General features: G+C 41.1%; 2 protein-coding genes across 3 annotated transcripts; one reads left to right on the forward strand and one right to left on the reverse strand.

Moving 5' to 3' along the window:
• The first annotated feature begins 8,015 nt into the window (after positions 1 to 8,015).
• On the forward strand, positions 8,016 to 966,402 carry CTNNA3 (catenin alpha 3). Of its 2 annotated transcripts, XM_039481066.1 has the most exons (19): positions 8,016 to 8,139; positions 8,279 to 8,402; positions 25,559 to 25,665; positions 35,241 to 35,433; positions 64,873 to 65,039; positions 85,128 to 85,247; positions 214,953 to 215,216; positions 231,047 to 231,250; positions 530,925 to 531,005; positions 540,681 to 540,833; positions 628,552 to 628,644; positions 690,077 to 690,233; positions 734,612 to 734,812; positions 781,639 to 781,790; positions 855,351 to 855,443; positions 871,978 to 872,159; positions 929,033 to 929,138; positions 937,138 to 937,272; positions 963,676 to 966,402. In XM_039481066.1, the coding sequence occupies exons 3-19, from the start codon at positions 25,564 to 25,566 to the stop codon at positions 963,961 to 963,963; spliced, it is 2,691 nt and encodes an 896-aa protein (XP_039337000.1). In that variant the 5' UTR covers positions 8,016 to 8,139; positions 8,279 to 8,402; positions 25,559 to 25,563; the 3' UTR covers positions 963,964 to 966,402. The 2 variants fall into 2 exon arrangements, with proteins under 2 accessions (XP_039337000.1, XP_039337001.1); XM_039481067.1 differs by lacking the exons at positions 8,016 to 8,139; positions 8,279 to 8,402 and adding an exon at positions 16,266 to 16,344 and having other exon boundaries at positions 963,676 to 963,963.
• On the reverse strand, positions 299,498 to 439,494 carry LRRTM3 (leucine rich repeat transmembrane neuronal 3). Its single transcript, XM_039481068.1, has 3 exons — positions 438,990 to 439,494; positions 437,158 to 438,683; positions 299,498 to 300,273 (listed from the first exon to the last, which is right to left on the reverse strand). Exons 1-3 carry the CDS (start codon positions 438,991 to 438,993, stop codon positions 300,064 to 300,066), a joined length of 1,740 nt encoding a protein of 579 aa, XP_039337002.1. The 5' UTR covers positions 438,994 to 439,494; the 3' UTR covers positions 299,498 to 300,063.
• Positions 966,403 to 1,153,433: the final 187,031 nt, after the last annotated feature.

Genomic DNA, 1,153,433 nt, shown 5'->3' on the forward strand with positions numbered 1-1,153,433 from the left:
TCGGATAGAATTTTGCTAGAGTTTGTGGAATAATGCAGAATCTATTAATTACTTAACAGTTTAATAACTTGCATTTCACCAAATGGATGCTTTTATTGGCTATTTCCCAACTACTATCAATACAGGAACATAGGAATTGTTACACTGGATCAGACCAGTGGTCCATCTAGTCCAGTATCCTGTCTCTGCCATTAGCACCAGGTGCTTCAGAGGAAGGTATAAGAGACCTTGTAATGGACAATCATAGAATAACTTCTCTTACAGAGAAGTTTTCTTCCTAACCCCTGTAAATTAGTGGTTGGCTTGTACCTGAAAAATTAATTTATATCCCTTTTTAAAAGTCTGACTATTGTAATGGTGTATATTCTAATTGTTCCAGATAAATGTATTACCTTGTTTTGACCCCTGTTAATCCTCAATGATATTTCATAGTAATGAGTTCCACAAGTAGATTATGCATTGTATAAAATGTTTCATTTGATAAGCTTTAAATTTGTTAACCTTAAGTAAAAATAAAACTCAGTGAATACAGGGAAAGAAAAGAAATTGGATAACATACAACATGCTGTGGCTCAGGCAAACTTATACAAATTTCCATTTTTATAATTATTCTTTCCCCATCCATCTTCACTGTAAAGTGCTTATTTCCCCCAACTTCTTTACTGCAGAAGACCCCAAAAAAGCAGAAAGTCTTTTTAAAAAAGTGTGCAGGATGGGCTGGGAGGGAGGGGGAGGAGTGGGGATGGGGCGCGGTCAGGGGAGGGGCGGAATCATGTCCAGGACTGCTGACCCCGCTGATCAACTCCTCCCCCTCCCTCCCAGTGCCTCTTGCACGCCAGGGAACAGCTGTTCAGTGCACACCAGGGAACAGCTGTTCCGTGGCGTGCAGGAGATGCTGGGAGGGAGGGGGAGGAGTGGGAACGAGGCATGCTCATGGGAGGGGGTGTAAAGAGGTGGTGAAGAGGAGGGGCAGAGGAGGAGTGTGGGGGAAGAGATGGGAGGGGGTCTTGGGGAAGGAGTGGAATGGGGGCAGGGCCTGGGGCTGAGCAGGGGGTTTGGGGCCCATGAAAAATTTTAAATAAAAATGGAGGTCTTTGGGTTGCTAAAGTTTGAACCGCTGCACTAGAGTGTGTCAGATAAGATTTGTTAGAATTTTGGGGTAAATACCATATTTCTGAGTAAGGCAAATCTTACCTCATAAAATAGTAGGATGGAAAAATGGAGACAAGTTATTATAATCACAGTAGTTTGGGTTTGTGAGAATAGTTAATACTGGGGAGTGGGGAGTTCTTCAAAATGTCTAAAATTGTGCTGCCTGCTGTAGAGCTGATTGGGAATTCTTGCTTGAAATGATTTTATGGTGAAAAATGCAGTTTCAGCAAAATTGAAATTCCCACTGGGAAGTCTTCTCTTCTGGTATTTTGTTTGGAGTTGATTCAACCCAATTAGAAACACTTTTTTTGGTTTGTTGAACCAAGTGAAAATGTTTTTGTTTTGAGTCAGATTAACATTAAGCTGTATGCTCTAGTGGACATGGTGCTGGACTGGGACTCAGGAGACCTGGAATTTTATTTCCAGCTCCACCAGTGTCTCCTATGTGACATTGAGTAAGTCACTCTCTGTGCCTCCATTTCCCCACCTATAAAATGGGGATAATGCTACTGGCATCCTTTATAAAGTACTTAGTGCTTTTTATCAGTAGATCAGTAGACCTCAATGTAGGAGCTAGGTGGCATTATTTATTTCTTTACTTGCCTATGATGCTCTGGTATCTCATAGAAGTGGCAGTTTGGGTGTCTCATGCTCCCATTTTTCCTACGGGCTAGGCTTCTTTGCTGGACCCATCTTCCATGGAGCGCCATGGTTGCCCCTCTGACTTAGCTATGTGGTGCATCGTGAGAGATGTAGTCAAGCTAGGGAGCCTGCCCAGCTCATAGAGGTGAATGGGGCAAGAGGAACCTGACCTACAACTCCTACAAGGTACCATTGGCAGATACAGTTTAATGTTGAATTGATGAAGTAAAATGTTTTGACTGGGTTCAACAAACTGAAAGGTTTTGGTTCAGGAATGTCTGCCACTTTAAACATTTCCAAAAGCTTTATATTTTGGAACTTTTTGTTCTCAAATGTTGATATTTCAATGTTCAATCCTGAATTGGGATGAAAAGAAATTCAGAAATATCAGAATTTCCTCAAGGATGGAAATTCTGAATTTTCTCTCAGTTCTGTTGTTCAATACTGAAGATATTGGATTTCATGAATGAACAGCATAAAAAGATTCATTTTAGCAGAATTTTTCTGTTAATGGATGTAATTTTGATTGTCCTTAAACTAAATCTACAGTAGGTCTCTATGGGCCAAATTTCACTTAGTCTGGAACCAAGCTTTTGCACCCGCCTTTTCTGCCCTGTCTGTCCTTCCTGAACAGTTTATATCCATCCATGACAGTACTCCAGTCATGTGAGTTATCCCACCATGTCTCTGTTATTCCAATCACATCATAATTCCTTGCCTGTGCCAGGACTTCCAGTGCTCCCTGCTTGTTTCCCAGGCTTCTTGCATTTGTGTATAGGCACTTAAGATAACTCATTGATCGTCCTGCTTTCTCAGTATGAGGCAGGAGTCCTCCCCTCTTGTGCTCTCCTGCTCATGCTTCCTCCTGGTATCCCACTTCCCAGCTTACCTCAGGGCTTTGGTCTCCTTCCCCCGGTGAACCTAGTTTAAAGCTCTCCTCACTAGGTTAGCCAGCCTGCTTGCGAAGATGCTCTTCCCTCTCTTCATTAGGTGGAGCCCATGTCTGCCTAGCAATCCTTCTTCTTGGAATACCATCCTTGTAGAGTATACAAGAATCAGTTTTGGAACCAGTATGTGTTACACTGCACATAGAGACTTTAAAAGAGTCTAAAGAGAGTGGTACTTCTGCATGCAACTCTTTGGCAGGATAGTATCCATGGTTTCTAAGGGTCCTATTTTGCTAGTAGCTTGTGTGCAGAAGTGTCTCTAAAGTCAATGAGAATTTATCCCAAAAGCTGATGGAAGGAAATGCCAGTATGGCCAGCCCCAAGTTTTCAAAAATTATGAGTTAAGCCCCATCTCCCCATAGCATGCTACTGGGTTGAAACTCATGAGATTAAGAGTGTGTGTATGTGTATGTGTGTGTGTGTGTATAATAATAATATTTAGTTCTTTCTGTCTTCTCATTTGAGTTTTTTGGTCTTATATTTTAAAGCTTTTCTTCACAACTATGAGCGCTGGAAGAAACTTACAATTTTTAAAATGAAAGTTGAGATTCTCACATAATTCCAGGAGCAGGGGCTGTCAGAAAAATACCAACTATTGCAAGTCACAATAAATTTGCAAGGATTGGCAATGCTGAAATGGCCTTTCGTTTGGATAGCACCAAATTGGATTGACCAGTAAATAATGTAGTGAAAACACTCAAATCCATCCAGAGATATGTACAAGAGAGGTTTGGAGCATGAGTCATGAGTTTAAATTTAAAGAAGTCTAAAGTAATGAGATAAGGGGTTAAAAATAGTGAAGGATTGGCCCAGGTGACAGGAAGGCTGTCATGAAAATTTGTAAGGTTGTCATGGTGAAAAAGTACAATAGTTCATATTAGTCCATAGAGTTTTTAAAAGGTTTTAGGACGTTGATTGTACAGCATGTTTTAGTGGTAACTGAGAGAACTGACAAACTTCTGAGTTTGTGTTGCTATCTTGTAATTAGCTGTGACACTTTGGATGTTCATATAATCTGTCAACCAGACACTTTAGGGGAAGATCTTATTAAATACTCCATGGTTTGAATTACTAAGATATATATTTTTTTCACTCCCTGGATTAGACAATTCAGACAACAGAAAAAAAAACATACAAAAAAACTGGCGTTCTCCCTCCTGTGGCCTCTCCCTCCCCCCCCCCCCAATTGCTGTGTGCACATTAAATTTGCGGGGTCATCTTGTAAGCTGTAGTATTTTTTTCCAAAAATAGCTTTGAAACAACTTTAAAGATTTGTAGTTTTTATTTCTTTAGTTTTATAGAAAGGAGTGCTTAGGCAGGGGCTACAGAGTGTGTGGGGGCATGTGTTTGCTATACATCCCTGCCTAATATTCCTCTTCTCCTCTAGGGCACTCTTCCCTTCCTTAGCAGCCTGACCACCCCCTCTCCGCTGCCTGTAAATTCCTACACCAGCCCACCCCCTCCGATTTTGAATGAGTAATGTTTCAGCTTGGTATGCAGGGTCATAGTGCCACTTAGGTTTGGCCCTGCCATAAAGAGATCAGGCCATGGCTCCCCTGGCTCAGTGGCCTGTCAGTTCGGGGATGTTGCACATGCCAACCTTGAAGATTTAATGTGATTTCAAACAGATTGCATTTTCTTTGCTTCTTACTTTATAAACTGTCTTTGAAGTCATTACCTATTCATCCTTCTCCCTCTCCTTCCTTCTACACCTTATCCTTATTAATTATCATCAAAACTTTTTTTTTTTTTTCCCCCTGGATAGCTCATCTCAATCAATTGATTAGACTGCTTCTGTGCATACTCCACCTTTTCATGTTTTCTGTTCTGTGTATATAAATATCCCCTGTGTTGTGTTCCATTCTATGCATCAAGAAGTGAGCTGTAGTAGCTCTAAGCTCATCATGCTAAATAATTTGTTAGTCTTTAAGGTGCCACAAGTACTCCTGTTTTTTTGCGGATACAGACTAACACGGCTGCTACTCTGAAACCTGTCATTAATAAAACTGAGGATCAAAAGTAAGACACGTAACAAATTAACAGAATCTAGTATGAAATCACAGAGCAAGGAACTAATATGGTACTATGCTAACAAAATGTTTTAAGGCCCAGAAATTATCTGCATGGAGAAGTGTCATTTGTGCCATTTCCTCTAAGTTCAAGAGCTAGAAGAGAGTAAAAAACAAACATTATTTATCTCTCAGCCCTGAGCCTCACCAATTCTAAGAGGAATGAGTTATGAATAAAATCATAATCTAATGTATCATCAGCTTTGCTTTCTCTCAGTAAATTAGTTCATCCGCAACAATATGTGTAGTTCCTATAAATACTATTTGAAGTTTTTTGGGAGAAATTACTGCAGATGTTCCTTCAATATGCAAAGTCATTTTTTGGCTGCTCAAATCTTTTCCTCATGTGGTGCATCAAAAAAACTAAGGCCCTGATCCTGCAATGAATTCTGGGAAGATAGATCCCTGGTGGTCACATAGGTCCACCCTTGTTGAGTTCATTGCAGAACCAGTACCTAAGATTACATATGTAGATAGTTCAATTTCTGATCACAAAAAATCCCCAACCTTTCAAACTCTCCATCATGGAATAAAATTACAAGTGTTATATCATGAGTGTGACAGTGTACCCCATAAGGCTCTATGGGGGGTGCTCATAAATGTATGTATGATATAACTGGAAAAGGGTTTTGCTACATATGCCATGTAACATATCTGTGTAAAGGTTATGATCTACAGGTTATGTTCATCCTAGTTGTATGCAGGCACCATTTGTGTGTTCAGAGTTATGAACATTGTCTGTATAATTGCTTGATTTCTAAGTAGCCTTAGTTAGAACATTTGGTCACTTCTTGGGAAAGGAATGTGCAAGTTAAGTGCTCAGTCAGGAAGCACTTAACAGACAAAAGAGCTTGGAAGACTCCAATCCACATAAGAAGTCTACCTGAGGAGGTTCAAGGTAGCATGTGGGTAATGGCTGCTACCTGCAAGTCCTGAGTCATGCATGGGCATGTGACTTGCCCATGTGATTCCGAATCTCCATTTTATGACTGGATTCTACACAGGGTGAGGATGGGGTCTCCACCCACAAGAAAAAGTCTATTTAAACCCCTGGGAGACCCCTCCATTTTGTCTTCAGCTGGCTAAAGAAGGAGCCTCTCCACCCCCCAGGATACTTGAAGGAAACTAGAACAAAGGACAGTAACTACAGGGGGTGTGAGTGATTGCTGGACCCAGGCTAAAAGGAGATTAGCCTGTAAAAGGGAGAATTCTGGAATTGGTGAAGATCTTATATGTATTTAGTTTGATTAGACATAGATTTGCGCATTTTATTTTATTTTGCTTGGTGACTTACTTTGTTCTGTCTGTTACTACTTGGAACCACTTAAATCCTACTTTCTGTATGTAATAAACTCACTTTTTACTTATTAATTAACCCAGAGTATGCATTAATAGCTGGGGGGGGGCAGGGAACCGCTGTGAGTATCTCTCTATCAGTGTTATAGAAGGTGAACAATTTATGAGTTTACCCCGTATAAGCTTTGTACAGGGTAAAACAGATTTATTTGGGGTTTAGACCCCTTTGGAAGTTGGGCATCTGAGTGTTAAAGACAAGCACACTTCTGTGAGCTGTTTTCAGGGTAAACCTGCAGCTTTGGGGCAGGTAATTCAGACCCTGGGTCTGTGTTGGAGTGGACGGGAATGTCTGGCTCAGCAGGACAGGGTGCTGGAGTCCTGAGCTGGCAGGGCAAACAGGAGCAGAGGTAGTCTTGGCACATCAGTTGGCAGCTTCCAAGGGGGTTTCTGTGATCCAACCTGTCACAATTAGAACAAATTCCCATTGGTTGGTTGTCTCCTGAGGGAATGACACCAAGGCTAACTCTAGCCTTATATCATTAAGAGTTGATTTGTGTTTGTAAGACTCATTAAGGGAGAAATGTTGAGCATATCAGCAAAATATAAGGAATCAGTGGGAATTTAACTACCGGTAATTAGAATTCTGCTGAATTTCACATTCTCTTCTGTTAGGCTTGGTGTCCTACAATTACAACTATCATTCAGTGTAGTAAATGGGAAATGTTTTGGATTCCATTAGAAGAATACCTCTCTCTTGCTGTGTGAGTGCTCATCTGTGACTGGACCAAAATTCAGTAAAAAGGTTTTATCTGTGTGCTTACGCTGAACAAACCATTCCTCCATGGCCAGAGTGTCTCCACGTCTGGCCCAGAAAAGGGCCGGCCCCAGACACCAGGGGAGGAAGCACATGCTAAGGGGTGGATTCCGTCCATTCTTGGGGCAGTTTTTATTTATTTATTTATTTTGCTTTGTCAGTTCGGGTGGTAATCTGAGCGTTTTTTTTTCTTTTTTTTTTCTTTTTTGCTTGGGGTGGCAAAATGGTAGAGCCAGTCCTTGCCCATAATTAAACATTCTTCTTGAACGACAACAGTTCCGATCTAATTTGACGATGGAGATTCCCCAAGTCCCAAATCTAATGTGCCACTAACCCAGGGGGCTGCAGTATGGGCTTAACACGGCAACTTCAGAGTTGTCTTAATCAGAAGTGCATTTTAAGTGGATCAGACTGTGCCTTACCTATAATAATAGAAAAGCTTTTAAATAATCACACTGTATCCAAATGTACTTACCATTAAAGCACATGAAGTGGGAAGGCTAATATTGAAAAAATAGGATCTTTGAGTCCTGGAGTGCTGTTTCATATTCTCAAGGGGACAAATAGATAAATGGGGAGGAAAGAAAGAGGAAGGAATCCAGTAAGAAAGAATAGGACCAAGAAGGTGAAGTTGGAGGAGGGAAGAAAAAGGTGGATTACAAGAGGAAGGCACAGAATCAGAGGGGCAAACAAGGAAAACAAAAATAATTAATAAACTGAAGTGTGCATAATCAAAATTTAAATGATAAAAGTTTAATTTGCTTTATTAATTCCTAACAGCCCTTCTGTGTATATCTCCCACTTTGCAGTTTGTCATCATATGTAGGTATTACTGGAGTTTTCTGGCATGTGGACAATATATATTACAGGCCCTGATCTGGATGAAATTTTAGTCTGTACATTCCTGCAATATCTAACATGAGTTTCAATTACAGTATCTGGCATGGGTCTCCTACCTATCACTTTTCCTCCTTTTCTTTGATCTCTCATGCTATGTAGTTCCTGCAGCTATAATTTGTGTATTTATATGCAGATCAGCAGTTTGAAAATAGAAGAGGGAAAACTGATTATAAGGATCTTCCTTAAAGCCCCAATCCAAAACCCATTAACATCAATGGGAGTCTTTCCATTGACTTCAGTGGGCTTTGAATGAGACTCTGAAAGCTTAGTGACTGTGTTTGCAGGTCTTACAGGAACTAGTCTGGGCTTTTTCAAAGAGGTATTTTCAGTAACAAGTTGTCAGTGAAGTCAGTAACTCAGTTCAGGAGGTGGTACCAGATGGATACCACCCTCCCCTTTCCTATATTTTTCCATTGTTCTCCCCTCCTATTTCCTTTTCTAATCTTTGTGATTGACAGGCAACCAAAGAAGCTAGTCCTTGTCAGTGGGTCTGGAGTCAGAACTCTGCAAGAAGACTTCTATACAGAGCAGTTTCCTGGAACCCTTAGTCGGCGTCTTAGAGTTGGCTTCTTGATTTGAAAGGTAAGACTGAAGTAGAGTGAAGGGAATTTTGTTTATACTGAAAGTACATTGAGTTGTGAATTGAATTACAGGTACTTAATTGAATAGTCTCCCCTCAAATGTCAGCAGAAAAATAAGGTGAATTTTTTTCAAACTTCCTAAAAAGTATGTTTCTTACCTGTAAACCTGCATTTTCCTGCTGGTTCCATAGATATAAGAAATCACATGATCTTGTCACTTGAAGCCACTAGCCAAGGTTGTGCAGTGCAGTCACATATTTTCCAGCTATAAAAAGCATATCACAATATTGTACAAGGAAGATAAGATAGTGCATGAATGCTGTTCCCTTTAGTAAGGCTGCACTTATCTCCTGACACTTCGCTGGAAGTTGCTTCCCGTGCAGGGGAGGCTGATATAAATGTAAATTTGTGAGTTTAGGATTTAAAACACTGTATCATTGCACAAGGTAGCTTTTATAAGATAATTTATACATTAGATATTTAAATATAGAAAGCACTGTTTTCAAAATAGTAATAAGAGCAGACAAGCAGATCTGTATACTTCAGAAAACACCATTATTTGTACACATTAAGAAAGTTCTCCAGAATGGATTCTAGTTGAAGTGTGGTGTGTGCACTGGAATATTTTTCTTATTCTATTTTCGGTACTTTTAAAAAGATGGAGCACCAAATTTGCCCTTGATGTAAGCCACAAACTCTTACAACAACAAAGAATTGTGCCTGTAGACTCCCATTTAGGGACGGAAAAATCTCTGAAGGGATTAGATTTGGGCACTTTGGATATTCTTAATTTATTTAGATTTTTAGAGGAAGAAGTGTGAAATAGCAGATCGAATGCTCCTTTTGTCACCCAAGTAATTAGTGAGGGCCCAATCCAACTCCTCTGGAAAGCAACAATGATCAGCAATCATTTATTTAAATACATGTGGCAGGATTTGGAAGTAGAGATTTATGTTCACTGCAAACAGAAGCTAGATAAAAACATAAAATACTCTTTCTGTAAGGTAGTGCTCCTTTATTTTAGACTCTAGGACAAAAAAAAAAAAAAAAAAAAAAAAAAAAAAGAGAGAAAGCAGGGAGTTCCCTAAGGCAGTTTGGCACAAGTCAACCCACCCTTGCTTTAGGCTGGGTCTTTGCAGACTGACTGCTGAAGACCCAGATCACACACTTCACTGCAGAACCCATTAGCCTGCAAGCAGGACCAGAAAACCACTTACAATATAAAGTGATAGCTTGTTATTGTGGTACCATTTTCAATATATATCAGTGATCATGTTAACTCAAAAAAGAGAAGAAACAAGAAGTGCTACTGTATCTAAAGAAAACACAATGTGGCTCAAAACAGGGAGGCTTTTTGAAGCCATTGCCTGGGTTGAAAGAGGAGCTGCAGGGCCATGCTGTACTAGGAGCCCCTAGGAAAAATTCTGCCTGACCCATCCAGAACTTGTCTTGGAGGATCCTGAAATCACATGCTGTACTAAGACATATTCCACCCTTCCCAGGGGTTGAGCATGCACCCTCCCCACTTGACCCAATTAGTTGTGCTGATTGTTTATTGTGGATTATGGCTTTACTTTTACCCTGCCCCTCCCCTTCTCATTTTAGGTAGCTATCACCCTTGGGGGCACTTGCCAGGGGAAGTGCCTGTGTCTTTTAAGAGAACTGTGCCCAATTTCTGTGAAGGGTGCAAATAGGTGAGGTGTATTGAAACCACTTCCTCTTCTTCCTCCTGTATAGCTCAGTCAAAAATTTAAAATTAACAAGTGATCACCTAGACCTCTTTGGTTTTGGTTTAGTGTGTGCGCAGTAGGAATGTTGAATAGTTAAATTACTTGGAACTGGTAAATGTAGTGGTCAGAGTATAAACCTTTAAAGATTAGATCGGGGTAGGCAACCTATGGCACGCGTGCCAAAGGCGGCACATGAGCTGATTTTCAGTGGCACTCACACTGTGCGGGTCCTGGCCACCAGTCCGGGGGGCCCTCCATTTTAATTTAATTTTAAATGAAGCTTCTTAAACATTTTAAAAACCTTATTTACTTTACATACAACAATAGTTTAGTTATATATTATAGACTTAGAGAAAGAGACCTTCTAAAAAACGTTAAAATGTATTAGTGGCGCACGAGACCTTAAATTAGAGTGAATAAATGAAGACTTGGCACACCACTTCTGAAAGGTTGCCGACCCCTGGATTAGATCAATCTGAAGCTAGATCATGCAAAACTGGCACTTGACAAAGAAGTAGGCTACTGTAGCCCATGAATGTGAAACACAAGGAAATCTATTGTGAAGAGTAGCAGCTGTACAAGGAGAATGAAAAACATGATTTTTAATTCATTTCAATGGACTAAGATGAAGATACGTTTACTAAACTGGGAATAACATCACAGTGTGAAAACTAGCAACCATAATATAAAGTGTGGTGATAATTTCATAAAAAGAATGTTTAAAGACTCCTTCCTCTGAGTTTCAAGTTAACGTTACATCATATGTTACTGTAGTAAACACATGTGATTTCTGTTGAGGTGAAGAATAAGCTATGTTTAGTACAAGGTCAACTTGAACTTCCTTTAAACATTCTCTCTGGTCCTTGTTAAAGATAGGAACACTTTAAAAAAAAAAGAGGGGCTTGGATGCAAACATCCTCTGCCTATTGTTACCAGCACAGTACAACCAGCTGCCCAAAAACCACCTAGCACCCAAGAAAGTGTGGAGCATTTGATCAGTACCCAAACCTAATACATGTAGTGAAAAATAACAGGCCAGTTCATTTCACTGGGAGTCTTCGAAAATGAAAGACTTCATGAGTACAAAAGGGGCCAATGCATACTGCTTCCTGAATGTGTATCGTCCCCATGTCACCCCATATTTCTTTCTTTGAGGCAAATGTTACTTAAATAGCTCAAATATTGCTACTGAAAAGTAGAGCTGGGTGAACTTTTTTTTTTTTTTTTAGACAAATAGCTTATTTGCCAAAAAATACAGTTTTGGACTGACAAACAATTTGCAAAAGGTTTTGGCTTAAAAAAAGAAAAAAACAATGTTTAAATTGAACTATTTTGTTTTGATGTTTATTTTCAAAATGTTCAAAGTTTAGCTAGATTTATTTAAAAAAACTCAAAGGATTTGAAAAAAATCCAGGAATAAAACCATCAACTTTTTTTGTTTTAGATTAAGCAATGTTTTGTTTGACTCAAAATAATTTTGTTTTGTTTGAGGGGGAAAAACTGAAATTTTGGTTTTGGATTGACACAAAACAAATTTTGGGGGATTTTTTTTTTGGTTTGGCCACTGAATTGAAAAAATAGTTATTTGCTCAGTTCTGGTTAAAAAGTTCCTAGACCATTATTTGTGTGTCTGGGGGAAACATTATGAACATAACTATTAAAGCATCTCTTAGATACATGGCTTGATGCTGTTCTCATTTACATTGGTATATATCCAGCATAACTCTATTGACTTCAGTGCAGCTATACTTGTGTAATATTGGTGTAACGGTGGCAGAACCAAGACCACAGATTCTTATGGTTATACTTCAATGGAAGGCTTGCCTGAGTAAGGATTCCAGCATCAGGATCATGATGTACTCTTTGGGAATGCTCTGGGTTGCTCCTCAGAAACTGATTGACAAGCTGAAAGCCAAAAACTCTGTAACTGGGCAGATTGTAGGATTATCATCATGTAGGAATAAATACAACACAGACTGGATTTCACAACTCACTGTTAACTCCTGCATCTAGACATGCAATGTATTGACACAAAGTGTACTGAGGGAGAAGTGACATTAGCTTACTTTATTAGAAATGATGTAATAGAGTAACTTTGAAGGAGAATGTGAAAGTTAAACCCGAAGTTGAACATATTACTTGGATGCATGCAGAAGAATGTATATTGAAATGAAAGGCAGGGCTTCATTCTCCTTGAACTGCTTATTACCATCAGAAGTCAGCAATACTTGGCTAAAGGTCAGAAACGAGAATACATTGATGCCTACAACATGAAAACTTAAAAGTAGGTAATATATTTTTGTGGCTTGCAGACTCACCCGTCACCATAATTCCCAACTGAGGGAGCTGCTCCTAGGCTACAAGACTGTAACTCAATGACATTTGATAGCTCAATAAACCAAGGAATAGGATGATTTCAAATTGAGTTCTTGTGAACATTTCTCTTTGATCAACTCAGTTAAATTTGAGACACTGCAGCAGAGTAAGGATGATCCCATGTAAATATATAACAAATAGAAGAAAGGGGAAGCTGAGAGTCATTAATAGTAAATCAGAAATTAGGAATTATAGAAAATTGATAAGGGAAGCAAAGGGACACAAGGAGAAATCTATGGCCAACAGTGGTGAGGACAATAAGGAGTTTTTAAATATATTAGGAACAAGAAGAATCCTGACAATGACATTGATCCACTACTAGATGGAAATGGTAGAATTATAAATAATGCAGAAAAGGCAGAAGTGTTCAATAAATATTTGTTTTCTATTTGGGGGAAAAATAGAAATAGATACACTAGCAGAATACACTTCTGCTAGTGTATCTGAAGGCTGTTAAACATCAGCTACTAAAATTAGAAAATTTTAAATTAGCAGGTTCAGGCAACTTACATCCAAGGGTTCTAAAAGAGCTGGCTGAGGAACTTGCTGGACTATTAATGTTGTTCCCCCTCAGTAAGTTTTTGGAGTAGTGGGAAAGTTCCAGAAGACTGGAAGAAAACTAATATGCCAATTTTTAAAAATGGTAAACAGGATGACCCAGGTAATTATAGGCTTGGTATCTATCCTGGGCAAAATAATGGAGAGGCTGATATGGGACTCAGTTTAATGAAGAATTAGAAAATAATATAACTAATGCAAATCAATATGGGCTTATGGAAAACTGATCCTGTCTAACTTATAATTTTTTGAGTTTATAAGTTTGGTTGATGAATGTAACGGTACTGACATAGTAAATGTAGACTCTTTTTTCTAAGGTGTTGGACTTGGTAACATATTCATTAAATACTAGAATGACATGAAATGAACATGGCACACATTAAATGAATTAAAAATATGCTTACTGATAGGTCTAAAATATAATTGTAAACAGGGAATTTTTACTGAGTAGGTGTGTTTCCAGTGGAGTCCTTCAGGAATCAGTCTTGTGCCCTAGACTATTTAACACTTTTATCAGTGACTTGGAAGAAAACATAACATCATCACTGATAAAGTTTGTAGATGACCCCAAAATTGAGGGAGTGGTAAATAATGAAGAGGACAGGTTACTGATAGAGAGTGAGCTGAATAGCTTGGTAAATTGGGTGCAAGGAATGAATATGACTTTCAATATGGGTAAATGTCCACCTCTAGGAACAAAGAATGTAGGTCATATTTGCAGAGTGGGGGACCCTATCCTGGGAAGTGGGCAATCTGAAAAAGATTTGGGGATCATGGTGAATAATCAGATGAAAATAAACTCCCAAATTTATGCTGTGGCCAAAAGAGCTAATGTATTCCTGCATACATAAATAGGAAAATTTTGAGTGGGAATAGAGAGGTTATTTTACTTCTGAATTTTGCACTGGTGCAACCACTGCTGGAATACTGTCTGGTTCTGGTGCCAACAATTCAAGAAGGATGTTGATAAATTGGAGTTTTCAGAAAAGAGTCACAAGAATGATTAAAGGATTAGAAAACATACCTTATAGTGATTAAGCCAACTAGTCTCAAGGAGCTCAACAAGGAGAAAGCTAAGGGGTGACTTGATTAGTCTAAGTGCGTATGTGGGGAACAAATATTTAATAATGGGCTTTTCAATGTAGCAGAGAAAGGTCTAACACCATCCAATGGCTGGAAGGTGAAGATAGAGAAATGCAGACTGGAAATAAGGCATAATTTTCTGACATTAAGGGCAATTTACTAAGATGGATTCTTCATCACTGACCATTTTAAAATCATGATTGGATGTTTTTTTCTAAAAAATATGCTAAAAGAATTGTTTTGTGGGAAGCTCTATAGCGTGTGTTATACAGGAAGGAAGCCTAGACTATCACAATTGTCTCTTCAGGACTTGGAATCTGTGAATAGTTAAGGCAGTTGAATCCAATTCTCTTGGGCAGCATTCTATTCCTGTCTCTGTCCCTGTATGATGCATCTAAACCCCATTTTGCATAGCTGGCCACTAATTATGTGATCCTCATTTTCTGAGTACCCTTATAAGACACCTAGGACTACATTTGCTGAGGTGCTCAGTACTCACAACTGCAACTGAAGTCAACTGGAGCTGTTCTTTGAACATGTAAAATGCTAGTAAGCAAAAATTTCATTGACTGACTTCAATGGAGCCAAGATTTCACCCTTTGTGTAGAAACCTTGGTTTTTTGGTATTTGATTTGTATCTTGTTATGGTGCAATGTACATTAACTGTGGGTGCATCACTGCAAGCTTGTTGGTAGGGTTGGTGGAACTTATAAAATACAATCATTCCATTAACACTGTGATTATACACTGTTAGATTTTGGCATAAGACAATTTTTTTTATTAACTTGTATCTGCATTGAGACCTTCCTCAAGCCTCTGACATACATTTTGTTGTGCTCTCTTTGAGATAGCCCATCTGACTAGAAGGCAATGCTTGCTAATGACAAGGAGTAACCAAATGTAATGGTTTTAGGATGTAATACTTTTTATATACATAACTGAATAATTAGCTAGATGGAATATGGAGTTTTTCACCTTCCCCTGAAATATCTAATATTGGCCATTGGTTTAGGCAACATAGCAGATTGAACGGACAATGTTAAATGGACCAGATCCTTATGTGGTGTAAATAGGTATAGCTCCATTGAAGTTATTTTTATGACTTCTCTAAAATACGACTTGTTTGCTGTGCTGATTGTGTAGCAGAAGGACTAACAAATATTGTTCCCAGAGCTGTGCTGACATCAGTGGATGTTGCTATGTATAAAAATCTTAAAATTAATAAGATGTTTTATTTTACTAGTTAGCTCTTAAATATGCCTCTGCCAGGCTTCATCTTTTTGAGGGATCAGATGTTTCATGTGCTTTTTCCCAGTCTCTTGTTTCTCTTTCTTTAGAGGAAATCTCCTATATTTATAGGAATGAAATGTAGCAAGTATAATGCTTTCAGCAAGCAACCTCTGGTGTCTGATTGATGGAACTGTGATGTCTGCTACTAAATCTCATTCATTTTCTGAGCTGAGAATGGCTAGCCAGGTGTTAGAAGATGATCAGTTCAGGGTACAAATTCTAGGAAATAAAGATCCATTCAGGAGAATAATCTCCAGGTTTAAAAAGGAAAGCACATGATAGTCATTAAAAATGCATCCCGGCCAGATTACTTTGCTGTTGGTGAAACTGGTATAAGGTTGAAGCTCTGTAGTGTTTCCTTGTAGCATCTCTTCCTTTATAGAAGTAGGCATAAGGCATATATTTTATGAACGAATACGTCCCATGGGATGCCATATGACTGAGAAAGGGAAAAATAATTGAGCCTACAAATGTGTTAATATCTTTATGAATTCCTTTGCTGTCCAGTTTGAAAGCCTGAGTCATGGCATTGAAACAGAGGTTGTCATATAACCAGACTATGGAAAAAGAAAGAATAGTGATTCAGGAAATTAAGAGACTATACACCAGAAGTCATGGCAAAAATATATTCCATAACCACTAGTTGTTCAAAAAATATTACAAGGACACTGTTCCATTTTTAATTATATCTGACATATTTCTACATTAGTATATAGCTTTAAGGATGCCCAACCCCCACCAGCAGCCACTATGCCCTGTCAGTCATCCTGAAATACACTAGAGCGCTTGTCAGGCCATCAGCTTACAGAGCACCATGAGCCATAATAGTTATACTGAAGTTCTAAGCAATTTTTCTTGTGTTTAGACAGTTGCTTTAGTGCCTGTGGACTGTTTGTTTTGAGATAGGTGAGTTATGTTATTATCTTGTAAGTACACTTAGTTATTTTAGCAATAAACAAAATTCTAATGATTATATATTAGAAAGGTTAGCTGTATTTTTGGAGACACTTTCTGTCATTACATTATTTTATTTAAATTACAGAGTACCGATTGTACTTAGAGCTTGTCTAACAATTATAATTTTTATAGTTGAATTTTACTTCAGGCTGCAGTAAACTTTCTTGCTTTTCTTTATTTCCAACCCGACGCTCCATTCTTTTATTCACTGAAATGCAGAACTTTGCCAATTTAGACATAGTTCGTAATAAGAAGACACAACAAAAATTAGCACTTAGCTTAAAGTATGCTGTTGTGTATGAGTGCAGGTTATTGGTTTTTGTTCCACTGAGACTGAAATACTCTATCTCCATGACACCTGAAAGTCATGTCTAACGTTCTGAGATGTTGCAATACACTAGTGAAATTGACTTCTGTATAGATTAATATATCTAAGTTCCAAATTATAGTAGCTTTGCATCAAAGTATCTTATACCAAGAGCCCTACTGTGTCTAAAGGGCATACTATACTAGAGTAGATATTTTGTTTTTATTAAACAATGGGCTGTGATCTCAGTGTTCTCAAGAAATGCACACCTGGGAAAGTTGTTTGCTTAGCAAAGAGGCAATGTAGCTCCAGTTACAAGCACAAGCGGTTCTCCTGAAGTTACAAATATCAGAAAGTGTCTTAAGTATTTTCCCTGATTGCCTCTAAACTTTCCTCTTTATTGCCTTGATATGTTTCTAATCCACAAGAATACTAATAATTAATAACATAAAAATGATAGTGAAAACATAGAATGTTATGAATACTTCTGTGGGGCACAGCTGGGGATTCAAAATAGCTTTTAAGCAATACTGTGAAAACTGTACTAACTAGGGTTGCCAACTGTCCAGGATTGCTCTGGATTCTCCAGGAATTAAAAATTAATATTTTATTAACGATTGTCATGGGATGAAACCTCCAGGAATATGTCCAACCTAAACTAGCAACCCTAGTGCTAATTTGTTAAGGTTTTGCAGTTATCGAAGCCACTTTTAGAGGAATTCCTTTTTGTAAGAAAGAGGCATGCTATAAAAGACTACTTTCAAGAAACCTCTAAGTGTTAAGTTGTTTTACTGTAGCTTAGAATATATGATTGAGATTTTCAGAGCAGTGCTGGGGATTTTGCCACACATTTTCCAATAATTTCAGCAATATAAAGTCCAGACCTAGAGCTTGCTGAAGTCAGTGGGAGGACTACCATTGCCTTAATAGGGATTTGATCTGGCTCTAAGCAGTCAGTTTATTAGACAAACTGGTAGTAGCAAGGGGTTGCAACAACAAATAGAGATGGTTCTCAGCTTCAAAACTTGAGTCTGGTTTATAACATGTCTCAACAAGACTGTTCAGAACCAAGGTTTTAGATCAAGCTAATCTTTAAGAAGATGAGAACAAGTGGTGGCATAATAAAATTAGGATGTTTATAACAGTCTCCAACCTGTCAAGGAATATGCAAAATATGAAGACGAGTCATATTTCACTTTGAGTATTTGTTATAGGAGGGTAAATGTGAAGGGGGATGCAGCATGCTTTTTATTTCTGTATTTTTTGAGTTAAGCAGTGTTGCCACATTTTGACTGAGTTAAGGTGACTCCACTAGGAACAACTTAAATCGTGAGTATGTCCAAAGAGGAAATAAACCAAAATATCTTCCAGTGATTTCTTTAAAGTGACAATAGAAGCATGAGGTGCTTCCCCTTGCAACTGATGTGCAGATTTGCCAAGAAAGAATTCAGAACAAAATTAACACTGTCCATTTGCAACAGCGCTGGTGGTCTTCAAGTTGGACTTGCAGTTTTGGGAAACCAACCTTGGAAATAAATTCAAAGCGGCAAAGCAAAAGCCAGGAGCATTGTGCATAATAAAAAGTGAACTGGGTCGTTTAATTTAAAATGAAAATGCAGTTTGAAATTTTGGTTAGACACTTCAGAAAGCCAGGTCACTGATGTTCCCCCACCATCCTAAAAAAAAAAAAGTGAATTTCAGTAGGTTGAAGAAAACAGGCCTTTCAAGGGTGTGAAATTGTTATTATTCTCTGATGCTAAAACAGCAGAAGAATCTGAATTTTCTCAGACAGTGGAAAGAACCCATTGACTTCAATGGTCAGGCTGAACCCAGGGCTTAACTTCTATACAAAGCCAATTTTGTTGATTTATCATGGAGTGGCAGCTTAAGAAGCATTAAATAGGAGTCAAATGTAGGTTCAGATGTGGAATCTAATTCAGAAGTCGACATGCATGGCTGGCTACCTGATAATAGGTTTCTAGAAGCCATAAACTCATCGATATAAGAATTAGCTTTCATACCAATATGTCAAAAAGGACCTTGTATTAATATTTAGAACTTGTATGAGATGTCCTAATGCAAAGTGGTTGTGTTACTGTCTGAATGGAAATCTATTTTCCAGATTACTGTTAGATTTCTTGCAAATATTGACAGAAATAACCCTAATTTAGCAGTAGTGTGTAACTTACCTGCATGCTAGGCAAGTTTTGAAGTTTTGTATTACTTACTTATACTGTGATGAGGGAACCTTTTCTGAGCATTAGTGCCCAAAAATAAAGTGACAGGTTGACAGCCAGCATCTTTGTGGATGCCTGTTGTATCTGTACTTCCTTCCACCTTGGCTTGCAATAGCCCCATCTTTAACATTGGACATCCATCCTGGGGTCAGAGCATTATGCACTTGGATTTTTTTTTCAATATATTGAGAGCAAACAGATATTTGCAGTCAGTGGGACCTCTTATTATAGATTTAACAGCAGCAGAACAAGAAAGAACAAAAGTGAAGTTGGTGAGAGTGTACATAGTAGGTGTCTCCTCTGATAGTCTAAACTGAACTCTGAAAACAAGATGGTTTCTGATGTCTGTACAGAGAGAGTACTTTGAAATCAAAAGGCATCTTGATTTTATTGCTACATAACCTCAGGTATATCAGTCCCTCCCAGACTATGGAAGTCTATTTGGGGACGTGCCAGCAGAACAGGAATCGTGCCATTTCAAGCATTCATGACTAAGGGTACGTCTACACTACGGGACTATTCCGAATTTGCATAAACCGGTTTTGTAAAACAGATTTTATAAAATCGAGTGCGCGCGGCCACACTAAACACATTAAATCGGTGGTGTGCGTCCATGGTCCGAGGCTAGCGTCGATTTCTGGAGCGTTGCACTGTGGGTAGCTATCCCATAGCTATCCCATAGTTCCCGCAGCCTCCCCCGCCCCTTGGCATTTCCGGGTTGAGATCCCAGTGCCTGATGGGGCAAAAATCATTGTCGCGGGTGGTTCTGGGTACAGCCTCACCCCTCCCTCCCTCCCTGACAGCGGCAGACAACCGTTTCGCGCCTTTTTTGCTTTGCTTGGTGAACCGTGCAGACGCCATAGCACAGCAAGCATGGACCCTGCTCAGCTCCATACCACAATCGTGGATGTTTTAAACACCTCGCGCACTCTCGTGCAGTATATGCTGAACCAGGACCTTCAAACCGAGGCGAGTAAGAGGCGGATACGGCAGCGCGGCGATGACAGTGATGAGGACGTGGACACAGAATTCTCTCAAACCGCGGGCCCCTGCGCTTTGGAGATCCTGATGGTAATGGGGCAGATTCTATCCATTGAACGCCGATTTTGGGCCCGGGAAACAAGCACTGACTGGTGGGACCGCATTGTGTTGCAGGTGTGGGACGATTCCCAGTGGCTGCGAAACTTTCGCATGCGTAAGGGCACTTTCATGGAACTTTGTGACTTGCTTGCCCCTGCCCTGAAACGCCATAATACCAAGATGAGAGCAGCCCTCACAGTAGAGAAGCGAGTGGCGATAGCCCTGTGGAAGCTTGCAATGCCAGACAGCTACCGGTCAGTCGGGAATCAATTTGGAGTTGGAAAATCTACTGTGGGGCTGCTGTGATGCAAGTAGCCAAAGCAATCACTAAGCTGCTGCTACGAAAGGTTGTGACTCTGGGAAACGTGCAGGCCATAGTGGATGGCTTTGCTGCAATGGGATTCCCTAACTGTGGGGGGGCGATAGATGGAACCCATATCCCTATCTTGGCACCGCAGCACCAGGGCACCCAGTACGTAAACCGGAAGGGGTACTTTTCAATGGTGCTGCAAGCACTGGTGGATCACAAGGGACATTTCACAAACATCCACGCGGGATGGCCAGGGAGGGTTCATGACGCTCGCGTATTCAGAAGCACTACTCTGTTTAAACGGCTGCAGCAAGGGACTTACTTCCCAGACCAGAAAATAACAGTTGGGGATGTTGAAATGCCTGTCGTTATCCTGGGGGACCCAGCCTACCCCTTGATGCCATGGCTCATGAAGCCATACACAGGCAGCCTGGACAGTGGTCAGGATCTGTTCAATTACAGGCTGAGCAAGTGCAGAATGGTGGTGGAATGTGCATTTGGCCATTTAAAGGCGCGCTGGCGCACATTACTGACTCGCTCAGACCTCAGCCAAACCAGCCAAACCAATGTCCCCTATATTATTGCTGCTTGCTGTATTCTCCATAATCTCTGTGAGAGTAAGGGGGAGACCTTTATGGCGGGGTGGGAGGCTGAGGCAAATCACCTGGCCGCTGATTACGCGCAGCCAGACACCAGGGAGATTAGAAGAGCACACCAGGAAGCGGTGCGCATCAGAGAAGCTTTGAAAACGAGCTTCATCAATGGCCAGGGTACAGTGTGACTGCTGTGTTTGTTGATGAACACCCAACCCCCTTGATTGACTCAGTCCCTGTAAGCAACTCCCCCTCCCCCTTCGAGTACAGCTTACTTATGCAAATAAAGTCACTTATATTTAAAAAGCATGAATTCTTTATTGATTCATTATAAAAAGAGGGAGAGAAGTAAGGGTGTGCTTTCGGAGGAGGAAAGGAGGGATGGAGAAGGCCATTAAAAAAAAATTCAGAGTAACGGCATCCTTCTGGTTGGGCTGTCCACGGGGGTGGAGTGGGCGGGTGCATGGAGCCTCCCCCCACGCGTTCTTACACGTCTGGGTGAGGAGGCTAAGGAACATGGTGAGGGGGGAGGGTGGTTATACAGGGGCTGCAGCGGCACTCTGTGATCCTGCTGCCGTTCCTGAAGCTCCACAAGACGCCGGAGCATGTCAGATTGATCACGCAGCAGCCCCAGAGTTGCATCCCGCCACCGCTGATCTTCCTGCCGCCACCGCTGATTTTCCTGCCGGTCTTCCTGCCGCCACCTCTCATCTCGGTTGTCCCTCCTGTCCTCACGTTCACTGGCCTCTTTCCTGTAATTTGAAACCACGTCCTTCCACTCATTCAGATGAGCTCTTTCATTGCATGTAACTTCCATAATATCCGAGAACATCTCATCTCGCGTCTTCTTTTTCCTCCGCCTTATCTGTGCTAGCCTTTGGGATGGAGGAGGGACGCTTGAAAAATTTGCAGCTGCATGAGGGAGATAAATATTTAGAAAGATACATTTTACAGAACAATGGTTATACTGTTTCACAGTGAACATCACTATTCACCTAGCACATGTGATTTCCCTACAAGGTCGCATTTTTCATCTTAATAGTGACCGCTTGCAGCTCTGGGTTTACAGATCTCACAGACACATCAGGTCCAGGCATCAGAATTCAGCTTGCATGCGGCCATGGTAAGCCACTGTCTCAGTGATTTACCCCTCCCCCCCAACGCATGGCTAATACCACGCTAGCTCCTGCTAATCAACAACCTTCCCCTCCCCACCCACCGGTGACCAAACAGAAAAGATCATCGGCATTTCACTCCTCCTCCCCGCCGCTACGTGCAGGAAAGTGTTTTTAAGCTGCTGCATTCCACGAAACCAGTAGAAAAATGGCCACCCCCCTTACTTAAATTCCTGATTTTTAACCAGGTTATCCTGAACGATATCACTTTGCTGAGGATAACAGAACAAGATAAAGAGCAGATGCTTCTTGAATGCCAGCAGTCCCCGGGACCATACGCTGCGATGCTTTGCCACGCAATGATACCTGATTACTTGCTACATGCATGGCATGGTAAAGTGTCCTACCATGGTGGGCGGAACAAGGATGCCTTGCCCAGAAACCTTCTGCAAAGGCTTCTGGAGTACCTACAGGAGCGCTTCATCGAGATGTCCCTGGAGGATTTCCTCTCAATCCCCGGACATGTTAACAAACTTTTCTAAGTAACTATACTGTCTGTGAATGCATCCCAAGTCCTCTGGGCAAATCAATCATTAAAAAAGGCTTGCTTAAAAAACACTGTTTGCTATTTGCAAAGGTACACTCACCAGAGCTCCCTTCCAGGGCGTCATTCTCTGGAATAGTTGCTTGTGAGGGCTGGGAGCAGGGTAATTCCGTCAGGGTGATACAAGCTCCTGGCTGCTGGGGTTCACGGAGTGCTGTGCTCTCTGCGAGGTCTTCCTCTTCTTCTTCCTCTTCATCTTCCCCGTCTGCATAATCCTCAGACATGGCAGAGATTACAACCCCCACCTCGGAATCCACGGTCAGGGGTGGGGTACTTGTGGCGCAGCCCCCTAAAATTGCGTGCAGCTCAGCATAGAAGCGGCATGTTTTTCGACCTGCCCCGGACCTTCCGTTTGCTTCTTTGGTTTTCTGGTAGGCTTGTCTGAGCTCCTTAACTTTCACTCTGCACTGCACGGAGTCCCTGCTGTGGCCTTTATCCGTCATAGCCTTAGAAATTCTTTCAAATACTTTTTCATTTCGTCTTTTGGAACGCAGTTCTGTTAGCACTGAATCATCTCCCCATATAGCGATCAGATCCATTACCTCCTGAGCGGTCCATGCTGGGGCTCTTTTTCGATTCTCAGGAGACAGCATTGTTAACTGTGCTGATGAGCTGTGCGTGGTCACCTGTGATGATGAGCTCTCCACACTGTCAAAGCAGGAAATGAATTTCAAAAGTTCGCGGGGCTTTTCCTGTCTACCTGGCCAGTGCATCCGAGTTGAGAATGCTGTCCAGAGTGGTCAGTGGTGCACTGTGGGATAGCTCCCGGAGGCCAATACCGTCGATTGCGGCCACACTAACTCTATTCCGATATGTTAATACCGATATTAGCGCTACTCCTCTCGTCGGGCAGGAGTACAGAAACCGATTTAAAGAGCCATTAAAATCGATATAAGGTGCCTCCTAGTGTGGACGGTTGTGGCGTTAAATCGGTTTTACGCTCCTAAAACCGATTTAAACGCCTAGTGTAGACCAGGCCTAAGGTTCAGCACCATTGTACTAAACTATCTTGTTCCCTTGCTACCTCCACTGGACAGCAGATGGAGAGAGTCCACTTTGTCACAGTGAAGACTAGAAAATGCCTAGAATATGAGAAAACTTCTCTCTTGCTGAATTGTTCTTGGTTTAAAAGAAGAAAAAATAGTTTTTTAAAATATATTCTAAGTGTTAAATTCACTAACAGTGAATAACTATGAAAAAAAAGAAAAGAAAAGAAAAAGAGGATCATCTAAATGACCTTGTTTTTCAGCATATACAGTATAGCCAATTTCAAGTTTATGGAGATGGAAAAAAACAGATGAAAAGGGGATAAGAACTTTACAGAACCTAGGAGGATGGATGAAACAAATTGTTTGCTCTTTGTGCAGCTTTTGTAGTCTTTGATAGTTGTCATTTGTTCTCAAACTTTCAAATAGCAGATATGAACCAAAAATGTGGGGGACCAATGTAACTTTAATGGAACAACAAGAGTTCCACCAGAACAGAAGAATATCCTGATTCTACTACCAATTATTTTAACGAAGGGCCTCCAGCAATGGTTGTTGCCTATTGTTGTGTACTGAACTGATCCATCTTTTCAATGGCGTAAATTTTGACAGTGATAAAGATGCAAATAAAGCAATAGACTTAATAGTTTTTAACACAGCTACTAGGTAAAGTGGTGTCCTCAGGACAATGTTAATGTGAAATCCTGACTTTTGGCATTCTTATGGCTGTCATGCCAAAGCCAGTTTTGTTTCTAAATTAAAGTCCAGGGCTGAAATCCTGGCCCCATTTGACTTAATGGCAAAACTTTCATTGACATTAAAGTCAATCTAGATATAGATTCACATGAGCTTTTTGCTGAGTTAATAAAGATTAAAGATGAGTGTTTTATTCTGTCCTACTGGAGAGCAATACCTTTTAGATGTGTCTGGTTTTGATATTTTTTCTCTATAGGGTTGCCAGAAGATTTTAGGTTGCACAAACTTCCATGCTTCGATTGTATGCTGTATGGGGCAGGAACAAATTTTTTTGTTCCGTGTTTTTACAGCGCCTAGCACTCTGGGGTTGTGGTCCAGGACTAGTGGTCCCAATTGCTATGTGAATATAAATAATGTGGGAGGTGGGGAGGGAGACAGCTGAAGTTTTAATGCTCATGATCATGTCAACAGATGTCTTGACGGGCATTAATTCCCACAAGAAGTAGCCTTCTCCATTTTATAGTGAAGACTAATGTCCTCCCCAATTTCTCTTAGAGGCAACTTTAACCTATATAACATGGGCTTTGGCACAGTTATTACCTCCTGTTTTAGGCTGGGAGAGAGGGCACTTAAACATGTGTTTGTTTTTAAGCATGTGCTTAAGTCACACTAAAATCAATGGGATTTAAACATGTGCTTAAAATTAAGCATGTGCTCAAATGCTTTCCTGAATTGGGGCTTGACTGCAGACCCTAAGGTGGTGGTAATCCTATACGATGCATACTGTGTTGTATCTTTACATATATTGGTGTTGCAGCATTCAAATCAAATAACCTAATTTTCTTGTTTAAAAGCTTCCTCGGGATTTTTTTTGGCAATACCAGAATACTTAAATTTATGTAAAAATCTAGAATTCTTGCTATAAGTGCTAGACAAAAAGGTAGAAAGTCTGCCCTGCAACCGCATCCTACCTGCTGCTTCCCATGTCTGGGGTCCTCTGGATGCCATTAGGGAAATTTTGCTGGCAACCCCCTTGTAATGTTGTGCGAACCCCAGTTTGGGAACCACTGTTCTAGGTGATAAATATTTGTTAGGAATATTATGTTGACACACATACCATAGTAGCCTAGGCCCTGATATTCATTCCACTTATCCAAGTACCTCAGTCCATACCAGTATGAGTCTTGCTGTCCCAATTATTGTTATTTACTGTTGTATCTTTGTTTTGTATACAGGTGACATGTCAGCAGCAGTGCCAAATGTTACATTGAAAATTGATCCTCAGGATCTTCAGATCCAGACATTTACAGTGGAGAAGCTGTTGGAACCATTGATAATTCAGGTATTTTTAGCACTGCAGAAATATTATGGACATTCATAAGAGGAGAGAAACGAGGGAAGAATTTACTTTACTCCTACCTAATGATGGGAAAACTGTATCTGAGTCTTCTGTACCTATGTATACACAATACTGGCTCAGGAATAGTCCAATTCACTTAGCCTCCTCTATTCTCACAAATGCAGCACATTTTATTGTACCTAATAGAATCTGTTCCACTGAAACCCTTTTACCCAATGAATATGTAAATATAGAAGGGAGAGAGAGATTACAAGTGGAGCTCCAGTATATAAAATGTCACATGGAAGGAAGGAATTGAGTCTGTTGCAGTCAGGGCCACCCAGAGGATTCAGGGGGCCTCGGGCAAAGCAATTTCGGGGGGGCCTTCCATAAAAAAAGTTGCAATGCTATAGAATACTATATTCTTGTGGGAGCCCCTGTGGGGCCAGGGGCAAATTGCCCCACTTGCCTCCCCCTCTGGGTGGCCCTGGTTGCAGTTGATGGACAGAGGGGAAAGGAAGGGTTTTGAGATCTGTAGATAAGTCTAGTTATCTGAACCTAAAAGACTTCACATTCTGTGCCATGTTCTGTTTTAGATGAACCTGTCTGACAGTCCCTAATATCCCTGCCATTTAATTATTGTATATTGCACAATCATTATTTTAAATTGACAGGGTTTTTTGTCAACAGAAACATAGACCAAATGGTTTAGTAAAACTCAGCAACTCTATAAATTGAGCCTGTTAAGTGTAAGCAGAGTCACACTATAAAATTTAGGGTTATTCCAAAAGTGTTCACCACTTACAGAGAAAATCTTTATCACACACAGTTGAGTTTACACGTAAACAAGAAACTTCTTTTTCTGTTTTACATCTATGCAATGGAAAATGCCTTGTTGAAAAAAACCTAGACAGAATTGCAATAGAATGATTATGCATGTGACTGTATAAAAAAAAAAAGGTACTTGTACTATACCACCCTTTTTAACAGTAGTCCTTTCTTTATTAGGCTAGGAATATGAAATACGTCCTCTTCTCTGAATCCTAAACTATTCTTGGAATTTTTTTTTCTTTATGCACAGATGTAGCAGCATTTGCTTTTCGTAACAGGGTCGCTTGCCCCTTTGAGGGCTAGGGCCAGCCAACCCTAGTAACTAAGGGGACACACCTGAGCGGGGATCAGCTGATTACCTTATGACAGGAGTCGGCAACCTTTCAGAAGTGGTGTGCTGAGTCTTCATTTATTCACTCTAATTTAAGGTTTCACTTGCCAGTAATACACGTTAATGTTTTTAGAAAGTGTCTTTCTATAAGTCTATAATATATAACTAAACTAAATAAGGTTTTTAAAATGTTTAATTTAATTTTAAATGAAGCTTCTTAACATGCAGAGCCCCCAGACCAGTGTCCAGGACCTGGGCAGTGTGAGTGCCACTGAAAATCAGCTTGTGTGCCGCCTTTGGCACGCGTGCCATAGGTTGCCTACCCCTGCCTTATGAAGAGCAGCAGTAAGCTAGAGAGAGGAGGGGATTCTTAGGGAGACTAGAATAGAGTACAGAGGTTGCTGGGAGTGAGTAGGCTCCGGTAGAGGAAACTTGGGACTTGAGGAATGAGACTACAGGCAGGAAAGGCCTCAGAGTGACCTGATAATGAAGTAAATGGATGGATTTTAAATGTTTGTTAAATAAACCAGAACCTGAAAAGGGGTGTGAAAGGACAACAGGGTTGAGAGTTATTGAAGAAAGGCCTTGAAGGGGGAAACTGAGGCAGGGTCTGCTTGCAGGGCTGCCCTGAGGCCATGAGGGGGTGTGCAAGAGGTGGCCCCTAATGACACTTCTAGTCAGTTACATATAGCACAGCCATGTCAGCACATCACTTTCTTTCAAAATTTGTTACCACTGCAGAGCAAACTTCTTGTCACAGTGCTATACTGTTCATTTGTTGTTCTGCTCCTGCTGACTATTAGAACATAATCCTTCCATAGGGCCTGATCTATAGCCTGTTGAATTCAATGAAAGACCCTCCCCTCCCCCATTGACTTCAACAAGCCGAGACAACCTGTGCCTGCCGATAGTGAGGGCAGCAGCTTCAGCAGATGTTACTGACCATGCTCAGTATAAGCCAAGCAGCGAATCTTGGGGGCGGGGGGGGGGAGGTGACATGTGACCCAGTGTGCCCCTCCATGTGTGGCCTCTGTCAACAGGCTTTGGATCAGACCCTCATACTCTAGTCAAATAGATTATTTTCAGGGGTTGGCACTATGTTGCGTGACGGACACTTGAGAAAGTTATCTTACTTAGTGATGGACGGGGAGCGGGGGAGAAGAGGGTTATGTCATTCAATGTTTCTTGAAAAATTACCACGGACCTCAACATTTTTATCATGGACACATTGGTGACTCATTATTTTACATTGGTACTTAATGTTTGTATTACAGCCCTTTGAGGTGTCACTTGTCTTAAAAGGCAGTTGAGGATGCTCATCCCTTTGGAGGATCCAAACCTTTGTGCCTGAAAGTAAAAATGCCCCAACGTTGATTGAAATAGAAACAACCTGTTGAATTTATTGGTGCAGATCCTATGTTGTGACTCCAGTTGTGGTGGAAGTGTGTGTCTGAATAAAGGTGAAGGTTCTGAGGGAGGTAGAAGGTGGATCTAGAGCAGAACAGAAACATATTTTTTTTCTAGATGACTCTACAATAGTTTCCTTTGGCAGTTTCCCTAAAAGTAGTATCTTTGGTCAATGCAGAGTATGATCACAAGGTGACCAGGCTAATTCAAAATAATACTAACTTATTCTTAGTCACCAATAATGAATAAATAAAATAAACATTCTAAGGCTTTGATTCTGTCTGAAGTTAGTATCTTCCATTACAGATTCCAGATCAACATTAATCTTAAAAGAAAGTTATGAAAAATCGTCATTATTTCGCTATAGCGAATATTCGTTGTTAATCTCTCTGCATTTATTCCTTAGTATAGCTTCCATTGTTTTGTTATATTCCTTAAAGTGTTGAGTGCAGAATGTTCCAGGTTACTTACTGCCTTTACATATAATCTGTACACTAATTGATAGTGACTTACGTCACTGTCTGACTTCCAGATTCATTTGTTCATAAATCTTTAGCCTGTTCTTTTAATAGTTTCCTTATTCTTCATTTTAAGCTTTGATTTCTCTTCAATCTAAAAGTTTTCCCCCAGTACATAGGTAAATCAGGAGGTAATTGTGCATGATACATTTTAGTCATCCAATTCCATTTACTCTGTGTGATAACTTTCACAGTTGCATCTATCTGCAATAAATTCCTCCAAAGGATTAGACAATCTTTTTCCCAGCAATTAAATTTTTTTATTGTAACTATATGCATATGCACTTAATCGCTTTAAAAAGTCTCACTGGGTAAAAGAGGTGATACATGGGGGCGGGGCATGCAGGGTCACACTCCTCCCAGATTTGCTGCTTGGCTTGTACTGAGCATGTTCAGTAATATTGATGAAGCTGGCTGTCCTCACTCTGCGCCCCCCCCCATATCTGTGCTTGGCAATGTAAGGGGGGAAGAAACTTAGTTTTATGCAGAGTTGCATTTTTTTTACTTCTATTTATTGTATAATCTGTAAAAGGTAGGCCACACTGCTAGATGCAGTCTGTGAAAGTGGTCCAATCTAGATCATATCTGCACCTTTGTGTCTTTATAGGTAAAAGCTCAGTTGATGAGTGTTGCATTTTTTGCCTAATTCACAAGCACTATAAAGTCTGACTCTACTGTCAGATTGAATAGGCTGATGGCCTTCAAGAAATATTTTATATAGGCTTTTTAGGTTCTAAAGGTTGCTGAATCATAAAGCTGGGATGCACTCTCAGTGACATGCCATTTGTGAACTCCCCAAGTAGGCTTCATAATAAATAACTTTGTTGATTAATATATGTAGCACCAAAGGCAACATTGATTTCAGGTAATTGCTGACCTAAATGGTATTCTTATTATTTTGCTTATAGGCATGTGAGGATTGTGGGTGTACAATCCACTTAAAAACCCTGAACTCTGGGGTTTGGAAAGTATTTGCCAAATTCTTCAAATCCCCCCCCTTTTTTTTCTGCAGCCTTCCTTTAAAGAGATCCCATCAACATGTAAACTGTCTTCATCTGAAAGTGTTGTACCTATTATTGTTTCAAGATTTGTTGTATTTAAGATTACTGTAACTGCAGGAGTTTAATGGAAAACTCTCCTTTCAGTTTGTTCATTGTGTTCATTTGACAACATTAGGTGTATATCCAGTTTCATTGTTTTGTTGAAGCTCAGTTGAGTTTTCTCTCTTGTCCATTTATGTGAAGGCATCTCTCCTGCTGGGCCTGGGAAAGAGCATGCCCATAGTGCTCCCCAGAAGAGTGCTCACCAGACAGAGAACAGCAGTCTCACTACAACTAAAGAGGCAGCAGATTGGGGATATGCCTGGAGGGAAAAAGAATAGGTGTGCAGGGGACAGGGAAGGGTCAAGTATATTTGGTGTTGTGGTTCTCAGGCCTGCTTATTCTTTTACTGAAAAGACTCTTGGACCATTCTCCCCTGGTATATCAACTCTGAAGACATGAAATCAGCATCACAGTTATCAGCTCCCTTTGGCACACATGCTCTGCGCAGTTTGCACACCAGACACCTGCTTGAGATAAAAATAAAGCATACTTACTATTTCATCTTTGATATTTTTATTAAAGGGAAGCACAAGTTACACAGAAAATAAACACAAAGATGCAACATCAGGCTTTACGTTTTCATATTTCTAGTAAGAGTCATTTATTGTCTTTCCCAGCATACCCCCTAGCTATAGAAGGCATTCAGCATTCACAGACAGCCTGCCACTTTGAGACTGTCCTCCAAGTTCTGGATAAAAAACTTCAGTTCCAAGCCTGCTTTTAAAAGACTTATTTTTTTTTCTCTTTGTCCATGGTGACTCGTGGTTAATCAAAGTGGAAAATTCCCCACAACTTGGAAGCTCGGATCTTCTTTTCAATTTCAAATTATCTCGGTGTCTTTCCATTAATGTCTCTTCCTGGGTTGGACAATGGGGATAGTTACTTGAAGCCAGTTTGATGTGAACAAGTGGCTTGGTAGGTGCCCCTTCCTGCTTGACTGCTCACCACCTTGCTGTGAGATGTAGCTGAAGTTGCAGCACAGTTTGAGCACAGTTTTCTAAATACACAAAATGACAATCTGTATACATATGTCATAATGGCCAAGTTCAGAGCATTACAAGCTTTCACAAAAGACCTCACTTGATATATTTTATAGTACAATAACACTGTATGGCGTCAGTTGGTTTAACTGCTTTTTTGGGCTGATTAAATGTTCTGTTATCCCCTTGGGGTGTCTGGCCTCTGATTGTCACAACACATTTGTAGCTTAGGGTTCCTCCTTTTGGATGGAAGGGCCAATGGAAGTGTATTAGTAATAGGGGAGTTGTCTTTAGTTCTGTGTAGCATAAGTGCACTGTAAGGGCAGGTCTACACTTAAAACACTGCATTGGCACAGTTCGCACTGATGCCGCTATAGTGCTTTAATGGAGACACTCTATGCTGACAGGAGAGCTCTTCCGTAGACATAGTTAATCCACCTCCATGAGAGGCAGTAGATATGTCAGTGAGAGAAGCTCTCCTGCTGACATAATGCTGTCTAGACCCGTGCTTAGGTCAGTATAACTACATTGCACGGGATGTGGATTTTTCATACCCCTGAGCGACGTGGTTATGCTGAAGTAATTCTGTAGTGCAGACCTGTCTTAAGAGTGGCAAAAAACTATTAACCACAATTTATATGGGCAGTACTTCTTTGTTTTCTCCAGACATCTGAATTACAGAAAGGACTGTTAGTGTTTGAAAGTATAGGCAAGCTGTACGGCCCTTGCCACTAGGCAGCTCAAAACAAAGGCTTTATTCTTTCGAACAGTGAGAGGCTCCCCAGTTCCAACTGGCCCATTCTGCAGGTGCAGTTTGATATGTTGATTTGGCTTCTGAGGCCCATATTATCCTATTCAGAGCCTGTGTTGGGTACACATGGACCCTTAAATCAAGAACATCCAGCCTCTGGCCTAACCCAGAATCTTTTAGATGAAATCTGGAAATGAAAAGCAAAGACAATTTGCTTGACATTTGCAGCTTGGAGGTACATAGTGTGAGAATCTCAGGAATGAAGTTTGAATCTGTAGTATAATTCTTTTTCTCCAGATATACTGAATACCTTCTGAAAATCAAGGTTTTCACTGAGTGTTGGAAAACATGCTTGGTGTACATTGCCACTGGGGTGCAGGAGGATGTGACAGTGTTTAATTAACTGGGAGCTGTGTCTGAGCATGGACTGGATAAATGGGATCATACTTTATCTGATAGCATGTGCTATTATGCTAGCATTTTGTCTGGGTACTGTACCCTTCCACTGCTAGCTGTATTAATGATGTAGCAAAAGGAGCAAACCTAGTATGATGCCACTACACAGTTCAGCTATCCCTGTGCAAGTTGCATCCCTCATTCAGCATCTTCATTACACATCTTTCAATATTATTTTTATATTTCCTAACCTATGTGAGCCAAGAACTTTTTATCAAATTGTGATGGGTATTTTAGATCAGAGTCTGCCTCAAAGAAATAATATTGAGCCCATTTCTATGGAAATGAATGCATTATATTTTATCTTCTGATGTTCCTGGCAGAGATCCTGAAGATGCAGGGTCCTGCAGGTATAAGCTTTCATCTACTGGAATGAGTATCGTATTTTTATTGTTTGTTTTTTATTTCTGTTTGACTTTTTTTTAATTGTACAAAACACATTAAACAACTATCACATGTGTGTAAAGGTACATTACACACATCTGAATGCAGTGAAAATTAAAATAAACAAAATGTACTAGTAATAAATTTCTGAGAATGGCAAGTAACCATATTTCTTTAAATCCATCCTGCTTTTCATTTAGGTGAAATGGTGTTTTCTCTCAGGACTTAAATCATTCAGGCTTGCATGCTAGTCTTTAACATTAAGTTTGCTGCCTTCCACATTGGAAATATCAGCCTATAAACTGTGAAACTGGCTCTTAACAAAATATGGTCCTTGTGGCTGTATATTGAATCCCCTGAAAATAACATTTTAGGATTTCTAAAGTAAGTTATTTAGACTGTTGCTTTCAGTGCATATTCCACCAGCTGGCTGGTTTATGTGAAGTAAATAATTTGATTTCTTTCTATTGAAGTTTGAACTGAGGCTGCGCTCATCAATCTAAAGAAAACTCTTTTTAATAATCTAGACTTGACATGTCTCCTGCATGACTCTCCAAAATAGTTGAGGTCAGGTGCCAGCTTGTCTTTGTTCTCTGTCCCAAAATTCCATTTGAATGAGGCAGGGGTCAAGACTTCCTTGTTTCAAGGACTGGTTATGGAAATGCTTTCCTGAGGATCTGTTGAAGACCCTCTATTAGGCACTGATCCAGCAGGACACGAAACCGTGTGAACTTCTGAATAAAAGCCTGTATACCACCAGATCTTGATCAGGGTCTTGATCAGGATATGCAGTTGAAGGGAGACAGACATAGGAATGAATTTATGTGGCAGGCTGGAATTTTGTTAGCGTAACTCTGGGGAGGAGGTGCCTCTGCCCTACCTCCCCCAACTCTCTCATGCTAGGCATTTAAGTGGGTCAGTAAAATGGGTTATAGGACTCCTACCGTATAACCCATAACTGTGAGTAGACCCTCCCTGGACTATCTCTAGGATTCAGTTAGTTCATCTGAATAGTTTCATTCTCCTCCCTGCACGAGGAACAAAGTGTACCACAGGTCTGCAAAGATGTCAGGACTCCCTTTCTCCCATAGGCATAAGGCCCACTAATGAAATACCAGGTCTCTCTTTACCTCTGGGCATGGCCTTTATCCACACTGAACACTGACCTCAAGCTATGACAAGCTAAACAATATCACCAGTTACTAATGGTATTTTAAAGTCTTATTCCTCGGAGCTGTGCCTGATAGATGCTGCCAGGAAGATGACAAAACACAGTAGATCTCTGCTAGTTTGAGCCTAATGGGAAAAATTCCTTCCTGACCCCAAAAAAGCAATCAGGCAGACATGCAACATCTTGAAAACACAGCTCATATACTGCAAAGGGAGGGAGAAAGGGGCAGGGTGGGGCATCCTCAATGGAAGTTCCATGGGTGCTGGAACAATTTGTATTGTGGAGGTGTGGAGAGCAATTGAACCAAACTGTAAACCCTGTATATGATGGAAACCACTTCAAGCCAGGGGTGCAGCAGCACCTTCAGCACCCCTAGTTCCAGCATTTATGAATGGAACAAGAGGCTCCAAAGACCTGGAAAATTGTTTAAATTACTGAAGGGGGAGGAGCTAAGGGCCAATCAGCTTCCATCTACCCTTGCCTGCCCAATCGGAGGCAGAGAACCTATGGAGAAGGAGGGGCCAGTACCTGCTTCCTGGACATGTCCTCTCCCCACCCTGCATCTGCCTTCCACACAGCTGTCCAATCAAGTTTCCTGTCCAATGAAGCGGATGGGTGGTTTTATCTTTATTATGCACCCTTTGACATACTGCCTCATATCAAACAACAAGCACTATAGCTGCCTGAACTAGAGTTTAACCTGAATTTTAAACTATACTAAAGATCTGCTGGCACAGCATAACGAACTAGAAGAATAATAAAGAATTCAAAACATCATTAGTGAAAATATCTTTTGATGTTTGTTAAATCTACAATACTTCCCTTTTTTTAAAAAAAAAACTCTTTAGAATGCACTATTAGTGTGACAGCCATTGTAATGCATCAGAAAATACTTTGTTAGAAAAATTTATGATGGAGTGTGGAGGTTGTGTTCAATAGATGTGGAATGTAGAGTGGGAAGCTACATGAAAATAGCTTGCTTATGCTCATTAAAATGCATGATTTAAAAACAGTTTAGATGATTATGCTCTAACCTAGATTCCAAACAAACATTATGCACATCTTAAATGATTTGCAAAAACATTGAATTATTTTGGGCTAAATCCTGTCCATTGTGATTCTGCCCTACATTAGGGGAAAAATTTGGAGAGATGGGTCTGCACCCATTGCATACTGTGGAAGCTCTTTCTGTCCCTGCTTGAGAGATGGTAGGGGGAGTAGCCAAAAGGGATTGTGGGAGCAATGGAAGTGAAACTGAGAGTTATGCTTCCTGCTGTTACTGAGGATTTTGTAAATACACTTTTAATTTTTATGTCATTATGACATTTTATAGGAAACAGGATAAGAATTTTAGAGCAATGGTAATAAGATGGGTCAGAATGGCAACAATGATATTCTATCAGCTTTGTTTTGAACCCTATGAAATGAAGGTAATATATCTGGGAGAATTTCAAAAGTCAGACACTGAGATTAAAAAAATTGTCGAGTCTAACAATATCTTGTTGGGTGTGGCTCTTTGTTTTTGAAGTATCTGCTCACTCCTAGGGCTGTTCATTATTTTGTTGTTAATTTTAAATAACTAAAAGCAATATTAGTCTATTGGCTGCAGAATTTAAGACACTCATTTATTTATTTTTAAATTTTAGGTTACCACATTAGTGAATTGTCCACAAACCCCTTCTAATAAGAAAAAAGGATGTTCCAAAAGAGCCCGTGTCCTCTTAGCTTCTGTGGAAAAAGCCACTTGGAATCTATTGGACAAAGGAGAGAAAATTGCTAAGGAAGCCATTGTATTTAAGGAGGAACTTAATGCAGCACTTAATGATGTTCGTAAAGAAAGTAAGTACAGTACCCACTGTGAATAAACCAGGTGCTTTAAGGAATTCAGTTATACATATAATTTTTGTTAGTGTGTCTATCTCTAAAATGCAAATTGCCTTTCCCATTTACTGAAGTTTGTTCTTTAAAATAAAAAGTATATCATTGTGGTGAAATAATGTCCTTGGTTCTTTGGTTTTGTCTCTCTGAGATTAGTTTAGCACTCACCAGGCTGAAGATTATCCAGTAGATGTTATTTGTAGATACTGCACAATTGAAGATGTCAGTTTAAAAAAAAATTCTGCAAATTCTGTACTTAAAAACATGTTATACAGTTTAATAGTGATTCTGTAGTCTTAATGTGATGCCATTAGTCTTTAATATGCTTAGACTCATAGAATTTAAGGTCAGAAGGGACCATTGTGATCCTCTAGTCTGACCTCCTGCACGTTGCAGGCCTCACCCACTCTTGAAATAGATTCCTATTTTCTGGCTAAGTTACTGAAGTCCTCAAATAATGATTTAAAGATTTCAAGTTACAGAGAATTCACCATTTACACTAATTTAAACCTGCAAGTGACCTGTGCCCCATGCTGCAGAGGAAAGCAAAACTATCCCAGGGTCTCTGCTATATTTGGGGTTGGCAATCAGTTAGACCCTGAGCATGTGGGAAAGACCTACCAGGCAGATACCACAGATAATTCTTTTCCAGGTAACTCAGAGCCCTCCCCATCTAGTGTCCCATCTCTGGCCATTGGGGATTTTTGCTACTGGCAGTCGCCGATGGGCCACATGCCATTGTAGGCAATCTCATCCATAATTTATCAAGCTGAGTCTTTAAGCCAGTTATACTCTTTTTTTTTTTAATTTCCTCCCCTGCCACTGCTCCCCTTAGAAAGCTTTTTCAGAATTTCACTTATCTGATGGTTAGAAACCTTCACCTAGTTTCAAGCCTAAATTACATTTTATTTCCTCAAATACAGTAATGTTGTCCTTTTATTTATTTATTTATTTATTTATTTATTTAACCTCAGTCAATTTGGGGCCCTGGGGGTATTCCAGATGGGAGCAGAAATTGGTGATAGCCCGGTATTTCTTTGATGCAGTTTTGTTTATTTACAAAGAATGTACAAAGTCCTGTGTCTCTGAATGAAAAGGAATCCAACAGCAGGAAACAGATTCTTTTGCTTGTAGCATCAAGGGCATATTTTTCAGCCTACACCGCTGACTCAAACCTCTCCACAGGTTTCTTCCAGGGTTAACACCATGTGTTCAGCTGTCTGTCTGTCTGTCTGTTTCTGGCCTATTCTACACCTAGAATATTAGGTCGGTATTCACACCCCTGAGCAATACAGTTAAATCAACTTAACCCCGGATGTAGACAGTGCTAGGTTGATGGGAGAATTCTCTGTTGGTGTAAGTAGTGTCTTCTTTGAAGGGCTACAGAGGCACAGCTGTGCTGCGGTAGTGGTTTTATGTGTAGACATACCCTCAGGCCTGGTCTACACTACGGGGTTAGGTCAAATTTAGCCGTGTTAGGTCAATTTAAAAATTACTGCGTCCACACAACCAACCCCGTTCCGTCGACCTAAAGGGCTCTTAAAATCAACTTCTGTACTTCTCCCCGGCGAGGGGAGTAGTGCTAAAATCGATCTTGCTGGGTCAGATTTGGAGTAGTGGGACCCAAATTGATGGTATTGGCCTCTGGGAGCTATCCCAGAGGGCTCCATTGTGACTGCTCTGGACAGCACTTTGAACTCTGATGCACTAGCCAGGTACACAGGAAAAGCCCCGGAACTTTTGAATTTCATTTTCTGTTTGGTCAGCATGGCGGAAGCACTGGTGACCATGCAGTCCCCCCAGAATCGCAAACGAGCTCCAGTATGGACCGAAAGGGAGACATTGGATGTGATTGCTGTATGGGGAGAAGCATCTGTGCAGGCCGAACTCCAATCAAAAAGAAGAAATGCAAATATATTTGCCAAAATCTCACAGGGCATGTTGGACAGAGGCTACACCAGGGACACACAGCAGTGCTGTGTGAAAGTTAAGGAGCTCAGGCAAGCCTACCAAAAGACAAAGGAGGCAAACGGTCACTCCAGGTCAGAGACCTATACATGCCGCTTCTATGACCAGCTGCATGCCATTCTAGGGGGCAACCTACTACTATCCCACCACTGTCTGTGGACACCTGCAAGGGGGGAGTCTCACGCAACAGGGAGGAGGATTTTGTGGATGAGGAAGAGGAGGAGGAGGAGCAGAAGAATGCGCAGCAGGCAAGCGGTGAATCCATTCTCCCCAGCAGCCAGGAACTTTTCTTCACCCTGGAGCCAATACCCTCCCAAGGTGGGATCCCTGATCCTGAAGCCAGAGAAGGCACGTCTGGTGAGTGCACATTTGTAACTACAGTACAGGGTTTAAAAGCAATAGTGATTAATGTTTGATTTGCCCTGAAGACTTGGGATGCATTCACAGCCAGTACAGCTACTGGAAAGGTCTGTTCACATGTCTGGGGATGGAGTGGGAATTTTCCAGGGACATCTCCACGAAGCTCTCCTGGAGGTACTCTGAAAGCCTTTCCAGAAGGTTTCTGGGGAGGGCTGTCTTATTTCATCCTCCACGGTAGGACACTTTACCATGCCAAGCCAGTAGCAAGTATTCTGGAATCATTGCAGCAGAAAGATTTGCAGTGAATGGCCCTGGGTTTTGGTTGCATTCAAGCAACATTCGGTCTATATCTTTCTGTGTTAGCCTCAGTAGAGTGATATCATTCTTGGTCACCTGGTTGAAATAAGGGAATTTTTGTAAGGGAACAGTAAAAGGACCCTGTTCATGCTGGGCTATTTGTGCTTGGCTAAAAGGGATCATCCCAGAGAATAGCCACACGGCAGGGGGGAGGGGTGAAGGGATCTTCCCAGAGAATAGCCATGTGGTGGGGTGAGGATAGTTGTCTGCTGCGCATCCACCCAAAAACTGCAGCCCCTCCTTTTAAATATGAAACCCAACCCATTGCTAGCTCTGGGAAAGGAGGGTGCTGCAGTTTGAAAACATTCCCACATGTTATGAAGGCGTTAGAAACCAAACCCTCGTACCCTTTGGCTTACAATGGCTGCCTGGAAACCAAATTCTGTTGCCCAGCCATGTGTGATGTGTCACCATACCAGCAGGGGCTCAATATAAAAGGCAAAATGCGACCTTCTACCTCAAGCACATGTGCTGTCTGCTGTGAATTGCTTGATTCACTGTGAAAGAGTCTCCCTTTTGTTCTCAGAAATGTATCATCTTAAATTTTACTCTCCCTTTTTATCTCCCCCCAAGTGCAAATGTTTCCCCATACGCTCCCCATATCATCTCCATCCCTGAGGTTATCACAGATTAGAAGGCGAAAAAACGCACTCGCGATGACATGTTTTCTGAACTCATGCAGTCCCCCCGCACTGATACGGCACAGCTTAATGCATGGAGGCATTCAGTGGCAGAGTCCAGGAAAGAATTAAGTGAGCGCGAAGAGCAGAGGCAGAACGCAATGCTGAGGCTAATGGGGGAGCAAATGGACATGATGAAGCGTCTGTTGGGGGAGCAAATGGACATGATGAAGTGTCTGTTGGAGCTGCAGGAAAGCCAACAAGAACACAGACCCCCGCTGAATCCACTGTATAACTGCCTGCTCTCCTCCCCAAGTTCCATATCCGCCTCACCCAGATGCCCAAGAATGTGGGCGGGGAGGCTCCAGGCACCCAGCCACTCCACTCTGAGGATGGCCCAAGCAACAGAAGGCTGTAATTCAAACAGTTTGATTTTTAGTGTGGCTACAATAAAAAATGTGGCCTTGTCCTTCCCTCCTCCCCCACCCTACCTGGGCTGCCTTGTCCATTATCTCATTTTTTAAAAATTAATAAAGAAAGAATGCATAGTTTCAAAACAATAGTTACTTTATTTTGAAGGGGGGGAGGGTGGTTGGCTTACAGGGAATTAAAATCAACAAAGGGGGCGGGTTTGCATCAAGGAGAAACACACACAATAGTCACACTGAAGCCTGGCCAGTCATGAAACTGGCTTTCAAAGCCTCTCTGATGCGCAGTGCACCTTGCTGTGCTCTTCTAATTGCCCTGGTGTTTGGCTGCTCAAAATCGGATGCCAGGCAATTTACCTCAACCTCCCACCCCGCCATAAACGTCTCCTCCTTACTCTCACAAATATTATGGAGCACACAGCAAGCACCAATAACAATAGGAATATTGGTTTCGCTGAGGTCTAACCGAGTCAGTAAATTGTGCCAGCAAGCATTTAAACATCCAAAGGCACATTTACCACCATTCTGCACTTGCTCAGCCTATAGTTGAACTGCTCCTTACTACTGTCCAGGCGGCCTGTGTAAGGATTCATGAGCCAGGAGCAAGGGGTCCCCAAGGATAACTATGGGCATTTCAACATCCTCAACAGTAATTTTCTGGTCTGGGAAATAAGCCCCTTCTTGCAGTTGCTCGAACATCCCGGAGTTCCTAAATATGCAAGTGTCATGCACCTTTCCCCACCATCCCACGCTGATGTTGGTGAAACGTCCCTTGTAATCCACCACTGCTTTTAGCACCATTGAGAAGTACCCCTTGCGGTTTATGTACTGGTTGGCAAGGTGGTCCAGTGCCAAGTTGGGGATATGTGTTCCGTCTATCGCCCCACCACAGTTAGGGAACCCCATTGCAGCAAAGCCATCCAGTATGACCTGCACATTTCCCAGAGTCACTACTCTTGATAACAGAATGTCAATGATTGCATTGGCTACTTGGATCACAGCAACCCCCACAGTAGACTTGCCCACTCCAAATTGATTCCCGACTGACCGGTAGCAGGCATTGCAAGCTTCCACAGGACTATTGCCACTCACTTCTCAGCTGTCAGGGCAGCTCTCATCTTGGTATTCCTGTGCTTCAGGGTCAGGGAAAGCAACTCACAGAGTTCCAGGAAAGTGGACTTACGTATGCAAAAGTTTCGCAGCCACTGTGAATCATCCCATACTGCAACACTATGTGGTCCCACCAGTCTGTGCTTGTTTGCCTGGCCCAGAATCAGTGTTCCACTGTATCAACCAGCCCCAGTGCCACCATGATGTCCCAATTGCCACAGCCCGTGCTTTCAGGAACGTCTGTGTCCATGTCCTCATCAAAATCCTCCTTGTGCTGGCGTCTCTTATGGTTCTGCATATACTCCAGAATAATGCGTGAGGTGTTTACAATGCTCACAACAGCAGCAGTGATGGTGAGCTGAGTGGGCTCCATGCTTGCCGTGGTATGGTGTCTGCATGGGTAACTCAGGAAAAAAAGGTGCTAAATGATTGTCTGCCATTGCTTTCACGAAGGAAGAGGTGACTGACGACATGTACCCAAAACCACCTGCGACAATGTTTTTGCCCCATCAGGCATTGGGAGCTTAACCCAGAATTCCAGTGGGCAGTGGAGACTGGGGGAACTGTGGGATAGCTACCCACAGTGTACCTCTCTGTAAGTCAATGCTAGCCACGGTAGTGAGGACGCACTCCACTGACTTAATGTGCTTAGTGCGTACATATGCAATCGACTGTATACAATTGATTTCTACACCCACTCACAACAATACTCAGCAAAAGCTTCTGGACAGATTCTCATACTCCTTTTTGTTTTAGGTAGGGGCTTATTAGTTACATTAATTGAAGAGTGAGTTCGCACCTATCAGTAAGGTTTTAACTAAACCCATAACAAGGTTTTACCCAACTGACACCATTCATTCATTAATTTTGTTGGCTGGGATTTTCAAAGGCACAGAGGGAATTGTGTGCCTAACAGCCATTTGTGCCTTGGAAAATCTCCTCTGTTATTTTTGTCACTAACAGTTATACAATAAAACAATACTTGTTTAACCAATGTCGCCTCTGTGAAAGTCATGCATATTTCCCCTGTGTAGAATCCATCTATATAAATCTCTCAGGAAGGAGTTGCACCTTTTTTTTTTTTTTTGAAGGATCTGGTTCCTGAATTTGCTGTGATGTCAGCCTAATTTCCCCTCATTACCTTTCTTGGTTATGTAATTAATTGAAATGAACATGTGATCTTACAGCTTGCTTAAAATAATGTAAAAGATGGTCATGTTTTGATCAGACTGAATCTGGTTAAATTAACAAAGATGAGTGTGAGGAACCAATTTCTCATTATCTTATTTGGAAGAAAATAATTATATAGCTCACTCTGATGTGTGTGTACTCTTTCCTCTTGCTGCTAAAGAATGAGGATGTTTGTTTGGTGGGTTTGGGGTCGAAGGACTTCCCAGTCCTTTTCATGAACCAGTACAGAAAGGCCTGACCAGTCAAACATTCCCTGAAAAGTTTGGGACTGGGAAGGGGGCTCTCACTGCAGTCTTCTTCCCATTGGCTCTTCTGAGATTAGGATTCTGGGTTTTTTTTCTCCCTACCTGCTGAGGCTAGAGGAAGAGGTGTTAGGGGAAAATTATGGATTTAAGTGGAACCCATACAAAAATTGTCAGGTTTGCATAGTTTCTGACATAAATCCAAGTAAACCTTGACTGTTTCAGCTGAGGTGTTTTTTAGTTTTTGCATTCACGTGCACTGAACCTCATGTCAATGCACTGAGTTTAGCACCTCTCTAGTCACGTACATCTGATTTTGTGTAATATTTAGGGTTGCTCACATTTAATTGGAAAATGGGTTATTTTTATGGTAAACAGATGAACAGAGTCCACCGAGGTCTGCGTACTCAGACATTAGTTTTAGGTTACATCATGGAGTGAGACCAAGGAGAGTGATGTCAGGGACTCATAGCAATCAGGAGCTCAACCATAACACTGAACATATACATAAGACCAGACCAATAGACTCTCAGTGAAGTAGAATTTTAACTCCCTAAAGGGTCATGTATGTCCCACAAATGTGAAAAAAAGATGGGCCAAATTCTATTCACTTGCAGAGGGGCAACCTAGTGATGTTATAGTGTAAATACAAGTAGTATTTGGCACATTTTTTAAAAGTAATTTGGAAGCTAGACAGTAACTCAGAATTGACCTCTTTAGAGAAAAATAAAAAGTTGTCATACAAGCTAATATTCTGTCCTTTGCTACATACTGAATAAAATTCTTCTGTGGGTTATATCCCAGATAACCCCCACTAAATTCAGTAAGGTTGTATAGAGTATAAGTCATGGCAGAATTTTGTCCATTATCTATTGCAGCAATTCTCCAGATCTACAGCATTTTTTTTTGTTTTTAGTGTGCATCAATTTCTTAAAGCCACTTTGATACCAACATCTTTCAGTTTCAGTTAGCTCTTCTGCTAATTTGCATATTTAATTTTTAGAGAACATTTCATAAGCTATTCTATTCCACTTTACATATTTTTCAAATATATGTTAAAGGTAATTTATGTAGTTATTGAACTTATGATCTAAACAGTCCTGTAGACAGACATAATTACCAAACGTATCAGTGGCACACCATGCTTTTTGCGATAGCCATACAGTTGGCAATTTACAAACAAGCTTTATAAAAGCAGAAAGAAATAGGTCTAGTTAAAACAGTCTTGTACCCTAAGACATTCCCCTCCAGGATATGTCTACACTGCAGTTCAATGTGTGACTGTAGCATCAGTAGACATACCTATGTTAGCTTCACCCAATGCTATCACGGCTAAAAATAGCAGTGTAGAAGTGGTGGCATGAGCTTCAAAACAGGCTGTGCAGATATTCTGAGATCGCTAAGTACATATGCACCTTGTTAGCCCATGCCAAAACCTGGGCTGCTGCATCTACACTGCTATTTTTAGTCATGCTAGCATGGGTGAAGCTAGAGTAGGCATGTCTACCTGTGCTGCAATCACACCTCAGACTGCAGTGTGGACATACCCTGAGTGTGCTAAGCTTCAAGCTTTGGGATACTTTACCCTCTGGAATAACAGACTTCTATGCCCAAAAAGTCATCTTTGACCTTTTCTGAGGAGCCATTGATAAACTGAGTAGCATGCAGTTACAGCAAACTGGGCTCTAATTCAGAGGAGCTCGTAAACACCCTAGTGAAATCCTGACTTGTTGAAATTAAGGGGCATTTTCCCATTGATTTCAACAAAGCCAGGGTTTCACCCATTGGGTTCATTGGGACTTAAGCACTGCTTATAGCTCAGCATACACGTAAGTGTTTTGTCTTTGAATAGGGATGCTTTCCTGAATCTTTTAGATGAAAACTTCAAAATCAGTCTTATCTGCTCTTTGTGGACATGAAAGACTAGGAATAGGGGTTTTGCCTTGTTATACTTGGCCAATACTTTCCAAGCCTCCACTGCTATACAGAGTAGCAGTCACTGGTTACTTCTACTCAAGGAATGGCTGCATTTCAGAACTTGTGCGGAATGTTTATGGTTTCTGAACTTTTGGCATGAAAAGATGAATGTCAAATATTATTAACTGTCACACATGCTCAGCTGAGGCCTTTTAAAAAAAATCCCTCATTATGGAGCACTCTTAAAATTTTAGCCCATCAATTCCAGTCATGTAACACAAGATAAGAAAACATAGTTTTATTGACTTTTATACATAGATAATATAGAAATATTTCAGACTTTGAAATTATTTATTGACTCTGAGCAAAGACCAGAGATGACTACAAAAATAAATACATAAAGTAGATTGCCTACAGCTCATATATTTTAAAAGAATGTTAATTCAGTGGTATCTCCTATCATTATACAGTGACAAATTAAGTGTTCACAGGCAATTTTCCTCCAAGGATTTGTTGAGCTGTTCAAGTTAATATTAAGGAGCTGAACTACAGTACAATACATGCTAGTTTGTTAACACTGCAAACATTTTTAGTTTTTTGCAGCTGTATATTGGGTTTAACTTGTGGTATGCCACCTAGATCATAACTTCATTGCCTATTATTCATGTCATATTCTGCTGTTGTTAGAGGTCTTATGTTATTTACTTTAGTGTCTTTGGAAAATGTACATCGTAAATCCTGATAAGCTATGTATGTAGGTGGGTACACATCATGTATGTCACAGCATAATTTTCTCTGGGCATCATTTTTTATGGTGACAGCCAAGTAATTTATTTGTATGCCTTGTCATAAATTATAAGGTGTCTGCAACTAGCTTCAGTTTCTATGTGGTGATCATATTGGGATTTTAAAATTATCTGGATAACTTGGATTTGGACTGAGCTAATTTATCTGTCACTCGGTTGCAGACCAACAGCAAGAAGGTACAAATGTAGTCTCTCATCTGCTTGCATTTTGGCTGATGTCACTCAATAAGGTTCTGTAAGTGCTGAGGAATCTGTGAATTATGACACGAGTCTGATCCTGGTTTCTTTTGACTGGTGAAGACCAGCATAGAGGTGCTGGACTCACTTTTGGAGTTCACTTTTGGAATCCTGTATATTATTACTCAAGAAAAAAACTGACTTGTATACATTGAACTACTCCTCTTTTTTCTTTAACAAACATTTTAGATTGTAAGTATCAAACTACAGTTTGCGTTTAAACTCAGTTTCAGCTGATATTTAATTATTTTTAAAATAGAACAACAATGTAGTTTATCACTAGGATAATGACGCTTGTGGATATGTGATAATTTTTTTCCAAACAGAGCTGTTCAGGCTTACTAAAATGTTTGGTATTTCTTGCTATTACTTACAGGCTATATATGGTCTCAAAGACAACAGCTGTTGCCTACATTATTTCCATCTATTGCCATGTTGATGGCGCATGTGTTTAGCTGCTATCATGTCACAAGTGGGTTCTTAGATAAGCTTTGTCATAAATAACATAATCGCTTAGAAATAACTATAGCATAGTTCTGTTACTGTTTGAAAAGAAATGAGAAAATCTGGATCTGACATTTTGAATTTTCCTATACAATGTGTCTTATCAAAGAAAATACACAAGGAAACAATTTCACTGTACTCAACAAAGGTATTTCAAAGAAATTACTCATTGCTGTAGGAAAAACTGGAGATGGTATCATAAAGAAATGTGCTCAAAGGAATGGGACAGTGGCTTATGATTTATACTGTACTCTTATTCCCCCACAAGCCCCCCAAAATAAGACAGAGCTCAGGCCCCCTGCTCCTGCAATGAGATCTGCACTAGTGGACCCTGAACTCATATGGACTCCCACTCAGGTCAGAATTCACAGGGCATAATTGTAGCTTAAAGCCATCTCTGTTCTTACCTCCTTTCCTACAGCCAAGGCCTGATCCAAAGTCGATAGGAGTCAATGGAAAAAAAGATGCCAATGACTCTAGTGGACATTGGATCAGGCACCCCCATGTAAGTAATGAAAAACCTGGCCCACAGTTATGATTACACATTAGGCAACCAGCAGTTTGCAGAGAGGAGGTGGAGATTCCTAGTGTGAAGGATTTAAATAATTGCCATGCAACAGAACAAACAGGTGTCTGAACAGGGCTGGAAAGCCTGAGTGGCAGCAGACATCTGGTGTATACATCTTTTTAACCTCTACATGTAGCTGTTGTGGGAAACTACATGGTATCAAATGCCAGTATTATGCAGAGGGTCCCCATCTTTTTCCTTTTGCACCATTTTCCAACTGTCTGAAACTGAAACATGGGCAAGTTGAACATGTTTGTGGGAAGCAAAAACACTTTGAAGATCTATCAACTAGTATCTCATCCTCCACCAAAGGCCTCAGATTGTCACACCAGAGTGCAGCATAGGTGTATTGCTAGACACCTTGCTGCTACTGGACACAAAGAATGAGAAAAGCGAAAATGCTTTCCTCCATCCACAATTAGCCAGAAGACTGTATCAGATATGGAACTGCCCACAGTGATACCTTTATGACCTCCAGGTTGGACTACCACACTTCACTATGCCTGTATATGTAAAAATATAAAATAAAATAGCTTCAGTTAATACAGATTGCAGCAATCCACCTACCTGAAAGACCAGCTGTAAAGAGCCCATCAACCTGGTGCTTTGCTCATTACATTGCCTTCTCAGGGAATACCAGGACAAATTCAAGGTCTTGGTGCTAATCTTCAAAGCCTTCCATGTAACTGGTCCCGCATACCTCAGCGGGCAACTCTCTCGTTGAGACGATGAGGTCCCTTGACAACTATGTTCCTCAGGAACTATAAAGTTGTCAACATCAAGTATGAAATTCATGAGTGGGTGACAGGACTTCCTTGGCAACCGGACCAATTGTTTGGAACTCCTTGTGGGTGGAGAGACGAATAACTACAAATTCACTGCCTTCAACTTCACTTCCCCACAGCTGTACCTAAAACTAGGATGTGACCCCCCCCAAAAAAAAGAGAGAGAGAGAAAAAGCAAAAGGGGTGTGTTATGGGGTGACTGGCCCTTAAGTCAGCGTTGATGCCATTACACCTGAACTTAATTTGATTGATTAAAAGGAGGGCACCGGAGCATCATCAGGGGCTGAAGGCCTTCTAGAAAGCTGAGGAGCTCCTAAAAGAAGCAGTCTAGTAAGCCTTCAAGGAGCCAGCCTGGAAGTTAGGGAGACTGCAATCCAGGAGAAGGGTCCTGAGTATCCTTATGGCTCTAAAGGGAAGATGGATGAGGCTTATGGTTTGGTTCTGGGCAATTTAAGATACCAGAGGGAAGAGAGACTGTGTTTGCCTGGACTGTCCCATTGAGAGGATGGGAAAAGACAGTTTTATAATTACTATGTGCTAATAAACTAGTCCTGAGAAGGGGTTTATTATATGACTCTAGCCCTGGTTGTATGTTAAAATTCTTGGGGAGAAAGGAAAGAGAGGACAGGTGCTGCTGAGCTAACAAGGACCAGTAGGGGGTGCTGCAGAGCAGACCTATACATCTACAGGAAGACAGAGGAGAGAAGTAGTAGGAACAGATGGAGGAGATAGAGAAGGAAGTAGGTTAAAACAGCTAAGAAAACCCACTCTAGTCTTGACTGCTTTGTCGGAAGGAGTATTAGATCACTGTCCTAATGTGATTTTTGGTTATCTCTTGGGAAGCACTCAGACATTGTTGTGCACTGTATAGGAACCCAGACAGACAGAGTGCTGCTTGCCATTGGCTAACAGCCAGCCAGTGGCAAGCAGATCTGTCAGTTATCTGTGAACTGCAAAACGTGGTAGACTCATGGTTGCTTTGTTTCCTGGGGTCTTTCCACATTGCTTTTTTGACATCCTTACTCTAAGGTAGGGTATAGTAAGGGTGCTACTACTGCCTGGTGCTGGACTGTGTTTTTACCACTAGTTGTTCTGTTACTGACCCACCTAGTGTAAGTTCACACATACATTTACACACAGCTTGGTATTGTCATCGTTTCTGTGCTGGCGATCATTCTCATTGTTGGTGACAATTGGAAGCAGTGAGAAATAACAGCTGCTCCATCTTTATGGCATATTATGGTGAAGCAGGAGCGAGGTGATATTGTGTGGTGCTGTTGGCTGCTTGTTGCATTTTAGGACAGTTTTTAACACCCTGTATGTGGGATAGCTTGTGTGTGTGTGTGTGTGTGTGTGGTGTCCTTCCGACTACTTGTTTTACTTGCTCATATCTCCTTTTCTTGCCTCACATACTGTTGAAGCTGAGGCAATAACATGCAAGAGCTGAGAGGCAAGTTGCAGGCTCATGTTAGTTAGCAGGATAAGTGAATGCTGCTCTAGGATAATATATTGTTAAATAAATTAATTGAAAAATTGCCTGCATTTTATGTATACTTGAAATGAAGCTTGAGTTGTGTGAAGGACTTAGCTGCCTTAAAAACTGAATGAAGATTGCCAATTAAAATGCTTGCCAATGAAAACTAAGACACTGAATGAGCAGCCAGCGACGCAAGAATTGAATCAGCTTGGTGAGGCGGGAGGTGAGCCGACGTGGAGACGTGATGAGAGAATCATTGCAGTGGCGGGAGCCTGAGCGTTGAGTGCAGAGCCTGAGAGCTGAGCCCAGCCCTAGGCGAGGTGGGCGCCGAGGAATGAGTGCCGTGGAGGAGTGGAGGTGTGGGCCGGCCGTGGGGACGGCGAGAGGGGCAGAAGCGCAGAGGACTCAGTGCGGCGGGGGCCGGGAGCTCAGAGAGAAGAGGAGAGAAGAGCTCTGCGGAAGCGGCTAATCAGCTGAGAAAAAGGGCGGAAGAAAGAGAAACAAAGATACATTAGCACAGACAAGACAAAGGACACAGAAAAGGCTCATGTGCCTTAGTGACAGGGGGGGACACAGTGGTGGGGCTGAGAAGGGCGATTTTAGTCTTGGGAGCAATGGAAGCTTTAAGAAAGCTTAAAGGCTTTTCAAGTATGGAACTTGAAGCCTGAGAAAAGTGATCCCTGCTAAGAGCTAGAAAAGTAAGAAAAAAACAGGGAAAGAATTTACACGAATGAAGAAATTAAGGGAAGGGGAGCAAGAGTTGAACCTGGAGGGCCTGGGAATTAAGAAAAGAGGGGAGTTGGGAGGCTCTCTCTGGAAGACGGAGGGCGAGGGGGAGAGGAGCGCTGCTGGCGAGCCCAGAGGGAGTGCGGCGTGCAGGGAGAGGCAGGTGAGGGGCCGGAAGGCACGTTGTGGGTCGTTGGTCGGAGTGTGGGCAGTTGTTTTGTCTGGAGGCGGAGGGGCCTGCTGCTGGGTGGTCTGAGCCTGGCTTTAAATAGCTGAGAAGGCTTGACGCTGACAACTGGAGCACACAGGGGTTACTGTTTAAACATTTAAAAGAAGAAAAAAAGAGAGCAAGCAAAGTTAGAAAAGAACAGCATAAGAAGATCATTTTAGTTTCTCAATGGCTTTTCAATGATTTGCAAAAAAAGCTAAGCAGCAAGGTCAAAACCAAAAAAAAAAAAGCTAAAAAAAAAAAAAAAAGAAAAATCTCCTGCAGAAGAATGTGGGAAACCTTTTTTCACAGCAATGGAAGAGCTTGCCATTTTTGGAAGCAGCTGACTGAGCTTCAGAAAGATGGAAGACTGAGAACCCCAATTTTTTTTTTTTTTTTTTTTTGAATTTATTTTTTTTGCTTTTTTTTGAGATTTGGTCCTTTTTTTTTGTTTCATTTTTTTTTTGCTGCATAAAAGGACAAGGTAATTTTCCGCTAGAAGCTTATTTCCAGCAGCCCCCCTCGGTCCTATTTCCCCTCCTCTAAGATTCTTGAAATGACGAAACGAGAAAAAAAAAAAAAAGAAAAAAAATTCAAAATGTTGATTGAGAAGAAAAAAAAAGAAGAACATGAAAATTTGGAAAAAAGATGAAAAAGACAAGAAAAAAGAATGGAGGAAATTACACTGGGAGGGATTTATTTCTATTGCTGATGATTTTTTTTTTTTTTTTTTTGTTTTTTGTTGTGTTTATTAAATTTTTTTTTTTTTGTTTTTATTTTTTTGATGCCCTTCCATATATTAGATTTGGTTAATTATGTCCCTTCTTTTGATTGGGCTTGCTGGTTTTTGATATGGAGGAGCTGCTCTGTTTTTGTTTTTGATGATGTTTTGATGGCCATTCAGAGTGATTTTAGATTTTAGTATGATTGTTTTGATGATAGTTAGGATTATATTTTTGATTTGGGGTTTATATTTGTTTTTGGTTTTGAGTTGTAGAGCCTTATTTAGTGTTGCAGTGTTTGAGTTGGGGGGTGTTGCCTTTGAGTTTGAGGTGGGGCTGGAGGAATGAGGGGTGATATGGGGAGGGATGGTGGTGAGCCGGGTTTTTGTTTTTTGTTTTTTTTTTTTTTTGTTTTTTGTTTTTTTTGTTTTTTTGGTTTTTTGTTTTTGGGGAGTATTCTCAAGGGTTTTTTTTTTATTTATTGAGTTATTTTTTTTTTAATTTGTGGTTTTGGGGAAAATTTTTTAAATTTTTGTTTTAAAAAAACGCTATAGTTATATGATGCAGGCAGGCTAAAGATAAAGGCCAGGAAGGGGCCCAGGCAGGGCAGAAAAAGAATCAGGAAGCAAAGCAGGAGGAGCTTGGAAAACTGGTTGATAGAGACAAGCTTGTTGATAAAGTAATTAGTAGAGTAGGTAGTTAAGTAAAAGGTTAGTAAAAAGTAGTTAGAGTGAAAGTTAAAATAAAAGTTGAAAGAAAAAAATAAAGGATTTTTTTTTTTTGTTTTTTGCTTTGTAAATTTTTTTTTGTTTAGAAATTAGTTTGTAACAATTTGTTTGTGTTTAATTTTTTGTAATTGCATTTATTGTTGAATAATTTTGTAATATTAAATTGAAATTGTATATTGTTATATATTATATTTTGTGTTTTTTTAAATGTGTTTATATAAGTTAGCATTTTTTTTTTTTAAGCTGTGAATAGCTTTTAATTTAGAAGTAAGAGATGTTGTTTAATTGTGAATTAATAATTTAATTGATTTTATATTTTTTTTTTTTTTTTTGATTTAATTATTTGTTTTTTTTATTTGATGATATTTTATTATGTGATTGTTTTTTTTTTTTTTTTTTTTTTTAGATTTTTTAGTTTTGTTTTTTTTTTTAGTTTTTAGAAATTTATTTATTTATATTTTTAATTTATATTATATTGTTATTAAATTTTTGTTTTTGTTTTTTTTTGTGTTTTGTTTTTTTTTGTTTGTTTTTTTTGTTTTTTTTTGTTTTTTTTTTTGTTTTTTTTTTTGTTTTGTTGTCTCAGTGTTTTGTTGATCCCTGACATCTGGAGTGATGATTTGTGACTGAGGATGAGATAGTGATGTGTGTTTGAGAGAAGTGGTGTGTTTGAAGAGAATTACACCATTTATTTTTTTTATTTTTTTTTGTTTTTTTTTTTGTTTGTTGTTGTGTTTGTTGTGTTGTTGTTGGTTGTTATATGTATATAGTATTGGATTAATTATTTTTTTTATAAATTTTTTTTTTTTTTTTTTTTTTTTTTTTTTTTTTTTTTTTTTTTTTTTTTTTTTTTTTTTTCCCTAGCTGCTGCCTTGGGAGAAATTTGCAATGCTGCCTTGGTGAAAAACAGATGCTGATGATGAGAGATGATGAGATGATGAACTGCCAGAATGAGGCAAATGCCAGGGCCAGAAATGCGAGGTGGCCAAATTGGGATGGGAAATGGGAAGGTGGAAAATGGGTGGGAAGAAGACAGTTGCGGTGGATGGGTGGTTTTGGTTGGCCTGGGCTGATTTTATACGGCCTGCTGCCTGTGCCTGCTTGCCTGCTGCCTGCTGCCCCATGTTGCTGCAGCTTGAACCCTGTTTGTGTTTGTGTGTGTGTTTTGCCATTGGCAGAACCCTCCCCCTGGGCTGGGGGCCCTGGAGGAAGGAGGAAGGAAAGGAAGTATAGGTAAAAGTAGAAAGATATTGTTAGTTGTTGTTAGTTTTTAGTTTTTTGTTTGTTTTTTTTGTTGTTTTTTTGTTTGTGTGTGTTTTAGATTGTAGTAATTGTTTGCTTTGTTTTTTTTTTTTTTTTTTTTTTTTTTTTTTTTTTGAAGTGAAAAGGGGGTTTGTCGAGCATTTGTGTGAGAAGTGTGCAAAACTGAGCAAAGGAAAGCTAGTTCTTATCTGCTGGGAGGCAAGAACAGGATAATATATAAGTTGGGTTGGAGAGATGTTAAGTTAGCCAGTTAGCTTAGCTGTGCCTGTCTCTGTTAACCAATTAGCAATTAGCAATTTTTTTTTTGCCTATTTGTGTGTAAAAAAAAAATATGAGAGAGAGAAATAAAAATAAAGGATCAATCAAACAAACTGAAGAAGAGCTGTTTCATGCCGCTGAGAGGCACCGAGACGCAACAACATACCTTCTTTTTCTGGCTCCTCTTCCATTCAATAGCCATTCCTCTTGGCCCTCTCAATCTAGGTCCAATAACTCTCCCTTTGAATTATTCCTGAAAGCTTCTAGGATGCTGGTTACACCACTTAAGCTATTGTAACATATTTTAGGTGCTTTTGAACCTGCCTGCTCTCATGCATTCACTGTCATGTCAGTGGTTTGATTCAATATGAATAAAAGTCCATGTGGCTTGTGATGCTGGCAGACCAGGTGCCAGTTCTTGCCCAGGCTGTAAGCATCAGGTGAGCTCTGACAAATTCATAGCTGGAAACTAAACCAGCTTACCTGTATGCTAGTATTGTTTAAGATAGGTATTAGACTTGCAGGGATGTGTTAAAATGTTTAGTCTCTATAAAATGCTTGTCAGTTGCTGCATTCATTAATCTTATTTGTAACATCTGTATCCCATGCTATAAGGTAATATGTAAGGTTTACTTTGTAACTGTAAAAATGCCTGTTCTGAACCTGTCAGTCCAGGTCAAAAGAGTGCTTCCCCCATCCATAAAGAAAGACTATCAAAATTAAGTGGGCCATCATGAAACAATATGATACAAAGATTGGGTTGATGGTCCTCTTACACCCTTAAAGGTGCTAGAGACAGCTCGTCCCATCAGCTTAAATTCTGGAAGAAGGCAATAAAGATAGCTGACATGAAAATAAACCTCTTTGCTGTTTGGACACTCACAGGGAGGGAGCTAGGAAACAAAAGTTGAGATCACCAGGGTCAATCTGGTTTAGCCCTAAAAGTTCTTCAGTACTGACAGATTACTACAACTTTGTCACCTTTTTGGAACCATACACTGTAACTCATTTGTGTGTATATGTTGCCAGCTTTAACCAGTAAATAACTCTCATTTCCGCCCCGCTCCTCAGTTAATAAATCCTTAGTTAGTTTTACTATAGGATTGGCTTACAAGTGTTGTCTTTGGTGTGAGATCTAAAGTACAAATTGACCTCAGGTAAATGACTGGTCTCTTGAGACTGGGAGCAATCTGAATATTTTGATATCTTTGTAAGTGACTGTTTATCACTTAGTTCAGCTTGCCTGGATTACTAGGTAGACTGGAGAGCCCAAGGCGACTGACTCCATAGTAAGACTGTTGTTGTGATCCAGGAGCTCATATTTGTTACTGGTTTGGTGAAATCTAATTATGGAACATACAGCTGGTTTGGGATGTCAGCCTTGCTTTTCGACAGTCTGCTCTGAGTTTGGCACTCAGTCATGAACCATTCCAGACATTGTGACATGGTGGTATTGTCAGGGTCACAGTCTAGCTTCACCATCAAGTTGGATTCCTGTTGAGAAAATACTAGCATCATTCACTTTTCCAAGCTTGGCTGGAATCATTGAAATCATATTCTGTGTATTATAAGGGGTTGTCTAGCTCTGACTCACACTGAGTAGAGATTAAAAAAAACAAAACTCCTGGAAATGAATAAGGAATGAATTACAAACCTGGTTTTATACCATATTTCATCAAAGCACCATGGTTGCTAAAATTCTGTGCAGTGATTAACTGTTACATTTAAATTGGAAGTGGAGATATTTAACTAAATTCATGTAATTTGGCACATTTTACAAACTGCATTAAGTTAAAAAGACAAAGGGCATTTCAAATCATTGGTCTTCCAGTTTCAATTCTGTTACCCTTAGGAAAATCTCTTGAATTTTTCAACAAAATAATGGTTTAGGTTTCTATTCAGCCCACAGAATACCCGGTCTTATGTGCATAACCTCAAGGCTGGGCAAGTTGTTTGCATGTTAGGCTGAGTTATTCTGAGTGATGGGGGAAACAAACCCACCCTCTGTGTGAGAGGGATTTGGGGAGCTGTTTGTGGCTCCCTACGTCAGCTCATTCAGACACTCTGACACCTCCCTAACTCATTCCCTGACCCACTCAACCACCACTTACCCCCACTCAGTCATTAATCCACTGACTCACCATTCATCCTTGACTAATCATATATCCTCTTCCACGAAACACAATTATTTCCCCCTTTCCAACCAATTTTCTCTTTCTCTCTCCCACTTGCCTCCCTACATCAACTTTTCTCTCTCCCTCTTATCTTTTCCCTAAATTCTCTGTTGTGCTCCACTAAACCTATTAGCTCTCAACAACAGCTCTTCAAAGCTGCAGCAGTTGCTTGATGTGGGAGGTGCAAGTCACTGGAAAACCAGACTCAGTGTAGTGACTCGCCTCTCCTTTATATCAGTGTAATATTTAACAGAACTTTTATACATTACTTAAATATAATGGGCTAGATTCACAGCTACTCTTTGGCTGCTTTGATAATGTAAAGCAGCTGTAAACCTAGTTTAACCCGCCAGTTAAGCTAAGTTTATGGCTGCTTTGCCTTGCTGGAGTGGCACAAAGCATATCGGTGAATCTGGTCCAGTGCCATCCTCACAAGTGAATGTATAACAAGTAATTATACTGCATACTATTCTCCCCCTCAACATAAACACTTAAAACATTTTTTTAAAAGCCCCTAAATATATGTTCATTTCTGTCAGTAGTTTGTACCCTCACTTGGGGATGAATCCTTGGAGACCCAGGTGGGTACCTGTTTAAAATTCAAACCTTTTATTTTAATTGGACCATAAATCTGTATTGTATACTTTACTTTTGTATTAAAATGCTGCATGTACCAGTTTCCTGTATTTGTGCAAATGTGTTAAACTCTGACTGTTGTAATGGCATGAATTAACATAGTGTAAACATTATGAATACATAAAGATGTAATGTTAACTTGTATTTTTACCTGCTGAAAGAGAAAATGTCAAACTTAATATATTCAACATCAGTAATTGGCAAGGTGAATGGGCAGCAGTTAAATAGAATGAAAATAAAATGGAGATAGCATGTCAGATTATTCATTTAAACTACTCATTCTCAGAATTTCAAAAGGTTTTTTCTATCTGAAGTCACAAGACAAATGAAATGAGAAGGGTTTAGTTTACAGTGCACTGGGATTTTAATGCATAGTATTTCCGTATGAATTCACCTTGAGTTTCTAGAGTTATTGTACTAAAACATCATCAAAAAAAGAATTAGGATTTAACTATTATCATCCACATTTTGCAGCAATCAGTTCTAATGAATGCATCTATAAATGTGTATGTGAACAGGTTTTCTGCCTCTTCCTTTTTTCTGATCATTGGTCTTGATCTGATGCTTGGAAACAATCATCAGTCCAGAAAGCATTACTACTGGTCTGGAGAAGTGTTTCTTACAGATTATGAGAAGCACTAATTTTCCTGACTTGATTTGAACAGCTGGGATACAGTATTTCACCAACTGGTAGAAGTACAGATTTATAGTACACATACGGTGAGAGTCACAAACGGCAAAACAAGCTCCATGATTGCCATGCTATGGCATCTGCCAGGGCAATCCAGGGGAAAAAGGCACGAAATGCTTGTCTGCCGTTGCTTTCCCAGACGAAGGAGTGACTGACGACATTTACCCAGAACCACCCGCGACAATGATTTTTGCCCCATCAGGCACTGGGATCTCAACCCAGAAGTTCCAAGGGGCGGGGGAGGCTGCGGGAACTATGGGATAGCTAGGGAATAGCTACCCACAGTGCAACGCTCCAGAAATCGACGCTAGCCACGGACCATGGACGCACACCACCGATTTAATGTGCTTAGTATGGCCGCGCTCCACCCGATTTTATAAATTCTGTTTTACAAAACCGGTTTATGCAAATTCGGAATAATCCCGTAGTGTAGACGTACCCTCAGTTACGAACACCTTGGAAAAGGACGTTGGTTGTAACTCTGAACAAAACATTATGGTTGTTCTTTCAGAAGTTTACACTGAACATTGATTTAATACAGCTTTGAAACTTTACTAATGGAGAAGAAAAATGCTGCTTTCCTTTTATATATATATATATTTTAGTAATTTAGGTTTAACACAGTACTGTACTGTATTTGCCTTTTTTTTCCCCTGCTGCTGCTTGATTGCATACTTCCGGTTCCAAATGAGGTGTGTGGTTAACTGGTTAGTTCGTAACTCTGAGGTTCTACTGTAATTCTTTATATTATCTGAAAATATGGTACCCCTGGGTTTTTTGTTCTTGTAGTTCTTGAGGTTGCAGATACTAAAACCACATCAGAAATTAGTGTGACTTTTAAAAATTTGAATATATATGTTAAATATGTAACTGGAAAACAGTGAGAACACATTTTAAAATGAGACAAATTTCTGTGCAGGTAGAAAGATTTTAGTTTAGTACATAGGGCTGAATTTCATGCTGAACTGAACTTCACCCTAGAATTAAAATTTCACTAAACTGAACTAACAATAAGTAGGGTCCTATCAAATTCACAGCCATGAAAAACACATTACAGACTGTGAAATCGAGTCTCCCCTCATGAAATCTGGTCTTGTGTGCTTTTACCCTACACTATACTGATTTCATAGGGGAGGCCAATGTTTCTCAAATTGGGGGTCCTGACCCAAAAGGGAATTACAGGGGTTTGCAAGGTTATTTTAAGGGGCTCATGGTATTGCCACCCTTACTTCTGCACTGCCTTCAGAGGTGGGTGGCTGGAGAAGGGTGGCTGTTGGCTGAGCACTCAGCTCTGAAAGAAGTCCCCCACCAGCAGCAATTCAGAAGTAAGGGTAGCAGTACTGCTACCCCCCTACAATAATCTTGTGACCCCCTCCAACTCCAAGACCCCTACAATCACACCACCATGAAATTTCAGATTTAAATAGCTGAAATCATGAAATGTATGATTTTTACAATCCTAAGACTGAGAAATTGACTAAAATGGACCATGAGTTTGGTAGGGTCCTAACTATAAGCAAGCTTCACTTTCTGTTTATAATATACAACTTTAATGAACACTTGTTCTCTACAGAACTGGTCCCTAAGTGAATAATTTTTTTTGCCTATTTTTAAATGATAAAGGGTTTCATTTTAAGGACAGTAGGTAAAGAAGAGATGGCAAATTCTGTGTAATGTCAAATGTATTATCTTCAAGGTATTTCTAATTGGAAAAGATATTTTAAAGCTAAGATAAATATTGAATAATATATTGAAATATGAATTATCTTAAAATATCAGCTTATAAAGTACATAAATAAAGGGAGAGAAATGATTCCTAGTGATTTTTTCTCTTTACATATACTCCAAGGAAATTCTGACCTTTTAATCCAAGAGCAAAATAGTATAATTCAAGAGCACGGTATAGTGTGTGATTTTCAAAGATGCTGAGTACCTGTACCTCCCATTGGCTGGATGCTGAACACTTCTGAAAATCAGGCCAGTAACTTTTTAAGTGTTGGCATGGAGCACGTTAGCACATATTTGGCTTATTGCTGTAGCTCTTGCTCAGTCCCTACCCAGGTGAAACTTCTAGTGAAGTCAACAGCAGTTTTGTCCTCTTGTAAAATTGGATCCCATATGGACTTAGTCCTGCAAATCCTTACTCACATAAGTAGTGCTTACTCAAACCATTTATTCTGATGATAGGAAAAGGGACTATTTATTTACAGAAGTGATTGGAGGAATGCAGCCTGTATTTCTATAACTATGCTGTAGTTCTTTATTATATGCACTCATGAGCCCTCGTTGCGTGAGTAATGTTTTGGAGTGTCCTCCAGGCTGCCATGTAACTCTGAGTGCCTCAGAATACTCTGCTGCAGCTCTTGTCAGCATGCTTCCAGCCACCATACAAGCATGTACTGTGTGCCTGTGTATTAAGCAGCTCTGATTCTGCAATCTGGATTGCAACAGCCTGCTTGTTACACTATTGCCACACTCTGGCCCCTTAGTTACATCTGGCAAGATGACCCCAACATACCCCAGTCCTGAATTTTCCCAAAACCACGTGTTCTGCAATGTTCAGCCCTCTTCCGGGCCTATCAAAGATATTAAGGTTCATTTGTTCTTTTAAAGGAACAATACCCAGCAGCTTGCCACATTGACTGAGTTAACATTCACTTTAAATCAAACACAGGACTGGATTGGTTTAGCTCAAAAGTAAAACAAGTTTTCTGACTAAAGGAAATAGGATCTGAATTGAGTTCTAGTATAGCGGATAGTTAGAAATGGTTACAAGCACATAAAGTGAAAAACACTTTCTAGAGGCTAAGACTTAACAAAACTACACTCTTGGTTCAAGGTAAGATTCTCATCATGCTACCTTTGAGCAAGATGCCTGACCAACCCCTCTGGCCAGGATCTCCATAAAGTACTTGGTTCCTTTGTCTTCTGAGGTGAAAGATAACTGGCTGTCTTCTTTTATAGTCCACTGAACCTTTCAAATGGATTCTTTTGAAGATTACCCCCCAGAGTAAATTTCATTCAAGTGTGGGGAAGGCTACATAGAGTATACTGATTTCTTTTCCTGCAGGTTTTTGCTAAAATGCAGATTCATCTGTTTCCTGCAATTTCTTCCCTCTGCTGTGGTGCTGAGTGGTTATCTCCTCCCTTTGTTGACTTGATGGTCTTGTTTACTTTCTATGTCAATTGTATTCCTATTGTCTCAATGTATCTTGGAAATACCTTCCATGTGGCAGAACCACATTCCTTTGTCTAGGATGGGGTAACTTTAGCCCTGACTGGCAGATGCACTTTATAAACCTATTGGAAATTATCAATTTTGAATTTGTCCTCTGTATTTACACCACACAATAAAAATGATCAGTCTGTGTATTGGTTTTCTATTAACTTACATAACACCTTTTTAGATACAGGTAATGACATTAGTGAGTTGTGATACACTGAACTGGTAGACTAGCTGAATCTTCCTACCAGATATCAGTGTGCCTCTTTCATAAGGAAAGAAGGTAGTACATAACTCTAAACACTAGGAATCTCAAAGATTCTCCTCTACTCAGGATTCCAAATGTCAGTAGGGAACAGACACTGATTCTTGTATTCTCATGGTTAAAGTAATATTATTAGCACTCTTGGCATATTATAGAACAAGATCATAGACATTTAAAGTACCAGCTTGTTTACACTTAAGACTAGCCAGTATTTCTAAAGGCATCTTTAAAATAAACAGTCATTTGACACATCAAGAATTTCCTTCAAGTATTTGTAGTCTCTTAATAGGCTACACTTACCTTTAATGGTATCATTTTAGCTAGCAAAACTATTAATTTTAGGATTTCAGATCTGACTTTAGCTTCTGCTGATGTAGAGCATTTTAGTGGGCAGAATGTTATAACCCTCTGACCTTCTACAGCATGCATTTTCCAGTTCAGCTACAGAGTGTGAGATTAGACATTTCCATGTTGGCATTTTTCTTAAATTCTCCCAGAGCTGCACTACTGCTAAAAGAACTTGTGATAGCAAAGGTGGAAGCGCTAGTGTAAACTGATTGCTGGCATTTTTGACACTATTCCATCAAATCTGCTCAGAATGGGTAAGGATGACAGTGATAAAGCTATAAGGGACTTATTTTTTAGTGCTTTTATTGTTGCTCCTACTCGTAGAGCTACACTAATGGCAGTGCAAATTGGGAGAAATTTAAGAAAAATGCCATTGTAGATTAAATCATTGTGTCTGACTGAGTCTGAAAGGCTGGAGAGCACAGGCACTATGCTTTCCTATGTTCTTGCAGTGCTAGCCTTCCTCAAGGGAACAGGGTGTGAGGGCAAGGCCATGGACCCATCTACTAGATATGGTTAGGAATGGAGGGAGACGTATGCTTTACCTTGAAAAAAAGGTGGCAAACTCTCTCTGCAATAGGCCGAGTTGCCTGAAATTCATGCTGAGACTCCCACAACCTGGCTAGGGTTGTGTATTAAATGCACAAGGTAGCTCATAATGATGTAATACTGAGCAGAGGAAGTACTAAAGTTCCATTGACTGATGTAATAACACACCAGTCCAATATTTTCCTGTATCCTGGGATTTTATTCCTTGCACCTACATTGCTCAATTTGTATGCACAGTAGCTCACAAGTGTGTTGTCTTAGTAGTATAATAAAACCCCAATACTTTTTCTTGAAAGGTTTCAGATACATCCAAAAGCTTCAGCAAAACAAGGTTTTACGTGAATAGGGTGTCCTAGGATCCTGCCCCAGAATAAGCCCCATGTGCACAGAAGCAACTCACAGGACAGTGTTTCCTTGTGATTGGATGTGGACCTGCTGGATCTTTCCCTTGGTCACTTCCTTCTGTTGGTTACCTCCATCTGGGTCTTAGCCAGGCCACATAAAAGTTCAGTCCCCTTCCAGGGTACACAACAGCCCAAAATAAACACCACCTTCAACAATTGTTCCAAGTTAGCATAAAAAGATTTCCCCTCCTGGGCTCAACTCACAGTTCTTATAGAATTGCCAGAAGGACCTTGAGAGGTCATTTGGTCCAGCCCCCTGCACTGATGCAGGACTAAGTATATCTAGACCATCCCTAACAGGTGCCTGTCCAACCTATTCTTAAAAAGCTCCAATGAGGGGGATTCTACAACCTTAATTGGGAGAGTATTCCAGAGCCGCCTTATATTCATAGGTAGATATTAGGAAAAAACCTCTAACCTAAATTTCTCTTCCTATATATTAAGCCCATTACTTCTCACCCTATCTTCAGTGGACATGGAGAACTATTGATCACATTCTCTTTATAACAGTCCTTAACATTTTTGAAGACTGTTATTAGGTCCTTCCTCAGTCTTCTTTTCTCAGTACTAAACATGCCCAGGTTTTTAACCTTTTTTCATAGGTCAGGTTTTCTAAACCTTTTCTCACTATTGTTGCTCTTCTCTGGACTCTCTCTCCAATTTGTTCATGTCTTTCCTAAATCATGGTACCAAAAACTGGACTCAATATCCCAGGTGAGGACTCACCAGTGTTGAGTAGAGTGTAAAAATTACTTCTCATGTCTTACTTACAACACCCCTGCTAATACATTCCATAATGATGTTTGGGTGGTTTTTTTTTGCAACAGTATTATATTGCTGACCCTCATTTAATTTGGAGCAGTTTTGGGATCAGGGATTGAGTGGTGTCTACTGCCAGAAGTAACCAGCAGCCAGCCTCCTCCCTGTGAAGGAGCCGTTTCCTCCTCCCATGGTGGCACTACTGCAGTCCTCTCCAGATGGATTTCTTCCTCAACCTTGGAGAGCACCGTATGCATATTCTCAGTTAATTCCTCATGTGCATGGATGCTCCTCACCCTAGCCACCACCTCCTGTAGCTCTCACCTGCTTCCTGAGAGATTCTACCAGAAGGCACCTTTCCCACTGGATGTAACAGGGAAACGAAGGCCACAGTCTCTGCAAATCCACAGCAGGGCCTGGGTAAAGGAATCCATGGTTAGGTTCCTGGTCTGGATATAGGCACAGGAGGTGGAGCAAAGAGCAGTGTTGTCACTGGCTCTGTGGGCTTTTTGAAACATGCTGATTTTTATACTTTCCCCCTCCTAAAGCCTCCCTCTCACACTCTCCTGTTTGCTAGCTCCCCTTGGTTGCTTAGTGCCTGTCTATAAAGCCCTTCTCTCTTGGGTCAGCCCTGCCCCCTCGTTAACACACAGGGGAAGGGTGATCAAAAGGGCAGGAGGCTAGAGCCGTGTCCATTCAGCTGCCCGCCAGGAGGCCTCTGGCCCCCACACCTCCTACTTTCACCCAAAGACTGTCATCTGGTTTGCCTTTTTTTTTCTGGACCTCAGAACAGGTGTATATATTCTTGATGTACAATGCAACATCAACTCCCTTTTCCCACTTCCTGTTCTTCCTGAACTAAAATAAGCTATCCCTTCTATACCAGTATTCCAGCCAGGAGACTTATCTCACCAAGTCTCAGTGATGCCATTAAGTAATAATTTAGGTTATGTACTAATACTTCCAGTTCCTGCTTTTATACCTCATGCTCCTTGATTTGTGTATGGACATCTAAAATGTTGAGCAGATTCTCCTCACTATTCATATGTCACTGATTTTCCAGGCTTTTCCCTCCTGAAAGTCCAGGTTCCACTAAAACACAATGGTCTTTCACCCCTCCTTGGCTTCTCTTCAGATCCCTGTTCTCTTTGTGGAACACCAGCCCCAGGTCTGCCTCCCTTGACCTTGGCTCCTTGTTCCAGGGACCTGCCATGGGAACTAGCTCTTCTCTCCAGTTTAACTGCTCTTCTCCACCACCAGCCCCAAATTGCTGGGCTTCCTCCCTTTTTAAGTCTTATAACCAGCACAGGCGTCGTAGGGCAGGGCTAATTAAACCAGGAGCAGGCTGACCTATTCCATCAGGATTGGTACACAGTGAATGTTGCTGTTATGGAGGTTGTTATGACTGGCATTAGGTTAGATGATAGTTTTGGTTATCTAGATGATGTATAATAGAGTTTGTCGTTTGCACACATTTGATTTGATTGATGCATGTGTCAATTTAAAATAACAGTTTAAGAAGAAAACTAAAAAAACAAAAATTCATTATTTGCAAACATAAAAGAGATTTCCTGCATGTGTTTGATAGCGGGATTTTAAGTCAGGATCTTCAAATTCTCTGTATAGATCTTTCCCACTTAAACTAAAGGTGTCTCATCTTCTGTGGACCAGCTCCTAGAGGAGAATGTGACCCACACTTTACCCAGGGATTATGCAATAGCTTTCTATAGAGCAGAAAAATGTTGGCCTTCCAGATTCCTGGGTTCTGTTCCTGCTGTTGGAGGGGAGTGTGGTCTAATGGCAAAAGCAGTGATTACAATACATATATCTGGCACATTCTGTCTGAGAGGCAGTGTGACCTGAGTGTATGAAAATTCAGCCCCCCCCATGATCAGGGTATGAGCCATTGATCAGCAGTAAGGATTTCAAAGTTCACAAATATGAACAGCAGTAAGTAGAAGAGAGAAACTTAGAACTCATGGCCTTCTGGCTTCCAGTGCTCTTTCCCTTAGATTACAGTGGTGTTCTGTGAGGGAGCCCTCTCTCTCATAGTATTTAAAATATCTCCACGGAACATTGTAGCATTGTAGTCTATATGATTTTATAAAAATATGCTAATGAGTGAATATAATGTAACTGGAATATGCTTCATGCAAAAGGTCTTTTGTAAGGTATCATTACAAAGCTTATAATCTACTGAGTATGATCATCCTATTTGTATAAATGTACCATTTATCTCTCAGATCTCTCGTATCTGAAACTAGAAATATGAAATATAACTCTGAGGGCCTATTGTAATTATGCAAAATGTGGGCCATTAATGGTGGTTTGGAATCTTAATGACTTCCCATTAACCAGAACAATTGTCTGCAGATTGGTGTGTTTTACCTGTAAGTCTTCCTATATACATGTGTGTTGGTAAGTGGGCAATGAAGTCTTGCAGTGACATGTGATCATGTCACCTGAACTGGAATCCATCTTTAACCTGGTGTCTTTCCATTGAGAAGGATGGGGGGAAACCCAGAGAGGGACAAAGGATTCCCGCCTTATGCAAAAGATATATAAAGGGGTGGAACAGAACAAAGGGGAGAGAGGAGCCATCATGAAGAATTCCCTAGCTACCACCTGAGCTGGAACAAGAGCTGTACCAGGGGAAAGAATTGTGCCCAGGCCTGGAAGGTGTCCAGTCTGAGGAAAAAACTTACTGAAGCATCTCTGAGAGTGAGATTATCTGTATTCAGTTTGATTAGACATAGATTTGCACATTTTATTTTATTTTGCTTGGTGACTTACTTTGTTCTGTCTGTTACTACTTGGAGCCACTTAAATCCTACTTTCTGTATTTAATAAAATCACTTTTTACTTAGTAATTGACCCAGAGTATGTATTAATACCTGGGGAAGCAAACAGCTGTGCATATCTTTCTATCAGTGTTATAGAGGGTAAACAATTTATGAGTTTACCCGGCATAAGCTTTATACAGGGTAAAACGGATTTATTTGGGTTTAGACCCCATTGGGAGTTGAGCATCTGAGTGTTAAAGACAGGAACACTTCTGTTAGCTGCTTTCAGGTAAACCTGCAGCTTTGGGGCAAGTAATTCAGATCCTGGGTCTTGTTGGAGCAGATGGGCGTGTCTGGCTCAGCAAGACAGGGTGCTGAGGTCCCGAGCTGGCAGGGAAAGCAAGGGTAGAAGCAGGGGCGGCTCTAGCAATTTCACCGCCCCAAGCAGGTGGCACGCTGCGGGGGGTGCTCTGGTGGTCGCCGGTCCCGCGGCTCCGGTGGACCTCCTGCAGACATGCCTGCAGAGGGTCCGCTGGTCCCGCGGCTCCGGTGGACCTCCTGCAGACATGCCTGCAGAGGGTCCGCTGGTCCCGCGGCTCTGGTGGACCTCCCGCAGGCATGCCTGCGGGAGGTCCACTAGAGCTGCGGGACCAGCGGATCCTCCGCAGGCGCCTGCGGGAGGTCCACCGGAGCCGCCTGCCGCCCTCTCGGTGACAGGCAGAGCGCCCCCCACGGCATGCCGCCCCAAGCACGCGCTTGGCGCGCTGGGGTCTGGAGCTGGCCCTGGGTAGAAGTAGTCTTGGCACATCAGGTGGCAGCTCCCAAGAGGGTTTCTGTGATCCAACCCGTCACAGTACATTTCTTCCACAGCACTGCAAAGCCAGGTAAGTGTCACCCATCATACAGAACACCTGTGCTTGATCTGGGTTAGCTGAGAGAACTGTCTATGATCCTCTTTGTAAGGCATTAACAACATGCCAGTTCAATTGACAACATTTTCAATATGCCAAATAATTGATCCAGTTAAATTATGTTCCCTAACATTTGCAGCTTTGGAATGTAACCTAAGAGAATTTGTGGCTTTATTTTGCAGGTGAAGCTTTAAGTGCATCAGCAAGGGAATTTACCAATGATCCCTGTTATCTGCCTAAAAGGAAAGCTGTTGTTCAAGCAGCACGATTCCTTCTGGCTGCTGTCACTAGACTTCTGATTCTGGCAGACATGATTGATGTGGTTTACTTATTGCAACATTTAACAGTGGTGAGTAGAATCTGCACTAATTCAGTATGACTGGTCAGAGAAGTGACTGCAAATGGCACCTTCTGATGCAACATACTTTTTTCATATATGTGTATCAGGTCACGTATGTTTAATTTTTTCACAAAAAAGTTTGTAATCACTTTTTACTCCTCCTACTGTGCAGAGCTAATACAATCACTGGTGTGGGAGAGTGAGCTGGCGTCTCCTCTTAATCATACATCACCAACAGAATTTGCAACCCAGTTACAATTGAAAAGTCTCTTATTGGTGAAAGTACATGAGACCAAATGCAATGCAGATACTAGGTGAAATTGGCAGTTAGAAAAAACTCCTGTAAACTGAACAAATTTGATATGGAGCCACTGAGAGGAAATAAATATAGACCCCCTATAGTGACATTTTAAGTTGCATTATTTTATATTCCCTAGTTGATTATGTGAAACGTTATAAGTTACTATAAAACTGCCATTGTTTCCGGTTTATTGGTTACTGCTAAATATGAAAAAATTCTTCTTCCAGAATATTTTGAGATTATTTCCCTGAATTTCTTTGTTGAAATGTATTCAGTTAATACATTTCTGGTGTTCTTTTTGAACTATAGGTTGGTGGCATACATTTGAAATCAGAGCTGTGTTGATAATTGTGATGGTCAGATAAGTTACATATTTTTGTTTCCTATCTGGATGAGTCCAGGTGCAATTTCAACATGCATTTTTCAGGTAGCAAGGAATGAGGTTGGGCAAAGGTGCCCGCTTAAACACACACATGCCCTATCCTGGGGTTGTTTGGCTGTGTCACAAGTTAGAGATGCCTCAGGGCAGCTCTAATTATCACCCAGCTTCAGCAGCTCCCAAGGGACCATTCCAGCAGTCAGATATTACCAGAGTGCACTTTTGCTCTGGCCATACCTCTTCTACTGCAGCCGTGCACTTTGCCAAGACCAGAAGGGATTGGTAGTACAGAGCTGGCTTTATAGCATTTATGCTTCCTTTACAGAGGGGAATCCCCAGGTGGCTGGATAAGCCACCTTTTCTCTTTCCTTTCACTGTTGGTACCAGGCCTTGCCCTCAGTTCTTGTGACTAGTCACGCATATGACTTTGAAATTCCTTTATATTTGTGGCAGTAAAACTGAACATCTTGTTTGCTGAGTTAGCATGTGCCAACATGCTAGCTAACTCAAGTTAACTGGCAATCAATAAACTCAAGATTTAACCCCCCCCCCTCCAATTTAGACTACCCTTCAAGGCTGAACAGTGGAAAAAGTGCTTAATAACTTTCCTTTTTTAAACAAGTGAATAAGGTACTTCAGTAATACTCATCATAGCATCAGATGATGAGTTTTGGAGGGGGGCCTCTTGTATCATCATTTTTTGACCCCTACATCAAGGATAGAGAGCCTTATTCTATTTTCTTACGTTTAACGTCTGCTTAAAGATGCTTAGTAATGTGCTATTATTGCCTCATTAGGCAAATTGTTCCACACTTTTGTTGATCTTAATGCTCAAGATGCTATGCTATTAGATAAGCTAGATTCATTCTTTCAATTAATTCCGTTAGTACCTGTTTTAATACTAGTATCCTGTGTAAAGAGCTTTTCTCCCAGTTTTTGCTTTGTGACTTCCAATACTTAAACAGTTACCAGTATCATGTTGCTTAAATATATTTTGTAGGCTAATTACATATAGTTCTTTCAGATTCTTTTCCTGGAGCTTCTTTTTCCCCCCCCCGGCTCAGTGCATGTCTTTGGTAGCTCGTGTTTAGGGCTCCATGTCTGTCACAGAGATTGCAGAAGTCATGGATTCAGTGACTTTCCATGACCTCTGTGACTTCATGACTGACCTCCAGGCTGCCCATACAGAGTCACACCTTACTCCACAGGTAGACCCATGGACTTCAGTGTCTCACTGTGAAAGGCATCATGGAGATTTTAATGTTTCCTTTGATGCATCCAGCATTGGCAGTTGTTGGAGACATGCTGGCTGGACCATTGGCTTGATCTGGTATAGAAATATCTATAGAATCATAGGATATCAGGGTTGGAAGGGACCTCAGGATGCCATCTAGTCCAACCCCCTGCTCAAAGCAGGACCAATCCCCAGACAGATTTTTGCCCCAGATCCCTAAATGGCCCCCTCAAGGATTGAGCTCACGACCCTGGGTTTAGCAGGCCAATGCTCAAACCACTGAGCTATCCCTCCCCCCGAAATTATACACTAAGGCACTGCTGGGAAATGAACCCACAATCTCCTGTTTGCTAGGCAGGTACTTTAGCCAGCTAAGCCATGGTGCCTGCCATGATCCTACAGCATATACTATATGTGTATGAATTTTGCCAGTTTAGAGTGTTGAAAGTGGTCTTAATAATAATATTTATTAAAATTTTTCTTGTCTTGACACTTTTCATCAATAGTCTTTGTACCCAGGTGCCATCCCAGGTGCACCCTTGTAACCTAAGGTGGCACTGTTTCAGTTTCCCTTTGAGGTTCCAAAAATAACTTATACACACCCTGAGTCTTTACTTGGGGTCTTATGTATTTAATACCATCTGGCTCTCCAAAGATCCCCTTTTGCCCTCCCCCCCAATTTTAGGGTTTCTCAGCACTCCTTCTAGGACTGTACTTCAAATCCCAGTCTCCTTGGCCTGTAAAGTCTCCCCTCAGGTTTAGGGGTTTCAAAACCCTCTTGCTGATTTCTTCCTCCTTGACTGGGCTTTGAGTCACCCACCCAGTCCCTAATCAGTCTCTTGATCTTGTCCAGGTGGATCTAATAATCCCAAGCACCTGTCTGCACTATCTGGGGGAGAGGGGAGCCTTACCCCACCCACTCAGCAAAGCTCCTGGGGCCTTTAAAGAATTTGGTATGGGATGGCCCTGTACATTTCCTCTCCCACACACTGATTGCTCCCTGAGATCATCTTCCTCTCTTCCAGTTATTGCCTTTGTCTGCCTCCCTGGACATGTGGAATGGGATAAATGGCCTCTCTCATGAACCCCTCTGGTCTTAAAGAGCCAGTACCCTGTTGGTCCCCTACACTTTTATATAAGAAAATGTTTTGATAATCTTAAAGGAACCCTTCTTAAACATTTTTAGTGCTCTTAAGACAAATAATAACTAAAATCTGGTGGTATTCTTGGGTATAGATTTTTTTTAACAACTCTGAGTCACTATATGATTTTCACTGGGGAGAAAGAACTAACAATTATTGAAAAATCATAAAATGACAAAGAATTTTTTGGAAAAACTGAATCTGTACAAAAACGTAAATTGTCTTCTTTCACCCTTATTTAAATGTAGTTTTCATATACGCTGCCAAATTGATAGAGGAATTCAGTTTTCAACATTATTAACACACAGAACAAATTAAATTGCAGTACAAATTCCCCACAATGCCTAACTTATATTCCTTGGCTTTGTCCCGGAGGGAGATAGTATATTCTCTGTCTGCTGAGTCAGCCAACAAGGGTACCAGTTATAATGGCATCTTTTTATGTTGACACTTATTCATTAGGAAATGGGCGGAGACTACCAAGTAGTTTTAACACATGCCACTGATTAGCCATCAAGTGACAACAGCTTTTGGTCATCACCAAGTATTTAGTTATTATATGTTAGAACTGCTTTAGAAAATTCAAATTTTATTCAGTGTGTGTTATACCAATATAATAAAAACCAGCAGGATCTTATTAAGAGGGATAAGGCAAAGATGCCACATTTATTGTAAATACCATAACAAAACAAAAGACAATGTTTTTCTACTTATTTCTATTACTACTTATTCCTTATACACACACACACACACACACACACATATTCATTCACACAATCATTCATTCAGGTTCTGTATAGATGTTATAGTTACCAGCCTAGATGTTGCTCATGCCAAGTTACTGGCCAGGTATCTTGGTCATGAGGATGGAGCCGAGTCTGTGTCAGATGCATCTGATGCTCCTGGAGGCTGGCGGCAGAACCATAGACTCAAAGTCCTCAGTCTTTAGAGTCCAGTTTTATAGGAATTTATTCCTATGTCAGTTCATGAGAGTTGCTTCATTCTGCTGTTGCTAAATCAATCAGCAGATGGCTGGCTCCATGTTATTAGGTGTTTTGTTTTTCCTTCCTTTGAGGTGTGGTGGGTGGATTCCAGTTTGCCCTCCGGGGGTCATCTGGTTGATCCCACTTGACACCTTCTTCAGCCGACACTGAATTCTTCAGGCTGGTGACTCCCTAACCATTCAGTCACATACATTCTTTATCTTAATCACATCTATTTCACTGTCTCTTTACTTTTTGGGGTGTTACCAATTTATGTGAGACTCCCTGTCTTTTAACAAGCAAAGATAAAGTGAGATGAAAACTTACAGAGGGTGGGGGTCTCTATCTATACACTATAACAGCTACTGTTTTAACTTACTTAGAGTTAATTAATGTTTAGCAAGTTTTATACAAAGTATTTCTTTGAGCTTAACAAGTTTTATACCAAGTATCTCTTTGAGCAGGCTTTACACAGACACAGCTGGTGGCTTGCAGGTTAGAGGCTAAATGGTGGGAATCACAAATTTACTTCTAACATAAACCTTAATTTATAAAGTATTAATTAACAATAAATTATTTCTAACAATAAATCATTTTTCATATAAACCATGTTCAATATAAACCTTCTTTAATATCCCTACACATGGACCCGGTCCAGCAAAACACATTTAGTTTCCATAAGGTTTCTGCAGCATGGAAAGCAAACTTTGTCTTTGCTGTGTCATCTTAAATATTCCAAGTGCATATATCTTAGAAATACAATACTTTTTAAATATGCCTTGAGAAGTTTTTCTTTGAACCTGTTCTAAAACAGATAGCTCTAACACACTGTCCTATTTCTTCATGAGGATCTGAGTTGTATAGCTGTTATTAATCATTTGAGAGGAGATGAAAAAGTTCTTTGCCTTTCATTTCCATGGCTCTGAGCTTTTTAATTTTTGTAGACTAAAATCAAGGAGTTTGATCCTTGAAACGAAATTAATTTTAAAGGTTATATCATTCAGTACAGAATGAATGAAATGAAATATTTGTTGTACGTATTAAAATGAAAGAAAATAGGCCAGCATCATGAAAGGATCAGTTCCCAGTTACATATTTATTGTATTATCTGAATTATGTTGCATGGAATCCATATATTTTTATGGATTATTTATAAAATGCATACAATGAAGAAATGTTGAAAGTTAATCGTATTACTCACTCAGTAGAATTTAGGTTTGTTACCGCACTGTTTGATGGAACATTTCAAAGCCAGCTTCTCTCTGGTAAAATGGGATGCTGCAAGCAGTGTTTCTCCACTCATTGTACTACAGAAAATGAATCTGTATTGTTAAACTTCAATTTTATTAGAAAATTATGGCACACAAAAGAGAAAAGAAACAACTGCAATATGATTAGTTGCCAGAGAAATCCTCTCAGAGTCTCATGTGTCATTCTGAGGTTAGCTGGAATAAGCAATATATATGTACTGCATAACAAATTATTGTGTTTTCAGTATAGTATTATGAGTAAGTAGGTGACAGAAGAATAACCGATTTTAGTAAGATCAGCTTAATTGGAACTGCATATGTAACATGAAAAGGAAGAATTTCATTTCTTTTCTCTGGTTGCATAGAAACTCCATCCAAGAAAGCTCTCAACACTACAACATCAGCACAAACTCTGTGACTGATTGTACTCTGATGGCATGATACTACTTTCAGCTGATTGTGGAGGCAGCAGCCTTATGACACCATGGAGCAATGTAAACAATAAGGATACACATGCAAAAGAAATGGAGCATTCTCTAAGCTGGAGGGATTGTTTATATTGGTTTCACAGAAACTCCATCCATTAAAGTTACTCAGTATGATATTGAATGACTACAAAATTGGATCTTGAAACACAAGAAAGATTACATCATTGGCTGATCAGTGATGAGGACAGGACTGTATTATTTACCAACTTTAGAGAACTGTTTTTCTAAAGTAAACCTTTTATGGGTGTCTCACTCAGAACAAATGAAGCATGAATAAGCTTTACCAGTGAAGCAATTGGTGATATTTTTTCACTTTAGTTTCTTCATTTATTTCATTGATCAACAATAGTAAGGGAATCCATGTTTGCCAAAATGTCTCCTTTCTGACCTACTGCCTAAACATTATTTCCCTTATTTAGCATTCAGAGCCTCCTAACCTTCTCTATAACTTCATCATTGTTGTGAATGATATGGTCAGACTAAAGTCTGTCCCATGCATCTAGTCCTTTGACTCAACAGTCCATTTTCAGCCTCATTCACTTTAGAAGTGATGCTCAATATTGTTTAATTAAGTGAATTAATAGACTGGTGGAATTACTTTGAACTTATTGATCAGAGGAGAAAAGCAAGAAGGTAAGAATTTTTATTCAAAGAGCCCACCAGCATGTCTTTCCTCTAATATATTTCAGATCCTGCTGATCCAGCATACTTTCTTTCTTCTCCTTGTCCTGTTTGTTTGTAGATTTACTGTTTACATTTACATATTTTTCACACACTTCTCAGTAGACTCAGTAATATCGATAAAGCACTGACCTAGATTTATTTAAAACTATCCAGGAAAGAGGAAGAAAAGTGGTAGGAAACAAGAAGCTACATGCGAAGCCAGGCTTCTTTGGGAAGATCATTATCTGCTCCTCCTCCTCCCTGCCTCCTTAAGTGTTAAAAGTGTTCCAAGCAGTGTAAAAATGATTTGAGTAACCTCAGTTGACTTGTGCTTCATTCTTTTTGGTATTTATTTTTTTTCTATTTGTGCCACTGCTGGTCGGAGTAGAATGTGATGGTACGCTGCAATAGGCACCTCGTCATCCCATTCTATTCTGGTGTATTGTCCGAGTGATGTGTGTTTACAGTTTTGATGCCCTGATATGATGCAATGTAACATCAAAAATTAAATGTGAATGTAGGTAAGCATAGTCTTGATCCAAATCACATCTCACACTATTGTAGACTTTCCACTGAGTTCCACAAGTTTTGAGTCAAGCCCATAATGAGGGATGGTTCTCAAAAAATTGTGAGTCATTTTAGAGAGATGTACAGGAATATCTGAGAGAGGCTTTAGTCCCTTGGTTGTCTTACTGTAGTTGATCTGGACTTACAGATCCTTATTTACAGTTCAGGCATCAGAAGAAATTCTTGCTACTACTTCTGAAGTTTGTGCATGCCACAGAAGGGACAAATATGGGTTATTTGTATTTCTAGCATCAGTATTTATAGGTCTATGTATTTTTCCACTCTACAATTTGTGGCAGAATTATTGCAACATAAATGACACAGGTAATGCACGTCCTAAACAACTACTTAGGAATAGGGCTTTGTGAAATGACCACCTTTTACTGCACCAGAACAATGTCACCTAGAGACTATGAGAGATGCCCCAAGTCCCTAGCAAGGTGACTTTACAAACCATGGGGATTCCCTAGGAAGTGTGAAATGATTTAATGATTCTTTTATTCTAATAAACTGTTGCTAGGGAACAGGTTTCCCTTAGTACCACAATAGGGATTATGAAGTATCTCTATCCCAGCCCATAGGAGTTACTAAAGAAGGAGCATCTCACTACTTCTGTTATGGCACAGGGGTATATAACAAGGTGATAGATCCCTTTTAAGGACTAAGGGGCATGGAGCTATATAGCCCTGTTCAATTATCAGACCCAGCTGGGACGGGCTGAGAATGCTCAGTTGGAGGGGGCTGGCCCTGGAGGAGAGAAAGGGCTGCAGAGTAAAAGACCGCTGGCCGCTGTAGCCTGTGTTGTTCAGAGGAAGAGCTTTCTTTTGAGTTACTTTGCTTGTTTAACTTAATAAATGTGTCCTGAGGGAAGGGGCTGAAAGAGACTTGGGTGTGGTGTTAGTCCTTTCTGGACTGCAAGAGATAGACCCATGACCCTGTATGTGGTGAAGAATGTGGATGTATGGTCGGCCTGTAGAACTGAGGGGAAAATGAGGCAGCAGAAGAGAAAACAGAGCTATTCCCCAACAAACATAGGTGTAGGGTGCAGAGACCTCTCGGTGTGCACCAGCATGAGTCACAGCAGCCAACATCTCCAACTGAGCTCTGTTGGGTCTTTATAGGGATTACTGACCCCCTTCTAGCTGTATCAGATAACTGAACAGAGCCAGTTGTCCCTATCCTTCTAGTCCTTAAAGGGGCAGTCCACTTTGTTATAGGGCGGACAGGAGAATGGTACCCATTTAGAAGACTCTTACAACTTATGGTCATGTTCTGTTTGGGGGTCTTTGTCCCACCTTTTTTGTATCCCATGGCAGGGGCAAGGAGTGAGGTTGTACTCTGGTCATGGGCAGGCATTTCTCTGGTCTTTTAGTGTTTTACCTCCCCCTCAGCCCCCCATCCTCTCTTGCCCCTCCCAACTGGTTGCTTGACCTTGCCTTGAGATAAGGAGTTGAGGCAGTCTTCAAATCTGTGCTTATATATTCCCACCATGCCCAGTAACACTTTTGCTGTATCCCTTATTTTTTCCCATTGTACTAAAAGCCCCATCTGGTTGTGGGAAATGCAAGACACAGTCTCTTTGTTCATTGTTATTTACATATATTAGTATTAGATGTGAGTATTAAAACGTCAAACCCAAAATTCAAACTCAGGCTGGCAAACAAGCCTATATACTAAGAAAGACCTTTATGAGAAGGGGAGGAGGCAGCATAATAGGCTGCATTCAAGAAGACCCTGCTCGGAGGGTGCACCCCATTAACTCCTTATGGGGAAGGGGAAGGGGAGCAAGGAGCCCAGTGAAAGGGAGGGCACCAGTTTCGTGAGTGTGTGTGTGTGTATGTGTGTGTGTGTGAGAGAGAGAGAGAGAGAGAGAGAGAGAGAGAAAATGAACCACATCCATTTCAGGTTCACAAGCATGTGTGAAGTTCTATGCAAGCTGTTTACACAGCCCAGCTATGAAAAAAGGGGTGAAGGAACTGGTCTTATTTTAAATAGGAAAGAAGAGATTTTAGAAGTGACTTAACAGAACTTTAAATTAAAGATTTATAAAACTGATGGAGGTATATTTGTCATAATAGTAAAGGATTCAAAAATGAGAATTTCTGAACTAAAAAAGATAATGGGGAGCTTAGGCAGAACTATTTGATGCCAAGGGTAATAGATATATGGAATAATACCTATTATAATAATTCTAATATATTAGAAGTGAAGAGTATAATTGACTTGGAGAAACTAGTGTTATTTCTAAAGATGGAGGGGATAGAAAGGTACTTGAGAGACCTGAAGATGGGATTAAGGTAAATAAAAATGGGCAGGTATTTCCATCAAAAAATTATGTATTTTTATTGTTGAAGTGCCTAGCCACCCCAGTCAGGTATTGGGACTCCATTGTGTCAGACTGCACAAACACATCACAAAACATGTTCCTAAATGCCTTGTTGTGAAATGGTCATTATTGTGTTTTTACAACCTTTTAATTCACCACTACAGCAACACTCAAACTGAAGTAAATCTAAAGCATCATATTCAAGGGGTAAATGACAATAATGTGAAACTCATTCTCTGTGGAATATCTTCTGAATTCTAATCTTAGGTGGCAAATTTTTGTTTGGTAAAATGGCCTTGGAAATTCATTTTGTTCTAGTAGATTATTAGTTGCTAGTATAACAATAAAGTCAGTATTATTTCATCTGCTCAACAGTTATTTGCAACTCAGGAATGCACAGATCATTCTGATCGAGACAAATTTCATTTAATAACTCACCTTTGCTCTGGGAAGCAGAAATGAATAAATGCTCGCAAAACATATTGCATACACTTTATCATCGAAATGCATGTCTTCAGTCCATTGAGAGAAAGATCATCTGATGTTTCCTGGATTGAGGGTACTGTGTGACCTATTCTCCATAAAATTCTATAGAGGCATTACAGAAAAATATCATGAGAGCAACAGTTTTTTCATAAGTGTGTATTTAGTAATTGGAATTTCAGAGTGCTTTTTAATGGTTCTCCCAGACCTGTCCCATAGTGATTTAAAATAGTACATTTAGTATAATTTAGTCTTTTAAAGCAGCAGTGCATATTAAAACATTAAGGCACTTTTTAATGAACTGCCTTCTTTTTTCAAAGTGGAGATTAAATTTGCTTCTCATCCTTAATTCAACTCATATTCAGCCATATATTTAAAAAAAGTATTTAACAAGCACATAAAATAGATCAGTGCTGTATTTTCTGCCTTGCACAATGAAGGGTGATAATATTGATATTCGGAACAGCAACGGCTCTCAGGCTTTTTCCTTCCTTAGACAAACTGGGAAAGAACCATTATTCCATATTCTGCAGTGGCAGACTCTTTGTTCTACTTCTGTTGTAGAGTTGGCCCTGAATTTGAATGAGGAATGTAAAATTACAACAGATTAAGGGCCTCTTATAGCCCAACTGAACGTGTCACTTTATGACTCAGCTTGATTTTCAGACATATGCCAGAAAAACTCTGTGACTAGTCAAATATGATTCACAAATTGAAATAGAAATGCTTGCTGTCAGCTGGGGAAGTCTGCACTTCCACTTCTGCCTGTATGGACATCAGCATACTGTTACCGATGATAAGACATGTTTAATGATGCCTTCTTCTATCTACGCAGTCCAATTTGTGTTGAAGATGTTGAAACTATGAATTTGACACTGCATTGATATATAGTCCTGGCAAACTTAATGCTGCAGATTACTTTTCCAGGCATCTTCCTTTAAATAGGCAGCAGGTTTAAAACAAACAAAAAGAAGTATTTCTTCACACAAATGCACAGTCAACTTGTGGAACTCTTTGCCAGAGGATGTTGTGAAGGCCAAGACTATGACAAGGTTAAAAAAAGAGCTAGATAAATTCATGGATGATAGGTCCATGAATGACTATTAGTCAGGATAGGCAGGGATGGTGTCCCTAGCCAGGGGTGGCAGGTTTGCAGAAATTTTGGTGCTGTCCAGAACCGCCCCCCCAAAACTCTGCCCTCCACCTGCCTAAGGCTCTGGGAGGGAGTTTGGGTGGGGGGGAGGTCTGGGGTGCAGGTATTGGGCTTGGGAAGGGGATTGGGGTGCCGGAGGGGTGCAGGGTGCAGGCACTGGGAGGGAGTTTGGGTGCAGAAGGGGTGAGAGGTTGGGCTCTGACAAGGAGTTTGGATGGGGGGTCTGGGGTGCAGCCTCTGGGATAGAGTTTGGGTGCTGGATGCAGGCTCTGGGATGGGGCAGGGGGTAGGGGTACAGGAGGGGGTGAGGGGTGCAGGCTCTGGGAGGGAGTTCGGGGGCGGGAGAGGGTGTGTGGGAAGGGAGTGGGGGTGCATGCTCTGGGAGGGAGTTTGGGGATGGGAGGGAATGCGGAGGGAGGGGGTGCAGGCTCTGGGAGGGAGTTTGAGGGTTGCAGGGGGTGTGGAGGGAGGGGGTGCAGGGGTGAGGGCTGTGGGGTGGGGCTGGGGCTGGGTTTGGGGTGTGGCTGGGGATGAGGGGTTGGGGTGTGGGAGGGGGCTCAGGGCTAGGGCAGAGGGTTGGGATGCAGGGGCGTGAGAAATCTGGCTGGGGGTGCGGGCTCTGGGGTGGGGCAGGGCTGGGGGTGAGTTTGTGGTGCAGGCAGGCTGTCCCAGGGCTGGGGCCAGAGAGGACTCCCTGCAGCCCTCTCCCCACTGGCAGCAGTGAGCTCTGGGGGGAGGGGCCCCCATCTCCCGCCTGGCCGCACACTCACCCTGCACCATTGTCACTGCATGTGCTCCTAGGGCCCCTCTCAGGTCCAGGAATGTAGTCTCACTGGGGGTGAGGGATGGGGCTGCCCCTTGCCCAGCGTGGGGCAGGAGTGGTGACTGCAGGCAGTGAGGGCCCTATGCTGGTGGAGGGTCCTGCCAGAAAAAGGAAGGGTCTGAGGTGGAAGGGCAGGGTAAGGGCAGCCTGCCTTGCCACCAGGGGCGGCTCTAGGCACCAGCAAAACAAGCTGGTGCCTAGGGCAGCAAAATGTAGGGGGCGTCAGGCTGGGCCGGGGGGGGAAGGCAGGCTGGGCCGGTGGACCTTCCGCAGTCACGGCTGCGGGAGGTCCACCGGAGCCCTGGGACGACTGGAACTGCCGCAGGCATGACTGCGGAGGGGGCGCTTGTCCCGCGGCTCGGCTGGACCTCCCGCAGCCGTGACTGCGGCAGCTCAAGCGGAGCCGCCGGACCCGCGAGCCGTCCGCAGCCGCGGGAGGTCCAGCCGAGCCACGCGGGACCAGCGGTCCCTCTGCAGTCATGCCCGCGGGAGGTCCGCAGCTCCCGTGGCTCCGGGGCGCCTCCCGCGCATGACTGCTTGGGGCGGCCAAAAAGCTAGAGCCGCCCCTGCTTGCCACTAGTAGTTGGGGGGCACTAAGACCCTGTGGCAACAGTTGATGACCAGAGCCGGCAGAGTGGAGTTAGCATGGAGCTACAGGGGAGGCAGGGACGGTCCGAGGGAGGTGCATAGGGGCAGCAAGTGGGGACCGGGGGACACTTGGGGGAGATGTGTGGGGGTGGAAGGCGGGGCCAGGGGAGAGACCCAGCCCCAAATATTGGTGGAGCTGGGCCCCTGGGCCCTGAATATTGCTGGAGCCCAGGCTCCACAGGCCCATACAACTCACCACCCCTGTCCCTAGCCTCTGTTTGCCAGAAACTGGGAATGAGTGACGGGATGGATCACTTGATGATTACCTGTTCTGTACATTCCCTCTGGGGCACCTGGCACTGGCCACTGTCAGAAGACAGGATACTGGGCTAGATGAACCTTTGGTCTGACCCAGAATGGCCATTCTTATGTTCATACAGTCTGCATGTGCCACCTATACAACAACTGACAGTGCTGAAGCAAATGTGCATTTCCTTCTCTCCTGGGACACTAGGATTTGTAAAGACAAATCAGCTGCTTCAGTAAAAATTGTTATTCCCAGCCAAAGCTATCATAATAGTCTGGAATACTGCATCAAATCAGGTCTGCTTTAGCTGCAGCATTGAAAACACTGTGCCCCCTTTTTTAAACTGTCTAAGCTATCTTTCTTGGAAGTCGTCTTGGATTTTGGTGACCTCCTATGTGGTTGTCAGCTGGTGATTTGCTGCTGATTATTCTGATTTCTCATACTGTGATTGTCATCTTTGCCAAGGGAGTCCTGCTAAATCTGGACAAAGAATTGTGTATGATATTCCCAAAACTCCACTCTTCAACAATATGGACTGTGCCAAGTTTTATGCCAGAATACCTCAGGTTCATATTAGAGATGGGCATTAACCAAAACCTGAGATTTGAACAATCTTGAACTTCACCAGACTGTTTTATGAGGATTCTGGAAAAGTTGCTATTGATAGTAGCTGGAACAAAGCATTACATAAAAGAATTAAACTGTTTCTTAAGAAACTACAGGGAAACTCCCCATTGTATGACTGATATTCTGCCAAAGCCAATATTATGAATTAATTTTCTTGCTACAGCCAAACCAAGCTCCCATAACAATCAACAAAACAAAGACTTTAACAGAAAATGCAGAGGCAAGCTGAAATATATAGAGAACTTTGACTGTGATTATTAAAGGCTGGGGGTAAAGAATTTGAACACAGAATAAACTCTCCATACCCTAACTTTAAGTCAAGTTTTCAGATAAATGGAACTATAATCACAGTTCAAGGGGTGACCACAAGATCACTGAGAATATCTTCCATTTTCAGTTAATGTCCACACTATGCTAGATCTCCAATATCCTGCATATGAAGAGACCATATTGACAACACTGTCCTAATTAGCTTACCACCTAGACTATCATCTGTTCCAGAATCACATTTGATGTTCCAAGTGCTTAATGTTACCCAAAATGGGATTGTGAAAATTGTCCCATTTATTTTAAGGCCCTTGTTACAAGTTCATCTTGTTTCCTACTTGGGAGACATTCAGTGTTCATTTGTCAATATTCTGACAATGGGTGCTTGGTTCCTAGATAATGTGATAGCCACTTTTTGTGTGTTATTACCAAAACAGCTGTTTCCTCTTACTCTGGCTCAAGTTTTATGATTGTTGATTTTGTTTTTTATTACACAAGGACTGTAATACTGTTCATGGACTCAATCAAAAGGGAAGCCTGTGTATTTTGAAAAGTGCTATAAAGTTATTTATGGTAACCTGATAGGCAGTAATACCCTCATTGTCATAATACCCTCCCAATCCAGCTTGCTTCATAAGAAGTGTGATCAAAGCAGAAAGTGGTTCAGGAGTGTTACAGGTATCACATGAACCCAGGGGAGTTTGTTCCTCTGCTCAGGGAAAAAACAGAGAATGCTCAGCTGGATCCTATCAAACCTGACTCCTTTAAGACAGCTGCACCTTGTATGTAACCAAGAGGCTTAAAAAGAAATAGCAAGTTTCCTTTCAGAGAAAAAAAGAGACAGGGAAGTCTTTAGGTAAAGGCAACTATGAAGGTACTTCTCCTGAACTTCTAGGGACTGGGATGTGTCTATCTTGGTGAAGTAATGAGGAAAATTGAGCATCTAAATGTTTTATTTCTGTTAACAGAAAGTTGAGAGAGAGGGGGCTGGACTCTTCTCCCCTCCCTCATCTCAGAATAATACACGTGAAAGTTTCCCAGACCAGGATAGCTTGAGAGATGTAGGTAGATTGTATGTGCCCTGTAGATTTAAAAATGGTTATAACCTTTGTCAAATATTTGTATATTTTTCAAAATAAAAATATACAAATAAGCTAACTATAAGCAAATGAACACAAGTTTTTCCTGGTCTCAGAAGGATGCAGTGATGTGACTCTGACAAAGAGTCACATCACTGCATCCTTCTGAGACCAGGAAAAACTTGTGTTCATTTGCTTATAGTTAGCTTATTTGTATATTTTTATTCTGAGGGAAAACACTGTTTTTTCTTCCACTCTCTTCTTGAGAAAGATGTCTCTTCCACTTTTGTGGAATATCGCTGCTAACGTTACAGCCTCTTGGGGCTATTTCTTGGATATTTAGCCTCCTGAGGAGAGCTATCCTTACAGTTTTATATGCATGTTTTTTCCCACTAGAAGTGATTCACTGATCCCTGCAGTCTTGTTACCAGGCACAGGAGGCTCCTAATATTATGATCTGTAGTGAGAGGTTTTTGGCTTGATGCATTATTAATCTGTGGGGCTCATAGGCGGCAGGTTTGTATAATTTTTGGTGGGGCCCAAAATGGTGGTGCCCCCCCGCTCCCGCCCTGTAAGCCGATATAAAATGAAGCTACAACGCGTCAGCGCCACAAGATTACAAGGGTCAATTAAAAGTGGAAAGTCAGAAGCAGCACTTGCCTACTTCAATATACAGTATTATATTTTGTTGTACCTGTTGTGATGAAGTGGGAATGTTCTTAATATTTTCTCTGAATACTGTGTGGGTGCCTCAGTTTCCCCTGCAAGATGCCAACTGAAGGTGTTGGGGACAAAGAGATCAGGTGGCCTCCTTGTCCGGAAGAGACACAGAGGCCAGAGGAGGGAGTGTCAGTTTGGAGCTGGCTGGGGAAATGGGGAGAGACTCAGAACTTGGTTCTGGGCTCCCCACCCCGCAAGATGGACCTGACCGAGGGGTTCTGTTTTCTGTACCAGCAAGCTCTGTTTAAACTGTGTTCCCATCATCTAATAAACCTTCTGTTTTACAGTCTGGCTGAGAGTCACATCTGACTGCCGAGTTGGGGTGCAGGGACCTCTGGCTGCACCAGGACCAGCCTGGGCAGACTCACTGCGGAAAGTGCATGGTGTGGAAGGGCATGCTGAATGCTCTGAGGTCAGACCCAGGAAGGTGTAAGTTTCTTGCCCTGGAGACAGTCTGCTCAGAGAGGAGGCTCCCCCAGAGTCCTGACTGGCTTTGAAGGAGTGGTTCCAGAGCATCCCAGCATCTCCTTCCACCCCAGGCACTTCTCAGAAGTCCACACAGGCACTAACACTCCCTCCTCTGGCCTTTGTCAAGAAGGCTAACATCATTTTGGGCTGCCTGCCCCCCGCTGTGTGTGTCTGTCCCACAACCCCCAAGCTGTGTGTGTCTGTCCCCACCAACCCCCCCCCTCCCCGGCTGTGTGTGTGTGTCTGGCTGCCCCCACAGCTCACAGGCTCTGTCTGTCTGTCTGTCTGTCCACCCCCTCCCCCTGTCTGTGTTTGTCCCCCCCCGGCTGTGTGTGTCTGGCTGCCCACAGCTCATCGTCTGTGTCTGTCTGCTGCTCACAATGGCTGCCCAGGGCTCAGCCGCTGCCGGTGGCTCGCTCCCCCTCCCTGCTGTGGAGGCGCGGCCAGGCAGCACAGGCACCGCCCCCGGCAGCTCCCATTGGCTGGGGTTCCCGGCCAATGGGCTGGGAGTGCAGTCGCTCCTGAGGCCCCTCCCGGGAGCTGCCGCTGCTGCGGCCGCTGCGGTGAGTGAGAGCGGGTGTTGGAACGCGGGGACCCCCCAGCACAGGGCCTGGGGCCCAAACATTGGTGGGGCTGAGCCCAGCTCCTGGATTATTGGTGGGGCCTGGGCCCCACGGACCCATATAACTCGCCGCCTCTGGTGGGGCTACTGCAGGGTGTAAGATATAGTGCATGGACTTGCAGAGATAGTGATATGACAGGAGACCTCCCCAGTTAGGGTGGCTAGATGTCCTGATTTTATAGGGACAGTCCTGATATTCAGGGCTTTGTATTATATAGGCACCTATTGTCCCACCTTCCCTGTGCAAGAAACAGTTGTTGCATGAAATGATCTGTTGCTTTGCTTGTATTTTTGTGGTCTAGTGCCTTGATGCCATTTTAGATAACTGTTTCTTTGCTCCATCCAAAGACTACACTTTATGATCGTTTCATTAGTTTATTCTAGACTCTCAAAAGACCCCTCCCCATACTATTCAGTTTTGCCACTGTCAATGGAAGCTTTTGGGTAACATCCACATGTGGATCACTATGTTATGGTTTGGTTTTCAGGTACCTGTTGAACTGGTGCGGCTGTAATACTCATGGCTTCTTATCTGCATATAGGAAAAGTCATTGTAGATCAGTGGTGGGCAAACTATGGCCCACGGGCTGGATCCGGCCCCTCAGGGCTTTGGATCTGGCCTGTGGAATTGCCTCCTGTGGTGTTGCGGGCCCCGCATCACTCTCAGCAGCGGCTGGCCCAACGTCCCTGAGGCCCCTCGGGCCTTTGCACCCCGCAGCTCCCAGTGTCCGGGAACAGGAAACCATGGCCAATGGGAGTTTCAGGGGAGGTACCTGGGGGTGCGGCAAGGGCAGCGCATGCGGAGCCCTTTTGCCCCGCCTCCTCCAGGGGCTTCAGCACTTCCCGGAGCAGTGCGGGGCTGGGGACAGGGCAGGCATGCAGGAAGCCTGCCCTGGCCCCGGTGTGTGCAGCTGCCACCCCTCCTGCACCCCCCCCCCAACTCCCTGCCATAAGCCCCCTGCCTGCACCACACACCCCTCCTGCACCCCTACTCCCTGCCCTGAGCCCCCTTGTACACCCCACACCCCTCTTGAACCCCAACCCCCTGCTGCACCGCTGTGCACTCCAACCCTGAGCCCCCTCCCACAGTCTGCACCCCTCCTGCACCCCTGCCCTGAGCCCCCTCAGACACCCCGTACCCCTCCTCTGCCCCAATCCCTTGCCCTGAGCCCCTTCCTGCACACCACACCCCCTCCCACAACCCCACGTCCTCTCCCGCACCCCAACGCCCTGCCCCGGCCCTGTATACAAATTTCCCCACCCAGATGTGGCCCTTGGCCCAAAAAGTTTGCCCACCCCTGTTGTAGATGGTCTCGTTCAGTCTGACTTGAACTAAAGTTCTGCTCTAATGCTTATAGTGTGAATTAATGAATGCAAAGTGTTGCAAGTTCAAGGAATTCTAGGCCAGAGGCGAGGCACCAAATTGCAGTTTTTACAATGGATGTGAGATAGAAAAATGTCAAGGGAACAGAGTATGTCTCACTCCCTGTCTTCTCTCAATCATATACAGATACCCTGAGGAACCTGTCATGAGTGTTGCCACAGGGATCAAGCCAGTAGAGGGAACTTCTTAAAAACTATTTAACAAAACAAAACAAAACAAAAAAACCCAACAACCTGCAAGTGGCAATTTCTTACTTCGAGCTATTTAAATGCAGTGCTTCATTCTCCAGTGCTGCAGATTGTGTAGATGTTACAAGCACTTTATTCACTTACATATAAGAAATGGAACAAATAAAACTTGTAGCATGCAATGAATCTGTAAGGCTGGTTTCTGCAGAATACTCAGCCACTTTGGGTTTATTAAAGGGGTGTACATTTGATCACTGATACTGCTACTCCTTTTGATGCAAACTAGTAACCATTTATAGGCTCTCCTATGGTGTTCATCACCGTAATAACACAATGTTTCAGTATATTTACAGATGGTGAACTGCAGAAGAAAGAGGTGAAGTGACTTGCAGAAGATTACAAGAAGGCTGTGGCAGAGCCAGGAATCTAACACACATCTTATGGTCTATAGTCCACTGCCTTAATGGCAAGACTGCCTCAAATCTTATGCAACCCTAGAGCATATCTTAGCTCCAGGATTGTGAGGGGAATATTTTCCCCCATGTACAACATTAAACAACTGGTGGGCTATAAAGGTTTTCACTTTCCTCTGAGGTATCAGCCATTGTTGGGACAGGATATGGGTCTTGATAGGCCGCTTATCTACAATGTATGATCCTAGATGGACCAATGAGCTTCCCTGATCTTGTAGGCTATGTAATCATTTGCTCCTTAGAACCCACTCCTACTGTGATACAAAACATCTAAATACTTCCTGTGTAGGCTTGGTCAAGTCACCTCACCTCTCTGTCCCTCAGTTCTCCCACCTGAAGAAATGGGAATGACAGGTTGTGCTTAGCATTTTTCATGTATTGATTTCTATGTGTAATTTCAGAATTTTAAATAATGAATACAAGAAAATATGTACTAGAATGTGTCCCCTCCCTCTTCTACACCCTTAGCATCCGACGAAGTGGGTATTCACGCACAAAAGCTCATGCTCCAATACATCTGTTGGTCTATAAGGTGCAACAGGACTCTTTGCTGCCTTAGCCTAATGTTTGTCTAAAACTGTAAGCTGTTCATACACAGACCATGTCTTCCTTTGTTTGTACAGTGGCTAGCACACAGGGTTCTGCTCCTAATCAGGGTCTGTGGCTGCTGCTTTACTATACGTATTAATAAATTGTACAGTAAAAATTATTTTAAAGTTGGAAGTAATACATTGTACACCAAATTGAGCAAGGAGACTCATTGTTTGTGTAAAGTCCTATCTCCCCCGACCCCCATGTTCTCTTCTTAGTCATGCCAGGTATGTCTCTCTAGTATTTTGTAAGCACCGGAGTCAGAATCTGTGCTTTTAGTCTCTGTGACATGTCATACATGTCTACTGTGATATACAACTGTTAATTATCTGCATAGGAAAGAAGTGGTTAATATACTTACACAGTAAATGAAGAACTAGGTTCAATCCCCAGCTCCTACAGTTTTCCTATAGTATGACACCTTATGCAAGTTGCTTAGACTTCAGTCCTGCAAACTGCTCCATGTGAGTGGACTCAATCAGCACTATTTTACAAGATAATAAGAGGTGTTTTTTCATCCTTACCACACCACTACATGTTAGAGATGGGTATTTTCCAAGAGTCTTCTGGGAGAGTGTTGAGGAAGAAACTGCTTATATTTGGTGGGTTGGGGGAATTCATGATCTATGAGGAAACATGTATGTGCTCTTTTTATTTAAAAAGGAAAAAAAATTACAACCCTGGATCTGAACACCAACCAGATTTTGGGCATAGTTTAGGTGAGGATCAGAACTTCAGGGTTGGGGACAATCTTTAATTGTGTCTTCAGAAATTCCAAACTATAAATTTCAAATCCAGGACTCTACATATTTCCCTATATCCAAGTGCTCAAAGCATAGACTTTTCAAGAGTTGTGGCAATGTATTCTTGCATATATGAGAATATAACAGAGCCCGTAATGTTAGTATTTTTTTTTTTAAAAACACTAACTAATGGAGCTAAATAGACAATATTTATGTGAATGACGACATTGTTTCTTGTACCATCACAGTTTCAAAGAACATATGAGTCTCTACGAAACGTGTCTAGTAAATCTGAACTACAGAAAACCTACCAGAAGCTTGGGAAAGATCTGGAAAATCTAGATTATTTGGCCTACAGACGTCAACAGGTAAGAATATGGAAACTTAGTGCTAGGGCACAGAATCTCTGGATAGAGAAAGATGCTTTTATCTATGGCTAGCAGATCATGTGTGCCATCATTCAGGGAGACAAATTGATATGTTCTCTGTTTTATATTAAATATGAGTAACCTTGTATTAGGTGGCTTTGGATTTCAGCATAAGTCTGTTCCACTTCCAGAAATTGACACAGAGAAGGGGGTAGGATTTAGCAGGGACATCAAGCATCCAAAGGGTGTAAGGTACTATAACACAATAAGTAGTGCATATAGATTAATGGGTCGTAAGGGTAGTTTGGCAGTCACTGTGACTACTCATGAAAATAAGGTTCTGACAGGGAAGCTACAGAAAACTCCAGGGTTCCATGGAACACTTAAGAGCCTTCTGCAGTTATTACATCACAAAGTCTTCTTATATGCCACCTCACAGGCAAAAGAAACAATTGTTTGCAAAAACAGAACAGTAATTTGGTATCATATCGAAAACATGAGTGCTGTATACTGGATAATAAAGTTTATGTTTGATAATAAAGTGATTTCAGTTCTGATCTGCACCCCTAGAAATTAATGCAGCAAAGAGTCTTGTGGTACCTTATAGACTAACAGACGTTTGGGAGCATGAGCTTTCGTGGGTGAATACCCACTTCGTCGGATGCAACACCACGTCGGATGTATTCACCCATGAAAGCTCATGCTCCCAAACGTCTGTTAGTCTATAAGGTGCCACAAGACTCTTTGCTGCTTTTACAGATCTAGACTAACACGGCTACCCCTCTGATACTACAAGTTAATGGTATCAAATCTTCATGTACATGACTGCTCCACATAAACAGTTAATGTATTTTAAATTCAAAATCCCAAATTAATTAAAAATAATTTTCAAGATTAGATCCCATATGACTTAAACTGGACTACTCACATACTTTATATCAAATCATGTGCAAGTGATTGCAGGATCAAGGTCAAAGACAGTTGTTAAACTGTATATACAGCTATTTTCTATAATCTTTCCATGACTGATTTAGAAACTTTCGTTTTCATAATAGCTTCTGTAGTTTTCTTCATATTTTTGCAGCCTTTTAAAATCTTTCTTTCTGAGCTTTTTATATTTGGTAATATATTGAAGGAGTGGGATAATGGTTTTATTTTAGTTCTGATCTTTTAATGTTGCCACTAGGTGTCAGCGTTGTCAAATTTACTTCCTGACTTGTTTCAGGGAAAATCAGTTACAGTAGGCGTTTAAGTAAGAAAATTGATTAGATTGTTTAAAATTTAGGAAAAGGTTCAGAGGCTGATTGTATCTGAAAACATGAATAACTTGTTCTTGTGTTGGGCAAGGCAAGGAGCAAGTTGCCTGGGTGTGTTTCACTGTGATGACAGATGGTGTTTCCTGGTTTGACAAAACAGAAATGTTCACAAAGTTGTATTCATTTTGACAATTTTCCATGAAAGAAATTTCAAAACAAACTTTGTGTGTTGGGGAAAAAATTGACTTTGGAATTCTGAAATTTTGTTTCAAATTTAAGTTTTTTTCATGTTTATATTTTTGACATTTTATGACTTGGCAGTAGTAGTACTGTCAAACTGTTCCATTTCAAAAGAAACAGAACACACTTGATCTAGAAAAGATGTTCATTCAGTACCTGCTGCCTTTAATTACTTTAAAAATAAAAATAAATAGAAATATTTCAACTACTACTGACATGTCATAACGACATAAAATAGTAGTAGTGCATAAAATGCACAACTGACATGTCATGAAATAATGTAAAATGCACAACTGATATGTCATGAAATAATGTAAAAATATAAAAACTGAGAACAAACACTCCCAAATTTTCCAAAACAAAATTTTGATATTTTTTCTAATAGAGAATGAAAAACTTTAAAATGTCAGAATTTCACATGAGATGGAAATCCTGAGTTTTGACCAGCTGTAGTGAGATGGTACACAGATTTTGTGCCTCTTTGTTATAAAGCCACTCAATAGCTAGAAGGTGCTGTTTCTAGTAATGAATAATGTATGTTTCCACTTCTAATGGGTTTGCTATCTGATCTCATAATTTATGTTGAGCATAATAAAGGTCTCATCTGTAAGGGCTCAGGGAGCATATCTGAGTGAGATGAGTGACTATAGAATTGGCACCTTCAGAGTAGAACTGCACTTTAATTGCAATCATCTCTTTACTCTGAATTCTCACTCTTTGCCTTGCAAAGTTCTATTTAATGTCACATAATAAATCCCTCATTCCCTAGCAGACTTTTAGTTACACACTTAATTTCTCCTTGGGTTGGCATTTGATTTCTCTGCTTCTCTTCTGTTCACAGACCCTGGTTTACTCTTGCATTTCCTGGAATCTCCCCACAATCTCTGGTCTCACTAGTCTGTATTTCCAAAGCATTTTGAGACTGTCTTGCCACCCTTGCCCACCTGTCTGGGTCACAAGAATCTCCTCAATATCCTTTCCTGCTATCTTTCATCTCTACATTTAATTTCCTTCTCCAAAACTACTTCTCTTATTAAAGATATTAGTCATAAAATGTGTTCCTCATTTCAATCGGAGAAGACCATTGCATAAAGAGTGAGGGTGCACATTGCATCCCTTTACCGAGCACATAAAAGATTTTGTCCATATTTGTGCATTTGAGTTCTGTTTTTTGCTTATGCTACTGCTGAACCGGTTTCCATCAGCCAATATAACATAATTCTTGGTAGGATTTACAGGAGAACCTGCAGAGTGAGAGCTGTCTAATCTCCTACCTACAGACTACACTTTGATTGCTTTTTGCCTGGAAAATAGAATAGTCTATGTGGGAAGAGGCTGCCATTAGAAATCAGACCCAACCCCACAAGTTCAGATCTGATCAGAATCTGAACTTCTTCACATTTAAGTGATATTTGAATCTAGTTTTCCAATTCAGGCCCACTTCTAATAGCTTTATATATCACTCTTGGTGCTGTAAAACAACACCCAGTCCTGTTGGTAAGATACGGATTCACTGCCATCTATTGGGGGAATGAACCAGAAGTTCTCTACAATATGGAAATTAATCTGCATGAGGTACAATAACACAGAAGAACTTTCACAGTCAGAGTGATGAATCTTTCTTTTAAATGTGCTTTTTTTTTTGGTCTACTTCTGTCCTTATTTCTTAGGAGTGAGAAAACCAGAGAAGACCTGTAATTGCAATATAGAAATGGAAACAATGATTTTGAAGTTTTTAGGACAGATACTAAAAACAACTTGTTTTAAGAGGACATTTGTAATGTCATTTTTTTTAAACTGCCATTGACCAAACTACTTATGTTGCGGTCACAAGGGTAGATAAAGATCAGGGTGTTAAGGTTACTTAAGTGACATTTTCTTCAGAATCAGTCAGAATGTCTTCCACTTCAGAGTAGCCCTCTCTAATGAGTTGATTACCTCTGTCAGCAGTGGACCTGGGAATTCCTCTTTGGCTTTCAATAACTAAGACAGACAAAACTTTTGCCAGCTCAGCCTTTCCTCAGTGCTTTCAGAATCTCCAATTTTGCAAACAGGGCTGAGCTTTGTCAAGGGAGCTGGTATGTGTGTCACTTTCTTCTCTGACACGATACTGGCCAGACAATCTAACTTCTTTGATCATTTCAGTGAGGGAGGATGAGGTTGCTTTCTGCAGCAGGAGGCATTTGGGTTTGAGACTGCGGGAAGGCAGTTCAGGTTCATTAGCTGCCTTCCTACAGTGTAGCCTGAAGAGAAGGAAGGGTCTCCCAAATGCTGTGTTAAGTGTGGAATAAGTGAATGTCTCAGGAAAATTTTGTAAGCATTCGCCCTCTCTTTTATGGGACCCTCTTCCTACCAATGGTTCACTGGCCAATAATAGTGCAAGATCATTTTGTCACATGCAAATACACATGGATATTATGTATTAAATTGAGTGGTACCTAGTATTTGTCAGATTGAAATATTATTGCTGCAGCTGATGTTCTTAATGTTAGTAATGCCTTTACCATGCCTGTGGCACCATTGGCTCAAATTCAAAGGAAGTTTTGTTTCTGCTCTTCTGTCTTTGGTAATAGTGTAACATAACAGCTGACAACAGAATTTTAAAACATTAAAAAAAAAATCACACCACCCCGATATAGATGTTAAGTTACTTGTTTGACTTTTCATTGTATACCCTCAGGCTAATATGCCAGGAAAGAGCTTTTAATGTGTATATATAGTGAAAGATTTAATTTATGATGAATTATTTAAAAATGCAATTTTTATTCTTCATATCATGTGCTGTCTGTTCATATGTAAAGAAAGGTTTAAAAAAGGTTTCATATAAAACTTGAAGCATGAATTATTACAGGAGATAATTTATAGCACACAGTAAATTACTTTGTGGGAAATAATACTTCCAGAAGATAGAGCAACACTGTCAAATTGTTCTTCATTTTTGTCTTGGTTCCAGAGAAGTGCATGATGTGCAGCACTATATATGTTTTTATGTGCAAACAGGCCAATTTACTTCTTAAAATGCTTAATTTTAGACTGAAGGTACGCTGTAAAACTCAAACAATAGGAACAGTTTACCTTAGTCTGGAGACCCAGTATTTCTAGTTGTTTAAAGAGAATAAACACATTTTTCACTCTGCTTTTTCAGATGCATTCAGGTGAGGGGCAGACATCAAAAGATTCTGCACCTAGAACTGGGGCCAAATTTTCAAAAGAACTCAGCCCCCAACTGCTTTTTATATGGCTTTGGTGATAGTATTATTGTGATATGCCCATTTCTGGGGTCAACACTCTAAAGAAGATATTGAAAAACTGGAGCAGATTCAAAGCAGAGGTACAAAAATAAGTTGCCACCAGAAAAACAGGCATTATGATAAGAGGCAAGGAGATCAATCTCTTCAGCTTCATGAAAGAAGGTTAAGACTTAAAAATATCTTCTAAGGGAAGTACATACCTGATACTAGGGGACTCTTTAATCTAGCAGACAAAGGCATAACAAAATCAAATGGCTAGGAGTTGGAAGTCCAAAAAGTTCAAACTGGAAATCAAGACTATTTTAACAGTGAGGGTAATTAACCATTGGAACATCTTAGTAAGGGACTTTAAATCAAGACTGGATGTCTTTCTAAAAGTTATGTACAAATACAAACACAAGTTAATTGGCTAGATGCTGGAATCACTGGGTGAAATTCTATGGCCTGTGCTATTCAAGAGCCTGAAATGGAGTCCACTGCATAATTGTGGGGACCCTAAACACACTCTTAGGGAGCAGACCTATCTGGCACCCCCTTCTGTTTTCTGGAACCTGCTGACCAGCTGTCTAGTTCCTGGAGGTGCAGTGTCAAACCTTCAGACACCCCTGTACTTAAACATACCCTCTCCCTGATCTCTATTGACAGGTGTGAAGCTTCTGGTTTACAGTTCAACTCTCTCTAGGGGCATGCAGTAGTTGTAAAGTATATAACATGCTCTCAGACACCATGCACAAATCTAACACACTTTGCTCTTTTACTTAATCATAGAAAATATAAAACAGCAAACCCTATGTGTGTTCACCTTCCCTTGCGGGGGCGGGGGAGGGGACATCTGAGTCTAGGCAGACAGGCAGGGTGTCCCTTATCTCACACAGGCAGTTACATGCTGGATGGCTTCTGTCATTGAGTCTCCCAGCTTCTGTGACCTTTCTCTCTCCAGTCTAATGCTTCGTGTTCCTGTCTGATTCCCCTGTTCCTGTGTGTTTCTTTATTAAAAAACCTTCTGATCATCTGGCTGTTTTTGTTCTGTCCCTGGGCAATTTACACTGCTCTTAGCCTCCTGGAAGGAGGGGAGAATGTAAGATGAAACTGTGTTTCCAAAGATGCAGCTGCTTTTTAGCATACTATTGTGATCGAAGGACCATCAGTAATCTGTGGTACCTTCTGTTTGTCCTGTCTAGGACATGACACCAACCTGCTGACCCATGATGGATACACAGACAAGCATTGCTGATACAGTAACTCCATTATATCAACCAATATTCATAAATTGTACAGACAAATTCTTAAATTGTCACACCTGGTACCTGACTCCCATTTACTCCTTTGAAATTCCCAGTCTTTGTTTGTCTAATATTTCTGGCATAAAGAACCTAGCTTATGTAAAGAAAACAGCCTGAGTTGTAAAAAATTTTGTATTTCCATGGATCTAATTTCTCATGATCCCTTCTTGGTATAGTATCAGCTCTCCATAGTTCATATATAATATTCCATGTGCAGTAAGTATTTAAAAAAAGTCTAAGTTTGAAAGTCAATGGCAGTCAGGCACTTCACTGCCCTTTATGCCTTTGTAAAATCTCCTCCTCTAAGCAAGTGATCATTTTGTATCTGAGAAATTGGGCAAAATTCTGCTCTCCCTTTGAGCCACCAGCATGACTAAAAAAGGAGGTATAAGAAATGAAGACCACCTTTGTATCTAAGGAACAAGTGGTTAGTACAAGCTTTCAAGAAAAGATAGGAGTGAGTCATTGTTAGAAGAAATCATGGCAAAAAAAGATTTTTTTTTGGACTCAGTTTTTGGGAAAAAAATATGGAAAAGAAATGTGAAACGGGCTTATTTTGGGGGCTTGGGGGAGAAGCTGTATTGCTGAAATTGGGGTTGAGAGAGGCACACATGGTCACACTAAACCCCTTCTCACAGCTGCTATTTGATAAAAGGAAAAGGACTTGAGGCGGAGTGGCGGGATATGGCAATGAGCTGAGAGAAAGGATTTTGTAGTTTTGCAAAAGCTCAGCTGGGGTTTGTTTCTGAACCAGTGACTTTCAGGGGTTTTAATAAATGGTTCCAGTTTAGGCCCATTTCTAAACAGCTACATTTAAAATCTCTGGAAAGTAGGGATGGATAATACATTTAAAGAAAGTATCTAGGAAAGCTAAATGAAACTAAACTGAATTAAAACAGTAGAAAGGAAATGAGATCCTCAGTTAAGCATTAAATTACAACTGATGAACAAGTAATATTAAAATGGCATGATTCACAAAAGTGCAAAACCTCTTCAAGTATCATAGGACAGACTGATGAATGCTACTTTTTCTGATATTATACTGTGTATATATCTTATTTCAGTTTTTAAAACATAATGTTTACCTGTATTGCAATAATGCCTAAAAAGGCCAGAAAAAAATTTGTTTTGTGAAATTTTGAGGTTCCAAAATCTGTTTTAGTTTTGGTGTGGACTGAAAAGATGTTTTGAGATGTATATAAAAAAGCCAATAGCTTGGTGTTTAGGCACTCAGCTGCGATGTGAGACGCAAGTTTAATTCCCTACACTGATTTGAAGTAGACACTTGATGCTGGTTCTCTCAGATTGCAAGTGCGCTATTCTGGGGTGAGCATCTCACCCTCAAAATTCCATGCTGAACCTGAGGAGAAAACTTCCTAACTTAAGTTTGTCAAAACCAATACGTTTCTGTGAAATGCTCCAGTTTTGATAAAACAGCATTTTTCAATAGGAAAAAAGCATAGTCATTTTTTTCCAACTAGTGCTACACACTATGCCTGGGACTTACAAATGTGTAGTAAAACAGTCATCCTTGCACAGAGAATTTATAATCTTGGTGAATGACAAAGCACAGCAAATGGGTGAAACAAACGTGAGGAGAAGGGATGAGCATGTTTTTGCATAGATGAGCAGTATATACAGTATAGTTCATTTTCTGCCTTGATGTTATCAAAAGGCAGTGTTTGTTAGGCAGAGGTGATTTTTAAGGAAAGATTTGAAAGGGGATAATAATACTGATTTATAGATTTTTTTTTTGAAGGGGGGAAGGAGGGAGTTTGTTCCACACACAAGTGGCAGAAAGCACACCAGTGTTTTAATGCCCAGTAAGAGCTGGCATCATTGGTAGAACTGAGGTTGATAACAGGATAACATGAAATAGAGATACTAGCTATGTTCTGGTCTTTCCTTCCAATATCTAAAACACAATCAGCAATTGCACTGAACTACTAAAATTCAATATGCCACCTACAGCATCATAACTATTTTCCATCCCATGACTCCATTATATTGCAGTTAACAAATCCCCCTCATCCTGTCTCCCTTCCCTATGCTTGCAAATAAAGACTAGTGGGGATGGATGTTGCAGTGTTGAGGCCTCATGGAGAATGCTGTAATGAGGGAGCTCCAGTTCAGCTGCTTTCACTGATTGCAACTGTGGCAGCATGGAACAAGGAAAGAGGCAGTGTCTTGCTGCCCAAACCAGTCTAGCCTTTAAAGTTTATAGGTAAAAACCTACGCCTTGAATTCCAATGTGAATCCCAGAGGACCCAGGGCATCTTGTGCCCACAGATGGGCTGCTACATTTTGGACATTCAGCTTTTGAATGACGCCCAAGATGTAACCCCCGGTAGAGGACATCACAGTTTTCTAATTCTGTGCCTTTGTCTGCACAGAAAAGCATAGAAAGAACCCCATTTGAAACAAAAAATTGTAATTCTAGTATCAGGTGCAGATGGAAAATACCCTCTTCACCACATTTGCTGTCCTTGCCTCCAACAGCAGCCCATGATATGGAAAATCGATGAAGTCAGTGAGTAACCTGTGGGGTTGAGTATCAGAGGGGTAGCCGTGTTAGTCTGGATCTGTAAAAGCAGCAAAGAGTCCTGTGGCACCTTATAGACTAACAGACGTTTTGGAGCATGAGCTTTCGTGGGTGAATACCCACTTCGTTGGATGCATGTAGTGGAAATTTCCAGGGGCAGGTGTGTATATGCAAGCAAGAAGCAGGCTGGAGATAACAAGGTTAGTTCAATCAGGGAGAATGAGGCCCTCTTCTAGCAGTTGAGGTGTGAAAACCAAGGGAGGAGAAACTGGTTTTGTAGTTGGCAAGCCATTCACAGTCTTTGTTTAATCCTGAGCTGATGGTGTCAAATTTGCAGATGAATTGAAGCTCAGCAGTTTCTCTTTGAAGTCTGGTCCTGAAGTTTTTTTGCTGCAGGATGGCCACCTTAAGATCTGCTATTGTGTGGCCAGGGAGGTTGAAGTGTTCTCCTACAGGTTTTTGTATATTGTGGGGTTGAGTTGCACATTGGATAAAGAGATATCTTGGTAACTGAAATCAGAGAGCAGTTGCAGCAATGAAAGATGGACAGATGTGACTAGAAGAGAGCCAGTTCCACAATGATCAGTATTAGAACTAATTTGTTTGCTTGACATGAAACAAAGGGAGACGCGGTAGAATTTTTTTGGATGATATGAACATTGAAAGAAGGAAATATTCAGTACAAAGAGGGAGGCAATAGAATTTAGAATGCCTTTGGTAAAGCAAGACTTCCATGCCCATTCCTGCAGCTGTGCTAAGGGAAAATTATTGTTGATTTCAAAAGGCTATTGAATTTTCCAGAGTAGGGACTATGAGATCAGGCTCTCTGTCAGAGGGATTTAGAGGACCTAAAGAAAAAGCATTCTGTGATTTGAGAGCTTCAGGAGACGTTGTAATGAGGCCAGCTAGCCTTAATCACAAGTAATGAGAGCCTATGCTTAGATTGGTTTGGCAAAGTGACTACTTGATCTTCTTACTATTTTAATTCTCCAACCATAACTTTCTGCAAAAGCATGGAACCACATGCACAGTAAATCTTAAGTGGACCTAGTATATAGGAATAATAGGGTGGTGGTGATGAGACACGTAAATGCTTAGAAGTGGATTATGTGATTTAACTTACAGAAAGGTGAAATAATGAGTCTTGAGTGGAGAAAAATGCACAAGAAACTGGTCCTGCCCTACAATGCTCAGCGTGTCTAAAACAGTGGTCATTAAAAGATTTGCTTCTGATACAACTACAGAAGGAAAAGTCAAGCTGAGATGTCAGACTAGTGGTATTGCATTATGACTAATCCCCAAATACAGTGATTATTCTATTTCGTGAAAACTTTTATTTATTTGAAAAATAATTAAAAAGATGCAGAAGCCACTCAATCTGCCACTCTAGGCAAAACTTCAGTGTACCACCCCCCTCCTACCTCCTAGAACAGAGGTTCTTAACTGGGAGGGGAGAGTGAGGCGGGGTATGGCGAGCCTTCATATATTTTGGTCATTATGGTAGAAGTAGGGGGGGCCCAAGTGTGAGGTGGCAGCATCGCTCACTCAGGTTTGGCCCAGCCACCCCTCCATCATTCCAGGACAAGCAAGGGGTGGGTAGGAATGGGTGGCTGGGCCAAATTTGCATCTGCCTAGTTTGCTTATAGCTACAGCAGCCCCTGAAGATGTCTATCCAGTGCCTTAGGCACTCTATCCCATTAGGAGTAATGTAAAGTAAAAAAAAAAGTTTGATGTGCTTAACTTCTAAGCATATGAGGTATTCCACTGAAGTGCTTAATCATGTTCGTAAGTGTTCATAGGAACAGGGTGTAGCAGAATTGACTCACCACTCACTGCTCCCTTGTGGCCAGGCATGGCATCACAGCTCTTTTGCAGGTCTAGTGGACCCTGTCAACAGTTGCTCTAGTGATGTGGTGGTTTTTCTGCCTGGTAATTCAGCCCTTCAGGTGGGTCTCCATCTTTAGTTCACCCCAAACTAAAAGTCCAAAAAATGTCTAATAGAAACAAAAATTCTTCCACCTTCTTGCACGCTCTTCCTCTGCCAGTCTTTATCTCAGCCTGCTGCCCCTTGACAACCTTTACAGTGGGCTTGTATGCCCCCTTCCTTGGGGCTGGTATGGCAACCCACTCCTACCCTTGATTCTGAGTTCCAGCCCAGAGACCTGTATTGAACAGCTTGGGTCTGCTCTTTTACCTTTGCTGTGGTTTTCCCTGGGTCACTTCCTACCTCCTTTTTTTCAAGTTCCCCTCTGGGTCTCTCAGTCACTCCCCTGGTTAGTCAGGGTCTCTCCTAGGCCACCCTGTCTGGAGCACTTTTTGCTCTTCCCCTGTTTTAGTCAGGGTCCCTATGGTTATGTCTATATTACATTGTAAACCTGGATCTGTGAGATACGGGGCTGTGGACTCGGTCTCTCCAAGCCCCAGCTTGAGCATTCACATTGAATTGTGAAGCTGGGCTTACAGTTGCCGGTCTCAGGTTTCACAGCCATACTAACAGTCCACACTTCACTACACAGACCTTCTGACTCTGGTCTGTGGCTTGAGCTGCAGCCATGCTGCAAAGGGCTAGAGCTTATATCAGAGTCTCTGATCCAGCTCCCTAGTGGGGTCCTCAGGCCAGGGTCACGAGTGCTTGTTGACCCAAGTCAGACTGATTTGTGTGTGGACAGAAGTGGGGCTTGGGCTCAAATCTGAGTCAGAACTCAGGCTTAATGTGCAGTGTAGACATGCCGTCCCAGACCTCCCTGCCTGGAGAGCTTTCTTTATTCTCTCGTGCATGGAGTTCCCCTACAACTTCTCTGACCATCCTGCCTAACTCTCCCCTTTACTGTTCTTTTTTAGATGAATCAGGCAATTCACCATATGTGTAGCCCATACTGCTATCTTGCCTTTATTGTGTTCAGCGGTAGTGCAAGGAACCTACAGGCCAGTATCCTGTAAAACATTAGCTTAAGTAAATTAGCATAAGTATAGTTAAGCATTGTAGGCCTGTGACCTTTGGCACATGGAAGTGATAAGCATAAACTGGCTTAAGCAAGAAGTGATGAGTATTATAGTGAGTTAAAACAGCACTAATATGTTAACCTATAGAATAAGTACATCTCAATATTATGTGGGTGAGGAAGTTAGATTTGGGCCTGGAAGGCTGAGCATTAGCATGAATATTCATAATTGTGCTCAGGCCCTATAATAAAGCAAACCACTGTGAAGAGGGAGCTTTTGGCTTTTCTGTTATTAGCTTTCCACCATTTTGACCCTTCAGTTCTTGTTGGGCAGCGAGGAACCTGGATCATCAGACTCATTTGGCATGCTAGAGACAGAGCTGGTCCTTTGTCTCTTACCACCAGGTCCTCAGGGAGGCATGTGAGTATGCAAATCTAAGAGCTTATGCAAAAAATACCTCAGATATCACCAATGCTGTATTATTCCTATCTCTTTGTGTGGCTTGGAGCATTTCTGGCTTTAGTCCTTATTTTAATAAAGATCTTTAAGGCTTTATTTTGCCCTCAGTGTGAGTGTCCTTGCCCTAGGTCCTGAGGGTCCCTGCAAGATACGGAGCTTATTGAGTTTAGTTCTGTGCAGCTTGATTCTGGGACACGAACCTTCTGATCAATTGGCAATTAATACAAATATTATTAACCTTGAAAAGGGTTCAGGCGAGAGATAACCTGATTCCAGAATGAGCCCTATCTTAGTCCCAGGCTCTCCAGCTCCTGGGGAAAACCACCCTGTTACACCTGGCTTTAGACTGTGTCATAGGTTTATTCCCCACTTTGAACTTTAACGTTCACAAGATGGGGACCTGCATGAACTCCTCTAAACTAAAATTCTAGTTTAGATCTGGTTCTCGCTGCCACCAGTCAGTTTTTAAGTGTCTGACACACTCCCTGTTCCCCCAAAACTTTCCCTGGGGAACACAGATCCAAACACCTTGAATCTCAACACAAAGGGAAATAATCCATTTCCCTCCTCCCCTCTCCTAGTACTTAGGAGAGATACCTGGATTCAAACTCCTTGAATCAAACAAAGAGGGATTCACTTTTCCCCCTCCCCTTCCCCTGAAAATCCAAACAAGGGAAGAAATCAATCAAGTTCTAAAAAGAAAAGATTTTATTAAAGAAAGAAAAAAAAGTACACTCTCTCTGTATTACCAGGATGCAAAAATACAGGGTCTAACTTATAAAAACTGGAGAGACTTCCCCCTCCCTCCTCCTCAGAATAATCAGTACCAGCAACAGAAATAAAGAATTCTTCAGCAAACACACAATTGCAAATATAGAAAGCAACTTAAAAGACGAATCCGCCTTTTTAACTAATACTCACTATACTGGATAGTAGGAAATACTCCAGGAGAACTTGGAGACATGTCTGGCCTCTCTTAGATCCAAAGAGAGCACACAGAGCAAACAAGGAACACAGACAAAGCCTTCCCTCCACAGAGATTTGAAATTATCCTGTCCCTTGATTGGTCCTCTGGTCAGGTGTTCCTCAGGTTACTGAGCTTGTTAACCCTTTACAGGTGAAAGAGACTTTAACCCTTAACTATCTGTTTATGACAGACTGAAAGATCTCTAAAGTAGGAACTGCATCTTTCTAGGACTTCTGTGAAATGCCCAGCCCACTTCCAGGTTCTATTAATTATATAAAAGTTTAACAAGACACTCTGGAGACAAAACAGTGCATTCAAAAACTTCATATATGTCTTACTTCTAATAATACCAAAATATTATAAAATGAGAGATTTAAATATATGACCCAAATTGAAAAATAAACTAGACTGGTTGGTTTAACTTTTGTTAACAGCCACATTTGGTTTTTTTTGTTTGGGCTCACAGCATCACATATGGCTGTTTAATTTCATCCTATTTCCATTGAATTTATTGTAAAAATTTCCATTTATATTGGCTTTTTAACCCATTGCCACTTTTGTTTTTAAACCTAAATTCTGGTCTTAACCTGAGTTGACAGTAGTTCTTTAAAGAAAGAAGCATTAAAAAGAAAAGAAGTTTCATTCAAGTAGGCAAAATGTCGATTGGAATCTAAAAGATAGCCTGGCAGTTACTTGCTTTCTTCATTAGAAGAGGGAACACTCTGAGCTAAGAAAGAGCCAGGTGCTAAAGGCATTGTACTCAGAAAAAGAATAGCTAATGTTATGGTTTTTCTTTCAAAAATTTACAATTTAACATTGGCTTAATACAGTTTTGGAACTTTACTATGCAGAAGAAAAATGCTGCTTTTACCCATCTTAATTTAAATGAAACAAACACAGAAATGGTTTCCTTACCTTGTGAAAACGTTTTTTTAAACTTTCCCTTTATATTTTCAGTAGTTTGTTTAACACAGTACTGTATTTTGCACTTCTTTTTGTCTCTGTCGCTGCCTGATTGGGTACTTGCAATTGCAAATGAGATGTGTGGTTGACCAGTCAGTTTGTAACTCCGGTGTTTATAACTCAGATTCTACTGTACATATTTTTGTTTGGCAGCCTTTCCACCAACGAAACCCATGTTCCTGAAGGGAAAAATGTACTATAATAGCTACTTCTCTCAAGGCCATCTAGATGTACTATAATAGCTATTTCTCCCAGGGCCACCTAGACCCTTAACTTTAAGTTCTTTGCCTCTTGCAGCTGAGAAACAAATACTGTATTGAACTATAATGGGAAAATTGCTGAGCAAACAAATTAAAAATGAACAAGAAATTAGTAACAGTGTAGCTCAGTTATGAATACGTTTTTCTAGTTGCCTTCAGTGCTATCTTCTTGATCCCCTAGTATTTGCTGATATAGAAACTGGACTTTGGCCACCTCATTGTCAAATGACCAATCAGCTCCTCACTTAGGGTACCTTGCACTGTTCCATAAATTTTGGTGGGGGCCGTGTTGCATAGGACTTATTCAAGTAGGGTGCACACCTTTTTCCCCTGTTAACTGTGCTGCACCTTATGTGATGGTTCTTGTGTCCCTCAGGTCTGATCAGTTGCCTGATCAAAGCTGAAGAATGCCTGGAACTATACTATGGGTGCAGTTGTCCAAAAGCATTATCACTACATTTTGATGCCTGACTATTTTTATAGTATTTAGTGAAAATAGTCTTGGGCTTAACACCTCTACCCTTCCCCCCCCCAACCCAAAACAATAAAAAGATGCAAATAGGCAAAGATTTTTAAGAAAACAAAATGCTTAGACCAGAATTTTCAAACTTGAGTATCTAAAAGCTCCTAAATCCATATGATGATATAACAGGGTACACTCACCTCTCATGAATGCCCCCTTGGCCAAATATGTGTGTGACTGCACACAAACACACACACACACACACTCTCTCTCTCTCTGGTTGTCCTTGCTCTGCGATAGAGCAGGGCCCCCTCCCCAGAGACAATGTCTTTGCCCTCTTGGGCTTCTCAGCTACAGCACTCCATCTGGGCCATTATAGTTCAGTTCCCCCTCGGGAGTGCCTCAGTCTCCAGGCCACTTCCCCTATTGGCTAATGCGGAGTGAGAGGGACCCTGGCCCACCCTCTACTCCAGATCCCAGCCCAGTGACCCTGTAGGTAGCAGCCATCTGCTGTGTCCCCTTAGCTATGTTTCACTGTTTCTCTAATTCCCTGGTCCCCTTCCCCACAGCCCTGCACCATCCTCACCCTTACCTCAGGGCCTTGTCCTAATGGAGTCCCAGCAACCAGCTCAGGGCTCCTGCTCATTCTCCCCAGCTTCTTGCAGCACTGATCTGTCCAGCATCTGTGGCTCTGTCAGCCAGCCACACACCATCCACTCTCATACAGCTCCAGCACAGAACTGAACTGCAGCTCTTCTTATACAATTATACCTGATTGGCTATATCCCACAGAGCCACTCTAGGCAGGTTGGTGGACCCTCTCCACCACCTTTTTTGGGGTGGGGTGTGGCAGGGCCATGAAGCCTCCAACAGGGGGCCTCAGAGGGTTTGGTATACCCCATCACAGATGGATTTAGACAGCAAAATGTCATGATTTTCAAAGGCGCTGAGCATCTGTAGCTCACAGCCTATAGTTGGAATTCTAAATAGAAATAACCTTGTAGAATAACCGGTGCTCTTGCAGGAATTTCTGTGGCTGGGAGAAAGGACTATATTCAAGGAGACTTCAAACTCTGACTGCTGTTGTATTTTTATGCGGGGACCTCCATTCCTGTCCATTTTTCTTACGCACATGGCTCCATGCCTCTGCTCCCCAGCTGACCTCTGAGTGGAGCTGTCAGTGGAAATTAATACCCTTTTTTAAAACCACCCTGTACAGAATCCAGATGATCGGTCAGACATGGTTTTTTAATCATTAAACTAAGTATTTACTCTACGGATTAGAATTATTTTGAACAGCCTATAGTTTTCTGAATAAATATGTATTTATTAGAGAGGGGTCATTCTGATCTCCAGGGTATGTGATACGTTCTTTAAGGGAGGTATTTAAGTATGCTTCAGGAAAAGGTGAAGAATAAGAGGTTTGAAAATTGGGAAGGTAAACTTAAAATGTAGGCATCTTTGATCAGATGATCCTTTCAGATTTGAAAAATATCTTCTGTTCTTACAGCCTTCTGTAAAAGATGTTTTTAATTTTGTATTTTTATTGATTTTGCAAAAGCAAAACACATTCTACTAAAAGTAATGATACACAAGGGTACATAAAAATAAAATATGAAACACAAAGGACTAAAATTAGGAATAAAACATAATTATAATGAACAGTCCTAGACAGTATGAAAATAAGTGTCCTATAAGTTGAGGGTAATGAACCAATCCATGGGTCTAGATCATGAACAATTAAAGTAAGAGTTACCATAGAATGTGCTGAAAATATTTGAGATTCCTGAGATCTAGAATTGGGTGCAAAGCCCCATTTTTCTTCAATATGGTATACCTCTAAGGTAACATAGGCATCAACTTCCTGAGTTCCTCCCTGAGTTGTTTGACCCCCGCTCTACTCCAGGCCCTGCCCCAACTATACCCCTTCCCCCACGCCCCCACCCCGTGCCACCTCTTTTCACCCCCTGCCCTGCCTCTTTCAGCCCCAACTCTGCCCCTGCCCTACCTCTTCCTACCCTATTCTGCCCCCTCCCCTGACTCTTCCACCCCTGCTCCTCCCCCTCTTCTCTAGCACCTCCTGCACACTGCTGAACAGCTGATTGCATCAGCCGGGAGGTACTGGAGAGGAGGAAGAGGAGCTGATCGGTGATATTGCCAGTGGGAGGCGCTGTGAGGGATGAGCTGATCTGCAGGGCTGCCGGTGGGTGCTGAGCACTCATTTTTTTTTCTGTGGATGCTCCAGGGCTGGAGCACCCATGGAGTCAACCCCCTCTGGGCAGTAACTCTGTTGCTTCCAACTTGATTAAGTTATCATCTGCTGACACATGGCACACTCATGAGAATGGTCCCTGAAGAAGAAATGGGAAGAGGGGATGGGTGGGAGTCAGGGATTGAAATCGAATGGCATAACTGTCCCTGATGACCTGAGAGACCCATAGTTTTGTATAGATTGCCACCCAAACCTCCTGGAAATAAGGTAAGGATATATACCTATTTACCTTGTAGACTAGTCCAAGATCCTCAATCATCACACCAAATCTGATGTCTCTATGTCTGACCCAACTGGACACAGTACTCCAGATGAGGCCTCACTGATGTCAAATAGAGGGGAATGATCATGTCCCTCGATCTGCAGGCAATGCCCCTAATTATATAGCCCCAAATGCCTTTAGCTTTCTTGGCAACAAGGGCACACTGTCAACTCATATCCAGCTTCTCGTCCACTGTAACCCCTAGGTTCTTTTCTGCAGAACTGGTGCCTAGCCATTCGGTCCCTAGTCTGTAGCAGTGCGTGGGATTCTTCCGTCCTAAGTGCAGGACTCTGCACTTGTCCTTGTTGAACCTCATCAGATTTCTTTTGGCCCAATCCTCTAATTTGTCTTGGTCCCTCTGTATCCTATCCCTACCCTCCAGCGTGTTACCACTTCTTCCAGTTTAGTGTCAAATAACCTTCAGTGGTTGACCACCTTTCTCTATCTAAATCTGATGCTGATAGCAATGATGAGTTCATACCTGTAGCCATTGAATGAAAATCTGAATCAGCAGCATCTAATGCAATTTGAAGTGACGTTTTAGCAGTTAGTTGGTCTTGACACCTTCTTCACAGATTTATTTAGACTTATTTCTAAACTCTGAGGGTAACTTGTTCTTAAAAATCGGATGATCTAGCTCACTGCCAGTAATTATGTGTTGATAGCATGGCCTGATAATTCACTGTCCTGACCTGTAAAGGGACTGATGAATAGATGTGCTTCTCAAAAAGATAAAGTAATTTGGGTTCTTGCTCTTTGGGAGTTGATTTCCCTGAGTGTTTAGATATATTTTTATATATTATATTAAAACGCTGCAGCAGCACCGCTGCAGCATTTTAAGTGTAGACCTGCCTTCTGAGTTAGTTTCCCAGATCTGAAGCTTTTCTCTCTCAACAACAGAAGTTGGTCCAATAAAAGATATTACTTCACCCACCTTATCTCTCTAGATTTCGCACTGGAAGCAGTAAGAACCAACAAAGGGAGCTGGATAAATATAAAAATACTCAAAACCTTTGGAGGATACTTGATATTTATGATCAGTACATTCTGAAGTAGGTAGCATGGAGGCAAGAGTAGTCCTTTTTAGCTGGATTCCATATCCCTTCATTAATAGGAAGTGCAACTCTGCTTAGGATGTTGGTTGCAGAATATCAAACAGCTTATACACTTTTTTTCCTGGCCTATCTCCAACTGATTTTTCCAGTGGCTTTTTTGCCATGTGCTTCAATAATTCTGAAAGGTTTTTAAATCATCAGCTGATGTCACTGTAACATATGAACTGGTTTTGTCAGGCAAGGAAGAAGAAAGTGGAGGATCAGAAGGATTATTCTGATGAACAGGTATTACTCAATCACTTGAGATTTATTTTTCCTCTCACTCTTGAACTTGATGAGGAGAGTGATGAGATTGAGAATTTGTAACAGGTGATTTGCAAATAGATGTTCTATGTTGTGGGAGAACTTGTCCTTGATTTCCTGGGTATTGTGACCATGAGGAACAATGTGACTATGGTTGCAGACTATATGGGAAGGGGACATTTGAGGTACTTTCCCATATTCCTCCCTAGTCATCTTTTCTTTCCAAGATATGGTTTCCTTTCTGGTAAAGGACTTGTCAGATTCTGAAGAAGAATCTGAGTCTTTGGATGAGAGAACCTCCCATGCAGGAGCCATAATAGCAGATTTGAGTGGGACTTGCATCCTTAATTTTCTGACATGCTGATTCAGAGAAATTTTCATCTCAGAAACCCTTCCTTCTTTCGGTGGAGGAGATCTAGATGGCACCAAAATTGGAGAAACTTGCTGAATTGGTGAGTCAGGTTCTGGAGTGACCCTAAGGACTGGTGAGGTTGCAAAAAGCCTCTTGGTGCTGAAAAATTATTATGAAGAGAGATCTGTGCTGAGAATGATGCAGGTGTCTCCTGTGCATTTGAAGATTCCTCAGAGGCTGAGAATGCCAGGGCAGAGCATGGTTTATTAATGCTGACTGTGCCTACAAAGAGGTGCTTGGGTAGACCATCCTGAGTGCTCTGTTGCTGAAGTGAGAGAGATGCCCCTTTGAGCTCTTAGGTCCTTGAGCTCTTCATGGTGAAGAAAATGATATCTATACCCTCTTCTTGCTGTGGTGTTGCATTGAGAATTACATTACCATTTTTCCTCCTTTGGCAGCAGTGGCTCCTTTGAAGCACTCCTCCTCATGCCCAGCACTGGAGACAGGGCTCAGTGCCATGGAACTGCATTGGAGTCAGGGTCTCTGTCCTCAGACCGCAGGGGTCCCTAACTGCTCTGATATATGTGTATATATAATAGTATATCTTAGCTCAATTGCACTTGATCTTGGTGTCCTGTCTCTGGTGATAGGTGTGCTTGAAGGATGAATCAGGAATGAAGTCACTGTCCCAGGTCTGTAGTTAAGAGGCCAACATACCCCTCCTGGATTTATTTTCCCCTGAGTAAAAGCTTCAGTCTGGTCTCTTGTCTTTTTGTATGCACTTCTTCAGACACTCGCAAATAGGATTTAGATGATTATGCTCTTCAGCCCAACAGTAAAGGCATCTGTTGTGGATGTCAGTGAGAGGAATACCTCACACCCCCAAACAAGAGGGGCATAACTTGAAACTAGGTAGGAGATCTATGCAGGTCTACACTTAAAACACTGCATTGGCACAGCTGCACCAGTGCACCTGTGCCACTGTAGCACTTAAGTGAAGATGCTCCTACACTGACAGGAGAGCTTCTCCAGTCAGCATAGTTAATCCACCACCCCAAGAGGTGGTAGCTGTGTTTGGTGAGAGAAGCTCCCTCATCAACATAGCGTTATCTACACAGGGGGTTAGGTCAGTATAACTACGTCGCTCAGGGATGTGGATTTTTCACACCCCTGAGTGACATAGTTAAACAAATATAGGTCTGCAGTGTAGACTAAGGCTCTGCCATAATCTCTGCTCTGTGCAGTCACATGATATCTCTCTTAAACCTGGCCTACTGCTAATGGGCTAAATGAAACAGTAGCAGCTATACTAATGACTAACTATAAACAAATTGATTGCTATGCTAATTACAAAGTAACAAATTACAGAAGGGCACTGCATTGTTGTGACTTGCTGCCTAAGGCAGCTCTAAGGAACTGAGTGGCGGTTGGGGTCACCAGGCTCTTTATACCTAAGGGGATGGGGATGGGAGTGGAGAAGGGCATGCAAGATGCATGTGAGACTCCCTACTGTACACTACTAGTAACAGTGTTTTGAATTCCTGTGCTAGCGCACATGGATGTCATAAGTGGGAGCCACATATGCAGAAATGTAAAATTAAAATACTGAACATAGTGATGAACCCTTGAAAGGTTACAACTGCATCCCAGATATATGTCAGGTGATAAGTTCTAAAGTACTCTGTTTCCCTCTAGGACATCATCATCGTCCATAAGTCCCAGCTGAACATATGAAGCTTTTGGTGGTGGGGTTTGGAAATTTATGCTACGTCTGAGTTTGTTGTGCTAAGGCCCTTTCATGCCAGTCTGGACTGTTGATACTGCTTTGCACTTCCATAGGGGATACCACCCGTGTAAAGGGGTCCACAGTCAGCACAGAATGGGTAGAATGGCTCTGTGCTGGCGTTCTTTATCACTCTCATATAGTGAGTGTGGAGGAGGGACAAAGAGGGCATGGCTGGATTGTGCTATGCTGAGTATGTCCATGACCTCTGGGGACCATAGGTAACCTAGGCATAAATCAGAGCAATGATGGGGCTGCTCAAATATGCCAGGGACCAGATAGGCTCCCTAGCTACTCCAAGGTTACAGGGAGAGTGTAGGTGCTTAGTCACCTTTGTCTCCTTCTCCCACTCCTGTACCAAGTCTGTCTAGTATTGCTGGTAATACTGTGATTTCTACACCCCCATTCCTTTTTGCTTGAGAAACTCAAGAACTAGGATTCTGGCTGCCTTCTCTGCATGTGCAAGAGCAGCCAAAACATGCCCTAAACCCTTAATCCTCGTGGCTGCGAGTATAACTTTCCAAAAGGGACCTGATATGGTGTTGTCCATCCTTGGTTGTACAAAAGCAGTTTGAAACAATAGCTCTGAAAAGGGAAAACAGCCATATTTGTCTCTATAGAGCACTTATTTTGATGCTTAACAGCGATACTATAAATGACAACATTGTTATTTATTTCACTGCCCATCATTTTGGTAGAAACATTTGATTGTTCTGGAATTGTGGGTGGAGTATGGGGTTGTGAATAGTGCCTGTGTATCACTTATTCTGTGCTCACTCCATTGTATAAGAGAAAAATGAACAAATAAAACTGCCTTTTGTTTCTTCAGGCTTTTAATCAGAATTATTAAAATAGATGCCTCTGTAGTTTCTGAACCATGGAAATGTCATGGATTCTTTAAAATAGGAGGCTGAGAAAGGAGACTCTTCCCTCTCTGCTGGCCCTAGAATGAATCCTCTGCTGTCCTCTACCCAAGGGTAAAATCTAACTTCAAATAGTCAGGCTCTTGAGAACTGCTTTGCAGAGCTGTACTCACCATCACCAGTATGGATAGAGGATCATGTTCTCACCAATGTAGAAATATTCACATACTTGGGCAGCACCATCAGCCAGGACGGTGGAACAAGCTAGGACATCCGGAACAGAATCAGTAAAGTCAGGAGCTTAAATACAGTCTGGAAATCATGAAAATACAGCACCTAAATCAAACTAAAGATTTATCAGAGCTGTGTTCTTTCAACAATACTTTATAGTGCAAAATGCTGGGGAATAAGAAAGTATGACGTGCCCAAACTATCTTAATTCCATACAACCTGCCTCAGAAAAATCCTCCATATCTTTTGGCCCAGAAAATCTCAAACCAAGACCTATTCACACAGTGCAGCCAAAAATATACAAGCACCATCAGGAAGCACTGAAGATGGATTGGCCATGTGCTTCGGATGGAAACTGATTTCATCACCAGAGTAGCAAAAAGATGGACACTTGAAGGCAAGCGAAAATGAGGCTGCTCAAAAACAATGTTGTGAAGAGCTGTGAAAGCCGAGCTGAAAAAGCTGGGGAACCATTGAAAGACTTGCCAGAAACAGACAGGAGTGGAGGAGGCGTAATGGGAACATGATGATGATGATGATGATGACTGACCAGAACAAGTTCCTTGAGATTGTAATGTTGATGAGGGCAGTTATTTCCTAGCTGCTAAATTTGTATTCAAGTAGAAGAGAAATAAAATAAAATGAAAAAAATGGCTGCAGCCCAAATGTAATATTTTTCCTAGCAGTGAGCTCCATTCTGGATGTTGGCCATGGAGAGCAATGGAAGGAGGGATCCAGTACAGTATAACAAATTTATCCTATTTCAATTGCTTTTGCCACCTGTCTATTGCACTGTTTGCCATTTTATAGTGTTATCATTTCGCCAACAGTTACTTGAAGAAGATAACGTTTCTTCCTTATGTTTAGAGCTAATGGCTGCAATTTAGCTTTGAATGTTGACTTCATATAATATACTTTTTAGTTTCTTTAAAACCATAGTTTTATCTTTTTCTAACTTTAGTTGCCATAGAACATAGTTGCATCTACACTCAGGAAAAAAGCAAACTGTTTTTAAAAGGAAACTAGATACTACTTTCCCCTCTATGGTATAATAGGAAGAAAATTGCACCGTGTACATGAGCAGAGTGACAGTGCATTTTTAGTATGTTTTTAATTGTGAAGATGAGTGTAATTAAGTCAATTCTCTTTTAAATGCAGTTTTAAAATACTGTACACAAGCCCACAGATTAGGAGGTACAAAGGAACATGATGAGTGGATAACTAGGCTATGAAATTCAAGACAGATCAAGAGTCCAGAAGTGAAATAACAAATTGGACACAATCTGTTTAGGGGTAGATGGAATGTTGTCTAACAGCTTTTTTTAATGTAACAGAAATAAAGTATAGCTACACAGATGGTTATTTTAGCATTTGAGACAGATTTTTAAAGTAGTGAGAATATCTAGATAAATGCACAGGTGCAGAAATCTGTGGTGGTAAATTCCAATGCAGGATTAGAGATGTAGTTTTATCTTTAAACAATAGCCGCCTTTTTTGGGTACCTACCTGTAAAATACGTCATATTGCAATTCGGTACATTGCAATGTCATAAACTGTAGGTAACGTTGCATAATGGCTTCAAGACTAATTATTCCATGATCAATTCATGCAGTGAAAGTCATTTGCTCCAGAATATGCTGTTTTCCTTTGGTTTCAGCATTTTAACAATGTGCTGTTCAGATATCAGAAGTAGATGACCCCAAATCTAGCTTCCTCTCCTGTCTGCTTTCTTTCTGAGGAAAAGGCTCTGGAGCATTTGCTCCCATTTGTTTGGGAGGATTTTCTGGGCTGTGTTACTGCATGTTTAAGGCAGTCAGTGTTGCACTGACTCATCCATCATCCAGGCTAAGAAGCAGCAAGATTAAGACCATTTTTTTGTCAGTATCACCCATATAGAGGGTTTGTAAACAAAAGAAAACTTGGTCAGCTGTAGCGCAAGGGGCTGGCCTATTTCTGATGCCTCCACTGATGTCTGTCTGGAGGGAAGGGTCTTTCCTGTCCCTGTGCTGAGCTGGATTTGCAGTTTTGGTTGGATCTGATGGACTCAAATGTGATTGGGACAGGTGGATTTGGATTTCTACTTGAATCATTTGTCCAGCCCTATTTAATAGCAATGAATTAATGTGCTGTAATATTGGAAATGAAAAGTTTTAAATAAAAACTTACCCCCACTCTGCTGAATTTGTTGGATGCTCCATCATGCTCCTAATGTTTCTTAGAGGGCACTTACTAGTTTAAATTTAAAATGTAAATCTGTTCTCTGCTCTAAATACATAGGATAAGAAGGAATTTACCTGTGTATTTTCTGTCTTAAACTGTAGGATCCTCAGGGCACAAACTGTTTTGTACAGAATCTAACGCACTGTACTTCAGTAATTTTTGTATTTAATTTACTACAATAAAAGAAAATTACTTCGGTTGCAAGTCAAGCACTAAAATATTGAGGAATCTAGATTTATGGTTGTCAGCGTTCACTTAATTCTGCTTTTTTGTGAATCTAGTGTATTCACTGAATGAGGCAGAGGTCTTGTGTTTTGTGTGTTGTTTTTTTTTCCTTGTCTATCTTAGGTCCTGTTCCTACACCACTGAGATTAATGGGAATTTGTCAATGACATCAGTAGGGGGAGGATTAGGTCCTTAGGTCATAAACTCTTCAGCACAGGAAACCGGTCTTACACTTTCTTGTAAAGTGCTGTGTGACTTTATTGTACTACATGTGGATGAAATCCCCATTACCTAAATGGATTAGTGGAGAATTATAACATTTTGAAAACTGGTATTTCAGAAGATTGGAACTGTGATTTTAGCGAGACATTTCTTAATTCAAGTAATCTATATTCTGGATAGGCAAGACTTGCCTGTATGTGACTGTTAGTAACAGAGTGCTGCAGGTGGAGAACACAAAATTTTAAGAAAACAATCAAGGATAACAGATGTGACACTGATTCTCCAGCTGTTCACTTTTGGGCCACTTTGTAAGAGACTGTCTTGTGTACCATTTTCCTGTACCATTTTCTTTTTCATTGGATGTTCCTGTAAATCCACCTCAAGAAATCTGCAGACCACTGGTGGTCCATGGGAGTATAGTTATGAGAATTGCTGTGATAAGGAGAACTCATTTCAACTTTTTATTTTATTTTGCTGACTGAATAGCTGGATGCTCTGTGCCAGATGCTGATCTTACTTATGCTGGTGTAAATCTGGAGTAGTTTCAGTTTCAATGTTATGATTTTAAACCAGTATAAGTAAAGGGATATATTTCTGGCCATCTATTGAATCATAAAGGAGCTGTTTCAGTGAATGAAGTGTCTAAAAACTAAATTGCTTACATCTTACTTTCAGTGCAGGTTTTGTTCACCTCCAGCACACAATTATATGAAGTAAAAGCAGCAAAGAGTCCTGTGGCACCTTATAGACTAACAGACGTTTTGGAGCATGAGCTTTCATGGGTGAATACCACATCCGACGAAGTGGGTATTCACCCACGAAAGCTCATGCTCCAAAACGTCTGTTAGTCTATAAGGTGCCACAGGACTCTTTGCTGCTTTTACAGATCCAGACTAACATGGCTACCCCTCTGATAGTTATATGAAATGTTATTAAGATGACAGGATTATTACTGTTGAATAATTTACAATGGGGCTATAGGAAACTTTTGAATGGTCTTCCCTTGGTTGTATTAGCAGACTTCCAGCACAGTTATCTTCTGTTGTAAGAACAGTCAGGTTTTCTTTGGTTTGCTTTAATATCTTTAGTTATAACTGCACTTTACCTCCTGAACAGTATTCTGCTCTGGAGAAATGGAAAACAGTCTATGTTTGAGGAAAGTCTAAAAGAATAACTCAGCCAAGAAGGTTCCAAAACAATTCCTCCTCCCTCAGCGTCCCCAGTAACAATAAAAATTCTTTAAAACTCTCAACCACACTGGAAAGAAAAACCATAAACATGAAATATCAAGCCATCTTTTTTTATTTATGCTGTTTTCTCTTTGCAGAAATAATCTATATCTCCTGAAACCCTCTGTAGTAATTTTCATTAATTGCAGTTAGTCCTATTGCTGAGGAATAATTTATTAGCTCCAGGCTTCTCTTGGTCTATATTTAACCAATAGACTGCCATGGGCACCTGGCATCTTCTGACTTTGCAGATCAATGGGAACTTATGGAGCGTGCCCTTGTCTTTTGATGTAAATGACAACCTCTTTGAGTCCAGGCTAAAATGATTATTCTCTTTGTTCAGGAGTGTTTGAGAATGATTTTGGCTCTCAGAAATAAATCAGCTGAAGGAGATGAGTCTAAGTCATTGTATCTGTGCTGTTTGCCATTTTTTCCCCTGTTGACAAAGGCTCAGAACAAAAGAATATGTTGAACTACATATTTGTAAATGTCTTTCCATTCTAAATTAGACCAAATTCTTGTAGTGTATGGGGATGGGGGAAAAATAAAGTACATCTGTTGAACTAGCATGGACTGTTGGGGGAAAGTGGGGTATTGAAGAAGAGATTTAGTGAGAGAGGAGAGGGTTGAGAGTCATGAAGGAAATAGTAAACAGAGAGCAAGAAACACCACAGAGAAGATAGAAGAAGCAGGATTGGATTATCTCCTACAGAGCCTGGATTAGGCATCTCATTCACACACACTCCTTTCTCATAATACTGCTCCTTCTGCCCCTGCAAAAAAGGGATGGTTAGAATGCATCCCATACCACATTATGGTGCTTCAGTCTTATAGGAGTAGGTGGCCCTGATCATTAGACATTAGGGCTCAGGCTGGAGTCTGGGCTCTGGGACCTTTGCAAGGTGAGAGGGTCTCGGGATTTTTCAGTTCTCTGGCAATTCTAAAAAAATTGGAAAAAAAATCATTTTGGATTGAACCAAAACCAGAAGTTTTCTGATGAATTGGAAAAAAAAAATTAGAGTTGGGTTAAAACAAAAAATGCTTTGTTTCAACCCGACCCCAGTTTTTCCATTTTGATTTTGTGCATTTTTGACAAAAGTGAAGGTGGAATTGATTCACAAAAATCTAGAGGTGGAGAGGAAGATAGCAAGGATGATGGCTTCCCTTATAATCTTTAGTCCAATGGTTAAGGTCCTCTCCTGGGATGTGGAAGACCCAGATTAGACTTGAAATTCCTGAAAGCTCATAATCAGAGAGAGCCCACAAATGTGGCTGGCTGTGACTGAAGTCGGGAGGGTAGACAGTCTCTTTTTTCCTTCCCTTTCTGTTTCTTTTTATAATGATGTACACATTTTGCAAATGCCATTTCCCATTTTTATTACAACAATGAAAGTTTACACTAATGTTCACTGTATCTTTGAGTATTTTCTCTTCCTTGCTAAACTGTAGCATTCCATGATAGCATAATATATTTTCTGAGTTTTCTTTTTAGGGAATATACAGCTTCTAGTTGTGAACTGAGTGCTGTCTGACTGTCTTCTGGAACTAGCAGAGCAAGGTCAAAACCCTTTTGTGTTTCGTAGCCATCAATAAGGTTAATCATAAACAAGAGTTTTTGGAGCTCCAACTAAGTCTTGGGAAGCTGTTGATGTCTCTTACAATGAAAGGAGAGGTCACTGGGGAGCATTTAAAAGAGCATAGTGTGGGGAGTCAGTTCATCTTTTATGACACTGATTCTACCTGATAAAGAAACAAAGTATTCGAGGAATGGAAATTTTATATGATATATTTAGCAAGCAAAGTGTATTATGTTTTAAATAGTCAGCATGTGTTGGAGAAAATGTTTATTATCCATGTTAAGATATATTTAATCTATCCCAGGGCAATCTTAAAAATTCAATGAGATTGAAAATAATACTTGATAACGGAAGTCCCTCTGATTGTAGCAATATGTTCTATGTCCAGAAACAGAATCTGTTCATTCCAGTTCATATAAGTATTATTTTTGTTAAAGAAGGAAAGGTACATAAATTAAAGCAACAAAGTATGTTGAAGTACTGTGATTTAAATTAACAGAAACACTATGCAACTCTGTGTTACAAGCAGGGGCGGCTCTACAAATTTGGCCTCCCCAAGCAGTCATGCCCGGGAGGCGCCCCCGAGCCGCGGGAGCAGCGGACCTCCCGCGGGCATGACTGCGGAGGGTCCGCTGGTCGCGCGGCTCAGCTGGACCTCCCGCAGCTGCGGGCGGTTCGCTGGTCCGGCGGCTCCGGTTGAGCTGCCGCAGTCATGCCTGCGGGAGGTCCAGCCGAGCCGCGGGACCAGCGAACCGTCCGCAGTCATGCCTGCGGCAGGTCCGGTCCTCCCAGGGCTCCGGTGGACCTCCCGCAGGCATGACTGCGGTAGGTCCACCGGCCCAGCCTGCCGCCCCCCTGGGAAAGGGCCGCCCCAGGCGGGTGCTTGCCCCGCTGGGCTCTAGAGCCGCCCCTGGTTACAAGTAAGGTAAGTTTGTTTTGACAGGTATGAAGTGTTTATCACAACACTGTCTCAATATCTTTCAGATTATTTTTTCCTCTCTTTAGTTTGCTTTGTCTGTCATATATGAGATTTCAGCTTTCAGAGACAAACCAGTTGCAATCATTAATTGGATTCTGTTCTAACTGACTTCCTCTCTGGGCTTTTCTCCCCCTCCAGAATAGATATCGTTCAGGATTTGTCAAATTCTGAATGTTGGGAATAGATAATAAATTAATCAGGAGCTATTACCAACAAATAATAGTGCAAAGCTCATCTCCATAGATTTGGGCCTACTGAATTTGTGCCGGACATCTTTGGATATGTCTAGTCAGCATTTTGGAGTGACCTTTCCAGCCTGGGGTTGACAGACTTGGTCTAGCAGGATTCAGACTAGTGTTCTCAAATAGGCAGTGTTTTGAAGTTGAAGCTCAGGCTGGACCTTGGGCTCTGAAGCCCGCCCTGCTCCATAAACTTCAGATCCCGAGCTCTAGGCCAAGTCACAAATTCAAAGTGCTGTCTATACAGCTATTTGAGAGTGCTAGTTGGAGCCCTGCTATCCTGAGTCTATTGACCCTGGTGGGAGGCTTGCTTCAGAAGTCTGTGTAGACATACCATTTGATGCTGGATTCCTGCCGGCCAACAGGGTCCCTGTAGTCAGTGGCTTTCTGTCTTCCTTTTAGAAACTAATAATTTGTTTAGATAAGGTCCTCTGGGCAGGCACCATGACTGATTTTGTGCCTTACACAATGCCAAAAGCACCTAAAATAATCTAATTTTTCTAAATCTGTAACACTTAGCACACTGGTCTGAGTCACCATCTGCAGGACCTCTGAGTTTGGCTTCAAATCTGTCAGTTGTCTGGGCTATCCCAAACCCACCCTGACTTCAGTTAGTTTTTTCACAGCACCTTTGAGGGATGGGACTTGCAGCTCCCTTGTCTTTGATTGTCTCAGCTGAGATATTCCCTCACACTTGTTTCTGCCTCCCTTAAAATCAGCAATCTGCTTCCTTCAGGCAGCCAGTAGTGATTATGCCCTTGCTGATAATCTATACCACCATCCCAGGTACCTTCAATATAAAGTTTGTTATAAGGTAGAAAATAAAATCCCAAACAAAACAAATATTAAAGTAGAATGTAAATATAGCTAGACTTGAAACTTAGTAGCAGAGTTCACTGATTAAGCAAGAGGAAGAGCTGAAGAATGGGTTGTCTTGGTCAGCTGCTGCCAACTTGTCTTATGGTGTAACCTCGTGCCAAGCTGTGTCTCTTGGCTCATATGTCCTTGAGGGTCAGAGTTACAAAAAGTGTCTATTTTTTCTCTGTTAGTTTGTGTGAGGGTTGGGTCACTCAGCAGTCCACTAGAATGCTGACATTCACTAACCCAGACCAAACCCTTGGTATCCTAAACTCATTTGAATCCAGCTGGTGTGGTTTTCTTCCTAAGACATTCAGAGGAATAGTACAGTGTATTAAGTCAGTGGTTCTCAACCAGGGATACGTGTACCCCTTAGGGTACACAGAGTTCTTCCAGGGGATACATCAACTCATCTAGATATTTGCCTAATTTTACAACAGGCTATGTAAAAAGCACTAGCAAAGTCAGTACAAACTAAAATTTCATACCGACAATAACTTGTTTATATTGCTCTATATACTATACACTGAAATGTAAGTATGATATTTTTATTCCAATTGATTCATTTTATAACTATATAGTAAAATGAGAAAGTAAGCAATTTTTCAGTAATAGCATGCTGAGACACTTTTGTATTTTTATGACTGATTGTATAAGCAAGTAGTTTTTAAATGAGGTGAAACTTGGGGTACACAAGACAAATCAGACTTCCGAAAGGGGTACAGTAGTCTGGAAAGGTTGAGAGCCACTGTACTAAGTGATATTCCCTTATGTTTTCACTTGCAGTCCTGCATATCTTACCATGATTCTCATTTGAGATGGACCTTTATTTCCTGTAGCTATTCCAAATTCCCACTGGTAGAGGTACATATTTAGGCATGTTCACTAGATCACCGTTAGGTACTGTTGGCCCAAGTACAGAAATACAATTGACTCATAAAAATAACTGTAGCCTCAGGAGTTAATCAGATATTGGCAATAACTACCCATCACAATAAGAACAGCTGGAGTAGCTTTAGGTGTGTGTTTTTAAATATTTTTCCATCCTTCTCTGATAAATTCAGGTGGCAGTAGCGGAAGTAAAATACAAAATACTCCTGAGTTGTGGTATCTTGGTTGTGAACAGTTAGGCAGAGGTACTGGTAAACAGATGAGCAAAGTTAATTGAGAGCTATAACATTAAACAATGGGCTACATGAGAAGCTGAGAGGGAGCAGGGTGTCAGTACTGAGACAAAGGACTCCATCATTTATAAAAAACAATTTAAAAAAATCCTTTGGTGAGCTTGACAGGGTTTATAAAGCTCAACTCTGGCAGGTCAATTGATAGGTTCAAAATGATTCACTATTACTAGAGTGCATGTACTGTTACCATCTGTGATGAAAATGGAAAACAAAAGGTGACGTTAAACACAGAACACTGCCTGTTACTTCTGATTTTTTATTTTCTATTTTATCGTGACTTTTGCTCTGATCATGCTAACTAGCCTGAAAAATATTGCAGCAAAATCAGATCTATTCATGAGCACCGTTTCCTGGCTTTTAGAGACCAAACACAGAAAAACTTTTGCCTGTGATAGAATTTCACTTGTCAGTCTATGGTTGCTAAAGTTTCAGCCCCATAACAGTAATGTGCCAAAGCAAATATGTCTTTTGTCTTTGAAGTGTGGAATTGCACATTATGCAGGAAAATTGCAAAAACAAAAGAAGTCACTAAGCTGCAAGTCTTTCTACCCTTATCCTGGCTCCCAGCTATTACATATTGCTTTTTCATGTTTCCTACCACAATGTGACCTTCTCAAAAAAATGCTGTAGAATCTAAATTGCATAATTAATAGTTTCAAAGTGTTGTATTCAAATTCGGATTAGAATTTCTCCAAATCTGAGTATTCAGACATTCAAGATAGGAGGAAGCTGAATTATGACAAAGCACTAATGGAGTATTGGGGGATGGGTGGAAGGGTCAGCAACTGTAGTACTCAATGCATGGTAGAGAAAGCCATAGGGCCAAATTCTGTCCCTATCTTTGGCCACTTCATGATGCTCTAGTGGTGTAAATGGAGTGGAAACAGCCACCAGAGATTATCCCCAGCACAAGAGGCTCTGTGATGCCCTCCTGCACAACCCCTGGGAGAGGATTATAAGGGATATGGTGGAGGTATAAAGGGAATGGCCAGAGTGCTCCTGCTATGAGTTGTGGAGTAGACTATAAGAGGATATGGGTGAGCTGCTGTAACTTTCATTGGAGGACTATGCTGGCTTTTGGAGTGTAAGAGAATCTGGGATGCACATGTGCTTTAAAACTACCTTTGCACCTTTCTCTTCTGCACTACTTCCTCTGGGCTGTGCACTCAGCAGTGACAATAGCTATCACTGAAGAGAATGTTTCCTGAATTTCTCCCAGTACCATGCTCCAGTACTAGCTGTTGGGCAACAGAGCATGGTAGGCCCCTGCACATGCCCTTTATTCAACCAGGTGTGCCCTTTCGGGGGTTTGCAGTGTTATTGGGAGCCCTAGCAGACCCTGAATGTTTGCCCTATGGAGTGAAAACTGGTGTATTAAGGATGTCTGCTGCATGGATGTGCTTGTGGGGAGAAGGAACTCTCTGTGTGCTCACTTCCTCTTTTGCCTCATGCTGGTGAGCACCTTAGTGGAATGGGGCATACAAGTTGTTCTCCTTTCAAACTAGAAAACTAATACAAACCTTCATGAAGTCAAAACAAACAAACACTTAACAGATTGGAAATCAAGAGATTTAAGTTTTCCCATCAGCAATGTTCTGAGCTACCAGCCTTCCAGTGGGAAAGCTCATCACACTGAGATTAAATTAAAAATATCAATTCATGGATATTTCATATTTTAGTCTCTTGTTTTCAACTGAATTTAACAGAGGGATGTAATGTGAAAAAAACTACTGAAGTATTTGCAATGCTGATTTTTCATTCAAAATAAATAAGCTTAAAGGGCAGAAGGGGGGAAAAATGAACCTTTTTTTTTCAAAATGTAAACTATCTAAACTGGATTACTAATAAACTCATTAGTGTATGCCCGTTAGAAGAGAATTGATAACTTAGTTCTTTAGCCATACCTGTTTGTTTAGTCTCACTGGATCATTTTATAAAAACTTTGTAAAGGAAAACTGTTCCTATTTTCAATAATACTCGTGAAAAAATTTTCATGAGATACACACACTTCCCTGATCATGCAGTGAGCTCAAATAAATTTCATTCCTAAAGAGGCAAAGGACCCTAGCAATTGGAATTCCCATAGATAAATCTTCTTACTCAGTGTAGACATTAAAATAAAGAGATTAGGTGCCTCAAAATGGGTTTTGCACCAGTCTGTTGCAATGAATACAACTAAGTTTATCTATTGTTACTATTTTGCCTGAGGGCAGATACCATGTCCCTATTTTCTCTCTAAAGGCCCATATATTCCTATGGTGATACACACAGAGGTGACAGTAAAAGTGATTTGTTTTGATTCCGCTTAAGCACATATATCTTACATTTATGTAGTCCCTTTATCCTGAAGTGCCTGAACATGTTTTATATATGTGGTCTTGCACAAAGATTACAGGTACCACATAATACATGTAGCTGAGAGTTCTGCACACTACCGAGCAAGGAGGACAAAAATGCATATTACTAGCAGGTGGTGATAAGACAGGGAGTGGGATGCAGGGTGTAGGAATGAGGTTGCAGTAATAGGTTAGTACAGAATGCAGAAAGGTTGTTTTTGTTTTTTTCCACACTGTTTAGCCTATGAGAGAGACAGTAACAGGGAATAAAGCAGTATTAGCACCTCCTGCAGGATGATTCATTTTGGGAAGGTATTGTGAGATAACACATGGTAGAAAACAGCTGCTATGTTGGAAGCTTAGGGGACTGCAGACTAGCCAAAGGTAGTAATAATAAGAATGAATAAAAGAGCAGCATTGCCAGGTTCTTGAAAAGAGTTACTGTATGCACTTATCCAGTATCTTCTCTCTATTGGAGCGCTGAACCCTTACCTCCTAAACCATTTATTTCATTTAGATTTATGACACATCTCTGTATGTTCCCATTCTGTGCTCTAGGCTCCCTCCAATAATTACACAAAAGGAAAAGCATGGCACATGTACAAAAATATCCACCAAATCCTTTTAATCCTCATCCCATTCCCTCCCCGAAAGGCTGGAAAAGAGCATGGGCTTGCAGTATGCTCTTATTCCTAGCAAATCTGAACTCTGGCAGAGCATTGGGGAGTGAGTCCCAACCACAAATATCGCTCATGGAAAAAGCCCTGCCTGCAGCACACTCTAATATAAATGGGGGGGGTCCAGCTTGAACACCCCTACTGCTCTTGACTGTGTCAGAAGGATATAGGAAGAGGTCACCTGTCAGGTAGCCAGGTCCCAAACCATTTAGCGCTCCTGAATTCTACCTGTAGATGCCCCGGAAGTGGAATCCTTATAGTTTTACTGGGTGATAGCAGAGGAGCCCACTTGTATGTGGAGCTTCTCCCTTTATTCTCTGCTCTTCGTCAGTTGCTGTTGGCTTAGCTTCTCAGGTAGCTCTTCTTTCCCAACACCAGGTCTGCTAATCACATTGCACTTGCTTTTCTCAGCTTCCTCTACACTAAGATGAGTTTCAGAGTGGTAGCCATGTTAGTCTGTATCAGCAAAAATAACGAGCAGTCCTTGTCACCTTAGAGACTAACACATTTATTTGGGCATACCTTTTGTGGGCTAGAACCCACTTCATCAGATGCATGGAGTGGAAAATACAGGAGCAGGTATAAATACATGAAAAGATGTGAGTTGCCTTACCAAGTGTGAGGTCAGTCTAACGAGAAAAATCAATTAACAGCAGGATACCAAGGGAGGAAAAATAACTTTTGAAGTGGTAATGAGAGTGGCCCATTTCAGACAGTTGACAAGAAGGTGTGAGTAACAGTAGAGGAAAATTAGTATTGGGGAAATTAGGTTTAAGTTTTGTAATGACCCAACCACTCCCAGTCTTTATTCAGGCCTAGTCTGATGGTGCAAACCGGACCATTTATTTATGCCCAAATAAATTTGTTAGTCTCTAAGGTGCCACACGGACTCCTTGTTGTTTTTACACTAAGATGTTGGTTTATAACCAAGTAATTATTTGGGTAAAGCTACATCTCTGACAGTATAACAATTTCCTGAATTCAGTACTTGACAATCTTTTAAACATCTTTTCACTAACGGAGGCAATTTGTTTCAGCAACTTATAGTTGGGTAGGTAAGGCACTAGTCCCTGGGGTGAGAGAGCTCCCCACAAGCTCGGATACACACTGGATCCAACCCTGCTGGCGTTTTCCCAGCACTGAGGCTGCCCAGCTGGGAGCCTGAGGGGCATGCAAGGAAGGAAAGGTGCTGGGCTTGCTGGACAGATGCTGCCCTTCTCTGCCAGGTCGCTTGCCCCCTGCAGGGGGGGAGGCAGAAGGAGACTCCAGGCACCAGCACCCTGAGGCCACCCAGCTGGGAGCCCCAAGGGGCATGCAATGGAGAGAGCTCTGGGGCTGGAGGAGCCAAGGAAGAGGTGCTGGGCTTGCTGGACAGATGCTGCCCCTCTCTGCCAGGTCACTTGCCCCCTGCAGAGGGGGAGGCAGAAGGAGACTCCAGGCACCGGCGCGCTGTGCGGGGCTGGGGAGGGAGGCAGCAGCTTCTGGGGCTCCAGCAGGCAGAAGCTCCCCAGGGGTCCCGGTGACCCTCCCTCCCGGCCCGACTCTTACCTTACTGCGGCTCTGGCCCCAGGTGGATTCATCTCCCATCGCCGCCGCTCCCGTGGCTAGGGATTGGGGCTGCTGCTGGATCCCAGCCCCGCTCATCCTCGGTCTTCGCCTTGGCCCTGGCACGAGTTTGGCTCAACCCGGGCTGCCGCTCTGCTCCCCCCTCTCCTCCCCTGGCAGAAGGCGGCGTAGAGGGGAGGAGGAGGAGGAGGAGGAGGCAGAGGCAGGGACAGGGACAAGCCGAGGAGGAGCGGCCCACCCAGGCACCATGTTCCGCCCATCTTTTGCAGCCGGGGCAGGGCTGCGCTATTGGCTCCCACCTTGGGGGCGGCCGCTGACCGTGAGAGAGCGCCAGGGACAAGCCGAGGAGGAGCGGCCCATCCTCTGCAGCCAGGGCAGGGCCGCGCTACTGGCTCCCGCTGCTCTCCCGTGGTCAGCAGCTGCCCCCCACCTTGGGCGGGAGCCGGTAGCGCAGCCCTGCCCCAGCTACAGAGGATGGGCCGCTCCTCCTTGGCTTGTCCCCGCCACTCTCCCGTGGTCAGTGGCCACCCCCCCACCCCCCAAGTGGGAGCCGGGAGTGCAGCCCTGCCCTGGCTGCAGAGGATGGGCCGCTCCTCCTTCGCTTGTCCCCGCCACTCTCCCGTGGTCAGTGGCCACCCCCCAAGTGGGAGCTGGTAGTGCAGCCCTGCCCCGGCTGCAGAGGACGGGCTGCTCCTCCTTGGCTTGCAGTGGCGGGGACAAGCTGAGGAAGAGCAGCCTGTCCTCTGCAGCTGGGGCAGGGCTGTGCTACCAGCTCCCGCCTGAGGAGTGGTGGTGGCTGCTGCCCGCGGGAGAGCGGCAGGGACATGGTCCCCACTTAACCGGCTCCCTGCCCCGCTGCACCCCGGTGGCAGAAGAACAAGCTGTTTACTGCCCCCGCGGGGTGGTCAGGATCCAGCCGAAGACATTGCCTCAGGTTTGAGCTGGGGCTCCAGCATTATGCCACCCCATATATTTTGCCGCCCCAAGCACCTGCTTGTTTAGCTGGTGCCTAGAGCCGCCCCTGGCCATAGTCTGAGGTGAGGTGGGGATAGAAGTTGGGGGTTCCCTGGGGAGGGGGTTTCCCACCCACTTGCCTATTTAAATTAAGCCAAGGACGGTGCCTAGTGCCTATGGGCCTTGCACTCATGGCAGTAGGAGCCAAAGTCTTTGTGGACTGAGGTTCCTCCCCAGCCTTGTGGCCTCTGTCATTTCACCTCCTGCTCTTAGATGAGGAGGCAGAGGTTTTATAACTGAGCTGAGTCCATGGGGTAGACCAGGAAGGCTCTACCTCCATGGAGGAGTCAAACCAGAATATGCCGGAATGCCATTCGGGTACTACTGCAGCAGCCATGCTCAGGCCACTGCCTCCCTCACAGTTGTGCCCTCCACTGCTGCTCCTCTTGCTGTTTCCGCCGCCTGTCAGCAACTGATGCACATGGGATGTGCCTGCACACTGCAGTTGCTTGGTGCCTGCCCTGGAGTTTGTGCTGCCTGCAGTCTCCTGGCTGCTTCATGCCTAGTTTAGTTATAGCAGCAGCGCATGTGGGGCAGCTCACATACTTGCAGTGGGGAGAGGCTGCTGCATCCAAGAGCCCTGAGGAGATACAGCAAAAGAGTCCTAGGTGCTGGTACTTGAAGTCTGTGGCTGGGAAAGTTGGGGGTGGAGCTGGCTCCAGCCGTGGAGACAGAGATGAAGGAGTGGCATTCTTGCTGGGCTGCTCTGGACCCTGGAGCCACTGCTGACATGTGGGGATCCTCCCCTGCCAGCAGGGAGTCCAGAGATGTCTCCCTAGGCAGGGACCCTAGACGTGATATCTGCAGTGTGCATCCAAGTGGCGGCAGGCCAGCTCCAGCACAAGCTGTTCATGTTGGCATCTGAGTCCCCATCTGAAGCGCCTTGAATCTCCCCAGCCCCCACGCTGAGCCCCCAGGCCTCTCATTCCCCAATTGAGTCCCCATCCCCCCTAGCTCCCATTGCCTTGAGGAACAAGTAAGGGGGAGAGGGATGGAGAAAGGGACAATTCAAGTACCAGCTGAGACTGAAGGACAGACCAGGTAGGGAGCAGGACAGATTAAGAGGACTGGCGGGGCAGGGGCAAAATAACTCAGTCAGTGGACAGGGACAGACAGGATCATGCAGGACAGAGAGGTGGCTGGGGCACAAACATGGTGGAGGCATTTTCTATTTACAGCCCTCAAGGGAGGCGGGGTGTCTGAAATTGAAGGTTTGCTGCCGGGAGCGAACATAAGAATGGCCATACTGGGTCAGACCAAAGGTCCATCCAGCCCAGTATCCTGTCTGCTGACAGTGGTCAATGCCAGGTGCCCCAAAGAGAGTGAACCTAACAGGTAATGATCAAGTGATCTCTCTCCTGCCATCTATTTCCACCCTCTGACAAACAGAGACCAGGGACACCATTCCTTACCCATCCTGGCTAATAGCCATTAATGGACTTAACCTCCTTGAATTTATCTAGTTCTCTTTTAAACCCTGTTATAGTCCTAGCCTTCACAATCTCCTCAGGCAAGGAGTTCCACAGGTTGACTGTGCACTGTGTGAAGAAGAACTTTTTATTTGTTTTAAACTTGCTGCTCATTAGTTTCATTTGGTGGCTCCTAGTTCTTATATTATGGGAAACAAGTAAATAACCTTTCCTCCTTCACTTTCTCCACACCACTCATGATTTTATATCTCTCTATCATATCCCCCCATTAGTCTCCTCTTTTCCAAGCTAAAAAGTCCTAGCCTCTTTAATCTTTTCTCATATGGAACCTGTTCCAAACCCCTAGTCATTTTAGTTGCCCTTCTCTGAACCTTTTCTAATGACAGTATATCTTTTTTGAGATAAGGAGACTATCATCTGTACTCAGTATTCAAGATGTGGGCGTACCATGGATTTATATAACAGCAATAAGATATGCTCCAACTTATTCTCTATCTCTTTTTGAATGATTCCTAACATCCTGTTTGCTTTTTTGACTGCCGCTGCACACTGCATGGACGTCTTCAGAGAACTATCCAAGATGAATCCAAGATCTCTTTCCTGATTAGTTGTAGCTAAATTAGCCCCCATCATATTGTATGTATAGTTGGGGTTTTTTTTCCCCAATGTGCATTACTTTACATTTATCCACATTAAATTTCATTTGCTGTTTGGTTGCCCAATCACTCAGTTTTGTGAGATCTTTTTGAAGTTCTTCACAGTCTACTTTGGTCTCAATTATCTTGAGCTGTTTAGTATCGTCTGCAAATTTTTCCACCTCACTGTTTACCCCTTTCTCCAGATCATTTATTAATAAGTTGAATTGGATTGGTCCTAGGACTGACCCTTGGGGAACACCACTAGTTACCCCTCTCCATTCTGAAAATTTACCATTTATTCCTACCCTTTGTTCCCTGCTTTTAACCAGTTCTCAATCTATGAAAGGAGCTTCCCTCTTATCCCATGACAACTTAATTAACGTAAGAGCCTTTGTCAAAGGCTTTCTGGAAATCTAAGTACACTATGTCCACTGGATCCCCCTTGTCCACCTGTTTGTTGACCTCTTCAAAGAACTCTAATAGATTAGTAAGACGTGATTTCCCTTTACAGAAACCGTGTTGACTTTTGCTCAAACATTTATGTTCTCCTACGTGTCTGACAATTTTATTCTTTACTATTGTTTCAACTAATCTGCCCAGTACTGACATTAGACTTACCGGTCTGTAATTGCCCGGATCACCTCTAGAGCCCCTTTTAAATATTGGCATTACATTAGTTGTCTTCCAGTCATTGGGTACAGAAACTGATTTAAAGGACAGGTTGCAAACCATAGTTAATAGTTCCACAATTTCACATTTTAGTTCTTTCAGAACTCTTGGGTGAATGCCATCTGGTCCCAGTAACTTATTACTGTTAAGTTTATCAATTAATTCCAAAACCTCCTCTAGTGACACCTCAATCTCTGACAATTCTTCAGATTTGTCACCTACAAAGGATGGCTCAGGTTTGGAAATCTCCCTAACATCCTCAGCTGTGAAGACTGAAGCAAAGAATTCATTTAGTTTCTCTGCAATTACTTTATCATCTTTTAAGTGCTCCTTTTTTATCTTGATCATCCAGGGGCCCCACTGGTTGTTTAGCAGGCTTCCTGCTTCTGATGTACTTAAAAAAACATTTTGTTATTATCTTTTGAGAGTTTGGCTAGCTGTTCTTCACAACAAGAGAAACTTCCCTAGGATTCTGGGTCCCACTGGGTTAACTCCCCAGGGAGATGTGACCTGAGCTAGTTGTTCTCTGCCCACCTGCTTGTGCCCTGGCCCTTAACCTCCACTATCAGACCCTGTGCTAGACAGTGCTAGCCTGAGCCCTAGACAGCCCCAATGCTTTAATCTCTACTCTCCCCATTTCCCCTCTGCGCCCCTGGCCTCATTCCTCGATTTCTGCCCCCTTTAGTCAGTGGCATTCTGGCACCTTCAGATTTAGGATTACATCACTGGTCTACCCTCAGTGTTTGGTTTGTGAATAAAGCCCTGTAATCTTGAATAGAACCAATTAATGCCCAGCATGTCAGAGCAGAGGGTATTGCCCCTCTCTGAGGTGTAATTAATAAAGTTGTGGCCTCCTGTTTAAACCCATCCCATCTGTCTGCCATTCACTTGCTTTCCCTGGCCAATAGGACTTAATGACTGATCTAAATTGGCATTGTTATCAGAATGATAGGCCATTTCTTATTTGTAGTTTTTTTCCAGTCAAATGTTACATATACAACAATGGTGAAATTCATTTTACTTTTTACTCGTGTAGGGTGTGATGGGGTGTTCACCTCACGCTTTCCTGGAAAGAGTTAATGCAGAGTGAGGGGGTCTAATTAACCCAACAAGGCACAGCTGAAGGGAATTCAGGTGGCCATGTAATCCGTAACTGAGTGAGAAAGCCCATCTGAGGAGGAAGGAGTTGGACTGGGACTATAAAGACAGGAAATTGGAAGCACAAGGGGGTAGGTGGGAAAGTCTGCAGTTGGTCTCTGGGAGGAGTGCTTGGAGGTGACAGTTACTCTCTGGGAGGGGAGTAGTTAGGAGGATAGCAAGCCCCAGAGGTGGGCATGCCAGAGGGTAGGAGAAGGCTCAGGAAAAGGCAGTAAGGTCTAAAAGGGGACTGACTTTGACTGCTGGCTAGAAGGTTCCTGAGCCAAAATCCAAAGTAGAAGGTGGGCCTGGGTTCCCCTGCTAGCCACTGAGGGAAAGTGGCATTATGAGGCAGGACTGCTAGGATTGTTGAAGGAGACTTTGGTATCCTGGAAGGTGAAAACATGTATGGTGAACTGGCTAGAGGGCTGAGTCATGAAGAGGTGGCATCAGCATCTTGTGGAGTGAGAGGGGCTGCAGAGAGAGAGAGAGAGAGAGATACAGAGGACAGCATGCAACTGTGGGAAGGGAGGGATGTTGAAATTGTGAGTTATTCCCCAGAATGACCAGAAGGAGGCGATATTCTAGCAGTGAGTGGAACACCCTATAGCATAGGATTATAATCAGAGAATCCTGGGAATGACTGGGTGTTAGACAGGGACTACCTGTGATTGAATGATTTATCAGAGGGACAGAGATGCCATGAGCTGCTGTGTGCTGAATGAGTATTGTATGCAGTTGTGCTTGGTTTAGTCAAAAACCATGAGAGCTCCACAAAAGAAATGTAAAATTATAAATTGAAATGTTTCTAAGGTTAAAGCATCCACACAAAAGAAATTCAGCAAGAGATGGACTTGAGTATAGAAAGTGTGGCCGCAGAACCACAAAATCACAATATACGAGGGGGTAACTGTTAAGGAAAGGAAACCATTCCACTGAAAGCACTTTTAAGTGTAGCCTCCTTGTCATTTTGGAGGCTTGAGATACACAGCTCCCAGTAATTCAGGCCTACCTAGCTTGCACTTGAGATGCAGCCCAGCACTGACGAGTGGGACAGAAAATTGTTATGGGGCCAAAAGTCATGATTGACATGCCAGAGCAACCAACTGCAGGCAAGAGTGCTGGAACAATTTGTATAGTGGGGGTGTTGGGAACCACTGAACCAAACTGTAGATGGTGGGAAAACACTTCCAGCCAGGGGGTGCAGGAGCACCCCCTGCACTCCTATTTCCAGCACTTGACTGCAGCTCCTGATACCTGGTTGAGACTACCCAGACATATGCCCTGAACATGGACAGACGGCATCCAGGAGAAGAGAGTTGGCTGCCAGATGTAGGCTTCTAAAAGCAGAAGGAGATGCAGCTTCTACATTGCTCCCTTCTCAATAGAAGAGAAAACTCCTGTTTTCCCCTCTTACCCCAAGGAGCCCAGCTGACCAGAAGCACCGAGCTCCACAGAGGGTGTTCCCGTCAGGGCTGCCCGGGGGGGTGGTGGGACAAGTGGGGCAATTTGCCCCAGGCCCTGCAGGGACCCCGACAAGAATGTCGGAAGCTCCCCCCCTGCCTCCGCCTTCCCCCATCCCCTGGCGTCTCAGTGTGCCACGTCCAGGAGTGGCCCTGGACAGAGCTAAAGTGGAGTGGCTCCGCTGGGGCCTGAGCTCCTCCTGCTCAGAGCTGCGTGGTAAGGGGGCAGGGCTGCGAGCTGCGGCCGAGTGGATCCACACCACTTTAGCTCTGTCCAGGGCCGCTTCTGGATGCAGCGCGCTGAGGCTCCAGGAGAGGGGGGAGGTGGGAGTAAGCAGCATGGTAAGCCCCTCTGAGCCGGACATTCCCCTGACTCCCTGCTTCGAGCCCAGCCCTTCTGAGCCGGACACCCCCCAACATCACCCCCCACAGCCCTGACCCCCAGCTCCGAGTCCAGCCTCTCTGAGCCGGACACCCCCCTGATTCCCCACCACAGCCCTGACTTCCAGCTCTGAGCCCAGCCCCTGTGAACTGGGCACCCCCCGACCCAGAGCCCAGCTCCCTGCCCAGCCCTGGGCAACAGCAGCGCCATCCCCAGGCAGCGACAGCCCATTGGCACCAACCATCACCATCACCCAGCGACAGCCCATTATGTAATTGCAAATGTATACAGACCATTAAAGCATTTAATGTTTTTAAATAATGTATTTTGTGTATTTTCAATTTATTAAAAATTAATTTTTGAATGTATTTCACTGGTTAGTATCATGTATTTGGAAATGTAAAAAATATAGTATTGCAACTTTTTTTATGGAAGGGACCCCCGAAATTGCTTTGCCCCAGGCCCTCTGAATCCTCTGGGCGGCCCTGGTTCCCATTAGCCGGCTTTCCCTGAAACAGTTTGGCTAGTGAAAGCATCAGCCAAGAGAGGAGCCAGTTCCTCCCCTTAAGCAATATCTTGTCACAAGCTAGACCCAAAGGATGAGATGGAGCTCCTGGTTTCCATATCCAGAGGGAGAGGGCCATCTGCTGCCATGCCTATTGTGTTCTTTGCTCTGAAAGCTAAGGGAAGCCGGAGGTGGGCGGGGGTTAACCATGGAAGAGTGGACTTTCCAATTATATACCAGCAATGAGTGTTCTGGAAGAAGTAAGCAAAATAAACTACTTTCTGAGGTTAACAGTAAGGAGAATAGATGTTCTGGACTGCTAGTAGTCACTGGCCACTAGTAGTCTTAGGAGTCCAGTTTGATGAAAGCAGGCAGTGAATAAACCCAGAGTTTCAGAAGCCCAGGACTTTGCATTTTAAAAATAATCCCGACGGGGATCATTTCAGAAGAATTAGGTTGCTTTTTTGGCTGTGAATTACCATGATAGAAAATGGAGGCAGTTAAGTGACAGTAAGGATTGCTGCATCTTTAACTATCTCTGTTTTCCCTTGTTTTAGGCATCTCTTTAATCCTGATGTGTATGTGTGCCATAAATAATGTCAAGTAGCGGCTCAAAGCCAGAGGCAGATCATTTTTCTTATGCTGCATGATCCAAATGTTATTGCTGTCTTTCAGGGTCAGATAAATTTTGTACACTGGTATGTTTCAGAGTCATCTACTCCCGAGTGATGGTGATTATGCAGGTTGTGTGGATTTTATGCTTTAGCTGTTTATCTTTGATTTGCTGTAATATTTATTTACGCTGTGGTTAGAAATACGTATGCAGCTAGGAGGGTATACTACTGGTTTAAAGGCAAAGGAAGAGAATGCAATAATTACTGTAGTCACAGATTGTAACTATACAAATTGGTTCTGTATTTTACATATTAGTGTCACCTGATGTATGCTTTACTGGCTATCTGGAATCAGGGCCAGAGGATTCCAGGGGCCTGGGGTCTTCGGCGGTGGGGAGCCCCCGTTTCGGCGGTAATTTGGCGGTGGGGAGCCCTTCCGTTCCGGGACCTGCCGCTGAAGTGCCCCGAAGACCCACGGCAGGGCCCCCCCGCCGCTGAATTGCCGCCGAAGTGCAGCCGGGTCTTCGGCGGTAATTCGGCAGTGGGGGGCTCCCGTGGCGGGTCCCAGAATGGAAGGGCCCCCCCGCCGCCGAATTACCGCCGAAGACCTGGCTGCACTTCGGTGGCAGGTCCCGCTTCGGCGGTAATTCGCCAGCGGGGGTCCTTCCGCCCCGGAGTGGAAGGACCCCCCCTGCCGGCGAAGACCAGGAGCGGAAGACGCTTCAGGGGCCCAGCCACTCCAGAGGCCCCGAAGGACCCCACTCCAGGGGCCCCGAAAAACTCTCGTGGGGGCCCCTATGGGGCCTGGGGTTGGGGCAAATTGCCCCTCTTGCCCCCCCCTCTGGGCAGCCCTGTCTGGAATTTAGAAACAAAGTATGAATGATACAAAACATTATAGAACATTATACAATCCACCTTTTATCCCTTTTACTTTCTATGTTCTGTGTGTCACATTTTCCTCACTATTGATTCATTTTGTTTCCTCTATGTAACGAGTTGAAGAGGGTGCACAGTTGATGTACGGTAATTATGATATTACTGCTTGTTATTTCTTGCCTGACATATTACGGGTAAGCACTGTAGTTTGCTATATATCCCTGCTGCAGCTATACTAGCAAAATCTGCAAAATTCCTGTTTCAATATGTAAATAGAACAGTCTACATGTAACATCTCTAACTTCCTAAATGATCATCCGTTTATAGACAGAAATAACATGTGCCAGCAGTGAACTACTTGCCATCTGTCTCTAGCCAAGGGTACTGGCAAAATATGTATTTTCCCCAGTTTGATTGACCAGACCATTTTATAGCAGCATTTTTTGCAAGACAAGGTCCTGAACCAAAATTCTTAATTCAAAATCCCTGAAACTTCACAAATATACCTGACTCCAGATCAGAAGTTTGGGGCCGAGACCCATATCACCATTTAAAATGATGTACATGAAGTATATTAGGTGACAGTATTTTCACTTTGCATTCCTCCATTGCTTTTTTGTTTCACTTTTTACATTAATGAATATTTCATTTAACTATCACTTTACTTATGCTCACAAATTCTTCTGAATTCCCTGCTACTTTCATTAATTATAAAAAGCTAGGCACAGTCTGAGAGCCTGATGCAACTGCCACTGAAGTCTGTGGAAAGACTGTTTAGAACAGAAGTGGACTACACTTTATCTTATGAGAGACTGAGAAACTGAACTATCCTGTCATGGTATTTATAGGATTGAAGTTGAGGAGCTGGCAGTGGGGCAGGGAGGAGAATCATGGAGTTGAGAGGAGAATGGGTAGTGAAGAATACTGGTTTCTCCAGATTCTGGCCTGTCTGGTCCCTTTCCTAGACTTTCTATGGAACTGAAACGTGTAGCTTTTGCAAGTTGTCCGGCAAAGAAAATAATCAGGAATATAAAAAGCTAGTTGAGAAGCAGTTAATGTATTCCTGAAAAGGTTAGAGTGAATAAATATCAATTTCAAGAACTGTCTCCTGTACAGTCACATGTATCGCAAACAAACCAGCCACCATTGTTGTCAGCAGCAGATTTCAAAAGTTTTAAAGTAGTAATGTCCAGAAAGGTAGTGAACTCCAGTTCCAAACAATTTGAATAATTTAAGAGAGTAATGACAGATGGTATTGACATAGTCACTAAACTTAAACAATAGGAAATGAAAGCATTGAGGGTGGGTTTAGGAAAATAAAATGAGTATGAACAGCACCAACAAAAAACGGCTTCAGTTGTGGTGCATTACTAGAGTGATTGGAAGAAGCTATGTATGAAGAATCTTTAAGAAATTGCAAAATAGATTTTTTTTAACCATTAATTTGACTTCCACTTCTCTGTGCAATCACTCACAATTGGTGGTTTGCTCTGCTTTCTTAGAATTGACAGGTCCACAAGGCCAATCAAGACACGATCATCTGTAGCCTCTCTCTAGCTCTGCCTGTCCTCTGTTATATCGTCATTTTTATTCTTGTCTAGAATAAACTAGAATGTCAGTGACTTTCTTCTTATCCTAAATTTGCCACACAAAAAATCTGTGAAAGCATGCTGGATATAAAGGGTAGGAAATGTAGGGTATGCAAAAGCCCTCTATTGCTTGGTCATTAAAGAGGAAGGAGAGAACTTCTGGTGAAACTTTTAGGTTTAGTGGCTCTACCTGGACAAGTGATGAAGCTTCCTTTAGAAGGCAAGGGGCTGTTGGTTAGAACAAGTGAAAGAACAAGGCTGGGATTGGGATGCTGACAGAGTAAGAGAGAACACTATTAGACATAAGTGCGCTTGCTGAAAAGCTTGGAGTATGTGAAACTTACTGTAGCTGACAGCAAGAACCAAATTTCCTTCAGAGCAAGTGCCTTGTTAGCAGTAGTTATAGTTCTCTCATCCACAAAGCTGGAAAATGAGGCATTTGTTTTCTTTGTTTTGCTGCTCCAGTTACAGTTAACAAAATGCATGTTAGACTAGTTTGGCTGCAAAGAAGAATTCTATGTTTAATTACAATGGGGACAACACCTGCCAGGCTGCAGAACTGGGCTGACATCAGAATCCAAACATTCTCTGGTCAGTGCAAGTAGAGGCATTCCTCTAATGATTTGGACTTGATGTGATCCGGTATAAATGCCATGGATAATTCAGACCAATGGGGAGAAACAGAATAAAAAACAGTTTAAACACCTTCCGTCCCTCCCACCCCTCACCTCTTGAGGACTCCTGACCAACTTAACAGTACTCAAATAAAGGACCTATGCTAGCAAACTTAAACAGATCCTTTGTTTAAGTTTGTTAGCATATGTATTGTTCTGTTAAAGCCATATAAAGAATGAATGCCCTCCCTAGGCTGGTTCTGCTCCTTAAGGAGCAGAGCACAGCCCCAAGTCTTTCTGGTACCCCATAGCCCCTAAAAATCTCTTGCCGGTACTGCATACTAGAGGGTACCACCCTACTTGCACTCTTGTCTTCTTCCCCCAAATAGGAAACAGTAGTTGTGAGGAGGGATTTTATATAATGACCATAGGTCCCTTCATTCCTAAATTAAATTTGAGGGTTGTAGGGTGGTTTTTATTTTTTTAATTCAGGGAATTGGATTTGCCAAGCAGTCCCGATTTCTGGAAAACCCAGCCACCCATTACCGGGACCGTACTGTTCGTGCAACAATTGAAAAGTGAAAAGAAAGCTTGTTTGAGCCCCAGAGACAAATAAAATAAAGGATACTCCAGTAAATAAAAATGGGCTTGAGTTGTCTGCACAAATAACAAATCATTTTGATTAATAAAACACAAAGTCCCTGTCCACACAGCAACTTCTAATCATATTAGGAACCACTTTTTACTGGCATATTTGGCTCTCAACATAGTTTGTGTCTATAAGGCACATGGCAGCTGGAAATATTTTGCCCCTGCTAGAGGGCCTAGGCTGGCACAGTTAGCTTGTAATCAGTGCTGTACGGCTTTTGCAGTGTAGACAAGCTCCTCCCATGAGAGTCGTGGAAGTTGTTCTCTTTTCAAGGTTTCTGTGCAGTTCAGTGTCTCAGGCTTGGTCTACACTGGGGGGGTGGGGGTCGAACTAAGGTATGCGACTTCAGCTACGCGAATAGCGTAGCTGAAGTCAAACTACCTTAGTTTGAACTGCCTACCTGTCCAGACGCCGCGGGATCGAAGTCCGCGGCTCCCCCGTCGACTCCGCCACTGCCGTTCGTGGTGGTGGAGTTCCGGAGTCGATGGGAGCGCGTTCAGAGTTCGAACTATTGTGTCTAGATTAGACGAGATAGTTTGAACTCCGAGAAGTCGAACTCTACGCGTCGACCCGGCGGGTAAGTATAGACCTACCCTTAGGCCTGGTCTACACTGGGGAGGGGGTCGAACTAAGGTACGCAACTTCAGCTACGCGAATAGCGTAGCTGAAGTCGAACTACCTTAATTCGAACTACTTACCCGTCCTCACGGCGTGGGATCGAAGTCCGCGGCTCCCCTGTCGACTCCGCCACCGCCGTTCGCGGTGGTGGAGTTCCGGAGTTGACAGGAGCGCGTTCGGAGTTCGATATATCGCGTCTAGATGAGATGCGATATATCGAACTCCGAGAAGTCGATTGCTACCCGCCGACCCGGCGGGTAGTATGGACGTACCCTCAGTTTGCATTGCCCCATGTGCTGCTGCTGATGTAGCTTTGTGTGCATGTCCTCTGGGCACCCTATCTTTTGCTGAGGCACCATGGGAGAAAGATTCAGATTTTTCCAAACTGCACGGATACAAAGAGTGGATTGTACTAGCAGAAAAGCTGCTTTGTGGCCATACCTGAACCATCAGTGCTGTACGTCATTTGCAGTGTAGACAGGCTCCTCCAGTGAGGAGATAAAGTACTTTTAAGGCCCCTCTGGTACTAGAGAATTTTACAAAAAATATCTGCTAGTGCTAACTGCTGATGTTCACCCTAGGGTAGATGAAAGGCTCCAGAAGCTTACATTCCTTTTGCTACACTGTTAGTTAAATCTGCTGAAAGATGCTTAAATGACATAGTGGGGAAAAATGTATCTGGCCACAGAAACCTTATATGTGCTAGATGTTGTGTCCTAACTGATTAGGAGCTTCTGGAATGAATCATGTAGATGCTATATAGAGCTTTAAAGTCAGATTCCACAGGTCACTTGTTTAACCCTGCAACTCACAGGACACAGCATCCTGCTTCCCTGTAGCTAAACAGCACTCTCTGTAGTCAAAACCCAGACCTGGAATGGATTAATGTGACCTGGCTGCTGTACTTGTACTCTAAAAGACTAGCATGGATCATAGAATGGATTCTCCCCAAACACTACACTTGGGCTTCCACTGTTGCTGCCAATATGGGTTGAGTTGAGCCCAGGGGCGGCTCTAGCCATTTCGCCGCCCCAAGCACGGCAGCACGCCATGGGGGGCACTCTGCCGGTCGCTGGTCCTGCGGCTCCAGTGGACCTCCCACAGGCGTGCCTGCGGATGCTCCACCGAAGCCGCGGGACCAGCGGATCCTTCGCAGACACGCCTGTGGGAGGTCCACCGGAGCCACCTGCCGCCCTCCCAGCGACAGGCAGAGCGCCCTCTGCGGTATGCCGCCCCAAGCACGCACTTGGCTTGCTGGGGCCTGGAGCCGCCCCTGGTTGAGCCAGTGGTAGCATTAATGGGAAGGATTTTTGTAAAGTTTCCTAGTATAGACTAGCTTTGGGCTTGTCTACACTTACATTTTATAGCACTCTAACTTGCTTGTAAACTTGGCTATGCTAGGAAACGTGTAAAGCTTGTCTACACTTACATTTTATAGCGCTCTAACTTGCTGGCTCAGGGGTGTGAAAAGTCACCCCCCCCCGGAGCATAGCAAGTCTGAGTGCTTTAAAGCACTACTGTAGACAGGCTCTGAGCGCTGGGAATCACACTCCCAGAGCTAATCGCCTCATGGAGGTGGATTACTAGGAGCGCTTTGAAGTTTCCAGTGTAGGCATACCCAAGGCAGACTTACCCTTCAATGTGAGATGTGCTTAATTATGATCCCTAGTCCTACCTAAATTATTTTTTTAAAAAGTAACATATGCCATAAGCTAGGAATAAAATAAACCCAGTTAAAGTTTAAAAAAAAAACCAGATGCTCTAAATTATGAACTTTTTACCAAGTTTATAAACTTATAATTTGTATACATTCTAAAGATATAAAGCCTGAACTATAGTTTTGTGGTGCGAATTTCCAAACCTTAAAACACAACACAACTTTGTTTAAATACATGGCAACTATTTTGCTGGAAAATGCTTTTGAATGTCATAACAAAAATAAAACTTTTTCAGCTTTCAGAATCTCCATTTTCTAAGGGTGCTCTTAAATTCCTTTTTCAAAAATCACCTTGTCTCTGGTCCTGCAAACACTAACTTCAATGTGACAACTCACATGGGTGAAGTTAAGCACCTACGTTTTTGCAGATTTGGATCTTTTACTTCTTTCACATAAATTGTACAGAGACTATAATTTTCCCTCAAAAGATAAAGACATTAAAGGAGAATATAAATCTAATGCATAGCTACTTTACTGGCAAAGGGAGCCAAATACTTGGATAGAATTTGTATTGTTAGTTTCAAGTGAACTGGAGGCGGGGAATGAAAAATATAGAAAGAGCTTTCTTACATATAGAAAAACTTCCGCTTCAGCCTTGTACATTCATTCCTTTTATACTTTGCAAAACCAGCAGATCAAATGCTTTAAAATTCAATTGCTTGGTAGAATCAGTGATCAGTTAGACATATTATTATCTCATGTGGAAGCAGCTTTAATCTTATTTAACAGTTGTTTTGCAGTTGTTCAAGAAGATGAATACTTTTCCAATATATCTAACATACAGTTTTGCTGATTATGGGAGAGTTGTTTCCATACCAAAGTCTGCAAAAACTTGTTTGATTGGAAAGAAATCTCTTCTGGCCTGAGTTTTGGGCCTTCTGAAAGGAAGAAAAAACTATGACGCTTACCCTTCATTGGGGAGTGCTGTGAGATTGATGCATGAAAACGGTTATGTAAGAGCTTATTATATAATACATATCTGTTTTCTATGTATTTCTCATAGAAGGCACTCTGATACCATGGTGAATGGCAATCTTATGAAAACTTAGATTTTTGGCTACTACTAAAATTCTGTGTCTGCACTTCAATCCAGCGGTGAAGAGTTAGTTCTTGCATTTGCATCAGTAAAATTCTTTCTAGACTTTGTAGTAGGAATTCTGTAATCTCTTTCAATGTAAATCTCATCCTTCTAGTTGTTCAGCTGGAAGAACTTGAGAATCTACACCTGTGCACTGAAATGGGCTGGGGGGAGGGGCAGACTCTGTTCCCTCCAGAAACCCAGTGAGCCATATATTAGCAACATGTTGCTAGTTTTCTACCATTGCCAAGCAGACTAGCATGTTGTGGCATTGTTTATTTTTACTACTGGCAGTTTTAAACTTAGAATCTAGCTGAGACTCTGCATCTCTACCTTACTCTCTCTGATGCGCATCATTTTTCTCAATCTGACCTGAGCAGTTAGTATAACCTGGCATTCATTGTTGTAAATGAAATATGTATGCTAATTTTTTCAAAAATTGTTCTGAATGAGTAGGATGGTATCTAGACAGCAAGCCCAATGGCCTGCATTTGGAGACATAGAAAATATGGTCTTACACTGAGTTTTGCCAGCTGGGATCTAACCATGAAAAGTCTAGCTGATTGCTTATTTGTTTGCTGTTGATGTATCCATCTAAGTGACTAGATACCTACTTAACGTCAACTTTACTTTGAAGTGTCATATTTACATTGTCTTATTAAAGTCCTGCAACTGATGGAATACTGATGGAAAACTGTGACCTGATTTATGCTTTCATGACCATGATTATTGCAACTCATCATAGAAAAAGTTCCTACTGGTACAATACAGATTATATCACCCCTGTGGCTGTGTAGTTGCACTGTTTCCTTTGTTCAGTTAGACATATTGTTATCTTATGTGGAAGCAGCTTTAATCTTATTTAACAGCTGTTTTGCTGTTGTCCAAGAAGATGAATACTTTTCCAATACGTCTAACCCACAATTTTGCTGAGGCCTTGTCTACACTACAAGACTATTTCGAATCTACTTAAGTCGAATTTGTGGATTCGACCTTATGAAGTCGAATTTGTGTATCCACAGTAAATACACTAATTCGAATTTCTGAGTCCACATTAACAGGGCCGGCATCGACTTTCGAAGCGGTGCACTGTGGGAAGCTATCCCACAGTTCCCGCAGTCCCCGCTGCCCATTGGAATGCTGGGTAGAGCTCCCAATGCCTGCTGGGGGAAAAAATGTGTCGAGGGTGGTTTTGGGTAACTGTTGACATCGAACCGTCAATCACGCCCTCCCTCCATGAAAGCGCCAGCAGGAAATCTGTTCGCGCACTTTTCTGGTCGGTTACAGCGCGGACGCCACAGCACTGCGAGCATGGAGCCCGCTGCGATCATCGCTGCACTTATGGCCGTTGTCAACTCCTCGCACCTTATCGTCCACCTCTTCCACAGTCAGCTGCTGAGAAATCGGGCGAGGAGGCTCCGGCAGCGTGGTGAGGAGAGTGGCGCAGACCTCTCAGAAAGCAGGGTACGCCGCGCAGTGGAGATCATGGTGGCAATGGGTCAAGTTCATGGTGTGGAACGGCGATTCTGGGCCCGGGAAACAAGCACGGACTGGTGGGACCGCATAGTGCTGCAGGTTTGGGATGAAACAGAGTGGCTGCGAAACTTCAGGATGCGTAAGGGCACTTTCCTTGAACTCTGTGACTTGCTGGCCCCTGCCCTGAAGCGCCAGGACACACGGATGCGAGCAGCCCTGAGTGTGCAGAAGCAAGTGGCCATAGCCCTCTGGAAACTTGCCATGCCAGACAGCTACCGGTCAGTAGCGAACCACTTTGGCGTGGGCAAATCTACCGTGGGGGTTGCTGTGATTCAAGTAGCCCACGCAATCGTTGAGCAACTGCTCTCAAAGGTAGTGACTCTAGGAAACGTCCAGGTCGTCATCGATGGCTTCGCCGCGATGGGATTCCCAAACTGCGGTGGGGCTATAGATGGGACTCACATCCCTATCCTGGCACCAGCCCACCAGGCCAGCCAGTATATTAACCGAAAGGGCTACTTTTCAATGGTGCTGCAAGCACTGGTGGACCATAGGGGACGTTTTACCAACATCTTCGTCGGGTGGGCGGGCAAGGTTCATGACGCGCGTGTGTTCAGGAACTCTGGTCTGTTTAGACGCCTCCAGGCAGGAACTTTCTTCCCGGACCACAAAATAACGGTTGGGGATGTGCAGATGCCTACAGTGATCCTCGGGGACCCAGCCTACCCGCTAATGCCCTGGTTCATGAAGCCCTATACAGGCGCCTTGGACAGTGAGAAGGAACTCTTCAACTACCGGCTGAGCAAGTGCAGAATGGTGGTGGAGTGTGCTTTCGGACGTCTTAAGGGGAGGTGGCGGAGCTTACTGACTCGCTCGGACATCAGCGAAAAGAATATCCCCGTAGTTATTGCTGCTTGCTGTGTGCTCCACAATGTCTGTGAGAGCAAGGGCGAAACCTTTTTGGCCGGATGGGAGGTTGAGGCAAATCGCCTGGCTGCTGTTTACGCTCAGCCAGACACCCGTGCCGAAAGAATATCCCAGCGGGAAGCGCTGTGTATCCGGGAGGCTTTGAAAGCAAGTTTCCTCGGAGAGCAGGGTAACCTATGACTCTCCACTTGATTTTAAGAGAAGCTGATCCTGGGCCTGTGTCTCTATGTGTTGAGTGAGATCTGCGGTTACATACCCCATTCTCCAAGTTTCCCCCACTTCCAAAACACGTTTTAAAACAAATTAAACGGAACAGTTATTGTTAATAAATCTTTCTTTTACTTTGCATTTCTGTTCAGGGTTTGAAACATGGACGCATACTGTGCTGGGTACGGTGTGCACTGATGTACAGACTGCTTGTACAATACAGGACGGACAGCCTCCTGCTCCTACATAGGTCTCTGGGGTGGGGGACGGTTTCAAGTGGTTGTGCATGTAGGGGTGGGTTTGCAGGAAGGGGCGAGTGGTGCCGTTTTTGGATAGGGATTTGGATGCAGGCTCTGGGCTGTGGGTTTGGGCGTAGGAAGGGGTGATGGGTGTGGGGGAAGGGTGAGTATCTGTCCGTGGATGAGGGCTCTTGTTGGGGCTCAGGGCAGCGGAGAGGATCGCGCCTATGGTGGAAGTGCATGGTAAGGGCAGCATGCCTTAACATTAGGGGGTGGCAGGCGCTAGGACCATGGACAAGCGTACACATCACAGAATGACCCAGGGCAGCATACACCACACAGAGTGACCCTGGTGACTACTGACTGCAGTCTGTGTGTGCCCTGCAGTTGATCCTGCCCCCGATAGTCTGTACCCTGCTAATGTAGGCTATCCCGTGCAATTATAAATCCCCTGCCCCCCCCCCCCACATACACAGTCTTCTGACACGAAAGACGTGACGGAAAGAGTGAACAACAGCAAACAGCTTTTATTAATCTACTACATAGTGGGGTGATGAAACTTGGATTTGGGACTGGGTGATCCTGTAAGGGAAGCGCTTGTACACAGTTATAGCGTCAGAGGTGTGTGGTACATTAGCGCTCAGCTGTGGTACAGTGACAGTTCTCACGGCCCCTACCGCCCCTCCGTCTTGTAATTTTCGGTGAGGGGGGGACAGGACTTCTTGGCGTTGGAGGGTGGTTGCAGATACAGTGCAGGGGGGCTCTGTCCTCCTGCCTGCGGTCCTGCAGAACATCAACAAGGCGCCGGAGCGTGTCCGTTTGCTCCCTCATTAGCCCAAGCAGCGTTTGAGTCGCCTGCTGGTCTTCCTGCCGCCACCTGTCCTCCCGTTCGCTGTGTGAGCGCTGCTGCTGAGAGAGGGTCTCCCTCCACTGGCTCTGCTGGGCCTCCTCGGCTCTGGAGCAGGCCATCAGTTCCGCGAACATCTCGTCCCTAGTCTTTCTCTTTCGCCGCCTAATCTGAGCCGGCCTCTGCGAGGGGGATGCCGGGGCAGTCCGGGAAAGAGCAGAAGCTCCATGACTTTAAGATTAAGCTAGATAAGTTTATGGAGGGGATGGTATGATAGGATAACTGGCTTAGTCAATAGGTCAATAAAGTGCCACACTGGTAATTAGTACAATGGGTCAATGATAGGATATTGTTAGCCTTTTTCCAGAGGGTCTGGCTGGAGAGTCTTGCCCGCATGCTAGGGGTTCAGCTGACCGCCATATTTGGGGTCGGGAAGGAATTTTCCTCCAGGGTAGATTGGCAGTGGCCCTGGAGGTTTTTCGCCTTCCTCCGAAGCATGGGGCAGGGGTCGCTTGCTTAAGGAGTGGGTGGATCGGCTTATGTGGCCTGCATCTTGCAGGAGGTCAGACTAGATGATCATAATGGTCCCTGCTGATCTTGGATTCTATGATTCTATGATTCTATGGGAAACAGTAAGTGATTTCCTTGAACAGATACATGTTTGCGAACAGTGAACACAGTGTAGTCAGTTTCTCTGAACAAGACCATACAGGGCACCAAGTTCCACGAGATCTCAGGACAAGTTCGAGATTTCGGAATACGCTCTCATTGGCGGCGCCATTGCACAGGAGAGCGGACAAGCGGGGAGAGACAGCTGAATCCGTCTTGCAGACAGTCCTGGTAAGCCTTAAAGTAGATAATGCTTATCAGTTAGTGGATAGCTGTGCTCTCCTGCTAAAGGCAATCTGGAAAGCAGAAAGGCTGAGCCTTTTCCAGCCCCTCCCGCCAGTGCACGGGAAAGATCAATGTATGCTTGTTCTCTGTGGCCTCCAGCACGTGGCTATTAAGCGAGGGTCGTTGTTATGCAACCTAATTTTAAACCATTAACAATAGTAACAATACACTAATTGCCCTACTTAGATGCAGCCTGTCCAGAACGACATCACCTTGAGGCGGGTCACTCGGAGTCAGAGAGAGCGGATGCTAAGGGAAACCCTGCACAGACCAGGACCATATGCAGCAATGCTGGTGGAGGCGATGATTCCTCTCTACATTAGGATGTCCTGGCGCGGAAGAGTGTGCTTCCACGGAGCACCCAATAAGGCACCTCTCCCCAGGAACCTCCTGCGGAGGCTTTTTGAGCAGCTCTCTGAGAGCTTTGTTGAACTGTCCCAAGAGGATTATTGTTCAATCCCTATATGTGTGGACCTACTATTTATATAGTTTGACTTTTAAAAATTTTTATATAGTATTTCTATTTTTTCTATACCTGTTTTTTAAAAAATAAATGTTTCCATGTTTATAGCACTTACCGCCTGATCCTGCCCCTGATTCTGAGTCCGGGTTAACGGGCGGGGACGGTTGGTAGGGGATCTCTGTGAGGGTGATGAAGAGATCCTGGCTGTCAGGGCAAGCGGTATTGTGTTCGCTGTCGCCTGCGCCGTCCTCCACAAACCCTTCCTCATCTTCCCCATCGGCGAACATCGCTGAGGAACTGTCCAGGTACACTATGCCATCCTCAGAGTCCACGGTCACTGGTGGGGCAGTGGTGGCAGACCCACCGAGAATGGCATGCAGTGCCTCGTAGAAGCGACATGTCTGGGGCTGTGCTCCGGAGCGTCCGTTTGCCGCTCTGACTTTTTGGTAACCTTGTCTCAGGTCCTTGACTTTCACGCGGCACTGCATCGCATCCCGGCTGTATCCTTTGTCTATCATGGCTTTGGAGACCTTCTCGAAGGTCTTTGCATTCCGCTTGTTGGAGCGCAGCTCCGAGAGCACAGACTCCTCGCCCCACACAGCGATCAGATCCATGACTTCCCGGTCAGTCCATGCTGGGGACCTCTTTCTATTCTTGGATTGCCCGGACTCCTCTGCTGGAGAGCTCTGCATCGTTGCAGGTGCTGTGGAGCTCGCCCCGATGTCCAACCAGGACGTCAGATTCAAAGTGCCCAGACAGGAAAAGGAATTCAAATTTTCCCGGGTCGTTTCCTGTGTGGCTGGTCAGAGCATCCAAGCTCGGACTGCTGTCCAGAGCGTCAACAGAGTGGTGCAGTGTGGGATAGCTCCCGGAGCTACTAAGTTCGATTAGCATCCACACCTAGCCTAATTCGAGCTAGCCATGTCGAATTTAGCGCTACTCCACCTGTCGGGGTGGAGTACCAAATTCGAACTAAAGAGCCCTCTAGTTCGAATTAAATGGCTTCCTGGTGTGGACGGTTGAGCGGTTAGTTCGAATTAACGCTGCTAAATTTGACTTAAAGTCCTAGTGTAGACCAGGCCTGAGTATGGGAGAGTTGTTTCCATACCAAAGTTGGCAAAAGCTTGTCACCTTTGTTGAATTCAGAGTATAATCCAAGATCCCTGTCTGGACAGCACGGCCGGCTCCAGGCACCAGCGCAGGAAGCGGGTGCTCGGGGCGGCCAATGGAAAGGGGCGGCACGTCCGGGTCTTTGGAAGCGATTTGGCGGTGGGTTCCTCAGTTCCTCTCAGGGGAGAGGACCGGCTGCCGAATTGCCATCAAAGAATGAAGGAGCGGTAGAGCAGCCACCAAAGTGCTGCTGATCGCAGCTCCCCCGCCCCGCTTTTTGCCACTTGGGGCAGCAAAAAAGCTGGAGCTTGCCCTGCCTGATAGTCAAAGCCCTACATGCGATTGGCCATAACTATCTGGGAGATCACTTTTCCATGTGACCATGAACTCCACTGACAGCTGTTGCATTTTCCACTGGAACAGTGAAACTGTTGATCAGTGTAGTAAAGCTTGTGAGTGCAAGAGACTCAGAACATTCACAGAAGTTGGATCTAGACTATGTAACTTACGCCCACAATGGATAAAAATGACCAGAGAACTATCAACTTTCAGAACTAAATGTAGAACTAATTTATTTAACTTAATATTTGCCTAATAATTACTACACACATGACAAGCTCATTCATACAAGTCAATAAATAAACATATACCAGTCAAGGTATTTCTCCTATTGGCTAGAAAGGAAAAGAAATAGACTCTTGTATATTTACTTGAGAGCTATTTAGATAAATTATAGTACATTTAATAGATATTAAAGCTATCTTACAAAAGTCATGAAATTTTCATGATTCATCAGAGAGACTTTGTATTTACTATTAAATCTTCTCTAAGAGGTGGGGAGAGACTTTGCAATGTTTGTGAATTAACAGGGTTTTATGCTATGGAGTAATTGATTATGACATAGCTGACAATTTTTGCATGGTGTGGAGAAAACTTTAATTTTCTAATTTGAAACATAAGATAATATTTTCATAGCATGCTCATTCTGCGTAATCCTGTTATAAGGTGAGGAAATGAGTGCTGCTACTGCATTAGTAACAGAAACATGAATCATGTAGGCATCCCATCATCTGCTATGGAGAATCATTTACAGTAAGGGTTTTATATATTTTCCACAAGCAAGGAGATGAAACCAGGAATATTGGGCTAAACAGGTTTTTCAGCAAAATTTAAATCTAGCAAATTGTGGAAATGATGTTACAGATTATTTTAAGGCCTGGTCTATGCTTAAATTTTGCTGGCATAGCTATGTTGGTTAGGTCACAGTTAGAGGGTGAGCTGCATTTTAGGCCCGTTTTAGTCTTCCTTGAGTGCACCTCTAAGATGACAGGCTTGGCTTCCTGAACCTCTCTGGGTGGAACCCTGCCGTCCAGCCACTCTAAGATGGGATCTCTAGGTTGTAGCCCCCGCACCCGCTTCCCAACTGTGTTACCCTGACTGGCCCAACTGAGGTAGGCATCTGTAAGCTTCTTCTTCCAGTAGCCTGTGACAGCAATGGATTAAAGCGACTCAAAAATAGCTTCTTCAAAACAAAGTGTGTCAGTTCTGGGGTTAGCTGCACCTCTGACCTCTTCTTGGCCTTCTTAGGCTTGTACTCATTGTCTCTCCATGGGTGAGACTCTATAGTCCTTTCCCTCTGGACTGCGGATTTAGGCTGCAATTCTTTTTTTAATTCACTGCGCCTATCCAGTGCTGGTGCAACCACTAGGCAAACAAGGTGGCTGCCTAGAGCGCCACGTGGTTGGGGGCGCCAAAAAGTGTGCTCAGGGGAGTTGGTGGAGTGGAGGTGAGCTGGGGCAGGAGGGTGCAGGGAGGGCTGCCCGCAGCAAGTAATGGGCGGGTGGGGGGGCGTGCAGGGGAACCGCCCCCTGCCCCAGCTCACCTCCGCTCCACCTTCTCCCCTGAGCACGCCACCCCCGCTCTAATTTTCCTCCCCTCCGTGGAGGCCTGGGGCGGGGCCCCACACAGCCCCCCACCCCGCAGAGGCCTAGGTCCCCCCTTCCCCCCATGGAGGCCTGGGGCCCCACACAGCCCCCCCCGTGGGGGGGCTGCGTAGGGCACCAAAATAGCTAGGGATGGCCCTGGCTCCCTGGGCCAGAGGGGGGGCACAAGGTAGAAGTTTTACCTAGGGTGCGAAATATCCTTGCACCGGCCCTGTGCCTATCCCAGCAGGTCTGATTTTAGTTCAGCACTTGCAGTTGTGCTATCTCCCAGGGGCTATGACCACTTTTACCAGTGACCAGCCAGCTTTCACAAAGCACAGTACATTTATTTACAATAAAACATTACAGGGAAAGCATATAATAAACAATAAACGGGCTACACATATGCTAAGCTTTTAAGATATCTCCTATCTTCCATGTGGCGACCCTGGTAGGTTTCCAAGTCCCTCAGACTCTGCCAGCAGAGTTCTGCCCTCTTGATTAAAGTCTTATGTCAGTTCAAGGACTGAGTGAGGGTCCCTCTGAGTCAGTTAAGGCTTATTCTTTATACTATTGTTGTTAAATTGTTTGCTGAGCCTCTTGAACCCAGTCAGAACTAGGATATGTAACTTCCCAGGGGGTGTGATACTTACCCAGAGCTGTTTAGCTGCCCAGGGACTTGCAGTAATTTCCTCCCCAAGGATTTTATTTCTGGCAGGAAGCTTTGTAACTCTCTCCCATGGAGCCAGAAAACAATCCCTAGCTCGCAGATACATTTAACATTTTTACAGTTGATACAATAATCACAAAGATATTGCATGTGTCTGTAATGTGGCATATCTCAATATAGTAGTTTTGTTTGAAGTATTCATGGTTCAAAGGTTTCACATCTGTTGCACAAAGCATTATTTATTCCTTCACCTAAAGATATATATAGTGTGTGGAGCAAACAGTAAAGATAATAAAAGCTTATACACATTTCCCCTTACATAAATTTTAATCTTTCCTTGCCCCCTTTAGGATGTTCCATTCAGCCTAATTACCTCCATCTCTGAGTTGGGAGAAGCAGACTGTAAGATCAGTCATTTTTAAAATCATGCTAAGAATCTTTCTTTTAAAAATAATTTAAAAAAATTCTAGCTTGACAGCTACTTTGCACATTATTTTCTTTTACTCAGATTTAAAAAATGTCTTTATAAATATTGTAAAATAGTTTAAATAAATGTAATCAATGGACATTTTAACTATGATCCTAAATCAGATCAAGATAAGTCAATAGAACAATTAAAACATGGTCTATGCAGAAGCTACAAGCTGTATATTTAAAAAAATGAAAAACATACCCATCCTTTGTGTTGTTCAAAGGCCGTCCTTAGGTCTTCTGACAGCTGGCCCAACCCCCTCCCCTTCCTCCTCCATCTCCATTCCCGCAGAGGCTAGACTCTTTAAGGTTTTAACATCCCTTTTGATTCTAGGTTCAGCTTGGGAACAATAAACTCTGCCAGCCTAATGAGTGCCAGCCAAGCCATGGATATTTCCCACCTAATACCACCCCTCTTGACTCCCCAAGGACCCTTGGCTTTCTCTGCCATTGTTTTTCTGTTCAATTCCCCTTTACAGCCTCCTTTGATTTAACTCTATATATCATGCAGGATAATATCACACAGGTAAACTGAGTTGCATCTCATATTTATTGAACTAATATAAATATTATCTCATTCTCCACAGAATAGGAGTGTGAAGAAAATCACAACCTTAACTGACATAGCTATGCCAGCAGAAGCCATTCTGAAGATGCAGTTATCCTGGCAAAAATGTCCTTTTGCCAGTATAGCTTATTTTGTTTGGGGAACTAATATAAACTATATTGGCAAAAGAACTCCTTTGCTGGTCTACAATTAAAAGTTTTACCAGCAATAGCTATGTCGCTTAGATGTGTGATTTAAAAAAAAACCAACCAACCAAACAAAAAAACCAATATAGGTATGCCCTGTAAAAGCCCTAGTGTAGATATACCATTTTAAGTGTGCTTATTCTGGTGTAGCTTCTTCCAGTTGGAGGGAACCTTCACAAGCTGTACTGGTACAAGCATGTTTATATTGATGGCCAGGAGCTGAAAGTCCATGCTGTCACATAGGTGCAATTTGTAAACTCATGGAAAAGCCAAAAATGGCTGAGAACTTAAAAATTGGATGGTAACACACTGTGATTTAACCTGGTGATATTCTAAACAAAAAAAGCTCTCAACCACACTTGTAGATGTTTCTATTGCTTCACATGGACTTAACAAGACATTTTAGGCCTCAGAGTGATATTTGGGGATATATTATGATCTTTCTGTGTGAGTGGTCATGTTGATTTGTAAATGGGTTGTGTTGTGCTGGGAGAGTTGTATGGATTTGAGTGGGTGGCAAATGAGAGGTGTGTAGTGAGGAGCTATGTGTATTTTGGGTTATTGTGTATGCTGATCGCATTGATTTGTGTCTGGGAAGGGATTGTACTGGGAGATTTGTGCAGGTAGAAGTTGGGTACATGGGTGTGGCAGTTTAGTCCAAGTAATCCACCATCTGAACAGTCTTCCATGTACAGCCAATGAAATTGCATGCAGACTAGCTGTAGGGAAAGGGCCTGATCCCGTTCTATCTTGACCTTACATTGTCATTTACTCTAGTGTAGAATGAATATAAAACACTACCATGATTTAGTGACATGTTATACCCACTCTGCACAGGTGTAAACTGTGTAAGGTCAAGGTAGTGGAGAATCAAGCACTTTCTTAATGACTCAGCTGTGAATATCCAGTTAAGCTAATTTAAGGAATGACTTTTTAGGTGATAAGATCCGCATGAAGATGTAATTCCTTCTTTGCCATTCATAGAATCATAGAATCTCAGGGTTGGAAGGGACCTCAGGAGGTCATCTAGTCCAACCCCCTGCTCAAAGCAGGACCAAACCCAACTAAATCATCCCAGCCAGGGCTTTGTCAAGCCTGACCTTAAAAACCTCCAAGGAAGGAGATTCCACCACCTCCCTAGGTAACCCATTCCAGTGCTTCACCACATTCAGTGTACTGGCATCAAGGAAGAGTCATATTGGAACATCTTTTGATGCTACCATAATATAAACATTTATTATTACTAATTTAATATTCTCCATTATCTGTAGATTTACTTACTTAATTATGGATCAGTTTTACTCTCTGTTATGAAAGTTATTAGTTGTGAATTATGCAATTCATATTGAAATATTTACTAATGCAAGATTACTATAGCTTTTATTATTGCCTCTTTCCCCTACGAAATGCTTTATATACATAATATATGCACTCTTAGTCCTCAGATTTAAACCTTGGGGGAACAGGAAGATGCCTATAAATATGTCATTCTCTGTTGCGTACCTGATGCTCACTACTTCATGCAATACCTATTAGATTTGATTCTCGTACAATTCTTTGATTTACTGCGTCTAATCAAACTTTCCCTAATTCTTTTCAGTTTCTCCTTGGTGTAATCTTGAAAGACCTGCTATTTCAAATGATTTACTTTGAAAGACTTTAACTTCAGCCTATGAATCATAGGCTGTGATTATAGGCTTAGACCTTTATTGCCCTCCAAAGACCTATTTTCTTATAGTGAATAACCCCTTATCTAACTGAAACCTGTCTTTCAGGGTTATCTGGCTTTTTCCAAGACCGTCTGTCTTCTCTTCCTGATTAGAGTCCATACTGTCTTGATTCACAAGAAAAAGCCACCAATTAAAGCATAATTTCCCCAAACTTTAATTCCAATTCACTGCCATGCCTAAAATCCAGTTTATATATTAAAAAGTTGTAGCTTCTCTTTTCAGAAACAGTGAATAAGGGAGGATGTACATCAGATCATGGAACTTTATGTGCTTGGGCATCTAGATCAAAATATTACAGAATGATTTGATTTATATTATGATAGTTTTTCAGTTGATTGGCTCTTTTCTGCCTCTTATATTCCTTTTAAAGAACGAAAGAGCCCTCCAGATATGCAATAATAATAAAAGCCACTCACAACAAACTTTTATCAGGTACATTGTCATTCTTTTTGTGGGAATAAAACTCTACTAACAGTACAGTGCACACACTTATTTTCTGGCATGAGTTTGTATATGTAGATTTAGTAGTACCTTGTAGGATCTTTTAAGAAAAATAATGATCCTGTAAAAATAATGAGATAGTAGAAACAAGTGTTTTCTTAGCACAAAAGTAATATCACTTTAAAAAATAAAACAAAAGTACTCTTATAAAAAGAAAATATCTCTCCATTCATCCTATGCCCACTCAACCTTAATTTCTAAATCAAGACTCAAGCAAGTATGGGTCAGAGTGGTAAAAAGTTCTAATGGTCACAGGCTTATATAGGTTCATTTCTCCTGTGCAACAGGCAAATGCACAGGCCACACAGATCAGACAATTGATAGGGGGCCGCCAACTGGCACTATTTTGACATTCCCTGTTTTTAAACCACCATCATCATTCTCATATGTGCTTCTTGGGTGTCCAACCCTGCTACAACTATTCATGTTAGTTAGTCCCATTGATTTAATTAGGGCTATCATGTTTAATTAGGGCTATCAGCAGTGTTGACGGGAGCCACCAGGGTCCCTTTTTCACTAGGCATCCCAGTCACAAAAAGGACACCCAGTAAACCTATTTGCATCCCATTTTATTTATTATAATTCTGGTAATGTCCAGCAGAGTCTGGTATGAATATTAAGCAGGTAATAAACATCCTGTAAGCAAAATTTTTTAAACTTTGAGGATATTTTTCAAGTTTCAGAGGATATAATACCGTGAATTGGCATCACAATTGTTATTTCAGGAAACCTCCATGGAAGGGGACACAAAACTCCATAGCATGGAAAGCATTCATTCTTTTCACTTGTGCAGTAAGTTTTTTCAATTAAACCCTAATTCCCCAAAGTCCTGTGCTGATCACTGAAAAGAGCAGGCTGTCTTGGGGACAAATTAAGAACACTTTTGAGTCACCATAAACGTTGAAATAAATGGGAAATGTACAATTACTTTTCTAAGCCCACTACTTTTTCCTTAGCTGGCATTGTAAAGATTTTTAAAGGAATCATGGGGGAAATCAAAATGTGAAGAAATGTTGCATTTTGAAGGCAAATTATAAGCAGGTGCTCTGGGCAGCAGGAGTTGAGCATAAGGTACTCAGTAGGTGTACAGAGCAGCAGGAAGGTTGTGCAAGTCAATATTTGTCTTCATTCTGCAAAATTCAGTAGTAAAACTGAAGAAAATGTATTATCCCTTTATAATAGGGATCTAGTTAATACTGAATTACAATGCATCAGGGGAGATGTATATAAGAGTAAATCAGATTTGTCAAGTTGAACGTTTACAGAAATGTAAATGATATACATTCATATATATATTAGAAATCACCGAATAATTTAGCAAAATAGGTAGGAATTTCTTTTCTCCTAAATTTGTAGAATTCTACAGGTTGTTACTGGTCTGTTCATGCAGCCATTAGTCACATAAGTAATCAACTGTGACCCTGTTTTAGCAGCCTTAGTATTACAAAAAGGCTTACTTCAACCTTGTTTTCCTTCAGTTGTAAAGTTACTTTAGCATTCTCTGAAATGCTTCCATGTGCAGGGCCAATTAGATAGGCGGGACTGAAGGCTCTCCATGTATGGATGAGACAATGGTGCTTGGGGGAGGGATTTAGGTTTATTAGGAACTGAGGAATCTTGAAAGGTGGCACCTATACAGGAAGGGTGGGCTCCACTTAAACCAAAATGGAACCAGATTGCTGGCATGTAAAATTGAAAACATCATAGAGGAGTTTTTTAGATAAGGGCTGGGGGAAAGCCAACAGGTGAGGAGGAGCACAGGGTTCAGACAGAGATGTCCTTTAAGGAGGGATTTATTAAAGGGATACTCCATATCCTAGTAAAGAGGAGAGGATAAGCTGATAAAGTACAGGTGGGAGCTGAAGAGAAACAGTCAAAAAAGAGTCCCATACAATTTACATCACTTTATAAGTGTTTGTATACAAATGCTAGAAGTCTAAATATAAATGCTAAGATGAGTGAATTTGGGTGCCCGGTATTAAATGAGGAGATTGATATAACAGGAAGATCACAGGAACTTGGTGGAATCATGATAATCCAATGGACCATTGTCATTCCTATATATTTTGTACCCTAGTATCACCGAGTTGGTTGTGCTGGTCGGGAGTGGTACTATATGTGAAAGAAAACAAGTATAGTAAAAATCTTGAATCAAACTGTACTATAGAGTCTCTTGAATAACAAAAGTATAGCAGTAGGAATATACTACTGACCGTGATGGTGATTGTGAAATGCTCAAGGAGACGGCAGAGGCTACAAAAACAGAAAACCAAAAAATGGGTATTTCAACTCTCCACATATTGACTGGGTTTGTGTCACCTCAGGATGGGATGCAGAGAAAATATCTAGACACCATTAATGACTACTTTGTGGAGTAGCTAGTCCTGGAATCCACAAGGGGAGAGGCAATTCTTGGTTTAGTCTTAAGTGGGGCACAGGATCTTGTCCAAGAGATAAATATAGCTGAACTGCTCAGTAATAGCAACGACAATGTAATTAAATATAACATCCTTGTAAGGGGCAAAATGCCAAAGAAACCCACCATAGTAGCTTTAAGGGGGGAACTATATAAAAATGAGGAAGCTAGTTAAATGAAGATTAAAAAGAACAGTCTCAAGAGTGAAATGCCTACAAGTTGCATGGAAACTTTTTAAAAACACCACACTAGAGGCTCAAACTAAATATATACCCCAAATAAAAAAAAAATGCAAGAGGACCAAAAAATGCCACCATGCCTGAACAAGAGTAAAAGCGGTGATTAGAGACAAAAAGGCATCCTACAAAAATAGAAGTATAACTCTGATAAGTCAAATGTAAAAGTTTAATTAGGCAGCCCAAAAAAAGAATTTGAAGAGCAACTAGCAAAAGACAGAGAAACTAACATCAGAAAATGTTTTTAAGTACATCAGAAGTAGGAAGCCTGCCAAACAATCAGTGGGGACACTGGATCACCCAAATGCTAAAGGAGCATTCAAGGAAGAAAAAACCATTGGAGAGAAGCAAATAATTTATTTAGCATCAGTTTTCAATGCAGAGGATGTGAGGGAGATTCCCACACCTGAGCCATTCTTTTTAGGTGACAAATCTGAGGAACTGTCCCAGACTGAGAAGTCAGTAGAGGAGATTTTGGAACAAATTGATAAATTAAACAGTAATAAGTGACCAGAACCAGATGATATTCAGCCAAGAGTTCTGAAGGAACTCCAGTATCAAATTGGAGAACTGCTACCTGCGGTATGTAATCTATTACTTAAATCAGCTTCTGTATCATATGATTGGAGGATAGCTAATATGCTGATTAAAAAAAAAAAGCTCTAGAGGTTGGTAAACCTGACTTCAGTACCAGGCAAATTGATATAAATTATAGTAAAGAACAGAATTATCAGAAACACAGATGAGCACAATATGTTGGGAAAGAGTCAGACAGAGACAGACAGCAATCTATTAGATTTCTTTAAGAGTGTCAACAAGGACAAGGGAGATAGTGGATATAGTGTCCTTGGACTTTCAGAAAGCCTTTGACAAGGTCCCTTATCAAAAGCTCTTAAGCAAAGTAAGCAGTCATGGGATAAGAGAGAAGGTCTGTAAAAGCAGCAAAGAATCCTGTGGCACCTTATAGACTAACAGAGGTTTTGCAGCATGAGCTTTCGTGGGTGAATACCCACTTCGTCGGATGCACTGGTTAAAAAAATAGGAAACAGGGTAGGAATAAATGGTCAGTTTTCACAGTGGAGAGAGGTAAATAGCAGGGTCTCCCAGTGCTTTGTACCAGGACCAGTGCTGTTCAACATATTCATAAATGATCTGGAAAAAGGGGTAAACAGTGAGGTGGCAAAGTTAACAGATGATACAAAATTACTCATTGTAATGAAGTCCAAAGCTGACTGAAGATATACAAAGGGATCTCATAAACTTGGGTGACTGGGCAACAAAATTATAGGACTGGAAGGGTCCTCAAGAGAACATCTAGTCCAGTCCCCTGTGCTCATGGCAAGACTAAATATTATCTTGACCATTCCTGACAGGTGTTTGTCTAACCTGTTCTTAAAGATCTCCAATGATGGAGATTCCACCACCTCCCTAGGCAATTTATTCCAGTGCTTAACCACCCTGACAGGAAGTTTTTTCTAATGTCCAACCTAAACCTCCCTTGCTGCAATTTAAGCCCATTGCTTCTTGTCCTATCTTCAGAGGTTAAGAAGAACATTAACAATCTTTTATGTACTTGAAAACTTATCATGTCCCTTCTCAGTCTTCTCTTTTCCAGACTAAACAAACCCATTTTTTTCAATCTTCCCTCATAGGTCATGTTTTCCAGATCTTTAATCATTTTAGTTGCTCTTCTCTGGACTTTCTCCAATTTGTCCACATCTTTCCTGAACTGTGGCAGTCAGAACTGGACATAATACTCCAGTTGAGGCCTAATCAGCGTGGAGTAGAGTGGAAGAATTACTTCTCGTGTCCTGCTTACTACATTCCTGCTAATACATCCCAGAATGATGTTTGCTTTTTTTGCAACTGTGTTACACTGTTGACTCATATTTAGCTTGTGGTCCAGTGACCCCCAGATCTCTTTCCTAGGCAGTCATTTCCCATTTTGTATGTGTGCAACTGATTGTTCTTTCCTAAATCGAGTATTTTGCATTTGTCCTTATTGAATTTCATCCCATTTACTTCAGACCATTTCTCCAATTTGTCCAGATCATTTTGAATTTTAATCCTATCCTAGAAAGCACTTGCAAATGGCAGAGGAAATTCAATGTGGAGAAGTGCAAAGCAGTGCATATTAGAAAACATAATCCCAACTATACATACAAAATAATGGAGTCTAAATTAGCTGTTACCACTCAAGAAAGAGTCATTGTGGATAATTTTCCGAAAATATCTGCTCAATGTACAGCAGGAGTCAAAAGAGCTAATAATGGTAGGATCCATTAGGAAGGGGATAGGTAATATGACAGAATTTCATAATGCCACTACATAAATCCATGGTACACCCACACTTTGCATACTGTGTACAGTTCTGGTCATGCCCTCTCAGAAAAGCTGTATTAGAACTGCAAAAAACACAGAAAAGCACCCAAAATGATCGGGGTATGGAACAGCTTCTGTGTGAGGAAAGATTAAAAAGAGTGGGACTGCTGAGCTTAGAAAAAAGATGACTGGGTGGGTGAGCGGGGGGGGATATGATAGAGGTTTTTTAAATCATGAATGGTGTGGAGAAAGTGAACAAAGAAGTGCTATTTACTCCTTCACATGACACAAGAACCAGGGGTCACTAAATGAAATTAATGGGCAGCAGGTTTAAAACAAGTGTTGCCGGCAGGGCCGCGGTGAAACAGAGAAAGAGGGGCCAAACACCCCATTGGTGCTATTCCCAGTTCGCCGCAGCTGTCCGGAGTCCAATGTCTGAGCTAGGAGAGTCCCGTCTGGAGTTGCCAGAAACTGTTACTGAAATATTGGGTCCGTCTAGCTGAGAGCCAATAACAGCCTGACAGGGATAAAGAAAAGATGCTTTATTCTGCAGAAGAAAGGAGACCCCTGTATTAAGATATAAAAACTTTACTGCACACAAGTTTCACAAGCTTTTTATACACTTTTAAACAAAGACCATGCTGTGTTAACACTTTATTGGTGGTTGCCAGGCCCCGTGAAACCGTTATCTGGTCAGTGCAAACTGGCTTGGGCAAGATTTCTTCAAGTAATTGAAGGATTGTGTTATAATTAAGTGATCCTTCCGGTGGCCACCTTTCCTGGCTCTTTAGCTGATATTGAGGCCAGTTTACTGTACAGAACCTTTTTAGCTTACTTTTAGTCATTGGATCCGATTCAAACACTTTTTAATTTGCTAGAATGCATTTTAAGGGCGTACACCGTTCCCTGCCTGTCGTACTCTGTTCCTGCCCCATATCCTAGGGTGACACTGGGCGTCCCCAGGTCCTAACAGGCAAAAGTCCAGACCACTGGACTGTTCCTACCTTATCCAAGGAACCGGTTCCACACCGTCGCCTGTAACTGCTTCTTCACTATCCGAGCGCGTTGCACCGTTGTGCCCTCCGGGATCGATCAAACCGCGTCTCCGCCGAGGCTCCCGATGAAATCACCGGTGTGCGCTGGGCGTCGGTCGTTGCTGTAATCCGTCGACCACCGGGAGGGATCCGGGCAAGGCTAAATTTCAGCCTCGAGCCCCATGTTGGGCGCCCGAGGGGGCAACAGCGGGTTTCATTGTGCGGTGTGTTTCGCACCAATGAACACACCAGGGTGGAGAAGCAGACAAAGTTTATTTGAGATTTTAAAGCGGTGCAAAGAGACTGGCACGTCTTAAATTAAGCGCGCAGATACAAGCAGCTTTTTTTTTTATATTTAAGTTGTTTGCTTTAGCTTAGTTTCCCCCCCTTTTTTCCCTCCCCCTGCAGCAGCTACAGTAAGCAACCTTGGCCGCTGCAAGGGTAGCTTGTTAGCAAATTTTTTCAGACCTGTTATTTTGTTTTTTACTGAGGCATGTAGGCTTTTTTTATTACTACCACTTTAGACTGCCTTGAGCTGTTAGCTGACTGTTACACATTCTGTTTTGCAGCTACTGGCATTTTAGGTTGGTTAAAGTTCATTATGGAGGAGCTTTGGTTCATTTAGGCCTAGAGCAGGGGGGCTTTATTGACACTCGTGGTCTCCCCCCCCCCCGAGTTACCTAGAGTTATGCCTAGTGACACCAACACAAGCATAAGGAATTACTACTTCTACAATGCACAATCAACATTTGGAATTTATTGCCAGGAGATGTTGTGAAGGTCAAAAGTATAACTAGGTTAAAAAGAGAATTAGATAATATTATGGAGAATAGATCCATCAGTGGCTATTAGCTAAGATGGTTAGAGAAACAACCCCATGTTCTGGGTGTCCCTAAGCCTCTGACTGCCAGAAGCTGAGACTGGACAACAGGGGATGGATCACTCAATAATTCCACCGTTCTTTTCATTTCCTCTGAAGCATCTGGCACCGGCCACTGTCGGAAGACAGGATACTGGGCTAGAAGGACCATTTGTCTGAATCAGTATGTCCATTCTTATGTTCTTACTTTGGGGTTTTGCAGGTATGTCATCTCAAAGATTTATGTATCAGATGTTCTTTGAGTACAAGTAAAAAAGAGTTTTCCCCATCACCACCAACGTGCCTCCAAACTCCTACTGATCTCGGTGAAATTTGGTTCTTTCCCCTTTTATGCATTACCAATGATGAAAAATGATCTGCTACACTGTGGCAGAATTTTTATCTGTGCATGGGATTCATATTTGATACCAAGTAGAATTAATGTTAATGAATGATAAAATCTGTCTTTAAAAACAAACTGGTTTCAATTTGACACCTTCAATTAAAACTATTAACTTGCATAAAATGGTGGTATTTAGAATGGAACAAAGGGCAGAAAATCTTTGGAAGGGGTGCCAACATGTAAATAAAATTTGGAATTATGCAGGGAGTCAATATTTTGTGTATATGCCTCTCAAGTTGTGCAGGGAAACCATTGTTTATGAAAGCAGTGAGTACAACCCTGAAGGGATTTTGGGGGACTCATTTGGCATTTCACAAGAAACTGTCATCTCTTCCTCAAAGGGTACATATAGGTCCGGGGGGTGGTGAATCAAAGTAACTGGAAGGCATAAATGAGGGATAGTGACTCCAGACACTTGAACCTAAAGCCGATCTCTGACAGGATGGCCTATTAGAAAGATGGAGGAGAAAACAAAGATGTCTTCTAGAAATGTTTTTTTTTTTTTTAAATTCATTGAGTGTATCTTGACTGCTGACTTCCAAAGGTGATCAACAGTGAATAGCTGGGTGCACATCTTCTTTGTGGGTAATTTCAGGTTTGGGCTGAGTGTGGAGGTGGTGGTAGAGAGGCTGTCTGCATATGATGAATGTTCTACAAACTATCCTAACCTTGTCCCTTTCATCGCTTTACTCTTTGGAGCAGATATGAACCCAGAGCACATCGGAGGCATTACTATTTGTATTGTTCATGTACTGACAGTTAAAAGGCAAATAACTTTTTTGTTGGTGGTCTTTGTTTTTGGTACCTTCGGGACTAAAGATCAGAAATTCTAGGCAGGTTAGGGGAATGTGCCAGGGTAGAAACTGCATTTTTTGGTGCTCAGATGGTAATGAGAGTATTTGTTTTTATCTTAGTGAAAGTTCAGGAATCTTAAATTTACACCACTAATAGTGAGATTCTGTACAGTTTTGAAGAGAATATTCCTTTTGGTGTATTTGCACTAAACCACATTTTTAAAGTTCAACATTCTGTGAATGTCCCTTATCTACCAGGACAGTAATATTATCAAAGAACTCTGTCAGATTAACCATGACCTCCCCTGCCTGAATCCATGGTAGCTGTACTTAAACACTTTTCCAGGGGTGTCCTCTAGATATCCTAGAATAGATTCTTCCCCACAACTGATGTTAAATCAGTGAGTCTATAGTATCCTTCTTTGTTTCTTGATAATTTCCTAAACATGGCTGTGCTTGCTGCTTTCCAATCTTCAGCGCAATCTCCTTAATCTTTTACTGGTGACAAAAGGCTAGTAAGTGAATACGGGTAAATAGTGGGGTGGGTTAAGAAAAAACCCTATTCTAAACTTGTTGGATACAGAAGGGCATGGGATTCCTCATGAATAGTTACCAGGGCTGTTCAGTTCTTTTAGCAGCCTGTAGGAGAAAAAGCATAGGTAAGTGTGGTAAGTTTATCCAGTAGGAGATATGTGTTATATATTTCCACTAATCTGTTTCTTGTTTTGTTTTAGTTATTTTTTATTGTTGTAGCAATGGAGTTTTGTAAATAAACTATTTAGTACATGTGCAGCAATCTCACTGTCAATGTACAGTGCCACAGTGTTCTTGATGATATTTCATAATTCAAGTTTATGATGCTCCTCTATTACAAATACATTGCCTTTACCTGCTGAGGCATAGACCCACATTCTGTGTTTCTGATGGTCTGTCAATAATATTATGAGGTCTAGGAGCAGGAAGAGTTGCTTATCAAGTACAAGTAAGTGAAGCATTAGTGAAGGAACCTCTTTAACACAACAAAAACACAGACTACAGTATATTTTGATGGAAACATATTAGGAATAAATGTATTTGTGTGAATCTATTTAAAATTAATCATTTTTATGAACATGTTCTTTGTTCCATAAGATATATTTGGCAGATACATTCTATCCTCACAATTCTTTCTTTTTACACAACTTTATTGCAAAGCTGCTCTAGAAATTGTATTTCAGATATTCTGATTGCTATTATAAATCAAGACAAACTGATTTTTTTTGGTCTGTGGTCCTATACGAGGTATCCATGTTAATACCTACCCCCCCAATCAATACTGTAGCTTTCTGCCCTCTCTTCCCCCATTCCCCCAAATCCAGTCTCTTCCTGCTGTGGATTCCTATTAGAGCGCTTTCTAGATTGTCAGACAGTACAAAGGTCTTCTCATAGGCAGTCATTACTGCTCCTCAGGGATGTCTTAAAGAATAATGCAATAGCACCTTTCAGCATTTATAGTAAGCTAAATAACTGAGGTGAAATCTGGGCCCCAGTGAAGTCAGTGGGAAAACTCCTGTTGACTTCAGTGGAGGTAGGATTTCACCCCTGAATATGACAACTGACAGGTTCCAGAATTGCTCTTAAAGATGGGTTATTCCCATATTTTGGTTTATCCTCTCTTGGATGATACTGCTGTTTATTTCAGTGGAATTTGTTCCCAGTAAGGAGTGTTGGATAGTTCAATACAATGCGCTACACTAAAGGCTCCACTCATCTGCTAGCAAAACATTTGTGTAATACTGAGAGTGTGCTTCTCAAAGTGGATGTGGTAACAGTGGAATCTGTCTGTTTCAGTTGGTCTCTTGATGTAACTATACAAACATGGCCGCAAGGCCAGCTCTACTGTTTTTGCCGCCCCAAGCAGCGTGCCGAATTGCCGCCGCTGATGGTGGGGGCAGTCTGTGTGCTGTTAGGGTGATACGCGTGTTTCCGCGGCAGCAGCAATTCGGCGGCAGCTTCTGTCTTCATCTGGAAGACAGAAACTGGGCCATTGCGGACAGCTGAACATAGAAGCTGCCGCCGAATTGCTGCCGCCGCGGCAATGCGCATGCTGCCCTAATGGCACATGGACTGCCGCCCCTTGCAGATTGCCGCCCCAAGCACCTGCTTGGAATGCTGGTGCCTGGAGCCAGCCCTGATGGCCGAATACTTATAACAGCAAGCTTATTTGATGTCATTATCTTACATATGACTAATGCTTGATCCAATTTTTTTGTGCTGTATTAGATGCCTTGACGGAAAGGCAACAGAATTAAAGAAAAATTTCTCATATTAGAACTTAATTTGCCTTTTCATCAAAATGTAATTTAATCTAATTCTTGGTTATGTAACATTTTATAAACATCAGAGATTCTTCATAATAATTTAAAAGATTCCTTTTAACAAGATTGGAGCTCCATTAATCTGGTCTCTTTATAACTTTACAGTACCTCTTTGAAAGCTGGTATTGGAATGATGGAGATTGTACTTATTTTTAATGTAATTTTGTATGAGTTTCTTCTGATTCCTGTTAATATGCATGCCACTGCTTGTATTCAATTCCATCTTCCAGATGCAATGCTGTAATGCTTCATAAGCAGCACTTACTTGTTGAATTTTAATTAGATTGTAGAGTAAATCCATGAGATATTGCTATAGAGGTTTTTTCTTCATTCCAAAGCTTGTATATCTGCAGCAAATAAGAGTTCTAGTGTCACTTCGACTTTGGCAAAAATAAATAAGTGTGCTATTTCTACTGGTGTTCCGTTTTTTTATTAAGTTAATTCAGGTTGCATAAAGCACAGCTCAAAAATCAGGCTGGATATTTGCAAAGATGTTGGAGATACAATAATATATAAAAATACAAGGCAACTTTGGTTTTACAGTCATGTAGAGAAAATGTACTGTACTTCGGCCAAAAATATCAGCAGCTCCCATTGACTTCCAGTGGGGCTGTGCTTGTTAAACACCTCTGATGATCAGTCCACTTTTATTTAGATATCTAAATAACCTAACATTAGTCACCTAAATATATATGTTTTGAAGCTTTGGGCCTTACTGTGTATGCATCTGCGAAAATCTACATGTAGCATAAACCTCTATATAACTCTGAATCAATTCTCTTTATTTAAAAGTCACTATGAACAATTCTATATAGAGCCTGTGTTAAACATTTATAAATTTCTTTATACATTTTTTCTTTGCAAAATACTTCAAATGCCATGGTTAGAACTATTTAGAGGAGGCAAGAAAAAAAAATCCAGACTAGTCAGTTATGCTTCTAATAATCATATTTAAGGGTTACTACACAATCAGTTTAGAGGCTCTGAGTGTTTAATGCTGACTTCAGTGAGATTTATATGCTGGAATTAGACCCAGTTATTAACCCTTGTATCCTATCTGGAGAGCCAGGCAGCAGCCTTGCATAGCCAGGGAGTGCAGCTGCTTCATCACAAACACACTGTATTTCAGAGACATTAACATTCAGTAACTGGATTTCTTGTTGTGTGTACTGCTGCTGTTAATTATGGCACTTACCGCTCTTGAAGAGCATCTGTTATATAAATCTGTTAAATATCTAGACCTATTAATGTCTTAGGGAACGTCTACACTGCAGGTGGGAGTGAGCCTTCCAGCCCTTGTAGACAGACTCAAGCTAGTGTGCTAAAAATAGCAGCATGGACATTATGGCTCAAGTTCTTAAGCCCACTCAACCACCTAGGCTTGAGGAAAAGAAACTAAAAAGGAACAGGAGTGCTCTTTATTTCTATACATTTTAGTTTCAGCTTCTCTGTCCTACCTAGCTATCTGTCCTGTTGCTCTGTGTTCACAGTCACCTAAGGTAGCTTGGCTCTCTGGCATGCTCCTCTCTGGGAGATGAGGATGAGAGGTCTGTCCTCCTCTCCAGGCTGGGGCCTTCTGAACAGTTTCCCCTTTTATTTTATTTTTAGGGCTCCTCCAAGGTTGGCATGCCTTGCAGATGTGGTGGGGCAGGACTTCCAGAGCCCAAAGCTGCTCTTTTTAATCCCTTTTTTGCAGAGTCTGTCATAGAGATCTTGCAGGAAAACCAGGGTGCTGCAAGAGATGATGATGATTCAGTAGGTAGATTTCTTACCTTCATGAGTAGGGATTGTTCCAGGATGGTGTTGAGCAGCTTAGTGGACAGAACTGAGCTCAGGTGAGCAAAGCCCACAGGTAAGTGGAGAACATGGAGACCTGGGAGATGGGTCGGAAATAGGAGGGAGCATGGTCTATAATGGCAGAGAGAAAGGAGGGTCAGGGCAAAACTGGGAGGCAAGATCAAATCAGGATCTTAGATGCCTATGTACAAATGCGAGAAGTATGGGTAATAAGCAGGAAGAACTGGAAGTGCTAATAAATAAGTACAACTATGACATTGTTGGCATCACCAAAACTTGGTGGGATAATACACATGATTGGACTGTTGGTGTGGATGGGTACAGCTTGCTCAGGAAGGATAGACAGGGGAAAAAGGGAGGAGGTGTTGCCTTGTATATTAAAAATGTACACACTTGGACTGAGGTGGAGATGGACATAGGAGACGGAAGTGTTGAGAGTCTCTGGGTTAGGCTAAAAGGGGTAAAAAGCAAGGTTGATGTAATGCTAGGGGTCTACTACAGGCCACCTAACCAGGTGGAAGAGGTGGATGAGGCTTTTTTTAAACAACTAACAAAATCATCCAAAGCCCAAGATCTGGTGGTGATGAGGGACTTCAACTATCCAGATATATGTTGGGAAAATAACACAGCGGGGCACAGACTATCCAAGAAGTTCTTGGGCTGCATTGCAGACAACTTTTTATTTCAGAAGGTTGAAAAAGCTATTAGGGGGGAAGCTGTTCTAGATTTGATTTTAACAAATAGGGAGGAACTCGTTGAGAATTTGAAAGTGGAAGGTAGCGTGGGTGAAAGTGATCATGAAATCTTAGAGTTCGCAATTCTAAGGAAGGGTAGAAGGGAGTACAGCGAAATAGAGACAATGGATTTCAGGAAGGCGGATTTTGGTAAGCTCAGAGAGCTGATAGGTAAGGTCCCATGGGAATCAAGACTGAGGGGAAAAACGACTGAGGAGAGTTGGCAGTTTTTGAAAGGGACACTATTAAGGGCCCAAAAGCGAGCTATTCCACTGGGTAGGAAAGATAGAAAATGTGGCAAAAGACCAGCTTGGCTTAACCACGAGATCTTGCATGATCTAAAAAATAAAAAGGAGTCATATAAAAAATGGAAACTAGGACAAATTACAAAGGATGAATATAGGCAAATAGCACAGGAATGCAGAGGCAAGATTAGAAAGGCAAAGGCACAAAATGAGCTCAAACTAGCTACGGGAATAAAGGGAAACAAGAAGACTTTTTATCAATACATTAGAAGCAAGAGGAAGACCAAAGACAGGATAGGCTCACTGCTCAGTGAGGAGGGAGAAACAGTAACAGGAAACTTGGAAATGGCCGAGATGCTTAATGACTTCTTTGTTTCAGTCTTCACCGAGAAGTCTGAAGGAATGCCTAACATAGTGCATGTTAATGGGAAGGGGGTAGGTTTAGAAGATTAAATAAAAAAAGAACAAGTTAAAAATCTCTTAGAAAAGTTAGATGCCTGCAAGTCACCAGGGCCTGATGAAATGCACCTTAGAATACTCAAGGAGCTAACAGAGGAGGTATCTGAGCCCCTAGCTATTATCTTTGGAAAATCATGGGAGACAGGAGAGATTCCAGAAGACTGGAAAAGGGCAAATATAGTGCCCATCTACAAAAAGGGAAATAAAAACAACCCAGGAAACTACAGACCAGTTAGTTTAACTTCCATGCCAGGGAAGATAATCGAGCAAGTAATTAAGGAAATCATCTGCAAACACTTGGAAGGTGGTAAGGTGACAGGGAATAGCCAGCATGGATTCGTAAAAAACAAATCATGTCAAACTAATCTGCTAGCTGTCTTTGATAGGATAACGAGTCTTGTGGATAAGGGAGAAGCGGTGGATGTAGTATACCTAGACTTTAGTAAGGCATTTGATACAGTCTCGCATGATATTCTTATAGATAAACTAGGCAAATACAACTTAGATGGTGCTACTATAAGGTGGGTGCATAACAGGCTGGATAACCATACTCAGAGAACAGTTATTAATGGTTCCCAATCCTGCTGGAAAGGTATAATGAGTGGGGTTCCACAGGGGTCTGTTTTGGGACCAGCTCTGTTCAACATCTTCATCAATGACTTAGATATTGGCATAGAAAGTATGCTTATTAAGTTTGCAGATGATACCAAAGTGGGAGGGATTGCAACTGCTTTGGAGGATAGGGTCAAAATTCAAAATGATCTGGACAAATTGGAGAAATGGTCTGAGGTAAACAGGATGAAGTTTAATAAAGGCAAATGCAAAGTGCTCCACTTAGGAAGGAACAATCAGTTTCACACATACAGAATGGGAAGAGACTGTCTAGAAAGGAGTATGGCAGAAAGGAATCTAGGGGTTATAGTGGACCACAAGCTAAATATGAGTGAACAGTGTGATGCTGTTGCTGGGATGCATTAACAGGTGTGTTGTGAGCAAGATACAAGAAGTCATTCTTCCGCACTACTCTGCGCTGGTCAGGCCTCAGCTGGAGTATTGTGTCCAGTTCTGGGCACTGCATTTCAAGAAAGATGTGGAGAAATTTGAGAGGGTCTAGAGAAGAGCAACAAGAATGATTAAAGGTTTAGAGAACATGACCTATGAAGGAAGGCTGAAAGAATTGGGTTTGTTTAGTTTGGAAAAGAGAAGATGGAGAGGGGACATGATAGCAGTTTTCAGGTATCTAAAAAGGTGTCATAAGGAGTTGGGAGAAAACTTGTTCATCTTAGCCTCTAATGATAGAACAAGAAGCAATGGGCTTAAACTGCAGCAAGGAAGGTTTAGGTTGGACATTTGGAAAAAGTTCCTAACTGTCAGGGTGGTTAAACATTGGAATAAACTGCCTAGGAAGGTTGTGGAATCTCCATCTCTGGAGATATTTAAGAGTAGGTTAGATAAATGTCTATCAGGGATGGTCTAGACAGTATTTGGTCCTGCCATGAGGGCAGGGGACTGGACTCAATGACCTCTCCAGGTCCCTTCCAGTCCTAGAGTCTATGAATCTATGCATTCTGGGTTATCCTGTTAAATGTCATTTTTAGTTCTTCTGTTCTCACTCCCCCAGAAAGGTAACTGAGTTCCATCCTCCATGGCTGCTATGCACACGACTGAGCTTAGGAGTTCTGGCAGGTTAGATGGAGTCTTAGCAGCACCCCTATATTAAGTTGACTAAATTTATATGAAAGGAATGACAATATCTGTGGCAGGCACAATGCCTTCAAGAACACTGGGGACACATGGCTCTGCACTACCTTATAATTGGATGCAGCATGCACTTCCCTTTCCCTCCATAGCATGGGGCCACAGCTGGTATGCTTCCATGCCACTTCTTGCCAAGTTTGGGGAGTATAAAGTTGTTAGTGATACCAGGCTTATGCAGTCCTTGTGTCCTATCTCTGCTGAGAAACACAGTTATAAAAATACACATTAGATTTAAATTTGACCTCATCCATTGAAAACTATATTCTGTATTTGAGAGAGAGAGACACGCCCACCCACACCAGAAAGCATATTTTTGTCAACTGATAACCTTTGGGGAGTAGAAACAGCTCCTCATGAAGTACTGAATTTGTTTACTTAGCGGTATTTCCCCTAAGTGCAGCACAGATGTCAGAATTTAGAATACTCATACAATTATTATGGCTGCATTTGTGAAGTAATCTAAAGCAAGCAATCCAGGTGAATTAATAAACACTTTATTCCTAATATTAAATATATATTTAAGAATAAAAATAAGACACTGAATTCAACAATGAATACTTAAATATACTAAACTTCAGATATACCTTTCCCAAGGTGAACAAAGAAAATATGTTTGTTTTTTCTCCATGTCCACACAGGCAGTTATAATCATATTCAGAATGAACTGTTTATTACAATTCTACTAAGCAATACAGACCTAAAAGCATGCCCAGCATGTTGTGACAGCATGAATCCTGCTCTAGTGAATGCTTGCAAATTGTCATAACTGACGTTCTGTAATGTTTCAGTGATAAATTGTTTTGATTGTTGTTTGAGCTTTTACAAACTGTAGTGACTTCCCCTTCTTAGCTGGAAATCTTTGATAAGTAACTTTAAATTATTGGTAGACAGACTGAGTCTGAGCGCATGGACTAGGAACTCCTGAGTTCTAGTCCAGCTCTCATGGCCTTTACTAAGTCACTTAACATCTCTGTGTCTATTTTTTCCTGTTTTGTTAAATGAGAATAAAAATATTACTTGCCTACTTCATGTGGGTATTGTGAAGATGTTGTGAGTTAGTGTAAAGTGCTTGATTGCCTAAGCCAGGCCTGGATTAGGGTATAGGCACTATAGGCCTCTGTCTTGGGCCCCAGCTCTTGGAGTCATGTGATTGTCAGACTAGTGGTTATTTAAAAAAAATCTAGCTCTCATGGATGAAATAGAAAAGCTTGAAAATGTAAATCAAGCATTACCGATGTAATAATGTCTTAAAGAATAGCTTTGGAGTTGTGAACTGCCTCATGCATCTCAGTGAGGTGTTGCTGACTCTAAGGGCATGTCTACACTGCAGAGTGCACATGCATGTGCACACATGCTTGCCAAACACACCTTTGAGCATCCATGCTGCAGAGATGCACACACCTCAGACCTGTGTACCTATGGGTGCTGTAGTTACATGTGTTTGGCACTAAGATTTCTGGGGACATATCCCAGAGTTCTTAGCATCTTGCTAACCTGAGCCAACTTGGAACTGGTTAATGATATATTGTGGGAGAACTTGTCTGTTGTTCCTGGGCCCTTGTGCAGAAGTGTCTTAGCCAGACAATACATTTAGTTGAAGTGCATCTCACTCTGCAAGCTGCACATTCCTGTCTGATCCAGCTGCTGCTAGTCTGTGGATCCAGTACAGTTGGATGAGCTGTTCTTGCTTGTGACTGAACTGTTTATTGCAGCAGGATACTGAGAGAAGGTCTGTGAGATGGTGGATGACATTTCAGCAGCAGTTTCTGACCGGAAGGTGGCAATGGGAACTTGGATGGGACTTAATTAATGGTAGCCTGGAGACCACTCTAATGGTAGCCTGGAGACCATGCTATGTTCCCTGTGGATTTGCCATATGTAGACTGGTGCTTCTGTTGCAAGACAACTTGGACAGATGGTGGAATCATATTGTCCTGAAGACTTAGGGTGACCAGAAGTGGCTCTAGAACTGCCATGTGAGGAAGCAAACCTTCATGGAACTGTGTCAGGAGCTTGCCCTAACCCTTCAGCTCCAGGACACTCAAATGAGGGAGGCCACGCCAGTACAGAAACAGCATACTATTGCCATCTGGAAATTGTCTATCTCAGGCTGTTGAAGGTTGGTGGCTAAATGGTTTGTTGTTGGCAAGCCAACTGTCAATGCTCTGGAGGTTGTGAGGCAAATAATACTGTGATTTACTCACAGGGGTGGACATAAGAGCTGGCTTTGAGAGAATGGGATTCCCAGATTGTGCTGGGGCCATTGACAATACTCATGTGCATTCCTGTAGTTTTCTGCCTGAAGAAGCACACGAATATGCCAACTGGAAAGGATACTACTTGATTGTCCTGGAGACTCTGGTTGACCACAAAGGCAGATTCATGAACACTAACATAGGATGTATCAACAAGGTGCATGATGACAGGGTGCTGAGGAGATCTGGCCAGTTTGGATGAGCAGGGAACTTATTCCCTCCAAATAACATGGTTATCAACAGGGTATCCCTGCCCACTGCTACTTTAAGGGACCATGCTATTCTCTTCTGCAATGGGTCATATTGTACTCTGACCACAGAGCACCTGGCAGAAGGTTTAATTAAACATTTTAGCAGTTGCAGGATGCTGGTGGAGTATGCATTTGACAGGCTGAAGACCTGTAAGGATAAAGTATAGAGTGGGCTGAAGGCAGAGCTGCCAAAAACAAAACAAAAACAACAATAATCCTAGAAAGTGCACCTTTCATCAGTGGGCCTGGGTCTGAATACAGGAGAGCAAGGAAAATAAAGAATGTGTTGTGTGGTGGACAAGGAAATGTAAAGCTCTGATGGGGGATTGTATTGCTCTGTACTGTTGGCTTTTTGTTGACATTTTATTTATTTGCTGATGGTTTCATCTGAATATAAAAGTTTTTGATTCTCTACTGAAAACTTTGTATATAACTTCCTGACTCTTTCCCCACCAAGCATTCACATACCAAAGTACTGTACAATCAAACCAATTTATTAACAAGTTATTAAAATAACCAAATATTTTCCTAGCTGCCTGTCTACAAATAACCGTTTTTAAAGGTGAACAGTGAAATATAGTGCAAACTGATAATCAGGTGCCAAGTGTGGTTTCCCAGTCACTAGGTGTTAAATCCATTGAAAAAATTTAGGGCACTGAGGTGTGCTCCTACTTTTTATGTATTGAATATCTGAACTCACTGTTATACCTTTCACAACTTATTAATACATTCACAGTTTTTATATTGTGACTGGACATCTGTCTGTCTTGGTCTTTCAGGTTGAATGCCCTCTGGAATACTCACTACAGGTGACAGAATGATTCCAGGGCTAGATGCCTCATTAGAAAGGCAGTGTAATTCATCTCAGTGTTGTCTTCTCATAGACTTTAAGGCCAGAAGGGACTACAATGATCATCTAGTCTGACCTCCTGCACATTGCAGGCCACAGAACCTCTCCCACCCATTCCTGTAATAGACTCATAACTCTGGCTGAGCTACTGAAGTCCTCAAATCATGATTTAAAGACTTCAAGTTACAGACAATCCACTATTTACTCTAGTTTAAACCTGCAAGTGGCCTATGCCCTATCCTGCAAAGGAAGGTGAAAACCCCCTGGGGTCTCTGCCAATATTCTGCCAGCGGAAAATTCATTCCTGATCCCAAATATGCAGAGCACACAGTCATCACCCTGAGAGATAGAACCATGCTGGAGAGGACCCTGAAGGATGTCATCCATTGCCAATACGTGGAGAACCTGAAATAGAAGCTGGACCAGGGCAAAGCATTCGAGGTGATATGCAAATGGGACGCCAGCAACCACTTCCTCCCTGAGGGCAGCTTCACACAATTTGCCGACTGGAGGTTGATCCACAGGACCCAGCTCAACTGTGTTCCGCTGAACAGAGCTGTTTACCATGGAAATCGGGACAAGTGATGCAGGAAGTGCGGCTATGCCAATGAGACACCCATGTCCTGTGTAGCTGCAAGCCCCATTCCAGAGTCTGGCACCTGCGACACGCCATCCAAAAGCATTAGCCAGGTCGAGCCAGGCTATGGCACATCGCTTCCATGCCCTGAGCATTTGGCAAGACTCAACAGCCAGACACTGGGAAAGAATTCTTTAGTAACTCAGAACCCTCCCCACCTAGCATCCCATCACCAACTCTTGGGGATATTTGCTACTAAGAGTTGCAGATTGGTTACATGATATTGTAGCCAGTCTCACCATACGACCCCTCAATAAACTTATCAAGCTCAGTCTTGAAGCCAGTTAGGTTTTTTGCCCCCGCTACACCCCTTGGAAGGCATTTCCAGAACTTCACTCCTCTGATGCTTAGAAACCTTTGTCTAATTTCAAGCCTAAACTTGTTGATGGCCAGTTTGTATCCATTGTGTCCACATTGGTGCTTAACTTAAATAACTCCTCCCCCACTGGTGTTTGTCTCTCTGATGTATTTATAGAGAGCAATCATATCTCTCCTTGGCCTTTGTTAGCTTAGGCTAAACAAGCCAAGCTCCTTGAGTCTCCACTTGTAAGGTAGATTTTCCATTTCTCTTGTCATTCTAGTAGCCCTTCTCTGCATCTGTTCCAGTTTGAATTAATCTTTTGTTAAACATGAGAGACCAGAATTGCACACAGTATTCCAGATGTGGTCTTATCAGTGTCTTGTATAATGGTACTACCCTCTCTCTGCTGGATATACCCCACCTGATGCATCCTAAGATTGCATTAGCCTTTTTCACAGTCACATCACATTGGCAGCTCATAGTAACGCTGTGACCAGTATACCCAGAACGTTCTACTCTGTCACTTTCAACTGATAAGCCCCCAGTTCATAGCAAAAATTCTTGTTGTTTGTCTCTAAGTGCATGGCCTTGCAGTTTGCACTATTAAATTTCATTCCATTTTATTACTCCAGTTTTCAAGGTCATCCAGATCTTCTTGTATGATATTCTGGTCTTTCTCCATATTGAAAATACCTCCCAACTTTTTGTCATCCAAAAATTTTATTAGCACACACTCTCTTTTTATGCCAAGTTCATTAATAAAATTTTTAAATATGATTGCTCCCAAGACTGATCCCTGAGGAACTCCACTACAAACCTCCCTCCAGTGACTGTTCACCTTTCAGTATGATGCTTGTAGTCTCCCCTTTAACCAGTTCCTTATCCACCTTTTAATTCTCATATTAATCCCCATCTTCGCCAACTTGACTAATAATTTCCCCTGTGGAACTGTAGCAAATGCCTTCCTGGAATCCCAGATAGATTAGATCTACTGCATTTCCTTTGTCTAACAAAACAGTTATCTTCTCAAAGAAAAGATCAGATTGGTCTTCTTTTTGTAAAACAATGTTTTATTTTATCCCAATTGCTGTTTACCTCTATGTTCTTAACTACATATTTTTCAAAATTTGTTCCAAGACCTTGCATACAATTCAGGACAAACTAACTGTAGTTTCCCAGATCACTTTTTCTCCTTTCTTAAAAATAGATACTATATTAGCAATTCTCCAGTCATAAGATATGACCCCCTGAGTTTAGAGATTCATTTAAAATCCTGCTTTTGGGCTTGCAATTTCATGCGCCAGTTCTTTAATATTCCTGGATGGAGATCGTCTGGACACCCTGATTTGATCTCATTAAGCTGTTTGAGTTTGATTTCCATATTGGATGTGGTAATTTCTGCTTCTGTATCGTCAGTTCCATTAGCCACCCTGTCACTACCCCTAAGTTCCTCATTACTCTTATTTAAAAATGAAACAAAGTATTTGTTTGGTCTTGGGCCATGCCTAGACAATCTTTAATCTCCACCCCAGCCTTAGTGCATAGTGGTCCCACTTCTTCTTTCCTTTTTTTTTTTTTTTAATATGGCCAGAGAACCTTTTAACCTCAGATTTTAACTTCCTTTGCAAGGTCCAACTCTGCTTGACTTTTGGCAGTTCTCACTTTTCCCGTACACTGATTTCCAAGGTTTGCTTTCCTTGCTGATCCATCCTATCTTCCATTCCTGGTAGGCTTTCTGCTTTCTCTTAATCACTTGATTCAGATGCTTACTCATCCAGCTTGGTCTGCAATCCTTCCCTATGAATTTCCCCCCTTGCTTGTGATGTTCAGACTACTTTGACTTTGGGTATGTCTACACTACAGGAGTAGTTCGATTTAACTTAGGTCGAATTTGTGGATTCGACCTGATGAATTCGAATTTGTGTATCCACACTAAGGACACTAATTCGACTTTGTGAGTCCACACTAATGGGGCAAGCGTCGACATTGGAAGCGGTGCATTCTGGGCAGCTATCCCACAGTTCCCACAGTCCCCGCTTCCCATTGGAATGCTGGGTAGAGCCCCCAATGCCTTCTGGAGGAAAAATGTGTCGAGGGTGGTTTTGGGTAACTGTCATCATTCAACCGTCAGTCCCACCCTCTCTCCTTGAAAGCGCAGGCGGGAACTCTGTTCGCGCACTTTTCTGGTCAGTGACAGTGCGGACGCCACAGCACTGCGAGCATGGAGCCCGCTGCGATCATCGCTGCACTTATGGCTGTTGTCAACTCCTCGCACCTTATCGTCCACCTCTTCCACAGTCAGCTGCTGAGAAATCGGGCGAGGAGGCTCCGGCAGCGCGGTGAGGATGTGAAGTGTGAGAGTGGCACAGACCTCTCACAAAGCACGGTACGCCACGCCGTGGAGATTATGGTGGCAATGGGTCACGTTCTTGCTATGGGACGGCGAGTCTGGGCCCGGGAAACAAGCACGGACTGGTGGGACCGCATAGTGCTGCAGGTCTGGGATGAATCACAGTGGCTGCGAAACTTCAGGATGCGTAAGGGCACTTTCCTTGAACTGTGTGACTTGCTGGCCCCTGCCCTGAAGCGCCAGGACACCCGGATGCGAGCAGCCCTGAGTGTGCAGAAGCGAGTGGCCATAGCCCTCTGGAAACTTGCCACGCCAGACAGCTACCGGTCAGTAGCGAACCACTTTGGCGTGGGCAAATCTACCGTGGGGGTTGCTGTGATGCAAGTAGCCCACGCAATCGTTGACCTACTGCTCTCAAAGGTGGTGACCCTGGGAAATGTCCAGGTCGTCATAGATGGCTTCGCCGCGATGGGATTCCCAAACTGCGGTGGGGCTATAGATGGAACTCACATCCCTATCCTGGGACTGGCCCACCAGGCCAGCCAGTATATTAACCGAAAGGGCTACTTTTCAATGGTGCTGCAAGCACTGGTGGACCATAGGGGACGTTTTACCAACATCTACATCGGGTGGCCGGGCAAGGTTCATGACGCGCGTGTGTTCAGGAACTCTGGTCTGTTTAGACGCCTGCAGAAAGGTAGTTTCTTCCCGGACCACAAAGTAAGTGTTGGGGATGTGGAGATGCCTACAGTGATCCTCGGGGACCCAGCCTACCCGCTAATGCCCTGGCTCATGAAGCCCTATACAGGCGCCCTGGACAGTGACAAGGAGCTCTTCAACTACCGGCTGAGCAAGTGCAGAATGGTGGTGGAGTGTGCTTTCGGACGTCTCAAGGGGAGATGGAGGAGCTTACTCACTCGCTTGGATCTCAGCGAAACTAATATCCCCATTGTTATTGCAGCTTGCTGTGTGCTCCACAATCTCTGTGAGAGCAAGGGGGAGACCTTTATGGCCGGATGGGAGGTTGAGGCAAATCGCCTGGCTGCTGATTACGCTCAGCCAGACACCCGTGCGATTAGAAGAGTCCAGCGGGAAGCGCTGTGCATCCGGGAGGCTTTGAAAGCTAGGTTCCTCAGAGAGCAGGGTAACCTATGACTGTCCAGTCTCTTTACAGAGAAGCTGAACCTGCCCTTGTTTCAGTTACTATTGACTTTTTTCAGCGGTTACATACCCCGTTCACCAGGTTTCCCCCCTTCCAACAGACGTTTAAAAATAAAGTTATTGGAACATTTTTAATTAACAAAGTTTTCTTTACTAACGAATTCTCGTTCAAGGGAACCCACCAGACTGTGGTGGGTACGGTGTGCAGTGATGTACAGACCGCTTCTGCACTCGAGGACTGACAGGCTCCTGCTCCTACAGCGGTCTCTGGGGGGAGGACGGTTACCGGAGGGTGTGCAGGAAGGGGTGGGTTTGCAGGAAGGGGTGAGGGGTGTGTGGGAAGGGTGAGTAGGTGTGGGGGGATGATAGCTCTGGCTGGGGCTCAGGGCATCGGAGAGGTTCATGGCTAGGGTGGAAGGGCATGGTAAGGGCAGCCTGCCTTGCCATTTGTGGATGCCAGGCGCTCGGACCCTGGGGCAACATACACCTCCCAGACTGACCTGGGGCAGCAGACACCTCGCAGAGTGACCCGGGTGCCTAGTGACTGCACTCTGTGTGTGACCTGCTGTTGATCCTGCCCCCATGTCTGTACCCTGTTAATGGTGGCTGTCCTATGCAATTAAGAAACCCCTCCCCCCTCTTCACACAAAGTCTTCTGCAAAGAAACATGATGGAAACAGTAATGAACAGCAAACTGTTTTTAATACTCAACTACACAGTTGGGGGATGAAACTGGGATTTGGGATCGGGTGAGCCAGGAAGGGAAGCAATTCTCATACTTTAGGGAATGAGAGCTGTTTGGTACATGAGCGCTCTGCTGGGGTGGAGTGACAGTTTTCACGGCCCCTAGCGCCCCTCCTTCTTGTGATTTTGGGTGAGGGGGGGACAGGACTTTGTGGCGGGGGAGGGCGGTTGCAGATACAGTTCAGGGAGGCTCTCTGCTCCTGCCTGCGGTCCTGCAGAACATCCACAAGGTGCCAGAGCGTGTCCGTTTGCTCCCTCATTAGTCCAAGCAGCGTTTGAGTCGCCTGCTGGTCTTCCTGCCGCCACCTGTCCTCCCGTTCGCTGTGTGAGCGCTGCTGCTGAGAGAGAGTCTCCCTCCACTGGCTCTGCTGGGCCGCCTCGGCTCTGGAGCAGGCCATCAGTTCAGCGAACATCTCGTCCCGAGTCTTTTTCTTTCGCCGCCTAATCTGCGCCAGCCTCTGTGAGGGGGATGCTGGGGCAGTTCGGGAAAGAGCCGCAGCTGTGTGATGGGAAAAAGGAAGTGATTTCCTTCCAAAGATACATGTTTGTGAACACTGAACACAGTTTACTCAGTTTCTGTGAACAAGACCATACAGGGCACCTAATCTCATGTGCTCTCAGGACAAGTTCGAATTTTCGGCATTCGCTTTCATTGCCTGGGGTCTTGCACTGGAGATCGGACAAGCGGGGCAGGACAGCAGAATCCGTGTTGCAGCCAGGCCTGGTAAGCCGTAAACTTTAGGCTGCTTAACAGTTAATGGATAGCAGGGCCCTCCTGCTGCAGGCAATCTGGAAAGCATAAAGTCTGACCCTGTTCCAGCCCCTCGCGGCTGTCCCCGGGAAAGATCCCTGTATGCTTTTCCTCTGCAGCCTACAACACGTGGCTGTTAAACGACGGTCATTGTTATGCAAAGGAAAAGTCAAGCATTCACAATAGTAACATTAAAGTAATTCCCCTAATTAGATGCAGCAGTCGCCGAGCGAGATCACCCTGAGGTGGGTCTCCAGGAGAAACAGAGAGCGAATGCTGCGTGAATCCCTGCACAGACCAGGGCCCTATGCTGCCATGCTGGTCGAGGTGATGCTCCCATTATACCTCCTGATGGCCTGGCGCGGAAGAGTGTGCTTCCACGGAGCACCCAACAAGGCACCTCTCCCCAGGAACCTCCTGCGGAGGCTTTTCGAATACCTGTCAGAGAGCTTCGTAGAACTGCCCCAGGAGGATTACTGTTCGATCCCTATATGCATAGACCTTCTTTTTATATAGTTTTTATTCCTGTTTTGTTAAAAAATAAATGTTTACATGTTTATAGCACTTACCGACTGATCCTTCCCCTGATTCAGAGTCCGGGTTAACGGCCGGGGAGGGTTGGTAGGGGATCTCTGTGAGGGTGATGAAGAGATCCTGGCTGTCGGGGAAAGCAGTATTGTAAGCGCTGTCACCTGCCTCGTCCTCCACAAACCCTTCCTCATCTTCCCCATCGGCGAACATCGGCGAGAAACTGCCCCTCGACACTATCCCATCCTCAGAGTCCACGGTCACTGGTGGGGCAGTGGTGGCAGACCCACCGAGAATGGAATGCAGTGCCTCGTAGAAGCGGCATGTCTGGGGCTGTGCTCCGGAGCGTCCATTTGCCGCTTTGATTTTTTGGTAGCCTTGTCTCAGGTCCTTGATTTTCACGCGGCACTGCGTTGCATCCCGGCTGTATCCTCTGAGTGCCATGGCTTTGGAGACCTTCTCGTAGGTCTTTGCATTCCAAAAGCACAGACTCATCATCCCACACAGCGATCAGATCCAAGATTTCCCGGTCAGTCCATGCTGGGGCCCTCTTTCTACTCTGAGATTGCATGGACTCCTCTGCTGGAGAGCTCTGCATCGCTGCCAGTGCTGCTGAGCTCGCCACGACGTCCACACAGGAAATGAGATTCAAACTGGCCAGACAGGAAAAGGAATTCAAATTTTCCCGGTGCTTTTCCTGTATGGCTGATCAGAACATCTGAGCTCAGACTGCTGTCCAGAGCGTCAACAGAGTGGTGAAGTGTGGGATAGCTCCCGGAGCTAGTAAGTTCGATTTGCATCCACACCTAGCCTAATTCGACATAGCCATGTCGAATTTAGCGCTACTCCCCTCGTCGGGGTGGAGTACCGAATTCGAACTAAAGAGCCCTCTAGGTTGAATTAAATGGCTTCCTGGTGTGGACGGGTGCACGGTTAATTCGAATTAAAGTCCTAGTGTGGACCAGGCCTTAAAGTAATTCCAAGTTTCCTCCGCATTCAGATCCCAGAGTTCTTTAGTCCAGTCAACTTTCCTAATTCCCTTAATTTTTTAAAGTTTTGCCCTTTTGAAATCAGGGACCCTAGTTGGTGACCTATTTTTGTTTTTCCTTCCATTTAATTTAAACTGAATTAGCTCTGGATGACTCGAATTAAGGTTGTCTCTTATAACCAGTTTTTCTATAAGGTCCTCACTACTCACCAATACCAAATATAAAATGGCATCTCACCTTGTTGATTCAGTGACTATTTGGTGAAGAAATCTGTCAGCTATCACATCCAGGAAAATCTGGGATCTACATTATTAGCACTTGCACTCCAATCTATATCTGTAAAGTTAGTCTCTCATAATCACGCAATTCCCAGTAGTATTTATTTCATTAAAACATTAGAGGTCTCTATGCATATCCAAAGAGGATCCTGGGGGTCTGTAGCATATCGCAAACACTATCCCAATGAAGCCTGTGGCAGCTTTCTTCCCCAAAGTGATTTAGATCCAGACTGACTGTTTTATCCACTCTATCACTTCTAGTTTCTTTCCTCCTCATTAATATACAATGATACTTCATTACCTTTGCCTTTATTTCTGTCTTTCCTGAACTGCACATACCCTTCAATTCCTGTATTTCAGTCATGACTACTAGGCCTTTATGGTAAATCATAATATAAATATTCAGCACTCCAAGTTCTGAAAGTTCCTGAATATATGTATTGAATATTTTCCCTTTATTAAATGGAATTTTTATATTATTCTCTTAGCTTATAAAGCCATCTGAATTGATAAATATGTTTGTTGAATAATTTACTCCATGAACTTCATGATTTTTTCCAAATAAAATATTTGAATATTTTTTCCTATTTGCTGACTTCTATTTAATATATCTTGGGAAGATAACATTATAAAAAAGGAGAAGATATTTTAAGTACACTGCAATAATTCTGAGGTATAGTAAACTTTTTAAGCTTTCTTTAGTGAGTCTCTTGGGAGGCCATACAGTATGACCAAAGTGAATGTTTCTCTGAGGACACCACATTCCCAGCACACGTTAGGTCAGATACTTGACTATTTGTCATTCTTTGTATGTTTCAATTAAGTTACTGTCCTGGCCCTCCAGAAGCCCAGCCCCCGCCCCTCCAGTCCCCAGGGCCCGACAGGATGAGCGCCCAGGGGCGCCCCAGGAGAGTCCACCGGGGGCCAGGCAGAGCGCCGGGCGGAAGCCACGGGGCAACCTCCAGGACCCAGGGGCGCGATCCGGGAGGGGGGCCCCAGCGGGGGCCCCGGCCGGCGCGGGCCCCGGGATCTGAACCCGCGCGGAAGCCCCCCTTGATCCGGACCGAGGAGGCTTCCCCCCCCTCCGCCTTCCCCGGCGAGGAGCCGCCGCCGCGCCGCGGAGGAGAGCCGCCGCCGAGCCCGCACCCTGCGGCCGGCGGCCCCGCCGCCGGGAGGGCCGGGCCACAGGAGCCCCCGAGGATGGGGAGCCCCGGACTGGCCCCCACCCCTGGTGGAGATGGCCGAGCCCCGCCGGGAGGACGAGGCCCCCGGACCCGGCAGGGGAGATGGCAGGTAGCCGGCACCTGGGTTCGGTCAGGCCCGGATAGCCGACCTCGGCCAGCCGCCATTAGGGACCCACCTGACCCCCCGTGGACCGGGCCCGGGCTGCCTGCCACGGTGGTGGGCACAGGCCAGGGCCCCCCCCCTCCCCCACCCAGGAGTGGGTGCCCCCCACCACTCACCCCTGGGCCCGCTCCTGCCCCCAGACCAGACACCGAGCTGACTTGCTTTGCTGCACAGCTCCAGCCAGCCCACCTCTGCCCCACCTGCCCCTGAGCCCCTGCCTGCCTGCCCTGGCCAGCCTGCTGGGCCCTGGCCCCACTGCTGCCTGCCCAGCCCCTGCCAGCCCCTGCTGCCTGGGCTGCCCCTGCCCTGCAGCCCCTGCCTGCTCCAGGGCCCTGCCTGCCCTGCCCCTGCTGGCCCTGGCCCCTGCCTGGCCTGGCCTGGCCTGCTGGCTGCTGCTGCTGCCTGCCCCAGCCCTGGCTGCAGGCGCTGGGCTGCTCCTGCCTGCCTGCCTCTGGGCCGCTGGCCGGGCAGGCCCCTCTTGTTGCTGCGGGCGCGGCCCTATAGGGGGGAGGTGCTGCTCAGCCCTGCTGTGCTCCTGAGAGTGGTGCTAGGCCAGTGTTGCTGCCTGAGCTGCTGAGGGCTTGGGCTTACTGCTACTGCCTGCTGACTGGCTGAGACTGGGACTGTGGGCCACTGACTGACTGCTAAACTCTTGTGCTGCCCCACCTGAGTTCTGAACCCCTGGTCTGAACCTGAACCTGAGACTGATTGCTGCCCCCTGGCCCTGCCCCAGAGGGCCTGGGCCTTAAGAGCCTGTGCTGTTACCCCTGCCCCCCAGAGGGCTGTAGGGGGGGGCCTAGGGTGCTGGGGGGCTGCTCCCCAGCTCCTGCTCTGAGCCTGGGGCCCTGGGTTGCTATAGATGTCACCCTCCCTCACCCAAGCTCAGGGGGAGGGGACTGGGTGAGACTGATTGCTGCCCCTGCCCCCAGAGGGCCCAGGGCCTGGGCCCTGATTGCTGCTGCCCAAGCCCCTGTTCAGAGCCTGGGGGGGGTTGGGAGTTGTTGCTGTTACCACCCCCCCCCCCCCCCTGCTGGAGCTTGTGGGACTGATTGCTGTGCCCAAGCCCCTGTTCCCCCTGTTCCAGGGGGGTTGGGGTGATTGTTGCTACCCCCTGCCCCCCCCCCCCCAGCCCCCTGGGGCTAGGACTGATTTGTATTGCTGCCCTGTTCCAGAGGGCCTGGGGGGGGCCTGGGCTCCTATTATGTGGCCCCCTGCCCTGTGAGCAGAGGGCCTGGGGCTTGAGGCTGCTGTTGCCTCCCAGCCCCTGCTCCCCTGGGCCTGGCCTGCCTTGAACTATTGTTATTTCAGCCCCCCTGATCCAGGGCCTGGGGACAGGAGTGTTGTGTCTTCTGTCGTCTTCTCTTGCTGTCCCACCAGTTAGAGGGGACAAGAAGCGAGTCGGTGTGGCTCCCCTCCCGCCCGCTGGAGAGTTGAGCCCCGACCAACAGCTTACATACTGACATGCTGGTCAATATATAGAAACAATCCTCTATATATTTTAGGGGTTATGTTTTGACAGTTGCCACACAGGTGATCATTGTTTCACTCTTCCTAAAAGCTGCAAGAATTACTACCTTCCTTCTTTTCAAGTGGGAGGATAGCTCATACATGGTAAATTCTTTTCTACAGCCTAAGCGGAATAAAAATACCGTAATCTTTGTCTTTCTTTCAAGTGAGAAATCTTGGAAACCACCAGGCATTTTTTCTTTATAATTCTCTTCTGGCAGTTAGACCAGAGGATGAAATCCCGGCTTCATTGAAGTCAATGGCAAAACTCCCATTGGCTTCAATGGGGGCAGATTTTCACCCAGAGTCTCTTAATGTTGTTTCTGCAACACTTTTTGGTCAAATATTTTGGAATTACATTAATTACAACATGACTGACAGATTCTGCTCAGCAGCAGCTAGTGTTTCAGGGATGTATGGAGATGCAGTCAGGAGCTTTATTCTTTCTTACTGTGTAAATCATGAAAATAGCGTTTCTGAAGTAATACTATCCACCCTTCAGTTTTGCTTGGCTGGTGTTTTGGTTTCAAGATTTTTCACTGGTTTTTGATTAGTAAGGATACTGAAGAGAGCAGAATGCAAATATAGGTGAAAGCGTTAAAACACTGCAACCAAAGCCTTTCTCTTCATTTAAAAAAGCAACTTTCAGCAACTGACAGGCTTTGACTTGAACAGACGACAATGTGATGTTGATCACCTGGATCTGTCTGAGTAAGCATAGCACAGAGTGACTTGCATCAAAATAAATACTGTATGAAAAGGAGGGCTGAAGTACAAAATGGTTGTTTTCATCAAGGCTAGATTTGTTAGTTTCAGTTGCCTCAGAATGTGCTTTCATATATACAACTTCTTGTCATGTTTTTGCATGTCCATAAAGTGGAGCAGATAGAGTTGAAAATTTATGATGAAATCTGAGCAGTGACTGTCTATGCCTCTTAAAAAAAATTATGTGCTCTCCCTGCCTTTGACAGACTATAAAGGCAGCCTTCAGACTAATGGATATTGGCTGTGATATGAGACCTTGAGGTTGGAAGATTAGTACAAAGCACCTGAAAAGTACCTGAAGGCGGGAGTTTGTTTTAGCTGTACATTTTTCTTTTGGACACAAGACAAGTTTGATATTTAGCACAGTTCTGATTAATAATACATACAAGAAAAGTAAATTAAATGAAAAGCATTTAATCCTTAGCTAGTTATTTGTGTAGGTGGGTTTACTTCTTCACTGAGCAGAATTTTGGATAAATCCTCAATCTAAAATATATCCATAGCTTCCAATAAACAGACACTGTGAAAGATAACACATTAGATAATAAATATAAAGCTCTGCCCACAAATAAATCAACACAAACACCATATTACTCTTCTGTCCATACCTCCTTTGGAAAATCAATTACTTTTATATTCTCACTAGTATTTGTTGAAACTTTTAGAAGACAATATATTGGTTGAATGTTTTCACTTCACTACTCTTATTTCTTCCTCATCACAGCAGTCATGTGAAGTTCTGAGATAGACAGAAGGCTCAAGACAACTCTGTGGTGGATATAAGACTCAGAAAGCATAACATTCTTTCAGGATGATGTACCTTTTAAAGTGTCACATGCTATGAATGAAGAATACACACAACTTTCCTATTGGACCTAAGCTAGACACAGTTAAATTGCTTAAAGTAGAGAGCGGAGTGCTAGAGCATCCCCAAGTGTTAGAACATGAGTGGGAGGAGCTGACCCAGTGGATTTCTCTTGGGTGGCGGAGAGAAAACAAAAGAGAGAGTTGTAGTTCAGCAGAATCTTCCTTCCATTTCGAAAATTCCATGCTGAAGTTCCATGGTAATCTTCCTTTCACATGATCTGGGCACCAGGAAAGGGAGGATCCTGAGGCTCTCTTTAAGATATTGTTCCTGATATTTGATGTAGTGTTTGAGGGGTCTGCAGAATCAGCATAGAATTTCCTAGCACATCAACCCTTAGCCTATGGATTTTTCTGCAAGAGGGGCAATCAAGATTTAGAGTATTTGTACTGACTGATTAAATTTTAAGCCATTTGTCATGAGTATGATTTAAATGTCCAGTGCAGAGATAGATTTCCAAGCAATTATTGGCTTGGCCTATTTAAAAGGAGCCAAAGAACTGCTAAACCAATAACAGCTGTTTGTAAATGGTAATTGTCACATGCTTGCAAGAAGAGAATAACAAGGCTATGAAAACATGGGCCTTAGGACAAATTGAAGTATTCTTTTAATAATTTGCATGCCTCCCTCACAAGGAGAATCAAGCAACCAGATAAAGAATTCTTAAATGAGGAAATTAAAGAGGAGGAAGACAAGATGGAGGGAAAGGCAATGTCTCATTTTAATCAGGGAAAACTACTGTTGGATGAGATTCCTGTTGAGTTCTATAAAACCTTTTTATTAATTCATGTTTATGTTGAGGAGTAAATTTAAATCTCTGCATATGGTTAGTCATTGCCAGGAAGTGGTTCTTTACCACTTTCTCTCAGCGTAGCATTAATTACAGAGCTCTTGCAATTTATAAAGGTCCTATAGATAATACAGACTCTGACAGAATATGGATATGAATTTTCTCTCTAAAACTCTAGTTGAAGATACATAACTATAAAACTAATACTCAACAACCTGTCAGGGTTCATGAGTGACCGTACACTAGTCTAATGGACTAATGTGGAATATTATCAATTTAATTTTCTCATTGTATAGTGTATCATACAAACCTTCAACAACACTTTCCTCTTATATTTAACCAGGCAAAAGGTGTAGCACCTTTTGATTATATCAGCTCTATGAGCTAAGTGAGATCAGGCTAGGTCTATATGTAGATAGAACTGGAGACCACCAAGGAAGATGTAGCATTTGGCATGCTTCTTCCTGGATCTGTATTGAACGTATGTCCCAGCAACATGTTAGGGGGCACTATGCTGCTAAAAATGCATCTTTGGATGAGATGTAGGACTGAGATGCCCAGCTACTTGTGGTTATGAATGACTCTGTAGGACTTTTTCAGGGTGAGTAACTGTGGTGACCCCATACATTTTAAAATGTTATCATGTTGTGACAAAATATCCCCTGTAGTTTTATTTGTATAAGTCAGTTGCCACTTGCTGGCCTAAACTGCTTTATAATATTAGTATACATTGGATATATCTGTGATGGTAGGAGGGCTTCTTGTGTATAGTTGGTAAAATACTTGAGGTTCTGTCTGGCTGAAAGATGCTTTGCAAATGTAAGATTTTAATATTTTATTGTTTATTATAACTTGTTCAATACAATTATTAGCTGAGTTACTTTTAGTACATATCTGCCTTTAAGTCCTTTCTTGTGTATTAGAGTCACCATTCACTATGACAATGCTCAGTTCATTTAGTATATCATCATTGTCATCCAGAGGGAAATACTTTCATAGCTCCCATGTTTATATATGAAATGATGCTTTGTGTTAGTCTAAGCGGTGTGATAAAACTTAAGACTCGGAGTTTTGTGACTATAGTGCATGAGCATCTCTCTGAAGTCAGTTTAAAGATTGTTAACAAGTGAGCTGCAGAGACCAATACTGCTGAACTCTACTGGGTTACATAGAAGAGACCAAAAAAGGTATTAAAACCCACGTTAGACTTTCATAATACATTAGAAGTCTGCTTACCCCTTGGCAATGAGAAGTTGAGAATCTGTGTTATGTTATAGTGAACTTTTTTCTTTTTAGAGTCCTACATTCAATATTAACAAATTTATTGTAGCATGAGCTTTCGTGAGCTACAGCTCACTTCTTTGGATGCATAGAATGGAACACACAGACAGGAGATATTTATACATACAGAGAACATGAAAAGGTGGAAGTATGCATAACAACAGGAAAAGTCTAATCAATTGAGATGAGCTCTTATCAGCAGGAGGAAAAAAAACTTTTTTGAAGTGATAATTAAGATGGCCAATAGAAGGTGTGAGGAGAACTTAACATAGGGAAATAGATTCAATTAGTGTAATGACCCAACCATTCCCAGTCTTTGTTTAGGCCAGAGTTAATTGTATCTAATTTGCATATTAATTCAAGTTCAGCAGTTTCTCTTTGGAGTCTGTTTTTGAAGTTTTTTTGTTGCAAAATTGCCACCTTCAAGTCAGGAATCATAACATTCAAAAACCAGTGGGAGAACACTTCAACCTCTCTAACCACTCAGTGACAGACTTGAAGGTGGCAATTTTGCAACAAAAAACCTTCAAAAACTGACTCCAAAGAGAAACTGCTGAACTCGAATTAATATGCAAATTAGATACAATTAACTCTGGCCTAAACAAAGACTGGGAATGGTTGGGTCATTACACTAATTGAATCTATTTCCCTATGTTAAGTTCTCCTCACACCTTCTATTGGCCATCTTAATTATCACTTCAAAAAGTTTTTTTTCCTCCTGCTGATAAGAGCTCATCTCAATTGATTAGACTTTTCCTGTTGTTATTCATACTTCCACCTTTTCATGTTCTCTGTATGTATAAATATCTCCTGTCTGTGTGTTCCATTCTATGCATCCGAAGAAGTGAGCTGTAGCTCACGAAAGCTCATGCTACAATAAATTTGTTAGTCTTTAAGGTGCCACAAGTACTCCTGTTCTTTTTGCGGATACAGACTAACACGGCTGCTACTCTGAAACCTACATTCAATATGTAACCCACTATCTAGCTGTCAAACAAATTCTGCATTATTATTTTATTTGTTTTCTTTCTAACATTTAATTAGTTACTTATGAAAGGTACTGGCTGGAAATTCCTAGAGCTTAAATCTGTTTAGCTACAGGATAGAAGCAGCATAAACAGTGGCAGTGCCATTATGCCTGTACTTGTATGTAAATCACCATACTGCCATCAGATGGCAACTTTTTTTCTCAATACCAAACCAGGCCTGATACAAATGAATGACACAGATGAAAGGTGTTCTACATCATTATTAATCACATTAACTATCCAGACACTTTGAGTCTATATTTGACATGAAATCTTCGTTCATTTAGGCTAAGGGAGCCAGATTGTGGTCCATCCTGCATGATCACTCAGTGGAATAAGGAATCTATGCTACCTCTCCTGTGCCAGTGGGTGAGGAGTTGGTCAGATGGAGTCTGAGGGTAAAATTTACAAATTATCTAACTGAGTTACGTTCGATGGGACTTTGGTACCTCTAAGAATTTCACTTGATGCATTGGCTATGCCTCTCCCAGAGCAGTGGGGAAACAAGGAGCCAGATTATGACTTTGAGTCATAATTTGCTTCCCAGCTGCTCCTGGGCCAGCACAACAATGCACTGTCCCATACATAAGGCTTGTGGCAAAGCTATAATTTAGTCCTTTATTAGTATAACTAAAGTATAAATGGATGTATTCATTTTCAAAGATAACCTATGTTTTTTAAAAAAGTCCCCTGCCTTTAAAATGAGGTGATCAGGTGAGGGATAATTTATCCCTAGCCCCAAAAGTTCAAATTCCACTCCATCATATAAAGATTCTTTACATTTTAGTCACCAACAATTATTTTTCACAAGGCACCTCATTGCACAGAAACATTACGTAGAGGAGTCACTCCTCTCCTCAAACATGTCCACCCTGTCTCTGTTTCAGTCTGATAGTCTGATTAAAGCTCCAGAGCAAGAATTTTTGTAGAAACAATTTGGCAAATTTTGATTATTCAATCTGAATATTGTGTTCATGAATTAAAGAGGCAAAATTTGTTTGTATAAATTTTGTTCTGAGTTAGTTCTCCAGATCTAGTTTTTAACATCACTTCCACAGAAGTACCTCTGGATGCTAGATTTCTTTGCTTGAGATTTGAAACTGCTCAGTAGGGCATTATTAATTGATTATGAAGTCCTATGTACTACAATACACTGGAATGACGTGATTTAGTAGCAACAGCATATTTATCTGATCTTTAAAATAATTAAAGAGCAAATGAAGAACAGCAGCAATTATTAAACCACAGCCACAGTATTTAGAGAATTGCAGATGCTGTATACACAAACAAGCTGCTCTCCATAGTAGTTTCATTAATTAATACCCCCAAAACAAATTCCCAATTTCATCCACTAGTGGGTAAGGTGGGGAAAAGTTTTAAGTAGTTTTATTAACTTGAAATATTAGAGAGATAGTTGTAGTCACTAGACTGTGTGATATATAGAGCCATGCAAATCTGCAGATATCCACTTTATATCCGTGAACCATTTTTGTGGATCAGATGCAGATACAAATGTTGTATCTGCACAGGGCTCTAGCTATATACTGTGTTGTGAGCCTCGGGCTGTTTCTGACATTCTAGCAACTAGAGTCTGTATCTGGTAAGGTGCTGAGCATCTTCTCTAAGATATTGAATAGAGCTGTGTGAATAATGGGATTTTTGCTTTGCTGTCAATTCTGAAAAGTCCAAAAAAATTTTTTTTTGTTGGTTTGATTTTAAGCTTTTAAACTATTTAAAATGTTTTAAAATAAGGTTAATTTTGAAACAAAAAGTTGTTTTGAACTGTAAAATTGGAATGTCTGGTTTCCAAAACATTAAAATAAATATTTTTAATTGGGGGGGGATTTTTAAGTGTGCCAAAACAATTTGGCAAAACGGACACAAATTCCAAAACAATTTGATGTCACCCAGTCTGCATTTTTACCAAAAAAGGTTTTCACTAAAAATTTTTACCCAGCTCTATTGCTGAGTGCCCTCAGCGCCCATTGATTTCAGTGAGAATTTAGGATCCTGAGCACCTCGCTAGAGTGAGCAGTAGAAAGGCAAGGCATTAAATTGTTCACCTGTGCTCACAGGAGAAATTGTACTCTGGAGAGTGGTGCTGTGCAGTTTTTGAATCTGAAAGCTCTAGTATCAGATTAAAAGCTAAATTTTAAATAGGTTCTGAAGTAAGTTAAATATTAACCTAGCAAATTTTGATAACTATACTCATTTTAAGTGGTGGAATTATTCATTACTGAATAGGAAGACTTGCTAGGACCTAAGATTTTTAACATGTGCTATTTGAGATACTATATGATTTGGGGAAGTTATTACAATATATAGAGCCTTCATTTCAAGAATGCAGGCTAAAATCTGAAACACATTGTTAATGATCAGAGTTATTAACATCTGACAGCTCCTGTCTGATGGGAAATAATCTGCCTGTTTCTTAATGGACAAGAGGCCATACCACAATTTTTACTAACTGACAGTATCAGCATTGAGGGTAATTATTAAAATCTTGGGCTTGGGGTTAGTCCCATTGAAGTCAATGGCATTACTCACGCATAAAGTTAGATATATGCTTAAGTACTTTGCTGAATCAGGGCCTGGGTGCGATGCTGACTTCCATGGAGGTTGTGTATTCAGCACTTCACAGGTTAGGTCCCTATATCGTCATGGAAACTTGACTACCTTACATGTAGAAGGAGGAGTCATATTAATGGCACAGGGTAACAATAGCTTTCCCAATAGTTATGCCATTTGTGTGGGTAGAGGACTTGTTTCTCTCAGGCTAGGTATCCAGTTCCATCTCAAAACAATCACATAAAAAGTTGTAAGAATTAACTAGTTTCCCACTAAGTGAAAGATAAAGCTTACTAAAACTGGAAACAAGTGGCATTAGAATTGTCATTAAAGGAATTTTCCGGTGTCTCTTGGTTGATATGTAAGTTAGTGTTGCAGTGGAATTTTCAAATGAGAGAAATATGAAAAAAGATGGGTAGGTGGTGGTGGTGGGAAACCCTACAGAATGCTATTGTTGGCATTTTCCTTATTCAGTTACTTTTAATGATAATTTAATTACCAAATGCTGTACTTCCTTATAGGTGTTTTAAAATTGACTGTATCAGAGTTGTACATGAAGTTGTAACTAAATATTTTATGGCTGTATATAATGTAAATAAAGGTTGAACAACGTTATCTTTCAAGATACATGGATCTCAACTTTTTTTTTACGAATGCAAAAGATTCTGACTCTCCGGGATATGCACTAAAAATGCCAGGAGATATCTTAAATAAAAACAATTTACCATCCTATAATTTCACTAAAGTGGCTTTCTTTTGCTGTGATTTGTGAGGCTGTAGTTAAATATTTTTTAATCGTGTTATCAAGCAGCCATATTTGCTTCGTTGTTTATAGAAGCTGTAAAATTAATAATGAGGAAAATGGATTGGATATCTCAGCGAGGCTTTCCGTACTGAGAGCAGGGGAAGGAGCAAACACTCAGGAAAAACCTTTCATCCTAAGAATTCAATTTCTTTAATCCTTGTTAGCTGGATGATGTAGAAATTCATATTTTTATATTATAATCCATGTCTGAGAATTTCTACACATTCATACAGAAGAGTGGGCACATTTTAAGTTATACCAGTTGGAAAGATTCCATCAGTTCTTTCCTTCATTTAAAATGTGGAACTCTAAACCAGCTGGTTTTATAGAGGACCCTGTGTAAATGGTGGTTTACATCTATTTGCTCATGCAACAGGATTAACCTATACATAGATTTTGACACACAGCTGTCTGGATACAGTCTGTCATTAGCAGTACTGATTATTAGGCATTTTTAAGACACACATCACCATAGTCCTGGGTGTATACTGCATATGGCACATGAAATACTTGCTTAAAAATGGAACAAATCCAGGAGGTAGTCATCTGGAATATTGAGAGGATTGTTCAACATGCCCTATAAATTGTAAGATTTGTGTTCAGTTTCTCATATAGTTCCATCTTGCGCACTAAAAGTGGAAGCATCTTCTCCAGTTTCCCCTTAATTGTTTGCCTTTGTGATAGGATCCAACTATCTCGATAAGAATGAATAGTCCAGGACCTTGATTTAGACACTGAATTGAACTGGCAGCATATTTAGAGAGCAGAGCGCAGTTCTTGTCTTTCTTTCCTATATAGAAAACAGAACATTGAATTCTGAACTAGTTGTATTTTGCAGGTCAACTCAAGTTAGTGCTTTTTCAATAGTCCTTGCTTTAGTTGGCAATAGTAAGGATCATCACAAATAACTGTGCATCCAATGTGAAAGAAAATAGCCTCCTGCTTAATTGACAATGCAGAATAAAAGCATATCTTGTCACTGTTTCTGTCTGGGATTTCAGGAGCAGAGAGAGTGTTAAACTCTCTGAGAGTACACCCTCATAATTAATGGACAAATGCTTAATTAAGTTTGAGGTCGCAGCTCCTGCTTGTTTCTCAGAATTAGTCCTTCTGCCAAACAACATTACACTTTCATTTTACTCAGAATGAGTATAAGGCCAAGAACTTCCATTCAAGTCACTACATTTCATCAGAACATCCTGGGATGTACATTATCTACAATAGATAAGGAGATCTTGAGCTTTGGTTCATTCACACTTACGGCAATGCTGTGCAAATGGTCTCTCTTGTTCAATATTTAAATGAAGCCTATAGAGAAAGTTCACAAGCCTACTGAGGGAGGCTGGCTCATCTGATTAAAAGAGCTTTAAACTAGACACTGGGGGGAGACGGTCGGGAGAGGTCCTAGTGCTCTCCACGCCAAATTATCACATTGGGAGTGAGGACAACAAGATAACAACAGATATAGCCAGAGGGGGGCGGTTACGTGTAAGGAAGAGGGGGGGGACAGATTCTAGATCTACAAGTCATACTGGAAGTACTGTGTCCCTACCGAGTTGGGTGAAAAGAGTGAGAGGAGCCCAACAGGAAAAATTAGGATGTTTGTTCACCAATGCGAGAAGCTTAGGTAACAAAATGGAGGAACTGGAGCTCCTGGTCCGGGAATTGAAACCGGATATCGTAGGAATAACAGAAACATGGTGGAACGGTAGCCATGACTGGAGTACAGGTATGGAAGGGTATGTGCTGTTTAGGAAAGACCGATGCAAAGGTAAAGGTGGGGGAGTAGCACTGTATATCAATAATGAGGTAAAATGTAATGAGATAACTAGCACTGCAATGGACAATATGGAGTCCGTTTGGGCAATGGTCACATTGGGGAAGAAAACTACCAGAGCCTCACCCGGGATAGTGATTGGGGTGTGCTATAGACCGCCAGGAGCTAGCTTAGAGATGGATAGAGAGCTCTTTAATGTTTTTAAGGAGGTAAACACTAATAGGAACTGCTTGATCATGGGGGACTTTAACTTCCCGGATATAGATTGGGAAACAAATGCTAGTAATAATAATAGGGCTCAGCTTTTCCTAGACGTGATAGCTAATGAATTCCTTCATCAAGTGGTTGCTGAACCGACGAGGGGGGATGCCATTTTAGATTTGATTTTGGTGAGTAACGAGGACCTTGTTGAGGACATTGTTGTAGGGGACAACCTTGGCTCGAGTGATCATGAGCTAATTCGTTTCCAAATAAATGGGAGGATAATCAATAGTGCATCTGAGACTAGGGTGTATGATTTCAAAAGGGCTAATTTTACTAAATTAAGGCGACTAGTTAGGGAAGTGGACTGGGCTAACATATTTAGGGATCTAAGGGCAGATGACGCCTGGGGTTACTTCAGGTTGAAGTTGCAGGAGTTGTCAGAGGCATGTATCCCGAGAAGGGGGAAACGGCTCATAGGTAGCAGTTTTAGACCGAGCTGGATGAGCAAGCGTCTTAGAGGGTCATTAAGAAAAACAGAAAGCGTACCAGGAGTGGAAAATGGGAGGGATCAGCAAGGAAACCTACCTTATTGAGGTCAGAGGGTGCAGGGAAGCTGTGAGAAAGGCAAAGCGACGAGTGGAGATGGACCTAGCGAAGGGGATTAAAACCAATAGCAAACGGTTTTTTAGCCATATAAATAGGAAGAAAACCAAGAAAGAAGAAGTGGGACCGCTTAAAACTTTAAACGGAGTGGAGATTAGGGATAATCTTGGAATGGCACAATATCTGAACGAATACTTTGCCTCGGTCTTTAATGAGGCTAATGAAGGGCTAAGGAATAGTGATAGAGGGACCGATGGGAATGAAGATATGGGGGTAGACATTACGGTATCTGAGGTAGAAGCCAAACTTGAACAGCTTAACGGAAGTAAATCGGGGGGCCCGGATAATCTTCATCCTAGAATATTAAGGGAATTGGCGAGGGATATTGCTAGCCCGTTAGCGATAATCTTTAATAAATCCCTAAATTCGGGGATTGTACCGACTGACTGGAGATTAGCTAATGTAGTTCCTATATTCAAGAAGGGGAAAAAAAGTGACCCGGGGAATTATAGGCCTGTTAGTCTAACATCTGTAGTATGCAAAGTCATGGAAAAAATCTTAAAAGAGAGAGTGGTTCCGGAGCATGAGGCCGATGGCAACTGGGATAGATTACAGCATGGATTTACGAAAGGTAGATCGTGCCAAACCAACTTGATCTCCTTCTTTGAGAGAGTAACAGATTTTTTAGACAAGGGAAATGCGGTGGATCTAATATATCTGGATTTCAGTAAGGCGTTTGATACGGTACCGCATGAAGAATTACTGGTTAAATTGGAAAAGATGGGGATCGAAATGAAAATCCAGAGGTGGATAAGGAGCTGGTTAAAGGGGAGACTGCAGAGGGTAGTATTGAAGGGGGAACTGTCCGGTTGGAGGGGGGTTACCAGTGGAGTTCCTCAAGGCTCGGTTTTGGGTCCGATTTTATTCAATCTATTTATTGCTGACCTGGGAACCAAGAGTAGGAGTGGGCTGATAAAGTTTGCGGATGACACCAAGTTGGGGGGTATTGTCAATTCGGAAGAGGATCGGGATATTCTCCAGGGAGATTTAGATGACCTTGTAAACTGGAGTATTAGTAACAGGATGAAATTCAATAGTGAGAAGTGTAAGGTTATGCATTTAGGGATGTCTAACAAGAACTTTAGTTATAAGCTGGGACGCACCAGTTGGAAGTAACGGAGGAGGAGAAGGACCTAGGAGTCCTGGTTGATCGCAGGATGACTATGAGTAGGCAATGTGATGTGGCCGTTAAAAAAGCTAATGCGGTCTTGGGTTGCATTAGGCTAGGTATTTCTAGTAGGGATAAGGAGGTGCTAGTCCCGTTATATAAGGCGTTGGTGAGACCTCATTTGGAGTACTGTGTGCAGTTTTGGTCTCCCATGTTTAAGAAGGATGAATTCAAACTAGAACAGGTACAAAGAAGGGCCACTAGAATGATCCGAGGAATGGAAGGCCTTTCGTATGAAAGGAGACTTGAGGAGCTCGGTTTGTTTTCCTTAACCAAAAGAAGGATAAGAGGAGATATGATTACACTCTTTAAATATATCAGAGGATAAATACCAGGAAGGAGAAGAATTATTTCAGCTCAGTGCTAATGTGGACACGAGGACGAACGGATATAAACTGTCAGTCAGGAAATTCAGGCTTGAAATTAGACGAAGGTTTCTAACCATCAGGGGAGTGCAATACTGGAACAGCCTACCGAGGGAAACAGTGGGGGCGAAGGACCTCCATGACTTTAAGATTAAGCTAGATAAGTTTATGGAGGGGATGGTATGATAGGATAACGGGCTTAGTCAATAGGTCAATTAAGTGCCACACTGGTAAATAGTACAATGGGTCAATGGTATGATATAACCTTTTCCAGAGGGTTTGGCTGGAGAGTCTTGCTCGCATGCTCGGGGTTCAGCTGACCGCCATATTTGGGGTCGGGAAGGAATTTTCCTCCAGGGAAGATTGGCAATGGCCCTGGAGGTTTTTCGCCTTCCTCCGAAGCATGGGGCAGGGGTCGCTTGCTAAGGAGTGGGTGGATCGGCTTATGTGGCCTGCATCTTGCAGGAGGTCAGACTAGATGATCATAATGGTCCCTTCTGATCTTGAATTCGATGATTCTATGATTCTACTGTAGTAAATGGTCATGATAGGGTTAACTAAGTAGCTCAGGGTACTATGGAATGGAGCCAGGCTTAGTAAGTGGAAGTTCCCCCCTTCACCACTCTCTTGAGATGCAGTTCAAATAAACAGCAAGTTCCCAGCCTGCAGCCCTGTAGACTTATTTTTGTTGCAGGAAAGCTACATGTTGTGAGGTTCTCTACTGGTGAGGGCTCTCAAGGAAGAACAACACTGATGGCTTCATTTATTCCTCTTAGAGAGATATCTTGAAGCATCTTTGCCCAATCCACCAGTTTCCAAAAGGGGATTTAGCAGTACCTCATGATCAGTGGTATTAAAGGTAATCAATAGGTCTAACAGCTTTAGTTTAACTGATTATTTGTATCACAGTAGTGGCTAGGAGCCCTAGTCATGGAGCAGGACCCGATTGTGCTTGGTGTTTTTAACAGGGTGCTGGCTAGGAAATCCAAGCCAGGCCCCTGTTAGCCCAGCTCTGCTTAAAAGGGGGATTAGTTAGGACTGGCTGGGGAGGCCACACCCTAATCACCTGAGGGGATGCACCTGGGGGCCTGAGTGGCCAGCCTGCTATAGAAAGCTGGCTGGGAGGAAGCCAAGGGGGGAAGAGACAGGAATGGAAGGAGCAAGGAATGCTAGATCCCTGCTGGCAGGAGAAGCTAGAGGTCTTCTGGGTGTTGGTCTGTAAGATATGTAAATAGTAGGTGGTGGGGATAGGCAAGAACAATAAAAGAGCACTGGTGCATGTAATTTGGAACTGTCTCTGACTGAGTTTGTGGAGGGGCTGGGAGAAGGCACCACTACAGTATTCTACAGAAACAGAAGGAAAAGACAGTCCCTGCTGCAAAGAGCTTGCAGTGTAGCCTGTCCTCTGTCCATAGCAATGAGAAAAACTATCCTTTAATACAACAGACACCATCTCCTTGGTGTATACAAGCCTGAATGTAAGGAATCTTGTGTATTGGAGAAAGTCAGGTTAGTCCATCACTGATTTCTTGATTCATTCTCTCTCTTGCTCAGGAAGCGATAGCCTGTTTATCAAGATTGTTATTGAATGGCTTTCCTTCAGTAAGGGTTAGACCATTGTGTCTTTAGGATTTTTGGAAGCTTCTTTTTCTCATTTTTGGCATTAAAAATCTGCAGCAGCAGTGGACTTGGGCACTACTTAATGACTTTCACCACTCAGTCTGAATCTTTTGTATGAGTTTAACAAAATTTCAAAACGTTTTGAGTTTCAGACACTGTTTGTGCTCAGATAATTCATGAGTGATTTGGTTTTAAAACATAGAACTTGGCATCCCATTAATCCTTAGTGAGGACAAATTGCTTTGTCTAGGTCGGACAAAGTTTATAAAGGATAAAGAAGCTGGTGATAGTGATCAACCAGAAGATGCCACATGTCTGTCAGGGGGTTGAATAATTGCACAGAATGAGGGATATCTGCATGATATTGAAAATCATTAAAATCTTTTGATGTGCATACAGGGGAAAAATGAGGATGGACACCTATATGGAATTGAGCAGCAGGCCCCAACTTTCATTAAACTTTTAACCCAAATAAGGAGCACTACCTGCCCATCTCTCACTCTCCAATACTAGGCATTTAATTGATTCCAGTGTAGGGGTTACAGGGCTCTTTACCATATAACCCATAACTTGGGGTAGGCTCTCCTCAGCCTGCACACCAGAACTCAGTTATCTCTGAGTCCTACCACCCTTCTAACACAAGGGGGACAGAGGGTACAGCAGGATGGGGACCTCAGCCAGCAAGGTCCAGAAGGTCTGACCTTGGCCCACAAATGCCAAAAGATCTCACCCTATCCTACAAGCCCAAGGCCCATCACCAAAATCCCTTGCCACTGGGACTGTTCTCCTTTCACTGCCAGCCCCATCAATTTCCCTCACCCACTGAGGGAATAGCTTCACTGCCATTCCATGGCCACCAGTGCAGCAGATGGGCTGAAAAATCCCATGTGACTCCCCACCCTTTCCCCAAAGGGATTGGTTGGTTGGATCCACTAATGCCCCTGCTCCTCTTCTGGCTTAAACCCCCAAAGACATGTGTGCTGGGGTGTGCCCCTTGGAGCTGTTCTCCATAGCAAGTAAGTCCAGTCTTCTTCCTCCATCCATTGCTAGTGGCACTACTGCACTTTTTATGAAGGCCCTCTTTTCCTAGGGGAGGAGGAAAAATGTAAGGGGACAGGATTTGCTTTTTAGATGATTTGATGCTGAATGTTTCCTTAAATTTACCAGTGGCTAGTATAATTGCCATGTGCTACACTCCTTACTTACAAATACCTTTTAAAATTGCTTTTTTATTTTATGATACTAAATTAGTGTCAGTAGGTTAATATCTTATACATCTCAAGATCTTACACAAAATGTCAAAAGTATTTGTTATTTTATCTTGCAGAAATGAACACCTCCTGCTTCCTTCAGCCCTCTTCTTTTCCTTCTCTTTCTAGCTAGTTAATTCCCTCCAAGCATGGCCTTAGTGAAAGGATTTTAAATAACAAAACAAAAGCAAAAAAAGGTTGTGGAACTAACATGATATTTAGAGTCATTGCATTGTTCACTTTGCTGTTATATCACTTTCCCCTACTATTGGTCTCCTTGTCTAGATTGTAAACTCTGTGGAGCAGGGACTCTCTCTCTGATGTTTGTACAGCACCTAGCACAATGCAGATCTGTTCTTGGTTGGCCCTCAGGCACACCAGTAATAAATAACAAGATTTCAACATCAGGAAAAGAATAAAGTACTGTTGTTGCTATTCTTAAGACACAATTAATATTCCATCTGGATAGTTTACACATGACAATTGAAAGAAAATCAAGTTTTGAACAATTTGAATACTGTCCCTTGCAAATTGCAGGCATGTCCCATGTTTGTTTGACAAGAAATAAATGTTTATATCAGAAAAAGAAAACACTTACAGTTTTTAATCAGGAACACTTTTTTTTCACACTGTTTAAAATTCTGCTGGGTCAACAAAACACAAAAGATTTGTTCCTCTTTTAAAAAACCGTGTTTGCCTTTTAGCTTTGAAGATGAGGTCTATGAAGGATTACAATTTTGAAAAATTTGGTTCATTTTGCTAATGTAATATTCAAATCTTAAACTAAGAAGTAAATTGATTAGATAGTCATTCAGTGTGATTTATCATTTTAACAGTGAGGTATTATCCCATGACAAAAAACTTTTATGTTATATCAGATATGACAGGAGTCATCCAGAAGACATGAAAGGTTATTTTCATGCCAGATAAATTTTTCCAATGCATAAAATCTTCTCTTCTCCATCTTTTGCAAATGTTATTCAAAAGCCTGCAAATTATAAAGCATGCAGATTGCAGGGCAGCTTAGTCTGAACAAAGATAGAATACAGTTTACAGTATTTTTCTGACTTCTAGTCTCAGCAAGCAGGCAAACTACATTACTCACTCAGAAGTGTAAATAAAAGCCCCTCATACTTATATATCTTCAAGTTGGTGAATACGCTTCAGAAGGAAATTGAAGGACTTGCATAGGTACTGGAAATGGTGAAGCTGGGGGTGCTGCTGCAACTGCTGGCTTGAAGTGGTTTCCATTATATACAGGGTTAACAGTTTGATACATTTAAATGACTTAGACAATACATAACCCACCAATGAGAGAAATGCCTAAATAGATATATTTGTTTAAAAATAAGATTAAATCCTGGAATGTAAAAGACGACTGTTTTAATGTTATGCTAATAAAAATATTTGGCATATAGGGCCTGATCCAGAGACCTACCTCTATGAGAGTCTTTCCCTTAACTTCAGTGGCTTTTGGATCAAGCCTTTATGTAGTATATTCCTGGTTACTAACTAAAATTATGACCATGTACTTTCATTGATGTGTTCAAGCCTGCAGGCTTATGTGGGAAATGGAAGTGAAAAATACATGGAGAGGAAAGTGGTAATGCTGCACTTTACTGAGCACCTGTAAAGAGAAGCTTCTGCATAATAAGAGTAATTGTGGATTTTTATATACACATGCCATATATATGGAGTTGACATTTATTTGATAAATTGCAGGGTCATGTGATAAACACATTTCATGCTCCTTTTGACTGATTCATGTGTCCTCGTTTTACTAATCCCTCTCCCTGGGACTAAATCTAAAATACAGTTTGACTCATGGTTACTAATGCATATGGATTTACACATGAAAGAACATGAAAAATAGTCTCATGAACATTTTAAACACTCTAAAACATTCCTAAAATACGTGTCTTGTAATGTGATACACAGGACACAATCCCACAATGTATTGAGCCAGAGAGTTTTAAGTGACTTGTCCAGCATCTCTTGGGATCTTTGTGTGAGATGCAGAAATAGAATCTAATTGTATGAGGTGGCATTCAGCTGCCTTAACCATCAAACCTTCCTTTCTCTTCCTGTGATTGACTGCCTCACTCACTGTACACCTTCCAACTTCTGAAACAAAGTACAGACTCATTCACTACAGAACATTAATTCATTCCCTGGGTGCTGTCTATCCTATGCAGTGAAAAAGGAGAGTCCTGTGGCCTGGTCATGGGAGGGAGAGCGTGAAAAACACATGAGAGATTCCCTGCTCTCCCTTCTGGTGCCTGATGTCATAGTTTTCCCTAGTACTAGAAAAAGCAGTTGCAGGAAAAGTCCTATTAAGTTCCTGCAGCCCTAGGATGGGGCACATTCCATCTGGTCAACCTATAGGAGCTATTGGGTGCAGTGCTGATGGAATTTTCAGACAATACTACTACTAGCCTCTAACAGGTCTTTACTGGGCATATATAAATTGCAGCGGCTTGATAACTTGGGTAAATTAGGGTGAATTTTCACAACAATGGCAAAAGGCACAGTCGTGACACCCTGGGTCCTCTGCTAAATGTTAAGCCCCTGTCAAAAGTATGGAGGTGCTAGAACTTCACAATGAAATAGCTGTAAGAAATACTTAACATATTTCTCCCTTGTCTTGTTCTTGGAAATGGCTGAACTAATTTTTGCTGAAATTTTAAAAATAAATAAGTTAGCCTGAAGCAGATACCTAGGAGGGCAAATTTTCAGCCTGAACAGTTAGGTTGTCAAAGTTTTATAAGCAACTGAAAACAATAATAGTGGAAAATGTTAGGCAACCTAACAACCTGTTATACAATATTGTGGTCACACAGTGGCAAGGCCATAGTTAAGATTGTGTCAATTTTCTGTTTTACAGAGGAGGCTTGAGCAAAAAAAGCTACTAGAACTCAGGTAGCATTTTGGATGTTTCCTGAGGTAGTGAGCAAATTGTAGGTACCAAGAAGATAATCCAGAGGTGTTTGATTCTTGCTAAGACTGTGACTAGCCCAAAGCTAATAATATCTTAATGGACTGAGAGTGGGAGGAGTAAGGGTAAAACCTTCATGGATTCAGTTGTGTCCTGGTGGCTTTACAAACTATTAGACTGGCTTCCATGACTGAGTTAATAAAGAATCACATTTGTGTAATGGATAGCATTTTTACTGAGCACAGCTATCCTTGAGAGGTTGCCTGCAGTATCCTCTGGAGTAAGATTTAGGATTATATTAAATCCAATGAATCATAGCAGCTACTGCAATATGAGGCAGTGATTATGACAGTCTCACTTTTTGGTGTTACAGAATGATATGGACAACTCACATAAATGGAATAAAGTTAAATTCTAGAGGTGGTTGGGAATTTTCCATTGGAATTATTTTCTGACATAATGTGTGGTTTCTGCAAAAATTACATGTTCTGTGGGAAATCTCAATTTCCCCCCAACATTTTTGATTTTCAATCAGAAAAATTGAAATGAAATATTTTGTTTTAAGTTGGTTTGACCTGAAGTGGAATTTTTCATTTAATTGAAATTATCTGAAAAGTTGTGTTTCTTATCTGTTAGACTGAAAAACACTAAATGGCATTCCCCCAGTGCATTGACCTGTGAGAGTAATAATTTGGGCCCCCGTTGTCTCCGATGAGCCAGGTTCCCTGGAGGACTACATCTCCCACAATGCAATGTGGACCCAGCTGCAAATGCAGTTTAATGTTTAACAAAACAAAATGAAACATTCTGGTATGTCAAAATGTTTCATTTTGATAAAAAATGTTGAAACTAATGTTTCTGATTTTTCTGAATAGAAATAGTTTTAGAATTTCAGTTCTGCAACAAAATTGGAAAATTTCAACTTTTTGTCCAATTTCAGGCCAAAAAACAAATATTGAAATGTTAGCATTTCCTATGGGATGGAAATTCCAAATTTTGTTCACCTCTACTAAGTTCCATTGACTGAAGTTTATACAAGAAAGTCACACAGAACAATTGAATGGACATCTAGCTTTAGAACCCTAGCCTTCATTTATTAGAAGCTCTCACTCATGTAAAATTAATGAAATTCCTTCACTTCTTTTGTGTATTGGTGCACAGATGTAGCCCATTCTTAATTATTGTGCAATATTATAAATTTTTGCAGTCTATTGGCTCAAACTTTTATGCTGCTCATATTACCTATGTATTCTTTAGAGCCAGAATCCTGTCAAACTTTAAGCAATATCAGATCTGGGTAAAAAATGTGTGCCTTGTGCCAATCTCTTGTACTTATGGGTGGGGAAGAGTTTTGAGAGAAATCCAAAGTTCCAAACCTCTGCCTTCCTGTTGCCTTAAATAGCTGCTTTCTGTATGCATTTGTGTGTTATGCAAGTCATCTCATCAGAGTGCTTTGTTTTTGAGATGTTATTAGAGCATATCCATGGTAATGCATAATAAATCAGAATTAATTAACTTTAAAAAAATCATTTGTTTATTAAAACAGTCTTGCTATTTATGCTTTTTGGATTTCACTTAAAATGATAAAAATTAAAGAGGCTGATGCATTTTAAGTGGCAAGCTCAAAATGAATAAATGCGCTTATCTAATAGGTTCTTTGTAAGGATAATTTCTAATTTTTGTAGGAATGCGTAGTCTGAAAATCAAGAAATCAAGTCCTTTATTTGCAGTTTTTCTTGACAAATACTAATGCTGTAAATTATACAGCTGTTCTTCCCCTGTATGGATTTTGTAGTACTCAGAGCGATTTATAGGTCCAGAGTGCAGCTGCTGAAAGTCATTTATTCTCAGTTCTGTATTAAATCTATCATATACAAATGCATTAACATTCAGTACAGAGCTCAAGGGCTTAAGACCTTTTTTTTCCCTCTGAGTTGCTGTCCTGAAAATGTTTGCAAGGTATGCAGAAAACATTTTAAAAAAAGATTAAACTGATATATTAAAAAGGAAGCCATTCTTAGTGTTTCTCCTTGGTGAATATTTGAAACCAGCTCATTTTGCAATATGGGCTGAACAGCCAAAACAAAAATTTCCTGTCAACATTAACAAATTGGGAATGCTAGTAAGCTTGTTTTGATGAATTACAATTTCAGTTTAGTTTGCTTGTGTGCCACCTTTAATGTATGTCATCTGTGTACATATGTTCACGTTTCATAAATTTAATATCTCTGCAATTTTTTTAGGATCATGTCTGTCCTTGAAAGAGAGAGTGCAGCTCTGATTCAGTTTATTTAACTATACTGAAGTTTATTAATATAAAAACAGGACCTATGCTTATATGAAATATTTGGGAAGTATAAAAAAAGCGTATGTCAAGTTACATACATTGTCATTATAATAGTAATTACAACTTGACAAGAAAACCAGAGGCAAGGGGGCACAGCTATTTCTCAAATCAGGGTCGTCCCTTGGGGGGTGCGGGACCTGGGACAAATCAGCCTTCCTGCTAGTCTCCTTGCCATCTGCCCGGTGCACCTGCCCACCTGGCTGCTGCTCACCTCCTCCTTCCCCCTGCCCGCCACTCTCCTCCTTGCTGTCCACCCAGCTGCCTGCCTCCACCCCCCTCCCGAATGCCCACCTGCCCCTCACCTTCCCGTTCACCTCTTCACCCTGCTCGCCTGCCTGCCTCCTCACCTGAATATCGGGATAAATGGCGTCCCGATTGTACATCGGTTGGGACATGGGACAAAGAGCTAAATATTGGGACAGTCCTGATTTTTACTGAAGCCCAGGGCCCACACAAACCATGGGGCCCAGGGCGGTCACCCCAATTCACCCTATCCAAGGGACGTCTCTGTCTCAAATGTGTAATTGCTAACAGAATAGTTCTTGAAATGGCTGCCTGATAGATATGTATCTATTTATCCATGATGATTTTACATTGTTGAAGTCAAGCTATTTAGGAAACTTGAATGGATCTGTGTCCAGGACCAGGAGAAACTGATAGCTGTGTGAGTCTGACCTGATTTATTACAGAAAGAAGGTGCCAAACTCTTGTGTAGATGGGATATAACACAAAGTGTATTCAATGGAAAGAAGGATAAGATGCAGTTGTGCTAAAACAAAAGGCCTATCAGCATGGCATCTGACAACTTGGAAATTAATGGAAACCATTGAGGATCTCTCATATCACTGTGTACCAGTATTCATGACTATGTATTTCAGGTGTTTCTAATGGCCTATAACCAGTAGATCTGGGTATGAAACAGTTTTCCCATTAAGTGAGAATTTTTGAGATCTCTAAAAATTTTCCTATCTTGAACTGGGACTAAAAGGTGAATCTCAAATTTTTGTGAACTGAAAATTGGGGGAGTGGGGGGAATTCAGATGAGGTGAGTTGAAATGTTTTTGTTTTGATGACTTTGTAAAAAAATGTAGGCTTTTTATTTGTAAATTAATTAAAATTTCTAAACAAGGTCATTTTGACCTGAAAAACTGAATGTTTTTGTTTAGACAATGTGTAAACTGGACATTTTGACAATTTAAAACCTTTTTTCAATTTTTTCCAAAACAGAAATTTGTTGAAACCAGTGCTTTCTCAGAAACTATTTTGGTTTTGACGAATCAGCGTTTTCTGATAAGTTTTGTTGAAAAATTCCCAAACAGCTATAATCACTGTTATCTAAGTGCCCACTTATGTCATATTTACTGATAGTATTTTATACTTTCCATATCTATGACATACCTAAAAATGAAAGGCACTGTATAAAATCAAATTCAAAACATTATAGTTTTGTGTTTTTATAAGACTTTGATATACAGAATTTTCCCAATTCCACATTCCTTTCAGACCTCAAATTCCCATTTGAATGAAACAGAAGTTGGTCCTACTTTATCATATCTTCCTGTCTCCTTTCTTGGCGCTGCCACAGAGTTGGAGTATAAACTTAGATATGTTACTTAAATTATCTGTACCCCAGTTTCTCCATTTGTATAATCTCAGAAGTTCTATGAAGCTTTGAGATCTTTATCATAGAAATATAGGGCTGGAAGGGACCTCAAAGTCATCAAATCCAGCCCTCTGTGCTGTGGCAGGACCAGGTAAACCTAGAGCAGCCCTGACAGGTGTTTGTCCAACCTGTGTTTAAAAACTTCCAGTGATGGGGATTCCACAACCTCCCTTGGAACCCTATTCCAGATCGTAATTACTCTTATAGTTAGAAAGCTTTTCCTAATATCTAACTTTAAATCTCTCCTGCTGCAGATTAAGCCCATTACTACTTGTTTTACCTTCAGTGGACATGAAGAACAATTGATCACAGTCCTGTTTATAACAGCCTGTAATTTATATGAAAATTATTATCGGGTCCTCCCTCGGTTTTCTTTTCTCCAGACTAAACATGCCCAGTTTTTGTAGTTTTCCTCTTAGGTCGGGTTTTCTAAAGCTTGTATCATTTTTGTTGCTCTCCTCTGGACTCACTCCAATATGTCCACATCTTTCCTAAAGTGTGATGCCCAGAACTGGACACATTACTTCCAATCTCTACATACAATGCTCCTGTTAATACAGCCCGTAATGATATTGGCCTCTTTTGCAGCTGCATCACTTTGTTGACTCATTCAGTTTGTGATCCGCTATAACTTCAGATCCTTTCCAGCAGTACTACCATACAGTTATTCCCCATTTTGTAGTTTTGAATTTGACTTTTTTTCCTTCATAAGTGAAGTACTCTTCACTTGTCTTTATTGCATTTCATCTTGTCGAATTGATACCAATTCTCTAGTTTGTCAAAGTCATTTGGAATTCTAATGCTGTTATCCAAAGTGCTAGCAATTCCTCCCCTCTTGGTGTCATCTGAAACTTTAGTAAGCATACTCTCCAGTCCATTATGAAGTCATTAATGAAAATATGAATAGTGTCAGACGCAGGACTTACCCCTGCAGGACCCCAATAAATATGCCCTCCCAGTTTGACAGCTATCAGTTGAGTATGGTCTTTCAATCAGTTGTGCACCCACCTTATAGTAATTCCCTCTGGACCACGTTTCCCTAGTTTGCTCATGAGAATGTCATGTGGGACAGTGTGAAAAGCCTCACTAAACTCAACAGATATCACATCTACTGCTCTCCCTATCCCCATCCACAAGGCCAGTAACTCTGTCAAAGAAGGAAATTAAGTTGGTTTGCGATGATTTGTTTTTGTATTCCTTATAACCCTGTTACCCTCCAGGTGCTTATAAATTGTTTAATAATTTGTTTCAGTATCTTTCCAGGTATTGAAGTTAGGCTGACTGGTCTATAATTCCCTGGCTCCTCTTTGTTCACCTCTTTAAAGATAGGTACTCTGTTTGCCATCTCCAGTCATGTGGGACTTCACCCAACCCTAGTTTATCTAAATATTCCTTTGCCTGTTCTTTCCCTAATTTGGCTTTCATTCCTTCCCCCTTTTTGTTAATATTAATTGAGTTGAGTATCTGTTCTCCATTAACCTTTTTAGTGAAGACTGAAGCAAAATAGACTTTAAACGTGACAGCTTTCTATGATAGGCAAATATAGAGAGCTATTATTGTTAAATTTGTTCTTAGAGATACTTTGTTGTCTTGCGCGGCCCTTACCTTTCTCTTTTTCCATCCACTTCTCCTTTCCTCCCCCCCCACATTCGTTTGTTTTAATGTTTTGCTCGGTTGGCTCATTCTCTTGCATAGGTACCATGCCATACCATACCAGCTGTGCAAAGAACTGATTTTTTTGGTTCATTAGAAATTTGAAAAATATGAAGTGTTTTGGGTTGATTCAAAGATGAAATTTTTGAAGACTTCTGGTGAATCAAAAAGTCAGAAATTAATTTGGGGATGAACAAAATGAGTAAATATTAAATATAGTGGAAGGAAAAATTGAAACAAAGTTGTTTTGAACTAAGAAAAGTTAAAACAAAACATTTCATTTTGGGGGGGATTTTTTTAAACCTTTTTTTTTAACAGAAAAAATTGGTGAAATTGACATAAATTTGAGAAATGTTTTGGTCCATCTGAATGTGCATTTCTTACCAAAATAAGTTCTTGGTCGAAAAATGTCACCAGCTCTAATATACAGTTAATCTCCAGATTGCCTTGATATAGAACAGAAAAACTATTCTTTACATGCCTGTATGTATGTGTTCTAAACTGTCATTGTTCCTGTTCTAGCCGCATTGTTCTTCTGTTTTATATTTATTTGGAAATAGCAGCAGATTTCAGAAGCCTCAGACTTTGTCTTTGTATTTTTCAAGATCCAGGGTGTTAGATCACTACTTTGTGAGGCTGCCAGTGGCAACTATTATTTTACCCAATATAGAAAACTCTCCTCACTCATCACTTTCAGCAATTGAATTATGAATCATTCTAACTGGACTATGAAAATGCTTTTTAAGAGTTGTGGTAGTGACTCAGTAAAACGTTAGAAAAAATAATACCGGTACAGCTATTTCTACAGAACAGATCTTGTTGGGGGATATGGGCTATTGCTCTGACAATATCAAGCACTGAAAATAAGGTCCTGTACAGGCAAAGACTTATCTATTAGGAGTAGGCCATTGACTACAATGGTACTACTCATAGGGTAGAATCCTGGTCATATTACAGTCAATAGAAGCATCACCATTGATTTCAATGGGGCAAGATTTCACTCATATTTTCTAAAGACAAGTATAGGTGTAAGTCTTTATTAGATCCAGACCCTTATTCATGATAACACTGAATTTGGAAAATCATGATAATACTTTAGATATGCAATTTATAGGACATTTGTCATCAAAATGTAACAAAAAGAAACTGACAACAGAAGGCTACCAATAATCTGATCTTTCTGAAATTGTGCATACACAATTGTGTATGCACAATTTCAGAAAGATCAGATTATTGGTAGCCTTCTGTTGTCAGTTTCTTTTTGTTTTATTTTTTGATGACAAAATGATAAATAAATTGCATAAAGTATATATTATCATGATTTTCCAAATCAGAAAGATCAGATTATTGGTAGCCTTATATTTTTGTATAAGCTAGCAAACAGGCTGTTTGAATTTTAGGGTTCCAATCACTTTTTAATCATTTTCATTTGTCTCAAATTTATATTTTTCTATTATACCACATTCCTGGAGAAGTATGGGAACTTTCCAGGAGCCAAAATAATTGAAAATATTTTTATGATTAAGATAAGTCAGTTTTGAAAATGAAGTGATTGCTTGGACTCAGTGAGAAAAGATATGGTGAATCTTTAATAGTAAATTAGAGATAAAATCTTTTGGCTCAGGATCCTGATTTAGAACACTTTAAAATTTGGGATTGTTTGGATCTGTGGTCTGGTTTTGGTTCAGTATAATTTTGGAGGTCACTTGCAATGTTTGGATCCAAATACAGGTACACACAAGCCCAAAGTTCAGAGGAGCCTGGATGTTATTTTTATTTTGGTCCATCTCTATCAAAAATAGAATCACAACAGAAGGTTAATGCAATAATTTAGAAATATAAACAAATCTATCCATGAGGTTAAAGTCCACAGGAAATGTATTGATAGTGTTTGGCCACTGAAGAGACTGGGTCTTTGAAGTTGATGTAGATGCACCAAAAATAGATATTTCCCCCCCTCCTCTGCAAAGTCCACACGCTCCTGTCCAGTGGAACTGTTGCATGTATTTGACGATTTGGTAAATCCAGCTCAGAAACAAAGGCAGACATTTCTTCTTGTGTTTTTTTAATTCATTTCATGGATGAAATTAACTGGATTTGAACCAGGTTTCCTGTGTCTGTGGTGCCAGGTCTGTGCCTAGAGGAGACAAATGTAATGGCTACTGTCTCTGGATTTAGATCAATAAAATTCACAGAAGTTATAGAGGTTTCAGAGGAAGTTTGGCTTCTGATTTGTGAAAAAAAATCTCTTTATCTCTTTGAGATCCTTCATATCCAACAAACATCCATTCAGCACAATCTTTCTATATCTTAACTCTTGAGATTTTCCAGTTCCCCCACCTTTCTTTCTATTCCCCATCTCCTCACAGAGATTATCCACGTTGTCATCTTTCTTCCCCTCTTTTAAAAAATGAATTATGTGATAGAGTTCTTAAGTTTTTGTATCTTAAAATGTGCTGTTGAACATCTGTTTAAGTGAATCCATCCATACTGGATTAACACATTAGCTGGTTGCTTCTGCTGAAGTGATACCAGTGAAACAGTTAAAGTTATTTAAACTGCCATCATTGGAGTTTCCTCCAAATTCTTCCCTCAGGAGTTGTCGGAGTGAAGTTTTCCCTCCTTCTGGTATGGAGGCCAAACCTTCTACTTCCACCAAAGAGGCTACAAAGTGCTATATTAACTCCATTTTCATGGAGTTCTCAGGTCTGATCTATACTGTCTCATAGGCCTCTGCTATTCTTCTGTGACTGAGGGTACGTCTACACTACGGGACTATTCTGAATTTGCATAAACCGGTTTTGTAAAACAGATTGTATAAAATCGAGTGCGTGCGGCCACACTAAACACATTAAATCGGTGGTGTGCGTCCACGGTCCGAGGCTAGCATCGACTTCTGGAGCGTTGGTAGCTCCAGAAGTGTGGGTAGCTATTCCGTAGCTATCCCATAGTTCCCGCAGCCTCTCCCGCCCCTTGGAATTTCCGGGTTGAGATCCCAGTGCCTGATGGGGCAATAATCATTGTCGCGGGTGGTTCTGGGTAAATGTCGTCAGTCACTCCTTCCTCTGGGAAAGCAACGGCAGACAAGCATTTCGCCTTTTTCCCTGGATTGCCCTGGCAGATGCCATAGCATGGCAATCATGGAGCCTGTTTTGCCTTTTGTGACTGTCACCGTATGTGTACTAGATGCCGCTGACAGAGGCGATTCAGCAGCGCTACACAGCAGCATGCTTTTGCTTTTGCATGACAGCAGAGATGGTTATCAGCCATACTGTACCATCTACCAATCCATAAATTGGTAATAAGATGATCGTGGCTACCAGTCCTTTTGCACTGTTCCATTTGCTGCTGTCATAAGTGCCCCTGGCTGCTCTTAGTCAGGGGCGCAAAGTTAAAATTGGGAATGACTCCTGAGTCAATCCCTCCTTTTTGGTATCTAAAAATAGAATCAGTCCTGCCTAGAATATGGGCAAGTGTACTAGAGAACCACTGTATCAGAGAACCAGAGAGCACAGCTGCTCTGTGTCAGATCCTGCAGAAATTAAGAGCTGTATTCTATTCACATTGGGTGCTCCTGCAACAACCCCACCTGTTAATTCCGTTCTTCCCTCAGCCTTCCTGGGCTACCGTAGCATTGTCCCCCCACTTGTGTGATGAAGTAATAAAGAATGCAGGAATAAGACACAGTGACTTGTTAGTGAGATATGAGTGGAAGGCAGCCTCCAGCTGCTATGATAGTCCAGACAGGACAGTAAGGAGTGTGTAGGAGAGGAGCCCAGCATCCCTCTGCTAGTTCAGGGGCACTTGAATCTTTTCTTTACACATGAAGGGTGGGGGCTGATGGAGCTCAGCCCCCTGTTGCTATGACGACGATGGTTATCAGCCATACTGCACCATCTACCAGGAAAAATTAGGACCAGGAGCCCTTGATCGACCTAACAGATGCTGGTCATCATGGTTACCAGTCCTTTTGCACTGCCCCATGTGCCAATAGGCTGATGACGAGGACAGATACCAGTCGTATTGTACCATCAGCCAGCCATAGCGTGGGGGGAGCAAGGATGTTGGTGTTGAGTGCTGCAGCATTGGGTCTATCTGCAGCATTCAGTAAAGATAGGGTGACATGTAAAAGAGTCAAGAGAGGATTGTTTTCCCTTTCACTTCTGGGGGTGGGTGGGGGGGGGTGCGTAAATTGCCAAGCTATGCCCTGACCCACCGCGGACACTGTGTTTGACCCTAGAAGCATTTGGAGCTCAGCCAAGAATGCAAATGCTTTTCAGAGACTGCAGGAACTGTGGGATAGCTTGAGTCCTCCAGTCCATGAGTGTCCATTTGATTCTTTGGCTTTCCGTTACGCTTGTCACGCAGCAGTGCGCTGAGTCCCTGCTATGGCATCTGTCTGGAGATATTTAAAAAATGATTTTGAATTTCGTCTTCTGTAACGGAGCGCTGATAGAACAGATTTGCCTGCCCTTACAGCGATCACGTCCGCATCGTCCATGCGAGAGCTCTTTCTTTATTTTGATTTTTAACTGCATCACCACCCGTGCTGATCAGAGCTCCACGCTGGGCAAACAGGAAATATTCAAAAGTTCGCGGGGCTTTTCCTGTCTACCTGGCCACTGCATCCGAGTTCAGATTGCTGTCCAGAGCGGTCAGTGGTGCACTGTGGGATACCACCCGGAGGCCAATACCGTCGATCTGCGGCCACACTAACCCCAATCCGATATGGTAATACCGATATTAGCCCTGCTCCTCTCGTTAGGGAGGAGTACAGAAACCGGTTTAAAGAGCCCTTTATACCGATATAAAGGGCCTCTTAGTGTGGACGGTTGTGGCGTTAAATCGGTTTTACGCTCCTAAAACCGGTTTAAACGCGTAGTGTAGACCAGGCTTGACTCTGCTCTTTAAAGAGGGGCTCTTTTGGTGAAGTGGGGCTACAGGGAAGTCTCAAGGAGCTAAAGGGAAAAGGAGGGAACAGTGTGCACCAAGACCCTGTACCCGGTAATCCCCTTCTCAGCCTGCCCCTCCCACTCTCAGATCTTCAGTTCAATAGGGAAGAGAGTATTTTCCATTGTTGTTTGGTGTTTGGTGTGCCTAGGAATACCTTCCACAAGATGCTATGTGGGGGGACAGTGCCACAGAGGCCTGTAAAGGATCTTCTGCATGGATCTCAGAAGGATGATTAGATCATAGAGAAATAATAAATTGTTGTAAAATCATTAAAAAAATTCTTGGTGTTAAACGCTTCCTCTTCTGGCACCTATCTTGCTGGTGTTTCTGTAAGTGTTGCCATTTCTCATTCACTTTTTCAAGGACCAATCGTATACTTCCAAGTTCTACTGTGACTGCTGCAGCTTTGCTTTCCATAACTCTGTGAGGTGTACACACAAGTGTTCCTATTTCTGTCAATCTGTTGCCATGACTGGTTGTTCATATTTAGTCTTACACTGGATTCTAAACAGTCTCGATCACCACACGATTATGTCAAGTTCAGACCTCTTTACTTTCAACGGTGGACATTAACTTGACAGTTCTGACATATTAATGATTAATAGACCAGTGATTCCTGACAATGAAGACTGGATTCTCTTTTTATACCAAAACAAATGCTATATTTGGCTTAAAAGATAACGTGATGCTTAAATTACACAGGTCAACTTGTATGCAGTGTTGTAGCTGTTGGTCCCAGGATATTAGAGAGACAAGGTGGGTGAGTAACATCTTTTATTGTCCCAACTTCTGTTGGAGAGAGACATGGACCGAATAGAGACACTGGATTTATGGCTTATTACAACAATCTATAATCCACTAAACCCTACTGTTCCAGCTTTTTCCCCCTCTTATGAATGGAGAGGCATTCATGGGTCACTTTACCTTGAATGGTCCCCTTGAAATATATGTTACTACTTTTGCTAAATAATCTGTTTCACCTTGTATTTAGCTGTGACGCTCTTAGTACATTTCCCAGACCCGAAGAAGAGCTTTGTGTAATCTTGACAGCTTCTCTCTCTTATCAATAGAAGTTGGTGCAATAAAATATATTACCTCCTAGTCTCTCTAGTATGTTAACTTAACACTAAAAGGTCCAAATGCAGAGCTGACTACAGATTCTGAGCAACTGGTTACTACAGCCCTTCAGTGTCCCAGAAATCCAAACCGAGTTAAGAATTAAACATTGAAATGTTGACAAAAGTAGATAGGGTTAACAATATAATGTCATAAAATGCCCTGCCTTGTAGAAAACTTAGAAATGTCTTACTGCAGCAATGGGGAAATTTGGGCATTACATTCTGCATGGATTGTGCCAAGATGTTAAAAAGGAAGCCCTGGGCAGTGCATTAGTTAGGGAAGGGTATAAAAGGATTGGAGGCTCTAGGACCCTGGATAAGGATGTAGATCATCCTGGTATCAGGAGCTGCATGTGGGTGCACATTAAAAATGAATTATTGATGAGTCTTAAAAGCAGTTAGTCAGTTAGTTCCAATCAGAATATAAAAGGAGTTGGAGCCTTGTTTAATCTATCTTTCTAAGGCTCCTAGCACTTGTATCTGAGTATCATTATTTTTATTATTCCTTCCTCTTGTTCTTGCCATTTTTCCCTTACACCATCTTAAAAGAGAAAATTGTATTCATATGAATATCTAGCTTTTATATAGCACGTTTTATCACTAGATTTGAAAGCACTTTCATTCACATTTTACAGATGGGAAAATAATTTACAGAGAGGTGAAGTGACTTGCCCAAGGTCACCAACAGGTAATAGCAGAACTGAGACTAGAGCCCATGACTTTTGAGTCCAAGTCCAGTGCTCTCTCTACTAGATCTCACTGCCTCCCGCTTTATTCTGCTTTTCTTCCTTTTGTTGACTTCATCTAGTTTTCCTGTGTATCTCAATCTACCTCCCTCCCTTCCTCCATCCCATGTTGCTTCAGAGCTCTTTCCTTTGCTCCTGATCTTCAACCAGTGACAATTTCTTCTGCAGCTGCTCAAGGTCACAGTGGGTTTTTGAGCTTAAGGACCTTTCTTCTGCTGGGTGAAGCAGGGGATTTGTAATTCCCTGGGATACACCTGCTCCCTCTCTAACTGTGTCGGTATGTGACAGTGTGTCTACAGTAGGAAAAAAGATTGTGTTTTTAAAATATGTTAGGTAACATATTAACTAGTGTGTGTTCAAATTCTAGTGTACAAAATGCAAGTTGTAGTTCTAACACGTATAAGCTGGTTAACACGAACCCTCATTTCACCCTGGCTAATGAGTGTTAAAACTACACTTGCCTTTTAACACATTTTAATTAACATACATTAGCTGACTAAACACATTTAAAATACTTTCCCCCCTTCCCCTAGTGAAGACAAGCCTTGAGAGGGTGAGAATTTTGCTGCAAGCTGGCTCAGTTTGAGCACCAGTGATGTTATTCTGCTTTGATGCATTTGCTATGGATAAAAATCCAGATGTGGCATCCTAATTTCCTTTTATATCCTAATCTGATAATTGACTTAATTAAACTTCCAGAATATTTAATATTCTGCATTTTTCTATCTTAGTGAGAGATAAATTAAATGAAAAGAAACACTTGGAGGTTTGCCAAAGTAGTCTTTAAGATGCCTGATTACTAACTGTCAACTATGTTTTTAAACTGCTTTAAAATCTGAAAGGGTACAGCGAGACTTCTGTGAGCTTACTATTTCACTCCCACTTGGTCAGATGTGGGGAAAGCAGGAGCGCCCCTCCTTGTTGTTTTACATTTTAAAATTCTAGCTTCCTGCCATATGGCACCATTGGAGAAGATAGCTAGTCTCTATGATAAAAGCGTTGGCTTCACGACACAGGAAATGCCCTTCTATTTTCATACAGTGGCAATGAAGTCCAGAAGCTCTCTTCTCCTGTCAAAAAAGAGAGGAAAATAATGAAGTGAGAAAATCCTGTTTGATCGCCTAAATATTTTTGCTCTTCATTTTGTAAAGGCTTCAAATGGTATTTTTTAACTGTTTTTAAACCAAGGAATCTCTCTCACTTCCTCTACCCAACCCCCTGTTGCCCTGTCCACACTAGGAGCAAGAATGGTGTGTTGCCAAGCAGGGCTCACCCAAAAACTACTAAGTAGAGTTTCCTAATGCAATTCTGCTTAGCATGAGTTTAACACTGTTTCACTGACCAGTATGGATAGGAAGGCTTTTAAAAAACCAGCAACATATAAACAGTACTACAGACAGAAACAGTATTCAGAAAATAGGGATAGGGATGGATTTTTTTAAAGATGTTTTAGGTACCTAAAGAGGCAGATAAGTGCTTATTGGGATTATTAAAATTGTATCAGCAGGTGAAATCAATGGGATTTAGGTGTCTAACCTGTGTCTGAAAGTCCTTCTTAAGTACCTATCTGCCTCTTTAGGTACCTAACTGCCTTTGAAGATTTGGTCCTACCTCTAGTTTCTGAATATAGTTGGGTTATTGGTCCTGTTAGTGCAAACAGATTTGCTACAATTTTGTTTTACTTCATTGGGATTCTTCATAGGAGTAAGGATTTACTTAAGTGGATTTGTTTTTAGTATCACAGTCATAGTCCATTTGTGAAAGCAAACAATGTTATAGCCATATCTTTATTTGAACATTGTTTCTCACACTTTTAAAACTGTTTGTGTGGATGTGGCTTCTGTATATTGGATGGGTTTAAATGTGTGGTTGGTACTTGTGTATAATATCTGCACTTTATTCTAGAAGTCAATGAAGAGCCTGGGAGAGAGGAGAGGTAGGTTAAGTCTTAAGTATGCAAAATCATCAGGAAAAACATTGTTTTCCAAAAGTAGAGCAAAAGTCTCCTGAAACCTGAAAAAGTTTAGGAGTGGGATTCTGACAAGGAACAGGCAGGTTTTGTAATGTTTTTTTATTTTAATAGAGCCTCTCAATCTTCCAGACCCTATAGGTCATGTTGTAATCTGGTCTTACCTAGTTCAGAGAAATGTGAGTATTTGGTGATTCTTTAAAGATAGTTGCAGGTGACTTTGGAATAAGCTAGTCAAAATGTTGACTTTTAAAACAGTATCCAAATTAATTTGCAAATATTACTACTTTATTTATATGATGATTTTACAAGTTACACATCTCTTTACATGTCACTAAAATCCAACCCATCAGTTTCGTCCAGTTCCCTAACTTGTTGTTCTGTTCATATTAGTGTTCCATGAAGGTACTTCCCTAGGTTGTACTAAGACATGAAATGAAAGTATCTTGATTTTGACAAGTTTCCTGTCTGCTTATGCCAAATGTTTACTTCCATAAATGTAAGGTGTCATGGGTTACTTAACATAAGTGAACAGGATTATGGTATAGGTCAATTTAGGCTATATCATTGTTATCATATTTGTACTTAATATTGTTGAGTGTGTGTGTGTGTGTGCACGTGCATGCGCGCGCACTAGCCAGCATATATTAGTCAACCAGAGAAAACTAACTATTAATATAATTTTAATCTGTGGGTTAAAAAATACCAGTGTAAAGCAAAATTAATTTTTAAATTGCAAATTCTGGATTTATCTCTCTATTCACTTTTCCCCTCTCTAATAATCACGTTGAGCATTCTACATCTGGAGACTACCCTCACATTTTAGAGGTTGGGGTCAGCTTGATCCAGTGGATAATATATTTGACTGGGAGAGACAAGACCTGAGTTCTAGTCCCAGTTATGTCTCTGATCTGCTTGGACAAGTCGGTTCTGTCTCTGTGCCCCTGTTTCCCTTCCCAACTTTGTCTGTCTTATCTGCTTACACTGTAAGGGCCAGATTTTTAAAAGTATTTTGGCATCTAAGGATGGAGATAGGCACCTAATGGGACTTTCAGAAGAGCCAATCTCCATCTTTAGATGCCTAAATACCTTTAAAAATCTACCTTGGAGTAAGAACTGTCTCTCATATTGTTTTTGTATAGTGTACTGGTCTCAGTTGGAATCCCTAGGTGCTACTGTAACAAAAATAGTAATGAAAGGTAAAATATTTAGGCATTAATACTAAAATCTGAGTCCTGTATAACAAGCTAGATGGAAACAAGAGCGCAGAGGATTATATCCAGTGTTACCAAGTGACTAGAGGGAGGTTCTGTGTTGTGTCCTCCAAAACTCATTGCAGAGACCAATTTTATTTAATATTACATAAATGGTCTTAAAGACTATTAAAGTTTTAGAGTGATAAAAATTCATTGATAATATTAAGATAGGAAGCAAGTCAATACTTCCTGAGGAAACAGCATATTATAATAATTAGGGAAGTGGGCAAGTGACAAAGGGTATTCTGTGTCTCAAGCATGCATATAGACCTAATGAAAGAGAATATATATTTAATAGAGTACAGCTGCAGGAAAAAATTAAGAAAGGGACATAAAGGAAAAAGTCAGTGATGATGGAGTCACAGTGTATGCATTATGTAAAAAAGCAAATGATGTTCTAAGATATATAACTAAGGCAACTGCATTTAACTCAGAGACAATGACTGAATTAGAAAATACTTCATTTGCAATGTTATGGAGAATTTGAATTTGCTTCATAAAGGAAATTAAAATCTTAGACTCTAACTTTATTTTGGGGGTGACGTGTGGAAAAGGCTGAAGAAGCTGTATATAGCTAAGTTCGAAAAGAGGAGAACATTCAGAAGCAACATACACATATATTTATGTGGCAACCACACAGCAATCTGTGAATGAACTTTGTTTACCTTAGTAAAATTTATGGGCAAGGACTAAACATAAGGAGACTGAGGGTATGAATCCACAAAAGTACTTTGGAGCTTATGTCCCATTTTGGGGGCACCTAAGTCCTGTGTTTAGGTATCACCATGATCCATAAAACTCTCGCTCGTCTGCGTCCTAACCTGTAGGTGCCTAAACTCCCTCAGCTTCTGGGCATGTGAGTGCCCAGGGACATATCTCCTTCCTGAGCATTCCTCATGATAGGTGTCTGGATGCCTAAGTCTCAGAGAAATTCACGTTTGGCGGCCTAAGTTGTGTGTGTGTATGGGGTTGATTCCAGTAGGTGGCCCCTACTGAATTGAACAACTCAGGCAAGTTCACACAAAATCATCAGAGGGAGGAGGACCTTTCTTATAACCTTTATGCTCAGTCAGGATGTGGGAGACCCCCATTTCAGGTCTCCCTCTCTTCCAGGGGAGGAGGGATTTGAATGGGGATCTGCCACCTCTCAGGTGAGTGCCGTGGCCACTAGGCTATGGAATAGTCTGACATGGGACTCCCTCAATCTCTTCTATTGAAGTTTTTCCACTTTAATTAAACAATGGGATACTTAAAAATTAATTGGGCCAGAGAAAGAGTTAGAATGACTCAATAGTCTAGTGTTTAGGGTACTCACCTGAGAGGTAGCAGATCCCTCTTCAGATCTTTCGGGGGGACTTGAATTGGGGTCTCCCACATTCTGGATGAATACCTTATCCAATAGGCTAAAGGTTTAAGGAAGGTCCCCCAGTTGGTTTGTTTCAGGTCTTGCATGCAACTTAGGCGGCTGCACACTGATTTCCCCCAGTTTGTGGATCACTAGCAGAGCAAGGTGCTTTCATGTAGCCCAGACTTAGGTATCTATATCTGAGAGAGGAATAGAGTTTACAACACGCCATTCTGGTCAGCATCTCCTATTGGCTAGCTTAGGCTTCCAGTCCTAGTGTGCTGACTGTGTAGACTGCATTCTTATGTACCTATCTCTCCTCTTTCATTGTATCAGGAGCCTACACACCTAACTCAGGCTTTGTGGATCAGTGTTAGTCCTGAGATTTTCTAGGTGCCACAACACTGAGTGTTGCAATGCCCAGGTCCCTGCATGGATCCCACATGTGGAGAGTGGATGTTGAGAAGAGATTTTTAGTTCAGAGAACAATTGGGATATGGAACGAGTTGATAGAGGCTATAACTGAAGATCAAAGAATTTAATTGTGGAATGGATGAATATCTAGAAACTTGGAGCATTTCTGAATAAACCTGCATATAGGTGGCTGTGATAACACAGCTCACTATAAAACCCTAAAAATATCTGTGCTATCCCTAGAGCTTCATGTTCTTGGATGTTTAGTTCCAGAAGGTGAAGCTTCCTCAGAGAGCTGGTATACTGCCCCTGAGTCAAATATAAGTTGCCTGCTCTCTGGGTTTGACATAGGCTATATGTATTTATATAACATGCCAAGTGTTGAGCTTATTGTTAAGCATGATTGCTTTTTTATGGTTGTTGATTTCACTAGTCATACCTACTTAAATCCTGGAGTCCTTACTGAGGCACAAATATTGAATTTTGCTATGAGAAGGCCTTAAGGATTTGGCTCGATACAAGGGCATGATTCAATTAATCCAAAATGAGAAATACTTAGGAGTAGTAAAAATCCAGCTAACTGGAGTGTTGGATTGACTTAACGTTGACTCCAGGCTCTCTGACCCTCTGCACATAGCATAAATCAGGAGAATTCTGTAATGACATACACTTTTGGGCATGTGGTTATAGGGAAAGGTAAAATCATGAACTATTTGAACTTAGGCCTTGTCTACGCTACAGGGGAAATTTGATCTAAGCTATGCAATTTGAGTTACATGAATAGTGTAACTCAAATTGATGTTGCTTAGACCTACTTACTACGAGGTCCACACTATGTCATGTTGATGGGAGATGCTCTCTCGTTGACTCCCCTTACTCTTCTTGATCCTGTGGAGTACAGGAATCGATGGGAGAGCTATCTGCAGTTGATTTAGCGGGTCTTCAGTAGACCCATTAAATCAACTGCCGATGCATCGATTGCCACTCATCGATTCCCCAGTAAGTGTAGACAAGTCCTTAGTAACTTTATTGGATACCTACAGAGTCAGAGCCTTTGCTTTCCAATCCTTTTCATAATGCTTGTTTTATATATATATAACTAACACTAACTTTGTGACTAACACTGATCCACAAAGCCTGAGTTAGGTGCGTAGGCTCCTGATACAATGAAAGAGGAGAGATAGGTACATAAGAATGCAGTCTACACAGTCAGCACACTAGGACTGGAAGCCTAAGCTAGCCAATAGGAGATATATATATATATAACAAGCATATATATATTTAGCCCAATTATATATTTATATATATATATAAAACAAGCATTATGAAAAGGATTGGAAAGCAAAGGCTCTGACTCTGTAGGTATCCAATATATTTATATATATATATAAATAAAATAATATTCTTGGCTGCATAGTTACCAGACACCTTGCTAAGACACAACAAGGTACAGATGAATGCTAGGGTGGGATTATGTTGTATGAAAGAACCCAGCTCTGTAATATGGGATTTCATTTATACAATGGCTTACTGATGATTAAAAAGACATATTACACAATAGTTCAATTTATCCTAAGGAAATGATCAATGAGGGAAGCAGTGATCTGCTTCTGTTTAAGGCTCCCTCTGTGTTGCTTTGCCCCTGAGTCTTCCAAATTATCCTGAGGAAGCAAGATCTGGTTTGGTGGTCCCCCAGACCTCCACAAAAATATAGGCTGGAAATAAAGGGCCCTGTTTATTTAATACTGAAAGTGCCATTTTCCAGCCATCAGCTGATGGGGAAAGAAGTGGCTACTGCATTTTTTTTTAATATAAAATGGAAGGGCTGTGTCACGAGGCAGAGCTTCTCCTCAGCTTGCCAAGGACTCACTGCTGCCCCCACAGTCTTTTTTAGACAGTTGTATTGGCCAAACTTACAGTTCCTCAGCTCTCCTTTTACATCTCAGACTTTTGCTGCCTCCCCTCCCGGGGGAGTCTGAGGGTCCTGCTTTTTTTGTGTTCTCTGGCTTTGTCTCTCATTGGTCACTCTTTGACCCCTTATAGCTCCAGGTGCAGCCCCGTCCCCTAAATTAGCCCAACTGGGAGCACTTGTTCTGGCACAGGGACACTGGACCTCCTTCAGTTTATGGGGCCAGCCTCCCTGTGACAGGTCCTTATTGACTTCAATTGACTTTCAGGCTGTCAGCAACTTCCTTCTCATTTTCCCACTCATTCTTGTGTCTTTCACTTCACTCTTCTGCCCACAGTTTGAAGGAACCGAGGCTGGAAGCAGGGGCTTCAACTATTCTAAAAATCCTGATTTTTTTTCCTGTTCCTCTTCCTTTCCCTCAGTTTAATTTCTGCTTTCATCTAAATTTCATCTTATTTTAAAAATAACTAATAAAGTGCAGCAAAAGAAAGTTCTAGTAAACCAAACTTTGTTGAAATTTAAGTCACTATTTCCTTTCGCAAATATAGTACAGAATGGAATAATTTGGTTCTACATTACTTGCCAATTTTAGTGTGCTTTAAAAACTCTTCTTTTCCTGGCAGGATTTGAAATCTAGCAATCAACGAGATGAAATTGCAGCAGCACGTGCTTCTTTGAAGGAAAATTCGTCTCTTCTACATTCAATTTGTTCAGCTTGTTTGGAACATTCAGATGTTGCATCCCTTATAGCCAGCAAGGACTCAATTTGCAATGAAATACAGAGCGCTCTCAATGTCATTTCTAATGCTTCTCAAGGAATTAGAAATCAAAAGGTTCATCCTACGTCTCATTCAGCTATGCTAGGAAGTGCACTTGATGAGCTTGAGGTAGGTATATATGTAAACATGTACCAACTGGAGAATGAATTAATTTATTTTAAATGAAGGTAGTGCTTGCTAAAATGACATTGGAAGCATTAGAAACTGAAGCTCTGTTTATTCAGTGTGGACAATATTAATGCAAAATTTCCCATAAAGTGCATTAATCCTGACCTTGGTGGGACCACTTCCCGCAGATAAGGTGGTGGTTAGGTCTCCAAGCCTGTTTAGTTTCTGGATTCTCTAACACTGCCAGAAAGGGTGCTAATTTGTTCTTGTTGAGTTGCTGATGGAAGCGGTGGACACACACAGGACAGAAACTGGAATAAGCCCATTTTATAAATGCCACTAACCAGTTATCAGGTGAAAACAATTATCACTGGTTATCACTGGCCTGAGCTGGATTTCAACCAGTGTATTGGAATAAAATATTCTGTCCTAATGCCGTCACATATGATTCACATAATTGAAGTTTAGGATTTGAATTATGCTCTTTTTCTGTCATTGTCATTTAATGAACAGCGACAAAGTGGTTAAATATCTTGTATTGGATCAACTTCTGTTGGTGAAAGAGACATGCTTTTGAGCCACACAGAGATCATCCTGGGACCAACACAGGTACAACAACGCTGCAGACTGTTTAATGAACAGACATGTGATTCATATGTTGACAAAAATTGTGTTTCTATTTTCAGCAGTTAAGAATATATTTGAGGAAAGTCACATCTTTCTCTTCTCCCAAACAAGTCTTAATCATCTGAGTGAGGTTTCCCCTTTGCATGTGTGGTTCTGACCTGATCTATTTGACGTTAGGAGACCAGAGTTCTAATTCCGGCTCTGCCACTGGTCTGCTGATTGATGTTGGACAAGTCCCTCTCCTCTTTGTGCCTCAGTATACCTAAATTGGGCATGATGATACTGACCTCCTTTGTAAAGCACTTTGAGATCTACTGATGACAATGCTATATAAGAGTGAGGTACAATAGTAATAATGTTGTTAGTATTCCTTCTGGTGCTTGAATTTACCCTCTGCACACACTTCCCTCTAGTAAAGAGTCACTAGCTCTGCATTATGAGCTTGATCCTGCAAGGTGCCCTCAATTCCCATAATGTTAACAGGAGTGCTCCAGCTTGCACAGTTTGGATCTAATTCTGCAGCCAGAATGACAAGAACACTGTTCTGTGTTATTTTGTTATCAGGAGATAGGGATGACTTCTGAATGGGTGACAGACCCTTCCTGTCTAACACTGAAGTATCCCAGCACCACTGTATGTCTGAGTTCTGCTGGTCCGGTGAGCTGCATTAGAGAGATGCTGCATAATATAAGAGAATGGCTTTAACAGTAGAGGCAGCAGAATGATCTGACTAATAATGTCACTAGGTGCCACTGAACCACGCAGTATGTCTTGGAAGTAATTGCGCTCCCTTTTGCCTTTTCTGTACTGGGGAAATTTTTAAAAATATTCCCACCATTATTACCATTAAGCTACATCTATACTATCAGCTAGTGATGTGATTCCCCTGCTCGTATACACATACTTGGGGGAGTTCTCATTGAACTAACATGAGTATGCATATATGAGCAATGGAATCACACCCCTAGCTCATTGTGTAGCTGTAATCTTAGTTGAGCTGCTAATACTGGTGAAAGTCCTAATGTAGACAAGGCTTATTTGGCTGGACCATGCTAAATTAATCTGTTCTTCAGCAGGCAAAACTGATTTAGTGCTAAAAATACTGGAAATGACCAGTTTGCCTAAACTGGGCTCCCAACATTACTAACACTGATTCAGCAAAACCAGTGTTATATCGTTGATGGTAATGTTTTTTCCCCCCTAAAATTCTCTAGCAAAGACAGGCTATATATGCAAATATGTCTATGACATCACACAATCTATACTGACTATGTGAAATCCATATCATGTTTCAGTTTTACTGTTTACTGTTACTACATTTGTTGTTTTTTAAAACAGAGAACAATGGTAATTATTACAATATCAGAAATCCTTTTTGTTGAATTTATTTTTAGTAAGAAATATAAGAATATAGAAGCTCAAACTACTGTTAAATATATTTTTTTCATTTACTTGTATATTATTTTTTTTACCGACCACAAATGGGAGCTAAGGCTGTATGAGCTAGATAAAGCAAAATATATTGAGATTTTGCCATTTTTAATGATTTTACAAATTTAAGGGTTGCGCTTTATTTACAGAACGTTAAGTATGGTAAGAACCCAAAGTAACCTTTGCTCTGTCTTGCTCTTGCAAATACAGTGCTGTGAAACAAATTGATGTAGTAAATAATCTGTTGGAAGCAAACCTCATTAAATTTTATCATGTGGAAATGTATCAAAGAGTTTACACAACAAGTACTATCCAAGAGTTATGCAATATCTTTCACCCTTACATGCAACTGTCAGTCTGAAAGTAAATAGAGATTTAGTTGAGCAAAACACAGGTAGAATTAGAACATTTTACCTCCTAAATTCTGTGTATCAAGAATTCCACAATAAACGCCATAGAATTCCTATGACATTCATAATTAAACATAGACTAATAATGTTTAATTCTTAATAATTACTAGGGTTGTCAGGCGATTAAAAAATCAATACAAATGAATTAATTAATCGTGCTGTTAAACAACAATAGAATACCATTTTAAATATGTTTGAATATTTACTAAATTTTCAAGTATATTAATTTCAATTACAACACAGAATACATAGTGTACAGTGCTCACTTTATATTTATTTTTTATTACAAATATTTGCTGTGTAAAAAACAAAAACATGTATTTTTCAATTCAACTCATACAAGTACTTTAGTGCAATCTCTTTATCATAAAAATTGATCTTACAAATGTAGAATTATGTACAAACTTCCCTGCATTTAAAAATAAAACAATGTAAAACATTAGCGCCTACAAGTCCACTCAGTTCTACATCTTGGTCAGCCAATCATTCAAACAAACAAGGTTGGTTACAATTTGCAGGAGATAATGCTGCCTGCTTCTTATTTACAATGTCACCTGAAAATGAGAACAGGCATTCGCATGGCACTGTTGTGGCTGACGTTGCCAGATACTTATGTGCCAGATGTGCTAAAGATTCATATGTCCCTTCATGCTTCAACCACCATTCCAGAGGACATGCGTCCATGCTAATAGCGGGTTCTGCTCGATAACGATCCAAAGCAGTATGGACTGATGCATGTTCATTTTCATTATCTGAGTCAGATGCCACCAGCAGATGGTTGATTTTCTTTTTTGGTGATTCGGGTTCTGTAGTTTCCGCATCTGAGTGTTTCTCTTTTAAGACTTCTGAAAGCATGCTCCACACCTCTTCCCTCTCAGATTTTGGATGGCACTTCAGATTCTTAAATCTTGGGTCGAATGCTGTAGCTATTTTTAGAAATCTCACATTGGTACCTATGCATTTTGTTAAACCTCCTATGAAAGTGTTCTTAAAACGAACATGTGCTGGGTCATCATCCAAGACTGCTATAATGTGAAATATATGCAGAATGGGGGTAAAACAGAGTAGGAGACATACAATTATCCCTCCAAGGAGTACAGTCACAAATTTAATTGATAAATTATTTTTTTAACGAGGATCAGTATGGAAGCATGTCCTCTGGAATGGTGACAGAAGCATGAAGGGGCATACAAATGTTTAGCATATCTGGCATTTAAATACCTTGCAACACCAGCTACAAGAGTGCCATGCAAATGCTTATTCTCACTTTCAGGTGACATTGTAAGTAAGAAGCAGGGAGCAGTATCTCCCATCAATGTAAACAAACTTGTTTGTCTTAGCAATTGGCAGAATAAGTAGGACTGAATGGACTTGTAGGCTCTAAAGTTTTACATTGTTTTGTTTTTGAATGCAGTTATGTAACCAAAAAAAATCTGCATTTGTAAGTTACACTTTCACTATAAAGAGATTGCACTTCAGTAATAGTATGAGGTGAATTGAAAAATACTCTCTTTTGTTTATCATTTTTACAGTGCATATATTTGTAATAAAATATAAAGTGAGCACTGTGAACTTTGTACTCTGTTGTAATTAAAATTAATATTGAAAATATAGAAGAACATCCAAAAATATTGAATAAATTTCAATTGGTATTCTATTGTTGTAAGTGCAATTAATCATGGTTAATTTTTCTGAGTTAATTGCATGAAATAACTGCACTTAATTGACAGCCCTAATAATTACATGTTGAAAACTGTATTAAAAGAACAGGCAGGGCCAGATTCTTCAATGCTTTCTCAGGGCCTTTGCATCCCAGCGTGTAGGGGAGCTCACAGCTGTTGCAGAGCCACTATGTCTGTTTCCTGAACCAGCCTCGTCACCCACCACCTGTCCTCAGCATATAGGGTGTGTCCAGAGTGCAATGCAACTGGCATGGAGTACCTTAGAGACCACACCTAGGTGGCAAAAATTAGAGAAGCCCAAAGGCTGCTTGAATGTACACCAGGGCTCAGGATGGCACAAATTTGCTCAGAACCTCAGGGTGCTGTAGCCAGCTTTCACATTGCTCCAATCTTTCTTTTGCATGGAACAGAAGCTCAATGAAGCAGAGAATTTGGGCCTAGCCATCCAATTTAAATACTCATTTTCTTTTGAAACTTGTTTTGCTTACTGCTCACTGCATTAATTCAGTAGCAGAAAAAGACATTCAGGCAAGACACATTAGCAAATCTGTACTGTAGCTGCTCAATCGGTCTACTTTTGTAGGTTCTGGTTTGTTTATGCTGACTCTTCTACCTGCCACTAACTCTGAATTGATCAAGGTAAAAACAGTCCATTATGTATCCTTTGTCTTACACCTGCCTGGGAAATATTGCCCGTTCTTTTGAGCTTCTCTACACTGTTGAAGAAAGCATACATATCTGATTAAATTATTGGAAGAATTAAAACCACAACCAGAATCCTTTGAGTGAGTCACTTCTTTTGTTTAGTATCGGGGGGGGGGGGTAGCCGTGTTAGTCTGTATCCACAAAAACAACAAGGATTCTAGTGGCACTTTAAAGACTAACAGCTTTATTTGGGCATAAGCTTTCGTGGGTAAAACCCCCCACTTCTTCAGATGCATCCCAATATTTCAATTCTTGATTTATAAGTGAATGTTGTAGCCATTCATTCATGTATGATACGGATCATCCGATCATTTAGATATCGTTACATAACTGGAACTTAAGAGGTCTGCTATGAGAAGGAATCCCTTCTGTTTCCCCCCTACTTTGAAGTTGCTTCTCTATGAGCATTTGGCTCTATTGGTTTACTCTGTGAGCATGTTGTCAGGCCATTCTGCAGCTTAGCCTCTGTCAGTGCACTGGAGAAAGTAGCAATGCCAGCAGTAGCAATGTTTTCTCTGTGTCTAGCCATACCAGGTCTGAAGCCCATTTAGGAGTCAGGATGTTATAGGAGGAGAGATATTGTAGTTGGCAGACAAACACCTAGAACCAGTATCTGCAAACCATTCCATGGGGTGGTACCTCTCTGAAACTGTTTAGTTTCAGTGATTGACTTCAATCGCCTCCCAGAATATTTAATTCCTGTGGGAGCTGTGGTAACCCCTCCTGCATGGAGTAGAACACAATCATAAATAAACCATTCACACACAGCGTAATACAATATGGTCCCTAAATACATTGCATGCAATTGTATTATCTGTCACAGTGGGCACCCAACATTCCCCTAAAGACAGTAGGAGATGTGGGTGCTTATTACTCCTGAAAATCAGGTCACTTTTATTTAAGTGCCTTAGTTTAGGCACTGAAGTTTGAAAAATATTTACATTACTTATTATAATTAAGAAAATGATCAAATAGCATAGAAGCAGTATTGTCAGAAGTGCCATGTCATAAACTCTATGTTGCAAAGAATTAACTAGACCTCCCTTGACTATATCACACTACCTTTTTTCATAAATACAAAAATACTTCTCCAGTTTACACACCTTTGCCTTCTTGAGGCCTATGTGGAATTGTACATTTGCATGAACAAACTATATAAGGAAACTGCAGCACTCAACGAGATTAGTTTCTATTTTTGACTTTTTGTCATCTTTTGGCTACGGTGGTGCTGACTGTTATCCATACTTAGAAGAGCCATAGAAGATTTGCACTTAGCTGAATAAATGCTTTGAATACTTAGGATACTTGACAGCTTGTGTCTTGACCATATTTCTGGATTCTGTATTTAAAGGTTAATTTTATACAATACCTCCTTACAGCTCTTTTGGTAAAGAGTAGCTTTTATCAAAAGTTAGTTTAGACTTATTAATTTTCAGGGAAATATGTTTTTATAAATGTAGAGATAGATAAATTAAGTAGACCAATATGCCATAGTCTCTCTGAACTGTTATTTCAGTGTTACTGCACCCAGCTGTACTACTTTAAAATTACTATATCAAGTTATAGTGATAATATAGTATTTACCTCTCAATAGAGCAAAAGTAGAAACAAAAGAATAGGACATGAAAAAAGATTTAGCAGAAATTCCTTACCAGCAAGTGCTTTCTCCTGCATCCTTCTCCAAATGTATCATAATCTAGTGAACTGGCATATGCTAGTTTTGCAGATAGATCATCATCATTAATTAATTGTGGCTGTATTTATGAGCCAGTACCTATATGTTGGTGGGGATCACAGCAGTTTCATTTCACAGAGAGAAAGTAACAGAGTGTAAACTCAGACCAGAACTAGTAAATTATTACTCATTACTCTTATTGACAAGAATAACTCCATCTGACTGGCAAATTGTTAATAGGATTGTGAAGTTTTCTCATCAAAAATAGTACTAGCTAATGTGGAGCAGTCTCCTCTGGCTTCTGAAAATTAATCATCCCCTGCCCCATGTACCCACATATTATATACACTTCTTTACCCATGTACATTAACATGCAGTTTTTGCTAGTTGCAATATTTACAATTTTCCATTTGACATGTGGCATAATCAAACCCACAGGTTTGACACAGCTCAAGATGCTTGGCAAGAAGTAGAAAGGTTTATAAGTTTCCACTTGCTTAAAGTTCTTTGGTGTTTTCATGGCAAGTAAGATAGCTATCTGTTCAGAGGACTTAATGATTTATTACAAAATTTGGAACAGTTCTGCTGTTCAACATTTAGTTGGAGAGTTCTTGATTTAGTTCTGTTGCAAAATTTTCTAGACAATACTGGAGGCCGTGACTGAAGTCTCTGGGTGAAATTCTGGCCCAATGAAGTTAATGGGAGTTTTTCCATTGATTTTAGTGGAGTCATGATTTTAGCCCCATGTGCCTATACTATTGTAAAGGTATCGTGGTTAAGAGCAGGTGCAGTATTGAGGAGACCGGGGCATCCACTAAGAATAGTCCAGGAGACTTGACAGTATTGTGCAAAAGAAAAATAAAGTGCCAGTGAAATTATTCACATTAGAGAAATTTTAATATAACACAATGGCAGATTAAGTTCATCCTCCAAAATACAGTATATAATGCAAACAGAGCTTCACCCATCAAATAACTAGCTTAATAATTTGCAGGCCAGAAGTTTTCCTATTTGCTTTCTGTATCCATATAGGAAGAGGGGGAAAGCTTTGTTATTTAAAGGCACCCATTGTCCCAGCTATGCAGTAAGAAAGACAATACACCAGGGATCTGGTTCAATTAGCTTTATTAGCTTTATTAACTCACCTGGCTAATATTAGGCAATAAGTTATACAGCACAAGTCTAGTCGTTCCTTAATTGTTTCCACCTATTTGGGAAGGCTGCCTTCAGCCCTCCCCTTCCAGTTTCAGCCAGTTGCTGGGCTCCTACTGCCCTCCCCTTGTTTGAGGGATCAGGGGAGATGGGGTGGGGCAACTTATCTCCCTGCAATATCAGACATAGGGAGCCACAATCATGCTTCCTTAGGGGATGCCTTCCCCTAAGTCTACTTGCAATTCTGGTTTATCAGGGAACCAAATCCCCTGTGGAATGAGTACCTGCACTGGACACCTGCCAGAAGAAGGTCCCAACAATTAGCTTGGCTGACTTGAAGAAGCTACTAAACCCTTTCTTCCCACTGTCCACAGAAAGCCCCCTGCACGCAAGGTTGCATACTCTCCTCCTTAACATAGATCAGTTCATCAATCATTTGCAGGCCAGAGATCTTTCTATTTGCTAGCTATACCTCATTGGGAAGGGAGAAAAACTTTGTTATTTAAAGGCACCAGACCTTTTTCTCACTCTCACAGTAGATCACTGTGTTCCAGGGCTAGTCAGTCTTCCTCGCTTCTCTAATACTTAGCTCACTTAGAAAACAAGAGAGGAGTGTTGGATTCCACAAATCTACCAATCCCTACTAGAGGGGAGATATGGGCTTTTCCTATTCTCACTTTCTAAGAGGGGCTAAAGCAGTGTTTCCCAACCTGGAAGGAAGGCTCCCAGACTAACAAAGGTAGGGTTCTCTGAATTATTCAAAAGGTAGTGCAAATGTTGCACTAGCAAAATGGCTATTTGTATTTCACAATTGAATGGTTCAATATATATTAGTTGGAAGTCAACTATTTGTTATAAGTGAATTATCTCTATGTTAATAAATCAGTAAATACTTAAACATTATTTACTAATTGTGTATGCAATTTGCAAAACCCTTATTAGTATGCTAGTTATCAAAGTATAAGCTTTTTCCTTTCTCTCTCATGCTGTGGTGGGCATTGCCTACATAAGCAATCAGTGTAATTATAACCTAGGTAAAGCAGTGATTAAACATCTGTGATGCAGAAAAACATAGATCTCACTTCTGAAAACTGTCTAGATGCCGCTTTTTAAATTTTTCATTCACACGGTCTGTAGAGGTAACTGCTGAAAGGTTAGTTTCCCCTGCATTTTAGGGTCCCTCATGACACTTCTTACCATATAAATTCAATTAGTTATAGTACATTTCCTCAATTTCCTCAAAAGTAGAATGATACTTAACTGTTGTCACTGCATTAAATATAGCTGATTTTTGATTAATCATAGAATCATAGGACTGGAAGGGACCTCGAAAGGTCTTCTAGTCCAGTTCTCTGCACTCAAGGCAGGACTAAGTATTATCTAGACCATCCCTGACAAGTGTTTGTTTAACCCGCTCTTAAAAACTCCAATAATGGAGGTTCCACAACCTCCCTAGATAATTTATTCCAGTGCTTAACCACCCTGACAGGAAGTTTTTCCTGATGTCCAACTTTAACCACCCTTGCTGCAATTTAAGCTCCCAGAGATTAAGGATAACAATTGTTCTCCCTTGTCCTTGTTACAACCTTGTATGTACTTGAAAACTGTTATCATGTCCCCCCTCAGTCTTCTCTTCTCCAAACTAAATAAACAAATTTTTTCAATCTTCCATGTTTTCTAGACCTTGAATAATTGTTGTTCTCCTCTGGACTTTCTCCAATTTGTCCACAACTTTCCTGAAATGTGGCATCCAGAACTGGACATAGAACTCCAGTTGAGGCCTAATCAGTGTGGAATGCTGCATTCCCACTTTGGATTACAGCAAAGATGCTGACTGGCAATTCAGATTGTCTGTTAGAGTGGTCTGGGGCGTTTGTGAGGTTAGGAGAGGTTTTTCAGAAGTTTATGTAGTTTATAAAACTCTTGTGTTCATGCGGGTATGACTGAGTGAGTAAATGGATACTACATTTGTATCCACATTAGCAGTAGACCAAGACAGCAACGTAGAATGCTAAAACCCATGACGATTCTGATCTTGAAAATAACCTCTTTAAATCTCAGCTTTTGTCACAAACATCTCAACTATGAAAAAGCACAGAGCCCTACAAAAAAAAATAAATAAATCACAAGAACATGCATCTTGGGGAACATGCAGGGGCTTGACATCCACGGGGATGTCCAGTACCTCTGAGCTACTCTCTACATTTTCTCCCATGACTCTTAATTTGCTGCTTGCTTCTATGATAAACTCTCCCAACTCCAGTGTAGTAGCTGGGTTTACAGTTTGGAACATGCATAAAATATTAATGTTGTCAGCATTCTATGAAGGGAAATTCCTGCAGCTTTAGAAAGAAATTATACCATGAACAAGAGCACACATACAAAATGGGAAATGACTGCCTAGGAAGGAGTCCTGTGGAAAGGGATCTGGAGATCACAGTGGGTGAAAACAAGCTAAATATGACTCAACAATGTAACACTGTTGCAAAAAACAAACAAACAAACAAAAAAAACCCAAACATAATTCTGAGATGTATTAGCTGGAGTGTCGTACGCAAGACATGAGAAGTAATTCTTCCACTCTACTCCACATTTTGGTTCAACACATTTCCCACAGCATAGAAATAGTGTAACATTCCAAATATTCGTTAAGCAATAAACCTCAAGCTCAAATATCATGCTCTAGTACTCTCAAGTTGCTCGAGAACTCTCATGGACTTGTGCCAATTCAGCTTTATCCCTTATTATTCATTAGCAGATATGAAATTTACTGAGCATGACCCCTCCATAACCTCACTACATAAAATAACTTATTTAAAAGAGGTAGTGCTTTCTGCAAGTCCTATGGGCTGCACTTTTCAGAGCCTTGGTATGTAGTTTATGTTCTCCTCTCCACCTGGAAATGAGAGCACATCATCTCAAGTCCTCAAATCTTCATTGGTGTCCTGTTCATTTCAAGAGTGCTAGGTTGCACAGATCAGAACCACAGGTAGGGTGTGTATACAGAGGCAGATCAAAGCTAACTTGCATTTTTGTATATTTAAGCAACAGAGGAGCTCTTTTCCTCACCTCTCCGTCCCACGATATCATCACAGTAGCTTCAAAAATTTCAGAGAACCATTATCCCCCAAACACAGATACACACACAGAGATGGAAATTCTGAACGTTGATTTTAATGTTTGGAAAGATTATCACTATTAGACTATCAATATTTGCAACAGTTGAAGTGAAGATCACATTCAAAATCATCAAAAAGTGGTTACTGCTATTGTATAGTTTCTGAGAATAGAGTCTAGAAAGTTACAACATCTGAAGCTAGATTTAAACAATTTGTTTCAGTAGGTGGCAGGATACAATGATGGATGGGATGATTTCAGTAGGTTTTATATGCATCCAATAGAGGCAACCTTCAGTTAACTTGGAAAGTGCCAATATGTAACTTTAGTTGTTTTTTAAAACCAGTGTCCTCCTGTTTAAATGTACATAATAATATGGACAGGAATGTGTACACACATATGTGGTAAAGAATAAGATACAATATTCTAATGATAAGAGAAGACCAATGTTGTATATCCAATGGCCAAAAATATTCCTAATAAGCTAATTTCTTCTCAAGTTTTAATCCTCATTGAGCCCTTAATTATTTCCTAATTAAAAGAGAAAACAGAACTAAAGAGATACATATTGAAAATGTTGATCCTGCAGATGTTAAATTCACACAAACTTCAAAATATTAACTGATCTCAGACAGCTAAGGATATATTAAAAACTTAACCTAATTCCATAAGTCTGCAATAATCATTTGCAAAGTGCTGTAAAGATGAAAAACCTCACAACACTGGATTTTAAAGAGATCATGAGCTCAGTAAGCAACAGCCAAGGGACATAAACGGACATTGTAACAGTTATGATAGAGTCTCATTTGCTACATGTAGTTATAGTGGGCAAATGATATCACCTCCTATAGATAAGATTGCATACTCTTCTTCTTTTTCTAATACTCTTTTACAATCTCAGAAACATCAAAATCCACTATTTGGACTTCAAACTTCTATGTTTGTCCTGTACTGAAGGAAATTCCTTTGGAAAGAATGGGTTAAATGCCTCCAGCAATTTTAATGACTTAAAAAAGAGGAAGAAAAACAAAAATCCCATTTTTTATTTTAGTAAAAATTCTAAGCATGTTTAAAAAGGCAATAGTAAGAATGAACATGTTATGAAATGTTAGGAAAAAATCAATCATGATAAATTTGATAAAATTATACCTTACTAAAATACATCTTTGATTTTTCCCCTTATCTCTCATTCCTAGAGCTCTCTTCCTACACTTTTCCATATGTTATTACTGCCTTAGCAGTCTATAACAGGCACCTCTTGAGCAGTTGGCCTACCTTTACTAAAACAAAGTCACAGGTGCTTTCTTTCTTGAGGGTTAAATTTAAAAAAAAGTATTCATCCTTCCATGAACTAGGAAAGGATATTCCCAAAGCCCTAAAAAAAATAAAAATAAAAGAAATCCGGCTTCACACCAAGGGTTTCAGCATCTTGCCTGGTTCAGTCTAGGCACATGAGGTTTAATTCATCTAGCATCCACATCCAGTATGCCTGTAGCTTTCAGCATTTCAATTGACTGCATAACAATTCTAGTACATGGTTCTCAACTTCCCAGTCTGACCATCTTGGTTTGGGTTGATATGTTAACAGCTCTAATTCACAGACTTCAGCCTTACTAGCACATAAGGCTCCCACTCTTTCAGAACCACCTGATTTAACAAACTCAGGAAAGCTGTTTTTATATGGCCTTTCCCCTGTCCTGATTGGACTAGACTGTGCTTTCCTCACCAAGCCTCACCTGGTTTTTCAGGATCAAATCAGGACAATTAGTTTCTACTTATCCTGGTCATGGCAATCTCAACTAATTACCAGGTATCAGCACTCGAAGCCTGTGGAACTCATTTCATTCCCAATGAGAGTGAAAAAGAACTAGATCAGGAAAATGCTGAAACATAACCAGACAAAGGTTGGGGAGGAGAGTACTAGAGCATGATATTTGAGCTTGAGGTTTATTGCTTAAAGCATATTTGGAATGTTACACTATTTCTATGCTGTGGGAAATGTGAGTTGAATGCTCACTTTAGTGCAGTGAGAAGAGGAAGACCTAGACTGGTCAGAATTCCAGTGTAGATCAAAAATACATTTGTTTTTAAGGGGATCTGCAAAACAATTTTTTAAAATATTATACCAGTAGTCTTTTAAAAGTTGCATAAAGAGGGCCTAGTGGTTTTTTCTTGCTCTCCTCACCCCTTATAAATATTTGGAAAATTAAGTCTAGCTTTCCCTGGTTTTGCTAGAGGATCTCCTAGCTTTCTAAAAGTAACTCAGCATTCCTGTTTTCAATGAATATGAGAATCGGTAACAGACTTCCTTTCTCTAAAACATTCATTAGTTATTGAAGTTAGGTGTTAATGAGTTTTAAAATGACTGACTAAACACCTGTCTCCTATCAGTAGTTCACACTTTTATCTTGTGATGCCAAGCAGAAAAAATGACAATCTTCCATGACTTTGTTAAATATCAAAAAGAAGCCCAATTATCTTTCCCTTTTTAGAGGTTACCTTTAAAAGTCTGTAAAAAGTGGACTGACTCATGTTGGATAAGTACGGGTATTGACTTCCCCTTTCAAACACCACATTTGATTAAGGAGCTCAAGCTCTTAGTAGGGGTCTGGGCTTAATTTCCTTGATTTGGGCTGGAGACCGATTTTACTTACTTTGGCTTCAGCTTCTACTCTTTTCTAGGTTTTTTTTATAGTAGTTCTTTTGTTTTAAACATGTACTCAGTTTAGCTTACCATCTCAGTTTAGAGATGGTAAGAGGCTACCAGCATCCCCAAAAGACTAATATTGAACAAAAATTAGGAATAATAATACAGGCTAATATTTTGCAGCTTGCCCATTCAGCCTCTTGAAGTGGCAATGCTGCATTTTTGCCCTCACAGAATCACAGAAATGTAGGGCTGGAAAGGACCTTAAGAGGTCCTCTAGTTGACCCCTAGCACTGAGACAGAACAAGTCTACTAGACTATCCCTGACAGGCGTTTGTTTAACCTGTTCTTAAAAATATCAAATGAAGGGGATCCTGCAATCAACCTTGAAAGCCAGTTCCAGCTTAACTATCTTTATAGTTAAAAGTTTTTCCTAATATCGAACCTAAATCTACCTTGCCCATTACTTCTTGTCTTGGGCATGAAGAACAATTGATCACAGTCCTCTTAATAACAGCCCTTAACATATTTGAAGACTTATCAGGGTTCCCTCCCCAAGTCATCTTTTTTCCAGGCTAAACGTGCCTAGGTTTTTTAACCTTTCCTCATAAACCAGGTTTTTCTAAACCTGTTATATATTTTTGGTGCTCTCCTCTGGACTCTTTCTCCAATTTGTCCACATCTTTCCTAAAGTGTGGTGTCCAGAATTGGACACAGTACTCCAACTGATGCCTCACCAGTGCCGAGTAGAGCTGGAGGACTACCTCTTGTGTCTTGCATTCAGTGTTCCTATTTATATGCCTCAGAGTGATATTAGCCTTTTTGCAATTGCATCATTTTTTTTTTTGACTCTCATTCAATTTCTGATCCACTAAAACCCCAAGATCCTTTTCAGTAATACTACTGCATAGCTGTTTATTCCCCATTTTGTAGTTGTGCATTTGATTTTTTTTCCTTCCTAAGCATAGTAGTTTGCACTTGTCTTTACTGAATTTCATCTTGGCAATTTCAGATCAAATATCCAATTTGTCAAGGTCATTTTGAATTCTAATGCTGTCTTCCAAAGTGCTAGCAAACCCTCCCTGCTTGGTATTATCTGCACATTTTATAAGCATACTCTCCACTCTATTTTCCAAGTCATTAATGAAAATATTGAATAATATTGAACCCCAGACTAATCCCTTCAGATCCTCCCTAGGCACTCTTCTCCCCTACCCCCCTTTGACAGCAAACCATTGGTAACTACTCTTTGAATATGGTATTTCAGCAAGTTGTGCATCCATCTTATCGAGACCACATTTTCCTAATTTGCTTATGTCAAAAGCATTACTAAAATCCAGAGATATTACGTCAGTAGACTAGTAACCTATGTTGTGCTGTTGTGTTCTAAAATCAGCAGAACCCATTCAAATAATCCAAGATGGCATCTTTCAACTGTGGGCAAGCACTGCTGGCTTCTTTTTTGTATTCAGAGGAGACCCAGATCTCTGAGAGTGCACTCGTGGGAGGTTTTGAACATCCCCAGGCTTTAAAATGAAAAAAATCCATCATTATAAAATCATGTGCCCAGGGAAAACATTGTAGAAGTATTAAATAATAGTATTAAAATTACTTATAGTGCCATAAATGTACACAAGCAATTTCTAGCTTTTGAGAGTTTGAGAGTTTACAATCTAAAGCAGACAAGACAAACACATCATGTGGAGGAACAGTTCAGGGGAGGGTAAGGAAATGGAAGACTTATGGCCCTACTGAAAGGAGTTTCAGGGAAGAAATTGAAGGGAGAGAGGAATTAGGTAGACAAAGGGTGAAATTCTGCTCCATTTAAGTCAATGGCAAAACTTCCAGAGGAAGGATGATCTAGTGGTTAGGGCTTGGCATGAGACTTAGGAGTCTGGATTCAGTACCCTGCTCAGCTACAGACTTCCGATGTAGCCTTGGGCAAGTCACGTAGTCTCTCTCTGCCTCAGCTTGCCATTTGTAAAATGGGATTTTTAGCTCTTCTTTACCTCACAGAGGTTTGGATGAATGCATTAAGTATTGTGTGTGATGTGTTCAGACATCACAGGGATTGGGGTCATATAAGTACCTAGAATATGGTGAAATGTTATTTGAGGGGAGGAAACTAGCAGTAATGTAGGAGTGGGAGCACTTTATGATCCAAAAGGTGAGGATGAAGATCGTGAATTTTGATGTCAGTGAAAATATTGAGGGACAAGGTAGGTCTAGTTAGAATGGTGGAAAGGAAAGATGCCTTGAGCATCATTATTTTGTATATAGTTGAATGGCAAAATAGTGGTAAGAGGGAAGATTGGAAAATAGAATGTTAGTTAGCCAGGCAAGAGATGACCAAATCATGGACAGTTTTTCTAATTTCTTTCTAGAGTTTAATCATATTGGATCCACTTACAATGAATGAAGAAAAAATAAGGCCATCACTAGAGAAACGTTTGGAAGGTATTATCAGTGGGGCAGCACTGTTAGCTGACTCTTCCTGCACGCGTGACTTTCATCGAGAACAAATAATCGCAGAGTGCAACGCCATCCGCCAAGCTCTTCAAGATCTTCTCTCTGAATACATGAATAATGTAAGTGACCAGTTTCTTTCCTGTTGTTTTTTGTGTGTGCTTCAAAGCACATTTTCTACATTGCCATGCATTATGTATAATCAGTCTGGTAATCTCCAGTGCCTTTTGACCTTTTACTGTAGTTTTAATGATGCAGGCTACTTATGTATTTATTAGAGTGCCAAAAGTAGTAGTTCTCATGCATGTATATGGTACACAAGGCTGGGTAACATTTTTTGGATGAATAGTTTATTCACCAAAAAATGCGGTTTCAGGTAGACTGAAACTACTTGCGAAATTGGGTTAATTCAGTGAATAGTTGGCCTGCACTCCCTCCCCCTTCCCAAATTGACATTTTCTAAACACAACGTTTGACTTTCCATTTTGAAATGACATTTTGTTTAGAATTTTACCCCCGTACATTTAAAACAAAGGAGAGAGAGAGAGTAAAAAACACTTGACAATGAAAGAAAATGAATAAAACAAAACAAAATCCTGTTTCGTGTTGACCTGAAACAATTTCTCTCCCCTGAGATTTCTTGGTTTAGCCACTGAAATGAAAAGTCAGTATTGCTCAGCTCCATTGGTACGCTAAGGGAAAGCCAACTATTCATCTTCAAAATGAGCAAGATGTATACTGTCCCAGGCAAACTGTGAAATATCTTATATCACAAACGGAGGGATATGTAGATTACTTTATCTGTGCTGTAGGTGTCACAGAGATGCTATGTTTCTTTGAATGCTGGGGACTTTCTTTATAATTTTACTTCCTGGTTGTCTCAACAAGCTGTATATGTTGAGATCCTCTAAATGCAAAATTGTAGGGCATGAAATGTTGAGTAAATCCAGAAATCTGATTGCCCAGCATGCTTTATAATGTGTCTGTGGCAAATCTTTGAAAAAGTGATAGTTTTTATAACTTTTTTTTAAAAACTGATTTTTAGATTTGAGTAACTAGTTCGATACATAGCTAAGTGCACTGCCAGACACAAAAAATAAAGTTGGTAGGACAGATACCATTAATATGGGGACAGTGCATTAACATCATGGGTTTCTTCTGCAAACAACATAATCATGTTCAGTAGACACACTTATCTTATCTAAAGCTACTTTGAGATGATGCATCTGACACAGTCCATTGAGGGGATGATTGTTTCTCCTTATGGGAGCTGAAATTATTTTCTTCTTTGTAGGTACTGCTAGTCGACATATGCAAGGCCATTCTGTGGGGGGGGGTGTTTAACCTCAGGATAATAAAGTAGAGAACTTTAAGAAAATCTTTATATTCCCAGGTGTGTATTAGTCTCACAGAGATTATACCTGCTGATCCCTTTCTCTAGTCATTTATTATAGTTAGAGAAAATCTACAGCAATCTTAAATTAATGTCTGTGAACTCAATTTGATATTTCAGGCTTGATGTCTATAAAGATACTTTTAGTTCTGATTCTTTTCACCGTAAGCATTAATTTGTCTGAATCTACAATGAACCGTTAGCCTCTCTGGCAATACTTTCTGAACATGAGTAAGAAATATAATATTTCTTTCTTCAGCTCAATTTGAACTATAATCATTGTAAAATGCACAAAAGATTTAAAGTAATCTTAAAACATTTGTGATCCCTCTCAAAAATAGCTTAGAGTTAATTTGTGACTTATTGTAGATAATTCTTCAGTGCGTTGTTTAAATATAAAAAGATAAGAAAAATTCTGTCAGTGTTTTATTATTCTTTTCAACATTATTGCAGAAATTATGTTGAGGCCTGTTGTTACTGGATGCGATGATAGAAGCAGCCTCTTATTCAAATTATTAAGGTCACTTTTGTCTGTTCTCACATAGTAAAATGCAAAGAAAGGGCCCCAGTGTGGCAAGGAGCTCTGGGTGAATAGTCTTGTGTGCCTGTGCAGAGCCCCACTGATTTCTGATACTTTGATTTCAGTAGGGCTTTATGGTAGAAGGCTTTGCCATTGCAGATATCATTGCTGCACAGGGGCTTATTTCTGTAAAGTTTGCTGCAGAATTGTGTAGCACTGTAAATCCTACAGAAGTAATGCCTATATTTTTCCACAAGAAGGGAAGAATTTTGTACAGTTTAATCACAACTTAAAAAAAAAAAAAAGGGGAAGAGGCAATTGTGCTGCAAGTGGACAAATTAATTAACTGATTAGAATGAAAGACACACATCTTTCAATCTACTGTACTTACTTTTATTTCCCAATATTCAAGTTGAAATCCCTTTACTTTCTTGCAAGATGTCTTTTTATTTTGATTGCAGAATTTGAAAAGCTGCCTTCATTCTTCTTGTTCTGATGCCATTATATTCCCTTTCTTAGAACTAATCCATACTCTGCATCTATCTTTGACGCTATTTCACCTTAATGGAGCTATTTCAATAAAAATGCCCAATTTTTATATATTGTGTTAAAAGTTTCTATTCTTCTTTGAGTGATGTCCCTGTGGGTGCTCCACTTTAGGTATTTAATACACCTGCACTTGTAATTGGAGATTTGTGGTAGCAGTGCCTGGTTGGGTCATACATGCACAGTCCCCATCTCGCACCGCCTCAGGCCGCTAACTGGCACTGTGTGACCAACCCCCCCTCAGTTCCTTCTCTGTCTCCCTTGGCTATGAGTCAGAGCATTCAGCAGCACCTCAGAGCTTAGTTAGCATAGTATACCCTTGTTAATTCTTGTTTTGTTATATAGTTAACTCCTTTCATTATTAAAAAAACCCCAAACAAACAAGAAAACCCGCCTTGTTTCCTGACTAGAAATAGGTTTTCGTTGAACCATTACTCCTAGTTTTCCTCTTAGGGTAGGATGAAACTCTGCCCTCAGGGGCATGCCTCGTTCTCTGGGCTTTAAACATTGCCTCACCTGTAGGTTATCGATCTCTGTGTTTGCTGCTTAGGCGAACCACATATGCCTCAAAAGTGCCCTCACTGTCACAAATTGACAGCCTGGACCAGGAAAGCCAGAGACTTGCAGTTTAAACTGCTGATCATGGAGAAGTCTCTCTGGCCGGCATCTGAACCAGAAGCACAGACATCCTCGTGACACAGTTCACCGACTGCAGCTTCTTCTTTGTCTGTAACTCACGCGACAGACCACTGAGCTAAAAAGGTGGCTAAGAAGCATACACTGTCGGTGTTCCCCAAACCAAGAGACCTTCTCGGTACCGACAGCACTGACAAGCTTCACAGCCAAGATAGCAGGACCTTGCGGTATCGTGGGTAGCATGAAAGCTAAAGACTCCAAGAGAGCTAGCCCCAATGCATGCACCAAGGGGAAACAGAAACCCCATGCCTTGGCACTGGCGGAGCCATCCCAACACTCTGCATCAGGCTCGTCAAAACAACTGCAGCCTATGTTGCCACCTCCTGTCAGCATAGTGCAATTGACAGGTGCACCCATACAGACAACAGCTCCACAGCAGCCGGTACCCACTATTACCACATCAACGGCACCAAGGCTGTTGGCACCACAACAATTCTTCCTTTCCAGAGACCTCATGGTGTCCTTGATACCCAACTTTCCCATTCTCAGCACCGAGATCACCACAGCACTGTCAGTACCAAGCCACCCCACCACTCCACCGCCATCTGCTCCCCCTTTTTGGAGCGATGATGAGGATGAGGGAGAGACATACCCTTGCACCACTCTTCTGCCACCCATGAAATGATCAAACTGGCCCCCCCACACCAGGGGTACTATACAGGGGCCAAAGAACAGCAGTGGTATGGGCACCCATGGATGGCACTTATGTCCTTCCCTCCACAGTGGCAGTACTGGGCCCATGGGTGGCATATCCTGCACACCATCTCAAACCTCTTAGCCCACTCAGGGAGGGTACACAGCAGTCACCTGTGCCACCAGTAGTGGGAACATCTGAGCCCCCTGAAGAGATGACGGGAGAACAAAGAAATCTCTGACCAGGATGTTGAACCAACAACTCATTTTTCTTCATCGTCCCTGGACAACACCATCATGCCCCCTCCTCACAATATGGGGGTGACTTTAGACATTTCCAGGATTTCTATAGGAGAGCTTCAGATTCCCTTGACATCTCAGTGGAGGAAGTGCAGGAGACACAATATAAGCTCGTTGACATCCTGCAAACATCAGCATAATCTAAAATCACTTTACCCATGAATGATGGAATCATGGAACCTGTCAAACACATCTGGCAGACCCCTGCAACAATTGTTCCAACCTGATAGAGGTCTAACAGGAAATATTATGTCCTTGCAAAGGGAACAGAGTTTCTTTTTTTACATCCCACACCATTCTCCCTGGTAGTGGATGCTGTCAATGAAAAAGGCAGACAATCATATCTCAAAAACACACTGTATGACAAAGACTGGAAGAAGCTTGACCTCTTTGGCCGAAAAGCTTATTCTTCAGTGATACTTCAGCTTAGAATTGCTAATTATGAGGCGTTATTAGCTAAATACAACCACACAAATTATGGCAAACTATGAGATTTTATTGAATTTCTCCCTGAGGAGAAAAAAGAGCAATTCGGTGCACTCATTTCTGAGGGCCAACTGATCTCCAGGATGGCACTGCAAGCTGCCTTATATTCTACAGATACAGCAGCACATAATGAGAAGGGCATTTTGGTTGCATCTCTTTGACTTCCCCAAAGAAGTGCAAGCAACAGTGGAGGGCCTACCATTTGAAGGGCCCAAACTCTTCTCAGCCAAAATGGATGAGTCTCTGAACACCCTCAAAAACTCGAGGGTGATTCTGAAGTCCCTAGGTATCTATACTCCTCAGACAAAGAGAAGACAAGGAAGGTATTACAACCCACAGAGATTCCGGTCCACACCATATGCACAGAGACACAGGCAATACGAGCCACAAACCCGGAAACAACAGCCCCCAAGGAGACGACAACCGTCAAATCAATCTAACACATCTCATAAACCATCCACAAGGCAGCAAGTTTGAGATGTTGGTCGAGGGCCTGAGAGCCCCGCATCTCCCAGCACTGAGAACTCCTTCCATCTCCCAGCCATTTGGAGGCTGTTTAACCCCCTACTACTCAGTCCACCACTACAGACAGATGGGTGCTGGAGATAATCGAAGTTGGATACACCGTCCCTTTTACTTCCAACTCCCCTATCCATCCTCCCTCCCTGTCCCTCTTCAGGGACCCGTCCCATGAAGATCTACTGCATCAGGAGGTAACCCATCTCATCCTTCTAGGAGCAGTAGAACCGGTACCAAAAAAATAAGAGGGACTGGTTTCTACTCAAACTACTTCCTCACAGAGAAAAAAAAAGGTGGATGGAGGCCCATTCTCGATCTCTGATGTCTCAACAAATTTGTCAGAAACCAACACTTCAAGATGGTGACAATGGCCACCATTATCCCAGCATTAGGAAAGAGAGGACTGGCTCTTGGCTCTTGACCTCCAGAATGCAAACTTCCACATAATGATTCACCCATCACATCAGAGGTTTCTCTGGTTTGCTCTCAGACCAGATCACTTCCAATACAAGATCTGGCCCTTTGGTCTCTCCACTGCTCCGTGAGTCATCTCAAAGGTACTCACGGTAGTCACTGTGAACCTTCACAAGAGAGGAATCATGGTATTTCCATACCTGGGCAACTGCCTACTGAAAGCAGTGAATCGACTAGCGGCAATAGAGGCTACCGAACAAACAATAGATCTCTTTATGCAGTTAGGTCTTCAAATAAACACACAAAAATCGACCCTCACACCAGTACAGGAACTGGAATTCATTGGGGCTTATCTCAATACACCCGAGGCAACAGCATTTTTACCAAGGCAATGCTTTCTAACTCTAACACATCTGATCGCCACGTCACTGAACAGTCCCCAGGTAACAGCCAGGACTTGTCTGCAATTACTGGGCCACATGGCAGCATCGATCTTCGTAATCCAACATGCGAGACTACATATGCAAACCCTGCAAGCTTGGCTCCAAACAACTTATTCCCCATGAAGGCACAGTATAAGCAAACGTCTCACAATGACAAACAAAGTAAAAGACTTGCTATCCTGGTGGATGCAACCACACAGCGTATGCCTAGGTGTGCATTTCACCCAAACCCCTCCTACATTGACTATTATAGGCCCCTCATAGGTTGGGGAGCACATCTGAACTCACACTCTGCTCAGGGCCGTTGGTCCCCAACAGAAGACTGTCTTCACATAAATCTACTAGAACTAAGAGCCGTTCGCAATGCATGCACCAACTTCCTACCCATGATCAGAAACAAGACCATACAAATACTCACAGTCAATTTAGCATGCATGTTCTACATAAGCAGACTAGGGGGTGCACAGTCAACTCCCTGTGTGCAGAGGCCATGAGACTTTGGCACTGGTGCTTCCTGCACAACATCCACATTGTGACAGTATATCTGCCTGGATGTCAAAACACTACGGCAGATGCACTCAACAGGAACTTTTTCTCAGGACCATGAGTAGGAACTCGACATCAGCGTTCTCCACAACATATTCAAATAATGGGGATTCCTCATAGTAGACCTCTTCGCAACAGAGCATAACACCAAATGCCTACTGTTTTGCTCCAGGGCTCATTCCCTGAATGGCACAAGTGCTTCACAAGATCAAAGAGGACAAGGCCACAGTAATACTGATAGCCTCCACATGGCCTTGTCAAACATGGTTCCCCTAGATACCCAGAATGTCAGTGTCCAGACCTCTCCTACCTCGTCTCCTGTCCCAGGACTCAGGACAAACCCTGCACCTGAACTTGGAGACACTCTGCCTCAAAGCATGGTTGCTCCATGGCTCCAGGGACCTGAAATGACATGTCCAAAGAAGTCCAGAGCATTTTATTAAATAGTCACAGACCAACTATCCGTCACACATACTTACACAAATGGAGACATTTTGATTCCTGGTGTCACAGGAAGCAGACCACATCAGTATTTGCACCCTTACCATTGATTCTGGATTACCTGCTTAAATTTAAGAGATCGAACTTCTCTATTAGCTCAATCAGGGTACATATCTCAGCCATAGCAGCTTTCCACCATAAGATAGATGGTGCATCAATTTTTGCACATCCTACCCTCAGATGTTTTCTGAAAGGCCTGAACAACATTTACCCCAAAATCTGCACTCCTATTCCACCTTGGGACCTCAACTTAGTTCTCCAGGGCATCACCAGATATTTGTTCGAACCATTAGCCACTTGCTCGCTTCTCCAACTGTCAATGAAGGTGGCCTTTCTAGTCTCCATTACATCCGCAAGACGAGGGGCTCTCATTGTTGACCCACCCTACGTAGTATTTTCAAAAGATAAAATCACTCTCCGATCACATTTCAAGTTTTTACCTAAGGTTGCCTCCTCATTCCACCTCAATCAACCTATCTGCTTACCAGCATTCTATTCTAAGCCACATAAGGATAGACAAGAATTATTCATTTCAATCATGGAACAATCAAAAGGAGACGGTATATTCAAACAGAGGATCTCCAAATGGAATTCAGAATGCATCAAACTGTGTTACCAGTAACAGAACCTGCAACCCCCTATGGGGATTTGTACACATTTCAGCAGGGCAATGTCGACTTTGATAGCTTTTCTGAACAGTATTCCCATTATGGACATATGTAAAACTACCTCTTGCCATATGTTTATGCAGCACTGTGCATTAGAGCAGCATGCAACATCTGATTCATTATTCGGCCTTACCATATTATCCTCCGCCATGATTTCAACTCCGAAGCCCCTCCCTTCCATTGGAGGGCACTGCTCTGAAGTCACCTAAAGTGGAGCCCCCACAGGAAGATGATGATGAGAGGGTTACTCACTTTGTGCAGTAACTGAGGTTCTTCAAAAAGTGTGTCCCTGTGGGTGCTCCATTACCCTCCCTCCTCCCCTCTACTTAGGAGTTTCTCACTATGCTCTGCAGTAGAGAAGGAATGGGGTGGGGGAAATTGGTTGCACAGTGCCCTGGGACTGTGCATATGTACCCAACCAGGCACTGCTACCACAAATCTTTGATTACAAGCACAGGGGCGCTCAACACCTAAAGTGGAGACCCCACAGGGGGACACATCTCAAAGAACCTCAGGCCTGGTCTACACTAGGACTTTAATTCGAATTTATCAGCGTTAATTCGAACTAACCGCTCAACCGTCCACACCAGGAAGCCATTTAATTCGAACTAGAGGGCTCTTTAGTTCGAATTTGGTACTCCACCCCAGCAGGTGGAGTAACGCTAAATTCGACATGGCTAGCTCGAATTAGGCTTGGTGTGGATGCTAATCGAACTTAGTAGCTCCGGGAGCTATCCCACACTGCACCACTCTGTTGACGCTCTGGACAGCAGTCCGAGCTTGGATTCTCTGGCCAGCCACACAGGAAATGACCCGGGAAAATTTGAATTCATTTTCCTGTCTGGACGGTTTGAATCTGACGTTCTGGTTGCACATCGGGGCGAGCTCCGCAGCCCCTGCAACGATGCAGAGCTCTCCAGCAGAGGAGTCCGGGCAATCCCAGAATAGAAAGAGGTCCCCAGCATGGACTGACAGGGAAGTCATGGATCTGATCGCTGTGTGGGGCGAGGAGTCTGTGCTCTCGGAGCTGCGCTCCAGCAAGCGGAACGCGAAGACCTTCGAGAAGGTCTCGAAAGCCATGAAAGAGAAAGGATACAGCCGGGATGGGATGCAGTGCCGCGTGAAAGTGAAGGACCTAAGACAAGGGTATCAAAAAGTCAGAGCGGCAAACGGACGCTCCGGAGCCCAGCCCCAGACATGCCGCTTCTACGAGGCACTGCATGCCATTCTCGGTGGGTCTGCCACAACTGCCCCACCAGTGACGGTGGACTCCGAGGACGGAATAGTGTACCGGGACAGTTCCTCCTCGATGTTCGCCGATGGGGAAGATGAGGAATGGTCTTTTGAGGACGGCGCAGGCGACAGCGAACCCACTCCCGCTTTCCCTGACAGCCAGGATCTCTTCATCACCCTCACAGAGATCCCCTACCAACCCGTCCCCGCCCGTTAACCCGGACTCGGAATCAGGGGAAGGATCAGGCGGTAAGTGCTACAAACAGGGAAACATTTATTTTTTAAGAAACAGGTATATAAAAAATAGAAATACTATATAAAAATTTTTAAATCTCAAACTATACAAAAAGTAGGTCAACACATATAGGAATCGAGCAATAATCCTCTTGGGACAGTTCAAAAAAGCTCTCAGAGAGCAGCTGGAAAAGCCTCAGCAGGAGGTTCCTGGGGAGAGGTGCCTTATTGGGTGCTCCGTGGAAGCACACTCTTCCGCGCCAGGCCATCCTAATGTAAAGGGGAATCATCGCCTCGACAAGCATGGCAGCATATGGTCCTGGTCTGTGCAGGGCTTCTCTTAGCATCCACTCTGTCTGACTCCGAGTGACACGCCTCAGGGTAATGTCATTCTGGAAGTGCTGCATCTAATTAGGGGAATTAGTGTACTGTTACTATTGTGAATGGTCGACTTTTACTTTGCATAAGAATGACCCTCGCTTAACAGCCACGTGTTGGAGGCCACAGAGGAAAAGCATACAGTGATCTTTCTCGTGCACTGCTGGGAGGGGCTGGAAAAGGCTCAGACTTTATGCTTTCCACATTGCCTTTAGCGGGAGGGCACAGCTATCGATTAACTGTTAAGCAGACTGTACTGTAAGGCTTACCAGGACTGGCTGCTAGATGGATTCAGCTGTCCCTCCCCACTTTGCGTCTCTCCTGTGCAAGACCGCAACCACGGAAAGCGTATTCCGAAATCTCGAACTTGGCCTAAGATCTCGTGAGACTAGGTGCCCTGTATGGTCTTGTTCACAGAAACTGACTAGACTGTGTTCACTGTTCGCAAACATGTATCTGTTCAAGGAAATCACTTACTTTTTCCCATCACACAGCTTCGGATCTTTCCCGGACTGCCCCGTCATCCACCTCGCAGAGGCTGGCTAACATTAGGCGGCGAAAGAAAAAGACTAGGGACGACATGTTCCAGGAACTGATGGCCTGCTCCACAGCCGAGGCGGCAGAGCAGAGACAGTGGAGGGAGACCCTGTGTCAGCAGCATCACACACACATCGAACGGGAGGATAGGTGGCGGCAGGAAGACCAGCAGGCGACTCAAACGCTGCTTGGTCTAATGAGGGAGCAAACGGACACGCTCCGGCGCCTTGTAGATGTTCTGCAGGACCGCAGGCAGGAGGAGAGAGCCCCCCTGCACTGCATCTGCAACCGCCCTCCAACGCCAAGAAGTCCTGTCCCCCCCTCACCCAAAGTTACAAGAAGGAGGGGCGGTAGGGGCCGTGAGAACTATCACTGCACCGCAGCAGAGCGCTAATATACAAGACACCTCTCGCGCTCTAAATTTGTAGAAGTTCTTCCCTTACAGGATCACCCAGTCCCAAATCCAAGTTTCAACCCCCCACTGTGTATAACATTATTAAAAGCGGTTTGCTGTTACTCTCTGTTTCCGTCACGTTTCTCGTGTCAGAAGACTTTGTGTGTGTGTGTGGGGGGGATTTTTAATTGCAGTGCATAGCCCACATTACCAGGGTACAGACTTGGGGGCAGGGTCAACTGCAGGGCACACACAGACTGCAGTCACTAGGCACCAGGGTCAGTCTGTGTGGTGTATGCTGCCCCGGGTCATTCGTTGATGTGTATGCTTGTCCAGGGTCCTGGCGCCTGCCATCCCCGAATGTAAAGGCAGGCTTCCCTTACCATGCACTTTGACCGTAGCCACGAGCCTCTCCGCTGCCCTGAGCCCCAAAAAGAGCCCTCATCCAGGGACAGATACTCACCCGTCCCCCACACCCCTCACCCCTTCCAACGCCCAAACCCACAGCCCACAGCCATCATGCAAACCCCTATCCAAAGACGGCACCCCTCGCCCCTTCCTGCAAACCCACCCATTCCTGCAAACCCACCCGTACATGCACAATCACTGTAAACCGTCCCCCACCCCACAGACCTATGTAGGAGCAGGAGGCTGTCCGTCCTGTTTTGGACAAGCGGTCTGTACATCAGTGCACACCTTACCCAGCACAGAATCCTTCCATGTTTCAACCAAGAAACAGAAATGCAAAGTCAACGAAAGATTTATTATTAATTACTGAAACATTTCCTTAGTTTTAAAACGTCCTTTGGAAGTGGGGGAAACTTGGTTTGTGATCAGGCTCTCTTAAAATCAAGTGGACAGTCACAGGTTACCCTGCTCTGCGAGGAAACTCGCTTTCAAAGCCTCCCTGATGCACATCGCTTCCCGCTGGGATATTCTCTCGGCACGGGTGTCTGGCTGATCGTAAACAGCAGCCAGGCGATTTGCCTCAACCTCCCAAGCGGCCAAAAAGGTCTCGCCCTTGCTCTCACATAGATTGTGGAGCACACAGCAAGCAGCAATAACTACGGGGATATTCTTTTCGCTGATGTCCGAGCGAGTCAGTAAGCTCCGCCATCTCCCCTTGAGACGTCCGAAAGCACACTCCACCACCATTCTGCACTTGCTCAGCCGGTAGTTGAAGAGTTCCTTCTCACTGTCCAAGGCGCCTGTATAGGGCTTCATGAGCCAGGGCATTAGCGGGTAGGCCGGGTCCCCGAGGATCACTGTAGGCATCTGCATATCCCCAACCGTTATTTTGTGGTCCGGGAAGAAAGTGCCTGCCTGGAGGCGTCTAAACAGACCAGAGTTCCTGAACACACGCGCGTCATGAACCTTGCCCGCCCACCCGACGTTGATGTTGGTAAAACGTCCCCTATGGTCCACCACAGCTTGCAGCACCATTGAAAAGTAGCCCTTTCGGTTAATGTACTCGCTGGCCTGGTGGGCTGGTGCCAGGATAGGGATGTGAGTCCCATCTATAGCCCCACCGCAGTTTGGGAATCCCATCGCGGCGAAGCCATCTATGATGACCTGGACATTTCCGAGAGTCACTACCTTTGAGAGCAGTTGCTCAACGATTGCGTGGGCTACTTGAATGACAGCAATCCCCACGGTAGATTTGCCCACGCCAAAGTGGTTCGCTACTGACCGGTAGCTGTCTGGCGTGGCAAGTTTCCAGAGGGCTATGGCCACTCGCTTCTGCACACTCAGGGCTGCTCGCATCCGTGTGTCCTGGCGCTTCAGGGCAGGGGACAGCAAGTCACACAGTTCAACGAAAGTGCCCTTACGCATCCTGAAGTTTCGCAGCCACTCTGTGTCATCCCAGACCTGCAGCACTATGCGGTCCCACCAGTCTGTGCTTGTTTCCCGGGCCCAGAATCGCCGTTCCACACCATGAACGTGACCCATTGCCACTATGATCTCCACTGCCCGGCGTACGCTGGTTTCTGAGAGGTCTGTGCCACTCTCCTCACCGCGCTGCCGGAGCCTCCTCGCCCGGTTTCTTAGCAGCTGACTGTGGAAGAGGTGGACGATAAGGTGCGAGGAGTTTACAACGGCCATAAGTGCAGCGATGATCGCAGTGGGCTCCATGCTCGCAGTGCTGTGGCGTCCGCGCTGTAACCGACCAGACAAGGGCGCGAACAGATTTCCCGCCGGCGCTTTCAAGGAGGGAGGGATTGACGGTTCAATGACGACACTTACCCAAAACCACCCTCAACACATTTTTTCCCCCAGCAGGCATTGTGAGCTCTACCCAGCATTCCAATGGGCAGCGGGGACTGCGGGAACTGTGGGATAGCTTCCCACAGTGCACCGCTTCCAAAGTCGACGCTGGCCCCGTGAATGTGGACTCAGAAGTTCGAATTTGTGTATTTAGTATGGATACACAAATTCGACTTAAGTAGATTCGAAATAGTCCTGTAGTGTAGACAAGGCCTCAGTTACTGCACAAGGTGAGTAGTAACCCTCTCTTGGCTGTGCACATCATTTTTTAAATTTTGATTTGAACATCAATTTCAGTTGATCTGTGTGTGAGCTTAAAGTGTCACCAGTGGCAGAACTGCTAAAATGAAAGCATATTTTGGATCTTGTTAACCCTATATCATGTATCATAGTTGTTGCTATTTGAAAGTTAAAATATGCCAACAAGTACCAAAAGTTACCACAATTATTTCTTTTTGTTAAGTATGTGGGAAAACTATACTAATCTAAATTGGGGCAATGGCTGGAATAGGCTGCATTTTTCATGGAGACCATGATATATTAGTTTACTGCACTAACTTTTTCAATGTATAGGTGAGACATGAGCTGGAGGAGACTATAGTGAAGTAAATATTTTTATATTTACAATGCTATATAAAGGATAAATCCAGACTAAATCCGGCAACTGGATAACACCTTGTTATGTTTATGTAGCTCATTTCAGCTGCAAATTGAAATGAGGCAAATTGAGGTTAGAAATAAGATGCAGGTTGTTGTTTTTTTAATAGAATGAGGGTAACTAATTATTTGAACAGCTTACTTTGGGAAGTGGTGGATCCTTCATCACTTGAAATCTTTAAATTAAGGTTATTCGAATGATACTCTTTAGCTCATCCAGACATTACGAGCCTGAAGCAATAACCACTTGGTGAAAATCTATGGCATGTGTTATGCAGGAGGTCAGACAAATGATCATAATGGTCCCTTCTGGTGCATCTATTAACAAAACTGGGATTATTTTTTCTACCACAGAAATGAAGACAATTCTCAGGTGAAACAATTAGATTTTTTTAACAGAGTATATGAGTCTAGGACAGGAAGTGAAGAGTACCTTATCCAATTAAAAGTGCAAAGGGAATTATAGGGGATTAAGAAGTAACTGCTCACATTTGACTGTTGCTAGGATGGCAAGTAACACTTCTGCTCTTCTAAAAAATGTCATGGATTCTTTAATTACCATAAGTAGCTATTCCTTGGGTTTTACATCTGATCTGAAAGACAGCACTCTCAGAAAGGAGGTGGGAAATAGGTTTGAAAGACTTAGGTGTTAGTTATCACATTTTTGGTTAATTGAAATGAGTGAATTTAAAAGGTGTCTTTTTTATAGGCTCTTAAAGTGCACTTGCTGTGTATATGGAATTGATATTGATTATACTGATCTTGCTGAGAGCACTGTGCTCTAACTGAGGACAATTTATGGCCCTTAGTGAGTTTTGTATTAAACAAATTTCTCAGAGATCTGATTATCAGTTATCAAGGAGCTCATTTCACAAATCTGCCTCAGCAAAGAGTATAAAATTTAGGAGAGAGTGATAATTTTTCACAAGCTTCTGAGCAGCTGTAGAGGAGACATGACACTGAATTGGACTGTAAAAATTCAGTAGACCTTTGTTAACACAGGATAATTTGAGGGCTATATTGTGATTGCCTTACTGACACTGGATATAGTGGCTGACTACTCCGTAAGGAGTACCACTGAACAGGTAATGCTCGTTACATATGAAGTCAGTGGAGAAAAATGAATCCCAGTCTAGCCCTAAATATTCTAAGTAACTAAAAGGTGAGAGATGGTGGTCATGGTGGTGTTCCAATACCAATTTATTCTTATTTCTTCCGATCTCTGAATTTCTGACTTGAGTCCTAAGTGTGAATTCTTGGGTCCATTGAAGTCAGTTGTAAAAAATCCCATTGACTTCAGTGCGGCCAGGTATTCACCCCAAGCCAGGAGAGATATCTCATCTACAGCTGCTGGCTTCTATAGGCATGAATCTCTGATTTATTTGACCTTTGTCCTCTTAAACTGTACATTTTATCACATTTAAAGTTGTAATGATTTAAGATTCATATTTCTTTGTGAGATGTGCTCCTTGTAATATTTAACTGTAAAGGAATAGTAAAATACCATACAATGCTACCCTTCTTCTGCACTGCTGCTGGCGGTGGTTCTGTCCAGCTCTGAAGGCAGTGCTGCCACCTGCAACAGTGCAGAAGTAAGGGTAGCAATACTGCAGTGCCTCCCCACCCCACAATAACCTTGCAACCTCCCCCCCACCCATAAGTCCTTTTTGGGTCAGGACACCTACAATTACAACACTGTGAAATTTCAGATTTAAATAGCCGGAATCATGAAATTTGTGATTTTTAAAATCCTATAACCATGAAATTGAACAAAATGGACCATGAATTTGGTAGGTGCCCTACACATATGTGATACTAGTTTAAACAAATACAAATTAGAGGGGAACCTTCAAGTGTTGCAGAGTTTGTCTGTTTTAACATAACTTATTTATTTTTATTTCTAAAATTGTATAACTAACAGTGAAATAAGTTTTAGTTAGCCTAAGGGACAGAATTCATGTCAATTGTATCCAAATAAAAAAATCTCATGCTTTATCACTTCCAGTAAATATACAAACATGAATATTACAATCAAAAGAGTTTGTAACACTCAAAACTACTGCTACATTTTTTAAAGAAGAGGAATGATTCAGTACAGAGTTTCAAACTGATATTAGAGTGCTGAAAAGGGGTTTTGCCCTATACAAATAATAAAGACACTGTTCCTGCCCTGAGGAGCTTATATTCTGCAACAAACAAAATAGCCAGAATTATATTAAATCGCAAAGTAGGGCAAAAAGATAAGCTTCAAGAATAGTAATTGTAGCTGGATTAGTAATGTACAAACATACTTTCTGAATTTAACACTTATGGATATTGTTAAAATACATATTTACACTGTATATGCCATTAAATAACAAAAAAGTCAATTTTGTGAGTATGGGAGGGGTAATTAATGGCAGGCTTGTACAATTTCAGAGGAACTGTACAAACTTAGAAATAATGAGCATTTTGAAGCTATTAATAGAAAACCTTACAGAATTCCACTGGCTCAGTGATTTAGAAATACAATCTCGATGAATGAGTATGTTGGGAGCAATGTGGAAGTAAGACATTTGATGATGATGAAGCTAAGGCCCTGACCCTGCAAATACTTACATATGTATTTAACTTAATTTATGGGGGTAGTCCCATTGACCTCAACGGCAGTGCACACCCAAGTAAAACTTAGCATATGTGTCAATATTTTCAAGATCGAGACCCAAGGTTGTACAAAGCATAACAGGATAAGGGGTGGCGACCCTGGCACTCTTAATGTTCCAATTCCATAATATACAGCACTGAACTTCCAAATACAAAGCATTAGAGGACTACATAATTAATGAAAGGAAAAAAGGCTTCAGTTTGTTAGAAGACAAGCAGAGGAAGTACCTGTGTTCTGCTGAAAAAGTTTGCAGAAAGTTCTTGCAGAGATTGTGGAAAGCCTTCAAAAATGTTGATAACATAAAGGACAAGTGAAGAGTATTGACAATGGTGAAAATGTCTGGAGATCATTTAGAAATGGATTCCAAACAAGTATCTTTATTTTGTTCTTAGCTCTAGTGCTCAAACGGAAAAGTGAGCAATATATTCATAAAAAAGCTTTTCTTGGAGGAAAAGGTTCAGGTCAAGATTTAAAAAAATGGGAGTCTAAAATCCGACTCCTAAATCCACATTTAGGCACCTAAATAATTGGCTACATTTTCAAAGATGGTCAGTGCCCAACAGCTCCTATTTAAGAGCTTTGGCCCAGATCTGCAAGGAGACTTAGATCCACAAACTCCCTGCTCAACTACTGCCTAATTCAATAGGCAACTAAAATCTCTTGGTGCCTAACTTTTTGCTGTAAAATGTTCTTAAGGCATGTCTGTCTCCAGGCATGTGCATTGCTGTTTCAGGCAGGTGTCCAGGCCTCTCAGTGCAGCCATACCAACTTTCTAATGTGTTGGGGGGTGCTTGACTTCTTGGCTCTGCCCCAGGCCTGCTAGGGTTGCCAGGAGTCCGGTTTTTGACCTGAATGTCCAGTTGAAAAGGGACCCTCATGGCTCTGGTCCAGGGCCGGCCCACAACATTTTGGAACCTGAGGTGAGGAGCTCAAATGATGCCCTCATGCCTCCTCGCTTGGACAAAAACCTTGAAAGGTCTCAGTTCTGCTTTCTTCTTGTTCTACTCCTCTCATGGTACTGCTCTGCTACCTACCTCAATAAAGGAGAACTAACAACTTAAAATGCCTTGTTCAAAAATTTTAAGTAACACTTAACTTTCAAACACCTGAACAGCAAATGTAACTTTTCTTGTCTGCATAGTAAACACTGGCATTTTTATCTCTTTGAATAATCAAAATGGTGCTTTCCATGCCTTCTTGGTTGCAAAGATTTGAACTGCTTCCTGAAAATCCACAGTCTGGGATATTGAGATAGTTGCAAGGCCAACCAGCCTCTCTTGTGTCATTGTGGAGCATAGATGTGTTTTTATTAACTTCAGCTTGGAGAAGCTGCATTCTCCACTGGCAACTGTTACAGGAAGTGTTAGAAGTATGCACAGAGCAACAAAAGCATTTAGAAAGAGGGTAGTCATCTTATTTGTGCACATATATTCCAGAACTGCCTTTGGAGTTGTTCCTGCTGAAATGTATATTGAAAGGGCTTTCAGTTCATTACCTAAATCTCTTGCATCAATATGGTGCATGTCATCATGTGTCAACACTGTTTCTAGCGCCCTGCATTGCTGGTGTAGGTCTTCTTCAGGTATAGTGAGGAGTTTTGGAATATCATACAACATCCCAAATATACTGCTGTGTTCCTTGTGCTGCATGAAATGTTCTTCAACTGACCATATTGCACAATCTAGTACTCTTCAGAAGGGTGGGAGCTGGCTGCCAGTGGGTGCTTAGCACCCACCGCATCTGCTTAGCACCCACCATATTTTCCCCATGAGTGCTGCATCCCTACAGTACCAATGGAGTCAGTGCCTATTCCCCGTCAAGCCAGGTGAAAATAGATGTTGTCCTGCTTATCTATCTAATCTGTGGGACCCAGTTGGGTAGGTGTGCTCTGACTATGCCTAACTCCACACAAAACAGCTGGGGATTGGAGTTGGGGACAGAGGAAGACCCCTTTATAACCTATAGCCCAGTGATTAGGGTATTTACCTAAGATCTGGGAGCTCCCAGGTGAATTTTCCCCCTCTGCCTGATGAGAAGGGTTTGAATAGGAGTTATCCACTTCTCAAGTGATTGCCCTAACCATTGGATTAGAGAGTCATTTTCACTCTATGGTCTAACTAAATATTAATTATTTATAGAAATTGCAACAGCTTCAACATCAGAATGTTCTGTAGTCTTGTGGTTAGGTTACTTACCCTAACCCTGTTCAAATCCCTTCTCCTTACCAGGCAGATGGGGCAATTAAACCGATGTCTCTCATATACTGAGTGAGTTCCCTAACAGTGGACTACAAGGTATGAGAGGAAGTCTCCTCCTCCTCCTTCATCTCAACACCTAAATCCCTTTCTGGATCCAGGTGTTTATGCCCTGATTTTCAGAAGTTCTGAGCACTCAGCAACTTCCCTAAGTGTTATTAACAGCTACTTGATGGTCAGTACTTCTGGAAATTATGCCATAAATCCATTTAAGAGATTAACTTCATGCTCCTGTTTTTGAAAATTGTCTCCTATAGCTTCTGTGCTTAATCACTACCAATTCCTAGTTAGGGAGTTCAGAAAAGACTAATTCTGGTTTGATTGCTTATTAGGTTTTTTTGAGAATGTTTTCATTTGATATAGTTTTGCTTTTGGAGGTTGTTTACTTGCCTTGAGGGAATGAAAGAGTTAAAACAGCTTAATTGACTCAGGAATAAAGATGATGCTGTTTAAATTTAGAAACTGAGCCAGCAGCTATCATGGAAGTATAGTAAAAAGAAATATTAATTTGTGCCTATGTTCTGCTTGGCTGGTGCAGTCCAGAGAGGAAACATTGGCTCCATTTTTGGAGGACTTTTGGGGTAAAGTAAGTGGCAGGCTTCTCTTAAGGAAATGTAAGTCACTCATTGTGGCACTTTGTCCCCTTCTTGTCATGGCTAGGCCAGAGATAGAGGTTGATAGGTCTGCGGCAATGAGGTCTGTTAGCCATAGCTATAGCAGGCTCACCATGAAATGGGGACTGAGGGTATGTCTGCACAACTGTGTCAGCTGACTTGGACTTCTGGGGCTTGGGCTGTGGGTCTGTTAAAATTATGGTGTAGACATTTTGGGTCTGGCTGGAGCCTGGACTTTGGGACCCTGGGCTCTTGGATCCTCCCAGCCTCACAACCTGACCCGGGTTCAGCTGACCAAGGTGTTTAATTGCTGCGTAGACATATCCTGAGTGCCATATGTCATGAGTGTGGTTACAGAAGCAACTGTTAAGCCTAGTTTAAGACTCAATCACTTGATTTTTGTTAATGTCAAACTATCAACCTGTCTCTAATCTCTTTTTGTAATGGAAAGTTCCTGACTCCACTGTATCAAGAAGCCTAAGATTTGCTTGATCTCTGTCAGTTTTCTTTTAGCCCCAGTTATGGTACAAAGAGAGCACTTGTGCTTTTGGTCAATAGTGATAATCTAGTGGTGAATGAAGATCAAGCATCAGTGTTGGTTTTAGTGGAGCATTATGCACTACACTGTCTTCATTATGAAGGTGACATCCAGGTTCAATCTCTCTTCATTAAACTGGGATGGTGCATTTGAGTAATTCTTCTACAGCCTACCTGAGACAGGTGTTTTGGCTAAGACTTTATCTAGACTTGAAGGAAATAATGTTGTGTACAGTAGATTGGAATAAACCACTAGAGGTATAATATTTGATGCCTTATTCAGGGAGTACACCTCCGTTTGTAGCACTGTTTGCCAAGTTATGGGTCTTGATAGCTTCTCAACTCCTTATGCCAGTTGGATTATCAGGCATCTGTTCTTGGTCAGAATATTGTGTGGCTGTCCTTTTGTAATTTTTATTGACTTTTGGAGCATCTTGAAAGGCCTCTCTTTCTTCAGTTTTTTTCTTGATGTTGAATGCCTGGATAATTTTGATGGGGAGGTGTTGGGTTGCTGGGTAGAGTGATGAGGCTACTGAGCTGATGGGAAATATCTATATATTTAAAATGATTTGAATGTGTGCCTTCTAAATTTGGAGAGGATTTTTTCCAAAAGCCTAAATTAATCTGAAGTTTAATTTGCCAATACCAGGACAACCCTTAGGATCATGGGAACATGCAGCTGACCTAACGCCACCCCAATGTTGCTAAAGCTTGAGGTGGTGGTATATTGCAATGTTGGGGGATGCTGTGATTTCTCAAACTACAGGCAACACAATAAGATTTGAGTGAGTTGCCCACAGTTCCCCCTTAGCCATTAGAGGCTGGTGTATTGTTTGTGCACAGGTCTCAGCAGTAGCAGAGTATTCCTGTGCACTCTGAGCAGGGCCAGCTCCAGCTTTTTTGCTGCCCCAAGCGGCAAAGAAAAAAAAAAAAGAAGATAAAGCCATGATCGGCGGCACTTCCACGGCGGCTCTACCACATCGCTTCATTCTTCGGTGGCAATTTGGTAGTGGGTCCTTCCCTCCGAGAGGGATCAAGGGACCCGCTGCCGAATTGCCGCTGAAGACCCGGACATGCTGCCCCTTTCCACTGGCTGCCTCAGGCACCTGCTTCCTGCGCTGGTGCCTGGAGCCGGCCCTGACTCTGAGCAGGGCAGAGCCCTGGAGCAGGCAAGAATAGCAGGGCCAGCCCATCCTGAGCTTGCTGGTAGTAGACTCATCCCTCCACCACCATCCAGCAAGGGGGAGTGTGTTTAACGGCCCATACTAATGATCTCTCCTGCTCTTTGGAAGCTGGACTCTGCTTCAGGATTTTAGAAGAGGAGAGTGTGGCTGTTGGATCTGGCTAGGGGTGGAGTAAGGTGTGGGGAGTAGGGGAAGGGGAGTCAAGGAGCAGGTATGCAGTGGAGGGATCTGCAGTGGTATGGAGGTCCAGGGTGTGAGGAAATTAGAGAGCAGGTGTGCAGGGGAGTTGGGGCCTGCGTATTTGTGTGCAAATCTTGTGTGTATGTATGTAGGGTTCTATTTTCAACTTGGGATTGTTGGATACTGGGGCTCGGAAGGTGGAGTTCAAAAACAAAACAGACACAATTTTTAAAAAAAGAAAAGTCATGATTTTTTAGGCTGATCATGCTTTTGTTGTGTTCTGACTCGTGAATTGGAACACTCTCTCCTGAGCTGTGTGGAACACTCCTCAGCCTTAGCTCAGGAAATGGCCCTCTATTTCTGCACAGAGGCTACTTTTCAAATTTATACCCATACTTCCAGTGATTGATAACATTTTGTGAGGTATTTTATTGCCACTCTACCATTAGAGCTGAGAAACATATAGACACTTCAGGTTTCGTATTATCTGTGCTTTATGGTTTCTTGCTGAAGGAAGTTTTACCACTTCCCTGGGTAGAGAAGAGAGACCATTTTGGTTTGTAATCATAGTGGTGTAATGACTCTAATATTTGAGCCTAACTACTATATACATTTGCATCTTTCGGTGGTATTATCCTTTATTAATTCATACATTATACTTGCTATAGGAATGGGTTGGCTTTACCTTTATGGTAGCTTGAATGTGAAAAAGATTGGAACTTTATAAACTCAAAATAAGGAAAACAAATGAATCTCTTATGACAGATGCAGTATTGAATGAATCAAATATTAAGCAAACTTAATTAAGAATTAAGATCTTTTTCATATCTAATACAATTCTTCACGGTAATGTTTACATCCTGCATCTCTCTAAAGACTCCTTTAATCTTCTTCTGTTTTATGGTTTACAGCCATATTCTAGAGCACTTTTCCTAGGAGAAGCAGTGACATTAAAATGTGATCAGACAGATTGGTTGGATTCATTAGAATCAAGACTGGCAAGCTCTGGATAGTATAGTTTCACTTCACAACTGTCCGTATTCTGATATCAGGACCCCCCCACCCATTAATTAAAACAGGAAGTATCTGTTTGTGTTATCTTTCCTCCCCACTACACTGGGAGGATTTTAAGACTTGGATGTTATGGAGCAACGCAGTCCAGTATATATTGACTTGGACTGACACCTGCTAGAATATATGTTCAGCAATTTTATGAATCATTTTATTATTGCCCATGTGTAGAGCACTGGAAGCAGACAGGCTGCTTTTTCTGGCTTAAAAGCACACTGAGCAAACACATCAACACATTCATAGGCTCATACAGAATTTGGGCTATTCAGGAGACTGAAAGTTCACAATTCCTTTTGCTGCATTGGTTTTGTGGGAGAGGGAGGGTGATTGGTGGTGGTAGGGGAAACAAATGTTCTTATGTGTAAACACTGGTCTTTAATCTGCTCAAATATATTTGGGATTTATTTTTCCTCAGTGGACAACTTTTCCTAGGTATTTAACAAACACCTTTTTTATCTCACTGCCTGTCAGCAAGTGGTAGGCTTTTGTTTTCTCCTCTATGCAAAGCTGCACTGGTGACATGCATAAAATATTACCCTTGCAGGAGCTCACTGTCACCACCAACTGGCATCTGAGATATCACAGATGCTCCATAGTTCAAGTTTTACTATTGTCTCAGATACAAGTGTGTCTTATTGCTGACAGCTGTTGGTAAATGCCACCCACCTGCCTCAACGTGTAGAGAGAACTTGATGGGGCCAGTGGTGAAAGGTCACGGTCCCAGCAGCAAGGGAAAAAAACACTCGCTAAGGTAGTGGTTCTCAACGAGGGGTACACGTACTCCTGGGGGTATGCAGAGGTCTTTCAGAAGGTACATCAACTCATCTAGATATTTGACTAGTTTTACAACTGGCTACATAAAAAGCACTAGTGAAGTCAGTACAAACTAAAATTTCATACTGACAATGACTTGTTTATACTGCTCTATATGCTATACCAGGAGTCGGCAACCTCTGGCACATGGCTCACCAGGGTAAGCACCCTGGCGGGCTGGGCCAATTTGTTTACCTGCCACATTAGCAGGTTTGGCGGACCACGGCTCTGACTGGCCACGGTTCGCCGTCCCAGGCCAGTGGGGGTGTCGGGAAGCCGCAGTCAGCACACCCCTCGCCCGCGCCGCTTCCCACCACCCCCATTGGCCTGGGACAGCGAACCGCCGCCAGTGGGAGCCTGGGTCCACTGAACCTGCCAGCGTGGCAGGTAAACAAACTGGCCCGGCCCGCCAGGGTGCTTACTCTGGCGAACCGTGTGCCAGAGGTTGCCGACCCCTGTGCTATACAGTGAAATGTAAGTACAGTATTTATATTTCAGTTGATTTATTTTATAATTATTTAGTAAACATGAGAATGTAAGCAATTTCTCAGTAATAGTGTGCTGTGACATTTGTATTTTTTATGTCTGATTTTGTAAGCAAGTAGTTTTTAAGTAAAGTGAAATTGGGGGTACACAAAACAAATCAGACTCCTGAAAGGGGTACAGTAGATTGGAAGGGTTGAAAGCCACTGTGCTAAGGGACACCAGAGCTCTTCCCTACCCACCCCCGGAGTCTCTGGCACCCATTGACTGGCTGGAGAAGAAGGGTACTTATTCCCCAACTCTCAGGATTTAACCCAGTGCAGGGGCTATGTGGAACCTATTTTGGCTCGAGCAGCCTCATGCTACCCCTCCAAACTCAGAATAGGAATCTGGCCTGACAGATGCTGTGGATCTAGCCAATTGCCTTTTTGGGGGTTGGGAAGGAATCTTTTCTCCCATGGGCCAATCAGCAGATGACCAGAGAGCTTTTCACCTTCCTTGCAGCACCTTCAAGCCACAGTGGGTTAAGTAGGAATGTGTTTAGTACTTAACGGAGGTACTTGTTTGAGGAGTTTGTCTCAACTTGCAGCCAGTTTCCAATGGGTTAAGAGAATAAAACTAATTGTTCCCAGAAGAAAAAGGCCTGGAATTTTTGTGATGGGTCTTGGGCTTGTGCGTTAGGCTGAGACCGCAGGCTGAGGTTCAGACCTAGTGGCATTCCCTACCCTTCTGCTATCTTTGAGGAGATCCTACCCTGAGTTACAGGTTATATGGTAAGGAGCCCTGCAACTTCCCCACTGGAACCAATTAAATGTCTGGTGTAGGAGAGTATGGGTGTAGGCATGTAGCACACCTCCCCTGAGTTAGAGTTTAATAAAAGTTGCAGCCTGCCATTTAATTCCATACATATGAGTGTCCTCATTTCACTGCTGTCTGCATTAACTGCTGTGTGTAATATCTTGAACCCCATGTATCCCTTGCCCATTTTTTTTCAATCCTGAAACTATCTACTTAGGAGCCCAGACCTATTGGTTCTTCTCCAAAATCCTGTTTGATTATGACTTCTAGTGAAATTATCTGTGTAACTTCAGGACTTCCAGTCTTTGCATGACTGGTAATTCAGCTGATCAATTAGAGAATCTGAGTGTATTGACAGAGATCTGCACTTTTGTGAATGTCTTTGTGTTGCTGTGTTTAGCATGCTATCAGTGTGCCGTTATTCTAGGGCAGGGGTCGGCAACCTTTACTATCAAAAGAGCCATTTTGCCCCCTCTTCCACTAAAGAAAAATAGTCTGGAGCCGCAAAACATAACACTGCTTATAAACTTTTAAAAGTTTTAATCTTTTTTTAATTTTACCTGTTACAACAACAGAATACAACAAACAGAAGTGCAGTGTGCATGTGTAGGCCTACTTTGAAATAAATTAAACACTGAACTATGCAGGCCTTTTTGAGTCCTTCCCGTATTTGTGTAAAATTAAAATAAAACGTAGCACACTTTAATATAAAAAAACATATAGTTGCAGCTTAGCAGTTTTAAAAAAGTAAACATAAAATTAGGAACGTTTTTTGACAAGTCCATTTCAGTATGCTCTCATCCTCTTCGGGTTTCTTTCTCGGCCAGCAATCAACCGAAGCACCTGAACATACAATAAAAAACTACATCAGCTCCGGGTCTGAAATAAATGTTTTTTTCTAAATAATAATAGCCTATTAAATGCTAGTGTTCTCACCTGTTTAATGTGACTTCTGTTTCTGAAGCTTGATGCTGATCTTCCCTATGTCGGGGCTGTAAGATGTGACTTTGATCTTCACACAGGACTGTAGGCTCTCATTTGTGAGGCGGGAGCGATATTTGGACTTTATGAAGTTCATGCTCGAGAAAACTTGCTCGCATAAGTATGTTGAGCCAAAGATGGACAGGACTCCAAATGCATACTTTTTCATGGTCATATACATGTCGGGAATGGCACTCCATGTTTCAAAAACAAGTTTGTCGGGTTTGGGGAGGTTTTCAATATCATTCCATTTGTGCTTTTTAGCGAGAGTGGCCTTCTGACGGGCAACTTCTTCGAGATCCGCTGTCAGGCTTTTGAACTTGGACACCCATAAGTCTTTATCCGCTATGTCGGCCAGTTCAATTTCAAGATCGGGCTGACTTATCCCTGTGAATGCGGATATGTTCAGCAGGGATGGGTCGATGTCCAGCGGTGTGACAGGGAAGGACAGAGTGTTTTTTTCCTTTCTGAACTCGCTGAACCTTTCTCCAAATGCAGCTTGCATTGCCATAATTGCACGGTGTAAATAATCACAATTTATGTGATTGTTCTCTTCTTTGAACTCTCTCAGGGAGGGGAAGTGAGAGAGCGTACCTCTCTGTACATCTCTGGCAAACACTGTCATCTTGCGCTCAAACGCCAGAACATCCTCCAGCAACTGCAGGGCCGTGCTTCCCTTTCCCTGGAGATTTTTATGCAGCGTGTTTAAGTGACTTGTCATATCCACCATGAGATAAAACTTTTCCAGCCAATTGAGGTCTCCCAGTTCGGGATAGCTGAGGCCTTTGCTTTCCAAGAAGGTTTTCACATGTTCCAGACAAGCAGCGAAGCATTTCAGCACATCTCCCCTTGACAGCCACCGAACTCTGTTGTGCAGCAGGAGATCCAAATATGCGCTCTCGACTTCATCTAACCATGAACAAAACTGTCGGTGGTTTAACCCGTTTGCAATTATTTTGTTCACTATCTTAATAACGAGGTTCATCACTTCCACACATTCAGGGAGGAATGTTTGAGCGCACAGTGCTTCTTGGTGCAAGATGCAGTGAAACGTCATCAGCTCTCGATCCAGCGACTTCTGAAATAAATTCACAAAGCCCTTCTGTGCTCCTCTCATACTGGGTGCACCATCAGTAGACACTGACACCAGGTGAGTGGTGTTTATTCCTTTGGCTTTTAGATAACTCAAAACAGCCTCACAAATGTCCTGTCCCCGCGTTTGGCCCTTTAGTGGTATGAGTTCAATCAGTTCTTCCTGCGGCCCATCAGAGTTCACATATCTGCATAACCGTGCTGTCTGCTCAATATCGTTTACATCACTTGACTCATCACAGGCAATTGAATATGCTTGAGCTGAATTGATGTCATCAGTTTGCTTACTGGTGATGTTTGTTGCCATTTTAATGGTCCTGTCCTTGACGGTCTTTGCAGAGAGAGGCATTTCTTTAATTTTCTGAATAATTTCCTGTTTGTTTTTGAATTTGGAGAATAGATGCTCTGATATTTTTATGAACGATTCTTTCATGTATTCTCCATCTGTGAACGGCTTCCCCCTCCTTACGATCTCATGAGCTGCCACAAAACTAGCAGCTGTAGTTGAGTTTGGAGAGTTGATCCACTTCTTGAAAGTATGTTTGCTCTGCTCAACTTTCCGTAGTAGTTCCAAAATCTCTCTCTTTTGCCCATCTTCAGTTGGGTACTTCTCAGAAAATGCTGAGTGCTTGTTTTGAAAATGTCTTTCAACGTTACATTTTTTGTTGTTTGCTAATTTCTCGCCACATATCAAGCACACAGGTAAGTCAGCGTCGTTGGCAGTGAAGGCAAAGGAATCTGTCCATGCAGAATTAAACTCTATTTTCTTCTGAGATTTTTCTTTTTTGGGATGTATTCATGGTTAGCTTACCGCGGGGTTCGCACACTCAAGAAGCCGCCTGCAGGTAAAGGCGAGGGCTATAGATGTGGATGTGATGCATATTTTAATTGACAGATTATAAAAACTTTTTAAAAATTCGATGTTAAAGTATCACCTCGAACTCCAAGATAACTGTGCAACAAAATAAACAAAAATAAAATAATATATAAATAAAAATTAAATTAATAAATAACCGTTATTCTTTTTTTTTCTTTTTTTTTTCTTTTGTCAAGGCCGAAGGGAGCCACAACAAGGAGGCTGAAGAGCCGCATGCGGCTCCGGAGCCGCGGGTTGCAGACCCCTGTTCTAGGGTAAAAAGAAACCTGTATCAGTCACTTACCGGAAGGCCGGCTCCAGGCACCAGCATTCCAAGCTGGTGCTTTGGGTGGTAATCTGCAAGGGGCAGCAGTCCCTGTTGTTTTGCCCCCAAGCAGCGCGCCGAATTGCCGCCGCGGACAGCGGGGGCAGTCCGTGTGCCCTTAGGGCGGCACGCGCGTTTCTGTGGCAGTGGCAATTTGGCAGCAGCTTTTATGTTTAGCTGTCCGCGGCAGCTTCAGCTAAACACAGGGGCATCTCCAGGCCCCAGCATGCCAAGCACATGCTTGGGGTGGCAAGCTGCGGGGAGCACTCTGCCGGTCGCAGCGGGGGCGGCAGGCAGGCTGCCTTCTGCGGTGTGTCTGCGGAGGGTCCGCTGGTCCCACGGCTTCGGTGGACCTCCCGCAGGCACGGCTGCGGGAGGTCCGCTGAAGCCGCGGGACCAGCGGACCCTCCTGCAGGCAAGCTGCCAAACGCAGCCTGCCTGCCGTGCTTGGGGCAGCGAAATGCCTAGAGCCTGGCTAAACATAGAAGCTGCCGCTGAATTGCCGCCACCGCGGAAATGCACCTGTCGCCCTAAGGGCACACGGATTGCCCCTGCCGTCTGCGGCGGCAATTCGGTGCGCTGCTTGAGGTGGCGAAAACTGTAGAGCTGGCCCTGCACTTATGGTAATCAAAGATCACTGCAGCTGTATGAAGTTATATTTTATGGTGTCCAACTATTTGACTGCTACATTTAGCTATTATATGGTATATATCTCATTGTCAAGTGCGAATGCCAGTGATTACTCCAGTATGAAATGGCTACAAGGTCACAACCTTACTGAATTATAACCAAAGAAAGCCAAGATCCAAAAGTCCTAGTGACTGTGAAAAGAAGACTGTTTGATTTGTCCTTAATGGCTTCTCCTACTTTCTTTTACTAATACATTTGTTGAGGAGATCTGCCTAATTTCCCCAGAGTCAAGGACCATCTGGGCGACGAGCCCAAGCCAAGTCTCTCTGGACTGATTCTGGCTCCCAGCATCGCTAATGCCAACTAACCCTCATTCGGTGGGACTGGACATCCTGTGGAATCTGATCCTAATTGAAAGTTTGGTTGATGCCTATTTCACATAAAGGAACGTGTTCTCTTTCTCTCAAGTGCTGCATGTTTGAGAGAATACGCTCACACTCCACCTTTGAATTGTCCTCTATGTTAGCTGTTTGGAGCCCTACTTCCAGGAGCCACTTGTCTGCTGGTAAGTGGCCTATTAAAACCTGTGAGAAGAAATAAATTAAATCCACACTGCCATATCAGAACTGGAGATTGAAATATCAAAATCTCTGCCAAAAAGGAAAAGATGATACCAATAATAAAGAGAAATCACATTGAACCAAATTCCCATTTGTTTTATAAATCAAAGCTTATTGTAGAACAAACCTTCCAGTCATATTGTTCTAATAATATATGAAATCAACAACTTGCATTTCTTTTATATTTTACAGCCAGCAGTTGAGGATGGTGTCCTAAAAGGGAGTGATTCATTTGGCTAGTGCCATTTTTTGTGGGTGTTTGGAAGGGGGGAGAAACATTCTTCCATATTGTCCTCGCTACAGCTTTAGAGCTGTGAACTTGTATATTGTAAAATAAGTAAAATGGATTTAAAAAAAATTGCAGTTAGGTATTCCTTCAAGCACAATGGCATTATTATGAGAGGGTTGACTCAGTGGTAGCGCTTGCACCTTTGAATCTCAGAATTTCTTTATAGTGAAGGATTTTTGATTTATATAGTGCAATAGGTATGCATGGCATTTCATAATTTGAATGTAACTTTGTTCCAGCTTTGTCCTTCTCAAAGTTACTCATTTGACGTGAAACCTTTTGGAACATTAAACATTTCAAGCTACTGATTACAACTAGGGACTTAAACTATTGAGAGACTTCTCTTACTGAATTTAATCCAAGATGATAAAGATTTCTGTGTTAGTGTTGTGACAGTCTCATTAGAGGAGACTCTGCAAACAAAGATTGCAATTGTGGTTTGTGTTCCCATGCTCTAGAAACAGACATGTTATAGTGTAGAAAAGTCAAATTATCTCTTTTGATTTGTGTTCCCTCAACACTCTCTCTCCTCCAAACAAAAGTGTCGTTCCTAAACTCATTCAAGGGTCAGGTAAGTGGAGGTGTAAGCTATATGACTGTAAGTGTCTGGTGGATGGTGAGAATTAGCTCACATTTGTATTTACTTTTTTTTGCTTTGTTGCCATGGTATCATGGGTAACTGTCCCCAAAAAACTAGCATCGCTAGATAGGATTTTGCACTGGCATTTCTACAGAAGTTGTTTGGTTTTACAATGGTATCAGATATTGGTGCAACACTATTTGGTTTGACTTTAAATAATCTTACAACAGATTGTTTTACATTTCGTATACAAAATAATCTTACAGCAGATTGTCTTACATTTCGTATACAAAATGTTCAGGAAAAGAATTTATTTAGTATGTTAAGACAGAAGTTGAACCCCGAAATTCATTAGTGTATTTATAGTTTAAAAATAAGCTGCAGCTAAATTTACTTGGTTTATTTAGTTTTATAGACTTGCAATAAACTGGGAGCTATGCACATGAGCTGGAAGAAAGATAATTAAAGATTTTCTCTTCTTAAGCCCTGTTCTTCATTTATTAGTTCTGAGCCAACTCACTTCAGCATTAATCGGATGCTTACTTGAGGATCACACTGAAATAATGTAGGGTGATGGGTAGTTCATGGATCTAGAGAAGCTGATTCAGTACAATAGTCAATAATTTGTATTTGGTATACATAACAGTGCTTGAAATGTATTAGGCAGCTAAAGGCTATTTTTTCCAGTAAACCTTCAAGGTAGAATAAATTCTTGATTATGGTAATAACCAAGTGTCACAAATAAATATTGGAAGTGTTCCTTGACTAAACATCTAGTTTACTTTTTAATCCACAAGGATTTTTTCCCACTGTTCATACAAAATTACTGTCAATAAGAGATTTTAAAAAAATCAGGACTGTAATGATAGTGCATCCATTTTAATTGATTTTTTCTTATTTTTTTAAGGCCTTCAAAGATTGTACCCAATTGTCTAATGTTCATTTGCCATTTCTAATAACTGCTTGTAAGCTTAACACGGGAGCTTGTATCCCTTTTGGTTTTTTTCCCCCTTGTCTCCATACTGTAGACATACCTTGTACTTGTGGCTGTCCATCTATCTGTGTCTCTCTCTAAATTTCCCCTTCTGTTTCAGGTTAGATAAGGTATTTACTGTTTAATACTTTTTCCACGTTTATATATAAACCTAAAAAGAACAGTTATCCCGGGCTTCGGGGACTGTTGACCAAAAATTACAAACAAAAGCAAACTAAGACCCAAACAACATTAGAAAATCAACAACTTTTCCCCACAGAAAAGAGTGAAATGCACAAAACGAAAATATCCCCACATCTGCTCCTAAAAAACCTTAATCCCCCCAAAAATATCCATAGCCTCTCTTTACCCTCCTCACCCACTGCCACCACCTACTTTCCCCAAATACATGCTCAAATAGGTGAGCATTGTAACATCCCTGCAGGTCAACAAAACTGGACGTTTTTAGATCAAGGGTGAGTATGAATTCCACAGCCTAGGGGACCTCATCAAGAATGCCCTACCAGCAGTAACTCTCTCTTATGTGATGATAAATACATCACTTAGCACACTACTAGAAGCCACTACTCAAAGCCATTTAGGGCTCTATTCAGTGTAAGGAACAATATTTGAAAACTAACAAGTAGCCAATGCAGGTTCTGGAGCACTGGTCTCAGACTCGTACAGAATCACCATTTTACAAGTGCCTTCTGCATGTTGAGTGTCTGAATTGTCCTTAAGGTAAAACTGTCAGTTTCAGGGGTAACTACATCTGTGTTCTCCCTCTAGGGTCCTTTGACACTTAAGATTTCAGACTCTCAGCCAAGGTCTCTTGGGCAGAGACCTGTGTCTCTCTCCCTCCTGACCAGGGTTTTTAATACTAGAGTCCCCTGTCATTAGGGTTGCCAACTTTCTAATAGCACAAAACTGAACATCCTAGCCCCTCCCCTTCCTGAGGCCCTGCCCCGCTCACTACATCCCACCCTCCCTTGATGGCTCTCTCTCTCCTGCCCTCACTCACTTTCACTGGGCTGGGGCAGGAGGTTGGGGTGCAGGAGGGGGTGAGGGCTCTAACGGGAGGGTGCGGGCTGCAGAGTGGGGCCAGAAATGAGGGGCTCAGGGTACTGGAGGGGGCTCCTGGCTCAGGCAGAGAGTTGGGGTGTGGGAAGGGGTGAGGGCTTTGACTAGGGGTGCAGACTAGGGGTGGCGGAAGATCCTCTGAGGTCAGTTTACTATGCCAATTTACACCACTGGAGGATCTACCCCCTCATCTTTATCAATGGGTCGGGCTGGGAAAGAGGGGTTTGGGGTAAAGGAGGGGGCTCCAGGCTGTCCCCAAAAAGCGCTGCCCGCCCTGCGGAAACAAACCCTCCTTCCCCAGCACTGCCCCGCCGAAACAGCGGTATTGAACCTTGGTAATATGTTATAGCAGGCCCCAAAGGTAGTATAATTAAGGTAAAAGAAAAATGTCTTTTTGCTAGAAGTAGAATAAGATCTTCCCCTCACTTTGTAATCAATTGCCCTGTTGAATGAATGAGGTGTGACTGAGGAAGGCGTGGAAGTCAGGCACCGCCAGAAAGCTGCAACCCTTGGAGAAGGGATTGGAGCCAGACCAAGGACAATCAAACTTGTCAAGTGGGCTGACTAGAGAAGAGCAGACATACTGACAGCCTTCGGGGTTAAAAGCAAGCACCTTCCTTTGGGAACACCCTCTTTGCAGCATGGGGACAACCCCCAGCCCAGAGAAAAGCAGCAAAAAGGACCAATTTTTATGAGAGACAAGATCAGTAGAACAGGGCAGCCATCGACTTGCTGCTCACCTCCTCACCCCACCCCAAGTATAAAGCCCCCCTGCCACTGCCCGTCTGCTCGGTTCGTCATCCTCCCACCTCCCTGGGTTGCCTACTCACCCTCTGCCACCTGCTCACCTCCTCAGCCCCTCTCCCCCGCTGCCGGCTCACCTGCCCTCCACCACTGCCCACCTGCTCGGCTTGTCATCCCCCCACCCCCCCGACTCGCTTCCTCACCCCCCGCCGCCTGCTCGCCTCCTCAGCTCCCCTCCCTCGCTGCCAGCTCACCTGCCCCCTCGCCACTGCCCGCCCACTCCGCTCATCATACCCCCACCCCTCCTGCTCGCCTACTCATCCCCTCCTGCCCGCTTGCCTCCTCCGACCCCCCCCGCCACACTGTTGCCAGCTCACCTGCCTGTCCACCGCCGGCTCGCCTGCTCCCCCTGCTGCCAGCTCACCTGCCTTCCCACTGCTGCCCTCTTACCTTCTGCTGCTGCCCCACCCCCTGCTGCTGGCTCACCCTCACTCCCCAGCCTGCCACTGGCCTCTTCACCACTCTGCCCACCGGCCGGCCAGCCAGTCAGCCAGCCATTGGCTTGCCCCACCCTGCCGCTTGTCTACTCACCCTCCACGGGCTGCACAGTGAGTCCACCTGGGCCACATGCGGTCCGTATGTTGTGCAGGCCTGATGTAGAATTACCAGAGGCAGAAACTATTTTTATAGCTGCTACTGATTTAACAAAACGCATATCAAGAAGATGAGGCTATTCATTCTCAACAATTACTTCCTGTGGTTGTTTCTAAGCCTGTGGTGCCAACTGGCACATTTTTTTGCTGTGTGTGTGTGGGAGAAAACAATGTTTTAACTAAGACAGCTGGAGAGCTTAATGGACTACATTAATTTAAGTAAATCTTTCTAACTATGGATTTACTGAAACAATCTTTGATATTGTAGATTATTCTAATCTTTCCAGCATTATTGTTTCATTACCAGTAATAAAAAATTAATGCAAATTTATACAAAGATGGAATGAAAGGAGAACCCAGCTACCTAACTAGAGGCTGTGCCACTAATACATAATTATCTTTTCTGTTAATTAGCAACTATCTAATTTTTAAAACATGGATATTCTGTAGGAATAATTAGCAATTGAATAATGAGGGATATCTGGAAAGAACATTTTTAGTTCAAAGAAAAGATAAAATTGTGGATTTATAGTACTCAGAGACTTGCATTTTTAACACTGCTGAACAGGAAATCTTCAGGTTAACATCCTATTATAGTAAACAAGAGATATTATATACCTAACAGAACATAGTTAGTTTTCACTGACATACCTTATTTCTATAAATGTAATTGTTAATGTTAAGGCTTACATGTTTTATATATGATTAATTAATACATTTAATCATAAGTAGAGTGTAGAGTTACACCTAAAGTTAAGGTTGCCTCGCACTTTCCATTATAATTCCCTGTTTCCAGTTGCTTATAACTTTGTTAAACTGTAAACATTTGAGATGAAACTTCCCTGACTCAGTCTTTGTTTCAGAAAGAGGTATGTGTGTGTGGAGGGGGGCGGGGAGAAGGGTGTGCATGCATGCATGTGTTTATACCATTTTAAAATATATATAAACAAACTTTTTAAAAAGAGCAAAAATGATGCAGTCATTTCCAAGAATGAGGTTAATGAAAAAATAGATGTTTTTGCCAGCATTAAAACATTTTGATAAATCATAGATAGAGTCATAGGAGTAGAAGGGAGCTGAAGAGGTCATCTAGTCCAGTCCCCTGCACTCATGGCAGGACTAAGTATTATCTAGACCATTCCTGACAGGTGTTTGTCTAACCTGCTCTTAAAAATCTCCAATGATGGAGATCCCACAACCTCCCTAGGTAATTTATTCCAGTGCTTAACCACCCTGACAGGAAGTTTTTCCTAATGTGCAACCTAAACCTCCCTTGCTGCAATTTAAGCTCATTGTTTCTCGTCCTATCCTCAGAGGTTAAGAAGAACAATTTTTCTCCCTCCTCCTTGTAATAACCTTTTATGTACTTGAAAACTCTTGTCATGTCTCCTTTCAGTCTTCTCTTTTCCAGACTAAACAAACCCATTTTTTTCAATCTTCCTTCATAGGTCATGTTTTCTAGATCTTTAACCATTTTTGTTGCTCTTCTCTGGACTTTCTCCAATTTGTCCACATCTTTCCTGAAATGTGGCACCCAGAACTGGACACAATACTGCAGTTGAGGCCTAATTAGCATGGAGTAGAGTGGAAGAATTACTTCTTGTGTTGCTTACAACACTTTAGAAAATTGTCAAGTGCACATGCTTTTGTAGAACTTCCTGTGTGCTTGCTGAGTCTGGGCCCGACCTAAAGCCCATTGACATTCTTATTGGCTTCAATGGACTTTGGATCAGGCCCAATTTTTTAAAGATTCCAGCAGTATTGCATGTGCTTCCAGGAGTTGCTGAGCTTCCTGCATTGTATCATATGTCTATGATATGCACAGAGTTACTGAATGGTTTCTTTGCTCCTATCGGGATAAACTTAAAGCTTCAAGTGCCAGCCTTTTATACTACCTTATAGTAGTATACAAGTTTTGTGATTTCCTCTTTTTTTATTGTGCTTTGTACCTGGTACACTTGTAGAGATTTGGGAGCATCATTGGTGTGTGTGTGTGTGTTTGGGGGGGGGGGGATTTGGGACCCTCTAAAGGCAGGGATACTCTTAGTACTTGTATAGGTCATTGCAAACGTTTATAAACCAGCCTCACTATCCATTCACTGTACTGAAACATCTCTCATTTCTAGATGTATTATCTTTTGCTAAATGACTTTCAGTTCTATAAATGATATTTTAATGTGGTCTTTGTTACCCAGACAATACAGGAGATACTCTTGGTTATTGCATCACTTGTACATCTCAGCATGAGAACATAAGAAAAAGAAAAGCAGAAGGCCACTAAAAGGATTCTTGTGTTTAACACAAGAAGTATACTTGACTGAAAGTCCTTATCAAAGAAATATTCTTGCAGGATAAGTCTCCATATTTTTGGAAAACCATATTTCCTACCTTTCGGTTACCCTTCCTTTACTCTTTAGTGTTAAAGTGTATGGTGCCTCATACATTAAATCTAGCTAGCACAAATAGGTTTTTATCTTGAAGAATAACATGTATTTGCTCTGTTCAACTATTTATTTTCTGGTGGACATTCAGGAATAAACATTACATAGCTAATATTGATTTTCACCTGATTTAATACCACCACTTTGGCACAGTAATAGTAAAGCAGAAATTGGAAAAGTAAACCTTTTATTATTTTTAAAAGTTGTTATGGGGCAAGGTTGGTGTGGAGAAAGGAAAGCATGAGTATTTGCCTGAATGCTTCAGTAAACCCTTGAAAAATGTCTGAATTCATATAAGAATGGTCCGGTATGGCCAATGGTTCATCTAGCCTAGTATTCTGTCTTCCAACAGTGGCCGGTGCCAGATGCTTCAGAGGGAATAAACAGAATAGAATTATCAAGTGATCCATCCTTTGTTGTCCAGTCCCAGCATCTGGCAGTCAAAGGAGTAGGGAAGCACAGAGCATGGCGTTGTGTCCCTGACCATCTTGGCTAATCGCCAAAGATGGACCTATCATCCACGAACTTATCTAATTCTTTTTAAAATTTAGTTATACTTTTTTCACAAACAGAGAAGGCGTGTTGCATGTGTTTGACTTTTTAAAATCCTGTGGGGAAATTAGAACCAGGATATAAACTATGGCCAAAATCCTTGTCTGGGTAGCAGACGATACCTCTTAGGGATGGAGTGGTACCAAAAGTGGCTTATATCCTATTTTGCACTCTTCTGACTCTGAGTCTCTTGGTGTAAATTAGATTATGCTGAACTTAAACTAACTCCCAATGGCCACAAAAGACTGTTATGGTAGTTATGGATCATCTGGGTTTGAGAGAGTCCTCCTGCTGCTGCAGAGAAAGTGGTGGTGTAGGAAAGCAACTTGAATGAAGGAGAGGAACTGGGCCTATATAAATGTGTACATCTTTCTCTTTCCTTAAAAAAATCCAGCAACTCATTTAATTATTAGAACAAATCCTCCTAGAAAATGCAAAAAAGTGTGCAGTAAATTTCTTAATTTTGCACTGTATGAACTGTGAGACATAAATAGTGAGAGAATTGAAAGAAACACCACCTTCTAAATCATTTAAGAGTTAAAACCACTACAGTGAAGAAGAGTGGAGATGTTGGCAAGTATACCCTTTGCATAAGATGAGTGGAGATGTTGGCAAGTATACCCTTTGATAGTACAGTGCATTGTGTGACACCATCTCAGGTGGCTGGCTGGTGAGATGAATAGAAGAGATGTACTCCTACAGGTGCCAGGGGGGATGTGAACTAGTCAAGTATTAAAAGCTATGAGTATGTGGTGGACTCTTAGGGTGACCAGATGAGAGGGAGAAAATATCGGGACACAGGAGGGTGGGGTCCACCGGCGGAGAAAAAAAAAGCCAAGTGCTGCCGGTGGAGAAAAATAAATAAATAAAATAAGCGAAATATCAGGACAAACACCTAAATATCGGGACGGGACGTCTGGTCACCCTGTGCACTCTAGACCACCCTGTCTCCCTCCTCCAGCACATGATAATGACAATAAGTAGGGAGATTTCTTTTGGCATGGTCTTGCAATATTGAGAGTGGTATTTTGTCTATTCCTATCTATAATTTTATTTTACTATTGTGTTCTCAGCCTGTTACTAACATTAGATGTTCACACAATAGATATGAATCAAATTTACCCCTTTCTTGAGTGTTGCCTTTATGGTTATTTTAAATAATCACAGTTCCAAGTGAGTGGGAAAAACCTGGAAAGTGTAAGATACTCTGTACTTCTGGAGGCAATTAATTAAAAAACAAAACCCAGAATAGATTTTTGAGTCTTTGCCTCAAAACATGATTACTAAGATTTTCCCAAACCACTACCTACATGCCCTACCACAATTCTGTCTGTCTGTCTGTGCTGGAAGCATTTTGAGTTTGGTAATTATGTATATTTAAACTTCTTGTATTTCTGTTCTACCTCTGTAAAGTAAAAACTATAAATTGGAGTATTGAAGAGAAAAGGAGAATGAAAACCTAGTAATGTTCAATTACAAAATTTGAAATCTTAATGATGCAATGACTAGATAATCTAATTAAACTTAAGAAATATGTGGTGAATAGTTGGCAGCCATTGTTTGTAGAGGTACATTTATATTTTTGGTTTAGCTGAATAAACTGTAGTATTCCTGGCCTGTGATGTCATGCTCAAATATTGCTATGTCTGTAGGTAAAATAAAATGTAGGATTGTCAAATGCCATTTAATGATTGCTTACTACTGCATTAAATGCATGAATCAGTTCACTGGTTAGTCCAGTCTGTTATCTGTAGCCTGCATCAGTATTACCTTGGTCTTTGAACTTGTTAGTAGTCAGAAGGGATGGTATGTATTTGTCATATGTATATATAAATAAACAGAGGGCCAAATTCTGCACTAATTTACATCCCTTACACCCCCATTGACCAGAATGGGATTTATGTGGTATAGCTCAGCATAGATTTCAACCCTTTGCTAGTAGGTAATGCAGCACTTGAAAAGCATGTATAAATGTAAGGTATTTTGCAGCTTGTCACTTGGTTCTTATAACAGCTGTTGAAACCATTGTTTTCTATTCTGAAAAAAACAAATCTTGGGGCTTTATTAAAAATAGCACAGTTAGAATATCTAATCAATATTTTTGGCCTCTGGAGTATTGGCACAATAGACTGTATTTTACTGTTTGTTGAAAATTCTTATGAATTTTTCATTGAATAAAATTATAGTGCAAATTTAGAAAGTCACTTTTCTAAACAACATAGCTTGATGATTTTAAATGTATTTTTCAAAGTACATGGGTAGTTAACATTGTACATTAATAGCATACAAAACTGCAAAATTACATTTTATAAGAGCTACCTGTAAGTAACTTAAAAGCACCTAGCACCAGAATCTTTTTTTTTCTCCATCTGAGATCTTGCATGCCAATTTGCAGCCAAAGTGAAGTTTTGTGGCAAAGTCACGAACTATTTCAAAGTTTGTTTTTAGTGGAAAAAATGCAAATATCCTAACTGCAGTTATGAACTGTTCTATTTTCTTGGGCTGTGCAGTGAGTGGCCCAATTTGTGTATTGGGCGACACTAAGGCAGCTGCCACAGAAAAGTAATCATTTACCAAGTTACCGTGTAGTGGTATGTGATTCTGGAGGATTTACTTATTGTAAGAAATAATTAGAGTCATAGAGTCTTAGACTTTAAGTTCAGAAGGGACCAGTATGATCATCTAGTCTGACCTCCTGCACAATGCAGGCCGCAGAATCTCACCGACCCAATCCCGCAACAACCCCCTAATATATGTCTGAGCCATTAAAGTCCTCAAATCATGGTTTAAAGACTTCAAAGTGCAGACAATCCTCCAGTAAGTGACTCATGCCCCATGCTGCAAAAGAAGGTGAAAACCCCCCAGGGCCTCTGCCAATCTGCCCTGGAGGAAAATTCCTTCCTGACCCCAAATATGGCCATCAGCTAAACCCTGAGCATGTGGCCAAGACTCACCAGTCAGACACACAGGAAAGAGTTCTCTGTAGTAACTCAGATCCCACCCCGTCTAACATCCCATCACAGGCCATTGGGCATATTTACCACTAATAGTCAAAGATCAATTAATTGCCAAAATTAGGCTAGCCCATCATACCATCCCCTCCATAAACTTATCAAACTTAGTCTTGAAGCCAGATATGTCTTTTGCCTCCACTGGTCCCCTTGGAAGGCTGTTCCAGAACTTCACTCCTCTGATGGTTAGAAACCTTGGTCTAATTTCAAGTCTAAACTTACTGATGGCCAGTTTATATCCATTTGTTCTTGTGTCCACATTGGTACCGAGCTTAAATAATTCCTTTCCCTCCCTGGTATTTATCCCTCTGATATATTTATAGAGAGCAGTCATATCTCCCCTCAGCCTTCTTTTGGTTAGGCTAAACAAGCCGAGCTCTTTGAGTCTCCTTTCATAAGACAGGTTTTCCATTCCTTGGATAGGTAATAAAGGTAATAATTGGAGATATACCAATCTCCTAGAACTGGAAGGGACCTTGAAAGGTCATTGAGTCCAGCCCCCTGCCTTCACTAGCAGGACCAATTTTTTGCCCCAGATCCCTAAGTGGCCCCCTCAAGGATTGAACTCACAACCCTGGGTTTAGCAGGCCAATGCTCAAACCACTGAGCTATCCCTCCCCCCAAGGGTCACCCTAGTAGCCCTTCATCCTTCTTAAACATGGGAGACCAGAACTGCACACAGTATTCCACATGAGGTCTCACCAGTGCCTTGTATAATGGTACTAACACCTCCTTATCCCTACTGGAAATACCTCACTAAATGCATCCCAAGACCTCATTAACCTTTTTCACTGCCATATCACATTGGCGGCTCATAGTCGTAGTCAACCAATACTCCAAGGTCCTTCTCCTCCTCTGTTACTTCTAACTCATGAATCCCCAGTTTATAACAAAAAATCTTGTTATTAATCCCTAAATGCATGACCTTGCACTTTTCACTATTAAATTTCATCCTATTACTATTACTCCAGTTTACAAGGTCATCCAGATATTCCTGTATGATATCCCGGTCCTTCTCTGTATTGGCAATACCTCCCAGCTTTGTGTCATCCGCAAACTTTATTAGCACATTCCCACTTTTTGTGCCAAGATCAGTAATAAAAAGATTAAATAAGATTGGTCCCAAAACCGATCCCTGAAGAACTCCACTAGTAACCTCCCTCCAGCCTGACAGTTGAACTTTCAGGCCCATTGTAGTCTCCCCTTTAATCATCTCCTTATCCACTTTTCAATTTTCATATTGATCCCCATCTTTTCCAATTTAGCTAATAATTCCCCATGTGGAACCGTATCAAATGCCTTACTGAAATCGAGGTAAATTAGATCCACTGTGTTTCCTTTATCTAAAAAATCTGTTACCTTCTCAAAGAAGGCGATCAGGTTGGTTTGGCACAATTTACCTTTTGTAAAACCATGTTGTATTTTGTCCCAATTACCATTGACCTCAATGTCCTTAACTACTTTCTCCTTCAATTTTTTTTCCAAGACCTTGCATACTACAGATGTCAAACTGACAGGCCTGTAGTTTCCTGGATCACATTTTTTTCCTTTCTTAAAAGTAGGAACTATGTTAGCAATTCTCCAGTCATATGGTACAACCCCTGAGTTTACAGATTCATTAAAAATTCTTGCTAATAGGCTTGCAATTTCATGTGCCAGTTCCTTTAATATTCTTGGATGAAGATTATCTGCCCCCCCCCCCCCGATTTAGTCCCATTAAGCTGTTCGAGTTTGGCTTCTACCTCGGATGTGGTAATATCTACCCCCATATCCTCATTCCCATTTGTCATCCTGCCATTATCCCTAAGCTCCTCATTAGCCTCATTAAAGACTGAGGCAAAGTATTTGTTTAGATATTGGACCATGCCTAGATTATCCTTAACCTCCAATCTATCCTCAGTGTTTAGTGGTCCCACTTCTTTCTTTGTAGCATCTCAGATCCTATTGCAAGATAACTGTTAAATGCTGACTTCTCAGTAGCGGCTGTCTCACTATAATAACCCATTGTTTACAGTGTAAATAGACGTGACTGGAAGAGAACTAAATTGCTAGAAGAGAACATGATACATGATCTAAATCACTGTTTAAGGCTAATTACACAAATATATGTAACCTGTTCCTGGTTGCCATCACCCAGAATCTCTAAAAAATAATCTTCTGTGGTCTGGATTCCAAACGTACTTTGTTCCAAATTAGAGCTTGTATTGTGATTCCAGTGATTCCATTATTTCCAATCCCCCGTCCCATGAAATACAGTATGTAAAAAAAAACCAAAAAAACAGAATTGTGACCAAGAATCATCATTATGCTTTAAATTTATATATTGTATAGTATGCTGTAAACCAAAACATTAAAGATTTAGGGAATAAAATTAGTAGTACTCTGTCATTGCTTAACTTTGTGAAATAAGCAAAGAGAGCAATCTATGTCTGACTCTTTAGCTCATATTTCACTGTTTGTACTTGCCTCCTATAAGGCAGACTAACTCCCACAGAGCTTCAGTCATTGATCACAAAATCACCTGGCATAGCGTGATAAATGATTCTTGATAACCCATCTGTCTAAAATCGAGTGATGTTACTTGTACAGACTATTACAGAAATAATAGTCACTGCCCCTTATCGTTAACTGCACATTTTACATCATTTGCAACAGATAATATCTTTTGTCTGTGCATAGTTAAATTGGAGGAAACATTTGTAGTTCTCAAACAGCATATCATCAAATTATTGGCAAGCTAATCATGTGAGTAAAGCAATATTTAATATTCAAGCTTACCCTTATTTTTATTCCGTTGGAATGGATTAGAAAGGGGTAGCTTTGAATCTGTGTGAAGGTTTTATAGTATTCTATTCATGTATGCAAAAGGGAATAAGTTAGAAAGATCTATAGTTTTTGTTTGTATTACTGTGAAACCTTTAACTTGATAAATTTGCAACATTGTTAGTAAATTCAAACACCCTGAGCTAGATCAGGGTTTTCAGATGTAGTCTTATGTAAGGGAAGAAGGGCATGTAGCTGTGATGCCAAAAAAGCCATGCAGGGAAAGGAGTCATGCTTTAAAGAGGCACAACTTGTCCATTGCTGCCTCCTTGTTCCAGGTTTGTAGGCATCTGCTTCTGGCCCTTTCTATTAGCAGATTACTTCCCCTCTATGCTGGACTAGTGCATTGTTGGGGTGGAGCCAAGAGCACTACCCTCACAGCCAACTTCCCATCCACACACCACCACTGGGATCTTTCTTCCTTGTATGGCCACTGGCCAGAGTACCTAGGCCACAAACTAACCTTATGGCTTATTTTCCTACTTTAGAGTGTTTAATTTTCAATGTGTATGAACACTTGAAATAGGAGACTGACATTCTTTACTTGATGATGGTTTTATAAATGCTTGGTTCTGAAAGGATCGGAGTGCACCTGTGGTATGCAGAATGCCCTCTGTTTCCTTTAAGGTCCGTGAGAACTGAGGGTGCTTAGCATCTCACAGAACTGGGTCCAAACTGTGCAGTTCTTTAGATAGTATCTAATAGAAATGTAACATCACTTCATCCTGAGTAAAATCTCACACCCTAGGCTGTGTGTGCTTTGTCAGCCATTTGAATTTGTCTTAACATTTGCAACACAAAAGGTTAGTTTTTAAAGCTATCATTATTTGGCTGCTACTAAGCTATGGACTTGGAGATGGGTTTTTAAAATTTTGGAACCATGGATTCCCTCCTATAGCAAAAATGCTGCCATCAGGTCAGGCTTTTTTATTGTGAGAATTTTTTCACAAAAGATCATGGAGTGTCACTTTAACTTTGTTCATCGGGATGCAGAGTGATCATCCATAGGCTCACAAAAGTACATCTTCATTAACTATAGTCTACATTTTGTGACACTCAAGCTGTGTCTCTCCAAATTATACATAGTCATCTGGATTGGGGGCTAGAATACACGTGCTTGCGATACTTTGGCTGCCTTTTCTGTTTCTGAAAAAAAATCTATCGATGTCCAACATGTACACTTATATGGCATTAATTTTAGATCAATACAACTTCAATGCATAAAGTTGGGATATTATACATATAACACATTGCAGATACCTTCATTAGGCCAGTGTTCCAATTATATTGTTCATGTCCTTATCACCACAATTATTTTTTATAACAATGCAGAATTAAAAGATTTAAGGGTTTCATTCGGCAATCACAATGCCCATCACTTGGATTATGGTGTTACATAATAGTGTAGGCCCATGTATTTTGTTGAAATAAGAGAAATATAGATAACATTCTGCATTTTATAAAATGTTGCATATCTCAAGGATTTTGTCAAATATCTGTGGAAGGCCCCATTCAGGAAAAAAGCAGAGATTCACACAACCTGCTATTTGAATATAATGCAGCAATGTGAGCAAATATAAAAACATAATCTACCAGTTTTGTAGCAATCCAGAAGTTTATATTCCTTCTGTGCATACCTGCCCACATGAAACGGCTAACCTTAACAATGATCCAACTGTCACATCAGTAAAACATTTTTGGCATATGGAATGTATAACTTGGTTAGAAAAGTTTATCTGAATGTGTCATTCTTTTAAAATCTAAGTAGGAATATTACATTTTATAATCTCAAGCTCTTAAATTTGAGAAATATGACAACTTAATTTTTCTTGTACAAAGCTATAACTATACTATAATGGCCAATAATTGAATTTGTATCGTTTATAAGTGTATCTGCTACTATTATAGATGCATTTCCCAACCTGCTCTGAAACAAGTTCACACAATGTGAAGAAATGAACAATATCATAAAGTTCAGTATGACTTGACTGCTGCTAGGATTTCTTCATGAGGAATGCTCAGCTCCCCTTTCCCCCCTAGTTCTTTTTTCTCTAGCGAGAACGCAACTTCAACTTACTTTATATTTGACTGGAGCAACTAGAGACCTAACCCTTTTTAAGCAGGATGAAACATCTACTAAAAGAGTAGGGTGTTTGAGGCAAACCCTGCCAGCCTGTTCCACCATGCCATTTTTAAAACGTGTTATACAAAATAAGCAGATATATATGTATGAATGATTGCTTAAGGCAGTTTGCATAACTACTTATAATTATGTCTTCTCCATGCACTAAATAGGGCCTGGTCTACACTAGGCGTTTAAACCGGTTTTAGGAGCGTAAAACCGATGTAACGCCACACCCGTCCACACTGAGAGGCCCTTTATATCGGTATAAAGGGCTCTTTAAACTGGTTTCTGTACTCCTCCCTAACGAGAGGAGTAGCGCTAGTATCGGAATTACCATATCGGATTAGGGTTAGTGTGGCCGCAGATCGACGGTATTGGCCTCCGGGTGGTATCCCACAGTGCACCACTGACCGCTCTGGACAGCAATCTGAACTCGGATGCAGTGGCCAGGTAGACAGGAAAAGCCCCGCGAACTTTTGAATATTTCCTGTTTGCCTAGCGTGGAGCTCAGATCAGCACGTGTGGCGATGCAGTTAAAAATCAAAATAAAGAAAGAGCTCCCGCATGGACCATGCGGATGTGATCGCTGTAAGGACAGGCAAATCTGTTCTATCAGCGCTCCGTTACAGAAGACGAAATTCAAAATCATTTTTAAAAAATCTCCCGACAGACGCCATAGCAGGGGCTCAGCACACTGCTGCGTGACAAACGTAACGGAAAGCCCAAGAATCAAATGGACGCTCATGGACTGGAGGACTCAAGCTATCCCACAGTTCCTGCAGTCTCCAAAAAGTATTTGCATTCTTGGCTGAGCTCCAAATGCTTCTAGGGTCAAACACAGTGTCCGCGGTGGGTCAGGGCATAGCTCGGCACTTTACGCACCCCCACCCACCCCAGAAGTGAAAGGAAAACAATCCTCTTGACTCTTTAACATGTCACCCTATCTTTACTGAATGCTGCAGATAGACCCAATGCTGCAGCACTCAACACCAACATCCTTGCTCCCCCCCGCCATGGGTGGCTGATGGAGCAATACGACTGGTATCCGTCCTCGTCATCAGCCTATTGGCACATGGGGCAGTGCAAAAGGACTGGTAACCATGCAGACTAGCATCGGTGAGGTCTATCAAGGGTGCCTGGCCCTAATTTTTCATGGTAGATGGTACAGTATGGCTGATAACCAGCGTCATCATAACAGGGGACTGAGCTCTGTCAGCCCCCACCCTTCATGTGTAAAAAAAAGATTCAATTGCCCCTGGACTAGCAGAGGGATGCTGGGCTCCTCTGCTCCACACTCCTTACTGTCCTGTCTGGACTATCATAGCAGCTGGAGGCTGCCTTCCACTCATTTCTCACTAACAAGTCAGTGTGTCTTATTCCTGCATTCTTTATTACTTCATCACACAAGTGGGGGGACAATGCTACAGTAGCCCAGGAAGGCTGGGGGAAGAACGGAATCAACAGGTGGGGTTGTTGCAGGAGCACCCCCTGTGAATAGCATACAGCTCATAATTTCTGCAGGATCTGACACAGAGCAGCTGTGCTCTCTGATACAGTGGTTCTCTAGTACACTTGCCCATATTCTAGGCAGGACTGATTCTATTTTTAGATACCAAAAAGGAGGGATTGACTCTGGGAGTCATTCCCAATTTTGGCTTTTGCGCCCCTGGCTAAGAGCAGCCAGGGGCACTTATGACAGCAGCAAATGGTGCAAAACGACTGGTAGCCATGCTCATCTTTTTACCAATTTATGGATTGGTAGATGGTACAGTATGGCTGGTAACCATCTCTGCTGTCATGCAAAAGCAAAAGCATGCTGCTGTGTAGCGCTGCTGAATCGCCTCTGTCAGCGGCATCTAGTACACATACGGTGACAGTCACAAAAGGCAAAACAGGCTCCATGATTGCCATGCTATGGCATCTGCCAGGGCAATCCAGGGAAAAAAGGCGCGAAATGCTTGTCTGCCGTTGCTTTCCCAGAGGAAGGAGTGACTGACGACATTTACCCAGAACCACCCGCGACAATGATTTTTGCCCCATCAGGCACTGGGATCTCAACCCGGAAATTCCAAGGGGCGGGGGAGGCTGCGGGAACTATGGGATAGCTACGGAATAGCTACCCACAGTGCAACGCTCCAGAAGTCGATGCTAGCCTCGGACCGTGGACGCACACCACCGATTTAATGTGTTTAGTGTGGCCGCGCGCACTCGATTTTATACAATCTGTTTTACAAAACCGGTTTATGCAAATTCGGAATAGTCCCGTAGTGTAGACGTACCCTTGGTATGTCATTCAACCATCTTGTATGTAGTCATTTATGAAAGCATACTTACCAAAACAGCACCAAGTAGGCAGTGTATTTTGGATGTTGGCTGGGATTGCTAGTGATTGGGGACTTGGGTGCTGATGCTTTAGGAGTGTCACATCGACAGTTCTTCCCAAGCTACTAGATAAGAAGTCCTGCCCTAGACCACATTTGTAATGTATTAGCACAGTGAAACTTCCAGAAGTTTACTATACTATACTGCTCTTTAGATGTCAAAAGGGCAGAATATCAGGCAGATGACACATATTTTAAGCTTTTACAGCACAAGTATGGCCAAGTTAGAGACATGTATGAAGCCAGAAGGTCAAAGTTCCTGCACAGCTTATATCAATAGAAGATGGTCATAGGTGAGTTTTGGGTGACTTCCCATACCATTGATAAGATCATCCCATATTGTCCTGTTCTCTGGTTTATAAATGCTGTACATAATAGTTCATGTAAGCAGAAAAATCTCTTTATATTGGTTGGTTGACATTTGAGATAATGTTTGTAAGAAAACCCATGATGTGTATATTCATGATGGGACTGATTTCCAGCAAAAAGTAAACTATTATAAGTCTGTGGCAGCCCCCTCAAAAATATTTTTGGCAGCCTTATTCAAGAATCAGATTTTTTCTCCTGAATCAGGTTGCAGTTTCTTTTCCTCTATTCTGGTTAAATAAGTTTAGTAAAGTTATAATTTTTATATAATTAGTTACAGTTAAAGAGAAATTGCATTATACATCACTAATATTTTTGATAAACTAGTGAAGCTAAAAATACTATTAATCAGAATTTTATTTTTGGAGAATACAATAAAATATTCTATGGATTAAAGATGATGTATTTCACAGCTTTAAACATGATTTTTTCCAGAGATAAAATTAAAATTGCTTATGCTGCTAAGGAAATAAAAGTGATTGATGGACTGTTTACACTTGACCAGCTGCTAATGGATTCTCATTCAATACATGTTTGCTTTTGCTAAAACGACAGATAAGGCAAGCTAGAAAATAACCTGAAGCTGGTAAAAGTACTGGAAGGAAAAATTTAACTTACTCTGTCTGACGTTTGATTTATCAACCATTCTGTAAACTGTAAATTTTGTTTTTCTGGGAAAGATTCAAAATAATCTTCTCAGAATGAACCATCAAAGAACGAGTTCTGATGCCACTATCAGAACATAAAACTGTACCAGAACAGTATAATGGTGCATCCAGTCTGTCTCTTGACATTGGTCAATTGGTTCCTTCTGCATCAGAAGGAAACACTTTCCATCTTGCCAAACAGAATTTGTTATAGGGAATATCTCAGAATATTTCAAATGAATACTTCATTATTTAATTAGTTCAGGTATTTGGAAGTTAAGGTAGTGGCCATTGTGCTGTCTCTTTCATATTAGTGCACAACATACACTTTTTTCCCCCAGTGTTGCTGCCTGATCCTGCCGTCTTTACTAGGGTCAAATTCCCATTTACTTGAACACTAAAGGTGAAATCCTGGCTCCATTGAAGTCAGTGACAAAACTCCCATTGACTTCAGTGTGGTCAGGTTTTCACCTTAAGTTTATTTAAGAAAACGGTAGTGTTTAGATGTGCTTATTATTAGAACTGGGAGCACTGGTTGTTGGGCGTCTGAAAGGACAGGAAACAGGAAGGATGGGGGAGGAGTTGAGGAGGCTGAGTGAGAGTTACAGAGGGTGCAGCAGCAGCTTGGTACAGAGGTTTCCACTGTAAAAATAAAGTCCTGTTGAAGTTGTTAGTATCTTGCTTGGTTGATACAACAAAATAAAGGCTCTGATCCTTAGATACAGTACATGTATAGCATCTTGTAAACTTTTGTCATTTTTGTATTATTAATTTCATTGTCATAATGGACAAATATATATTTATTGATTTAGACGTTTGTGTGGTAAGGACAGGTATTGTGTTGGGATTATTTTGTCAGCACCCTTGTAATTTACATTGAACAGGATTTTGTTCCCCTCTTGCACACCGATGACACTGAAGAGTAATATATTATTGTAGTATCTCACAAGCTGTTTCTCTGAGAGATGCACTTCAAGATTTATATAAAGTGTAAAATATAATTTTGATTTCTTGTTTCACTGCTTCTCCTATATAGAAAGTGTAGCAAAGTTGTATTCTTGATATTACCCATCTTCAGACTATCTTCATATAGCTCAGCTATTACTTTCTCCCTTTATTGGAACTCACCATAGAGAATAGAAAATTCTCCCACGAGACAAAAGCAACTTAAACCCATGTTCCAGCACCATATAGAAGGAGAAACAAGAATTCTGGTCTGGCCTTTCCTGTTAAAGCCAGTCGGAAAATAGGAAAAAATGATTCATGAAAACTTTCACAAAGCCATCCCAATGCTCTCCCCAATTTTTTCATCAGACGTTAATTCTAACAAAAAATTTGTGAACAGGTCTATTCTCTGTTTATCACTATCAAATCTCGTCTTATAATTCTTACTTCAAACTCTGTGTAACTATTAATAGTGTATGTAATCTCTCCTTGCATGGAAATCTTACTACCCAGAGGCAACATAATCTATCCTCCTCCTCCTCAACAATTCTCCCTTGACTCCCACCCCAAAAGAAATGAACAAAGATTTGTAGGATTCTCCAGTCCACAAAATCTACGTCATCATCCTTAAATCAGGCATATCATATACCAAAGCTATTGTTTTTATAAGAACTTTGGGAGGAAGCTAGTGCATGTTTCTTTTTGGTGCTTTTGATGTATCTTTTGGCTCATTCAGATTTAAGAGTATTGCCATGAAGTAAAAGACTTCTTTGTCAAATCGACAGCATTGTGCCAATTTTGAGGTGACCAAAACTGAATGCAAGATGAGGAGGTACCATTAATTCAGATAGCGGTGCTATAATATATTTTGTATTATTACAATAGCTATCTGATGTAGTGGAACATCTTATTCACCTCTGTTCAACACTGCAGATGAGCCAGACATCTCATTAAGCTGTCCACAATGACATCTAGAGCTTTTTCCTGAAGAGTACAAGTAATTTGGAACCCATCAGCATGTATGAGTAGCTTAAATTGTTCCTTCCAGTTTTCATTACTTTCCACTTGTCTGTGTTCAGTTTAATCTGCCATCATAGTGCCCAATTATCTAGTTGTGTTAGGTACTTTGAAGTTCTTCACAATCCTTCCTCATCTTGGCAAATTTAAATAATTCTGTGATCTGCCAATTTTGCTACCCTCCTATTCATCACCCTCTGCCCAGTTGTTACTTTGAATAACACAAGTAGTACTGATCCCTGGGGCATTCCACTATTAACCTGTTTCCACAGCTTCAGAATATTTCTGTTAACTTTTATTTTAGTCCTGTTCTTTGTTTCCTAGCTGTTACAAGCTTTTAATCCATGATAAAATAAAAAAATTCTGCCTCTTAATTAACAAGTTTCCTTCATAGCCTCATGTGAGGTACTTTGTCAAAAATTTTTTTTGAAAGGCTAAATTATGTTGACTGGTTTACCATTATCCACTGTCTTGTCATTAACTCTTCGAAATAACTGGTAGGAGAAATAAGCTAAATTTTATTGGGAGTGTGTACACATTCTCTGTTAACAAAAAGAAAATGTCCACAAGAATTCCTACAACTTAAACTTGAACTTCAATGATTGAAAAAGAGTTGAAAATAAAAATGTTAGTTATGGATCAAGTGATTTTATATTAGAATGTGCCAGGACTTGTGCAGGTATCCTTTAGCTGACACACCTACATTGCCAGCATGTCTATTAGCAGTCTCAGAAAATGATCAACCTTTAATTCCTTCTAACCAAAGAGGGACTTAATTCAGCCTATACTGGGCCAATACCTGTCATGTTCCTGTACCAGATATGGACTGGTTGCAGAGCTTGCTTATACACGCAAGATGTGGTCATTATAAGATTCTTTAATGCTCTGACAGATGTGGCTGAGGTTTGTTTAAAAAAGTATCAGAGGGGTAGCCGTGTTAGTCTGGATCTGTAAAAAATGACAAAGAGTCCTGTGGCACCTTATGGCATGACATGTGTCTGACGAAGTGGGTATTCACCCATGAAAGCTTATGCTCCAATACTTCTGTTAGTCTATAACAGGGGTTCTCAGACTTTTGTACTGGTGACCCTTTTCACAAAGCAAGCCTCAGAATGTGACCCCCCCTTATATAGTAAAAACACCTTTTATTTATTGAACACGATTATAAATGCTGGAGGTGAAGCAGGGTTTGGGGTGGAGGCTGACAGCTCACAACTTCCCATGTAATAACTTTGCGACCCCCTGAGGGGTCCTGACCCCCAGTTTGAGAACCCCTGGTCTATAAGGTGCCACAGGACTCTTCCTTGCTGTTTAAATAAGGTATTTTACACACATCGCCACCTAGTGGCAAAATGGTATAATATAGTTTAGCATTCCATTACAATCCCTACCTTTTTAAGCATTTCCTCGGTTCCTTTTTGCAGTCTTCGTCCATCTGTGGATGTAATTCCTCCAACTCCTCTTAGCCCCAGACTCTGTAAGCATTATACTCTGTGTTTTGTATAGATGCCAAGTTCTGTGTGACTCATGAAGTCTCACTCTGAGTGGAGGTGAGTCAGGGACAGGGGCGGCTCTAGGAATTTGTCTGCCCCAAGCAGTCATGCCTGCGGGAGGTGCACCGGAGCCGCGGCTCCAGGGGACCTCCCGCAGCTGCGGAGGATTCGCTGGTCCCGCGGCTCCGGTGGAGCATCCGCAGGCATGCCTGCGGGAGGTCCACCCGAGCCGCGGGACCAGCGAACCGTCTGCAGTGATGCCTGCGGGAGGTCGACTGGACCTGCGGCTCTGGTGCACCTCCCGCAGGCATGACTGCAGAAGGTCCGCTGGACCGCCCTGCCGGCAAAATGCCGCCCCAAGCGTGCGCTTGGCGCGCTGGGGTCTGGAGCCGGCCCTGGTCAGGGAACTGCACAAGCTTTCTCTTATTCTGCCTGACTCTCCATATTTATATCCATCTGTTTATTTATCTCCTCATTTCTTTTCCCTCTGTCCTACTTGTCTCCTATTTCTTGTTCCCAACTATTATCTCTTGCTCACTTTCTTCTTATTCTTTGCTGCTGTTCCTCTCTAGCCCAATCTTTGCTGTATCCTAGCCCTTTCTCCTCACAGACATGCTGTTACTTTCTGGTCTTGCCTCACCATCCCCATGTTCCTTTCCTTGTCTATCCTTTTTTGTTCTCGGATTTCCCCTTCATGAGTACATGAGTGATTACCAAAACAAGATCTCTCTCCTCATGGTTGCTTTGAGAGCAGTGAGGCAGTGGCTTATATTGAGGCTGTGGCTATTCAAAATGGAAGACAGGTGACTGGGCATTCTGCACCTCCTTCCCACTTTGTGTGTGTCTTCTTCTGACTGTATTAGTTTCTGTCCTGCAAGGAGAATTGTAACAGGAGTAAGGGGCCCAGAAAGAGGAGAGAGATAGTACTTACAACAGAGAGTTCCAAGAACTGCCCTTGGAGGCTAATAACATCTGAAAACAATTAGGCAAAATTGACTCATAAAAGTATGGATACTTGTATTCTTAGTCAGAATATAGGATTGAGAGAAGGACAATACTGTATCAGGCTCAAAACAGCACAGGCAAAAGCCTATGCTATGCTAACTTGAAGAACTACCGCTGGAATGAATGCTCTCTCCCTGAATCCTTCCTGATTTTTTTTAGTATAGCTGAGTGACTGCAAGGGAAAATGTATTTTATGTCAAAAGAGTGACAAGAGGTGTGCACACACAAAATATAATCTGGTTTTCTGACTGGCTGATTAATAGTCTTTTTACGAGTTCTCTTTCCCAGTTCTTCCAGTGTTTGTCTCCTCCAGATGGCACAGAAATGCTGTCTTATTTCAGTCATTTCAATTAAACTTTTAGACCGAGGGGGAAAAAAAACTAAACCTCAAGCCAATTTAAGATAACATAAATATATAAAGATTCTATTGAAAATATAATCCTCAAACCTAAACCTAGTTAAGAACACTGAGTAACATAACATTTCTCAGATCTCCCACTGCCTCATGGGCTTCACTCTATAAATCATCAGCCTTATAAAATACTTATTATTGATACTGGACCAGAGAGAGAGAAGCTCCTGTCCAATGATCAGGGTGCTCATCTGGGAGGTGGGTTCAAGTTCCTTCTCCACATCAGAGACGGGGTTTAAACCAGGGTCTCCCACATCATGGGTGAGTGCTCTACCTACTGGCTTATAGGATAGAAGAGACTATCACCACTACCTCTTCCTTGAATCCCTTGTGGATGTAGCCCAAAAAAATCAGTGTTTTTGATGTTGTTGAAATGGTTCACCTAAACATTTCCAAATCTTTCTTTCTTTCTTTCTTTCTTTCTTTCTTTCTTTCTTTCTTTCTTTCTTCAGCTGAAACATTTCACTGAAGTCAGCACAAATTAGCAAAATATTTTGATGGAGCTGAATCTGCAATTTTAGTGGAAAAAAGCATCTGAAATTTTTTACCAGCTTTAGTCCTGACCTAGTTGCCCTCTAGGTACTTACTCCCACAGTATGCATGTTAAAAACACTGCATTGGTTACGTTCGTTTTCTGTTTCCAAGGTTACCTTCACAACCAGGAGAGAGAGAAACTTTATTTTTAATGCAAGCTTAGATTCTGTAAAATCTGAATGTGCCACGTGGGCCACAGAAATGCAGGAGAGCTGGGTATTTGACAGCTCATGGTTAGTGGCATTATGTTCTCTCACTGCCTTCAGGGGTGCTGGACCAATTTTTATAGTGTGGTGCTGAGAGCCATTGAACCAAATTATAAACCCTGTATATAATGAAAACCACTTCAAGCCAGGGGCTGCGGCTAGTTCCACCATCTATGACTGCCTGATATATTTATTTTTACAGAAGCCATGCTATATTCTTATTTATATTACAAAAATCTAGATGCTTTATAGTTCTATAGTAAATGACTTTTCACTTGCGTTGGTCCTGGAGTCTTCGCTCATTTACCTATAATTCCCAGAACCACTCTTAGCATCTTGGATAGGTATAATATCAGTCACCTTTCAGTCATCAGTAATAATAGCTGTTTTTAATGGTAAGTTACATCATTTGGTAGTAGCTCAGCTACTTTGGCCTTTCAGAAATCTCTGCAGTCAATTATTAGGACTGTTTAATTTCTGCATGTAATATCAGTTGTTCTATCACTTTTAAAAAAACCTTTATCTCTGACAGTGTGTCATCTTCATTACTAATACACAAGACTGTCTAGACTAGGCAGTACTAGACACAATGGAATAAACATGTTTTAAAATCTGAAATAAAATACAGTTATACTCAAAATAAATGTATATTTAAATATATAAATTTTATACCAGGAGAATCCTTTTCTTATGCTTAGACGTTGTTTGCTGTCTTTTCCCACCCTAGACTTAAAGATTTTTAATCCTTCCTGTGCCCTATTTCAATTGGTCTCCTTTTCTTACAGGTCTTTCTGATATATAACCTTAAATGTCATCTCTTTTAGCTTCAAACCATGACTTAGAATATAACTTGTCCTTGCAGTTTGAACTACTTCCATACTGGATGCTAATATGTCCCTCAGGTAGTTGTATACTATGATTAAATTACTTCTGTCATCTTTTCTTATTCATCAGAGCATTTAAGCCATGAAGCTTTTGCTTGGAAGATGAATACTGTATTCACATAATTACGCTTGTTGCACTTCTCTGCACTCTTTCCAATACTTGGATATTATTTAACAGCTAGGCTACCAGTACTAGTAGTATTGTACTGAAATATATATTTATAAATGATATATAATTCTTGGTTATTTTTATATTCAATTAATGTACATAGAAAGCCATTGCATATATTGCACCCTATAATATTCTGCACAGTTTTCTATAATCTTTTAGGGTTAATGAGCACACATGAATGCAACAAGAGTTGGATATTAATTTGGGATGGGTTTACTATGAATTTGGTGTATAGTTAGACAAACTGTTAACAACATCCTTTCCATTTCTCACTTGTAGTCAATGAGGAATTGAAAGCTCATTTATTTAATTTCTTCAGGTATGTTTTCCACATCCCTTCCTGTCTCTCCAAGGGGCATTAGGATACTTTTACTAAAGTTTGAATTTGCATACTGAGAGAGAATTCAGACTGTAAATCTGTCTGCATTTTAAGGCTCATAAATTTAACAATTTTTATATTCTAACACAGAGAAACTGTACATGAATATTGACTTTATAATTTTATGAATAAAACAGACTTGTATTAACATGAGAATGGCCATATTTGGTCAGACCAAAGGTTCATCTAGCCAAGTATCCTGTCTTCTGACAGTGGCCCATGCCAGGTGCTCCAGCGGGAATGAACAGAAGAGGTAATCGTCAAGTGATCAGTCCCCTGTCACCAATTTCCAGCTTCTGGCAAACAGAGGTTAGGGACACCATCCCTACCCATCCTGGCTAATAGCCATTGCTGAACATATCCTCCATGAACTTATCTAATTCTTATTCTGTTTCAATACAGTTTTTTATGACCCATGGCTAATCTCTCTAAAAGTTACTTACAGCTAAATTTGTAAAACTATCTTTGGAAAAATAATCCAAATACCAATGAATATGGAAAACATTTCAGAATATTTCTATTAACCTTGTATTAAAATAAGTCTTCAATAAGTGCTGATGCAAATTATGAAGGAGACTGGGAAGAAAAGAGTGAACATTAATACAAGTGGCCAATGTTTGAGGATATGTTTGGAGAATGGATATCACATTTGACAGTCTTTGGGATGTGAAATGTTTTATGTCTAGGTTGCCAGTTTGAATCCAATCCATGGCATGATCCTGGAGTGGGATGCACAGTTAGACCCTTATGCTTGCATAGCAGCTCACTGACTTTAACAGGACTCCGCATGGATGTAAGCATTCAGACATAAATATCTCGTTGCACAATTAATGTCCAAATTGGTAGTGACTTGAAGTCATGACCACTGGTTTGCGTTTTAATGACCCATGTATAATATGCTGATAGATTAAGTTCAGCTTCTAAAAGGAGAACTGTCCACACTACCAAAACACCAGGATATTTGACATTAGTTCAGTTAGTATTTTTCCTAGCAGTTTCAGCAGGGCCTCCAAAGAAATAATGTACTAAGTGTCAGAACTGGTTTCCCTCTTACATGTGACCCTTCCAGGCCAAGGTTAAGGCACATCCTTAGACAAATATGGAGAAACTGGTATTGTCACTGCCCATGTTTTTTCCTGCTTTTTGGATAAACAGAGGAACTCAGTCTCCAGGGCTGTCAATCTGGAACCTATCACAAATACTAATTCTGGTATTTGCCAAAGTTCAGGTGGGCACAGGGGACCTGTTGCACATTCGAACTGGGCCTCAGCTCAGATTTACAGTTCAGCTTGTTAGTCCTCTGAGCCACATTGGGGCACAGCTAAAACAGCTGGTGAAGCCACTCAGGCACCATTCACTCATTGTTCTGCCCACTACATGCGCACATGCACACACGTATGTACATGGAGGGACAGGGCAAGTGAAAGCTGTTCTGAGATGCAAAGAGACCAAGCAGTTGTTTATGGCCAGAGGAGGGGCAGGTGACTTGCTGGGAACATAATGGAAGGGAGTGAATCTTGAGTTTTTCATTTCTAAGTATGTGCCCATGGGGAGAGGCTGCACCAGTCACTGCAGCCCACCATGAAATGTGTTAGGATAGTACATCTCGACTATGCAGAGTGCAGCGGTCTAGTAATAGAAGCCAACCCCATAAGCCATCATATTTTTTTGTGATGAGCAGAGGGTTGACATGGAGAGAGTGATACACAGGCACTTGCACAGCCTATGTCAGGGTCACTGCCTAGGCTTACTTCCCACAGGACCCCTCCAGAGGACTATAGAAACCCCCCCGACATAAGACAGTTTACAGCCTCCAGCTTCCTGGAAGACTTTTCTAAATGCCACAGTGAAGAGGGCAACTGATTACATAACCTTCCTCAGGAACAGAAGTAGAGCTGTGGAGAACTGGGAAATATTTGTATTTTTAGAACTACCCTATGTCCTGAGTGTATCTGGTGATATTATCCTACCTGACTGCATAGTTAGTTCAAAACAAGTTGTTAAAGAAACTAGGTAGGACAGGTAAAACAATTGGGCTACATAAGGTACGTTCCCTCAAATGTAATAGCAAGGTTTATAGCTGGGAAGATGCACTCCTCAGCTGTCACCTTGGTAACAGGGCTGTTCTCCAAGGCAGAGAATCTGGTCTGTTAAAGGGTCTCCTCTACAGAGAGGATGGGGGAACTTGGTGCCAGGGAGAATGGTGAGGCACCAGGGCTATGTCAGGTCTACCATGAGGCTCGAGGTGAATGCTCTGTCTGTGTAAGACAATATATGTGTAGGTTACTTTAAATGTACTTCTCTAAGTACTATATGTCTTCTGGCAAAATAAATCCAACTTTATTTTGGAGAAGCTACTTCTGTGTCACTGCTCATTATTATGGTTCACGGGCTTCCCGAGGAAAACTTTTGCAGGTGCCAAGCCTGTTGGGATCCCACCCTAAAGAAAAATGGAGGCACAGGCCTGTTACTTGAAAAAGGGTGCACTAAGGGGACTGGAGAAGGATTTCAGGAGGGGCAGCCTACTCAGAGCTGTGATACACACAATTGGAGATAATGCAGGAATTCTGAAATTGCCACTTTCCATCAGTGCTAGGCATACTAGAAGGTGCACACATACTCCTACAAACTTCCAGTGCTTCCTGTAGAAATGGGAAGTGCCCACACTCAGTGAACATGATGAATATGTGTGACCATCTAGTGACATATTTCTGGATTTTTCTACAGCTCCAGTGTGTTGCATTTTTGTTTGTGCTGTCTAAAAGGGGAGTCAAAGTCCAGTTTTAGCTTTGGTGGGATAGGGGAATCCACTTCATATGCATGGCACACCGAGTCAGCCAGGAATATTCACATTCATTCCTTTCACTGGGTCTACTCATATCCATCCAAGCAATACTGGCACCTCTTCTGTCTTGTGCATTCTTTAGGTCTGAATGGATGCTTTCTATTGCCCATTGGTAACCAGATGGACCATGTCTGGCTTCCTGATAAGAGCTTGGGGCCCAGAGTAGTTGAGGAACAGTTTGGCGCAAGTGTGCACAGCAGAAGCTGGATAAAATTTATGACTGTAATAGATGCATTTTTGAAACTCCCAGAGATTGAGCACTCAGCTAAAGTTAGAATGTGAAACCTGGTTGGAATTTTCAGAACTTCTGCAGAGCCCTCTTCACCTTTGAAAAAATCCTCTGATTTCCAAAGTCAGAACTGAGCAACTGCATTGCCTGCTGCACATCCTTATGCTGTCCTTTCTTTGATATTTCCCTAGCACCTTCACGAAAAGCAACACCACAAATAAAAACACCTTCCATGATTAGATATATACTAAGGCTGTCAATTAATCACAGTTAACTCACTCAATAAACTCAAAAAACTTAATCCTGATTAAAAAAAAATTAATTGCCATTAATCACAGTTAATTAATTAATTAACAGTTAGTTAATTGCACTATTAAACAATAGACTTCCAATTGAAATGTATTAAATATTTTGGATGTTCTTCTACATTTTCATATAGAATATTTTCAGTATATTGTATTCTGTGTTGTAACTGAAATCAATAAGTGTACAAAAACAAAAGAGTGTAAAACTTCAGAGCCTACAAGTCCACTCAGGCCTCCTTTTTCAGCCAATCACCAAGACAAACAAGTTTGTTTACATTTACCGGAGATAATGCTGCCCTCTTTTTGGAATCTTAGAAGATGAGATTTGGAAGAGACCTTAGGAGGTCATCTAGTCCAATCCCCTGCTCAAAGCAGGACCAGTCCCCAACTAAATCATCCCATCCAGGGCTTTGTCAAGCCAGGCCTTAAAAACCTCTAAGGATGGAGATTCCACCACCTCTCTAGGTAACATATTCCAGTGCTTCACCACCCTCCTAATGAAATAATTTTTCCTAATATCCAATCTAGACCTCCCCCACTGCAACTTGAGACCATTGCTCCTTGTTCTGTCATCTGCCACCATTAAGAACAGCCTAGATCCATCATCTTTGGAACCCGCCTTCAGGTAGTTGAAGGCTGCTATCAAATCCCCCCTTATTCTTCTCTTTTGCAGACTAAATAAGCCCATTTACCTCAGCCTCTCCTCATAAGTAATGTGCCCAACCCCCTAATCATTTTCATTGCTCTCCGCTGGACTCTCTCCAATTTGTCCATATCCTTTCTGTAGTGGGGGGCCCAAACTGGATGCAAGACTCCACATGTGGCCTCACCAGCGCCGAATAGAGGGGAATAATCACTTCTCTTGATCTGCTGGTAATGCTTCTACTTTTGTAGCCAGCATTGCAAGGTATTTAAGTGCCAGATATGCTAAACATTCATTTGTCCCTTTGTGCTTCGGTCACCATTCCAGAGGACATGCTTCCATGCTGATAATGTGTTAATTAAATTTGTGACTGAACTCCTTGGGGGAGAATTGTATGTCCTCTGCTCTGTTTTACCAGCATTCTGCATATATTTCATGTTATAGCAGTCTCAGATGATGACACAGCACATGTGGTTCATTTTAAGAACACTTTCACAGCAGATTTGACAAAACACAAAGAAGGTACCAATATGAGATTTCTAGAGATCGCTACAGCACTCAACCCAAGATTCAATCTCAAGTGCCTTCCAAAATCTGATCAAGATGGGATGTAGAGCATGCTTTCAGAAGTCTTAAAAGAGCAACACTGTGATGCAAAACTATAGAACCCAAACCACTAAAAAAGAAAATCAGCTGCCTGCTGGTGGCATCTGACTCAGATAATGAAAATGAACATACGTTGGTCCACATTGCTTTGGATTGTTATCGAGTAGAACCCGTCATCAGCATGGACATGTGCCCTGGAATGGTGGTTGAAGCACGAAGGGACATATGAAACTTTAGCACATCTGGCACGTAAATATCTTGCAACGCCGGCTATGACAGTGCCATGAGAACACCTGTTCTCACTTTCAAATGACACTGTAAACAAGAAGCGGGCAGCATTATCTCCTGCAAATGTAAACAAACTTGTTTGTTTGAGTGACTGGCTGAAGTAGGACTGAGGGGACTTGCAGGCTCTAAAGCTTTATATTGTTTTATTTTTGAATGCAGTTTATTTTGTACATAATTCTACATTTGTAAGATCAACTTTCATGATAAAGAGATTGCACTACAGTATTTGTATTCGGTGAATTGCAAAATACTATTTCTTTTTTTTTTAAGTGAAAGTACTTGTAATCAAAACTAAATATAAAGTGAGCACCATACACTTTGTATTCTGTGTTGTAATTGAAATCAATATATTTGAAAATGTAAAAAACATCAAAAAATATTTAAATAAATGGTATTCTATTATTAACAGTGCGATTAATCGCACAATGAATTGTGATTCATTTTTGTAATTGCTTGACAGCCCTAATATATATACATAGGGCAGTGTCAGAAAAATTGATGTGCAAGTTGCTCCCTTTCCAGTTATTCTTAGCAGACTGAACTTTTAGAAGCTTCTTTTCAATAAAAAGTACTATTAGAACCTGAATTAAACACTGTTAAATCAAAAATGTAAAGCCTCACTAGGTTTCACTCACTATATGCTCCATTACTTTTTAAACATTCATGTTTTCAAGGATTGAAAGGATGTGCAAAGTATTGAACTCAACATCTACCCCAACCTATGAAGACACCTATCCCACACCTTGCAAAATATCAAACTTTCTTGCCTTCCACTCCAAACATCATAAAAGGTTTCCAGTCAATAATGATCTATAACACCTTTGGTAAACTAGATGTTGCATACTGATACGTGTATTGGGCCAGATTCTCAGCTGATGTAAATTGTCCTAGCACTATTTGCTGCAAAGGGGGCCAAGACAATTAGCACCAGCTGAGAATCACCCCATAGTATTAAAGGCTTTGTGAACAGAAGTGAACAAGGTGGGTCTTACTGTTTGTAGTAGCAGAAAACCAGAAAACTTTGCTTTTTGGTGGTTTTAAAATAATAGAAATGTAAGGCTGGAAGGGACCTTGACTAAGTATATCCAGCCTATCCCTGACAGGTGTTTGTCTCACCTGTTCTTAAAAACCTCCAGTGACAGGGATTCCACGACCTCCCTACATAGCCTCTTCTAGTGCTTAGCTATCTTTTATAGTTAGAAAGTTTATCCTAATAGCTAATCTAAATCTCCCTGGCTGCAAACCACTCAGTCACTTCTTGTCCTCTGCTCGGTGGACATGGAGAACAGTCAATCACCAATCTCTTTATAACAGCCTTTTACAGATTTGCAGACTTCATCATGTGCCCCTCTCAGCCTTCTCTTCTCTGGACTAAGTAAGCACAGTTCTTTCAACTTTTTCTCATACATCATGTTTTCTAAACCTCTTATCATTTGTGTTGCTCTTCTCTGGACTTTCTCCAATTTGTTCACTTCCTGAAAGTGGGGTGCCCCAAAACTGAGCCCATATAAATCAGCTGAGGACACCCAAGTGCTAAGTAGAGCAGGACAATTATCTCCTGAGTCTTACTTATTATACGCCCTTTAATACATTCCAGAATTACATTTGCCTTTTTTACAACAGCATCATCTTGTTGACTCACATTCAATTTGTGATCCACTATCACCCCCAACATACTTTTGTGCAGTACTGCCTGCATCCTTGCTTGTAAACAAACAAACAAACAAAATTAATAATCTTACTGTGTTTTTGTGATTTTTTTCTTTCTTTTTTTTTAATATTGCAAAGAAATTGTCATCTGGGTCAGACAAACTATAGTGTGCTCACTTGGGAACAAAACTTTTCTGCTTTGGAAATGGACAGTTGACAATCAATTGATATATTTTTCTGGCTGTGTTAACCCAGCATTCTTAGTTGACTGTGACACCTGGGAGAAGGAGGCAAGTTTTGAAAGTAAAACAAGGAGAAATAGAAGCCATCTTGATAAAACTAAAGTGATAGACCAGAAAAAAATCCCTGAATCTTATTTACACATTTTAAAATGGTTTTTGTTGTGTCTGAAAATAACAGCTGTATTTTTGCTTTTCCTGGAAAGAGGAACAGTTTTTAGGGACACTGTGTGTAAGGTTTGTTCTAACTGTGGGAGTTTAAAGACGTGGGGCTTAAATATTTAAAGGTATCAGTGTGTTGTTGCACTAACAGTTGCAGTGCCTAACTCAGGAGCAGAAGTCTCATTTTCAAAAAAGATTTAGAGTCCTAAGTGACTAAATTCCTTTTGAAAATGAGACATCTGTTCCAAAAGGCACTTAAAACGCTGCATCGGTGCAGATGAGCTGCTGTACCACTTTCATTAAGATGTTTTAAGATGACGGGAGAGAGCTGCTCCCATGGGTTTAGTTAATCCACCTCTGCAAGACCGACATAGCACTATCTACGCCGCCACGTAGGACAGTATAACTATGTTGCTCAGGGCTGTGGATTAGTCACATCCCTGAGCAATGTTGTTATACTAAAGTCATTCTGTAGTGTAGATCAGGGATAAGTCAGTTAAGCATTGCAATGGTGAGCGCAGAAATGCATAAATATCTTTAAAAATCTGAGCCTGGTGCTAAAAAAATAAAACTATCAATAACAAAATGCAAAAGAGCAAAAAAGGAGTTATATTATCATAATTACTAAGGAAATAACTCAGTTCATTATATCTATTGAAAGGACAAGATGGCAACAAAATCTATTCATTGTGAAAGATTCAGTTAATAGCTTTTCGTGCCTCATTTATGACATACTTTGGTATAAAACTACTGAAATGATTGAAGTATACAGTGCTGGAGTGACACTTAATTTGTTATGAATGAATATTCTTTCTAATTGAAGACTTTTTCCTTCTCATAGGAGCACAGCATTAGTATATCCCAAGTCTTAAACTATTTGACTTTGAAATATATTCCCTTGCTGCAATCATTTTGTGATTAGACTATAGATTGAGTAGTTGTCGAATACTATCAACCATAAAGAATTTATTTCTTATGGAATAAAAGGTGTCTTACTGTTATTAGGTAGATACTGTAGAGCTGAAGCTTGGAAAAATCACTTGCATAGGGTAACTAAACATCCTGAATTCCTTTGCTGTTTATTGCTGTAATGAAAGTCATACTGAGGTTATTTGACATTAATAAGGATGTAATGTGTATCCACAGAAATTCCATGGTAATTTAACATTAATTAATTTTCACTTGTAAATTATTCCCGTTACATATGCAATATCTAAATTGGTGACACTTGAAAGTGTCCATTATTATGAATGTATTAGGTCTTCAATGTAATAGGACTAGCTATAATTAATTCAATGTTGCAGGCTCATTTACTGGCACACAGCCTGTGCTCCATTGTAGCTAACCATCTAAAGAGACAGGTTTTAGAAGTTACATATTTATCTACAAAATTGTTGTTGATAAAGTAGAATATCCCATTGCATATGGGATTTTAAAAGTTGTACTCACTGCATTTCAGTTTATATCAAAATTCTCAGTAACATTCTCGCAGCAAAACATTAAAGTATAGTAATTCCTTTGGCATTCATTAAAATAACATTAATCATGAACTCTGCTGGTGTTAATGTTGATTTATTCTAAAACTTTAAAATCAATAAGAGTCCATAATTAACCAGAGCAGGAAAAAAGACTTTGACCTAGTTACTTTATATTAACACTGTCAGTTCAGTTTAGTGTTAGAAACATTTTGAGACATTTTAACAAGAATCTTCCTTAAATATGGATCAAACAGTCAAGCCTGGAGAGAGAGAGAGAGAGAGAGAGAGAGAGAGGTTCTTGCATGTACTAGCATTGACTAATATTAAAAATTCCTTTAAAAATGTATGTTACAAATGTATGGCAGCACTTGATGATAAATGGGATTATTTTCATGTTAATTGGTGCAGTGGGATTGACAAAACTGATAAGTAAATGCTTTAGTTTTGTGTAGCACTAACATTTATAAACATCTCAGAAGGGAATTCTAATAGTGAGTGGTAAATCTGTAGCAGTTCAGAGTTTGGATTCAGTTTGGATAAAATCTAAAATTTTGGACTGTAATCTGTACCTTATTCAAATTTTCTGAATTTATCAGTCTACCATCCCACCAAATGTGATCGCTAGGTGTCAAATATAACAATTAAAAGTAGCTTAATATTGTTCTGCTATAAAATCTGTTCATTTATTTTAAATAAAACACTTTTTCTGAACTAGAATTAGGGACAGAGCCAGTGCCACTTAAACAAATTTATAGTAAGTGAGCTTGCTGGAGATGTACTTTGTTCCTGAAAAATACACAGGGGTTATTGAAAATATATCCGAAAGGTTCAGCTTGTGTTGAGAGAAGCATGCATGTGTTTCCAAAGAGAGAAGTCCTTGTAGATGGGTTCAGGAATATCCTAACCTAGGTATGCTTAAAAAATACTTTGCACTTGGGCAATTTGCTGTATGCCAAAGAGAGAACATGTACAAGTCTTTTAAAGACTCCAGAGGCCATTCATATCTGACAAAGATGATTTAGCAAGAAAGTGAACTATATCAATGGCAGAGAAATCCTTCCTACCTTCACTTAGATTTTGTAACAAAATAATAACAAGGAGCTCCAGAGAACCCCTGAGAGCCACCTTTAGTACATCACTACCTCTAGATCCTTCTGCATATTTATTATCAGTGGCAGAGAAACCTAGAGTCTGGATAGTAGTGTTCTTAGCTGCTAACTCCTTTGGACTGTTTTTTAAATTGACAAGATGTGTACAGTTAGTATGCTGGAATAAATAACATATACACTGTTCTGTTTATTTAAATATGGCATTTTAAATTAATTTCATTAACACAAATGAACACCTGAATGGGTAGTAGTTCTTTTGGGGTTAGACACAGCAAGTCGTAGGATGACTGAAATTGCAATGAACATTCAACTTAGTAAAATTTCAGAAATCCAGGACCCCACTCCAGTATTTAAAGGGGCACTAAATTCTACAGTGCTATGGCTTGAGCTGAAGAGATGTTAATCTATAAAATCTATTTTCTCTCTTTGGCATTCATTATCAACACAGTCATGACCCTGTGCAACAAGCGCCAATGCATGAGAGATGCCCCCCTCAAGTTTTTAATTCTTGAGATAACTAAATTTGCTTAGGTTACTTTGCCAATGATGTGGTATCCCCTGGGTATTTCTTATGTGCCTTAGAAAAGTTGTAAAAGTGGCTCTGATTATTGACATGTCCAGAAGCAGCATTTCCGCTCTCTGGTAAACAGAAGACCTAATGAGAATTATTGGGATGGAATTATTGCAATGACACCTGGCACACAACTGCAAAACATGCCAAATAACACTTTCCTCCCTCCCAACCTACTATACTGGGAAGTATGGGGAGATTGTTGGTAAGTACGTAATAATACATTTAGCCATCTGAGGTGCTATACAGTCCATTTTATATGAAGTGTTTCATTTGTTGTACACTGCTGAAACGTGTGGTTAAATGTACTGAAATACATATTGTACACATATATAAAGTAGGAAGTTTTAAGAACTGGGAAAGCTGTCCAGTCTCACACTTGTGTCTTCAAAGTGTATCATAATGTGACCACTAGTCCCCTTCCCAAACAGCCTAGATATTTTTTGGACTCCTTTACACTGAGCCAGTCACTTTCCTTGTTAATGTATTCAATATGTTTATCACCCTTTGAATGCAGTAGTAGTTCCTGAATTCCTACTGATTCCTGGATTACTATATTGTGGTTTTGAATGTCTTACTGGTTTTAGAAAATGTACATTGATTTTTGTAACAGGGTAGCAGGTTTTAGGAATACTGGGGCTGCTCTTCTGAGTTACATAATACTAGATGCTAGAACCCTGCAAGAGGTGCAAAATTATTTTTGCTGATTTACTTTGTCAGATCACCTGAGAGTCCAATTAGCTTTTACCCAGGAAGAATAAAGGGTTTCAGCCTCTCTCAGGCAGACAGGACCAGGGGTCGAGACAAGAGAGGTCCTGCAGGAAACAAATGTCAGAACAGTTAAGCTCAACTGAATTCTTAGGCTGAGGTTTGTTTTGTTATTGGTGTAGCTAACAATTAAAGTAAATGCCAAAAAGAGAGTAAGATTGTATGAGATTGCATGTGTATTAGGAAAAGGGTAAAAATGTCACCATTTTCCAACATTATAAATCCCTTTCAGTACGGATTTTGAGGTTCCTTCAATGTTTATTTTTTTTCTTCTTAAGGTTTAAATCTTTTAGCAGGTTTTTGTGTCTTTCCCCCTCACACTTGGGTTTACTTGAATAACTTTATCTTGTTACTTGCATTTTTAAGAACTGCATAATCTTTTTTGCCCCCACATGACACATATTTCAAATGACCAATATCCTCTTTCACATATGATGAATACAGTTGTTTCTGCTTCTCTAGAAGGGAACTGAACATGATAACGGTATAATTCCTTTTAATTTGTATGTGGCAGAGTTGTATAAATATAAATTATATTCAACATAATTATTGATGTAATTACACCTATATAAAGGCCTGATGCAAAGCATACTGAAGTTAAGGGAAAGATGCCCATTGTCTCCAGTGGGCTCTGGATCAGATCAAAGTGTTTTGGTTTTGTTGAATTTTTACCATCATGTTGTTTTTAGCAGCGCTTCTCAGGCCATTGAGGAGTTGTGGATACCTTCTGGAAGGTTACCAGGAATCTCTTGATCATCTAGCACCAGCATGCTCAGCGAGAAGTTATAGGGCACAGTGACCTTGAGATTGCTAGCTGGGTCAACAATGGTAACATCCATTGTTGTAACTCCTGGTGCTAAAACACCAGCTGAAACACCAACACTGGTTGCCAAGTGTTGTAGAAATTACTGCTGCTATTGGATCTGGTTTTGCACCAGCCCTTTAAATAATTTATCTACTCATACCCCTGTCCTAACATCACATTCAAATTAGGAGGGTTATCTGTTGAACTGCAGAAATAGTGGATCATGATTCCATTCCTGAGGGCAGAAGATAAAAGGGCCCAAAATATTTTCTGATCTTAGCTTGTTCCATTCATATGATTTCCCCATTTTTGGCATATGAAAATCAGCTGTCCCATTCCTTATTGCTGAGAGATCATCTGGTCTAAAAGCTTAGCAAAGTGCATTAACTAACTGTTAATATGCATCAACAAGGTCCACACAGACAATTAGAGTTCAGGAGACTAATTCTGGGGAGATTCACACGCCAATTTGCTATGAACTAAATTTTCACATACACAGACCCTACGTGTGTGATAGGCTCTTCCATGTTTTCTTTTCATATTGTCTTGTACTCTGAGAGTCAGAAGCACATCACATCTCTGAATATACAGAAATTTCAAAATAGTGTCAGCAAGTCTGAGCCCCACATTTGTTCCATAAAAGTTCCAGGGGAAATGGGCCAGAGGTGGTCACAATGGTCATGGAAGGTAGCAGTAAGAGTAAGAGGGATTTAGTAACTGAACATCCATTCCTCCCAAAAGATCAGTTCTTATTTTACCCCAACCAGTTAAACCATCCATAGTCATCAGAACAAATCAGAACAAAGGATGCGAAACCTAAAGCCACAATGCTGAAGTAATGGGAAGTAATTTGTTCCCACACAAATATAATTTTAATATTTCAGGCCTGCAGCTAAGTGTTTTGTGCCCTTTTATAATTAGTTGAATATATATTTTCAAACTCTGCCTTGTAAAATTCCAAAATAGAGAATGATGATCAGAAATCCAGGAACTCACCAGGTCAATGCAGTAAAGAAATTAGAAACTGAAAAAATATGATGGTTAAGATGTGTCTTAAACATGACAAATAAAATGTTTTGAATACCAAATAATTTATGCAAAATGTTACAAAATCTGAGGTGCTAAATAAATTACTGATACAATGTACTCTATTTTGACATTTTGTTTCCACTTAAAAGATAATGAATGTAGAGTTCGTTGTATACAATATTTTAAAGGTATTTTTCCTATAATAGTTGCTTTATACTTTTGTACAAACAATTGAACTGCAATTTTAAATTTAATTCTTATTTTGTGATGCCACACTAAAATATGTTGGGAGAAACATCCAAAAATAGATTTGTGGTTATATAATTTATGTTTATTTCTTAAAAAGTTGCTACTACTGTATGAAACTCTTTTTTGTTTTAACCCTTGGAAGGCTCTTGTGTTCCTTTTCTATTTTTCACTGAGTCAGCACGGCATATAATTTTTCTAATCTATGTAATCTTTCATGATTACCACATGAGTATATTGTAAGAAATGCTGTCTCAGGACAGTGATTACAGAAGCCTTGAAGCTTTAAAACAGAAGAATGAGATGTAGGAATTCTTCAGTCCATAGATTAAATGGTAGACATATTATAGGCTCATAGAATTATTACAGATTTAATTTTTTTTATATTTTAATTTTTTTTTCTTAACGATCTATCAGAGCATTGAAGGGCTATTTATCTTTACCTTTTGTTCCAAATTATTTTATCTTTTTAACAAAGTGGGTGTTTTCTGCTTTTGAGTTTTTTTGTAACTTTAACCATTAGAAAATGCTAAGAGTAGTGTAGCTCTGCACAGAAAGGACAGGTAATGGAGCGCCTGCTCCCACTGAGGTGAATGGTAATTGACTTCAGTGGCAGTAGGTTTTGGCCCTAATAAACTGGTTGTCAACTTCTGACAATTTTTTCAAAATCTTATGTGGGAGGCAAGAGGAAACATACTGATTTTTTGTGTGCGTGTGTATGTGTGTGGCTCATCCTCAAGACAGTTTTGAAAATGAATCCTAATATGTAGAATGAAATTTTAAAATAAAGATCATATGCATCTGAGGTGGTGGATGATTACTTTCAGAGCAAATCTTGTAAAGAGACAGCTGACTGTTATGGCTACCCACCCATTTTATCCTGCAGTATGATGAAACTTAACAAAACTGTATCCTTGTCGGTTAACCGCTGCATCTTGTAAGTGTATGAAACCTCATTGCTGTGGTTACTGCTTTTGTCTCCAGTGTTGTTTTATCCATGGTTCATTTTTTCTTTAATACAGTACTATACAAAGGAATAAAATAATGAGTCATTCAGAAATGTGTTGTTAAAATATCCCTCTTTATCATTACATTTCACTGCTTTAGAATTAACTTTCACAGGCTGTTAATTCAAGGCAACAGTTAAGTCTGAGAAGAACTTTTAAAAATTCTGTAATTTTTTTCATTTATAAGAAAAACTTGTCTATGTAATTGAAGAACTTCTTACAAGTTTGAACAATTAAACCCTTCTTTTAGTTAATGTATTATTTCTGGTACAAGTAGATAAAATTCTACATGGTAAGCATGGTAAAAATTATGCATGTTCTGCACAGCACAGAATTTTAGAGTAAAGTTTTCTGGGCACAAAAGCAATAACAAAACTGTCCCTACAAAACTGAGTAACTGAATAACATAAGAAATAATTTTTGTTAATTTAAAACTTTAGAAACTGAAATTTGTAAAGTGAGATGTAATTCAGTTCTGGTACTGTACATACCATCTGTTCTCAGTAATTGAAACTTTACAATATGAAAAATACATTAGATCTGTACAGTTTTTACAGGTAGGTAGGATGAATTTTGAAAAAAGATTTGCTTCAAGGGTCATACTCTGCTGTATGTCAAAAATACTGCACAACTTAGCTAATTACAAATTGTAGACTTGAAACAATTCATGTCTTCAGTGTAACTCTTAGTTCTCTTTTAATTGAACAGGGGTTTCGGAAACCATTTCAGAATATCTTCCTCTTTTGTCCTTCAAGTTACATAGGTTGGTTGCAGTCCTCTGTTACAAATGAAATCAGTTAAGCTAGCTGCTGACTGTGTTCACTGATTCTTGCGGCTGTTGTTATTGTGCTGAGATCCAGATCAGTCTCTAGGTGTGTTTCCATTGTTTCTTCCTGTGCATTAGATTCATAGGGCTTATGAGCAAGGAGTTCATGATGTACACCACAGTAACTTATTGTGGGTTGGTCATAGGCGAGAAATGTTGACACATTCATAGATAAAGGTATCTGGGGAAAAATGGATATGAAAAATAGTTAGCATAAGACATAATTAACTTTTGTGATGTGAATTTGATGGTGATGAAAGTGAACATCTAAAAACATTGGCTAGAGCCAAGAATAGTGCTTCCTGTGAGAACTTCCCCTCACACCTTTGCCAATGTTTTTCAAATCTTACTGGCATAATTTTTGATGCCTAGTGCTGGGCCTCGGGATTTGTTTGTGAAAGTTTGTGTGTGGCAGAGGAGCCACAGAAGTGCCTTAAAAATGCAAAGCAAGGCAAATAACCTTTCATAATATATTTAGGAAATGCAAAATATAAACCACAAAAAATGTATAGGGGATGGGGAAGATACATTACCGAATTGGTAAGACAGAATATTTTAAGTGGGATTTACCTAGCTTATTTACCTGCAAATAAGTGACTAGTGGACATTTCCAGACTTGTATCAGATTTTGTGTCAACTTTACAATGTGGATAAATATCTATTACAGGTTACCACTTTATTACTATTTATGACCTAAGGATAGATTTGAACAGCAGATTTCCATAGGTGAAAGGCCTATTTGAAGAAATAGCTATATTTCCTTATTTTTACTCCTACAGTTGGAGCCCCCCCCCACTTTATTTCATATAAATTAGGATGTCATTTAAATTTTTCTTTTTGACTATTTTCATGAGGATTTCAAAGAATGTCATATATAGTTATCACAAATATATTTCAGACCAGATATGAAGAAAATATAGATCTTAATTATAAACATTTCTACTAGCAATTCTCTCTCTCTAATAATATAAATCTGAAGGATGAAAAATACAAAAAATGATTATAGAAAAATGGTTGATATGAGTAATGCCTGTATAGTATTTTTTTTAAAAAAAATTTAGTCAGCTATCAACTTGCGTTTTATGTATGCCACAGAGAACAGCTTGTAGATTTGTCACTTTTATTGTTCTGTTTCTGCTCTGAAATAAACCTGTTTTGAAGCTTGACTGGAACTTTATAGAACTAAATATAAAAACAATTCCAACACAGAGACTTATATTTAATGATGGTTGCTATTGACCGAGTGTGATATTTTTTATTTTTTTTAATTCTAAAAGCATTCCAAATATTAAATGGTTGAAATAATAAAAAGCATGAATGTTTCCCCCTTGCAGTAACAACTTGATGTACTGAGGATGCTGTATTTTAGAATAATTTGAACAAGAGGACAGGGTTCAGAAAACGTTAATGTGTCAGAGCAGTAAAATTTACCACTTAAAAATGATTTTTTTACCAAATTCAAAGAATCAAAATAAAAAGTCTCTTTTTCAGCATAGTTTTAAATCTTATGCAACTCATTTATTATGGCCTGTGGTACATGCTTTTTGTCTATCACTCAAAAGCTTTGGTTGAACTCATTTTTTTTAAAGTGGGGCTAAAATAAAATCCTGCAGGCATTAAACTTTTTGTAAGTGGGAGCATGAGTAAAAATTTGGTGCTGACTGCAGAATGCAAGCCCCAGTTCAGTAAAGTATTTAAGAATATACTTAAGTCCCATTGATTTTAGGATTTAATTCAGCTTCTAGTCTTTTTATTAACTTCCACTTTGGGAATAGTGAATTGGGAATGGTCCGTAAATGATTCCTCAACATTTATATGACATTAGGAAAACATGTAAAATTAGACTAATTTATCAATTTACAGTATTTATTCTCCAGTCAGATGTAATTCTTAATATTGGAGAGAGTGATTCCCCCTCCTCGTTTTTTTATACTCTGTTACTATCCTGTGCTTTTAAGGTTCCTTATATAGTCAAAACTTAATTAATTCAAGCAATTTTGCATATGCTTTGTTCCCTAAAGGACAGGCAACAAAGTACAAAACATAAATATGGAATTGAATCCTAATAGAAATGTCTTCATGCTCTCTTAGATTTTAGTGAAAAATATATCCTTCCTGTGTCTTTTTGGTTTTCATTACTAGTGCAGTGCTGTGATGCTAATTATCCTATATACCTGTGGATGCTTTCACTATCATATATATTTCTAATCCTTTTTTTTGGAACATTGTTAAGCTCTTGGCTTAATTGACCCCCTTCCTGTGCTTTAAGGAATGATCAGACTTCTCTGGTTCAGTTAGGTGGAACTAAGGGAATTACCTCTATTGCATCTTTGCTTCCTCCTACCATGAGACTATAAGTGTGTACATGTACCATTTAGCCATAAGGCAAATAGCAGTACTTTTTTGCATTGTGCAGGGGCTAGCCCTCACTACCTGATTAATTTGCTATTGGTGTTCTAGTCTAGGTTCATACTTAATGTAGGCTTTGTACTCTGTGGTTATGTACTAAGTTTTAGCTTTTAGTTCTTTGAATGATGGTCCCTATGTGTATATCACTGTGGGGGTGCACATGCACCTAAGACCAGAAAATTTTATATGCAGTTTTGGTGCTGCCTCATGCTCTGAACTGAGGGCATAAGGGAAGGCACAGACCACCTTTCTAAGACCTTTCTACCACACGTGGTCTGAGACAACCCCTCAGTGTCCACAGCTTCACTAGCATTCCTTAGTTGCCTTCTTGAGTACTATCACCTCTGCTGGAAGAGTAGGTGAGCCCAGGGCCATCACGGCCTTTCATAAGGATAAGGTTTCTTTGATGTTACACCCCAAGTTCATTCAGAAGGTTCCCTCCCAGTTCCACATAGCTCATGTCAAACACCTGCCTGTTTTCTAGCCTAACCTCACACTACCATTCTCTGCATGTCTGTCGAATCTTAGCTTTCTACCTGCAAAGGACATGACCCTTCAGTCTCCAAGACTTTGTTTCCATCACTGAATGGATGAAGGGGAAGCAATCTCCTCACAAAGACTTTCTAAATGGATTTAAGATTGGGTCCTCCTTTGCTATAAACTCATGAAGGCTCTTCACCTCGAAGTGTGAGGGGCCACTCGGCCAGATTTCTCTTCAGGGTGTTCCCCTCCTATGGAGCAGCACTGTGGGCTCTGTGCATAACTTTACTAGACTTTACACTGGGATACAGGTCTCTTCTGTGGACATGGACTTCTACAGCAGTCCTGCAGTCTGTGGTGTAGCATCGTTCCTCACACACTCCACCTGGATGAGTACTGTTTGGGAGTCACCTGCAGTGGACCATTACTCAAAGAAAAATGAAAGGTTAATTCCCTTCAGTAAATGGAATTCTTTGAGATGTGTGGTTGCATAACTCAACCTCCTTTTGCTTTGCTTCAGATCTTTTCCTAAGGTGATTTGTGCAGGAGAAGGAACTAGAGAGGCAGTTGGTCTGTGCCTCTCCTTATGCTCTCAGTTTGGCGCCAAAGAGGCACAGGATGCAAGCATGGGCCAACAGGTGCTGCTAGTAAAAAAAAAATCCAGTCTTAGGTGCATGGAGTGCAAGTGCACCAGCGCAGTGGAATGCAAGTAGGGAATCACACATCTTGAAGAACTCCAGTTACTGTAAGATAAGTAACCTTTCTTCACTTGTTTATTAAATTTAATCCGATGGACTTTCTCTACTCCACTAACAATTTATTAAGCTGTCTCCCTGAACTGCTGAATTGCAACTCAGTCCTAACACCCCTATCTTTTCTCTGTGTCTTGCAGTATCAAGGGTGACTCAGCTTAAGAATAGGTGCTCACTAATTAAATTTGTGTCTATATCTAACCTAGATTTCTCCCTCCCCAGTCCCTATAGGAGAGGGGGGGAGGGGAACAAAACAACGCTGGGCTGGAGAGTTTGGAGGGAGCAACAACAACACAACACTCCTGGTAGGAATGATGGAGGGAAGAATGACTTGCACTATGCAAGCTATTATTGCTGGATGATTAGATGATGAAAAATTTTACTCAAAATTAAAAATTAAATGGATCCAGGACAATGTAATTTTGTGCAATGCAACAACATAATTCAAATTGACCCTCTCTCCTGAGACTAAGTGTTTGATTGAATTACATCTCACTTTTCCAAAAGAGTGATCTCTCCACATCAAGGATTACTTGACTGTCAAGATTACAATATGTGGGAGTTCAAAGCATGGGGACTTTACACCCACATGAAAAGAAATCTTAAAAAAAAATTATATGTGTATAAGCTTTACAATGACAACATTCCTTTTAAGTTTCATTTTATTTGTGAAGCTTGGGGCACCCAAAGGACAATCAAGTGAAGTTACCATGTGAGAACTGGAGTAAATATGTAATGAATCCACAATGTAAACTCCCACATATTGTAATCTTGACAGTCAAGTAATCCTTGATGTGGAGAGATCACTCTTTTGGAAAAGTGAGATGTAATTCAATCAAACACTTAGTCTGTCAGGAGAGGGTCAACATTTGTTGAATTATGTTGCATTGCAGGAAATTACATTGTCCTGGATCCATTTAATTAGGCCACATTTTGAGTAACTTAATTCATCTAGGAATCATCCAGCAATAACTTGCATAGTGCAAGTCATGATTCCTTCCTCCATCATTTCCACCTAGTAGAGGATTGTTGTTGCTCCACTCCCCCAACAGCTGGTCTCCAGCCCGTTGTTTTGATCCCACTGTCCTCCCTCATATAAGGACTGGGGAAAGGGAGTTGTATCTTTGTGACTCCTAATGACTGGAACAGCAATCCCATTCCCCAGCTTCTCTAGGGGATACATTCCCTTAAACTAAAAGTGGAAATAAACTTATAAGGGAACCGAAAGCTCTATGGAATGAATACCTGCATTGGATACCAGTCATAAGGAGGCACCACCAAATACTTTGGCTGCCTCCTCCCAGCCTAGTTCCCAGATAATTAACAATTCCCTCAACATCAGCCAAAAATATATCTGCTTCCTGGTCAGAGAGGTGTACCCCCAACATCCCTCAATAACTGAGGTACTAAATATAGTTTTGGTGGGGTAATTACAGATCCTCCCATTCCCAATGATTCAGTCATATGGCCTTATCAACTTGTGGTGGCCTGCTGGCTCCCACCGTTCCCTTTGAAGCAGCATTTCAGACTAGTTTACAGCCATATCTGGGAAAAGATCCTGGATCTACCTTAAATCCTTTTGTTCCCTAATGATTAAGTCATGCCCCTTACAGAATTCACCTTGTCATGAAGGCTCAGATGTGAACATCCAGGGAAAATGACTGCCTATCTCTGGGCTCAATATTCACAAATCCAAACATCAGCTCTCATGTTCTGTTCCCTGTAGTATTCCCTTCCATTCATGCCAGTGCAGAGCTATCTCATACTGATGCCCAGCCGTGAGTTTCCAAGAGGAATTGGCCACCTGCTTGTGGGCCAAATGCACAATATTATGCCCGCACATCCAGTCACCATATCTTTTGTACCTGTTTGCTTGATCCCAAAGAAAGGGATAAACAGGAAGAGTTTAACACATAACCCACTAAATTATCCTCCCCAACAGGGGTCACCATACCCTTGTATTTGGAATCTATCACTGATAGACAAAATCTGTTGGGCTCCTATTTCAGACAAAGTTGTGGATGTAACCAATCCAGTTCTGAATAAATGGGATTCTATTTCACCAGAGGAACCTCAACAATACATTTGACATTGCCGTGAACTGAAATATCCTTTTCTGAGGTAACTCCCTTCCCCATGAAAAAAGAGTGGCCTGGCACCAGTAGCCTTGACACTAGCCCAATCTGTACTGCTTGACTGGGCATCTCAGATTTCCCACATTTGCTTCCTTTCACTTTATTTTTTGACAATCTGAGAGTCAGGAGGTCAAATCTCTGCCCCACATATCAGATCCCTAAATTTCAACACCCTATTTGAATCCTTCCTTCCTTAAACTCCGTATTAGCCCCTTCAATAGCCATGACATCACAGATTATACTGTCAGATTCGGAAAGGGTTTATCCCCTGCCCTCAACTGGAGTTCAGTAAATTCTTCCACACCCCAAATATATACCTGAATGACCAAGGTGTCTAGTTGCTTTGCACTAAGACAAAATTGGTCAAGAACCAAGGTTCTATAGCTCTAGAGGTACCTGAATGGGCTCCTCTCTGGAGAAATGCATGTTTTATCCACTAGAAATGGAAAATATCACAGCAGATTTGTTTATTGCTACATTATTTAATACATTTGTTTTGCATATTTTAAACAATAGATTGTTGATTTACCTCACAGTTTGTGATATAATCTGGTCAATAAGTACATATTAACTAAAATATTCTCTAAGGCTCTGATCCAGATCCATGTGGATGGAGCCCCTCTGTATGGGCAGAGATGCACCCCTCCACCCCACAGATCCAGTTGCAGGATTAAGGTCTAGAATTTAGCACAAGGACTTTTTTGTTTTGATTTATTATTTTACAGTTCTTTTTATAACTATAAATGTGATTAATATATCCCACTCTGAAGGAAGAAATTTACTGAAATTCAGATCATCCCAGAATATTTAATTACTGTGTTTGACCTTTTAAATGAATTGCATTTTATTTTAGAAAAATCTTAATTTTTCTCTTGATGACACATTAAGATTAGAAAACATTTTCATTTTATAAATTTTCAAGCATGTGTTTAAACTTAATCAAGAATTTAATTATTTCCATGTGTTATATGACAGAAGTGAGTTATTCCTTCTGTCATGTAAAATATCAGGTAGGCACTAAGTGAATGATCTTAGAAGTGGACCATAATTGTTCAACCATTCCTAATAATACTTTTCAGTATTAAGTAGCATAATGATTAGATTTAGAAAAAAAGTTGTAACTACTTAATGGTTAATAGGAAGCTGAACATTCCACATACTGATTTTTTGGAACAAACATATTGGGATTGGGATTAGCAATCAACATTAACAGAAAAACAAGAATGTAAATCATATATGCCTTGTTTGTTTTGTATTTATGAAAGATTAATTAGTTAAAAAGATTATCTTTGATTTATGATTTAAGATCAGGCATACACATGGGGAAAGTTACAGAAAGCAGTTGATATTGACAGAGATACCGAATGGTAAAGTTGGTTGCATACTATAGTCCAAGGATAGGCAACCTATGGCACGTGTGCCAAAGGCGGCACACGAGCTGATTTTCAGTGGCACTCACACTGCCCAGGTCCTGGCCACCGGTCCAGGGGCTCTGCATTTTAATTTAATTTTAAATGAAGCTTCTTAAACATTTTAAAAACCTTATTTACTTTACATACAACAATAGTTTAGTTATATATTATAGAAAGAGACCTTCTAAAATGTTAAAATGTATTACCGGCACACGAAGCCTTAAATTAGAGTGAATAAATGAAGACTCAGCACACCACTTCTGAAAGGTTGCCAACCCATGCTATAGTCCATCACTGAGAAAGTGTAGGTGAAAGGTGTCTAACACCTTGATCGTCATATATGGTGTTCATGCAGGTGTTTTAAGGTTTTCCTGCAGTGCCACATAACACTTTAGTGCAATGTTCATATATGTTGGAAATACATCCATCCATCCATCCATTGCTTCTTTTCTGCATGTGTATGAAATGTGTATAGCATAAACACACCCAAATATTTAGGATACTGTTCCTTCTAGAAGATGAGTATATTCAGGAAAAAATGTGATCACACTCTACCAGCTTGAAGGCTAACAGTAAAGCCCATTACAAAGTTATATTTTTGTAGGTGTATCTTTTTTATTTTCTCAATGATTAATTTGAAATACTTATTAAGGATGAAGGCACCATAGTATATAGTATGTGGTTGGTTATTCATATGTGTTTACTCATAAAAATGCATGAATCACCTCTACTTTCAAACAGCCATCTCCACCTTTTTATTCTTGGTGGAACATTGTATAAAGCTTTTAGTGTTTTTCTTAAAATAATAGAACTGAATTTTCCTTGAGAGGCACTGGGGAATTTTGAAGCAAATGCAACAAGCAAAGAGTAGCATTTTATAGCCTCTCCATCAAAATTTAGTGTTTGCTCTCAAATTAAAATATTGAGCATTCTCTTTCACAATTCAAAATCTATTTCCTACAATATTTTCATAGCATCTGGTTTGCAATATCTAAGGGCAACTTCCATCTTTTCATGTGCTGTGTATTTATACCTGCCTACTGTATTTTCTACTCCATGCATCTGATGAAGTGGGGTTTAACCCATGAAAGCTTATGCCCAAATAAATGTTTTAATCTCTAAGGTGCCACAAGGACTCCTCTTGTTTTTGCTGATACAGACTAACACGGCTACCACTCTGAAACCTGTAATTTTCAAGTGTCAGTTTCACTTGAACAGTAAACCACCTATTTCTTTTTTTAATCATAAATACTCAAAGGATGGATTATGCCCCACTTTATGTGCCACTGCAGGGTGAAGGAGGGACAAATGACTCCCCAACACCTCTTTATGTAGCTTGGTTAAGGACCACTACAATCACATTCCTCAGAGCAATGCAATAGGGAGTAGGCAAAGTAATGGTTCCCACCACAGTCTGCTGACCAGCTGTGTGTTCATGGGAGAAGTATGTTTCACCTCTTTAATAAGTGTAATTTCTCTCCCATCTCAAACAGGGAGCCTGAGAGGTACTGTGCTTACTTTTAAAATACTGTGACCAAAATGCTAATGCTGATCAACATTCATCTTCCTCACCAAGTGATTCACTTGGCAAATTGCAGCACTTAGGTCAAGATAACTAGAGCTGTTAATGGGTCCTAGAAGTGGTGAAAATAGCATGGATTTATCAGGCCATTTACAATCCTTAACCAAAGCTCTAAATATCAAATCCTAACCACATCCTCCAGAGCCTGTGGACAGTCCCTTAGCACAGCAGAAGAGCTGTGGTTCTGCTGCAAACAGGTAAGGTGCTAGGTGCGAGGAATATCCATGTGCCATGGATTATAGCTCCACAGGGGCTCCAGGTGCAGCATTAAGTAGGGTCAGGGCTGGAGGATCTGCTACTTTGTGGAGGGCAGCAGGGGCATAAGGGCTGAGGAAGCCAAATCTCTTTGATGAAGCTGTGGATTGGCTTACTAACAGTCCATGGTTTAAGGGAGAGAATCCCCTCCTCACTGTCTACCCCTACAGAATCTCTGATTGACTTACTCAGGGCTTGTCTACATAAACAAATAGCCACCAAGAATAATTATTCCACATTAGCTCGTGATGTGGACACTCTTATTCTGCACTAAGGGTATGTCTACATAGCAAAAGCTGTACATGGGCTTGAGCTTGAATCCAGCTAGCACAGGTAACAATAGCAGTGAAGACAACACAGTACAGGCTTCGGAGTGGGCTAGCAAGCTGAGTAGGTACCCAGGGTCCATGCTGGGCTTGTACTATCCACGCTGAAGCCTGTGTTGTGCTGTTTTCACAGCCCATGCACAGCATTTGCTGTGTAGACATCCTTTGAGTGCCTTTGTGCGGTATAGATTTAAGCCACTTTGGAAATGGATTGTTAACTTACCAAAAAAACACCCCCAAAAACACAACCCTCAAAAAAACTACACAACACAACCCACTCAGTGCAAAATAAGTGTCCACAGGGGAGTGTGAAAGATCTATTGTGCTTTAAATTCACGCACCCTAGCCTATTTTGCAATAGTGTCCCTGTGTAGGCAAGCCCTGAGACATACTGGGGGAAAGATTTGCCCCTAAATTAGCTTCATGTGAACAGAGGCCCAATGGAGTTAATCAATTTATACCATATGACCCAGAATCTCCCACAGTTTCAAGTAAATGTCAGGGTACTGAATGGAGAAGACAAGTTGAAAAATAAGTGCTGGGGGGCCACCTATCTTAACATTAAGAAGGCGTGCATGAATTTGTTGAAAATCCCTGTAAGGGATGATGCAGAAAAAAGGGATACAGGGATGATGCAGAAAAAAAGCAGACCTCTCAGCCCCACTGCCTCCAGCTGCAGCATGCTCCCTCCTAACTTTCACAGCCCACTCAACAAGGAACATTCATGGAAACATTCTTTGGGGCCAGGAGGAGGGAGAACTATGTGGCTGTGCTGACACTCCCTTGTTCTCTGCCCTTTGGGCCTATTTAGTCAGATTTCTATTGCCTTTTTCTCACAGAAGCAGAAGGTAGCATATGGCCCTCAATCCCTTATGCCTAGCCACACTCCTACCTCCATTTGGAACACAGACAAAATATTATACAATCTGGCTTCCAATGCAAGATGCACTATTACCCATATTTCAGTTGGAATTGTTAATGCAGAGAAATTTAACACCACATCTGTCAAGACAGATGAGAATGATGCAGGATAATGCAGTTTATGTAATTAAAATCTGTGCCTATATGTTGGAAATAATACTTGAGGCTTGGTGTACATTTTTGAACAGTTTTGTTGTAGTTTGGCAAGTGGTACCCTAAACCTGAATACAGGGCTGCCCAGAGGATTCAGGGGGCCTGGGGCAAAACAATTTGAGGGGCCCCTTCCATAAAAAAAATTGCAATACTATACAATACTATATTCTCGTGGGTGACTCTGCGGGGCCTGGGGCAAATTGCCCCACTTGCTCTCCCCCCCCCCCACACGGGTGGCCCTGGGAAAAATAAGCCTTCCACATCTTGGCACAAACCCAGTTTTGAGAAAACTTCTTTACAAGGTATCACTGGTTCTCAGCATCAGCTAGTGCTAAAAGGCACTACAGCTGATTAAAAGGGTTGGACAAATATTTTCCATTAAAACTGTTTCTGGATCGAAAACTAGGGGTTTTTAAGAAGCAGAAAAAAATCACGGACAATGTCTGCTTTCCTTTAAAATTTGTTGTGTTTTTTTTAACTGAAAAGCTGAAATTAGTTTGCCAAAACCTGAATATGGTTTGTGGTTTCAGAAGTGTGTGGCCAAATATTTGCTGCTTGCTGTGTTTGATTGCTTAAAGAAACAATAAAAGAATTCTGCTTAAAAAAAATCCAAAACTTTTGAACCACCTCAGCTTGTGACCAAACGCCTGAGCTCATCCAGTCAGAGATTTTTCCAGGTTTCTGATACTCTGCTGGCTTCCTTGACTCATATCTGTCTCCATAACTTTGGATTCATTTAGCTTAGAACATAAGAACAGCCAGACTGGGTCAAACCAAAGGTCCATCCAGCCCAGTATCCTGTCTACTGACAATGGCCAATGCCAAGTGCCCCAGAGGGAGTGAACCTAACAGGTAATGATCAAGTGATTTCTCTCCTGCCATCCATCTCCACCCTCTGACAAACAGAGGCTAGGGACACCATTCCTTACCCATCCTGGCTAATAGTCATTAATGGACTTAACCTCCATAAATGTAACTGTTTCCTAGAGACTGGCTCCATGGGGTCCCTCACAAACTAGAGACAGTTACTGTGGGTTTGTCTTTAGTATAGCTTATGTACATACTCCACGAACTGAGCATTTGAGCTTGTCCAGAATCTGGGATGAGCCTATGTTGTAAAAACTGAAATGCTCAAAATAGCACATGCATGTGAATGGACACATGGTGCTAAAATTAAATTAACCCAGAGGTTCTCAAACTGGGGGTCGGGATCCCTCAGGGGATCACGAGGTTATTACTGGGGGTCTGAGCTGTCAGCCTCCACCTCAAATCCCGCTTTGCCTCCAGCATTTATAATAGTGTTAAATATATAAAAAAGTGTTTTCAATTTTTAAGGGGGGGTGGGTGGAGTCACACTCAGAGGTTTGCTATGTGAAAGGGGTCACCAGTACAAACGTTTGAGAACCACTGAATTAACCCCTCTGAAGCCTCAGTGAATGCAGGAGAGGGGGCGTCTCCCTTGGTAGGGTTGGGAAAGAGGTAGGTGGTGTAGGATATTGCTCTTCTCATGTGATCCCTCCCCCAGTGTCTAATTTTAAATGAAGCTACCCTCCCCTGACATGAATCTCCCTATGGCACTGAAATTAAATATAGACTATAATTTGGCATTTGAGAAGTGAAAGGGATGGTTGCCCTAATGGAAAAGCTAACAGCTTGGCTCTTCTGCAAGCCTCAAACTACTGAATGAGCTTTAGGATCGGGAAGGCTGTGCCTCCCAGACAGCCTGGCCTTGCCCCCTATCCGACCCCCACCCACTTCCTGCCCCCCGACTGCCCACCCCCCTCAGAATCCCCAACCCATCCTGCTCCTTGTCCCCTCACCATCCTCCAGAGACCCCCCCAATCACCACATCGGGACCCCCCCAGTCCCAGTCCCCTGACTGCCCTGACCCCTATCCACCCCCCACCCCTGCTGAGTCCTGACAGACCCCCTGAATGCCCACAATCCAACCCCCCCTGTTCCCTGTCCCCTGACCGCCGCCCCAACCTCAGCTCCCTCCCTGTCCCCTGACTGTCCCCGGGACTCTCTGCCCCTTATCCAACCTCCCCAGCCCTGGCCCCTTACCGACGGCTCCCCCCTCACCCGGAGCCTCAGCGCGCCGCATCCAGGACCGTCCCTGAACAGCTGCAGAGTGGCTCCGGCAGGGCGCTTGAGCTCCTCCACACTCAGAGCCATGTGGTAAGGGGGCGGGGCTGCGAGCTCCAGCGGGGCCTGAGCTCCCTCTGCTCGGCGTGGAGCTCGCAGCCCTGCCCCCTTACCACACGGCTCTGAGCGGGGAGGAGCTCAGGAGCCCTGCCGAGGCACGGTGCAGCTATTCAGGGATGCTCCTGGATGCGCTGAGGCTCCGGGAGAGGGGCAGAGGCGGGGTTTGGCTGGGGCCGGGGAGGGAGTCTTGGCCGTTCTCTTGGTGGCCCATGCGGAGCCCAGGGCAAATTGCCCCACTTGCCCCCCGCCCCTCCGGCTAGCCCTGCCTGAATAAAGCTGTCTTTCTCACCCACAGCTGTGAATCTGAATATCTGGCCTGGTGCATATTCTGTACTGTTGTTTTATGAATTTGTCTGATGTATTTAATCAGATTTTATTCAATTTTCAATTTTATTTTATTGGTACTTGCAACGTTAGAATGAAAGTGAACATAAAAGGGGGAGAAGAAACATTTTAATTTTCTTTGCCATGTAATAAGAGGGCATGCTGTTTACAATAATGATCTCACCATCCTTTCCCCTTTCCTGATTTATGTCTTCTGAGTGGGGCTCTGGTGGCTTTTATCCCCCTCTTGGAGGTCTTTGTGGGTGGATATCAGGTCCAGTAGCACTGCTCCCCCCTTCCCTATTTAATGAAAATCTCAGGGTAAGGAGATTTCCAGATCTCTCCATCTCATACCACAACTCATTTGTACCAGGTCAGGAGAGACCATCGCTACTGCTGCTAACTTTGCTTTGTTTAGTAACCTTGTGCTTTTGCAGTTTACAGTCCTGGCCCACAGATGTCAGCTCACACTGCATGGTAATTAGACACAAGAAATATCTGTCATGCTAGCTTTACATATTTTCTTTCCCATTATTGTTGCTTGTTCTGATTCTGGTATATCTCTAAATGTTCTGTTCTCTAAACAACCGGTTCCTTCTACATTATTCATTCAAATAATAAGAAATACTGTAGCCTTTGTGATGATCTATTTCATCTCTTGACAGCAATACTGGAGTAAAATCCACTGGATTGTTTCATTACTAGTGAAGTGTGAACTTCAAACTCTTTGGAGTTTAGATTCAGGTCAAGTAAGCATCCAAAAGGCAGAGGCTTATCTTAAATATACAGTTCTGAAGTCTTAACATTCCAATTACAATTCAGGGGAGCTCCTGTCCTGCAGCTTGCATTTCATTGAATAACACTGAATTCCTGTAAAACAAAACAAAAATATTCTCTTTTCCTGTAAGGAATTTTAAGACCCAGCACTGATTTGAGCTAGAGAATCAGTACATTTTGTATTTCCGAGATTAATATGCAAAACAGACATTCTTTTGAAAATTCAAAACTACTTTGTTCAGTCCTGATCAGAAATATTGTCCAAAGAGGTGTCATTGCAATATTTCTGCACTCAGAGTTTCGATTTCAATGGAGCCTGAAAATACAAAGTTGCCTAAAAATTAAAAACAAAATTACTCATCTGGTCCCTTAATATACCTTAGATCACTCATGAGGAATTATGACCAGAAATCTTTTCTGCTGCTCCTGGCCTATGGGACTATGGGAGCCCATATGCATCTGCAACATGACTAGTTTTCACCGCTATTCACATGGCTTCACAGCTGTTCACCTCACTTTACATTTGCTTAGTTAGTGCTAAAACATAAATTACCTGGTTCTTTCAGCCTACCTACAGAGGAGAGAGAAAAGTAAGAGTGACTTAAAGGCAGAAGAGCAGAACAGGAACAGAGTCTCTTCAGAGAAGAGAGAGAAAGAGCATACAAGGGACATATACAGGCCCCATGGGCATGGGACAGAACTATGTTGTTGTCTCTCTCTTGTGAGTGAATATATATTGTGGAGCGGGCTGAATACAAAGTGTATGAGAATAGACTAGGGTGACTGAGTGTGTGTATGCGTGCATATGTGTACATGTATTCGGGGAATGAGTATGTTGAAGAAATTATGGGAGGAGTAGAAAGTAAGAACATGGGGTTTGGGAGAAAATGTAATATGCGGAAACAAAGATGACAGGGAAAAAGGTGGAGAGAAGACATTGGAAGTCATAGATGAAAAGGTATGTCAAGATATAGTTTATGCCATATATTTAACATATTTTAAAAAGATGCTAGAGAGGTTTTTTTAAAAAAATCGTTTTATTTTTTCATCTCCTGTCTGTAAAACCAGTCTGTTTTGGTTATCATGACTAAATTGGAACAGGCTTTGGAGGAATAAATACCTACATACCAAACTGATGGGTTTATTAAACAGGTAAAGATTAGATTAGAAAAGAACTATAATGGATCCATTTTAGAAACCTCTACAAACTATCTACATTAATTTTTTTCCATAACATCCTGACTTCAGTCTGTCACCTACCATGTGAAAGACAAATTTTGACTTCCAATAGGAAACCTCTCAAATCCTATCATTCATCGCTCATTTTTTATCTCCAAGAAACTTCACTCACCTTTCTCCCTTTCTCCCTTCACCACCAAAAGCCCTGCCCCTCACAGCAAAGCAACGATCTCGCCAACCACAGTCACCCTCATGTGGTTTCTCAATTCTTTGTTTCCTCTCCAATCCCACTGTTCAATCCCATGTCTCCCACCACCTCTCACATTCCCAGATTTTAGAGCACTGCAAATCCACAAATATCTACTTTATACCCACAGATATCTGCATCTGCAGATCGTGGATGGATGCAGATCAAAATTTTATATCTAAAGCCCTGAAAATCCACGAATATCCACTAGATAGCCACATCTGTGGATGCAGATATCTGTGGACCATTTGTGTGGATCACAGGTGGATACAAATCCAAATTGTATATCTAAAGCTCTGCATTATATCCACAGATATCTGCACCTGTGGATATAGATATTGGCGAATCATTTCTGCAGGTCTTTCCTATTTTTACCACAGACTGACCACTCTTACCCATTTCTGTCACTTGTTACCTGCTTTCTCAGCCCTCCCATTCCCCATTCACCTCCCTGTCTGACTCACTCATTCACTCAGCCCTGGTCTCCACCCTCGTCGACCGTGGTTTTACACCTCTATCCACCCACTTCATGATCTTTGTCTCTCACTCTCACTGTGCCCCCTCCCCCGCTCCATCTTCCTCTGAGGGCCCTGCTGGAAACTGTCTGCCCGCTCACATCTTGTCACACATTGCCCACTCTCTCTGCTCTTTTCCTCCCCACAATCCACCATCACTGGGTCATAAACTCCTGCCCTGTCCTCTCTATACTGTAGTTACTTCTCACCCCATCTTGTGAACCGTCTTTCCCCACCCCCTCCCACTGCACTTTGCCATTCTGGCCAAGCCTTCTTGCTTAGAACTGTCCCCCAGACTGCCCTCTGCCCCCCTAAACCCATCTTGCTGTGAAGTACCTCCTCAGACTGCTCCAGTGCTCAGTCCCCCTACTTCTCATCTGTAAACAATTGTCCCATCAGCCCCCCACACTTACATCTATCACCCATCATTGCCTCTTGCAGAGAACTGGCCTCTTCAGATGCCCCACATGCTCTTTGACCCACCCCATTACTGGCATCTGTCACCCCCAGCTTCCACCTTTACTGCCCTCTGTCAAGCTTAGACCCCACTCTACCCTCACTGGGATTTGTGCCACTCTGCTATTCCCTTTTCACTGTCTTCCAATGGTCCATTCTGAGGGGGAATTAGTGTGTGTGTACACAATGCCGCAGGCAGTAGTTTCAGCAGGAAAGGAATTAGATGCTGTTGGTGAGGTGGTCAGTGTGAGAAGGCTTTGTGAGGGATGGTTTTTAAGGAAGGATTTAGAGGAAGAAAATGGCACACAAGGAGGAGGCTGTTCCAAGTGTCAGAGAAGAGGACACAAAGCCAAATGAGAAGGATATTAATGGACAAGGTAGGAGTGGGATTAGGCAGGAGCGTAACCAGTATCCGAGCTCATGTGTTTTGAGTGTATGTGATATATACCAGCTTCCTGGCCTTCCTGCTATTGATTGCTGTTCAAGTATTTGCATATACTATGTTAAATTATACACACAAAAAAGCCCTAAGATTCAGCACCTTTCTCTAGTCCAACTACAGTAAAAAGGGCAGTTTTTTGAACTACAGACTCTTGGAGCTGTCATAAGGCATACAATATTGGGACTGATCTTCGGTTTTCTAAAGTACTTATCTTAATGAATAAAATGTGTAATAAAACTTGACTCTAGTTCTGACATTCTACAATACAATATTTTAAATTGAAATGATATATTTCTATAATATGTTTATTAAAATTATCTTCAATGAACGTTCTCTCTTCCTTCCACAGTTTTCCTTGCCATACCTCAATGAGCTTGTTTCAAATTCAGACAGTAGAATTCTAATGAAAGGGAGAAACTAACCAGCTGATATTTCTTTCATCGCTATAAGATAAAAAGAAAACATGTTATAAGAGCCTAGTCCAGCAGAAAATGAGACTCCCGTGCTACTGGGCTATAAATATTTAATGAATTCCTGGATTCACCAGCTAGTGGCTACTTTTGTATATTGAGGGAGAGAGTTCCTTTTAACAAATACTCCAGTAAAGATCCAAAAGCATTACCTCTTATTGTTTTATTGTGGTTAATTTGGCCACTGTAGTATGCTGCTTGGTATGAATGCGAAATAACCCTTCTTTTGCAGAACTTTGGATCCAGAATAGATGAACCTATTGGGGGACTTGATCCTGCATGTGGAACTCCTTATAGGATTAGAGCCTTAATTACAGTTATAAAGTTCTGCATATGTGTAGTAATAAGACCAGCCAGTGACAGAAGTGAAAATAAAACTCAGACCCTCCTAGCTCCTATGCCTGTGTTGAACCAAAGTTACTTTTGAACATCTCAGTTTGTGGCTGTGCAGTTTTGTACACTGTAAAGGGGTCAAACTTTCAGAGGATAGGTGGCTCAGCATAAAATCAGGCACTTGTAATGTGTTAATAATTGAGGTACCCAAAAGTCACTGGTCAACTTTGAAAATCTTGGCCTGAGGCTTTTGGAGATCGACCACTATCTCCTGTTATTTTTTAACCATATCGCTATATTTACAACTTTTTAATGTCAAAATTCCAAAAGGTGGAAAAAGTCAAATCAATTGGAAAACAATTTTGCATGATTGTCAGAAATTTTTTTCACAAATTTCACCCAGCTTTAGTTGTACCTTTAAAAAGAAAAGAAAGGCTGTCGTTTATTTTCTGTTTTACAATGAAATATTTCAAACCGGTTCAAGCAGTAACTAATACCTTTTCAAGAAATGACAAGGTAGGGGTGGTAATATATTTTATTGGACCACCTTTTGGTGTTAGAGACAAGCTTTCGAGATGTACAGAAATCTTCCTTAGCTTGGTGTAGCTGGAAAGCTTGTCTCTCTTGCCAACAGAAGTTGGTCCAATAAAAGATATTACTTTGCCCATCTTGTCTCTCTAATATCCTGCAGCTGACATGGCTACAACAACGCTGAATTTTCAAGGATTATAAGTAGCTTCTATCCAATAACAAGAATGATCCTTTAATATATTTTAATTATATTGCTTGCTGTGAAGAAGAATTTGTATTGTTTTCCATGCAGAAGGCAACCTTTTCCAATTTGGTCTATGGGATTTTGTGTGTGCGAACTAGATTTTCACTCAGCCTGGCTAGATTACAGGGTAATAAATTCCATAGGAGTAAAGAGTTTTGAATACTCTTTTTGTGAACGTGTGCCTGTATGCTATTTGTTCCCATCATTTTTCTCTTTTATTAGATATACCTATTTATTGCATCCAATACCAAAGTCTCTCTCTCTCACTGCTCCAAAGACTTTAACCTTGCTCTAATTTTTCTCCCTTGCAGTAAACCAGGGCTTTAAAATAGTGTCACTGGGGGGCACATCCTCTGCTAGGTTTCAGTCATTTTTCAACTCCAGCATATTAGTCTTTGGTTACTGTGCTCTTCCTTCTTAGAATAGGAACAGCATTTGTAGGTACAGTAGCAGATAAGGAAGTAGAAATCACGCACTTATTTAAACTGAGCAGGGCCAGTGCAACCATTTAGGCGACCTAGGCGGTCGCCTAGGGCACTAGGATTTGGGGGGTGGCATTTTCTTCGGCAGCGACTGCGGCGGCCAGATCTTCGGCCGCCCCGGTCACTGCCGGCATTTAGGTGGAGGGAGCTGGTGCTGTGGGGCACCGGGAGGGCCGCCTGCAGCAAGTAAGGGGAGGGTGGCACGCAGGGGAACTCCCCGCCCCAGTTCACCCCTGTCCTGCCTCCTCCTCGAGCTGCCGTGGCTGTTTCACTTCTCCCGCCTCTCAGGCTTGCGGTGCCTAAGCTAATTGGTGCCGCAGAAGTGAAGTGAAGTGGGAGAAGTGAAGCAGCGTCGGCGTGCTCGGGGTGGAGGTGGAACAGGGGTGAGCTGGGGTGTGGGGGGTGCCTCAGGGTGGGGGGTGGGGAGCTGCCGCGGGGGAGGGCACCTCAGGATGGAGCGGGGGAGCTGCCGCGGGAGGGGTGCCTCAGGGCGGGGGCTTGGGGACGGGGGAGGGCGCAAGGTGGAAGTTTCGCCTAGGGCGCGAAACATCCTTGCACCAGCCCTGATACTGAGTATATCTGGCCCAACTCTCTACAGTCATGTAAGGCCCACGGGCACTGTAACTGGGGTGATCCCACTGCACAAGGAAAAGAGGGGGCAAATCTAGCAGGGGAGAGGTCCTTGTGCTAAAGCATGTTCCAGCGATCGCCATTTGTGTACATGCAAAATGAGATTTTGGGGATAATGACCAGTGACTTTGCAATCACAGTGCAAATCTTCAGGCTGCAGGAGGATTCTTGTATCCCTACAGAATTCCCCTACACAGAGCTGGTTTGTTTGGGATATGTGTAGGGACAAGAATTTGTCCCTACGGCAACAAAAATGGCAATATGAGAAGCAGATGAATTTTAAGCTCATACTGAGGGAGCTTAATTTTCTATGTCATGCTTTGCGTGCTCTTTCAGTGCCTGCTTCTATCTTCGTGCTTATAGTCATTCTGTATAAATTCAGCTTTAGGTCTTGTTTGCATAGTTTATACAGTAGTAACACAGTATTTTCTCTGCCAGGTCACTGCTTAATATAAATGTTTTGTCTCTTTGTAATACAGAGAATGTAGTCACCACTGTGTAAGCCTGAAATATAGCTTTTGTATCAACACATGTGGCAGTGTATTCTGATTCTGAGCAATGTATGGTGGGAGATGTTTTCTTTAGAAAGAAGTCTATGCAATTATGTTCAAAATTAAAGGTCATCATTTTTGAAATTCAGTGTCCAAAGTAAGGCATCTAAATTGTATTCAGTTTCCTACATAAGTACTCTGAATTTTCATGGGTGCTGGGTACCTGCAACCACCTTTGATTGAAATTAGCCTTGTGGGTGAAAACTTAGTACTTTGGAAAATGAGACCATTTTTCATTGAGGAACCTAAATATAGGTTTATTTCCCTAATTTTAGAACACTAGGAATTGCCATACTGGTTGAAACCAATGATCCATCTAGTCTAGTATACTCAGTCTTTGACAGTGGTCAGTACCAAATGAAAGAAACCCTGAAGTGGGCAATTATGAAATATACAGCCCATAGGGGAAGCTTCTTCTGAACCCCCTCAGCTAGAGATTGGCTTATGCTTTTCAAACATTTAGGTTTATTTTTAGGCATCCAAGACTGAAAATATTGGTTAATGACAGTTTATCCCAGTATTCATTAGAGAGAATTTTTTAAAAAGATAGCCTATTTCCCACATTGTGAAAACGAAGTGTAAACAGTTTAATTACATCATTTTTAGTATAATGGGGCCTTAATTTGATAGGCTGTCTATGGTGAATGTGACTTTCTGTTTTCTTTTTTAAAAAAGGAAAATTTGTTCTCTTTGTGATTCAGTTCAGTGAGAAGTTTATTTCATAATCACTAAGAAATAATGTCAGCTCTACATTATAGTTCAGGAAATTAAGAACAGCTATCTGCACTAAAACACCCCCCAAATTTGAGTCCAGTTACGTTTTTTTTAGAGTCCATATTCAGTCTTTTTATATCTGAAAAGGTAGCTAATCTGTATGCCGATGACCTTGAATTATGCTTTCAACTATAAATTCTTTGCTATCTCAGTGACTCCGTAACGTACCTCAGCGAGTTCTACAGGTGCAGCTGAATGTACTGTGCTAAAGTCTGAGAGGTGCTGAGCACCTGAAATATGAATTTAAGAGAACAGGAGTTTAAGCTCTTCTATAGATTTTATATGACCATCCTTTCAAAATTGCAATGTTTAGGAACAATGGAGGAACACATGCAAAATGGCTAAGATATTGCCATGTCAAGCACACAGTTATACACTAAATAAAGCAATAGTGCTTGTGGCATGCATGTCTAGATACTGAGCTTCTCTTTATTTTTCACCTTGTAAATCTTCAACTTAGAATTTTTAAGATGCCAGCAGCTTTGCTGCAATTTTAACATTAAAACTGCTAACTAGTCACATGAAGTACCAAAACCCCAAAAGAAGTAAGATCCGTTATATGTCTGCTTATTTACTATATGTACCTAAAAGGAAAAAGCCAGGCACGAATAGAATAAAATCATTTAAAAAGAGTATTCATGAGCTAACAGCACTTTCTCAAACAGGTTATCAGCCATGGGGTGGCAATCCAAAGGCAAATCACAGTTGTTTTTGGGAAGTGTGAAACTTTTATTAAAAAAGACCTCAACTCTCTAAGCTCACACTAAAAAAAAGTTCCTAACCCTTCTGGTTGTGAAGATAACCATCTGAATGCAAATAGCCCCAATCATTAGGTTTACTAAATATATGCTATAGCACTAGGGAATTTATAAGTCATTAAGGGTGAGATTGAATCTTAATGTCACAAGGCCTGTGCACCACTTAAACTCTATTTTGAGGGCTTAATAGGGACTTAAGTGGTGTATAGGCCTTGGGCTGTCTCTGCATAATCAAGCCAAGTGTGTAAATTATACTTTAGTATATTCTTAAAATGTAAAATTGTCAGATTTATATGTATAGGGCCAAATTCTGATATCATTTACTACTTCTGGGGGAAGTAGCATAGTGGCATTCCGCGCAATGCAGAATTTTGCAGAAATTAACGTTGTGCCTGCAGAATTTCCTTCCCCTTGCCCCCTGAAGTAGCCTGCAGTGCTTCTGGCCACCACTAGGGGCTGCTGGACCCAGCAGAGCCCAGCTCGCACATAGAAGACACTGGTGGGGGAGGGGGAGGGAGCTAGAGGGTTCCTGACAGCTGCAGTTCCCAGCCCACCCTGGGGAAAGGAGAGGGCAGTGTGCAGGAAACTCTGTACAAGTCTGAGACTAAGCATCAGGCTGTTTCTCCCTCTGGATCCCTGGATTCTTGGGGTGGTAGGGTGTCTGGGCTGAAGGGGGCCACAGCTGGGCTCTGGGGAGGAGGGGACATGGATGTCTGGGCAAGGGGGGCCCGCAGCTGGGCTTTAGAGGGCGGGGGTGTGGGTATCTGGGCAAGGCGGGGCTGTGGCTGGGCTCCGAGGGAGTGCAGCTGTATTGGCTGGAGGAGGCTTATGGCTGGGCCCTGGGGGAAGGGCTATTGGTATCTGGCCCCTGGCTGGACTGTGGGTGGGCGGGTGAGCAGAGAAACAGGAACTGGTTTGTCATAGGAGTTTCTTTAAAACTCTACTCCTGGGGGAATTTTTGTGCCTGTATTGTTACAGACATGCTTGTTGACAGGTATTTTGAAACAAATTACCACAGTAATTGAAATCGGCGTGATTATGTAGTTTTATTTTGACAAACACAATTTGCAGAATTTTGCAGGATTTTAAAATATTGGGTGCAGAATTTTTTATTTTTTTTGGTGCAGAATGCCCACAGGAGTAATTTACGTTGGAATAACTCAACTGGCTCAATTGCGCTAGTGCAGGGATCAGCAACCTTTGGCATGCGGCTCGCCAGGGGAAGCCCCCTGGTGGGCCGGGCCGGTTTGTTTACCTGCTGCGTCTGCAGGTTCGGCCGATCGTGGCTCCCACTGGCCATGGTTCGCTTCTCCAGTCCAATGGGGGCTGTGGGAAGCAGCGGCCAGCACATCCCTCATCCCACGCCGCTTTGCGCAGCGCCCATTGGCCTGGAGCAGTGAACTGCAGCCAGCGGGAGCCACGATTGGCCGAACCTGCAGACACGGCAAGTAAACAAATTGACCCAGCCCGCCATGGGGCTTACCCTGGTGAGCAACGTGCCAAAGGTTGCCGATCCCTGTGCTAGTGTAACTGAGTGGAGGCCTCTGCCCTTGAATTTATATATCTTTATTTTGGCACAATAGACTTAGGCTGCACACTTGCACAACTTGCACACATGCAGCTTTACTCATTTAAGACATTCCTTTGAAGCCAGTGGGTTTAGCCATGCGAGTAAAGTTATGCACATGTATAAGTATTTGCAGCATTCGGATATTGAGCATTTTACAAATGATTGTTTTGCAGATGGTAGAATTTTTGTTCTTTTTAGCTGAAATGGCAGGATTCTTAGAAACAGTGTGATAAAAGAAAATACTGAAGGTTTGGAGATCATGGTTGAATAAAGAGGGTGTTTCAGGGACAAGAGGTGAGAAAAAGTTAAAAACCCCTTGTGGCAGAATATTGATTTTAAAATATTTGTGTACAAGGAACTATTCTGGTGAGCGGATGAACATAGTAGATATTTTCTCTCCCTATCAACTGTGTTTCTCTGAAAACACTAAATAATGGATTCACATACACAGCTTATTGTATCTGTCCTCATCCTCTTTATAAGGACAGGTTGTGGCTGGACCAGCACAGATGTGCCAAAGAAAGGAAAATGCCTTTCTTCTTGGAGCGTAAAGACTGGGAGAGTCTAGTGGTGATCCGATGTGGAGAATGAGGGTGGTGGTGGTGATCTCTATTGTTTTTTATGCACTTCAGTTTATATGCTTGATATTATCCTGCCTGAGTGCAAGGAGTTAAAGGAGGGTATTAGTGGGAAACAAATAGGAAATGAAACAATGGCAGAGATAAGGTACCATCAGAGAAAGTATGAAGGGTACTTGAGGAAACAGTGGGGAAGCTATTAATTGGGGAATACTCACCTTCCTGGCAACAGGACTAGCAAGGTTTATTTTTCCCAGGCCTGAATCTTGGATCAAAGGGCATACTAAACCATTGAAGTCTCTGGTCTTGGGGGAATGGGGTGAGAGTCATCTCCAGCTGCTGCTCAGAGACAGAATGCTGCAGGGACTTTGTCACTCCCAACGCAGGAGAGGGGATGTCTGGGCTCAGTGGAACTTACCCAGTACTTCCAAGGAAAGAATAAAGTATACATAAGAATCAGACCAATAGGCCTTTTATGGGTTTATCCCTTTTCCCTGCTTACATCTTTGAGTGAATAAACAATATGTTTGTTTTAATAGAACTGTTTTCAGTCTCTTCAATGAGGTGCTAGTCACACACTCCCAAATAAAAGTTTTCTTGCAGGTGCCACGTACAGATGAGGTGTTATGGTTGGGAAACGGAGTCCTACAACCCAGCAATACAGGCCAAAAATAGTTGGACCGTGGTGTTCCATTGCTGAGAGAGGATAAGGAAGTCATGTCTGTCACCTGAAAGGTGCACTGGAGAGAGAAAAAGGGATCTAAAGTGCAGCTTGCTCTGTGACTGTGACACTTGCCTTCCCAAAGAGAGGTGGGAAGGGGTGAAAGAGAAGCCATGGCCCAGTGGACCGGAGCTTTTGAGGAAGGAAATACAGTTTGAACCCCCTCAATATCTGCGATACCCATTGTCTCTAGAGCAGGGGTCAGCAACCTTTCAGAAGCGGTGTGCCGAGTTTTCATTTATTCACTCTAATTTAAGGTTTCGCGTGCCAGTCATACATTTTAATGTTTTTAGAAGGTCTCTTTCTATAAGTCTATAATATATAACTAAACTATTGTTGTATGTAAAGTAAATAAGGTTTTAAAAATGTTTAAGAAGCTTAATTTAAAATTAAATTAAAATGCAGAGCTCCCCGGACCAATGGTCAGGACCCGGGCAGTGTGAGTGCCAATGAAAATCAGCGTGCGTGCTGCCTTCGGCACGTATGCCATAGGTTGCCTACCTCTGCTCTAGAGGAATTGTGGCAGAATCTGCCAGAATACCTCAAGACTCTTGCTGCTACGCAGACTCTCTAGCTGCTCTGGCAGATCTGATGTTAATAAATTTCAGTCACCATGATGGAAGGGCAGTGTGTTATCTCTGTAGCATGGAGGAAATAGGAATCTAGATTAAATTTGGGAGTACTCTGATTAGTAAAGGGTATGGTTTTGGCTAACAGATTACTTTTAAATTTGTTTTATTGCTTGAATATGTAGTTGAAAGTGTAGTAACCAATTAAACAATTTTCCTAAATTATCAAAATTATATCTGTATCTCACAGGAAATAAGTTTTTTAGCCTTTTCATTTTTTAGTCCTTTGTATACCAGACTCAGACATCTGTTGAAAGCAAATTATGGAAATATGGCTTTAACAAGATAATCATGATCTTTATAGGATTAGAAAAAAAAATCAAACAGAACTAAAACTTTTATGTGCTGAATAAATATTAGATTCAGATCAAAGTAACTACTAGAAAACATTTGTTGCAAATTAAGAGATCTTAATTTTTTTTCCCTTAGTAGTAATGCATGAAACAGCCTGGTAAACATCACTGTCATGCTTTTGTCTTGTTTTAGTTGTTATTGGTGAAAACAAAAGGATTTATCCAGAGAACAGCCAATCTGCAGACACAGGTTTTGCAAATTTAAAATAGAAGTGGAGTAAATTGATTCACCTGAAAAATAATGGTTGTTTGAAAAAACAAAAACACGAAAAATGTAAAACCCTGGGTACCCGTACGTAGAGCATGGCCCACGGGAGTACTTTGGCCATCTGCAGGGTTGCCTCAGAAGCTACTCCTGGGAAAACCCTAGATGATGAGAACTTCAGGCCTATAGTCCTACTCCCCTGTTGAGGTGGAATAGAGAAATGTCATAGGAAGGAGTTGGACCTCTTTCTTCAAATACTGCATTTCTGGGGCCCTGATAACCATGCAGTTTATATCTGTCTGATAGAGCTGGTTGGGAATTTTATGTTGAGAGTTTTTGTTTTTTTATATATAAAAAATGTGGTTTCTACAAAACTAAAATTTTCAGTGAGGAAATTTTAATTTTGCTGAAACGTTTTGCTTTTCCGTTAGGAAATCTGAAACAAAATATTTCATGTTAGGTCATCACAATAGTTGGGGTCTATCTAAGTTGCTGCGGTGCTTCTGGGAGTTGTACTTCAGCGGACTCATTTCCATTCTCCTCTAAGGGCTGTGCTCACTGACTGGACTACTTCTCCCATGATAGGCTGCACTCTCCCTCTGGTTGAGCTGAACATAAAAATGGTGCATCAGAGAGGAGAATGAGCATGCAAACAATTCCCATGAGGCACCTGGCAGTTGAAGTGGATGCAGTTCCACTTCAAAATGAGCCAAAACAAGAAGTTTCAACATTTCCCAATAGATTTTTTCAGAACTTTCTGTTCCATGAAATATTTTGATACTTTGATTTTTTGTTTCAATTTGGGATGAAAACAAATGTAGAAATATTGCAATTTCCTGTGGATAGAATTCTGACTTTTGTAAGTCATCTCTACTGTGTGGGAGGCATTGTTGCAGGGTGTTTTTGAGAGGTTTGGTGGTGGGAGAAGGCATTCATGTAGCATGGTGATGAGCATAGTGTAAATACCTAGATAGAGAAATGAAGGAAATAAACTGGTATGTTTATTTTTATTAAATGAAGATGGAAGTTGCTGGCTAGAGCAGAGTATCCAGGCCTAATACATATGCTCACATTCATCTTTTGAAGACTGGAATATTTGGTCTCTTCACATCTAGTTAATGTAGACTGAATGGAGGAGAATGCACAGGGTTTCTGAGCAGTGCATTCATACAGTGGTGTTGTTATGCTATCACATGTCACATGTCTGCTCAATCTACACTGGAATTTTCACATGTTGTAAAACTGAAGAATGATAAATCTGATTTGGAAATAAACTTTGTGGGTTTTAAGGTGTTTTTCATACCATCACATAATAAGTAAAGATTTAAAAAAAATATGACAAATTTAAATTGTAAGCTGTTTGGGGTCAGGGCCATCTTTTTGTTCTGTGTTTGTACAGTGCCTAGCACAATGGGCCCCTATTCATGACCGGGGCTCCTAAGTGCTGCTGCAATACAAATAATAACGGTGGTAATAGCAATATTTACAGTAGTTTTAGTTTGGCCCAATGAGATCTTTTTTGGGCATAGCTCTTCCTCCACCACTGCAATTTTGGGACTCTTGAAACTAAGGCTCATTTTAAATTAAAAATAAAAGGGCCACCAGCCACCTCTAGCATCCTTTGTTCAGTTGTAGATTGTGCTGGGGTCTGAATATAATTGCTGTTACTTATCATTTTTGCAAGGGACAACTCTTCAAATGCAAGTCCCTATCCACTGGGAGGTCTTGGGCACATTCTGATTAATTTCAGGTTATTGTCTATCATTTTCTCCAATTATTTTAATGTAAAAAACAAAATAGCCAGCAATGTTAATATCACAAGTGCTATAAAGAGCCATCTCATGGCTTTCCCTTGGACGTAGATAGATATGAGATGTCATCTGAGAAATAAAATAGGAGCATAAAAATTCAATAACATTAACTCAACTAAAAGCTTCAGAACTGCCCAACCTAAGTATTCAGAAATCATGAATCAGGCCCTTGCAAATCAGGAGACTGTCTTAAAAATAGGAGACTTTTAAAATATCACATTTGGGTTGTTTTTTTCCCCTCACTTTCTGGTTTCTGAGCTTTTAGGTTACACTCATCAGATTTTTCAAACTTTTCTTTGCAACTGTGAGGGCTAGAAACTTACTCTTTTTAAAATGAAAGCTGAGATTCTTATGGTTCCAAGAGCTGGAGTTTTAAGGAAAAACACCAAATATCATGAGACTCATGATTAAAATCATGACAGTTGGCAACACAGATATAAGTATCTCTTCTTGCTTCCCCCCCTCTTCAATTTATCCCTTTTTATTTCTGTCTCCCAACTATTCTCTTTATTTTGTTTTGTTGTCTTTCCTCTTCCTTTCTTTAAGAAGCCTCTCTCATTCTTATTATTTGTCTTATTTTCCCCTGTTTTCTGGCCAGTCAGACTTTTTCCTCTCCCATAGTTGTCTGTTGCCCTTATTCTAGTTTCTCTGTCCCTTTAGCTCTCCCTTATATTCCATTATCTCTCTTCTCTCGCTTCTCTGCAAGTGACTGCCTGAGGTGCCCCCATGGTCCTATCACTGAAGTTTAACTCTCCCCATCATCTTGGGATGCTTTTTGTTGTTGAGCTGGTGGAGTAAGCTGGAGTAAGTTAGATATGAGCCATGCCTTCCAATAGATTGTTCTGGAAGAAGATTCCAAGCAGTAAACACTCACAAAGGACTGCTTTGATATAATAGGTTATATTCTGTTATGTCCTCAGCTTCTGCTATTTTCCAAAGAACCATTGAAGGATTGATTCAAGGAATTCCCCATGTGGCAGTATATCTGGGTGATATACTAATCACAGGTACCACAGACACAGAACATTTACAGAATTTAACAGAAGTGTTAAACAGGCTAAAGGAATCAACCTGCCAACCTGAAGCATATTCTCACCAGTAACTGCACACCGCACCATAGTAACTCTAGCTCAGGAACCAACCCATGCAACAAACCTCGATGCCAACTCTGCCCACATATCTACACCAGCAACACCATCACAGGACCTAACCAGATCAGCCACACCATCACCGGTTCATTCACCTGCATGTCCACCAATGTAATATATGCCATCATATGCCATCATATGCCAGCAATGCCCCTCTGCTATGTACATCGGCCAAACTGGACAGTCTCTAAGGAAAAGGATAAATGGACACAAATCAGATATTAGGAATGGCAATATACAAAAACCTGTAGGAGAACACTTCAACCTCCCTGGCCACACAATAGCAGATCTTAAGGTGGCCATCCTGCAGCAAAAAAACTTCAGGACCAGACTTCAAAGAGAAACTGCTGAGCTCCAGTTCATCTGCAAATTTGACACCATCAGCTCAGGATTAAACAAAGACTGTGAATGGCTTGCCAATTACAGAACCAGTTTCTCCTCCCTTGGTTTTCACACCTCAACTGCTAGAACAGGGCCTCATCCTCCCTGATTGAACTAACCTCGTTATCTCTAGCTTGCTTCTTGCTTGCATATATAAACCTGCCCCTGGAAATTTCCACCACTTGCATCTGAAGAAGTGGGTATTCACCCACGAAAGCTCATGCTGCAGAACGTCTGTTAGTCTATAAGGTGCCACAGGATTCTTTGTTGCTTTTACAGATCCAGACTAACACGGCTACCCCTCTGATACTTGGAATCAATTTTGTGCCTAAAAAGGGATGTGTTCCTTTCTGGCACATGAAGTGACAGACTTGGGATATAAAGTGGACGCCTAGGGACTACAACCAGTGAGAAATAAAGTAAAGCAATTAGGGATGCCCTGGCACCTAGGCTTGCTGAGTTATTACAGTAAGTTTTTGCCAAACTTATCAACACTTCTAATGTCTCTGAGTATGTTATTTAAAAGGGGGTAAAATGGAATTGGAAATCAGCTCAGGAACAAGTGTTCCACACTTCTAAACTATTGCTGCAGTCCTCAGAAGGCCTAGTCCATTATCAAACTCACAAAGAACTGATCTTGACTTATGATGCATCTCCTTATTGAACTGGAGCTGTTTTGGCTCACCAGATGGAGGATGGTCAGAGAAACCAATTGTATTTGAATCCCTGACTCAACTTTGCTGAACATAATTATGCACAGCTAGATCAAGAAAGATTAGCTGTTATGTTTGGGTACAGAAGTTTCACAAATATATAGGTTTATAATTTGCACTAATCAGAAACCTCTGATTGCATTGTTTAAGGAGATGAAAGCTGTGCCACAGATAGCATCATCCAAGATCCAGAAATGGCCAGTGACATTTAATATAGAATTGTATATGAATATACCGTTGTATACAAAGCTGGTAAAAAGCTGGGAAATGCAGATGCTTTAAGTTGGTTGCCTTTACCAGAGACACACAAGAGAGTCCATTAGTAACAATATCTCAATACACTTCCAGTGACAGCATTACAGGTAAAATCATAGATTGGTAACAATCCAATATTCTCAAAAGGTAGAGAACTTGTGCTAAGGATATAGCCCCAGACCAAAGTGCATTAGAAGCTCACACATTGTTATAAGTGACACAGTGAAGTTAGTGTGAATGGCGGGTGTGTATCATGGGGAGTATGGGTCATCATTCCAAAGCAGGGATGTGAAGTAATAATGGATGAACTACAATGAGACACACTCAGGTACTACTAAAATGAAGGGTTTAGCCTGGAAATACATGTAGTGGCCAAAGATGGATACTGATATCAAGAGGAAGGTACAATCCTGTTCTGTTTGTCAAGAGAGTCAACAAGCACCCTCTGTGGCTCCACTCCATGCTTGGAAGTAGCCAAATAAGCCTCAGAAGACAGTACATCTTGATTATGCTGGAACATTTCTGGAAAATATGTTCTTAACACTAGTGGATGCATAATCCAAATGGGTAGACATCTATCCCATGAATACATCCATTAGTGAGGCCAACATTGAAAAACTAAGGACCAGTTTTTGTAACTGTTGTTTACCTGAAATGCTTATGTCAGATAATGGAAGGTGTTTTGCTAGGATGGAATTCCAAAGATTTATGAAGCCAAACGGCATTCAACATGTTACATTGGCTCCTTGCTATCCACCATCAAATGGGTTAGCTGCATGAGCAATTCAGTCATTGAAAGAGGTTATTAAAAGAATACCTGGAGATACTATAGATACAAAAGGGTCTTGGTACCTGTTTAATTGTCAGGTAATACCATAGTCAATCAGAGGCTTGTCCTCAGCAGAGATGTTAATGGGAAAGAAACTAAAGTTGTACTTTATGCATCCGTGCTTAAGGGGAAAAATATGGCAAAAAACAACGGAAGCAAAAGCAGCAACATGACAAACACGCTAAGGAGCATAATTTTACTGTTGGAGAAGCTGTCTATACTAAAAACATTTGTCCTTGTCCCAATTGGATGCCAGTTATCATTCAAGATATTACAGGACCAGTCTTCCAGATGGTAATTCTGTAGGGTGGCAGGTTTGTGTGATGGCATGTGGATTAATGAAGAAAAAGAACTGTGGTAAACTCTGGAGATGTTAGTACAGCAACAATGGAATTGCCACTGGAGAATACCCATCTAGGTTCAGCACCAGCTTCTGGAAATCTGGAGGGGCAGCAGCCTGACACAAGATCAGCTACCACCGATGGAGCTCATGGACAGACTTTAAAGTTACCACATCACAGAATGACAGGTTTGATGGAGGAATTACCATTTTCAGAGGTTGAATTCTGTGTGTGCAAAACAGCCACCTTACATATCTGATAGATTATACAGTGTAATACTAAGTGCCTGTTTATTTTATTATTTTCTATTTGAAATGCATTCCTAATTATGATTGGCTTTGTAAGTTGTGTAATAAATACTTTAAAGAACATAAATGTTATAATGTATATAATAAACCAGGCACTGAGGGAGTGGGCAGACAGTCAAACAAGGAATTCCCCTTTCACATTTTATATAATCTATGGCCATTGAATGGTATTCTCTGGTACACAGTGTACTCAAAAAACATGATTTTTTTTCAGAGTTATAAGTTTGAAAGTCACTCGGATCAACTTATGGTATGAGTAATATTATTTTAATAACTAATCCAAGTATATCTATCAGATGAAAAACCTTCAATGAGATCAGTGTAATCCATTTGCTGGTTTATGGTCCCAAAGTCCCTCAAAATGTACGTCTCAAATCCAAATGATGTCCCCAAGTCCTGGGCTTTGCGTCTGGATCTTTAAATTAGCTGGAAGATGTGTAAAGTCATATGTAGGCAGACAGTTCCTAGGGGTCTGAACATTTGACAAAGCTCAAGTGGATTGTTTATTCCATCAAGAGCCGTACTTGTACACACTGTATACTACATTGCACATATCTAATGTTCTGATATGCTAGTATGAGATAGTAGTATCTGTTGCATAGGATTCCACCCACTCATCCTTGCTTTTAGTCATACTATCACCCCTTTCCAGGCTCTTGGAACAAAGGGAGGTATACACCTGTATGTGTCCTAACATGCTCTTTGGAGGACAACAATATCCTAGTGCAGCTTCAGTTTTAAGCAGAGGCTTCTGCTATCCCCTCAGACAAATATTACAAAGCTTTGTATGTAGAGTGAGCAAATGATTTTTAATTTTGAGGGCTGAACTATATAAAAAAAATGATGGGTTTGATTCAAACCCGAGTTGTTTTATTTTTTTCTTGCTGAAATGAAAAAGACAAACAAAAATCATTTCAGGATCAAACAACCTGAAATGAATCACCCCCCTCTGCCTTTTTTGTTTTTTTTTGTTTCAGGCTTTTTTGGGGTATCTTTTCACTTTTTTTGGTTTTACAAAACCTAGCTAAATTTTGAAACAAAACAAACATCTGAAATGTTGACAGGATCATTTCTCCTCTCCCTATGTGTGTAAAATCCCATTGACTTTAATGGGAATTACATATCCGTAGGGAAAGAAGAATCCTAATTGATGTTTTAATTAAAGATCTTAGCAGGAATTGCTGACAGTTTTATAAGGACTGGACAATTTAAACAAAATAAAATAGCTAGTAATGGCTGATAATTTAAAAACTGTGAAACTTAAACTTTAAGGAGATTCACATAAAATACTTGAAATGACAGACTTAGTTCTTGGAATTTACCACATAACAAGCAACATTTTTTATTCATACCTAATGGTATAATTTCATAAAATTCTCCAGAGTTAAGTAATTACAATTACATTAGCACTTGCAGTGAATAAGCTCTACATAATTATTTATAGACTTAAAAGGAAAAGATCACTGCAGAAGAATGGAATGGAACCTTAACAAAATACTAATATCCTATGCAGCTTTGAAAGCTAGACACGGGCATCAGAGTTGTGGTATGTAACAGCTTGTAATCATAATAAAATTGTGTTTACACATTTCAAAACAGAAAGTGATACAGTAGTGAGAGGAGGCACTAATTAAATAGCTTGGTAAGCTGTGCTGTGTAAGCATATCAGTTTTGACATGCAGGAGTTCAAGCACACTTTTCCCTCCCCTGGTTTATGCAGGTTTGCATCATTTTAGTTTTGCTTTGAATTTGTCGCGGATGAGCCAAAAACTTGAAACAAAATGCATATCCAAATCCACCAAAACTTGCTGTCTTCATCTTGCTTCCAAACCCAAAACTACAAATCAGCCTACTCGGGTTCACTCAGGACTCAGACCACATCTGTCAAAATGCTTATGAAACTCAACCTAGTAGCATTGGTTATAGGGTGGACATGAAACCTGAATTAGGAGAGTTTTTCTGGTTTGAGTTTAGATTTCTGCTGTCGTGAGAAAGATAAGTGAATTTTGAAAAAAGGCTTAGAGGTTCTGACAAAAGTGTTTATCTCACCAGAAGTGAATTCCTAGCATTTAGTGGCTCTATGTAGGGTACATACAGCCTGTCTACTCACTTTTTTGAAAAGAGCTAACCTGTCCCTCTTACATCTTTGGATGCTGCTCGCGCCCAGCTAATATAGTTAGAACTCTGAGAGGCTGAGACTTTCTATCCCTATGCATAATTCACTGTATATTCTGAGAGTTCTGCAGAGCAAGCCTCGATCAAGCAGCATTGGACACGTTAATGTAAGCCAAGCATGGTAGGATGCATTCCTATGTGTTAGAGCAAAATTATGACCAGGATCTGCTTATGGGAGAAACTTGTACTCGACTGTGTGTGCATGGGAAAAATCTCCTCTTTTTTAGTCAGCACAGCAGTTCTTTTTCATCCTTTTTAAAAAATGTTGTCTTCCCTCCCCTCTTCAGACGCCTTTTCTTTTAGCTTTGTTTTTTTTTAAGTAATAGGTCTGCAATATAGCAGCCTCAGTGAAAACGTTTTAGCTAGCTTGAGTGCATGTCTCCAAAGAGGCAGTGGTATTTATTAATACCCTTTTATCAATAAATCAGTTGAGGATTCAGTGAGTTTAGGACAAGTTGGGAATTATTTATTATATACTGATTATAGCATCATAACTATCCAGTCTGTCTATCACCTGCATATCTCCCAGAATTCCTGTGCTTCTGATCAAATGGTGCCTGATAAATTCTGACGTTCTATAAATTTCAGATTCTCTCTTTAATCAGCAGCACAGGAACATGTAGAGTGTAATGGAGCCAAAACAAAAAAGCACATTTAGAGATGATAAAAATCCTGAAATGCTCATTCAGTCTGATAAAAATGAACTGAGAGAAACAAATACCAGCTCAACCTTTATACCTCAGAGGAAAATATTACTAAAGCACAGAGTTACCAAACAAACAAAAAAATAAAGACCAGTTCAACCAATCAATAACCATATATTGCTAAAATATCTCAATCACCATGAGGTTGAGGCTATTGTTAATGTTGCCCTACACTTCCATTTTAGGATCCTGTATTCAGTTGCTCATAACTTTGTAAAGCTTTAACCATTTGAACTGATATTCCCCATGCTAGGTGTTTACCTCAGTCTGATTATTTTGGGGGAAAATTCAGCCAAAATGGCTCAGCAATTTCCTTAAACAAGACTAGGGAACAAGTATTTATATTTCAATGTTAAAAAAATCGGCTGACCTTTTCTTTAGAAAGATCTAGTGTCGCTATGCTTTGGAAGAGAGACTTGAAATTTGGCAAGGTGTGGAATTTGTGTCAGATATTAGCATTTCGCCATCCCTGTGAAAATATGCCCAAATTTGACTACGTTACAACCCTTTGAAAAATCACAGTTGGCATGTGCTCACTCAGTAGAGACTTGTTAGTGCTTAACAGCTAAAATCTCCAAAGAGTCCATCCTCACTGAGCATGCTCGAGCCTCTCACAGCTCATAGTGCTGATTAGACTACTCATGAGCCATTCTCACAGAGCAAGTGAGCATACTCCCTCCAGCCCAGGGCTAAAGCTGATTTTTCCTGGTAATGGCTGTCCTTGGATGCACAGGCTAAGGTGGGCCTGGGCACTAGAACTGAGAACAGGTAGCCTGTCTCTCCTATATTGTCAGTGACCCGCATTCAAGCCTACTGGTAACCAGGCAGCCTGGAGGTGGAAGCTGTTTGATACAAATGCAGGAGGATGAAGAATTGGGGAAGGGGTGGGGGAATAGATTGGGACAAGGAGCTCAGAACAAGAGCTGCTGAAGGAGATTGGCACTGGCTGGGAAGGACGCGGAAGTATAGGAGACAGGTCTAAGAGGGAGCACAAGGGTACAGGGGAAGAACTGGGACTGACTGGGAAAGAAACTGGGACAAAGAGGCAGTGGAACTGAGGCCACAGAGACTGCATAAGGAACCTGTGGTGGGGTAGAGACAGAACTGTGACAGGGACAGGTGGGAGGGGACACAGAAGAAACTTAGACGGAAAGGGCAAAAGAGTATGTGCTTACTACAAACACACTCCCTTCCAAAGCCTGTAATGGAACCCAAGATCCCTGTTCCTTCCCATTTCTCTGCTTTCAGCAAATATCTGTGAAGCCCACTAGTAAAATGTACCATCCCATTCTTGGTGCTAGTCCAAATAGCAGAAGTAGGTTGTTATTCTCGATCAGTTACTCAATTAGCTCAAGTGGCAGAGGTCTTTGTGGTAGATTTACAGGTTCCAACCCTGCTGATGAACCACCTGGGTGTCAATATAATGCTACATGGTGGAATTTGGTTTTTCAGTTTGCTTTTTTTTTAAATGTAGGAAATTACAAACAAAACTATGTTAAAACAGCATTATCAAAGTTGCAAAGTTAAAGTATACAAAGGTTAGGAAATGCCAGAACAAAGGTTGGCTCTGCCAATTCAGTTCACTGCCCTTGTATCTATGCAGTACAATGCAGTCTTGAATTACATGGTCAGAGGCTCACATGATATTTTTTCTACGGAACTCATGCCTTATTCAGTGCACAGGGTGAATGGTGCTCACTTACAGAGCAGTTAGTCAGTATTTTTTCCGTATTGTTCAATTTGTGGCCCATGCCTTATTTACTCTATATTACATTACTCTGAAGACAGAACTATTAATTTCCTCATAGGCTTTTCTCTGGTGCTCTTCAGTACAGTTTGACCATGTGTCACAAACTTTAATGAATTTATTTTGACTCTGAGATGAATGGAGTTTTAATATCCCCATTTCATAGATGCCAAACTGAGGCTGCAAGAGATTAATGTAAAAAATATTCACTAATTTTGGGCACCCAGTTTGGGACACCTAGGATTTTTCAGAGTATGTGACGTTACATTCCATATTGGAGTATTAGGAAGACAGCCACCAGACAATAGGCCATTAGATTTGATGGGCCATTAGGAAGGAACAAGAAGACTGTGAAGATATTAATCTCTCTCCCTTGTGGGATGTAAGTGTGACACCACTAAGTCAGGTGGTCTTGTCACCTGATACTAAACATTATCTTGGATGTCTTGTAGCTTTCCACTAAAAGGGGAGGGGCGGGGGGGCAGTCACGTTTGGAAAACAAAGGATTCCCACCTTATCTAAACCTTATTTAAGGATGGGGAGGAAGGCAAATGGGACTCTACTCCATGGTCTATCTGCCCAAGAAGAAAGACTGTAAAAGACACCTGAAGGGCAGGAAAGGGGTCCAGTCTGAGAAAAAATAACTGGAACTCTAAGCTACAGAAACTTTGCAACTTGCCTAAAATAACATTTAGGATAAGAAATTACATTTTGTAACCTGTTTCTTAAGTATATTGAGCTTAGCTTGTTTATTTTGTTTTATTTGCTCAGTAATCTGCTTTGTTCTGTCTGTTATCTCTTATATTCACTTAACATTCACCTTTTGTAATTAATAAACTTATTTCTTGTTTGTAATATAACCCAGGTTGTGCAATTCATAATTGGAGAGTAGAAGGTTAAGAGGCTGTGCATACCTTCCACCACATTGAGGGAGGAGGCGGATTTCATAATATACCTTTGGGTCTGCACTCCAAGGGAGGTGGACACCTGAGTGCTGGGGCAAGTACCTTAAGCTGAGTCTTCCCAGAGCTAATCTCTGTGTCTCTGTCATTCTGCAGTTGGGTGTGGCCCTGCCTGTGTGTGTGCTGGAGGAGGTTTAATAGCCTAGCTCAGCAAGACAGGTCAAAAGGGTGCCCAGGCTGGCAGAACAGGCGGTCTCAGTGGTATCTCAGTACATCGGGGGGCAACCCGTCACATACAATGACGTATTATTTCCTAGGCCGGCAAATTTGCAGGGGCGGCAAATTTATGGGCAGGACTTCACTACCAATCGATCTATTGGGGATCGATTTATCGTTTCTCATCTAGACATGATAAATCGATCCCCAAAATCACTCCTTGTTGACTCTGGACCTCCAGCTCACGAGAGGCGGAAACAGAGTCGATGGGGGAGCGGCAGCAGTCGACTTGCCACCGTCCTCACAGCCAGGTAAGTCAACCTAAGATACGCCGACTTCAGCTACGCTATTTGAGTAGCTGAAGTTGAGTATCTTAGGTCGACCCCGCCCCCCTAGTGTAGTAGCAGCTCGCCTCCACCTACTCCGTAAGCACGCTGCCATGTCCTGTTTCTCCCCCCTCCCTCTCAGCGCTTGCACCGTGAAACAGCTGTTTCACAGGGCAGGGAGGGAGGGGGGTGGAGGGGGAACGTGGTGCACTGGGGGAAGATGCCAGACCGGGGTGGAGATTTGGGGAAGGGATCCAATAGGGGCAGGAAGGGGGCGGAGTTGGGGTGGGGACTTTGGGGAAGGGATTGGAATTGGGGCGGGGAAAGGGTGGAGTCAGGGTGGGGCCAGGGCCGGGGGGGGTGGCAATTATTTTAGGGCCTAGGGGCTGCAAAATCCTTAATCCGCCACTGGTCACATATATGGCCTTATTTTGCACATTAGATGTTCAAAGCACAGCTTCCATTGACTTCAGTTGCAGTTGTGAGTGCTCAGCACTTCTGAAAATTAGATCCTAGGGTCTCAAGTTGGGCATCCAGAACTAAGGAATGCACAATTAATGGCCACCTGTGAAATATTTGGTTTCAGAGACTTGCCTATCATCAGACAAATGCTTCTTTTTCACAAAAAGAACAGGAGTACTTGTGGCACCTGTTAGTCTCTAAGGTACCACAAATACTCCTGTTCTTTTTGCGGATACAGACTAACACGGCTGCTACACTGAAACCTGTCATTATGCAAGGCTTCTTTTTCAATTATTTTAAATGAAATTTTGACAAAATGGACAGATTTCCATGGAAAGTTTAGATGTGTATAAACTGGCATTTTCAGATGGAAGTGTTCTGTTGAAAAGTTGTTGACTAGCTCTGAGTGCTATGAGAACAGTGTTAAGGGTCAGTGTCCAGGTTAGGGACAGAATCCTGTGATGTTGATGATGGCTCGTAAAAAATACAGTCCCACCTTGTTTGAGGAATCTGAGTCAGAAGCAACCCTGCAACAGCAGACTGAGTTACTAGGAGCAGTAATGCAGTGCTTAGTGACTATGACTAATTAAAGGAGTTAAGTAAGTTGTCAGGAAAGAATAAAGATAACCACTTAGTCAGTTCTTCCTTTTTTGTATCTGGCTGCATGAGCAAACCAGTACTCAATACACATTCCATTCCAGATCATCATACACCTTTTCTACCTACAAATTTCGTAGCCATGTCCACTTCCCTTTCTTGGGCAATATGGACTGTAATAATAATGGATTTTGATATTTGCCTTATACAAAGGGCTCAAGTGCCTCCGATTCTTGTGGGAATGTTTTTTTGACGGAGAGTAGGGGATGACCACCTCACCTTTAATTTATGTTGGTTACTATTATTCCAGAGTTATTTTTCATCTAGTTTGAGTGGTTGTTAATGACAACTTTACATAATTCTGGTAAAGTTCCAGTTATAGTATATAGCTACCAATTACCCATAAACATAAAAAGCCAGTTAGTAAATGTCATTTATTTATTTGAAATTTAGTTCTTTTTTTGCATGGAATAATTGAGAGAAGGCTGCTAATCCATTTCTACAAACACACGCATGCATTATTTTGGGTTCACATTTCTCTTATTTTGCTTCTTGCCACTGGAAGGATAGATTTTTCCTCTACTTGATTAATCACTGTGAATCACTCTTCTGATTACTATAGTACCTACAGTATGATAGACATTGAATGCGCACATTGCTTCCCTTGATACGTGGCATCCCCTCTGAAAAGTTGCTTTTGGTTTAAAAAACAGCATTGTTTGTTCGAACTGTTCCTTGTGAAACTTCCTAATGCTCAAAGTAAGATTCATGGTTGAAGTTTTCAAAGCAGTCTAAAGGATTTAGAGACACTTTTAGTGTTCCTTTGAAAACATCAACCTATATTCCAAACAGGAACATTTTATCCTATACTGACAGAGATATCATTCACTTTTAATATTCATTTTTACAAATAATGCTGCTAAATATTTTTTGAAAAATTTAACAAATGAGCTGAGAACTTGACAAACACTCACTGGAAATTGTGAGTGTCAATTTTACAAAAGCAAAGTACATGTGTAGGGTGAACTTAAGAAAATGTTGCTAATTTTATTGAAAAATTGGGATCAAAATTAGTTGTTTTATATTACTTCACTACATGGTAGACTTGTCCTCCCCCTCTTCTTTGAGAACTGTTTATTTTTTATTCTTTTACTCAGTTCAATAGTGTGTTCCGTACATTAAAGATAAATGAAGAGAGAACCATACAGCTGAGCTAACCAGAAACTCAGCTGGCTAATACTGACATCAGCCAGGCTCTCAAAGCCATATGACAGAGTTCCTTTTGAATGACTTTTTACCATAAAAGTAGAGAAATTGATTGGATAATAGGTTTCTACTTGGGGACTATACATTTGCTCAGATGTAATTCCTCTAACCTTGTGAATGCTAACAAGACATTTATAAACCACATAAGGGTTTAGATGTAATGTTGTTGAAACAAGATGGCTACCTCCAATGAGACTATTGTCAATGGTATTGAGAAGGTTCACCAACTTATGTGGTGAAGCTTGGGGCCTATTCCTAAATAAGATGGATTTCCAGGTGGCCAAAGACATGTGCCAGAAGGAATGGGTCCTGCAGATCAATATAATCAGGAATTGGCTGTGTCTGACTGAACTCAGGACCTGTCTAAGAAGATTGTGCACCAGTGTGGAATGGCCTCCCCAGAATTGTTAATACAGCTCCATACAGAATTACCTTTTCAAGGGAATCTCTCCAGACTCAATGAGGAAATGTGAGTCCTCCCTCAATTTGAACTGGGCCACCCTGTATCTGTTTCCCCATGAGCAGATCCTGTCTCTGCAGAAGGTCTTAGGAAATAGGGGTAGTGCCTCAGAGGTGTCTAACCCCTGACATTGAAGCAGGAGAACCATGCAGAGAGGCTTTCTAATGCATGGAAATTCAGTAGGTATGATCCTCCTCCTGTGTTTAACTTCCATTCATGTTAAAACGATAGCACAAATCATCAGAGAAAAGCTCAATAAACTTCCAGAAGATAACAGAACCCTGAACAGCAAGCAGCATGGAATGGTAGGTCTTGGGGGCTTCTTGTAGACTTACAGAATGAGTAGAAGAAATAGTGGAAAATGCAATATATTTGGATTTTAGTAAATCGCTTGCCAAAATTTCCTATGAAATCTTGCTTTCACAATTGCGCCAAATTGGCTTAGGTATGAATGGTGCTTCATGGATTGAAAATGGGCTGATCATAAAAAAGGCTAATGGTAAAGAAAATTACATTAAGATATTACCACTGTCTTGAAGTCTTGTCACATACTACAAAGAAGAGTAGGCATGTGGCAGCTCTCCAAAAGGGCCATATTTTTGGAGTTTAATGTATGCACTGTACACACACCCACATCATATGTCTTTTGAAAACTCATTTTATGTATATTTAGATGAAGTATGATGTGGAACTGTCAAGTGCAGCAAGCCTCTAGGCAAGATGAAACAATGATACCCAAAATGAGTGTCATTTTTTGCACAGTACCCGTAATACTGTAACATGGATATTACTACAATTTTACTGTTTAAATTAATTTCAACAGTGGTGTTTATTGGTCAAAGCTACAAAACTACAATGTATTAAAAGATTTTTATTGGTTTTGTATGGGCAAGTTTTGTTTTTTCCCCAAATTGAAGAAGCTGATTAACATATGGCAAAAATGGCAAATCAACATTTTGCAATATACTAACAAAATGTTTTTACATCACATATTATTGTCTTAGAATTTCACAAGTGATTATAATGGTTTTCTATGTTTTCATAGAAAGTTGCTGACCAGATCAGGGTCTCACGGAAGGTTGTGCACCAGTGGCAATAAATAGTTTTATACTGCATAGTGGGCAGATATAAAAGTATGTGAATTCCTAATGTAATACTTCTCCATTTGTAAGCTTTTGTATATATTGTGTAGCATCTAGTCTGCCTGCTAGAACATTTTAATGTATAATTACCTGTGTGTGAAGTACTAGCTTTTGAAATAGTTTCTAGACTATCTTTTTAATTCAGTGATCCTTATGCATAGGTCAGTGTTAGAGATGACAATACATAGCTTCATATTATGAATATGCAAAAGCTATAAGAAAGAAGTGGCCTAACAAGAAGTAGTGAACAGGGCTGGCTCCAGGCACCAGCGCACCAAGCAGGTGCCTGGGGCGGCCAATGGAAAGGGGCGGCACATCCGGCTCTTCGGCGGCAATTTGGCGGCGGGTCCCTCAGTCCCTTTCTGAGGGAAGGACCTTGGAGGGAAGGACCTGCCACCGAATTGCCGCTGAAGAATGAAGCGGCGGTGGTAGAGCTGCCGCCAAAGTGCCACCGATCGCGGCTTCCCTCCCCCCTCCCAACTTGGGGTGGCAAAAACACTGGACCTGGCCCTGGTAGTGAAGACAAAGGACACAAACAAGTCCTTACCTCTTTCCTGAAGTGGGATGAAGAGCATGTTACAACTCTTACCAACCATGCCATCATACAACAAGCCCATTTGATACTGAATCACATCCAGAGGTGCTTATCAACCTGTCTATTGGACTGCATGTCATATGAGATATACAAGAGCCTCTCCTGAAAATAGCAGATGTTGGTGAAGAACAAATGGACAGATGTATGAGATGTGCACTTGATTCTATTGGGACATGAAGCTTCATCGCAGTCAAGAAATCTGGTATCGGAATGTTTGCTGACATGGCCAAGAAGACCACATTTAAATCAGGAAAAGGGAGAGACAATCACAATAGCTATCAGTCCAGAAATTTTCTGTGGGGCCCCATCCTTGGCAAGATGCAGAGATGCTGTTTCAGTGGCAGCCGTTCTTTATTAGGTCCATTAGGACCTGTGTCTACACCCTCTTCCATGCTGATGGAACAATGAGAAGAATGGACAAAGCAGAATTAGGGCATCAGAAAGAATCCATGAGCTAAGAGCATGCAACAAAGAAACCACAGGGTATTTAGGGATGTCATGGCTGTGATACAAATGAAAGCTGCAGACAAATTCCACACGTTTGATGAATTGGCTGCTGAGTACTTGCGGAAGGTCTTAACAGGATTTTTCAGAGATAATTTTGTAATCAAAGTCTTTGACAGATATGTTAACAGTAACTATGAAAATTGCAGTAATGACAGCACTGGACAGGATCTAAAGTTTGGATGAGAGAAATACCAGGTGGGACACTCAGTTTTTCCATGAAAAAGTTTCTAAATGTAGCATCCAACAAGCAGTCACTTGTAAAATTTCTTTGTGAATATGTGGCTCAAACTCCACCTGAGGGTGACAGAGCACTCCTTACACAAACACTTCTCTTTATGGGAGGCTTTTCCAATTTTGAAATAGCAAAGGCCATCACTAGTAGAGATGTTGAAGAAGCCCAAGACTTAAACAGTACTCATGCTGTATGTGCCACTATGGCTTTTGGGTCTCTTGGTGTCAAAGGAATCATAGTAATTAGGTCACCTAATACAGATGTTTTGGTCCTTGCTGTTAATTTCTTTCCCAAATGGAACACAGAGGGTACGTCGAGACTACCCGCCGTATCGGCGGGTAGTGATCGATTTCTCTGGGATCGATATATTGTGTCTCATCTAGACACGATATATCGATCCCCGAAAGCGCTCCCGTCGACTCCGGAACTCCACCAGCCCGAACGGCGGTAGCGGAGTCGACAGGGGGAGCCGCAGACGTTGATCCCGCACCATGAGGACGACAGGTAAATCGATCTAAGATACTTCGACTTCAGCTACGCTATTCACGTAGCTGAAGTTGCGTATCTTAGATCGATCCCCCCCCAGCGTAGACCAGCCCAGAGATAACATGTGGATTGAAACTGCATCGTTACTAGCACAGCTGACAAGCATTGCTTCATACCTGTGCATGCAATCTGTGATGCACTCCTGATTTCTGCAACATATTTCCTGCAGTACATACATTAACAGTATGTGAGTCTGTGTCATCCCTGTTGGTATTGGGGGGGATCTGTCTTTAATGTCAAAACAAATAGACCTTATGACTTCGGAGATCTTGCCAATTTGGGAGAGATTGGTGGACAAGCCGCAATTTCTGCTGCAAGGAAGTTAATGGCAGGGCTGTATGACCATAACAACCCCCCCAACAAAAAACAAACCAAAAAAAAAAAGAGAGACCCACAGAAACCTGAATTATTTGTGTCTCAATCTAGCTACCAAAAGAACAAGTCAATGGCCAAACTCCCACCATGCGGGTACAATTGTTGAAGAGCATGTCAAAGGAGCATCTTACCAAACAAAGATTTGGATGTCTTCACATATAGGCAAACCAGGTATTGTATCACCATCTGTCCTCTTTATTCCTCCCTGCCCCTGGAGCCATGGAGCAATACATGCCACAGCTTTGCATCATCTCTTCATTTCCCAGCAGTGAGTATGTAGTCTCTGGACTATAATATTGTTAGTGCACACAGGAAGAGATTCTGGATTGCTATTTTTGCTGCATTTACTGTACTTCCTTCACTGATACCTTTCAGCAGCTCCCAAGGTCTGAATGACATTGATCTGTAGCTCACAGCTTAGAAATAAAGCCAAGTTTGCCCATGAAGAAACCTCATGACTGCAAAAAGATCATTAACTCTTATGGCTTATTAGGAGAAGTAAATGAAAGTGAGGGAACAGTAGCTTAGCTAAGACAGGTGAAGCGTGCAATGCTGGTAGAACAGGATCACTACAATCGAAACACACAAAAGTGAATCAGACAGACCTAGGGAGAAAAAAGCTAAGTTTGTCCTGCTACTGCTCATCTAGCTGTGAAAAACACAAATTGTTGAGAGAGGAATACAAATTGTGAGCCTTAACTTTGGGTTTTCTGACTTTTACAAGTCTTTATCACTACTATAATATAAAAGATTCTAACCTTTGCCTTTTTGTTAATTTCTTCATTGGAAAATGTCCCATTCAAAGAGTCATATTTATATTATCAATCAACAAAACAGTTTTTGATAAGGTCTATTGAAAAGCTTATTGCAGTATATTGATACACTATTCTTAACACTATTCTTTTTAGTCAAAATGCCCTTCACTTTCCCGCTCATGATGTGAACATATTATACTAGTTCTGTGCAGCATCCTTGTGGATTTTCAAATAGATGGCTTTTAATTTGCTTGGTAAGGGATCTCTCAGCAGATTCCTCTGTATACTTGTGACTCAGCTACAGATGCAGTCAGGCAAGTGCATCTCTTGCTTAAAAGATCTCCATTACTTGGATGAAGTTCCATAGAGAGTGCCAGAGCTTTGTCTGTCTGGGCAGGATTACACCAGTTCTGTGTTGACTACTTAAAGCAGTTAAAATACATTTAGTAAAAATTTGTTTCCTCTCCCTTCCCCCAAATGCCCCCTCCCCATTACTAGTGTATTTGGGGGAAATAAGGTGGAATATTGTCTCCCGTTTTATGCACAATTTTATTCTTGGAACATTACTAATTTTCATTTTCTTAAATGTTTTCCCTCAATCAGGGCCAACTAAACCTGATGGAACAGTTTGTTGCTTAAAGAGCAAATTGTTTAGTATCAAGACAGCCAGGATATAGCTCCTTATAATTAAAAGGCTTTCTTACTGCTGACAGTCCATCTTTTTCATTGCTCAGCATTGTCCTGCCATTTCAGACAGAATGTGTATTAAGGGAACAAAACCACAATCTTCCAGTATTAACCCTATTACATCTAAATCACTGAAGGTTCTTTTTAAGTATGGTGCTAACGTTAGGACTACACTGAACTGAGTAATAACTAACTCCATGTGTTTCAGGGGAAAGCTGTTTTTGCCTACTTTTTACCCAAAGAGAACAGAGCATTTCTATTTGAATCTTCGGGGGGGGGCGGGGTGTTGGAGGGAGACACTTGTGGAACCTGTTCTCCATTGCCGTGCAACATACTGCTGTAAAGGGAACCAAATTTAGATCCAGAGGTGAATAGCCCGGCTAAAGGTGCACCTAAAAAGTAGCCCCTGAAGGCCCTGGATGAGGAGGCAGTTCCGGGGGCAGGCAAGCAGGGCTGACTGTGTGGTGTGTGTTTTGGTTTTGGCTGGAGGTGTGGGAGTGGGGGCATCAAAAATGTTTTCCACTTTGGCCTTTGCCATTTTGCCAACCACTTCTGATGCCATTGCTCTCTAGTGAGTGTCCTGGCGGCCTCAAAGACTTATACTGTTGGCCTCTGGCCTATCTTTGTTCTTAGACTGGAGCCTGGGTTGAGAGGAAGAGAAATTAGACTACCAATGGAGCTGACAGAGAGGAAAGCTAATATTACACAATTTCATTACATTTTGCTAATATCACTTTGTCACCTGTTATTTGAAGATATGTTCAAAATAGCTAGGATACTTACCCTTGACAATTAACTGCCAAAGTGAAACAGTAGCTACTTTCTGGAAGACTTAATATAAACCACTATTAACTTTCTGAATGTAGAAGTCAGTGTTACAGAAACTTCTGAGGCAAGCAAATGGGCTCCTCTCTCACACAAACAATAATAATATCATTATCATAATAGCATAGCATTTTGATTTCAACTCATATAAACAAGTAAATGCTGATTTAAGGCTCGCACGGGGTTTTTAACTCTGCTCCTTTGTGCTTAGACATTGCATAATCTATGCTTATAATTAGCAGTTTAGAAATAATGATTATAAATCTAATGTGCAGCCATACGAAGATACATCATGCCCCAAATCAGACAGTAACCAACTGTGATGCCCAATTTTCAGTATATCACTATCATTTAATATAAGCATGAGTTTTGACGGTGGTGTGTTCAAGTTAGAAAAGGAGCACTACCAACTTTAACACAGTATCTGTACAGTAATCCCAATATGATGATGGGGGGGAGGAGAGAGTTTGATGCCTTATCATAAAACATTAGATCTCCATTTTCTGGGCTTTGGTGTTTTTGCATTCACCCAGTTATTAACACTATATACAGAGTCTTTTTAGTAGATGCTTGAGAAGGATCCAATGGTGAGTCTTTGGTAACAACTCTTGTCTTGGTCATCAGCAGGGTTTGAATCAGGGCCCTCCAGAGCTAAAGTTTAAGCCTTCGCAAGTGGAGCTAGGGAACTCAGACTGTCTACACACACAATTGCACTGAAATAATTAAATCTGTTTTAATTCACACCTTTTGTTGTTTCAGTGCATGTGTGTGTACATTTTAAAATAAATATCCTATTTTGATTTTGTTTAAGTCAGTGAAGAATGAACAGGGGTTGCAATTTCTTTCCAGGAAACAGGGAGTTAACACCCTTCTTAGACTTCACTTTGAAAACAAGGATTTAACTATTTTTTTTGTTAAGTGACAAGATGCAATATGTGCCGTTTAAGCCTAATATTGAATTTGTATTAACAGTGATCTTGTTTGCACTGTGAAATGTAGTTAATTTTTACATTTCCTTGTAACTGTCAATGTCTTGTACTAATTGGAGAAAACTGAGAATACTCTAGCTGCTACAGTAGCTCTAAATTCACACGAATGGCTAAGTAGACACTATAGATCAGTGGTGGGGCGCCTGCGCCCCACGGGCTGCTCGTGGCCTGTCAGGGTAAGTTGCTGGTGGGCCACCAGGCAGTTTGTTTACATTTGCACCACTGTCCACAGCTCCCAGTGGCTGCAGTTTGCCATTCCTGACTAATGGGAGCTGCAGGAAGAGGCACAGGCCGCACGGATGTGCTGGCCACCACCGCTTCCTGCAGCTCCCATTGGCCAGGAATGGCAAACCACAGCCATGAGGAGCTGCAGGTGGCTGTGAAAAGTGTAAACAAACTGTCTGGGAGCCCACCAGTGGATTACCCTGATGGGCAGTGTGCAGCTCACAGGCCACAGGTTGCCCACCACTGCTGTAGATTAATGCAGTTGTTCTGAAACTGGGCATCATATCTCATCCACGGCAGGACGGACCTATTAAATACTTGGATTTCTATAGGTGTAGTGATTTGTGTCAGATCATCCTTTTCAATGATGAGCATTATGAATCAGTCTTGAGCACTGGTGTGTGATACTCTTACGCTGAGTAGTGCCTTGCTCCTTGAATAATCCAGTGGATTTCAACTTGGCATCACAATCTGGCTCTATGTAAACACAGGCTAAATAAGTCATTTCTTAGAAATCAAAACTTACTCAAGTGTCACAGCATACTGTACTATATCCAAACTGCACATTTGAAAATTGGAATGGCCTTGTTGAAATCTGCCACTTCTGTATAGCAGCAGTGCTTAATATACAGAAAAGGGAAATGTTATCATATTAAAACAGTGTATGCATAACACTGAGCATCTTTTTGCTATAATGGAAAAGTTTTGCATAAGGTACATAATCAGAATTTACACTAACCTAATTTCTAACATCTGGTACTCTGCCACACATCTTCTGTCTCTGCTTGTAATTTTCAACTGATTATATTTCACTTGGTTGCAATGTAGGTATAATATTAAACCCACTAACACTACAGTTTAGGGGTTCATAATAATGTGACTATGAAGCATTTGTTAACTAGTTACTGTAATATGTTAGAACTTTAAACACCATTTAAAATAATAAAAAGAATATCTGATGTAATAACCATTGCTACTTTTCAGGAAGATCAATGGGTAAAGGAGAACAGGGCATTACCTCCCTAGCCAGCTGTTAATAACGGTTCTTTATCATTTAGAAATGCTAGTCCTGGTCACTAGGAAAGTCTGGTGATAGGATGGTTTGGGTTGTCAACATTCAGGACTTAAGTATGCTGGAAAAGGTGAGAGGTATCTTCAGAAAAGAGAAACTTTTACAAAGACTTATAGGGTTTTTGTAGCTTGTCAGATGTTCATAATTAACTGTGCATTAAGTGCAAGGAAATGCATTGGTGTAACATTATGGCTGATACTTGATCTTTCAGTTCAGTGTAATTCAAAACTGTGATTCTGTGACAGCAGCTTACCTGAGCCACCATCAGGAGCAGCCTCGGACTCAATTTTCCCTCCTTCCTGGTATGTTAATTTGTTTTGACACTTGAAACACCATATAGGTCAGCAGATGACCTTTTGTTGATTTGGCCAAATGGAAGCCAAAGGCTTCAAACCACACCTTGTTTCTTTCCTTGGCTTATAGATCTCTCTGGAAGGCTCTCCAGTCTGCATCCCTCTCCAGCTTAAATGAGAATCCATCTGAACAAAAAGTCCAAAAGCCACTGGGACAGGGCTAATCCCTCCTGGTCCAGGGCTTCCAAGAAATCTTGCCAGGTAAAACTTGTCCCTCTCTAGGGACCTTCTGCTCTCTGCCTCTTGGTCTCCTCCCTGGCTTTTCCCAGGCTTCTTTCCACAAAGACACCTCTGACTCTTTGCCTGGCTAGACCTAACAGATTTTGCTATTCCTCTCATGTCTCTCCCTCTTCTGGGACAAGGCAGCTGCTTATACCATGGCAACTTGTCCGCACATTCCTTGCTGTCCCAGCAGTCAATTCTCAGGGATCCCTCTTCGGCTGCAAAGAGAAAATCTAGCACTTGGAACAGGAATGTGCTGGACCCGGCCCTTAAAGATCAAGTACACTCTGTTACAGTTTCCCACATAATTGTAATTCTGCCCCTCTGTACATATTCAGCATTTTGTGCTACTGTGTCTGGTGTCATCTTTCAGACCATAATATATATGTGCAATAATATAATTAGTTGCTTTGGGAACCATAATTTCCAGTTTTCTGAGCTATGCATTTAAGAATCTCAACCAGAATGTTGTATTAACGTATACATTTTCTTCATTTAATTTTGAAAAGGATGTATTTCAGGCTCTAGCCTACAGCTACAGCTAGGTGAAAGTTGTTCTCTCTGGCATTACAGATGTGTACACATTAAATGAATTTGCTTTGACCATACTCACTACCCTTTTCAGTTTGATTTCCACATACATTTGAATTCTCAAGCTTTACTGGCATGAAAGTTGGTGAAAAGCAATTTCAAAGCTTCATGCACCAATATTCACAGAAACTGAACTTAATATTTGCAGAGATGAGCATTCATGTTTGAAATTTGTTCTATATTCATCCTATCAAGGCTCAGAAACAGCACCACCAATCAAACTAATCAACTTAGCTCAAATAAAGTGCAATACACATCTCTGGAGGGGGCCTGCACAAGGCATATGCACCCTTAAGTCCTATTTAAGCGCTACTTGGAGGCTAGGAGCTCTGTTTGCATGCCCCCTATGTTCTTCCCTCCCACTGGTTCTTCTCTCTTTCACGCTGTGTGTGTGTGTGTGTGTGTGTGTGTCTCTCTCACACACACCAAGGCACACCACATACTTATGAACTGTTCTAAAGTAATCTCCCTTTGGATAAAAGTAGTACTTAGAATCTTGGTGTCACCTTTGCTGTATTTGGTGGGATGGGTTTTAATTTATTATAAAGAGCATAAAGAACCATAATTTGGGATAATATTGCTCTCTGCTTTAGTTTGTTATACTTATAACACAGTCTTAGTATGTAATTTTATCTTGTATCAGTAAATATTTAGGAACTAAGATTTAAAATTTTGTTCAGTAAAAAACACAAAACTCTGATTCTGAAATTCTTGTTCATTCTGAACTACCGTCAGTGTGAAAGATTTTCTCATGAATGCTATATTTTAGTGTGTTTTCAAAGTAATATTTCATAGAATTAGTTATCTTGCAAAGTTATTTGACATAAAAGTACTGTAAAATAGGTGTGGAAAAAACTGATGAACAGAGGGCACTCTAAGTAGGTTAAAGAAGCACAAGGAATCAACAGCAGTGGAAATAATTAAAATTCTATATTGTGTAAAAATAAAATAGCAATAGGAAATGTTGGAATCAGCACACAGTGCTTAGTCACTCTGCTAGAAGGTTAGAAATCTGAAATTGGTTGCTGAAGGAAAATGTTGTCTGAGTATAGTCTATTAGTATATGCTAATTGGACAAGAAAAGATTGAATATGACGTAGAACATGCTAGGAAATATAAAAACAAAGCATTTAACATCTGCTATACTTCAGTTGATGGAATATGATGAAAGTTCAAACATTAGCTGTACATACCTATTTTATATATTTTTAGTTAGAAATGGTTTAATATGGTTTGGTGTTTGGTTAGTTCTCACAGAACCTTTTCAAGAATAGCCTTTACCTTTGATGAATCTAAAAAGAACCCGTTTCCACATTTTGAAAATTCTGCCAATGCCACAGTGCTAGGGTGTGTGTATGTATGTGGGGGGTGCAGCGGGGAAGACCTGTTTCCCTTACAGAACAATCAGGCTGAAACACAGTGATTAGAAACGTGTACTGTGTTTCGTTTCTGGGAAACATTTTTTACACCTGAAAAACCTCAGTTTTGGGTTGACTGAATTCATCAAATTCATTTCAATTTCAGTGAATTGTTTCAACTGAAATGATAATTTTTTTTTTCAGAAATGTCAAAACAAAACTGATTGTTTCAAGTTTTTGGGCTAGATTCATACACCAAAACTGGAGGAATAGGGGGCAGTTCACCCCCAAATTACTTTTAGTCCAGTGGTTAGGACACTCACCTGAGATGTAGGATACTCATGTTTGAATCCCTGCTCTGGAACAGGGACTTGAATTCAGGTTTACCCCATTCAAGGTCTTTGTATTTCCTGTTGAACCTGTTCTTCTTTGTTTACAGTCAGGAATAGTAATTTGGCCAGCAACAGAGTGTGAAAGAATGAGTCTATAGCCCAGTGGTTAGGGCACTCAGGGGTGGGGGTAGCCAACTTGGGTACCAGTCCCTGTTAAATAGAGTTATACAAAGTAGAACTCCAATAGGAGAGACTGATACTCACCCCAGAATACCCAACAGCCTGGTGGTGGGGCACTCACCTGAGAGAGAGGCAAGTGTTCAAGTCCCTATTCTGAAGCAGGGAATTGATCTTGAGTCTCCATTGACAATCACACTCCAATCACAAATGAGAGTCCTATCCATTAGGCTAAAGGTCATATGGGGACTACTGCCACCTCAACCCCCCCCCCCCGTTCTATTAATGTAACCCTTCATTTTCTTTGGTTTTATTAATATCTGAAATAACAAAATGTTTCATGCTCAGGGTCTAATACCATATTTGGGGTAAGGAAGGAATTTTCTCCTGGGTCACATTGGCAGAGACCCTGGGTTGTTGTTTTTTTTTTTTTTGCCTCTCTCTGCAGCATGGGGCCTTGGTCACTTTCAGGTTTAGTGTAAATGGTGGAGTCTCTGTAGCTTGAAGTCTTTTAATCATGATTTAAGGACTTCAGTAACTCAGCCAGAGGTTAGGGTTCCATTCCAGGAGTTTGTGGGTGAGGATCTGTGGCCAGCAATGTGCAGGAGGTCAGATTAGATGATAATGGTCCCTTCTGACCTTAAAGTCTATGATATATCTCATGGTGCTTCACAAATGCACCACATCAGCCAAAATATTCATATAAGTTGTAGAAATATGCATGTAAATACTGTAATACAGAGGGAGTTTTCCAGTACTTCCAGAGAATTAGGTAGCTAGTTAGCTGGTGCTCCCCTACTGAGAAGCATTGACTTTGGTTGTGTTCTGTGAGGATTGTGGTGCTGGTTGACCTATGGCAATGAGTTACATATGCGTCATAATTCTAAGGAATGGTAAGAGGAAAAACAGCAGAATAAAGACAATAGATTTCAAGAAGGCAGGCTTCAGTGAACTCAGAATTTCTAGGTAAGATCGAGTGGAAAGCAAGTCTAAGGAGAAAAAAGAGTTATTGAGAGATGGCAGTTTTTAAAAGAGATATGAAGGGCACAAGAGCAAACTATCCTGATACGTGGGAAAGATAGAAAGCATGATAAAAAAAATGACCCTGGATTAACCACAAGATCTTCAACAACCTGAAACCTAAAAAAAAAAAAAAAAGGGAATATACAAATTGGAAACCAGGTCAAATAATGACAGATGAACATAAAAACACCATAAGCATGTAGGGACAAAATTAGAAAGGTCCAGACACAAGACAAGATACAACTAGATAGGAACATAAATGGTAATAAGAAAACATTTTATAAAAAAGGTTTACAAGTAAGATGATGACCCAGGATACATTAGGCCCATTACTCAATGAGGAGGGAAAAGACAATAACTGAAAATGCAGCAATGGCTTTGGTGTTAAATGCTTTGTTTCAGTTTTCATCAAAAAGATTAGCAGTGATCAGATGACTAACACAATAAACGTTAATGTAAATGAGGGTAGGATCTGAGGCTAATATAGAGAAAGAACAAGTTAAGAATTATGGAGACAAGTTAGTTGTCCTTAAGGCTGCAGGGCCTGATGAAATATATCCTGGAATACTTAAGGAACTGGGTGAAGAAATCTGAGCTATTAGCAGTTATCTTTGAGAACTGAGGAGGATGGGAGAGATCCCAGAGGACTGGAATAGGGCAAATGTAGTACTTAGCTATAAAAAGGGAATAAAGACAACCCACGGAATTATAGACCTGTCATCTTAACGGTCAGTACCCGGAGAGATAATGGAGCAAATAATCAAGCAATCAAATTGTAACAATTAACATATATTTGTGAAGAATCAAATCATGTCAAACCAACCTAATATCCTTTGTTGACAGGGTAACAAGCCTTGTAGATGGGTGGGGGAAGAAGAGGCAGTAGATGTGATATATCTTAACTTTAGTAAGGCTTTTGATACTGTCTCACATGACCTTCCCTAGTTAGTTTATGAGAAATGTAACCTAGATGAACCTGCAATAAGAGGGTTGGAAAACCATAGTCAGAGAGATCATCAATGGTGATGGTCCAGCTGGAAGGGCATATCGAGTGGATGGGACCAGTTTTATTCAATATCTTCATAAGTGATTTGGATAATGTACACTTATGAAGTTTGTGGATGATACCAAGATGGGAGGGATTGCAAGCATTTTTTAGGACAGGATTAGAATTTGAAGTGGTCTGAAATAGATAGGATGAAATTTGATAAGAACAAATGCAAAGTATTACACTTAGGAAAGAATAATCAATGGCCCAAATACAAGAGAAATGACTGCCTAGGAAGGAGTACTGCAGAAAAGGATTTGGGGGTCATAGTGGATTACAAACTAAATATGAGTCAACAATGTAAAAGTGTTGGGGAAAAAGGGAATATTATTCTGGGATATGTTTGCGGAAGTGTTGTAATCAAACCACAAAGTAATTCTTCCATTCTACTCAACACTGATAAGGCCTCAATGTGGAGTATTGTGTCTAGTTCTGGGCACCACATTTCAGGAAAGATCTGGACAACTTGGAGAAAGTTCAGAGGAGAGCATGTAAAATGATTAAAAGCCTAGATAATGTAACTTAAAGCAGGACTAAAAAAAATTGAACTTGTTTAGTCCGGAAAAATGAACACTGAGAGGTGGACATAAGTACGTAAAAGGTTGTTATAAAGAGGAGGGTGATAAATTGTTCTCCTTATCCACTGAGGACAGGACAACAAATAATGGGCTTAAATTGTAGCAAGGAAGATTAAATTAGACTTTAAAAAAGAAAAAACTTCCTAACTGTAAGGGTAGTTAACCCCTGGAACAAATTACCTAGGGAGGCTGTGGAATCTCTGTCATTGGCGGTTTTTAAGAACGGGTAGACAAACTCCTGTCAAGAATGGTCTAGATAATACTTAGTCCTGCCTCAGTGGTGGGGACTGGATTAGATTTACTTACTGAGGTCTCTTCCAGTCGTACGTTTCTGATTCTATGCTTCTAGTACTGGGGTAGAGCTAATATAGGGACATTATAGAACAGATGAGGCAACTCACATATAGTACAAGATCTGAATGGTTTGAAGTGATTTTTCCCATGGATTTTAGAAGTTAAAAGAAGATTAGACCCCTGCTCAAACCAGTGAGTAGAAAATGCTTTGGCTGTTCTCAGACTCCCCACCTGCAAGCTACATATGCTGTATGTAAGTGCTTTCCTTTCATGTGATTTTAGTCAAAAGGAAGAATACTTTTGTAGCTGTTGGTCTGCAGATTTGTTTTCATTTTTCCAAATCAGTTTGCCCTGTGTTTTAGAAAAAAACAAAGTTTGCTAAATCATAAGTAAGAGGAAAGGCTTTTTTTATTTTGGACAGTTGATAATTCAAAAACATTATATAAAGTAGAGTTACAATTTTAGTATCGTCATTACGGCTACATAACACACCAGTGGGTGCACTAGCAAGGCACAGGCACATACATAGTGGTTCTGAATTGCCTTGTGGACACACGGGTGTGTGCAATTTCCACCTATCTGTCTGCAGGCATCTGCACCTAAATAAGAATTGCCCTCATGAGGACTGGTGATAGTGCTACTGTCACCTTCTGCAGGGGAAAGCTGGCTTTAAATTGCTTCAGATGCTGCCTGAGGGATTTGCTGAATCAGAAAATCCTGTGGTGCCTCACCCACAACTCCTCCCCAGTAGGCTATGTCCAATTTGTGGGCATCACCAGCCAATAACCTTTCCTTCATCAGAGAGGGTATTTTTTGTTTGGTTGGGCCACTGCTTCCACTCACTAGGCATCTCCATACACTAACTTACTTTTATTTTTGACAGTGGTGTTGGGAATGTATCAAGACCATATAGCAAAAAGCATTTTTTGCATCATATCACATTGCAGAAACTATTTTCCTCCCTGCTGTAGTTCTGCATGTTATGTTAATTATGCTGCATCAGGATCAATGTAACCTGCTTTATGATTCTATCCTGAGTTTCTACTAGGATATTCAATACCAGTACTGCATCTGCTTTTAGCTGAAACTGAACTGTTAATGCCAGTCTCTTGTTTCAGACAGTTTGCTCCAAGGATTGATTGGCTACCCACACATCTCTAGCATGTAACACCTTCTAATAGGCCAATTTATAGATAAGTAGTGTGATTTTCTCTAAAATACCTCTATGGGGATTGTGCTGACTATAATAGAAAACTTGTGAGATTCATTTCCAGTTTTTCATATAAAATTATCATTACAGTGATGGAATTCTTTTTAACTTGGAAGCAATCTTCATTGGAGAGCAGGCTACAGAAAACTTTGTGATTGGATATATTGTTAACTCCAAACTACTTTAACAGTCTCACAACTTCCCTAGAATAGTTGAGCACATTTGACCAGGGGAATAGAAGTTCCATAGGAGGTTATTTGAAGTAATGAATGGATATTCATATATTAATGGAAATGTATTTTTGGAGGGGTGGGAAGCGGAACTCCACTATTACTGAATTATAGATAAAATTGAGTTTAAAGGATCCAATAAGCTAGTTTGAAGTTCAAAGAAACTTGTGCATAAATTTTTCCAGCCTGGAGTCATTGCATGTTAACACCTATAACTGGATCAAAAGAAAAGTAGAAATAGAGTAGTTCCAGAACCCCACACTAATTAAATCAATCTTTCTTGCTCCATGATGGAATTTAAAAAAAAAACTTATGGTCTTCTTTAAAATATTATCCTTATGAATCAAATAATGTATCCTCTAGCCATTTCAAAGTAAGTTTTACACACACACACACACACACAACCCTGGAGTGAAAGAAAGATTGTCTTCTCTGTGACCTCGCGGTTCCAAGAGATGCTGTTTGGAGATGCATTAGAAATGTTTCTGTCCCCCTCTTCATCTATAATTTCCATTTCTTTATAAGAAAAAGCTTTGAAATAGAAATAAGTATATGTACTGTTTTTATATCTATTGTGTACTGTTTTTCTTTAATTTGATTTAACATAAAATACAAAATCTCTTATTTGATATATTGCTGAATAGGTTCTGTTATATGTTTTTAAAAGCAAGGTGGGCTTAAAGCAGAATGCAACAACCACAAGTATGGCCAGGAATACTCATCACTGGCTGATCTATATTTGAATTAATAATTGTGTTTTAATGCTTGTCAACTAACATGATTGAAAAATTGGGTATAGAAAAGTGTGGGTCATAGTTACTCCTAAATGCCATTTTCAAAACTTCTAGCTTGAGGAAACATTAAATTGTGGCAGGTATTTAAAAGTATAACCCAATGGTAAAGATTGGTAATGGATATATGAAAAAGGAGAAAAGGAAGGTAATGAGAACTGATCTTTTGCAATACAGAGATTATTCACTACCAAAAAAAAAAATTCTCCAGCAATTTTTAACACTAACAAATACTGTCCAAAGGAAATTATGCAATTCAGTGCATAGATGATATACAAACAACAACAACAAAAATCACAGACAACCAGAACCCAGCCTACTGTATATAAGTCCACATTAAGGCACTGATCATGAAATTAACTTGTCTGGGTAGAACCCTGAGCCTGCATGGAACTCCATTGACTGAAACAGGGCTCTGCACAAGTCTGGAGCTCATTGCACGATTGTGGGCCTGAAACACTAAATATAGAAATAATTGAAAAAACAATACTTCTGCTGCAATGATATTCCTTTCAAAACCTCATAAATACCATTTAACAGTAACTAGCAAAATAATAATGATAATACCCCATAGAGTAAACCTATTCCAGGGGTGTAATAAGAATATCCCTTTCCCTCCCATTAAATGTTACTTCAATCCTAGTACTCAATAACAGTTATCAAGGAATTTACTTTTTTATGGATGGAGGGGAAAAAACATTGGAGCTCTTCTTAAGAATGCCTCTAATATTCCTACATGTCCAATAAAGATACTAAACTTTCTTAAAAGTTGGCATCTATTTGAGGTGGTACAATTCTTTAATTCCCTTAGACTATACAAAATAAGGTAAAAATGTTCTGTCCTCACTTTTGACAGCTTTTTAAAATTGTCTGGTGGTTTGGGTTTAAAAGATTTGTGGAGAAAGGTGACTTTGATGCAGTCTTTAATGCAGTACTTCTTGACACAGTGGAGTAGAGCAGCAGTATTAGTATTAACATAATTATGTTGTTAAATGCACCGGAGATGAATTACTTAACACAAATTAAACAAGTTACATTCTTATTTCATAAACTGCATTTAATCTCATGCATGACTGTCTCTATGATAGAGTTACAGCAATACAGGAAATTAAATATGAATGGAAGAGTAGCCAAAACCTTCATAAGCAGATGTTTTGTGTTTGAACTAAAATTGAGAAAGCAATACTTTAAAAGTCATTCAGGGCAAACAGGTGAGTTCCTATATAATTACTGAGTAAAGTCAGTTTATATTTTAATAGTTATTTATTTTGTGGTAGTGCTTCAAAGCCCCAACTGAGATCTAGGCTTCACAGTGCAAGGCACCATACAGACTCATAGTAAAAGGCAGTCATTTTCAAAATGTTCGTAGTCTAAGTAGCAAGGTAGAAGAAGGATGAGAGAAACTAGTATTATCACTGTTTTACAGATGACCAGTTGTGGCATAGAAAGATCAAATGTCTTGCTCAAGGTCACACAGGAAGTCTGTGTAGAGCTGGAACTGAGCCCAGAACTCCTATATCCCAGTCCAGTGCCTTAGATCATTGTTCTATTTTTATGTAAAAATGGTGGCCAAATCATTTCCCAAGTATGAAAACTTATGTAAAGGAGTGGTTTGAGCATTGGCCTGCTAAACCCAGGGTTGTGAGTTCAATCCTTGAGGGGGCCATTTAGGGATTTGGGGATTGGTCCTGCTTTGAGCAGGGGGTTGGACTAGATGATCTCCTGAGGTCCCTTCCAACCCTAATAATCTATGATTCTGTGAAATGTAAGCAGGTGTGGCCATCTCTCAGTGTCTGCCTCTGAAGGAGGCCACACCTCCTCACAGTCTGTTCTGTGAGAGTATGCTCAAAACAAAGAAAGAGGGAATTAGCAGTACTCAGTGGGCCCCAGCCTTCAAGCAAGGAGGGGCCATAAATAGTCTGGGCTCTGGCCAGTTGTCAAGACAGAGTGGTACTAAGTTATAAGTTCAGCCCTCAAGCAGGGCAGGACAGAGCAGTAAACAGTCAGGCAGAGCTGTAGCCCCAAACCCCATCTATGGGGCTCCAGCAGGGGTAAGCACCACACACAGTCTATGAGACTCTGGCAGGGGTGACTGAGGAGCACAGAACTCCTGGCCTAAGGAGGGGGAATTCCGCTACCCCAGAGGTAGAGTGGCAGGGGTAGCGAGATAGAGGCCCACCCAACTCCATCACGTGCCAGCCCAGGGCCCTAACAGTGGCAGAGTGGTGTGCCACTGGGTCAGTGGGGAATTCACCCGTAACACGCTGACCATGTGTTCTGGTGGCACCACAGCCAGATGGTAGTTTGGCTCTTCTGGGCTGCTTCCTATTCTCCTTCTCAGGTGTACCTGCGTCCAGGGGTCAGCCTCAATCTCTCTGGGTAGCAAGGGTAGCGGTAGCAGCTTCTCAGCATCATGAGTGGCAGGGCACTCTGGAAGCTTGGGTTGGTCCAGAAGTGGTTCTCCTTGGCATCCCGCTCCAGCAGTGGGGAAGAAGGGTCTGTCTCCCTCAACAGCTCCCTCCTAACTGAGCTGCTGGGTTGGCCTTTTATACTTCCTTTTCCTGTCCTGCCCCTCTGCTTCCGGCATGTGGGGTGTGGCCCTCCTGGTTCTGCCCACCAGGCGGCTTGTGGTGTTCCCTCCACATCTGCCTCTGAGGGAGGCCACACCTCCTCGCTACACAACGCACTGATTGACTTCAGTGGGGAAAGGATATCATTCAAGTTTTCTACAGATCATCCCTTTCAGAGGAGGGAGTTGCCACATTCCTGAGGAGAGCAGGCTCCCTGAGATTTCTCTGAGAGAATTATCTAGCCATGATTAGCTGGTAAAACTAAATGAATTGCAGAGAGATTTACTCTGAAACTATTACTAAGACATCCATGAACATTCAGAAATATTATAAATATATTGATCCTATTTTAAAAATGCTCTTTGCCCTTTTCCATATGTACTGAAATATTAGGCAACCAGGAACATTCAAAGGAAGGGGCTACCAGTTGTCTGATTATTCCATGTGAAGGAACTCAAGAGCAATTCTGTAAATTGTCCAGAGCTGCTGGTAGATAACTCTAACATGTGCCATGTAATGAATAAACAAACATAATTAGCTGAAAATATATTCAGAAGGTGACAATCAATGCACATATCCTTCCAGGGCTTGTACACTTTATTTGAAAACCTACCAGAAAAAAAACTTTAAAATTGAAAGCAGCAAGTATACACAGCATTGTATTGCCTTTATAAGATGCTGCCTTTTATTAAATTGAACCAAAAAAGGTAATGACAGGCCCAAATCCAGCTAAAGAAAGGTGTTTTTTTAATGAAAAGATTAAAAGTAGATAAATTACTCTTTAATTGTTAAGACCAGACATGACACCAGGTAAATTTAATTGTATAACTATAGAGGTTAGAGGTTGAAAAGAGATCTTTCGTGTTATTCAATCCATTGCCCTGCTGTTGCAGGAGTACTTCCTATACATACAGGATTATTTCCGAAAAATATTACTAGATGTTTTATTGTGCATGCATAAATTGCCCTTTTATTTATTTACCTCTGAATGTTAATATTTCTAGTGATAATTAATTAGTTATGGAGAGCAGGTGCTTACTGTAGATAGTAGCACAATATGTTATTTATGGAGCACTGGCTTCTTATTAATATAGAAATTTGACAAATACTAGAGCTATCTTCTAGGAGCCAAATATTAGTAAGTTCCCCTCACTACCTCCCCTCCCCCACCCCACCCATGTGTGTATGCACGCACACCCTTGTATCTTGACTTGGAATGGCAAAAAAGGGGTTCTGCAGGCATAGAAAGAAAAGAAACCCTTCCCTTTTAATCTCAAAGTTGCAGAGCAGGAGCTTAGTTGCTCTGCAGCCACTGCTATGACCCTGCTCATTGTGGGCAATGGTTAATCTAGCCCAGCTTTACCGTACCTTAACTCCCTTTCACAATGGAGTGGAGGAGCTGCTGGGGAATAGATAGCTGTAGCTACACAATCCCCTACACAGGGTCTTCAAACTCTGCACAGCAAAACCATTGCTGGTTTCATAGCATTTGGGGCCCTTTGATGTCAGGTAGGATTTGGACCTAACATTCTTAAGTAAGTGAATTACACAGTAGAGCAAACATTTGATTAAAAAAATAAAACAAATACACTGTCCCTTTTGCTTCTAGCCTAGGTCTCTAACTATCTCCTAGTAAACTTGGCACAGAGCATCTTTTCAGATATAATAGGGAATGGGCCTGATCCCAAGAGGTGGTGCATGTGCAATTCTCATCTCAGTGGGAACTAGAGTACTTAGCATTTCCTAGGTTCTCTGTTTTAGGGCTGTTATCTACTAGAAAAATTATAACTGTCTCTGTTAGGGGTGCAATTTTTTCTGGTATAGTTATATCAGCATAAGCCCTAGTATGGATGGACTTATTATTCAGTTTATTCCATTTCCTGATCTGTGCAAGCATTTTTCTACTGATATAATGGCATCAACTTGGGGTGGGGAGGAGTTTGCCCTTTTAACTATTCTGGTATAGTTAAAGTGGCAAAGTTTTCTAGTGTAGACTAGCCCTCCCCCCGTCCAAAATTGCGTTGAAGATTACAAGATAACTGGATTCCTGAACTTTACAATAGTGTGTGTTAAAGTTCAGTCCACGGTTAGAAGTATCCCAAAAATTCCAAGGGGTGAAATTTTGGTAAAGGAAACAACCACCAAAAAGGACAGATATGAGATGGACATGGCTAAGTAACTAATATGACCTTAATTTCACTCAAGTTCAGTTGTAGACAGTTCTGTTATGTACAGCACTTAAAGCCATCTTGCTCAAAGAACTTTTATATCCGCTGTGCAAGATGACAACGGAGAAATTACTTTTTAGCCTTTTAGTTTTGAAAAAGTAGAAGTCTTAATTTCTGTTGGCCTGGTCATTCACGCCAATTGTAGCAGTGGAGCAAACCACAAGCAAGTGTACAGGCAACCTTAATTCTGGTATTTCCTAACTTTTGAGAGCTTGACTTTCCAACATTAATAATGTTCTTGTAATGTAGTTCTTTTTGTGGATAATAATACATAGAAAATACCCTGCTTTTATCCATTAAGACAGATCTAAATCCAACACTAATTTTTCTGCAGCAGATGCAGGGTGTAGGCATGGAGGCAAACAGATTTATGGTGTTTTATATATAATTGATTTTCTTCATCTGCTCTGATTCAGTGTTGCTTGAATTTACTTAATTTAATATGCAGATAGTTCCATTGAAAAGAAAAAGATGGAAAGTGAAAAACTGCTGGAGGCCATAATAATAAACTCTTAAAAGTTTAACTTTATTGCAAATAACTGAAAATGAAATTTTCTCCTGGTAGAAACCGGGGCGTTGGGGCTGGGTGTTAAACAAAAGACACAGGCCTGTTCATGGGAGATTTTAGCGGCTGTGTGAATGTCTGGTTGTACTTAGTGGGAAATACACGTTCAGGACAACAGAATACATCTTTTCAAAAAGACCAATTAATTCAAAATTATTTTTTAAAATTACATTGAGGATCCAGATATAGCTGCAGAATATAGAGATACTGGTTTATTATAAACCAAAAAAGTCATGTTGAGAAAATTTTTGACTCAATCACAAAAATAATTCCAGCATTCTGAACTCGCATTTCAGGTCTTCATTTTGTCAGTAATCACCATAGGCCAGATTGTGCCCCCATTGATCTGTGCTTGGAGGGCTCTTCCTGGGACACATTGCCATTTAGAAAGAGGGTTCAGGAACCTCCATGGTACTATCCTGTCCAACCTTCCTGATTGGAATTAAGTTGTGTGTGGAGATGGGGCAGGGCTGGGGTAAAACGTCATTTGGAAAAGTTACCACCACCCTATTAACTTTTCCACAGATCCCCTGTGCTCTAGGAAAACATGAGGATAATCGTGGTCAGGGGTAGAATGGTTCCAATGGCTCCATGTGGGATTAGGGGCCAATCAGTGTGTTTTAGTTGATGGTTTAAATCCAGCTAACGGTGCACATATTAGGCAGACTCCACAAATACAAGGAAGCCATGAATGCTGGCTCCTGATAGAATCACAGGACTGGAAGGGACCTGAAGAGGTCATCTAGGCCAGTCCCCTGCACTTATGGCAGGACAAGTATTATCTAGACCATCCCTGACAGGTGTTTGTCTAACCTGATCTTAAAAATCTCCAATAATGGAGATTCCACAATCTCCCTAGGCAGTTTGTTCCAGTGCTTAGCCACCCTGATAAGTAGGGTATGTTGGATAGGTTCAGATATGCATTGCCAAATATAAATTTAAGGTTGTGAGTTACAAAGTAGCCTAAGGGAACTAGGTTCCCAATTGCCATTTAGGCTCTCAACTTCCTTAATCTCTCTCAAAAATTCCCGTATATATTTTCAGTCTTTGCTTGTACACTTACAAATTGTGGTCTGACTATACTGCTTTGTGCGTAGAATGGGATGTATTATTTAAAAATCTTGAATAAAACTTAATTAAAAAGTACAGTAAGAGTCTGATTTTATTTGTCAGGCTTCTGGTAGTCCACAGCTCCTAGAATGTGAATTCATTATGACATTAGTACTCCTGTAGCTGAACTGTGCTGGTTTAAATATTATGAAACTACTGTATGCACATTCACATATGGTATAATTACTAATGCTACAGTACATTGAATGATTGCATTTTATTCAGCAGTGACAGCTCTTGTTAAGGCATTTAAGGCAAAGAAAAGATATCCTTTTAATATTTAGAAAAATAATAGCCTCAGGTTAGGGGATTAGCCTTTTTTTTTCATTTTTAAGCCTATTTTGAAAGTGCTGTCATTAAGGAGCAAGGAAAACACTTTTCAGAAGAAATGTCACACACCATTGACACTGAGATTTTGTATATTTTACCTAGAAATTATGCAGGAAATATGTTTGATTAAAAGACCTTTTGTCTTTCAGATGGTGAGTTAGGGCAGTGTAATGCAATTTGTTGAAACAATGAGGCAAAAAAGTAGGCAATATAAGATTAATTGTCAAAACGTTGAGCAAGGATATAGAATTTCACAAAATTCCTGTGAAAATCAGTGGGAGTCACATAGCTAAAGCACTGCACAATACATTGATAATTGTACTCTGGTGTGTTCAAAGTGTGTAAAATGAAGGCTTAAATTAAGGTGCCCTTCATAGTATTAGCTTATACACACAGTATGGAAGACTGTTGTGATCATTAGCTTTTCTAGTTAGTTTTATTTTTATATAGCACATACATTTTCAGACTTCACCCATCAACACAGTATATATTTAAAAAACACATACTCTTTATACCTATAAATTGTGTAATAGAATTCAATTGACTAAGAGAACTTCATGTAAATGAAAAGTGGATTAAGATTGTTGCAATTAGATGAGAGAGATTGCATGATTGCATGAATAAAAATGGAGAGGTCCCAGCAAAGCTTAACTTGGCTTCCGTTACAGCAAAATGAAGATAATTAAACATTATTTCATAGGTAGGAGACAATTCTGTCTCTGCTTCTGGCTGTAGAGGCTCCTTAAATAGCAGAACCTGAGTGGACACACGCTCTACACTGCATGAAACTAGTCTCTGCAGGGTTCCCTACAGGGTACTGAAACTATGGCAATCACCCTATCTTCCCCTTGAGAGGGAGGGAGGTGCAGGGAATCCATATAAGGTCTCTACAGCCTGAGGATGGACTGGAGGGATTCCTTCCTCCATCTCCCCCGTGCAGCTGCCCAATGCTCAGATAGAAGTTTTGCTCCATAAGGCATTGTTTGCTGTATATCGATTTGTTCTTTTGTTCCATTTAAACTCATCAGACCCACTATGGGGAATTTCTGTTTTCTCATTTTAGCTTATATTTTGAGTAAAAAAACAGGGAACTTAAACAAAACTCACAAATGTGAGCTGTGGCAGATATTTGCACCTAGAAAACCACTTCCCTCAACCCCCCCATGATACAGAGCAATAGATGTATTTTTGACTGTCTCAGATCTAGGTACAAACATAACTACAGCTATGGTGTATTATGTATATTTAAATAATTGCTTTTGAAACAAGAACATTTTCTTATTGCAGAAGACTTCCCCTTTCTAACTACAAACATCCATCCCTTGCCATCTAATAAAGCCTTATTTTTGTTATATATTCCAATACCATTCAGAGCTATATAGTATTTGGTATTCATTCATGTAATTTGCTGTACATACATACATCATCATATAGCATTACAGCAGTTACATTTCTCTGTTTCTGAAACACACAAAATAAAGTGTCTAAAGTCCAATCCAAAATAAATAAATAACCAATGCTGAAGTCTAAAAAATCACTTAGAAAATAGGAATTGTCTACAAGTAACCATCAAAAGAGTTTGGGGTTTGTCTCTTGAGGGGGAGGTGAGTGCCAACAGTGTCATTTATCACATATTTCTGGGTAATGTATCTCTCTGAACTCCCATTTATCCTGTCCATTGCTGTAGGCTATTAATCTGAAATGAGACTGTCAAACAATGAAAGAGGTGAAATGGCAAAATAGAAAGTTTGTCCATACCAACTACTATGGGATATACACCACAGGCTTGACAGGGTTTGTAACATCAGCCGAACCTAAGCTATTATCTGTTGCTATGTTGGGTGTAACTGGGGTGCTATTCAACATAACACTTGTGAAAGATCAGTCTGATATCATAGTTTTCCAACCTGATTTTCTTATCTTGGCAATGAGCAGAGAGTTGACTTCATTTTTTTTACACCATCAAACAGATTTGGTAATTTATATTTATAACATAAATAAGAATTAAGTAAAACCTGGCTACTGGTGTTTTGTACTAAGCAGTGAGCATTACGGTGGATAACTATCAATATCCTGCAGAATAATCTCCCAGCTGGCTGGAGAAAGGCAGATTGCTAATAGTCCTGCAGAATAACAGGAGAATAGTACGTCTTGCTCATGTTCAAATTTTGTGAAGAATGATTAGAGAAAGCTCTCTCCAAAAAATGTGGTTTTAGGGTACACGACTGTTGATTTATTTAAGATTAGAGATACGCTTGAACTACAAAATTTAGATCCATATCAGATTTTCGGACCCCTCAAAGTTTTGGATGAGGGGATAGATTTGTTTCAGAACATTTAAAGTCAGTCGTTAAGCTCTGGATGAATTAGATGAGTTCAGATTTTTAATACCAGCAATATTGATACGGTTCGGTCCAGGCCCAGGCCCATCTCTAATTTTGATGGGTGCAGAGCTAGGGAACTCTTCCATAGCAATAGCATATCAAATAATTAATTCATTTCTTCTTACTGCTCTTCTTACCTAGTTAATATTCTTTGAAAGTTATTTTTTAAATGTTAAGGTAGTAGTGAATGATCAGTGCCTCTGAGACTATGCTTGATCGGTTTGCAGCTAATCATGCACGAGTAATTGACTTAGGTGCCAAACAAATCAAATTAAATTTTCACAGTACTATAGCCTTAATAGAACAGCGATGAAATTGTGTTGCTGCTGTCTTGCTGCCATCCCCCAAAACTCAGATTCCCATTGACTGTTATAATGTCATCTACATAGATGAGCACTGACATCATTCTACCTTAGCAAAGTAGTCTCTGTTGTCTTTCATTGCCTTTTATATCTAAATTTTATAACAGCACTACCATTGACTTACATTAATATCTGCATTAAACCTTTTTGATGGGGAAAATTGCTTACATAAAATTAGGATTGTAAAAAAAGCACTTTCTATCATGGATATATGGAAAAAGTTTTCTGTTATTGCAATGGCAATGTATTGCACAGAAGATTATTGCAGAAAAGTAACTTCTCTCATGGCAACATGAAAAATGACTTCTGCTGCATTTTCTTTGTACCTATGTTATCTAGCAAATATACGTTAATTTAATTACAAAAGGTCTAGTGTGATTTAATCTATTAGAAAATAGAAAAATGTTCCTTCATTTAATACACCCCATAAGTGAAGATTTGGAAACCTATGATTAGGTTAGTCTTAAGAATCTTTTATGTGATGTAAAGCACAAATATTTTTAAATATTACTGATGTGGTATCAAATTTTAGTGAAGACACTTATGTAGTTCTGTTTCACAATTTCTCTTATTTTTTGCTCTTTATATTTCAAAGATTATAAAAATTACTGAAATGTTTATACTGCTTAAATACAGTTCACCATAGATTAAATTAATGGCAGGTTAAAAAGTTTAGGTTCCTTACATTTTGAAGGGTGTTACCCACACAGCAGTATTTATATCTCTGTTAATATGTCCTATTACTAATCTGCTACTGCCTATGTGCTCTGTATATGAGATGGACTATTGTGCCAAATGTTCAAATTTCTATCCAGCATATAATGCCAGATTATTTAGTTTCAGTTGACACTCATCAATCGGTGTGTGGTTGAATGGAAGGTGTGACCTCCTGACTGTTTTCCTAGTGGCTTTACCCAGAGACTGGAAGAGATGGAAGAAATTCTGCCTTAACGGACTTATTTACATTCAACCATGACTTGGTTGCAGAACACTGATATAACAAATTAGCTATGGAAGACTTTGGGGAGACTATTGAGGGTAGATTTGTGTTTAAATCTCCCCATCTAGTCAAATGTGGGTATCCTATGTGCTAAAATTATTTGATTCCAATCAGATGTCAGGAGTCCACGTTTCACAGTTAAATGTGGACAGTGATGTATCTTCCTCTTGATAAGAGTAATTGGTAAGACTGATTATAGCTCCAGATCCATAAGCATTAGAAGTGATACAAAATAGAAACATTCCAGGGTAATGGATAACCTCCATATTCATAGTTCTCAAGTGTTACTGTTCTATTCCAAATTTTAGTATCCTAAACTTTTAAATGTAGTGCTCACCTCTCCCCATGGACTGTCTGAAAGACTTAAAAGGGATTAAAAAAAAACAATTGACCTAAGCAAAGCCTGCCTCGCATTCACATACTTTCAAGCTTCTATACATTTCTAAGATTCCCCTGGAAAATGTAGTACCACTGGAGAGTCATAGTATTCAGCATCTGCATTGCCTCAAGAGTATTTTTCATTATTAGGAGCTGTCATTCTCTCTTAAGAGCCCTGGCAATAACAAAGATTTTCTACTTCGTTTCTGAAACAATGCAGTCTGAAGAACTCCTGGTGCTCCATATTTCACCTGCAGTACATTTGTTAAGGGCTTTGGGGGGTTGCTAAATGTTTACAATGGATTTTTTTATCCCTCTGTCAGTTTAGATTGTTTGGAATTCTCTACAGAAACCAAAACTCTGACCTTAAGAATTCCTGCTCCAAGAGGGAATCCATAACAAATATGTATCAAGAGGTAATGTCTGTTCATCCTGTCATTAGAGGAATATAGCAAGACTACTGGGCTTTCTAGGAGCTCTGCTTGTTTTATAAGCAAGATACTTATTATCACAGGGGCTTCTAGTAGATGCAAGAAAATGTGTAACTAATTAGAAAGCAGGTGTTTATCTAGCACTGGTTATATGACTAGACTTCATGGTGGCAAAGGAACACTCCCTAGAAATCCTGGGACAGATGCCTTAAAGACAGTATGGGGAGTCTCCTTTGTCAACAAAACTAAATGGGTTATAGCATCTGTCACAAGCTGGAGATTTCTGATAACAAGGGCACATACATAGAGTATGAATACCCAATGTGGCTATGAAAATCTGGAAGCTATCCCAGGCATGAAATACTGTCAAACACATTCTGGGGAATGAGATGCCTTGTCCAGGGCCAAAGGTCTGTGGAATGAGGTCTTGCGGACCCAGATATTTTCCTCAAATTGTGTCATATAAACAGAGAACTTTGGATCAAGAACTGCTTGCAGCCACTCAGAATCCCCAAACTCTGATGTTCTTGATGGGAGATTCCCTGAAGACTCCTGGCAGTGGTATTGGGGCTCCATTCCACACAGCGTGGTCTGTTGGGAATTGTGTGTTTAGGGACTGAGTCGGAGCCAGAGGCCTATTAACTGAGTGTGAACGAGCAAGGTTCTAGCCTCCTATGCTATGATCCTTGATCATTCTTGTGATCGCCCTTCCTCTGTGTGTTAACGAGGTGGCAGAGATGACCTAGGAGAGAAAGGCTTAATAGCCAGGCACTAAGTGACCAAGTGACTAGTGAACAGGAGTTTGAGAGGGAGAATGTAGGATGGAGAGAGAACAAAATCAGCATGGTTCGAAAAGGCTGCATAGCCAGTGACAACACTGCTTCTGGCTCCTCCACCTCTACCCAGGCTCTGGTGTGGATTTGCAGAGACTTTGGCCTTCATTTCCCCATTACAGCAAGCCAAGTTGGGGAGACCATCCAGTGATGCAGAGACTGCCGAGACTCATCAAGCCCTCGCATCGCTACCCCTTCCTGCTTCCCCATGTGGGCACCAATGATACTGCCAAGAATGACCTTGAGCGGATCACTGCAGACTACGTGGCTCTGGGAAGAAGGATAAAGGAGTTTGAGGCGCAAGTGGTGTTCTCGTCCATCCTCCCTGTGGAAAGAAAAGGCCTGGGTAGAGACAGTCAAATCGTGGAAGTCAACGAATGGCTATGCAGGTGGTGTCAGAGAGAAGGCTTTGGATTCTTTAACTATGGGATAGTGTTCCAAGAAGGAGGATTGCTAGGCAGAGACGGGCTCCACCTAATGAAGAGAGGGAAGAGCATCTTTGCAAGCAGGCTGGCTAACCTAGTGAAGAGGGCTTTAAACTAGGTTCACGGTGGGAAGGGGACCAAAGCCCTGAGGTAAGTGGGGAAATGGGATAACAGGAGGAAGCACAAGCAGGAGAGCGCAAGAGGGGAGGACTCCTGTCTCAGACTGAGAAAGCAGGACAATCAGTGAGTTATCTTCAGAGCTATGCACAAATGCAAGAAGCCTGGGAAACAAGCAGGGAGAACTGGAAGTCCTGACGCACAATAAAGGAATTATCATGTGATTGGAATAACAGAGACTTGGGGTGATAACTCACATGACTGGAGTACTGTCATGGATGGATATAAGCTGTTCAGGAAGGACAGGCAGGGCAAAAAAGGGGGGAGTTGCATTGTATGCAAGAGAGCAGTATGACTGCTCAAGCTCTGGTATGAAACTGCAGAAAAACCTGAGTCTCTGGATTAAGTTTAGAAGTGTGAGCAACAAGGGTGATGTCGGTGGGAGTCTGCTATAGATCTCCAGACCAGGGGGATGAGGTGGACGAGGCTTTCTTCCAGCAACTAACAGAAGTTACTAGATCACAGGCCCTGGTTCTCATGGGAGGCTTCAATCACCCTGATATCTTCTGGGAGAGCAATACAGCGGTGCACAGAAAATCCAAGAAGTTTTTGGAAAGTGTAGGGGACAGTTTCCTGGTGCAAGTGCTGGAGGAGCCAGCTAGGGGCAGAGCTCTTCTTGACCTGCTGCTCACAAACAGGGAAGAATTAGTAGGGGAAGCACAAGTGGCTGGGAACTTGGGAGGCAGTGACCATGAGATGGTCGAGCTCAGGATCCTGACACAAGGAAGAAAAGAGAGCAACAAAATACAGACCCTAGACTTCAGAAAGCAGACTTTTACTCTCTCAGGGAACTGATAGGCAGGATCCCCATGGAGAATAACATGAGGGGGAAAGAAGTCCAAGAGAGCTGGCTGTATTTTAAGGAATCCTTATTGAGGTTGCAGGAACAAACCATCCTGATGTGCAGAAAAAATAGTAAATATGGCAGGCGACCAGCTTGGCTTAACAGTGAAATCCTTGCTGATCTTAAACACAAAAAAGAAGCTTACAAGAAGTGGAAGATTGGATAAATGACTAGGGAGGAGTATAAAAATATTGCTCAGGCATGCAGGAGTGAAATCAGGAAGGCCAAATCACACTTGGAGTTGCAGCTGACAAGAGATGTTAAGAGTAACAAGAAGGGTTTCTTCAGGCATGTTAGCAACAAGAAGAAGGTCATGGAACGTGTGGGCCCCTTACTGAATGAGGGAGGCAACCTAGTGACAGAGGATGTGGAAAAAGCTAATGTACTCAATGCTTCTTTTGTCTCTGTCTTCAGGAACAAGGTCAGCTCCCAGACTTCTGCACTGTGCAGCACAGCATGGGGAGGAGGTGACCAGCCCTCTGTGGAGAAAGAAGTGGTTCAGGACTATTTAGAAAAGCTGGACAAGCACATGTCCATGGGGCCAGATGCGCTGCATCTGAGGGTGTTAAAGGAGTTGGCGGATGTGATTGCAGAGCCATTGGCCATTATTTTTGAAAACTCATGGTGTTCAGGGGAGGTCTTGGATGACTGGAAAAAGACTAATGTAGTGCCCATATTTAAAAAAGGGAAGGAGGAGGATCTGGGGAACTACAGGCCAGTCAGCCTCACCTCAGTCCCTGGAAAAAATCATGGAGCAGGTCCTGAAGGAATCAATTCTGAAGCACTTAGAGGAGAGGAAAGTGATCAGGCACAGTTAGCATGGATTCACCAAAGGCAAGTCATGCCTGACTAACCTAATTGCCTTCTATGATGAGATAACTGGCGCTGTGGATGAGGAGAAAGCAGTGGACATGTTATTCCTTGACTTTAGCAAAGCTTTTGATATGGTGTCCCACAGTATTCTTGCCAGCAAGTTAAAGAAGTATGGGCTGGATGAATGGACTATAAGGTGGATAGAAAGCTGGCTAGATTGTCAGACTCAATGGGAAGTGATCAATAGCTCCATGTCTAGTTGGCAGCCGGTATCAAGCGGAGTGCCCCAAGGGTTGGTCCTGGGGCAGGTTTTGTTCAATATCTTCATTAATAATCTGGAGGATGGCGTGGACTGCACCCTCAGCAAGTTTGCAGATGACACTAAACTGGGTGGAGTGGTAGATACGCTGGAGGGTAGGGATAGGATACAGAGGGACCTAGACAAATTAGCGGATGAGCCAAAGGAAACCTGATGAGGTTCAACAAGGACAAGTGCAGAGTCTTGCACTTAGGACGGAAGAATCCCATGCACTGCTACAGCCTAGGGACTGAATGGCTAGGAAGCAGTTCTGCAGAAAAGGTCCTAGGGGTTACAGTGGGTGAGAAGCTGGATATGAGTCGACAGTGTGCCCTTGTTGCCAAGAAAGCTAATGGCATTTTGGGCTGTTTAAGAAGGGGCATTGCCAGGAGATCAAGAGACGTGATCATTCCCTCTATTTGACATTCATGAGGCCTCATCTGGAGTACTGGGTCCAGTTTTGGGTCCCACACTACAAGAAGGATGTGGAAAAATTGGGAAGAGTCCAGCGGAGGGCAACAAAAATGATTAGTGGGCTGGAGCACATGACTTATGAGGAAAGGCTGAGGGAACTGGGATTGCTGAGTCTGCAGAATTGAAAAATGAGGGGGGATTTGATAGCTGCTTTCAACTACCTGAAAGGGGGTTCCAAAGAGGATGGATCTAGACTGTTCTCAGTGGTAGCAGATGACAGAACAAAGAGCAATGGTCTCAAGTTGCAATGGGGGAGGTCTAGGTTGGATATTAGGAAAAACTTTTTCACTAGGACGGTATGGAATGGGTTACCTAGGGAGGTGGTAGAATCTCCTTCCTTCAACATTTTTAAGGTCAGGCTTGACAAAGCCCTGTCTGGAATGATTAAGTTGGGGATTGGTCCTGCTTTGAGCAAGAGGTTGGACTAGATGACCTCCTGAGGTCCCTTCCAACCCTGCTATTCTATGATTCTATGATAAGAGGTGTCTACTGATAGAATCTCTCAGGAAGCAAGTGGGAGAGCTACAGGAGGAGGTGGCTAGGGTCAGGAGCATCCATGCACATGAGGAATTAATTGAAAATATGTGTATGGAGATCTCCAAGTTTGAGGAAACACTTCACCTGGAGAGGAGGAAACAGCTCCTTTACAGGGAGGAAGCTGTTGATTGTTGCTTCTGGCAGCAGGCAGAGCTCAACCCCTGCTCCCAATGCACCGTACAAAAAGACAATAAAACCAGTATGCTACTTTGGCATTGAGGGATTTCCCCCTCAAAGGTAGTGGAGGAGAAGCCATGTGTCCCCATGGTTGGGAGGATCATGGACACCACTTCCAAAAGGAAATGAAGGGGAATGATAGGTGGTGACTTCCCTCTAAGGGAGATGAAGGTAGCCATCTGCCATCCTGAGCTGGATCCTGGGAGGTGTGCGGCCTGCCGGGGCTGTATCCGAGACATTATGGAAGGATTGCCGAGTATTATCCAGCCCTCTACTACCGTATATTGCTCATCCATGTAGGCACTAATGATCCTGCAGGGTGTGTCCCTGAGCAGGTCAGAAGTGATTACAGGGTTCTGGGAGTGAAGTAGCTGGGGGCGAAGGTGGTGCTTTCATCAATCCTTCCCATCAAAGGTAGGGTGCCAGGCAGAGACACATCCCAGAGATGAATGCATAGTTGTGTGGATGTTATCGCCAGGAGGGCCTCGTCTTCCTCAACCACAGGATGCTGTTCCGAGAAGGACTGCTGAGCAGAGATGGGGTTCACCTATGGAGGAAGGGGGAAGGAAGTATCTTTGGACACAGTCTGGCTAATGTATTAAAGCAGGCTTTAAACTAGTTTTGATAGGGGCAGGAGACAAAAGCCCACAGATAAGTCCAAAACATGGAGACCTGGGTGAAGGATTGGCATCTGAGAGGCGCTAGAAGCAGTTCCCATGTTACAAAATCCTCTCACTCTAGCAGCACTAAAGCCCCCCACCCAATAAGTGCACACATGTTCACCTTTTTTGATTAACAACCCACAAAATGGATTAAAATAATTCTGTGACTCTCACAGTTCTTTGCTGCTGCAATTTCTTTTGATATTTTGTAGGTTGTGGACCACAAAAGATTGACACAATTTCTGGCCTATACCTCTCTAATTGATAGTATTCTGGGAAGATCTATTAGGACTACACCTCTTTCAGCCTGTTTATGGACTCAATAGGCCCCTCCCTCCCTTTGCCTTCTAAAGGGAGAGGACAAAAAGCCCACTCCTGATCTTTACTAGCTTGGGGGGCACTTGGTGGGTTTCTTTGTCCTTGAATTCTATGTGAGGTTCATGGAAATATTGTAAGAACAGTCATTCTCGTGGTGGTTTGTAACATCTGGTTCTGTCCTTGGTCCTGGATGGAAATTAGAAGTGGAAAAAACTTATGAATGTTTCAGAATGTCAACAAAGATCCAGCTCTAAAAATGAATGACAGTTTTCTTTGTAGGAGGAGATTCTTATTTTATTCATACTGATATGCATGTCTCTGTTTAGATTGAAAACTGCAAGACTGGATCCTTGCCTCCTCAGTTATCTGTAAAGCCATACAGTGGAATACTATGATTTGAGGGTATTTTGTTAATTTAATCTTAGATGCATAGGTCTGCCCATTTTGCATATTCTGAGTCCATTCCTACATGTGTGTAAATGCAGGAGCAGATCTGTTTTAAGGCATGTAGTCAGGTTGGTGACAAAATGAGTCCTGTAATTAAAATCTAAAATATTTCTAGATATAGTGCTATAAACTTTATTGCTTTTACAGCAGAGAAATAATACACTTCAGTTGTGACTGGGATAACAGTATTTAAGAATCTGAAAGCAAATTAGAAAAATAACAGCTGCTTTTATTAAGAGCTAATTTAAAATGAGCTTAATGGGAGCTACATGATCAAACTGTGGGATCTTTTGGCTTATGTAAGAACTCCATATGCCCTGTACTCCTTCAGTCAATTAAAACACTCAACCAATTAAGGACAGGAGAAAAACATTACATTATAAGACCAAACTCTTACTAGCTGATCATGTCCTGGGAGTCTACTTTTATTTAGGAACTTTGGCGAGGTGATTAAACCTTTCATGGTTGTCTCAATATCCCACATCAGTAAGGGCAACAGAAAGCAAATGGTATATCCTGTGATCTCTGGGGTTTCAGAAAGGAAATGGTGTGGAACAGTTGTTAAGAAAGAGAGCTGGTGCTTATGCTGAGGAACTACAGTAAAGAAAATTAGATCTTAGCTGTAAGGATGTGCTCATGGTGTAATTGTCCCAAGGGTTCTAAACTGAGGGACTAGTGCTGCATCAATAGCTTTGGTCTCTCCTCCACCTTCTTCTGCTCCCTCTTCTAACAAGGAATTTCCAACTTCCTACATCAAATCTGATCGGCAGATGATTATCAATAAGCTTAATATTGGCCTTGCCTTAGTTCCCTGTTCTGCTTAGTCCATCCTCCATGCTCAGAAACATTTCCTCCACTGGCATCATGCCAATGTCTCTCTATGTCAGCCCTGCTGCTTTGTGTCTTGGGTGAAAGGTGAAATGTGGCAGCAGAGGGAGGATGGAACATGTGGGAGAGCAGGATGAGAAGGAGGGTAGAGTTAGCTTGAAATCATTGCAGTCAGGTATCTTGCCAGGAACCACACAAGTTCCTATTATTATCCCAACAAAAACTCTCTGAAATGGGCCAATCTGCAAGGTTTTAATCGCCTTGGGCCAAGTTCTCTGACAGTATAAATGGGGAAACTCTACTGACGTGAGGAATGGCATTTCTTTAGAAAATCAGAGAATCTACCCCCTATGGATTCACCAGTTTCCTAAGGGTAAGCAACTTCTATCTAGATTAGGTTTAGCCAAGAGACAGTGTTGCTCCCAAACTGCAGTGTTTTGATTATGATTTATGATACTATTAAGAGAAAATTCTGTAAAACATGAATTAAAAATAATTTTAAAAAATTCTATTATGAAAAACAGTAATTTAATCCATTAGCATGATAAATGACTATATTGAATTAAAGTTGACAGAGCAGTGATCAGTACAATCCAGTCAATGATCTAAAGTAGATACTGCTAATCAGGTGACCTTCAATGTCTTTTGATTAACACTGCTGAATAGATTTTCCTTATCAGGCAGGGAAAGGTATAGAATAAGCAACATCAGTGGTAGCATGCAAAGCTGAGGGACTAATGCTCTAATTAAGGATGCTTATTAGAGATCCCAAAGCAGAGCAACGCTAAACATTTAACATAGTAGATAAATTTGGTAACATTGAAGATGTTGCTAATTTTGCACAAAGGCCAGAAAAAGGATGTGCTTTACCCAGTATTTCCTCCAAGGAACCAAAGTTTGTCTTTTTGAATTTACCATCTCTCTGGGCCACATGATCTCTGTTAAATGACCTAAATCTGGAGTATCTCCATTGACTTTAGTTACTCTGGGTTTATTCTAGTTTAAAAAAGACCAGAATATAGCTAATCTGCAGTATCCTTTATGGGCTGGAAAGGCTTTTTAGGAGTTGTATTTTACTGGTATGATCATTAGCTGTAGAGTGTCATTCCTTGGTCAAAAATGAAGTCTGAACTGGGAAGTAAGGTTTTTGAATTATCTAGGGGATTTAAGAGACTAAGAAGGTCTTACTGTCAGACTCATCTTTCATTTAATTAAAATGTTTAAAAGATTTTTAAATTGAAAACCAGATTATCAGCCATGCTGTGGCTGCATTGTGTTGCTCTCCAGTGGTGCAAATTAGCTGTAAAGCCAGAAGATCTTTTCCCCTTAGGACTCCTTCAGCGTAGGGGAATCCTCAGCTGATGTAGAGGCATCATGGTGGAAGCTATCCAGTTCAGGGGGTGTTTTCTGGAGAAAAAGGGTGTTGCCAGGATGTCCCTACTCTTCATTGTGGCCAGCCAGATGTAAAGCAGCATGCTTTAACTTGCACCAGGGACTGGATCATCATCCTGCTAGCCCTAAGAGTGGGTGAGTATCATGATGATGATTTAAAATGCAGTCTTGCACGACTAGAGGATGTGTCCCAACATTTCCTTTAATTTCTTTCCACCTTAATATCTTATTACCCTGAAAAATAAACTGCAGTATACAGAAATCTCATCAGTTCTCATAGTTTTTATTCACAAAGAATGAGACAGTTAAGATTCACTAGTCTCAGGAAACCCACAACAGCAATATTAGAAGTCAGGAATATTTGCAGAGATCTGTAGGAAGGTTTATAAAGGACATGCCTGGCCTTACTCAGTAATATCACTATTTCAGTTTCATAAAGATTACATTTTACATTCACATATCCTATGCACAAAATATGTGCTTCTTATAGCAAACCATTTTGGTGCCAAATGAAGCTTTCAAATCCACGTTTTAAGGTACGATTACTTTAAATGAGTTTGGTACATTTTTTGTGTGTTAAATGGTGGACTGTTTGCAATGATGTATTAAGCTAAGCCTATATTATTCTAAAACTTAAGTTATACAATCTTGCTCCAGGTCTTAACAAAACAAAAAATACATTCAGAAGGCCTTTTGTACTCATTTTCCTTAAGTAGGCAACCACCCATTTCTATTGATCGCTGTATTACATTTTTTTTAACACTTAGGGCCAGAGTCACAAAGGTATTTAGGTGTCTAAAGATGCAAATAGATGCCTAGTGCAAGTCACAAAAGACTCTAAATGAGTTAGGTGAATGGGCAGTTCTGAAAATCCCACTAAAATCCGATCTGCATTTTTAGATGCCTAAATGCCTTTGTAAATCTGGTCCCTATCCCAGTTGAAACTGAAAGTTTTAGGCTGATTTATATTCTTATCCATTGCAGGGGGAAAGAGCATAGTTAATGCAGGGAAATACCTCTCTCTAGGTTGTCATGTTATGTGCTTTAGTTACAATCAATTAATGTAGGTCTCTGTCAGAAGAAAAGCTATACAAATCATGAACATGCATATCCAGAGGAACATAGTATATACATGTCAAGATAGCACATGCTGTCAGACAGTATGAAAAAGTTCAGATAGTTCACTATAGTCCACTCATGATTGGAATCATTGGATTTTAGAAGAGAAGGGTCTGTATTGAGAGGTTTATGAAAGCAAGGTGGAAATTCTTCTCAAAATACTACTACAAAAATGTGGCACACACACAATGGCACTTTCCTGCTTCAACAAAATACAGATGTAGCTGGAAGCAAGACAGCTATGGGTTGTGAAAAAACAGAATGAGCATGGGAGCAGAAATGTGTGTAACAGGATGTCTTGCCCTGTGAGCTGGAGAGCCTGGGGCTAAGCCTGCCCTGTTTACAGGATGGGCTCCACTTGAAAGGAATCAGGTGATTCCTATAGGAAGAGACTGCAGGGAGCAATAAGGCTTCTGCAGGACTCTAAGTTTGCAAGGGAAAAAACTCAAAGTAGGCAAGAAAGCTGCAAGTAAGAGAGTGAAGAAGAAAACCCATTCAGGCAGGGAGGCACCATTCAGGCACTACCCAAGGAAATGACTGGGAGACCCTGCCAGCAACTTAAGAAGGTAGGTAGGAAGTGGCCCAAGACAAACTGCAGCACAGGTAAAGGAGCATGTCTAGCTCTTCTGTACAGGGGGTGGTAATGGGTTCCTCTACCGGCCCCTAGGAATGGGGAGTACAAGCTCCTTGTAAGGGTTGTTGAGCCTAGCAAGGGAGCAGCAGACTGAGCTGAAGACTGGCTGAGGAAGTGCCACAGAGTGGTTAAACGGTTTGGAAGACAATGACCCAGTCAGAGAAACCACCAAAAGACTAAGTAGGGGGTGTTTGTCAGTAAGAGAGCTGTGAGACTGGCCATGCCTATCTACAAGGGGTTGCCTAGTCATGGGTGAACTTAGTTACAATCTAGGGGAGAGAGACTGTCTGACTGCGACAATTGGGGCCTAGGTACTGCAGTGGATTATTGAGTTCAGCTGCTGGATTTTGTAACACAGAGGAACATACTGGCATTGAAGTTACTCAGAGCCATAGTCATCACCACTACTTTAGGTCTGTCAGAAAGGAGAAACTGGCTCTGTTTGTATAGCAGAATAAGAATCAGCTGAGTTAGAGAAGGTATCAGACAGTAGTTTTAACACTCTTCTCAAAGTAACCTGAGACTATGCCTAGAACAAAAGAGTGGAGAGAAAGTGTGCCAAGGAATTTAAGAGAGTCCTGTGGAGCTCAGTAAGGAGTTGTGAAAAATACATTGGTTTCACTTCACAAAAGATTTCTACAAAAGTTTGTTGTTACAGTCCAGGCTGAAATGCCTGCATTTTTGTAGCAATAAAATCTGCCCCTGTCTGATGGTTTGAGAATTAAGTGAGCCTCCTCTGTTTGGAATCCCTTGATGGCGTGTGTGCATCTCAATGGTTAGCTCATAGATTTTTGATCTCTCTTTCCCCCAATAAAAAAAACTGGCACAGGTCAAAGAAAATGCTGGTAAATTTAGGTTTGCTCATAATTTTAATGTAGAAGTAACATTAATAAAGTTTTTCTCAACCACAAAGCGTTTCAGTAGCATTCTCAGTCATCTACAGCCATTGGTTTGGTTTAATCTATTTTTCAGTTTCATATATTACTTCTCTGATGTCATCTCTAAAAATTAATGTAAAATTGAAGAATTGTATCAAAGACAGAGCTTCCCACTTTAACTCCTACATCCATGTGCATAACAGAAATGCTTTCAGAAATTATTCTTCCTGATCTTGAGCCTATCGTCATTGTTAGAAATTAGCTTTAGAAGGCTGCTGAAAAAATGAAATCTAAATAAGTCTTTCATCTTTCTTCCGTTTTTATGGTGCATTGTCTCAAGTATATACCAAACTATACAAGGTTGAGAAAATTGAAGTCAAGAATAAAACAGCCTAAACGTAACAGGATGCTTTTCTCTTTGGAAACATGTTGCAGTGGTGTCAAAGATCAGGCTGTTTGATTCCAACTTTTTGATGAGTTATGCACCATAGTTTCTATCACTCTAGAACTGGCAGAATACTAGGGTCAAAATCTGTTAAAAGAGGCCAATTGTAGGCTGGGAAGGCTTCCTTTAGCAAGTTGGTCGGCTTGACACAGCCTTTATATCAGAATGTTTGTCACAAACAACTAGCCAACCTCTAACATTCTTACTTGTGAAAAATATTTATTTCAATGAGAGTTTGCATAAGTAAGGACTGAGTAGGTACAGGGGAAAGATTTTGCCCAGTGCCATATTGAATGCTCAGCGTGATGGCAATTTGACTTGCTTAGCTTTTGTGCACATACTTGCATTGTACTTTTTTGAAGCAGATTCTCAAGCTCTGATAAAACTATATGCAAAGTTAAACAGAGATCTTGTGGTGTCTGCAACTCTTAAGTCATTCTGCTACTTAAAATACTGCAGTCAGAAATTGGTTTGCAATCAGTTTTGTGGTGTTGGGTAATATCCATATTTGGTGGCAGTGGCAATTTTTAATGTCAACCCCAATCATTCAAAAATCATAATTCAGGGCTCCAAAATCATACAAATATTTTAAAAACATATTTTGGGGGATTTATTTGCTTTTTGTTTTTTGAGCCATTAGCACGCAGCAAGGCCATGTTTTCAAGCTTTTTTCTGCAACCAGGAGGGGTAGGAAATTTTTCTTTTTTAATTCAGAAAAAGCAAAGAGAGGAAAAAAAAGACTGCTGACTGGCCTGTAACTGACATGACTCTGAACACACATTGTGAAACTCATGATAAAATCATGAGAGCTGACAATAGTGAACTCCAGTTTTAATAAGGTTTCAAGGGACATCTGAAACTTTCATAAAACAGATGTTTTGAATAACTGATATTTGGGTTCTATATGAATTTTGAAAATGAGGGACAGAAATGAATTCCAGATAACTAAGTTCTGGCTAATTAGACTTTGGAACACTAAAGTTTACTGAAATGAACTCTGGTCTTTCTAACCTGACACCTATTTTCCCCACTCTGCTTTACTTGATCATATTGCAGATTTAAAAGTCAGTTAATATTTACTGAAGTGAAATGTTGTTCATGTCCTATATTCAGAAACAGGAACAAGGAGTTCAGAGAGAGATGTGTTCTAGTGATGGAGATACAGGCCTAGGCACCAAGAGGTCCTAAATTCTAAACCAACGTATGAGTCAATGTGTGATCTTGTGCAATTTTGGGGTACTTAAGTTGAGGGACTGATTTTCAGAGGTTCTGAGCACCAGTATCTCCAATTCATGTCTCTGGGATCTAAGAGTGGACAACATTTCTAATATTCAGGACCTACATCTCAAATTGGGTTTCCAAAAATAGTGCATATTTTTGAAAATGTTGGCCTAACCTCTCTGATTTAGTTTTCCTATATTATAATATGGGAAGTGCCATATAGTGTCCTTGCTAAATACAGCAGAACCTCAGAGTTACGAACACCCCAGAAATAGAGGTTTGTTCGTAATTCTGAACAAAACATTATGGTGGTTCTTTCAAAAATTTACAACTGAACATTAACTTAATGCAGCTTTGACATTTTACTATGCAAAAGAAAAATGCTGCTTTCTCTTTCTTTCTTAGTAGCTTACATTTAACACAGTACTGTACTGTAATTGCTTTTTGTTGTCTTTGCTGCTGCCTGATTGCATACTTCCAGTTCCAAATGAGGTATGTGGTTGACTGGTTAGTTTGTAACTCTGGTGTTCATAACGCTGAGGTTCTACTGTAGTCCTTGCAAAACAAGACTAGAGAACATTTCATTTTCACAAAAATTCACATATACTCTTACTAGATGCTATAATTGGGACTGACCAGTAAGATACAGATTAGCCGGTGGAACACTACATCCCTCAACTAAGGTTTCTGCGGAAAAAATTCTGGTGGGTTATACCGCAGAGCTAAAGTTGATTCAAAGCAGACTGCTTTTTGACTAAGTAGACTTTCTAAACCAACAGTTTGGCCATCTGGCTGCTATTGCTTTATATTGCTTAGGATACCCTCCAGATTTAGTTCAAAGGGAATTTGGAGCATGTCTGATAATAGTCTCATGCCATTGGATAACAGCATACAACTGTTTCCTGCTGAGATCAAGATTTTAGATCTTTTGCAGGTCAGCCTACAATGAGTTAAATTTCAGTTTGTCTCCCACTTAAACATCCAGCAGTGCTTTAGAATTTGAAAGCCTGATCATCAACCATTGTGAAGCATCTCAACTCAACTGAAGTCCACGGAATTATGTTGGTTTACACCAGCTAAGGATCTGGCCATGAATCCTTTAAAAGCAGTAGGGATAGTGCCACTCCTTTTGTACCTGCTTCTAGTTTGTGTGTGTATGTTGGTGAAATTCCTTGCCTGATGAGTTGGTGAGCATCAAACACAGGTTGAATTTCTTGGGTCATTTTACCTAGTTAGACATAGTGGCAATGGCATGGGACAAAAAATAACAGATGGATGCATCCAGTTTAGCAGTGTCAAAGACATGGCTGCATCATGTGTCAACTAGAGAAAATTTAATGCTAATGTTCCCATCTCACAAATATTCCTGTAACTCATTTCTGCTATATATATGCTAGTGTCAATACTAAGCCACTGAGCAAGAGCTATAATATCTTTTAGAGTGTCAGTGACTCATGTACAATAGTTAAGAGAGAATCTATCTGCAGTTTCCAGTTACTATCAATCTCCTAAGTTAATTTCTTCTTTCCATATATATGGGAGAGAGAACTCTCTGATTTTCTGATGATGATGATCCTTACCCTTTTATATAGTGCTTTCTGTCTCCAATCCAGTAGAAAAATATGAATTAATGTTCATGTTACCCTTCAAAGTTAAGTTTTACTATCCCCATTTTACAAATGGGGAAAATGAAGTAAAGAGATTACGTAATTTACCTAATACTATAAAAGGAATCAGTGAGAGCTCCCTGACCTGTATTCAGACTGTGCCTCAATTACCCTTTTGGGTGCTCCTGTATTTATAACCATTGTCAATGTGGTATTGGGTTCCATGTTGAGTAACTAAAGGTGATATAGGGGGGGATTTATGCTCAGGATACAACTCCAACTGTGTTTACCTACTGTCAGGCGCTACTTAGAACTTCACTAGCTAATTCATTTATTTGTGAAAAATGTGCCCAAATGATGGTCCCTCTAAATGTGCTAGATCCAAACCAAACTCTCAAATCAGTCACTTAGTTCATTGGTAATTGTCAAAAAAAAAAAAAAAAGTCACTCTGCATACACTTATGTTAGTATGCCAAAACTGTGTAACCAATAGTTTGCTTTGTGGGAACCAGGCCCAAGTCCCACTGAATGTAGCGGGGAGTCTCCATTAATGTTAACAAGCTTTGGTTCAGGCCTTAAAAGTGCAACTTCTGTGGGTGCAATTTTATTCTTTGAAGTTTCTCTCTTCCGCCTCCCTTCCTTCCACTTTCTTTTGGCATCTTGCTAATAAGAAACAAACAAAACAGCTTTTGCTATATTGATCTAAATCAAGGCCCAAATAATGCAATTACTTCTAGCCACAACTACAAAGTGACTTTTATAAAAGATAAAAGGCAAAAATAATGTTTGCTATATAAAATTTCCAGTTTTTGCAGCAAGTATGGGCTATCAATATGAAACACAAGTTACAATGGCCAACAAACAAGAGATGACTTTATTAACTCCTAATATTTCAGCAGGGTTCTGGGGTGCTTAAATAGAAGACCCAAACTGAAGTCATAGGACCTCATTCTAACTAATGCAAGGCACTACAGAGGCCACAAAAATATATGTAGTGTTCTTGTTACCATATAATATGATATAAAAATGCAGAAAATATTGAAGTGTCTATTCAAGATGATTAGGAATTCAAAGATGATAGACAAATTACAGTAGTTAAACGTTCTTTGGAAAAGTGAAGATTTAGAGCCTTATTTTGCCATTGCAGGTGAATCACATATATGAGACTTTTGAAATTAGTCTGTATTCTGCACAAAATAAACACACATACACTTGAAGGATGTGACTTGCTATGCGTCCCATCAAGTACTAGAGTGTGAGTAAAGTGGTTAACTAGGGAAATGAGCTGGTTGAATTTATTGTAATTGGATGAATTTCACATTTGTGAAAGTGAGAAGCAGTGCATTATCAGCAGGCAGGCACGATACAGAAACACACAGTATAAGCTTGCTGACAGAGTTCTTAGTATATCTCAATCCGGAGTTTGAAAACTCTGCTAGACTTTATCTTCTAAGAGACTTCTGATAATGCTGAATGAATTAAGTAGTACTTTGTGATGTGAATAACATTTTTAAAAAATCTGAATTCTGCAGACTTACACTTCGGTATAATGCCTTTGTCAGGGCATTAACTCTGCTGTTCCAAGTGTTCTGTGGTGACTGGTGAGATGGAAGGGGGACTGAGAGATTAAAGTTATCTGGGACATATGAGGATACATGGAAAGGTTACCAAAAAACCCCAAATACGTTAGCCAGTTATGAAAATGGAGAAAAAGGAAATTGAGATACAATATTAGGGGGAGGGGAAGGTCAAATTGAATAGACTTTCTGATTTAGAAGAACTAAAAGAATGGCAAGTTTAAAATTTCCATACATTCTCTTCTTTTAGTGTAACCTTAGGGCATTGAAAGTGAAGTTAGATAATCTGGGTTTGAGTCTCAGCTTTGATGCAATCTGTGCTCAAGTCATTGAACCTCTCTATGGCTCAGTTTTCCCATTTGCAGACTGGATATGGGTGATGTTGCACTTCATATGATTTTATGAAAATATGCTTATGAGTGTGAATATAATATAACTGGAATATGCTTCATGCAAAAGGTCTCTTGTAAGGTATCATTACAAACCTTATAATCTACTGAGAGTGCTCATCCTATTTGTATAAATGTATCATTCTTGTATCTGAAACTAGAAATATGAAATATAACTCTGAGGTCCTATTGTAATTATGTAAAGTGTGGGCCCTTAATGGTGGTTTCGAATCTTGATGGCTCCCATTTACCAGGATAATTGACTGTAGATGGCTCTGTTTACTTGCAAGCCTTGCTGTGATTCAGGCTTAGGGGTCTCACAGGACATGTAACCATGTCACCTGGTACTGGAATCCATCTTAAACTCTGTGCTTTTCCATTTAGAAGGAGGGGTGGGGACCCAGAGAGACAAAAGATTCCTGCCGTGTGCCAAAGGTGTAAAAGGGGGTGGAACAGAACAAAGAGTGCAGCAATCATGAGAAATCCCCTAGTTACCACCTGAACTAACAAGAACTGTACCAGGGGACAGGATTGGGCCCAGACTAGGAAGGCGTCTGGTCTGTGAAAGAAACTTACTGGAACATCTCTGAGGGTGAGATTTACCTGCATTTAGTTTCCTACTATATTAGGCTTAGACTTGCATGTTTTATTTTATTTTGCTTGGTAACTTGCTTTGTTCTGTCTGTTATTACTTGGAACCACTTAAATCCTACTTTTTATATTTAATACAATCACTTTTGCTTATTAATTGACCCAGAGTAAGTAAGTAATTCCTGGGGGAGCAAACAGCTGTGCATCTCTCTCTATCAGTGTTATAGAGGGCAGACAACTTATGAGTTTACCCTGTATAAGCTTTATACAGAATAAAACAGATTTAGTTGGGGTTTGGATCCAACTGGGAACTGGGTATCTGGGTGCTGGAGACAGGAGCACTTTCTAAGCCGTTTTCAGTTAAGTCTGCAGTTTTGGGGGGATGGGGTTCAGACCTTGGGTCTGTGTTGGAGAAGACTGGCATATGTGGCTCAACAAGGCAGGGTTCTGAAGTCCCAAGCTGGCAGGGAAAACTGGCTCAGAGGTAGTCTCAGCACATCAGGTGGCAGTCCCAAGGAGGTCTCTGTGACCGAACCCATCACAATATGATACTTTCATAACTCTCAGGGATGCTGTGAGACTAATACTAATTCATCAATGTCTGTAAAGCATTTTATGGAAGACATTATTGAAGTGCAAGATTTGATTATGTTGGTTCTCAGTTAATTGCACTTGAGGGCAAGTGTATTAAAATTCTGATTCCTGCATCTCTACCCCTCACCTAATGCCTCCCTCTACCTTTCCACTATATAAATGACCTGAAACCTGTCTCCTCTTCCCAATCCCCACTTGCCATTACGATCAGGTTTTTTTCTTCTCTCAGTTTTGGCACATCACTGATTCTTTCTCACTTTATGGACATGTACTCCCAGATGAGCCATCTTTCCTCTGCCAGTTCCAAGCCAAAACAAACAGTGTGAGTTAAACAAACAAGAAAAGCTGGAACAGTTGGTTTGATCTCTAAAGTAAGAAAAGTAGCAAAGTACATTTACTTTTCATTTTACAACCACAAAGCTGAATGCATGGTTTTGCACTTAACTAGTTATATTTGTTGATTAAAAACTGTTACTTCATCTTCATGAAAATGACTGCCATTTATCATCAACAGCACAGTTCCTAGTCAATGATTTGCAATCCAAATGTATTCATTTTTAGAACCTGTGATTGATAGAGTGCATCAACTGGTTGCATAGTTTGCAAAGAGGGGAAACAAGTACTTCAGCATCCTTATCAGACTTAGAGTGCTCCTTTTTCAGTGCCTGTATACAACTTTTGTACATTTCTTTGGAGCAAGAGGCATATTTCCAAGAGTAAACTTTTTAATGACAATTAACTACTGTGGCTCTTGGAAGAAGTGGCAAGTTTTCAGTAATTCACAGTAACATCCATAAGAGCTCCATAACTCTTTGGGGGAATTTTTCTGAATTAATAGATGCTCAGCTATAACACCTAACAGCAGAAATCCTTCTAAAAATGAAGCATCTGAAGTAAAGTAACATTCTTAACATGAACTCCATTTTGTTTCTTAAAGAATACACACAGCCCAAAACAAACCTATCCCTCAAAATCACAGCATCTCGAGAGTAGAGATTTCACTGTTAAGAGCATCCTGGGAGAAGCAATAAGTAAAGGCAACTTTCACACAGCTATTTACTGGAGCTCTTGGGAAAAGTTAAACAAAATATGCTTTAATAAATAAAACAGAGTTAATTAAAATCCACTTGAAAAGCTAGCATAGGGGAAAAGTCAAAGGAAAATTATTACCTATTATCATGTGGTTAGTGGAAACATAATTCTGTTTGGAATGAGACAGATATCTCATTGAGGGATTGATTCTGCCATCCTTTCTCATGTCAAATAGTATCTTTTTTTAGCAAGTGATCCCATTAAAATTATTGGAACTATGTGACAGCATGAGTAGGGAGAGCAGAATATTGCCTGCAGTATGCATCTTGAAGTATCAAGCTGGTAAATCCCTTAAAAATTATGGGGGGTGGTATTGTATAATTATAGGTAGAGAACATTTTAATATTTTTGTTCAAGTACTAAGTGTGGTACTATTGAAGAAACAGTAATGAAGAGTTGTCTACTATAATTTAAAGTGAAAAATGTATTTTCTAAATCTAGTTTAAACTGGGACAGTCATGCACAGAACCAAAATACACCTACTACTGGGGGACTGGATGTCTCAGAGGATAAATAATAGGATCTAGGATCCAGTAGAAATCTAGCACAGGTCACTAGTAATTGAAAGTAATTACCATCTTATGGTGGCCTCTAAGAAATAAGTTTGGTCTGAATCCATTTTGTAGTAGATAGTTGACAATATCACAAAAATTACCATAGCAACTGACAGTAGATGGTACTCTTGCAGCCAGTCTGTGGCATATTGGCAAGATGATGTGGGGAAACCACCACCTATCTGATCTCTGGATATATAAAGATCTTTAGATTCCAAGGCTCTGAAACTGGCACCTTTTTCACATCAGAGAAAAAACTCTGACCCCATATTTTGCATTGTAAACAAGTTCTCTCCCATACTGCTTACTACTGTAATGTATATTGCTAAATGGAGAAAAAGGGTTGTAGGTCATGTATCCTCCCCTGCCCTATTGGCTTAATGGTTCTGGTTTCTGAACACTTTGCCCATGGAAGACATGTGAATGATATTGCCTGAATGCATTTTTTACCAGCACTGAAATTTGCAATTTGACATGTAAAATTTGGACTCAACCACCATTTTGTGTTCAGATCTATTCATAACTTGGTTAATATATTATATATTGTAATATGAAAGTTGTGAAGTTTTAAAATCATTCTTGCTGAGCTAGAGAGCAATATGTTCCAAATGAAGTGTGAAGAAGACGCAAATCTCAAATACTTTATGCATCTTTGCCCTGCAGAAATAACTAGACTTCTTATAATTGGTAAAAAAAAAAAAACTAATTGGTAAAAAACTAACTTATAAATACTGGGCTTCAATCTTCCCTTTTGGTGCACGGGCGTGTGCTTGTGTTGGTAGGGTCAGCTGTGTTCGGGGATGAATGAACCCTCAAAAGAGGATGGGTTGTATTAGGTCAGCTGCCTTCCCCAGGGGTTTCTAAAAAGAAAGGCTATCTTGAATTTCCAGACAGAGCTCTACAGAAGCCCTTTCGGTAGAGGCTGTTCAATGTATGCACATTTCCAAAGTGCAGGGAGCTGGTCAGAACTAGGATTTTGGTTCAGGCCTCTGCTATTTAGTTAGGGTTTCTGCCATTTGTTTTATCTGAAGCGGTTTGCTAATCCCTAGTATCATAAACTACTACAGACAGCTCTAACTGATGCTTAATCAACTTTTGTTCCCAGAGTAGGAGCCAGCACAAACTTTGTACTGTTCTGTAGGAGGTATTCCTTTGATTGATGTTGTTTCCGCTAGCATTTGGCAGAGTGCCTGTGGCAGCTGAAGTGGTAGTAGCCTACGCCGTCTACTTCAGGTTTAGCTGATAACTCCGAAAAAACCTGTCATGCTTGTGTGGCTGAGAACCATAGGAATGGTCAAGGCCAATTTTTCATTGTGTTACAGTCTTTTCCTTACTGTATGACAGCTGAGTTTGGTTGCAGCACATGCTATGGCAGTTCAAGATCAGACTTGTAGATAGAGAACAAAAAGGAAGTGTGCAAGGAATTGAAAAGAGAATATATTACCGTAACAACTTTAGCTCTGAAATAATGTTTAAGGAGGATACAGGGTAGGAATTTGTGATATAGAGAATTAAATTTTCTATTTAAATTTGTTATGATATAGCAAAGTATCCGAGATAGAAACTATCATAACAAACTCCAACCCTGTAGCCTCCACAGACAGTATATCGGCACTACTGCTGTAACAGCAATCTTGTCTTTTCAATTTCTTGCACACTTCCTCTCTGTTTTTTATTTTGAAATCGCATCTCACAGGCCAACTGCCATAGGCTGTGTTGTAACCAAACTCAGCTGTCATGAATGAAATAAATTGTACTTCGCTGTTTAATGGATGTGTGGCTCATCAAAATTCATATGAAGTAGGGGGTGATCTATATTTATCTCTTTTATATTGCAAAACAATATAAATAGAGGTTTTAAAAAGAAGCTATTTACAGAAAAAGAGGTGTCTGTGTGTGTGTGTGGGGGGGCCCTTAGGAGAGGTGGGGAGCTCAGGGATATTCTGTGGAATTCCTGTCCTAGTCCTGACCAACCCACTGACTCACTGTTTGGCCATGAGCCTGCCTGTGCTTTCATTTCCCTATCTACAAAATTATGCATAGTACCCTGTGATGTTGCAGTCTATATGATTTTATAAAAATATGCTAATGAGTGAATATAATGTAACTGGAATATGCTTCATGCAAAAGGTCTCTTGTAAGGTATCATTACAAAGCTTATAATCTACTGTGTGAGATCATCCTATTTGTATAAATGTACCACTCTTGTATCTGAAACTAGAAATATGAAATATAACTCTAAGGGCCTATTGTAATTATGCAAAGTGTGGGCCATTAACGGTGGTTTGGAATCTTGATGACTCCCATTAACCAGGACAATTGATTGCAGATGGGTGCGTTTTACCTGTAAGTCTTCCTATATACGCGTGTGCCGGCAAGTGGGCAATAAAGTCTTGCAGTGACATGTGATCATGTCACCTGAACTGGAATCCATCTTTAACCTGGTGTCTTTCCATTGAGAGGAAGGGGGTAGGAATCCAGAGAGGGACAAAGGATTCCCGCCTTATCGGTGGAACAGAACAAAGAGGAGGAGCCATCATGAAGAATTCCCTAGCTACCACCTGAGCTGGAACAAGAGCTGTACCAGGGGAAAGATTTGTGCTCAGGCCTGGAAGGTGTCCAGTCTGAGGAAAAAACTTACTGAAGCATCTGAGGGTGAGATTATCTGTATTCAGTTTAATTATACATAGATTTGCGCATTTTATTTTATTTTGCTTCATAACTTACTTTGTTCTGTCTGTTACTACTTGGAACCACTTAAATCCTACTTTCTGTATTTAATAAAATCATTTTTTACTTATTAATTAACTCAGAGAATGTATTAATACCTGGGGGAGCAAACAACTGTGCATATCTTTCTATCAGTGTTATAGAGGGCGAACAATTTATGAGTTTACCCTGCATAAGCTTTATACAGGGTAAAACGGATTTATTTGGGTTTAGACCCCATTGGGAGTTGGGCATCTGAGTGTTAAAGACAGGAACACTTCTGTGAGCTGCTTTCAGGTAAACCTGCAGCTTTGTGGTAAGTAATTCAGACCCTGAGTCTTTGTTGGAGCAGATGGGCGTGTCTGGCTCAGCAGGACAGGGTGCTGGGGTCCCGAGCTGGCAGGGAAAGCAGGAGTAGAGGTAGTCTTGGCACATTGGGTGGCAGCTCCCAAGTGGGGTTCTGTGATCCAACCCATCACATACCCACTTCCTCATGGGGCGGGGTTATAAGGATTAATCAGTTAATGGGCCAGATGTGCCCCATGAGTTTGGCTGGTGGAAACTGGCAGAACCCAGTCCTTGGGCCCCCAGTGACACTGAGTCTGCCTGGAGGCTGAAAGGCTGCAAGAGCATGAATTGTCCAACTCCTACTCAGTGTGGGACCTTGGAGCTAGCCAATGCAGTACCAACAACAGGCAGGGCCAGGCCAGGCATGTGAGATGCGCTGATTCAGTGGATCTCAGGGAGCCTTGTTTGGTAGGGCTTCTATGGAGGTCTAAGTGGATTTCCCCTTTATCTGGTCAGTGAAGTCCATACACGAAAGGGCAGTGGTGTGCTGCCTGCCCTGCACAGGAGTAAATATTTTCCTCCAGTGCAGCTGCCCCCCAAAGATTGAGGGAGCTGTTATTTTCAGCTGCACCTGTGCACAGAAGAGTGAAAATGGTCCATCATTTGGAAAATGTTATAATATATAAGCGCTAAACATTCTTGCTTTGACTTTATTATCCCTTCACTGCTTTTCTTTGCAAACACCCAGTTTTTAGCTTTGGGAAGAAGAGTTTTATCTCCCAATTAATCCTCACATCTCCTGATCAGTCCAATAAACCAGTAAAAAATCTCACGTCAACACTTAGCCAGAATTTCTAAAGCAAAATCTGAGATTTTCAGAGCAGCCTATAGGATTTAGACACATCCTCCATTATCATTAATTTTAATGTGTCCTAATTCCCAAGATTGTTCTGAAAAATCTCAACCTTTGTTCTCTCCCATTTTTAGAACTATCATATTTTACATCTTACATGCTATTTTCCCCCAGTCCAATACCATGGACTAGATGTCCCAGAGAGAGACTGAAGTGGTTGCATGCACAGCTGGTATACATAATGAGTTGATGTACAACACAGACGAGGAGAAGACTTCTGAGACAGATTTCACCATCTTTGTGTGAGCTGTTTGCAAGGGTATTTTAATTGATTTAAATCACTGTTGAGGTTATACAACCAGCATCAATAAGTAGACATAGAGTTGTACAAAATGTTCATCTTGAGGTAATTTGAAACCCGCTTGGCTTCAGGTTTTGTCCCAAATGCAAAATTCAGTCCAGTTTCATAGAATGATTACAAATCATGCACCTGAAGAAGTGGGTTTTTTACACACGAAAGCTTATGCCCAAATAAATCTGTTAGTCTTTAAGGTGCCACTGGACTCCTTGTTGTTTTTTGTGGATACAGACTAACACGGCTACCCCCTGATACAAATCTTTAAAATAACCATAGCCAATTTCTGTGTTTACATTTGAACCAGGTGCGGCTCTGTTTTTTGCCGTCCCAAGCATGGCAGTCAGGCAGCCTTTGGCAGCGTTTCTGTGGGAGGTCCGCCGGTCCCATGCCTTTAGCGTACCCGCCGCCGAATTACCGCCAAAACCGTGGGACCGGTGGACCTCCCGCAGAAACGCTGCCAAAGGCAGCCTGACTGCTGCCCTCACAGCAACCGGCAGGCCGCCCCAGGCACGCGCTTGCTGCGCTGGTGCCTGGAGCCGCCCCTGATTTGAACTATGTGAAATTCAACAGGAAATCAGGTAACACTCAGCAGTTTTCATTAAGTTTTTCCTTGACTTGAGACTCATTGAAACCCAAAACTCAGAGTGAAATGCAAAGGAGAGAATATCCATGGATTGAAACTGAAGAAAACATATACATGACTCCCTGTCAGAGGAAATCAGAAAGTTTCTAATAGGTTGGTAGCTGCATTGCAGGTATCATAGAATCATAGAATGTCAGGGTTGGAAGGGACCTCAGGAGGTCATCTAGTCCAACCCCCTGCTCAAAGCAGGACCAATCCCCAGACAGTAACATAAATGACTCATTCACCTGCACCTACAAATTTAGATGCACTCAGTTTTTTCCAAAAGTAGGAAAATACAACATAAAAGCTTTTCATAAACTGTTTCACAAAATGCTCTTCTGAGAATCAAGCCCAAGTTACAGAGAGAAGATTACATTGAAATCAAAGAAGTGTCTCACTAGTTTGGGGTAAAATGAGGAAGCTCAATTTCAGGCAGGTGACTATAAATATAATATTTGGCTGTCTTAAGTGAATATCTCTCCTATATGGAAAAGATAGCCGTGGAAGACAATGTGGGAACATGTCCTCTGGCCCCAATAGCTTGGCTTATGGTATGGTATGGTATGGAAAGACAGAAGAAATCATATTTCTGTTTTCTTCAATGACTGAGGTAGACTTTTGTCTCTCCTATCTGAAACTTTTTTTTAATGAATTTGTAGAGTACCATTATGTGGAATACCAACTGTTAATCTTTTTGTCATGTTGAAAATTGTCCATTTTTTCCTATTGTTTTCTACATCATAGCCACTTCTAATCCATGACAGTACACCAACCTCTCAACTCACAACTATTTAGTTTCCTTAATAGCCTGTTGTTAGGTAATTTATCAAAGGCTGTTTGAAAGTTCAAATGAATGATATCTACCTGTTTTCTTTTCTATTCTGAAGGAGATATTTTTGGCTTGGTCATGTTCTCACCTGACCTCCAGGAACCATGCACAGATCTGAGTGGAAATTGTACTAAGCTACTTTAGCAGTAGGATTCTCCTTCAATGATGTGGTCCAGAGAAGGCTTTCCATCCATCCAAGGATGCATATTGTGTGTGTGTGTGTATAAATATATATATTATGACTGGGTTGTGGGCAGTCTGACTTAGTGGTTGGAGCAGAGTTGGGAATCAGGAGGCAGGCCAGGTCTGATACCAGGAGGTCAGAGTCCGAGACAGGCCAGAGGGCAAACTCAGGTCAGATTGTCAGCAGGCACTAGGAGCAGGTGTCTCAGGGGAAGCAGTCCAAAGCAGGGAGAACCCAGTTTCAGGAATAACTTCCTGTTCCTGTGCTGGTTTTATATAGAAGTTGTGAACCAATCAGGATGCCCAGTATTCTGCCAAACAGATTCCAGGACAGGGGTCCTCTGTTGGAGTTCAGCTCCTATTCTGATGACAGTTAGCAGTCACTGGGTGGCAGGTTGCAGCTTAGTAGCTCTGAAGTGCCCTGTGGACCAGTTTCAAGACCCAAGGTCCCCTGACAGTGAGGAAGGAGCATTAGGTGACTCCTACTCCCATGAGAGAATAATGTAGAAGAAACTGCAAATGGAACCTCAAGAGTTTCCTGCCCTGTACATGGATCTTATCACCTAGGGACACAAGCTCTTTTTGTTGCCTAAATTGCAAGCTGAGGTTCAAACAGATAATAGCATATATACAGTCTGTTTGGATGCCCAATTCTTTTTTCAGGTAGCTGCAGAATTTTCAAATGCTGTTTTTTGTTTACAACTACATATACAGTTTACTTGAGCCCTTCATTCAACATATCAAACTTGTGGCTCTTTTGGCCTCCAGTTTTCCAAGGTAGCCATGGAATTTGCCACCCACAAATTTGTACAGACAAATGGCAATGAATGTGCAAAACGGATGGGCTCATTTTTGGAGGGGGCCAAAAACAGTAGGTAAACAATATCCATCCTTCCTTTCATGCAGCTGTAGTAGTAACCCTTGAATTGACTTTAGGGGGAGATGGTTCAGACCCTTAGGGTATATGTACACTGCAATAAAACACCCGCACCTGGCCCCTGTCAGCTGACTTGAGCTCATGGGCTGTGGGGCTATACAATTGCAATGTAGACATTTAGGCTTGGGCTGGAACCTGGATGCTCGGACCCTCCCCCTTGTGGGGTCCGAGAGCCCAGGCTCCAGCGTGAGCCCAAATATCTACACTGCAATTTTATAGCCGTGCAGTCTATGGCTGTGAATATTCAAGCCCAGGCCCTGCAAGCCCGAGTCAGCTGATATGGGCCAGCTGTGGATGTTTTATTGCAGCGTAGACATAATTTAGAGACCATCCATGTTACTTAGCCTGAGGTCCTTTGGTAGGTCTTCACCTGTACTTGGGGTTATATTTCTTCTCCATCCAAGATTCGTACTGAAGTCAGTGAAGTTTAGTGTTCATCTATTGTGCAGTTGCGGGGTTTCTGTGTGTTAACTAATAACAAATGTAATTGATGTATAATAAGAAAGTAATGTCTTATTAGGAAGGTATATTTGTACTATATAAAATTAATACTATTTTAAAATTACACAAGAGAACTATTTTTCTTTATACACAAAAGTCTCACTTGCCTTATAAATCCAAAACACGTTTAAAGGCTGTACCCGAGGTGCATTTTGCTTGCATTTCTCTTATGGAGATCAAAGAGAGCTATGCATGTGGAAACCCTAAGACTCAGACATTTAATAACTAGCGTCCCTGTCCCTGGATTTAGACACAAATGGATATGACTTAGATTTTTCTCTTTTAAAATTAAAAAGTTACCTTTTGAACTCATTTACTTAATTGTGAAAATATAGCAACATTCAGTTTTACAGCATAACAAATGAAACTGTGTCAGTGTCTGTTCCTTTATATATTGAGCCACTTGCAACAATATAATCAACTATTGCCTCCTGTGGGGTGTATTTAGTCAGCAAAGAGCTCAGATACTAAACTGTGGTATATATTGTTCCACAAGCAGCATATTGTGTTTCATTCAGTCTTTTTAATACCCGTAGTTTTCTCTGGATATGAAGCCTCTTTGTCATAGAAGCTCCTTTTTGATGTGGCTCACCTTTGATTGTGCAGAATCAGCTGCTTTGAATTATTTTTGTAAATTATGTCCTGTGCACCTTTTTTACAGTGTTTACTTGCAAGGTGATTTTCATGCAAAGGAATTTCATAGTGGAAGCAGCTGAATATTCACAGCAGGAAAATGTCTGTTTCCTTAAGTGAGAGGAAATGAGTTGTGCAGTGAACAGTTCATTATTATTACCTCTGTTAACGCAATGATATTTAAAAAGTTATATTTTCCATTACTGTGCCAGTAAGATATTCTTAACTACTGCCTGTCACCCTTGGGTAACAAAGTGTTGTAGCAGATGTTTAACTGTAGTTGCACTGTACAGTAGGTAAGGAAATGGTCTAGTTACACAACTTAGAGTAAACTAGTGAATATATGGCAAATTCAGGTGCATGTTTCAAAAATCCTTCATTTATGAAGTCATACATAATTAAGTAAAGTGAAGAAAATCTAATTATTTAGTAGCACCTTCATTTCTTAAAACAATCTGAGGAACAGAACTTGTTCAGTAATTATAATTTATAAGGTACTGACAGCTTAGAAAGTGCCAAGCATTTGCAGATTTCAAGGAGAACCCATGAAGCTTCAGAAAATTCTACAGTAGCTGAAAAAAAAATCCACTGACTTCCACCAACTGCACCATGGGAACACAGAGGCATCATCCATCATTTTAGGCCTTGGGAGGTTAACATTTATAGTACTAATCTTCTGAGGCTCTAATTTGTACTTTACTGGGAAACTAAAAAGAAAAAAGTGATGGTTAGTAAACCTCCTCTGGGAGAGTTTTGTAATTTTCCCTTTTTAGTTCTTTAAACCCATTAATATATTTCTATCAGCCAAGAGGGGATAAATAAAGAGAGAGCTATATTTTTCTCTACTCTCACATGCCATTTTATGGAACAAGCTTCTGCACCCAGCTGGTTTTTCCCCAAGAAAGCTGAAGTATGCTTTGGCTGATTGTGAGAGGTGTGATAATTAATTACATTAATCTGTATGCTGCATTGAATTCCACTTGATTTTGCAGATTGGAAAATTCTCACATGAATGTTTTATTGTCAAATGTTATTTAAAACATGAATTTTCATTAGTATTATGTAACATTAATACTGTCCTATTTGTTCTGTTGTGCTATGTGCTCTACAAACATACAGTAACTGACTGTCATGAATAATATGAATTTTTCATGCAGCCCTAATCCAAGGCATGCTACTGAGTGTCAGAGAAACTAATTCAATCTGGCCTTGGAATCTATGAAGCTAAGACCTTTGTAGCAGGGCAGCCTACCACTTTAAGAGCCAGGAGGCCTGAGGCCAGTCAGCTCTATTCTGTTAGCCTCACCCTGCCCTGGGTATTGGACTGCAGAAGAGAAAAGCCCAGCAGTTAAATCCTGACTGGGGAGGAGATGGTTCTTACCTGGGGGCCAAGAAGCCTGGTTAAGGGTCAAGAGTTGTCTGCAGGCTATTGTTTGATCAGATGCCTTTGTAGAAGGGCAGGTCTGGATCAGATTGTAGGTTTGATCAAAGCCAAGGTACCTGTTGGTGTGTGCTGAGACACTGTTGCAGCTGAGGTCAGGCTGTAAGGAAGGGAGTTGGATGCTGGGTCAGCCTGGGCTGAAAATTCCTTTGTTTTTTTTGCTGTTCTTGGACTTTGTCTAAAGGATTCTGTTACCCCAGAATGGGTTGAACTCCCTAAAGCAGCTTGGCTGGAGGACCAAACCATATGTATGGTTGGAGCAGGCCAAAGAGCATGGTGGGGAAGCTGAGGCAGAGATGCTGCAATGCCACATTGCATATTGGGGCAGTCCAGGATGGTGAGTTGTGTACCACGCTACAAGTAGCTAATATGATAGAGGCATAAGGTGGGCGAGGTAATATCTTTTATTGGATCAACTTTTGTTGGTGAGAGAGAAAAGCCTTCAAGCTTACACAGAACTTGTCTCTCTTGTCTCTCTAATATCCTGGGACTGACATGGCTACTACAACACTGCATACAGATATAAGGTGAAAGGCAGAACAATTTTTAGGGAAATGTTTAGTCCAGATGCTTTCAGCTAGTTTCTGTGAGCACCTTTGGACCTTGCTGTATTGTCTCTTCTAGTATATCTGACCCCTTCTGATGTCATTGTTGTTGTCTAGGATATATATTTATTTACTTACTTTAGTTACTGTGACACCCATCTACTAAGTGGTGCTTTCCACAAGGAGCATTTTGCACTAGGTTACAGTTTGTTTCCAGTGCTGTTCAAGATGATGTATTTGATTTATGAAGCCCTTTGTGGTTTGAGTCCTGGTTATCTCTGAGAAAGCATCTATTCTTTCATTCCATCCCAACAGATGAGATTAACTGAGATACACTTGCTGATAGTCCCCATATCTGAACCATGTAGGGCTGGAGCCAGGGCTTTCTCACCGGGTATCCTCAGTTCTTGAACTCCCTTCCCCTCCCTTCAGGGCATTTGCAAGGTATCCAGTATATTTGTATGCAAGCCTTTGCCTGGGAGCGTATTATGAAATGATTGAATTTTTTGTTGCAGCTGAGGAGCTGTGTTTTCTTGAAGTTTTCTTTAGCTTGACCCTTTTTGAGTTAATAGCTTCATTTTTTTTCAGAAGTGCTGAGCATTAAAACAATGGAACCTGCAGGTGCTCAGAAAGTCTGGAAAATCACGTTTTAATTTTTAAATGATGTACATGCACCTGGAGTTTGAAATAGGCACATCTGATAAATTAAAAGGTAAATATTCAGAAAATTTTATAAAGCTGATAAGTGAAAATAAACTGACTTGTTAATGCTATGCTCATGGGATAATCGTGAACAAATACTCAAGTCCCAGGTGGTTAGAAAGTTGTGTGTTATCTGCTCTGTACAGTGTCTGTCTCTGTCATTTGTATGGGCCACTGAGTATGTGGGCCATAATGGGTTCTGATATTTACTTACTCAGTGGTTTTTTTTTACTCCAATGAGTGTGAGTTTTATGCCCAAAGAAGTAATTTTGGGAAACTGAAATAGTTCCTTGAAGTTTGTGTTTTGGGAGGGATGGGGGGGATTCCCATTGAGTGATGCTTCATGTGAAAATAAAATGCTTAATAAGTAATATCTGTTACTGTATAAAAAACATATTCTACCCTCAATCTTTATACAAACCAGACCGTGGTCTGTCAATAAAGTGGAATTCAACCCTCTCCACCAAATTAGTTTGACAATCCTGTCTTAGATACCAATGACTTCCACTGATTTTAATTGGCTTTGGATCAGGTCCCAGAAGAGTCTTAGATATATAGCCAGATTTTTCAAAGATCATTTTTAAAAGCATATGTTTATTGCTGTGTCAAAGACTCTTGTTGTTTTGAGTCATCCATAAATCCTGGAAAACTTTGATCTTTTCAAAAAAATTTCACCAGTTTAAAAATAGAAAAAATATACCAGAAGTTAGATGTTGGCCTTGTTAAAAAACAAAACAAAAACTCAGGAATATAGCAGGAAAGAGTGACTCATAAATGGCTAAATAAATACTAGTGATTAGAGAATTGTAAAAAGCTGTTCCTTGATCTATTCACTCTATTCTGTAACCTTGATAAAAGTCAAAGGTGGTCTCCAAACACTGGCTTTCTGTGCAGGTTGTGAAATGAAGTACATCACTTATTATACAAAAGAATACCAGTGACAAATCTGCTTGTAGGGAGAATTTCACTTTATTTTTCCACGAGTACATCTCCATTTCAGAAACTGGGATTGTTGCCATTTTGATTTATTTTTAATTCCCCATACAGATTAACTGTAAAGCCTCCCTCATGGGAATTCCATCCATTTGCATCTGGGCAGGGATGTGGTCTTCCAGCCAGTAGTCATCAGACTTTAAGTTGGAGATACTGGTTTACTGGAACCTTGTGAAGATGCTCTGAGGATAAGTTCAGTAACAGAATAAACCATGCATAAGGCTTTAGTCCCACAAGAAAACTTTATAGGGAAACCCAGAGTAACAATACCAATGGGAGCAGTGTTTACAAAATAGAGAGCCAATAAAACACAAGTAAGTGGATATTAAAACAAGGTTGGTAGTCCACCCTGAATTACTTTATTTAAGCTAATGAAATAAGGAAGGGAAAATAGAAACATTAAAAAAAACCAAAAACCTTAGTTAAACAACTTTTTTTTTTTTTTTGCAAATTGACTAACAAAACCCCCAAATCAAATTTTCCTCCCAAACTACCCCACTGAATGGTTCCCCCTTGCACCAAGTCTGACTCTTATCACATACTATGCATTAGATAGGACTGCTGAGTGCTTGTTTGCAGCCTCTTAAGTGCACAAAGTTTGGCTGGCTTGTAGATGGTGGTAGGGCCTATTGCTGTGAATAAGCAACTTCAGTAGTAGGAGAAAGAGAGTGTGCTTGCAAGGCAGAAATAAGTGGAGACTTCTGAGTCTCAGTGTAAGGCTGAGGTTGTGGAGCCTACTCTAAACCACAGCAGGCGGTTACCCAGATTTGCATGCTTATGGTGCTACCTGGAATGTGAGAGAGTTAGGTTCAAATCTCTGCTCTGTCTGGTTTTTGACTAGATCACAGTGGCAAGGCTTAACTAGAGCTTGTTTTTTTTTCAAATTTGGAATAATTAACAAAGTACTGAAAGGCTGTAAGATATGCAGCTAATATGTGAGCTGCCTTACATGCCTGTGCAAGGGAGAAGGAGGGTAAACGTGCCCCTTTACTTTCTTACTTGGGGTACTCACATGAGTAGTAGCCCAAGAGGAGTGGGCAGAAGCAGCCTCAGCACTGCTGAGCATCTCTATGGGGAAAAGGTGGGCATGGTTGAGGACTGGGCAGAACACTGGCTCCATCCCCCACACCTGTATTTCACTGGCCAGCACTGCTGAGACACCATGCCAGGGCTGGTGGGAGAGTCCATAGTAGTTGTCATTAAAAAGTCAACATTTAACAACAGATAAACACCAAATTAACCGAGATACATCAGTTATTTTCCATTCTAAATAAAGGCAAATAACACTATGCTTTTTGGTAAATGTTTGTAAACATTGACTTTCTAATGGAGACCACCATAGTATCCAAGAGGAATATTACACACAAATTTAGGCCCAAATTCATCTTTAAAATATTGTATACTGAGCAAAACTGTGGTCATGGCCTGCTTGGACTTGGTTGTGGGTTTCTTAGAAGGAGGCCTTGCATGGTACCTGTGGCTTGGTCAAAATCTACTCAAGTATTAAATGCCTTGTTTCACCAAAAAGGTTAGTAGTGATCAGATGACTAACATAGTGAACATCATTGTAAATTAAGTAGGATCTGAGGCTAAAATAGTGAAAGAACAAGTTAAAAAATTCTGAGACAAGTTAGATGTCTTCAGCTTGATAGGTCCTGATTAAATGCATGCTAGAATGCTTAAGGAACTGGCTGAAGAAACCTCTGAGCCACTAACTTTGAGAACTAGTGAAGGATAGGAGAAATTCTAGAGGTCTGGAAAAGGGAAAATATATTACCTATAAAAAGGGGAATAAAGACAACCCAGGGACAACCTGTCATCTTAACTGGAGAGATAATGGAGCCAATAATCAATCAGTCAAATTGTAAGTGCCTAGAAAATAAGGTGATAAGTAACAGTCAGCATGGATTTGTCAGAAACAAATCATTTTCAAACCAACCTAATATCCTTCTTTGACAGGGTTACAACCTTGTGGATAGGGTAGGAAGCAGTAGATGTGATATATCTCAACTTCAGTAAGGCTTCTGATACTGTCTCGCATGACCTCATAAGGAAACTAGGGAAATATAGTCTAGACAAACCTACTATAAGGTAGGTGCAGGTTGGTAAACTATACTGAGCAATCATCAGTGGTTCACAGTCAAGCTGGAAGGGCATATTGAATGGGGTCCCCCAGGGATCTCTCCTGGGTCCAGTTCTATTCGTATCTTCATAAATGTTTTGGATAAGGGCACAGGGAATTGACTTATAAAGTTCACGGACAATACAAAGTGGGGAGGGGTTACAAGCAGTTTGGAAGACAGAATTAGAATTCAAAATGATATTGACAAACTGAAGAAATCGTCTGAAACAAACAGGATGAAATTCAATAAGAACAAATGCAAAATACTACATTTAGCCCTGGTCTACACTACGAGTTTAGGTCGAATTTAGCAGCATTAACCCTCCACCCGTACACACGACAAAGCTATTTTTGTTGACTTAAAGGGCTCTTAAAATTAATTTCTGTACTCCTCCCCGATGAGGGGATTAGCGCTGAAATCGACCCTGCTGTGTCAAATTTGGGGTAGTGTGGATGCAATTCGACGGTATTGGCCTCCGGGAGCTATCCCAGAATGCTCCATTGTGACCACTCTGGACAGCACTCTTAACTCAGATTCACTGGCTAGGTAGACAGGAAAAGCCCCGGGAACTTTTGAATTTCATTTCCTGTTTGGCCAGCGTAGCAAGCTCATCAGCACAGGTGACCATGGAGTCCCAGCATCGCAAAAGAGCTCCAGCATGGACCGAACAGGAGATACTGCATCTGATTACTGTATAGGGAGACAAATCCATGCTATCCAAACTGTGTTCCAAAAGACAAAATGATGGAATATTTGAAAAAATCTCCGAGGGCATGAAGGACAGAAGTTATAACAGGGACCTGCAGCAGCAGGGGCGGCTCAAGGCCCGAGCACGCCAAGCGTGCCTGCGGACGGTCTGCTGGTCCCGCGGCTTTGGAGGAGCATCCGCAGGCATGCCTGCGGGAGGTCCACTGGAACTGTGGGACCAGCGGACCCTCCGCAGGCACGTCTGCAGGAGGTCCACCGGAGCCGCGGGACCGGCGACCGGCAGAGCGCCCCCCTCGGCGTGCTGCTGTGCTTGGGGCGGCGAAATGGCTAGAGCCGCCCCTGCACAGCAGGGCCGCGTGAAGCCTACTAAAGAACCAGAGAGGCACACAGCTGCTTCAGGTCAGAGCCCCAGACATGCTGCTTCTATGATGAGCTACATGCCATTCTAGGGGGCGCCCCTACAACTACCCTACTACTACTAATGTGCTTCTCTCCTCCCCCACCCCTCCTGGGCTACCTTGGTAGTTATCCCCCATTTGCGTGACAAATTAATAAAGAATACATGAATTTGAAACAACAATGACTTTATTGCCCCTGCAAGCGGAGATCAAAGGGGGGAGGGGAGGGCGGTTGGCTTACAGGGAAGTAGAGTGAACCAAGGGGACAGGTTTGATCAAGGAGAAACCAACAAAACTTTCACATCGTAGCCTGGCCAGTCATGAAACTGGTTTTCAAAGCTTCTCTGATGCACAACACACCCTGCTGTGCTCTTCTAACCGCCCTTGTGTCTGGCTGCGCGTAATCAGCGGCCAAGTGATTTGCATCAACCTCCCACCCTGCCATAAACATCTCCCCCTTACTCTCTCAGATATTGTGGAGCACACAGCAAGCAGTAATAACGATGGGAATATTGGTTTCGCTGAGATCTAACCAAGTCAGTAAACTGTGCCAGTGAGCTTTTAAATGTCCAAAGGCACATTCTACCACCATTCTGCACTTGCTCATCCTATAGTTGAACTGATCCTTACTACTGTCCAGGCTTCATTAGCCATGGGAGCTGGGGTAGGTGCGACCGCGCAGTGCTGCTGACTGGGAGAGCAGCCTGAGGCAGAAGCCTCCAGCTGGCATGATATTCCAGGCAGGACTGAATCTCCATTAGATGAAACTTAAAGAAGAGAATGACCTGGAGTCATTCCAATTTTTGTCCAGGTACCCCCAATCAACTTTACTGAGGCTGGCCGGGAGCACTCATGTCTGCCCAGGTGCCCCCGACCAACCTAACCAAGGTCGGCAAGGAGCACCCACAGGACAATGACGATGGCTAGCAGTCATATTTTACCGTCTGCCATCCGCAAGGCAAGGCTGCTGTGTAGCACTGCAGTACCACGTCTGCCAGCAGCACCTAGGAGACATACGGTGACAGTGAGCTGAGCGGGCTCCATGCTTTCTGTGGTATGTCGTCTGCATGGGTAACCCAGGAAAAAAGGCGAGAAATGATTTTTTGCTGTTCCTTTCACAGAGGGAGGGAGGGACGGAAGGGGGCCTGATGACATGTACCCAGAACCACCCACGACAATGTTTTTGCCCCATCAGGCATTGAGAGCTCAACCCAGAATTCCAGTGGGTGGTGGAGACTGCAGGAATTGTGGGATAGCTGCCACAGTGCAATTGTCCAAAAGTTGATGCTAGCCTCAGTACTGTGGACACCGACTTAATGTACTTAGTGGGGACATGCACAATGGATTCCTAAAAAATTGACTTCTACTAAATTGACCTAATTTTGTAGTGTAGACATACCCTCAGGAAGGAATAATCAATGGCTGAAACACAAAAGGGGAAATACTGCATAGGAAAGAGTACTGCAGAAAAGGATCTGGTGTTTATAGTGGATCACAAACTAAATGAGTCAACAATGTAATACTGTTGCAAAAAAAGTAAACATCATTCTGAGATGTATTAGCAGGAGTGTTGTAAGCAAGATACTTTCCACTGAAAAGTACTCCAGTGGAGTATTGTGTCCAGTTCTGGGCACTACACTTTGAGAAAGATGTGGACAACTTGTAAAAAGTCCAGAGGAGAGCAACTAAAATGATTAAAGGTCTAGAAAATATGACCTATGGGGAAAGATTGAAAAAACTGGGTTACTTTAGTCTGGAAAAGAGAAGACGGGATATAAGTCTTCAAGTATGTAAAGGGTTGGTACAAAGAGGAGAGTGATGCATTGTTCTATCCTAAGTGTATGAGGAGATCAAGAAGCAGTGGGCTTAAGTTTCAACAAGGGAGATTTAGATTAGACATTAGGAAAAACCTCTTAACTGTACTGGTAGTTAAGCGCTGGAACAAATTACGTAGGGAGGTTGTGGGATCTCTGTCATTGGCGGTTTTCCAGAACAGGCTAAACAAACATCTGTCAGGATGGTCTAGATAATACGTAGTCCTACCTTAGTGCAGAGAACAAGATTAGATGACCTATTCAGGTCCCTTCCAGTCCTACATCTCTATGACTTTACGTAGAAATCAGAATATATGCTGTCAGAGCAACAAAAGGTGCTACTGTTAAAATGGGAGAGGGCATTTTGCGAATATACATAGACTTGTTTACCCATTTTGGTGTAGCAAATTCTGATGCACTCTACTAACCATACCTTTGCAAGTATCAGAGGGGTAGCCATATTAGTCTGCATCTGTAAAAAGCGACAGAGTCCTGTGGCACCTTATAGACTAACAGATGTATTGGAGGATGAGCTTTCGTGGGTGAATATGAAGTGCGTGTTCACCCACGAAAGCTTATGCTCCAATACGTCTGTTAGTCTATAAGGTGCCACTTACCTTTGCAGATATTCCTGAGGGGTAGAATATAGGAAGAGCTGTTTAAATTGTATTTGTACATGTATATTTGCTCTTTATGGTTCACACCCAATTATATAAATCACAGGTAACTGATACTTATATTTAATTTTTTTTATAAAGTGCATTTAGTTATGGGCAGTGTTCATGTTAGCATAGCGCTCTTAGAATAGCTAGCACTATGGATAAATAGAATTTCAGCAGCTCTCCAGACCAAGTAACAGAACAGTTACTTGCATGTACTTGGCCTGTAATTTTAAAACAGATTTAATAATGACCCAGCTCACTTCATTTTCATTTTATATGGTGTCTGCTGTTTGTAATTCGAAGGAACAGCAGTTAAAGGCTGGACAGTGGATGCATGGTGGGATGGGGACCAGGAGGATAAGTGGAGAGCTACTGGTTGTATCTTTCGCAAGCATGAGGACTTCAGAAGCACTGGAGAGAGCACATGCTGAGAGTGTTTCTGTTACACACGTTTGTGGTCTGTGCAGAAAGTGGGGCTTTGTTGTGTCCCCTCCTTGCCCCTATATAACCACTGCTCTTGGGTTTTGAGTCACCTGCTGCTTGAACATTAGGACAGCAAGGAGTGAGATTATACTTGTTCCCTGCAAGGGGATAGGGACAGCGTAGAAGGAGGAGAAGCTCCTTATGTTCTCTCCATTCCACTCTTGTATTCCCAGGTGTGGCTAGGAAAAGCTTGCCCTAAACTGGGAGGGAAAATGCCAAGTGTGGATCAGCATTGAAATGCACTGCTCTGTCATCCTAGAGTCCAGAGGGATCACCCTAGCACCACAATGTTATATTCAGACAAAATAAGGGTTAATATAGTGATAGCAGAATAACTTTTCAGTGTTTCCCTGAAGAAATAAAGCTACTGAAATCCCATTGTTCTGGCTACTTATTAGGTCTGCAATTTTATTTGCAGTTGGTTAACTAAAAAAATATGTTGACCCAATAATAGAAATGAAACCCTCCAAACCTCAAGTTCAACAATTAGGTTTATAGTCAGCATTTAAGTCTGACTAGTAAATCACAGAGCAAACAAAGGGGAGTGCACATACCTCTAGGCCACCCATGGCCAGAGCCACTAATGTGATTTTTTTTTTTTAACTGAAAGTAAGCCACATGTTTAGCTTCGTTGCTGGATCTGCACAGGATTTTCAGTAGTATCAAAAAGGTTTCAGAAAATTGATTTGGCCCCTTGTTTGCATATTGTCTGTCTAGATATTTCCATAGTCCTCATCACTGTAGCATCTAAGCACTCCACAAATATTAAAGAATTTGTCCTCACGACACCATGCTGAGGAAGGGAAATATTATTGTCCCTATTTTACAGATGGGAACCAAGGCTTAGAGAGATTGTGACTTGTCCAAGGTCACACAGTAAGTCTGTGTCTATGCCAGGAATTCAACCCAAGTCTTTTAGGTTCTGGACCACTGCCTCAACCACAAAACCTTATTTCCTTTCTATGGTAGGATGATTTTTCTCTTTTTTCACCCATGCTGAAGAAAGACAGGAGGCCATGGATGTGATTTAACTAGGCTGCAACTTTATCCACTTAAACTATCAGGGAGTACTGGTTATACAGGACAGGAAGGAGGGATTTGGCTCCCTGCTATTCCAGGTGTAGGAGTCCCAGACCCCCTTCCTCACTGGTATAGAGGACCTTCCAGGGCTACATGGAATATAAATCTTCCCCACTCCCAAACACACTTTATTCTCTGTCTCTCTCTCTTCTGGTCAACAGGCAGGGCAGTGTAGCGACCTTCTTATGTCCTGATCAAACTGCTTCCTGCCCTTCCTGTCCATCTCTGTTAACTTCCCCCTTCTCCCTACCTGTTGTAAGGGAGCCCTTACAGGGGCAATGTCCCTTTTCTTCCAGTTAGCTCAAAAAGACCATACTTGCATGAAGGTTGCAGTGGGCACATTTTCTTTGAGTTGCTCCTGTTAACTGAAAGCACTTGAATCATGTATTTGTGAAAAATAAATGGCTTTCAATCTTAGACATTGATAATATAAAAATTGCCTTTTGTATTATAGGCTTGCTGTTTTATATAATTAAGCCCTTTATTTTATAGAGTCTAAATCTGCATTGCTTTAGTAGCTCTCAAAAGCTTTTGAATATGACCCTGAGGAATGCACTGTTTTCCCTAAAAAGGACCAGTTGCAGTATAGTAGCAGCATCAGCACCAGCATCAATGGGCATCCTTTTGTTTCACTACTACTTTTAAACCTTACAGCTCTCAGGTATTGAAGATGCGTATATGAAGGAGCACCACCTCTTCCCTCCATTCTATCCCTGAATGCCCTTTGAGCCTTCTCTACCCCCTCAAATCCACTCTCTTTTCAGGTTCATTATCCTTTCACATCTGCACCAAAAACTCCTCAATTTGAATCCCCGCTAGTCCCTGCTGCCCATTCTCTTCCCACCACAGTTGCCAACTTTCACGCGGCAAATAAGCACCCTAACTTTCACAATAAGCCAAACATCAAGCTAATCCCATTTCAAAACAAGACCAAAACAAGCCAGTCCGTAAGAACCCCAACACTCTGTGACCAGATCCTCCTGGCATGCAGCCTGAAACTGTGGTGGGCCCACTGTGCACCCCTGACTCTTTGCCCCTGCTTGCTGGGAGCCGATCAAAAAAAAAAAGAAGCAACAAGCTACAAGCCAAAAACTAGCCAAACAAGCAACTCAGAAGCCAATTAAGCCAAAACCAAGCCCAATTTCTGCATTTTTTTTTGGTGGTTTTGGCATGTCTGCTTCCCACTTGCCATTAGCAATAACCATTGGAGATGTGCACTGAGAGCCAGGCTTCCTTTAAGCCTGAAGAGTATCTACCTGGAACCTGGGGTCTTTTCTGTATGTTAAACTTTAAACATAGATTTGCTTTAAGATATTGTCACCATGTCAGCTAGCAGACATCTATTTGACTGTGATTAATAATGGCTGAGATAATTTTGAAGGTAGTTGAACAGCTACTGTGAAGGAAAAACATCTATTTTAAACATAGCTAGGAACCTGGGATTTGCGTCAGTATGGTGATCAACCAGCAAAATAACAATACACGAGGGAGTTAATTTTAGCTTGAAATTACAGAAATGAGATCAAGAAAGTTGTTAGTGGTTAGGGCTAGAACTTTCATAGGAATCTAGGGGAGTTAGATGCCCACACTTCAACAGGAGTTGGGGACCTAACTTTCTGTTTAATTTCTTTGAAAACTCTAGATGACAATATTAGATTGGGACACAGGTGAGAGATTCTTTTTTCAGCTCTACCACTGACTCTTTGTAAACTTTTTACAGGTGACTTAATGGTAAGTATCCTGGTTTACCTGTAGTATCCTGGTTTACCATTAGTAAAATGGGTGAAATAGTACTTCGCTTATAAGGTTTGTTTAATGAATAGTTGTAAAGCTCTTTGAGAGTTTCTAGTTAAAGTTGTTATATAACTGTCAATTACTGTTACATTCAGTGCATACTTGTTAAAAATACCCCCATAATATGTAAGCATTTGTTTTTCTTTTAAGTCTATTGCTACACTTTTTGTCTTTAGGCAGTATGAAAGCTTTGGCATTGTATCTGAAAATTGATACATTACATAATTGAGGCAGCACCTGAAACTCATGTTACCTTGTGCACCAAGTATTTGAGGCCGCACTCACATGGTTAATACTTCTGGTCACACCTTATAATAAGGTATAAATTATAAGTAGTTTGGAAATGGTTAATCATAGAATCATAGAATATCAGGGTTGGAAGGGACCTCAGGAGGTCATCTAATCCAATCCCCTGCTCAAAGCAGGACCAATTCCCAACTAAATCATCCCAGCCAGGGCTTTGTCAAGCCTGACCTTAAAAACCTCTAGGAAAGGTTTTTCTAAGAACAAACCATCCCGATGTGTAGGAAGAAAAGTAAATATGGCAGGCGACCAGCTTGGCTTAACAGTGAAATCCTTGCTCGTCTTAAACAGAAAAAAACAGCTTACAAGAAGTGGAAGATTGGACAAATGACCAGGGAGGAGTATAAAAGTATTGCTCAGGCATGCAGGAGTGAAATTAGGAAGGCCAAATCACACTTGGAGTTGCAGCTAGCCGGAGATGTTAGGAGTAACAAGAAGGGTTTCTTCAGGTATGTTAGCAACACGAAGAAAGTCAAGGAAAATGTGGGTCCCTTGCTGAATGAGGGAGGGAACCTAGTGACAGAGGATGTGGAGAAAGCTAGTATACTCAATGCTTTTTTTTGCCTCTGTCTTCACAGACAAGGTCAGCTCCCAGACAGCTGCACTCTGCAGCACGGTATGGGGAGGAGGTGACCAGCTCTCTGTGGAGAAAGAAGTAGTTCGGGACTATTTAGAAAAGCTGGACGAGCACAAGTCCATGGGGCCGGATGCACTGCATCCGGGGGTGCTAAAGGAGTTGGCCGATGAGATTGCAGAGCCATTGGCCATTATCTTTGAAAAATCATGGCGATCGGGGGAGGTCCCGGATGACTGGAAAAAAGCTAATGTAGTGCCCATCTTTAAAAAAGGGAAGAAGGAAGATCCAGGGAACTACAGGCCAGTCAGTCTCACCTCAGTCCCTGGAAAAATCATGGAACAGGTCCTCAAGGAATCAATTCTGAACCACTTAAAGGAGGGGAAAGTGATCAGGAACAGTCAGCATGGATTCACCAAGGGCAAGTCATGCCTGACTAACCTAATTGCCTTCTATGATGAGATAACCGGCTCTGTGGATGAGGGGAAAGCAGTGGATGTGCTATTTCTGGACTTTAGCAAAGCTTTTGATACAGTCTCCCACAGTATTCTTGCCAGCAAGTTAAAGAAGTATGGGCTGGATGAATGGACGGTAAGATGGATAGAAAACTGGCTAGATGGTCGGGCTCAACGGGTAGTGATCAATGGTTCCATGTCTAGCCGGTATCAAGTGGAGCGCCCCAAGGGTCGGTGCTGGGGCTGGTTTTGTTCAATATCTTCATTAACGATCTGGAGGATGGTGTGGACTGCACCCTTAGCAAGTTTGCAGATGACACTAAACTGGGAGGAGTGGTTGATACGCTGGAGGGTAGGGATAGGATACAGAGGGACCTAGACAAATTAGAGGATTGGGCCAAAAGAAATATGATGAGGTTCAACAAGGACAAGTGCAGAGTCCTGCATTTAGGACGGAAGAATCCCATGCACTGCTATAGAATAGGGACCGAATGGCTGGGCAGCAGTTCTGCAGAAAGGGACCTAGGGGTTACAGTGGACGAAAAGCTGAATATGAGTCAACAGTGTGCCCTTGTTGCCAAGGCTAATGGCATTTTGGGTTGTATAAGTAGGGGCATTTCCAGCAGATCGAGGGATGTGATCATTCCCCTCTATTCAGCACTGGTGAGGCCTCATTTGGAGTACTGTGTCCAGTTTTGGGCCCCACACTACAAGAAGGATGTGGATAAATTGGAGAGAGTCCAGCGGAGGGCAACAAAAATGATTAGGGGGCTGGAGCACATGACTTACGAGGAGGAGAGGCTGAGGAACTGAGATTGTTTAGCCTGCAGAAGAGAAGAATGAGGGGGGATTTGATAGCTGCTTTCAACTACCTGAAAGGGGGTTCCAAAGAGGATGGATCTAGACTGTTCTCAGTGGTAGAAGATGACAGAACAAGGAGTAATGGTCTCAAGTTGCAGAGTGGGAGGTTTAGGTTGGACATTAGGAAAAACTTTTTCACTAGTAGGGTGGTGAAGCACTGGAATGGGTTACCTAGGGAGGTGGTGGAATCTCCTTCCTTAGAGGTTTTTAAGGTCAGGCTTGACAAAGTCCTGGCTGGGATGATTTAGTTGGGTTTGGTCCTGCTTTGAGCAGGGGGTTGGACTAGATGACCTCCTGAGGTCCCTGACAACCCTGAGATTCTATGATTCTATGAAGAAGATTCCACCACCTCTCTAGGTAACCCATTCCAGTGCTTCACCACCCTCTTAGTGAAAAAGTTTTTCCTAATATCCAACCTAAACCTCCCCCATGCAACTTGAGACCATTACTCCTTGTTCTGTCATCCGGTACCACTGAGAACAGTCTAGATCCATCCTCTTTGGAACCCCCTTTCAGGTGTTGAAAGCAGCTATCAAATCCTCCCTCATTCTTCTCTTCTGCAGACTAAACAATCCCAATTCCTTCAGCCTCTCCTCATAAGTCATGTGCTCCAGCCTTTTGTTGCTTAGATAATCCATAGATGTTATAAGCATGTTACCAACATGAATACTATGTTTTATAGATGGTTATAAACATATTATAAAATGTCATGGCTATAAGCAATCGATTGCTTGGACACTAACAATTTATTAAAACATCTATTAATCTTTTATAAACTATTTATAAATGCATCCTTTAATAGAAAGTGGGATCAGCTTTGGTGAGTAGAGAGAAGAAAAATTAAGTGTTACCACAAAATAACATGCTTTCACACTGATTCTGCATTTGCTTTAATTAGTGTAGTTCACATTCAGCTTATTGGCAGTCACTTACGGCTTTGTGTTTAATATCAGCTGTTAATGAATAAAGAACAGCAGCTGACTTCCTTCGTGAAAACTACATCTCTTAGAAATCTGACTGCTTATATCTGTTAATTTCTGTTATAAAACAAAAAATAGACTAACACTGTCATGTTCCAGGGGTTTAATGCAAACCTGAGTCCTTGCCTTACAACGAGTTTAATTTTTTAAGCCAAGAAAAAATATACCAAAATGTCATTTTATGTCCATACATTTGTATTGAAAAAAATGCGGCTTCTCTTTATCACATTCTCATATTCCTGCTGTTTAAAAATGTCTCATTTAATTGTATTTTTTAAAAACTAGATGGAGTATTTAGAGCTGAATTTATTCACATTTGTTATATGGAGAAGGCTGTTATTTATACTGCAGTTTGAAAGGAGTACAGAGCTAGGAGAAGCCTCTAATTTCATCCATTTTCTTGGATCAGGTAGGGTTTATGTGAAGTGGATCTTTGACTCAAGGTAAGCAATGGAGCTGCAATGACAATTCTAAAAAAATACTCAGTACAGTGGGAACCTTATTGTTTGTCAAAACAGAATAATCATTCTCAGCCTTCTGTTTAGAAGTTTATAAGGGAGCGCTCTTCATACATTAGCCCTTACCTCCACAGAGCTTTAAGTTCTGCTACAGTTTGGCAGGGTTTTGTAAATGATGTGCTGGCAGGTAACAGTGTTACACACAGTGGGCCCAAGTCCTTATGCAATCGAATCAGGCAGGGCCTTATGCAATCGAATCAGGCAGGGCCTGATTCTTATTTACATAAAGCTTCTCTAGCCTTGTAAGGGAGCCTTAACATGGTTGTAAAGGTGATTTATTCTCATGTTAAGGCCCCTTTATTCTGTCAGAGTGGTATAAAGAGGCTTGGTATAAATGAGACCCCCACCCCAGTTTTCAGTGGGGTAGGAGATGTTAATGAATAAGAGCTGCAGGATCTGGTTTAAAAGAGAGAGCCAGAATGTAGCAGAAGTCTTTTGTGATACAGTACTTTGCTTTTTTCCTTTTGCTAATGTATTAAAATGAGAGGTACCATTTGAGGGGGGTAGAGGTGTCAATCTGGGTGTTTAACACTGAGAGACCACCTGCAGATAAACTTCAGATTTTGATTTAGCTGTGTGTGTGAGAGAGAGAGAGAGAGAGAGATTGATATATAACAAAACCTGCATAGAATTAGAAAACTTGACAAGGCAATGAGATGGGGAAAATACAATATTGCTTTTTCTTGACTATATTAACTTGGAGTTGTCTTAAATTTCTCCATGTAAAATCAATCAAATATTCTAAATTTACTGTCTGGCACTGATGACCCTGCATTGAACTAGTGTAATAGAAAGCAAAGGCTCGGTCTCATGTTGCAATCATTATTCAGGCATACTAACCAATGGGATTTTTGCCTGTGTAAGGACTTGCCCAAAGAAGCTTATAGTTAGGAAGCTTAGCGGTGTAGTAGGTTATTGCACTTTCTAACTAAAAATGTGGGTTAAAATCCAGACTTGGGTCCACAACCAGCTTCAGTTCCTGCAAATTCTGTTGCTACAGTTCTCCCTGATTATAAAGTCTTGGAAATATCAAGGCTAATCTTAGTTTTTAAAAAGTTAAACAGGAAATTTCTAGCTTTGCCCCACTGAAGGCTAGATAGTGAAGAGATGTTCAGAGATGGGACACCTTGCTCCCTTTCTTACTGCAGCCCAGGGGCCAGTGATAGAATGGACAAGTGGAAAGCTTGGGAGCTACAACACTTTTAGTGAGGAGAAAGTAGGGTCAGTTAATTATGATCCTAGGTAGAGAAGAGTAACTGCAAAAGGTTGCGTTAAATGCTTCTTCAAACTGCTGTGCTCTAGAAATTGGGCTGAATCATTCAACCAAAAAACAGTATCTCAAAATTTCTGGCACTAAGCCTTCTTTTGAAAATATTGCAAGAAGAGCTTCTGCTTTATTCTGGCAGCAGGGTGGGTAGAAATACCACTCAAAACATGATGCTGAATCTTAGTTACATCGGTACTTTGGTTGAAAACGGATGCCAGCTTTTAGGGGCAATGAAATGTTTCCCCACATTCAATTTTACTATGTTTATTTTACAAACAAGGAAGAGTTTATGTGCAAGCAGAGGACATTAAATACATTATAGAAATGAAAGAACATTTAACTTCTACTGGATTGGAAGGACTATGGCTTAAAAACGCAAATATGCTTAAACTATGTGCAATAGCAACAATGATGCTTAAACTTTGTGTGATATGTAAATATGGCGAAGCATTTTATTGACTTTGCACATTAAAATATTTAATCATTTGCATAAAATCTCCATCTTTCCAAAATTTCAGCATCGACAGTTATGTTTTGCCTTACATATCAAATGTGTAGGTCATTTTTGAAAATAGGTTCATGTATATATTTTAAAGAACATTTTAAAAATGAAAAATATACAAAATTTTAAAAAGGGGGAAAGTTAAGAAATTAAATATGAGGACCACAATTTTTGAACCCAGAGGCCCAAGTTAAGCGTCTAAATCCACATTGAGGCACCTAACAAGAAGTGGTCTAGTTTCAGAAGTGCTGAGCAACCCCAGCTGTTACTGAAGTCAATGAAAACTACATGTGCTCAGCATCTTTAAAAAATCAGGACACTTCTATTTAAGTCCCCTATTCAGGAAAGTACTTACCCATGTGTTTCACTTTAAGCTTGTGAGTTTGTCCCATAATGGGACTACGCACATGCTTAGAATTAGGCATATGCTTAAGTACCTTCTGGAATAGGAGCCACAATGCCTTAATATGGCTTTAGGAGTCTAACCACAGGCACATAGGTTTGGGTCATTTTTTGTTTTAATTTAGCATTCAAAGGAATAAAGCACTGTTTGGATTAAAGTACCATGTATGTACAGTATTCTGTGATATAACCTAGCAATATTTCATTGTTCCTACCATTACCAGATTCCCACTTTATAAAAGTGTTTATTTGTATTATAGCTATATTTATGGTGTAAGATGGAACACATGGCCATTTTTTGTGTAAAAATACTTTAAAATAGCTCAGATAACAGGGCTGGCTTTTAAAAGGTTGAATCATAATATGCCATCAAAATATGACTGTTGTATTATAATCTCCTCTATGCAGTAATATTATGTTACTTCTTAAAAATCCAGTATAGAAGCATTCATACATGGATTGTTAGACTAACAGACATTACTTTGAAATAAATTTGTTTTCTTTGTACTGTAAACTTGCCTGCTATCTGTGTCTAGCATTATGTACACTTCGATTTTAATTTTTGGAGTTTGAGCTTTTGAATCTTATACCATAGTGATCTAATCATATTTAATTCGACATCCACTGCTGAATAGCAGTTTTTAACATAATAGGTGTTGATTCTCATACTTATCTAATTGATTTCCAAGGGGAAACTGACAGAGCTATTGAGTGTATTTTCCCTGCAGAATGATAGATTTATCACACATTTATTCCAGATTTCATTCAGTGCATTTGAATGAAAGTAATGGCAGTATGCTTACATTATGTTATGCCCCAGTGCTTTGTAATATAGTTAGGGTAATACATACTGTTACAAACCAGTAGTAAGCATATAAACTAGAAAAAATATAAAGGTAACTTTATGGGTTTGGCTTAAGTTAACAAAGGCAAAGAAATCTGAGCTATTGCTTGAAATACCTCCTCACGTTCTTCCCAGTAGATGAGATAGATACCTAAAATATACCTTGCTGCTTTGTAGCAATCTCCAAAATACTCAAATCAGTATCTGAGACATATCAGGGACCCATAGCCTCCATACCTTAAAATGTTACAAGTAATGTTATCCCTGTAAGTTATATTTTTAGAGTGACTTCACCATTCCGCTTAATCAGTATTGTCTGGATTTTCAAAAAGCCTCTAAAAGTCCCTCATGAGAGGTTATTGAGGAAATTAGCCATGTGGTAAAAGGTAAAGTACGCTCATGGATTAAAAACTGGCTAGGAGACAGAAAATAAAAAGGAACAAATGGTCAACTTTTCACACAGCAGAAGTTAAAAGTGAGGAAGCCTAAGTTTCTGTATTAGGACCAGTGTTGCATAATATATTTTAAAGTTATCTGGAAAAGGGGATTGACAAAGAAATGGCAAAATGTGAAGGTGATAAATGTTTGTTAGTCAAGATTCGAGAAGACTGCATGGAATTTGAGAACCTAATAAAGTTAGGTGAATGACTAATACAATGCCAGGTGAAATTCAGTGTTGACAAATCTACAGTAGTGCACGTTGGAAGGAATAATTTGAACTACTCATACGCATTGTTGGCTTGTATGTAAAGTGTAATCCCTCGGGAAAAATATTATCACAACCTTATGGACAGCTTAGTGAAAACAGTTGCCTAAAGTACAGTGGCAACAATAAAAAAATAAATGTTAGTATGTATAACCAATAGAATTAAAAATATACTGAAAAGATTAAATTCTTACTATATAATAAATGAGATACCCTAACCTGGGATATATGCTGAGGTCTAGTCTAGCCGTCTCAAGAAAGATTAGCAGAAATAGAAAGAATTCAGAGATTGGTGAATAAAGTGATTAAACACATAGAAGATCTTCCATATGATGAAATTTCAAAGATTAGGACTGCTTAATTTAGGGAGGAGATGACTAAGAGGGGAGATGCTATAGAGTATAAAATATAATGCATGTCATAAAAAAGGTAAATTGGTCATTCCTATTTACCTTCTGTCATAATAGAAGGACAAGAGGACATTAAATAATGACAATGAATTTTAAAATGACAAATAAATCCTTTTAGACACAATATGTAATTAACCTGTGGAATTTACTGCCGCAAGGTATCATTGAGGTTAAAATCTCAATAGAGTCCAAAAAAGATCATGAATTTAAATGAGAACATCCACAATTATGTTGGAATTAAAAAGACGAGAAAGACTGTAACTCTCATGCTTCAGGGTATAAAACAATAACCAACTGTTCAAAGGTAGGAAGAAATTTCTCCTATGTTCAAGTTATTTCGTAATTGTCTGCTGCAGGACACCTTTCACTTTTCTCTCAGATATATGGTGCTAGCCTTTATTAGAGAGAGACTACATTCATATAGACTACTGGTCTGATCTAGTATGATGATTCCTATGTCTTATGTGCCTAAGAGATGACTCCCAAACTTTTCAGAAACTGGGGTTCCTCCAGTTCAATTGGAAGAATGAATAACACCTAGTCTAACTATGATGTACAAATACAGCCATTTTCAGAGGTATTAGTATTATGATTTTTTCCAACTTCATAGGCCCATCTCTAGTTCCTAATTCTTTTAATGTATATTTTACAATAGGTCATATTGTTGCTGAACTTCTGCAATACACAGCCACAATTGATTGAATGAAAGACATGGTCATGAATTTCTTGAGTTGTTCTTGGGCCATATTCTCATTTGTAATACAGTTCCTTAGTGGTGCCTATTGGGCACAAGGAAGCCAGACTCTGGCCATAACTGCCAAGTTAAAAATTCCTCCAGTGGAGGAGAACTTTTAATTGGTAAAAGAAAGCTGGGTGGAGCTGACTTGTATACTAGATGGGTGTAGCGGGGTAAGATGTAAGTTAAATTAGCTCTAGCTGATTTTGGGACAGCAGCAGAGGCAGCTTGGGAATCAGGGACTATAACCAGGTACCTGATGCTCCCCCGTTCCTTAGGCTACCTGTCTATATCTTTACAGGAGAGATTTTGGCCCTATATCCTTAATGCATGTTAGTTTAACATAATTTCTGCCTTTTTATAGTAGTAGCCTGTTCATCTCCTCAGCCTGTTCACTTGTGTGCCTGATTGGTAGATTGGACAGGATTAGTCAATCACATTCACCACAGTTCAGTTTCAATACCCCATTGTTGGAGTAGTCATCTAAGATGGGATCAAAATGGGCTGTTTTTTTTTAAATTGCAAACCTAGGCTTTTGGGAACAATATCTCTGAAATCAATAATATCCTAGTCAGATAGGACTAATGCTAGAAACCCAAAAGAGGTATTTTTAATGGAGACCAACTGATTTTTTTTAAGTCTGGCATCATAAACATAAAGCTGACATTTTAACCCAGAGTCAACATTTCCTAAATCTAAACGTTGATGTAAAAGGAGAAATCTGGACTCAAGGTGGGTAAGGTAATATCTTTTATGGGACCAACTTCAGTAGTAAAAATAAAAGATATTATCTACTGACTGACACAGCTACAACAATGCTGCATACAAATCTAGACTCAGTCATTTTAGTAGGAAACTATTTAGGATATTTTTCTGAATAAGTCTCCAAAACAGAATTTGCAGTTGTAAAAACAATTACCCATCCTCTTCAGGTCTGCAGTCTGCTTTGATATAAGCCTTCAGACTAAAGGCTCATCAGTTACAAAGTTGTATAGGGCTTTTAATACTATAATTAGAAACATAGGTTACTGACATATGCTGGTCATAATTGCTGTATTGTATATTGTGAGAATTTTATTCCATTACTCTAATGAAAAGAGTACAGAACACTCCAAGTCAGTGGTGTTCTGCTGACTTGCAGTCAGAACAATATGTTTACCCTGAAACTCTTCAAACCACCTTAATTTGCATCATATTTGACAAGCTATCAAAAAAGCTTGCCAAACCTTTTCAGCCTTCAAGATTTCTGTGGTGATTAGGAACATTGCTTAAAAGAAAGTATTTTATTTTATGTACTGGTGGGTCCCAGATCTTGAAGCAACACCTTAAAAATATAATTCCCATCACAACATAAGCCTAATGACTATAAAATAAAAATAAATAAAAACACATGAAAGTATTTCAGTATAAATGAAAGGTGGCCAGGCATCCTTATTTCTTCCCCTTGCCATGTCTCCTTGTCTCTACCTTCTTTTCTCAGGTAAAATCAGTTTTGTGTGTGTGTGTATGCACATGTGTTTGTGTATGTATATTCCCCAGCATAGAAGCAAACAAAACAAAAAAACTTTGCTGAATAAAATGTTAAGGCTGAAAGTGTTTCTGTAGGGTGGGGGTCAGATAACACCCCAAAACAACTACAAAATTCTACATCTTTTTAAAAACCCAGATGGAAGATGTTTGCAAATTCATAGGAAAATGATCCAACCAGTTCCCTGCAGCTATATAATCACTTTTTACTCACTAGCAACCAATCTAACAGATGTTGCCCACCCAACTTGAATTTTGTATGCAAAAGACAAGTGGCATGATTTTTTTATTTTTTGGGGGGTACTTTTCAGTAATGTTCTGAGTTAAGGGTGTGTTAGAGTTGGGGATGGAGGTTTTAAAGGGAGCATGTGCTTACTGCATAAGTGGAGACAATAGCCATCTGATAAAATGGAGAAAAATGTGCTTAAGCAGATCTGATGAGGTGGAGAGCCTGAGGCTAAGGTGCTATCTTTAGTATAGTTGAAGGAGCAGGAACCAGTTACTATCTGGGCCTCTTAAGCTTCACCAGTGTGGAGCATGGGTTAGGAACTCAGGTGTGCATCTCCCTAGCCTTTTGCAAGTTTAAGCCATCTCAGCACCTCACACAGTCAGCCCCTAACAGAGCAGCTACAGTGTCTTTGCCACTAGAAAATACTTGTACAGATGAGCAGATATTTCACAATCAATAAAAAAAAAATTCATTCATACCCAGTCGGGAGAGCTCATCCTAAAGCTCACTGAAGAATGAAAGTTCTGTGAAGCTGCTGTTGTAGAAATAACTTGTGTAGATCACCACTTAATGTGAAAACATTAACCAGGCACCAGTCATGTGCCCAGGGGAGGCATACTTTGAAATAAAATCATTCTAGAATTTGTTTTGAATAAAGGAGGCAGCATGTTCTAGTGGTTCATGCTAGAGACTGAAAGTCAGGAGACTTTGGTTTCTGGTCCCCCTCTGCCATTGACTCTCAATGAGCAAGCCAGTTAACCGCATAGTGCCTCTTTTTATTCCTTTATAAATAATAATTAATTCTTACCCAGCCTTGTGAAGTGCTTTGAAATTCTGTAATGAAAGGTGATACAATGTTTTGTTGTTGTTAAAATTATTTAGAGGAGTGACATTGATTTCTAATTACAACTAATTTATTTTATTATGTAGCATGAGGGGGGGAAGGTTAAATTCTTAATTAAAAAAGTCTAAAGGAATTAATAAATAACTGACTTCATGAGCTATTACTTTGAATTAGAATTTGCTGGAAAATCAAGTAGCTTTTTTCTTTGATATAGAAACTAATTGTATAAGAATAATAATTTCTTGCTGGAGTGACAACTTTTATTTCTTCTTACACCAAGCAAAGTAAGGGAATATGTAGTTCTTTTTTCACAGTACAATGCAAAGCAAAGCTGTGTCTTTATGCCCTGAGCTACTGCTAACATTTTTTCAAAAGAATATAAGGGAGAGCAGGAAAAAAACAAACCTGGTTTTTACTAAGGGCAGGAGTGACTCAATTTTTTAAAAAATGGCTTTCACGGGGTCTATGAAGAATCCAGTAGCCTAAATTTTCTTTATCTTAGCAGTGGCATGGTCATGGGTGCCTCTGATGTCATAATGTTGCATGTGTCCTTTCCTGACACATATCTGGACTTGCTATGGTAAGGACAGCAGTCCAAAGCCTTACAGAAATGAAATTTCATGCTGATAGTCTTGAGTAACTTCTGAAAAAAGGTGTAAAAACAGTCACCCTCTCCCCTTATGCTGAACAGCGTTCACCACACTTGTACTTCTTTGGAGTCTTGGGACACTATCTCAAGGGCATTATCAGCATTTCTTGACCTATATGTCAACATGGCCTGAGTCCTTAAAGCTGCATCCTGTACGAGGAAAAATAAAGACTCAATAATCTAGTCATCCTCTTTGCTAAATAGGTTGACCAGCCTTGCATGGTGCAGAAGGCAGTGTATTCTGATCAATTAAGGCATTTTGAGAGTAGAGTATAAAAAGGCCTCCCTCTGAGAAATCATTTTTTCCCTGGAGTGTTTTCTTCCTTTACACATTCTATTTACAATCATCATGAGTTTTCTAAATGCTGGCTCACAGGTGACCTAATGGAAATTTTAATAGGGACAGTATAGCGAGGTTGCCGGTTCAGTCAGTAGATCTAGTGGTCAGGGCCTGCTGCCCCAGTCTTTCTCATTGCCCAATGTGTCCAGGATCCCTGGATGGAGTTTAGTTGGGTCAGCTTCCTTATCAGGAAGCCTCTAGGCCTGCCCATCCCAAGGTTTGGCATATGGGAATCTGGGATGGGTAGAGAGACCCAGGCCCTTCCACTCCACCAGATCCCAGTCCAGTGTCTGAAACATGCAACAGCACAGGCTGGCCTATGCTCAGCCCACACCTTGTTCACTTTTCCCTGGGCCACTTCTTACCCCACATGATGTCTGTTTGGGCTCTGACTGCTGTTTGATTATAGTCCTTTGCTCCAAACCTCAGAGGTTCAGGGATGATGCAGGCACCCTCTGATGCCCCCACACATGGTTCTCCCTACCTCTGGAGTGATGTCTCAAAGGTTGGAGGCCAGGGAGGAGAAGATTCGCAGCCATGACCTCCTCAGTAAGAGCTCCTCCTTTTGTCTCAGAACAGTGCTTCTCCTGGAAATGCCTTCTTTCCTTCTCCCCAACTTGCTTGAGCTGCTGGAGCTTTATGTTATTTATTTATTTATTTTGTAATACTGCTCCTCTCTCCAGGAGCATGCTCAGCAGTGCCTAAGGGATGGAACTTTCCTGGCCCAGTACCGCTCCAGCCTTTCCCCTGCCTTTGCCTTAGTAAGTGGTTTGTAAACCCCATCACTGAGAGAAATTGCCTAGGTTTTACCATATTATACTATATCAAGGACCTGGTGCCACTTCTGACAGTTAACGTTCTCTTTTGAAAATCGCTATGTCCTATGTTCCACTTTCTGTGTGAAACGAGCACAGATCATCACAGTTCTGTAAATTTGAGAGTCCTGAGTCTACTGTATTATCTTTGTGGGACTGAAGGAGAGAGTGTGGCCAGTTTGTCATGTCAACTGGTGATCCAGTGATGCTGTCTGTAAAGGCCGCCCTAAAACTTAAGCCATACACAGAGTCCTCCTCTGATGCTATGTACTCCCTGACATATGCCTCTAGAATTGGCAGCATTGGCAAAGTTGCCATATTGTCATTTTCTGGCTCTTCCAGCCTCCCATTCATGCATCTCTCCTCTAAAGTGTGTGAAGATCATGGCGGGGAAGGGGGAGTTATTGCTGTTCAGAGCACTCTAACTTATTCTGCAGACTGTACTGAGAGGGGAACATGGTGTACTGAGCATCTGTAACATGACCTTTACCACATCCCAATAGGCATGCCCCTCTTGCTGTACAGATAGGCTTGCTCATTGCGGCTATGTCTGGAGGTGTTTCTTTTTTGAGGAAATGATATTGCTTAGCCAAGTTTCCCTGCTGCTTGGCTTCTCTGCCCTGAATTTCTGGGAATTTGATCCTCTCAAACTGCATCATAAGTCAGTTTTATGTAAAATTCATATGATAGAGCTAGGCTTCCTTTTCTAAGAGTATTAATGCATGAATGTGATGTAGAAGGCTAAACTTTTAGAAACATATGTTAGACTCTGTGGTAAGCACATCTGCAAAAGCACCTATTGTGTGTACAGGATTTGTAAGCTTGAGGCATGTCCACTTTTGGCTTATATGGAACTGAAGAACTGTTGGTTAATATTTGCTATCTAATCAAATAACCAGAATGAAATGAATGGTAGAGCGTTTCGATTTATGAGTGAGAGATTTTCTAACCTATAACAAGAGTCCGAAAAAATTTCCACAGCATTCATGTCATTGGCCTAAAGATGAAGAGTTGAATATTGCATTCCAAATCCCCACTCTAAGCCATCCAGTATTCTAACAAGAAGTTGCAAACCTGAGAGTCTATCAGATAATTGCCTCCTCATCACTGCTTCTCTGGATCATTTGGAGAATTACTCTAAACTGGGCCATGGGGAAAAATGTACAGTATTTTCATAAGAAGCATCTTGTATAGACAGGTGGCAAATAAAATGAATAACTGCTCCAAAGCTATTAGAAAATATGTCGAATGCCTTAGCATATGTTTTGACTTTGGACTAGGGGAGAGAAGTACAGGTCGAGGAAGGGTGCTGTCTCTAGAGGTGTCAATTAGCTGCCTGGGATTCAAGGATTTCCTTTCGTTGCCTCACAGGTCAGAATCCACCACTACAATCCTGTCTTTGCAATTTGAAAGCATTACATGTTTGTTTGCTCTATGCTGTATCTTACTGCAATTCCAACTCCACAGCCTGTAGGCTACAATATTGGAATTAAACTCCCAGAAGTTAAAGAAGAAGAAAATAAAGGGAAGGTTAATGGTCACTGACATGGCTATTGGCTCCACTCCCATAGGTTATGAACATTTTGATTTCTGGAACATTAATGGAATTAGGAAAGCATAAGGTTGCTGCTATTGTCTTGTTGTTGCCATATTCAATATTACTACTGTCAAGTAAAACAGCACTTTGTAAAGAACAGCCTGTGTCTGTGCTGGTGGTTAACCTGAGAAAGCTAATGGTACTGTTGAAAAACTCAAAGGACACATGGTCTTCTCCATTAAAGAAAATCAAAATTGTGCTAGAGATAGGGGCAAATGATTCTTCACTGTCTGATTTTTCTCTGCTTTCATAAAGGGGACGTAAAAATAATGGATCTACCCCCCTGCTCCCAGTGGAATACCCTTAGTGCATGGGTTTTCCTGCACTGCACAAAGCCGCCATTTTACAATCCCCATCATAGGATATGAGCTGAGGGAATCCAGGAAGGAAGAGGAGGGTGTGGCTGGAGCATTGCTGCATTTTAGGTAATCTTAGCAGGTCGTATTGGGCATCTGAATATAAATTAGGGCAGTCTTAGGTTTGTCTAACCTACCTAGGAGGCCAGCAGACTCCTTGACAGCCTAAGAATATTATTAGGTCTGAAACCACAGAAAAGAAAATGTCTTCATAAAAGGAAAAAACTTCAACTTTATGGAAACAGACATACTTCTGAATCCTCAGGAGAGCTCAGTGCAAAAATTAAATAAATAGCTTGATTCCAGGCTGTGATGTCCTTTCCAAAACTAGACAGGGATCTAAATATAATATTTTACATACATAGGACTGATCCAAGCCTTTTGAAATAAAGATCAGGTCCATGTAGCATCTTTAAAGCATTCTGCCATCTTGGACTAGTGCTTTACAAATATTGAATGAATAAGCTCTACAGGTCTTATAAAGATTTTACAGATGGCTAAACTGAGAAACAGGAAAGGAAAAGGCTAGATCATGGGATGGCAATCTTTCAGAAGTGGTGTGCCGAGTCTTCATTTATTCACTCTAATTTAAGGTTTTGCGTGCCAGTAATACATTTTAACGTTTTTAGATGGTTTCTTTCTATAAGTCTATATATAACTAAACTACTGTTGTATGTAAAGTAAATAAGGTTTTTTTTAAAATGTTTAAGAAACTTCATTTAAAATTAAATTCAAATGCAGAGCCCCCCGGACCGGTGGCCACGACCCGGGCAATGTGAGTGCCACTGAAAATCAGCTCAAGTACCACCTTCGGTACTTACTCAGCAAGTACCCCTGGGCTGCCTACCGCTGGGCTAGATTTTCAATTGTCCACCATTTTTGGATGTCAAATTTGAGACCATTTTATTCTAGACTGTTTCACATCCTATTTCATCTCCACAGACCTGCAAAGCAAATTTTCCTTTAAAAATCTCCTCCGTACTTCCTCCATCTATGTTGGTACCATACATCACCATGATATATTTGCAAATGCTAAATTAAATGTGAATATTCACTCCACTTTCAATTCTGCTGCATCTACTGCCTGGAATAGATTTTCTATCAGAATTTCAGCTGTCCCCTTTCTCATCTCTCTCTACCAGACATGTCTGAATTCATTCAGCAAAAGTATTCTTAATGATTTATTCTAAAAACAATTTGTCAGTCTCCTAATATGATGGTTTGGTTTGGTTTGGGAGGGAGGGTCTCAAGTCACCATTTCCAGTGCTGATACAAAATGGAGTTCAAATTGTTTTGAAAAAGGGGCACAGGTAAGAGCACAGGTTACAAATATTCAAGGGATTCTCCACCAAAATGCTTGTTTTCATTTGGAAATCTTACAGGAAAGGAAGGAATCCCTGTCCCAGAATGTAGGTTATAAATCTTTGATTAAACTGTTTTAAAATAGTCCTATTAAATAGACCCAAAGTGCATTATGGCACTGAGGAAAAAGGAGTCACAGATTATTCAGCTGTAACTCTGAGAGAGCCTGTTATAACCATGCATTTTAATTAACCTGATCAGCTGAAGAAATGTTGTCTATACACTGCAGTGTAGCTGTCTGCCTTGTAAAGTACCCTGTCGATAAATAGAGGACTTCTTTTTCCGAGGCTGCCATTCCCCCAAGCCTTTTCAAGTACATAGAAAAAATGGAAGATGTTTTTTAATAATTAAACTACTATGAAATTAGCCTTAGGCAAATCTGCTGCCTTTTTCCAGTGTAAAGACGTCCTGGCTGTAATATACATGTAGTACCACAATAAATCATTGACATTAACATTACAAATCAATTTGGTTGAAATGCGAGACTGCTACAAAATCCTGACAGTGGCAGCCCTATCAAAATACAGAGTGGATTTAGGAAATCAAATGCCTTCTTCTAAACTAATCAGAATGCTGTTACAGTAAGGCCAGTAACTCAGCAATAACCTATACATTGATTTCTAGTGCAGAACTCTTCTTTGAACATTATGATGCTTTTTCATGTAAAACTTGTCTGGCTTGGTGGTACAGGTTTAATGACGAAGGTATGGATTTTGGAAATATTGTTTGATTTTAGCTTTAAGGAAATGAATTATTTCACTATAACTCACATGTCTCTTATTACAAAGTCAGTGTAGTTCTACTTGAGACCTATAAACAAAGGTTTCAACCTTACAACATCAATTCTCCATTTAAAGAAATTATTAAAAAATAACATAGGACTAAATGGTTTTAACAGATATCAACAATATTGGCCTTGAAACAAGATACTGCCCAAGACAGAAACCAAAAGGAACATAACATTGACCGAGTTACCAGTCTAATAGTTAATATTAGGAAAGGGCTCATGGAGCAGGGCAGAAACCAATAAGGAAGGAAGAGTGTATATAAATTCTGCCATAATGAAGCAGTGTACTGTATAAATTACTTGTGCACAGAGCTGGGAGCAGAACCCTGGATCTTTTACCTTCTAAAGGACAGGCCTCTACCACTTAAGCTAAAAGACAACTCATGTATCTTGGGGAGGTGGTTGTAGGTCCCTTTTCTTCTCTGTGGACCAGATGGTCACATTACCCACACAGGCACTCAAAGCCAGGGCTTGCCACTACTAAAAGATGGCATCTAGAGCCAGTTAGCACTGTGCTTGTGAAGGTACATATATGTCCCTTCACAGGGAGGATGGATGTAATGCTTAGTGATCAAGAAATGAAATTAAACATTCTGAATATATTAACTATTCAAGCCATAGTTAACATAAAACAGTTATGCACTTGGGAGTTTGCTTGCTTCTGTGCTTGAATTTCGTTATAGCTAAAGCACCTTTTTCCAACTTGCATTTCTCAATGAAACTCTCAGATACAGGCAAATTCCTGAGTCCTCTGTGAATAAAAATATTCAACTGTGTCACCTTAATTACCATCTTTTAATGTCTTACAGTTAACACAGTCAGAAGTTGCTGTGGCCAAATTACAGCTGCCCTATATGAAGAGAGTTTCCCTCTCTTAGCACTCCTAAAACTGCACTCCATGCTCATGGAGTGCAGGGATGTGCAATTGTGCTGGAGCTGTTGTCAGCACTGCGTCTCTCGCAAAGGTTGTGGCTGGGCGAGGTGGTAATGATGCATTGGATCTGTGTCCCCAATACTTCATTCCCTCTTCCTTGCAGTGCAGCTCCACTGGAAGTACAATTGGGTCCTTTAAGGGGTCTAAGTGGTAAATGGGGGGTAAATAAGTTGCATGCATGCGATGAGGAGCCAACATGTTTTTTTTGCCCATTGAGTTTATTTTCTTTCTACTTGGCCACCCTTACCCATTTCTTTTCTAGTTTGAAGAGTCAGGCAAGATAGAGGTTGCTCTTTCTGCTTTATCTTTTGCCATCTCTCTTTTCCCCCATGTTCCTTTCTTGTTAACTACTGAAAATTAAAATCTCTATTGCTGGTATACACTTCCATGTATAATTCTTGCTCTGGAGGCATAGTCAGATGAAGAATTCTGTCCTTTGCTTCACAATTAACTAACAATTACTTGTGTTTGGGAGTTCCTTTGCCATTAGAAGTGTATTTGTTTGGGAGCAAGGAACTTTGGACACAGAAGAATCTTTGCTCGATTGGGGTCTAGGGCTTTCAGAGAAGCTAATATCTATGTGTAGCCTTTGGAGTCTCTCTCATTTCTGAGATATAAAACATTAAAACAGAAAAGAAGATTATGAAGAGGCAGAAAAACCTGACAATGTAACGAATGGTAACATTTTACCCTTTTGCAAAAATATGCCTGACCTGAACAATCTTTGTAGGTCCACCTAACTCGGGACTGTGAATTCGTCTACTGTAACACAGTTCTCCCCACAGGCATGGCTGCATTAAAAAATTGTTGGGGATTGGGAACCGGGGTGAAAATGAATAAGTCCTGTTGCTGACACATTGAAAGGAACAAGATAGTAAACTGTTGGTGAGAATATGACATGTTCCCCTAATGGTTGCAACTGTTACTTTTTTCACATCCTGTTACATTTTTAACATCCATGGATATTATGAATGAACTAACCCAGAGCAGCCTCAAGCATGTTCCACCACCTATCTCTACCGTTACGATGAAGAACGAAGAAGAAAAAAATTTTTTGGCCAGACCTGGTGAGCAGAACTTTTCCCAGTTGCCTTAAGGTAAAATTTTGACAACATCATTTGTTATGTTTAAAGCCTCTTTTCCTGTACAAGTTCAAAGAACTAAACATACATAAAGAACCTCATGTTCTTCTATGGCAGAGTTTTGCTACCTGCGGGTATCTACTAGCATGGCTTCCCACTGAAGCCCTTCTGTCTTCTGGCTGCCTGAGGAAGGAGCAGGGTGTTTCACAGATTTAGCAGCTGTGACTGACTTCAGCGTCAAACAAATGTTTAAATAATGTTGCTTGATGGCAGGCTGCAGTGAGCGCCATGCAGTGGATGTCTGAGTTTTAATCGGCGCCGCCGTTCCAGGCAGCTAGCAGTCAGACAGAATGCCACATTAGATATTTTGGGAGTCCTGGGGGCTAGGGAAAGGTGGCCTCCCTTGGAAAGTGTTTTGTATACATTTAGAGATGCTTGTATTTTGGGATCTTCTTCCTTTTTTGATAAACTGGGTATTGCAATGAATATAGGCTAATTTCTTAAGCATATGGACTAAGTGGAAATGATGAATACTTGTAATGATTTCTCAGTACAGAGTCTGTATCTAGGAGCATTTTCTTTTACCATCTCATTAATGACTTGGAGCCACTAAGCTTGTAGTGCTGAATAAGGATTTACATTTAATTGAAGTCCTCTGTTCTTTACTGACAAAATGTATTTTACACACTAGATGGATGTAATTAGTGTGATGAGGCTTTAAAAGAAATTGACTTTGTTAAATTTAGTATTTGCCATGTCAGTTTATACATGAAACCAAACCATATAAATCACTCGTTCTGTGGGATTGGGGAAAGAAACCAGCGATTTTTATGTAGAGTTTCTGATATAGAGTGGCTTTAATTCAAAATACTATTAAAATCCAACTAAAACATAGTCTCAAGTTTGATTATTCAGCCTACTATTAAAATTATTTTACACTGCCACAAAAAGATTATTCCTATTGTAAATGGACCATCTGATTTATAGATTGTAGTAGGTGAAGAAAAGACAGCTTCCATTTTACAATAGAGAGATTTCTGTGATTGTGTTCTTATTAAAACATTCATAAACACATCCCCAACAGAATCCTGCTGCTTTATGCTACAGATGATTTAAAGACATGCAGTTCACAGTTACCTTTCTCACTACAAAGTCACTGCATTCTCGTCAACTAGGCAATAGTTTATTATTTAAAAATAACTTCATGTTCTCCAATGACGTCAGTTATAGAAATTCAGAATGTTGAGACTGTATCTGTAGTTAGATTGCCTTAAGCTATAAAATAAATGTTTGGAAGTAAATTCAGAACCTTCAATCTGGAAAGAGCTTTACTAGAAAATATCAAATGCACGCTGCTTCACAGAGCTCACTGCTCTCCTATAGCAGCTCTATTTTTATTTTTGACATTCTGTTGTTGAGAACATTAAACCAATAATGAAGATTTAAAATTTGTAAAGCCTTAATGTGGGACTCTATTTAAAGGAGAACACATATGATAAAAACATATGTTCTTATAGCTATGGGCTATTCATGACGAAACATATTTTTATGTAGTCATTTTGATTTAGATACATAGAAACTTACTATCCAAAATCATACATGTGTGAAGGGGAAGTGTTTTTTAAACAAGGGCAAATAAACTATGTGGCAATAACAATGTACAGTATTATTAATACTACCAGGTAGATTTTGCTGCATGCCCATGATAACGTTGACATTGTAGCTTAGAAATAACTGTCAAGTGTGATCTTGCACTTAATATTTAATCTGAATTCAAATAGAGAAATTAAAAAAATAAGAAAAACTAGTTAATCGCCACTGTAGAAACAATTAAGGACTGGTTCCACAGTTCCTACTCAGTACTGTATACTGTAAATCTCTGGTATTATGAAATTGGAAGACGGTATGTTGCAGTGTGAATCACAGCTGCAATATGTGAACCTAACCTGTGGTGAATTGCTAATATATGGTATGTATTTGTATTCAGTATACTACAGTGTGAATGAGAAGAAGCTGGTTGGTATAAGACAATGCAGAATAGAACCTGGTGCACTGCTTTGAACATATGACTCATATATTACTATATTGCTATAATATAGTGATGTGGAAGGATATTATACTCTGAGTAACATTCTGTGATGTCAGTAGAAATCTAATATGCTGGAATATTAAACTGAACTTGATATGCTTTAGAGAGAGAGAAAAAAACTGTTCTCAAATAATCACTAAATGTTTTCGGTGAATATGATATGGTTTGCAATTAATAGTGGACTAACTAGCTTGGTTAAAATAAGAACTTCTGAACCTTTGTCCAACACTTAAAGCAAGCCCCAATAAAACTTTTTTCTAAGGCTCACTAAACTCAGTTACTTTAAATATATAGAGAGAATCATCAGTAGCCACTCTTTATAAGGTGGCAACTATCTTCCCATTGTACATCCTATTTTCAACCACTTTCCTCCCCCACCAAAAAGCAACCAATTTTCCTGAAATGTTGCTACATCTCATCCCAAACTAGAAGACAAGAACCTGGGATAGATAGCCCATTGGTCTGACCCAGTTTGGCCATTCTTATGTTCTTAGAGTTTCTAGAAAGACAGACAAAAATCAGAAATGAATCATCAGTAGCCACTCTTTATAAGGTGGCAACTATCTTCCCATTGTACATCCTATTTTCAACCACTTTCCTCCCCCACCAAAAAGCAACCAATTTTCCTGAAATGTTGCTACATCTCATCCCAAACTAGAAGACAAGAACCTGGGATAGATAGCCCATTGGTCTGACCCAGTTTGGCCATTCTTATGTTCTTAGAGTTTCTAGAAAGACTGACAAAAATCAGAAATGCTGGTATAAATAGATATCAATGGAACTATGACTATTTACCGCAGATGAGGACCTTGCCCATGGTGTCCTGAACATTTACTTGAAATGCATAACTCTTTCTGGCTCAGCCTAGAAATGGTTAGAGGGAAGGATATTGAAGAGAACACTGGCAGGGCATAGAGGGTGGGATGAAGGAAGTACAGGAGCCAGTGAGACATTAATTGGAGTGCAAGGGATTGAGTGAGGTTTGGAGGCGTGGACAAAGAAGTAGGTGATGGGACAGGGAAAAAGCAGAGGATCTTATCAATGATAATTTGTTTAGAAATGTAATGCTAAGCACTTAATGAAGCAAAGACTTCCACTCCGCCATCTACTTTATTCCACTGAGATATAACTGCTGTCCTTCACCGCTGATAGACTTGCCAAAGCCTTCAGCAAGGTAGCCTTGCTTAGATGGGCCTTACATCGACTGTCAGAGCAAAGAATCCCATCTTGTGGAGGAAGCTTAAACACCAACCAAATTCAAACTTTTCTGGGAAGATTTTTAGACAGGACAGTTAGATTCTCAACTCCAACTGAAAGTCAGTGGGAGATTTACCCAGCATTAATTGTGGCATAGGTGGTTAAGGAAGAGACATAGAAGTACTTCAAAAGCTCTTTTCACTGAGAATCCTTGTCATACCCGTACATGGTAGCTGACAGCCTGCCACTTTGACATTAACAGCAGAATTAATACCTCTGAAACTCAGCACAGCGGGGATAATATTGTATCCTCATTGATTCATCATAACTAGCAGCATGACATCAATGCTAGAAGTACTAAAAAGCATTATGCAGGAGGTAACAAAATAGTTCAATGCAAAATGTTTGAATTGTTCACAGATCAATTCATATCCAGATTTCCATGCACATATCTCTAACATCTCCAGAAAACAACTCTTATCCACACTTAAGGCAGATGTAAGGTAAAAGTGGGTAAAATATTAGTATCAAGGTTTATATATGCCCAGAGCACTAGATGGGAACATTAAAAAAATCTAAATATATTAATATTTTTGGAAATGCACAAATCTTTTTTCTCTGAGTAAGAATCCAGGCACTTTCTACTTAATCTTGCCCCCCTTTTAACATATGTGTAACCACTGGGGAAATGGGACATGTACCCACAACCCTGTACTATGACTACAGGACTCACGCAGTCCCACTCTTGAGCTCTCCTGTCTTCAACTAGTATTATGTGGTGGCACCTACACTAGCAGCCATTAAAAATTTACCAACCATTGCCACACCATGGTATTGACTATACCACAATTATAACCTATTACAAATATAGCAAATGCTGCCATATGCCAAGAGACAATGCATGATAACTGTTAGAAAATGCTAACTTCATGATGGTGACTGCTACATGCTCATTGCTTTAACAAGGTTGTGCTAGTTTCTAAGATGTGACGTTTTCTAATTGCACTTTTAGTTAAAATATTGGTCCACAATTGGTCATCTCTCTGTAGAGCTACTGCCATAGTATCCTTAATTCATGTATTTCCTGTTTATAAGCCATTCAGAATAGTCATGTGACTAAACTTTTATGCACCCTGTTGCCCCCATGTCATGCCATTATGCCACCAGTTAGACTGGCTACCGGCCAGCATGAGGATACAATTTAAATCTTTACCCATATAATCTTGTTCTATGATAACATCAGATCTCACAAGGTGAGATGGGAGAAAAATCAAGGCATGAAATCACCAACGTAATAGGTCACCTTAAGACAAACGCCTGAATACATACTTGGCATCACAGTTTTCTGTGTTGTTCCTGAGTCAGAGTTAAATGAATATTCAAGTAGATTAAGGGACACTGTACTCTAAAGTTGCCATCTTTCAGATGAGATGGAAAATCAAAGCTATTGACTCCATCTGGCCATTAAAGAGCTTGTAGTATTTTCCAGTACAGGTAGTGACTCTTGTGTCCTGGCTAAATTCAACCTCAGATAATTCTGTTTACTTAAATTCTTCCTGCAGTTTCAATTGGACACACTGGGTGAAAGACTGGGCCACATTGAAGTCCATGTCAAAGCTTTCATTGACTTCAGTAGGCCACTTGTTTCACCCAATTGTTAAAAAACTTCTTGTGCTTTTTTGGGTAGAGTTGCTATGAGTTTTATTAAACAACTGCTGCTCTCTACTCCAGCGATTGCTGCAGTTCGGTGTTGGCTAGGGCTAGTAAGTGTTTGGTTAGGCTATATAGTCAATGATTGCAAAGCTACTTGATATCCATTGACAAGCAAAGCATTAATGTAGTGAATACGTCTTACATCCCTTGGTTAATAGTGTTGTTGTAGACATATTGGCCCCAGGATTTCAGAGACAAGGTGGGTGAGTTAATACTTTCTTTTATTAGACCAACTTCTCTCGATAGAAGAAACAAGCTTTCAAGCCTCTCAGAGCTCTAACAAAAAAAGTATTGCTTCACGCACCTTGGCTTTCTCATACCTTTAAATTAGTGGGTTTTTTTTTTTTGTGAATTCACAAAAGGGCTTTACACTCCTGGTCAGATAATTGGCTTTTTGTGCTTTCTTTAGCATGTGCATTTTCCCAGGTACTGTTTTTTTTCTAATTTGGCATCAAGCTGGTTGAATGCCCTTCCATTTGATATCTGATAAAGTGTTTCAATATTTAAAAATAGCATTTAAAATATTTCTCTTCTTTCTTGCTGTTGAATGTACTACTCTGTTTTGAGCTTATTTTATGATATCTTGATGCTAGTTAATGGTGCTTTATAAATATATAATAATTATTTAATTCTTGCCTGCACCTTGCATTTCTTATATGAACCTTTCATTAGCTGCTAGCAATGCAATAATATGTAATAACAATTACAACCCTGCACATTTCTTGCCAGCATTTTTATACTGCTGCCCCTTTCTTCATTCATTTACTGAATTAATTTAGATTAAGACCCATATGCAGAAAGGTGAAATAAATGTGATTACAGTGCAGTTGAATACTTAGCATAATATAGAGTTGGAAGGGAACTATATGCTACTACTATGATGTATAGCACAAGACAAAGTTAAAGCCAAAACATGAGTGTGAACTGAAATAGAGAGGCACTTGTGATTAATCTAATCTGCCACTGGATGTCACTATGGTTCCACACAAATTCAGCTGAAAGAATATTTATCTAGAGTTGGGTGGCTGACTATTCTGCAAACCATTAGAATGTAGTAAACTATGTCAAAATATGCAATTGCCTTTTCAGGAAAGTTATCCAGTACATTTTTTAAATTACATTTTTATATAGGACTTCACTGGGTTACAGAGCCAGGAAACTGTGTCTGCCTCTCCCTTCCTTTATGACCTTTAGCCCTATGTTTAGAGCCCTTGCCTGGGTTGTGGGAGACCAAGGTTTGAATTCTTGCTCCAGAGCAGGCACTTAAACTCAGAGCTCCTCCCTCCTAGGTAGGTGACCTAACCACCAGGTGAAAAGCTGTGCTGGGATGAGTTGCTCTCAGTCTCTGTTTTGGAAACTGTCCCACTTCTTAGTATAAATACTTAAATATTCAGTGGAGCTAGGACTTGAACTCAGATCTCCTCTGTGCCAGGTGAGCATCCTAATTACCAGGCTATAATATAGGCTATTCTGCTCAGTCTCTCCTGTTGAAGCTGTTCCACAATGGAAAAAAATACTTAAATGTTCAGTGTGCCAGAGAGAGAGAGAGAGATTATTATCAGGCTATAGAGTCATTCAGTCACTTATCTAGGAGGTGGGAGATGTGGATTCAGATCACTCCTCTGAATCAGGCAAAGAAAAGATTTGAATCTAAATTCAAGTCTTTCTCCGGATGGGGGATTCAAACCTGGGTGTTTTACATCCCTGGCAAGTATCTAACCACTGGGCTAAAGGTTATAAAAGGGGAGATATGTTCCCACTTTCTGTCTGTGACACTTTGCTGGCCTGAAATGGACTTTTCAAATTTGTGAGAAAATTCTAAACATTTTTGGAACTGAACCAAATATTTTCTCCTGATTTTTCAGTTTGCTGGCTGAACTGAAAAATCAGTTACTCACCAGCTCTATTTAGGGTTTCTGGGGTGCTGATTTTGTGCTTGCTTCTGTTCATATCACTTAAAAAATATAAAATACAAATCCATTGCAAAACAAAAGAGAACCAAAAAACAGTAGACAGGGGCCTGGCCTACACTAGGAAATTACTTCATATAGCTACGACTCGGGGTGTGTGAAAAATCCACACTCCTAGAAACATAGTTATACTGACCTAACTCCTCATGTACACAGTGCTAGCTCAATGGAAGAATTGGGGGGGCAGGGGTTCCTGTGCTGACAGGAGAATCCCTCTTGTTGGCATAAGTAGTGTCTATATTGAAGTAGTGCAGCTGTGCCCCCGTAGTGTTTTAAGTGTAGACATACCCAGGGTTATAGCACATTATATATGGAATGAAGGGCCTCAGGTCCTGATCTGTGGCCAAGGAGCACTTTTTGGAGGAGGAATGGGAGAAGGCATCACTGGCTTCAAGCCACCTTAGTGCTCCCCTGTTTCTGGAGTGTCCTGACACTACACAAGTCCAAGGTGTAAATTAAGGGTACCTGGAGATCACTGGCACATAAGGAAATTCTATGCATACCCACTTCCTCCAGCCAGGCCCATACACTTGCAATGTGGTGGGGTGGCATAAAAGGGACTATGGCTGCTGTACAACACCTGTTGATTCCTCTATATATAAGAGAAATCCTCCAGTGGTGCAGTTTAGGGTAGCTTTATGACAGAGTGGCACAAAGGTGCCCTAAGTAAGGCAAAATCTGGGCCAGGAGTTATTTGCTCATATTTGAGGAAGAATGAGAAGGGTCATATCATAATCGAATCTTAAAAAACCTCCACCTGTTTTTCAGGAAAGGATGGTCTTTTTAACCGGAACTTACTGTAGTTCAGTGGAATTTACCCTGTAGGACTGGAAATCAAAATGGTTAGGATTTGCGACAACAGGACTGTGCTGTATAGACAGCCAAAACAGGTGGTGTTAACACAGTTGTTAAATTGTGCAGCTAAATGGTAACATGGTTCGGTCAACCTAGGACTCTACCTAGATTCAAACATGGTATTTTTAATCTGTAGATAACATGGTTTGAGGCTAGATTAAACCATTTGATAACCCGTTGTCACCACAACTGGATTTAATAACCATTATTCAACTCAGACCTCTTAGCTGTTCAGTTGGGGATTGTTGGCACAGGCCTTTATGTTCTGCACAGTGAGCCAGCAGTTTCTTTATCAAATAACTGTAGTGATAATTACCCATCCATCTGTGTTTATCACTGAAAATATGTGAAAATGTAAATATAAACTATTCGGCATCTTTCATATAATAATTGAATAAATTGCCCTTCTAATCATGTCTATACTTTAATATAACCAAGTTGAATTTTCATTATTATCTTAACCATCTATGCTGAAGAATTTAGTAATAATGGTTTAGTAATAATAGTGGCTGGTATTTGAAGAGACTCCATAGTTGGTCTCAGTTTTGACACACACCTAGATTTTAAAAAATGCAGTTTGTTTGTTTCTACATGTGTTTCCTCTGGAAGAGATTGTAGATTGTGTCCTCAGTGAAATATGATGTTGAATGAGTTAAAAATATTTTTAAGGTTGACTTTAAAATGTGTCAAGTTTTTTTTAATGCCTCATTCTGACCATACATGAAGAAAATACTAAATAGAAAACAAAATTACTTAGAACATGCACTGAATATTTTTATGTAGAAATGATCCTGGATTATTTGTATAAAATAGATTTTTCTAAGTATATGAATCATCCCCAAATAGCTTCCTTTATCCTTTCATTTTTTGGTAAATGTAATTTTTTCTCTTTGGCTGCATATAGTGTTGGTCACCATTTCAGGCACTGATGAAGCCAAAAAGTACAGTGATGCCTTTTAATCTTGTATTTGTGGCAAACTCTAATCCTTCAGTTCAGTCATAGGCAAGGTTTGCTGGTAGAGAATGTAGTTCTTTAATGGATTTAGATGTGTTCATTTTACTGACATTTTATATAAATTTCAAAACTACAACTTGGGGAAATTACATTATGTTCAGCAGTACAGTTTAAAGTGCACCAACCACCTGCATTATTAATCATGCTGGAATGTACGACTCTTTGCACTCAGTAAACATATGGTACCAGAATTACATGGTACATGATTCAGTATATTATGAATAATCCACTCTCTATTATTTTCTGTTTATAGACCTTAAAAAAGAAAATAGTTTTATTACACTAAAAAGAGCTTAAGTGCATTAGTGCTGTTTAAATGATGTGTTCTGACCTTGTTTCATGGTATCTAGCATAGTTCAAGGTGATTTGTTTTGATTATTTTTCCCCAGTAAGCAAAGAATCCACAAGAACACCCTTTTAAAAGATTTTGCTTTTTCTAATCTGCTGCAGTGAAACTGCGCTGTAGAAACGTTACCTCCCAAGTGGTCAAAGACGTGCAATTTACTAAGCCAAATCAAGTTACAAAATAGAGATAATGAAATTACTGATTAGCTTCTTTAATGATGCTGTTCTATTTGAAAAATGAGAGAGAGAGAGTTTAAAAGATCCTTTGTCTAATATGTGAAGGTTATAACTTATTTTAATATATGAGTGATGGTATATTTTGCAATCAATACAATTTTGTCAATGACTTTGAGGGAGAGAGACAGTGATCCGGATTACAAATAGCCATCTGGGTTTGTCCAGTAACATACTGATGAATGACTTCACATTAAAAATGAATATCTATGAATTCTTGTAATGTCAGCAGGGTTATGATAAAAAATCATTTGCCATTTTTTTAAAGATCATTTGAATGCATTCTTCCTCTGGTTAGAGAATAACCAGTTTGCACTGGAAGCTCTTTCCAGTTGCTGTGGTGTTTCTAAAATGTACCCTGATTGGCTTTCTAAATACTTGAAGCTTCGTTTAGCTATGACATGGGTGGTGTGCAAAGCACATCCAGATACTCTAACGAGCACAGACCACAAATAAAAAAATGAAGAAAATGACAGATTTAATGGTTTGATTAACCACATTAATGTCTTTGACAGTCTTGAAAAGAGAATTTCTAATGAGCACCCAAACAAATGTGTGCAGGAAGTGGTCTTGTATTTGCTACTGCACATTTGTGTTCCTCTAATTACATCAATAAGGAATTTCTGCGCCTGGTTTAATGAATGCCTTTTGACTACTTTCTGAAAGGCGACTGGATGTAAGAAGGGATAAACACTGGCACTTTTTGTATGAAGCCACATGAACAGGTTTCAATTAGTAGTTATCAGCTCTAGAAACTCTTTGTATTTTCTTACAGTATAGTAAACTGAATTCTACATTTTTTTCTGTTTTCTTTATTAAGCATGTATTTTTCTCTCCCCTTAGTTTTCTGTGACACACACTGATCTCCTGAAACTTTTACTTAGCACTGGCTTATTTGATCATGCCTTACATTGCACAAAAAATCAGGCATTCTTTAAGGGCTGTTTCTGCACCATCTCTAAGCTCAAGCAACTCCTAGAATTTATATGAAGCTATTGTACCTGGCTCATTCAATGTGTCTTTGATTCATAAAGTGAATTTCAAAACATTTTTCTTTGCATTGTTGTCATTTTTCTGCCCAAACAGAGGCACACTCACTGCAGATGTGGTGGATTAGTTATGAAAGAAGTTTTCTATTTGAAAACAAGAGAGATTTTAATGAAATCACTAGACGGTCTGTACAATAGGTATTGTATTAAATCAGAGCTGAAGCTTCACATTATTTATGATATTTAAATTTCAATGAGTTGATTATGTATGAGAGTAAAATGAGCAGTATTATGAATGTACCCAAAAAGTGACATGGAAGTGCTGTGCCAAAAGAGTGAAAAAAACCCCATGTTCCCTTTATAGTCACTAGAGTTCAATAAAGCACCACTAGTTTCCAGCTTTTAAAAGCTTTTTTTTTTTATCACAATGGTTCATACCTCACATTCCCTGGAGCCTGATTTGTTATACGTGCAGGGTCCTGTTCCATTCAGCAACATCTCACTGGTTTCAGTGTTGGTAGGTTTATAATCTACGTAAAATTCCTGTGTGGTTGGAGTCATTTGCTTCAGCGACTGCCTTTTTCTTTCCCTGTGCCTTCGCATGAGAGAGTGTTGCTGCAGCTGCTTCATACTGGCTGGGTAATGCTTCCATGACACATAGATGACTAGCAGGATCACAAGCACGGACAAAAAAAGGGCCACACTCCCTGCTATGATTTTATGAAAGGAGATGTGTTCTGTGTCGTGCTCGAGTTCTGAGCTGGATTCGGTGGCTCCGATAGTTGGGGGCAGAGGGGGCTTGCTGTCATGTTTAGGCCTGGTGAGTTTTGGTTTAAATGTTGGGGGAGCTCTTGCTAATTCAAACCTCTCTGTAGTACTTTTGCCACAAATGCTGTAGTTTTTCACCGCATCAATAACATTCACCCCTTGCAGCTCTTTGGGGCTGGCACAGATAATTGTATTTTCCCTCAGCCCTTTAAAACTTTTTAGCCAGTTTACCAGAGAGCAAATGTTTCTGCTGCATTCCCATATATTCCCAGCAAGGCTGATATCATTGAGGGATATCCAAGAATCCAAAATTTCTTGACCAATAAATGTGAGCTTGTTTGAATCCAGGTTGAGGCGCTGTAAATTGGGCACACACTGAAAAACACTAGGTCCACTGAAAGCTTCTATTTCATTGCCAGATAAATCAAGCCTTTGTAATGAGCTCCAGGTCCAGGACATAGTTTGTCCTATCACACTGATTTTATTCCACTGTAAATAAAGGTTTTGAAGGCTGACTAGTCTTGGAAAAAGTGCCAGGTTGAGCTTAGAAAACTGATTGTGCTCCAGGTGAAGCTCCTTCAACCTGATCATGCCTGCAAAGACATTCCTTGCTAAACTTCGGATGCGATTGTAACCCAGGTCCAGAAGTTCAAGGTTCCTACAATCTTGGAATATTCGAACAGGGATGGTTCTTAGGGAATTGGATCGCAAATGTAAACTCAGCAGCTTCCTTAAGCCCCTGAACTGTTCAGATCCCAAAGACTGCAGCTGATTGTATGACAGATCCAAGTTACGGAGATTTGTCACAGGTCTGAAGGTATTATTAAGAAAATAGGCGATTCTGTTGGAACTCAGGATCAACTCTTTTAGTCTGCGTATTCCATTGAAAGCATTTTCATCAATATTGCTGATGTGGTTATGGTCTAGATACAGCCAGGTGAGCTGATTTAGACCTTTAAATTGATTATGTTTTAGTTTTTGGAGGCTGTTATAGCGAAGAGACAAACCTAAACAACCAGCAGATATAGTCAAGGGTATCTCCTGTAATTTCTGAGATTCACAATATACCATTTTTCCTTCACACCTACAGCTCTTAGGGCATCCTCGTTCAGCAGAAGAAAGCATTGTCAGTAATACAGTAGGGGCTATTACCAGGGCTACAGCTGATCCGCTCAGTAGCCTAATTACATTGAAACCTGGAAATAAAAACAACTTAGAAAAGTTATCCCCCCAAAAGATCAGTCATTTTTAAAATCATGCTAAGAATCTTTCTTTTAAAAATCATTTAAAAATTTCTAGCTTGACAGCTACTTTGCACATTATTTTCTTTTACTCAGATTTAAAAAATGTCTTTATAAATATTGTAAAATAGTTTAAATAAATGTAATCAATGGACATTTTAACTGTGATCCTAAATCATATCAAGATAAGTCAATAGAACAATTAAAACAGGGTCTATGCAGAAGCTACAAGCTGTATATTTAAAAAAATGAAAAACATACCCATCCTTTGTGTTGTTCAAAGGTCGTCCTTAGGTCTTTTGTTTTTGCTTAGGGTGCCACAAGCATGACAGTCCCTGTCAGCTGCACTGTTGTGAGTCAGGGCTTGCTGACACCCAGGAAGAAAAATTGGACCCCTTGGGAGATGGACTGATTTTGGAACATTATTCTTTGCCAGCCACGCAGAACACTCCAAGAATAAATAAATCCCAACACACCATTCACAGCAAAATGTCAGATTCTTCCTAGGTAATAGGATCTTCATGGATGTTACGGTTTTGCATCTTTACAGTTAGAAACCTGGCTTTTAAAATCTCTCTTTATGTGAAAGCATGATAGATTCCTCCAAGCAACAATTAGCTATCTGAATTCACATATCTGTATTCCATAGTAGAGCAGTTATTGTAGTTAGCACCCGATCCAGCTATGAAGCTACTTTGGAGCACAGAATAACAGAATAACACCATACAATGAACAAGCTCTGTTCACTCCTGCATACTGTCATTCTGAAAGCTTCTCCGACTGTTGCTTTGGTTTCAGTGAATGCAGTCTTATGTATGGCTGCCCCCAGTGGTGAAGAATATTATGGGCATGTGCAGAAATGTCTTCCTTTTATCTTGCAAATGAGTAAACTCTGCTGGGAAATGTGATTGTTCTGGGTAACTAAATGGGAGTGGTGTGGTCAGCTGCAGTGTGAACTAAGGTAAATTTAAGAATATTTCAAATTCTCTGTCGCTTTTGATTCTGTCAAAGATTTTTAAAACACACACACACACACACACATACACACACACACACACACATGGTTTTCACAATAACTCACTATTTTTAATGCAGCATCAACTACTTACTGTGCCTGTAATCCAGCATTTTAACAAGGATAGACTAATTATATCATGACAATTATTTTTAAGCTATCATTTTGCTTTTTGCCTTTTTAAAAAAAAATCACAGTAGAAAGGAGGTTGGGGATAAAAGTATCAGGTTCATTTTCTCTCGTAACTTGCTATCACAATATTAACTGTTTTAAACACAAGCTAGATTTAGTTAAAAACATAGTCTTGTGAGCAAACGAGCCAAATAAATTTGACATGGAATCTGGCCCCACTGATTTTGTCATATTAAGTAAAGACATGCGTAGGAAGGTTTTTAATGTTCATTTACTGTAATTAAAGAACTTTTAAAGCGTATAACTTAATTTAAAAAACCCAGGAATAGATTTTTACTTCTGTACAATCTAAAGAACATAAAAATAAAGATATAAATACATTTGTGGCCGACCCTTATGTGTGAGACCAAGAATCCTCCATCCCTCCCCTTCCCAGCAGCATGGGATTAAGAAGCCTCCTCCCCCCATGTGATCTGTTGGAGTGGAGCCTTCCTCTTCCCTGTTGCATGCTCGGTGCCAGGCTATGACAGAATTATAGCACAGGGGCTGCTACTGAGATTCTCCCCCTCAAGAAAGAATGTGTCTGAAAGATGGTAGAGAGTAGGTGGAACAATGGCTCAGTCCGCTGCAAGAGTTAGCCAGAGCAAAAGAGTATACCACATCTTTTAAAGGGGTGGTGCTGATTGCATTCCCCCCAATGCAACTGGGGAGCTCTGAATTCTTTGAGGCAAAATACTTTCAGTGATCCACTGGGGTACTGTGGCTCTACACTTCGTGCCTTACTACAGGCTGTGGCTTGTGTCACAATGAGGCCCCTTGTTATTTACAATCAGATGAAAGCATACAGCTTCACATAACAAAATTCCTTCTGAAACGTACATTTTGAAATGGGATCAGTGCACTGGGAACTTTCCAACATTTTTCACATTGTGGTTCTAAAGAGAGCATGAAAACCCTGAGGTAGTTTTCTAACATGCCTCCTTACTAGGCATGGCTTTATCAGTAACTAATAACAAAAACCAATAATACAGCATAAACCCCAACCAGAGCTTTATCCCTGAGCTTGCTATCCCCAGGATTTTCCTCCAGGATCTGCTCTGTCCTCCTGCTTAGGGACCACTCCCATCTCTCTGGTTGAGTTAAGGAGTAGACTCAGCCACCAAAAGAAAGCAGAATTTCAGCAGCTTTTTTCATGATTCTAACGATTGCCAATAGGGTGAGCAAACAAAAGAGCCCTGCCACCCTGATATAGTCTGTTATTTTTACTTTATAAAGTAGAAAATAGTGATGAGACATTGCTGAACAGAGCAAGTGTGGAACATGATGTTAATTGCTTGTCAAGTTCAATTTTCTTAACTGAATCTCTTTTGAATTATACAAGCAGAAAAAGTGCCAGTATCTGGTAACCACTTTTTCTTCACTTGCATTTCTGTGTCTTCAGACAGCTGAACAGATTTTGTTTAAATTGTGCAACCAAAATCACTTCCAGCACAAGACCTTATATACCAAGTGTAGCAGGGTGAACCCTTGCTCCTGCCTGAAGGAGTTTGAAAGCAGCTTGGCAGGGCTTGAGAGCTGCTACTCTCAAGCTGGGCTGATTGGGGAAGTAGCTGCAGCTGGGCCACACCCCAATCAGGCCACAGCTGGCCCCTATAAAAGGCTATGAGCCAGGAGCCCAGGCAGTCTCTCTCTGGCTATAGAGAGAGATGGGCCTGGCTGCTTAGGAGCTTGAGACTGGATACCTGAGTGCAGCAGGGCTGGGGAAGGCTGAGGAGCTGGGGAGCTCCAGCCTAGAAAGCCCCAGGCTGCGGCCTAGCAGTGGGCCAACAGGTACTGTGGGTTGCAGAGGGCAACCTAGGGGTAGGCCAAGGCAGCAGGTCCAAACCCAACTTTGTCTGTGATGAATAGGCTGATACTGCAGTCTGCCCCAGAGGGTGGGGCTAGACAATGACTGGCAGTAGCCAAATACTGAGGCAAGGTAGGGATAGAGGGTGGGGGTTCCCTGAGACAGAAGGGGAGACCCAGAGAGAAAGGGGTTACTGCTGGGGGCAGCACCCCATGTAAAAGGGCACTGGGTCCAGGGAGGGCCACGGGGGGCCTAAGAACAGGTGGATCACCAGCCTGCAGAGGGTGCTCCAGGGCTGGACTGAGGTAACTTTGGAGAGCAACCAGTAGGAGGCGCCGCAGGGGTGAATCAACCCGTTTACACCAAGTTTCAGCACAGCATAACATTTTTACAGCCAAATTATAAACTTTGAAAATCAGGAGGCTTTAACTGAAGTCCTGACTATATCTTAGCTATGAAAGCACCTGAGAATTTGTACATGATTGGCCTGCTTCACATCTCATTGGCACTGGTTATACAATGGTATATGGTGCAACTGATGTCAATGGAGTTACCTCCCAATTTACAAAACAGTGAGAAAATAATCGGACTCAAACTTTTTGGTTGACTCTTGTTCTACACCCTGGTTTTCTTCACTTTTATGTATAAACTCTCTTTGTAATAACAATGACATATATGTTAGAGCGATTATTGCAATCTTGGGGCAGCTGAAGTACAGCAGTGTCTTCATATAAGTACAATAACTCAAAATTTGATCAATTCATTATGAATTTAATTTTATATTATTTATACATTAATATTCTTCAAGGTTGCTCCTGAATGTTGATGTTATTCACAGGGCCGCCAAGAGCGGATTCGGGCCCCAGTGAAAAAAGTTTTTCAGGCCCCCCAGCAAGGGTGGACCGGCTAAACAGGGCTGACGAAGCTGTGGAAGCCGGGCCCTGGTAATTTGAACCAGCTCCCCCACTCCCTCATTGGCCTTGGTTATTCATACTGGATTGTAAGTTATTCACTAGTTTGTCAATCAATCTTCCATTCTGGTCCACTGGGAACAACAGTTCCAAGCAAGAGGAGACTGCAAGTAGCACAAAGCTTGAGGGCCACACACCAATTAGGTATTGGTGCTCAGATGTTGGTCACTTTTCTTTGTCTGGTAGGAAGGTGTCTCCTGAGATGTCCTGAAGTTTGTCAGTTTGTTTTTGTGACTTTCTCAGGGATTTCAGGACTTCTGTTTTTGACATAGATTGTTATTCCACTGAAGCTGTGGAGGACAGTATGTCTCGCTAGTCATGAACTGTGCCTTAACAGCTATATATCTACTCTTTTTGAGAGCTAACTTTTTATTCTAGGCTTAGTCTACATTGGGATAATGAAGTGTAACAGCAAATGTCTAGTGAAGACAAAGATCATCAGATTTTAAAATGTGTTAGGAGTAGAGCTGGTCAAGAACTTTTTTAACTAAACTGTCTCTATTGTTTTGATTCTTTCTCTGAACCAAATCCATCACTTCTAAATTGAGAGTGAAGGTGATCAAACTGCCATAGAATATGCTCTTTTGTGCTTTTTTTTTCTTTTCTGGATAATGTAAATGCTGCCATAAGATAATGGGGTCTAGTCACCCTCAATGACACAAGGGAATGTAAACCATATCCCCCACCATGTCTCTGAGCCAACAGGAATAGATACATTCCAGAACACATTCAGCTCTGGGAAAGGACAGATCGAGCCACTCTGCCCTCCCAGATGCTTCAGCCAGTGGATTTTTCACTTCCTGCCTGGGCCATTCCAGGCCACTTGGGGACAGTGCTGGTTCACTGCTGGTTCTCAGTGGAGCAAGGTAGGTGGTTACCTTGCATGGCTGCAACACCCCTCAGGGAAGATGTTCCATCACCAGGGGCCCAGCAACCTGGTTTACACTAACGGAAGCTGGCATAGCCAAGTGGTGAATCAAGTACCTAATATTGTTTTGTGTAACCCCCATAGAGCTGGTTTGGAATTGGAGCAGTTTAGGAAGTACAGGAAGAGAAGTCATTGCAATATTTCAGGCTCATTAAAAACAGCTGGGACATGCAGCAGCTGCCACCATTTTCTGTGGACATTTGGCAATAGAGGTAGGAAGGCAGCACTTGGAGTAAATGATTTGTGAGGCCCACAAGCGAGGGGAAGAAAGACAAATGAAGACAGTTACAAATATTTCCAGGACTACATCGGCATAGGGAATCAAGCGTTATTGGATTTTCCTCACCGAAATAACAGTAAATATTCCCCTGTGCCATCACAGGCTTCCCATCTTTCACATTCAGTGTTCTCTATGTAAGAGGTGGTCTTTTTTTGTTGTAGCATTTGATTAGAATGAGTTTTTCGTAAAAATGTTTTTATTTTCTGTAAGGCTGATAAGTCCACAGGCTATGGGTTACTTCAACTTCTGAAAAGCCACAATGATCCCTTCCCACTGCACTACCCTCATTTCTTACTGTACAAATCCCATAATGTAGGATTCTGGATTTAGAAGTTTTGTATCCAGAGATACAGTTGCTGTATCTATCAACACTTGCTTGTTTTTTAAACACACATACCTACCTGTTCAGAACTGTGGTTGACAAATACCTTCATATTACTCTGTTTGGATTCATGAAGAGGCAAAGTATGCCTTTTATGAGCCGATGTTTGGCAATAAGGAAAGAAGGAATCAAGAGGGTTGGCAATTGTAGTTCTAAATTGTACTGTAGTGTGTGATCACTGTCCAGTTAAAGGTAGATAAGGCTAATAAGATGTGCTCATCATTTTTGGAGGCACTGATTAAATGAAGCTGCTGTTCTTTGAGGATAAGATTAGAACTGGTTAAGTACACCAAACAGGCGATAAACTCCCAACCTAAACATCTGAGCATGGGAAAGTGAGAGATACAGACAGGATTTGGCCAGGGCTGATGGGAAGAGGAAAAGGAATGTAGAGGAGGATCAGTGGTTTAGGATAGAGTACAGGTGAGGCAGAGGGAGGAGGTGGGAAGGTTCAGGGTTCATATGCAGGATGCAGGTGTATGGGGGATTCCACAGAGAATGGTAATGGACGGAGGCATCAAAATGAGACTTCAGTGCAGTACCTGAACATGCTGGGTTTTTACATAATGAGGTAACTGAGATAAAGGAGGTGTTAGGCAAGGGAGGCTCAGTCTCCAAAGAAGAGCTTCCCTTGTATGGCTGATATTCTTTGCTCTCAATGAGGGTTAAATCATCCAGAGGTACAGGCTCTGTGATGAGCTGAAGGGGGATCGGAAGCAGGAGGGGAGCCATGCTCCTTCACTGTACCAGTCACTCGCTGCATTTGGCCTCCTAGGCTTTGAGTGCTTTCAGAGGACACTGGGATTACTCACATCAGTCAGCCACAGCCTCTGTATACCCCCAGGATTTCCTCAATTCCATGCAGGGCTACACAAGGCATCGTGTTCTCCATGCACGGTTACACACAGCACCAAAATGATGCAAGGATTTATGCAGTTGCAAACATTCCTTCATTATGTACACTGTGGATGGAACACAGAGGTCTCTGTGGTGCCCTGCTGCATACAAGAATGGGAAGCATACCTGTTCAATGTACGTAATGCCAAGATTGTGCTCATGACATGCAATGACTAGATTTCCAGGATCATATCGTGACTCCTACATGCTTGCAGGGGACTGTGATATTCCTCTTGGGTTTTGTATACTATGATACTGAAGTTGCCTTGAGAGTTGGCACCTTCCCTCAATTGTTACATCTGGTGGTATGATCACTTGGAAATACAAAACTCACAGTTGACTTACTCAGAGTGATGATGGGGAACTTTTTTTTCCAGTTGTTTAGTGATGGCACACTCTCACTGGTTATTCGGCATCTCAGTTAAAAGAGGGATATAAGCAGCGGAAGTACAGGGCCTAGGTTCAACAGGGATGATGAAATGTCATCAACATTCTATTGTGTAGCTTCCCACTTGTACAGTATGAATGGGTGAGGATTGAAAGCTTTGGGTGCCCTGCAGGTAGCAAGCTGTAAACTGACAGGTGGTCTCAACAATGGATGCTTGGGACTGTGTCTGCAGCCTCTGCCTTTGTGTAGGTCCACTGTAGTGTTTGCTGGAAGAATGCCTGCTGTCTGGTTGCTCCTGTAGTGCACACACTTCACATTTGTTCTTCAGAACTTAGTGATAGCCATCTATGAGATCAGTCTTCCTTCCAGTTAGTTCTCTTAGGCCTGGTCTACACTAGAGTTTATGTCGAATTTAGCGGCGTTAATTCGACTTAACCATGCACCCGTCCACACCAGGAAGCTAATTAGTTCGACCTAGAGGGCTCTTTAGTTCGAATTCTGTACTCCTCCCCGATGAGGGGAGTAGCGCTAAATTCGACATGGCTATGTCGAATTAGGCTATGTGTGGATGGAAATCGACCTTAGTAGCTCCGGGAGCTATCCCACAGTGCACCACTCTGTTGACGCTCTGGACAGCAGTCCGAGCTTGGATGTTCTGACCAGCCACACAGGAAATGCCCAGGGAAAATTTGACACACTCCGGCGCCTTGTGGATGTTCTGCAGGACCGCAGGCAGGAGGACAGAGCCCCCCTGCACTGTATCTACAACCGCCCTCCCCCGCCACACAGTCCCAAACCCCCCTCACCCAAAGTAACAAGAAGGAGGGGTGACAGGGGCCGTGAAAACTGTCACTGCACCCCTGCAGAGTGCACAAATACAAGAAGGCTCTCATTCCCTAAATGTTGAGAAGTCCTTCCCTTCCTGGCTCACCGAAGCCCCAATCCCAGTTTCATCCCCTAACTGTGTAGTTGATTATTAAAAGTAGTTTGCTGTTAATTACTATTTCCGTCAAGTTTTTCTACAGAAGACTGTCTGTGAAGGGGGAGGAGAAGGGGGTTGTTAATTGCATAGGACAGTCACCTTTACCAGGGTACAGACATGGGGGCAGGATCAACAGCAGGTCACACACACAGTGCAGTCAGTAGGCACCCTGGTCGGTCTGGGAGGTGTTTTCCATGTTCTGTGTGGGTGGGGGGTACGTGACTTTGTGGCATGGGAGGGCGATTACAGAACTTATGCAGCGGTCCTTGTCCCGGACCACAGAGCCATGCAGCAGGGGAATCTGTAACCGTCCTCCCCCACCACAAGGTCACGTAGCCCCTGCACACAGAGTCCCGAAAAGGAGGGATGGCAGGCTCCGTTGAAACAACCAGTCTGGCACTGCAGACCGCTCTAGGAGCAGGAGCCTATCATTCACTGCACACTACCCTACCCACAGTCTGTGTCCTGTTTTTCCCCTTTAATGCGAATTCATTAATAAAGAAAACGTTGTTAATTAACAATGTTCCATTAACTTTATTTTTAAACATGTGTTGGAAGGAAGAAAGTCAACAGTAACTGAAGGGGGGCAGGTTCAGCTTCTCTAAAAGAAACTGAAAAGTCACAGGTTACCCTGCTCCTGAGGAACCTAGCTTTCAAAGCGCACAGCTGTCTGGCTGAGCGTAATCAGCAGCCAGGCGATTTGCCTCAACCTCCCATCCAAATGGGCAGCGGGGACTGCAGGAACTGTGGGATAGGCACAGGCTGCTGTGAGATTTCTCCAGATTCAGTATGCATATCAGTAGCAGAATGTGGTGTGTGGCAAAGGTGACAAACCTAACTCTTGGGGAGCCAGATTGCCATAGGGTGAATGCTGCAGAGGTTTAACTGTGGTAGCAGAGAGGGAGAGTCTGGATTATGTTCCTCTCCCCTGTTGGCAAAGAGCAGGAATAGATGGCACAGTGGTCTGAGGACCAGTGGAAGTGGTGTGTACAGCACTACTATCAGCCCAACGGTGGTTGCTTTCGTGTCAGACACTGAGCTCTTCCAGACAGAGGTAACAAAGAATCCTGTGGCACCTTATAGACTAACAGACGTTCTGCAGCATGAGCTTTCGTGGGTGAATACCCACTTCTTCAGATGCAAGACAGAGGTGTTGACTAGATGTGAGATTCCCTGAGGCTGTTGAAACATGAAGCATAGACATACATTCTGTTTCCACATACTTTCCATTTCATCAGTGTTGTGGCTAAGGGATTGGGCCAGAGTGCCTCAGACATGTTACCTATTAGACATTTAATGTACATTTACTTGCTTCTTGCCTTTCCAGATAACCCTGTCTAGACTTCTTACCATATGATGCAGGCAATGAATCATCAGCATCTGTGTGAGGTCAGGTTTCAGAGTAGCAGCCGTGTGAGTCTGTATCCGCAAAAAGAACAGGAGTACTTGTGGCACCTTAGAGACTAACACATTTATTTGAGCATAAGCTTTCATGGGCTACAGCCCACTTCATCAGAACTCCTTTTGGGTGAGGTGAAATCCCCGCTATATGGATGAGACAGTTGGCAAAAAGTGTGGTCTTGTGAATTAGGCATGGGAGTGGGAGCCATAAAAACTGCATTAATCTTGCTGCTAGCGCAGACTTGCTTTGTGACCTTGGGCATGTCACTTACTACGTCTGAGCCTCTATTTCTCAATCTGTGAAATGGGATTAGTGGCATTTGCCTTTGATAGAAGGAGAGGGCAAATAGGAAAATGTTTGGCTTTACCTGTAACGTTCATTATTTTCCATACCTCTATCATGTCCCATCTTATTTGTCTTTTCTCTGAATTGAAAAGTCACAGTATTTTGAAAATCTCTATACAGAGGTCCCTTCATTCCCTAGTCATTTGCATCACCCACCTCTCAGGTTCTTTTATTTCTTTTGAATCTTTTCTGAGATGGAGTGACCCCAAATGAACACAATATCTAAGGACATAATAATAAACAAGTTTTGTTATATAGCAGCATCACTAGTTTAAACATAAAGATACAGAATTTTTCTTTTTAATTATATGCCATTTCCTTGATCCTTAGGTTATCAAAAGTGACAATGCCATTCATCTGAAGACTTCTTTCTTTCAGAGGACAGTAGGACAAAGAAATCCAGCCCCCCATTTTGAAAATCCCCTAAAATTCCACAGAAAATATTTTTTTAATTTTGTTTAGACATTTTTGCAGAAAATATATAGCATTTTTCTTCCACCTCTAGTGGAAAGATGGCACAGAATGGCCCATTTCTACCTTCCACCTCAGTTTGCTATAACTTTTCCCACACTCAGGGCCGGCTCCAGACCCCAGCGCGCCAAGCGCGTGCTTGGGGCAGCGTCCCAGCGGGAGGGCGGCAGGCGGCTCTGGTGGACCTCCCACAGGCATGCCTGCGGAAGGTCCGCTGGTCCCGCGGTTCCGGTGAACCTCCCACAGACGTGCCTGCGGAGGGGGCGCTGGTCCGGCGGCTCCGGTGGAGCATCCGCAGGCATGCCTGTGGGAGGTCCACTGGAGCCGCAGGGCCAGCGCTCCCTCCACAGGCACGTCTGTGGGAGGTCCACCGGAGTTGCGGGACCGGTGACCGCTAGAGTGCCCCCCGCGGCGTGCCACCCTGCTTGGGGCGGCGGAAATCCTAGAGCTGCCCCTGCCCACACTGTATATTCCAGATAGTCCTCTCAATGGGGGGGGACCATAATGAATTCAGGTACTATGAATAGAAATAGAATGTTTCATGATGGTGGTGATAGAGTTGGTGGGGTCAGTTTGTGAGTTTCATTGATACTACTTGGATCAAGTGTTCTTTACAGTGCTAATTTATTTTGTTTTTCCTATTTGCTTTATTCTCCTCAATGTTAACAACTCCCTGATGTTGGCTGTGTGTATTCTACTGACCTATTGAGCATTAATTCCTATTTGGGGGAAATTGTATCCAGTTATGTTTAATGTGGCTGCCCATTTAGAACCTGACTCTGCCACCATAATTCAAGCTGAGAAGATCTGACTCTGCAAGGGGCTGCTTACAGAGTAAAGTACTTCTTAGTGTGAACAGTTGAGGCAGAATTCAACCATTATTGAATAGGAATTAATATAGAGAGAGAGAGCACATTAGTGAGAGCACGTCACACCACTGCTCTGTAGTCAGTAGGGCACTGGCCTCTGTTTCGTATCTGGGTGGGGTTTAAGGTGTTGGTTTTCACATATACAGCTAAGCAATGTATATGGCATCTCTTGCCTCATTGATGTGATCAGAAGTGATGCTCTAGCAGCTCCCAGTGTAAAAAGAAGGTGGTTAGTGGAAGGATGTTTCTCATAAGGGGTTCCATGCTCCAGACTGCACTCCCCACTGCCTGTCCTTGATGCCCTTCAGGTCCTGGTGATGATCGTGTTATAAGTGCTTAGATGGAAATCCAAACTGCAAGTGTCCACTATTTCCTGGGGCTTTTCCTGATGGATGGTTTGATAGATTTGAAATAATTGATGGGGGAGGCCTGTATTTTATGGTAGGTGGATTCCTGGGATAATCTACTGGGAGATGTTGGGGTGCTTTGGCGGGGATGCTATATGATACGATTATATTTTAGTGTTGTATGTTATAGTGTCTTGTACCAGTACAGAATCTAAGATAGGTGATTTGAAATAAATATTTATACCCATTGCCTCCTTCACATAAGGAAAGCAATATCTAATTGTTTGGAACAGAGTGAAAGGTTTCAGATAAACCAAGGGCTAAATTCTATGACCTTTTCTCATTTCTTGACTTCTCTAGGCATTTTGCCTAAGTAAGGACTGATGGACTGGTCCCTAAGCCTATTCCTGAGAGGGGTTCTATATCTGAAACTCCCATTGACTTCAGTGGGAGTTGTAAGTGCTCAGCACTAATTTGAATCAGCCTCTAAATTAGTAGGTAGAAACAATTATCTTTTCTAGTTCCGAACCACTTGTTAGTTTGATCTACAAGGTCTTTTAGTCATTTAATTGCTCTTCAGCATAAACAGACATACAGGTGCAAGCAATTAGAGCGCAGTATATCTTGATTTCATTTAGCCTATCCAAATATTTTAAAATCAGTTTCAATTTCTCTTTGTATCCATTTATTCCTTAAAAAAACTATAAAAAGAAAAAAACGCTCCAATCTGGCCATATTAAAACCTTTACTCATCCTCGAGCTTTGGTACTTTTGAACTGCTAGGTTATGTCATTACAAAGCCCACAGATGGGCAGAATAATCTGTTACCACACAAAGTATTAGTAACATCTTGAGAACTACACATGACAGTTGAGTAGATTTGCAGTTGAAAGAGAAAAACATGAACACAGTAAAGAGGCATATAATTATGTTCATTCACACTGTGACTAACATTAAAATGATCTATTCAGATGGTTATATTTGCCTTGTTAGTCACCTCCTTCCTTGGCTCCAACCTTATTCAATTTTTTGGCATTTTCCTGCAGAAGATATTTGTTCTGTCTCATCAAAGTGAATTTTATTGAGTTTCTGTAGTCTTTAATAATTCAACCAAGCCTTTTCCAATTATCATAGCTACAGTGGTTGCTAGATATTCTAGTTATAGTAGCTGGTGTTTTTGGAATAGGATCTAAGGATCTTAATTATACCAACCACCATGGTTAGTTAATTAGCTCATCAACTGTTTTTAACATAGCCTTAAGTGTCACTGTTTTATTAGCTGCTTAGGATATACAAAAGCATTTTGGTTAAAAAATAAAGAGACAAGCTGGTGTAGAGCTTTCTTTAGTAGCTATCCAATATTGCCATCCCTTTCTACCCTTTCCCTGCTTTGAAACGAGCTTTGAAGAAACGATTTAAATGACTTATAGCTTGTCATCCTTTGAAGTCGTGTCTATCCAAGAAAATTATCTAGATTGTTTTTCAACTGTTTAATTCCATGCGATTAAACTAAAGTACAATATATAGCTAATTGTCTTACACGAAAACAGACTCCCAGTCTAATTCATTTAAAAATAAAAACTTTAGTCTTTGCAGATTTATTTTGGTTTGTTAAAACGGATGTTGTCATCTTATTTATCCAGTATATAAGGAAACAGTAAAATACAGAACCCAATTAAAGGAAACAAGCAGTAACATATGATATTGTCTTGCCATGTTACAATCTAAAATAGTCAAATCTCTGATGTACTAGTTTCTAATTGGTCGTTTCTAATTATATCACTTCCATTTCTTCCTCTCACACTATTAAGAGGATGGACAGAAATTTTTTTTGCAGTTTTTCATTTTATTCTCACCTTTAATACTCCCATCTTAACGCCAAGTTTGTCATATCAGTATGCAAATTATAACTTGCAACAAAAAAACATAGGGAGGCACATTAAAATTTTCAGATAAATGAGCATAATTTAGTTGGCATAATTAGAAAGGATATCAGGGAAGAATGCTGTGTTCATATAAAGATCAATCACATGTTAATACTGGAATTTGTATAACTTCTTGGCTATAGGCTATTTTCAGTAAATAGTGTCATGACCATTATCTGTGGCCTTAACTTTTGAATCTCTGCTGTCACATTTCCTAATCCTTTCTATTCAGTAACTAAAACAATCTCTCCTTTTTTTCCTGTGGCTCTCACACTCCTGTTAGTAGCTGTGACACAAAGATGTAGCTTCCTTTAAATCCTATAAAAATCGAAGGCAGTTCACACACAAGTGTTTTCATACAGTGTGTGGAACTCATTGCCACAAAATATCATTGAAACCAAGAGCCAAGTTTACAGAGGTATTTAGCAGCTTAAAGATGTTGATAAGTCCCTAGCGGGATTCACCAAATCACCTTTGTGAGTTAAGTGTCTAACTCCCATCAACATTCATATAACATCATGTAATGTAATATAATGTCATAGTAATAAATACAGTAGCAATCTGTGTACTGTCATGAGCACAAAAACTGCTCATTTCTATTCTCTCTGAGGAACAAAGTGCCAAAAAGGGGGTCAAGTGGAGTGGATAATAAGGCAGGATGACTATGTTTCTCCCCCCACCACCTTTGCATTGGCCTGAAGATCAGGGCATGTGTGGGAGAATAATTTTCCCCATCCTAATTGATAGTACAGGTTGCTCACTCCTCACCACTGAGAAAGAGTGTTCCCCTTCTGAGATGATGTGATTAAAAGCCTCAATCTAGCCCTAGAAATATAAGGAGTTATTTAGCTAGGGTAACAAAAGTTAAAGTATATAACTCATGCTTCAGAGAATATCTGTTGGGCATTAGAAAAAAAATCCTGTGGGTATGTTAGTGCATCATTTTGCACTACCAGTTTTTTAAAATTTTTTGGGGGGGGAGTGGGGTGGTGTTTTTTTTTTTTTTGCATTTCCCCCTGAAATATCCGAAACTGGCCGGTCTGATAGGCAAATGGAAGAGATGGAGTGATCTGATCTGATATGGCAATTTCAATATACATCTGTTCCTACATGATTTAAAGTCAAGTGAGCATATGTTAACTCAACAGATACATCCATGCATGAAGGAAGACTCTTGGAAGTTATTTTATAGATCATCCTTAAAGGGAAATTATATGGATGTTCTTGAACAAACTTGGATAGCATAAATATTGTGATATTTGTCATTCAGTATTGGATGCTCAAAAGAGTTAGTTTCATTAAATTTATTGTAGAAGTGTTTATTTAAAGACCAGATACTTTACACTCCACCCCACTGTGCAGGCAGTAACGTTGGCAGAGACTGATTTAATCTAGAGCCATTCTTTATAGTAGAAGGCATTAATTTCAAAGGACACCGTAACTTCTTTTGCATATTTGGGGGAAACAAAATGTATCCAGTTTTGGGAAAAGTCATCAGTAAGAGCTGTTGCTCAGGGTATTTACTTTTTGTCACAAAATTTGAGTCTGGTTGTGGCCTCCTCAGTCAAGTGTCAGTTCCAGAGCTCTGCAAATAACTGATTTTTTTGGTTCACTGGCCATACCAACAAAACAAGGGGGAATATTTTTTCAAGTTGACCTAAAACAAATATTTTTTCTAAATTTTTGGTGAGTCAAAAAGTTGAAGAAAAATTTTACCCGTTATAAAACTTTTTGTTTCTTCGTTGAGCTTTTAAAGTTCAGTTGAAGTAAGCTTGAAAATGAAAAATTGTTTTGAATGAAGAATCAAAATGTTAAAAAAAATTAAAAATTGTTTTTTGGCAAAACATTGCGGTGAATTTGACACAAATTTGTAAAATGTTTTTTGTTGGACCAAATTTGCATTCTTTGGAAAAGTTTCAGCTAAAAAATGTTACCCCACTCTAGTCGAGTCACATCTGTGATTTTATTTGTAGAAAGCATTTTACTGGCCTGCATGCCTGGTCATCAACTACTGACTCAGTAGGAAGATTTTTAGTGCCTCAATTGATACAGTGGTTCCTTGGTGGTCCAGCTGGACTCTAAACATATGTAACGCCATGTGTTTGTGAAAATGAACTTACTGATGGTAAACATCAAACACTGATCTTGTAGCAAAAAAGCTGCCGTGAGAGAGGGAGGGAAAAGACAGAGAGGGGAAAATAATTCATACCAAACTTTTTTCATGTATATATTTAGTACAATGTTTTACAGCCAAGCACTTCAAAAGATGGCTATAATACAAATTCTAGTGCAGTAAATGAAATTTTTTAGAATTTCATTTTGGAGGTGGAATCTTCATTGGCACGTTGGTCTGTTTTCTTTTTTACAAAATCCCTTATTTAAATCTCTTTGAATAAATTAATACCACAAATTGACTCGCTGACATAGAGGATTTAGATGATCCAACATTGATAACAGCACTAGCCTTTAAATCATTAATTCTAGTGGGTATGCAAGGTGAAACCAACAGCATTTGCTTCTGTTTTTATTATTTTTCATGATTGAGGGGGGGCGGAGGTACTTAATCTATTTACTTTTTTTTTTTAAAAATCATGTTTTTCCTGGCCTTAGTATCTCTTTGCTCTAAAAGTCAGGCTTGGAGATGGTGCATCCCATTGCCACCCAGGGAGTATTTTTTCTTTAGGCCAGTTTCCAGAAAAAGAAAAACAACAAAAAAAATGTATCAGCAATAGAAAAGCCAGCACTGCCCCTTTCATCTAGATTATGGTTCAGAGAGAGAAACATCTTTAGTGTTCTACAAGTTTACAGCCTCTGCCATCATTTGCTAGGGTTTGTCATCATCTGCTTGGTGCCACGTGCATTGCTTTTTGTCACCAACTGACAGGAACTATTCTCTGTGACAGTCACAGTGGTCTTTGCTACTCATCATAATCTGGCATGAAAGATGGACCCTAATCAGGAGTAACAGTCCACTTGTACGAACTAAACACGTTAAAAAGTAACTTGCTTTGCTGCAGTTCTTTTCCTTCTCCATTATTATTTTGTAACAAAGGTGATAACTATTAATTAAACCAATATGAACTGGAGTTTCCCATGTCCCAGGGTCAGACTAGCATGAATTAGTGCATGTTAGTTTGTGTGCAGAGATGTATTGGTAGCAATATGTCAAATAGAGACTACCGGCTGATGAGAGTAGTCTGGAGCATTTAAGAAAATGCCCCTGTAAATTCTATATACTCTTATTTTGCTTGGCACATATTTCCATTGATGCTGATTAATCTAGTGGGCTGGCACCAGGCAATTTTAATAGATTGCAAGAATTTAGGCAGATGAGTGCTCTTTTTTAAGTATGGCTTCTGATTACTGGTTTTTACTGCAAGGACCTTCAATGGTATAGAGACCTACAGTCTCCTTATGGTATAGAACACCTGCATTTAAAGCTAAAGATTACACTGTATTACTGTAGCTTCAGCTCACATCTTAATTAACTTTGAAATAAAACAGTTTGACAACATGAGATGAGCTTTTGTGTCCAATTAATCATGATTAGTGTTCCACAGGGATGGAGAAAGAGATAATGAAATTTTCACCACTTATTGACTCTCCATGAAAGAACCCACAGTGGTTAAAAATATATATTTTTTAAAGGATGCATTTCTGCTAAATATTTTTGAAGTACACAAGCCCTCATAATTCACCATCCTCAACTTCTTTTTTAGGCCTACAATTTAAAGGCACAATTTTGCCCTCTAATATATCCATGCAAATTGAAGTGAGCAGTGTGAGCAATCCTGTGTATATCAGAAGGCAAGAGTAGTCTATAAGTATAGAAGTACAGTATCAACACCCTGATTCATCACAGCTTTGTAACTGTGGTGCCCGTCATTATTGGGGAAAGTTTTCTAGTGTGACGTTGTACTCTGTCTAATCTATATATTAGAATCATAGGGTTGGAAGGGACCGCAAGGGTTATCTAGTCTAACCCCCTGCCAAGATGCAGAATTTGTTGTGTCTAAAACATCCAAGCAGGTGACTATCCAGCCTCCTTTTGAAAACCTCCAGCAAAGGAGCTTCCACCACCTTCCTAGGCGCTCTGTTCCATTAGCCTACTCTTCTTACAGTTGGGAAAGTTTACAGCGATGCTAATCTCCAATGTACTCACTCTAAGCTAACAGGAGAGAGATCTTCCATTAGCCTAACTACTCCAACCCACCAGGAGCGGCAGTAGCTATGTTGATGGGAGAAGCTCCCCCGCCAATATAATGCTTTCCACACCGGCACTTATGTCTGTGTAATTTATGTTGCTCAGGGTGATTTGTTCACACTCCTGAGCAAAATAAATTATGTCGACAAAAGCTGTAGTATAGATATAGCCTTAATCTAAATCTGCTATGCTGTAGTTTGAACCCATTGCCTTTTGTCCTGCCCTCTCTGACAAGAGAACACAACTTTCTTCATCTTTTTTTTTTATGGCAGCCTTTCAAGTATTTTGAAGCTGGCTGTCATGTCTTCCCTCAATCTCCTCTTCAAAATAAACATACCCAGTTCTTTTAGCCTTTGCTAATACGGCTTGCATTCCAGCCCTTGGATCATCTTTGTCACTCACCTTTGGATACTTTCCCGTTTCGCCATATATCTTCTGTACATTGGTGACCAAAATTGGACACGGTGCTCCAGCTGCGTACTTCAGCTAGTCAAATCATTTTAAGGGATTTCTAATGTGCCTATGGGTTTAATATCTGTATCTAGGAGTCTTTGTTGTAGAAAGCAAGAGGTATCACTTGTGATTTCCTGAATATTATTGTTCAAAAAACAAATGTTGCACTATAGGATATGGAGGCACTTACAGAAACCATGGGAAACTAGATAATATTCTAATTATTTTTGCAGAATACTTGGTCCCACTTAAGCATAAGTGAAACAATAATATATGCTGCCAAAGAAACTTAATGTTCAGAGCCTTTCATCAGATAGTTCAAACACAGTGTACACATCAGCTCTTTGTGAATTTTGTTTTGAATGGATTCAATTCCCATTTTAGGTTAAACACTCTTAAAAAGTGCACACCTCCTATTCACATAGTTGAAAAGGAATTCAGTGTGTTATGAAAACATGCATTGTGTTTGGAAAACTAGCACTTACCATTTTTCAAGGTGCTTTAAAATGTGTGAAAATTGGATGCACTGTTCAACATAATGTATTTTCTGTGACTCAGACCCTTGTTTCAATAGCTGGGAGTTAAGCATGATCCAGGCGAGGGAGTGAAGCTTCGTATTATGCCTACAAATTGAATGTCTTTCTCTCATTTTATTAAAAGAAATTTTTTAGAAAAGAAATGAGCGCATGATATAAAATGGTGCCTGCAAGTTTAGTTAGATAGGTAATCAGAAATGTGCTATATGAAGTGAGGGGACTCTTTAGGAAACTTCCTTTTTTAATATTTTGTTTTCAACTTGCTGAACTTCCCAAATTGGAAGCCAAAAAAAAGTGCCATCATGATTTCAGGAAGGCCTAAAAATAAGCTCCTACCAATCTGTTCAGACTTCAGTCCCAGAAAACACAAATGTAAGTAAGGAACCACGCAGCATCTGACTCCCACATGAGTAACTCTCTGGCAGGATGAATTTGATTAAAGCCATTCTAATCAGTGAGGAGCAGCACCAGTCCTGAAGTCTCCCTGGAAAAGATGACTTGAAAAGTTCTGTGAATTTGTAGCCGGGCAACTTGCCACTTCTGTTCACTCTCTATGAGGGGTCCTTAACAGAATAGTTAAGTGAATTTTTAGTTCTCCCACCAAGATGGCAATGTTCAGTTCCACTTCCAGGGTATGGCTACACTGACGAGTTGCAGCGCTGGTAGTTTGCAGCGCTGGTCGTCCAGCTGTGCAGGGCCAGCGCTGCAGTGTGGCCACACTGACAGCTACCAGCGCTGCAGTGTGGCCACACTTGTAGCATTTGCAGCGCTGTACTGAGAGGTGCATTGTGGGCAGCTATCGCACAGAGCACCTCGTCCCATTTTGGTGCTGTGTATGATGGGAAGGGGAAGGAAGTGTGTGGGTCATTCCGCTTCCTGTTCCAACGCCCCGTGGTGCATCGCTTCACTTCCCAGCAGTCACAGTTTCCCCGTCCACGTTTCTAGCCATTGTGAGTGCAGCACGCTTTCTGTGTGAAATGGAGCCTGAGCTGCTGAGGACTTTGCTGATGACTGTCGCCAGCACATCACGTTTGGCAGTTGAGCTATTCCTTCAGCTCCAAAGTGACAGTGAGGAGTCCGACGATGATCTGGATTTGCCTAATGCGGGTGACATGAAATTGCTTGTGGCAGTAACGGAAATGCTCAGCACCGTGGAACGCCGCTTTTGGGCTCGTGAAACAAGCAGCGAGTGGTGGGATCACATTGTCATGGAAGTCTGGGATGATGAGCAATGGCTGCAGAACTTTCGTATGAGAAAAGCCACTTTCATGGGACTGTGTGCTGAGCTCGCCCCCACCCTGCGGCGCAAGGACACGAGATTGAGAGCTGCCCTGACGGTGGAGAAGCGTGTGGCTTTTGCAATCTGGAAGCTGGCAACTCCAGACAGCTACCGATCGGTCGGGAACCAGTTTGGAGTGGGAAAGTCGACCGTGGGAATCGTTTTGATGCAAGTTTGCAGGGCCATTAATCGCATCCTGCTAAGGAGAACCGTGGCTGTGGGGAATGTGTAGGACATTGTGGATGGCTTTGCAGAAATGGGTTTCCTTAACTGTGGAGGGGCAAGAGATAGGACGCATATTCCTATTCTGGCACCACCCCATGCCTACGAGTACATTAATCGCAAAGGGTATTTCTCTATGGTTCTCCAGGCACTTGTGAATCACCGTGGGCATTTCATTGACATTTACACAGGCTGGCCTGGAAAGGTGCATGATGCACGCATCTTTCGGAACAGTGGCCTGTTCAGGAAGATGCAGGAAGGGACATTTTTCCCAGACCAAAAGATCACAGTAGGGGACGTTGAAATGCCCATTGTGATCCTTGGGGACCCCGCTTACCCATTAATGCCTTGGCTCATGAAACCCTATACAGGGAAACTGGACAGGAGCCAGGACCGTTTCAACTACAGGCTGAGCCGGTGCCGAATGACTGTGGAGTGTGCTTTCGGGCGTTTAAAGGGGCGCTGGAGAGCCCTTTATGGGAAGCTAGACTTGGGGGAAAGCAGCATCCCTGCAGTTATATCCGCGTGCTGTACCCTCCATAATATTTGTGAAGGGAAGGGTGAAACATTCAGCCAGGCATGGACCAACAAGGTACAAGTCCTGGAGGCTGAATTTGCATAGCCAGACAGCAGGGCTAGTAGAGACACCCACCACAGGGCAACAAGGATTAGGGATGCCTTGAGGGAGGCATTTGAGGCTGAAAGCCAACAGTAGTGTTTTTTGCCTTGCCCTGGAGTGACGTGCACTGGTTACAGTGCTTTTAATTGCCTGTGTTTTCCTTGCTGTTTGTTATCTTTCACTTTATGCAATAATAAAAACTGTTTCATAATCAAATAAATCATTTATTAAAAAAAAAGCAAGTAAAAGGCCAGGGGGGTTGGTTGTTGAACTGTACATTCATAGGTTTGCATATGTACTGCCAGGAGTGCTGTGCACCTCAGGATTGTACTGTTGCATGGTGATGGGGGTTGAGTGCAGAGGATAAGGGTCGTAGTTCTCTGGGCTCATCGGTGACCGTACAGGTGTCGGGGGCAGCTGGTGATGGTGTAGGTAAGAACCTGGATGCTGGGGAACGGGACTTGGAGCTGACATTGGTGCATAGGGGAAAGAGGTTTGGGAGGGTGGGGGTTTGGCACGGTAGTGCTCTGCCTGCATTGCTACCAGTGACTGCCTACAGTCTGTTTGGCGCGCCATGAGGTTTATAAGCTGCCTCGTGGTTTTCTTCAGCGTCAACGCCTTTCTCCTGCTTTCTGTTTCCTTCCAGTGCTGCATCTTTTCTCTCCATTCCTGCGCAGTTTTATTCTCTGTTGCACACTGGTTCATAACTGCCTTCACCAAATCTTCCTTGCTTTTGTTAGGCTTCCTTCTCAGGTTCTGAAGCTTTCTTTCAGTCACTGATAAGACCGGTCCAGGACTAGTCAAGGACACTATAAAAATACAGCAAATGATACATTTTAAGAGAGCCTGCATTGTGTATAATCTGAAGTTAGTTTCAAGTCTCACACACTGTAGCATTCCTCAGACATTTCAAACACAGCTAGAGAATTCACAGCCTCCCAGAAATGGTAAGTGAGGGTATGGCATAGTAGAAGTAGAAGTCAATAAAACCTGGGAGACATGCTGGGAAACACTCCCTCCATGTCCCTCAGGAATTAAACCTGGGGTTCCTGCCGCGGTTTGCCTGGGCAGGGTGCTTTTTGCTTCATGGGTGCACTGCTTTTTTTGGGCTTTGGTAAAGGCAGGAAGCAGCAGTTGGGACCTGCACTGAAACACTCCCTCCATTTCCCACAGGAGTTAATAGCTGAAGATTTCTCCCTACTGCGGGTTACCTGGGAAGCAAGGGAGGGTCTCCTACAACAATGCGGATTCCGCCCTGGCCCCTATGCAGCTTGCCTGTGTGCAGCCATGGTCCCCCCACCCCTCCTGGAACAATGGCGCGGATGCGTTAGCCTGACTGGGACAGGTACCACACTGGCTCTCCCTTTAAACTTGGTCACGCGAATTGCCTATGCTCTTGCAGAAACTTTTGAAGAGATTACAGAGGCAGATTACCGCGACGTGATAGACCACATCAATGGGATATTCCATGTCTAGGCATGCAAGCATGCAGCCATACCACCCCCCCTCCTCTCCCAAAACCTTTGCATTGCAATAAAAGCTGCTTACCTGGGACCTCTTCCTGTGATTCTTCTGCACCAAGTTCCAGGGGCTGCGACTGGCTAGCTTCCTCCTGGCTTGAGAAGAGCTCCTGACTACATGCCTCCTGGGACTCCGGGGTGTCTTCCCCCACCACAGTAGCCTCACTGTCCGCCTCCCCCTCCCCCTCCTCCTCCTCTACTGGCTCTGAACTGTCCATCGTGGTCCTTGGATTTACAGAGGGGTCACCCCCATAAATCGCATCCAGCTCCTTGTAAAACCGGCAGGTCGTGGGGGCAGCGCCGGAGCGGCGGTTTCCCTCACGTGCTTTGCAATAGGCACTCCGCAGCTCCTTTACTTTTACCCTGCACTGCGGCGTGTCACGCTCATGGCCCCTATCTGCATGGCTCTTGATACCTGGGCAAAGGTATCATAATTCTTACGGCTAGAGCGCAGCTGTGCCTGCACAGATTCCTCCCCCCAAACACTGATGAGGTCCATCAGCTCGCCATTGCTCCATGCTGGGGCTCGTTTGCCACGTGGAGGCATGATCACCTGTAAAGATTCACTGATTGCACTCCACACCTGGCTGAGCAAACAGGAAGGGGATTTTTAAAATTCCCGGGGCATTTAAAGGGCGGGTCACCTGAGGCCAGGGCAGTAGAGTCTGACCTGATGAGCAGAGTGGCTGAACAGGCATTCTGGGATACATCCTTATACCCTGGAGGCCAATAACAGCGCTGGTGTGTGGCCACACTTGATGACCAGCGCTGCAGCACCAGCGCTGGAATCCTTATTCCCCATGCTGAGTGAGGTGTACGGCCAGCGCTGCAGCCAGGGAGTTGCAGCGCTGGAAGTGCCCTGCAGGTGTGGCCACTTACTAATTGCAGCGCTGGTGGAGGCTTTCCAGCGCTGCAAATCGCCAGTGTAGCCATACCCCCAGAATATTCACTCATTGCAAGTTAGCTGACCCTACTGCTATCTCCTTTGAAATCTCCTTTGTATCTCAGCTTGTGACGTGGCTGGACTCCTCATAAAGAGGAGAGTGATGTGATTTTGTGTCTGGGTGAAAAGGATGCTTTCCACTAATTAAAGACCCCACCTTTCCTGTATCTTTTAAGTTCTTATTAAATAACAGGCTTTAAAACCCTTGCCATAAATAAGGGTATCATGTCTGCCAGTCAGGAAAACTCAAAGGCTTCCAACTCCTTTTTATCCTTCAATCTGTCCCAGTAACCTTTTTTAATTTTTCTCTTCCTACTACAAGCTTGGCAAGGAATTTTATTCCTTTAACACCAGAGAGAGAAACAGAATCATCCACTCTCATTCTTTCTGAAAGTGGCTCTCTCAGCTTCCTTTGACCAGTTCAGGGGAAATGATGACTCATTTTGCCTTTTGAGACCAAGAGACATTTCTTCTGTCTGTTGGGCTCCCCTCCCTTGTGTCACAGGATTCCTGGATCTCTCTCATCTCTCCCGTCTTTGCTGATCTCTCTGGGAGGGGCCAGGGCCTCACTCACTCTGGGGGACTCTTGCACTAGACTCAGGAAGTGCAAGGATAGCAGTTGTGTCCAGGTCCCTAGATAAAAGTACAATGAGTGTGTGTATACAAGGAAGGTTGTGGGGACCAGGCTCCTTGCTCTCTCTCACTTGGCCACCTGTGTAGGTTTTGGCATCATTGAGCTCTAAATTAACAGTAATTATTTTGAAAAAAATGAGTCAGCAAAAAACATGTGAAAGTCATCAGCTAAGATCATCAACTGCCAGCGGGAAAATCTGTCCTCGCACAAGAGCAGTATTCCTCTCCTTGCATTTACATATCTCTTTCCCTAACAGAAATTAAGAGGTTTAATATCTAGAAGTTCCTGTATTTAATTGACATCATATTTTCTATTTTGTTTGTTAGAGCTAAGTAGGCAACCATTTTTGTGGTGCGTGTGTGTGTAGATTTTTATACACACACACACACACACACACACACACACACACACACACACACACACACACACACACACACACACACCACAGAAATATATATAAATCTACACACACACATTATGTAGCAGGATAAAAAGTCAAAATCTCAAACTTTCATAGACAATAATAAAAAAAATTGGTTTGGGTTGATAAAATGTTTAGATGATTCTGAAACATTTCATTTCGACTTTGACAATTTTTTTAAAACAATAATTAGCTTAGTTTAAAAGGAGAAGTTATTTGTACTGGAAAATTGGAATTTCTCTTTTAGAAAATGTCAATGGTAATTTTGAATTTTTTTCCAAAAAAAGTCAAGTAAAAAAATTGTTGGAAGTGACTCTTTCCCACAAGTTTTATTGTTAATAAAAAATTCCTAGCCAGCTCTAGTATGATTATATTATCTCACTGAAACTCAGCAAATATATGCCAAGATGGTAGCAATCTTCTAATGATAACTTGTTGCAATTTTGTAGGGTTGGGCTACTCACCTCAGCAGTTTCAGGGGATTATTGCCGTTGGAGATTGGCTTAGGGGAATTGCTTTCTATATGTACTATAATTCAATACTGTAATTTGTTTTTGTTTATCTTGCACTTGTGGGAAGCTGAATTCTCTATTTTATTAGAGATCTTGTTTCATATTAGTTACCGAATTTATGCATAATACAAACTGACAAGATTTATTATTGAGAGAATAGAGACTCAGAAATAAAGTTAAGGTCTTTTTTTCTTCCTAGTAAACTGATATCTAGTGGCTGATTTTTGGGCACGATGGATTCTTATGTTTGTTGTTTACACTTCGGTTTGGGATTGAGTGTGTGACATAATTTACTGTGTCACATCCTATGGCTGCCTTAGCCATGCCTAATAAGGCAATAATGAGAGAAAAAATTGTGGTATTTAAGTATATATGTGTACTCATATTTGGGGTTTATCAGAGTTTCATGTATTCTATGTATCTACACAAAGGTATTTTTAAGGGAAGGATGGATGATTTTTGTGATTAAAGCCCAGAATTAGTCATCTTTCTCCTCTTCCCTTTCTGCCATTTCAAAACTTTGTCAATTAACTTTCACTGACTTTTCTAGTATTTCAGTCTTGTTATACAATATTTTATTGTTTTCCTGTTGTGATTTGTTGCGATGGAAGAGTTGCTTAACTTTGCTCATATTATCTTTGTCTTTTGTGCTATGCTATCCAGCTGGCTAATCCAGTCTGTGATCTGATCACGTTTTTATTTAGAGTTTTAAGAGAGATTATATTTTGCCTGATTTATAAAGCATACAGGATGCAAAATGTTAGCATTCTGGTTGCAGGGCAGTTTGTGGCAGGCAGGAGCTTGCATTATCTCTTGCAAATTAGATGCAACATGGGGCTAGGCATACAGTAAAGAAAAAGCCAAAATATATTTAGATTCTTGAGGAGCTCAACTATCATGAACTCAATGGTGTCTGCTGCCAAACTCTGCCTCTCTGTAAGTCTTCTCATAAAGCTTCTGCACAGCTTCACAGCAGGATAAGATTTCACAAAACAGAATATAAAGAATAATATATTTGCTAATAGACACTGGTGAGTGTCATGTAAGGCTGAACTCTTGTTACTTCGTCCAAGATGTTCATAAAGTAAGGGTACGTCTACACTACGAAATTAGGTCGATTTTATAGAAGTCGATTTTTAGAAATCAATTTTATACAGTCGACTGCATATGTCCACACTAAGCGCATTAAGTTGGCAGAGTGCGTCCTCACTACTGTGGCTAGCATCGACTTACGGAGTAGTGCACTGTGGGTAGCTATTCCACCGTTCCCACAGTCTCTGCCGCCCATTGGAATTCTGGGTTAAGCTCCCAGTGGCTGATGGGGCAAAAACACTGTTGTGGGTACATGTCATCAGTTGCCCCTCCCTCTGTGGAAAGCAATGGGAGACCATCATTTCACGCTTTTTTCCAGCACAGCCGACATACCCCGGCAAGCATGGAGCCCATTCAGCTCAGCTCACTGTCACCGCTGCTGTTGTGTCCTGGGTGCTTCCTGGGTGCTGCTGGCAGCAGACTGTGCAATAGAACTGCTTCCGCTGCAACTCTGCTTTTCTTCTCTCCTTCAGACACCATACCACAGCAAGCGTGCAGCCTGCTCAGCTCAGCTCACTGACACTACCACTGTTGTGTCCTGGGTGGTGCTGGCAGCAGATGGTGTGGTAGGAGTGCAAACCATCGTCATCATCATACACCACTTCGTGGGGGGAGGGACAGCTCTGTGGTTTGAGCATTGGCCTGCTAAACCCAGGGTTGTGAGTTCAATCCTTGAGGGGGCCAGTTAGGGAACTGGGGTAAAAATCTGTCTGGGGATTGGTCCTGCTTTGAGCAGGGGGTTGGACTAGATGACCTTCTGAGGTCCCTTCTAGCCCTAATCTATGATTCTATGCTGCAACTCTGCTCTGCTGATATTGCCTCAACAGCGAATTTCTCCATGTTGTCTGTCATGAGCTTTCCCCTGCCCTGAAGTGCAAGAATACCAAGATAAGAGCAGCCCTCACAGTTGAGAAGTGAGTGGCAATAGCCCTCTGGAAGCTTGCAACACCAGACAGCTACCGGTCAGTTGGTAATCAATTTGGAGTGGGAAAATCTACTGTGAGGGCTGCTGTGATTCAAGTAGCCAATGCAATCACTTGAGCTGCTGCTATCAAGGGTAGTGATTCTGGGAAATGTGCAGGTCATAGTGCATGGCTTTGCTGCTATGGGATTCACTAACTGTGGTGGCGTGATAGACGGAACCCATATCCCTATCTTGGGACCGGACCACCTTGGCAGCCAGTACATAAACCACCAGGGGTACTTTTCAATGGTGCTGCAAGCACTGGTGGATCACAAGGGATGTTTCACCGACATCAACGAGGGATGGCCAGGAAAGGTACATGTTGCTCACATCTTCAGGAACTCTTGTCTGTTTGAACAGCTGCAGGAAGAGATTTACTTCCCAGACCAGAAAATAACTGTTGGAGATGTTGAAATGCCTATAGTTATCCTTGGGGACACAGCCTACCCCTTAATGCCATGGCTCACGAAGCCATACACAGGCACCCTGGACAGTAGTCAGGAGCTGCTCAACTATAGGCTGAGCAAGTGTAGAATGGTGGTACAATGTGTATTTGGACATTTAAAAGCACACTGGTGTAGTTTACTGATTCAGTTAGACCTCAGCAAAACCAATATTCCAATTGTTGTTGCCATTTGCTGTGTGCTCCACTATATCTGTGAGAGTAAGGGGGAGATGTTTATGGCAGGGTGGGAGGTTGAGGCAATAAAGTCATTATTGTTTCAAAATCATGCATTTTTTATTAATTTATCACACAAATAGGCAGATAACTGCCAAGGTAGCCTGGGAGGGGTGGATGAGGAGGGAAGCACCAGGTGGGGTGGTGGATGAGGGTAGGAGGGAAGGACAAAGCCACACTGCACTTCAAAACTTATTGAATGCCAGCCTTCTGTTGCTTGGGCAGTCCTCTGGGGTGGAGTGGTTGGGTGCCCTGAGGCCCCTCCCCTGCATTCTTGGGCATCTGGGTGAGGAGGCTATGGAACTTGGGGAGGATGGCAGGTGGTTACACAGGGGCTGCAGCAGCAGTCTGTGCTCCTGCTGTATTTCCTGCAGCTCCACCAGACGCCAGAGTATATTGGTTTAATCCCCCAGTAGCCTCAGCATTGCATCCTGTCTCCTTTCATCGTGCTGCTGCTTCTCTTGCTCCCGCCACTTCTCATCTCGCTTGTCCCTCCTGTCCTTGCATTCATTTTCCGCTTTCCTGGACTCTGACATTGTTTGCCTCCACGCATTCTGCGGAGCTCTTTCAGTGCGGGAGGACTGCATGAGCTCAGAACATTTCATCGCGAGTGCATTTTTTCACCTTCTCATCTGCGCTAGCCTCTGGGACGGAGATGATAGGGGGAGCATTGAAACATTTGCAGCTGTGGGAAGGAAAAAAAAAAAGGAGAGTAGTATTTAAAAAGACACATTTTAGAGAACAATGGGTAGACTCGTTCATGGTGAACCAAGCTGTTAACATTACATAGCACATGTGCTTTTGGTACAAGGTTGCATTTTGCCTCTTATATTGAGGGCCTGCTGGTTTGGTGTGAGAGATCACACACTCAGGGCCAGGCAACAGAATTCGGCTTGCAAGCAGTTATGGTAAGCCAGTCTTTTGGCTTCTTCAATCTTCATAACATGTGGGAATGGTTTCAAACAGCAGTGCCCTTCTTTCCCATGCCAAGCACCTGTTGGGTTGGCCATTTAAAAGGAGGGGCTGTACTGGCTGCGAATGCATCCCAAGTCTTCAGGGCAAATTAATCATTAAACACGCTTGCTTTTAAATCATACATTATATTTATAAAAGAACACTCACGAGAGGTGCCTTCTCTGGCTTCATGGTCCGTGAGCCTGGGTTGGGAGGGTATTGGCTCCAGGGTGATAAACAGTTCTTGGCTGTCGGAAAGAATGGTTTCTCAGCTTGTGTGCTGTGCGCTATCCTCCTCCTCCTCCATCTCCTCATCCCTGTTGCATGAGACTCCCCGCTTGCAAGTGTCCATGGACAGGGGAGGGGTAGTTATGGGGGGACCCCCTAGAATTGCATGCAGCTCATCATAGAAGTGGCATGTCTGGGGCTCTGACCTGGAGCGTCCATTTGCCTCTTTGGCTTTTTGGTAGGCTTGCCTGAGCTCCTTAATTTTCACGTGGCACTGCTGTGGGTCCCTGTTGTAGCCTCTATCCATCATGCCCTTAGGGATTTTTTTTTTCAAATATTTTGGCATTTCATCTTTTGGAATGGAGTTCTGATAGCACGGATTCATCTCCCCAAACAATGATCAGATCCAGTACCTCCCGTTCGGTCCATGCTGGAGCTCTTTTGCGATTCTGGGACTGCACGGTCACCCGTGCTTATCAGCTTGCCATTCTGGCCAAACAGGAAATGAAATTCAAAAGTTCTTGGGGCTTTTTCTTGTCTACCTGGCCAGTGCATCTGAGTTGAGAGTGCTGTCCAGAGCGGTCACAATGGACTACTCTGGTATAGCTCCCGGAGGCCAATACCGTCCAATTGCATCCACACTACCCGAAACTCAACCTGCCGATGTCAATTTCAGCGCTAATCCCCTCGTTGGGGAGGAGTACAGAAATGAATTTTAAGAGCCCTTTAAGTTGACAAAAATGGCTTCGTCGTGGGGATGGGTCCAGGGTTAAAACGATATAATGCTGCTAAATTCGCCCTAAACTCATAGTGTAGACCAGGGCTAAGAAGAACTCTGGTGTGCTGTGGTGTGTGAGAGTATATGGGGATATTTGTTTATTTGGTCAATGGTAAGATTGATTTTTAAAAAGTACTCCTTTTGAAAATTCATGGTCTCTGTATATTTGCCAAAAAATATATTTGATGGGTGACCTCATAAATTCAGAATTTTGGATTGAATAATGACAACAGTTGCAGTACTACTCCAAACTGTATCTCACCATACCTGAATCTTTTAATATTTCATGTTCCTTTTTCTTTTCTATTCTTTTTTCCTTGTCAAAACCCTACTATTTTCTTTCCCTTGGTCACCTTTTCTCTTGACCTGGCCCTTTCAGGTTACAAATTTCCCCTCAGCCAGCTTTCCTGGTTTCAACTTTCTTCTCAGATAGAGGTTTTGACTGTCTTCATTTCTCCCACACGTTCTTAGGATCCTGACACTTTAAAAAACACACTTTCCATTACCATTTTATAACATCTAATTCTATTTTTGCCTTTATTTTGCATGATTCTTTCTCTCATCCTCCCTGAGTATCTAGACAATTTAAATGGCTAGTCCCCACATTGTTGGATATCAGATCCTTCTACTGCCACTTGCCCTCTCAAGTCCAAGTTCTCCTACAACAGCAGCCTTCACAGAAATGTGAAGTGCATCTTGCTGATAACAAATAAGAGGGTAAAAGGAGAAGAGAAGAAATGCCCTCCCATTCTCACCATAATTCACCACTCCAACACCATCCTTTCTCATTTGTGCCCATTTAAAGATCATCATGCAAATCTTCTGAACTCAGATGCCAAGCCCTCCAGATCTGGAGAACTCAGACACAAGTAGCTTCCAGGTATCTGGAGCCCAATTACTCCATAGCTTCCCAATTCTCCACTACGATTGGGCTGAGGAGAAATCTTTTGAAGAACACACTAGGATACTTCCCAAAGTTGCGGGGCATCAGAAGCCAGTTGGTTGATTGGTAACCTCATGAAACAGAGAAGAAAACAGCCTGAAGCTCCTGTGCTGAATACAAGGTCAGTCATAAAAAAACCAACCCTGCACCCTCCATGATCTCTTTTCATGAAGCATCTGGTTTTGTGTGCATGACTGAGACATGGTTCAACCCTATCTTAGCAAAGCTAGTCCCCACAGAACGTTAAAAGTCACAAGCCAAGATAGACTCCAGTTTGCACCTGGAAAAAGAAGATAGGAGTTGAATAGCAGTCCCATTCTCCTCCGTCTTCATATGCAGATGATGTTCCAGCATAGAAACAATAACATTAGAGTGCATCCATATGACCCAGGAGGTGTGAAGAGCAAGAGAACCCAGGTCTAGTGGTATACAGGTCTACAGCTGGAAACCATAACAACTTCTGGGAGGAACTTACAGAGCTGTTGCCTACCATAATATTGGAATCCAGATTTCTTGTCCTTGGTGACTTCAACCTTCACATAGACAGTCTCAGTGATACAGTATTACTTGATCTTAAGGTCTACATGGAAACTGGGATATTTTCCCAGTCTCTACTTGTACATGCAGCTGGACATATATTTGATCCTATTTTCTGCCTAGAACTAGATAATAGAGATGTCACCAACATACTACTCTCCTGTTTGATCACCACTTCATCTATGGAGGCAGCAATCAGAGCCTTTACTCCTTCCTACCAGGATAGTGAGCAACCAAAGATGGCTCATTTGTGAAGACTTCTGAACTCCCTAGGTTTTCAACTAGCCTCAGAAGAACAAGCCATCCAGATACAATGCCAACAGTACACTCAGATCTGTCGTCCACTATCACTGATGCCTGAGTCTCACACACTGACTAAGAAGATCAACCTGGTTCATAGATGAACTATGACACACAAAGCACACAGGCAGAAGGTTATAATGCCAGTGGTGCAAAAAACATTCTGAATCCCTTTGCCATCAGCATAAACACCACTACACCACTGCAGCAAAGAAGGGAAAACAAGCCTTGAGCTTGAGGCAGCAGAGATAGTTTGCATATTGAACCAGCTAAATCTAGACTGCAAAACTCAGACCCAAGCACCGATTGCTGTGAAGAGTGGTCAACTTCACTGATAAAAATCAACAGAATATGTATGGAACTAACTCTAATACCCTGGCATGAGTTTGGCCCAATCACACATCAAAAAGCTCAAGATGCCCTAAAAATATTAGTCACAACCTGTGAAACAGATCCAGTCTCCTCCTGGCTAATAAAAGCCAGTGAACAACTATGCTACCATTAATATAAATAGTTGATCGGTCCTTCAGAGATGCACATCTACCAAACTTCTTAAAAATGCAGTAGTTGACCCAGTCCTCAAGAAGCCAACACTTGACCTTGAAGACCTCTCCAGCTACTCTCTGGTGTACAACCTTTCCTTCTGGGGTGAATTAGTAGTAACCACCAAGCTTCAACAACATGTGACATCAGACAACATCCTGGATGCTTCACAATCAAAGTTCAGACCAACACAGACTGCTCAAGTAACACTAAAAGATGACCTCCCCAGGGCCATGGTGACAGAGAAGATCTCCATGCTCACACTGATAGACCTCTCTTCAGCCTTTGACACACTGAGCCACAAGTTACTGTTAACCCATCTTCATGACATTGCAGGAGTATATGGCCCAGCACTACAGTGGCAGTCATCTTTCCTCTACAGCAGAACTCAGAGTGTAGGTGGTAACTGTTCCTCCTCTCCAAAGACCTCATGCATGGGGTTCCATATGGATCCATGTTATCCCCTCTTCTCTTCAACATCTACATCAGACCACTAGGAGAGATAGTGAGATGCCATGGCCTTAGCTGATGTGTGGTGATGCCACTCAGCTATGTCTCATTCTCAAATGATTGAACAACCACCGGTACTAAAATGTCAGAATGCCTACCGGAAATTAGTTCTTTGATGAAGAGCACATGGCTTACGCTGAACCCAGGCAAGACTGAAGCAATGCTGGTTGGAAAGGGGAAATGTTTTGAAGAACTGGCCAAGACCTGGTCTCCACTAAGTTATACAGTCCCCATTTGTCAAAGTGGTTGGAAGTCTCAAGGTCCCATTTGACTCTTCACCAAGCTTGATGACCAGATAGCCTTGGTTTCCAAAAATGCCTTCTTTCATCTCCAGTTTGCCAAACGTCATCCATTCCTTCTGGACAAGTAATCCATGCATTTGTCATGGATTGATTACGGTATCTCACTGTGTCTGATACTGAATGTGAAGACAATGCACAGGCTCCAGCTGGCACAAAACACAGCTGACCACCTTCTCTATGGCTCAGGCTTTCGTGAGCACATCAGACCTATGCTCAAGTCACTCCACTGGCTTCCAATGCCAATTTAAATCCTTTCACCTAACTTTCAAATAAATATTGTACTAGTGAGAGCTGGTCTTGAGTTCCAGTATATTCCAAATCCTAACTGCTATGAACTCTGCTTTCAGACTTAATTGTAGTCATTTAAACAAGTCACAAATTGCTAAGGGATTATTTTATATTTTATGTACTGGGAGCTCTAATAACCACCTCTAATCGGTATTACTAGTAGTTCCGAGATGGATCTTTTTGATTGATATTCTCAAATACTTACTGACTGCTGCTTGAGGCTTTTTGCATAACTTGAAGCCCTTCCTTCACAGTAAAATAGGTTTTGTTGAACTATTCCTCTTTTGACATCACTTATTCCCTCAGTTAAGTAGAACCCTTAGGGTAGACTTTACAAAAGAAAAGTCCATTAAAGAAGATTGTGTTGGAACAGCATCTAAACATTCTGGTATCATGCTTGAAGTTGAAGTCTCTGGTTTAATTCTGCAACCAGACACATGTCAAGTATTAGACCAGTCATCATGATTTAGCATTGTGATGGAAAGTCAAGTGTTCTCATGTCAAATAGCAGCTTGCTCTCTGAGTTGAGGACCATTGATTGGGAAGCATTAAAAGATTAAACGGTTCTAGACTGTCAGTCTGCAATGCTTGCTAAGTAATTTTAAATTAAAATACATATTTTCTGTGACCCTTTATTTAGTAAGCTATTGGTTAAATTGGCTGCAATATGTGTTATACATTTACATAAGCCAATACCATCCCTGCCTCCAAAGAGTTGTTAATCTAATTTGAGACAAGATGTGGCAAGTGAATGTGACAAACAAAAGGGATAAAGTGGCTGGTGCACTCATTGGAAAAAATGTAGTGGGTGCTCAACACCCACCAGCAGCCTCATGGATCAGTTCCTCCCTTTCCCTTCCAGCGCCTCCGACCCACAGCGATCAGTTGTTCAGCAGCATGCAGGAGGCATTGGGGAGAAAGGCGATGAGTGGGGGTGGGGTGAGCTCGGGTAAGGGGTGGAATATGGCGGGAAGAAGTGGGGCAGTGGTCGAGTGGGGACGGGAAGAGGCAGGGTGGGGTTGGTGACTTGGGAGAAGGGATTGAGAGGGGGTGAAGTTTGGGGTGGAGTGGGGGCAGGAAGGGGTGGGGTGGAGCAGGGATGAGACGAGGCAGGAGGATGGGTGGAGTGGGGCTGGGATCTGAGGCATTGAGCACCCCCCAGCAAATCACAAACTTGGTGCCTATAGTGAGACATTAATGTCCTTACATAGACTCTATATACACCTTGATGGTTTAAAAGTACTGAGTCTGGGGTCTTTTTATTGCGGATGATTGTCATCGTTGGTTAGATGATCTTCTATCAGTTTCACAACAGAAAGATAAATCAAATCACAACAGTTTCACCAACACTGATAATAATGGCTGCACTGATATTAGATCTTTTGTTTTCGAAATGATTAACACACTCAACTGGTGATCCAGTATCATTAACCAGATTTTACAGATGGAGAAACAAAGGCATGAAGAGGAGAAATGATTTGCCAACGGTCAAAGAGGAAGATGCTAGTAAAGTTCAGAACAGAACACAAGGTGTCTTGGATTTCAGCCATGTGTTCAGTATTGTAGACCAAGCTGCCTCCTTATGAAAATTAAATCTACAGTTGACATTCTTTGACTAGAAATTATCCAAGATTATTGTTCTTATGATCAGTCAAATATTTAGCAGAATGTCTATTGCTAGCTCTTTCTTCACAGAGCCAACTATCCAGGGAGTTTCCCGTATTATTTACTACTTCCTTATGTATGGTTATTTGATGTTGTTGGATAGTTGAGTTAATCTGTTATTGGTATTTGAATATCTAATGCTGCTGGGTGCTCATGATTAAGCTGTATGTTTTTAAGGTATCTAGAACTTTTTGTATAGGTGTTTTTATTGTTTAAATCCAAGCAAATGATAAAATATGATAAAATAAACATACTTTATCACCACACCCCTCTCCTCCTGCTCACTCTTCCCCGTGCCTCACGTTCATCTGACCCCTTCTGTCTTAAGCTCATATCCCATTCCATCCCCTCCATCAGGCTGGTAGACAAGGCTCAGCCCTCTTTCTGATTCATTAACTTGAGGATGAAATTGCAACGTTATCTGTGTGCGTGTCAGGACAGGAGGAGGAGAGAGAAAAAATGGGGGGCACACTGTAGGTACAGGGGATTTTATGTCTGTGTATGGCAGTGTCTAAATGTAAAACACACAGAAGGAAGAGAATAAACACTGAGTCGGGCAGGGTATACTGTGGAGATGAAATTTAACATAGTCAGGTAAGAAATAATGGACCTTATATGGAACAATTTAAACCACAGTGTGGAAGCTTTAAAATTCTACCTGTCCTGCAGAAGGAAAGGTGTCTTTCTCTCTCTCTTTAAAGGATTTCATTATTGTTTAATGGAATGCAACCTGCAGGGCAATGAATCCCCTGTAGGCCAGACAGAATTTTAAGGCTTCAGAGCTGTACCCAAGAGGTAGGACACCTTGTAAAATAGCATTGTTTTGAAGAGTGTGTTAAAATTATTTCTTTCAACACTTATAGTGGTGCAAATCTCAGACCTCAAGCAAATTTTCTCTCACAGCAGAGATCTCTTGAAGTGAAAATAATTAGAAAAATTATTGTAGAAAGCGGCAACTCACAAACCTAGCAAAAAGATTATTCTTTGCTTGGAGCTACAGGAGGCTCTAGTGTTAAAATCAACATGATGCTGGGTTTAACTAAAATGTAATTAAAACTCATAAAATATTTGTCATATAACATAATTTATTATTCTTATGGCATGAAAACTAAATGACATTGAATTTTAAAGCTCATAATGTATGAATAAATACATCCCCTGAGATTATAAGAAACCTAACATTACTACAAAGTATTGTTAACAACCCACAAAAGAAATCAGTCAATAGTTGTCTTGTTTGGATTCTGGATCTCAAAAAGGAGGAATGAGATAGCAATGTTCAGTATCACAATGTATTTTATTAGCAAGTATCCTCATTTTCCTCAGATATAACCCAGTTTGTGAGACATCCAAATGTGTTGATGCTGAAGCAGGATGGATAAATGAACAAATTAAACTAACGCACGCTTGGACTTCTAGTTATCCCGTAGGTGTTATTGTGCTACTCCATTGTACCAGTTCTGATAAAGCCACACTATCAAAAGGTTTATTTCTTGTTTCAGTAAAAAAGAACAGAAAATACCATCAGTGCCATGAAACCCAAATAACTACTGGTGGCTCACTGACCTGAAGGTAACTCTCAGTCATCACACCTAGCATGCTCATACTCTTTCCTGAAGGTATGCTGCATTTCCAGGGCATTTAAAGGGCTAATTAAGGAGGTTTAAGCATCACATTTCCACCATATATTTGGCACAACTTCATATTAATGTTTCAGGATTTCTATTCTGAAATGTGTCTTTCTACAATATACAGAGGTCAGTTTGGAAGGAACAATAGAGCTGATGTTGAGCTGATTTTCCTCTTAAGTTAATGTTTTGTTGTGATTATTGCTGTTAAATATAAATTCAAGTGAAAACCCAAATGTTTATAGCTTTTCTGCTCTTGGTAGAGATTCATGTTGAGTTAATGCTTTGTTACCGTAGATCAAATAACTAAATTATTCAATTTCCATTAATGGTTGGAGATGTGTAAGTTTGCACATTATAGACGCTCCTTCACATAAAGTCAGATTATCTGAACAGTTCATGTGGTTTTGGTGAGATGCTTTCCTTAAACCTTTGTGGGCCACCGGATGCTGATTGTGGTTGTCTGCTTAGTCATCCCACTTTCAGCTCTCCACTTTAGAACCAATTTCATCCTTAACATAAGTGGGCATAGCTCTGTTGCCTTAAGGGGAATTGCAATCATTTTCAGGGTGCTGAATTTGAATCTCTTCCTTCATCTGTTTATATAATATTTAATTGTATCCTTCTCTTCCTAGCCATAGCACTGACTAGAAACTTCATTAGAAAAGAGTCTTAAATGTGCTAAAGTGATGATAGGAAATGCAATGCTTGCATGCTGTCTATAGAAATGCAGTTATATTTTACAAAAAATAACTTGTAGTCATAATGTAATTTATGAAAAAAATTGGTCTCATTGTTTAGTATTATGTTTGAGGGCCAGACTGAGGTCTGTGCCTGCATAAGTATACACAAACTGCTAAAGTAAAAAATAAAAATAAAATAAAAAATTTCCCCATTAGCATTAGCAACGTCTAATTAGGCACTAGCTACATCTGCAGTACATGTTTTCTCAGTAGAAGGACTACTTCCTGCTAGCATGCCTTACAATGCTAGCCTCCCCAAAAATTGGTGGAGAAGAGGTGAAATCATGGCCTGCAGAGGAGTGTATGATGTCTTTTTCAAATAATTCCTGCAGCTCTTCATCATCCATTTTAAAGTGTGAAACCAGAACTGGACACAGAGATAATATCATTTGCTAAATCCTGATTGATACTTCCCTTTTTATAGAGCTAAGGGACCTAACACTTTTCCTATCACTGGGAATCTCATATTCAATTGATTCTTTACTATAACTTGTACATTTTTTTCAGCGCCAGTAGGTTTCAGCTCCAGTAGGTAGTCTCCATAGCAGCAGAGTATTTATCTGGGCCTAAGCTATGTTTGATTTTGTTAAATTGTGCTAAATTACAGGTTTTGTGGTGGTAGTGTGATGAGGGTTTTAGTCCAATATGGAGTTAAGTGAGTTTTGCAAGCTCAGCTATGTTCTCTGCTTGCCTTGTACATGTTGCCGGAGATGCGTGTCAAGGCACCACATCCTTAAATATGAAAAAATGTACCGGGATTTTACTAGCAATTGATTTGAGATGCAGAAATTTAGAAAGTGTCTGCAGCAAATGTGCAATGTATTCTTGTTAAGAATGTTTACATAATTGCATTTCATAAAATAATTACACCTTGCAATTATTTGATTACATGTATTTACCCTAACTACATAATAAGGTATAATTATGAAAGTATTTGTGCATGTGATCACTAAAATTAGTTTTAAAGAAAATTCTCACAAAATTTTTTATGAGTGGAGCATCACAGTTGTGTGGTAGAACAATTAAAGCTATTAAATTCATACCTCTGGATGCCTTCAGAAGGCAGAAGACAATTCATCCTTAACTCTGAATTTCTATCCCATTGTCAATTTGTCTCAATATCCAAGTATTGTTTCATCCTAGTGTGTTTAGTGGGGCAAATAACATCTTTCTATAAGAACCGTGTCAATACTCTGTGTCTGAAAGAGTCACATTCTTAATATACATTGGTAGCCATGAGGAGTCAACAATTGCCAACAGATAACAGTCAGCATACTTATTTCCATTTCTAAATACAGGAGCGAACTGTGGTAAACATAGCTACCACTGTGTGGTAACTGTTGGTAACTTCTGACTTTTACTGTATCAGAGGGGTAGCCGTGTTAGTCTGGATCTGTAAAAGCAGCAAAGAGTCCTGTGGCACCTTATAGACTAACAGACATATTGGAGCATGAGCTTTCGTGGGTGAATACCCACTTCGTCGGATGCATGCATCCGTCTTTGCTGGTTTGGCTTTTACTGGTTATCTCTGTGACATTATTTTAATGCATCTTTATCTTCATCTCTGGAAAAGAAAGGCATATGAATATTCATGCATCTATGCAAAATTAAGGACTTTTTTATACTAGGCCTCTCAGTAAGTGGACATGCCAAATTTACATACACATCCATTTACACGTGCATAAACTATGTTTGTGTTTGCAAAATGCATATTTGTATATGTAATTAGGCATTCAGTCAGCCAATTTGCGTGTGAAAAATACAGATTTTTGATGCACAGATGTTGCTTTCACGTTTTCCACTGACACAAATTAGAAACCAAATGCAAATTTCAGCTATAGCATGTATGGCAGAATGTGAGTGTTCTGGTGACAAAATGGATCAGGGCTGTGGTGTTTTGAGGTCAGGACTTCCTTACAGTGAAAGGGACTGCTGACTTCAGGGTTGCTAGGCATCAAGTTTTCGACAGGAACACCCAGTCAAAAAGGGACCCTGGTGGCTCCGGTCAGCACTGCTGACCAGGCCATTAAAAGTCCTGTTGGTGGTGCAGTGGGTCTAAGGCAGGCTCCCAGCCTGTTCTGGTTCCGTGCGGCTCCCGGAAGTGGCCAGCATGTCCCTCCATCTCCTAGGGGTAGGGGAAGCCACGGGGGGCTCTGTGTGCTGCCCCTGCCCTGAGCACTGGCTCTGCAGCTCCCATTGGCTGGGAACCCTGTGGCTAGGAGCCAGAGGGTAATGCCAGCTGTGTCTGGGAGCCACCTGAGGTAAGCGTCACCTGCACTCCCTCCTGCACCCCAACTCCCTCCCAGAGCCCACACCACAACCCCCTGCCCCAGCCCAGAGCCTCCTCCTAGAGCCCATACCATCTCCCCCACCCTAACCTCTGCACTAGCCCTGAGCACCATCCTTCACTCTGAATCCCTCTGCCCCAGCATGGAGCCCCCTCCCACACCCCAAATCCTTCCTGGATCCCACACCTAACCCTCTGCTCCAGCCCTGAGCCCCGTCCTGAACCCCAAACCCTTATCCCTGGCTCCACCCCAGAGCCCGCACCCCCAGCCAGACCCCTCACCCCTCCCACACCCCAGCCCCAGCCTGGTGAAAATGAGTGAGTGAGCGAGGGTTGGGGAGAGCAAGCAGTGGAGGAGGGAATGAGCAGGGGCAGGGCCTCAGAAAAGAGGCAGGGCTATAAGTCAGAGGGGTGGGGCAAGCGTGTTTGGTTTTCTGCAGATTAAAACTTGGCAACTAGGGCTGTCAAGTAATTAAAAAAATTAATCACTGAATTAATCACGCTGTTAAACAATAATAGAATACCATTTATTTAAATATTTTAGATGTTCTCTACATTTTCAGATATATTGATTTCAATTATAACACAGAATAGAAAGTGGACAGTACTCACTTTATTATTTTTTATCCCAAATATTTGCAATAATACAAGTGCAGTAGTGCAATCTCTTTAAGAAAAGTTGAACTTATAAATGTAGAATTATGTAGAAAAAATAACTGTACTCAAAAACAAAACAATGTAAAACTTGTAAAACTACAAGTCCACTCAGTCCTACTTCTTATTCAGCTAATCGCTCAGACAAAACAAGTTTGGTTACAATTTGTAGGAGATAATGCTGCCTGCTTCTTGTTTACAGTGTCACCTGAAAGTGATAACAGGCATTCACATGGCACTTTTGTAGCTAGCATTGCAATGTATTTATGTGCCAGATATACTAAACATTCATATGTCCCATCTGGCATATAAATACCTTGAAACGCTGGCTACAAAAGTGCCATGTGAATGCCTGTTATCACTTTCTGGTGACATTATAAATAAGAAGCGAGCAGCGTTATCTCCCATAAACGTAAACTAACTTGTTTGTCTTAGCGATTGGCTGAACAAGAAGTAGGACTGAGTGGACTTGTAGTTTTATAAGTTTTACATTGTTTTGTTTTTGAGTACAGTTATGTAACAAAACTTACATTTGTAAGTTGCACTTTCATGATAGAGATTGCACTACAGTACTTATATGTGGTAAACTGAAAAATACAATTTCTTTTGTTTATCATTTTTACAGTGCAAATATTTGTAATAATAATATAAAGTGAGCACTGTATGCTTTGTATTCTGTGTTGTAATAGAAATCAATGTATTTGAAAATGAGAAAAACATCCAAAAATATTTAATAATTTCAATTGGTATTCTGTTGTTTAACAGTGAAATTAATTTTTTTGAGTTAGTTGTGTGAGTTAGCTGCAATTAATCGGCAGCCCTACTGCCAATCCTATATGTTGCTGGTTTAGACAGATGCAGTGTTATGTGCTAACTGGAAATATTCATGCTTTCTATGGCCCTACAGATATTTTTTTATAATCGCAGTTGGACAGGATTGAAAATAGTTGTGATGACTTTATGTACCATAAATACTATTGTATGGGTTGGGAAACAGAGGACAATTTAATAAGTACAGATAAAAGAATAAGGTTTAGAAAAATGTGAATGTCTACCAATGTATCTGCTATATCTGCAGTAATTGACTGATACGCTGAAAACATTTTGTTTCCCTGGTTTAATTTACCAGGGAATTTACCATTTGTTTTCCATATTTTTTCAATATACAGTGCTATTACTTAGCCCTTCAGAGTAAAAGATGAGATTTTTCTGGGAACTACAAAATCCAGATCTGTTTTGGATTTTCTACCTTATGAATGAACCTGATAGCTATTTTTAAAGCTAGAAAAACTTAGCTTGAAAAGCAAAATCATATCAGAGTATAAGCACTGATAATGCCTTGCACAGACTTGGCTGTCTAAAAGAGGGAATGAGCTGACATAGTGGGATTTTGTGATGCCAAGAATGTAGGTTCCAAAAGTGTATCTTAACAAGCTATTTACTCTTGCTAGTTGTGGATATAAAAAGCTTTGTTAAGCCACTTAAATTCAAGTGTGACTCTTTCAAAGCAGTTTATGGGATTTAGACAGACAACTCCCATTAATTTTAACAGGAATTGTGTGACTAAATTCTCTAGCCTGCTTTGAAAATTCCAATTTAAAAGTTTGCACTGCAGCTTCCAGGATTACCAGACACATTTGAGCAACTGTACCATAATAATTACTAAATACTACTGATATCTATCCCAGTGTGAGCATTTGACCGTGGTAAGTGTGCTCCTGGGGGGAAAAAAGAGACAATTAATGATTGCAAACTACCATAGTTCAGTTTACTATATTGATCCTTTCTTGTCAGATAGGTTGAAGTATTATTTGATAATGCTCCAGCAGAAGGCTGGAGGTGGCCCTGGTAGATAACATTTTATACTTAACAATGAGCCATCTGGGAAAATACCAAGGAGAAGCACTGCCACATTAGAACTCTTCTGTAGCCAACAACTACAAAAAATAAAAATACATAATATAATGAAATTGCAGTTAACTTGGGCACAGAATGTAGGAAGGTGTTGAAATAGGTAATAGAGTAGGATATCAATGAGGAATACATCAGATGTATTAGCCACCCTTCAGTGAAATTAGCATTGGTGAAATTTGGGTATTCTAGAAATGGAGGAGGATTTAAAGTGGGCCCAGCATTTAGAAAGGGCTTCTAATGCTTGGTGAAATCTTGCTTGAGTTAGAGATGTTTTGACCTGAAGGAAGAGGGGAAAAGAGCTTAAATAAATGGAGTTTGCATAGGCATCTTAAACATATCTAAGGGAGGTAGATAGAAAAACATTAGCTGGAGTTTCTTCTAACTGCTGGCAGCTTGCCTACTGGTGCACCTTCTGCAGTGTCCAGTTCTGGTGTCCAAAATTGAAGGAGGATGTTGATAAATTGGAGAAGGTTCAGAGACTAGCCAAGAGAATGATTTAAAGCTTTAGAAAACATGCCTTGTAGTGATAAAATCAAGGAGCTTAATCTATTTAATTTAACAAAGAGACGGTTAAGGGATAACTTGATTACAGTGTATAAGTATCTATATGTGGAACACATATTTCAATAATGTGCTTTTCAACCTAGCAGAGAAAGGTATAACACCATTCAATGGCTGGAAGATGAAACTAGACAAATGCAGATGGCAAATAAGGCATAATTTTTTGACAGTGAGGGTAGTGAACTACTAGAACAGTTTGCCAAGGGTCACAGTGGATTCTCCATCACTGAGAAGTTTTAAATTAAGGTTGGATGTTTTTCTAAAAGATATGCACAAAGGATTATTTTGCAGAAGTTCTATGGTCTGAGTTATACAGGTCAGTTTGATGATTACAATGGTCCCTTCTGGCCTTGAAATCTATGAATGGTACAGCATCGGAGTCAGGTTAACAAGAAAGAACTCAGAGACAACTGGATGCTACCATCCCCTCAATTTATGACAACATCATGTTGTGACCTAAAGTAAAGAAGAGTGTAGTGTAGGGGTGGGGAGGGGGAGAAAGCTACAGGAACTGGGTAATCTTCCGACTTGTCACCACCAATCTATTTGTTGTATGTTGAATGAATTATCCGGCTAATACAGCTTTTGTTTCTGTTTTTGTATTGTTTATGAACAGGTGTAAATTTGTGTTGTTCATACATTTTGTGAACAAAGCTTTGCCTTTCTACACAAACTTTTTGCTTCAATTATTTCTAATTTGTTATTGCTGGTGCGTGATTGGTCATGTAGTATTGTTTCTGCTTTTTGATTCAGTGACTTAAATGATAATGAATGATGAATAGTAAATACCACACATTCTTGTTCGGTGACAGTGCATTTCTATGACGCTCCAAACATTTATGCACCCTCTTTTATGAGGTGAGGTGGTGGGGGAGAGAAGCATCACTTTATTAATTGCGACTGGTTTGGGGGGGCACTTTTTGTAGAAGTTGTGCGCACAAATATGAACAGAATGCAAAAGGGGGTCTTAACAGGTAATTTTTATATTAGACGTACTGGGCCAGATCTACTGACTACAATGAAGTTGCAAAAATACAGTTGAAGGGAAATTTGGACCACACTCTGTACTGTGAATTAAATGTATTGTGTTAGTTGTACTTGGAGTAACTCTTAAAGAGAGAATAATGTATATGGGAACTGAGTGAACACTGGATGAACATGAACGTCCCAGAGAACTGTGAGTAATAGAAATATTTCTTTTGTATTTATTTTTTAATTTGGTACTGGATGACTGGAAGGAGAGGAAGTCAAAACATATGGGGCCTAGCTATAGATTAGTAGCTATCTGTTCTTCTAAAATTTTTCTTTTCATATTTTTGTAAAACAGTAACATACAGCATCTTCTTTGAGTGCTTGCTCATGTCAATTCCATTTTAGGTGAGCTTCTATATCTGGCTCCTAGAGGAGGAAGGACAAGGCCAAAGGGCCTAACAGGCACTACTTGTCTGCCTCCCACTCATCTGTGCAGCCTGACCCTCCCAAGAGCCAGGGAGGCCAGAAACAATCATTTTGAGGGTGCGCTTGAGGACAGCACCTCAGCCAATGCACTGGATCCACCCTTCCTTTTCCTCGACTGCCTCCACCCTTTCCAGTTGGCCTGATCCTGGGTCACCTTGTACTGTTGAGTGCTAGACATGGTCTCTTCAGGCTACACCCTACAGTTTGCAGTCGACTGTCCCTCCCACCTCCTTACCCCATCCCTCTTCAGGTACCCCTCTCATGAGTAGCTTTTCATCCAGGAGGTCAAAAACCTCTTACACCTGGGGGCAGTGGAAATGGTCCCGCAAAACATGGAAGGCAGAGGATTTTACTCTCGCTACGCTAATTCCAAAGGCAAAAGGGGGCCTCAGATCTATCCTAGACCTACGTCGCCTCAACAAGTCTTTCAAGAAGTTGAAGTTCCGCATGGTCTCCCTAGCCTCCATCATTCCCTACCTGGATCTGGGAGACTGGTACGCTGCCCTTGATTTGAAGGACGCATACTTCCATATGTCCATCTTCCGGGGGCACCAACACTTCCTCCATTTTACGTTGGGCGGCCACCATTTCCAGTTTACAGTCAGCCCCAAGGGTATTCACAAAATGCATAGCACCAGTGGTTGCTTACCTGAGACATCAAGGGGTCCAGGTATACCCATACCTCAATGACTGGTTGATAAAGGGATGGTCCCCAGATCAGGTGCGGAGGCATCTCAACCTGGTATGTTCCACTTGTCACGACCTGGGGTTGATTATAAATGAGAAAAAGTCAACCCTAAACCCGGTACAATGCATAGAATTCATCAGGGTGGTCCTCAGCTCCACTTGGGCCAGGGCCTTTCTCCCTGAGGCTCTGTTCCGGGCCATGGCGGACCTCATCACAGGCCTGTGGGCCCACCCGCTCACCACCACTCACAAGTGCCTGATACTGCTGGGCCACATGGTGGCATGTACCGGCACATGCATGTCTGCCTCAGACCCCTCAGGCGTGGCTAGCATCAGCCTATGTCCCCAACCACCACAGCATGGACAAAGGTGGTCAGGATCCCAGATGAAGGATCCCTGGTGGCAGGGACCTGGATGGGGAGCACACCTGGGTGCTCTCAGCACTCAAGGGTGCTGGTCCAGTTGCGATCGCATATCATATCAATGTCAGAGAACTTAGGCAGTTTGACCTATATCTACCTCAGATATAAGACAGGGTGGTTCAGGTCCTGACGGACAATCTTCTACATCTACAGGCAAAGTGGAGTCAGGTTGCCTGCCCTCTGCCGGGAAGCCCTCTGGCTTTGGGACTTTTGCCTGTAGCACAACATCCATCTCATAGCTGCTCACCTTCCAGGGACCAGGAATGCTCTGGCAGATCACTTCAGCAGGATGTTCTTGTCTGCCATGAGTGGTCCCTCTATCCAGAGGGGGTCACCTCCCTCTTCCGCAGGTGGGGAACTCCCCAGGTGGACCTGTTCACATCCTGGCAAAACAGGAAATGCCATGTCTTCTTCTCAGTTCGGGGGTATGGACAGAGAGTGCCTGTCGGATGCCCTTCTGTTCCCGTGGTCAGGGGCCCTGATGTATGCCTTTCCTCCTCTGCCATTGTTACCCAGAGTCCTCAGAAAGATTAAACAGGACAGTGCGAGGATCATCCTCATAGCGACGGGATGGCCGCATCAGCACTGGTTCAGCATTTTGCTGGAGCTGTCGGTGGCGACACTGTTCCTGCTACCACTCAGATTGGACCTGTTTTCTCAAAACGATGGCAGTCTGCTGCACCCAAACCTAATGGCACTACATCTGACAGCCTGGCTGCTGCATGGCTGAATGCGCAGGAGTAGCGGTGCTCAGCTGAGGTCCAGCACGTCCTGTTGGAAAGTAGTAAGCTCTCCACCAGGGAGACTTACTTGGCAAAGTGGAAGCAGTTCACCTGATGGATCACAGACAAAGGTGTACATCCTGAACAGGCTTCTCTGCAGCTTATTCTCGACTACCTCCTGCATCTCAAGCTCCGGGGCTCGTCCCTTTCATCAGTTAAGATCCATCTAGTGGCCATCTTTGCCTTCCACCCGCTGTTGGAGGGCAGGTCAGTTTTCGCTCAGGATATCATGGCCAGATTCCTTAAGGGACTTGAGCGCCTCTACCCACAGGTCAGGGATCCATTTCCGCCTTGGGACTTGAATATGGTACTGTCGCAGCTCACGGGTCCCCCCTTTGGCCTATGGCTTCGTGCTCTCTCCTTCTTCTCTCTTGGAAGTTCACGTTCCTGGTTGCAGTGACGTTGGCCTGCCGAGTATCCGAGATTCAGGTGCTCACCTTGGAACCGCTGTACATGGTCGTCTACAAGGACAAGGTCCAACTCAGAATGCACCTGGCGTTTTTCCCCGAGGTCGTCTCTCAGTTTCATTCAAGCAGGGCCGCCCAGAGGATTCCGGGAGCCCGGGGTCTTCGGCGGCGGGGGGCCCTTCTGTTCCTGGACCCGCTGCCGATGTGCCCCGAAGACCCGCTGCCGAATTACCGCTGAAGCGGGACCCGCCGCCGAAGCACAGCCCGGTCTTCGGCGGTAATTCGGCGGGGGGGCCCGCCGCGGGTCTTCGGGGCACTTCGGCGGTGGGTCCCGGAACGGAAGGGCCCACCGCCGCCGAATTACCGCCGAAGACTGGGCTGCACTTCGGCGGCGGGTCCCGCTCCGTCTTCAGAGGTAATTCGCCAGCGGGGGGTCCTTCCACCCCAGAGCGGAAGAACCCCCCCGCTGGTGAAGACCGGGAGCGGCAGAAGCTCCTGCGCCTGGCCCCGCAAGAGTTTGCCGGGCACCCCGGAGCGAGTGAGGGATCCTGCTCCAGGGGCCCCGAAAAACTCTGGTGGGGGCCCCCGTGGGGCTCGGGGCCTGGGGCAAATTGCCCCTCTTGCCCCCCCCCCTCTGGGCGGCCCTGCATTCAAGTCAGGACATTTATCTGCCTGTCTTCTTCCTGAAGCCGCATAAATTGGAGGTGGAGAATAGGCTACATGCCTTGGACGTACGGAGGGCTTTGGCCTTCTACATTGACAGAACCAGGTTGCTCCGTAAGTTAATGCAATTATTCATCACAGTGGCTGACAGGATGAAAAGTTGCCCCATATCCACTCAAAGAATTTCTTCTTGGATCACGGCCTGCATTCGCTTCTGCTATGACCAAGTGAAAGTGCTGCCTCTGGCAACTGTCACCGCCCACTCTACGAGGGCGCAGGCATTATCATTATCATTAAAAAAGGAAAAAGGGGAAAAATCAGTTACAGTACAATGCTGATCTTTTAAAATCATATACACGTTTATCTGTATTTTATAATAGTTCTTTATTGCTCATAGTAACCATGTTTTAGATTTTGTAGTCTATCCTTTTGCATTATATTGTTAACACAAAACACGATACAATTATTGAACAACGTAAAAACTCATTTTACTTTTCATACCATCACTAGCAAAACCCTTTAAAGAAATCCCTCTTTCCCAACATTAATGTTTTATTCCTTCTAGAAAATAAAAATATATACATATACTAGTGTAGATACTAAAACAAATACTGTATGTAGATAATTTTGATGAAAAAGAATTCCTATGTGCAAAAGTGATAGCCTCTTCAAAACAAGAATTCAATAAAGGAAGAACAGGAACAGACGTAGGCTCCAAACTAGCAAAATACTGTCTCGTTGACTTCAGTGGAACCCCTCCCAGGCTTACAGTGCTCCAGTGTTTTTGTGGATTGGGGCTAACTTCCCTATTTCCTGGATAATTTTTGCTTTTTAATCAATATGGTTATCTACACTTTTGTTGCTTTATCCTGTGCATTTTTAATAGGGTCACATGATCCATCCTTCCAAACATTACATGCTTTTCCTTCCATCTGGACTTTTGAACTCCCTACAATGGTTTATGCCATTTCCCTCAAGCTCTTTCATACCAGACTTTGTGTAACATATTAAATACGTGATGCAATAGGTTAAATAACACCAGAAAATAATTCAAGTGAATTATATAAGCATCACTATTGTTACATTGTTGTTTGTGAGTCTAGGACTAGCGTATAGCATTGATACCTTCCATGGATATACAAAAAAAACCCAACACTATTTATTGTTCAAGGTCTTCATCATCCCTATTGTTATGATGAATTGGGTTGTCTTTAGTAAGTAATAAATCATTGTACATTAATTTTAACAATGTCATCATGTTCTTAGTATTATAGTCAACCTAATTATAATCAATGTACAAATTCAGATTTGAGAGTGTACTTCAACTGGAAGAATGTTACTTTTTGTACCTAGCAGTAGGAAAAAAATCGTGTAATACTTTAAATAAAAGAGGCAATAGTTAGAGGCAATATAAGAAGGAGAAATAAAGTAAAAAAAATTGTCAGACAAAGGAGTCTAAGATACACTAAGACATTTATCTGCAGGTAGTACTTGAGCGATAAACACTTTGGGAAAGGGTCATCTTTTCTCTGTGTGTGTGTGTGTGTGTGTGGTTCCTAACACAATGGGGTCCCAATCCCTCATTGGGGTTTCTAGGCAGTTACTTTAATACAAATAAATGATGATGATAAGAGAGAGGTCTTCTTGGGATTGGTGCAGAGACCATGCTGAAATAGGAGTATCAAGTTATAAGTTCTGTTGTGGGGTCCCTGCAGGAGCAAACAGTGGAGCAATAGCTCTGCCATTTTAGAAGAGAACAAGGGCTTGCTCTTCACAGCACCTGTCAAAGGGTGAGAAGGGGTGCAGGCAGGGGCGGCTCTAGAAAGTAGGCTGCCCCAGCAGCGCGGAGCGCTGCGCCGCCCTTCCCCGGTCCCGCGGCGGGTCCCCTCTTCCCGCGGCTCCGGTTGAGCTCCTGCCGGTATGCCTGCGGGAGCTCCACCGGAGCCGCGGGAAGAGGGGACCCGCTGCAGTGATGCCTGCGGCAGGTCCGCTCGTCCCGGGCTCTGGTGGACCTGCCGCAGGCATGCCGGCGGGAGCTCCACCGGAGCCAAATGCCGCCGCCCCCCCCCCGGGAAACGGCCGCCCCACGCGCCTGCTTGGCGCGCTGGGGTCTAGAGCCGCCCCTGGGTGCAGGGGAATCTATGAAGCCATGCAAGGGTCAACTGGAGGCAGCATGAAAGAGGTTGCACTGAAGGCAATCAGGGACTGATTCTACTTTAAAAGTGCCACAGTTGGCAATATTGTTGGGATTGGGTGCCCAGAACATTTGTAGCCAAAGAACGAGTACAGCTGTTATGAGAGGATTTTTCTGGGATGTGCCATTTTGTTTTTACCTTGCAAGTGGTGAAATGATAGGTAGTGTCTTTGAAACCCATTAGTGTAAAATGTATTCAGACTTTCCCCATCTTTACAGCCCTTCTAGATAAATGTGTACCCCCTCCTCTAACATGTTGAAGTGAGGGGTTGTACATGAATGACTTGTCATACTCAGCTTTTGCTCTGAATTATATTCAAAATTAGCTTAATAGTGCAGAAAAATGTGTTTTACTAATTTGGAATGAATTGAGTCAGGTCTTCGGGGAAAATGTACTGAGAGTCTTATTGTTTGATACAAAGAGATGTCCATACCAAGCACCAGATCCTCTCCACTGTTAGGGCAGTTTTCTGCAACTCCACTAGCACAAAGCAACCTAAATCTGCATTAGCCAGCTAGGATAGGCTATTCTCTGAGCAGAAGATTGTTGGGTAACATAGAGCTTCCATAATGGTTCCCCAGCCTCCATGCAGCCAATTCAGGGGACATAGTTGGTAGAACGGGAGTGTGGTGGGATCATCATTGAATGACTTGGGATCAGTGGGAAGGGTGCCATAAAGGTGGCTTAAAGTTATATTTGCAAAAACCCCTCCTGAACTGTATCACTCTATGACTGGAACTGATGATTGAGCTCAAACAGCTGAATTTTCAGGGCAGGCAATCAACTATTCTACACAAAAGGTTTTACCCTTTGAAACTCAAGAGCATGTTTATTGGATTAGGTGAACTCAATAGGCCTAATGTTGAGCCCACTTGCAAAATATGGGTTGAAAGTGCAATCAAAGTATAAAAGTTCTAGTTTATATTCTGCTCAGGAAAAACTAACAAAAGAGCAGAGAGATGAAACATAAAGTGTGTGTGTTTCTATGTACACCATATACAGTTTATGATATTAATTTGTGCTAGTCTAGCCTATAAAGCCTAGTTTACACTAGAAAAGGGTTGCCAGTATGCTATACTGGCAAACCTTCCTAGTGTAGATATAGCTTATGCCATCAGAAAAGTGCTTTTGTTGGTATAGCTTATACCAGTTCTCCAAACTAAATAAGTTATAGCAGCAAAAGATGGGATAAAATGTCATAAAAATCACACCCCTAATCAACATTATTATACTGGCAAAAGTTTCTGGTATAGAGCTGGCCTATTACATTGAACAGGTTCTCTTTAGCTAGAAATCATGCTTGCCTTTTTAAAATTAATCAAAGGATGTAGGAAGAGGGTTAATAGCCTGGGTTTAAAGTGTTGACTAGGGTTTAAAGTGTTCACCGAGTTAACATTTACCTTTAATTACCAAACTTCTTCATGGTTGCCACTCTACCATATGTATACACACTACTGACTCAAAGTTGTCTTTGTCTTAGTGTTTTTCCAGCGTGCCATGTCTGGCAAGTAGTGACCGGCAGGGCCGGCTCCAGACCCCAGTGCGCCAAGCGCGCGCTTGGGGCGGCATTTTACCGGGAGGGCGGCAGGCGGCTCCGGCGGACCTTCCACAGTCATGCCTGAGGGAGGTCCACCGGAGCCGCGGAACCAGCGGACCTGCCGCAGGCATGACTGCGGAGGGTTCGCTGATCCCGCGGCTCGGGTGGACCTCCCACAGGCATGACTGCAGAAGGTCCGCCGGAGCCGCCTACCGTCCTCCCAGTGCACCCTCCGCAGGCATGTCTGCAAGAGGTCCCCTGGCAGCGCGCCCCCTGCGGCATGCCGCCGTGTTTGGGGCGGCCAAATTCCTAGAGCCGCCCCTAGTGACCGGACAGTAAAGTGTATTTAATCAGTAGATCTGGTCAAGATTTTTCATGTAGGAAGCTTTCCTGCACACTCCCCGCTCCCCCAACCCCCCACCAAAAAAAAAAAGAGGAAACCAAAAATTTTCCTGGGAAAAAATCAATTAAAAAACGTATGTTAATTTATCTGTTGAAAATGCTGAATTGAACATTTTAATTTGCAGTTAATATTTCTATATGAAATTAGTAGGGCTGAGTGAAATTTGGAATTTACAATGTGTGGGGAAATTCTGGCATTTCAACATTTTGTTTTTTGTCCTGAAATGGGGTGAAAGGGTGACATTTCTAATCTTTTTTCTTTTGTGAAATGGAAATTCTGAAAAAATTTGATTCAGGAATGTTGAAATGTTTAATTTGGGCATTTTTGATTGAAGCAAAACACTTCAACATTCCTGAATTCAAAATGTTTTATTTTGTTGAATTGACCTGAAAGGTAGTTCTGTCAGGGATACTGGCCCATGGGAGGGAATTGAAGTATCAGGCTCTCTGCTAGTCCTACATCTTCCATGACGCACTCACTGTTGTAAGACTTCACTGATTCACCATGTAGCTTGGTAAGCATTCCATTGTTGGAGATGTAGTTCTCCAGGGAGCCCAGCCATAAAAGATAACGTGGGCCTGAACTATATTTCCAATAAGGTAATGTGCTCATAAAGGAAATGCAGTTTAATATTTTTAACTGATTCGAAACAAAACTTTTCAGATTAGTTAAATGAAACAAAATGTTCCAGGTAGGAATGTTTACACTGACCCAGAAAAAAGAATGTTTAAGTCTAAACAAAATGAAAATTGTTTTGTTTGCAAATATCAATTTGAAACGTTTTCATTTTAAATTGGCTCAAAACTTTCTGTGGGAAAACAGAATAGTTTCACCTGAAAAATTTCTATCAAAGATATCTTAAGGTAAGCGTTTCTGATCATCTCTTTTAATCAGTTGGTTCCTATTTCTGCTACCATTTAAGTCAATGGTAATATTGACTTCGGTGAGTGCAGGATTGTGCCCTTGCATTGTTTTCCACTCAGTGTTTGGACCCACTTTTAGTATATCCTATTCATTTCTATAGTGAAGACTTAACCCAGGTGTACTGATGTCCAAAAGACAACAGCCCTACTAGGCTAGATGCAAGGGAATCTCTCTTACTAAACTTGTAGGAGTTGTGCTAAGCCTGTTTCATCTAGAAGACACATTTTCCATGATTTTACAAAGAGCACATAGCACAAATATTAAAATTACTTTGTCTATAATTCTAAACAAGATTAAACAGGTAAAACGGTTCCATGTGTAGTCTCATAAAAATCCTTGTAAAGATGCTATGCAGCACATGGCCAGTTGATTACAAACCTGTAAGTGTTCTCAGAAGGGAAAGTATTCTCAGAAGGTAGACTATATGAAGCTGAAAAAAGATTCTTGATACTTAGACAAAAATACAACAGACTAAATTCTGCTGTCAACTATGCTGGCAAAATCTTGACTAACTCTACTAGAGTGAATGGCAGAGCTTGACTCATTAATTTGCAAACAAGGCCAAAGATACTCTATGGATTTCTTTCAGTTGTGTTAGGCTATGTGTCTTTCTCAGTCATTAACTTTACACACCTTCACAGATCCATAGATCAATCTGTTATTAAACAAAAGACCATCTTTAAAACAACAAGAAAAGGATACTCCATGGTTATTTAGATAATTTAACTTAATATTGCTAATTAATATTGTTGGAAAACAATACTCTTCATGAAAAGTATAAAAGAAGAGATTGGGGTAGAATTTGGCAAGGATGTGTCTAACCTGTAAATCAGTAACATTAGAAATAGAAAACCATTAATTCCTGCACAGATACTTCATTTCTTCCATCAATTCTGTAATTACAAATAAAAACAAAAAATAAATCCTGAAATGCCACCAGCTGTCTGGAAACTTGATACAAGTTCGGGGGAGGAATAGTTCAGTGGTTTGAGCATTGGCCTGCTAAACTGAGGGTGTGAGTTCAATCCTTGAGGGGGGCCACTTAGGGATCTGGGGCAAATCTGTCTGGAGATTGGTCCTGCTTTGAGCAGGGGGTTGGACTAGATGACCTCCTGAGGTCCTTTCCAGCCCAGATATTCTATGATTCTATCCAAGAATAAATGCCCCTGGAGAGATATCAGAAGTTCTGAGTGTAATGTTATACCCCCAGCTAGAGTGCAATGGTTGGATGTAGAAAGTTATTCATTCAACTTTTATTCTCCATTCTAACTATGGGAAATATCTCTCAAGCCAGTAGAATTTTTTAGAAGGGAATGATCTTTCTAAGTGCTACCACTGTACCCTGATAACTAGGTCTACAAGCATAAATCCCAGTGCTGTACAAATCATTTAAGAAAGCAAAAGGAAAACAAATGGATCTGATCTTCTCAATTGTCAGATATGTAATTGTGGGGTAAAAACTGCAAAGGCTCAACTCCTTCATCCAAACTGGCATAGTTATATGCCCAAGTCAAAATACTCTGTGTATATAATTAATACCAGAGGCAGAATTGGAACAAATATAATAAATAAACAAACATGCATGGAACACTGTAAGATCTGTGGCCTAGAAGCTGAGAAAATTAAGCAAAAGTTGGCTGTAATAAAGACACTCTAATGTTATATCCTTTTTGCTTGAACAATTAAAAAAATCTTTAAAAAGGGACTTAAAATACTTTAAGCAAAATATGAATTGCATCATGGGTATGCCTTTCATATGATATGAAATGCTATATTATATAATTGTCTATTTAGGTATTAACAAAGGCTGGGATAGCCATAAACATTTCAGAACTGCAAAGTTTTGCTGTGCAAACTGGATATTAAATCTTTTAGTACATCATGTTTATCAAGCATAAATGCACAAGAGGATGGTCTATTATCTCCATTATTAGTGCACGAGGGAAAATCTGTTCCCCAGAGCTCCGTGTGAGTAACTAAATCAGGCAGAGTTGCAGGAGAAAATAAATAATTCCTGGTAGGCCACAGAGCAACGTTGGAGGCTCTCTGTGGCCACCACTGCAGCTCCTATGCAACAGTAGCCTATATAGCATCAACATGCATCCTCTCAGTAGAGAAGGACAGGATAATTTTCTGGCCCCATCCCCACATACCTAGCCCCCTTTTTCTGGTATGCAAGGAGCCACAATGGAGCTGAATTCCAGTCTACGTAGAGTATGCATACTCCCTGCTCAGTTCCCAACTCCTGTCTTCCCCATATAGTAAAACTGCACCAGCTTTGCTGTCAGACAACCCATATTGGGAGAACAGACAACACAGTACTAAAAGAAAGTTGTTATATCTGCTGGGGTACTGGGTGATATTTAGTAATAGGACCGACAGGACTTTTCATCTGAGTCACTGGTTCAGATCTTGTTTGGATCATCAAGTTGATAGTGATCGAAAGTTTACTAGCCTTTGAAGACTTTATGTTGGCCCATGTGAATTGTTGACCACAGTTAGGACTCTACAAAAAGGTTAGAAGAGAACCCTGAATATGCCATAAATCATAGATGGGTGTAGAGTTTTAGAAGCTCAATGAACTTCAAGCTAGATCCACAGTTCAGTGGACTATCTGTTCACTCCTCCACCCCAGCTGGACTCTTTCTCCCAGGCCCTAGAGATCCCTTCCATTCCACCATTCTCTTTCAGTTTCCCTGTGACCTGACCTTCACTATTTCTTGGGCCTGGAATCTCCTCTGTAAGTATTTGAGGCGCTTTTCCAACCCTTGATATTCTCCCCATCTTGTATGTTTGGTGGGGTGTATTTACTCCTACATTTTCCAAGCAGCATGACCCTCAGACTTTGCTGATAGTGCTATGGAGCAGCAATCCTGAAAAGCTACAAAGACAGATACCTTTGTAAAGACAGTAGGCCAAGCAGGCTCAAAATTAATTATGCCAAAACAAGCACCCTTAAAACCCAGATGCCAAGCAGTAACATCATATTAGAAGGCAAACACGTCAAGAAAGTAGCACAGTTCATTTACCTGGACAGCACCATACTAGCCAAGAAGTGACATTAAGGATAGGAAAGGTATCCACAGCATTCACTAAACTGAGCAGCACATGGAAATCTGTGTTGGTCCCAGGATATTAGAGAGACAAGGTGGGTGAGGTAATATCTTTTATTGGTCCAACTTCTGTTGGTGAGAGAGACAAGCTTTTGAGCTTCCACAGAACTCATCTGAGAGTTTTGAACTGTTCAATGGAAGCTTGAAAGCTTGTTTCTCTCAGGAACAGAAGATGGACCAACAAAATGTATTACCTCACTCACCTTGTCTCTCATATATATATCCAATATGGTAGAATCATTCGCCCATCTTTTGGGGGATTCAGGTTGTCTATCTGAGTCTCCATCCTAGATCTTTCAATTTGTCTGTTTTATTAACTGTCTGTGTGTAATCTGTAATTGGTATTTTTAGTTGGTTTTAGGTTTTGTTTGCATTTTTTAAAGCACCATGAAACAATTGTGACTGTTATCATTGGATGTTGACTCATGATGTATGATGAAGTATTATCCTTTTTGAATACCAACTCATATCATTTGACTAGAGGCAGAACACAGTAGAGCTATTTGCAGTAACTTCTCATGTTGCTGAGCAGTTACTGTAGCTACTCAAGATGTGAGTATTTGCTTTGCAGTGTGTAGGAGAAAAAAAGCAGGATTAATAAATTCTTAATTTTTTCATTTAAATGTGCAGATGGATTTTGAATGGAAAGGATTTTAACAGGAGAAACAGCACAGTTCTTGTTAGGATCAGCTAAGGTTTACCTCACTATATCTTGTTAGACAATCATGAGTATGTCTCCTTCCAGCATAGCCTGGATGGTTTTCTGTGTACGTGGCCTTATTTTCCTGTTTGTAATGTTCAGCTCAAAGCTGAAATATTCTGTCTTTAATTTAGAACCAGATCCTACATTTATTTTATTCTTGCCTGTATACTGTGAAGTGGTCTGACAGTTATGTAACAAGAGATTTCTTCCCTTTTTGTGTCCTGTGGTTGCACATCTGAAAAGAGAGAGCTCCTACTTAAGCAATTAGAGGCCACTCTCTTGAACCTAATTCCTGGGTTCAGTTCCATGTGAGTGTTGATAATCATCTTCAAAATGAGTGTATTTCAGGTAACCAGTTTGGTTGATATCTATTGAATATCAAAGTGCTCAGGGCTGTTGGGTTTTTTTAGTCACTCTCATCAACAAAAGTTGATCCAATAGAAGATATTACCTCACCCACCTTGTTTCTCTAGTATCCTGGGACTAACATGGCTACAAAAACACTTCATACAGTTTTTTTCTTTTTAATATATTGCTCTTTCTTTTATAACAATGACTCAAAATTCCAAAAACAATGCTCTTTTGAAAAGTAACATTATTTTCAACATAATGCGAAGGTTGTTTTAGCAATGTATAGGAATCCATGAGAATGCTAGCTGAGTTTTTTCTGAATGTAGGTTTTGGAGGGGGGTTGCTTTGTTTTCACTTAAATTCTCAACTATAATATAACTTTGAATATTGACTCTCTCTCTCTCTCTCTCTCTCTCTCTCTCTCTCTCTATATATATATATATATATATATATGTATATATTATATATATGTGTGTGTGTGTGTGTGTTTTACAGTGGGGTTATATATAGATATATCTATGAGGGAGATATGTTTACCAAAAGTATAAATCGTCATTCTGAGGCTGTTTGTGTAATGGACTCTGATTCAGCAAAGTGCTTACACGTGTGCTTAAATTTAAGCCCATGATAATCCCATCTCTGTTCAACAAAGCGCCTATCTAAAACCCATGGAAAGGATCTCATTGACTTCAGTGGGGTTTGGTTCAGGCCCTTAAGCACATAGTTAGCAAATAGTCAATGATTAGCCAATACACTGGATATAGTTGCTTTGTAATTAACTTAACCATAATTTTCTTAGTTTGCTGTTTATCTTAGAGGATATATAAGACAGATGTACTTTAGGGAGTCACCCAAGTAACCACAATATACAGTCTATATATCTTATATAGTTTAAAGAACATCAATGACAGCTGTTAACTAGAGCATTTTTCTGACTTAATATTTTGAAATATTCTATCTATTGGATAAGGAGATAACTAAGGACTCAAAAGAATCTTCTGAGTTGCAGTGGGGTAAAATGGTCTATATATAATTTACCAATTATTATTTTATCTATCCACTTCATGTGTCCTGGGTATTTCTAAGGAACCTCTCCCCACTAGTCCTTTGGTATCTAGTATAGTTTATGCCCTAAGGGGTAACTCAAGCCTCCTTGCCTGGTGCTTGCTGCTTGTAGTACTTCTCCCCTCTCCTTGCATGCTAGATGCTAGGTTATTTTTTGTGATGCTTGGAGCCCTCACTCCTGGTGACTTCTCACCAGGACACAAGGATGCTGTTTTGGGAAAATGAATAATGCTACACTGCTGGCAAGGGGTATAAAACCCAGTATACAAGAAACTAACAAAACCCAACAAAGAAATGACAAACCCAAAAATAGCCATATAATAAGGGGGACTTCATTGGGAGCCGGAAAGTAGGATCTGGGGAAGGAAAGGGTTAGGCTTAATTAACAACCAACAAACATCTCAACTTTTGTCACCTTTCCAGGCAGACATTACACTGGGCATGAGACTGAAGATGAGTGCTGCAGCATTGTGACTGTTGGCCAGTTTAAATAAAAAGGGCTCACTTACTGTGTTTTTGCCCATTGGCAGGACAGGGTTCTCTTCTGGGTCTCTGGGCTGGAATCCTGTGGACGTCTTGGCTGGATCTCAGTAGATGGTGCTAGGTTGGATCTCTGCCACTCTGGATGCTGGTCTTTGCAGGGCGGGAAATGCCAGACTATGCACTAGATCCCTTTGAAAAACTCCCTTTGTGAGGAGTGGGAGTTAATCACAGAGACTATTCTATTTCTCTGTCAGCTCCCAAACTCAATGCTCAGAACTGCAACTAAAATTAGTCTCTTTGTCTCTGAGACAGGCTGAGAGGGACTGAGCAGCCCTGGCTTATCATTAGTGAAACAAACTTCTTGTCCATAGCAACCGATTCAGAAGCCTCCCCATAGGCTTCAACAGGAGTCTCTAGTCCATTCTGTCCCCGTCCCTGACTCTAAGAATGCTGGCGAATGGTCAGGTATCAGATGGCATTGGTAGCTGCTGCTTTTGTAGGCTAGATGGTAGGACCGCCCAAGTTGTGTCTACAGATCATGGGAGCAACCCTCCCAGCCCCAGTCAATAGACTCAGGGGAGCAGGCCTTGTGCTAGCTAAAATAGCTGTGTAGACAGTGCTTTTGTCCAGGAAGATAAAAGTAATAGATTAAAACCAAGAGAAACAGACAAGGGGAATAACAAAAGAAAAAAAAGAGGAACCATATTCTAAACAGCTGCAACATTGTGAAAGCCACTGTGCTCTGGCTGACAGGCCACATTTGATTTTACCAGATCCAAACTAATCCTGCCTGGGGCTTAAAGTCATAGGACGAGGTCTCCTGTGCACCCCTCAGGGTCCCTGTTTGGGCACAAATTCTGTTTCCTGATCTATTGATTCTGTATTAATTCCCAGTTAGCATTCATGACCAGACCCAGAAATATTTAAGTTATTAGGAGGCTCCTGGTGTGCATGAAAGAGACAATTACATTTAAGAACCTCATTTGTCCTTGTAATATTTTTATTAGTACAGTTAACAAAATCACAAACACTCCAACCCTGCAAAGTAGATATGAGATGATCAAAATGTCCTGAGTCCTTGTTCTTCCTTTGTTTTTTTTTTTCTGAAAGTGTTAGTCATCCTCCTCGTCCTCATCCCTACCATCACCATTGGTCATCATCTTGGCATCGCCTAGCACATGCAAGCCATGATACAACTTTTATAATGTGTTACACAGATGCCCACTATGCCAAATGTATGTTCAGCAGGAGTTTCATTCCCCTTTCCTTATACGGAATTCCTCACTCTAATGTTGGAGTACCCATCCCCCATAGATTACTAGGCCTTTTACCTCAAACCCATTAGCATATATGTCAATTAGTTACCATGGCATTCTTGTAGTTGGACACCTGCTGATGTTCCTAACTTAAAATATCTAAAGCTGATATCACAAAATGGAATGTTGTAATAAACAAGTATAACTAGACTTCTGACAGGTAACCACAAGATGCTGGTTGATATCTTATGATCAAGGGTTACTCCTAGTTAGCTGCTTATGTTAAGGCCCTATCTACACTAGCACTTTTGTTGGGAAAACTTTTGTCAGTCAGGGGTGTGATAGACATAAGTTTCACTGACAAAAGAGCCAGTGTGAACAGCTCTCCCACCAATATAGCTACCACTGCTCGTTGAGGGTCGTTTAATTATGCCGGGAGAGCTCTCTCCCACCAGCATAGAGCAGCTACATGGGAGACCTTAAAGTGGCACAGCTGCAGCGGTACAGCTGCATCGCTATAAGCTACCATAGTGTAGACATAGCCTAAGGCTTTTTGGGCTATTATGCTTTGATTAATTTACTAAGCTCTTGTTTTACAGGCCTTGAAGCTTGTAGGCTTGTTTATACCTGTGCCTTACCTATCTATACCTATGGGCTACACTTTTAAGTTGTGGCTTGAGCTGGAGCTCATGCTCTGAAGCCTAGAGAATGGGGTGGGCTTTAGAGCCTGAGCTCCTGCCTCAGTCACAACTTCAAAGTGCTATCTGCAAAGCTATTTTTAGAGCACTAGTGTAAACCCTGCTACCCCAAGCCTGTCCACCTTTGCTGAGAGGCTTGCTTTCATGGTCTGGCTAGACATACCCCTGGAGGCTCAGACCAGAATTCCAGTAGCTGGCAAACTCCAAAAGGGGGTTACACTAGTAAGCACTATACATAAGAGAGTCCATAAAAAGTTATACAACTGGGGTATGGAAGAAATTCATACACATGCCAAGTATGTATGTTACAGGTCTATTTGCTCTTTTTCTCTGGGGAGTAGGAGAGGGTGGCTATTTCAATTCATTTTTCATCAGAATTATTTCTATTATAAACTCCAGTCTAGAGGTAAGGGTGGGGTGTCAAAATTCTGAGATCAAAATCTGACTTTGTAAAGGACATTTTTAGAGCATCACTTAACAAATGACAGAGATTAATCTTGCCCTTCTTGTAGTTGTACTATTTGCTATTGACATGAAATGTCTGTCCTGCAAAGAACTAGACAGCTATTGTTTGTATTAAACTCTTACTTTTATACATCAGAAACTGGATATTCAGGAGAATTTGTCGAATAATGAGCCTAATATCAAAGTGGTTGCACATGAAGTCATATGTATGAAGTTTGAGGTGCTCAGAACATGAGACTATGCTTCCAGTGAGTGGTGAAAAAATGGCATAAAATGGGAAGCTGATGGATTTTCCTAGATAATTTCACATTTCTAACTTGGTTCTTCAACTCTGGCTGAAATTGGTAGTAATTATGTGAGCTAAACTGGATGTTTAGCTGTGACTGTGACATGAGTTGGTCACTGTCCAGCTTCTAGTAGACAAATATTCTGCATCACTCCACCAGTTAAGACAGTTGGCAATTTCAACAAACAAGCCAAGAGGTAAACAAGTATTGATAGAGACTGAATTACTCCTTTACCCCTAGACATGGTGGCTCTTCTTACACAGACACTGGCATGGCAATGTTAGAAAGATTGCATTTCCACTTGGCTATGCTTTGTAACTAAATAAAGGACTGTGTGTACAACACCATCAGCTTGCACAAGTATTGGATTTATGTAACATTTTCTAAAAAAGCTAATCACCTACTTCCTTGCCCTTTCCCTGTGTCATTCTTAAAATCCTGAGCATTTAGAGATCATTGACATTTTTATTTTGCAGAATTCTATGGAGACAGAGGTATAGGATCTATCTTTGACCCCAAGTGCCTTAAAATTCTAGCTTCTTTGCTGTTTTTGAATGATCATGGAAGAGTTAGCTATACCTACTTTTCTATGGGACATTTGGACTCTAGTCTAGAGGGAAAGTATAGCTGAAAAGTTGTATTCCTTTGAGGTTATTTGATTTTTTTTTTGGTTGGATAGTACATTTACTGCCTTATATTTCACCTGTTTACATGGAGAGTGATTTTGTATTGTTTAGTAGTTGTGTGCACTGAGAATTTCAAAGCACTTGTTTCCATTCACTTCTGTTCACCAATTCAGCTCCCATTTGTAGGTTTCTTAACTTTTATACCCCTGTTTCTAATGGTGTACTGCTAATGTAGCCTCACTGTCAAACATGCCTTCCCACAATACTGTACAGAGGCCAACAGCTCCTCAATAGATACTAATAATTAAATAGAAAATATCCAATATGATAAAAATGGATTGGCAAAACTCATGTTCTGGAGATTCAGCAAGCATCTAAGAGTGATTAGTAATTTTGGTTGCTTCAGTTTTGGGTGCACAATTTGGGACATAAGAATGGCCATACTGGGTCAGAATAATGGTCCATCTAGCCCAGTGCCGTGTCTTCTGACAGTGTCCAATGCCAGATGTTTCAGAGGGAATGAACAGAACACGACAAATATTGAGTGATCCATCCCCTGTCAAGACCCTAAAGGGTTTTGATTTTTAGAGGGGGATGCTCGGAGCTTTCTGAAAATCATAATATTGGGCACTCAAAAATTGAGGCACCTAAAATCCCTAGTCACTTTTGAAAATGCTTATTCAACCCTTGAAGGCTTGAAAGTGAAGGCTTCATTGTGGAGAAATTGTACAGTTGAATATCATCCACATGTTGTATCTATGATACGAGGCCCATGAATTGTCGCTATTTCTCCAAGCAGTCTCTGCTGAGGTTAAGGAGGAAAGGAGAGAATACATGAGCCTTGTTGAAGACCAGGAATTACGGGATGGGGTGTTGAGAAACAATTGTCCACTAGAAGCCTCTGGGCTCTGTTTGATAGAAATTATTAGATCCAGTATAGCACTGCCCTATTTATTCCTGCAAGATCTCCTATCCAGGTCACTGGTGCCATAAGATCAACAGCAACAAAAGTGGCAGAGAGGTCTAGAAGAATTAGCAAAAATACCCGCAGGGCTGCTTCTGTGCTGTGTCCAAGTCTGAATCTTTTTATTATTAGGTGTTGATGTAAAGAGCTGTATAAAGAAAGTCATTAAACTACAGGAAGTTTTATTCAGCCTACAAAACCCAGCAACAATTCTGCATGTTCTTGAGCACCACCCACTGCCACCTTATCTATTACCCAACTATTTACATATATATGGACATTGGTATTTTATAGAGAACTCTTTTAACATCTCTCTTCCTATAAGGGAAACTGAATAATTTCGATTAGCTGCATAGTCTTTGAAATGCCTAGGCAACTTTACTGTTCTTCTACTTTGTTTTATTTTAAGTCCTTTCCCTCTCTTGCTGTTTGCACTCGGGAGGTTTCCGTGCTGCTAGAGTGCTGAGTACAACTGGTGAGAAATTTTTCATCTGAATGGTTTTCCAGTGAGAAATGCCCATATGCAAATTTGGCTGAAAATTTTTGATTTTGAAAATGACAGCTCCCTGACTGCTGACCTGGAAAGCAGAAAGTGAAACTGACAAACCTTTTTTCCAGGAGAGCCACCAAGGCTGAGCACCCTCTCTCTCCTTTCTTGGCTCTCAGCCTTCCAGGGTAGAGTCTCCCCACCTTGTCCCCCACAGCTATGGGCCTATCAAACTTTCTTTCATGTAATACAAGTTAAATAACAAGGAAATGTTTTCTCTAAGCAACTGCATAAAGATAAGAAAAATTACCCTGTGATATACTTTTAAAAATAGAATTATGAGGAAATATTATTACAATAATGTTGGTATAAAAACATTTCAAAGTAGGGTGACCAGACAGCAAGTGTGAAAAATCAGGATGGGCGGGGGGTAATAGGTGCCTATATAAGACCAAATATCGAGACTGTCCCTATAAAATCGGGACATCTGGTCACCCTATCTCAAAGTAATCCTAGCATTTATAGTGTGGCTTTTGATAACTGACTTGTGAATGTATTTGGTATTTTATGTAAGAAATGCTTTTCAAAAGGTCTTAAAATAGCACGATTGTCTGCCAGGTCCCAAGTATCTAGCCTTCATCCTCTCCTGACCAGATTATTGCTGCTCCCATTTTACCCAGTGCTGAAGGGGAACACCATGGGAAAACTAACATGGAACAGCTTAACTAAGGAGCAATAAGGTTGGGTGTGAACAGATTGCTCCACTGCTCCATGACCTCCACTCCTTTGTTGTTATTAAATATTGTCCTTACTACTATTTTTGACAGAGATGCCCACAAAGTGTTGGGTCCTGTTCAGACATATAAGAAGAACCAGTCCCTACCCTCAAAAGTTTATAATTTAAGATTAGCAAACAAAGCATATAGAAAAAACATAGTAAAGTGCTGGGATGATGGATAGTCATATTTTGATAACAGTGCTGTTTTTAATTAGTTATATAAACTATCCTCATTTACCCTTCAACCCTGATAATATTCACTGGTAATTCATATAGGTGTCATGACAGAATTGGATTTTCAGGAAAGATTGGAATACAGAGAGGATAGTGGCCTTGCAGAACAGATCAATAAAATAATTTAACCAGAAGTGGTGATTTTACTTACTCCCCTGTGCAAACTTCCTGCTGCATTCCCTACTTGTCTCAACTTCTATTTGCTGACTTCTTGGCTCCTTCCCTTCACTGTAGTCTCAAGTTGCTGCAGTGGGTTGTGTACTTTACAGATTCTTGGTTAGGAGTACTTTTATAGTGTTGGCTGCAATTTTATCATTTCTACTTATAAATTATTTAACAATCCCCTATCAGGTATGAATAGAAAGCAGTACATTTGCATATTTTTAACATACACCTATAATGTACAGTTGTCAGTACAAACACAATACACTTCCACATAATACGTTTATATAGTCCAGATAAACAACCTCTGAAGCGCTCAAAAAGCTCCTAGCGCTGTCTCTTCTGTAAAGGATGAGAAAAAAGATAAAGTAATTTAAACTATTATTTGTGCTGCTAAATCCATGAGTATGGCTCTCCAAGATGATGTGATACCTTGGTTCTAATTTACAGTTGGGCCTCTACTTCATGAATCACTTTCACTCCATATATTAGTCAGGAAGAGCCTTCTCTGCAGCTTTACCCACCACAATCTCTTCCTGAAGAGATCAAATTTTGGCACCAATCCAGCAAACACTTGTCCAAGTGAGTTAAATGGGATTACTTAGGTAGCTAAAGTTACTTGTGATTCTATGTGTTCATAAAATTAAGGGCCCATCAGTATTTAATGAGGTATCTGAAGTTATTCTTATTTATTATGTGTATTGTGATAGTAGCTAGGAGCCCCAGACATGGACCAAACACACAACCTAGCTCTCTTCTTATCCCGACAGTCCATGTGTGTGTTTGCAGTAGCTCTCAGTCTCTGGCTTTGTGTCTCTGGGATAACATCTTTTGTCCTTCCTTCTTTGTTTTAAAAACAAACATAAAGATTTTACATTTACACCTACTAATATATGAACTGCCATACCTTTTCATGGTTTTAAAATGCTTCAGTCTAACAATAACAGCAAAATTTAGGAACATTAGCTGTTCTCCCAGTACATATAGCTGAACCATCACATGCCCCAGCTCATTACATTTAAAACATCGCCCAGCTGACTGGTCACTGGGACGAGGTGGGTTGCTGGAGATTGGTGTGGTGGGGCGATAAGGTGTCTGGGGTTTTCCTTGGGATGTAGGTGGGGCCTTGGGTTGCCCCCGGTGATAGGGTTTTGTTTTGGGTTGCCCCTTCTGATATTTTGCTCCAACTGCTACTAGTTTTTTTCTTTTCTGCCACCTCCACCCATTTGGCTCCAATCTCCCCTGCCTCGACTACAGTTTTGGGCTTCCAATCTAGGATGTACCTTTCTATTTCCTCAGGAACACCCTCTAAGAACTGCTCCATTTGTATTAGGAAAGACAGATCTTCCAAAGATTTAATGCTTGCTCCTGATATCCAGGCATCCCAATTTTTTTCAGTGTGGTAGGCGTGTCGGGAAAATGCCACATCTGGTTTCCACTTTAGGGCTCTGAACTGCTGACGAGCATGCTCGGGTGTTAGCCCCATTCTGATTCTGGCCTTGTTAAAAAGTTCATAACTGTTCATATGTTCCTTAGGCATTTCAGCCGCCATCTCTGCTAAGGCGATGTGGCCTGAGCTCTACCATGTACTGGTCTGTAGAGATGCTGTACCCCAGGCAGGTCCTTTCAAAATTTTCTAAGAAAGCCTCAGTATCATCACCTGCCTTGTAGGTGGGGAATTTTCTGGGATGGGAAGCGGTACTTGGAGAGGGGTTCCTAGGGTTGCCTAGCCCTTGCCTTCTCTAACTCCAGTTCATGCTTCCTCTCTCTTTCTTTCTCCTCCATCTCTTTTTCTTTCTCCTCCATAGCTCTCTTGTGGGCAGCCTCATTGGCTTCTTTCTCAAGTTGTTTTAATTCGAGCAGTCCCTTATGATTCCTTTCATTCTCTTTTGCTTCCAGTCTGGCCAGCTCTAGTTTATTAGTGGCGTCACTGGTACTCATTTTCCTGCTTTCTTGTGCTGGGTCATACCCCCTCTGCAGTTCACTGAAACTGGGATGCACTCAGCTCAGGGGCTGTTTAGTTAACAGAGACTTTCACAGCATTCAGTGTTCAGCCTTTCTGGGTCTAAGCTAGCTATACCCCAGAGTTAGAAAGAAAAAAAAATTCAGCTTGTAAATTCCTTTTTGCTAGCTGCTTGCTCAAAGATTGAAACCCTCCCTTAACAAAGACCCTTGTTAAAAAAAAAACTTATCTCTCTGCCTGAAGGCAGAGGTGTTAAGATCTGCATCTACTTCCGCTCTGCTTTCTAAGAAGCTAAAAAGGAGGAAAAAAATATTACTGTCTTTTGTTTTAAAATCATCCCACCACTCTGCCACCATGTCAGGGTTCCTTCCCCACTCTGAACTTTAGGGAACAGATGTGGGGACCCGCATGAAAGACCCCCTACGCTTATTTATCAGCTTAGGTTAACAGTAAGCTGCCACTACCAAGCGTGTTCCAAATCTTAGGGGAGAGACACTTGGAACTCTGCCTTTCCCCAAATATTTCCCAAGTCCCTAATCCCACCCTTTCCTAGGCAGATTTGAGACTAATTCCTCCCCCCAAGTCCTTACACCCCTTTTCCTGGGTAAGCTTGAGAGTATACCTTCACCAATTAGTCCTGGTGAACACAGATCCAAAACCCTTGGATCTTAAAACAATGAAAAATCAATCAGGTTCTTAAAAGAATAATTTTATTAAAAGAAAAGGTAAAGTTCATCTCTGTAAAATCAGGATGGAAATAACTTTACAGGGTAATCAGATTCAAGAGCCCCGAGGAACCCCCTCTAGTCTTAGGTTCAAAGTTACAGCAAACAGAGGTAAACCCTGTAGCAAAAGGAACATTTACGAGTTGAGAAAACAAAGATAAAACTTGCCTGGCTGTTACTTACAAGTTTGAAATATGAGAGACTTGGGCAGAAAGATTTGGAGAACATGGATTGATGTCCGGTCCCTCTTAGTCCCAAGAGCAAACACCCCCAAAAACAAAAAGCACAAACAATAGCCTTTCCCTCCCCCCACCCAAGATTTGAAAGTATCTTGTCCCCTTATTGGTCCTTTTGGTCAGGTGCCAGCCAGGTTACCTGAGCTTCTTAACCCTTTACAGGTAAAAGGATTTTGGTGCCTCTGGCGAGGAGGGATTTTATAGAATTGTATACAGGAGGGTTGTTACCCTTCCCTTTATAGTTATGACTATCTTAAGAGGAGAAAGGTATAGTTTAAAAGTAGTCAGTGTATAAACCTAATGGAGTTTCTGAATTTCTCTCAACAATTCAAAACAGGCTACATGGATTTCTGTAATTGTAGCTATAGCAATATTCTGCTCTGTGTGTGCATGTGTGTGTGCGTGAATGTGTTTAGAATCTTGCAGAAGCTCATTGTTAAAGGAGTCTCCTATCAGGAAGCTCCTCTTGAAGTGATAGTAACTTACAGGTAGATAATTTATCAAAACAGGCAGCAGGTTATAATGTCACAGTCTAATTCCCTTCCTTGCTGTAGTAACAAACAGGGTTACTACACAAGTGTATCTAGCAACCCAGTGGGAGATTCTACTAATTATGTTAATTATGTTAATTACATCAGTGCCTTAGGACCAACCAAGAATATGGCCCTGTGGTGCTAGGCATTGCACAAAAAAGGAAGAGACTGTGGGCAAGTTAGATATGCATGTCAAGCCCCAGGCAGAGAGTTTCGAACATACCCCCCACACACCACAGAAAGATGCCTGCTGTAAACACTGGAGGTTGAAACAGGCATTCTCTCTTTCCCTAAACACACCTACAGGAGATAGGAAGAACATGCTGAGGGATGAACATTGTTTGGGGCAGAGGGAAGCAGAGGCTCAAAACTATGGTATGTCTTGAGAATTCTTTATAGTAATCTATTTAGGAATTATAACTAGTATATGAGAAGGACAAAGAAACAGATGAGTGCCACAGTACTGAATGGACATGTTGTGAGATACATGATAGAGATTCTTGGTAACTTTTTTGAATGAAGTAGCTTAGCTTTCATAGGCTTTAGACTTTTCATAAATGCACAAAGGAATGAGAGGAATGGACTCGTAATAACTTAACTTTTGATCCTGTAGCAGAGTCTAATAAAATTTACAGCATTTTTAATCTGCACGCTGAAAAGTGGCGGATTGGATTTTTGAAAAAGTTTCCAAGCAAGTCTAAATTCTTATGGCATAACATTTTTATAGTCATTAGGCAGAAAGGGAAGTTAACTGCAGGCTGCTGACAGGAAACATATTTTATAAAACTCCCTGATCTTGAATGGCAATTGAATCAACTCATAGTCATTGAGCTTTAGGTGAATGAGTTCTTCTAGTTCGCGAAATTAAATAGGAAATGGTTTAATTTTGTTTTGGCATACATCCAAAAACTAAAGAGAATTTTGGAGGGTGGAATTACAGAGCTATGCTGAATGATTCAAACTGACTGCTATGTAGGTTAAGGTCTTGATGAGGTCACGGATGATTGCTGGCATCCTTTATATGAATGCCTCTCAAGTTTTTAGAGTTTAGGCCTGAGCATTTTATACTTACATGTGATACTTTGCAACACAGGTCCTAACAAGAGAATTTATTTTCAAGGATAAATTGTTTTCAATACAATAATTTAATAGATTTCATTTGCTTTAAAATTTCAAGAACTTGCTATGGTTGTGTGCTTCAGAATCAATGCTTACATAAACAGAAATTGAATATTCTAAACAGATAGCACTTTCCATGCTAAGGTATGAATGTATTGCATGCTGAAATCTGGCCTTTCCTCCTCCTAAGAAAGAATTGGCTCAGTAGTCTTCTCTAAATTACAATTTGACCCCCCCCACACACGCTTTTTTTTTTTACAGTGCAGCTCTTTGCACATACAAGTGAACAATGAAAAAAGGTCTGATTCAGCACTAGTGAAATCAATGGGAACAGGATTGGACCCACAGTCAGTAGAAGTGCCTGTGTCTCAATTTCTCCTCTGATAGTTTGGCAGCATCTGAGCAATAAAGCTCTGCAACATCATCTCCCAGCATGTCAACAGTAAACCTGCTTAAAACTGAAGATTCTCTTTGTTGTTGTTCTTCTGGGCTTCCCAAAACATTTATCTACCCTCTGTTTTGTTCATTCTCACCTCTCAGTCTTCCATTTCTACATTAATTCCTTAAGCAGAAAGGTGTTTATTTTCTGTCCGAGTCTCTGGAGAAGGCTGATACCTTCACTTTTTGGCTATATCTGTTCTCGTCATGTTTTATGTGGATGATGATACTGGTTCCTAAGTAATGAAGTTCTTTAATTCAATATTTTTTAATTTCGGGGACATTATTGGTATTAAGCCAGCCCATGGAAAAGTCTCAGATAAATTTAAAGTATTAGCAAGAACTGATAATTGCTGTAGTTTCTGTACTCTGTGTTGAGCATTCTTTACTAAACCACAGACTCCAGTAGTCTAGTTTTTATTTCTTTCCTTGTTCTCATCATATATCATTTATTGCCTCTGAGTATTTTACTCCTTGGTATTTCAATTACATATGAAAATGAAAGCAAAGTGCTTGCTTTGTGCTACTTAGAAACTTATTCTCATTTACCGTTTTAGCTTTATCAACAAAGAGTTTCCTACAATATATTTAACTTTCCTAGCCCATTTTTCAGATGCATTTGCAGATGCTGGGAAGTTTTCTTGTGTGTATTTGAACTTGATTTCCAGGTGGAATACACATGTATTTATCTTCCAAAGGAGGTATTTGAATGCCATTATATAGGATTATTCTTCAGTAGGTAGATTCTGTTAAAAGCTTAATACTTATATGTTGCCCATGCTTGAGAACATCTTGGTTTCTAACAAAATATAATGTAAACCCAATATTAAAAGAGCAATGTTTCCCTGTAAATACCGTAAGGTACATCAAGAGTGGTAAGATACTGTTGTGACTCTGATTCATGAAGAAACATTTTGGATTTCAAGAGTGCATACTTTCTGTCCTGGGGGAGAAATGAGCACACAATGGTTCAATATATTCCTTTCTACTCTGCTTTGATTTACACTTTGCACATAGTTCCTGTTATTGCTTAATGATGGTTATTAACAGCAAAAAGCAACAAATTGAGCACAGCTGTGGCATCACCTTTTGAATTTCAACAAAACAGGTCTGTGTTCGTGTTCCCAGCCAAACTGCAGTCTGCGTCTCTTAACTCTTCCACAAACAAAGCCTTTTTAAGAACATGAATCTGAGGTATTGATAAAAACTCTGGACAAGACACCTATCCTTTTCAGGAAGTTCCTTGTAAAGATCCAGTTCTGTGCTGCCTACAATGAATCTAGTTGTCTTGTATATAAAACAAACAAAGAAACAAAACTCCACAGTCTGTTTCCTTTTCTGTAATCTCTGTCTACCTGGGATTGGTTAGACCAGACCTTGTCCAAGGCCAAATTTGACATCACTGAACTCCAGACCTGTGATATTTAGTCCATATGACCACTGGATCAAAGGAGTCCACTGATATCTCAAGCCGTAACTGCAAGTTCATTTCCTCATCATCAGTCTTACAATATTATTCAGGAGGCAGCACATGATCTAAATCAGATGTAGTTATATGCAGTCAAGTCAAGTTGCTGGGAAGGCCTATGATGGTGAAAACGTCACTGTCCTTGCACAACAAGTTCAGGACACTAACAGGGCATGGAAGGAGCAGAATCACTGGTTTGCCAGTTCACGTGCTCAGGCAATCTCATTTCTCATCCTGTCTTCACTTCAAAGGGTGACTGATCAGTCAAGGCTGTAGGAAGAGCTCAGAGGGCCATTATCATCGTGGGCATCAGGCCATCCTAGTGTTTGCCTTTAGCATCCACCAGTTTCCTTAACACTAATGTAATGGTTCGAGTGGTTCGTTCCGCTATCTATGATGATTATAGACGGTAAGGGATATGCAATTTTTGTTGAATCCCTAACAATTTCAAACATTCTTGGAAAACCCAACTGGTAAAATGGGTGCCTCAATCAGATTCTATCTTTCCTGAGAGCCCCATTAGCTGTGGCAGAATCAGTATTTGCCTTCAAAGGAAACACCTCCACCCACTTGGAAAAGCCACAACAACAGAAGAGTGTTCCTTTTCCTAGGGAAGTGGTCCGACAAAATCCCCTTGGAGAGTGAACAGTGATTCTGCATACCATTGTGGCCTGAAGGATGTGGGTGGATTGTCCTTGTTCACTCTAAGGGGTATTCCATCAACCCTCGTAAAATGACCTGTTTATAATCCTGTTGGCATTCATGGCCTTTCATAACCAGAGATGAGGCATAAGCTTGAAATATATATTCTGATCCAAGTATTTAGCTTGCCTTACTCATAAAAGCTGGACCCATGAATGAATTGACTTCTTCCTGACGAAGGAGGTTGGAGGTCAAAGCATCTAGCTATTCTCTGATTTGGCACAATTCTTGTTGTAGGGCCAGGAGCTCATTGAAGGAATGACTTTGGTTCTTGAGTTGCTGCTGTTGTCATTCACACAGAAGTATGTATTCTCTCCTAGGAGCACCATAGTCTCTGTGAGATGGTTGTTTGGGGTGATTTACTACAACTTTTCCTTTCTAGGCCATGTCCAGGAAACCTCTCTTTAGTTTGGTTTGAATAGATCCTTTCTTGCTGCTGCTCCCTCTCTCCTTTTGGGCCTTCTACCGTAATCGTGGCTTATGCTGCAGCTGCAATAGGCCTTCACTTACCTCATTTCTGCTGGTTCAGCTCAGCCCTTGTGGCACTGAGGCTTTGGTTACGTATTGGCCAAAGCCAATACTTTGGAGTCTGGTTTCACAAACATTTCTACACTGTTCCAGATTGCTGAAACAAGAGAGTTGCTGACAAGCAAGCTAACAAACTGATGAGGCTGGTCAGATGGCATACCACTATTAGCCCAAACAAATCCTAGTCTTTCATTAAAGGTATGGGGAGATTCCCCCTTCTGCTGTTTTCAGTTTGCAAGCAGAGAAATGCAACCTGTCCAGGGTGCATTATTTGTTACACCTGTTTCACTATGTGCTTAAAATTGTGTGCCCCAACCTTATATTCAGGGAATAGAACACCCCACAGTCCTTTGTCCACAGTCATATGCAGTGCCCGCACCCAGTCCTGAGTGGGGAAACCCAACTTTTGGACCATTTGTGCTACCCAGAGAGTATGTAAGGATATCAACTCTCCTTTCTGATCATTTTGATCTTGGTGGTGGTGATGACCCTTCTGCAAAGGCTGGGTGTAGTTACGGCATGACACAACTACTCTGAATCTGCCCCATACTGTCTGTATTACCTGCTGGTTGAGCAGGTAATCCCTCTGTGAAGGGAGTTCCTTTGGTGATTAACAGAGAAGTCCAGAGTGGTTGAGTTAACCTTCTTCCCCGGGTCTAGATTTTGTCAGTGACTGTAAGAGGATTTGAACTTGTTGGACCTGTCTCATACCCATCCTATCCTGTATAGAGACAGCACACTCCACAGAGTTGTCCAACCGTTCCCTATCCTGCATGCCCAAAGTCCTGGAGGGCATACTTGATAAAGGCTTGTTCTTATAACACATCTCTTAAATTTTCCCAACTTGTTTCTGTGCTTAACTATTTGGTCTTTACTGAGGTTTAGTGTCCTGAGCTCCACCAGCTCTGCTTCCTTCAATCTCTCAGTCAATGCAGGATCTGAGTCTGGGCTGCAACTATTATTATCAGTATCCTCATAATCAGTACCTGTGCTTCCAACTGCTCCCTGGCTCTAGTTGGTTCCTTGTGTTGTTTAACCACCTGCAGCCATGGGTGGTGTCTGCTCACTCTTGATTACAGGATGCTGTTGAGGTGTGAGGTAGTGTTAGGGCCACCTGGTTTGTTCTGAACCTGAGGGTTTATCCCTATCTTGGCTTCTAGCCTACACTATGGCTATTGGAATTTTTCCCCCCTTCTGAGGGTACATTCACCTCTTCACCTTCCCCACCCCCCCACTGTGAAAGAAGTGACTAGCTTCTCCATGGGCTGATTGGTGCTAGGCTGGAACACCAGCTCAGTCAGTGCTCTAGAAGCCAGAGTGGGAACAACTCTTGTCTCTGGTGTGAATACAGGCATTTCCCTAGGAGAATGTGAACTGTGTCTACTTTTCACAAGCACACATCCAGTCTGGCGGCATTGAGGAAAAGTTGGAGCACTATCAGAGTGCTTCCCATTCCTCTCTGATCATGCAATACATTTTCTGCTCCCTTGAGGAATTCCGCTGCACTAGGAGCAAGGATCATGTAAAATTACCAATGTTACATTTACAATGAAGGTTTTTTTTGTCTAGTTTGTTTCACCATTAAATGACTCAGTTTTAGATTTTGAACTTAGTCTATTTTAGAGCTGAGCAAACAATGAATATTTTTGAATGAAATTCTGGTTTGAAACAAATTTTAATTTTTTTTTCAATGAATCGAGAGAAATTTTGGTTTTAATTGACCAAAACATTTTGATTTGACTTGAAACAAATGTGGTTTGTTTTGTTTTTGTTTCAACTCAACTGAAACATTCATGATTGAGTCTAAACTAATTTTTTTTGTCTCATTTTGATTCAGGCTTTTGAGTCTTTCTCCCCCCCCCCTTTTTTTTTTTAAAATTGTCCAAATTTGAAATAAAAATACGGGTTTGAATTGAAAAGTCATAATGAAATGTTTCAAAATGAAAAAATCTAAACAAAGTTTTCACTTTTGAATATTTTTTACCTGAAATCAAATTTGACAAATAATTCTCCAAAAGAGCATTTTTGGATGCAAAAACAATTTCAACCATGTCAATTTTTTTTGTTTGGAATCAGCTAGTATGAAAATGTTCTCGATAAACTTTTTTGATAAAAATTGTGAAAAAGTTGAGAAAGAAAACTTACCTAAAATATTTTTGTTTTTTCAACCACTTGTAGTGGTAATTCAGTGGTGGGCATTTTTTTTGTTTTATATATATCTTTAAATTGCTGCAGAAGTAATATGTGCTTATCTAGTAATCATCACCTTGTTGCATATTTCAAAATCTCATTCTCAATTTTACACTGTGAATTGTACCAACCACTGGATGCTTAGACACACAGCTTTGGATAAGTATTAGCAACTGTTCCAAAATAATGAAATGTTTCATATGCTTCTAATTTGCAAAACTTTGAACATATGGCTCTCAGATATGATATTTTTGTCAGAAGGTTAGTCCATCACTTTTATGCACTACCTATTTTCAAATTTCCATGTGAAATAGCATTCAGCATTGTTGTTTTTTCAGTGTAAGGTATCATATATAGACAGATAATTAAGTCTGTGTATTATATAATTTATCTGATGTGTGTTCTAATATATACAAATCCCTACAATAAATTAATGTTAAGGTTGCAAAGTCAAGCATGTTTCAGTCAGTGAACAGGGTGGCTGAAGAAAGGGGCTGAATTAAAGTTGCATGGGCAACTGTGTCATGTGGCATTTCCTAAATTTTGAGTGTTTTTGACTTTGTAACCTGAAAACATTCTTTTAATGTTGTGTGTGTGTGTGGGTAAAATATGTGGGGGTAAAATGTGTGTATATGTATAACTTCACTTTTTCCATTAATCTTCTGAAAAAAAGTGTGTTTAAATCTTTAACATCTTTTAAAAACTTTAAAAAACTATTCAACGATACACACATTTACAGAATTAATTGATTGGCAGCAGTCTGTGCAAAAATAACTAAATAAGAGCAAATGAGTGGAAAACTTCAAAGGGAAACCTTCACCTCCATTGATTTCAATGGCCTTACACCAGTGCTGCATATGATGGCAAGAAATGTTCTTAGCCATCTGCATTCAGCTGTTTCTTGTCCATCTCACCACTTGAAGCAGTGTACCAACATATATCTGAAAGCATCAAGTGGGCCAAGAATGCAAGAAAGGTTGTGGTATCCTAATATGACACCGAGCTATAGTACGGTCCTCTCTTCAAGCCAGCATCTGTTATTCACTGGTATCTACATTATTCTCAGTCTAATTTCTGGGATGTTACAAAGAAACTTTTAAAATATATTATCCCCCAATAAAACTTAGTCTGAAATTATTTATTTTTTTGTCGTGGAATTAAAATAATCTAATGTCCATGAAGCTAACAGACACACCATTAGGTTTCCCTTTCTTTGTATACGGACCAAGTCAAATGGTATCACTACAAAGTCCTTTCAGAAAATTATCATTCAATTTAACTTGTGTGTTAGTGAGCATTTGTGTTAGCTCTTCTTTTACTGGTCATGTCTACCTGGAGGTCTTGCCTCTGTGTTCCTTTAATTTGCTAGGCCCAGGACGCTTTACAGGCCATCCTCCCTTTTGCTCTCTATAGCCTTCCAGTCAAGCACCTACCACCCGGTGCAGATCAGACCTAGATTATATGGCATTGCCTAAATCAACTCCACACTGGAGTGGCCAGTCTAGAGAAATGATGGTCAAGTAGGGCTACATTGCTGGCCCCAGTGCCAGCTACTTGAGTGCAAATACTCTTCCAGTGCCCTGGGAGAGTACAATGATCATGCCATCACATGCACAGATGTGGCAGGAAGCAGTATGAGGACACAACATGAGGAAGACCTTCTTAAGTCCTCAGAAATCTTACCAGGAGAGTAACCACAAACCTTCCGAGCATCTATAGGGATGCTTTCCTTCTTTCTATTTATTGATAGTCTTTCCTGGGCTTTGTACTAATGCCAAGAACTCTTCCTCTATTTATTATCTCTTTATTTGATCCCTTCTGCTGCTTATCTGTTAAAGATTTACTCTTTGCCTACTGATCCATTAACATGAGATTTGTACCATGCACATCTTTTCTTTTATGCCACGTGCTGACTACTTGTTTTGTTCCTAGCTTTCTATAGTGCAGCTTTTAACTTGCTTTTGTATTGCTGACCAATCTTTTTAATTGAACTCCTTCAGTTAAGCAATTCTCGTCTCCTTTTTTATGCCCTCCTCCTAATCAGTTGTTATTCGCTGGCTTAGGTTAATTGATAGCAGGTGAGTCTATTGATTAATTAGGAATGTAGACACCATAGTAGAAATGAAACACAAAACTTCGAAATCTGACCTGATAAAATAGTCTTTTAAAAGCTATAATTTAAAATTCTACAGAAAGGGAGCTTCTATTGAAATTTGGGCCTTCCACGCAAGTCCCCAAGAATGCTGTCTGCTGAGTTACTGGTCAGTTTGAATTTTTGTCATAGATATGTATTTTTTTCTCTTGTGAAAACAAATAGATAAAAAATGCAGAGAATTCCTGCAAGGTGCTGCAGAGCACAATGCTCTGAAAAGTAGACTTTTTTGATGCTCTGCAGAATTCTGCGAATCCCTGTCCTGTAGGGGACATTGTAATTTTAGTTGTCTTCACTGCAGGCCATCATATACAACCTCCCTTGCTCTGTAGGTTAGGACAACTTGTTAAATGTAGCAGCTATCTTTTCTTTTTCTTTTTCTTTTTGCAGCAGAGAAGCTCAGGTTCTTCAGACTAATACTGAGAGTGTAAGTCAACATCCAGACTAATGCTAAGGTTTCACCCTGTCCCAATCAATCTGTACAGACTGTTAAACAAATGGTTATATGACAGCCTCTTCTCGCAATCACTGTGTAAGGATCATTCCAGTCTTCTTTTATCAATCACCTTCTTTCCCACATAAATGCTACTAACAGAAATGAAACAGATTCCTTCTAGTTAACAATAGTTATTTTTTATTTACATGTGGCTATTGAAAGCAGTTAGCCACTGGTTTCATTAAATAACCCCTTGGACTCCTTCAACAAACTATACTTGTGGTGTCTAAGAATATCAATATTTTATTCAGGAACATCTGGAAATGTTACAATCACATGTTAAAGTGTCTTTATTTACTTTGAGAAATTCTGGGGAAAAAATAGATTACAGTCCTATGCCTTTTAGCCCTCCATATGGACAGTGCATATAAAGAGGAGATAAAAGAGAACCTGAATTTGGTATGTATATGAGCCTCTGATTGCCCAATTGAAGAGCGTGTGGCTTAGACACAGAGGTCTGAATATTTAAAAACCTGTATTTGGATGCCTGAGTGTATTTTGAGTGACTCATGGGCACTTAGATGCACAAGTCGTATTCCAATATGGTGTTACTCTGTGTGAACAGCATTGTGTAACCTTTTCAATACCTTAAGCAGATAAATATACAGAACTGTGCAAAGATCTTGGTTCACTTGAGTGTGTGGAAAACATTAGCTGGCCTCAACTGCATCCTGACTTTCCTGTCCAGTCCTGTATGTTTTCCCCCTTCTCCACCTTGTTGCAAGGGAGCCCTTAATGAAGTAGTGTCCCTGTTCTTCCAGCTAGATGGACAAAGATCCACTTACATAAAGGTTTCAGTGGGTACATTGACTGGTTCTTTTTGCTCTGTTGTCTATATAGACCAAGAATTCACTGTAGATAAGACACAAACCAGTTTTCTGATTCTTTTTACAGCCATTGAAATCTGTGTTAACAAGACACATTCAGAAAGCAGAAAAGTTCCCTTTTACATTTTCTTATAACATATTATATCTGCTCTCCAACATTATTTAATTTATATTTATCTAACAAATTTTGTTATACTTTTCTTTACCCCATCACGTGGGTCTTAGAGGAAAATGTTTCTTGGAATGAAGATTGAAGTAGAAATGTTATATTTGCATATGTGAGCAATATTCCTGTAATCACACAATATAATTTTAAAAAGTTTACTGATTTTATATTAGTTAGGTGATAATGTTGTATAGATACAGTTTATAGTCATAGGACTATATAAGAATATATAAGAATTCATTCATCTGGTGCATATATCCATTTTACTACCCATAACTCAGGCTACAATGGGGATTCGTCTGTTTTCTTGAAAAAATACACAAATACATGCTTGTGTTGCTGCAGAAAATACTTTTGGAAGTTATACCAAGCCATTGTGTCCTTAGCTAGTGGAAGAGTTATGGTAACTTAGCTCTGGACAATCTTGCCTGTTTACAATTCCATTTTGATTTAGCTTATTGAAAAAACTTTCAATTGGTCTGTATGGGAAGCAGTTTCTTGCTAAGTCATATTGCAAACTGTAGTTTTTTGTTTTGTTTTAATTTTTCCTCACTCTGGTTTACCCTATAAACATACAGTCTTGAAGCAATTTATATGATAGTTCAGGAAAATCTTATGCTGCTGTGTTTGAGGATGAGCTTTCTTCCAACTAACTGCCTATTTTATTGGTGTGGAAGTGCCAAAACTATTCTGGTGAATGGTAGATATTCAATTCAAAACTTTCGTACTAGGAAGTTAGAAATCTAAGTAAAAATCAGGTACTATGCTTGCTTTTGACAGCTTAATGTTATGGATATTTTTCTGTAATATTTCTCATTATGTTTCTCGTCATGTCATCAGTGGGTAGGACTGTAGCATATTTCGGCTGGTCCCTCAGATAATTTTAAAGTTGAATTACAAAACAATTTGAAAATGTTATTGCCCTTTATGTTCCTCTATGAGGCATAAAAGCTGTCTCAACTTTTTTCAAAGAAGTTATTATGGCTTCAATTTTTACATTAGAAATATTAGGCAATCACTTTTCTCTCTTTGCTATAGAACACCACAACATTCTTGGAGGACTTACTTTGTGTGACATCACTATTTAAGTAACCTCAGCTGCATATTTCCCTCCCACAAACTGAACATGGAAGAGGATGTTGATTTTTAGACTGCTTCAGAATCTGTCTGAAATATTCCAGACAATATAAAAGTGGGGAGCAGAATGGGGGAGAGAGGAGAGCAGAAGAAAACATTTAAATGAAAAAAATCTATAATTTGAAGGCATCTTTATATATAAAAAGAAATAAAAATGGCATTCTCAAACTGAAGCAATCAGGGAAAATATATAATGAAAAATGTTCTGCATAAAAGAGTCCTTATTTGCTCACTTGGGCATGAATTTCCTCTCCATGGTCTCTGTGTGTGTGAATTTACTCACCTGTTCTTCACAGAAATTGCCTTTCAAAGTCTTTCTTGAATCAGGTAGGTTTTTAGAAAAAATGTGTGTGTTAAGCTTTGCTAGAATCAGGTCTGAGTCTGCATTATAATGGATAAAAATGAAGAAGTTTGGTTTACTTATGATTTATTCCCTTTTTGCTGTAGCTATGTCAACAAAATTAAATAAGAAAATAATTAAAGGATACTTTTCGGCGAGTTTAGTTTTGCAGGCTTTTGGTGTACAAAAACCCGACATTTTTGTGAAGGCATCCTAGATACAAAAAAGGATGTACATTTGGAACTTTCTCAGCCCTTATTTAAAAGGGTTAGGTTGCTGAAAGACCCTAATTCTGGAAAAAATTACACATGTGAGTAACTTTATCCATCTGAGTAGTCCCACTGAGTTAAATGGAATTACTCACTTGTGAAGTTACTCAAGTGCATACATGTTTCTAGGATGGGTGTCAGAGACAGCTTTTCTGTCACATGCTTTAGTTAAAAAGGTAAGAAGCAAACAAAAATTAAACAAATGTAAAACAAGCAGAGAATTGTAAATAGTCTGAATAAAATTTCTCGTTCAATTTGGACCTGATCTGAAGCCCATTTAAGTGGTTGGGACCCTGTCCATTTAGTTCAATGGGCTTTGGATCAGGCCCTGTTTCTAATGCCTTATTTTTTCTCATGTCATAAACCTTCTAGTTCTGCAGTTGTCCACAGAGTCTTCCAGAGTAGGCATGACTTGAATTTCTAATTTAAAAAACCAAGACAATAAAAATGACAATTTTAGGCTTTCGTTATAGATCACCAAGAATCAGAAAAGGGGTCAAGTTCAGATTTACTTGTTTAACTTTGCAGTTCACCTTTAACAAGAGAGACCTGATTTAACTTCATGACTATAGAAGTTCTCTGTAATGTGAGATATAAAAGGGGCAGTCGGAAAAGGTAAAATGATGTGTTCCTTGTTTCTGTATCCACAGTGAAAAAAATCTCCATCATAGCAGGGAGGACTTTGCAGCGTTACATGGAAGGAAAATGGTTCCTAAAAGGATGTGAATAATGAATGAAAATCACTTCACATTCTTTTACTTTTGCTTGTGTATCAAGGAAGATGGTTTAGAAAAGACTTTTTTCTTCCATTGGGACACAAGGATGAAATTGAGGAATTACTCAGCTGAAAGCAAGATAAAAATGACAAGGAGAAATGGCTACTGAAGGAGACTCTTCCTCCTTTGACTAGAATCAGGTGAGGGAGCCACCTGGATTGGGAGGTGAAGAGGTGGATTGTGGACTTTGTTAGTGAAGAGCTGGAGGAGACATGCTTGGGTCTAAAAGTCTTATAAAAATTAAATAAAAACCCTGCAACAGAAATAGGGGTCTCAGAGGGGGAACAGCAGGGGATAATGTAGAAAGACTCAGCATCTGTGTGCAGTGCCAATATTGCCACTGGTACTGCAGAGAATGAGGAGGTGGGAGCATGCTCACATGGAACATGGCAGGCAGTCTGAACAGGGAGCAAGTAACATTAGTTACAGGGATTTTCATTTCCTATATCGAAAAGATATTAACAATAGATTCAGTTGTTTTTTCAAGAAAAGGTATCCTCATGGAAACAGCTGCTCTGAGAACTAATTTGCACCAAACCAGGAAATGGCATGGGAGAAACATTTGCACAGTGGGCAACAGAACACCAACATTACTAAAGCGGGGAGAAGGGCAGAGATGTTAAAAGTGAAAGCAGCAATATATCATGGAAGGTGCACATCAGTAGACATACTGTTGAGTGACATAAACTCTATTATCCTTTGCCAGCTGCACTGGCCAGCCCCTGTTGTGTTGTAAAATTTGTTATAAATGAAGTTACTGTAGCTGATAATGCTATTGACATTATCATAGAACTCAGCTGTGACGTTAGGCACAGCTCTGAGCAAGAGATGGTGTGTGAACTGTACCATTCCAGGAGTAGCCCTGGGAGCAGCGTGACTCACTTCTGAGTCACCATTTTTTTTCCCTGCTTCCCCCTTGCTGATACGGGGTAGTAATTTGTTCCTGCCTTATTTCAGCAGCCAGCTCTGGGAGACATGAGGCAGGCATGATAGGAAGTGACAGTTTAGAAAGGATATTTGATGGCTGGTTTCGGTGGGTGTGTCGATGTGGAGGGAAGCAATATCCTGTCCTCCTAATCCACCATTTACCTTTCCTGTTTCCCCAGCGTGGGTTTCCTCAGGAGCATCCCTCCTGTGCTCTTTATTTGCCTTGACTGGGGATTCTCACAGAAAACCTCCTAACCAGACATGACAAACCCGTGAAAAAAATGCAGAAATTGGGCTTGTTTTTGGCTTGTAGCTTGTTGCTTGTTTGGCGTATAGCTTGTTGCACCTTGTTGCTTCTTTTTTATTATTGGCTCCCGGCAAGCAGGGGCAAGGGGTAAGCAGGGACAAGTGGGGAGAGAGTCAGGGATGCCCAGCGGGCCCACCACAGTCCTACACTGTACGCCAGGAGGATCTAGTCACATAGAGTGTTGGGATTCTTAGGGATTGGCTGTTTTGGCCTTGTTCTGAAATGGGATTAGCTTGATTTTTGGCTTAATGTGAAAGTCGGGGTGCTTATTTACCGCGTGAAAGTTGGCAACTGTGCTCCTAGCCCTACTTGCTGCTTCATCCTGCTTCTCCCCTCCCAAATGTTGCTAACCATTACTGGGGCTTCTTCTGGTCCCCGAGCTGCTTCCTTTTAACCTCCCATCCTGCATTATACTCTTCCTATCTGAAGGCTTCCTCTAGGGCCTGCTTACCCTTCTGGCTTCTGCTGCTACCCCAAACAGGGGGCTTCCTTCAGGTGATTTCCACCCAGCAACTTCATGCTGCCCTTTATGTGAGTTTTCTCTGGGACTCTCCTCCTTGTCAGTTTATACTTCCTGGACTGTGGGCTTCTCAGGGCCTCATTGGCTGCCAGCAGTTCATGCTGCCTACTGCTTCCTTTCCTTGTTCCAGCATCCTCCTCCTCTGCAGGATCCAGACTGACCTGTGTTCAGTATTCCCAAACCCCAGGCAATCTTAATTCATAGAAGCTTTATATATAGCTATAAAACAACATAAATTGTAATTATAAAACTGGGAGGTGAAAAAGTGATTACACAGCAGTGCCCCGGTCAAGTAGGTCTGCAGGGAGCCCTGCCAATGAGCTATGGGGCTATGGATGAGTTTGTCTTCAACAGAGAGATGGCTTGCACCATCCCTCTTGCCACCCACATGGAACTCGGTACCGTTTAGCCAAAAATGTGCATCTGCTGTGCACATTTTTCTTTGTACAAGTATTTTGAAATTACATTTAGATTTTCAGACTATTATGGAGCTGCTTATTATTGTTCTGAGATCAGAAAGATATCACTATTATAAAACATGATATCATTGTCATAAAATGTCTGCCAACCCATATTTGTATGCAGTGTTGTAGCCGTGTTGGTCCCAGGATATTAGAGAGACAAGGTGGGTGAGGTAATATCTTTTATTGGATCAACTCCTGTTGGTGAGAGAGACAAGTTTTCAAGCTACACAACTCTTCTTCAGGTCTGGGAAAGGAGCGTCACAGCTAAATACAAGCTTGATCAGATGGTTTAGCATAAGTAGTTAACACACATTCCAAGGAACCATTTAAGGTGAAGTGGCCCTTTAACACTCCTATAGTCATAAGACTAAAAGGGGAATTAGTGAGTTACAGATTGGATGATGGCTTATTACAACAGTGTTTTTTATTATGACCATGGTGTTTTATGTCTAGCAAAGTTATGAATTTAAGCCCATAAACTCATCTATTGAAAATGTTGTGCAAGTTTTCTTTGAGGATGAGGACTGAGGTCAGAATATGGAGTGATAACTATATGAAAAGTGTTCACCTACAGGTGATACAGTTTCTTTGTCTTTTATCATTTTCATGTGTGAGTTCATTCGAGAGCATAGTGAATGTCTGGTTTCACCCACAGGATGGTTGTTGGGGCATTTAGTGCACTGGATGAGGTACACCCCATTTTGTGATTGGCATGTATAGGACTCAGGGATCTTGAAAGGTGTGTTGTGGGGAGTGTTGATCATTGTAGCAGTAGAGATAGGCCTGCAGGTTTTGCATCTGTTCTGGCAGAGTCTGGTGTTGCTTTGAGTTGGTGTCTCCTGGTCTATGTGGACTTTGCTTCTGATGATGAGGTTGGACAGGTTGGGGGATTGTTGAAAGCCAGAAGAGGGGGTTCAGAAATATTTCATTCAGGATTGGGTCCCATTGAGTATGGGTTGTAGTTGTTTGATGATACCCCATATGGGTTCCAGTGTGGGGTGGCAAGTGACAACTAGGGGTATGTGGTTGGAGTGGGTTTTATTTCTGTATTGAAGCAGGTTCTCCTGGAGTATTTGGGTGGCCTGTTCTATGATGCAATCCATTTCTCTGGAGTGTCCTTATTTGGTAAAGGCAGTTTTGATTGTGTTAAGGTATATATCCTGGACCTTCTCCTCTGAGGTATATTCTAAGGTATCTGAATGTCTGGCTGTAGATAACAGATTTCTTGGTGTGTCTGGGGTGGTTACTGGATCTCTGAAGATAGGTGTGGTGATCCAGGGCTTTCTTTATATGGTTGTCTGTGGGTTTCCATTATTGAAGCTGATCTTGGTGTCCAGGAAGTTGATGCTAGCGTGGGAGTGTTCCAGACAGAGTTTAGTGGACAGGTGCTGGTTGTTGAAGTTGTGGTGGAAATCTGAGGGAGTTGAATTAATCTGTTCAGAGGATGAAGATAAAATTGATGTATCTCAGGTATATCATTAGTTTTGTGGTATATTTGTCCAACAATTCTTCTTTAAGGTGGCCCATCAAGAGTTTAACATATTGTGTAGCCATTCTAGTACCCAGGACTGATTGCATGGTTTGGACAAAGTATTTGTTGAATGTAAAATTGTTATGGTGAGGATGAAATGGATGTGTTTGGGGTGGATATCTGAGGGTTGTCCATTATCTTGCAAATATTTGAGGCAACCCATAGGACTATGGGTGGATATGGACTCTGACCCTGATCCAGCAAAGCATTTCAAGTCCTATCAGAATAGCAGCTTTCACATGGGCAAACCATAGAACCTGAGTTGATGAATCTGTTGTCCATCCCTATTACACCAAATATTTCATTATATAGAAAGGTTAAAAACTACAACAGGCAAGCTCTGGCTGCCCATGTCAAAGTATATGTTTCTTTGTCGAGGCACTGCAGTTTATCAGCATCTTTGCTTTTGTGCATTATTTTCAACCAACAGTGCTCCCATGAACCAAATATGAAAGTAAATCCATCTTTTTTTTTTAGTCTTTATACAACAAATGTATGTATGGAACTTTCCCAATTATCTTCGTAATTATCAGAACATGGAAAATCTCTTTAAAGTTAGTGACCTTGTGTAAAATTTTACACTAGTGGCAGTTGTTTTCTCACACTTCTTTTATAATTCGGTATGAAAACTGTAACTTTTTTACAAGTTCTACCTTTGGATAAAGGTTTAGCAAGGAATAAATGATAATAGATCTTTCTTTCAAGCTAAATTGTAAGAAAGGACATGAAGTATTTTTTTAGCTATTTTTACAAGGACTGATGTCAGTTTTACTGTGTTTCTTGGTTCTTGCTCAGTGAATGAGCTGTATCCGTGGAGGTCCTATGGTTGGTGAAAATGATATTGTCAGTTTGATTACTTCCTTGAACTAAAGTCAATCATTTAACTATAGTTTGTACATCTAATAACATATCACAGGTAATATTTTGATTGGTGTTCACATTTTTGCTTGAGAATTTTTAAAGTAGTTTTCTTTCCATAGAGAACTGATCTAATGAAATATAGCTTATATTTGCAGTGGGGTTTGTTTGCTTTAGTTTTGTCTTTTGAAACTATAAACAAAGCAAAAGACATTTATCATATAGTCATACTGTAGTTGGTAGGGAGGGAAAATTTTCACTCCAGTCATTTGCTCATAAAGTCTCTCACAAGCTCTGCAATTAATGTTCAGTATCAGTACAGTCCCAGAAAAATCAAACTTATGTTCAATACTAGCCTCAACCTTTAAAAAAATGGAATGTAGGTCTCCATGCCATGTTCAGAGAAAGCTTTGGGTACAACGTGACCCTGATTTAGCAAGGTGTTTAAGCACATCCCTAATCTTAAGCATGTGAATACTCTCATTAAAATTAGGACTGTTTTTAAGTACTTCAACTTCACTGAATTAAGGTCTGTATGCATTCTGGATGAATTGAAGTCAGGAAAAATAGGGTTGTCTTGCTTTCACATGGAATGCCACCTCTTGTTCAGGCCATCTATGGAATCTATTCCTGGTTGCTTGTGCATCTGACATGGTACTGACAGCGAGCAGAAGCACAGGACTTGCCTGTCCTTTGATGGAGGGAGTCAGAGGAAATGCTCCGAGAAGTTCCTCTTAGTTTTCCTTTTTCTAGCCCATTTCAGGAGTTTTCGGGTGGGGAGGGGGAAAGTAGGCCCCGAATACTGCATTAAACTAAGAGATTTATGGGGGTTGAACACTATAGTGATCTGCCTCTCCCTTAACCAAAGGACATTGCAAGATCAATACACTAAAGCCTTGTCTACATTGGCAGCAATGCATAGGATATGTGTAGCTCCCTACAGTGCAGAAAGGCTCTCTAGCAGCTCCCTGTGGTGTGGAAAGGCTCCAGCAGCGGGGAGCTGCCAGAACCTTTCCCTTCTGCCGCCCTTCCTTCCCAGCAGTGGGGAAAGGTTCTGGCAGCAGAGAGGCAGTGGGACATTGCACTGTTAAAAGTAGCAGTGTAGCTGTGGAAAGTACTGCTTGGGTGTGTAGAGCCATGCAGGGTATATACCCTAATGTTTTGGCATGTCTTTACTCACCTAAGAAGTGCTCACTATCTACACTGCTATTTACACCTGTGCTACAGGGGTGTGCAGTGTGCGTACCCTACATGGTACCCTAAGTGCAGACAAAGCTTAGGTTAACAAATGTTAGGCTAACATGGAAACATTGGACTGAGCAAAGATGACCCTGAACCAAAACCCCATTTCTGAACATCCTCAAACATCAGGATTGTCCTAAATATGAACCCAGATCTGAAGTTTGTAAGTGACCGTTATCTTTACAATGGGTTGAACTAAAACTAATTCTGACTACCTCTGGTATTTGAAATCTGGATCCTAATCCAAATGTTGTATCTTGAGGCCATGTCAGATGGAGAGGGTGGAATTTCACAGACAGGTTATTGCTATACTAATGTATGGAATACATTTGTTTAGGAATCAATTAGGCAAAATCCAAAATATTTTGATCTTGTATTTAAAGTGCATAGCCTCCAGTTCTACCAATCAGAACTCCCATGTTATGAACCAAATTGAGTTTGCTCCCTTGTCCTCTGCAGGCTATTAACCAAATCATTTCTGATAATGTCTTATCTAACTTGTTCTTGAATATGTGAGGTTAATTGTGAAAAAGATTGGTTGTATATTTGTGAACATATATATTTCTCAGTGAACATGAACCATTTTCAGTTGTATTTGAAATAGACAATGTATTCTGTATCAGTATGTTGGAAAACTGAACATCACTGCACAACTAATCCCTCTCATTCCATATGATTTGGCCAGTAGAGCTATTTCATTTATTATAGGTCCATTAGAGAGAGCACTTCTCAACTCTCTGCTGCGACTGAATTCCTGATCATGGCTTAAAGGGGCATTGTTCATTGATTAGCATGGTGAATACTAATTACAGCCATGTGCACTGTTATATCATCTGTGGATAATTGTATCCTTACGATAGTTATCAGATATCTGTTAACCTCAACACTTGAAAAGGCTATATCATTTCTTTTCTAAAACAACTCTAGCTAAATCTTCTTTTTAAATCTCCTAAATTGCAAAACACATCAGTGCTCAGAAGAAAGGCAGAAGGCAGATTACTGTGACTGTTGTGTAAGAAGTGGTAGAAATATCAGCAAACTAAATTTAAAAGCCTCATCTCAATAAATAGTTTGATTAGTTTAAATTCTCTTTAACTTAATGCAGTATTAATCTTGTAGAATTGCTATCATTAACATTGTTTATATTACAGTTATAATAATGTAGAAAAACAACATAGAAATACCTTAATAATCACCCTCCACTCATGGTACCTTCTTGGCATTTAGCCACTGAAGAATCCACAGGAGTTCTGTGCTTGGGTCTTTCCAGATTTTATATCAAATATATATTTTACTACAATTGAGTACAGAAGGAACTTTTATGCTTATTCAAGGCTAAATCCTCAGCAGGTATAAACTGTCAACCTCAATGATTTCAGTGGAGTTATATGCCAGTTTACATCAACTGAGGATCTGGCCTTTATTGTGAATTATAATATTATAGGTGGGGCTGGTAGCATCACTTATTATTAAGGTTGACCTACACTTCCCATTAGAAGCCCCAGTTTCAGATGCCACAAATGTTGCCAAACTAACCATTTAGGCAGATTTTTTTTTTTAATGTTTGGTGTCTGCTTCAACCTGAATTTTTTGTGAAAAATTTCAGTCAAAATGTTTCAGACATTTCTGAGAATGAGGCTAGGGGAAAATATGTTGTTTTGCCCATGTTAAAAAAAAATCTGGTGATCTTCTCTTTGATAAGCTCAAATGCCCCATGCCTTGGTGCCAACCTACTATTGCTATCGGTTGTTCCATTAGGAGAGAATATTAATTCTGTGCAACCTTAATTCAGCCTCCTTGTTGTTATACATTATGACACAGCCTTTAATTGCATGCTTACATATTATGTTTTCCACAGGAATCCTTTCTCATTCAGTGCACAGGATGAACCTACCCTTGGGATGAATCAGGATTGGGTAGTAAAAGAGGCTATTGTCTCTAGGACTGCTGCCTCATTTGTTGCAGAAGTTGGAAGGTGTTCAGGGAATGAGCCAGGGGATTGCAGGGAGAGAAAAGATGCTACTCTAGAGAATTGGACACCATCCCTGCTTCTGCCACATAGTTCTTATATGATACTAAGTCAAGATGCTTAAATACATTTTTTTATGGATGGGAAAACTGGTAAAACCTATTTTTTGCCATAGAATGTCCATTTTCTGTCCCCGGCTTCTGCATGAGCAGTAACATTGTGACGACAGACATAACCACTCATCACTCCTTCCCCTCTAGTTCCTTTGTATTAGGGGGAGTAACTTGTCCTGGTTGTCATGACAACAGCTGCCTTTGATAACTGATTTACCTCAGACACCTGGTACATTATTACAAAGAAGGGTCCCTGGAGGGACTGTAGGGAAAGCAGGCTGGCTTTGGCTAGGTGCCTGCTGTGTTCCTCTGACTTTGTACTGTGGTAACTTGCACCATTTCTTTTTTAACGGTAGTTGTTACTTTTCTTTTTTTTTAAAGGGTTACATGAAAATTCCAGCTCATTTTCAATGATATTTGTTTATTTGCTTCTTACAAAGTTGGGCTGTGGCTTTTGTGAATATTTAGCTTTTCAAAAAAGCAAGGAATATAGCTGAGTCGCTACTCAATTTTCTGTTACACAGTTTCAGAAAAGTAGTTTCCAGTTTGCAGTAAAACTAGAGTTTCATTAAACATGTTTTGTTTGACTACAGTATAATTTAAATATTTTCAATACATTGGTCAACATGGCATCGAGTGGTGAAATATGGAGCTTCACAAAGATAACAGTGGCAATAAAATATACTTTGAAGACAACATTGGTCTGTAAACAGCACTATAACAGGGTGTACCAGGCATTTGCTGCCCCCATCAGAGACCACACTGCCTTGTTGCACCTTCCCCCCAGGAAGATATCCCGTGAGAAGGAAAGAACAGCAAGTTCAGACTTTAAGTATTGCCTAGTGAGGCCTCCTGTGATCAGCTGCAGGCAGAACCAGCAAGAACTGGCCCTCCAGCACCTATAAAGGCTGGAAGCAGACAGAGACCAGCAGGCCAAATAGAAATGGCTAGCTGCTTCTATTGGGGGCCAATTCTGAGTGAAGCCAGGATAGGGAATGAAGACTTTCATTGAACTAATCAAGTTATCTGGCCTGGTCAGGGGCCTAATCTTGAAAATATTTGCTTTCAATCTCTGTAGAGAACTATTGCTTATATTAAGGACTTTAATGCCCAGTGACTACTTTGAGTTCAGTGTGAATTTGTTATTTTGTAAACCTCTGGTGAACCTGCTCCATGTAGTATCAGGCTCAGGTGAGCTCTTGCCAAACACGTAAGGGAAAAACATTCTGCCTATTTAAAAAAAAAAAAAAAAAAGGGAAATTCACCAGCAAAAAGTTCATTTAACGTTAGTTAAGGCTGCTCTCATCAGTAAACTAAGACACACACAATTAGGAAATACAAAGTTAAGTATTAAAAAGGACTTCAGTAATGCAGTGGAGAGTATGCTTATAAGATTTGTTGCTGACAGCAAACTGGGAGGGATTGCAAGCACTTTAGAGGACAGGATTAGAATTCAAAAGGAAGAATTGTTCAGAAATCAATAAGATGAAATCAAGAAAGACATATACTTAGGAATGAAAAATCAAATGCACAAATGCATAATGGGGAATAACTGGCTAGGTAGCAGTACTGCAGAAAAGGAACTGGGAGATATAGTGGGTCACAGATTTAATATAAGTCAATAACATGAGTCAGTTGCAGAAAAGGCTAGTATTTTGGAATTTATTAACAGGAGTGTCATAGGTAAGACCCAAGAGATAATTGTTCCATTCTACTTAGTACTGGTGATATATCAGCTAGAGTACTGTGTCCAGTTTTAGGTAACAAATGTTAAGAAATGTTGACAAATTGGGAGAAGTTTAGAGGAGAACAAAAAAAAAGATTTAGAAAACATGATTTCTGAAGAAAGGTTACAAATTTAGGTTACAAATTTTGGGTATGTTTAGGTTTGAGAAAAGAAGAGTGAAGGGTGTACCTGATAAGTGTTCACTGTCCTCTTTATAACAGCTCTTAATATTTTTGATCAGTTGGTCTCCATGTCCACTGAAGGTAAGACAAGAAGTACTCAGCTCAATCTTTAGTAAGGGTCATTTAGGTTCGATATTAGAAAGTTTTTCCTAACTACAAGGATAGTTATGTACTTGAACAAGTTACCAAGGGAGATTGTGGAATTCCTGTCACTGGAGGGTTTTAACAACAGTTTAGACAAACACCTGTCAGGGATGGTCTAGGTATACTTGGTCTTGCATAGGTGTGAGGGAATGGACTAGATGACCTCTGGAGGTCTCTTCCTGCCCTACATTGTTATGATTCTGTGAAAAGTCTGTGAAGTCAAGTACTTCCAATTAAGAAAATGTCAGAATGAATATTGCCCATACAATGTTAGTTTGGAGCTCTTGTACACATGCATTATGATACAGCCTTTAATTAATTACATGATCCTTTTTTTTTTTTTAACATAAGACCTCTGGTTCATTTAGTGCCTAGGAAGCGCCTACTCTGGGGATGAATTGGGGTTGTTAAAGGGCAGTTATTGTACAAGGGCCCTTATATTTAAGGCTTTTCCTACATTCACCTTTGTGTCTCCCACATACTGTAATAGTATTAGCACCTAGTTTTCAAATACAGTGTAACGTGAGAAGTCACACTTTTAAATAAAGGATTTATCCTAGCAGTAATGGAATTTTCTTCTACTGCAGAAAGATGATCTATTAGTCTGAACATATCCATGCATGTTACCTAAATAAAGTTAATCAGAAGCTGCATTTTATAATTTGTTTAGCCGTGCAATAATCAAGGTGAAGAGTAATTTATGTAGAGTTATCTGTGCTTACCAGACATTGGCCATTGACAGTAAATTCACAAATAAAGGACTTTTTTTAGATTTAATATTTTTATGCCATCTCTTCGATGGAGAAGGATATTTAGCTGTAGCTGCCTCAGAGAACTCGGTGGTCATAGGGGCCAGTTTACATCATTACTCACCACCTCTGACATTACATCCTACTGGAAAAGTTCAGAAATCCCAATACTTGACATTGATTCTTTCTCCTTAGAAAAATCACCTCTCTATATAAATCTTTAAAGGATATGTTGATGTGCTATTTCACCTTTTAGCTGGCAAATGCATAGATATATGCTGAGCTAAATACCATCCAAAATGTTTTTATTGGTTCTTTTAAACTAGAAGTTAGGAAAGGATTAATTTTGCTGCCAGGGCTGATTGTGGCATTGCTAAATGCAGTACAGGAATCCTTATCTTCTTTGGTACCTACACAGGTATTGATATTAGCATCTAGTTACATTACTTTTATGGCATTGTAGCTACCTTTGATCATTCACTCTTTATGAAGATTATAGACTTTGATTGTGAGGCTGCTGCAATAGCTGGAAATAATGAAAAATGTCCAAGACAGCCCTAATATAGATTATTTATACTGGAAAAAGAAAAGAATTGTTCCTTTCAATCAGAGGAGAATGACAGTTATTTCAAGGCATTTGTAACATCCAGTGACAACATTTAAAGTAGTAGGACTTGATCCTAATAGGCTTCCCTAAACTTTCTTCCTCTCATTTCTGTTCTTTTGTACCAAACTGATTAAGCATTGTGCCTTTTTTTCTATTGGCAGATTTTCTTTTGTAATAGAAAATGTATCTATTTGTATGTATATACACTGTTGGACTATCATATATATACAGAGGTATATGTAGATTTATAATCAGGTTATAGAAATATAGAGAAACAAATTTCTTTTTAAGAAAGTTTAATGAAAACGCGTCATACCATTTTTTAGAGTGAGATAGAGCTTCAACTAGGTCCACATAAAATGGAGTTGATAACATGCTAACGGTATATTTCAAATACTATGGTTCAGAATCTCAGCTGGCGTACATTGGTGTAGCTCCACTGACAGCAGTCAGTCTGTCCCTGTATATTGAAATATTACACATATTGTAGGAAGTCTGTATTCATGATGATTTAAGTAATTGAGTAGAGAAAATACATGTGTGTCTTTCTTTTGGACTAGAGCAATACAACTTTGATTGGTAAACTATGTCAAATTGCTTTAGAGAAATAAATTTCATAAGACTACTTGCACCCTTACATACTGTATGTGTTGTCTTAAATATATAATATGACATAATTGTTAAACAAAATAAACTAGGAGTAAAATTATAGAGTAAGTATTGGCCAAGACAGTAAAAATATCAACTACTAATTTCAAATGTTAATAATAACCCAACCACTTCGGACTAGCAGAAATAGTTTGAAGGAAAAAAAATGAGAATACTGCTATACTAAAAGTGTGAAGCTGACACACACAGTACCCTCTAAGGTATCTCAAGGCTTTTTCTGTATCTTCTATGCTCCGATGATTTTTTCATTATGTGCTGTCAGATGAAAGGCGTTTCTAATTTTCACAGATTATATGAATTGAATTTGCAGTGCATATCTTTTACATTTAGCAACTCACCAGTGTAGTTCTATAGAATTATTAAAAATACTATAGATTATAGCAACTTAAAAGCAATCAAACTGTATCGTGTCTGGCCCTTTTAAACCACTTGCAAAGATAGAACAAAATGTTTACATAGGTGTGGTGATAATGAAGTGGACATGCATTGTGGTGCTTCTAATATCATTTGGAATGTATCCCAACATTGAAAAAGCAATAGTACAACAATGCAAAGTATAAAATATATGATATCTATGTAATCATTTTTCCACTTAATATAAGCAAAGTGTGTATTCATCATATTGAATGCACTTTGACATGTTAGCAGTTGATGCTTGAAAATGTAAGCTGGTGGTTTGCACACATGCAAACTCACCTCTATTCAGCAAAACACTTAAGCACATGTTTAAGTACCATTGACCTTAATTGGATTTACGCACGTTTAGTTATCTAAGTGCTTAAGTGCATTGCTGGATTGGGGACACAGAGAGAAATTGTTAAAATATGCTAAATAGTAATTGTATACATAACAATTTTGTTTTCTATAATGTTTGTTTCAGGCTGACAAGAAAGAAAAGAGTAATGCCCTGAATATTGCAATAGATAATATGTGCAAGAAGACAAGAAACCTTCGTAGACAGGTAAAGAACTTGGGACAAAAAGATGGGAAATCATATTTATCTAAATACTATTTTTCCTGCTTTTGATATCATTATAATTTTTTAAAAGAAGAGGAATTCTCATTCAGAGCATTTATAATGTTGTTACAAATATGTAACCCCCCAAAGGTCTAAGATTATGAATAAGGCCCCAGAAGTGGATCTGGGTGCATATATACATATAAAGTATGCATATAAATGCATAGAATCATAGAATTCAAGATCAGAAGGGACCATTATGATCATCTAGTCTGACCTCCTGCAAGATGCAGGCCACATAAGCCGATCCACCCACTCCTTTAGCAAGCGACCCCTGCCCCATGCTTCGGAGGAAAGCGAAAAACCTCCAGGGCCACTGCCAATCTACCCTGGAGGAAAATTCCTTCCCGACCCCAAATATGGCGGTCAGCTGAACCCTGAGCATGCGGGCAAGACTCTCCAGCCATACCCTCTGGAAAAAGGCTAACAATATCCTATCATTGACACATTGTACTATTTACCAGTGTGGCACTTAATTGACCTATTGACTAAGCCCGTTATCCTATCATACCATCTCCTCCATAAACTTATCTAGCTTAATCTTAAAGTCATGGAGGTCCTTCGCCCCCACTGTTTCCCTCGGTAGGCTGTTCCAGTATTGCACTCCCCTGATGGTTAGAAACCTTCGTCCAATTTCAAGCCTAAATTTCCTGACTGACAATTTATATCCGTTTGTCCTCGTGTCCACATTAGCACTGAGCTGAAATAATTCCTCTCCTTCCCTGGTATTTATCCCTCTGATATATTTAAAGAGTGCAATCATATCTCCTCTTATCCTTCTTTTGGTTAAGGAAAACAAACCGAGCTCCTCAAGTCTCCTTTCATACGACAGGCCTTCCATTCCTCGGATCATTCTAGTGGCCCTTCTTTGTACCCGTTCCAGTTTGAATTCATCCTTCTTAAACATGGGAGACCAAAACTGCACACAATACTCCAAATGAGGTCTCACCAACATCTTATATAACGGGACTAGCACCTCCTTATCCCTACTAGAAATACCTCGCCTAATGCATCCCAAGACCGCATTAGCTTTTTTAACGGCCACATCACATTGCCTACTCATAGTCATCCTACGATCAACCAGGACTCCTAGGTCCTTCTCCTCCTCCGTTACTTCCAACTGGTGCGTCCCCAGCTTATAACTAAAGTTCTTGTTAGTCATCCCTAAATGCATAACCTTACACTTCTCACTATTGAATTTCATCCTGTTACTAATACACCAGTTTACAAGGTCATCCAAATCTCCCTGGAGGATATCCCGATCCTTTTCCGAATTGGCAATACCTCCCAACTTGGTGTCATCCGCAAACTTTATCAGCCCACTCCTACTCTTGGTTCCCAGGTCAGCAATAAATAGATTGAATAAAATCGGACCCAAAACCGAACCTTGAGGAACTCCACTGGTAACCCCCCTCCAACCCGACAGTTCCCCCTTCAATACTACCCTCTGCAGTCTCCCCTTTAACCAGCTCCTTATCCACCTCTGGATTTTCATTTCGATCCCCATCTTTTCCAATTTAACCAGTAATTCCTCATGCGGTACTGTATCAAACGCCTTACTGAAATCCAGATATATTAGATCCACCGCATTTCCCTTGTCTAAAAAATCTCTTACTTTCTCAAAGAAGGAGATCAGGTTGGTTTGGCACGATCTACCTTTCGTAAATCCATGCTGTAATCTATCCCAGTTGCCATCGGCCTCATGCTCCGTAACCACTCTCTCCTTTAAAATTTTTTCCATGATTTTGCATACCACAGATGTTAAACTAACACGCCTGTAGTTACCCGGGTCACTTTTTTTCCCCTTCTTGAATAGAGGAACTACATTAGCTAATCTCCAGTCAAATGGTACAATCCCCGAATTTAGAGATTTATTAAAAATCATCGCTAACGGGCTAGCAATATCACTCGCCAATTCCCTTAATATTCTAGGATGAAGATTATCCGGGCCCCCCGATTTACTTCCGTTAAGCTGTTCAAGTTTGGCTTCTACCTCAGATACCGTAATGTCTACCCCCATATCTTCATTCCCATCAGTCCCTCTATCACGATTCCTTAGCCCTTCATTAGCCTCATTAAAGACCGAGGCAAAATATTCGTTCAGATATTGTGCCATTCCAAGATTATCCCTAATCTCCACTCCGTTTAAAGTTTTAAGCGGTCCCACTTCTTCTTTCTTGGTTTTCTTCCTATTTATATGGCTAAAAAACCTTTTGCTATTGGTTTTAATCCCCTTCGCTAGGTCCATCTCCACCCGTCGCTTTGCCTTTCTCACTGCTTCCCTACACCCTCTGACCTCAATAAGGTAGGTTTCTTTGCTGATCCCTCCCATTTTCCACTCCTGATATGCTTTCTGTTTTTTCTTAATGACCCCTCTAAGACGCTTGCTCATCCAGCTCGGTCTAAAACTGCTACCTACGAGCCGTTTTCCCTTTCTCGGGATGCATGCCTCTGACAACTCCTGCAACTTCAACCTGAAGTAACCCCAGGCGTCATCTGCCTTTAGATCCCTAAATATGTTAGTCCAGTCCACTTCCCTAACTAGTCGCCTTAATTTAGTAAAGTTAGCCCTTTTGAAATCGTAAACCCTAGTCTCAGATGCAATATTGATTATCCTCTCATTTATTTTGAAACGAATTAGCTCATGATCACTCGAGCCAAGGTTGTCCCCTACAACTATTTCCTCAACAAGGTCCTTGTTGCTCACCAAAATCAGATCTAAAATGGCATTCCCCCCTCGTCGGTTCAGCAACCACTTGATGAAGGAATTCATCAGCTATCACGTCTAGGAAAAGCTGAGCCCTATTATTATTACTAGCATTTGTTTCCCAATCTATATCCGGGAAGTTAAAGTCCCCCATGATCAAGCAGTTCCTATTAGTATTTACCTCCTTAAAAACATTAAAGAGCTCTCTATCTGTCTCCAAGCTAGATCCCGGCGGTCTATAGCACACCCCAATCACTATCCCGGGTGAGGCTCTGGTAGTTTTCTTCCCCAATGTGACCATTGCCCAGACAGACTCCGTATTATCCATTGCATTGCTAGTTATTTCTTTACATTTCACCTCATTATTGATATACAATGCTACTCCCCCACCTTTACCTTTGCATTGGTCTTTCCTAAACAGCACATACCCTTCCATACCTGTACTCCAGTCATGGCTACCGTTCCATCATTTTTTTCAGAAATTTGCTTATTATGGCATTTGGAAATTTGCAGTAATTTTATGAAATGTTGTACAGGACTGATGAAATTTCACATATATTATTCTTGTCTAGCTGAATTTTGCCCAAAACCAAATCTTGAAAAGCCATTTTTGTTTGAAAATTAATACTTATGAGTTGCGTAAGAACTGCTTGACAAGGAGGTTAATGATGCTGTATACCTTGTGACCACGTTGAGTGGAGGAATAAGGCTTGAGCTGAAAGGCATGAAATCCTGAGTTTTATTCCTACCTGTGCCAATATGTGGCTTTAATAATTCTTTTCAATTGTAGCACATAACAAACATTAATTATGCTTCCCAATGCTTCTGTGAAGTGGATAAAAATAATTACTCTGGTTTGTTTCTGGAGTTTTCATAAGGTATTTCAGGCTCTACAAGACCAAATGAAATATGGAATTAGGACTTCTCCAGTAGCTGTTTTTTGGTTCATATGGCTCAACTGGCAAGATCAGGGCCATAGTGTGCTCTGTCCCATGAGTAATGAAATATTTTAGTGTTCTACAGCTTCCATCACTTTGGTGCTTCAACTTCACACAAAATTTTATGGAGGTGACACAGTGAAGTTATGTTTGAAACTAGCTTTAATGAGTGATAGGCGATGTAGAACACAGCACACATGTCCTTCATAGACACATTGGTCCAGTCACCATCTAGCTGGTAGGATATCATGAGCCATCCCACAAAGCCAACTTCAGTGAAAAAAAGATAGGGAAGGACGGATTCAAAAGTGGGTGTATCTCATTTTGGAATTGTATATTCTAAGAATTTCTAAACATGTTAAAATATTTTAAAATGTTTCCTGTAGCTTTTGTTTATTATGTGTATGGTGCCATAGATGTTCATGGCACTTTTATCATTTAGTTATATGTGTGCAGTCTACCCTAGATGAGTGCTTCCCTCACTAGCAGAGCTGTATATGTTTTAAGGAAGAGATGATGGCACACTGATTCCAATGTCTCCTGCTATGTATCTTGAAATATTGCCAGTGTTAATACTCCCATCCCAGCTCTTTCCCGTTGTACTTGTGGATGATCTGTTGTGCTTTGCACAGATGTTTTGCCTATGGTTATTGTTTAGTTATTTTCTGGAAGGGATCTTAGGGCAGATGTTCCCATGTCTGTCCCCTTCTCCTATCTACTGATAGCTTTTCTGCACACACTGCAGATTTCATTGCCAATGTCCTTTTGAAACAGGGAAAAGAGATTCCCTCACTAATAATTACTCTGTTTATTTCAGGTCTTTTGCCAATGTTGCAAGTGAGAAAGCAGTTTTCCACACTCATCACAACATTGGTTCTAATAGCATCACACACACATGCTGAGATTCCTTCTTTACCTTCTGAGGACAGTATACTGACAGATTTTTATAAACTATGCTTTTCCATATATTCATTTTTCGCCTCCTCTGATGCTTCAGTAACCAAATCCAAATCCTTCATAAGGGGAAAACCTTACACCTTAAACAACAGCAACAAAATAGTTTGCCAAAAGTCACCCTTTCTCTGCCTCCTGCTTATGGTGTCTGCAACATCTTTCTTTTTCATTGTATAATATGATACGTTTACTGTCCCAGTAACAATCACCACCAAGGTTGTGCCTGCTTTCCTTTGTCTGCCTGCTTGCCTTTCTGCCAATATTATAATGTAGTTCATGGGGTTCTGCCTCATAGGCGGTAAGAGTTAGAAACAGACCCCTTAAGTATAGAAAAAATTGCTTGCTATGATCATGTTGAAGAGAAATTGATATTGCTTTAGACACCACAAAATAATTTTTCTGGACTTTGCCTTTCAGTCTTTTTCCCTTCCTTTCTCTTCACCTTTTTATCCCTTTCCTTGTTTTTGCATGATTTTGTTTCCTTTCTTTGTGTGTTGCTATAAGAATTGTTTCTAAAACCCAAGCACCATACATAACTCAGCAAAAGTAAAACACAGCAACAATATTTCATAGTTTTTATTCACCACAACAAAAGGCATGGCTGTGGCTCTGTTCTCTTAAAAGTAACTGTTTCATTTTGCTGAATTTCAGAAGAGTTCCTCAGAACCACAGTATAGCAAGAACTAAAAACTTCATATATGAAAGATTAATTAAGCCAATCAATCAATAAACAGCTAAAGAGAAGAGTTATGCAACGAGATAACATAAAATGTTGATTAGAAAGCTGGCTTTAACTTTCTGGATGCTGCAGATATGTTATGCGTCAACGGGGTTATTACAGTACCTATTCCTAAAATGGAACTTTGATGAAACTCTGTATGGATGCAGAGATCTGTGTTATGCGGGACTGGGGCCTTAGTATGCAATGTGGCATTTGTGGTGTTCTTGTACAGCATCACATGATAGCATGAACTGTGCACCTATTAAAATATTATCTGACAAGCTCTAAAGGGCTTGCTCCTGCAATGCTGAGGTCAGTGGGAGATTTGCCTTTGAATTGAATAGGTGCAGAATCAGGCTGTCCTTTGAATGCATTAGTTCAGTGCAAGTGAAATGCAGTAAAATGAGTGAAATTTAAGTAATACACGCATTTTTAGATGACATGCTTGATTTGGCCATTACCTGATCCAAAACAAATCTGTCAGAGAAAATGAAACAACATCCATGGATACAGTGCTGCTGTGGCTTTTTTATGTTAGTATTGTAATGAAATTTGGCAAGTTCAGGACCTCTCCCTTCATAAAGAAAATAATAAAGTAGATTGGCGTGTATTTAATTGGAATAGCAATGTCTTAGACCCTAATCCTATAAAGGCATACAGACATGCTTAATTTTAAAGAGATGAGTAGATCCACTGACTTCAATTGCACTAGCCACATGAATGAAGTCAAACGTGCTTTTGCAGGATAGGGATCTACATGTATTTTGCTCTTGTTGTTGAAACTCTTACTCTCCCTTTCTGAGTTGTTAAAATGGAGAATAAACAAATGTAGGTAGGTGTTGAATGTGCAAATGGAGACTCTAATACTGCACTGGGATCTGATAAGCTGGGCCCCTATGGGCATGTTGACACTGCACATCAAGGCTACCTCTACACTACGCACTGATTGTGGTGGCGTGTAGTATATGGGTAGCTACAAGTCAAAGTGAAAAGCAGGCTGCATCCACACTGTGGCATGTAGTTATATGTGTCAGTGAAAGGCTTTGATGGAGGGAAGCAGTAGGAAAAGTTTTCAGAAGCTCCGTGCTACCAGATTCTTTCTGGGGAAAGCCACCAGAAGCCTTTCTTGTTTCCGGACTCTTTTTAAGTGGAGGAAGAAGGCTCTGGCAATGGGGAGACAGTGTAGGGTGACCAGATGTCCTGATTTTATAGGGACAGTCCTGATATTTGGGACTTTGTCTTATATAGGGGCTTATTAACTCCCACCCCCACCCTGATTTTTCACACTTGCTATCTGGTCATCCTAAGGCAGTGGGACACTGCATTGCTAAAAAGAGCAGTGGAGATGGGGAGACACAGCTTGGGCAAGAAGAGAGCAATGTAGGTGAGTACTCAGATACATACCCACATCCTTCAGGCATGTTTTTACTTGCCCAAGCTGTGTCTTGCCAGCTACACTGCTGTTTATACGCATGCTGGGGTCAACCCAAGTATGTACACTGCATGCCACCAAAAGAAGTATGCAGTGTAGACGTATCCTACACCAGAGGTCTGTGGAACTTGGGCTTGTGGACTCAGTGTTCCCAAGCACATGCTTGAGCAGTCCCACTGCATTGTAAACCTGTGTTTAGAATTCCTGGACCCAGGATTCACAGCCATGCTAATGTGTCCATGCTGCACTAGGCAGACTTTCTGACTGGGGTCTGTGGCTTGATCTGCATCCACACTGCAGAATGACAGGGCTTAGACCCAAGTCACAGCAGGGCTTAGGGTCTGATCCTCCCACCGTAGCAGCGTCCTAGGACCCGAGTCATGAGTGCTTCCTGAACCGGATCAGATTGATTTGTGTGTGGAAGGAAGAGAGGCTTGGGCTAAAACCTGAATCAGAGCCAGGGCTTAGTGTGCAGTGTAGACATTATGTCTGTGCAGCATCTCATTGATTTAGGATCGTATAATGTATATTATGTGATGAGCTAGTTTCAAATAGATTGCAAAAAGTTCCAAAAATGGCTTGAACAACATTTTTCAGGAATGTCAGTCTGACTCAATGTCTATTGAAGTCAATGGGATGCTTTTCTTTGACTTTAAGTATCTGATCAGGACTTTAGATAGACAGGTATTTTCCAAATAGTTGGAATCTATATTAGGGTGACCAGACAGCAAGTGTGAAAAATCAGGACACGGGGTGGGGGGTAATAGGTGCTGTAGAGGGGTTGGACTCACCCCTGCGGCGCCTCCTGCTGGTGACTCTGGGAATTAGCTCTGTTCTAGCACTGGAGCACCCTCTGCAGGCCGGTGATCCACCTGTCCTCTGGCCCCTGTGTCCCTCCCTGGACTCGGTGCCTTTTCACATGGGGTGCTGCCCCTGGCAGTAACTCCTTTGTCTCTGGGTCTCCCCTCCTTGGGGAACCCCCACCCTCTATCCCCACCTTGCCTCAGTATTGGCTACTGCCAGTCATTGTCTAGCCCCACACTCTGGGGCAGACTGCAGTATCAGCCTACTCATCACAGGCAAAGGGGTTTGGACCTGCTGCCTTGGCCTACCCCTGGGCTGCCCTCTGCAACCCCCAGTACCTGTTAACCCACTGCTAGGCCGCAGCCTGGGGCTTTCTAGGCTGGAGCTCCCCAGCTCCTCAGCCTTTCCTCAGCCCTGCTTCACTCAGGTATCCAGTCTCTAGCTCCTTACAGTCAGGCCCTTCTCTCTCTGAAGGGAGAGAGAGACTGACTGTGCTTCTAGCTTCCCTGGCCGCCTTATAAGGCCCTTGGCTCAGTTTGGGGCATGGCCCCAGCTGCAGCCACTTCCCCAATCAGCCCAGCCTAAAGCAGCAGCTCTCAAGCCCTGCCAGGCCACTTTTAAAACCCTCACAGCAGGAGCAGGGTCCACCCTGCTACAGGTGCCTATAGAAATATCGGGACCCTATAAAATAGGGACATCTGGTCACCCTAATCTATATCCAAAGTTTGCCTTGCAAGCACAAATTTCCTCTGTTGCTAGCTCTTTGGGTATGCTTCCCCATATAAAGGGAGAGTAACATCAGAAAGGCTTTGTTTTTTCATATCTGCCTAACCGTAGGAGTGCTTACCCACACTGAGCTTTTTCACAGAGGGACATTGGAACTAAAATGCTATATTAAAATATTTTCCTTTGGGAGCAAACCAATTAGTGCCTTTTTTCACTTCAATATTAGTTTTAAGATGCTTTTTCTTTTCTGTTGCAATCAGTGTCTTTTGTATTACTATCAACATTTTTATATGTACTGATAAACCGGCTAGAACAAATAAGTACATATTTTGCACTGGGGAACTTAATACAATTGATAAGGTTAATTATATTCCATGTAATGCTTTGATTTGTGTACTTCCTAGAGTGTATTATATGATTACAATGAACTCATTTAGATTTAGAACCTAGAAAATATCCTCTGAGTAATTTCCCAAACATCAGTTATAAGATTATATGAAATCTAATTTAAGAGAACTAATTTATACTGGAATGCTACACTTGTTTAATAATTTAAGATGGAAGTTCAAGAACAATTAATGCAAATGGAGAAAATTGGACATCAGACTTGTTTATTATTCTCCTTGCTGTATTAATCTATCACATGTTCTTATCAGTGATCTCATTGGTATAATTACCATGCCATATACAATTTAGCTAATCAAAATATATTGTTGGGCTTGCAACAAGGTAGAAAACATTTGGGTAATTTTACAGTTATGACAATATGTGATGTAGAATATATTGGGTATAAATGAGAATAAATATCATTATACATGTATGCTCTTCCAGAAATAAAATATCCTCCTTTCTTAGAGCCTGATCTTTAAGAGAAAATGCAAAGGAGACAAGGATAGATTTATTTTAGTGATAAATTATTTATTTTATTGGACCCAATTTAACAGTCCATCCCTATTCAGAAAAACATTTCAGTACATGTTTAGCTTCCATTGACTTCAGTGGGACTCATGTACCTGCATAAATGCTTGCTGAAGTGGGACCATAATATTGTGTGTGTGTGTGTGAAATAATATATTTTATAATAAAATTATCCCTAAAAATTATATACAGATATCTTTGAAGTGGATAAATTGTAGCTTTAGTAATTTCCATGTATATATTTCCCTTTTTATAGGATACAAAGAAATTAATAGAAGTGCTGATAATTTATAGTTCAGATTGCAATTACTGTATATTGATCTTATTCAGTTGTGATAGTTTTTATATTTACTGTAGTAGTCTGTAATACAGAATATAATACAATCTGCTGATAGGAGGATGATGCTTTATTTTTCAGCTTCGGAAAGCTATTATAGATCATGTCTCAGACTCCTTCTTGGATACCACTATTCCACTTCTAGTTCTCATTGAGGCTGCTAAAAATGGAAGAGGAAAGGAAATAAAGGAATATGCTGCTATATTTCAAGAACACACCAGCAGGCTTGTGGAGGTAGGTTTCATGGATCTATAGCTGGATTGAATATATATGTGATAAGTGACTTCATACTGCACTACATTTTTCTGCCTGATTTGATAACATAGTTACGCACAGTAACTCAGCAAAATGCATCAGCAGCTAAATTCAGTAACAACATATGCTTTCTTTGTTTACTTCCTGCATAGCTCTAAGATCTGGATTTATGTGATCTTGGCCTCATATGAGATTTCATGACAATGGAAACTAGTGGGTTATTTTCTTCCCTTTTTAAATCAATGGGAGGCTTTCTGAAGAGGAGTTCAGTAGGAGTAGGATCAGATGGTAAGAAACAATAACTTGAAATATTTTGGAACTCTACTACCTGGACTGTTGGAAGCCACAAGTCAGTGTTAGTTATTTGTGAACTGTTTCATCCTTAATGTCTCTAACATGCAGCATAATGTGAAATGTATAATCAAGCTTCCTGATCAAGGACTTGTTACTTGGCCCGCAGTTTAAAGCCATGTTCCTGGAAAACTGATCCATGGTGGGTAGATGCCTGTGGTTGTGTGGATCCTGGAGTAGATATAAGAATCTGCCTGTATGTACCAGTTTGCAGGATTTGGTCCTAAAAATATACTCAAATATGTGTAAAAATAAGTTTAATTTTATTCAGAGAAGAATAATTTTATATATAAAAGATAAGAACATTATTTTCTATTACTTGTGCTGAATAGAATTGATTGGGACGTTGACACCCAATCCTGTAAACACTATGTACATGAGTAACTATACTCAAAGGGTCTATTCACATGGATAGAGTTACTTGTGGTTGTGCAGCACTGGGGCTTTAAACACTAAAACACTGGAAATGCCCAAGATGGGGTTCTCAAAGCAATATAATCTCAGATGCATGCAACAGATGAGCTGCTGCTTTTTCCTTTTGTATCCAATGTCAATGATGTAAAACTTGGGGAAAAATCAATGATTTTTCTGTCTTTATTATATTTATTTCTTTGCATTATATTCAGCAGTAATGCAAGAAACCTGCAGGCCTGTATCCAGTAAGATATTAGCTTCAGCAAGTTAGCATAAGGCTTGAGGCTTATGCACTTTAAACAGATAAACTTTGCACAGATAAGTGGCCCAATAGAAAACTCCAAATATTTGGGGAGCTGAAAATAGAGTTTAAGGGGAAGTTCTGACCACAGGTACATGAGTCAGCCACAGAAGTATCCTGGCAACGAACTGATGTACATAGCAGGAACATGAGATACATCTAAGGTTAGCCTGCTTGTTTGTCTATATATCTTTTCTTATAAGTTTCTTATTTTCTTATGGGCTTGATTAATTGTTTTATTATAATAGGCGTATATTCGAGTATATTTTGGCTGTAACAGAAGAGACCTGCAGGCCACATCCTCTATGTTGAGCTAAGGCAAGGTTAGCATACAGATTTTTGGGACCTTTCAGCTAGATAGATGGTGATGAGCTAAAGCATAAGATCCATGTATGACTGTGACCTTTAACATAGAGGATGCATTAAAGCAGATTGCCATAGGGGCTTTCCTAAGTTCATACCCTTTTAAACAGATACACCACAACTTGGAACTTGGAAAGAACTGAAATAACCAGTCAGGACAGAAATAACAAATATGATACCTAATCACAAAAGGGTGATGGTAATAAATTGACATATAATAAATTAAGATAATTGATATACTAACCTATAGGAAAAAGCTACTCCAACATTAGTAAGGTGCGGAAATACAAATAAGGAAAAGGGGGAAAATCCCCTACTGAATATGCATCGAGCATAGCAGTGTCAACGTAACGTATTACAAAAGTGGCATCCCAGCCTAGGGGCAGTAGGAGAAAGAGATGTAGTCCTTGGGAGATGCCAGAATGATGGCCACTGGTGATGATGGGGAAGGTGATAGTGATGAGGAAGCAGGGGCGGCTCTAGGCACCAGCAAAGCAAGCAGCTGCTTGGGGCAGCCCATTTGCAGGGGCGGCAGCTAGCAGGGATTGAGCGTGGGAGCTGAGAACCAACAGAGGGCCCTGGGAGCTGTAGTTCCTTGGTTAGCTCCCTGCCTATAGAACCAGCCCTGGAGCAGGGAAAGAACTACATTTCCCAGCATTTCCTTAGCCCATTTGGATGAAAGGTTTATTTGATGGGCAGCCTCTAGTTACGTATCTCTAACCAGCAGGCTCTGCTGAGAAGATATGATTTTAATCTGTGGGACTCAATGGCCAAATTTAAGGACTCACTGCCACAGGAGTCAAGGCAGGAGTTCAGGACCATTCTGGAGGATGGTGGCCAGAATCTCCCTCCAGGCAGCTCTGGATGCGGCCACCTCAGCAGCCAGAATAATGGCGTCAGTGGTCACCATTAGGCTCTGTTCACGACTCCAGTCATTGGGCCTCTTTCACAGAGTGAAGCAGTCTGTCCAGGACCTCCCCTTTGAGAGTACCTCCGTGTTCACCAAAGAAATGGACTCCAAGCTACATGGGCACATGTTGCACCCTGGGTGTTAGCATACCCCGAGCCTCCAAGAAGCATTTTAGGCCACAACAGTCTCCCAGATTCCCAGCGCCTCCCAGGCAGGAGCCCTCGAAAAAGAAAGGGAAAGGGCTATAAATATTGTCAGCCTCTAGTTTCTGCCTCGGCTTCCCAGTTGGGCTCATGTATATACCCGGCTGGGGCCAGGCAGGCCTTTTGAAGGTATGCCCAAAGACGACATACCAGTCTCGACTCTGGATCCATCCCCCTTTTGATTTTGGACTGCCTGTCACCCTTCTGCCCAGTGTGGTCTTACAAAACATCGGAAGGCTGGATACTCAGCACTGTAATAGTCAGCCCCACCATCCAGGTTTTGTGCACCCCTCCCTCTCAACCCCCTTTCCCATCCCTCTTCAGGGACCCTTCTCGAGCAGCTTCTCATCCAGGATGTGCAAGCCCTCCTATATATGGGGGCTATAGAGGAGGTTCTTCGAGGCTTGAGTGGGAAGAGGTTTTACTTCAAATATTTCCTAATCCTGAAGACCAAGGAGGGGTCTATGGACCTGTGTAACCACAACAAATATCTAAAAAATACTGAGAATCCACGTCGTCTCCCTGGCCTCCATCAGGAGACTGATACGCCACACTAGATTTGAAAGATGCTTATTTCCACATCTTCATCACCCATGGACACAGGAGATTCCTCAGGTTTGTGGTGGGTCAGTCCCACTACCATTTCACCGTGCTTACCTTTGGCCTATCAGCAGCCCCACAGGTTTTCATGAAATGTATGGCAGTGGTTACAGCCTTCCTCAGACGTCAAGGCATACAAGTTTTCCCATACCGTGACAACTGGCTGATGAAAGAACACTCGCAGGCTCAAGTCCAGCACAGCATTGGCATAGTATGGGCCACCTTATTAACAGGCACTGGGCCTGTTAATAAACAAGAAAATGTCAACTTTTGTCCCAGTTCAGAGAATAGATTTCATCGGGGCGGTGCTTAACCCCACCCAGGCTAAGGCCTATTTACTTGAGACCAGATTCCGAACTATGTTGGACCTGATCTCCCAGGGCACAACTCACCCTCTTACAACCACCCAGGTTTGGCTCAAACCATTGGTTCACATGGCAGCATGTACCTATGTGATGCAGTATGCCTGGCTACAACTCAGACCCCTACACATGTGACTGGTGTCAGTCTACTCCCTGGGTAGATGCCACTTGGACTCAGGATTCTGCTGCCCATCCTAGTTTTGCTGATTTGGTGGAGAGATCCGGACTCCATAATGAAAGGGGTACCCCTTGCTGCGCCATATCCATCGGTAACCTTGGTTTCAGATGCATCAGACCTGGGGTGGGGAGCCCATCTTGAGAGTCTCAGGAAGAACTTGCCACTGGTCCCAGGAAGAACTCTCCCTGCATATAAATGTCAGGGAGCTTAGCATAGTATGCTTGGCTTGCCAGGTGTTCCTTCCCCAAAGTGGTACAAGTGATGGACAATATGGCCTCGATGTTTTATATTAACAATCAAGGAGGAGCTCCATCTTCAGCCTTGTTCCAAGAGGCCTCGGCTGTGGGGCTCCTGCGTGAAACACTCCATTCAACTTGGGGCATCACATCTCCCGGGAGCCCAGACCGCACTGTTGGGTTACCTCAGTAGGTCCTTATCCTCTCACCATGAGTCACCCAGAGGTCACAAATGTCATCTTCCAGAAGGAGGGGCCTCTTTTTGCCACCAGACAGAACAGGAAATGCCATCAGTTCTGTTCACTGCGCAGGCTCAGCAGAAGCTACATTGCTAATGCCTTCTTGCTGTCATGGGCAGACCACCTACTGTACATCTTCCCATCACTCCCCTCGGTTCACAAGGTCCTCCTAAAGATCAAGCAAGACAAGTCGAGGGTTATCCTGATAGCTCTGGCTTGGCCATGCCAGCATTCATTCAACATGTTTCCAGACCTCTCAGTGCATCTACATTCATACTCCCACATCGTCTGGACTTGATTTCACAAGACCACTGCTGGTTGCTTCACCCAAACCTCACCTCCCTGCACTTGACAGCATAGTTTCTGCATGGCTGAACCCTGAAGAGTAGGCCTGCTCGGAACAGGTTTGACAAGTCTTGCTAGGTAGCAGAAAGCCTTCCACCCGGGCCACCTACTTGGCTAAGTGGAAAAATTTCACTTATTGGGCCTCTGAACAGAATATTTCTCCATCTCGGTCTTCTCTGCAGTCTATATTGGACTATCTGCTCCACCTAAAACATTAAGGTCTGGCTCTCTCATCTATTAAGTTCACTCAGCAGTCATCTTGGCCACCCACCCTCCAGTGTAGGGAAGATCATGTTCTCCAATGAGATGACAGTCGGGTTTCTTAAGGGCCTGGAAAGACTCTACCCTTGGGTTTGTGATCCAATTCCCCTGTAGGACTCAAACCTGCGCCCGTTTATGCTGTTAGTATCTTATGCTGCATCTCTCTTGGAAGGTCTCCTTCCTGGTGGCAATCACCTCAGCTAGAAGGGTCTCTGAGATCAAAGCCCCGATGTCAGAACCCCCTTATACAGTGTTCTTCAAGGACAAGGTCCAGTTGTGTCCCCATCCAGCCTTCCTATTAAAGATAGTGTTGCAGTTTCACAACAACCAGGATACAGCAACATCACAAGACCACTGAGGAGCCTCTGCTCCATACAGTAAATGTTAGGTGGGCCCTAGCCTTCTATATTGAGAGAACTAAGCCTTTCTACAAGTCTACACAACTATTTGTAGCAGTAGCAGAAAGGATGAGAGGGCTGCCAGTGTCTTCCCAAAGAATCTCATCTTGGATAATCGCCTGTATCCAGGCTTGCTATGAGTTCCACTTCCACTTTCAAAGTTCCACCACCAACCATCGTGACTAGGGCCGGCTCCAGGCATCAGCGAAGGAAGCCGGTGCTTGGGGCGGCCAATGGAAAGGGGCAGCACATCCGGGTCTTCGGCGGCAATTCAGCAACGGGTCCCTCAGTCTCTCTTGGAGGGAAGGACCCGCCACCGAAGAATGAAGCGGCGTGGTAGAGCTGCCGCCGAAGTGCCGCTGATTGCGGCTTTTTTTTTCTCTTCTTTTTTTTCTGTTTTGCCGCTTGGGGCAGCAAAAAAGCTGGAGCCAGCCCTGATCATGACCTCTATTTCCATGAGAGCTCAAGCTTCGTCAGCAGTGTTCCTCACACAAGTACCAGTCCAGGACATCTGCAGAGCCACAACGTGGTCATCGGTCCATACCTTCGCATCCCTCTCTGCCATCACCCAGCAGGCCCGTGACGATGCCAGTGTTGGAAGAGCAGTGTTGCAGTCAGCATGTCCATAAATTCTGAGCCCGACTCCAAGGGTACTGCTTGTGAGTCACCTAGCATGGAATGGATATGAGCAAGCACTCGAAGATGAAAGGAATGGTTACTAAACTTTCATAACTATTGTTCTTAGAGTAACTATTGTTGCTCATGTCCACATCATGACCCACCTTCCTACCCCACTGTCGGAGTTATCATCGAGGAGGAACTGAGCTGGATGCAGAGAGTGGTGCCCCTTATATTGGTGCATACATTCACAAATCCAGGAGGTGCTAGAGCTGGTCCTACAGATATCACCAAGGGAAAAATCTCTGGCAACTGTGCATGTGGCGTGCATGCACCTACCATGGAATGGACATGAGCAACACATCTCAAAGAACAAAAGTTATGGAAGATAAGTATCCGTTCCCCTTCCCCATCCTTTCCCAGGGCATATAGTACTAGTTCTTTATAGTGAGCCATTCACAAAGACATTCAGACTTGAAAACAATAGCAGAAAATTTTACAACGATAGCCTCATTCATTGCAATGAGTTAACTTGAAAATCTAGTGTGTCCTTTTTAAATTTACCACTTTAAGACTACTAAAGCAAGACAGTATAAGAAATATAATATTCATATTAAATTCATGCACTGTATATGCAATACAGCTCAATTTATTCAAACTTTTTTGGGAACTTCAAAGATATTTAGATAATGAGTGAATTACTTGGTAAATAGCAAATAATTCATGCACAGGAATATCAGATTCTTATTAAGAAGTTTTGGCTTAAAAAGGATTTCAGTATAGGATAAACTTGATTTTACTGTGCGTAGGTGTAAATGAATAGTGTGTATGTGTGTGTTTATAATAGATATTGTATACTGTCTCCAAGGGATTAATTTCTAAATTGTTTCAGGTTTTCAGATAATTCTATGTTCAGAGACATTGTTATGCTTATTTGAACATGCACAAATAGTGCCATTTCTTATTGTAGGAATTAATAGTTCCAAATTAGCACCCTACTGGAGTTTAAATTATTATTTCCTGGTGCTGAAAAATAATCACCATAATAAGTCATCTAATAAAATTGAAATAATCTATTGTAGATCTAATAGAAGTAGACTATTTTATTTAAAAGTTTTTTTATTGGTTTAAAGTTCTCACATGTCTCTCTGAACAACACCTTGATTAATGATATACAGAGGTATTTGATAAACAATACTGTTGGACTCTCCAGGAAATTAATTAGATAGTAGCTGTGTTGCATCTGTCAACTAGTAGCATATTAGATGTAAAATACACCTAAGCAAACCGCCACAAGGGGATTTTTTTCATACAAATTAACAGATTTGTTTGATTAAAAATGCAGTGATTTTCAGCAGCATTGGCAAAGAACAAAGAAAAATGAAGGCAGTAGTATCATGTACAGAAGGATAACCTTTCAATCAGCCTAAAATCTCTCTGGAGTAGTTCTGAATACCTAGAGTGATACATACAGACACAGTGTTCTGCTTTTGAGTAGCTCAAGTGCTTTTAATCTAAAAATGCATATATTTTGTTTCGTAATTCAGCTCCTGAATAATAATAATAATATAAGCAAACTATTGCTGGAGTTTGGCAGAAGATACAGCTGATGTGGTAGATTCAGCCCTTGGAAACCCTATCTTCTACCAGCGTAATTCCGGTTGCAGGGACCTCATTGGTGAAAAGTCTGTCTCGGGAGGGGGTTGCAGAGGAAGAAGATGCCCACAATCCCTGCTGAGGCATAGGGCCTGCAGAAAGCCAACAAGAACCAAGGGCAGCAATATCCAGCTAAGAGGAGATGAGCTGCATGGATACATGGCTAAAGCAACCTCCACTGGCTGAGATCCTATGTCCCAACCACAGATTGTTTGTTTATTTATTTACCTTGAAGTTTAACTTCCCTAATGAAACCCTAGAGGGAAGCTAGCTGTCCATACATCACTTGCATGCTCTTGGGGGTGAATCTCCACTTGGACACAGACACCTATAATTTACATCTTGCTGTAGAAAGGACTTTGTCAAAGCCAGTACGTCTAAATCTCTGAAGTGGCTTGCTGAGCTGGTACAAGATATTGATGGCATGCAGTTTATCCAGAGTCCTTTTGAATGTAATAACCTGTTTCTAACTGGGTAACTAGCATTATTCTGTTACCAGCAGGAGAACCATCATTTTCTTCTTTGTCTTTCTTTACTTTGTTCTTCTTATTTACTGAATAATTGTTTACAAAAGCAAGCAAACAAATACCTCTTACAGATTAGAAACCATCTTTGCAGGATCAATCCCTTACAGTGCCCTCTCACTGGAGAAAATAGTATATCCTACTTTGTTCTCTTGAATCTGCATATGAAGAAATACAAATAAGATTTGTGGTATTTTACTATGTGATCATATGGACTAGAGTAAAAAGGGGGAACAGTGAACAATTTATTTTATGACTGATGGATGATTGGGCTATGAAATCTTAACTAAAGTAATAGTTCCATATAAATAATATATTGTTTAGAAGGTAAGCAGTTAAAAGGAATATTTTATATTTAAAATGTAATAAAACAGTAGCCATATTACAGAAAGATTGTATGATACTCTGGACAACATTCCAATAACTGAGTATAGGTTTATTGTCATATTGCTATTACGTAATTATCACATAAATATGAATCTAACACTAAAAGAAATATTTTACTGTAGCTTTCTATCAGAGGTTCCTTAAAGTGACCATTGATTTTTATGAAGAAAATGTTAAGTGATAAACTAAAAATTAGATATGATGGTTACACTTCAAACATCAGATAGGCCAAAGACTTGGAACATACTTAGCATAAAAATGTACCTATCAAGTGTCTAGTGCTTGAAATCTGACTGCATATACCCCATGAAATGGTTAAATCTGGCAATTTTAAAGCATTCATGGAAGTGACATTCAGCTGTCAAAACTGCATTGAATCAACTGTGGGGATTTGGATATCTTTTTGGAGTGTAAAAAAAGATTTTTTGATAAAATTTTGCTGAGTGAAATGTTTTCATTTTAATGTGGTTGCACCCTTGACTATCTCCACCAAACCAAAACCTGTGTTGTGGCACTAGGCATGGTGCAACACAACCAAAAACCTATTCCACGCTGAAGAATAAACTCCACTTTCCATTTTCTGTGAGATGTTGTTCCACCCTCATTTGTCTCAGCATAGTAGTCTCTGAATCACTGAGGGTAAGTCTATACTGCAATTAAAAACCCCACAGCACCGAATCTCAGAGCCCAAGTCAATTAACTCGGCCTCACAGGGCTTTGTCTGTGGGGCTAAACATTGTAAAGTAGATGTTTGGGCGTGGGCTGGAGTCCAGGTTCTGAAACCCTCCCCCTTTGTAGGCTCTCAGAGCCCAGGCTCCAGTCCAAGCCTGATCGTTAGCCCTGCAACCCAAGCCCTGCAAGCCAGAGTTAGCTGAACTGGGCCTGCCACACATCTTTTATTGCTGTGTAGATGTACCCTGAGGGACTAAATGATTGTGGTTTGCTTAGGATAGGATTTGCTTATAGACTGTGTGGTAGGCGAATGAGGGAGTCGCGTATTGTTTGTTATAATTATCAGGTGCACCTCAGTTTACCTGTGTGATCTTGTTTTGCCTGACCACAAGAAGTTAAATCCAGGGACACAGTTACAGAAGTGAAAGAAGGAGTACACCTGAGAGGGCCAAAAAGGAATGTAAGGGGTGGCTCACTCAGTAACTGTGAGAGATGGATCTGAACCAAACTCATGTCTATAATAATGGGCAAAAACAAAACTGCAGATCTGAACAGTTCCTAATTTGAGGTTTAAAATCCAGATACTAATTTAAATTTTGCCCAGACTTGGGGTGTTCAAATCAGCCCATTCTATAAGTAGCTTTTAGCTGCCAACTTGAATCTTGGGTTGGGTTTGTGGCTAGAACTGGGTGGGAAAGAGTTTCCTCATCCTGCAGAAATGCTCGCAATTTAGAAAACTCTTCCCATTGTGTGTAGTGATGAAACAGAGACCTTTGGAAGTTTTTCATGAAAACCAGATGAGAGACTCCATGTATAGCCAATGACCTGGTGTATTGAGCACTATTGAGGGGGACCCAGATTCAAGTCTTTACTCTGAATCAGGCAGAACAGGAACTTGAACCTGAGTCTCACCACTCCCACGTGTCCCCTGACTACCTGGCTATAATGGGACATTCTCTCACTCTTGTGTTAGAGCTGTTCCATTTTATATAAACAATGTAATATCCATAGAGAGAGAGAGAGCGAGAGAGACTGACTGACTGACTCTAGCCCAGTGGTTAGTCCAGTCATCTGGGCTGTAAAAGATGGTTCCAAGTCCCTGTTCCTATGAATATGAAATTATTTATACAAAGTGGAACAGCTCCAATAGAAGAGATTGAGAGAGGCCCTGCCGAAAATAGGTGGGTGGTTAGGGCACTCAACTAGGAGTGGGGAGACCAACATTCAAGTCCCTGCTCTGCCTAATTTAGATTTCCCATGTCTCAAGCAAATGCCCCAACCACCAGGCTATTGACTATTCTGGGATGGGGTTCTCTCTCTCTCTCTTCCTCTGCCCAGAAATTCACTTATGGACCTGAGATCCCTTCCTGATGAAAGCTGTGTCAAAAATTATAGTGTTTTTTGGAAGTCTGAGGCTGTAGGAGGCACTAGCAGCATCTTGAAGATGTAGTAAATTGGAAAACAGTAGGGAAACTAATGTTTTACTGATGTTTCAATTAGTGCAGAAAATGTTGAGAGAATGTTCAGCCCAGAGGAAGAGGAACCCTATGCTACACCCCTTCCATCCTGGATTTGCCCCCTCTTATGTCTTCTCATATGTCAGGGCTTGTGACAACGGGCAGAGCATGGCTGCTTTGGCATAGGCATTATGCTGTTCCTGTAACAGGGAATTTCCTTTCCTTTGGCTAGTTGTGGCACCTGTATGGTCCGTCTATGCATTCACAGCAGTGTGCAGTGCCCAGAAGCATGGGGAGAATCTTTCCTTTGCTCTCTGAGGCTCAGATACTGTAGCTGAAAAATTAAGCAGCAGAAGCCATAATCTTATGTAGTTCTAGGTTAATAAAGGGGAAGAATGCTATTACAAATTGCAACACATATTCACTAAAGTTTAATGGGGAAAATGTTGAGTAAAAGAAGGTATTGAGATGAGCAGGAGACATAGTCCAAGCTAAAGAAATGAGATGACAGAGAAATAAGATAGAAAGGGAGAAAATATGCACTGGATTGCATGAATAATAAAATAATAAAATATATCATGGGGGAGGAAGTACATAGAGGGAAAGAGACTGATCTATTAAGGAACAGTGAGAGAAATGTAATAACACAAGAAGAGTTTATAGCTGGAAAAAGTAAGTCCTTTCAGTGTTCAGAAAGAGCATGCAAAATGCCAGAAATTAAAATCCAGGGCAAATTTTTAAAAACGTCAGTGGAATGTCCTGTGAGTTCAGCACTTTTGAAAATAGGCCACTTATTTAGATGCATAAATATGGAGTTGGAAGCCTGGCATAAGGAGCTTGACTTTAAAGGTTTTGACCACAACTATTAGAATCAGATTGTTATTAATTACATTAGAACAAGTTTGGTTTAAGTTGAAATAACTGAAGTTGACAAAACTCCAGGGCTATACTGGCCTTGGAATCCAGTGAAAAGTGGAAGAAAATTTCATTAGTTCAAAAAGGAGGGTTTTTTCTGATGTCATCCCCCCCTACTTTAGTGCACACCCATTTGTGTATCTCCAACAAGACAGTGACCGTGTAATCAAATCCTGAGAGCTATGTGCTTCTCAATCACTCTCCCGCTGCCTCATGGATACATTATTCCTGCCTTTGCCAAATTTCAATAATTCTCTGCACAGAAAGAGTAAGCTAGAGCACATTTGGGTACTGATCAAAATTTACCCTTCAAATATGTGTTAGTTGCCAGTGTGTCAATTTGACACCCGCCTCCCCCCATGTACAGGACTGGGTGCCCACAATTGGCTGGCTACATCTGAAACTGGGCTGAAATTCTGAGTAATTGTCATCACTGTAATGCTTTTTTTCCCCTTCCTCCTTAAAAATACAAGACACAGGAGGCAAAAAGAATCTGATTTATTGCTTTTTTAAAATAATTTGTATGGTCTTTTCACTAACAAAATGGCAAAATTCAAAATATGCTGCTATTTTAACTACATATATTTTGACTGCCAAAGTTTTGGGCTAGATTCTGACTCAGGACACAGCCCTGGTCAATGGGTAGTATGTAAGTGGCATCTCTCCAGGAGTAGCACCAGGAGACATTGTAATTCAGAGACACCCCATTGGGTCATAATTACTCTTGTGCTTCCCGCTTGCTTGGGTTGGGGTGGAATAGCAGTTTGCTGCTAGCCTATACCAATAGCAAATTACTACCCTCACCTTATGTTGCTTCAGCTACTCTGAACACTGGCTACTATTCCCTTGCTACCCATCTGCTGTGGGGAGAGAGTAAGCAGGTGAGTAGCCCCACTTACACCTGCATGACTGGATCCAAGATAGGCTGTAAGGAGGAGGGCTTTTATTCGATCCTACTACTTTGAACATAGTCCAAATACAGTCTAGCCCTTGCTTTGCAACATCAGAAAAATCATCCTTCAATTGTTTTCATTTAGGGAACCAGGGAGAGCCAACTGTGATTGATTTTTGGCAGATTTATCACACTGCCTCATTCTACATGCACAGAGATTGTTTTGGGCTATTCAAAAGTTAGGGATTTTTTTTTTTAAACCTAGTCATACTGTATAAAGTGAAAGCAACTGAAAAGTGTAGTATTCTCTGCTAGAGCCTAACTAGAGCCGGTGAAACTTTTTGGATAAATAGCTTATCGATGAGCAATTTCTGTCACCTGAAATTATTTCTGAATTTAACATGAGTAGTTTTGGCTATTCATAAAATGGCCAGAAGAAGAGGAGATGGTTGTGGTACTGCTGCTGCCCCTCCAACCCCAACTTCAAATCTCCACTCTGGAACAGATCCAAAATGGACTTTTTCAATTCACTGAAAACTTTAAGATTTGATTCAGCCCAAACCATTTTTCTGTTTATGGTTTGGAATGGCCCCCAAACAAAAAAATCAGTTATTGCCCCTGTTCTATTCCTAAGAGTCTCCAAGTATGGGAAATGATGCATTATGAACATGCAGACTCTGCAAATCTATTCTGCAAGCCATGTGCTGAGGCTGACCATGTGCCATTTTCCTGTCTGGCTTCAGAATGGTACTGCTGAGCTGATGTATAATGAGGACTGCATGTCCCTTGATGAGATATAATAATGATATGTACATTATATGACTATGACATGACTCCATTGTGAGTACAACAGACCACTTATATTTGCAGGGTCTCCAGTTTAGAGCTTGGTGATACAAGTTAAAAAAAATACCCCCCCAGCCATGATCCATCTGTAGAGCTGCTACTTTTTTTTTTTCTGAGCAGGAGAAACTGTGGCCTGCTAGTCTCCCTCTTGGGGATGTTCAGGCTGTTGCCTAGCTAAGTATTTGATTCAATAAGTAGACTTCCTACTACAGATATTTGAAGTGCTAGCAATTTGACTTTCTCCTTCACTCACCTGAAATTTGGAGAGTTGGGGCCTCTTTCCCCCCTCGTATGAAACAACAAGACAGAAACATAATATTGGATTCCACTGCTGCTGGTGCTTTAACAATTATACCACTGTGAGGGGCAAAGGTATTAATGTAGAGGCAAGTGGTTTTCAGGTACCTTGCTTAAATTCTTTTGCTCTTGGAGTTATTGGTCCATGTGGCAATGTGAATGAATAAACCAGTTCTGTGGGGTATATTTTTTATTAAAAAGAATAAGCAAACAAGTATAGAAATGAAACAAATATATCACTGAAGCTAACCTACCTTTATTTTATTAAATTAATTAAGAATGAACAATGCAATAATGAAATCAAGCTCACAAGTGAGATTGAATCAATAGAGCAATGGGTTAACGATGTTGTTGTTTTTGATCATTAAATTAATACAGCGGGTAATCAAATCAAATCCATGAGGTTGAACTGGATTTCTTTTTATTAATCCTGATTTATGAGATTAGATGAGGAACTTTTTTCAAAAATCTCAAATAATGTTCCAGCCACAACAGTGGCTTCAACCTAGCTGATGAAAGACATGAATGTCCATTCTGGTGTTGGACCCAGGATAGGTGGTGAAATCAGCTTAGTTAGTCTTAATGAAATACAGGGACTGGAGCGATTTCTTTATAGATCCACTTTAATACTTCCTGAAATCTCTCTGCTGTTGCCATAGCTATTGTTTGTTTTATTCTTCTTATTCTTCCCCTCCCTGCCCCCACAACACACAATAGCACAGAATTTACAAAGACTTAAGATGATTACTGGACAAAGGACAGCAACGGTTTTTGATTAACACCATTTTAACCTCAATAGAATTTACTTGGATGACAGACTTGGGGCTTGCGGATTTATTTTTAGGGAAGTATTAATGGTGCTGTTTCCCCACAAATATTCATACACATAACACACCCTCCATATATTCACACACTGTGTAAAGTGGTGTCCCTCCCATGAGACAAAACTAAAAGAAAGCATTTACACTTCTACTTTGTTTCCTTGGGATCCATGGAGCAGCATGAGGTTTGCATTAATAAATAAAGAAAATACTGAGTTTGCAATAGAAGCTTGTTAAACTCACTTTATTAAAAGAGGACAAATATAGTCATGGTACAAAATTTCTCATTAAAATGATATTCAGCAGCTATGTTGTTTTTTAAACTATAGCCCCTCCCACATAAAAAAAAAAGTCGATGTCCCTGGCCTTTCATCTCTTTTTTCCCCTCTAGATGGCCTGTCCAGGAAAGAGAGGCCCTTGCTTCAGATCTTGATGAACTGAGCGAACACACACAGAGTCTTGACCTTTAAAGGGGAGAATTCCCACTTTCTTTGCCTCAGGCACCATCTTTGTAGCTTCAGGACCAATTAGATGATCCATAGCTCTGGATAAATTTAATGTGGTCCAAACTTCTTACACTGGGCAGACTTTTAGTCCTTATGTCACTATGTAAAGTCACACTGTTGTCTTGCAAAATCTGCTGTTGTAAGTGAAAGCCATGCGTGTTCTAAAAATATAAAAAGCATGGGATAAACAGGAGATGACTTCATGGAAGGTGTCTTAGGTGTCCCCTAAGTGGTTGAGTTTTCGGATGGCTCCAAGTTTGCTAGGCCTTGACATGTTCATGGATGTGTTAAATGGCACAAAAAACTGTAATTGAGCCTTGCTCACGTATACTTCTTCCACATTCTCTCAGCATTTCTTAAAATAAGTTTAGGGGCCTCTTTGCAACCATCATGTCTTTTTGCCCCTTGACTGTTTAGTAATTTGGGGAACTAACTGTTATGAGTTAACTGGGTGAAGGCTCACCTTGCTCTGAGCCACTTTAACCCAGAGATATAACTGCCTTAGCTCCTGTTGATATAAATCCCACTTAAGAAAAAGAAAATTAAAACATATAAACACCAAACTGCACACCCATGAATACATGAGATATTCAGAAAAGTGCTGATTTTCTGTGGGCTCAAGGTTTTCCTGATACAATAGCCAGTTCATCTAGTTCATCCCAGAATGGCTCTTCAAGGCTTTTTCCAACAAGGAAAGCAAAAATGAAGGGTCCCCCCATCCCATTCCCTTGATACTGGGCTATAACACCACACTTCAGTCTCAAGGGGAAAAGGAAGTCAAGCACTCCATATCCAAGGTATACCTTGGTTAACCAGTTGTTGGGTAATCAGTCTAAGTATGTCACTTCAGGAATTCTCAGTTAAATCTTAAAATTCTTTATTATGATAGTTCAACATTCTTTTCCATTTCAGACAGGCATAGAATATGTCGGGGTCCATCTAGTCTAATATCTTGTCTCTGAACAACGGAAGATACTTCATAGAAAGTGCAGAGATCTACCCCTGCCCATAAGGAAGGCTTCTTGCTGACTATGTCTACACTATGAAATTAGGTTGGTTTTATAGAAGTCAATTTTTAGGAATCTATTTTATACAGTTGACTGTGTACGTCCCCACTAAGCGCATTAAGTTGGCAAAGTGTGTCCTCGCTACTATGACTAGCATCGACTCACGGAGCGGTGCACTGTGGGAAGCTATCCCACAGTTCCCGCAATCTCTGCTGCCCATTGGAATTATGGGTTAAGCTCCCTATGCCTGATGGAGCAAACACATTGTTGCGGGTGGTTTTGGGTACATGTCTTCACTCTCCCCTCCGTGAAAGCAACTGCAGACAATCATTTCGCGCCTTTTTGCCTGGGTTACCTGTGCAGACGCCATAGCACGGCAATAATGGAAGCCGCTTAGCTCACCGCTGCTGTTGCGAGCATTGTAAACACGTTGAGCATTATACTGCAGTGTGTGCAGAACCTGGCTAACAGATGGCAGCACGAGAACAATTGTGATGAGGACATGGACACAGACATTCCTGAAAGCATGGGCTGTGGCAATTGAGATATCATGGCAGCAGTGGGGCTGATTGATACAGTTGAATGCCAATTCTGGGCCCAGCAAACAAGCACAGACTGGTGGAACCGCATAGTGTTGCAGGGATGGGATGATTCCCAGTGGCTGCGAAACTTTTGCATGCATAAGGCCACTTTCCTGGAATTCTGTGAGTTGCTTTCCCCCACCCTGAAGTACAGGAATACCAAGATGAGAGCTGCCCTGACTGTTGAGAAGCGAGTGGTGGAAGCTTGCAACACTTGACTGCTACCTGTCAGTCGGGAATAAATTTGGAGTGGGAAAATCTACTGTGGAGACTGCTGTGATTCAAGTAGGCAATGCAATCACTGACGTTCTGCTATCAAGGGTAGTGACTCTGGGAAATGTGCAGGTCATAGTGGATGACTTTGCTGCAATGGGGTTCCCTATCTGTGGTGGGGCAATAGATAGAATGCATATCACTATCTTAGCACCAGACCTCTTTGCCAACCAGTACATAAACTGCAAGGGGTACTTCTCAAGGGTGCTGCAAGCACTGGTGGATCACAAGGGACGTTTCACCGACATCAGTGTGGGATGGCCAGGAAAGGTGCATTACGCCTGCATCTTCAGGAACTCTGGTGTGTTTGAGAAGCTGCAAGAAGGGACTTACTTCCCAGAGCAGAAAATTACTGTTGGGGATGTTGAAATGCCAATAGTTATCCTTGGAGACCCAGCTACCCCTTGCTCCCATGGCTCATGAATCCTTATACAGGCAGCCTGGACAGTAGTAAGGAACAGTTCAACTATAAGCTGAGCAAGTGCAGAATGGTGGTAGAATGTTCCTTTGGACATTTAAAAGCTCACTGGCACTGTTTGCTGACTAGGTTAGACCTCGTGCAACCAATATTCCCATTGTTATTACTGCTTGCTCTGTGCTCCATAATATCTGAGAGAGTAAGGGGGAGACATTTATAGCAGGGTGGGACGTTGAGGCAAATTGCTTGGCTGCCAATTTTGAACAGACACCAGGGCAATTAGAAGAGCACAGGTTGCTGCACTATGCATCAGAGAGGCTTTGAAAACCAGTTTCATGACTGGCCAGGCTACAGTATGACAGTTGTGCGTTTTTCTCCTTGATGCAAACCTGCCCCCTTTGTTGATTTTAACTCTCTGCAAGCCAACCACCCTCCCTCCTTCAATCACAGCTGGCAAAGGAAATAAAGTCACCATTGTTTTGAAACTATGCATTCTTTATTAATTTAAAAAAAGGGAGATAACTGATAAGGGTAGGGTAGGGTGGGGTGGTGGAGAAGAGGAGGAGGGAAGGACAAGGCCACATTGCTTATTGTAGCCACACTACAAATCAAAACTGTTTGAATGACAGCCTTCTATTGCTTGGGCCATCCTCTGGAGTGCAGCGGCTGGGTGCCCGGAGTCTCCTCCTCCCCCTCCTCCGCCTTCTTGGGTGTTTGGGTGAGGAGGATATGGAACTTGGGGAGGAGGGCAGGCCATTGTACAGTGGATGCAGTGGCAGTCTGTGCTTTTGTTGGCTTTCCTGCAGCTCCACCAGATACCTGAGCATGTCCATTTTCTCCCCCATTAGCCTCAGCATTGCATCCTGCCTCTGCTTATCGCACTCATTTAATGCTTTCCTGGACTCTGCCACTGAATGCCTCCATGCATTCAGCTGTGCCCTATCAGTGCAGGAGGACTGCATGAGCTCGGAAAACATGTCATCGCGAGTGTGGTTTTTTTAACCTTCTAATCTGTGATAAGCTCAGGGATGGAGATGATAGGAGGAGCATAGAAACATTTGCACCTGTGGGGGGATAAAAAGGGAGAGTAAAATTTAAGATGATACATTTCTGAGAACAAAAGGGAGACTCTTTCACAGTGAATCAAGCAATTCACAGCAGAAAGCACATGTGTTTTAGGTACAAGGTCGCATTTTGCCTTTTAGCATAGTCATCTAGCACACCCTCCTCTGGTGGTGTAAAGGAGCCACAGAGGTGATAGAACTGGCTCCTGCAGAACCTGAGGTGCCATTTGCGGTGTGGGTTCCCCATCTGGCTTAGATCAAATGTAATGGCCATATACTCACTCCAGTCACAATAAAGGAGCACAGAAAGATCTCGTCGCAATCTTTAATCATTTATACAGCTGCTATTATTCAGTCACTGAGTGATCAGTGTTTTGTTTTTTTTGCAGAACATCTGATATCTTATAATTTTTTCTCTTCCATATCTGTAGTTTAATTAAAGCATCTCCTACTCTTCACTGTATCTTAGTGCTTCCCTTGTCAAGAGACTGAAGAGTTCTGAATAGTAGATATAATTGCATGTATAAATACAATAGACAGAGATTTCGACTTGTGAAGGTGAAGGTTCCTGCTGTGTACACAGTTACCCAGCAGCAAATCTGAGATGGAAATTAGAAGAGATAATTAAAATATCAATGGATGTTTTTACGTGGTTTCCATTTTAGTCTGAGCATGGACGTTCCTCTCAAATATGAACAATAGGATTTTAGAACGAGAGTGTTCAATTCAGTTTTCTTTGAATATAGAATGTTAATTGAGCTAAGTCAAATTGTCTGCTATATTGACTCATTTAGTGATATTGTAAATTAAGGAACACATTAATTTCTTATAGGCCAATGACCTTTCTAATTCAACTTGGGAATTCAATCTTTGATGAACAGAGGCATACCTAGATTCAGCTTTTAAGAAGGCCTTTCTTTCTTTTAAAAATAGATATAGGAAATGTAAATTATAATTGAACAATTTCAGGAAACATATCACTTTGCGATGTGACTTTCTTTCACAAGAAATTTCAAAAGTCTTTGTTCTGTTTTGGAACAAATAGAACCAAATTTTGAAATGGGGACATATCGCCCCCTAAATGGTAATGGATCCTGCACAGCTCCATGCTAAAAACACGTGGGGATTAACCCTGCTTCTAGGGAAGTCAATGGCAGAACTTAAATTCACTTCAGTGGAAGAACTTACTCTTTTCCTCTCAGTAGACAAAAATATAATGGGCCAGATCCTCAGCTGGTATTGTAAAATGTCATCATTCCAGTGACTTCAGCTGAGCTACTCCAATTTACATAATTTGAGTATCTGGTCATTTGTCTGCCTCTTGGATTCCTGCCCTTACTGTTCGAGTCCTGACTGTGTTTCAGTATTTTTATCCCATCAGAAAACCTTGATGATAGGTTTTGCTATAGGAAATCCCAATTCCTATCATGGGCAACACACTCAGTTATGTTTGTTGGGGATTTTCCATAGCAGCTGCATATGCTGCATGCATGCATATTTTTATTAAAAATAAGGCTCATCTCTTGATTCATTGTTGTCAAAGCCAAGACAGCTCTCAATTCTTTCTTGTGAAGTGAATTTTCCTTCAAAAATTAGTCCTTTTCTTAACCAATTTGGAAGACATAAAGAAAAATATTCTCTAAGTTATAAAAATGCACACAGAAATAGTTATATTTCATCACTTCCTAGAACAAGAAGAAACAGGATACACAAAAGAAACTCTGACAGAATCTGAAAGTAGGTTTATTTCATGAACATTTATAAAGATCTCGTGAGTGAGCCCTTATTTTTAAAGTGGGAGTGAATTTCTAGCTATTAACAAAATAATTCATACAACAGAATTATGTACTAGAGGTGTTTGAACTTCATCCCACAACCTGTGCTTTGGATCCATGGCCAGTGGAGAAGTATTGGATCCCTTACTTGTGGAGATTGTCAGTGCCTCTCCTAGAGAGGGCTGGCTATCTATTGCTTTGAAGGACGCAATCGTGTGAGCTTTTTATAAGAAATCATCGCTGGATGCTCACAGTTTTGTTAATTATCCACCAGTATCCCATCTTCCCTTTTTGGGTAAGATTGTGGAGGAGGTTGTGGTGAGATTATTCTCTCAGTATCTAGATACTTCTGTTCGTCCTGACAATTGTCAGTCTGAGTATAGATCTGGTTATAGCACAGAGTCTGTGTTAGTCAATGATCTCTCCCTGGTAACGGATGAAGATTAGTTGTCCGTGCTGGTTGATTTATCAGCCACCTTTGAGAGATCTATCGGTTGCCTTGAAGACTGATGAACATGAGATGTTGCTGACTTACTTGCAGACCCTGGCTGGAGTGGATGAAGCTGTTCTTCAGTGCCTTGTTCTTTTCTCTCAGAGATCTCAGTGGGCAATTGCTGTTCTTCCCAAACAGCTCTGTAGTGCGGGGTGCTACAGGATGCCATTCTGTCGTTTGTCTGGTTCAACATATATATAGGGCCTTAGGAGGCTTAGTAATGAGACATAGGATTTAGTGTTGTCAATATGTTGATGATACCCAGCTGTATGTGTCTGTCATCTGATTCAGATGATACAGTTGGGCTAGGGTGACCAGACAGCAAGTGTGGAAAAATTGGGACAGGAGTGGGGGGTAATAGGAACCTATATAAGAAAAATACCCCCAAATCGGGACTGCCCTTATAAAATCGGGACATCTGGTCACCCTAAGTTCAGCTGGTGTCTGAGATTGGGGCATGGAAGAAAGCAAGCTGGCTAAGGCTCAACCCAGGTGAGTGTGAGGTGACAGTGGGTTGGGGGAAATAGCTGGAGGACGTAATCCCTTTGAGAGGGTTTGTCTCCATTAACCACCATTGGTTAATAGTGTTTGTAATTTATTAAGAGGCATTTTTAGACCCCCAGCTATTGGATGATCATATTGCAGCAATGACCCAGTGAGCTTTTGATCCGCTGTCTGGATAGGACGTGACTTTGTCTTTCAGGTCCTTGCCACTTTTATCCATGTTTTTATCACATCAAGATTAGATTATTGCAATGCACTCTATGTGGGGCTACACTTTAAGTCATTCAGAGGTTGAATCTGGTGCAGAATGCAACAGCTCACTTACTAAACAGGGCTTCCCTTGGGGCACACATAACACTGATGCTCTGGGATCTACACTGGCTTCCCATTGGCCTCTGGGTGGAGTTTAAACTTGGTTAAGCCCTAGATGACTGGGACCAGGCAGCCTGAGGGATTACCTCTCTCCCTGTGCCATACTGCCACAGCTGTTGTCAGCAGGGGTGCTCGAGCTGGCTCTCCCTCATTATAAAAGAGATGAATGTTCTCTGTGAGGACTCCTGAGACTCTGGAGCTTGCTCTTTCCTTTTGTCTGAAACAGCCTGACTGGTGACTTTTCAGGCATGGTGCAAAAGACATCTGCTAGGTAGGTTTCTGAAGAAGGCTGAGTGTATGCTTTCTAGATGATAAAGGAGGTAGGTGGCTGGCTGGCGAACCAGACAAGTTGAAGCTGCTGAAGTTTAATTTAATTGTATTTGTTGCATGATTCATTCTGTTAGGCCACCTAGAATCTTGCATAGGCATCTTTATTATTTTAAATCTAAGGAAATGAATATACACTATGAAAAACTGCTACCCTGGTATGTTCCTATGCAGTACTAACAGCCACAGCCAGGGATTATGGATAACTAACGTAGGCCAAATGCTGAAGAGTGCTGAGCATTCACGAATCACAATGACTTAAAAGAGAGTTGTTGTCTGTTTGTATTATGGTAGCATGTATAGGCTCCAGCTGAGAGCAGGGCCCCCTTGTGCTATCTAAAGAGGCAAGACAGATAAATGATGGGAGGTTAAAACTGAGGCACAGAGAAGTGAAGGGACTTTTCCAAGGTTACATAGCAGATCAAAGGCAGGATTAAAATACAGGTAACTGAATTAAGCTACATCAAAATTAGCCACTTTTAAACTGATTTAAGTGTGTTCATATAAGGAGTTGCACTGTTTTAACTACACTGATTTAGAAACCAATTTCATTAAATCACTGCAATTTCTGTAGCTAGACTGGTCCTTACTATAGTACAACTTTATACTTTATAGTATAGCTTTAAGAGGCATAGGAATATCTGTTATGCTTCAGTGAGGATTAATGCTAATGCAGTTAAAAACTCCATAATACAGTTTTGGCAAAGAATACAGAAGCTACAAACAAAAGTTTTTCTAGCTTAATGTATTTATGGAAATGTTTGCAAATCCCAAGAAAGTCAAATAATAATACGAGCAAAGAAATTGAATCTGTGTTCAGTACATTTTAATAAATAATACTGAAAAATGAACAAATACAACAGACAGACTAGCTTGTTTTTCAGAACCTTTCTAGGCCTGGCTCCGGTGGAAGGCTGTTCAGCTGGAAACCAGTTTCAGACCTGAATGTGAGATTTGATGTTACTGGGAGCTACTCATGAGCAATAAAAAGTAAATGTACCTAGAGTTATGATTCACTCAGGTTCGGGTCATGCATATTGGGGTGGTCAGTAGCACAGGGCCAGGGATGGCATCTCAGTCCTCCAATGAGGTTCCTCTGGAGTTTCTCTTCCAGCATTCCGAGGGAACAAAAACAAACAAAAAAGACCAGGAAAACAAAAATAAACAGGAAAATAAATAAAGGAAATAAATAATCTGTCCCAGACGAGCTACACCCTGCAGAGGGGTGTTGGTTGACCCAGTTTGGCTCAGTGTGCACAGGTTAGCCATCAGAAAGTGTATAATCCAGCCAACATTCACTTCAGGGAACACGGATAAGGCAAGGGAGCAGGCTGTGCCTTGCAACAGGCCTACGCTTGGAGCTGAGGAGATTAGCAATCTGTCCTCTCACACGTGCATGCCATTGAAGTGAGCTTTTCCCCTTTTGAAATTTTCCTCCACACACACACACACACTCTCTCTCTCTCTCTCGCTCTAATTAATTTAAATGGGTGCTGAAGATACTGAATACCTCCCAGTAGACACAGCACTTTGTAAATAGAGTGCTTAAAATGCAGTTTCAGACTGAGCTGCTACTGTCAGTAAACTGTATCAGCCTTGCTCTGGACCACCAGCCTCTTTTTTTTCCAGAATTCAAGATTTTATTTATTTTAAAAAGTATGCTTCATGCCCTCACAGTTGTGAATACAGTGGAGTCGCATCATAGGCGCATTTAACGTACGTGATTTTAACTATACGCGCTTGGCAAAACAAACACAAAAGAGAAAAATAATAATTTAAATACTGTACCTGTAGTGCAGGCGATTCTGCCTGCCATTCCACTCAATGAGCATTTGACTATTCGCCTTGTGCGCTGACTTCAGAACCTAACCCCCGTGTAAGATGCGACTCTCCTGTACATCTTTTTAATGTGAAACAATGTAGTACTGAGTCTACAGACAGCCTAAAACAATAGCAAACCATGGAGTTCTCTAAATTGTGTTTTTGGAACTAGATTGGTGGAGACTCTAAGAGCACAAAGGTGCCTTCGGTTCTTTTTTTGCTTGACCCCTCCTGAGCTACACTTCTCAAGATCTGGCCCAATCTATATAACCTTTTGAAATGCAAAAATGATGTTAAAAAAAAAAAAGAGAAAGCAACAACTATTAGTGTCATTCCACTTAGGGCTAGATGCACATAAAGCAAGCTTTTAAATACAAGAGGTATAAGACAGACTATTTTTTATCCTGCATTTCATGGGGTACTGTGACAGGGTGTACAAACTCCGCACCAAATCGGAAGGAGTAAAGGGGTTATTTTGGACTCAAGTGCTTCCCTCCCCCAGCACGCTGACCCTGCAAGTTATTTATATATATATATTATATTATTTAAATTAATAGTATTGAGGATGCTGAACACCTTGCAGGATTGTGGCTTAGTATGGGATATCAGCCCATACAGGTAAACATTAAATTTAAACTGCTTTGACACAGTAAATTATTCCCAAAAGTTGCAATTGTTGATTTATAAAACAAAACAAATGCACCCACACACACACGCATGTGTGCGCACATGTGCACGCTCTCTCTCACACAGACACATACTCACCACCTTACCTACCTTCCTGGGCATCAAACAGTCAGATAGATTATTGCAATATCTGAGATACGTTTATGGACCTGAGAAAAGGGGTTTAGTAAAATCTTTTACTGTCCGCCCTGAGGACACGATAAAAAGACAAAAGAAAACTAATCCTGTCAAGCACAAGTTCTTAGTTCCTAACTGCTCAGTAGTTGTGAGGAATTTCCTCCGTAGGCATGAGATGTAAGACTGGGGCTTTTTGAGTCTTTTTTTGTACTTTTATTGTTGCTATTGTTCTGTTTTACATGTGATATATTTCCAGTCACAGAGACAAGGTGGGTGAGGTAATATCTTTTATTGGACTAACTTCTGTTAGTGAGAGAAACGAGCTTTTGAGCCACAAAGAGTTCTTCAGTGGTCATCCTTACAAAATGACCTCTGTAGGTATGCAGTAAATACTGTCAGTGGTTTCTTGGCTTAATATTACCTGGTTTGTCCTATTTTTGCATCATAGTTTTGCTTTTATTATTTTATGTATTTATTTGTATTACCATAGCTCCTAGGACTTGGAACCCTAGTAATGGACCAGGACCTCACTGTGCTAGGTGTTGTACAAACCCAGAACAAAAAGATGGTCCCTGCCTGTAACGGGTTGGACTCACTCCTGCGGCGCCTCCTGCTGGTGACTCCGGGAATTAGCTCAGTTCCAGTCCAGAGCGCCCTCTGCAGGCCGGTGATCCGCCTGTCTTCAGGCCCCCATGTCCCGCCTTGGACCCGGTGCCCTTTTACATGGGGTGCTGCCCCCTAGCAGTAACCCCGTTCTCTCTGGGTTTCCCCTGCCCAGGGAACCCCCACCCTCTATCCCCACCTTGCCTCAGTATTGGCTACTGCCAGTCATTGTCTAGCCCCACACTCTGGGGCTGACTGCAGTATCAGCCTACTCATCACAGGCAAGGAGGGTTTGGACCTGCTGCCTTGGCCTACCCCTGGGCTGCCCTCTGCAACCCCTAGTACCAGTTAGCCCTTCGCTAGGCCACAGCCTGGGGCTTTCTAGGCTGGAGCTCCCCAGCTCCTCAGCCTTTCCCCAGCCCTGCTTCACCCTAGGTACCTTCCCTATAGCCCCTGCAGCCAGGCCCTTCTTCCTCTTCAGGCAGAGGAAGACTGTCTGGGCTTCTGGCCTCCAGCCTTTTATAGGGACCAGCTGTGGCCTGATTGGGGTGTGGCCCGGCTGCAGCCACTTCCCCAATCAGCCCAGCTTTTAGAGCAGCAACTCTCAAGCCCTGCCAGGCCATTTTTAAACCCCTCAGGGCAGGAGCTGCTACACTGCCCCAGAGACCTTAGAATCCTACATACAAAACAAGAAACAGATGGATGCAGACTGATGTGGGGCGGGGGGTTTACAAGAACAATGAGACAATATCAGACAGCATGATAGGCAGTGGTCTCAGCCAGTGCTTAATTTGTGCCAGGACTTGCCAGGGCAGAGCCATGGCACCTCTAGGTTTGACAGTTCATAACCCCGGCATCTCTGGGCTTTCTGCATCAGTTATGAATTTTAAAAAATTGCCTGAGCCCTGCCACTTAATCGCTTGAGCAGCATCTCTTTCATTACAAATTAATCAGTGGTCTCGGCCCACCAGCAGCCTTCCCTTTGTCATGATTTTGTAGGCATCACAAGAAAGTAGCGTTCTAAGGAAGGTTTTAAAGAGGATAATGAGGTAACTTTGCAGATGTTTAAAAGCATGAGGGATAGCATGGGAGAAAGCATGAAGGTGCTTGTTTGAAAATTTAATAAGTGAGTGATGGAGGCTGACATCATGGGCGGATCGGCTGTGGGAGTCAAAAACTTGATAGTGAATGAGAGATGATAGGTTGTCAAATGCCATGAAAATGAAAATCAGCATCTTATTTTTGATGTGATAGAGAAGGGGGAGCCGGTACAAAGAGAAGGGTCACATAATCAAAGCTACAGGCTAAGAAAAATAAATCTTTGCAGCAGCATTCTGAAGGGGCAAGACTGCATTTGTCTAAGAGAAAATGATGTTGCGGTAATCAAGAAATGATGGGTGAAACCATACTTTTCATGTGTTTCTTCCAAGAAGATTATGCATCTGGATCAGGATTATTAGCAGGAAAATGGTACTATAGATTAAAAGGCAAAATAGTTCCTATGAGTTAAAAATATATGTCCTGATTTATAGAATATTTATGGACATGAATGACTTTATGCATACTTTAACTGGAAAAAAATTAGATTATTTTTGTAATTGCAGAGTATGAAGATGACAGTGCTGTTATGAAACAGTGAGATATTAGTGAACAATAAAACATTTCTGGGTTCTTCTCTCACACTGAGTCTATTAGTACGTCCACATAATTTTGATATACAGCATATGGATGCTTATTTCTTATGTGAGCATTATTTTAAGTATTCTACTTTAGAACTCATAAACAGCCTTGGAAGGTATTTGTCCATCCATATATGTGACTCTGAAACATGCCTGCATGTTTTATTTATATCTTGCCGACATGCTACTTAGAAAAGGCTCAATCCTTCAAGGATGCTTATCAGTCTTGTCTCAGGCCAGCAAAACACTTAAGCATGTGCATAATTTTGAGCACATGAGAAATCTCACTGAACTCAAAGGGACTACAAAGGTGCTTAAAATTAAGTACAGGATTTGCTGCATTGGGACTCAAGTGCAGAGTATTTTGCAGGATTGAGCCCCAAATGCATACAATGCAAATTTTGGCCTCTTGATGTCGTTCATCAAACAAAGCCTAATTCTCCTATTACTGAATTGAGCTTCAAGCTACAAATGGTGATATTTTCATTAATCTCCTTAATCACAATCTTTATTGCATAAGTGCATTGCAAAGGAACAACAGATAAACAACTAAAAGATTTGCCAGACTCAATGTGTCTGAGGGAGATGTTTCAACATCTAGAAATGTAGTCACCAGATAGGACATATTCTGTGTTATCGAAACTCAGAAAGGCAAACTGTCCTGGTTGAATATTGACTCTTCACCTTTATACAATTTGTTACTATTGTCATATGATGATAATATAAGGGTGTTTGACATATAAATATAAGTGAACATGTAGCAGTAATTTCTATGTTTCCTGTGATACTGGAGAAATCAAGTATCAGGACAGGATCAATTGTCATGATGAACAGGCTTTACTGTATTTTAGAGGGTGAGTTTCTTCTTTCTCCTTTTCTGAATTTGCCATGCTTTATTAGAGAAGTGTGATGATAAGGGTGACTCTAAAGATCATGGGTCAGATGGCTGGATCCATCCATTTATGCACCTGGCATGGTTCAGAAGTGATTTGTGCTGGGACTGACCTCCGGGCCAATATATGTCAGAGCAACCTTGAAGAAGCAAGAAAACCACAACTCATCAGAGCATCAAAGCAAATATATTTGAGAGGCACAAGCCTTAATATATCTATTTATAAAATATCATATGTATATATAATATAGGTTTGTTTATAAAACAGCGTATTCATTTGCCTGAATTTTTTCCCCCAAAGGATATTTTTAAGAGAGAATTTTTTTAAAATAATGCAAAATATTGGGCTTTCACAGCTTCACTTAGGAGACTATTCCACAGTCTAACAGAATTTACAATTAGGATCTTTTTCTGATATTCAGCCAATGCTTTTGTTTGCATAATGAAATTCCATTATTACTAGTAATCCTCCTTTGAGGATGACCTCCTAAGCAGTTGTTGTTCTAAGGTTTTTCCCATTGTTAAGTGTGGTGCTCTTTTAAAGGCATACATTTAATGGTATGAATTCTCTGAAAGCATTGAAATTGCTGAGACATGTTCATGCTGCTGAAGTTAGTCTCTGCACAAATATTCACAGAAGGATATCTCTTACTGTCTGTTTGTACAGAGCTAGCAAAATGGGCCCTCAATAGTGATTTAGGATCTGTACTGTACTAGTGATTTAGGATTTTGTACTGTAATACAAAGCATAAATAAAATAATAATAAAGTAGAAAATGAAGTGTCCTGAAAAACACATCATGGGGAATAGTGTCCTAGAATTCCTCATCGTGAGGAAGTGCCAAATCATCTGCAAACACTTGGAAGGTGGTAAGGTGATAGGAAATAACCAGCACGGATTTGTAAAGAGGAAATCATGTCAAACCAATGTGATAGCTTTCTTTGATAGGATAACGAGTCTTGTGAATAAGAGAGAAGCGGTGGATGTGGTATAGCTAGACTTTAGTAAGGCATTTGACATGATAGCAGTTTTCAGGTATCTAAAAGGGTGTCATAAGGAGCAGGGAGAAAACTTGTTCATCTTAGCCTCTAAGGATAGAACAAGAAACAATGGGCTTAAACTGCAGCAAGGGAGGTTTAGGTTGGACATTAGGAAAAAGTTCCTAACTGTCAGGGTGGTTAGGAATAAATTGCCTAAGGAGGTTGTGGAATCTCCATCTCTGGAGATATTGAAAAGTAGGTTAGATAAATGTCTATCAGGGATGGCCTAGACAGTATTTGGTCCTGCCATGAGGGACCTCTCGAGGTCCCTTCCAGTCCTAGAATCTATGAATTTATAAATCTATGAATAATTACTGAATAATGTGAGATGTCTGAAGTTTTTCTCCTGGAGAACTGTTGCTGGCTGAGACGGAAGGAATATACATTTAAGTGTTTCCTTTCTTTTAAAAAGTGATTCTCTCTTTCAAGAAGATTTATTATAAAATATATATGACAAGAATTTAAACATGAAAACTATTCTCTGGGAAATTAAATTTCAAACTTTGATTTTGAAGATCATGTTAGTGTAACAAATATTATCCCCATATTCAAAATGCTGAACAAACATTACAATTTATAAATTTTTCCACTAATGGAAGCTGTAGGCAGGAATTGCTAAACAATTAGGTGTGATTAATGTTTGCAATGTAACTGCTCTGTTTAACAGAATTCAAAATAAGAAGATTGGGTTGAATTACAATATCTAACCATATAAATGTATATTCAAAAAATAGTTGCTTTTTGTAAGCTAACCTCAGTTATGAAATAATCAACTCTCCTTTACTCACCCAGTTCTGACAACGGTATATTCCTTGCAAACTCTCATTTCCAAAGCAATGGCTGAAGATAATACACCACCAAGCAAGAGTTTCGATTAATCATTTAGAGCTGCTACTATCCTCACATACAAATCCTCTCATTTTGTTATTAGCAACCATTTATGAACGGTCAATCTACTACTATGAGGCCAGACTTAAATTCCATTTAAAATGAATTAACAATCCATACAGCTCATAGACAGTTGCTAATGATTAGCTACATAGAATGGATTAAACTTCTCTACTTATAGGCTGAAAGCACCCCTTCTGTTATGTAAACTGTTCTAGTTTACAAGTAGACACACATATAGTGCTACTTTCCATGCCACTTGATGGACCTCCAACATTTCAGTATTTAATCTTGCAAGGAGCACTCGGGGCCCGATTCAACATATCACTTAAACAATTGCGTTAACTTTAAGGATATGAGTAGCCCTACTGATTCACATCCTTAAAGTTAAGCACATGCTTAAGTGTTTTTCTAGGTTGGGGCCAGGAGTCAATGGATGAAATTCTGCCTTCTCTGATGTCAGTGGGGCTAAAATTTCACCCTATGGTGATTTACATGCTTAAATTAAGCACTTGCTTACTTGCTTTGCTGGGTTAGAGTCAGAGTGCTCAATATCTTGCATGTTGGAGCCCTGAATTAATTTTATATGTCAATTTTGTTTGCAGTGGTTAAAAATGGTTTTAGTGTATTCCTTTGTGGCCATTTTTACCCTTCCTAGTGAAGTGATTACATTATACATAATGAGTGAGTGGAAGAGCCCTTATCAAAATGTTTTATGAATCTTTAAACTAAATTAAGATTAAATATTGACTTCCTGAGATAGTTACATATTTTATATTTTATTTCACATAATTTATGCTCACTTTGAAAAAAAAGAAATCTGCAACTGCTACTCACTCTCTCTCGGTGTTTTTTCCGCAGTATCTGCAGGAAGTAGATAACCCTTATCTTCCGTGTCTTCAACCAAAAAACAGCAGGAAAAATTAATAAAGTTCAAAGAGAAACTGCTAACACTTTATCTTAAAGGCAGCAGTGCTACATTTTAAGAGTAGCTTAGAAATAATAATAATAATACCTAGCTCTTGTATACAGCTTGTCATCAACAGAGTTCAAGGTGCTTTACAAAGGAGAATCAGTATCATTATCCCCATTTTACAAATGGGGAAACTGAAGCACAGGAAGACAAAGTGATTGTTCAAGGTCACCCACTGGTTAGTAGCAGAGCTGAGAATAGAACTCAGGTCTCCTGAATCCCAGTCCAATGCTTTATACACTGAGAATATTAATTAGATATTTACAAAATAGTTTACAGATAGGATACAGTAAATATATGAATAAATATTGTAATTTGCAATGTGTCAGCAGAACAGAACAATTAAACATTTTACCATTATGCATTATAAATAGTTTAAATAGTCTTACATTCATATCTGCATGTAATTAATTATCATGAATTATAGATCAGTTACAACCTCTACAAATGCATTTATTTTAAGGGTTGAACACGTTATTATAAATGGCTTACTGAACATGACTATAGCTTTTAAAAAAAGATGCTAGTAAGAAACGATTTATTTAAAAAAAAGCCAGTAAATAAATAGACCTTTTGGATCTACTGATCTCTTAAGCTTTTTCTACGCTAATGCTTTTCACCTGGTGTTTACATTGGTAGCACAGTTTGAAAACAATGCATAATGCAGAATAATGTTTGAAGTGAAGGAGGAGGGAGCACATGTTCAACTAACATGGCTTAGCACATCTGACTAATTCCTGGAGAAACAGTGTGGATGCTCTAAATCAATGATAGACTTGCTTGATCATTTACAGTACTGCTGTAGTATTTTTTCCCTAGAGAACAAAGTATTGATTCCTCTTATTACACTAGCTCAAAAGCACCATCTTTCTGAGTTTTTGTTATAAGCTCTTCTCTCCTCTGACCAGCAAGTGCTTTTCTGGGAGTCTAATTGACTTAGACTATGTTGCAACTTGTGGCATGGAGGGCCAAATCCTAGACATATTAAAAAAGCACTTTTTTTTGTAGTTTTCTTTGGAAAAAGATACTGTTTTCCTTTTCCAGGCAGTAGGCTCTGTTTGGTGTTTCAAGACAGAATTTGTTCAGAGTACTAGCTAGAAAACCAATCTAATAGCAAAGAAACTGTGTGGGATAAGACAATGTAATAAATATTCTCTGGGTACCTTTTCTCAGAAACTTTTTTTTCAACTCTTCTCCCTTGTAACCTTTTGTTCCCTTCTTGTTAAAATGTTTCCAATTAATATGAAGTTGCTAAAGATAAGGGTGCAATAAAACGCAACTTAGTTTTCAAGCTTGAGCCTCTAGGTTGATTACAAAAAAATTATTTAGCAAAGGAGTGCTACACAACACTTTGATAAAACCAAACTTTATTTAAAAGGGAAATGATTAGTTAACCAAACAGGCATGCAATTACCACTTACACACAAAGATGTAATATGGTAACAGTGGGTGATCAATCCACTGACAACTGAATGAAGTACAGTTTTATAGTCCTGGTACCTAACAGTACTTTTTTATATTAATTGAAGCTCTCCCACTATTTGGCAAGGCTACTCATTTTACAATCAGTTACAATACTAATTAACATTAAGCTGCCATTTACCATAATTATGTTTCTGCCACCTCCTTATTGGCTCTTTATGTTACACATTATTTAAATTCACATCTGCAGCAAAGCCCATGCTATCAAGATAGATATATTTTAAACAAAACATTCACAATACTTAAAAACACTCATTACAAATCTTGTTCAAACCAGTCATAACCAGAACATAATGGTAACACACCCCTGCGTCATGTCCTTGCTAACTCTTACTTTCCCAAAACAGTCAGTCTCCAACTTATCTCTAACTTTCTCACACTAGTAACTTAAATGTCCCTCTACAGTTAATAAACCCAGTTTCTGTTTATTTCTTAACCTAAGCCATCCTATAGCTTATATCCTGCTCCAATTGTTACCATCTTAGATTTATTTTCCTAAGGATCAGATTGTGAATCACACTGGTGAATCCTTTAGGGTTGCTCATGAGCAACTACTTGACAACAATCTGTCCCAAAATAATCAGTAGTTGATACCTTAAAGTTGTGTATTCGTTGATAAAACAGCTTTTTTTCTTTTTGGATAATGTCATTTTCCTAGAGTGGTACAGTAATCTGAAACACCATCAGTGTGAGGCACAGATAAAACAGAATAGAGATTGAATCAGAAGTTCTGACCACACTATTAACCACATAATTAACTGTTCTGTAAATTAATATTTCTGGATAGAACCATTGTATTAATTTAAATAGAATAAATTGGGCAAAAGTGTTAACCTAACCCAGTCACTGTCCAGTATTAAACAAAGGCTGGGGTTTGGTATACAGAGACCTTAGCCTGCTTAGTACTATGGTGCAAACATCATTAAAAATCCTTTTAACCTTTCATTTGAGATAAAGAAAAGAAGGAAAAACAGGTAAAATATTTGAAATGTAAATTATTAAATAAGGCTTTCATTTTTAACAACATCTCTTCTTCCCTTTCCCGTTCACTGGGAGAGAGTATTTAGAAGGACCACTCTTCCCCACGCCTGGCTTGACCGTCTCTTTGATGATAATAAGGATGATAATACGTGTCCTTTTGGGGAAAAGAGAAGAAGTTAGTTGAGATGGAAGGAGCTGTTTTTGCTGCCACTGCTGTTAAAGTCCAATTCTATTTTATCCTAGGTAGTATTTGTGATTCAACTGGACCCAATAGAGATGAGGATGTCAACTAAATCCCTCTCTTTGGCTCTGTCTAGTCAGGTAATCTCTCAGGATCAGGATCACAAAGGCCAAGCATCCCAGGAGATGGTGTGGGGTTAGCAACCATGATGGTGAAGGTTGCTCCAATAGCCAGTTCTGCTGCTTCTCCTTTTTCAAGTGATTGCACATGTCCATTCCACTGTAGGTGTGTGCAGGCCCCAGGCACAGTTGTTGGACAACTTTTTCCCTCAGTGGTACCCATCAGGGCAGCTTGAGTGCTCTCTACCAGCCACTGCATGACAGTATAAAGGGTGTGGAGCCACCCCTAATTTCCCTCAGTTTGTTCTTATTGCTAGCGACGAATGTTGGAGCACATCCAGTCTTGCTATCACAAGTTTATTTCTCTCACTCCTTGTCTATAGTCAGTTTCTTGTTTAGTACTTAGTTGTTAGTTAGATATTGTGTATTGTTAATGTTAGGTTTTAGTTGTTAGGTCCCTTTTGGACCAAATTTTATTTTTGGGACTGGGACTCGCTCTTTGGGGGCTCAAGTCCTGCTGGTTGTGTGCCAGACCAATGCCAGTCAGTGACCCACACTCCCACTGCCTAAAATGTCTGGGGCCCCACATCAGTGACAAATGTCACATTTTCAGAGAGTTTAAGCCTTGCTCAAACAGAGCCTCGAGACTTATGTGTCTCCCTGTGGAGGTGGCACTTCATTCTCTATTGGAGCCATCGAGTTCAGAGTGTCCTCTGAGTGCGGCACCATCAGTACGGAGTGTGCCTTCCGAGATGTCTTTGGCACCATGTTCTGTGTCTCTGAAGAAGAGATACAGATCTGCCAAAGACACAGTACCTTGACCAGCAATACCTTCAGAACAAAGGCCTTCTAAAAGCAAAAGCGCTGGAAGGGACTCTGAAGGTATGTGTTCACCAAAGTGCTCCTTTGCTGCAAAAGGGGGTTCATCATCTCTGGAACCTGTGCCAGGTCCATCGAGGCCAATGTCTGAAGTTTCTATTTGTCAGACATAAGACCCAGTCCTGGTACTGACAATGCTAGAAGTATACACTGCTGCCAGAGCATTACTTAACCTATTGGTACTAGTGCCCTGACAATGCAGAAAGGATTCCAGCCAGTACCAGCATCTGTAGTCCATACGCCAACTCCTCAAGAGCATCCGATACTGATGCTACTCCTGGTACCTAGGAGGCTGGTATACTCAAGCTCTCAGCTCCCAACTGAGCTCTCAGCCCCCCCCCCCGCGCCCCAGGCAGGGCAAGGTGTGTGTGTGTGGGGGGGGGCTGAGAGCAGCAAGTGGGGGGCAGGGGGCTAGCCTCCCCAAAGGGGAAGCTTCACCCGTTGCCCATGACAGACTAGTTACCAGTCAGAGGATTTCCTCTTGCATCTGTTTACACTATTAGGTAGCTAATGTCACACTGCCCCCAAGAGAATTGGCTCATTTGAGTACAGCACAAGCAGTTTCAGCAGATTTCCTAGCTCAAGTACCTATTTGAGACATTTGCAAAGCAGCAACATGGTCATCAGTGCACTCTTTCGCTGCTAATTATGCCATTTTCCATTAGTCCAGGAATGCTAGTTTCATAAGGGCTGGTCTACGGTCCTTGTTCAGGTAGGCTCCCTGTCTGCCTCTATGTTAATCTGCTTGTGAGTTACCTACAGCGGAATGGACAAGTGCAATCACTCAAAGAAGAAAAAATGGCTACCTACCTTTCTGTAACTTGAGATAATAGACTATCAGGGTTGGAAGGGACCTCAGGAGGTCTTCTAGTCCAAGTCCCTGTTCAAAGCACGACCAATTCCCCAACTAAATCATCCCAGACAGGGTTTTGTCAAGCCTGACCCTAAAAACCTCTAAGGAAGGAGATTCCACCACCTCCCTAGGGAACCCATTTCAGTGCTTCACCACCCTCCTAATGAAAAACTTGAGACCATTACTCCTTGTTCTGTCATCTGCTACCACTGAGAACACTGTAGATCCATCCTCTTTGGTACCCCCTTTCAGGTAGTTGAAAGCAGCTATGAAATCCCACCTCATTCTTCTCTTCTGCAGACTAAATAACCCCAGTTCCCTCAGCCTCTCCTCATAAGTCATGTGCTCCAGCCCCCTAATCACTTTTGTTGCCCTCCGCTGGACTCTTTCCAATTTTTCCACATCCTTGTTGTAGTGTGGGGCCCAAAACTGGAGACAGTACTCCAGATGAGGCATCACCAATGTCGAATAGAGGGGAATGATCACGTCCCTCGATCTGCTGGCAATGCTCCTACTTATACAGCCCAAAATGCTGTTAGCCTTCTTGGCAACAAAGGCACACTGTTGACTCATATCCAGCTTCCTGTCCACTGTAACCCCTAGGTTCTTTTCTGCAGAACTGCTGCCTAACACACTCGGTCCCTAATCTGTAACAGTGAATGGGATTCTTCCGTCATAAGTGCAGGACTCTGCACTTGTCTTTGTTAACCCTCATGAGATTTCTTTTGGCCTAATCCTCTAATTTGTCTAGGTCCCTCTGTTTCCTATCCCTACCCTCCAGCGTATCTACCACTCCTCCCAATTTAGTGTCATCTGCAAACTTGCTGAGGGTGCAATCCACGCGTTCCTCCAGATCATTAATGAGATGGGGCAGTGTCTCTGCCCAGCCTGAAAAGAACTGAAAATCACTAAGAGACTGATGTGCAGAGGTCACAGCAGAGAGGTAGGTGGCAGCAGAAGGTGTTGTCTTACGAACGGTGTTGCATATGTCCATTTCACAGCTCACCTTCCTTCCCCTCTCTGTCAAAGTCTATCTGATAAGAAGGAATTGAGGAGAGTCAGAGAGCAGCTCTGCCCTTTTATCCTGGCACTCAGTGGCACATGACAGAAAAAGTTCTCTGACAACTGTGTGCAAGGCATTTACTCCCCCGCAGTGGAATGGACATGTGCAACACATCTTGAAGAACAACAGTTACAGAAAGGTACATAACTGTTTTGTCTCCCAAAGTCTCTTTCTTTAAGGACGCACAAATAGCCCACCCCTCATTATTTTGGCCACCAATTAGACCTAGTTTCTGATGCACCAATTTTGGTTCACTGATTTCTAATTCCACACTTTTCTTGTTTACCAAACATGATCTTAAGATAGTCCTTGAGTTCTATCAGTAGGCCTTTTTGTTTGGACTAATTCAGTTTTTGTTTCCCTTTCATAAATTTTCCCATCAATGCTTTGTTGCTAATGGTTATTGTGACATCTCATGACTCTTATGTAGTTCTTACAGTGAAGCTCTCTTACAGTGAAGCTCACCATTAGGTAAATGTGTAGGCTCAATTATCACAACAGAATTCCTCAGAGCAATTGCTGAAAAAAGGGCACACTGTGAGAACCAAGAAAGGTTCAGCAGCTTTGGTGTTGTCTTTTGTCCTCAGAGACATCTCCTTCTGTGTCCAATATCAATGTCTATCAATTTTTTTTAAATGCTCATTTTAATCAGTTAATGCTGATGAACGCAGTATAAAAACCTAAAGACACAAATTTCACCATATAGACATATAGATAGAACATCTATATTCTCTGCTGTCTGGAGTTGCTGTTGTAAGTTTTGGTCCTTACAGTTGCAAAAACCTTCAGATGCCCTGCAGCTAAAATTGCTGGATGTTTGACTTTTCAGAGAACAAAGCAAGAACAGTTTAAAGGTCTTTACAAAAGAACTGAAAACTCTAAGACACATTTCACCTTATGTGAATCTATAATAATGAATGTATGTTCTACTGATTTTTTTGCAATTTTTTTAATGTAATCTGAAAAGAGTATGCATATATGTTGTAATGATCATCTCTGTGCCTATAAAAAGGGCTTAATTTAGCTAAAGACTGCTAGCACTTCCAATAATTGTATATGAAAGGTAATATCACACCTGTCGGAGAAAAACTTAGTTCTCGCTTTTTGTTTGGGTGCAGCAAAGTCAGATACTTTATTTTGTTTAGCAGCTACAGCAGGGAGAGAGTGCACTAGGACATAGGGTCTTCCCTTCCTAGACAGGTCTCTCAACAGGTAAACAATTACAGCAAGCATTTATACTTTTGTTACAGACAATAATAAGCAACAGCTGCATTTTGTTTATACATAGGTCATTCTGATATTTTGTTTTTCTTACTTAAGAGACTTCAGTCTACGTTTCGTATTATTTACACAAGGTCGAAAAACAACTTTTTATACAGTTCTTTTCCACTTGCCTCACACAATCCTCGCTTTTACAAATTTTGCGTTATTAGGGTTACAGTTAGCCTTACTCTTGCTAACAAAGACTGTCTTGCATTAAGATCCCCTACAAATCCTTGTTAGTTCTTTTTGTACTTCCACACACCTCATAGTAATGATCAATGTACCGTTCCCCATGGAGTTGTTCTGAATGTTTCCTTTTTTTTTTTTTTTAATTTCCAGAATTGCACTCATAGATTTTGAGAACTGTTGAAATAGTGAAATAAAGAATTTACTTTTGTCAAATAACCTTGATTGTTATGATTCACAATTATTTTAAAAAGAAAAATAAATTGCCATGTCCTGATCCTTGCACTGCAAGGAATCCACAAGGTTAGCACTTATATTAGCACAACGGTGTGCAAAGAGATGGCTGAGAGTCAGGGTGAGGCCTGAGTGTTGGTGCATTCTGTACTCTACTTAGTGGTGCTGTGCAGTTACTCAGTGGTTGTGCTCTACAGGACCTCTGAGGAGAACAGTGCCACCAAGAGCTGCTCCCTCCAGAACGGTACAGCTCCTCACTATTGTTGGCGCAGGGCTGTGGCTAAATGCAGCAATTTAACAGGCTGTTCACTAAGCTTTATATTAAAGGTGATCTGCTAAGAAGCACCAAATTCCAGAAACCTTACTGAGATGGGCTGAGTACCCCCCCAAAACAGGTTGAAATGAAATAAAATATTGATGACAGTTTTAATACAAATGAAGTGTTGGGGGAAAAAATTCCAGTGTTAAAAAAGTGACTTAATCCACAATAACTGATGTGCTGCATGCTCCCAGGCCTCGTTATTGAGGGCATGCAGTATACATTGTTAGAGCTTTGGGTACTTTGTATGTCACCTTTAATGGAAATACTAAACTCTTTTTTTCATCCTAAATAGCCTTTAATACATTTATAATAATTTTAATTTACTAGATACATGCTCTTCCCCCCTCCCCAGATTTTTTTGGCTTCTCCCTTTGTTTAAACAGAAATTAAAAGTGTTACTATAATGCAAGGCATAGCACTTGTTCTCTGGTTTTAGGATAATCTCATCAAATATTTTTAAATGTTTCTTTTTACCTCCTTCCCTCATGTAACTGTCATGTCCTTTCCGCCCATTGTCCTGCTTCCTCTCTTTTACCCCTACTGTCTCTTATTCTTTCCTCCCCAGTTTTCCTCACTATTTATAGATTTTTTTGAGATTAGGGCAGAGGCTGCTAGATATCACCAGTCAGTTATCATCTCTCTACTGGGCAGATATCAGAGCTGACTCATACAATTTGTCACATTTATAGAATAATTGACAATCACAGAACAGCTACATCTTATACTGTAGTATTTGAGCAACCCGTGGCAGGTTTTGATAAAAATCGAAACCTCCAATTTTATCTGAAGCCACAGCACTAATTAGTGAGTGCAGATGTCGATCGGGATTCCATTTGCTATAGTATCCATTCTGGAACACCTCATGATGTTATGGATATTCAGCTTAATATGTAGACTCACATATACCTTACACTCATCCACATCATCAAGAAATGAGAGCATCTAAAGTCAAGATTGTATGCTAAGTTTTTTGAAAAGGGAATACAATTTCCTTCCTTCAAATGAAACTTAGATCCAACTCTCTTTGAGCCTCAGTCTCAAACCATCCTGTTTATTACTTGAACAGGATATATGCTGAGTAAAGATATAACAATCTACGGGCTGATTTGGTAAATCAAATGCTTCTCTTAAAATCCAGTTTGATATGTATTTTCCTTCCCATTTCAACTTCAGTCTTGAAAACAGTTGAGAATATTAGAGCAGTTGCCTGTGCCCTGGACCTCTCCCAATTTGTCTTCATTGCTTTATTTGACTTCAGTGACCTTTTGTATGTGACATGATTAATTTACACTATCTGTGTGCCAGCTGCTCCCTTCTCCTGCATAGTGCTGAAGGCAGGAAATAAATGGGAGTTTGGGCACAAAAGGCTAGAAACACATGAAGGAGGGGAGCAGGAGTTATATACAACATGCTCCTGAGAAGCATCTAGTAAGAATGAATAGTGTGAGAATGAGGCTCCATAGGTTTTAGGTTGGAGGCATATTGCGGAGGAGAAGCAGAGCACAACCACTCTACAGGTTATGTTACCCTGGAAATTCAGCGGACAGGCAGCAGAAATCAGAGCAGCAGGTTAAAGCTGCTTATTTAGTATCTACTCTCCCTCCAAGACTACTAATCCTAGCGCTCCATTCACTATTGTCTGGCAACTTGTCTGGTCATTTACACCAGTGCAAAGTGGGTGTAAAAAAACCTACCATTTTGATTTGGTGGCATTTAATGTCCACTTTGCACTGATAATATTGGCCACACAAGTTGCAAGGCAGCAGTGAATCAGTCCATCATGTGTAGCTGCAGAAGAAGCAGCAAATTGCAACACAGCTCCTGAGTGAGTCATATGTACTTGTAGGAAGAGGTCAGATTTGGATGGCTATCCTCTTCCTACATATGGTAAAAGTCCCTCTCTCTTGAAGGGCAAAATGAACCTTGCAAACATGGTGGTGGGAGGGTTGAGCACTTTTCTCCTCCCCTGGGTTTTTCTGAGTAAGGGAAACATTTAACTGTGCTGCAGCTATCTCTCAGAGAAGTGCCTTCTACTTTCAAGTGTCTATTTGTTCTCTCTAGAGAACCTTTCTCAGGATTAGTAACATTAACAACTACAGACATGTCTAATCCTTCCTATCTGTTAGAAAAACAAGTAGCTGTTCAACTGCTACACCCACTGACACGTACCCACAGTTTTCTCCTGCCCATTCATTTATTTTGTATTTGACTTTGAATTTTCACAATAATACTGATCAGATTGAACCATTTTGAAATATCTGTTAGCAAATATTGCCTTTGTTAGCATTATATTGTCATTGTATAATTAGACATTAGCTGGAGCCTGGATCCCTACATACACTCTTGAATGTGTTTTCAGTATCTGTTTTACAATATTGATTTGGTTTGATGTGATCTTAGTGGCATTGTGATCCATGCACTGACAGTGGACCAGAATCTGACCTCAGTTATACCTGTAAGCATAAACCCTAAATGACATCAGTGACATTACTTTGGATTTACATTGATGCACTTGAAATCAGAATCTGATTCCATAGCCGGACACGTCCAGCCTCTTTCTTATCTCTCAGTTGTCCGTTTTTATCATTCCAATTTTGTTAGTTCATGTCTCATATTTTCTTACATTTTGCAGTGAGTTACAGGGTTGCAGTAAGTACGGATGTAAGACAGTTTTCCATCCTAAGCCTGATTTTAACAACACCAACACAACAAATGATTTTGCACATTTTTTCCCATTGAGTGTTTGTGTATAGACACACTTATCAGTTTAGAGTCTATGAGAGGGGAGAGTTTCAAACAAGAATAAATAGATGCGAGGTGCCCAATTTCCATTCACTTTCAATAGGGTTTGAGTGCTTACCTGCTGTTTGTGCTTTTGTAAAATCTCCCAACAAATCTTTAGGGCCAAACTGTGCCCTTATGGGCCAGGCTTGTTTTGAGGCCAGAGCAGTGCTGCACCAGTTCACCATGGTGAGGTGGGATTGTTCCTTATGAAAGTTGGGGTTCTGTGACAAGTAAGAGCAGCGCAATTACCATCCCTTAGGAAGGCATGGTATGTTTTCCCCTCCCTGAGATGGGCTTCAAATTGTGAATAACTGCTGCGTGAGGAAAGCAAGATTCCTGGTGGTCTCCCGCCATCTGACCCTTAATGATTAGGTGGTTTAGAAGAAATTTTAATAACTCTGCATGGAGTCTGCAGACCTCAGTGAGCTCTGAGGCAGGCATTGTGATCTATAGGAGCTCTGATGTGAGTGTTGGAGTGTCTCCTGGCACGACTTGCAGACAGTATAATCTGTAAGATTCTCTCATATTGGAACTAACTCATGGGAGAGGTATCAGTGAGTTTCAGTGCATTTACCACAGGAATCCATGCTGCAGACTTCTAAAGTCCTGCATGAGACAGAGGGCCAGATTAACCTTTTCCCTGCATCAGTGTACATCAGGTGCACCTCTGAACTCAGTGGAGCTGCACTGGTGTAAACCCCCTAAAGCCAAATCCTGAGGAGGGTGTAACCACTTTGTGCTGCACCAGAAGCAGATTCCAGCTATCAGTGATTCTAGTGTTGCTGTTCAAGGGAGGATGGCCCCAGTGCAAAGGTAATATTCTGGTGGCACAGAGCCAACATATAAGTTCCTGCATATACCTCTGCTAGTGGAATTGGAGGAATAATTAAAGAAAAGGGAGTATGTCTGTGCTGTTCCCTAGCTGTTGTTGTGACAAAAAAAAAACAGATATTTAAAGATTAAAATCTATCAAATTGTGTACAGTATGTTCTAGGGCATCTTGTCCTGTTGAGTTTTCAGTGTCCCAAGCAATGTTACTTCCATCATTTTCCTGATACTGATTCCTATAGTACATCAATAGACAACTCTCCTTCAATATGATACATTATCTTTTATTATCCATCTTTCTGTCTTTACCTTATAGCTTATCTCATTTTATACTGTCAGCATCACTGCAGAATCAGAGCATCTTCCATGAAAAATAAGTAGCAACTTGTACATGATCCATCAGCCACTTTTCAATACAGTGATGCTGTCCCTGTCAAAGCCAAAGATGGGGTTAGGATTGGAATGCAACCTTAACTAAAGAAGGGAGTTATGGGATGTAGTGCAGAAATTACTATCCAGATACCCAGGTGTTTGAAAAATGTTTAGAGCCGAACACTACAAGAACACATATGAAGAAAAATGGTATACAAGACTGACAAAAAATATATGTGAGAACAGTTTACTCATATTTTAAAGAGAAAACCAACCTTCGTTTTCACTGGACTCCTTTATTAAGTATTAAGAAGTTCAGTGCAGTAGAAATCATGGGCCAAATTCTGGTCTTACTTTCAGAGATGGTTTTGGCTGAGTTGTGAGAGTGACATCAATTATAGCAGTTGAATAACTGTGAGCAATAATTAGCTTTATCCATTTATCTTCTCCTCTGCTCTTTTCTCCAGGGCAGGCCAGTTCCGGATGAAAAAGGTCACCTTTAAAACACTCTTTCACATTCATTTTCAATAAATCTTTCCAACAATCAAACATTTTAAGATTCTGTTTTCAATGTTAGTTAATTTCTAACTACTTTTATTGAGTAAGAATGAAATTTACCACTGTGCCTGCACAAACTCTATGCAGCACTAAATTCTGTCAGGACTGAAGTGGGACATGAATGGTGCCGTAGCCCTTATGCTGACCTGCTGCGCAGCAGTGAATTTCACCTTGTGTGAAATAATTTTTAATGACCTTACTTTGCATTTTATTTTTAAAAATTGCATTATAGTGATATCAAATAGTTTGAACAATAACTCAAATTATTTGTTGTTGTTGTTGTTGTAAGGTGAAGTTTGCTAACAGGAAACGTCTCTAGCAGGTGTGAGCCGTTGGCGAGCAGACACTGTTATCTTGAATTAATGGTGAATCTGATTTAAAAACAAACAAACAAAACTTGGTTATGAAAGTTAACAAATCATTGGGTTCATTAGGTACACTAAATACTAAGCACTAAGTACATTTAATAACTATTCAGGTGAATAACCTGTGAGGATTTTATAATCCATAAAAGAGAATCTCAATCAGTGGAAGGAAATAGGACACTGGAAGAATCTTCTTAGATTTTACATGGCCATTAGGTTTTGATACAATGTTTGTGCATGTTCAGTATAACTCAAAAGTTGCAAACTCTGAATGATAGTGGGAAATTAAAGATTAAAATACTCTCCTCATTAACAATAACTATTGTATTTTAGGTTATTCATCTTGCTTACTTTGTTAAACTTTTTTAACAAGATTTTTCATCAAGCAAAGTACTTTCCCCAAAAGTCCATCTTAATCTTGTGTGAGAAGTTATAACATTAACAGAGCTGTGCATATACTGAAAAAGTTTTATGAATGTGTTTCACTGAATTTAACAATGAATTCACTTCAGCCAGGGTCTTGCCCCTTTTGTATTTACCTTCCACAATTATTTGAACAATTAAATTTTACTCTCATGAATGTTGTTGTTTATTATTTCTATTATGGTAGCGTCTAGAGGAGCTGACTGGGGATCAGGGCCCATTGTGTTAAGCATTTAAAAGCATCAAAAGACAGTCTCAGCCACAGAGAGCGTACACTCTATGCAACAGGTGGAGAAAACAAACAAAGAGGGGGCAGGAGGGACAATAACAAAGGTAGGCAGTGGAACAATTCTGATTAGCTTAATACAGGGGTTCTCAACTTGGGGTCAGAAGGGATGGAAGCCCTTTCTATGGAAAAGGATTGAACTATTGGTTCAATAAGTAGACTTGTCAAAAGTTAATTTTCAGCCCTAACAGTCAAGTATTTGCATCAGAAGCACTATATTTTATATTGGATGGACCACCGCTTGGCACAGCAGGATTCCCCAAACCCTTAAAAATAGCAGTGAGACACAGGCAATTAAATCATCCAGATGAGGATCAGAGTGTACCCTTTGCAGCTGAGGACCACATATCCAGCCATAAATCTGAGTTGCTTGATTTTCTTTTAGGAATTATACCTCATACAGGGCCTTTGTAGTCTAGAAGGGCAAAAGGTTTAACATTTTCTACATCTGTTTATCAGCAGGCTAGCCCCAGTGTCAGGCTCTAGGATCCTGTGTGGATATCCAGAGCTATTCTGCTTGCTGAACTTGTGAGCCCAAACCATAGTGGGTCTTCTGAGAAGCATAAAAAGTAAGATATACTTCTGGACTCATCACTAGTCCTAGACACACACTGCAGCAGTGATGATAATTGCTTTCTTCCATGTTTGTCTAGAAAGGAAAATAAAATCTTTCTCCTTGCGAGGGCCTAACCACCATGATTCACCTCTAATAGATTTTTGCAGTGCACTTTCCCTGAATATGAAATTACAGGTCATAGAGGAGCTCCAGCTGGTGCAATATGCAGCAATCAGATTCTTTATAGGTACTGTAGTAAAGACAGAAGAGAGCATAAAAACTGAAGAAAGTGCTCCATTGGCTTCTCATTTAATTCCAGATGCAATTCATAGACTCATAGACGTGTAGGACTGGAAGGGACCTTAGTAGGTCATCCAGTTCAGTCCCCTGCACTCAAGGTAGGGCTACAGAATAACTAGACCATCCCCGACAGATCTAACCTGTTCTTAAAAACCTCCAGTGATGGAGATTCCACAACCTACCTAGGCAATTTGTTCTAGTACTTAACTACCCGGACAGGAAGTTTTTCCTAAAGTCTAATCTAAACTTCCCTTCCTGCAATTTAAGCCCATTGCTTCTTGTCCGATCCTCAGAGGGTAAGAAAAACAATTTTTCACCCTCTTCCTTGAAACAACCTTTTATGCACTTGAAAATTATCATCTTGTCCCCCCTCCCTCCCTCAGTCTTCTCTTCTCCAGCCTAAACAAACCCATTGTTTTCAATCTTTCCTCATAGGTCATGTTTTCTAGACCTTTAATCATTTATGATGTTCTCCTCTGGATTTTCTCCAATTTGTCCACATCTTTTCTGAAATGTGATGCCCAGAACTGGATGCAGTACTCCAGTTGAGGCCTAATCAGTGTGGAGTAGAAAGGAAGAATTACTGTATATACTCGATCATAAGCCAGTTTGTTTATAAGCCAACCCCCCCAAGATGGATAAGTAAAAATGGAAAAAAAATATAACTTATTCATAAGCTGACCCTATAATTCAGGGGTCAGCAAACTTTGGCTCCCAGGCCATTGGGATAAGCTGCTGGTGGGCTGAGATGGTTTGTTTACCTTGAGCGTCTGCAGGCACGGAGGTAAACCTAAGTAAATAAAGTGTCTCAGCATGCCAGCTGCTTACCCTGACGGACCAGGACAGCAACTGGTGGGGAAATGTTTTGGGGGAGGAGAAGCTGGGGGTCAGGGAAGTAACCCCTGTGACTACTTCCCACATGGCCCCACCCCTAGCCCGGGACCCCCACACTCTCCCCATCTCATCCCTTCCCACCATATCTGGGGAGGGCCAGGGAAGGATGTCTCTGGCCTGACTGGAGCTGCTCTGGCAGGCTGGGCAGCGTGGTCACAGCTTGGTCCGGCGGGCCAGACCAGGCAATATGGCTGCAGCCTGCTCTGGGGGGCGGGTCCGAGTGGCACGGCTGCAGCTTGCCAGATCCAGATCTGCAGCTGCTTCAGAGGCTGGGGGGAGAGCAGCATGGCCAGAAACGGAGAGACTCTGGAACTGTCTCTTCCCTTCTGGCTGTGCTGCCTCGCCTTGCTCCCTCTGTTGTGGGGAGGGGCTGTGTCCCACCTCTCCCTCTCTATGCACATTCATAAGCCAACCCCCTTCTCTGGTGCTTCCCTTTTTTACTAAAAAAATTGGCTTATGAACAAATATATACGGTATTTCTCATGTCTTGCTTACAACACTCTTGCTAATACTTCTCAGAATGATGTTTGCTTTATTTGGAACAGTGTTATACTATTGACTCATATTTAGCTTGTGATCCACTATGACCTCCATATCCCTTTCCGCTGTACTCATTCCTAAGCAGTCATTTCCCATTTTGTATGCATACAACTCATTGTTCCTTCCTAAGTGGAGTACTTTATATTTGTCTTTGTTGAATTTCATTCTACCTACTTCAGACCATTTCTCCAGTTTGTCCAGATCATTTTGCATTTTAATCCTATCCTCCAAAGCACTTGCAACTTCTCCCAGCTTGGTATCATCCACAGATTTTATAAGTGTACTGTCTGAATATATTAAACAGAACCAGACCCAGGATTGATTCCTGCAGGACCCCACTCAATATGCCCTTCCAGATTGACTGTGAACCACTGATAACTATTCTCTGGGAATGGTTTTCCAAGCAGTTATGCACCCACCTTATAACAACACCATCTAGGATATATTTCCCTAATTTGTGTATGAGAAGGTAATGCGAGACCGTATCAAAAGCCTTACTAAAGTCAAGATATACCATATCTACCACTTCCCCCTTATCCACAAGGCTCATTATCCTGTCAAGAAAGCTATTAGTTTGGTTTGACATGATTTGTTCTTGACAAATCCATTCTGACTGTTACTTATCTTATTATCTTCTAGATGTTTTCAGATTGAGTGCTTGATTAATTAAAGCTCATTTTATTCATTTTAAAAATCCTTAGTAGGCTGGGACCTGGATATCTTAGGAAACACCTCTTCTTCCAAGGCTGTTCTTGTCAGCTGATCAGAAGGTCATAGAAGATGAGGATAAGCCCAAACCTGATTGCCTCTTGGAAATGAGGCAAGAGCTACCTTTGAGTGAAAACCTTCTTTTAGTGATGTAGCAGAGACAGTCCCAGCATATTTCCTATGAACACAATAATCTAAAAAATATTTGCAAAAATAACAACTACTGAACTGTGAAACATGGAGCGGTGTCTCCATTATGGATAATTTTGCCTTTATTTAACTTTGCACCTTGACTAGAACTGGTCAGAAAAATTCTGATGGAAACTTACTTGTTGTTGGAATTTGCTGATTTGTTAAATGGAACTGTTTCACAGAAATGGTTCAATTTCTATGAATTTCTTGTAAAACTTGCCCAACAGGCTGTTAACTTGACAACAAGAGTCTGCTTAGTTTCATGGCTGCTGTTCAGTGGTGGGCAGCCATGAAAATGATAAGACTCATGTTATTTTCATTCAGCAGCTATATCAGGTTTTCCAGAGTCATGGGCCCTGCTGGGACAGACCAGATGGACAGCTGGGGATATCAAAGACCATATTTTATTTTGGAAAAAACACCTTTTGATGTTTCCAAAATAAACTTGAGGGATTTCAGTGCTGTGAAACTTTCAGTGTTTTTGTCTTTTCAACATGATTTGGGACTCTCCCCCCACCCCAAATTAATAGTTTTCACAAAACTGAAATTGTTTCCCAATGAGCTCTAAGTTGGAATCTAGGCATGGACAAAATAAATTATTTGCCAAGTAAGTGGTCGCGTAGAACTTTTCAAGGTTGATGTAGGTAGGTAGATAAAAAGATATTGTTAAGGCTGTTTGATCCCAATTTTGTCTTTTTAATTTCCAAAGCCATAGATTATTATTCAAAGCTTATTTGTATATTTAAAGAATCAGTGCCAACAGTCTAAATTCTTGAGCAATTCTACAAATGAATATATTTGGATGGGTGATGGAGAGAAAAACTGTCAGTATGGAAACAGGTACAGTTTCAGTTTTAAGCTTCCAGGAAGTTGTTATACCTAGCCAAAAGAAGAGGGGCAGAGAGAACATGGAACTTATAGTCTGCAGGAGATGGCAGGGGGCCCTGGCTTACGTTTTACCTTACTTCTGCTGCCCTCAAAGGTAAAAATAAACTTAAGTGCTAAGGGAGTTCCACCAGTCTCATGCTAGGGAAACCAATTCTGTAAGATGAAAATTATAATATGTTCAGAGAAGCAGAATCCCAAGGTAAGTAATTGTTGCTTTATTGTTGCTAGTACTATAAATACATTCCTTTTGGCAGAGTCATACACATATAGTAAATTTTAAATCAAAACCTGGCTTAGCATATTTTAAAGAAAAGCGAAAATGCTGCTTAGCTACCCTAGAGAACAAAAAGCATCTTACAATATTTTTCCCCCTTCTCTCTTTCCAGTCTTCCCCACCCACACACCAAAAAACAAACAAACAAACAAACAAAAAAACCAGGACTCAAGTTTTAGGACATCCTTGAGCCTTTCTGGTCTTGTTGGAAAACGTTGCATCATATTTAGGATACTGGGTTAACAAACTTAATTAAATGTACTATGCGTTTCTCCTGTACTGAATCTTTTAGAAGCTAAAGTGTGGTGCTAGTGTAAAACTAATGGTGACATAAAAACTCTGGATAACCGATATGGATCAAAATGATGAGTTGTTTTATTTGTGCCGGAACTTTAATGATGACTTTAATATGTATCTCTGAATACATTTATGCTTGTATCTCCCTTTTTTGTTTGTTTTTTCATCTGTAGAAAACAAAACAAGATTTTTCAAATAAATTTTACTTTCGTTTGATAAATGAGAATTGATTTACTCATCTAGATGCAGCAGTGGCTCCAGGCACCAGAGCTCCAAGCACGTGCCTGGGGTGCCAAGGCATGGGGGCGCTCTGCTGGTCCCTGTGAGGGCGGCAGTCAGGCAGCCTTTGGCGTCTTGCCGGTACCCACCGCTGAATTGCTGCCGAATCCGTGGGACGGGCGGACCTCCCTCAGGCAAGCTGCCGAAGGCTGCCTGACTGTGCTTGGGGCAGCAAAAAAGCTAGAGATGCCCCATCTAGATGGGTACATTAACATTCCACACGGCCATATACGCTAATCATATTGTATTCACTCTCATCTAACCCCTCCCTGTGTTGTCTATCAGGGGTGGGCAAACTTTTGGGCCCAAGGGCCACATTGGGGTTGCACAACTGTATGGAGGGCTGGGTAGGGAAGGCTGTGCCTCCCCAAACAGCCTGCCCCCACCTCCCTCTGCCCCCTCCCACTTCCCACTCCCCGACTGCTCCCCTCAGAACCCCTGACCCATCCAACCCCCCCGCTCCTTGTCCTCTGACCACCCCCTCCTGGGACCCCTACCCCAATCGCCCCCATCCCCTATTCAACCCCCACCTTCTCCCTGTCCCCTGATTGCCCCGACCCCTATCCACACCCCTGCCCCCTGACAGACTCCCAGGACTCCCACCCCCATCTAACTGCCCTCTGCTCCCTGTCCCCTGACTACTCCCTCCCAGGACCCCACCCCTAACTGCCCTCTGGGATCCCACCCCTTCTCCAGCCCCCCTTCTCCCTGTCCCCTGACTGCCCTCCTGACCCCTATTCACATCCCCGCCCCCTGACAGCCCCCCTGGGACTCCCACTCCCAACCCTCCCTGTTCTCCATCCCCTGAGTGCCCCATCTAGCTGCCCCCTCCTCCCTGACTGCCCCCCAGGACCTCCTGCTCCCTGCCCCAACCTCCCTGCTCCCTGCCCCCTTACCAGTAGCAGGAGCTGCAGCAGTGACACCCCACCAGAGTCAGCTGCTCTCCACACGCTGCCCAGCAGGAGCGGTGGGCCAGAGCGTGGCTGTGGGGGAGGAGGGGCCAGGCCGGACAGTCCCATGGGCCAGTTGTTGCCTGCAGGACATAGTTTGCCCCATGTCTGACTTAGACTGTAAACTCTTCTAAAGTACCATGCACATCTGTGGTTCTGTATGACTAATACATAGTAATGATGATTTGTGGTGGACTAGAATTGAAATATCTGGTCCCCATCAGACAGCCCATGAATTCAAGCCAGCCAAGTTGAGACATAATTCCTGACAAACCAGAAGCAGTTGGTCAGCATTTTAGGCTGTGTTACAATGATAGTTATGAAAAGGTAGACTTTTATGAAGATCACCCAATAGTCATGGCTGAAGATATCATTGTGTCGTGAACATGTTGATTTTTTTTCCATGGGAACCACTGTACATCATTCATTTAAGTTCTGTATTTGAGAGCAAGACTTCTGTGAGGGGTTGAACCTGAGATGCATCCACTTCTGATTACTTTAATGAGAGATGAGGGAATTTGGCACATTGCACCTAAGGCAAGTTTTAACAAGTACCCAAGTAGATAAACTTTGTACAGAACAAACATAAGTAACATGTTTTTCACTGATCTGTATGATGACTGCTTTCTAATTCTTTCTTTGTTTTTTCTGTAGGTTTTTTTGTTTTTCTTGGCATCACAGTCACAATAAATATTTGCAATACAATATGTACTGAAACCCCAAGTATTTATTTTCAATTAATGTTCAGATATGGATAGTTTGTGTATGAGTCACAGTTTTTTATATGTTGGATAAGTTATTTCCTGTTTAGTTTTTGGTTCGAAAATATGTAGTAGCAACCTTTAAATAGATAAAGTTGTTACATCAAAATTGTGTTCTTTGTTAAAATGAATGGATATATTTTCCTAGGTTTTATATATATTTAACTACTATTTTTAGGCAATATGTGTTGGTTTGGTACTCAAATAGCAGTTTCATTTGATAGATCTACGCTTGTATCTGGTCAGTATTACATTTAGAACTGGTTGGAAAATAGTCATAGAAATAGTTCATGGAAGCGGGTTGACTTCAATGACATTTTTGTGGGAGTGAGTATATGAGCTAGACAGAGACTCTGTGGCCTTGTAGTTAGGACACTGGTTCAGAACATGAGAAATCCAGGTTCAAGTCCCTGCTGTGAATTAGGCAGAGGAATGAAAATAACTTTTGAAACCTCAAAATTTGTTATGAAATAGGATTGTCATTTCCCAGCCAGCCTTAGTTCTTTTGAATTTCACATCTGGCTGAAGCTAGAAGTTCAGTCTTCCCTGGTAAAATTCATCTTTCCCTATAAAAAGCCTGAGTATTTGGATGCAATGTAGGCAATAATGCAGAGATAAGAATGGGAATTAATATCATCGGGCTCAACAAGTAGTAATCAATAGCTCCATATCTAGTTGGCAGCCGGTATCAAGCAGAGTGCCCCATGGGTTGGTCCTGGGGCCAGTTTTGTTCAATATCTTTGTTAATGATCTGGAGGATGGCGTGTACTGCACCCTCAGCAAGTTTGCAGATGACACTAAACTGGGAGGAGTGGTTGATACGCTGGAGGGTAGGGATAGGATACAGAGGGACCTAGACAAATTAGCAGATTGAGCCAAAAGAAATCTGTTGAGGTTCATCAAGGACAAGTGCAGAGTCCTGCACTTAGGACAGAAGAATCCCATGCACTGCTACAACCTAGGGACTGAATGGCTAGGCAGTAGTTCTGCAGAAAAGGACTTAGGGGTTACAGTGGGCGAGAAGCTGGATATGAGTCGACAGTGTGCCTTTGTTGCCAAGAAGGCTAATGGCATTTTGGGCTGTATAAGAAGGGGCATTGCCAGCAGATTGAGGGACGTGATCATTCTCCTCTATTCGACATTGGTGAGGCCTCATCTGGAGTACTGTGTCCAGTTTTGGGCCCCACACTACAAGAAGGAAGTGGAAAAATTGGAGAGAGTCTAGCATAGGGCAACAAAAATGATTAGGGGTCTGGAGCACATGTCTTATGAGGAGAGGCTGAGAGAACTGGGATTGTTTATTGTGCAGAAGAGACGAATGGGGGGGCAGATTTGATAGCTGCTTTCAACTACCTGAAAGAGGATGGATCTACAGTGTTCTCAGTTGTAGCAAATGAGAGAACAAGGAGTAATAGTCACAAGGGGGAGCTTTAAGTTGGATATTTGGAAAAACTTTTTCACTAGGAGGGTGGTGAAGCACTGGAATGGGTTACCTAGGGAGGTGGTGGAATCTCCTTCCTTAGAGGTTTTTAAGGTCAGGTTTGACAAAGCCCTGGTTGGGATGATTTAGTTGGGGATTAGTCCTGCTTTGAGTAGGAGGTTGGACTAGATGACCTCCTTAGGTCCCTTCCAACCCTGATATTCTATGGTTCTATGATTCTAACCCCCAGCCTGTGTGGCGTTGCAGTATAATCCTTTTATAGTTATTGTTACAGGGCCGGTGCAAGGATGTTTCGCGCCCTAGGCGAAACTTCCACCTTGTGCCCCGTGCCCCTGCCCTGAGGCGCCCCCTCCCCCGTGGCAGCTCTCCCCTTCCGCCCTGAGGCACCTCTCCCTCCGCAGCAGCTCCCCACTCCCGCCTGAGGAGCCCCCCTTGTGGCAGCTCTCCATTCCCCACCTTCTGCCCTGAGGCACCCCCCCCCCCACCGCCCCAGCTCACCCCTGCTCCACGCATAAGCACAAGCACCCCGGGCACGCCGTCACTGCTTCACTTCTCCCGCCTCCCAGGCATGCTGCACCTAAGCTGACTGGTGCCACAAGCCTGGGAGGCGGGAGAAGTGAAGCAGCCACGGTGTGCTCAAGGAGAAGGCGGGGCAGGGGTGAGCTGGGGTGAGGAGTTCCCCTGAGCGCCGCCCCCCCACTTACTTGCTGCAGGCGGCCCTCCCCGCGCTCCCCTGTCCCAGCTCCCTCCGCCTAAATGCCGGCGGCGACTGGGGCAGCTGAAGAGCCGGCTGCCGCGGTCGCTGCCAAAGAAAATGGCACCCCCCAAATGCCAGCACCCTAGGCAACCGCCTAGGTCGCCTAAATGGTTGCACCGGCCCTGGCTGCTCCACACCAGCCATGATAGTAGATGAGGTTTGGGGAGGTCACAGGTTGTAATTTCAGATCCAGTAGTCCCTCTACATGCTAACCCCAATTGTCCCCTTTGTGCCATCCTATCTAGAGCTGGCACGTTTGCTGGTAGTTAGAGAGAGAGTTAGCATGGGAGGTCTCTTGACATGCAGAAGTAGTGCTGTGTCTGTAGTGCGGTGTCATTTCCAGACCATCATTAATAAAACACTTAGGCTTTTCTGTGCTGCTTGTCCCTGCCTGCACAACAGTGCACCATGTGGTCTGTGCAGAACTACCTTTGTGAAGCTGCCCCATCTCATGCAGGTCTACAATGGAATAGAGAGTCGTATGTTGACCCTCCGTGCTTGTGCGGATTTTCTGCTCAAGAGACTCATTCCAACATCTGGCTAATGGGGCTTTCTTGCATTTGGGACTGAACCTGCTGAATGCATTGTGAGGTGCTTAGCACTTTCAGCTCTGATTGTCTGTAAAGGCAGTTGAGGGTACTCAACACTTAGCAATACATATTTTATACTGTAACATCAGGGGTGTCTGAAGGAACAAAGTGAAACCATATTGTCTAAAAATCCAACCAACTTTAATACAGGCAGAACACAGCACTGCTGGAGCTGGTGACAGACAGCACCACCCATCACAAGAATACTTGGCTTCAATTCCCATTCCCCCAGTCTCTCTTCACCGACCTGCAAACCCAGCCACTGTGTAGGGGGGAGAGCCATTACAATATTTTGGACAGTACCTAGGACATATAGGGATTAGTGTAATATCAATAACTATTATAGTAATGCATAGGGTCTTAATGTATATGATTTGGGGCCTAATCCAACAAACATTACTGAGAGTAGTGCTTACCACCATGAGCAGCATGTAATCAATGAGTCTGCTCACAGTAGTAAGCTGTATAGTCAGTAGCCTGTGTTTGCGGGATCAGTTCCTTTGAATGGTGAATGGAGAGTATTTTTCATATGTTTAAAGTGGCATGCATATAATCATTTATAACCTGCTGGTTGGAAATGTTCTGACAAAAACCAAGTTTCATTGGAAAATACTGCGTCATTGAACCCCAAATGTTTTTGGGAAATTTTAACTGAATCACAGGCAGGTTCTGACTGAACCTCGTCTGCCATGCAGGCTTCCACTGGAAACCAGGAGCTTGCCTGGTTCTCTGCCAGCTTGTCTAGCAGGTTGCTGGAGAGCCAGGACTTCCAGACATCCAACTGCAGAACCAAGCACCCCACCATTCAGTCTGTTCCAGGGCTCCCAAGTCTTCCAGGCCTCTTACTACTGGAACTGGAAGCATAGCAGCCCAGGAAGCCCTGGCCTCAACCCATGTGTGATGTGTTCGGTCATAGAGACCCCCTTGGGACTGTCACCTGATGCTCAGAAATAGTTTCAGCACTTGTTTTCTCTGATGGCTTTGGACTCCAGACCCCTGTCTTGTTGAGCCAGACACGCTATCCTGCTGCAACACAGACCCAGCGTCTGAACCACTCCCCCAAAGCTGCAGACTTAACTGAAAACAGCTCAGCAAGTACTCCTGTCTTGAGAACCCAGACACCCAGCTCCAATGGGATCCAAACCCCAAATAAATCCGTTTTACTCTGTATAAAGCTTATACAGGGTAAACTCATAAATTTTCTGCCCTCTAAAACACTTATAGAGAGAGATGCACAGCTGTTTGCTCCCCCAGGTATTAATCACTTACTCTAGGTTAATAATAATCAAAAGTGATTTTATTAAGTATAAAAAGTAGGATTTAAGTGGTTTCAAGTAATAACAGACAGAAAAAGTAAGTTACCAAGCAAAATAAAATAAAACATGCCAGTCTAAGCCTAATACATCTAAGAAACTGAATACAGGTAAATCTCACCCTCAGACATGTTCCAGTAAACTTCTTTCACAGACTAGACTCCTTCTTAGTCTGGGCCCAATCCTTTCCCCGGTAGAGTCCTTGTCAGTTCCAGCTTAGGTGGTAACTAGAGTATTTCTCATGACTGGCAGCCCTCTTTGTTCTGTTCCACCCCCTTTTATACCTTTGGCACAAGACGGGAATCTTTTGTCTCCCCTCCTCCTTAATGGAAAAGCACCAGGTTTAAGATGGATTCCAGTTCAGGTGACATGATCACATGTCACTGTAAGACCTTATTCTTCATTACCTAGTAGCTGGAAGACAAGTACATAGGAAGGCTTGCAGGTAAACAAACCCATTCACAGTTCATTGATTCTGAAGCACTCGTAATGGCTTCCACTTAATATGTTTACATCAGTAATACAAGTTTATGTCGTATTCTCCTAACTCCAGACATAGAAATAATACATGCAAACAAATAGGATGAACACACTCAGTAGATCATAAGCTTTGTAATGATACCTTACAAGAGACCTTCTGCATGAAGCATATTCCAGTTGCATAATATTCACACTTATAAACATACTTCCATAAAACATATGGAGTGCAATGTCATACCATGGCTCTCTGGTTCTAGGCTTACGGCACTGCAGCAGGAAGCCTAGAAGCCCTGAGAGCCCCAACATGAGCTGACGCTCTCAGGGCTTTCAGACTCCTTGCCACTGAGCCGGACATCCTGTCCATCTGGCTCGCTGGGCTGCCCAGTTCCTGGGGTAGTTGGTTTCCCGGGCCACAGGAGTGATGCTGATATGAATTATGTCAATTTCACTGAGCAGCTACCAGGGATCTTGGCATATTTATTCTGGAAATCCTGTGAATTTTTTCAGAATCCCCAGTTTGTGGGAAATTTCAAAATGCTGACATTTCACATGGAACAAGAAATTCCAAATTTCATCCAGCTCTAGTTTCTAGTACCGCCCACAATGTGCAATAGTCAGTACATAAATACAGGAAGGCACAGTCCCTCCCTTAGAGAACTTATTGTTTAAGGACTTGTCTACATGGCAAGTTAGTATGCAGCAAGCCATGGTGAGAATGTACAGCTCACTAGCCTGACAGGCACTACCTGACTGTGTGAATGCTGCTACCACACACTAAACATTCCATAGTGCTGTAGCAGGGTCCGTGTAGCAAGTTAGTGCACAGTAGGTGAGCGCATTGTGCGTTCACACTCCAGCTTGACACACATTAATTAGCATGCCCAAAAACACATCTTCTGTAAGAATACTATTAATAATTGTTAATTGTGTTCTCCTTGTTTCAAATACTTTAAAATATTCTATTCTTGCCGGTAGTCGCATCTTAAAACCAAAACTTAAACTTAAATAACTCCTTTAGAATGAGAAATTTGGATAAAATTTGACATAACTTCAAAAATGCAGTTAGAAAAAAAAAGTTCTTGCTTTATATTTCACAACTGTTCTTTCCTTTCAGTTAGCAGAATTCTTCTGAGATAAGTAAACTCATGTATCTAGTGGTTGTGAATGTTAGTATTTATAGCCAATGTGCTTTGCAAAAGGCTGACAAACCAAATGGGATTTTTGTTTACTTTAACCATAGTGTATTTATCGGATGCTGTTAAGATCTCATTACAGTTCCCTTTCCTGAACAATTCTCATGGGTCAGTTGAAATGAAAAGGTGGTGTCAAGCACTTTATAAATCCATTTAAACTGAAAGGTCTTACACTTTGCAATATTATAAATTTCAGTCTTTGCCTTTTTTAGCACTGCCTATATTAATTACCAGTTTGCCCAATGTCAAAATGATAAAATTATACTTTTCCCAATTATATTAAAGTTACCAGGCGATTATTGAGAGGGTATTATTTTAGCATAGATACAAACATTTATTTTAAAGACTTACTTTTAAAATGCAAAAACACATTGAAGCAAACTAACAATATTATTCTTTTTTCCAAATGGTAGATTTAGTATTGTGATGTTGTTCATGATAAATGTAAGCTTACTAAAATGTTTTGATTATTATTATTTGTTTGTATGATGATAGCACTTAGAAGTCCTAACTGAGATCAGGGCCCCACTATATTTAGGCACTGTATAAACACATAGTAAGAGACAGTCCTTGCCCTGACCAGGTTTCAGTATAAATAGACAAGACAGAGAAAGAATGAGAGTAGAGGAGAAAAAGGATTCTAAAATTAATACTGGCCATTTCAGGCTTGTATTAAACTCTCAAGGTTACAGCTTTTGGTAGATGCTGACACCACCCAGGAAGGTGCACTTGGGAATTACTTCCTGTGGGGTACCCTCAAGCCATTTCACACCCCCACTCCGGGAAAGAGCTGAGAAAGAAAAAGGAAATCAGCAGTTGCCACCAGCTAATTAAATAACATGTGCACAAACCTCTTAAGACACAAAAATCCAATTCTGTTATTGAAAAAGGTAAATTTTATTAAAAAAAGGAGAAAATACATTTGAGAACTTAAGCTATTGCTAGATTTTTTAAAAAGAGCAACTACAAGGATTAAGCACCAAGAATAACTTTCTTGAGGTCCAGCTTAAATGTTACAAGCAAAACTAAAGCACCTGGGGTTAGCACAGAGGAATCCACAAGCCGTAAAGCAACAAAATAAATAAACCTAACTGTGTCTTCCTAGATATATCCTGACCTACTTACATATCTGGGCTTTTTAAAGGGGAGATATTTTTTTTTTTCAATTTTAAAAAGTTCTAGCCTTCCCATTGGTTTTTTTTGGCCAGGTGCCCACTCACTTCCTTTTACCTATTCATAGCAGTGAGACTTTTAGAGATTAGAGAAAAGCTACTAAAAGGGATTTTATAGCTACTGGGTGTCCATAAAAGAGAGCTGTTCCCCCCCACCACCACCCTTCATTTATCACGTAGTGTATAAACAGAATTGACCTCAGCTGACAATCTGGCCCCAAATGATTAAAACGGTCTCTTTCAGAATATCCATACTCCTGTCATACTCATTTACATTAAAATTGGCATAATCTGAGGGTAAATATTCTGTAATACCCTAATATTTCTTCTGGAAAAATATCTGCCATTATCCTGCCAAGAGTAACAATAAACTATTTCCCTCCACTTTTATATGAAAAAGCAGAGAGCTGCTCTAAAGGAAGCTGCTGTTGTGGTGGTGTTGGTAGTTGTGATGATAATTGGTGTTTTGAAAATTTTCTGGTAGAAGAGTTTCCTATTGGAAATGTTCATTTGATGAATTTCACAGGAATGTATTGGTGTTGTCAAAATTTCTATGAGTAATTACTGAAATGAGTCATTTCAATTTTATAATTTTGACTTTTTTATATATGATAAGATATAAACATTGAAATAATAAAGTGGACATGAAATTTTTCAACCTCCTCAATATGAAGTGTTTCAATACAGTCATTTAAATGTTTCTGAAATAAAATATTACCAAAATTACATTTTTTGGTAAATTTTGAAATTTCAACTCTTTGTTCTGATTTGAGTTGAAAGGAAATTTTGAAATGTTGGCATTTCCCACACAATGGAAATTCCATTTCCCAACCAGCTCTACTCCTACCCAATAATTACTAACTTCAGACCTGTGTGCCTTTCACCTTGCATCTTAGAGGAAATATTCAGCATCTTGCAAGATCAAGCCCTAAATCAAGGAAGCTGGGCTACAGACAAAAGAAATAAGGAAGGTTGTCCATGATTCTTAAAACAACTGGTGTCCAATACTTTATGGTTTGGCCCACTCCTAATACATATAGTAAATTATGTATTGCAGTCATGCTGTGTTTGCTTTAATAGAAATGCAGAAAAATCTGTAAAACAGAGCTCTACTGTGTGTCATAATATACTTCAAAATATACAAATAATAAATGATAGGTAGATATAAATGAAGATTTATTGATATATGTGTAGCGTTTCCTGCCTTTGCTGTTTGTACAGAGGTTAGTCTGTTAAAAAAGGAAGATTGTCAAAAATAATCAAACTATTGTTAGATTTTTAAATAGGACTTGAATGCTTGATTATTTTAATAGTTATTAGTTATGTGTGTAGGATTTGTTTCTTTATTGTTAGAAGCAAGATGATAAAATAGCAATTAAATAACAGCGAGAAAAGGAATTTGCCAACAAGACAAGATATATATTTACAGAGATGGATATTTGGAGGATTTATATTGCAACATCTAAGGAGATATTAGAAACACTGTATAGTGAAAAATGTCAAACATATTGATTAATATGAGGTGACAATACCTTTTAATTATATCTGGAATATGTTTGGGCACAAATTTGGTCTTGGAATAAATTAGCATAGTTCTCACCGAAGTTAATAAGTGTTCTGTCTGCTTAACCAGAGTTTAATTTGACCCATTTGCTCCATTTTGAGCACAGAGTAATCTAATCTATTTATTTCCCAATAAATTTCATAAGTGACAAATGTTTATTAAATTGTACTAATGATAGATACATAAAGTGTTTCCTCTGCCCACTGATTCAGTTGAAACCATGAACTACATTTCTAATGCGTCGCTTCTTTATTCTGTTGTAAATCCTGGCTATGAGTTTATCACTTTTCTTTCTCTTGCAGGTATTTTAATTAATGATCTTTTTCTAAACATAAAATGAAGTCTCTGTTGTGGTCATAGATTATTGCTATCCTATTTATTGCATTTAAACTTAAACTCCAAGATAAAGAATCAATCAATCAGTTGTTTATTTTATGTTGATGGAATTGGATGTTCCCTCTTTCATTTTGGAAGACATGTTTCTTCTTTGAGTGCTTGCAAATATCCTTTCCACTGTAGGGGTCTGCTTGCCAGTGCACGAGAGCTGGAGGACTTTTTCCATAGCAGTACCTGTCAATGCATCAGATGCACCCTCCACACACTCATGCTGCTTGCTGAGAGTATAAAGGGGTGGAGCCACCTGACCCCTCCCTCAGTGGTCTGTAATTTGAGCATATGTGAGATTATCACTTTTTTATATTTCTCTTTATAAATCTTCTCTAGAGATCTTTACTGTAAGTAGCTAGTTTAGAATAGTTATAGCTATGGTGTCGATAGTGGTATTTGTTTTTAGATTGATTTTCTTTTTGCTTTGCTTTTTTTCAAGATGTTGTCTCAGTAGCGGGGCATGCCTAAGTCCCCAGGATTTAAGCACTGTTCTTGGTGTAACAAATCTATGACAGTCATTGATCCTCACTGTTGTTTAAAGGGTTTGGGAGAAGGACATGTCAAGCATAAGTGCCTCATTTGTAGGGAGAAGGATTAAACCAGAAGTAAGAAGCTGAGAAAAGTTCAACTTAGAGACACACTGGCAGAAGCAGCTTTGTGCCCCCATTTGGTACCCAGCCACCCAGCACAAGGAGATTCAGACTCCGTTCCTTCCCTGAGTGCACTGTCATACTTGGCAGATTCCGTTTCCTTAAGGGAACTGTAGAGATGACACCATTCTCCTTTGAGTGTCTTTGGAAGAAAAATATTTTCTTCAGCTATATTAGTCATGCACATATCTAATTATAAAGTTGTCGTGGTTAGATACCAGTGTCATCTATGGGGAAAAATGTCTTTGTTTCCTAATGACCTACCAGATGAACAGAAAAGACTAGTGAATGCTATTTTGACAGAGGGACAGAATGTTGCTAAGCAGCAGTTGACTCTTCAGATTCTTCATTTAGGGCACTAGCTTCAGTTCTCACACTAATGATATGTGTGGTTTGTTCAGTAGGACTTCTCACAAGACAAAGATGAGGACTGAATATCTTCCTTTTAAAGGAGAGGGTCTGCTTAATGTACAGACTGATGAGGTGTAGAGAAAATGAAAAAATGTAAGATCTACAGCTAGATCTTTAGGTTTCTTTAATATAGAAAAGAGGACATATTCAGCTCCTCTGTTTAGATGCCAAAGGCAATACCCACCTTTTTCATTGATTCGTTATAATTATCACAGAAGGACTTATTATTATTATTCTCAATATCATACCCCCTAACTTCAACAACAACAGAAGAGGTCACTTAAACCTCATAATAATAAAGGGAAAGCTTCTACTTCTTTGTCTTCTGTGATTCCTGCAAAATTTGACCTGAGGACATGGAGCTACAAACTAGTCCAGTTAGACATTGTTTAACCACACATGGGGACCATTTCTCCTATTTTTATCAGCTATGGGAGCTAATAACATCAAACAGGTGGATCCTGGAAGCTATGGCATGCATTAAACCAGGGGTTGGCAACCTTTCAGAAGTGTGGTGCTGAGTCTTCATTTATTCACTCTAATTTAAGGTTTCACGTGCCAGTAATATATTTTAACGTTTTAGAAGGTCTCTTTCTATAAGTCTATAATATATAACTAAACTATTGTTGTATGTAAAGTAAATAAGGTTTTTAAAATGTTTAAGAAGCTTCATTTAAAATTAAATTCAAATGCAGAGCCCCCGAGACTGGTGGCCAGTGTGAGTGCCACTGAAAATCAGCTCGTGTGCCGCCTTTGGCACCCGTGCCATAGGTTGCCTACCCCTGCATTGAACAATTCAGTTCAAAACCCTTCCTCACTATCAATCTACCTCTTTCAACCCTGGTCACAGGTGGTCAGGAATCCAGTTGACCTTGAATTGTTAAAGAAAGAGGTTCAATCTCTGGTGCAGTCAGGAGCAACAGAGATAGTACTGAGAAATCAGAGAGGGAGAGGTTTTTACTCACATTATTTTCTAATTTCAAAAAATGATGATAACCTTTGCCATGTTTTGGATTTAAGGAAATTAAATAAATATATAAAGGAATTCCATTTCTGCATGTTATTTCTAACTTCTATAATCCCTTCTGTTTCCCTTCAGGATTGGTTTGCAGTTCTTGATTTAAAAGGCACATATGTTCATATTTCAATAAGACCATGTCATCTGAGATATTTACATTTCATGGTAGGAGAGGACCATTTTTAGTAGCAGGTTCTCCCTTTTGGATTGTCCACAGCACACAGAGTGTTTACAAAATGCCTGCCTGAGTGGCAGCGTACCTAACAATGCAAGGGATGTATGTGTACCCATATCTAGATGAGTGGTTAATAAAAGCACTGTCCAGGGATGGCATCATATTACATACAAAACAAATATATTCTTTATTTGCTAGTCTGAGATTACAAATAAATTGGAAAAAGTCATTCCTAAACTCAACTCAGGTGATCCTTTCTTTAGGGGCCAAATTCAGTTCAGTTGTGGCAATAGCTTTTCTCCCAAAGGACAGATTTCGAAAAATAAAAATGTCTATATATGTCTCCTTCTCCAATCCCCATAACACCAATTCTCTTTTTTTCCTCCACTTGCTGGCCTCTTTGCATCAACCAAGTCCATGACACCACATGCTCAGCATCAGTCGAGAGATGTTTAACACTGGTTAATGATAAATTACAAACCAGATTTGGTCAGCATGCATTGCAAAACAGTGATGAGGGTTGCACTTTTCAATTTCCATCTGCTGTCAGTAATATTTATCTCTGCTGCATCTACATTGGGATGGGGAGTCCATCTGAACAACAATTTGTTACTCAGAGCTTATTGGTCATGAAAATAAAAGAATCTAAATAACAATATAGTAGAGCTGGGAGCAATCAGACTTGGTCTAAAGTAGTTTCTACCTTGGGCAAACATAGGGTATTTCAGGTGGTAACAGACAATATGACAGTGCTAAATTATCTGAATAAGCAAGGGGGACTTATTTCCTTCAATTATGTATGGAGGCAAAGAGCCTTTGGAATGGTGCATGGCACATGATGTTCACCCAATAGCAATCCATGTAATCGAGGGACAAAACACTTGCGGATCATCTGAGCAGGCCGAAATGTCAGATGCATGAGTGGTCTTTGAAGGATGAAGTAGTAATACCTCTTCAGTTTATGGGGGAAGCCGATAATAAATCTTTTTGCATCCAGCAGCAACAAGAAGTGTCCAGAAATTTTGCTTGAGACCAGGCAGAGATGGGCAGTCATTATAGGATGTCTTTCTAATACAGTGCGGTCAGGGCTTAACATATGCATCTCCCTTATTCAGAGAGTGGTAAACAAAGTAAAACAAGGCCAGGGTAATTTTAATAGTGCCAGCATGGTCCTGAAAACAATGGTATCTGGACTTAATTCACCTGTCAAGGACTAATGGAGCCTTTGCCACTTGGACCAGACTTGTTGCAACAACATGGGATGGTTTATCATCCACACCTTTAGCCTCTTCATTTAACAGCAAGGGAATAGGACTCTAGGAAGGTTAGAAAAAAAGTTGTTTGTTAGAGGTGCAGAAAGTACTGTTACATTTGAGGAAAAAATCCACATGAAAGTGTTATAGTCATAAATGGAAAATATTTTTAGTATGGATTTCTATGTATGATATAGATCCATATCTAGCACCAATTAACTATATATTAGAATATTTATGTATCTTAAGAAAGCAGCTCTTTTATTACTTTTTTCACTATATTCAGTGAAGATTCATCTGCCAACTATATCAGCATACCATGTACCTGTGAAGGGCAAACCTAGTTTTTGCTAATGGTATAGTTAAGAGGTTCTTAAAAGGCCGCAATAACATATACCCTCCAGTGAGATGCCCTATGCTGTCTTGGGATCAGAATTTAGTGTTATCACAATTGATGAAACCTCCTTTTGAACCTTTGGGGAGTTGTTCTTTATTTCATCTGTCTTTATAGACAGCATGTTTAATAGCACTCACTTCTGCAAGGCATATAAGTGGATGACATGCATTTATGGCCTGCTCACTAGTCACTGTTTTTCATAAAGACAAAGCAATTCATCATACACACCTTAGGTTTTTCCAAAATTGGTCTCTGATTTTTGTATAAACCAATCTATAATTTTACTGGTATTCTTTCCCAAATATCATCCTCAGGATGACGAAGCTAAATTACATATGTTGGATGTTAGAAGCCTAATATTTAGACAGCACTAAACAATTTAGACAGTCCCCAAAAATGTTTGTTTGCTTATGAAAGCAAGAAGAAGGGAAAAATTGTTTCTGTGCAAATGCTTTCAAGATGGGTTATATCATGTATTAATGAAGCTCAATAATTGAAAGGGTTGTCCCTTCCTCAAGGAATTATAACACGTTCTACTAGATTGAAGGCAGTCTCTATGGCTTTTTCTAGACATATTTCTCTAACACAGATATGTAGAGCAACAACATGAGGTTCTGGTCATACCTTTACTAAACACTGTTCCTTAGATTTAGAATTTAGATCTGTTTTAAGATTTGGCAAAATAGTCCTTATTTAATTAAGACTCAATAGGTGCATCATCCTGGGTCAGAGTACAGTTTATTAATCTATATCAAGTATGAGAATATGCAGAGGACACTCAGGAAAAATGAAAGTTACTTACCTGTAACTGAGGTTCTTCAAGATGGACTGTGCATATTCATACTCCTGGCCCGCCTTTTCCTCACTATTTTGGAGTCTTACTTACCAATGGGCTCACAGTTGCAGGAGGAACTGAGGTGGCTGGAATGCCATATCCCTTTTATAGCCTCTCCCTGGCATGCTCAACGTTCACTGAGGGGAGTTGTGGTGAAGGTGTGTGAGCACTCCAAAGGCTACTACTAGCTAGAATTCTACAATTCAGGCTGCACCAGTTGGAGCATCTCATTAGTGGGAATATAAAGAGTCCACCTTGAAGAAGTTCAGTTTCAGGTAAGTAACCTTAATTTCTCTGTCTCTGGTAGTATGCAAGCACCAAAAGTCCAGCACCTCAACTTTTTCTGGCCAGAAGAAGTCCTCTTCTTCAAGGTCTAGGTGTCCATTAGATTCTCACCAGATGAAGACAGTACTGAGATTAGAGCCACACCTGTGAGGCACTTCCTGGTACTGCACTCTAGCAATGTAGCGTGGTCAAATCTGGTACCTCATGTGGTACTGGCAAGACTGAACTCCATTGCCTGGACCTTTAATGACATTAACTTTCTCTGCATCACATGTTACATTAGCGGCATCAAGGATGCCTGAGGCGTATGCAGCCACCAGAGATCTTTTGTGCCTATTGGTACTGGACTCACCACTGATGCAAGATGAGGCCCCGTCCGGGATTTGTCTTGGGACCTGTGCATGTGCTGACATAGGGGACTGACTGTTTGTACTGTCCGAGTCTGGTACTACTACCATACAGGCTTATTATCCATTTAGCAAGAAAGCCTTGGATGCTTCCCCCTCTACCATCTACCTATTGCCAGTCCAGGTTCTGGTGTGTGACTTCTCCACCCAGTACTGGACCACCTTGACATTCAAATATTGAGTCATCTTCTAAGATGGGATCCTATTGGTAGGAATCCTATTATAGGCAGTCCTGAGCATCTCCTTATTACTTGTCATTCAAATTGAGAAACCATTTCCACTACTTCTTTAGGAACAGATCTAGAGAGAGATTGCTGTGGGACTTGGTTCTGGTACTGCACTAAGTTCAGCAGTGGCCTTTTTGGAACCCCTGGTGGGTTCCTCTATATCCAGGGCTTCTGCCCGTGGGCACTGCACTATTATATCTCTGTCAATGTGCTATTTTCTGTCCAGTACTGTTCCTCAGTACTGACACCTGGACCCAGCAACCAATAGAGGTTGTCCATCCTGGTTCTGGTCCTCCTGCTATGGAGGTTCAACAGGCACCAAAGCAGATAGCACTCTACTGCCTCTGCTCAACACTTCCTTGTCATCGCTAAACGAAGCTACTGTGTGGAATTGTCTTTCCCACATTTGGGTGACTACAAAAAGTACCAGGATCCAATGAGAAGAGTTGCAACTTCCCTGAGTCTCCAAATTGAATTGGTCCAGGTTCACACAGACTGGTGAACATTGTTCATTCTTCTGCGCCTGCTAGGGTGGCTCTGCTCATTAATGAGGCTATCTAAGAGCCCACCATAATTCTTTGGCAGACTTTTTCTCCTATCTATCATGTAAAGAACAGAGAAGAGGTACTAGGTACCTTCTCAGGGACATGAATATTTTTATTCACCTCCAGCCTTGGATTCTTTGGTGGTGACAGCTGTGAATGGGAAGGTGAGGCAAGGGTGCTTTAAATCTTCTCCCAAAGATAAAGTCACAAAAATCTGGATTTATTTAGGAGAGAGGTTTATTCATCCTCAGGTTTACGGTTTAGGATTGCAAACCATCAGGCTCTGTTAGCTCACTATGATTATTCCAACAGGGACTCAAATGTCTAAATCTGCAGTCAAGAAGAATTCAGGGCTCTTATAAATGAAGGCTATCTAATTGCATGTTCATCTTTACAGGCTACACTGGATGAGGCAGATTCAATTGCTCAAATAATGATGATAGCAGTCACACTTAGTTATGCTTCTTGACTTGTGTTATTAGGCATGCCTTCCAAATTGAGGACTTGGTCTTTGGGGGCCCAAATTTGTTTTCAGGAAAGAAAATAAAAGCTCTGCACTCTCTTAAAAATTCTAGAGAAACCCTGAAATAATTGTACATTTATACCCCAGGTCCTAAGAGAGCAGTTTTACCCTCAGGTTCAGCTGAGGTATCCTTTTATCTAAACAGCAGGACCAGTCCAGGAGACACCATAGGTCTCAGAAGAAGAGATCTCCTCCTCCACCTTCTGCCACCTCCAAGCATTCTTTAATGTCAAAACAGTCTATTTGACTCCTTAGTTGGGGCCAGCAAATCACTCTCTTGAATTTGCCCTCCTTTTGACAGATGGTTGTCCAACTTCCTAAGGATGTGGATCCACATTACAACATTCTGGTGTGTTCTAATAATGGTGGAACTGGGATACACACTGTATTTCAATTCTGTCCTCCTTTTCCATTCCTCCTCCTCCCTATCCCTTTTCTGGGACCACTCACCTGAAACTGTACTGATGGAACAAGTTCAGTCTTTGTTACAGTTCAGGGATCTAAAGGTGCTACCTACTTAACATTAGGGAAAGGGATTCTGTTCCTGCTCTTTTCTCATTACAAAGTCCAAAGGAGGCCTCTTAACAATTGTGAAACATCAATCATCATCATCATCACTCCCATAACCGCATTGATCATCAATGATGGTACCCCAACGACCAATCAACCAATTTTCTCCACCCCTGACGATTGTGTGTCAGTGTTTGAATCTCCATGAAGTCCATTCCTGTCCACTCTTTTATGTTGTCAATTCATCTCTTCTACTGTCTACCCCTTTTTCTCTTCCCCGATCTGTCCCTTGGAGGATGATCTTGGATAGGCCAGATGATCTTGTTACATGGCCGTACTGCTGCAGCTTGCGCTTCTTCATGGTTGTCAGGAGGTCTTCATATGACCCAGCACATTGGGTGATGATGTTGCAGACCTCTTCACTGGTGGCGTGGTCGAAGTAGGAGATGCCCAGGATTTTACGGAAGCATCTCCTCTCTACTACCTGTCTTTTCTGTTCAAGTTCTGCCATAAGGGTCCGTGACTCGCATGCATACAGAAAAATGGAGGTGACCAGTGTGTGCAGCAGTTTCAGTTTGGATTCCAGGAAGATGTTCTTATTCCTCCAAATTGGCTTTAGCTTTGCCGCCGCTGCTGCTGCTGTTTGCACAGTTCTTGCCCAAATTTCTGACTTGGATCCTTCATCAGTGATTGCCCCCAAATACTTGAACTGTTTCACTGTCTCCAGTTCCTGTCCACTGACAGTGATATGTGAGCTGATCCCATCATGTTTGTTTGTCATCAGCTTGGTTTTCTCTGCACTGATTTACATGCCATATCTTGCGGAGGTTTCATCCAATCATTTCACAAGGTTGGCAAGTTCATTTTCACTGTCTGCCAGGCCATCAATGTCATCAGCGAACCGAAGATTTGAGATTGTTCACCCCCCAATGCTGACTGATGCCCTTGAAGACCATATATGCACAGTCATTATGTGCTCCAAGTGGATGTTGAACAGTGTGGGCAAAAGAAGGCAGCCTTGCTGGACTCCAACCGTGGTGCGAAACCACGCTCCTGTTGGGCCATTGATGAGAGGTGCACTGCTGGCCTTGGCATACTGTTGTTCAATGGTAAGAATAAGCTCATGACCAACATTGTACTTCTTCATGGTTGCCCAGAGAGCTAGGTGCCATACTCTTTCAAACACCTTCTTGAAGTCAACAAAGACATGGTAGATGTTCTGCTGGTGTTGTAAGTACATGAAGGCTGAAAATCTGTTCTGTGGTACTTCTTCCAGCACAAAAACCAGCCTGATCTTCAGCGATGATATTCTCTGCTTATGGCTTCAAATTTGTTAGAAACATAGACTCATAGAATCAATATGACTTTCAGTATCACTTTGCTAGGATGGCTAATTAAGCTTATGGTCCGGTAATTTTGACACCGTTGCAGGTTGCCTTTCTTGGGCAGAGTGATGATTAGTGACTGTGTCTATGTGAAGGGCCACTCATCAGTCTGCCAGATCTTGTGACTACATCTATTACTATTTTTCCTCCGAATTTCATCAGTTCAGCTGGTATGTTGTCAATATCTGTAGCCTTTCCATTCTTGAGTGATTTCACAGGTGTGGAAAGTCATCGTCCTCTGTTGAATCTGGGCTAAGACACTAGGATCTCCATTTGTCTGGTGGTTGTATAGATCAGAGCAGTACTTTGTCCACCTATTGATTATGACCCTTTCTTCTGTAAGACTGTTCTCTTCTTTGTCTTGAATTGCATTAGCTTTGGTCCATCTTTCCTTCGTCAGATATTTTACAACCTGGAAGGCTCATTTGCTATTTTCATTATTGATACACTCTTAAATTTTAGAGCATTTTTTTCAATCTATAACTCCTTGGCCACCTTCATTCCTTTCTTGATCTTTCTGCCAATCACTCTGTATTTATCAGCTCCCTCAGTGCTGTTCTTGTGTCTCTTAAGTTCTCTTCTAATATCACACATTTGTAGTATTTTATTTGTGACCCATGATTTTGTCATCTTACAATTTTTCCCAAGGATGTCCATTGCTGCCTCATTCATTACAGCATTGAAATTGCTGATCATTGTTTCTATGTCTTCCTCTAGAGCAAGCAGCGGGGCAAATTTTCCGCCAATCATTGCTTGGAATGACTCTGCAATGTTTCAGTCTCTGAGTCTTTCTAAGTCAAACTTGGTTCTGGTGAATTTTGGCCTGACAATTTTCCTTAGCCACAGCCAAATATTTAGCATCACAAGGTTATGATCACTTCCAATATCAGCACTGGGGAAGTGCCTTGTTTTAGCTCTGTTAATCCCAGAATGAAATCAGTTTTGCACCATGATGTAGTCGATCTGGCTATGATGTAAACCATTAGGTGCATGCCATGTTGATGGTCTGGATGCTTTATGTGCTCCTAATGTATTTGCAAGAACCAGATTGTTATAGCTGGCAAACTCTAAAAGTCTCAATCCTCTCTCAATTGTTACTGCATTACAGAAAGGGCCACAATAATCTTGCCAATTTGCCTGTGTGTCAGTACCCACTTTAGCATTCCAATCTCCTTGTACAATCAGGATATCTTTTTTGTGTACCTTATCAATGATGTCTTGGAGCTGACTGTAAATATCTTCAGTTTGCTCATTTTCATAATCTCTTGTAGGGGCGTAAACTTGTACCACTGTGATATTAAACGGTACTGCCTTTAGATGGATGGAAATAAGCCTGCTGGACATTGGGCAGCATCCTAATACTGAATTATTGATATCTTTATGCACAAGAAATACTATGCTGTTGACATGTTTGACCTCTCCACTGTAATAGACTACATGGTCTTCTTCCATTAGTACCTCTCCAAAGTTCTTCCATCTGACCTCAGAGATTCCTAGGAGGCGCCAGGTGTATTGTTCCATTTCATACGTGAGTTTTTTCAACCTCCCTATTTGTCTCAATGTCCTTACATTCTGTGTGACTATGGTAATGTTATCTCTTCCATGGATCCTATTTGTTGGGGTTGCACCAGTAGAATACTTGTCGTGTCTGCCCTGGTGTGAGACGACTGGAACGGTCAATCCGGTATGGACATTGTTGACTTGCTCATCATATGGTGTGTCTTGGGCAAATTTCTAAACTGGCAGAGCCCATCCCACTCCAGGCAGCCCCTTTTTAGTTGCCTCTTACAACGTGCAGGAGGAGCAGTGGACCCAGAGGGGAAGAAACATCAATACAGGCATACAAAAGATAGATGTGAGAGTAACCATACAAAACTATTATTCCTTCTCTAAATTCCAGTGATTGGTTGGATGCCCTCATCTTAAAGGATGCCTATTTCCATGTGGCCATTCACCAGAGTCATAGGAGGTTCTTAAGGTTTGTCACAGCAGATGTCCATTCTCAGTTTATGGTCCTACCTTTTGGCTAATTGGTTGGCTTGACATCAGTCCAGACAGCAAGCAGAGGAAGCCATTGAGAAGATGCAGGCCCTTTTTTCATTCAGTGGGCCTCTTGATCAACAAGGACAAGTCAGTTCTTCTCGTGTACAGAAGATCGAATTTATAGGAGCAGTTCTTGACTCAATTTTGGTGAGGGCATATTTATCTCAGGTCAGCTTTCAGGTGATATTTGACCTGTGTAAAGATTTCAAGACATATCCTCTTTCAACAGTGAGGAATTGACTGAAACTTCTAGGTCACGTGACAGCATGTACATATGTGACTCAGTATGCCAGACTTCATCTCAGAGTCATGCAGAGGTGGGTGAATTCTGTCTATCAACTCTGTTGTCATGTGATGGATATGATGACTCATCTACTTGCAAGTATTTTGTTTCCCCTGGACTAGCGGAGGGATCCTGCCAATGTATGCAATGCAATTCCATTTCCTCCTACTCTTCCCTCTGTGACCCTAGTCAGATATGCTTCATGTCTTAGGTGGAGAGCTCATTTAAGGGATTTTCAGAGTCTCTGGTCAAATCAGGAGCCCTCCCTCCCATCAGTGTCAGAGAGCTCCAAGCTAGCCACATGTGCTGTCATGTGTTTCTTCCCCAGACTCCAGGTTGTTCTGTGCAACTGATGAGAAAACTGCTACAATGTTCTGTCCAAACAAGCAGGGAAATGCCTGGTTGACCTTTTTTTTGCCGAGAAGAAACAAATGTCTGGTCTGTTTGCATGAGGAACAAGATTACGCTTAAAGGATCTCACATTCTTGGGGCTCAGAAATTTGTAGCAGGCCATCTCAGCAGATCATTCGGCAGAGATTGTGATGGCCACTCAGAAACATAGAAACTTCTATTTTTCACACCTGGGAAATGCCAGAAGTGAACCTGTTCATCAGCTGACAGAACAGAAAGTGTCACCATTTCTGTTCAAGGGGCCCAGGGTCTGTGTTAGACACCTTTCTACTATCCTGTAAGGAGAAACTTCTTTATGTTCTCCTCCTCCCCCCACCACCCTGCAATTGCTTTGGTGCCAACAGTGTTGAGCAAGATTAAACAAGATCAAGCTGTTCTAATTGTGATAGCACCATACTGGTCTCATCAGTATTGGTTCTCAGACCTGTTGAATCTTTCCATTCAAGATCCCATAACTCTTCCTCAGGTCCTGGACATAATTTCACAGAACCATGGCCAGACTCTGCATCCCAATACTTTCAGCCCATCCCAACAGCTTGGATTCTCTGTGGTTAATGCCTTAGTAGTCTATCTGTTCTAGTGGAGTGGAAAACATTCTTTTGAAATAGCAGCAAGCCCCCTTCCAGGTATACTTGCCCCATGAAATGGAAGAAGTTCTCTGTGTGGTCACACCAGACAAATATCTCCCCTTCACAATCTCCCATTCAGTTTATTCTGGATTACCTGCTTCACCTAAAGAAGAAAGGTCTTTCTGGCTTTTCCCTGGGGACTTACCTGGCAATTATCTCTGCATTCTACTCTCCTATAGATGAAAGGTCTGTTTTCTCCAACCCTCTAACTATTAGGTTTTTGAAGGTTTCAACGTTCTTATGGCGTATTTTGCATTCTGATTTTGTTTTTATTGTAGATTCATGCCCAAGTTTTTGATAGTATCCACCAGGTTTGGTTGCCCAATTTGAGACAACTTTGGTCTCATTTTCAGAGGTGCTGAGCACCCACAGCTCAAAATAAAGTCAAAAGAAGCTGCAGAAGCTCACATAAGTGGAGTCAGTCTAGATTTACACTGGCGTAGCAAAGATCAGAAGTTGGCCACTGGTGTTCAGGTAATCTTTATTAAGTAAGTGCCTGATTCAACTCTTTAGAATCCTTGACAAATAAAATTACAGTTAGTATTTCAAGGTTACATAACACCCTCAGGAGTTTAACCATGTTAACAAGATGGATACAGCTGAACAGGGACAAAGGTAAACCTCCATTGGGTAAGGCAGCATTAATCACATCAATAATGAACATGACGTTAATAGCATACTGAATAACTAATATCATCCTGCAAAAAGAGAGAGAACTAGATCTTTTCCTTCACAAAAATATAAAAAGGACCCAAAGGACAGGGTAAGGATCTTGCAAGGGTGGGGAGATTTCCAGTACTTCTCAAGAGTTAAAATAATTTTTCAGGCTTAAAAACACCCTGGAAGAGTCAACTGCAGAAATGATGGTATTGGCCTATGCTGAGCAAGGACATGAAACAAAGAATGAATTTACAGTACTCTTGTCACCTTGTAAATATGTAAAAAATTTAATTAGTAGAAAAGAGCTGCTGCGTTAGTAAGCAATGTGTGATAGCTTTCAGCAGTGGCCTAGCATGTAGTGGAGTGCTTGAATAGCTCATGATCTAAATGGGGATCGGTTACAAAAATCAGTAGACCAGTCATAAAGTGTGTGATACGACGTATTAATCAATAATATAAAGTTTAAAAACGTGTGTAAGCTGATTGATTATTATGCAGGTTGGGTGTGTGATATGTCCTATGTCCACGCCCTACGCTTGAGCCTGATCGGCTCAAGTGTAGTTTGACTGTATACCAATAAAGAAACCTCAGAATCTGGAGTTGAATTGATTTCTTGGATTCCAGAGAACTGAATAAAGTGTTCCCCCAGAACTGGATGAGGTCCACTCGATAAACCAACTGGAAAAGGTCTCAGAGGGAATCCCAACAGATGGCAGAAACCAAGGTTTTAGAAAGAGAGAGAGAGAGAGAGAGAGAGGGTAAATACCATCTGTATTCAATATGTTTTGAAGCAAATTTTTCTAACCTCAGGCCTATGAAAATAACAAATTATAATGCAAATTGCAATGATATAACTTTCAGGCTTACGGAATGGCTCAGTACTTCATATATATAAAATCTTGGATGAAGTTGAGTTTTACTGTAGAAAATGAGTTGAAAAACAAGCAACACTGTGATATTACTTTATTGCCCACTGGAGGTCAGTTTTTTCAATCCAAAGAAATACAGTTTTCCACTATAAACCAAATATTCCTGTCTACATATGTTTTATTAATCCCTGTAAAAATGCACATAGTTTTCATAAATACACATAACACATTGATGAATAGAAGTTTTGTATATATCAATGCAGCCTTTTCCTTAAAAAAATGGAGAATTATTATTTATTAGTAACTTTGCTGGTTTGCCTAACCTTTTAATATATTAATAAAATGTATCGTCACATACTGTCTTTACAAAAATCCTTATGTGTATAAAAATTGTTTAAGAATAGAAGCAAAAAGAACATGATGAACGTATTGTATAAGACATATGCATCAGTGATAAGCTGTAACAAAAAAGCAGAACCAAAGACTATGCAGGGACTAACTTCAAATCACTGTATATAGTGTACCAATTTGAAGCCCTGGGAATGCAAACCCACATTTAGAATAGACAAAACCATATACCCTACACAGCATGATTTATAGCCAAAGCAGTGTCGATCACTGTAGTTAAGATTGAAAAGCAAATTATAAGCCCCTTTTTTCCCTTTTTCAGCTGTTCATAACTCTTTCGGACAAAATTGCTTTTGGACTACAGCTTCTCATGATTAATCTTTTCCCTCGTGATTTGTTTTGACTTGTTTGTGTAGAATATTTTCAGGCTTTTTTGAGTTCTGTATTTGTTTTTGGGTGCAGAGTATTGCTGAACATCAGGTCACATATGTTGGTGACTAACTTTAGACAATCAAGTCTGAAAATCTTGGCCGAAGTTATCTAAGAGGCCTAATTCACAGTACCCGTCGGTCAACTTGCTTCACCTCTCTCTGTTTGCCCGTCAATAACACAAGGATAATATTGACTGTCTTCACAGGGATACCCAGCACATGGCCCACTGCCTTTACTTAGGCCCATTTTTCAAATCTGTATATCTTCCAGGGGTATGCAGAATACAGTAATTGCAAATATTAAAAAAAAAATTAGTTTCTTAATTCTTCCATCAAAACTGTCCAAGCCATTCATGAGAATCTTTCAGTTTATTGTCACTTTAATTTGTTGACTTGGGAAGATATGTAAGAAACATAGTTCAATTCACAACCAACAAACATACAAATCAGTTGTCAGACCATTAATTTTACATGAGTGTGAGCATCAGCTGTGTCAGCTTTGTGCAAATAAATGTTGACAGGCAGCAGGAAGAATAGTAAGGCAGATGCATCCATCTGGATGCCACACTGTGTAGGCCCCACAGATTCCATATAGCATGTAATCTGTAGCACAAGCTTTGGGAGGCGATAAGCTTGTTACCACTTATCTATCACTCACTATTAGGTTTGTGCTGTTTGTAGTCTACAGCTGTCATGAGAGAACTCAATGCAGAAATCCAGTTACTAGGTTTGGGAGCATTGTCATCTTGATCAGGTGTAGACACAGGAGAAGCTAGATTCGAATCCTGGGTCTAACACAGATGTGATGTGTGGGCTGTAAATCTACAGTGAATGCAATGGGAGTTCCTAAACCAACCATCAGAGGGAATGGCTGAATAGCAGTGAAACTGCAGCAGCACAGGTCGGCAGCATGAGTTAGGTGCTTTGTATATGCTGAAGGTCCCAGCTGTGCTTGTACTTGAACATGAGTTAGGTACGTTGTATGTACTCAAGATCCCAGCTGTGCTTATACTTGAGCAGCTAGCTCAAGCTGTTACAGCTTCACTGCTATTTTTATCAAGTTAGCTCGATCAAAGCTAGGTAGTGTATGGCTACCTGTGCTGCAGCCTCACTCCCCAGTTGCAATGTAGGCTTTTGTATTACAGAAGCACATGGAGGTCCCAACTGAAATCAAAGCCCTATTATATCAGGTACTGGACATACATGTAATAAGAGGTAATCTCTGCTACAAATAATTTATAATCAACATATAAAAAGCAGACGGACAGTGGGAGAAAGGGTGTTTTAATATCTCCATTTTACAGATCAAGAATTGATCCACTAGAACTATTAAATGATTTGTCTAAGGTTACATAAAGTCCATGTCAGCGCCAGCAACCCAGATCTCCTGAGTCCCAGTCCTGTGCATTAATCACAAGTCATCCATCGTACCTGTGGCATTGCAAGAAACTAAGTAATACTTTGCTGTTGTATTTACCCTACACTATTTGAGCAGCCCAAGCTGCCCTCATGTACAGCTGATGCAGGAAACTCACCAGAAAGTCTGCCACTTACTGGCTCTCCTGCAGCCATCTGACCCCCGGGAGCCAGAGTCCACAGTTTGAGAACCCCAGGCCTAGATAATTGATTGCAGTTCCCTTCCAACCCAGATGATTTGGTGCTGCCATGCCAGCCATATTAAACAAAGGTATTTCACTGTACAGACGTATTTGAGCTTTGAAGTCAGTCTCTGTTGGCGATCAGAAAAAAAGAGCCTGATGAATTGTAAGCTCTTGAAGTCAGGGACCATCTTTTACTCTTTGTACGACACATAGAACAGCAGTGCCCTGACCCTGAGAGGAGCTGTCCTCCTCCCTCCCAAGCCACAGTCATCAAGTTAGTGGGTTGTTAAATTAACAAAATATAATGTTAGTGACAGTATATCCAGCATATTGTGTTTTCAGGATGTGAATACAGGACAAACTTCATGATGTTAGGTTTTTAAAATTCTGGTAGGTTTGTTTATCATATACATTTTAAGAAATGACTGACAGGAATTCAAAATCATAGAATTTGAAAATATTTCTTGTAAAGACCATGCTTGAATGTCTGTGGTACACACTAGTAAGTAGCTTGTACTGTAGTTGTAGTATACTGAGCAACAGTGATAGGTTAAGTGCATTGTAACAAATTGAAAAGAGGGAGGTGTGCCAAATACCAAACATTTTGGCAGGGTTTCAAATACAGCTGCAGATGATGACACAACTGTCTATTGATTCTGTCTATTGATGTGCAGTGTAATTTTCTGATTGATTTTTCTTGTGAAAAAAATCCAGTTAAGTTTCTGAAAGGTGGGAGCCTAATATTTGTGTGCAGGAAAATGCTACTTTCCTATAGCCACTGGGCTATATTAGGAGTTTGTGCCAACAATATCTAACAAATAGAATGTGAGTTGATGTGAGTGTTGGTCTCAAAGTAAAATTTAAAATACATATTTTTTAAACTTTTGTGAGATATGTTTATATACTTATTACCTAAATGTACATGCTTTGTAAATTCACTTTATAGCCTCAAATGCCTTCTGCCTCTGAGTAGGGAAACATAATCTTACTAATATTAAACTTATTCTTTGAGATTGTTGTGGCTCTAGTCAAAATTAATATATCATCTGGTCTGCTGTAGGTATTCTCTGCTTATTGAATAACTACAAGGAGTGAAAAACTTGCTACTTAGAAGTAATAATATCCCTAGCATATATTTTAAAACATTTTCATCTTGGGAGCAATAATGCAGAATATTACTGTTTTGCCAGACACCTTTACATCTGGTAGAGCACATCACATTTTCTTACCTCCCTCCTCCCATCTAGAAATACATCTTATTGTTTTTGTTTTAATTACAAGGGTAAAAATATTATTGAATCTACTTCAGGCAAATGTTAATAAATTTGATAAGTTGTCTAGAGCTTTTATTATAAAAAAGTCATGATCTCTGTTCTAGTTAGTCAGCATAGTTATTCTGTGTGGCTTTGGCACAGAATAAATAGTTCACCTTAATAATCTTTCTTGGAAATTATGTTATGGCAGTTCGATCTTAAATCATTCTGTTTTTGAAGAAAACAACACAGTAAATAAGTTTGCTGCTGACTGATGTGATCTTTTATTTGAGAGCATATTTAAATTCCAAACTTGACATTCTCTGCAAGCCAGGCACTCCTCTTTGCTGCATAGTTCAGAAATGGACAAAAAGTAGCAAAAATGGTATAGAGGGCTCAACATTAGCAGAAAGTGGGAAATGACACCTTTCCATCTCTTTGAAGTCACACAAGCCCTTCCATATGAAGGCTATGCTTTTGAGTTTCCAAGGGTTTAGTGCAGGTGTTTGGTGAAGTGGGGGCAGAAATGGCAAACACATACCAGATGTTGGCATGGTTCCCAGCAGTTTTAGGCACATGGTAAATAGGCACACCATAAGAAGATGAATCAAATAGAATATTCTCTCTCTCTCTAACTTCCCTGCCCTGTGGAGAGAGGTCTTGTATATCCACAATACAGAGAAAATGGCAGTATCAATTTTAAGCAATTATGTGTTGTCAGAGGAGAGATAGAGGCCAGAACATGTTAACAATATGAGAGCTCACTGCAAGTTTCTGAAATTAAGGGCCAGATTACCATCTGGTGTATACTCCATTGACACCAATGGTACACACTAGTAGCATAGCTCCATTGATGTCAATGGAGCTATGCTGATTTACATCAGCTGAAGACCCCGGCCCTTGATCTTTGCTGAGGAGAGATGACCTTCGTTTGTGTATGAAGTATAGGCATGAGGAATAGTGAAGTGTGGATTAGTGTTGTTCTACTGTAAAATGGCACAGGCCAAAAGCAGATTCATTTCACAATTTAATAATTTTCAATGTTTTCCATGAGGTTTCAACTTTTCTTTGATGATAGTGGGCATGTGGAATATTTGGAACATTTGAACACATTCAGATCTGCCTATTTGGATGGCATACAGCATAGGGCATGAAAGGAATTAATTAGTTATCTGATTTGTAGTACCACTGATAATTGTATTTGAAAAATCATGGAGAATTGGTAAGTACAGGAATGATAGAAAAAAGCAAGCAGTAGTGCTTTGGGGGAAAAAAAGGAAATAAAAGTGACTGTGACAATCAGCATCTCTAAACAAATGGAAGAAATATTTACAGAAAAAATAACTAAATATCTAGAGGATAATGGAACCATGAGATATAAGCAGAATGGATTTATTAACAATAAATCTTGTCAGACAAACCTGATTGCTTTTTAGATAGAATTAGAAAATTAATGGATGAAGGGAGTGCAGTAGATGCATTATATATGGATTTTAGTAAAGCACTTGATGCTATCTCATCAAATCATACTTGGAAACTTAATTAAAATTTCCTTGAATAGGAATAATGTAATGTGGACTGAAAATTGGCCAAAGGACCAAAAACAAAGGGTTATGATAAGCAACAATGATACCAAGTTGGAAAGTAAGTGTATTTGGGGTTGAAGCTGGTTGAAAATGTTTTAACAATAGTTTTCTGCTGGAAAATACCATTTTGTCAAAATTAAAATGCTTCATGGGAACTTGTCAATTTCAATGAATCAAAGTCAAAATGACTTCTTAGAATATCAGGGATGGAAGGGATCTCAGGAGGTCATCTAGGTCCAACCCCCTGCTCAAAGCAAGACCAATCCCCAAACAGATTTTTACCCCAGTTTCCTAAATGGCCCCCCCAAGGATTGAACTCACAACCCTGGGTTTAGCAGGCCAATGCTCAAACCACTGAGCTATCTCCTCTTGTTTCATGTCAATTGTTCGGACAACACTTGATCCCTTGAATGTTTGTGGAAAGCAAACACAAAAGTATCAAAGCAAATTCACTAAACATTCAGTAAATGCTTTGCTTCTTTTGCCTTGTCCTTGGTTTTAAAGAAATCAACAAAAATTATCAGAAGCCTGAAAGGATTGTCTTACTGTATGTGGAAAGTTTAAAAGTGGCAAGTGTAGTTTGAGAGACAACTGAGGACTTGATAAGAGTCTGCAGATAATTGAAGGATGTTAACTTTAAGGAGGGAAAGGAATTATGTGGGGCTAAATCCTGGTCCTATTGCAGTAATTTGCAAAACTCCCTTTTAATATAATAATAGCTCAGATCATAGAGTCATAGAATCATAGAATTCAAGATCAGAAGGGACCATTATGATCATCTAGTCTGACCTCCTGCAAGATGCAGGCCACATAAGCCGATCCACCCACTCCTGAACTAATTCTCTCCCTTGACTCTGCTGTTGAATGCTCCAATCATGATTTAAAGACTTCAAGTAGCAGATAATCCACCAGCAAGCGACCCCTGCCCCATGCTTCGGAGGAAGGAGAAAAACCTCCAGGGCCACTGCCAATCTACCCTGGAGGAAAATTCCTTCCCGACCCCAAATATGGCGATCAGCTGAACCCCGAGCATATGGGCAAGACTCTCCAGCCAGACCCTCTGGAAAAGGCTAACAATATCCCAACATTGACCCTTTGTACTAATTACCAGTGTGGCACATTATTGACCTATTGACTAAACCCGTTATCCTATCATACCATCCCCTCCATAAACTTATCCAGCTTAATCATAAAGTCATGGAGGTCCTTCGCCCCCACTGTTTCCCTCGGTAGGCTGTTCCAGAATTGCACTCCTCTGATGGTTAGAAACCTTCGTCTAATTTCAAGCCTAAATTTCCTGACTGACAATTCATATCCGTTTGTCCTCGTGTCCACATTAACACTGAGCTGAAATAATTCCTCTCCTTTCCTGGTATTTATCCCTCTGATATATTTAAAGAGTGCAATCATATCTCCTCTTATCCTTCTTTTGGTTAAGGAAAACAAACCGAGCTCCTCAAGTCTCCTTTCATACGACAGGCTTTCCATTCCTCAGATCATTCTAGTGGCCCTTCTTTGTACCTGTTCCAGTTTGAATTCATCCTTCTTAAACATGGGAGACCAAAACTACACACAATACTCCAAATGAGGTCTCACCAACGCCTTATGTAATGGGACTAGCACCTCCTTATCTACCAGATGAGAGCTAGTGTGAGAATGTCTACTTGAGCTAGGAATTACATCTCTAGCTCATAGTGTAGACATACACAAAGAGGGTTACTGAGTCATAAGGATTGTCATAATTCATGCTTCCAGCACAGGTTTAGTGGCAGAGAGCAAAAAAACCCAAAAAGCTTACTATGAGGGCTCCTTAGGGGACTTGAAGCATATTTACATAAACTTCCCATTGTTCCAAACAGTACTGTTTCCGCCCACTGTGCAATGACTGTCATAGGTTTATTCCCCACTTTGAACTTTAGCGTTCACAAGATGGGGACCAGCATGGACTCCTCTAAACTAAATCCTAGTTTAGATCTGGTAAACGCTGCCACCAGCCAAGTTTTTAGTGTCTGGCACACTCCCTGTTCCCCCAACTTTCCCTGGGGAACACAGATCCAAACTCCTTGAATCTCAACACAAAGGGAAATAATCTATTCCCCTCCCACCTTCTTCCCCCCTCCCCTAGCCGTGGGAGAGATCACCACAGATTCAAACTCCTTGAATCAAAACAAAGAGGGATTCACTTTTCCCCCCTCCCCTTCCCCTGAAAATCCAAACAAGGGAAGAAATCAATCAAGTTCTAAAAAAGAAAAGATTTTATTAAAGAAAGAAAAAAAAAGTACACTATCTCTGTATTACCAGGATGCAAAAATACAGGGTCTAACTTATAAACCTGGAGAGGCTTTTCCCCCCCACTCCTTTCTCAGAATAATCAAAGTAACAGCAAACAGAAATAAAGATATTTCTTCAGCAAACACACAATTGCAAATGTAGAAATCAATTATAAGACTAAACCACCTTCTAATACTCACTATACTGAATAGAAGAAAATACTTCAGGAAACCTTGGAGAACTTGAAGAATATGTCTGGCCTCTCTTAAATCCAAAGAGAGAACGGCAATCCAAACAAAGGACACAGACAAAGACTTCCCTCCACAGAGATTTGAAACTATCTTGTCCCTTGATTGGTCCTGTGGTCAGGTGTTCATCAGGTTACTGAGCTTGTTAACCCTTTACAGGTAAAAGAGACTTTAACCCTTAACTATCTGCTTATGACAATGACTAAGTTTGATTTTTCCTACCCTTGAGCATGAGGTGGACTTTCTCATCATATTCTAGGCCAGTGTGAAGCCAATATAAGCAGCCTTCTGAGCTTCTGTACCTGACAAGGTAAAAGTCTGAGTCTCCATTGAAGTTAATGGCAAAACTCTCATTGACTTCACTGGAGCCAGAATTTTATCCAGAGTCTAATATGGGCTGGATAGGGCCAATGTGTGATCACATGTCATCCCCACTATGTATGGAGAGTCTGAATGACTTTGGGATGAATAATAAGTATAAAGTGTTAAATCAGAAGACAAGGGCAAACACTCTTCCCCCTTTTTTAGTGATATAGTTAATGAATCTGTAGTCACAGATATTAGGATTATGATGTATTTATTATTTTGATTGTGTGATTTTTCCATCTTTCAGTCAGTCATGATATAATATGTTGTGATTTTTGTTCTTAAGCACAATCCATTTTGTACAAAACAATGCAAAAATTGTATTAGTGCCTATTGTTTATTCAGTGCACATTTCATTGTTCTGCTTAAACTATTGATTTCTTTATTACATTTTATATAGCTGATGGCCCATAAAACAGCAAGAACAGCATTATTCTGATTAAAATCATATCCAACATGTCCACTCTGTTTTTGTTTTATTTTGTTTTTTATAGATTGCAGCTATTGCAAAGAGAACAACTTTAAAATATGTGTTTTACACTTACAGTTTAATTACATATTAGTTAGAGAGCGAGTCAAGAGGGGGTAATGGGATTGCAGTCTCAGCTTGGTGCTTAAAAAAGCTAAATTGGGAACAGTTCAAGTGCTCTCAAATCAGCAATTTAAGTGAAAGTAAAACTTGAAAACAGCCAGCTACTCACGAAGCCTTGCTGAGCTTGGTGACCACACTGGTGAAGGAAGTAGCATTGCCTTTGAAGTTCAGTCATCTGCAAAGTGAATAAGGCAGATGAACATCACAGAAGCTCAGAGGTTTGAGCATTGGCCTGCTAAACCCACGATTGTGAGTTCAATCCTTGAGGGGGCCATTTAGGGATCTGGGGCAAAAATCTGTCTGGTGATTGGTCCTGCTTTGAGCAGGGGGCTGGACTAGATGATCTCCTGAGGTCCCTTCCAGCCCTGATATTCTATGTTTCTCTTCTAGCTCATCCTTTCTAGACATGCATGCTCAGTCACAGGCTCATTTTGTTGTTCCATATGTGTGTGTGTGTGTGTGTGTGTGTGTGAGACTTTCTCACACACATGCTGTAAAATTGCTTCACCTTAACTGGTATATATTTTAAACAGATAGCTCTTTCTGCTCCTTTTTGAACCATTTCTAGCATGGAGGAATTGGTGGCTCATTGAATTATAAAGTGACAAAAAAGCAGGAAATATAGAAGTCTGGTTTTAAATCAGTGATGCGTATGAAACAGCAGATTCAAGTGCACATAAGGAGCTTTATTTCAGGTAACAAATATAAAACAAATATGTATTAATGCATCATTTTGTTCACAGAGACTGAACATTGAATAATATTATTTATTAGTTCCTTTGTATTCTAAAAATCAGTCAGATCTAAGGAGCAGGTGATACCTATGGGTAATATTGCTCTATTCTATTCTATTGTGTGTGCTTATACTGCCCTCATCACCGTATTATCTGAATGCCTCCAGCAGAGCATGAAGTGATGTGACTAATATCTGTCACATATGATTAATTCTCTCTCTTCTTCTGCTGAAGAACGTTTCGAACTCAGAGAAAGCAGGCATTTATTAGCGTGTATAGTAGGAGTGGATCCATGCTGCCTGAGAAACCTTCATGCATCTGTGTGGGAAAGAAGATGATAGTTCTTCACAATCCTTGGTGCTTAGTTCTTCTATGAGCTATAGACACTCAGAACAGATGAAGTAGTTTACCCCCTGGTTAGCTTCTTGGAGCAAAATTTACAGTATCAACAGAAGCTGATTGGAAGGTTTTCTTGACCTGTATTACAGCCTCACCATAGGCTTGGATAAATTCTTGATACTTCCATCTACCTGTTTCAGCCTTTGTTTTCTACCATTGGCTCACAAGTCTCTCTCTTCATGTGGTGTGGGGTGTCAAAAACAAACAAACGAGATCTCTGTGGACAAAGGGGAGAGAGGGATGGACTCTATGGGGGCCAGTGTGTTGATGGTTGAGGCTAGTATCCAATGATAAAGATTCACCAGAGCCTTGACTCCTTGTCTTGTAGGGTGGACTGCTGCTGTTAATCTAGTCACATTCAGTAGAAACTGGCAAGCTGCAGTGAGATAGTTTTACTTGTTTTGTACACACTGACGTTGTGCTACCCGAGTAAGAGTCATAGACATTTCTACCCATTTTGCTAAAAAGAAACATAATAGATTTCCTAGTGTTAATCAAAATGAATGATGAAGTGCCAAATTTACCTTTGGTATAGCTCTATTGACAGGAATCACAATTACCTAGCAGAAAAGTTGTAAGGGAATAATATAATTGATCTCTGAAGGAACACAACTATTTTTTCTAGTACTTGATTGCTTTTAAATACCTTTGGCTGTGAAATACCCTCTTAGACTCTTACAAAATATGTTCTTGTCCTGTGAATTTTATCCTTTTCCACATGCGAAACAGTCATATTTTTCTGTTCCTAGTGGAACACAATCCTATATAGTTCCTTGCTCCTTATTCCTTATTTGTGCTTTACCATCATTATGGATGCTGTTATGAATTTGCCCAACTCAAGGGAAATGCTTGTTGTAACTGAAGAGCCAACAGAGGAAGCACATGACCATAAAATATTCTACGTCAAATATGATGTTAAAATGTGTTGGTACCGTATTTTCCGGCGTATAAGATGACTTTTTATACTAAAAAACAACCCCCAAAAATCGGGGGTCGTCTTATACGCCGGGTATAAACAGCTTCAGCTACATACAGAACGTCCCTCTGCTGATACTGTATGTACTGCGCTGAGCCAATCCCGGCAAGCGGTGTATTCTATTAATGCATACAAAGCCTGCTCGGATTGGCAAAGGTTGTAATAGCCCGCCTCTCTGACTCAGCCAATCCGAGCAGGCTTAATAGATGACACCACTCCCATGAATGCTCCGCCCTCCTTCCCCGGCTTCCCACGAATCAAATGTTCGCGGGAAGCCTGAAAAAAGGAGCGGGCAGGTAAGCCGGGCGTGTGGGGGAGGGGGCGGGACGGCTCCTCCTGGCCCTGGCCGAGCGCCCCAGCCCGGTCCCAGCAAAGCACCCCCGGCTCGGGCTGGTCCCGCCTGCACGGCTCGGACCTGGCCCAGCTCGGGCCCTGCGGCTGCGGCTTGGTCCCGGCCAGGGGAGTCGGGCCCCGCGGCTGCAGCTCCGGCTCTGGCTCCGGTGTTGGCCGGGCCCGGGGAGTCGGGCCCCGCGGCTGTGGCGCCGGTCCCGGTGTCGGCCCGGGAGTCGGGCCCCGCGGCTGCGGTGCCGGTCCCGGTGTCGGCCGGGCCCGGGGAGTCGGGCCCCGCGGTTGCGGCTCAGGCTCCGGTGTCGGCCGGGCCCGGGGAGTCGGGCCCCGCGGCTGCGGCTCTGGCTCCGGTGTCGGCCGGGCCCGGGGAGTCAGGCCCCGCGGCTGCGGCGCCGGTCCCGGTGTCGGCCCGGGGAGCCGGTCCCCGCGGCTGCGGCTCCGACCCTGGCCCCCGGCAGGGGTAAGAGGCCAGGGCCAGGGCTGGGACTGGGGCGGGGGAGGAGGGGTTGGATCGGGCAGAGGTTCTGGGGGGGGCAGACAGGGGATGGGGAAGGGGGGGTTGGGTAGGCGCCGCGTGGGAGTTCCTGGGGTCTGTTGGGATGGTGGTGGATGGAGTCGGGGCAGTCAGGTGTTGCCTCGGAAGGGGGGGTAGTCTTATACGGCGAGTATGGGCCAAAACCTATGTTTTAACTGGAAAATTAGGGGGTCGTCTTATACGCCCAGTCGTCTTATACGCCGGAAAATACGGTACCTGAATTCCAGATAATATAGAATCTTTCTGAAACTAGAGGTCATTCTCATACCAAATTATAAGAATGTTTATCAGCATCATTGGGCCCAGAGGAAGCACAGTGACTTCTGCAGGAAGGCCAGACATTCCTTTGAGATCTTTTGCATAGCGAGATGAGTATGGCCATGGTAACATATGCTTGACTGATTCTTAGCTGCTGTTATGGTCTATAATGGCTGCTGCCCACTGGCATAGATTGAGTCAGCTTACAGGCTGATCAAATTTATGCCCGGACATCACTGATGCCCCCAAATTGGGGAAGAGGGCAAAAACTTACTTGAAGATACTTTTGCAGCTCCCATCCAGACTCACATTGTGCAGTCCTTGGCTGTACCAGCGAATTGGGGTTTGGGGCTTGAGGCTTGAAGCTTTAAAGGCTGTGAGGATTTCTCCACCATACATGTGTTGATGATGGATCCTATATTAAACATAGTTTTCTTAACTTTCCTGTAGACTATGAAATGAAACTGGAAACAAGTGGGACCATGTAGCAGAGAGGAAATGATGCTAAGAGGATTTATTTTAATTTGAAAGAAAATTTCATTTTTTTATTGTATTTTTGTTTTACTGCTTTAGGAAAAGATCTATAATTTTTGCACTTAACCTTTTTGAATGTTTCTTCATATGCAAAGGTATATTAATGCAGTGCAAGTGAATGTAATATACTAAAAAAGTGGTTACACTAGTCCACATAAGCAGTTCAATGTGTGTGGCAAACAAAAAGTCAATTATTTTAAAAAAACAGTATATAATTACACTTACTGGTTGTCAAACATGACTGTAAAGGAATCCTGACTTCAAACCAACAAGGGAAAACAACTTTTTAAAGTGAGCCCTTTTTTAGAATTAATAAAGTGTGTACAAATTTTTATGCTACCTATACCTAAGCACGTAAGAATGGTGATACTGAGTCAGACCAATGGTTCATCAGGCCAGTATCCTGTCTTCTGGCAGGGGCTGGTACCAAATGCTTCAGATGGAATGAACAAAAAGGGCAATCCATCCCCTGTTGTCCAGTCACAGCATCTGGCAGTCAGAGGTTTAGGGACACCCAGAATATAATGTTGCTTCCCTGACCATCTTGGCTAATAGCCATTGATAGACCTGTCCTCCATGAACTTATCTAATTCTTTTTTTAACCCAGTTATACTTTTGGCCTTTACAATTTCCCCTGACAACAAGTTCCACAGGTTATGCAACGTGTGAAGAAGTACTTCCTTTTGTGTTTTTTAAATCTGCTGCCTATTAATTTAATTGGCTCTTGGGTTATGTGAAGGGGTAAATAACACTTCCTTATTCACTGTCTTCACATGATTCCATTATTTTGTAGACCGCTATCATATCCCCCATTAGTTATCTCTTTTCTGAGATGAACAGTTCCAGTTTTTTTATTCTCTCTTCATATGGAAGCTGTACCAAATGCTAAACATTTTTGTTGCCCTTCTCTGTACTTTTTCCAGTTAAAATATAACTTTTTTGAGATGGGGTGACCATAACTGCTTGCAGTATTCAAGGTATGGGCATACTGTGGATTTATATAGTGGCATTATGATATTTTCTGTCTTATTATCTATCTCTTTCCTAATGGTTCCTAACATTCTGTTAGCTTTTTTGACTCCAGCTGCACATTGAGCAGATGTTTTCAAAGAACTATCCAGGATGTTTTCATAAAACCTTTTTAGCGATTGTGCATTCTGTACAGTATATCTTATCTAAATGGCAGCCCTGTATAGTACACTGAGGATGAGACTAGAATGCAGGAATTACAACTCCAGTTATTACACTAACTCTTAGCATTGTTGCCAACTCTTGTGATTTGCAAGTCTTGTGATTTGGGGTATTTTTCTTAATGTCTCAGATTAATTTTTTTTAAATATTAAGTGTCTAGGTCTCATTGTGGAAGGAAGCTTGAAACTATGATCCTTAAAAACTCAGAAACCCAAAGGCAAATGAAAAGAACCCAACAATTATTATTTTTTAAAAAATCATGATTTTTAAACCAATCTCATCATTTTGGAAGCCTTATTGATGATTTTTGAATGACTAGACTGGCAAGACTGTTTATGTGACCTTGGACAAATTAATTAACTTTTGTTTATTTTTTTAAACTGTAAAATTATGGTAATAGCCCCTGGTAATGGAACATGATTAATTTACTCATCTTCTATAGAAATAACATCCCAGGAAGTTGGTAAATGAGGATGAAATTGTTAATATTTTTACATCATGTGCAATATGTAAAGCACTGAGTAACAGTAAAATATTACTATATACTAAAGGGTTATGTTTATTATGGGTATGTAAAGTGTTTCATAGGCCACATTTCATAGCCCAGCCCCTGGCCCAAGAAGCCAGGGTAGATGGTGGACAGATGCATATGAAACAAAGCCATTTTGTGGCAGTAACTGCAGCCTAATGGGTGAAATAGCCAATGTGGGATCTTTTTTGACCTCTAGAGGCTGTCCCCATGCCTAGCCTCTACTTATGTGTGCTGACATGCACAGCAGGAATGGGTGTGCCCCTTCTTCTCTGACATCCAGCCACACCTCTTGGGCAGTGGAACCATCTGGAGAACCACCTATGGAAGAGGGGGCTGCATTTGCCCAATGCCAAATAGTAAAATAAATAAACTATACTGGTATAAGGCACCTTTATACTGATATAACCATGTCTGCACTAGGAGTTACTGGCATAACTATTCTGGTAAAAATCAGCCTTCCCCCACACTGAAGAGTTATATTAATACAAAAACTTTGTGTAGATAGAATTCAATCCACTGTGTCTGTCAAACAGGCCATTCCACCTATTCACACCGTGCCAGATCAAGAGTTTAACATTTAGGAATCTGAAAGCAGGAAAAAATGGGACGGCAACATAAACAGAAGCCTCTGAGAACTAATAAAACCAGCCACAAGCTAGCTGACTAAAACCTCATGCAGTTTCAAGCTTCCCAATGCCATTGGGGACAAATGTTATCCCCAGCACTAATTCTGGAGAAAAATCCAGTACTCAGTTGCCATTGTGCATTGGACCCTAATCAGGAAAAGTTCATAAGATTTCTTATTTCTACCTTTTTCCCCCAACTCCTTTTTCTCATAGTCAGTGTCCTTGTTCCAACATGTTCTTTGCCAAATTAACTTATCAAAATAATGCTTCTTGCATAGATTTCTTTCAGTTTAGCAAGGCAATATTTATTTCTATGCAATTTATTTTTATGAAAATGAATGCATACTTAAAATACTTTTTTTTTCTTTAAGGTGGCTAATCTTGCTTGTTCACTATCAACTAATGAAGATGGAATTAAAATTGTCCAAATGGCAGCTAATCGCATAGAGACTTTGTGCCCACAGGTATGACTTTTTCAATTAATTCCCATCACAAGGCACCGTGTGTAACCCATATAGAGCATAAACCAATGTATACGCTCATTCACTCCTAAATATTCAGTCTAAAACAGTAATTAGAAAGCAAAGGGTAATTCAAATTAAAATATTCAATTATTCTCTTTTTACTATTTGTAAGAGATTGAAACAAAAGAGTAGCTAATAATCTTTATAGACAGACAGCAATAAATAATTTGGAAAAGCACACTTTGCTAGAGAGATTGCTAGAAATTAACCAGGTTGAATAAACTATGCCAATCCCAGAACCTAATTGGGGATTCTCTTTGCCCACTATAACAAATATATATTTTTATTTTAATTTGAAACTTTTATATACTTTGATTTTTTTTATTCTTAATGGGTTTGGGTCTCTACCCAAAAAATTTTGGGCTTTTCTTTTGGGAGGATAAATGACAAGCAGCTGAACAACAAGTACATTTTCACCAAGAATATTAATGTAAAGGACCAAACATGCATTTAGTATATTTAGTATATTTGAAGGATTCGGAGGAAGTACATTATTCTGTTGAAGTACACTGAAAGTAAAATTGAGAAATTCTATTTCCTCTATTAAAAGAACTATATAGGTTTCTGTGAGTAGAATAGAAGTGCATTAGCCTTGAGGCTGTGTTAATTCAAGATTAGATCTTGAAAGAATAGTACAGCTGATGCAACACATTTACGGTTTTTCTCTTTTAACAAGTTTGAAAGATTACTGTAGTTGAAATAGGACAGTAAAGATCAAAGATTAATGGAATTTCTTGTTACAAGATCAAGGGATCTGTTCTTCTCTCAGTGCACATTTAACATACATTAGAAGCCTGGAATGCATATAAGGCTAGAAAAAACAGACAGATGTCAATAATGCCATGCATGCTACAAACACTGCACTTTCAGTTCAATCACAGTAATGCACTGTGAATATTTTTGTAATTATTTACAGCTGAGTGTTGTTCAGCCCATTGTTTTTGCTTTCATTGATTATTATCGTTAAATTTGTATGTAGAATTTGTGACCAAGTACCTTTTTTCAGGTTGTATTTGTACTCAGAGTAAAAATGCATGTTTTTAATGCTTTATTATGTTTTGGGATGTATGTTCCTTTTCTAAAGAGAGGGACATGGTCTGAGTATCGCATCTGGAGCCAGGAACACCCGAGTTCTAATTGTTCAGATGCAAGCCTTGCATCTGAAGAAGTGGGTATTCCCACTTCTTCAGATGCAAGCCTTGCATCTGAAGAAGTGGGTATTCACCCACGAAAGCTCATGCTGCAGAACGTCTGTTAGTCTATAAGGTGCCACAGGATTCTTTGTTGCTTTTACAGATCCAGACTAACACGGCTACCCCTCTGATACGAGTTCTAATTCTGTCTCAATACGACTTGGCAAGCCATTTAACCTGCCTATATTTCAATTTCCTATCAGTAAAATGGCAATAACATTTACCTCTCAGGGATGTTTTGAGTATGAATTATGAACGATTCTGGAGCACTTTCAATTAAAACAACAACATAACATAAAATAAAACTGATGCACATATGCCAAATACTAATTATTAATAATTGATTAATACTGCAGAATTGATTCTTCTCTTACTAAAGCAACATTCCTAGTGAAAGCAATGGATATTTTACCCAAGTAAGGACTAAGACCAGCACATTTATTATCGGGGGAAAAAACCCTCCAAAGGGGGAAAGAATGCTCTGAGAATCCCTGCAAGGGGCTTCCATGGGACTTGGAAGGAGGAGATCTGCATGCAGCATATGCTTGAATGCCTATGGTGGACAAAATTAGCTGTTGGATTGTTTTTACCATTATGCCATGTAGGCATTTCTTTGTGTAAGCTACATTGTTTGATGGGAACCATGGTAGTTGAATTGAAATCTGAAAAGGTTGAATTAAAAAAATCCTTGGGGCCCCAGAATGCAGCAGGTTTGAACAGTAGCATTTTCTGTATTACACTGTGAAAAAATAGATATAGAATTTACAACCCTCAGAGGAAAAATCTTTATATTATTAGAATTCATAGATACAGACTCATATTACATAGGCTGTCCTGCACTGCAGTGACAATAAATAGGAGTGATTCTAAACTATGGTGGTAATGTGGTTACTCAAACGAAGACTACAAATGGAGACTATTGCTCAAACATAAAAAAAAAATTGTGGATCTACACCAGAACAGATAGATAGCATTGCTGTTTACATAATTACAGTAGTTCCTGAATTATGTGCCTTCCATACACTTTATGTGGGGGATCTCTTTGAAGAATCTTTAACGTAGATAAATGTCATCATTAAGATAGCAATTAATTAAATAGTAGCTGCAAATTAAAAGGAGCTACTTTTCTTGTTACTAGTGGTTTTGTTTTTGTACTAAATAATTATTTTACAGACACTTTGCAGGCTCAGTAAAAATCCAATATTGATGAAGTTTCTACATAGCACATGTAACTTGTATATAGTGAAAAACATGACATTGCAACATGTGGGAAATACTCCCCTTTTATGTTGCAGAGAGAGAAATTTGGCAGAAAATTTCCTAATCCATTGTCTGCCTTTTTCTGCCTCCCTATTTTACACTGTGTGTACAGTGATTCTCACTGCAAAGGTAGTTAGGTTTCTCTACAGGTGTTCCTCTCAGACAGACAGGGACCCTCTTACAGATGGAGACTAAACTATTCAGAAATGGGGGAAATGCAGAAAACTGAAGAAGTTAAAAGATTTGGATTTCCCAGACAAAACAGTACTATATGCAAGTACTAAGCTGTTGGAGTAGGAAAAGGTTGGGTTCCCTTTCTTCTCGGTTCCTGAGGTTTCTTATTGGTCTCCCCCTCCCTTCCCCCACCCTGTGGGTAGATGAAACAAAGAATCTGTCCTGCATAATTGGCCATTAAGAGGAGTAGGACAGGGAAAATCGTGAGAATTTAGGAGAACGAAGACCCAGCCTGTCTTCTATGGGAGAGTCAGATCCTCTTCTCTAAGGCCCTTGTGGTTCCTCCACCTTTTCTTCTTGTTGCTCTCAGGGTTTGTCTACACTGCAACTAAAAACCCATGGCTGGCCTGTGCCAGCTGACTCGGGCTAAAGGGCTGTTCACTTGTGGTATAGATGTTCAGGCTTGGACTCTAGGATCCTGCAAGGTGAAAGGGTACAAAACTTGGGCTGCAGCCAGACTCAGAATGCCACAATTAAACAACCCCTTAGCCCAAGCTCTGTGATCCCAAGTCAGCAGGCATGGGTCAGCCACGGGTGTTTAAAAGTAGTGTAGACACACCCTCAGAAGTCTGATCTACGGATAGAGCCCAAGAGCTGGCTCAATTAAATCCCCATTCTTTCCCTTCTGTCTTCTGCTTCCTCATTCATATTCTGTCTCTGCCCATGTGCAAAAAGTGAAAAACTGGAAGAAAGTTTAAATTCATATTTTTTCCGAACATTTTGTTTTTCATGGTAATATGGTTAATATAGTTATGACTTTTACCATGGTTGATGCTCTGTTAAATATCCCCATCAGAGCACAGCTTCTTAATTCCAACACCCCAAGCTAGAGTAGAGAGAGAGAGACTTAACATTTTGTTCACATGCCTGTAAATATAACTTCTGTAAGTCTGTTCTTTTGGTCAGATTATTCTTTCTCTGGTGAAAGGATATTTCTAGAACAGGTTTCTGAACTAATGCAGAAAGTTTGCAGAAAACACATTTACAGCAAAACAAAATTTCCTTTTCCAGAGATTGGTCTTATCTGTGTAATATAGATAACATGGAAAGAAGAAAGATTATCTTAGAAAAAGTGAAAAACAATATTAAGTAAGGCAGGACACAGAAACTATTTATATTCATGCCTGATTTTGGGTCAGAGCCAGTGTTCACATTCAAATATGAATATTGGCTCTAAAGGCTGAGCATGAGAACAGTTTATCATTCCAAGAGAAATATCTTTTGTTTGCATTGGGCTGCACTGGGCAATTCTGTGCATGCAAAAAATAGAGCCAAGGACAATTATGTAAAAGATAAATGGTGAAATTCTAAGTTTTCTATGAAGGACCTATGCAAAGGTGAATGTGTGGAGCAGGATTATTACATAGGTATTTGTTACAAGACGCACCCCCCCTTGCCCAAAGAGGCCTAAATGGATTGGGGGAAGAGAGACTTCTGGGGCAGGGTATGCTGCAGGCGATACCTTACTGCTCACTTATGAAAAAGAACAAATACACACAACCAGCAAACATGCTACATATTCCAGTATACGTGATAGCTAGCTGTCACTGATGCAATGTTACATTAACATGGAAGCTGGCTTCCTCTTAATCTCCTGACACTCTCCTGATCCCTGACTAGGGATTCTACTGCTTGCGACGAGTGAGAATCATTCAAACCTCCATTCTCCTTCCCAACACACAGCCACGTATCACAGGTTGGGCTTTGCCTCTAGGTATTTACAAAGCAAAGGGTAAACAGGGGGATTTTCAAATGTACAAATGACGGTTATGCACTTAGTTCCCATTGACTTTCAATTACTCCTATTACTGTCAAAGGTAGTTACACAGGTAACTGACATTTGTGCCTTTGAAAATCACTCCTGAGGTCTATGGATTTATTAATTTGTTTTGCAGGATGTAGTTGGAGTGGTCAGGAGGCTTATAATGAGCTAAGGAAAGAGAATGATTTATTCCCTTTTGCCTCAGAACCTGTTGTGGCCAAATGTAATGCTGTTCTTGAAAATACAGAAGGCATAGAGCACTCGATACAGACACAGCGGCGACATGAGGACACACATGGATGGATTTAAGCAGCAGGCCACAATTTTATTAAACTTTAACACAGGTCAGGGACTGCTTCCCACCCATTGTTCATACTCTGCTATACCAGGCATTTAATAGGTTCCAATGTGGCTGTAAGCCTGGCAAGTTTCTGGATCTGTATTAATGTTCATTAATACAGTGATGGGAAGGATTTCAGCAATATGAACCGATGCAGAAGTTATGAGACGCCCCAGCTAGCAGTGTGTATCTGCTAATGACAGACTGTATGCCAGTGGCGTAGCTCCCCTCCAACTTTTCCCCCCTCCCCCCCAACATGGAGTTCAAAATGGGGACTGGGACATGCAAAGAGTAAAGAACACCTTTAATGTGTATTTTTACTGGAAAGGCAAAGATTTTTGCTAGGGCCATTCCTGTTTCTTAAAAATAACAACCTTACATTGCCATGCCTCAGATAGATACGGAGCACATTCCTTCTTAAACCACTGTGGCTTGAAGGCACTCCTAGGAAGGCAAAATACTCCCTGATCCTTGACCTATGGGAGGAAAAAATTCCTTCCTCCCCCCCATGAGTGATTGGTTAGACATGCAGCATCTGTCAGGCCAGATTTCCATTCCTAGTTCCAATTCAGTAGGGTGGTGCTGCCAGAACAGTGCTGAGAGGCTCCACATGGCCCCCATTCCAGATTAAATCCCAAGATCTGGGGAATAAAACCTAGCACTCCTCTTGGGGAGCCAGTTTTGAATAGAACTACGGAAATCTGACAAATCAGCACCTCTCCCTCTGAATCTGGCCAAGAATCTATTGGTATTCCTCTCAAGAAATGTCTCCTAATTAGCTCCTCACTGTCTGCTGGGACTATCTCCTTTCACAACTAGTCTCATCGAGTTTCCCCACCTACTGAGGCAGGTGGGTAGCATTTCTATGACTATACACTTAATGGCTTATTTCAGATGGAACCAACAAAGTGAAGGTCTGAGATGTGTAGAACAGGTTTAGTAGAAATCATAATGACTCCCAGCTGCAGTATAATACTCCATGAAGCACTGAGATCACATTTTGGCTTCAAGTTTATGGGGGGAAAGTGTGTTGGGGTTGATTGTCTAATGTGCTGTCAGTGTCTGTAATGTCTCTTTGTGTCTAGTCTTGCAAATACTCCATGCTAGAATGTCCATTGAGTTCAATGGGAATTTTGTACCTGGACTACTCACAGTATCGGACCTTCTGATTGCATGTTAGGAGGAATTAAATATTGGCAGTATATTTCTATTTGCACTAAGCTTCAAACTATTTTTATTGATACAGTAAAATTGAACAATGTCTGTAAGTGCACCCTTTTTCTCCACAGTCTTCACACTAACCTGTCCCATCTATTGATTTTATTAATATTCAATATATGGATAACTCAGTATATTGAATATAATTTTATTTGTCTGTCTTCTCCCTCAGCAGCTCCCTCTACTAGATAGACTTTTACAATACATTTCAAGTATGTCCAAGTGGAGTTAGATATGGGCAAAGAGAATCTTATTTAATGAGAGCCATCATAAGCCTTCAGTAAGCCCTTTGAACCAAACATTTTTTCAGGTTCAGAACAACTGGGTGGGTCTCTGCATTTCTTGATTCCAATTCCAGTCCTGGCCAGAAGCCTTGAAATCCTATGAGATAAGCTATTCTGGCTTAATTGGAAATGGGAGATGCACAAAATCTCTTTGTAAATCCTGTTCCTGTGACATTTCCAACCAAGGCTCAGAAAAAGTTTTGGATAAGCATCCAAAGTTTCAAGGGTTATCTGAATTGACTCAGAAACCTGCACATCCATCAGAAGGAGACATAAGAAAGGCTGATGGGAGGTGTTTGGATCATGGCAGCTTGATCAATAGAGGGGAAAGATGACTCCTGGCTAGAGCTGGGCAAATTTTTTTTGACAGAGATTTTTTGTGTGTGAAAAATGCAGATTTGACAACATTGAAACATTTCAGAAAGTGCGTGAACAAGTGCAAACAGTGAAACCCTGTACATGACAGAAACCCCCTATTGTGGCACGTCATCTTTCCATTCGTTCTCCTTGTTCTTCTCTCCCCATTTACCAGGCTCATGGCACTTTGGAAGGAGGGTGGAGGCATCCACAGAGGAGAGGGGTCAATATGGTGGGCTGAAGGGGGTGAGGTTGCCCTGCCCACTCCTGGGGCACAATTGTATTTGCCACCCAGCCATGGAGTCTTCCAAGCTGCTTCTGGACTGCAGCACAGGGTAGTGTGCAGAGGAGTCAGGTCATGGTGTGAGTGATGCAGCAGGAGCTGCTATCTTGTGGTCATTAGTGATATGAGCCACTCAAACAGCTGTTTCTGCTGAGCTCAGTTCTCCTCCCTTAGCTGCCATTCCTGTTCCAGGAACTGCAAAGCAAGTGCCTACTCCTGTGCTGAAACCCTGTCCTACTTCAGCTTACCTTTCTTCTTGCCACAAGTCCTCCTCTCTTTGTTACTGGAATCAACTTCTTGACCCTCTCCAGAAACTGAGCTATAAGTTAATCAGGGAAATGCTTCCTCTTGGAATGGTCCATGGAGGTATTTTGGCCTAAGCTCCTGCTGCAGTGTGAGCAAGCTGAGGAGGTACTGCAGCCAGTAGAGGTTGAGGGGCCTGGAACAGAACAAGACACAGAGGGTTATTGTTTCAAATAGTTCAGTGCAGAAACACTGAAAAAATCCTTGTGGAATTCTGAGGACATAAAATGACACTTTTACAAACTGGACTTCAGTGAATGGTAGAGGGTTGCTTCAGACCACAGAAGATTCTTGGATACAGCCTCGTTAATCACAGCTAAAGAAGTGGTAAGTTAAAAATGCAAAGCTACTTTTTGATTTCAGAAAATTGCAAAACTACTTGGGTTTGGCAGTGGAGTAGGGCCAGGGTGTTAATGTCATCAGTGGCTGTGCTACAAAAGCTTTTTCTATGATTTCAGGCCTTCCACTTTTTGGATGACATAACAATTCTTGTGGTGCCTGACTGGGAAAGGAAGATGATATTGAATACTGTCTCTGAATTTAAGGCCATAACTCTTCTAAAACCAGTCTCATTCTACAATAGTCAATATTAAAATGCAGTCAGTAGTGAGAGCCTTAGTATTTGGCTTCAGGTTGTGTAAACAATGTTGATAGGCACATTGGCACTGCTGTCTGTTCTATTTTTTTTCACCTTTTACTATTAATGAAAATAGCAGAATAAATGGTGTATTCCTGGACAATATAATTATCATTCCTTAATGTCATTCTCTTTTCGTGTTTGTGAACCTCATATGTTTTAACTATTGTTGACATTAGTTCCTCACTTTAGATGACTATTAAAACCAAGGCGCATACTTTGTATAAGTTGAATCTTCTGACTCTGCAATTTGTGAATCCTTTTAGTTGCCAGAGTGGCATAAAGGAGGAGCCTTAGGGCAAGGCTACACTTGCAAATGTAGAGCGCTGTGAGTTAAACCAGCCTTCATAGAGCGCAGTAGGGAAAGCGCTGCAGTCTGTCCACACTGACAATTGCAAGTGCACTGGCATGGCCACATTTGTGGCACTTGCAGCAGCCACAAAGAGCAGTGCATTGTGGTAGCTATCCCAGCATGCAAATGGCTGCAATGTACTTTTCAAATGAGGAGGATGGGGTGGAGTCTGACAGGGAGTGTGTTGTGTGTATGCGGAGGGGGGAAGAGTGGGTTTTGGGGGTCTGAGAGCATGTCAGCATGCTGTCTTGTAAGTTCAGACAGCAGCAGTTTCTCCCTTCCCCCGTCGCACCTCTCTCTCACAATGGTTTGCTTTGATATCCACATTCTTGCAGAGATTCCAAAACAATGACAAGAATGGCCACTTGACTTGCTGGGATTATGGGATGTTTCTGGAGGCCGATCAGAGCACAGTAATGCAACACTTCATTCACATTGACACCCAGGCATTTCACCTGAGGCGCACCAAGTATTATGCTTCTCGCCAAGGTGGATTACCAGGAGCGCTCTAGCCATGGAGTCAGAGTGCTCTAAGTGCCTTGCCAGTGTGGACAGGCAGTGAGTTAGGGTGCCCAAGGCTGCTTTAATGCGCTCTAACTCGCAAGTGTAGCCAAGCCCTTAGTGTAACCAAGAATCAGGACCATAGTAGCTAAGGCTTTACAGGCAGCAAGGTTATATACATATACCCTATTTTTCTGTAATGTATGTGTCATATGGGACTGTAGCATGGTCTTGTATGTTATAAACTTTTTATGGTGTGTCAAGATTCCTTCCCCACTCTGAACTTTAGGGTACAGATGTGGGGGACCTGCATGAGAAGCTCTAAGCTCAATTAACAGCTTAGATCTGGTCTGGCTGCCACCACCCTCAAGCACTCCCTTCCCTGGGTAGCCTTGAGAGACTTCACCAATTTCCTGGTGAACACAGATCCAAACCCCTTGGATCTTAAAACAAGGAGAAATTAGCCATCCCCCCTCCTTTCTCCCACCAACTCCTGATGGATCCAGATCCAACCCCTTGGATCTAAAAACAAGGAAATATCAGTCAGGTTATTTTAAAAAAAGGCTTTTAATTAAAGAAAAGAAAGGTAAAAGAAAACCCTCTGGGAGAGATTAGCATACCAGCTACTCTGAGACAACATATTCAAAACACAGAGGATGTTCCCCTGGGCAAAAACTTAATTACACCAATGAAAATACCCAATTTGATTCTTCCTCTAATTGCACAAGACAGATTACAAAGAAATAAACATAAACCTATTTATTCCTTTCTAAACTTACTACTCTGATAAGAGGCTTCTTCCTTGATCTTTTTCACTCCGGCTGAAACTGAAACAACTAAACAAAGGAAATTTCTCTCCTTCCTTTTGAAACATCTTGTTTCCCCATTGGTTCCTCTGGTCAGGTGTCAGCTAGGCTAGGTGAACTTCTTAACCCTTTACAGGTAAGAGGTATTAACCCTTAACTATCTGTTTATGACATGGTGATATATCTTGATTTTAATAAGGTTTTGGATGCAATTCCATATGACATTCTCATAAGAAAACTAGGGAACTGTGGCCTAGATTAAATTAATATAAGATGAGCGCACGGCTGGTTGAAAGATGGTATGCAGTATAGTTATCAATGGTTCCCTGTCAAACTGGTGTGTGGGACATTTATGGTGAAGTCCTGCATGGATCGGTTCTGCATCCAGTGCTAGACAAGTATTTTCATTAATGACTTGAATAATGGAGAAGAGATTATGCTCATAAAATTTGCAGATGACACCAACCTGGAGTGGGGGCAGGGCTGCAAGCACTTTGGAGGGCAGCATTAGAATTAAAAAATAACTTGAGAAATTGGAGACTTGGATTGAAATCAGTAAAGACAAGTGCAAAGTACTAATGTTCAAAGGAAAAATCAAATGCACAAATACAAAATTGGGAATAACTGGCTAGGCAGTATTACTGCTGAAAAGGAACTGAGAGTTATAATAGATCACAAATTGAAATTAACCAGCAACGTGATACAGTTGTGAAAAAGACAACTATCACTCTAGGATATATTAACCAGAGTAAGACAGGAGGTAATTGTCCTGTTCTACTCAGCACTGGCAAAGCATCAGCTGGAGCACTGTATTCAGTTTTGGGCCCCTCACTTTAGGAAAGATATAGATGAATTAGAGAGAATCCAAAGGAGAATGACTAAAATTATCAAAGGTTTAGAAAACATAACATATGAGGAAAGATTTTAAAAACTGTGTGTTTAGGCTTGAGAAAATAAGACTGGGGGGGAATCTGATAAGTCTTCAAATACATGAAGGGTTATTATAAAGTGGACAGTAATCAGTTGTTCTCCTGTCCACAGAAGATAGGACAAGAAGTGATCGTCTTAAGCTTCAGCAAGGGAGATTAAGGTTAGGTATAATTTCTAACTTTAAAAATAGTTAAGCTTTGGAATAGTCTTCCAAGGAAGTTTGTGGAATCCCCGCCATTGGAGGCTTTAAGAACAGGGATGGTCTAGGTATTCTTTGTCCTGCTTCAGTGGAGAATGCTGGACTAGATGTCCTTTTGAGGTCCCTTCCAGCCCTACATTTCTTAGATTCCGGGATTCTATTGCACTCATTTGGGATGACCAGCATAACTCAGTTGTGGCTTTGTCACTAAAATGATCATCCAAAATGCATGCTGATAATATCTTTATACCACAGCACCCCCTTTCTCTGTAATATATGTGGGCAGTGAGCAGGGCGGGTCCCGTCGCGCAGCCTGCCGCCCCCTAGATTTGGCCGCCCTAGGCACCAGCTTGTTTTGCTGGTGCCTAGAGCCGCCCCTGGCAGTGAGGGAGAATGGCAGGAACTGTCAGTGATTCTGGGGCAGGTTTTATATCATGAGCATTCTGCCTCCCCTGCAGCCCTCCCTTCCTTTGAACACTAAGACTTTTTCTACGCTACCTGTGGTGTGTAGGGTATGTGTAGCTACAAGTGGCAGTGAAATGCTCTTGTGGGGGGAGGCAGCAGAAAAGGGTCTGGCAGCTCCCTATTGCCTGAGCCTTTCAGAGCAGCAAAGAAAGATTTTGTCAGGGGAGTGCTGCCAGAGTCTTTCCCCCCTGCCTCTCCCCTTCCAGAATCTTTCCCTGTTGGTGGAGCCTTTCGCTGCAGTGGGAAAGGCTCTGGCAGCAGGACAGTACAATGCTGGAAATAGCAATGTAGACATGGGAGGTGCAGCTTGGGTATGTAGAGAGCCTTTCAGGATATATACCCTAGGTTTCAAGTGGGCAGGGCACTCTACTGTAATCTACTTCCCTAAGCCTTAGCTCACCGTTTACACTGCTATTTATACATGTGCTAGTTGGGTGTACAGGTGAAGATCTATGCTAGTAACATGGGCACCATTTCAAATGCTTTTTTGTTATCTTTCTCACATTCATCCCTAAATCTGTGATGTGGGTTTGGCAGGGACAGGTAGAAGGACACAATAGGTAGCAATGGAGTGAACTGGGAGCCTGTGGCAACAAGACAGATGAGATGTGATTCATAGAATCATAGAATCTCAGGGTTGGAAGGGACCTCAGGAGGTCATCTAGTCCAACCCCCTGCTCAAAGCAGGATCAAACCCAACTAAATCATCCCAGCCAGGGCTTTGTCAAGCCTGACCTTAAAAACCTCTAAGGAAGGAGATTCCACCACCTCCCTAGGTAACCCATTCCAGTGCTTCACCACCCTACTAGTGAAAAAGTTTTTCCTAATGTCCAACCTAAACCTCCCCCTCTGCAACTTGAGACCATTACTCCTTGTTCTGTCATCTTCTACCACTGAGAACAGTCTAGATCCATCCTCTTTGCAACCCCCTTTCATGTAGTTGAAAGCAGCTATCAAATCCCCCCTCATTCTTCTCTTCTGCAGGCTAAACAATCCCAGTTCCCTCAGCCTCTCCTCATAAGTCATGTGCTCCAGCCCCCTAATCATTTTTGTTGCCCTCTGCTGGACTATCTCCAATTTATCCACATCCTTCTTGTAGTGTGGGGCCCAAAACTGGACACAGTACTCCAAATGAGGCCTCACCAGTGCTGAATTGAGGGGAATGATCACATCCCTCGATCTGCTGGAAATGCCCCTACTTATACAACCCAAAATGCCATTAGCCTTCTTGGCAACAAGGGCACACTGTTGACTCATATTCAGCTTTTCGTCCACCATAACCCCTAGGTCCCTTTCTGCAGAACTGCTGCCCAGCCATTCGGTCCTTAGTCTATAGCAGTGCATGGGATTCTTCTGTTCTAAATGCAGGACTCTGCACTTGTCCTTGTTGAACCTCATCATATTTCTTTTGGCCCAATCCTCTAATTTGTCTAGGTCCCTCTGTATCCTATCCCTACCCTCCAGCGTATCAACCACTCCTCCCAGTTTAGTGTCATCTGCAAACTTGCTAAGGGTGCAGTCCACACCATCCTCCAGATCGTTAATGAAGATATTGAACAAAACCGGCCCCAGCACCGACCCTTGGGGCACTCCACTTGATACCGGCTGCCAACTAGACATGGAACCATTGATCACTACCCGTTGAGCCCGACCATCTAGCCAGTTTTCTATCCACCTTACTGTCCATTCATCCAGCCCAGACTTCTTTAACTTGCTGGCAAGAATACTGTGGGAGACTGTATCAAAAGCTTTGCTAAAGTCCAGAAATAGCACATCCACTGCTTTCCCCTCATCCACAGAGCCGGTTATCTCATCATAGAAGGCAATTAGGTTAGTCAGGCATGACTTGCCCTTGGTGAATCCATGCTGACTGTTCCTGATCACTTCCCCCTCCTTTAAGTGGTTCAGAATAGATTCCTTGAGGACCTGTTCCATGATTTTTCCAGGGACTGAGGTGAGACTGACTGGCCTGTAGTTCCCTGGATCTTCCTTCTTCCCTTTTTTAAAGATGGGCACTACATTAGCTTTTTTCCAGTCATCCGGGACCTCCCCCGATCGCCATGATTTTTCAAAGATAATGGCCAATGGCTCTGCAATCTCATCGGCCAACTCCTTTAGGGAAAGGGAGTATTAAAAAAGAATCCAAAACAAACATTCTGAACCTATCAGAGCCGTGTTAGTCTGGATCTGTAAAAAGCGACAAAGAGTCCTATGGCACCTTATAGACTAACAGATGTATTGGAGCATAAGCTTTCGTGGGTGAATACCCACTTCATCAGACACAACCTAGTAAGATGGCTGCCGAACTCCACCGCAGGCATTTATTGATGTATTTTATTCCATCCCACATCCTTTGACTGTTTGGATTGTAAGCTCTGAAGGCAGGGATCATGTATTCTCTATAGCAGTGATGGGCAACCTGCAGCCCGCAGGCTGCACGTGGCCCGTCAGGATAATCCACTGGTGGGCCGCGAGACAGTTTGTTTGCATTGACCATCCACAGGCACAGCTGCCCACAGCTCCGAGTGGCCATAGTTCCCTGTTCCTGGCCAATGGGAGCTGCAGGAAGCGGTGGCCAGCACGTCCCTGTGGCCCACACCTCTTCCTGCAGCTCCCATTGGCCAGGAATGGTGAACCACGGCCACTGGGAGCTGTGGATGGCTGTGCCTGTGGACGATCAATGTAAATAAACTGGCTTGCAGCCCGCCAGCGAATTAGCCTGACAGGCCGCATGTTGCCCACCACTGCTCTATAGTCTTATAAATAGCATGGCCATCCCAAACTAAAATCATTATACTATTGCACGCTAGCAGATGTTCTCTATATACCTCACTCAAGCTTTACAAGTAAATACTGTATAAATATTCCTTTCAAAGATTATTGATGTAAAATGTTCTTTTTTCCTATTAACTTCCTGTTCTTGATTTTTATCTTTCCTTTATTCCTTGTCCTGATTTTACTTTGAATTGTTTTTCTTCTTTGCTTTTACATATATTAATATCATGTGTATTTTCTTTATAAAAGCATGTTGTATATTTAAAGAAATTGCATAATACTCCTTTCAAAAAAATGAATACTTGAGGGTCAGCTAATAAGTTTATAAAATCATTCCCTTAATATATTGCATTTTTCAGATAACAAAGAATTTTCCTCCAGGTAGATTGGCAGTGGCCCTGGAGGTTTTTCGCCTTCCTCCGAAGCATGGGGCAGGGGTCGCTTGCTTAAGGAGTGGGTGGATCGGCTTATGTGGCCTGCATCTTGCAGGAGGTCAGACTAGATGATCATAATGGTCCCTTCTGATCTCGAATTCTATGATTCTATGATTTAAACATCTTTTATGCTGCTATGGATTTTTGCAGCTTACAGAATCTCAATTTCCTATGTATTATATTTATTTTCATATAACAGAAAGTCAATCACCCATTTCGTTCTCTTCTCTGGTACATAAAATGGGTGGGGGATGGAGGGAGTATTTTAGTAGAGAATCATAAAAATTGTTCACCAATGTCATCTTAATAACCACAATTGTTTCATCCTCTTGGCTGAAGTGTCTGGTATCATGCCTAATACAATTTTCTCCACATAGCACAGTCTTGTACAAGGGCAGAAGTAATAGAGGGGAAAATGGGGAATAAGTGATTTCCCAACCATCTGCTTTAAAAGAGATAAAACAGATGTTAGTATCTCTAACAATATCAACATTCTTATTTAGTATTGTCTCCAGTCTTTCAATAGACAAATTAATTAAAAGTACATACCATGACCTTAATAATAATAATACTTCTATAATGAAAGGATGACATTTTGGTATAACAAAAACAAATATGTTTTTGTACAGTTTTTTAGCATTTTATCAAGACGCTCATACTGCTGATGAAGTCAATGAGAATTTTGCCATTAACTTCACTAGGTGCAGTAGCCTGCTGGAATTTTACAGCTCTTGGATACTTCTGTTAGCCTTGGTTTTACAAATGTTAAAATAAATATAGTTGACAGTGCAATGATGGCTGTGCCAATGAGTTGTGTTCTGGGCGGTTACCAGCAGAGTCATTCATGAGGTGATTTCCTGTGCTAGCACAGCAGCAATCTGCAGACTGCTAGTTCTCCTGTTATATTTCCAGAAGCGCTGCAATGTAAAAACATGCAACTCCAGAGTGATGGTTTGTCTCTGCTTTCCATTTCCTGCCTTTGGGCTCCCAGACTGACTTTTGTGACTGATCTCTCCAGGCCTGCTGGGCTATTCAGCCACTGAGCCAATATAAAGGCACAAGGGGTATCTCCCCAGGAGGCAACTCTTTAATACCAATTTTGACATTCTACATCTGCCTGAACCTACCCCACTACCTCAGATCTAATCACAACATGTAACTATTGAGCTCATGAGAATAACTATTAAGGGATGCTCCACATCCATAACCTTGCTTATAAATGATGGCAAATAACTTAGGTCTAAATTGTGGTTGGTTCCTGTGATGGTGACCCAGGAAATCTTCCTCATCTCTTGTAGTCCATCCTTTATGTGGGAGACAACCACCCTATGTAGTCTCTGTGATCTTGTGAGCTGAGCAGGGAGGATCTGGAGTGAAGCACTGCTGCCTCGGTGCACAAACCAGCCAAACTGGCCAGTTGTGTCAGGGGAATGTATGCTGCACACCCTTTCAGAGTCTCCTGATGGACATTCTCTCTGCTCCCTGCGGCACAATGATGCCTGCTGTTCCCACTTGGATGGCATGGCTCTGAACAGCCCATCTCCACACAGGACTGTAGCAAAAAAGTTACAATAGAACTTAAAACATCTATGCTATTTGGTTTCAAACCCTGACCCACGAAAGCTTATGCCCAAATAAATTTGTTAGTCTCTATGGTGCCACAAGGACTCCTAGTTGTTTTTCCTATTGTTGCTGCTGTTGTTAGCTCTTCTGTCCTCCTCCCTCTGTCCCGAGCAGAAGGGTTTTTTTTGTCTTTTTGTCTTTTAGATATTAAGCTCTTTGGGGCAGTTCTTTATTATGTGTTTGTACATTGCCTAGCACAATAGTGGCTTGACTTATCTGAGGCCTCTTGGCACTAATGCAAGGGGTGAGCAAACTTTTTGGCCCGAGGGCCACATCGGGATTGCACGACTGTATGGAGGGCCGGGCAGGGAAGGCTGTGCTGCCCCAAACAGCCTGGCCCCTGCCCCCTATCCGCCCCCTCCCACTTCTTGCCCCCTGATTGCCCCCCTCAGAACCCCCAACCCATCCAACCCCCTGCTCCCTATCCCTTGACAGCCCCAACTCCTGTCCACACCCTCGCCCCCTGACAGCCCCCCCCGGGACTCTCACCCCTATCCAATTGCCCTCTGCTCCTCGTCCCCTGACCACCACCCCCTTCCGGGACCCCCCGCCCCTAACTGCCCTCCGGGATCCCACCCCCTTATCCAACACCCCTGCTCCCTGTCCCCTGACTGCCCTCCTGACCCCAATCCACACCCTCAGCCCCTGACAGGACCCCCCCGGGACTCCCACTCCCAACCCTCCCTGTTCCCCATCCCCTGACCACTGCCCCAGAACCTCTGCCCCATCCAACCGCCCCCTCCTCCCTGACTGCTCCCCAGGACTCCCCACTCCCTTACCCAACCCCCCTGCTCCCTGCCCCCTTACCAGCAGCAGGAGCTCGCAGCCATGACACTTCCCGACAGAGCCAGCTGGGCTCCCCACACTGCCCAGCAGGAGCAGCGGGCCAGAGCGCAGCCTGCATTGCGGTGTGGCTGCGAGGGGGTGGGGGGATGGACAGTGTGGGAGGGGCCGTGGACTAGGCTCCCTGGAGGGGAGCTCAGGGGCCGAGCAGGACGGTCCCACGGGCCGGATGTGGCCCGTGGGCCATAGTTTGCCCACGTCTGCACTAAAGACATGTGCAATAAAGATAATTACAAGACTAATTTAATATAATTTTGTGTGATAACTTAAATGTAATTTATAATTAATATAATGAACATCATATAATTAATCATTTAATAAATTATAGGTACATAGTGATGCAAGTAATATATCCAGGGGTGAAAGTAACTCCAGTCACTTACCGGTATGTGGCTGGGGCTGGCTCCACCCCTGGAAGAGGTGGGGCCTTGGGCAGAAGGAGCGGGGCTGGGGGTAAGCATCCTCCAGCCAGCCCTTCCACGCTGCCTGGCCTGCGCCACCAGGGGCTCCAGTGGTGATTTAAAGGGCCTGGGGCTCTGGATGCCGCTTTCGTGATAGTAGCAGCAGCGTTCAGAGACGCAGGCCCTTTTAAATTTCCGGCCCTGGGGCAGTTGCTCCCTTCCCGCCCGCCCGTTGGCAGCCGAGGGGGGGCAAAAAGGGCAGAGACGTTAAAGTGCTGCCAGGTCCTTTGCCACAGCAGTGCTTTAACATTGCTGCGTCTCCCCCCACCCCGCTATTGGAGGCCTGCAGCAGGGTCGCCAATGTGGGGGGCGCAGCAATGTTAAAGTGCTGCCGTAGCAAAGGACTGTCCTTAAAGCGCTGCCGCGGCAGTGCTTTAACTTCCCTGCTCCTTTTGCCCCACCAGCAGGGCTGCCGACGGGGGAGGGAAAAGGGGCAGAGATATTAAAGTGCTTTAATGTGGGCTGAGTACAGGCCGGTGCAGGTTCTTACTGGTACGCCGTACCGGCCCGTACTGGCTCACTTTCACCCTGAATAGATCCTACACAAGAAGAGAGAACATCAGCAGTAGATGTAACATCCAAATCACATGCTCTTAAGAGAATGCCAAATAGAGAGTTTAAGGTTAGGATAACTCATCCTTTGAATTTAGCACACAACATGACTAAATATAAAATGGAAACAGGTCTATGTACTTTTGTTTGTTTTATTAGTTTTATTGTGTTCATTATCATCGCATTTACCTGGTTTAAATTAAAAAGTAAGATTTATAACTCACAACTGGTCTCATTGTGATAGGCACTGAACAGAGAAGTAGCACAAAAGACTGTCCCTGCCACAGAGAGTTTACAGTCTAGGCATCTGACAGGACATGAAAATAAGATGAAATAGACAAATGGTGTTGCTGTGGGAATGGAGGATGAGGAAACAAATGAAAGTTTAGCAGAAAAACAGAAGACTCAGATCGGAACATTATTCTAAAATCTGGTAGCAAAAATATGCCAGTTAATCCCACCTGTCACGAGAGTTTTACAGGGTGAAAAGTGGTCTCTTGGGTTATTGGGTCCTCTGTTATTCACTGTTTGAACTGCACGTGGAAGTAAAAAGGAACCGAATGTTGAGATTGAAGCATTCATGTTACAAGCTCATAGCAGCGTACCCTATTCAGGAGGCATGCAGCTTCCTTTTTTTCCAGCTATAATTTCTGACTGCTCTTCAGGTGTATTCTTAATAAAGACATATTATAGTACTCTTACCTGGTGATGACAAAAGTGTGGCTGGCATTGCAAGGTCCATATAAGAGTGGAGTGGTTGAGCCCATCTGATCAGTTACAGATAAGAAACTAAATATCCATCACTGCTTTCACATCTAGCATTCCAAGAACAGTAATAAATCCAATGTAACCGTCTAATGGGGAGGCTCTGAGACCATATATAGGATTGCAAGATCCTTCTATTGAATCATTCTTGGCTCAGGTGCTAAAACTAAGATTGATGGGAAATTATTAGGACCCTACCAAATTCATGGCCCATTTTGGTCAAATTCGCAGTCATAGGATTTTTTTAAATAGTCAATTTCACTCTTTCAGATGTTTACATCTGAAATTTCACAGTGTTGTAACCATGGGGGTTCCAACCCAAAAGGGAGTCGTGGGGGATCACAAAGCTGTTGTAGATGGTTTGTGAGATTGCCACACTCACTTCTGCACTGCTTTCAGGGTTGGGCTGTTTTTGTGGGCTAGAGAGAGCAATGTCAAAGGAGATATTGGAGGTAAACCCTAGAAGAGAAGCTTGGGTTGAGGTTTATGTTGTATTTCTCTTTCTGAATTACCAGTAAAACCAAACCCCAGAAAGAGAATGATATTGAACACTCCAATGATGTGGTGGGGACTCAATTCACTCTCAGACCCCAAGAGAAGCATTTTGGCACAAGGCAGCACATGTCTCCTAACTGGTGCAGAAATTGCCCTTCTCTAGAATCATTCACTATGCCAAAAAGCATCACTCCCATCTTGTCAGGGTTGAGGTGTCAGCTAGCTCACCTTGATCCCTAGCACATCAGTCATTGCTAAAGCAAAGACATACTTGAGAAAGGCAACAGAACTGAGCATTTTGTCTATCTTATCTGCCCTGCACATACATCTATAGTTTCTGAGTCTCACATCTTCAAAGGCATTTAGGTGCCTAACTTCTGTGGAAATCATTTGGAGTTAGGCACCTAAATATCTTTGAGGATACAGGCTGCAGGGCATTGTAAGTCACATAAAGTCAGCAAAATGTATTTAAAAAAAAATGTTTTTGTTCTCTCCTTCCCATCCATGAACATGCACGGAAACAATCTTCTTTATCATCCTTTTCATCTAGCATAAACTGTTGATTTAGTGTAGTAGGCTTTTGTCTGGTCCCCTGGAAGAAGAGATGAATTTTATATTTTGTTGTAAAGGTGGTAAGATTGCAGCAATTATGATCTGTTGTGGCAGGGTGTTCTATCGCCCTGGGCCATTGAAACATATCCTGAGGCCTATGACCTTATGAATTTATGGCTCTGATACACTTGATAACTCAAAAGTATTTTCTTATTTATTTGACTGCTTACATTTGCCTTGGATTTTCAGTAATGGAAAAGTATGAAGTAGAATTCTTACCTAAAACTACTTACCCTTGGAATCCCCAAAAAACCTCTTGATAGATGTTTGGCTGTTTCATGACAGTTTTAGAAGACAAAGACTAATTAACAATAAAAATGCCTTGAGGATTTCTTTCTTAACTTTCATCTTTCAGGGTCTGTCATGTTAGAAAAGAATCCTCAATAAATTTTAAATGAGTAAAAAGAAACCTTAATAATATATATGCTGGTGCATTTGTTTTCTGCAACACAGCCATGGCTGCTCCACTTTAGCTTCTCTTTTGCTTACCCCACCTGCAATTAGTGCAGGTCTTGACAAGATTTACTGTAAGAAATGACTGACCACTTTAAAAGAGATAATAGCCACTTAAGTTTTGAGTGCATACACTGCAGTTGTATATTGCACAGAGATATTACTGTTACATGCCCAGAGCAGGGACAGTTTAAAACTTAAATTTTATTAGATTTGATATTAAAAAAAACACTGCTTGAACAAGCCCCGTTGCTGCTCAGTACTTTCAAAGCACACACCCCTCTGCTGCTGCAACCAGAATTATCCCTTTTGCCTCCCTCAGCAAACCTCCAATCCTTAAGGAGAGATGGTACAGGTAAATCTAACCCTGACATTCTCTTGTCAGTGCTACACTTCCAACTTATAAAAGTAATGTCATCTCAGCATTTCTATAAACAATATACAGCATACAGTCAATTCATTTTATTTATTAACAGTAGTCTACAAATTCTGTAAGCTTATAACAGTCCTCCTCAATTGAATCTCCGCTTTCACAAGTTCTGGTACTGATGGTAAAAACTGAATCTCTTCTGTTTATTTCACATTAAGCAGAATATTTCTGTGGCAAGTGTGGTTCTACTATCCAACAGAATAGCCATCTTAAATTCCCAAAGATATTCCTATATTATGAAATTACAGTTACCATATAATAAAGGGTATAACCAGGTAACTCCAAGTCACTGGCATATGTAAGCTATTTAGAAAAGACTCCGCTGAATTAACATAATAACAAAGTATCCAGAACTATAACACACTTTATTTAGAAACATATCCATATCATAAGTCAATATAACTTCATTTACAAATGTTACATCAGTCTTTGATACAATGCAGGAGAAGGTACAGGAGTAGGTACATGGTGTATGACATGTGCAAACATGAGCACAGCCCATGGTGCATTTACCAACCCAACGGTTAGATGTAGACACTGATAAATAGGTGTCCTTAACTGTTCATATGTGAGTATCTGTGGGGATGTTCTCTCTCTAGCAGGTATCAGAGGGGTAGCCGTGTTAGTCTGGATCTGTAAAAGCAGCAAAGAGTCCTGTGGCACCTTATAGACTAACAGACGTTTTGGAGCATGAGCTTTCATGGGTGAATGCATCCGACGAAGTGGGTATTCACCCACGAAAGCTCATGCTCCAAAACATCTGTTAGGGCTTGGCTACACTAGAGAGTTGCAGCGCTGGTGGTGGGTTTACAGTGCTGCAACTTAGTAACTGTCCACACCTGCAAGGCACATCCAGCGCTGCATCTCCCTGGCTGCAGCGCTGGCCATACACCTGATCTGCCTCAGGTATAACGAGTGCAGCGCTGGTGATGCAGCGCTGGGGAGCAAGTGTAAACAGTGATTAATCTTACTAAGCTGTGACTGACCTCTGGAACCTTCCCAAAATGCTTTAAGTACCAGATAACATTCTTTGTTTTGTTGTGATGCCTCTCTTTGTTTTGTTGTGAAATCCAGGCTCCCGGAGCTGCTTGTCTAAAAAACAAACACAGCTCCTGTTTGCTGGAGCAGAGGCAGGCAGGGGAATTCCTTTGGAATGTGCACAGCTAGTGTTTGCTAGTGTTTGCTTGAGGAGAGAGATAATTTGCTTGAGGAGAGAAGCGGGGGGAAGGAGGGGTCCGTTTTGAAACAGCTGCTTATGTGGTCTGAAGGCTATTTGCATTTAGTGAATAAGAGAGGGGTGGGGGAAGGGGTCGAAAGTTTTAAAATGATTGAAGGTTGGTGCTGTGTATTTTCCAGTCCTTAGAACTTGCAAGGCAGGGAGCTCACAAAAATCGGCTCCAAAAATCCACTCCCTCTGTCTCCCCCACGCTCCTTGTCACACTCCACCCCACCCCCCTCTTTTGAAAAGCATGTTGCAGCCACTTGAACGCTGGGATAGCTGCCCATAATGCACCACTCCCAGCAGCGCTGCAAATGCTGCAAATGTGGCCACACTGCAGTGCTGGTAGCTGTCAGTGTGGCCACACTGCAGCGCTTTCCCTACACAGCCGTACAAAGACAGCTGTAACTCCCAGCGCTGCACACCTGCAAGTGTCGCCATGATCTACAAGGTGCCACAGGACTCTTTGTGGCTCTCTCTAGCAGGACGACCTCTCATGTCAGTTAGATTGTTGTCACCTTGTACACTACTGATTTTAGGTTCTATATTCCTATTTTGGCATTCATGTCTTTCAACAGCTGGTGTAAATGTCACATCAGTGTGATGATCAGTTCTGGTTTACAGGATTAACAATATCCTCATTTCCCAGATGTGGATAAAATGTTTCTGCCTCTGGATTCAGCTTCTGTGCTATGGACAGCGACTGGTTTCATCACATAATGTAGTCCATCTTCACTCTCACTATCAGAATTACTGGAGTCCAAATTCCTGTTTTCATTGTGAGCTCTCATTGTGCTAGTTTGCTTGTTCTCTATGTCTTCTGCAGTGATGGTTAAGAGGGTTATATCCAAGGATAAGATGTCACAGGGAAGTAAAAGTTTGTGGTGAAGAACACATCCTTTTTTATCTTCTGCTTTTACTTCATGGTCTGTACTACCCCCTTTCCTTTGAAGTGCTACATGAATTTTATCTTCCCAGTAGGATTTGAATTTGCCTGGTCCCCCTCTCTGTGAAAGTGTCTGGACAAGTAGTCTGCCATCTGGTATGAGGGCAGCACTATCCACTTTCTGATCTTAGTGATTCTTTTCATGAGCAGCATGTGTTTTTAAGAACACTTTGATTCCAGTTCATAAGATTCTTTCATCTGCTGTTTCTATTTCTCAGCATAATCATCATGGCCCCCACATGCAGGTAGACCAAATGCAATGCCAATGGGAAAATGTTGGGTTTGACCAGTAACCATGACCTGATCTTTGACTGCCTCAACAGACCTTCAATCCATAAAGAGAGAGTATACAAGTAAACCTAACCCTGACATTCCCTTATGAGTGCTACAATATTAGTGCCATTTAAGCTTCTTCCTTCTCTTCTTCTTTTGTGACAGAAACATTGAAAGCTTTCCTGCTGGAAGGGTAAATCTTTATCTTTTCTTCTCTCTTTTCAAGCAATTAATTATCAGCCCTTTTCTAAATTTACCACTTTCAACTTATATGGAAAAAAATATTTATTTATTTATTTGTGGACAGTTCTGGAGCAGAATGCTAGAAAGGGAAAATAACACAGCATAACATAATTATTAAGAGACTTGTAATAAGAAAACTGCTCAGTTGACAGTGGAAGATGGCCATACAATAGGGAAGTTTGGAACAGGGCATGACAACAAAATAATACAAATACTCCTGTGAGATTTATTTTTGTATGTAAAGAAGGGCAGGAGTAAAAAGCAGAGAATGGGTGTAGCAGGCAATTACACTGAAAGGAAATTTAAATAGCATATATTGACGGGGGAGCGTGTTCTAGTAGATAAAGCAAGAGACTGGAATCCTGGCACTACTAAAATATGATCCCATCTTTGCTGCCCGGTCTTGGGCACGTCACTCATGCTAACATTTTCAAAAGTGGTCTCTTAATTTGACAGCCTCAATTTTGGGGTCCCCTTTGACTTCAGCTGGAGTTGTGGATGTTCATCACTTCTGAAAATTAGGCATAGTGGGTAAAATTCTGACCCCACTGAAGCTGATGGCAAAACTCCCATTAACTTCAATGGGGTCAGGATTTCACTCTGAATATCTTAAATTTGGACACCCAAAGACAGAGGCATTCAAAATCAGAGGCTGCTTTTGACAATGTTGACCTTAACTTTTATGTTTTAGTTTCCTTATCTGCAACACTAATAATTTACCTACCTCATGTGGGTTTGTGAGATTAGTTAGTTGGGGAAAAATGTAGCTGACTCTTGTGCGGATATGCAAAGCAGGAAAGGTGCAAGAAGCCTTTCTCTCCTCCTGCATTCCTCTGGCACAGGGACCAACCACAGTGGGTCTATCTACACTGTCTCTGGAAACGAGCCTCCCAGCACGGTTAGACAGATTTATGTCACTGGGGCTTTTAGCATGCTAAAAGTAGCTGTGTAAATGTTGCTTTGATGCTGAGGCTCTCAAATTCCACCCTATCCCAAGGCTTGAAATACCAAGTTCCAGCCTGAGCCACAGCATCTACATAGTTACTTCTAGAGCACTAATGTGAGCCCTGGTTACACAAGTTTGACTGCCCAGGCTGAGAGGCTCACTCCCAGATGCAGTGTAGACCTACCAAGTGAGTATGGGGGCATAGAATGTACTGCTTCAAGGTGCATGGGTGAGCTAGCTGATCTGTCCAGGTGCAGAGGAGGGATCTTGCTACACATAGTGTAGTGCAGTGGTTCTCAAACTTGTACTGGTGACCTTTCTTCAAGCCTCAAAGCCTCTGCCCCCCCCCCATTAAAAAAAAAAAAATTTTTTTTTTTACATTCACATCATATAAATGAGGCAGGCGGGGGGGGGGGGGGGGCTGACAACTCGCAACCCCCCATATAATACCTCGTGATGACTGAGAGGGGTCAACCCCCCCCCTCTGAGACCCTGGTGTGTAGTGGCTGTGTCAGTGCTTGCTACCCAGGTACCTCTAAGATGAATTCTATCTGATTCACACAGATTTGTTACTGGGGACTCTGGTTGCAGTGCAGCCCTTCCCACGCTATCTAGAATAGTAGAAGGCACCTTGGGCACTGTCTAAATTTAATACATTGTTTTTAAAGTGTAAAGGATAGCTGTAAACTAAATGTATAACTGTAAACTATATAGCATTGCATGTTATATTACTAAAAGCGGGAACTGAACCAAAACCCTGGATCTACGGTGAGACAAATTTGCTGCTTGGATCTGCCGCTGTATTAGGCTTTATACAAACATTGTATCCATTAAAAACATCCCTCTAAAATTAAAATGTCTATTTACTGTGGTTGACATGGCATGTAGGTCCTCACCCTACATGTGCAGTTTATATGCTCAATAGCAAGTCTGGTAGTGCAAGAGGTGTGAAATGAAAGAGAACAATGCCAGTTTTCTGCAGCAGATGTGAAATGAAATTTGAAAGTATGCAGGAAATCGTCCCTAGTTAAAGCTCATAATTAGAATATTTCAGAGTTTCTGTTGGACTGACTTAATCATTTAGTACCATTTTTTTAAAAAAAGAGTCTGACTTGTGCCTACAAAAAATGAACATACACGGATGAATACACATTTGCGTGCGCAATACCCACATTTACACACATACAATTCAGGTGATTAGGCATACAAGTGTATATGATATTTACATATGCATATAAAAATATGTGCATACATTTTGTTTTTCAGGCATGTCCACCTCCAGTTTTCAAAACTGGGCCTAAAGATGATTTCCATAAAAATGTATCTCATTTATGGCTGCAGATGATTACCCTTGCTGTTTTTTCATGCTTTCTTATTGGTTACTCTAAAACTTCATAAGAGACATAGAAGGAATAATGACATCTGAAAGCAGCTTCCATAACATTATATTATAGTATTTGTATAGAGATTAAACATATTACATGGTTCACATAGTGTAGTGGGCAATCTTTCAGTCTTGTCCATTCTGCCATACTAAGTTCCAAACCAAATGTTGTCAAGAACAATGTAGCATTGTGTACAAAAAATCTTGAAAATGACAATGTTGCTATCAAACAGAAGGTGCAATTGCAACACCAGTTTGGAGTGCACCTGTTAGACAATTTAGCATTAATATTGATCAATAGGATCTTGGAACACTATACTTATTCTGTACAGACTAAAAAAGCTTGATCCAACTCTTAACACTATTTAAGCAAAGCATTATTTCAAGCAGACTCTTTTATTTTCTTGGAATTTGATGTGCAAAGCTATATTCTTGCTATGTTCTGAATTTGATAAAAATGCCTGTTTACGGTATATTGATACTCAAAAATAATATGGCAGAATGAGTTATCACTTCCAGACATTATCTTATTGGCAATTTAGCTAGCTAATCTTTTTATTTGCCATGCTCCAGAAATTTATAATTTGAAAGTTACTGCTGATAATTCAGGTATATTTCTGATGATGCCACTTATCTTGGTCCTCTTTCCATTTTGGCTGGGAAAATGTGAAGTGAAGTTTAAACTAAAGCGTGCCATTACTGTAGTCACACTAAGTTGGCATTAGCCTCTGTAACCAGTGAGATGTTTAAAAAAGGAAGAATATATGTACTGCCAGCAAGGCTTGATCCATGTCTCAAGGGCAGAATTATCACCCAGGCAGACACAGATTACTGGGAGGGATGTTCTCATAAAGAATTAGGTTCTCGATAGTGTTATGCATACATCTGACATTCAGATTCATGTTCAGGGGTCTGGTATTCAGATTTATTCCATATAAATTGTAAGGTATATAAATAATTAGCACCATTTCAAAAATCATTCTCTTTCATATTCATCATTTTATGGCATTATACCAGCAGTAACATACTATGCTAATGTGCCTATATCAGTTTGACTGCAGATAAATATATGGTATGGATTGAGTTGGCCTTTTCTCTTTAATTCAGAATGTGAATTATGTGTGTACATGATCTATATATGCATCAGTGGACAAGTCTATACGGGTGGGTTTCAGGGAAGATCCTTCAATATATGAGTAACAGATTCTTTTTACAAGCTTCGGCAGACAGTGTATTTTCCCTTACTTTAACACTATCCAAGTGGACTCAATTTATGTTTTTAGTGCTATTTATAGAAGGAAATGCAGTCTCTTCTGTTGAAAGTGTTTGACTTTGTATAAAATACTTGCATAGTCATTGGAACTGGAGGAATAGAACTCCGGCTTATTTTTTTCCCTTTTTCTTGTACAGAATGATAGAGTCAATAGGAGTTTCCACCTGGACTTCTCTATATCACTCATTGTTGTATACAACACATATCTTTTCTCCTCCTCTCTAAACTATATAGTCCTACTTTTTAATTAATCTCTCTTCAATGGCATTCTTTCCAGGTCTCTGACCATTTTCATTGCTCTTCATCTGACCTTTTTAAATTTTGCTATATCCTTTTATGAGATGTGCTGACCAGAATTAGAACATAGCATTCCAGGTGACGGAATACCAATGGTTTATATAATGGTGATATAATACTTTCTGTGTTATTCTTAATCTCTTTCTTAATACAACCTAACATCTGTTTTTAAACCACCTATGTGCATTCAGAGGATGTTTCCATTGAGCTTGTCCAACCTGATGCCTAAATCTTTTTCCAGAGATGTGACCATTGATATTGAAAGCATGAGTAATTCTCCAACCTGTCTCACATATTTGTATATATTTTCCCCACCCCTTCATTCTGTGACATTAAAACTGAATCTGATCCACAGCACATTACTTAGTCCAAACCTCAGTTGCTGTTCTTAAGTTATTTCCTCATATTTTAAACATTCAATCCAGCTTTTTTCTGATGCCAAGTAGTTGGATTTGCCCCTCGGTAATGTGTTGGTACAGTTACCAAATATCTGTGCTGATCAGGTATTTTAGCCCTGATTCCCATGTCTCACCCTCAAAGGATGTGCTATAGAGTATATTATGCCTACTTGAGTAAATTGTGCATCAGTGTTTTATGAAACCATATTGTTGCATGAATTTATTAAAACAAATATAATTACAGCATTAGTGATAAAACTAATGTGTACCAATTATTAAACTATTAGATCTTATAGTTTGCCAATAAGTGTTGTTAGTTACAAGCAAAACCCTCTCCATCTCCTTTCCAGTTAATAGTTGGAGGCAGATGCTTTACCTGAAGCTATGTTCTGTAGTCAACCCTGGTAGTCAATCATCATTTATATTATGGTCAAATTATGTCCTTGACATTTGCTTATTCAGGAATAATGCATATAATTAGGGGATTTTACTGTGATTGCATTTTTATTTCATGTGCTTCTATTTGCCTGAAATAAAAACAAACATAACAACAGTTGTTTCCCAGAGATGTGAAAATATTCCAAACTAATGGAAAGAATTACACTAGTTATGCCATTTAGAGGAACAGCTTTTGCATATTCGGTTAAAACAGACTCTGGTTCACCTATGGACATAATTGATGTGTTGTTTTTGAATGGGGTTTGTGTCAAGCAGGCTTTTCATATTGTATAGAAGAAGCAATGAGCCTCTCATTCATTTAGTGTTCTTGTACAGAAGTTATATGTTTCTGAATAGTGGACTTGTGATTATGGTGTATGTACCCTGCCATCAGCCAAAAGACTTAAGCCTGGTCTACACTATGCGTTTAAACCGGTTTTAGGAGCGTAAAACCGATTTAATGCCACAACCGTCCACACTAAGAGGCCCTTTATATCGGTATAAAGGGCTCTTTAAACCGGTTTCTGTACTCCTCCCTAACGAGAGGAGTAGGCTAATATCAGTATTACCATATCGGATTGGGGTTAGTGTGGCCGCAGATCGACGGTATTGGCCTCCGGGCGGTATCCCACAGTGCACCACTGACTGCTCTGGACAGCGATCTGAACTTGGATGCAGTGGCCAGGTAGACAGGAAAAGCCCCGCGAACTTTTGAATATTTCCTGTTTGCCCAGTGTGGAGCTCTGATCAGCACGGGTGGTGATACAGTTAAAAATCAAAATAAAGAAAGAGCTCCCGCATGGACGATGCGGACGTGATCGCTGTAAGGGCAGGCAAATCTGTTTTATCAGCGCTCCGTTACAGAAGACGAAATTCAAAATCATTTTTTAAATATCTCCAGACAGATGCCATAGCAGGGACTCAGCGCACTGCTGCGTGCCAAGCGTAACGGAAAGCCAAAGAATCAAATGGACTCTCATGGACTGGAGGACTCAAGCTATCCCACAGTTCCTGCAGTCTCTGAAAAGCATTTGCATTCTTGGCTGAGGTCCAAATGCTTCTAGGGTCAAAAACAGTGTCCGCGGTGGGTCAGGGCATAGCTCGGCAATTTACGCACCCCCCCACCCACCCCCAGAAGTGAAAGGGAAAACAATCATCTCTTGACTCTTTTACATGTCACCCTATCTTTACTGAATGCTGCAGATAGACGCGATGGTGCAGCACTCAACACCAACATCCTTGCTCCCCCCACGCTATGGCTGGCTGATGGTACAATACGACTGGTATCTGTCCTCGTCATCAGCCTATTGGCACATGGGGCAGTGCAAAAGGACTGGTAACCATGATGACCAGCATCTGTTAGGTCGATCAAGGGCGCCTGGTTCTAATTTTTCCTGGTAGATGGTGCAGTATGGCTGATAACCATCATCGTCATAGCAACAGGGGGCTGAGCTCCATCAGTCCCCACCCTTCATGTGTAAAGAAAAGATTCAAGTGCCCCTGAACTAGCAGAGGGATGCTGGGCTCCTCTCCTACACACTCCTTACTGTCCTGTCTGGACTATCATAGCAGCTGGAGGCTGCCTTCCACTCATATCTCACTAACAAGTCACTGTGTCTTATTCCTGCATTCTTTATTACTTCATCACACAAGTGGGGGGACAATGCTACGGTAGCCCAGGAAGGCTGAGGGAAGAACGGAATCAACAGGTGGGGTTGTTGCAGGAGCACCCAATGTGAATAGAATACAGCTCATAATTTCTGCAGGATCTAACACAGAGCAGCTGTGCTCTCTGGTTCTCTGATACAGTGGTTCTCTAGTACACTTGCCCATATTCTACGCAGGACTATCTATTTTTAGATACCAAAAAGGAGGGATTGACACAGGGAGTCATTCCCAATTTTGGCTTTTGCGCCCCTGGCTAAGAGCAGCCAGGGATCTCAACCCGGAAATGCCAAGGGGCGGGGGAGGCTGCGGGAACTATGGGATAGCTACGGGATAGCTACCCACAGTGCAACGCTCCAGAAATCGACGCTAGCCTCGGGCCATGGACGCACACCACCGATTTAATGTGTTTAGTGTGGCCGCGTGCACTCGATTTTATTAAATCTGTTTTACAAAATCGGTTTATGCAAATTCGGAATAGTCCCGTAGTGTAGACGTACCCTTAATAAGCTTCCTTGGGAAGGAGGGAAAGTACCTGCCAAACCCAAATTGTTAGTCCCATGGAAGGGGCTGACAGATGGCCATTGTTAAGGAAATAGTCCCTTAAAAGGAAGGGTTTGGGCAATGGGAGAAGCCTTTGCTCCCAGGGAGGAATGTACTCTGGTCTGAGACCATTCTACTTACCGAGCTCAGGAATTTACTTGCATTTTACCATTTGTTAGTGAGCCCAACTCATCCCCTGCAGAGCCAAAGGGGCGTGTAAATGCGATACCTCTTGTGATTGCTAATCCAAGAACAAAAATGTCCTCCAAAATGGCAGCACTGTGTTTGACTCTAAACTGCTCTGTAGCTGTGGTTCAGCACTCAGACAACAGCAACCTGCCTACAACACATCATCCCCATTCTAGCCTCTATCACTTTATTCAGGAGTGATCCCAAGACTATTCCTAGTCCTGAATTTCCCTAAACCCATCTACTCTGACATGTCCAGCCCTATCCTGGTACATTTGGAAAAGATATTACATTCACTAGTCCCTGTAAAGCAATAATACATCAAAAGCTTACCACTTTTCTGGAGCTAACAAACACTATTTTAATCAAGGACTGGATTATAGTAAAAAGTAAAATAATTTTATTAAACAAAAGTAATAGGTTAACTGATACTAAGCAGAAGGAATGAAGGATAGAAATGGGTATGGTTTCTGACCTATAATCAATTTCCAGAGACTTGAGTCCCCTTGGCGGAAGGGCCCATCTTTCTGCAATCTCAAGAGCTCTGGCCTCTTTAGTCCTTCAAGTGATGGGTGCCAGAAAAAGCTGCTTATCTCTTCTTATATATTTCCCAAAATACTGTTTTTGTTCTCAGGTTGACCTCATCCTCTTCTTCCCTTCCTGTGGACTTCCCATCCCTTTGCTGATTCATATGTAAATTGGACTTCCATTGTTTTTTGTTCAGCTTGTTTAATTTCATTGGAGACAGGTAGATAGATGCCTTCCCTCCTGTCTGGGAGAAATCCTGTTTCTCCCTGTGTTTGGTCACAGCATAATATCATTAAGTAAACATATTTCCTCATATAGTATTAATACATATATTTCACAATTATATTAATCATGTTGTGTCATTAGCTTTCAGAGAAGACCTTATCTGATACACTTTTATAATACAGTAATATTATCTACAACCAGTTGATTAAATTAATTAGCCTCTTGTGGGGGTCTGAACCTCAAATGGTATCTCCCTCACTCTCTAGATTGATGGGTTTGTTTACCTTCTGTATAAATGTGCCTTCATTGTCTCTGCCTGATGACAAGCAAACACACATTCCTTTGCAGACTGGGTTTATGCATTGCTTTCCAAACACATTTTAACAAGATAATTTTAGTACATATTCAGAACTCTCTGTGCACACTCTGTCCATACACTTACAAGAATATTAATAATCAATAAGTTATTAGTTTTCCAATTATACCCTATGAGATATATTTTAGATACAGATTATGACAACAGTGTGTCAGGCCTGACAAGAGCTGCTGATGCAGAGTATTGAACCACAAATGGGCCTCTGTGTCGCAATCTTCATAGCTATAAGGGCTAGCAACATTTTAAAAAACTATTAAATTCCGCTGAAACCAATTAGGGTATCCAGAGAAGTACTAATATGACTGTGACCCAAGGCAAACTCTGTTACACACTGCTTCAGTATTTGTACAAAAATGCCTTGTGAGGTATCACATGAAAGCTAATAACTCACTGGTTATTAATATAGTTGTACAATGCATATGTTAATTTTATAGGTGACGTTATTAATTCCCTCTGCTAGAATATATTTAAGACCAGAAAGCCTAGCCTAGGTAAAGGTGATAAACAGGTCTGTCCTAGAAAAAGGAATGTGGATTTAACTCAATGTACAAATTAACAGTAAACAAAACTAATAAGCAAAATGAGTGGAAGTTATCTTGTTCCTGAACTTGAGAGAGAGAAACAATTAAAGGTTCTCATTCACCCCAGAGAAACACCAAGGACTGAATCCCCAGGAGACTTTCCTGACTTGCAAGACAAAGCAATCCCATTGGGGACATAAGGAACAGAGTCAGAAACTCAACTTTATCCTTCACCTTAGGAGACAAAGGAACCAAGTGATTTGATCTCTGTGATGGGTCCTGGCCAGGCTGACTAGTAAAAAGATGGAAAAGGAGATTATGGGTAAAAGAAATAATCTTGAACAAGACTCAAGTCTCTTGCATCCAACGAAGTGGGTATTCACCCATGAAAGCTCATGTTCCAATACGTCTGTTAGTCTATAAGGTGCCACAGGACTCTTTGCTGCTTGAACAAGACTGTATCTTTGTAGATTTAAGTTTTACAGTTTTAGATGTTTTCACTTTTATTTGCTTGTAACCCTCTCAACCTTTATCTCTTTTTCTTGTTATCATTTAATCCATGGTCTTTTGTTAGTAAAGTTGTTTTATTTTTACTATAATCAACTCAATGCTGTATTTGAAGTGAAGGGTGTATTTGCCTCTGTTAAATTAATAAACTGTGAGGAGCTGATTATATAAAAGAGCAACAAAGTTAATATCTTCTGTGAATGCAGAATGGTAGAGGCTGTGCATTGTAGAGAAACATCTCTGGGGAGCCCAAGGACTGGAGTTCACTGATTGTGACATGCTAGGTGAGGTCTGGGCCAGGAGAGCCTTGAGAAGTTTGCTGGTGAGAAAGAATGACTGGTCTGGCAGTAAGCTGACACACCATCTAATTGCCAGCAATTTTCACTTTTTTCTGAGGCAGAGAGGTAACATGATGGTTCACAGCTCTGAGTATCCCCAGAAGCATGTTATAATTACAAGCTTGATAAACTGCCTTGATTTGAACTCTGGCCCCTGTTATATTAATTTAGATGGACTACAGGGGCCCAAAGATATCAATGTAACCCATTTACTGTCCGACAAGATTCCGGCATACAGAGATCTCAGATTGCTTAGTAGTATGGCAAGCATACCATTAAAATCTTTTATATCTTTTTAATAAAGATACAGAAAAACAGTAAAGCATTTGAAATGTAAAGTATTAAATAAGGTTTTCATTTTAACAACATCCTTTGTTCCCCTTCTCTTTAGATGGAGAAAGTTTTGAGAAGGAATACCTCCTTGTCTGATGGTTTTGTAGATGTTATAAAAGATGGTAACACAATCTTTGTGGGTGTGGGTGTGGTAAAAGAAGTTAGTTGAAATGGCTGGCGATATTGTTGCTACTGTTAATGTTAAAGTCCAATCCCATTGCCTACAAAGACTCAACAAGACAGACACATACAAGGGGAGAGAAAAAAACAGCAAAGTTAGAAAATGCAACTTCTGTCTCTGGCATTGACTCTGACTTGCAACCTCACTGCTGGAAAAACACAGCACTTTGTCATATCAGCCTCTCCGAGTCCTGGCAAACTTGTACGAGCACTGGGCTGTTCAGGACATTGCTTTTAGCTGCCTTTTATATTTGGTCCCAGCAGAGAACGAGATGGACACAGAGGGAACCGATTTAAGCACAGCTCTCTGCTGCGGAGACTTTATTGTTCTGGCAGCAAAACTGAAAAAAAACAAAGTGAGGCTTTTCACTGGGAGAGGGCAGTACAGAGCAACCAAACATTTAAAGTGACAGGACAACACATTCCTCCATCCTCCTTTAAAATACTTTCCAAACATATATACATTATCATTTACATGGCTAACATAAAACACTATATAACCTAACTAAATGTTGTAGGTGGACTACAGCAGATTCATAAATTGCAAGGGATTATGCTGCCCTGGAATAGCAACTCACAAAGCAATTTACCAGTTCAGGCGAACCACTGGCTTTTGACCTCTGCTGAAATAATGTGGTGATGATGGTGTGGCAGTGTCCTGAACAATAGGAAAAAACAGTGATAAGGAATCAACTGGATCTGGTACCCAAGTTTCTACCACCAAATCATCAAAATTAGGAGTTGTAACAGAATGAGGTTCGATTGGAGGAACAGAAAATCCTACTGGAACATCCCTGGACTCTAATACTTGTCAAGGCTGCAACCGATACATATGCCATTTCCATAAAGTACCATTGGATAGTTTTACCATGAACGAAATAGCTGCGATGCATTTTACAAGTTCTCCAGGTACCAGTTTTACTCCACAACTGTAGTTACAAGTCCACACAAAGTCTTCTACTTGAAAAGAATGACAGGTTTCATGTAAATGTAAATACCAGGGAGGGAGAGGAATTATTTTAACCTCAGTACCAATGTGGACACAAGAACAAATGGATATAAACTGGCTATCAAGAAGTTTAGACTTGAAATTAGACAAAAGTTTCTAACCATCAGAGGAGTGAAGTTCTGGAACAGCTTTCCAAGGGGAGTAGTGGGGGCAAAAGATATATCTGGCTTCAAGACTAAGCTTGATAAATTTATGGAGGGGATGGGATGATGGGATGAATTAATTGCCAAAATTAGACTATCGTTGACTACTAGCGGTAAATGTGCCCAATGGCTTGTGATGGGATATTAAATGGGGTGGGATCTGAGTTACTACAGAGAATTCTTTCCTGGGTGTCTGGCTGGTGAGTCTTGCCCATATGCTCAGGGTTTAGCTGATCACCATATTTGGGGTCGGTAAGGAATTTTCCTCCAGGGCAGATTGGCAGAAGCCCTGGGGGGGTTTCGCCTTCCTCTTCAGGGGGCACGGGTCACTTGCTGGAAGATTCTCTGCACCTTGAAGTCTTTAAACCACAATTTGAGGACTTCAATGGCTCAGACACAAGTTTGATACAGGAGTGGGTGGGTGAGAATCTGTGGCCTGCATTGTGCAGAAGGTCAGACTAGATGATCATATTGGTCCCTTCTGACCTTAAAGTCTATGATTCTGTGATTCTATGTCAATCAATGTGCATAGCTTGGGATTTGGCTACATGTGACGCAACATCAGAATGTTGCAGGCCCAGCAGGTACGCAAGATTGCTTCAAGAAAAGAGATGAAGCTGAAAGTAGCATGTGGTGTATTCCTGTAGACCAAAAAGACATTTTTCCAATTTGTACTGATGACTTAAAATAGAGTGGTTAGCTCTTAAGGCTGCTTAAGTGTCTGTACAAAGTCTGTTTGTAGCAGGATGATATGGAGCAGAGAATATGAGCTGAATTCCATTTGAAGCTAGGAACATCTGAAATCCCACTGAATAGAACTGAGATCCATTGACACTCATCAACTGTAATGGTAAACCAAATTGGCTAAACAAGGTACAAAGATATCCAATAGTCTTGGTAGCTGTAGTAAAAGTCATTCTAAAAACTTCTGGCCATTTTGAATGGGCATTGCCTATGACCAAAACATACACTTTCTAATAGCATGGCAAATATATGACTTGAATATATGTCCAAGGAGTCGGAGGCTATAATCAAACATGTAGATGAGCTGGGCCAGGATCATGCTGAATTTGCTGACACATAGTACAGCACTTTGCCTTCCTCCCAATGTCTTTGTTGAACCCCAGCTATCAGACATGACTTGAGGTGATGGCCTTCATCTGTACAGTGCCAAAAATATCTTCATGCAGAGCATCCAAAACCAGAGATTGAAGTGATTTGGAATGATGACTTGCATTCCCCATAAAATTCAACCTTGAGCCACAGATAATTCACATTAATGTGACATGAACTATATGAACTGGGGATTCTTATGATCTGACATTGTACCATGTAGTACTTGTCCCAACACAAGAGAGAGCACATTATTCTTAGCAGTTTCTTCATTGATATCTGTGCTGGTGATGGGTAACTTATCCATCAAATTGAGAACACTTTGAAGTTTCTTTGGGTTGATGGGTGCTTGGGCATGGCAGGAGTGACAGTTCATCAGCATTGCCATGTTGAGTTCCTTTATGGAATTGAATCGTATAGTCAGTGCCTCAGTGTTCACATATGTTTCAGTCCAAAACCTAAAATTAATGGGTGATGATCCACCAACAAGGTAAGATGTCTACCATACATACAGATAGGTTTGGAACTTCCAAATTCTGAATATAATGCTGCGAGCTTCTTGCTCTACTTTTGTATAGTTCTACTCAGAGGTGATGAGTGTTTTTAAAATGAAGGCAATTGGTTTCTCTCTGCCATCAAGAAAAATGTCAGAAAGAACTGAATCCACTTCCTATAGTGAAACTGCACAAGTCAAAAAAGTTGCAATTGTAGTGAGGCATCAAATTGTTGGCTGAGGTCAACAGGGTTTTTTTGCTTCCCCAAATGCACACACGCACACTGTTTAGTCAATTTCCATTTTTACTTTGCTTGTAACAGTTCATGTAAAGGTGCCAATACTGTTATCATATTAGTTCGAAATTTACCATAGTGATCAAGTAGCGCTAAGAATGAAGGTAGCTGTGAAATGTTCTTTGATGGAGATGCTTGACAAACTACCTTCTCTTTCCCTGGCAATTTCCTTAAGCCTGTGGCATCAATTACTTGTCCAACGTAGTCAATTGAAGGCATGAAAAACCCATATTTGTCATCATGTACTCTGTCCAGCGTCTTCCAAACATTGCAAGACAGTGTACAAATTTCAAAGATGATTCTCTTGATCTTTTTTCATATACACCACGACGATTTGTTGTTTTCATCAAATTCACCAATGTTGCTCACAAAAGTTGCCATTTAACTTTTCTCCTGTTAACTTTTTTGCCCTTCTGAACATTTTCTTTTCCACAAAAACTTTATTTTTGAACTGTGCAATATCTGTGCTTGACCTCCCTCTGCTAGCTCTGTGCTTACACTGCAGACTACAGAATCTCCTTGGCGATATTTAGGCTCCCTCTGCTTTTGGTAGATACTGAGTGCAGGTTAAAGGCTGTCTCCCTAACTTGCTTGAGAACAAAAATAGCTGCTTTCCTCTCACTGCTGTGTTTGCAGCAGCTCTAGGCAGCAGCCTCTTTCTTCATTATGTTTTTAGTTGACTGCTTCCCCTTTTTTGCTGGCTGGATCTTACTATCCTTTGCAACAAAAACAGCAGTCTGCCATCTTGTGCCGCTAGGTGAACTTTGTTTTTTTAAAGTAAGCAAATAATATTTCTTCTTTGTTCAAGCAGTGGAAACACTGGATACATGTGGGATATAAATTCCTCATCACCAATATGTTATGTTTGGACACAGAAGAGAAGGATACAGACACAGCAGGAAGTGATTTAAGCACAGCATCTCTGCTGTGGAGACTTTATTGTTCTGGTGGCAAAACTGAAACCAAAACTAAACAGTCTTTTCACCGGCGAAGGGGTAGTACAGAATGACCAAACATTTGAAGGGACAGGACATCATACTTCGTCTTCTTAGTCACAGGCTCACAGCAATGTTGCAAAATATGCAGTCTTGCTCAGACTCTTACTAAACAGAAGGAAAAATTGTGGAGAGGGAGGATAGAGAAGAAATAAGTTATGAAAGAAAATTAGGGTGGGGGAAAGAGACAATTTTTCACATCCTTGGTAGTATGCGGGATTTAGCTGGTCGAGGTGGCAGTGTCATCAGGTCAGAACATCTCTCAGGATTCAGACAAAGTCTGGGGTCAAAGGAAATGGTGTGTGTGGCAGCCATGATGGTGAGGCTTATTCCAGTTGATATTACCCCCCCCCACAACTCTCTTTTTCAGGAAGACTGATGGGTGAAATAGACCTTCCCCTCAATATTTGGTCAACAATTAGGCCTAATTTCCAACATACCCGTTTTGGTTAATTAATTTCCAGTTCTGTACTGGTCTTGTTTACCAGGCATGATCTCAACATAGTCCTCGAATAATATCAGTAGGCCATTTTGTTTGTATTAATGCAGTTTTTCTGTCTCACTTTTGCACTGTTTCCCATCAACATTTGTTGCTATAGGTTGTTGTGACATCTTATGAATTTACGTTCACTTTTTCAGTTGAACTCACAATTAGGGTAAATTTGTAGGCCCAATTATCACAACAGTGCCTCTACTGGAAAACACACTGCACTGGTGCACTGGAACAGTTGACTCCTCAGGCATGTTTATTTTGGAAGATCAAAATGCAATGCAATGTTGTAATCTGCTGCAAGTGCTGCACAGAATTGGAATAAAGATTAATTTATTTCAGTTGGATTTTATATACTAATTTTTCTGACAAGTGACCTAAATGGCAGATTTACCACTGGCATCTGGCTCCTTCCAACCCTATGGGATTATATTCCATAAAATGAGTACTCCTGGCCCCATTCTGTTTTCCAGATGCTTTTTACTAATGATGATCTTGCAGCTCCACTCCCTCACCCCTCCTAAATCTCCTTAATCTTCCTGGATGTCCATTTAGTGACTAGTTCTTTTGTCAGCAGTCTGACAACTCTTTGTTATCTTCACTTCTTGATAATTTCCCTCAGAGAATACTCCATAAGTGTGCACATGAAGCACTAGGAACTGTATAATGATGATATTCAAATCAGCAATGAGCACAATCTTAAGGGATATGGCATCACTAGGGAAGTGTCAAAAGGTGAAGCCAGTCTGGAGTGGTGCCAATTTTATAGCTGTAAACCCCACTGACAAGCATATGAGGAAACTGCTAGATTTAATATATCTTTACTGAAAAACTAAGCTTGCATAATAGTACTACATTACACTTACAGTGTTCTAGCCCCACAAGGTATACTGTATTTGTTTCTAGCACGTTTGCCTGAATTTTATTTGAGCATTTTGTTGCTGATCTAGTTTAAGATCTAAATTAAATTAGATCTCTCTTTGCGTTTAGATTATACCTTATTCGGGGATTGTAATTGCACTATAGTTACAATGCAATTACAACATAGCTATACTGTGGTTAGTTTTTGCTAACCAGGACGGTATACTATATACAAATCTATTTAAGCAATTATGTAGCGAAATATGCATTTATTCATATTTTTAATAGAAAGTGATGAATGATACATTATTTACTAAGTGATTAATTTCTTATTTGTGATTTATCTAGCTCTATTGGGATAGAAATTGAAATTCAATTAAAATATGCAAAAACATTTTTATTAGTTAAATGAAACTATCTTAAATTTGAAGGCTGTATAAGGGGAAAGTATTAAAACACGTTTTGCATTTATTTATTAAACAAAGGAAGTTTTATCTGTAGGTAGTAAATTGAATGGATTGTTTTTGGTAACCCTGTTCAAGTTTTTAGAACTCGTAGATCTCATCCTTTCACACTTTGTTTTCCTCTTTCAATTTATAAATAAAAACTATAATTCTTACTTTTTTAACTCCGAATTCATTTCTTAACTTTGAATGAACTAATCATTGACTAAGGTAGCTGAATAAATGGAAATGAAGAAAATATTCTCTCTGCACCTACAGAAGAAACTACTTCTGTTGAAAGCTCGTTTATCACTTAACAAACTGGTTCCAGGTATTAGCCAGTGACTTCCACCAGCTTAGTGGTTTGACACTTTTTAGAACTTCAGAAATAAACATGTACTGCTTAATATTAATATTATTTATTATATGTGAATGATTGTAATAGATTACATTAAGTTTAGGCATTATATATTGTCAGCATTTCTAATTTAATTTTAAATACATTCATTTTTAAAAAAATATTTAATTTAGATTTTAAAAAAATAAAAAAACCCTGATTTTTTTAAAAAAAGTATCCATCTTCTTACTATTCATATGACTGGATGGTTAACTGCATGAATGAATGGTTTTAGTATTAGCATCATTAGTATTAATACCTCTGTTTTATACATGATATACATAATACACTGTAATTAGACTGAGTTTATACTTGGATACAAGTAACTAGAACAAAATCCTGTCCACATAAGGTTAAGTACATGCATTTGATAATCACACTGTAATTTCAGTGTACTAATAATTGACATGAAGGGGGCTCCATAAAGGCAATAGGGAATTCCTATATTGAACTTTCAAGATCAGGACCTGAGATTGCAAATTCCTTCAGACAGGAATTGTCTTTTAGGCTTACTCTAAACCTAGAAGTTTTGCCAATATAACAATACATATAGTATTTAATGCTAACAAAAGTTTGGTAGCAATATTAAACCTCAAACTTTGGGGGTTAAGCTGGTCCCTAACTACTATGGAGAAGGAGGCTTGCTGCACATTTTATTGTTGGAAACAAGATACTGGGCTAGTTGGATATGGGTCTGATCCAGTATGGCAATTCTATTTGTTTTTCCACAAACAAACTTCTTTTTGACAATCATGAGGTGCAGCAGAGAGAAGAGGTTCCTGTAGCAGGGTGGTTTGATCAGTCAGTAGGCTTAGTAGTCTGGGCCCCCAACTCCAGTCTTTCTATCAGTTCAGGTGTCATGGCCCTCTGAATGAGGTCCCAGCTGGACTGGCTTCTTTGCTGGTAACCTGCAGGTCTGCCTTCCTTGGGACCAGGAGTCATAGTTCCAGGGTGGACAGGGGGACCTGGGTCGTCCTCCTCCACTTGGTCCTGAGCCAAGGCCCTGTAAGTGCAGCAGCATGAGATAGCATAGGTTCTGTCTGCCCCTTGCTCATCTTCCCCAGCTTCACTTCCTACCACATCTTGTGTGTCAGTTTGGGGTATGATCATAGTTGTCTTTATTTCATCCCCCCACAGTCTAGAACTGATGCTTGCGGTCTTCCTGTGCTCCTTGCCTATGTCCTCCCACAGTGATAGGCCCAGCTGAATGTGTGGAGGCAAACAATTTCGGAGTCCCATAAAGCATTACAAGAACATGAAGAGAGGAGGGACGCACACGATGAGATCAGGCAGGACGCTATGGTCATGGGATGGGGGGGGGGGGAGGGAGATATTCCAGCATGTACAGAGATTGCCTGGGAATTTTCTTCAGTTTTTTGGTTAAGTTTTTAGGACTCATACTGTAACTTTATATCCATTCATGCTTATTTCTGGGTTCCATCTTTCTAAAAAATCCCTAGATTTCTAGACTTATCTGCTAATATCACCAATTATTTTTCTTTCAAAACAATTCGACTGATGTGATTTTTGAAATTCATGGGTGCCCATAGCCAGTGATAATTTTGAAATGCAGTTAGAATATAACCATAAGAGGAAATTCACGTGATCAATGAGTGTATGCTTAAAATTTTTAGAAAATAACTCTTCCAAATGCACCAAATCAGTACTTAAAAAGAAGAAGAAACTATTGCTCAGAATTTAGTAATTAAATGGAGGAGACAATAGAATGTTTTGTCTACTTGACGCCATAGATTGGCAAATTTTTTTTGTTTAATGACAAGCTCACTTGAACATCGTACATTGATTTAAATATTTTAAATACTATTTGGAGAGACTGTGGCGTAAGGAAATGAAGGATAGAGAGGAAAAAAGGGAAAATAAATAGAAAAATGGGTTGGAGGCTGGGCAATGTGGGGAAAAGATATAGAGAACCAGTACAAAGAAAGCAGAAAGAGGAGAGAGAAAACTCAAATGAAAAAATAAATGCAATGGGCAAAATTCTATGGTGGAGATATAGAAAAGTAAGAACTGAGCTCATGCAGAATTTAATCTGGTGCTTCCCCAGGTGTGGAGCATTTCAGCCTTGCTCTCAGTTGAAGGACTGTCCATTAAAAGAAATATTGAGCCCTCTGTGTTTGTCAGTTTACACTCACTTTGCACCTCACTCATTGCCTTCATTGGCACAAATTAGATACTGTATATAATTGTTCATAAGCTGAATTTTTTTAGTAAAAAAGGGAAGCACCAGAGAAGGGGGTTGGCTTATGAACGGGTATAGAGTGGGAGAGGTGGGACATAGCCTCTCCCCACAACAGAGGGAGCAAGGAGAGGCAGCACAGTCAGCAGAGCCAGAAGGGAAGAGGCGGGGCAAGAGTGTCTCCGCTTCTGGCCACATTGCTCTCCCCCAAGCCTCCGAAGCAGCTGCAGCTCTGAGCTGGCAGGCTGCAGCCGTGTAGCTCAGCCCCGCCCCACAGAGCAGACTGTGGCAGCTCCGCCCGGCCCACTGGAGTACGCTGTGGCCGTGCCGTCCGGCTCAGCCTGCTGGAACATGCTGTGGCCGCGCCACCCAGTCTGGCCCACTGGAGCAGGCTGTGGCCATGCTGCCCAGCCTGCCTGAGCAGCTTCAGCCAGGTCAGAGACATCCTCCCCTGGTCCTCCCCAGGTAAGGTGGGAAGGGATGGGATGGGGAGAGTGTGGGGGTCTGGGGCTAGGGGTGGGGTCACAGGGGTTACACCCCTGACTCCCAGCTTCTCCCCACCAAAACATTTCCCCACCAGTTCCTGTCCCGGCCCATCAGGGTAGGCAGCTGGCGCGCCGGGACACTTTGTTTACTTAGGTTTACCTCCGTGCCTGTGGATGCTTGAGGTAAACAAACCATCTCGGCCCATCAGCGGCTTATCCTGATGGCCCGGGAGCCAAAGTTTGCTGACCCCTGAATTATAGGGTCAGCTTATGAATGTGTTATAAAAAAATTCCATTTTTACTTATCCATCTTGGTGGGGTTGGCTTATAAATGAACCGGCTTATGATCGAGTATATACGGTAACTTTCATGACTTACAGCTCTTTTCTTATCATGTACTTGACAAGTGACTTTTACAGCCCATGTAAATCATTGCAGAATTTTGCCAAGTGTGTATAGGGAAGCCATTTGTATCAGTCTTGTTTTATGGGGTGTTTCTTTTCTCCCTAAAACTCTACTTAGAAATTGTTTGTTTGCTTGATTTTTAAATGGAATCATCCTTTGGGGAAAAGATTTACTTAAACTGAAAAGGAAACAATTTGTTTGAAAACTCCAGCTAGTTTGCGAATCTCTCTAAAAAATAGTTTGAAAGCTTTGCACGAGGATCACCCATCTCTAGTGGCATCTAAACCTAATTTAAGAGCTGTACATCTCTAGACTGTGCAAGGACTTCTCCTGGTGAGCCATAGCAGGTCCTTCTGGAGAACAAGAAGGCAGAGAAGCACTGCTTTTCCCTCTTTTAACCCTATTTTAACTGCAGATCTCAACACGGCTTTAACTATTGTAGGGAACTTAGCAATGCCTTCATAATTATTCCAGGAATTCTTTCCAAGTTTCTGAAAGTGGAAGTGGGCAAAACTACAAACCAAAACACTCTAAAATGGTCTCTCTCTCTCTTGCTAGTTGTTGTAATATTTAAAACCAATGGAGCAAAAAATTAGTGACTCTTCCTCATTAACTTGCATATTTTCCATTTTTTGGACTGATCATCCCTCTGCACATAGCTTTGGCATGGTGCTGCCTCCTCTGTCTGGGAGAACCCTATAGTTTCAGGATCCAAATGTGAGGAGGGAGCAGGCCTAGGGCAAGATAGGAACTACTGGGCAGACCTGTATCATTCCCTTCCAAGTCAAGTGTGGACCTGTGTATATAAGGTAATACAGCCCAGTGCTCCCTACATGCTTGCAAATTACAATTTGCTGCAGGTTCTGGTAAATGACACTGGATCATGAGACCCTGGCAGTTGCCTACAAGCAAGCACATGTCACAGCTGCTGCCGAGACTCAAGGGGTCCTGTTGATCTCTAGTATCCATAGAAATTGAAGGTAGAACCCCTATGCATTCTGCAGGGGCCAAACCACACTGAATGATTTTATGGAAACGCTACTGGGGGATCATGGAGAAATTTCCTTTCCAAGCTGATTTCTGTGGGAGGCAGAAATCCAGGCCATTGTTTTGGTGAGGTGGAAAAGGGAAAAGTTTGTTGTAACAACTCTATGTCAAGCACAGAGTGGCAATGGTAGTGTGAATTGTATTCATATAACTCTCCCCAACTGATGGATATCTCTTATGTGGTTGCATTTCATGTGTCCCATATTCTATAACTTGATCATTGTACAAGTCTGTGGCTATCCTGGGTAGCAGTGTGTTTGGATGTGCTAAATTTGTGTTATATGCACACAATATTAAAGCTATATAAGATGGGCTGTACATCCTGTGCAGACTTGTTTCCGTTATTGCATCGCTTTAGATGAGTCATTTAGAAAAACATTCCCTTTTGTTTGTCAAAAGGAGAAACAAAGAATATATAACTGTAGAACTGAAAAAGACAAAATGAAATAATGCATTCAAGGTTAGGTATTATATTTAAAATATTTGTGTCATAAAAGTAAGAAGCAGAACTAACTCAGTTTGTAGATTAGATTTGAGCTTCAACTGCTGCCAAAAGCAAAGGAAAGACAACTACAAATTGGGAGAGAGTGAAGATAGTATTATTATTATAAAAGCTGAAGATGCATAGTTTTGGTCATAGACAAAAATAAAATATGCTGACAATGACAGTAGAGGTTGGTCCAGATGCCAAAATGGCAGTCCTCTCCTAACTGTGCATCTAAGGCCAAAATACCCATTAAGGTACTGGACATGCCTCCAGAACATAGCTGTGGGATTCCTTTTCCAAGAGCATAATCAGACAGCCTTAGAGTCAACTCCTAGGCTAAGCAGTTGTGTCACTGTCCAAATTGCACACACATTTTCTGAACAGGATTTTCAGTGGAATGAAGCAGAATTGCTCTAGGCAGACTGTATGACAGATATTAGGTGAATAATATAGCCTGTTCTTTCACTTTGTTTTCATATGGGTCACTGAATTGTTTGCTAAAGGAAAATCAAATGTTAAAAAAGTCTTATTGTATGAGCTGCTTCTAGTTCTTGGCAGTCTTTCACTTCAAAAGCTGTTTCATGGGTCAAGAGTGGAAATAGTTTAGAAAGAAACTAAATTTATTAAGGAAAGAGTCCAGTATTTTTGCTCCAGATATTTTGTATACTTTTATTTCTGTGGCAAACTCTCTGGGTCAACGTACTGTATGATTTATTTGTAGGCACAGCACAATAAGAGTCTAGGTTTCACTCATCCAATATACCATACAGGGATTGTGCTTTCCTATACAGTGTCTATCACAATGGAGCTCTAGTCCTGATTGGGGGTCTTTGAATGCTGCCATTTTTAATATAAATGTTAAATATATGCAAAAACAAAACAAACATAGCCTATGTTAAAAGACCATTATTATTGTCACCCTTGTGCATTTGCAGTATGATACAATCTTTATTACATGACCACATACTGTTTTTCCCACAGGATCATTCAGTGCCTAGGATTATGGATGGTTCCCACTTAATGAGAAGCTATTCAATATTTTGTTTTTGCCTCATTGTTCAATGTGTGGCCCTAGGCCATGCAGGCTACTCAAACACTGCTCTGAAGGCAGGCATATTAATTTCCTCATGGGTTTTTGAATGATGCTCATCATTGTAGTATCTGAGAGTTCCCAAACATTAATGAATTAATCTTCACAACACCCCAGTAAGATGTGGGGTGGTATTATTCTCATTTCACAGATGGGGAACAAAGGCACAAAGAGATTAAGATCAAAATTATCCACTAATTTTGGATGCTTAATTTGAAATGCTTAGGAAATGGATTTTCAAAGAACTTGGCAACATAGAATCATAGAATCATAGAATTCAAGATCAGAAGGGACCATTATGATCATCTAGTCTGACCTCCTGCAAGATGCAGGCCACATAAGCCGATCCACCCACTCCTTAAGCAAGCAACCCCTGCCCCATGCTTCGGAGGAAGGCGAAAAACCTCCAGGGCCACTGCCAATCTACCCTGGAGGAAAATTCCTTCCCGACCCCAAATATGGCGGTCAGCTGAACCCCGAGCATGCGGGCAAGACTCTCCAGCCATACCCTCTGGAAAAAGGCTAACAATATCCTATCATTGACCCATTGTACTAATTACCAGTGTGGCACTTAATTGACCTATTGACTAAGCCCGTTATCCTATCATACCATCTCCTCCATAAACTTATCTAGCTTAATCTTAAAGTCATGGAGGTCCTTCGCCCCCACTGTTTCCTTTGGTAGGCTGTTCCAGAACATATAGCACCAAAGAACAGCTCCCATTAACTTCAGCTGAAGCTGTGAGTGTTCAGCACTTATTCAAATCAGACATCAGAGTCTCACAACAAGCACCCAGAAAATGAGGAACACACCATTAGTGAGCCCTATGAAAAGTTTGGTTTAAGTGACTTGCTCAATATCACATAGGAACTCTGTGGCACAGACAGGGAAAGAATCCAGTTGTCCAGGGCAGCATTCAACTGCTTTAACCAAAAGACCATCCTTTCTCTTTCTGCAATCCCCTGCCTGATTCAATACACAACTTCCAACTGAGGTAGGGGTCCTACAGATAACAGCCTTTTGAAATCCACCACACTGATTCATCGCCAGAGTAGGTCCATCCTGTGTTCTAAATGAAAACATAATGGCTTACCCGTATTTAAAGGGGAAAATAATGATCTGGGCAATTACAGACCTCTGTAGTATGTGAGGCTTTAGAATAAATTGTAAAATATTAAATTCATAGAGGTAAATGCTAAAGAGAATGTAATACATCATGGGTTTACCAAAGTTAAAATCAACCTGATTTCATTCTCTGAAAAAAATAACTAATTTTTTAGACCAGGGAAATGCAGGAGATCTAATAAATTTGGACTTCAGTAAAGCATTTGACACATTACCACATGGGAAATTAATAGTTAAATTAGGGAAGATGGGATCAGTACAAGAATTGCAAGGTGGATAAGGAACTGGCTAAGGGGGGAAGGCAATGGGTTGTGCTGAAAGGCGAATTATTAGACTGGAGGGAGGTTACCAGTGGAGTTCCTCAAGGATTGATCTTGGGACTAATCTTACTCGATAATTTTATTAATGGCTTTGGCACAAAAAGTAGGAGAATGCTGATGAAATTTGGCGATGATACAAAGTTGGGAAGTGTCATCAATACAGAGGAGAGTTGGAATATTATAAAGACAGATCTGGATGTCCTTCAAGACTGCAGTGACGAAATGGGATGAAATTCAATTGTACATAGTGTAATGTCAAATAAGAATTTCTGCTGCAAGCTGGGTGCTCATCAGTTGGAAACAGCAGAGGAGAAGAGACTAAGGTGTGTGGATTGATTCCAGGATGACTATGAACCATAATGTGATGAAAAAGGCAAATGTTGTCCTAGGATGTGTCAAGTGAGGCATTTCCATTAGAGACAGAGAAGTATTAATATTTCAGTGCGAGGCACTGGTATGGCATCATTTGGAATACTGTGTACAATTCTTGTCATCCATGTTCAAGAAAGATTAATTCAAACTGGAACAGGTGCAGAGAAGAGCATCTAGGATGATCATGGGAATGGGGTGCATATGAGAGGAGACTGGAAGAGCTTGGCTTGCTTAGTCTAGCAAAAAGAAGGCTGAGGCTGAGGGTGGGAGGGATAAACACCAGGAAAGGTGGTAGAGGACAATGTTGGTACAGGAACAAATGGATATAAACTGGCCATGAACAAATTCATGCTGGAAATTAGGAGATGATTTCTAACCATCAGAAGAGTGAGGTTCTGGAACAGCCTCCGAATAGAAGTTGTGGGGGCAAACAATTTAATTAATTTTAAGAGAGCTGCACAAATTTGAGTGCAATTGTATGACAGGGTTGCTTATGATGAGAGTGGGTGGGACTCAGCAGCTCTAGAGCTCACTTCTGGTTTATGTCTTATTTTCTTAAAAGCTCATGCTTCAGGATTTCAGGGGCTACCACCAGGAATCAGGAAAGGATCTTCATCCTCCTTCCAATGAATTCTGGGGTTTTTTTTTGTCTCCTTCCTCTGAAGCATCAGGGAAGGCCATGTCTGGAGATGGGACTTTAGGTGGGGTTGGGCCAGGGCTCTGATGTGGCACTAAGAATTCTCTCTCTCAGGTGCCTGGCTGGCTGGTTCTTGCTCACATGCCCAGGGTCTAATTGTTTACCATTGTGTGGTTGAGAGGGCAGTGACCTTGCAGATTATCTGGATATATTTTATTTAATTATTTCCCTACCATTATGGGGGGACTTGGGCATTGGTGTGTGTCAGTCCCTCCTATTCTCTCCCTGTGGCACATGATAGTCCAGTGTGCTGTGAGGTGTAATACTTTGGTCTAATTTCAGTTGTTGGGTTAGTGTGGAGGTGCTGGGGGCATGTGATGTGCAGGGGGTCAGACTGGATTATCTGGTAGTCCCTTGCAGCCTTAAACTCTATGACTCCATACTTTGTAATTAAACAACTGAATCATAAAGACACAAGGGGGCTGAATTAAGTTTACACAGGCAACCTTAATTTCGTCACTGCATGACTTTTGAGTGCTTGGCTTTGCAACTTTAATAATATTTTATGTAGAGCTATACATGTAATTTCATAGATTATTAAAAGAATAATCTGAAGGAAAAAAACCTGAGAAATTGCATCTTGTGGCATCATAACACCCACATTGGTTAGCAGCAAGAATGGTGCCTTTAATGCCACTACACTGACCTCTGCCACTTGAGCTAATGGAATAATTGATAGCAATAGCCGTAGTCATTGTCTGTATGGACCAGCACAACGGGACACTTTGCCAGTGGATTTCACAAATATTTGGTAACAGCAGAGGGATGGAGAGACTCAGAAATCTTGGGTTCCATCGGAGAGGAGTGCGAACTAGCATAAACAGGCTCTGTTGCTCATTCCCCACAAGCATAGCCACTTCTGCCTGTCTGCTCCACCCTGTCCCTGTCCCAGTCCTGGCTATTCCCCACTCCTGGCTCTTTGTCCCAGTCCCATTCTCTTCACCTAGCTAGTGCCAGTCTCCACTCATCAGGCTAATCATCGCAGCCCCAGTCTCCTATCTCCTCATCCCAGTCTGTCACTCACTGGTGCCACTTTGTCACCTTCCCCAGCCATTTTCAGTTCCCTCCAACTGCCCAGCTCCTTGGCCTGTTGTTCCCTGCTCTCAGTTCAGATACTCAGACCTAGACCAGTCCACAGAAGCACAGAAATCCAGTTGCAGGGGAAATCATGCATAGCCCCTAAACCTGTAGTTTTTGGGGGGAATTTAGCTGCTAAAATCTGAAGTCTCTATGAGCAAGTACAAACTGTGATTTGTCAGAGACTTAGAACTTTTGGGTAGATTTCCACAGGGTGGCAAAAGGCATATCTCTGACAGAAGGCCCATCCTACTACCAAATTTCAAGTCCCTGCTCAAAAGCATGGAGTACTAAATAAAAGGTCACAATTTTTTAATGTGGCCAAAATGTATTTCCCCTAGCCTTGCTCTCAAAAACAACTGAATGTTTTTTGGTTGAAATTTTCACCCCGCCACCCCCTAAATCAACCTGAGACAGACCTCTGGCATGGAAAATTGCAGCCCAAAAAATTAAAGTTTGTCAACCTTAATAGCAACTGAAAACAGGGTCTTATTATGGAAGTGTTGGGCAACATTAATAATAGCTAAGGCTACGTTTTAGTCACAGGTATTTTTAGTAAAAGTCATGGACAGGTCACGGGCCGTAAACAAAAATTCATGGGCTTGTGACCTGTCCATGACTTTTACTAAAAATACCCACCCTGACTAAAACTTGGGTGGGGGGCCATGGGTGCTGGGGGGGAGAGGTGATCCAGGGGTGCTGTGGGTGCTGGGGGAAGTGGCCTGGGACCCCCGCTGGTACTGGGGGTAAGGGGGTTGGTGGGGCTGGTAGGGGCTTCCTACCTGGCTCCATGTCCCTACAGCTCCTAGGTGGAGGAGGCAAAGGCCAAGGAAGGGGCTCCACTGCTCCTGCCACAAGAGCCAGCTGCCTCAGAAAATGGGACCTGCGGGGGCAGGGCCTGCGGGCGTGGGCAGCGTGCAGCATGGAGACTCCTGTCCCTCTGCTGCCTAGGAGCTCCAGGGGGGCCATGCCAGTGGGAGCTGGGGAGCCCCCCCACCCCAAGGTAAGCGACCCCAGACTCCTCAACCCCCTCTCCCTAGCCCTGAGCCTCCTCCCACACACCCAAACTGCTGCTGCTGGCCCAGGGGCTGCCCGGCCCGTGACCTCCATGACTGACTCACAGCCTTAATAATAGCATGTGCTACTAGCCCTGCCTATAATAAGTGTGACATAAACAAGTGCTAGTAAGGGGCTGGTATTTATTTGCAAATGCTAAAGGTAACATTCCCACTGTACACAGGAACATTTATTGGTGTATTATGTTACTTTATTCTCTTGTGATTTTCTTTAGTACCCATTATTCTAATATCACTGTGCTTCCCAAATAAATTAGGTCTGCATGATGAGCTCCCTCACAGACTTTGTCCATCTTCTGCTCTTCTCCCTTCTCAGGTAGAAGAGGCTGTGCTTGTTTTATATATTTGTCTCTGGGGCTGATTGGGCAAATTTTCTTCATTTGCTACTCCCCTCCATGCTTTTCAATTCTCTTCCAGTCCCCCATTGTTTTGGCTATACTGATATTATCCTTTTGTTGTCCAAATTGTATAGTTTCTTGGCAATGTTATAGTGATTTTATATAAAATGGCTCATAATATGTACTATTCCTTGTTTTTAGTTTCTTGCTTGGGATTTTTACTGAATGTCTTTGATCCTTATCATAATGCATTATGTACTAATGAAATGTTTGCTTAGGGTTCAGTAGGATGAATCATATAAGCAATGATACCCATCATTATGGACTGCACAAATGAAATAATAGATGGTGACATTAATCTTGTTCCAACCCCATAATGAGGGTACATAACAGAAAACAATGTTCAATTGTTTATAAGATTTTAAAATACATTTTAATATACCAGGTTTTCCCTTGGTGCATGTGGGGTTCCATAGAGAGAGAGATGGGCGGTCTCTGCAGCCAGATGGGCTAAGTCAGAGGCTGAATAACCTTAGATATACAAGTTTAGTGCGTGGAAATCCTTTCCAATTCCACTGCAGGGGAAGAGGGAGGATGGGGGCAAACGTGGGCATTTCCCTGTCCCTGTTAGGAAATAACCTACATAAAAGAACTGTCTGCCTCTAAGTCACATGCCATAGTCATAGGCTATAGATTATCATCCATAACTTTAAAATAAGGTGTTTTTTTAAATAACTGTGCTTTATTCTGACTGCTGAAGTAACTCCAAACATATATACTTAGTAAACAAGTCTTTTGACACATATGCTGAGAGATGTTCTAATAAAATAATTGAAAATGTCATATGGGCCAGAGTACCAATGCTATATCTAAGAGACTTTATTCTCCAAGAGAACTTTTAGTAGGTCTTAAGCCTTAGAAAATACATAACATTAGGCATCAAGAGGAATCAGTCTGCTTCTCCTAAGAATAATCTTTTAATCATAATAAAGATTTAAACTAGGAATTTGGGGGAGATGTCCAGATAATCTCCACGCCAGATTTTAACATTGAGAGGGAAGAAAACAAAGAAAGGATACAGCCGTGGGTAGGAGAATGGACATATGGAGGAAAGGTAGTGTAGATACCAGTCTAATAGGTGATACTGGTGGTAGAATGTCGGTGCCTAATCGGGTAAAGAATGCGAGCGAAGCCAAACAACAAAAATTAAGATGTTTGTACACCAATGTGAGGACCCTAGGTAACAAAATGGAGGAACTAGAGCTACTGGTGCAGGAAGTGAAACCAGATATTATAGGGATAACAGAAACATGGTGGAATAGTAGTCATGACTGGAGTACAGGTATTGAAGGATGTGTGCTGCTTAGGAAAGACAGAAACAAGGGCAAAGGTAGTGGAGTAGCATTGTACATCAATGATGAGGTAGACTGTAAAGAAATAAGTGATGGAATGGATAAGCGAGTCTGTTTGGGCAAAAATCACATTGGGGAAGAAAGCTACTAGAGCCTCTCCTGGGATAATACAATGAGGAGTCCTTGTGGCACCTTAGAGACTAACAAATTTATTTGGGCATAAGCTTTTGTGGGCTAGAACCTATGTCATCAGATGCATGAAGTGAAAAATACAGGAGCAGTTATAAATACATGAAAGGATGGGGGTTGCTTTACTAAGTGTGAGGTCAGTCTAACGAGATAAATTAATTAACAGCAGGATACCAAGGGAGGAAAAATAATTTCTGACAGGAAAAATAACTTCTGGCCCATTACAGACAGTTGGCAAGAAGGTGTGAATAACAGTAGGGAGAAATTTGTATTGGAGAAATTAAATTTAGATTTTGTAATGACCCAATCACTCCCAGTCTTTATTCAGGCCTAATCTGATTGTATCCAGTTTGCAAATTAATTTCAGTTCTGCAGTTTCAAGTTGGAGTTTGTTTTTGATAGTGCTTGGGGTGTGATATAGACCACCAAGATCTGATTTGGATATGGATAGAGACCTCTTTAATGTTTTAATGAAGTAAATACTAATGGCAATTGTGTGATCATGGGAGACTTTAACTTCCAAGATATAGAGTGGAGGACAAGTGCTAGTAATAATAAAAGAGCTCAGATTTTCCTGGATGCGAAAGCTGTTGGATTCCTTCACCAAGTAGTTGCTGAACCAACAAGAGGGGATGCCATTTTAAATTTGGTTTTGGTGAGTAGTGAGGACCTCATAGAAGAAATGGTTGTAGGGTACAACCTTGGTTCAAGCGATCAGGAGCTAATTCAGTTTAAATTAAATGGAAGGATAAACAAATATAGATCCATGACTAGAGGTTTTTTTATTTCAAAAGGGCTAACTTAAAAAAATTAAGGAAATTAGTTAGGGAAGTGCATTGGACTGAAGAACTTGTGTATCTAAAGGTGGAGGAGGCCTGGAATTACTTCAAGTCAAAGTTTCATAAACTATCAGAAACCTGCATCCCAAGAAAGGGGGAAAAAATCAAAGGCAGGAGCTGTAGACCAAGCTGTATGAGCAAGCATCTCAGAGAGGTGATTAAGAAAAAGCAGAAAGCTTACAAGGAGTGGAAGATGGGAGGGATCAGCAAGGAAAGCTACGTTATTGAGTCAGAACATGTAGGGATAAAGTGAGAAAGGCCAAAAGCCATGTAGACTTGGACCTTGCAAAGGGAATTAAAACCAGTAGTAAAAGGTTCTATAGCCATATAAATAAGAAGAAAACAAAGAAAGAAGAAGTGTGGGACCGCTAAACACAGAGAATGGAGTGGAGGTTAAGGATAATCTAGGCATAGCCCAATATCTAAACAAATATTTTGCCTCGATCTTTAATGAAGCTAATGAGGAGCTTAGGGATAATGGCAGGATGACAAATGGGAATGAGGATATGGAGGTAAATATTACCACATCCAAGGTAGAAGCCAAACTTGAACAGCTTAATGGGACTAAATTGGGGGGCCCAGATAATCTTCATCCAAGAATATTAAAGGAACTGGCACATGAAATTGCAAGGCCATTAGCAAGAATTTTTAATGAATCTGTAAACGCAGGGGTTGTACTGTATGACTGGAGAATTGCTAACATAGTCCCTATTTTTAAGAAAGGAAAAAAAAGTGATCCGGGTAACTACAGGCCTTTTAGTTTGATATCTGTAATATGCGAGGTGTTGGAAAAATTTTTGAAGGAGAAAATAGTTAAGGACATTGAGATCAATGGTAATTGGGACAAAATACAACATAGTTTGACAAAAGGTAGATCGTGCCAAACGAACCTGATTTCCTTCTTTGAGAAGGCAACAGATTTTTTAGACAAAGAAATGCAGTGGATCTAATTTACCTTGATTTCAGTAAGGCATTTGATACGGTTCCACATGGGGAATTATTAGTTAAATTGGAAAAGATGGGGATCAATATGAAAATTGAAAAGTGGATAAGGAGCTGATTAAAGGGGAGACTACAATGGGTCATACTGAAAGGTGAATTGTCATGCTGGAGGGAGATTACTAGTGGAGTTCCTCAGAAATCGGTTTTGGGGCCAATCTTATTTAATCTTTTTATTACTGATCTTGGCACAAAAAGTAGGAGTATGCTAATAAAGTTTGCTGATGACACAAATCTGGGAGGTATTGCCAATACAGAGAAGAACTGGGGTATCATACAGGAAGATCTGTATGACCTTGTAAAGTGGAATAATAGTAATAGGATGAAATTTAATAGTGAAAAGTGCAAGGTCATGCATTTAGGGATTAATAACGAATTTTTGTTATAACCTAGGGACGCATCAGTTGGAAGTAACAGAGGAGGAGAAGGACCTCAGAGTATTGGTTGATCACAGGATGACTATGAGCCGCCAATGTGATATGGCCGTGAAAAAAGCTAATGCGGTCTTGGGATGCATTAGGCGACGTATTTCCAGTAGAGATAAGGAGGTGTTAGTACCGTTATACAAGGCACTGGTGAGACCTCATCTGGAATACTGTGTGCAGTTCTGATCTCCCATGTTTAAGAAGGATGAATTCAAACTGGAACAGGTACAGAGAAGGGCTACTAGGATGATCCGAGGAATGCAAAACCTGTCTTATGAAAGGAGACTCAAAAAGCTTGACTTATTTAGCCTAACCAAAAGAAGGCTGAGGGGATATATGATCGCTCTCTATAAATATATCAGAGGGATAAATACGAGGGGGAGAGAGGAATTATTTAAACTCAGTACCAATGTGGACACAGGAACAAATGGATATAAACTGGCCATCAGGAAGTTTAGACTTGAAATTAGATGAAGGTTTCTAACCATCAGAGGAGTGAAGTTCTGGAACAGCCTTCCAACGGGAGCAGTGGGGGCAAAAGACATATCTGGCTTCAAGACTGAGCTTGATAAGTTTATGGAGGGGATGGCATGAGCCTAATTTTGGCAATTAATTGATCTTTGATTATTAGCGGTAAATATGCCCAATGGTCTGTGATGGAATGTTAGATGGGGTGGGATCTGAGTTACTACAGAGAATTCTTTCCTGGGTTTATGGCTGGTGAGTCTTGCCCACATGCTCAGGGTTTAGCTGATTGCTATATTTGGGGTCGGGAAGGAATTTTCCTCCAGGGCAGATTGGCAGAGCCCTGGGGGTTTTTCACCTTCAGCATGGGGCACGGGTCACTTGCTGGAGGATTCTCTGTACCTTGAAGTCTTTAAACCATGATTTGAGGACTTCAGTAGCTCAGACATAAGTTATGAGTTTGTTACGGGCATGGGTGAGTGAGATTTTGTGGCCTGATTTGTGCAGGAGGTCAGACTAGACGATCATAATGATCCCTTCTGACCTTAAAGTCTATGAGTCTATGAAAGATAGAAGCAAGGGAACATATTTAATTTCCTGCGGAAATAGAAGGTGGTTAATGCTGGTGTTATGATAATTTGCTATTCTTTATCTGTCATACCTACCATGAAGTATTTACTTAAAGAGCATGTTTAGTGCCAAAGGTAATACTATAACTGATGGAAATGCTGAGCACTTATCTTTATAAAAATGAATCCTAATAACTATAAATGTTCCACCTTAACTGTTTGGGAAAAAAATGCCTGTGCTGCAGTGCCTTCACTAGAGCCAGTACATCATAATGGAGATTTAAATGTTTTGTGGCCTGAGCACCCGTGGACTCATTTAAGAAGACTTAGTAGCAATGGAATACCAAAATACTAATAAAGAATGAAACCCTACATTAACTAAAATCTGATGTTGCAAATTAAAACTGTATGCAGGGATGACAGTATGTGCTTGAGTGTTGTGATAGTGGGGGGCTTATGGAAACATAGAAATGTTGGGTTGGAAGGGATCTTGAGAAGTGTTATAGTCCATCGTCCCCATGCTGAGGCAGGGCCAAGTGCAAGACCATCCCTGACAAGTGTTTGTTCCTAAAAACTTAGAATGATGGGGGCTTCCATAACCTCTTTTGGAAGCCTATTCGAGTACTTCATTTTCCTTATAGTTTAAAAAAAAACCCTAATATTTAACCTAAATCTCTCTTGCAGCTGATTAAGTTGATTAATTCTTGTCCTGCCTTTAGTGTACATGGAGAACAATTGATCAAATTTCTCTTTATAGCAGCTCTTAACATATTTAAAGATGTTATCAGATCCCCCCTCAGCATTCTTTTCTCAAGACTAACCATGCCCAGTTTTTTAACCTTTCATCATAGGTCAGGTTTTCTAAACATTTATCATTTTTTTGCTCTCTTCCAGACTCTCTCCAATTTGTCCATATCTTTCTTAAAGTGTGGTGCCCAGAACTGGACACGCAACTTCAGCTGAGACCTTCTCAGTGCCGAGTAAACAGGACAAGTTCCTCCCGGGTCTGATATATAATACACCTTTTAATACACTCCAGACTTTTATTCACCTTTTTTATTTTTGGCAACTGCATCACATTGTTGACACATATTCAGTTTGTGATCCACTATAACCCCCGGATCCTTTTCAGCAATACTACTGCATATCCAATTATTTCCCATTTTTTATTTGTGTATTTGATTTTTTTGTTCCTAAATATATTTTGCATTTCTCTTTATTGAATTTCATTTTGTTGATTTCATTCAGACTAGTTCTCCAATTTGTCAAGATTGTTTTGAATTGTAATCTTTTTCTCCAAAGTGCTAGCAAGCTCATCTTGGTGTCATCTGCAGTTTGGTGTAATCTGCAGATTTTATAAGCATACTTTCCACTCCATAATGCAGGCCATTAATCAAAATATTTTGAATAGTACTGGACACAGGACAGACCCCTATGGGACCTTTCTAGACATGTCCTAGTTTGACATTGAACCATTGGTTACTACTCCTTGAGTACGCTCTTTCAACCAGTTTTGTGTCCACATTACAGTAATTTAAATTAGACCACATTTCCCTAGCTTGTTTATGAGAAAGGCATGTGGACTGTATCAAAAGACTTATTAAGAGCAAGATATATCATGTCTACTGCTTCCCCCATTCAGTTCAGTAACCCTGTGAAAGAAGAAAATTAGGTTGGTTTGGCATGATTTTTCTTGAAAAATCTATGGTGGCTATTGTGTATCACCCTGTTATACTTTAGGTGCTTACAGATTGATTAATAATTTGTTCCAGTATTTTTCCAGGTATCAGAGTGAGGCTGACTGGTCTATAATTGCCCAGGTCCCCTTTGTTCCTCTTTTTAAAGATAGGTACTATGTTTGTCCTTCCTCAGTCTTCTCGGACCTTCCCTCTCCACCATGATTTCTTGAAGATAATCACTAATGATTCTGAGATATCTTCAACTAATTCTTTTAAGTACTCTAGGTTGAATTTCATCAGGCTCTTGCTCCTTGAATACATATAAATTATCTAAATATTCTTTAACTTGTTCTTTCCCCATTATGTCTTGTATTCCTTCCACCTTGTTAATATAAATTGTGTAAGCAGCTAGTCACAACTGACTTTTTAAATGAAGACTGAGGCAAAGTAAGCATTAAACACTTTAGCCTTGGTGTTGGTCCATAATTAGCTCTGCTTCCCCACTAAGTAGTGAACTTTTCTCTTGTTCTTAATGTATTTACAGAACCTCTTCTTTATCGCTTTTTTATCTCTAATTAGATGCAACTCATTTTGTGCCTTAGTCCTTCTGATTTTGTCCCTAACTGCTTGTGCTATTATTTTGTACTTATCCTTAGTAATTTGTCTGTTTCCACTTTTTGTAGGATTCCTTTTTTATTTTTGTCTTTATGTGTGGCGATTGGCATTATGTTGGCTGTGAATGTGACTGGTGATTTACTACTTTTTTAGTGTATGCAATCACATGAAAAGGTACATTAAAGCAACCTTTAATCTAAGTTACCAATGTTATTTCTGTGACATTATTATACACCTCTACCCGATATAACACTGTCCCTGGGAGCCAAAAAATCTTACCGCATTATAGGTGAAACCGCATTATATCAAACTTGCTTTGATCCACCAGAGTGCGCAGCCCCGCCCTCCCGGAGCGCTGCTTTACCGCATTATATCCGAATTTGTGTTATATCGGGTCGCATTATATCGGGGTAGAGGTGTATTCTAAATATTAAATGTGGATAATTTTATAGCTAGCTAACTCACTTTCGCCTCTAGCACTGTCTAGGAGTTAGCTAGTGCTAAAAAAGTGGTACTTCACATTTTCAATACTGAGAAGCTCTCCTCCTAAATGTGCTGAGATCTTGCAAGGTGCCTCCCCTCCCATTTAGGCATATGAGAAGGGCAAGGTGGTCATGAACCCAGATTTTTGAGAATGTGACCCACACCTAATATTTAGAATATAATAAATATGGCTTGGGCAGTCCTTGTTTGGCATCAGAGATGCCTGTGACAAAAACCTATCATTTCTAAAGTCAATGTTTTTTTTTAAAGGAAGTTTCATGAAATCAAGAGTTTTCTTTAGACTCTGAATAACTAATCTGTACCTTTACAGCACTACATGCAAGGAAACTACATTTTTTGTAATTATTTCAAGGGCTGCTTAATAATAAAATCACGAGCTTTAGCTTCAGTAAAGTATTTTTTTTTCTGTGAAGAGTCCATGTCATCTTAATTGTTAATCAAGCAATTCATTATTGGCAGATATTTTTTTGTTGAAAACACAGGACATGATGCTTTTAAATAAAAACATTCAGATCTGAAGACTTTTGTACTGTAAGTGCTCAGTTTTTTGGCATTCTTTCCCTTAGTACATTGTTCTTACATTTCATCAGAATTAAATCAATTGCCCTTTTAAAAATTGTATAACTATGTTTCTCTAAATTTGAAAAGTTTAATAAACACTTATTGCTTGTTAGCTGTTGATGGTGCTACACTGATATATAGAAAGGCAAAAGTCCCTGTGTCAATGAGCTTGAAATATAATGTAGACAGATAATATAATTGTGGAATTAGTAAGCCAAAAACCAAGGGGCGAGGGTGAATTTGCATTAATAACAGTCCCTTTTTTATATTCAGCAATTTTTGGTAGAATTTGATTTACACTAGTGAAAAGTCAAGGTAGGGAGATTTTTATTGGAAATCTACAGAATGGTTCAGTAGTAATTTGAATAGCATGGAGACCTCTTGATTGCTTTTCCTTTATGTACAATTAAACAGGTCTTTTAACATATTCATTCATGTATTGGGTATTATTTAAGATTGCCTCCCTAATGTACAATGTAGCACTGGCATACTGTAGGTTAGTACAGTAGGTCATATATATTAGTAATAAACTTGTTCATAGTTCATCTATTATAGTATATTTTGCTATTTTATTCCTTACCAATGTATTCCTTGTCATATGCTGCCTGGCCCATCAAGGGAAGTCAGGCTCTGCTTTGCCTGTGATGAAGCAGCTATCTTCCAGCTGGTCCTGACTGAGTAGCTTAATTGAAGTTATTGGATACAGCTGTGAATGGATCAGGATACTGTATAAAAGAGAGAAAGCTGATCTGGGAAGGGGGAGACCTAGGACAGAAGAGGTTGGGAGTTTGTGTTCTTATGGAAGGGCCTGATAGGAGTCAGGTGGAAGGAGAACTGAGGAGAGCCATGGAGGAGGGAGACCTGTGGTGAACATCCATGTGGGGGAGCTGGTTGGGAGGGGGCAGTGGGGAGCCCTGTGGGGAATGTTCTGCTTTAGCCATTTGACATGTTGGGAGGCATGGCTAGCATGCTAAAAACAGTAGTGCAGCTGTGGTAGCACAGGCAATGGTGAGTGGTGGCACAGGCTAGCTGCCATGAATACAAACATGCCTGGACCCCACAGGTATTTGGGGAAGCTAGTCCCTGCCACCGTTGCCTGTGTGACCATGGCTACATTACGATTTTCAGATCAGATGAAAGCTAACACAACTGTTTCTGTGCAAGCTAGGAACCACATGCCTAGCTCACAACAGACATAGCCTTTAATTGACATGGTTGGAGGGCTGAGACACAACAAGAAGCAAACCATTGCAGGGCTGCTAGATGAGGAAAGCCTACGATGCCTCACCCAGCCATGTCAGGACATGCTGGCTGGTGTGACACTCTTCTACACTCCTTCATCTGAAATTCATGTACATGTGAAATGAGAAACTTTTTGTCCGCCAGGAACTAAGTTCAGGATTCTGTGTTTTTTCCCCTCCTCCTGAAAAAGTTGATGATATTATACATTTAGTATGTATTTTTTATTTCAATTTTATATGTTCTTTGTGTCTAGGGAAGAAATATTTTAAAACACTTAAAAACGGAAGGAGTCTATCAGCTTTAGTGCAAGTTTTTTTTATTACTCCCCTGGGTACACTCCAGCATAAGGTCAAGAGACTTCCTTAAGATCATGCAATGAGAAGGCATTTCAGCTGAATTTAGAACCAGGAACTGCTCAGCTATAACCACTTGATGACAATGGAGCAGAGTTGCGAATTCTTTCCAATTTGTATGTTTTTCTCATAATCTACTTTGCCAGCAGGGGCGGCTCTAGGCACCAGCAAAACAAGCTGGTGCCTAGGGCGGCAAAATCTAGGGGGCGGCAAAAGGCTGGGGCCCCAGCTCATCCTGCCGCTGCGAGCCGAGGGGCGGCCCGTCCCCTGCAGCCGGGGGGGGGGCGGCAGGCTGGGCCAGCGGACCTGCCGCAGTCATGCCTGCGGGAGGTCCACCGGAGCCCCGGGACAACTGGACCTACCCCAGGCATGTCTGCGGAGGGGGCGCTCGTCCCGCGGCTCGGCTGGACCTCCCGCAGGCATGACTGCGGGAGCTCAAGCGGAGCCGCTGGACCCGCGAACCGTCCGCAGCCGCGGGAGGTCCAGCCGAGCCACGCGGGACCAGCGGTCCCTCTGCAGTCATGCCCGCGGGAGGTCCGCTGCTCCCGCGGCTCCGGGGCGCCTCCCGCGTATGACTGCTTGGGGCGGCCAAAAAGGTAGAGCCGCCCCTGTTTGCCAGCATATTACACTGAGATGTAGAATATGATTCTTTATTTTGTTGTTTAATTCTTCAAGTGTCTTTTGTTTGGTGCTCTGATTTTTTTTTCTTCATTTGATGAATACATAGCAGGGATAATATGATATCTTGTGCTGGTATACACCTCCCTATACCATGTCTAAGCCTTGAAAACTTCAGTGAAGATAATTTACAATATGATAGGTGCTACTCTTAAGAGTTTATAAACCCCAAACTGTAGTGACCTTATACATCTTTCTGATTCTGTATTATGTAGTAAAAACTTATTTGTACATAATAAAGTGGGATTGTACATCAAAATATTTTGAAACTATCTTATACTGACAAAAATAGATTGCATATTACTAAACAGAATTGCTTATGTTATGAATTCTCCAATTAAAGTATATTTTGTAGTCCTATTCAATTAAAATTACAACTGAACTCTAATTCAGTTAATAGGAAGGTTAACATGTACAATATTTGACAAGTATTCCTCCTTTGAATGTAAGGAAAGGATGAATATCTTTAATGCTCAGAAAACAGAAATACCGCCTTATCGGTTATGCATTTTAGTTATTTCAGATGAAATCAAGAATATAATTTTATTTTCTGCAGGTTATTAATGCAGCTTTAGCTCTTGCTGCCAGACCAAAAAGCCAGGTGGTAAAAAACAGCATGGAAATATATAAGAGCACATGGGAGAATCACATACATGTTCTTACTGAAGCTGTGGATGACATTACAAGCATTGACGATTTTCTTGCTGTATCAGGTATGTTAATTTTCAGAATCAGATTTTTTTATTTTAACTTCTCTGTTCTTCATTGTCATAGGTTTCACCCCCACTCTGGACTTTAGAGTACAGATGTGGGGACCTGCATGTGAACCCCTAAACTGAATTACCAGCTTAGATCTGGTCTGGCTGCCACCACCCAAATAGTTTGAGACATTTGGGAAACTCTCTCTTCCCTCAAAAAAACCTTTCCCTCCCTGGGTAGCCTTGAGAGACTTCTCCACCAATTCCCTGGCGAACACTGATCCAAACCCCTTGGATCTTAAAACAAGGAAGAATTACTCATGATCCCTCCACCTTCCCTTTCCTCCACCAATCCCTGGTGAGTCCAGATCCAATCCCTTTGGATCTAAAAACAAGGAAAAAATTCTCACTTCCCTAGAATCCAACAGGAAAGCAGTGGGAGATTAGATTTGCAAAGAGAATTCTCCCACGGGTGTTTAGCCAGGTTTGATTTTTGCCTTGTGATACTAGTGGGTCTGATTCATCATTGCCGGGCACCTTGTGTAATCATGCATACCAGAACAAGGTCAGTGCAAAGCTGCCTGATCGGAGTGGAATTGTTTTGACTTTATTTGTACTGATGTAAATGACTACACAAAGTGTGAAATAAAATGAATTGGGCTCGCAAATTTGAGTTCCCATATCAAAATGTATAAATTAGGCTGCAGACCTATTTGGTCAAAGAAACAAATACAAAGAAAACAGTTAATAAAATAATATGCTTCCCCAGAGTTTTTCCTGTTTGTATAGCTTTTTCACTCTTTTAAAGCTTCACATTCATGCTAAGATACATTGCAAATGCTTCCTAGATGACCAGAGGTACTGTACTAGTTCCACATTTCCATTTTGTATCGCCAGGATATATAAATATCTGGTCATGAAAAATGTACTTTAAAATAGCATTCCCTAAAGATATATTAAATATTAATAAACTGTATGTATTGCATTAATAAGAGTATTCAGCATCTAAACAAAGGATACAAACTAGTTATCTCATTTCTGACATATTATGGGCCATATTCTTCCATCTCTGACACCTATGCAGCTCTATTTAAGTCAACAGAGTTGCTAGCGCATAAAGGCATAATTTGACCCAATATGTCTGAGCAAAATGTAACTATTTTCTTACTGTTAGTGTACATTGTGCCAACCCTAAAACTATCTTGGTGAGTACAGCCATTGTTCCCCATGCCATTCATTGGGACCAATTTGGATTGTGCAGCAGTGTAAAGCAGGAGGAGTTTCACTGATGTCAATGGAATTACAGTAGCTTGAAACCATTGTTATTTATTGAATGGGTAGATCCATTCTGTTATAAAGGGAGTTAACTTGGATAATCACTGCCTTACAAAGGTTCCTAATCCCTTTGGGAACAACACATTGCCTATGGAAATTGGAACCTGCTGGAAGTAGAATCCTCTTGAGTAAACAGCACTCTTCTTGGACATTAATGGAGTCGACCTAATTTTGTGCTTGGAGACAGAAAGTTCCCCACTCTCCTGGCAAAATAATTTTATTGAAGGAATTTTTACCTGTGTTGCTTCTCTTCAGGGATAGGGTATTTTTGAAGGACGTCACCAAGGGCATCTCCCCACCAAGCAATAGTAAGTTTGTACTAGGGAAGTTCAGGAATGGTGCTCTATCTCCAGCTTTCGTAATCTTTACCATGAAACCACCACCAACAGCAGTATCTGTTCATATTGTATTTATATTCTGCCATGGAAGAAAATTGTGGATATAGCCCTATTTCAAAAATCCTATGACATGTCTACTTTACAAATACATGATTTTAATTATGAACTAATTTTTTAATCAATATAGCACTCTGATGGCACATAGTGGCTCATCAAGTGGCATTACAGGGTTTAATTTAGAAAAAGGATAAAATATGAATTGTCTTAAAGTTGTAACATGAAGTTTCAGATGCCTTGACAGTATTCTGTTTGAATAATGTTTTTATTAAAAATTATGTTGTATCTATCTTATCAGAAAAGATATTGTACTAGAGTTCAGAAGTTTTTTTTTAAATTTGGGATGCATTAGTTGATCTTCCACAGTGTATTTCAGGCAGTAAAGATAACATTATCTAACATTTAACCTTTTTTTAAAACAACATTTGTGTGTATTATTCTATACAAAATGAAAGTTATGGACTGGCCCCAAGGTAAGAAAAATGATATACTGGTAAATCCACAGCAGCTAGGGAAAAATTGATATACTGGGTTCCTACAACAGCTGTACTTGAGACTACCTAGAAGATTAACTCTTACATATGCCTAGACTCAACAACCCATCACCATTCATGATAGTATTTAAACACATCCCTAAATTTAAGAAGACATTTAAGTTCTATGAATGTAATGGAATTTCAGCACAGGCTTAACTTTAAGCATGTGCTTAAGTGTTTCCTGGAATAGGGATGGATTTAAGCATATGCTTAAATGCCCTGCTGAATTAGGGCTGTTGAGCTTAATTCCTTCCCTGAGCTCTGATTCTTTCTGCTATTGTTTTGTCACCATTTCCTTAAATGGGATATTTAATCCCAGCCTTGCTTTTCCTGGGTGATGTGATCACATCACTTTCTGCACATATAATGTGTGTACAGTATTTTACATAGTATAAAGTCCATTCTGCAGCTGATTATTCCAAGTTGGTTGTTCCACAAAGAAGTAGCTAGTTAGTTAATCCTTATCTGTTCATAAAACCATTTTATTAAGTGTGTGTGTGTATTTGTATGTTATATAATCCCTCATCATACAGCACGTATTACATATCTAGCTGATAATGAAATCTTTCAGATACATCAATTTAAGGGAAACTCCAGCACAGCACAGCACAGCCAGGTGTGACTGTACTGTACAGCATATTCACTTTCAAGCTTCATACACAGCAAATGCATTTACTTCACTGAAAAGGCTGGATCCTTCTGTAGTAGTAATGCCTGTTATCTTATGTCCTATCTATATGCAATGTGAAATATGAATTCCCCAGGATACAGTATATCAGAGTTTATGCGATCTAAGAAAAAAACAGTTTAGTGAAACTGTATTTTCAGAGTTCCCACAAGTTCTTGGAAAATAACTGTGAGAAATGAAAACTCATGACACTTTAAATATTTCTAAATAATTGGATATATTCTGCAGCAAAAAATGAAATACATTATAGACTTTGATATCTGCAAGCAAATCTTCATGCTGATATGTGCATTTTATGTTTCTGTAATAAAGTGCATATAAATTCTGCTCACTGACTTAAATGGAAAATTTAATGGAAGCAAAGCACCTAACCTCCTAAATCTTTCTTTGTGAACTGGGGCCTAAAAATACAGTATCCTAAATTGTGTAAGATGCTTAATCACCATTGCAATTTACTGTGATAATATATTAGGAATGTAAAAAGATGCTGAGGAATAGTACAGTTTCCAGCTTTTAGGATCAGATCATTAGTCCAACACAGAGTCCAAATAGCTGGGGACATCTAAAGACAAGTTCCTTCTCCCTAAACCCTCAACCCTGTGATGCAGCTGCCAAAGTTCTTCATAGAGGTTATTGTAACCCAAAGGCGGAATACCCTTTAACGTGACCCTGAAAAAGGGTAGAGTTGGAGAGACCAGAGGATCCATTTAGCAGTGGTTTAACTTGCTTTGTTCTCACGTTTCCTTGCCCTCCTGTACCCTGCCTTCACCCACCACTTGTGTACTCCTACACAGGCTCCTGGAGAGCTGAGCTCCATGTCCATACTCCTGAACAGCTCACACATACTTATGCAGCAGAACTAAAACAGCCCCAGTACTAGGAAGTTATGTGGGCTGGATTTTCCCCTTATAGAAGAATATTATTTATAGTTAGTTCATTTAAAACCACTTCAGACCACAAAACTAGACTATGAACCTCTTCATTCCTGGGGCTACTTGTCCTCCAGTAGAAATGAACAGACACCACAGGAAAAAGAAAATGGGGTCTGCTAGAATTTCCACTGGTGATGGATCTAAGTAAGTGTAGTTCCTGAGTTAAGGAACAGTCATTTAAATGGCTCATCACCTTGTGCAGTAGCTAGAGCTAGCCAATGGTAAGCAGTCCCAAGTTTGTGCAGGAGCATGGAGCCAGATCTCTGGCCACATTCTGGCTCCATTGTGCTCCTTCATCAACACAAAGGGATTGGAAAACTAGCATACTTGGTCAGCTGGTGATTCTCTCTGTAGAAAAATCCTTGCATTGTGTAGAACCAGCTACATGGGGGTCCAAAACTAGCCTCTTGTTGCCATGGGAATCAGGGAAGTCAGACCTGAGGATGAAGGCCTGGGATTCCAGTACATGTGTTCTTTCTCTCTTTCTTTTTTTTTCTTTCTTTAAAAATTATGTCTAAATCCTGCCCAAGAATGCATCACCCATTAAATTAGCTCACTACACATACCCACAGCTGGCACTGGCCCTCTAGGGCTTTATCTACACAAATTGATATATAGCATTCCAGAATGTGCATGCACCACATTGGTGCACGAAATTAAGTTGAAACCTAAATTGAGATGCAGGTAGTTTATAAATATCTGCAATAGTGTTCCTCAATCTACAGGTATATAAACTCATATGTGGTTTCATCAAAGGTGGAAGGATAGCAGAAATTATTGAGTTGCTTGTTTGTTTCTTTTAAAAAACAGTAACTTTGTGTTGGGTGAAGGGATGTCTCCTACTGATCACTATAGCTGTAGGATGGCTGTAAGAGGTGTATGACATCTCCTGTACAAAACTACTGAGACTTTTGTGCTCCTACCGCCCTCCTGTTGTTTTGCAGTCAGAGAGGAAATATTTAACCCATGTTCCTCCCTTCTTCTTCTTGGCTTAAATTCACTCAGAATTTAACTAGGGATATGTTTTCAGGGCATGTGATCTTTTAAAATTTATTACCACTTCCTGTCTGACAGGGGAAGAACTTGTTTCCCCATAGCACCTGTGTCGAGGTCATAGCATGTGCTAGCACACTGTGACTTTGATGCAAGGAAGGAGGACTTTCCTTGTGGAATAGCCTGTTTGGCTTTGCAGTGCAGCAGGCTTCCTAGGCTAACAGGTGCAGAGGGGATTTAGAGCTGGATAGAGCTTAAGAAATAATAATATTGCTTTACTAATGCAAGAAAGCTTATATACCAGAACCCACAATAAATTGACTTAGAAATATATGAGAGGACATTGCGGTTTTAAGCTGTGAGGGTCACATACTCTTCTGTGCTCTTGCAACAGTGTTTATACTTCTTTACAGACATGGAGCAAAAAATTTACAATCTGCATTTGACCACTGAATTATTAATAACCTATTATCGTCAAATAAAAACTGGGTAAAATTTGTGGGATTTGTTGATGACTGGATTAATGAAATATTACACATTTTTGCAAAATTGTAGTGTGAAATTTTGTTTGACTTTACAAAATCACCATAATTTGCAAAAGTTTCATTAAATTACATTTTCTTCTGACTTTTGTAAAATCTTCACAAAGGTGTTTCTTATTTTTGTAATTAATAAATCTGGTGAAAAACCAAAAATTATCAGTTTCTCTGTATGTGAAAAATGATTTGTACAGCTCTTTTGTAGGGGGTGGGCTTTTCAATGGGAGTGAGGAACCTAACTTAGACACTTTTTAAAATCCCACTAAGCACCTGTCTGTAATTGTTAGACACCTAAATACCTTTGTAAGTCTGACTCTGAGGCTTTTGGAACATGAGGAAATGTGCTTCAATGTAAATACCTAGTTATACTTGGTCAAAGTAGGGTACTGCACAAAGCAGGGTAGCCCTGCTTAACAGCATGCCAGTCCTACTCATCTTGCTCAGACAGGTGGCACAACCCCAGCAATTGTTTTAGGACTGGGTCTAGCTAAATAATTGCAGAATAGAGCGTATAGCTTATTTTATGAACGATTCTCCTCCAAGTAACTTCTCATCTCCCTGGCACAGATGTGTACAGCCTGGTATTATTTTGCCCTTCTATAAAAGGTAAAAAATGTTGCCTGGATTGATCAGCCTGTTGTGGAACCAACATCTGAGCCTTTCCATGGCTTACAGAGCTCAGGAATATGTAAGGATTTTCTGCTGAAGTGGCCCCAAAAACTTTATACCTAGTACTATACATGTTAAGATGAGGAAAAAATGAGTCCATTTTCTAATTTGTTAAAGTGTTCAGCTCTTTATCTCCTGGTATAAAATCTGCTGGGATTAAAAATTTGCCTTTTGAATTCATTGAACATTTTTTTGCCTAATTAGATACTTATATCTAATTAAAATTGTATGCTTCAAATAGCTTTCAAAAAAAATTGACAAGAAGAACATAAGTTAAAGATTGCTGTATTAATAGGAAAAAAAACTTTCATAAATCTTTGGGAAACTAGCCTGGAAAGAATAGAAGCCCTGTTCTTTTAGTGTGTATTATGCCATCTGGCTGAGCACAGTTGCATTGTTCATAATTCTTCACACTAAGTAAAAGCAGATACTGTAGCTTAACCACCAGTGATATGTAGGCATGGGCTCGTAAGTAAGTAAACATTTCTCCAGTGACTTAGCAAAAATTCATATAGTTATGGTAAACAATGTTTAGAGCAGCTTCTTTAGGTACCGCTTTCAGCAAAGCACTTAGACCCAGATTTGTAAAGGTATAATCAGGCCCATAAGCACATGTTTAGTTTGACTTCAATGGCACTTAAGTGCTTTGCTGAATAGAGTTATCTGTCTGGCTGTTTATTTGGGGAGATTCCTATTGTCTTATATATTTATTATAAAACTCCATCTTAAATACGTAGGGCATGAGTTTTGTTTTTCTGTGCAAACCAGTTCAAGTGTATCCCTTAAGTACGTAAGAGCCGACACCATTGTTTTCAACAGGGATGAAAAACTGTAGTTCAAATCAGTGTGTAAGAAAACTTTAGAACATAGAGCATGGGTGTAATCTTGAATTCTAATGCTCAAATATCATTAGATCATGCAGAGGGAATTGGGTGGAGTTGCTGTAGTGGGTTGAGGGGACCAGGAAAGCTTGGAACAAAAGTGGCATAGGCAAGCTAAAATAAGGATCATCACTGTCACATTTTAACCTGTATCCCTGCATATCTTCATTAAAATTAGATAATTGACTTTGTGTCTTGTCCTTTAATAAGAATCTTAATAATCCAGGTTCCCCATCCAGTCCCGCAATGCTATTCCTCACAGTTTCATGGTTAACTGGACTTTTGATCCCTCCCTCTACCTGCTTTTCCTCAATGGCACCCTCTTAAGGTTTCCGGCTCCCAGCTGTCACCTCTTGCGGGCAGAGACTCATGTCTCTTCCCCTCCATACTGGCAGTTTATACTTGCAGTCCAACTGCACCTCACTGTGATTTCCTTAGTAAGTCTGACTGGGATCCAGCACCTGTGGTTAACCTCTCTCCAGGGGCTATAACCATGTACAACAGTTAGCAGCCAGCCTTTACAAAGCAAACTGCATTTATTGTTAAGGTAAAAGCATTACAGGGAATGCCATATAAAAACAATGAAAGAACCTGCATACATACTAAAAGCTTACCAGAGGTCACCCCACATCCAACCTAGGGCTCTGATGGGTCAGTCAGTCTTTCCTAACGCACAACAGGGGTAGTTGAAATGAAACATGACACAGAGAACAAAATTTAATGACTTGCTCTCATTCTGAATGTAAACCTTTATTTAAAAAAAAATGGTGTTTGCTGAATAAAGAAGGTTTCTGGACCTTGTGACAGAGTGAGAAGGAAACTAGGAAAAGTGAATCAATGTTTTGTACCTACAGGAAATAAAAAAAAGAAACTAATTTGGTACGGATTATTAAAAACAATTATAAATATTAGTAAAGCACTAAAGAATAATAGGATCACTAAATGAGCCATATTTTTCTAAACCCACTAAATATTAGCATTTTTTTCTGTTACTTTTTTGGACTTCTTCCATTTCCTGATGTTCATAAACTTGGAAAATTTTGCTACTTTTTTCTTTTTGTCTTGTTTTATTTTTATTTTTATTCCTAAAGTGAATTTACTACTCCCCAGTGTTAGTTCATCTCTAACCTCATCCCCCAGCAGAAATAGAAGCTTTTAAAAAAATTAGTTTAATGAACAAGCCAAGAGGACATCCAAATCCAAGTAAATTCAAATAGATACATGCTATTTGCAAAGTAAAGAATGCAATTAATGAATTATATTTTTAAAAAGTCACTGTGGCCTGGTCTACACTAGGAGTTTATGTCAAATTTAGCAGCGTTAATTCGATTTAACCGTGCAACCGTCCACACCAGGAAGCTAATTAGTTCGACCTAGAGGGCTCTTTAGTTCGAATTCGGTACTCCACCCCGACGACGGAAGTAGCGCTAAATTCGACATGGCTATGTCGAGTTGGCCTATGTGTGGATGGAAATCAACCTTAGTAGCTCCGGGAGCTATCCCACAGTGCACCACTGTGTTGAGGCTCTGGACAGCAGTCCGAGCTCAGATGTTCTGATCAGCCATACAGGAAAAGCCCTGAGAAAATTTGAATTCCTTTTCCTGTCTGTCCATTTTGAATCTTAATTCCTGGTTGGACATCGGGACGAGCTCAGCAGCACTGGCAGCGATGCAGAGCTCTCCAGCAGAGGAGTCCATGCAATCTCAGAGTAGAAAGAGGGCCCCAGCATGGACTGACCGGGAAGTCTTGGATCTGATCGCTGTGTGGGGCGATGAGTCTGTGCTTTCGGAGCTGCGCTCCAAAAAACGGAATGCAAAGACCTACGAGAAGGTCTCCAAAGCCATGGCACTCAGAGGATACAGCCGGGATGCAACGCAGTGCCGTGTGAAAATCAAGGACCTGAGACAAGGCTACCAAAAAATCAAAGTGGCAAACGGACGCTCCGGAGCCCAGCCCCAGACATGCCGCTTCTACGAGGCACTGCATGCCATTCTCAGTGGGTCTGTCACCACTGCCCCACCAGTGACCGTGGACTCTGAGGATGGGATAGTGTCGACGGGCAGTTTCTCGGCGATGTTCACGGATGGGGAAGATGAGGAAGGGTTTCTGGAGGATGAGGCAGGCGACAGCGCTTACAATATTGCTTTCCCCGACAGCCAGGATCTCTTCATCAGCCTCACAGAGATCCCCTACCAACCCTCCCCGGCCGTTAACCCGGACTCTGAATCAGGGGAAGGATCAGTCGGTAAGTGCTATAAACATGTAAACATTTATTTTTTAAAAAAACAGGAATAAAAACTATATGAAAAGAAGGTCAATACATATAGGGATAGAACAGAAATCCTCTTGGGACAGTTCCACGAAGCTCTCGTAGAGGTACTCGAAAAGCCTCCGCAGGAGGTTCCTGGGGAGAGGTGCCTTATTGGGTGCTCCGTGGAAGCACACTCTTCCGCGCCAGGCCATCCTCAGGTACAGTGGGAGCATTGCTTCGACCAGCATGGCAGCATAGGGCCCTGGTCTGTGCAGGGATTCACGGAGCATGCGCTCTCTGTCTCTCCTAGTGACCCGCCTCAGGGTGATCTCGCTCAGCGACTGCTGCATCTAATTACGGGAATTACTGTAATGTTACTATTGTGAATGCTTGACTTTTCCTTTGCATAACAATGACCATCGTTTAACAGCCACGTGGTGGAGGCTGCAGAGGGAAAGCATACAGGGATCTTTCCCGGGGACAGCCGTGAGGGGCTGGAACAGGGTCAGACTTTATGCTTTCCAGATTGGCTGCAGCAGGAGGGCACTGTTATCCATTAACTGTTAAGCAGCCTAAAGTTTACGGCTTACCAGGCCTGGCTGCTACACGGATTCTGCTGTCCTGCCCCGCTTGTCTGATCTCCAGTGCAAGACCCCAGGCAATGAAAGCGAATGCCGAAAATTCGAACTTGTCCTGAGAGCACATGAGATTAGGTGCCCTGTATGGTCTTGTTCACAGAAACAGACTAGACTGTGTTCAGTGTTTGCAAACATGTATCTTTGCAAGGAAATCACTTCCTTTTTCCCATCACACAGCTGCGGCTCTTTCCCGAACTGCCCCGGCATCCCCCTCACAGAGGCTGGCGCAGATTAGGCGGCGAAAGAAAAAGACTCGGGACGAGATGTTCGCTGAACTGATGGCCTGCTCCAGAGCCGAGGCGGCCCAGCAGAGCCAGTGGAGGGAGACCCTCTCTCAGCAGCAGTGCTCACACAGCGAACGGGAGGACAGGTGGCGGCAGGAAGACCAGCAGGCGACTCAAACGCTGCTTGGACTAATGAGGGAGCAAACGGACACGCTCCGGCGCCTTGTGGATGTTCTGCAGGACTGCAGGCAGGAGCAGAGAGCCCCCCTGAACTGTATCTGCAACCGCCCGCCCCCGCCACAAAGTCCTGTCCCCCCCTCACCCAAAATCACAAGAAGGAGGGGCGCTAGGGGCCGTGAAAACTGTCACTCCACCCCAGCAGAGCGCTCATGTACCAAACAGCTCTCATTCCCTAAAGTATGAGAATTGCTTCCCTTCCTGGCTCACCCAATCCAAAATCCCAGTTTCATCCCCCAACTGTGTAGTTGAGTATTAAAAATAGTTTGCTGTTCATTACTGTTTCCGTCATGTTTCTTTGCAGAAGATTTTTTGTGAAGAGGAGATAGGGGTTTGTTAATTGCATAGGACGGCCACCATTACCAGGGTACAGACATGGGGGCAGGATCAACAGCAGGTCACACACAGAGTGCAGTCACTAGGCACCCGGGTCACTCTGGGAGGTGTCTGCTGCCCCAGGTCAGTCTGGGAGGTGTATGCTGCCCCAGGGTCCGAGCGCCTGGCATCCACAAATGGCAAGGCAGGCTGCCCTTACCATGCCCTTCCACCCTAGCCATGAAACTCTCCGATGCCCTGAGCCCCAGCCAGAGCCATCATCCCCCTACACCTACTCACCCTTCCCACACACCCCTCACCCCTTCCTGCAAACCCACCCCTTCCTGCACACCCTCCTGTAACCGTCCCGCCAGAGACTGCTGTAGGAGCAGGAGCCTGTCAGTCCTCGAGTGTAGAAGCGGTCTGTACATCACTGCACACCGTACCCACCACAGTCTGCGTCCCTGTTTGAACCCTTTAACGCAAATTCGTTAGTAAAGAAAACTTTGTTAATTAAAAATGTTCCAATAACTTTATTTTTAAACGTCTGTTAGAAGGGGGGAAACCTGATGAACGGGGTATGTAACCGCTGAAAAAAGTCAATAGTAACTGAAACAGGGGCAGGTTCAGCTTCTCTGTAAAGAGACTGGACAGTCATAGGTTACCCTGCTCTCTGAGGAACCTAGCTTTCAAAGCCTCCCGGATGCACAGCGCTTCCCGCTGGGCTCTTCTAATCGCACGGGTGTCTGGCTGAGCATAATCAGCAGCCAGGCGACTTGCCTCAACCTCCCATCCCACCATAAGGCATTGGTTTTGCTGGATTGGTTTCATGGAGATCGCTCCAGAGTCCACCTCACCTGCATTCTCTCCACACTCCACTTCCAGAGAGCACAGCACTCCACCATCTCCCTGTAGGCTCCTTGTCTCCTGAGGGGCTCCTCACCAGGGCTGGGCTGCGGGAGCGAGCTAGTAGGTAGGAGCCAGGTAGCAGGCCACACACTTTCCACAAGGATCACTGTAGCATCCCCACATGGCACAAACAGACAGGTGTGGTCCGGGAAAAAACCTCCCAACAAGTGCCGCGCAAACAGACAAAGAACCCACCAAACGCAAAAACCGTCGTAGATGTTGGGCAAACGTCCCCTATGGTCCACAAGTGCCCCACCCACTGGCATACCTGTTTCGGTTAATATACTGTGGTGGCTGGGCTGCGGTGCCTGGACCAGGCGGCCCCGCGGTTTGGGCCCCCCCAGCCATGGGCGCCATCTACATCGATTTGGGAATCCATGTAGCACGATTTCCGAGGTCAAGCGCTTTACAGCAGTGCACTGGCAGCTACAGTCACAACAGCCGTCACAGAGTTTTTCACAGTAGTGGTTGTGGGTGCCCAAAGCTGTCTGGCGTGGTGCCAAAGTGTAAGTTTCCAGCGTGGTGTCTGCCTGGGCCCTGCACACGGCTGGGCCTCTGGGATCTTCTGCGCTCGGCTGGGGTCACAGGGCAACACAAGTCAGCACCAGCCAAGTCACAACGCCGCCAGAAGTCTGCAAGTACTGTCCCTGTCCTTCAAGGAAGCCAGCCACCCAGACTGCAGCCAGACCTGGTCCCACCAGTCTGCCCACCATTCCCGGGCCCAGAATCACCGGCATTGACCATGCCCCCCCCTCTCATTGTGACCATGATCCCACGGGATGTGAATCCCATGTGCCTCCTGTGCACTCCATGCACTTCGCATTGCTCACTGCCCCTTGCCCGCGATCTCAGCAGCTGACTGTGGAAGAGGGTGGGGTGGAGTGGATAAAGAGGTGTTGATGCAGGGGATAAGTGTGTGATGATCGCATGCTCATGGTGTCGTCGCATGCTGTGCTGTCAGGCGCTGTCACCTGTCAGAAAGTGCAAAAGGGCAGCCGCGAGCGCTTGGCGGGAGTAGCGAGGAGGGCGCGGGAGCGCCAGGAATGACCCAAAAACCACCCACCCACCTTTTCCCCCAGCCAGCATTGGGGCAGGGCTTCCAATGGCAGCATTGCTGGGGGGGAAGCTATTGGTGGGAGCCCAGAATGCACTGCCCACAATGCACCGCTGCAATGGCTAGTGTGGAGTAGTGACTCACAAACAAAGTCGAATTAGTAAGTCGAATGTAATCAACAAATTGAAGGTCAGATATACACTACGAAAAAAGTTAACTAAACTAAACTCTTGTAGTGTAGTACTGTACACTGTTGTCATATTTATAATTAAAGGGATGATGACATTGTTCACAGCCCTGCTGTAGTTCTCAAATAACAGAGAATCCATTTGCAGCTTTTGGTTTTAATTTAGCTAATTACACAAAAAAAAAAGTATTAATTAATTTTATAACTCAATATTTTTTTAAAGAGAAGATAATCTACTTACCGTGATAATGTGAATTTTTTTTAAATGAAATCAGTAAATTGAGTATACTAATGCAACTGATGCATATATTCCCAGGAAACTCTAGTTTTGATTGTAGGTTGTAATTTTCTTTTTTGGGGGGGTAAAGTAAACTGTCTTTTTCCTTCTTATTTTACTATTGCTTTCTCTTTTTATGAGCTATATATATTCAAAACTGGGGAAGGTATGGCAGAAACACAGCTGGGGGTATTCATTTTCTATTGTTGATTTTTTTAGTTCTTTTACATCCTTTAATCAAAATATTTGGTATTAAAATTCGGATGTGAGACAGGGAAAAATAATTGACAAAACTTTATTACATTATACATTCACTTCTCTTGACTCTAAACTGTTATAAATATAGAAAATTCAAATTAGAATTCCAGTCATGTAAACAATAGTCTACCCTGGCTGCTATCTTTTAAATACAAACAGACAAAAACCACATTTTTTTAATGATCTAGTCCATAGCTTAACATAACTTATACCAGTATTTTAAGTAAAACAAGCATTAGCAATGCTGAATGTGTCTAGGATTGGCAGGACCTGTGATTGTTTTTTTGTTGTCTCATTCAGATTCAGACTTCTAGAATGCACACTTCCTGCCTGATATATCTAAACTTGCAGAGGAGATAAGCTGCTTTAAACATTTCTCAAAACCTGTTATTGTCTTTTGGCTTCTGTTGCAGGAACAGAAACTAGTGTTTTGGTTTTTGAGAGTACTGTTTTCACTTCTGAACAGAAGCCTGTCTCTTCACATGTCTCCTTGAAAATGAAGTTTCTTTTATAGATTGTTCTGTGATATGCCATTTGTGTTGAGGGATGCCTCTCCACAATCTATCCATTGTCCATTCTGCTGTAAATATCCTTGCCCAGATCTTCATTAATTTAACTACTGCAGCCTTCTCCTCTCTGATCTCCCACACATCACGTCCCTGGGTTTGTCTGTCAAAAATTTACCTTACCCCCCACTCTAGTCGCATCCAGACCCTTTCTAATCCTTTTACTGGCTTCCCCTTGCCATCAGCATCAAATTCAATTTCTTTATTCTCTACTTCAAGGTCATACACACCGTAGTTCCTCTTTATATTTTGGTCCTTGGGGTAGATTGCTACAGGTGGGGATGGAAGGCTAACATCCTAAAGGGGCAGAGTTATCATTGGAGTGAGTGGTCTGTAGAGTAGTGGTTCTGATCATGCCCCCCTTCTTTGTGTGGGTAGTAGTTTATGTCCCCGCCCCACACATACAAATATTGATTTACAAAAATCAACATGCAACTCTCACTAAATATTAAAAATAATCATTCAAACATGAATGTCTAACTCTAAAATTTTTAATTTGTTAAAAAGCAATACCTGTTAAACCTACCACAAAGTGTGTAGGTATCATTATTGCATAGGTAGTCCTTAAGTATATGCAGAAGTTGTCTGAGCTCCATTGTTCTGATTATCTTGTTAGCACATGGCTCAGTAATATGTTCCCTGCCACCCTTGCTAGTGGGTGAAATTGTAGATAGTTATTTTTGCACACATCCACTAAGGTTCAAGTTTATATAAAAGAAGAAAAGAAAAAAAAGTCACATATGAGTTTCCCTCAGCAAGACACATTTGCTTTTCTCCTGAGAACTTATTATTTATGCTTTATTCCTTTTCTTTTAATTTTTCTTTTCTTTGTTAATTAAAACTCCTGCAACCCAAACCCTCTCCACTGCTAAATATAGAGTAACAAGTCTGGAGATGTGGAAGCTTGTAGACTGATTGACAATATGCTGCTTTCAATATAGTGTGAAAAATAAAGTTTACTTCAACACAACATTTTTAATGATGCCACTGCAAAAGTCTATTCTTCATAGAAATTAAACTGGGAAAGGGTTGAGACTATTCAGAATAGATAAATGTATTCAGCCTGGACTGTTGAGGAAATTCTGTGGTAGGGCTAACGGACATGTCTCAGGTGTAGGTGGACGGGAATAAATTTTTAACTGAAGAGTTGCCATGAATCAGATAGCACTGCCAAGAGGGAGAATGGATGAATCAGCATTGACCTTGCCATAACTGCCGAGTGCTGTATGACTTACTGTAACAATTGACAAACGAGAATTAGGAAAATGTTGGGTTCCTTTCTCCTTGAATGTAGTTGAGAAGATGCTGAAATGGAAGCAAAGAAAAAGGCTGAAATGCAGACAAAGTGCTAATAGTTTTCTATAATTCTCCTTTGGAACAGGTTTGAAATTCGTCTCTAGAGCGTACTAATCCTCCATATGGGCACTTGGCAATATATCCCTTATAATAAAGGTATATGGTTACAGGTTTTTTTCGAATCATAATGGAAGTCAGTAGACACAGGAACTCAGACACAGCAGTCTTAGATCGGAAATAGTCTTATATTAGAAACTCATATACCATAAAAAAGAGTTTTTATATGTGGAAAGTATTAAGAAAATGGAGAGCAGTAGAAAACAGAATAGCATGAGAGAGCAGTTGGAGGTAACTCAGAAGGCATTTGCTATGTATGCGAAAGGATACAGTGCCCCCCTGGAAAGTAGGAGCTAATGGACCAAATTCTCTGCTGGTGTAAATTTGCAGTGCTCCACTGACCTCAGTGGGATTGCCCCAATTAACACCAGCAATGAGTTTACTTAGGCCTTGTCTACACTACAAGACTATTTCGAATCTACTTAAGTCGAATTTGTGGATTCGACCTTATGAAGTCGAATTTGTGTATCCACACTAAATACACTAATTCGAATTTCTGAGTCCACATTAACAGGGCCGGCGTCGACTTTCGAAGCGGTGCACTGTGGGAAGCTATCCCACAGTTCCCGCAATCCCCGCTGCCCATTGGAATGCTGGGTAGAGCTCCCAATGCCTGCTGGGGGAAAAAATGTGTCGAGGGTGGTTTTGGGTAACTGTTGTCATCGAACCGTCAATCACGCCCTCCCTCCATGAAAGCGCCGGCGGGAAATCTGTTCGCGCCCTTTTCTGGTCGGTTAAAGCGCGGACGCCACAGCACTGCGAGCATGGAGCCCGCTGCGATCATCGCTGCACTTATGGCCGTTGTCAACTCCTCGCACCTTATCGTCCACCTCTTCCACAGTCAGCTGCTGAGAAATCGGGCGAGGAGGCTCCGGCAGCGCGGTGAGGAGAGTGGCGCAGACCTCTCACAAAGCAGGGTACGCTGCGGAGTGGAGATCATGGTGGCAATGGGTCAAGTTCATGGTGTGGAACGGCGATTCTGGGCCCGGGAAACAAGCACGGACTGGTGGGACCGCATAGTGCTGCAGGACTGGGATGAAACAGAGTGGCTGTGAAACTTCAGGATGCGTAAGGGCACTTTCCTTGAACTCTGTGACTTGCTGGCCCCTGCCCTGAAGCGCCAGGACACACGGATGCGAGCAGGGGCGGCTCTAGAAATTAGGCTGCCCCAGGATGCGAGCAGCCCTGAGTGTGCAGAAGCGAGTGGCCATAGCCCTCTGGAAACTTGCAACGCCAGACAGCTACTGGTCAGTAGTGAACCACTTTGGCATGGGCAAATCTACCGTGAGGGTTGCTGTGATTCAAGTAGCCCACGCAATCGTTGAGCAACTGCTCTCAAAGGTAGTGACTCTCGGAAACGTCCAGGTCGTCATAGATGGCTTTGCCGCGATGGGATTCCCAAACTGCGGTGGGGCTATAGATGGGACTCACATCCCTATCCTGGCACCAGCCCACCAGGCCAGCCAGTATATTAACCGAAAGGGCTACTTTTCAATGGTGCTGCAAGCACTGGTGGACCATAGGGGACGTTTTACCAACATCTTCGTCGGGTGGGCGGGCAAGGTTCATAACGCGCGTGTTTTCAGGAACTCTGGTCTGTTTAGACGCCTCCAGGCAGGTAGTTTCTTCCCGGACCACAAAATAACGGTTGGGGATGTGCAGATGCCTACAGTGATCCTCGGGGACCCAGCCTACCCGCTAATGCCCTGGCTCATGAAGCCCTATACAGGTGCCTTGGACAGTGAGAAGGAACTCTTCAACTACCGGCTGAGCAAGTGCAGAATGGTGGTGGAGTGTGCTTTCGGACATCTTAAGGGGAGGTGGCGGAGCTTACTGACTCGCTCGGACATCAGCGAAAAGAATATCCCCGTAGTTATTGCTGCTTGCTGTGTGCTCCACAATCTCTGTGAGAGCAAGGGGGAGACCTTTTTGGCCGGATGGGAGGTTGAGGCAAATCGCCTGGCTGCTGTTTACGCTCAGCCAGACACCCGTGCCGAAAGAATATCCCAGCGGGAAGCGCTGTGTATCCGGGAGGCTTTGAAAGCAAGTTTCCTCAGAGAACAGGGTAACCTATGACTCTCCACTTGATTTTAAGAGAAGCTGATCCTGGGCCTGTGTCTCTATGTGTTGAGTGAGATCTGCGGTTACATACCCCGTTCTCCAAGTTTCCCCCACTTCCAAAACACGTTTTAAAACAAATTAAACGGAACATTAATTGTTAATAAATCTTTCTTTTACTTTGCATTTCTGTTCAGGGGTTGAAACATGGACGCATACTGTGCTGGGTACGGTGTGCACTGATGTACAGACCGCTTGTACAATACAGGACGGACAGCCTCCTGCTCCTACATAGGTCTCTGGGGTGGGGGACGGTTGCAGGTGGTTGTGCATGAAGGGGTGGGTTTGAAGGAAGGGGTGGGTTTGCATGAAGGGGCGAGGGGTGCTGTCTTTGGATAGGGGTTTGGATGACAGCTGTGGGCTGTGGGTTTGGGCGTAGGAAGGGGTGAGGGGTGTGGGGGAAGGGTGAGTATCTGTCCGTGGATGAGGGCTCTTGTTGGGGCTCAGGGCAGCGGAGAGGCTTGTGGCTACTGTGGAAGTGCATGGTAAGGGCAGCCTGCCTTAACATTCGGGGATGGCAGGCGCTAGGACCCTGGACAAGCGTACACATCACCGAATGAACCGGGGCAGCATACACCACACAGACTGACCCTGGTGCCTAGTGACTGCAGTCTGTGTGTGCCCTGCAGTTGACCCTGTCCCCAAGTCTGTACCCTGGTAATGTAGGCTATCCAGTGCAATTAAAAATCCCCCCCCCCACACACAAAGTCTTCTTACACGAAAAATGTGAAGGAAACAGGGAATAACAGCAAACCACTTTTAATAATCTACTACACAGTGGGGGGATGAAACTTGGATTTGGGACTGGGTGATCCTGTAAGGGAAGCGCTTCTACAAATTTATAGCGTGAGAGGTGTCTGGTACATTAGCGCTCTGCTGTGGTGCAGTGACAGTTCTCACGGCCCCTAGCGCCCCTCCTTCTTGTAATTTTGGGTGAGGGGGGGACAGGACTTCTTGGCGTTGGAGGGCGGTTGCAGATACAGTGCAGGGGGGCTCTCTCCTCCTGCCTGCGGTCCTGCAGAACATCTACAAGGCGCCGGAGCGTGTCCGTTTGCTCCCTCATTAGACCAAGCAGCGTTTGAGTCGCCTGCTGGTCTTCCTGCCGCCACCTATCCTCCCGTTCGAAGTGTGTGCGATGTTGCTGACATAGGGTCTCCCTCCACTGGCTCTGCTCTGCCGCCTCAGCTGTGGAGCAGGCCATCAGTTCCGCGAACATCTCGTCCCTAGTCTTTTTTTTTCACCGCCTAATGTTAGCCAGCCTCTGCGAGGTGGATGACGGGGCAGTCCGGGAAAGAGCCGAAGCTGTGTGATGGGAAAAAGTAAGTGATTTCCTTGAACAGATACATGTTTGCGAACAGTGAACACAGTCTAGTCAGTTTCTGTGAACAAGACCATACAGGGCACCTAGTCTCACGAGATCTCAGGACAAGTTCGAGATTTCGGAATACACTTTCAGTGGTTGCGGTCTTGCACAGGACAGATGCCAAGCGGGGAGAGACAGCTGAATCCGTCTAGCAGCCAGTCCTGGTAAGCCTTACAGTAGAGTCTGCTTAACAGTTAATGGATAGCTGTGCCCTCCCACTAAAGGCAATCTGGAAAGCATAAAGTCTGAGCCTTTTCCAGCCCCTCCCGGCAGTGCACGGGAAAGATCACTGTATGCTTTTCCTCTGTGGCCTCCAACACGTGGCTGTTAAGCGAGGGTCATTCTTATGCAAAGTAAAAGTCTACCATTCACAATAGTAACAGTACACTAATTGCCCTAATTAGATGCAGCACTTCCAGAACGACATTACCCTGAGGCGGGTCACTCGGAGTCAGAGAGAGCGGATGCTAAGAGAAGCCCTGCACAGACCAGGACCATATGCTGCCATGCTTGTGGAGGCGATGATTCCCCTTTACATTAGGATGGCCTGGCGCAGAAGAGTGTGCTTCCACGGAGCATCAAATAAGGCACCTCTCCCCAGGAACCTCCTGCGGAGGCTTTTCGAGCAGCTCTCTGAGAGCTTTGTGGAACTGTCCCAAGAGGATTATTGTTCAATCCCTATATGTGTGGACCTACTTTTTATATAGTTTGACATTGAAAATTTTTTATATAGTATTTCTATTTTTTCTATACCTGTTTTTTAAAAAATAAATGTTTCCATGTTTATAGCACTTACCGCCTGATCCTTCCCCTGATTCTGAGTCCGGGTTAATGGGCGGGGACGGTTGGTAGGGGATCTCTGTGAGGGTGATGAAGAGATCCTGGCTGTCAGGGCAAGCGGTATTGTGTTCGCTGTCGCCTGCGCCGTCCTCCACAAACCCTTCCTCATCTTCCCCATCGGCGAACATCGCCGAGGAACTGTCCAGGTACACTATGCCATCCTCAGAGTCCACGGTCACTGGTGGGGCAGTGGTGGCAGACCCACCGAGAATGGCATGCAGTGCCTCGTAGAAGCGGCATGTCTGGGGCTGTGCTCTGGAGCGTCCGTTTGCTGCTCTGACTTTTTGGTAACCTTGTCTCAGGTCCTTGACTTTCACGCGGCACTGCATCGCATCCCGGCTGTATCCTTTGTCTATCATGGCTTTGGAGACCTTCTCGAAGGTCTTTGCATTCCGCTTGTTGGAGCGCAGCTCTGAGAGCACAGACTCCTCGCCCCACACAGCGATCAGATCCATGACTTCCCGGTCAGTCCATGCTGGGGACCTCTTTCTATTCTTGGATTGCCCGGACTCCTCTGCTGGAGAGCTCTGCATCGTTGCAGGTGCTGCGGAGCTCGCCCCGATGTCCAACCAGGACGTCAGATTCAAAGTGCCCAGACAGGAAAAGGAATTCAAATTTTCCCGGGTCGTTTCCTGTGTGGCTGGTCAGAGCATCGAAGCTCGGACTGCTGTCCAGAGCGTCAACAGAGTGGTGCAGTGTGGGATAGCTCCCGGAGCTACTAAGTTCGATTAGCATCCACACCTAGCCTAATTCGAGCTAGCCATGTCGAATTTAGCGCTACTCCACCTGTCGGGGTGGAGTACCAAATTCGAACTAAAGAGCCCTCTAGTTCGAATTAAATGGCTTCCTGGTGTGGACGGTTGAGCGGTTAGTTCGAATTAATGCTGCTAAATTCGACTTAAAGTCCTAGTGTAGACCAGGCCTTAGAGGATACACCTGATGATTCTAAAGAAGAGAGATTTGCTACAGCAATATGAATATGTGGTACATAAGTTCCTCTCTTTAGAACTAGCTTCTGTCCTGCTTTTCAATGATATTTGTTCCCTTCCTACCACCCATCAAAATTGCATCCACTTCCTCTCCCACCTTACAGCAATTGTAGAGCTCACTTGTATCTGTTAGGCACAACCCTTCTTTGCAAGCAGTCCCATTCTGCCTCAGCTTCCAGGCATGGGGCAGGATGGGGATCTAACGTGCTTACTGCTTCACCCCTTAGGATGGGTAGTGTGGTCTCCCTTGCACATCCAGACAGATCTGCTTTGTACCTCCAAAGGGGGTGTTGGGAGGGAGCTATAATTATGGCTGACCCTTGCATGGAGGGTGGGGTAGGTGGGGGTAGGGTCAGTTTTCTCATCATTCCCGGTTAGATTCTGGCCTTTAGTGGAAGGAAGGAAGAGAGCAACTGTGAATTCTGCAGTATGTTCATTAGTTAGTTAAATGGGGAACAAATTTTCACAGAATCATAGAAATCAGAGATGAAAACACCTATTAATACATATAGCCCATCTCCTTGCCAATATGGGATTTGTCCTTCCTAATGTATCAGTATTAGGGATGTTGATTAATCCCAGTTAATTCACACAATTAACTCAAAAATTAAGCATGATTAATTGCAGTTTTAATCTCACTGTTGAACAATAGAATACCAATTGAAATTTATTAAATATTTTTGGATAATTTTCCACATTTTCAAATATATTGATTTTAATTACAACAATGTATACAGGGCTCATTTTCTATTATTTTATTACCAATATTTGCATTGTAAGAATGATAAACAAAAGAAATAGTATTTTTCAATTCACCTCATTCAAGTATTGTAGTGCAACTTACAAATGTAGATATTATTTTTGTTTCATAACTGCACTCAAAAACAAAACAATGTAAAACTTTAGAGCCTACAAGTCCACTCAGTCCTACTTCTTGTTCAGCCAATTGCTAAGACAAACAAGTTTGTTTACATTTATGGGAGATAATGCTGCCCGCTTCTTATTTACAATGTCACCAGAAAGTGAGAACAGGAGTTTTCATGGCACTTTTTTAGATTGTGTTGCAAGGTATTTACATGCCAGATATGCTAAATATTTGTATGTCTCTTCATGCTTCGGCCACCATGCCAGAGGACATGCTTCCATGCTGATGATGCTCATTAAAAATAATATATTAATTAACATTTGTGACTGAACTTCTGGGGAGAAAATTGTATGGTTCCTGCTCTATGAATCTTTAGTGCATCTGGCACCTAAATATCTTGTGACACCAGCTACAACAATGTCATGCGAACCCCTTTTCTCACTTTCAGGTGACATTGTAAACAAGAAGTGGGTAGCATTATCTCCTGCAAAGGTAAACAAATTTGTTTGTCTTAGCGATTGGCTGAACAAGAAGTAGGACTGAGTGAACTTGTAGGCTCTAAAGTTTTTTTGTACATAATTATGTACAATTTTGTTTGTTGAATTTTGTAAGTTCAACTTTCATATCAAGATTGTACTACAGTACTTGTATTAGGTGAATTGAAAAATACTATTTTATTTTTTACAGTGCAAATATTTGTAATAAAAAATAAATATAAAGTAAGCACTATACACTTTGTATTCTGTGTTGTAATTGAAATCAGTATATTTGAAAATGTAGAAAACATCCAAAAATATTTAAATAAATTGTATTCTGTTATTGGTTAACAGCATGATTAATTGTGATTATTTTTTTAATCACGTGACAGCCCTAATCAATATATATTTTGCTTTGACTAGGCTAGGTCCAAATGTCCCATGTGACAGAGCCTCTACAACTGCTCCTAGATGACTATTCCACAGTCTAATAGCTCTAAATGTTTGGAAGGTTTGGAGAGATTATTGGTTGAGCAAAATCAGGCTTCATGCTCAACGCAATGGCATTTCTCTGTCTGTAATGTGGTAATTTTTGAAGACTGTGTCCAATCAATTCCAAAGGTTCACAGACTAATTAGGACATGAATGGAAAGTATCCCATTGATTTTGGTGATATGGAAACCACAATGCTGGAGAAGTCACATTTCCACACAGTGCCCATTTGGTGCTGCAGGCAAGGGAGCATTGTGGCATCAGAGGTAATTCTGCCAGTCATCACTCACTCTCCCCAGTTAATTTGGGTTAATTCAGATCAGGTGCCATATTGGCAGTGTAGGATTTAGGATCCTTAAGGTCCTCTGCTATCAGGAGTAAAAAGTCTCAATGTTTCTGTCACTAACATAAGTGGCTATGGCTCAGTACACCCAGGGATCCGATCTCTTAAGTGAGAAACTGCCATTATATTTCAGATCCTTGTCTCTCCATCACCCTGTTCTTATTTTCAAAAAGGTACTTTGAAACATTTAGTTCTAGGTTACTCCCTGTAGCTGAGCTTCTTAAAACCAATAGCAATAGATAGTGTGTCACCCTCAAACATGGACTGAGTCCCTAATCCTCCCCCATACATCTTCCTCTATCACTTTACCCTCCTTTATCATCAGTGCTTCCATTCCCTTCCTCCAAAGGGAAGTGCCTTACCTTTTCTAATCCTTGGTTCAGCCTGCTCTTTTTTATAATGCTGTTGCTGTTTTCTCTAGCTCCCTGGTACATGCGTTGCCTGCAGCATATATGATTTCTCCTCCTATAGCGCTTATCCATACAAACTAGAGGAAAATGGGAGGTATGGCAGTAACAGTGGTTGAACCAGTTAACTAATCCCCTATTGTTCAATGTATCAATATTCTGACCAAGAGAAGTAGTCAGCTACACACACACACAAAATGAAGACTTAATTTCTTGAAACAGTCAATCTGTATCTATGCACTGTCCATCAGACATTTTCTACCCTATCACATATTTTAAAGAGAGCTTCTTATAATGTATCATCTAGGATATTCACTGTGACATTTAATTTTTCACTTAGCTATGCTATATTGTCCAACTCCGATACACTCAAAGCAATTTCTAAATTTAGCTGAGTTTTTTTTAGGACACACACTTCAAATGCTGTACCATCTCTCTTTATATCCCAGATCCTTGCTACTGTGCTGACCCGTAGTATTACAGTCACAGGTAGAAAACCATAAATGTCCATACCAGCAGTGCTTTAAATCTCTGCCAACTAGTGGTAGTTTGACATATGGAATGACAGTGCGGGGGTTGGATTTAATGGGAGATTTGGAAGTGCTTTGGATTTGAGATCTAGCCCATACTCTAGTGTGTAATAACAATAGGCCCAGTCATGATTCTCCTTGATACTGTTGAATATTACCGTATACAACAAATAGTCCCACTGTTAATGTAAATAAAGGTATAAAAAACTGGCCTTTAATTTTTTGCTTTGGAAAATAATAAAAATTTGTTTTATTTTTATATTTTTTGTATTTCTAAAAGAAACTTAAGTTGACAAAGTATAATCAATTGTATAAGTATTTATACTATACTATCCCCTTCCCCCGCCCCGTGTGCACGCCCACACGTTAAATGATCATTCCCTAAGTGGGAAGGTTTTAGATAGTATTTTCTTCATACAACATGAAGGTAGATGTGGTGATAAAGTACGTTTTTCTTACACATTTTGTTGCATTAAAGTATTTTTAGAAGTTCCACCTGCTTGTGATCTTGCTAGAACTAGATTTTGACCCAAAAATGAATCATGACCCACTGGTTGGGAGCCACTGACTAAAAGAATGAAAGTGATCTACAGCATCATTCACAATTAGACAGCATGCACAGGACATAGTTCAGTTCGTTAGATTAGATTGGCTATAAGCCACTCATTTTTCATTTCAGCTCAACACATATTTTAACTTCAAAAGAATTCTATTTAACATTTGAAAAATCACCAAAATCACAGATATGTTTAAAAGCAACAAGAAACATCAGGAAAATAAGTACAGAGCAAGAGAGACTTTCCTGAAGAGATTTTGTTTTAAATTATTTGGTTTATGCATGATACACAGCCACATACAGTTTTTCTAAATATTTTTCTTCATGTCCTTATTTCTTTAATATAAAATGAGACTTAAATGTTGTTTTGGATTATATCACGAATATTTTTTTCTGCTACAATAATTATTTTAAAAAATATTGGCCCAAATCCTGTTTAAGTATAACAGTGCAAGTAACTCCATGGATTTCAACTGAGTTACTCTGAAATGACACTGGAGCAATTCAGAGCCAACTTGGTTATGTGTGTTCATTACCATAGATCAAAAACTGTATAGAAAATGATTGAGTTCAAGATTAGACTAATATGTAGTTTACATCATTTGCAAACAAGGTAATTTTGTTTAGTTGTTTCTAAGCAGTCTGTTAGTATAAATCAATATTTTTGCTCAGAAGAAGTAAGACCAATTATTAAATTATATGTTTAGGTTCCGAAATTTTCATTTTTCACTCCAGCTGTGTCCAGTTTCTTATATACAAACTACAAAGGGGATTTTATGTAACTACTCCCACGTCTAAAACAGCAAATTAATATTATTAAAGTAGCATATTAAAGAGAGAGAGAGAGAGAGAGAGATTGCTGGGCTCTGAGCCACTGAATGATTTTGCTAAGATGATGGTGTTAGCTGGAATCGGGATTTGCTGGATGGATGCCCTTTGGTAATATAGTAGTTGTTGCATTATACTGAAGGTTATAATTTATATGAGCCAAAATGTGTAGCCTTTCCTGTAATTGAAAAGGTTTTCCAAAGGCATTGCATTTGTAATCTTTTACTTAACATTATTTATTAAACTAAAGCAACAAGTGAAAAAAATCATTTTCAATTTGTATTTCATTTGTTAGGCTCTGGTAGCACATAGTGATATGGTACAAAATGGCAATACAATTAATATTCTTTCATAGCTTTTTAAACATTAAAGATTTCCGTTCACCTCGAGAGGCTTGAGTGTGGAAGGCTGAAGATTTCTTGATTACAAGTTGGTATTATGTATATACAACCGCAGGCAGGTTTGCAGGGCTGCAGGCAGGTTTGCAGGGCTGCAGCCAGGCAAGGCATGTCTCAGCACTTCCTTTCCTAGTTGCTGCCTTGCAAATCTGCCTTCCATTTATCAGTAACTGCTGGATAACAGTAACTTTTTTCTGGCAACTGAGGGTTGCTAATAAGCATCATCTTCAAAGTACTTCTTTGAAATACATTGATATATTGTAGTTTTGTACTAGAGCTTGGCAAACTGGTTCGGGGGGAAAAAGTCCCCTCTAGCCTCGGAAACTACCTTTCATTTTTAGACCAAATTCAAATCAAATGTTTTCTAAGGTTCTGAAATGTTCATAGAATTGTTTGGTCCCCCACTCCCATCTTTCCAGAAGGGTCTGGAACTGGAAATACCAATGTACAACAAGAAAATCCTTGTTATTTCTTGCTAGTACCAAAAGCAGAAATTCTAGAAACCTCGTAAGAAGTTCTAGACTAAGCAGTTTTGTGAACTTATCTAAGCTTTGGATAAGCATGAATTGGATGAACAAGAATTGCAAACCTTGTAAAATATATGTATATAAGGTTTGCAAGAAATTGGGAACATTAAAATTTGGATGAATATGGATTGCAAACCTTTGAGTTTCACCCTAAATTACATTAACCTACCATTCCCACCAAAGTTAGATGGACATTACTCCCTCTGGGACCCATCAGGGCCACTCTGTTGGTTAAAATGGGGTTATGTTAGAGGAAATTGAGGTGAAGTTTTCTCTCAGGGTCTGTGTGCTGACTCACTTGCATGCCTAAATCTCAGCTCAAGAAGCTCAGGAATGATCTCAGGATCCAAACTGAGCTCCCAATGATAAATGTATTGTTACTAGATCTTCAGGCAGGTCTTGTGGATAGATTTTAATAGAAAACATCCAGCCCCCCAGCATTACCTCTGTGTCAGGGCCACTTTGTGTCATGCCGATGCTGATTCATTCATTTTCAGTTGTATAGTAAGAGTTTAAGGATTCCATGATATCAAAATGACAGGATTTCAGGAATATGTTAGTCATGCACCAAGAACACAATACATGGTAAAACAAGTTGATTAACCAAAGCTAAAACTAAAGCTAATATGACAATTTACAATATTTTCCTGGCACTTAATAAGGAATAAGTTGCTAAATAACCAACTGCCTATTTTTCCCTGGTGTGACTTATATGTTTTGATTACTTCTGAGCAACTGTTGCCCACTAATTAGTTGCCAGAAGCTGTAGGCAGCAGGAAGAATTGTTTGTTACCCTATTCACTTGAACCATCTGACAGGTTCTGGATAGCAGTAAAATGGGATGTGAATAGGGACTAGGTAACATGGCTTATGCAGCTCTTTCCATGCCACTTGTTCCTGCCAAAAGAAGGATTCTAATTCTCTAGGTATCATCTGTCCCTCACCTTCCTAAATCAGTATCTGGAAACAGACTGTACTGCTCTACTGTGTACCATTAATACTAAGTGCATCAGTCATTTTAGACCTAAATTTACTTCTGTCCCATACAAAGCTTCTGTTTATTGCTGTAAACTATTGACATCCACAATGCTGAATTGTCAACTGAGGTTATTGAAAACTTTGTATATTTTGAGTAAATGGATCCTCCATCATTTCCAGTTTCATTCTCTGTTTGATGATGTGACCTTTGTTCTAGGTATTTGATCATCACATATTCTAAAGACTGATTATCACATATTTTGTCCAAAGCATAGTAAGAACTATACCTGGAAGGTACCATTTTTGGGGGTGAGCTAAAGTTAAGATCACTGGAATTCTGCAGTGGCGGCAGAGGCAAACAGTAAATTTTTCAAAAGTGCTTAAGTTCTACTGAAAGTCAATGAGATTTCATTTCTCAAGTCATTTAGATGCTTTTGAAAGTTTTAGCACAATTCTATAGAATCTGTTTAATCTTCCTTTTCCTTGGATTCTACAGTGTTTTAGTGAGTGTCAACACACAGTAGAAGGGTATGATTTCAAAAGCACGCTGACATATTGCTCACTAAGTGCCCCAGGCAGACCCTGCTGGTGCAAGCTGAAAGTTTCCTAGTGTGTGTGTATTAATGTAGTGCTATTTCAAAACAGCAATTTGAAACAGCACTATGTTACTGTGCACTAGGGAACTTCCAGTGCATGCAAGCAGGGTCTACGTGGGCAAGTTACTACACAACCTGCTGGTGTGCTTTAGAAATCACATTCTTTTAGCGTACATTGCTGTGCCAGCTAGACAAGCCCTTAGATACTCTGGGAAATGTCTTTAAGACTAATTAAGTGAACACACAAATGGAATCACTAATAGGTTCTATAATAAATTGTTTCTATCTCATGTGTAGTTTACAATAAAAGTTATATTTGTCCTTAGAAAAAAATCTTCCCCCAGTTCTCTCAGAACTTGCATTTCCCAATCAAGATTTTTCATTTCCACCTAGATTTTCCCATATCTCCCCTTCAAACTTTTATTTTCTAAAGCCACTAGATCTCCCCTTCCCTTCCATCACTGCTATCCTGTATGCAATGGTATGTAATATGGCTTTCAAGGTTTTATGGCCTTGTCTGATTTCTAGTCACAAACATATTAATGAATGAAACTCGCAACCAAAAACAATAGAGATTGTTTCTTTTTTTTCAGTAAGCACTTAGTAGTTCTTGTTTTATTAATTTTTATTGTTCTTATTAGCATAGCACTTAGAGCTCTGGTTGTAGAACCAGGAACCCACTGTGGTAGGCACTGTACAAAGACAGAACAAAAAAATGGTGTCTACCCCAGTGGGCCTTACAATTCAATTATATGACAAGACACATCTGATGGTCACAGATAGATGGGAAATTACAAGTAAACAATGAGAAAATACTGGTCAGCATGATAGGCATCAGTCTCTGCACACTAGCAGCTTAACCATTGTCAAGTTTTATGTAGTCATCAAAGCAAAGGTGAGTTTTGCAGAGGGATTTGAAGGTGAATAACAAGGTAGCTTTGTGGATATTTACAGGGAGAACACCCTGTAACAAGTGGGGAGTAGAGGCTAGCACCATGGGCTTGTCTTAGATGAACATCAATAGCAAGTGAGACCAAGTAGCATGGGGATTGACTGTGAAAGGCAATATGACAGGACATGAGGGTGGGGGGGACTCATAGCTGATGTCGAAGAGAACATGTGATGATCAGAGAGGGGAAACTCAGCAACAGAGATCAGAGAGAGAGAGAACAAGGCTTAGTTCACTCGTGATTTAGTCAGTGCTTTAGAAGCCTATTCAAGTGAGTGATCATCCTGCTGAACACCAACACCAGCCTATGTGAGTTTGCATTTACCATGGTCTTAGGTTCAAAATATTTCAGAACAGGTACTTCTGTGACAGCTTTTTTAATGCTCAAAAACACTTCTCTTGCCAGTCATCCCAGGTTCATTCTGCACCATGCTTAAGCAGCATTAACTGTGACAAATTGGAAATGGCTTTGTGTAGATGTCAACATGCCCATGATTCTCTAAGGCGTTGTTATTTGGGGGTCTTTCCATCTGTATAATGTGTCTAGTGGTAACAGCTGTCTAAGGCATTATGATAGGAATAAGGTTGTTTGATGAATGTAGTCCTTCAGATGTATCTGATCAATTTGCATGAAAGCCCATCCTCTCCTCCTCCAGCTGACTGAATGAATAGTTATCTACTACCTTAATCTGCTGTCATATAATTAGTACATACTGTAGGTATAATGAGCACTATTAAAATAACAGCTCAATACTCATCACCCTAGGTACCTGCAGTAACTCTAGTTACTTTTCTTTCTAGTTTCCTGTTCTTTGAAAGGGGAGCTAGTAGGGTACTGCAATCCCTGAAGAGCAGCAAATATTACATTTGAATGGTATCCACTTTAAGACATCTATCATAACAATATGAACAATCTCAGGTTTGTGTTAAATGGGTCATTGTGGGTAAACCTGTACCCTCTTTACTTTCAGTTAGTATCCACTTACAAGAGACTGTGATTCTGTGTCTGTTGAATCAAAGCATGAGAGTATTTAGGGGCCTGATGCAAGGCTCAGTGAAGTCAGAGAGCATCTTTCCGTTGACTTCAGTGGGCTTCGTATCAGGCCCTATAGGAGGATAAAAACGGACAGTTTACACTGATCCAGCAATAAAGAATGAGGCTTTAAAAGTATAAAATAAGCTTGTGATATGAATGTCAAAATTGTGTTATATTAAATGCAATTTAATTCAATCTTAATTCAGAGTACTATTCTAAATTGCTTGATATAGTCAGATCAGTGTATGGACGGGACCCTCTGTCCAAGATCTCACTATCCTGTGCAGAACAGTGTAGGAGTGGAGACAATGGTCTCTATGGCACCATTCTTTCCTTCCCAGGACACTGCAGAGGTGGAGGAGCTGGGAGATATTCCGCCTGACTCCCTTCGATCCAACACATAATTTGTGTAAAAACGTCATGCAGTCTCAGGTTTTATTACTTTATGCACAGAACCCAACCATGCTAGGGAATCTTTCTTTGAAGGTGTCAGGTATCAGGGGGCAGCCATGTTAGTCTTTATCCACAAAAACAACAAGGTGTCCAGTGGCACTTTAAAGACTAACAGATTTATATGGGCATAAGCTTTTGTTTCGTTTTAGTTTCAGCAGAACTAAAATTCATTTGCAAATTTAACACCATTAATTTGGGCTTGAATAGGGACTGGGAGGTAACTCCCTTCTCTTCATGTGTCATTATATAATGCCTGCATCTGTAATTTTCACTTCATGCATTTGAAGAAATGAAGTTTTTTACCCACGAAAGCTTATGCCCAAATAAATCTGTTAGTCTTTAAGGTGCCACCGGACTCCTTGCTGTCTCTTTGAAGGTGTTTTCCAGAGGAAGCTGCTTGTGTAGGTGTCCCAGGCAGTGTGGTGCCCATGAAATATGTTTCCATGAAAAGAGAATCAGTTAGGTGATCCCATGTGGTCTGAGAACCAAAGAATGCAGGAGGCTCTGGAGCCTATGTAGAGACATGGATGAGTTGGGCGCATCAGCATCTTCACAGATTGGGGGTTGAACCCCCTGGTTCTTGGATGAGCGGCAAACCTTATCAGCATATTCTATTCCTCCAATGGAAGAAACTCATGGATTTTCCCTTTCTCTAGCGAGCCTTCTGTGTGTTTTTTCTGTAGAAGTGAATGACCTCCTCTAATTCCCATAGTTTATGGTGTGTTGTTGTTACTGAACTTCACAAACTTCAATCAGTTGTTTTCATATTTTTTTTCTGAAATCAAAGGCTCATCTTTTTTTGGTGCATGATCTTTGAGTTCAAGACTCTAGGTGGGAAGATGTCCCCTATTAATATTTACAAAACAATATGTATTTTAAATGCAATTCATTTATCAATATAATCCATTGTTTATTTTCAGATATAGAAAAAATCACATTCAGTCAGGGTTTAAAGGCTCTGAGCTGCCTTTTTTGGAAAGCTCAGATCACCCTTCTTTCTTTAATCTTATTACGTCATTGTAGCTTATACTGTATTAAATAACACTTGATTAATAATGTCCATATGCAATAAATCTTAAGGTCAAGTCTCAGTCTTTAAGTATCTGTGGCATTAAGTTCTAGTGCTGGTTGGGCTCATGTTTCCAATTAGTTCGGACAGTCGCAAGCATTAAGATAGCAATCGGAACATTTCAAATCACTTAACACAAATTGCACAACATATTGTAAGTACTCAGATGATGCCTAACAAGATGAATCAGATTTCTGTCTTGCTTATCTATATCTGTATAATCAGTTTTCCCTCCATGTTCAAAGGTCTGGTTGACATTACTACATTTTCCCCCCAGTCCGTATGACAAGTTTTCAAATGATTAAGCCACAAAGAGTGCTGATTATAGGCTCACTCATAGCATAGCTATAGATGGGGGATGAGGGGGAAATCATGTCACTACTCCAAAAAAGTTTTTTTGGCTTGATGATAACTACATTAGAAATATACCATGGCATACTTTCTGACTATATATTAGTCTATTTATTAATCTAATAAATCTAAATATAATCATTGAAATAATTGTTTAATTATTTCTGAAGGAACAGTGTTCAAGTGGGAAGATAAAAAAAACCCAAAAAAACCCCAACATTGGGCTTTACTCTCTTTTACTATGAGGTCATATTAGACCACTTGGCATTTTAAAGGTGTCTTACCAGAAGTGAGAATCAACCCCACTAGGTTAAATTTACAGAGGGTTTAAATTGTGTGATGCCATTTTGAACTGTAACAGAGTTGCCCCAAAGTGAAAAGTCTGCTGAGGAGATGGAGGAGTTTTCAGTGGCAACTTTCCTTGTGCTGGTGAGAGGTGGAAGGCAAGACAAATCAAAAAGTGGGGACAGGGCTAACTGGGAAAGAGGTGTAGCTAAAGACAGGCTGAGTTAGTCCATCCCCTCAGAACCCTCTATCTGTTGGACTCTTAAGGAGCCCTGCCCATAAACTAAGTCTACGTCTGTACTTGGAGTTAGCAAAGCTATTCCCAACTCACGTAGACATACTCGCGCTAGCTCGCCTCTGCACAGCTCTCTTACTTGAGGGCCACAGCATTTGGAATTCAGTTCCTCATCAGTCTGACAGAGCCCAGTTTTGGCAGCCTTTGGAGCATGATGCAAGAGACATTTATTTGATTTAGCTTTGTGTTATTTTTTTAATCTCCTAAAAGCTTGGTTGCTAATGCATTTCTGGATGCAGCCATAGCAGTAGTTTTTAATGTTACTGTGTAGCATCGTATAATTTGTTTGATTAGCTTTTGTAATAAGGCCTGCTTACATGTATAGGTTCTTTAAAAATTGGTATTTGAATAAATGCTGTTAATAGTAGCAGAAATCTCTTTTGGTTATTGGTGCAAATAATTTAAAAATAAGGTGGTCCTTTGGTGTAGAGTGCCAGATTTTCAGACTCCTCTATGCTTTGCCATGGAGCCTGAATTCTAACTGGCAGCCGTGCATTTGCTGTAGTCCTCAATTCTCTAGCTTACATTTATATAAATGAAACCTAACCAACAAGGTGCCAATATTCAGGTATGTTTAACTCTTCTTCCTTCCTAACTTGAGCAGACAGCAGATATACAGTATGTGCTAAAGCACATCACTGAATGTAATACTCTGTATTAAGCTCCCCGCTGGTGAACTTAATAACAAGCCACGGGACATTAATGAGTTTTTTGTAATTATTATTAAACAGTATACTCTTCAGTATCTTCAGCAGCTGAATGGGACATACAATTGTTCTTGATCAAGTTGAGGATCCTTAGTATATTGGAAGGAAACATCCAGGGCAAAATTCATGAACTCAGTGTCCAACCTGAGTTGCAGGCTGTGTTCTGGATATCTGTATGGGAGGTATAGAAGGTGAAGAATAATTGGAAGTTACTTCAGTCCAACAGCTGCAATATACATTTGTGATCCCAGTGTGCCCCTACTGCAAGAGGAAGTAAGAACTGGAGTAATATTCTGCATAGGTAATCTGTACATAAATTATAATGGTCCAGATCTTCAGCTACTATCAATCGGAGGATCTCCATTTATTTCATTGGTGCTACACCAATTTACATCAACTGAGGATCAGGCTCCCTGTCTTGATCTGTTTCAGAAGGCATACAACATGCTCATACATGATAACTTTAAATATCTCAAAGTCTGCCATCTCAGGTGACAAATACCACCTCTTTCCTAAATTGTCACCTCTTTTATAACATATTCATACAAGACATAGGGCTTATTTATATATGCAAATTGCACCAGTGGAAAGTGCTCCCTGGGTACCACTCTGTTTGCCTGGAACACCATTCTGAGCAGGATCGTCCATCATGGGAATTCCTGTGTGCTATTTTGTAGTTCCCATGATACAGGCTGATGCGTGAACTACAAGCCTACCAAACATCTAAGTAGTAGTGTGTGTCATCATTGGAACCATTTATCTGAACTGCCAGTCTACTCTCTGTGAACTATTGGTGGGGGGAAGAGGGCAGTACTGATAAATGGGAACCGGATCTGCATCACCCTTGTTCATTTTGCCATATCATCTTTTTTCCATGGTTTTCATAAAAAAAAACAACAACACTGGCTAAGGCTGGCAAACCAAAATCACCTTCTGTTTTGCCATCTGTATAAAAATATGCCAGGACAGTTTGTGAATGTCCCTATTTTATCAATCATATTTTAATAGCAGCTGGAGTTTGAAATACTTTGTGAGTGTTTGCAGAGTCCTTCAAAATAATGGAAAGCGAGTGAACAGCCCCCATGAAAATTAACATTTACACAGTATTTTGATAGTCGTGAGAGTAGCAGCCTACTTTTGTTTGCCTACCAGCACTTTTGCAGTTAGACTTGTTTGTAGAAAACATCATTATGATCAGCCAGTGTGACTTTGATATACCATACGAAGCTCAGATAATGTTTTATTAGAATCTTAATAGTCAATAATGGCAAGAGAAACAGAGCTTTGTTTGCCTGCAAGCACTTTTTCAGTCTGACTTGTTTGCCCAAATGTTTATTACCAATAAGCCTGGCAAATCTTCTGAATTTAGTGCCATAAAAGCGCTGTTTTGTAAAGTCAAAAAATGAATTTTGTCCCTGTATGGTACTCTATTGGGTAAAATAGTGATTGGGTCTGTGGGTCATTTGGAAATTAAAATGCAGCAGAGGAGAAACAAGCGCAGAGGTGCCCCCGGCATTGATTCAAAGAAGTTCTAACAGAATCCAAGCACATGTAGGGACAGACGCATTGAACTTACCATACTCTTGATTAGAATATAAAAGTGGGATGGAAGATGCAGTCTTAATGAAAACCTTAATTCCAGGTTAACTACATTTTTTGCCCAACAGTAAGTTTACTTTATTTATATATAGATATATATATATACAGAAGTAATTGCATGCAGGTGAGCCCTAATCTTCAATTTCCTTACCTTTATGCATGTAAAATCACAACAATAACTCTATGATGTTTTCCACATACAGATATTTACAAGTTATGGTAAGTGTTCTTCACAACCTGTCATCTATATAAATATGTAATATATGATTGCACAGGGGAGAATCAGTGTCTCAATGAAATATATACGAAGCAACTAAGAAAGGGGATGACAAAGTCAGGACTAGTAGCATGGGCACCTTTAAAAAGAAAACCTTCACTCACTGTCAAACAGTATAAATACTTTGCTGGAGTATGCATTCCTAATATAGGACGTAATACATTAAAGTCAATTCTGCAGTTCAGGATTTGCTTCTCCTTTTGTAAATGGAGGCCTAACACAGCAGATACATCAATCAGAGAGGCGCAAGCAGGAAACAAAATGAAAGGGAAAAGAAAGATATTACCATATATTAAAGCAGATAGAATCTTTTCATTTTAAATTGAAACTTATGTATGTGATTGGTATAACTTCACACAGGTACCAATATGTGAACATATACTTTATGCATTTTTGTTGAATGGTAAGCAGCCTGTCCACTCATTCAATCTCTAGGATATGTTATTAAAATTAAATAAAAGGGACATATTGATGAGAGAGATAAAAATGTTGATTTTTAAGTGATTGCCATTCACACCACTGATTCATGTGAAATATCGTGGAACACATACATAATTTATTGTATTGACTCTTAAGATTAATCAGCTAATAGATGCTCTCCATCTACAGTCTGCCTGATTCTTATGCTATATTGACTCCTGATCTAAAAAATAGACAGTGAAATAAGGATCAGTGAAATTACTATGTTCAGACTAATAAAGATGATTGGAAAAAGCAACAAAACAAAAATTAAAGTAAGACAATATCAGAACAGATGTTGTGAATCTGTTTTTCATGCAGAGATGCTTAAATGCGAGGAATGGCCTTCCAGGCAAGATTGCTGAGATGATAACACTGAATTTGTTCAAGATAGTTTGATTAGATGGCATGACAGGGGAGGTATAGTACTAAAAGGAGAATAAGCTGATGAGCCAGCTGGTCTTTTCTCATTGCTTCAAGATTTCTCTTGGCTTTCTTTAGGAGCTCAAACCAAGTATTAAACAGCCTCTGCTGTGTATGAACATCTGAACTGTTTCTCTGTCTTAGCAATTGCCGACTCTTTGCAGACACTTAAAGCCTTTTCTGCTTCATTGTCCTAATTTCAAATATTATTCTCTTTTAGCTCATTATCTGTTTTGTGCCACAACAGGTGTTTGTTATTGCTTTATTTTGTTTCTGAATTTCCTGCTGTCTTTGGCATTATGGTAACATCTTACTCATTTATGTATTCATTGCTTTCTGTACGACATAGCCTTATACTCAGTGAATTTCATATCTATACTATACGGAGGTATTAATTCCTTGCCACTCTATTGTATTTAACCTTCTTATCTTTTATTATCAACCAACCAGTTAGATCATTGGACAGCTGATCCCAAGAATGAGCAACGTACAGATTTTCACTTTGAATGAAAATATTCATTTGTGAAACTTTGAATTCATATATAAATTTTATGCAAGGTGCATGTGTATCAATTCTACCACTAGGAAAAATCATGAGTTCATCACAGGTAAGTGATTGCCATATTTGTGTGGAGGTTCCATGAGGTTTCTATCCCAAACCAGCTTTTGTTGATCAAATGACAGTTTTTTACCTGCTGTTCAACAAAGGCATAGAGGGCAAATTTTACTGCATCAGACAGACTTATCACATTTACATCAGTTGTTTGGTATAGAAGACATAAAGCTGTTATAATAGAATGTTACCATGGGATGAGCATCTTCACCTGAGCAATTATCTAAGAGCAGCAGATGGTCATTATCCTCTGACAATATTTTATTGACATCTCTAAAATAGCTGGCATTTAACATAATAGGGTATGCTCCGTTATTAACATTGTAAAAGAGATTTAAAAAATTATATAAAAAGTCTGCAGTCACATAGTGCTAATGTAGCAGAGGGAAATAGACTTTCAGTTTACAAAGTGAATTTAGTATCCCTGGAAGTACTGAACAGACTGAAGCCCTCTATTTACCCACAGAAAAAGTATAGCACAAGCAGAAGTGATGCAAGCTTCCTAAATACTCTTCAGCCCTGATGTGAAGGGCCTAGCAAGGATAATTTGGTCTTCATTGCCTGGTCTTGCCTCTGAGATTATTAACAAAGGTGCCTGCTGTGTATTATTTTTAAAATATGGACTAGGAACTGGAGTGAATCCACTGTTTCCCATAGACAACTGGAAAGCTTGTCAGATTGTAACAACTTTTTCCTCACCACAGACTTGGACCAGATTTGAACTGAATAAGAATCTAAAAGTTCTATACCTCATTATATATCCCTTGCTCCATATCTCATTAGTATCCATTGTCCCACCGATAACTCAGATAAACTTTTTTGTAAGAAAAATGATTATTTTGCATTTTAGACTAAAGAATTAATAAATCCTAAAAACTCCCAGTTTTTTACAATATTTTTGTGAACCCAGACAATTTCTTAGCTAGATCTTGTTTTTAGAATACGAAATTAAGTACATCAACTATAAGCATTCCATTTCCTAGCTATGGGGGGCAGAAAACAGATTTATTTTGCCCTAATCAAGGCTAAATCATTTCTCACCAAAAGCAATAAAATTGCAATCTTCAGACTTTCTTTTATGCAGATCAAGTAGAAAGGAAAATTGAATCCTTACTTTTCTGTCAGTGGTAATGTAACTTGTTAGTTTGTAGACCCTACCTACCTAATTTTTTATTTACCAGCTCTCTAAGCAACTCTGCTCCACAAAACGGCAAACATGCTGAAAAAGACCAAGCAATCAACTTGGTTATTAGATATATTTAATGTGTAGCACAAGCCTCTCTCCATGCACTGAAGGACAGATATTTCTTTTGTACTGTAGAATCCCCCTCCAAACAGCTTTCCAAATAGATTCCTTGTCACAATGCTGGTAAAGCTCATCCACAGGACATTCACCTGGCTGCTGTGTTTGGATCCTACCATGCTGCACCCATGTGCACTTAATCTTCCTTTGGTCTGGGTTGGCTCCAGGACTGTCTTTCTTTGGTCTCTCTGGCACACTGCCTGGGCGCACACACTGTCTGTTACCCTTTCATGGAAATGGGACCTCAGGGCCCAGCTGCCCCAAATTGTCACATGAGCAAATCAAAGAAACAGAAGAAGCAGAATTCTCCTTCTCCATTTATGAGCTAAGGAAGGAAAATTCCCTATATCTTAGCGAGAGGATTGTGGAGAGAAGAATCAAGAAAGGAGTTTTCCTACCAAATTCTGTGAGACCATGATGGATATTCTGGCCCAGGAAAAATGAAGAAAAAGACAAGGTCAAAGCACATAAAGGAGCATTTTGTCCAGCTAGCTTCCCTATATTTCCCCAGTTATATGCCAGATAAGATGTCAAACCTATATGAATACACCATGGGTTTCAGACGATGGATAATTCTGCATCATCCAGTAGTCAAAGAAAAGTGTCAAAAACTCATATTACCAGATGACTTATAACATGTATATCAGAGCCAAAGGTTTATGACCTCCAGAGAAAATCGAAGCACAATTTACTAAACTAAGTTTGACATCTTGTGCCAAACAACCCAATCATTTTATGAGGAAATCTGCAAAGCAACTCCCTGTCCAGGGTACAAAGACTTCAGTAGGAACTGGAGATTAGATATACTGACCTCAGCAGATATCTCTTGTAGCGAGGGGGTAAAATGCAGTTTATTCCCCATCCTCTGCCCTTATATTAATACCCTTACTTCTGTTGTATATAGTGCCAGGAAAGTATCTTTTCCCCTTTTTTCTAGCTCCCTTCTCAAGATACCTCTCAAGAGCTGGTACACTCCTATTTGTGAGGATTAGCAGATATTAACTATGTTTGAGAACAGGAAACTGGCAATTTCCTTTGTCTGAATAGCCTTCTGGCTTTTGCACTAGTCAGTGACTGCCCCCAAAGAAAGCGACATTCCTTTCTCTCATGGTGCTGCTCTTTTGTTCTGGGCGGGGTGGGGGGGATTCTTTAGGGTCAAACTAGCCTGTTAAAGAATAGTGAGTTTGCTGTTCAGTGCAGTTCAGTGCATGAAGAGAGGGGATTATCATGTGGACACCAATTTCCCATTACGAATTAGCGGTGTCTTACTAAACCAAACAAGGAGAATGATCTAGTTAGATTTGATCTATGTATGAATGCTTTTTCTTTAGCAGCATTTAAAATTGTGGGTCACCTGTTGAAATTGAAGTAATGTAGGAAAATTTACTCAAAAAAGGCACAGATAAGTATGTCCATTTAAAAAAAATAAAATAAGGAGCAAAGCAGATCAAATAATGTGATATTAAAGGTGGGAGAAAGCTACAGGGCCGTGCTATAGAGCTTGGTTAGTAAGAAGAAAAGATAACATGTTGGTGCAATGCAGGCTGCTGAGAGTTTTAAATAACTCATGAATGGACATGTGATTGTTGTGAGGTACTGTCTGCCTAAGTTGGGTAGATGATACACTATGAAGCTGAGATCTGAAGCACCAATCTCCCCTTATTTCGCAATTGTGACTGTACGGGTCTGATCCAAAGCCCATTGAAATAATTGGGAATCTTCCCAATGACTTCAGTAGACTTTGGCTCAGGTTCTAACATGATGGGCCAGATCTTCAGCAGGTGTATACTGGCATAGCTTCAATGGAGCTAAACGAGTTTATACCTGCTGAAGTTCTGGGCCTGAATGTCTTGGACTGAAGAGGATGATTTTATCCAGGACACACAGGATCAAATATTGCTCTCAGTTACATCCATGCAATTACTTTAAATTCATTGGGAATACACAGGTGTAACTGAGGGCAAAAAGTTGATGTTCAAGCTGCTAACATTCGAGCTCCTCCAACGTTTATTTTAAGTGGTTTAAAATAGGGTTGTCAAGCGATTAAAAAAATAATCATGATTAATTGTGTGAATAAACAATAATAGAATACCATTTATTTAAATATTTTAGATGTTTTCTACATTTTCAAATATATTGATTTCAATTACAACACAGAATACAAAGTGTATAGTGCTCACTTTATATTTATTTTTATTACAAATATTTGCACTGTAAAAAAACAAAAGAAATAACATTTTTCAATTCACCTAATACAACTACTGTAGTGCAATCTCTTTATCATGAAAGTTGAACTTACTAATGTAGAATTATGTAAAAAAAAACCCTGCATTCAAAAATAAAACAATGTAAAACTTTAGAACCTACAAGTCCGCTCAGTTCTACTTTTTGTTCAGACAATCACTCAGACAAACAAATTTGTTTACATTTGCAAAAGATAATGCTGCCTGCTTTTGTTTACAGTGTCACCTAAAAGTGAGAACAGCCAAATGCATGGCACTGTTGTAGCTGGCATTGCAAGATATTTACATGCCAGATGCACTAAAGATTCATATGTCCCTTGATGCTTCAACCACCATTCCAGAGGACATGTGTCCATGCTGATGCAGGGTTCTGCTCGATAATGATCCAAAGCAGTGTGAACTGACACATGTTCATTTTCATCATCTGAGTCAGATGCCACCAGCTGAAGGCTGATATCCTTTTTCATGGTTTGGGTTCTGTAGTTTCTGGATCAGACTGTTGGTCTTGTAAGATTTCTGAAAGCATGCTCCATACCTCATCCTTCTCAGATTTTGGAGGCACTTCATATTCTTAGACCTTGGGTCGAGTTCTGTAGCTAGCTTTAGATATTTCACATTGGTATCTTCTTTGCATTTTGTCAAATTTGCAATGAAAGTGTTCTTAAAATGAATAACGTGCTGGGTCATCACCTGAGACAGCTATAACATGAAATATATGGCAGCATGTGGGTAAAACAGAACAGGAGACATACAATTCTCCCCCAAGGAGTTCAGTCACAAATTTAATTAACGCGTTATTTTTTTAACAAGCGTCATTAGCATGGAAGTATGTCCTCTGGAAAGATGGCCGAAGCATGAAGAGGCATATGAATCTTTAGTGCATCTGGCATGTAAATATCTTGCGAAGTCAGTTACAACAGTGCCATACAAATGCCTGTTCTACCTTTCAGGTGACATTGTAATTAAGAAGTAGGCAGCATTATCTCCCATAAATGTAAGCAAACTTGTTTCTCTTAGCGATTGGCTGAACAAGAAGTAGGACTGAGTGGACTCGTAGGCTCTAAAGTTTTACATTGTTTTGTTTTTGAGTGCAGTTATGTAACAAAAAATACATTTGTAAGTTGCACTTTCATGATAAAGAGATTGCACTACAGTACTTGTATGTGGTAAATTGAAAAATACTGTTTCTTTTGTTTATCATTTTTACAGTGCAAATATTTGTAATAAAAAATAATATAAGTTGACCACTGTACACTTTGTACTCTGTGTTGTAATTGAAATAGATATATTTGAAAATGTAGAAAAAATTAATAAATTTTAATTTGCATTCTATTAACAGTGTGATTAATCATGATTATTTTTTAAAGTGTGATTAATTTTTTGAGTTAATAACTAGAGTTAACTGCGATTAATCACAACAGCCCTAGTTTAAAACAAATGGGAAGCTTAATATTGCTATAAAGCTCTTACCCAGACAGTTGACAATCCATTCTCGTGTAAGCTAAAACCTTCATTAGCCAATTAAACTGATCATCTGCCAATTTTCTAATTAATAGACATTCACTTTCAGAAACATTTTTTTTTCATTTTTTAGCTTTTGTGTGTGTGTTTTTTTTAAATTCTGACACCTTGAAACCATTTGCTTGAGAGAGAAAAAATTAATCTCAAGTAGAAGCTGCCAGCCCAATCAATTATTTGTACATCCTAAGGTAAATCCCAAACAAAATATAAACTTAAATTAATGTTTTCTATGTGCAATGCTGAAATTAATGTCTCAGGCAACAGAATGAACCTTCTGAAAATGCACATCCAAGAAAACATTTGTCCTGCTTAAATTGTTAATGCTTTTTTCTTCAGAAATTATTGTGTTGTAAAATGCAATTGACATTAGTGATTAGTAGATCTAATGATTCTGAAGGACAGTTTTTCTAATTGTACTTTTTGTCCTCTATATTTGTTTGCTTTCTTTTTCTAATTAACATCCTTTCCCATCCCCTGGTCCTCTTAGTGTTTCTATTCTATTCTATATAAGCACTTATACCTCTGCTGTCAACATACTGCACTAAGTGACATGACTGACATCTGTCACATGTGTGTTCTGTTACCCTTTCCCCAGGAGAAGTGTGTGAAGTGGAGTGTCTTCTGTTGGTAGGATGTTTATTATATAGATGTTACTCTATGTTTATATCAGAGAAGGCAAGGTCAAAGAAACGTGGCTTGCACTTGGAGTGGAATGTGCTGAGGTTTGTAATGGTCGTTGATGTTTGAGGAGTTTCTGCATTGTATTCAATTAAATACTTTGTGATTTACACACTGGTAGGTTTTGTCTGGTGTGTTATTTTGGGTTTCTAAATGACTATAAACATGATTCCCTTTTTATAACCATGTAATAGTACAAGGTTAGCATGCGGGCTGTAGGAACTGGATGGCTTTATTGTGTAGTGTAGGAGTCTGTCTGTTCTTGATGGCACTCTTAATGTTGTTACCAAAATCTGTTTTCTTTACATCCTCTCTTACTGATGTTATTTTACAATACATCTGAGCAGAGAAAAAGGGCTCATTTTAGGTCTGTGTATGAAATGAAGTAATTCAATAACAAGATGTATATGAAAGAAACTTCTAGGGTAGAAGGTCAATGAGCATGTTATCTGTGACCTTTAAGAACCGTTTATTTTATTTGAAGAAAATAGTAGACATTTTTCCCATCATGAGTAATCATCTATTTCTTTAATGCCTCAATTCATTACATTAGTTAAGCACATACTTAATGTTATGCACATGAGTATTTCAACATGCTTAAAGTTAGCCATATGCTTAAGCACCCTGCTGAATCAGTGTCTTATTCGGCAGGTGAGAGCTCTGAGGCCCTTGAATTAAAAAAGAAAAGTCTGACTCTTCTGTATGAAGAGCTTTGCAAGTTCCCCTCCTCTCTAATTGTATCATTATTTTTAGATCAGAATCAAAAGTTGTCTATAAAACATACAAAGAGTCCTGTGGCACCTTATAGACTAACAGACGTTTTGGTGTTCTATAAGGTGCCACAGGACTCTTTGCTGCTTTTACAGATCCAGACCAACATGGCTACCCTCTGATATATAAAATATAAATATACCTTACTGTTGCCAGCAGAAGGAATATGGTATTAAAAGCCATGGTACAAAAAATCATAAACATAATTAATATTATAAATTGAAACTGTCAAGCAGGGTAGCTGTTTCCCGTACTGTAATCAGGTATTAGATTACACATCTGTATAGATAATAATATAGCCCTCTATATAATATATACATTTCCAAGAAGCTTGGAACCCATGGCACAAAGAATTAAACACTTAGGGACAGGTTTCTAAAGGTAGAGGATACAGTGCAGAAATATACACAGCCCCTTTCAAAGTAAAAAAAATTCCTTTGGCATTAAGATTTGAACCAGAAAATGGCTTGGGGGTGAAGATGACCATCCCAGTAAAAAGATCAAACAAAATAAAAACATAGAAAATCAGCATATAACAGAAAGGGTAAGTAGACACAGTAAAATAGGATAATCACTCCATAGCACCACAAAAATAAGTATACAGCACAGTAATTGCTACCTTTCACATATAGTTGATATTTAACATTCATGAGGACCCATCAACATTTTGTAAAGTGAGTTAAGGAAACATCTGGTAGTTAAAGAAGCATCTGCTAAGTGTCTAACCAAATAAGCATTTCCCAGTCTCATCACAGAAGATATGATTATAAGCAAGGTGACTCATTATCTTGCTTGAAGACCGAACGTACTTAACCTAGCAGGAAATGGAGATGATCAATTTTGAGATGAGATCTCAGGGACAAACTCACGGAAATGCAAAAGTGGTTTTGTGGTTTTTTTCTTGATAGATTAGATATTTTGTGGAGAATGAAATAGCAAGATTTGGTAATAGCATGCATGTGCAAGGAGAGGCAGAGGAAGGAATAAAAAATAGACACCTAAGCTATAAGTGGAAGTAGGAAGGGGAAAAGATTTGGAAGTCAAAATAGGAAGCTCAGTTTTATTGATGATGTATTTCCTCTGCCAGCAAGCCATATAGGAGAATATGGAGAAATAGCCTGATATGCTTAGCCTGCAGAGAATTTTGTAAGTCATCAGCATAGATATTGTTTAAACAATGATGGTCCTATTTCCATGAACATGGAAAAGATTAATTCGGTTATGGCAATTTTTAGATACACAGTTCATCTCTTTATAAAGCACTTTGCCATAGACATTTACACAGGACACCTTCAGTTATAGTAATAAATCTTCCCCTGGTTCTATCCTTCAACTATCCAGAATGTATGAAAACTTTCCTAGAACTTTAATTTACATGTATGTTTTTAGACATTTAGGTATTTAGATGCCTAACATCCATTTATTTTGATGGGAGTTAGGCTCCTAAATGCCTTTGAAGATTTGGGCCTTTGTAACCATTCCTGACTCCTTACTATCACAGCAAATGGAACAGTATTGCACATACAGCTGAAATGGGGAATACTATTGGAATGTCAATAAACAGTTTTAATCATATCAAATGAAAAGTATCAGGTGTCACAAGAGAAGGAAAAGCTGGAGTCTTATGCCCAAATAAGTGTTTGCTATAGCCTATATCCAAATTGGCAAGGAAGCATGAACTCATTGTTTGACTTTGTCTGAACGGAATCATAGCTAAAATAATCCAATCTAAAAAATAGCTGTTGTTTTGTTCACAGAAGGCCACATTCTGGAGGATGTAAACAAGTGCATCCTTGCACTGAGAGAACAGGATGCTGATGATTTAGATCGTGCAGCTGGTGCCATCCGAGGGCGTGTTGCAAGGGTGGCTCATATTGTCTCTGGTGAAATGGATAGTTATGAGCCTGGGGTTTACACTGGAGGAGTAATGAAAAAAGTTCAGTACTTGACAAATACTGGTAAGTCTGGATTTTAAACCAATTTAATTCCTTTTCTGTTATACGCTGTTTGTGCTACTGATTTAAAATAGAATAACTCCATGATCTGAGTTAACACCAACTTTGCCTTGGATTCTGTTATCTTCTCTCAACAAACACAGTATCTTTTTGTGATTACAGCATACAACTTTAAAAACTGAATCTTTGTAAAAATATTGTTAGCCTACCAGAAATCCCTTTCAGCATTATTTATATAAATTCAAGTGACACCATCTAGCCGGCTTGTGACTAGTGAAGCAACAATTTTTAGCAGTATTCTGCCAGCCTCCTCATATTCCTTAAACATATTCATGGCAAAGTCATTGATATCCCAGGTTTGCTTTTATAATGTGTGTGCAGTAAAAATGAAGCCCTTAGTGTTAGCAACTAGTATATTTTTAGTTATTAGCAATATGAGCTCCAAGTGTAGCAGGTGGACCTTTTAGGTATAGGAAAGTTGAAAAATTTTTAAAAAGAGAAGAAAAATCCCTTTTGTGATCACACATTGTATCTATGGTTATATGAAATTAAAAGAGACTATTAACTATAGTTAAATATCCACCCCTCCTTTGCTATGCAAAGTCTGATCCCTGTGCAGCCAGTGGAGATAATATATTATTAATTCCTTTATATATGGTCCTCAGAAGATGAAGCCACCATATTGATAAAAGGATTTAAATTGCTTTGTTGTACAACACTTTCTACAGTATCTACTTTAAAGGCTGATTTAAGATTAATGAAAAACAAATGTACAAAGTATTTTACCATACATGGTACCTTTGAGGCTTACAAAATTCCATAATTTGTGTGGCCATGCTGGAAGAAAGGCAGGGGACAATGGATGTGGTTTAATTAGGCTGCAGCTTTATTCACCCAAAATATCTGTGTGTACCTGGCAATACATTGTACAGTGAAGGTCATCATTATTTCCTTAACCATTCCCACCTGTTTGGGGAGCTGCTGCCAGTCCTCTCCTTTTCCAACCTGGGTCTATTGCTGGGACTCTGCTATCTAACACCTCATGTAAGGGTTAAGAGGACTGAAAAGGAAGGGGGTGGGGATTTGCTCCACACTGTCCCAGATATTAGAAGCCCCGAACCCCCTTCCCCAGCTTCCTTAATAGATGCTTTCCTCTAAATTGTCTTCTACTCCATTTTATCTGATCAGCATATCCCTTCTGTAATGAGTACCTGCACTGGACGTCTGCTACATGTTTTGTATTACTGAGTCATTACATTTTAACTTAGCCTCTCTGCCCACCCCACCAGGTCCCTGACCCACTGTGGGGAAGGTGAAAGAACCTACACTGCTTCAGCCAATCTGGTGGCAAGGAAAAAAAATTCCTTACCAGCCTCCAGGGGAAAAGGGCAACTAGCTTAATGCCAACAGCAGATCATAAAGAAGCCCAGTTCTACTTTGATTCTATGGATGGGATGAGGAGTATTGACAGCCTGATCCCAGTGAGATAGGGCTTCTCCGGAACTGCCTAGGTTATAAATACCCTACCAAAGTCACCAGGAAGAGCAGTGCCTCCCACAACCTGGTCCGGCAACTTCCTGTTCCTCCTTGCCCTGCCCAGGTAAATCTTGCCCCTCTGCCATCAATCTCCCAATCAGCCAAACAAAGGGTCCAGCACATGCAGTTGTGGTGAGCAAAGTTTCATAAGTCTGGAGAGGAAAGTAAATTGAATGTTCAGCCTTTCTTCCTTCCCCTTATTTCTACCATCACTTCATTGGGACACTGTAAGTCTGTTGGATATAAACTGGATCCTTAATATATAACTTTTAAACAGAAAAGCCTTTGTCTTCTATAAAAGACACCAAATCAAAAGGAACTCCCAAGACTTGTGTGTTTTTTGACTAGTTTTGATTTCAAGAGCCAACCTCTTATCAAATTGCCCTTATCCAGTTTTCTGGTGAGTGCAGACTTCTTTTGAATGTAGCCTTTAATTATATAAATGTTGATGCCTAAAGCCTACATCCATCAGCAGAGTTTCCTATACAAGTCTTCAATGTGTTAAGCTTGACGGACATTCACTTAGTGTACATTCAAAAAAAGAGGGGCATTTTGTATGAGCTCATTCTTAGAGTCAATCAGCTCAATTAGGTCCAAGCTGGAGCTGCATACATTGGGAACAGGAGCAGACTGAGGTCCCAAGAAGTTGCAAAAAGTGGGAGTTTGAAATAAATGTAGCCTTTGTTTTCCCTCTGACATTTTGATGAGGAGAGAGCCTGAGAAATTGTAGAACAACATATTTTTCTCATTACCTCTTAAATGAAACAACAAAGACAAATAACCAAAGAAGAGCTATAGAGAAGCACAGCCATCTGTTCTCTGGTATAATCTCGGCCCTTCGTCCTTGTGGATGGGTAGTGTTTAAACACTGTGGGAACTGACACTGATTTCTGTTCTGTTGCACTGCAGTGACAGTGTATATCCCTAAATTGGTGTACCTAAGACAGACAGGAAGAAATACAGCCTTTTTTGTTGGAAAATGTGGCTTGTGTCAAGGCAAGGCACATTGGGCACAGTGTCATGAGTTTGAATTTATTTGTAGTATATTGAACATCAGAATCCAATATCCTTAAATTATTCAGTAAGAGTGAAAAGAAGGAACATACATTTTTCATTGTTATCATTATTTGTACATTCTTCAGTGAATAAATATGAAATCCTGAGAGGTTATTTTCCAACTTTGACTTCAGTGGAAATTGCAGGTGCTCAAAATCACTCAGAATTTGCCCCAATAAGCACTGTCATTGTGGGTCCTTCAAGTAAAAAACAGCCAATAGCCAGGTGGGTTTTTACTAAGAGTTATTTGTATGTATGCTGCCATCAGTTCCTAATTTAGTTTGTATAAATTACCCAGGGCAATGTAATGATCTCTCTGCTTCCTCTATATCTAGTGCAAATGAAGCATGTTTCCGAGGGGAGATCACTGTTAGGCCAATCTTTCCCCTGTTATTAATACTGTCTGAATAACTATGAATAATTAGACACATGGGTAAGGTAAACAGAAATATTTATTACTTTATGCTAACATACCAGATGTACAAAAAATAAGCAGGAACACTATCTACAGTGTTAGCCAAGGAAATACATTTGTATGTAGGACAATATACAAATTATTGTTATGAGAGAAGATATGCTATTTCACAGTAAAATCAATGGGCTCATTTGAATCCACAGAACTCATTTAAAACCTCTTCGAGTAGATCTACAGGAAGCCTTATAAAATACTAGCAATCCTCTTTCTCTTTCAATTTTGTTCTACTGGCTGGAAATCTTGGAGAACATTCCCCCTCCGTATCCTTGGAAAAATTTAGCAACCAGGGAGTCCAATATCCTTCTGTTAGAGGCTGTCCAGGATTCTTTACATTCAGTCCTATCACCTTTCTGAGTTGGTGGCAGCACATCTTATCAGAGCAATGTCCAAAACTCAACCAATGTCCACTGTAAGTTGCAAAGAATTCAAAAGATGCTTTGGAATCTACATCTAACTGTTACCCATGTAATCCTTGAATATCCCAAGGCACCCAGGAGACATTTCACGACAAACACCATTATCCTTTCACAGCTACATCATAACTAACACAGATAAAATAGTTGCATATACTTACACAGAAATTGGAAGACGAATGGGGCAGGGATTGCAAGAGGAGAAGGGATGGTCCAATGGTCAAGTCAGTTGAATGTTGTCACAGAGAATTGGATTCTATCCCTGCCTGTGCCACAGAATTCCTATGTAATGCTAGACAAGTCATTTGAAACCAGCTTTCCACAGGTGCACATTAATTGTGTGTTCTGCATTTGCACAGGAAACCTTATTTCTGGCATTACCTAACTTCTGACTGCTTTGCTTTTCAACCGTAATGTGTTTTAACATAATTTTTGTGTGTGATATATATATTTGGAGAAAGTGAGATTTTGGAACTTTATAGCAGAGATTTAGTAACTTGGCTGTGTTTTTTAATACTTTCACAGTCTCATCAATACTGATAGCTATCTGGTATTCCTCATTACTGGTAATACCATTGATGAAATGGGCAAATTCTTCCCAATTTGGAAAGAAGGCAAACACTGCTGCATAAAATAAAAATGAATAATATAGCAGTGTGGACTAATGCATAATATAGTAGTGTGGTACTAACTTGATATAGGATATGGCTCTTTTAGAAGTAGAAGAGCAACAGTATACTGTACATTATTTTAAAATGTCATATAATCCGTTTTTCAAAGTCCACTGTTTAATTGTACTGCCTGTCAGAATTTTCAGCAGTTAAAATTAAGTGAACAATTTATACTATGACACATCTACACCAGGGCTGGCCCAGAATATTTTGGCACCTGAGGCGGGGAGCTCAAATGATGCCCCATGCCCCCTCGATTGGGCCAAAATTTTGAAAGGTCTCAATTCTACCTTCTTCCTGTTCTACTTCTCTCATGGTACTGCTCTACTACCTACCCCAATAAAGGAGAACTAACAACTTAAAATGCCTTGTTAAAAAATTGTAAGTAACACTTAACTTTCAAACGCCTGAACAGCAAATGTAACTTTTCTTGTTTGCATAGTAAACACTGGCATTTTCATCTGTTTGAATAATCAAAGTAGTGCTTTCCATGCCTTCTTGGTTGCAAAGATTTGAACTGCTTCCTGAAGGTCTGCAGTCTGGGCCAGCTCATGCTCTATTGAGATGGTTGCAAGGCTGACCAGCCTCTCCTGTGTCATTGTGGAGCATAGATGTGTTTTTATTAACTTCAGCTTGGAGAAGCTGCATTCTCCACTGGCAGCTGTTTCAGGAAGTGTTAGAAGTATGTACAGAGCAACAAAAGCATTTGGAAAGAGGGTAGTCATCTTATTTGTGTACATATATTCCAGAACTGCCTTTGGAGTTGATCCTGCTGAAATGTATCTTGAAAGGGCTTTCAGTTCATCACCTAAATCACTTGCATCAATATCGCACACGTCATCATGTGTCAACACTGTCTCTAGTGCCCTGCATTGCTGGTGTAGGTCGTCTTCAGGTATAATGAGGAGTTTTGGAATATCATACAGCATCCCAAATATACTGCTGTGTTCCTTGTGCTGCATGAAACGTTCAGCTGACTGTATTGCACAATCTAGCACCTTGTTAAAGAATTCAACTTTGAATTGTTGTTTGGGGTTTCTTATGGGATTATTCCTTGCCTCATAATCAAAATGTCGTCATCTTGGGTGACTCTTGTATTCTTGAATAGGTGGGAAAATAGCTTCAGTGTGAAGTTCCTCTGCCAACTTCTGTGTACTCTTCAGAATGTTTTGAAATCCCTCATCTGACTGGTAAGACTCTAGGTATGACTTTACTTTGTCCAGTTGTTCCATTGCTCCAGATATATCGAGGTCAACACCTTAGAGTCTCTTGCTTACAACATTTATTTCAAACAATATGTCATGCCACAACACTAAGCCACACAGAAATTTTGAAGTTAAGTATGTTTCTAGTGATTCCATTTCCCTCTGCCATTGTTCTCCAACGAACAGTTCCTGTCATAGCATTATCCTCCATAATGGCAACTGTGGCATCATCTATCTTCCCAATTTGGTGTTTGATAGGCTTTATCACCTCCACTCGACTTTCCCATCGTGTGGCACTCAGTGGTTTCAGTGTCAGAGAGGATGTTCCCAGATGTTGCTGCAAAATTTGCCATCGATGAGTTGATGCAGAGAAAAATACATGAATGCTCTGAATTACATTAAAAAATTCAACAGCCTCATTAGAAGCTGATGCTGCATCACTGACCACCAAGTTCAATGAATGAGAACTACATGGGACAAAAAAAGCTCGAGGGTTTAACTCTCAGATCCATGTCTGCACTCCTCTGTTCTTTCCTCTCATGTTGGCACCATTATTGTAGCTCTGACTTCTCATGTCAGTTATTGCAATTCCCGTATCTTCCAGCTTTTTAAGAAGCATATTTGTCATACCAGCTCCTGTAGTATCATCAGTGTCAATACATTCTAGAAAATACTCTCTGACAGTCACAGTTGCAGGGACATTTTCACTAGGTTCTGTTGTTGTTACAAAATGCATCATTAAAGTAATTTGTTCCGTATGGCTGATGTTAGATGTGCAGTCCAGAATAACAGAGTAATATCTTGCTGATTCCAGATCTGCCACAATCTTCTGTTTGACTTTTGTTGCCAGTAACTGTGTGATCTCATTTTGAATTGTTTTTCCAAGGTAGTGGTATGTGTACATTTCTTGGGTGGTGACTCTTCTTAGATGCTCCTGGAGAACAGCATCAAACTCAGCCAATCAGCTTCACAATTTTAAGGACGTTTCCATTGTTTGTTACGTACAGCTGATCTGAAGTGCCATGCAGTGCTAGGTTTTGGGTAGCAAGCATTCTCACAATGGCAATGAGCCTTTTCAGAACATTTTGCCAGTAAAGAGAGAGACTGATGCAATCTTCTCTTGATGCTGATGATCTATGGTGGCCTTTAACCATCTAATCTCAAGCTCTTTCCACCTATGGAACCCTCTGTGGTGATTTGCTGCCTTCTCATGGCATGCCAGATTTCTAGCCAGATTTTTCCAGTCCTTTGTTCCTGTAGAACCCAATGTGGCTGGAACATTAGACTGGAAGAGTTTGCAACAAAAACAGTATGCAGAATTCTGGGTTTTTGAGTACATAAGCCATGGCCTCTCCACTTTGTCACCATTGGGGATTTCACACCAGTAATGTGTTGGATGGAAACTTCTATTTTCATTGTCTTTGGAGAACATGAAGTTTTTCACTTGCTGTGGCCCATCCAGTACAAGGAAGTCTCTCAGGCTACTGCTCAAGTGGGTTCATAGTCTGGATCATCTAGACTTAAGGAACTAAACTCAGCAGCAGCTGTTTCTTGCGCCTCCACCACACTCTTCTCTGATCTACACTTTTCTTCGGCAATGTGCCTGGTTACATCCATTTGAGATGGAGATAAAGATGCTGCAGTAGCTGCCAGGTCACCTGCACTCTGACTAACTGGAAGATCAGGCATCTCCTCACCACTCTCAGGAGAGCTCCTTCCTGCTTAGATAGAAAAGCTTCCTTTGCTTTCTTTCTTTTTCTGAATGCTGCCCCAGAAGGGCGTTTTCTTCTTTCACTCATGCCTGCTGTTCTGTGCCAGCCAGCGGCGGCTCCAGGCACCAGTGCTCCAAGCGTGTGCCTGGGGCGGCAAGCTGCGGGGGACGCTCTGCCAGTCGTTGTGAGGGCAGCAATCAGGCAGCCTTCGGCATCATGCCTAAAGGAGGTCCGCCGGTCCCACGGATTCGGCAGCAATTCGGTGGCGGGTATGCCAAATCCGCGGGACCGGCGGACCTCCCACAAGCAAGCTGCTGAGTCCGCAGGACCGGGGACCTCCCGCAGGCAAGCCGCCAAAGGCTGCCTTACTGCCGTGCTTGGGGCAGCAAAAAAGCTAGCCCCGCCCCTGGTGCCAGCTATAGTGGCTCTCAACACTCAATTGAAGGGGACAAATAAGCAGGATGTCAGGGCCTGAGTGAGGGAAGATATCAGTGTCTTAAGGGCCTAACTGGCTCCTGCTACTTCAGTTGACTGCCTGTTCTCCTCAAGTGTGTTCAGGGAAGCAGCAGGAAACAGGAAGCTCCCTGAGAAGCTTGTGTTAATCAGTCCAGGCTCCTGGGCGTGCTATAGATACATAAGAGGCTCCTCCTCCTCTCTCTCCCCCTGCAGCTCCTGCTGCTTTCTGTTATTCACTCTCACCTTTTCTCCTGCCTGCCTGTTATGTCTCTTGTGCCCTCCTTCCTCCAGCACAGCACTCAACCATCTCTGTGCATCTAGAGCAGAGAAAATACATATGCACCAGCAGCAGACGCAATTTTCTACACTCTGGGTCCTAGTGGCACCCTTCCCCCCCCCCCCACCCCCGAGTCTGGCACCTGAGGCGGCCTCATGGTAAGGCCAGCCCTGAATACAGTAAAAGAAAAAAAGCCTACATTTATTATAAACATTACCTATAGTAAACATGTAGGGTGGCATGGCCCTTTAAGGACCAGAGGCCTGGGATCAGCCAGCTCTGTTTATAAAACACTTACAGCTGAGAAGGGGGCAGCATCCCTCATAAAGAACTGCAGGAGAGGGGCTTAAGGAAGGGATAGTCTCCTGCAGTACTCTCTGGGGCAGGGAAAATGCTCCAGGAAGAAAGGCCCCCAGGGGAGCAGCTCTGTGGCTACTACTCTTTATGAGGGGCAAGCAGGGCTGCCCCAGCGCTCCGCGGAGGCGCAGCGCCGCGCCTTCGCCGCGCGTGTCGTCCGGTCCCCCCGCTTCGGTTCGGCTCGGGCTGATGCCGCCTGCCGGCATGCCCGCCAGGGCCCACCGGCCGCCGCGGACCGGCGCCGCTGCTGCGAGGAGCACAACCCGGCGGAAGAACGCGCGCGGGCCCGCGGGCAGCGCCGGCAGGGCGCCGGAGCCCGCCCGCCCCGCCCCCCCGGGCGCAAGCGCCAGCGCCTGCGCGCGGCGCTGGTGTCTAGAGCCGCCCCTGGGGGCAAGGAACTGGTAGAGAACTCAAGTTGAAGAAAGCCAAGAGCCTGCAGTGTGGCAAAGGGAGATGTTTTCTGCCAGTCTCTGAGAGTGCTAGGGTAATGGAAGGCCCTGGGCAGGACTCAGTGGCCAGTGTCCTGTACAAGGGACAGGGAACTGAGAAAGAACCCAAGAGGCATGCAAGACATTTATTAAGCCCAAGTGGGTAGTTATTATTATGATGGAGAGGAAGCAATCTCACCACAGATAGAGTTGCAGCTAGCTTGCTTTGTACATTTCTATTTTAACCCTCCCGCCAAACACACTTTGGCTTTAAAAATATTTGGTCTGAAAAGTGGTAACTTAGCCCCAGATGCAAAGAAAATGTTTCTGCAATGTGGGAAGAAATGACAGAGTTCTTTGCATTCCACATAATCAAAATGAGTCTGATTTAAAATTGACTTTTGTCTATTTGTTTAGCTTCCTGTAAAGCAACCTATCAAATTCTATGCAAGGAATATCATTCTCTTTTACAATCAGTAGGTTAGCTTTAAAATTATTTCATTAGAATAATTTTATGAAATTACATTTAAATTTTATAGAACTCTACTAGATTAATCCCTATTGCTTTATACAGGGCTTTTCCATAAGAGTACACTAATTGTACTAAATAAGATGGCAGACTATTACAAAATAAAATTACACAGTTCCACACCACTGATGTATTGTAAGCCTATTGCACAGAGAGTTATGGCTTCACTGGGTATGTCTATACTGCAGCTGAGAGGTGTGATTCTTAGCATGAGTAGGCAGATATGTCTTGGCTCTGCTCAAGTGAGCATACTAAAAATAGCATTCTGGACATTGTCGCAATGGTGGTAGCTCAGGCAAGCCACCTGAGTCCCAGCCCACCCAACCCCCCTGGTTGGCTAAGACATACCTTTATTCCTACAGTAAACTATTACTTTTAAATGTGACTTGATGTTGACGATCATTTGCTGATGAAGTGTTTGCTATTGTTAGTGAGGGACTAGCAGTATTTAGACACCATGATTTTGATTTAAGCAGCTCTGGAATGAAGAAAGGTTGCTGGCCATATATAATCCCTCTTTTCCCCTGGATGAGGGACCCAAACAGGATTAGGAATCTCTTCTAGAAGAAGGGCACAAGTGATCCATTATTCATTTGTTTGTGAGGTTTTTTTAATGTAATGGTCTTTTTGACTTGGTAAGGGACTGTGAAGTAGACACCGCTGGGGAACAACCATGCTAACTTCAAAAGGTCTGGGCCAAGGAAAAGCCCTGCTATTCAGAAAAGGACTTTAGAGCAGACTGCTCTGGGAATGGGCTGTGAAATTAGAGAATTTGAGGACTTGAATATAGACCCTCAGGGTTGGGCCATGCTGACTTCAGAGAGGCTGGGAAAGGGAGCCCTGGAAGGTGAAGGTTGTTTTTTATTTTTTTATTTTTAAGAACTTCATGGGAGGAGTACTTTGTTAGGTTTGCCCTGGCTCTGTCCCAAAGGGCATATTTAATTGAAAAAGTCCCCATCTCCGCCACTACAGAAACAAGATATGTTTTTATTAGAGGATCCATATTTTCATTGGATAATTAAAAACTTCTAAAATTTAGATTCACACTCCATTTCGTAAGTGATTGTATACAGTTTTACAAAAGTAAAAATACCTATTTTTGTACAATTCTTAAAACAATTCAAAATCCACAGAGCTTCTTGTACCATCTTTAGTGTGCTTGTTTACTTTTTAAACAATATTTAGTGCTAACAGTTTGGGTATTTTTATAAAGAAGTGCAAATACCTCTCTGGGGCTATGCAAGTGTCCAAAGTGCAAGTGGAGAGAGCTTATCTGAAATACAAAAGTACAAAAAAATATAGCACAAAGGAGCTGGAGCACTCCAATACAACCTGTACAATCAATCTGTTTGATTTAATGTGATACATTAAGGTAGATGCAGGGATAAACATTTTAGGCCTTTGGTATTGTATCCATTTTTCAGCGGAATTGTTTGCTATAAAGTTTGCTCTTAAGGCTATGTTTATTTTTCCAAGACCCATTCACAGGATTCACAGCAGTGGTCCAAACAACTTCTAAACAGCAACATACCTGTTCTTGTGTTTACTTGTATTCTGCTTTTGTTGTCCTCTCCTATTAATCTTTGCTGGCAGTTATTTCCATGGAAGCATGTGTGCCTAGGGAAGCCGACAGAGGTTTGGCTCTTGATAGTTTACGGAGAGAGGCCATTTTTATTCAATATTACAAATCTTCATCCATTGTACGTGAGTTGTTTTCTTTCCTGGCCACCTTTAGCACTCTTGAGACGTCACTTAGGCCTGGTACATCAAGACCTTTGAGAAACACAGCATTCTTTCTGTGCCAGGGTTAGACACAGCTATTACTCTGTGGCCAGGCTTTGTCACTTCTGACCCACATTAAAAAGACTATCCTGGAACTTTTTTCAGCCTTCCATTCTGGCTGCAGAAAAGTGAAAGTAACTAAATCTAACTGACAATTGCTTTCATGTCTACTGGCAGTCAGTAACCATTTGAAGTGTGTTGTGCACAGTGTGTACAACACAATCAGCACCCCTTATTTTTAATTACCCCCACTGTTTCTTCTGCCTCTTGTAAAGATGTTTCCTTCAGTGAAGGAGCTCCTTCCTAGCAACAAAGCTGGGCTTAGCATGTCACTAATATAATCACTTCATAGGCGGTTGAATTTTTCTTGGGCAGGATTTGAAGGGTATTCTTTGGATTGTTATTTACTGGTGGATGGATGTTTGAAGCAGACAAGGATTTTATTATACGGTATTTTGACTGTAAAATATACTTACTGTAAATGCACTGGGGCCAATTGGCCAAGTATTTACTGTAAATTAGAATAAAAAAATGTTCACTACTTTTTACTTGAAAATCTATGGAAAGAGCTGTCTGAGCAGCATGATTACAGGTCTTGGACTATTCACCTACCATTTTATGGTCCTTCCTGAGAGATGGGACCAATAACTGTGTATATGCAAATTACATGTAGACTAAGGGTCCATGGGATTAGTGGGGGGGAAACGACTTCTCTCTCAACCCATGATTTTAAAGGATCCAGATCTGACCTTTCACTGGCAACTTTTTCAGGGGATGGTGCCAATAGTTTCTTTCCTGTCCAGACTCGCCCAACTACAAGCACCTGTCAGAATCATATGTGCATTAGTCAGGTACTAATTTTCAGTCAGTTTTGTAAAGAAGCTCTGGTAGGATGTTAACAGTCCTAGAGACAGTTATAGATAGACTGATTTAGATAAAATAAAAATAAAAAAATAAAACCTTTAGTCTTCAGCTGTCGTCTGGACCAAATTTGTTTGAAGGTTGTAGCAAATTGGAGAAACCCATTACCCTTTACTTTAACCCTCACTGTACCCTGGGAAGTTTTGCACAGCACTTGGAAACAAAAACAATGATTTACCAACACCAACACCACCTTTTTCACAAACCTGGTGAAAAAAATCAATATACACTTTATGTGTATCAGTGTCCCTTGTACTGAAGATACCAACTGCAAGTCTGGGCATAGCAGCACCCTCTTTGTGGCATCAGTGTTAGTACTGATTTTGTTCACTTTACACCTGACTCACCTGAATATTTTGAGTGATGACAAAATGTTTTGGTTTTGCAAAACTGGGATGGAGAAGCACTGCAAATAGAAAGTGTGATACAGTTGAGAATAACTTGGATAAAGTAGGAATAAGAGAAAATAAATGCCCTACAGTGTGTAACAGAATATAGACACATGTACAGACACTAGAATAAAAAGTAAATAAAAGTGAGAATAAGAGCTGTGGTTCAGAATACTAGCAAGAAAGGGATCTGGACATAGTAAAACTCTGAAATCTTTGGCACAGAGCTGAATAGCAGTAATAAAATAAAAGAAAACACTGATATGTAACCTGAGGTATGAAATAGAAGACAGAGGAAATTATTTTTGTTCTGTATACAGGAAGAGTGAAAACAAATTTGGAAATCTGTACACTCTTCTGGTCACCTCATTTTGGGAAGGATATTATAGAAATAGTATGTATCAAAAGGCAGCTGACATCACACATCCACTAAAGGATCTTTAAGCATTCAAAACGCTTAGAGACACTACTTTTTGGAAGATAGTAGATTAGAAAAGACCTCAGCAGTGAATATAAAATTCTGAAGGGACTTAAAAAGATGCAGGGGATGGCAAACCTTCTGCAGAAAGGCTATTTAAACTAGTGCCAAACACAAGAACATGGAAGCCCAAGTATGAGGGTAAGAGTTTATTCATTCAAAATGTTAACAGTTTTCAACACAATAGGTTAGAAAGTGTTAATGACCTAACCCCTTATATGGCCCAGCTGAAGAAAATGAACAATTGCTTCATTCATTCCTCTCAAACAGGACCTAGGGAATGATGATGAGAAACTGACCCTCTATTCTGTCTCTCTTTCTCTTCTGTAATCTATGAGAGCACCACAATACACTGATGATATCCAGCTTTATATCTACTTTCAAAGTGATGCAACAAGCACCCTCACACAGATTTCACAAAAGACAGACCAGAAAGATGCTGGTGAGGAGAGGGAAATGTTTCAAGGTGGTCTGCCCCTCATTTATCACAGTGGTTTGAAGTTCTAGGGTTCTGCTTCTGTCATAAGTAAGTCTGGATGACCAGGTAGTGACAGTGGCAAGAAATGCCTTCCATCTTCAGCTTGCGAGGAGTCATCTCCCCTCTCAGTTGAGGATAATCTCAGTAATCCATAGTTCTTTCACATCTCTACAGCATTTTTGCAGCAACAACACAGGGACTCCAGATTGCACAGGACATGGCAGCCTGGCTCTTCAGCAAGACGAGCCATTCAGAGCACATTATTCCAATGCTCTCTGCCTTCCATTAGCTCCAAATAACGTCCAGTGCCAATTCAAGGCTTTGGTCTCAGTCTTAGGGATATCTAAGAGTTCATTTCCCCATCTATGACCCACAAAGACATTTGTGCTTCCCTGGGGCAATGCAGTTAACAGGATGAGGCCTTTAAGAATTGGCAATAAGGTTGCTGAGGGAGTTTGACAGTGAAAAATGCTAACAGGTGATTAGAATGAGATAAAGTATGACCTTCATTAGAACGTGCTTTAAGATCCACCTATCTGCTAAAACTTGCCCACCATAACTTTAGGCAAGATGACCAATAAACTAACCAAATAAAACTGAAGCAGAGGTTCCAAGAATCTTGGAAGGGCATAATCCACAGTACAGTCGTCTTTGGACTATCAAATTGCAGATAAATTTTCTTTTTTCCATGCTTGGATACTTCAGCAATAGATGTTACAGAAATTCTGAAGATACATTGATTATGGCTGGATCCAAAGAGAATCAAAATTTAACTAAAACTCCTACTGAAATTATAACTCAGCAATGGGGTACTGTAGATTTTCTGGGTCTCCACCACTGTAAAATGTCTGATTTACAGAAAGTCCTTGTATCATTGTGATTCTACTTTGTAATATTAATTAACCAAGAGGACAATGGGTAGCTCATTTTATTTTCCTTGATGGGTTGAACTGTGATTGGCACTCTGCTCCCACTGCCAGGATCTCTGAAGTCAGCAGGGAGCTACTTCCATCCCTGCACTACGTTTAAGCAGGGCAGATCAGAGTCAACCCCAAAGGGAAGGGACAGTTCTCCACAAACCTTACAACTCCTTGATTACTGACCTCACTCTACCCTTTTCTTTCTGAACTTCATCTCATAACTTTTCAAAAGGTCTTTCTCTGCTACTTATGCCTGCTTAGCATTACTTAACTGCTGTAATGGGAGACCTCTCATTGTAACCATTTAGTACTTGCTCACTGGCTTTGGTCTCTAAAAGTGGAAAGTATTTGTTTTATTTTGTGAGCTAATCAGTTCTAACTACTATACAGAAATAAAAACACAAACAAAAACCCATCAACAAATATTGTAAAGCCCATACTCTGTGGTAAACTTGACCTACATTCTACAGAAGCACAGAAGCATAGACATATAGGTCTGAAAGGGACCTCATAGAATTGCATGAAGCTCATCATACAAGCGGCATGTATGGGGCTCTGACCCGGAGAGACCATTTTTCTCCTTTGTTTTTTGATAGGCTTGCCTGAGCGCCTTAATTTTCACGCGGCACTGCTGTGTGTCCCTGTTGTAGCCTCTGTCCATCATGCCCTTGGAGATTCTAGCGTATATATATATTGGCATTTCATCTTTTGGAACAGAGTTCTGCCTGCATGGATTCTTCTCCCCATACAGCGATCAGATCCAGTATCTCCTGTTCCGTCCATGCTGGAGCTCTTTTGTGATTCTGGGACTTCATAGTCACCTGTGCTGATGAGCTCTGCATGGTCACCTATGCTGATCACTTGCCACACTTGCCAAACAGGAAATGAAATTCAAAAGTTCCTGGGGCTTTTCCTGTCTACCTGGCTAGTGCATCTGAGTTGAGAGTGCTGTCCAGAGTGGTCACAATGGAGCACTCTGGGATAGCTCCCGGAGGCCAATAGCATTGATTACCCCAAATTTGACCCAGCGAGGTCGATTTTAGTACTAAACCCCTTGCCAGGGAGGAGTACAGAAATCGATTTTAAGAGCCCTTTAAGTCGACGAAACAGGCCTGGACAGATGCAGGGTTAAATCGACCTAATGCTGCTAAATTCGACCTAAACTCATAGTCTAGACCAGGGCTTAGAAACCTTCAAGGATGGGGATTTCACAACATCCCTTGGAAGCCTATTCCAGAACTAAATTACCTTTATAGTTAGTAAGTTTTCCCTAATATCTCACCTAAATCTTCCCTGCTGCAGAGTAAGCCCATTAGTTCTTGTCCTACCTTCAGCAGACATAGGGAAAAATTGATCACCATTTTCTTTATAACAGGAACGTCCCCTTGTTTCTATGGCAGCACTCTGTCCCCAGCCCAGCAAAACAACCAAGCACATGCTTAATTCTGAGCAAATTAATAGCTCTCCACTTACTTCGTCCACTTCTTCCTTCTGTTCTCTCTCTTTCCTCTGTAGTTTGTCCATCTATATTGACATTTCAGTTACAAGAAGTTTCTGTTATGCCCATTAGCTCTCAATCTTCATAATGTAGGACTTGATTCAAAGACTGTGGAAGTCAATGGAATGACTTCACTGTGCTGTGCATCAGATCCTTAAGGACACTTCTAGTTCCCTTTGCTTAATAAATATTACAAGGTACAGCAATGAACTTTTGGAGATAATATACAGCGACACAGATGCTGTAGAAAATGTACAGAACTGACAAGTAGATCTTATATTTAGTGTTACTTGAATCATCTTAAGTTTATACTCAATATTTTGCTGTTGACATTCGGAAGAGATCTTTTTTGCAGCTGACAGTGATGTGTTTTCACTGGTATTTAAGTATAATTAAGAACCTGGGAGTTTTATTTTTGTGTATCACATTGTATTTTTTCTCCTGCTTACCTTTAAATGTCAACAGTCTACCATGAAACATACCTTTTCTTGATGAAATTGTTATTTCAGTTATTGCAAGTTATTTACTCTAATGGACATGGCACTAAAAAAACTAGAATGACCTTTTTTCCTAATTTAGGTTTTACCAGAGACCATTCTGTCTTTTTATGTTTTTGCCTTTTGTAACATATATCTCATGAAAACAAAGCATCTAATTTTTTCAAAATTAATATTGTTTCTGAAGTTTTCCAACCTTGGGTGGGATCTGTCTTCTGTGGACTGGGAACATTGGGCAAGAGCATCCCTTCCACTATTTCACATAGTTTCAGTTTTTAAAACAATCCAGCACCTATAATCAGGACCAGATTTTCAGAGTGGCTCAATTTCCATGTAAGAACCAAAATAAGTGGACAGATTTCCATGTAAGAACCAAAATAAGTGGACAGATTTTCCAAAAAGCTCAACATATTGGGTGAAAATCTGTCTGTTAGCATGACAGTGGGAGCTGCTGGGTACTGAGCACTTTTGAAAATCTGGCCCAATTATAGGGGGCTGAGCATTTGGAAATGTGGCTGTAGCAGGGCAGTAACCCTGCTCCCGTGAAAGGGTTAAAAGCCAGCCCTTGGAGAGCTGAGAAGAAGAGGCTGATTGGGAAGACAGCCACAGGTGGGCCATGCCTGGCCCTGTTATAAGGACTCAGCCAAGAGCTAAGTCAGTCTCTCTCTATCTCCTCAGAGAGAGAAGGACCTGGCTGCCTGTGAGAGAAGGGTACCTGAGGTAGGGCAGGGCTGGGGAAAGGCAAGAGGGGCTGGGGAGCTCTAGCCTGGCAACTCCCCAGGCTTCAGGTCTTGCTAAAGGCCTAAAGAAGGTACTGAGGTTGCAGAGGTTCAGCCCAGATATAGGCAAAGGCAGTAAGTCCAAACCCTCCTTGCCGATGATGAGTGGTTTACAGACTGCAGTCTGCCCCAGGGAGCGGGGGCTAGATGATGACTGGCAGTAGCCACTGAGGCAAGATGGGGATAGCGGGTTGGAGGTTCCCCTGGGAGGGGAGACCCAGAGACTGCCGGGGTACTGCAGAGTGCAGAACTCCGAGGTAGAGGGGCACCAGGGTCCGGGAGGGACACGAGGGTCAGCAGCACGTGAGACATCATCCGGCAGAGGGTTGCTCCAGAGCTGGAAAAGAGCTAATTCCCTGGACAACCAGCAGGAGGTGCCGCACCAGTGAGTCGTTGCCTCACTACAGTGGCCCTGAGTTCTTTTGAAAATCTGGCCCTGTGATGCTAAGATAGACAGATGCTATGTAGGCACAACTAGCCCTGCCCATCTAGAACAGAGGAATGCCACATCTATGGCACTATCTTTGTCCTCCTTGCTACCTAATAAATGACTTCCTCTGGGACTTGACATGGAAGTAGCTTTGCTGGGTTTTGGGGGTGAAGATGAAAGTGTACAGTAGCTGCTAGACAACATTACCATACCCTGTTCATCCAGTGGATTCTAGCAGACATAAATGCTGCTTTCGGTATTTACTCCTGCTGAGTCCTCACCAGATCTGTTCCTCAGGCTCACGGGGAACTGGTCACTGGCATTACAGCTCCTGCAGATTCTAAGAGGGTCCCTCATAGTTAGATTTCCAGGCTCCATAAGAGTTGTGAGACCTTGCCTTAGCTATCTCCAAGTAAGCAAAAAACGTTTTAGGGGACTATTTTTAGAAGACTGCAAGATGAACTGTATATTCTGCTCTCTCTGCCCATATGAACATTTCTGTGCAAGCCCGTGATGTGCCCTTTATGGGAAGAGGCATATTTATGGAACTGAAAGGATCATTTAATCTTTGTGCTCATTTATACCCATCTTCTGTGAGTTTTTCCTATTCCCAACATTTCCTCCAAAGTTTCACTAAGCCTTAACTGTCTGTTTTGGGACTGAAGGCATATGAAACTTCAGAATCTACTATGGACACGACTTGAAACAATAAATCCCTTCCTGACCCTGTGAAGAGGTAGAGCATTAGTCTGAAGTTCAGCCTACATTTACCTGAAAGGATCACAAACATCTTCACAAACTTGGGCATATCCAAGGTTCAGAAGTATGCCTGAGAACAGGTAAATTTCACCTGGGTTCATTGCAAAAATGTTCATAGCTATAGCACAAACATATTTGTAACAGGGCGTGCAACAAGTGTGCATCCTGGAACATTACTGTTTACACAAAACCATGAATATTTCTAATGACAGCTTCTAACTATAATTGAAATAAAATCAAAGAGTATTTTTGGAAAGGATTTGATTAATTATGAATGCAAATTATAGCTGTCAATTTACCATTAAATCTACCAACCTAATTACTCGAGCATTTATTGCAAGGTGTTGCCTTACAATGTTCACTGATTATATGCATTATTCCAAATATTTTTCTCTTCTATGCCTATTGGACCTTAAAACTTATAACTCACAAATCTAGTGTATCCAGGGATTCCACTCATTATACACTAGAAGTATCCTATGGCGGTGTCTTTAAACTGAATTAGTTTGACCGTGTCAGATACTTGTCTTACTTTGTTTGCAGTGTCTATTTCTTGCCCTCAATAGCACAATCTCTACTTATTTCTACTGAGTTTTCTTAGGTAACATTCATTTGTAAGTGGCTGAGTTTTAGTACTTCTATCCGAATTCTAGTAATGATTTTGCTTCTAATGATTATTCTTTTTAATTAAAGGAGTACTATATATATATTACACACCACAGAGTAACTTAAAAAACATTATTAGAGTTGCAAAGTCAAACAAATAAGTTAGCAAATTACTGCTTATTGAAGCAGTTAGTCCTAGAACCGACATGGCAATACTTAATATAGTCCTAAGTGGAGCTCAGGATTTGGTCCAAGAGGTGAATATAGCTGAATCACTTGGTTAGAGCAACCATCATATAGTTGCATTTAACATCCTTTTTTGGGGGGGAGGGGGACGCACCAAAAAAGCCCACCACTCTTTTTTAACTTCAAAAAGGGGAACTACACAAAAATGAGGAAGCTAGTTAAATGGAAATTCAAAGGAACAGTTACAAGGGTGAAATGGCTGCAAGCTGCATGGAAACTTTTTAAAACACCATAATAGAGGCTCAAATTAAATGTATACCCCAAATTAAAAAGAAAAATAGCGGACCAAAAATGCCACCAGGGCTAAACAACACAGTAAAAGAGGTGGTTAGAGGCAAAATGGCATTCTTTAAAAATTTGGAAGTCAAATCCTACTGAGGAAAATAGAACAGAGCATAAACTGTCATATGAAGTGTAAAAATATAATTAGGCAGGCCAAAAAAGAATTTGAAAAGCAACTGACAAAAGACTCACACCTACCAACAGAAAATGTTTTAAGTATAGCAGAAGCAGGAAGCCTTCCAAACAAATTCCAAAGCCACTGAACAAGGAACAAGCAAGGTGCTAAAAGAGTACCCAGGGAAGATAAGGCCATTGCAGAGAAGCTACATGAATTCTTTGCATTGGTCTTCCCTGCAGAGGGTGTGAGGGAGATACCCACACCTGAGCCATTCTTTTTAGGTCAGAAATCTGAGGATCTGACCCAGACTGAGGTGTCTGTAGAGGTGATTTTGGAACATCTTGATAAATTAAACAATAATAAGTCACCAAGACCAGATGATTTTCACACCTCCCCAGCTCCCTGACCCAGCCTCCCTCCCAACCTGGCCCTTTTTGTTCCAGTCTATTTGCCCAGCCAATCCCAATTCTCTCCACAACCCAGCTCCTAGTCAAATCTGTTACCTTCTCACTGCTTCCTGTAATGTTGGGTTCCTTGTCCCAGTCTCCTTGTCAAGCCAGTGCTGGTGTCCTCACTCCTGCAATTCCTCAGAAGATTTCACTGTTTCCCTGCCAGCCTACTGTTTCTCAACCCCCACTGACTCCCAGTCCCAGCCTCCATTCCCTCCCAGGTGCCAGTTTCCTTGCCCAACCACTCCCATCTTCCACAACCTCAATTCCCAATCCTAGTCTTCCCTCCCCTTCCCTTCCAACTCCCAGTTCCAGCCTCCGCTCCCTCCACCCCAGCTCCTAGACCCAGCCTCCTTGCCCAGCACTCCCAGTCACATGTTCTTTACTCCCCCCGATCCTATTCTCATCAGACTTCTTGTCTCAGTCTATTCCTTCCCCTCCCTCACTCCCTCCAGTTCAGTGTTTGTCTCCTCTGCATCTGAATTGGATGGCTTCCTCCTTCATGCTACCTGGATTCCAGCAGGGGGTCACTGAGAGCACAAGAGAGACAGTCCCTCTGCTTTCAGTTCCAATGCCTAACCCCCACCCCAACCCAGAGCAGCCATCACTGGGAGAGGCTGGTTTCACCCTGTCACCCTGGAGAGGAGAATGCTATTAAAAAACAACAACATAAAAATCACAGAAGTGCTAAATGACTTTTTGTTTTAGTTTTCACCAAAAAGTTTAGTAGCAATTGGACATCTAACATAGTGAATGCTAGTGAAAGTGAGGTAGGATCAGAGGCTAAAATAGTGAAAGAACAAGTTACAAATTACTTAGACAAGTTAGATGTCTTCAAGTCACTTTTATATCTTTAACAAAAAGATAATGGAGCAAATAATTAAGCAATCAGTTTTCAAAAAGCTTGAAGATGTAAGGTGACAAGTAACAGCATGGATTTGTCAAGAACAAATCATATCAAACCAACCTAATAGCTTTCTTTGACAGGGTAACAAGCCTTGTGGATAGCAGGGAAGCGGTAGATGTGGTTTGTCTTTACTTTAGTAAGGCTTTTGATACGGTTTCGCATGACCTTCTCATAAACAAATCAGAGAAATTCAACCTAGATAGAGCCACTATAAGGGTGGCATAACTGGTTGGAAAACCGTCTCCAGAGAGTAGTTATCAGTGGTTCACAGTCAAGCTTGAGGGGCCTATCAAGTGGGGGCCTGTAGGGATCAGTTCTGGGTCTGGTTCTGTTCAATATCTTCATCAATTATATAAATAGTGGCATAGAGAGTACACGTAAAGTTTGCAGATGATACTAAACTGGGAGGGGTTGCAAGTGCTTTGGAGGATAGGATTAAAATTAAAAAGGATCTGGACAAACTGGAGAAATGGTCTGAAGTAAATAGAATGAAATTCAATAAAGGAAAAATGCAGAATACTCCACTTAGGAAGTAACAATCAGTTCCACACATACAAAATGGGAAATGAATGTTTACAAAGGAGTTCTGTGGAAAGGGGTTTGGGGGTCAGAGTGGATCTCAAGCTAAACATGAATCAACAGTGTAATACTTGCAAAAAAAGTGAACATCATTCTGGGATGTATTAGCAGGAGTGTTGAAAGCAAGACACAACTAATCTTCCACCCTGCTCTGCACTGATTAGGTCTCAGCTGGAGTATTGTGGCCAGTTCTAGGTACCACATTTCAGAAAAGATGTGGACAAATTGGAGAAAAGAGCAACAAAAATGATTCATGGTCTAGAAAACATAACCTATGGGGGAAGATTGAAAAAAAATGGGTTTGGTGAATCTGGAGAAGAGAAGACTAAGAGGGGACATGATAACAGTTTTCAAGTACATAAAAGGTTGTTACAAGGAGGAGGGAGAAAAATTGTTTTTCTTAATCTCTGAGGCTAGGACAAGAAGCAATGGGCTTAAACTGCAGCAAGGGCAGTGTAGGTTGGATATTAGAAAAAAATTCCTAACTATCAGGGTCATTAGGCACTAGAATACATTGCCTAGGGAGGCTGTGGAATCTCCATCACTGGAGATTTTTAAGAGCACGTTACACAAACACCTGTCAGGGATGGTCTAGATAATACTTAGTCCTGCCTTGAGTGCAAGGGACTGGACTAGAAGACCTCTCAAGGTCCCTTCCAGTCCTACTATAATATGAATCTGTGCTTAGTTGCTCTGTGGGGGATGATACATTCACAATCTGGGCATATATAGGAGCTTTGAGGGGTTGGAACATACTCAGTGAGGATGGAATCTTTGAAGAGTTTAGCTGCTAAACTCTAAGAAGTCTCCAATGAGCATGTGCAAACTTCAATTTTTCAAAGGTGTATAACTTGGCCAAATTTGGGCAGACTTTACATGGACAGCAAAAGGAACATTCCTGGCACAAAAAACACCCCTGTGCCAAATTGCAAGTCCCTGCTCCTGAGTATGGGAACCACGAGCTGTTCAAAGAAAAGGTCACCAGACATTTTTGACAGTCAACATAATATATTTTCCTAGCCTCATTTTCAGAAATGACTGAGCCATTTTTGGCTGAAATAGAGAGAGAGAGAGAGAGTGTCAGTGCAAGACAGACACCTGGCATGAAAAATTTCAGCCCAAACAGTTAAATTTTTGCAGTGTTATAAGCAATTGAAAATAGGGTCTTATAACTGGAAATGTTGAACAACCTTAATAATAGGCCTGCCTATAATTCACACACCATGCTTTCTACTTTTAGTTTTGGTTTTAATCAGTTTGGCATATAGAGATATATTACACTAGATAAATATTCTTGGTGTGTCTTAAAGACATATTTTCCATAATTCTAGTCAGGCTGTATTTTACATGAATCGTGTCTGGTGACTGTATGATAGTTAAATTTCATAAATTGAAGTCAGTTGAATATCATGAACTGTACAAGACACTTTTCTAAAGAAAGAGCTGAGTAATTCCTGGATATACCATTGTGTGCACATGCAATAAGAATTGCCCTTGGAAATTCTATTTTGAAAGTCGAATGCTTTCTGATTTCTTTTTAGATATTGAAGTTATATAGTTAGATATTAGAACTAGAACTGATCACAAAATCTTAATTCTTTTCCCACAGAAAGTTTTGACAAATTCATTTTAACCTGCATTTTCCATGGAAAATTTCTATTTTTGGTAAAAAGTCAAATACTAATTATTTTGTCTGAAGATCAAAGTATTTTGATTAGGAAATGCTGCCACAGTGCCTCATGGGAGTTGTATATCACATATTTCATTCTTCCATATCCTGGATGGATCAGACTCCCTGGCTGGACTATATTTCCCATGATGCACAGAGTCTTCCCTATTGGAGAGAAGAGGTGGTGTATCATGGGAATCCCTGGCCATAGTGCCTTACTGGCAATGTAATCTGGCTGGGGAACCTGGCCCATAGAGGAGAATGGGCACATAAGGCAAACTACCTACAATTCCCATGAGACACTGCAGCAACATTTACTAATTAAAATATTCCAGTTTTTTTCCAAAATATTTTTGTTTTGCAACAATCACTTTTTCAACAGAAAAACTGAAATTTTCCACAAACTGTAGACGCATTTCATGAAAAATTGGTTTAGTTGAAAACCCAATTCTTTGCAAAACAAAATTTTGGCAGAAAATTTTCATCCAGCCCTAATTATTACATACCATTGTCTCTGTTTGTGTGCACAGTACAGCCACTGTGTACATACTGTAAGGAGGTGCCACTGAAAATATAGCATTTATCATTCCAATAATCTGTGACAACCACGATAGCTTCCTATACTAAGAACCAATACTGTGATTGCACAAATACTACATAATGGTAAATACTGAGGATTTTAATGATCACTGTGTAAGAAAACAAGGAAAACCAATATAAATAGGTAAATATTCACACTTCTGCCATTTTGCAAATGGAATTCAACTTTCATTATATACTCACACTATACTAAAACTAGGGCTCCGTGTCTGTCACGGAGGTTGTGGAAATCACAGATTCCATGACTTTCCGTGACCTCCATGACTTCTCCAGGGGCCAGTGTGGCTGACCCAGGGCCACCCAAGAACTGCTGCACAACTACGCCAGCTGCTGCTCCGGTGGCCCCGGGCAGTCATCCCTGGCCAGTCGGCCAGAGCAGCCACAGTCCACTGGCCCAGGCAACTGGTGCCACTGGCTGCAGGCACACCCCCACATCAGCACACTCCCTCCAGAGGCCCCACGCAGTGGCCCCAGTGCATTCCCCTCTCCCTCCCCCCCCCAAAAAAAAATTAATCACTGGTGTTTTTAATATAAGTCATGTACAGGTCATGGGCTGTGAATTTTTGTTTATTGCCCATGACCTGTACATGACTTTTACTAAAAATACCCGTGACTAAATCGTAGCCTTAGCTAAAATCAAGGAAGTAGCTTTCAGTCTTATGCCACTAATTAAAAATTCTTACCAGGCTGAATGATGTTCATTTGGCTAGGGAAATCCCACCTGCATGTTAAAATACTGGTAACCACCAGCTCAGGGAATTCACCAGTGTCATTTCCAAGATTCCACTTATCATTCAGGTCTATCAAACAGGACAGTAATACGTTATGACTTTCAGCTGGAAAAAACAAAGATCTATGTCAAATGAGCTAAAGGAGCATCTTTTGTAGCTCAGAAGCTTGAGGGAGTAAATACATGGCAAACACAAGTACATTTTACATAGTCCATCCAGGAAGGTACATATGACAACTGATCATACAACACGAAGTTTAGCAAAAGGAAGAGTTTTGTTGATTTGTCTCAAAAAAGTTCAAGAAGCTATGGTTTGAAAAGTGTTTGACTAATTTTAGATTATTTTAGTGCATAACGAGTACAGTGCCAAGAACATATGCTTAGCTCATATAATGTTGTATACTTAATATATGGCTTAAGTATTGTACAGAGACTATGAGCATATTGCAAACATTACATCTTTTATTGCCACAAAGTATACTGCCTGTTTGAATGGGTGATAAAATACTGTGTTTATAATTAACCTAAATAGTGATAAACCCATGGTGTTTTGCTGGCCTATGGAGTAACAATAGTATTTTACCATTAAAGGTATTGTATAAAATGCTCGAAGGAAACGTCTTTTACTGTGTGAGATGCATATTTTGGATTGCATTAGTTGAACAAAATTCACATGTTTAGTAAGATACAAAATCTTTTAAAATCCATTAAAATAGATCATTAGCTCTGCAAAGTTGATATTTTGTAGTTCTCCGTAGGCAGATATGAATAATAAATACTTTACTGTTGGCAGATCTACAGGGTCTGCACAAATCCCTTGAGAGATTTGAATAGAACCTTTTCTTAAGATTAATTAAGAATATGTGCCAAATCTGGAAGCTCTAAAGAGACTACTAAAGGATATTACTTTTTTTTTTTTGCATATTCTGCTTCATTGTAATTTGGTGCTTTTAATGGGGCTGAATGTACAAACACACACTGTATTCTCTGGTTGATAAGAGTATTGCCATTTCTGGGTCGCTATCTTTAGCAACCTTTAATCTTATACTTATAGCAGAAGGAAAAAAATGCAACAAGGATATCTAGTATCTAGGATATATCCTAGATAGGGTGGTTCTTTCACAGTCTTCAATCTGCTGTAGAAAGTAAAAAAACAAACAAATAAAAAAACCCCTCTAAAACAGATTTATATATTATTTGTATATTTTTAAAGTTACAGTGGATATAAACCAGAGTTGGGTTAGACTGTATGTACGTTTTTATCCTTTGAATATCATCACCAGCCAGGGAATCAGTGTTCACCATAACCTGTATAGGAAGCAGTTTAAGTAATTTTTAATGACGTTAATTCTCATTTTTCGTACATCAAAGCAACCACCAATCCAGAGAAAACTAATAGCTCTTGTGAATCAACGTAGCAGATGGAGGGAGAAGTCTGAAGCAATTTGGAGTTGAGACTCCCCATGTATGCAGGAAGTGGTCCAGTCCCAATCCTGTTTTGTTGCCTTTGTTACAGAGACAGTTGCAGGCTTTCCTGGCTCTCCCCTGTTGGGAGCCTTTCAGGTATCCCCCTCTCAGCACTAAGTGATTGATTCTTTCTGTGCGGGGTCTCCTATGTCATGGTTGGTTGGGTTAATGTTAGTTTAAACAGCTATGCCTTGAGGCACACTAACAGTGATGACATTTGGACTCATTTTGATTTCCTGTGGGAGTTTGTTTCATGGTTGTAGAGCTATTTTAGCTGCAGAATCATTTGAAAAACATTCATTCACATGTCAAAGATGTAGTTCCTTTCGCAAGATAATCTTGTTGCTGCTCAGGGCAACAACTAAATTCAAAACTCTTGCTCCAGTCACTGGAAAGAGTCAACCCTGGAGAATTGTAACTCTTATCTTTAGTCTTTGGTCAGACACATGTCCACACACCTTTCAAAACGTCCCCATTCTAGCAAGAGAAGGCTTGAAGAACATAGCCATCCTTTACAAGCTATGGCATTCCAGGTTCTTTCAGTTGTTGAGTACATCAGTCTTTAGTCCATGATGAATCTTTATTTTGAGTATCTCTTGAAGAAAGGACCTGTCATTCTGGGGGTTCAGCTGAGTGGTCTGGAGCTTAAAAGGCTGAGGATAATCTTCAAAGCTAGTTGACCTACTTCTACAATTGAGGAAATATTTTACTTCAAGAGCTCAGTCCTCTGATTTTCCATAACTGTAGTCAGGCACCTGAAGGTTGGGGAGCAAAAGTAGCTTTATGTCACTTTCTTTTCCACATCTTCCCTATTTTGGGTACAGCTAGGAGCCAGTTCAACTCTGAGGCCAATTTAGGCCAGTCTCAGATCTGCTGTAAATTGCCCCAACTTGTAACAGTCACCCCAACAGGGGTTTTGTAGAGTCAATATCTGGCTCTGTACTAGGCAAGGATTTCTCAATGCCATTAGGTTGGTGCAGATAACTCTCCAGAATAAGCTGGCTCTGTTCCATAGGGCCTTCATCTTTTTCCTGAGCCTTTTGGTACCTTGCTTTGCAAAAGGGAGCAGGATCAAGCAATCTCTGTGCTCCCTAGAGCTCAGGAAGCACAAGGGACTGTTATTGTGCGAGTGGCCTTTGTGCCAACACCCTTTCCCCCAATGTGAGTATACAATATGGCCCTCCATCTGCAACATGGATGGAGAAGACCTATGGATTGGTAGATGTCCTCGTGAGAAATTATAGGTAAGAATGTTTTTCTCTTTGTTTTCAAGGCATAATAAATATTATGCCACCTATAGCTTATACAAAGGTATGAATTTGGATATATTTTAATAACAACAACAACAAAAATCAGTTCAGTTATGAATCAGTCCCGGAAAAGATGAAGCCACCTAAAAAGAATCCAGCCTCTATTTAAGGTATAGTATTGGTTCCAATGCCCAGTATGTTTGATGTTCAGGAGGGCATATACTCACTGCTTAATGGTGCTGAACAGCAGGCCTCATTTCTTGCCATGTTTTGCAAAGAAGTTCAGCCTCCAGTAGAAATCCTTATTTAGGAGAACTTAATGTTTTCCATTTTTGTATTTGCAAAAGATATGCTTCAGGCAGATGTCTCAAAATGAATTCTCTGGGATCCAAATAAAAATGAAAGTCAGGGTTTTTGCTATTAAATTCTGTCGCCTTTGTCTTTTATGAACATCATAAAGAATGTCCTGGTATGCAAATGAAAATCAAGAACATGTCATGTTTCCCCTTTGGAAATAAACAATTATATTAGAAATTGCAAGTACAAATGGATGAATAATGATAAATTTAAAGTAGGACCATTTACATGGGTCTGATGTGCTATGGTAAGTAAGGCTCTGCATGTTTAGGACCCATTCATGTGCCTTTTGAAAGGAATGGGAGTTTTGCCACTGACTTCACTGGAACTGAGGTCTTACTGTAAAGTGCACTACCTAATTAACAATATATTGTGGGATTTTCAAAAATATTTAGCATTGGCCTAACTGCTCCGTGACTTCACTGCTTTTGAAAATGTCACTGTAATATTTTGGACTAAGCTGTTTAACTTTCACACACCTTTCACATTGGAACATTTTTGTTCTCGTGAAACTTGAGGCTATTGAAAGTGGAAAATAAAACTAAAAGCAAAAACTCCCCCAACATCTTGTCTGTTATCTTGTACTTTCACTACTGTGATTACACAGAAGAGTTACAGTTAATTTTGGAAAATTAACATGTTTTGCTGGTGATTTGATAGGTTTCATGTAGTGGAATATGTGGACTAATTGTATGAGTGTTTATGTGTTTGGGGATAGATGAAGGCTGAGGCCCAGCTTGAAGAAAACATTTAACCCCATGCCTAAGTCCATCCCTATTCAGGAAACCAGTTACAGACTTGTTTAATCATGTAATTCAAAGCATGTTCTCACCGTTTAGGGATTTTTCGTGAATTGGGGCCAGTGGGCAGAAAGGTGCAAAGAGTGTTCTACAACTTTGTAACCCTATGCGAGATAGCAGCTGCAATTATAGTACTTTTAGTCCCTGGATGCAACACTCCTTGTCAGTGTGTGTTGGGGTATATAGGCTTCATACTGTGACAGGCATGAAAGAGTTAATAGACCAATTACTCATCCTGCTGCCACAAAGGGTATGTCTACACTGCAATTAGACAACCTGCTTTGGTCTGTGCCAGCTGATTTGGGATCCTGGGGATCATGCTAAGGGGCTGTTTAGTTGCAGCGCAGACATTTGGAATCAAGCTGCAGCCAGAACTCTGGGACCTTCCGGGGGGGGGGACCCAAGGGCAAGGAGGGCATAGCTGGGCTCTCCCAGGGAGCAGGTGAGGATCTCTCTGGGGATCAGGGCCAGCTCCCCACATTGGCACGCTGCGGGGTTTAGTTTCACTTTCCCTCAGCCCAGGATGTGGCTGCGCCCGGCCCCAGGGGCGGCGCATTGGAGGGCGAAGCTCACCTGAGCTCAGGACCGCATCCTGCCTCCCGCAACGGATCCGTCCCTTGGCTATGATGGTCACCGCGCCCGGCTGTCTGTCTCCTCCTTGCTCTTTTGCAGGCTCCCACTGACCGTCCTGTGCGGCGCCCCTTGCTGCGGGGGCGGGTTTGTTATGGAGGCCTTGCTTCCCACCTTGCCCCGCTCAGCTGACTCCCGTGACGCCGGACACCACTTTTTGGCGCCCCCAAAACTTGGCGCCCTAGGCGGCCACCTAGTTCTCCTAGTGGTTACACCGGCTCTGCCCTATGGGTCCAGTTAGCAACAGCTGGCGTAAAAGACTGCAGCTCAGGCAGAGAAGGGCTGCTGGCACGGAGGCCAGGAGTGGCCCTGAGGAAGGTCCTCAATAATGGGCTAGGAAAAAGCCACACAAGGAGACAGATCTCCAGCTCTGTGGGAGATGCTGACAAACTGGGAAATGGTCAGAGCAGCTCAGGGAACCAGTATGAGAGTATGGGATTGTAAACATCCCCCCTTAGCTGCCAAACCCATGGTCCAAGAGCTGAAAGCCAGATGAAAGAGTGGGCCTGTGTCCCCTCCCCTTCCCTAGCAAGAGGGGACCAAAAGAGGGAAACCCTGAGTAGTCGGGGGGGGGGGGGCTGGAGGGAAAGGCCTGGCATAAAGGCCATTAGGGTTTTCTTTTTAGACTTTTCTGATATCCTCGGAAAGAGACTGAACTTGAAAGCTGACCTGGCTGGAGGACCGGGCCATGGAAACTGCAGGCAAGAGGTCTGCTCAGGCCTATTTTTAAAGCCTGACCCTGACCCGAACAAGGCACTGCCAACCCGAACCTGACCTGAGACTGTTGAGTCCTTTTCAGACCCGCTACTTCCCCCGCACTGGTGCTGCCACTGTTGCGCCACTGCTTGGGGTCTCTTCAAATTTAGGGACAGCCCTTTGAACTTCATGGTGTAACCTTTCAGTGTGTAATAGACAATGTCTTGTGACCCCATGCAGAATACATGGCTCCTTAGCTTGACAGCTTTGTAATGTTCAGGACTCAATGGGGGAGGTCTGTGATGGGACCCCACAGACCACTGAGACCCCACAGTGTGACAGCCAGGAAAGAGTTAAAAGATGGAGCAATTACTTTTGTAGCTGTGACTAAGCAGCCAATTAGCAACAGCTAGCATAAAAGGCTGCAGCTCAGGCAGAGGAGGTCTGCTGCCAGAGGCTGAGTGTGGCCCAGACGAAGCGCCTCAGTAGCTGGCTAGAAAGAAGCTGTACAAAGAAACAGAACCCCAGAGTGGGAATAATGGAGTCCACAGCCCTGTAGGAGATGCTGATGAACAAGGAGAAGGTAGGAGGAACTCAGGGAAGCAGTATGGGATTGTTAGAAGCTGCCCGTAGCTGGCTAACACAGGTCCCTGGGCTGGAAGCCAGAGGAGAGGGTGGGCATGGGGCCCTTCACCAACAAAAGTGGACAATACAAGCCTCAGGACTGAAAGAAGGAAAGACTGAATATCCCAGAGGGGGGCCAGAGGCCTGGCATAAAGGCCATTCGACTTTTTTTCTGTTCGGCCTTTTCTGTTACCCTAGAAGGGGAATTAACTTGAATGGTGATCTGGCTGAAGAACTGGGCCATGGAAGGTGTAGATTGCTACAGAACCAGTACAGGCAGTAGGAGTGGTAGAGTAAAGGAACCCATGCAATGAGGTGTCCTGGCATGAGGGGTGCTCTGGTGGTGAGTGCCCCTTGTTAAACAGTGCCAACCCAAGTGCTAGCCATCCTGGGTGGATTGAGGTGAGTACAGATCAGACCACAATGCTGAGTTAATCAGGAATAGCTATATAAATAAATTGGTTTGTGTAGCTCTGTAAGCACAGGGTCAGGTGAGTGCACAATGTAGTCTTTAAAGGACGTCAGAACTACTTGCTCATTTTGTGTAAATATCCCCAGAGTCCCAGAAGGAATATCTGGCTGAGTGAGTTTCCACAAGGTGGGCTGTGGATAAAAGCCAGAGGTCTTCACACTACATGTTGTTATATGTAAAACATAACAGGGACTTTAACTCTGCAGAATGAATCTTTACTTTTCAACTAATTCTTTTCTTTTAATTTACTTATACTAATGTAAAACTACTATGGGTTGGTGTGGACAACTTCAATGGAATCTTATTTGATGACTGAGCAAAGAAAGAGAGATTACAAATACCTTCAGAGTGCTGCAGAGTGTTCAAGTTTGTGAACAAAATGTGTTCAAGAGAACAAAATGTATGGGAGACAGAGTTCTAGCATAACATGGATAATGACACAGAATTTTTTTTCTGCTAACAAAAAGTGCCCTCTTTTAAAGCTAAATACTACTATTTTTAAAGCTTTCATCCTGTTGAAGTACTACCATAACTTTAACCTTCATATCCTTTCTCTGGGCCATTTCAATCTGCCCTACTACATATTTCTTTACATGGTGTGACTAAAACTAAATATGAAAGTAGAAAGTACCACTGATCATTATATCTATGAAACATGCTCCAGGGCCAGTTCTGGTATCTGCTCTGTCATGTATATACAGTTTTGGCAACATAGTGCTGAGAGTTCTATGGAGCTTCTGGTCTATTACACAGCCATTTTTAGTTTGTTGTAAGTAGCGGCTCTGATTTGTGCCACAGTCCAAAAGCGAGAGGACACAAAGGTGACTTAAAGTCACCTAAGGACCTTCCTTTCCACCTGGCAAGCTGCTTCTGTGTTACATGTCTCAGGAGATATGGTGGCAAAAACAATATTTTGGTTTTTATGCTGTTTTGAAATGTGCTCCATCATTCTATTTGCTTTTCATATTGCTGCTATATGCTGGCTTCACATCACACTTGAACTATCTATGAAAACTCCTGCATCTTTTTCCTCTACATACCTGACTATATTTGTCAGTATACATTACCTTAAACACAGGCAAGTTAAATCTTATTTACCTTTGTGCTGCCTAGTTCCCCAAAGTGTCTAAATCTATCTGATGTTTATTACAATCTGACATAGATAGCAATACCGTCACCACCACCACCAACTCTGTATCTTATTTACCTTTTCTAAATGGTTCTTATGTTAACTACAATATTAATTTAAATCTCCAGGCATCTTGCTGCTTCTGTGAATAGAAAGGTATTTGCACTTATGGAGCTAGGCTGAGTGGAACAGCTGGGAAGTGTGCATACAACCTTCTTTTCATGCTGAGGTGATTCTCAAATATAAAAGTGCCTTTAAATAATACTTTTCACCCTGGCTGATCTCTGGAACTCCACTCCTTTCTGCTCTGTGGAAATGCTTTTCTCTACAAATCTCTTTCCTATCACATTTTTTAATCCATGACAGACCTTGGCCCCTAGCCCCGTGACAACTTATTTTTCCTAATAATCTGTTTGGTTTCCCATTCATCTTCTATTAATATTTTCCAGAGAACCGTAGCAGGTTAGAGAGGCACACTTTTCCTTCCATAAACTTAGATTGTTTGACCCTGGAAGGGCATATTTATCCAGACATCTCAGTATTGTCTGTTTCATTAGACACTCTCCTTTTCATCTGAACAATGGTGCGTCATGCTGGGTGTAATTCCTTAGATGGCCCATGGCTTATTTTTTAAAGAAAGGCAACATGTTAGCAATGTTAACAGTAGCTGTTGTTAGAGATCTGTTGCACTGAGTCTCGTGAAAAAGGCATAGACTTATCACAGTGTGACAAATATTACTATAACATGATCCTGTGCAAACATTAAAAATAAAAGGAAAAAAAAGTATCCATATCTAAAACAACCATTTACTTACATGCTATAAAATTCAGCATGAAAGAGTATGATCCTTGGCCCCAAATAACTGCCATTTACTACACTGACAAAAACTAATCCCCCCCCAATCAAATATAATGCGAAATGTTTTCCAATTACCCCCATTGTTGAAAGTGTATTTTGTCAAGGCAATTTAATTTAAATCCAGAGAACTAGATCCCCAACTAGCATCAATTGGCATAGTTCCATTGATTTCAGTAAAGTGAGGCTGATTTACACCACGTGAGGATCTAGCCCCAAGAATTTTTCTTAAGTACTATGTATTTTTCAAAATTGTCTTTGTAAAACAAACATTATGATTTAGTATAAATCTGATGAAATGTATCAACACTCTTTAAATCATGGGTCCACTCGCAGTGGAAGGTGCTACTTATTCTGAATAAGAGTATGAGAATCTGGCCTGAAAATAAAAAAAAATAAAAAAAAATGGAGTGACTTTTCATGAAACAAAATCCAGAGTTTTTGTGTTTGTCCACTGATGGTTTTGTTTCCTTTAGGTGTAGATTTTGCTATTAGTTTCACATTTACATTTGTAACTAACCTGTCATCCTCTTGTTTTAAAACTAATCAGAAACTTGCCATATGTCACCTACTACAAAACTTCTAAAAATCCAAAGAAATTGAAATATTGGGCTTCCATGAAGGGACAGATGCTGCTCTCACCTACCCTGACAGAAAGCTGGAAAAATTCAATAAAGCTACTCTGGAGTGCAACTGATGTAGTCTGAGAGCAGAGTCAGGCCCTAAACAGAAGTTAGTTAGGATAATCTGCAAGGATTTTAGGAAGATCCTTTCTTAGATTATTACAACCCAGTAATCCTCTTTCCTGTTATTCAGAAGAGTTTTCATCATTTGAATCCTTATAAATGCAAATAAAGAGCTTGCTATTTTAAAAAACCATCATATATTATGTGCTGCTTTAAAGGTTAAAAGTGATCGATGGGCTTGATTCAAAGCCTTTCCCTGAGACTCTAAAAACATAATCTTTTGAAACATAAACTAAAGAAGATAATTGTGCAGGATTTTTTGCTTTTGTTTACAAATGTAATTACTTTCTCACAACCTCCACATTTTATACCACTGGTTCAGAGAATCCCCAAAAATATGTTAATTATAGTGTCTGAGTGTTGGTTCAATCATGGGATGATCTGGCATAACTAAACTAACGCCATTTATTATGTTACAGTATTCAGAATTTTAAAAAAATCAGTTTTCCCCATAATTTCCCAGCCTTTATTTGCTGTGGGATAAACTATTCGTGCATTTGGAATAGTCTAGGGTTGTAAGGATTGGCATTGATACAGTTTTGAGTCTTTTTTTTTTTTTAAGCTTTTGACCTTTTTCTACTTTGACTAAGTTGGGAGAGGGATAGCTCAGTGGTTTGAGCATTGGGCTGTTAAATGCAGGGTTGTGAGCTCAGCCCTTGAGGGTGCCACCTACAGGTCTGGGGCAAAAATCAGTACTTGGTCCTGTTAGTGAAGGCAGCAGGCTGAACTCAATGACCTTTCAGGGTCCCTTCCAGTTCTGAGGTAGGTAGGTAAATAGGTGAGGCTAGAACTTTCTGCCACTATTTTCCTGTTACAGGTTGGAAGGGGGAATTACACACTATGACTGCACAGACACTCATAATGAAATATATTAGAATTTCAACATCCAGTGGTTACAGATTTTATTCAAACCTTTTTTCCATTCACATATGAACCTCCTCCAAACTTCTAGTACTGAGACTATAAGGTCATACTTAATTTGTGCACTCCCTAGGACAAGGACTGTATTTTAGTTGTATTTTCCTATAGTGCTTAGCACAATGAGGCTCTCATCTCTGACTGCATGCTATAGCCATTGAACCCATTACATAGAATCATAGAACTGGAAGGGATTTCGAGAGGTCATATAGTCCAATCCCCTTGTGGACTACATACAATTATATGTATAATTATATAAACATATGTAATGGGTTCAATCTATTTGGAGCAAAAAGATCAAGCCTCTGTACCCCAAAAGTCCTATCTCAAAAGGTCAGGGTTGGGGCAGTGTAATATCTGACAAATATCTCTATGGTAGATCAGCCAATCTTCCTGGAGTTACTAAATTGCCGATCTCCACATAGTCCCAGTCCACATGGGCATAAGTGATACGAGATCCACTCTTTGGTGATGGCAATGTTCTGATCTTCTTGTTCTGGTACAAAACCCCTAAACACCAAACAAACCCAGTTTGTACAGTACAGCACAGGGTGGCAGTAAGTATTCAAGATTCCAGTAAACCTATAACAATCTTGTATTTATAGCATTATTATAGTCCAGTGAAAATCTTTCCTTTATTATTGACCTCCAAATCAATTTTCACAGCTAAAATAATGTGTGGCACATAAGTCCTTAACACATTTGTTCAGCTTCATTTTCCTGAATATGACTTCAATTTTGTTGTTGTTGAAAATGGTCAATTCCCATTTATATCTGTTTTTAAATAACAAAATGATTCAACTCTGATCAAATCATCCCTTTATACACTGGCCCTTAAGTATTCATAGGTTTTACCACATTAAATATAAAATTAATAATAAATAATGTGATAATGCATATAGGAGTTTGGCTGTTTTAGGGTTTTTCCCCCCCCACTAGTTAATGCTTAACTCCCTAGCTTAAGCAAGACATAACACAATATTCATTAGAAACAATCCAGTTTCAGAGTTTCTTTGAGTTCCAAGCTTGTGACTTTCCTTTTCTTTTCTCCCTCTACCCCCCACCCAACATAATGAGTAGCTATTTTCTTTTCTGTTCACAATCCTTTCTGTGGAAGTGAATCAAATAAAATGGCTGCTCCATAGAAAGGGTATTCTTGCAGCTCCACAGTTTTATAGTTTAGGGATTGTCCATAAAGTTCAAAGATCCCACTAACAATCATCAGAAGAGTGAAGCCCTTTCCTGGGTTACATAACAATGCACAATCAGTTTAAAGTTACAAAAGAAAGGTAATCAATTTTAGTTATAATGATTCATGGTACTTACCTGAACTACATATCACCCATGACAGAATTCTAGGTGTGAGCGTTAAAATACTATGTGCATAGGGTCGTGTACTAGAGATCTGATTCAGCTCCCATTGATGTCAATGGAAAGGCTTCTATTCACTGCAGTGGCAATTAGATCAGTCTTTTGGTGATATAGGTCTGTGCAAATGGCTGCATAATTCATTCTTTTGTTATCCTCCTGCATAAATCTCTTTTGCTCCTTGTAAGTGGCCAGTTATTTGACTTGCTTCATAGGAGGCTAGAATAGTCTAAAGAAAATGATGGCAGCTGGGAGAATAGAATGAAACCTAGAAGTCAGGTTTAATCTCAAGAGTTCCTAGTTGCAGCCATCCCTTCTGCAGAGCCTACAGACTCAACTCTCAGGAAAGAGATATTCTCATTTACCCCAACTGGAAAAGATTTCTTTATTTGGGGGGGGCTGGGAGGAGATTAAAAAGGGAAAAATAAAAAGAAATGTCAGGAGGATTTTATGAACTGAAATGCAAAATGCATACTATGTGATTCACGTCTCAGAATGTGTATGTCACCGTCATAATACAGCAGTCATTGTTTAAAATGAAATGCACCCAAATCTGTAAGTAAAAAACAAGAATACAATCATCAAATCTTCAGTGCGCTAACTAGTGTGGCCTACCACTGTTTTGCATCAGTCCTTGTATATCAAAACACTGTCACCATCTTACATTGCCAATTACAACATTTTGACCAAACTGATTTGAATGATGCTGAAGAAGTTGGGCAGAAGTGTAAATCTTCTAAAATTTTACATTTTGAATTTATTGTCCTGGCGTCTGTGAATTTGCTTCCAAAACTATGCATGCTTTTGATGTAACAAATTTGAAAATATAGGTATGGGGTAGAAATCAATTTTAAATTCCTATGTGGCAGAAAATTCTAGGTTCTAACAAATCAAGTCCTCCTAACAACTCTCAACTTCATCTACTTCCATCTCTCCAAAAGCCAATGACAGCTGATTCCACCCATCAGCTGTCTCTCTCACCAATCATCATTTCTTCTCATCCCCATCTTCTCTAGGCTTCCTCCTAGTTCTGTAGTTTTTTAATTGCTTCCTAATAGGCATAGCAAAAACCTTGATATTCTCATCACCTCTCAACTTTTTAGAATAAATTGTAATTTAAAGTGAAACTAGAGCATAATGTTTTTAGTGTGAAGAAAAACTCTCAGAGAGAGGTTATGTTCAGAATGGGAAAAGTTAAAAATGGGGAAGAGAGGGAAGGTAAACATTAATAAAACCTGGTGGAAGGAACATTGAGTTGTTTTCCCCTATGGGTGGTGGATCCAAACCAGCCCTTTCACAGCCCTGCTGTCAAGAGACCTACAACTACCACCATCCACCCCCACAAACAATTTCTGCTGCCACAGATACACTAGGGAGTTATGGAATCTTACATCTCATCCAAGCTACAGCAGTCTGGGGAGCAGAGGTCTTATAATCTGTGCTGTGCTAGTGCAGTGGTTCCCAAACTTGTTCCGCCACTTGTGCAGAGAAAGCCCCTGGCGGGCCGGGCCGGTTTGTTTACCTGCCGCGTCCGCAGGTCCGGCCGATCGCGGCTCCCAATGGCCGTATTTTGCTGCTCCAGGCCAATGGGTGCTTCTGGAAGCGGCGCAGGCCGAGGGACGTACTGGCCACCGCTTCCAGCAGCTCCCATTGGCCTGGAGCAGCGAACTGCGGCCACTGGAAGCTGCGATCGGCCGGACCTGCGGATGTGGCAGGTACACAAACCGCCCGCCCGCCAGGGGCTTTCCCTGCACAAGCAGCGGAACATGTTTGGGAACCACTGGGCTACTGTATGTCTGAAAAGGAGAAAGACATTTTTTTGGCAGCAAACAAAAGGAAGAGGTGGTAAGAAGTGATCTTTCTCTCTGCTGGGTCTTACTGCATAACTATGGGGAACTTGTTGCATAATTTGTCTGCCATGCCAGAAAGTACAAGTAACCTTGATTGATTGTACACAGTTTAATTGTTTCTGTTAGGTTAAGCTTTCTATACACAGAAACTTTAGCGTAAGATGCTAAATTAATCCTACACAATCATTTATTGTTCTTGTTCTAAATAATCAAGAATGGGGGAAAAAAAACAATAGGAAGTTTTGTGATCTTTTATGTCACACTCTGCTCCATGTTTAAGAATGAAGATGGAGCAAGTATTTTATGCCTTCACAGCTTTTATTTAAAAAAAAAGTATTAATCAGCCTTCCTGATGATAACCATTACACTTGTTATTACAGAATCTGTAATTAAATATGAACAATAATATTTTAAGATGTAGAAGAGATATCAAAGGCACACAATGACAAAACTTCTATGTAAGTCCTCACAAGCCGTTTGATATAAGATTGTGATAAAATGTCTAGTGACATTTAATTACATAAATATTAGCAAGCTTGAAATTAAGTGTCTGTACCACAGTGTAAGAAAATTTAGGAACTATTTAGTCCTTTTTTATTTATTGTATTGCATGGGTTAGTTACAAAAAAACAACAAAACCCATAGAAGATTAGGGTTTGAAAGGACTGCTTGCACAGGGTTGCACTGAATGGCATCAGATGCCTTGATTGTCTTCCTCTGCACTAATTCTATAATTATTTTGGTCTATTTTTGAATGCTTCTAATGAAGGTGTGTGAACTATTTGTTGATTCCATTATAAATAGCCTGCCGCTCAAATTTGTGCCAGAATACCCCCATTGTATTTCAAATCCAATGAGTTGGCCAATGCAGATGTCTTAGTTTGGAAGGCTATTCTTTTAACATACCATAAGATGGCATACAGAATGCATTAATAAAATTCATTTCCCAAAGAATACTGGTAGTGCACAATTACCAGACTTATTTTCTGCCCTGCCGAAAGGGAAAACTGTAGCATCTCAGTTATCATTCCATATGTAATGACTAACAAATGCTGATCTTTCTTTTTTTAAATCACAACTAGTGTAATTCTCCATAGAAAACTAAAATAAAGATTATAAACCAAGAGTAACTAATATTTTTGTAATAAAAATGAACATTTTAAAATTTTAGTGGAACTGGAAAGCTACAACAGTTCAACTAACTTGAAAGGGGATAATGTAATGGAAAATGTTATCCAGAATGGAACTACCACATGAATGTAGTGCTAGTGAGTCTTACTGATGTGCAGAGTGGAGAAAGACATTAAAAATACTAATTAAAATTCTATCTTAATACATACCAAACAAACCTCAAGTGCTGATATGAACAGAGAAAAGTGAAAGCACAAAGACAAGAATAATAAAAGTTGAGATTCAATGAATAGTAGATTCAAAGGCCAGAAGTAACCATTGTGATTGTCTAGTCAGACCTCCTGTATAACACAGGCTGTAGAACTGCCCCAAAGTAATTCCTAGATCATCTTTTTGAAAATCATCTAGTTTTGATTTAAAAAATGTCAGTGATGGAGAAGCCACCGGGACCCTTGGTAAAATGTTCCAGTGGCTAATTACTTGCCATTAAACATTTACACCTTATTTCCAGTCTGTCTAGCTTCAACTTACTTTCAGCCACTGGATTGTGTTATACCTTTCTCTGCTACACTGAAGAGTCCATTATTAAATATTTATTCCTCCCATAGATACTTATAGGCTGTGATCAAGTCACTACTTAACCTTTGCTTAGCTATTTGAAGATTGAGCTCTTTGAGATACCACAAATTATAACAATTAGTCTGGGAGCATAATGTAGTAAAATCTCATTCTGCGGGCACGTGAGTGATATAAAAGTAAGGGCCATGTCATTTGATTTGTAAAATCTACAGAATCATAGTTTCATTGGTGTCACCCTCTGCAGTGTGGTGGGCAGACTTGATGCCCTCCCCAACTCCCAGCTCCAGGTCCACCACTTGGTGGAAAGTTTGATAATACAACGTCATCACAAATTAATCAAGTTGGGTATCATTCAAAAGCCCTTTCTTCCCAAGCACAATGGTATCAAACACGACAAACCTGGAACAATAATGTAGAAATATTCAAGAAAATGTTTAAAAATAAAAAAGTGTATATATATATATACACTTTAACACAGAAATGCATTGCTTATATTTTAAAAAAATGACTCTGGTTAATCCCAAAGAAGTTAGCCTTGATGTGTAAGACTGAAAACATTTATTCATCAAAGCCATCTCTGTATAGGACTCCCCCACTTGACACGCTGATCCTGTCCACACCACACTCCTAGCTCCATACAAGGTAGGTATTTCAGACATAACTGGTGTGAATAGTCCATCCTCTACAACCCACCCTGAAGGTGCTCAGAATCATAGCATATCAGGGTTGGACAGGACCTGAGGAGATCATCTAGTTCAGTCTCCAGCTCAAAGCAGGACCAATCCCCAGACAGATTTTCCCCCCAGTTCCCTAAATGGCTCCCTCAAGGATTGAACGTACAACCCTGGGTTTAGCAGGCCAATGCTCAAACCACTGAGCTATCCCTTGCTGAGACAAGCAGTTCTGAGGTCAGAAATGCACTGGAGTCCTATGCTGAGTTTACATTTGAAGGGCAACATTATGACACTTGCAAAGCTAGGCTGGTTGATGTTTTCCATGAAGCAAACAGAAGAAAAATTGCCACTGACGAGGGGTATGTTTATACCTGTGATCAGGTATATTATCAAGCAATGGAATGGCTCTGGGATGATCAAGTATATCGAAAACTACCATCCCCTCTCTAGCATGTGTGGATCTTAGAGGATGGACTGATCCTACCAGCTATACGTGAAATACCATGCACACCCAAATCAGTCCTTCAATTATGCAAATGCATATGTGCAAAGAGTTGATTTTTAAACATTTTGTTGGCTATACCTACATAATTGTTCTAGGATTGTCTTCACAGAATCATAGAATATCAGGGTTGGAAGGGACCTCAGGAGGTCATCTAGTCCAACCCCCTGCTCAAATATAGTATATTTATAAACTGGAATAGAAAAATCCATCCCAACATTGGACTTTTAGATTTTAACATTATTGCATGATATAACTTAGCACTTGTTTCTCTTTATTAGTTCCAGCCTTACTGAAAATGCAGAATATTTGGGATTCCATTATTTAACTGTCACTATAGGAACTTCAGCAATTTGGCTTGTTTAGACTGGGAAATCTTTTGCATATTCAGTGAATAGCAGCTAAATGACTGAGTAATTGGTGTATGAATGGATGTGTTTTGAGACTGCTAAATAAAAAAGGAATGGAGCAGACATTACTTCATGGTCCTTGCTCAAATGTATCTGAGATATAGAAAAACAATGAGGAGTCCAGTGGCACCTTAAAGACTAACAGATTTATTTGGGCATAAGATGTCATGGGTAAAAATCTCCACTTCTTCAGATGCATGCAGTGAAAATTACAGATACAGGCATAAAGATATTGGCACATGAAGAGAAGGGAGTTACCTTACAAGTAGAGAACCAGTGTTGACAAAGCCAATTCAGTCAGGGTGGATGTGGTCCACTCCTAATAATTGATGTAATCATCATGAACAGGTTGGATTATGAACAAGAGGCTGCCAGGCAACTCTCCAACACCACATTCTACAGGCCACTATCCTCCAGTCCCACTGAGGAGTACCAAAAGAAACTACACCATCTACTCAACAAACTCCCTGCTGCAACATGGGAACATAGGCTGAGCTTTGTGACTTTGTCCTCATCCACAACCATTTCAGATTTGGAGACAACTTATACCTTCAAGTCAGCGGCACTGCAATGGGTACCTGCGTGGCCCCACAGTATGCCAACATTTTTATGAGAAAGCAGCAAAGAATCCTGTGGCACCTTATAGACTAACAGACGAAGTGGGTATTCACCCACGAAAGCTCATGCTCCAAAACGTCTGTTAGTCTATAAGGTGCCACAGGATTCTTTGCTGCTTTTACAGATCCAGACTAACACGGCTACCCCTCTGATACTTGACAATATTTTTATGGCTGACTTAGAACAACTCTTCCTCAGCTCTTGTCCCCTAGCGCCCCTCCTCTACTTGTGTTACATTAATGACATCTTCATCATATGGACCCATGGGAAGGAGGCCCTTGAAGAATTCTACCATGATTTCAACAATTTCCACCCACCATCAACCTCAGCCTGGACCAGTCCACAAAAGGGATCCACTTCCTGGACACTACAGGGCAAATATGTGATGGTTACATAAACACAACCCTATACCGGAAACCTACTGACTGCTATACTTACCTACATGCCTACAGCTTCCATCCAGGACGTGTTTGGCACGTGGCCCATCAGGGAAATGCACTAGCGGGCCGGGACGGTTTGTTTACCTGCAGCGTCTGCAGGTTCGGACGATCGCAGCTCCCACTGGCCACTGTTCACCATTTTAGGCCAATGGGGGCTGCGGGAAGCGGCAGCCAGCACATCCCTCGGCTGAACCTGCAGACGCTGCAGGTAAACAAACTGTCTCGGCCCATCAGCAGATTTCCCTGACGGGCCATGTGCCAGAGGGTGCTGATCCCTGGTCTATAGCCAAGCCCTAAGATACAACCATATTTGCTCCAATCCCTCAGACAGACAAACACCTACAAGATCTTTATCAAGCATTCTTAAAACTGCAGTACATACCTGGGGAAGTGAGGAAACAGATTGACAGAGCGAAACAGGTCCCCAGAAGTCACTTACTACAGGACAGGCCCAACAAGGAAAACAACACCATTGGCCATCACGTACAGCCCCCAGCTAAAACCTCTCCAGCACATCATCAACGATCTACAACCTATCCTGGAAAATGATCCCTCACTCTCACAGACCTTAGGAGGCAGGCCAGTCCTTGCTTACAGACAGCCCCACAACCTGAAGCAAATACTCACCAATAACTACACACCACACTGCAGAAACACTAACCCAGGAACCAATCCCTGTAACAAATTGATTTGATTTAGTTGGGGATTGGTCCTGCTTTGAGCAGGGGATTGGACTAGATGACCTCTTGAGGTCCCTTCCAACCATGGTATTCTATGAAACCCCATTGCCTACTCTGTCCCCATATCTACTCTAGCGACACCATCAGAGGACCCAACAACATCAGCAGCTCATTCACCTGCACATCTACTAACGTGATATCTTCCATCATGTGGCAGCAATGCCCCGTGCCATGTACATTGGCCAAACCAGACAGTATTCATAGAATCATGGATTATTAGGGACCTCAGGAGATCATCTAGTCCAGGGGTCGGCAACCTTTCAGAAGTGGTGTGCCAAGTCTTCATTTATTCACTCTAATTTAAGGTTTCGTGTACTGGTAATACATTTTAATGTTTTTTAGAAGGTCTCGCTCTACAAGTCTATATATTATATAACTAAACTAGTGTTGTATTGTAAAATAAACAAGGTTTTCAAAATGTTTAAGAAGCTTCATTTAAAATTAAATTAAAATGTTGATCTTATGCCACCGGCCCGCTCAGCCCACTGCTGGTCTCGGGTTCTCTTCACCTAGGCCGGCAGTGGGCTGAGTGGGGCCTGTGGATGGGACCAGCTGGGAAGGGTCTGGCAGCCAGAACCCCAGACCGTCAGCGGGCTGTGCGGGGCCAGCAGCTGGGACCCCAGACTGACAATGGGCTGAGCGGCTCAGCCCACTGCCACTCAGGGGTTCCATCCACCGGCTCCTGCCAGCTGGGATCCTGGCTACCGGACCCGCTCAGCCCGCTGCTGGTCTGGGGTCCCAGCCCTGCCCACATACAGTGGGTACCTACCTTCTCCCTAGTTCTGGCCCATTCTCTTCCTCTCTCTGCACTGAGCTGAGGGTGGGAGTGGACCGAGCACAGGGCTGGGGGTGAAGGGTCTGGTGAGGAGCTAGAATGAGGAAGGGGGCTCAGGGTTGGGGCAGGAGGTTTGGGTGTGGGGGCACTTACCTGGGCAGCTCCCATTTGGTGTGAGGGGTGCAGGTGGGAATGTGAGTGGAGGTGCAAGAGCTCTCGTTTGGTGCTCGGGGTGGGGATGTGCAGGGTGCATGGGATGTGGCGGGGCTGGGGATGTGGGGGGTGCAAGAGTCAGGGCAGAGGGCTGGGGGCATGTGAGGGGGGGTGTCAGGGAAGGGAGGCTGGGTATGTGTGAGGGTGCCAGAGTCAGGGCTGGGGTCATGGAGGGGTGAAGGAGTCAACAGAGGGCTGGGTGGTACAGGGCTCAGGGCAGGGGCCTGGGGGTGTGTGGAGGTACAGGGCTCAGGGCAGAGGGCTGGGTGACTGCCTCCCCCAGAACCCCCCCCCCCGCTCCTTGTCCCGACTACCCCCTCCTGGGACCCCACCCCTATCTAAGCCTCCCTGCCCCTTGTCCCCTGACTGCCCCCCTAGGACCCTACCCCCTACCTGTCCCCTGACTGCCCCAACCCTTATCCACAACTCCGTCCCCAGACAGAACTCCCTGGACTCCAATGCCTATCCAACCGCTCCCTGCCCCGTGATGGGACCCCCAGAACTCTGGACCCATACAACACCCCCCCTGCTCCCTGCCTGCCCCAACCCCTCTCCACACCCCTACCTCCTGACAACCCCCCCAGGACTCCCAACTCATCCGAACCCCACAGCTCCTTGTCCCCGGACCACCCTCTCCAGAGCCCCCACCCTAACTGCCCCCGGACCCTCCTTGCTCCCTGTCCCCTGACTGCCCTGACCCCTATCCACCCCTGCCCCTCACAAACCCTGGGACTCCCATGCCCCATCCAACCCCCCCGCTCCCTGACTGCCCCCTCCAGAGACCCCCCCTGGATCCCACCCACCCTGGTCCCTGTTCCTTGACTGCCCCCACCCCTTACCTTACCCAACCCCCCCAGCCTCTTACCACGAGGCTCCCCGCTCATCTGGAGCTTTGCTGCCGCGCGCGCAGCCCCGCCCCGCCCCTCAGAGCGCTGCGCGCGAGGCGTCAGGGCTCTGGATGAGCGGGGAGTGTCTTTCCCTTCCCACGGACCCAAACGCTGCCCTGCAGGAGCGCACAGCCCCGACCCCCAGAGCGCTGCAGCAAGGCTCCAGGGGAAGGGGGGGAGGGGCCAGCGGCTTGCTGCGCTCGGCCGGACGCGTAGACCCTGCAGCTCGCCACGTCGGCAGGATTTTTACTGGCACATGGAGTCCCAGCAGGCAGCCGTGTGCCATATGTTGCTGACCCCTGATCTAGTCCAACCCCCTGGTCAAAGCAGGACCAATCCCCAACTAAATCCCCAAATGGCCCCCCTCATGGATTGAACTCACAACCCTGGATTTAGCAGGCCAGTGCTCAAACCAATGAGCTATCCCTCCTCTCTTTACTTTCCACGGTTGTGATGAATGCCCTTTTCCAGAAGATCAATGTGAGTCAGTCAGTCTGGATCATATTCCTTTCCTACTCCCAACAAACTGGAAAACTGACCAAGGGATGTTAAGGGAACACAGAGTGTTTAGGAGCTGGACAGAGCAAATAAGCTGGGAGGACAGGAACAGATACAGTCTCTGAAGGTGGGAGGCAGCATGTAAGCAAGATTGGATAGCCTGTACTTTCTGAAACTGGGCTGCAGAAAAGGACATAAAGATATAGTAACTAAGGGGAATGCTGGCACAGGCAGGCCCCTGAAAATGTTCTAGAAATTCCTACTGTACCAGTAGATGCCTGGAGCTCCCTGAAACCTTTTACATTACCTTTGGGCTGCTCTGTTCTGAGTGACAGAGCTGAGTATTGAACTTCAAATAATCAATGTATCAGATGACTATTTACTTCAAAAAGACCCTACTTCCCATTATTTTATTTACCAACCCTTAAGCAGCTTTCTATAACTTTGGCTAACTGAAACTATCAATTTCTGTTCTTAAATTATGACAAGCCATTTAGATTCCTTTTTTTAAAATACAGGTTTGAGGTTGTGTTAAATTAAAGCTGAGCACTCTATTAGCTATTAAATCTGATCACTGGTGAAAACCACCTTCATATCTTGCTGTCAGTTTCAGGGAAAGGTGAGGAGTGGGAAAGGAAAGTTTTTATGTATTTGGAGTGACAGTCCTCTGTATAGACGTTTGGTGAAAAGTCATGTATTTGATTAATATTAAGACTGCCTTTTCTATGAATGACCTAGTTACCACTGTTATCAAGTGGGTTGAACATAATCTTTTCTTACTCTCCTTGACTCTATAGTTAAGTACAGCATGAAATAACAATGTTTTAAAAGCATTCACACAGACTATTATGTGAACCTTGAAAAATTGCTTAGAATGCTACACTGATTGACTCATCATTACTATAGCTTGTACAAATTAGGGTTTCTTAAAAAGTTGTATGAGTAACTAACCTGTCTGATCTTTTACTTAAAATGCATTTGAAGAAACTTATGTTTTACACAAAGTCTTCTGGTAGGTTAAAAATAATTCAGGAAGGATCAGATGGGAATAAAAAGTTCTGAACATCCTTGTTTTTAGAAGTCAATGGTATTCCCATATAAAATGCAGACAAAGGACCTGATTTTAAGGTACGGCTGAATCCTGCAACTCCCATAGACTTTATGTGGAGCTTTAGGTGTTCACTACTACTGAAAAATCAGGCCATAAAGAAACAGCTATCATCTTCACTGGGAGTATGATTGATCTCTGAAGCAGTAAGGCTGCTATAATTAAAGTGCAGATTTGAAGATCTGTTTTATAGCTATTAACATGTTTTGAAAGCCCCATGAAAAATGAGGGGTTGGGGGTTAGATCATGAAGTTGTTACTGAGGCAGAGTAATATACAGTACCAATCAACATGATATGTAATGACTGATCATATACATCAGGACTTATATACCTCAGATTATTTAGCAGTTAAAACCCAGGTAATGTTATGCTCAAGTGGTTCTTTTCACACACTCAGTAACACAGGTGGACTTTAGCTTTTCACTGATTTTTTTTTTGTTCAGAAAACAAATAAGCAAAAAAACCAATCATCCAACAAGTGTTTTGCTCACATGCCAGAATGAAGAAGTATCAGAAAGTTGGAAGGTCTCCCATTCCTTAGGTTATATCTAGAGTTGCTCAGGAATTGTCTATCAAAAAATGTGTTTTTGATGGAAAATTGCAGTTTTTGCAAAATTTAAATTTTCTGTGGAGAAAATTCAATTTTGCCAAAATGTTTTGAGTTTTTCACTGGAAAAAATAAATCTCCGTTTTCCTTTCTGTCCCCACCCAAACACCAAAGCCACAAATGACAATAATTGTTTCCATTGATAGTCGTTTGATTGTTTTCACATTTTAACTTTATTTGAGAAGTCTTCATTCCACAAACCGATTCCCTCTTTGTTTTTTTCATTTATTATAACTTGTTAAATTTTACAGTGATTCCAGAGTTTGTTACTCAAGTCAATATTGCACTGGAGGGCTTAAGCAGGAACACAATGCATCAGTTTGATGACAATCAGTTTGTGGATATCTCAAAGAAGGTCTATGATACAATTCATGACATCAGATGTTCAGTCATGATGATTCGGGTAAGTCTCTTCATTCATACCTTCACTATTCATTAATAACATTATTGAGCAGTTGGGACACTATGGAACATTCACAAGAATTTAAAGCTAAATAAGGTACCATTGCCACAAAGTTCAGATCCAGATTTGCACAGTTCCAGACTATGCTGGCGCTTTGATTCTGGGTCACTTGAATAGACATGAGTATAATTCTAAAAGGTCAGAACCATCCATTGTACACAGAGCAAGTATGAAGTCTCTCAACAAATTAAACATTTTTAAAAAGAAAATCAGCATAGAAAAGTTAAACAAGTTGGGACTATACACTCAGCAATGTCTGAATGAGTGGATTCCAGATAGGAGTTCAGTTGTGCAAACTCCTTCGCCTTGTTCACTAATCTGCTGAAGGGGGGACTGTCGCATCATCCTGGTAACCCTTTTTGAAACTTTGTCACCAACAAATTGAAAGGAATTTTAGATTGACTTCTTTCCATCCGATAGCTTCAGCCCATTTTAAGTATAGTGACAAAAGATATACTTACCAAAATAACTTATCGGAGAAGCTCTTAAAAATACTCTTGAAAAGAAAACTTTTGCCTTTGGAATGAACAGGATATGAACCCAAATGAATGAACCCAAACAGCAGGTTTTCCCCAGAATAGGGTTACTAGATAGCAACTGTGAAAAAATGGGAAAGGGGGTGGGGAGTAATAGGCACCTATATAGAAAAAGTCCCAAAAAATGGGACTGTCCCTTTAAAAACGGGACATCTGGTCACCATACCCCAGAACTACTTCACTGCACAAATACCATTGTAAATGGCTCTAGATGTACACTGAGCTATACTATCAATACACTCAGTCTGTGTTTCAGAAACAAAATATAAACATTCCAAATAAACTCCACTTAATAAGTTTGTTTGTCAAGGAATGAGGCCTTTTTTCTCCTCTATCAGTTAAGGAGAAACTGGGAAACAAATTCTGAGCCCTCATATAGGGTTTATTACAGTCTAAAGTAGAAAGTTTTTCTGTGCCCCTTTAAAAATATTGGTAGCATATCACTTACTTGGCATCGGTGGGTGTTGAGGTACTCAGGATCTTGTAGGATTGTGTCCTTGCTGCTGTGGCTTCAGATATGAAATTCTGATTATAAATGTAATGAAAGTCCTATCTTACTGTGTGTGTGGTTCACTGTGCTTTCACTCCACCTATCATGGATTTTATTGTCAAGTGCAAGCAAATTTCACTGTCATTAGCTCAATATTAAATGCTGCTGTGCTTTGCCAATGCCATTGGACAACAGGAGTGTAGCGAGGCAGTTACACCACCCACCCCACCCCACCCCTGCTCCTGAGAGAAAAGGCTAGGTTGACTGGGGAAGCAGCCACAGCTGGGGCCATACCCCAATCAGGCCACAGCTGGCCTTATAAATGGGCTTTGAGCCAGGGGGTGAGTCAGTCTCTCTCTAGGTATGGAGAGAGAAAGATCTGGCTGCCTGGGAGAAAGGGGTACCTGAACTGGAGTAGTGCTAGGGAATAGGGCAAGGGAGCTGGGGAGCTCCAGCCTGGTAAACTCCCAGGCTGCAGGCCTTATGCGAGGCCTAAAGAAAGGTACTGGGATTAGGCAGAGGCAACTGGTCCAAAACCCCCTTGCCAGTGATGAGTGGTTTATAGACTGAAGTCTGCCCCAGTGAGCGGGTCTAGAGGATGACTGGCTATAGCCACTGAGGTAAGGTGGGGATAGAGGGTTGGGGGTTCCCCAGGGAGAGGAGACCCAGACTGTGGGGTACTACTGGGGCAGAACCCTGAGGTAAAGGGCACTGGGGTCCAGGCGGGACATGAGGCCTGAGGCAGGTGAGCCACTGGCCTGCAGAGGGCACTCTGGGCTGAAGTTGAGCTAATTCGCAGAAGCACCAGCAGGAGGTGCTGTGCCAGCGAGTCATCGCTTTGCTACAGGGAGGACAAGACACATTGCTCTGGAAGTGAAGAGATGGTTGTATTAACGCCACTTGTGGTGATGGGGCCAGAATGGACATTTTTTAGTTCTGCTGAACTAGTGAAGATATGTCTGTTGGAATGTAGCTGATGCATTAACTTAGATGGAATATATGGGCCAAAAGAGCCAAAGATGTTACCATTACCCTGTAATTGTCCAGCATTAAAGCATTTTAAATGAGGTTTGGGGCTTGGCATACAGAGTCCTCAGCCTGCTTAGTACGATGGCAAACACCATTAAATATCCTTTTCAACCTTTTATTAGAGAGATAAAAAAACAAGGAAAAACAGTTAAGTTTGTGAAGTATTAAGTAACGCTTTCATTTTAACAGCCTTGTTCCTTTTCCCTTTAGTTGGAAAAAGTTTTTAGAAGGAGAGAGCCCCTTATGAAATGTCTCTTAAATGATAATAACTGTCCTTTTTTTGGAGGTGGGGAGAAGATACAATTGAGATGGGCTGGAGCTGTTGCAGTTGCTGTTAAGGCTGATCTTGTTTCCTAAAAGAGAAAACAAGACAAACACACAAGACAAAAGGGTGAGAGAAAAGAATAATGATAGATAAAGCAGTTTTTGTCTCTGACGTTGACTCTCACTTGCAACCTTACATGCTAGGCCTGGGTTTTTCCAGAAGTGGTCTTATCAGCTGCTCCAAATCCTGACAAACTTGTACTGGCATTGGGCTATTTAGGGCATTGTTTGTAGTTGCCTCTCCAGTCAGGGCTGATAGAACAGTTTTTACCATGAAGGTGCTGAGAGCCATTGGACTGAACTGTAAAAACCTGTTATGATGGGAACCACTTGAAGCCAGGGGCTGAGGCAGCACCACTAGTTCCAGCACCTATGTCTCCAGTCACAGGCTCACAGCAGTGTGGCCAAATATGAAGTCTGGGCTGACTAACCTGACTCTTATGAAAAGAAGGCAAAAGGAGAGAGCTAGGAAAGAAAATACATGAGGTGAGGGAAGGAAGAAGAGACATCCGGGGTGGGAGGGAGATGAAATCTCACATCTCAGGTAGTATTTGGGATTTAGCTGGAGCTGCGGGAGGTGGCAGTGGTAGTGTCATTTGTGTCCAGGCCCAGACTGGGCAGAACTACTCTCAAGAGTAGGATGAAGATGATCAGGATGAAGAGACCAGGGCGGTAGCAGCCTGGATGGTAAAGCTCACTGCAGGCATTGGTGGCAGACAGCTGCTGCTTCTGCTAACTTGTCCCCAAAGTCTTTTCTTTTTAAGAACATCTGAAGGGAGTGCTGTCCATCCTTTCATTATTTTTGTCTCCTAATCTGCCTAATTTCCAGCACATGAATTCTGATTTCTGATTCCATACTTTTATTGTTTACCAAACATGATCTTAAAACAGTCCCTGAATTTATATTAGTGGGCCTTTTTGTTTGGGCTAATTTGACCTCTCTCTCTTGCATCTTTTCCTATCGATATTTTTTGTTCTGATATTTTATGGATTTACTCCCTTTTTAGAGTTGAGCTCACAATTAGGATAAACTTGTAGGTCCTTTATTACATCATCTGTCATTTATAATGAAATTCCTTTTATAACAAAGAGCATGTGTGCACGCACATGAAAAATAGACATCACTAGCAGTGGACTCAACTGCATTTGAATAGTCACCAGTAAGCAGCAACAACAAAGTCCTGACAAAAGCTCAGGAGATAAGAAAAGATTGTCATGAAATAGGACATCTGGACTTTTCTACTTCATGAGCTCCACCATGCAAAGAGTGATGTGAGAAGCTTTTTAAAGGTTCACTGGAATGACAGCCGACACTTCCCCCTCCCCAAGGGACATTTAGTGGTGTATGCTGCCAAACCAAGAGTAAAGCATGACATTTATTTTGAGTAAGGATGCATTTGCATTCCTAATGAGAGACAGTCCATTCAATGCCAGGCTTATTTCAGTCTACCTATAAGGAGCTTTAGTAAATCTGACTTATTCAAGCATATGCAGTAACCATAGCAGCCAACATGAGGAAGTGTAGAGTGTTCTATAGCAAACTGTAGGAGCTCATTGATATTATGCCAAAGAAAAACGTGTTTCTGATTACATGGGATTTCAGTACTAAAATGAGGGAAGGAATTGTTGATCAAAATATAATTGGAAGATGTAAATGAACAAGGACACCAATTCAGAGTTCTTTTCAACATCAAAGCAGAAGCTCTGCAGATCAGCTCCACAGGAAGCATTTCAAGCATGTAATTAGAGAGAGAATATTTTAAAAAGTAGTACTTCTTATCTGCAAAACGCTGCCAGATCCCATTATTAACTCAGTCTTTCAAAGTTAAAGCTTCGCTTCAGATGTGTAAAAACACTCACTCCAGCCATGCAGGTATAGCCTCAAAAACACTGGAAAGAAGCTTATTGTCAAATAGCTGTTCAGCAATGCACTATACTATGGGGGGCAGGGTTTGAATCTGGATCTCCTATGTCTCAACTGAGTGCTCTCTCACTGGGCTGTTAAGTATTGGGGGATAGGACATGTGCCAGTAGCTCCTCCTCATTTTTATTAACGGGAACTAAGTCCACCTGTACATCTAGCCCAAAAATTTGAAATGTTTAATTTGGAAAATAGCAAAATGAACTATTTTAACACTTTTTTCCAAATCTTTTTCCGACCAAAACAATTACCCAGAAGTAACGCAGATTAATGAAATGTTTCAGCCAACCTGAATCTCTGTATTTTCTGTCCAAAAAAAAAAAAGTCACCTGACACTCGTGCTATACTTGATCACTCTAGAAAGGGATCCAGTCTAACAGTCAAAACAGATCTTAGTTTGGTGGAATATGGAATCAGACTTCTAATCAGTTCAGTGCTTTCAGGACACAATGCAAAGCCAGAAAAGTGGCCCCTTTATGGAACTATACAGACATAGTGAAAGTTCTGGCATTTGATAATAGGTGGCTATCTATTATTTATCATATTTCTGAAATGTCTATAAACTATAACCACTAATAATGAGTAGTAGTAGTAGTAATTCCAAGACAAAAAATTATGTTAAAATGGAGTTAAGGTTGAGGGCATCAGTAATGTAAGGATAAAAACCATTACAAGGAAGTAAGTTGTAATTACCTCAAAACCCAGGAAATCCAGAGATGAGGTTACGGTTAAAAGAAATCCAAACACAGTAAGGTAAAAAAATGCAATTAAGGCACCTATGATTGATGTATTTTAGTGGTGTGGTTTCAGATTAGAGTACATTGATGTTTAGAAGTTGACATTAAGATTCATGGTTGTTTTTTTTGTTTTGTTTTTTTCCTTTCATGGTGTCTCAAGAGGACAGAGTGAAGTTTAGCTGAGTAAGTAGGCAGCAGGAATGTAACCCTACTCTTTATTTCCTGCTGGCCAACAGAGGAAACTGTAGGCAATTAGGAGCGCATGTTGCACCAGTTTTAGGAATGGGCCACTGGGTAGTGTCCTGTTTCATGCTTGGGAACTCCAGGAACTCCTCTGGGACACTGCAGCTCCACAACATGTCTAATATGGGCCAGTGACTAGAGGCTAAACTCGGAGGAGGAGATGATAATATCTGGAGATAATTGGTCCAAAGGTGCTTAGATGACCCACAAATGGTGATTGGTGTCTATAAATGAGGCATAGGTGAGAAAGGGGGGTCCATACCAGTCTAGAATGAGCCCTCAGGTGTTATGGTGTCAGGACAAGGTGGCTCATTGTTACATATTCCATTCTTGTGTCATGTGGACTTTACCACAATTTTTTTGACCTCTTAGGCCCTTCAGAGCCACTTGGAATGAAACTAAAATAATACAAGCAGTCAACTGTAAATGCATTTTACTTTTATTTACTACTCACCAGCTTTGACTCTGTTATGTAGGTCTGATCCTTTAGCTAGTGCATTTGATCAACACTCTCTTAAATCTAAGTATTGGCAAGAAAGGAATTCATAACAAAATATGTCTTAGACTGATCTGGCACCATTAAAGGAGTTTGGTAGAGTTACACAGTTCCTCTGCATCCGTTCAGTTGCTGGAAATAAATACTTGTCCACATTGTTCTTTCTGGGTATAACACCATTGGTTTTGCTGGTGCAAATGCTGAAATACATTATTCTAAGGCTATTTTTAGTGTGCCTAAAGCTATTGATTAGACATAATATGGAATTAAGATTTCACATGAATGTGAAGTGGGACATTGGCTTTTCAAAAATAGCATATGGGTTCAAAGTGAAAATGGAGAGTGGAGTTTTGGTTCATGGAACTGTTTTTGAATAAGGTGAGCAGGTTCTGGCCTGTTATCTGTGCTCCATTTTGTTTGATGTGAAACTCAAAAGCTGTAATATTTTGAACATCTACAAAAGTGACATAGGCACCATCTGGATGAGAGAATGCTGCCAGAGACTGTACTTGAGAATGGAGAAAGGTGATATGAAATACAAAGTCAAAAGCATGTGGGAAAGCACAGAGGAATCAGATAGACACTGCTGCCTGAGCAACATAAATAGCAGGTATTCACTAGTACTTTTAAACCAGGGTGCACATGGCTCACTAGCCTTAAGTTACTCTTGTCATTAGTTTATAAGTCAGTTGACTTAGTGGAGTGACACCAAGGATGCATTTGGCCTGATGCCCACGAATGTTTACCATGTGAAAGAGTAATTCTCTTAAAAATATTATAATGTTCAAAAAGACTCAAATAGATTCAAAGGCTCTAAAAATTGCAAAAACCGATCCAGGCACTTGAACCTCAAAAGAAGCAGATTTGAGATGACAGTTGGGATTTCCATAGGATTCTGCAAAGTTTTTCAGTTGGCCCTGTAGGGACATGTTCTCATTAAAGTGATGACTTTAGCCATGTATTTGCTAAAGGGCATTCAGCTTGCTACCTGTGCTATTTGATATCTCCTGTGTATATTAGGGGCAAAATTATGTCCCCATTACATCCAGGCATTTACAACTATTGGAGTTAGGTAGGTGTAAATGAGAATTTGGACTTTGCTGTAGATGTATTTTTAGAGCTGTTGATTAATTGCAGTTAACGCACACAATTAACTCCAAAAAATTAATCACAATTTAAAAAATTAATTGCAGTTTTAATTGCACTGTTAAAAATAGAACACCAATTGAATTTTTTTTTTGGGGTGTTCTTCTACATTTTCAAATATATTGATTTCAATTACAACACTGAATACAAAGTGTACAGTGCTGACTTTATATTACTTTCAATTACAAATATTTTCACTGTAAAAAACAAAAGAAATAGTATTTTTCAAATAATTTCATACAAGCACTGTAGTGGAATCTCTTTATGGTGAAAATGCAACTTACAAATGTAGATTTTTTTTTTGTTACATAACTGCACTCCATAATAAAACAATGTAAAACTTTACAGCCCATAAGTCCACTCAGCCCTAATTCTTGTTCAGCAATTGCTCAGAGAAATACTTTTGTAGCCAGCATTGCAATGTATTTACGTGCCATATATGCTAAACATTTGTATGCCTCTTCATTCTTCGACCACCAGTCCAGAGGACATGCTTCCATGCTGATGATGCTTGTTTAAAAAAATGTCGTAATTAAATGTACCCCTCATGCAGGCAAAATGTCACAGACAACACTCTCATTAGGTGTCTTTTCCCCAAGACTATGAATGGGAGTTAGAGTCCCTGGTTCTCGTCAGCCTATTTCAGATGTGGGGATTTCTAGAAGTGGACCTCTTTGCCACAGCTACGAATAGAAAATGCCATCTGTTCTGTTCAAGGGGAGATTTGGTGTCTCTCAAGGAATTGTGACTTTTCCTCCTCACTTGGCCAAAGAAGCCAAAGAATTTCCCCTGATGCCTCTGATCCTCAAAGTGATAAAATCAGAAGGATAAGACCAGAGTTATCCTAATAGCCCTGGCATGATCAAGGCAGGTATAGTTTCCTTGCCTTTTTTGCCTATCTCTTTGTCCAATGATAAATCTTTCAGTCATTCCTCAGCTCCCCTACCAAGGGGCCAGTCGACTGCTGTATTCCAGCCTCAAGGCATGGCTCCTCAATTGTTCACAGGGGTAGAGTTGGTCTATTCTGCAGATATTATTAAATGGTAAAAAGATTCTACCAGAAATACTTACCTTCAAAGGTGGAGATGAGTTAGTCAATGGTGTGAATTCCAGAATGCTGTCCCCTAACCTGCCTCACTGCCGCTTGTTCTGGAATACCTGCTGCAACTAGAGAAAATGGGATGATCATTTAGTTCTCTCAAGGTTCATTTGGCCGCCTTAACAGCTTTTCACACCACTATTGTTTTTTTTTTTTTTTTGCTGTTTGCTCACCATACAATTGTAAAGTTCATGAAATGTCTGGATAATATCTTACCCCAGTTTGGGACCTTAATTTGATTCTTAAAAGTCTCATTAAATTTCCTTTTGAACTGATGGCTATCTGCTCTTTACTGAAAACTGCCTTCTTAATGGCTATTACATCCTCCAGTGTCTTCTGAATCAGATAACTTACCTACCAGTTTTCTTTCCAGAAACCACATAATTCCAACCTGGAGATTTTCTTCCCTATTGTAGATGTCAGAAGGGCATCTAGATGGAAGGCAAGGACTAAATTATTTTGTAATGCTCCTACCCTGTTTGTTTTGTTTGCAGACAGATCTAAAGGCTCTGCTACTTCTACGCAAAGACTATCAAAATGGATTTTGGAGTGTACTAAAGCTCATAATAGGCGTGTCAGTTCACTTGACAAGATCAAAATACATCTATGGCTCTACTTAAAAATATCCCAGTATCTGAGATCTGCAGAACTGCTGCATGGTCTTTGGTACATATCTTCTCCAGACACTATTCCTTAGTTGATGCCTCTAGAGCTGATGAGGTTGTTGACAATGCAGTTCTTTCCTCTGTGCTGGACTCAATTCCAAAACTTCCTCCTCCTTATGGGGATACTGTTTGGGAGGGGGTGGGGCACCTGAAGTGCAGCACCCATAGGGACACTACTTGAAGAAGAGCGAGGTTACTCACCTGTGCAGTAGTTCTTAGAGTTGTTTCCCACTATGGGTGCTCCACTGCCTATCTTCCTTCCCCTCTGCTTTGGAGTTTCCTTCTGAAACGCAGTGGAGAAGGAATTGAGGGCAGTTTGCTTGTGCAGCCTGCTATAGCCTTGGTGTGGGGCATGAGGATATCAGAAACGCATGCGTAGGCCTAACAGATGCTGCTTGTTAGAGGGCTTTCCCTTCACCCTTTCCCTTGGTTCTTGTCACGCAGAAGGAAAGCAGAAGACCAGAAGTCTGAAGTGCAGACAATGCAATGTTTATTGGGGTTAGTTTCCAGCAAACGGGTCCCATAACTGTAATGCTGCAGAGCCTTGTTTTCAGTGTTTCCACTCCCCACTCCTCAGAAGGAATAATTATACCTGAAATGCACGCTCACAGTCCCACCCCTTACAATTTATGATCATATTCCATTTGGGGGGGGCTGTAGGACTGGGGTCTTCATTCCCACCCCTTTTGTACCCCATGGGAGGGGTAAGGAGTGAGGTTGTGCTCCCATCAGGGGTAGGCATTTCACTAGTCTTTTAGTGTTTTATCTCCCACCCCCCATCCCCTCTTGCCCCTCCCAACTCTCGACCTTGCCTTAAGATAAGGACTTGAGGCAGTCTTCAAATGTGCGCTCATATATTACACTCCTACCATGCCCAGTTACACTTTAACACTGATCTATTCTCATTATACTAACAAACCCATCTGGCCTAGGCAATAGCAACATTTACAGTGTCTGTCTATGTCCTTAGTAATAATCTTTTGTTCACACATATTAGTAAAATTGTACATATATCAAAAACCAAACAGGCAACCAGAACCTGAAGTACTACAGGCCTGGATCCTACATTGACACTAATACTCCTAAGAACTGCTAACGAAAATCTCCAATCATAGGTGCATGGGGCACATGCACACCTGAAATGGAGCAGCCATAGGGGAACGCATCTCTAAGAACTACAGGTACTGCACAGATTGAGTAACCTCTCTTTGTAGTAGCTTTCTCTCTCTCTCACCAATATTATCACTCTCTACATTGCTTGCTTAGTGAGTGACATTTATAAATCAAATCCACGGCTTCTCTGCCATTGGTTTTCTCTATTCTAAGCACATTCTTTAATGCTTTCCACTTTTTTGATAACATCAAGTTGTTATGAAACATTATTGGACTGTATGATGCCCTGATATGTCTAGATTGAGACCAGGTGGCCAATCCTTAGCTGCTGTAAATCAGTTATGTAAATCCATTGACGTCAATGAAGTTATGCCACCTGAGGATCTGCCAAGGTTCTATAATTAATTTCAGTAAAGTGGAGTAATGCCCAGCCTTTACATTATGTAAGCATATAGTCCGGTAATTGGGTAAGAACTGTGGCCGTCAAGCGATTAAAAAAATCAATTGCAATTAATTGCACTGTTAATAATGGAATACCATTTATTTAAATATTTTGGATGTTTTCTACATTTTCAAATATACTGATTTTAATTACAACACAGAATACAAAGTGTATAGTGCTCACTTTATATTTATTTTTATTACAAATATTTGCACTGTAAAAAAACAAAAGAAATCGCATTTTTTCAATTCACCTCATACAAGTACTGTAGTGCAATCTCTTTATCATGGAAGTTTAACTTACAAATGTATAATTATGTACAAAAAATAACTGCATTGAAAAATAAAACAATGTAAAACTTTAGAGCCTTCATGTCCACTCAGTCCTACTTCTTGTTCAGCCAATCACTCAGACAACCAAATTTGGTTACAATTTACAGGAGATAATGTTGCTTTCTTCTTTTTTACAATGTCACCTGAAAGTGAGAACAGGTGTTCGCATGGCACTCTTGTAGCCAGCGTCACAAGATATTTATGTGCCAGATGCGCTAGAGATTCATATGTCCCTCATGCTTCAACCACCATTCCAGAGGGCATGCATCCATGCTGATGACGGGTTCTGCTCGATAATGATTCAAAGCAGTGCGGACTGATGTATGTTCATTTTCATCATCTGAGTCAGATGCCACCAGCAGAAAGTTGATTTTCTTTTTTGGTGGTTTGGGTTCTATAGTTTCCACATTGGAGTGTTGCTCTTTTAAGACTTCTGAATTCAAGCTCCACACCTCGTCCCTCTCAGCTTTTGGAAGGCACTTCTGATTCTTAAACCATGGGTCAGTCCTATAGCTGTTTTTAGAAATCTCACATTGGTATCTTCTTTGCATTTTGTCAGATCTGCTGTGAAAGTGTTCGTAAAACGAACATGTGCAAGGTGATCATCAAGTCTGCTATAACATGAAATATATGTGTAAGCAGAGTCAGGATGAGCCCTACCCTGACATCTGGTGGTACATTATGAGGAGTGGGCAAAGGAATTTTAGGAATGTGCATTTGCATTGGTAAACCCACTCCACTTAGCATAACACACAGCAGCATGGGAAGGTTATTTTCACACTGTGGAATCCCCAATTTCTTTGTTATTGGGGCAGGAAGGAAAAAAAGGGGCTGTTACCTTAATTATGTGAATGAGGAACTATGAGACTGCTTTATGACAAAAATGACTCAACCTACATTAAATAGTACTTGCTAGCCAAGGGACATGGGTTCCAAAACCCAGTGAATTGAGAGAGGCTGGGGACTGGTGTGTGTACCTGATGGTATGGGCCCCTTTTGAGGGCCTGGAACACCAATTGCACTTCCTCCTCTCTCCACTGTTAAAGAGCAGAGCTAATTTTGAATCCTTTAGGAGTCCATCTAGAGGCTGCTGACCTGAATTCACGTTGGGCCATGTGGCAGTGGGGCTCTCCTACTACAAGTTGAAATCACTAAAAGAGCTAAGCTTACTAAGCTAAGATCACTGAGTGCTGTGTTAAGTGGTGGGAGAGCCTGAAGATTTATCACCAAGCAGCTGGCAGAGCGGAGCAGCCTGCAGCACGTTGGAGCAGCCCATGGAACAGTGAGCAGTGTGGAGCAGTTTGTGGGGGACGGCTGACGTGGTTCACAGGTCTGCTGGAGGAGCGGCACAGCTGGTGGAGTGGAGCCAGTCGTGGTGAAGGCTGCAGCAGGACTCCACGGAGAAGCGGGGCAGTCGGCCCTGGCCCACGTAAGGTATCCCTAGCACCCTGTGTGTGCCCCCCCCCATTTCCACCCAGGCTGGGGGGGGGGGGTAAAACTCTGCAGATAAACTTTTGAACTCTGGGGTGGCACTGACCGGAGACTGAGACTTTTGGGTTGTTGGACTTTGGGGTGATTGGACTTAAGACCCTAAGGACAGTGCCAAATGTACTTGGAGGGGGTTTTCTGCTTATGGTTTGTGTATAGTCCTGTTTGTGGTGTCTCTCCAACGTGATGCCACATTGTTTCCCTCCTTTATTAAAAGGATTTTGCTACGCTCAGACTTCGTGCTTGCAGTGGGAAGTCTTGCCTCCTAGAGGCGCCCGGGGGTGGTAGGTAATTGTCCCAGGTCACTGGGTGGGGGCTCGAGCCGGTTTTGCATTGTGTTATTGAAACGGAACCCCTGGATACTGAACCCGGCCCTTGTTGCTGCCAACTCAGAGGGGCAGAAGGGTTACATTTTTGGGGGCTCGTCCGGGATCCCTGGGTCAGTACCCCTCGCAAGCACCTGTTGAGTGTTCCACTCTATTGGGAAACAATTGTCTTTATATTTTGAGGGAATTGCTGTTTGTATAATGGCTAATATGTCGGATTTGTTGGGCCCCAGTCCTGCAGCCCCTAGCTCAGGGGCGGCAGCCTCAGCCAATGATTGGGCACAAGCACTGGGGCATATATTGGAAAAGATTGTGTTGGCCTATGCTACGTCAAACTCTTGTCGTAAGTTAAGGTTATTTGCTGGGGAAGAGGAGTTTGAACCCTGGTTGGAGCAAACCACTGAAATGCTGCGGGAGTGGGCCGTACCTGATGTAGAAAAGCGAAGATGTCTAATAGAGAGCCTTAGTGGCCCAGCATTAGATGTACTTCGCACCCTGAAGCTCATTGACCCTAAGGTCAGTGTGAAGGACTGCCTAGAGGCCCTTGATAATACCTTTGGGAGCGTAGAGAGCCCTGAAGACAGTTACTGTAAATTCCTTGATTCCCGACAGGAAAGGGGTGAGAAAATTTCAGCCTATATACAGAGGCTGGAGAGACTGCTTCAGAGAGCTGTTATGAGGGGAGCAGTGACTGCTGAGCAGATGGATCAGACCAGACTGGCTCAAGTTGTAAGAGGGACTCGGTATCAGAACCCGATCCTACTTCATCTCCGACTAAGAGAACGGCAGGATCATCCCCCAAGTTACTCCCAGCTGATAAAGGAGGTCAGGGAAGAGGAAGAAAGGCAGGCTGCCAGCGAGTGTTGGGAAGCCCAAACATTGGAACCAGCCAGCACAACGCCACTGCAAATGGCCAGTGTACTGATGGTGAGCACTACAGAGGAACTTGCCCAACAAATGCAGGTCCTGACAGAACGGATAGCTGAGCTGCAAAGCACCGTTGACCGAGCTAAGATTTCCAGGAATAAGGAGCCTCAGACTGTGACAATGGAGAAGTCAGTATCTAGAGCCACTGTCCCACCCCGGCGAAGGGGGAAAGGGCAATTCTTTTGCTATCGGTGTGGCCAGGATGGGCACAGTGCTACTAACTGCCATAAGGAAGAGAACCCCTCCTTAGTGTACGAAAAGCTGAGGAGCAGTTGGGAGAGACCCAGTAGCGGCCGGAAGGTCTGGGGACAGAGACCACCTAGACCTACAGGATTTGAAGATTCCCAAAGAGAGCGTCCAGCTGGGATCCCTGCAGGACTGATAGGGCCGCGAGCAGAGGTCATGGTGAGGATTGAAGGGGTGGAGTGTAAAGCCGTGCTTGACACTGGATCTCAAGTGACTATTATATTTCAGTCATTCTACCAACAGATGCTTAGGCACCTGCCTATACAGCCACTGACTGGCATTGGTCTGTGTGGCCTCAGCATGGATGAATACCCTTACCAAGGGTATGTCATAGTGCACCTGGAATTCCCAGAGGAGGTTGCTGGGGTAACGGAAGAGGTAGACACAGCTGCCTTAATATGCCCTGACCCTAAAGGGACCTCTGATGTGTCTGTGCTGATAGGGACCAACTCCAGTCTCTTCAAGGTGCTCATGGATTACTGCAGACGACGGGCTGGGGACCAGTACCTGAGTACCCTGATGATCCATACGCTTTGTGCTGAAGCCTATAGGAAGATTGAGAGTGCTAAACGGAGACATCTGAGCTACCGATTGGGGCACTGAAGTACATGGGCACAACCCCCTTAGTAGTGCCCGCAAGGACAGAGCAAGAGGTGCTTGTCATGAGTACCAGGCTGAAAGGCAGTAAAGGGACATTAGCAATGATAGAGCAGCCAGTTGAAGGAGAGCTCCCGGAAGGAGTGCTGGTCCCCAGTGGAGTCATAACCCTACCTGCTGAAGCCCAGGAAAAGGTGACTATACTGATTGCTAATGAAACAAGTCGAGATGTTGTCGTGAAGCAAGGACAAAAGATAGCAGACCTCTTCGAGCCTGAATCAATTGTGAAACCCCAGTGCGAGACTCAAGTTCCGACAATAGACCCAGCAAAGTTTGACTTTGGAGATTCACCATTGTCGGAGGAGTGGAAAGATCGTCTGAGGAGGAAACTTTGTGAAAGACCCAAGGTGTTCTCACTGCATGAGTGGGATGTGGGATGTGCAAAGGAGTAGAGCACAACATCAGACTACATGACTCCCGACCTTTCCGAGAGAGATCTAGGAGGCTTGCTCTCCGAGATGGAAGATGTGCGACAACATCTTCAAGAGCTGGCTGCAAATGGCATCATTACAGAGTCCCAGCTCATACGCCTCACCCATTGTGGTGGTCCGTAAAAAGAATGGGAAAATCCGGATGTGTATTGACTACGCACCCTGAACCGCCGTACAGTGGTTGATCAGTACACAATGCCTCGAGTCCAAGATGCTTTAGACTGTTTACTGGGAAGCCAGTGGTTCTCTGTGTTGGATCTTCGGAGTGGATACTACCAGATCCCTCTGGGTGAAGAAGATAAGGAGAAGACAGCCTTCATCTGCCCATTAGGGTTTTATCAGTTCGAACGCATGCCCCAAGGGATTTCTGGAGCACCTGCCACATTTCAACGTCTTATGGAGAAAGTTGTGGGAGACATGAATTTACTGCAAGTGTTAGTTTATTTGGATGACCTGATTGTGTTTGGAAGAACTTTGGAAGAGCATGAAGAAAGACTTCTTAAAGTGCTTGATAGGTTGGAGGATTATGGTTTGAAGCTTTCAATTGACAAATGCCAGTTCTGCAGGACCTCAGTGAAGTATGTGGGCCACATCGTGTCCCAAGAGGGTGTGAGTACTGATCCTGATAAAATAGAAGCACTCACTACATGGCCACGTCCAAGCAACTACAGAGAACTCAAGACTTTCCTTGGGTTTAGTGGCTACTACCGCAGATTTGTAAAAAACTATGCTACAATTGTAAAACCCTCAATGATCTTACCAGGGATATCAGTCCAGCAAGAACAAATCTAAGACCAGGAATAAAAGGCCTTCCGTGCAGAGACACTATGGCCCCTTCAACCCTTTGGGCCACGGTGGAATGAGAGATGTGAAAAGGCTTTTCGAGAAATCATTACTTGCCTAACTCATGCCCCTGTCCTAGTCTTTGCTGACCCAAGCAAACCATTTATCCTGCATACAGATGCCAGTTTGGAGGGTCTGGGAGCAGTACTGTACCAGGAGGCGGAAGGCACGCGTAAACCTGTAGCCTTTGCCAGCCGAGGACTGTCTGATAGTGAAACACGCTATCCCACCCACAAGCTGGAGTTCTTGGCCTTGAAATGGGCCATCACTGAGAAATTTCGAGACTACTTGTATGGTGCTCAGTTCCAGGTGTGGACAGACAACAACCCACTGACTTATGTGTTAACAAGTGCTAAACTGGATGCTACTGGGCAAAGATGGGTGGCCGCTTTGGCTAGCTATGACTTCAGCATTCAATACCGATCAGGGAGAAGCAATGTAGATGCAGATGCATTGTCCAGGCGTCCACAAGCACCAGGAGTTGCTGTGATACCCACGGATGGAGTGAGAGCTATTTGCAGTGTGAGTCGCCGAGAGCCAGAGGCCCATGAGAGCCTTCATGGATGCGTTGCTGAAGCTTTGGGACTGCCCCCTGAATGCGTGCCTTCTGCTTCGGTGAACTATATTGCTTTGGACCAATCTCCCTTGCCCGTGCTCAATGCGGCTGACTGGCAGGAAGCCCAGCTGCAAGATATTGACATTCGTGATACGCTACTTGCCAAAAGGGAGGGGCGAGGCCCAGCTGCGGTTGTCCCACCTACCCCAGAGGGCAAACTACTATTGAGAGAATGGACCAAGCTAAAACTGATTCAGGGAGTGCTACACCGTGTGACCACAGACCCTCTACAAAGGCAACGGAACCAACTAGTGCTGCCAAAAGAGTACAGAGGCCTGGCCATGAGGGCCCTGCATGATGACTTTGGACATTTAGGGATGGAGAGGACCCTGGAACTTATCCGAAGTAGGTTCTATTGGCCCCGGATGGCTGAAGATGTTCGCAGGAAATGTGAGACCTGCGCTCGATGTGTTCAAAGGAAAACTCTGCCCACGAGGGCTGCATATCTGAAGAACATTACCAGCAACAAACCTCTGGAGCTGGTTTGCATTGATTTCTTGTCTTTAGAAGTGGACAAGAGGAATATTGGGAACATTCTGGTCGTGACCGACCATTATACGCGATATGCGCAGGCATATCCCACACGTGATCAGAGGGCCACCACTGTCGCCGGGTACTTTGGGAAAAATATTTCTCAGTTTATGGATTCCCAGCCCGGATACACTCGGATCAGGGACGAGACTTTGAGAGTCACCTTCTGAAGGAGGTGCTGAGGATAGCAGGAATTAAAAAGTCGAGGACAACGCCTTATCACCCGCAGGGTGACCCTCAGCCAGAGAGGTTCAACCGAACCCTGTTAGATATGTTAGGGACTTTGCGGCCAGAGCAGAAGGCAACCTGGAGCCAACATGTTGCATTTCTGGTGCACGCCTACAACGCCACCAAGAATGATGCTACGGGAGTCACCCCATATCTCTTGATGTTTGGGCGAGAACCAAGATTACCCATAGACCTGTGCTTTGGTGTATCAGAGGATGGCGATAGCTATGAAACCCATCAGCAATATGTATCCCGACTACGAGAAAAGCTGCGGGATGCTTACCACTTAGCTGCATCTGCAGCTCAGAAGAATGCAGATCGTAACAAACATCGATATGATGCTAGAGTACGTCCGCAAGAGCTCCAGCCAGGCCTGCTGCGAAATTTGGGTATTGCTGGCAAACACAAGATAGCTGACAGATGGAAGGCAATACCTTACTTGGTGATGGAAAAGCTAAGAGACCTGCCGGTCTACAAGATCAAACCTGAAGAGGGTCCAGGGCAGACAAAGACCGTGCATAGAAACCTTTGCTCCCGGTGGGGGTGGTAGGCAGCCCTTATGAGATGGGCCACAACAGGGCAATTGGGCAGAACGAAGGTGCTGTACCAAAGCCACTTCCCAACGTGGACAGCCAGCCTCCTGCAGCTAACCTACCCCTACTCAGCACATCTGAGAGTGAGTCTGAGGAGGAAGACACAACCATGGTGTATCCTAGGATGAAGACAAGATTGCAGTCTCGATCAGCTGAATCAAAAGAGACTACCTCCTCTTCCGCCCTAAACCCTATGGCAGAAGTATTTAGGCCCATTCCTGACACTCCTGAGCCACTGGTGGAACCCCCATGTAATGACTTACACAGATTATTGGACAGTGGCGACATACAGATGGAAGATGTCCCAAGCACCTTCGATCCTCCACGGTTAGAACTAGAAATGCAGGGGCCTATGCCAGTATCCGAGGGGAACTCACAGGAAACCTCCCCATCCGTCACTCAAGAGGATGTCCCCCCTACCACAGCAACAGAGTTTCTTCATAGGCGAGACAGAGTAATAAGACCAGTGAAACGGTTAACTTACGATGCACCTGGGGTGATTAGTGAGGAGCCAATACCTTTAGCACACAGGTTTGTGAAAGCTAAAGTGGGCTATCTGAGGCCCTTTGGAGGACCAGTAAGTTGGTATAGTAGGGAATGTGATTTGTCGGGACGACAAATTCTCGGCTGGGGGGAGGATGTAAGCAGAGTCAGGATGAGCCCTACCCTGACATCTGGTGGTACATTATGAGGAGTGGGCAAAGGAATTTTAGGAATGTGCATTTGCATTGGTAAACCCACTCCACTTAGCATAACACACAGCAGCATGGGAAGGTTATTTTCACACTGTGGAATCCCCAATTTCTTTGTTATTGGGGCAGGAAGGAAAAAAAGGGGCTGTTACCTTAATTATGTGAATGAGGAACTATGAGACTGCTTTATGACAAAAATGACTCAACCTACATTAAATAGTACTTGCTAGCCAAGGGACATGGGTTCCAAAACCCAGTGAATTGAGAGAGGCTGGGGACTGGTGTGTGTACCTGATGGTATGGGCCCCTTTTGAGGGCCTGGAACACCAATTGCACTTCCTCCTCTCTCCACTGTTAAAGAGCAGAGCTAATTTTGAATCCTTTAGGAGTCCATCTAGAGGCTGCTGACCTGAATTCACGTTGGGCCATGTGGCAGTGGGGCTCTCCTACTACAAGTTGAAATCACTAAAAGAGCTAAGCTTACTAAGCTAAGATCACTGAGTGCTGTGTTAAGTGGTGGGAGAGCCTGAAGATTTATCACCAAGCAGCTGGCAGAGCGGAGCAGCCTGCAGCACGTTGGAGCAGCCCATGGAACAGTGAGCAGTGTGGAGCAGTTTGTGGGGGACGGCTGACGTGGTTCACAGGTCTGCTGGAGGAGCGGCACAGCTGGTGGAGTGGAGCCAGTCGTGGTGAAGGCTGCAGCAGGACTCCACGGAGAAGCGGGGCAGTCGGCCCTGGCCCACGTAAGGTGTCCCTAGCACCCTGTGTGTGCCCCCCCCCATTTCCACCCAGGCTGGGGGGGGGGGGGGTAAAACTCTGCAGATAAACTTTTGAACTCTGGGGTGGCACTGACCGGAGACTGAGACTTTTGGGTTGTTGGACTTTGGGGTGATTGGACTTAAGACCCTAAGGACAGTGCCAAATGTACTTGGAGGGGGTTTTCTGCTTATGGTTTGTGTATAGTCCTGTTTGTGGTGTCTCTCCAACGTGATGCCACATTGTTTCCCTCCTTTATTAAAAGGATTTTGCTACGCTCAGACTTCGTGCTTGCGAGTGGGGAAGTATTGCCTCCTAGAGGCGCCCGGGGGGGTGGTAGGTAATTGTCCCAGGTCACTGGGTGGGGGCTCGAGCCGGTTTTGCATTGTGTTATTGAAACGGAACCCCTGGATACTGAACCCGGCCCTTGTTGCTGCCAACTCAGAGGGGCAGAAGGGTTACATATGGCAGAATGCATGTAAAAAAGAGCTGAAAACATACAGTTCTCCCCTAAGTAGTTCAGTCACATTTAATTAACACATTATTTTTTAATGAGCATCATCAACATGGAAGCATGTCCTCTGGAATGGTGGCCAAAGCATGAAGGGGCAAATGAATGTTTAGCATATCTGGCATGTCAGTATCTTGCAACGCCAGCTACAAAAGTGCCATGCGAATGCCTGTTCTCACTTTCAGGTGACATTGTAAATAAGAAGCAGGCAGCAGCATCTCCTTTAAATGTAAACAAATTTGTTTGTCTTAGTGATTGGCTGAACAAGAAGTAGGACTGAGTGGACTTGTAGGCTATAAAGTTTTACATTGTTTTGTTTTTGAGAGCAGTTATGTAAAAAAACAAAATCTGCATTTGTAAGTTACACTTTCAGGATAAAAAGATTGCACTACAGTACTTGTAAGAGATTAAGTGAAAAATACTATTTCTTTTGTTTATCATTTTTGCAGTGCAAATATTTGTAATCAAAATAATATAAAGTGAGCACTGTACACTTTGTATGCTGTGTTGTAATACAAATCAATATATTTGAAAATGTAGAAAAACATCAAAAAATATTTAATGAACTTCAATTGGTATTCTATTGTTTAACAGTGCAATTAATTGTGATTAATTTTTTTTAGTTAATCGTGTGAGTTAACTGCGATTAATTGACAGCCCTAGTGAGATTATTTAAGATGTTTATTTCTCTTGTAAAGCTAAGGATTGCCTGCCAGTTTGTCTTCCTGTTATTTACTTCACTTAGGTCTGATCTAGTACATTGCTGTGTTGTGTATTGCTCACTTAAAACTGTCCCTTTGATGCTTTTGTATGATGGATTGTTCCCAACAAAAAAGCATAATGCTTTCATCTCTAGCTGCCACATTTATTCTAGAAACTTCTTCCAGCTACTGAGCTGGAATGTCCCTGTCCACTTTTCCATTATTTTGAGCCCTTTAAATTTACAGCCAAAGCCTAGAAATAACCTCTTGGAAACTTTTATACTCTGAAAGCTATTAAAGAGAACTTCCATTCTGTAATTATTATTATACTACTGGGTTAGCAAGGCAGAGAGCTAAAAGTCATTTTTCTGGCCCCCGTGTAATACTTCCATTTGTTTTTTTTTCCAGCTAGTGATTAGTGTAAGTTTTTTGCATCGCTAGTCTCTCTCTTTCTGTTCCCTTGGCTGCTGCTTTGCTTGGCTTTCTCTCTAAGCCTGAATTCTATCGACTATGAAAAAAATCCTATAGGATTTATTTGAAAATAACCTTTCCATAGATTTATTTTTGAATAATCTTATAGAATGCTACATCAGAAATATAATTATAACATTTTATGGGATGTGTAATGTTCTATTTTTCAGTTTGCAGTGTGCTATATTAAATTAGCTGGTGTAAATTGTCATAGCTCTATTGACTTCAATGGAGCTATGACAATTTACGCCAATTTATGTGTTTGAATTATCTGTTTAATCATTGTTTAAATTCTTAGAATGTTCTAAATTGTAGTACTTGTGGCACCTTAAAGACTAACAAATTTATTGTAGCATGAGCTTTCGTGAGCTAAAGCTCACTTCTTCGGATGCATAGAATGGAACACACAGACAGGGGATATTTATACATACAGAGAACATGAAAAGGTGGAAGTATGCATACCAACATTGGGGACAATATATATCTTCAAGTCAGTGGCACTGCTATGGGTACCCGCATGGCCCCTCAGTATGCCAACATCTTTATGGCTGACTTAGAACAACGCTTCCTTAACTCTCGTTCCCTAACACCCCTACTCTACTTGCGCTACATTGATGACATCTTCATCATCTGGACTCATGGAAAAGAAGCCCTCGAGGAATTCCACCGAGATTTTAACAATTTCCATCCCACCATCAACCTCAGCCTAGACCAATCCACACAAGCGGTCCATTTCCTAGACACTACTGTGCTAATAAACGATGGTCACATAAATACCACCCTATACCGGAAACCCACTGACCGCTATACTTACTTACATGCCTCCAGCTTCCATCCCGGACACACCACACGATCCATTGTCTACAGCCAAGCTCTAAGATACAACCGTATTTGCTCCAATCCCTCGGACAGAGATAAACACCTACAAGATCTCTATCAAGCATTCTTAAACCTACAATACCCACCTGCTGAAGTGAAAAACAGATTGACAGAGCCAGAAGAGTACCCAGAAGCCACCTACTACAGGACAGGCCTAAAAAAGAAAATAACAGAACACCACTAGCCATCACCTACAGCCCCCAACTAAAACCTCTCCAGCGCATCATCAAAGATTTACAACCTATCCTTAAAGATGATCCTCACTCTCACAGATCTTGGGAGACAGGCCAGTCCTTGCTTATAGACAGCCTCCCAACCTGAAGCAAATACTCACCAGCAACCGCACACCATACAACATAAACACTAACCCAGGAACCTATCCTGCAATAAATCCCTATGCCACCTCTGTCCACATATCCATTCAAGTGACACCATCACAGTACCTAATCACATCAGACACACCATCAGTGGCTCGTACACCTGCACATCTACCAACGTGATATATGCCATCATGTGCCAGCAATGCCCCTCTGCCATGTACATTGGCCAAACCGGACAGTCTCTACGCAAAAGAATAAATGGACACAAATCTGACATCAGGAATCATAACATTAAAAAACCAGTGGGAGAACACTTCAACCTTCCTAACCACTCAGTGACAGACTTGAAGGTGGCAATTTTGCAACAAAAACTTCAAAACAGACTCCAAAGAGAGACTGCTGAACTTGAATTAATATGCAAACTAGATACCATTAACTGTGGGCTAAATAAAGACTGGGACTGGTTGGGTCATTACACCAATTGATTCTATTTCCTATGTTAAGTTCTCTCACACCTTCTATGGGCCATCTTAATTATCACTTCAAAAGTTTTTTCCTCCTGCTAACGATAGCTCATCTCCAATTGATTAGACTCTGCCTGTTGGTATGCATACTTCCACCTTTTCATGTTCTCTGTATGTATAAATATCCCCTGTCTGTGTGTTCCATTCTATGCATCCGAAGAAGTGAGCTTTAGCTCACGAAAGCTCATGCTACAATAAATTTGTTAGTCTTTAAGGTGCCACAAGTACTCCTGTTTTTTTTTTTTTTGCGTATACAGACTAACACGGCTGCTACTCTGAAACCTAAATTGTAGTAGTATTAAAACACAGTGCCTAGCAGGAGAGGTGCAGAGTTTCCTTGCCTGAGCATGAGTTTCTGAAGATATTGTGCCTTCAGTATGCACAACAGTCTAGATTTTGTGTTGCTCTCTTCTCATCTGGTGAGGGAATGAAACAGTCAGGACATTCTCACCCTCTCATGACAGATGTATTCTGTCACGGCCATTTAAGCCCTCTTTGTTGTGCTGGAGAAGTGTCAAGGGGCCTCATTGTGAGAGGGAATTTAGGTAACTGCCTCCAGGGATCCTGGTGAAGTCCCACTCTTTTGGGAGAGTAACAGCAGTACTAGCACTGCCCCACATATACTCCTTGTGCACTCCTCATCCCTTGTGAACTCATGCAGGGACCAGTCACAGCCCGAGTGACTTTGTTTACTTCTGTCTTCAATACCTTCTCCCCTACACATCACAATGAATTCATGTATAGGTTAATGGCTTCTCCTCTTACTGGTCTTCCTTTATGTCTGATGACTAGTTGTCTGTGTATATTCTATTATGATGGTGAGGATGGAGAGAGATTTCATATTCTACTACCTCTTATGCACTGGACTAAGGCAGTGAGTACCACTTTTACAATAAATGATAAGTGTGATGGATTGGTATGTGTCTATACAAACCTTAATTAAATTGTGTCCTCCACTGGACCCTAACTGCCATAGAATCAGAACAATGTAGGGTTGGAATAGACTTCAAGAAATAATCCAGTCTATTCCTCTGTGTCAAGGTAGGATTTATTATGCATAGACCAACCCCGACAGGTGTTTGTCTAACCTGTTCTTAAAACTTCTAAGGATGAGAATCCAAAAACCTCCCTTGGAAGTCTATTCTAGTGCTTAAAAAAAACTTCTTAACTCTAAAGTTAGTTGTGGTTTAGTTTTTTGTGTTTTGTTTTTTAATCTAAACTGAATCTCCACAGCTTCAGACTAAGTTGATTGTCTTGTCTTTATAATGGCCTTTTACATATTTGAAGACTGATGTCGCCACCCCCCCCCCACTCGTCTCTAGAATAAACATGCCCAATTCATTCAACCTTTCTTTGTAGGTCATGTTTTCTGAACATCTTATTTTTGTTGTGCTTCTCTAGACTCTTTCCAGTTTGTCCACATCTTTCCTAAAGCTTGGTGCCCAAAACTGGACACAGTCTCCAGCTTAAGGCCTCACCAATGCCAACTAGAGTGGAGCAGATACCTCCTGTGTCTTACATATTATATTTCTATTAATGCATCCCAGAATTACATTTGTCTTTTCTCATGGAAGCATCACTCTGATCACTCGTATTTAATTTATAATCCATTATCATCTGCAAATTCTTTTCTGAAGTACTGTTGCCTAGCCAGTTGTTTCCCATTTTGTATTTGTACATTTTCCTTTTCCTTCCTACATGTAGTACTTTGCACTTTACTGAAAGTCATATTTCAATTCCAGACCAAATCTCTAATTTATCAAGATAATTCTTAATTCTAATCCTTTCCTCCAAAATGCTTGCAACCCTTCCGAGCTTGCTATCATCCTCAAATTTTATAAGCATACTCTCCACTCCACCATCCAAGTCATTAATGAAAATCTTGACTAGTATTGGACCAAAACAAGACCTCTGTCTTGTCCTCCAAGTTTGACAGTGAATCACTGACAATTACTTTTTGAATGAGCGTAGTTTTTCAACCAGTTATGCACCCTCCCTCTTATAATAGTTTCATCTAGACCATATTTTCTTAGTTTGCTTATGAGAATGTCATAACTGTCCTTTCCTGACTCTGTCCTTTCCTGTGAATGGACAGTGGGGAGATATAACGCTTTTAAAGAACAGTTTCTAGCCTGCTTGTATCTTACTAAAGTCCATCATATCTACTTTTTCCCCATCGACTAGGCCAGTAAGCGTCAACAAAGAAAAGTAGATTAGTTCTGCATGGATTTGCTCTTGACAAATCCACGTTGGCTATTACTTATCACCTTATCCTCCAGGTTTGAAATAATTGATTGTTTAATAAATTCTTCCAGCTTTCTGGGTATCAAACTTAAATTTACTGTCCTGTAGTTCCCGGGGTCCTCCTTTCCCCTTTTTGAAAGATAGGTACTATGTTTTCCTTTCTCTAGTCCTCTGGGAGCTCCCCCATCCTCCATGCTGTCTTCTTCATCCTCTTCTGAATTAGCTCTTTTTGTTGGTTTGATTACCTTGTTTACCTTAACATGTGAATGTACCTCCATTGTCTCTGGTTTACAAAGCTTGACCCTGGCAGACTGGTGAATCCACATTCCTTTGTCTAGGACAAACCTGTTTATCTGCTCTACTCAGATTACTTGGTCTGACCATAATTTTTAGGGCTTGGCTACACTTGTGAGTTGCAGCGCTGGTGGAGGCTTTCCAGCGCTGCAATTAGTAACTGTCCACACCTGCAAGGCACATCCAGCGCTGGAACTCCCTGGCTGCAGCGCTGGCTGAACACCTGGTCTGCTTGGGGTGTAGCGAGTGCAGCGCTGATGATCCAGCGCTGCTCATCAAGTGTGGACACACACCAGCGCTGTTATTGGCCTCCAGGGTATTAGGAGATATCCCAGAATGCTTTTAAGTAAATTACCCTCTTTTGTTTTGTTATGCAGCCTCTCTTTGTTTTGTTGTGAACTCAGAGCTCCGGAGCTCCCGGAGCTACTTATCTAAACAAACACAGCTCCTGTTTGCTGTGATCAATCTAAGTGACTGTGAACAATCAAATGAGATAACCCCCTGCCTACCTCATTCACAGGGGTTGAGTGTTTGTTTGATGAGAGAAACGGAGGGGGGGGGGAGAAAGGGAGTCCGTGCTGCTTATCTGGTCTGCAGGCTGTTTGCAATTAAGAGTAAGGGGTTTGGAAAATTTTCTGATTTTTAAGGCAGGGAGCTAATACACAGTATCGGCTCCAAAAATCCACTCTCTCTCTCTCTCTCTCCCCCACTCCCTGTCACACTACACACTACACCCCTCCCCTCTTTTGAAAAGCACGTTGCTGCCACTTGAACGCTGGGATAGCTGCCCATAATACATCACTCCCAACAGCGCTGCAAATGCTGCAAATGTGGCCACACTGCAGCGCTGGTAGCTGTGAGTGTGGCCACACACCAGCGCTGTTCCTACACAGCTGCACGACCAGCGCTGTAACTCCCAGCGCTATAATTCTCAAGTGTAGCCAACCCTTAGGAACATATTTCCACAGGGCCGGCTCCAAGCACCTGCGCAACAAGCAGGTGCTTGGGGCAGCCAATGGAGAGGAGCGGCACATCCGGCTCTTCGGCAGCAATTCGGTGGCAGGTCCCTCAGTCCCTCTCGGACGGAAGGACCAGCCGCCAAATTGCTGCCGAAAAACGAAGCAGTGGCGGTATAGCTGCCACCGATCGCGACATTTTTTTTCCACCACTTGGGGCGGCAAAAATGCTGGAGCCAGCTCTGTATTTCCAGAACACGTGTAACTCTTTACTACCTACTTTAAAGAAATGAAACAAAACCAAAACAAAACCCCACAGTTTTTGATATTTGGAAAATACTAAAATTGAAAAAAATATTTTGTAGAGAGGCATTTTCTCCAATTTTATATCCAGTATTGTATTTATTCTTAAAACACACAATAAAATTACCCTAAAACCTCTATAAGGAGAATTTCAGATGGGGTGGGGGATGGGAGGGGAATCCCTGTTAAGATGAATGAGAACTGTGTAGGTTGCAGAACAGTGATATACATTTCCATCATGGCCTATCTGTGGTATTTGACACTTTAAATCCCAGTTGAAACAGGAACAGAGCAAATATTGTACAATTGAGAAGAAGAAAAAAATCTAATCCTTTCCCCTGCAAGGACAGTGGGGAGATATAACACTTTTAAAGAACAGTTTCTAGCCTGCTTGTTAAAAACCAGTAGAACAATTACAGAAAGCCAGAAATATAAATTATTGTTGCTGTATCTCCTTACCAGCAGGATGTAGGCACCCTTTACTAGAGGGTCCTCTGAACTTTATTGGGAGTGTTCCAGGGGAAAAGCCTTGTGTACTGCAATCTAGCCTTAGAGACTACAATTTCCATGATACCTTGGGGAAAGAGGGAGCAACTTCCTCCTGCAGGGAGAGCAGGCGGTGGACTGCATTTTTGGAAAAGGAGTGTGATTGCTGCTGTGGAGCTCTGCCCATGCCAAGAGCTGCTGCTAGGAAGCCAGAAGCTGCTGCTGAGAGCCTGCAGGGGCTTTGATTGAACAGGGAGCCTCAGAGGCTGTTGATGGCTTCACTGGAGTCAAAGCATAGGCTATTGCTGTGCCTAGAACTGACTGAGGTGGGCTTGCAGTGAAGGAACTGTGAGTAATCCCCACCATTGTTTGGGAAAGTACTTGCAAGGGAAGGGCACAGCAGAGAGACTGAGTCTGAGGAGAGTTAGAGTGATCTCCCCATCGAACCAGGGCCCAGAGCTGCTGGCATTTGCTGGAGCCAACTCCAGTTTCAGAGGGGGCATGCAGCTTGTTGCCTTGGCTGGACTGGTGCACAGAGCCAACAGTGCCGTCTCCAGCTTCAGATCTTCAAGTGTGCCCATGCTAGGATTCTGAAATCCAGAGGCGTGTACACTGCGGGGTGGGGTGAATGGTGGCAGTGTAAATGCCAGTAGCATAAGTTTAATTACTGTATATTATATTTGTTAATTGATTTTATTCATCTGCCTCTGTGGATTTAAATTAGTAGTGACATTTAATCTTAGTCTGTTATACCCTGTTTCTTAAATTGTTAAGTAAATGAGTGTTAGCTCTAATTTAAGTATATTGGATGTATATTATTTATAATTGGTATTTGAGTTAGACCCATGCCACAGGTTATTATTAGTATTATTACTATTTGAAGGGGTTTATTCCTGGAGGTTCCCAAGTCACGCCATTGAGTGTGTACAGGGGCCAGCCAGGTAGAGGCACCACCAATTTTAACTTTATTTAGGAGTAAAGGGACTGCAGCAGAAGGGTGGATAGAGGATTCCCACCTATCCAACATCACCATCAGGATCTCCTTTAATGTCAACAACATCTGGCACCCAGGCACACAAGTGAGTGTTTGTTCCCAAGTAACCCAGGGAAGAAAGAGGGGTTACACAGATATATCACAAACATCGACTGAGTCAGATACTGTATGTCTCAAAAGAGAATTTGATCATGAAAGATGATTTGGTCTAGAAGTTTGGACATATTGTCAAGTGGCACCCAAAGCTAATTTCCAAAAGAAAATACAGTTCTGTTTTTGTAGTTCACAGGTGGTATGAACCGCACATGAGAATTAAGGAGTGCATAGGAAATTTCCCTGAGAGCAGCCAATGTTGTTAAGCCTCCTGAAGCATAAAGCATATCCTGATCACTGAGCTGTTTTAGCCATACATCTCCTATTCAAGTCAATGAGAGATGTACAGCTAACATCCCTTGTGCTGCTGCACTCTGCCCTACCTACGAGTCAGTGTGTAACAGTGCCAACAGAAAAGCAAGGAAGGAATCATGCTTTAGCAAGGCACCTTTCCCTGCTCCCCGAGTTGCTTTAGGGGGTAGTAATCTATAGATTATTATCACTTATATCTTGCAGTGTGACAGTAAACTCCCAGGCCTCAACCTTCTCAGTGGCAGCTTAACCATGTGCACCTGGACCCAATCCTACTCCCCTCTAAGTCTCTGTATGGGTGTGTGTATCTTAAACCATGATATGTCCCATTATTAATGTCAATGTGTTCTCCTCCCCCCATGCTGTAAAATAGAAGTCAGAATTTATTTATTGAGTACAATAATTTTTCCATGTGAATGTGAACCATTTTTACTTTTAATCTTGGGTATTTTGAAGTATTATCAGTTGTAAGTAACAGCACATGTGAAACTAACTTTCAAAATTAAAAGCTGGGAAAAATAAAAAAAAGTGAGGAAAAAGTTTGGATAAAGAAAACTTAGAACAATATTCTAGTAAGCCATTATAGTTTCAGTGATCTGAGGTCTGGCATGCCGGAGAAAAGGTGAAGAATCCAAATACGGATGTGGAGGGACATATTTTCAAAAGCAGACTTTCTGTTTGCCTGGTTAAAATGTAATAAGGGTGCTAGCTCACCACAAAGAGATCTCATTTATTTTGTTTAACTTCTAGTTTAATTTAAAAATCAATACATTGTACAAGTCAAAATAATTCAGCAGTTTTCTATTTCTGACTCGCAGCAAAGTACTAGTCATCGATCATAAGAATATAATGTGAGAAGTTGGTTGTTAAAAGGACAAAAAATGGATTATAAACAAAAGTTCTTTGTCCTGTAGTATTTTGTTGGGAATAGTTGCAATTAGTCCGTTAGTGTTGTTACTATCAAATGTATTTTAGTATCCTAGAAATTATGAATATAAAAGATTTAAGTAATCTAGTGTCACATTTGAAGTGTGGAATTGTTCCCCACAGTACTTCTTCTAATGTTCTCCTTAGTCTAGCTTTAAAGGTGACCTGTAAAGGGGGAATAAAAAATTGTTTGACCTTTTTTGCTTTTTTATGATGTCTGAAAAGTTTTTTTTCCTTCTGCTTCTCTTGTGCATTTGGAATTCTGCATTCCCTTTAGACACTACAGATAGATAACTAGTGGATTAGGACATCACATGTACCAGGCTAATGAAATTGGATTGATAGGGGAAGTGATTTTTATTCAGACTGTTTAAAATGGTTTTTGTGGGGGATTTTTGTTTGTATGCTTTTGGTAATGCAGAACAGAAAATCTCTCTTTATTAAACAACTCTGATCCTTTAAGGGTTGAGAGATCCCATTTCACATTTCTGAGACTCTTGGCTGGTTCTCCAGCAAAAGCAGGTGAGCCCAGACTTCACATTTCTGGTATTTTTAAAGTTTAAAAAAAAAAAGTTGCCTTTTTAAAATCTGAATCCTCCAGACCTTTATAAGGAAACAAAAAAGGCACTAATCTATCTTTCCCCCTTTCCAACTAACTTTTAAATTAACTAAATTATGGAATTTTCATCAGTCAGTATTTTTATCCTGCTTTAATACCATCCATTTATCTCATCCAATGATTACTGTCTCTCCACAGAGTTTCACAAAAAATTAATACTTATTTTCACATTTTCCTTGTATGGTAGGAAAGGGCCTAACAAGCTAAACATACATTTTGGTTAATAAGTAGTGTTATCCCTATTTTTATTGCTGGATGAAAACAGCAGAAAGCTGTTCAAATATTTCTGCAAATAAACCTTGGTCTTGCTGATATTCACAACCTGTCTTCCTGAACATTTGGATGAGTTATTGTTAATCTCAAGAAAGCACATGCGTTTCAAATACCTTGATGAATAAATATTATTATAGTAGCACATAGGAGCCCCAATCATGGGTCGGACTGTATTGTGCTAAATGTATACAGCCACAGAACAAAAAGACAGTCCTGGCCCCAAAGAGCTTACAATGTAAGTAGAAGACAAGAAAAAAGCACATGGATACAGACAGATGGGGAAGTACAAGGAAATAATGAAACAATATTTGTCATCGTGACAGCCAGTGATCTCAGCACATCAGCAGCCTGACCATTGTCAAGTTACTTTGTAGATTTCAAAGGAAATGACAGTTTCAAGTCCTGGAAGATCAATCATTTCCCTCTATATATTCCCCAGCCAACCTTCAGGTAAAAGTTGTTGACCTGGTCTTTCACAACGATTTTTAAGAACTCTTTCAGACTATTTCTTTGGGTTTGTGTTGCTGAGCTTATACCTCGGTAGCATGTGGTCACTTTTTTCCTACAAAAAGTGAGTAATTTTCAACATGTAGTCTAAGCAGGTCAGGGAGCACCAGGAGCTGACCGTCCCTTTGGAGTTGGAATCCATGGGACTTCTATTGCTTGGGGCATATCTGTCCTCCTCTCAAGAGTGGTATCTATCTTTTTCTAAAAGAATGCTTTAGTATATGAGGAAGTGCTTCATACTCACATTGGGCCAGATTGCAAACCCCTTACTCTCAGTGAAGAGTAACTACTTATATGACCAGTCCCATTGCCTTCATTGGGTCTACTCACATAAATAACTGCTCACCAGTGTGAATAAGTATCAGAGGGATAGCCGTGTTAGTCTGGATCTGTAAAAGCAACAAAGAATCCTGTGGCACCTTATAGACTAACAGACGTTTTGCAGCATGAGCTTTCGTGGGTGAATACCCACTTCTTCGGATGCAAGAGTGTGAATAAGTAGTTTGCAGTTTGATTTAGTGGTATTTCCAGAATCAGACCCACAGTTTTTGTATTCAATCTATATTTGTTGTGCTTTCTATTTATCTCCATTTAATTATTTCCATATTGTTCAGTCTTTCCAACACTGCCTGTGTCAATTTTTGTCCTGGAAATATTACAACTAACTGAATCTGCTCCTACATTTCCTGGATCAGTGCTTGCTTTCCACCCTGTGACATGTTCCATTCAGCACAGGGCATTATTTCTATGGAGGCTACATTTTGAGAAAAAATTTTCCTTTGCTTTTTTTGTTTTGTTTTTTAGAATAATTTCAGTCTCCATTAAGAGTTCACCAGAGAAGATCCTTTTATGAAGTCCTAGTTTTGTAGGTTTTTCCCCCTCAAGTTTTAGGCCCTGATCCTGGAAAAACACATATGCTGAATTTATACACTTTGAGTAGTCTTACTGAAGAGGACTATGTACAGAGCATAACACTGAGCACATGGCTAAATCTTTGCAGAATCAGTACATAACTGAATTAAAATATATGCAGATGTCAAATAAAATCTTTACACATGCATTTGCAAGCACTAAATTTTACTGCATTATTCACAGTAGGCACAATCCTACAATGTGCCGAGTATCCAGGCTCTACTGAACTCAGTGGGAATATTCTTGGGCTTAATTGGTTTGCTGGATTGGGGCCAGACTACTCAGCACCTTGCAGGATCAATTCACCATGTCCCTTGGTAAATTGGTTTATGGTTAATTACCTCATTGTTAAAAATTTATAACTTATTTCCCATCTGAATTTGTCTAGCTCCAATTTCCAGCCATTGGATTGTTATACTTTTATCTGCTGGATTTGAAGAGCCCACTTCCAAATATTTGTTCCCCATATCGATATTTACAAACTGTGATCGTAACTCCTTAACCTTCTCTTTCATTGAGTTCCTTGAGTCTGTCACTATAAAGCATGCTTTCTAATAATTTAATCATGGCTCTTCTCTGAACCCTGTGCAATTTATCAACATCCTTCTTAAACTGTGAACACCAGAACTGGACACAGTATTCCAGTAGTGGTCATAGCAGGGCCAAACAGAGGGAAAATAACCTCTCCACTTCTGTTGAAGATTCTCCTGTTTATGTATCCAAGGACTGCATTAGGCCTTTTGACCATATCATCTCACTGGGAGCTCATGTTCAGCAGATTATCCACCACAGCACCCAAATCTTTTTCAGAGTCACTGCTTCCCAAAATAGAGTTCCCCATGCTGTAAGTATGCTCTTAGCAACTGACTCACACTCTGGTTCTTGCCCCTTTCCTGGGGCAGTGCAGCTACATGCTACCTCTTATTCAGTCTGGATTGTAATCATACACTCTAGCCCAGGGGTAGCCAACTTGAGCCTGAGAAGGAACCAGAATTTACCAATGTGCATTGCCAAAGAGCCACAGTAATTCATCATCAGCCCCCCATCAGTTCCTCCGCCCCCGCTCCCAGGGCCTCCCACCCACTGGCAGTCTTGTCGATCAGCACCTCCCCTTCCCTCCCTGATCATCGTGGCATGCAGGAGGCTGGTTGGGGGAGGGGGAGGAATGATGGCTCAGCAGTTCAGGGGAGGAGGTGAGAAGGAGTGGAGTGGGGGCAGGGCCTGTGGAAGAGCCAGGGGTTGAGCAGTGAGCACCCTCAGGCACATTAGAAAGTTGGTGCCTGTAGCTCCAGCCCCGGAATCTGTGCCTATACAAGGAGCCGCGTATTAACTTCTGAAGAGCCGCATGTGGCTCCGGAGCCACAGGTAGGCCACCCCTGCTCTAGTCTATAGTTGTTCATCAATTCTGTATTCAGTTTACCAAAAAAGGAAGACTAAAAACATTTCCCCCACTTCCAGCCACACTATCAGTCAGCTCACCTTCTGCTTTTACCAGCCTTTGGAGGTTCTCAACTCCATGGCCCTACCTTGGTTGTCTCATGGTCTACCATGATTTAGTAATGTCCGCTGGTTGAAATAGCAGTGCCAGAGCATGGAAGGAAGAGGGCTATGGAGCCACCTGGATTGAAGACTTTTTTATGTGGATGTACAGATAAGTTATTCTTGTGGTCAAAATTTGTTACTTGTCTTCATCCATGGACACTGCATGGAACAGGATACCTTGAAATCTCTTTAGTAAAATGAAGTATAATTCCTTCTTACTATCTCAGCTCATTAGCAGTTTATATTCCTTCAATTAATTACTCAATTCAATCAATTAATTCACTGCATTTCACTTTCCCCCTTCCCCACCTACATGATGATATCTACTGTCCTCCAACTCCTCCCTATCAAGCTTCCTTTCTGACTTTGATTCCTGGCTCTGTCATCCTCTCCTTTATAATCTCACTCACTCCTTAGTTTCACATTTTCTTGTATTCGTGTCTTCATTTGACATGCAACCCTGGTTGAACTCTCACACTCCCCAAAAGGGCTGTTCACATGACTTGATCTTCGATCATTGCTTTCTGTTGTTGAGTTCTCTCTCTCCAACCATCAACTGGTCGCTTTCACCATCTCTCATCCATCCCCTCCCTCGTGCTCTGTCTCTCAACCTTTCTCACTCTAGTCCATCAGCACTGCAGATTTCTCATCTGCTCTCAGCTCTCTCCTCCCTGTCTTTCTTTCATTGTTGAATCTCTCCTCCAGCCTCTACTGTTTCCTCCCTCTCCTGCATCACAAGGACAGACTGTAAGCCCCCAGTAATGGTTCACCATCATCCGTTTTCTCCACTCTGATCACATGCTGCATAGCAAAAATCCTGTGATCAAGCTGACTTAGTCTGCTACAAATCCATTCTCTTCTCCTTCACTTCTGCCATCTTGCTAGATAAAACAACCCTTATTCTCCAATTTAACTGAATCCCATATTCTCAGTCCAGGCCACCTTTTCACACCTTTGACTCATTCTTCAAACTTTCCTCTCCACCAGCCTTCACTTCTCTTTCTTCACAATAACTCATCTTTTTCTTCAAAGGGAAAATTGGACAAAATACAACATGACCTTCCTCCTCCCCTAGGCTCGCATTCTTTTTCCCTTCTACAATTCTAATCTTTTTCCTAGTGATAGAAGCAGAAGTTTATCTTCTTCTCTCTTTCTCTACCCCTTCCACTTGCTTCAGTGACCCTATTCCCATCTCCAGATCTCTTTCCTTCCTTCTCTCATTGCCTATCTTTCTCCTCTTCTTAATCTCACTCTCCTGTAGGTCCTTCTCACAATACAAACATGCTTTAGTGTCTCCAGTCTTAAAACCCACTCTCGCCCCCACTTGCTTCTCCAACCATTTCTCCTCCTTGCTCCTTCCTTCTCACTTTCATCTTTAAACTAATTAATATGCTATCTACACTCACTATCTGGAGTTCCTCTCCTACAATTCCATTCTAGACCCTCTCTGCTCCTAACACTCCACTGAAATGGCTCTCACCAAAGTCTCTAATGATTTCTTCCTAGCCAAAGCTCAAAACCAGTACTATTTTGTAATCCTCCTTAACTTGTCAGATTCCTTTCTTACCATCAGTCATGCTCTTCTGGAAATCCTCCCTTGGCTTCCATAACTGTCCTCTTCTGGTTCTCTTCCGACCTCTAATTGCTCCTTCAGCATATCCTTATAAAGATCCTCCTCATCTTCTCTCCAACTTTTGGGGGGTCTGCAGGCTGCTGTCTTTCATCCCCTTGTCTTCTTCCTGTACATCTTATCTCTGGATAGTCTCATCAACAGACACAAATTTAACTACCATATCTATGCTGATAATTCATAGATCTGCATCTCTGCTCCAGACCTGTCTCCTTCTGTCCAAACTGAAAGCTCAGATTGTGTTTCTCCAATCACCTCATGGATGTCTAACCATCAGACTTAAGAGCTCTGTTTCAGCCATGTGGAGCTTGATTCTCCCCTTCCCTCCCCCCACCCCCAACACTGCCCTGCCTCCTCCTTTCTCAATCACTGTGGACAATACCATCATCCTGCCTATCACTTGAGCCTGTAACCTGGGCATCAGCTTAAACTCTCTAGATCCTCACATCCAGGCTGTATCTCAATCTTGCTGATCCTTTTTACATAACCTCTCTAAAGATCTGACTTTTCCTATCCATCCATGCAGTTAAAACTCTTTTGCAGTCTGTCATTTCACACCTTGATTTCTGCAACATCCTTGACATGTCTTGACAAATGCAGTCTTGCCCCGCTCATATCCATGCTGAATAATGCTGCAACAGCTATTCTCCTAGCCTGTCACTTTGATCATATCATCCCTCTCTTTGCATCCCTCTACTGGCTCCCCATTGTTCATCTCATCAAACAAGCTATGTGTCTTCACTTTCAAGGCCCTTCACAACCTATCCACACCCTACCTATCATCTCTGATTCATTATTGAGATCTCATCTCCCACCTCCAATCAGCCCATGATGCCAGCCTCTAATACCCACTTTTTACATTTTCACACAAGCACCTTCATGCTTTCTCTCCTGCTGTCCCTCATGCTTGAGAGGAGCTCCTTGTATACATACACAAAGTTACCTCATTAACCTCCTTCAGATCCCTTCATAAAATTCTCTTTGGCAAAATTTAAGCATTTAAGCACTAAATACAGCTACAAAAACCTTCATCACAATTAGACAGCTGATGCACTGACATTGTTGTCTATATCATGCTGACCAGTATTATCTCATTGTTTCCTAATACTCCCCCCATCTGTTTATATCTATCTATTGTCTCTTGTTTTATACTTGGAATGTAAGCTCTTTGGAGAAGGGACTATCTGTATGTTCTGTGTCTGCACAGTGCCTAGCACAGTGGAGTCCGGTCCATGACTAGAGTTCCTACATACTACAGTAATGCAAGTACTCCTGTACCCTGATATAACACTGTCCTCGGGAGCCAAAAAATCTTACCGTGTTATAGGTGAAACCATGTTATATCGAACTTGCTTTGATCCACCAGAGCGTGCAGCCCCGCCCTCCCAGAGCACTGCTTTACCAAGTTATATCCAAATTCGTGTTATATCGGGTTGCGTTATATCGGGGTAGAGGTGTAATACGTGCTCTAAATTAGTCTATCCATCCCATATGACTATGGCAGCTGCATGCTCCCACACACTCTTGTCTCTGTGTTGGTTTGTGAGGAGATCATTTTACTCTTTATTGGACTCACAAGGGAGACTGTATTTATACTGTGCAATGAACAATAATTTAATGTGACAAGCTGCTTACCAAAAATAATCCCAAAGAATAGTGCAATCAGATTTAGTTAAAAAAATCAGTGTGCAGATTTGTTTTTTATTCAAATTAATAAATATTTATGATTTACATTTGCTGCTTCTGTGTGGTACGATTGACTACTGCTTAAACCTTCAGAAAAGGTGTACTCTCATATGAGTAAATTAAACATGGATTAACTAGTTGTCACTGCATACACTAGATTTCATGAATGCTAAAAGAAAAGAAAAAATATTCTAAGTGTTTGTATTATTAAGATAGTGAAAATAGAATTGTAAGAAGCAATTTGGGAGAATGTCAAGGATAGAACTATAAAGTCTGCTGATTTCTTTATCACATTTATGTAAGAAGATTGTTTCATACAATGCATACAAATAAAAGACACAATACAATACTACACCCACCTTTGTTTGCTGTTTACTTGCAGCTGGTTACAACCAGCACAAACTCTGAAATCCATTTTCATTTTTTTCCTCTGTTCAAAAATGTTATCTTAACTCAGCCTTAGGTTACTAGTTTGGAGAGTCTGTTAATGGGAAACTATTTCTAAATACAGCTATATGGATTTGTATAGACAAAAACAGGGAATGACCTTAAATGCTAATACATGGACCAATACTGAAATAGTCAACTATGTACTGTATCCATTTCAGTATAAAAGGGCAATTATCCATTCTGGCAACTCTGCATTGTCCCCTGCCCAAGCTATACAGCCTTAGGCATCAGGCAAGGCTGTGAATTAAAGGCTTTGCAACAGCAAATTACTCTATGGCTTACCACCAAGTCTCTTAGCTCTGGGGTTACTAGATCAGACAGTGGAACCAACAGAATGTATACAGAAAAAGCTGCTCAGACACTTTACCCTTGTGCACTACTTAAACTTGTACAATTTACTTGGAAATTGGATAATATTGCAAAGATGTTGACTATGTTTGTGTGTATTTTAAACAAAGAATCATCCGTCTCTTTAACAAAACCAGAACTTTCCAGAATATTTAAGCAGTTAATTCAAAACTTTAGTACAAAACAATATATTTTCTGCAACAATAACATCTTAGCTGAAAATAATTCAGGTGACAAGTGAAAAAGTGACGCACTATTCCCAGTCCCTTCTATTCTCCACTTCTTGTCTAATATAATTTACATCCTGGGAAGAAAAGGAATTAATACTGTTATAGTGAGAGGGAGGCACTGTGTGCCTGAGAGTAACACTGAAATACATAGCATAGCTGTCACAGGTCAGTATAGATGTGCTTGTGAAAATATGTACCCTACCCATGAGTCAATGGAGTACAAATGCAGGTTCTGCACGCAGGTATTCATCTTGCCTTTTCATTCCCCCCCCCGGCTCATTTTCTTGTCTTCTGGCTGATATAAGTTTGGGATGTGAGGCCTGGCTGGCTGCAAAGTGTCCTATTCCCTGAGGTTTTATATTTGGAAAATAGGTGCCTAGAGGGGTTACTAATTAGGTTACTATTTGCACACTTAGGAAATGGGTCTGTTCATGTTTGTGTCTTGTGATGTACCAAACTTTTAAAAAAAGAAAAAAAAAGAAAACCCCTTCTTTGTTTTCCTTTATCTCACCACTTTTGTGGTAGATGAGGTATCCTGACACCCCCTTGTGGACTGACCCACTCAGCCCCTGCCTGTTACAACCCTTTCTCTATCTTTGGTGTATTCTGAACCTACTGACCATTCAGAGTTTAAAAAGATTGTTAACACCCACTGAATTCTAAACTCTGACACTCTCAATACACCGTTCAGATCCTGATGATTCCTGATGATTCAGATAAGAAAAAAAAAAAAAAAAAATTTTTTAGTCCTTATTTCTTCTCTTCTCTGTGGGGCTTGGGGCACCTGAACCTAACTAAGTTGGATGACTTTAGCAAACTGACAGTTAAAAGTTCAGTCACCTTTCCTCTTCATCAAGCTGTTTTGGACATGGTTGATAAGAAATAGGCTCAGGTGGATAACAGGTTCAATATTGACAGGGCCATAGCTGGTAATTATATTTATACAGATGAGACTGATCAAATATTTTCTGTTCCTAAGTGGACTCTTATGTTATCACTAGAGTTGCCAACTAGGGTTGGAACACTCTAGTCACGCCCCTTCCCTGAGGCCCTGCCCCCCACTACATTCCCCTTCCTCAGTGGCTCGCTCTCCCCAACCCTCATTCACTTTCACTGGGCTGGGGCAGGGGGTTGGGATGTGGGAGGGGGCTCTAACTGGGGTGCGGGCTCTGGTGTGGGGCCAGAAATTAGGGGTTCAGAATACGGGAGGGGGTTCTGGGCTGGAGCACGGAGTTGGGGTGTGGGAGGGGGTGAGGGATCTGGCTTGGGGTGTGGTCTCTGGGGTGGAGGTGAGGATGAGGGATTTGGGGTGCAGGAGGGGGCTCCAGGGTGGAGAGTGAGGCTGCGGGATTTGGAGTGCAGGAGGAGGCTGCGGGTTGAGGCAGGGTGTTGGGGTGTGAGGGCTCTGGGCTGGGGCTGCGGATGAGGTGTTCAGGGTTTGGAAGGGGGCTCTGGGCTGGGGCAGGGGGTTGGGATGCGGGGGGGGGGGTAAGGGCTCTGGGGTGGGGGTTTGAGCTCTGGGGTGGGGCCAGGTATGAGGGGTTGGGGTGTAGGAGGCTTCTCTGGTTTGGAGGGGCTCAGGGCTGGGGTTTAGGGCATGGGCGTACCTCGGGTGGCTCCTGGTCAGCGGCACAGCAGGAAGGCTAAGGCAGACTGACTGCCTGTCCTGGCACTGTGTTGCGCGCTCTACAGAAGCAGCCAGCAGCTCTGGGTCCTAGGCGGGGAGGCCAGGAGGCTCCAGGCACCACTCTTGCCCACAGGCACTGCCCCCCAGCTCCCATTGGCCAGGACTGTGAAGCCGGTGCTTGGGGCGGGGGCAGCACACGGAGCCCCGTGGCCCCCTTGCATAGGAGCCGGACCTGCTGACTGCTTTCAGGGCGAATCATGGTGCCAGCTAGGACGGGTAGGGACTAGCCTGCCCCTTAGTCCCGCAGCACTGCCAACTGTACTTTCAACTCCCGGTCAGTGGTGCTGACCAGAGCCACCAGGGTCCCTTTTTGACTGGGTGTTCTGGTTGAAAACCAGACACCTGGTCACCCTAGTTATCACCCTGACACAAAAGTTCACTTTTCTCAAATACAGAATCATCTTCCCTATTGCTCGTGGCAGCTAAAATTAGCTACCAATTCAGTTATCCTGGATATCTGTCCAAAAGGATCTAGTGAGGATTTTCACGGAAGTGCCATCTGAGCTCCACCCTGACCATAACGTGGAGGGCATGTTCCACTGGTCTACAATTTTTGAGAAGTCGTCTGCTTCAGAGATAAAATGTGCTATTTATTATGTATTTTGATGTGCTGAATTCAAATATAACAATTAAAACAACTGATTGACTACTGTTTCTAAGGTATTTAAGTTTTTACATTTGATGTCTATGTATATTGTGTAGATAGTAGAGTTTTAATCATAAATTGTAAACCTAGGTCTTTTCATGTGTTTATGGTTGCTTTACATGATAATATTTCACCTGTCCTGTTTATGTAACACTTTAAAAATCAGCAAAAGGGTTATATAAATAAAATGTATTATGAAACAAAAGGCAAAAAACTATTATGTACATAGTTTAGTCCTATTCAGTGTCTACTCGGCGCTTCTTGGCTTGTCTCTTGTATTCATTAAATGGAGCATCTCTTGTCACTGTCCAGCAATAGTCTGCAAGCATTGATGGGCTCCATTTGTCCTGATAGCGTTTCTCCATTGTTTCAATGTCCTGGTGAAATCGCTCGCCGTGCTCATCGCTCACTGCTCCACAGTTCGGTGGAAAAAAATCTAGATGAGAGTGCAAAAAATGTATCTTTAGTGACATGTTGCAACCAAGGCTTTTGTATGCCTTGAGGAGGTTTTCCACCAACAACCTGTAGTTGTCTGCCTTGTTGTTTCCGAGAAAATTTATTGCCACTAACTGGAAGGCTTTCCAGGCCGTCTTTTCCTTGCCACGCAGTGCATGGTCAAATGCATCATCTCGAAGAAGTTCACGAATCTGAGGACCAACAAAGACACCTTCCTTTATCTTAGTTTCACTTAACCTTGGAAATTTTCCACGGAGGTACTTGAAAGCTGCTTGTGTTTTGTCAATGGCCTTGACAAAGTTCTTCATCAGACCCAGCTTGATGTGTAAGGGTGGTAACAAAATCTTCCTTGATTCAACAAGTGGTGGATGCTGAACACTTTTCCTCCCAGGCTCCAATGACTGTCGGAGTGGCCAATCTTTCTTGATGTAGTGGGAATCTCTTGCACGACTATCCCATTCGCAGAGAAAACAGCAGTACTTTGTGTATCCAGTCTGCAGACCAAGCAAGAGAGCAACAACCTTCAAATCGCCACAAAGCTGCCACTGATGTTGGTCATAGTTTATGCACCTCAAAAGTTGTTTCATGTTGTCATAGGTTTCCTTCATATGGACTGCATGACCAACTGGAATTGATGGCAAAACATTGTCATTATGCAGTAAAACAGCTTTAAGACTCGTCGTCGATGAATCAATGAACAGTCTCCACTAACCTGGATCGTGAACAATGTTGAGGGCTGCCATAACACCATCGATGTTGTTGCAGGCTACAAGATCACCTTCCATGAAGAAGAATGGGACAAGATCCTTTTGACGGTCACGGAACATGGAAACCCTAATATCAGCTGCCAGGAGATTCCACTGCAGTAGTCTGGGAGCCCAACAGCTCTGCCTTACTCTTGGGTAGTTCCAAATCCCTGACAAGGTCATTCAGTTCACCTTGTGTTATGAGGTGTGGTTCAGAGGAGGAGGATGGGAGAAAATGTGGGTCCTGTGACATTGATGGTTCAGGACCAGAAGTTTCATCCTCTTCCTCTTCCTCTTCCTCGTCTGACTCAAGTGAGAATGATTCTGGTGCATCAGGAACCGGCAGCCCTTCTCCGTGAGGTACTGGGCGTATAGCTGATGGAATGTTTGGATGATGCGCAGTCCACTTTTTCTTCTTTGACACACCTTTCCCAACCGGAGGCACCATGCAGAAGTAACAATTGCTGGTATGATCTGTTGGCTCTCTCCAAATCATTGGCACTGCAAAAGGCATAGATTTCCTTTTCCTGTTCAACCACTGGCGAAGATTTGTTGCACAAGTGTTGCAGCATATGTGTAGGGCCCACCTCTTGTCCTGATCTCGAATTTTGCAGCCAAAAGAAAGGTGATAGGCTTTCTTAACCATAGTGGTTACACTGCACTTTTGTGATGCAAAAGTCACTTCACCACAAACATAGCAGAAGTTATCTGCACTGTTCACACAAGTACGAGGCATCTCTGCTCACTTTGGCTAAACAGAAATGTGTCCCTTTGCAAAATCAAACACTGACAAATAAGAGAGCACCACACTGTATGATTTCTAGAGCTGATATAGGGCAATTTGTTCAGCAGAGTGATATAAGCTTCATTATGATTGCATCATCCATGACTTCTAGGAATAACATGATGCAATTCATATAATGTATGATGCAATACCAGCTTCAGATTGCATCATTCATTGTTTTGCCTAAAAAGCAAGTACTGTCCAAACCCAGTCATAGATTTATTCATAGATCCAGTCAAAGATGTATTTTAGTCATTTCTGGTTTAAATTGAGATCCCTTCCCTTTATAACTCACTTATCCTCCGCCATTACCAAGTCAAGGGTCATATATACTGACCCAATAGCATAACTTGAAAACTAGAGCCAATCAACAATTTTAAGCATCATTTTCGTTCCCAGAATTAGTAAAGTTTGACTACATTTATTTCAGAAGCATTTTGGCTGTAGAGCAGTGTTCTCTGACACAGACACCATCTGTTTCCTTTTTCAATGTGATTTTAGACAACACTCATTTAGCTGTATATACTACAGGGCTCTCAGAGCTAACACACTGGTATGGATACAGGCGTATCTTTCTTTAATGTTGATAAATGCAAAATAATGCACATTGGAAAACATCATCCTAAATATACATATACAGTGATGGGGTCTAAATAAGCTGTTACCATTCAAGAAAGAGATCTTGGAGTCATTGTGGATAGTTCTCTAAAATCATCCACTCAATGTGCAGCAGCAGTCAAAAAAGCGAACAGAATGTTGGGAATCATCAAGAAAGGGATAGATAATCAGACAGAAAATATCATATCGCCTCTATATAAATCCATGGTACAACCACACGTTGAATACTGCGTACAGATGTGGTCGCCCCGTCTCAAAAAAGATATATTGGAATTGGAAAAGGTTCAGAAAAGGGCAACAAAAATGATTAGGGGTATAGAACAGCTTCCATATGAGGAGAGATTAATAAGACAGGGACTTTTCAGCTTGGAAAAGAGGCGACTAAGGGGGGATATGATAGAGGTCTATAAAATCATGAGTGGTATAGAGAAAGTAAATAAGGAAGTGTTATTTACTCCTTCTCATAATACAAGAATAAGAGGCCACCAAATAAAATTAATAGGTAGCAGGTTTAAAACAAACACAGGAAAGTATTTTTTTATGCAGCGCACCGTCAACCTCTGGAACTCCTTACCAGAGGGTGTTGTGAAGGCCAATACTATAATGGGGTTCAAAAGGGAGCTAGATAGATTCATGGAAGATAGGTCCATCAATTGCTATTAGCCAGGATGAGCAGGAATGATGTCCCTAGCCTCTGTTTCCCAGAAGCTGGGATTGGGTGACAGGGCATGGATCACTTGATGATAATCTGTCTGTTCATTCCCTTTGGGGCACCTGCCATTGACCACTGTCAGAGGACAGGATACTGGGCTTGATGGACCTTTGGTCTGACCCAGTATGGCTATTCTTATGTTTAAAAAAGTCCAAACTTTTCAAGAAGACATCCTAACAAATTTACTAAGTAGTGAAATGAGTTTTAGAAAAATCCATCTCCCCCCATTCTCTACAGACCTGCATCAAAGTTAGTTTATTTATTTTTTATTATTTTAAAATACATCTATAGGTGCCCAGCCAGAGCTCTGGGCACCTATCCCATAAATTAAAAAAATACAATATAAACACAGACTGCCTCTCCATATATTTGTTGGGGGATAATTACATGGGTTAGAGGCCTCTTTATATTGCTTTTAGCATAACTACATTGTAAGATCATATAACATTAATGACGCTATGGTTACACAGTATACTACCGAGCTATAATGATATTAAAAAAAGAAATTAACTATGTGCTATAACTCTGTGTAGACCTGGAACAACAACATGGTAGTGAGGGGCATTATTTTGATTATATACCGGCATACCTGAGAGGAGAATCTGATCCCAATATTGTAAGGGTCTTCTCTGATCCACCAGTAAAACAAGGAGAAAACAAGAAGGTTTACAGGGATAATTTTGTAAGTGGTAGTAGTAGATTGGATTTCTTTTTATGGAGAGATGCCTTTTAAAAAGTTGTAATGCACTGTGTGAGAGCATTTAATTGTTATTTAGCAATTATTGCCACCTATGTACTTTGTTCATGCTATTTGCTGATTTGGAATCTGTATATTTGTTTTGTAAAGGGATCAGCATGGCTCCATCCCTTAATATCTGGGTAACCTTGTTAACCCCAGGATGACCACTTTTTACTACAGTTTCCTTAGAAGCATACTTTTAAGCCACAGAGCAGATGGCAATATAGAGCTATCAAAGTCAGAGCTGAGTATCAAGTAAGAAGGTTAGGTAAAAGCAAGGAAAATAGTTCAAAAGAACAAGAAACCATGGAAACAAGTCCTTTGGACAATAAAAATATCAACCACAGGATATGATAAAAGGAAGATTGTAATTTTAAGTGTTGGCTACTTGAAATGATTTCTTCAGTGGCTGACAAACCAGTTGCTACCCTTCTAATTAGTTGAATGCCCCTGTACCCGAGAACTGTGTTCTTTAAAAGAGATCCATCATTATTTTGTTAATGAAGGCACCATATACCAGCAGTAAAATAAGGTGTGTGTATAGCAAGGGAGTACTATACATCTAATGGACTGATTACATTGAAAGTAAATCTTTAGAGCACCATTGCTTTGATGTAACTAAGCTATTAGTGTTGCTAATACTCTTGTTGCTCAGCATAGCAAATACTGTAGTTATTAGGAAATTACAGCAGTAATATTAACATGATATTGTATATCAGATCTGTCAAGTCCATCTAGTCTATTATCCTGTCTCCAGAAACTAGCCTGTACTTTATGACGTTATAATGTACCCAACCAATTGTACAATACTCTGAATAAAGGGGGAAAGAATCCTTCCTTATGCCTGCTGGTGATTACTAAAGCTCTGTAATACCGTGTATTAGATTCAGGGGCGGCTCCAGGCACCAGCGTTCCAAGCGTGTGCCTGGGGTGGCAAGCCGCGGGGGGCGCTCTGCCGGTTGCCGCTAGGGCGGCAGGCAGGGTGCCTTCGGCGGCTTGCCTGCAGAGGGTCCACTGGTCCCGCGGGAGGTCCGCCAAAGCCGCGGGACTAGCGGACCCTCCGTGCTTGGGGTGGCAAAATGTCTAGAGACGCCCCTGATTGGATTGAATAAGTACAAAGAACATGCATAGTATTATAGGACAAGGTTTACCCACACAGAGAAAAATGTGAAATCTACTTTCCTGTTACCACCCAGCAAAACATCTCTCTGGCATACTGTAGATGAGAAACTACAGCCAGCCTTTGTGCTCCAGAATGGGGCTGCAAGCATTTAGGATTTTCTGTTAGACCACCTCCACTGGCTTAGTCAGTTGTTGGCCACTGTGATTATGTCACTATGCACAGAACCAGCAGTAAGGTTCTTTGAGGGGCCCCCAATTTTTACTGACTGATTTTATACAAAAGTGGGGAGAGAGGAACCTTTGGCTGCCAGCCTTCTCCTCTGCTGCAGAAGTGAAGCCTGGTTGCTTCTCCTGGTGAACACATAGTGTTTTCAACGCTTTAAAATGTTTCAAAAGACAATCTCTGTCCCTAAGGATAACACTAATACATGTATAGCACATTACAAACATCAACTCATTAGTTACTTCCACAACATGTTTAGGAGGTAGATGAGTAACTGTCAACCCACTGACAAAGACAAGGAAACTAAAGCGGAAAGTTTACTGAACAGGGTCACAATAATCAATGTCAGATACAGAGCTTGAGTTCTTTGCTCTCACACTCATGTTTATTCTACTAAGCATACTGCCTCTCTTGCTACTGAGCTGTGCTTATGCTCTTTGGGGCAGGGATAGTCTTTCTGTTTGTGATGGGGTGGAGAGACCCCATCCAGTGTGTGGGATGAGTTCACCCTGTCCTTTGAGCTGCCCTCTGTCTCTATACGGTGAGACCTAGGGGCGAAAGTCAATAGAGTTGCCCTGATCCGCAGAACGGTAGGATCTCATGACCCGTGTCAGTGTGGTAACCCTTCTCTGCAGGGTAGTGGGGCCTAGCAGCCAGTGTCCATAGAGTTACCCTGTTTTGCAGGGCAGTGTGGCCTAGCAGTCAGATTCAATAGTAATACCCCGGGTTTGTAGGGTAGGAGGGTCTAGCGGCCCAAGTCAATAGAGTTGACCTCTAGAGCAGGGCTGTATGGCCTAGGGGCCAGTTGGGGTGTGTGGGCTGCCACCAGAGGGGTGGGGTGGCAGCCAGGGTAGGGGGACCTGGGCCCTCCATGCTCCACCGGGTCCCAGCCCAGGGCCCTGTCAGTGGCAAGGGGCCTGCCACTGCGTCAGCGGGGATCCATCCACAACACACTGACTATCATTGGGTCAAGGCTAATCCCGCCCCCCGGTCTACTCCCTACCATGGTGGTCTGTGCATCTTTGGGATCTCTGGGTTCCTCAGCCAGTGCAACTCCCTGTAGCTCAGACCTCACTGGGGCATCCATAGGTGGCTGGACATCTGCTTGGGTCTCAGCATCTCTGGCTTCTGCGGTCTGGGGTTCCAACTGCTCCCAGGTCAGAGCCAGCAAGGAGTGTCTTTCCTCTCCACCCGTCAGCCCAGACTGAGCTGGACTGCTCCCTCTTATACTAGTTCTACAGCTGGAACATGGTAGGAACATGGCTTTCGCCAACAGTGAGGAGTTAACCCTTCCACATCCAGTGCGGGGTGAGTTCACCCTGTCACACTGTTCTTTTTCTACAGTGCCCTGCACAATGTGGTCCTTGTCCATGAAGAGGGCTCCTAAACAGTAAAGTAATACAAATAATAATAATAAAGTCAGAGTGTAAGTTTAACAAGGTACGGATAAACTGAAGACAGATAACCCTGTCCTGGTTGCACATATGGCAGCCTTATCACCATGTGTGGGTCTATCCCCTCTGGCATAGCCTCAAAAGAGTCTGGGAGTACCACGAAAAATCTACAGTCCTTTGGCCATAGACTTCACTGGCGCCAAAGACTTGCTTTGCCAGGTATAAATGAACATCTCTTTACACTAGATTTATGAAAGGATAGCTGTCAGGTTTAATTAGTATTTAGTAAACAAAGAGCAACAATGAAGTCCTGTATGTAATTTAAATCAGGAAGAAAACAATAGGATTCTTTTTTTCTGGGAGTACAGTAGTTTGTTGTTTAAAATGGTGTCAACTTGTCCTTAAAGCCTTGTCTATAATGGGAATAGGCCCCTATCGCCTCAATCACTGACCATTAAGTGCTATAGCTGTGCCAACATCTGTTGTAAACAAGGGAAGCCATAATTTCCATGGGTGGAGCAACACTTTTTCCTTTGCCCGCTCCACTCCTCTAATAAAGCCATGCAGCACATCTTGCAACCTCCCCATCCACAGGCTTGCTTTGTTGTGTTGTCCTTGTTATTCATAGAGAGCCCGATCGAGCAGAATCAAGGTGACTCACCCTTTGGCCTACTAACTGCTAACAGAAAACAGCTGAATTAAAGAGCTGGTTTCCCCTAATAAAAATATCCTCCTATCAGATGCTGTTGCATTTCTTCATTATGTGTGGAGTTGTTCTGGTCCCTCTATAAAAAAGAAAATACTTCCAATTTGTTATGCTGTTGTCCAAGTAGAAAAACTCACACACAGATCTGCACTCGTGTAATTAAAGCTATGTTACATTTTATGCTGTGGTTTGTTTATCATCAACAACAAAAAACCTGTGATATTTTATATTCTAGAAAACAAACAATGAATTGGAAAAATGGAGGAATAGAATGGTTCACTCAGACAGAGCTGTAGAGTTGCCAGTTAGTTCAGAATTTCTGGCAAGTAGTTATTACCTGACTTAATTGGATTTTAGGCTGTGATATTCCTCATGCTCCTTTTCTGTTTATTCTGGGATGTGATGATGAACTAAGGGATTTATCTATTGTCCAGAAAAAAAAATCTTCAGAGCATTAATTGTCAAAAATATCATCCTGCCGAAATGGAAAGGAAAAAGCAAATTGAAGTTGCTATCTAGGACACTGCAACCTGTGTAAATCAAAGTTTAGCTTTCAGTGAATAAATATGGGTAGTTATCTCAGAAGAATGATTAAAATGCTGCATAGGAGCTATAACTGTGTTGTCAAAGGTCACACAAGGACTGTACATTTGTATCCTCTTTTCCTTTCTCTCTCTTCTTTTCTCCCCTTTTCTTCTCCCCTCTTTATTTCAGTTACCTTCTCTTTTAGAGTCATTTTCATATATCTGATGCTTATGTAGCATGAGAATTATTTTCTGTAAAACATAAGGGCTGGGGTTTTCCAAAGAGGTTAAGGTAATGCTCCTTTGAAGATCCTAACTGATTTTTGTAATAAATATGTCTGATTATTATATCAGTTAAAATGAATAATATATATAAAAATAAGTATATATATATAAAAATAAGTATATATATATAAATAAGTATATTAAACAATGTAGTTAAAGGGAAGAAGGGGAAATTAATTATATAAGTAGTGACCCTAGCCTAAATTAGTTTTATTTAGGAATTGGGGTTCAATCATGTAAAACAGACATTAGGCCTTTAGTAATAACAATGGCACAACAGAATTCAGAGTCTCTCGAAGCTTTAGTTATCCCAGGACACAATAATGCAGTACAGTATAATGTGATGAAAAATATGAAAATGTCACATAGAAGAAAATGCAGCAGTTCCCTGGTTATATCAATCATGGAATTAAACCAGGCAAAATAGCTGTGAGGGGATGAGTTGTCTCTGATCTTTTTCTGAGACTAGGCTGTCTATGCTACCCCTATAAAACTGTAAATAATCTAAATCAAGAGGATTCTTCCAGAGTCTCAAACTTAAATTACAAATCAGTTTCTGTTTATATAATGTATTCATATATGTACTGGAGTGAAGAGATTGTGGTTTGAATTTTTACAACAGAGCAATGGAGGATAAATATAATCCTAATTTAAGACAATTTAAAACATCATACAAAGTTCCAAAAATATATTTGAGAGGAAAATATGTTTTCCCCCCCTTGAAAAGGCTTTACATACCTTGTTTTTATACAGAAAATAGAACAATTACTTTGCAATTGGTGGAGAAAAATATATCTTCAAGGAAATGTGGGAAAAAACATTAAGATTCACAGGGAATTTTATCAAATGAAATCTTTCTAATCACAGTTTTGGGCAGTAGACCACTGTTAACAGATAAATATAAAGACTATTGGCCACGTCCTCAGCTGCTGCAAATTGGCACTGCTCTATAGAGACAAGCCAGTACACACCAACTGAGGATCTGGCCCTAAAACTTCATATGACATAAGAGGGCCTAAGGTCTGTCAATAATTTATATTTCATAGCAAGGAAAAATTGATAAATTCATGCTACCTCTATGACCACTAGTATAAAAACTGGATAAATCCAGCATAATCAGACTCCTGTGGCCAGGAACAATGAACATGGAAATCGAAGAGTCAATCACCAGAACTGGTGAGGAGTGGTCTGGGGATGGGAAATCAAAATGGCCTGTGAAATGCAGGACAGGAAGACAGAAAGATGGGGGAACCTTCCAGAGGCAATGAGGGGATAATAGTCTTTGTGTGTGTGTGGGGGGGGGGGGGATGTGACATTTATTTCAGATGATATTCCCAATCAAGACTCCTTTGGAGAACTGTTGATGTCATCTGTAATTTTTGTTATACTTATTGCCACCTGGTGGCCAATATGAGAATAGTTATTTTATTTTATAAGCTAGAAGGCTATACTGAGCATGCTTCACCATGCCTCAGGTTAGAATGAGGAAGTTTTTCAAGATGGAAGCTGAGTAGCTGTCTAGGTGAACCTGTACCCAGAGGTGAAAGTAAGCTGGTATGCACCGGTACGGAGGACCGGTAAGAAAAGGAGACTGACTGAGGGAGGGAAAGAGAAGCCTGCTCCCTGCATAAGAATAGTTTAAACTCAGCTGTTCCCTGATGGTTCAGCCCCCAGGGCTAGGTTTCTGGCCTCCTTGTTAATTTCACTCACAGTAGCTGGGGGGAGGGGGTCCAGGGAAGGGTGTGTTTGTCCATGGCAGGGGCAGTCCCTGTCTGCCCCCGGGGATAAGGGGATCTCTCCTATTAATATACACAACAAATACAAGCATTTGGCAGCACAGCTTAAATCCTGAGCTAATAAAAGCAAGTGGAAGGGGGAAACTCACTGTCACATTGGTTTCTCGTCTCCTCCCTCCCCCTCCTCCAGCCAGGCTGCAGACAAGGCTCTGAATTCCTCCCCATTCCCACCAGCAGGGGTTTTCCTCTAGGCTCTAGCTTGCAGTAGACTGGCTGAGATGCTTGCTATTGCTGCGTGCAAAAGAACAGTTTAAACTCAGCTGTTCCCTTTGCAGTTCAGTGCCCAGAGTTAGGAGCCGTTTCTGGCATCCTTGTTAATTTCACTCCCAGTTGTTGTTGGGTGTGTGTGACCACGGCAGGGGCAGTTCTTTTCTGCCCCCAGGATGAGGGGATCTCCTAAACACAATCAAAATCAGGAACCATTTCCAAGTTCAAATCTATCTCATTCCCTCCCCACCATCATGGTTGTGATGTCCAAACTGCTTGCAGATCCTCTTTGAAATGTTACTGTTTAAAAAAAACAACACAAAAAACATGAAGAACATGGTGGAAAGATGTGTCATGATTAGGGTTTATTTTGGGCAAAGCAATTTTGCTAAAGCAACTAAAGATTTACAGGGAAAGCAAATAGCCCCCATAGACAAAACTTCAAGGGGATTGGAGGGGAAAACTGAATATTCAGCGAAATTATTGTGCCTCCTTTGAAAGAAATAGTAGTTTTCATTCCAATCCACCCTCTTTCTATATTGATTTTAACACCTGAAATGTCCTTAGGACAGCGGGTGCAATCTCAGATCTCTTTTTGTTTTGTCCTGCCTGCAGAGTGCAGAGGCTGAAATTGATAAAACTTTCTTTAAATATCTTGTATATTTCATGAAGGCTATTCCAGTTGTCCTTCATTCACCCCTGACTTTCCCTTCCTCTCCTCCTTCCCCCCGACTCCCTCCCTGGCTGGCTGGCTGTGGTTTTTGCCTTGGTTACTTACTCCTTGGTGGACCCAGCCCAGCGGCACCTGCTGGCTCTCTGCAGGCAGCAGCCCACAGGGGCCGGTTGCTGGGGTCGCTGCTGGTCGGTGGCAGGCTGCAGATGCATTGTTTGTGACACATTCATGTGAGTATGTATGTGTATGTATGAATGTGTGTATCACAAACAAAGCAGGTGCAGCCTGCCGCCGACTGCCCCGACCCCAGCAACCGGCCCCTACTATTATATTTTAGTAGTATTGGAGATCCCCTCATCCAGGGGGCAGAAAAGAACTGCCCCAGCCATGGTCACACACAGCTCCCGCCCCCCGCAACAACTGGGAGTGAAATTAACAAAGATGCCAGAAACCTCTCTTAACCCTGGGGGCTGAACCATCAGGGAACAACTGAGTTTAAACTGTTCTTATGCAGGAGGCAGTCTCTCTGCTGCAAGCTAGAGGGAAGCCTCTGCAGCAGCTGCTGAGTGCCAGGCAGGGAGAAAGCACAGAGCCTAGCATCTGCAGCCTGGCTGGAGGAGGAGGAGGGAAGACACAGAGAAATATGTGACAGTGAGTTTTCACTTTTTCAGGCTTATTCCAATAGTAAGGTTTTATTACAGACAGTACTGGTAGTAGTAACAGTAGCTTTATTTTCTCTATCTATGTCATACAATGGGAGGGATCCATGAAGTACGTAGGAGAGGTGGGTGGGTTGCTTGCGATTGGACCATATGGGTAAGAAATGTAAATTACTTTCACCCCTGCCCAAACCCCAGGGCTCCCAGCCGCCTCTGCAGCTGGTACCTCCGGGATTAATTTAAAGGGCCTGGCTCCTAGCTTCAGCCGAATCCCTGAGCCCTTTAAATCCTGATTTAAAAGCCCCAGGATTTAAAGGCCCCACCTCTTCCGATAGAGGCCACGCCTCTTCCAGTTGAGGCCCCTCCCCCTCCGCAGGACTTTGGAGTACCGGTAAGTCCTTTAAGTTACTTTCACCCCTGCCTGTACCAGAATAAAATATCTCCTTTTTCAGTTCAGATATATTTTGGATTTCCATATTTAACTTTGGTGATGAGGATAAACTGAAAACAACAACCAACAAGTTGCACACACTGTGAGTAAGTGAAAGCCTTTTATTTAATTGTAACTACATATGGGAAAATAAGAGTATGATGCAGAAGAGGAGGACTGGATTCAGTACTCATGGAGACTCAGTATTTCATTGCAAGTGATGTACAGAATGACAACAAGAAATGTGCCATTTTATTGACTGTTTGTGCAGCAAAAACATCCTTTATTAGAAGTTTGATGGCAGTGGAAAAACTCAGTGCCAAATCCTTTGATCTGGTTAAAATTGTCACGCACCCTCATAACATCATGCCATCAGAGATTGCACTGCCTTTTACATTTAACAATTTCTCTCACCAGTGTGGAATGTCCATGGCAGTTTTTGTAGCAGAAATGTGTCTTTTTAGAGTAACATTAAATGCCATGCTGCATGATAGACTTGTCTGTGGTATCAGTGATGAAAGAATTTAGACACAACTGTTGGTGAGTCCACTTTAGTTTTTTTTAAAACCCTCTGGAAATAGCACAAGACATGGAAATAGCTGCACAGGATGCTTTGTATTTACAGCACTAAGCAGCATGGTGATGGCCAAAGAGAACAAGGCACCATACAAAAACTGTCCAGCATTCCACACCAAGCAAATGAATTAAGTAAACAGAGGTACCTCCTTAAGAACACACACACTTGCTTTAAATTGGGGGAGAAACATGTCCGTCTCTCCTGCCCATACAAGGATATGGAGTGCTGAGTTTGCTGGAAGTGAGATCATCTTTCAAATGCATGCTGTAAAAAACAGACACCTGGAAGGGAAAATGTGAGTCACAAGAAAGAGGCTCACCAGACTGCAGAAGAAGAAAAGGAGCCAGAAGCCAAGGACTCATATACTACATTTAATATTACAAGCAGAAGCCAAAAGGAGAAGTGACTGCGAGGGAATGTGACAGTGGACAAAGAATAATAATGGAGAACCATTCAGAAGCTTCTCCATCTATAATCAGTGAGGCTACTTATCACCAGTTGTGGCCATAGTTGGCAGCAGCAAAGATGGTGTTACACGGAGATGCAGGAGAACAAGTTCCAGTGAGAGAGACAGTCAACATGGAGGTGGGATACCAGTACCAGAAGCTTCAGTAATAGTGAAGGGGAATGGCCCCAGTCTCATGGGGTGAGACTGGTTAAACCTATTAAAACTTGATTGGGCAGTAGAACCAATGCTTGAAAAACCAGCAATTCAGGGAAGGTCTTGGTACTCTGAAAAGGGTCACTGGCAGAATTTACATGGATCCCAATTCTAACCCACGTTTCTTTAAGCCAAGGCCATGCACCATAAGGAAGACCAAGAACTGGACCAATTCTAGGCAGCTGGTATTACTGAGTTTGTCCAATTCTCAGATGAGGCTACCTCTATTGTCCCAGTGTTGAAATCAGATGGTGGAATGAGAATATTCTTCGACTACAAGGTCATGGTCAAGCCTGTGACCAAATTAGATATGTATCTTCTGCCCAGGACTGAAACATTCACAAAAAATGATTTCAGTGATGTGCACCTCCAAATCCTTCAGGATAATAGATCTAAACTCTATGTACTGATCAAGACTCCCAATGTGTTTTTTTTTTGTTTTTTTTTGTTACAGACACCTCCAATTTGGAGTATCAGCTGTTCCAGATATTTTTTAGAGGGCAATGGACAATTTATTCCAAGGCATGACACATGTCTGTGGATATCTTGATATTCTGATTACAGGATAATCTGAATCAAAACACTTTCAAAACTTGGACTGGGTATTGCAAAAATTGGCTGATGCAGATATCTGTCATAAAAGGGAGAAGTGTATTTTTCAGGCAGCTGAAGTCATTAACTTGGACACAAAATTGATCTGACTGTTTTACATCCGGTAGAGAAGGTATGGGCCATTACTGAGACACCACCACCAAAGTCAGTGTCCAAAGTCAGCTTTTGCCAGAAGCTGGGTATGGACGACAGGGAATAGATCACTTGATGATTACCTGTTCTGTTAATTCCCTCTGGGGCACCTGGCACTGGCCACTGTTGGAAGACAGGATACTGGGCTAGATGTACCTTTGGTCTGACCCAGTATGGCCATTTTTATGTTCAAATTGAAATCCTTTTTAGGCCTGGTAAATTATTATGGTAACTTTTTACCCAACTTGGTATCTGTATCGACCCCATTACACAAACTGTTACAGAAAGAGATAGCATTCCAGTGAGGTCAAAAACAAAAAATAGCATTTCCAGAAGCAAAGAAAGTCTTCAATCCTTTTAGTTTATTATGCTAGCCAGAAAGAACTAATACTGACTTATGATGCCTCACCATATAGGCTGGAAGTGGTATTAGTCCTCCAAATGTCCGATGGATATGAGTTATGCATCAAGGTCCCCAATTCTACTCTTATTTATATGGCAGGTATTTGGTTATACATTCAGACCATAAACCTCTGAAAGGTCTGTTTGTAGAGCCCTGCGCGGATACACGAATGTGTATCCACATCTGATCCGCAATCCACAAAAATTATCTGCAGATATCCATGGATTTGCAGGGCTCTACACCAGGGGCAGACTGAGGCTCCGAGGCACCCACCACACACACACCCAGAGCCCAGTCAGGAGAGACGCACTGACAGCCATGGGGAGATGCGGCAGACCCTCCACCTGCCCTGAGTGTGGGACCCAAGCAGCTCCTGGCCCCTGTCCCTGCCCCCCAGGCCTCCCAACCAGGACAGGTGGCAGATCCACACCGTGGTTCCTCACAGTTGCCCACCCGCTCTTACTCTCAGAGCCCTGCGCAGATCCAAAATTTGTACCCACATCCGATCTGGTGTCCGCAGAAATGGCCCATGGATATCCACACTCACGATACGTGGTGCTAAAGCTGTTACATGAAGCATATCCTGGCACTGTATATATGAAGGGGCTCTCACAGTAATGTGTGGTGTCTGGGAATGAATTGGGAGATCGAGACTGTTGTGCAAGAGTGTGTTGTTTGCCAATCCAGCCACTGTGCTCCAATTACAGTTATTTTGTATTTATGAGGGTGGCCTCAGCAACTGTGGTAAGGCTTCATGTAGACTATGCTGGTCCATTTATGGGGAAAATATTTTTAATAATAATTGATGCTCCTTCAAAATGGATTGAGGCACATATGATAATGCCTTCCTCTGCAGCCAAGGCTACAATTGATAAACTTCAAGTTATATTTTCCATTTATGCATTGCCTGAGACAGTGGGAAGTGACAGGGGTACCCAGTTCACTGGTCATGTGTTTCAGGAAAAAACAGCATCAAACTCATGAGACCTGTAACATACCACCTTTACCCTTCTTCAAATGGCCTCGTGGAGTGAGCTGTTCAAACCATAAAAGAGGGAATGAAAAAGTTGGCATATAGTAGTATAGAAGCCAAGCTGGCCAGGCTTCTTTGCCAGTATTGCATAACACCACAAGCCACTATAGGTAAGTCAACTGCAGAACTCTAATGCTAAGGAAACTAAGAACTCATATGGACTCTTTACACCCTGATGAAGCTGATAAGGAGAGGGAAAGTCAGGCAGCAACAAAGTTATATTATGATGTACAGGCATGACTACGAACTTTAGAAGTAGGTAATGCAGTATATGATCTTAATTTCCTCAATGGCCCTCACTGGTGATCAAATTGCAATGTAACACTGATGTGACCACTTTCTTGCATTATTGAGTTACCAGATGAGAGGCACATTCATGGACATCACAATCAGGTTAATGTATAGTACCATGAGGAGTTATCTGTAGAGAATTCTCAGTTGGATATTGATGTAGCAGGTGTTGCGGAATCATTAGTTTACCCAATTGCTATATCCAGAAATAGTGGAATTGCTGAGGACCCTGTACCAACTCTATAGCAGACTTGGAAGTTAAGCCTACAGAGACATTTATCAGAAAAGCTCTTGTGCATCTGCTACTGATCAAGGGACACAGGTGTTTCCACCGAGCTGTTCTAGAAGATTTCCCAAATTAATGAGAGAGGGCAGAATAACTTTCTGTGATGGCCTGACAATTAGGATAGTCTACCCCAACCTCTTAGTTAGGGTGTTTTGTTGATATAATCATGTTTTTAAGTTTATTATTACCAATAATTTAAAGGTGGTAATGTTGTCAATGTTTTTTTATATTTATTGCCTCTTGGTGGCCAATGTGAGAATAGGTATTTACTGTTAGGTTTCAGAGTAGCAGCTGTGTTAGTCTGTATCCACAAAAAGAACAGGAGTATTTGTGGCACCTTAGAGACTAACAAATTTATTTGAGCATAAGCTTTCGTGAGCTACAGCCCACTTCATTGGATGCGTAGAATGGAACATACAGAGAACATGAAAAGGTGGGAGTTCCCCTACCAACTCTAAGAGGCTAATTAATTAAGATGAACTGTTGTCAGAAAAAAAAAATTTTGTAGTGGTAATCGAGATATCCCATTTAAGACAGTTTGACAAGAAGGTGTGAGGATACTTAACATGAGGAAAATTAATTAATTAATTAATTTTTCTATTCTGTTCCCAGCTATAAAAGAATGTGTATTTTTAGTTTACCCAAAGCACGGTAAATTCCATTCTGTAATTTCAAGCAATAATATTTCCTAGAGGAAATTAACAATACGCTACAATAATGAAAAACAAGCATAATGATTATTGCTTGTTTTTGCATCTATTTGACAGGATTTGCATTATCTAATTAGAATTACAATGTAGTTCCTATAGAGCTCTAATTTGTATTTAAATTTATGGTCTTTGTAGAAAAAGAACACATGCATACCTCAGAAGGAAAATGCCATTGAAATAGTACTGTCAGGCTAACGGCATGTGTTCTCTAGCAATGTACTATTTGATTTTGTGTAACAATTTATTTTTACTTTTACAAAGTAATGATAGAAAACAATGCTTACAAAGTCGCGTAATGTATATTTGCTTCTATTCCATTTATCTGTATGTAATTGTATTTAAACTCAAACAAAATGGTCCATATCAAGTTTTCAGATGTTTCATGTTATATTCTTCCTTCAACTTTGCTATTTCATTGGCTTGAATTATCTCATTCTTTCTGATAAATGCCATTGCATTGACCCATGTCGTGTATTAAGCTTCAAAAATACAGGAGATACAATTTTCTATGGAATCAGTACTAGCACTGACCATTTGATTGACTGAATTACAGATGAGGCTCTCCAGTGTGTCCTTCACAATTCCACATAAGTAAAAGCGCTGTATGATGTCTCTCAGACTGTACATAGTTTGATTTAAAATGCAGCTTCACCCTGTTTGCAGCACAAATCCCTGTTGCTGTCCTGTTGAGTGATATTTTCTTAGTTTCAGATTAAAAAAAAATCAGTGTTCATGACAGAATTAAAGACTGTGAAGTTCTCTGTTTACACACAGAATAAAATGGCAATAGGCAGAAGCTTCACCCACATTGCCCTATCAGTGTGACTTATGGGAATCAGAGGGTAGATCGGGTTTCATGCCTGTTTTACCAGAGGAGCATAAGTTATTCTGCACTCCCACAGGCCCTATTGTAAAGCTGCCTTTGGTGAAAGACTACAGAGGATGTGAGGTCTCAGGGAAGTCCATGGGACTACTCACCTGCTTAAAATTAGATACATCCTTAAGTACCTTGCTGAATGAGGACTTCAGTTGGGTTCAGTAGTATGCTACTGGCTTTCATGAGCTCCTCTACTGAGATATCTTGCCATCATGCTAGAAATTGCATTAGTCAATCTATGAAGCTTGTGTCCAACTTCTGGTGTTGTACTCAGTTAGAAAATTTCCAACCAACTCTAATGTTGTGGGCACTCTGGTTTACCACTTTGGGGACACATGATAGTGGAGGCAAATAGATCTAGATTTTGCAGAAAGATTTCTAAAATAATCACTGTTTACTTTAGATAGTACAAGAGTTATTCTACAGATTCGGGAAAAACAATAAACACCTGTACACCATTCTCTGCCTCAGTTTCCTCACCACTCTTGAGCATTCTTTGGGATTTAGATCAGTGTCCTTTCAGGGTTCCAATACAGCTCCCGATTCTACCTTGACTGAATTTTAAAGAATCCTTATTGAAGTTGCAGGAACAAACCATCCCGAAGTGTAGAAAGAATAGTAAATATGGCAGGCAACCAGCTTGGCTTAACAGTGAAATCCTTTCTGACCTTAAACACAAAAAAGAAGCTTACAAGAAGTGGAAAGTTGGATAAATGACTAGGGAGGAATATAAAAATATTGCTCAGGCATGCAGGAGTGAAATCAGGAAGGCCAGAGCACAACTGGAGTTGCAGCTAGCAAGGGATGTTAGGAGTAACAAGAAGGGTTTCTACAGGTATGTTAGCAACAAGAAGGTCAGGGAAAGTGCGGGCCCTTTACTGAATGGGGGAGTCAACATAGTGACAGAGGATGTGGAAAAAGCTAATGTACTCAATGCTTTTTTTACCTCTGTCTTCATGAACAAGGTCAGCTCCCGGACTACTGCACTGGGCAGCACAGTATAGCGGGAGAGGTGACCAGCCTTCTGTGGAGAAAGAAGTGGTTCAGGACTATTTAGAAAAGCTGGATGAGCACAAGTCTCTGGGGCCGGATGCACTGCATCCGAGGGTGCTAAAGGAGTTGGTGGATGTGATTGCAGAGCCATTGGCCATTATCCTTGAAAACTCATGGTGATCGGGGGAGGTCCTGGATGACTGGCAAAAAGCTAATGTAGTGCCCATCTTTAAACAAGGGAAGAAGGAGGATCCAGGGAACTACAGGCCAGTCAACCTCACTTCAGTCCCTGGAAAAATCATGGAGCAGCTCCTCAAGGAATCAATTCTGAAGCACTTAGAGGAGAGGAAAGTGATGAGGAACAGTCAGCATGGATTTACCAAGGGCAAGTCATCCCTGACTAACCTAATTGCCTTCTATGGCGAGATAACTCGCTCTGTGGATGAGGGGAAAGCAATGGACATGTTATTCTTTGACTTTAGCAAAGCTTTTGATATGGTCTCCCACAGTATTCTTGCCAGCAAGTTAAAGAAGTATGGGCTGGATGAATGGATTATAAGGTGGATAGAAAGCTGGCTAGATTGTTGGGCTTGACAGGTAGTGATCAATGGCTCCATGTCTAGTTGGCAGCCGGTATCAAGCGGAGTGCCCCCAGGGTCTGTCCTGGGGCCGGTTTTGTTCAATATCTTTATTAATGATCTGGAGGATAGTGTGGATTGCACCCTCATCAAGTTTGCAGATGACACTGGGAGGGGTGGTAGATACGCAGGAGGGTAGGGATAGGATACAGAGGGACCTAGACAAATTAGAGGATTGGGCCAAAATAAATCTGATGAGGTTTAACAAGTACAAGTGCAGAGTCCTGCACTTAGGACAGAAGAATCCTGTGCACTGTTACAGACTAGGGGCTGAGTGGTTAGGTAGCAGTTCTGCAGAAAAGGACCTAGAGGTTACAGTGGATGAGAAGCTGGATATGAATCAATAGTGTGCCCTTGTTGCCCATAAGGCTAACAGCCTTGGTCTGTATAAGTAGGGGCATTGCCAGCAGATCGAGGGACGTGATCGTTCCCCTCTATTCGACATTGGTGATGCCTCATCTGGAGTACTGTGTCCAGGTTTGGGCCCCACACTGCAAGAAGGATGTGGAAAATTGGAAAGAGTCCAGCGGAGGGCAACAAAAAATAATTAGGGGGCTGGAGCACATGTCTTATGAGGAGAGGATGAGGGTACTGGGATTGTTTAGTCTGCAGAAGAGAAGAATGAGGGGGGATTTGATAGCTGCTTTCAACTACTTGAAAGAGGGTTCCAAAGAGGATGGATCTAGACCAGCGGCTGGCAACCTTTCAGAAGTGGTGTGCCGAGTCTTCATGTATTCACTCTAATTTAAGGTTTCGTGTGCCAGTAATACATTTTAATGTTTTTAGAAGGTCTCTTTCTATAAGTCTATAATATATAACTAAACTATTGTTGTTTGGTAAGGTAAATAAGGTTTTTAAAATGTTTAGGAAGCTTCATTTAAAATTAAATTAAAATGCAGAGCCCCCCGGACCAGTGGCCAGGACCCGGGCAGTGTTAGTGCCACTGAAAATCAGCTCACATGCCGCCTTCGGCACACGTGCCATAGGTTGCCTACCCTGATCTAGACTGTTCTTAGCGGTACCATAAGACAGAACAAGGAATAATGGTCTCAAGTTGCAGTGTGGGAGGTTAGGTTGGATATTAGGAAAATCTTTTTCACTAGGAGGGTGGTGAAGCACTGGAATGGGTTACCTAGGGAGGTGGTAGAATCTCCTTCCTTAGACATTTTTAAGGTCAGGCTTGACAAAGCCCTGGCTGGGATGATTTAGATGGGGACTGGTCCTGCTTTGAGCAGGGGGTTGGGCTAGATGACCTCCTGAGGTCGCTTCCAATCCTGATATTCTGTAATTCTATGATCCTCCAGCACAGGGCCCCTCTGCAGTCAGTGTTTGTCAGCTCCAATTGGTCCAGCAATCAAAAAGTTCCATATTGCTCAAAAAACCTGCCCCCTTTTTTGTCCCTTTCTGAGTCCCTCTTCAACTTCTCAGTGTGTGTTTTTAATAAACCCATGCTCTTGCATCTCTGTATCTTTGTCCTCTTCTGGGAATTTTCCAGCCCTTAAAACCCTATCTCTCTGCAGACTAGCTGAAGAAAACTTGTTTATCTTAGGATGCATCCATCCCATTATTCTGTTCAGGCAAGATCTATTCAGTTGTTGATGACTGTCCTACTCAGAGACAGACTCAGGCACCTCTCCTTATCTCTCTACCACAAGGAATATGAGGGAAGAATACAGTTAAGATAATCATAAGGACTTAGACATACAGACAATTCATAATTTCCAATAGGATTCGTAAATTATATAGAGAGAGAGAGACAGAGAGAGAGAGATTGATTCCCCAAATTGTCACAATATCCTAGGTATCATGCTTGTCTGCTTACCACACTGCTATTCATTCTCCTGTCTTTTTGTCTATTTCTTTCTGCGAGCACTCTCTCTCTCACTCTCTCTCCATATAACACTTTTGTGTTTGGTCTCTCTACTCCTCCTCTCACTCACTATCTCAAATTTCCAAGGATGTCTGGCATGGAACTTAGTGAACAATTTTGCAAAGGTGAAAGTGCACCTCAAAAATGAATTACCCAAGATGATATGTCAGGGAGATGGAAGGGGAAGGGAAGAAACTTTGACATTTCATATTTCCTGAAATTTCAGGATTTGAAACCATCCAAAATGAGCTAGTGAAAAAATTCACAAAATTGAATCAATTTTGCGAATTACAGTAATTATAGTAACTTTGGTACATTCTTTTAAGTATAACCGAATTAATATAATTGTAGTACATTATTTCATTATGAAAAAATGGGAGCTTTATGTGTGCTGGTAACGCTGAAGTTTATGAACTAGAATTGCTACCTTATGAACTAAAATCAGAATAGTTTGACCAGGAAGTTGAGAACAGTATACGGCACTGGAGCTCTAAGCAGTTAAACTTCATGTGGTATGACTAAACCAGGGAAAAGATTGCATACTGAAACCCCTGCGTGTGTGAGCTGTTTTTTTTTTAAGGCTGTGGTTATATGCTTTCCAGTTTGGGGATGGGTGAATAAAACTTTTAATTAACCATCAAGCCTTTATTTGGTTGACTTTGTTTTATTAAAGCTAGATTCACCACTCAAGAGGTCCCTGTGACATACAGAAATAGCAAAGACTAATGGGAAAATTTAAGATTTCATCTGTTTGAAATATTATTTTATGTGGAAAATCTACTCTGATAATAAAAGCTTATCAGCCTCTTGTGTCAGAGCCAAGTTACGGATTTGTGACATGAATGTTGGTTTGCCCAGTGATGTGCTTAATAGAGTGTTTAGTTCCACCTGAACTGCCAGCTGACATGGAGTACTCAGTTAAATAATTATTGGTTACAGAAGTGGAAGTGGATTCATGTTGAATGACTTGGACCCTCCTGATCATTAAAAATTAGGAGTGAAATATTTCTGTCTATAATTATAAAGTTATAATAAAAGGCTAAATAATACAGGATTAGCAAATGTTTCTTCAGTTAGTTTGCGTGAAGAACATGTGCTAAAACTGAGAGGTCTGTACCTCAACAATAATTAGAAAATGTTGAGGGTAGGCTTATGAGGGAAGGATAGCAATGGGTGTTACCTATGCATGGGAACCTCATCTTGTTGAGAATTTAACTAGATAGTATATAGATGTAACAAAATGTTATAGTTGTGGGGGAGTTTGTGACTGCCAGGCTAATTTTGACTGCTATATGTTAAAAAGCGTTTATTTAAGAGGCTTGTGGTGAAGAGCCAGTTTGAAGCCCAGAGGCTTGAAACACTGTACGTTTGTCTGCTGAAATAAGCTCTTCCTTCATGGTGTTGTGACACTTATGCAAAAGTTACAAAATTATGGTATTGGACTGGTAAATAGCAAGCCAGTTGGGAAAATACAGTTGAGTTGTCAGACTGTCACAATGGGCGCCCAAAGTACTTTTGGAAAGCTGAATGTTCTGCAGGAGCTCCTGAAAAGACATGACAGAATCATCTGCAAGTTGGTGAGGGAGGCATAAGTCCATCACCCAGACACATTACCTCCTGGTGACTAATTTCTACTCAATTCCATAAATCACACTTTCATTACAAATACATTATTCCATATATATTACCCGTACATCCATCTCACAATGATTATGAATCTTGACAAGTTTTGAGCTTTCTCTAGACACTTTACATGTTACTCTTTATGGATAAATATCCTGTAAGATGTTTTTGGTGTAGAGAGTTTATCAGGCCTTCAGACTGTTGTTTGCTCTTTTTTGATAGGTAGGGGTGGGGGTGGGCAATAAACTTACCCAGAAATTGTGAGTTTGCTGACATATTTCTTCTTGGTAAGAAAGTACAGTAACATGTTCAAAGAGAAACTGACCTGTGCAAAAAGAGATTTCAAATCATGCTCTGGGCTTTGGAAATATCTGGATGGTATTTCGCTTCCTTCACAACCCAGCTCTTCCCATGAAGCATCTGTTTAGTACAGAGAAGGAAGGTATGTCTCAGAGTCCTGATTTACTACATGAAAAATTTGATTCAGTGCAGGATTGTCTTGTTAAATACAGATAACACAATTGAAGCTGGTTTGGGAAAATGTCAACATACAGAATTTTGAGTAAGATGTAGAGAACACTTTGTCAGAGTTGGAGGAGATTATCATTGTATTAATGAAGGACAATAAATCTATACCAGCTAAAATGGACAAACCAGAATTAAAGCCAAGAAAGGAATTTGAGACTGGTGAGGAAAAATAAAGACTTTCTGTCAGTGCCTGGCCATGCTTCAAAAGGCATTTCACTGATGAACCAAACTCATTTATTTTTGCTAAATAAGTATACTTTAAGGATATTCAGATACATTTCCCTAATGTGGTCCAAATTACCCTTTCATAAAACACATCACATGAAGAATCAAGATTTTGAACCTGGGTTAGATCATTTGATCACACATAACCCAAAGATACAATTCTTTTGATGCGAGCTTGTAAAAACATATGGGGGGAAAAATTGAGGTTTTTTTAATTCGATGTTTTGCATCTAGCCAAAAAGTTCCAAATGAATCACTCTCTATTAATGATTTAAAGGATGCTGAATTGATTGACATGTGCGAGAAACTAGAAGATGTGGACTGAAAACATGTGGATTGATGTGGACTGATTTCTTCATTACGGTGTAGTAACAGGCCTCATCAATGGTGAAATTTAAAACCTGATCTGATCTCAGGGAAATCATTGTGCTAGGAGCTGTGCAAGCACATACACCTCTACCTCAATATAACGCGACCTGATATAACACGAATTTAGATACAATGCGGTAAAGCAGCGCTCTGGGGAGGGGGCGGGGAGGAGGCTGCGCACTCTGGTGGATCAAAGCAAGTTCGATATGATGCAGTTTCACCTATAATGCGGTAAGATTTTTTGGCTCCCGAGGATAGAGGTGTAGTAAGAGATAACGATGCTCTGAAGAACTTAAAATTTAAGGGCCTGATTTTCGGTGTGATAGGAAACTGCAGCTCCCATACATTTCCATTGGAATTATGGGTGTTCAGCAGTTCTGCCAATCAGGCTTTAAATAAACAAGACAGACAAAGGTAGGGAAGGAAAAACAGAGGCACGGAGAGGCAAAGTGACTTGCCCAGAGTCACACAGCAGATCAGTGACAAGAGCTGGGAACAGATCCCAGGTCTACTGAGTTCCAGAATAGTGCCTTATTCATTGGACCATTGCTTCTTAGCAATGCAGGATCAGGTACTTAAATATTTTATAAACGAAGAATTCAGTCACGGTGATGATTAAAGCAACAATGCTGCAAACACACAGGTGCTTTACTTTTACTCATATGAGTAGTTCAATTGAAGTCAATAATATTACTCATGAATAAAGTTAAGCACATGCATAAGCATTTTTTAGCATCAGGACCGAAAGTTTGTATATTTCTCAAGGAGATTTTTTTTCCCCCATGAGTTCACATTTTAATGCACAACTGGGGACCTAATCGGTTAGTACTTGCCTGGTTTCAGTTTTTTCAGAAATGATTTGGGAGGAGAAATAGTTAATTCTTTTTTTAATATTTTTTCACTAACTGCAACAAAGACAGGGTTTTTTTTTTTTAGCACAGCAGCATTTCTTCAGGGTGCCACTGCTGGGTGTGAAGTATATTTGCTCTGTTTAAGGGAAATGTGACTGACTCAGCGCTTACCTTAGAAGGGAAATTAGTTTGGCTCTAGCCTGATCTGTTGCTCTCTCTAATCATCATTAACATATATGTGGCACAGAGTCCCTTTGTCAAAGGGTCCCCTGTTTTTTGCAAATAGAAGCAGATAAGAAGGTCCAATGAAGAAATGATCAGAGGAACCACTACAAACATAGACCCTGAACCTATAATTGGATTCAGCCAGGCAGATCCTTGGACCCCCATGGAACCCGATTGACTTTCATGGGGCTGCTCATGGATGTAAGGGTCCATTTGCACTGACCTTATTGCAGAATTGGGGCCATATTTTGCAGAGTCCTAACATTGTTTAAGTCTAGAGTTCGGAGGTTTTTATAGTTTACGATTGTGTTTATCTTACTGAAGCAGCAGTGCCTATAAAATTTTGATTATACAAAAGTAATTTGAAAATTCAATAAGAGGAACATAAGGGGAAGTGGGGAGAGGCCTTGTAGAGAACTTGTAGAGTTTGCACTGAAATGGTTTACCTGGAAAATTTTAAATGATGCTCTTTAATTCTTTTTAAAGTCATAAATGACTTTCAACACAATTTCTTTGTGTATAGAAATCTCTAAAAATAGAGGCTGCTGTCATTGCACATTTTGATAATTTATTTTGCATAAAAGTGTGATTATTCACAAACCTTTCACTTGTCGATTCATGCAAAAGGCGGTTTATTTTCAGCATGGTGCTGAGAATAAAAAGAAAAATCAGCTACATATACCTTTCTGCTACATTAAGCAATAAGGATAGTTTGGATTAAGGTAGTATAGGATTTTTTCTAAATGTATTTCATTTACTTTTATGAAGGAGTATTTTGTATATATGACCATGGGGCTGCTCTTGGATGTAAGGGTCCATTTGTACTGAGAAAATTAGCCTAGCCCCAATGGAAAGTTCTATACACAATTTAAAAATATAGGCTTACTTAGGTTGTTCCAAAAGGAGAAAGCAATTATGAGCTTTTGAAAATTCAAAATGGAAACGAGATTTTGTGTTGCTCTGGAGGTAACAATCACCATGACTGTGAAGATGTTTTTTTAATATACATGAGGCTAATGGAGAAAACAAGCTCTTGGTAACTTAATAAGACTGCTGTTTTCAAAATTCTGAATCATATTTAAGAATATAAATGTGTCTTCTAAATAGTTCAAGTGCGAGTATAAAAATGAAAATATACTGTAATTTCTCTAGTATTCTCCATTAATGTAATTGCTGATAAAAATGTAAAAGAAGTCAAGTGATTTAGTTTGTCACTATAAGTGTTAAACTTCTAAACAGTATTTTCATTATGAAGCATATATCTAGATTAGCTTCCCACTAGATGGAGCAAATGTATGTCAGCCCAGCAATGAAGACATGCAATATAGTGTAGCTGACAGAGGTGAAACACTGCAGATCTACATTTACAAAATGACACACTGCCTATTTTTTTCCGTTTAATATAAAAATTGCAGATTAATGCTGTAAAGCTTTTTTATCTAATCTGCACCAGATTAGGATAGATTTTCTACCTGTACCAGAATTAGATCCAGGAGCGTGTTCAAGACTTGAACATAAGGCCGTTCTGTACTCCAACCTGGCTTTTACCCTCCCTCTTGTCCCGTTAACTTTTTCCAGGGAAAAGTGGTGAGCAAAGGTGAATTATTTTGAAAAATGAAAGTGAAAAACACATAATTATTTAATAATGCAAAGTAAGTTGGGATGGAGGAGAAAATACACTTTTCCTGTTTATATATATATATAGTTGGCCTGTTCAAAAAAAGGCCATTGCTGAAGAACTGGGGTTTAAAGGTCAAACTTGTGATGGAAGTAGTTGTAAATCAGAAGAAGTGCTATTGCTTACCCAGGAGGAAACTGCTTGGTGACAGTTCTAAAACTCATGCTGATCATGTATAGTAGATTTTTTTCCTCCCGGAAAATTGTGTGTCTAAATTATACACAGTGAAAACAGTGGTCAGTGGTACTGCTGAAAACCAGTAAAAATCGCTGGTGTAAGGAGGAGGACTCCTAGGTCCTTTGTAGCACAGGACGGGGTTCTGGAAGAGTTGCTGGGCACTTCAAATGATGTGTAGGAGAGAGCAACATTTGATCCAGTTTAGTAGTTCCATAGGAGAATCCTAAGGCTTAGAGATGTGGATAGCTAAGCTCTAGGCAGCTAGATGCAGCCCCATGTTTGCCAGATGTCACTGATACTGACTAACATTCATACATTTGTCCTAATGTCGCTGTTATTCAGGTCAGGAAAGAGGCAGAGTTTCCCCCTCAATTCCTTCTCCTGGGTATTAGAGCTTCTCTGAAGGATAGCTCCAGCTGTCTGCTCAGGGCTCTAGCTCTTCTTCTTTTCCTCTCACTTTCTTCTTATACATTCCCTGGTCCCTGCTGTACCCCTCAGTGCAATACAGCTGGAGAAGAAACAGAGACAGCAGGGAGGAAAAGGAGGCATGCATTGAGGGCCAGATCTTTAAAGGTATTGAGGAGCTCTAATTCCCTTTGGAATCAATCGGAGTCAGGCTCCTTTGAGGAGCTGGGCATGTTTGTCTCTCAGCTGTCATGGTGTGTTGCTGGTAGAAGCAAAAACGGGCACAACGGAGGTACGCTATTGATTAGCAATAACTAGGGGTACTCAAAAATGTTCTGTCAACATTTGTTTCAATGAAAAATGGGGTTTCAACTAAATAAAAGTTTTCAGAATGTCTGTTTCCTTGAACATTTTAAATTTTTTCCATCAGAAAACCAGTAACTTTAAATTTGTTTTTGTTTTTTAGCAATTTTTGAACCAAAAGAACGGGGTTTGCAGATTTTTGGTTCTCAACAAAAGTCAAAATTTTCAGCAGAAAAAAAAAATTCTACTCAGCTCTTGCAATAACTGGGAAGTGACATAGAATTATCACTACCTCTGTGTGCAATGGAGGCCCCAGCAAGCCCCCATGGACAGGAGAAAAATGGAGCAGGGAGAAGGCCTCCAACAAAATCCACATAGGTTAGAAGAGAGTGGGCGATGGATTGCCTCCAGGCCTTTCTCTCCAGCTGTCACCTCTTGCTTCATTTTGTCAGCCTTGGGAATGTTGGGGAGGTGTCATGCAGGGGTTTTGATCATCCTCCCTTCTTTATGGCTAGAAAAAAATTAACTTTTCCTGTTTATAACTGACTTAAACTTTTAAAATTTTGCCACTGTGTATCTGACAGTACTTTTACCAAAGCCACTTTTAATAAATTAGAAGTAGGTCGCCAACATTTTATTACTATGTTTTAAAGTAGTTTTAGACAAATATGGTCTACATGTTTCCTCGTTCTCCCACAACTTTCTCTCTCTCTCTCTCTCTCTCTCTATATATATATAAACACAGTGCTCAGCAGTATTTGTACAATTCAAGTTTAAAATATGGTGCTGCAAGTCAAGAATGGCTGGTAAGCAATACGTCAAATATGTTTACCCTACATGATTGTCTAGGGCAGGGATTGGCAACCTTTGGCACCCGGCCCATCAGGGAAATCCGCTGATGGGCCAAGACGGTTCGTTTACCTGCAGCATCCCAAGTTTGGCGGATCACAGCTCCCACTGGCCGTGGTTCGCTGTTCCAAGCCAATGGGGGCTGCAGGAAATGGCGGGCAGCACATCCCTTGGCCCACGCCGCTTTCTGCAGCCCCCATTGGCTTGGAACAGCGAACCACAGCCAGTGGGAGCTGCAATCCGCTGAACCTGCGGATGCTGCAAGTAAACCGGCCTGGCCCTCCAGCGGATTTTCCTGATGGGCTGCATGCCAAAGGTTGCCAGTCCCTGGTCTAGGGCCAGATTCTGACACCATTAACTCACATTGAACAGTAACTTACTCCATGAGTAGTTCCACTAAGGTTAATGGGATCACTTGTGGAGTGAGATGCTGCGTAACATGACTAAATGTGTCAAACTTTGTCACTTAACCAAATATCCAGAATAGAACAAATAAATTAGAGTAGTCTCTTTGCACTGGTGTTTTCAAAGTAGAATGTACTGGACCAGATTCTAATCACACCAGAGTAACTATGGAGTAACCCTATTCATTGCAGTGCAGTTACTCCACATTTGCACTGGTACAATTGGGATCAGAATCTTGCTCAATGATGCCTAATGAGCTGTTACTCTACCATATTTTAACATTTATTTTGAACAGCAATTACTTGATACAGGAGCGTTTGATTAGCAAAGAGAGGCTGAGCAGAGGTTAAGCTGAACAAGTGAACTTTATTAAACCTTCTGAACTGCTTTGTCCATGTGACTGTGTTGTTTCCAGCCGAACTCCCTGCATTCCCTGTTTTCCTGGTGTCCCCTCACTAATAGTCCTTCCGGGAAACAGGAGTCCTCTGACTCCAGTTGCAGTAATCAATATACAGGCAGCACAGAAACCAAGAAAACATTAAACCACACATACAAAGAAAAAAAGGCTTAAAATTGAGGGTCTTAGCTAAACACAAAGCTAGATATTAGGCTGATATATCTTCCTTCAGTCACACCATTGTGCCTATTTGTTTATACACTATGGCAAATTTAAGACAATGCCTACCTTGAGATTTAGCCTTTGCTCTAAATTTTCTTGAGGTTTTTTGGTCTTTTATTTTATTTTTTTTAATTTTGGTTGGTGTTTTTTGGTTGTGGCCCCTTATTACAGTTCTGATGGCTTAATAGATGTGTTTGGAAAACACTGAAAAGACAATTGTTTGGAAAAATTTTTGTATTAAAATAAATTCCTGGATAACGTTGTTAAAAAGCAGCCAAACTCTTTGTTCTATATTCGTGGATTAAAAAACAAATAAACAAAGTAGCACATTTATCAGTTTTTAAAAAGATAATCTGGAAATACTAAAGGTGTACGAATATCTGAATATTAAAGTCAAGCATATTTTTATTCATTATTGTACCTAAGATGCTACTAGTAAATCAAATATAGGGGATATGTCATCAGAAGGGGCCTTTTATTTAATAAAATCAAATCCAAAGTTTAGCTCAGGGTTGCAATTCATCTGGATGAGGTATGATTGACTTACTGTTACACCTTAGAGCGAGCATAATGTCAGCAAGGTGTAAAATCCATCAATACTGGATTTGGCTATGAATATAATCATAATTTATAGCCTTCAGCATGAGTGAAATGTCTCATGAGGAAAAACTGTGAGAATGCAATGGTAATCTCATTCTACTCAAGTCTGGAGGGGAAAATGCATTCTTATTACTTGTGCAGCACTTCAGCAGTAACATTGTCATAATACTCCTAAATAGACGGGGACGTATTTTGGATTCATCTTTGATGAAATAGATGGAAAATTTTAACAGATAAACTGTCAAAATTTAGCAGTTTCTCCATTTGATTGCTGAGGGTAAAATATTATAGGAGAGCTGTACAAATATATATCTATATATTTCTATATATATTATAACTTACCTAAACCTTCAATTTCTAAACTCAAAAAAGTTAAAGATGGCATTACAATTGGTTGAAAAATGTATTATTTTCTGAAAAACTGTTTGACTAGCTCAATGTAATAGCAATTTATTATTTCTATATTGAAAAATATTGATGTAAACTAAGAAAATACATATCCTATAAAACTGTTCCAAGCATTTTGTTCACAGAAAACAGAAGGAATTCTTAAATTGGAAAGTCATGTTTATGAATTTCCTTACTCAACAATGTCTGACGGGGCACAGGTGACTCGGAGTGCATGTTAATTAAAGCTGGTCCTAAACCCATTACTAAAAATCCTTGGGCTGAATAAGCTTTGAGTGGCACAGACCTATTATAGTGTGCCCTTTGGCTATGAAAAAGGGAGCTTGGACCAGTTAATCTTTATGCCCAGCTGATCCCTGCTGTTGGAATGGTTGCTGAGGTCTGTTGACAGAATAAATTAGATCAGCCTGAAGGCTGATATTTATGTCAGGGCAAATATGAGGTGCCTGGACAAAATCCAGTGCTAGTGGAGTCATCCAGTGTTCCTCAGACATACAAGAGAACTTGAGGCTGGATCCAGTTACAAAGCTTCTACCATTCTACCGGTGACCATTAGAAAGCTAGGAATCTTCCCTTCCTCTTCCAGTGATTACAGTCTTTTAGTCTCGTGTGTCATCCAATGTGCTGAATGGATCTGAAGTGTGACATTATAATGTATAGAAAACCTTTTTGAGAGTATATTTTATTTAGCTATTTCTTAAATAAATGTCATTTCCCTCTCTCCTTTACCCTCCAAGGCCTGTACACTTAGGCTTATGATACTAAGTTAGTTTGCCTTTAGAGAAATAATGAAAAATAGCACCAATAAAATTTTGAAAAACTCTCTCAAATATTTCTGAAATAGTCTTTCTGTAAAATATGTGGCATGTAGAGAATACATGATGGTTTGGTATGGTTTAAAGGCTTTACTGAATGTCATTTGGGATGACCTAAATAGCTCACTTGTGAGTAATGAGACCATTCCAAGTTCATGCCAGTAAAACCTTTATACCACACCACCAAGTATTCTGTATATTCCATATATTTTACAGAAAAAATATTTGGGAAATGTTTGACTTTCAAACATTTTTATAGGTACATTTTTATTTTTTTCACTTATAAAGCCATGCTGCCTTTCTACCATGAGTCCAATTGTACAGTCCTCAGAGGTGGAGAAAAAAATAACTAATGTTTAGAAAAATCTAAAAATTATTTATAATAGTTTTCTATACTTAATGTAGTAAATTTAAGGTCCAATATCTTGTGTTTTACTATGAGAAGAAACAAAAGTGTCAAAACTTTTGAATGGGAGAATTATTTCTAGCCCTGTTTGGTTGTTATGGGCCTTAAAACTAGATTAGGACTGACTTGATCTGGGTAAAAAATTTTGGCCAATTTTTTTTTGGTGGAAAATGCAGATTTGGATCCACCATAACATTTTCTGAATTCATATCAACTGTTTGTCATTGTTATGGTTGAAAAAAAACATTAAAATAAAAAAAAAACATTGTTTCAACATTTTTTAAATGAAACATTTTAATTTTTCCATTTGAAACTTGCCATTTTGAAATTTCCTTCAGTTTTATTTTAAAAGTTTGTAAAAGCTTGAAATGAAAATGAAACATTTCATTCATCCCAAAACATTATTTTTCTACATTTTGACTCACCAAAGACAAATTAAAAATATTGTTTCAAATCAACCGAAAATGAACTCTTTTCAATTTTTCAGAACTTCCAAAAAACAAAAAATCAGTTATTCGAATAGCTCTAGGACTGCCTATCTGTGTGATCCAGCCAAAGTAATTTGGAGGAGCTAAATGGTAGTTTGTTTTTTATGCCCTTCAATTCTTGGCCTCCCTACCAAGACTTCCTACTGGGGTCTCAATTAGTTCTGATTCTGGTGGTGGTTTTTCTTGAACGGAGATATGTCCACTAAGAATCGGACTTAGTTCACATTGTGGGCTGTCAAACAGCGTTTAGATGGTAACAACTTTTAGTTATTATCGACTTACATGGAATTCTAACCAGTGACCTAAAGCTAAAAGACTTCACAACACATTACTAATCCTCTGAGCCTGCTGGCTCACTGTAACCACTCATATTTTATTTATTTATTTTATAAATGAAAAGAGTCTTAAATGCTGTAGGCTTTACAATCATATTTGCCTGAACAGTTGATCTTATATAGTAGAGGCTGTGAATATTGTTTTCTTATTAAATCTGGGCACATTTTCCAGAGCTTGCAATTTACTGGTGTCAAACTATACACTGGATTCAGGTAACTTATCTCCTGGAAACATTATTTTGCACAGTGGGTGAAATTTATTCCCCTGGGTAGTTCATTTTGGGCATCTGACAAAGATTACATTTTAGGGCAGTGCTCAAATCTTAGGACCTATACATACAAAAAATGCCAATATTTCTTTCTGACTGAAACTATAGAGTTAGTTCAGGCAAGTACTCCTACAGTAGGATTAATCTCTTCATAATGGATCTGTCAGTAACTGTGCATTGTCCCAGAGTCTCTCTTTTTTTTCCCCCATGTAAATTGGAGTGCACCAATAGAAATCTCTTTTCTATAATTACAGAGCTCTCCAGCTCATTTTAACAGCCAGTGTCTAATCTTGTACACTTCATGATCACAAGAATTTCATGTTTTTATTTGCTTACACAGTTTCTTTGGACTGGTACTGTAAAACAGCAAAACTTCTGGTTTGTTTTGTTTTTTTACAACTTTTCTGCAGCCACATCCATATTGTCTTATTTGCTGGATTATTTGGGGTATAATTCAGGATTTCTGCACGTGGCCTGCGTTACATGAGGCATTCAATAAAACTGAAAGACAAATTCAAAACTGATAAAAAGAAATGGTCTTTCTGACAGTGCATAATTAACCCATGGCACTTGGTATCTCTGAGGCTAAAAGTTTAGTAGGATTCAAAAAGAGGTTGGACATTTAGTTAGATAATGAGAACATCCAGAGTTACATTAGATAGAATAGGATAATAACTTTTTAAAAAATAAAAGTAAATGATACAAGCCCTGATGTTTCTGGGCATAAGCCAACCACTAATTGATGGGGGTTAGGAAGAAATTTCCTCTTTGGGGAAATTATTTCACAGTAGTCTACTTTCCTCTTAAATACCTCATGTGGACACTGTTACTGACAGGATACTGGGCTAGATGGGCCACTGGTCTGATCCAGTATGGCAAGTCTTCTCTTGTTTATGTAGCAATGGGTGGATGGCATAGATAGATATTTCTTTGAAGTGAAGAGAAATTGAATTTTTTTCTTTTTATTAATGAAAACACTGGCTAAATCTCATCCATCTCTGATCACATAGGGGTTCCCTGTAATATATGCTCTAGTAGCAATTATGCCAGACTAGAATACATGTAAACACAGACAATTTACTAAATGTCTTCTCCAAAATAGAACCTACTACCAGAAAATGGCTATTATGATATAATCCAAATTTGTTCAGACTTTTTTTTAACATTTACTAATAGCACAACTCTGCAAATTGATTTTTGTTGGTCTTTTAAGTGGACACAGGACAGGTTTAATATATTTTTGTTGTTATCTAATATTACAGTTGCTAACTATAAAACAGAATAACATCAATTTTGTCATGCTCTTCTCTTAGACGCCAGAGGAATTGGAAGATATATCGGACCTTGAAGAAGACTATGATGCACACAGTCGTACCAGTGTTCAAACTGAAGGGAAAACTGACAGGGTATGTATCAGACTAGTTTAATTAAAAAGCAGTTTGAAGAAGGTAAAAAAAACCCAAACCCTAACCTGTTCCTATTGCTGTTCCTGTGAAGCAATTTTGAGTCAGACAGTGAATCATCAAAATGTTGTTGCCCTCTTAATAGATTTCTGAAAATATGCATGGGATGTAGAACTGAAATATGAAGTGACAAAGACAGACCTGATTAAGTTGTACATATTCTGTGAAGATTTAAACCAGCCAGGCAACTTCTTATACATAAACACATACCTATGTAGACTTCAACTTGCTAAAGTTTAATAATCTTTGCGTTTGCCTAACCAAGGTTAGGTTAACCGTGTATCTTGACATTCAGGTTTTATTTGTGCTTTAAGTTTGTGATGCACTATATCCAAAAATGACTTCTGTATAAAACAAAAACAGCCCAGCAGCACAAAAAGGACTTGGTTAGAAGCTTAGCTGCAGCAATGTGTGCGTAATGGGATAACTTACTCCTTTCTCGGGAAGTACTTTGGCCTTGTCTACACTACAAGACTATTTCGAATCTACTTAAGTCGAATTTGTGGATTTGACCTTATGAAGTCGAATTTGTGTATCCACACTAAATACAGTAATTCGAATTTCTGAGTCCACATTAACGGGGCTGGCATCGACTTTGGAAGCGGTGCACTGTGGGAAGCTATCCCACAGTTCCCGCAGTCCCCACTGCCCATTGGAATGCTGGGTAGAGCCCCCAATGCCTGCTGGGGGGAGAAATGTGTCGAGGGTGGTTTTGGGTAACTGTCGTCATTGAACCGTCAATCACGCCATCCCTCCCTCCCTCCCTTAAAGCGCCTGCGGGCAATCTCTTCGTGCACTGTTCTGGTCAGTGATAGCGCGGACGCCACATCACTGCAGCATGGAGCCCGCTGCTATCATCGCCGTTTTCTCCTCCTCGCACTTTATCGTCCACCTCTTCCACAGTCAGCTGCTGAGCAATTGGACTACTTTTCAATGGTGCTGCAAGCACTGGGGGACCATAGGGGACGTTTTACCAACATGAATGTCGGGTGGCTGGGCAAGGTTCGTCATGCGTGTGTTCTCAGGAACTGTGGGCTGCGCATACGCCTGCAGGAAGGTAGTTTCTTCCCGGACCACGAAATAACTGTTGGGGATGTGCAGACGCCTATAGTCATCCTAGGTGACCCAGCCTGCCCGCTAATGCACTTGCTCATGAAGCCCTATACAGGTGCCTGGGACAGCGACAAGGAACTCTTCTAATCCCAGCGATCAGCGAGCAGCATGACCTGTGGCTGGTCAGTTTTTTTACAGAGAAGCTGAACGTGCCCCTGTTTCTTTACCCAGTTACTGTTGACTCTCCTCTTCGGTTACATACCCCGTTCACCCCGTTTCCCCCACTTCCAACACACGTGTAAAAATAAAATACATGTCACACTGTTACTTAAGAGAGGTTTCTTTATTCATGACTTTTCGTGAAAGGGTTGACACTGGGACGCAGACTGTGTTGGCTAGGGTGTGCGCTGATGTAAAGACTGCCTCTAAACTCAAGAAATGACAGGCTCCTGCTCCTACAGCGGTCCGCAGTGCCGGAATGCTTCTTTCAACGGAGCCTGCCATCCCTCTTTTTCGAATTCTGTGTGCGGGGGGATATGTGACCTTGTGGCGGAGGAGGACGGATACAGATTCCTCTGCTGCGTGACTCTGCGGTCCAGGACAAGGACCGCTGTATAAGATCTGTAACTGCCCTCCCCCGCTACAAAGTCACATCCCCACCGCCCACTCAGAACCTGGAAACCACCTCCCATACCGACCATGGTGCCTACTGACTGCACTGTGTGTATGACCCGCTGCTGATCCTTCCCCCGTGTCTGTACCATGGGAAAGGTGCCTGTCCTATGCAATTAACAACCCCCTTTCCCCCGCCCCCCATTCAAACACAGTCTTCTGTGAAAAAAAAATCGGAAACATTAATTAACAGCAAAGTATTTTTATTACTTAAGTAGACAGTTAGGTGATGGGACTGGGATTGGGACTTGTGTGAGTCAGGAAGGGAAGGACTTCTGAAAATGTAGGGTATGAGAGCTTTTGGGTACTTGAGCACTCTGCTGGGGTGCACTGACAGTATTGACGGCCCCGGGTGCCCCTCCTCCTGGTTATTTTGGGTGAGGGGGGTATATGACTTTGTGGCGGGGGAGGGCGGTTGAAGATACACTGCAGGGGAGCTCTGTCCTCCTGCGGTCCTGCAGAACATCCACAAGGCGCCGGAGCATGTCCGTTTGCTCCCTCACTAGTCCAAGCAGCGTTTGAGTCGCCTGCTTGTGTTCCTCACGCCACCTCTCCTCCCGTTCGCTGTCTGATCGCTTGTACTGAGAGACAGTCTCCCTCCACTGGCTCTGCTGGTCCGCCTTGGCTAGGTAGCAGCCCATACGTTCATCGACTATCTTGTCCCTTGTCTTTTTCTTTCTCCACCTAATCTTTGCCAGCCTCTGCGAGGTGGATGCTGTGGCAGGTCTGGAGACAGTGGAAGCTGTGAGATGGGAAACAGCGAGTGAATTCCTTGCAAAGATACATTTTTGCGAACAAATAACTGAGTCTAGGCTGTCTCTGTGAATTCTGTGTTGAGACCCCTGTGCCTGGTGGGGCACAAATCATTTTCGCGATGAATTCTGGGTAAATGTCGCGATTCAATCCTTCCTCCGGGAAAGCAACGGCAGACAATCTTATCGAGGCCCTTTTCCCGGAATTGCCCTTGCACACGCCATAGCGTGGCAACCATGGACCCTGTTTTGCCTTTTGTGTATGTCACCGTATGTGTACTAGATGCCGCTGACAGAGGCGGGCCAGCAGTGCCACACAGCAGCATGCTTTTGCTTTTGCATGACAGCAGGGATGGTTACCAGGCATACTGCACCATCTACCATACCATGAATTGGTAAGAAGATGGTAATAAGATGCTCATGGTTACCTGTCCTTTTGCACTGCACCATGTGGTGCTGTCATAAGTGCCCCTGGCCGATCAGCCAGGGGCGCAAAAGCCAAAATTGGGAATGACTCCCTGAGTCAATCCCTCCTTTTTGGTATCTAAAAATAGAATCAGTCCTGCCTAGAATATGGGCAAGTGTACTAGAGAACCTCTGTATCATAGAACCAGAGAGCACAGCTGCTCTGTGTCCGATAATACATAAATTTTGAGCTGAATGCTATTCACAGTGGGTGATCCTGAAACAACCCTACCTGCTCATTCCGGCCTTCCTGCAGCCTTCCTGGGCTACCATACCATTGTCCCACCACTTGTGTGATGAAGTCATAAAGAGTGCAGGAATAAGACACAGGGACTTGTTTGTGAGAAATGAGTGGAAGGAAGCCTCCAGCAGCAATGATAGTCCAGGCAGGACATTAATTACTGTGGATGAAGGAGACCATCATCCTGCTGCTAGTCCAGGTGCAATTGAATCTTTTCTTTACACATGAAGGGTGGGGGCTGATGAAGCTCAGCCCCCTGTTGCTACGATGAGGACGGTTACCAGCCATACTGCACCATCTACCAGGAAAAATTAGGGCCAGGCGCCCTTGATCGTACGCCTGGTTACCAGTCCTTTTGCACTGCCCCATGTGCCAATGGGCTGAGGATGACGATGGATATCAGTCGTACTGCACCGTCAGCCACCCATGGCGAGGGGGGAGTGAGGATGTCGTTGTTCAGTGCTGCAGCATCGCATGTATCTGCAGCATTCATTACGGATACGGTAACATGTAACAGAGTCAACACAGGACCGTTTCCCCTTTCACTTCTGGGGGTGGCGGGGGGTGCGTAAATTGCCGAGCTATGCCCTGAGCCACCGCGGACACTGTGTTAGACCCTAGAAGCATTTGGAGCTCAGCCAAGAATGCAAATGCTTAGCGGAGACAGCAGGAACTGTGGGATACCTTGCGTCCTCATTCCCCCCTCCCTCCATGAGCGTCCATGATATTCTTTGGCTTTCCGTTACGCTCGTCACGCAGCTGCGTGCTGAGTCTCTGCTATGCCATCTGTCTGGAGATTTTTTAAACATACTTTGGACCAGGCGTAAAATTACAGTAATTACCCTAAATAGATGCAGGAGTCTCCGAGCGAGATCGCCCTGAGGACGGTCACTGAAGGAGATAGAGAGCGCATGCTGCGTGAAAGCTAGCACGAACCAGGACCCGATGCAGCCATGCTCGGGGAGGCAGTGCTCCATGAGTAATTAATGAAAGCCTCGCACAGAAAAGTGTGCTACCACGGAGCACCCAATAAGGCAGCTCTCCCCAGGAACCTCCTGCTGATGCTTTTCGAGTAACCCCAGGAGAGCTTCGTGGAGATCTCCCTGGAGGATTTCTGTTCTATCCCCATATATAGAGAGACCTCCTTTTCACACACTTAAGATTCCTGTTACATTAATAATAAAAGTTAACATGGTTAAAGCACTTACCGACTGCTCCTTCCCCTGATTCAGGATCCGGGTTCATGGCCGGGGAGGGTTGGTAGGGGATCTCCGTGACGGTGATGAAGAGATCCTGGCTCTCCGGGAAACCAGCGTTATGGCGCTGTCGCCTGCCTCGTCCTCCACAAACCCTTCCTCATCTTCCCCGTCCGTGAACATCGTCGAGGAACTGTCCGTCGACACTGTCCCATCATCAGAGTCCATGGTCACTGGTGGGCCACTGGTGGCAGGCTCCGTAGCGTCCGTTTGCCGCTTTGATTTTTTTGTAGCCTTGTCTGGGGTCCTTGATTTTCACGCGGAACTGCGTTGCATCCCGGCTGTATCCTCTCTCTGTATCATGGCTTTGGAGACCTTCTCGTAGGTCTTTGCATTCCGTGCTTTGGAGCGCAGCTCCGAAAGCACAGACTCCTCGCCCCACACACCGATCAGATCGAAGAGTTCCCGGTCAGTTTATGCCGGGTCCCTCTTTCTATTCAGAGATTACATGAACTCCTCTGCTGGAGAGCTCTGCATTGCTGCCGGTGCTGCTGAGCTTGCCCCGATGTCCAACCACAAAATGAGATTCTAACTGTCCAGAAAGGAAAAGGAATTCAAATTTTCCCGGGTCGTTTCCTGTGTGGCTGGTCAGAGCATCGAAGCTCGGACTGCTGTCCAGAGCGTCAACAGAGTGGTGCAGTGTGGGATAGCTCCCGGAGCTACTAAGTTCGATTAGCATCCACACCTAGCCTAATTCGAGCTAGCCATGTCGAATTTAGCGCTACTCCACCTGTCGGGGTGGAGTACCAAATTCGAACTAAAGAGCCCTCTAGTTCGAATTAAATGGCTTCCTGGTGTGGACGGTTGACCGGTTAGTTCGAATTAACGCTGCTAAATTTGACTTAAAGTCCTAGTGTAGACCAGGCCTTTGACAACTAATATAATACTATTATAACAGAAATAATAAATAGATCTAGTAAAAATAGTTGTGAAACTTTTCCTTAATTTAAAAATGGATTTTCACAAGAAAATTTACATTTTCCTGCAATGTTTTTATTTTTTGTTTTTGATAATCAAAAATATTTAGCCTTTTTATAAACATAACAAATCAGTTAACATTTTGAATGAAAACAAAAAGTATTGCATTTTATTTTCCACAAAATTTTAAATACATTGTTTTTGACCAGCTTTAATTATAAATGAATAATTTATAAAATAAGTTAAAAAAATAAACTTTTGGGGCAGCATGCGGTCAAGTCAAGCTCTTTAACATGAGAATTAAGGATTAGATTTACTCTCATATTCACGAGTAGTCCAACTGTAAGTGTATCACAATATAGTCATAAAGAGTTAATCAGAGTTGTCAGATAAATTTACTAGGAGTTGTTTGAATTAATCCAGGGATAGTGGATAACTGACTGCAAATCTAACTTTAAAAATTAGAAAACTATTGTTAATCTGGGAAAGTATTTACTAGGCCTGTGGTGAAGAAAGTTAAACTGACAATTTTTAAAAAATAATTGCAGTGTTATTGGATGTATTTTCTCTTTCTAAGTAGAATACCAGTGCCTAATAAGTGGTACCATTTTGCCTAGGTCTCATTGAGAGAACTGGGTAAAGTTAGAGAAAAAGCTTTTCAGGAAAATACACGTGAAATTTTTGGCTAGTTTGTTCAATGTGATTTCACTCCCCTTGAAATATTGATTTTTCCTTTTAGTAAAATTTTAGGATATTGAACTTTTTCTTTTCTTTTCTTTCCTTTTCTTGAGTGAAGCAAGGGAAAACTCATCCCCTTAACACAAATGTGCATAGCACTTGAGTTAGAGTTCCATCCAGGCAAACCCCCAAGCCACACTTTCTGTCTGGAGCCAAAGGCCTCTTCAGTTTCTGTTTGATGCCAAGGCGCTAGGGAGTGACTTCAGCTCCCATCACCAGGGTCTTCAGCCTCAACAATCTCCGCTTTTTAACTGACCAAGGCTAATATCAGTTTGACCAAATCCTTTATCAGGACAGCAGCATGCAATATTATGAAGCCCTGGGCAAATCATTACACGGTGCCCTCCATCTAAATAGTATGGTTTTGCTTGTTTTTTTGAAAGCAACATTGCAGGACCAAAATGACTTAATTCCCCCAGGTTCAGTTATCTGATAATTAATTATCAATTGATTCTTAAAGCAATGTGAGAAATGTAAGTACTGTCTGAAAGATTATCTCCTACAAAGTTATTACTCAATAAATACAGTTGACAAGTAAGATATAACAGCTGCCCTTTTCAATCTAAATTATACCTAGAAATTGTTACCACATTTCCTCCCTATTACAAGCTAAAAAATCCTTTTGGCCCAACTCTGTTAATAGGAAGGTTTTGGTATCTTCATAAGTAAAAAGTCATTTAAAAAAAACAACCTGTCAGAAGTTTAATTTTGCCAGAAGCAACACAGAATCTTGAAAACCTAATGACAAGAATTCAGGGCTGATTGCCAATAACTTTCTTCTGTAATTTTAAGTGCTTCTGCTAATAGTGGCTTTAATGTTTAATACAGAGCACAATAATCCCTGTCAAGAACAATGATTCATCAACAGAACCACATTTCCCTGCATAATTCATATGTTCTCCTAATTTCAGAAAAGGAAGGTACTGGTGTTATTAGATGGCTCAGGGCATTAGCAATGTGATATGTAGCCTTTTGTCTTCAGGATTAAAATCTAGCCCAGGCTTGGCATTTTTAAGGGGTGCTATTATGTGGCAGCTGTTCAGTTTCCTGTGCAAAATGAGTTTGGTGACCTCAATCTGATTCTTTGCGGCTGGATACCTGCCTACATCATAAACAATACAAAAGTTGTCACTTACTGGAATCCATCTTGGTGAGCTCAGCAGTTGAAAGAATGGGCAATGATGGCATAGAAACTGAACTAACATCTCACTCCTGAAGTAAGTCCCCTCCAGGACAGGGTTGAATCACGTTGGCAGGGCAGTATAAGGGAGAGTAAATAGAGTGTGCTTAATTAAAAAGTAATATGTAAGATGATGCAAGAATGGAATCAGTAGTTGGGTCTATGTTGGTGTAATGAACACATGGGGACATGAAGGAGGTTCAAGTTAAAATACTGTGATGGTTACTTATTTTAAACTTTCTGCTATTGCTTTTCTTTCCCCTCCCCTCATCATTTAAACCAAATTTCAGTGGAATATACTCATTAGGATTGGTCATTTTTTTTTCAATTTAAGTTATTTTATTAAGAAACAGTATTTTGTCAATGATGACATTTTTGGCTTTTTCATTTTCTATTAAATTTCAAAATGAAATTAAAAAATGGGGAAACTCCTACTTTCTCTCCATTTGTATTCCCTCTACCCCCACAATGGAAAAAGTGGGGAAAGCTAAAAAGAGAGAGGGAAAAAATACTTTCCCTCATGTCTAAGCATCTGTCTAATGCAAGATCACCTTCCTGGAACAGCTGCTCCTGTAGGTGGTGAGCCTAACTGCTGTCCCAAATTAAGGAGTCTGTCAAGTCCCCAAAATTACATGTAGCAGTCAGTATGCCTTAGGGGTCTGACTCCTCCCCTTTGGATTGGTCTGTAATGAAAAATTTGTTTCGTTCCATAGTTTCATTCCACTTTGGGATGCAATAGGTCCCCAGGTCTCCTAGGACTGCTGTGAGGCTTGAGGCAGTGGTGAGCTACATAGTGGTGCCGTGTTTTGAGTAAAGTAAAATAACAGTTTTACTTTCCAGCTGCTGCTGTTCTCCTGTATAGCCAAGCTATGTACAGCTCGAACTCCTCCTTCCACCAGGTCCATTGCTGGGCTAGGATTGTGCCTGCAAAGTCCCCCAGGGAGGCTACAGAACAAGTTGCATTGCTCATGCTGTCAGCTCCTGAATTTAAAAGAACTCAAAGCTCAGATTCTGCCACCATATTTCATTAGCAAAGAGTGAAGCTAACTGCATGTTAGGTTGAACAAGGGGAACTTTATTAAAAGCTGTGTGCTGCTCTGTCCATGTTGCTTCCAGCCTAACTCCCTGTTCTGTGTTCCCCTAGTGCCTAGTCAATAACCATCCTGCCACTCTTGTCTCTAGTTACACTGATGGAGATACACTCTGTGCATTTTTTTCTATTAATTCTTGAATCTTCAGATTTCTATGTAGTACCTCTGTCAAAAAAAACCTTATGGCTGTACACATACTAGAAAAAATAAGACTTTTATTTAAGAGATAGTGGACAGAATTTTTGTTATCTGTTATAATAGCAGTCCCTTGCCACACTGTGTACTATCCTCAAAAAAATATTCACTAGAGTCTTGCATATAAAACACGTCTGTGTTCAGGGCCAGTGCAACCATTTAGGCGACCTAGGCGGTCGCCTAGGGCACTGGGATTTGGGGGGCACCATTTTCTTCGGCAGCGACCACGGCGGCTGGATCTTCGGCTGCCCCAGTCGCCACCGGCATTTAGGCGGAGGGAGGTGGAGCAGGGGAGTGTGGGGAGCGCCGCCTGCAGCAAGTAAGGGGGCGGGTGGCACGCAGGGGAACTCCCAACCCCAGCTCACCCCTGCCCCACCTCCTCCCCGAGCACGCCGTGGCTGTTTCACTTCTCCCGCCTCCCAGGCTTGCGGTGCCAATCAGCTTAGGCTTTGAAGTTACCCAAATATCACAGATATACAGGCTAACCAATATATTTAACTGAATTCAATTTTTAAAAAATGTTTTCTTTTGTAAAAGAACAAAAATGTGAACAAGATGGTTCCCCATCACCTTCCTCAACTTTCTAACACCGTTATCTTTCTACTGTAGTGAAGAAGTTTGCAACTATTTGTGCTTGTTATGGAAGTAATAAAAACTTGTTTTCACTTGTTGGACAAAATAAATCTACACTTACATCACAGCAGACTTTCAATTTAAATCTTTATTTCACATTTACCTTTACATTGTCTAACTCGATGCAAAATCATAGCACACTTAAAAAGCTGTGGATGTAATTTTGTGTTTTGTGTCTACACGTGTTCAGTTCAGTATTAGAGAACTTAAAGGAAAATCAAGGTCAGCAGGTCAGCATTTTATGATTTTCCTTGGCCACTTTGTTCCAGTGGATGACTTGTCATATTCCACCTGGAAAATTTTTACTGTGAATACACAAGCAAAACATCATATATCACGGTTCTCCTATTAAAATCTCCTCTTTGTTATGGTTGCCAAACACGGCTCTCCGTTCCTAGACTTATTAAAACTTTGGGCTGGGAGTGTTAGTTAGACCTCTCCATCAGCTGATAGAAGATAAGAGATATGACAGTTATATATTTGCTATGTCAAATGGGCAGTACTCTCCTGCTTTTGAGTCCTTTTTCCTCTTTACCCTTGCTCTCCTTTCTTTCCATTTAATTTCTGGCATTATTTTAAGCTAGAAGAGCTCCCCAGGCACAAGCAAACAGCAAGTTCCTCAGCTAAAAAGATCCTATCACAATTTGATCTGCTTGTATATTTGGTCAGTTTCATGCTTTTTTACATTTTAAAACAAACATGGAAAATACTACACAAAATTGTCAGTTACACTATCTAATGTGGTGCCTTTAATTACACAATGGTTATGCTTTGTGAAACCTATAATTGCTGGAAATTCATATAACTAGGAAATTAATTGTGTGACAGAGTAATTGCAGTGTAAATAAAACCTACTTAATGTATGTGGATTCCAAAAATACATGAATTACTTATAAAACCAAAAGGATAATATAAGTAATTCAGTCACCTTCTTAACCTTCCAGTTATATGAATTAGTGGTAATTTGTTATAAACAAGAATAACCACAGTGTAATTATATTGTAATTGCAGCGTAACCACAGTTTTGTAATAACTGTCACTATATTATAAGATAGATCCATTACTTTAATGTGAGTGACTATGCAATAGCTAAGCCACATCATTCACTTTGAGAGAAGGGAAGGTTAGTAGTGGGATGAAAGGGATCCATGGAGGCCAAAGTTCTGCAAGGATTCTTGGACCTCAGAGTATCTGTGTACAGTGTCTGTCCTGCTGCTTGCTTTCCAGTAACACCTCCAGGACAATATTCTTTTCTTTTAATTATTTTTATAATATCAGTCTAAGAACCGCTTGTTTTTCATCCGACAATGATATTGAGTTAGATCCTGGGCTGCAGCTGAAGGAATGCTTGGTACAGCTTAGGAAGGTGATGCAAAATTGGCTTCAAGCCTGCTTTTTGTATCCATAAGCCTTGGGTCATCCTGGCATTAGTCCAGTCACCTAAAGGCTTCTCCAGTTATGCTGACTTCCAATGGTTCTGTGAAACCTTTATGGCAGTCAGGGATCAGAACAGGACCAGGCTGGACATGCCCTCTGCACTAGTCGCAGGCATGGGAGGGAGCACTGGAGCATCTATGGTGTGTCTCATCTACCCTTTTAATAGCTGAATTTGTACTTAGAAGTGCTTTGTGCCAGTGGAGCAATGTAAAATGGCCTGCATGCACCAGAGTATCGAGATCACTGATTTGAGTTTTTCACTGGCTTTGATAAGAGAATCTCAGGGTAATTTTTTTCAAGAATTCTGTGTCTCTGAGTCCTATGCAAAAACCTTGCCCAGAAATAATGTAAAAGAAATTATTTTGCAGTGGGTTTGGCATGCAAGACTCCAACACACCATTTTGGTAATGATGTTTTCAGTATGCATGGGACTATTTGGTCCTTCACTGTTTTCAGCTGATTCCGTACAAAAATCATTCACATCCAGGCCAGCCAGCCTGCAGAAGTCATATTGTTTTCTTTAAAATTAGTGTTTGAGTTACTTTAATCCTGAATGGAAGGATAACTCATACAACTATCTTTCTCTTATCTTGGAATGGTTTTTATACCTGATAAACATGCATACTGTATCCCAGGACTGGAGTATTTTCCTATTGTGGCTATAATGTAGACCTGGCTTGTTGGCTTAAAAATATTTAAGAAAGCAAAGGGTTATAAGTGAGAGCATGGTGAGAGTACCACCATTATCTTTTGGAGATAATCTAATTTCTGATCTGAATATGGTATTTTAAAAATGATTTCCATGACACTTTGAGTCAATGTATCGTTTAAAATACTGGCTTAATTGACAGTACAGAAATTTTTGTTTTGACTTGTAGTTAAGGCGTTTCCAATTCTATGGAATAGACATCAGGGAGAATCCCTGAGTGGTCAAGAGTTCCAATGCCTGGCTACCTTATATGATTTATGAGCAGCAAGGCTCTGTACTAGTGAGAACGATGGATAGTAACTGCCTTCCGTATCTATTGCCAGTTAGGGATGCAAGCATCTGACTCGTTAGCTTTAGAACCGAGGAATTCTCTAAATGTCTCCATCCATGGAAACTATTTCGTACTGAATTCAATTTATTTGGCTGAAGTTGGATAGAATAACCAGAATTCAAGATTGGAGAAAGCCTGCTTTCTGTTCCAGCTAAACTAATCTGCACAATTTTAAATAGCTGTAGATTTCTTTTCAGTTTACTGGTAACTGAACCATGTCTGTATTTGTATTTCCTTCAGTCTGACAGCAGTAATTAAAATTATTCATATTTAGTTGATGTGAGCTGTCTTAAATTTTCTGATGGAAATGAAATGCAGTATTTCCAGACAAGGAACAAAAAATCACTTGGTGATGCAATCCATAGCAGTTTATGGATTTTTCTGGTACTACAGACTGCAGATCTTGCAGCAAATATTCATCATTTATCTGATTAATGACTTTTAAATTAAAATGTATTTTGAATAATATGAGTGGGGAGCACATTTTCAGTATTTTGTGAGTCCCCCATAAGTAAGGTAACTTTTCACCTTACATATTTTTAACAAATTCCATAAATGTTAATTTTCAGGTGACAGTGGACACATTTGGAATGTTTCCACTGGCTTGAAACTCAGGGGAAGAGTGGGGGGAATAGCACAATTCTGGAGATGGGAAGAGGGTGGATCCTTGGCTTTAGCACTTCCTAATGCTTCAGTGAGCATAGCTGAGTCAGCAGGGCAGGGGAGGTAATCTACTTCTGATACAGACTCATGGTAGGTTACTTTCTCTGTGAAGCAAGGTGGTACCAGGGGTCACATTGTGACTCTGAGTTACAGTCAGTTCCCTGCTGTGCTCCTGGGCCATTCAATTACATGGTGCATTTTACTTGGGGCAGATTGCTAAGTGACAATCTTGCTCATAAAGGGGAGTAGCCCTTAAAAGCTTCTACCTGTCAGCATTCTACGTTACCAGGAGATGTTAAAAATACATTCATGCAATCAAATGAAGATCTATTTTAATGAAAAAATTATAGGAGTGGCAGTCTCTCTCACAGGATGCGTCAATAGCAGTTATGTTGGGCAATTCAAGCAATCTAAGAATACCTTTTCCAGAGCATTCTCTAAAAGGAGTTTATGATATATTTCTGGGTGTGGTGATGGCGGCAGGACATACATTAATATCCCTTCAGGAACAAAGGAAACCTTTAAAGATTTAAAGGTTTAAATATATAAACTGCTCAGAATTTTCCATACTGTAAAAGTTAAATACAGGATCATGTGGAATCAACATAGATCCCTTGTGATCAGACTCAATGGCCCAGATATAAAAACATACCCCAACACCTTCCCCATCCTACAAGAAAAACCCTACTGGGCTAAAACTGCTACCTGGGTTCCCTCACAACATTTAGCCCCCTTTTCTGTTTGCAAATTGTCAGCACACGGTGATTTGTACATATTTATTCCCAATTTGTAGCTAGTTAAATGTTTTGTGTGGAACACTTCTAGCCAATGGATTTAGGGTTGCCAACACTCCAGATTTGTCCAGGAGTCTCCAGGAATTAAAGATTAATCTTTAATCAAAAATTATGTCATGTGATGAAACCTCCATGAATACGTCCAACAAAAACTGGCAATCCTAAATTGATTGTTTGTGAACTGCTCACTCTGGCCCCTATCCTGCAGTCAAGTATATGATGGTTATTCCTGTGCCCAGCCAGAGCCTCAAGATTGTTCATTTGAGTCTGCGATATTTGTGATTTGCTGCTCAAGGCATTTGTTTGGTCACTTAAGTCACATGCTAGTGTCTGGTTTTTTTAAAATCCTGATTGGATGAATCAATTTTTCTAAATAGGATAAGGGCCTAAACGAATTACACCTCTACCCTGATATAACGGCATCTAATATAACATGAATTCGGATATAATGCGGTAAAGCAGTGCTCCGGAGGTGGGGGGGGGTAGGGCTGTGCGCTCCGGCGGATCAAAGCAAGTTTGATATAACGCGGTTTCACCTAGAACGTGGTAAGGTTTTTTGGCTCCCAAGGACAGCATTATATTGGGGTAGAGGTGTATCGGATCGCAGTTCTTAAGATGAAGGTGGGAGAGCATTTTAGAGAGAGAGAGAGAAATGGCAGGTGGCAAGCCAGGGTGGAGAATTTTAGAACATTTAAACCTTTTCTTTTACTCTTTTCAACAAGAAAGAGCATTACATTTTGCAGTGTGTATGTATCCCTTATTTAAAAAGACTGTACTCCTTCATGATTTTAGAAGAAATACATATAAGTCATATTAATTAGTGGCTTTTTATTCAGTTTTTCTCTTGTCACATTCACACTCCGTAATTGCATTTGTATGTACTTGCACAATCCTATTTGCAAATAGGTGCAGTCAGCTCTCTTTTTGTATGTTTTTATTTGATTGTCTCAATGCGTAAGCTCTCTAGCTACAGAGGTAACATGGGCAACCATGGTATATTCCCCATCTCTAGTACAACATTATTACATCTAAGAATTTTGTGACATTCTGAGGGCCTTCAACAGTTGCCCTGAGGTTCATCAGCAGAGATGACTCTAATATTAGCCAGTTCATTCCACTGATCTTTCTACTGGAGAAAAATATGAACTCTCTGCATGGTATGATCAGGAAAATGATAACAGAGGTCTAGAACTGCCCTCAAAAGTCCTGTGTGTTGCCTCAGATGAATACATACTCAAGAACATTATACTTTTGGCTTTCTTTGGTTTATGGACCCTGGATTTAATGATGGCATTGCCTCTTACCTCCTGAGGCAGATAAAGACATTAACAAATGGGAGCACAAGCTTATCGGCTTGGTGGCTGTGTGCATTTGGCAGGTGCCTGATCCAAACCTGCTACAAACATTCTCTTGGAAAAGGATGTGGTAGATCAGATTGTGGAGGGTGAGTGTTCCTTTTGGGACAGTCTGGAGTACTTTGGGCTTGTCCTCATTGTCTCTAAGCTCCAAGTGGATTCATCCAATGTTAGGACCACAAAGAGAATGGATGAGAGAGAGTATGATATTGGTCACAATAGTCGACAAGTGGGCCAGGCCAGGCAGCATGTCACAATTATTTCTCTTTACCCACTGGTTTTTGTTGTTGTTGGGCTTGATTATATTACAATTATTTTTATCTGCATCTTTGTATGCATATATAATCGACAAAGGGGTAGGTGGGAGAATCTCCATTTTCAGATTCATGTCTTCATCCTTCATTTCTTTTGCTGCAAGTGGAAAATTACTTTGTATTCCCTTGAGCCTCTGTACTTTGCTGTGGAGAAGACCAACATACTTGCCGAAGTTCCTAGACCATACGGGGACTGAAGCTAAGCAGAAAAGAGCTCCTGGAGCAACTGGCAACTATGACTTCCACTCTCTGTGATGATGATACTTTTCTGCCGCTGCTCTAAGTTTATGAGAGAATTCTGTAATATGGTTTGTGGCTTCTGATCAGTTTATGTAGCAATGTATGATGAGGATGACAATGTTTTTCTTACTACTTGCAGGGCTCTAGATTTGAGTTGCTGGGCCTTGCTTTGTATAAAAGGATGTCCCCACATCTTTCAAAAACTAATCACTTTGAAACAAAGCCTACAAGAGCAAAGAGAGTTAATTTGGTCAGATGAGTATTCCTGACCTGTCTTGTCATTGCTTGAATTCAGGGCACAGTACATACATACAATAGCATGTGCACACATTCTCTCAGGGGGAGGAATAGGTCAGTGGTTTGAGCAATGGCCTGCTAAACCTAGGGTTCTGAGTTTAATCCTTGTGGGGGCCATTTAGGGATCTGGGGCAAAAATCTGTCAGGGGATTGGTCCTGCTTTGAGCAGGGGGTTGAACTAACTGACCTCCTGAGTTCCCTTCCAACCCTGATATTCTATGATTCTCTCACAGTGAGGAGAAATTCTGATGGGAAGAACCAAGTTGAGAAATGCTGGTCTCCTTTCCTCCCCCCCCCCTGAAATCAGTTTAGTATAGGGTAAAAGCACAGAAAAGACCAGATTTTATGCAGAGGAGACCAGATTTCACAGTCCATGACACATTTTTCATGGCTGTGAATTTGGTAGGGCCTTATATATTAGTGTTCAGGATGCTTTTATGTTTGAATATTCTGGTGAAGAAAAAATCATTTGCATAAAAGTTTGCAGAAAAAATGAGTAAAAAGGGCCACAAATTATGGCAAAGCAGAATAGTGGGCTTTATTTACAAGAATGATTAGCAATTTGTTTCTGCATTCACCCAGATCACCTTCATAGTCAAGAAGATATCAGCATCTTCAGAGTTCTGCATATGTGTTTTTTTTTTACTATTATTCTCAGAGGGTACAATAATTAATATTTTATTCCTTTTAGATGTAGCTTGCCCTCAGAGTCTTATTCTTTGAGCTGATTGGAGATTCTGATATGCTTATCATCATGACTTTCTTAAGGGAGATGAGAACTGACCATAGAATGAAGGTTGACTTTTCCCATTGTTAGAATCCCTGCAGAAAAGTTCCAAAGACAATTGATAAATACCATTAAAAAATAAGAGGGGTCATTTTTGGTTAGAAGGTGATTATTGGAGATGGACTTGAACTTCAAAGCATGAATTTGATCTAGATCTATTCAAAATTCAAGAGTATATTTGAGAGAGTTCTAGAGATAAGGCCCACTTATGAAATTGAAAGGTGCTCAGATTGGAGGTGTTGGTTCAAGCCCATGTATATTTAAAATATATATTTAATGTCCAGTGATTTTGCCAAAAAGAAATTACTCTTAGACACAGACAGATGTTTTGCAAATCAAATTATCTTATGTTTCAGGCTAAGATGACTCAACTGCCAGAGGCTGAAAAAGAAAAGATAGCTGAGCAAGTGGCCGACTTCAAGAAAGTCAAAAGTAAGCTTGATGCAGAGATTGAAATATGGGATGATACCAGCAATGACATCATTGTTTTGGCTAAGAGGATGTGTGTGATTATGATGGAGATGACAGACTTCACAAGGTAATTATGCAGAAAATGATCTTCAATATTTATAAGTGTTAGAGGCAGTTGTCACATTGGTAAAATGAGAAATACTAGGAGTTTACAATGGCAGGTGACAAAATCTTTGTAAAACTGATTGGCAAAGCTAATATAATTGAGGTTTAAAGAATTAGATGTGAAAAGCTGAAACACCAGAAGGGATGTTCAAAGTTTTTCACTCTGTTTATCCTTGAAAAAAAAACATGATGCTTATCTCTGTCCTCATTTTGATTTATTTTTCCCACATTTTGCTCAGGGACGTTGATCCAGTTGATCCTCTTAGCATTTTAACTTCTTTTCTTTCTTGCTTTCTTTCAGTGAAAGGAATAAACTGACCTTAACTAATTTAAGTTCTCTAGTTAGGAAATATCTCACTTTAAACTGTGAATATAAGATTTACACATCTATTATTTTTGCAGCATGTACCATAGCATGCTATCAAACATGCAGTACACAGCAGACATGCATAAAACATGTACTGTACATTGCAAATGTACAGGGGTGGCTCTAGCTTTTTTGCCGCTCCAAGCACGGCAGGCAGGCTGCCCCCGGTCCTGTGGATTCAGTGGCTTGCCTGCGGGAGGACCGCCGGTCCTGTGGCTTCGGCATACCCGCCACCGAATTGCCGCTGCATCTGCGGTACCGGCGGACTTCCCGCAGGCAAGCCACCGAAGGCTGCCTGACTGCTGCCCTCGCAGGGACTGGCAGGCCGCCCCCTGCGGCTTGTCGCCCCAGGCACGCGCTTGCTGTGCTGGTGCCTGGAGCCGTCGCTGCAAATGACAAGCAAGTAGAAACTTGGACTGATGCAAATCCAGCTTCACATTTCTTTTGATTGCTTATATTGAGTTACCTTACCTCTTTGCAGTATATGTTATCCTGTATTATACAGTATAAAAACATTCTGCTGTATTGCAGACAGTTTTAAAGGTAGGCATTTATCTCTGGTGGTGGTCACACTACTACACAGGGCCAGCTCCAGGCACCAGCCAAGCAAGCTTGTGCTTGGGGCGGCAGATTCTAGGGGCCGGCATTCCGTCCAATCCGTGCCGCCCCTTTTTTTTTTGCTTTCCTTCCGGGTCCAGCCGTCCTGCACCCAGGGTTTTTGTTTGTTTGTTTGTTTGTTTTGCTTTGCCTCTGGGTCCAGCCATCCTGCACCCAGGGTTTGGGTTTTTTTTTGCTTTGCCTCCAGGTCCGGCCACCCTGCACCCAGAGTTTTTGGGTTTTTTTTGCTTTGCCTTCGGGTCTGGCCGCCCTGCACCCAGGGTTTTTAGGTTTTTTTTGCTTTGTCTCTGGGTCCGGCCGCCCTGCGCCCTTTTTAAAAAGTGTTTTTGCTTGGGATGGCAAAAAAGTCAGAGCTAGCCCTGCTACTACATGCAACAACCTCAGTTTTAGGAATCTATTCTGTGTTGCATTGAATATACGAATATTAACATTCATTAGGCACAGTGATATCAAGGGAAGGTGTTGTTCATTATGTGTGTTTATTAATAAAATACGTGTGGATATGTCAAATGTTCCACCATTCCTCCTGGGAACTTCATGCCCTATATGGGTGAATACCATCAGATACCACTGGGTTCCTGTAAGACAAGGGGAAAATTAAAGGTACTGGGGCTAGATCCTTACCTGATGTAACTTGATTTAGTTCCATTGGGGTCAACAAAGCTGAATGAATTTACACCAGCTTGTTCCTGTGGAAATACGGTTTCTATATTTCCTCATACCAGCACTTCTCAAATTATTCATAATTTGAAATTCCTGAAACCCAATGCATTTTAACTTTATTATATGAGCATATCTTGCACAATGATATTTTACACCTCTATAAAATAAAAAGAGGAACTGTAAAGATGGAGATATGTCATACACTTTCACAATTAAAAACTGTCATTCTGCATCTCTCTCACCAAAATACCTGAATTAATGGATTTAGAAATAGGCTCCATTAATCTATTCCCAATTTCTCTATGTGGCTCTCATTGATTTCAATGTGAGCCACACTTGTGTATTCAACATCAGATTTTGCTCTGTTGATGCTTATTCCCATAAAAACCACTGCCACTGAAAATGGGTTGGGGCATAAAACACAGAAAGATAACATTACAGTCTGAAAGGATTGCAGTTCAATAACTGGAAACAAAATTTTTAGTGGAAAAAATAATTTTCTTTACTCACAGGCCCTGCAACTACAGCACTGGATCAGAAATCACTTGTATTCCAGAAAAAAAGAACAGGAGTACTTGTGGCACCTTAGAGACTAACAAATTTATTTCAGCATAAGCTCTCGTGGGCTACAGCTCACTTCTTTGGAGACTCTCAGAAATATAAGAAACATGCTACAACACATAATGCACCTCGTATAGCCAAAAAGATCTGAGCAAAAGCAAATAGCAATTTAGGTATTTGCAGTTACTAAGCCAGATCCACTACCATCTGGCTCATTTGCCCCGCTCTGCCAGTGCAAAGCAACTGGAAATCAAGCTTATACAGCTACTTGGGGATTCCCCTTGCATAAAAGGTGCTGTCAGTTGGTTTGTGTGTGTGTGTCTGTGTGTTCTTTCAGTGTGCTGTTCAGCTCTGCACAGATAGCTGGCTTAGCAGACCTTGATAGTACCACCCAGTGTGGTGAAGTGCTGGAGGCTGGAAGGCCATTGCCTCGGTAACGCTGTTTAGGCTGCTCAGTGCTTCTGCTCTTGGAGCGCCAGTGGTATTACTAGATAGTGCAGCATGGTAATTCAGCAGGCCTTGATGCTACTCATAAAGAAAGAACACTGGCACGGTTTGGTGACAAAGGCACTTGGCCAGGGTTATTGCTTTCGAGGCACAGTCCTAGCACCCTGGCTCCATGGTTACAGGTATGCTAACACATGAGTGCCCCGTGTAAGAAGTGGCTCAGTCAGCACTGGTAGTTTTTGCTGTTCCTCTAGGCCACACAAAGGGTTCAGGCGGGGTACCCTGACCTCTACAGGCTGAGGCAAACAACTGGAATATACAACTTATACACTACCTTACGTGACATCTGTTTGTTACCTCCCTTTGTGCCTGATATCTTGGGGAAAACATTCCTATTCATTATTTTGTCAAATCATCTTATCTTGTACTAGATTGGGATGTATTTCTACTTGCTGGAATATATTTACGTAAATATTTAGTGCCTAGTACACTAGCAACAACTTTGACAAGTTCATATGTTTGACAGTGAACTAGTAAGCATTTGCTTTAATACATGGCCTGACTTTGGTTTACAACCTTTGGTTCAGGCTTCAAATTTTGCACCATGCCCAGTGCTCTGGGCGTTCTCGCTCCCTTTCCCCCTCCATCTCACCTTCTCTCTCCTAAAATAGGCACTTGGGTAACTCAGAGCTGCCATACACCTGGCACCCAGTGTGGGACATTGCCAGAGAGAAGGAGCTGTGGCCTTAACATTGCTACACTGCATCTGTCCTTTGCTCTCAGAACAGTGCCTTGAGACCATAAATAGTTGAGCACAACTTAGAACAAGAGCTCCAGCATAGCTGAAGATCTGGCCCATAGTGTGTAGACTGTGCAGATGTTACTAAACTGCAGTTTTTAGTAGATATATATTTTTCTGTAGTCTTTTACTCTTAGATTATAGTTGAAGAGATACAGGTGGTTATTCCGTTTGAGTCCCAGTCTTGTGCAGAATGTTTTCCTGTATTATTTCTTTTTTTTTTCTTATTAACCTGCATTTGAACACTTCCAGTGATAGTGCCCACCTTTTGATTTGTTCTTGAAAGTTGCCAGATTTACCGTCCCAGAAAGTGAAATCCTGTAGGTATGCAAAGAATAAGTGGACTCATTGTTGAAGGAAGGGTAGATCTATCCCTTCATGCTACAACTTGTGATTTCAGAAATGGCAAAGAGCAAATATGTAATGCTGAGGGACACCAGTGGCTTTTCCTCCTACCTGCCACATGAAAATCTGATGGTAGAAATTATGATAGTCAAGTCATGCACAGGCTGGACTCATGATTTGGTACCCCCCAGCCTGTGATTTAAAAGTTGGACTTGGAAGGAATAAAAGATTCAAATGTCTATTTGTTTAATCAGAAATTACCCAGATAAATTGTGAATTTGCTTGTCTGTCCAGTTGGTGTCTAAGCTGGTTTCTCGTTTCCTCCAAATGCGTTACTTTGAATTAATTTTTATTTAATCTCATTGAATGCATCACAGCCTTAGTCTCTGAAGGTCACCCTTCAGTATTAGTCTGTCCTAGTGTGTATATGTTATCCTTCACATTTTTGTAACAATAATACATTTAACTAAAACTAAGTTATTGTTGGCCTCAAAAAATGATGACTCATGGAGAACTCTCATTTAAATCAATGGGAATTATGTCTGCATAAATAGTTGATATTTATGTCTCAAGGTTTTAACAAAATCTTTTATTCCTGATTCTTGTTTCTGTAGAACATCATTTTAAAGAATTCCTTACCTAGTAGTCATTCAATTAATGATCATTTCCTGCTCATGGTCTGTAGCTAGGTGTTAGTCCATACTACGGTAATTTTATGTAAGATATATTTTTCCAATTTTGTTGAAACTTTTTATATGAAACACCATCTATTGACTTATTGAAACCCAAGTATAACTAATATAATAGTACTACCTACCCTCAGACTGGGCAATTCTGTCATAGAAAACTGCTTTATATGATTGACATAAAAGTAGCTGATCAAGGGTGGGAAGACACAGCTGGACATTTGAAGCAGCTCGTTCTGGTGCTAACAGGTGATTTCTGTGCTACATACATGGATTTTAAACCCACACTGTTTATTATTTTGATTTTGCATGTTTAAATATGTTTTAAAATACATATTATTTGGGGCCCAACATCAGCCACAGGTTTCCTGAGCTATGAATGTGGATAGTTTGGAAGCTAGGCATATGTTGTCCTGAATCACTGACCCTCTAGTGGCCTAATTTCAGAAGACTTGATGCTACTGTACAGATAACATCTGAAGTTAGTCAATGCCATTTTTTTCCTCTCTCTCTCTCTCTTGTGTTTGCTGAAGTTTACGGCTGCTGGAAAAAATTGTGGTAGAGATTTTTACGGATTTTCTTTAACAGCATCTCAGGGGTCAATCTTACTTTCTCTGAGAAGGTTGGAGTAAACAAAGTACAAAGAAGAGAAAAGTTATCACTGTACTGCTCAGGCTTCAAAAACACCAGGTAGAAGTAGAAAAATAAATGAAAATTGCTTTTGGACCTGATGGAGCTTTCCAGCCATGTGTTCAACCTACAACCATAACCTTGCGCCCTCACTTCTCTCTTTTGGGTGAAACATTTTTAAAATTACATATATTTCCACCTCTAATACTCTTTTCAACAGATTCGTCTTCCATACCACATCATACATCACGTTGCACTAAGTTATTGCTTAATGAGTGTTTTGAGACAGAAATGAGAAATCCATCCTTTGTGAATGTTGCATTAGAAAATCACCCTTCCTGTCCCTTTCCTCCTCTACAGCCACTGATAGACTGGTTACAACAGTTTACATGCAAAGATACTACACCTCTACCCCGATATAACGTGGTCCTCGGGAGACCAAACAATCTCATCGCGTTATAGGTGAGACCATGTTATATCAAACTTGCTTTGCCTCCCCCCATTTCTTGTTCCCTGACCGCCCCCTCCAGAGACCCCCATCCCTACTCACTCCCAGGATCCCACCCCCTACTCAACCCCCCTGTCCCCTGACTGCTTTGACCCCTATCCACCCCTTCCCGCCCCCTGACAGGCACTCAACGGCCCCAGTCCACTCTACCCTGGCAGCTCCCAGCCATGGCGCTCCGCTTCCCACCGTCAGTGAGTGCAGAGAGGTTGGGGAAAAGATGCCCCCCCACACTCACCTGCGGCGGGAAGTGGAGCGACGCGGCCCCAGCCTGCTCTGCTTTCCTTGCTCCGGCCCCAGCCGTTTTGCTGGGGGGGCAGCTGGGGAAAGGTCCTGCACTCACCTGCCTGGCGGGAAGTGGAGTGCCATGGCTGGGAGCTGGCAGAGTGGAGCGGGCTGGGGCTGGGCTTCTCCGCTTCCCGACACCAGTGAGTGCAAGGAGGTTGGGGAAAGGATGCCCTCCGCACTCACCGGTGGCAGGAAGTGGAGCAACACAGACGCAGCCAGCTTCACTCTGCCAGCTCCCAGCCATGGCACTCCACTTCCCGCCAGGCAGGTGAGTGCAGAAAAGTTGGGGAATGGATGTGCCCCGTACTCACCTGTGGTGGGAAGCGGAGTGCTGCGGCTAGGAGCTGGTGGAGTGGAGCGGGCTGGGGCCAGGCTGCTCCACTTCCACCGCTGCTGGTGAGTGTGGGGGGGATCCCTTCCCCCAAGCCGCCTCCCCCGAGCGACATGGCTGGGGCCGGGGTGAGGGAAGCAGAACGGGCCCCAGAAGTGCCCTCTCGCAGCTCTTTCCCCCCAGACCCTGGCGGGGGAGCCCCTGACTGCCCCGACACCCTCTTCCCCTTATCAAGCCCCTCAGTCCTAGCCTGGCCTGACATCCTTAACAAACTGCTCAGAGCAGCATGTCAGAGCTTTACCGTGTTGTGTGCGAACCCGCATTCTATCAGGTCATGTTATATCGGGGTAGAGGTGTACCTCTCAGGCAATGCTTCCTAAACTAATGAGTACTAATGTTAATGTTAATCTAGTATTATTTTGGGCAAGTCAGTTCATCTTTCTGCATAGGAGCTGGAAATAAGGGTGCTGGGGGTGCTTCTGCATCCCCTAGCTTGAAGTGGTTTCCATTATATATGGGGTTTACAGTTTGGTTTAATGGCTTTCAGCACCCCTGGCCCCACTATAAAAATTGTTCCAGCACCCCTGCCTTTCTGGGCCTCAGATTCCCCATCTGTAAAGTGGGGATAATGATACTTCCTTTGTTAAGCACTTTGATATTTACTCATGAAAAGTCCTATATCAGAGCTAGTTATTATTGAGTTCATTTATTACATATTTTCTGTATCATTGTTATAATTTAAAAAATGGTTTCCCATGTTATAACACCAGTTCAAGTTGTTTTTGTTTATTATTCTCTGAATGGCCCAAAGTATGCTAGGTCCCATACAAAAAGATTATAAAATGATGTTCCCTGCCCCCTGTTCCTCACAAAAGAGGTTGGCGAACCAGATCTCAGAATCCATCATTGTGTGCTGAATGTGGTAGATACTGAATTAATATTATAAACACACACAGAACTCAGTTACATCTAAGATGGAGATGAATTTCCCAAAGTCTGTAGTTCAGAAAGCTACCATGTTGTGGGACCCAGCTACAAAAGTTAACAGCCAATAAAGTTAAAACATTGTTTAGACCTGAATTGTGGACATAATCATGTTTTACCATGTTAATAGGCTCAGTATAAGAATCTGAATAGAATGGAAGAGACTAGAGCAGAACTCTGTGTTGTACACAAGACTCATTGGAATTTTTAGGGGGAATTGGCATTTGTTAGGACAAGATCTGTTCTGGAGAGAAAGCATTTCTGCTATGGATTGTTCTTTCAGCACAGAATCTTGGCCTCTGAACTAAGCCGGTCACCCCTGAACAAAAGAGATATTGTAATGGTTTGGCAGTGGAGTAAATACATTTTTATGGAACGTGGGATTCTGAAGCCATTGTAATCAAGTAGACTGGGCTATAGCTGGCTGATATGACAGAGTTGTCCTAAGAAAAAATTGCAACAGCTTTTAAAGTAAATGATTCACAGATGTGTTCTGCTTTTTCAAGTAATATTTTTTCTCAAAGCCATATTCTGAGGGAACTGAATATGTTCCAAATAAATAGGCTTGGATACGTTATTGATTCTATGTGCTGTGTCCATTCATTTTTCTTCCAATAAGGAAATAACTCACTTCTTGAGTCCAGACAATTCTGACCATTCCAAAGTTATGACAATTGGTAAGGAATTTTTCAATGACTTTTTATAATTGTTTTCTTTCACTCACTTGTCCCCAGATGTAGGGCTGAATTGTATTTTTAAAGCACTTACCTGCATTAGGAGAAGTGTGGAGATGTACTGCAGAAGAAACATTTTGTCTACTGGCAGATCCTGACAATCAGAGGTGATGAGCCTGCTGTTATGCCCCTTTACAAGATGCAGCATATTACTTGCTGGATGGCAGTCCCATGGGTGTGATTGATACACATACACACACACAAAACCAGACACATCTGGCTTGGGGAGGACTGGTATAAACCTGAGGAATGAAGAAGTGTAGCAGTGTGTACATGTGATGGCTGGCCTCCACAGAACAGGGACTGAATTAAGGTCCTCTTTAACAGCTCACATCCTCTGTGGATCAGCATAGAGGGAGACCTATAACACAGTCTCACCAGTGGGTTATACATGCTTCTCCTATGGCAGGCAAAATGTTCCCCCTGGGGAGAGAGTGAGTGTACACAAGGGTGGGGTGTGTAGATGTACGTGTACACACACACACACACACACACACACACACACACACACAGACATGCTTCCAGAACATTTTTTGTTAGTTTCTTTTCTTACCCTCTCATTTTACATGTCTATTAGAACCACTGTAGAGAACCTAGGAATAATATAGCTTTCATTTTTTAGAGGAACATAATTTCATCATTTGGTCAATCATTATTGTGCTCTGCTCCTACTATTTGTTGTCTTGCCATATATAGTAAGAAATTGGCCTATCTACTGCATTAGTTTTAATAACATTCTGGAAAAAATATTCGAATTTCACTTCTGGTTGGCTAAAAAGGCCACATGAAAAATTACTCTTTTTTTTTATTGATCTTTTCAAAGCTTTAGAGTAAATGAGATCCTTCCCCCCCCCCCCCCCCAGCAGACTTTCAATCAGGAAGATATTTATCAATGTGTGAAGAGAAGTTTCTTTTTGCTGAAATAAAAGGATATATGTCTGACTGAGGTATTGCTAATAGGGAACGCTACACTGTGATTTTTAATGAATTCCAATTGGGATAATAGTAAAACAGTGCTCACTTTTTAGGTGGAGAGGGAAGCCCTGCAGGATCAAGGTTAAGATTAGTATTGCTAGGGGGAACCCATCCCTTATTGTTTAAATCCAGTTAGGCACAGGGAAAGATCACCCATGAATGGAGGTGACAAAGGAGGTCTAAATGCAAGGGTTCCACTGCATTAAGGGAGGCCAGCATCTGATTGAGTACTCAGAAGGAATACTATAAAGTATGCATCAAACATAGCCAAAACACTTCCATAGTCATCTTTGTGACTGTCTTCAGTAAAGGTAAAAGGTTTGCTCTGCCTGCTTCCCCATAGCATAAATTAAAGAGGATACCAGTATATCTTCAGTTTCCTTATAAAGTTTTGCAGCAATTTGAAACCTTGCAAAATACTGCTTCTGGTCTGTCCGTTCTGTAGGTTTATCAAAACTGAAGTTCTCTGGGGGCATTGAAGAGTGGCATGTTGATGAGATCGATTCTGCAACCTTTGTTGCTTTGTTCCATCTGTTTGCAACCTTTGTTATTCTTTCCTTCTGTTTCTGTTCTTCTCTGGCACTAGTTGACTTCTGACTCAGGAGCAGATGTCACAGTCATCTCCAAAGGGACTTACAATCACCTTCTAACCCTCTCACAACTGAAATAATGTGACAGAGCCTGGAGAGAATGTGGAATCTCCATCACTGGAAATTTTTAAGAGCAGGTTAGACAAACACCTCTCAGGGATGGGCTAGATAATATTTAGTCCTTTCATGAATGCAGGGGAATGGACTAGATGACCTCTTGAGGTCCCTTCCAGTCCTATGATTCTATGATTATCCCTAGAGGTATTCTGAACTGTATGGGCCAGTTCAATGCAGACACAATTACGAAGACAAAAGCTATGTATACAAAGTGTATGTGATCAAAGACCAACACTCTTCTCAGCCTCAGTGTTGCAGTCATGATGAGCCTACTGAGAAAAGTGGAAGAACGCAATGGAATATTTGGTGATATTCAACTTTTGAAACTAGATCCAGTATAAATAACCTTAAGAGAGACCATGTTGAACCATATGGTATACATACACTTTGCAGGATTCCTATCCCATTACTTCATGAAGAGGTACAGAATTAAAGAGAATAGAGAGGATTGGCATAATTGAGAAAATATCTGATCTAATAGCATGGTATGCCCCAGTGGGAACAGTTACTAAGAAATATAGAAAAAAATACATATCTGTATGGGTCGAAAAGGCTTAATGAAGCAGTTGTGAGAGAAAAATGTATCCTCCCAACATTGGTTGACTTTGTCCTCAAAGTGAAATGACTTACAGTATTCTCCAAGCTGGATACCTTGAATGCATTTGGGAAATTTTGCTTTTGAAGATTACCTTTTGGGACTACCAGTGTACTTGAAATTTTTCAAAGAAAGATAGCAAAGTTGTTAACAAATACAAATGGAGTTGTAATTTTCATGGACAATATTTTAACATATGGGTCTTCAGTGGGAAGAACACAACATCTCCCAGTTATATTAGGGCCAGCTGGCCTATGTATTTAAAGAGCATTAAGGTAGTGACAAGAGACTACTGTCTGGTAGATGGACAACCAAGCGAATCATGATTAAAGGTGACTGCATCATAATTCCGAACAAAATGAGAGGAGAAATCCTAAATCTTATCCATGAAGGTCATCGAGGTTTAATTAAATGCCCTGAAGAGACCAGTCAGTCAGTATGGTGCCCAGGATGAGCAAAAACATAAACAATAAAGTATCTGAATGTGAATACTGCAATGCTGACAGACCAACACAAAGAACCTTAATAACAACACCTCTATCAGACAGACCTCAGAGAAGACCAACTGCAGATTTATGCCAATTCAGACTTCATTACCTGGTCACAATGAACTATTTTTTGAGGGTATGTAGAAACAATGTACTTGAGAGGCATAACATGTCACAATTTTAACAAGAAACTGAAGTGTGCTTTTGCTTATTTTGGTATTCCAGAACACCTGATGGTGGAAAATGGATCACAATTCACTGCAGCAGAATCTGAGTCACTCTGAATGAAATATGATTTTGATCATATTACTAGCAGAACCACATTACCTGCAAGTGAATGGAGAGGCTGAGAGAGCTGTACAGGCAGCCAAGAAAATCCTACCAGAGTAAGATCCATTCCTTGCTTTTCTGAGCGACAGTTCAACACCGATAGCAGCTATTGGATATAATCCAGTACAACTACTGGTGAGAAGACTATTCAGAGCAATTATTCCAACTGTGGACAAGAACCTATCTCCAAAGTAGCCGTACATGAAGAAAAACTAGCCAAATTGGATAAAAAGACAAAAAAAAAAGCTTATGAACACTTTACAACAGACATCACTCGGTTAGAGAGCTGCCAGGTGTAGAAACTGATGACTGTATTTGTGCCAAAGAGGATGGAGAAAAAGGATGGACAGCTTCAGCTGTTGTACATAACAAGTATTTAGTGTCCAGATCATATATGATCGAGACCAACAGTGGAGAGTTCAGCAGAAACCATCGACATCTACAGTTTGTTCCTCAGAAAGAACAATCAACGGAGCAAACTTCACAGGTGGCAGATGCAGAAGAAGGAGAAAATTCAAAGATTCCAAACTGATCACAGTCAGTCATTGCAACTAATGCACAGCCAGATGACAAGTTATGATACATGCAGATCATGTAATTATAAAACCAGTATGATTCAGAGACCCTTAACAAGCTGATCTGTTCTTATCTTCAAAGACAGTGTGATAATGTACATATTGTAAATGGTAGGAATGTAGAATGTAAAGGGGGAGAAGCAATGGAATGCTAAACTGTATTATAGTATTCAGCCACTAGGTGGCGATGTGTAACATACTTTTTTTAAAAAAAGAACAGGAGTACTTGTGGCACCTTAGAGACTAACAAATTTATTTCAGCATGAGCTTTCGTGAGCTACAGCTCACTTCTTCGGATGCATAGAATGGAACACACAGACAGGAGATATTTATACATACAGAGAACATGATACTTTTTTTAAACTAACCTCAGCCTTACGTGGCAATACATTAAAGGACCTTATAGAAGACATTTCTGGAGTATCTCTCTGAGAAAGAAGCTCTGTACTCAGTCCATATCTGATACAGAAGCCTGACCTGATAGTAGCAGACCTGCAGCCTGCCATGTGCAAGATGTATGTGACACTCCCTATGCAGAGCATGTACCCCTAAGAAAGAAGGGTTTGTGGATGTGCCTGAGAGGACCTGATCCAGTAACTGTGAATCCATGTATGTGGCCTGCATAGGTGCCATGGCCATTATTCCATGCCAGAGTCTGCAATCGTGTCTGTAGATGGGCTGCAGAGCTGCCCACTGCCCTGCCCTGTCTATGGGTCAGGAGTGGATTCCGTTTTCCACATCGTTCTCTGTATGAATCCCATTTATTTGGTATGATGAGTATGATGGATGAATTTTTCCACATCATAATTTGAAGAGGTAAAAACTGCTTGTACGGTTTGCTTAAGATATATGTCGGGATTAATTGTAGAAATAATGTAACAGTTTAAAAGGATATATAAATATCTGCAACCTGTCCAAATTGACCCATCTCACATTTACTCTTGACCATTGAAATTGGTTAATAAAATGTGGTTAATACTGAGGTTGACCCAGTATAAAAGACTGGAACAAGAGGCAATGCCTGTTGTTTGTTCAAAAGTAAACCTAGGGAGATTGTCTCTTGAAGAATCCTAGTCTGAGACATTACTGCAACCGTAGTCCTTAGGGTAATCCTAAATCTAATTCTTACCATGACCACAAACTGCACAAACTCTAGCTCTAGCCCAAACATTAGCCCATATGTAAACCTTAATTTTATTCCTAGTCTAATCCAAACCCAAATTCCTAATCCTAGCTCATCTTTATGTCCAATCCTAACCACAGCCCTAACCTTAACCCAGCTGTAGCCCCCTATCTCTAGTCTAATTTCTGTTAAAATTGCTTGTGTAAAACCCATTTTATTTGGCAAAAATCTGTAAACATCTAACGGATAAAAGGACTACTTAATTAAATTAATGGATAAAGGAAAGTGCGTGTGTGTGTGTGTGTGTGTGCGCGCGCGCGTGCGCTCGCGTGTAATGTGCTCTGGAAAAGCATTTGATCCACAATTACAAATTCAAAATATCATACTTGAAACATAAATTATAATTTGCTTGGGATGAGAGCTGTGTCATGTGGACCTGTTGGAAGGACCATTTAAAAATAGAAAAGCAAATAAAAGCAAATGTATACAGTTAGGTCAATGTTATTTGACACGTTCATTAATTATCTGAAAAACAGGGTAAACAGCACATTAATTAAATGCGCAGACAATACTAAATTGGGAAGGATTGTTAACACTAATGAGAACAGATAAAGAATAGAAAAGGACTTAACATAATTATAAATATTTGAATAAAATAGCAAAATGTGTTACAGCCTGGAAAATGCAAGGTAATACAGGGGACAATAATCCAAAACACAGAGAGGTGGGGTGGTGAGATACTCAGAAATCTGTAAGGCTGTATGGTTATAGCAATGTAGGTGAGTTTGACAAGCACAGTGATAACAAAAAAGCTGGAATGATAGGTTTTATGATAGATCTGCATAGACACCATGTTATGGAGCATTTTCTCTCTATGAAGCACTGGCCAGTACCTACAATGAATGCTGTATTATGTTCTGAATGCTTCAGTAATGAAACCCTCATGAGCCAGCACACATTAATAACCAAAGCGACTGCATACTCTTATTGTTGTAACCCTAGTTCTGTCTTTTTTCCTACTTTCCCAGCTTTTGCAGCCATTGCTTATTATGATCTGTCTCTCTGAGTCATGTATACAGTGTTGTTATAGCCATGTTGGTCCCAGGATATTGGGGAGACAGAGTAGCTGAGGTAATATCTTTTATTGGGCCAACTTCTATTGGTAAGAGAGAAAAGGTTTTGAGCTACACAGAGCTCTTCTACCACACCCAAAGAGTTCTGTGTAGCTTGAAATCTTCTTTCTCTTATCAACAGAAGTTGGTCTAATAAAAGATATTACCTACCTTGTCTCTTTTAAGAAGGTATTGTAAATCAAAATTTCCTTTCAAAATGTGTAAATAGATTGGCTTGGTCTCAACAGCTAAACGACATGCTGTAATGAGGAGGTTAGGTGAGAAGAATGGTGAATATGATCTCATAAAATGTTTGCTTTTCTACAGATAAACAAGGCATATTAAATGGCCATGTGCCAATAGAGTGAACAGCTATAGAACAAAGTCATGAAGTTTTATTTTGTTTATGACAGATCTGCATAGACACCATGTAATGGAGCACAAGTAGCATTCTCTCTCTATAAAGCACTGACCAGTACCTACCATGAATGCTTTATTATATTCTGAATGCTTCAGTAATGAAACCCTCATGAGCCAGCACACATTAATAACCAAAGCGACTGCATACTCTTATTGTTGTAACCCGAGTTACATTTTTGTTTCCTTAGCAACATTACTATGGATAAATATGACTGATCTATGTATAACTACAATCAGCATATGGATTTTAGCCATCAGTTTCAAATTGAGCACACGTATCAAATTATATATGTTTGTATAATGAAAATAGTAAAATTAAGGTGGGAAGAGAGAATTTTATATGTATGCTTAGAGCATAGAAGAAGTCATAAGAGGACTAGTTTATTCAAGGATATAACCTCAGTGGTTGTATTAGCTTGCATAGGTTACCTGTTGGGGCTTATTATCAGTAAGTTCATTTCTAAAGCTGGCTTTGCTTTTTTTTGAATCTGCATTTTACACTCAATCTTTCAATCCCGCACACTCTTTTGTGTACCTTTCCTATCATCAGTACTGTTTGCTTTAACCAAATTCCATTTAGAAACCTTTTTTCTGAAATCCAATAAGTAACCTCTATATTCTGCACATACCATTTTCGCCATTTTTTCCCAGCTACCCAGTCCCATTTTGTGTTTCCTTGTAAAATTGGTGGGGAGGAGGGCGAGAATGCATCATATGAAACAAAACTCTTTTATGACTCTGGCAATCTCCTCAGTTTTGCCAATGAATATCAATTAACTTTTTCATAATTCAAATACAACAAGAACTCACTGATGTTGGACACATTCCTTTTCTCTCCCTTCCCTCACTCCTGATCCTTTCTCTGGATTGTTCACATCTTTTAGGAGGGAAGATCAAAAATAAATATCTATGGGCTATGTTATGGCTTCTTAGCCACATCCCACAGAGGATGCAACACTGGGTATCCTTAAATGTATTCTGGCTAACGTAGTGTAAGGAGCTCTTGAGTCCCTGGGAAGCTCATGCTAGAGCAGAGCTATACCACCACTGACTTGCACCCACTGTGCCTTTTTCTCTAGTGTAGAAAGAGGGGGAAGCTTTTGGAAACAGGTCCCACCACTCTTTGCATTCAGGGAGAACAAGCGTTGGGACTGTGACTGGCCCTTTGCCAGGAATCAAGTTGGAGAAGGTTAAATTTCTCTCCTTGAACTTTCCCACTAGCCCAGCCATAATTTGAGTGTGTGTGTGTGTGTGTGTGTACATTTATATAAATAATATGTATTTATCTGTGCATTTAATATATATGTATAAGCATTTAACCTCTTTCCTATTCTTTCTTCTTCCTCTTTGCTCTTGGAAGTGTGGAGAATTCACAGCTAGATTATTTATTTCAAAATTGAAAACTTTCTGTGGATTTGTGCACCTTCTATTTCTTTCCAGGTACATAATTGCAAATTAAAATACTACATTTTTAGTTTAGTTTAATGGGTGAGATTTAGTCCCTTGATAAAATAAAACATAATAATCTATGCTTCTGCCAGATCTTTTCATTCTTCCCATTTAATATTTCTACTCCAGCCTTTATTTAAAAAAAATCTTGTTCAAACTCTAGTAAACTGTTTTATTATTTTATAAAAATCCCTTAATATCATTCAGCGTTTTCTTTACTATACTAATAATGATGTTGTTGGGTACCTAGCTCTCTTTTTTACATCCTTCCAGCTTCTTCCCCCTACATGCTTCTCATTTTGTGATGACAAAATATATAAAAGTGATATAAAAGGTCACTACCTTGGGAAACACTGTGATGTCTCTAAATATTCTAATGTGACTAAAGCTAGGTGAAATTTTTCAGATGAATAGTTTACTTACCAAAATATCAGTTTTGGTCAACCTGAAACTATTCATGAATTTGACTCCCCTGTATTTTTTAGGGTCAGGTTCAGAAAACCACATGTGCCTCTTTCCCGCTTTATAACCTTTATCTCAGTGGTTCAGGAACTTGCCTGGGACACTGGAGACCCAGGTTTGTATCTCCATTCTGGACAGGTTATCCAGACAGCAAGTGTGAAAAATCGGGGAGGGGTTATAGGTGCCTATATAAGAAAAACCCTCAAATATTGGGACTGTCCCCATAAAATAGGGACATCTGGTCACCCTAATTCTGGAGCAGGGATTTAAACTCAAATCTCCTTTACCCAGGTGAGCATCATAACCACCAGGCTATAGGTTATTTTGGGGTGGATTGCTCTCCGTCTCTCCTGTTGAAGCTGTTTCATGTTGTATAAATACATAAATATTCATTGGGCTAAAGAGAGACAGAACAAAAATGACTCTATAGCCTGGTGATTAAGGCATTCGCCTGGGAGGTAGAGGAGATGTGGATTCAAATCCCTCTGCTGAATCAGACAGAAAGAACATATAAATCCACATCTTCTACCACCCAAGTGAGTGCCTTAAACACCAGGCTATAAAGTCTTTTTCTCTCCCTCTCAGAAAGAGTAAACTGTAATAAAGAGACATATTCAAGCTTGAATGTGCATTCTTGCAGAGATGTTAGCAAACAATGTCTTAAAAGGCGAGTACTTCTGGTAGGTATGTTCAGAAGGAGTCATTGGGAGATGGAGTGACAAAGAAAAGGGGCCAAAAAAAATCAAATCTTAAATTTTAGACATAAGACCAGAATTTCAGCCTAGCCTCCTTTAGTAGTTATATTTGCACTGATTTCATTGCCAGAGCAAAAATATGGATGTAATAGTGCTCCCGTGAAAAGAAGGCCATTGCTAAAAAAAATTGGGCCAGAATGTGTTTTTTTTTCTCTTTTAAAATTATGATGCTTAATTATCCTTTGCACAATGTTGTTGTTGCTAATTTACTGCTGTACTGTGCAAAGCCACTTGTGAATCATATTTGTTTATGAAACAGAATGCCTCTTAGGTGTAAAACTTGTGAAACAAAATGCCTCTCATTATTAGTACAGCTGCATACTTCCTTTCTGAAAATGGGTTTATAAATTTAAGGCCAGGAAAATGTATTCCATTTTACATAATTACCCCCTTGGAGTTTGCTATTTCCATATATTGTAAGTACACTGCTTATAATGACATGTTTGACTAATACTTCATATACAGGTGAACAAATAGCATACATAAAAATAAGAGCAATATATTATGTATGGAAGCACTTTTAAAAGAATTGTTTAAAAGCCTTCCATCTCAGTAAAAGAGCAACCAGTGCCTCCTTCAGAATATTTCTTATAGTAAATAACAAATATTTCCTATTTCCACCTCTTTCCTTTTCCTACTCATTTATTTGTTGAATGTCTGTGACTAAGGGCTTGTTTATGGGACAGCAGAGTGCACCAGAGACTGTAATTTGTAAGACTCTCTGACATGGGGTGCTTTACCTGTCCCATACAGCCCTGTTGGCGCGCTCTATAAACTGCGTGGTATCCATGTTAGTCTGTATCAGCAAAAGCAACGAGGAGTCCTTGTGGCACCTTAGAGACTAACAAATTTATTTTGGCATAAGCTTTTGTGGGCTAGAACCAACTTCATCAGATGCATGGAGTGGAAAATACAGGAGCAGGTATAAATACATGAAAAGATGGGTGTTGCCTTACCAAGTGTGAGGTCAGTCTAATGAGACAATTCAATTGATAGCAGGATAGCAAGGGAGGAAAAATAACTTTTGAAGTGGTAATGAGAGTGACCCATTTCAGACAGTTGACAAGAAGTTGTGAGTAATAGTAGGGGGAAATTAGTATTGGGAGTGGTTGGGTCACAAAACCTAAACCTAATTTCCCCAATTTCCTTGTTTTTTCTATAAACCGCGTCTACACTACATACCACCGGTGTACCTGTATGTGTACCTACAAAGCAATGCTAAAAATAGCAGTGTGTAGACAGAGAGCCATGGCTTGGGCGAGAAGAGAAGAGAGCACCTTGTAGGTGGGTCTTTACTCGCCTAAGCCAGACCTCACCAGCTACAGTGCTATTTATACCCAAGTCAGGAGAGCTACACTCAACATGCTGCTGAAAGAAGCATGCAGTGTAGCAGGATCCTATGAAGTATCTAGTTTGCAAGGCAGGACTAAGTTTATGCAAACTAGGTACCTTTTAGAGCATGCCAGCAGATTGTATATGGGGAAGTTAGAGCACCGCACGTTAGTGCACTTTAGAAATCACAGTAGGGTTGCCAGGCATTCAGTTTTCTTTAAATATGAATATAACTTTAATATTAAAGTAGGCCTGCTCTGTAAATCATATTGCATTATTTTCATTCCTGATGTTGATGATTTATGTTATTAATCAACAATAGAGCAAACTGCATATTCATATGTAAAATTCAGTTTACCATGTGAAATTCACTCGCCTGTTACAGAGCTAAACAATTTAGAATTTATTTATATGAGCATTTGATCACTGGCATTAAAACTTACCTTTTTAAAGTATTCATTCTAGTAAAACTTGAATATTTATGATAAACACAAATATTGGGAGATCCCAAGGTCAGATCTTGGGAGACAGGCCAGTCCTCGCTTACAGGCAGCCCCCCAACCTGAAGCAAATACTCGCCAGCAACCACTCATCCAAAACACTAACCCAGAAACCTATCCTTGCAAAGCCCATTGCCAATTCTGTCCACATATCTATTCAGGGGACACCATCATAGGACCTAATCACATCAGCCACACTATCAGAGGGTCGTTCACCTGCACATCCACCAAGGTGATATATGCCATCATGTGCCAGCAATGCCCCTCTGCCATATACATTGGCCAAACCAGACAGTCTCTATGCAAAAGAATAAATGGACACAAATCAGACATCAAGAATTATAACATTAAAAAAACAGTCGGAGAACACTTCAGCCTCGCTGGTCACTTGATTACAGATCTCAAAGTCTCAATACTCCAACAAAAAAACTTCAAAAACAGACTCCAATGAGAAACTGCAGAATTGGAATTAATTTGCAAACTAGACACCTTTAAATCAGGCTTGAATAAAGACTGGAAGTGGATGGGTCATTACTCAAAGTAAAACTGATTTTATGCTACTTTTCCCCCTACTGTTAGTCATACCTTCTTGTCAGTGGTTGGAAATGGGCATCTTGATTATCACTACAAAAGTTTTTCTTCTGCTGCTGATAATAGCTCACCTAATAGCTCACCTTAATTAATTACCCTTGTTACAGTTGGTATGGCAACACCCATTTTTTCATGTTCTCTGTGTATATATTTTCCTACTGTATCTTCCACTGCATGCATCCGATGAAGTGGGTTTTAGCCCATGAAAGCTTATGCTCAAATAAATGTGTTAGTCTCTAAGATGCCACAAGTACTCCTCATTCTTTTTGCTGATACGGACTAACATGGCTACCACTCTGAAACAAAAAAGTTTGCAAATATGGTCAAGTAGAAATTGGATTTCCAACGTAATGGCTTTACAATAATTTTGTGCATAGATTACTCAGCTTTGTGTAGGCCCATCAGATTAAAAACAGTAGTTTCTTGTGAGAATAATGGCAAAAATGTCAGTGTTTGTCTCTAGTAACATTCCATAGTTGTACTAAATGACCTAATCATATACTCTACAGATTTAAACTTAGTTTCAATTTTCCTGTCATCTTGAATTTCAGGAATCATGTAAGTCTCTGGGATGCATGTTCTAAAAAAAATTGCCATTTTGATCTGAAAACACTGAGAAAGAAACAATCATTCTAAGTTAGCAGAAAAGAACAGTCTTATGAGCTTTATAACTACACATTTTCAAGAACAAATTTACTGCTGTGATACTAGAAAATTTAATTATTGTACATTTGTAACTTGTACATTGATAGCTAGACATCTGTAGCTTGTGATATCCTCTTTTATGAACTATACTAGAAGCTTTTTCAGACACAGAGAGGATGATGCCATGTTCTAACAAAATTAATTTTATGGTTTAGCTTTTTATCTGACAGTTTCCCAAGTTTTAGTACTACTATGAGAGACCATTAATTGTAATAAAATGCATAATTGGATTATAAATTGCCACGATTAGCCCCCCAAAACACCAGGAAGTTCACTGGTGGAGTTATCATTTTTTGCTTGTAAGGCCTATTTGCCACTTTTGTTATAAAAGTCTTACTCTTTATTGTCAAATACACACACACACACACACACACACACACGTGTTTATTAATGCCTACATTGTTATTGGTCTTCGCAACTGTCTAGTTTGTGGATATAGTCCCTTGCTTTTTCTATCTACTGTAGATTCTTTCACCAATGAAAAATGGAATCTACAGTTTGACAACTTTATTTTTAATTCAGTGTTCTGAGTAATTTACATTTGTAACATTCCCAGTGGTCAAAACGTTTAAAACAAAGAAAAATAAACCCTGTGTCATAACTGATTCTCATTTGCCTTACCCACAATCTAAAATTCCCCGTTTGCCACATTCACCTGAGCAGTCCCTTGTATATTCTTAAGCAGGATGGTTTATCAAATTTAAGTACATTTCAGCATCATTGGAAACATTAATAAATATGGCAGAAATATCAGGTTGTAGTAGTCTGCACAGAGAGGCAGTGCTGCACCTGACTCACTAGGAGGTGTCAGCAAAACATCAATCTATTACTTATCAGCCTGCGTATTATGTAAGATAGAATGTGAAGAATATTTTGCACCAGTGCTAGACCATGGATCCATTTCAAGGTCCTAAACCTAATCTTCAAAGGCCTTAATCAGCCGTGACCTAACTGTATTAGAGACTGTCTCTCTCTGAACTCCTCCATGACATCTCTGATCAGAGAGGCATCGTCGTTAATGGGTCCAAGGGTAAAATAGGGACAGGCATTCTTTGTGGAATGCCCTTAACTCTGGAATTCCCTGTCTAAGGAAATCAGAATTGGCCTGAACATTGCCACTTTTAGGGCACAGTGCCAGACCTAGTTTTCATTTTGCTCAAGCCATGATTCATAAGAATGGCCAATCCATACCTCCCACAGAAACAAACAAAAGAAAAAGGAAAATGCTTCCTCTCGTAATTCTTCCCTCCAAAGTACGTTAGCAAAGTCCTTGGCCATAGACTTAAGACCATGCCTATTCAGCAAAGCACTTAAGCATACACTTAGGTTACATTGTCCAGGACAGCTCAGGAAGAAAAACAAGACACCAGGAATGTGACTTAGCTAACTTTACTAAGTAACACATTTGGGTACTATCCAGAAATAACTCTTGCAATGCAGTCATCTTTCCTTTGTAATCTGTACCACCTGTTCGAAGCCTGCCATCAGCCTCTGCCCCCTTGCCCTCTTAACCTGGTCTTAGCACTGTTGGTGGGATCCCTTCACCCCTCCCTCACAAGAGGGTTAAAAGGGTGGGGCAGAGGGATTATTTCCCCACTGTTCCCAACCTTAAGAGCCCCAACCCCATGAGATCCTCTCTCCTCATCTGCTTCCAGTTTATCAGGGAACTAGACTACCCACCGTGCCCCCCACCGGGCACCTGAAAGTAGCAACAAAATGAATTTTACAGCCTAACTTATCCATTGAGTCCCTGCACTGCTGAGAGGGAGGCAAAAAAAATGCAGTGCCTGGGCCCAGTGCCCAGCAGCTATGGAAAAACCTCTTCCTAACACCATCCTAGCACCTGACTAGCATGATGCCCACAGCAAGGCCGCAATATCCAATGCAACTCTAATCTCAAGGGGAAGGGGGACTTTTCTTCCCAATACAGAATGGCACCCAGGCAGGGACTTATAACCCTCTTGGGTGCACAGGGGCCAGTAGGCTTATGTTGCACCCTTCTCTCCAACCAATCAGAGGACCTCCCCACCACACACACACACACAGCTGATGAGGAGGGAAGGAAGTACAGTCATTAAAGGGGCCAAGGATTATCTTTACACTGCTGGGCCAAACAAAGTTTCCCCACCTCTGAGGAGGGGGCATTGAAGGTAATGGAAGTTAAGCATGTGCTTAACTTTAGGTACATGTTTAAATGCTTTCCTATATAAGCATGGACTGGTGTATTGGGGCTAACATAAAGGATGGTCCCAGCATAATTATAAAGACATTTTCTTTTAATCTCTAATAAAAACATTTTAGGATTATAAATGAAAGTGCCCTTTTATCCTATTTTATGTATTAGATTTTGTGCAGGCTGGATATTATTTTGCTATAATACTGTAGAGTCAGATTGCTTCTGAAGTAATCAGAACAAATTAGAAACTTAAGACATTGGAGCATGTCCAGGAAATAGAGAAGAAACTTTTTACGTTCTGTCATCCCTTCTGTGGAAGCATAGGCATGCAATGAATTCATTAAGACCAGACACTTGACATAAAATATTATCATTAATTTTTTCTGTGAATTTAATGAAGGTGAAAGTGAAAGTAATGGCTACTTCTAAAGGCAGATTCAGTTACCTCCAGAGCTTGTATAAGGTACACAGTAATTTCTCTTTCCTACTTCCATTATTGCTGATGGGAAAAAAGCTGATTAATTGTAATTACTGGACTGTTGATTTGGCACATGCTTGCAGAATACAGGGAGAGTTTGTGTCAGTGCAGGGTTTATGTGCACCTTTAGTGCTTGTTAGAGCGGGTGCATGAAAATCCATATTGACCAGTCAAACAACATAGAGGCAGAATAGTGGAGTAGTCAAATGGAGAGAACCAGACCAGCAAGGTATTTTGGGGAAGTAATGAAGAGCATTCCTGACAGTGTAATTGGAGCCTGTTATCTAGTATCCCCACACAGGATAGTTTAAGGTCTTAGTCTAGACTTCGCAGTCACTGGAATGTCATATTTACCAAATTTGCAGGTAGACTTCTGAGTTTTAGTGCCTTGTGCAAGTCTACAGCAAAACCCAACACAAAGATGGCTTTTTCCGGGCTGGGGCTCTGTGCTCATTAGTAAAGAAGTGAGGACATGGAAAAAGTACCAGGGCAAGCTTAGACTTGTGCTTTTCTCAGTTTGCAGTGCCCAAGTGGGAAGCTCGGTGGAAAGGGAGTGATGGAGGCTCGTGACACAAATTTCTCTTCTCCTTGTGTCGGTGTTATCAGTTTTGAGTTTCCATGCATCCAATGACAGAATTGAGCCCCATAGTCATTTTCAAACTGAATTCCATACACATGATGAAAATTAAAGAGTGACTTTATCATCATTAGCAAATGATCCATCTTCAGTCATCATCACTTTGATGCTAGTTTTTCTTGACAGAGCTTCAGATCAATATTTTCAAAAGCAGATAGTGATTTTAGGTTCCTCCAGTTTTTGTGTGTCCACTCTGAAACACCTAAAAGGGCTTGATTTTCAGAGGGCAGGTGTTCAGCACACTCTTAAAAATAAGACCCTTTTAAGGTATCTCTGGTTGGGCACCCAAAATTGGGGGAACCAAAATTCCCAGTTGTTTTTAAAAATCCCCCTGTGGACAGAGAAAGCCCCAAACGCAGCAACATAGTACAGTTCCACTCCATGGTTGGGAGAGAGAGGACATGGGGAGCCCATGTGCAGACAGTTTCAGGGAGGTTCCATGTACCCTAATGCACCTGAATGGGAAGGGTCCAGGCAAAGGAAGAGAATGTAGTTAGTGGGGTCGAGGTTATGCAGATTCACTTGCAGAAAGAGAGTGCTGTATCTGCAGACATGATCTGCAGATCCTTGCTTTTGACTAGAATAGTCCCACACTATCTCCCCTTCCTAATGTAACCAGCTTTCGCTGTGTTTTAGTGCAGGCCCAAGTTCATGGGGAAATATATTTAAAATATGTCCCCTTTCCCCTGCTCTTCAACAAATTCCTTATCCTTACAATCAGCTCCACCTAAAAGGGGGGTATGCTCTGTCCAAAACTTGGACAACCCAGAGAGATCACCTCAAACCAAACGAATTTGCTCTATTGCTTATGAGACCACTTAAGTCATGCAAAATATAACCTTCGAATAAACTTTTCTAGCCTCTCCCTTGTTTCTCCAATATAAATGCTTTCCCCCAGCATCTCCCTGTGATTTCCTGGTGACTCTCACAAACTTTCCAGTTTCTGTTTCCCCTGAAACTTCTTGACCAGTCCTGGGGATCTTCCCACTCCTGCTGCAGCTTCCATCCTTTTTCCAGTGACTCCCAGTGTTCTTTCTCTTCATTCCCCAAGTGACTCTCTTCACTATATCCTGAGGTCTAACCTAAGAAAATCATTGTCCAGTTGATCTGAATTATGTTTCATCTTCCAAACAGTTTCCCTAACTGAAGTCTCAGTCTGGACTTTTCCTGAGTGAATCATTATTCTGCATATTGGATGAGTTGTTTCTCTGATGCAGCATGTGGTTCACCATGAAAGAAGCCTTCTTAAGTCAGTGGTTGAGAAGTATTTTATATTTGGTGTGTTGTGCAATAGGTGGCCCTGTGCTTTCTGTTAAGTATAACATTGCTGCTGTAAAATAAAATCTCTTGCCTAACCAGAAAATAGGTGACATTTTCATGAGTCATTTTAGTAGTTTGCTTTTTACTCAACATAAACTGTTTGTTTTCTTGTTAATGCCATATGGACCATCATCAGTATTACTGCTTCGTTAAGCTGGTCATAGATAACTGATTATAAAAATGTGTGTTTTAATACTAATACAGTAAACATTTTCCATGTGTACCTACAAATAGGAATGAACAGGAGTCAGTAATTTTTTTCTTCAGTTTTTCCCTAATGCCAAAGATTTATAGTCTCTCACATTCCCAGGATGGTTGGAAATGCTTAATGTACATCAGAGCTAATAATTGCAGTTATTGTCTTTATCAGTGCACTCTGTTTACAGGAGATCCTCATTAAAGTTTTTGTTCTGAAAGTTAGTGAAGTTCTAAAGACAGCATTAGTCTTCTTGTCAGTCTGTCTGGAGTGGCTCATGGCTGAGAGTGCCTACCTCAGGACAGACTGTCAAAAACAGGGCAGACACCCTAAACTGGTGGTATGTTCTATAATTAGATTTCACCAAGCCAGAAACAAATGTGAATTCCTGGATCACTATCCCAGCCTTAACACTGAGTCACAGACCAGCCCCTTAGACTCTGCAGTTTATCTTGCCACTCAGGCTAGCTCGACTTAGTGGTAAATGGTCACTTACTCCAAAAAATATCAAAATATTCAGGTTGCTTCCAGTCCCAAGAGACCAGTCACTTCCCCCAGATCAGTTGGTACCCTAGGTCTTACACCAAACACAATGCCTGTAGCCAATCCTGTAATAAACTATCTAAAGTTTTATTGACTAGGAAAAAGGAATGGGAGCTATTTACAGGTTAAAGCAAGCAAACATTTACACAAAAATGAGTTACCATCTATGGTTGCTAAAGATGACAGAGATGTGGTAATCTGTCAATTCAAAATGTCTTTCAGGCAGATTCCAGGGTAACCCCTAAAGCTCTCTGCCTTAGTTTAATTTCTCTGGCCTTGTGAGATTTCAAATAACGCAGAGATGAAAATTTTTATTTTCAATTTTTTTTCTCCTTTTCCCAGCATTCAAACAGATGGGAGGAGGCCTTTTGCACGGTGAATGGGGCAATTCACAAGGCTTTTGTCTTATGATGGCCCACTTAATTGTTGAGAGTCCACCTGGATGGGCTGTGGAAGGGGACAATTCCTGTGCCTGGGTTCACAAGTTCAGAGAACCATTTTCAAAGTTATAAAGCAAAACTTATGTATTTCCTTATAATGTGGAAAACAAACATTAGAAGCGAGATTAATGCATGCAGCAATTTACAAGAATTTCATAGAGTCTAGATACTAAATACATTCTTAAATAACATACAGGTGAGCTAGTTGGGTTTCTAGCTATGAGTTTGTAAGTTCCTAGCTAACACCTACAGCCTTGGCCAGAGCTGGCACTTGGTTTACTAGCATCACATCTCTGATTATAGTTAAATCTGGGTGAATAATACAGAATAAATATTTTTTGATGAATTTCACTACTTCTGTTCTCATGTGTTCTTCAAATAGATTGTGATTTTTTTTCCAAAACACTTGTTCAGAACAATTTATCAAATTATTTCTGAGAGTAATTCTTGGCTGGAAACTGGCTGCTCTATTGCCCACACTCTGAAGGGCCAGTGTAGGCTTCTAGAGGGATCGATGAACAAAAGTGGCACCCTGGCCCTTCCACACTCTCAGATGAGATCCATCCAGATAAGGTCTCCCTGCTGGTTATGGTAGGTGGAGGGTCTCATTAGTTCTTAGACATACATTATCCTAGAAATCTTTAACCACTAATATTCTGTTAGTCAGCACTATTTGAACTAGAGGTCATTAAGTTTGTTACACATGACATTTGAGATCACCCCTATCATTTATAGGAATAACCATTAGTCAATGTTTTTTTTTCCCTTGGAAACTGGTGAGATAGGCAACATAAAATGTAAGTATCCTGTGGGGGAAAAATGCAATCCTGTCATTAAAAATCCACCTCACAGATATAAGATAGTATCCCTAATTGATTAGAAGCCTCAACCAAGACTGGCCCCCATTATTCTAGGCAAGTATCAGGGGGTAGCCATGTTAGTCTGTATCCAGAAAAACAACAAGGAATCTGGTGGCACCTTAAAGACTAACAGATTTATTTGGGAATAAGCTTTCGTGGGTAAAAAAAACCTCACTTCTTCAGATGCATGGAGTGAAAGTTACAGATGCAGGCATTATATAATGACACATGAAGAGAAGGGAGTTACCTCAGAAGTGGAGAACCAGTGTTGGCAGGGCCAATTCAATCAGGGTGGATGTAGTCCACTCTCAATAATAGATGAGGAGGTGTCAATTCCAGGAGAGGCAAAGCTGCTTTTGTAATGAGCCAGCCACTCCCAATTCCTATTCAAACCCAAATTAATGGTGTTAAATTTGCAAATGAATTTTAGTTCTGCTGTTTCTCTTTGAAGTCTGTTTCTGAAGTTTCTTTGTTCAAAAATAGTTACTTTTAAATCTGTTATAGAATGTCCAGGGAGATTGAAGTGTTCACCTACCGGCTTTTGTATGTTACCATTCCGTATGTCCGATTTGTGTCCATTTATTCTTTTACGTAGGGACTGTCCAGTTTGGCCAATGTACATGGCAGAGGGGCATTGCTGGCATATGATGGCATATATAACATTAGTAGACATGCAGGTGAATGAGCCCTTGATGGTGGGCTGGTGTGGTTGGGTCCTCTGATGGTGTTGCTAAAGTAGATATGGGGACGGAGTAGGCAACAAGGTTTGCTACAGGGGTTCGTTCCTGGGTTGGTGTTTCTGTGGTGTGGTGTGTAGTTGCTGGTGAGTATTTGCTTCAGGTTGGGGGGTTGTCTATAAGCGAGGACTGGCCTGCCTCCTAAGGTCTGTGAGAGTGAGAGATCGTTTTCCAGGATAGATTGTAGATCATTGATAATGTGCTGGAGAGGTTTTAGCTGGGGGCTGTACATGATGGCCAGTGGTGTTGTGTTATTTTCCTTGTTGGACCTGTCCTGTAGCAGGTTATTTCTGGGTACCCATCTTGCTCTGTCAATCTGTTTCTTCACTTCCCCACATATGTACTGTAGTTTTAAGAATGCTTGATAAAGATCTTGTAGATGTTTGTCTCTGTCTGAGGGATTGGAGCAAATTTAGTTGTATATTAGGGCTTGGCTGTAGACAATGGATCGTGCGATGTGTCCTGGAGGGAAGCTGGAGGCATATAGCTAAGTATAGCAGTCAGGTGGTTTCCGATATAGGGTGGTGTTTATTTGACCATCACTTATTTGCACTGTAGTGTCCAAGAAGTAGATCTCTTGTGTGGACTGGTCCAGGCTGAGGTTGATGGTGGGGTGGAAATTGTTGAAATCCAGGTGGAATTCTTCAAGGGCCTCCTTTCCGTGGGTCCATATGATGAAGATGTCATCAGTGTAGCGCAAGCAGAGGAGGAACACTAGGGGATGAGAGCTGAGGAAGCGTTGTTCTAAGTCAGCCTTAAAAATGTTGGCATATTGTGGGGCCATGCAGGTACCCATAGCAGTGCCACTGACTTGAAGGTATAAGTTGCCCCCAAATCTGAAATGGTTGTGGGTGAGGACAATTCTAGGCACTGTACAAACACATAGTAAGAGACAGTCCTTGCCCAAAAGAGTTTCCAAGTAAATTAGATAAGACAGAAAAAGTGTGGGAGAAAGGAAGTATTATTATGCAAATATTATATATGGGATGTGGACAAGTCATTTAGGGTTTTTTTTGGTGTGTGGCTGCAAGGTCACATATGAAATTTGTAGCAGAGACAGGAATTGAACTAGATGACTTGAGTCCTAGGGCAGTGCCTTTACCACAAGGCCATCCTTCCCCCTTGTACATTTGTTCTAACAGAGTCCATTTCCACTGTTTCCATTTCAGAGTCAACTTGCACAGTGTTCAGTTGACTAAATCCTTCTGGTGCACTGACACTCCCAGATGCAGAAGAGTTGCCTTTCAAACCTAGCCTACACCAAAGCAGGGAAAAGGAATGTATAGCCCCTACAAATGCTCAGAAAGTGAAGGCTTCATTATAAAAATATATGTATCCTTCAGGTATTTCTTAACTGGCATAAAAGCTGGGTTTTTTTCCTCCTCAATAAAGCGGGGTTATAAATTTGGAAAGAGGGAAATTCTCAAGACCTGGAATAGAACATTGGCCTTAGATCTAGAAGCCCTAAGGATTTTATACGACTTAAATTAACAGCAGGTTATCTGTACTGGATGGCCTGACAAAGCAGTAACTTATTTCTGAAAGTTCCCTTCAATTGTAAGTTGAGCCTGCGGGCCAAGGAAACAGACTGCAGCTGTAATTCTAGTGCTGAGAATAAAGTGTAGTTTAGTGCTGGTAAAAATGTATAGAAAAATAGCATATTGTAAGTCCAGCAACTTGCATTTTTTGACATCTTGTATTTAACAGGAATATTCCCCAAGGATCACTCTCTAATTCTCAACCCCTAAAGGATAATTTCAAAGTATCTTCTATATCAGAGAGTCAGTGTCAAGCTTCTTTTCTAATTCTCTCATCTCAATATAGCAAAGAGAAACAAATCCATGTGCCAGTGGCAAGTAAGTAACTTTCCCTGTGAAGGGGGCCCTTACATACCAGTTTCTGTGGAACCTATCTTTCTCTGGAACCAGCACTTATGGGTGTGAAGAAAACCTTTCAAACATGAAATGAATGTAACTGATTCAGTATTGTCATCCTGAGGCCGCAGGCAGGCAGCCTAAAACAATAGATTGTCCTATAAAAGGCCCACATACTGTACACAATCTCTGCAGCCAAGCAGTGAGTGGGTGAGCTCCTGCAGAGATGTAGGGGAAGAAATTCTTCCACCTGCTGGGCATTCTGCAGCAGAAGAGCCTTTCTCTGGATCCAGCTCCTGTTCGGAGAAATCTGTTTCTTGACAGTAGTGAATTCAACAGTGCGAAGACTATAAGATGAGCTAACCAGCTTCATATAAATTTTTTTTATCAGATGTACATCTCTTCCAGAAGTTTGTAGATTCTACAAACAAACCACTAAGCCTCATAAAGTTTCACTCAATACCCTCTTTTCAGCATCCAAAGACAGTTGATTTCTACTCAGTAGCCATACTCCTCTTAACAAATAACTAATGATGCCATTCAATTCACCTTCTCCACTAGGTTTCAAGATAATTGTATAACTTCATTATCATGGCCTAATAAGCTCAATAAAAACCTTGATGTTTTCATTACTTCTCTTTTAGCTTTTTAGAATATTTAAAGTTTTCATTGCTGCCAGCTCTTAGAGTTTTACTCTGAGTCTTAAAATGTTTGTGTTTTACTTAAAGCCTTAGTTCCTGAAATCACATTACTGTGGGAGAATCTTACCTTTGGTTTTAAAAAATAAATAAGTTGTTAGTTTTGATGGCTGTGGAGAAAAGCTTGAAAATGTGAACCCTACAGGTTCAAAAACTAGAAGATGAACCCATTTTAAAAGAACTAATTAACTTAAGGAAATTTCATGATATTTTGGGGCCCGACTCATGATATTTGAATGCTTGCAGTCAGCAATACTGAGTTTTCATTCACAGACTGAAATTGGAGCCTAATGTTTTTAGTGTTTTAAATTCCCTTCTCAAATATATGTTATGTTCATATAAATATTTTATAGTTCAGAGTGACATTGAAGTTCACAAAATGAAAAACCGGTGGGGGGGCAGAGGGTTGTGGGTGGAGGGATGTTTGCTATCCTATGGGACTTAGACATTGCAAATGACAATATATTTGACTAGATTATTTTTCAAAACACTGAAAAGTCAGATGCACGTATACAAAATGAGGCAGAAACATTGAGGTAGGTACAATTCAGACCTTGTCTAAAACAGTTTTTTACATGCAGGCATTATGTATTCTTTTTCCAGTGGTCTGAAGTTAGTTTTCTTCTATTTGTCTAGAATTTTAAAATATTAAACTGTGTAATTTTAAAAGACAGCCATTTAAGTAATGCTACCACTGAGACTTCCTATGGTTAAAATTACTTCTCCTTGACATGTTCATAAGTAAATTTCAGCATATATATATGCAAACAACTTCTCACTGATATCACTCAAAAGATTTGCTGAAGGTCACTGAATACGGCAACACCAGTCTCTTGGCTCTGCAGTGTTCTTAATTCAAACTAAAGCAGCTGGATGATTTAGATTGTATTTGGTTTTCAAGGCAACACTTTCAGAGAGCCTCAGGTACTTTTAAACTGAGACTGTGGTAATGCCACATGAGATTCTGCAAATTCCATGCTGTCAGTGAACTAGTTCATGTCCCTCAGGCCCAGCCACAGAGTTCAAAAATGGTATAAAGCAGTGGTTCTCAAACTTCATTGCACCACGACCCCTTTCTGACAATAAAAATTACTGCACAACTCCAGGAGGGGGGACCGAAGCCTGAGCCCACCCAAGCCCTTCTGCCCCAGGTGGGGAAGCCAAAGCCCGAGCCTCACCACCTCGGGGGGTGGGGCCCAAAGCCAGAGCCCAAGCCCAACCTGAACTCCTTGGGCTTTGGTTTCGGTCCGGGGCCCCAGCAAGTCTAAGCCAGCCCTGGTAACCACATTAAAACAGGGTCCTGACCACTTTGGGTTCCTGAGCCACAATTTGAGAACCACTGGTATAAAGTATCACTATCCAATGGGCAATGCCAGGAGGTATTCTGGTCCCCTGAACTACCAGGTGAACTGAGGGAGCAAACCTACTATTATGCCTCTTTATGGGATACAGCAAAATCTCCCTGTTCACCACTCCCACTATGTGGAACAGTACAGGAGCAAGGTTCTGCTTCCTCCTTGCCTCTTTAAAGCACCAGGTACCCAGGGAATAGGGAATGAGCAGTCCCTGCACTCAAAATCTGTCTGGTTCTTATGTGAGCCAGGACAGGACAGATGAATTCAGAATTCTATTATATGTATATTTTCCAGATTAGTCAGCTCAGCATCTCAGGAGCATGTTTTTAGTAAATCCAGTTTGGTCAATACTTCTTAATAGATGTATTAATAGCTTAGATGCTGAATACGCAAATGAGTTGGTAAAAATGTATCAGTATCTAAGGCCAACAGAAGAGTGGTCAACATCATTAGTTAGTACACTGGAGACTTGATTATTGTGCTCTTGTGTTTACTTAGAGAACTGCATGATTTTCATTCTGGACAATGAGTGTCTTTGTGTTTTTGAATAATAAACGTTCTTATAACATGAATCACGTAGTATTTGACCCTGCAATTGACTCCATGCAGGCACAGAGGTCCACCCGCTAGGAATCAATTGCAAGAGCTGAGTGATGCTGTGCATATTTTATACTTCACTTCACAAAATATTCATGAGTTTTTGGGAGTTATTTACTGGATTTTTTTCAGTGGTTTTTTTCCAGAAAAATTATTGCCTCCCACACTGCCTACCCGGTATGGGAAAATTGTAACATTGATGTCCATCTGCTAACAAATCTGCCAGTAATTATATTTATCCTACTGGCTGTACATTAACAAAATGAGTGGATGAGTTGGCTTACCCAGGAGAAGGATGGTGGTGTGTACTAGAATTTCTAGATGCAATGGGCTTGATTCACTAAAGGACTTAAGTGCCTAACTGCCACTTTAGGTGCCTAAATCCCAGAATCAGGCCTGACTGGAATTCACAAAACCCGAGTTTAGCTGCCCCAGTACTCTGTAGGACAGATACCTAAACTTGCTCTGTGCCTAAATTTTTGCAATAAATGTTCCCTAGCTGGCTATGTTTCTGCCTGTGCGCATGTGCACTCCAGCCCCATACCAGGCATCTGGACATCTAAGCCCCAGAGCAATGCATAAACTGGGAGAATTAGGTGTTCCTTCAACTAACTTGCCTGTGGGCCCATTTGGTAAGCGTGCTCAGATCTTGCCTATCAGATTGGTCCCCATAGACAAGCTTACACTAAATGTTCAGAGGGAGGAGGAGCACGAGGAGAAAACCTCCTTCATAATTTTTAGTCCATTGGTTAGAGTATTTGTTTGAGGTGAGGCAGACCTCTGGTTCTTCAAATGTTGGTCCTTCTGTATATTCCATTGTGTGTACACATGCGCCCCATGTGCCTGCAATGGAGGATTCTTGCAAGCAATGTGCACGGGTCGGGTCTGCATCTGCACCCCTGCCCTTCTTGTGCTCCATGCCCAGGGAATAAGATGTGGGACAGACCAACCACCTCTTCAGTTCCTTCTTACTGTGGATGGCCTGAGTCAGAACCTCCAGTGGCCGGAGCTTCTGTCTTCAATCTGTAAATCTTTCAAAGTGTTATCTATATAGTATACCTAGTATGAATAGTTTTAACAGTGTAGTTAGTGTTCTCCACCCCAGGGGACCCTCCCCTGTATACCAATATAGGAATCAGACTATGGCCAGAATACTGAGCTTTAAAAATGGTGGTTCCTGTCCCTGCTCCTTCTCAGTCAGTAACAACCACCTGCCCTTACTACCTCAAGGAAGTGTATATCTCCACCAGGTGTTATATTTCTTGCTCCTTCCATAGATCAATGTGACAGGTGTGGGAATTGCAACTTAAAAAGCCCCTCATGGAAAAGGCTATGCTGAGCCAGGCTGAGCTATACACCCTCTGGACATCAAGGGGGGAGGGATAGCTCAGTGGTTTGAGCATTGGTCTGCTAAACCCAGGGTTGTGAGTTCAATCCTTGAGGGGGCCACTTAGGGATCTGGGGCAAAAATTGGTTCTGCTAGCAAAGGCAGGGGGCTGGACTGAATGACCTTTCAAGGTCCCTTCCAGTTCTAGGAGATTGGTGTATCTCCAATTATTACCTTTTTAATTTTAGCCAAAAACAGTGAGGAGCACACTTTTTGCCACAAGGTCTGACTCACGAAGGAGAGAATTCAGACCCATGGACCTTCTGTCAGGGTCTTACCAGGACACCAGGGAATGCTCTCATAAATACAAGAATACAAGATCCCCATTTAAGTCCACTCTGAAGGGGACAGATACAACCCTGCTCAAGTTGGGCAATCTGCATGCCTAACCCCCTAACATCCTAAGCCCTAGGGCCACGATAAAAAAGGCTCGTAATAACAAGGCTCCATCAGTATCAGATTCCACATTGGCAGCACTGACACCAGCAATAATAGCCATCTCAAAAGACGGAGAACCACCAGTAGTGGCAAAGAGCACTCACCAGGAACCTCAACCACCTGTGCTACAACCATAATCTCATTTGGATCCACCAACACGCCCCTTGCCTCCACAGTATGAGCAGACAGAATTCTACACACTCCAGGGAGAGTGGAGAGAGATCCCACCCCAGATAAGGAGACCGTGTTTCTAGATCTACTGGGAATGAAGGTTTTTATATCTACTAGCCTCTAGTTCAGAATATTGAACTATCAAGCACTGTTGCCTAAGTATGATTTTGTGAATTATTCAATGTGCTTGGATTTTAAGGACAAATTACTTTTATCAAGACAGGCTTTAATTTCAGGCCTTTATCAATGAAGGAAAGATGATGGTGATTGGTGGTTCATGCAGCAGACACAATATTGAGGTCAATGAGAACTGCCATTGTGATGAGCTGTGAATCGTGGTCACTCTCTTTGGGGTTCCCATAGAGGTCCAGACATCATGAAGGACTTACCCTTTGATGAGACTAGCATTTTTAATTAAAAGACTGATGAGTCTTTGCACTCACTAAAGAACGTCAGGGCAACCTACACACACACACACACACACACACACACACAAAAGCCTCAAAGAGGAAATACCACACACATCCTTTCAAGTATCAGAGGGGTAGCCATGTTAGTCTGGATCTGTAAAAGCAGCAAAGAGTCCTGTGGCACCTTAGAGACTAACAGCCGAATTGGAGCATGAGCTTTCGTGGGTGAATACCCACTTCATCTGTGGGTATTCACCCATGAAAGCTCATGCTCCAATCCGTCTGTTAGTCTATAAGGTGCCACAGGACTCTTTGCTGCTTTTACACAAACATCCTTACAAGTCAATGGCTGTGCATCAAGTGTTTTGCTCTGAATACAGCAATCCTATGACCCACCTTATCAAAAGAAGAGGATGCAAAAGCCATGATAACCTACACTTTCCATGTCTCCACCACATCAACCCAATATCACCCTGCCCTGGCCAAAGCATACTTTTGACAAGATGCTCAGGAGTTGCAAACGACTATTGATTCCATCTCCACCCAACCCTTTATGTCCTTTTGGATGGCCACCTAGCACTCTTTCACCACAACTGGAGTGCAATAACAATGGAAAAATGGTTGCTGGATATCAACCCTTCTGTCTGTATCACTGAGTTTGTCTTCCTACACCATCCCCAGAACCCTCTACCCCATCCTTCTTCCTGGACTATTCTCATAAGGATATCCTCCATCAGCAGGTAGAATTTATTCATATGGGAGCAATAGAGCAGGTACAGCTCCAATATCAAGCAAAATGGTTCTATTTAATATACTTCTGAGTTCTGAAAAAGAAGGGAGGGTGGAGATGTCAATGTTTTTATTCACAAACTAAAATTTTGTATGTTTACACTGGCATCAATAATACAATTCCTAGAAAAAGAACACATAGTTCACAGCTCTTGATATGAAAGATATAATTTTACATCGATATTCATCTAAGGTTTATGGTGAATCCTGACCAGTATCAGTACAGAGTGCTTCCATTTGGCCACATTTAGGGTTTTCACCAAAGTGTTTCTAGTAGTAGCAGAACAGTTCAGAGAAAGCAGTTTCACCATCTTTTAGACAATTGGTTTCTTCTTGGCAGGACATGTCAAGAAGAACTTGCTTCAACCTTGTTGCTGCTTCAGATTCTATTACCCCTTGGAATCTCTGAATTTGGGAAAGTCTATTCTGACACCAATGCAGACTATAAAATTTATAGGTGCAACCTTAGACTCCATCAAGGCAAGAGTTTATCTCACAATGGAAAGATTTCACACCATGAGCAAACTGATAGACTCCATCTCTGCTGTCTGCATGCTTGGCAAACAAGTGCAACATGAATACTATAGTGAGAATTCCCACCAGGCTGAGGGCCTTACTAACTTTGTGGAAAGATCATGGACAAATATGTATGTGGGTTCCTTTCCTATTCCCCACATCTGAGAAGATGATCATTATGAATGCCTCCCCGATAGGCTGGGAAGCCCCCATGGACAGTTACATGGCACAGGGCACTTGGATGCCTCAAGAGACCAGAAAACACATCAATCTTCTGGAATTCTGGGCAGTCTGAGAGGCTTGCAGAGCCTCTCTACAACTCATCCAATGTCAGACAATATAACAACTGTATTCTACATAAGCAGGAAGGAGCAGAATCCATCCCCCTGTGAATAGAAGTGGTCACCTTGTGAAACTGGTGTATCAAGAACCATATTGGCAGTGTACTTTCCAGGAACCCAGAATTCATAGGCATACAGCCTCAGCAGACATTTCACCATCAATCACAAATGGGAGTTACATGATTCAGTAGTGAACAGCAATTTCAGTGGGAAACTCCTGTTTACCTCCCAGACAAAGAAAAAATGCTACATTTACTGCTCCCATGGAGCTCAAGGAAAGCACTCCAGAGGTGATGGTCTCCTACTACTTTGGTCAGATCACTTGAGCTATGCCTTCCCTACTATTCTACTACTATCTCAGGTTTTTTAGAAGATTTAACAGGAGAGGGTACAGGTCATCTTCATGGCCCCCAAATGGCCCAGACACTTCTGGTTCCCAAGCATTCAGTCCTTTCTGAATCTCTTGACCAAAGCGAATGGCAAAATCAAGCATCCCAACCTGAGGTGCTTAATCTAACAGTTTAGTATTTGGATGGACATGAAGCCTAAAACCTTCCTGCTCTCAAGCCATGCAAACTATTCTTAATAGCAGAAAGGACTCAACTGGAAAATGTTACCTAGCCAAGTGCAAACATCTCTGTGTCTGGACCAAGCAAAATCATATATCTCCTGAAACAGTGGATAGTCCCACTATTTTAGACTACTGTATCTTCTTACTCTCAAAATGACAGGTCTTTCTCTTCATTCACTGGGGGTTTACCTGGCTGCGGTCAGCACGTGTCACCCACCCTCAGATGGTTACTCATGGAGAATAGGTCCATCAATGGCTGTTCGCTAAAATGGCCAGTGATGCAACCCATGGTCTGGGTGTCAATAGTCTGTGACTGTCACAAGTTGGGAATGGACTACAGGGGAATGATAACTTGATGATTGCCTCTTCTGTTCATTCTCTGAGCAACTGATATGGGCCACTATTGGAAGACAGGATACTGGATTAGATGGACCATTGGTGTGGTCCAGAATGGCCATTCTTACATTCTTTTGTACCCCATCTTTAATTACCCATTAGCACCAAGTGTTTTAAAGATTGGATCAGAAACTGTCCAACAGTAAAGAATCCAGCCCTTCCTGGGACCTTAATTCAACGCTTTCAGCACTCACTAAATCACCCTTTGAACTGTTAGCTACATGTTCCATGTCTCACCTTTGATTGTTTGCCTTCCTCATTGCCATCACCTTGGCCAGAAGAATAGGTAAACTTGGGGCCCTAACGACTGATCCACCATACACAATATTCCATAAGGACAATGTCTCGCAACAACTACATCTAAAATTCACTCCTAAAATAGTTTCAGAATTCCACATAATCCTGTCAATGAATTCATTTACCTGTGTTTTTTGCAAAGCTTCACACCTCTGGTGAGGAGAGGAGACTCCATTCCCTCAAAGTGCGATGAGCATTGGAATTTTACCTGCAGAGAATGAAACTGATCAGAAAGTTACCTCGACTGTTGTTGCCAAAGCAGAACAAGTCCAAGGTCAAGCTATATCCTCTGAGAGAATCTCTAGGTGGATCTCTGGCAGTATCCTTTTCTGTTATCAGTTGGCACAACTCCCTTCCCTACATGGTTCTAAGGCTCACTCTACATCAACACATGGGGTCTAAGTGGCATCACTTCAATAGGTACCTGTGCTTGACATTTGCAGGCCAGCTACATGTAGTTCTATTCACACATTCACGAGACATTATGCATTGGTCCAAGACTCTTCCGCTGACACATCCTTTGGGTCTGCAATTCTACAAGCAGCTATACCATCTGCATCTTTGCACCCTCCTCCTCTCTGATTATCAGTCACCAACAGTGGAATACACATAGGGACTAGCACTGTAAGAATACAGGAAACTTACTTAGGCTTTGGCTACACTTGCACCTCAAAGTGCTGCCGCGGCAGCGCTGCCGTGGCAGCGCTTTGAAGCGCTAAGTGTAGTCAAAGCGCCAACGCTGGGAGAGAGCTCTCCCAGCGCTGTCCGTACTCCACCTCCCTATGGGGAATAACGTACAGCGCTGGGAGCCACGCTCCCAGCGCTGGGGCTTTGACCACACTGGCGCTTTGCAGCGCCGCAATTTGCAGCGCTGGAGAGGGTGTGTTTTCACACCCTGCTTCAGCGCTGCAAATTTGCAAGTGTAGCCAAGGCCTTACCTGGAGTTCTTTAAGGTGTACAATCTGTATGTGTGTTCCATGACCCATCCTCCTTCCCATCTGCCTTGAATCAAACTGGATTCATGGTAGGGAAGGAACTGGAGAGGCAGTCAGTCTACCCCTCTCATTATAATCTTTTTACAGAGCACAAAGAGGACAGGGGTGCAGACATAGACCATCGGGCACTGCTTAAAAGAATCCTCCAGTCTTAGGTGCCTGGAGCACATGCATACCCCTAGTGGAATACCAATATAGACTGCACATCTCAAAGAGCTCCTGTTACAAAATCAGTCTCCCCTGATGAAGTTGTTCAGCTGTGGATACAGAGTTTTTAAAAAAGCCACGGGTATTGGGAGGATTGGATCCTGGGTCTCCCACCTCATAGGTGTGTGTTTTAAAAACCACACTAAAGAATGCTTGCATTCTCTCTGTGGCCAAATAATTTTATGATACACGTTATATATTAAACCAAGCTTGCTAGACTGCAGACATTGAAATGATACATTTCTATATTGGTCTTTGAAACCTAAAATAGTGCAGAGCCAGGGCATTTCCCCATGGGCAATACATCCGCAAATGAATAATGCTTTTGAAATATTTTGATAATTGTTTTAATCAGACTCATATAGTATTTGGAAGATAAATTACTGAGCCATTAGCAACTTAGCAATATGACTAGATATCCATATTAATAAACACCTGTCACAATGGGATAACAGATGTTCTAGATACATATCTAACACAAAATGTAAATGTCTGTAAGTTCTTAGTTTTCTGCTACAAAATGTGTTAATTACATTACATATCCTGCAATTTGTTTGTTTGATTTTGCTACATTACAATTGCTAAATTCATTTTTATCTAGGAGGAAAGTACACTGATAAATTCCCGTAGTGTCTCCACTGACTTAAATTTAAAGTCTTTCTGAAAGGTTAATTTTATTTACTTCCATTTTCCATCTACAGCCTATCACTAGGTTTTTTGTACAGAAGTGGTTCTCAACATTTTCACAATGTGGGCTGCTTCTTAAGGTGGACAGCCCCTTATGGACCACATACTTTGCAAACCTCCCAATCCCAGTATTGCACTCCCTCCCTGAGACAAACATAGTGCTTCATTACATGGAAAAGTTATATTAGAAGAATAGAGAATGCACAGTGAAAATATAGTAACTTTAATGTAGTAGTTGTAGCTGTTAGGTTACAACCTCCTTTATTTTGTAACTCTGCTGTTTATTTCTTCTTCCCGGATGTTGGATTTTACATTTATTAATAATACATTTTCTTTCCTTGTCTCTTTGCATTTTGATGCTGTCTCTGTAGTGCTTTTCTTACTTCACCAGTTTTGGTGTCACTTTGATCACAGTTGAATTGATGGCAAAGAAACATCCAAGAAATGCATATTTTTCTTTCGTGTGTATGTGTGTGTTCTGTTGATTATTTTTGTTTTTGTTGTTTTACTATGAATTAAGCTGGTCAGGAAAATAAAACATTGGAAAATGGTTCTGGAATAATCTACAAGTAGTACCAGTGAATCCTTCAGTGATGAGGCAGAATCAAATTTAATGTCAAAACGCTCTGAGAACTATTGGTTATTGTTGCTGAGTTATTTGCAGAGTACTATAAGGATGCTCTGAGCTGTCATATTTGTGTATTATTCCTATATCCCATCAGCCTACATACAGCCTTTCCAGTGCCTACTTACATAACTATTTTTCAGTAAAATCATTTTTATTTCATAGCATTTTTATTTACAAACATGTTTACGTGAATTACTAGAACTGAGTGGGATGGTTTTGACAGAGTGCAATTACCTTCAAACAAAGAGGGATTTCATGTATTTATGTAGATTTAAAAGTACCTATTTAGGGTTCCCAGCGTTTGCATAAATGATTTTCAGTATAAAATTCTGTTATAAAAAGGATGATGTCCATAGTTGAGGTTCCTTCACAGAAGATACTCTGTGACTGATTTTTTTTTCCTTTGAATCAAAGGCCTTTTAGTTCTAGGACAACTCTCCCCCCACTGGTCACAACTAAAGCAATAACATGTGAGGTGAGAGGCAATTTCTCATGTGCCCAAGTACTAAACTACGTTTGACTTCATGTGTCAGCTCCTTAGGCTATGATGAGTAAAAACTTGCATGCTATGACTCATTCTGGAGTGTAATGCTTTCGCTGAGGTATAAACGCCTAAATAAGGAGTATTATAATGGAGGTGGGTGAAATATTTATATTTTGACTGTAGTTACAGTATTTGAAAAAAAGAGGCGAAAGAAGCAAGAAATTCATAGGCCTATAAGATCCCCTGTAGTGTAAAAACAAAATAGGAAAAACATAACAGAAAAGCTCCAAGCGCTGTTTCTGGCCCAGTCATTACCTTGGCCCATGATTTTGTCAATTCTCATTATTTTATTGTGTGTTTCACAAATATCTGTTTTTTTTTCCTTCAAGTCCCAGCTTGCGAAGATATGTGATTAGGTAAGTATCTCAGATTTCATTAAAATAAATAAAGAATTTGTAACCCTTATGGTTGCAGAGAAAAACATAAACATGTGACCCTTAGTCTATTCCCAGGGGAATCACAGTTTATGCCTCTTACATATGCACTGAGAGCATTAACTAAATCTCTTATTCTATGTGGATTTCAACCTATTGTGCACAGGGGCGGCTCTAGGCACCAGCAAAGCAAGCAGCCCATTTGCAATGGTGGCAGCTAGCAGGGATCGAGCCTGGAAGCTGAGAACCAACAGGGGGCTCTGGGTTAGCTCCCTGCCTACAGAACCAGCCCTGGAGCAGGGAAAGAACTACATTTCCCAGCATTCCCTTGGCCACTACTAACAGGAAAGGGGGGAAGGGAGTATGGTAGCTGAAACCTCATGCTGCAGCTGGTCCACTTTACTGCAGTTCTGTAACCATATGGGAACCAATCCTGTCTGTGTTCTGTGCACATCCAAAATTCCTGCTGAATGACCCGCCCTGGGAGCAAGTCACCAGTGACCCAGGGCTGGGGCACAAGGAGGGTGCAGGTGGGGGAGGGAGGGGAAGAGCCCAGGGCTGGGATGGTGGGGGGGGCTAGTGGGGGGAAAGGGGGTGCCCAGAGCTGGTGCAGCACGGGGTGTGTGTGAGCCCAGGCCTGGGGTGCCAGGAGGTGTGTGTGGGGGGGGAGAGCCCAGGGCTGGGGCGGCAGGGGGGTGCGGGAAGGGGGAGGCCCAGAGCTGCGGCAGCAGGGGGTGCAGGGGGGGGGTGGGAGAGCCCAGGGCTGGGGCAGCAGGGGGGAGCCCAGGGCTGGGGTGGGGCAGCCAAATTTTATTTTGTTTGGGGCGGCAAAAAACCTAGAGCTGGCCCTGATTGTGCATACAGAACATTCTGTGTAGTGCAGTTCCACCCCTTATGAATTAGCCTCACCACTTTTTCTATATCAGATTTTGAATCCAGAAGTGACCATTATGATCTTAGAAACGTGGGGCTGGAAGCGACCTCAAGATGTCATCTAGTTCATTCCCATGTGCTGAGGCAGGACCAAATTTACCTGGACTCTTCCTGACAGGTTTTTGTCTAATCTGGTCTTAAAACCTCCAATAACAGGGATTCCATAACAAACCTTATAAGTCTATTTCAGAGCTTAACAATCCTTATAGTTAGAAAGTTTTTTCCTAATATCTAACCTTAAATCTCTCTGGCTGCAGATTACGGCAGTTACTTCTTGTCCAACTTTCGGTGCAAATGGAGAACAATTGATCACCATCCTCTGTGCAACAGACTTTAGTATATTTGAAGACGATCCAGCCCCCCCACCCCCTGCAGCTGTTTCCTACATTTTCCTCATAGGTCATATTTTCTAAACTTTTTGTTGCTCTCCTCTGGATTTACTCCAATTTGTCCATGTTTTCTTAAAGTGTGGCTCCCAAAACTGGGCACAATACTCTAACTGAGGCATCACCAGGGCAGAGTAAAATGGGACAGTTACCTCCCATGTCTTTCATATGACACTTCTGTTAATACACTCCAGAATGATGTTAACCTTTTTCACAACTGCATCTCATTGTTGGCTCATATTCAATTTTTGATCCACTAGAACCCCAGATCCTTTTCAGAAGTACTACTGCCTAGTCAGATATCCTCTGTTTTAATTTGTGCATTTGATATTTTTCCTTCCTAAGTGCAGTACTTTTGACTTGTCTATACTGAATAACATCTTGTTTATTTTAGACAAGTTCTCCAATTTATCAAGGTTCTTTTGAATTCTAATCTTGGCCTACAAAGTGCTTGAAATTCCTCCCAGCTCAGTGTCATACACAAATTGTATAAGCTTTCTCTCCACCCTATTATCCAAGTAATTCATGAAAATATTAAGTAGTACCAGACCCAAATCAGACCCCTATGGGACACCATTACATCCTCCTAGTTTGATGGCAAACCTTTGATAACACTCTTAGTTGTGAACCGACCTATAATAGAACACATTTTCCTAGTTTTCTTATGAGACTGTCATATGAGACTGTGTAAGAAGCTTTACTAAAATCAAGATATACCATATCTACAGCTTTCCCCCATCCAGTAGCTAGTAACCCTGCCAAAGGAGGAAGTCAGGTAGTTTGGCATGATTTGTTCTTGATGAATCCATATTGACAGTTGCATATTGCCTTATTATCCTCTCGGTTCTGACAAATTGATTGTTTAATAATTTGTTCCAGTATCTTTCCCAGGTATTGAAGTTAGACTTCCTGGTCTATAACTCCCTGGGTCCTCTTAATTCCCCCCTTTAAAGATAAGTGATCTAGTGTAATGATGGTCTAGTCTGATTTCCTGAGTAATAAAAAACATGGAATATGACCCATTGGCCTATGGATATTTGCAAAGGTGACAGTGGGGTGGGAAAATTCCACATTGTCACATTTCATATCCATATGGTTTCCCACCCATCACAGTTTTTCATCAGATTTCACTTCCCTCCACACTGCACAGTCTAAGTTCCCTCTAAGCTGTGCAGCCACACAGCAGGCTATTAAGGGCCACGCAGGCGCGCAGAGCCTCTCCCCTGACCTTGGAGCTGCTGTGGCGAGAGAGGACTGGGGGAGTCCTCTCTCCCTTCTGCAGCCCTGGGGCAGCCTGAACTGTAAACCCCTCATCCCTGACCCCACCCCAGAGCCTCACCCCCAGCCAGAGCCCTCACCCCCCCCGCATCCCAACCTTCTGCCCCAGCCCTGAACAGCCCCCACCCATACACTCCGACCACCTCGGCTCCAATCCCACCACACATCACCTCCATATTGGTGCACATAACAAAATTCATTCCTCACATGGATGTAAAAAAATAAAGGGAACATTGTGCACAGTGATAAGGGAAGCATAAAGGTCAAGACTGATTGACCACCTAATTAACAGGTCAGATATATAATGAGATCAGTTGTGTTGTTTTAATTTAGGAGTTGACTATTTTTCTGATGAAAAGTAGTTACTTGTTGAAGTACAAAATCAAAGACTTCATCTATGCCCAGGTGAATTTTAGCAGGAATGATCCAGTCTTTCCCCCTTTTTTCTGCTAATGAATTTTAACTCTGATCTAACTAGACAACCATTTCTTTCATGACAGTCTTTATGTACAATCAATCACTGCCAAAGGGATCTAAATGTCTCTGTCTGAAATGTATCTGAGATTTTATTATATGAGCTATGCCACATTTAAAAGCAAACTGAAATCATTAGTCTGACTCTTTTTGCAATTGTTATAATCACCTGATTAGCAAGATTGTGGTCAGTCTGATAACAAATAAATCAAAGTTATGATCTCAGAAATGCTAGGTCAGCTGTCTGGCCTATAAATGTACAATTACAGTTATTTGGGCATATAACTTTATCTGTACTATTTTCATCAACTTAGTGAATCAAATGCCTCATAGCACATCTCTAGTTCATGATTGCCATTTTCCTCTCTAAGAATTAATTCATAGAGACCTCTGATCTCAGACTCAGGTTTGTGCGTGTTTCCTTTTGGATTATGAAATTGCCACCTCTTTTGTTTCCCTGATACCCGAGAATTAGAGGATATGAAATCCATTAGAGGCTCTTTCTTTGTCTGATAGCCTCTTAATCATTTACATCTTTTTCTTGTTCCCATCACTTTTTTAAGTGGATTTGTCACGTTAGTAAACCTAGTTAATATAATTTGATTTCTTGTTTGGCTGTGGTTCTTTTGGGTTGAAATATAACTAAATTGTTTATTTCTAGTGCCTTGTCTTCAAACTGTCTTAATCAAGGCTGAATACTACTTTCTTCAAGTACAGCATATTTGTTATTTAAAATATTACTACAGAGTTGAAGGCAGGAAGGGACCACCCAGTCATCTATTCTGACCTCCTGTATATCACAGGCCACCACCTCCTCCCAGCACCTGCACACTAAGCCCAACAATCGAAATTAGACTAAAGTATTATAGCCCACAGGAGACTAGACTAGTATCTGCACAGGCAGAGAATAGGAGGTACCAAGGTGCACCAGTGCCTAAGGCTCCCACAGCGACAGGGAAATGATTAAGTGAGAAATACTCAGATAATCTTGGCAAGTAACTCATACCCACACGCTGACCAGGAAGGTGAAAAAACCCCAAGGCCACTGCCAACCTGACCTGGGGAGGCGGGGGGATGAATTCTTTCTAAACTCCACTTATGGCAATCAGCATGTGAGCAAAAACCAGCCATCCAAGCATCAGAGAGAGAATGCTTCGTGCCACCTCAGAACCCCAGCTCTCCCCAGCCAATGCCCTTGTTAAACTTCCAATAATGAATAAGAACTTGTGTACAGATTTTATACGTATGACATTGATTTGAATTTTACTTATGTATTTCTAACTGGAGTATTAAATAGCATGTGTATTTACATTAAAATTCATTAATGAGACACAACTGCTAGTGCAGTAGCAGCTGAAATTTAATTCTAACCTCCTATTTAAGTCAACACATTTTCACTTCAGCCACAGTGTGTTGTCTAAGTATGCTTTATGTCTACAACCCCTATAGTTAATAGCCTTCATTGTCACTTGGATCTTAGGTAGAAAAAAACTATACAACCTATTGCATTTCATGGAAACTGGTATGTGCTAATGTGATGAAAGACTATTTCATAACACAGGGGCCTATGGTAAAGTGGCACATTCAATCTTCGCTTTGGCATTTACTAATTTTGTGTGCTAACTTGTACAATTGTAAAGCTCTCTTAATGTAGGTTTCTGCAATTAACTTCCTAGAATATTTTTTAAAAATCAGAAAAAGAGGGGAACAAAAACAGAAAGGAGGAGCTCCAGCCTTCAGACATTCAGTTCTGTGGACTGGTTGTAAATACAGATTCTATTTACCTGTTCTAGAACAATTTGGGTAGATACCACTGAAACATAAACATCCCTGACTGATACCACAGGTCTAGGTATATAAAGTTGTTTCTTAATCTTGTAACATTTGGAGCCAGGTCATACCCAATGCTAAATTCTCTTTGTGGCACAAAAGGGGCACAAATCTGTTTTAAAATGTATTTCCTTGTATAACGGGAATACCATCTGGCTCTTGCCCTTGCTGGCAGAAGGGGAAGTCTAGAGGTGAGAATGGTAATGGCCAGTGCACACTGGTTAATCTCACCAGTGTAATAGGTCCTAGGAGGTTCCTATGTACCAGTGAAAGTTAGAACAAAAATCTGAGCACACCAGGCCCCTGTTCTCTATGCGGTTCCCCCCTGGAGCAAGGGGCCGGCCAGGGGTAATGGAGTACAGCACAGGAGTAGTGTCAGTCTCTGGAGCAAGCAGCTGGCTGGGGGCAATGGGTATGGCAGGGGAGCCAGGGGCCGGTCAGTGGCACTGGGGTATGGCGCGGCAGGGGGGTCAGTCCCTGGAGTGAGAGGCCAGCTGGGGCCAATGGGCATGGCAGTGAGAATCCCTACTTCTCCACCGGACCTCGAACAAGAGTCACTTCCTCTTCTCTCCTCTCCTCTCCCTGCCCTGGGGGAGGCAGATTGGGTTACTGTGCCTGACTATCAGGTCCCTCTGCAGCCTATGCCTCCCTCTCTGCAATTAACGGGGTCATTTTCTTTTCAGTTAGCTATAGGTGTTAGCTGTGATTAATTGACAGCTCTAGTTCTTATTGAATTTCATCCTATTTCAGACCATTTCTCCAGTTTGTCAGTATAATTTTGAATTCTAATCCTATCCTCCAAAGCACTTGCAATCCCACCCAGCTTGGTATCATTGCAAACTTAATAAGTGTTCTCTCTATGTCATTATCCAAGTCATTTATGAAGATACTGAATAGAACTGGACCCAGGACAGACCCTTGTAGGTAGGATGACCAGATAGCAAATGTGAAAAATTGGGATGGGGGTGGAGGGTAATAGGAGCCCATATTAAAAAAAAAAGCCCCAAATATCAGGACTGTCCCTATAAAATCGGGACATCTGCTCACTCTAGTTGCGGGACCTCACTCGATAAGCCCGTCCAGCCTGACTGAACCATTGATAACTACTCTCTGAGTACCATTTTCCAACCAGTTGTGCACCCACCAGTTCCTTAAGTATTCTAGCCAGTTCCTTAAGTATTCTAGGATTCACTTTGTTACACCCTGGCAACCTGAAAGTATCTAACTTATCTAAGTAATTCTTAATTTGTTCTTTCCCTATTTTAGCCTCAGATCCTACCCCATTTACACTGATGTTCACTATGTTAGTCATCTGATCACTGCTAACCTTTTTGGTGAAAACTGAAATTAAAAAGCCATTTAATACTTTGGCCATTGTTGCATTTTCTGTTATTGTCTTCCCCTCCTTATTGAGTAATGAGCCTATCCTGTCCTTGGTCTTCCTCTTCCTTCTAATGTATTTGTAAAATGTTATGACCTTAGCTAGTTTAATTTTGCTTTGTGCCAAGACTACTATTGTAATTAGGAAATTTCAAACAGACCTCCTCAAAAGAGATGAGAATCCCTGAGCCTTTAGAGAAAGGTGCTGAAGACGTAAGGAACTCAGAAGAAGTCTCAGTCAAATGGGATATGGACAGAGCTGTCCTGTCATTAAGGTGTCTTGTAAGGAGCTGTAGGAGATGGATATGGAAGAAGTCAAAATACCAAGGAGGACATGTGAGTTTCCATGTTTATGGGTGATGTACGTGGGTGTGTGTATGTGTGTGAGAGAAACTGGTGGAGCTCTCAGCATTAAGGGTATGCACACATTGCAAGTGAAGGTATGAGTGTAGCACAGGTAAGCATCCTAGGTTCTACAGTAATGCAATGATAAATAACAATAATAATACCCACGCTATTTTCAATATAGCTAGCCCAGGTAACAAGGTGGCAGCATGGGCTAGCAACCACAGTACCTATCTGCTGGGAAACCCAGGTATAACTCCAGTTGTTAATCCATGTTGAAGCACATATTGCCATATCTATACTACTGTTGTTCTCACTGTTAGCTAAATTAAAGGTTGCATGGGTATGGCTTCACTTGCAGTGTAGACAAACCACAGGCTTAAATTCATAAATGTGTGCATATGCTTACGTGTAGGGCTGAGTTACACATGCAAAACATTCCATATATTCACACACACTGGGGCTTTCCATTTGCAAACATATCCCTCTTGTGCTGTCTTTCCTTTTTTGTGATTATGATTTGCTTTGTCCAACTACTGATTTAAGAATGTGTAGCTCTGGCTTCAGTTACTCCATCCTCCTCACATGCCTGACTACAGCAGGTTTTCTCCTACTGTAAAGTTTTTCAGTCCTTTCTTGACAGTCTTCTTCAACCAGCTGAAATAAGTTTATGCAGTTTTCCCAGGGGCGGAGGTGAGAAGTCTCCAGACTTCTTTACTGGTCTACTGATTTGCATTAATTACACCCCCCATGACTTCAATTCCTGCAGGAAAGTCCAGTAACTTCTCCCTAGCCCAAACAATTCATTTAAAACATACAAGGTTGATACAATTTTTGAATATCCCGTGATTCTATAGCTCAGGTCAGAGGTAGACAGTTCCTGAAAGTTCATAGCCATGTGCCTTCCTTCCACTGCTTGCCCTCTTTTCAAGAAAGAAATTAACCCCTTCAGATCCAGCAGGTAACCATACAAGGTTAGAGAGGAAACAGCGTCACACTTTTTTTGTCATAAAAATTAACCAGAAGCGTCCAAGTTCTCCACAGCTGTCTATTGGTCTCAGATGTGGGGGTGGGGGAGAAAGGAGAGAGGGACAGAGCTAAATGACAGAGTTCCTCATAGAGCAAATTTAACTAAAGAATATCTTTATTTATTTTGTACCTATGATAAAAGCACAATGGAGTCAGAGAGGTTTGACCCAGATAAGAGAATCTGAATATGAAATCAACAATGTAATATCTGGATGGTAGACTCTTCCCTAGACAAAAAAAATAAGAGGAAGATAATACTGATTGATAGAGAATAGCATTGATAGGAAAATTGCTTTAACTTAGGCCTGGTCTACACTGGGGGTGGGGTCGAACTAAGGTACGCAAGTTCAGCTACGCGAATAGCGTAGCTGAACTTGAACTACCTTTGTTCGAACTACTTACCTGTCCAGACGCTGCGGGATCGAAGTCTGCGGCTCCCCCGTTGACTCCGCCACCGCCATTCGCGGTGGTGGAGTTCCGGAGTCGACGGGAGCGTGTTCGGAGTTCGATATATCGCGTCTAGATGAGACGCGATATATTGAACTCCGAGAAGTCGAACGCTACCCGCCGACCCGGGCGGGTAGTATAGACGTAGCCTAAGAGTACTTGGCAATACACCATCAACTAAATAATGTTGTATTAAAGGATTTTATTATTGTTATGGATTATTTTAAATTGGATTTTATTTTAATATTGTTTTGCCCACAGTCACATTACAGGTGTGTGAAGAATTTTCCACACAGAGATAAAGAGGTCAATTTGGCTTTTTTGCCTATTTAGTTTAAAGGGAAAAATCAAGACTCTTGCTAAGCTGTTTTTATAAGCAGTGTAGTTGTAGCTGTGTTGGTCCCAGGATATTAAAGAGGCTAGGTGGGTGCAGTAATATCTTTTATTGGACCATCTTCTGTTGGTGGGAGAGATGAGCTTTCAAGCCACAGAGAGCTCTTCTTCAGGTCTGGGAAAGGTATTCCCAGCCTCACAGCTAAATTCAAGGTGGAACAGATTGTTTAGCATAAAAGTAGTATGCATATATTGAAAGGGATCATCCAAGGTACAATGGTCCATTAATAGGACAAAAAAGAGGAGGTTAGTGGTTACAGATTGTTGTTATAAGGCATAAAGCCAGTATCTCTGTTCAATCCATGATTTTAGTGTCTACCAGAGTAATGAATATAAGCCCACAGGCTTGTCTTTTGAAAATGTTGTGCAGACTTCCTTTGAGGATGAGGACTGAAAGGTCAGATACAGAGTGATCACTTTGTGAAAAGCGTTTACCCATTGGTGACAGAATGTTTTTTCTTTTAGCGTTTTCTTGCCTTAAGCTAAACATACTTCTTGGGGTTTTTGGTTGTTTTTTTCCTCAAGAAACATCTCTCTTACCTGTACGAATCCCACAAATCTTATAGGATAGCTCTGTTGAGGTCTCCTAAATGCCTATTGGAGACTGAGCCTGATTAAAAACACTCCCATCCCCTGATGGCTTTACTGTTATAAAAAAATGTAATTTGTTTTGCCTTTTTCAAGAAAGCGTCAAGAAGCGAAAGTGTGTGAGTCAGGGTATAGGCTCTCTTTGCATATATGAGCTGCTGTATTAATTGGTATAGATAAAATAGCTGGACAATGAATTGCTAAATACAGCTGGTTGAAATGTTAGCATGCTGGCCTGCAATGTAAGTGAGCCAGATTCAGGTCTCCTCTGTCTGATTTTGAACCAAGTTTTTTTCATCCCAGATGACTCTGAATTAAGCAGACACCAGACATAAAACTGGATCTCCTACATCCCAGGCCAGTGCCCTCACCACCGGGTTATAGAGTATTAGATTCGCTTTGCCACCTCCTCCAGGTGATTGAAAACAAATTTTGCAACCTCAAAATGGAATTGTCATCTTTTGGTCAGCTCTGTTGCTAACACAGCCTTGAATAATTGTCATGAAAATGTACCAGCCCAGGCATTAAAATCTATTCACCCACTCTTATCATAAAGGTGGTGGTAATGAAGACACTAATGGTTTTTAATTTGTCTGTCAACAAAACTTCTTATTTTCCTCAGGAAAGTGGACAAGAACAAAATTGGAAAGCAGTGTTAAGTCATTGGATGCCTTCTGCTCAGAACTGCCCAAAATACATTTTCATGGCTCCTCTCTGAGTAAATTTTATAGGGTTAACTTTATCTGTTTTCTTGTATGTTTTAGGTCAATATCTTTCACATCAGTCATAGCCATAAAAAAGAAATTCAATTTAGTTTTTAAGAAGTAAAAGTATGATCAGAGATCTTCTATGTGCCACTTTGTATGGCTCTTTTTCATGCGTAATATTTTCATTGAATTTTGGATTCGCAGATACAAATATGCCAACTTTTAGGTGACATTCCAAAAACTGGAAGAAACAACAAAGGAAACCCAAATCCATATCTATCCTATACCCAGAAAGGTGTTCAGAATGAATTATGCTGCTTAAGAGAAAACTTCATATTAGTTTTGAAATTTGTATTTGTGTCAACAGTGACTCACCAAATCTACAGCTCCCATGGAAATGTTGGTGGGGACCCATATCAATTCTTGTCTACACCTACATTTCCCCACATATACTAGATATACTTTGAGTAGTCCCACTGAAATCAATGTGTAAATCTCTGCAGGATTAAGGCCTATGTGGGTAAATTCTTCTTTCAAGAAACAGTGAACAAGTAGTATACATATTTTTAAAATGAAAAGGAAATGTTAGCCTGTCCATGCCAGGAGTCAGAATAAGAATTCATTGTACATTCTTGGCTGTGAAGTTGTGGTGTAGTCCTAAACTGCAGCATCTCCCCACCATCCTGGCCTTCTAATCCTGCCCCCACACTGTGGGGCAGGGTGGCCCAGCGTTGTAGCGGAACTGGAAGGCTGTGAACACTGAAATCACTAGGAGCAAATTGCAGTTAATGCCATAATAAAATTGGTAAGAGGAAAATGTTGGCCTTATTTTGCAGATAATTGAGGATAGAGAAATAATGCAAAGGGACCTAGAGAGATTAAAAGTGGGCAGAAAATAGAAAAATGAGATTTCATGTGGAAAACACTTAGGGAGAAAAAAAGCCTAATCCAAAGCCCGGGGAGAAACCTGGAAAACACTAATGTGAGAAGAGACTTAGAGGTGATAGAAGCCAGCAAATTGAATAGGAGACTGTGACATTTTGGGGTTCACCCAGGCCACTAAGGGGTTTGGTCACCATCTGCCTTGTAACCCTGGGTGTTTTGTGGCTGTGTAGCTGTGGTCCAGAGCTTTTACCTGAACAGCCTTCCAGCAGCCCATAAGCAGGGCTCTGCCCAACCTAGTTACCCCTTACAGGCTGACTTTAGGACCCTTCCGCTCCCAAATTCACCGCAAAAATCCTCCTACTGCAAGGACCAGTCCCTTCCAGAGAAAGTATTAGGTTCTCTGCCTTTACAGAGACAGTGAAACACTCCAGCCCTAGAAGCACACACTTTACTGAATTTGCACAGTGCTGGTGATTTATAATCAAAAGGAAACAAATGTATTAACAAAACAGCATGAGTTACGTGTTAGCAAGTGAAAACAGATAACAATAGAGAATAGAGATGATTACAAGCTTAGTCTAAAACTTAATATATCAAGATACAGCTTTTATTTGAGATGGTTTCTCTCACCCACAATCTCCTGGCCAGCTTGGCCAGGACCTATTACAGAGCTCAGATTACGTGTCCTCCCCTGTCTCCCAGGTGAAGGATAAAGATGATCTCCCTCTCTGTTCCTTATATTCCCATCTTTCAAATCAGGAAGGCCTGCTGAGGACTCAGTCTTCTGTGTGGTGCAGGAGCCATGTTAATTCTCTGTCTCTGGAGTTCAGGTGCAGGATAACCCCTGCTGGCTTAGCTCCATAGCTTTGTTTACTGCTAATATATATACTGAGGTAAACTCACATTATTTTCTGTAGGACAGACCTGTTTATCACCTTTACCTAGGCTGTCTTGTCTTAAACATGTTCCAGTAATGTCTTACAGAGGGAATTCATAACTTCATATATAACATTAATTCATTGGTTCTACAGTATTAATAACTAGCATGGTATTAGCATTCAAATGGTACCTCACAAAGCATATTTTGTACAAATATCATTGCAGTAATATGAAAGGTGTGAATACAGGGATGCCTGGGGTCATATATGTCTATATGATATAATAACAAAAAAGGAAGTGGACTTTGGAGCTGTTTGCACTGTACAGTGGCCTCGTATTGTTATACCACAGGAAGATTACAGTCTATCTATCTTTTTACCACCCTGGTGCTATTGCATCTGGAACATTATCTTCATTTCTGGGCAGCTCATTACTAGAAAGTTGCTATCAAACTGGAGGGAGTTAAGAGCAAAACAACTAAAATGGTTACATTTTTGACTTGAGAAAAGATGTAGGGCCCCATCATGCAAAGATTATGCATGGGTTTACATTTACACACACAAGTAGTCCCATTGGCTTTAAAGCGATGTCTCGTGTGTAAAGTTATGCACATACATTAGTGTTTTGGGGAACAGGGCCTGAGAGATAAATATGTATAGCTGGGCTAAGAGATAAGTAAGAGGAAATATGAGAACAGATTTTTATACTTGAAGTGTGTAAATGCTAAGGATCAGATTCCGCCATCCTTAACACCTTGAATAGTACATCTCTGCATAAGTAGTCCCACTGAATTTACTAGGTCTACATAAAGTGCATAAAGGTGCCAGAATTTTGCCATAGAAAGGAAAAACCTTATTTAAGTTTGTACAAGGGGTAAGAAAAGAACTTGGTCTAATGAAATGAAGTTGAGAGAGAAAATTTGGGCTAAAGATCAGGTAAAACTTCCTGACAGTGAAATTTATTACCCTGTGGCACAATCTTCTAAGGGAAGTGATTTGACATCCTTTAAAAGTAGACAGAGAAAATCCTAGTAAATGCAAAACTCATTAGAGTCCTGCACTTGCTGGGGAATGGATTAGATTATTTAAAAGGTCTTTTCCTTCCTAGGTACTGTGATTCACTGGTGTCAAGTAGTTAATCTGTGAGGGTGGCATTGTGAGTCAGTTATTCTGGCATTAGATCATCTTGAGCCCAGTCAAATCAGCACCTGCACAGTGTAATGTGAAGTGTAATGTGCATTGGAGTACATAAAAGGTGTGTGTTTCGCCAATCTCCATAAAACTAAAAAATTCATGATGATTTCCTCTGGATTAGGGGTAACACCTCAAATATTTTTAAGAGTTCAATGGATGAGATCACAAAAGGGCAGAAACTGAGCCCACTATATCTAGTTTTCCCAGTTCAATGAAACCTGATTTTATGTTTTTAAAAGTTTGATTTACCCAAAGGTAGAAGATGTACAATAAGCTATTTTTTCCTTATCTAGAAGCTGCCTGAAGTATTTTGTGCCCTCCCACTACAATTTGCACTGTTTCTTCTGGCATTGTCACTATTTATTCATGGATTCCATTCCTAAGCATTTGTGTCACTATCCAGTAGTGGGTTATGGACTATGTCTAACATCTCCCATTATACACACAAGTGTGATATGTCAGTTCTTAGAGAATGTTGGTACAGAGGAATATCAACACTTGCCACCAGCTACTCAGTGGGACAGTTGTCTGCGTCCTTTCCCTTACTCACTTGTATAGGCAAGGTAAATATCTCTACCATGTTTGTGGTGAGAGGATGCAGAGAACTGAGTGAAGGCCTTATTGAGATGGAACTGCTTTATTTCCAACAGTCAGATCCTAGGAGAGAACAGGTGAGAGAGAAGGAAATTTCTAGTTCATACATCTATGGCTGCACCTTTCCACACAATCTCCTTTAGGATCAGAGGGGCAGTGGATTTACATCCTCAGCAGTTACCAAAGAAAACGGAGGCTATGTCTACACTAGAGAGCTTACAGCGGCACAGCTCTACCAATGCAGCTGTGCCACTGTAAGATCTCTCGTGTAGCCTCTCTATGCTGATGGGAGAGAGTTCTCCCACTGACAAAATTAAACCACTTCGAATGAACAGCAGTAGCCATGTCAGCGGGACAGGCAGGAGAAGCTCTCCCACTGACATAGCACTGAGCACACTACCATTTATGCCGGCACAACTTGTGTCACTCGGGGGTGTGTGTGTGTGGTTTTTTTCACACTTCCCTGAGTGACATAAGTTTTGCCAACATAAAGTGGTAGCATAGACATGGCCTAAGAAACAGTCATTGACTACTGCTACCCTCACTCTCCCTCCTCGCCCACTGTTAGTTACATTCAGTTTTTCTCTTTCATCTTATATTGGCTTGTAAGCTCTTCAGGAGAGACACCATGTTTTCCTGTGTTTGTACAGACCCCACTACCTGGCCCTGATTGTGGCCTCTGCATGTTTCCCTACTATAACTAAAAATAATGAAGAGACAATTAAACCTTGGGGTGGAAATAGCCTTTAATGGCCACTTGTGCAAACATGAAACAAAGGGAAAATTCAGGAAAGTCAAATAAAGGTTAAGATTACGGTAAAATTTAAATTAGTGGGACTTTTACATGAGGGATCGCATTTGCTTGTTTTCTGTTTTTTCTTTGAATTACAGCATTTTTTCATTTATAACTTAAATCGATTCACTAAATAGTTTTTCCATAATAATAAAATTGCTTTCTGTACAGTAGTACAAATGGAAATAATTCAAAAATCTATGTAATTGTAGCTTTCTTCAGCTATAGTCTTGATAGTTTGGAATAATAAGGAACTGTAGATTGTGAAATATGATTTCTGTTCAAGGATCAATAAGCAGTTCTTTGCCAAACAATACATTTAATTAACAACACAAGTAAGAGATTAATCATAATATGTCATAGTGTATTATCATCACAATTTAGGTATTTTTACTGCATATGATTTTTGCATGAGTATGTTGGAGGCTAAATGAAAAAAAATACTCCAATGGTTTCGCTCATTTGTACACTAAAAACTGTAAGCAAACTGGCATATTATTCCCATTATCTATATTTTGAAGTACAATTATTAAGGTAACCTTTGTCCAGTGTTGCAGCCCTTAAAATTTAATGCATTGCCTTTAAGAAGCCTAGCTAGTTTAAGTACATGTTTAAGTTTAGTTAAGTACATGTTTAAGTTCTCTATAGATGCTTGATAACTATGAAACTAAATGTGTTTCTATGAAACCAGTAGAAAAGCAAAGTCTGTTTCGATAAGGGGCATTTAACTTAGGCACTCTGTATTTCGTGTTTTGATATATGTGTGAAGAATAATGAAATAGTAGATAAGGTTTATTTTAAATTAAAGAAACATCCATATTTCAATATTAAATATGCTGAGGTATAACATAAAGATCAGATATCCTGGTGATGGATGCCAAATAGCTGTTTTAAGTACTACTGCTATTACTAATTTGTCTTTTTTGGACAATTTGCACTTAGGTCACCCAGTTTAAAAAAGCAACTCAGACAACCTTTATAATTACACTTCTCTTCACAGAAAAGTAACCCTCAAATTGTTCTGACCAAATGATTTGTAAGAACTAATTTTGGGGCAGGGCTATATTTTTTTTCTGTGTTTGTTCGGCGCATCATATAACTGGGTCCTGGTGCTCGTAGGCACTCTAATAATAATAATAATAATAATAATAATAATAATAATAACAACATGCAGTCTCCTTGCAAACTCCTTGCATCTTAGGGGTCTCAAATTTGAAATTGTTCTTCGAATCATCTGTGAGTTTGTCAGTCTGTACATTATTTTTGAAGTACCAAAAGTATTTGATATCTGAAACTTGAGCTGTATTGGTGAGTTTTGGCTGGAGCATATTTCATATTATATTGTTTCTGTTCCCGTATTGGATAAGCATAATTCTTAGAATTAAGTTTCCAGAGCAAATATCCACAGTTCCTGTTTCAAATTTTACCTATAATTTAGTGCTTCTGCAACCATTCCACTGAACTCACTCACTAGAATACTTATGGAAAGTGAATGCAAAAGTGATTTGAACACAGGGAATGCAAATTCAATTTTTTACTTGAGAAAATTACCACCAAATTTGTTCATGTACTTGCTCATATCTAATTCTGAGGTTTGGATAAATGTACACACCTTTTGTATGCTTATCTGAAAGTAATCCAACCTCTTTGGGCTGGAAATCTCATATACTCAAGGTTTTAGTTTGGGTTATTTTGTTTGTGAAATTTTCTAATACTTTGTGTTTTGACTGGGTCAAAAGTAATAATATTGTGTGACTCTATTCTAATGCTCCCACTTCAGGCTGAAGCCATGAAGCACAGGATTGTGGGGCATAAATGAAATCATGTTGATTGAACCTATAATAAGGTTTGATTTTAATTATGAATGAGTTGTTTTATTAAAAAAAAATTTCTATCCCTATTTTTCATGGGTACTCTATTCCTATATGTTATATGATGTAATTAACTTTGTTTCATTTTAAGGGGTAGAGGCCCACTGAAGAATACATCTGATGTGATTAACGCAGCAAAGATGATTTCAGAGTCTGGATCCAGGATGGATGTGCTGGCACGACAGATTGCCAACCAGGTATGCCATTTAAGGTTTGGTGCAGAGGTGTATTCAGATTAAATCGTCCCCATATTCAATCCAGCCAACTAAAAGGTCACTTTGCAGAAATACTAATGGCATGTCTAGATCTGCCTTTCCTATTCTTTCTCCCTCACTCTCTAGCACTGACCACATCTCCCATGGATCTTTGGATCCCAGATTTTCTAGCTCCTGCCTTAATCCACCCTTGAATATGTGTATTGGTTCTCTAAAGTAAGTGCAACCCCTGTTGCTAAACTAAACAGAATGCAAAGCTTTAGCTGCATGGTAAAGCATATTTATTAAGACCCCTCCATTGTCTTCAACAACAGTTGAAGTCATCCAGGCTTTTACACAAATATTCTACAGTATAGTCAAAGCTTTGCCTTCTGCTTGTCTAAACAGTAGCGCTGAGGGGTTTGGGTACTTGCAGGGAATAGATATCATTCGAATTCTAATGAGATAGGGTTCACATCACACTAGATGAATGTAACATGACTGTTCAGACCAGGGGTTTCTAAGAAATGGAATCAAGTATCAGAGGGGTAGCCGTGTTAGTCTGGTTCTGTAGAAGCAGCAAAGAATCCTGTGGCACCTTATAGACTAACAGAAGTTTTGCAGCATGAGCTTTCGTGGGTGAATACCCACTTCTTCGGATGCAAGCAGTGGAAATTTCCAGGGACAGGTGTGTATATATAAGCAAGCAAGAAGCAAGCTAGAGATAACGAGGTTAGATCAATCAGGGAGGATGGGGCCCTGTTCCAGCAGCTGAGGTGTGAAAGCCAAGGGAAGAGAAACTGGTTCTGTAATTGGCAAGCCATTCACAATCTTTGTTTAGTCCTAAGCTGATGGTGTTAAATTTGCAGATGAACTGGAGCTCAGCAGTTTCTCTTTGAAGTCTGGTCCTAAAGTTTTTTTGTTGTAGGATGGCCACCTTAACATCTGCTATTGTGTGGCCAGGGAGGTTGAAGTGTTCTCCTACAGGTTTTTGTATATTGCCATTCCTAATGTCTGATTTGTGTCCATTTATCCTTTTCCTTAGAGACTGTCCAGTTTGGCCGATGTACATAGCAGAGGGGCATTGCTGGCATATGATGGCATATATTACATTGGTGGACGTGCAGGTGAATGAACCGGTGATGGTGTGGCTGATCTGGTTAGGTCCTGTGATGGTGTTGCTGGTGTAGATATGTGGGCAGAGTTGGCATCAAGGTTTGTTGCATGGGTTGGTTCCTGAGCTAGAGTTACTATGGTGCGGTGTGCAGTTGTTGGTGAGAATATGCTTCAGGTTGGCAGGTTGTCTGTGGGCGAGGACTGGCCTGCCACCCAAGGCCTGTGAAAGTGTGGGATCATTGTCCAGGATGGGTTGTAGATCCCTGATGATGCGTTGGAGGGGTTTGAGCTGGGGACTGTATGTGATGGCCAGTGGAGTCCTGTTGGTTTCTTTCTTGGGTTTGTCTTGCAGAAGGAGGTTTCTGGGTACACATCTGGCTCTGTTGATCTGTTTCCTTATTTCCTCGTGTGGGTACTGTAGTCTTGAGAATGCTTGGTGGAGATTTTCTAGGTGTTGGTCTCTGTCTGCGGGGTTAGAGCAGATATGGTTGTACCTCAGTGCTTGGCTGTAGACAATGGATCTTGTGGTGTGCCCGGGATGGAAGCTGGAGGCATGAAGGTAGGCATAGCGGTCGGTAGGTTTTCGGTATAGGGTGGTGTTAATGTGACCACCACTTATTTGCACCGTGGTGTCTAGGAAGTGGACCTCCCGTGTAGATAGGTCCAGGCTGAGGTTGATGGAGAGGTGGAAGCTGTTGAAATCATGGTGGAATTTTTCCAGAGTCTCCTTCCCATGGGTCCAGATGATGAAGATGTCATCAATGTAGCGTAGGTAGAGAAGGGGCGTGAGTGGACGGGAGCTGAGGAAGCGTTGTTCCAGGTCGGCCATAAAAATATTGGCATATTGTGGGGCCATGCGGGTGCCCATAGCAGTGCCACTGATCTGGAGATATATATTGTCATTAAATTTGAAATAGTTGTGTGTGAGGATAAAGGCACAGAGCTCAGCAACCAGTTGTGCTGTGGCATCATCAGGGATACTGTTCCTGATAGCTTGTATTCCATCAGTGTGTGGGATGTTTGTGTAGAGAGCCTCTACATCCATGGTGGCTAGGATGGTGTTTTCTGGAAGGTCACCAATGCATTGTAGTTTCCTCAGGAAATCAGTGGTGTCACGGAGATAGCTGGGAGTGCTGGTAACATAGGGTCTGAGTAGAGAGTCCACATATCCAGACAGTCCTTCAGTGAGAGTTCCAATGCCAGAGATGATGGGGCGTCCAGGATTTGGACTGGACACCCGCTATGGGCACCCGCATAGCTTAAAAAGGCAGCCCAGCATCAGCATAGCTCACAGGTATCCAGGCCATGTGCCCTTTTCTTTGCTGAGCTGGCAGAATGGAAGGTGAGTAAGCAGAGACCTTGCATTAGCTGTATCGTACGCCACCTTTTCACTGAGGTGATCTTCCCCAATGAAACAGGCTTTAGGACTAGATTGTGCCTGTAAGTAATGCAGTGTAATGCAACTGTACCACACAGGAGGGGCCAGTCCTTAGTCCTTATCTAGCTGTAGCATTCTTTTCCCAGTACCGCCCCATCCTGATCATCAACAGCAACTCTGTGGCTGTCTTACATGTCCAGGCAATCGTGCCCCGGAGTCTCTGCTCTTCTACCCTCTAACAGACCACCCATCTTTCCCTCTCTTCATGGTGTAGCATGTGGCTCTTATTTATTTATACAACATATGTAACAGCAGCAGATTGTTCATCTTTCTTGTCCTCTGCCACATTATTCTCAAGACTCCAGTGAAGTAAACACTTCAAGAGGTATACATTATTACTTTGTGCACTTGTGTTCAGAGGAACAATTAAGCAGAAAGATAGAGGAGTTATCCCTCTTTCTGGTCTTTCAGCATATACATCCTTTCACCATCTGCACTACACTAGAGCTTTTTTGGTCAAGATTCTCTTTGGCAATTGTACATTGAGGTTTAAGAATGACAGTCACAGATCTGTTGCAGAGTAAAATGGGACATCAAATCCAAAGATAAGGCTTGTAAACTATTTTTCAGTCAAGATGTTTAATAACAGAAAACTAAGCTTTAGTGAAATATCTTTATTTTCCACCAGTTTTGTTATAATTTCTCTGACAACGTTATTGTTTTATATGTAGCTTAAAACTAGGTATTAAGTTAGGATGAAATTATGTACAGCAAAAACAAAAGGTGCGTATGGAAGGGATTTTTCCTCTGTTGAACCAAAAATAAGCTCTAAATAACATTAATTTGTCTTCACTATTTTCTTTACATCAAAGTTCTAAATGCTGTATACTCCTCTGGCACACAAATTTTCAAATAATTGTTCAAACATATTATTATTAGCATGAATTTATGAACACATACTTCTCCCAGCTATGCTTCTATTCACCACATCATATGCAGTTGAGAAAGCTGCAGCCTGAACTGAGAATAACTAAATCATTTTTATTTGTTATCACATCTAATGTTGTCATTTAGTTGGACCACATCAGTTTGCTATTCACAATCCTCCCATAGCCCAAATCTATTAGTCTGACTGCCTTTGCAGTTAAGAGAACAACAGTAGCGACTGATAGTGTTTTCCGTATACAAACCCCTACTTTATTTCCTTCATCTAGCTTCAAAAGTGAGAGAGAAGCTGAAATAAACAATTGCTGTGTAATGACGAATCATTGCTGTAGCTCTTTGACCTTTTGCAGTTAATAAAGAACAGTAGTTTCAAATGAATGATTTTGGTTCAGGCTGCACGCAATTTTGAAGAATCAAAATTGAGAATTGTGAAACTGTTTTAGTTCATGTAGTTTTTCAGCTGGAAAAATTTCCCATGAACTACATTAAGTGAATCTTACTGGTTCTCCATTTGACAATACCTTTGGTTCCTCACTTTAAAAAACTACATTTTTTCTCTTATTCTTTTTTAATAAATGTGATAGTACTGTACAATTAGCATAATTCAGTCACATTGCAACCCATTTTTATTATTAAAATGACTCAGATTTAACAACTCTGAACGTACGCAACAGAGCAACAATGTAAACACACATTAGTCACAAAAAATAATTAGCAAACTTAGTTAACATAAGATTGTTTTGAACCACTTGTCTAAAATCACTTGTCTAATTTGTGACCTGAAAGTCATATGGCAACATAGTCAGTACATCTCCTTTTTATTGAATGTGCTAGAGATTAAAGTTGTCATTGAAGATGCCCACAATATTGTATAAAATTCAAATTTAAATAATTGTTGTGCGCTAGAAATCAAAGAATTAAGGACAAACATTATATTAATAGATAGGAAATCTCCTCATCAAGATACAAATGCCACGCATATAAAAGAAACTGTCCTAAAGGTAAAATTAACAATAAATTCTTTAAAATGATTATCTGATAAATAAGAGACAATCAGAAATGTTAAATGTTACATTAAACAAATATTTAAAACTTATGTACAGCTACTGAGAACATACTGCAAACTACTATTGTGATACAAGAAATTAATCATCACTAAGCTCAGCTCAAGTGCAAAGGAAGTGACATTTATTTCTTTGGTAAAGTAGTAAAATCAAAACCTAATAAACGTATGGTCAAAGTTTCCTGCAGAATAACTTGTATTGATCTTTTGTGCTACTGTTCTGCCAGCGGCTAATGGAAATACTTTTTCACCTTGATTTTCAATATAGGTTTCACTGTATTCACAACTATTGCATCACTTATCAAACCATTTTGAGGATTTTACAGATATTATTTCTGTAACGCTCCTCCACTCCTTGCCAATCTTCTAGTTGAATTTAGGATCCCATTGACTTCAATAGGTACAGAATCAAACCCTTTTGTTTGCAATGTTGTTGTAGCTGTGTTGGTCCCAGGATATTAGAGAGACAAGGAGGTGAGGTAATATATTTTACTGGACCAACTTCTGTTGGTGAAAACGACAAGCTTTCAAGCTACACAGAGCTCTTATTCTTGTCTCTCTAATCAAATGGTTTGTAATTTGCCACTGTATCTAACTGAAACTTATTTCTCAGTGTGAGAAGTTAAACTGGTAACTATCAGTTGTTTTCTGGGATGATAAATGCTAGGAACATAGTAATTACCATACTAGAACAGACCACTGGTCCATCTGGTCTCGTATGTAATAGTGGCCAGTACTAGATGCTTCAGAGGGATGTGTAGGAACCCCCTAATAGAATAACCTGCCCAGAAAGGAATTTTCTTTCTAACATGTGTTAATAATTGGCTACTTAATCCCTGAGCATGAGGGTTTATATCCCTTGTATTATTTTATTGTTTAATGTAACTCAGATTACCAATATAAATGTCTCTTCATTTTTTTGAATGCCATTAAGCTCTTGGCTCAGTCATATTGTTTAGTAATGAGTTCCACAGGTTTGAGCTGTGGAAAATACTTGTCACTTTTGGATGTGTTGCCTTAGTTTCATTGGCTACTCCATTTTTAATTCTATTATGAGAAAAGGTTAATGGCCTTCTTCATGACATTCATTATTGTATAGATCTCTTTCATACCCCATAACTATTCATCTTCTGACTAAACAGACCTAATGTTTCCAATCTCTCCTTATATGGAAGTTTTCCATGCTTCTCTTCATATATGTTGCCTATCTCTGGAACCTTTCTATTTGATGTATTGTTTTCAGATGGGATGAGCAAAGAAGAACACTCAAAGTGAAATCTTAACAACAAATAATATAGTGGCATTATAATCTCAGTAGTATTTTCTAACCTGTTATATGTCGTAACATTTTTTTAATTTGCCCTCCATGGCACACTTAGCAGAGCTTTCTGCTGAGTTGTCCACAGTGAAACTGAGGCCTTTTTTCAGAGTGGTTACAGTTACTTTAATCCCAGTAATACATATCAGTAATTAAAATTATTCCTTCAGATGTATATTGGTCAACACTGACATCATTCTATCCATTTTCCTAGCTTCGTTATGTCTCTGGAGTTCACAATATTCTTCTCTAATCTTATCTATCCTAATAACATTGTGCCATCTGCAAATTTTGCCACCTCATTGTTCATCCTATCTACATACATTGGATTTTAAATATCATTGCCTCTGCACTGGAGACTTATATGCTCAATTTTACTGCTATTTGAAGTCAATGAGAAATTACACCAAAGTCCTATCTGCCCACCTCTGGGATCTGCCCAAGTGGAAATAAATATCACAGGTCATTTTACAAAAAAACTGTAGAGGACTGAATAGATGGTTCCAGTCAACATATTTCATCTCCATACAGTTAGTCCTGATGCTTACAGCTGTTTATGACTGGAAGGACAGATTTTAAGGAACTGCAGTTACAGAAATAAACAATGTTTACACAAGCTGCCTATACTGTACTGTGATAGCAGTGTTAAACTCATTAATTACAAAGTGCATTGAGGCCAAAAAGCAGTACCATTTTTTTTTCAGATCAAGGAGGAAGTACTGAATCTCTCAGGTTTACAAGCCAGTGATTCATTTTTTAAACTTGTGATTGTTCCTGGCTTTCTTTTTCTAAATCTCAAACATGCAGTTTTTTAATTCATAAATAGAATTTTAAATTCTACTCTATAATAATGTGAAGTGAATCCTGGCCTCACTAGGAAAAGTACCAGTGACTTTAAAAGGACCAGGGTTTTCCCCGAGGTATCTCATGAATTAAGCAGCCTGATGCTCCTTCATAGTGTTACCTATTGTGGATTTTATATCAAAGGATCTTTGTGTATAACATGCATCACTGTACAAGACAACACTGGAGTCATTTCTATTCAACAGCAGAAACTTAGATGGGCTTTATGCTCTATTGACACTGACGCTATCAGTATTTTCTATCAGGAAGCATAAAGGTATGATGCACTAGCCATGAACAGCAAAAGGTCAGGTCTACCACAATTGGTTGAAATGTATCTTTTTTTTTTGTAAATATACTAATATTGACACAATGTTCCATCAAAAGAAACTGACTACATTTTCATGGTATCTACAGTAAAAAAAAACCTATACACAAATCTCTCAAAGACTGTATTGGCCTTTACAGTAAGGCTATTTCATACTGCTCTGGCAATGTATAGGGATCCAATACCCCTTTAAGACCCCTCTACACTGCCATAGCAGTGAATAGTAGCCTTAGTGTAAATGAAAATCCGGTACTATGTGAATAGTCAGTTCATCTGAGAGAGATTTACCTCAAAGCATTCTTCATCACTCCTCTGAAGTCATGAGAGAGTAAAAAGAAGATTTCATAGAAAGTATGAGCATCATCATAAAAACAGAGAATTGACCATGAGATATTGTTCACAACTATGACCTACTCCTTCTACCACCAATGTCAATGGGAATTTTGTCATTGCCTTGAATGGTATTAGGATAGAGGCCGTAACCTAGAGTCACCATCTATTAATGTGGGTTTCCATTGTTATTAGTCCATGTAGCTTGCCAAGTAAATGGTAAGTAATATTGCAAAAATGAATGCAGAGCCTCTTAGGTGCTGAAGGAAAGTAGTAATTTCATGCACTAGTGAAAGCTACTCAGCTAGAACTATGGCTAAGGCAATTCCAGTAGTCTTGAATTAAGGATGGGTGAATGCAATGAAGTTTGGGATTACTGTGAACATCTTTGTTTGTAGGTTCACAACATTAGCAAATAACCAAACTTTAGAGCAGTGGAGAGCAAGACTACATTAGAGAGCAATTACAATTAACATTCCTAAAGGGAACATGAATCTGATAAAAGTCTGGGACTAAATTTTGAATGCACCTTTGAAATATGTTCACTCGTTTGGACATTAACACACTACGTTGGAGAGCTGAGAGTTTAGAAAAGATTAAATCTTAAGCTTAATAATTGAAAATTGAAGTGATTAAGAATTTGTAGAAAGTGTTTTATTCATTATTCTTTTTAATGTGTAGTGTCCAGATCAATCATGTAAACAGGATGTATTGGCTTACCTGGAACAGATCAAGCTCTATTGTCACCAGCTCAAAATCTGCAGTCAAGTTAAAGCAGAAATCCAGAATCTCAGTGGAGAGCTCATCGTGTCTGCTGTAAGTAAAAAGAGTTCAGAAGATACTTTCTGTGCTAGGTACAACTATAGATTTCAGATTTTGGAGTGAATTTGTAGCATTTGTGAAATGTAGTCTTATAGGCCTCTGGTCCTTATTTTATTCCCCACTGGTTTATATCTTGTGTTGTCATTTATACCCGAGCAAAGTGAGAACAAGACACTATCAAATCAGAAAGAAAACATTTTACACCCACGTTGTACAGCTATGTAATATCACAGATGATGCAAGGCAGTGGAGAATCAGGCCTGGTGTCTTTAAAGATTTCAAACGGCCTGATTCTTCATTCTGTTACACTGAAGTAACTAACTCCAATAGAGAGACACTGATGTAAAATTGGTTTAGAAAATCAGACCCATTTTGAGGTAATGTGTGTTTACCTATTGCTGCATCTTTCTCATCCCATGGATTTCTTTCTATATATTTTCACTTTTTGATTTGGGAGCTGTTGTTCCCAGCTCATAAGGAATTGACTGGGGAGGTTCTAGTCAGGCTGTTGCAATGTGAGAGTAAGAGAGCCAAAAAAAACCCAAAAAAATCCCCCTGAGAACAAGGGAAGTTGCTTAATTAGATTTCTGGACCTGCATTAGCTTGGGGACATCAGGCTGGTGTAGATAACTACAATTCAGCCATTGCTCTGATTTTGAGCACCAATTAGTAGAATTTCTGTCCTTCTGCAAGAGAGTAACTCACTTAGCAGAATAGTCTGGCCCTGAGTATTCAGATTATTCCATCAGTGAAAAAACAACCTTTTTCATTATGCTGTTATTATTTGTGCTGAGGTAGTGCCTAGGAGCAAGGATCTGTCATGGACCTGTGTGCAAACACATAAGAAAAATGGTCCCTGCCCCAAAGAACTTGCAATCTAAGTAATACTTATTCCTATCTATCTCCATGCTCACAAATGCTTGAAGTTATATTAACAAATACTTATTAGAATGTAACGACAAATGTATACAACCAATAATTTCTAGAATGCAACAACGATTTTCTCCATGGTCTCCATGCATGCACTGGTTACATTTTCAGCGCCTAATTATTTTGTTTTTTAAACCCAGAGCAGTTTGTTTGATTTTTTTGGTATTATAATCTAACTAGATGGTACATGAATCCTCTTCTGCTTAGACAAGACTTAAATTGGATCAGTTTATGTAGTTTATCCTGAAGGTCATATTGGATGAGAATTTGATGACCATATTTCAATCTTTGGAGACTGCAGAAATGTAATTCTGCATGCTGTGGTAGTTTTTTATTTGGAAAAAAAAATGTTGGATTTTAATTAGGTTGTAAATTAATGAAATTGTGTTTTATTTTTCATTTTCTTCTTTCTTTTTAAAAATGGTGCCTTAAACCATATCACAATTACTACATAATTTTCATTTCTGAATACTGTGGCCAGTGATGGATTTGTGACAATTTGCAAAGCAATACTGTCTTTGAAAGGTAGAATTCTGCATTTTGGATTAAATTTTCTGGTTTTGTCTCCTCTACCCATCATTTCATTGGGTGCTCTCATCAGGAAAATCTCCCCGCCCACCAGTTGTAATATAAATATCAAGTGATATTAAGGAATACTATATTTATTGGGTTTCGTTCTATTGACACTTGCTGTTCTCCGTCAACATTCTAAAATGCAAAATAAACAACAAAAATGATATTAAAAACAAACCCAACTTAACTCATAAATCCAAGAGAAAAAACAGGTTCAATCCTTTTCCTATTAATTTGAGTGCAGCTGTATTACATCCCAGAAGCCCTGGTCCAGCAAAGCACTTAATTATATGCATAAATCTAGCCCTAGCCAGTAAGGGCATGTGCTTACCGGCTTTGCTGTGTCAGGGCCAGGGGCAGTGAAATCCTAGCTGCTACTCTACTAAAGAATTAAATCCCTGCAAATGCTCATGAAGTATTTTGTTAAATGCAGAGGTGTTCGGCTCTGTACAAAAAACAAAGAAAGGCAGCCCCTACCCTCAGAAATTGACAATATAAAGTCTTGATCCAAAACCCACTGAAATCAATGGAAAGACTTCCATTCTCTTTAGGGGACTTATGATCTGATCCTAAGGGACTGTATGCCTATCAGTACTTAATAATGGTTATAGCTAGTCCTTACTGTTGTGAGAGTATAAAAGTATAAAATGCCCTGGCACAGCACAGGTGGTGTGTAAGCTTAAAACTTAATAATTTTTCCCATTGTCATTTCCTCCCCAATTATTATTGTTGAGGTAGAGAGAGCATTTGAAACAGGCTGTGCGCAACTATCATTTTCAAGTAAAAATGGAGCACCAAATCCAATTTGCTGTCTTATATTAGTCGTTCCAATGTATGTGTAACTGAAGACTCTTTGGATCCAGTGTTTAAAAGTGACTGCAGGGACTCATTTCATCTTGAGGGGAATATGAGAACTTGAAATACGTCAGATGGGGAAGGCTCTAAAGCAAGCAGGGCTGTTAATAAATTGAGAGGGAGACAAAATCAATGACTGTTCAGAAATGGCTGAGCTACTGCACTGGGGTTTTTTTAATAGTGGTTAAAAAAAACAATTGAGGCAAATCCTGCCTTTGCCTCCTGGTATTAAAATTGCTGGGGTTTTACTGTACAAGGTGGAGGCCAACGATCTGCGTGTAGAAACATGCAAGGTGGAGCAGCCCCTCTGCAAAGTTCTGCTCCCATCTTGCTTCCAGTAATGGGAATGCCCAAGTTGCAACTGGGAGTATCATAGAGACAAATGGGGGTGGGGGGAAGGGGCAGTAAGTCCACTACTATGAGTCCTCTGTCTCTATGCCCTGCAGTGAAAGCTATGAAGGGTGTGAAGGGCTACCTCAGCCTGCAGGTTGATGTACTCTCTGCAGCCATCTTCCCACTTCTAGCCCAACCATTCAGGCTAGTGGATTTGGCCCTTTTATCTCAAGGTTTTAGAGTGCCGCCCATCACTATTGTATCTGTGCACCTTCCACATAAAATCATTATCAATGTCCAAATCCCTAGCAGACTTGATAGAAAGTCTGGCTGGTCTCCCTTTCTGGGGTCAGAACTCTACTTGGGGTGGGGGATTTATTTTGACTTTTTTCCCACCTGAGTACTATCTAATCTGTTTAAGAATGAGACGTGAAAAAGGAGACATGGTCAGCAACCCTCCATATTTTATCTAAGGACACCTCAGTTTACCTACCAAACTAGCATAAGGATTATTTTAGTTTATGGCAATACTGTATCTGAGGAGGTGCTGGTGAGTGTGGTGGAGTTCTGGCATCATTCCTTTCATATGTTAGGGTATCATCAATACTTGATTACTTACTTACTCAGGCACCTGAGAACACAGACAGCTATACATTACTCTCACTAGCACATCTTACAGCAAAAAAAATGGCAAGGAAGTATTTTGAGGCAGTCTCTCCTATGCCGCTGGCTTCCCCTCCGTATGCAACTTTCCTGTGGCCATGTCTGCACTATAAACTTTGCTTGATGCACATTACATCAGCATAAAGTCATCACCAAATAGTACATCATTTGTGCATGTGTATACTTGGCTGTTTGCATTGGTGCTGTATGTGCTCACTAGGAGAGCTTGTGTTGATGCACAGTGTTGTGCAGCATGGGTAGGTATCTCAGTGTGCAACCCACCACCATCCAGTGCACTGATTTTGGGGAAGTTTTTGGCAATGAATGGTGGGGCAGAAATGAATCACTCATAGGTGACTGGGAGCAAGGGCTCAACTTCCCAGCATGCAACTGTCTCCATCCCATAATGTCATCTATATCCCATAATGTTCGTGCCTTTTTTAGAAATCCCACGAACACATGTGGCCCTCCTCACTGTTCATCCAGAAGCATGGAGCGCTACACGATTGTCATATGCATTGCAATTAGGGGACGTGCAATTCTCTGGTATTTGGAGAGCTGTAAGGAAAACCAAATCAATGTCAACCATACCGATTTCTTGCAGGACAGATTGCTATGGGACATAGCCAATTCAAGGTTGTTGATGGCATCCACTGAGCAGCTTCAGATAGGGGAGCACCACTTCTGGTCCTGAGAAATGAGCACTGAGTAGTGGGATTGCATCATAATGCAGGTTTGGGATGATGAGCAGTGTCTGCAGAATTTTTGGATGCACAAGGCCACATTTCTGGATCTGTGTGTCAACCTCATCCCAGCCCTCCAGTGCAAGTGTAACACCAACAGACCCACGTCATCGGTGGCAGGATCGAACCTGGGACCTCTGGAGCTTATTGCATGAACCTCTACCACATGAGCTAAAAGCCAACTGGCTGTTAACTAGCGCCATAGAGCAGACTCATTTTAGCTCTCTCTTTAAGTGGTTTTGGTGCCACTAGATGGGACAGAACACCACAGCCAGAAGGTGTGTGTGTGTTACACAAGGACATTAAAAAGAGAGCAGCACTTGTGACACCAGATAGCTACTAGTCAGTGGGAAATCATTTTGGCATTGGAAAATCTGTTCTGGGAGCTATTGTCATGCAAGTGTGAAGGGCCGTTAATCATCTCTTGCTGTGCAGGGCTATGACTCTGAGCAATATGAAGGATACAGTGGATGGATTTGCAGCAGTGGGGTTCCTGAACTGCAGTGGAGTGATAGCTTGCACGTATATCTCTCTTCTGGCATCAGATCACCTTGCCACAGAGTACAGCAACAGAAAGGGCTATTTTCTATGCAAGGATCACTGGGGATACCTCACCAACATCAATGTTGGCTGTTCAGGGAAGGTGTACGATGCTCGCATCTCTAAGAACACAGGACTGTCCAGAAAGCTACAAGCAGAAACTTTCTTTCCTGACCCTTAGTTTGTCACTGGTGATGTTAAAATGCCAACAGTGGCCCTGGAGGACCCAGCCTGCCCCTGGCTCATGAAGTCATACACTGGCCACCTCGACAGCACCAAGGAAAGATTAGCTACAGCTCAGCAGGTGCAGAATGACAGATGAATATGCGTTTGGCATATTGAAGGAATGCTGACATTGTTTACTCACAGGATTGGATCTCTGTGAAAAATATCTCAATGGTTATGGCTGTCTGCTGTGTCCTGATTAATATCTGAGAACAAAAGGGGAAAAGTTGCTGCTGGAGTGAAGTGGCTGTCTGCTGCATTTGAACAGCCAAACACAAAGGCAATTAGAAGAGCTCCCCTCAAGTTTAAACAATTCATGCTCATTGGCATCTCTGCTTGGGATTGCTTGTGCACAGTGCCACTCTCAGCACCAGCCATGGTGAATACGGCCCACCAGGGTGAGGGAAATTGCTTGGTTGCATGCAACTATGAATATAGAGCAATGGTACTGAATACTGGCACCATTTTCCACAGGCGGTGGTGATTTTCAGTGATCTCTCACTCCTGAGGGTAACAAACTCAGAGAGAGCACAGCTGCTTCCAGCTTAAAGGCACTCTGGCCTGTATGCTGTTAGTCTTCCATGGTGCCTGCCGAAGTTATCACTGACTGGCATGGGAAAGTATCCTATGAAAGGCTGCCATCCACAGAAACCCTTGGGAGTGGACCACAGAGCACCTCCTTGAAAGTTTCATTGAGATCTCTCAGAAGACTTCAAGGTACAGCCCTGCGTACATAAACAAACTGCTCTGCATTCCCTCACCCCACCTAGTCTAACTCTACAGAGGAATGAAAAGCAGATAAAAATGCTCTTTTAGTTGTATCACTACCTCTTCTAGCACTGTAATGAGAAATAAATGTACACACTTACCTGAGAATCCGTCTCCTGCATTGGGTTCACCCGTGCTCAACTGCTGGGACTGACTGGACAGCAATGAAGTCTCAAACAGATCCTGGCATAGCTGATCCCTGGTCGTATGTCCCCCACGTCATCCTGGTCCTCACTGTTCAGGCCAAGGGTCTGTGGCTTCGGCTTCTCTGAAGTATCTGTGGTGGTGTGTGGGGTGCTGGTGGTGGGGTCTCTTAGTAAAAGCAGCAGGTCTGTGGCTCTGCACCAGGTTAACTGTTGGCCTCCCTGGTCTTCTGAGATCAGTTCCTTCACTGACACAGTTCCTGACACAGTTCCTTCGCTTTCACATGGCCCTGCTCCTGGTCCCTGATATGCTCCTGCATCTCCCCTGCAATCTGTTCATAGCTGCCGATGTTTCTATGGCTGGTCCATAGCTGTGCTTGCACAGCCGCTTCTCCCCACAGGCCCAGGAGATCCAATATTTCTGGCCAATCCAGGCTGGAGTGCATCTGGCATGTGTAGCATGATTGGTCATCTGGGCAATTGTGCACAACAATGGAGACCTGCTAGATGTGCTCACCAAGGTGGGCAATCAGGAAAAGGCATTTCAAAAATTTGCTGAGTTTTAAGAGGCAGGAACTTCCAGGCTCTATGACAAGTCCAATCAGAGCAATCAGTGTTGGGCTGGAGGACTGTTAGTGTTGACATAAGTTACATAGTGTCTACATGCATGTTGTGTTGACCTCAGTACATCAACCATGGCTCAACACTGCTTTGGGGAGGCAGTATTATTATGCCTCTATAACAGGGCACTTACATTGGCAGGAGGAAATTTTGAGTGTACATTGATGCATAACTAGATAAATTCCAGGTGGCTTATGTTGACCTAATTTTGTGTCAGCCTACCTTTAGAGAGACACAGCAGGACCAACTTCTGTTGTCTCTCTAATATCCTGGGACCAGCACAGCTACAACAACACTGTGTTCAGCATACCTTTGCAAGATTCATATGTAAAATAAAATTAAAAACCCTGCCAAAGTGCCAATGTAGGTTTAATTGCTAGGCTTGGCTGAGGGCCCTTCTGGAGACTCCAGGTGTCATTCCTTTTTACTGCTGTTCTTGATTTACAGAGTCTTGACTTTAGGCCAATTTTAAACATGTGCAGCTTCTCAGCAGTCTCACTTATGTGGACAGCTTCTGCTTATTCCTCACTGCCTTTCTCTGCTCTGCAGCACTTTTCATTCTACTTTGTAGCCTGCCATAGATGCTTCAGATACCACAGTAATGGCTTTGATAGAAAAACAGATTCTAATGTTCTCTTGTACACTTCGATTCTGATTTTATTTATTTAAAAAAAAACCATCCTGACTGAGTCAATATTTAGTCCTTCATTTACATCCCTGGGAAACAGCAAAACATTTTAAACAAAAGGACTAAAATATTGTCAACATTTTGGCCACCTACGTTTGCAAGGATTTACCAAGCCTTTAGTTGGTATGATGAAAAGTAGGACAGGGGAAATTCTTTGTATTCCCTGCTTCTGGTTTTATTGCTGCTTTTCAAATTTTGGTATTTTCCAACAGCTGTATGCTAAGTCCTCTTCCCCACCTGGGAATGTCTATAAGATGCACTGACACCGACTGAACAATACCACTTCAGCTGCAACACAATCCTCATACCACACTGGAAATAACAAAGAGATGTCTGTAGTCCCCAGTAATCAGTAGTTACATTTATTTTAGCATATTATCTATAATACTATTTGTAGGTACTCTACAGGTATTGGATTTCCAGAAATATTGATTGGCTTGCACTACTCGAGATGTCATTTTGCAGTACCGGCTTCAGGAAGAGAGATGTCTTGGAATTATATCATAATGCAGGAAATTAACATGTGGGTGTTCTGGTCTATTTGTGGCACTAAGAAGTAGTAAGGGTTTTTTTTTTGTTCCAACTGTATCTACTATCACCACATAATGTAGTAAGGGAGACCAAACATAGCTCTGTAGCTGGCTTCTTTTTTAACTATTGGAAGTACAGAAAGAGAGGAATAATTGCAGGAGTACTGATTCCTTCTAACGTTTTTTTGTTTTGTTTTGTTTTTTAAATGTGTCCCAGTAGTTGCAGTATCACAGCATCAGATAATTGGGGTGGAAAATATTTCTCAGGTCACCTAGTCTGATCCCCTGCATTGTGCAGGCTATTTCACAGCATTTTTTTTCTATGAATGTCTGGTCTAATTTATTTTTTAATATCCCTGGTTGTGTCTCAACTCCTAGACTAACTTAATATTGAAATAAGTGACTCTAGTTTGTACAAAGATAAGCACTTAAATAAGCCATCTAACTTCTGCATTTGGACACATATGTCAGCATTTGAGTGTTTCAATACCCATTTTAAATGCTTAATTAGCACTTTGTCTCAAATAAAAAGTGCCTTCAGAGAGTAATCCTACAGACTCACTGCTAGCTTTGTGAGCTTTTTAAAAGATCTAGAAATGTCCTCAGTTTAATGGCAATAAAATAAAAGTCTATGGCTGGCACAGTTCCAGGCTGGAGTCTAGCCCATGTCCCATAACTGTGGCAGTAGGCAGGGTGCTCTGCCCCCCACTCAGAGGCAAGCCTAATGCCTCACTCACGCTGAGGAGAAGCTTTGCATCAGCAGAGGCTTTTTCCCTCCCCCTCATCTGTTGTTCCTTTGACTGGAGGAGAGGGAAGAGACAGGGAGCAGAATAGTCCAGGTGCCATTAATGGTTTTTCAGAAGGGGAGAAGGTGGGGGGGAAGAGAAGGGGGCAGAGTGGTTTCTGAGTTGCTGTTCCTTTAAGAATATAGAGTAGGAACCAAAGAGCAGGGGGCCAGACGAAGACAGAGAAATTGGGAGACTCAGCTGAGCTTTCTGTGTATCCTGGAGACTAGTAGGGGACACAAAATCTGAGGAGGTCTGCTCAATTATTGATTTTTGGGGAGGCAGAATTGACTTGGGAAAATTATTAGGGGAAAAAAAGCAATTGGTTATTTGGATCTAAAAATTAATTTAAAATGCCTAGACCAGCCTAGGACAAATAAGTTCCAATCTCCATAATCATACTTTTGTCCTTCCAAGGATCATAACTTGCGTAATATGCAGTGTTGAATAAGATCTTTAAAATCTAAGTTCTCTTTGCACTGCATAGAAACTATGGCCCACCCTTTTAGAGATACCTATTTGTATGTGCAATTATGCACCTATATTTTCAAGTATAAGTATACTGCTCTCACAGCTCCCTGTTCTGTAGCTCATTTGGAAAATTGCCCCTGCCAAAATGTGACATGTTGGTTACTCTGAGAGTCTTTTTCCTTTTCTTTTTTTTTTCTTTTTTTTTTGCAGGAAGGGTTATTATAGCTGAGGTCAGCTGGCATTCTTTTGACTGGCTGCCCATAATGTGCCTTTAAGAAGAGACTATTGAGTTGTGAAATAGTTAACAATACAAGCCCCAGCTACAGTGAAGACTTTCTCCCTTACGCTTATCCTAATATTAAGTTTGTGATGGTGTTTAGTTCTTTTGGCTGTTCATTTCACAGATTCAGAATGCCCCAGAGAAAGGTCTGTCTCTCACACAGATCAGATTTACTCATTATTGAGAGTTCAGAGGAGCATATTTGTTGCTCCCATAGTCTGCATTCTGGAGCTTTAGATATCCTGGGCCTGGCCCATGCAGCACTTTGACCGTGAACTCAATTCAAAATTCTATGGGAAACCAACGTACAGAGTGGTGGATGGATTTTATGTGTAAGCCTGTGTTGCTGAGGAGATGTGCTCCAGCATTCTGTACTAGTTGGAGTTTCCTCAGTGCTGAAGGTTGCATGGCCAGGAATACATTGCTGTAGTCCAGCCAAGAGGCGATGAATAACTGAGGCCTGAGTCTTCAGCTGCTAGAATGAGGTGCAGTCTCCTAACCAGCCAGGTATGGTTTAAAGTATTATCATGACTCTTGCTATGTAAGACCCCCAACTTCAGCGAGGAATCCAAGAATACTCCTAAACTATGGACTGAATTGACCATTTGTGGATGTTCACCCTCAATCAAAGGGGACCGCACTGTGGTTGCAAATTCTTCCAAATACTTTCCTCTGCCTACCGGAATCTCCTCTGTCTTGCTCGGGTTCAGCTTCAGCCCACTGTTTGTCATTCATGAGCAGATCTCCTCCAAGTGCTGGGCCGTTGTGGTTGTATGTGGAGAAGGACAGATAGAGCTGTGAACCATTTTCATACTGCAGGCATTTGAGTCCATGTCATCTGACTGGTTCACCTAGTGGTTGCATATAGATGTTGAACAGGACCAGAGATAATTGATCCTTGTGGAACTCTGGAGGTACAGTTTCCATCATTATGCTCTGGGTGAGTCACTCCTAGCATCTCTGCCACCTATTTCAGGCAATGCAGCAATATCATATGATCAACAGCCCACTTCATCATTTAAGCTGGGTTTTTGTTTCTATTTTTATATTTTCCTTTTGCATGTTTTGGTTCAGGACTGGATAAAAGGGCAGTCCTTGCACAGCTCTCCTCTTCCAGAATCCTGCAGGGAAAAACGAGGAAATTATTTTCCATAAAGGAACAGCACCTGATAGGAGGCAAAAAGGGTCAATTTTGCTGATACTTTATCTACTGCTGCAGTTATCAATGATTTCCAATTTGCACTTGCTAAACTTTGCAGAAGCAAACTGTAATTTAAAGGGGAAAATCAGGGCAGTTTAATTATTGGAGGCTTTGCTGTTAGTGCACACTGGAAGGCATTAGTATTTAGTCAATGATACTTTTGTGCCAATAGGAAAGATCAGGTTGTGAAACTGTAGGATGCTACTGACTTATTTATCCTCCACATACATGAGGCATATGTTTATGCCTTGCTGTTACCCAGGAGATTTGACACTCTCTCTCTCTCCCAAGCTAACATTTTCTGGCAGAAGCAGCAAGGAACGGGTTTACATCAAATAATGCATTCTGTTGTGCTGTTTTAGTTCTCAAGGGCCTATTTTTCCAAAAGTGGTTTCCTTTGTTATGATCTACCACCTGCAGATGCAGGTGATAGTTCTTGAGAAGTACATCTACAGGTGTTTGTGAATGCAAATATATGCATAAGTAAGAGGTGGCTGTTTGTTCCCCATTGAAAAACCAGGCATCAAGTTTCTGTACAGAACAAGCAGCACATCTACTACTACTACTAATTTTTTGCTTAATCATTGGACATGGTAACTCCTGAAGTCCCAGAGGAATTTTGCCTCCACAGGACTTCAGGATTTGGCCCACTAATCAACTGCATCAACTCACCATTTCTTTATAATTATTTTACAAGACACAATCATGTATGAGCCTAATCAAAACTAAAGCTTAGGGAAAGAGGCAATCAGACCTTGTAATGAAAGTGGCCCTCAGTAGTGAGCAGAATTATACCTGGTCAAGCTGGTATAGCTGCTTTTTCTACTGACAGAAAAGATAATGATCCTGGTTCTAATTCACACTAAAGTCATTTTATACTGCTCTGTATTTGTGTACTTAGCGTAAATGAGAATCAGCCTCTCCACCCGCCTCCCAAAGGATCTTATCTGAATGAAAAATACCTTACCTGTAGGCCTGAAGGAAAGACAGTCCCCCTTAACAAAATTATTCTCAAATCCCTAACAGTCATTTTAGACAAGGTGGCCAATTTTATTCTGACAAACTGAGGTTTCACTAAAACCTCCAATAATATAAGTTATGTTGCCTTCCGCTTTAAATTATCGTTTTTCTACAAATGTTTCACATTGCTTTCATAGGGAAGTATTTTTACGATATTTGTATATGAGTTAATACCTAAATAAGAGATGGGAGCAATCCTGAGTGCCAAAGTTGGAGTCAGTATCTCCTGAATTCTAAGCCAGAGACTGAAACTGACTGCCTCTATCAGAAGTCACTTAATTTATTATGTTGTTGTAGTCGTGTCAGCCCCCAGATAGTAGTGAGACAAGGTGGGCTGAAGTGGTAATCTCTTTTTGTTGGACCAACTTCTGGCCAAAAAAAGATATTACCTCACCTACCTTGTCTCTTTAATTTATCATACTTAGTTTCCCTATTTCTAAAATGGGAAAATAATACTTAGCTTGGAGGGATGTTGTCAACTTTTATGAGTCTTGAGATATGTGGTGTTTTTTCTTATAGTCTGATTTTCCAGTGTCAATTTTCACAAAAAAAGTTTATTCACACCCACGAGGGCTAAAAAAAACAGATCCTAACGGCTCAAAAATACAGAAGGCAAATAACCCAATTTTTTAAATCTCATGATTTTTTAATCCTTAAGGCTGGCAAAATGGTGTTTGTAAAGCCCTTTGCTGACATAAAATACTATGAGCCTGAATTTATGGGGTACTGAGCACTTTCTGGAAGGCACTTATGGCTTCATCTCCTATTGAAATCTCCCATATATGAGTTGAAGGTACTTTGCATCTTGCAGCTGAAGAACCTATACAAGTAGTATGGGTGAAATTGTCAGGGCTGCCCAGGGGGGGGGCAATTTGCCTCAGGCCCTGGGCCCCACAGGGGCCCCTAAGAAAATGCTCCAGCCCCAGCCCCGCCTCTGCCTTCCCCCAATCCTCCAGCGCCTCAGCACGCCGCGTCCAGGAGCAGCCCTGGACAGAGCTAAAATGGCGTGGCTCCATCAGGGCCTGAGCTCCGCCCTGCTCAGAGCCGCATGGTAAGGGGGCGGGGCTCCAAGCTCTGGTCCTGCTGGACCCAGGCTGCTGCAGCATTGTCCAGGGGCCAGGGCAGCTCCTGGACACGGCGCAGTGAGGCTCTGGGAAGGAGGGAGGCAGGGTAAACAGCATGGTGGGGGGCCGGGAGGGGGGTTGGATAAGGGGCAGGGAGTCCCGGGGACAGGGATGGGGCAGAGGTTCTGCGGGGGTGGTCAGGGGATGGAGAACGGGGGTTGGATCATGGGCATTCCGGGGGGCGGTCAGGACTTGGTGGTGGGGGTGTGGATAGGGGTCGGGGCAGTCAGGGGACAGGGAACAGGGGGGACTGGTGGGAGGTTTCGGGGTGGTCGTTGGGGAGAGGGTCTTGGGGGGCGGTGAGGAGACAAGGAGCAGGATGGGTCAGGGATTGTGAGGGGGGCAGTCGAGGGGCAGGAAGTGGATGGGGGTCGGATAGGGGGCAGGGCCAGGCTGTTTGGGGAGGCACAGCCTTCCCTACTCTAAAGCTCATTCAGCAGTTTGAGGCTTGCAGACAGCTATTTAACACAAAGAGCCAAGCTGTTATCTTTTCCATGGGAAAGGGATCACATGAGAAAAGCAATATCCTACACCACCTACCTCCTTCCCAACCCTCCCAAGGGAGACCCCCCCTCCCCTGCATTCCCCGAGGCTCCAGAGGGGTTAATTCAGTGGTTCTCAAACTTTTGTACTGGTGACCCCTTTCACATAGCAAACCTCTGAGTGTGACCCCCCCCTTATGAATTAAAAACACTTTTTTATATATTTAACACTATTATAAATGCTGGAGGCAAAGCGGGGTTTGAGGTGGAGGCTGACAGCTTGCGACCACCAGTAATAACATTGTGAGCCCCTGAGGGGTCCCAATCCCCAGTTTGAGAACCCCTAGGTTCTCAAAATTTAATTGTAGCACCGTGTCCATTGACATGCATGTGCTATTTTGAGCATTTCAGTTTTCACAACATAGGCTCATCCCAGATTCTGGAACAAGCTCAAATGCTCAGTTCGTGGAGTATGTACATAAGCTATAGTAAAGACAAATCCACAGTAGCCATCTCCAGTTTGTGAGGGACCCCGTGGAGCCAGTCTCTAGGAAACAGATACATTCATGGAGGTTAAGTCTATTAATGGCTGTTAGCCAGGATGGGTAAGGAATGGTGTCCCCAGACTCTGTTTGTCAGAGAGTGGAGATGGATGGCAGGAGAGAGATCACTTGATCATTACCTGTTAGGTTCACTTCCTCTGGGGCACCTGTCATTGGCCACTCTCCGTAGACAGGATACTTGGCTGGATGGACCTTTGGTCTGACCCAGTATGGCCATTCTTATGTTCTAAGCTAAATGAACCCAAAGTTATGGAGACAGATATGAGTCAAGGAAGCCAGCAGAGTATCAGAAACCTGGAAAAATCTCTGACTGGATGGGCTCAGGCATTTGGTCACAAGCTGAGGTGGTTCAAAAGTTTTGGATTTTTTTTAAAGCAGAATTTAAACAAACACAGCAAGCAGCAAATATTTGGCCACACACTTCTGAAACCCCAAACCATGTTCAGGTTTTGGCAGGCTAATTTCAGCTTTTCAATTAAAAAAACCCAAGAACAAATTTTGAAGGAAAGCAGACATTGTCCATGATTTTTTTCTGCTTTTTAAAAACCCCTAGTTTTCGATCCAAAAAAAGTGTTGACGGAAAATATTTGTCCAACCCTTTTAATGAGCTATAGTGCCTTTTAGCACTAGCTGATGCTGAGAACCAGTGATACCTTGTAAAGGTGACTTGAAAAGAAGTTCTCTCAAAACTGGGTTTGTGCCAAGATGTGGAAGGTTTTTAAATGTTTATTTTTCCCAGGGCTTCCCTGGAGGGGTGGGGGGCAAGTGGGGCAATTTGCCCCAGGCCCCGCAGGGGCTCCCATAAGAATATAGTATTCTATAGTATTGCAACTTTTTTTATGGAAGGGGCCCCTCAAATTGCTTTGCCCCAGGCCCTCTGAATCCTCTGGCAGCCCTGGAAATTGTGGCCCAATGACAAAACTTTCCTTGACTTCAGTAGGGTGAGGATTTCACCCAAAGTATTTATTTGATGATGATGATGAAGATAGTTATATTTAGAGCTGTTTTACTACTGCCTTTAAATGTAAGTATGAAGTGTTGTATCCACGTTGGTCCCAGGATATTAGAGAGACAAGGTGGGTGAGGTAATATCTTTTATTGGACCAGCTTCTGTTGGTGAGAGAAAGACAAGCTTTTAAGCTACACAGAGCTTATCTTCAGGTCTTGGAAACATACTGAGAATGTCTTAGCTAAATACATGATTGAACAGATAGTTCAAGTATAAGTAGTACTAGTCTAAGGGACAGTTCCAGGTGAAGTGGCCCATTGACATCCCTGTAGTCATAGGACAAAAAAGGGTGGTTAGTGGGTTACATATTGTGGAAAATATTACTTCACTCACCTTCTCTCTTTAAACATAATCAATCAATGACTTCCTTTGCCACAGTATCCCAAAGGACAATTCACAACAGCAAACATACATACATTATTATTTTTAAAAAAAGCAAAGCCTAAAGTGAAAGCACAACTTAAATACTTCTTTACCCTAAATTTAAAAATAGCCTGGTCCTCAGTTATATATAACAGCATAGAATTCATATTAATTCCAAAGTTAGTTATCAAAAAATAATCTCATTAGGATAGTGTGTCATAGCGAAATAGCCTCTGTCAATGTATTCACTATAACTGAACCAGTGGTGGTATTTTTATATGATATTAATAGCAATTGACCTTTATCCTAAAAGGTTTTAAATAGTAAGTAAAGAGTGGATTTTTTGATTCACTAGTCTTAGTTTCTACCTCTATGAACAAGTAGGGTTCTAGTCAAACCACAAACAGGAATTCAGAAATCTTATACACTTCAGCGTTGCAGAAAAAATTAGACTTTAGCTCTCTGCAAAATTAGAAGCATATTCCCATTCACAAGGCAAATGAACCCCCCAAATGTATTTTATTAAAGTTTTTTAAAAAATAAAGGTTTCCAATTTCAAGAAGAGGAACATAATCTAGGACAGGGGTGGCCAAGCTGTGGCTCCAAAGCCACATGCAGCTCTCCAGAAGTTAATATGCAGCATCTTGTATAGGCACCGACTCCGGGGCTGGAGCTACAGGCGCCAACTTTCTAGTGTGCCAGGGGAGTGCTCACTGCTCAACCCCTGGATCTGCCCCAAGCCCTGCCCCCACTCCACCCCTTCCTGCTCCCTCCCCTGAGCCTGCCCTGCCCTCACTCCCCCCCCCCACCACCACCCGAGCCTCCTGCATGCCATGAAATAGCTGATCGGGAGGTGCGGGGAGGGAGGGGGCGGCGCTGATCAGTGGGGTTGTTGGTGGGTGGGAGCAGGGGCGGCTCCAGGCCCCAGCACGCCAAGCGCATGCTTGGGGCGGCATGCCGCGGGAGGGCGGCAAGCGGCTCCGGTGGACCTTCTGCAGGCGTCCCTGTGGGAGGTCCACCAAAGCCGCGGGACCAGCTGCTTGGGGCGCTGAAATGTCTAGAGCCGCCCCTGTGTGGGAGAAGCTGGGAGCAGGTGAGGGGGGGGCTGCTGACATATTACTGCAGCTCTTTGGCAATGTACATTGGTAAATTCTGGCTCCTTCTCAGGCTCAGCTTGGCCACCCCTGATCTAGTAATATGTGCACATAACATTTTGACTGTTCTCTACAGGTAGTTCTCTATAGAGAACTATATACAGTATTTCTTAGGGCATGGCTAAAGAGCAAGTTACAACATAGCAAGCCAGAGTGTGAATCTACAGCATACTCAGAAGCCTCATGAGGAACTTGGGTATGTCTGTGTTTGGAGAATGAAATTATAGCAAGGTGGATAGTTATCAGAACTCCTCAAAATCTTTCGTTACCAAATAAAAATAAATCCCACATGTGTACAAAAAAGCACAAAGTTGCAAAGGTTTTTGATGTTTACAGCAGATGGCATGTGCTTTTTAGACAAAAGTCCCTGAATTCTTTCCTTGTTGTTAACATAATGTCCATATGGTCATAGATTTAATACGGATTGATACCTGATTGTTGGTCTGTGCATGAGGGCTGAGTAGTTTCACTTCAGTGAGCTTGAAGTATACTGGTCAGTGTGTGCATGTGTCTCTGACCTCTACTGGGTGAATGTTGAACAAATTCAGGGGGTATATATATGTGTGCGTCTGTGTGTTTTACTTTCTACTGGTGTCCCTACAAGGGACTATTTCATTTTGTTTGAGCTTTTAAAACCTTTAACAAAAATAAAATATAATTGAAGTAAATTTCAAAACAAAGTAATTTCAAATTGAAAAATCAAAACATTTAATTTCAAAATTGTTGAAATGAAACACTCAGTCCTGGCCCTACTTCACCTAAGTGTCAAGTCCATGCAACCAATTAATCATTATCCTATCACTATTCCCAATGTAACCAAAACAAACCACTGATAATTGCTTATCAGTAAAGGTTTACATTGTTGAAGTTACTATAAACAACGCTCTTCCTAATTCCCTCCATGATTTTTTGTGTATTCTGATTTATACTTAGAGATATGAAATGCTGAGACTGGAATATAAAAATGATATGTGGGGTATGTGTAGTACAGGAATAACAAAAGCAGTATTCAGGTGAAGACTAATTTCAACCTTTTTATATATATACATATATACACACATACACACACACATCCGTTAGAATCCACTTGCTAAAGACTGAAGAGGGTACAGCTATGTCTCTAAATAAAATGAACTTGAATGTGCCATAAATAAATATTTTATCAATCTTCCGTTTATGCCAAGTCTTGTTTCATCAGTTTTCCCTGATATGTAATGAGATCTTGAAGAGTCTCTTGAATATTTGAGAGAGATAAAAGCATCCAAGTGAAAATGGGTCTTGAGTACATTATAGTACCTTCATAGTAGAACAATACATTGACACCAAATTGTATCATGTTATGGGCACTAAACAATATTTTTAAAAAAGCAGCAACTGTGTCTATAGACAAACCACATATGGTTAAATGTGTGACCTGATTTTTATCAGATAAAGCCTCCCTTAAAAAAATCTCTCCATGACATTGAAGTTCAATTGATAGAAATGATTAATTTTGTTTTCAGACTCTGTATTTTCCAGATTGGTGTGAGGAGCCCCAGGGAAACTGAGCAAAAGTATTGACACTAGGATGCTGCAAATAACGGTGATATCCTAAAGGGACATATTAGTAAACCTGCTAAAATTAAGTTGTCTGTGCTGAGGTGCCAATGGCACAGTAAATGCAATGGAGATTTCCATCGCCCTAAGCTGTGACGAATACACCAAAGCAACTAATTTAAACAGGCTTAATGGTAGTTTAATATTTAGCTTCTTCACCAGGGAGGGGCACAGGTTCCGGTATTTGTATTTGTGTACAACAGTCTTGAAGCAATGACACTGTGACAATGTACACCAGCTGAGGAGCTGGCCCTTAACGTGTAATGTTTGAATCTCAGAGTTTACAATGCATTGGGATGCATGTCTCTGAGCTGCTGATACAAGCTGTCTGCAGACTCAAGAAGACACTACCGTATTTGATACTCAGTTTACACTTAAAAGGTTAGCATGGCTAGAAATCTCAGTTTTGTTTTGTTATTTTAAATATGAAAGTTTATTTTCTTGAACGTAATTCTCTAATGAGGGTAATCATGGAATACCATTTTGAGAAGTGATCCATGGAAACAAGAATTAAAATTGTAGCTTTTGGAGTTCAACAGAAGAGGATCTAGCACATTATTCTCAACCAAATCCTAATAGGATGGCACTTCATGAAAGCTATGACAGAAGTTAAGAAACCTCTCTTTGCCTCTCACACAGCAACATAAAAGCTCTTGGGTAAAATTTTCAAAAGCGTCTAATTGTCTTACGAGCCAAAAGGTAGATCTACACTGCCCTCAGAGGTGTGACCACAGCATTTGTAGACATACAGACATACCTTTCATTTAGCTAACTCAAATAATAGAGGTGAAGCTGCAGCAGCATGAGCTAGTTGCTCCAATACATACCCAGGGTCCCGGACAGGGTTGTTCAGCCCTTTGACTGCAGTGTTGACAATCTTGTCTTCAACAATTGATATCATGAATCCCCAAAACTAACTTCTCTGGCTTTGTCCTCACAGGTAACACCAGTATATAGAGGGGCTGTGACCAATTAAATAAAAGTAAGGACAGCTACAGGGCTTGTGACAGAATTCTCAGTCACAATCAGAGGGACTGGCCTAAGAAGTAAAAGTCTCAAAAGCAACTAAATGACTTAAAAACCTAAGCCTCATTTTCAAAAATGACTTAGGTACCCAATACCTTTGAAGACAACCATGATCTTGTGTCAGAAGGTCCGGGAAGAGCAGCAGGGTGACTGGGGCTTCCACGGACATGTCTAGGAGAGATGTATACCAGTATTGTTGGGGCCATGCTGGAGCTATCAATATAACCTGAGCTCATTCCCTCCAGATCTTGAAGAGCACCTTGTGAACAAGCAGTATGGGTGGAAAGCCATAGAGGAGACAGCCTCCCCAGTGGAGGAGGAATGTGTCCACTCTGGAGCCCAGGCTGTGGTTCTGGAAGGAGCAGAACTGCTGGCACTTTCTATTGTGTCGCGTGATAAATTGATCTATCTGCGGAAAGCCCCACCTCTGGAAGATTGAAATCGCGACATCTGGGTGAAGGGACCACTCGTGGCCGTGAAAGGACCTGTTGAGGTGTCCACCAGCTCTTTCTGTACCCCAGGGAGATACAACGCTTGCAGATATATTGAATGTTCTACACAGAAGTCCCACAGCATGAAGGCTTCCTGGCACAGGGGAGAGGAGTACACACCCCACGGTTTGTTGATATAGAGCATTGCGGTGGTATTGTCCATCATTACTGATACACATTGTCCCGTTAAATATGCTTGGAAGGCCTAGCATGCCAGGTGCACTGCTCTCAGCTCTCTGATGTTGATGTGGAGAGCCAGATCTGCGTGAGACCAAAGACCTTGAGTCCCGCGGTCTCCTAGATGTGCTCCCCAGCCCACGTCTGATGTATCCATCACCAGAAACAGAGACAGCTGCGGACTGGCAAATTGGACCCCTGAGCATACCTCCTCAGGGTTGAGCAACCACAGGAGGAGTCGAGGACCAGCCGAGGTAGGGTCACTATCCTGACCGGGTGGTACACTGATGCCAGCCACAACTGAAGAGATCAAAGCCTGAGTCTGGCATGCTGCAGCACATAGGTGCAAGCTGCCATGTGACCCAGAAGCTTCAGGCACTTTCTTGCTGTGATGGTGAGAAACTGTCTGATGCCTTGAATTATATTGGTGAGGGCCTGAAACCTCGCTTGCGGCGGGTATGCCCTGGCATGGGTTGAGTCCAATACTGCCCCTATAAACTCTATCCTCTAGATGGGGGACAGAGTGGACTTTGTGTCATTTAAAAGGAGATCCAGGTTGATGAAGGTGGCTCTGATAAACTTGACCTGAGCCTCAACTTGGTCTTGGACCAGCCCTTGATCAGCCAGTCATTGAGGTAAGGAAACACCTGAACCTAGTGCTTGCGCAGAAATGCAGTGACGACTACCATGCACTTGGTGAAAACCCAAGGTGCTGCTGACACACTGAATGGAAGAACTGTGAATTGGTAATGGGTGTTGTTCACCACGAACCTGAGGTACTTTCTATGGGGCTGAGTGAGTGCAATATGAAAATAGGCATCCTTCAAGTTGAGGGTATCATACCAGACTGCTGGATCCAATAACAGAATGATGTAAGCCAGAGACACCATGTAGAACTTGAGTTTCTTTATAAACTTGTTGAGTACCGACAAGTCCAGGATGGGCTTGAGGCTGCCTTTGACTTTCAGTATTAGGAAATACTGGGAATAAAAGCCTTCGCTCCTGAGGAACCTCCTCCACTGCCTCTAAAGATAGGAGTGACTGCACCTCCTTGATAAGGAGTTGCTCGTGAGAAGGATCCCTGAAGAGGGATGTGGAAGGGCACAGAATTGGATGGGTTATCCCCTCTCTACTGAACAGAGCACCCATCGGTCCAAGGTAATAAGGGACCATGCACGATAGAAAGGGAATAGTCGGGACAAGAAGGTAAAGTGGGTTGGATCCATTTCCAGATATGCCTTCAAAAGGTAGGTTTTGGTCCTAAAGACGGCTTTGGTTGTCCCAAGCTCTGTCCAGAAGGTTGACGCAGCCTTTTCCTGCCATTTCTGTTCTGCCTTCTGGAGCCATCTTGGCGGTTCTGCTGACCGAACCTCTGAGTGGGCTGCAGCCGGAAGTGTCGCCAGTGAGTGGAAGGTGAGTAGAGGCCCAGGGACCTGAGGGTGGCTCTAGAGTCCTTCAGGTTGCTTAGCCTTTTCTCTGTCTTTTCTGAAAACAGTGTCTGACCCTCAAAAGGCAGGTCCTGTATATTCTCTTGGACCTCAAAGGGGAGACCTGGAGCCATGAGCCCCTTCTCATGGCTACACCTGTGGCCATGACTCCAGTGGCAGCATCTGCCCCATCAAGTGCTGCTTTGCAGAGATGCCCTGGAGATCACTATCCCCTCCTTGACCAAAGCCGAGAGTTCAGCCCGGGAGTCCAAAGGAAGTAACTCTGTAAACTTAGCCATCGCTGAGCAGGTATTGTAGGCATACCTGCTGCTGATGGCCTGTTGGTTGGAAATGTGGAGTTGCAGTCCCCCCGTGGCGTATACCTTCTGCCCGAATAGCTCCCTTTTCTTTGCGTCCCTATTCTTGGGGGAAGGACCCTGGAAACCCTGCCTCTCTCACTGGTTAGTAGCGTCCAACACTAGAGAGTCAGGTTGTGGGTGAGTGTGTAGATGTTTGTAGCCCTTGGAGGGCACAGAGCACCACCGTTCATTGTGCTTGGTAGTAGGCAGCGGAGAGGCCAGGGTCTGCCACAGGGTCTTGGTCATGTCAGTGATACTTTTGATTAGTGGTAAGGCAATACAGGAAGGTCCCAAAGGGCCAGGATGTCAACCATAGGATCTGCATCATCTACAACTTCCTCCGCCTTAATGCACCAGACCCTGTGCGACCCGGCACAGCAACTGCTGCCACACGCTGTAGTCTTCCAGAGCTGGGGCAATGGCAGTGCCTGCAAGCACCTCATCTGGAGAAGATGAGGAGGCCACCTAGGGAGGTGGTTGCTCCCTTCCATCCACACCAGAGGGATCTCTTAAACTGGTGGGGACAGTGGTGGGATGGTCCGGTCTCGGCACTGTGAAAGATGCAGGTACAGACGTCGGCCCCCACACTGGTGCTGTGTGATGGTGTGTCTGTGCCGTGGTGGTAATCGACGTCGGCGCAGGTGGTGTTGGGCATCAGTGCAAGAGCAGAAGTCGGTGCTGAAGGCATGGTTGGCACTGTAACCTGAGCTTCTGATACCTCCAGTACTGAGAACATTATCAAAGGTGGCACCACAGTTGGTGCCAATGTCAACAATGGTGCCACGGTTGCCGGCATCGATGCCAGAGGTAACTGCTCAGTCACTGGACTGGGTGGGACAAAGGTTGCAGACGTGACTGAAGCAGCACCTGAGCAAGATCCTTGGCTCCGACCCTGAGTTTGGTGGAAAGCCTATGGAGTCCAGAAGGCCACTGAGCTGGGTTCTGCCATTGTGGGGCCCACTGCATCGGCTGGGACCTCTTGTGGTGCCTTGAGTTTGATCTTCTGCTCCTGCTATAGTTGAAGCGGTATGAGTCTGACTCGGAGGTCTCAGAATACGAGGACCAGGGCAGCTCTGCACCTCTCAACGTGGTGCGTCGGTAGCCCAGGGACCGACTACGCTCCCTGGATGGAGACACTGGCATCTGTGGTTGCCAAGGCAATGGGGAGCGACACAACATCATAGCTGGCTTTCCCTTCGACTGCACAGTACAGGATGGAGTTTGCAGTGCCGACGCCTTCTCCTGTCTCGGGGGCGAGAACGGCACCATGAGTCTGAGCAGGACCTGTGCTGCCTCAAATGCTTCAGCAGTGGAAGGAAGCGGCAGGCTATCCGAGTGAACTGTGGTGCTACTGATGGCTGGTCTCTGGATCTAGGCAAAGGGGATCAGCCCCTTTCGATTCTCTTCTTCTGCACTGGCGATTGGGACTGGTGCCAAAGGCTGGAGTGTCCCCGAGATGCTCCATGATGGTGCCTAGAGTTCTTGGCGATGTCTTTCTTCGGAACCTGGTCTCTTGAAGAGGTCACCGGTGCGCTCCGCAGTGAAGAAGACATGTGGTGGTGTGTAACAGGGTCGGTACTCACCCCTGCCGCGCCTCCTGCTGGTCGGTCGGTCCTGGAATGTCCCTGGCCCCCCTCGGGGGGGCTGGGCTGACCCTGTTCTCTGGCCCGGCGCCCTCCCCCCTCCCTGGACCCGTGCCCGCTATCTAATCTCTCTTCCCCCTCCCCTCCCCCCCCACCCCCGCCTCCTATCGCCTTACTGGCAGTAGTGTGTGTCAGTCTGGCACACCCTGGGGCCCCACTGCAGTATCAGCCCACCCATCACAGGCAAAGGGGGTTTGGACCTGCTGCTGCGCTGCTGCCTACCCTTTGCCCTCGCCCCCCAGCCCCCTGTTGGTTGGCCCACTGCTGGGCCGGGGCCTGGGGCTTAGGCTGCTGCCTCTCCCGCCTCCTCAGCCTATTCCTTCTCTTCCCCTCAGGTACTCAGCCTCAGCCTCTCCAGGCAGCAGCCTCTCTCTCTCTGGAGGCAGAGAGAGACTCTTCTTATAATCCCCAGGGCTTCAGTTTGGGGCGTGGCCTCCAGCTGCAGCCACTTTCCCCATCAGCCCAGCCTCCAGCTGCAGCTCTCAAGCCCTGCCAGGCTGTTTTTCCAAGCCCTCAGGGCCGGAGCAGGGTCCACCCTGCTACATGGTGGGATCCCTGGCACCAGGTCAAAGAGCTACCTCCATGAAGAAGATTTTAAGCTGCTGCTCTCTCTCTTTCAGGGTTCTTGGTGGGAATTCCTGACAGATTTTACAGCGGTCTTTTTTGTGACCCTCACCCAGACAGCGTAAACAGGAGGTGTGGGGGTTACTTTTTGGCATGCACTTCACATAGTCCTTGCAGGTCTTGAAGCCCGGGGATCGCGGCTAGCGTGACCAGAAAGCAAATGTGAAAAATCGGGAGAGGGAGTGGGGGGTAATAGGAGCTCATATAAAAAAAAGCCCCAAATATTGGGACTGTCCTTATAAAATCAGGACATCTGGTCACCCTAATCGCGGCATGCCTTGGAAGCAACAAATAAGGGGGAGAAACGGGGGGGGGGGCAAACCCCCATAAATGAAACTTACAACTGAATAACTATACTAAACTACAGTATCTGATTAAACAAGGTGAGTACAACAGGAATCGAACTGCTAGATCACTTGCCGGAGCAAGAGCCAGGGAAGTTCTAGCTACCATTACTGGAGGTAAGAAGGAACAGAGGGGTTGGTGGGTCAGCAGAGCTCTGTATTGGGCGCCATGAAGGCACGACTCCAGGGGGTGCCCTACGGTTGCTGCTGGGGAAAAATCTTCTGGCTACTATGCACGTGCACACATGTAATTGGAATTGACATGCACAAGCACTCAAAGAAGAACTTTTTTTTTTAAACAGAGAAACCATGAACTAGTGATTATCTATAGGGCTTGCTCAACTGATTCAGGTCTTCATTCATTTCCCAAATGAACCCAGCCATTATTCAGGTTTGATTATGAAGCCTATACACACACGTTTCTCACACCAAACTAATCTATAAACGTGCGATTAGAGGCTCCTGTTTGCTAAAATCCATTTTGGCAAATCTCCAAATTTCAAAAGTACCAAGGAAAGCCTGGCTGCTGAAGGAATTTTAATAGACCAGCCTGACAGAACTTCAGACCAGAGACCACACTAAAATTGAATGTCCTTTATGGGTGAGATTTTGTTCGGAGTTTGAGAAGGGAGAAAAATTTCCCTGATCAGGAAGAAAGGATGGTCATTCAAGTATGTCTTCCAAAATTGTAATTTTTTTTAAATTCTTATATAGACTTTGTTAGGTTTTCTCATCACTGATATACGCACAAGAAACATCTGAAACAAACTCCACCTTATCAACCTATATCACAATATGTCATAAGGAAAATTTTCCCTTTGCAGCATGCTATTCATTACCTTAAAATTCAAGCTATTCACATTTTGGCAATCTGAATAAGACATTGTTAATTGCTCTATTCCTTTAATGTTTCTGCAATAAAGAGTCTGTCACAAAATGCCATGCTTCCTCACTAGTAACCAAACTTCAAAAATAATAAGTACTCAGGTAAATTGGAGGGTAAAAAATGAAAGCAAGGTTTACGTTGGGTTATTCAAAATGGAGATGCAGTTCCAAATTGAAACTGTCAGCCTTACAATTAAATATGAACATGGTGGCTCCTTCCTTGAAGATAAAAGTTACTCATTCAGGTCACTGATCTGATTTATACAGTATATGTATCCCTTGCCAACGCGCTGTTGCAATATGACAACAGCAAAGACAGCTTTAGTTGAAGGCAGAAAGAATCTTTAATTCATGGAAATAAATACTAAAGAATTTTAACACCAGCAAGGGGATCACACTCAAAATGAAATATGGTATTGTCCAGCTGTTATCTGGCTCTGTTATAAACTATTTCCCAAAGAAAAAGAAACGAAATTGTAAACATATCACCTAACCAGGCAACACTTCTCCTGGTCCAGTATTTTATGAATGTTGGGACAACACCTCAAGTGCCCTGATCTGCTATGGAAGGCCCAGCCATGGTCAGTAGGGAATTCTGCACACCCTGTTTTTCACAGACGTTGGTCCTGTGTTGGCTCTGCAGGGGAAAAGGTAGAGTGCAAGAAATGTGTGTGTCCCCCATTTTGGCCTGTAACAACTTTCCTGACTTGCAACTGCAATGCAACACAACTGAACCTGGGACTTCTCAGCCACCGACGTGTGCTAGTTAGCGCTGACATGGATTGCCCTAATTAGCAGATTTTTAATTATTATAGTGCCCACAAGTATTCATGCAAGATTACGTTAAAATATGCATGGGGATGGCAGAAGTTCTTTAAATACAGACAGTTGAAAACATATGCCAACAAGATAAGGGTTATACTGTACATTTTGCCTATTTACGCTGGGATTTTCAAAAAGTAATAACAGAAAGAAGGGACCAGTCTGCTCATCTAGTCTGACCTCCTGTAGAACAAGGCCATAGAACATCCCCCAAATAATTCCTGTTTCAACTAGAGCATATCTTTTAGAAAAACATCCAATCTGGCGCAGAGTTAGAAGAGTTAAATGACTTCCCCAAGGACACATTTCATAGCTGGAAATAGAACTTAGGTCTCCTTAGTCCTTTTCTATTTCCTATCCAGACCATGCTGCCTCTCTCTCTCTCTTAACTAAACCTAATGGAATTAGGCATGGATTTCCCTTTGCATTTCAATGGGAGTTGGGCACCTAACTCCTAGTCTCCTTTGTAAACCCTAAAGAAAATAAAAAAAGATACCATATTCCTGCTGAATACATTTACTTGTCACAATAGTCCTACATTTCTCCGGAGCATGCATGGGAGATGCTGAAATACCTTAGGAACAACTGGAGAATTTTGTCTAGTGCTGGATTGTAAGGAATCAACACGTAGCACTTTCATTGGCCTTCTGTAAGGTAGTATTAAGTGCAATGATACCCTGCAGATAGACATCATGAATTCATGTTAAAAAAAGAAAACATTTACACAGACATTTATATTCCAGCATACCAAATTACTTTATATCTGTTAAATCTGAGCAGGGGAACAACATGAATATAATGATCAAACATTCCTGGCAGAAACAAAGAAATCAGGTTGTGTTATGTTAGTCTTATTTTTAAAATGTTGTTTATTCCTGTGTATATTGTGATTAAAGCCAGACTGATTTCCTAGGCTAACAGCCATGTTTCTCATTACAGTTGGATAGTGTCACTTCACTAATTCAGGCTGCCAAAAACTTAATGAATGCTGTGGTGCAGACAGTGAAGATGTCCTATATTGCCTCCACTAAGATCATCAGAATTCAAAGTCCTACTGGCCCACGACATGCTGTTGTGATGTGGAGGATGAAAGCTCCAGAAAAGAAGCCCCTGATTAAAAGAGAGAAGCCAGAGGAAATCTATGCAGCTGTCAGAAAAGGTTCTGCTAAGAAAAGGATCCATCCTGTTCAAGCTATGAGTGAATTTAGAGGGAGAGAAATAATCTAAAATTACTATTCTGCCACTGTGCACATTTCATACCTTGCAACTGCTCATATGGCATCTTTATTTTTCCACCTGTTTAATTCTATAAGTATGCTAATGTTTGGAAATTCTCTTCTTTTTTATGTTTAACATTAACTGTAGGGTATTGCATCTTTAAAAAAGATATTTAAAATGCAGATTTGATTAGTTAATGGTACACAATTGAAAATAATCTTTTAAAAATCATCTTATTTTATTGCTCACTCTCCTTACAATGCCTTTTTTTTTCTTTTTTTTTTTTTTGCAGCTGAGCATTTTGAATGATAGGTTAGGATGCTGTGTTATAATAAGAGTTAGCTTTCATGTAACTGAAAGGCAAGGAACAAGGAGTCAAATTCATCCCTGGTGCAATTCTTGACTTCAGTGGGGTTACACCAGAGATGAATGTGGCCTGACAGTTTTATATTCCAAGCGCTTTACGACATACAGGCTTCTGTGGGTAGTGTATATTGGGCCACCTCCTTAGCTGGCATAAATCAAAGGAACTGTTCTGAGTTACACCACATAGGGATCTAGCCCATTCACTTATCTAAACTGAAAGACATTTTAAAAGATTTTTTTCATAAACGTTAGGTATAAACAAAAATGGAATAAAAGTTTTAAAATATTTGGCAGAACAAAGGGTGGATTGTAGCAATGTAATAATAAAATAGAGCTGGTTGTAATGAAACTATAGCAATAGTAATAACTCAAAGTTTCAAAGATCTCTTTCAATTTTAAATATTAATCCACATTCTGCTTCCTGGCCTGCTCTATGATTGTTACTCATCTTCATAAATCCTAATAAATCTGGTGATAACAAAATAATCTAAAATAATTTAGTTAAAAGATAGAGGGAAAAAAAGAAATCATGTTAAATGATGGAGAAACATATGACTAGTCCTGACATCAAAGAGAGGTGCAAATGTTCAGGAAGTACCCTATAAATATCAGTCTTTGCAAGATAACTGCAGTGGATTAAAGTACTTGACCATGGCACTGCAGTCCCAAACAGCACAACTGTTCTAGGTGGTAGCCAGCTTGCTAAATTACTATTACAGTATATTTCAAAGTATGTCATGAAGCTAATAGTTACTTAGGTGCCTAAATACCTTTGAAAATCTGGGCCTAACTCACATGGATCTAGGGAGGTGGCTAAATGTTTTTGAGAATCTGGGCCCGTGTGGCTACAGAGATGAGATGAAAGAGGTAAGGGGCGGCTGGAACAAGCTTGCCTCGTCACCCCCACAAAGCGTTTAAGGGTGTAAAGAGCAGCCCATAGAGCTTAGCAGGGTGAATGGGCACCTGCCATTCCTTGTAGTTCTAGCGAGAAGGGGCTCAGCTGTATTGGACATTCTTGGAGTTTTGCATTTTGGAACTCAAACCTCCAACTGGTATTTCAGGTTCTCTTCCAGTCCCTGAGAGCAGAACGGTACAAGGTTAAGTTTGTGCATCTACCACCAGGGGTCACACAGACATAGGCATTGTCTTTCAATAAAGTCATGCATTTGTTATGGGTCACTTTGGTATCAGATGTTTGTGATTAATGCATTAATCATGACTTCAGGGATCATATTAATAAAAAGCATGTGGCACACCCCTAAGAGGATTACTCAGATTTTGTGTGTCCTGATTAAAGTCTCCAGTACTAGTCACATGTGGAATAGATGTTGAGTCACTTTATACACAGCACGCTCACAACTACACACCACACTGAAATTAAAAACATGGCCTGAGACGGTTGCATGAAAGCGAGTTTACAAAAAAAGTTCTAATGGGAAACCTGGCAACTTAACTTCAGATTAAAAACGCTCTTATTGTTAGCTAAAACAGATGTTGAAACCTTAGGGCCAGATTGTACCTACAATCCCATCTCGTGTTGGAGGCTCTAGGAGAAGCTCTGAAAAGCACTGTGCCTCAAAAGCCTTATGGCAGGACAGCCACACTACCACCCTTTAGAAGAGGGCTCTGTGCTGTTTCCCACAGAACTATTGCTTCTCCTCCCTCTACCCATTTGCGGTAACTAGAGCCTACAGAAACACTAGCAGGGATCAGTCCTTGTACTAGAAATGATGGATGATACCTCTAGGGAAGAGAGACAAAAATCTCCTCATGTCCTCCCAATTTGCATACCTGCATTGTAGCCATTCACCATCTGGCCCTTTCTATGCTCTTGCAACCCTAGTATGTTTAAAGAAAAGGAGTTTAAAAAAAAGAATATGTTTTCACTGCTTATTTTCCTCCACCATAGTGTAAGTCCATGTTTGCTGGTATGCTTTACTTTTGAAATAGACAGGCAGTATGCCCACACATGCTTAATAAGAAGAGCATCATGGATCAAAGATTGGCACGTGTATTTATAGACTGCAAGTACCAAAAAGAGATGGGTTTTTATCAATGTGATTTATATGATGTAAGTTATAGTTCCACAGAGTGACTATTATTAAACCACCATCTCATTGCTTAACAACTCTGCCTCCATTTGTATTCTCCATTCTTTTATAACATCAGCAAGTGATATTCAGTTATCTGCGTCTGACACCCATTGTTATAAAATAACACTGATGGCCTCTGAGAGGAGACATAGAATGATAAAAGGGACATTGCTTTAATTACCACTGGATGAACATTTCTGTAAATCATTTGACACAAGTTCAAACCGGTGTGAAAATATAGCAAATTACAGTTTATCTGAACCCAAACTGCAGTCAAGGGTATTTTGATTCAGATCTTCTGAATCCAAATGTCAAAGCTTACAGAAATTCCGAATGCAAGCTCTGACACATTTAGCTTGCAGTAAATGTATTATATATATATATTACAGGAGGTACCTAGAAGGCCCAAACAAGACTTGGGGCCCATTGTGCTAAGCACTGTACACAAACACATAGCAAGAGTGACACAGCAAGGAACTAAAACCCGGTCTCTCAAATCTCAGGCTACTACAGCTTCTTTTCTGTCTCCCCCATGTCAGCAAGATTCAATGGAAATCCTTCAATGAAATAACATATAATACTGACAAGAAGCAACATTAACATATCCCAACTGTAGATTACATATTTAAAGATGTACAAATCATCAAAAATTAAATTTATGCTCAGTGAATCCGCCAAGATCGGGGCATGTCCTTCCTCTGCTTAAAGACTATTATCCAGCCAAGAAAAGTTTTAAATAAGACCTGGCTCAATAGATATCAGTTTCTTCCTGGCTGGAAAATGAGAAGTCAGTCTCAAAGTTTTTTTTTAAAACGTGTGGGATGGGGGGAACATCGGCAAAGGTTTATCACCTCCAATCACTCTGAAGGACCATTCCAGTAAGATGCTCCCTTTTTTTTAATGTGACAGACTCTTACCCAACCAGCAATCAGAAGAGGTGTTGTTTCTCCAGCACCCACACATACATTTGTAACTATTATTTGTTAGCTCAGCCAATCAGTCCTGTCACTACTCAGGCATTGTGTTTGGATGGCTTTGGTTTTTGTTTGGTGCCACTAAATAGCACTCATCATTTCCTTTGAAAGCTGAATTGTCATAGAGCCAACATCTGCAGCTTTCCAGGGCTTGCACAGGCCAGGGTCTCTGATGCTTTCCATCTGACCTGTGCCTATTGTTGAATAAGTGAAGCAGTTAACAAACCAGTTCTAGCATTATACAAACAGCTTTGTTTTAAAATTCAATGAAATAATACAGACTATACCACATAGATGGAATTTTTCATTTTTTTAAGCACATGGTACAAAAGGAAGAGAGTGCTTAATCCAGTTCTGTGAACCCAATGATTATTTTTCTTTAACAAATAATTTGCCTGTTTCAGTCTGCACCAGTTGTTGTCATGGTTTCCTTCAGTGTTTAATATTTCTAATTAGAAAAAGCCACAGTCTGCCTGCTTACGCCGCATAATACTTTACTCTGCAATTTTTCCCAATGTTTTCATTCTTCCCTGAACACAGTGAGCCATTTCTAATAAACGCAATTCCCCTGGGTTCTTTGTCTCTGAAATCAGTTTTGTTTCGACCTCTTTTGCTCTTCTTAGGGCCTACCTTACAAACTTACGTTGGTGTAACTATGTTGCTCAGTGTGTGGAAAAGTCAGCCCCGGAGCGATGTAGTAGCTACCGCCTCTCAGGGAGGTGGAGTACCTACATTGCTGGGAGAAGTTTTCCCAACGTAGTGCTGTCTACACCAGGGATTAGCTTGGTATAACGGCGTTGCTCAGGGATGAGCAAAATCCAGACCCCTGAGTGACACAGTTACACTGCCGTAAGTTTGGAGTATTGCTCAGGGCATAGAAAGAGGTAGAAGTGAAACAGTGATTTCAGAGACAAAACAATGTAGTTATACTGACATAAGTTTGTAGTATATGGCTCAAGGTATAACTCGGGTGTGCCACTAATCAGACTCCTGGCCACAAACAAAAAATTCAAGCTGGAGGCAAGTGGTACTTTAAACCTGAACTAGGTGGGTGGGTTGGGGAGCTGGAATGTTTCTGAACCACCAGCTATAAATGTAATGGGGATGTGCAGGTGAGTTTCACTACATATCGCTCAAGTGTTGTTTCACAGTGTGGGGTCACGCTCATTCAAGCCAGGCTAGCTTGAGTGCAGTAACTTGCGCTAACTCTTGCAGTGAAGACAAGCCTGAGTTGGAAAAGGTGCCAATTATCTATCTGTCCCTGTGCTGGTATCCTATGTCAGTTTAAAATTTCTGTAGATCTTTTAAATGTCTTCTTGGTCTAGCTACATTGTCTGGGCCCTCTTTTGTAGAATTTAAGAAAGGTGTGTTTATCCAACCATTTATTAATGAACTTTTAGCTTTAAATAAGCTTTAGAAACTATTTGAAGTCTTTATCAGCTCTGAACAGTAAAATTCCATGCTGTCACACTTCCTTTTATTGCTGGTGGCTTGTACTTAACCTTGGTGCACAGCTTTATAGTTTAAACTATCGTCTTGGCAGTACATATGGTTGAGGGGGCCAGTAGCTAGATCAATTAAAGTCTAATAGGTTTGTTTTTTGTTTTCTTCATATACAAAAAAAAAACCCACTACTGCAAAAGGTGAACATTAGTATGACATTAGCGACTCCATTCTAAGACACTGTCTATTGATCAGCCCCTCTCCGCCCTATGAGACTGTGTTCTGGTAGCATAGACTTTATATTTGACTAAGATACCTCATCAAAAATAGTTTCCTTAAAGAGCAACACAAGTACATAATGTTTCATATAACAAAATCCTAATGTCTAATTTTTAAAAAAGCTCCTCAGTTCAGGAGCTTTACATTACTCAGTGGAGACCCTGGAATGTAATATGACTCCCAGATCATGGTTGGTTAGTTTCCCAGACCTGAAGAAGAGCTCTGTGTAAGTGAGACACTTATCTCTCTCACCAACAGAAACTGATCCACTAAACGATATTTCCTCTCGAACCGTGTCTCTAATATCATCGGGCCCAACACGGCTACAACAACAGTGCATACCACACACCATGGTGTCAGGAGTCGCTCCACATCCAGTTTACAGAAAAGAAGGAATAGATGGTTCACCAGAGAATCACGGAAGGGTACTGTATCATTCATATTCCCTGTCACTGGAGGTAAATGGTTTGGCACTCCTATTAACTATGCAACGTTACAGACAGCAAACAAACTACCTTCATAACAGTATGATCATTCCTGTCCCCTTTGTAACAGTGACCCCCCCCCCCAGATTACAGTGTGAAGAAGAAGAGGGAGCTCCCATTTATCCTGATCCAACAACTCTAGTAGTTTTGAAAACCAGATAAACATTATGCCTGCCATAGCTGTACCTGTACTTTAATACCTAACTGTATCTGTGAGCTACATGTTCGCTTGGTCCTCTACCAGACTGGAAATAAGGCATACATTTTTGACAGTGAGGGTAATTAACCATTGCAACACTTTACTAAGGGTTGTGGTGGAATCTCCATCATGGACAATTTTATAATCAAGATTCAACAGTTTTCTAAAAGATCTGCTCTAGGAATTATTTTGGGGAAGTTCTGGCCTGTGTTACACAGGAGGTCAGACTAGATGTCTTAATGGTCCATGCTTGCCTTGGAATCTATGTATAATTTTGCTAAGTATAATCTTCCTAAGTAAGCAGAATCTATTAATAGCACCAAATCCAGACATGGGGCTGCCAATAAAAAGTTTGCATTTGCCACTAGTGTCCTCACAGTGTTTGGCAATTTCACCTTATATTAAGAAAAGCACATAACTGCTTCAATTATTAGCAAATGTTGATTTTATTTAATGGTATTCTTGTAAGGTATGAGTGAAACCTTATCTAGGCCCAGATTTTAAAGGTGCTTAGGCAGTGCTGAGTTCACTATTGCAACTCCTGATTTAAGAGCCTAAATCCCGTGCCTCTTAGCATTCTTCACACATTAACATAGGAAAGTCACTGTGAATAGAACCAAGTATATATTATGCCCAAATTATGAACACAACAATAGTTTTATTTATATGTCACCCTTTAGCACTATAATAGCTGTTACCCACTAAAGCAGTCATGGTGCTGCTGCACAACAGAATAAAGCAACTATAATAAAAATGTAATATTCTTCTGAAATTGTCTAATAAAGTGTGATTCAAGAGGAGACTGATAAAGTAATTACATATAAATTAAAAAAAATCAACTAGAAAATGTCCAGATGCCCTACTTCTTTGTTGCTCCCTTATAGGACATAAAATGGTTCATACTTTGTTTTCATGTCTTAAAGCAACATTTTATTTGTGAAAGTAAAAAAATTTCGCTGACTTCTTTGGTGATGAAGTGTGTGTGGCTTTTGGGAGTGGGGCTGGAAGAACTGAAGTGAACAGATTTTTGAATACATAAACTTTCACGATGGGTACAATGCTAATCTTAACCCCGAAGAAGTGTTCTCGTCAAAGTGTTAAAAAAAGCATAAACTGCCCGAAAATGTAGGCGTACCTTTGGTATTTAAAAAGTCTCTGAATTTCTACAGCAGAGGAATTAACAGAAGAAAGGCGGCTTTGAGGACTGGGCCTCTAAAGATCTAAGTTCTATTCCAGATGCCAACTGGCTAGAAAATGTTCTTTGAAAGGGCCCTCCCACATTTGCAGGAGATGAATTACATGACGTGTGCATTTTTTAATAATATCTAATTTACAGGTTTGGAAATGTCTATTTTCTATTCTCCACTAACAAAAATTATTGACTTTAAATAGGTAGGAGATTTCAGAGGAGCCCTGCCATACATGGACCACACCTTTTCTGGAGTCTCACATACCTCTGTCAATTTGGCCTTCATTGTGAGAGGGTGTTTGCCTTTTTGGTATCAATTGTGTAACAGAAGGCGAGACATGATTTTACACAGCTGAAAATACCCCTGTGGCTCAGAGTCTGTGGGGAGTTTTTGCCTTTCCAACACAGCCCTGCACTGGGGTAGGGTGGAGTGGGAAGTGGGTGTGGCACTGCACCACTCTAGTGGCCACACTGAAGGCAGCTTGTCTCAGGGAGGCAAACTGTCACCTGGAAAATCCATGCTGGGGCTAAAACTGCCTCCCCCTTTCAGAGGTGCAGCATACTCCCCTTTACATAGCTGGCCTGCTCTGCTTCTTGGTGCACAGATTGGGGGGACAAAGAAATAGCCACGACTTAACCTATTCGCTATCCCTCCCCAGCCAATTTGTGGCACCACATGTCTTTGAGGAAGAATTTCACTCTCAGGTAGACATTCCCTGAGGGCTGTGGATGGCGTTCTGGGTAGCCCTCACACAACTCAGGGAAGCAATGGAAAGAGGGTTTTTTTTACTTCCTTTCTTCCCTCCCCTGGGAACCCACATAAGAATTAGCCGCAGTGTAGCCCTATACTGTCTCTGTCATGAAAAAGTTTCTGATTCCAGACCATTCCTCCGAGTGTATAACACGTCCCTGGAATTTTTACAGCAAGGGTTGAGCCACACATGCTGGAGATTTCCATAGCACCTTGTAGGCATCTCAAATTAATTAATATACAGTGTTTCCCATTACCTCTATTCATTTCTATTTGAAGCCATAATGGCTTGATCCTGCATTCTTTGCAGAACTCTCGTGACCATTATTCAGAATTGCCCAAGCAATGCAGGATCAGGCCCCACCTCTGCTGCTGCTAACCTAATTTTTTGTGCTTTTTATATTATGCTTTCCTATTCAATAACAACCTTCACACAATACAATTACATATTTAAGAGCACTTTAAATTAATGGCAAGCTTCTGGATATAGAGGGGAGAGAATGACCGGGAGTGCAGCAGGGCTTGGATATATGATCCAGGCAGTAAATATTCAAATGTTAAGATTCTAGCTGCCACAGCAGGCTGCCTATTTACACAACAGCCGCTGAGGTCCCATACATTTGGAACTTATTCGCTTTTACAACCTCCTACATTTTTAAATACAACTGAATCTCATCAGTCAGTTTGTCCTTTACTGTCAAGAGAGAGACTGGTATTCTAGCTCCAACACTGCAGGCAAAAAATAGTACAAAGTGTGCCTCCTGGCAATCCTGAAAGGAGTTTACAGACTAGCAAAGTGAGGATAACACTTAGTCTTGCCTCAGGGCAGGAGACTAGACTATCTGACCTATTGAGGTCCCGTTTGTCCTACATTTCCATGAGTATAGAGAGTGATTCGCGGATTGAAAATTTGGTTTGACAAGCAATACTAGGCTATTTCTATAGGGCTCGTTTAGTCCATTCGTCTCACAGCAACAAGCTTTGATTTGGGCCACAGTAAGATGTGGGCCTCCTCTGCTCTTCCCTAATGAGCCCTGAACACTTCCAGGGTGGCCCCCTGTGAGCCCATCCCCACACTACTTTCCAGCCTCGTTTTCATGCATTGATCGTGAACCTCATCTTGTCCAACTCCTTTCCACCCACCCACATGGCTTCACTGCACCGCTGCCTCCCTGTCACTCTCCATTGCCCTTCACTCCATATTTTCTATCCTTTTTCTCCTAATCACCCATTTCACTTCAGCATGTTCCTCACAAAAAACTATGGGGGGCCAGATCATTATTGCTGTAAAGCATATACCCCTCTTTGACTTCAATGGAGTACACCCATTTAAACCAGCTGCTGGTCTGGCCCTATTATTCTAGCCATTGACATATAGAACAACGTCTTTGATAGAAAACTTTGTGCACTGTGTATAGCCAAAGAGAATTGCCACCTACTGTAATTGTAGCTCTTCCCCCTCGACATGTTGACTCCCTTAATGTTCTTTGTCTAATGTTAGCTTGTAAGCTGCTCAGGAAAGAACATCTTGCTATTTGGTTTTTAAAGTGCCGCCTAGCCTGCTTTGGATACTGCATTGTAACGTAACATAATCAATATTGCTGTTAAGTAAAACCCGGCTCCAGTTTGTTGTGGGAAGGGGCCCAAATCCAAATTCTGATTTGCAAATGCTCCATAAACTTTGAGGAAGTTGACATTTGAAGCAAATTCTTCCGCTCTTCAATTAGATCCGCTAACAAAGCCTCTGCTGAACAAGGTCTCATTTCAAGTCCTTGTATATCTGTCCAGTCTATCTTGGTGTTATGACTCTGGTTTTGCGAGGGGGTTTAGAGGACCACATTCCTCCTGGACATATTGTGGTAACTACTGTAGTTCTTTACTGGGGAAGACCAAATATAGGTAGGACTTTGTGGTTCAAGGTCCCACACTCTAGCTGGCTAATACTGATTGGACTCCTCTCTTCCTGTTTGCTAGAGGGTACAAAGAATGCCACTGTAATAGGGATTGCTCCCACCAAAGAAAGTTTTCCCTCCTTTCCCTTTCCTCCGGCTATATTCCAAACATTGCTTCAGTTCATGAGAGTGAGCTGCATCCCCTTATGCCTTGCCCAGCACAAGGCCAACATTAAAATATCAAAACACAAAATATGAAGGTCAATGATGTGGCTATTCAAAGGAGAAAGTACCAATTGATTGTATGGTCTCCTGAGCCAGGCGGATGGTGATGGCATGTCCCCAAATCTGCTATTATCATAATGTCTGGGCTGAAAATACTGTTAATTAATTTTCTATATCACCAACAGCTGAGCACCAAAGCTGAGAGCCAACAACAAATGAGACAGGTGTAAGCAAAGTACACACAAAAATAATTCCTCCCAATGTCTCCTGCAATATCACAGAAATGTGCAGCAAAGTGATGCAGATGATGAAATGTGTTCCCAAGTAAAAGAACCCCTCCAACATTCTAGTTGGACTATTGAACAGCCCTGAATTTATCTTTACACAAAGAAATGGTAGCTGGCAATGTGGGGTGAGGGAGCAGTTCACAACTGTCACTTTTCCCTCTTCAGCCCGTCCTGCACTTGTCTCTCTTCCATCTCTGCCCCACAGAGCACCTTATTATCTTTGTGCTCCCCTTACCAACATCTCCACTCAGCCTGTTACACATCATGGGCAGGGCTGGATTAACCTATCACTGAACCTTAGCTAAACTAGATGCTCACACAGTATGCATGCATTCACAGAAACCCTGCTATGGCCTGCACAGCTGCACTAATGATCTATTAATCCAAGCAAATCCAGCTCCTGATACACCATTGTTGCTTAGTTAATCCATGTCAGTGACTGGCTCCTGCTGCACAGACTCTGCTCTATTAACCCCTTCGTGTCTAACTGCCCTCCCAGGGCTCCAGAGTGATCATTTTCCTACTAAAACTAAGATAAATTGAAAACGAGCTAACCAAGTTTTGCTACAAAGTTCCTATCCATGAGCTTAAAGCTCAGAGGTTATTTTGTCCTGTGTTTAAAGAAAGGAAGAATTTACATCGATAACATAGCGGTGAGCCTGAACCACCAAGATTGGACCGTGTACAATATAGTTTAATTACAGTTTTCTCTTATGGGCAGAAATCATAGCATGTTTTTATATTACTTACTTTTAAAAATATCATCCAAAAATCTTCATTAACAGAGTTAGCAGATCTTAGATTATTATATAAACTCACTGAAACAAGATAACTGTTAGGCAACGTGCAAAACACAGGCACAGTCTTCATGTAAGCCAGTCCCTGTGCCTAGTTGTTAGATTTTCCACTTGATTTTGTTTCCTATATTTTTGATAGTCTAATGTAGTCTGTCGCTGTAAATATTACAAATCACACCAGATGTGTGACCATTCAAATATTGAATGGAAATTCAAATTTCCACTACATGCATCCGACGAAGTTGGTATTCACCCACGAAAGTGCATGCTCCCAAACGTCTGTTAGTCTATAAGGTGCCACAAGACTCTTTGCTGCTTTTACAGATCCAGACTAACACGGCTACCCCTCTGATATTCAAATGCTGGTTTATGCTTTGAGAGGGAAATATATTTCTAAATCGTGGCTGAAATAACTAGGATGAGTAAATTTGTTTTTTTCATACAATAAAATAATATTTGGGATGGTGTCTGAGCCAACAATGATTACCAATTGGTCAGACTAGTGATAACATCCATTACCTTCCTGAGCAGAATGATATGATGGCCCATATTGCATTATCTCTTGATGAGCTGAAACCCTGATTTTCATAGATGAGAACTTTCATTGGTCTGCCCATACTGTCATCGGTATAATTAAGCACATGCCGAAGTGCTTTGCTGAACAGGGATGGACTTAAGGATGCACTTAAAGCTGAGGAAGTTCTTACACACATTGCTGAATCGGGGCCAGGGTGCTGGAATATTTATATAACAGCCTGTCTCAAGTAACCACTCCTGAGTCTAGCAAAACATGGCTGCCTAGTAGAGATGACTTTCAACTAAAAGTCAATCCAATCAGAAAACTGCTGGAAGCCTGGAGGCTACATTAAGTGGTGGTTGCTGACTAAGGTTTCACTACTGGGGAGAGTTCTTAGGGCAAGTTTTATAGCATATAGGAATTCATTTAGTTTACATACTGATTATGCACATACTGCACACCTCATATTGAAACGTCAGAAAATCCTGATCTACATTTGAACCTCCTTGGATTAGCTGTCGTTATGTTTTAGGTAAATGTGGTATTAATAGAAAAAAATCAATTCATTATTTTGATTTATGTAGGGAAAAAAACACTTTAGTAAATTTCTAATATTATTGAAATTACAGAATATAAAGAATTAAAATATAGGCCGCTCATAGCCCGTGACTGAAGTGTAATGACTCTGATTTCCACCTAAGTTTTCTGCTTTTGACATAACCTATCAAAGTGGCAAAATAAAGTCTCATTTGCGGCCCCTTGCAAAAATGAAAAAAACAAAACATTATTTATCAACCTAGTTAGAGACAAACTGTAGTCTAAAAAGCCTGTAATTAAAAAATATCATTTGTACACTACAAGATAAATAAATATTCATATCAAAAGCTTTAAACCCTGGGAAGAATCTGATTAGGGTATTCATATTTGAAAAGGCCAGTGTGAAGTAGTGCACCTTTGTGACTGTCAATCATCAGTGTTTACTAAAAACGTGAGTCAGAAGAAAGCAAAAATTCAACACAGCTTTTCACTGAACAAGCCACACAAAGCACTTGAAAAAAATCTTCTCATTCAGCCTTGACCATTATGGAGGCCAAACTGATTTCTGGCTGACTGCATCTCACATAATAAAAATGATTACCTCCCTTTGATTATTCCAATCCCCAGGTTTGGAGCATTTGTTTAAAAACTTTGGTGGGAACTTTGAAGACAACCTTTTTTTTCTAGATGTTTCTGTTTGAAGAACTACTTCTATTTTCCTCTTGTTAAGCTGTTAATAAATGTTTCATCACCTTTTTAAAGGCTTTTATACTTAGGGCTTGGCTACACTGGAGAGTTGCAATGCTGGTTGAGGCTTTACAGCGCTGCAACTTAATCGCTGTCCACACTTGCAAGGCACATACAGCGCTGCATCTCCCTAGCTGCAGCGCTGGCTGTACTCCTGCTCTGCCTCGGGTATAACTATTGCAGCGCTGGTGATGCAGCGCTGGCGTGCAAGTGTAAACAGTGATTAATCTTACCACGCTGTAACTGACCTCCAGAATTTTCCCATAATGATTTTAACTAAATTACTCTCTTTGTTTTGTTATGATGCCTCTCTTTGTTTTGTTGTGAACTCGGGGCTCCGGGAGCTGCTTATCTAAAAAACAAACACAGCTCTTGTTTGCTGTGAATGAGGCAGGCAGGGGGATGAATGTCTACAGCTAGTGTTTGCTTGAGGAGAGAAACAGCATGGTGGGGGGCGGCGGGTGAGGGGGAGGGGGAGAAAGGGAGTCTGTGGGAGCAGCTGCTTATCTGGTCTGCAGGCTATTTGCAGTTAAGAGTGAATGAGGGGTCGAGGAAATCGTCAAATTTTGCAAGGCAGGGAGCTGACACAGAATTTGCAAGGCAGGCTTTGCAAGGCAGGGAGCTGACACACAGTGTCAGCTCCAAAAATCCACTCTCTCTCTCTCCCCCGCTCCCTGTCACACTCCACCCCACCCTCCCTCTTTTGAAAAGCACGTTGCAGCCACTTGAACGCTGGGATAGCTGCCCATAATGCACCACTCCCAACAGCGCTGCAAATGCTGCAAATGTGGCCACACTGCAGCGCTGGTAGCTGTCAGTGTGGCCACACACCAGCGCTTTCCCTACACAGCTGTACGAACACAGCTGTAACTCCCAGCGCTGCACATCTGCAAGTGTACCCATGGCCTTATACCCTCCCAAAATGTCTATTGTTTATATAAAACACAAATTAAGTGGAGATGTTCTAAAGACTCATGGAAACATTAAATACTCCTGTCTATCAAGTGGTGTTAATTGTGACCAATATGAAATGGTCCAACTTTAGGGTCTAGTCTTGCAAAGGATTAACACCATGACATGTCTCATGAAAAGTCAATGGGATTATTTACTGCAGTAAGCAGAGCACGTGGTAGAAAGTAAATGACTGCAGGATTGAGACTTCCCTGCTGTAGTTCTGTGGATGAGTTTTTAATATTGATGTTCTGAATTTAAACTATAATTAAAAACTGCATTCCCTCAGGACACCAAGATCCTGAGTTAATTCATAGTTAATATACTAAAAACAGATGCTCTAAATTATGGGTGGCCTAGGCCTTATGCACCCAAGAGATTTGTATTAGTTTAACCAAATCAGTTTAGAAATTGATTTAGTAAAATCAGAACAACCCCTTTGTCTGGAGCCCCTTATTATGGACTAAGAGTGCCTTATATCAATTTATCTTAAACTGATAACAGCTGAGGATCTGGTTTTCCCTGTTGTATTATTATGAAAGTTACCACCCACATAAACAAGATACTCTGAAAGAAGAGGGAGTGCTAAAGCAGCACCGTGCAACTGATTTAGCCATTCAAACTTAAAGCATTACGAAGTCCACTGTATACTTTTAAACACACCAATCCCAGAAAAGTTATGGAATAAACTCTAGTAAAGATAACCGAAGACTGTATCAAAACACCACCTGCCTGCTTTTAGCATGATTATGCAATACTATCTGTAAAATAGACATTAATGTAACTTTAAAAAAAATCTTGTAAATCAATAAAAGCAGACAGGCACATCTTTAATTCACCCCCATAAAGGGTGACTCTCAGAGGACTAGGTGATTGCATACAGTATGATAGTGGACTGGATTGTGCCATTTAGATACAGCTCTCAGTAGGGTATGATGTGCAACTGCACTGGCCCTCGGGAAGCTTAGGAAAGGAGTCAGAGAGAGAGAGAGTCTGTCTGTCTGTTGCCTTCTCATAAGTCTTCATGTGCCAGGGGCAATCTCAATCAGTCTGAGGGCCCCAGCTTCTAATTTATCTATAACCATTGAGATGTAATTTTTGTTTTCTTTTTGTCTTATTTTCATAGATCTTAAGGACAGAACATAGCATTATGATCATCTAGTCTGACCTCCTGTGTAACACAAGATATAGAACTTCACCCAATAATGCTTGCATCAAGCCCATAACTTTGGGCTGAGCTAAAGTGTAAGTATCTGTTAGAAAGACATCACATTTTGATTCAAAGACTCCACAGGATGGAGAAATGGAAAATTTACTACATCCCTAGGTAAGTTATTCCAGTGGTTGAGAACCCTCACCATTAAAAAAATTGCACCTTATTTTCAGTCTGTTTTTGTCTAGCTTCATCTTCCTGCTATTGAATATTGTAGATCTCAGGCTGCTAAATTAAAGAGACTCTATGGTCAGAAATTTTCTCCCTTGTAAGTACTTGTAGACTGTGATCAAGTCATCCCCTTAACCTTTTCTTGGCTAAACTAAATAGATTGAGCTTCTTTTCTTTCTCACCATAAGGCAGGTTTTCTAGACTTCAACTCTTTCTCAGCATTCAAAATTACACCCTTTTGTTCTACTTTCATACGGCTCACTGTTGTAAGCAATATTTCCATCTCTTATGATATAAGAAACCTTGCATTAACAATGTGGTTCATCTGCATAAGTGTTTGCAAGATGGAGGGCTAAGTGCATCCACTGTATCTAAATATATTGTTGCCCCTCGCCAAGCAGTAGCAGATCTCTGGGACATTACAGGTCAGCTTCCCAGTGGAAGAGAACACAGTGATACACAGTGAGTATAATTCTAAATGTAACTTGTTTTATTTACACATACACACCAGTCCTGGAACAGAGATAGCCACAAACACCATGCAGACAATCTTCTTTCAGGAATCTTAGCCCAACACCAATGCTCCATTCCCAGGCAATTCTGTCCCAAGAATTGACTCCAATTACAGACCAAAGTAGAGAGCAAATTCTTCTGCTGCTCACACAGCTCCCTTTTCCCAGAAGCTTGCATAACCAAAACTGGCAATACCACAGAATATCGCTCCAAGACTAAACGTTTACTCACTATGGATAAGAACTCCAAAGACTATGTGTAATGCTGCCACCAGATGACACCTGCCATAACAATACGATTGGCTACTCCTCTCTCCCTCCTACCCTTCCCCAGGCCCATCCCATTAATTAATATGATGTCTGATAAACTCACATTTTCTGATTTGGTTAAAGGGATTTAGTACATATAATGCAGTTTTGGGCAAAGCTGAAACTTGGATAGAGATGAAGAAGCCCAAAGAAGATGCAGATTAAAAACATATTTTCGTTTGACCCATGATGGGCTGTTTGCTAAATTTAAAATAATGTCTTTCATTCCATAGGATCCCAAAAGAACTGACACCAAGTATATCTTAATAAGAATCAAGGTATCTAGATAAATACACTAAGTACAATATCTACATTATTTAAAATAGATATATTTTAAAAGGATGCATAATATGAGTATATGCCTGAGATCAGAGCTCTGAGTTCCAAGCTCTGGTAGTAGATTACCGTGTTGCTTTAGCTAAGTCTCTGAACATTTGTACCATAGTTTCCCCATCTAGAAAAAGAGGATAACAATATTTACCTTTCAGATGTGGTAAGGATAAATTGATTAACATTTGAAAAGCACTTTGAGATCCTCAGAGTCATAATGATACAAGTATTTAAAAATTCTGGAGACCTAGCTTTCACTTACGTAAGAATATTTTAAAATGTTGAAATACGACTTTAATGTGTGCCTCTGGCACAATGGAACTCTCTACAATAAAGATTAATCTAATCTGTGCAGGTGACAGAACTTTTTCAAGGGCTGCTCCAAGACTGAAATAAACTTTTCCAGTACAAAGGGCCATCACAAATGTTGCCACCTTCCACTGCAAGTGCAAGGCACATTTCTTTGACCTTACGTTCTCTAACATAAATACACAGCTACATATATATTTAAAAAACAAACAAAACAAGACACTCCACTGCACATGCTTCTCCCAGGAGAGAAGATGAGACAACAAAACACACATGATGGATGTGCTCAATGGAAGGTACTCATACACTAGGGTGATGAGCATGGTATGATAATCTATATGGAATAGAATAGACTAGAACCACACTATGAAAAGATTTTTGTGACAATGCAGTAAGGTGAAGCACTTTGCATTTCTAAAATGAGCCTGACTTCATAAACAATATCTGTCCTGGGCGATGAAATGTACAAAGGGCCAGACTTTTAGGGGGGTTGATTTAGAGAAGTGCTGAGCACCCACAACTCCAATGAATTCAGCATGAGATGCAGGTGCTCAGGGTCCCTGAAAATTGGCCTCTCAAAGGCTGGTTTCCATTCCATTTCTGCACCATATTTACTTGAAATTGCAACTGGTGATGTTTTGATGTCTAACTACTGCTCTCTGACATCAGTTGCACCCCCCAGAGAATTGTAATTTGGAGCAAAATTCTTCCCACCATTAGTCACATTCACAAAATTTCAGTCACTAAAAAGGTGAGGCAGGATTAAGGGTTTGTCATTTCATGTGGCTCTTCACTAAACTGAGGCACAGGCACGACCCCATGGCCTAAGGCAGTATTCAGCCAGGGAAGTCTCCTGAGTTTCCTTGAAACCATATTAGGAAGGGAATCCTCACAATTCTCACTATGTCGGGGGTGGCCAAACTTACTGACCCGCTGAGCTGAAATTAATATTGAGCTGAATATGACAATCTTCAGAAATTCAAGAGCCAGGTTGCACCTGCCAGGGGTCCCTCAGGAGGAGCCTGCCGGGAAGCTTGGGTTTCAGCCCCACGCCTGCTGAAGCCTCAAGCCCCGGCAAGCATGCCCCACAGGGCTGAAGCCCCAAGATTCCCCTTCCCACTGGGCAGAAGCCCCTATCCCAGCACCCTGCTGCAAGGCAGAGGTTCTGAGCTCCCCCACCCTGGTTTGGTAGGTGGAGAATGGGACGGGGGCTCCGCGAGCTGCACTTTAACTGTAAAAGAGCCTCGAGCAACTCGCGAGCCACGGTTTGGCCACTCTGCACCATGTGGTTGCTAGGTCACCTCTTGGAGTACCCTACCTACCAGCTGGTCAAAAATTGTTCTGCCATCGCTGTTTTTCAACAGAAATTTGTTTTTTCAACTACATAAAAGTGTTCACAAGAAGTGGCTGGTTTTTGTGTAAAATTTTGACTATTTGGCCAAAAAACAAGCCCCCGAAAACTAGTATTTTTCATTTGGAAATACCATTGAAGTGCCTCATGACAGCTGTGGTTTGAATTCCTCATGCTCCATTCTCCAGATCCATTATGGCCAGTTCTATGTGGGTCCTTTGTTTTCTGAATTCTACACATTTAAACTTCTACGTACTCTTCCCTATGCACAGGGTTTGGCAGTTATTTGTTATCAGAATTCAGTGCAGATTGTGAAAGGAGACACCCACTGTGTGCTCTCCCATGAAGCATTTACCCATTCTTTCTTGTTTTGTTGTTGTCTTAACATAAAATTAAAGTTATTCTAACGTTATCTTTTTTAATATCTTTGTATATGGGAGGAACATAAGAATTCTGGTAATGAGGATGGCATTCCAAAAAAACCCAAAGTGGTATGAGAGAGTAAAAAATAGAGATGTATTTTTCTGGTAAAAAATAAAAAATAGAAGAGGTAAAATGGCTATTAATAAGGATATGAAGGGTTCTGATTTGCTGAAGATAAGGGAGTATATGAAATGTATGGCAAAATAAGGCTGTTGAGGAAACAAATCCAAAATAGAGTTGTTCTAATGTATTGGTGAATTTCAATTCAGAGCTTTCATGCGGTTAGTGTAAAACATATTTCCAACAGAGATACGAAAGCAATAAGAGAGTGTTCACGCACATGAAAAGATGGAAGAGTAAACCCGATAGTGTTTACTTCTTGATCACTATCAAAAGCTGAAAGGAATTACTTTCAAGTAGAAATTTATATTTCATATGTAATGGTTTGTGAACAATATTCACCATGATCAACAATCACAACCCCACTTTTAAATATAGTGGACCAGAATCATCTTTGCCTTGCAGTCTGTATACTCCTTTACACCTGTGTAAAGTAGGTGTAATCTGCTACCAAATCAGAATTCTCCATTCACTCATGCTGATGGAAGCACATGTACATGACTACACAAAGTATAAGGCAGTGGAGAATCAGTCCCCCTAAACCACCATCTCATAGTTACATACACCACAGCAACAAGTACAACCCTGAAGACATCTTACTAACCTCAGTTACACTGATGGAAATCTGGAGTAATTCCATTGTCACCAATGGAGTCATTCCAGATTTACCATGAGCAAAATGAAATCATAATCTGGCCTCTTGAGCCCACAATCAGTTCAAACACTACCAAAGCTCCTACAGCCAATGAGCATCATTCTAGAAGTGGGTGGATTAGATTTTTTTCAAAATGTAACAAATCAATGACATTTCTATGCATTAAAATTTGAGAATGGCTTGACGATATATAGATCCTGTGACCCATATTTAGGGGGAAACAGCCTTTCAGAATATATAATGACTAATAATAAATAATGCTTATCACTTACATAGTCAGAATGTCTTCTAACATGAATTCATTCCTTAAAATTGATAAATCTCATATAATCCATTCTGAGAATCAGACTGGTGATCTGCTTTAACCAATATCAGTTCATAACGGAACAGGTATAGTAAACAGTTTTTCACATGCATTACATGGAAGTCAAGGAGGATATGAAAAATTCATCTGTGATATGTTTAGGCCATGGTCCTCAGAATAATTTAACTGGCCATTGGATCTTTTCATAGAGTGTCTGAACTTTTATATGACAAAGATTCCCAACTATTAAAGGAAACTGTTTAGATGTAATATTTAGTAGCAAATTGGCACATTCCTAAATGAAATAATACAGGAACAAGCTAAACTATTTCTTGTAGACAGTACCTGAAAGTCATCTCTAATAACACTAAACTAGACTAAATTAAACCAGTAAATTGTCCCAAAAAGAAGGGGTGTGCAAAAACTGAAAGGGCTAGTCTGGACGTCCTTCTGAAAGAGCAACGGAGTGGTTCTCAAACGATTAGTCTGTGGAACACTTGCTGGTGGTGCGGGGAGAGCTGGCTGCACTTCATAATTCTGTGCAAAGACTTTCAGACCATTTCTTGTATTTAAGTCAGTTGAATAATTATGTTGGGAAAATGTGCTTTTGGGATTCTTGTCCACAACCATTTCTACTGTGCTATACTCTTAATATTTAATTATTTTTTCTTGCATTCATGTTGAAATCCTGAAACCAGCCTTGCCAGATTGCTATGAAAATTTACCAACCCAGAAAGAAAACTATTTATCTGTCCTTTGCCTTGTTAATTGAAGATAATGAAAGTGCCAATTATATTTTACTCATCCTGGCCAAGAGGAATTTTAGAACACAGCTAATCACCTAAAACCTGCCATACAGAGAGCTGCCACTCAAACAACTGGCAGTCTCCTCTGTCCCATATTCTTTTGTGACACACTGGCTTTATTCTAAAGCCTCCTGATCTAAGATGACAGGTTTCTGTCAAACAGCTGTGTTCATCCTACATCACTTGTAACTCATATTTTCCATGCTTCATAATACACGAAGTGACACCAGACTTCTACCAACATCTTCTGTCTGATAAGTAATGGACAAACCTTAAAAGATTTGGAAACTCTTTTTAGAAATTTAATATTTGTCTGAACCCTATGTAGGACTCTTTAGTCAGAATTCCTTCTCCCTCCAATTAAGCCAGAGGAGCCTTCTTGCCCCAACCACATCAGTTTGGTACAAGTTTCCTCCTCCTCCCAACAGAAGCTCCACCTGTCCCAATAAATAAATTCCAAATCCACTATCCACTTTTGCTTCCACCAGACCTAATTATAAACATTTACCTCATTGCCACTGGAATTCAGTTCTACCTTCTTTTTACAACTGTGGCCAAGTAGGTCTATTGGCCCTTTTTCTAGTTTCCAGTGTGTTGTACATTATTCCAGTCCCAAAGAGCTCTCAATCCAAAGAGTAGAAAGATGGAATAATAATAAAAAAATCACTGGAGACCATGTGTAATGTTTGCAAGATCAGGGTGTTTGATTTTACGCAGAACAAGTTATGATTGCCTAGTCAGTGGTTCTCAAACTTTTTCTTTCGCGGACCACTTGAAAATTGCTGAGGGTCTCAGTGGACCACTTAATGATCTTTCCAAATGTTGTTTGTACTGTTAGCTAACTATTGTAAAGCGCTTGTCTTTTAGATCTACAAATAAATAAAGGACTTTGTGCAGTGGGCCACCAACAATTCCTCTGGATAGACCATCCCACTGGGCAACCAGCATTTGCAGCAATTTTGAATTTGTGTGTTCCAAAAGAACACCCCAAAGGAACATTATCAGCTCCCACTAACAAATGTGAAAGGCATGAAAATTCATTACCAGGAGGATAAAGTATAGTTAATGTCAAGAATTAATGTCATATTAAGGCTACTGCAAAAAAGCCAATGCCCCCAATATATTCAATTGTAAAAATCAAGATAATTAGTGATGTCCAAGCTGTGGGGCATGTCTAATTTCTGGATCAGTAGCATTTTCCCTGTATTGAATTGAGCTGTGGTGTATGTTATTCTGACAGAGGAGCTGATCATCATCAGCACCTGGACCAAAAGTATCTATTGCACTGAATATACTACTGTATGAGTGTAAATTGCTTTGTTCTGGTACTGGTATTTAGAGAATTAGTTTAGTATGTGAGTTTATATAATGTACAGAGATGGAGAATGACTTTTTCTTCAGTAAATTCTTTGCACACAGGAGTTTAAATTCACCCAGACTAATGCTATCTTCTTCCATAATTTTATTATATTTTATTGAAGAAAACTTGAAATATTTGAAGGGCCAGCTGAATGAATTATTAAATCCAGTTGAACTTTCATTTACCAATTATTGGTTACATTTGAGAGAGTGGATATTTTATAATGGAATTGGATGTAATGAAATTCATAAAATGAGGAATTGAAATGAATAAAATTGATTTTTCTTCTAAAAATATATTTTCCCTTGGCATCTCTCTCACTTTTTTCAGTCTTTCGTGGGATCACCAAGTTCCTTACTCAAGTTGTATCTGGCATCTACAAAGCAAATATTGATTTTCTACTGGCCACCACTGTGCAGAAGCAGAGCTGACATGTTTATTGAACTATCTCCCTAGTTACTGCTTAATATATTTGTATATATGCATATTTTCAAGTGATACATAGTATAGAAAGGATCTACATTATCACTTATGTACTGATCATTTTCCGTATATTATACACATGTTCTAGGAGTATTTTACTGTTTATAAGGGCTGTGTAGTAAGGCTGTTTGTCTAGTGGTTAGAATAGGGTTCAGAATTACTGAAATCCATCCTCAGTATTCCAACTAAATGTTGTGTGAAACTGGGCAAGTCACAGAGACTTTGTGTGTCTCAGTATATAACAACACTGACATACCATAGAATTGGCTTGTGAAATGTATTTAACTTTGGTAAAGCATTTTGAGATCCTCAGATGAGAAGTGCAGCATAATTAACATTATTTTTAAACATTATTTGTTCTGGAGTTTTGGAACCAGTTTTTTTACTCAAATATTTTTAAATAAATAAATGCTCACTTTAAAAAAGCAGAATATGTGTGTGTGTGAATTATTTTTATATAAGGGAGAAACCTGATTTTTAAAATTTTTAGAAAGGTAGGTAGTGGAATTGTTAGGATAACTGGTGCGTTTTTACTGTTGCCTGCCTAACGTCAAGTAAAATGAAAAAAATATATACCTATTGATAAGTTACAAAAATACATATTCTTCTAGCTCACTTCACAGTAAAAAGAGCTTTTAATCAATATAGAATTCTTTGAACATATACAAAATAGTGGGAAAAGGAGAACTGGTGTATAATTGATTTCCATTTTCAAAAATCCTAAGACACTAGTCCTCACAAGATGACAAAAAGACTATAATGAGGGAAGAACTAGTGAAACAATACCTTCACAATGGACAAGAGAGAAAAAGCTGAGCAACAGCCACAAGGGATTTTTAGTCAGATAGTTTAGAAGTCTCTAAAAAAAAATTTTTTTTTTGCTTTAATTTAGATCCACTTACTGTCAATAACTACTGAACATTTTGGAGAAATTTCCTCCTTGTTAAAAATTCAGCATCTTCACCCCTACAATCACAGTGGGAGAGCTAACAACACAGCCTCTTAGACATTCAGGAAGCCCTCCCCTAGGGAAAACTAGAACTGAGCACAGACTCAGTTCTTTCAAAAACCTTGGCACATCATCTGTAAGCATGTGTATGTGAACAAGGACGATAGGGCTTGGGGCGCTCCATGCTCAGGCAAAATTCTGAGTGAATCTACTAGAAGTTTTGCTGGAGTAAGAAGTGCAGAAATGGAGTCATGATTTATCTACATGAAGTATTGAGTGATTTAGAATGATTTTATGCAGAGGGCATGGACTAGCGGGTGATCATTTTGAACAATGAACTAGTGAAGATAAGGGGCTGATAATAAAAGAATGTGGTTGTCTAACCTGGTGTCCCGAGGGGAGAATCATGTCTAGTATTTTTGCCAAGGAAGGGAGCATTGGCTGGTGATGAAGACTTAAGGAGGACAAGATGAAGGATAATAGGTTGCAGTATAAATGGGATAGAAAATAGCGCAGAAAATATCCAAGTGGCCTTGTATAAATGATTCTGTCAGTGCTCTGAATATTGTCTGTAGTTTAGTTTATTGCGTTACTGCATTCTCAGAAGGCCATTGCTGAATTCAGAAAAGAGCTACTACGTAGGAGATTTCTGAGGGCTTATCAAATAAAGGACTAAAAATGACTTGGACTGTTTATTTTAAAGACGTAAACAACAGGTGACATTGTAGAGATATGTACTATCAAGTGGTTTACTAGTTAATTAATGACTATTGTATTTCACTCTGTCCCATAATTTAAGGACAAGGGATCTCCAATGTGCAATGTACACAATTCCCTCTTTATCTTTACCCTTGAGGCTTCATAGAGGTGTCAGAAAAGATTTTTACTATAGCAGGGATTTCTATATTAATCCTTAAACAGCACTCTCCTTTGGTCAGGGGTGTCAGCCTCACTGGACGAATGCACCATCATGGAATTTCATCAGCAAATACAGCTTTTATTCTGGGGGATCACAAAGAATTAGAGAGCATGAAACCTACTGGGAGAGAGTTAATTGGGGTTCAATATGGGGAGTGATGGTTGACTAGGGAAAGACTGGAGAAAGGGGAAGGGTTTGCTTTGGCTGAGGGCAGGGTAAGACAATGACTGGTGTTGCAGAAGTATGGCTAAGGGATAGAGAAAAGGAGACACGTCAAAACAGTTAAATATCAAAACTATTCAAGGATTAAGCAATTATTCAAATCACTTGAATTTCATTTGTCACTAGAGGCTTAGCATAAAACTGATCTTGCTGTTTGGAAGTCCCCTTGTTATAATATACCTTGGCTTCTACATAAGGAGAAGAAAACAGTGAAAGAATATATACTGCCTAATAATATTTCCATTTTAGGTGGCGCTCTGATTGTAACATAGTGCGATGTCTGTGTAAAGACTTGAGCCATCTGAGGCAACAACCCATAGCCAGTCTGTCTCAATCAAATCTGCTAATGTTGCTGCGATTGCAAAGAAAGATAGCTAATTATGGACCACATCAAGAAGACTGACATGTTTAATCCCTATTTTGCTTGTCTTTGGGAAAAAAAGTAAATGACGTCCAGATGCTTAACCCAATTAACATAAACAACAAGGGAAAAGAAACACAAGACAGACTAGGGAAAGTACGGGTGAAAAATATTTTGTTAAGTTAGATGTATTCAAGTCATAGGCATAGAGTTTAAGGCTAGAATGGACCACCCAATATACTGACCTCCTGTATATCACAGGCCACCAACACCACCCAGCACCTTTACAATAAATCCAACAACAGGAATGAGATCAAAGTATCACAGCCCACAGGAGATTAGACTATTATGTGCCACAGCAGAGAATAGGAGGGACCGAGTGTTTTATGCTTTGTTGAGTCTGGATTATTTGCAATATAAGGTCTCACACTGACACAAGGTTAATTGACAAACTCCAGCTTCAGTGTGGCTGCTTGCATAATGGCTTCTTCACCCTATGGTTTCCCAGACACTTATATAAGAAGTGGCCCTTCCACACAGTTCTCTCCAGGATATAGTATGTGCTGGGAAGCATGTGCTAGCACTTTCATATTGTTACATTGAGATGCAGCAGTGCCTGAGAACACTGAAATGGGGGGAAATGATTAAGTGAGATATACCCAGACAATTCTGGAAAGTGACCCATATCCACCTCCTGCAGAGAAAGGCAAAAAGAACCCAAGGTCACTGTCAGTCTGACCTGAGAGAAAATTCCTGTCCTACTCCACATATGGTGATCAGTTAGAGCCTGTGCGTGGGAGCAGCTACCAGCCAGCCAGGTACTTGTGAGAAAGAGAATGCTCAGTGCCACTTCAGAGCCCTGTCCCTACCCACCCAATAACCCATCTCCAGGTATCCCTGATGCTCCAGAGGAAGGTGATAAAAAATCCTTCCAGAATACACTGTGTGTGGTGGGGGAAGAGGAATCCCTTCCCGATCCTTCAGGTGGCTGGCTGAAAACCTGAAGAATGAGCTGTTAGTAGTATAAAACAACCTCGAAGTAAGCCCCTGGGCTGCTAAGCCCTGCACCCTACCATCATAAGCAACTCCATCATACAATTACACTCAGAATTTTGTCCAGCTCTCTTTTGAAACTAATTAAGTTGTTTTCCTCCACACCCGCTATTGGGAGGTTGTTTCAGAAACTCACCTGTCTGATGCTTAAAAACCTTCTAATTTCCAGACTGAATTTGTTCATGGCCAGTTTATATCCATTTGTTCTTTTGCCAACAATGTCCTGAACAGATCTTCACCCTCATTGGTATTTATTCCCCCACCCACCCCGTATTTATAGAGAGCAATTATATCCCCTCTCAGCCTTCTTTTTGCTAGACTAAACATGACAAGCTTTTCCAGTCTGCTCTCATAAGGTTTGCCCTCCAGTCCCTTGGTCATCCTGCTAGCTCTTCTCTGCACCTGTTCCAGTATGAATTCATCTTTCTTGAACAGGGGTGAGCAGAATTGTACGAAGTATTCCAAATAAGGTCCTACCACTGCCTTGCACAATGGCATTGATACTTCTCTGTCTCTACTGGAAATGCCTCAATGCATCTACAATTACAGTTGCCTTCTTCACAGCTGCATCACATTAGTGGCTCATAGATATCCTGTGATCAACCCACAGACCTAGGTCTCTCTCCTCACCCGATGCTTCCAACTGTTAACCCCCTGGCTTGTAGCAGAAATTATTATTATTAGAACCTAAATGCATGACCTCCCACTTCATACTATTGAATTTCATCCCACTACTGCAATTCCAGTTTTCAAGGTCATCCAGCTCTTCCTAAATAATATTCCAATACTCTTCTGCATTGAAGATGCCTCTCAACTTTGTATCATCAATTTCACTGGCACCCTCCTACTTTGTGTCCCAAGCTTTTAATAAAATATTGAATAAGAATTGTCCCAAGACCGATCCCTGAGCAACTCCATTAGTAGCCTTCCTCCATGTCTCACAAAATTCATCGTAGCGTACTTAAAAACAAGCTGATGCAATCTCTGAACCATTAGCAATTATCTTTGAGAGCTCTTGGAGGATAGGTGCGGTCCCAGAGGACTGAAGAAGGGCAAACATAGTACCTAGCCTAAAAAGAGGAACAAACAGGACCAAGAGAATTACAGAACAACTTAAATACCTGGAATGATACTGGAACAAATTATTAATCAACCAATTTATAAGCACCTAGAGGATAATAGGGTGGCAAATAATAGTCAACGTGGATTTGTCAAGAATAAATCTAATTAGTCAAGCTAATTCTCTTCCTCGACAGGATTACTGGCCTAATGGATGGGGGAAAACAGTATATGTTGAAATAGTCCCACATGACATTCTCATAAGCAAACTAGGGAAATATGGTCTACACAACTGGTTGAAAAAACAGACTGAAAGAGCAGTTATCAAAAGTTCACTATCAAACTTGGAGGGCATATCTACTGGGGTTCTGCAGAGGTGTTTCCTGAGTTCAGTACTATTCAGTATTTTCATTAATGACTTGTACAATGGAGTGGAAAGTACACTGATAAAATGTGCAGATGATGCCAAGCTGGGAGGGGTTGCAAGCACTCTAGAGAACAGGTTTAGAATTCAAAAGGACCTTGATAAATTGGAGAATTGGTCTGACTTATATCAACATTATTAAATTCAATAAAGATAAGTGCAGAGGACAAATCATAACCACAAAATGGGGAATAACTGACTAGGCAGTAGTACTGTTGAAAAAGTTATAATGGATCACAAACAACATAGGGGCCAACAATGTGATGCAGTTGCAAAAAAGGTAAATATTCTGGGGTGTATTAACAGGAATGTCATGCATAAGACAAAGGAAGTAATTGTTCTGCTCTACTTGTCATAGGTGAGGCCTATGTTGCAGTGTTGGGTCCAGTTTTGGGCACCACACTTTAAAAAATGTGGACAAATTGGAAAGGATCGAGAGGAGCGCAACAAAAATAATAAAAGGCTTAGAAAACATGACCTATCAGGAAAGGTTAAAAATCACTGAGCATGCTTGAGAAAAGAAGACTGAGGGACAGGGGAACCTAATAACAGTCTTCAAATATGTTAAAAGCTGTTTTAAAGAGGACATGATCAATTGTTCTCCAGGTAGGAAAAGAAGTAATTGGATTAATCTGCAGCATGGGAGAGCCAGCTTAGATATTAAGAAAAGCTTTCTATCTATAAGGATAGTTAAGCACTGGAAGAGGGGTTGTGGAATCATTATCACTGGAAGCTTTAAGAAGGGGTTAGACAAACATGTCATTGATGGCCCAGTTATATTTGGTCCTGCCTCTGCACTGGGAGATGGACTAGATGACTTCTTGAGGTCACTTCCAGCCCTACATTCCTATAATTTCTTGATTCAACACATCAGGCCTTTGGCAGACGATGTATCTCAGAAGCTGGCTAGTTAGCTGAAATAATCATCACAATGGAGTATACAATGTCTACAGCCCTTGATATACATTTTTAAGAGAAATATTGGCCCTGATTCTCCTTTACATCCAGACACAGCTCAGTGGTGGTGATGGTCACAAGATATTGACTCCAACTGCCTGGCCCAGGCACAGGCTCTAATTTTTGCTGTTGGCACTGCTATTGTAAAGTCCCTTAGTCCATCAGAGAGTCAGGCATTGTACAGCTCAACTCTGCTACCCCTGCTCCCATCCCCAATAACCCTCCAGCCCCACCTCTGATATACCCCATTTTCCCCTTATGGGGAGTGAGGGTGGGCAGCGGGTATAGGAGGCAGCTACACTGTGTCCCCTTGCTCAATGCCTATGAAGATTCCACCTCCACGGGGGGAATTCTGTGCTGGGACTCCCCAGCTGGTTTAAGGCTACTTTATACAGCATGAAGCAAAAAGTGGCCACAGCAGCCAGGGGAAGCAAGCCTATAGGATCATTTTTCCACTGGAGGCATCAGACAGAGGCTGTTGGAAAAGAATTTGAGACCCCGACTCTATTAATTTGCTTGAACTCTGAAGAAGAGGACCCCGCTGTTGAATATGACTAAAGCGGGCTGACTGCAAGAAGGAGCATTAATTTTCTGTAAATGAGAGGGGGGAAGGGGTGGAGGGACTTGTTTTTCCTGTCAGCTGCAGTCCAAAATATTGCTGGCATTGAGTAACAGCCAAAAGGGCTCAGTAACATAATCTGTTATTATCTTAGGCACAGAGTTGTAGAAATTATTATTTTATACATTGACACAGGAATCAAGGAAGTACAACAGAGCAGAAGTTTGGATCACTATGTATGAAATCCACAATGTGAGTGGAATGGCCCAACTACAAGGTTCTCCTCTCTTTCGATATCCCTTGCTTCTGTAACTGTTGTCTTCTTTTTGAATCTGCCTGACCTTGTGAAAATAGACATATGTCTCCTGTACAGTATGCAGTCCAAAGAACTGAAAAGTATTGTACGCTTTGTACAAGTTAGCCAATGTTCAGTCTGCCAGGACAATGTTTGTCATTAAGCTTTGTCTATGCATTGCACTGCTACTTTGCTAATTAACTGTGACACAGAGTCATTTTCTTCTCTCAGTCAGTCCCCAAACTACAATGAGCTACTGCCTGAACTGTCTCCATTTGTACTCCTATGAAGCCATGCTGCCTGCAATGCTCTCTTGCCTGTTTTAATACATTAAGCCATCTGCCAACAACAGAGCATGAATAACAAGATTCAAAACATCTCTAATATGAGTGTAATGCTCCTCTGTGTCATTTCTATTCATTTGATTGGATTACTTTGCACTTTTGTTCTGGCTAGAAAAAGGGTTAGATTTTCACTATTCCATATTTTCTGCCAGAAAAAAATGTATACATCATTCATTTTGACTGACCTCCTGTCAGACAGCCCCTGTGCTGTTAAGGAGGATGAAAGGCTCAGGGAAGGAGAGCAGTCAACGGAAGTAGAGGGAAACCTTCCAATAGTTGGGACCATCCTTCCAAATTATGTTGGGGTATCCTCTCGCACTTAGGAGGCAGGAATTTCTAATGGGAGATTCGATCATTAGAAACATAGATAGCTCAGTCTGTGATGGTCGGGAGAACCGTATAGTGACTTGCCTGCCTGGTGCGAAGGTTGTGGATCTCGCAAGGCATCTAGATAGACTTATGTGTAGTGCTGGGGTGGTACATGTAGGTATCTATGACATAGGGAAGGGCAGGAAAGATGTCCTGGAGACCAATTTAGGCTGCTAGGAAAGAGACTGAAATCCAGGTCCTCTACGGTAGCATTCTCAGAAATGCTTCCAGTTCCACGCGCAGGGCCAGGTAGGCAGGCAGAGCTTCAGAGTCTCAATGAGTAGATGAGACAATGGTGCAGAAAGAAAGGGTTTAGATTTATTAGGAACTGGGGAAACTTCTGGGATGGGGGAACATTTACAGGAAGGATGGGCTCCACCTAAACCAAAGTGGATCCAGACTGCTGGCACTTACTTAACATTAAAAAGATTGCAGAGCAGTTTTTAAACTAAGAGAGTGGGGGGAAGCCATTGGATGTGGATCAGATGGAGACTTTTCTTAGAGGAGAATCTATTGATAGAGATTCTCTAGGTTCTAGTCAGGAGGAGAGGATGAAAGAGGATAAAGTATGGGCCAGATCAGATGAGAAACATTCAAATAAAAAAGAATATGACACATCAGAAAAGGCCAGACAAATAAACAGTGACAAGCTTTTTAAGTGCTTGTACACAAATGCTAGAAGTCTAAATAATAAGATGGGTGAACTAGAGTGCCTCGTGTTAAAGGAGGATATTGATATAATAGGAATCACAGAAACCTGGTGAAGTGGGGACAATCAATGGGACACAATCATTCCAGGGTACAAAATATATCAGAAGGACAGAATAGGTCATGCAGGGGGAGGGGGTAAGGAGTGGGACTATATGTGAAAGAAAATGTAGAATCAAATGAAGTAAAAATCTTAAATGAATCCACGTGTTCCATAAAATCTCTATGGATAGTAATTCCATGCTCTAATAAGAATATAACAGTAGGGATCTATTATCAACCACCTGACCAGGACAGTGATAGTGACGATGAACTGTTAAGGGAGATTAGAGAGGCTATCAAAATAAAGAACTCGATAATAGTGGGGAATTTCAATTATCCCCATATTGACTGGGTACATGTCACCTCAGGACGAAATGCAGAGACAAAATTTCTTGATACTTTAAATGACTGCTTCTTGGAGCAGCTGGTACAGGAACCCACAAGGGGAGAGGCAATTCTCAATTTAGTCCTGAGTTGAGCGCAGGAGCTGGTCCAAGAAGTAACTATAACAGGATCGTTTGGAAATAGTGACCATAATATAATAACATTTAACATTCCTGTGGTGAGAACACCTCAACAGCCCAACACTGTGGCATTTAACTTCAGAAAGGGGAACTATACAAAAATGAAGAGGTTAGTTTAACAGAAATTAAAAGGTACGGTGACTAGAGTGAAATCCCTGCAAGCTGCATGGACACTTTTCAAAGACACCGTAATAGAGGCCCAAATTAAATGTATACCCCAAATTAAAAAACACAGTAAAAGAACTAAAAGAGAACCATCATGGCTTAACAACCATGTAAAAGAAGCAGTGAGAGACAAAAAGGCATCTTTTAAAAAAATGGAAGTCAAATCCTAGTCAGCTAAATAGAAAGGAGCATAAACACTGCCAAATTAAGTGTAAAAATGTAATAAGAAATGACAAAAAGGAGTTTGAAGAACAGCTAGCCAAAAACTCAAAAGGTAATAACAACATGTTTTTTAAGTACATCAGAAGCAGGAAGCCTACTAAATGACCAGTGAGGCCCCTGGATGATCGAGATACAAAAGGAGCACTTAAAGATGATAAAGTAATTGCAGAGAAACTAAATGAATTCTTTGCTTCAGTCTTCACAGCTGAGGATGTTAGGGAGATTCCCAAACCTGAGCTGTCCTTTGTAGGAGATAAATCTGAGGAATTGTCACAGATTGAAGTGTCACTAAAGGAGGTTTTGGAATTAATTGATAAACTTAACACTAACAAGTCACCGGATGGCATTCACCCAAGAGTTCTGAAAGAACTCAAATGTGAAATTGCGGAACTATTAACTATGGTTTGTAACCTGTCCTTTAAATCAACTTCTGTACCCAATGCCTGGAAGATAGCTAATGTAACGCCAATATTTAAAAAGAGCTCTAGAGGTGATCCTGGCAATTACAGACCAGTCTAACATTAGTACCGGGCAAATTAGTTGAAACAATAGTCAAGAATAAAATTGTCAGACACATAGAAGAACATAACTTGTTGGGCAAAAGTCAACATGGTTTCTGTAAAGGGAAATTGTGTCTTACTAATCTATTAGAATTCTTTGAAGGGGTCAACAAACATGTGGACAAGGGGGATCCAGTGGACATAGTGTACTCAGATTTCCAGAAAGCCTTTGACAAGGTCTTTCACCAAAGGCTCTTATGTAAAGTACGTTGTCATCGGATAAGAGGGAAGATCCTTTCATGGATTGAGAACTGGTTAAAAGACGGGGAACAAAGGGTAGGAATAAATGGTAAATTTTCAGAATGGAGAGGGGTAACTAGTGGTGTTCCCCAAGGGTCAGTACTAGGACCAATCCTATTCAACTTATTCATAAATGATCCGGAGAAAGGGGTAAACAGTGAGGTGGCAAAGTTTGCAGATGATACTAAACTGCTCAAGATAGTTAAGACCAAAGCAGACTGTGAAGAACTTCAGAAAGATCTCACCAAACTGAGTGATTGGGCAACATAATGGCAAATGAAATTTAATGTGGATAAATGTAAAGTAATGCACACTGGAAAAAATAACCTCAACTATATATACACAATATGATGGGGGCTAATTTAGCTACAACTAATCAGGAAAGAGATCTTGGAGTCATTGTGGATTGTTCTCTGAAGACATCCATGCAGTGTGCAGCGGCCATCAAAAAAGCAAACAGGATGTTAGGAATCATTAAAAAAGGGATAGAGAATAAGATGGAGAACATCTTATTGCCCTTATATAAATCCATGGTATGCCCACATCTTGAATACTGTGTACAGATGTGGTCTCCTCATCTCAAAAAAGATATACTGGCATTAGAAAAAGTTCAGAAAAGGGCAACTAACATGATTAGGGGTTTGGAACGGGTCCCATATGAGGAGATTAAAAAAGCTAGGACTTTTCAGCTTGGAAAAGAGGACACTAAGGGGGGATAGGATAGAGGTATATAAAATCATGAGTGGTATGGAGAAAGTGAATAAGGAAAAGTTATTTACTTGTTCCCATAACATAAGAACTAGGGGGCACCAAATGAAATTAATGGGCAGCAGGTTTAAAACAAATAAAAGGAAGTTCTTCTTCATGCAGCGCACAGACAACCCGTGGAACTCCTTGCATGAGGAGATTGTGAAGGCTAGGTCTATAACAGGATTTAAAAGATAACTAGATACATTCATGGCAATTAAGTCCATGAATGGCTATTAGCCAGGATGGATAAGGAATGGTGTCCCTAACCTCTGTTTGTCAGAGGGTGGAGATAGATGGCAAGAGAAAGATCACTCGATCATTACCTTTTGGTTTCACTCCTCTGGGGCACCTGGCATTGGCCACTGTCGGTAGACAGGATACTGAGCTGGATGGCCCTTTGGTCTGATCCAGTATTGCTGTTCTTATGTTCTTATGAAACCCAGCCTAATTTAAACATTTTCTTTTTGATTAACTTTGGATAAGTAGGATAAAGGAAAGGCTGTACCATCTACTGATGAACAAACTAGAACATGGTATTTACAACTAATTTTTACACATAGCTTCAATGTTTCACTTGAGATGTATAGGCAAAATACTATCGTTAACTGGACAGGAAACCGCTTTAGGCTGCCTCAGCTCATCGAGGATGTGCACAATAGCAGTTTGGGTAACATACATGCAACAGGAGCTGAATAAACTTTAGGAAGAAAATTTTGATGTGAAGACTGTTATGGGAGAAATAAAGTTCCCATCGAGAAAGACCCAAGAAAAAAACGCAAACTAATTTGAATCAGCTATGCATTGGGCAGAGTGGATTAATCCACTATAAGACTGTGTTATTATTAAAAATAATTGTTTAAATAAGTGGACTTCTGAATGTCCACATGCAGTTACAGGGCCCGGAGAAGCACTAACCAACATGATCTAGTATCAGAGGGGAAGCCATGTTAGTCTGGATCTGTAAAAAGCAACAAGAAGTCCTGTGGCACCTTAATATCTAGTGAGGCATTACATAGCTCATCCAGATGAGCCTAACCTGGCTAAACTGGGAGAACTGGCAAGATAACACCCAACGAAGTCTGAAGATTAAAGAAAAAATAATTATAATGTGAGCAGTGTGAGGGTTGGGAACCTTACTAAGAGGGCTACTGGCAAAGTAGCACTCCTGTGAAATTTACAGGTCAGAATTCTAAGCAACTATAGCCTGATTTTCAGTTGGTATAAATCTGCATGGCTCTGTTGATGTTGATAGCCCTACATGGATTTATACAAGCTGAAGATCAGGCCCCTACTTCTGCATTCCATACTGAAACTGAACCACTGGGGACAAATTCTGCCTTATTTTTATATCTGTGCTTACAATATTCACACTTGTCGTGGCCTAGGTTACTTATACATTGATACAACAAAAACAATTCCACTGCAGCAAGTCTCAGAACTAGGGTGATCACCCATGCCAAATTGGGTGGGACAGTCCCAACATGCAGATTTCAAGTCCCAATCCCAGGCTGAATGACTCCTGGACAGCATTTGTCCTGGATTCCCTGCCAGAGGCTATGGGGAGGCGCCAGCCTCTTCCCGGTGTTTGTGTGGTGGGGGGACTGAGGCTCCACCCCTGCTCCTCCTCTCCCGCCCAAGGTCCCATGCCAAAGGTAGGAGGAAGCTTTCAGGCACCCTGGCATCCTTTCCATGGTATGTGGAGGGTCTGGGGCTCCCCACAGCAGCCCAGGCTCCTTGGGTGGCTCTTACCACAGCCTGGATCTGGCTTCCATCCTGGCCAGGGGCAGGGCCTCAAAGGGAACAGGAGGAGCAGGGGGCAGGGTCATGGTGGGGAGGTCTCCTGCACGTGTCCCACTTTTGCCTTTTGAAAACGTGGTCACCCTACTCAGAGCCCAGTCAAATGATCTGGGCTTGCAGGGCTTCTGCTGCAGAGCTAAAAATACAAGTGTAGATGTCTGGGCTCAGGCTGCAGCTTGGACTCTAAGTCTTAGCAAGAGGGGAGGGTCTCAGAGCCCAGGTTCCAGCTTGAGCCTGAAGTCTACAGTACTATTTTTAGCCCTGTAGAGTGAGCACCATGCATCCAAGTCACTTGTTCTTGGGTCTGAGACTTGCTGCAAGACACTTGTCCTTGGGTCTGAGACTTGCTGCCCTGTTTTTTTCTTTTTTGCTATGTAAACATACTTCATGACCCCATTCTGGTTCGTATTAGTAAGGTTCAGAAATCCTGTTGAACTCTGAACATTTATTGCAAGATACTGTTCTGAAAGAGACGATGTGGGGTCTGAGTCTCATTAACACTGTGGTCACACTACACCACTCTGTCAATGAATGCCCACTTTAAGACTTCTTAGCACAGCCAGGCCAGTTTAAAGGGGCCCCAGTATAAATGAGAATCAGACCCATTGCATCCATTTCTGATATAGATTCTGCTACAAATCTGCCTTCTGCTGCCCTGGCTGCTAAGACATACTGTTTTCACATTCTGCAGCTTGTATGTCAGGACAGTCTTGCATGAATATGGGACACACATTGGTTTCTCCACAATAAAAAGGAGAAAACTTAATTTTCTGCTTCAGGAAGCAGAATTGCTGGTGCAAAAGGTCATCAAATGCCAGCTTCCTCTACAGAGTGGAAGCAGTGAAGTGTCCACTAAAGGGAAACACTCTTCTGCAATTACATCCTATTAACCAACTTTTGATGGGGCACAAAAAACAAACCAGAAAAATATACGAGGCCAATTTAAGACACCTCTCAACATTGGTGGGAGAGAGAGAGAGAGTCAGGGGGCCACATGGAGAACTGGGATTGAGGCTAGACACCTTTTTTTTAAACTTCAGTAAAGTTAATATTGTTGGGACATCAAACATTCAGACATCCTAGGAATAAAAAGAGGCATGGACTCATTCAGAAGTTGGGATGGTTAACTAATCTCACTCCTTGTTTTACCAACTTCAAGGCAAGTCAATTTTAAATGTATAATATTTAGTATTTTTAAAATGACACAAGATAGATTAAGTTATGTATCATAAACACAAACTCATAATTAGGAATGAAAATATTTGAATAAATTCATTCTTTTCCCGCATCTGAACACTCAGTAATAGAAACTGCATACAAGGGATTGAATTGTATTGTAATCATGGCAAATTGTTAGAATTAAAAAAAAAAGTATCATATGTATTACTGTACACCAATGACAATATCCATTTAAAGCAATTCTCACTGACATTTCAGTTTTATTTTTAGATACATTGAGCCAAATTCTCTGTTTCACCAGCGTAAATCTGGAGTAATTTGACTGAAGTCAAAGAAACAAAAACGTTTGAACATAGGAAAATGAAGTTAAGGCATCCAAAGACTGCCTAAAAAAATCAAACTTCAGCACTACTTTCTCCATCAATAGCAAGTAGCTGACTCTCACCAGCAATTACAAAATTTCAGATGACTTACCCCTAATTGTACAAGTGATTGTACACAGTCAGCTTTCTTATTGGCCATACGCAAGCCACAGAAAAATGTCCTCCACAGAATGTTGAGCAGACAAATGGCATATTGAAAGCAATCTTTCCTCACTTTTCACAGTGCACCCATACAGGAGAATAACAAGTCATAGGCACTTCCTGACTTTCCCGCTGTAGCTACAATGCCCTGCTCTGACAGAGTGGAGGGAAGCAGCCTCCTAGACACTGTTACTCTCTTTCCTGTCCAGGATGGTGGGTATTGGTGGAGTTTTGGCTATTCTATGACATATGTCCTAGCTCAAACACACGGTATGGAATTGACAGAAATTGTAAGTATTTGGAGATATAAATCCACTAGCAGACGAAAGAGCCTCTGTTCTAGGCTTTAGGCAAAACGAATTAAATAAGTAACAATTGGGTGGTTATTAGCCTCATTCCTGCCACCATTGACTTTAATTGGATCATGTTCAGAACCCTAAAGCTACAAAATATTAGGTAACATGCAGAGTTCACTACCAGCCTCCCACCCCTTTTGCAGGGCACCCTGGCACAGCTGATTTATAGTGAACAAAGTAGAAAAGATTAAGTTTGTCATTCTTGCCCCCAATGGAATCAGTTCTCCTTTCTGTCTGTTTTTCAGTTGAAAATATTTAAAACACTTTCAATCTATAGATTTAAAATTATATTAAATTAAATTAATTTATCATTAAATTATCTTTTCCTAAAAGCTTTAATCCTGATTCTTAATGTGTGGATATTGTACCTCATTTTGTATTTGCCCACTTAAATCAGAAAATTTAGGCAATAACGTGCTGCTAATTAATTTTAACCAGAGAGTTTCTTCCCAGTTCCCCCATCCTCCCTTATGGTTAAACCTTGTGTATAATGGGAGTATGTGCTCAAAGGGAGGCAGGGTGAGGGATTGGGCAGTTCTCATTTGAACAAATTTGCTTTCCCATATCCAACTGGGCAGGCAGTACCCCTCAGAAAAACTTACATGAAGCTGCATTTCACTAGAAAGGGTTTATATTCTGCTCACAAACAATATACTGAGCATATTGACAGTACAGCACCGGATACTACTTGCCCCTCTTACTGCCCTCTTTTCCTCTGAGTTCCTTTGCTGACTGTGAAATTGTCTACACAGAGCTTCAGCGCACAGCAAGCCAGGGTGTAAATCTACAGTGCACTAGGTGTAACACTAGCACAAAACTGGACCCCCAGACAGGATACGGACAAAACAGATCTTCCTTATCCTCTGATCAAAATACCCTTTTTGTCCTACAGGAAGATGCTGTGAGCAGGAAGCCAGAAGACCATGAGTTCTATCCTCACTTCTTCCACTGACATGCATTCACAACTAAAACCGAAGTTTATGCACTTTTTAAGTACTTCCACTGTACACAGAGCTGACTCCTCAGATACGCAGAGCAGTGCTTGGAATCTACGAGTTGGAGTGAGGGCAGCCAGGCACCAGTTTTGCTTTGGAACAACTTAGGCAACTAGTTTCATTGATCTAAATTTCACTGATTTCATAGATTATAGAACCAGAAGAGTCGATTGTGACCATCTAGTCTGACCTCCTTCGTAACACAGGCCATAGGACTTCCCTGAATTAATTCCTGCTTGAACTAGGCAATTTTATTTTAGAAAAACATCCAATCCTTATTTAAAAATTTCCAGTGAGGAAGAACACCCAGCAGAGCCCTTAGTAAGTTGTTCCAGTGGTTAATTACCCTCACAGTAAAAAATATGGGCCCTTAGTTGTAGTCTGAATTTGACTAGCTTCAGCTTCTAGCCATTGGAGCTTGAGAGTCCTTCATCTACTAGACTGAAGAGCCCTTTTTCATCAATTTTTTGTTGCCCAGGTAGGTACTTATAGACTGTGTTCAAGTCACTGTTAAGCTAAACAGATTCAGCCCCTGGAGCCTTTCACTATAAGGCATGTTTTCTAATATTTCAATCATTCTCATGTCTCTTCTCGGAATCCTATCCAGTTTATCAACATCCTTCTTGAACATTGGACACCACAACTGGACATGGTACACCAATAGTGGTCACACCAGTGCCAGATATAGAGGTTAAATAACCTTCCTACATCTTTCTCCATGTTTACACCATATATCCAAACACATCACATATCCAAGGATCGCATTAGCCCTTTTGGATGCTGCATCACATTGGGAGCTCATATTCAGCTAATTATCCACCATGACATGCAAATCCTTTTCAGTCATTTCTCCCCAGAATTGATTCTCCAACCTGTAAATATAGCCTACATTCTTTGTTCCTAGATGTACGACTGTGTTTGGCTGTATTAAAATGCATATTGTTTGCTTGTGCCCAGCTTACTATGTGATCCAGACCATTCTTTAACAGTGACCTGTCCTCTTCATTATTTACCATTCCCCCAATCTTTGTTTTATTGGCAAAATTTATCTCTAATTGTTTCAGGTTTTCTTTAAGGTCATTAATAATTTTAAATAGTGTAGGGTGAAGCACCAATCCCTGTGTGACCCCACTAGAAACATACCTGGTTGAAGATGATTCCTCCATTTAATTACATTTTGAGACCTATCAGTTAGCCATTTTTAAATCTATTTAATGTGTGCCATGTTAATTTTGTATTGTTCTAGTTTCTTAATCAAAAGACAAACATCTTACAGAAGTCTAAGTGCATTACATCAACACTATTACCTCTATCAACCAAACTTGTAATCTCATAAAAAAAGATATGGGTCAGTTTTTCATGTTGATTGGCATTAATTATATTACCCTCCTTTCATTCTTTATTAATTGAATCCTGTATCAATGGTTCCATTATTTTTCCAAGGATAAATGTCAGGCTTACATGTCTATAATTACCTGGATCATCCTTTTTACCCCTTTATAAATACTGGCACAACGTTAGATTTCTTCCAATCTTCTGGCCCTTCCCCAGAGTTCCAAGATTTGCTTAAAAATAAATTAACAGTTCAAACAGCTCCTTAGCCAGTTATTTTTAAAACTCTTGGATACAAGTTATCAGGACCTGCTGATTTAAAAATGTCTAGCTTTAGTAGCTGCCGTTATACATCTTCTCAAGTTACTGTTGGAATGAAATGTGTTTCATCAACCTCATAGATCACTACATCTGTTTCTCCCCCACTTCGCCAAATTCAGAACAAACATGTTTATTGAACTCTTCTGACTTTCCTGTATAATTATAGTCAGTTCTACCATTTCCATCTAGTAATGGACCAATACCATTTTTAGGATCCCTTTTGTTCCTAATATACTTTAAAAACTCCTTCTTATTGTCCTTAACCACGCTGGGCATAAATTTCTCATTTTGGTTCCCTCATCAATTTTCTATAATTCCTAGCTTCTGTTTTCTATTAATGACTATACATTTATAATAGCCCTTCAGGGGCTGCTATGCCATGAGGCATTGGGAGATCATAGTACACTGCAGCCACACCTCCTCTCATCCCTGGCACATTCACTACTCACCGCCTATGCCGGGGGAGGGATACAGGGACAAGTGAAGTAGAGCTGATGTAGTCGGCTTGGCACCCATTAAAGATTCCTCGCACTGGGGAATCTTCAGCTGTCAGTTCCCTTTACGCCACTGGAGTGATGCAATGAGGTATTAGCAAAGCTGAGGTACTTGTTCTAGAAATGGAAAAGTCCTATTAGGACATCCATGTAGTGCATGTTACTATCCGTACAGGATTGCTTTCTGTCATACTATTATTATAATACCGCCCAGTCCAACATCCATTTTAAATGTACCAAGTAGTGAGCTTCTATTTCCTTTTGGAGATATTTCTATAAATGAATGCATCTCTCCATCAGGCTGGTCAAAGTTGTGCCTCAGAACCAGATAAGTTTGCAGCAACAGCCCAAGGATCAGGAGGGTACAATGCTTGGATGTAGCTACTTCTCTCAATCTCCAACCCCATCCTTCAGGTGCACAGGGCGAGCAAAGGATGGCTTCAAGATGCTGGCCCCCTGTGTCTCACTGATTTTCATATAACTAACACAGCCCTGTCTGGGTAGATCAGCCTGGGGAATATATGAACACATTATAGTCTCATTGGTTCCCAGCTTTCTTGGAACACATCATGTGCAAATGTGTTTTGATACGCTGCTAACATTAATTATCTGTATCAAAAAATAGGTGACTTCATTAAGTTTGTCAGCAGCTAGCATTTGGGCTCCCAAATTATGATGGTTGGGCTCCTTTCACATTGTCCCAAATTAACTTTTCAAATGTTTAACATTCATGTTGCATAAAATACTTATTTCAAATCTGGGTCAAACCAGCAGCCCTCTGGACATTGAAGGTCGATTTTTAAATTCCCCAGAACTGCGTTCAGTTAAATACAAGTCTTTTAGTGCAGCTATTGTTGCTGTGTGTTTGGGGTCGACACAAATACCACAGTACAATGTGACTAATAATAGAAAACAAAGCACAGGTATTTTCCTTATGAGTTTGTTGTGCATTACAGAACCAATCCATAATTTTAATTTACACATTTTCTTGAATCCATGTTTAAACTTTGTGTAAACTCATTACAAAGAGTTTTGTGAGAAACCTATTCTGACAGTCCTCCTTTGGAAATACTAGGCCTGATTGATCCTCAGCTGGTATAAACTGGCATACCTGCATTGATGTAACTGAAGCCCAATCAAGGTAGTCAGCTATGTTGATTTATTCTTGCTGAGGACCTGGCCCATTGTCTTCAAGAACGCTAAATACAGTAACCAAGGATAATTCTTTTCCCCGTCATTAAAACAGGAAGGCCCGAATGATGTGCAATCTATCCTCAAACACTGTAGCTCTTTATAAATGCAGGTGTTAACTTTGACTTCCTAAACAAATAGCTTACTGTTTCTCAATAGGTTAACTGAATGAATAGGCCTTTCTGGACATATATCCCGGGAGCTGATTAACCTGCTGTTAAAAGACTTGGTTAGAGAAGTGGAACTCCAGGGGAAAAAAAATCAAGACTCACACTACATTTAATGATATAAGGACAGCTCCAGAGGGAACAGCTGGGCAGCTGCCAAAGCAGTAATCAGAGGTAAGCTAACTGCCATAGTGACAGGGAGAATAAGATGGAAAGAAACTGTGGGGAAAAAAAAGATTAGAACCTGAGGTGTCACAAAACAAAACAAAATCCTACACTCTTGCTGGGCCACTGATTGCAGGAGAAGGAGACTGGGTAGGAAACTGAAAAAAACAAGAACCATCAGGGGAGGATTCAGAAAACAGAGAGGAGGTGGATCTAATCAGATAAATTAGAGTCTCGAGAGGAGACTACTTTTTAGGAAATTGCAAAAATAGACTAAAGAAGGGAGAGTTTTTGCAGCGGGGGAACAAATAGCTGATGTCTCCGACACGTTGCTGACTTTAACAACATTCAGCTTACACTTTCCTGAGATGCATAAAAATACTTCTATAATGCATCTACGTATCTCCAGTGTCTATCTTTCTTTTCTCCTGTTTCTTTCTTGGTTTAATTATCTTCAATGCCTGTTTAAAACACACAGTAATGCAAAATATCCTAGACTGAGTTACTCTATATTGCAGGTACCCATCTGTGTCTTTGGTTGTTGTTCCTTCTTGTTGCCTGCAAGTCATAAATGCTGTTTTCTTCAGTCTTTGTTGCCAACTTCTATAGTCCCTTGCCACTAAGAGCAGAACTGATGGTCAGTTCATTTTGCTTCAGACCACAGAGAGGCATCCATAGCAAAAATATAGAGTTTAGTCTTAAAAGCAGTAGCAGCCCATATGGCAAGTCTACTAAACAGTGCAGCTGCGCCACTGTAGCACCTCTGGTGAAGACGTGCTATGCCAATGGAGGAGCGCTCTCTCATTGGCAGAATTACTCCACCTCGGCGAAAAGCAGAAGCTATGTTGGCGGGAGAGTGTCTCCCACCAACATAGTGCTGCTGTGGATAGCATGAAACTTGCATTGCTCGGGGGGGTGCCTTTTTCACACCCCAAGTGACATATGTTATATCGGCTTAGGCTGTAGTGTAGACCTGCCCATAGACAGATACATATTTTTAAAATATGCTTTATAGTACAATATTTATATTTTATTATAATTTTACATTGCTTTTGTGTTCTGCCTTTCCTTTTCTAAACTTTAAGGTGAATTCAATGCTCATTAAAAAGTGCTGGTGTCTGAAGAGCTCATCCACAGATCAAATAGAGCACAAGCGAGAGATATGAAAGTATCCCTGCTCCTCCCTGAGAGCGTGCCTCAGTAGTGTTTGGAGGGATTCATTCTGGGATGAGAAAGTAATTCAGTCAGATCCATTTAGTTCAGGGTCTCCCTGCTGTGAATGCCACCAACATTGTCAATTAGTGCTGATTGCGATTATAGCTTTCCTCTTAAGGTGAAAGGTGCCATATTCCTCTACCAATTCCCTTAGTTATTTAGACCCCCAGACTGAGAATTTTAATTAAAGGACCATATTTCATTAGAATTTTACAAAAAAGTATTAACCGTTATTTTGGCTTGCTGACAAAAATCCCAATTAATCATTTTGTCGGTACTAAATGTGCTGCTTAATTGCTCAGAAATCAAATTACATTAGCACTACCATTAGCTATTGAAAACTGGCACAAATACCATTAACAGCTGAGGCATCAATTCAATTAAATGCTTCCTTTTTTTTCCTATTAGAATTAGTGCATAGGAAATGGACATGCTCAACTGGAAAGATAATATTTCTTTTTGAGGAGAATCAAAAGTGAAAACGAATCTTCCATCAATGAGTTATTCCATCAGAATATGGATTGATAGTCATATTGTCTTGTTATATGTAATTTTAAAAAGGAAAATTAATATCTCACCTATCCTTTTTTAAAAATAAACAAGCACATTTGAAAAAAAAAATCAGGCCATTGATGTGTGCCTAAAGGCAGATTTAGGTACCTAATTCTAAGCAGCTGCATTTGACAATTTTACTTACCTATATGTTATTATTATTGTAATTATTTATCTTGTGGTAGCAAACTAGTAAACCAAACATGGTTGAGGCTCCATTGTGTGAGGCATAGGTACAGGGAATTGCAATAGCTGCAGAAGTTTTAGTGATCAATAGCAATGTTTCCAACTCTGAAAGGAATGTAGTTATCTGTATTTAATTGTTCTTTGTTCTCAGTGACATTGAAGGGTTAGTTTCATATTGAAACTACATAAAACAGAAGCTGGGAATCTGTTCCAGAGCACTGCATAATATTTTGTCTCACTCCAGGCTTTCAGTAAGGGCTAATATTAGCTGTCAAAAACTGCAGCTCTAAGATTATGTCCCATAATTAGTGAAGTAATAGGCATTTTGCTGCACAGTTATACAGATTCTTTTGTCTTTTTCCTTTAGGAAAAAAGGATTTCATTGTAATCTAAAGTACCCACTGTACTTATTCTTGGAAACTCTCAATGGCATACATGTAAACGTTAATTACAGATATTTTTTAGAAACTTTCTAAATGACCTTTTCATAGCTAAGGCTAAAGAGTTCTTCTCTCCACTTGTTTTTCTTGATCTCTATGCTGCATTTGAAAAAACTAACCACACTTTCTCCTCCTTAGCTTTCTCTGCTCTAAACTTCTATAAATGGTAATCTCCTATGTGAGTAACCAAAGGCTAATTAGAGAGAGCTGGTCAGACTGTTAGGCTGACTGATGACATCTACCCAGGTCATGTTGCTTATTGAAAAAAGTGTGACTTAGTATCTTTTTAATTTTTTTTTAAAAAGAAACTAAAAAATGAAATAATGAACACATATCAACAAAGATAAGCAATTATTAATAATGCTAAGACTGAACCAATACATCAAATCAAAATCAAATCAGGGTCAAATCAATAAATCATCAAGTAAGTTTCACGATAGGGTTGGAATTAAATAATCAGTGACAAATATCAGATTGATTATTCTTAGTGTTAAATTTTATAAATTCTAAAGATGATTTTAAGGAGGTGCCTGTCTGTTTGGTTATAAATCCCAACTAAAGAAGTGCACCGAACTCAATCAAATCTAACTTGGAGCCCATTAAATATCCTAATAATGAAACCAAATTATTATTTAACATCTCAACCACATCCCCAAACCCAAGCTTCCTTCTTTGAATTAAAATTCTAGTGCAGTGGCTAACCCTGGCCTCTCACTTCCTCACTCTCAAACACCAATATTATAATGGACTTTAACAGAAATTGATAAGCAGAAATTTTACAACTTTTGTGACCTTTAAACACAGAACACACTTCAATGAGTATCATTATAGAGAAAATGTTTAGGGCTGTTAAAACCTTCATCTCCTGTCAGCTGAACTTTCCCCATCCATCCCACCCTGGCTAACTCCCCCTTCTAATCAGGTTCTGAAGCCTTTCCCTGATTTTTTTTTTTAAATCACCGCCTCTCCCAGGTTCAGAAATCTTTTCCTTATTTCCTAGCCAACATTCCCACTTCACAGAACCCTCCCTTACTTTGAAGCCCCTCCTACTCCTGCCTGTCTTTTCCCAAGCTCAGAACCCTTTTCCCTCCTTCACAATCCCCCAGGGGAGCTAAACAAACGATAGCAATACTGGGTAATTACTGAACATTTCCCCTTCTTTAGATAAACCCTAAAATTGAATACATTCATCCTCCAATAGATATCCTGGTTTGCACAGAAATATGGGTATTCATTAAAAAAAATCCCCAAACATTTATGGACTACACACTCCATCCCTGTTCACAATAATGTTCATCAGAGGAAAATGGAGTCAACCTTAACAACATTTTAGAATTTGAATACATGTTTGTGAATACTGGGTTGCAGTATTCAACATGCTATAATTTATCATTATTGCTGTTTGATAGTTATTTAAAATAATACAAAGATAGAAAATCAATCTTTAGCATTATCTATATACTTTCTGGTTTTCAAGAGTTTTTCTAAGAAGCCCAAACTATTCACAGTGGACAGACTTTATATCATTCTCAGGTTGGTAACCTGACCTTTTAAAACATCTCTTCTGAGATTTATCTACTCATTGTCATAACTTAGCAATGCATCTAGAAATGAACTATATGGAAATCCATTTATTATGGGTTGGGTATTTTCACAGAATTTTGTAGTCAGTATTTCCATGACACCATTCAGTTGATATCATATTTATTTTGGAACTGGTGTGGGAGCTTTCTCAGCCTTCACTTGTGAGACAGAAGTGTTGAAACAAAGATTTCCCCCCAGAGATTGTCAAAACTCTAAATTTTGATTAAATGGGTGTAAAAAAAAAGTTTAAGCAGTGTCACTAACACCCCCTTGATCTCTCTTTTTTTTTATTTTTCTTTTTTGATGTCACAACCTCATTACTTCTGCAGCAAACAATCTGGGAAGTCAAGACTTAGAATCATAGAGTATAAGGGTTGGAAGGGACCTCAGGTCATCTAGTCCAACCCCCTGCTCAGAGCAGGACCAATCCCCAGTGAAATCATCCCAGCCAGGGCTTTGTTTCCCTGGGCGCCTTCCTACCTGACTTCTCCCTCTCCTGGCTCATCTCTGGATTTAACCCCTACAAGGCCAATAAATTATGACATTTATTAGCCTACAACACTCTCATGATTTCTAAGCCAAGGTCTTTTTTCTTTTTCAGCCTGACTTTTGAATTGAATGCTTGGGGCCAGCAATCCTGGATTTACCCAACCATTTGGGGCAGGAGGCGAAGACGACTGCCACCAATTGAAGTTTTAGCAGGAATTTTGGGTGGGTGGAAGATATGTTACTGAAAGGGGAAATTAGCACTGGGGTTCACACCTTACTATTGCAAAAGGCAGCGAGGGAGCTGGCTCCCTGCATGCAAGCCCGCCTGAGAGCCTGGGCCCTTCCTGGGAGGCTAGTCCATGCTGCAGCTTGGGCTGCCGCAGCATCACTGCTGTTGGTACCCGAGTCAGCTAGGTTAAAACTAGTTTGGGTTTGTCTGCACCTGCACCTAAGACGCGAGGGTTCTGGCGGCACTAGCGCACCAGCCAGGATCACCTTTAAAACTGAAATGTAGCCTCTGTCTACCATTTTCAATTCCAGGAATCGACGCCTACTGACTGCCAGGGGTCATCGCCCAGTGTAGAGAAGGTTATCTGAGCCCTTGGTGGCTTTGTGAAACCCAAGAGTCACATAACTAGATTCGGGGCTGACTGCCCTGAAGCCAACAGCAATCTCCACCTGATGGGGTAAGTCAGCTGCATGGCTGTTTTGCACTGCAGGCATGCAGGGGCTTGATGCTTTCCGGGGGTAGTTTGTGGGGGAGGGCTCCCCCCGCCTTTCCTGAAGAGGGTCGGTTGTTTGACTCCAGTCAGGAGCTGTCAGTCAGGACTGTGCTGTTTGGGCATGTGCCCCCCTTGACGGTTCCCCTATGACTGGCAGCTGTAAGGGATCCAGAGCCCCTCCCCAGGCCTGGGGGGCAGATGTCCCCTCCAAGCAGGGATGGCTCCAGACATTTCACCGTCCCAAGCACGGCAGCATGCCCCGGGGGGGCGCCCTGCCGGTTGCCGGTCCCGCGGCTCCGGTGGACCTCCCGTAGGCTTGCCTGCAGAGGGTCCACCAAAGCCGCGGGACCAGCGGACCCTCCGCAGGCAGGCCGCTGAAGGCTGCCTGCCTGCTGTCCTCCCGGCGACCGGCAGAGCGCCTCCCTGCGGCACGCCGCCCCAAGCACGCGCTTGGCATGCTGGGGCCTGGAGCCACCCCTGCCTCCAAGAGCCCAGCTAGGGGGAGGGATGGGCTCTGTGCTTGGGGAGCCGGGAGGAGCTGGGTGGCCAGGGGAGCCCTGGCAAGGCCATGCCAGGCAAGGGCAGTGCCAGCCAGGTGCCAGCCTGCCAAAGCCCCAAGATCAGGATTTGGTCCATAGTGACTAGGGGGGTGGGGGGGAAATCCTAGGGAATCAGGCTCCTCGGCGGTTGCTAGTGGAATATGGCGCCACCTAGTCACACCCAGCTCACGCTAGGGGAGCGACTCTCCGCTGGCAGCTTGGTGGCTTCAGGATTCAATGAACTGGGCGGACTCTGGGCAGCATCTTCCTAGCAGACAGGTGTGAACGTTAAAAAAGGAGGGAAAAAAGCACGTGGCATTAATGGGCCCCCTGGTTAGTTACTTTAGCCCACAGGGGGGGTTAGCGGAGGGGGCATTTTCAAAAGTGGTGAGCTCCTGAAGCACCCATTGGCTTCAAGGATGTTTGCTGCTGCTCAGCACATCTGAAAATTAGGTCATATATTTCTAATGTAAAAATACAAACAAACCCTCCAACTCCTTTCAGGCCTTTTTATCAACATAAAGAAACCAAAAGGGACACAGCACATCTTTTTTTCTCTTGCAGCGTCATCTTGAAAACTAAGAATAAAGGATAATAAATAAGTATTAGAGCAAATTCACAAAACAAATAACAAACTTCTAAGTAGTGTATTGAAGCATTCTTGTCTTGACATGCCAATAAACCAGCTATTTGTAAGTTAAAAATGGTACAATGTCAATTTTCTTTTTCAGAGCTTTGGGAGAAAGTGTGCATATAGATGCAAAATGCATTTCTTCTCTAAAGGACATATTTCCATTACACTACCCCTTTAAGTTTATCGGTACATTCAGTTTCTGAAAACCTCATGTTATAAGTATAGTTAGAATACTTCTCTGTCAATACTAAATAATACTAAATACTAAAGAATACTAAACAACTGTCTAGCAATCAATGGCAACTGTTATGTTCCATAATCTTGACCTCCAATTTCTCCAATATGTACCTTACTATAAAGGTATTTGATTATATACTCTGAATCTCAAAGTCAGTATTGCATGAGATTAATTCTGAAGACAGTATCCCTGAATAAGGTAATAAAATATGTTCCTTCGTATCATATTAATACAAGCAACCTACCCGTTTGTGATGTGGGAAGTTCCTGAGGTGCAAATCTGCCAGATAATGTTTTAGTTAGCTGTATCTTATATCAGAGTAAATTATCACATCCCACAAATCCTCTCTCTCCTTTGACAGAGAGATTGTTAAAGACAAAAATAAATCAAAAGAAAATTCATTAGACACTTTTCCAGCAACCCACCAACCAATTCTCAGTCCTATGTGTTGTAACATATAATTACTGTCACAAGAACACCAGAAATAATATTACCCTTAAAACTTGCAATATTTTGAGAAATTATGACAAATTAGGTATCACTTACAAAAAATGAAGGAACAGGATGCAAATGTTTGCTTTCTATATATCTATGAAATACAAAAAAAACCTTGAAATATATATATACAAAAACAAATTATAGGAAATAATAAAGCATCATGTTTTTATTTACGAGATTTGAATGTTATTTAGACCAAGGTTGCTGGGATTGCCGTGTAAAATATTTGTGAAACCATAAAGACAATATTTCCCACCCTTCTTTTTTTTTTTTTTTTTTTGAGTTCCCGGAGCTGATGTGGAAAGGCCGTGTACCTTGCAAAATTCTTATTGTCATGTGGACATGATTTTTTTCCCCCCACTTACTGAATGTAAGCTAAAATCCCAAAGTGAATTTTTCTGGTGCATTTTAAAGTTTCAAGATGAGTTAACTGCACATCATCATGTGATTTAAATCACATCGTAGTTCTTCAAAATCCTTGATTGTCAGATTCTGCCTCTTGAGTTCATGAAGGACATAAGCAGACATTTGACTTACGTTCATAGGCCTGAGTGCTTCCTGTGAGAAAGGAGGAAATATTCCGCAACAATCTATCTAGGGACTGACACTGTGCTCATAACCCTGGATAATAATATCTGATCATCTCTAAAAACACCAGTGCATGAACAAGCCTGCTATCCATCAGAGACATTGAATGGGGTAGCAGGCCATCAGTCCTGTGAAACAGCTACATAAGAATACCTAAAGCTGTTTTAATTTTGCTGCTTCCAGAAATTAAAGAAACTGGAGGCACAAAGGAAGCATATGCTCACCTGTGCACAACCATAGGATTTGACTCCAAGTGCAGCTCAGACAGACCTGAGAAATAGAACCCAAACGCCCTGTCAAGACACAGTTGGTCCAATTTAGGTGTGCATTTATAGTCAGACAAGTGACAGGCAAAACATGGGGATAGTATTGGCTTTGCAAAACAAACTAGAGTAATTCATATACAGGTCCCATCTTATTGGAACCCCCCAAATCACTTGGATTTTGGGCCAGATCCAGTTTAAAGTAAATCCAGACAAATATTTCATTTTCAACAACAAAATTATTTTATTTCAGGTCAGCCTAACTTGAAAAGATTAGATCTTGTGTAAGAGTGTTTGGAAGCTGAACTGTTTTACATAACATTAATTGCAGGAAATCATCCTGGTATAGTTCACGTGAAGATAATTTTACATTAGAGATGCATACTGTATTAGTTTCACTACAGTTTAGAGTCTGTCAGTGTTTATAGTTTGGCAGTAAAAATTTGCACAGATAAAGAGCTTCCAAATAGGCCATAAATACTTTTGTGGTAGACCATAACTGCTACAAAAGAGCCCTGTTTATGGTGGATTGTGTCACTAATATGCATACAAAGCAGTCAAGAATTTACGGATTAAAAGTCCTCAGATAGATTGTGAAACAATAGACTTCCTGCTTTGAAGGCACTATTACAGTCAATTGTGTCAAAATATGCATAGCTAGAGTCCATAATAAGCATTATAAAAATCCCCTAAACATGTATTTATATAATTGGAGCTATTATGGGTTATTATGTCAATTACACATGAAGTGAGGAAAAAACCAACTGATTAAAGCAATACTCACTAACAATGTGATGTTGGCAGCTACATGCAATGCAAGGAACCAATTTTCTTTTCTGCAGTGCTGAAGCGATCTTTTTATGCAGTTTACATTGCTTATTTTAATGTTTCATCTGAACCAAAATACTAAAGATGAGCTAAAATTAGAACCGTGTACCCACCAACCTCCAAACCCTACACTTAGATAAAAGAGGACCTTGTTCTATACTACCTTGGCATTAGTTTTGCAAAACCAAAAACTTGCCAGTGGGGAGAGGGATAGCTCAGTGGTTTGACCATTGGCCTGTTAAACCCAGGGTTGTGAGTTCAATCCTTGAGGAGGCCACTTAGGGATCTGGAGCAAAAATTGGTCCTGCTAGTGAAAGTAGGGGGCTGGACTAGATGACCTTTCAAGGTCCCTTCCAGTTCTAGGAGATTGGTATATCTCTAATTATTTATTTTATTTTTTTTTATTTTGCCAAACCAGAGACAATCCCCTGATTTTGTACTTCTCTACAAATAATAGAGGAGAAAAATCAGTATAGGGTATAAAACAGAAATATACCAATAGGGCATGTTATCATCAAATAAAAAAAGGAAGATTAGGGTCAACCGTGACATGAAACAGCTCTGTCTCAATGCTCTATTATAGGGATTACATAGAGAAATTACGTAATTCAGTAATTTCTGGGTGGACTATAAAATACCAGAATGAGGTCCATGAAACAGGAAAATTAGGATTTGAGCTTCAGTCACTGAGATTTTCTATTTTTGCTCAATAATCTTTACATGTGTAATTAATTGTCATTGCCACACAGTAGTCCAATTATATACAGGTTCCAAAAAAGGAAGACATGAAAGAGAGATAGACCCCTACTATTGAGGCCATGTCTGCACTTACAAGGTTACAGCAGCACAGCAATTCCAATACATCTCCCACCAACATAGTGCTGTGCACCTGAGCACTTATGCTGGCAATATTTATGGTGCTCAGGAGAATGTTTTTTCACATCCCCGAGTGACAAAAGTTTTGCCGGCATAAGTGCTAGTGTAGACATGGCCTGAATTAAATTAAAATAACTGTAGATTACTCATTCCCACAATATTTCCAGATGTGGAACTCAAACAAGCAAAAAAACTAGCCAAAAAACAAAAAAAAGTTTGAAATCTAACTGCAAATGGAACTAATATTTCAAAACAATTTATTAATTTCCTTTAACAGAAGTCACCATAGTAGTAGAACAGTTATGAGCTGAATAAAAATATAATCTCATTACAAAAAAAAAATACAAGCAAACAGACAGGGAGGTTGTCAAATGAGCACAGTTTTTTGAGCAGTATTTCCAGATTTTCTACAAATATAGGCCCTGATTCTAAAAGCAGTTCTGTGCAGGCAGATCTCTGCTACTCTGTAAATCCTCATTGACTTCACTGGAATTCTGTGCAGGCTCAGGGGTCCAAACACCTCAAGCTCCTTGGAGTAGGAGTTCCATGTTCTCTATTTATAAAATATGAACTGTTAGTTTATTGGTCTGACTGTGAGCTGGGTCTGAATCAATCTTTGTCCTAACGGAGTGTCTTTACACCCATGTTTTCACCTCCAAGGCTTCCATTTTTTTAAATCAGTGGGCAGCATGTATTACCACGCCACCACAAAGGGCTTCATTCCAGCGATGCTGTTTACAAAATAAATAAAATGAGAGCCATTATAAAGTCATTGTTTTTCATTGATGGAACACCATAGTTTCTGCTTCTTGGATTTGTTGCTTTGTTACCCTGGTCTATGTCAATGGTTACTATGGAAGTCTTATCCAATACAAAAAATCCCCAAAGAAACTCTGAGGTCCAGAGCAGTAGATACAGAAATACCACTGTTTCTTGAAAAGAGATTCTGCAATGTGCTTCAATCCATGACCTAGGAGGGTGATGGTAGTAACAGAACTGAAGGGAAGAAACCACACCAAATCAGACAATATAAGAACTTGATGGAGGAAGGGGAGGTTGAGAAAGCCCCAAAGAGGAGACCATAAGGGGTATGGGTTGTAGGTCATGGAGCTAATCCCACCCCACTAAGACAGGCAAGAGAGAGAGGTCACTCACAGCTGTTAAGAAGCAGGGAGTTCTCAAAAGGAGAGGAGTGGCAAATAGTATAATATTTTATTTGGATGTCTGAATATTGCCCTATCATCAGGACCCCTTAAAGTAGCCATTATCATTCATCCATAGTGATTGATGCATTTCATCTGATTGCAATATTTCAGCAGAGTGTTTCTTACTTAGCAGCACACACCCTCCAACACTCCAGGGCTTTAGTTGAGATAGGCAATTTGTTGGGGTTTCCCTGGATAGATGCCAGGAACTCCTTGCCCTTCCTGATTACTCATCAGGCTGTGCCTAAAGCCATGCCTCTGGCTCTAAGAAGCATTCTTATCGGCCAGAAGGGGGAACTGCATCCCAAATCCCCAGGGGCGGCTCTAGGATTTCCGCCGCCCCAAGCAGGGCGGCACGCTGCGGGGGGCGCTCTGGCGGTCGCCAGTCCTGCGGCTCCGGTGGACCTCCCGCAGACGTGCCTGCAGAGGGTCCGCTGGCCCTGCGGCTCCGGTGAACCTCCCGCAGGGCCGCGGGACCAGCGGCCCCTCTGCAGGCACGTCTGCGGGAGGTCTACCGGACCCGCGGTCCCAGCGGACCTTCCGCAGGCATACCTGAGGGAGATCTGCCGGAGCTGCCTGCCGCCCTCCCGCTGGGACGCCACCCCAAGCGTGCGCTTGGCGCGCTGGGGTCTGGAGCCGGCCCTGCAAATCCCCACCCTTAGGCTTAGTGAGGGAGGAGCAAAGGACCATTCAGGAGGCCCTCCTCCTGCTGCAACAAGGTTGTCCCTCCCTAACTCCCTCTGACTAACCCATGGGGTGGGGGACTGGGATTAGGCCAAGTAATTAGTTCTGATCCTCAGGTAATTGTATTGACATTGACTATCAGAGAGATAGCCATGTTAGTCTGGATCTGTAAAAGCAGCAAAGAGTCCTGTGGCACCTTATAGACTAACAGACGTATTGGAACATGAGCTTTCGTGGATGAATACCCACTTCATCGGATGCAACCATCAGAGTTGCATCCAACGAAGTGGGTATTCACCCACGAAAGCTCATGCTCCAATACATCTGTTAGTCTATAAGGTGCCACAGGACTCTTTGCTGCTTGTATTTGCTCCTTGTATTGGCATTGTTGTTATTGACTGTCCATTGCATTCTCTTTTCTATGTGGGTCAAGCTAGAATTGTATTCTGGTTTTCACAGATTCCACTACATTATGTTGCAACTTTGCGGGTGGACATAATCTTTGCAGGAGGGTAAATTTATTCATCTGTTTTGTCTGGGATGGTAAGTAGGACTGGCTACTTATCTCTCAGAAATATGGGATTCATGTAAACTGAGACCAAAACACTCATCAGCCAATTATGCCTAGAATGTGTCCCCATTTTGGCTCTAATCTCCTCTGTGGGGATGGAATGTGATTTGGTTTGAGCATTGAGCTGTGTATCCAGGCCTGGGAGGGCAGGATGATAACTCTGGCTGGGTAGGCATTTTGACCTTAGGGTCTGCCAATGAAAACAATGCTCAGGTTAAGCAGCTACAGCCAACCTTTACTGCAAACACAATGTTAATTTTCATCTTTACATTTGTTTTCATTCTTATTGTTTATTTGTTTAATGAAATTGCAGCCTTTTGCTTGGGAAGGCTGTATTGGAATCCCCTTGGCAATTACTATACTATCAGTCAGACAGTGATTCAGAGGATGATAAATCATTATTAATATTTTTTTTAAATTATAGCAATATGATTGTTGAAAAGGGAGCATCACAAACACAACTACTCCCTTTACTTTCTGCAAACCATCTACTGCTAGGATGAAATAATCATGACACAGTTAATATAATTCCCAAAATGTTCAAGTTCACTATTTATTTTAACTGGTTCATATAGGCAAAACATACAAGATAACAGTTTGTATGTAAAACTGCAAATTAAAAAAAGTGTTGTGTTTTAATATTTTGTTAAAAATAGATTCAGATTCGTGGGGCAACTAACCTAGCTACACTTTCAGCATTCTATTAATCTCTCGCCCTACATGTCTCTCTGAATATTCTTTCTGATCGTCTCCAATGCTCCAGGTATGTGGTATATATCTTGCCCATTTTTCATGCTGCCATACTTTTAAACTTGCACCTGCAGAATGGTCTCTAGAAGAGTTTTAAGTAAAACAGGCATGACAGAGTGTGACTTTTATTGTATTTAATTATATTCTGTAGCATAAATGTTGCTGTTGGTTAAATGTGTGTCACACCATTGGCTTCAAAGAGGATTGCGCACACATCACAGCAGAACTTGGCCCATCAATATGACCCATAAACAATACTTAATAATTCTTCAACTAAATCATTTTATTGTGGTTATAAAATATAATATTTAACTATACATATTAAGGGTTCGGCTTTCAGGATGACATGTCCAAACTGTCTTCATTCAATACAACCTGCCTCAGAAAAATCCTCTGTATCTTTTGGCCCAGAGCAAACTCAAACCAAGATCTATTGACACAGTGCAGCCAAGAGGATCTGAGTACCATCATTGCCAGGAGGCGTTGGAAATGGATCGGCCATGTGTTTTGGATGGAAACTGATTCCATCACCAGATTAGCAATAAGATGGACACCTGAAGGCAAGCAAAATGAGGCCACTTGGAAACAACATGGCGAAGAGCTGTGGAAGCCGAGCTGAAAAATCTGGGGCACAGCTGTGGAACCATTGAAAGACTTGCCAGAAACAGACAGGAGTGGAGGAGCTTTGTTGCGGCCCTAAACGCCAGAGGCGTAATGGGAACATGATGATGATGATGATTTAAGAGTTCGATTGTTCTATGTTCTGGTTCTATGCATGGAAATAAGGGGAACAAGCACCACAAAAGGCCAGCATAACTACACGAAGTCTGTGACAGCTCTATTTGTGGAATGGAGCAAAAATGCTGTTAAAGTTTGTGAAACTTAGGCTATGTCCTCACTGCCAAAAAAAAAAAAGGTGCTTTTTTTACAGTGAGGACATAGTTAGCTTGCACATTAGTTAGCTTGCTGTAAAGGAGACAAGGTTCTGTAGTTTTCACTGCAATTTATCAAGGCGAAGTGAACTATTGGGGGAGTGGGGGCGGGGAAGGAGGGAAATAATGATGACATTGCCTAGCTGCATCATGGTAAAAACTACCCATGCCTTGTCTTCTCTAGCATTTTACAGCAAGAGAGCTGAGGGCTTGTTTATACAAACAATTAGTGCACAGCAAGCTATAGTGTAAATCTATAGCACACTAGCTAGCTACGCATTAACTGTCCACATTGACTTTGCTACTGCAAACAAAAAGTTCCATAGTGCACTTTGATCTACTCTGCTTTCAAAGTGTACTACAGAACTTTCAGGGCATGGCAGTAGGGGCCACATGGACAATTTGTGCACAGCAGGCTAGTGCGCTGTAGATTAAACCCCTGCTTGCCACACCCTGTTTGTGTAGACAAGCCCGAATATGCGTTAGTTATCCTGCTGTAGAAAACCCACCATTAAATGTTAAGAATGGGATTTTCAAAGGAACCTAAGTCACTAGGAGCACAGTTTCCACTGAATTTTAATGGGATTTATGCTCCTCAGTCACTTAGGTACTTTTGAAAATCCCACCCTAAACAATAAATTGAAATACTTTTAGATTATAACTGTGTTAAAGTAAATCAAATTTTGGGCCTAAATTCTTGATTGTGTCTCTTATACAGAAAAAATAAGAAAATCATAGGCTTTAGGATCTTAAAGTCTGAGGCATTTCTCAGAATCCAAACCTAGACAGCTCTGACTCTGCTAAGTGACTGAAATTGACGTAATTGAGGGATAAAATGGTCTTTACATAGGAGCCAGGAGGGTTTTTTTTTAATCCATAATCTAATCTGAGCCGAGTTTTAAAGTAGTCATTTTTGTATTGCAAATTTTCATATTTATTCATATAACCTGCTTATAAAATGGACTACTATGAAATATGTTACATTTTATAAACATGGATTTACACATTTATAGTTGGTAAAAAACATCTCTACAGAATCCCTGAATTCAAATCCAGACAGAGTTAAAGTCCTTTATAAATGCTTAAAATATTTTTTGTAGCTTGCAGAGACTGAGGGAATTAGGTGTATTATATTTTACAGATATCATATGCATCTCAGTTCATCTGGTTTGTGTTATTGTGCCTGTCTGTGAGGAGTTAAATCAAAGGAGGCTGCGGGAAGGGAGAAAGGATGGGAAATAAAACAATGGCAAAGACAAGTATTGTCCAGAGAATAAACTGTCCTTGAGGAAACAATGCAGGGAGCTATGAATAGGGGAATGCCCCTGCCTGGCTTCAGTTTCACTGGTAAGGTTTACTCTTCCCTACTTGAGCCCCCTATCAAAGGGGATACTGACCCCTTAAATTACTCAGGGCTTAGAAGAAGAAGAGGGGTTGAGGGAGTTGCTGGGGGGACTGCTCAGAGGTGTCAGTGAGCACTGACTGGAATTCAAGGAGACACACGCAGAAACCCAGAAAGCATGCTGGAGCAGGGCAATCTGCTTCTCCCAACCCACAAGTGGAGGTCACTGGGCTGAATGGAATATACTAAAGCTTGCAAGGAAAGATTAAGGTTTCGGGAAGGCCTTTGGGACTTTAGTTGTTTCATCCCTCTGCTCTACTTGCTGTGTGCCTATGAGTGAATTAATATTTGCTTGTTTTGAAGAAGCTGTTTCTGAGTCAGTTTAATCAATTGCTGGTCATCGGTTCCCAGATTTATAGGTGCCAAACCCAGTTGGGCTTGTCAATTTAATGCGGCTGATGAACAGGGAGGCTGCAGCCCAGCCACCCAGTCTAAGTGGTTGGACTGTGTAGTTCAACCCTTGAGAGAAGTCAGGTGTGTCACATGAGGCATGCACTTGAGCAGAATTAAAAGGGGTCTAAAGTACAGCTTGCCCTGTAACCATTTCAGAATACAGTAAATGTAATTGATACTATGGGGCCTTTTTGCCTCCTGCTTTTTGGTTTGGCTGATTACCTATGCATGGTCTCTTCAAAGGTTCAAAATGGATTCTCTAGAAACCAGCAGACAAAAAGGGACATTGAGATGCATAACCTGGTGGTGAACTGACTTAGGGCTTTTGTTCTGATCCAGCAAATGGACAGGACTTCAAGTCCACGGAAGGCTCCAATCCTTAGGGAAGGTTTGAAAGGACTGATAACAACCAGAGCCCTTGTGGAGATGTTGGGGGGTGATTATTGGTGAGCTCATTACCATCTGTGTAGGTTCTTTTATTGTTTTTCATATGTTTTCTCTGTATTACTTTTATCTTACTAATAGAATATGCTTGCTTAGAAAGAACTGTGTGGTAACATACAACTGGGGCAATTTTACTGTTATTAGTCTTTGGAAAGAAAGTAAGCAGGCCTGTTTAGTCAGACTGTCTTTTGATGGGGATAACACAGTGAACGCAAGGAACTGTTCAGATGTATATCCTCTCTCTCTCTTACACACACGATTAGACATTTACCCATCCTCACTTTTTTCCAAAAATATGTGTGTGGGGGTGGGGGGTGGGGGGGAAAGTAGAACCACCCTTTGGCTCAGTGTATCAGTATGTTCTAATTATAGGCAAATGAATACATATATATTCATTAATAGTCAATTAATAATCTCTGTTAAAGGAGTCAAATGAATACAGCATAATAAACTGACTCCCATAAGGTATTTTTTGCAGTATGATTTAATATTTCTTCACCAATGACTTTTTCTAATATGTGTTTGTCAGATGGATCACTGTTGATGATACTGGAATGATGTGATAAATAACCTTTACATGTGACATATGTGTTAGAATAAAATGGTTTCCTAGTGACAATTTCTAGCTTTTTTAGTTTTGAAGAAGGATAACTTTATTACAATGGAGAGTTGTTATTTCAGTACTTTGCTTAGAAACTAAAGGCATAAACTTTTTGTGTTATTTGACATTTCAAAGATAGTCTTAACATTTGTAGTAACTGTAAAGCAGGTGGAACAAACCTCTGAAGAATATAAAATAGAACACCCAATCTTTTCTAATTACTTTCAAAAATCTTTATGTTCACTTCACATCTGCCTTCTCCATACATGCTGCATTATTGCCCTTCCCCTGCCCCCACAAGTAAAATGCTGGAACAGTTCTATTTCCAGGCTAAAAAGAAATGTGACAGCTGGATCAAAAGTCAGCACAGATGGCCACTATTCAATGAGGATGTTTAAATTTCACTTTTCATTTGACCTGGCATAATCAGACTGTGACACCAACCCCACTGAAGTGGGATGCCTCTCTGTTCCTCTGCAAATACTCTTCAGTGCTCTTTGTATGCTGCTGGAGAGTTATTGAAAGCCAGGTAATAAGGTTTGCTGCTTGGTATGCTGGCATATTGCTCCAAAGACTAGATAAACTCTAGTCGAGAAGGAGGAATTTATATGTGTAATTAACCAATGCATGTGATGTGAGAGGACTGTAAATTGGATTCACTACTACTGAAAATATTTTAAATGCTGAATTAAATATGCATATTTTAGGAATTAATTTCAACAGCAAATATTCTTAATTATTCACTAAAGGCTGGATTGTGCAAACCTTTATTCACATGAATAACCCCACTGAAGGAAACGAGTTTACTCATGATTATCAATTTGCAGGATTTGGTCTAACATTATAAGGTCATGGCCATTATAAAGCCATAATAGTTTACACATAAACACACACACACGTATACATTTATACATATATATGAGAGTGTATGAATGTGTGTGTATATCTATTTATATATAGATATATAGATATACACACACACACACACACAAATATATATGTATAAATATACATGTTATACATGTATAAATATATGAGTGTGTATAATAGCTTACATTCTCAGCAAAAGCTGTAAATAATGCTTTAAAATGGTTTCCATTATAATTCCCAGTTTCCAGGTGTTCCTGACTTTCTGAAAGTTTTTTCTTTTGGGCTGAAATATTCGATGCATGCAACCATGCAGTCCCAAAAGGTAATCCCCCTCCCATCCCTTGGAAAATTCAAGATTTCATTCAGCCATTTCAGAAATAGGTGAGGCTTTTAAAAATCCATATTTCCATTTTCACACACATTTTAAGCATAAAAGTTTTTGTGACAGTTACAGCAAAAAAAGGCTAAAATTAGCATATCCTGAACGAGGAGTTTGCTTAGCTTTAAAGACGAGGGGCGGGGGGCAGTTAAACGTTTTTTCTTTCAATAACTTTAAAGCATGGCCAACAAATTGCTAAGACCTTTAGCAGTAAAATAAGCTCCACCCACCTATGAAATAGAATTTACAGTTCTCCCAGCCACTATGTTAATATTTAAGGTACAACCTATTTAGCACACCAAGAAAAGTCATCACCAAACTGAAATTTATAGCAAGAGGATGACAGGAAATTTTCTAGGTCAATATAAATGTTAGCCTTCAAATACACAACAAGTAATGACCAAAATATATGCAACACCAATAGTAAACAAACACAGGGCCCTTCCCTTGTAGTCCTTAAGGAGGCAAAAAACCCACTTAAGTCAATGGGAGTTTTGACTAAGTAAAGACAACTGGATTAGGCCTAAAATAGAAACAGATTCTTCCTGTCCCATACATGGGTGTGCAATGGGGGATAAAGGAGCAAGGAATCTCTCACCCTTATGTGCTCCATGTATGAACCAGCCAGAATTCCAGTCCCTGCATTCAATGCTATGCAGGGACTACTCTGTCTCGTCTGCTGTGGTTGCAGATTACATGCAAAATGGGAGCAAAGCGGAAGAAGTTGACCTTGGCTCTGCCCACACTAACCAGCCGCACTACAACCTGTAGAGGTATATAGCAGCAGCTGTGTGTCCAGTGTGTGCCCTGTGACTCCAGAAGATATCTTGAGGCCAAACCCCTTATTCTGGAACATGCCTTCCAGGCACAAAAGAGTCCATAAGAAGTAGGTATTAAAACTGTACATCCCCTAAGAGATCACTGTAGGACAATGAAGGCCTGCATAACACTATTATTTTATTGTGAGAACATTACATACTAGAGTCTATGTACACTGAAGTTTTTCATTTCCTGAAACTGTAAGGTATGTGTCATAGCTAGTGTGGATCTTAAAGCCAGAGCTGAAATATCATTTGTTGGTGAAGCCTTGTGGATTTCCTAGACTTTATTTTGCAGGAAAATCTTAGTGTTTTTTCATTTCCCTTTTGTGTTTTTTTGTTTTGGTCATAGACAATTTATTTCCAAATTTCTAAAATCCGCATTCACTTTGCAAATTATTTATTCCTCAAGATTTTGTAAAAGTACAAGTCCTTATAATAATTTCCAGTTGCAGGACATAATGATCACCGTTTACTAGGAAATTTTCTTTGTCTTGTTTCATGAATTCAGTAAAAAGCCAAAGGGCTTCAAGGGAGATATTGTTGAGTATAAAATGGCTTCCTCTTTGGCCTGCAAATCCACTACGTACCTGCATTTGGTGTATTGCTTTGTGAAACCCTTTTTTGATACTTTGAGTATGTAAGACACTACAGAAATCAAACTCTCTAATAAAAGATTTTTTTCGTTTCACACTGATCTCAAGCTGATGTTCTACCTGACATTCCTTTTGTACTTATCCGAAAAGGAAACTGATGACTCAGAGATGTGGTTAATACAGTTCATTGGTCTCTTTCAATGTGAGAAGATGGGGTGCCTGAAGATATCTCTCTTTCTCTTGGTACAGATATGTGAATCTCTGTGAATCCAAAGGCACAGTGTTTCCAGTCCATCCAGAGTAGCTGACCATATGGCTAGGTCTACAATGCATTCTCTTTTTCTCTAATTGAACGGAACAGGGAAAACACATTGTTTGTTAACTGTGAGCAAGAGACTCTCTTATTCACTGTAAGACACAGTTAGAGCCCTGTGTAGAAATCAAAACACATCTTCTTCCTAGGTTTGGCTTAATTAAACAACAAACACTAAAACATAAAATCCAGTTCACCCTTCTCATCAGGCTTGGCTGATGCCAGGGTTCTTAGTTCAGCACTGCTCCATCCACCCCCACAGATACTTTCTGTTACAAACCCATTAGCTCCATGTTGGTGCAACTCCCACCATAGCCAGCCTACTCTATTATTCCTTCTAGCTAGAGAGCCATCCATCCAGACTCAATATTGATGGGGGGGTATTACAAAACAAGCACCAACACCTGTCTGCAGGATAGACTAATATTCCTTTCCTGACCAGATTTGGTGTGGGGTTTGCCCTCCCCCTGACAATAATGGAACACTTATATTGTACGCTTCTCTCCCACTCTGAACTCTTCTAGTTGACTTTGAGCATCTCTTCATATGTGTAAGGTTTAGCCGTCAAAAACTTGTCAAAGCAATTTTCCATTTGACTTGCTATTGCTCCCACTAGGATGCAGAAGTTTCATTTTTTGCCATGCAAAGATCAGTTCCCATTGGGGAATTAGCAGTACTTTTCAATTCAATCAAACATAAGCTAAAATGCACTGACACATTTGTCTCTCATTCTGAAAAAAAATTAAAACTAAAATCTTTAATATCTGTGTGTGACACTATTGTCGTAGATCTGCTTCTGATAGTGAGTAGGACAGTTGTATTTGCTGCACTATGTCAGAGTGTGGTCACACCTCCCAGCCCAAGCATCAGTTCTGGCTGGCTCCATCTGGTAGCATCTGAGAAGGGTCCCTCCTCAGGTTTACACGTGAAGGCCACCAGTGGACTTCTGGAGAAGGGAAAATCTTGGTGAAGGAGGATGAACTATGGCTTCAACCACCTGCTTCATGCAAAAGGAATTCTGGGAAGGGGGATGTGTCCCTGTGATTAGGTGTATAAACCCCTCACTGGACGGGGGGAGGGTTAAGGAGATGCTCTGAGCTAAGGAGGCTCCGACCCTCTGCCCTTGCTGAGCATGCTCAAGTTAGAGGCAAGGTTTAAAAGCCAGACGGCTCAGTCAGGGGCTGGCAAGCCAGGGAGGAGGACGTGCCCTGGGAGCTTCAGAGGAGGACTGGAGTTGTGACCACACCAAGCTGGGGAGCAGAGGAGCCACAGCATCCAGTGACCGAGGCTAAGGCTGGAAGCCCAGATGGTTATGTTCCCCACAGATCGGCGGTGGCTGGAGCTGGCGCAGACAGAGGTAGGAATTGGCCCAGGGAAGCTAACTTGAGGCTGACACCACACGTAGACTGGTGAGCAGCTGAACCAGCCTCCCACGGTCCTGGATCAGAACCCAGTGGAGTGGGAGGGCCCAGATTCCCCTCTCCACTCTGTACCGTATTCCCTAGGATGAGTTGCTACCCCGAGGATTGCACTCACTAGGCAGAGCGGCCATTCCCCTGAACTGCACTCATTAGAGGAGACTGCTGCCAAAGGCAACAACCACTAGGCAGGAGACCCTTCCTTTCCCCATTGATCACAGTCCCGAAACAAAATTACCACTCTGCATCTCCCCGTTCCAAGGAGCCAGAGTGAATCAAGGGGCATCCGATAATACATGGACCACACTTTAGGCCAAGCTCTACAATATCTATGGGATCCATGACTGATTTAAGAAAATCCACCAGACTTGTCACCTGGAATGTACTAGCCCTAAATGAGGTTGGGTACTAAGTTTTGCAAGGCTGAGAGTTGAAAAGATACAATGTTGTGGTTCCTGGAAAAACAGAGGCAATACTAGTAAAAATTGGTCTAGTGAAAATTACTGATTTTCTGAAAATTAGTGATTATTGATTGATAAAGGTAATAGTGTTGATGTAATGAACTTAGACTTCTGTAAAGCATTTGACTTGTTATTGCATGACATTTAGATTAAAAAACTCAAACTCAATCTCTTTAGTTTAACAAAAAGAAGGTTAAGGGGTAAATTGATTACAGTCTGCAAGTACTTACATGGGGAAAAAATATTAAATAATGAGCTCTTCAATGCAGCAGACCAAGGTATAACACAGTCCAATGGGTGGAAGTTGAAGCTAGTCCTACTGAGACTAGAAATAAGGCATACGTTCTTAACAGCAAAAGTAATTAATCATTGTGTAGCTCAAGGTCCAGTGTACCTCAACAGCAGCCACGGGAACTACAAGTTGTGGACAACCAACTACAGCATGTTCGGAGAACTTCCTGGTTCCTGCCAGGATGTACACTCTGCCCTCCCAACACGAGGTCTCAGCGCTGACTGAGTTGGGAGCACGTAGCAGGCAAGGAGCAATTTACAAAGGGTCTAGGTGGATTGTTCCTAACTAACAATTATTAAATCAAGATTGGATGTTTTTTTCTAAAATACCTGCTCTAGGAGTTATTTGGAGAAGTTCTTTGGCCTGTGTTATACACAAAGTTAAATTAGATAATCACAATGGCTCCTTCTAGCTGGAGAATCTATGAATTTCCCATAGTACCATTTCAGTTGCTTCAAATGGAGATGAGGTTTTAGGAAATTAATTTGTTTTTTTGCTTCTGTGTCCTCATGTTCATCTTATGAAAATACACACTCACTGTGAAAATGTGCTCCGTACCATACTAACAGTACATCCAGTTCACTATAGGCCAGATTCTGTCAATCTTCACAGAGTAACATCTCATTCTAAGTGGACTATCATTGAATTCAGTATGACTACTTTCAGACTAAAGAGGTTCTCAACATAAGGGTGGCTGTATAAAGCTGCCATTGATCTCTATGCTTAACAACCTTCCTTTCACACACACACACTAACAGAATTATAATAAAGAATAGTTTTCATTCTGTTTTGACTCTGTCATTAAACCTAATTTGAATAATTTATTTCATCTGTCTAATCTAGCTGTCTCTCTTTCACATTATAGGGTGCTCATCACTGATGCATTTAGGCCCTGAATTGCAGAGACTAGTATTTTCATAAAAGCTTCAAGACTTAGTGTGCCCTGCTCTTTCCCTTCCTTTGATTAACTGTTTAAACATGGAATGATTTTTGTTTTTTTTTCCCCCTTAAAAAGAACCTTTCTGTTCCTTGCTCTTTGTTCAGCAGTGTCTGTATTTGTGGGAAGGCTTCTGGGAAATAAAGGGTGGGGATAGGAGTTGCTATGAGTACTGAAATTGATCTGATTTGGGCTCCTGGTGATTTCACTCAAGAAGATGTTCCACATTCAAAGACTTTACACCAGGAACTTGCTTCCTGCAACTCTCCAAAATTACTTCCTGCTTACTTGCTCCCAGCAAGTTAAAGAAGCATGGGCTGGATGAATGGACTATAAGGTAGATAGAAAACTGGCTAGCTCATCAGGAAGGGAGGGATAGCTCAGTGGTTTGAGCATTGGCCTGCTAAACCCAGGGTTGTGAGTTCAATCCTTCAGGGGGGCCATTTAGGGATCTGGGGCAAAGATCTGTCTGGGGATTGGTCCTGCTTTGAGCAGGGGGTTAGACTAGATGATATCTTGAGGTCCCTTCCAACCCTGATATTCTAAGAGGTGGTATCTGAAATAATACTTGAAAACTGTTATGTCCTCTCTCAGTCTTCTCTTTTCCAGACTAAACCCTATTTTTCAGTCTTCCCTCATAGATCATGTTTTCTCAACCTTGACTCATTTTTGTTGCTCTTCTCTGGACTTTCTCCAATTTGTCCACATCTTTCCTGAAATGTGGCGCCTAGAACTGGACACAATACTCCAGTTGTGGCCTAATCAGTGTGAAGTAGAGTGGAAGAATTACTTCTCGTGTCTTGCTTACAATACTCCTGCTAATACATCCCAAAATGCTGTTTGGTTTTTTTGTAACAGTGTTACGCTCTTGACTCATATATTACAGCTAGATCTAATTGATGCTGCTAGATTTTAGCCATCTGCTCCTACTAAACTAGACTTCTGGATCTTGTAAAAGTAGAAAAAGCAGCATTTAAAAGCCTTTTTTTCAGCTGTGTGGTAGTATTATGCGGAAGCTTACTACAATTTAGGATTTCCCTCCAAAGTTTTACTTTCTTTTTTAATAAGAGAAACTCTCCTCAAATACACTTTCCATCTATTTACTCTGAAAGGAATCTTCTGAATTGTAAGTAAAAATACACAATTATTATTTAATAGTGATCATATCTAGAAGCTTCAGTTAGGGCCCCATTCTACTAGGGGCTGTACACACAACAAAAAGACAGTCCCTGCTCCCCGCCCCCCCCCAAAAAAACACCAAAATAAAACAGTAAAGTATTTTAAAAAAGAGTTTGTTTTAGGAGGTCTTTGATTCTTCAGATGCAACTCTGCTCTAAACCCAAGCAGTTTCTTGTCAGCACTCGCATGACATTTAACTCCAAAACAACAGAATTAGAATCCTTCGATTCCACATGACTTTCCCCATTTATCGTAACAAATTTAAGGTTAGTTTAGTTTTGTGCCTTACTCAATTTATAGTATCCTTTTAAAATATTTAAATTACATAGTTAGAGAATGGAAAAAAAAGTCTCTTTGAAAGGCTTTCTATTATCATATTGGTTCTGCTGAGTAGTAGCCTTTTTTATGCATGTAGCAGAGCTATTTATACACTATCAGGTAAATTCTGAACTAATTTTCACCGTTGCATTATCTGGCATAGCTCCAAGTAAATTAAAAGGAGTTCTGTTAAAGTCAATGCCACCATTCACATGCTTAAAGCTAGGCATGTGTTTAAGTACTTTCTTAAATAAGGACCATACACAAGTAATTAAGTGTAGTTGCCACCAGTAGAGTAATTTATTAAAACAAAACTTTTCAATAACATTTTTATAATTTGTAGAATTTAAATCATTCTGCTGATTAACTGAATCACAGATCGTAAGTGAAAAACATCTTGTGAGAAACAAGATTATTTTCTTGAAAGCAGAGGTGTGTTGATTCAGTAAAGCAAAGATACTTTGAGGAACATCTAAATTCCAACAGTGAAACAGACCAATTATTCCTAGATGCTTCAGAGGAAATAACAGAAATCCCCTAATGCAGAGGTTCTCAAACTATGGTCCGGGGAACACCAGTGGTCTGCAAGCTCCATTCAGGTGGTTCGCAGATAGTTTCCTTTAAGGTGCACACCTGGGCGGCTGCGCACAAGAGAATGAAGGGCCACATACCTAATTAGTGGAGCCGCGCAGGCATGGCTCCATTAATTAGGTGCCTGGACCCTGGAGAAGACGCACATGTAAGCTTAGGTGGTGGTCTTGGGGGGAATAGGTGGGAGGGAGAAATGCGGTGAGAAGAGGGGGTGAGGCGAATTTGGGACTTGCAGGGCTGCGGAGGCCAGAGAAAGAGGTGACTTTCCCCAGCTCCAGGGCTGTGGCTGCCTGGGAGAGACGGCCCTCCTTCCCAGTCTCAGTTCTGTGGTTGCTGTGGCAATGGAGAGAGCCCCTCCTTCCCAGCTTCAGCTTGCCAGCTGTAGAGGAGGAGAGAGGGAGAGACCCCCTCCTTCCCAGCCCAGCTTGGTGGCTGCCAGGGCAGGGGAGAGAGGCACCTCCATCACATTAGAAAGGTACGACTACTAATATTAAAATGAGTTGTGCACTTTTATTTGTAGAACAAAAAAGTTAATTATTATTAAGGTTTTTTTATATAGCACTTTTATCCAGAGTGCTTTACAATAGTTAGCTAACAGTACAAACAACATTTGGAAAGATCGTTAAGTGGTTCACCAAGACCCTTGGCAATTTTCAAGTGGTCCGCGAAAAAAAAAGTTTGAGAACCCCTACCCTAATGCACTTACAGAAATTGTTCACTACTATCTCATAGATATATTGTGTGGGGTTTTCAAAGGGTCTTAAGGAAATTAGGGCTTTTGAAAATTCTATCCATAGTGTACATATAGTTTATAAACATAGTTTTGGAGCATAGATTATTACACACACAGACAGATATTTTTGTTACATTTCTTCTACTATAGGAGAACTTTTTTAATAATTGCATTGGGTTATGGAATATAAAATATGATACTTGTGTCACATGATTAACTGAAGGCAAATTCTACAGACGAAATTCCCATTAACTTCAATGAAACCAGGATTTCATCGATTACATGTCTGTTTTCTGTATGGCCCAGATCTTCAGTGTCAAAGCCAGATAGACAACTGCTTCATGATCAGGACTGTAAGCAAATGCCCTTTTACTGGCCAAGCATTTTCTGATGATTGCAATTTTAAAACAATTAGAAATATACCAGCAAAGATATTTTGCAATATGAATAATTTGTAATTAATTCAGTGAAATCCCCCCAACGAGAAGTGGATGTGACTTAATTATTTCAGAAGACAGACACAATCCTTTTTTATCTTGCAATTCAAACCACAGACATTCATCCAGTTAAGAAACCACATGATGAAAAATCCCCTCCCCCTCTAAAAAATGAAAATGAACAAACTGACATGACAAGGTGTAAGATGAAGGAAAAGGCTCAGTGAGCATAAAAAAAACCTCTCAGAAAGCTAATGAAGCAACAAAAATTAGTAAAGAGAAGTAGGATGATTATGATACCTAAATCTTTTTTAAAATAAGAGGGTTTGAAATGCATGATAACGTGTATGAACAGTTTGTGTCCTTAACTGACTATGCTAGTAGAATAAATTGTTTTCCTGTATCTCAATTACCACAACATCTCTGCTTCAGAGAATTCTGAAATATTACATATTCAAAGTACAACTATTCTAAGGCGTTAATGATCCTGAACTCCATATTTACATATTTCTGCATATCAGTTCTCAAGAGGATACAGTACTCATATTTCCAGTTCTTATAACTGGCAGCATTTAGTAGACTGGAAACAGAAAATGTCAAACTAGATGTTTTGTAGCATTCAGCAAAGTTGATGTATATCACTAAAAACAGTACATCCGTGACTCTGCAGAATCTTTCATTTTGAATATTGGTTCCACTGTGTCATCAGGAACATCATATACGTGCATTATTCAAAATGTTTTTTTCATCTATTTTGGCTGTATATTTAGATATTCTTTTCAGTGGCACAAAGGGGAGATAGCACCCACTTCCCCTTGATGTCTCATGATTCCTTACTCTAGAACATTGGCAAAATTCACCTGTTCACACAACCAGACAGTTGTCCAGAATTTAAATCCCCCCTTCTCACCTCTAGTACTGCAACCCCCCTTCTCTTTGACCTGATGGACTTTCAGTTCACTTCTTTCACATATCCAAAATGTTCCATAAAATCCAGTATCTTGCTAACCATTTGGCCTATGTCCCGTTCTTCTTGAAATCTCTTTACTGGCTTCCTCTCAGGCTTGACTTCATATCAAATGTATTCTCCTTGTCCTCATCTTCAGGGTCCTACACAGCTTTCCTCCTGCCTCTCTCTGCTATCATCTCCTTTCCTCCCCATATCACCCACTTCACTCCACTCAAGCAGCTCTTTTTGTGTCCTCACCTGGGAGCTGACTCATGATTTACCAACATTCACCATTCTATCATTTTGCTTCTTTGTTACATCCCTTCCTCTATCTTTTATGTCTAGATTTAGATTGTAAGCACTTTGAGTGGGGGGTGGGGATTTGTCTTCTTATTCATCTGTAAAATACAAGCAGACTTTCACCTAATGTACCTGGTGCTATATAAATATTCAGTAATTATGCAGCTCCTTTCATCTAAGGGTCTCAAAGTGCTTTATATAAAGCTTAATGTCTTCAGCCTCACAACATCCTGAGGGCTGGTAGGTATTTTTAGTCCTCTTTTAAAGCTGGGAACCAAGGGTCAATACAGTGAAATGACTTTCACAAAATCATATGCTAATCCTGTGGCAGACCTAGGAATACTTGGTTCCCAAAATAACCACAAGGCTTTGCTTTCTTTTTCTGGACAGTTCTGTAAATATAGTGAATGCAGATCATGTTGATCCAAAATCCATTTGATAAAAAAAATGATTCCCCCAAAAAAGCCTTTAAGTATTAAGAAATAATAATCCCTGTGGATCTGCTGGGAGGAGAGGGGACCAGAAGCCAGGCCTCTATGGTGGGGTTTCCTTATCAACAAACTTTTGTTGGGGGGGTGTTGAAATGTTAGTTAGTATTAAACTTTTCTGGTTTGTGTATGTTAAACTCTCATAATTATTGGTACATAGACAATACTACCCAAATCCTTCCGTCCTGTATTTGCCACAAGTGTGTCTGGATAGTAAAACCTTATAGTGTTTGTCCTTAAACTGAGCTAGTGTGTGATCAAATGAAAGAATGTGTACAATCTTCTAATTCTCGTAACCTAGTCCAAGATATTAGTTTCCAGGAGTCCCTTCTTGAATAAGGGTGTCAGTCACTATAGAAGTGTATAATAGTAAACAAAACTGGGTAATTGATAAGAGGATCTTATAATCCAACTTCTGTTCTGTGACTGACAGGGAATATTTGTTATTCATGTGTTTTCTGTGATTTATGAAATAATGACCCATTGAAGTATTTTTAACTCACTAGGAAATGCTTGTTGCAACGGATGTTTTTAACAACAACTGGGTGAAAAATCCCTTTAGTTTATAAGTCAGGTAAACTAAGATACCATAAAAGAAATTCCATGAATAGGTAAAATGAGACACCAAAAACAGAATACATAGTGAAATTAATTCTGGGGAAAAAGTTTACCTTTCCTACAAAGGAATTTGCTGTAAAAGGAAAAGAGGCTTGGGGACTTAAATTGGGAATGAACACTGCTAGCACTCCACCAGTTCCAGAGGAAGAGAACAGGACACCATTTCTTCACCATTCATCAATGGTGACATCAGCTAATCAAAAATGCATAGTTACTGGGCCAGATTCTGACCTCTGTCACTTTGGTGTAAATTTGGAATAACGTTTCTGTAGTCAGTGGGGATACTCTGGATCTGAAGCACAGTAATAGACCAGGAGTGTGTTTAGTGCCCTGGCCAGCTGATGAAAGCTCCAAAATGAAAGTAAATTATGGTGTGGAAAACAAACAAACCAATCCAGAAAAGAATTTAGAACAAGAATTTCACCACCTTTCACAACCTAACAACATTCTTTAAATAAAGATGACATTGTGAACTCCCACTCTCTCACATACAAAGATCTGTGCCACCTTAGACCTTGAATATACAGGAATTTGCTGCAGTGGGAGAAGTACATATAAGGTGTATCAGAAAGCCTAATAATTCCAAGTATTGTAGTTAACTTTTGTTGCATATTTATGACACTCCAATCTTTTCTTTTCTGCTTAGGATGACCATATGTCCAATTTTGGCTGGGACAGTCCCTTTTTCAAGCCCTGTCCCAGCCATCTTGACTGTCTCATTTGCTCTTGCCAACTGGGGGAACGTGGAGGAGGCAAGTGGCAATGAGGAGTGTGTGTGTGCGCGGTGTGGGGAGAAAAACAGGGCTCTAGTGAGCAACGATGTCAGCTACACAGGGTGGGAGGCAGGGTTCTGGTGAGCAGCGATGTCAGCCACGTGGGGGGAGGAAGGGCTCAGGCAACATTAACTGCATGAGCAGGCCAGGCCAGGCAGGGCTTGGGTGAGCAGCGATGCCATCCCCACATGGGGAGCAGGCTGGGCTTGGATGGGAGCCCTGAATGTGGAGGATGCAGGGCTCAGGCCAGCGACTCGGATCACCACCGTGCGTGGGCGAGAGGGGCACAGATCAGACTCATGTGCAGGGCGTGGGAAGGGAACAGGCTAGCTTCACGCGCAGGGCTCAGTCAAGCAGCTCAGGCCAGCCCTGCACATTATCTCTTCTTCCCTTTGGGAAATATGGTCACCCTAGTTCCGCTAGGTGATTGACTGATTAGATATTCAGCTGACCAACTACCTTATCACAGGACTCACAAGCAGGGTCGGCGCAACCCATTACGCGACCTAGGCAGTCGCCTAGGGCACTAACATTTGGGGAGCGGCGATCGCGGCGGCCGGATCTTCAGCCACCCCAGTCATTGGCAGTATTTCGGGGGCAGGACCTTCTGCCGCCTAGGGTGCCAAAAAAGCTGGTGGCGCTCCTGCTTACAAATTTTACTAATTGTAACACATCTTAGACAACTTATCAGTTTATTACTCTGATCTGACTGCCTGGTTTTATTTCACAGTGTGTTTGAGAGCATTGATTTAAAGAAATATTTATAAGCGCATGCAGGAGGTAAGTACTTCAGCATTTCTTTTTTCATTAAGTAGAAAATGTTTGATCTATGTTCATGTAGAGTAACAAACTCAATTCAATTTTTATTGCAATTTCATAAGTCACAAATGAAATAAAGGATCACAAAGAAGCATTAGCTAATATTTTCCTGTTGAGCTAATTCTGCTGAGAGAGGGTAGGACACTGAACCCTATTTAATATACTCATCAAAACTCTCATTCAAGTCACTGGGAACATTGACTATGAAGTAAAGAGTGCGGAATAAAGTCTTGTCTGGACAGTGTGAAAAGGCCAGCATTGTTGTTATTCTCTGGATCAATGGAGGACTGCCTTTTTTGAGTACAGAATACGATATTAATATTTAAAAAAAAAAAAGACAGACTCCAATTAAGGAAAAGTTCAGCGAAACCCCTGTTGTAATGAGAAATGCTTAAAGACCACACATCATAGGATAGACGTTCCTGGGCTGTTTTCAAGAATACATTTAAGTTTGAAATGTGGTGCAGTTGCCCACCCAATTGCATGTACAAATAAATATACATCTATTCATGAGAGTAATACATGCATCTACTGGACTCCAAGACTTTCAAAGCGGTAGGAGTGTGCACATGGGATGTTAGTAGACAGCTAGCTGGTGCACTGTAGATTCACACCCTGCCTTGCTTCAAAGTAAGTTGGCATGTAGACATGGTCTTAGGGAGAGACTTTTAAAGGCACAAAGAGATGCTCAACTGCCATTTGACTTATTTTCCTATGTAACTGAGTGCCTAACTGATACTGGGATGTAAACTAACTTGACTGAAAATCAGGGAAAACTTTGTCTATGCCAGTTAACAATCCCTTGCTCATGAACATACAAATAATTTTCTCGCGTGTTTATGTACACTATATAAATGGCCTCTCCCTGGCAGGAGAATGCTCTTTTTACTTATCATTCAAAGAAACCAGGATATTTGCAAGCCAAATTAAAAGCCATAGAAAATGAAAATCTGTTTTAATGGAAGCTGAAACAGAGGTGTTGGTATGAAATCTAAACAGTTTTCTCCAAATCTCCATGTAATTTGCAGAAATCATTCCATATATGGTTAGACCCACACCTCTGAAAGAGTCAGAAAGCAAACCTTGCCTGTATATACCGCTTAGCCGAGCAAAAATGCTATCTTCTTTCATCTTCTTTCCACACCACACAATGAAATTTTCAATTTTATCCCTCCTTTTTATTTAGAAAAGATGGATAATGAAGTATTAGTCCTTAAATAAATCAAAATTGCATGAGAAAATAGCTGGACACACAGAAGATGGCCATTATAAACAATGGAACTGCACATGTAAACAGATAATGTTGCTCCTCGGTCACATGGTTGTCCTTGCTCTTTCATTTCATTTCATGCAACAGTTTGCTGCTGAATGGTTGGAAATTGAATGTTCAAACAAAAGCAACTGCACATTCATTTAGAGGAGGACAAAACAAGATTGACTAAATTATAATATGCATATCATGACCTAGATGCATCTGTGTCTAAAAATGATCATGTAGTACATGCAGTACACCTAAAAGGCTTTACCAAAGATACCCACCCACCTTGCTGTCGAGCTTTGCAATCACCTTCCTTTGCAGCAGCATAAGAAAACACATCCTAACCTAAAATGGAAGAAACAGATGAGGAGCTGGCATGTAATGTATGTTAGTGGGGCTACCACTGGGTTTATACCAGCTGAGCATCTGGTCCCTGGAATATAATGAAAACACACAGACTCATGCTGCTCTATTATTTCTAAGTGACCCATAAACAATATGGCTAGACTAATTCCATTCTTCTCCCACTTAAAATAAAAGACAACTAAGTAGAAAATTTCTGATTTTATCAAAAGATTGTTTCAAAGTATACCTTTGGACTGTACTATATAGTGATCACTAGAGATAAAACAAGCCAGTGGGTCAACACAAGAGGGAAGAACTCCTTGTTGCCAGGAAAGAGGGCACCACATAGCTGCCAAGGGGAAGGAGAAGGAAGGAAAGTATGGAAGCTCTCCAGAGCCTTGGAAGAGTGAGGACTGTATAGTGGAAGCCCACCAAGATATAGAGTTCCCCTTCCCTTCAATTTATAATTTGCTCCCCCCTATACATGCCCAGTAGCCAAGACATACTCTGTATCAAGATCTAAGTTGTTACATTGATAAGTTATGGAACAAACTGAACAGAAACACCATTAACTCTTCCAAAATATTGAAATTTGTCAGCTATTATTAAGAACATATGGGAAAATAAATAAGAATGAAGATGGCGAGGATAAAGGCTAATGACAAAATCATTGAACTGTGGTGCAGTAAATGCCAATTAAATACACTCTTCCTAGTTGTTCTGTGGGCTAAAAAATGTAGTAAGCACTAACAGAATCCATCTGATCTTGGGGAGTGATATTTCTATTAACTAGGGATGGTGGGCAGATATAATTAGTAATTTGCTGAAAGCCTGGATATTTGTGCTCTTTGCATACCAATAGGAAAATATTTAGCTGCTGCTTATTAGTTTTGACCAGCCTCCCCCATCTGCTGCTATCATCATCATCCATGTGCCTCTATGAGCAGGAGGCATGAGCTAGGATAATCAGATTTCACTGTTCTATTTGCAGGACCCAGCTTGCAGCCTTAGATCCCTTTACTGGACCAGGCACTTTTCACCTTGTCCTGGTAAACTCAGCCTGGTCTACATCTAAAATTTAGGTGGACCTAGCTACTTTGCTCTGGGCTGTGAAAAGTTTCAAGTCCTGTGCAATGTAATTAGGTCAACCTAACCCTGTGCTTGGGCTCTGGGCCACTATACCAGTGGCTGGCAAGGAAACCCAGGCCTGCCTCCTATACCAGGTTTCAGCCCCAAGGAACCTATAGCCAGCAATCCAGGTCGTCCGTCCCTATCCATGTTGTTGTTTCCATGGGCTCCTTCTAACCAAGCATCCTTATCTTCTCTTTCCTACTTCAGGGTTTACCACTGGAGCTTACTCAGCTCCTCTTAGCCACTTCACCCCTCCTAGCCTCACATCAGAACCCTTACTCCAGGACAGGATGTCAGTACCTACTCTCCCCATAGACTTCCTTTTTGCTCCTGAAAACCTCCCTCCTTCCCATGCAGCCCCCTTCTTTCTTTCTCTCCTTCCCTGTCACTTTATAGTGCAGCAGCCTCAGCATGTGAGGTCACGACTGTCACCTACTTCAGTTTTTGCATAAGCAAAAAAAGTGAAGTAATGTCTTTTTAATGATACTCCACTTTCCTGGTACTCTGGCCAATCCTTTCAGACTGTATTCTTCCACCATGAGACATCTCAGTTCTTTTTAAAGAATCTGTGTAATTCTCCCTGCATTGCCACAGCAGATGCTCATCTGTTTCTTCAACTTTCAATGTGTCTCACAACCCATTTTGTGCTTGTTGAGTAAATATAAATTACCATTGAGGTTACGATGATCTCTTAGCACTCTAAATATAGTTATTTCACTTCTCTTGAAGCTATTAAGAATACCCATTATCCTCAAATTTAGGACACATCTTATAAAAGCATTCTTCCTGTTTTCTCCTTCATCCATAGTTCTTGCCATTGTTTCTTAAATTCCATCTTAACTAAACTTTAAAAGTCCCATTTACTCAGAGGGATTTTTATATCAGCATTTTTAAGGCTTTTTTTTCCTGCTTTATCCTCCATGTCATTGCCCAGTATCCTGACATGTGCTGGAATCCATCCTATTACTTTATGTATACTTAACTACACTATCTCTGTAGTTAAGTATACATACTCATTGATTGAGTTATTCGCGCTTTCAAACACTCCCTTTCTAATTGCCATTATATGTGATAAAGAGTCAGATAGGATAGCTGTCATAGCTGGGTGTACATCCTTTATCCAGGTTACTGCCAAGCGTATGCCCATCAATTCGGCCATCATAATGGCCACAAAATTGGATAGTCCAAGTTCTTTCCAGAATTTCCAGTTGCTATATTTCTTGTTGCAGTTCCCAGATCTAAACATGAAAAGGTTCCCTCCACCAAGTTAAACCTAGTAGGTACTCCAGTAATCACCAGTACCAGGTAGTGCATATCAATAAACCATTCCAGCTATTTGCCATTATAATCAGATTTCCTGCTTCCCAGTAATTCATTATAGCTACTAAGGTCTCAACAAATAATATATGGGCCTTTAACAACCCCTTTATAAAAATCTATAATGTTTACAACTCATGTAAAAAACTAGACAATCTAGAATTGGAAGGGTTAGTCAAGGTTGTCAATCTGTAGAGGAATCTCAACAGTGTTGTACACAAAGCTTAAGTTCTGCACATCTATTTCAGCATAATTAAGACTTTCTTTCATAAATATACAGACATCTCCTCTTGTTATTTCTCTGTCATATTTGATTACATCATACCTTGGAAGCCTAAACATAAGTTTTCTCACTAACCATGTTTCTTGTAAACCTATCACATCAGGTTTGTTTTCTATTTCAAAAACAGTTTTCTTTAATTTCCGATCATGTATTATTAAAGTATGTGCATTCTACCCAAAAAACAAACAAACCAAAAATAGAACCATGTTGTTTACATGACTTTATTACCTTCATTTAAAATTGCATAAATGCAATCTATTGAGAGATTGCCTATATGCAAATATTTTTCTGCCACTTCTTATAATTTTTATTCTTTCAGTCTTTTTCCCTGTCTGTGAAGTGCAATTAATCACTTCTATCATAAATGCTATAAATTCCTCTTTGCCTACAAGCAGTACATCTTCATCTAGTCCCCTTATATTATCTTTCATGCCCTGAATTGCTTATTATACCAGTAGCTCTGCTCCCTCATTGGCATTTTCCTCTTTGCCCATGTTTTGGTGGCTTCTGCATAGGATATTTTATGGATAGTTTTAATTTTCTGCCTCTCTCTAGCTCATTCTGCTGCCACATATGCTTTGTATGATGTACTCTGCTTATCCCCACAGTTGCTGCATTTCACTTCTGTTCCATCCATACAGTTCTCATATGAATGTTCTATTCCAGATTTACCACACCTCATTTCCTCCTTACAGACAGTCATTTCATGCCCCAAACTTTGACATTTATAACCCCTCAAAGGGGCCAGGATCCAGGGTTTAACCCAGAAGAGTTGATATTCTACATTAATCCTACTGAGTAGCATTGCACCTTTAAATATTACTCATATGACTGTTCTCCCCCTCTTCTGCTAATCAGTCACTTAACAAAAACAGCACTTGCCTATATCCCTTTTAATTTATTCCTCAGTCCTGCATAGTGGAACACCATACATTACTCATCTTGCTTCTGTCAGATTTAGGCAGCTGGCAAATTACATTTATTTTCTCTAAAACTGTAATTTTAAGAAGTTTGTCAGACTGCGCCTTGTGTCCATTCTAGTAATAAATCCCCACCAAAGTGGGGCACTCAGGTGATCCTAACATAATAATGGCCTCTAACAAGCCATTATAAGCCAGAACAGGTTACAACCGCTCCTAGGCTGCTCTAACTTGTGCTATGAATCATTTCAATCCCTGATCTTAGGAAAGAGGAGCTGGAAAGGCAGATTAAAGCCTCCTTTGCCTCCACCTGCCTTTAGCTGTGCCCAGGGGCGGCTCTAGCAATTTCGCCGCTCCAAGCACGGCGGCACTCCGCGAGGGACGCTCTGGCGGTCACCAGTCCCGCGGCTCCGGTGGACCTCCTGCGGGAGGTCCACCGGAGCCGCCTGCTGCCCTCCCGCCGACCGGCGGAGCGCCCCCTGCGGCATGCCGCCCCAAGCACGCGCTTGGCGTGCTGGGGCCTGGAGCCGGCCCTGGCTGTGCCAAGAATGATTGAAGGCAACTAAGGATTGTATCTTTCTTGTGAAATCTAGTGCAATTGGAACTCTGATAGAAGAAAGACTAGAAAGAAAGAACTACACACCTATCTCTGCGCAACAAAGATGGGGCAGAATAGCTGTGAATGTTTCTGTTTTCATTGTCTTTCTTGTACACCTCGGTCATCATTTTGCCCCCGACTCTGTAATTCAATATCTTGTTGAATTTACCTACAATAAAAAGAACAGCAGAAAACATACTTTATGCTGCTGATTTACACATTCTGGGTCGGGTCCAGGAACAGCAGATGGCTGTGACCTTCTGCTTCCAAGTGAAGAGATTCTGCCAAGAGAATAAGAAGTGTGATCCTAAACTGTGCTAGTATATAAACATTTCTGGATTGGATTTAGGCACTGCCTCATTTCATTGCAGTGTTTTTAGTAAAAAGGAGAAGTTTTCTTCTATGGAAGAAGTTTGCTGTTGGAATATGGTCCTGATCTTGGAGACTAATGCAAAGGGTACAGCGGTAAACTAGATTTGTGATGTGGTGTATGAAAATGGGGGTATCCTTTGAAGACTTCAGATAGTGACTTGTTCTCACAATAATCAGAATAGTATCAGTAAGCCATGGTTAGGACATTTATCGGAACAAAACATAGTATTAGGTCACAAAAACATAACTACCAATCAATAATTTAGAAATGGAGCTACTATCATTCTGGCCAGTTTAAAAGCATTTACTGAATTCTCATAATTTCTGTGGGGGGAGGTGGGGTATGATTTTTCAAAGCATAGGGGAAAAGACACTATCTTGATGGAAACACTCACTTGGGTGAGTGTCTTCCTGGGGGCTTTATTTTTTAATTCCATTGCTGAAATGAAGCAAATATTTTAGTTTTACATATTTATGTAAAAAGAAGTATTTCATATACCTAATTTATCCATTTCCTCTTTCTCAAAATGTATCTACACTGCACAGTATAAAAAACACAAATTACTTATTGTTTGAGGCTGAAAAAGCTTTGGCTTGATCTCATAATAATGAAGTTATCCAGGCTATACAAATGTGTTGTCTTACTGACTTTTAGCAATGAAGAGCTTGGGGGAATAATATATCCAAACTTCAGCATTTTCTCTCTCAGGTTCTAGTCATCCCTGACCAAAAAAAAAAAATATCTTAGCTCTATCATGTCAAATTTTATCATTTTTGAATTTCACTTTTGTTGGGAGAAACAGTGAAAATATATCATGCCTCCTCATTTCTTTAACTACCATATTTTTGTGATAGCCTTTCTGCTTACCAGCATTATAAAAACTCTGGATGTGGTAAAATGCTAGATCTCTTGCTCATTTTTATCCCTCATTCTCTTCCTTGGTGCCAGCTTTATTAACTAATACCTGGGGATTTTTACAATAGGTGTAGTTATTATGAGCAGTCATAATCTAATGAAGCCATGCAAATTATGATCAATTTGTCTGTCTATAGAAGTGTTGCTTTATCTCATCTTGATTACACAACTAAATCCTGCTAGAAATAAGGTGTTATTGTGAAAGTGAAGCTCTCATTTTTTAAAAAGTCTTCTAAAATTAATGTTGTATTGAGCTAACCTATATGAAGGTTTCTTTAAAAGTGTACTTTCTGTAAACCCAATTTTATACATTGAAAAGTATACAGTGACAGTGGTACTGATAATGTTAATATTGTGTCCCCATGATACATTCATTGCTCTCAGGCGGGGCTGGTTATGCATTGAAAAGTATTTAAGTGGTAGCTTTTTAAACATGTAAACATTCAGTTATCTATACATAAAACACAAAAATAAAAAGGAATTATTAGGGAACAGACAGAGGAATAATAGTCACACTAACCATGACCAATAAGTGCCAAACTCACATCGTTTCTAATTGATTTATAAGACACTTGGGCTAAAATTTTCCAACCTGAATACCTAAAAGTAGACTCCTAAATCCATATACCACCAAAAATCAAGGTGATTTTCCATCTCATTTGTGTGTATGAGAATATGCATGTTCATGTGTGAATACAGGCGCACTGTATGATCATTGTCATAAATCATTGATTTATGGGGGGTGTGTGTGGAAATCAAGCATATATGTACAGTAACTAATTGAGCAGCAGTATCTGAGGCCGAAACTTATTTGCAATTAACTTAGTTTTTTCCCCTGGTCTGATATTTGAATGCGGTAGTGGGATTTATTACTTATCCACACAAACTGAAGGCATGATACCAACATCTCCTGGTGGTGGAATGTCCTTCCTTAGAGATTTTTAAGGTCAGACTTGACAAAGTTCTGGCTGGGATGATTTAGTTGGGGATTGGTCCTGCTTTGAGCAGGGGTTGGACTAGATGACCTCCTGAGGTCCCTTCCAACCTTGATATTCTATGATCACTGCAGGCTCAAAGGGATCAGAACACAATGGACAGCCAGGACTGGTATTTATCTACATTTTCAAATTATGCTCCTCACTATAATGTCTGAGATACATGTATTTTATTGAGTACATTTTTAGATATAGTGGCAAGAACTTCCTTATTTAGCTTTCTTAAACAAAGGATTTGATGTCCAAAATTCAATATAGCTTATGTGTCTGCATTACTTACTGTGGTCTTTTTCATATGCGAAAATATGTCACCCATTTGTTATTCCACTACGTTTTATGCAAAATAACTGATAACATTAAATAAGACAAGACTATTATAGGAGCACTTTCCTTATTCATAAATATTGCTCCTATTTTATTATAATTTTGCTACCCAAATAACCACGTCTCTAAGCCTTTCCTCTCTAGAAAGGCTTTTTTTAAAACAAACATATTTACCCAACTAAGTACAATGATCACCTTAAAAGTCATCATGGTGGGTAAATGCTATCTCTGGCACTGTGGTACTTCTCAGTTCTTAGAAAAAGGATGAATTTTTCATCAAATAGGGTCTGCTCTCCACGTCCTCTCTCTCCAAAGTGCTCTGTTCAGTGCCATATCCTCCATCACACAACATGCTAACACTGCTTTATGACATGCCACCACTTCTTCTTGGGTCAGCCTCTGTCTTTTTCCTTCAATCTTCATCTCATGCGCTCTTACGCACACAGTTGTCAGGACTGTACTTAACATGGCCAAACCATCTGAGCCTGCACACTCTCATTTTTTCATTTAAGGTGATTACTGTGGGCATGTCTCCAATGTACATTCCCCACCTGGTCTTTTTTGCTTACACCATTCATCCATCTCCACATTTGCATGTCTGTGGAAATGATCATTTGCTCATGTTTCTTCTTTTTTGCCCAACATTTAGTGTAATACGTTAAAACTAGACAGACCACTGTTTTATAGACTTTCCCTTTCCATCTTACTGGCATCTTTTTGTCACACATTACATCACTTATCTCTCCCCATTTGAGCCAGGTGTTTATTATTCTAGCTCTAATTTCATCCTCTGTTTCCCCATATTCTGGAACCCAGATGCCTGAAGTTTTCCCTTTTGATATCATCTGGCCATCTATTTTTAAGGATAATCCTTCAGTGATCACAGTACTGAAATTACATATGATATGCTCTATTTTTCCTCTCTTTTTTTAGAGCCTATGTCTTCCCACCAGGTCTCTCCATTTATCAAGAATAAGGAATAATTGCAGTATTTCTAATACCCATGTGCATTACCTGTCACCACTGCATTAGATCACAATGCCAGCCTCGACTTACCATGTTTTGTTTCAATGTACTTTTTTAGCACTTATTTGTGAAACAAATAAGATTTAGGACCCAATCCTATCTCCATAGAAATAAATGGCAAAATTCCCATCAACATCAGTGGGACCAGTCTTACCCCTTGAGGAAATGTTTCCTTTTTCTTGCAGCTTAGCATGAGTGTTTTAATTACAGTAACACAGGGCCAGGTTCTCCATTGGTTTAAACTTCAGTGACTTCGATGGAGCGGTACTGATTTATGCAAGCAGAGGATCTGGTGCATGTGAACCTGTGTTGGAGTCTTGCAATAGCTGTTCATAGAGTCAACTTGCAGAATACAGAAATCTTCTATATACAGAATATATATAAATACATCTTGAAAAGTTGCCAGTGATTGAGAAAATTTAATCCAGCACACTTTACCTGCACAAATTAAAAATATTGAAATGCAAAACCAAGATGGAAAAAATTCTTCTAAGTGAGGTGTTTTTATATTTAGCTTGATTGTTCTTGCTAAACTATCTAATTACACAATCCCAATTTATGCATAATTGTATGTATGGCAGCTCCCTAAGCAGAATAATATGACCTACTCTAATTACAATAAATGAGTAATGACTATTTTCAATATAATTGCATTTTATATTATGTTTATCTATTAAAACAGCTTGGTGTTTTATTGTTCCTAATAAAAAATAATAAGAATAAAATCCAAACAAAAACAAATATACCTCAAACCACAGTATTTATAATTAGGAAGCTAAATAACAAAGATCAAGTCATACAATGCTCAGTCTCAATCCCTGTTCTGTGCCATACTATAGGTTCCACAGCACAGTGTACAAGTCACACTGCATTTAACATACTGAAGCTTCTCTGTGAATGATCCACCTCTCAGGCAAACCTCTACTGCTGAGAGTGTTTTCAGAGATGATGAGTCTATGGCTAAAAAGGGAGCTTTGTGAACATCTAGTGCTGTGCAGAAGTCAGACAGGCTATAGAATTTCACCAAGTAATTTCTGCATCAAGCCCATAACTTCAGGTTGAGCTACAGCGTATCTTTTAGAAAACCTGCCCTGATTGTTAAAATGCAGCCTACTGGTACTATATGCATTTTTTACAAAATACAGCAAGCTAGAGCTATTTAAGAATTTTTTATTTTATTTTATTTTGGTCTAAAAGTGCCAATTTGTTGAAACAAACACTTCATGGAAATATGTGGTTTCAATGAAACTTTCATGAAGAAAAAAAGATCCACCCCAGAAAATACAACTGGGCATTTGAGTTTCATGTTCCAACTGTTACTTGTATACTGCACCAATCTTTTGAATCTTATACTGTTGCATCTTTGACTCACAGAGGGTATGGGAGACCCAGGTTCAAGTACCCTCACCACTGGACTACAGATTCTGAATTTGGTCCAGTGAGCATTTTATATTAAGTGGGACAGCTCCAACATGAGACATTGAGAGAGAGAGAATGTGATACTGACTACAGAGTCTGGAGTCAGTAAACATACTCAAATGGAATGTGGGAGACCCAGATTTAAGTCCTGCCTGATTTGGAGCAGGGACTTGAACCTGACTCTCCCAAATGTTTAGGTGTGTGCTTTAACCACTGAGCTATTGGCTATTTTGGGAAAAGGGTCACTCGAGTATTTTGGGGGGGGGGAAGGCAAGGCTGGCAGGGAAGAGGTTTACACACACACACACACACACACACACACACACACACACACACACACACACACACACACACACACCAAAAACAAAAACCACACCAACCAGTTTCATTTGCATTTCATTGTAAAACAAAAACAAATCTTGAAATCTTACAATTTGTGGTAAAATTGAATTTTTGTTTTCCAGCCAGCCCCAGCACCAGCCTTCTACCTCTTCTTCCCTTTTTGTCTCTATTACATACTATAGGCCTCTAGAGTGATCATCCTCCAAAATTTCAATTATGCCCAGTAGATCATATTAGCTCTTCCTTGTTAACAGTATGCCATGGTCCCATACAATTATATTTTAAATATTTCTCGTATTCACCCATTGTTCAAAAACAGTGCCATCTATGTTGCTACAAATGCTAAAAGAATATAAATTACTTAAGGTAAACCACAGCTGTCTTTTATCTAATCTATTTACTTCTACCTCAGGGCCCAATTGTGTCATTGGAGTACAGACTTTGCTGGGTTGTGAAACCTGAAATGCCACTCATTACTGGCACCAAAATGACACATTCAGATGTGTGATCCCCCTTCTTTCCTTTCTTACATGATCAATATAATTTAAATGTAAACATGAACTACCATCAGAGTTATCTCAGAACAGTTAAAGCTATTATTGCAGACCCGGGCCTGTCTACACCTAACCATGTCGCACAGAGCATGATTTTTTTTTTATAGCCCTAGCTATACTGCATAGGGCTACAAAAAATTTCATGCCCTATGCAACATAGTTAGGTCAACCTAACCCCCACTGTAGACACAACTAGGTCTGAGAGAGGGTGGAGTTACTGAAGCAATGGAAAAACCCCTTCCATTGCTGTAGTAAAGATCTACATTGCAGTGCTACAGCAGGGTAGCTACAACTCTGCTGCTGTAGTGCTTGTGGCACTGACATACCCACAGACATCTCTGCATCAGTTATACTCGGTCACATGTTTGAGGTTTACTTTGCAATCATAACAGAGAATTATTTCTTCCCCACCCCCAATTAGCATGAGAATAATATAGCAATTTCAGAACGGTGTTGGTATTCCATACAGCTGAATACCAGGCCAGTCTATGCCATATTTGCCCCAAACCAGCAACTTAAAATTTTCAGTAATATCACCATTACCATATTGGTAAGTTATTCCATGAAACCTGTTCATATTTAATTGGGAATATTAAACTGTTAGGGAAACAGGCAATTCAAGATGATATTTTTTAGGTCAGGTGACTTGTTAAATAACATGAATTCTTAACTAAAAATTGTAGACAATATTTACTTAGGGGACTGTTTTCTCCCCCACCCTAATTTTTTGGCCCACTTTTAACAATAATTATGTTCCTTATGTGTATGAGAAGTGGGGGAGGTTCCCCTCCCCTTCAGCACTCTTCCATTTAGGATGGATTTTTTTTGATACTTGGGAATTGTTTCACATAACAGAAATCAAGCTTTTATAGAACCCCATTCTACATGTAAGTAACCTTTTAGTAGTTTAGACAGTATGTACACTAGAAAATAATAAAATAATATTAAAGTATTGACTTAGATGGATACTTTATGTTGCTCCTTAATCAATGAACACTCAGAATTGAAGCCACTTGGGTAAACTTCCATAACTCCACAAAAAATGCTTGTGCTGAAATAGTGCTCCCTTAGTAACTGCATATTGGGTGAAGGCAAGGCTGATGCATGCTGTGCAATTTACATAATATAGATAGCCTGTATCGACAAGCCAATACTTTACTTTTTGAATCATATAGTCTAATTCAAATTCTGCTTAGGGAAATGAGATCTCAGTTATGGGCATTCAATAGATGTTGAGATGCATCCCTCCATAAAAGACATTATTAATGTGAAGAAATGCTTAGAGAAATTAAGTACCTGGTGTTTTAAATGGTCAGAAAATGAAGAGATAAATCTTCAGGGTTTAATAAGCATACTGATTATATTTACTGTAAATAAGAGCAAAGAAACAGACCATTAATAAAAATTAATCACCAATATACTCTTATGTGACAATACTGATTCAGTTATATCTTCCAATGGTTTCCTTACTAGTAATTAACAACCTGAGGCAAAGTCAAACATTAGTACAAGATTTTCTTTTTCCCTTTTAAAAAGGGAAACTTTCCTCACAATGTGTTTTGTTGAGTCATACTCAAAACCAGATTCTGACAAGAAAATGCAGTTACAGAAGTTGTAAGTTCAATTTTAGATATTTAGATATATAGTCCTCTTTTGGGCTGCTGCACCACAATCTTGCATCTGACAACATCTGACTCAGTTATGCTAATTCCTCCATCCCCACTAGCCACACATGCACACATTTATGTCAAAAAAAGTTTCTGCTAACAAGAGAAAGCTTTTAGAAACTTTTACCTCCACTCATCTGACTATCTCAATTGATAGGGGGTGTACTCTCAAAGAGAACACATACTTTGAAACAATTACCTAAAATGAATGAATTCTTCATGGATATAACAAAAGTAGCATGTGATTGATGCCTGGCCTCTGTGACAAACACAGGGTTTGCCTATGCAGTCTTCAAACCCACAAACAGCCAGTTATATGCTAGACCTGATCTTCACGGATGTTGGCATTGGGACCCTACTAAATACCCCCTAAATCATGGTCTGACCACCATGTAAAGGTCATAGCCTTCTTGCCTTCCTGTGAAGATTTGATTAACCAGCATGCTACACTGGCTGCCATTCAAAATCTGGGTCAATTTCAAGGTCCTTGTCCTACTCTAAGGACTGGTCTACATTGGAAAGGGGGTGGGGGGCAAGCTATGTCGGTCTAAGTTACACAACTCCAGCTATGAAAATAGTGTAGCTGAAGTCGACGTACTTAGAGATACTTACTACGGTAGCTTAACTGTGCTAGGTCGACTGCTGCCACTATCACATCGACTCTGCCTACGCATCTCGCGCCGGTGGAGTACCGGAGTCAACGGGCGAGTGCTCAGTGATCGATTTATCATGTCTTCACTAGACCACTGCTGGATCGATTGCTCCGGAGTTAAGTGTAGACATGCCCTAAGAGAATTAGCTCCCAACTATATAAGTGACTGTCTTTCTGCTCCCCACCACACATGCCACATTTATCATGGACTCTGATTCACAGAGGCAGCATTTGAACTCATGATGGTCAAAGGCAGGGTGTTCTCAGTGGTGTGTTCAGGATTATAAAAGCCACTTCCACCAGAAATCAGGCTGAGCCTATATCTCTGCTCTTTAGAACTGGTTTCAAAATGCACCAATTCAGGCAGACATTTCCTTTAACAACATCATAGATGTACTACATAGCTCTCGGAGAAACCACTGTCTAGCATCTGATTCCTGTATAAAAATGGCTGTAAAAGCTATCGCTAGAGAATAACTAATGCAATAACTGAGTCTGGTGGAGAACACAGACAGAACACCAATGGATATTTTAGAAATGCATATTGTAATAATACATAATACTAATAATAAACATTAATATCCAGTCAAACTTGGTAATAGTATGCAAAAACCCAAAAGATACTTTCTCTGCTACTGAAGACTAAGAAAAAAGAACTAACACGCTTTAATATCCACACTTAGTTTAGGAAGCAGAATGAAGATAAGGCTGTTATTGACAAAATATTAAAGCTGTAATAAGCTGGTTGACAGAAATTTGAACTCTGGCTAGGAAAGCTAACTATGTTCTCCTTAACAGTGGCAGCCCAGAGAGGCCTATGTTCATCTGATATCACCTACCTCTGGAATGTGTCAGCACTTAAAATAAAACAAATGTCATTATAAAAGTTGTTATACAGTCCCAAATTTCATGTGGGAATGGAGTGTCTACTCCCCAGTACTACTCAGTGCCCAGCTAGCTGTGCTTAATCTTAAGAATAATAAAGCTCAATATAATGCTGGTAGTTTGCTTTGGAAAAAGCCCTCAACTCACCAGGCTTACTCCTACCTTAATACCACTGGGGGCAAGGAAGTATATGCTGATCTCCCTTCTGACCACATTATATGAGAGAGGAAAAGAGAAATAAAGATAGGGGAAAGGAGAGATGTAAAGGGAAAGGAGAAATTGAAAGGGATACAGCTACCCAAGAATTAATTTTTCTGAAAGTCCTCAAAATCTTAATGCTAGCCTTATACTGGACAACTTCAATTATGAGGTCACTGGACATAAGCAGAGAGCAGTTTAGGAGAAAGATATTTGGAAACTACTGCCATTTTGTAATAATTGAGTGCCATTAAAAACGTCACCAGTTGTGACCACATGGAGATTTTACAAGAGGAAACACTATGACACTAAGTACAACTACCTACGGCACTGAATGTTGTATTTTCAGACATAACTGATTATAACATCTTATGACTGAATCCCAAACTGTTTTACAGCAGTGGTCCCCAATGTGGTGCCCGCAGGTGCCATGGTGCCCGCTGGGGCATCTATCTGCGCCCACATACTGGCCAGCGGACAAGCATCCGCTGAAATGCTGCTGAAAAGCAGTAACGTCAAAAGGCATTGCCACCAAAAAGCAGCGTCATCAAAAGGTGCCGCTGCCAAAATGCCACTGATTTTCTGTGGCATTTTGGCGGCGATGCCTCTTGACGTTGCCGCTTCTTGGTGATGCTTGTCTGCCGGCCACAGTCCTTGGTGGCGCGTTGTCCGGCACCCGCCAGACAAAAAAGGTTGGGGACAGCTGTTTTACAGAGTCCTATAATAGCTGCAAAGTTAAGTAGTACTTCAGCCTTCTCATCTAAGCCCCCACCAAATCCTGTTCTTTTCCTTACAATGTCTTCACATTCTCTCTTTTTCCATATTGACTGCCAAGATCCTAGTTCACATTCTGTATAGATGCATAATAAGGGACTATCCCTGGTCTGAAGGGTTTACAGTCTACCTGGCAAGACAGAAAAAGGCAGTATTATATCTATTTAACAGACAGAACAGGACTAAATGAGTGCCTAAGCTCACACAGGAAGACTGTGGCAAAGACAGGAATTGAAGCCAGATATTCTGAGGCCCGGAGCACTATCTTTACTGGAGAGGAAAGAGTCTGTGGTAGAGGGTGAGATTCCTCTCTCAGAACTTGTAGGTCCTCCATGGCCAAGTGGAGTACCTATCTTGCTTTTATAAAACTTATCGCAGAGGCAAGTGGAAAGATTCATGTGCAAAAAGTGTTTTGTTTATACAATCAACGTTGTCTGCCATGCAGATGTTTGCAGACTCACACCTATTCACTAGATGAAGATAATTCAGTTAAACACTCAAAAAAAATCAGTATTCTTTGATTAAGGCTGAAATTGTCTGGAAACATTTCTGTATTGGGATATTTACCCATCCATGGGAAATGAAATGGTTTGCAGGGGTGGGGGGCAGAGTTAACACTAGTTTCAAAACACTTATCCACATCTGAAACATCAATAGTTAGGATTATTTCTCCAAGTTATCTGTGGAGGATTGTAAATGTCTGTTGTAAGAAAGTTTCTCCATGTTCTTTGTGACTTCCCCTGAAAAGCTGTCAGTAACAGCTATCTCATAGCTAAATAAAATATTAGTGTGTTACGAAATAGTGGCAGACAGAAAATAAACATCCCTCAAAACTTTTAAAATATGATAAAATGTATATCAAGAGTATTTGTAAATTGTTGGAGAGGCAGAAATTATGCTCAGTAGTGCAGATAGCACTGGAATTGAGGAGGAATCTTCCCCCCAAAGACAGCATGTGTGTACACCAAGCCTGTATAATGCACTGTCTCTGTGATCCTTAATCACAAATCTATAAACTGAAAAATCTGAAAGGATTGAACAACTGCAAAATTCTGGATTACAAAAATTAGATTTTCAGAACATCCTGTTATTAAACTATTTAAATCTTTGTATTTCCTGCTGCAATTGTATTTCATTTAGAGGAGAGTGGTAAATAGTAAACTTTTCAAAACCAATAATCTTTCTTACAAAACTTCAATTTTTTTAAACTAAAAAATCTCCTTTTGGCTTTTTGTCACATGCTCTCTCCGTCCAGCCAGAGAACTCCCTGACTTGTGTTCTTAATCAAATAGATTTTATAGGTTCAGTCTGATTTTTTTTAAATCTTTGCTTTTCTTCCTGAAAAATAAACCTGAAGAGGCAAATGTAAAACTAATAGCATGATGCATAACATAAAACCCCAGGACACTCAACAAGAGGGGAAACTGAGTTAGACTCTCAGCTGGTATAAATCAGTGTAGCAACACTGACTCCAATGGAACTCATTGATCAGCACCAGCTGGGTATCTGGCCCACTCTATGTACAATTTGCCAATGTGAATAATAAGATCACACTCCTGCTTTCACTGAAAAAAATCAAAACGTTGCCACTGACTTTACTGGGAAAACGATCAGGCCCTATAATACTTCACTGGAATCAGTCTATATGCAGACCACTACAATTTCTAGAACTTCTAGGACTCCAATGTCCAGAACCACATGTAATTGCTATGAAGAGGAAAAGTCTGGACTATATCCTGTGTGTGTGTGTGTGTGTGTGTGTGTGTGTGTGTGTGTGTGCGCGCGCACGCGTCTCCTTAGTTCAGAACAGGGTAGGAATGCCACATGCTTACACCCATATATGCACATTACCCTGTTCTGAACTAAGGAGACACACGCACACACACAAAGAAGCATAGCAAACCACAATATATACACACATGTCCAAAGAACTTAAGAATGCCACATTTTTCAATCACTACCTCAGTAATACTGTAATATAAATATGGACATTTCATTCTCCCCTCCTTCTTTACTACAGTCATATTGAGAATAGCTAAGTCCAAAGAGTTGCAAAAAATCTAACAGCAGTAGTAAATGGAAAAAGAAGATAATAAAACAACAAATGTATCAGATCTGCTACTTGTGAAATTAGAGATGAAAATTTAATTTTACCCTTCATTTAAGCTGTTTCTTTTTTCCATGAACTCTTCCTAAATGACTAGAAACTTTGCCAACTTAAATTCAGTTGGTATCTTTCACACACATAAAACCACCTAATTCTCTTAACATAGTGGGATATTAAAACCCTTTAAAATATAACATTAACTACAACGAAGGCTGCACTTATTGCAGTTATCATAGGTTTCATTAAAAAGAATTAAACTGAACATTTGCCACAAAAAAATTAATTCAGTGAAAAATGTGAAATTCAGAATTCCTGCCTTTTTTTACTTAAGGCCCAGTTCAACTCTCATTGACTTTCATTAGACCTGTACTAAGCATGGGCAGAGTAAAGTCAGAGAGATGTGGATGTGAGGGTGTGATGGATCTCAATGAGGCTCCAATTCAGCAAAGCACTTAAACATGCTGAAAATATTTGGCTCAATAGGAAAACACTGTTGAATCAGGCCCTAATCAGTAAGCATATGGACGGGGAGGGGTTTCCCTGGAGACAGCTGGTCTGCTCTTTTGGCCTTCTCAGACTGAGCCTGCAGAATAGAGCATAAGAGCAGGGGACAGGATGGAGGTCGGAGAAGTAAGAAGCAAACACAGCAGCTTAGGTAGAAAGGGAACCCTAACTGTCCCCCAAAAGATAGTATTGTTGTCTGGGGGAAGGGTTGAGCCATTTCTCTCCCTGGGGTTTCTTTCCCTTTCTACGCTCAATGGACTAGTTGAGAGCAGATTCCTTATTTCATCCTCCTGGGGTGGGGGGGGGGGGGCGGGGAGGAAAGAGAGGAACCCCCCACCGCTCCAAAACAAACAAGTGTTCTCCAGAGAGGAGGGGAGAGTCCCCATTCTTCCTGGCTCAGAATGCAGGGAATGTTTGCAAATCTCCAGGTGTGTAACAGAAGGAGATTCTTGTACCACCTTCCTATATTGTGTGTCACAATATGGCCCATAATACACTTTCTTTTTTTTCTTCCTCTCAGAAAAGATAAGACATAGACATAGAGAGAGAGAGAGAGAGAGAGAGACTAAACTTGTTATGCAGCCTTTTTCATGAATACAGTCCTCTCCCAGGAATCTAGTATACATCTTGTTTGATGCAGTGTGATAGTTACATCTAAATCATCTTTTTATGTTATACTATATTGCCTAATTACTGTGTATTCCTGCAATAGTACTAGTTTAACCAGCTGGTATGCAAAAGAGTAGTATATGTATGGTATGAATTGTCAAAGTGTGACTCTGTTCTAAAAAGTTAACTGTAAGAGTGCCTTAGGTGGGTTCCCAGATGGAACAAAATCACATAACTTGTGAACTGATCTTGGACAATCTGTAAGACCAAGAATGATTTGCTGAGAGGAGAAAAAACAACACCAACCACACACACACCAGAAATAATCTTGTTTAATGGACATAGTCAAGAATTCTGCAATCTGGGCAAATGTTATATTTATAAATAATTCCTTTTCAGATCATAAACAGTATTCAGTATATATTGAGTATTCGAAGACCATCTTGTGGTCAAGGAACTAGATCAAGATCCTGATTTGTGTGTGACAGAGGATAAATCGCTTAATCCTGCTATGCCTCCATTCCGTATCTGTAAAATAGGAGTCAATACTACAGTCTTATGGCCCTCCTTTTATTTGTCTTGTCTGTGTAGATTGTAAGCTCTTTGGGACAGGGACTACTTATTAGTATGTGTCTGCACAGCACTTAGCACAGTAGTACTACTGTAATCCAAACAAATAAAATTATAGATGATTATAATTATATTAAAAAAAGAGAGAGATGGGAAATAAGATTTATGAGGCACCACAAAGACTGTCTTTTTTTATAAATGACTACAGAAAGCGTGATTTATAGATATTTTCCAATAAAGGAAATGACCTACTGTTAACCAACAAATCCAATAAGCTTGTTCAACTGTTGAAAACTAGAGAGCTTCAGCAAAATGATTTTTTTGGCAAGGAAGTTACTATACTAATTGGACTAAAACACAGCAGTCCTAGAATTCCAAATTAAATAAATGTTTTCTGCATGTTCACTGTAGCAGTAAATTACATAATACATTATAAATTACAGGTAAGACGACAGTTTGCTTTTCAAGTGCGCTATAAAGGGAACAGTAATAAGGAATGTAATCAACATCTAGCTGTGTTTGCTTTGCGGAAGGGTAATGTTACAATGCAGGTACAGGAATACAATATCAGGATTCCTACAATCCCAAAAACCTGCTTTTAAAGTCTGATATCAGATTTGTTTTGCACCTTACAGTATAATTTCTAATATTTTTTTGACTGTCATTCTTCTGCTGCTGTCTTTTCATCATGCCACCTTGAGTTGTATGCAACTTACTGAAAGCATCTCACACAACATTTTGCCATGTCATTTCATCATCGAACATTTATTTCTTCATGTTTACTTCAGTTTTTCAAGTGTGCATGAATTTAGGAACTGTAGCTCAAGCTCTCTGTAATAATTAACACCAAAGTTGATGTTTCCATTAGGAAGGGCTGAACAACAACATATAATGTGGCAGGAGATTTCTAATGGCTATCTTATTGAATTATAAGCTTTTTTTTAAAAAAAAACCTCATGCTACATCTGTTCATAACATGACATAATACAACAGAATGGAATTTTAAAAAATTGAGAAGCACATTAGTAAACGTTATAGTAGGTAACATATTAACCACAAATTATGATATGGCCACATGGGCTGGAAAGAAGACCATCTTATGAAGAAATTCAGGTTTACATACATGAATGATGGCTCAGGTCTTTGGCTAAGACTAAGAAACAGTGCAAGAGGAGAAGATGCAACATCAAAATTTGTGACCTCTACTAACCTATTTCTCACTATGTGTTTATGTTCTGTACAAAGCAATGGGCCCTGAACTTGGTTGAGGCCACCTACTTGAATTTCCATTTGGAACACAGTTTAATTAACACTTTAATAAAATATGTCCTTGCATTAATAACCTACATGGGACCAGTGTCAGAAGAGATTAGGAAGCTGTCCTGGGTTTCTGATGCAAGACAGGTCAGAATCTTGGACCCTTTCCAAGTTAAACCATTATCCACCTTCATGATACTATTAGCCCAATCTTCGGGATGAACTGACTCTACCCCTGCTCTGGTCTTAAAATGTATGCAGTGCTATTAGGCTACACAACGTTTTAGGGGTGGGAACATAAAGGAGAATTACAGAATACATGATAATGTTAGGTTGCTCATTTTTTGGCATATGCACTATGTTCATTATATTTACATTTCACAGGGACAGTTGAAAGAGGTGGGTTTCAGAAACAGCTTACTTCCTCATCAAATTCTATGTTGTACAGCATCAGGGATGTCTATGTTTCATGATGTTGGGCTTTAGCACACACACTAACCCTAGCCACTGAAAGTGATTAGGCCTTATCCTGTGGATACTACTCACTCTTTAGCTAACCAACAAATACACAGCTGTGAAATTGGGTCATTGACCCTTTTCCTACCCTGGACTTTTTGTCTGCAAGGACCATCCACTCGCCTCTAATATTATATAGGGAGAACCATCAATAGAGAAATGAAGCTGAGCTCTTTACATACAATGTGCAGTGTTAGCCACATGCACAGAAGACATTGAATGGATGTAAAGGCAAGTGAAATTAGTCAGTTATGCATTTAAAGAATAATTACAAAGACATTCAACAGATACTGAAGCAGAATTACAAGCAAGAGAAATTACAAGTAGATAAACAGTCTGGGATTACACTACAGGAAAAGAGCATAGACGTGCACATGAGGAGGTGGATGGCAAACCAATGAGCAGTGCAGTTACTGGCAGCAGAGAATGACTGTCTCTGTACCTGCTCTGCATTTTCATGCTTTAGCTAGGTGTGACCAACTGTTTGGGACTCAGGGACATGACTCAGCCAAGTTATCTCTACCTTGTTCCCTCTTGTTTGGGGCTTGATTGGTGGCTTTTGGCCACAAACAGAAGTTGTGATCCTTGCTCTAGCCAACTGAAGGCTAAATGGTGTGTTGCCATTGTTAGTGAAGGATTGCACCTTACATGGCCACCCCGGGAAACTTGTTCTCGGACATTATCACTGTCAGAAGTGAAACTGCACTGGTGCTTTAGTGCAGAGGGTTTCACTAATACAACTTTTTGTTTTAATGTGATCTAGATATTACTGCCAGTTCCTTGTTGATTTAAGCTCAGCCACAGGATCTATGACTGAGCATGCTACTAAGTCTGCAAGGAGAACCATTATGCTGGAAATGTGCTGGGGAAAAAAGAAAAGCCCCAAAATTCTCGGTGTGAATGGAGATGGGACGTGGTGAAGAGGAATAACTGATGCTCCTAATCAAGCGCTCTCTGCTTTCATTTGTCTTTGCTGCTTCTTGCTGCCTTGCTTACTAGAACAGTGGCGACAGGTCAGCCTAGAGTCTTCCTGTAGCAGTAATAAGGTTGTTGTAATAAGCAGCAATAAGGCTAAGGTTGTTGTCACAGATGTTAGAAGGATTACTTTAATTTCTTCTTCTATTGATATCATTCTGACATTGACTTCCCTGCTTGTACGAGCAACAAACTCAAACACTGGCAACTACCTTATATTTCACTTCTGCAGACAGAATTCAGAGACTTTGGTAGACAGTGAGGTCAACAATACACATTTACACAGTAGAGATTGTGAAATTCTCAATGGGTGGAAAACTACTCCCCTGCCTAGCAACACGACGACCCATGACGAGTTCACTATAGAAAGACGACATGTAACCCAAGTTCAGAAAGGAGGTAGAAAAGGGAGAGGAGCAAGTGTTTCCTCATCCCAAAAAACCATCAGCTGTGCCCTTTATCACAAGGGAATTGACACATGATCCAAGGATCAAAATCTATTGAAAAATAATGAAGGCAGATTTATTGAATAGCCACATTGGACGGCTGCTCACATAAGAGTCTGTCATCCGTGTAGCATGGTAATTGAGTGATGGATAAAAGGAAGTTCATTTAAGGTACCTTTTCATCTTGTTCTAGGGGCTTTTTTGAGTGTGCGCGTGCACATGTGTGAGGGTATGCAGGTGACATTAGTGTCCCATTTCTCCTTTTTCACTTTAAAACATTGAAAAAAGATATGGTAAAGAAATGATTAATATTGGTTAACTAATTATTGAAATGGGTTAATTATTGTGAATGAGTAGTTTTGGATTACAAATCCATTTGAGCCGCTTTGTTTACTGGGCATTTAAGGAGACAATCAAAACAGTGGACATCCTTTTGCAAATGCAAGTTATGCCCACAAAATCTGTGCCTGATTTTTTTCCAGGTACAAATTTTACAGATGTATCTTTAACCCATCTGTAAATGGACTGGGGGGTGGAGAGGGCTCAGTCTTTTAGAAAATCCACCCCTTGCAGACTTTATAAACCTTCTTAAAAATCTTTCAAAATTGGGTAGGTATCTTTCAGATAATTTTATTCACTCCTTTCTAGATGGTCTTTTAATACTATAAACCATGTTTTACTGGACTTTTGAGAAATATTGTCTCTTTCTTGCTCTTTCCAAGTGATTTCTCTACACTGTTGGAGGCTAGTCATTGACATAACTCTTCCTCAGGGAATAGTGTAAAATTCAAACATGGAAGATGTACTGGGAATAGATGGGATAAAATACTGCAAGACCACTATAAACCTGCAATGGAAAAAGATTAAGAAAATACATGTTGGACTTTATCTATATTATCTTCTTTAAAATGTCACCTTTTGGTCTTCCACATACTATTTAACTGAAGTAGGTGATGAGTTCTGTTCATATTGTCCTAATGGAGCTTGCTGTGTTGAAAAGTGGAGTGCGCATTCTCCACTATATTAAAATAGATGGGTACATTTTGCAGAGACAACTAGGAGTGCACTTATTGTCTGTTTCTCCCTTTTCCTGGTTTTATTTATATCACTTTTTCTGGAATATAGTAAACATGATTCCATCACTCCCCCCACACAGACTCTTGAATATCACCAGATTTGACTATTTTATAACATTCTTACCCTTTTTAAAGCCAGGACTTCTGTGTATTGGTCACATTAGGCTTGTGACTAAGGTTGTTGTCACAGATGTTAGAAGGATTACTTTGATTTCTTCCTCTATTGTTGTGACCAGTAGATTATCAGCTTCTGCGCTGGGGGGAAAAAAAAAGCAAAAGACAAAAAAGCTCTCACCTCTTTACAGGCCTAACAACTTTCACTGTGTGCTCATGAGTCTCATTTTTTTAATAAGAAAGTCAACCTCAAAACAGTCTGAAAAACTCCTTTATCTGCTTCCTTACAGCAGCTTTATTAAAAGTCACCCTGCAGTAGGTTATAATATTTCAGATATTGCAGACCAAGTGGCAAAGATAGCTTCATAGATTTAAAGTCAGATGGGGCCATTATGGTCATCTGACCTCCTGCATAACACAGACAAGAGAATCTCACTCAATTTCAAGCCATTACTTCTGTTTGAGCTAGAGCACATCTATTAGAACGACATCCAGTCTCGACTTAGACAGCAAATGATTGCAAATTCACCGTATGTCCAGGTAAGTTATTCCAATGCTTAATTACCTTCACAGTTAAAGACGTGTATTGTACCCTCCCCCATGGACTTTTATTGTACCTCCCATAGTCAGAAAGGGACAATTTTTCAAAATCTGGCCTCTTTGTTATATGCACAATTTTTGTTCAGTTTTGAGTAAACCAACCAGAAATGGATTTTCTTCATTTAGAACCTCATCCAATGGCCATTAAATTTTGTCACCTGTGCAGATGCATAACTTTTTCCCTCTATATGGGCTTTGTGAACAAGCCACTGGAGGCTAGTTTCAAGCTCCTTTGAAAATTTCACCTCATAAGTACACAAATATATCTAGTGAAATGTAAACCAGTCTATTCATGGTTCTTTTGCAAAGTTAGGGTATTCTTAAAAGAAAGTGAAAGGCGAGAAGGTGATTAAGTTAGGTGAGGACATCAGCACACAGATTACTACAATTAAAATAAATTCCACTAATACAGAAAATCCCAAAGCCTTGAAAGCCAGAAATATTTAGAATTGCTAGGAAACTTTCCGTCTCTGAAAACCACCATTACCAGGGGAAAGAAAACCATGTGTGTGAAACAATTGAGTATACAGGGATACAGTATACAGAGTATACAGTATACAGGGATGCCATATTAATATGCCTTCAAGTTAGTAGTGTAGTAGAATCCCTGTCTGCCTGTACATGAGTCAAGTTTCTAAGTACCACCATTGTATATGGCCAGTGTAGTGCATGTGCTGTTAGCACATATACTTGACTGCCTCTAACAGCAACCTCAGATCAGAATAAGATAAACTACACTTGTTAATCCAAAATTGTAAGGGCCAGTTTAGGGACCAGTAATGGGATCAGCATCTGCCTCTCATGGGTGCCCCCTTTTCTCTGGCCAATAGTGCCTGCAAACACAGTTCTTTTAATGGAGAATGGGGGTACCCACCTCTCTCAGATGGCCCCCTTTCTCTCGGCTAGGTGTGACCCTGCTTTTCTCTTTTGGCCTTACATCAGGCTGGCATGTAAGCACCCCCCAGCCACTGGTTCTCTCTGCTGATCTTCGGCAGCTCAGTCCTCCAGCCAAGCTGCCCCTCCTTCTGGGGTATACAGACCAAGTTCTTATCTCAGCCCTAGTATGGGGCCATAGCTCTAATGCTTCTCCCACAGGCACTGCCTTCTTCAGCCAGACCAGCGGGGCCCATCTCAGTACCCTCGCTGGCCTACACAGGTTATGTGTTCAGAACTCCTGGGGCTTCAGCCTGCCCGCACTGGTCCTGCTGCTTTTCCCGCCAGCCAGACACCTGGTCTTCAGCAGCCTTCCCTGGGCTTCAGTGAGCTGTCTATGATACTGCTGCTCTTTCAGTCACCCAGTCTTCACTCCTCAAGCTCCACCCAGCAACTCAACTTCTCTGCTCTGCTGATTGTCTTTTATGTGGCCCTTCTGGCGGCCTATTGGTTGCCCCAACAGCCCCTCTGATTGGCCGCTCTTCTGCAGCCATTCTAGGCTGCTTCTTCTCTAGGCTCTTCTCGCTGCTCTATTCTGGGAGAGACTGATTCAGGGACCCAAGGCCTTCAGCAGGGGGCTTCCAGACTTAGTCCACCCTGCCACAGGACATTTATAGTATATAACATTTTTTTTCTGAGGACTCAGAGTATTATTTCAAGAGGGACTGATACTGTGTAAAGCAGTTGGTAGGTATATGAATAGTTTCTTTTGTTTTATCATTCCATCTGCTTTTCCATCATCAGAATACAGTCAAAACCAGCTCTTTTAACTCATTCAGTATTTACCAGCTCTTTTCACTTCTCTTTAACCAAGGAGAAGTGAGTACAAAGTATCCTCCCACTTCATTGACTATAAAATGGCCAGTAGAATATAGCAATATTGTAATGGATTCTTTAAGAGAGGGCCAGAGTCCCCTACTTTATGCAGAATTATTATTTTGGGACCAAGAGGAAGGCATAACAATATACAGCATCTCTGAGACACTTGACAGTAATGTTTAGTAGGTAGCATGGTTTGCTGGACTGAGAATCAGCAGATCTGAGTTGTATTCCAGGCTCTGCCACTGATCTGCTGTATGACCCTGGACAAGTCATTTCACCTCTGTATGTGTCATTTTCCTTCTCTGCAGAATGAGGATAATGATACTTTTCTTCAGGTTGCTTTGAGACCTAGGGATGGATGAAGAGTGGTACATTAATTATGATGATGATGATGATGATGATGATGAATGTAACACTTAGGAGGAGCAATCGTGGAGCAGGACCCCATTGTGCTAAGTCCTTTATAAACACAGAACAAAGATGGCCCTTGCCCTAAAGAGCTTACACTCTATAGAGTATAAGAACTCAATATTATTAAGGCAACTTGCACTAGTTATGTTTAGACTGGAAATATGAACACTGATAGGGTAAAAAACAGTGGTCAATAGGCAATAAATGAAACTTTGTTTAAATAAACTTCTTGACGGCTCAGTATGGAAGCCATTTTACTTAATTCAGACATTGTTTGTGACTAGAGCTGGGCAAAATATGTTGGACAAATAATTTATTAGTTGAAAAATGCAGTTTGACTGACTCAAAACTATTCATAAATTTCATAATTCACAAATTCACTGAATAGTTTTGTCCTTTTTGGGGCGGGAAGGGTGGACATAAACAGATAGCAGTGGCTTCCCTTGTTACCTTTAGCCCTGTGGTTAGCGCACTAACCTCAGATATGGAAGACCCAGGTTCAATTTCCCCTTGTGCTAAATGTGGGGAAGAGATTTGAATTTGGGACTCTCCCACTGTAGAGAATGTGCACTAGGTTATAGGATATTTTGGGGTGGATCTCTCTCAATTGCTCCTCTTGCAGATGTTAAAATGTGTATAAACTAGTCCCTGGAGCAAGGAATATTAAAGTTGGATCTCCCATATCCCAGGTGTGTGCTCTAGCCACTGAGCTAAAAGTTATAAGGGAGACCTTTTCCTCAAATCTGGTTTGGGTCAATTCATTTGACTTCAAATATATTTCTTTTCAATTTATTGAAATTATTCACAAAATATTTGATTCAACTGGACCAGAAGTGATTTTTTTTCCCTTCCCATTTTTTGTAACTACCAGCGAGCCAAGTTATTCGCTCAACTCTATTGGTGACACTGGCAACAGGAACCACATGTAAGATACAAATGTAAAGTACAAAAGCTTCAATTCTATTCTCTCTCTTTTCTAACAATCATAACAAGCTTAACTATTTACTTCATAGTTATTTAGCGCACACTTTTCTGGGCAGAAGAATTTATGTTGCAAAATATAGCTACAAAGCAGTAATAACTCCTCTTTGGTTTTAACAGACCACAGAGAACAAGTGACAGAGAACCAGCCAATGGCAGCAAGGCAAAGCAGACTGCCGTGTTGCCAGAAAAGGTGGGTCTAAGCCAGGGGCGGCTCTAGGCACCAGCGGGCCAAGCGCCCGCTTGGGGCGGCATCCTGGGGAGGGCGGCATTTGGCCCCGGTGGAGCTCCCGCCGGCATGCCTGCGGCGGGTCCCGTCTTCCCGCGGCTCCGGTTGAGCTCCCGCAGGCATGACTGCGGCAGGTCCGCTCGTCCCGGGCTCCGGTGGACCTGCCGCAGGCATGCCGGCGGGAGCTCCACCGGAGCCAAATGCCGCCCTCCCCAGGATGCCGGAGCCGCAGGAAGAGGGGACCCGCCGCGGGACTGGGGAAGGGCGGCGCAGCGCTCCGCGCTGCTTGGGGCAGCCTACTTTGTAGAGCCGCCCCTGGTCTAAGCGCAGGTTACCTGAAATCAAGGACTATCCCTATTGCGTTTGTGAACCTTTGGCCTGTGCAAGAACTGACAACTATATACCCTGCTTAGTTCATTCTGCCCTGGCCACACTGCCCCTAGGAGCTGATGTGTAGCAGCAGTTATTCCAAAAAGCTGGGTAGGTCAGCGCTCTTTTTTCCAGGAGGTTTTTCTGTAGATGGGGGATCATTCTGCCCTCTGTGAATTGTGAAGTGTCAAGCAGCAATTATACAGGCTGGGAAAAAACACAGTTATCCACCTGCTCTTCTAAGAATGACATGTTTATTCCACTGACATTCTGACTCTTTCAGAAGCCTCTTAAATGGGATAAAATGCTGCATTCCTCTGAACTATATGAAAACCTGAATTGTTATTGATAGTTACTGCAAACACTTATGGAAGGAAAATATAGAATTTATACTGACTGACTATACCTTGTATGCATAGGCATACACCGGAGAGGGGAAGGTGGTGCAGAGCTTCCCTAGCTCAGAAACAGCCTCGGGAGGCACTCTGCCTCAGATAAAATGCCTCCCCAGGGCTCCCAAGCATACAGAAACTGTGCATCTGCTGCTGCATTACCTTATAGAGTGCAGCTTTCTTCAGCCTAAGCAGGGCTGGCTCTATGCATCAGCAAAGCAAGCAGGTGCTTGGGGTGGCACATTTGCAGGGGCGGCATTCGGGCCATCTTTTTTTTTTGGTTTGTTTGTTTGTTTGGGGGTGGCCCTGCAGGCACTCACCCAGGTAGACGCTGTCCCGGCCCCCAAGCTGATGCCGAAGTCCAGGTGGAAGAGCTGCAGCGGGTGGCCAAAGCTGGCACCGGGACTGGGGTCCAGCAGCAGCAGCGCATCGTGCTCGGGGTGCGCCCTGGGGCCACTGTGGTTCATGCCGCCGGCCACGCCCGAGCCATCCGGCAGGCTCTGACACATGGAGCGCAGGACACTTGGGCTGTGGGCTGCCCCGCGGGATGCATGGAGCTGCCTGCAAGTGCCGCAGGGCAGCCGCCTCCCAGCGCTGCAGCTGGGGCTGGGTGAAGCGGCCCGAGCTGCCCAGGTGCTGCAGCAAGGTGGCCAGGAGCAGCAGTAGGGCCATAGAGGGGACCAGTGCCTGAGGCGCTGCCATGCGGGGCCCACGTCCCACTCTCCAGGGCTCCGCTCCCCACTGGCCGCTCCCTCTGAGGCTGCCCTGCCCCGGCTCCTCAGCCCCGTGCTGGTGCGGTCTTCCTGGCTCTGCCCTCCCAATTCTCGGATGGTCCTGGAGGCAGGAGTCCCAGCTGGAGGGACCCTGGGCTGAGGCACGCTCCAGGAACCCTGCTGCTTACCCCGACCCTGCCAGTGCCAGACCAGCTGGAGGTGAGGGGGGAGTGGGCAGAGTCAGGGCCCCCCTGGGTGCCGGGAAGATGTTGGCTGGATGCAGCCTCCGCCCCTGCTAGTGTCATGAGCGGGATGCTGACCACCTGCCCTGGGAGCGAGTTACCAGTGACCCAGGGCTGGGGCAGCAGGAGGGTGCAGGTAGGGGGGGAAGAGTCCAGGGCTGGAGCAGCAGGGGTGCAGGTGGGGGGGTGAGAGCCCAGGGCTGGGGCAGCAGAGGGGTTCAGGTGGGGGGGAGGGCACTGATGGGGGTGAAGAGAGGGAACCCAGAGATGAGGCAGCAGGAGGGTGGGGGGAGGAGCCCAGGGCTGGGGTGGGGGGCAGCCAAAAAATGTTTTGCTTGGGGCAGCAAAACACCTAGAGCTGGCCCTGACCCTAAGTGCGCCATGAAGTTGGGGGAAGGCTCCTTGTGTCTTCTCCTCCATTACACACCTGCATAAGGGCAAGCATAATAGGGCCCTACATTTTCTGCTAGCATTATTTTGTGCCATTAACATAGAAAAGTCAGGTCTAACTGTTCTGCTGGAGGAAAATATAGTGGCATGCAGTATTACCTTCTACATCTACAACTCTGAAGAAGAATCAAGTACTGACAATTCCATATTTAAGTATGAGATAGATAGAAGTGGAGAAACTCACAAAGAGAGAACTGCCACAGTGATCACTGCTCCTTGTTACAGTGAGTGCGGCTTGTCACTCTTTGGTGTCCCTGGTAAACTTTCCTCCTTTTATGTCTCTTCAAGGTCTACAAAAATACTGACGGGTGTTGTAACCAGGCAAGATACTAACAAACTTCAACAGGACTTTATTTTTAAAGTGGAAACCTCTTCACCAAGCTGCTGCTGAGGCACCCTCTGTAACTCTCACTCTGCCACCTCAACTCCTCCCCCGTCCTTCCTGTTTCCTGCCCTTTCAGAATCCCAACAGCCAGTGCTCCCAGTTCTAATAATTACAAGCAACATCTAAACACCACAACGGGTTATAAATATCAGAGGGGTAGCTGTGTTAGTCTGTATCCACAAAAACAACTAGGAGTCCGGTGGCACCTTAAAGACTAACAGATTTATTTGGGTATAAGCTTATATTGGTAAAAAACTCACTTCTTTAGATGCATGGACGGGTTATAATGATCAGTGGCCACATACACACATGGACACATTTGTCAACTAATTACATACTCTGTTGAAGCAGTGTTCACAACCTTCAGCATCAAAACACTGGGCTTTATGCAGTGGAAGAAAGAAGCATCTCTACTTGCTCTGACAGGAGAGAATATTGATAAGTAGCATCCTTGAGCAAGTCTGACATGCAATGATGTAGAAGGTTGGACATATGCATTAATTACAAATGGTTGGGATATCTCTTGGTAGCCTTGGGTTTACCAAAACTTTAAAAAAAACATAGTTCAATGTTCTACAACCTTTTACAATCCAAAACACAATGGAAGGAAGATCAATAAAATATTGGTGGTGATAGCTTCTAAAGGGAAATCAAAATTCTTCAAGGAGTTTCCTCCCTGAAACACAGACAGGATTTCAAATGAGAAATAGAAGAAGGAACTTGTGCATTGTAAAAGTTAGAGCTCATTGTGCTGCCTATTTAGAAACCCCTGAATATTATGTGCTTACGATCAGTGAATACCAAAACCATTAAAATTATCACTAAAAAATCCCCAAACTAACCACAACACCCCTTCTAGCAGTGACAGGATTTTGAGTGCAGAAACAACAAAGAATTGGCAAAAGACTCCACTTTAGTATGGCCAGAGAGAATTATAAATGAAAAAGGCGGAGGACAATTTTTTCAAGAGGCCACTATTTTTAATTTTTGTTTGCCATACTTGATAGGCCAGATTTTCAACAGATCTCAGCTCCCAGATAGGTACCTAAACAAGGGACAGATTTTCAGAAAAGCTCAGTACCAAATGGCAGCAGAAGGAGAAACAGCTAGTCTGTCTGCTTAGCAGGATGACGTCCTCGCTGCCAATAAGAGTCACTTTAGGGCAACCGTACTAGCTCCCTACAGCCCTGGGAAATGCTTGTCCTTTCAGAGGGGTTGAAGGGAAAGGTAAACGTATGTCATATGAGATACATGACACTAAGTGCATATATTAACCACTAGCAAAAGAACCAGAAGGTAGGAGTTTGCTGTATCCATCACAACATGAGCATCAACAATTTAGATTTTCAGCTTATAAAAAGGCAAAAAACAAAAAAAAAACCAAAAAACAGTCTCATATTTTCACAGTTTATAATAATACAATTATTATTTTATGGTCATTAACTACTAGGAAGTTACCCAAAGGTCATTATTGCTTAATTAACATACAAAGAATACCATGTCAGCTCACTTCTATAACCCACATTTCCCTTACTTCCTGTTCTTTTTTCCCTTTTTCCAACTCTTCACTTTTTTCTTGCTGTATATTTTCTTTGGTTATCTTTAATGTACATGCTTCCCCTTACAGTAATTTTCTTTGCCATTGTTAAAAAAGCCCACAGGTTAAACAACAAAAGATCTTAGCTAACTTTCTTTCCCCTCCAGCACTTTGCTTTCTTCATGATTCTCCCCCTCCCCTGACTTTTGTGATTTTGCTTCATTTCCCCATCTATTTCTCTCTCATTTGTGCATGCACGCACACTCTCTCTCTCTCTTTCTTCTACACCTGCTATCCTCTATAAGCCCCATCACTTTCCTCAGGGCTTCCAGGATATAACTATGAGCAGGCTCCAACTCCTCAAACTTAACGTGCCTAACGTTAAGCATGTGAGTAGCCGCCCTGAACTCAGTGGGAGTACCTGTGGAGTAAAGTGCTATCCAGCATAATCAAGTATATCAGAATCTGATCCCAATCTGATCTACATGATTTACTTCAAAGTAACATCAGCAACTCTTGTCAATTCAATTTTACATACATTGCTGTTTGTTCTATGACAGTGAACGATGTCCACAGACCACTGCTACAGGCAACAAGTTAATTACAAAAGTTCCGTTTTGAAAATATCAAACATAATGGAAAACGTAACATCACCAAAGTTGTGCACAGCTTCTTTCTTAAATCTTACCCTACAGCTCTTCTCTCTCTCTCTCATCATAGAGTTAGAAGGGCAAACTTTCAAATGCTATTGCTGTGTAAAATTTCACTGAGGTAGCAGTCGTCAAAGATTTTTTCTTGTGAACAGTAGTGTCAGTGCTCCCTGTCATCCAGAAAAAGTAGTTATGCTATTGAAGTATACCAAGTGTCATCTCCAGTCTTCTTTTTCCTCCATCTCCAACAAATAAGAAATCCACCATTTTTTTCTGTTGTTGTGATAAGTCTTGCAGGTGTCATATTTGGAGGCACAGAGTACAACAATATCATCTAGACCAAATAAAGATAGTTAAAAAAGGCTCCCACATAGCTGAGGATAAGGGAAATAAAAATTTAAAGTGACCTTAAGACCTACATGCATTTCCAGCTGTTTTTTTTTCCTGCGGAGCATACTGGGAGAGGAGGAAGACAAATGCAATTTATTTGTTACAATTCTAAAAATGAAAAACATTCAGCCATTTCTTATAATGGTCACCAGCTCTAGGCAGCAATACCCCAATACTATACAATACTCCAAAAGTCAGCCTGGCAGTTATTTTTAATATGATTCTTGCTGTAATGATAGTGGCCTTTAGTACTGTCTGACAAGCAAGGGAAAAAGCCCAGTGCAGCAGGAAGAGTGATTCACTATTTAACTTTTGAGTACTGAACCTGTACAGAATCAATGCCAAAGAATGGTATTAGGAGGCACTTGTATCTTATTATAATCTTGGAGTAGAGTATTCTGCTTTCACTTCCCATCCTAAACTGTTGCAAAGTGTTCTTTTGCACTGTTAAATCGTAGTTGTGTCTCACCCCAGAAGTAGGTGCTCATCAGCAGTGAGTAAAGGAACTTCTTTCCTTCTTGTCTAGATCTATAGTTTGTGCAGTCAGTCAGTAAAGTTTGTTTAGCAGTTTGTAATCAGCCTGGGTGAAATGAACAAACTACATGAATATAAGATCACTATTATTGCCTAATGTTAGCAGAGGATACCAATGCTGAAAAAGCTGCTTAAGCAAAAAAAGCTTTACAAAAACAAATGAGATTAGTGGCCTGATACAGCACCCACTGAAGTCAATAGAAAGACTCCTATTGATTGCAACAGATGTTAGATCATGCCCTACAGCAAGCTGTTGTTATTTAACTTTTCTTCCTATTCTCCCATGATCCTCCTCTGGCAACTAGCACTCCAAAAAGTGAGGAAGATATTAAGTCATTTTCAAGCAGCTAAGAGTCTTCTGTAGAATAAATCCTAATTGCAGAACTGTGACAGTACATGAGATGATGATTATGAATCTAAAAGCAAATGGACAGTGAATTAAGTGCCTGAAGTGGATTGGATTAAAACTAGTGCAGAGCTCCTGTATGAATGGATACTGCCATTTAATGCAGTTTCCAATTAACTACCAAGTATTTATAAAATTTATGGCTATAGTTGACCCCTATTATTGCTCTCTGTGCAAATTCTTTGGTAAAGAAAAAACCAGTGCAAAGCCATTCTACAGCTTTTGAAGCTGTAGAGAGAAGATTATCAGTAGCAAATTAAAAGTGTGATGTTCCTATCACTTATCTACGCCAATGTAATACCTCTACATTTGCACTGAAGATATTTTTCTCTCTCTTCCACTTTTGCCTCCATAGTACTCCTAATTCTTCCAGCAAGAGAAATTAAAACAGAACATGGAAGACAAACCAATATAGCTGATCTCTAGCAACGACTTGTGGCTGAAAGTTAAATGTAAGATGTGACACCCTGAAAAGCAGTCCTTATTCTAGCAGAATATTACTGTACATGTTTCTTATAAAATCAACTAATAAGATAACTGAGGTATTTTCTAATCACATACATGTTTTTAGTGTCAGACAAAAGCAAAATGAGTGAGTGTAAATACACTTTTTGGTAATATAAAGAACATATGTGGACTCAGGAAGCATGGTATACATTTGGTGATGATTCATTATACATCAGTATAGTCCCCAATTGCAAGCATTAATGTGTGCATGAGTTACCTGTTTGTTCTTAAATGAAATTCAGATAACTTAATTTTACATGCTTAACATTTGTATGAAAATAATATATTAAGATGTCAGTGTGCACATGTATCATAGCAGGAATAAAATTAGCTCATGTCAATACTGTAGACAGCACTAAGTAAACTGGTAGTGACTTCCCATGTGATAAAAACTGTGAACTTTATTGTATGTGTTGCTAATCTGCACTACCGTTATTGTTGTTGGTCTTTATTACTATTTTATGCATTAATTTCATAATACTGACAGGAGATACTAATTCTATTGTTGTCAATTGATATCATGCTTGGAAATCTGAATCCATTTATGAAGGATTACAGAGAATAACCCTCCTACCCCAAACTTCCAAATAAAGTAATTTTTAAAAGGGACATGGTCACACTGAAAATCACATTTCAGATATACAGCAGTCACTCATTGAAGAGAAGAAAAGAGTTCAGAGATGATCCTAAGTTTGTGTTGTATTTTAAATGAATTAAAATCTGTTTTATCAGAGAATTGGTTATGGCAAACATCTCCTGCTCCTTAAGAAGACTGTATCCACAGGGAAGCCCATGGATATAAAGTTTGAAAGTGCTGGAAATAAAATGGTTACTCACCTTCTCTTGTTCTTCGAGATGTGTTGCTCATCTCCATTCCAATTAGGTGTTTGCGCACCATGTGCACAGTTGTCGGTAAGTTTTTCCCTTAGCAGTTCCTGTCGGGTCGGCCATGGAGCCCCCTGGAGTGGCACCTTCATGGCGCTGGATATATAACTCTGCCGACCCAGCCCCTCCTCAGTTCCTTCTTGCTGGCTATTCCCACAGAGGGGTAGGAGGGTGGGTATTGGAATGGATATGAGCAACACATCTTGAAGAACAACAGTTACGAGAAGGTGAGAAACCATTTTTCTTCTTTGCGTGATTGCTCATATTGATTCCAGTTAAGTGACTCCTAAGCCCTACCTCGGCGGTGGGGTTGGAAATATGGAATGACTGACTGGAGCACTGCTCAGCCGAATGCTGCCTCATCCCTGACGTGCTGGATAATGGCATAATGAGAGGTGAATGTATGCACCAAGGACCATGTTGCTACCCTGCAGATCTCTTGCATTGGGCCAGGACCACCGCTGATGAAGCCTGTGCGCTTGTGGAGTGTGCCGTCAGAGCCAGGGCTGGAACCTTGGTTAGCTCATAGCATGTCCGGATGCAGGATGTGATCCACGATGAGTTTCTCATTTTAAATATATTTCGGTATTGCTCCACTCAGCACTGAAAGACTTAAGTGCTAAACCCCATTTTCAAAAGTGACTTAGGCCCAGATTCACAAAGGTATTTAGACTCCTAACTTCCACAGACTTCAATGGAAGTTAGGACTATAAATACCTTTGTGTAGCTTGGCCTCAGAAGCCTCAGTCCCACACAGGAAATGACTCAGTTATCCATAGACGCTGATTCCATAGGTGCTCCAGAGCTGGAGAACCACAAGGATAAAAATTAGCAGGTGCTTAGTTATCCAGCAGTTAGGGTACCCACTGGGGAGTCGGGGGGCCTCCTGCTCCAACCACAATTTTGTTATTTGTCCGGAATGCAACAGATTCAAAGGACAGATTGAGGAAGCTCCACATCCTAGCTTCCCATAGCTCACAGTACACTCTGCGGAGGCTTAGGGAGACCCCTGTTCAAATCCTCTTGCCCCTTCTGGCAGACAAAGGGCAATTGAACCTCAGTCTCCCAAATCCCAGATGCATGCTCTACCCACTGGGCTAAAAGTTATAAGGTGAGCACTGGTACCTCCATGGCCTCCTCTTGCTATTTTGTGTGGAATGAAGCAGGTGCCTAACTCATAAAGACAAGAAACACCTTAGGTGCCTAAGCCGTCTGACTGCAGGCAGCAGGCTCACGTTTGAGGATCAATAAGATGACATAAGCGCCTCCCTGCATCTTGGATGTAGGTGCCAATCTCAGAGAGGGGCAGGCTGTAGCACTCACACCTCTGTTCTGCATCTCTCATTGGCTTGCTTAGGCAGCTCTCCATCTTGAGGGCTGGCTTTTAGGGATCACATTCTTAGGTGCCTGTATGCCCCATTCATTTTATAGGGAACCTAGGTACCTCATTTAGCTTTGTGAATTGCAGTGTTGTTCTTGTGATTTTCTAGACATCTAAAAGTTGGGCGCCAACAGGCTTAGCATTGCAGTGCCTAAATCTCTTTGTGGACACCACCTTTTGGCCTTGCCAGGGCTCGTGCAACCATTTAGGCGACCTAGGTGGTCGCCAGGGGCGCTGGCAATTGCGGGGGTGTCATTTTCTTCGGCAGCAACTGCGACGGCCGGATCTTCGGCTGCCCCAGTCGCCGCCGGCATTTAGGTGGAGGGAGCTGGGGCAGGGGAGTGCGGGGAGGGCCGCCTGCAGCAAGTAAGGGGGGGGCAGCTCGCAGGGGAACTCCCCACCCCAGCTCACCCCTGCCCCAGGGAGAAGTGAAGCGGCCATGGCGTGCGCGGGGAGGAGGTGGGGCGGGGGTGAGCTGCTTCACTTCTCCCACCTCCCAGGCTTGCAGTGCCAATCAACTTAGGCACTGCAAGCCTGGGAGGCGGGAGAAGTGAAGCAGCCACGGCGTGCTCAGGGTGCTCGTGCATGGAGCAGGGGTGAGCTGGGGCGGGGGGGAATGCCTCAGGGTGGAGGGTGGGGAGCTGCCGCCAGGGGTGCCTCAGGGCAGAGGGTGGGGGTGGGGAGCTGCTGCAAGGAGGGTGCCTCAGGGTGTGGGGGGGAGCTGCCGCAGGCGGGGCGCCTCAGGGCAGAGGGGGGGAGCTGCTGGGGGGGGGGCGCCTCAGGGCAGGGATGCGGGGGCGGGAGGGCAGAAGGTGGAAGTTTCGCCTAGGGCGTGAAACATTCTTGCACCGGCCCCGGGCCTTGCAATGCTGAGTGGAGCAATACAGGCCTTCCTGACCAGCTCTGAGGCTTTCACCTGTGGAAATGTGCATTTTTACTTTGTCTGAAGGAATCGGACAGCAGACTTATCTTCCTTCTGAACAGATTAGCCTCCTCCATTAAGCCAGAAAGACATTCTCAGGCTGGCAAAGGCAAGAAGGTCACAGGTATCTTCTGAATATAGAGTCCTTAGTTTCCACTGGCTGACAGATACGGTAGGATGCAGTGTAGATGTAGCAGTGTTGGTCCCAGACAGAGATTACAGAAACAGTGTAAGTGATGTAATATCTTTAATTGGGCTAACTTCTGTTGGTGAGCAAGACAAGCTTTCGAGCTTACACAGAGCTCTTCTTGAGGTCTGGGCTGCAGAACAGCGCTGTGTAAGCTCAAAAACTTGTCTCTCTCACCAACAGAAGTTGGACCAATAAGAGATTTTACCTCACCCAGCTTGTCTCTTAGCTATTGTAGGACACAGTGAACAGCTGTTGTGTCACTGAAGCATCACAGCCGAACAAGAATGGCAACCATATTCTGTTTTCCAACATTTACAAGCATAATTCTAAAAAAAGGTGGAGGGAAAGCAATGTTGGTTAATAAAACTCTGGTCAAGCCTGAATGAATCTCAGAATGTTATACTTTAAACTTTTAATTTTGGCTCTGAAGTGTGAACAAAATTCTGAACAAACAGTTATTATACCAGTCCTGATTAGTATTGTATGTAGGTATATGTCCTCTCCTGTTTTCTCAGTATTTAAAAAGCCCAGATCTAAAATTCAGCGTCTGATACATTTTGGATGCATGTAAAGATTTAAAATACATTGTCTCTTCCCATTTTCCTTGTTTAGAAACAACATTGAACTTAAAGCCACCAATTCCCAGCATAGAGACATGAACATCCACAATGCAGTTAAGATATTATTTAAGACTCTCAGCATACACAGCTTTGAGTCTGTCTACAGATTCTCGAATGCTCCAAAACAGTGACATCTAACTGTAAAATAATTTAGCTTGAACATTTTGAGCAGCTATGTACCGTGTAGCTTTTACATATATAGTATGAATATACAACATTGTTACCTAATAGTTTTCAGTACACAAGCAAGAATTAACAAGCAGGTCCTCTATGTTTCAATGAAATATCTTCTGACTTATATATGTCATGAAATGTAAGTCATTCTCCCTAAATAGGTAAATTGCTCTTCTTAGAGTTTTATATACAAGTGGGGAGAGGGGAGGGTGGGGGCGATTGGTTGTTTAAAAATCAATCATTTAGGCATATTCTTTAAACCATTTCTTTGTTTAAAAATAGTACTATAAATCCAATATTAACTTAATTATTGATGACCTGCACTCCATTAGTTCATAAAACTTGACAAACTATCAACAATTCAACTAACATCAGCATTTTCTTGACTGCTTTACGATACAGATAGATTGAGTAGGCTGAGCCTTAATTCCAATTTTATAATAATGCTATGAGTAGACGTGATCTGGCTTTCAAACCACTGTAGCAATGCAGATGTAAAAAAAAATAAAAAACATATTTTACCGTGAAAGAACATAAACAAATCATTTTCATGTCACAGTTGTAGCATTAATTTTATTTTTATGCAGGTTAATCGTCTTTCACCCTTGTTTATTGCATTGATTATTTGCTTGCTAGAAATCCAGGGATAAGCAGTAAGTTAGATCAGAAATTACTGTCTGGATTTGAACTTTCATAATTGACAGTCTAAGGACTGCATGCATGCTAATGACAGACCTATCATTATGATTCCTTATAATGGGAAATGTGAGCTACTTTGGTTTCCATGGAATCTCCAAAATACTATTAGCTGATCTCCTGAGAAACTGCCACACACTTCCACATGCGTGCACACACACTTATCATAAAGAATTGTATGTGGGGGAGGGAGTACTTTATTTATGATGATTTAGAGGAAATTATTCCATCTGGGTAAAGTCAAGGTTGATTTACACAAGAAGTTATTAAATCTTGTAAGCTCAAGTAAGCTTTAACTAAAATTAAATTAAAATAAAAAAGTAGGGCAATATGTCATGCTGTCTGGAGCGGTTCATGACGGTGAGTGCTGAACTCAGGGCAGACACCTCAAACTGGTTGTATGTTCTGTAATTAGATTTTACCAACCCAACTCCTGTGAACTCCTGAAGCACTATAACAATCTTACAGGCAAGCTGAACTTAGTGATAAATGGTCACCATACAACAAAGATCACAAAAGACTCAGGTTGCATTTGCGTCCAGTCCAAAGAGACCACTCACTTGCCTCAGGTCAATTTGTACCTCAGATCTCACAATGCTGATAGCTAATCCTATAGTAAATTAACTATGGATTTATTGCCTAGGAAAAAGAAACGAGAGAGTTATTTACAGCTTAAAGCAAGCAACATGTATATACACAAAGAAGTTGCAATCTATGGTTCCAAAAGGTGACAGAATTGTATCAATCTATTGAATATTTTGTAGGGCTAATCCACACTGACCCTGGGGATCTCTGCTTCTGTTTCATAGCTCCAGCCCTGTGAGAGTCCAAACAGCAAAAAAGTGAAAAAATATTTTCTTGTGTCCCTGTTTTATTACCTTCTTCCCTGTTTTATTCCCTTCTTTCAGCACTCCAGCTGATGGGACAGGCTTCCTTGCATGTAGAACCTTCAGGGGAGTGAGAGGGCCATTAATCAACTCTTTGTATCATGATGCTCTACAATCACCCATTTAGTTTTGATAGTCCTTGATGGGCAGTGGACCATTCCTCCTGATGGCATTCACAGGTTCAGGGCAAGCGTTTTTACAGTTATAAAGCAAAGCTTACATATCACCTTATAACATGGGATACAGACATTGCAAGTAAAATGAATGAATACAGCAATTTACAAGCATTCCATAGAGTCTAAACACTGAACACATCCTCATAAGTCTAATGCCTATCTTGAACAGTACTAATATACAGGTGAGCTGGTCTGGTTTCCAGCTATAAATTTGTCAGTGCCCAGCTGACACCTATGGCCTTGGCAAGTTCTGGTACCTGATCTACCCTCATCGCACAGTAGAAGTAGGAAATTGATTTACAGAATGAGCAGAACAATGATGATTTGAGATCCATGTTTTTTCCTTGAAAATGCACTGAAAGAGGATTAATGTCTTATTTGTAATAGTTAAATGAATTACCAATGATGAATTACCATTTTGTAAGACATTATTATTTAAATTTATTATATGCATTGCAGTGCTTAGGGGCCCCCACTGTGCTCAGCACTGTATATATATATTAAGAGACAGCCCCTATTCCAAAAAGCTTACAGTCAAAAGCTTAAAATCAACAAGATAAACAAGATGGCAGTAGAAAGGAAATATCCCCATTATAGAGATGGAGAACTGAGACATGAAAGCATTAATGCCCCCAAACTGCACTAACATATATGTAGTGCAGGATTGGTGCCTAAGCTACTTGACCAAGGTATCCCAGGAAGTCTGTGGCAAAGCTGGGAATTGACTCCAAAACTCAAATCCTACTCCAAGGCCTTACCAGTGAGACCATCCTTCCTCCCTAGTGATGCTCATGTTCTTACTCATGGATAGCACTTTAATCATCTCATTTTGAAATGTTATGTTGACAATCTTAGTTTTTTTTTTTAATGGAATATTTCATTCTCTGAGACATATGTCAGATACTGTACACCAAAATAAGTCTCCCCCAACCCACCCACAATAAAACTAAAATCAATAATATAAGACAATTGTTTTTATTAGGTCCAGCGCTCACAAAATCTGTCTCTTCTCTTACTGGCTCATCATGCAATTAAAAATTAATCTGGTAACAATGACTTTGTAGACAAAAGCGAGATTAGAAGACCAAAAAAACCTGCTCTCTCAATACCATCCACATTCACTTGTACAAATTTTGACTAGAAATCCAATATTGCATTTTGTTGCACTCAGGGAAGTGTTGTTAGTAATATCCTGAAACACTAGGCTACTGTATATTTCAAGAACATGAAAACTTCTCCCCAAAATGAAAAGCATGTTAAAAAAATGGAACCCCTTAGGAAATCTGCTCTTTATTAATTCAATCCACACCTCCCCTCCTATTGTCTTTCTGCCCACTAAGCTTCTCCAGGGGAAAAAACTCTGGTGTCATTGGTCTTTGTTTGTGCTTCTATTATATGCTCCCTAGTGTGTCAGAAGTTAGCATGAGCTGGTAGTAAGAATGCAGAAAACACATATTATTGAAACTTTAACAGTAAAAGACATTGAGTAGTTAAGGAAATTAGCACGTAAAGAGATTATGGTGTCATTGGAATAAAAGCCGCTGTACCTGCACTTTACAATTTTGGTAGTTCATAACCCAATGCCACTTACTCGCTTTTACTGGTAGGTATTGAAACCTTAGCATTCACTCCTACACACACATGATTCTCTCTCACACTAGCACAGTTCCACTGTAAGCATTTTAATGATAGAGATTTCCTTTTGGCTTCTGCAGTGCCTTTGGGTCTCATGGTTTGAGCAATCTGAATTTCCCAATAGCTGGCAGGTGTATTTTTTTGGCAGACATATTAAATTTGTTTTTCATTACGACCCTGACAGAAGGCAAGCAGCCTGCTGCAGCTCTAGTTTTCCCCCTCTTTTCATTTAGATTTTGTTCACTTTTCCCCATCGATCTCGACCCCTATAAAAACAGCATGAGAAGTTTGTAACCTAACCTAGGAGACATCCCCTAGCAACTCCATGTCCTTGTCAGAACACGTGTGCATGCCTCAACATCTCTCTATGGAGTGGCCTGTGGGATAAGCCTGCTCCTTGAGTCAAATTATTTATATTTCTCTTCTTTCCCTACCAGATGACAGGTCTCTTCACGAGTAAAGATGATAACAGCATTGTCAGTGAGGCAGAAGTTTGCTGCAGTCTCATTGTACAGTTTAAATATAAAGCAAAGAGCATGCCTTAGGAAATGCCTGTCACTCTCTTCAATTCTAGAACAAAAGGGAATCTGCACTTTACCTAAACCTGATGATTCTCTGTGAGGAATTTGAAGTAGTGAATTTTAAACATGATTAGAGCTCCTATTCTACCTCCCATGTATGTAGAAGAGAGGGGCAGAGTGTGAGTGGAGCACAGTCTGGGCAACACAGCTGAGTTGACCAGGGCAATCTGTGCCAGTTACATGGATGGCAGAAATTATACCTCTCCACCCAGAGCAACAGGGAAATCAGGTGCCAGATTGGGATTATGAGGGCAGGTCTATACCACAATCAGAGGTATGCCCGTGGCACATGTAGACTAGCTCAAATAATATCAGTTAAGCTGTGGCAACAAAGGGGGCAGCATGGGCTAGCAGTAGTCACTTGAGTATAAACCTAGGGTCCTAGATGGGCCTGTGAAGCCCGTGCAGCTGCAACTTCATTGCTATTGTTATTCGAGGCAGCTAGATCAGAGCTAGGTTGGGTATGTCTATAGGTGCTTCAGTCACACTTGTGATTGCAGAAAAGATATACCTTCAAAGTCCCAATCTGGTGTCCTGCTCTGCTCCTGGGCAGCACAACCATGCATTGCTGCCTATACAGGGCTTGTGGCAAAGCCACAATCAAGCTCTAAGCATGTAATTTGACCCCTTAGCCGTCTTCTTTATACATGCAGACAATGTGTGTAATTGAAAGTGTATTGGTTTATGACGAAAGATTCATAATACAGGAAGTAAGAAAAATTAAAATCTTTATAAAAGTTTATCTTGGGCTGAGATTTACATATATTTGGATGAGCCTTTGCCTTCCTGAAATTCAAAGCTCCATTCACTGAAGGAGCGGCCATTACAAAATGACCCAATCACCAGCCTGGGACAGCTACTCCTAATTCAGTTTGTAGTCCTTTCCTCTGGGCTGTTTATTCCTCAACACACATGGACAAAAGGAAATGTGGAATAAAAAAAGCCCAACAAAACAAAAACCCCACCACTGTCCTGTTCTTGACTGAGACTGTGAGCCCTCTTGCAGCCAGTAGCTAAAATGTCTGGCCCACCCCCAGCTTAGAGGGTATGCAGGGCCTTCTTGCCCTCTCACAGCCTTCTACTGCAGCTACAGGAGACTATACTCTCAATCTTTGAGGAGGTGGGGCCCTCCTTTATATCCCCTAGCTGGGAATCAGACCCAATCAGAAAATGCTCTCCACCTGAGTCAGCTGATTCCCAACACCTGCCTGCTGAGCTTTTTTCCAGAAAAGGGCTGGCTGCTCCCTGGCTCTTAAATGGATGGACAGCCCTGATACAGTATAATATTTTATGTTTCCTAGCAAAAATCAGAGCCAAAATCATCCTCACTGCAACTCCACTGAAGTTATTTCCAGAATGAATTGAGACCATAATCAGAATCCCATAAAATAAGAAAATGGTACAGCACACAAAATTCAGATCTGGATTTTGACCTTGCTAAAAATTCAAAGATGTTCTGATACGAAAGTACGGACCAGCCATAACTCTATGGAACGTATAGAACAGCTGTATGTAAGAGAGCAGTAAGATTGCTCAACGCTCCAGTATGAAACTGGGGAAAAGCCTGTTGAGAGTCTTTAGGTTAACTATAGAGGCGAGAGCAACAAGGATGATGTCATGGTGGTCTTCTTCTATAGACCCCCAGACTAGGAGGATGAGGTAGACGAGGCTTTCTTCAGACCATTAACAGAATTTTCAGATCACAGGCCCTGGTTCTCATGTGGGACTTCAGTTATCTTGACATCTGCTGGGAGAGCAATGCAGCGGTGCACAGACAATCCAGGAAGTTTTTGGAGAGCGTTGGGGACAACTTCCTAGTGCAAGTGCTAGAGGAACCAACTAAGGGCCATGCTCCTCTTGACCTGCTGCTCACAAACAGGGAAGAATTGATAGGGGAAGTAGAAGTGGGCGGCAACCTGGGCAGCAGTGACCATGAGATGGTCGAGTTCAGGATCCCAACAAAATGAAGAAAGGAGGGCAGCAGAATATGGACCCTGGACTTTAGAAAAGCAGACTTTGACTCCTTTGGGGAACTGATCGGGAGGTCCCCTGGGAGGCTAATATGAGCAGGAAAAGAGTCCAGGAGAGCTGGCTGTATTTTAAAGAAGCTTTATTGAAGGTGCAGGAAAAAACCATCCCGATGTGCAGAAAGAATAGCAAACATGGCAGGCGATGAGCTTGGCTTAACAGAGAAATTGTCGGTGAGCTTAAACACAAAAAGGAAGCTTACAAGAAGTGGAAACTTCTTGACTAGAGAGGAGTATAAAAATATTGCTCAAGCATGCAGGGGTGTAATCAGGAATGCCAAGCACAACTGGAGTTGCAGCTAGCAAGAGATGCGAAGGGTAACAAGAAGGGGTTCTACAGGTATGTTAGCAGATCAGGAAAGTGTGGGACCCTTACTGAATGGGGGAGGCAACCTAGTGACAGATGATGTGGAAAAAGCTGAAGTACTCAATGCTTTTTTTGCCTCAGTCTTTACAGACCAGGTCAACTCCCAGACTGCTGCACTGGGCAGCACAGTATGAAGAGGAGGCGAGCAGCCGTCAGTGGTGAAAGAACAGGTTAAGGACTATTTAGAAAAGCTGGACCTGAACAAGTCCATGGGGGCTGGATGCAATGCATCTGAGGGTGCTGAGGGAGTTGGCTGATGTGATTGCAGAGCCACTGGCCATTAACTTTGAAAATTTGTGGCGATTGGGGAGGTCCCAGATGATTGGAAAAAGGCAAATATAGTGCCCATCTTTAAAAATGGGAAGAAGGATAATCCAGGGAACTACAGACTGGTCAACCTCACTTCAGTCCCTGGAAAAATCATGGAGCAGGTCCTCAAGGAATCCATTTTGAAGCACTTGTGGAAAGGAAGGTGATCAGGAACAGTCAACATGGATTCACCAAAGGTAAGTCATGCCTGACCAACCTGATTGCCTTCTATGATGAGATAACTGGCTCTTTGGATATGGGGAAAGTGGTGAATATGATATATGGTGGTGAATGTGATATACCTTGACTTTAGCAAAGCTTTTGATACGGTCTTTCACAGTATTCTTGACAGCAAGTTAAAGAAGTATGGATTCGATGAATGGACTATAAGGTGGATAGAAAGCTCACTAGATCATCAGACTCAACAAGTAATGATCAATAGATGTCTAGTTGGCAGCCGGTATCAAGTGGTGTGCCTGAGGTGTCGGTCCTGGGGCAGGTTTTGTTCAACATCTTCATTAATGATCTGGATGATGGGATGGATTGCACTCTCAGCAAGTTCACAGATGACACTAAGCTGTGGGGGGTAGGTAGATATGTTGGAGGGTAGGGATAGGGTCCACAGGAACCTAGACAAATTGGAGGACTGGGCCAAAAGAAATCTGATGAGGTTCAACAAGGACAAGTGCAGAGTCCTGCACTTAGGAAGGAAGAATCCCATGCACTGCTACCAGATGGGGACTGACTAGCTAAGTGGCAGTTCATCAGAAAAGGACCTGGGGATTACAGTGGACAAGAAGCTGGATATAAGTCAATAGTGTGCCCTTGTTGCCAAGAAGGCTAACGGCATATTGGGCTGCATTAGTAGAAGCATTGCCAGCAGATTGAGGAAAGTGATTATTCCCATCTATTGGGCACTGGCGTGGCCACATCTGGATTATTGGTGTCCAGTCTTGGGACCCCCACTACACAAAGGATGTGGACGAATTGGAGACAGTCCAGTGGAGGGCAACAAAAATGATTTGGGGGCTGGGCACATGACTTATAAAGAGAGGCTGAGGAAATTGGTCTTATTTAGTCTGCAGAAGAGAAGAGTGAGGGGGTATTTGATAGCAGGCTTCAACTACCTGAAAGGGGGTTCCAAAGAGGATGGAGCTAAACTGTTCTCAGTGGTGGCAGATGACAGAACAAGGAACAATGGTCTCAAGTTGCAGCGGAGGAGGTCTAGGTTGGATATTAGGAATAACTATTTCACTAGGAGGTTGGTGAAACACTGGAATGGGTTACCTAGGGAGGTGGTGGAATCTCCATCCTTAGAGGTTTTTAGGGCCAGGCTTCACAAAGCCTTGGCTGGGATTATTTAGTTGGGGTTGGTCCGTCTTTGAGCAGGGGGTTGGACTAGATGACCTCTATGATTCTATAACATTAGGCTCTGGATATGGGTTCAGACTCTGACGACCCTCAAAATCCATGTGTTTTTGGATCTGAGGGTTTGGTTCAGCTTCATAGCACTAAAAATGTTTGAATGAATCATTTGTGCCTTATGTTTTTTAATCATTTGGCCTCTAAAAACAAAGCCATGTAGAGTGTCCATTCCTACAGATACTAGGAAAACATTCCTACAGAAAACTCTCACTGACATTAATGGGTATGTTGCCGCTATGAAAATACAGAACTGGGTATATACACATCCTGTTTGCCTCTGTTAGCCCAAGCACATCTTTGTTGTTGTTGTTACTGACAACTGTAAACCCAATTTTGCAGTCCTTACTCAGGGAACTTCTCCCTAGTATCTTCCACAACCTCAGTGTGGTATAAAGTGAAGTCTATCATGAGCTCCCCCCACTAGACCTGACCCAATCTAGCCTCTTTTAGCAAGGTGGCTCTTGAAACATGCATGTATCCTCTGATGTTTTTTCCTTGTGCCTGCACAACTCTCAGGAGTAAATGGGGGATTTTGTCCTAAGCATGGATTATAACACAAAAAATACAAATATTTAGCATAACTGCTATGTGTTAATCATAACAGGAAAACAATTATTCTGTTTGATCTTTTCACAAACATGAGTATCATTTACATAGTGATGGATCATGGAAAGTGAAAATAAATAGATTTTCTTCACTGTTTATTATCTGTGTCACTGTAATGATTGTTAGCTTTGTTTCCAAAGGTTTCCTTGTGGTTTTTGCTTTATTTATGATATTTATTTTGATTAAAAGACATTGCAATGTGAATGTATGTTATTCATTTTACATCATCCCAGCCCAGAAAGGAATAGCTCTTCACTAACAAGTCTATAGATTATTCTTCAGATTTCCAGGTTAGAAATGAAATATTCACTGTTTAGAAAAACAGTAAATAATGAAAGGGTACAGGTCGCCTGTAGCTATCTTGTAACCATGAACTCTGAAATAATTTGTTTTGCAAAAATATAATTTAAATCTGCAATAATAAAGGCTTTAGAAGTGATAAACATTTGCATCTACCAAAAATCAAACAAAATCACATGATTAATAAGCTTTGTGCTTAAAGGATTTTTCACTATATTTTTACCAGACAATGCTTTGTTGCAAATAGAACTGCCTTAAAGCAATTAATATTAAATATAGGACAGAATGTTTAATATGAAGATCTCAATTTGTGCACAGTTCTTTTTTTTAAAGCTGATATAGCAGTACTAGGAGGCAATAATGTCAGCCAGCTTATTTTTCATTTGCATTAGTGGGAATTAGGCATCTAAAGACACACACATTGAGATGAGAGTATAACCCTATATTAGAACATAGACTCACAGACTTTAAGGCCAGAAGGGATCATCATGATAATCTAGTCCAGTGTTTTTCAAACTTTTTTTCTGGGGGCCCAGTTGAAGAAAATTGTTGATACCTGCAACCCAATGGAGCTGGGGATGAGGGGTTTGGAGTGTGGGAGGGGGTCAGGGCTGGGGCAGAGGGTTTGGGTGCAGGGGTGAGGGCTGCGGGGTGGGTCTGGGAATGAGAGGTTCTGGGTGTGGGAGGGGGCTCTGGGCTGGGGCAGAGGGTTGGAGTGTGGGATGGGTCAGGGCTCTGGGCTGGCGATACAGGCTCTGGGGTGGGGCCAAGGATGAGGGGTTTGGGGTACAGGAAGGGATTCTGGGGCTCAGGGCTGGGGCAGGGAGTTGGGGTTAGGGAGGGGGGTCGGGGCTCTGGGCTAGGGGTGCAGGCTCTGGGGTGGGGCCAGGGATGAGGGGCTTGGGGTGCAGGAAGGGGTTCCAGGTTTTGGGGGGGGGTTCAGGGCTGGGATAGAGGATTGGGGCTCAGGCACGGACCTACCTCCAACAACTTCCCTACCTCAGTTTACAAGGTCGTCCAGATCATCCTTTATGATATTCTGGTCCTTCTCCATATTAGCAATACCTCTCAACTTTGTGTCATCTGCAGATTGTTAGCACACTTTTGCGCCAAGTTCAGTAATAAAAATGTTGAAATATGTCCCAAGACCAATCCCTAGTAACCTCCTTCCAGCCTGACAGTTCACCTTTCAGAATGACATGCTGAAGTCTCTCCTTTAACCAGTTCTTTATCCACCTTTCAGTTCTCATATCAATCGCCATCTTATCCAGTTTAGCTAATAATTTCCCATGTGGAACTATAACAAATGCCTTACTGAAGTCCAGGTAGATTAGATCTACTGCATTTCTTTTGTCTAGAAGATCAGTTATCTTCTCAAAGAAGGAAGTCAGGTAGGTCTGGCATGATCTACTTTGTGTAAAACCATGTTGTATTTTATCCCAATTGTCATTAACCTCTATGTCCTTAACTACTTTATCTTTCAAAATTTGTTCCAATGCCTTGTATACAACTGAGGTCAAACTAATAGGCCTGTAGTTTCCTGAATCACTTTTTTCCTCTTTTTTAAAAAAATAGGAACTATATTGGCAGTTCTGCAGTCATAGGGTACAACCTCCAAGTTTACAGATTCATTAAAAATCCTTGCTATTGGGCTGGCAATTTTTGTGCCAGTTCCTTCAATATTCTTGGATGGAGATCATCTGGGCCCCCCGATTTCATCCCACTAAACTGTTAGATTTTGACTTCCACCTTGGATGTGGTAATTTCTACCTCCATATCCTCATTCCCTTTAGCCACCCTGCCACTAATTCTCAGCTCCTCATCACTCTTATTAAAAATGAAGGCAAAGTATTGGTTTAGGTGTTGGGCCATGTCTAGATTATCTTTAATCTCTACCCCATCCTCAGTGGTTAGCAGGCCAACTTCTTTCCTTGTTTTCTTTTTATTTATATGGCTATAGAACTTTGGTTTTAATTCCCTTTGCAAAGTCCAAGTCTGCTTGGCTTTTCGCAGTTCTCACTTTCCCCCTACACTTTCTGACTTCCAAGAGGTAGCTTTCCTTGTTGATTCATCCCATCTTCCATTCCTGGTAGGCTTTCTGCTTTCTCTTAATCACCTGTTTGAGATGCCTGCTCATCCAGGTTGGTCTGCAACCCTGCCCTAGATTTTTTTCCCCCTTGCTAGGGATGCAGGCTTCAGATAATTTCTGCTATTTTGACTTAAAGTAATTCCAAGCTTCCTCCACATTCAGATTCTCAAATTCTTCAGTCCAGTCCACTTCCCTAGCTAATTCCCTATTTTTTTTTAAGTTTGCCCTTTTGAAATCAAGGATACTAGTTGCAAATCTATTTTTGTGTATCCTTCATAATAACTCGTACCAAGGTTATCCCCTACAAACAGTTTTTCTATGAGGTTCTCACTACACACCAATACCAAATCTAAATACCAAATCTAAAATGGCATCACTTCCTGTTGGTTCAGTTACTACTTAGTGAAGAAATCTGTCAGCTATCACATCAAGGATAATCTGGGCCCTATTACTATTAGCACTTCTTCTCCAAGCTATATCTGCAAAGTAAAAGTCTCCCATAACCACACATAGACAGCTGCAGTGGCACAGGAGCCAGCAAACAGAGCTGTAAACAGGGGAGTTTTAGTGGGAGTTTGCAAGGGGAGTTTGGGGACGAAGACTAGGAGAACCAGGCAGAGGAACAGACAGGCTATTGAAGGGACTGTGTGGTGTTCTGGCAGTGTTTTGGTGCTCGTTGTGGGTTTGCTTTGCTGTGGGTGGTGGTGTTTTGGTTTGGTTAGTGTTTCCCAGAGTAACAGGATTTAGGTGGGAAGGCTCTGACAGATACAGAGGCAGCAGTGGTAGTGACCCAAGCAGTTGAAGACACAGTGAAGATGATTGGATGTGGAAGCTGCGGTATGTACATGACCCTGGAGGGGGTGCCTGAAAAGAGTTTTGTCTGCATGAAGTGCCACCTGATAGAGCTGGTGGAAAAAAATATCCGAGGACTGGAGATGCAGGTGGAAACTCTGGTTGAGTTTAGAAGGGGGTTTGAGCAGATGATGGAGCAAAGACACGAGGAGGCTGAAGGGAAAAGCTCAGACTTGCAGATGGAAGCAGGACCAAAGAACTCTGAAGGGAGACTTCTGGGTGAGGAAAGTGGACAGTGGAAGCATGTGACTAAAAGAACCAGGCAGAGGAAAAGATGGGCTAGTGAAGGATAAACAGAGCTCAGGAACAGGTTTGCGGTATTGGAAAATGAAGAAGGGGCACAGCAGGTAGTCACTGAAGGTGACAGGGCAAGGAAGAAGAGAAGAGCAGCGAGTCCTATAGGGAGAGGGGAAGAGTCAATGGAGATAACACCACCAAATATGAGCCCCAGGAGGATACAGGATGGGTTGCAGAGGATTGCAAGGGAGAATAGGAATTGAGAGGACTTGCAGCCAGAGGGAATAGGGGATAGACTGGAGAATTGCACCATCACCAGGAAAAGGCAGGTCTACATGACTCAAGACTCCTTACTGAGAAGAATAGACAGGCCTGTAACCAGAGCTGATCTAGAGAACAAAAGGGTGTCCTGTCTGCCTGAGGCTAAGGTATGGGATATAGACCTGAGGCTGAAGAGGATCCTAACGGGAGTGGGAAAGAATCCACTGATTGTCCTTCATGTGGGAACAATTGCTACAGCTAGATTCTAGCTGGAATGAATCAAGGGAGACTATGCCAGGCTGGGGAAGACGCTTAAGGAATTTGAGACTCAGGTGCTCTTCAGTGGGATTCTGCCTGTTCCTAGAGAAGGGCAACAAAGATGTGACAACATTATGATGATCAACAGATGGCTCAGGCAGTGGTGCTCTAAGGAGGGTTTTGGGATGTATGGCCACTGGGAGGGATTCATGGACAGAGGACTGTTCTCTCGGGATGGACTTCACCTGAGTAGGGCAGGAAATAGACTTCTAGGATGGAGGCTGGCACAACTGATTGAGAGCTTTAAACTAGGAATTTGGGTGAGATGGTTGGGAGATGTCTAGGTAATTTCCACGCCGGATTTTAACATTGAGAGGGAAGAAAACAAAGTAAGAAAGGATACAGCTACGTGTAGGAGAATGGACATAAGAAGGAAGGCTAGTGTAGATACCAGTCTAATAGGTGATACTGGTGGTAAAATGTCGGTGCGTAATTGGTTAAAGAATGTGAGCAATGCCAAACAGCAAAAATTAAGATGTTTGTACACTAATGCGAAGACCCTAGGTAACAAAATGGAGGAACTAGGACTACTGGTGCAGGAAGTGAAACCAGATATTATAGGGATAACAGATAACTGGTGGAATAGTAGTCATGACTGGAGTACAGGTATTGAAGGGTATATGTTGTTTAGGAAAGACAGAAATAAAGGTAAAGGTGGTGGAGTATCATTGTATATCAATGATGAGGTAGACTGTAAAGAAATAAGAAGTGATGGAATGGATAAGACAGAGTCTGTCTGGGCAAAAATCACATTGGGAAAGAAAGCTACTAGAGCCTCCCCTGGGATAGGGCTTGGGGTGTGCTATAGACCACCGGAATCTGATTTGGATATGGATAGAGACCTCTTTAATGTTTTTAATGAAGTAAATACTAATGGGAATTGTGTGATCATGGGAGACTTTAACTTCCCAGATATAGACTGGAGGATAATAATAAGGAGTAGTAATAATAAGGCTCAGATTTTCCTGGATGTGATAACTGATCGATTCCTTCACCAAGTAGTTGCTGAACCAACAAGAGGGGATGCCATTTTAGATTTGGTTTTGGTGAGTAGTGCAGATCTAATAGAAGAAATGATTGTAAGGGACAACCTTGGTTCGAGCGATCATGAGCTAATTCAGTTCAAACTAAATGGAAGGATAAACAAAAATAGATCTGGGACTAGGGTTTTTGATTTCAAAAGGGCTAACTTAAAAAAATTAAGGAAATTAGTTAGGGAAGTGGATTAGACTGAAGAACTTCTGGATCTAAAGGCAGAGGAGGCCTGGAATTACTTCAAGTAAAAATTGCTGAAAATATCAGAAGCCTGCATCCCAAGAAAGGGGAAAAAACTCATAGGCAGGAGTTGTAGTCCAAGCTGGATGAGCAAGCATCTCAGAGAGGTGAATAAGAAAAAGCAGAAAGCCTACAAGAAGTGGAAGATGGGAGGGATTAGCAAAGAAAGCTGCCTTATTGAGGTCAGAACATGTTGGGATAAAGTGAGAAAGGCCAAAAGCCGTGTAGACTTGGACCTTGCAAAGGAAATTAAAACCAATAGTAAAAGGTTCTATTGTCATATAAATAAGAAAACAAAGAAAGAAGAAGTGGGACCGCTAAACACTGAGAATGGAGTGGAGTTTAAGGATAATTTAGGCATAGCCCAATATCTAAACAAATACTTTGCCTCAGTCTTTAAGGAAGCTAATGAGGAGCTTAGCGATAATGGTAGGATGACAAATGGGAATGAGGATATGGAGGTAGATATTACCACATCCGAGGTAGAAGCCAAACTCAAACAGCTTAATGGGACTAAATTGGGGGGCCCAGATAATCTTCATCCACGAATATTAAAGAAACTGGCACAGGAAATTGCAAGCCAGTTAGCAAGAATTTTTAATGAATCTGTAAACTCAGGGGTTGTACTGTATGACTGGAGAATTGTTAACATAGCTCCTATTTTTAAGAAAGGAAAAAAAGTGATATGGGTAACTACAGGCCTGTTAGTTTGACCTCTGTATTATGCAAGGTCTTGGAAAAAATTCTGAAGGAGAAAGTAGTTAAGGACATTGAGGTCATTGGTAATTGGGACAAAATACAACATGGTTTTAAAAAAGGTAGATCGTGCCAAACCATCCTTCTTCTTTGAGAAGGTAACATTTTTTTTAGACAAAGGAAACACAGTGGATCTAATTTACCTCAATTTCAGTAAGGCATTTGATACGGTTCCACGTGGGGAATTATTAGTTAAATTGGAAAAGGTGCAGATCAATATGAAAATTGAAAGGTGGATAAGGAACTGGTTAAAGGGGAGACTACAACGGGTCATACTGAAAAGTAAACTGTCAGGTTGGAGGGAGGTTACTAGTGGAGTTCCTCAGGGATCGGTTTTGGGACCAATCTTATTTAACCTTTTTATTACTGACCTTGGCACAAAAAGTGGGAATGTGCTAATAAAGTTTGCGGATGACACAAAGCTGGGAGGTATTGCCAATACAGAGAAGAACCGGGATAACACATAGGAAGATCTGGATGACCTTGTAAACTGGAGTAAAAGTAGTAGGATGAAATTTAATAGTGAAAAGTGCAGGTCATGCATTTAGAGATTAATAACAAGAATTTTTGTTATAAGTGGCGGATGCTTATAACAAAAGTTGGAAGTAGCAGAGGAGGAGAAGGACCTCGGAATATTGGTTGATCACAGGATAACTAAGAGCCGCCAATGCGATATGGCCATTAAAAAAGCTAATGCTGTCTTGGGATGCATGAGGCGAGGTATTGGCTGTAGAGATAAGGAGGTGTTAATACCATTATACAAGGCACTGATGAGACCGCATCTGGAATAATGTGTGCAGTTCTGGTCTCCCATGTTTAAGAAGGATGAATTCAAACTGGAACAGGTACAGAGAAGAGCTACTAGGATGATCCAAGGAATGGAAAACCTGTCTTATGAAAGGAGACTCAAAGAGCTTGGTTTGTTTAGCCTAACCAGAAGAAAGTGTAGGGGAGCTATGATTGCTCTCTATAAATATATCAGAGGGATAAATACCAGGGAGGGAGAGGAATTATTTAAGCTAAGTACCAATGTGGCCACAAGAACAAATGGATATAAACTGGCCATCAGGAAGTTTAGACTTGAAATTAGACGAAAGTTTCTAACCATCATAGGAGTGAAGATCAGGAATAGCTTTCCAAGGGGAGCAGTGGAGGCAAAAGACAAATCTGTCTTCAAGACTAAGCTAGATAAGTTTATGGAAGGGATGGTATGATGGGATAGCCTAATTTTGGCAATTAATTCATCTTTGACTATTAGTGCTAAATATGCCCTATGGCCTGTGATCGGATGTGAAATGGGATGGGATCTGAGTTACTACAGAAAATTCTTTCCTGGGTGTCTGGCTAGTGAGTCTTGCCCACATGCTCAGGGTTTAGCTGATCCCCATATTTGGGGTTGGGAAGGAATTTTCCTCCAGGGCAGATTGGCAGAGGCCCCTGGGGGGGGGGGGTTCGCCTTCCTGTGTAGTGTGGGGCATGGGTCAGTTGCTGGAGGATTCTCTGCACCTTGAAGTCTTTAAACCATGATTTGAGGACTTCAGTAGCTCAGGCATCAGTTAGGGGTTTGATACAGGAGTGGGTGGGTGAGATTCTGTGGCATGCATTGTGCAGGAGGTCGGACAAGATGATCATAATGGTCCCTTCTGACCTTAAAGGCTATGATTCTATTAATTGCCAGTAGTATTTATTTCATTAGAAACTTTAAAGAGGTCTCTCTCCATATCCAAATTGGATGGGAGTCTGTAGCATACCCCAGAGACTGTTCTCTAGTAGCTTTCTTCCCCAAAGCGATTTTGGCCCGAACAGACTCTGTCTTATCCACTCCATCACTTCTAATTTGCTCACAGTCTACCTCATTATTAATATACAATGCTACTCCATCACCTTTGTCTTTATTTCTGTCTTTCCTGAACTGCACATACCTTTTAATACTGGCACTCCAGTAATGGCTATTATTCCACCAAGTTTCTGTTATTTCTGATAATATACTATTTCCTATAATATCTGGTTTCACTTCCTGCACCAGTGGTTCTAGTTCCTTCATTTTGTTACCCAGGTTCTTGCATTGATGCACAAACATCTTCGCTTTGCCCACCTTCCTTGCCTACCTCACTGTTAGCTTCATTGGTATCAGCACTATCCTTTTAATGTCCATTCTTCCCACATGAATCTTACTGCAATGTTTAGATACATACTACTGAAACTATGAGACATATTGTCCTCTTACTCCAGACAACCTCACTGATGTCACTGAATGGAGATTTTGTTACATGGTTATTCATATTAACATTTACATGGACAATTTTTGCTGTGTTTCAGTGAGTGCAAGGGGGAAAATACAAAGAAAAATTATTTTTAAAATGGTAAAAAATAACCAATGACTTTAGCATAGCATGCCTATACTGTCCCTCTGCTATCTGGGAAGTAACCTATACAGCAATAAAAGTAATGATTATTTGTCATATAGAACCAACTCCCTACCAGACAGGAGCAGCATGGGCATATAATTAGATAAAGCCCTTTCCCCAAAGGACTTGCATTCCAGGTAAACAAAAGGCTTTGAGAGTGAACAATAAAGCTTAGAAGGCAACATGTCACTGTCACCATTTTTGTTTTGGTTTAAAAAAAAGTCATTACAACTCCAAGTGGGGAGATTGGAGTTCATGGGCCTCCTGGAAAAAGTTCACTTTAAGGATGGATTTGAAGGCAAGAGTGTGGATTATTCAGCCAATCGCTAAGACAAACACATTTGTTTACATTTACAGAGGATTATACTGCCCTCTTCTTATTTACAATGTCACCAGAAAGCAAGAACAGGCATTTCAATGGCACTTTTGTAGCCAGCATTACAAGATATTTATGTACTAGATATGCTAAACGTTCAATGCTCCTTCAAGCTTTGGCCACCATTCCATAGGACATGCTTCCATGCTAATGATACTTGTTAAAAAAATGCATTAATTAAATTTGAGACTGAACTCCTTGGGGGAGAATTGTATGTCTCCTGCTCTGTTTTACCCACATTCTGCCATATATTTCATGTTATAGCAGTCTCGGATGATGACCCAGTATATGTTGTTCATTTTAAGAACACTTTCACTGCAGATTTCACAAAAGGCAAAGAAGGTACCAATGTGAGATTTCTAGAGATAGCTACAGCACTCAACACAAGCTTTAAGAATCTGAAGTGCCTTCCAAAATCTGAGAGGGACGAGGTGTGGAGCATGCTTTCGGAAGTCTTAAAAGAGCAACACTCCGATGTGGAAACTACAGAACTCGAACCACCAGAAAGGAAAATCAGCCTTCTGCTGGTGGCATCTGACTTAGATAATGAAAATGAACATGCATCGGTCTGCACGGCTTTGGACTGTTATTGAACAGAACCCGTCATCAGCTTGGATGCATGTCCCTTGGAATGGTGGTTGAAGCATGAAGGGATGTGAATCATTAGTGCATCTGCCACGTAAATATCTTGTATCGCTGGCTACAACAGTGTTATGAGAACACCTGTTCTCACTTCCAGGTGACATTGTTAACAAGAAGCTGGCAGCATTATCTCCTGCAATGTAAACAAACTTGTTTGCCTGAGTGACTGACTGAAGAAGTAGGACTGAATGGACTTGCAGGTGCTAAAAATTTACACTGTTTTATTTTTGAATGCGGTTTTTTTTGTATATAATTCTACATTTGTAAGTTCAACGTTCATGATAAATACATTGCACTACAGTAGTTGTATTAGGTGAACTGAAAAATACTATTTCTTTTGGGGTTTTTTTACAGTGCAAATACATGTAATAAAAATAAATATAAAGTGAGCACTGTACACTTTGTATTCTGTATCATAATTGAAATCAATATATTTGAAAATGTAGAAAACATCAAAATATTTAAATAAATGGTACTCTATTATTAACAGTGTGATTACTTGACAGCCCGTAAATAAAATATATTTCTTCCTGTTATGTGGCAATATAATCCATGATCTCCCTAACTGGCGATAGTGGTGACTATTGGTGTAGCTCATCTCTGGAGTAACAAGATTCACTAGGGGAGAGCTGTTGGTGAAGACTGGGAGGTGCACCCAATGCCCAGAATACGGCAAGTGTACTCAACTACCTTGGCCACCAGGATGTCACTGGGGAAAGAGGGTGAGGCTCCACACCAGAATAGAATGGAAATCAGGTTTGAAAATCTGAGGCTTAAAAAAAAAAAGCCCACACATTAGGCTGCATGGGGACAGCTGATGTTCTGATGTAGTGCTGATAACTGGCCCTGAAGTAAGAATGAGGTGCTGCCTTCCAAACCAGGGCTTCAGGAAGATCAGCCGCTAATCAGGTTCAGCTGCTGAACTATTTCCTATCAGTCAAGAAAATAATGATTTAAAGAGCAGCACCTGACAATGCCAGTCACTAAAATCACAATACTCTGCTTAATCAGACTCTTTAACCTGGAAGTAAGCAAAGATGACTCTGGGGAAGCAGTATAATGGAAAGGTCCAAGATTCAAGGAAAAGAAACTGTCCAGAGGCTTATCTATATGAACTCATGGGAATCATAATTCAGACACAGGGGGCCACTTTTGGCTCTCAGTTAATCAAGTTTAACTGCACTGACATACTGACTTAGATAAATTACTATGGATTTATATCTGTGTCATGGAGAGCAAAATTTGACTCATGTCTGAGAGATGTCACACAAAGGTATCCAGATAGAAGAGATTGCTAGTATAACAGAGAATAGGCGCAGAGAAATAAACACATCACATTCTCTTTCTAAAGCTCTTCATAATAAGATGCTTTCAATTGTACATTTACAGTTATTGCTTTCCATAACATTAAAAAAATACCGGGGCTGATTCACCACTCTGATATTCTAGTTTTGAATCGTATAATTCAATCAATAGAATTAAACTAGTGTAGAACTGGAGTAACAGTGATTAATCAAACCCACAAACAGAGAAGCATGTGTACGTAAGAATTAAAGGTTAGAGATGAGCTAAATCCTCAGTTTGTGTCAAGCTGGATAGCACCATTGTTTTCTGCAGACCAATGCCAATTCACACCAGTTGAGGATCTGTTTCCATATATTTTATTGTAGGTGATATATTGTTCTATATGGGGTGAAATAATGACCACTCTAGTTGACTGAAAGAGCATTTCCTTTGTAGCTCATTTTAAATTGCTTATAGTGCTCACCAAAATCATTCATCTATTGAGCAGAAATTTCCTAGGTTTGAGGCTTGCTCTCTGATCAAAGGGGATTTTTTTTTCAAATGTAAGAATTATTTTTTGAAAGAGCTTTCATGGGGAAACAGCTCAGGGTAGAAAATTGTAGACAGTATAGCACTATTTGGGCCAGATCCTCAACTGACATAAATCAGTGTAGCTCCATCAAAGTCAATCTTCAGCTTTATTGACTTCAATGGACCGATGCTGATTTACAAAGCTGAGGATATGGCCCACTGAGTGGAAGAGCTGTGAGCATTTTGTATGGCCACTTCCTTTTTTAGTCTGATTATAAATCAAACTACAAAAAATCATAACTCCCTTTGTGATAAGGACATCTGAGAGGTACACCATGGTTGTTTTCTTAACAACAGTCAGGAGCACATTGGTGACTTCTGTCAGACATTCTGCTTCACCAAAGGTTACTAGTTTAGAACAGTTTTATTTTCCTGTGGCAATCATGCAGGTGTCCACCTCATTTAACATTTACCTTTCTTTGTAAAGTGTTGGGACTGGGAAGCAGTCTTCTCAACTTTTTTAAAATTAATTGACTGAAAATCTTCAGTTAGTGCAGAGCACTGTGGCGCCGTTCATGAGATTCGTATCAGAGCTTTTCTGTCACAAGTGGATTTTAACATACTCAATGTTAATTTAAAAAAAAAGTGGATTTTTACAGCATGGATCATAGAATTATCTTGCAACCCATGCAGAGAGTATTGAGACATCATTCTTTGAGACACAGCAGTGTCATTTTAGCATCACATAGGCATTTCTCTTATGACATTCTTCCTGGGGGAAATTACCGATTACAACAAACTATACTGGGACCATTTCCCCCCAGTATCTAATTGATGCCTATAGTTTCATCATTCTCCATTAAGATTTGCAGGCATAACTTTACACTGATTACTCTCAGACATTTATTTTCTCTGGCAAATCTTCTAGCAGCAAGCTCAGAATTGTTGCCTTTGCTGGCTGGAGTTAAAGATTTGAAGGGTCTGGACTATAGAAAATCTGGACTATAAATTTAAATGAGCTGACTTTTTGAAGGAACCCCTCACATATTCAACCTATCACCCCAACCAATATCATTCTTTGTGGAAGCAACTTTTCAGAAATAGATTAGAGAATCGACCCTTCACTATTCCTCATGGCATGGGTTAGCTGGAAAGTTAAATTTCTCTCTTCCCTTCTTGGATTACTTATCTGGAAGTAAGTATCATTAATGATTGATCAAAAAATGGTTGCCTTTCTTCTTAGGATATTCACATTAGAATAATGCAATAATAGATATTACCTGCCTGAAAAAAAATGTTATGTACCCAATCGCATGCTTAATATCAAACATTATGCTTGCTATACATTCAGCCCTAAAATATGCCAACAGTACCAACCAATATCTCATAAAATCAACAACTGCTCACTTAAGCATACAAGTTTGAACTTTTACAAGGTAAGTGTTGATGCTTGCTCCCATATCTGATAGCAGTACTGAGAGCCGAGTCTACTTTTCTATGCACCAAAAGGTTTCCACAGACTTCCTGTTATAAGGGATATAATTTCTAAGGTTATATTTTCTTAACTCTGTTATCTCAAGACTTAATGTTATGAACCTTTGAATATTTTTGCCCCCCAGGTATGGCATTCCATTCCATGCAGCATTTCTATTGCTAAGACATATATTCTTTTGAATAGGAACTGTTATACTCCAGTGATGTTCTTGACATTGCATAAGACACAAAGAGGGACAGTCTGTACCCCAAAGCGTTCACAATCTAAAACCACAATCCTGCAAAGATTCACTTTACCCACATGAATAATCCTTTTGACTTTAATAGTACCATTCATATACATAAGGCTAACCCCAATCATATAGCTCCACAGGATTGGGGTCTAAAAGATGGACACAGAAGTTGTGCTTGTGATGCGGCCAAACTGGGTGCCAGCTCTTGCCAAGGTTTTAGGTCTCAGCTGACCACTGACAAATTCATTGCTGGAAACCAGTCTGTTTCACCTGTTTGTTAGTTTGGTTAAAATAGGTATTGAACTTATAATCATGTTTTTAAGCGGTTAGACTGCATGAAATGTTTGTAAGTTGCTGCACGCATTAATCTCCCTTATAATATCTTGATCATATGCTACAAGGTAAATATTTAAGTTTTTGCTTTATAACTGTAAAAAAAGGTTTGCCCTGCAACTGTCAACCTGTCAGAAGGGTTTGTCATTAATCATTAGTCATAGCTCATTAAGAAGGCTATCAAAACTACTTGGGACATTGTCGGACATCACAATACAAAGCTTTTGTTAATTCCCCTTCACACCCACGCTGAGGCTATGTGCAAAAGGGTTCATCTCATCTGCTTGAATTCTGTAAAAAAGAAATTAAGAAAGTGAACAAGAAATGTTTTCATTTCTTTTTCTGTTTTTACTGTCCCGAGACTGGAGATATGAAACAGAAGCAGAGATCCCCAGAGTTAGCCCCAAAAGATACTCAGTACTGACAAATTGCTACAACTCTGTCACCTTTTGGAGCCACAGACTGTAACTCATGTGTGTATATATGTGTTGCCTCTTTTAATCTGTAAACAACTCTCTCACTTCTTTTTCCTAGTTAATAAATCCTTAGCTACTTTACTATAGTATTGACTACAGGCATAGTCTTTGGTATGAGATCTGAGGTACGAAGTGACCTGAGGTAAGTGACTGGTCTCTTGAGACTGAAAGCACCCCAAATCTTTTGTGGTCTTTGGCATATAGCAACCAACTATCACTGAGTCCATCTTGCCTGTGTGGGAGGAAAGAATGGAGTGCCCAAGGGGACTGTTAGAGAGCTTCAGGAGTTCACATTTATTATTGGGTTGGTGAAATCTAATTATAGAACATACCAATTTGGGGTGTCTGCTCTGTTTTCTGACAGTCTGTCCTGAGATTAACCCTTACTATTACGAACCACTCCAGACAGCATGACAGTGCCAGAACATCCCGAGGATGGTTTTAGAAACTCACCTCCATCCCTGTTTCTTCCTTCCCCTTGTGAAATATTGGGGCCAAGAAGGCATTTGACTGATGTGCTTAAGTTCGTGTAAACATCAAAGAAATGGGTCTTTAGGAGGGATTAGAATGTGGAAATAGAAGGAGCCTTATATTAAGCCCTACATTTCATTTATTTGGCTTAGTTTTTGGTTTACAAATATAGCAATTTGTATCTTATTCATAAGATCTACTAAGATGCTTTTGCACAGTACCCAATTTTTGAAAAGTAGCAAGGTTGTGTGTGATCAAAAGAGTTAGATCTCCAAAGTCCCATAAGAGCTCTTTCTTGTTGTGGGATTTCTTGTGATATAGCCTGTGATATCGTGTGCTTTTTGAAGAGTGGGCACTGTAAAGGGGTATTATACATTATAGGTGCTGCTGGTAACACTGCCTATTATTAAGGGTTCCAGACTCTTCTTATTAGACCCTGTTTTCAGATGCTTATAATTTTGCCAAACTAAGCCTTTGGGCTGATATCTTGTATACAGAGTATCTGCTGGGCCTTACTCTTTTGGAATTTTTCAGTTAAAACAGTTCAGCGGTTTATGAGAATGAGGATTGGAAAAAATATGGTTTGGTCCAGTTAAAAAAAAATCTGACAACCTTTTCTTTGAACAGCTCTTGGAGCACAGACTTGAAATTTGGCATGGCAGTGGCCTTTGTGTCAGGGATGAATTGAAGTTCACACATGCTCATAGATTTCTTTAGTTTTGGCAGCTAAATCCTCCAAAGATACCATCTTCCCTGAGCATGTTCAAGCATCTCACAGCTCCTGATGCTAATCAGACTTAGGGTGACCGGACAGCAAGTGTGAAAAATCGGGACAGGGGGTGGAGGGTAATAGGAGCCTATATAAGAAAAAGACCCAAAAATCAGGACTGTCCCTATAAAATCAGGACATCTGGTCACCCTAATCAGACTGTGGATGCACCATCCCCAGAGCTACAGGTGCAAAGACAGACTTTCCGTATCACAGCAGCTTCCCGCCACTCTGGGCCAGGGTGGGGGAGACCTGACAAGGAACTGATGTGCAGGATGAGACCAGGGACTGGAGAGGCAAAGAGACTGGGACAATAATCTGGGGAGGGGTAGGAGTGAAACAGAAATTGAATGAAAAGCTCAGGAAGGGTGATTAGGACTGGGAGCCAGTGGCGAGGGAGAGAGATTGGAAAGGAGCTAGGAGTGGGAGATTGGGACTGGCTAGGTGAGTAGATTATGGTTGGGATGAGAAGCCTGAGGAGTGGAGACTGGGACTGGGTAGATGAGGAGAATGGGAATGGGACAAAGAGTCTGGGGTAGGGAAGACACATAACTGGGACTGGACCAGATAGGAGGGGTCAAGTTTTGGATGAATTGGCAGAAAAGTCAGTAGAGAACACTCCCCTCCACAGCCTAGAATGGGACCCAAAATTCCTGAGTCTCACCATTCCTCTGCTAGCAAATATCTGTGAAACCCACTGGGAAAGCATGAGGCTCATCCCCCTCTAGTGCTCATCTATAGAGAGGAAGACAACCTACTAACAATATCAGTTACTCATTAGCTCAGGTGGCAGAGGTCTGTGTGGTTGAGCTAAAGGTTCCAACACTGCAGATGAACCACGGGGGTGTCAATGTGAAGCCACATGATGGAATTTCTGTTTTCTCTACTTTGCTTTTAAAGGTGCCTAGGAAATTACATTAAAAATGTTACAGACATTAATAAAGTTGCAAAGTGAAGAATTAACATTTCCTGTGCAACCCGAATAAAGCCCCCTTGTGCCTATGCACTATGATTCAATCTAATTATATGATCACATGATTTTTTTCCACAGGACCCATGCCTCATTCAGTGCACAAGATGAATTTGTTCTGGGTTGTGTAGTAAGAGAAGCTGTTGTCAGTAGGACTCTATCTCCTTTGTTGCAGAAGTTGGAAGGCATGCAGGGAATGAGGCATGGGATTATAGGAAGAGAAAAGATGGTCTCAAGGTTAAGGCAGTTGAATGCTGCTCTAGTGAACTGGATTCTTTCCCTGCCATTACCACAAAGTTCTTATGGGGTGGTACAAACGTCACTTCATCCAAACTTCTCATGTGGTAATCAGCTGTGTGTTCCTCATTTTCTGGGTGCCAACTTGAAACCCTTGTATCTGATTTGTAAAAGGATTGAGCACTCACAGCTGCAAATGAAGTGCTGTGCTTTGAGCATATACAGTGCTATATAATGTTAACTACCCTGAAACATCAAGTCCTAGGCATATGAAATTGGTCACCCAAAATTAGTGGCTTCTTTTGACCTCTCTCTTTGCCTCAGTTTCCCATTTTACAACTGGGGATTATGCCACCCCTCACCTCACAGAGTTGTTGGGAAGATAAACATTATTAATGTTTGTGAAATATTCAGATACTCTAGTGACAACCACCATAGAAAAGCCCATGAAGAAATTAATAGTTCTGTCTTCAAAGCAGTGTTTCAACGGTGTGCAGTAATTAAGGCCTAAGGTCACACATTAAACAATGAGGAAAAAACAAAATATTGAATAGCTCCTCATTAAGTGAGCACTGTCCATTCTCTGCACTGAATGTGGCAAGGGTCTTATGGAAAAAACAGCACATGGTCATGTAATTAAAGACTGTATCATAATACATACACGGGAGGGCGGGGCAGGCACACAAAGGTCGCACTGCATCTCTTAACTTTTGAGTGCTTTACAGCTTTTCGTGTGCAATATTATGTTTCCTTGTTTTGGGTTTTTTCATTTCTTTTTAAATGGTAACTTAAAAAAAGAACATATCTATAAAATGTCTATGATGATTGACCAGATACAGATAACTACATATTCTTTGGACTTCCTGTATGTCAGTTATATAAGGTCCCAATCCTGTACCATGGAAGTTAAAAAGAGCTTTGCCATTGAGTTCAGTGGGAGCTGGATCAAGACCTAGATGTATATTTATTAGAAATGGTCTGCTTAGACATGATCTATTTTCAGTTCCTCCAAAGTTTGGGGACGTGCATGAGGGATTCAGATCCTGTGATCTAGTTCAGGCCCATCTCAATTTTTTCTCTCATGAAAGGATATGAAACACACAATCTCCTTTATTCTGCAATAATTATTTAAAGCTATTTAATTTTTAAATAATAGTTAACATTTAAACTCCAGTATTCCAGTATCTCCAATATTTAGGCCCTGATCCTCCACCCCTTTACACCATTTTTACATTGAACTAACTCCACTGAAATTAGTGGAGTTATTTTAGCTTTATCTTGATCTAATAGAATGGAGAATCGGGCCCATCCAGAGCAAAACTTGTATACATTAAGGGAAGAGCTTTGCTCAGTAGCGGGCTGGCTACGGGGAGCAAAGACCATGATTTTTTGGGGGAGGGAAAAACATTAAAAAGTGCAGCTTTTTCACAAATACCATGCCATGACAAACATGCAGCCTCCCTAAATAATAGTCTCTGTTGTGATATCTTGGCAATACTGGGTAGAATTCATTATTTCTATAAGCAAAATTGTCAAATTTAAATGAGAATTTGCACTGCTTCTTTAGTGCACAATAGATTAATCAAACACAAAAGAAAAGTATGTCATGACTTTTGATGTTTGTTACTATAGACACTGTTGGTGAAATGTTTAAAAACACGACTTAAGGCTCTAAGCAATAGATAGATTTAAAACTTTCAGTGGAACAGTCTTTGGGGATTTGTATTAATATGCTCATGTGCTTTGTAGTAATATGTGTGGGGATACATCAGTTGGAAGTAACAGAGGAGGAGAAGGGCCTCGGAGTATTGGTTGATCACAGGATGACTATGAGCCGCCAATGTAATATGGCCATTAAAAAAGCTAATGCGGTCTTGGGATGCATCAGGTGAGGTATTTCCAGTAAAGATAAGGTGTTAGTAGAGTTATACAAGGAATTGGTGAGACCTCATCTGGAATATTGTGTGCAGTTCTGGTCTCCCATGTTTAAGAAGGGTGAATTCAAATTGGAACAGGTACAGAGAAGGGCTACTAGGATGATCTGAGGAATGGAAAACCTGTCTTATGAAAGGAGACTCAAAGAGCTTGGCTTGTTTAGCCTAACCAAAAGAAGGCTGAGGGGAGATATGATTGCTCTTTGTAAATATATCAGAGGGATAAATACCAGGGAGGGAGAGGAATTATTTAAGCTTAGTACCAATATGGACACAAGAACAAATGGATATACACTAAGGAAGTTTAGACTTGAAATTAGACGAAGGTTTCTAACCATTAGTGGAGTGAAGTTCTGGAACAGCCTCCCAAGGGGAGTAGTGGAGGCAAAAGACATATCTGGTTTCAAGACTAAGCTTGATAAGTTTATAGAGGGGATGGTATGATGTGATAGCCTAATTTTGGCAATTAATTCATCTTTGATTATTAGCAGGTAAATATGCCCAATGGTCTGTGGTGGGATGTTAGATGGGGTGGGATCTGAGTTACTACAGAGAATTCTTTCCTGGGTGCTGGCTGGTTAGTCTTGCCCACATGCTTAGGGTTTAATTGATCACCATATTTGGGGTTGGGAAGGAATTTTCCTCCACGGCAGATTGGCAGAGGCCCTGGAGGTTTTTCGCCTTCCTCTGCAGCGTGGGGCACGGGTCACTTGCTGGAGGATTCTCTGCACCTTGAGGTCTTTAAACCATGATTTGAGGACTTCAATAACTCAGACATAGATTAGGGGTTTGTTACAGGAGTGGGTGGGTAAGTTTCTGTGGCCTGCGTTGTGCAGGTCAGACTAGATGATTATAATGGTCCCTTCTGACCTTAAAGTCTATGAGTGTATATTATCTTTTTTTACAAAAATAGCCAGTCTTGCCAAATCTAGCATATTTGTTTTTTAATTAGGTCTGTTGATTGGTTGTGGCCATTCAGATGGTTTTTTTTAGTACAAAAAGTCTCTTAATAGGCATAGCTCTGTTTAATTTACATTGACAGACTGCCTACTGCTCTAAAACAGGATTCATTTTCCTCCAAGAATGTAATTATTAAGCATAGAGGGGACAAACCTGACACATTTGCCTGCATGTTTTTCAACTTCGAATTACTGACAGCTAACTCATTACTTGGTAGTTACTGGGACTGGAATAGGAAATAATCTTGTGACAAGCAAATCCCTTTTCTCTTCCATCCCATGTATATTATTTATTAACTGGATAATGTATAATTTAAATAAAACAGCAGTCACTATCTGCCTTCTAATTATTGCAACAAAAAGGGAAGTTTCGCACATTTCACTGTTACATTTGAAAGAAGATGTCAAAGTGACATTGCAATGACTCTGAAAAATCTCTTATTGTCTCTAGCTCAAGATTTTTATACTAAAAGAGCATTTCTGATTTATCCAGCAAATAGTTTAGCCAGTGATGGGAAAAACCTGACAATTCCCTTTGGTATTTCACAAGATAACTGATTCTCAACTGGGTTTCTCTTTAACTAATGATATTCATTAAGTATCTCCTTCACATGACATGAAAGTTTCTTTTTCATACTCCAAACAGTTACATTCATTACAAAGAGACAGTTTTGCACCCTATCAACTGTAGTTAAACTGAGAATGAGAAAAACATAAAAATCACCATCTGGCCTTTCATTCTCAATAACACAAAAGCTAATTAGTTGCCAACTGGCTATTTATGCTGAAATAGGGGTAAAAAGGGTCCACTGAAAGGCATGAACTTTCTCTGTCACTTTTAATATTTATTACTTTCTAAGGAGATACAGACATGGAATCAAAGCAGAACTTCTTTTCAGTTTCAGCGTGGCTTTTTGTCAAAAAATCTCCTGTCACAGCTCCCTCCAGTCAATGTAATATCAGCAAAGAATCCTGTGGCACCTTATAGACTAACAGACATATTGGAGCATGAGCTTTCGTGGGTAAATACCCACTTCGCCAGATGCACATTTCCAGAGGCAGGTGACTCACTCTTGCTTGCATATTTATACCTGCCTCTGGAAATTTCCACTACATGCATCCGATGAAGTGGGTATTCACCCACGAAAGCTCATGCTCCAATACGTCTGTTAGTCTATAAGGTGCCACAGGACTTCTTGCTGATTTTACAGATCCAGACTAACATGGCTACCCCTCTGATCAATGTAATATGTTACTGCATGCAGAACAGCTCATTACTTTGTGTAAATGGCACTTTTCAAATGGCAAAATGATTCAGAAAACACACTTTGCTAAACAATTAGATGTTACTAGCTTGTTTGAGAAATAAAAAAAAAATCACAATATTTTCACACCCTAAATCTGGGCCAGAGTTTTATAACTGTTACTCACATTAAACACTTACATAAAGCAGTTCCATTGAAGCAATCCCACTGAATTCAAGTGAGCAAAGTACTACTCAACTTGAGCAATGGCTGCATGAACTGGCTGTCTGTTAACAAATGTTACAATTGTTGATTCATGTACCCGAAAAGGATGAAGTGAAACTAACTCATAACTGTAACACTGAGGGCCTCATTCTGTTACCCTTGCTCATACTAAGTGTAATTCTCTTCTATACAGACAGCCAACACAAGATCCAGGAATTACTTAGGCTTTGTCTACACTACAGTGGAAATTCGATCTAAGGCCTGGTCTACACTACGCGTTTAAACCGGTTTTAGGAGCGTAAAACCGATTTAACGCCACACCCGTCCACACTAAGAGGCCCTTTATATCGGTATAAAGGGCTCTTTAAACCGGTTTCTGTACTCCTCCCTAACGAGAGGAGTAGCGTTAATATCGGTATTAACATATCGGATTGGGATTAGTGTGGCCGCAGATCGACGGTATTGGCCTCCGGGCGGTATCCCACAGTGCACCACTGACCGCTCTGGACAGCAATCTGAACTCGGATGCAGTGGCCAGGTAGACAGGAAAAGCCCCGTGAACTTTTGAATATTTCCTGTTTGCCCAGCGTGGAGCTCCGATCAGCACGGGTGGTGATGCAGTTAAAAATCAAAATAAAGAAAGAGCTCCAGCATGGACGATGCGGACGTGATCGCTGTAAGGGCAGGCAAATCTGTTCTATCAGTGCTCCATTACAGAAGACGAAATTCAAAATCATTTTTTAAATATCTCCAGACAGATGCCATAGCAGGGACTCAGCGCACTGCTGCGTGGCAAGCGTAACGGAAAGCCAAAGAATCAAATGGACGCTCATGGACTGGAGGACTCAAGCTATCCCACAGTTCCTGCAGTCTCTGAAAAGCATTTGCATTCTTGGCTGAGCTCCAAATGCTTCTAGGGTCAAAAACAGTGTCCGCGGTGGGTCAGGGCATAGCTAGGCAATTTACGCACCCCCCCACCCATCCCCAGAAGTGAAAGGGAAAACAATCCTGTCTTGACTCTTTTACATCTTTACTGAATGCTGCAGATAGACGCGATGGTGCAGCACTCAACACCAACATCCTTGCTCCCCCCCCCCGCCATGGGTGGCTGATGGTACAATAAGACTGATACCCATCGTCATCATCAGCCTATTGGCACATGGGGCAGTGCAAAAGGACTGGTAACCATGCATACTAGCATCCGTCAGGTCGATCAAGGGTGCCTGGCCCTAATTTTTCCTGGTAGATGGTACAATATGGCTGATAACCATCATCATCATAGCAACAGGGGGCTGAGCTTCATCAGCCCCCACCCTTCATGTGTAAAGAAAAGATTCAATTGCCCCTGGACTAGCAGCAGGATGCTGGGCTCCTCTCCTCCATACTCCTTAATGTCCTATGTGGACTATCATAGCAACTGGAGGCTGCCTTCCACTCATTACTCACTAACAAGTATTCCTGCATTCTTTATTACTTCATCACACAAGTGGGGGGACAATGCTATGGTAGCCCAGGAAGGCTGGGGAAGAATGGAATGAACATGAAATGAATCCTATTCAATTTATTCATAAATGATCTGGAGAAAGGGGTAAACAGTGAGGTGGCAAAGTTTGCAGATGATACTAAACTGCTCAAGATAGTTAAGACCAAAGCAGATTGTGAAGAACTTCAAAAAGATCTCACAAAACTAAGTGATTGGGCAACAAAATGGCAAATGAAATTTAATGTGGATAAATGTAAAGTAATGCACGTTGGAAAAAATAACCCCAACTATACATACAACATGATGGGGGCTAATTTAGCTACAACGAGTCAGGAAAAAGATCTTGGAGTTATCGTGGATAGTTCTCTGAAGATGTCCACGCAGTGTGCAGAGGCGGTCAAAAAAGCAAACAGGATGTTAGGAATCATTAAAAAGGGGATAGAGAATAAGACTGAGAATATATTATTGCCCTTATATAAATCCATGGTACGCCCACATCTCGAATACTGTGTACAGATGTGGTCTCCTCACCTCAAAAAGATATTCTAGCACTAGAAAAGGTTCAGAAAAGAGCAACTAAAATGATTAGGGGTTTAGAGAAGGTCCCATATGAGGAAAGATTAAAGAGGCTAGGACTCTTCAGTTTGGAAAAGAGAAGACTAAGGGGGGACATGATAGAGGTATATAAAATCATGAGTGATGTTGAGAAAGTGGATAAGGAAAAGTTATTTACTTATTCACATAATATAAGAACTAGGGGTCACCAAATGAAATTAATAGGCAGCAGGTTTAAAACAAATAAAAGGAAGTTCTTCTTCACAGTCAACTTGTGGAACTCCTTACCTGAGGAGGTTGTGAAGGCTAGGACTATAACAATGTTTAAAAGGGGACTGGATAAATTCATGGTGGCTAAGTCCATAAATGGCTATTAGCCAGGATGGGTAAGAATGGTGTCCCTAGCCTCTGTTCGTCAGAGGATGGAGATGGATGGCAGGAGAGAGATCATTTGATCATTGCCTGTTAGGTTCACTCCCTCAGGGGCACCTGGCATTGGCCACTGTCGGTAGACAGATACTGGGCTAGATGGACCTTTGGTCTGACCCGGTACGGCCTTTCTTATGTTCTTATGTTCTTATGTTCTTAACAGGTGGGGTTGTTGCAGGAGCACCCCCTGTGAATAGCATACAGCTCATAATCTATGCAGGATCTGACACAGAGCAGCTGTGCTCTCTGGTTCTCTAGTACACTTGCCCATATTCTAGGCAGGACTGATTCTATTTTTAGATACCAAAAAGGAGGGATTGACTCAGGGAGTCATTCCCAATTTTGGCTTTTGCGCCCCTGGCTAAGAGCAGCCAGGGGCACTTATGACAGCAGCAAATGGAACAGTGCAAAAGGACTGGTAGCCATGCCCATCTTATTACCAATTTATGGTATGGTAGATGGTACAATATGGCTGATAACCATCTCTGCTATCATGCAAAAGCAAAAGCATGCAGCTGTGTAGCACTGCTGAATCGCCTCTGTGAGCGGCATCTAGTACACATACGGTGACAGTCACAAAAGGCGAAACAGGCTCCATGATTGCCATGCTATGGCATCTTCCAGGGCAATCCGGGAAAAAAAGGCATGAAATGCTTGTCTGCCGTTGCTTTCCCAGCGGAAGGAGTGACTGACGACATTTACCCAGAACCACCCGCGACAATGATTTTTGCCGCATCAGGCACTGGGATCTCAACCCGGAAATTCAAAGGGGGGGGGGGAGGCTGCGGGAACTATGGGATAGCTACGGAATAGCTACCCACAGTGCAATGCTCCAGAAATCGACGCTAGCCTCGGACCGTGGACGCACACCACCGATTTAATGTGTTTAGTGTGGCCGCGCACACTCGATTTTATACAATCTGTTTTGTTAAACCGGTTTATGTAAATTCGGAATAATCCCGTAGTGTAGACGTACCCTTTGCTACTCAATTTGAGTTACGTGAATAGTGTAACTCAAATCGATGTAGCTTAGATCTACTTACCACAGAGTCCACACTACGTGATGTTGACAGGAGATGCTCTCCTATCTACCCCCCCCTTACTCTTCTCGAGTCGATGAGAGAGCGATCTATGGTCGATTTAGCGGGTCTTCACTAGACCCACTAAATTGACTGCCAATGCATCGATTGCCACTCCCCCTCGGTAAGTGTAGACAAGCCCTTAGTGTAACTTAAGTGGAGAATAATCCATGCACTAGCCTTTTTGGGTGAAATCTTAGCTCCGTTGAAGTCAAGGAGAGTTTTACCATTGACTTCAATGGGGCCAGGAATTCTATAATTTCACCTGTGCAAGTAAGCTGCTATTTAGCATGAGTAAGGGTGACGGAACCAGGCCCTGAATAAATACATCTGTGTGACAGTCTTATTCTTACAAGTTCTATCCTATTACAGAAGTCATTCCTTTTCACTTCTTTATTATTTTGAATTTTTTTATATAGCAGTAAATACATTTTATTAGTGAATAGACTATATACACCTATAATCAATGCATTATGCTTTTTTTACTATGGTTTGATATTGTGGGCAAAATCCTGTTTGCCTTTTCTACAAAAGACCTACTGAAGGTCAATGCCATCTGAATAAGGAAAAAAAAAAGATTTGACTCTGTCTTACTCAACCATTATTCTGAGCATTTCACTGCTATTATAGCCCTTCCCCAAGAATAAAAATAACTACTCTCCATTAATAAAGCTATGAATTTTTATATAAAAAGTTACATTTTATGAACCTATGATTCATAAACCTTGATGGTATTTAATAAGCAATTGTTTTATTAAAAGGTTTCCAATAAACAATTTTTTTGTATATCTCAATTTCAGAATTAATCTTTAAAAAAAAACAAAAACAAAAAAAACAACAACATTTCACCTGATCTGGCTTTTCAAAATATTTAAACATGTTAACTTGAAGCCGGCGTGTAGTCCTGTTGATTTCAGTGGGATTACTGAGACATGCTTTAAAGTTAAGCACGTGCCTTATTATTGTGCTGGATTGGGGCCATGCTGAGAAACTTTTATAAACACAGCTGCTATCTGATCTGATTAACCCTCCAAGTCTGCATTCACATGTGAACAGGCAGAGTTTTTGGTCCCTGTAGAGTACCACTGAAATCAATGGGGTTTTGCATGAGCACTGCAATTACCTGATTGCAGATCAGGGCTTCACTGGGTATACTAACTGAAATAATTATGGGAGACAGCATTATTTGCAACCTTCGTGTGAAAATGGGAATATCAAGGTATGTATTTCCAATATCTCAGAGTGGAAAACACAATAAAAAGGTAGAACACTAAAGTTAGAGTTCTAAAAAAATAATTTTGAGGCCTGCAGTGTATATTAAGACAATACCTCTGCAAAGTAATGTATAATACAGAAAGCATCTCATTAAACTGAATACACTGCAGCATTATATGGCCGTGTTTTAGTGTTGTGATTTGCTCTTTATTTTTATTAGAGAAAATATTTTTGAAACCTGTGCCATTACAGAAAATTATTTTGGTTTAAAAAATCCCAGATTAAATAAATATATATGGCACCATGCTATAAAGAAAACAAGTTTTCCCATTTTTGTTGGCCGAGGAACTACTTGCTGCATGTTCTTTCTAAAAGTAATGGCAACTAGATTATAACCTCTTGAGTTCAGTGTGGAAAGGTTTGGTTCTTCTGTGTGTGAGAACCTCTTTACACCAGCATCGTATATGTAGCTATACAAAGGCAGGCTCCTAGGTTATGATTCCATTTTCTGTTTATACACATGTAAATGTGTTTTTTTCCTGTCTGCCGGGAGTGGATCTGAGAGTCAGTTTAACTTGTTTGTTAGAGTAACACATTCTCTCCCACTACCCCTTTGGGACTTGCATTTGTTTTCTCTTTCTTTTATTCTTTTTCTTAATCTCAGAAGTTACCGAGACTGAATTTGTTTTCCCCTTTGTATACAGTAAACCATAACAATAAGCTGGCAATCAAGTTCAGACCTCAAGCCCCCTAAATTCTCCCCATAGTAAATTTCTAAGAAAAGTTAGGACTCGTGTACATGTGTTTGCTAGCTGACAGGAAACAGAATTAGAATTAGACCCCAGGTCTGAGTTAACAGCAGATTTCTGACCACAGCAAAACAAATGACCCATGCATAACTGGCAACAATTTTGATATGAACCAACCTTTCAAATAATGATAGAGTTCCCTGTCACTGAGGGATCACAGCTGTACTGGGTTTATTGCCTGTCACAGACACAATGGCTAGAAGAAAATGAATTAATATTCTCTGACTTTTCCTGGTGGATCAGAGAAAATTAAAATGCAGACCCTTCTCCTGGAAACTGAGTGAAAATAGCATGAAGAATCCATTTCCTAATCCAGTTTGAATCCCTTATCTCAGAAAATGATGTGCTGCAGCACCTTGCTGCCTAGTGAGGGTCTGACCAGCTTGCTCCACCCACCTGCTTTTCCCTTTCTACCACCAAACAGCTCTCTCCAAAAACCTCTGTCCTTGTAGAAGGGGATGAAGAGACCTCCCACAAGGTCCCCTCTCATAGTGCCTAATCCCCACGCTGGCTCTCGATTTCAACATCCACTCTGCCAGCAGCAAATCCCCAATCTCTTCCCAGAAACCCCTCTGATGGTGCCACATCACCAAACCCCCATTTCCCCTTGCTCCAGTTTCCCCTTAGGCTGGTGGAAAGGATGTGCGCCTCAGAGGGGTTTTTCCTCCTGTCTTGGGACATGAACATGGAGTGTTCCTCCCGCCTTCTTATCCCCTTCGCGGCAAAGGCTTTGCCTGAGGAGAAGAATCCTCAGCTGGTGTTTACCTCTTCCTGCTATTGGTGAGGGTTTCCCAGCTGTGGTATTCTCTTAATCCCTGACACCTGTGGCTTCCTGTCCTGGAGTCTCCTCTGGTTATTCCCTCTTAAATCCCCCTTTCCTTATACCCATTATGAAGGCAATGAAAAAAGAGCCATGGACAGGAAAGGTGCTCCTGGAGAGCAACACAGGGGAAAGGCCTGTTATTTATCTCCAAAGACAACAGCAGATAGAGAGGCTGGTTTCCTGTGTGCATGCTTAGGCAATGATGTGTATTGTGACTGCATGTATTCTGACAACTTTGTATGCTCCTCTGTAAAGCCTGGTTATGAGAACATTTTGCATTGACTTATGTGTACTGATGAAATACTGAATGTGGCATTGTCTTTATGTATATCCAGCCAATGCTAAGGGTTAAAGCTGTAAGAAAGGTGTGATTTTTGGTTCAAAAGTCGTGGCCACAGTTCATTAAAGTTGCAGTTCAAGGCATGCAGCTTACTTTCCAAAGCAGTGATGCAGCACAGAAGAGTTGCTCTGTGTCCTACTTGCCTCTCACAGGCAAGCATGATGGAGGGGGTAGCCATGCCAAATTTGATTTGTGGTGCAACCCTGTACCCCAGATCACAAAGCCACTCACTCAAATTCAGCCCCTCCATCAGGATGCATTCTGGGTCGCACCACCACTCAAATTTGCAGCGACTATAAAAAGTTGCAGTTGTTGAGGTACCATTAAAAGCAACTAAATATCAAGGCCCTAAAATTGAGATATCGCTTAAAATTCATTCACAGGAAAATTTCTAATGGAGTTCTCTTTGTAATAATTCACTAGCAAAACTGGAGTTTGAGTTTCAATGAAAAACCAATGCTTAAAGCTGATAAAAGATGTTGACATTACAGAATCATAGCATGCTCCCCCAAATCCCCTCCCCAACTATATTAAGGGAATAACATAGATTGATTTATATCATTGAAATATAAAAATGAAGGATTACTACATGGTAAAATTAAAATCTTTGTTAGCTGTATTTTAATGATGTGTAATTATGGATAGTGAATGAGTACAGATGAGATAAGTGTGGTTTTGCCAATTCTTCTTTTACGCAAAATTGCTAATCTACTTAAAATGTTATTGCCGACAGAACAAATGTAACATTGTGCTGAAATTTTGAGATAAAAATACCTGTAACAAAGTCCTCGTTTTCTGAGAAGATCTATGGCAGGGTGACACAAAAACCACAACACCAAAATTGCAAAACCAGCAAAAAAAATAAAAATAAAATAAAAATTTATATTTATATGCAGAAGTTTGGTAATTGAAGCTTGTCCATCCATGATGTACCGGTGACTAAAACTCAAAGGGCTGATATGTTAAAAGTCAATTGGATAAAGGTTAAGTAATCTGTAATGCAGAAATGTATAACAGACCTAACTGAACATGGGCTCAAACTGGAGAAATACTGGATCAGCAATGTAAGGACAGAACTGAAAAACCAGACCCAGGGATCAGAGAAATCAGCAACTACCACAGAAGGTGGAAGGAGTTTCTGGTGCACCAGAATGTGATAACTTGGGCCAATTTACCATTCTATCTTGTCTGTTATTTGTCTAGCATAAATGTATTTCCAGATACTATAAGTAACAATAATTCTATCTGAAACTGTATAAATGAAGGTGAAAATTGGTTAAGCTTAAATTGGGTGGACTTGTGACTCAGTTTCCGAACATTTACCCCCAACAAAGTATGCATTAAAAGTAGCAGTTTCTGCAACCAAATTGCAGCCTGGGATTTTCTTGCAGCCTTAACTCATGGTGAGTTTATATGCATATTGTAATATTCATAGTATATAATCATAGAAGCAGGCAAGAATTATTTAAATGGGCAAAGATGATGAGTTTAGGGCTGAGTCTGTCAAAACCAAGTAACGGATAGTTGGAAAGAGTAAAATACTCCCTCCATACTCCTAGAGGCTAGGAATCCCAAACTAAAACTAGTGTTGAGTTTTGGGAGGTTTTGTGAAACCAAAACAAAATGACAGATTTTGCCAAAGCCTAAATGCAGCCAATTGAAACTATGTTTAGTGGCAACACAGATTTTCCCATAAATAAATCACCTACTTTAACACATTTTGTTTAAAAAAAAAGATCCCTTCCTTTTCACATCAAGTACAGTACTGATTTAAGCAATGCCATCTTAAGCTGCATCAAATCCTCAGACAATCTGACATACCCTAAAGCAAAAGCATGTTTCTATTACATCAAATGTTTAAAGGAATGCAACGAGCTGCTGTAGACAGTCCATTACCCATGTTCTCCTGTAGAGTTTTGCATATCAGAAGTATTTTTATTCCCTAGGCACAGTTTTATTCCCCGTTGATCTCAAGCACTGAAACCAAAACTGTGACTCCTACTGCTATTAGTGTCATAGAAAACTTGGGCACTGATTGGCAAAGTCAGTTCACAGAGATTAAAACAGCAGGTGTGTGTGTGTGTGTGTGTGTGTGTGGGTCAAAGACATGATACTGTTGCATACCTTTTGTAGAAGACACTTAGAATTAAACCCACAATAACAGGAGGCAGACTGACAATGCACAATATGTCTTATTCACAGTAACTTCTTTCTATGGTAGCTTTTGATTCAATAGGAACACTTAAGTCACTTGTGTTATTTACACATCTTTAATTTACCCCAAATAATTCATTCACAAAACTCTGAATAGAGATGGTTGGAAAACAGGAACCTTTTCCCTCAAAGTTTCAGCTTTTTTTCCACAAAAAAATGAAAAAAAGGGGGGGGGGAGATAAGGGGAGAGGAGAGATTTGGCCAAAAATTGATATTTTGTTTCAGCATTTAGGTTTTCAATTTTGCAACGAAAAAATCTCATTCCAGTTTGAAACATAATCTTTTTGAGGATAATATACACTTTCAGTAAAAGTTTAGTTGAATCAACACCATTGTTTTCTACTGGAAAATTTTCAAGTGGCTCTTTCAACACCATTTTTATTTGGACTGAGATCAGTAGGGAAATGAACAATTTTAGGTTTTGTTTTCCATCATTGGATCTGGAATTTTATTTTTGGCTTGGGGAGTCATAAAAACATATCATCATTAAGGCTACAATTTAGCCATGGATATCTTTAGTAAAAGTCATGGACAGGTCATGGGCCATAACCCCTAACAAAATCTTAGGTGCTGGGAGCAGTGCTCCCATGGATGCTGCTGCTCCTGGAGTGGGGGTGCTCCAGGGCCCCACTGATGCTGCTGCTGGGGGTGGGAGGTGGCCCAGGGCCACACTGAGGCCGCCTTGGGCCAGCCGCATGGGCCACTGCAGAAGTCCTGGAGGGTCACAGAATTCATTACTTCCATGACCTCTGTGAAAGACTCACCACCTTAATTATCATTACTCCCTGCCCAATGGAGGTCTATGTTTTCCATCAGTGATCAGTGGGATCATCTTGTTAATTCCATTGCTATTACTTTTTCTCCAGTATTGTATAAAAATGCTGTCTTACAAGCAAGACATTAAAAAATAGTGCCACAGATTCCCAGTTTGCCAGCCTAGGTGAAATAGTTCATCCTAATAAATTAGCTTAGTTTAGGTTAGAGTAGTACTAACACATTGGAAGTATTATATAATAAAATCTGCAGGTTCACCCTTTCACCCTTCAGAAAACTCAGCTTTCCATTAAACACACATTATAACTCTATAGCTTTCTCTACTCTCCAGCATCTCAAGTTTTTCCTCCAGGTGTTGTATCAGTGCTTCTGTTGCCTGGAATCATTGAGTTGCTGGTCATTGGAGCTGCAACAGTCTACACCAGCTGACCATCTGGCCATTTGTTCTTTGGCCCCTTCAAGGAACATTGTTATGAGATTAATTTCCATTGCTTCCTTTTCAGCTAGATATTTAAGCATCAGGTCTGACTGTCCCTGCCCAAAAGTCTGGCATTGTACATGTTAAGAATTTCCCTGCTTTTTCCTCCCCGCTCTCTCCCGTGTATGCATTAGTTCAGTTGGTTCATACACTTACCCATTACAGAAACATTCCCAGGGGCTATGTGATTATCACATGACATTTTCATCACCATTGTGTTGTAGAGAGTGAGGGCTGATGATCTAGAAAGTGTAATTATTTCATATTCCAGATGAGCTAACTGCAAACATTTTTAGTGTTCCCAACTTCCCAAATACAGTTATTGAGACCGTTGTCCTGAAATCCAAAGCACTTAATAAAAACAGCCATGTTATCTAACAGTAACCTAGAGAACACAAGTCTCTGTACTTTAGGACATTTGAACTGAAACAAAATTATTAATGGGATGGAAAATAATGAGTTATTCATTTTTGCTCATTCACTTCTCACCAAATACACTTGTCATTATTAGACAGTTTCTTAGCAAAGACCATACTCTTTATTGTTCCCTTGTCTGCATAAAATCAATAACCCTTTTAAAACTAAATCCTGGAATCCTACAAGCATGTTATTTAACAATCTACTTTAGACCTTTCTTTCCATTAAATCTTACTAAAAGGCATTCTTTGCAATGGAGATTTCAGTGGCTGTCTTCATTGCAATTGGATTTATTGTATAACCTTTGGTAAAACATGAAGACTGTTCATTAAACAATATTTACATTTTTCTGTAAATCTTATTTCACATGAATAGTTGTTCCTTTTATAATTATGAAAAATCTGAAGTCAAACAGGACATGTCAAAATGAAGACATTATACACACACACACACGTACGTCAAGTCTCTCCATACAGAACAGCAGAAACGTTGGAGCAGTCTGAATTATAGAAGGCCAACATATCCCTTCAAAAATTTCTAGAAGAGCAACTTACCCTGAAGAAAGTAGCTAGACACCTTCAAAGAGGGAGGGAGAGAAAGAGACAGAGAGAGACGGACCCATCTCTTCCCTCCACCACCAAAAACTTCAGTCTTTTAATCAGGGTATGCACAACACCATTAGAAAAAAAAAGTCAATTATAATGTATAGGATTACTGGATTTAATGTTCAATTTAAAATGTACATATAAATAAAAATAAGCCTCAGCAACGAGTGGGGAAAATGTGGAGGTAGAAATATAAATGCCAGATTTTCATGAACTGATTTACACCTTTGCACTGAGGTAGGAATATGAAGCTTTTGTACACATGCCAAACAAATGGTATGTTCAGAGGCATTTGGAACACTCTCAGTTCAGCTGAACATCAAATTTCAAGTGTGAGCATGTAGAAGGCAGGTAAGTTTTGTTTGTGTGTAAAAATGCCTTTCTATGATATATGTGTGTCCAACTGCGACTCCTGTGCTGGGTACATGCAATTTGAGGCTGTGCTTCTAAACGATCTGAATCTCTATGTACATTAAGTCAATGGGCATGGCCTACACACTGCCTGATAGTTGTGTTGTTGCAAACAGATAAAACTTAAGATCAGCAGGCAGCCCACATTGCAGCTGAAGGACATTTGGCTGCTAGCCTGCCTCAGTATGCCCAATGAATTCACTCTGTCACCTCCCAGTGAGACATCAGCCTTCTGCCCCAATCAACATGGATCTGGGGAAGATAAGGGAGCATTTCAGTACTAAGGTCTCCCACCATCCCTGTAAGGTGGAAAAACCCAAGCATGGATTGCAAAAGGGGCCATTGCCAAGATTATCACACTAACAGGATGGTCTCAGCTCCTACTATTGGTGATTCTCAAGACAGAGGTGGTGGATGGCTCTAAGAAAGAAGAGAATTTCAATAATGAGAATAATTTCTTTGTTGCTGTCATTTTTCAGCAGGAAAAATGCTGTTATGGAACATCTTGTTGACTTTTGGTGTGGGCCAGAAAGAGTGCCCAATTCTCCATGATTCCAAGAAGGGATGGAGTTCCTTTCTCTCAAGGATGTAAGGTCCTGCAGACAGCATCTAGTGAGGAGGCAAAAAGCATCGAAGGGACATTGAGAAGAGTTGTGGTCTCAGGCTGAGTAGGGCTGCACATCCATTGAACCAGTAACTGAGAGAAAAAAATAAAGTGAAGCAAACACAAAGTCCAACACAGAATGAAGAAAACCAGCAAGAGTTGTGGGTTAAAAAAAAGTGTGAGGAGGAGTGAAAGATGGGCAACAAGTGTGATGATCAACGTTCAAAAGAGGCACTTTCCTGCACAATACCCTCTTCAGCTTAACTCCTGCTATGAGGCTGGAATCACCTGGAAATCATACAGCAGTACTTTCATCAATGCATAATGGGCTTTTCTATGCTCACCATCCTGCTCAACTTTCTTGATGTGTTTATACGTGCAGCACTGCACCGTGCTGTGTAGGATGAGTCAACCAGTTTTTGTTGCCTAGAAATATTCTTAATTTCAAATGTAGTACCTTCATAATGTTAATTACGAGAAGAGTGTAACAATCCATTTCTTTGCTACCTATTTATTCTTCTTCACTTGGATGGCTGTAATTTCCTTATAGATTTCTGGAACATCTTTGGCTAATCGCTCCACGAATGGGATTCACAGTAACAAAAATATGCACCAATTTTTGCTTAATGAAATCCTGGGACTGCTGCTATTCTCTGATTTATTTAAACAGTATAAGTGTGTGCATGCGTAAACCACATAAAAGTTAATGACAAGTTACTGTATCTCTCTAGATGATAGCTAATTGCTTTTGATGGCATAAAATCTATGCTGATTATTCAGTATCTTGATAACTTTAAAAAAAATGCACAACCTTATTTCATCTCTCATTCACCAATGCATGAAATGTAAACCTGGTTCCATAATATGTCAGCTCTCAGAGGCATGGAACATTAGCTTGTTAGAGTGTATTAAGACAAATGTGCATTTGTAGTAGTAGCTCAGACTATTTTGTTTAAATGTGATAATCTCTTGTGAGCCTTATATACCAAGAACAGTTTTAATGGTTTATAATAATACACAACACCTTTGAGAATGGCTTTAGACAGTTTCCATAGTTTCCAGCTTGCCTGGAAATATATTATTGGGATTCACTGCTCAAGGAATAAAATATTACAAATGATTTATAAAATGCAAATTTTCAAAGGATTGAACTATTAAAATACTTTATACAACACAGTTTGAAGTGATAAATAAGCATTTCTGAGGGATAGTAGCAATTAGTTTACATAATAAGTATGCTGTGATTAACTGAAGTGTCAGAGGGTAAGAATATTTATTTTATCTGGTCTTTAGTTTGCTTGCTTTATACAGGCATTGCTAGACTACCAAACATGGGCTCTCCTTCATCCAGTGTCCAAAGCAGAGCTAGGATAACTAAACCTTTTTTAAAAAAATCATATTTACGTCTATTTTCTGTTAAAAAATTGTCCATAAACAGATCATGGTTTCCATTAATTTATATATTGGATGCATTGATCTGATGAATGTTCTGTGAACATATTTCATAGTTCATTGCAAATAGAGGATATTTGCAATTTGATACTGAACGGTGAGATTGGTTCTATTTTCTGTTGCCTGTCTCGATGGTTATAACTATCCCAACAGCAGAGACTGAATCACCGGGGCTCTGACTGCCTCAAGAAAAAGAGGCACTTTGTGTGGAGGCAACGGGGGGGGGGGGGGGGGGACCCACTACAGGCCTATGGAATTTGAGAATATTTTAAACCTTTTTATTTCCTGTTTTCCCAAGAACATTATAATTTTGGCTACATATATTGCCTCCAATTTTAAAATGCCCTTCTTCCTTCCAGGCAGACAGAGAGACAAATCTCTGGAAGCAAGATTCTAAGTCCTCCTGTTCTGCAAAACTTTTTGAAAAAAAAATTGGTTTTGTTCTTGTGTAGATGAAAACAATTTTTGAAACCTCAAAATGTTTTGCAAACCAGATTTTTTTCTGGCCACCTCCAATTTCAAAAATGATTCTATCATGTTCAAAATCAAGTTTGATTGAATGTTCTTGGAAATTTTTGTTCACTCTTCACCAAAGTCTAGTCCCGACAAAGATGCAATCAGCTCTTGAAATGAAGAGTCAGAGTTAGTATGGTCACCAGTTGTAGTCATTGTAGTCTCTTTTCAGTATGAGAGTACTACTGCCCTGCTCCATCCCCTTGTATTATAAACCTCTCTTATTCAGTACAGCTTCATATCTTGCAGTATCACAACTATTGCATTTTCTCTGCACAGGAAAACAGTCCCATCTAAGGACACTATAATGATATTTTATAAGCAACCCTAGAAGTCAATCAGGAGCAAAGCAGCTTTCTCCCCAATCTGTTTCTTGAGACTAACATCCTTTCCAGAGTACTCCCCGCCTCTGTCTCTGCAAACCCAAGGTGAGAACATATCAGTTCCCCCTGAATCCAAGAATTTTATGGCAGCTGAGAGTCATTAGGGTTTTTTTTATTCATTTTCTTTTCTGTACATCTTAATGCAAAGGACTAATGCTGTTAACCCAGAGCATTTCATCTGGTCTTTCCTCTGCTCTCAGAAAGTCTGTTCCTTGCTAGTTATACTGACTCTGGTGATACATAGTAGTGTAAAGAAAATTAGAAAACACCTCTTACATAGGATAGTGTATAGAAACCACAAACAATAATCTGCCTTATTCTGAAGAGAAATCCAATGCAGTGCTTGGTTTTCTCTAAGGTTTGCCTGACAATACAAATCCCAAAGTACAAAACAAACATGTCAAGTCTATTAGTTAAATGATCTATGAATTCATTAATTTATTACAGGTGACGAAGCAATCCAGCTAGAGATGATAATTGTATAAGCGTAGGGTGCTGATCTCTGGAAGAGAAAAGGTAAGACACACTCCCACCAAGGGAGAGTGAGGGGAAAGGTTATAGCTCAGATGAAAAAATTACTGCAGGAAGAAAATTTAAAGGGCCTTTGAGTAATTGTTGCAAAAGAAGTTAAATATTCTTGGCAGAAGGCAAGCTGCTCTTTCTTCTGTCATTTCCCTTGCTATGAATACCTGGTTCTTAGATATTATGGTATACTCTTTATAAAATGCTACACATTACATTATACTGTTAATTAACATCTGTCCTCTCATAATTGCTTTTAATTTTTTTATTTGTTTCCGGTAGCACCCACAATGTGCCAGGTGCACGGCCCTTCCTCAGTGAGTATGCAATTATAAATGTCCAGCAAAGGGCATGGCCATTAAAGAGATCAGAGGGAAATTTCAACTCAAGGGTACACTCTTGTGCATCCACCTCCACTACACTATTCCACTCATTTATTAGCATTATTTCCAGCAATAAAAACGGCTAAATAAATTATCAGCTATTTGTCTTTTACATAGAAATGGATGCTAGGGCAAGATCTGTAAAGTTCAGTGTTGGGTTACATCTAGGGGAGGGGTCATAAACTGAACTCTTAGTTATGGGATAACCTTATTACTCCATAGAACTCCTTATCACTATTATTATGAATTATTATTATAAACAACAGACATTGTCTGTACACAGTGTCTTATAAACTCATCAAAACAAGATGTCCTTCCTACAGAGCTTACATTCAAATTCAGACTGACAAAAAGATATAAAAATAAATTCAGATGGACTGGAGAAGGATAAATGAGACGCAGTCAGGCTAATTTAGAGTTTCAGAGCAAGGCATAACCAAAATGCAGATCATGGTTCAAACTCTAGGAAGAAGAATTTTAGCAGTATTACATAGAAAGCAGTTGCATGTCTTGTCCATGAGACCTTAATGGGGGGCAGATTACCCCCACATCTGGCTACCTGGGGGCTTCTTGCACCTTTCCCTGAAGCATCTGGTGCTGGAAATTGTTGGAGGCAGGATATGCAACTAGACAGACAGCAGATCTGATCCAGTCTGGTAATTCCTACATTTTAGACACAGCCTAGATACAAGGTGCAGGAGAAAAGAGCTTAAAGTGACTCTGATATGAGCACAGGTGACAGTAAGGATACCACCTCTAAAAGAGTTAGTGTTAATAGAAAAGGCGAGTGAATGACAGGAATTCAGAAGACGTTTTACAGGATGTTTTGTACTGGATCAGTTTCAGATTAATTCATTCCTGATGTTAATCTTTAAATGTGAGTTGGATAGAGTGCTGGGACATCCAGAATATGCTGCTGTAAAAGCAGTAGCATAGGCAAAACCTGACAGAGTTGGGGAAGTCATCAGTATAGAGGTGGTAGTTGTAACATTGGGTCAGCATGTGTAGAAGGATTACTAGAGGGACCTGGGACAGTACCATGAGAGATGTCAATAGCGTGGAAGAGAGAAGAAGGTAAATCACCCCTGAAGGAAAAACTGAATGTGTGGCCAGTGAAATAGAAGAGGTAACTGGATAGCACCACCATAAAAGCCAAGGGAGGCGAGGTAGGGGAAGAGGAGATGACAGAGTGTAGAGAAGCAGCTTTGGGGTTTGAAGAAATAGGAATCACTCATGGAGGAGCTACTTAGCAAAACACAATTAAGTTACAGTTGAAACCACAGAGTTATTCTATACCTCTCATTTGTGGCTACATCTCATACTACTATCTACTATTCTTTGCCCCCAACTCCTCATAAAAAATAACCACTAAACAAAGTCTTACCAAACCATTTTGCATTTTGTCCTGCTCTTATTATTTAGGAGAGCATATTTTGCTCAAATCAACTATGTTTTGGCAAAGAAACCAGAAGAATATCTCAATCCAATTTATTCATAAGAATCATACAGTATCCACTACTAATATTATTATGTTCATATTAGCACTTTCTGTCAATACTTAAATAAGCACAAAAATTCTGTTCTTCAGAATTCAGCTTAAAATGAAATTATTCCTGTCTAATAATATTCTTCTTTATATGTAACATGGTACAGCAATTTAAGATTGTAGTCTGGAGACAGAATGATTACATATTGTGTACATTTATTTTTTTTCTCCAACATTTTTGCAGCTAGAAAAAGCTAATGGCGGTAAGAAATAATCTAACAGGAAAATGAAGACTCCAGACTGGAAAAATACATATTTTTTGGATATTATTCTGACAAACTCTGGTATTTTAAAAAAGTGTAATAAAAAACAAACATATTATGGGTGAAATTTATACTATATAGTTAATTAATTGCAAGTATGATTTTCTTAAATTGTTCATTCCATCCAAATTGTGGTTTTTTTCCCCTAAAATGATGTGAAAATGTAGGAATTCTTGGGGTGAAATGAATAATAAACCAAATAATTAAATCATATAAATAAAGAAAAAATCCCAGTTACAATATATAATTGGTAAAATACATTAGAACTGTCTTTCTAGTAAAAGGAGGTTGACAATAGAGCCCCCCACAATCTACATCAGCTACTTCTGACTTGAAATAAAACTATGGCAGGGCTTCTCTATGCAGATTTTAATCTAGAAAATCTTTACTTAAAATATTATGAAGTAGAAGAAGTAGGAAAGTAGTGCCTAGAGACCCAAATGACAGCAAAGTCCCAGTGTAATAGGTGCCATAAAGACACAGTACGAGACAGTCCCTCCTCCAAACAGTTTACAATCTAAATAGATATGACCTATAAAGATGGGAGGGTAAACAGAGAGAGATGAGAAGTAAATTTCCTATGGTCACAGGGCAGATTAGCAACAGAGCCAAGAATAGACCGCAGATGTTCTGTAGCCCAATCCAGTGTCCTATCCACTGGACCATACTGTCCATCTAATGTAGTTCACCCTTCACAGGACTAGGGATCAAATTCTATATGAAATTTGGATCTGGACTTGATCCTAGGCTAACACTGAATGTAATTGGAGTTGACTCAAGCCCAATGTCCCTTAGATACAGAATTTCATAGTAGAAGGACTTTAGCTTCTTAAACCCAAACATGATAAAGTAGCTGAACTCTATCTTCTTAAACATTTTGATCCTTTTGAGTCATCATGATAAAAACAGAATAACTTTCCTTGTTAGTATGAATTATTTAATCTATTTCTTTTAATGATTATTGTCAACATCTACCCCCACAAACATCTCCTCTCCTTCACAGGATTGAAAAATTCCTATTTTACTATGACTTACGTGACATGGACATAAAGATGATACTTGAATACCTTGGCAAGTTATTTTTAAATCATTAGAGATGCACTCAGTCAAAGAAAATGCTCATATCTTTTGAATGAATAATAAAACTGACTTATTAAAAGTAATCATTCACATGTAATAGAGCCAGAAGAATGGGTTTGAGTGAAATGTGCAGTGTTTGACTTAGGAGATAGCACATAGAAAAAGGCTTGCTGCCAGGCAGCTAAGACTAGAGAGAGAACAGGGCTTCATTATGTAAACACTTACGTAGGTGAGGAACGTTATGCATGCAAGAAACACCACTGAAGCTAAAGTTACTTATCTGCTTAAGTCTTTGCAGGATTGGACCCAAAAGGAGTAAGACAGGAACACAGTCTGGAATAAGAGGATATGCACGTCTTGAGACTGACAGCAATAGCTTGAAGCAAATTAAAACAGCAGCATCTGTCAGCAGCAGTATAAAGTCAGATTCAAATGGATACAGGGAAATGAATCAACAGAATATTAAAAAAGGAAATTAACCAAAGGATTCATTAGAATAACTCTGCAAAAGGCCATATAAAAAGGTGTGAGCCAGATGGAAGCTGTACAGGTAGAAACCACTAAGACAAAGGAGAAAGCAGAAATGAGATACTGCTCAACATCCCCCTTTACAGACACCAGTTTACTCCTGCCTCCCACTAACCAGGTTCACTGTAACTCATTTTTAGTACTGTAATCCACAGACATCTGAAATACTGAATCATTAAATTGAGGTCAGAACAAATTTAATTCATCTTAAAGAAGCTTCTCTCTCTGCTGGCTGGCATTGTGCTCTTCATTTTGGGTCTCTGTAGCACATTTGAAGAGCCAGTATCACATGCAGTCCTCAGCAGGTTTTGAACTATGCAGCAGAGGTCTGAAGAAGATGGCAAGAATTGGAAAAAAAATAGGACTTCCAGCTATTCAGAGAAGTACAGGGTCCTGGATGTGCTTGAAAAGGAGAGATCAAGAAAGATACCAAAGGGCTGTGTTTGTAATTAAGACAGATATAGAAGAAACTAACTGCAGCAGCAAATTCTATTTTTGGGGAGAACAGGGGTGTCACTGAAAGATGGCAATACGAAGCAAGGGTGTAATCCATCAAAGTATTTAGGCACCTAAGTCTTGGTTTTAGGCATCACTGCAATCCATAGAACTTTTGTTCAGCTGCTGTCTAAGCTGGTTTTTGCCTTTCCTGCACTGCAGCCTCACTCTAGGCACTCACATGCCTATCTCTCACCTGAACCTCAGCGAGATTCACAAACCAGGAAAGATGGCCGTTTGGCCGCTGAAGTTGGAAGCAGGGGCCCAATCTGATAGGCAAGCTCAGAGTTTGCCTACCAGTTCCAGGCCCTCAGGAGAGTTCACACAAAACAGCTGGGGTAGGGGGGAAGAGGAGAATGGGGAAGGAAACATTCCCTTATAACCTTTAGCTTTGTGGATAGGGTACTCAATTAGGATGTGGGAGACCCCTAGTTCAAGTACCCCCTCCTCCTGAGGGGGAGAAGGGATTTGAACAGGAATCTGCCACCACTCAGGTGAATGCCCTAACTGCTGGGCTCTAGAGTCATTCCAACTATTTCATTAGCCCAATTCATTATTTGATTATTTCATTAAAGGGGAACTTAAATAGGAGCGACTGAGGGAGCCCCACATTAGACTGTTCCATAGCCTAGTGGTTAGCACACACAGGGCTGGCTCTAACATTTTTGCCGCCCCAAGTGAAAACAAAGAGCGCCGCCCCCGAGCGTCGCGCCACCCAAGTCCCCACCCCCTCCGAGCGTCGCGTCGCCCAAGTCCCCCGCCCCCCCCAATGTCGCATCGCGCAGCCCAAGTCCCCAAGATGCAATCACAAGGACAGAGAAGCACATCTGACTCCTCTTTCTTTTATATCCCAATAGTGCATGTATTTGCATTGTCTGTGGCAGCACCATGCTGCAGGCTTATGTTCAATTTCCCACCCCCAAGATCTTTTCCTTTAATACTGTTTCTTAATCAGCATTCCTGCATTTTATGTTTTTTCAGTGGGTTCCTTCACTGCAAGTGAACCTCTTTGTAGTCATCTTCATTACATTTTTCTCTGTTAACATCTGCCACTTTTTCTAACTGCTGAACTTCCTGCTGTATTTTATATCCAATTCCCCAAATGTTCGCAAGCCCTCCTAGATTAATATTGTCAGTTTCTATGATTGGTGTAGTGTCCATTCCTTCTTCCACTTGCTTTCTCCCTATGATCCTTTTGCTGGTATTTTTATCTATGACACAAACATTTTATCCAAATCATGCAGTTTATCATTTCTCGATCAGAATCACATGAGGAATGTGAGGAGCACCTTATTAAATCTATGCCCATTGGATTCTCCTCTTCCACCAAATTTATCATATTAAAAGACAAATAGAAAGCAACCTAAAAACAGATGACATCCCAACTAATTTACCTAAAGGTTTTAATTAGTACCCATCATGTACTGTTTAAGAGCATCTACTTACTATAATTTATATGCTCAAGTATTTTATCTTCAATTGACCTATACATTTCTGCAGAAAGAACAGGAGTACTTGTGGCACCTTAGAAACTAACAAATTTATTTCAGCATGAGCTTTCGTGAGCTACAGCTCACTTCTTCGGATGCATAGAATGGAACACACAGACAGGAGATACTTATACATACAGAGAACATGAAAAAGTCTTCCTGTTGGTATGCATACTTCCACCTTTTCATGTTCTTTGTATGTATAAATATCTCCTGTCTGTGTGTTCCATTCTATGCATCCGAAGAAGTGAGCTGTAGCTCACGAAAGCTCATGGTGAAATAAATTTGTTAGTCTCTAAGGTGCCACAAGTACTCCTGTTCTTTTTGTGGATACAGACTAACACAGCTGCTACTCTGAAACCTATCAATTTCTGGGTTCTCTTCATCCTCTTTCCCATTCTTCTATTTCCCTTCCTGCACCCATTCATGCCTCCAAGATGGAGGGCCTGATTCACCATTTTGTTGTTACATATGTAACTTCAATTAATTTATCCCAGCTCTACATCTATGTAATACAGTAGTGAATTGGGTTGTGGCCCATTTGCCCTGTTTCATTCTATGATACCTCCTGATGTTCTTCAGGTGTTCTTAAAGATGATAGCTAACAGTTTTTAAATTTATTGTACCAGTTCCTAAATAATCATTGGATTATTGTAATCTTGATGGCTGTTTAATTTTTTTTTTTAAGTGAAGCAAAATTATATCTGCTAAATGCCAAGTAATTGAAAATTCTGAATCACTCCCACTATCCCTGCAGATTTCAGATCTAAAATACCGCTGACAAAGGGATGAAAAAGATATCAGTGGGCACCTGGGTATTTTATTAGACATGGGAGAAGATGCTAAAAGTTTTGTATTTTATGAAACTCCAAAACTTTGAAAGAAATTCCAGAGATTACACCAACATTTTGGAAAAGCTAATTATCTGGGGGTAGAACCCTCCTCCCTTCCTAATTATCTGGGGGTAGAACCCTCTTCCCTTTCCAGCCCTCATCCATTGTTTTTCTACATGGGGGAAATTTTACAATAAATATTATGTAGGAAATTTTGTGTAACTGAATAGTTTTTACAGACTAGTCCAGACACAGGAGACTCCTTGGGGTAGGGGCAGAGGCGAAAGAGAGAGGAAGAAAAAAGAAAGAGAAAGAAAGATCACTAAAAATACAACCTGCAACATTAAAAGTTGGGCTTGTAATGTTGGGATGAGGTACAAGTGTGTTGCAAGGGAAGAATATGTGGCAACACCCTGTACAGGGAACAGTCAAAGCCCGGCACTAACCATTTGCCAGTTGTATGCAGAGGGTATGTTATAAAAAGTAACCAGTCCAACCAGAACAAATCAATTGTATGCATCCAGAGGGATCTAGATTATTAGGCATATACCCCCATTCTAAAAAGACACAGGAGTAGTTAACAAGCTATCATGCCACCCTTTGTGATGTTAAACAATTTAATTCATACTATAGAACCAGATGTTTTACAGTAAAATGGGGCTGTTATAAGATGTCTCCATTTTACACTGAATTTAAGCTTCCTGGCTCTTTAGTGCCTTGTGTGTCCCTTTATTGAACTCTATTTTCCTCTTAAAAGAAATTACACCACATACAGTACATATTCAGCAACTAACTACAGATTCACAATAAAGATTGATGAAGCATCAACCTGGGCTATGTAAAACAGCTGGAGTTAAAACTTCTCAAGCTTCTGTAGTAACTGGTGTGGTATAAACAGAGTGTTCTCTCAAGGCTACATCCTGCTCTATGCTGCCCTGGTGTGCAGCTGGACCAGAACTTACCCCCACTGCAAACAGCATGACAGGAGTTCTAGGACAGAGCTCTGGATGCTGTAGCGACTCGCAACCCATATCATCCTTCACCTTTTGAAATCTAAGGGAAGATCTTGCAGCAGCAGCAGCACCACCACCCTCACCCACTTATCAGTCTGGGAAAGAAGGCCTGAAGGCCACAGCATTTCATGATCCTCACCCAGCTACTTCTAAGAGACAGAGGTGAGAGAGAGCTGCAGGATGAAGGCCAGAGACTGCTGTATAGCCAGTAGGAGCTACTGTTCCTGGTGGGCTCTGAGTGCACATACACACTCTAGCCCATGGTGAAGAAAGTGGACACTGACTGATTGGTTTTGCCTTCCTAATTATCCTGCCTCCTTTGTGTCACAGGGGGTGACCTTTAAGGGAATTGAATGCTCAGCTACCTCCCCTCTGAAGCTGTAAGGCCAGGGTACAGGTGGCAGCTTCAAGACCTCATAAAAATCAGCAAAAATAGCTCGATTGCGCTAGAGACCTGGGGAGAGAGAAAACCCACTTTATGAGACTTCCAGATAGATGGCATGAAGAGTGTAATCCTGCAGAGAGCAGGTTATGAAGGAGAAAGAAAGAGAGCCTCACCTTTATTCCCAGGCAGATGGTTTGCAGAGTGTAATCCTGCAGGGATTAGGTAGGCTGCTGCAGAAGAGCCTGGGTCAGGGGAAGGGACAAGTTGAACTTGAGCTATTTTTTTTTTTAAATCACTGAAGAAAAAGACAAAAGGAACAGAAATACTGTGGCTGGAGAGCATTCTTTGGTGCATGTGTCAGTGAGTAAACCCCACTGTGGAAGACAGCCAGAGGGGATTTTTTCCCCATACATCGATGGGTTTTCCCTGTAGGAGGGTCCAAGAACTCATAGACTTCATGACAATCTGTAGTGGTGGCCTCCCTGCATTATAGCTTGTTGGATAAATACTCTCATTTAACAAAACAGTCCTGCAACCCTTATTCACATAAATTCTCCCACGGTCTTCAAGAAGATTACTTATAGGAGTGAGGATTAGGTGCATGAGAAATGGCTGCAGGATAGGGCCTTAAGGTTGTAGAAAATATATTATATTGTATTTTTGAGAAGTAGGATATAGTCACATAATTACAGACTATACTATAATACATATAAGCAAAAGGGCACAGCCAAGGGTGCACATTCAACCTTAACTTTCACATTTCCTGACTTGACTACTCAACTATGCAAACTTACCGTTGAATTAATATGGGTTTTTCCATTAAACTTAATACCATTTCTCATGGTGTTTCAGCTGCAGCACAGTACGAGCTACATAAAAAGCAATGAAGAAAAGAAAAAGAGCTAAACCTTTTCAAACCCCAGAAAATGGGTTCAGGCGGAGTGCAGGTTCAGGTTAGTTATTGTTGCATCTGAACATGTTCACCTGTCCCTCGTTAGGTAAAGTTAGGCTCCCTCTTAAATTCACCTCAGGTCCTAAACCTCTCTAGCCTTTCATTATCTGACTAATAAAAACCCAGAACAGAAGTAATCATTTAACGCTGTGTGTAATCATTTTAGTACACTATGAGCTCAATGCTGAATTTAAATATATTAACATCTCCTCCTAAAGGTTCATGAATAACTGAGTGCATTCTAATCTGGCTGTCCTTGCCTTGCTACTATGCAGCGCCACACTAAATGAGTTACATCTATATTGCTTCCATCTATCTTAGAATTGGTGTATTCCTTGAAATAAATACCTGGAGTCAGCTGCCATTGGTGACTATATGTCCAACTTCAGTATCCACACAGATTGGTGAATTAATGAACCTGGACAGTTTCCTCTCATCTTTTAAAGACCCTGTCGTGTCTCTGCATACAGCATACTTCAGATAATGACCTCATTTGGGAATCTAAGTGCTTTGCACTATTTTTGCCTTCACAGACAACTTGTTGATGCTATTTAGGTACTTATTTTTATACTTGTTTAATATTAACTATACCTACTATTTATAAAGCACAGTAAATATGCTAACTTGTTAATCTTCACAACACCCTGTATGAGGTGGTAAATATCACTATCCCAATTGTGAAGAAATTAAAGTATAAAGAAGTTGAGATTTTCCACTTACCACAGAGGAATTCTGTAATAGGTCACAGACTCACCGCCATGGCGCCTCCTGCTGGTCATCTTGGAATTAGCTTGATTCCAGCACTTGGAGAGGTCCCTGCTGGCCAGCATCTCTCCTGCCTCATGCCCCCATGTTATTCCTGGGCCCCTTACCTTGGGGTTCTTCCCACAGCAGTACCCCCACACTCTGGGTCTTCCCTCCCAGGGGAACCCCAATCCGCTATACCCACCTTGCCTCAGTAGCTACTGCCAGTCATCATCTAGCCCCTTTTCTCTGGGGCAAACTGCAGTTTGTAATGGCCACTCATCATTGGCAAGGGGGTTGGACCTGATGCTTTTCTTGGCCCAGCTGTCTCCTTGCAACCCCAGTACCTCCTTTAGCCTTCACAAGGCCTCAGACTGGGGACTCGCCAGGCCAGAGCTCCCCAGCTCTGCCTGTCCTTCCCCAGCAGTGCTTTGCTTCAGACAGCTAGGTCCTTCCCACTCCAAGGCTGGAGTGAGCCTGACCCAGCTCCTCTCTTAGCCCTTATATCAGGGCCAGCTGTGACTGCCTCTTCCAATCATCCTACTTGTTTCCCTAGGAGCAGGGTAACTTCCCTGCTACAAAGTCTGTAGTGGCTGGGAACATCAAAAGCACCTAGCATCACTTGAGAATACAAGTCTGACTGAAACTCAATGAGACTTGTGCTCCTAAGTCATTAGGCACTTTTGAGAATCTCACTCATTGTTACTAGTATTAAACATCATGTGTTCCTGGCTCTCAATCTGTGTTCATATCTCTAAGCCACACTTTGTTGCACAGTATATTGTTCATTTGTAGAAGAAATTAAGGGGAAACTTGCAAAAGAAAAAATGTTTACCCTGTTATATGTTCTTCATGAAATCTGCTTGTCTTCCAACCAGTCATCTAACTGAAGATCATATGCCATAAAGTGGCACATTTGAGAAAAAATGAATAAGGTTTTTCTCTGCATACACCCAATAGTAGCAGGTTCTTCTTTTGACCTCCCTTGAGAACAGATGTTGGGACTCTGCATGGAAATGTTGTGCAACTCCTCCTGACTCATTAATGCCACTCAATTAATTTGGGGGAGGGGGAGCAGGATGTGTGGCTCCAAAAGGAATTAGGACCTTGGACAGAAATGTACTGAGGGAAACCCTAGGAACAGCCTAACTTGAGGAAGTAGGGGCAGGATTTAGGCTGAGCTTTATGTTGCCATTTTATCACATCAAATGCCAATAAAAGACGAGCCAGAGGAAGTGGTTGGACACTAACCCAAGGTGTGCATGTCCTGGGTAAGATGAGGACTCATCCCATTTGCACCAAACTACTAAGCATACATGCCAACCCAGAAATTATTACAAATGCTATTCTTTGCTATACAATGCTACATCCAGTCAAGGAAAATTGTTTACTAATCAATGAGAAAACACATCCACATAAAATAAAATATTCTCAGAAGTACACATCAGTTGATTAGAGCACCATTTTTCTAGCCTTTGTATAAAATAGTTTCCACAGTATTAGCTTAATATAGGGCTGCCCCCTTGTTCCCATGCCCCAGCATGTTATTTTTTTCTCTCTTGGTCTTAAAAAGCACTCCATCTCTTACACAAAATTCTGCTGCAGTTTGGCTTAAACATCTTTATTTCCATCCTCCTAGCTTTGCTCTTCACACCATTAGCATGGGGACTCTAAATCAGGTAAGCAGGAGCCTATAACTTTTCCTTCACATTGTGTAACAAAGATACTGTAACACAGTAATGAGCACCAAAGAAATGTCTGCCGAAACTAAACCAATAAATAAATGAGGGAAGATAGACAGTGGAATAGATTAACGTCTGAGAATGCCTGGAGGAGGCACCCTAAGGAGATTGCAGTTCTAAAATTTAGGAGCCCTGCTGGCAGAGGCTGCCTAGGAGAAGTGTTGAATCAACACATCTTTCAATGGGACTGGCCTTCATGAACTCCTAAATTAATCCTGCCCATTTCAGTGGCTATACAGGGATACCCAGTGGGACGGGGTTGTGGGTTTCTTGCACCACTGTGCTTTTATTCCAGGCAGATTAACAGCTAACAGATTATATTGGCACAACTGCCCAAAAAGTAAATCTTGCTCAACAGTTGGAGAGCCAGAATGGTCTGGTAGGGTCAGAACACAGGAGGGGAAGGCACTATGTAGTGCCAAAGAAAGAGAGGGAATGGACTGCTCATATGCAACATATTTCTCATTAGTTAGATACACAGGGCCAGATTCCCAATAGTGTAAATCAGCATATAACCACTGAATTCAACTGAACTATGCCAATGTACACCAGCTAGGGTCCTGGTTCACAGTACATAGAACATACTTTACCTATCTCTTAATTCATACAATCATAAAAGCCAGAGCTAGAAAATACTCATTAGGTGATCTGGCCCTGGGTTTTTCAATGACCGGTCCATGAGATTTCCCCGACACAGTTTAGGAAGGCAGCAAGCTGGTCCCTGGTATCAAAAAGGCTGAGAAATACTGATCTAGCCCATCTCCTTACCAGTGCAGGATTGTTCCCTATAACACATTTTCAGGTTATAATGGAGGTTTCTATCACGTCTTTCCAAAAACTATTCTGAAGTTAGATACATATAATTGTCAAGATTTTTCTGATATTCAGCCAAAAATTTCCTTTTCTCAATTGCATGCCATTAATCTTAGTTATACCTCGTACACACAACAGTAAATAATGTCTCTCCTTCCCTGCAAGCATTAAGTTGACTTTATTTCATGAGTTCTTAATTAAGCTAGGACCACATTTGCAAAATAACAGCCTCCAAATTTGCAAAAGCAAATAGTTTTGTTCATATAATCAAGTGTTGCATAAAACTTTGTACATGTAAAATTGTTGGATTAAATTCAGACACCAGACTGCAGACTTTTTAGTATTTAACACAGCAATAAAAACAGTTACTCACCCTGTCATAAATGTTGTTCTTTGAGATGTGTTGCTATGTCCATTACACTGTAGGGGTATGCTCATTGCATGTGTCAAGCTGACTGTAATAGCTCATGAGCGTGAATGCCAGCCTCAGGGCAGACTGTCAAGGAACAGGGCCCAAACCCCAAACCTGGTTGTATGTTCAGTAATTGGTTCACCAATCAAGTAACAAGTCTGAACTCCTGAAGCACTATGACAGCCTTAACATGGAGTCACAAACACCACCCTCGGGCACTCCAGTCTATCTTGCTATTCAAGCAAATCTGCTTCTGTGATCACAACAATATTCAGGTTACTCCCAGTCACTTACTGCAGATCTGAAACCAAAGGCAATGCTTGTAACCTGTCCTATAATAAACTAACTAAAGGGTTATTAACTAGGAAAGAGAAATAAAAGTTATTTACAAGCTTAAAGCAGGTAAACATGCATGCACATATGAGATACAGCCTTAGGTTCCAAAAGATGATAGCAGCTGCTATAAAATGCAGGCTTTATATGTCTTTTAGGGCTAACTCAAGCCAAGCAGCTTGGGGATCCCTTGCTTATACTTAGAAATTTTGTCATCGCTGAATTCCAAGCAGGATAGCAATAACAATTTATCCTGAACAGGGCTTTTTATTCCCTTTACTGAGCATTTAAGCTGTGATGGGAAAAGGGCTTGTATATGTATCCTATTCATGGGTGTGGGGAAAGCAATCAACAAAGTCTTTTGTTCACTGAAGTTCCCCAATAGTTTGATTGGGATCTACAGGCCTTCTGTTGTTGGGGAAGAGCTGACACCTCCTGGTAAACTAACATTTCACACTTGTTAATGCTTCTCCCCTGACTGTGGGAGTTAGCAAATATTTCTATAGTTACAGAGCAAGCTCTTAAATATTACCTTGTAACATGGGATACAGCTATTATGGGTAAGATTAATACATGCAGAACCCTACAACCATTTCATAAAGTTTAAATACTGAACATATTCTTATAATTCTCATATCTGTTTTAACAATACTAACACACAGGTGAGCCAGACTCATTTCCAGCTATGCATTTGTCAGCATTCAGTGAGGCCCAGTGGCCTTGGCATGAGCTAGCAGCTTATCTGCCAACATCACAGAGTGCACCAGTGCTAGAAAGTTTCCCTAGCAGTACCCATAAGGGTGACCCTGCCTCCATCTGAGCTCTTTATGCTACAAAGTAAGGGTATAAAGGGCAGAGTTGCCTTGTCCCTCCTTCAATTACTTCACACCAGAACTGATGGTAGACTTCAATGCATTGGGGAAGGATGAGGGTGTTGTAATGGACACATGCAACACATTTCAAAGAACAGTTATGAGAAGATAACATTCTCTGAATGTTTGCATATATCCATGGTACTGCAGGTGACTCTCAAGCTGTTAAACCATGAGGTGGAATTCAGAGTCTCATGGGAAAAGGCACTGTAGGAATGTCTTTCCTACATTTGCAATTGCAGAGGTCAGGGCAGAACCTGGTGAATGTATGAATGGAAGATCATCTGCTCTACAGATGTCCATAATTGGGACATGAGCCACAAATGCTGCTGATGTCAAATAAGCTCTGGTCAAATGTTTGAGTGTGTCAGAAAGTTCTTATTCCTTCGGCAGCATAACACATTGCAATGCAGCTCGTGATAATTCTGAGTTGTAATTGGATGGCTTCTTATACATTTTGTGTAAGAGATGAAGAACTGGGAAGATACCAACACCAATGCTCAATAAATGTCCAAACTGTGGAGCCTCTGCTTGTCTTTATACATATGTGGTTTGGGAGGAAAAAAAGCTGGTATGTAGTCACCACCTTTGAGAGGAACCCAGGGCATGGTCTCAGCTGAAGCTTGTCTTTGTAGAAAACTGTGTAAGGTGAATCCATGACCAATGCAGTCAGTTCTACCACCCTCCTGGTGGAGCTGAGGGCCACTAAGAAGGCTACCTTTGCTGAGAGGTGTCGAAATGAACACAATGCTAACAGCTCAAGAGGAGAGCCCATAAACACAGACAACACCAGATTCAAATCCAGGAAGATGTTGGGTCTCTGACAGGCAGAAATTATCTAATAAGACCTTTCACAAACTTGATCATGACTGGGTGAGTGAAAACAGTCTTACCATCTATTTGAGGGTGAAACCCTGAGATGGCCACCAGAAGCACCTTAAATGAGCTAAGGGCTAGACCTGACTCCTTAAGGTGGGGGAAAAAATAGATGAAGATTGAGTCAATTCTGGACTGGGTCAGGGCCACATTAGGGGAGGCTTTCAAAAACATTTCCATTTATTGACGTAAGTAGCTCCTGTGGGTTGCTTTCTGCTATTAAGGAACATATTCTGGACTGCCATCAAACAACATGCTTCCCCTACATTCAAGCACTGATGAACTGTGCCATAAAGTGAAGCACTTGTGGATTTGGAAGCAGCACCTGTCTGTGGTTCTGTATCAGGAGATCTCAGGTAATAGTAAAGTTCTTGCAAGTGGACAGTTTGCAGAGGTCTGAATGCTCTGTCTCAGCCAGAGTTGAGCAATAAGGATAATTCTGCCTGATCTTGCTTGAGCTTGAGAATGGCTGTAGGAACTAGTGGGCTCCATGGAAACAGGAAAAGTGTCCAATACTGATGGTGGGCTGTGACCCATCCTGGAACAAAACCATGGACACCTCCTATTCACAGTCACAACAGATCTATGGGCACGAAAACCCCTATATAGAACTTCATGCCACTGTGACCATAGGAAAGGGTTTCCTTTCCTCACAGAGTTCCACATACTATCTAACTGTCACTACCAACTAACTACAGCACTGAAGTGGAGGTAAAATCCTGAAGAGAGTTGCTCTGACATACCACAGATGGTAAGGTAGGAACTGGGATGTGGCAGGGCTCCTAAGTTCTTTAAACCCTCTCTCTCCTTTTTTCAGTCTCTTTGTTCCTATTCACCCGTGACAAAGAAAAGGAGTGTACGGAAGCCAATGATTGCATGCTACAATGTGTCACAGCTGCTGTTCCAAGTGCATTGTGGATATAATTGAAAATTCATCTACAGTGCTGAGTACTGTACTGCAGTGGTTCTCAACCTTTTCAAACCACTGTACCGCTTTCAGGAGCCTGATTTGTCTTGTGTACCCTAAGTTTCACCTCACTTAAAAACTCAGACTTTGGGGGCCTGGGCTTCAGCTTTCTGCCCTGGGCTTCAGTGAGTCTAACACTGGCCCTGACGACCCCATTAAAACAACCTTGTCCATAGCTTGAGAACCACAGATAGTATATAAAAAAGTATAAACAAAATCATTGTCTGTATGAACTTTTAGTTTGCACTGAGTTTGCTAATGCCTTTTATGTAACCTGTTGTAAAACCAGGAAAATTTCAAAATGAGTTGATGTACCTCTGGAAGACCTTTGCATACCCCACTGGTTGAGAATCACTGCTGTAGTGTGTCACATTAAACTAAGTGTTAGAAAACAACAAGATATCAAGTCCTCAAAACAACTTTAACAGGATTGTAACTATTGATGATGCTTTAGAGTCAGTTTGCTGGTTGTAAGATGGCTACAATGCATATATAGCGTGTGATATTACTCAAAGGATAAGGTAAGGGGATCCCTGATAATGTATGGTCAAATCTGTGATGTTATAAGGTACTCAATGGTAAGTCACCATGAGTGTACGTTGGCATAAGTAACACACCATAGGTGAAGTTGTAGCAACCAACAGATGATGTGCAAATAATAGCTTGTCCCCTCTCCTTTATCTTACGTACTCATACATGCTCCTATTGGTTATTTGTCTAGCTACACCTTTCTCTTCTGATCACCCAGGGTATAAATACATACATCAAATTACTGATGTATTTTATGTATCCTCTAAATATACAAAAAAAACCTTCTAATCCTGAGACATGACATTTTAACTATCAATGCTTAACTATTCCACCTGTAGCAGAATGTATCCTCTAAATTTGGCCTTTGAGAAGGAGGAGTGAGATGAACAGCTGAATGGTATAGAAACAAATTACAGTTTCATAGCCCAGTAAACTGACACACAAGAACGCAATGTATAAGCATGAGCCTCCAATGAGGTTGTTTCGATCCAGATTGTCCCGTATCAAGTTTTTGTAAATATAAATGCAACTCCAAAATCTCTAACAAGGTTTAAACTAGATAAATTAGCTGGACTTGGGTTTGTTAATGGAAGGCATCAATAAGATCGGATGGAATTCTGTTATAGCACGTTGTCTAATTCCCACATACACCTCTACCTCGATATAACGCTGTCCTCAGAAGCCAAAAAATCTTACCACGTTATAGGTGAAGCCGCGTTATATCAAACTTGCTTTGATCCACCAGAGTGCACCCCCCACCCCCCCGGGAGCACTGCTTTACCACATTATATCTGAATTTGTGTTAAATCAGGTCGCATTATATTGAGGTAGCAGTGTACTAGTGAAACAAATAGCAGACAATATTCTAACGAATTGCTGAAAGACACCAGTTTTTATTTTTTGAAATAGGAATTGTATATTTGCATTGAAAAAGGAACCTGTTCCTATTAACAAATGTTTGGGGAATTGAGCACAATGTGTAGGTACAGAGTAACTGTTAATGGTTTACACTTCAAATCCATTTCTGACTTGTAAGAATATTTATGCCATTGTTCCTTACTGAAATACTTTATTGTGCTAGAAACAAGAGGTTTCTGTCCCTTTAATCCTTGGATGGTTAAGGTTTTGATTAATTGATTATTGCTGGGACTTGAATCAATATTCACAGTAAGTGAAAGATTCATTACATTCTTGGGCATGGTCCCTTTAAGAATGCTAAGCAAGCAGTGGCCCTGAGCAGGAAGTGGGCTATTGGCAGGCCTATTCTGCTCAAATAAATTTGTGTTTACCAAATACATGTTGAGCCTTTTTGTTCTGTTTTAATCACAGGAAACATAATATTGACAATGAGGATAATGACCATCACTTTTTCATTACCAAGAGATCCAATATTACAATGGAATCAATGGTTGAATGCCTTACTGACATATAATACCTGTTAGCTGTCATCCTAAAACACTTAGGAGATAAACACAAATGTATCCCTTTGATCCATTGCTTCAGACTTGACGGCCAATGCAATTTGCAAACTTGGGGCAGAGTTATATAAAAAATGCCATGACAACTCATTTGAGGGATCTGCTCCAGTTCAAATTTCAATAGTAAAGCCAGGCAGCAAGGAAATAATAACACCGTTTGTTTTAGCCCCCCCCCAATGAATTGATGATGCCCTGTACTTCTGAGATTGTGAGATCAGCTAGTAAGAAGCCAACTGATTAAAAAAAAAAAGGGGAAGTCAACACCTGCATTTGTGAATGTTTTCTATTGGAATTGGACTCCGTCACAGTTTTCAGGTCAGTGAATATGGATGAATATATTAACTTAGGGTGAGAGCTCTAGAATCTTATATAGACAAGGAAACTCACATATTCTATGATTCTGTACTAATAGAATCTGCTTCAGTTGATGCAAAATTAAACACAAGAATCTAAGCTTTTATATAAAAAAAACCTTCTAATCCTTATTGCTGAAAACCATATTGCATGAAAACCTTCCAAATCACAGGTAAACTGGTGCTGTGTTTTTTCCCCTAAGTATGAAGAACATCTGGAATAACTTACATGTGAAGCATCCCCTCTCACCTCAACTTCAATCTGAGACATGACATATTAACTATCAATGCTTAACTATTCCACCTGTAGCAGAATCATCCAACTAATGTGCTCATCCAAAAATCCCAAACTCACAGGTCTTTCTGGATGCCAATGGCTCAGATCTGTCCTTTAGCCAGTAGCTGAAAGCTCCAGCTGCTCCCTAGACAATTTCTATAATGAAGCTGCAGAACTAGCTGAAACTTGGAATTTCTGGTTTGTGGGAAATTTTGACACTGAAATTTCCTATGAACCAGAAATGACATAAAACTTGTGTGTTGGAAAACATTGACACATGGTGTTTCTGAAGTGAAATATGCTCATTGGGACCCTAGCAACTGCTGACTGCAATTGACATGATTCTTGTCAGTATCATGAATGCTATTCAGTGGTGGGCAGAAATGAAACTGACTATCATGTTAATTTCAATTAGCAGTTGCCAGAGTTTCCATGATATGTAGCTCCAGAACAACCCTGCCATGGAGACTGCCCTGGGGCAAGAGTCCCCTGGGCTTCTAGTTTTCTGGGCCAGCTGGCTCACCACTGTAATCTGCCTGTGGTTCATTGAACCCCATCCTTTTCTGGGAAACATTTCGGGTTCAACAAATCAGCATTTTCTAATGGAACCCTGTTTTGTCAGAAAATTCTCCAACCAGCTCTAGTTGTCAACACAAACATTTGAAGCACGTTGAGACTCCTAAATTAAAAGCAATAGCAAAATAAATAACATAGGGATACTGTGCCAATTGTATTATTCATTTTCATATTTAAGTCAATAAAGCTCTTGTTTTTAGTATTCCTGAAGATGTTGCAAATTTCCAGTTTCCTGAACTTGCATTGTCACCAAAGCCAGGGATCTTGCTGTTGAATAGAAATCTAGCTTGCCACAAAGTAAATAAAACCCTAAATATACAGTCTAAGTTTTTCTTGTTTGTTTATAAGTGTCATAGGTCTCACCCCCACTTGGAGCTGTTGGGTTCCAATGTGGGGACCTGCCTTAGTTTCCCTCTAAACTAAAATCCTAGTTTAGATCTACTACGCTGCCACCAGTCAGATTTAAGTGTCTGACACACTGCCTGTTCCCCCAACTTTCCCTGGGGAACACAGATTCAATGTCCCTGAATCTCTACACACAGGGAAGCAACCCACTTCCCCCCTCCCTCTCTCCTAGCCACTCTGGAGAGATATACACTGAGTCAAATCCTTGACTCAACACAAAGAGGGACTTACCTCCCCCTCCCCTTCCCTAGTCCTGGAAAGAGATACCTGATTCAAACTGCTTGAATCAAACCCAGGAGGAACTCTCTCTTCCCCACTCCCCTTCCCCTGAATTTCCACAAGAGAAGGAATTAACCAAGTCCAAAGAAAAGAAAAGAATTTATTAAAGAAAAAAAAGAAAAGTCACTGTTTCTGTAACCAAAATGGAACAATACAGGGTCTAACTTATCAATCTTTGGAGAGAATCCCCCTCCTTTCTTTCTCAGTAAAAGCAATCAGCAAACAGAAATAAAGAATTTCCTTTAGCAAACACACAATTGCAAATATAGAAAGCAACTCAAAGGACTAATCCGCCTTTCTAATTAATACTCACTATTAAATAGTAGAAACTACTCCAGGAGAACTTGGAGACATGACTGACCTCTCTTAGATCCAAAGAGAGCTCTAACAAAGAACACAGACAAAGGCTTCCCTCCACAGAGATTTGAAATTATCTCGTCTCTGATTGGTCCTCTGGTCAGGTGGTCATCAGGTACTGCATGTTAACCCTTTACAGGTAAAAGAGACCTTAACCCTTAACTATCTGTTTATGACAATAAGCTGCTTTTGATTAGAGGCATCCATGATTATAAAGGAGTTGTTCATACAATTCTGATTCCAACTGGGAGAGGAGAGAAAAAACAAAGATCTATGTCTAAAGGTAAAAACAAGAGTTGAGTAACAGCCTTGCTTTAAACATGTACATCAGCATCAGATTTGTTTCTGACAAATGTTTTTTCTTAGCTTTGACTAACCTCTCTCACACGTAATTCTAAAAATGTGTAAAATGTGTCATCTTACTATGTTATGTGAAATAATTCTGCTATTGGAAACTCAACTTTAAAGTTACAAATCTGTCCCAAAATAAACTAGTGTAATTTTTACATCCTTGGTTACTCAGTGACTCTTGGGATGCACATAGGTAGATAAAGTATGGTGGGAAGAGACTGTTGTCCAAACAGATACCTAAAATTCAACAGGCAATATCACTCCCACTTACTAGCCTGTGGTTCTATCTATTGTTAATAAACTGTATAGTCAATGCCTTGACCATACTTTGGTTCATTATGAAAGATATATTCAAGAGGCCAAATAAGCAATGTCAGTCAGCTTTATTGCTCTAGGCCAATAATAATAATAATAATATAGTACAGGGAAAAGGTTCTATACGACACAAGTCTCCAGGAAGCAGTCTCCCGCAGCACTGTCACATTTACCTTACACAGAAGGTGTGTTCCCAATGTTATACATTTCAGCTGGTATTGTTTATGATGATGATTTTACAAGTTACACATCATTAAAAAATCCAGCCCATTTGTTTCAGTTCCCTAACTTGTTGTTCTGTTCCTTCCTTAGCTTTTCTTTTCTTTTTTTTTTTTTAAATACTTCTAGCATTTCGGTATTGGGCCATGAAGGTACTTCTCTGGCTTGTACTAAGGCACAGAAATATACCTTGATTTTGATAAGTTTCCTCTCTGCTTATGCCAAATTCTTATTACAGCAAATGAAGGTGTTATAGTATACTTAGCATAAGTGAACAGAATTATAGTGTAAACTAATTTAGGCTATATCGTTATTACAATATTTGTGCTTATTGTTATTGTGTGTGTATGCATTAAGCACCACACACACACATATATAAATACAGTATCGATAATATGTATTATTAATATGATGTGTGTGTATATTTATATATAGCTAGTGGATAATCAGGTTAGCAAGGAGAATCCAAAGATGTGGTGTTTAGATCTGGATACAAGTTATGTCTAGGCTATAATCTGGAGTTTGTTCAAGGTAGGGGGTTCAAGGGAGAGGTATTCTCCAAAGTTTATAGCTTCCAATGGCTTAAAACTTGAACATGGAAATCTTGCAAAATTGTTGTAGAGTGCATGAACTTAGCTAAAGGAGTGTATCTGTGATGTGCTATTAGCTCCTTACCAAGTTACCATTAAAGACTGACTTAATTGGTCATGTGGAGTTGACAGCTGGCAGAAATAAGAACCAATCTTGCAGTTGATTACCTCTTTACTTTCCAACCCTACATCTCAATTGGAGAAAAGAGAGGAAGAGAGCTCCTCAGAATCCCCCAGATGAAAATTACCTTAGGGACACGTCTCAAGTCCCTCTCTTTTCTCTCCATGTAGGTGTTTCACGAAGTTTTCAGCATGCTCAATTCTTTATTTCTTAGGCCCAAAATTGTACAGTGAGCAAGAGCAAGGGAATGCTTAGGGCTCTGTTTACATGGAGGGTTGGGGCTCAGCAAGCTAGACTGTGAATGTACAGCACTGAAGCCTGCCATGTACTAAGTTACTAGGTGGACCTTGCTCCCATGCACTACCAGTTCCACAGTGCTCTTTTATCTATTGCTGTTTGAACTAATAGCATATATCTGAGTGCACATGATGTCCACACGGTGACTTAGTGTGCAGTAGGCTGGAGCTCTGGTCATTCACACCCTGGCTTACTGGGCACACAGTTTCCATGTAGACAAGCCCACAGTCTTGAGGAATGAATTGGCAAGGAGGTAAAGGAATAAGATGAGCACGGATAGTTCACAAAGACAGCCTGTTTATCTGTGGCCACGCCACTCCATGAGGCACAAAGACTCCAAACTAAAGGAAAAGAAAGCCTTGAGGGAGATTTACACTTATTTAGCACTGGCTACAGTGTCACTTAACAAGCCTGCATTTCTGATGCAAATAATTTAACAGAAACAAGAACACCAACTTTGTATGGGACAGAAATAAATCTGGTTAAAAAATAAGGAGGGGCTCCCATAAAAAGAGGCAATTGACAGGGTGTGGCAGGCAATGGTAGAAATGCCAACAGTATACAAATAATTTTTAAATAAACACATTATTTCTCTGTAGAGGTTCAAGCCTGCTTTCTTTAAAGCACGGAAATGATTGTTCTGCCACAATCTTCTACTACGGAAAAAAAAAGATTCAAATCACTGTAGTACCTAGGGGAAGGGCATTAATGCAGTGGATTGTCTCTCCACCCCCTCCTCTACTCCCTAAGAGGCTGATCATGGTTGTTAACATTAAAAGCTGAACAATGTAAGGTTTTAGTACCTACCATTTGTGTACTCCTCTGTGGCTTATATCTCGGAGGTCTGTTGCTGCCAAAAAGCAAGGGGAGGGGATGATACAAGCTATCCCTGCCTAACAGGCTATATTGTAGAGAGAATGCTGTGCTTAAATAGAAGAGTGATTCGATGGAAGAACTCTAGCTCTGGTTCTTCCATCATATCAGAGAAAAGGAAGTCTCTGGCAGAATATTACCAATGAGCAGATGTAGAATGTTTCTTTAAATACACAAAAAGAGACCTGAGTTTCATAATTCATATATAGTATCTGCAGGGGTTAGGGAGAATCCTGTTGCCATACAGGGAGTAGTGGGACAAAGCAAAAGTGCTGCAGCTCACTTTGCATCTGCTCCTGTCTTTAATTAAATATGGGCTGGAACCAAAGTGCAAGTTTTAACCACACCTGAACTTCCACAGACATCTCTGTGGCTGGATATTGCTCTCATGAATGACTGGGGTGTAGTCTCTGCTCATTTTTGAGCAAGTTATACCACATGTGAATAAGCATAGTCATACTGGGAGAGCTCACAAAACCACCTCTATCCTGGCTAAACACCCCTAAATTTGGCTCTGCAAGTTTAGGAAGAAGAGTGACAGAAACCAAAGAAAGTCAGTATGGAGTACAAAATAATTCAGCTGAGTCCTCAAAGTGAGAAGCAGTAGCAAGGAGGAGAAGGGAAAACAGTAGGTAGGAATAATGATGATCAAGCAGCAGAGATACATTGCCTGGAGACACTGAACACATTCCAGTTCTAAAACATAGACCAGACTGTCTGGAGTATGATCAGATATTAATGGTGGGTGATCATTGCCTGGGGAGGAATGTCCCCATCTCTATGCAGACCATAAGGACACATACAAAGGAATGCTCACTAACACACCACCAAAGGACTGCTGTTTTTGTGACTGGCAGTGATTGTGGTGAACAGTGATAGAAGACACATGAGCTTAATGAATTATCCTAGTAGATACATGAAATAATGCTAACTGGGATCCTTAACACAGCAGGTCTCCAGAGTCCTGCAGCAGGGCAAATAAATCAGATTGATGGGATAGGTAACCACATACTTTGCAAACAGTGCTATAAATGTAACCAAAATTCACAACTGTGAGGAATGATGGGAGATACCAATGCAAAATGGAGACAAGTGGACTCAGTCCATGCACATGAAAAGTATATTAAACAATGGCACATTTCTGTATGTTCTAATGAGGAATAAACAATCATGGTCAGTTAAATGACCACAGCCATTCCATTGGGACCACACTTGTGCATGAATGTGCAATTACTTATGTGAACATGACTAGATAAAACTGAATTAAGTCTGCTAGACAGCAACAATCTGGTTTATATATTTTCCTCTCATCCAGGAAGAACACATTTTTAGATTTGGGGTCCACAAAACAACCAGATATAATGTTCTTTTTTATGCAGCAAACAGGAACAGTTTTAAAGATCCTACAGTTTTCTAGGCTATTTATCTTGTGTTACGTCTACTATCTTAATATGCTCTCCAACCTTTCCCTGAGAGTGCGCCTCAAGGATTTCTTTCAGCACTCACCCTCTTATGAAGGTGAGATAATTCAATCAGAAAAAGAAGCCAGAGCATGTGACTAATGGGATGGAATCACACAGCAGTAAACTAAAGATATTGAACACACAATTTGCAAACAATCCACAAGATGAAGTTTGCCCTCATTGAAAGTTTGCCAAATACATTCTGGAGAAGATTTTCAAAATCAAAGTCTATTCTTGAACAATTCACAAACAGACTAAAGGGTGAGACTGATTTTAATTGTTTGCCCAGTTCTAACCTTTGTCTTAGTGATACCTACTCTGGCCAGTGTTTTTTGTTTGTTTGTTTTGTTTTTGCACTAATCCTCCTTATATATAAAAGTGAACAGCCATAGTTAGCCAATTTTGTGCAAACGTTTTAAAAGTCTTAATCCTTTTACTGTTGGAAAAAGGAGCAGGATGATTCTTTTCCACTTTGCTTAAGTATATTCATGATCGTCTCCCTTTGGAGTTTTGTACACAGGAAATCCCGAGATGATCTCTTAGTTATTCTACTATGAAAACTTTGCTTATTATACTTCCTATGGGAATGTCTAATGTCTTCATTCCAGAGCCACATATATATTAATTCTGAGAATAATTACTATATTTCCAGGTGGATGATTCATAGAAACTTTAAGAGTTTGGCAACAGAAAGGAGAACCAGTTTTCAGAGGAGTATACTCATCCATGATATTGCAATGCAGTTTACTGAACTGATTGTTCTTATGGGCTATGTTCTTGTGCTTAATGAGGTGGAATTGTGAGAAGAATAGCCAGCCCTGCATTTTCTAATATTATTATACTAACTGATGTTTATTCCATACATTGATTTTTATGCTTAAATTTGGCTGGCTGAGTGTCTTAAAACAAGTTGACAGTGTCTTTTAAGCTTTCCAAACTATTTTTTGTTTTTCAGAGTACCTTTTGTTATTGTAGTTGTAAAAAATTCCAAACAGTTTTTGTTTTATTTTCTGTGTTCAACTTGCGCTTGGGGGTCAGGCAGCAGAAGGAAATGTGCACACGTGCATGCCCACATATATACACTCTTTATAGTACAGTAGTATCTTCTCATCTACCTGAGCATATGACAGAGGGTATAGCTACACTGCAGTTTGGGAGATGTGATTGCACCACGTGTAGACATACCTCAGCTAGCTTTGATCTAGCTAGCTCGCTAAAAACAACAGTGAAATTGCAGCAGCACAGGCAGTGGCAGGGGCTAGCCGCTGAAGTATGGACCCAGTGTGCTGGACGGGGTTGCACTGGGGTGGTCGATCCATGCTGGCACCTGTGCTGCCACAGCTTAACTACATTTAGCCAGTTATCTCAATCAAAGTTATCTTATATTTGTTTATACATGCTGTAATCACACCTTTCAATTGCAGTGGAGACTTATCCAGAATGTCGTGAGTTTTTTTTTTAAAGTCTTATTGGGGAAGCATATAACCCTTTTGAAGCTCCTTTCCTATTTAATCTTGGATGTGCTGTACCAGAATGACATTAAATCTTCCTCTATTTCACAAATATTTGCAAACTAAACCCTCAATGTTGCACATGTGTAACTTAAAGCATGTGAGTAGTCTCATTGACTCCAGTAGGATTATTCATGTGTTTCAAGTTAAGCATTTACACTGTCATTTGCAGAACCTAAATAATTAACTCAGTGGAATGCAATATAAGGCACGCTACACTCAATTTTGGTTTCCTAGTTTTATGTTTCTAGAGTGTCGTCAAAACCACAGAAAAATATTCCAAAAAGCAAGATTGCTAAGGTTAACAAATTTACCACTTCATAGCAAGTTTTATTTTTTGTCTTATTTTCACCTTCCCTTTTCTTTATGTATTGTTTAATTTGATTGCTTTTGTGGATGATTTATATTGTGTTGTCCAATTTAGGTTTCAGTAAAAAGATATCAGCGAATGCACCAATAGGGCAGATGAGCATTAGGACCATGTCAGGAGATAATGAAGATGAAGAGTATTCCTTGTAAATAAACATAAATTAAAGCATTTCAAAACAGTAAAGTTGATATTAAAAATAACTAGGAAATAAATGTACCACATAAAACACAATACAATACATTCTGGACTGATAGAGGACATTTTGCTCAAGAACTACAATGTACTCACGAAAACTAACATTCAACTATACCTAAATACTTGGCAAGTAGGTAGCACGTTACAACTCTGAGCTTCCTTATAAACATTAAAATACTCCCCACAAAGCCACTGTAGGAGAGGGGAGTATTACTTCTGTTTTAATTATTCCCAAAGACACACAAATGCTAGAGGGTCAGATTCTGCCCTATCCTGTGCTCCACCAGTGCTTCACTCCCAGTACCTTTCTGCCTAAAAAGTCCCACTGAAATTAATGGGATTACTCAAGGAATAAGGTGATGATTAACATGAGTAAGGAGGATGGAATCAGGCCCTACACTGAGCCAATAAATTAACTGGAATAAGAATCCATAGGGCAAGGTCCTTGAGCATAGTTTAACTTTCTGCTCAGCACAGGACCTGGTGTGTGTAAAGGAGGCTGTACACTATCTATATGCCCTCTCCATCATACTATGAGTGTCCAGGATCTAGTCTGGCTCCTGGTACAAGTTAGAGAACTTTCAGAGGTGCTCTGACTGCACCCAACTACAGTGGCTTGGAAGGGAGTATAGTGGTAGCCAAGGATCACACAGCACATATTCCTTTTCCCCGGCTGAAAGAGGAGAGGGGGAGAGCTGAATGCCAGGTAAGAATGTAAGCCAGTTGTGCAGCTGCTTTAAACATGAAACAGCCACTTCAAGTACTATGTTTAGTCCATTAGCTCATGTTACCACTAGACCAGTGATTCTCAACCTATTTATCATTGTGGGCCACATATGCAGCTATGTGTTATGTGGGAGGCATCCACACAATATATATGCTACAATCTGTATGGCTCTGAGGAGGTCATATGGGCCATATCTGTGTACTGATTGGGCCTCAAGCGGCCTGCAGGCTGAAAAAACACTGTTCTAGACTATAAAACTCAGTTGACATTTATAGGAAATGCAGTGATTGTTCTCTGATAATTCTTTGATTTAAAGTTTGTTTTTCTGGGCTGAAGTGTTTAAAAATGCATGACATTTAACTAAATAAACTGCATAGAAATGTGTAGCTTCATAAGTTTTCGGCACTAAGTTTTCTACATTTCAAACACATCCCCTCATAATCTCCTTTTCTAATAAATACACCCCAGAGATGATTCATCACCCTTACTCCTTCTTTCCCTTTCTATATCTTTGTCTAGAATTGTGTACAATACTCCAGGTGTAGTCTCACCAGCTCTTTGTATCTTGCTATATCATCTCCAGATTTGCGTTCATCTAAGGACTGTGTTTTTTTACTGCTGGCAGACACTGAGCTAGTGATTTTTAGTTTATCTCAGAACCTGTGCCTGATCAGTCTCACAGCTGTAACTATTTAATCCCCTTTGTTATTGTTCACTCCCACACTCATTACTTCACATTTCAAATATTAAAACTGTATAAACCACTTACCCAGCCGCACTGTTTCCAGACTGGTTTGGCTCCAGCCTCCCTCCTGTTTGTCATATACAAATCTCAACTGCATGTTCCCTCCTGCGTGTCCTTGATCTCATCTATACATCTCTCACTGAAGCAATAGGCTTCTCCCACCCACCTAACTCAAGTGCTCTGATTTCCATAAATCCTTGTCTACATTTAAAGAATAATGTTATAAGGCAAAATTGCTTGGAATACTTTCTTCATGATTCCGTGGCTGCGCACACACACACACCGGTGCTTCATCACTCTCCCAGCCAATCCCACTGCAGCTCTCACTTCTATCCCAGCCCCACTTCTATCAGCACCAGCAATTCACACCGGCCTCTGATACAGTCCATGGGCTCCGTACCACTTCCACATAAGCCAGCATCCCCTACTCAGGACACACCCTTCCTAGAACCCCAACCAGTTCCCAGCAACCATCATACATAAACATTTCCCTGTAGCAGCACCCACAAAAAGATCATTCCGTTTCTTGCCAAGAATTTAATCCCATAGTCCCCTGGGAAGGTCACAGCAAACAACAGTGAAATTTCACCTGAAATCCCAGGTGGTTAAAAGCTGAGAACAAGAAATCTAAGGCATTTATCACTGTGGTATCCAAGTGCTATAGTTTGGCCCAATTCACAGCTTAAGCAGCTAGGCTTCTCATTGGTGAGTTCTTCATGATCTGAGGGAGAAGGAATCCTCATCTGCCGTATCCACTACTCCAGCTGCAGGCCTAGAATAGTATCAGTGTTAGAACCTTGTTATCTGTGTAGTGATGATGACATTAATTTTTCATTCTAAATCACCTCTGCACTGCAGGGTGAAGGAAGCCCCCACAGAATGAGGTTTAACAGCTTGCAGGGGGTGCCCACCCCCTGCATTCCCACCGCCAGTTCCTGCACCAGCACACAGTAGAACTGGACCTGTTCTGCTTGGTCTAGTGAGGCCCATAGTTTTCCATCTGCTGCCCTTCTGGAAAGAGATTTCCTGACCCATCCTTCTGCTCACTTCCCCTTTGTTATCTGCCGTCTTCACACCTCTTCATTTACCTTTTCTCTTTGTTTTTGCTCTCCTTGTCTCCTTCTTTCTGCTATATCCTCTTCTTGACTTTCATTCAATATTTCCTTTCTACAGGGAATGTCTCTTTTATATTTTCTCACTGTCTCCTTCTCTTCCCTGGGCTCTTACTTTTAGGACTCTCTTCTCCCATTTCTTTTCATGAGTTACTGACAATATTCTGATTCCACTGAAACATGTGTTATATACACAGTAGCACAAAATCCAGAGTGAATATATAAAAACTGTAAAACAATGTGTATCACACACTCATTATAATGCAAGTCTCCATGAAGACATATGTTTTAACACCTCTGACATGAATTTACAAACAAGAATATTCTCATACTTAAAAACTGGCACCTTATAGTAGCTGGCATTCAGGCAAAAATAGATTGGCTGTACTGTGTCAAAAGTGAAAGCAGTAACATTTTCCAAGTTGAGTGGGAGCCACTGCAGAATTTGTCTGCACTCAACCATGACCAATGCTGACTCAAGCCTTCGGTACAACTATTGAGTAAAAAATATGAACATAAGTTTTGATTTAGGTCTAGTACAGCTATTAAATGACTTTGAAAGTGATGACAGTGAGCCATTCCAGAATGAAAAAGGGACCGAGACGACTCATTACAAGAACGGCTTACCACAGCATAATTCTGTGCTCTCCACCTCCTTCCTGTGCAGCATCCATAGAGACTGTTAGAACAAAGGAAAAAACAGTAGAAAAGGAACTGAGGCTTCACAGTTCATAGGAAAATTAAGTATCAGTATTTCTAAAATGTGTTACGTTTGCAACATATTATCCATGAAACCCCCACAAATTAGCAGGATTTTGAGACCTGCAATAGATTATTCACTTCGAGAAGCACTGATGACTCTTGTCACTTGCTCATGAAAGTTATTTTTATAAAGGAACCTAGCTCTTTTTGGCAAAGGTTTACATCTTCTCAGAACCTTGATAGGTTCTTCAAACTACAGTGGTACGGAGTAGCTTTGTTTTGCTCTCAACACGGAAGCCTTGGAAATCCATCTGTTATAAATTAGTAGGGCAACTTGCTAAAGTTTGTTTAAAAACTAACTCAACTGACTAATTTCAGAGGGGTAGCTGTGTTAGTCTGTATCAGCAAAAACAATGAGGAGTCCTTGTGGCACCTTAGGGTATGTCTACACTACCCGCTGGATTGGCAGGTAATGATCAATCTATCGAGGATCGATGTATCGCGTCTCATCTAGACGCAATACATCAATCCCCGAATGCGTTCCCCATCGACTCCGGAACTCCACCAGGGCGAGAGGCGGAAGCAAAATGAATGGGGGAGCGGCGGCCGTCGATCCTGTGCCGCGAGGACGCGAAGTAAGTCAATCTAAGTCAGTCTAAGATATGTTGACTTCAGCTACGCTATTCTCATAGCTGAAGTTGCATATCTTAGATTGATCCCCCCTCCCCCAGTGTAGACCAGGCCTTAGAGACTAACAAATTTATTTGGGCATAAGCTTCCACCCTAATTGAATTGGTTTCGTTAGCACCCTCCTTGGTAAGGCAACTGCCATCTTTTCATGTGCTGTATATTTATACCTGCCTACTTTTTTTCACTCCATGCATCTGATGAAGTGGGTTATAGCCCACGAATGCTTATGCCCAAATAAATTTGTTAGTCTCTAAGGTGCCACAAGGACTCCTTGTTGTTTCAGCTGACTAAGTTTACCATTGCTATCAAGTACTTTGTAATTTAATACTTGTTCATTAACACCTGTAGGCTCTTGGATGTGTTGATCCACATCATGACAGTCTCAGTGCAAGAGATTATTTAATCTTTTGCCTAACTTTAAGGTTCGAAGGAGTCCCAACTCCAAAGGGTAGACTACTCACATGCTTTGATCTAGGCATGTGCTTAAGCATCTTCCTGAACTGGAGTATCTGTGAGCGCAGACTATGTTCCACAATTTTTACAGAAAGTGACCTGCAGCCAAATACCCTGTGGAAATTGTACAGATGGTCGATGCTCTTTTAAAGTATTCTATAGATATTACCGGCTCTAGCAGTAGTCCCCATTGTAAGTGTAGGGAAGATCTTTGAAACCTTGTAATTACTCTAAAACTGGAACTAACTTATTAATGGCACCCTTCACAATTGAGTAAAGAGCATATGTTAACCCTTGGATATGGGAACAGTAATAACACATTACAGCAGCAGGATTGGGGGGGTTGTGCTTCAGACAGCCCCAATGGTCAGAAACAGATTGGGGCATTCCCCTTTCCTGCAGCCTCACTCACTCTTTCCCTGGCACAATGACTATTCATTGTAAGAGGGAATGATTCTCCAGCCTAGTGGTTAGGGCACTCATGTGGGACCCCCAAGTTCAAGTCCCTATTCCAATGATTACTTCATTATTTATCCACAGTAGAACAGATTCAACAGCAGAAGTTGAGAAAGACCCATAACAGAATGCCCCAAAGAGGGCAAAACTGAACCTGGCCTCTCACGTCCCAGATGAGAACTCTACGCACTGATCCAAAAGTTATAAGGAGGGCAGCCGCAGCACCACCTCCCCCTCCTCCAGTCATTTGGTGAATCTAAACTTCCTTTGCTTGCAGTGGAATGCCCAAAGTCAAAATGAAAAACTCAGTCAGGTTGACCAAAATTTCTTGTTTGACAGAACTCAAAATGTTTTCTGACTTTTTTATTAGTCAAAAATTTGAAAAAAAATGCAAAAAACATTTGTTTCGGGTCACAACTACATTTTTCAATTTTTTGGAATTACCAGCAAACCTAAAAATCCATTACTCACCCAGCTTTACATGTGGAACTGGAGTATTAGGGATGGGAAATGAGAGGAACCCAGACAGGCGAATGGACCAGCACAACAAACAACAAGGGAAGCCGAGTGAGCAGGATGACTCTGAAGCATATCTGGCTAGCCAGCACATATTTAGTAGCTGTAATTGTGCTTGATAGCCCTGGGAAGGTGACACAACTTTGTGCCAGCTATGAAAAGCAGAAGATAATTATGCCAGACAGCAGGAATGATGGGGAATAAAGATCCAGGGTTGATGAGAGTAGTCAGGGAGCTGGTTTGATGGAAGATAAAGGTGGTGAACACTCAGCCCCCATCCACCAAAGGACCAAAGCACATTGTGACGGGTTGGACCCCCTTCTGGAGTGCCACCTGATGTACTGGGATTTCACTAAGCCTCTCAGCTCTGTGTGAGAGGACTCCCCCAGCACTCACGTGCACACCCCTTTTGGGAGATAAACCCAAAATAATACTGTCTTGCACTGTACAGAAAAATCTGTGCAGCACAAGCTGATAAAAATCCTCCCTCTTCCTCAATGTGAAGAGAGATGTGAACAACTTCTTGCTGCCACGCCCTCTGGTTAGAAATTACATAAATTGGGTTTAATAATAAACAAAATAAGATAAAATCTACCTTTTGTAGTTAATAAAGCAGTTAAAGGGATAGCAAACAGAACAAAGCAGATTACCTGGTAAATAAAAGCTGCAAACTGAGTTTAACACACTAGATAGGTAAGATATAAATTAGCAAATTCTCACCCTGAGTGATAAACAGGCTGGCAGATTCTTAAGGCACAGGTTGCCTTGGCTTTCCCGGGTTTTCTTACACAAGCTAAAAATCCTTACAGTCTGGGACCATCACTTCCCAGAGTTCAGTCGTTGTTCCTCAGGTGTTTTCAGGTGTGTTGTTGTAGGGAGAGTGAGGATGCCTCATGGTGTCATTGTTCCTCTTTTACATCTTCCCCCCGCTTGCTGCAAAGCTTTTTTTGCTGTGATCTGGGTCAAACAGTTCCCATTGTGTAGAGCTATCTCTGAGAGGTTTCTATTGCACACAGTTCTGGGGCAATCCTCATGCTTGTGTGCATTTCTTCAATAAGCCACTAACATTGTGTGACCTCATCCGAAGTAGAACATTTGAAATACAGAGACATGGTCAATATTCCCAGCTTCAGATAAAAAAAAAAGATACATGCATACAAATTGGATAAACACATTCAGTAAATCATAACCTTTCCAAGGATACCTTACATGAGCCATCTTGCATAAAGTACATCGCAGTTATATCATATCCATATCATAAGCATATTTCCATAAAGAATGTGGAGTGTAATGTCACACACATGCTCAACTTTAACCACTGCATAGTTCAATTTAAATCACACAGCCATTGGTACCTGAATTGTTGTGTAGAGGAACTAAAAGGTCTAATAGGTTTGATGGGAGCTGAGTGAACTCAGGAACTCACAGGGATCACTTGGCACCTTTTCAGATTGGTCTTAAAGTGTTTAGAATATATGAAGAAAGAAGGACGGATTTTTCAGAAAGTATAACCATGCAAATTCCAGAAAAGGTATAACTTGTATAATTGGAGCTAGTACAAGTTTAACTTGGGCAGATACTTATTTTGCTATAGTTCTGCCAGCTAAAAATAGTTGCAAATACTTGTGTTTTTTAAAGGGAAGAACAAATATGACAAGCATATGGGAATTTATTCCTTAACACTCAAAATTTTTGCAAGACAGTTTGGAAAAGTCCATAATAATTGTAGAAAGTGGTTGTGTGACTCAAGTGGAAACAAAATCTGTTGTTGGATTAAAATATAGAAAGCTAGAAAAGCTTACATGAATTACTGATTTTTCCTTCTTCCCAGAAAATTTACAACTTTCATTAACAGATGTATCAGCTAATGTTACTAACATTTCAGATTTGTTATTCACTTCAATTTTAAAAGGGCTTCTTCAGAAGAAATATGGAAACTGAATGAAATATTAAGGAGGAGAAACATAAGTCCACATACAGTAGACCAATCTGTTTTGAAATTGTTAATGCTCCTCTTAAAATATGGTACATACTAATCACCCATGAACTTATTTTTAAAGAATCATTTCAATTTTCACCTCCAAAAAACCAGTAGTGAATTATATTACCTTAAGAAAACAATCTACACATTTTCTTGATGCAGCAGGAATGTGTGTGCACACACTCATCTACATACAATTATCTGAATTTATTGTATACCTCTGTATGTCCTATTGCTTTTCCCCTAGATCTGCAAACACTTAAATTTACTAAATCCCTCACTTGTGTAGTACCATTGAAATCAATAAGGCTACTCACATCTGCAAAGTTAAACACGTGCTTAAGTGTTTGAAGGATTTGAACCTGTTTCAAAAAGTATTTAGTATGCGTCTTAAAAAATTACCTTGATTCAGCAAAGCACTTAAGCATGTGCTTAAATCCATTGCTATTCAGGTAAGCACTTAAGCATATACTTAAAACTCCAGACTTGCGTACTGTTTTGCTGAATTGCGGCTCATGTTAAAAAAATACTAAGGATGCACAGTTAAACACTCAGTCAGGCAACTTCCCCGTGAAAGTTGCAGATACAGCCTTATAAATATGTATGACACTGTAATTACATGAGCTCTTGCTACTTCTCAAATAATAGAATGTCATCCAGCTTTCCCTATACCATTAGAAACATGCATATAGCATCTTTTACTGCTGTGCTCTGCTCTGTGACTGCCAGGCAAAACAATCTGTCACGTATAGGTACTAGATGTGCAGAGAATGGAAGCAGTATTCCTGTAGAGACCTGCTTCATTCAGAATGTAAATTCTGCCTACACTCGTAAAGTTTTCGATACACAGACATGTTAGCTGTGTGCTCATGGGCAGTGCAATGCACCTTTCTGTGCAACACTGATGGGTCACCGATGAAAATCTGATCTATAATTGTCTCAATAGTAATTAAATAAGTAAATAAATCCACATTTATCTGGTTTGAATTCCCTCTACTATGCTTTACTTCATAATACAGATAAATTTCAGAGTGATATAATTCAAAGAATGTCAAGAAAAGATCACTATGTACTATATGTGCAGACTTTCTTGATTTATAAAAATCTTTTGGTTGGTTCAGTAAGCCGTGTTGTTTAAATTCAGAAAAATATAGCTTGGGTAGTGCTTTTCTGTCATGGTATTCTTTGTACCGCATTAATCAT

This window comes from Mauremys reevesii, linkage group 7 (assembly GCF_016161935.1).
Source record: "Mauremys reevesii isolate NIE-2019 linkage group 7, ASM1616193v1, whole genome shotgun sequence".
NCBI lineage: Eukaryota > Metazoa > Chordata > Testudines > Geoemydidae > Mauremys > Mauremys reevesii.

Bases quoted from the DNA above. Each gene is read 5' to 3' on its own strand.
- LRRTM3 (XM_039481068.1), bottom strand. The intron at 300,274-437,157 runs GTATGAACCATT...ATTTTTCCCCAG, and splicing joins CAGGCTCCAGGGAATGTGAG to ATACCTTTATCTATGAATGT.
- CTNNA3 (XM_039481066.1), top strand. From the start codon at position 25,564: ATGTCAGCAGCAGTGCCAAATGTTACATTGAAAATTGATCCTCAGGAT. The intron at 25,666-35,240 runs GTATTTTTAGCA...TTTAAATTTTAG, and splicing joins TGGAACCATTGATAATTCAG to GTTACCACATTAGTGAATTG. The intron at 231,251-530,924 runs GTAAGTGACCAG...TGTTTGTTTCAG, and splicing joins TCTCTGAATACATGAATAAT to GCTGACAAGAAAGAAAAGAG.